The sequence below is a fragment of the Rhinolophus sinicus genome, chromosome 9, assembly GCF_057876585.1.
Source record: "Rhinolophus sinicus isolate RSI-liver-muscle chromosome 9, RSI-T2T, whole genome shotgun sequence".
Classification (NCBI taxonomy): domain Eukaryota; kingdom Metazoa; phylum Chordata; class Mammalia; order Chiroptera; family Rhinolophidae; genus Rhinolophus; species Rhinolophus sinicus.
In genome coordinates, this window is record NC_142509.1 from 32,413,052 (window position 1) to 33,489,968 (window position 1,076,917).

At 49.0% G+C, this 1,076,917-nt stretch overlaps 20 protein-coding genes, 1 long non-coding RNA gene and 1 pseudogene across 49 annotated transcripts; 9 read left to right on the forward strand and 13 right to left on the reverse strand.

Moving 5' to 3' along the window:
• The first annotated feature begins 53,565 nt into the window (after window positions 1–53,565).
• Window positions 53,566–181,030, forward strand: RBM19 (RNA binding motif protein 19). Of its 2 annotated transcripts, none has more exons than XM_019734080.3 (25): window positions 53,566–53,723; window positions 57,181–57,363; window positions 58,682–58,807; window positions 59,014–59,052; window positions 59,395–59,587; window positions 60,686–60,969; window positions 62,084–62,164; window positions 65,008–65,086; window positions 67,168–67,239; window positions 68,185–68,388; window positions 69,734–69,864; window positions 70,645–70,766; window positions 71,223–71,319; window positions 72,836–72,946; window positions 74,067–74,267; window positions 75,606–75,735; window positions 82,908–83,086; window positions 83,467–83,527; window positions 87,016–87,095; window positions 89,140–89,195; window positions 91,846–91,962; window positions 135,101–135,206; window positions 147,915–148,035; window positions 164,062–164,174; window positions 180,891–181,030. In XM_019734080.3, exons 1-24 carry the CDS (start codon window positions 53,688–53,690, stop codon window positions 164,157–164,159), a joined length of 2,907 nt encoding a protein of 968 aa, XP_019589639.3. In that variant the 5' UTR covers window positions 53,566–53,687; the 3' UTR covers window positions 164,160–164,174; window positions 180,891–181,030. The 2 variants fall into 2 exon arrangements, with proteins under 2 accessions (XP_019589639.3, XP_074177173.2); XM_074321072.2 differs by lacking the exon at window positions 180,891–181,030 and adding an exon at window positions 164,922–165,513.
• A 197,242-nt stretch (window positions 181,031–378,272) lies between these two features.
• On the forward strand, window positions 378,273–387,982 carry LHX5 (LIM homeobox 5). Its single transcript, XM_019734136.3, has 5 exons — window positions 378,273–378,797; window positions 380,843–381,066; window positions 381,736–382,013; window positions 382,615–382,780; window positions 386,562–387,982. Exons 1-5 carry the CDS (start codon window positions 378,625–378,627, stop codon window positions 386,927–386,929), a joined length of 1,209 nt encoding a protein of 402 aa, XP_019589695.1. The 5' UTR covers window positions 378,273–378,624; the 3' UTR covers window positions 386,930–387,982.
• Window positions 387,983–399,960: 11,978 nt separating this feature from the next.
• SDSL (serine dehydratase like) lies at window positions 399,961–410,878 on the reverse strand. Its single transcript, XM_019734131.3, has 8 exons — window positions 410,739–410,878; window positions 407,512–407,706; window positions 407,222–407,261; window positions 406,386–406,525; window positions 404,102–404,190; window positions 403,207–403,434; window positions 401,444–401,568; window positions 399,961–400,364 (listed from the first exon to the last, which is right to left on the reverse strand). The coding sequence occupies exons 2-8, from the start codon at window positions 407,683–407,685 to the stop codon at window positions 400,171–400,173; spliced, it is 990 nt and encodes a 329-aa protein (XP_019589690.3). The 5' UTR covers window positions 407,686–407,706; window positions 410,739–410,878; the 3' UTR covers window positions 399,961–400,170.
• Window positions 410,879–421,121: 10,243 nt separating this feature from the next.
• SDS (serine dehydratase) lies at window positions 421,122–426,781 on the forward strand. Of its 2 annotated transcripts, XM_019734035.3 has the most exons (7): window positions 421,122–421,421; window positions 421,795–421,834; window positions 422,074–422,213; window positions 422,317–422,408; window positions 423,184–423,411; window positions 425,219–425,343; window positions 426,057–426,781. In XM_019734035.3, the coding sequence occupies exons 1-7, from the start codon at window positions 421,269–421,271 to the stop codon at window positions 426,263–426,265; spliced, it is 987 nt and encodes a 328-aa protein (XP_019589594.1). In that variant the 5' UTR covers window positions 421,122–421,268; the 3' UTR covers window positions 426,266–426,781. The 2 variants fall into 2 exon arrangements, with proteins under 2 accessions (XP_019589594.1, XP_088657124.1); XM_088800998.1 differs by lacking the exon at window positions 426,057–426,781 and having other exon boundaries at window positions 425,219–425,605.
• Window positions 426,782–428,111: 1,330 nt separating this feature from the next.
• PLBD2 (phospholipase B domain containing 2) lies at window positions 428,112–451,542 on the reverse strand. Its single transcript, XM_019734034.3, has 12 exons — window positions 451,198–451,542; window positions 443,153–443,246; window positions 441,282–441,440; window positions 439,767–439,867; window positions 439,333–439,547; window positions 434,517–434,614; window positions 432,268–432,428; window positions 431,527–431,622; window positions 431,211–431,282; window positions 430,432–430,584; window positions 429,652–429,814; window positions 428,112–429,404 (listed from the first exon to the last, which is right to left on the reverse strand). The coding sequence occupies exons 1-12, from the start codon at window positions 451,491–451,493 to the stop codon at window positions 429,237–429,239; spliced, it is 1,776 nt and encodes a 591-aa protein (XP_019589593.3). The 5' UTR covers window positions 451,494–451,542; the 3' UTR covers window positions 428,112–429,236.
• An 8,019-nt stretch (window positions 451,543–459,561) lies between these two features.
• Window positions 459,562–479,016, forward strand: SLC8B1 (solute carrier family 8 member B1). Its single transcript, XM_074321373.2, is given in 16 exon segments — window positions 459,562–460,221; window positions 461,341–461,585; window positions 464,623–464,775; window positions 464,867–464,919; window positions 465,069–465,126; window positions 465,246–465,378; window positions 465,459–465,626; window positions 466,600–466,707; window positions 467,134–467,193; window positions 467,477–467,607; window positions 469,642–469,783; window positions 472,532–472,653; window positions 474,351–474,504; window positions 475,092–475,172; window positions 476,578–476,642; window positions 478,819–479,016. Coding segments are annotated over 15 exon segments (1,782 nt in total). The 5' UTR covers window positions 459,562–460,221; window positions 461,341–461,429.
• Window positions 479,017–480,289: 1,273 nt separating this feature from the next.
• TPCN1 (two pore segment channel 1) lies at window positions 480,290–534,618 on the reverse strand. 6 transcript variants are annotated; one of them, XM_074321565.2, is made up of 28 exons: window positions 534,436–534,618; window positions 531,701–531,940; window positions 510,073–510,200; window positions 505,148–505,324; window positions 504,623–504,736; window positions 503,692–503,822; window positions 502,792–502,880; window positions 501,339–501,373; window positions 500,740–500,798; window positions 500,374–500,473; window positions 498,240–498,356; window positions 497,873–497,997; window positions 497,016–497,064; window positions 496,434–496,497; window positions 495,351–495,395; window positions 492,932–492,988; window positions 492,799–492,852; window positions 491,905–491,977; window positions 490,864–490,971; window positions 489,753–489,824; window positions 489,141–489,230; window positions 487,636–487,751; window positions 486,775–486,821; window positions 486,207–486,275; window positions 485,972–486,056; window positions 485,009–485,148; window positions 484,726–484,806; window positions 480,290–482,962 (listed from the first exon to the last, which is right to left on the reverse strand). In XM_074321565.2, exons 1-28 carry the CDS (start codon window positions 534,593–534,595, stop codon window positions 482,843–482,845), a joined length of 2,745 nt encoding a protein of 914 aa, XP_074177666.2. In that variant the 5' UTR covers window positions 534,596–534,618; the 3' UTR covers window positions 480,290–482,842. The 6 variants fall into 6 exon arrangements, with proteins under 6 accessions (XP_074177666.2, XP_088657125.1, XP_088657127.1 ...); XM_088800999.1 differs by having other exon boundaries at window positions 497,016–497,136; XM_088801001.1 differs by having other exon boundaries at window positions 497,016–497,136; window positions 531,701–531,943; window positions 534,436–534,610.
• A 296-nt stretch (window positions 534,619–534,914) lies between these two features.
• DRC10 (dynein regulatory complex subunit 10) lies at window positions 534,915–554,109 on the forward strand. Of its 3 annotated transcripts, XM_074321956.2 has the most exons (6): window positions 534,973–535,049; window positions 536,017–536,116; window positions 546,876–547,696; window positions 550,259–550,492; window positions 552,104–552,175; window positions 553,640–554,109. In XM_074321956.2, the coding sequence occupies exons 3-6, from the start codon at window positions 546,968–546,970 to the stop codon at window positions 553,934–553,936; spliced, it is 1,332 nt and encodes a 443-aa protein (XP_074178057.1). In that variant the 5' UTR covers window positions 534,973–535,049; window positions 536,017–536,116; window positions 546,876–546,967; the 3' UTR covers window positions 553,937–554,109. The 3 variants fall into 3 exon arrangements, with proteins under 3 accessions (XP_019589467.2, XP_019589468.2, XP_074178057.1); XM_019733908.3 differs by lacking the exon at window positions 536,017–536,116 and having other exon boundaries at window positions 534,915–535,049; XM_019733909.3 differs by lacking the exons at window positions 536,017–536,116; window positions 552,104–552,175 and having other exon boundaries at window positions 534,915–535,049.
• Window positions 545,144–550,244, reverse strand: LOC141569286 (uncharacterized). The gene is made up of 3 exons (XR_012492794.2): window positions 549,970–550,244; window positions 547,102–547,288; window positions 545,144–546,339 (listed from the first exon to the last, which is right to left on the reverse strand). It is a non-coding gene; the product is annotated as an uncharacterized LOC141569286 (long non-coding RNA).
• Window positions 554,110–554,852: 743 nt separating the features above from the next.
• RITA1 (RBPJ interacting and tubulin associated 1) lies at window positions 554,853–559,791 on the reverse strand. Of its 2 annotated transcripts, none has more exons than XM_019733916.3 (4): window positions 559,652–559,791; window positions 559,172–559,309; window positions 558,372–558,737; window positions 554,853–555,812 (listed from the first exon to the last, which is right to left on the reverse strand). In XM_019733916.3, the coding sequence occupies exons 3-4, from the start codon at window positions 558,671–558,673 to the stop codon at window positions 555,305–555,307; spliced, it is 810 nt and encodes a 269-aa protein (XP_019589475.3). In that variant the 5' UTR covers window positions 558,674–558,737; window positions 559,172–559,309; window positions 559,652–559,791; the 3' UTR covers window positions 554,853–555,304. The 2 variants fall into 2 exon arrangements, with proteins under 2 accessions (XP_019589475.3, XP_019589476.3); XM_019733917.3 differs by lacking the exon at window positions 559,652–559,791 and adding an exon at window positions 559,474–559,611.
• Window positions 559,792–559,945: 154 nt separating this feature from the next.
• On the forward strand, window positions 559,946–578,023 carry DDX54 (DEAD-box helicase 54). The gene is made up of 20 exons (XM_019733905.3): window positions 559,946–560,119; window positions 562,481–562,610; window positions 564,065–564,135; window positions 564,711–564,899; window positions 565,023–565,072; window positions 566,197–566,238; window positions 566,345–566,440; window positions 567,136–567,257; window positions 567,362–567,423; window positions 567,503–567,634; window positions 568,644–568,854; window positions 571,068–571,202; window positions 571,720–571,950; window positions 572,034–572,107; window positions 572,751–572,960; window positions 574,087–574,229; window positions 574,324–574,437; window positions 574,987–575,091; window positions 575,314–575,426; window positions 577,411–578,023. The coding sequence occupies exons 1-20, from the start codon at window positions 559,946–559,948 to the stop codon at window positions 577,641–577,643; spliced, it is 2,637 nt and encodes an 878-aa protein (XP_019589464.3). The 3' UTR covers window positions 577,644–578,023.
• Window positions 562,605–597,098, reverse strand: CFAP73 (cilia and flagella associated protein 73). Of its 5 annotated transcripts, XM_019733915.3 has the most exons (11): window positions 596,982–597,098; window positions 596,078–596,176; window positions 593,033–593,136; window positions 587,768–587,960; window positions 585,002–585,107; window positions 584,088–584,192; window positions 583,532–583,732; window positions 582,784–583,005; window positions 582,329–582,487; window positions 580,651–580,738; window positions 577,986–579,387 (listed from the first exon to the last, which is right to left on the reverse strand). In XM_019733915.3, the coding sequence occupies exons 4-10, from the start codon at window positions 587,770–587,772 to the stop codon at window positions 580,661–580,663; spliced, it is 876 nt and encodes a 291-aa protein (XP_019589474.3). In that variant the 5' UTR covers window positions 587,773–587,960; window positions 593,033–593,136; window positions 596,078–596,176; window positions 596,982–597,098; the 3' UTR covers window positions 577,986–579,387; window positions 580,651–580,660. The 5 variants fall into 5 exon arrangements, with proteins under 5 accessions (XP_019589471.3, XP_019589469.3, XP_019589474.3 ...); XM_019733912.3 differs by lacking the exons at window positions 577,986–579,387; window positions 587,768–587,960; window positions 593,033–593,136; window positions 596,078–596,176; window positions 596,982–597,098 and adding exons at window positions 562,605–562,761; window positions 586,638–587,749; XM_019733910.3 differs by lacking the exons at window positions 577,986–579,387; window positions 587,768–587,960; window positions 593,033–593,136; window positions 596,078–596,176; window positions 596,982–597,098 and adding exons at window positions 577,678–577,812; window positions 586,638–587,748.
• On the forward strand, window positions 596,744–624,241 carry RASAL1 (RAS protein activator like 1). Of its 3 annotated transcripts, none has more exons than XM_019734012.3 (22): window positions 596,744–596,892; window positions 597,359–597,571; window positions 601,814–601,870; window positions 604,089–604,202; window positions 604,354–604,415; window positions 606,713–606,842; window positions 608,818–608,899; window positions 608,990–609,121; window positions 610,345–610,433; window positions 610,978–611,095; window positions 611,249–611,399; window positions 611,758–611,822; window positions 612,125–612,237; window positions 614,126–614,318; window positions 617,478–617,615; window positions 618,195–618,339; window positions 619,461–619,633; window positions 621,173–621,310; window positions 621,391–621,526; window positions 622,310–622,430; window positions 622,807–622,883; window positions 623,134–624,241. In XM_019734012.3, the coding sequence occupies exons 2-22, from the start codon at window positions 597,507–597,509 to the stop codon at window positions 623,271–623,273; spliced, it is 2,439 nt and encodes an 812-aa protein (XP_019589571.3). In that variant the 5' UTR covers window positions 596,744–596,892; window positions 597,359–597,506; the 3' UTR covers window positions 623,274–624,241. The 3 variants fall into 3 exon arrangements, with proteins under 3 accessions (XP_019589571.3, XP_019589570.3, XP_074178055.2); XM_019734011.3 differs by having other exon boundaries at window positions 596,747–596,892; window positions 597,214–597,571; XM_074321954.2 differs by lacking the exons at window positions 596,744–596,892; window positions 601,814–601,870 and having other exon boundaries at window positions 597,219–597,571.
• A 638-nt stretch (window positions 624,242–624,879) lies between these two features.
• Window positions 624,880–660,677, reverse strand: DTX1 (deltex E3 ubiquitin ligase 1). The gene is made up of 10 exons (XM_019734013.3): window positions 660,538–660,677; window positions 659,084–660,051; window positions 642,540–643,209; window positions 629,131–629,192; window positions 628,590–628,751; window positions 628,232–628,293; window positions 627,331–627,489; window positions 627,073–627,234; window positions 626,883–626,972; window positions 624,880–626,171 (listed from the first exon to the last, which is right to left on the reverse strand). The coding sequence occupies exons 2-10, from the start codon at window positions 659,340–659,342 to the stop codon at window positions 625,947–625,949; spliced, it is 1,851 nt and encodes a 616-aa protein (XP_019589572.2). The 5' UTR covers window positions 659,343–660,051; window positions 660,538–660,677; the 3' UTR covers window positions 624,880–625,946.
• LOC148757333 (uncharacterized) lies at window positions 660,062–672,712 on the forward strand. Of its 2 annotated transcripts, none has more exons than XM_088801004.1 (3): window positions 660,062–660,442; window positions 660,566–660,758; window positions 672,550–672,712. In XM_088801004.1, exons 1-3 carry the CDS (start codon window positions 660,345–660,347, stop codon window positions 672,697–672,699), a joined length of 441 nt encoding a protein of 146 aa, XP_088657130.1. In that variant the 5' UTR covers window positions 660,062–660,344; the 3' UTR covers window positions 672,700–672,712. The 2 variants fall into 2 exon arrangements, with proteins under 2 accessions (XP_088657130.1, XP_088657131.1); XM_088801005.1 differs by lacking the exon at window positions 672,550–672,712 and adding an exon at window positions 666,248–668,156.
• On the reverse strand, window positions 661,535–663,296 carry LOC148757334 (small ribosomal subunit protein uS8 pseudogene; annotated as a pseudogene).
• A 143-nt stretch (window positions 672,713–672,855) lies between the features above and the next one.
• OAS2 (2'-5'-oligoadenylate synthetase 2) lies at window positions 672,856–695,324 on the reverse strand. The gene is given in 12 exon segments (XM_019734091.3): window positions 672,856–674,106; window positions 674,108–674,191; window positions 675,355–675,508; window positions 676,366–676,604; window positions 677,638–677,825; window positions 679,528–679,810; window positions 681,422–681,595; window positions 686,008–686,143; window positions 686,674–686,909; window positions 688,576–688,754; window positions 691,696–691,966; window positions 693,533–695,324. Coding segments are annotated over 12 exon segments (2,163 nt in total). The 5' UTR covers window positions 693,725–695,324; the 3' UTR covers window positions 672,856–674,079.
• Window positions 695,325–695,467: 143 nt separating this feature from the next.
• OAS3 (2'-5'-oligoadenylate synthetase 3) lies at window positions 695,468–718,437 on the reverse strand. Of its 3 annotated transcripts, none has more exons than XM_074321950.2 (16): window positions 717,734–718,437; window positions 716,158–716,440; window positions 714,343–714,518; window positions 713,033–713,268; window positions 710,350–710,497; window positions 709,367–709,711; window positions 707,962–708,244; window positions 704,681–704,856; window positions 703,628–703,869; window positions 703,073–703,217; window positions 702,195–702,368; window positions 700,544–700,829; window positions 699,318–699,493; window positions 698,735–698,973; window positions 697,683–697,830; window positions 695,468–697,483 (listed from the first exon to the last, which is right to left on the reverse strand). In XM_074321950.2, the coding sequence occupies exons 1-16, from the start codon at window positions 717,956–717,958 to the stop codon at window positions 697,472–697,474; spliced, it is 3,294 nt and encodes a 1,097-aa protein (XP_074178051.2). In that variant the 5' UTR covers window positions 717,959–718,437; the 3' UTR covers window positions 695,468–697,471. The 3 variants fall into 3 exon arrangements, with proteins under 3 accessions (XP_074178051.2, XP_074178050.2, XP_019589648.3); XM_074321949.2 differs by having other exon boundaries at window positions 710,344–710,497; window positions 717,734–718,434; XM_019734089.3 differs by having other exon boundaries at window positions 709,376–709,711; window positions 710,344–710,497; window positions 717,734–718,430.
• Window positions 718,438–720,347: 1,910 nt separating this feature from the next.
• On the reverse strand, window positions 720,348–731,533 carry OAS1 (2'-5'-oligoadenylate synthetase 1). 2 transcript variants are annotated; one of them, XM_019734133.3, is made up of 6 exons: window positions 731,108–731,530; window positions 729,781–730,069; window positions 727,647–727,831; window positions 725,185–725,417; window positions 724,074–724,227; window positions 720,348–722,858 (listed from the first exon to the last, which is right to left on the reverse strand). In XM_019734133.3, exons 1-6 carry the CDS (start codon window positions 731,282–731,284, stop codon window positions 722,853–722,855), a joined length of 1,044 nt encoding a protein of 347 aa, XP_019589692.3. In that variant the 5' UTR covers window positions 731,285–731,530; the 3' UTR covers window positions 720,348–722,852. The 2 variants fall into 2 exon arrangements, with proteins under 2 accessions (XP_019589692.3, XP_088657129.1); XM_088801003.1 differs by having other exon boundaries at window positions 720,354–722,858; window positions 727,647–727,834; window positions 731,108–731,533.
• Window positions 731,534–735,881: 4,348 nt separating this feature from the next.
• On the reverse strand, window positions 735,882–952,619 carry RPH3A (rabphilin 3A). Of its 6 annotated transcripts, none has more exons than XM_088801007.1 (21): window positions 952,411–952,618; window positions 829,319–829,439; window positions 795,353–795,441; window positions 781,775–781,921; window positions 765,962–766,091; window positions 764,616–764,702; window positions 763,876–764,041; window positions 761,414–761,452; window positions 761,162–761,314; window positions 759,655–759,729; window positions 757,974–758,036; window positions 756,608–756,829; window positions 754,899–754,978; window positions 751,737–751,811; window positions 750,180–750,289; window positions 745,746–745,872; window positions 742,205–742,261; window positions 741,314–741,468; window positions 740,691–740,772; window positions 738,921–739,017; window positions 735,882–738,110 (listed from the first exon to the last, which is right to left on the reverse strand). In XM_088801007.1, the coding sequence occupies exons 3-21, from the start codon at window positions 795,421–795,423 to the stop codon at window positions 737,980–737,982; spliced, it is 2,067 nt and encodes a 688-aa protein (XP_088657133.1). In that variant the 5' UTR covers window positions 795,424–795,441; window positions 829,319–829,439; window positions 952,411–952,618; the 3' UTR covers window positions 735,882–737,979. The 6 variants fall into 6 exon arrangements, with proteins under 6 accessions (XP_088657133.1, XP_088657132.1, XP_019589669.3 ...); XM_088801006.1 differs by lacking the exon at window positions 952,411–952,618 and adding an exon at window positions 829,896–830,050; XM_019734110.3 differs by lacking the exon at window positions 952,411–952,618 and adding an exon at window positions 829,578–829,840.
• Window positions 952,620–986,024: 33,405 nt separating this feature from the next.
• On the reverse strand, window positions 986,025–1,057,824 carry PTPN11 (protein tyrosine phosphatase non-receptor type 11). 3 transcript variants are annotated; one of them, XM_019734066.3, is made up of 16 exons: window positions 1,057,683–1,057,824; window positions 1,040,516–1,040,638; window positions 1,035,207–1,035,401; window positions 1,033,054–1,033,246; window positions 1,030,120–1,030,236; window positions 1,029,346–1,029,459; window positions 1,015,045–1,015,141; window positions 1,012,664–1,012,743; window positions 1,012,381–1,012,539; window positions 1,008,447–1,008,578; window positions 1,004,297–1,004,451; window positions 1,003,272–1,003,339; window positions 1,002,607–1,002,758; window positions 992,712–992,824; window positions 990,813–990,914; window positions 986,025–990,089 (listed from the first exon to the last, which is right to left on the reverse strand). In XM_019734066.3, the coding sequence occupies exons 1-15, from the start codon at window positions 1,057,694–1,057,696 to the stop codon at window positions 990,845–990,847; spliced, it is 1,782 nt and encodes a 593-aa protein (XP_019589625.1). In that variant the 5' UTR covers window positions 1,057,697–1,057,824; the 3' UTR covers window positions 986,025–990,089; window positions 990,813–990,844. The 3 variants fall into 3 exon arrangements, with proteins under 3 accessions (XP_019589625.1, XP_074177727.1, XP_074177728.1); XM_074321626.2 differs by having other exon boundaries at window positions 1,004,297–1,004,462; window positions 1,008,446–1,008,578; XM_074321627.2 differs by lacking the exon at window positions 1,057,683–1,057,824 and adding an exon at window positions 1,056,984–1,057,372.
• RPL6 (ribosomal protein L6) lies at window positions 1,057,488–1,069,784 on the forward strand. Of its 2 annotated transcripts, XM_074321629.2 has the most exons (8): window positions 1,057,964–1,058,281; window positions 1,064,955–1,065,106; window positions 1,066,034–1,066,270; window positions 1,066,361–1,066,459; window positions 1,067,639–1,067,782; window positions 1,068,331–1,068,379; window positions 1,068,958–1,069,142; window positions 1,069,594–1,069,784. In XM_074321629.2, the coding sequence occupies exons 3-8, from the start codon at window positions 1,066,034–1,066,036 to the stop codon at window positions 1,069,744–1,069,746; spliced, it is 867 nt and encodes a 288-aa protein (XP_074177730.1). In that variant the 5' UTR covers window positions 1,057,964–1,058,281; window positions 1,064,955–1,065,106; the 3' UTR covers window positions 1,069,747–1,069,784. The 2 variants fall into 2 exon arrangements, 1 of the variants encoding a protein (XP_074177730.1); XR_016022404.1 differs by lacking the exons at window positions 1,064,955–1,065,106; window positions 1,066,034–1,066,270; window positions 1,066,361–1,066,459; ... (2 more) ...; window positions 1,068,958–1,069,142; window positions 1,069,594–1,069,784 and adding an exon at window positions 1,058,435–1,058,539 and having other exon boundaries at window positions 1,057,488–1,058,281.
• Window positions 1,069,785–1,076,917: the final 7,133 nt, after the last annotated feature.

The window sequence follows — 1,076,917 nt, forward strand, 5'->3', positions numbered from 1 at the left end:
TGAATTCAGGACAGAAGGAGTGTTTGGGGCAGAACTCATTCTGTCAGGGTGATCCAAGATTTTTTAATTCAGGGCATGGGGAGAAAAGGGAGCGTGGAAGGTATTTGTTGTTGGTGTAGTTAATATTGGAAAGCTTGCAAAGCCTCGTTGCAGATTTGGTTCCCCAAAACTGTTCTGTGTAAGTCTTCTTACAATGCCCTGGGAAGTGTGTTTGCACCTGGGAGAACTAAGTGGTCCAATAGGAGCCAGCTTTCCGCTGGGGCTTATACCAAGGAAATCAAAGTCCTTCCCTAACTCAGTAACTGCTCCCACTGCCTTCCCTCCCAACCAAAGAAAACTCATGGGTTCTTCTGACACCATGGGTCATACAATCAAGCCAGACATTCATCGGATAAATAAATCCATATTCAGCCTTTAATACCCTGGCATTCATTAATGTCACTTCTTTTAAGATGGTCTAAAGCTTTCAGTACCTCCACCATTTGGCCAACTGGCTACAGTAATACAACAGGGCTTAATTCAGCTGCAGGCATATCATTTGGTTTGTGAAAACAGGAAAAATGAACATAAAACTTGGAGTTGGGGCTTCTTGTGTCCAAAGTCTGGCAACACTGGACCTGCTTTCTCGCATGGTCATGGATCTGATTAAGTTAAACTGGAACTGCACGCTGAAGATGCAGGGTCCTCATAGGCAGCAAGGGTTTGAGACCGCAAAAGGGGGGCAAGTGTTTAGGCATCATGGTCCGGGGGTAGGTTTGGAAACCAGCGCCCTTTTCACTGCATGTGGTTTGATCAGAGGGGCACCTGAGGGGCAAGAGCTGACCCCAGAGAGGCAGGAACAGAACTCGTTCCCCACCCAACATGTTCCCCCAATAACTGTAGCCCTCGCCTTGACTGTCTGCAATTGGTTGGAAGTGGTGGTCGCTTGGTGCAGTTTCTTTCTTCCCAGGCAGGCGAGCCTCCTCTATCTCTTTGAAGATTACAGGGCTTTAGCATGCCTTTAAAGTGAATTTTTCCCCCAGCGTTTTATTATAATTAATGACCAGAAAACTCTTCTCTTTTTTTCCCCCCTTTATCTCTTAAATATGTTTCTTTCCTCTTTAAAAATGCAATATTTCTTTTAACCCAGGATATGGATGAGCCTGTCCCCAGCAGGGCAGGCCCAGCTTCATCTGTCAACTTGATTATGCAAAGCCTCTGTTTTCAGCTGGCATCTGAGGTGGATTTCAAAGCCATGACTCATGTGTGCTTCCAGGCTTAGGACCCAGAGAGCAACCTTCTACCACGAGCTGAGTCTCAGCACAGGTCTGGCTTCTGGAGAGAAAGTTCTCCAAGGGCCCGGTGGCTCAGTGATACACAAGACTCTTTGTGAGTATACACGGGTGCAAGGACGTAACCACACAGTACACTTCTGCCAACCTCAGCTGGCGATCTGTTATTGCTGTTCCAGAGCCATCTCTCAAAACAAGAGACACGTCTGCAATAGCTCAGATGACTGGAGCTGAGAACTCATCCGATAAGTGTACAAAGACGTAGGGAATAAGCCTAGATTCTTACCAGTTGTTTTTTTTTTTTTACATAATGCTCTATGGTACATGCACACAACAGAGCAATACACAGATGTCCTCAATATTAAGTGCAAAGTAGAAAAAGCCAGAGCAGTTATAATACGCTCATGGATACATGTACACAGAATATGTCTAAATCTAAGACAAGGTTTCTCAATCTCAACCCTAGTGACGGTTGGGGCTGGCGAAGTCTTTGTGGTGGGGGGCTGTCCTGTGCATTGCAGAAATTTCGGCAGCATCCCTGGCCTTTACCCACTGAACATCAGTCGCACTGTCCAGGTATATCTCCAGGTATCGCCAAATGTCTTCCTTAGGACAGCAAAACTGGGAAGTAGGACTAAATAGGGGATTTTACTAATTTTTTAAAAATTGTATTGCTTTGGGGCAGGGCGGTGCTCCAGTGTGAGACAACATTTAGGTATTCTGATTTAATAACCAAATACCCTTTGTAAACTAAAGGTCAGATATTCAAGTACATGGATTTTCTGAATTTTAGTTTCTTGATGACACAAATGTTATACATTCATTGTCTTCATCTGGGCCCATGGTTTCCATTCTGGGAAGCTGGCATACAGCCCTGGAACTGTCTGTTCAGGGTATAAGTGTTCTGAACGTCAGGCGAGGTGTGTACTTCTCTCTCTAATGACTCATACTGCACACTTGACAAAAGCTTAACTTCAGTGGGGCAGCTTTGGCAAAGCATCGTCATTCAATCATCATTGCCTGTTTAATAGATGGGATGCAGGAAAGTGAGTACTTGCTTTGCTTCCAGTAGTAACCCCCTCAGTGGGAGGAAAGGAGAGGGCCTTGTCTCAGATGGTACAGGAATAACGATTCAGGCAGAGGCCCAATTTGCCCGTCACATCCAGGGTATCTTTCAGGACACCACTCTCCACAAACCACTTGAAAAGATGCCTGTAAGGTAACTTTGAGAAATACATTCACGAGCGTGGCTCAAACTGGCTTTGATCCAATCATCCAAGAGATTGTGTAGCTCTGGAAGCCAAAGCCCCCATTCCCGGGACTATGATTTCAGGAGGTCTAGAGTGGGGCCCATGCCTCTGGATGCTTTGAAAGCAACCCTGGGGCATTCTAATGTAACCTTACCCCATTTCTTGTGGGCCATTTTCTGCAAAGTCCATTGTTAGAGGTCCTCCGTGATAAATGAGAGGTAGAATTGAAACCACAATAAAATACTCTTCCGCTATGACAAACCACCTTGGGGATGCCTGGGATGGGAGTTTTACAGGTGGGCCCGTGGCCTTTGGCTATCTCGGAAGATCGATCTAGGTTTAGAGTCCCTGTATGCTGGACGTGGAGGGGCCCTCCCACGCGTGCTGTGCAGCCAGCAACAGCGTTTCCGGAGGTTTTGCAGACGCAGTATCTGAACCATGTGGATGAATTGCCAGCTGAATTTGATCAGAAGCCCTGAGATCCGGGGGTCTTAAGCGTCCAGGCCTGGAATTTCTCAGCCATGAAGTACTAAGTTTCTGTGTGCCTACCACCGTGTTGCCGAGGATGGGGGGAAGGGCTTGACACATGGTCACGAGTGAGGTCTCTGCTCAAAGTCAGTGACGGATCCTGCACCCCACCCTCCAAATTCCTCCCATTCCTTAAGGCCCAATTCTCATCTCACTCCGCTGAGAAGCCTTACCTAATTCCTACAACCCTGATTACAAGCAACATAATTACATGAGCAAATGAGACTATAAACTCAAGTGCGTCCTGCCTGAGTGAACTGACCCATCCAAGGTCAGGTCACAGTCTGGCTTTGGACAGGTCTGGGTTGGAGAACACAGTTCCACTTTACAAAGGAGGGTTTGGAGGCTCAGGGAATTCGTGCCTACAGAAGTGAGCTGGCCTTCTATGGTGGTCATCGATGAGGACAGGATAAGCGGGAAACACTGCTGAAATCCAAATAAGCTCTGGAGTTTAGTTGATAGTAATATACCCATGCTAATTTCTTAGTTTTGATACATGTGTCATGGTGACATCAGATGTTGACCTTAGGACAAGCTGGGTGCAGGACACATGGGGAATTTTTTGTGCTATCTCTGTGCGCCTGCCCACACAGGTGACATAAGCTGCTGGCATGTGTTAGGACCAGGGGCTCTGTGTTGGGTTCATGTCCCAGCTCTGCCACTTACCAGCTGGAATTTTTCACAGAAGAGTGGGAAAGTTTCCTAACCCTTCACCTCAATTTCCCCATCTGTAAAATGGGGATAACAGAACCTACCTCAGGGAGTTGTTCTGGATTAAATGGCGTTTAGATGTTTGTACACTGCTGCCATACAACAACTTTCTCGGAACCAGCCACTGCTATTCCTTCCTGTGCAATTGGTATCTGCCAAGCAAACCAAATAATTCAGACCCTCAGACCCTGGTTGGATGCAATTTTTTTAGTGTGGTTATCACATGGCTTTTTATTTTGTGATTGGCCAGTGGGGGTCTCGACAGTGGCCTAAAACACACCTGACCTCCGGGCAGACCCTGGCATCCTGCCCACACCCCAGCATTGCTGAGTGTCTCCTCTGCATCCAGTCTCCTACTGGACTAAAACTCTGCCCTGAATTAGGGCACACTCAGAAGGAAGAAAGATGTTTCTTATAGCCTTCATTGTCATTGGAGAAACTTGGGAACAACCTAAGTGCCCTTCAAGAGGGGATGACATTAATGAGGGCCCACGTGACGGGCCACTCTGCAGCAGCCAACATGAATGAGGCAAGTCAATATGTGCCAATGTGGTGTGATCTCTGACACAAATTAAGTAAAAATGCTACACAGCATGCAGTAGTCTCCAATCCTCATGTAGACATTTAGAGGCATGTATTTAAGTATATGTTTATAGGTAAACACACAGAAAAAGTTCCAGAGCAGTGCTATTCAGTAGAACTTTATGTCCCAAGAGAAATGTACTGTGTAGCTCTGCTGCCCAGTGCTAGGGAGACGAGCCACATTTCAAGTGCTCAATAGTGTGTGTTGCTAGTATGACTGAGGAACTGAATGTTAATTCTAAATTGAAATTGAAATTGCTCATTGGCTAGCAGGTACCCTATTGGACGGCACAGGCCTGGAAGGCTACAGACCAAGCTTAAAATGGCATTGGGGCAGGAAGACAGAAGTCAACGGGGGAGTTTCATCTCTTTTTGTATGAGTTGGCTTATTTAGGAAATACGTGATAGTCCTCTATTACATGAAAAACAAACAAACAACAGTTAATACCCTTTTCAATGCAGTGTGGTTGGACTAGATCCTGGGGCAGAAAAGGGACAACCAGTGGAAACACAGCTAAAATTCGAATAAAGCCTGGAGTGTGTTAAAATAATGTACCGGTGTTTATTTTAGTTCTGGCCAATTCTTTACGTTTGCGTGTACTGCAAAGGTAAAGAATTAGGGAAAGCTCAGTAAGAGTGTATGGGCATTCTCTGTACAGTATGACATTTCTGTGAACTTAAAATGATTTGAAAATAGAGCTTATTTTAAAAATTAATACTGATAAGGTTGCTAGTCTTGTTCTACATTTAAAAAAGCCAGACACTCGCAACTTCTCTGATAAAGAACAAGAGCAGACACTGGAACCCTTGTTGGTTCTGAGCTGGGCGTGTTTGGGAGCCTTAGCTGAGAGGAGGAAGGCTGTCAAGAGGCTCAGCGGAGCGAGGGCAAGCCGTGGTACCTGCCTCTGCTAGTGGTTGGTCATACAGCCCTAGTGCCTTCAGAGACCTGGTGGATACTCAGAGGTGAGGCTGAAAACCCACGACATCGCTCCTGATGGCCACACCTCCATGAAAAGATGCCACCGAAACAGGTGCTTCTTTGAGGTCCCTTTCAGCTCATTCTGAATGTACCTCGAATTATGCAAAAGCCGTGGCGATAGGACCCCACATTTGGTCCACTATGTTCTTCATAGCGCCACCTAGTGGTACATAGTGGCGATGTTCCACTAGTTCTATGTATTTTAAGGACGGAAAAATTTGAAACTATCGTCACCCCTCTGGGTAATCACAGCCTGAGATCCCAGACTAAGTTCTTCTGGGCCGGGTACCGTTATACTCTGTGGAAGACAGGCGAGGGCCCTGCCCTCATAGAGTTGCACCTTTGTGGAGCACTTCAGAGCGTGCACCCTGGGGTCCAACAGACCTCGATTCTGTAATTCATTTCTACCCCATCGTAGCTGTAAGGATTTGGGGGCAAACCTGCATCATGAGCTGCTGTGAACCCCTGTTTTCTCATCTGTGAAATGGGGGTGACAATCCTCACAGCATCAGGATAAGAATTCAGTTCTTGAAATGACCGCATCAATTCTTAAAGCCTGATACGTCATGACTGTTACCCTTTCTTCACCCCCACCATTATTCCCCCAAGCGGAAAAGAGGCTTGAACCACATACCCTTCTAGAAAATTCCCTGGTTGAGCTAGGAAAAGGGGTGGGAAAAGGCTGTAACTCTTTGATGACTTTATTTTGAAGCTCAAGCCAGAAATTATGTGGCGATAGTAAACTCAGACCTGGGAAAAGTCTGGAATCTTCTGTTTCCCAGGTGAAAGTTTCATAAGTCTTCTGAGCAGCCTGCCCAGTCTCAAAGGCTAGAGATCAGTATTTTCCTGAGAGGCGTAAGGAAATCTTGTGATAAATAGATATGTCTGTTTCAGTAGAGCCATCATGGGAATTGAATGAGGTCTTGCAGCCGTGTCACGACCATCACACAAAGTAGAGGCAACATAAATGCATGGTGACTCTCAGGGTTGGCAGGGCTGACGGCTCCCACACCAGCCCATGGTCACGTGACCACATCTGCCTTCCTGAGCATTGTTCGTGACGTGAGTAAATAATGGCTGTTTAATCAAAACCAGACGGTGGCTCTCTCGCCCAGCGAGCACCTCGCCAGCACCCGCCTTCCCCCTCTGTCCACGAGCTTTTGTGTCGGGGGTCCAGGGGGTCTTTGTCTACACGTTCTACAAGCAGCTCCTTCAGAGAAGGGTCTCTCTCTAGTTTCCTTCTCAGCACAAGCCAGCCAGTGTCAGGGCGAGAGTGGGAAGGCAAGTCGCTAAGGACCACCTGTCTGTCCCCACTTCACAAGGAGTATTCCAAGACTCAGATTAAATGAAAGGTGTACGGAGAGAAGTTTGAGAGGCATTTGCTTCCATGCTTTCTGAAACACCCTTGATGGCAGAGGAGAGTGAAGAGACATACTCGTGTTAGAAAATAGTAATACAATTGACTGAACAAACGTTCAATCCAGCTGGGTGAATGCCACCTGCTCCTTTTGTCCTGGTCTTGGTGGCGAGGTCTGTAGGCGCAGCCAGCATGGCATGGACCAGGCTCCCCCTCCAGTCACTCGTACTAGAAATTCTAGCAACCCTTCATTCCAGCCTCTGGAGAGTCTGCAGAGTGTCTGGGGGGCCTGCTGGACCACTTTCTCTGCTGCTTCCAACAGAAAAGAAGCCAGCATGAGATCTCCATCTCCCCCAAGAAGCAGCCTGCCCTCACCTGTGCATTTGCAGGAGAGCCCCCCTTTCTCCTGGCTCCTGGCTGTTGGTACCTGAGGTCCAACAGCCAGGATTTGTTGGCCTGCAGGGCCCAAACCCCACCCCCCTGCAGCAGGACTTTGGCTTCTGCAGGAAAAGCTAGAGGACAGGCTGGGTCACCTTTCACTGAGAATCAAGACATCCCAACCCTCACCTCCCTATCTCCAGTCCACGGCTCGAGCACCTTTGAATTCTATCGCTTCCAGAAGAATCATCACCTCCCACCTGCTTGTTTGTGCCTCTGGAGTGCCCTGCCCCAGCGGTTATAGAGCACAGCAGCCCACATCTTGCAACTATGAACTGTTTTGGTGACATGAACATGAGCTAAAATGTATGTGCCCCTCTTGTGTGCCCCTGGCCATGTTATTCTGTGGAACCTTATTCACGTCTCCGTTTCCTCATCTGTAACGTGGGGGTGACCGTGCCCCTCTCATAGGCTTTCTCTGAGGATTAAAGTAGCAAATAGGTTATCAAGTACTGACAATAACGCCTGGCGCATCGTGTTATAAGAATGTCACTTCATATATACAACTGCATGGCACCTTCCCAAAAGCCTCACGGAGGAAGGAGCTACCGCATTTCCCTGAAAATGAGACCGGGTCTTCTATTAAGGTTTGCTCCAAAAGACGCATTAGGGCTTATGTTGAGGGGATGTCTTCCTGAAAATCATGCTAGGGCTTATTTTCTGGTTAGGTCGTATTTTTCGGGGAACACGGTATTGTGTGTGTCCTTCTCACTAATGAGGAAAGAAGCAAGCTGGGGGCTCAGTGCTCAGCTCACACAGCCAGCAAGAGGCAGGCTCAGAGTCATAAGGCTTGGCTGTCGGAGTCTTGCCTTTGCCCACATACCCGTTTTAATATTGTACTTCACGGATTTGGTGACTTGTTCAAAGAGAAAAACCATCTTGCCCTGTTGATCATTTGCCTTTGGCAGAAACACTATCCGTCAGCCCGAACACTGTTATTCAGCCTACTGGATTTTTCAGCCCAGAGCTTCTCAGCCAGTGTACTCTCCTATAAAACAGCTTAAACGTTTTATAATCTTCCAGTTAACTAAAACACGGGGGTGGAAAGAGCCGCTCTTTAAGGAAGAGGAATCCTGTGATTCCCATGGCGCTCTCATCCAACTGCCAGTCTTCGAATAACACTTATTCTGGGCTTCCTATGCGATGAGACTAAGTTCTCCGCCTATGTTAACTTCTCTGAGCCTCAGTTTCCCCATCTGTCATAGAAGAAAGGGGAGTTGTTTTGAGGATTCGGTGGGTTTTCTTGTCTGTGAGTGTCACATAGGAAGAGACAAGTAGAACCTGAAGCCCGGCGTCTGGCTCCTGAGCCCGTGCCCCTGACCAGTTCTCTTGGGACCGGCCAAGCATGCTCTTGGTCATTCATGTCCAAGTCTTCTGTGAAAGCCAAGTGCAGCCCTGGGCCTCGGCAAGATGGGCACATCTGGCAGTGGGCAGTATGTTTGTTATTCCTGCCCCACCTTCTGGAATGAGGGTGGATTGGTCTGTAGAGGACGTTGAGTAATAACTGGAGAAAGGGCCACTCTGGTTCCCAAATAAACAGGCTCTGAGTGATGAGGGCACCCCCTTCCCTCCCACCCCCATCCCCACCCAGGGCAGCTGCTGCCGCCAGCACCATGCACGCGTTTCTTACACGAGGGTGAGTAAACACCACCCGGACCCACTTCAAAAGGCTCCATGGGCAGCCGCCGAGGGGGCAGCTGCTGCTGATGGAACCGACGTGCCTTTTGGGGGCTGGGCCCAAGCAGAGGGGATGGGGTGGCCTCCAGTAACAGACGGCCCCAAGATGTCCAAATACATCAGCGTGGAGGCCTCAAAGGCCCAGAGAATGAGAGCAGGAAAAATAAATAATTCCGTTATCTCTGATGAATTTTTGCCTTTGATCTCATCGCCCCCCCCATTCTCCTTCCATCGCTCTTTTTCCCTACCCCCTTCCCTGATTTTTCTTTCCCCACTACCTCTTTTTTTTTCAAACCTTTCCTCATCCTTTGATTTATGCCTCAAACCGTTCTGCAAGGCTGACGTCCCCTGATGAATTAGTGGGGTTGTTCTGTTTCGAGACCCCGGCCAGGCGGCTGGGAAGGGGGCAGGGGAAGGTTGGATGGTTCCTTCCAAACAGGGAAAGACCTGGCTCTGGTGAGGGGAAGCTGTATGGACACGTTGGGGACATGTGTAGACGCGTGTCCCCATTGGTACATCCAGCCACCTAGAGCTGGGCCAGCCTCTGCTTCCACCTGTCTATTCTTGAGTTTGAGCCGACTTAGGATGAGGGAGAGGACACTCTTCTGCTGTCGCCTCCTTATTGGTGGGTTATTCCTTCAAAAACCAGGAAGTGCTCACTGCGTGCCAGGCTCTAGGAATTGAGGGGTGAGTGCGGCCATGAGCTCGAGGCAGTACACTTGAGATGCTCTTGTTCGCGATCAGGGCAAGATCGTGCCCAGATCGCAGGCGCTAGGGCCAGACTGCCCAGGTTCAAGTTCAAGGTCTGCATTTCACTAGGTGTGTGACGTTAATTTAAGAAAACTACTCAACCTCTCTGTGCCCCAGTGTCCTCACATATAAAATAGGGTACCAGGGTCCACATCATAGGATTAAATGAGTTAATACAGACAGCATTTAACAGTGGCTAGGGGGTGACAAGCACCTTTCCATCACCTATGAGTGGGGGAGACAGCATAAAAAGTAAGGCACCCTAGGAGTAGCTAACAGAGGCATATAGACTAGACGCTTTAGAGAAGACTGTTGGGGGTAAAAGGAGCATGGAACAGCATGTGCAAAGGTCCTGAAGCAGTCAAGGAATTAAAAGCGAGTACTATTACAGTCTGGAAATTTAATGGGGCTGGCAGAGTGCTGAGATGAGAGTAGCTGGTGGCAGAGGCTTATAGGACAGGATCAGGAGTTTGTTTTTTCTCCAGATGGCAATCGGAAGCCCCTGAGGGCTTACAGGAAGCTGGACTCGTGAGATGTGCATTTAAAAGACTCCTGAGGCTAGTGCCTGGGAACGGGGACTCAAGTGGACACCAGGAAGGCAGAGAACTTACTGGAGTCGTCCAGATGGAGAAGTGAGGGTGATAGAATGACAATGGCTGCTTCTCTCACTCTCCTTGAGAGACAGCAAGGAGGCATTGTCGAAGGAACTTGGTCGGACTTGACTGAATAGAGCTGATGGAAAGGTCAAGGCAGCCTCCCGAGTTTGGGAGCAACTGGGCGTTGATGGTATTACCGACTGCAGGGGGGGAAGGCTGACGATGTGTTTTCGGTGTGGATTGCCAAGTGGCAAAGAAGACCACGGGAGCAGCTGAGTTCATCTTGCACACCCACGCTGAAGCGATTTGGAGGCAGGGCGAATGAAAAGATTAGGAGTTGATGCAAACAGGTGGCTGCTCTCCCCGAGTCGGGAAACTCGAGGCAGCTGAAACCTGACTCCAGGAACCTACAATGATAATAATCAATGGTTCCCAACTTGACTGCACATTGGGGTTTTTAAAAAGTCCTAATGCTTGGCTCCCACTCCCAGACAATGATTTGATTTGTATGAGATGTGATTTCGCCTCTGAGATTTTTTTTTTTAAGCTCCCAGGTGGTTCTAACATGCAGCAAAATCTGGGAATCACTGCAGTAAAAACTCCCCTATTAGGTCCAGGCCAAGTGCTGTGTTAAATAGATGACATCCCCTGACTTTAATCTCTGTGACAATCTCTCTAAAGGTGTTTTTTCATCTGTACAGAGGAGATGGGAGTAACTGCTTTGTAAGGTTAAATAACTTGCCCAAAACGACACAGCTAATATGCAGGTCATGTTAGAACTCGGGTCATCTGCCTCCAGATAATGGGCTTATCACCATGACGTGACGCTGCCGTCCCTCTTTGGGATAGAACAAGATGGGCAGCGATGGTGAAAGCTCATCACATATTTGAAGAATGCCATCTTGGAAATTCCTCTGGGAAAATCCAGAGGAATTCCTCTCATGTGGTTCCAGGGAAGCAGAATTAAGAGTGGGAGTGGGTGGGAGGTACCCAGAGGGGGTCTTCCCCATCAAAACTGATGAAAAGGTCTAAGTTTCTCCTTGTTCAATCTCACATGGGCTGCCTGGGTTGGTGGCATCCAAGGAGAGAGAATGGATTCAGGTACCGCTTACTGGGGACACCGTCAAAGGAAGCCATGGCCCCTGGTGTGGATTTTACCTCCATGACCTCTACATCCTCAACACTTCAGTTCTATGGCTTGGTATTAGGGAGGTCACAGACCAGACTTTGTGTTACCAAGGACTCCCTGTCTGTCTTAGTCACCATACTCTTGCTAGGCTGGCCTTTGAATTTTGGTGATGTTGAGGCTCTTTCCTGCTTCAAAATCTGCCATCACTATGTGATATGATCCTTCCAATTGGATTTTCACGATATTATATGAACAAGTCACACTGTATCCATTTTGCTGTGGACATTTGCTGGTGTCCAGTCTGGGGCAAGAATGAGAAATGCTACTGTGGATGTCCTTGGACATGTCTCCTGGTGCTAGGAGTGGAATTGCTGGACCACAGAGCATAGAGATCTTGACGTTGATTTAGTGAATACCAACCTGGTTTTCCAGAGAGGTCTGGACCTTCACACCAACAGTTCATGAGAACTGCTAACCCACACCTCTGCTAGTGCTTCTCTGCCAGGAAGTGACCAGTTGCTGCATGCCAGTATGTCCTATACTTCTACCGCTGTTCCTTTCATGGTCTTCATTTTATCCTCAAGCTGATTCTCTGAGGGAGGAGGTGGTAGGATCCCCATTTCACAGCTAAGCAAACTGAGCCTCACCCTAAGTCACACTGATGGGAAAGGGCAGCTAAAGACCTCATTTCCACTTTGCACTCAGTAACAGTCGTTCCTTCAAGGACCATAGTCCCCCAACTATATAAGTGTCCTCTGTGTCCCCTAGAGTATGTAGCAGTGGCGTCTGCCCCAGAGGGGGAGCAACTTCCCTTACAGGCGTTTGACTCAATTCTAAAAATTGGAGGTGGGGTGGTTTTGTGGCTTCGCTAATTCCAGACTATTATTACAAGGCTAGTTCTCTGCTGAGGGCTATTGGGTGGCCATACCGGGGCTGTGAAGAGCTTACACTTTAGAAGCAGACTGCAGGATTCAAGGGCTGCCTTCATTTGTAGGGCAAGTTTCCCCACCTCGGCGAGCCTCAGTTTCCTGCATCTGAAAAGGGAAATGATAGTGCCTTGCTGCTTGAGTCATGGTGAAGATTAGGTAAGGTCACGGATGCTTTTATTAGGACTTGAGGTGCAGGGAGTACACCACCACCACTTCAAAAAATTAGAGAGAAAAAAAGGATATGTTTGAGAAAGTAATCTAGTTCCAGCAGTTATGGTGTAAATGTCAGCGATTCCACAGCCAGAATTTAGAAGGGAGAAAGTGTGTGGGTGGGTGGGTGGGTGGGGGTGTTGCTAAGAGTTGCTGGAAGGGGCAGCTGAAGAGCCACCCTGATGACAGTGTGGAACTATCCTTGCAGCGGTCGCCCTATGTCTATATTTCCCGCCTGCTAGTCCATCAACTAAGAATAAAATTCTAAATGGATCGTACTCCAAACAAAGGATAAAATAAACCCAATTAAAGAGATGGATAAAAGTAGGAAAGGTTAAAATAACAGAGTTGGTGTAAAACAACTCCCTGGGCTAGGTTAGGACCCTAGCTCTGTGCTCCTAAAGCACCCTGCGTTCCCTGCGTTCCCTGGCCAGACCTCTCCCAGTCGTAACTGACGTTTATTTGCTAACCTCCCTGGGTGCATGGGAGAGGCAGTGTCTGCCTTCTTCTGGGTGGTATCCTGGCACATAGTATGTGTTCACTAAGCATTTTCTCCTGCTTGCAATTGTATTCAGTGAGACCCCTAAAACCCAAAATATCCAGTCAAAGGAGGAAAAGACAAAGCTTAGAAATTGACATAAGGCATAATCTAAGACGCTAAATGACATAATCATGATAGGACATAAGGAGAAAACTTGGTGGCATGATTCTAAAGTCAAGTTGGGAAACTGCAAACTTGAGCAGCTAAAGTGAGATGTGCCAATCTTGGTCTCTGATCTTCTAGGTTCAGCATGCTAGACATCTTCAGACTAAGGCAGCGTGACTCCAGAAGAAAGAAACTGCTCATCTGTCTTCCGGAGGTTTGCGTTATCAGCACGAGGCCACTTGGAAGAGCCTTTCTGTGAACTTCCAACTGAGCAGGACCTTATATAACATTGTCCCCTCATGCCCTTGGGGGAACTTAGGTACCAAGCTCTCAGACTCGGCTTCTCTTGGCAAATCTCCCTCCATCAAAAAAAATAAAAACAAAAACAGAGGTGTGCCCATAATTCCCAAGGGTAGTTTCCTTAGTGCAGCTTCTCTTCGAGAAAACCTCTGCCTTCCTGGCTGAGGTGCCATCGCCTGCTACAGTGATTCCCTATTTCAGGGATGTTTTCCACCCAAACCAGTTGGCACCAGCCTCAAAATGCCCCTGAGGTTTCTAGGGGAACATGGGGGGTGTCTGGACTGGTCATGGAACAAAAGGAAAGCAGGCAGGTTGCTTGGAGTCTGCTGCATCTGAGTCTAGAATCATTCATTCATCTGTAAGCACCAGGTGACCCCACTGGAGAAAGACCTCACTGTTGGGGTCTAGCTGACCATGGTCTACATAGGAAGGGGGGTAATATGGTCAAGAATGCAGCCGGCTGCAGGGGCAGATGGCTAGGATTTAAGCCTGTTCCTGCCACTCCCCAGCAGTTTGAACTGGACTTCCTTTATCTCCCTGAGCCGCCTTTTTCTCGCCTGTGAAATGGCAAGCACAGGACCATGAAATAGTATTTCATGTGGCTGTTGGGATTAAATAAAGTCATAGATGGTACAGGGCTTTGACCCCCCCCACATGGGGGCCAGACACTGCATAGTATTTGTTATAATATGATTCCTCTGGTGCACATTTGCTGGCTGTGTGACTTGAAAAGTAAAATGAATTAAATAAAAAGGGGGGTATGCATTTCTCCCCGAGGCTATTGTCAGGACCCGATGAGATTTATTCAGACTTCAGTATTGCCTTCTGCCCGGACTTCGGAGTCCACGGAGCTGGGTTTCACCCTGGCCCCTCCACACAGCGTGTGGCATTGGGCCATGACTTTCCTGGTGAGGCCTCAGGTTTCTCACCTGTAAAATGGAGCTAACAGGACTTCCATGTGCTGCTATAAGGGTTCGCTGAGACCATGCATTAGCTGAGACCATGCTTGGTCCTGAATAAGGACTCTGCAAACGTAAGCTGCAGTTATGTGCACGGAGAACGTTTTTAAGATAGAAAGTGCAGTGATAAAAAATAAGGATGACAATGAGCCGGACATTATAGTCATTACACGTGCATCTGGTTTCTTCCTCTTTTCTCTGGGTAACTCTTCTCCACCCACACCCCATGCTATCATGTCTTTCCTTTCTCGCCATTCCTCTCCGTGCTTAAGAAAGGACTGCCTGCTCGTTGAGAAGCTCCCAGTCCATTTGTCTCAAAATTCAGGGAACGATGCCAAACAGCCTCCCCCACTGGGGCCTCGCTGACTCTGATAAGAAGGCTGAAGAGAGGTGAATTCTGAAAATTAAACAAATCCCGGTGTCTTTGAAAGGTCACCTGGTTCTGACGTTGGCCGTCCTGTCTGTGACCGACAGCAGGGCCGGCCAGCCGGAAGAAGGGAGCCTCAAGGGCAGATGAAACCAAAGTCTGGGGCAGCCAGAGAGAGAGTAGGTCCCAGGATGTCACTCCTAGCAGGTGAGCAGCCTGTAAGACGTCGCAGGTGCTTCAAGGAAGCTGGCTATTCACAACAGCCTTTGGAGCACCTACTATGTGCAAGCACCAAGAACAGGGGAATTGCTGTTCCTACCTGGAAGAACTCACTTTCTAGGGAAAAGTTAGCACGTCTCTCCCGCCCCACAGCAGACAAGAGTGTTATCTCTGGTGGGTGGGCGTCTGCTCTCTCCACAGGAACACGGGAGGAGGGTGGAGCTGGGGTTCTGGAGACCTCGCATCAGCTGCCCCTTTCTCAGGATCTACATGAGACTCACAAAGTCTGTGGCTCCCCCAGCATTGGATGAGGAGGCTGGGCCGTGCTCTGTTTTCCAGGAGCCTTGCCCCTGTGTACAGGAGGATTGAGGGGCCGCTCTGCAGGTTGTTTTGTGCCAGAAGAGAGGGAGGAGAGGGGCCACACCGGAAGAGTGGAGGAAGGAAGCCCAACTCATCTACGATGTGTTGAAAATTTCCCACATTTACGTGGCTGGAATCACGAAGTTTGCATGCCTCATCCAATCCTTAAAGCAGTGCTATGTGGCTGACAGGTTCTTCTATGACTCCCAGTTGACAGATGGCAAAGTAGAGGCTTTGTATTCTGGCTCTGCCTCTCCCTAGCGGTGTAACCTAGACATCAGTGACTTGTCCAAAGTCCCTGCCCCTAATGGTGATACATACATTACTGCTTCCCCATCTCTTATCCCTTTGTACTGTGTGCAGTGGTTGGGTCCCCATTCTTACACCACTGCCACCGCCATCAACCCCCAAATCTGGGGGTTGAAGCAAAGCGTTCTCCTTTCATGGACTAGAGACTTGTAGAAACCTTAACTCCCGGCACCAACTCACCACACCCCAGCCATGGATTCGGGGGTTATCAGCGCCTCCTTCAGGAAAAGAATGCACAAACCTTCCCTATGCACCCGCCCCCAGCCTAGAGGGTCAGAGAGCCAAAGAGGACATGCACTCCTGAAAGCCCTGTGGAAATGGACACGGAAACGGCCAAAAGGAGTCAACCCCCTGCCTTTTCATGAGTACAGACCATATGTATATAAAACATATACATATGATATATATGTCCTATGTTATAGTCATTCATGCATACGAGTACATATTGTTATACAATATAGAATATGTATGTATTAGATCCACACATGCACATTCATTCACATAGAATACGTGTATATATACTCATATGAATAAGTATATGTTAACACATATATGAATGGATATATATACATATATGAAAACATGTATATTCATATATGTGAATGGGTCAATAATGATATGGGTGGCCTTAATCAAATGGATGCCACATTTTTCAGTGGTTCCTGGCTCAGTGTCATAGGACTCTGTACATGATAAAGACATAAGGTGTGGCTTTCACATCAGGAATTAGGCAGTGGAGCTGGAGAGAGAATTTACACAAGGGTTTCATATTAATCTGTGGCACCACCATCTCCTCTTTGTATTTGTATTAATAGCAAATGAACGATACTATGTATCATCAAATGAATGACGATTCTATCACTGTAGACAATCCTCTGTCATCTGTTAAGAGTCAAACTTTTGCCTATAAATTGGTAGCAAAGGGGTCATGTGACAATGGTAGCAAAAGTCTGTCCCTGCAACTACTTGGGTCAATTCAGGGAAAAGGGACAGACCTCAACAATCTAGTCACCGATCTAACATCTGGAATATTATTGCAAAAAGAGCATAGGCTGGGAAGTGTCATGCCCTGATTCCAAACACCAGCCTTCACTCACTGGCTGTGTCATTTTAAGTCATTTCACTGCCTCGGTCTCAACTTCCTCACGTGTATCATGGAGAAAACGCTCATAATTTAACACTTGTGAGGAGTAATTATATAAACTGAGATATGTATTGACTCAAAATGTCAATTGCTAGCACAGCATGAAAGCATACCCAAGCCTCAATTGTGAGCAGCGTTTCTCACTCTCACCCTCCAGGTTATTCTCTCCCTCGTTATTGTGTTTAATGTTTATTGCTGATTGTATCACTACTGGAAGTTATGTGTCAGATAGGAAAGATAGTCTCCAAATATGGCCACCAGTAATTCCTCCCCTCCCTGTCACCTGCCCCTAGTCATAGTAAGGGAGAGGGCATTCTTTTCTCCTCCTCTTGAGTGTGGGCTGGCCCTGGGACTTGCTTTAACCAAGAGAGTGTGGTAGAAGTGATATTCTGGGACTTCTGAGCCCTTGAGAGGACTCAAAGCCCAGCTGCCATGTTGTGAGGATGTCCAAGCTGGACCACTCAGTGATAAGACACCCCGGAGGATGAGAGGGCATCTTGGCATTCCATCCAAGCCACTAGGCAGATGCGAGCACAAGAATGACTCCCGCTGCCATCACGTAGGATGGAAGAACCACCCAGCTGAGCCCTGCCCAAATGCCAGACTCACAATGAAATGAGAAATCAGTTTTGTTTGAAGCTACTAAGTTTGGGGATGTTTGTTATTCAGCAGTCATTTGCTTCCCCTCACCAGAGTGTAAGCCCAAATGTTAGGATTTCTTGTCTTGTTTCTACTGTCTACCTGGCATGGTACCTGGCACTTGGTAATTGCTTAAGTATTTTAATACATGGTGGAAGCCATTCACTGAAGTTGAGGTGGTGTCTTGTTCACCATGTGTCTCCAGTTCCTCAGCTATGAAGTCCTTGCCCTCTTGTTCATTAGAGACAACTGTGTCCATTCTGTATCTGGCATTACCTGTTCCTGTTTAACAGGGGCAAACAGACAGACACTAGGATATAAAGCAGGAACATGAGGCAGGGCTATCTGGGAATGTCCTCACACTTAGCTAGGCAGCTAAATGCTGACACGTCCCCTTTCCAGAGGGTAACTTCTCACTGAATTCTGGCCCCACTGCTTTCCATTGGCGACTGCATCTCCACTCTTCCCCTCCCTGTAACAGGAAGGAGCCCTCCAGCCTCTGATCAGGGCTAAGCAGAGGTGCCTTCCATTTCTGTTCCCTTGGCACTGGTTTCCACTAGACGGAGGATGTCTGTGTTACTCTCTGGTTCATCCGCTCTGGGTCCTAGGAATAGGAAGATCTGAAGAGAGGTGGTTTTTTGCTCCCCCGGCCCCACCATTTCCTACCCCATGAGTGCTTTGCAGAAAGGGGCTGCTTCTGGCTGCTTCAGGCAAGAGGTGAGCAAGGGAAAGAGATGCCCAGGTTTCCATGGCAGTTGCCTCCCCTTATCTGTCCCCCAGCATCAGATCACTGCTCCAGCTCCCCCCAGGCGGGGCCTGACAAGCTTGTACGTTAGCACTCTTCAAAAGCAGTGTCCACTTTGGGAACGGTGTTGGGGCCCAAGTGCAGTCACTTCCTTTGACAAATGCCAGCGCTGACAGCTGGATGCTGTTTTACAAACCCTGGCCTCCTGCTGCTCCCCGGGTGGTGCTGGGTACAGCAGGAAGGAGCTCAGAGGCAAGTCATTCACCAAGGACAGTGACACTTGAGAGAGCATCCACGTGGTGGAAATAGGTGCACACAGAAGAGGGACAGTTAGCTGTAGTTCCTGACAGTACCCACTCAGCCGTGTCCTTGGGCTGGTTAGCTCACGTATCCGAACTTCACTGTCCTCACCTGTAAGATAGAGGCAATGATCTTGCTGTGACATTATCTCTTGCTGCTTACTTGATTACTACAAACTCAGCTTAAAACAGCACATGTTTGTTCTCTCAGTTCCTGGGGGTGAGGGGGGCATGAGTGTGTTGCTTGGCTCTGTCCTCTGCAACAAGGTCTCTCACAAGACCACAATCAAGGTGTTGGCTGGGGTCTCATCTGAAGGCGGACTGGGGAAGGATCTGCTCCCAGGCTCCTGTATTGGCAGGATCCAGTTTCTTGCAGGTTGTAGGACTGACGGCCTGGGTTCCTTGCCAGCTGTTGGTGGGAGGCTGCCCGCGGGAGGCTGTCCTTGGTTCTCTGCCATGTGGCCCTCCCCAATGTGGCCGCTTGCTTCATGAAAGCCAGTAAGGGAGAGAGTCTGCTAGCAGGATGGAAGTTATACTTTTATGGAACATATCACAGAAGGGACACCCAATCCCTTTTGTCATGTACTATTAGATAGAAGCAACCAACTCACACTAAAGGAGGTGGGATGGTACTTTTACAAGGGCATGAAAACCAGGAGGTGAAATCGTTGAGGATCACCTTACAGCCTGTCTGACAGGCTTACCTGACTCGTAGGTGGGAATGAAGAAGGCGAGGTATGTGAATCATTGAGTGTGGGGTCTGGGTAACTGCATAATTCTCCTAACATCCAGGGTGCCAGCAGGACACAGACGGCGCATTCAAATGAGCTCCCTTCATTAAACTCCCCCCAAAGGTGTGGAAAGGGAGCAGAGAAACAAAACAAGAGGGGTGATGAAGGATCCTGGGACTAGGAAAAGCAGACACTGTTAGCGCCCCTGAAGAGGCCAGCAGGGAGGGGGGCGGGGGAAATGCCCCAACCGCTCTCTTCTACTTTCCAACAGCACAGTGCCACTGGAGGTTGGAGAGCAAGGGACTCCTTGACCAATCCCCACTGGCCAGACTCTCCAAAGACATGCAGGCTAGATGTGGGGGCTAACAGCGTACTCTGCAGTCATTCAGGCCAGGCAGTTTCCATGGCAACTAGTTAACTCATGTTTCCTGCTTCCAATGATTGGAACACCTTATTGGTTCTAGTCCCTGGAGATCCACAGACCAACACGGCCTAGTTCATCGTCTAGTGCAGGAGTCAGCAAACTATGGCTTGTGGCCCCAAAACTGACCCACACCTGTTTCTGCAAATAAAGTTTTATTGGAAACAACCAAGCTCATTCGTTTACTTCTGGTCTATGGCCGCTTTCACACTACAATGGCAGCACTGAATAGTTGTAATAGAGACTGGATGGCCCACAAAGCCTAAAATATTTACTATCTGGCCCTTCACAGAAGAAAATTTGTCAGCCCCTGGTCTGGTGGAAAAAAAAACATAGCTAGTAAAATAAGTTTAAGCTTTTTGGAAGACGGGGGTAGAAAGAAATTAAACATCCCTATTTTGAAAGGCCAGTATCTGATTGGTGATTAATAAACGTACTCTGTCTAGAGCACCGCAGAAAGCCCCCAAGTGGCACTGTCTTTCAGGAGAGAAAGTACAAGTGCATTTCAGAGGTTCTACTTGAAAAGGCAAACATGAAATGGCCACACAATCGCGGCACATTTAATCCTGCCGTAGACTTGGCACACACACAGATACAGCCCTGGGTGCTCGGCGACTAGCATGGGCGACCCAGCAAAATCCAAGAATGCTTTCTGAATTCACACTATACTCATTTTCACTAAAGACACCAGATTTCTATTACCTACACTTCCTTTAGTGGATTCCCCTTCTTGCCTTAGCAAACTAATTCTTATCGTTAGTTAAAAGTAGGAAGAAGAAGAGTCCACAGTTTATTCACTCAACAAACATTTGAGCATCTTTTCTATGACAGGGCCCAAGGCAGGTGCTGGGATAGTTGGAAGCTACAATCATTCATTCCTCTGAGTTTGGACCTTGATCTCCTAGAGGGTCCCCCCTCCTCCACCTGGCAGGTCATTTCATCCCTATCACTTTTCCTCATCTCTGTTAGGGGACTAACATTTCCTGCTCTGTCTATTTCAGAAGACAGTCCTGAAGCTGGAAAGAGATAATGGAAGGACAAATGCTGTCTGGTCCCACTCACACGAGGTTCAAGAGTGGTCGTATTCAGAGACAGAAAGTAGAAAGGTGGTCGCCAGAAGCTAGGGAACGCAAGGAATGGGGAGTTGTTAAATAGGTATGGAGTTTGTTTTGCAAGATGAAAGTGTCCTGGTGGTGGTGATGGCTGCACAACAATGTGACTGTATTTAATGCCTCTGAGCTTCACACTTAAACAAATTTTTTTAAAAGAGAGATAGGTGAGCTTTTGTGAAGGCTGCTCCAGAGAAAGAGGAGTGCCTTCTTGCTCGTGGCTGTTGGGCTTTGCTGCCACCCACAGCGGACTCTTGAACCCTGAGCCCTTTGCTCCTTGCAGCTGTCAAGCAGCCCCCCTACCCCAGGTCATCCATCACTCGGTCCCTGTTCTCATCCATCTTCTAAGGCCATCCCAGGCACCATGCTCATCTATCAGTTATGCCAGCACCATCTGCCTCTAGTCCACCTTTCCCAGCCTGCCAGCCCTCCAACCTCAGGCTTGTCTCCGAGCCATCTTTCTGCTCCCCCTGCCTGTCCTCCCTTACCTCTGTGACCCCCACTTCTGCCCTTCCTAATCGTCCCACTGAGCAAGACACAGGAGCCAGAACTGCAACAGGTGCCGCAGTGACACAAGTGGGACCCCCTTGCTTGGGGCTCGCTGATCTCCGTGTCCTGCTTCCAGTGTCTCGTCAAAATGCAGAGTATGAATGAGGTCCAGGTGGGGCCTGGGACCACCTCCCACGTGGTCCCAATGCTTCTGGTTGAGGGGCTACAGTGTGAGAAGCCATGTCTAAGACACCACCCAATCCCCCCTCAGATGCCTGGCCCCAGGGGGATGTCTGAGGAGAAGGCTGATACGGGGGGTCTTATCTGAGAACTTTGGGGAAAACTCCAGTCAGGACAAATGGAATGAAATTGGAGTGAGGGGTGGTGATCTTCAATTCATCAAGCATGTCATGAGCCATCTTGGAGAAAGATGAATATTTTAGTGGAATTTGAGAAGTTCTCTTTTTACAAAAGTCATTGACAAGGGAAAGAGGACAAGCCATCATTACAGAAGAAACCCAAACAATATAAGTAAATATGTTCCCCGCCAGGAGGTGGAGATAAAATCCCCTTCTTCCTCCCTCCAACAAAGAAGCGTATGGAAGGAGAAAAACTGTAGCTTTATAGTGCGAGAAACCTGGCAAGGACCACGTTGACCAAGTGACCAAGGTTATTTTTCTCTCCTGGTCTGACATCTGGTGTGTCGCTCGCTTGCCCTCCACTACCCCACCCCAGCCCTGTCCCTGGTGATCCTAAGTGTGAGTTATGACATGGCTGGGCATGGCTGCTCTATGCAAGTTCATGAACTTGACCCTCTTTTCCCTGCTCATGACAGTCCTAACGAGAGAAGGGTCGTCTCTACTTGGAAAGGGAATTATTGAGACTGAGAAGTTCAATTTTTTGAAGGTCACGTGGATAGTGAGTGGTAGAATGAGCACCTGAACCCACATATTTTTCCACCAAAACAAGTACCACAGAGACAAGCGTGAAACCCAGCGCAGACCATGGCTGAGCTTAGGCCTGCAAAAGCCCCAGGGGAACTACAAGGTTACCCCAGTCACATCCCCCACCCAGACGCCTCCACATAGAGCCCTGTCTGACCACTGAGGGCGTCAGCATCTTGGAGACATGTTCGAAATGCAGTAAACTGTCTCCCCGAGCCCAGCTAAGGGTCTAGTTCAGGGCTCAGCCTCTGACATATAGTAGCTCAGGCCTGGGCAAGGAGGCTGCACATTCTAGTGGATTCCTGAACTGAATTCCTGGCCAGGGCTCTGGAGACATCATAAGCTGTTCATGACCCACTTCCTGCAAACAGTGGTACCTGAACAGGCAGCCTAGGAGGGCTTAGTGCTAAGCCAGCTTGAGAGGATCTCAGACGAAATTCTAGTTCCAGCTCTCAAATGGCCAGGCCTGGGGAAGGCGGGGTACGTTTATGACCCTCTCTCCCAGGGCGCATCACGGCTGTCTTGTGTGTTGTCTGGCAGACTGTGAAGCGATGCCATCTGGCCAGGCATATTCCTGGCACTGAGTCCCAAAGCCCTTCTGGGTTTAATTCAGGGGTTTCTCCTGGCAGCGGGCTTTGAGCCTTGGACCTACAGACAATGGCGTTTCCAATGGGCTGGGCTAGGTCATCACTTTACCAAGATTCAGATCACACAGTTCAGCTTCAAAATCAAACATTGGGTCCTGAACCCTGGAATTTTCACCCAAGTGTCTTCAGCCTATCGTGTGGCTGAGTGGAGCTTCATGGATTGGAGGACTAGTGCCTTCTGTAGTGTGTGCCCCCAAAATCAATGTTTTTAAACCATCAGCACCATTAGTGGTTAAAGAGCATGCACTCTAGAGCCAGTGTGCCAGAGTTCAAATCCTATATCCACCACTTGCCAGCTGTGTGACCTTGAGCAAGTTACTGAACCTCTCTGTGCCACCATCCCATCTTTGAAATGGACATGATGATAGTAGCTACCTCATCATCACTGCAAAGATGAAATGAGTAAATATAGTACTTGTAAAGTACTGAGAACATTATCGTGGACCAGATCATGTGTTCCTGTATCATCACCTGGGTAACCCTATTGACACTTGTTTTTATACTTTCTGATACTCTTTTTATGTTTTAAGAATATCAGTACAATAGGGAAGGGAATTCATAGTAAAAGTCCTCCCTAACTACCACCACCCACCTATCTTGTTTCCCAAAATAAACAATATTAAGAGACCTTTATATTCTCCCAGGGGAAAAAAAAAAATTCTACTTAATATACCATCGTGTGACTGTGACAATTTATTAATCCCCGAGTTTTGGAACCATAAACACCCACAATGCTGTGAGCAGGATATGCAACAGCATTGATTTATCTTCTTACAGGAGAAATCCTGTAAGAGAAAGGAAGCAGGACAGGAAAGCAGAGGAGGTCCAGCAAGGATGCGATTTCAGTCAGAGTCCCAGCCTGAGCCTGTGGGGCGTCTGGAGCATGAATTCCGCCTCTGAATTTGTCCCGACTCCAGGCAGGGGACCTGGGCCTCTGCACCCGCAACCAATCAGTCACCGCCTAAGAGCCGCCCCTGGAGAACACAAAGTCCCGCATACTTCTCTTTGCCAATGAGGGCAGGGCAACCCCAGTGCCCCCTGAGGAATAGATTCAGGCCCCTAGGGGCACACTAGCACAGACGACTGGGGTAGGGTCACAAGATCCCAGGGACCTGGGCGGAGAGCCAGTGATGTCTGCTCCACGTAACAATTCTCCTTCCTTCATCCTGGGCCCCTCACCCTGCCCTCTGGTCATCAAGGTGACTGCAACGGGCACCAGGGCCCCCAGGCTGCTTTCCTTCTGGCCACCACTGTCCTTGTCCCCCTGTCCCAGTGCCAGGTGCTTCCCTGTCAGAACTTCAGTCTCCTCCTTGTGAAATGAGGTGATCGTTTGATTGGAATACCATGATTTTTATTTCCTTCTCCCTTTAAAACATGCCGGAACCTCCCAACTGCGCATTATACACGTTTTAAATATAAAAATAGCAAACGAATGCTGACAGTTTTCACCTACCAGAGTCATTGATCCTTGATCTTCTCATTCATGTTCCCTCTCTCTCTCCCTCTCTCTCTCTCTCTCTCTCTCTCTCTCTCTCACACACACACAACACTCGGACTGTGTGGAAACGGGCAGTTCAATGGACTGTTAGAAGGAGTGTGAATTTCCAGAACCTTTTGGGAAAGAAATCGGATAAAATTTAAAATTTCAAAATGATGTGGCCTCTGACCCACTTCTGGGACTCGATACCAGTGACACAAAAGTAACAGTAAGTACTCAAAGAACAGGGACACAAGCTTTGATAGTGGCACCGTTTGTAACATCAGAAAAACTGGCCTGATCTGCACATCCATTGGTCGGGAGATGGCTGAGTAATAAGCTACATGGACAGTGTGAAATATTATGCAGCTCTTAACGAGAATGAGGTAGACCCATGCATTTTAACTTGAAACTATGTCCAGGACATATTAGTGAAAAATGCACGTTGCAGAATAACGATGTGATGGGATCCAGGTTTTGCAAAAGGGGAACATCCTATGTTTACATGTATTATCTGGATTAAAGAGAAGGGTGGGGAAAGTCACACATCAGACGGTTGCTGTGGTTAGCGCAGGGCGATAGGATGTTATACCCCTCTGCCTTGCTTATTTTTCCTTATTTTCATTAACACGTCTCAAAGTTACAGAATTAAGTCTTCAAACTAACACCTTTAAGAGCTGCTGGTTGAAGGAGGAGAGTGGGAGGGGCAGTATTGGCCTCCCCTTTGCCCCTCTGCCCTCGGCCTGTTCTCCCAGGCTAGATCGTCGATTGCAGAGCACGCCCCTGCCATCCCTGGCCCTCCCCGGCAGCCCTCCTGGGCTGTCTCACGTTGACAGGGTCCATGCTGCCCAGCCCACCAGCTTTTGGCAGGCCTGCTGCCCCGTCCCTGACCCCAGCTCTCCGAGAGGTTGAAAGGCCACTGTGAGATAACCCAGCTCCGTGCCCCCACCCTGCAGAAGGTCAGCTAAAAAGCATCAACGTGGAGGAACCCCCTTGGCTGCCTATCTAGGGTCTCTTCAGAGCCTCCTGTGATAACAGCCACCAGTACTGAGCGCTTACTATGTACCAGGTACAGTGCAGGGCCCTTTAATGCTTTACCACGTCTCAGTTCACGGCAGAGCTCACAGTAAAGAGCATAGATACTGAAGCAAGGCACCTGATATCTGTGGGCCTTAGTTTGCTCATCTGTGAAATGGGAATGATGATAACAGCACCATCCCTATAGGGCTGTTGAGAGGATTAAATTATTATATATGTGTGTGTGTAAAATTATATATATATGTGTATATGTATGTATTCACATATCTCTTATCCTTTTATCTATAGCCTCCTAGCTATATATTCTCTTTTCTATATATACTCTTATCTCTAGGTGCATATATGTATTAGTTATATATAATTTAGGTAGTAGGTAGAAGGATAGATGATAGATGGATAGATGGTAGATGGATAAAAACAGCCAATATTTACTAAGCACTTATTCTTTCCGGTAATTTGTCTTGAACAGTAGATAAGAGCTCTGGTGTTGAACTCAGACTGGACCTGTATTCAAGTCCCAGCTCTGCGGATAATCATGAAACGCCTCAAGACGATCGACAGGGGAAGGCTGGGAAAGTGCCCCCTCTTGGTGCCCCGTGGAGAGTTGGTGTCAGATGGGACACGTCCCTGCAAAATAGGGGATGCTTGGATGAATTTCTCCAAGAGAAGACCGCAAAAAGAGGACTATTGAAGGGTTTTCTACACTTGGTCCTTGGTCTTCTGAGGGGATGGGCTAGGCACTGGGTTGTTTTGCTGCACAACTGCAGGGGGCGCCACTTACATTGCATTCTGCGTGGTCTGTATGAATAGCTGATCTTGGTGTTGTGCAATATGGCGGCCCCATCAGGACCTGCTCAGCCGATGACATTGGGACGTGAGCTAAGCATCCACTCCTAGGCCTCAAGAGAGCTCACTGTCCCTTCTGACCTTCTGCCAAAGGTTTGGCCTAATTTAGCTCCTACAGTTTTCTGTAAAATGGGGACATTAGCATACTGGAATCTTACAATTAAAAGTATTTATTGATGGTTAAACGTTACACTTTAATCAACTGAAACTGTTGGCTGGGTACATTATGTGTGCTATCTCATTTAATCCTCCCCGTGACCCCCATGGGCTGGGGACTTTCAATACTCATTTTTCAGGAAGGGAACAGAAGAATTGATAACATTATGAAAAGCTGTCATTTATTGAGGTCCGCCCTGTGCCCGGCACCATGTTAAACACTCTTCTTGCAAGGTTGCTATGATGATTATGATAATGTGGGCAAAAGGACTGTTCTCCCCAATTCTCAGATGGGAAAACTGAGGTGCAGAGAGGATTGACTCACTTGTCCTAAAGCCTCAGGGAGAGTGAGTGGCATGCAAACCAGTTTGTCAGGCTCCAAATCCCTGTTTCCTCTGGCAAAAGGTTGCTTCCGCTTGAAGAGTGCGGAGGACCCCTTGTGGCCAAATTTCACCTCGCTTGAAAACAATTCCGACAGAAGAGGGAATGGTTGACTTGATGGGAAAGGGGAGGAGTGGTTGGCAGGAGGGATTTTCCCTCCCCGTGGGGAGAGAAAGGGAGGCTCCCATGAAAGCAACTGAATGATTTCATCTCAGCATTGGTAAGAAGGTGAAAAATGAAAAACAACCCAAATCTGTAACAACACGAGATTGGTTAAATCGATTCATTTGTATAACGCGATGCAAGAGGCCGGTTAAGCTGATGTCACAGAACATTGAGTAATTTGGAAAGAAAATGTTCAAAAGGTTCGTGAAAAAGCAGGCTGGAAGCAATCATGTACGACTGATCTATCTTTTAAAAAAATAATCTGCATTTTACATCCTCTTACTCATATTAAATCAATGTTGCATGCTTATACCTGAATGGTAAGATTAATTATAATTAATGGTAAGGCTATTTTTTAATAGTTTTTCTTATTTGTATTCTCCAAATGTGATAAACTGAAATGCTTTTTTTTTTCCTCTGGAGAAAAATACTGTCCTATAACGAAGATTAAAAATTATTTTTATCATACTGTTAGAGAAAAAAGCCCTCGCTCTTTGGGGCCTCAGCCTACCCACCTGTAAAATGAGATTGGACTACATGACCTTTGAATCACGAGACACACTGCTCATATTTTGGAATGTCCTAGAAGTTGGGGTACACCCAAAGGGCTCTTCTGGTGCCCTTGGGGTGGAGGGCTGTGTTGTCCACAGCTCATTTCAGCCCCTTCCCTCCTGAGGAACATGGGATGGCTACTTCCACCCCATTTCACACAAGGGCAAGTCCCTAGCATGTGTGCTTCTGGTTCCCCAAACTCCATTCATGAGCTGCAGCTAAAAATCCCCCAAAGGGGGGACTTTGCAGCCACTGTTAGACGTGGAAAGACAGGGTGGTCTGAGGACACGCTGCCAGGGGTTTCGGTCAGTTTGCTGACCCAGGTCAGTGGCTGCCCAAGTGACAAGGATTTCAATCATATGGACATAGCATGCCTCATTGTTGCTCTCTGTTAAATGGGGCAACAACTTGCATCTTGAATCCTACCTACTGCGAGGTGGTGGAGTGAAAAAATTGAATTGTATGTAGCTCAACCAAGGCCAGGCTTTCCCCCAAACCTGTCCTCAGCGACAGGAGAGATGTGGTCTGTGACGAGGAGATCATGGTGAAATCTGGAGAGGGGGTGGGAAGCTGGAAAGCACCTAGGGAGAAAATTCCTCTGCACTTTTAGAATGTCCCCTACATGGGATGGTGTCACACCCACTGACTGACACTTGGTAGGTGCCCTGCAGGGGTGCCCTGCAGGTATTTATGGAAATCCAGTCCTGCCTCCCGCTCCATCACCAGCTGCATCCTCAGGCTGGGGGCCAGCCCATGGCTCTAGCCTGATCCCAACTCTAGGATCTTGCTTCCTCCTTCTGGCCTCTTCCTCTCTCCTGATGGATCATCCTTCCCAGATGGGTAGGTAGGTTTTCGGCTACTCTCGCCTGCCACCTCTTTCCACCCGCTGCGCCTGTAAAATCAATCAACCCATCAATGCTTCGTGGGAGTTGTGGTAAAGGCTGTGCATGGGTGTTGAAGCCGGGCTCAGCCACTTGCTATTGGTGACATCTTGGGCACTTCCTTTCCCCCCATCTTACCTGGGAAGAAACTAAGGCTCAGAGAGGGCAGTGATTCACCCAAGGTCAGACAGCTGCTAAGTGGCAGAGTAGGGGTCGGAACCCAGGTCTGTCTGGATTCAAAGCCTGCTTTCCTCTCACTCTGCCACCTCTGCTCTGCATCTTAACTCAGGACCGCCCCTAAAATGTAACGAGGGGACATTCTAGGTTATGTTGGACCATCGGAGTGGCAGAGTCCTGGTGTAATTTGAGAGGTACAGGGGAGTCCTGGTCCTACCACCTCCCCAGTTTCTCTGCCAACAGTTGCCCACTGGCAGCGAGACCCATGTTTGAGATGCCAAGCCCTGGATATGCAAAGGCTGGTGTGTGGACCTCAGGGCAGAGCCCCAGGCCCAGCCCAGCCCTCCTGAATCCAAATCCAGATGTTAATAAGATCCCAGGGGGTTCCTGTGTACCTATGAAGTGCAGGTGTAATCCTTTTTACCTCCCGCCCCACTGGCATTTGTTAGAAACTGACGGCCTCTTGACTACTCGGTGGAGATTGCTGTGAGGTATCCTTCAGTTAAACCAGATATTATTTATTGGGCCAGTCTTAGTGTGAGCACTTACTACATACAAGGCACTGTGCTTAGGGCTCTGGGTGACTCACATCAAACCCTCCGGCACTCTAAAGAAGGTGTTATCGTCCCCATTTCCTGATAAAGAAATAGAGGCACAGTTTCAGAAGCTGGTTCAAAAGTCACACAGGAATCAACAAAGCCAGGAGTCAAACTCACACACGTTCTAGCGTCTGTAATTCTAGCGCTGTCATGTTGCCTCCCCCAAACACTTGGGTGTTTTTTGAGCTACCAGGTTGTGGTTCCCAAAGTGTGTGATTCGTGGGCCTACAGGCATCAGCAACAGCACCTTGGAACTTGCTGGAAATGCAAATTGTTAGGGCTTCCCCCACCCTCTACCTCCTAGACAGAAGCTTTGGGGGTGGCCAAGCTGGGATAGAAATCCAGATGCCCCTCCCACAGCTCCTGAAACACCACAGCGTCCACAGTTGGTCCTGGTTCTCTCTCCACCTCGTGCCTGGAATGAATTCCATCACGCATCTCTTCCAGGACAGAAGTGCTTAACCTAGGCCTGTGAACCCCACAGGGGTTCCGGGAACCCCTGACACTGAATGCACTTGTTTGCACACACAGCCTGTAAGATGCTGCTCTGCAAAGAGGCCCCTCACTTTTACCGGAGACCCAAAGGGCCCCATGATTCCCCCCAACAAATGTTTGAAATCACCACACTGCTCAGCTTTGGAACCGTGGACATTTGGGGCTGGATGACTTGGAGGGCGTCCAGTGTGGGGAAGACTGCTTAGTGGTGGCCCTGGTCTCCACCCACTCGATGCCAGTTGTATGTGCTTTGCAGTTCTGTTTAACAAGTGGCCACACTCTTAGAGCTGACAGATTTGTTCTGTCACAGTTCTGTAGCTCGGAAGTCCCACACGGGCCTCCCTGGGCTACGATCAAGGTGTCGGCAAGGGCTCCTTTCCTTTCTGGAAGCTCAAGGAGGGGAGTCTGTTGTCTTGCCTCTTCTTGTGTTAGGGGTCACCCACATTCCTTGGCTCGTGGCCCCTCCTTCCATCTTCAAAGCCAGCAACACAGCATATGTCTGACTTTGGGCCCATGGTCGCGTGTCCTCTGCTTCTCCCCTGCTGCCTCGTTCTTCCCTGCGCAGGGACCCTTGTGATTCCACTTGCCCACCCAGATAAGGCAGCATAATCTCCCCATTTTAAGGTCTATCAGTTACCAACTTGAACTCCATCTGCCACCTCCATTACCCCTTTCCCATATAACATAACATGTGCCCAAGTTTCTGGGGATTAGGAGATGGGCATCTTTGGGGAGGGGCATTATTCCACCATCTATTAGCTCCCCACCTCCTGAGTTGTGACAGCCAAATATGTCTGTAGACACTGCCAAATGTCCCCAGGGGCCCTGATTTAGAGGATTCTCAAGCGTCTTAAGGCCATGCTTCTGACAGTCATGCTCTTTAGTGAGTTAATTAGAACGGCACAGAGTCTGGGGGGTAGGGGTGGGAAGCCCGTGTCCAGCAAATAGTGAGGATCAACTCCAGCAAACTACACAGCACCCCCGTGAGGTCAGTGACACCCCATGCACAAGTGGCTTAACCCATCTGAACCCCCACTTCGTCATGTGTACCAAGGAGAAAGTAAGAACGGCTACCAGGGCCGTGGAGACGATAACGCAGAAAGTATGTGGAAGAGGCTCCCACACAGCGCGTGGAAAAGAGTGATGCTCAAAGGTGAGATGCTGTGGGAGCCTGTCTTGAATAGACACATCGCACTAACTCTCTTATCTTGGGTTCCCCCAAGTCAGAGCCTGAGACAAAAGTTATTTGGGGACGTGGTCACAGGAAGCCTGAGCAGGGATGGGAGGGATGGTATGGAGAAGGGATGAGATAGGTGACATGGGAATGAGAGAAATCCAACTCAGAGTTGTATTACTGAGCTGGGTGCCGCTAGGGACACCTGCTCGGTCCTACCTGGGCGCCCTCTGAGGTACCCCACAGACTGCACCTCAAATGTTTCCATCCAAGACATGGGAGAAGGGCGTGGGGAGTTTTTATCCACCAGCTCCTGACCACCCCCCCAGAGACTATTAACTCCCGAACTCTTCCAGGTGTGTGTAGGTGTCCAAATGGATTATTCACGAGCCTAACATAAACCCAAGTTGAGAACCATGGGTTTATAACAATCTCGACGCTCGTGGAAACCACCTGGCACGTGTACCTCCTCCTTTATCCAAGTCCCTAATTCTAATAGGAGGGTGGCCTCACCATGGTATGTGCTGTGCTGGTTGTCACCATCCAGAAGTCGCTTAAAAAATCACTTAATGAAATCTAGTACGTGGCTGCATTGTAGAGAAGGAATATATCCCCAGGGCAAATGGAAAACTCAACCCCGCTAATAGTAGGCAAAAGGGTCCCTGTGGTTACAATACAATTTCCGGGGTCAATATCATCTGTTATAGGCTGAATTGTGTCCCCCCACCAATCACCGCCACCAAAATTCCTATGTGGGAGCCCTAGCCCCCACTACCTCAGAATGTGACTGTATTTGGAGACAGGGATTTTATAGAGGTAATTAAGTTAAAGCGAGGTCATTAGGGTGGCCCCTAATCCAATATGACTGGTGTCCTTATAAGAAGAGACAATTTAGACATAGACACGGGCCAAGGAAATACCATGTGAAGACATAGGGAGAAGACGGCCACCTACAAGCCAAAAAGGCCTCAGAAGAAACCAACCTGCTGACACCTTCACCTTGGACTTCTCCAGCCTCCTGAACTATGAGAAACTTCTCTCTCTCTCTCTCTCTCTCTCTCTCTCTCTCTCTCTCTCTCTCTCTCTCTCTCTCAGAAAATACATTTTTGTTAAAGCCACCCGGACTGCAGTACTTTGTTATGGAACTCCGAGCCAACTGAAAAATACAGTATCATACACATTCAAAAATGCTGCATTTCCCACAACTTAGTTTTCCTTTTTAATGCAAGGTTGCCCAGTCACCGAATCGAGGCTTTCCATGCTGGGAAAAGGATAAAATACAGGGGTTCTAGAACCTCACGCTGGGTTCCACCTCTGACCAGTTGATCTTCCCTGTCTCAGGACCTTCCCCTTCAGCCCAATGCTTTCTGGCATCGTCCCCCAAACAAGCTACTTTCACTTGATTCCTTGGCTCAGTGTCTGCCTCTGGGGCAGTCCAGCCCAAGACACCTCCCAACCTAGGGATTTGAGTCTTTGATCTACCCTGACTCCGGGCTGAGGTTGTTTTCATGTGTGTGATATACTTGGCTAGGTTTGCCTCAGCCACAGCAGCTAATATTAGGAGAGGACGGTTGCCCAGGTTGCATCCTGAGCTGTCCAGAATTGCAACGTTCCTCTGTAGCTGAAGGCAGCCTCCCTTGCTCCTGTCTCCTCTCAAACAGGCAAAGCACCTGTGATTCCTGGCGTCACAGGACCCAGGTCAGAGCTGCCTGGGTCTGAGCTCCATACACGCTCACCGCCTTGACACTTGTCACCTTGCCCATCCTTCCACTCGCTACGTTTTGTGTAACAGATTCCTATTAAATTCCATTCCAAAAAGAGTGACCATTTACAGACAGTCTTCTGGAGGAGAGGGGGTAAACTGGCATCTAGAGACCTGGAGGTTACCAAAGTGACACATTTGAAAACACTCTTCCCTAACAGGTGAGAACACATCAAGTGGCCATCCATTTCGTAAAGCACTAGGCAGCAGGGAGGAGGGGTGCGAGGAGTCTCTCTTCATCAGCTTGCCTGTGCACGGGCGGTCCCTGACCAAGACGCATTTCCTCTGGCCGTCAGATTATTTTCTGGGATGTTTTTGGAAAAGAAGTAAAATAAGGTTTTTGAGAAATCATCATCAGATGCTTCCAAAACAACTCAGACCTCTGACCAGCGTGGGAGGCGGTGTGGCCTTCCCAGGGCATGAGCCGCCCTGGAGCCCGGGGGAGTCTGGCCAGCTGGCCGGGGCTGCCTGAGGCCAGGGCAGTGGAGGCCACGCTCGTGGAGATGCCAGTGGGACCACCCCGGGCAGGGCTGCTGGCAGGACTCATAAGTAGTTCATTCTGTCCGAGACAGCTGGGCACCGGGCTTGGGCGGGAAGGCGGAAACTGTGTATCTTGGCACAGCAGAGAAGGGGGTCTGGGAGATAGTCACGTCACACAAGAAGGGCATTTGCACCTCCCGTCCTCGGAGAAGAAGCTGATTCAGGGTGAGTGCCGAGAGGGCTGGAGCTGCTGGTGGATCAGACACTTGGAAACTTCAGGATCTAAGCTGGTCAGTCTCTCTTTTTAGAGAGAGGGAGATTGTGGGATAAAAAGATGGGAGATGGGAGACAGCTGCAAGGGTCCCTCTCACTTCCAGAGAGCGTGAGAAAGCAGGTCCAGGAGGATGGGGCCTTACACTCATGGGCCATGTGACCTGGGCACAGAAGAGCTAAGCTTGGTAACAATGGCCCTGTCTTCAAAACCAGGGTTTGGATCAACCGCCACCAAGCTACCATCTTCTGATATCGTGAGGAGGAAAATGAGGTCATGTCTGGAGAATGCTTCCTGCTGGTCAGTTTATTACCACGTAAATACTAGAAATAGACTTTGGTGAAGGCATCACCTGCAGGCTGCAGGTAAAGCTTATTTATTTAGGATCTTTATGTATCAGGTGGCTTCAGTCACCTTCCACTATTAGGGTGACCATTGCCTGGGACTCTCGTGGGTGTAGCACCGAAAGTCCCACATCTGGGAAACCCTGAGTCCTAGGAATAGCGATTTGGTTGGTTAGTCATCACATACACACACACACCCTGGCCCTCTACCCAATCTTTTCAAGGATATTCATGGTTCATTTGTAATTACTAGTCCCACCTTCCTTCTGACCTGCTAGGCGTAACACTGAGCCCTGTGTTCTCTGCTCAGCATCCTACAATGCCCAGGACGGCCCCCGCCACAAAGAATTATCCAGCTCCCAATGTCAGTAGTGCTGCGATGAAGACACTCGGGCTTAATTTCAGCATGCCTGCCGTGATCGCCGTGTTGACTGAAGCAGGTTTCCCTTCCTAGTCTCTCTCCTCGTATCTCTTAAGCCCAGTTTGGACCAGGCCCACAGCACACATCCCACGGTATTTGAGAAGATGCTCGGGATGCTCAGAACAGACTAAATCACCCCGTGTACGTCAGGTTCACAGAAGCAGGAACTGACACCTAGAGTCTTATGCATGTGATTTATTAAGGACGTGCTCGCAGAAGCCAATAGGTGATGAAGGGAAGCAAAGGAGAGGCAAGGGAGAGCCGAGGCAGGGGGAGGTTTCAGCAAAGCCTCAGCTTAGCCTGATCCTGTGGGGGGAGCTCAGGAGTGTAAATTAAACCTCAGGGCTTCTCCCAGCTCACTCGAGGCAAAGCAGTTCAGCTTTTACACCCCTGTACTGGTCCTTCCAGAGCGGTGCCGGGATGTGTTCTGTCTCCTGGCACCCTCAGCCCTCTGGGCTTGCAGGCAGAGTGGCCGGGGAGCCTGGGAGCAGACCGCCAAGGCAGCGACAGGTGCCACTGCAAGGAGCCAAAGCTCCCAGAAGCCAGAGGGTGTTCGCACAGATCCATCTGGGGACTCCGAATGGAGCACTGACCATGCAAATCTGCAGAAAACCTGGGCAATCCACTTAAAATAAATAGCTCCGTGTGACGTTTTCTGGTCTGCAAAGTGCTGGGTTCTGTGGATCTGTCCCTCTTTCCCAGGGGCCAGCGGAAGGGGACAAGCATGGGCGAGCACCTCCTGTGAGCCGGAAGCTGCCATGACATCGGGGATACTGTTGGTACCGAATCCTTGCCCAGGGTTTTTGCCGCTCATGCCCCTCCCACCCATCATAAAAGGTTATAGACTTTGCTCCCTTCTCCTGATTTATGTTTCTACAAAGGTTGCTCATAAAAAGAACATCTGTATGTCAAATCCACTTGACTTAATCAGCCCAGAGATGCTTCTTCACTCCCGCGTGAAATTGCACTGCCTCTTTGAGTCCTTAACCATCTCCAGAATGCCTCTGAAGCCGTGGACGGGGTTGGGGAGAGCCGAGAACTTCCGAAAGTTGTTTCCAAAATACTCTGTGGACGTGAATGTTCGTAGAGAGGATCTGTTGTTATCCACATGGCCCATGACCCAAAACACATCCCAAGACAGAAGTTCTTCTTTTTGCAGTGTTGAAACTTCTATTTGAGGATGTTGACTCGTTTGCTCAGGCAGCCATAGCAAATTACCACAAAGTGGGTGGCTTATATAACAGAAATGTATTCTCCCAGTTCTGGAGGCTGGAAGTCCAAGGTCAAAGTGTCTGCAGGGGTGGTTCCTCCTGAGGCCCGGATTGGAGAGGGAGGGGAATCTGTTTCTTGCCTCTCCTTAGCTGGCAATCTTTGCTATTGATCTCTGCCTTCAACATCAGTGGTATCCGTGCTTGTCCTATATGCAATTCTGTATCCAAATTTCCCGTTTTTTAAAGGACACCCGTTGTATTGGCTTAAGGGCCCACCCAACTCCAGTATGACCTTATCTTAACTAAATACATCTGCAATGACTCCATTTCCAAATAAGGTCACAGGCTGGGGCATGAGGGGTTAGGACATCAGCCTAAGAATGTGTGGGAAACACAATTTAAGGAAGTCTTCAAGTAGGGCAGGTAGCATCTTGTGCTGTCAGGGATGGTGTCAGAGCAAAAGAGGGAAGGACAGTGTTCAACAGGGTAGGGGGCTGGGAGCGGAGGAAGGACTGAGGATGGTGGGAGGTGGCCAGTTGGCTACGGGGGGGATGAGCCAGTCCCAGCCCACGGACTCTGAGAAGCATACCTAGTGGCCGCCAGCATACCTAGTGGTCTCAGGCCCTTTCGTAGGCCTCTTCTAGCTACTCAAGCCCACCTCTTACCCCTGCCACTTTTGTAGGGACCAGTTCACCAACACACAACCTAGAAGTGGGTGGGAGTTGACAGCCATGAGGTCACATTGACCCTGGGGGCTAGGAGCTGATGGCTTCCCTCTCTTCTGCCCTGAGCAGACGCTTCTGAGATACGTTTCATGAGGCTTCCTACATCCGGCAGGATCCATACCAGCTGCCTGTAGCCACGGCTCAGAGAGTAACACGTGCCTTTGTTGGCTCTCTCCTTCCTTGCCCCTCCTTCCTGACCCTGGATTCCCTTCCCAAGTCAACTGACTGCACACAAACCTTGCCTCCAGCTCTGCTTTCAGACCGAGGCTAAGATACCCCGCTGGCTAACACAACAGGGACAGTAGGTGCCCTTCTCCCTGGTGCCATCAGCACATCTCCTGCATGGACTGATGAAGCTCTTGGAGGAGAGAACTGGGAGGGTGAGAGAAGAGAATTGTAGGGAGAGTAGTATCCAGTCCTTGAGGGCAAACCACTAGCCACTGCTTGGCAGCAGCTGGGGACACCAGTAGAAGCCCCCCGGACCCCTGACCAGCTCTATTTCCTAAAAGCCCTGAGGTGTGACACATTAGTATTTGTAAGCTTGCTTCCCTAACACCCCCTTCCTTCCCAAAATCAAAAATGCTCTCCCTACCGAGCCACTCCCAAACATCGTTCCTAAAACAGTAAAAGCTCACAGTCTTGGGGCCAGGGCCCAAGCCTCACCTACAAGTGTGTGACCGTGGGCAAGTTACTAAGACGTTCTGCACCTCTGTTTTCTTATCTGTGTGATGGGGATCATAACAGTGCCGGCCTCAGAGTTTTGTTGCCAGGTTTATGTGAGGCCAGTGCCTGCCAGGCGGTTTTCTGCTTTGCCTGGTTTTTAGTGAACATGCAACAAATCAAAATGAAAGCAAGCAGTTTCCATGCCAGGGGCAGTGACCGGAAAGGGAGCGTGATGGCATTTCCGGGGCACTGGGAACCTTCTCCATCTGGCTGCTGGTTCCCAGGCTGTGTTCAGTTTGTGACAATTTAGTGTGCTGATATGCGCCTTCTCCTGGATGTTATACTTCAATAAGCAATGTAAAGTCAGAAAAATTAAGTTGCCTGTTGCTGGTGGTGGTGGTGGTATTATTAAAACCCAACCTGTAGGAGGGAGTGGGAGAACTCTTGGCCTCAAGGAAAAACCCAGTAAGCAGCAGTAGTGCAGCCTCCAATTTGGGGCTTGAGGTACCTCCCAGGTGGGTAAATAGCGGGCTGGTTCCTTGTTGCGTGACTTCCCGTATCCAGACCTCAGTTTCTCCATGGGTCAAATGGAAAGAAATCATACCGTTGCCTAATTTCAACATCTTATGGTTCGCCATTTTACTGATGCAGAAACTGAGGCCTGAAACAGTTCATTGCAAGTTAGTAAGCAGGTACTAAAGCTTTTGGAAAGATGCAGACTTGGTCGTTCTCTCCCAGACCTGGCTCTAGGAACAAGAAGGGCAGTGACACCGCTGGCATGTATGAACTCTCCCTGGGAACCAGGCACTGTTCTAGACACTTTTCAGATCTTAGCTCATTTGCTCCTCATGTAATTATCCCCATTTTGCAGAGGAGGAAACTGAGGCACAGAGTCAACGTCACTGGAGCAGAGCTCATGCTCCTAACTGCCCTTAGCGCCAGGCTCCTGTGGTTGGGTGGGTTGCTCCTTGCTCCCCACCCTCCCAATCCTCTTTCCCCTCCCCCACCGGAGCATTTAGCCGGGCTGGGTCCTTGCCAAGTCTCAGCTGTCACAGCGTTCCCACCTTTGATCACCAGTCAGCGTTCTTGAAGTGCCGAGTCTCCCAGATGTTGGGCTGATCAAAGGCAGCTGTTGCCCGGACCCTCCCCAGAGCACACGATTATAGACGCATGTAGGAGAGAGGCGGGAGGGTGGGAGGGACAGACACGTGACTGATGGAGCCGCTCAGCCGGAGGGGCGGGGCTAGGCTGGGCGAGGGGGGAGCCCGCCCTGCCGGGCCCCTGGCCCTGTCTCTGCAGGTCGCGGAAGGACCAGGACCCACCAGTGCTGGGCAGAAGAACAGATGCTGGCGACGGATATGCCATGGGCTTAACTTTGCAAAGGCTACAGGGACCCCAGCCTCAAAACCAGATCAGAAGCAAAATCTCACTGATTCATTTTGGGGTTGCTAGTAACCTGAACAGTGACCATGGCTCATGCCATTGACTCCCTCTTTTCTTGTAGGTCGTCAAGAGTTGAATTTTATATTTACCATTCATTTAAAAAATCAAAGCATGAAACAGCATGTACAAGATAATCTTGTGAGTTTTGTTTTTTATAGTTATAAGAACGGGGTGGGGGGGCGGGTGGGGAGTACTGGAAGGGCGTACACCAGAAAATCTACAGTGGTCAGATCTGAGCTGAGAGAAAGTATTTCCTTTTCCTTTTGTCTTCATTCGTTGATTCAACAACAGTTATGGGCATATTCTCAAATAAGAGTACCTAAGATTGATTAAACGTTTGCTGGCTTCCAGCAACAAGCTTACTATCTCTGTGCTATTTTTGTAATAAGAATTTTAACATTTAAGCAAAATGTAAAATGGTGTATATACTTGGATATCAATTTGTTAAGACATATTATAACTACATAAACAATAGATAGATGATACATAGATAAAGACAGAGGGACATAAGGCTTAAAAAAATGAGCTGACATACACAGAAGCCACTGCACCTGCAATGTGATCGGCAGGTAGCACATCTCAACTCTCTCCAATGTCCCAGTTTCTATTTCCTGTGGGAGAAATAGAAATGAATGAGGTGCTGGAAGGGTTTGGGTTTCCACCCTCAGAAACCTCAAGGTCCCAAAGTCTAATTGGACCTGGGATGGTGGCAGCTCCCTTTTTCGAGTATGTGACCTGTGCTGAGCACTTTGCACACATCTTCTCAAACCCTCCCAACAACCATTGTAGGAAATACTATCATCCTGGTTTTATGGGCTGTGGCAACTGAGACATAGAAGGGCCGGAGACAGAGGTGCACCGCAGCTGTTAAATTTTCAGGAATTTTGTGAATCAGTTAAACAGAGTCACGATTAACAATTACGTAAACTTACAATTAAATTAAAAACCAAAGCAATGCTCCAACCTCACCACTTTCTAGTTGTCTTACTACATTTTACTCTATGCTCCTGAGGTTACTTCCGGCTGGTAGAAATGTTACGTAATGGGGTGCTGCTGTGTATCTCTTCCCAACTCTGCATTCAGTGACATCTTGTTTATAGAAATCAGCCTTGGTGGGAGTATTTACACCATGGAAATGGGCAAATGCCTCAGAGCCAAGGTACTAAGTCTTCCAGGCATTTTATATAAAGAAATAAAGTGCAAATTTCATGTAAGCAGGAATAAGTCATTCTATGGGCAATGAAAAACACACAGCTTGAATCCCATTCTATCGATCCTACAAGCTATATACAAAGGTCCTCTCCTCACTGTATCCTTGAATGGGAGATGGACACATAGCTGAGACATACATGCTGTGAATAAGGACCTTGGTTCTTTATTGAGCACTTTCTCTATGTCAGGGTGTGTGCAGAGCCCTTGAAGGAAATTATCTCATCTGTTTCCCACAACAGATGTGTGCGCATTCAAATATGTTTAGGAAAAACCCATTCACTTCATTTTTCTGTCTCCCCTGGTCAAGGCCCAAACACTACATGTATCATTGGCCTTGAGAACAAAAGGGTCAACCGAAGCACAATTCATAGGTCCCCCAATTGCTCTTAGTCACCTGGTGTAGTATCTGTCCTCAGTCCCCAAATATGCTATTTCCTGAGACATGAGAGCAGTGTTAGAGAAGTCACTGGCAAATAGTTAGGGACTCAAGAGCCACATCCTGGTTCCGGGAGCTGACTTCTCACGGTCCTGGGAACTGGGCATGGTCAAGGGGTTTGAAGGTAGTCAACCATATCACTCCCCTGCCCAGAATCTAGATGTGGCAACCCAAACTCCTGACCAAGGTCAAGGTCCAATATGACTGGACCCACATTTACTTCTCCAGTTTAATCTCATGGTGCGTTCTGTTGTCCTTTATGACCCCAGCACACCGAGCATCTTAGACCCTCGAATGCCAATTCCCCCCCCTCCCCCACACACACACACAGACGTTGCTCTTCTTCCTAGAATCGCCCTCTCGCTGGCCCCTTTCCCTCCTTCCTGCCTCAACTCTGGTGCCCCCCGCCCTTTCACTTCCTCTCGGTTTCTCTTCACTGACCAACCCAGACAGGCAAGGGCCTCCTCTGGGGCCTTCAGGCTCTCATAGAAACTGCCAGAGTGAGTGATACGCAGCATATCTAACAAGCAGTAAGGCTGGCATAAAGCAAAGTCAGCTTTGACTCAAATGGAAGGGATTATGTCGAGGAAACAACTGGTCTACCCAGACTGCCGAGCAATGGCTGGGCATCCTCTCTGCTTCGTCCTCATCACGCTGGATCCCAAGGGTCTCTTTCTCTGTCTCCTCCTTAAAGATGTGAGCAACTAGAGGGTAGGAACGGTGTCCCACGCTCTCGATCAATGAGGATTTGCTGAGTGCCAGATAGAATCTGGCTTCACTGGTGCTCGTAAGCTCATCTATAAAATGGGTCCGTGGAGATACCTGCCTTGTGGTTTGGCTTAAAAGGAGCAAAGCATGGGAAATGCTTAGCATGGTTAGTGTAATCATTCAATAAATGGTAGTTGGTGGTTATTATTTTTGTGGGGGTGGGTTTTATGGGCTTTTTGGTTGGAAGGGAAGTTCTCCCCAGGGCGGAAGTTGCGACGAGTTGGGCTGTGTGGAGGTGCCAGCTAGGTAGCCACTGCTCTGCCCGGTGTTCCCAGAACTGGAGTCTCCCTGCCTCTCCATCCTGGCCCCCTAAGAGCATGAGACCAAAGAGGGGACTGATCAATCACCAGGACTTTAAAGGCCAGTCGGCTTTCATACATCGTGTCCTCCCAATGTTTCTCTTAGCTGCATGCTAACACCCGTTTGTTTAGAACTCACAGCAAATACATCTTGGAGAGGACTTTGATCCCTGGCAGCTGTGTACGTGTGAGTGAGGCAGAGTCCCAGGGGCAGACAGAGCCTGGGAAGGATGCAGGCTGGACTTGCCTGTCTTATGTCCTCTGGGCTTGGCCCTTTACCCGCCAAGCCCCACCCCAGCATGCTGCCCTTGGAGAAAGAATCAAGAGCAAAAGCCCAGGCTCCAAAGTCACAGAGTCCTGGGTTCAAATCTAACTCTCTCACTTTCGAGCTGTGTGACCTTGAGCAAGTCACTCAACCTTTCTAGGCATCCCTTTCCTCATCTGTTAAAAGGGCATAAGACTAGTTGTTGAAGCCAGTAGTTTGCATAGGAGTAAATAAGATTGTGCACAAAAAGCACTTGGGATAAGGTAGAAACTTAATTATTTGAGTGAGCAAATATTTTGGTTCAATTTGCAAGAAAGGCATCACCATACTGTCATTAAAAGCACAGGGTCAGTTGCCAGATGGTGCCACTGCTGTCCAACTGTGTGACCTTGAGAAAGTCCCTATCTGAGCCTCAGTCTCCTCATCTATAAAATGGAAATCATAATAGTACTTCCCTGAGAGACGAATTATGAAACTTCACTAGGGTAATACTTCACAGTGCTTAGAGCAGTAGTCAGCACATTGTACACACCCAATAAATATGACCTTCATCTTCATCATGAGCTGCAGCAGTAGCGTTGCCCCATCTCTCTAAGCAGATTCCCATAATAAAATAATAATAATAATAATGAACTCACAGAGTTGGGGAGGGCACTAAGTGAGACCACATGGAGAAGAGCCTGGCATAATGACCATCCCAAGGACCGATGATGTGATGGGTCATGGGGTCATTTAGCTTAACTTTTCCTCAGTTTCCCCAACCTGGAACACAGGAAGCTTTCCCCATCCAGTGATTCAGACACGGCATCACATGTGGCCCTCTACATGGCAGGTGAAAAAAGCCACGTCTTTTTGAGACGTGTCTCACTGAGAATGTCCCCATTTCATGGAGTAGGGTACTCCATCATGACCATGTGAGATGGCAGGAGGGCAGGGAGGTTTGGATTCCGGTCCTGCTCCCTTCAGCATCAGGAGCAGCAAGCCAGGGGAGGTCTCCCAAGATGACTCAGAGATGGACACAAGGGAGACATCACCATGTTCCTCTCCATCCGCACTGCTACCATCCCAATCCCAGCTACCATCACCTCCCGCTGGACAACTTTGGCAGCCTCCTCCGTGGTCTCCTGTACAGAAAAGACCCAACACCCATCCTTGTCTCCTTCACTCATCCGACTCGAGTTTGTCAGGAGTGGCAACATGTCCACCTGAAAGACTACATTGCCCAGCATTCCCTGCGGCTAGAGAGAGCCATGTGCCTGAGTTCTGGCGAATGGTAGGTAGGTGGAAGCTGTTGGGAAGGACTTCTGCTGGGAAGACCTTTAAGAGTATCTGATTCTGCTGGCAAGGATAAAGGGAAGGGAGCAGGAGGGGTCAGGAGACCCTTCAGATCGGGATACAGGCCTGACACTTGGGAAGGGAGAGAGGGAAGGAAAGAGGATCAGGTAGGAGTCGTCTCAGGCTGCAGCACGGCGCTGAGAACGTTTTGGCCAGTTCACTGGGGGGCTCAGAGCAAAGACTGTCCATGAGAGGAGAGCAACAGTGGCTAGAAATGGCCTGGCTCTAAGACCCCACCATGCCCGGTGACTGGTGGGGAGCAGCCTAAAGGGAGTGTAGCCTTGGCATGGCCAAGGTGGCACACCTGCAGGCTGTCACACAAGGATAGTCCTTGCAGTGGGCTCTCGTGGAAGGAGCTGAGACGTTCTCCTGCGTGGCTGCTACGTCACCCTCCCCCTTACCTTTTCACACTTAAAAGAGGTAATAGCTCCCCACTGTTGCTAAGGTCCCCGGGTGCCTGGCTCCAGAATTTGTTCTCTTGGCCACCACACTTCTCTGCCTGGAGTTATCCAGATTTAAATAAAAGCAGTTATGGCATCTAGGGAGAAATCCCGCATAAGCAAAGCCTTGACGTTGTGTGGGAAGCTCTCCCCACCGTAACCTTGTTCCTGTAATGTGTGTAATAGGAAGTGGCAGAACAGACCGGAAGGGCCAGAGGGTTGCTTTTTGTATTTTCCAGCTTCCAATAAGAGCCTGCTGGGCTGCAAGCAGCCCGTGGTAGGTTTTACTGATAAAGTACCAGGATCCTGGCAACCCCAGAGAGCTGTGACCTCGTCAAGAAGCTTGAGGCTCTGAGGGAGAATCCATTCCTTTCCTCTTTCAGCATTCCTGTCTTCAAGGCTGGAATCTTGAAATCTCTCTGCTCCGTTTCATGTCACCTGTTCCTCTGTGGTGTCAGATCTTCCCCCGTCTGCCTCCCTCTTGTAAGGACACATGCAACTGTATTTAGGGTCCACCCGGATAATTCGAGATAATCTCATCTCAAAAGCCTTAACTTAAAATCACACCTGCAAAGGCACTTACTTTTATTTACTATTTATCTTTGCCATATGAGGTGACATCCTCAGGTTGCAGGGATTAAGGTGTGGGTTCCCACTGTCTCAGGTCCTGGCATCCTAGGATCCTGGATGTCTGCTTACCCTGCCCCTGACTGCAGAGCCGCCTTCCACGGAAATATCTTCCAGACCTCAGTAGCCTTTCCTCTGCTTGGTCCCCTGCCCGGCCCACGGTCCCTGCCTTCTTTCCCAGACGGAGCTCTCCCTCTGGCTGTCTGCGTGTAGATTCCTCTGGCTTCCTTTAACTTTCTCCAGGTTTGAATCCATTTATCTAGAAATATTTATTGACCCACTATGGTCAGGCGCTATGCTGAACAGGGTTCTGGTGGCAAGGAGGCAGGGTCTGTCTCCCGAAAGGCGCGGAATCAGGAATGAGTCCCATCTATCGTGCACCAAGCCAATTTGGACATTAGTCTCTGGCGTTGGTGCAGGCCTGTGGGCAGTGTTCTCGAAACTTCCTGCTCTGTGGATTCGGGTTCACAAGGGTTTTCCCCCAGCTCCCGCCGCTCTGCGTGTGTTTATATGTGATCCTCTGGCGCTACCTGCTGGCATATCTGTAGAATTGCAGGGAACCATTCTAAGCCACAGAAAGATCCCCTGAGAAAACAATGAGGAAAGGGGATAAGGGGATGGAGGGTTTGGGGACATGATGGGCGTTTAGCAAGAGCACTAGGAGACAGAAATTCGAAATCAGCAAAGCAGCGTCAAGCTGATGCTGACCAATCAGGGAGCGGCTTCACTCTGTACGGCACAGTGGATAGAACACAGGCTCTAAGTTCTCACATGCTACTGCCTGGCTGACTGAGCTCAATGGAGTCCCTTCACCTCTCTGTGCTTTAGTTTCCTCACCTGAAAGGTGTGGTTAATAATTGCACTTACCTCGCTGGGTGAGTGTGAGGTTTATGCGCGCTATTCCATCGAATCTTTTTAACCAGTGTCTGGCACATCAAAATATCATTTTGTTCTTATTGGCACCACGATACACAGTACGAATATATTGTTTCAAATCTTGGCCACCACCCTGGAGGTGGGCGTTACTGGTCCTGTTTTATAACTAAAAGATGAGGTTCAGAGAGGGATATTGACTTCCCCACGCTCACACAGCAGGGAGTGTCAGAGATGAAATTGGAACCCTCCTATGTCCTGGCTCTTCCCAAGGGTCTCTGCCATCATCTCAGGATGGGCTACTTCATGCTGTGATTTTCCAGGGCTCAGCTCATCAGTAGAAGGGACAAGAACAGCTAGGTAGATGGTGACACCGTGTACTCCAAGAGGAAAGCCAGGAGGGGTGGGCAGGCACAGCATTTCGGTTTGGCTGGGAACTCGCTTCTCACCCAGAAGTACAGCAATCCGACTTAGGCCTTTGACCCTGGAGAAATACAGCCCCCTTCTCCTCCCAGATGGTGCCAGTGATGGTAACAATCTTGCCTCACAATGAGTGTCACACTCAGGGGACAATGATGGCGCACGCATGCCTTTTAATGTTGGTCGCTCTCACTAGACGATGAGCCCCGTTAGAGCAGAGAACATGTCGGTTTTGATCACCGCTGTGTTTCAATGCCTGGCACAGAGCAAGTGCCCTTTATGTATTTGAATGAATGAATGAATGGGTGAGTGAGTGAATGAACACGTTTGCTTCCTTACAGCAGAGCCACACCTGTCTAGCTGAACCCAATGTCGTCACTGTCATAGGGCTGTAATTCCCACTCATAGATAGTCCACAATATAAGAACTTAGGGCTCAGATAAATGTGGGACACACTGTGAAAAACAGGGATGTTAACTGAAGGGCTTTTCCAAGACTTGCACGTCTTGAGGGGCATTGAGAGTTTGTAGGGGTGAGTTATGTATGATATACAGCATTTTCTCAACCTACTTGGACACCCTTCCCCTTCCTCCCTCCATAGAAGGATTAGAGACATCTTGCTGGACGTTGTCCCACAAAACACAATTTTGAAAGTATTATCTTCGGCCGACTACAAGAGCAGGACTCTAACGTGGGATCAGAATGGGCCCTCGCCTTGCTTTCCTAGTCACTGGGGACAAGATAAATGGAAGCCAAGGGTTTAGCAACCTGGCCCACTGCCTGAGTTTTGTCTAAGTTTTATTGGAATGTGGCCATCTCATTCATGTACGTATTGTCTGTGGCTGCTCAAAATGGCAGGGTTGAGTAGTTGTGACAGATACAACTGTATGACTTGCAAAACCTAAAACATTTCCCATTTGACAAGCTACAGAAAAAGTTTGCTGACTATTGATTTAGAAGATCTTTTACTGAAAACAAAACAAAACAAAACCAAACCAAAAAACCAAAAAACAAAAACAAAAAACAAGCTAAGCTAACTTTCCCATGAAGACTCTTATAGGCAGACAAAGGATGACAGGCCTGGGACCTGTGGGGCAGGCAGGAGGGGGTGGGGGGACCACAGCAATTCAAATTCATTCATTTGCCTTGAATAACTGTTCTTCACAGCTTGTATTGCTCGCCTGCCCTGCGTCCAATGTTGGGATACTCTTGTGCGTGTCCCAGGTGGGGACCAGTCCCAGAAAGCTGACTCAGCGATGGAGTTGAGCACACGGGAGGTTCATTGGGGGGTGGTCTTGGGACCAACAAGCACCTGAGGAAGGGACAAAAGCGGACATGGGCGGAAACACTTGGGTTGAGCTCCAAGGTCCCAAGTGGCCTCAGCTGACCTTATGAAAAATTCTGAAGCTGGGCTGAGGCTTCAAGGTTGTCCCTAGTTAGGACCAGGAGGCTGGGCCTTTATAACCCTCTACATCAAGCAGTCATTGGACTGTGGCCACACAGGAAGGGACATGACCTGGGCCGAGGCAGCTCTCTGCAGCTGAGGAGACACTGCCAACAGTCCTTCATGGACGTGGGAGCGGGTGGCACGTCCCTTCATGTATTATAGTGAGCAAAGACAGACCCAGCCCCTGCCCACGGAGGCTTACCTTCTAGGGGGGGCCACAGCCACTAAAACTGTGGATGAGCAAACACCTATGTAATCACAGATGGCTGGGGAAAGCGGAGGCAGCTGCAGAGGCAAAATCAACGTGGACCCACTGCACCATGCAAGTGGACCCACTGCAATGTGGACCCTTGTCCTCTCTGAGGACAAGGCATTTTAGCTGAAGTCCAAAGGATGAGCTGGACTTGGTCAGCTGAAGAATTGAAGGAATAGCTCAGGATGTGCAAAGGCCCTGAGGTGACAGGTTATCTCCTCGGGCTGCTGTAACTGACAACCACAAGCCGGGTGGCTTAGAACCGCAGAAATGTGTCCTCTCACAGTTCTGGGGCCTAGAGGTCAGAAATCAAGGTGTCCACAGGGCCATGCTCCCTGTAAAGGCACTAGGGAAGGATCTGTCCTTGCTCTCCCAGCTTCTGTGGTTGCCAGCAACCCTTGGTTTGTGGCTGCACCACTCAGTCTCTGCCTCCATCATCGCTGTGTGTCTGTTTCCACACGGCCTCCTTATAAGGATTCAGGGCCCGCCCTATATCCAGGATGACCTCATCTCCAGATCCCTAACTAATGACATCTGCAAAAACCCTATTTCCAAATAAGGTCACATCCACACATTCCAAGGGCTTCAATATGTTTCGGGGGACACAATTCAACCCATTGCAGGGTGAAAACAAGAGCTGCACGTTCAAGGAGCAGAAAGAGGCCAGTGTGGCTGGATCCAAGTGGATGGGGAGTGGTGGTCAGCAGCTGGACCTCACAGGACCTCAAGGCCAAAGTCAGGAAGTGAACTCCCTTTTCAAACCAGGCCTTGGTGATCCTCTCATGTGAAGGGGGCATCTCCCCACAGCACAGCTGGAAAAATAAGACAAGGAAGGATAAGCCCTTCACAGGCTTGTCTCCTTAGAATGGGCTCAGGTTTCCCAGCCACATTCTGTTTGATGAATGATTTGTGATTTCTGCTGTGCTTCCAGGGGAATATTTAGGGTTCACTGCCCAGAGCAGGAGGGGCCCCCACATCGCCAACGTTCAGTTCCCAGCAGCGCCTGGGGGGAGGGGCAAGGTTCAGCCACCACCTGCCACAGGTGAGCCGCCTCGGGTCTGGGTCCGTGCAGTTGTGGCTGCCGCTGGTGCACAGCTGGTCTCCTGTCTCGAGCTACTTTAGCCACCTTGATCCGTCAAGGCTCGTCTGCAGGTGTCCTCTTCTGAGGGGCTTCTGGAGTGATGGGCAGTGAAACGCTGGGGCCACATTGAAGGAGTCAGGTGGTGACGCCCAAGGCAACGGTCTCCAGCAGCCCCTAGGTGCCCCCTGCTTCCTGACCCCTGGGTGGCCACAGGTAGGGAGGAGCAAGAGGAGTCCATTTGAACTTGGCCTTGGTCTCAACCGTGTGATCTTAAGCAAGTGTTTTCTTCATTCTGGGCCTCAGATTCTCTGCGTATCAACAGACAGGAAGACAGTTGCCCCACAACCTGTGTACTCCTATAAAAACTGAAAATGACCCTCTCTGAGCCTTTCTAACGACGGGCAACATTTCTAAAATTCTTACATGACTTATTAATGACAAAGGGAAAAGCTTTCCGGAGGAGGCAGCCCCTTAACCAGGTGATCAGAGGGACCATCAACTACTTGGGGATAAACTGACATCATACCCCAGATCGAATCCTGGGGAAATCTCAGGCTAACCCACATTGAGAGACGTTCTGTAACACAGCTGACCTGTTGCCTTCAAAAGCATCAGGCTCATGAAAGATGAAGAAAGGCCGAGGACAGACTGCAGATTTTGAAGGTGTCTAAAGAGATATGACAATGGATTGCAATGTGTAATCTTAGACTGAGTCATGGGTCAGGAGAGAAAAATGATGATATTGGGATATGGGCTGAACTTTGAATATGTGTTGCTAGCTAGGTAAGAGGTATTGTTTCAACATTAAATTTCCCAAATTTGATGATTGCTCTGTGGTTCTGTATCCGATCCATAGTGAAATGTTTTGGGGTGAAGGGCCATGATGTCTGCAAAATACCTGCAAATGGTTTTGTAATGACAATCATATATAAAGAGCGAGGTAAAACAAATGACGTGCGTGTTCGTATTTGGTGAACCTGGGTGAGGATACATAAGTGTTGATGGCACTTCAATAAAATGTTGTTTTTTAATTATAGTGAAAATGTATGGTCAGGGATTCCTGAATGCTACTTTTTACACACATTATCATGTTTTATTTTCGCCACAAGCCTAGGAGCTGGGTAGTACCATTACCCAATTTATAAAAAAAGTAAACAAGCTCAGAGATAAGCGGTTTGGCAGGGATCACCCAGCCAATATGTGGTGAGCCAGGGTTTGCCCCCAGGGCCATCCTCTGACCAAGTCCTGTACCACCTGCCATGCCCAGCCCTCTTCCCCCCAGACAGGATATGCTGTTTCTTGCCTCCAGGTTTCTCACTTGCAGTTCCCTCCACTGGAAAGCGTCCTCTCCTTCCTACACCCTCCCACACCTTTCAAGTCACCTTCTCCAGGAGGCTTCTCAGACTCCCCAGCCTCAATCAGGTCCCCTAGGGCCTGTACCCCACTTCTCATAATGCTCACTACGTTTGTCATTCTTGGTCTAATGTTAGCTCCCCCGTGAGCAGAAAGTTCCTTCAGCACAGGAACAGTGCCTGTAGTCTTTACGGCCATCGCCCCAGGACCTGGCACAAGTCACTCAAATATTCGTGGGATTGGATTAAACTGAAAGGTATCAGGATTTCAAGAAGAGCTGCTGTTTGAAGAAACAGAAGAATGCCTGCCCTGTGAGGATTAGGTCACCAGGGAACTGGTGGCGATGGGACACCTCCAAGATTAGAGGGTTTCTAGACAGGCAGATATAGTGTACCAGTTAGCTAGTGCTATGTAATGAACTACTCCAAACCCAGAGGCTTAAAACAATTAGCATCTATGATGATGCATGAGTCTGTAGGTCAGTGAATTAGTCTGGGTCCCCTAGAGAAACAGAACCAATAGGCAAAATATGGGGTGGGGAGAGAGAGAGAGAGAGAGAGAGAGAGAGAGAGAGAGACTGTAAGGAATTGACTTATATAGATATAGAGGCCGAGAGGTCCCAAAATCTGCAGTTGACAAGCTGCAGCTCAGGAGCTCAGGAGCCGGAGTCTGAGTTCGAAGGCAGACGCAGACCCATCTTCCAGCTCAAAGACAAGCAGAAAGAATTCTCCCTTACTCCACCTTTTGTTCTATTCCTTCAGGCCTCCAATGGATTAGCTCAGGCCCGTCCACATTATGGAGGGGAATCTGCTTTATCGGTCCACCAATTCAAGTGTTCACCTCACCCAGAAATACCGCTAGCATAACTGTTAACCAAGTATCTGGGCCCCCCATGGCCCTGTCAAGTTGACTCATAAAATTCACCATCACGGTCAACTCGTTGGCTCAATTCCTTTGGGGCAGGCTCAGCTGATCTGGGCTCCTGAGATGTCCGTGGTCCGTTGGCAGATGAGCGGGGAGCTGGCTGGTCTAGGATGGGTACACCCACATGTTTGGTGGTCAGCTAGCTGTCACTGGGGGCGATGGAAGTAAGCAGGCCATGTGTCTCTCCTCACCCACAAGGTTAAGCTGGGCTTGTTGTCAGGGTGTGCAGGGCTCCCAGAGAGAGAGGCAGGGCCCCTGGTTACCTAGGCTCAGATGTGGTATTGCTGTGTCTGCCTCAGTCTGTAGATCAAAATAGGTCACAGGGTCAGTCCCTATGCAAAAGGTAGGGAGCTAGGCTCTCTCCCGATGGGAAGAAATGTAAATCCTCAATGCAGGATGTGGATAAATGAGCGAGGGTGGGGATAACAGAGGTCATTTTTGCATTCAATCTATTACAGCTGGAATTGTGGCTGCATAACTTCTGAGCTGTGACCTTTACACTTTACTTTCAAACAAAAAAGGGTAAAAATTCCTACCTTACAACATTGTTGTCACATGGATCAGTGATCAAGTACAAGAAAATGTGGAGTTCCAGTTCCTGACATGTCCTCAACCCTCTTCTCCATGTAACCCTCCATACTTGTCAATTTCCAGCTTTCAAGGCTCACTGCTTCCAGGAAGCCTCCCCTGACAGCACTCTGGCCCACCATCATCAGACCTACCTTTGGGAAGCACTCTGAACAGTAAAATATTAATAATTGATGTCTAAAATGTCTTCGGGCATTATCCTTTCTACTTAAAATGTCTCAAGCCCCATTCCAGAGGCCACAAGAGCTCAGATTCCTCCTCAATGTCTCTTTTGGTAAATGAATTAGATTTTTTTTAAAAAATCAAACACGCACCCAGCAACAATTACCTCTCTTACCCCAGCGGTCCTGTGCTCCTTCCTAGAGGAAACCCTGTTACCAATTTTTCATTTATTCCTCCAGAGATTGCCAAGCTTGGGGATCAGCAAACATTTTCTATTAAGAGCCAGGTAGTAAATGTATTCTGCTTTGCAGGTATATGGTTTGTCGCAACTACCCAACTCTGCTGTTGCAACAACAACAACAAATGTCCCCAAAGGTAAGACAAATGCACGGGTGTGGCTGTGTGCCAATAAAACTTTATTGACAGACACTGAAATTTGAATGTCATAGAATTTTTGAGTCACAAAACATTCTTCTTCTTTTGACATATTTTTCCAACCATTTAAACATGTGAAAAACATTCTGAGCTGTGAGGCCATACGAAAATGGGCGGTGGGCAGAATTTGACTTGGGATATGTATATCGTTTGCTGACCTCCATTTAGAAGCAAGCATTCAGAGAGTCTTTTTCTTCTCCACCAAAGGAAGCATGCCTCTGCATCTCACTTTGCCCTTAATAGGGTACGTTGGTGATTATTCCACCTCTATAAATACTGACCTCCTACAACTTTTTAATTTTCAAAATACATATTTAAAAATATTTAATAAACTCTTTGGAATCATTTTAGATTTTTTAGAATCACAAAAGGTTGTGAGAATATTAGCGTTTTCATATACCCTGCACCCAGCTTCCCCTATTCTTAACATCACTGTGGTATGCTTGTCATAACTAACGAACCAATAGTGACACACTGTTACTAACTAAAGTCCACGCTTTGTTTGGATTTCCCCACTTCCCCTCCCCCCCCCATGTCTTTTATTATGTTCCAGGATCCCATATCACATTTAGGCATCAGGTTTCCCTCCTTAGGTTCCTCCTGGCTGGGACAGTTTCTCAGACTTTTTTTTGTTTTTGATGACCTTGACAGGTTTGAAGAGTTCTGGTCAGGGATTTTGTAGGATGGCTCTCAATTGGGAGTTGTCTGATGTTTTCCTCATAATTATACTCCTCACACAGAGGAAATCAAGAGTTCAGTACCCTTTCCTCTTTCCATCCAGCCTCTTCCAACCCCTTCTCTCCCCACTGCGGGCCTTTCCCTGGTGGGAAGTACATTCTCTCAGGGTCCAGACACAGCCCTTCTCCTGAAGGCAGCTGGGGGCGGAGCTAGTTTAGACCTGTCTGGTTTGTTTTTTAATCCCCAGGTGGAATCAGAGGGGCCAGCCCGGTGGGATCCAGGTGCCCCCAGATCATTTGCTGGGAGAGAAAAGGAGGCAGGAGACAAAACAGGAAAGCAGGAGAGCAAGGAGACTAATAATAACATTACAACGTGGCTGTTTATTAAATGCACGGGGATATACAGCCCAGGAACAGTCTCTCCTTCCTCCAACATGTGGCAACCATATTTTCTTGGCCCAGCATTGAAACATCAGGATTGGCAAAGAGCATTCCATTTTCTTTTAATACCTTTGAAAGACCCTCTGATTTGTGAATTTCTTCAGGGAAGGCTACATGTAGTTGCACATTTTAATAAAGGCAGTTCATGAAAATAATAAAAGAACATGAGGCCAGGACTGGCTGGGCAACCCGCACTTGCCCTCTCATAAAAGGCTAAGATCTCGGAACTGCTTCATAAAGCCTGCCCCAGCTGGTCCTGACCAGGGTCATGGTGTGCAGAAAACAGCCCCCTAATTGTCATTTAACGAAAGAGCACTTTCATACGTATCAATAAATATCTGTTGAACAAACAAATGACTTTGAAACACCGTGACCTTAAGTCATCGACTCTAGGCTCAAGGGTATATTTTTACGTTTGTGTGTGTGTGTGTGTGTTTTCATTGAATAGACAGTCAACGTCAGACAGAGAGAAGATGAAATTTGATCTTCTGAATAACATATTGCAAAGGAAGTCGTGGGCTGAAGGCCACTACTTGAAAAAGAAGCTATGGCCATGCTCCAATCCCCAGGACCTACGAAGGTGATCTTATTTGCATATACGTGTTATACTGATTTGCATATATAATTAAGTTAAGTTACTTATTTGCATATATAATTAAGTTAAGGGTTTTGAAATGAGATCATTGTGGATGAAGGATGGTCTCTAAACCCAATAGCAGTATCCTGATAAGAGAAAAACGAGGAAGACAGATTTGGCGCAGATGCTAAAGCAGAGCATGGCTGTGTGAAGATGGAGCTGGAGATTGGAGTGACGTAAGTTACAAGCCAAGGCACATCTGAAGTCACCAGAAACTGGAAGAGGCAAGGGAGGATTCTCCCCTAGAGACTTCCAAGGGAGCACAGCCTTGCTGACACCTTCATTTTGGATTTCTGGCCTCCAGAATTGTGACAGAATAGATTTCTGTTGTTTTCAGCCACTAAATTTCTGGTAATTTGTTACAGCAACCCTAGGAAACCAATACACCACATAATCCTATTATTTAAAACTTAAGACTATCTACACGACTTTGAGCAAGCTGCTTCACTTGACTGGTTCCCAGTTTACTCACAGACAAAATAGGAAAAATGTTTAGTTCCAATGTACACATTGCAATGTTTCCAGGTGATGCTCAGTGATCAGTGATGCTCAGTTTCCAGGTGGTGCTCTCTGAGTCTCCTTTTCCCCATCTCTAAAAGGGAGGCAAGAATCCCACATCCTGTCCCCATTCTTAGGGTCGGTTTAGGATTCAATAAAATAAAATAGAGAAGTAGGTTAAAACATCTACTCAGCGCTTAAACCCTAAGCCGGCCGCCTGCAATCCTCCGCCAATGTTAGGAACCAGCGCCCCCTGTCGATTTTGCTTCGTGTCTCCAGGCGTCGCCAAAGAGTTTGCGCCTGCGCAGAATGCAAGCCTCAGGCACGCCCCTGGTGTGTGTGACTTCCTTGGGTAGCTCTGATTTAGCCACGCCTACTTCCGGAGGGGGCCGGCCTAGGTCCGGAGCACATGACTCTTCCGGCTTGCTAAAGATGGCGGCGCCCACAACTGTAGCGTGAAAGTGGTTTGTGGCAGACGCTGTCCATTCGTGCTGGAATCAAAACAGCGGAACCGGGCACCATGTCACGACTGATCGTTAAGAACCTCCCGAATGGGGTGAGTGCAGAGCCTGGACGTGGGAATCTGAAATTGGGACCAGTCGGGAGCCCGGGGTTGGGAGGGAGGTGGCTGGGGAGAATTGACGAGTTTTCGTTCTGGGGTAGGAGTCCGGGTGGATCTGGAACCCAAAAGGGTTAGGATCCTCGGCTTATCCTCATTTGACAGTTGAGAGGGAGGGCATAGTGACTGCTCAAGATTTCACAGCCGGCCTGTGGGTACCTGATACCCAGTCCGACAACTTATCCCAGGGAGATGCCAATCCCCACCTTGGACCGAATGCCTTGCTCCCACAATCCCTCTCGTCCGATCACGTTTTTTTGTTGACTCCTGACTGGGTCGCACACAGTCCCTTCCCATTCAGCGGACTGTTGGGGAGACGATGGGGAGTAATAGGCTTACCACCTGCGTTCCAATTCCAACAGGGCAGGTCGGATTAGTTTAAGACAACGGGGTGGGTGTGAAGGGGCTTTAAGCCATTTATCCAGTGAGTGGCTGGGCGTGACCCAGTCATACTTGTCTCTTTCTCTAGTGTCCCGCACAGAACCTGGCACGTGGGAGGCACTTAATAAACACATGCCCAATAATCGAGTGAAGAAATAGGTGCATGTGTGTGGTATTAGCTGATTGGGTGCAATCTGCTGGCGTGGATCACCTTTATCTATTTCCCTGTAACTTTTCATGCATGGAGAGCCCCCACACCACTGGTGCAGCTAAGAAGCTCATTCCCAAAATACAAAATGTGCCATTTGGATGGTGTGAGAGAGCTTCTGTATTCTTGACCCTACCCCTTGGGAGGCTCTCTCCTTAGAAAGCGTAAGAGCACAAAGCCATTTCTGTTTTATTGCTGTGCTTTTTGTTTTGTTTTAACTTGGAGGGGCAGGAACCTATGACACGATGGTAAAAATTTGAACGGTGCAGTAGTGTGTAAAATGAGAAGCAAAGTTTGTTCCATTCTACCCTCCATCTTTCTCCAGGAGTAACCATCTTCTATGGCTTGGTTTTAGGACTCCTTGCAGACGTCTCTTTATGTTCAGACAGTGTGCTCTCACCTCCATTTCTTGGCCTATTAACCCCAATGACTATCTGCTGACTGCTGATCCCCCCACTGTGAAAGATGAGGAAATAGATCTATTCCTCCCTTCCAGTCTTATTTCTTATTTTTAATTCTGCCGTCATTTACCCTTATTGATCATAGCAGCTTTAAGCAGTGACTCTCGATGCCTCTGATAGATGAGGATGGCTACCCTTCCCCTCGCAATTTCCATGTCATTGTGCTTCTCAGGGTGGCTGAGTTGCTTGACTCGTGTGATGAAAGAAAGAATTCAGAAAAACAATAGTAGTAGCTAACACTTGGAGAGCTTACTATGTGCCAGGTAGTATTCCAAGTGCTTTAGGTAACATAACTCATTTAACCCTCACCATAACCCCACAAGGTAGGTTCCATTAGTGTGCCTCTTTTAAAGGGGAAGAAACGAAGGTACAGCAAGATAAAGTGATTTGCCTGAGGTCACACACAGCTGGTAATCCATAGAGCAGGGAGTAAAACTGAGCAGCCTGGTTCTAGAATTTACATTCATGATCACTGCACGAAACTGCCTCTCTTAGCTTGATTGCATGCGCTTGTCTTCATTCTTTCCCCTCAGATAAACATTAAGTAGTGAGAACTTGTTATGTTGCTGACATTGTTGATAGAGGTGGATAAGACTCAGTCCCTTCTTTTGTGGCACTTGCAGTCTAATGGAGGAGACAGACACCAGACCACTCAGACAGAAGGTGCAGGGGTTGAAACAGGAACCGGGGCTGTGTAAGCACAGAGGGCTTAATTACCTGGCCCACCTGAGGACTCTAGGAGAAGCTTCCTGGGGAACTTGAGGTGAATGCACTGAAGAGGAGGGCGAGTTAGCCAGGGCTTATCTGAGGAGATTGACCCAGAGGAGACAACAGTAGTGAAACCTCAGAGGTGAGAAGCAGAGAAAGCTGTGAGGAACTTGGCAGATGCTGCTGAAGAGCTTGGTTGGGGCCAGACCATAGAGAATCTCATGTTTTACTTTAGGTGCGTATTCTTGAGCCTTTGGTGTTAGAAAGTCACCGAAAGGTTTTTGACAGAGGAGTAATGGGTCAGACACCTGTGGTCTCTCCCAGTTCATGGGAAGATGAATTCACTTCCCTAATACCGGAGTTGAGTTACAAAGCTTGATGCTATGTTGGACAGGTCACTGATTCTCTGTGAGCTCCCTTCTCTCCTCAATAAAATGATGAGAAATAATTCTTAACTCAGAGTGATGGTGAGATTTCAGTGGGATCAGAATTAAGGACCTGCCTCAGAAAATGTCTTTTTCCTTCTTACTGGGCTGCCATGGCCTCGATTTTCTTGAGTTTTAAAATGGATTTTGATATTTGTGGGGCTCTATGTGTCCCCTTCAACCTGACACTACCCACCCCTACCTACCTACACACACACACACACACACACACACACACACACCTCCCAGTATCTGCTTAAAACTCACTGAGTTGTGAAGGTGGCCCTGGCTAGAGGGAGGATGATGGGAAGCCAGGAGCCAGCTTTATATAGCTTAAGGCTCTTTGATCAAATAATAATATTACTGTATTAGTTTTCTATTGCTACTGTAAGACATTGCCACAAATCAGTGACTTAAACAAAACAAATACATCATGTTACAATTTGGTAGATACTAGAATCAGCAGGGCTGCGTTCCTCTTGGAGAACCTAGGGGAGAATCCGTTTCCTTGCCTTGTTCAGCTTCGGGAGGCCTCCTGCATTCATCGGCTGCTAGCCCCACCCTAAATCTTCAAAGGCAGTAGCGTAGCATCTTACTATGTCTTTCTGCTCCATCATCACATTGCCTTTTCTGACTGACCCTCCGGCCTCTCTCTTATAAGGACTCTTGTGATCATATTGGGTCCACCCAGATAATCCAGGATAATTTCCTCTTTCTCAAAATCCTTAATCTAATCACATGTGCACAGTCATGTAAGGTCACATTTTCACAGGTTCCAGGGATTAGGATGTGGCCATCTTTTGGGGGGGCTTCATTATTTTATCACAATTAGCAAATACAATGTATGCAGTTTCGCCTGTTTGTTCATGCACTCATTTATTCTGACAAGCGTTTATGAGGTACACGCTTTGCAGCAGCCGAAATGCTGGGCTCTTTGTAATTGGTCTTCTTACCCTTCTAACAGCCCACAGGATGGAAAGACTTCATTGCAGCCATTCTGGGTCTTGATTTCCTTGTGAATGAACTGGGTCAGGGTCTTGCTCAAGGCCACACAGCTAGTTAGTGTTCGAGCCAGAGCTGGAACCAGGTCTAATTGTAAAGCACACTCTGTCACCACCTCCTCGAAGGTCACCTTTGGGTTTCCAGCCTGTTCGGTCCCCCTGGCTCTGATGCCTCCCAGCTCCTCCCTCATCGTGCCTGTTCTGTTCTAGATGAAGGAGGAGCGTTTCAGGCAGCTGTTCGCCGCCTTCGGCACGCTGACCGACTGCAGTCTGAAGTTCACCAAAGACGGCAAGTTCCGGAAGTTTGGCTTCATCGGCTTCCGGTCTGAGGAAGAGGCCCAGAGCGCACTGAGCCATTTCAACAAGAGTTTTATCGACACATCCCGGATCACAGTGAGTGGGCGTGGACCTCGCCCCTGCCTGCCTGTCCAGAGTGACCACTTGATCTTTCCCTCCACACCCCTTGATGTCCTTGATCTCCCTCACTGCTTCTCAAACCTTCATGCCTGCAAATCTCCTGGGGAGCTTGTTCAAGCAGTTTCCTGGGTCCTGTCTCCAGAGTTCCTGATTCAGTGTGTTGGGGATGGGGGCCGGGGAGACCAAGAATTCGCATGTCTAACAAGCCCCCAGGAGATGCCATGCGGCTGGTCCCAACACAAGAACCACTGGTCCACATCCTTCCACCACTCACCCGTTTAGCGAGCACTCAGTGAGCGCTTACTTGACGCTGGGAATTTTGAGAGAATGTGGTACCCTGGCCCCTGTCCTCAAGGAGCCGGCAGCCTCCAAGCAGGCAGGGGGCCAGCAGCTAAACAGGCCGCTTCCAGTCAGTGTGGTCAGTGATGACAGGGAAGCACTGGCTCCTGTTGGAGAACAGAGGAGGTGCCTTCCCTTGCTGGGGGTAGGGGTGGGGGTGGGATGGTCAGGAAGGCTTCCTGGAGGAGGAGGTCCGACTTGTGTCACTCATGTGCATTGAATGGCTTTTCTCATTACCCTAGAGTTGTTCTCTGGGACCGTTTGAGCTCGCTTCACAGTCATTATGGTAATACCAGCAGCCGTTAGCTCCGTATTACCTGTCCCAGACCCTGTATCATCTCATTTCATCCACAGCCACACTTGGATTGGATGGCTAAGAGCTCAGGCTCCAGGGCCACACCCCTGAGTTCCAGCCTTCATTCTGTCACTTTCTACCTGGGTGACCTGGGGCATGTTACTTGTCTGCGTTTCAGTTTCCTGATCTGAGAAGTAGGGAGAGTCGTGGTTCCTCCCTCCCACTGTTGGGAGGCTCAGGGTGCAGCAGGCCCTCAAATAATGTCGTTTTGTTCAGTGTCATTTGGCTCAACATCGATGAGATGCCATAGGCATTTAACTCTTGTTTATCTCAGTTAGCCTGTGGGAAAATGGGTTTTGTTATGTTTCACTTAACGTCACAGCACTTATGATGTTAAGTGAGACCCTACTGTAGTCATACATGCAAAGCATTTAAGGCCACCTGGCACGTGGAATTTTTCGGTAAATGTCAACGAGCACAGTGACTTGAAGGAAGAAAAAGCCAAGGCGAGGGGAGGATAAGTAGTTTGTTCCCACTGACTTAGCTAGTCAGTGGCAGGTGCCTTTTTAAAAAGCCTGAGCTCCCAGGTGCTGAAGGGCAGCCACCCATGCTGGTCATGGTGGCAGGTGTCTCCATCGTCACCCTCTATCTCTCATGTAGGTGGAGTTCTGCAAGTCATTTGGGGACCCAACAAAGCCCCGAGCCTGGAGCAGGCATGCCCAGAAACCAAGCCAGTCCAAGCAACCTTCAAATAACAAAGACTCCGTCCCCCCAGAAACTGAGAAGGTACGTAGGAGGTCACTTGTGTCCACGTGCCTGGTGTCAAGGTGATCACCCCTGGGTGGGGGGGGGGGGGCTGGGAAGTGGGAGCAGAGATGACCTGAGAATTCCTCTCTGATGGTTCCTGAAGAGGGGCCCTCCCCAGGCAGTGTGGTTCCGACCCCCCTCACCCTTCACCTGTGACCCTCATTGTCTGTGCCTTCTGTTTTCAGAATGACAAGAAGAAAAAGGTAGCAAGTGAACTGGAGAAGGTGAGTGTCCTGTTGACCAAGAAAGCGGGCACGCAGGGGCAGTCCCTGGGGGGGGTGGGGGCCGTAGCAGGCGTGCAGAGGGCAGAGGCCGGCCTGGCCAGCAGAGCCCGGCCTGTCGTCTCCCCTGGCCATGTCTCTGTGGCTTCTTCGTCTTCTTATCTGATGAGAGTCCATTCTGCCCTCCCAGGACTGACCCAGCTGACCACAAGGGTCCTCTAGAGACCGGGGGGAATGAACTTGGAGGACACTCTTACCCTCCTGAAAGTTAGGAGGGGTGAGCCTGACATGAGCCTTCTCTTTCTGTTGTCCCTTCTTCCTGCTGCCCTGTTCCGGTACCACCAGCTGAAGGAAGACACCGAGTTCCGGGAGTTCCTGTCAGTTCACCAGAAGCGGGTACAGACAGCCACGTGGGCGAACGATGCCCTGGACGCTGAGCCTTCCAAGGGGAAGAGCAAGCCGGCCAATGATTACCTGAATTTCGACTCCGATTCGGGCCAGGAGAGTGAGGAGGAGGGAGCCGGGGAGGACCTGGAAGGTGAGGTCATCCACCCGCATGTGTGTGCTTCCTGCCAGCGTGCGTGCCCCTGCCTGTGTCCGGGCAGGCCTGTGTGTGTGTGACATGGGGCCCCTCAGTGCCAGGCAGGGCCAGTGGGCCAGTCTTGTGTGGGTGGTGATCCCAACCGCAGTTACTGTGACCTTGACTGATCTGGTCACTTACTCATTCAGTCAGTCAGTCACTCAGATATCGAGCCCCTGCGGTATGCCAGGCACTGCTTTGGGCATTAGGGATACAGCGGTGAGCAACAGACAGAAGAATCCTGCCCCCGTGGAGCTGTCAGCCTGGTGGGGAAGAGAAACCTAAAGAAGGAAGTCCACTATTTAGGGTATCACGTGAAGGCGAATGCCACAGAGAGAGAGCAGGAAAGGGGGTGGCAGAGTTCTCGGGGAAGGCCTGTGAGGAGGTGCAAAGGCCAGAGGGAGGTAAGGGAGAGAGCCACTGGCCTCAGAAGGGGCTCACGATGCAGCGGGGGACGGACGGGTGCGTGAGCAATTGCATCCAGATGGGAGGTTGGGGATGGAGGACCGGGAATTGATTTTGGTTCAAAGCCAGAGAGTGAATTTGATGGGAATTTTATGCGTGGTAAGGTTTCTGTGCAAAGCTGGTATCCATTGGGAGTGGGTAGGACCCAGTCATGGAGGGGACAGGGGGCAGAGGACACGCAGGGAGCTCTGCTGGCTCAGGATGGAGGAGCCCAGAGGAGAAGCCAGTCGGCTCAGCTGGCCTGATGGGCAGGAATTTGGGTTTTATCCTGGTGAGTGTCTGGAAACCACTGGAGGGTTTAATCCAGGAATGACAAAAAAAAAAAAAAATCCTACAGGAAAGAACGGATTGAGGAGGGCAAAGCTCGTGCTGGGAACCATCACATGTAACACGTGAAATATCAGAACTCCCGTGTTTCACCCCATTTGACATTATTTATCAGAGGACTCGGGGGCTGTGTGGCACAGGGCCGCTGGTCCTGCTGGGCTTGGCACCTCTTGCCACCCACCAGTGGCACCGCCATGCCATCTGCCGTCCCAGGCCTCTGGTTTGCTCGTGACTGTCGCTGACTCCCAGCCCGTTCTTTTCCAGAGGAGGACGGCCTTGAATCAAAGGCAGCTGGGAAGAAGGAGCTGTCAGACATGGATTACCTGAAATCCAAGGTGGTGAGGGCCAAGTCGCCGTCTTCCTCTGAGGAGGAGGAGGAGGAGGAGGAAGAGAGTGAAGATGAAGCCGTGAACTGTGACGAAGGGAGTGAGGCCGAGGACGGCGATTCCTGCGCTGCCCCTGCCCGGCAGGATGGAGACAGGACAGGGCCCAGCCCAGAGCCAAGGCCCCCATCTGGGAACAAGAAATCACAGGAGGCCCGAGCAGAGGTGTGTGTGGATTGGGGTGTGCGGGGGTGCCTGGGGAGGTGGCCACCTCATCTCCCACCTGGGAGTCCTCTCTGCTTAGAGACAGGGCAGCTTGTCATGTCCTCTGGGTCCCCATTCCCTCATCTCCCAGGGGTCTCAGGGCATCCGCCCTCCTCCTGCCCGGCCCTTTTTTTCAGAACTCCAGGCTTCTTTAGCTCCCTCTTTTCTCTTTCCCCATCCCCCTCCCGCCTTTTATTTTCTGCCCCTTCTAATTGCCACACCCTGTCCTTTACTCCTGAAAATGTGTATCCCAGCGAGGTCCTCGAGTATGGTGAGGTCGGAGAGCTATGGGTCTAGATCCTGTTCTGACAGGGAGGAGCCGTGGGACTTGGGGCGATGTACTTCTCTGTGGGCCTCTGATCCTCATCTAGGATGACACTCGGCAGAACACTGGTCTCTGTGTCCAGTTTCCAAAACCTCTGTGCCTGAGTGTGTGCTGGAACTCGGAAGGTTTCGGGTTTCAGGAAGATAACCCCTGTACCCTATGTAATCTAGCACTGCAGTGGGGTTTGGGGCAGCACCCCACGATCAAGCATGTGACTGTTTCTGCCGTGAATCCAGAATGTCCACTCGTGCTACATGCGATAAATGTCATCTCGAAATTCCCTCCTGTCAGCACAGAGCAGGCTTTGCTGGCAGATGTGTTCAAGTCCAGGCAGGTTTTGTTGCTGAAGAAGTCAGAAAACATTTAGGTTTTTCAGAGCTATTTGGATTCCAGAATTACAGAAAAGATCCTTAACCTATCCTTTCTCTAAGGTCGTTTTGAAGATTCAATAAGACAGTGGTGTTTGCAAAGTGTCAGCACAGAATCAGTGGCAGTGAATGTCACGTGACCTCAGGGCTCCTTCCCATGCTCCCTGCCCCTCCATGTAGCCTGCGGCCCCTGTTGGCACCCCCTGTCTCTGACTGGCCAGACGGCGCATCCAGGGCAGGCATGACACTTGCTGCCATTCCTGTGCCTCCCGCCCTGGCAGCCCGTGCCTCTGTGCACTCCCCGAGATGTCTGGGTCTGCCTCTTCCTGGAGCTGTACCACGGAGCTCCCTGTGCTCATATCTGCTCTTTGCCATCACTCAGACAGAGAAACCAGCAATCCAGAAGGAACCCACCACCCCCCACACTGTGAAGCTGCGGGGAGCCCCGTTCAACGTCACAGAGGTACGTGCCAGGAAGTAGGACAAGGACAGGGAGCCCCTAAGGCAGCAAGAGAGGAAGGTGGGGCGCTTCTGCTGTCTGCGGGCTTTAGAATCAGTTCAGGACTTGACTGGAAGGAGTTGGGAGCCAGAAAAGCCGATAAATAAGACCTCGGGAATTGTCAGGGTTAGGAAACTGGGACAGCACCCGAGAAAGACTGGTTTTACACACTCATCATCTACCCAGAGGTGGGCAAGCTTTTTGTTAGGGAAAAAAAACAATAAAAAAGGAGCAGCTGATAAACATTTAGGGCTTTGTGGTCGATAGTCTGTGTTGCAACTACTCACTCTGCTGTTGTAGCAGAGGCAGCCTTAGATGATAGGTACATGACTAGGCGTGGCTGTGTGCCAGTAAAACTTTATTTACAAAAATAGACGGTGGGCCAGATTTGGCCCACATACTGTAGTATGCGGACTCTGGGTCTGCGCAGCAGAGAACACTGTTTAAAATTTCTCTTCTTACGTAAGTCATAGAAGTTTAGTATAAGAAAAATCATGAATGTAGCTAACTAAAAAGAAGAAAGTCAAAATCACCTATAACTGGGATTACTACTTAAAAAGTCATCCAAACTGAGTTGAGAATGAGAAGAGTGCTTCACCAGATAGGGTGTTAGGATGCAAGTAAAAATCCAACAGGTCTAATTACTGGCTGTCGCAGACAAACGGGCAACCTGCCCCCCACACACACCTGTATCCCACTCATAAATTCTGGGTATATATCTCCTTAGACTTTTTTTCTTTGTGTATAAACAGTGACTTCTTTATTTAGAAAAAAATCCAACTATTTTGAAATTTGTATCCTCTCATTATATCATAAATATCTTTGAATATTGACTACTCTGCTGCAAAATCATTTTTCATGTTGCGTGCTTGTCCTTACTCTGGACAAACTGTGAAATACCCAGTCCCCTAAACTGGGGCGTGGGGTTCTTTCTAATCTCTTGCTGTTGATAAATAATGTCATCAGCATTCCTTAAGCTCAGAGGGCAGCAGATTTTTTTATTCTGTAAAGGTCAGATAGTACGCATCTTAGGCTTTGCAGGCCATTTGTTGTATATCTTCTCCGTTACGCATCTTTTTTTTTTTTTTTTTAATAATAACCCTTCAGAAACGTAAGAACCAGTCGTAGCTTGCAGGCCATATAAACATAGGCCCTAGGCGATACTTGGCCTGTGGGCCGTGGTTTGCCAGCCTTTGCTCCAGATCAATATTTTATCCAAGCAAGTGCGTGTACATTTTTAAGGTGTGATACACAATGTCAGCTGCCCTCTGGAAACTGCTAATTTATACTCCCTTCAGCAGAGTATAAGGAAGTCCATTTCTGCGAACCCTGGGGATTAATCTTCATCAATATGACAGGCGAAAATGGCATCTCGTTTGAATTTATATTTTAAATTATTAGCGAGACCATTCATTCTTTCACATTTGTAAATCTCATGTATATCCTCTTTTGCTGGGTGCCTGATCACCTTTTGCCCTATTTTTCTCTTGAAGGGTTATCTTCTTTTTTGGTAATCTTTCTGTTCACTGATTTTTAAAAAGTAAAACTTAACCAGTTTCTGAGGGACGTGCATTAGGGTTGTACTAGACTATCTGAGTTGTCCGGTCATTTAGAGTCAGAATGCTTTCCATTACCAACCATGTAGATAATCACACACTTTAAGAAAAAAAAAAGTAAATGTTAGATGGCCTTTTGCAAAATTAATACATAAAAAAATCGTCACTTCTTTCTTTTCCACAAACAATAACAGAAAATATGATGGAAGAGAAGATTCCTTTTATATATCAACCAGAAAGAAAGTTACCTCTAGATACTCGATGTGCAGAGGTTGAAAAAGTTGAGGTTTAGTTAACTCAGTAAACTGGGGCACATCGAAACAGTAGAATATGATGTCATTAAAAAGAGTGATGCAGAAGATTCCCCAAGATGTATTATCAAGTGAAAAATTCAAGGCATCAAACAGGTGGATGGGTTGTTTTTTGTTGTTTTTTTTTGGTTTTGTTTTTCCCTCCAGGAGGCACCTAAACACACATTATATACTATGCTAGATTTCTTGATGATTCCTAAAAATGAGGGGGGAAAAATGGTTTTCTTACAAGAATTTGATGATTAGACTTTTTTAAAAAATTAGGAAAAATTCAGAACTTTGTTGAACTTCTTCCTATAATTTTGTAATGCTTTGATTTGTATGTCTGCCCAGACATTGTAAGCTTCTCAATGCTGGTTCTCTAAAGGGCTTAATCCAATGTACAATCAAATAATGATTTCACTCCTTTTATTTTTTAATAAAAAGTGATCAAGAGTGATGTGGGCATTGGAATTGTGGGCCATTTTTGTTTCCTTGTTTGAACTTTTGGTGTTTGCTAAAATATCATACTCTGTGCATTTTTAAAAATGTGTTTAAGTTACTCATGTCCAAAACAGAAATAGTCAAGAAAGTTGGGAACTGTCTACAGCAGCAGCACTTTCCATGCCTTAATGAGAAGTGGAAAAGGCCAGATTTAACCCCAAATATATAAAAAGGTACTTAGGAAAGCGAGATCAGAAACTATACCTTAAAATGCTGATGGTGACATTACTGTTTTATATTTATATTGTTCATCTCCAATTTGCTTCAAATCTTTTTCCAAGGCAGTTTTATTTTATGATGGAGAAAGCATGTATTATTTAGAGGAAAGAGAGAAACCATAAAGGATGAAACACTTCGATAATCTTTCTGAATTCAGGAACTTACCCCATGTCTCTTTATTGGGTTGCACTTTTATTATTGGATTCATAAAGGGGGGAAACTTTTCTTCTCCTGATAGAAAAATGTGATGGAATTCCTGGCACCCCTGAAACCGGTGGCCATTCGAATAGTGAGAAATGCTCACGGAAACAAAACAGGTAAGGTCTGGGATGTTTCGGGGCGGGGAGGGGTCAGAAAGGCCGATGATAAAGATGGAAGGTTGGGGCAGCTGAATTGGGGAGATGTTTGAAGGGCGGCCATTCTTCTTCCGCTTTGTGGTCCCCGGTCCTGTGGATTGGTTAAACCGCTCAGGACAGGGTCTGCCTCTTGTTCCCTGCCTCTGGCAGCCTGGTATATAGTTTTCACCTGTCCTGTTCTCTCCCTCCTCATCTCAGCCACATGTATGGCCAGTGGGCTCACCTAGTCCTTCAAATACATGTCTCCAGTCCTGGGGTTTGCTGTGCGAAGTCCCTGGGCAGCTCTGCTGTTGCCTCCACCCCCCACCCCTACCCCATGCCACCCTCTCCCAGGTTTCCACTCTGGGCAGCCAGCGCACTCCCTGGGCTTTGGAGCCCTGAGTTCTGGCTGCCCTGGGGCAGGGAACATGCTGGTACGAAGGGTCTGAGCTTGGAGAGGTGGGAGCCTGCCCATGCCTGCCTGTTGGCCAGGCCAGGGGTCTGGGACACACAGGAGCAGACTTGGCACTCCAGAGAACCACGCTAAGGCCCTCTGGGCAGCACGAGGCATGCAGGCTATCCTGGGCAAGAAGATGCTGGCTTGGGCCCAGTGGTTGGGAGCTGCTGGGTCTGGAGTCGGGGGAAGAAAGGGTTCCTGCTTCAGGGCTGGTCTTGTTACCCTCGAGTTTCTACATCTCCTTCCCGGCTCTCCCCTGAGCACGAAAGCCCTGCTTGCCAGGCAGACCCATGCACCAGCCCTCCCCCGCCTTGCAGACCTGCCGGGTGCAGTGCCACCCAGCTTCATATCCCAGCTCGGCCACTTGCGAGTACTGGACCTTGGACTAGGGACCTAGTGCCAGCGTCTTCATCTGTGCCTTGCGATGGTCCTGTCTCACTGAGTCGTGAGGATTCAGTGAGTTGAGACACACATGGCATTTAGAACAGGGCTGAACACCTACTGCACCCTCCCTGAGAGGTGGTGGTAACATTAATGGTGGTGTTGGTACCCCTACTTTCACAGCACTTCAGAGACCAGAGGGGGAGCAGGGGCTGGCTGGAGGGAGCAGGAAGGAGCACATATGAGTTGTCAGGGCTGAGAAAAACTGTACTAGAGGCCTTGGAGCTAGAGAGGGCTGTCACGTGAGCATGGTTCTTTCAGAAGGAGCAGAATGTTTGCACAGAAATGCTGCTGAGGAGGCAGCCCAGCCCGGGCGCAGGGCTCCACTGGGGGCTTAAAGCAGGGGGAGACCATGATCGGATTCAGAGTGGTCCCTGCTGGTGAAGGAAGGGTCCTGGGGCTGGGCCCGCGAGGACGCAGAGAGGACAGGGGAGGGCTTTTGTAGTTCACCCTGGGCTGGGCTGCACAGGGTGAAGGAGGAAGGAAGAGGATGGAGGGTGTTTATGGGGATAGATGAGACGTCTGGTTGCAGGAGCAGAGGGGGCAGGAATCACGGAAGCGAATCTAATGGCCTGGTGATGGAGACCAAGTCCCCGTGGGCTTTGGCCCATGTTGCAGCACTGCCACCTATCAGCCATGTGCCCTTGGACATGACTCTAGAAAAGTGGGGCAGTGACACCTGCTCGGCCGCCTCTCCAGGTGAGGCCTGATGAGGTTGAGGATGGAAGTGACTCCGTGCTTGCTTCTGGCGGGGCTTGAGGGGCTCACCGGCAGAGTGGTTGTGGACTTGGGCCCTCTGGTGCTGAGCTGGGCCACAGCGCAGCCGCCACAGGCACGTCTTTCCCAGAGAAGGCCCTGGAGCAGGCCCTGGTCAGGGTGGGAGAAGCTGGGAGGGACGCAGCGGCCTCCTGTGTTCCTGACGCCCACAATCCACCACCTTCATCCTTAAGACCAGGCCATGGGGTCTAAATGCTTCCTGCAAAGGGAGGTTTGGCCGGGGGGTGGGGGGGAATCTTTGCATTTTGGAGATTTGGCAGAAATAGAGGCTTTCCCTCACTTTCAGCTCAGTGTCTCAAGCACCTAGCTCAGCGTACGTGTTCCTCGGTGAGTCCTGCGAGTGTCTGCAGGGCCCGCAGATTTCACCTTTGCCATTGTCCTTTCTCAGGGTACATCTTTGTGGATTTCAGCAGCGAAGAGGAAGTAAAGAAAGCTTTGAAATGCAACAGAGAATACATGGGTAAGGACCCTGGGGCAGGTGCCACCTCTGCCTGGTTTCAGGGCTTTGTTCATCCATTGACTCCACACATTTTTATCGAGGGCCTGCTGTGTGCCCAACACTGTTTGTGGCCCTGAGGAGACAGGCGCAAGCAGAACAGACCAAAATCCCTGCCCTCCTGGAGCTGACTTAGAGTAAACTGACCCAGAGGGGGAGAGACGGGCAGGAATCAAAGGGGCCGTGCTGTGGAAACACACTGCAGGGGAGGGCGGGGATGAGAGGAGCTGTGTTTGTAAACAGGATTGTGTCCTCGTGGGCCTCCCTGAGAAGGGGACATTGGAGCAGAATCTCGAAAAGTGGAGCGAGTAAGCCCTGGCTTTTGTGGAGCAGGCCGTTCCAGTACAGGGAACAGCGTGTGCGAGTTCCTGGAGTCGAGAGGTTGCCCGAATGATCTCCAAGGACGTGATCTATGCCCCCTCCCTAGCATGGACACGTGATTCAGATCTAGCCCCTAGGGAAAACATGAGTTCTCTTAGGGAAGCTGGGAAGCAGCAGTCTTGTATGCAAGGGAGGCGGTACTATTTATTGAGCACCTGCTTTGCGTATGCAGAGATGGCAGTCGTCACAGTTTAATCAGGGTCAGTGCAAGGTGACTGACTCCAGTGTTGGGCTGTCACATCTCGCTGTCCTAAGGCCGAGCAGCGAGCCAGGGACCATGCCCTGGGATTTAGAGGATGGGGCTCTGTGGACTGGGACGGCTCGGGCAGGCTCCCCCCAAGGTTGAAACTGAACTTGGAGGATGAGTGACAGTTGGAAAAAGGGCCTTCTGGTTCAGGCCGGCATTGGCCCAGGCTGCTGCCTTGGCCGTGGCATTGGGAAGGCAGCAAAGATGAGTTTGGGATCGTCACGAGTCACTGGTCAGTTCTGGGCCTTCCTGCCGGAGCCCTGACTCCTCTCGTCACGCAGGTGGTCGCTATATCGAGGTGTTCAGGGAAAAGACTGTCCCCACTGCAAAGGGGCCCTTGAAGAATAGCACCAAATCCTGGCAAGGCCGGACACTCGGGGAGAACGAAGAAGAGGAGGACCTGGCCGACTCCGGCAGGCTCTTCGTGCGAAACCTGCCCTACACCAGCACCGAGGAGGACCTGGAGAAGATCTTCTCCAAATACGGTAGGGACGCAGCCCCCCCGGCGGGGTGCACACTCTGAGAGCACATCGTACGAGAGCAGGGAGCCCAGCTCAGCTCTTGACCTTGGGCTGATGACTTTTTCCTCCTATCTCAGTTTTCTCATCCATAAAATGGGGCTGACAATCCCTGAGCTGCTGTGAGGATTGACACATGATGTATGTAACACAGCTTGTCGTCATAGGTTGCACGACAGGCAACTTTTGCGGTCTGAACCCATCCTCTCTAAACTCAGAATTGACGAGGCTTGGTACATTTTTCTGGGGTAACCCTTGCCGTCCGAGCTCTTGCTTCAGTATTAGAAGTCTGGCACCTGTACAGGTGCGAATACAGCAGAGCTCCCCAGTCTGGGCCCCCTGCTGTCTAAATAGTCTTGCTCTCTAAACTGAGCATCCAGACAGATCTGATAGCGGAAGTTATTTGTATTGTCGTTGTTGACAGAATTATTTCACAGGACGTGAACTTGAAGACATGTGGTTCAGTTGGTCACACTGGGCTGTATTTATAAGGTCATGGTTATTGAAGGGACGGGAGTTAGGATTTAAAATGGCGGCGAGGTCTTTATGCTTCTGAGATGCCCTGGAGGGTCCCCACTTTTGTTTGGAGGCCGGCTCTGGGTTGTGGAGGCTCAGAGCGAGGTTAAGTACCTGGTGTGGGGACGAAGAGGCTCTGAGTAGGGCAGATCGGCGTAACCTCCCAGCCTGTGGTCCCTGCTGCCCTGCTCGCCGGATCCTTCTGCCCAGGCCAGTGCCCTGGTCTATAGCAGGGCTGGCTGCACAGGACGGGGTTGTCAGTAGACTACAAGTGCCCATCTCGGAGCACAACGACTGGAGGAGGCCATGATTACCCCCTGGTGTTCAGAGTGGAAACCGACTCAGAGGTGTGCTTGGAGTCTAACGACAGTGTCACAGCACGCTTCTGGGGCACTGACCTAGCAGGCGCTGTTTAGTACGTTTCACGTATCAACGTGTTTAGCCCTCCAGCTGCCTTTTGAGCCAGGTGCTCTTATGATGCCATTTTACAGAGAAGACTGAGGCATGTGAAGGCTAGTGGCTTGCCCAGGGCTGCACCCATAGTGGGTGATGGAGGCAGGATCCAGCCCAGGCACCTCTACTCTTAGGCTAGATGCATAAAGGTTGTAAAAGGACGCCCTTGACCTTTGAGGTGGTCTCCCTGCTGCCGCTGGCCACGTTGTTCCTTGGGCTGAGTGGCTGCGACCGACCTGAGCAGCAGCTTGATGCTCTCGCCAGTGAAGACCCGTCACCTGGTTAGTGCGGAGCGCACAGCCCATCCCGGCTCCCAGGACGCTGACACTGCTCCCGTCCTCAGGTCCCCTGTCCGAGCTGCATTACCCCATCGACAGCCTGACCAAGAAACCCAAGGGCTTCGCCTTCGTCACCTTCATGTTTCCTGAGCACGCCGTGAAGGCCTACGCGGCAGTGGACGGGCAGGTGTTCCAGGTGACCGCTCAGGGCTGGCGGGGGGCTGCTGGGCCCAGGGGATCAGGAAATGTCCTGTGTGTGCGCACGCGAGTGTGCACATGTGCTCTCCCTCACATTTGTAAGGAAGCCACCTCCTCACACGAGCTGCTGGAGGGTAGCTCTCTGAGGGCAGGGTCTGCTCTGCTCTGGTCACTGACCTGACAGCACCTAGGACAGCGCCTGGCACGTAGTAGGCACCACAGTATTGGTTGAATGAATAAATATGCTCTCCGTCTGGAGAAATACCACTGGGAAGAGGAGTAAGGAAGGAAAGAGGGGGCACAATCATACTTAGTGGCCACAATGAAATGTGAGGAACTCTTCTCTTTGTTCCCAGCGTCTTCAAGTAAGGTGCTTCGTGCACGTGCTCAAGCCCCAGGCCACCTCACCTCCATATTCATTCATTCATTCATTCATTCATTCATAATTTACTGTGGTCGCCAGGCCAGATCGCACGTGCAGGGACCTATGGGGCCCAGGCTTACGGGGCTGAGGTGCTGCAGGTGGTACTTACAAACTGATCAGTTTTCTTTGTGAGGCTGTGTCAAAGGGCCCCCATCACAGTGTCAGGTCTGTGTCACGTGGCCAGGTCCCCATTTTGGGTTGAGGGTGGCCACATGGTCGTTCTGCCCAAGGCCACGTCTTCTGACAAGGGTGACAGCACTGAGTCCAGCCGACTCGTGGAGAGGCTGACGTCCTGGGGCAGGATGTAGAAGCGCCTGCCCCCTTCTTTACCCTCTTCCTCTCGCCCTCCTCTAGGGCAGGATGCTCCACGTGTTACCGTCCACCATCAAGAAGGAAGCCAGCGAGGACGCCGACACGCCGGGATCGTCCTCTTACAAGAAGAAGAAAGAGTCTAAAGACAAAGCCAACAGCTCCAGGTCCTTACCTCCTACCAGCCTCTGGCCCTGACCCAGGCTCCTGCCACCCTCACCCCCCTTTCCCAGCCGCCTGGGTGCTCTGGCGCCTTGTGATGGGTCCAGCCTCTCGTCCATCACCTTGCTAAGCCCCAGTTTCCTCATCTGCAAAATGGAGAGTCACCAGGGGTACCTTACGTATGTGGTCTTATAAGGATTACGAGTTAACTTAGGCAAAGTGCTCAGTCCCTGGCACAGAGTAGCTGTGTGACAAATGTCAGGGATTGTTCATATCATCCTGGCTGCCCTTGTCTTCCAGCCCCAGGTACATGGCCCCCTCCAGGTAAGTTGGGGGAGGAGGAGGTCTGGGGGCCTAGAAAGGCCGGCCAATGAGCTCATTTTTTAGACGTTTTCCATCTGAAAACACATTCCCCGTGTTCAGCCGTGGTCTGACCTCCCTGTTCTGCCTCTGCCTGTCAGCTCTCACAACTGGAACACGCTGTTCATGGGCCCGAATGCAGTGGCCGACGCCATCGCACAGAAGTACAATGCCACCAAGAGCCAAGTGTTTGACCATGTGAGTGTCCGTCTGATATACCCCCAGCTCTGGGCCGACCGCAAGGAGGGAGCATTGTGCTAGGGCGTCTGTGAGCCTGGGGCCTCTGAAGCTGTAGTCATAGGCGTCTTCCCTCTGGGACATCCCGTCCGCCCTTCAGCCCTGGCTTCGGGGGTTGTGGGGAGCCACCCCAGAGAGTGCAGTTGCTGCCACGCAGCTGTGCAGTCCTCTTCACCACAGCCTGAGGAAATGGGTGCTCCTCCTATCCCCACTTTCCAGATGAAGAAACTGAGGCCCAGGGACACAGGAACTTGCCCAGGGTCATGCTCCTGGAAGAAGGCAGAGGGGGGATGACACCAGGCCTGCCCTTGCTCGGACCCAGGCACACAACTCTCAAGGGTTTTGCCTCCCAGGGAAGGGGAGTCATTGGTCTCTGTCACCCTCCTCTCCTGAGTTTCTTTCCCCTCCTGGCTTTCCGCCATCTGTCTATCCAGTCGTCCCTCCAGATCCTTCCTTTCAGTGCATGCATCTCCACTTAGTCTGAGGCTAAGTCCAATTCAGGCAAAGCCTGGGAGTGTGTTTGTCAGCCAGTCAGCGAAGGACGTCTGTGGGTTTGGCCCATGAGCTCATCAGCCTATTGTCATTTTGTGCTCCCGCCCTGACAGGCGGCGTCAGGGCTCTCCCCGTGTAATTGTAAATGTCTGAGTGGCCACGTTTTCTTTAAAACGCACAAAGAAACAGGCAGCATTAATTTTCAAAATCTATTTGATTTAGTATAGCCCAGGTAATTGTCTCTCTAACATATATGCAGTATAAAAAAATGATGAGATGCTTTGCATGTCCTTTTTCTCACTAAGCTTTCACAGTGCAGTGTGTGTTTTACACTCACGCCGCGTCTCCATCTGGACGCACCACATTTCCGGTGCCCAGTGGCTGTGTGGCTTGTGGCTGCACCGCTCCAGAGCTCAGCCAGCTGGGAGGGGCTGCAGCCAGTCCCGGTCCCGCAAGCACCCTGGGCACTGGGAATGCAGTAGGGCCCTAGGCAGAACCGGTGCTGCTCTTCTAGAACCGCCGCGTGGAGCAAGACACTGACAGCGAAGCAGAGATGCAGCATGTCGGTGTGATGGGTGAAGACTAGTTAAGCTGTGTAGCGGGGAATAGGGTGTGAACAGGGGGAGCTGGTCCGCGAAGTGACATTTCAGAAGAAACTGCATGGAACCAGGGAGCGTGGGGTAAGAGCCAGGCGGCCAGAGGTCAGCAGGTGCCCATGTCCTGAGGTGAGGACAAACTTGGCATTGGGAGGAGCAGCAGAGAGGCCCGTATGACCAGAGTGGGGAAAGGTGAGGGTAAAGAGGTGGGCATGGGGTCCTTGATTGACTATGAGAGACCCGGAAGCTGGAGCCATCCAGTGTGGGGCGGCGAGGGGTGCCAGCAGGACCGTCTCCCCCCGAGCCTCCTCCGCAGGCTGCTGGGAGGGGAGAGCTGGCTCGGCACCTGCCCCACAGCCCACAGGGCCTCTTCCTTTCCCCTCCCGCAGGAGACCAAGGGCAGCGTGGCTGTGCGCGTAGCCCTGGGGGAGACCCAGCTGGTCCAAGAAGTACGGCGCTTCCTCATTGAAAACGGGGTCAGCCTGGATTCCTTCAGCCAGGTGAGCACACGTGTCCGGCCCCTGGACTTTCAGGTCACAGACGTGCTGATGCACCTAAAAAGCTCTCTGATGCCCAGCCCTTCCCACCTGCAGGCACTTCCACTCCACTTGCCTCACAGCAACCCTATGAGGCCTATAGGATAGGCGTTACTGTTAGCCCATTTTGCAGATGAGAAAACTGAGGCCCACAGGGAAAGTGATTCACCCAAGGTTTCAAGTTAAGTCAGTGGCTGAGTAGTAGGGAGTATCATGCCCAGATACTCCCTATACCTGGAATTTTTTCCATTATATATGTATTTCTTGGCTCTTTTATTCCCCTCCAACATGGTTTTTTAAGAAAATAATTGCTAACGTTTATAATGCTACACGTACATTGCCTGTATTATCCCAATTAAGGAAATCCTCTTCTGGAGTAATCCTGTGAAGTAGGTGCTGTGTCCTTAGGTTAGATGAGGGGTGAAGGCACACAGTTCAGTACATTTCTCAAGGCCATATATCTAGTGTCTTGGTTTGGGTTCTTCCGAAAGCAGACTCAGAGACAAAGATTCCAGGGTAAGTAGGTAGCTTACTGGGCAGGGCAGGAGACACTGGTGAGAAGGGAGGAGGGGAGGGCAGGAGACCAGAGCAGGGTGTCTTTATCACAGCACTGTGGACAGCAGTGGGCTGGGCTTTATCTCGGGACTCCTGCAGACCTCCTGCCTCAGAAGTGCTGCACCATCTCCTGGGACCAGAGGCTGCTCCCAGGGCTGTTAACTGCTCAGCGTCTCCTGCCGGCCACATGTGTGGCAGGCAGTGTGCAATTCCAGAGCCGCAATGCCAGCCTGGGCTGGAGTGCTCTGGAAGGTCAGCGAAGGTTGTGGTGGGCGCTGTGGGAATTGGCCACAGCTCCGAAGCGGAGAGGTTGGGATTTGCCCCAGGGGTCCACTCTGGAGCTCTTCTCCTTACCCACTCCACAGAACCCCGTGCCCGAGATGGTGGCATCTCCTGGGCCTGCTTCCTAAATACCTGGTGACAGGTCCCAAAAGGGCGCCTGGTCTGGAATCAGCCACAGATCAGTGCTGGTGTCAGGAGCCAGGGACCCTCCCTCCTATTGTCCCACATGTGTTCACCCTCCCTGCAGGCTGCCGCGGAGCGAAGCAAGACCGTGATTCTGGCAAAGAACCTGCCGGCAGGCACCCTGGCGGCCGAGCTGCAGGAGACCTTCGGCCGCTTCGGCAGCCTGGGCCGCGTGCTACTGCCTGAGGGCGGCGTCACCGCCATCGTGGAGTTCCTGGAGCCCCTGGAGGCCCGCAAGGCCTTCAGACATCTGGCCTATTCCAAGGTAGGGCTCCCCCAGACCTGCTTCAGGAAGGGATGGCAGGACCTGACACATTGACAGTCTTAACACAGCTCTGACCCTTGGCAGCTCCACCTAAAACCACCTTCTCTGTCAAGACTGAATTTTATCCCCGTCCCGAGAACACCTGGATGGGAGAACGTGGGAGGGAAGCTCTAAACCATCGTCCAGGAAGCAGGTCTTGGCTCCTTGCCTGACTGGGTTTCCTTGGCATTCTATTCTCACGTGAATTTGAACCACCATTCTTAGTGCTTTTGGTATCTGCACCTGCAATAAGCTGAAAGTCAGTTCTGGAGGTGGCCGTCTCCTATTTCTGAGTAAAAAGAAACCAGACAGATACACACACACACTCACACACCCACTCACACCCACTCACATACACACTCACACACACACACACACTCACACACAAATATTAGGGTGTTCATTTCTTGTGGTTGCCATAAGAAGTTACCACAAACCTGGTGGCTTAAAACAACAGAAACTATTCCTCACACAGTTTTTGGGTCCAGAAGTCTGAAATCAAGGTGTCGGCAGGGCCATGCTCCCTCTGAAGGCTCCAGAGGAGGTGCCTTCTTGCTTCTTCAGCTTTTGGTGGCCCAGGCGTCCCTTGGCTTTTGGCTGCAGCGTTCCAGTCTTTGCCTGTGTCTCACCTACCTTCTCTTTTTCTCCGTCTCAAATCTCCTTTCTCTTGTAAGGACACTGGTCACTGCATTTAGGGCCTACTCAGATAATCTAGGATGATCTCATTTTAAGATCTCCACTTAATGATATTTGCAAAGACCTTTTTTCCAAATAAGGTCCCATTCACAGGCTCCGGGGGTTAGGACATGGACCTGTTTTTTAGGAAGCCACCTTTCAACCTACTCACTACAAGGAGCTTCTGTTTATCCAGCATTTTAATGCTCTGCAGACTATTTACAGTGTCTCATTTAGCCTTTAAAACAAAACAAAACAAAGCTATGTACGCACACATGTGTGCATGCATTGCCTCCGAGTGTCTGTGGGGCGTGGGGAAGCATGGTGTCTAACGGCTCTACTGTACTTCTCCAGGAGACCTGCTCTCTGTCAGTCCGTTCCCCTCTCCCTTCGTACTCTGATTAGAGAAAACACAGGGGACACAAATGTATCCAGTGACAACAGATGCTGGGCCTCGAGCCGCAGCAAGGGGCCCCCACGTTGCTCTGCGGGATCAGGCAGCACGGAAGGTTCTGGGCTGTGCTCCTGGCTCCATTCGGGGGGGACTCACCCACACTCGCTGAGCCTCGGGCTCTTCATCTGTGTGTGTGAGGCACTGAGTCCCTCCCGCCCCTGTCTCTGCAGTTTCACCACGTTCCCCTGTATCTGGAATGGGCTCCAGTGGGCGTCTTCTCCAGCTCAGCCCCGCAGAAGAAAGAACCCCAAGACCCACTTGTGGAACCTGTGGAAAACGACAGGGCAGAGCCAGAAACTGGTGAGAGCCGAGTCTGGGATCGGGGTGTCCAGGGACAGCAGGCGAGGGAAGGAAGGAGGGGCGGGGGCAGCACGAAATGTCTGTCAGGTACGTGGTTTAAAGTTCTTTATTCGTCCTGGAGACCAGTGGGTCTCAGACTCTTGGATTGCATAGGCACGGAAAATGTCCTTAAAAAAACATAGTGTAAAAATGATTGGTGCAACATAAGGTAGTTGACTTTTTAACTTTTCAGTGAAACGTTGTAAGAAAATAAAACTAGAATCTATTATTAGGGATTCAGAGCAGAGCAAGTGAAACAACCATCCATCCATCTACCAGGACGCCTCCCGGGTGAGGGTGGCTGCCTGGCCGAGGAGATAATTGTTACCATGGAGTGTCCTTGGAGTGGCACAGCGCCCTCTGCTGTCCAATGACTGCAAAGGCAGGAAAGGGAAGGGACACCAAGGGACACCTCCTAGCTAATGCTTCACACTTGGGTGGGGAGGGGGTCCCATTGGCCCTGGGGACAGCACAGTTCCTACTTGCTGAGACTGTACTACAAATTGTAAGGTATTTTGCTTTCCTGCTAAATGTTAGGAGTGCTCTTGGGAATTGTGACGACCTGAACCACTCCCCTGTGTTCCCAAATGCCCCCCAGGGCCAGTACAGCCCCAGTTGAGTACTTAGTCTGCATCTTAGTATCAAAGACCTTTAGAAACACTTTGGAAAGGATTGCGGCGGTCCTTTCACCCAGGTAGTATTAAGATTTTACCCGTCAGTAATATCCCTCCCCCTTCCCTCTACCCCTTAGGGTTACCCACTTATTAAAATAAGGATTGAAAAAAGTCTCAGCTACCATCTCCATCATTCTCATAAAAGAAAAGGTGTTTTACAGGAAAAAATATATATATGGGGGTGGGGAGCAAAATTCTCAGATTAAGAACAATCTTTTCGTTGAGTAGGCCTCCCTGCCCACAAACGTCCCTAGCTGTCTGCATTTCTCATTTCCCCGTGGGTCGGTCAAACCTCCTTCGGACTGGCCCAGTCGGTATAAGACATTGGGGTTCCCTGGTCTTAGCAGCCTTGTTCCTGTCAGGAGTGAAATTCTTCCCTCTCTGCTCTTTGAGGCTCCGACCTGGTCATGGGAGTAACTGATTATTAGTATAAACCTTTCAAAGCCCCTCACTCGCCCCTGCTTCTGAGTTCGTTTTGTCCACAGGTTGGATTAGGGGTTGGATTTCCAAACCTGTTTATACTGCCGTCAAAAAGAATTCTCTTCATGTCGTCATGGTCGGTTCCTAACTAGCCATCACCCCTAAATGATCAGCGACCTTGTTTTTGTTTTTTGTTCCCACTTCACCTGCTAAACTAGAACCTGACTGATATTTGGGGGCCGAAAACAAACACAGCGGTTTGCCAGGAGGGAGGGCCCTGGATACCAGTCCAGCAGAGGCCTTTTCCCGCCTGCTTTGGGGGGACAGGGAGCCTCCCCACGCCACCACTGCCACATAGCCACCTCATTTGCACATGTCCCATTGCTTCCCTCCCTTTACTCTGTGCTCCTGTAACACTTGTCACAGTTTATGTTTTATTTGTTTGTTTTCCTTACTCTGCGTCTCTCTGCCTGACGGTGAGCCATGAGGGCAGAGAATGGCTGCCTCTGTCACGTCTGGGTGCCTAGCACCCCGTGAGGCCCAGGCACGGAGTAGCTGGATGAATGTGTGCCGAGGGAGTGAATAGATGCAGGAAGAGGGGTATCTGTGTCTCTCTCGGTACCTGTGAAAAGTAGGGGCCGGGTCATACTTGTCTTTGTGTCCCGAGCCTCTGGCACATAGTAGGAGCTTAGCGCTGTTTGTTCTCCGTTGTTAGCCCAGCATCACAGCATGTCCAGTGATGGGACCGATTTACACCCGCCCAGCAGCTTACCCTTAACTTTGTTTCAAACACTCATCGTTTCCCCAAATTGCATCATGGGTGGTGCACGTCCTCAGTGCCTGTCTGCCTGCCCCCCCCACTAGAACGTCCATTCCCCATCTGCTAGCTCATGGCTGTGCTCCTGCGCCGGGAAAGTACCCGGAGCCTGGGAGGAGAGCAGGAACTGGGTGCTGAGTGAACCCACAGGCCAAAGTGGCATTTTCCCACTGCCGGGCCCTGAGCTAAGCACTCGGGCTTCCTCCCGGCTCCTGGGGCGTCACCATCTCCCTTGATGTCCTCCCCTAGCTCTGTGACTGCGCAGGCTGCCATCCTTCTCCGAGGCTCGTGCCTTTGTCTCTACAATGGGCCTCATACCTATACCGACCTCAGAAGGCTTGATGAGAAGGGTAAGCGGGAAGCTGCATGTGAGTCGCCATTCCTCTGACCTGTGGTTACTTCAGCAGCAGGGGCTGGGGCACCAGCTTCAGGCCAGTGGCTGGGCCTGGGTGACCACGAGGGCATGAGACATTTCTCTTCCCCACCGGGTCCAGGCTGCAGGGGGACAGATGGGACTGTTTGGGGACAGCTGAGATGTCACAGTAGTAACAGAAGTGGGCCCTGGGTGTGAAATGTTCTGGAGCGCACACACGGGAGGTTTTGCAGAGACAGCGTCCTGGGGCTGAAGTCAGAGTGCTGCCCACCCGCCCCGTGTCCCCAGCTCCCCAGTTGCCCGGCCCCGGTTCAGGTCCTGAGAGCAGCCCAGACACAGTTCCCACCTGGTCTTACCTCTTAGGCTTGGTGTCCAGGGCCCTGCTGTGACTCACACGGGGGTCCTTGGAGCCAGGAGGAAGGGCCGTCGTTCCAGCAAATATGTTTGATTTGGGGGTGGGAAGTTGTGTGTGTCTGCTGCTTTCCAGCCCTGCCGAGTCCCCCATCATCATCGGGCGAATTCCCCCCGAGCTCATCTCCGAGGCCTCTTTTTGCCCTGTTTGTTCCTTTTCTTACACTGTCACATACATAGTTCCCTCTGTCCCCTGTGCTGTTCCTTTTCACCTGCTCCTCCCCCAGGCCCAGCCTCTCCACATTGTTCCCGAAGCTTCCCCAGACCCCCAGCCCCACTGCACGGGGACTCAGCCAGCCCCCAAGCCCTGGATTTTCTCCTGCTCCAAAGGAAGGCAAGCAGGAGGGGTGTGGATGGAGCTTTTTGTTCACCACCCCCCTTTCTGCAAAGCCCTCCATTCTCTGTACCAGTCCTGAGGGAGAGGACAGTGTGTTTTATCTCCCCACAACTGAGACCCTCACCTCCAGATACAGGGCTCCGAGTGGGGGGAAGTCCTGAAAAGCTGCTTGCAACTGATAACAGTCTTTGCTGTCAGCCTCCTGCCCAGAGCTGGAAAGGGGAGGGAGCCACGGTAAATTCTGCGGCCTGATTATAATAAGGCCCCATGTGGCGATGCGTGACCAGATTTTATTGTGCTAACTAGGATGGAAGTGGATGGCGGGATGGGCGCCTTCTCCCAGCACCCCCTCCAGCCCACCGCAATTTTAAATCCTCCCACACACACACACCCCTACCCCACGCCAGAGCCCAGCCCTGCTTCCTTTCTTCCCTCTTTTTCTGGTTCCTGCTGATTTCCTTGGTAAACATCTGTTTGAGTTTCACGATTCCTTATTTTTTTCTTTCTGGTTTTTCTATTGTCTCCCCCGCTTGAGTCCAGGAGCCGAAGTGCTTTTAAAAATGACTTTGGCTTCGATGCTGTGGCTCTTGGCCGTCTCTAAACCTCTCTTGACACAGGCATGGACCACACAGCAAGGCCTGGCCTGACTGCTCAGAGAGCAGAAGCTCTTCTGGGAGATGTGGCTCGCAGGGATGCGGTCCCCAGACTCAGGTGGGGCCCTGGCTGTTCTCAAAGCCAGCCGTGGGCAACCCACCCTGCGGACTCCCTCAGCTGGCTGTCCTACCTGCAGGCTTCAGGATTTCTGACATTTTCCCTTGGATTTCTCAAGGCCTGGCCGGGCAGCGTGGGCGGTTGGGATGATGTTAACACTAAAGGAAGTACTTCTGATCACGGCCGGCCCAGGCACTGTTCTCTGAGGCTTCTGTGCGTTCATTCGCATCCTCGTGCTGCAAGTGGCACTGTTACTGTCATCTCCTTTTTCAGCTGGGAAGAAGGAAGCACAGAGAGGTTGAGTGACTTATGCAGGGTCGCTCATCTGAGAGAGCCAAGGTGTGATCCAAAGCCACCAGCTCCCAGGTCTGTGATTTTAGTAGAGAGGGGACAGCAGGTGCAAAGACCCTGTGGCAGGGTAGGGCTTGGCGGTCTTGGCAAGCAGAATAGAGGTCTGTGCTGCCGGATGGGACAGGTGGGAGAAGGTGGCAGGCCAAGGATGGGTGAGGTGCCTGTCAGTCATCCAGATGAGGGGCAGTGAGGCCTTGGGCCAGGGACCCACTATGCAGATGGAGTGGCGGACACTTCACTTCCAAACAACCCAGCGGAGTACAGGGTGTGTGTGTGTGTCTTCAGGCATGTGTGTGCATGTGTGTCTAACTCCATTTTCAGTGAACACTTTGAAGCACGCCAGCCACTGCTCGTGGAGCAAGGAGGCAGGATGGCGTGGACCCTGGCCATGCTCAGAGCTGCTGGGTTTCCCTGAGATGTCATCCTTGGGAGCCTGTGAGCCCCAGGAATTGCATGCGGGGACCTGGTCAGGATCCAGGCCCTTGGGAGAGGCAGAGGGAAGTGTCACCGGTCTTTGCCAGGAGTCTGTGCTCAGGCCGGAAGTAGGAGCAGAGCACGAAGACCTTGTTGACCGCCAGTTACCTCTCGTTGATCACTGCCTCCTTGATCAGAAGCCACATGCCGTTGTCTTAGTTGCCAAGATTGAAAAACGGTGGGTTTTCCCGTAAAAAGCTGGATTTTCAGCTTCTCTTAAAAGATTGGAAAATCTGACCGCCCTGAGTTGACTGCTCTTCCTACATGGCAGCAGTTGGCCAGTGTCAAGAAGGGGCTGCCCCCTTAAACTGGCCACGAGCCCTCTTGGTCCCCCTCATCCCCACCATTCTCTTCTCTTCAAAAAAGTGTTTTTAGTCTTGCATGAACCTCTCTCCCAGCCCGAAGATACCTGAGATATGAAACCTAGGGTTCAGGTACAGCAGCCTCCAGAATTTCCCTTGGGCCACCCATTTGTGATACGGCCGCTGTGATCAGTAATGAGATGGCACACTTAACGGCATCTAGCCACGTGCCTGGCACACAGTGGGGTCTCACCAGCCTGCCTTTCTCCTTTCATCTCCAAGATGGCAAGTACAGGGAGAGCCAGTGGGGTGGAAATGTCATTCTAGCTGAAGGTCATGGTTTTCATTTCGATTGAAGTTCTCACTCAGAACCTGAAGTCTTAGCTACTTTGCATAGCTTTGCTTCCCCATCATTAGTAATACTTTTCCCACCCTGCTTTGCTTTGAAAGTTGAGCGTTGAGTACAAATGGCCACCCCATGGAGTCCCTTGTTGGGTAAATTGTGTTAGTTTCTTGGGGAGGGGAGGAGCCTTTATGTAGATTTCTCCTTTCTGTCCTGGAGAGAGTCTGAGTTCCACGCTCACCTCCAAGGGAGCCAGAGGGTGAAGGTGCCTTTTGCACTGATGTTCAGTAGACAACATTATCACTGTAGCGGTTCCATTAGGTCTTAAAAGGGTGGCTGTATGACAACGCCGCAGAAGCTTCATTAGGACTTGCAAGCATTAGGTTTGCATCAGAAAGGGCAGGAGAATGCAGAGGCTTTGGTGCTTGGCGTGAGAGTGTGGGGGACAGATTTGAGCCCCAAGAAGCCCCCTTGGTTCTCTCAGAAGTTTGAACTATTTGAGTGCAGGTTTGTGTGGGAGAGCAGGGTTGTCTCTCCGCTCCAGGCCTGCACACAGCGCTGCCCCGCCAGGGTGTGCGGGGTTTGGATCTGCAGAGAGGGGCGGGGCCATCTGCTGAGAACCATGAGGGTGAGGGCTGTGAGGGTGCAGCCTGATGGCTGCCTTTGCTGAGACGGGTCGGCCTCCCTGTGGGATGTGGTTAGAAGTTCACAAGCTTGGATGTGGAGAAGGGATTTGTCCCCAGGCCATGATCATGTGACTTGGGGGGGAAATTGGGGAGGTTGAACCAAATGGAACATGTGTCCTGGCAGCAGGGCTTCTCAAGTGGTCAGGACTCTGTTCTCCAGCTTGTGAGGGTGTCTGGACACCCTCGGGAGAAATCCACACTCTAGTCACCAGGGCTGACTGGCTCCCTCCCTCGGCCACACACCTACCCTGCTAACTCCCAACTGCACATTTGCTCTTCCCTCTTTCTGAAATGGTTTTCCTTCAGAGTGGGAGTGGTCCAGTGCGGGGGTCCCGGGGGGAGGGAATGACAGGATGAAACAACAGCCATCTGACCCCACTCTGCAGGCATAACCAGGAGCACACCAGGCATTGCCTCCCGGTCTTCTCTCCTTGTGCGGTTCTCTTTTTGTGAACAGAACACGATGGGGATTACGTTGAATGTAATTTCATATCTTTTTCTCCTAATTTTTTATTAAGAGCATCGTTCTCTGTTTTAGCAACTTGAACTGCCATGAACTTGTCCATGTTGTTAAACATTCCTCAGAAGTATCATTTTTAATGACTACTTATTATTTCTGCCGTTGGCGGCACTATGATTTTCCTGATCTGTTGGTGAACATTTGGTGTTTTTTTCCATTTTTCATTATTACGTGTGACTATGAATTCAGTACGTCACGGATAGATTAAAAACTTTTTTTTTTTGGTACGTATGTATTCCCTGAAGCTTTGTCTATTGGGAATTTTAATTGAATGTGACATCCCTTCATTGCAAGGGGTATTTAGGGTGTTCTAAGTTTTGTTCCCATTCTATAATCTTTGAAAAGTTTGTACGTTGCATTCCAATTGAACAGTGGTGCCGAGGTTTGTGGTTCCAACAGTTCACACAGCAGTTTATTTTGAAGTTCAAATTAGTGTGGGTCCGTCCAACTTAAGGCTCGTCGTTTTCGGTCTGTGTTTCGTATCCCTTTGTTTTTAAAACAGGAAAGAGGCAGGACAGCCTCTCCCCCGTCCCTCCGTTTCCCTCCCACAGTTGCTAAAACCCAGCACAGGCCAGGAGTCAGCGCCCTTCCCGACGCTCCCCTCACAGGGACAGAAAACCCTTGATCTAGCAGGTTCTGTGCTTAAGGCTCCAGGACTTAGGCAGACTAGACATCATTTAATGGATTTTGTTTGTTTGTTTGGTGGGAACCCAGTACCAGATGGTGAGACCCCAGAAGGTGACAAGCCAACAGAGGGAGGAGCAGATGACTCTTCAGCAAAGATGGAAGAAGAGCAGTTGGAGGAGGAGGAGGAGGAAGAAGAGAGCCTTCCTGGGTGTACGCTGTTTATTAAAAATCTCAACTTCAACACGACTGAGGAGACGCTGAAGGGAGTGAGTGATGGCTCAGGGGTGTGGGGTGGGAGCCCCATCTGCTTGCGTTGTCCCTGTACTTATTCTGCCTGTAAACATGCCTCGTGTTACTACGTAGTTGAACAACCAACAACTGCCCACTTGACTCTGTGGGGTGTCCAGTAGACATCTCACCCGGAGACGTGGGGGCTGGCAAGGCCCCCCACATACACGTAAGGGACATGTCAGGATGTCTCAGGAGGCATATGTGAAAGCCACCGTCCGTGTTAGCGTTGTGTCTCTAGGAGCAGTGCCCCTCGGCGTCTGCGCTGCCATGGCCAGCCCCCGTCTTCTCAGACATGCTGTATCTGTTGCAGGACTAGTCTGGAACAGCTGAAGATACATGTGTCTTTCTTTTCCAGGTGTTTTCCAAAGTGGGAGTGGTGAAGAGCTGCTCTATTTCCAAGAAGAAGAACAAAGCAGGTAATCTCAGTCAGGACAAAATGGTTCCGAGAGAAGCGTAGCTTTGGGTAGGGGTCAGGCTAGCTCTCACGTGCTTACTTTGAAGGTCCTCTTTTGTGGGGAAGTACCGTCCCCACTAAGCTCTCTCAGTTGGCTTGTGTAGAATGGTCCTTATTTCTGTGTCCCCTGGAGACCCCAGATTTCCAACAGAAGCAGCCATGCATGTCAGGTTCTTCTGAAGCTAGACCCTTCGCCGCCTTAGACTGTCGGAGATGGTTTTGGAGCAGTGCCATTCAGGCTGTGGGAAAGGTTGACATTGTTCAGTAGCGGAAGCCTCTCCCTGCTTCCAGAACCTCTGTGCTCTGGAAGCTTCCTAGGGAATAGCAGGAAATGACCGATCTAGGGCTTTCCCTAACCCAGACATAGAACACCTAGAACATTCCACTGAGGCACTGGCCACACACCTCCCTCCCTGGTCCATGGGTGTCTGGGCCATGCAGAGACCTCCCTCATCTCTCTCTTCGATTTTGGGTGTTATCCCAAATCCTTTGGCCTCTACTTTGTCTCTGCCCCAGCCCCTGGCTTCCTGCAGATGCCAGACAGGCCGTATAGCTTTACTTTTTCGTGGCCGTGCAGTCCCCATCCCTTCAGTTTGGTGGGGTCTGTAGGGATGCCCAACGAGTCTGCCCAGAACTGTGTCCTGAAGGACAAATGAGCTGGTGGCTGCAGCACAGTGCGAAGAGGGGGTGGTAGAGGGGGGCCTGGAGGGCCAGGAGCCCAGCTGTACATCAGCCTGAGGTTTGGAGGATGGGAGGGAGACTGAGCGGTCGGTGGGCAGGGGCAGAGGAAGAGGCGCGAGAGGGCTGGAGCAGCCGGGCACCGGCCGGGAGTGTGGGGAAGAAGAGGCAGGAGATACCACAGGAAGACGGGCAGGACCACATCACAGGGCGGCTTTTGTGCCAAACGGAGGAGTTTGGGCCTTTTCCCAGAGGCGGTGGGGAGCCTGGAGGGTTTTAAACAGACTAGGAATCAGAGAGTCCCTTGTATCCATTCACTAGGGCTGCCCTGACAAAGCACCGCAGACTGCATGGCTTAAACAATAGGAAGTTACTATCTCGCAGTTCTGGAGGCTGGAGGCCCAAAATCAAGGTGTCACGGGGTTGGTGCCTTCTGAGGCTGTGAGGGAAGTCTCTGCTTCAGGCACTTGGCTTGGCTTGTAGACGGCCATCTTCATGTTCACACAGCATTCTCTTGGCATCCACCTGTCCTGGGTTCAAGCCCCTGCCTCCCTTTTGTTTATTATAAGGACACCAGTTATGTTGGATTAGGGCCACCCTAATGGCCTCATTTTTAACTTGATTACATCTATAAAGAGCCCGTCTCCAAATAAAGTCACATTCTGAGATACTGGGGATTAGGATTTCAACCCATGAATTTGGGGGACACCGTTCCAACCCTAGCGTCCCATCTTCCAGGAACTGCACGTCTGGTTTGGGAAACAAGGAAAGGCAGCTAGGTGCCATGTTAAAGACGGAGTGTCATTTGTGGGGGGGTTCGGGAAAGGTGACCCCTGAAGTCCAGGAGGTGGGTCAGGCTGGTAGAGGTGTCCTCAGCTCCGTCCAGGGCTGCCCCTGCCTGTCGTAGGGTCGCCGTGCCCCCTCTGCCATCATGGAGCCCACCTGTCACCCTCGGGCCCTCTTCAGCGTGCTGTAGAGATGGTCACCTGACCTGTAGTGTCACGAGCAGCTCTCGAAACCTGCACTGTCCTTTTTAAGAGCCTCTATGTGATAGCCCTGTTCTCTGGGCTCATCTGCCTCAGTTCGGGGGGAATCCAGACAGTGTCCATCGGTAGCAGTGAGGGTCACAGCTAGAAACAAAGCACACTCAGCTGGGCTTGTTGAAAAGGCATTTGTAACGAAGGGATGGGGTGGGCTGGGCTGAGGAGGCCTATGGGGGATGTTGAGGCAGGAGAATGCCTCCCCCCCAGTAAGCCCAAAGGGCTGTGGGGAATGGAGTGGTGAGACCAGAGCCCAGAGGAAGGGCCACCAGTGGGAGCTGAGGGTGTGGGTTGGACACGAGCACTGCCAGACCCAGGCCAAACCAGGGAGATGGCGGGGCATGTGGAAGGGACAGTGCCCCAGACTGTCCTCCACCCACCAGTCTCAGATCAGGGCTTCCCACTGGCCCAGCCCAACAGGAAACCAGGGAGCCCAGGGCATGTGTTCTGTGGAGGTCAGCCTTCCAGGGCAGAGAGTGCATCTGCAGCGTCAGTGACAGGTGATGAACTTGACTTTCTTTAATTGCCTTTCACACAATCTTAATGCACTTTTTAAATATACTACATACACCATCAGCGCTGACCCACAAGCTTGACTATCTGGAGGAGTGCTTTCCGACATCTGCTGAAGAACAAGTATTTAATGTCACCGCAGGGTGGCGCTGCCTATCTGCCAGCAGTTCTGTCTGAGCCTCGCTTCCTGGCAGTTCATGGAAGTTCTTCCTGCCCTGGGCCCTCGTTTTATAACCCCTGGCTGTCAGTGGGAATGCATGCCGGCCGGTCCCCATGGTAGGGGCACAGTTCGCACAAACAATACAGGAGATGCAAAGACGGGGACACTGAGTGAGTCAAAGGTAGAAAAAGTTGATCCTCGCTGGGACCCATCAGACTTGGGCCAATCCTCTCTGAGTTCAACTGTGAAAAAAAAAAAAAAAGAATAAAATTAGTAAAGCTGTATGAAATGCTGGGGGGAGGCATGGATTATGATTTGTGTCAAAAGGACAGGATGTAATTAGAGATCTTATGCTTCTGTGCCTTGTAAAAACTCTTCTGCCCCCATTACACATAACGTAGAACATACATGCATGTGTGTGTGTATGTGTGTGTGTGTGTGTGTATATACGTATGTATGTATTATATGTCTGAAGTTGGGAAGCAAAAGTTCCTGATAAATGTGTGAGCCATCCCTTGCTATCTGAACTCTTGCTACTGAACAACTCAGAACTCGGGAACCAGATAGGTTGGAATAATGCCATCGTCCTCCCACTCCCAACTTTATGTCTGAAACCCAGGAACCAAATGCGATTGGCTGGTTAGAAGTACTTGTAAAGAGTGAGCCTTTGGTGTGTTGGCCGTTCCTGCATCTATTCATGTGATGCATTATGCATGGGAGCAGGGGCTGCCGAGGTAGAGGTTTTGCCGCTTGTCACGGCCATGGTCATCCCTGTTAGTTCCTTCGCCCTCCCAAAGGCGGAATGCTATCATGAAGCTAATTATCATGTCAATCATCTGTTAATTAATAGTCAGCGGGGCCTCAGGTGGTGGCTGTATAACCTCCTTGGCTGATTCTTCAAGATGACTGGTAATAAATGGCAAGAAGGAGCTGAAATCTTTCTGGGAGTGAAGAGGGGTATGAAGAAAGGACCGGAAGCGGAGGGCGGGGGCCCATCAGAGCTCATGCACTTGGCCTTGCCTTGCCCTCATTCTTTTTCTCCCCACCTCTCTCTTCCAGGAGCGATGCTGTCCTTGGGGTTTGGGTTCGTGGAATACAGGAAGCCAGAGCAGGCCCAGAAAGCGCTCAAGCAGCTCCAGGTAAAGTGATTCTCAGCCAAGGCCCAGGGAGTCACTTGGCTCTGGGGGAGAGGCAGGTTTGTCAACCCTCTGAAATTGAGCGGGAATGTGCATAAGTCCATGCTTTCTCCAGTTCTCTAGGGGACTGTGGCTCAAGAAAAGTTAAGAGCCTTCCTCAGCACTCCATAGTGACTATGACGCGGTCAGGTAGACCTCTGAATAAATACACATGGTCGTGAGAGGAGCTTGGATGGAAAAATAAAGCAGGCACTGTGATGGGGGGAGGGCGACTTCAGATTATGTGGTCAGGGGAGGCTTCTCTGAGGAGGTGACAGTTGAGCTGACACCTAATTAACAAGATGGAGTCAGCTCCGCAAAGGTCTGAGGGGAGAACAGGCTAGGAGGTGGGAACAAAACGTGCAAAGGGCCTGAGGCAGGGACCCTAAGGCAGAAGTGAGCTTACTATGTTCGAGGAACAGAAAGAAGCCAGTGTGGCAGGGCCAGGGTGTGGGTGGCAGGTGTGGGGCCACAGCTGGTAGGCCTTTTAAGGTAAGAACTGGAATTCAGCATAAAGGTGGTGAGATGCCATCAGAGGGTTTGGAGCGTACTGGGGAAGGGTCTGATTTCTGCTTCGGAACAATCTCTCCAGAACAGGCTGGTGCTCGTGATTGTGCCTCTAGGACAGGCTTCTAAACCCAGAGTCCAGGGAAGGGCTTCAGGGGGTCCAGGGAGCCTTGTCAAGCATATTTAAAATGCCATATGTCTGTGTGCGTTGTACAAAAGGGGGCACAGGCCTGCCCAGCGTGAGGCCAGGAGGAGTGAAGGTAAAGGAGCATTGAAACAGGCCAAGTTTATAAGCCAGGGCAATGCAGGCTGCACTGGCGTGGTGGAGAGGGCGCCATACAGAGCTTCGCTTATTCATAGGGACCCTCCAGGCGACCGACTCCTGGTCCAGGAAAAGAAAATATATAACCACGCACTTGGCCAATACAGTTGTTTTAGTAGAATTTTGACCTCCCTCCCTTTGGCTCAAGGTAATTCCATCCATGAAGGGCTGAGTTGGGTTTGGGTGGGATGATGAGGACGTGATGGCCCCTGGGTTCTCTGCTCTCAGTTTGAAAGGCCCTCTGCTCTCCACCAGGGCTCGCAAACTCAGATGCCACGGGGGCCAGACGGGCAGTGTAAGTGACGAAGGGTCACGCATGACCCAGAGCAAAACCTGGGCACTCCTGCCCTGTGTAAAGGGGAAGCCACCTCTTGGCCTCGGCCAGTTACTGCCTCATGGGAAGGTGGGCCCCAGCCATACCACGTCTTCACTGTTTCTGTTTTGTTTGTTGCTGTTTTCTTAACAGACGCTGGAAATCCAGCTTTGCTGTTTAACTGGATTTTAGCTCTGCACATTCCGTGGGCCATCTTTCTCTTCCACACAGGGCAAGATTCTGTAAAATGCCACTTTGCACATGTACACGTACAGTGTTATGTTCTGTGCCTCGCTGTGTGTGTACCTGTGTGCACTTTTCCATAAATAATTATTTATGCAAAATTGTATGTGCTCTATTTTAAGGGCAATTTAAGGGATTTTCAAGGGTAATTTTGCTCATGCCAGTTTTGCCTTAAGGGACCAATGTTAAAGTTTAGGTTTTTAGATGTAACTCCACCATGATTTAGATTTTTTTTTTTTTTAGGAGTATACAAACTAAACTGAACTCTCTGCAAGCCAGACCAAAGGGTCTGACTCGGCCTGAAAATGCTTATAAGCAGTGGAAAATTCTGTGCCCCTCGAGTGGCATAAAGGTCAGGGACCACTCACAGCTCAAGAGGGCATTGGAGGCTGGGTCCCTGTGACCACCGTCTGCTGCCTGGGCTCCGCGTGAGCCGTTTCCAGGAAAAGCCGTTCTCTGCCCTCGATTCTAGTGAGGCCCTCTGCCCGGGAACAGTTAGCCCCCCGCTTCGAAGTTTCCTTTCCCCTCACTCAGCTGGAGCCCACACTGATGGAGGGCAGGGGTGCAGGCGAGGGTTTCTGAGAGGACAGAGGAGGGACGAGCCGTGTTGTCTTCTCGCGCAGGGTCACGTCGTGGACAACCACAAGCTGGAAGTGAGAATCTCGGAACGAGCCACCAGGTGAGTCTTCAGTGCCCCCTCTCCTTTGATCTGAGTGGGTTCTTTCTGCTCCGTGCCGGCACCCGGGGGCATCTCAGGCCCTTGACATCATCTCCACCCAAACCCCTCTTGCTAATTAAGGTGGCATCACACTCGCCAGCTCCAACACCTTTTCCCTGATGAACTGGGGCTGGGCCAGTACTTTGAGTAAATGTTTCATTCACCCATATTATGATGAAAGGAACATGGACAGGAGAAGCAAGCAAATCCCACCCGTCATGGCCGTGGAAATAAACCAAGGAAGAGTTGCAAATTGCTGGCGCTTTGGCCGAACCAGAAGCTATAAAACTTAGATGTTTCGCTTTTTGGGGCTTGCTTTCTTGGAGCCGGACAACAGTGCCCAGAGATGGCCTCCAGTTAATTTGAAAGCAATTCAAAAAAAAAGAAGCATTGGAAATGGTGACAGACCAATGTGCCAGCTTCCTGAAGTAGTGGGCTTTTTTTTTTTTTAGAACTTTACTTTTGCCCTAACATCTTTACCTATTTATACATCTAGATGAACTAATACACTTGAGGTGCTTTGAACAGTGCCCAGCACAGAACACGTGCCCAGTGTAAGCCCTTATTATTGTCATTGTCATTATCTGCCTGCCTCAGGTGATGAAATGACCACCTCTAACAATCCTAGGGCTGGTGTAAGATATTTTTTCGGTGGTTTTTAGCAACTTGGTCTTTTGTTGTGGTCGTTGAGCAAACGAGCTGCTGCTTTTTCCTCCTTCTGTTTTTCAACGCTACTTGAGAATCCAGCCTAGTCGCCTCTGGTATGGTTTACCCATCCCCGTCTGCCACACTGAGCATGCTTAGCGACAAGGCAGCTTGGTACAGGAGGCTTTAGAAGTCTAATGGAGGTTCCTGAGCTGTGGTGGAAGGGTGGGCGTCCAGGCTCTGAGCCCCACAGCTTTGGGTTCTAATCCAGAAACTGTGTGACCTTGAGCAGGTGACTGTGCCTGGAAAGTCAAAGGTGATGGCTGGAGGTCGTGCATAAATCGTGTAGGACATGGCTGGCACACAAGCACTCAGACAGCTATGGCGATCTTTGTTTTCAGTCCCCTGTCTCTAGGGGGCCAGGCTGAAGTCACCTTGCAAGCTCTCAGTTCCTAGCCAGTGGTCACATAGTCATTCGTGTATTCAACAAAAAATTATATAAATTATAGCACACCAGACACCTTCCCCAGGTTCCAGGGATGGCATTTACATTCTAGGGCAACGTATTTGATAGACCCTTCTGCAGTGATGGAAAGGTTCTATAATGTTCTACAGCTGTGCTGTCCAGTGTGGTAGCCACTCGCTACGAGTGGCATTTGAGCTCATCTGCTACATAACAAAGTACCCCCACATGTAACATTGTAGGACAGCAAACATTTATTATCTCACAGTTTCTGTGGGTCAGGAGTTCAGAGCAGCTTAGCTGCACGCATAGTTCCATCTCGGAGTCTCTCACGAGGTGGCACTCAGGATGTTGGCTGGGGCTGCAGTCTCATCTGAAGGCTCAACTGGGGTTGGTGGCTCCACTTCCAAGATGGCGCACTCACGTGGCTGTTGGCAGGAGGCCTCGGTTCCTCACCACGTGAGTGTCTCCTGGGGATTGCAAGTGTCCTTACTGCGTGGCAGCCCATTTCCCCCCGGGCGAGCGAGTGATCCCAGAGGAAGCGAGGAGAAAACAGCATTGTCTGTCATGACCTCATCCCAGAAGTCACACACCATTGCGTCTGTTGTCTTCTGCTGCTCACGCAGACCTGCCTTGGTACAGCGTGTCCCACACACTACACGAGGGCATGTACACTAATAGGCGGGGAACACGGGACCCTCTTGGAGGCTGGCTACCCCAGCGACCGAGGAGCTGAATTTTGAATTTGTTTCATTTTAATTTAGATTAAATGTGTGGCTAGTGGCTACTGTATTGTACAGCAACGCCCTAGAGGACAGACGGTGAAGGGGAACATGATTTAATATGTCATAGGCTGTGAGACAGTGATGAGTGCCAGGAAGAAAAACAAAGCGGGGGCTTATTATGTTAGTGGAGATAGTTAGGGAAGGCGTCTGAGGAGGTAGCGTGGTGCTGACTTAAAGGAAGTGAGTCATAACAATACTCATAACAGTAGCTGCCACTGGCGAATGTGTGTCACATGGCGTGCACCGTGCAGTGATTGAGTTTGCGCTCTCACCCCGGCCCATCTCCATGGTTAGAAATTGCATGATGCTCCTCGGGTGAGTGATGAAAGGTCTCGATCAAGACCTTTGGACCAGCCAAGGTCTTTCTGTGTCTGGATTTAGTGAGACTGGATTTATTGAGAAACCCGCGTCACCCTCATTGGGGTTCGTTTCTTAATGTCCCCGCTCGCCCCTGAGTGTCTCAGATGAAGGGCAGGAGACACGGAAGGATGGGGGGGGAGTGTCAGCCAGAAATCCACAGCCATTTTGAGAAGATAACTATGGTCCACATCTCCCGGAGGAGGCTGCCTTCCTCCCCTTTCATCTCAGCCTCACCCCCTAACTCCTTAAATCCCTCACCTGAACAGAAGACGAGCATTGGGGTGGGGGGCGGTGGAGTCAGTGTAAGACAGCAGCGGCTGACGCCCCGAGTGACCTGAACCCTTTCCCCACCCTGCAGGCCAGCCCTGACCTCCGCTCGGAGGAAACAAGTTCCCAGAAAGCAGACAACCTCCAAGATTCTGGTGCGGAACATCCCCTTCCAGGCTGACAGTCGCGAGATCCGCGAGCTCTTCAGGTGAGACGCGCCGGTTTGGTCCAGTAGACGTCGTATGGGTGGGGAACCGGCGGAGCTTGGGGAAGGCAGCCTTCAGGTCCTTGGTGGCTCCGAAAGGCCAGCGCAGTGGTCTTTCAAAGGTCATCTTTGGGCTGCATTTGATTTATCTCCCTTAAGCCCAGGCACTGCTCCCCAGAGCACTGTGCGGAAAAAGTCGAAACAGCCAGGCCTCCCCATCCAGAGGTGAGATGAGAAAGGGCGGTCAGTCTTCTCCATCTGTACCACCCAAGTCACTCCTTTGGTTTAAGGCAATGGTTCACCTTGGCGGCACATTCAAATCACCTGGTGACCTATACGTATCTTTGCTCAGACTCCACCCCAGACAGTTGGATTCCTTTGGTTAGAGGTGGGGCCCAGATATTGGTATTTTGATGAGAGCTACCCAGGGGATTCTAATGTCCAGCCAGGGTTGGGGACCACTGGTCCACATGGCTGGCTGTGGAGTGCCCCTTTCAAAATGAGGATGAATCACCTACATAAATACTGCATCCCAACAGCTGCTAGCATGGGCCCCAAACCGAGAGATGTCTCAGGGACCAGGCAGGTGAGCGAGCAGGAGGAGCAGGCTGGGTGGGGACTGACGCAGCGATGCTGTGCGGCAGGGCAGACTTAGTCAGACCCGTTCTTCCCTCGTTTTGAAGAGAAACTGGCAATCCGAATTCTTATGGGGAATAAGTTGTCAACTAGTTCGCTTTCTAAAATCAAACACTGTGCAGGACACTCTGTGGACCAGAGACAGACCCAGGACCACGAGTTTGCATGGTCCATCACACTGTTCAGTTTATCAGGTTAAGTTAGGTGTCAGCCAGCCCCGAGCACTGGAGGCGACGTCTTCATGAAAGGCATAGGGGGAAGGGTTTCAAGCCAGGGTGCTCCCCAGGCATGTGCTGGGTGGCGCAGAGACAGGCCGTCTAGCCCTCAGAATGTAACAGCAGATGAAATTGACCCCAACCAAGCAGCCTGTCCAGGCTTGGCTGTTCTCTAAGAGCGCTCTGGGAACCTAGTGGGTGAAGATGAAGGACTCTACATCCTAGACCTGTTCGTTTAACCTATTTGTGGAGTTCTAGCATGAATATCAGCTGAGCCAAGTCCGTATTAGAATTGCCAATTAGCATCTTACGAGGTCAACTATGGATGCAAAAGGTAAGTCCTATATTTTGGAGACTAGAGAAAAGTTATGTTTGTGCAAAATCTACCTCTTTGCTCTCTCTCTGTGGTTTAAAGAATGGGGAGCCCTTTGGAGTATTTGCTTCACAAACCCCTTTTCCTTCTCCCCTCTGTGCTAAATCATACACTGGTGTACAATTCCTCAGCAGATGTGGTTAGCAGGGTTGATGCAAAGATGCACACACGCCGGGTTCTGAATAGCAGGGTCTTAGCTGTGAACTCGGCCCCCTGCATGCGGACGGGCTGCTGAGATGAGGGCCACACCCTGGGGAGATGTTTTCCGTCTCCCTGCAGCGGGGGGAGATCAGTCAAGAGGTGTCTGAGGTGAGTGAGGTCGCCGTGGCAATAATGTACAGCCCCATAGCCTCGCGCGACTGCTTGTTTTAACATGCTCCTGCTCCATAGAAAGAGCCCAATTTAAGAACTGCCAAATCAAAACGGGATTGCTGCGAACAGCACGTGTTGATCAGGAAATAGCATCCCGCAGAAATGACAGTTTCACTTGGTTCCGCAGTCTATTTAGGGATGACACTTATCCAGGGAACAAAAGACCGCGACGGAAAGGGAGAAGCGCCTGGTTTGATCTCGCGTTTAAATTTATTTCGAGAAGACAGGGAATTAGTGTCCACTGAGCATAATTACGTGCGGTGTCTCTTCTCCCTGCCATTGTTCTGCTGGGAGTTTTCGTCAACCCCTGGAGACGGAAAGGCTCCTGGGAGGGCTCACCTTGCTTTGTTGTGGGCTCCCTCGGGCTTGGGGGGGGGTTTGAGGCAGTTCTGAGTGGCGGCCAGCAGGGGTCGCTGTGAACCTTCTCAGGGAGACAAGCTTGTCCAGGAAACCACCGACCCGATTTCAGACAAAGCCAGTGGCCAGCAAGTCAGAGCCAGGGAGAGAGTCCAGGGTTTGGTCCATTTCACCAGGCGGGTTTTGGGGACCTGCCCTACTGGGTGTTATCAAAATCACAGCTCCCTGTTACAGAGTGCTTGCTGTGTTGGGCTCTATCCTCTGCAGCATCTGCTTTAAAGCCACACAGCAGCCCTGCGAAGAGGGGATGGAGGGATACAAAGAAGGAAACAAGATCTGAGGACATGGAGTGTCCCGCCTGGACCACACAGCTGAGCCCGGATTTGGAGTTCAGTGTGTGACCCAGAGCCCTGGTTTGGAACCACTCCTCTCTGCAGCCTGCTGTCCTTCTCCCAGGTCTAGAAGGCACCGTCTCTTCCCAGATCATGTTAGTGGTTCCCACAAGTGTCGTTTGTCCCAGGCCCTGTGCTAGGTGCCGAGCATGCAGTCATCTCAGGAGACACACAGGTGCCTCTCTTGAGGACTTCACTCTGTGGAGGACCAGGGAGGAAAGCGACAGTGACAGTGACAGTCAGACAGTGACACACCAGGGTGTGCTGGCGTGCGTGCGGGGCTGCGGGAGAGCATGTCAGGTTATCCAGACTGCCTACCGGGGGGCCTGCAGGTGAGCTGGGGCGCCAGCGGTGGCCTGGGCCTTACCTGGAGTCCACCACACTTTTCTGCGGGATCGTCGTCTGGGATAATTCGAGGCTCGCCCTTTAGAAAAGTCAGAAAGTGGACACACCGGTGAATTAGGAGACAGCGGTCTCCTCTCTCTGCCATCCCCTTTCTGGGCCTCAGTTTCCCCTGGCATAAAATGCTAATAATACCGTGTGTGGTGATTTATGCTAATGACATAGTAATAAATTATAATGTTCATGATCATCATTAAGCATCATTTTCAAGGCCACCCTGTTGCCAAGCACTGTGGGCTGAAGAGCTTTTCATTATTAGACGGCCATGTATCGGAACAGCCGTTGCCCAGCGAACAGACCAGCTCCAGAGCCCAAATTCCACTGGCTCGCTGGCACCCAGCTCCCTCCCCATGTGGTCACTTCCAGGGCTGTTGAAAGGATTAAATGTGATTATGCATGTGGACCACTTAATGCTGTGCCTGGGACGGAGCAGGTAATTCTTAAACTTAGCGGTGGGTATTAAACAGCACAGAACTAGTGTCACCAGGCTCTGAACCCAGGGCAGGTCTGACTCTCGACAGAGCCTGTGTCTCTAACAGCAGTGCCAAATGGAGGGCCTCGGCAGCATTTTCTTTCTTTCTCCTTTCCCTATGTACGCTCCTGCCTCCCAGCCCTCCTGCCCTGTCATCCTCTCCAGACACCAGGCGGTTCAAGCCTGGTTTTCTAGAAGGCAGCAATCTTCCAGAAATGGGGTTCTGTCAACGTGAGCTGTGTAGTAACACAAGGCCCCACACTTGTTTTAATGCTGCTATCACCTTCTTAAAAAGCCTTAATTTCTGAACACGGGGCCCCTAAGTTTTCATTTTCTACTGGGCCCTGCAAATTCTATAGTCAGTCCTGCAGAGCAACAAGAAGACCAGGAGGCTTGGGGCCAGAGTGTAGTCTGGCAGTTGGCCAGCCTCAGTTTCCTCATCTGCAGGATGGGACTGGAGGTGATGCCAGCCTATCCCCTCTCCAGGCTCCGTGAGATGATGGACGTACAGACTGATAGGAGGGGAGGCATTTCACGGAAGCCTGTCTGTTGTCATCATTATCAACACTAGTGACCGCTGTGGATCATTGCTGGGGAACAGGTTTCAGACAGACTTGCCCTCTGAGGATGACATAAGAACATCCAGACAGTCCTCAAGTCTGGGTAAAGTAGACAATGGGGAAGGGTCAGTTCTGGCAATAGATTGCATGGGTTTGAGACAGTTCCCCTTTTTCCTGGGCTGTGTCACTTTCTCTCTCTGAACCTCAGTTTTCCTCATCTGTAAAATGGGGACAATAACCTGCCAGAAAGCTGGGTGATAAAGATAAGTCAGTGTATGTGAGATCCCTTGCACGGTGCCCAGCTGTTAATACTGTGCTTCCTTTGTGTGGTCAGTGACTTTAGGAGCTTGGAATTATTGCTGTTTCAAGTGAGGCCCTCAGCTCACCCCTCTACTGGCTCACTCCCGGCCCCTGCCAGGTCCTGCTGTCCTGCAGCCCCGCCTCACAGCTCCCCTTGGAGTACTGTCCATGAGTCTGTTGGAATCTCGCACACTGTCTGGCCCGCGGCTGTGTCCCCAGGGCCCTGATACAGAGCTGGTGCTCAGTAAAGGTTTGCTGAGATGTAGATCCACTGTGCAGAGCCTTCCTCCATGGAGTCCTGATAAACACAGGGCATGGGAGACACAGAGAAGCTAAAGAGGTGGCCCAGGTCTCTGTACCCCAGAGCCCACCCCCCTGGAACCATCCCCAAGGGCAGGCTGGGCCAGTGGCTGTAGGCTGGGCTGCATGCAGGCCACAGATAAAGAGCTTTTCATCTGAGCTTTTCTTTTTTTGTTGGCTTCCTCAGAGGTGTGTTCCACCTGCTAGGGGTGTGAATGGGCGAGCTCACAACAGGTGTCTGGAGGCCTTAGTTACACGGCTTGCGTCTCCTGTCCCCGTGCACCTGTGGTGCCCGCTTTGTGGACAGCGTCTGTCCATCCCTGGCTCCTCTCCTCGTTTCCTCTCCCGGTGACCATGACGTGACTGTGGAGGGAGGGCTGAAGACAGCTCGCGCGCTCCCACCTCGTCCCCCTCGCCCAAGTGTGGGGTCACTGCCTGATTCACTCCTGGTGTCAGCAATACTCTTCCAAAAGCTGTGAGCCACGACACCTGTCATCTGCTCTTCACTGAGGCCGGGGATGGATGGGGCCACTTCCTGTTCACCAGGCTTCTCACAGCAGAAGCTCAGCAAAAAGCAGCCTTGGGCACATGCTCCCGAGAGCCAGCCCAGAGCAGTTAAGAAGGGGTGTGTGGGGAAGAGAGGAAACCCTCAGCCAAGTTCTGTAAGGAAGCATTAGGAGGGTGAGGCTGTCCCCAGGTGACCCTCTCCCACGCTGCACAGAGACCCTACATAGAACGTGTCGCACCCAGTCATTCATTTTCATATTGTCTGTTGTGGCTGCATCACACGACAGTGGCAGAGTTGAGTAGTTGTGTCAGAAACCAAATGACCCACAAGCCTATACATTATTTGCTCTCTGGCCCCTTATGAGGAAAATGTGCTGACCCCCTGGACGAAATTAAACACAGGGCCTCCATGGAGATGGGGCACGCCCTAAGAGTTTGGGGTCTTACCTTCTAGTTTTAGTTCCACAGCCAAGGTACTTTTTCTTTCCCCTCATTTAAAACATGCAAACATTACAGGTAGGGCTATAGCCCCGGTGACCCCCGTTGAGGACAGGCTGTGAGGTTCTGGGGACGGGAGGTGCCAGGCCCGATGGTGGGCATGAGCTTGGCCTGTAGGGGAATGGGCAGGGTGAGCGGGGACAGAGACGGGCCTGAGGTGAGATGGGCAGACAAGGGCCTGAACATGTGGGCCGTGATAAGGGCTTTGGGTGTGTTTCAGACGTTTCTGTGGACGTGCGACTTAACTACAGAAAAGGATGCCAGTCCTCAGTGTACAGCTTGGGGTGGGGTCACAGATTTGGCACATCTGTGTCACAGCACCCAGCTCAGGAAGCAGAACATTTCGGGCCTGGCCCTGCCCAGTGTCCCCCTCCAGTCCTGCCCGCCACCCGCACCCCTCCCACCACTCTCCTGACTTCTAAAAACATGTGCTTGGTTATGTACTTTATGTAAATGGCACACAGATGGTCCTCAGCCTACGTTTAAAATATCCTCAGTTGAAAATGCATTTACTGCAGCTAACCTCCCGAACATGACATCTTAGCCTCACCTTACACGTGCTCAGAACACTTCCATCAGCCTGCAGTTGGGCAAAATCATCTACCGCAAAGCCTAGTTTATGGTAAACTGTCAAACTCAGTGTTAAAGGACCACTTTCCCCCCGTCATCAAGTCAAAGATTCGTAAATCAAACCTTTGCAAGCCGGGGACTGTCTGCCACCTTTGGTGTGTGGCCTCCCTGCTCAACATTCAGTGATTCCTCCGTGTTGTTACGCTGGAGTTGTGCCTTCAGTCTCTCTGCCATGTGGTATTCCACTGTGTGAGTGTAACCGAAGTACATTTATCCATTTTACTGAAGTTGCATTTGGCTGGTTTGCAGTTTTTTGTCTTATTTTCGGAGAACGTTCCTGCAAACATGCTTCTGTGTGTCTTTTGGTGACCACGTGCTGGCATCTCTGTCGGGTGTCCGAGTAGGAGTGGGACAGCTAGGTCGTGGGGTGTGTGCCTATCCCAGCGTTAGTAAATATCGCCAAACTTGGGTTCCCAAAGCAGTTGTATCAGTTTGCTCCGCCATCATCACTTTGAGTGTTCTGGTTGCCTCATGTCCTCGTCAACACTTGGTATTGTCTGTGTTTCTCTTTGAGCCATTCTGGTGGGTATATAATGGCATCTTCACATTGTGGTTTGAATTTGCTCTTCCTGATGGCTAAGGAAATCAAATGTTTTTTCATAGGTTAATGAGCATTTGGATATACTCTTGTGGAATGCCTGTTTAAGTCTTTTGCTCATTTTTTTGAAAACTGGGTTGTCTGATATTTTTCTTATTAATTTTTCTCATTAACTTTCGAGTCACTTTTTTTTTGTAATTTCACATATTTTGGATTCAAGTTCTTTGTTGGCTGTATGATTGGAGTCCCTCTCTCCCCCATTCTGTGGGTAGCTTAATGCTGCCCTTTGATGCACAGAGGCTCTTAATTTTAATATTGTCAGTTTGTCATTGTTTTCCCTTTGTGGCTAAAACTTGTGTCTTTCTTATGAAATCTTGGCCTCCTCCAAGCTCATGAAGATAGTCTCCTTTGTTTTCCTCTGAAAGCTTTGACCTTTCAACCTGTAGGTATGCAATCCATCTGGAATTGATTTTTGTGTGTGGCGTGAGGTAGAGATCAAGGGACATTTTTCCCCCCACATGGATATTCAATGGGCCTGACATCATTTATTGCAAAGCCCATTCTTTGCTGTATTGATTTTGTCATAAATCAGGTGACTGTGGATGTGAGGGTGTGCTTCTGGGCTCTCCAATCCGTTCCACGGGTCTATTTGTCTATCCCTGTGCCAATATGCATTGTCTTGATTACTGTGGCTTTGTTGTAGCTCGGTATCGGTGTCTTTGTTCAGGAGCCCTAGGCTGTTCCCAGCCCTTTGCTCCTCAGGCCTGGGGGTTTTATGCCACAGCATCAAGGCTCTCAGCAGAGGGAGGGGTGGATCTGACATGTTTGTAAAACGTCTCATGGGGAGAAGAGGGGTCAGAATGGATGTGAGGTAACCCCCGAGATCACCTGGGCCAGAGGTGATTGGGGTGTGACCAGGTGTCAGTGGTGGAAGTAGGGTGCAGAGTCCAAATGGAGGCCCACTGATGGCTCCAGGGAGGACTGGGATGGAGAAAAGAATGAGAACAGTGCCTGTATTTAGGTCCCTGGCAACTAGCTGGGTGACTTGCTACGTTTGGGGGTGGGGCCACCCAAGGGAGGCGTCAGGCCCACTCCACACGCCCGCCCTTTCCTGGCCCACGATGCATCACACACAACTGCTGGCCATGGTGGCAGTGGCCAAGTTGGGCTTCTCAGTGCATATGTCCATGTGTGGCATCTGTGTTTGGGGTGCCAGTGCCCGTTCCTATTGGGGACACCCCTGGTTACGGGCCACCTCTGAGCTCCTTGGATGTCAGCTACAGCACCCACGTCACTGTATCAGCATTCCTGTTGGCGCGTTCTCTGCCGTGTCCGCCAGGCAGTGTAGACCATGCCTACACATGTCTGTCTGCACAGCCTTTCCCAAAGGGCCCCGGCAGGGCCTGCGGGGCTTCTGTGTTCATGATGTCACTTGTCCTCCCCCTACAAGCCTGCGGAACTCCAGCTCACCAGGCAGATGGCTACCCAGCCATAAAACCCTGAGCAAGTGGCAAAGTCGGATTCCCACTCGCAGTCCCTCTTTCTGTGCCACCTCTCCCATCACACACTCCCGAGAGAGAGGTACCTCCTTAACCCTTTGCTGTACCCATGCGCGTATCTGTTAAGCCCTTATGACACTCCTGTCTTCAGCAGTCTTCATCTCTGGGACTTTGCATGTCCTGACGCTTATCGGCCACTCTACAGATACTTACGTGTGCTTACTGTGCACTAAGCACTGTGCCAGCTTCAAAGAGCCTGCTCTTGGCCCCAGGATCACTACATTCTAAGGAAAACACGGGCCACCTGGAAAGGTGAGTACAGTTACCAGGCAGGAACAAAAAAAATACCAGGGAGTCAATTCATCCATTAACACGTTGCGTACGGATCACGAGAATCTTAACGAGGGATTTAAACCCCGCCGTACGCAACGTGTTAAGGGAATGTCCCACAGATGGAAAAGAGGTATTCTTGCCTAACATCTTTTGCTTTGGGGTGTGGGGGATATCTGGGGTTCTGAATGGACTCCAGCGTTCATATGGGCCAGCTGTGGAATGCAGCTCAACAGAATCACATGGTCCAAATCCCAGATAACTCACCACTACCACCCCTCCCATGGAATCAAGCTTTTAACGTGGGGCCTGCTGGTTAAGGGGGGAGAGGCATGAACTAACCAGACTCTGTCGGGTTAGAGGGACTACGGCTGGCCAGCCTACGAAAGGAATGCATGCCCAAGGAGAGACTGCAGGACCGATACTCCCAGCACATGTTACTGAGACTTGGATTTCTGCTCGGAGTGAAAACAAGGAAACACACGTGCCTATCAGAATGGCTAAAGGAAAACGCAGGAGTAACACAAAATGCTGACAAGAGTGCAGAGAAATTGGATCACTCAGACATTGCTGGTGGGAATGGAAAGTGGTGCAGCCACTTAGGAAAAGAGCCTGGGCAGTTTTCTTACAGATGCAACATGCCCTTCTTGGGCATCTACACTGGAGAAGTGGAAACTTACCTCCACACAATATACATACACACGCCCATCAGCTGATGAGTGGATAAACTAAATGTGGTCTAGACAATGGAATGTTATTCGGCCATAAATAGCAATGAAGTGCTGGCACGTGCTACAGCACGGAGGAACCTTGAAAACGTTATCCTAGGTGACAGAAGCCAGTCACAAAAGGCCACGTAGTGTATGATTTCATTTATATGAAATGTCCAGAATAGGCAAATAGAGAGAGAAAGAAAGTAGATTTAGTGGTTGCTTAGGGCTGGAGAAGGGGAGTTGGAGGGTGATAGCCAAAGGGTAACAGGGTTTCTTTTCAAGCTGATGAAAATTATCGAAAATTAACTGTAGTGATGCTTGCACAACTCTGTGAACATGCTAAAAATGCTTGACGTATACACTTTAAATGGGTGAGTTGTATTCAATAAGACTATTCCAAAAGAGGAAAGAGAGGGAGGGAAGGAGGAGGAGGGAGAGGAGGAGAGAGAGAGACTGTAAAAAGTGTAGCTCACGGGCTCCTTGGGTAAAATTGTTCCATTCTTTGCACGGTTGCCTGGTGGTCACTCAAGTCTACATGTCATACAATTGCATAGAATTAAATATACACACAAATGAGTGCATATAAAATAGGTGAAATCTGAAGAAGGTCAGTGAGTGTATTAATGGCAGTTTTCTGGTTGTGATATTGTTTGTACTATACTTTTGTAAGATGTTACCATTGGGGGAGCCTGGGTGAAGGGTAATGGATTATTTCTTGTAATTGCATGTGAGTCTATAATTATCTCAAAGTAAAACATTTAAAAAAAACGAATACCCCAATCCATAAAGGATTAGAAAAGGGTACTCCCTACAGTAATGAGTTGACCATCACCAGGGGTAAGCAAGGGAAAGCTAAGGCAACTGTCCGTTAAGGATGCCATAAAGAGGATTTCTGATGGAGTAAGAGGCCAGGCTCACTCCCTTTGAGACACTTCCACCCCGGAGTATGTTAGCAGTAGAGTGTATGGGGTCAGAGTTGTTTGCAGTGTGAGGAAACACTGGGTGTTTCTGAGAGCTAAGAAACCCATGCGTAACTTCCTTACGCTCTTAATCAACCTTCGTCCCTCCAGACACTGGGTCTTGCAGGCGGGGCACAAAGCCACGTTTCTCAGATTGTACCTTTCCCCATTGAAGGTCCCCTGCCTGGACCATGGCCCTAAGGGATGTGGTGGGAATGGGCACTGGATGGCACTTTCTTCACTCGAGAGGCCCACTTTGGAAAATCTATTCCAGACCCTTTGCATCTCTGTTATCATTATCCTGCTCTCTGCCGACCAATATGTCCACAGGGGAGGGTCAGATGCTGTAAAAGTTATGCTGCTCAAAGCAGGACAAAGCAGCACTTGCTTCGATGAGATGCTCAGGTTACCTGAGTTCTCCCTTTTCATGCTGTCCTCGTCCTTTAGTCATTAGGAGTTCGCTGTCAGCTTGGAAAGGAGCCAGTGTGATTTTCCAAGTGAGACGAATACCAGCCATGGAGTCGGGAGACCTGAATTCTGGCCCAGCTCTGCCCTGCACCCGCTGTGTCACCTTGGGCAATTGCGTGACTTCTCAGAGCCTTTGTTGAACGAATCCATGACAGGGTTGGGTGAGGCCAGCCAAGGTAGATAGCTTCCACCTTGCAAGCCAACACAAAGCCTTGTTGGTCATGGCTGGCTGGAATTCTGTGGTGGAGGGCTGTGAGGCTGGCTGTGCTCCACGGGAAGTGGCATGGTAATTGATTAGCGATGTCTGCCACGGACACGGGAGCAGCATCTGTGGTAGGTGAGCCTCTGTAGGTATTCACCTAAGAATATGGTGTTTATCGCATATCGCCAGAGCTTTTATGTTTCCATCTGCCAGACCCACTGGCAGAGCAGCCCCAGATCAGCCCATGTGGAAGCCTAGTTAGTTTTTCTCCTTAAAAAACAATAGTGAACTCTGAGAGTTGAGAAGAGTTTTTTGTTGCTTTCTTCCTCTCTTTGTAATTCCATAGATTTGGCTCTCCCACTACAGCTGGCATTTTCTTTCACTGCACTCCCAGACTGATTCCAGACGAGGTGACAAAGGCCCAGACAGTGGGATGGGGCGCCCTGGGGAGAACACGCATTCCCCAGGGGTAGGGTGGCATTGTGCACCCTAGTTCCTTTCCTGCAGTCAGAAGCCATCGCCCAGCCTGCTCTAACCTTGCTTTCACACCTCCTCTCTCTCCATTCAGTGTCTTTTCAGTTACAAGGTCTCTGCGCTTTGTCTGGGCTTGTTGGGAGGGCGGTTGGGAGGGCGGTAGTCGGCTCATTGTTGCCACTGATAATTGTGCTCTGTGTCTCCAGCTTCCGGGTGCTGAAAGGCAGCAGGGAGCCCCAGGGTATTCTTGGGAGGCTTCCAGATACTAGCAGCTTCTGTCTCTGCACCTCTTGGAGCTTTCCATGGAAAAGGGAGTTCTCCACACACTGCTTCTTAGTTAAGAAATAACTCGTCCGGTTTAGCAAATATTTACTGAGCATCGCTAATGAGGCAGGGACTGTGCCAAGTGCTGGGTTACAGAAACAAACGTGAACTCCAGGAAGGGAAGGGACTGTCTTGGTTTAGGGGGAAGTGGATACAGGGTTCACTCCTTTAAAACCCTCACGTAGAGGCCAGGTCTTACGCGTCATTGGTTTAGTAGCAACTTCTCTAGGACTCGGTATCTATCCCTATAGAATGGCAAGAAGAACAGCCATGTCTGGCTTGCTGTAAGGAAAAGGTCAGTGATACTCATACAGGACTTGGCCTCTCTCCCGGCCCAGGGGTAGCCCTGCCTCCCACAATACACTGCGATGGCCCTAAATGCCAGGCGACTAGACTCTGACTGCCAGCCCTGCTACTAACTAGCTGCGTTGTTAGGAAAGTTGCCTTCTCTTTCTGGCCCTCCCCGAGGACACTGAAATGAAGGAGTTTGAGTACATGATTGTCTCGGAAAGGGTTTTATATTGTAAAGGAGCATCTCATACAATCAGGGGCGGTGCCTGTGTGTCTCACACTCGAGTAATGTATGCAGAGCCCTTTTAAAGGAAAATAAAAGTTCTGTGGCCCTTCCCCCACAGCGAAAACGTAAATGTTTTTATTTTTACGTGACGTCAGTATGTCCAGTTGTAAGAGTGAACCGACAACTCACGCTCATGGTTCTCTTAGGACTGGAAAACCAAAACACATTTTCAAATTAAATTCAAGCAAAATTCAAAATCAATAAAATTCAAAGCAACAACATTAGTTTAGTGTGATGGGTGATGCGGTTTTGCGGAAACTAAACTTCAGAACGTGGGTTTTGATGTTAGAAAGCTATAGCCTCAGGTCCAGATCTGTAATCCGTGTCGGCACTTGTACGTCAGTAGTTCTAATGCAGAGCGCACCTGTGTGCATGAGGCCATGCAGAACGGGCCTAGCGACCCGCCGACCCTGTTTGCCTGGTCAGCATATTCAGACCTCTTGCTATGTAAATCACAGCCAGTCATCAAACGCCCCTTTTAATGCAGCCTCGCTTAGTGACTGTATGAGGCCATTGCAGTTACTTAAAAATAAAAGTTAGCATTGTAGTGTTATTGAAATTGTGGATGGATAACTAGTTACTCTTAGAATTAAGAACAGAAAAGAGTTTCATTGTTCATTCTCGCTAGTTGCCCTCCTGTCGTAGGTTGGTACATGTAAGGATGGGTTCCCCAGATAGAGCGTCCATTCCCACCCTGAGTAAAGTGCTGGCTACTGCAGCACAGGTCTTTTGAGATCAGTGTGCCTGTACCAGTGGGTGTCAAGTCTCTTTACAGCACTGTTATGATACACATATTTAAAATTCGATTGTCTACATACAAACAGAAAGTGTTAAAATTATCCTACAAAAATAACTAATGCCCCCAACAGCCCTGCCCCTATCCACGCACAGACTTACACATGCCCAAATCTGTCTAAGAGGCAGCAGACCTTATTTTGAGAAACTGTTCTATTAAATAGACTCTTACCATAGTCCACATGTCAGGTCCAAGATGCTTGCTGGGTCCACTGAGACCTGTGGATCTTTTTCCCCACCAAGCCCACTTGTAGTTGAAATGCCACCAGTTTTTATGCAATTTAATTACACTGTGGGGGTGGGTCATTTTGCCACCTGGTCGCCAAGGTTAAATGAAGCTTTTGGCGCTCCTTAGCTTGTCCTGCCAGTTTGGATTTGCTGAGGAAAGATGTGGGCCGAAGCCCCATTTGAGCGATCGTAGGAGTCAAAGAAAGAGGCCACTCAGTGAAGTGGCTGTTATGGCTGGAGGCTTTGTGCTAATTCTAACAGCAACAGTTAGCTTAATAATTCAGAGAATCAGCATTATAGTCTGTGGGAGTGGCACTCTCTAGAAATGTGCAGTATTCAACCTGAACAACTGAACGGGACAGCCCTGGGAGTCCGTCAGATTGGAGCGTAAAAGTTGGCTCCTCCATTGCCTAAGCGGTCAGACTTGGACAAGTAATTTAAATACCCTGAATCTGTAAGACGAGGCCCATGGGACATACTTGTCAGGGTTATTGGGAGGAGTCAATGAGTTGATGAAAGTGAAGTAGTTTGCCCAGTGCCGTGGTTCTCACACTGGGTACTGAGGAACGTTGGGTGCCTCAGTGAACTCACAAGGGCACACTAGGGTATTTTAGATTTTCTAGAGAAACACAACATTTGTCAGACAGTGCCAACTACTACTGTGTTTCCCTGAAAATAAGACCTAGCCGGACAATCAGCTCTAATGCATCTTGTGGAGCAAAAATTAATATAAGACCTGGTCTTATTTTATTATAATATAAGACCAGGTATAATATAATCACAATATAATATAATGTAATGTAATATAATAATATAATATCATATCATATCATATCATATCATATCATATCATATCATATCATATCATATATAAATACAATAGCGTGTATAATATAATAATACCGGGTCTTATATTAATTTTTGCTTCAAAAGATGCATTAGAGCTGATTGTCTGGCTAGGTCTTATTTTCGGTGAAACGGGATACTATTAAATTGTTTAGACCTATTACAGACTATCACATTATGACTGAGCTGTTAGGTCTTTCTCTGGCCGAAAGATGTCACGAAAAAAATTACTGAGACACCAAGGGCACCGTGAACGGAGCAAGTGCGGGAACCTGTAGCCTAGTGTTATCTTATAACCATTCTGTTTTGACTCTTCCCACATTTCACTCGTGGGGCCTGGGGTTGGATCCAGGGTTAGTAGGTCGTCCCTTCTGCTCGTCCCACCGCCCTTTCACCTCTGTCTGCTTGGAAATGCGTTTCAGAACATCGATTTCCCAGCTCAGATTTTGGAAAAACCCCAGGCTGCATGCAGTCATCTCAGAGGGTGTCGCTAGAGCATCCAAACCATAAAAGTCTTAGAAGAAAATCAATTCAGTTGAGTGTCCATGCCTTGCAGTGTTCCTGGCAAGGGCCAGTCCCTCACTCTGGACCCCGAGTCAGCGAGGTGGCGGCGGGCAAGGCAGACCCTGGGGTCCTGCAGCCAGATATCTGCAGGGACAGCCTTGGCACCCTTAGCCTTTGAAGTGTACACTATCCCCAGCTGAGAAGTCCCCCTGAGCTCTCAGCAACATCTTATGTGATGGGGTGGCTGCATCCCCCCTAATCCTGCACTGGGCCAGGCTGGGGTGCAGGGAGGGAGACATGCAAACCCAGGGCCCAGGGGTTTTCTGGTTTTGTTTAGTTTGTTTTGTTCTAATTCCTCTCCTCCTTCCAGCCACATCTGGCCATCTGGTGGACTGGGGTACTCTTTGGCCTACAGATACTAGGTTAAACTGTATAAAAATACCAATATGTGGTCACCTTTGACCTCCACAAAGAGCTCTTTTACTTGGTTCAACCTAATAGTAATTGTCCCCCCTCTAGTGAACCCTAACCAGGCAGCTATACTCACATGCGTGCGTGCTCTGTCTCTACTTACATATGTTTTTTTTCCTTCTTTAAAAATAAAATGTAATGGCACAACTAACACATGAATATATTTTCCTTGTTGAAAGAAAGATCGAAGGCGAAAATCCACTTTGATTGACTGTCACCCCTAATGTGGTGCCAGCTTCCTCCCCAGAGAAACCCATGTTATCCATTTGGTAACCCTGCTTTTTAGATCTTTCTTTCTGTGTGTTTCATCCATATGTGAACCTGTAGACAGCATATGCTATTGTGTTGGGTCCATTAGACAAACATGGTGCCATGGTTTACCTATCGTTAAGCTTTTTACGCTCCTCTGAAACGTGTCTGTGAGATCTTTCCAGTTTAGTCCATATAGCTCTTCCTGGTTGTCAAGGCCCTACGCTCTCCCTTTACTCTGAGGGTCTCATGCAGCCCACCTGACAGATGAGGAAAGTGGAGTTAGAGTGGGGAGTGGCAAAGCTGCTTGACGCCCAGCCAAGGCTGAGTTTTCTCCCACCAGCCAGCCTTTCCTGTCCCCAGGCTCTGCGGGTCGTCCATACACTGATGACCAGCTCCCTCTAACCCGCCAAGGGGAGGGATGGGGCTTCCTGGCAGACCCACCACTCGGGTTAATGGAGAGCTACCATCGATAACCATGGATGGCCAATTTCCAAGGAATTAGAGTAGAATAAAATATACTTAACATTGGAACTCAATGGAGTGTAATTGAATCTTTGACGATCCAGAAGGCAATTCAGGGGCTGCAGGGCCCCGGGTCATCATTATGAATATCAGCTGTCACTGCGCGCTGGGCGGAAGCCTTGGTTAATGGGCCTTCCTGGCTGCTGGCCTAAGTGCCCACTGTGTACGGGGTCCCCTGCGACAGCGCTTGTCTTTGGGCCAAGAGAGCAGGCTTGGAGAAGGGAACCGTCCTTGTCCAGTACCAGAAAGCTCTGGGACATCTGCGGGTGTGTGGCTGTCCCAGCTGTGACTTTAACCTCATCCCACCAGGTGTTTCCTACTTGAGCCTCTGCAAAGCGCTTTGAGGCAGAGTTTGGCTTCTGCAGACAGACAGCAAGGGTTTGGAGTCCTCGGCCAGACCTTCCCTCGTTTGGAGGGGTAAAGTGTACAGCTTCTTTCCTTTCCAGGAAGATGAAGCTCTGCTCTGTGAGCTGAAGGAAATTCAAGGTTCCAACAACTTGCCTCGGAATCTGTAAAGGTTCCTTGTATTTTTTTTCTTTATTTGCAAGTAGATTCCTCACTCATTTCCAGAAGGATTAAGACCTTAATTCATCAGTGTGGAAATTTAACAAAAATGTCAGTTGGAAGAAAATTCTGTTACAATTCCCCGACAGAAGAATACTTCAGGACAGGGACACTAAACTTAAAGTCTGAGCTCCCTAGCAACCAAAGCAAGAAGGGAAAAAGGCACCAATGCCTGCTAATTTCTTAATCTACCACCCAGCCCTCTAAAGAGATACTTCTCCTCTGGAGGCTGAATTAAACCTGGGATTCTCAAGCTAGAGAAAGCATACTCTATCTGCATTCTAATATAGCAGGTCCTCAGGTAATATTTCATTCGACATCGATGAGATGCTGTAGGAACATAACTCTTGCTTATTTCATAACTGAATTTTCCTGTGGGAAAATTGGTGTCATTCTGTGTTGTTTAGCATAAAGTCGCAGAACCTATCGACGACAAAAGTGAGCGCTTACTCTACCTAAAACCACAAGATTAACAAGGATCTTCTTCCTGAAGTATGTTTTACTTGGTAATACAGAAAAAAAAGTTGTTGTCTTTTGCACAAATACAGCCCTGTTGTAGAGTAGAATGCAAAGTTCACATTAAATGTGAAAATGAGCCAAGACAACGTGGAGTTAAACTCACCGCGTCTTGAGAAGTGTATGTTGATTCTCATCTGCCATTTGCTATGGCGTACATTGTTGGGAAGTTTTGAGACATCATGACTTAAGTCATATGTAGAGAGAAAGCAGTAGAAAGAGGCGGGGAGGGAAAGAAGGAAGGTGGTGCCAGGTCCAGAGAAGGGGGACGGCCGGACACCAGGCTCACCTGCCGTGCCAGTGCGTGTATGGTCCGTGACGTATGCCGAGAGCAGCGGTGTTCTGTAGAACTTTCTGCAACCACAGAAACGTGTGGCCATTGAGCACTTCAAATGTGGCTCTACAGCGAAGGAACTGGATTTCAGTTGTATTTAATTTAGCCTTAAATAGCAAAATGAATGTTTTTCCTTTTAATTTCCAGTAGTCACATGTGGCAGTGGCTGCCATTTAAGTCATATTAGCACAGGTCTAGACCCTTAAAAATGTTCCTACCCTTCGATGTAGTCATTCTGTCTGTAGAGTTTTATCCTACAGAAAGCATTGGGAATTTGGACAAATTTTTTTGATATGCAGGGATCTTACACGAAGGATTGTTTATGACAGCGAAACAATACTCCTCAGTGGGGGACGGTGGGCCAAATTATGGATGGCGCACCAGAAAGACGTCAGCAAGTGTTTATAAAGAATAGTACTGAGATGGGAAATGCTTTTCATCCAGCCATTCAGTGAAGGAAGCAAATATCAAAATGGTGTATTCAGGGCAATCACTGAGTAAACACGCACACAGAAAAAAGACTGGAAGGAAATATACCAAAATCACAACACAAATCATTGGTGAGTTTATTGGCCCTTTTTATTTCCCTCTCTGTACTGTGCGTTTGGCAGATTGCCTACACTGAGTGTGGAGTTTGCTTTAGAGTCAGAGGGAAACTGTTTCTTCAAAATAAGACAGTTGTCCATTGCTTTATATCATTTGCTGGGAGTGGGTGTGGAGGGGGTTTCACGAAATATTCTGGTTCAAACTCATGATGCGGTTCACTTGTAATACACCTTTGGGTGGTTCTCTCAGCATCTTCTCTTCCCCAGCTTTGTTCAGTATTGCTCTAACTCCAAAGCCAACCCTTTTAAAAATCGAATTGCATCAAATGAAGCCAGGACAAGACTGCTTTTGTGGGTTTTTAGTGGGGTTTTTTGCCCAGCGCTTTCTATAATCTCAAAATTCTTTCATATACAAAACTCTTTGGAATCTTTCTCTGTTATTAGCAAGTCAGACTTTTACTCTTTTAAAATTCTTCCTTCTGATTAGAAAAGTAACCTCATTCCAGAGAGCTTGGGAAATTCAACAAAAGCCAAAGCAAACCACCCGTATTCCCACCACATAACAGCAATCCCTTCTCCATGCGTCTTCCTGCGTCCTTTTTTCCCTCTGTGGGCAGGGCAGGTATTAATATCACCATTTCACAGATGAAGAGACAGCAGGTCACAGAGGTTAAGTGCCTCACCTGAGGTCTCAAAGCTGGTTAAGTGGCAGAACCGTGGCCCGAGCCTGAGTTCTAGTCTGCCTTCTGTCCCTGGCCTCTGTAGGTGAGGTTTGACGTAACCCCCAAATTGGCATCTCACCTATTCATGGGATGCTGAGAGCCTCTTATCCTTCTGAGGATGACGCTTAAAAGCTTTCGATAATGGCTCGGCTCAGAGTAAGTTACACCAGGCTGATCCTTTCTTTATGGGAGTTTACTATCTAAAGTAGGCACGGCTGACACGGGCGGGGTGGTTCAGGATGTGCGTTGTCACACACAAGCAGAAATGGCTAAATGTTTACCCGACACGTGGACGGAGGAATGAAGGCTTTCTGTAGGGAAATGAGGGGAAGAAAAAGAGAGTCATGTGGCAGAGCTTTTAATCCAGGCATCCTGACTGCACTGCCCTGGGACAATCACACTCTGCCTACCTTGAATTTAAATAAAGACCCTTTCATGGTTTGTTTGCAAAAGCACTTTTTTCACCCCAGCCTGAGCCATCATCTTAGCTTCTGTTAATATAGCCGAGCTCAACTCAGAACAATTAAAAAAAAAAAATTCAGATTTTTTAAGGGCCTCTGAACCTCCTGGGTGAGTGTGGAAGAGTCCTTCTGTGTCCTCAAGGAAATGAGTGTTACAGCTCCTGCCTCCCTGCCCATCGGGGCAACCCCAGCCCTGCCTGGGGTCCTCAGACCTGGCCTTTGACAAGCAGAGATGGATCCCAAGTAAAGGCAGCCCCAGGCAAATGAGAAGTCTCAGATTTGCCTGCCTCTCTGCACTGCTCTAAGTTCCCTCCATCCCGGGAACTGGAGAAGTGCTGACCACACACTTTGTATTCCCTGCGGCTTATTTGTGCTTTTCTAAACAAGTTGTGCTAATGTTGACTTCCCCACGGGAGGAAACAAACAGCCCAAGTTTTAGGAAAAGAGTTGGCTTGATGAATCAAAATAGAAAAACAGTCAGGAGGTGGCTGGGAATCGATGTGATGTACCCTGGGATAGATCCTGCGTTCTCTCTCTTCCTGGGGCCCCCGATGCAGCCTCCCTGGATTGGTGGACAGAAAATACCCCCGTGGGTTGTTTCCACTCAGGGGCTCCATCAGCACATCCAATTGCATCTCAGAGTTTACAGCATCCCTTCCAGGAAGGATCTCGGACCTGCTCTGAAGTCCTGTGGGACCCCCTGGAAGGGCAATGGAATGGGGACAGTCTTCCATATCTAGCTGGCTTGGTTGGGTTTGTTTTTAACCCATCTCCCCACCTCGGCCAGAGCTTAACTGCTCTCTGGCATTCCTGAGCATTCCCTGCCACGCTCTGAAGCCCGTGGGGCGGGGGAGAATGGCGGCACGGTCCCACTCACGGAGAGTCACTCATTTGTATCTCATTTTCGAGTTACTATCGAGCCACCGGTTGTGAGAGTATTTTGACAGCAGCTGTCAGCAAGGTGCAAACGGCTGCCATCGCCTCTGATTGGCTGAAGACACCCGTGGCAGTGCGCTGAATAATAGTCAAGCCCACCCTCACCCCCGCGAGCCAGAACGGGGAGCAGGGAGGACGTGGAGCCGTGGAGCCGAGGGAGGCAAAGCAAACAGAAGAGCAGGGGAAGGGAGATACCTGGCCACTCCAGGCCCAGAGCCAACCTGGCTCAGCCCTGCAGTCTCTGTATCATTAGCATTTTCCTGACTCCCGCTAGAGAAAACGGCCGTAAAAGACTCAGATTGTGTCTCGTGTTTTACTTAATTTATTTTATTTGAGGTTTTGGGCAGCAAGGGAGGGGGGATGAGAGAGGATCCATCCAAACAACCATTTAGGCTTGTCAGAGTTCATTTATTGAATTAGCGAGGTTACCACTCCCGGGCCCCCAGCTGCCAGCCCATAAAGCCAGAGCGGGGAGCTGGGGAGGGCAGACAGACCAAAGCGCAGTGGTGCTTTGATCAAATTACGGCTTCTTTTCTTTCCCTCTGCTTGGCTGAAGTGCAGAGGAATGCGTGTGTTTTCCCTTCTTCCTTGAAGAGTCTTCTCTCTCCATAATATAAATCATTCCACGTGTTTCTTTCCAAGCGCTGTGCATCCAGGCAGGGGGAATAAATAATGCTTTGTATTCACTGCCTTTTACCTACGCAGTTTAAAATTCATTCTTTTCTTCCTTCTTTTTTTTTTTTTTTTTTTTTTTGAGTATGAGAAAAAAATTGTCAGTGACACCAGAAAGCAGATGCTTCGTGATTGGGAAGCAAGCGCACTGCTGCCTTATATCGAGGACCCGTGGGGGAGTCTCAGAGGCATAGTGACTGCAGGGAATGCAATCGTTGTATCCAGACAAGGGAGGCCACGTATCATTCTTGTTTCCTACCCAAAAAATTCCCACATCGGCCTGGACTTCCACGATGGGGTCTCTTACTTTGAGTTTCAGTCACTGCGGTCAGACGTGGGGTTCAGGTGACGTGGTGTTACAGATGTGCCCCCACTGCAGGCCTACTGATTTTCTGTTGGTACCAGAGAGCCCAGAAAAGCTACCTTCTCGGAGAGTTGAAGGGAGGGCGCTTTTGCCCATCAGGGGACATTTGGCAATGTCTGCAGTCATTTGGGGTTGTCACGACGTGGAGGGAGCCACTGGGATCTAGTGGGTAGTGGCAAGGATGCTGCTAAACATCCTACAATATACAGGACAGCACCAAAAGAAGTACCCCACCCAAGGTCTGCGGTGACGAGGTTGAGAAACTGGACTATCCTACAAGGGAAAGGGACCTTCTTTGCAGAAGAAACAGCGGAGGAGCTGTGACTGTCCCCGTGTTTCTAACTAGGGGTGCTGTTGGCATCGGGGTGTTGTTGGCATCGGGGTGTTGTCCCATGCCTGTGGGGTATTTCACATGTGTGGCTGCCACCCAGTAAATACCAGTAGTGCTCCCTATTGTGGTGACAACCAAAAACAGCCACCACGGTTCCTCAAAGGCCCTCTGGGGAGTACTGCCCCTTAAGAATTAGTGCCTCTAATTTTGTTTTTAGTGTTGACCATGTGTTGAGGGTCAGGCTAAGTTCTGTGGCACTTATATTTAATCTCCACAGCAGCCCCAGGAGGACGATGTTTTTGCCTCCACTTTACAGCTCAGGGAGGGAGAAGAAGCTTAGAGAGGTGAGGTCCCTTGCCTACAGCCGAGAAGCAGGAAAGACAGGGTTAAAACCCAGGCCTGTCCGAGGCCAAAGTTTTAACCGCTCTGCTCATCACTGATCCTCCCAGAGCCCCAGTTTCCTCATCTGTTAAGTGGGAGGAAACGATACCCATCCTCCCACCTTGTGTATTTTTGTCGAGAATCTTAGGAGAGGATGCACGGAAAGGGGCTTTGAACAAACACGGAGTACAAAGGTAAGGAAATTGCAGTCATTACTGTACCTGCCACAAATTGAAAACTACATGAACAGTGAAGTCTGATCTTCATGAACCAGCCCCGGCAGCTGAGTCCGTGGCCACTGGAATTGGGACCTGGAAGATCAGGGTTAAAGGCAGACTGGGTTGGGACTGAAATGTACAAAGTGGTCACAAAGTGCAGTATCAAGTCCCTTGAGTGGTGTGATGGTGGCTCCTTCAGGATTGTTACGCATAAAACAGATTGCTTATATAATGGTGTTTCAATGGGAATGTGTTTCAGGCATTGGCTTTTATAAAAAGCAGCGCAGGCATAATGCCGAAGGCCCCCCATGCAGAGTCTCAGCAGACTGGCGTTCTGTGCGCGTGTCTGTCTCCCCGGCTTGGTGATGAGTGACGGGTCAGCAAGTCAAGGAAACCGACCGTGGGTCTGACCGCACCCCCAGGTTGCCTTGTGGGGGCTTCTAAAAAGTAAGGAAGGCTGAGCCTCAGCCCAGCCAATTATGCAATGTGTGGGGTGCTGGCGGGTTATTTTGTGTTTTTTTTAAAAACCCTGCAGTTGATTCAGATTTGCAGCCAGGGGTGACAGTGACTCACCTAGATGGGAGGCTGGCAAACTTTCCGTTCAGGGCCAGAGAGTAAATATTATCAGTTTCGGGGGTCAGATGGTTGCTGTCTTGATCACCCACTCTGCCCTGTAGTAGGAAAGCAGCTGTAGACAGTGAGGAAATAAGTGGGCATGGCTGGTCCAATAAGTCTTCATTGTAAACCCTGAAGTTGGAATTTCACGGAATTTTCTTACGTCATGAAATACCGTTCTTTTGATGTTTTTCCTTTCCAACCATTGAAAATATTAAAAACCGTTCTTAGCTTGCGGGTTGTGCAAAAACAGGTGATGGGCCAAGTTTGACTGTAGTTTGCCAACTCCTGGTCCAAACAAACCCTGAGTGAATTCTTTTCCAGTGCAGATTTTCTAGAATTTTCGAAGAACACAGGCTTCCTTCCTTTTTCCTTCCTTCCTTCCTTCCTCTAGCATTCACTTCCTTATTTTCTGGCCTGATAAGATATTGCAGACTCACTCGTGTTGGATTTTCTCAGCTCCAGCCCTGAAATCCGCCATTTCCCCAAGGAGCCCTCATTCTTTTCAGCGGGTGGTGGTATTTAGAAACCAAGATGTGGGTGCCTGGAGTGCTCGCTGTTGCAGGGGTCTCAGTGCCTGTAGGCCAGGGTCAGCTCACTTTAGGCTGGATGAGTGTTTGTGGGGGGCCGTCCTGTGCCTGGTAGGACGTTCAGCAGCACCCCTGGCCTAGATGTCAGTAGCACCTCCCAGGTATGACAATCTAAAATGTTCCCACACATTGCAAAATTGTCCCTGGTTGTAAACCAGGCCCTCTTAGCAGGCGATACTAAGAGAAAACAAATACACACACACATTTGTATGCACACACACAAGCCTACACGCTTCTCATGTGTGTCTGTATGAAAACCCTGGGCTCACACAGATACCTCCAGGATTACGTCACAGGGCTCTTCCTCGCCTTCCCCCTTTCCATATTTGCGATATTTGTGGCGCTCCCTTCTCAGGCAGTGAGAAGCCCACTACAGTTCTCCAGCCTGTGTTTCCTTACTTGCTCATTCCTAACATTCACATAGCAGATTTAGAATTGCTGACCCATTGGTGGTAAACTTTTAAAGCTCATTTGTATCTATGTTGCCTTTCATTAGAACAAAAAAGTTTCCTCACTGGATGTACTCCTTGTAAAACACTTAGATTTCTGAAGTATTACAACATATAAATAAACTAGGCTGTAAGTCCCCCTAAAAGCAATGACCTGTCTGTCTTTTACACCATCATGCCCTCCAGCACCCAGCCCCATGCCTGATACGTGGCAGGCGCTCAGTAAAAAAAAGATTCCATGAATGAAAGAACCAGAAAAAAGTTACACCCAGAAGCATCCATAGTTACTATAGCATTAGCTCCCAGGTCATTTTTATAGGTTCTTCCCAAGCTGTAACTGTGTGCACACTGCAGTTACAATTGTAAATCTGCTTGTACTCATTTCACATTCTAGTAGAGACACTTGTGTATGTCATTAAAAACTTCATATTTAATAGCTAGCTGTGATACTCCAGCTTCAAAAAAAGAGCACACTCTCTGGAATGCAGTTTTGGATGCAGACTACATCTACTTTGGTTTACTTTCCCCGGTGGACGGGCAAAGGGACAGGTTCTGTAGGAGCAGCTCTTTTGTGAGCACTGGCCCAGCGTATCAGGGATACAGGCTCCCTTTGTACCTGCCCAGGGCTGGTGGGAGAGCGAGCAGGTTCCCAGATCTGACTCAAATTCGGCAGGACAGTGTGATGGGATTGGCGGGGACTCAGAAAGAGACAGACCTGGGCAAACCCCAGCTCCATGTTTATCATTGTGTGGCCTTGGCCAAGTTATCTAAGCAAATGTGCCTTCTTTCCTGTTCCTTAAAGTGGCGGGAAACAATACCTTTGAACGTGTTGAAAAATCACCAGTTATTTGAAGATAACAGATGTTTCATGGTTGAGAATTGGCGGTTGGGATCAGACAGTTTGTTGAACGCCAGTGGTGCCACTGTCTAGAGTTTTGACCTTGAGCAAGTCATTTACCCTCTCTGTGCCTCAGTTTCCCCATTTGTACGATGGGCGAGATAATCAACAGTATCTCATGTGGTTACCGGGAAAGTTAAATGATAAAACTCAGCTGAGCAGCGCTGAGCGCATGCTCAGTCCCCAGGAAGAGTGGCGACTGTGGCGCTCTCAGTGTGTGCCGACCCCCTCTGACCTGTCGCTTCACGGAACTGTCCCTCTGTCCCTCCAAGGAGGCTCTTCCCTCATCCCCACTTACAGCTGGGGATGTGGGCTCAGCTCCCACGCAGACCTGTCCCAAGGTCAGGCAGCTCAGAAATGTCATGCAAACCCTTAGAAACATTGAACCCTCCATCCTAGAGCCGCCTTGGGAAAACTCAGGCAGGAAACCTGGTTTTCCTTCTTTTGGCATGTTAGTATGCGATGTGCTGTCAGAACTTTCCAGAGACGAGAAGATGGACTACAAGAGGGACTGTTTCTTTTTCAATATTTGATAAGCTCCTTATGTCTTTTCTCCGGCTTCTACTGATGGCTCAGCTGGCTAAGCCCCGCAGATACCGCAGCCCATGTCTGGCTCCCCATCAAAGGGGGGCTCTGTCTGCACAGGCCAGTGACCCCGCTCCTGCTTTCCTACCAGGACCAGCCACCCCCTGCTGAGGCCAGCACTGTCCAGATCGCCACTTGCGGTCAGTTGGGTCACCATTCTGCCACTCTCATGGTTACCTTGGCAACCACAGGCACCCCCTTGAAAACTCTGGGCAAGAATGTTCTTAGGGAGCAGGGTCCCCCTTTTGCACTTCCTGTTCCTCAAATTCCTATTGCTCTGTCTCTGTCTCTTTCTCTTCTTTTGCTATTTCCCCCCAAAATGTTTAGGCTTACCATTTTTTTCAAAGCAGCCCCAGGACTTTGCCACTTAACCTTTCTCCCGGCAAGAAGCACGTGGCTTTAGTATTGCTACATGACCTCCCAGGGGGCGCAGGCCCAGAGGAAGACTGGGTTTGGAGTAGACGTTCCTTCGGTCTTTCTAATTCACTTGGTTCCCTCCCACAAAGGTAAATAGGTAAGGCGTTTCCACCTGGGTCCTGGTAACACATGCCCTCACTCTTCCATCTCTCCAACTGGGGGCCTGCTCTGGCTGCGGGAACTGAGATTATTTCTGGAGGTGGGAACGTCAAGCCCCACGACACACGTCCTCCTTGCTCCCTTCCTCTGACAGATTGTTAAATTATTCCAAGGGAGCCAGAGCTCTGAGGCTAAATTACCGCGACGGCCGTCTCATGGCCACCGTACCTGTTCTATCGCTTCCTTCTGCAGCCGCAGCCACCAAGAAACTTGGTTGAGAAAAGTCACTATGGGGCCAGGTGGGGAATCCAAGACAATAAGGGTTCCAGAGGTCCCCCCGTGTCTCCACACACCCATGAGGGGCAAGCCTTGCGTGTGTAAGGTAGCAAGTCGGGGGCACGGGGGCCATTAAGTATGTCATGCTTGGGTTGACAGGTCCAAACTCAAGGGCGTTTGCAGACTCAGTGAAATTGGGCAGCAGCAGTGTTCTCAGGAAGTGGGGGAGGCAGAAGAGGCCCCTTTCTTTTTGCAGACCTGGTTTTTACCCTTGTTCATTGGTTTCTTGAATGATGGAGCACATGGTAGGGCCATGGGGGTACACTGGTTGCCGAGACCAGTGAGGTACTGCCCTGTACGCAGGGGGAAATGGACAGTGAACGCGTGACATCAAAGAGTGATACGTGTGCTGACTTGTGGGGGGCGATGAGGTTGACAGTGCCCAGGAGAGTAGCTTGGGGTGGGGGGCAGGGAGGCGTCCCTGAACAGGTGGCTGTGACCTGAGACTCGAATGATAAAAAAGACCTAACGTTGCAGAGACCAAGGCAGGCGCCGTGCCAGGTACCCAGCCCTGAGTTGGCATGAGTCTTACCCAGACTCCAAGCGGGCTGGCGGAGGGAGGCTGGCAGGGAAAGGGAGTCTGAGCTCTCATGAAGACGCAGCCAAACTCCAGCACAGGCCAGAGGTCCGAGGGGTCGAGCACGAGGTCTGGCTCCGTGTGCTTCTCCCAGGCAGCCCACTTCTGTGTCCCACTCCAGAAATAATTCTCTGTCACATACGCACACCTCTCCCCTCCTCGTCTTTTTTTTTTAATCATTTGGCCCCTGGCTCTTTTCCCCCCCACTTAATCACATATCTTGGCGAGGATCTAGTTTTGGGAAGCAGTTTCCTAACATGGCCCCCTGAACAGCTGACCTTGGATTGCCCTCCTTTTGTCTCTGAAGTCTCTGTGCTGACGCGTATTTGTTGGGTGGGGGTGCGTGCCCAACGGGGAGAAGGTAGGAGGGGAGCATCCCGTTCCTTCCACACAGCATGTCTTGTCGTTCCTGTGGCAAGGTGATCAGGCGGAAACCTTCTCCCCATCCTGCAGAGAGAAGCTGGCTGGGGGGCTGCTGTGGCAATGCCAAGCTCGGCCGTCTGTGATGGCAGGCTCCTGGGAGACAGTCCCTCATTAGAGCCCCCTCAGGTAAATGACACATCGGGAGGTCGAGGTGGAGAGGCATAATGACTCCTTCTGCAAACCTCCCTAATTACCAGTTGACTTGGATTTTCTCACAGCCTCTAATAAGTGCCCCCTGATCTAATAAATACCTGATTAAGGAAAACAAATAACTCAGGGAGTAAGGAGGGAAATGCACCTGGTTGTCAGTGAGTAGGACATAGTAGGTGCAGAGTGGAGGCCCGAGCTGGGGCCACAGTGATGGTGTGAAGCCTCCTTGTGGAGTGGGGTTGGCCTGGGGCGCGAGACTGCTCTAGAACAGGGATCGTCTGTACTTCTATAAAGAGCCCGTGATGGTTAATTTTATGTGTCAACATGACGGGGCCACTGGGTGCCCAGGCAGCTGGTAAACATTATTTCTGCTGTGTCTGTGAGGGTGTCTCAGGAAGAGATTAGCTTCTGATTGGCAAGCTGGGCAAACCTGACCATCCTCATCAATACAGGTGGGCGTCGTCCAACCTGCTGAGGGCCTGAATAGAACCAACAGGCAGGGAAAGGGTGGCTTCGCCCTCTGCTTAAGCTGCGACACCCTCTCCTGCCCTCAGATATCAGGCCTTCGGACTCGGGCCAGCACTTACACCACTGGCTCCCCTAGTTGTCAGGCCCTCGGGTTTGAGCTGCAGCTGCACTGCTGTCTGGGCCCGTAGCCTGCAGGCGACAGCTCATGGAACTTCTCAGCCTCCACCGTCTCGTGAGCCAGTCCTTCAAAGGCAATCTCTTTCTATATGTCCACATATATCCTGCTGGTCCTGTTTCTCTAGAGAGCCCCAACACAGAAACGGCCGGGGAGTAAATGTTTTAGGCGCTGTGGGTCATATGGCTCTGTCACAGACACTCAACTCTGCTGCTATAGCTTGAAAGCTGCCGCAGATAAGACGGAAGCCAGTGGGCACAGCCGTGTCCCAGGAAAACTGCATTTACCCAAATGGCAAAAGGCCCAATTTGGCCCATGGGCCCTGGCTTACCACCTGTGGTCTAAAAGAACCAGTCACTTTTCCTCATTATCGTTTAAAATAGGAATAGCCGTCCCTTGCTAAAGGACCTGTGACGAGAGAGCAGGTGCTGGGACTCGTGAGGCCATGCCTTCCAGACACCTGGTAAGGGGCCACAGAACTGCATGGAGATCCAAACCAGACTTGGATTCTGAAGACCAGTCTCCTTGAGCCCAGGGGCCGCTGGTCTTGAGCGTCTGTCCTTCTGCATTTCAGCTGCTCTCACTGATGCTCTTAGTCCCTCCCCTAAACACTTCCTCTTTGATAACTCTGTTAGTCAGGATAGGTCTAATGTGCTGCAGTAACAACTTAGCCCCAGAATCCTTGTAGCTAAACACACCCCAGTTTATGTGCACATCTAGTATGTGCATGTGTGGGGGGTGGTGCTCTGCTCCACAGATTCTCTCAGGGCCCCAGGCGGAGGGAGGCTCTACCTCCTCATGATGTAGTTTCAGGTTTCTCCTTGGCAGGGAAGAGAGCTGGACACTTCGTAGGTCAGATCTGGTGTCTTTGCCTGCCTACAGGGGCTGGCAGGTGTGCGAGAGCCATGGATATTTGGAGAGCAGGTGATGGTGCTGTGACACTAACTGACCCCACCCCCCAATACACCTTCAGTAATGTTCCTGGAACACACTGATGGTCACTGGTATAGCAGAGGGGGTTTCTTCCTGCAACGGAGAAACGTTGCTTCAAGTGAAAGCACCCCCCAGAATCCCAGAGTGCAAAGCACACCCAAGTGGAACCTCTCTGTATCAAGTTGGTGAGGGTGAGACAGACAGAGCACCCTCATGGCCTTGGGCAGCCCACTGGGGGCATGGGGCTCAGTCTGTGGGCTTCCAGTCCCACCTCTGCCAATGGCATTTTGAAGATTGGCAGGGGGCGGGCATCTCCTCCTTCCCTCATCTGTAACGCAGGAGTCTGGTCCTGGCTCAGGACCCCTCACCACTGGCTCTGGGGACAAGTAAGAATGCAAACGCCAGGACACTTCCCTTGGGAGGGTTATCCTTACCTGACTTGCATGATCTCTCTTGCTCATCTGTCATCTGCTCCTTTACTCGTTCATTTTGCTTCTCGGTGAGTCTCACAAAGGCCCAACCTTGTGTGAAATGCTTCAGACATATTATCTCATTGAATCCTCACCACAACTCTGCTGAGCGGGAGACCCTTCACCCACTTGACAGATGAGCAAGCTGAGGCCAAGAATGGAAGAGCCAGCTTGACCCCCGTGCTTGTAACCCCTATACCATCAATCCCTTCTGACATGCGAACTCATCCTAGCCGTTGGAGGAGCAGCACCCCACCAGGGGTGGGAAACTCCCATCTGATCCGGATGGGGTTTCTGGTCCACCGGGAGTGTGACTCTCACCAGGGAAACCAAGTCTGGTTTTAATTATCTCCCACCCTGCCCCACAAGAGCGTGAAAACCTCCGATAGTTTTTCTCCATCAATAATTCCTCACCCCACCCACCCCCAGGCGCACATCACCACAGGCCTGCTGCCTCAGGAAAAGCTGTGGCCACACTTCCTCGTCTTCCAAATGGAACGGAGTGGGGGAGATGAGGATGGGGAGGGCGGCGAGAGTCACACACACAGCTCCTCTTCTGTGCACCGAGCGGGAGCAGGGAGATAAAGCACGTCGAGGGCTTTGTGCATCACCAGAGACACGATAATTTACTTTCCCTCTGCGCGAACTTTGCAAATGATGCTCTTTAACTCGCTGGTGAGATAAACAGTGGTTGTTGCAGAAAGGGCCTCCTTTCCCTCTGACTGCTGATTTTTCTCCCCTTTCTCTTCACCTCTGCCTGGGGCTCCTTGGTTTTCCCACACCCCAAATCCTATCTGGGTTTCTTATCATGGAAAGAGCTCTCCCCACCTACACACCCCAAAATCCCCCACGGCAGGTCCCACCTGCTCTCACATTCCCACACCTCAGACTCGCTTCCTCTCCTTTTCCTGTAGCCACCCGGCACCTGCCCTCCAGAGCCCATTTCTCTTTGTCCCAGACTCCAGGCCACACACGGCCCACATTTCACCCCTTTGTCCACTTCTGATGGACCATCCGATTCTACGCATCCTCTTGCTCTTCATTTGAGTCATGCTCTGTGTTGGTTTATTCGGCCCCAAACAAATGGTACCCCTCACAAGTTCATTTTCACCTCTCCCTGCATCTTAAAACTCGCCAGCCATCTTGAGCTCGAGTTGTTTTATTGTTGTTTTCGTTCCCAGACTTTTAAAAATAATATTTGTCCCCGCCGGGGTGAATGGCGCGCGCGCGCACACACACACACACACACACACACACACACACACACGGGCAGGCTCAGCAGCGTGAATCGCCGCTCCTCCAAGCCCTGTCTCCGGGCATGCCCCTCGGAGGGCTCCATCATCAAAGGCCTGTGCTGTGGATTTGAGGTGTCTCCACTGTCATTCTCCGATGACGCTAGGCCTGGCTTTCTTGGGAAGCTCAGGTGTTGAGGCTGTTTGGTTGTGTGAGGCACACGCCAGTCCTACCCCCATTGGACTGAAAAAGTGGTCACCTCCCAGCTGTGACGTGCCAGGGTGAGGCCCCCCAGGGAGACACAGCAACCACACTCTCTGCCTTTTCCCAACCATGATAGTGTCGAATGGATGCTTGGGACTCTTGCCAAGGAATGGAGAGCATCCGTATTGGCTTTCTAATGCTGTGTGGGGTATGGAGTGCCTCTCCTAAGGGCACGTGTCAGAAGCCTCCAGAATGCCGAGAAGCTGCCCTCCACATCTGTCATCATCTCCTCGGCTCTTTTTCTGCTTCCTGCATCATTTGCCAGAAAGCTTCCCAGTGTCTCTCAGGCTCCAGCGAGAACCTGAGACAGTGAGTTCAAGGGCAGAGGTGGGTTACTCTACCCAGAGTGGGGCATAGCTCGGCAAAGGAGGAAGTCGGCAGAGTCCACAGTCAGACAGCCCTGGATGAAAGCCCTGCGAGCTTAGACAGACCTCCCCTGGGTGTCACAGGGACACTGGGGATGCTGCCACCCCCGGGGTTGCTCTGGGCCAACAACGTAGAGTGTCTGGTGCCGAGTCCGGCATGTGGTAGGCGCTCAGCAAACGCTGGTCCTCTCCCCACCTCTGCTTCCTGTTTCTGGTGTCAAGGACGTGTGTCATGAGAGGACCAGAAACAGAACAGTGAGGAAAAGACAGGCATCCATTCTTAACTCAGTCAGCAGTCAGCCAGCCGGCACGCTGGGCGCCGTGGGCGCTGTCCTGGGTGCTGACCACTCAGTAGTCCAGCCGGGGAGACACACAGTAGCCAACAGAACAAAACGCACCGTAGGATGTAAAGTTGATGATGCTGAGGAAGAGGAACGAAGCAGGGAAAGCAAATGCCAGGCCTTTGCAGGTAGGCAGGCTGGGTAGGAAGGCCTTCACCCTGCCATCCTTCTCCTTCTCGCTGCTTCATAGGGCAGCAGCTGGGGGTGTGGGTCCATAGCTTTGCCTCTGTGCTGAGCAGGTCTCTAGGCTGGTGACAAGAGTTATGGTTCTTGGCTCTGTGGGACCTGGCACTCACCACTGGGTGCAAACACACACTAACTCAGCCTGTCACCCGCACCACTGAGGCATGAGGGCCTTCCCCACGAAGTGACTTTGCCACCTTATGCTGTTACGCACCAGTCCTCTCTGAAAACGTTGACCACGTGGTGGAAGTCTTTCTAAAATGCACAGTGCCTGTTCCTCCCTGTGCCAAGGCCGCTGAGCCCAGGCTGCAGTGCAGGGGCGCCGATCGATGGCAGCGTCCACGTCGCTGCTCGTGGCCCCTGCACCTGATAACCCCGGGCAGGCTGCTGCTCCTCCCCAGTTACTGTCACGCCATGTTTGGGGTTTTTGAGCCAGTGCAGAAGTCAGCAAACTAAGGCTCCTGTGCCAGCCCCTTATTTTTGTAAATAAAGTTTTATTAGCGCACAGCCATGCCTGCTCATTTATTAGGTTGGTGCAGAAGTACTTGCGGTTTTTGCAATTTTTAACCTTTTAAACCGCAATTACTTTTGCACCAGCCTAATACATGTTGTCTATGGCTGCTTTCTTGCTAGAGCGACAGAGTTAAGTAGTTGCAAATCCAAAAACGTTTACTATCTAGCCCTTTACAGACAAAGTGTGCAATGCCCCTGGTCTAATCCATGACTCACTTATCATTCCTTGAGGGCTTTTAGGAACCTGCCCCTGTTAACCCCTTTTGCCCTTCTCAGCTGCTCTGGGATGAGAAATTAGGTAAGCAAGTTTGTAAAATAAAAGTAAGTAGGCTCTCGGTGAATGAGGGGGTGAGGTGAAGGACTTTCCCGTAGGTGACAGGCAGAAAGAAGCTTAATGTGTGGTCTTCGTGGCGTCGTTCTGTTTACCAGGGGGAGACTTTTTTTCCTTCTGGATCCTCAGATTCTGGATGAGTGAGCCACACCTGCTCATCTGGAGTGTCGTGGGCCACGCAGCCCGCTTGCTGTTGACGGCATGGAACTTGCTTTGCTCTGAGCCCCTGTCCCTCGAGTCCCACCCTCAGACCCCCAGTGTTGGCTTTGACTCGCATCCCATCTGTGCTCCCAAGAGGGCTCCTGCCACCCTCTCACCCCTTTCCTAGAGATGCCATCGGGGCACCATGTGGGTTTGTCTGGGTGTTGAGATGCTACCTGGCGCTTCTCCAGAGAGGTCAGAAGACTTGGGGCCCGGTGGCCGTGAGGCGGGCATGCACACTGGGGCACCCCGGAGCCACAAGCTGCCGTGTTGTCAGTATCAAATCCCCCCAGGGTGCATCCCGCTGGCTCAGCAGGTGGGAGGTGATGTGGGTGACTGGGCTGTTGCTTGGCAGGGGCAGGGGGGACCATCGATGGGGGTTTTCTAATTCCCTGCCTACCCACATGTGCTCCTGGGGGGCCTACAAAGCCCTACAAGCTCAACAGTTCTCCCGTATTAGTAAGACCTTGCTTCTCTTCTCCCTTCAGATCTTATTCTCGTCCAGCTACCCTCCACGTCCCCAGTTAGCAGGCTCTGCATCACTAGGAGACTGGTGCCCGTAGCTTGAGGGTTAGGCTGTGACTCATTTGGGAGAGCATGGTAGGGCTGGTGAGAACCAACTGGAGATAGTCTGGGTTCGTGATGTGCCGGCCTCATTCAGGTTCTGAGTGTTGAAATGGGTCCAAAAGAAATCAGAGTGATGGCCCTTTCTGTGTGTAGCAGATGTGGCTGGGGAGTGGGCACTGAAGGGAGGTAGCAGGTGCTAAGGAGTGGAGTGGCCATCCTTCATTCAGCCTTCTCAGGAGGCCTGGCTGTGACCTGGCAGCAGGTGGCATGGGCGGGTACGGGCCATGGTGTCTTCCCTCCTCAGCACCCCGAGCCCAGCCTGAGACGGGCCAGCTGCCTGCTCTGTTTTCATGGGAGCTCATCCCACCTTCTCCTGCCCTGTAGAAACCCCAGGAGCAGATGTTTTAATCCACAGACAGGTTTCTGGATTTGGTGGTTACGTGGGGACATAGGAGTTCACCTCTTAATGGTCCTCGGAATGGCCGCAGACATGGGCAAAGCAAAAAGTATTGTGTGTACGCAAGTCTAACCACAGTTGGTGACTTCCTGGATCTTCTCCACCTCCTTCATATTTTCTGGAGTTACCGTGGAGCTTTCAGGCCTCATGGAGATAATAGAAATAAGCAAGATACGTGGCAGATTAATTCTTTAACCAGATTTAATCTAACAAGAAAGAGGCTGGTTTTGGGTTTTTTGGTGGTGTGTGTTGTTGTTTTTCTTTTTAATTTTTTCCTTCCTTCTCTCAAACGTTTCCTGTACTGAGGATAACAAGACCAAAGGGTGTTAAATTGGTTCTGAATGTCCACCAGTGGCTGGCCACATTCTTGTAACGATTTCATTAGCCTGAATTATCCACTTTATTTTCTTGTAATGGGATTAGCTATACTTGAGGCAGCTGAAGACCAGAGGGGGAGAAAGTGAGGGAGAGCGTCCGCTGTGTGTTTCATTAACTCACTCCAGCAGAGGTGTGGAACTGACCAGAGTGCGTGCCCTGGGCCAGAGGTTGCGTCTCGATCCCCTCCTTTTAAAAGGAAGAGGGACACGAGCTGTTCCAGTGGTCTCACTTGGCCCAAGGAACGAGAGGTGCCTGGGTCTGGCTGACGGATGCCTCCTCGGGGACAATTTCTTCCAATTACCTTGTAAAAGTAGTAGGATGTGTGGGTAAGATGGAAAACTGCATCTTTTTTCAGGGCTCCAGGAATCACAAAGCCACATCTGGCCCTCCCGTCTCAGCTGTTTGCTGGAAAGCCCTGGGGTCCACCAGGAGGGGCCTGACTGGCCAGCCTGCTCCTTCCCAGCTTCCACCTGAAACTCCATAAGGGCTTGGGGAGCTGGGGGTGTGAATTGCATGTCACCAATACAAATCCTCTTAGTGGGCAAGGCATTACTAACGACAGCTTCCGTTTCTTCGTTCCTGATAGATGCCAGGAACCATGAACTCAGCAGCCTTGTATGAGTGGGTTGGGCGGTGATTGTGCCCATTTTACAGGGGACAGAAAAGTGATATGGGGCGCAGGGCTGGGATCAGAACCCAGGTCTGACTCCAAACTTAGGTTCTTTCAGTGATGCTATGACTTGGTCCCTCTGTGTCAAAACTAGACTCTTTCTGTGGCAGTGCCCCACTGCGTAGTCACCGGAGATACACAAGTTTCACCTGAGTGTTAAAGGCAACGGCCTTTCACCTTACTGTGTGTGCTCGGGCCTTCCATGACGACAGCCTTACTTCTTTTTCAGCTCCCAAATTGTATTCTCCAACTGTGTCCCGTGGAAAACCAGTGTCCTGAGAGATGCTAATAGGTTTTCTTATTTGGGGAAGAAGGGTTCTGTGGTCCGATGAGTTTGAGAAACATTGTGTCTTCTTTATTACTGTTCCAGATAGATACTCTGTGCTCCTAATATCTTAAAGGCACTGACAAGGTCTGCAGCAGAGAAGCTCACTGATCTCTGTTTAACTAGATGTCTCCCAAACTTATTTAATCCTAGAAGCCTTTTTACACAAAATATCTATGAACACCTTTCAGGACAAATTTGAGAAATACTGTATTTTTAAAAAGTTACCTCGTGTATTAAAAACTATTTTTATGAAATTTTCTGCCTGAGGCCTACACTCCGGTCCAGCAGACAGTGTTCATCCCGAAGCTGCTTCTTCAATCCTTCAGCCCCGCCCAGATGCGCCCCCTCTGGTGCCGAGCAGCGTTTAAGGGCACAAGCTTTAGAACTTCATCAGTCCCAGGTGTGAGTCCTGGCACTGTTTTGGCAAATCCCTTAAGCAGCCTGTGCCTCAGTTTCTCCATATGTAAACTAGATGCATCATCCCTGCCTCACAGGATTGCTGAGGGTGGCGTGAGGTTATACGTGGAGCACGCTGAGAACAGTTCCTGGCCCGTTGAGTGCCCTCAGAGTGGGGGCCTCCAAAAAGCGCCTGTGACAACCAGTGGGGGGGGGTTGGCAGGAGGAAAATCCTAGCAATTCTGTCTCTGTGTTTTAGCTCATTCTGTTAAATTTTCTAATTTTTAAATATTTAAAGTTGAACACACACAGTGAAACAGTGGTGCTTATAGCCATCATGTGTAACTGACAAGTGTACATATATTGGGGACGAACGCCCAAATCTATTTTACTGAGGATGTGCCCCAACCCCAGGGGAAAAACTTGAAAGCCACCAGCTTACAATCATCGAAAAAGAAGCTGTGCCCCATGGAGGCCAGAGCGTGTCTGGTTGCTTTTCTTTCCCGGCACAGAGCTCTGTACCTGCACACGGGCCGTGCTCGGGAAGTGGCGTGAATGCAGGGCACATAGTTCCTGCAGGGCACATAGTTCCTGAAGGACCAGGCACGTGAAGATTGCTGCCATGCTGCAGATCTAGGTCTAGGTCCTAGAGGAGGTGAGGGCCGTGCCTTCAGTGCCTGTGTCCCCACAAATGGGTCCATGCCTGGAGTAGAGGCTGGGGGGCAAACCGTGGTGGCAAGACCCTGTCTGTCTTCAGGCTGCTGAGAAGCCCGCATTACGTGAACAGAAGCAGCCGAGGAGGAAGCAGACTGCAGGGGGCCGGGGGTGGGGGGCAGAGAGGCCCAGTCTCGGGCAGTGCAGAGGTAAGGGGCATTCCATCATTCTGGAAGCGGAGGACCCTTCTAATCTCTTGGAACCAAATCGGAATGGAAGGCGAATGTGGAGGTGCCACACAGGCTGCGTGTGTTGTATTTGCATGTGTTGTATTTGTTGACACTGTGGTTAAAATGTTTTGACCTGGTCACTAGTATTGTAAAGTCTCATTTCTTAAAAGAATCTGGATCGCAGCCCTCTTTAGAAGAAAGAGCTGCCGGCCCTGGGCCCAGATGCCCACTGGCCGTCCAGACTGGGGCTGCGAGGCTGCTGCGCCCTCTGGTGGAGCCGTGGGCCTCAGCCTGAAGCAGGCTGGCTCCCCTGCAGGGCTTATTGCAACTTGGATTGCTGAATTCGTACCCACCACCCCAGCCCCCAGCCCCCCCAAATGCTCCGAGCTTCAGATTCAGAGAGCTGGGGAGGGCCAAGACTGTGCTTTTCTGACAAGCTCCCAGATGACGCTGACACTGCAGGTACCGGGACCACACAGAGCTGGAGCATTTCTGCCATTTGTTCCCAGCTCTGTTGGCTCCCTTCCCTCATCTTCTGCCTCAGACGTCTTTGGCTTGGGGGTCAGCATCCTGTCCCTTCTGTTGACCCAGCTCTGGCGCGTCTCAGAATCCCTTCACACCTCTCTCTCTCCCTCTCTCAGTCCAGCCTGAAAACGACTCAGCCAGCGTCACCCGACAGTGAGGGCAGGGCCAGGCCAGGAGCTTCCATCTGCCGGTGCAGGTCCCCTCCACCAGAGCCTCTCAGGAGAGCCTGTGGGTTCTGCGTGGAACGCGGGCCCCACCGATTCAGAGATACCATTTAAGTGTTCTTCCCCAAGATCCCTCATCTAGAAAATGAGAGGGTCACACTTGCCTGGAAAGGACCCATGAAAGGCTATTGAGAAAAGCTAAACGCTGTCCCCCTCACTTTTTCTCTCACTTTCTTAGAAACCAGGTCATTTTTCAGCCTCTGAGAGGCAAAAATGAAAGGGAGCATTGCGCTGATGGTGATAAGGTAACCTTTCTACATGCGGCTCGCACCGTGATGAGCCGTGAGTAATTGGAAAAGTTCAGTCTAAAAGGCACTCTTTAAAAAGAGCGCAAGAGGGAACAAAAGAGGAAGAAGCGCCACAGGAACTACGCCTCCATTAAACCGCTCCCTAAGCCATCGCCCCTTGGCCAGGGTCCGCTCGACTCAAGAGTTGATACATACTCAGCAGCATGACCTCCGGGGACAGTGGGAACAGCCCACCGAGACCCCCCGCCCAGGCCAGCATCTTGGCCAGGGTTGTCTAGAAGGAACCGTGTCTTTTCTCTCCTGCTCAGCAGGACACAATGGTGAACCGTGTTGTCGAGGCCCCAGGCCCTTGGGGAATCATCGAGCTGGCCCCCTCTTTGCCTGGCTGTCATTTATTCACCTTACCTCAGTCACATGACGGCTCTGTAAACAAAGAGGGACATGAGGCGGGGACAGTGGACAAAGCCGCTGCCAACCTGCCGTGATCCTTCACCCAGTGGGAACTACTCCGTGGGTCCATGGGTCCATGGGTCCATGGGTGGACCCTCCTTTAGGATGGTGGGCGCAGAGGGGAGAGCAGTGAGCAGAGGTCAGCAGCCCTCAGCTGTAGCCCCTACACAGGTCAGATAAGGGGTTTTATCCCAGAGTCCTCTTGTGTCTCTGGGACAGAGGGGGGCCCACGGCCTGCCTGCCAACTCTTCCCTACCAGGTGAGGGAAGGTCCCCTGAGAACAAGGTTGATGTCTGTCCTGCCCTTGACTCCCTCCCAGCGCCCTGCATACAGGGGCCTCGCAGAGACTTGGGGACAAACCGCCCACTTTGAGTCCAGCTCAGGCGTCTCACACCATCTGTGCGACCTTGCCCAGTTCACCCCCTTGGTAGGTAATGACTCGCCGAGTGACCTTGGGGAAATCAGGTCACTTCTTTGAGCCTCAGTTTCCTCCATCTCTATAATGGGAATGGCAGTGCCCAGCTCCTAAGGCTGTCGTGAGATCACGCTCAGCAGATGCTTAACACGCTGCAGGGCACAGAGCACTGAAGAAGCACCTGGGGGATGGACGGATATGTTGTGTGGGTGTTGGGAAATCGTGGTACATTTGAAAGGCTTTTTAATGCCAAGAGATTGAGCCTTTTTTCCTTACCTCTAGAAGGAACAAAAAGCCTGTGGTTTATTCTTATCACAAAACCACCTCTTCGTCTTGTGCAGACCACGCTGTTGTTCTGGCTCTCAGTCCCTTGGGTGGCAGCTGATGTTTTTTTCCGTCAGCCGTGCCTGGAGTGCAGGTGGAGAGAAGTCGTGCCAACAGACTTCCCCACATGACTCGGCACTTCTGCTGGGACTCTAGTTGCCTTCGCAGATCCAAATAGGAGAGTGATGAGGATTTGTGTCCTGGGAGCAGAGTAGCCTAGGCTCCTCAGGGCGTGCCCGACCCCCACTTGGTGTTGGCATGCGGGCTAGAGGGTTAGGCTGGCCTCCCTGCCTGCTCATTCAGCCCCCAAACCCAGGCACCAGAGCAGCTGCAGAATTGTCAAGCTAGGCATCTCTGGAGGGTCCTCTCTGTCTCCCCCTCAACTTCCCTCTCGCTTCCGTCCCCCCCAAGCCCATCACGACATTCGAAGAGGAGAGAGGATGATTCATCCCTTTTCATAGCAGAGTCAAAGACCCTGAGCAGTTGTCATCCAGGGGCCTGGTCAGGGGCGCATCGCGTGCCCCGAGAGAGGCAGCCCCCACATGCACACAGGGCACACACACGGATTGCTCTGCGTTCACGCCTGTGTGCAAACACAATTTGCATGTCCAGACTTGTTTATGAGGGCTGGGTATAATTGGCTTCCGGTCTCAACACCTCTCCACCTCCCCCCCCCCCCACCTCCTTCTCCCCCGTGTGCCCTCCCACCTGCACACGCCTCAGAAGAAATTAGAAACGTGACAACAAACTCCAGTTGTCGAAAACCCACAAACCCACCACCAGTCATGCGCATTTGGCGTGGCTGAGGGGGTGGGCCTCGGCGTGGGGGAGTAATTGGTGAACCCGAGGTGAATGAAATAATTGGAAAAGTGAGGTGTGAGTTTGTTACTGAAGTGTGAGCGTGGTGGGGGAGGAAAGGAGGGCCATGTTTAAAAGCCCGCTATGTCCTCTTTATTCACAGCTTCTGATACAGTAATTGCTATTTTGTGGTTTCTATTATCTACACAGTGGGGAGTGTACGCGTCTCCTTCCCCAAGCTACAGAGTCTGGGCTCGGTGGGGAGCTCCTGGGTGCCCTGTGATTTTCCTCCCTCTCTGGACCTTGGTGGCCCTGCCCAGGCTCACCCAGGTGGCAGCCTCGGTCCTGGCCGACTAGGGCTTACGCACAACTTCCTTCCAAAGCCGCTCTTAAAAATGGCTCCCTGGACTTGGCTGTCAGATAAGAACCTTAATAATGGCTGGTATTTATGTATCGCTTATCTCCAAGGAGCTAAAGGTACTTCATCGATTTTTCCCCCCAACCCCTTTTTTTTTTCCATTTTAATTCTCTTTCTATATCTATCTGAGATCATTAGTATCAGCCTTGTATTATCGCACACGGTCATATAGGACCCAAAGCCCTCCACTTCCCCAGCATTGTTTCAGCCAGGAGGGAAAGCTTGCCCGGGTTGGAATACCAGGCCATCGGACCTGGGCAGGTCACTTCGCCCCTCTGGCCCTTGGTTTTCTCCTTTGTAAAAACAGGCGGTACCACCACTGCCCCACAGCTGTTGCACCTGGAAACGATATATTTAAAAGGCCTAGCCCGTCGCAGGCACTCTCGACAGAAGCAATGATAGTGTCTTGAAGTCTTAGCTGTTCATTTCGGGGCTTCACAGGCACCAGGAAGTTCCTTCTAAGATGTAACCCTAGTCTCCCAGGTGCTCCGTAGGCCCAGTTCTCTCTCGTCCTCTTCTCGGAAGGAAGGGGAAACAGCTCACCATCACCATTTATTTCCCTGATCCCCTGAAGCATAATGGGATTTGGGAAGCTACTAGGGTCTTGGGACACAGCATTTCATTTGCCCTCCAGGGGCCTGCCTGGAACCCCAAACAGGGGCTGTGACCTCCCCACGGCCCCCCAGCTTCCTGGGACAGGATCCCAGCTCCGTCTTCCCCGCCTGTGGTTCCTCATGAATCCAGAGTATCATGGCTCTCACTGCTGAGCTTTCGAATGCCACTTCTCCAGGCCACATAAGCACAGCTCCTTCAGCCTCTCCTCATCAGCTTTTTTCTCCCCCTTTTAATTATTTTCCTCGCCTTTCTCCGGACCCTTAGCTGCTTACCATGCACAGGGCATCCACAGCTTGCAGTGCACTGCAGAGAAGGAGGAATTAACCTCTCTCTTTCCCTCCTTCCCTCCCTCCCTCCCTTCCTCCCTCTCTCTCTCCCTGTCTCTCTCTCTCTCCCTCTCTTTCTCTGTCCCCGTCTCCCTCCCTCCCTCTCTGTCTCTCTCCCCCACATGCACACACACACAGGCTGGCTCACCAGAAATTAGACAGGGCTAAGAAGAAATCCGGGCAGAGGTCGTGGAGATCACCAAGCGACAGGATTGTAGCTCGTGGGCAGAGGCAGAGGTTTGCACATGGGGCAACTGGAAGGAATTGGGACTCAGTCAGCCTCCCTCGTCCTGGGGTCTTGGGCAAGTCACTGGACCCCTCAGAGATCTTGCAGGGCATTCCTAGCCACCCCCACATGGAGCCTTCCTGCTTCACACCAGATGGGGCCCAGCTCAGAAAGAAAGAGACCCCCATTCCTGAAAGTAGCCAGTCCCCTCCAGATAACTGAAGGGAGGCAAATATTGTGCAACAGAAAAGAGAGCTTAACATCAAACATACCCAAATTCACATTCTGGCCCTGCCACTTACTGGCAATAACTGTTGCCACCCTCAGCCTCAGTTTCTTCATCTGTAAAATGGGGGTGGTGAGACTAATAATGAACATTTGTGCTCTGTGTGTACCTCATGGCCTGTTTCCTGTACGTCTCATCTGAGTACAGGTGTAACGTACCAGTGGGCCCGCCTACCTTCCTGCTACCCTTTTCTGGTGGGTTCATTCCAAAAATACTGTCAGGCATCCACTCTGATCCAGACCCTGGGCTCCTTGCTGCAGGTCTCGTGATGGACAGAACAGAACTCGCAGAGCTGCGTTCCAGCCCCAGGGGAAGGCAGACAGCTACACCACAGTGAGCCCTGAGTGCTGGCAGGGCATCCTGCCCAGCCGAGGGCAGATCCGCACAGGCCGCTCAGGCCAGCGCTAGTGAAGCCGAGGCCAGAAAGAGGCCGGAGGCTGGGGCAGGGGTGGAGAGCGGGTAGAGAGACCAGTACACCGTAGGTTGTTTGTGATTGTGTCTGTACAGCACCTGGCGTGGCCCGGGCACACAGCAGGGCTCGCTTGGACCAGATCTGAATGCTTGCAGACTCCTCGGGCCTGGGGGGCCATCAGATGCACCCTCGCTGCAGTCCCATGGCTCTCTGTAGAGCTTAGAGCCTAGGGACCATTTATCTGAAGGCAGCTACCAGGAAACTCAGCCATCTCCGCCCTCCCTACCTAAGGCCAGCTCTGGCAGAGGCTGGGGGCGTCCACGGAGGAAGAGGCAGCGTGTCTGTCATGGGGCGCGCTGGCCTTTAGGTGGCAGAATAAAGCAGGGTTTGCGGGGAGAACAGCTCTGCCACCTCATCTTCTTGTCCCCACCTGCCCAGCTTCTGGGCCCCCACCCACCCCCTCCAAATCCGCCAGGAAGACTGACAGGGCTCTGCTGCCCATCCTCTCCAGCCCCTCCCCTCCCTGGGAGGCTGGCCTGGTCACCAGCAGCCCAGTTTCTGTCGCCTGCTCAGAGGCGCCAGGAGGGGGGAGCTGAGCTGCCGGGGAGAGCTCCGCGGAGACGTGCAGATTCATTTTGAGGACTCATAATGCCGCATTTACACACCGTCCTGCCTTCAGAAATTGGGCTGGTAGATGCCTGGTCATGCTGGCAGGGCTGTGGGTTAACACCTCGGATTCAGCTTATATCATTTCACGAGAGCTTACGGCCTTTCCGGTGTTTTTTACCCAATCAGTCTCTGGCCCTGAAGCATCCTAGACCATCGGCGTATGTGTGTGTGCCCAGCCGCTCGCGCGTATGTGTAGGTTTTCAGATAAAATAATACCTCTCTTCAGATGCCATGCACATCAAATATTTATCGGCAGCAATTTGCACGTATATATTTGATAAATGGATGTTAGGACGGTGTTGGGGCAAGGGAGCAAGGCAGGAAAGCAAGGGAGGCCCGATCCTTTTGTCCGGGAATTCCTCTGAGGCTTATTGGGAGCAGGGGTATGCGGGTAGGGAGAGGAGGGTCCCAGGGATGGCCCAGGCTGTGTGTACCTGTTTGATCCCTATCTGGGGGAGCCAAGCTGTTTCCTCCTCCAGAGCTTTGCCTTGCTCTGGCTTAGCAGATATCAAAACGGAAGACCAGAGGGAGGGGAAGTGGGGTTTACAGGGAGTCGCTCATTCGAGCAAGCGCAGAGCGCAGAAGATACATCCCTGGTCCCGGGCCTGGGAAAAGAGGCTCATCCTGCTGGTTCAACGCAGAGGTCCGCCATGGGGTAGATTCAGGTGGGGAGACCCCGCTGACCCCAAGTCTGGAGCCTTGGCTGGCACACACGAGCAGCCCCTCGCCTCCCCAGCCCGGCCATGCGTGTCCAAGGCTGGACACCCCCTGCTGAATATTTACCGCCACAGGCCGGGGAGAATGAGTGTGCCGGCCTGTCAGAGAAGAGCCGAAAACTGCCGGTCAGCATCTCCCACCTGACCTTTCCCTCCGTGCCCAGTGTGGTGGCCTGGGCCTGGAGGAGAGGGCCGCTTACACACCAGAGCACGTGCTGGCCAGTCGGGAGCTGCCGTGTGTGTGTGTGTGTGTGTGTGTGTGTGTGTGTGTGTGTGTGTGCGCGCGCGCGCCCGTGCACGTGTGCCCCTGCCAGCACTTCTGTCGTCTAACGGGAAGGAATGAGTGTATGAGCATTGGTCCTGCCCCCCCCACCCCCACTCCCTTTGCTGACATCAGTTCTGAAACTCCCCTGTTTTTGCTGTTTGCTCCTAGCACCTTTGGGGAGCTGAAGACTGTCCGCTTGCCAAAGAAGATGACTGGCATAGGCACGCACAGAGGGTTCGGCTTCGTGGATTTCCTTACCAAGCAGGACGCAAAGGTGAGACCAGGATCCCCGCGCACCCGTCCTTTCCTGTCTGGGCCCTTTGCGAGAGAAGCTGCAAAGCTCTTAACAGATGTGGGCGTGTTACCACCCCCGTGCGGTTTGTCTCTTTTTTTGTCTCCCTGACCCTGCTAATATGCACAACATCCTTGGAAGAATAAACCCTGGGTTTTGTGTTTGGAGGAAGGGGCAATTCTGTGACCTCCTGCCTTCCCCACGTCACATACGCAGGGACCAGGGATACAAAGTGGGGAAGCAAGTGGGTTTCCCAGGCCTCCCGGGTCAGACAGCAAGCTGCTCGGTCGTGAGCTTCCCCAAGGCTGGTAGCACAGGAGATGCTGTGTGGAGGATGCAGGGGTTCAGGGGACAGTGCTTGCCAAAGAGACTCTGAGGCATCCAGGGGGAGCCTGGGGGACACGTCTTTCCCATCCTCCATCCCACTGGGGCCTGGGGCTTCTGTTTTGTGCTGGTTGCCGATGAGGACGGTCTTGGCAGATGCTGCTGTGTACAGAATCCCTGCAGGCTCCCTGGAGACATACAACACCCTTTATTTTTGTAAGCAAGGCAGCCTCTCTGAATTTGGGGCCTCGTTCTCACTGAGGATACGGACTTGGGTCCTTGCCCAGCCCAGTGGCAGGCGTGGAGGCAGAGGCTGTGGGACTGGGGTTCTGGCTTTGCCCCTGGTTGCTGCCCTCACTGCACCAGGTCAGAATACCCAGAGGAGGGGGCAGTGGTGCTGTCATCTGTCACCATGGGCTCCCTCCACGAGCCTGTACCTTCAGGCTGTATCTCGGCTCTCTCGGCCTCGTCTTTCCTCGAGGGTACAGTAAAGCGATGGGCAGGTCTCACTACCGGCTGGGAACCTCTCCGTTCATCCCACCTCCAATGACAAGCAGAATATTTGTTGGGATTGCACCCACTAGCCTTTAGCCAAAGGCCCAGTGGGTGGAGCCAAAGGTGACATCTCAGGGACACAGCTGCAGCCTTTGTGGGCCCTGGGAACACGCGCAGGCAGAGGGGGTGCCCCCAGGACCTCAGGGAGCCTTGCCAGCCACCTTTGTCTCAGCGTCTTGAGCTCAAGTGCCTGTTTTGTTGACACGTGGCCACGTCTGTCCAGACATCTGCTCCTCTTTCTTCTCGGCTGGCAGGCAGCCTTTCCCTCGCCTCCCATTGTGACAGCAGGGGCAGCACCCCGTGTGCAGCAGCCCACCCCCCGCCTTGGCACTCAGCAGCAGGGCAGGCACCTTGGGGGTCCCCGCATTGGTTCAGCGGGAAGCCGGGGGGACAGCCGTCCGGAGCACCACTGGCAGCTCAGCTTTCCTAGCCACACCCTGTGCCTCAGTTTCCTCATCTGTCAAACAGGAATGATAACAGGTCCCACGTCACAGGGTGAAGCCAGATGGTACAATGAAACCCTGGCACTGGTCCTGGCACACAAATGGTCCTCCTTGTTTCCACCAGCCCAGGTCCCTTCAGAGCCGGCCGGCCCTTGGTCCGCGGACGGAGAGAAGAGCAGCATAGGACAGTGTGGTCTCCCCCGTTCCACTGAGCTCTGGGCTTCCGAGGAGGTTGAGCCAGGAGGATTATCAGCTGTTTGATATCAGGGTTCCTCCGTGAGATGATGAGTGGGGAGAGCGGAGGGGCACCCAGTCCCTGCCCCCCTGAGAAATGTCTCTTCTTACCAGCTGTGAGAGCACAAGCTTTGAAGCCCGAGGTGTGGAGTGTGTGCTTGACTCCCAGGGGCCAGATAACGGAGCTTGAACCCTGTACTGCCACTCGCCTGCTGTGTAACTTGGGCGAGTCACTTACTTTCCGTGGGCCTCAGTTTCCCCCCTTACAAAATGGTGGTAGGATTTTCCTCGTGAGTGGTCGTGAGGTTTGGAGGAAGTGACATGGAGAACCTATGGCCTGGAGCCTGTGAGCTCTACCTGGTAGCTGTGGTGGGGAAGATAATGGTGACAGTGGTGACAGTGGTGATGACCTGACAAGTAGACGGGATGGGGAAGGAGCAGGGAGAAAAGGTGTCAGAGTTCCTTCAGCTAGAGGCCATCCGTCCACATGCAGCCTCTCCAGCCCCGAGGTTGACGTCAGAATTGATACGGCTCTCAGGGCCCAGAGGGTTAGACCAGACATAGGCTCCCAGCCGTGAAATTCCATGCGCCCCACTGCCAGGACACAGCCATCATGCAAGCAGAAACGGGGTTCTAAGGTAGACAGGACAGCACGAAGGCCCAATTGGCCTGCACTCCACATAGAGACCAGGCTGCAGGTTATTTCCGAAGCCAGCACAGCTCCTGGTGATTTATGCAGGTGGCTCCTCCCCTCCACACTTCCCTGTCTTCGATTCTGGGCTCCTGAAGGCGAAAGGGGACTGAGGACAGTGAGGACCCAACCCACAGCCCCTCCGAGACTGGCTCTTGCTGTCTCCCCACCCCCTGGCCTCCAACAGGCGGGGACCTGGCTCCGGAGTTATTTGTGGCCCCGCCATCCCAGCAGCAGCCCTTCCCTGTCACCGCATGCACAGTCGGGACGAGGGCCCTTTGTGCCTGCCGCCACCAAACAAGCCTGCCTTCCACAAAGTCTGAACCCACCGGGAGCATCTCTCTCCTGCAAAGCTCCCTTTGCTCTTTTCGCTTCCCGGAGAAGCGCGTTGCTTCTCTCTCTCCTTCTCCCTGTCTGTCTGAAGAACTTTATTGTCTCCGAGTGGAACATTCAGCACTCTCCCCTGACCCACAGAGCCGTGTGCGCTGCATCCTGGTGAATAGAATTGTGAATATTGTAAATATCTAGTTAGCTCGAGGGTGGGCGTGAGTTACAAGAGGGTGAGCAATGCTGCACGGAGACATTGAGTAAAAACAGATCTTTTTTTTTTTTTCGCCTCTGCAGAAGGCATGCGTGGGACTGCTAGGGCTGGCAGAGGCGCCTTCGTGACCCCCAGTTTCTCACTTCCCCAAGCGGCTCTCCTCCTTTGGAAGCGCTCTGGGGAAGGACACCTTTGGAAACCTTCCCAGGGCTCGCTGACACCCCGACCCACTCACCTCACTCACGCAGGGCTTTACTCCCATTTCCCACCACGGTGCCCTCCCTGAAGAAGTCAGTCCCTCTTTTGGCATAAGCAACTGCTTCTTGAACCTGGAGCTGTAAGCCTCCTGTGGGGGCCCCAAGCAGTCCTCGGACAGAAGGAAGGGAGAAGGGGAAGAAAAGATAAAAGGGATTGGGCAGACGTGGGGAGAATGGCAGGGAGGGCGTAAAAGCTGGTCATAGAAACTTGAGTCTGGAAAGCAATGGAGAAAGTAATGGTTTGTGGGCAAGGCCGGTGCTGAGATTGGAGCCAGGTACGTTGGCTCCCAGCACAGTGCTCTTTCCTGGCATCTCCCCATCCTCTTGGTCAACTGGCACAAGAGAGAATTCGGCCCCAGTCTGTCCCCCGGCACCACCATCTCTGCTTGGGCCCCAGGCAGGTGCCATCTGTGTGCCCCTGCCCTCGAGGATTCTGAGTCTTCCCACCTTCCTCCGTGACCCCCACACTCCACCCCACACGTCATCAGGAACTCCGTTATCTAGCAGGCCCTTTGGGGTCCGGCACACACCCCGCAACTGGGAAGAGAATGCTAGCACGAGGCTCTGAGAAGGCTGTTGTGGTCGAGCTCAGAGTAACCAGGCAACTGATGACAATAGCCAGAGGCTCCCGTGACCCACAGTGCTGGCTTTGTCCGTGACATGGACACCGCACGCGCATTGTCTCGTCCCAACCTGCAGCAGCCCCGGGAATCGGGCGGGAGGTTTGCGTAACTGCCTTCCCGCTTCTCCAAGCATTTGCTAAGCTCCCTCTGCTGCCACTGCTGAGCCCCAGGAACCAAGGGGAGACCTGGCTCTGCAGTAGGGACGCTGAACCGGGTGTGGGACCTGTCTGTCCTCGTCACAGGCTCCTTGAGCTGCATATTCTCCCAACCTAGGACCTCCTATCAGCCCCCGATGTCCCACAGAAAACGGCGTTCCCTGGGCAAGTGCCGGTTATCTAAGCTCCAGCTGTGATGAGCCCATATTTTTCAAAGAACCTTCCCCCACATGGCGGAGAGAAGTAAGTAGGGGGTAGGTGGAGGTTGATGAGGGCAGACAGGAAGTCCAGGAGTCGAACACATCCCGAATGCGTCGGTCTTGCTGGGAGCCCCAGGTCTGCACATACGTGCGTGGCTGTCCGCAGTGTTGAAGGCACCACATGGCCCTCTGGGTCTGATGATGTTTCTGGATGGGCAGCATCTTTGCGTTGATGAAAACTATCAACTTCTAAAAGCCCGTCTCTGGCAGGGGCAATGTTGGGCATTTGCGTAGGTAATTTCTAATCCTCCGGGGACTCTAGGAGACTAGGGATTAGGAAGCCCCATGACAAACGGGAAAACTGAGGTTCAAAGGGATGAAGTCACTTACCTGGGTGGTACAGCCAGTGCTGGGCGGGGCTGGGGAACCACCTGTGTCCATCTGACTCCAGAGCCGCTATTGAGGACTTCCTCCCTCCCTGCATGCATTTATCCACTTAAACGGAGGGCCAGCCCCCTCCTCGTTCCACCACACCCATCACCCAGCCCCAACACCTCACCAAAGAAAAGCACTCACTAACAAGAGACATTTTGGAAGAAGACCGAGAGGTTGCTCCTTAAAACATCTCTTGGGAACAAGCCTGGGATGAAAGCAGCTCCTCCAGGGCCCCAGAGGAGGATTGGTCCCCCACCTGCGCTCACTGTACCACCTTCCAACCCTCCCCGCCCACGGGACAGCCTCGCCTCAGAGGCAGCAGCATTCTACCTGGACAGGTGACCTGGAGTTCCCCCCAGGTGTGCCCACCCCGATTGGCCGAGAGGCCACCAATAGCCACTGGGATGCATGTAGAAGCCGCCGCCTCCTCTCTCTTCACCCAGATCAGGCTGGTCACGGAGGAAGAAGGGAAGGGCCGCAGGGGAGGGTAGGCGTGCAGCCCGGACACTGGGACGTCAACTTCTTCCCTGTGTGTGCCTTTAATTCTTCCTGCCCCCAGCCCTCCACCCTTTGTACTTCTGCAGTTGCAGCTGTTTTTATTTGCCGCCGCTGCTGTTGTTTTAAAAGGTCTATTTTCACATGGAATGTTATCCAATTAGCAGAGCAATGTGTTGGCTTAAATAAACACTTGGGGGGAGCCGGCAGTAGGGAGACGTGATGGCGGCTGGCGTTGGCAGGCAGAGCTGTTCTCACTGGTAAACAGCCGCAGCTTTAATGGTAGGGCCGCACCAATTCCTGTCGCCTCTCATTCCTCACTTCTGCACGCGGCCAGGAGGGGCAGAGGGAGCGATGTGGACACACGGCCTCGGGCCGTGACAGGGCAGGTGCCGCTGGGTGGGCGTTTTGGACGGGCTCCCGTTGGGCCTCTCTGCACCCGTGGCCTTCACCTTGCAGGCTGCGCCGAAACAAGACCTGCGGTGGAAAGAGGTGACGAGGAGCAAGCCAGGCGAAGCTGCTTGAGGCAGCGCCGGGCCATGGGCTGTGTTACATGCACAGTGAACATTGATGGCCATCCGATCACCAGTAGTGTGTGTGCAACACACACGTGTGCTTAACTGAGTGCAAGGAGGGAGCAGAGTGCAGTGCCCGCAGGGTCCTGTGGGGATGCGCCGGGGTCTGAAGGGGACATTTGCCGTGGAAATGAGTCCCTGGGGCGTGGCATCCCCGGGCAGCCCATGTTGTGGACAGGCCGCTGCACAGTGGTTAGCGGTGTGGCCTGTGGAGTCAGCCGCTTCCTTCCAGCGGTGTGACCGCAAACAAAGGACTTCATGTCCCCAGATCCCAGGTCACTCATCCCCTCCAAGGGGAATAATGCCACCCCTTGCCGCGATTGCGAAGCTCCAGTGGAGTGGATGGACTGGTGTGTAAAGGGCTTCAGCCAGGCCGTGGCGCCAGCACCAGGGTAGTGGAGGCAGCCGACTGCTCTGGGCCCCGTGGGCTGGACATGCTGCCGTTCGAAGCTGGGTCTTGGTTGTTCTCTGGCTCCCGAAATGTTAACTGGAAGCAAATTCAGGACCTGGGGTTTTGTCCCCACGTCTCTGTTCTGCCTTGTGTGTTGATGTATGCACTCACACCCGTGTTTTAATCGTGCGTTTTGTCTAGTTTCTGTCATCAGAGCCCAGGGGTAAAAGAAAATGTGTTGGCATTTCAAGGCCAGGACTCGCTCAGCCAGCTCGTTTATGGGCTGGGAACCAGGGAGCAGGACAAGCCGCCCTCCTTAGACGAGCAGAAACGCATCCTTCCTCACCACGTGTCAGCAGTGCCACGACGTACCTGTCTGCTGACGGTGTGCACTGCGGCCTGCCCAGCCCCCGTGAGGTCAGAGTGGGAGGAGACGGGGTTCAGTTGGCCTCCTTTCGGGTTGATGAGGCAGCCAGTGCAAGTACCAAGGTAATGTGCCCGCTTTGTGCCCACTGTGGAGCCCAAGGCCATTACCAGGCCACGCTGCCTCGTTGCCTTATCACTTCTGACCCTTGGCTACGTGGGACTGGCCTGGTTTCCCTGGTGACTCTTTGTTCTCTCCCAGAGGTCAGAGGTGATGTGTCCCCTTCGAGTCCCCTAGTTTGGTGGTTGGCTTACAGTAGGTCCTCCGTGGATGTTGAGTTGAATTGGATTGAGCTGAGTAAATGAATGGATGGATAAGTAATGGAAATCTATTCATCTGAAAGATTTTAGACACAACAGCCTGGAAATGGGACCCTGGGAATTTTTTTAGAAACACCCTCACTCAGCTCCCCGGTATCGTGACTCGGAACAGAGCAGGGTGCTGTGCAGAGAGCCCCACTTATTGCGGAGATCAGCTCCTCCCCTGTGGAGCCCAGAAGCAGCTGCAGGGTTTGCTGAGAACTTGCATGTAGGACTCTGGGAGCATTGGGACAGGGACGAAAAGGATCTGTCCCTCAGAGCACAGGACGTCACCCATGGGAAGACGTGAAACAGCCCGCGGTCACAGACCCTCCTCCCAGGAGTCACAGGGCCGCGTTCTTCGCCCACCTCAGCAGAGAGAAGTTAGCCCCCCACAGTCCCGGCCATGCCTGCTGCTCCCGTTCCCTTTGCTCGGTCTCTTGGCCAGTTTAAGTCACACTTTCCCCAGGCAATGGGGGCACAGATGGCTTGGGACAGGTTGGCGGTGTCCGTGCTCAGGGAGAGTTGACGTCTGCCGGGAGAGGCAGCCCTCCCACTCTGCAAGATACAGAGCAGAAGGGGCCGAGAGCGCGCCCTGGACTTCGAAATTTCAGACAGGAGGCCATCCTCGGCTCTGCCCAGAGCCATGGCCCTTGGGACGGGAGTCCTGCCAAGGGTATCGAATGGGCTTTGTTGCCGGAAGGAAGAGGCCTGTCTCCAGGGAGAGCTGCGGAAAGGTCAGGCCCAGTGCTGTGCTGGCTGCCTCCCAGTACCTTCCCTGTTCTGGAAAGATGGCCACCAGGCCTGGTCACAGTCTAGCCGGTGGCTGCCCTCCCCACTCTGGCTTCGCGGATTTCCTTCCAAGGGAATGGGGGAAAGGCGGCTGAGGGTAGGGCTCACGGCGCCCGTGGCTGGTGGCTTAGGTCAGAGGAAATCAAAGAAGCGTGATTCCGGGACAGCCGAGCCAAAGAACCAGACGTTGGGGGTATCTCTGGACTCCAGCTAACTGCTCAGAGCAATCCTTGTCACCTCAGATTGTCTGAGCAGGGCCAGGGCATGAGGCCTGCTGTCCAAAGTGGGAAGTCCATCTGCCCCGGGTCAAGGCAGAGACTTGGGGCAGCCATCTGCGTCAGGAAACAACCCAACCCGCAGATGGTTGAAATGACGAGAGATTCATGGAGGAGTAAGTGGGGCTCGGACACTCCCCAGGGATGGAGAAGCTCTCAGGACCGATGACAGTGGGAGGCCAAAGAGATGCTTGGAGGGAAAGGTAAGAGCCAGCGCTGCCAAGGCAGGAACTGTAGTCCTGGGGAGAGGGAGTGGGGGAAGGAACGTGCCCACCCCCATGACTCCCATCGGCTTACCCTAAATAGAAACCAGAAGGCCAGGGAGCCCCAGTGTTACAGTTTCCATGGGTGTCAGCTCTGAAAGCACAGAAAACAGGGGACTCGGAGGAGGAGCAGAAATAGGCAGCTAGCGCATCAGATGGTAACAGCAAGTGGCCCCAAATTTCTGGGAGGGGTCTCCTCTTAAGTGGCACACTCCCCTTTGCCAAATCATTGCCCCCTTAGAATCTCCTCTGGATCTCAGGTTTCTGCACTGACCCAACTGAGTGATTTGGTGGTTTGTCGTGTGCTGGTTGCATAGGTGCCTGTTTCCATTCCACGAGGTCCCAAAGTCATGTGTGTGGGGAGCAGGATCTTTTCTCCCTCTCTGTCTGTCAGACCCCAGACTGTGGTCCAAACCAAAAGGTAGAGTGTCTGCTCATATGGCCAGTCGAGGATGAGACGTGCTCCTTTCCCTGCCGTCTTCCTGGTCTGAATCGCAAGGTGTGAATAAACCGTGGCAAGACATCTAAGCCAACCCTCCACCTGCAGCCAGGACCAGCCTAACCGTCCCTCCCAGTCTGGAGAGTATTTTCAAGACCACAGTGAAGGACTTTGTTCTGCAAATATTCACTGAGCACGCTCTGTTCTCGGCATTGCTCTCAGGATAGCAAGGAGAGAGGCTTTCCCTCCAATGTTCACCGTCGAGCCGGGGAGACCAGCACACAAGCAGGTGTTATGGGTGGGTGTGCAGGGCACAGGGCGGGTACCTGGCTGCAGCCTGGGTGAGGAGAGCAGGACCTGCCCTGGGCCGCCAGCAAGTCAGCCATGATGAAGGGAGCCTTTCCGAGGCTAGGGTGGAAATTGGAAGACCTATTGGAGACAGAAAGTACGTGTAGAGGCTGAAAGGAAAAGTAAGAAGGAAGTTGACCTGCCTCCAAACCTTGGCCATTGCCTCCGCTTTCCCGCTAATGAAATGGGAGAATAATGTCTGTCCTCATGAGGAGGTTGAGATCGTGGGCTTAGAGTTCAGGAACCCAGGAAATCCATAATCCACACGAAGAAGGCTCTTGGACTGCAGGGGATGACACAGGCAGCAGCACAGGATTAGGAGAGACGCAAAGGGCCAGGAATACCTGACTTTCCACTCTCTCTGTCGAGACACCCAGCACTGCACTGGGTGCAGGCCTGTGCTGTCCCTCTGCTGTGCCCAGAACCTTCCGTGCACCACACTCTTCCCCTGAACCAGCCCGAAGTCCCCTGAGACCTGGGGCGCTGTCCCTCACACACTCCCCTGCCTCCTCTCGGATGCCTCAAATGTAACACACTCTCATTAGACTCTTTTAATGAAAGGCAATTACTCTGGATTACCCAAGGCCAATTTTAGCCCCGAATCACCGTCCTCGCTGCCTGCGACAGTTTGAGGCCACCGCATCCCCACCACCGAGGCAGTGGGCGCTTGGGAACGCAACCTGGTTTCATATTCACCTGAGGGGACGAGAACTAGGAAGGCTAATTCTGCTCTTTCGGGAGAAACACATATTGTGCTCAAACGTCAAATAACCTTCCCTTGTTCCTGCTCTTCGGGGCGATGATGAGAAGCCGAGGGCACAGTAACAGCAGCCAGCATTTAGTGAGACTTGGGATGTACCGGGCAGCGTAGCAAGTGTCAGTTAATCGAATCCCGCCGTCCATTCTTTGCCTGTGGTGCCTCTGTTTTACGCATGAGGAAATTGAGGCTCAGAGAGGTTGAGCAGCTTGCCCCAGATCACACATCTTGTAAGTGGTGGGGCAGGAATTTGAACCAAAGTAGCTCAGGTCCAGGGCCCCCAATCCTAACTGCTGTGCCACCTCTCCTCTTGGAGTGAAAAGCCCTTACAAAGAGGAGACGAGAATTTGCAAGAGGTGATATTAGAGGGAGGCCAAGAGGGAATTCTCAGCGTCTCCTAGAATGAATGGAAACCTCTGCAGGCTTTGTGTGACACAGGAAACACAGGGCTGATGGCTAGAGTCAGAGAGGCTGCGTTTGGGGCATCTCGCTGGGCGCACCTCCCGGGCTGTGTTATTTCATTCTTCTGAGTTCGGGCTTAGCTGCCACCAGATGCAGCATCTTGGCTGCCCCCATCCAACTGTGTCCCCAGGACTGCAGCTCCTCAGGGACCCTGGCACCAGGATGGAATACTCACCACGCCAGATTCCCGACAAATTTCCCTCCGCCATCTTAAAGCCCCAGCTCCCCTCTCTCAGGCTGTTTCTCTGCCTCGCCAGCTGAGAACGCGTGTGTTTTAAAGCTGTGAATGGCCCATTTCGGCTCAGAGTCCAGATGCACTTTTATATCCGCGTGGAAAAAAATGCAGAGGCTCTGCTGGCAGTCAGAAAGAGTTTTTTAAATTAAAGTTAAAAAAAAAAAAGGGGGGGGGAGAAAAGTTTCCTGCACCTGGCCCTTCTCGGGGAAAGCACAGAGGAGAACAAAGCATTTCTTTAATCTGGCCACATGTCTGGTTTTAAAAAGATGAGTATCTCACCCACCTCCCACCCGGTTATTAAATAGCTACAATGTGTCACCATCAGGGCTTGTTGTGTGTAAGTCCCACGATTAGCCCCATTTTACAGATGAGGAAAGCAAGGCTCAGTGTGGGGCAGTTGGCTTACCCAAGTCACTATGTTATTTTCCTAAGCTGCTGTAACAAAGTACCACAGGCCAGGTGGCTTAAAACAAGAGAAATATATCATCTCGCAGTTCTGGAGGCCACAAATCAAAGTGAAGGTGTCAGCAGTGTTGGTTCTTCCTGAGGGAGAGTCTGTTCCATGCCCTTCTTCCAGCTTCTGGTGACAGCCGGTGCTCCGTGGCTTGTGCAGGAATCACTCCAGTCTCTGCCTCCGTCGTTCCCATGGCGTCCCCCCTGTGTCTCTGTGTCTTTACATGGCCCTCTCTTAGAAGGACACCAGTCTGGATTGGGAGCCCACCCTGCTCCCATGTGTCCGCGTCTGAATGTAACTTTCTGCAAAGACCCTATTTCCAAATAAGCTCACATCCTGAGGTACCAGGGGTAAGGACTGCCATATATCTTCTTTTGGGGAACGCAGCCCAACCCCTGACATTCACAGTGCAGTTGAGGCCCCGAGCTGGGTTGGTTCCAGTCCAGAACCCTCCTAGTTATATGCTGCCTGCTGCGGCTGGCTGCCACTGCCACCAAAGGGCTCCCGTCCAGTGGCCCTCTCCACCAAGCACTCCCTGGCTGGTCTAGGGAGCCACTGGCGCCAGTTTCCCTATACCTTGCCCCCACTTTAGTAGACCCTCTTTGGCTACCTAGAAGCATCAGAGAAGCAAGAGGGACAGGGCAAACCCCACAGCGCTCCTTCTGTACCAGCGGTGCTGTCTGCAACCCAGAAGCAGAGGAAGAGAGTCCCTTTAGCTGCAGTTGCTCTGTGGTGCCAACGAGTGCCCAACCCAGTGCTTACCTGAGGTCCCTCTGCAGAGAGAGAAGCTGCAGATGTGACGAGTCTGCGGTAACAACACAACAATGAGAACTAGCATTTATTGAGCACCGATGGTGTGCACCCACCCTATTCCAGGTACTTCCCATGTTAACTCGTTTTCATCTTCCCTGGAGCCCTTAGACTGGAATACCATTAACATTCCCATTTTATGGGTGAGGAATCCGAGGCTGGGGAGATGCATTTAACTTGCCCAAGGTCTTGAAGCCAGGACGTGCAGGGCACAAGCAGGGTGGCTCCAGAGTCAAGGCTCTTGGCCACGAAGCCCTGTGGCCCCTGTGGCCCACGGGAGTGTTGCCAGAAGCACCCCTGCCTGTTGCCATTCAGCTTGAGACTTAGCAGTGTTTAAGGGGGAACTCACCAGCAGTGTATGATTCCACTTCTATGAAATGCCCAGAATAGGTAAATCCACAGAGACAGGAAGGAGATTAGTGCCCACTGGGGGTTAGGGGGGCAATGGGAGTGACTGCTAATGGAAATGATAGTTTCTTTTGGGAGTGATGATGATGAAAATGTTCTAAAATTCATTGTGGTGATGTTTGTGCAACTCTGAAATGTAGTGAAGACCATGGAATGGTACATTCGAATGGGTGACTTGAATGGCATGCGAATTACATATCTCAATAAAGCTGTTAGAAACCAAAAACCAAAAAGGGGGATGTGGGCGGAGTGTGGCGGTCGGGAAGACCAAAAAAGGATCGGGAAAGCAGAGCAAGGGGTGGGACCCAGGCATGGCTAGGGGCCCGCCGCCAGGAGGAGGCTCAGCCTAGGGCGGCAGAGAGCGCTGGGGCACAGAATCGCCAGGGCCGGCGAAGGACAGAGCCACCAGGTGAAAATGAGGGGCCCGCATGGTTGTCACCGAGAGGCCAGACAGGCCTCGGCTTTCTCACATGGTGCTGCCCCTGACAGCGGGTGGGAGGCGAGCCAGCTAATGAGGTCACCCTCCCCAGACAGGATGTAACATGGGAAAGAATATGCCGCCTGGCACAGGCCCAGAGGGCGCATGTAGACCGACTGCACCATCGCTGGCAGCTCCGTCCCTGGGAATGTAACCCACTAATTAGATAGATGTGCCCAACAGCTCGCACACCCTCACCGGAGAGCAGGTGTCACGAGGGCCAGAAGCTGGCCTTTGAGTCTGCGATTCCGGCAGGCAAGAGGGCAGAATGGAGTGTCTGAGGTTAGGTCTCAGCTAATGTTGTATTTCTTGTCCCTGCTCCCCCAGAGAGCCTTCAACGCCCTGTGTCACAGCACCCACTTGTACGGCCGGAGGCTGGTCCTGGAGTGGGCCGACTCTGAGGTGACCCTACAGGCCCTGCGGCGGAAGACGGCCGAGCACTTCCACGGTAAGGCTGGTGGGGATGCCGAGAGAACTGCCCTAGACTGGACGCGCCCGGGCGCCAGGGAGCCCTAGCCTTCCTAGTCGTGCCCTTTCGGCTTCTGGTCGGGTCTGGTCATCGGGAGGCCTGGCAGGAAACAGGGGAGACGAGGAGAGTGGGTCAGGGTGTTTATCCTCCCCGCCTCCCTCCCTGCCGGGTTGCTGCAGGCTGGCTGACACTGCCCCCACACGGCTCCGTCCGGGGGTCCTCGCCCCCCAGCGCTCTGGCCGGCTTCTGCTGGCTGGCCTAGGGAGTTACCGGCACCAGTTTCCTTATACCCTGCCCTCCCTTTACTAGACCTTCCTTGGCTGCCTGATTTAAGGACCATCCACTTCCTGCCAGGACCTAACTCCACCTCTTACACATCTTGGTGGTGTCACGTGTCCTCGCTGATTATTCAGTCCATCCCCAGAGAGTACTTAGTGAGCACCCACTCTGCCCTGGGGCTCAGGGTGACCCAGCGGGGCCCTGGGTCCTGGTGGACGAGGCCGGCACATTGTTTGAGCCAAGGTCCAGAAAGGCTTCCCTGCAGAGGTGGCACTGGTGCCCATGAAAGGGCTACCTGAGCAGAGGGACCCCAAGGTTGGTGCAAGGGTGGCACATGGAGAAGGGGCAAGGGGCCAATGAAGTCAGAGAGGGCTGTGGCTGGCTGTGAAGGGCCTGATGTCCCACCTGCGGTGTCATCCTCCGTGCTCCGCTGCCTTCCTCTCCCTAGTAAGTCCCATGGGACAACTAGCGGCTCCACTGCGCTGAGGTGCTTTCCCAGAAAGGCCATGTTCCTCCAAGCGCCTGCCACTGCTCCCCTCATCTGTCCCTGTCCCCATCCGGCAGCTGGAGGCCAGTGGTGTCACCTGGGGTCAGTCTGCAAAGCCTGCCCTTCCCCCATTCGTCTGTATAGAGATGGAAGCTGGGATGTGATGGTTTCCTGTCCCAGCCAGTGACACTCAGCCTCCCAGATCAGACAGCAACTGAGGGGCAAGTTGTGGGGGAGGTTACCCTTACAGAGCTGTTAGTTTTCCAGTCGGGTCTCAGTGGTCTTGCTTGAGGCAGCAAGCAGGCCTTCTAAGCAGTTTCTCAGTGACACAAGACTGCAGCCGGTGTGCCTAGAATACCAGAGACAGGCTGAGAGGCCTTTGGCTGTAGTTCAGCCTGCCAAACCCTTCAGAATACCCCTCCTGCCCACCCGGTGGCCTTTCCGGCCTAATCCCCCACACGACACCACCCACAGAGTTCATTATTGGTGTAGAGTGCATTACTCCCCATTATTAGAGTTCATTATTCCCCATTCGCCAGGCAGGACTCTGTGTCTTTGCATATGCTGTTCCCTCTACTGAGAATGCCTTGCCTTCAATATTTTTCTTTTTTTTTTTTACATGGCAAGTGCCTGTCCAACCTTTAATACCCAGCTCAAATGACGCCTCCTCCAGGAAGCCTTCCCTTTCCCCACCCCCTCCTCAGGTATCAGTCATTGCTCCGTCCTCTGCTTCGCCACCTAAACTTCCTTGCCGTGTCATCATTTGTTTCTCTGTGGTTCCTATCGTGGCTGGATTCGTGCCTCCCCCAGAGTAGGGACTGCTTTGTGCTGATCAGTTCATCTCTGGGTCCCCAGGCCTGGTGCGGGTTGGGCTGTCATCAGGCCAGGGCTGGGGAACGTCTGAGCAGAAATGAATGAGAAACCAGACAAATCAGTACTAAATACACAGTCGCTGGCTCACAGCTCAGTAAGTCCCCAAATCCTGCCGTGCAGAAAGGGGACCTGTCATTATTGACAGCTATTGACAGGCCCAAATGCACCCGTCGGCAAATGTTTGTGTAAGGGACTCTCCCGGTCCCCTCCCCACCCACCCGCCCCCCGGGCCAGCAGGCTCAGCGCTTCCCCTGGCATCGGAGAAAAGTCCCCTTCAATAAATTGAGTTCCACAGACAGCATTATTGCCTCACCCCGGCCGGAAGCTTCTCTGTGGGATTGACGGTCTCCACAGCTACAGATCAGCTGCAGGCTGGGGCCCAGACGGGGCAGAGGCAATAATAATAGTAACAAAGACAACAATTTATTCGTATGCGTCTTCCCATGAATTTCCCACCAGCCTGTGTGATGGGCACGATTAGCCCCCTTTTATGGATGAGAGGACTGAGACCGACCAAGCATTGAAGTGACTCGTGACAACTGCTGTTTATGAGGGACTTACTCTGTGCCAGGGGCCCCCCTCATTGTGTGACACGCACTGTCATTTGTTCTCACGGCCACCCTAGCGGCTGTAGGTACTGCTGTCTCCATTTTATAGACAGAGAAACTGAGTCTCAGCATTGTGCCCAAGGTCACTCAGCTAGAAAGTGGCAGAGCTGAGATTTGCACTCCAGACCAACTCTACAGCCCCACACACACTGCATTACACCAGCAAATGCCATTTTCAAAGAGTCTTGGCCTGCATTAGATCGGGGGTGTGTATCTACTGCATGGCTCTCTTCATCTGACTCATCTAGACCCTGAATCTAGAATCTACCGGGTTCCTTCCAAAAGTGGAGGGAATGAATAATAAATCATAATGGCAAACGTCGTACAGCCCTTGAGAGTTGACACAGCATGTCCTCGTAGGAGCCCTGTGGTGTGTTACATTGTCCCCATTCACAGATGAGAAAACTGAGGTGCAGAGGTGGGGTAAGCGCCTGAGGCCAGGGCTGAGTGTCCGAGCCGTGTGCTTGGACTCCCCGTGAGTTGCTCTGGAGGGAGCTTTGCCCTCCCAGGTCCTAGAAGAGGCCACCAGCTCTGAGCTAACCAAGCGTGCAGAAGGTGAGCACCGTGAGACCTTCATGGGGTCCTAGCGGGGAACGGAATTCACCCCGCTGGTTGACAGGAAGAGGCTGTAACGCAGGAGCTGCTTACAGAAGTGGGGGCGGCGTCCAGAGGTCGGCAGCAGTGAGGAGCTGGTACCACTCCCCACCAGACATGGGGAGAAAGTGATGTCCCTGGGTCGGTCTGGTGAGAGCAGGAGCCTAGGGGACAGCCACCCCGTCCCCTAGTGTGGAGGATCATAGCCACTGCCAGAGAACTACACCAAGGCAGGGAGGGAGCCGGGGAAGAAATGCCTGCAGCGTCCGCTCCTCCACCCTCTGCATCTATAAGCCAGCATCCCCCCTCCCAGTGATGCCTTCCAGGGGGACAGAGCAGGGCAGAGGAGAATATCCAGCCTATAGGGTGCGCCACAAACATCAGAGCATATGGCTGGGGTGGGGCCGGGCTATCTGGGGGGCAGGAGCAGCAGTGCCTGTTGGCGAGGATGCAAGATGCACTCATGACGTGCCCGTCTGGTGGGTCCCAGCAAGCCCGGCCGAGTGTCAGCCTCCAAGCTCGGCTCACCTCCTGGGGCATGAAATGAAGAGGCGGCAAAAGGGGGCCTGAGCGTTTGGGGGCCAAAGAGCCTGCAATTCATTACCAGTCGTGTTTTTACAGCACTCTTTTCCAAGAAATACATGACAGTCCTTGGGAAACCAAAGAACGCTGTATCCAGAAAACAGCAAATTTGGGGACACGGATGTTGAACCCAGAATCCACGCATCTTGTCTTCATGTGTCCTCATCCAGGGCTGGCCTCAGAGGGCTTGTGAACACCCAGAAATGCTGTTCTCCTGTGTGCGTGCGTGTGTGTGTGAGAGAGAGAGTGTATGTGTTTACCTCTCTGATAAGAGGATCTATTGTTGTCATCAGATTTTCTATGAGGCCCTGGTCCCCAAAAAGTTAGCTTCAGGAGAAAGAGCGCTGACTTTGAAATCAGCAAGACCTGGATTCTGTTGCCTCCCGGCTGCGTGTCCCAGGACACGTCGTGGTGCCCGCTGGGGTTCCATTTCCCATTTACACATGCGTATAACAAAGGCGCCAGCGCATGGAATTGTGGAGAACATGATCAAGGGAATAGCAAAAGCGCATGAGATGCTGGTGTTTTTGGTTGTTTTTTTTTTAATCCACACAACATACCTAGGAGGTAGATACCATGAATCTTCCCATTTTACAGATGAAGGTACTGAGCTGAAGTAACTTACCCAGGGTCACACTGGTAGGCAGTGCTGGAAGCAGTCTGGCTACAGTGCCCCACACTCAGTGACTATTCCACCCATCCTTTTCCTAGCTAAACATGACATTGGGGGGAGCAGTGGGGTTCAGGTGCTCAGGAAATGTCAGCCCCTCTCACCCACCCACCCCATTGTTTGTTTGATCACTTCGTGCGACAGGAAGTGTCCATGGCAGGGCTGCTGGTCTCCTGTCCTTCTGGCCAGGCCCTTTTCCCCCTGCTCTGCCCCTTCCCTGTGGTGAAAAATACCCAGCTCATTTGTGTTGAAACCCGCATTGTTCAGAGCTTCCAGGGCCCTGGCAGACTCAGAGGGCAGGCGGGCTCCATGCCCAGTTCCCTCCTCCGGCCCTGAGCTCTGCCAGAAAGGCACTCAGGTCTCAGGTGGAGGCCGGGAGCCCCATTTGCCCGGCCTGAGCACCAAGGCCACGACAAAGCGCTCCCTGTGGAATGGGGGCCTCGGAATGAAAGGCAGGCATCTTAACCATTCACAGGGCCCTGCAGGAAGCTTGCTGGTGACACCCGTGGCCTCTGATCTGCCCTAGGGGACAGTGGGAGGTGACCGGGGTAGATAGAATAGAGCTTAGGCCCCAGCCAAAGCCCTCATTGTGGCCTGTGTAATCAGCGTAGTTACCCAGAGTTCACCCCGACCCCTGGGACTCAGCTTCTTCAGCAGGCCAGCCCCTACCCTGGGGGAGACTGGAGACAACATGCTGGTGGGCCAGGGCTGCCCAGCCCCCGTGTCCAGCTTCCTCTCCTCCTGCACATCCCTGGCGAGACTAGGGCGAGCCTGGGTCAAGGTGGACAGCTCAATGTGCAGTCCAGGCTGCTAACACTATTAGTGTTGGTTCTGTAACAACCTTCATCTATCAGGCCTCACTCTGTGACGGCTACTGCGTGTGGGCTTTCACAGGTATTAATCCTGCAGAACCCCAGGAGGTAAACACTGAGGCCCAGAGAGGGCAAATAACTTGCCCAAGGGCACCCAGCTACTAGTGGCCAAGGCAGGAGTCAGAGCTGGGCCTTTAGCATCCTGCTGGATCAGGTCATTGTTATCAGCAGATGTGCACCGATGCCCCTTACATTTTACCTCCATGAATCAGGCAGGTCACTCGGCCTCAGCTTTGGCATCTGTACAATGGGACCACGGTATGTAGCTCATCAGGGGAGTTGTGGCCCTAAAGGAGGTGATGCTGCTGAAGCGTCTGTTGCACAGTGAGAATGCGACAGGTGCTGTTCATCCTCTCATACAGGGCACTCGGTCTTCCTCTGGGTGCCTAAGAATATGCCCCGTTTTCTGTGCTTTCTGGTCAAGCCAGGCTAAGGGAGGCTGCTCTCTGGACAGAGGAATGAGACATAAAGAGAGCCATGGTTTTGCTAAGCCTGAACGGTAACGTGTGTGTGTGAGTGTGTGTGTGTGTGTGTGTGTGTGTGTGTGTGTGTGTGTGTGTGTGAAAGAAAGAGAGAAGAGAGAGAATGAATATGAATATGCCTAACGCGTGGGCAGTGCTCAGGATGGCGTGTTTGCATCTGACTCTAGTTGTCACCTAGAGTGCATAGCCCTGTGTCTGGCACATGGTGGCCCTCACGGTGGGACAAGGAGGAGCATTCTTAGTGTCCTGCCTTCTGACGCAGCTGTGGGAACTAACCGTGCTGGGCGCTCAGTCTACTGCTTGCTGCTTATCTGGAGTCCTTTACTGGCAAACAGAAGAAGCTGCTTTTAAACCTCCCAGCAGCCCCCCAGGTGGAAGCCTTCATTTTATCCATTGTCCCTGGATAACGGCAGGGACATGCCGTTATCGGTGCACATCTGCTGATACATTTTTCCCTTACAAGTTGATGCTTACGAAATACCCATGAAATTAAATAACCGAGAGCAGGTCTTTGAAAGTCATTTGAAAAGTTGCCCTGACTAGGCAGAGACCTTGACACCAGACAGGTGCTTTTGGAAAGGGACTAGAATAGCAAGGCAGCCGTTGGGCACAGAACCACCCTCCCCTCTCCCCAGCCTGCCCCAACCCCACCCCCCTTCATGGCGCCCGCTTTCTCAGCTCGGCCTCCCCTGGCAGGTGAAGTGCAGTTCTTCTTCCGAGCCTTGCATGTGGGAGGGTGAAAGGAGAAAGCAAGGAGGGAAGAAAGAGGAAAGTCGGCCACTGGCTGTGTCCTTTTCTTCCCGAGCCTGTTACAAACCAGCAGGGTCGCGGCATCGAGCTTTCAGGGCCTGGCAGGCCGCGGTGCCTGCGAGCGCGCCGAGAGAGTATAATGGCACGGAAGCAATCCGCCCGCAGAACCCTCTGTTTTCGAGTGCGCACAGCTAGGGAGGCCCAGGCAAACAGGCTTTTATTTGGCCGGGGGCACGGCTCTGCTTCCAGGCGTTGTCTTATTCCAGCTGGGAGAGCTGATGGGCTGTGGTTAGCGCCTGCACCTTTCACCTCCAGAGCTGGGAGCGCAAACATGACCGGCATGGCAAGTGGCTGGCAGTGGCGCCGTCCCCCACCCGCCTGCCGAGCCGGGCCGGGCCGGGCCGGGGTGGGGGATCTCTCTGCAGGCACAGATGGGTGCCTGGCCCATTGTTGGTCGCTGGCCTCTAGCACATAGCTGCCCTCCTGGCCGGGCAGGGACGGAGCCTGACTGCTGGAGTCCTGGTCCCATTAGCCCGGCCCCAAAGTTCTCTGTGCCTTTAGGGTCCAACCAGTGTCAGAGAGTCGGCTAGTCCCCAGCACCCCTTTTCCTCTCAATTCCCCCATCACAGCCCTCACCTCATCTTCCTGCTACTCTGTGTTCACAGGTGCAATTGTCTGGTAGCGCTTGTCCCCACAGGCTTTCCCCACCAGGGGATAAGGCCCTGGCCCTGCGTCTAGCACGAAGTGGGTGCTCACCACCTATTTGTGGGGTGAATCGCCAAAGGTAACAAAAAGGCGCCTACTTATCAGGACGGCCCTCTCTAATTGGGGCTCGGTGTACTGGGCATGGTGGAAGTGTCAGTTCCTCTTCACTGTCCCCCACAGGCGAGGAACCAGGGCTCGGAAAGGCTGCAGTGTGCTCAGACCCCACGGTCAGTTAGGCGTGCAGCCAGCACAGGAGCCCTGTCGGGCAGCAGCCTCACCTTGAGCCTGGGAACACCACCAGCCTGAAAAGAGGCAGTCGTGTGACTTCTTATTAAAGATCAGGTCAGGTGAAAGAGAAAGAAAGAGAGGGAGAAAGCTTTGTCGGGGACCTGCCATGTGCAGGGGGCGATGCCAAATGGTGTCCTATACTCAGTCTCATTCCCTGGAGAGACGTGCTGTTTCCATTTTTCTGAGGTGCACACTGAGACCCAGAGAGGTCTTGTGATTTGCATGAGGGTGCACAGCTCTGCATGCTACAGAACAGATAACCTATTTTACCACTCCCTAGATCCCCAGTAGTTCCTGCATCCCATACGGTCCCCCTTTTTTAGATCTGGGCTCCCAATCCACGTGGGGCTATGGTTGCAAAGTAGAGCCAGCCAAATGCAGCCCGCAGCCTGTTTGTGTACGGAAAAGTTTTTTTCGCACGTGGCCATGTCCATGTACCCATGTAGTGTCTGGCTGTGTGCTCACACTGCACTGCAAGGGCTGAGCTGAGTAGCTGTGACAGAGTCCCTGTGGGCCATAAAGCCTAAAATAGTTACTGTCTCACCCTTTACAGAAAAAGTTTATAGCCCTTAGGCCTTGTGAAGTGGCTGTTTTATCCAAAAGCTGCAGGTGGCTGGCTCCTCCACCATGACCTCCGTTTTCCCAGGGAACATACAATTCTAGATGCCTCATAGCCGCACCCTTACCCCCCACCCACACCCCACCACCCTCCGCTGGAGTCCTCCGCTTAAGAACCCCAGTTTTCCCTGGGAAGGAGTCCCCGTTGCTTGGCTTTCTCCCTCCATTTTCATTCATTCACTCACCCAGTTCTTCACTATCACCTAATTATCAAGCCTCATTCAGCACTGAGAACAAAGCAGTGAACATGGAGCTGATACTTGAGTGGGGGAGACAGATGATAAAAAAAGAACAACTAAATAGCAATCAAGTTCTGATGACAGCAGGCCCTGTGAAGGAAGTTAGGAAGGAGAACATACTATACTCCTCAGGGGTGGGGAAGGGGAGAAGAGATTTCAAATACGGTGGTTGGAAAAAAGTCTTTCTGAGGAGTCAGTATTTTCGTGTGAAGCAAAGGAGCCAGCCAGCCAAAGATCTGGGTGGAAAACATTCCAGGTAGGCAGGGGTTACCGCAGGTGCAAAGGCCCTGGGGCAGAAGCATGTTCCCAGCAGGCCATTGTGATAAAGTACAAGTCTAGGGTGGGAAAGGCTGGAGAGGTGTGTCAGGGAACTGGATTTTTATTTAAGATACAGTGAAAAGTCCCTTGAAGATGTAAAGAGGGGAGTGCCATGCCTTATTTACACTGACAGACTCATTTACACTGCTGTGTAGGGCATGCAATGTAGTAGGGGGCAAGAATGGAGCTGGGGTTCCCACTGTAGTCACCCCAGGGAGCGAGGGTGGTGGCCCGGGTGGTGACAGAGACCAGGGCGTAGGAAGAAGCAGGTGGAATGAGCATTGTGGTAACATTTGAGTCGGCTACACTTGCATCTGGAAGGCAAGAGGGAAACGGAGGCCTGTGCAGAGACCTTTGCCCCTCAGAGGATGGTGGTGCCAGGAAGCTGGGAAGAGCGTGTGGGAACGGTGCGGGGGGCAGATCTGGGCACACTGGGTTTGAGACCCCCATCAGTACTTCCCGTGAGATGTCAAGCACATAGATCTATGAGTTTGGAGCTCAGGGGCGAAGTCTGGGCTGAGATATAAATTTGGAAGTCATCAGCATACAGATGATATTTAAAGCCTGCAACAGTTCACCACCACCCCCACCCCCCATAACTTCATCATTCATAGGATGGCACATTTTCACAAGATCGGGGACCAGGAGAGCCCATTATCCCCACGCCAGCCCTGGCAAATATGCCTCCTTGATCCTGGCATGAAAACATCATCATGGGGCTTTAAAAATCACAGCCAGGAAAAGTTCAAGCAAGTATGTGAAGCCACAGAATTTATTATTCAAAATACCCCTTGGCCTTGGATCTTTCCAGCTCCCTGGAGGCAGATGGGTCCCGTAAGCTCCCCTTGCCTCATTTTTATTCCTCCATTTGGTGCCTCTCCTGCCCTCCTTATGGCTCTGCTGTGGCTGAGAAGAAAAATCAAGAAGCAGAGACTGTTTTGGTCAAGGCAGCTCCTAGGTGGCAGCTGCTAGCAAGGGTGCAAATGGCTGGCTATGGGGAAGGAGCTGAATGTTTCTCCCTGCAGAGGTGCTGGGGAGGCTGGAGCAGGTGTCTTCTGGGTCACCCCTCCTTCCGCCCCCCACGCCCCGAGCCTCTTTGAGTGGTGTTTTGGAAATATTTCCAAGCGCTTCAGCAATATCCTGCACACTCTCTTCTCTTTCCCCCGGGAGCGGCTGTCCGTGCGGGAAGGTACTTGCTCCCAATCCAGCTAAATTGTTATTGACTTGTGTTCTCTGCGTTCCGCAAACATTTCACTCAGCCATCGCCAGCAAGGCCAGGATTCCCTGCTAGGGCTAACGGGGAAACCAGCTGTGCGGGCCATTTCTCCTGCTCTTCCTCATCCATCACGGAATTAAACTGACAGAAGGAGAATTTCAGAGTGACTTGGGAGGGAACGGGGCTGGGCCCGCATTGGACGAGGTTCTGGGGCCTGGGGACCAGAATGCTGGAAATAGGGGCTAGAGGAGGGCGGACTCCCCTCCAGGGTTGCAGCTGGAGGCATGGGGCGGCCGGTTTTGTTTGTGAACTGTAGGCTGGCCCAGGCTGGAGAAACTCAAGGAAAAAACCGGCGAGAAGGTTGTTATTACTGTTTTTTCATGATCACAAGTGAAACCAGTGAGGTTTTGTAGACAGGAGAGAGAATAAATCAGAGGCCGCGCTGGTGAGCCATCGGCTGAGATCTGCCACAGATCTTTATTTTGACTACAAAACATGAAAAAAAAAATGCTTTTTTTAAAAAAAAACAAAACACAATCACCACTCTTTGGCTGTCAGAAAATTTGGCCTGAATTTGCAGATTCTGGCCTCTGGTGAAGAATCAGGTCTGACCACCCTGGTCCTGCATTCCCATGGGACAGTCGGGCTGAGTTGCATGGGTTTTTCCTTGGCCACAGTCTGCACCGCTCCCTACCTTCGCCCACCCAGACTCTCTGACGCCATCCCGTTCCTTCCTGGCTCCCAGGCGTTTACACTTACAGATCCCAGTGCTACACGACATCCCACCCTGGACCTGTCAGGCGATGCTCCCATTTCCCCCCCTTCAGTCTCTACCTGCAACCCAGGGCCTGTACCAAGAGAAAGGGACAGGGAGCTAATGTCAACCAAGCCCCTAGAAGGTGAACGCTCCCTCCAGGCCCGAGGCACAGAGTGAGGGATGCCTTCCACTCTTTCCTGGTTCCTTTTTCTCTTTTGCTCTGCAATGAGTCACCTTCATCTGCACACCTTCCTCTCCGCCTGCACAGGCTTCTCCAGCATCTGTAACTAATACAAACACAGGCAGGACCAAGCCCCAAAGCCCCCGGGCTTAGCCCAGCCCCACGGCTCTACCTCGGGCTAAATCCATGCTAATCCAGGCTGACTGCCTTCACCAACCCCTGTGCACCGGGAGCCGCCAGTCCAGCTGCCGGAAACCACGGCACACCCACGACTCCCGTGATACCCAGAACACAAAGCGAGGTCGACCCGCCGGGCTGCGCTGCAGTCTGCTTCACAGGAAGCCAGGGCCCTCGGCACATCTTTATCATCAGCAGGGATCGCAGAGGCCTCAATAGCCTGTGCTCACTCCAGGCCACCGAGTCAGAACTGAGTCAGTGGTTTCTAGGTGATTCTAGCAGGTGGTTGGGTTGACATCCACTGGCCGCTTGAGAAGATAGTTGACGCAGGTAGGAGGGTGCTCTTTTGGGATCAGTTTCCTACCTTTCCTGTTGATTTCCTTTGAAGGATGGCTGGCCTCGTGTCTCCACCACAGGGTGGGCCACTGAGCCCGGGCCTCCCTGTGGTGTGACAGGAAGGCCCCCCAGCCTGATCTTTGGAGAGTCTGTGGTCGTGTGACTTCCCCAAAGCCACGGAGCAGCTGCTTTCACATCTGACAATGGTGGGTTTTCTGGAAGTCCACACCCAGCCTGCTGTCCAGAGCCTGAAGAGCGCTGACTGAGGCCTGAGGACACGTGTTCCCTTCCGGCCCTCAGCACTGACTCAGCCTGCGGCTTCTCAGTCGCAGGTTCTCTGTCTGCCTTCTGGGTGTCCTTGCAGGACACTTTCGTTGTTACTCTTAACATTTACTACTCACACCTCTGCATGCCTGGCCCTGGACGAACCCTACCGCTAACCCTTCTACTGCTCTGAAGCCCTGTCGGAGCTGGGTACCACGCAGTTACTGCAGACTGAGAGCACAGAGGTGAGGCCCCTTGCCCCAGGGGGCCCCAAGGCGCAGCAGGCTTTGAGCCCAGCAGCCGGCTCCAGCCGGCACCCCACGCCCTGGGCTCAGAACCCATCCTCCCTAGCTGTTCACCCTGCCTCTTCTCTGTGCCTTTCAGAGCCCCTTCTCCCCAGCCAACCGTGCGCCTCTTCCCTCCCTACTTGGCTTTCCTCAATCCTGAACAAAACCCCAGGAAGCGCTTTTTCTTGTCCTCCTATAGCCCCCCCACACACACACACACACACACACCCGCTTGTGCCTTTCTCTCTGCCTGCCTGTGCCTTCCACGCAGGGCGACAGCGCCAGCCAGGGACGACAGAGAGATGCGGGCTGGCATTCTGTCAAGGAATTAATTGAAAAATAAAATCATTAGATGGGAACTCCAGAAATGCAAAATGGTGGTTGGAGGGGGGGGAGGGGGCAGGACTGGGGGGTTGTTGGGGGCCGGCTGAGCTTTTTGTCAAGTTAATTTCTCCGGTATTGATGTTGGGTGACATTCACTTGTTGTTTATCTTTGGGTGCAGCTGTAATACTGAAAGAAAACGCACAGCTTGTTTCGTTTATTTATTTTACACCTTTCTCCGGTTCTGCATTATGTTTGTTTGGTGAAAACCCACTGAGGCTTTTGATGTCGGGGAAGTGGGATCTCAGCAGCTGTTCCCGGCGAGCAGGGTGCTCAGCACGCAGGCAGGCGGGAGGGGGGGTGCTGCGGGTCGTTTGGTGGGAATTCGGGGCCCACCACGTCCTAGGGGGGCAGGCATTTGGGGCCTGGCCTGAGACAGATGCCCGTTCCCACGAGACCAGCAGGGCGAGCCAGGCCTGAACTCGGTTGTCCTCGCAGGCCCCCCGGACATGGGTCCTGTTTTCATCCCCAGTGTCCAGACCCAGAGAGTGGAAGTGACTTGCCCAAGGTCACCGAGCCACTAAGTGGCAGAGCTGGGACCTCAGTTTGACTGACTTCCAAGGCCATGAAGTTAGCCATTCGCCAACCTGCCATCCATACCCCTCGGCCCATAGCAGGTAGTGGGTACCCCGGTGCCTCCGTTTTCCAACCTGGTGGGGGGCGAGACATGCTTTATTTGGCCTTGATGTACTAGCCTTCCTACGACAGTCCCCACCCACTTGGCCCTCACTGGGCTAATGGCAAAGAGAGACATGTTAAATCAACACTTCTTATAGGAGTAATAGTAACGAAGATATCAATCTCAGCGCCACTGATGGGCCCTCCCCAGGTGCCAGGCCCTGCTCTTTTCACTCACCACAACCCCACGAGGGAAGTATTAATAGTGTCCCCATTTTACAGATAAGGAAACTGAGGGGCTAAGTCTGCTGCTCACAGCCACTCAGCTAGTCAGTGGTGGGGCTGTGGTGTCAGCACCCGCATTCCTAGCAATTATACGTGGTAAGGAGAAGTAGGGGTGCTCTGAGAGGCTTTCGCAGGAAGGAGGACCCCTCCCCTGCTCCAGATGGTCAGGGAAGGCCTGTGGGTCAGCAAAGGGTGACCACAGAGGAGGGAAGGGGTGAAAGAACTGCCCTGTTCCCCCGTTTTATACGTGACCGATTGACCTTGGACAGGGTACGTGCCTTGCCGGAGGTCACACAGCTTGGGAAGTGCCAAGGCCAAGTGTGTCATCCTAAAACCAGACCTGGTGACCGCATGCCTTGTCACAGGGCCCTGTATGGCCTTGGCCATGCCCCCCGCCCCCAAGCAGGGCCCCTCAGGAGACACCACGTGGCACAAAGCAGATAGCAGGTGTGGGTTGCGAAGCGGACACACCAAGTCTGCCACATGTTAACTGGGGGGCTCGGAGTGTGCGCCTCTATCTTCCCACCAGTGAAATGGGGATGATAACTCCCACCACCTAAAAGGGGCCCTTATGAGACTCCGGCTGCGTCCCCCGCCTCCCTCTGGGCCTCAGTTTCCCCAGCCAGATGACATCTGGGGTGCCTCCCAGCTCTGCCGCTCATTTGTTTTATTGCTATCCTTATATTACCAGTTTTATTTGTAAAAAATTACCCACCTTGTAGTCATTTATTCTTTCATTCTTGCATTCGACAAATGATTACAGAGCACCTACTATGTGCTGTGCCCTGGGACACAGCCGCCAATAAGACAGACCCAGCCTCCCCCTCCTCCCCCTACCACCATCCCCGTTGTTAGTAGCTGGGAGGGGGACGTCTGTGACAGGCCCGCAGGCCCTATTTTGCTGCCCTTCTATTTCCCGGCTGCTATTACCTGCCCACAAATTCAATTTCCAGAAGCCATTGTGCACCTCCAGAGCCTGGCGATTATAAGGAAACCAAGAGCATCGAGGAGGCAGCAGGAAAGGAAGTGGGTGTCGGAGCCACGGGCTGCCGCCCCTGCTCCCAGCCCATCCTGTCCCCTCTCCTTTTTCATGATTAACAATGATGGATACAGCTGCCAGGCCTTGAGGCTCCCAGGGCAGGCGGAGGAGGGGGGAGCAGCCTCCCACACCTTCCTCACCCTCACTGAGTGGGCAACTCCACCCTTGCTCATCCCCCCTATTCAGCAAATACTCATGAGCCCCCAGCAGGCGCGAGGCTGTGTGCTAAGGCAGGGGACACAGAGTGGATGGGACAGCGCCCCAAACAAATGCCTGCCGTAGGGAGAAGTGCAGAGAGGGGTTGAAGGTTAGGGGTCCTGTTTTAGACAGTGGTCAGGGGAGTCCTCTCTGAAGGGGACTCCAGAGCTGGGGATCGAATAAAGGGCAGGAGGCCTGTGGGCATGGAGGTGTCGAGGTGGGAGTGCACTTCACAAGCCTGGAGGGGGAGCCAGCTCAAGTGACACCCTCTGGAGGGCTTGGGTGTCCCTCTCTGTGCTATGCACAGCCATGGAGCTTTGAGACCATGGAGTGCTGTGCTGAGAAGGATCCCTCGCGCTGCTGTGAGAGAATTAGAATTGACCGGGTTGGTGAGGACAGGCCTGGAGTAGCATGAGACGGTGAAAGTGCTTGGATTGGGCCGGTAACCGTGAAGAAGATGCGAGGAGTCAGTGCCCTGGTTGGTTTTGGAGGAATGAGATGAAGTACGCATAAATAGGCTCCGAGAGGCCAGGTCACTTGTTCAAGACGACCTAGGAAGACCTGAGATTCTCCATCCCTGGGCAAGCAGCAGGCTGGGCTCATGCCCGCAAGGAGCTCCCAGCCCAGTGGGGAGATGGAGACAGAGGGTCACGGGGGCAATCTGCAACGCCTAGAAGACGTCACAGAGGTGTTTGAGCTGCGGACGAGAGGGTATTGGGACAACCTCTACAGCTGCCTCTCTACAAATTACGTGTTATCTGTGAGTGAGGCTGACCATTAATGAGTGGTTAGACTAACTGAGGGACTGACAAAGCAGGCCAGCCTCCAAGCACAGCTCCCCTACCCCATCCCCTTCCTGGAGGGTCAAGGGGACCAGTGCACCTTATTTTTACCACCCTTTGTCTCCCTGGCATTCTCTGGCCAGCACCAGAGACTTTCATGAAAAGTGGAAAGACTATAGGCTTTGGTGTGGCTTGGGTTCAAATCCTGGCTTCACTTCCTAGCTGAGTGACCTTAGACTTACCTTTCTATGGCTCAGTTCCCTCACCTGTAAGAGGCAGTGCTAGTACCTACCTGTGGGATTGTTGAGAGTAGAATCGTAGCACACAGTAGGTACTCAGTCAGTAGCGTTTGGGGCCCAGAGGGCCTATATTTTGCTGAGCCCATCATGCTCTTTCATATGGTCATGCTGTGCATCTACACCCTTTGCCCCTTGCCTCACAGAGAACTCCTCTACATTCTTCAAAACCCAAGTCAAATAGCCCCTCTAAAGCCACTTCTGTTATTCCCTCCATGCCTCTTCTGAAATCCTTGAGCATCTATTCACCCAGCATCTATTGAGCACCTTTTGTATGTCAATCATCTGCTATACGATTAAGAGTCTGCGACCTCCAGGAAAACAGAATAGCTTCTACTTATTTCCTCAACCATCGCCCTGGCTTGACTCAGCCTCTCTGAAGGTTTTCAGCTCCCTCCGCCCCAAGGCAGGCAGAGATTGGTTAACAGCTGCTGGGAGGAGGCCTTCCTCACTCCCTTTCCTCTGTGGGTGGGAGATGGAGAGTGGGTGACCTGCAGAGCAGGAAGGTTTCTGGGGCCCAGAGAGTCAGCTCCCCACAGCAAAGCTGAGACTAACCCGAAGTTTCTCTCTCCCCTCTTGTGGTTTCTCCCCGCTGGCCTCTCATACCTCCTCCGCCTTGGCTCTGTCTCCCGTTTCTCATCTTATTTCTTCTGCCTCTTCTCTCCTGTGTCTCTCACCACTTCCCTCTCTTCCTGTTCTCTCGTCCCGTCCCCCCCCCTCCATTTTGCTCACCCCTCTCCCTCCCCTCTGCTGTCTCTCTCTTCCTGCCTCCAACCCTCTCTGCTGTTCTTTTCTCCTCTCTTGCCATCTGGGCTCCCACAGAGCCCCCGAAGAAAAAGCGGTCTGTGGTGTTGGACGAGATCCTGGAGCAGCTGGAAGACAGTGAAAACGACAGTGAGGAGCAAACCCTTCAGCTGTGAGCTGGCACCGAGAGGGTATGTGGCTCCAGGGCCCTGGGGACTGGGGACAGCCGCTCTGGCTTCTGCGCTCCCTACCATGTGGGCTGGGAGGAGCAGTGCGCACAGTGGGGTGGCTACGGCAGGTGGCCCCACCCTCTGCAGGTCCAAGGTCGTAGGGGACGATGGATGGCATCAGTCTACTGCCCAGAGCCTGGGATCCTGTGCCGCCAACACCTGCTCTGTGCCAGCTTGGGAGGGCCAGAGGGCGGGCCAGTGTGGCCACGTTAGGAAGCCTTTTGTGGTAGCACAGGGACCTGGAAGCAGCAGGAACAAACCAGGCCTCCCCTCAACCCCCGGCCGTTTGCGGCTCCCACTCACTCCTCCTCCCAGCATCCCTGAGACACGACAGGGCCCCGTCTTGCTGGTAGGAAAGTCAGGATACAGAAGAGTTCCGGGTTTGCTCCAGAGTACACAGCACGTGGGAACAAGGACCCTCGTAGCTCGCTGCCCCAGACCCATTGGGGGCGGGGGGGGCTAGAGGCAGCTCCCTGAAGTGAGGCCATGTGGGCATGAAGCCCTGCTCCACCCAGCTCGGGCCTCGGGCCGCGGACCCCAGGCCCCCTTCCCAAAGCTCCCTGGGCCCAGCCTCCTCCTCACTAACTAGTTCCCACCTCATAGGGCTTTAGCGAGAAAGGAAGTGCAGCAATAATCTGTGAAAACCACCAGGCACAGTGGGCATGTGAGACAGGCTCCAGGAGTTTGCATTCCCGCTCTCCCCTCCAGGACTGCTGAGCTGGAGTTCCCACCTACATCTGTCCGAGGGCCTGCTCTCTGTTTGGGACTCTTCCTCTGTCCGGCCCCATCCTCGTCACCTGGGACCACAAGCTCTGGTGACACAACCGGCCCTGCTGACCTCGGCCTGGGGAAGCCTCTGAGCTGCTCACAGAGCTCGGCCTGCCAGCCCAGAGACCAGTCTCACTGGTTGAATATAGCTGTGTCACTCATGGCGGACGCCCTCTGTTCACGGGCTGGGGGCCCTGTGCAATGCATCCAGGTTCCCAGCCCTGGCAAACAATGTCACACGGCCTCTCCCAGGTTTGGGACCACCAGTATGCCCACACCCGCTCCCGCCTGGAGATACGGCCCCCGACAGAGAGGGCCCGTGCCCAGCACACACCAGGAGGCAGGAAGGCGGCGAGGAAAGAGCTATGGCCCATGTGACCTGGTCTGAATCCTGGCCTGGCCATCCCCAGCTATGTAACCTTGGACCAGCGAGGTCCCCTCTGACCCTCAGCTTCTCTGTCCATAAATTGGGGTGATTTTGTGCCTACATCAGAGATGGTGCTTGGAGTAAATCAGTCAGTGTTCGTCAGCACTTCGGTTTACTCCTGAATGTGTGCCTCTGGATGGGGCTCCGAGTGAGAGTCCAGGAGTCTTCGTGCGTAAAACTTGGTGTGTGCATTGTTGGGGGTTCCAGTCTCCATCCAGTTTGCAGAGTGGCCTGGGACTCAAGCCCAACTCCACAGCGCTGGCTGCCCCTCAAGGCTAAGCCTCCTCCCCGTGTCCTGTGGGGCAGGTGCGTCCTTATCAGCCCTGGCTCATCGCTAAGAACTAACAGAAGCAAAAGACACAATCCCTGAGTGGCTCATACCAGCTTTTACAGCAGGGTGTCCCTCAGACATCAGGTGACCACAGCCTTCTGGGCTGGGCGAGGCGGTGGGGTCGCTGTTAAACCTCCCAGGCCAGAGCTTCAGGTGACCAGGCTCCCAAGTTTCCAGGTCTCTGGGTGACAGGGCTGGGGGCCACCCCATTCCCTCCCACTGCCTTCTTTTAGGGACATGGGTGTCCTTCTGGCTAAACATGCAACTTTAGTAGTTCCTAACTGTTTAAAGCAGAAGTTATTTTCAAAGGGAAAGGGACAGGGCTCAGGATTACACAGTCACTTGTTCAAACTGCAGGCTGTCCCCTGCACTAAGTGCTGTGACAAAGGAACAGGGACAAGGACATCTGACACAGGGACGTGGGGGCGGGAAAGGAGCCAGGTGTGTCTATTGTGATTTTTATTATTATAATCATCACTATCATTGTTCTAAAACAAAGTAAAAGAGAGCGAGGTAATACCGTGTTTCCCCGAAAATAAGACCTAGCCAGACAACCAGCTCTAATGCGTCTTTTGGAGCAAAAATTAATATAAGACCCGGTCTTATTTTACTATAATATAAGACCCGGTATAATATAATATATAATATATAAATAATGTAATGTAATATAATATAACATATATATCAGGTCTTAATATAGTATAATACCAGGGTCTTATATTAATTTTTGCTCCAAAAGATGTATTAGAGCTGATTGTCCGACTAGGTCTTATTTTCAGGGAAACACTGTAATAAGATAAAACTAGGTAATTCCTGGGCCTGGCCCAGAGGAGGCGCCCGTCTCTCCCCCTTTGGGGACAAGGAGCCACATGAAAGCGTCTTGGGAGAAATGCATCCATCCAGTGTGTGCAGGGTGAACGGGGGACTCTGAGCGATGGATAGCCCGTTGTCACCAGAGAGGTGGGGCACGGGAGAGCTGTTACCAGAGTCCAGGGCTGGACCCTTGGTGGAAACAACAGGCAGGACAGAGAGAGCTTCAGTTGAGTTTGAAGTGATGATGGGACATCCGTGGCCCGAGCAACCAGAAGATCTAGGAGAGAAATTGCAGTAATAAAGCACAGAGGGAAGAGCTGAGGATGGAGTGCCGCCCCAGGGCAGCGGGCCTCCTGGTCCCTATATAGATTCGTGCGGGGGAAGGACAGGATCATCCACTTCTCAGAGGGGTCTGCCACCCCAAATGGTAAGGATAGAACCAGGAAGAGAATGTGGTGCAGGCAGGACTGGAGCAGGCGCCCGGGGAGGAGAGGTGATGCTGAGAGCCCGGGGACCACGGCTCATCGGGGACTCTTGCACCTGACCTGTGAGCTCTCGTGTTCAGGAGCGGGGCTTGACTGGCAGGGGGGAGAACTGGGGCAGACTGTTTGCAGAGATGGAACCCCAACCTGTATGCCCCATGGCTACCCCCTGCCACCTGTTCTGACCCCGGCAGGTCAAGTGTCCCAGGCTCCCTGCCAACGGGCTTCCAGTCGGGATTGGCCAGGGCTGGGCCCCCGCGGGTGTCTGGGGCTGGGGAAGAGAAGCCAGGGCATTCCTCGCCGTCCCTCTGTCCTGCGTGGTGTCTCCACCAAGGGTCCAGCCCTGGACTCTGGTAACACCACTGCCTCCCTGAGGCCCTAGGGGTGAGGCCACCCACTGGTGTCTGGCTCCCAGCTCTTCCATCTCCTTTGTAACAAACTCTCTGCCTGAAATCCCTTCCATGGAACTCGGTTCAGTGCTGCCTGGGGAGGCAGGAAGGAAGCCCCATGGTGGCCTCATGGAGGGACAGAGGGAAGCAGAGCCGGGAGGCAGGAGTTTGGTTGGGGTGTGCACATGGGGGTCCAGAAGGCTGAGCAGGTGGAGACCCCAGGGAATTGCTGAAGTTTGATGGTCTGGGGGTGAGGCCCTGAGGAGCCTTGAAGGGTGGCAAAGTGTTCAGAATGAGGGGCCAGGCTTGGGGAAGGAGCAGAGGCAGCTGAGCCCCTGGGCCTGGCAGGCAAGAGTGCTATACAGACACCCTGGACAAGTGAGCTGATATGCAGTCAGTCTGCAGGAGGGGAACAGGTGGTCAGATGGGGGCAGAGATGAGAGACAGTGGGGTGCACTGCAGCAGGAGGGGTGGAGGGAGGGGAGAAGAAGGCCCTGGCCCTTATTCCAGGAAGGCCTGGGTTGGAATCTCAGCTCCACCCACCTCTGCCTGTGTGACCTGTGGTATGGGTTTCAGCATCTCCTGCCTCAATTTCCATATCTTTAAAATGGGTACAATAATTCCGGCCTCATAAGATTTTTTTTTTTAGAAGATTATGGAAAGCACTCTCAGCAGACTACTCCATGCCTAGTGAACACTAAATAAATGGTAGCTGTCATTATTATTATTATTATTATTATTATTATTAGACAAAGAGGAAAGCTTGTGGGGCTTCACCCAGTGAAGGCCCAAAGAAGTCAGACCCTGGCCTGTGTCTAACAGGCCTGCTGAGCTCACAATGGAGGCATGGGCCAGCATTGGCAGTCGCCGGGAGGTGGTCATGGTGGAAAGGAGTCTGCATATCCAGGAAGGTGGCCTGGAGCAGGTGCCATCTGCCCCCCAGCCCAGAGCAGGCCAAGTATCACACTGTTTACCCCGTCAGTCCTTGCTCAAAGCCAAGGCCAGTCCCAGGGTAGGCTGGTGGTTGCCAAGGTGCATAGTTGGGACACAGGCATGCCCTTTCCCCAGTGTCGCCGTGTTTGTTCCTAACCCTTTCCATCCTGGGGTCACCCGCAGGCAGGATGCCATTGCCACAGTAGTCTGAAAACCAGACCCGGGCCCTGGGTCAGCGCTTCTAGGCCAGTCCAGACTTACACAGTCTACAGACTGGTCTTCAGCAAAGACCCACTCCCGTGGGGTGATACCGGGTGTGCAGTGGAGACCCAGGCCAGGCCTGGAGGTCTGCTTCCTCCCCCCTGGGAAACGAGAGCTGGCACACTCCACCGGCTCGCACACTCGGCAGGGGCCAGAGTAGAGGAACGAGAGACCATAGTGAGCCAGGTTCCCTCAGAAGCACCTTGACTCTGGGGAAGCGCCAGGCACCCTGTGGCTTCTCGGGAAGGAGAGACAGAAAGGGTAGAGGCTGGCAGAGCGAGTCCTCAGAGCCAGCCGCTAACCCTCACCCCATTCGTTCATTCATTCATCCATCAAACACTTAGTAGGTGCCCCTGCGTGGGAGGCACGATGCTGGGGCCAGGAATACAAGCCCAGAAATGCTGGATCCACACGGGGTTCTGGCTGCCAGACTTGGAGACCCACGCGTCAGGCACAAGACAATTTCCAGTGGCCTCTGTCCGCGTGTTTTTCCTCCTTTTATCGCCTCCTTGGGCCTTTTTGTCTTCTGAGGCCAGGCCGGCCCTCGCAACACCCGCTTGTGCGCTGCAGCACCTAGGAGAGGATTAGTGCAAGCAGAGTGTGCAGGCCTTGGTGAACGGAGCCGAGTTTGGTTTCAACATCTAATTCAATTTGTTCTGCCGAGATTGAAATATGAAATGGTTGCCAGTCAAACGTTCAAAGGACGGCGAAGGGAGAGTGAGCGCCTGCTGAAATTTAAATTTTAATGAAAACGACTTTAACCCTTTGGTTCACCTCGCAGAAACAGAGCACGGTCTCCCATCCCGTGGAAACACCACTTGGGTTCTCTCCTCTGGCCGCTTCTCTTGCTGAGTATTGCGAATATACTAATATGGAGCCTTTGTTTCCAGCAGAATTAGTACTGAAAGGCTAAGTCACCACTTGCTTAATAATAACTGGTTCTCCTGTACTGCCCCGCCTTCCCATAGATGATTTTTCCAAGCTCTATACGGACAAGCCCAGGCCCCTGTTCGGTGCCCTCGTGCCACCTGAACTGCGCCTTGCACCTGTCCCAGCTGTGAACGGTTGTCTGAGTTGTGGTTTCACATCTGTCCTCCCTCTGGGTTGTGAGCCCCAGGAGGGCAGGGGCGCACACTGCACCCCTTGCCTGGCGGCCAGGAAGGAGGTGCTTGATAGTATTTGATGAAGGGATGAACGCTCACACTTCATCCTCCCAGCAGCTGTGGGAAGGGAGTGGACGGAAATATGGAGTCTCGGGAAGGCAGGCGACGTTCCCCAGATGACACCACACAAAGGGCTGGGGCCCAGCTCCGTGTAGCAGGAAGCCCGAGTTCCCACCCTCACACTGTCGCCTGCCTCTCCAGGGCAGCCGTGGTGCGGGAGAGCTGACCCTGCGTGGGGCAGTTAGCGCACACCCTCCTCCCCTCGCCCCTGCAAGCTGGGCTCAGGAAGGAAGGTCTGGCATGTGCTGCTGGGACTCGAACTCTAACCTCAAGGCAGCTCGAATGAAAAACGTCCAGTTTTTTCCCCCTGATGAGGCTTCTCCTATCCAGCACCTACTTGCCATAAACCCCTAATGTGCTCTCTTATTTATTTTACTTATTTTTTAATAATCTTTGCATGCCATCAATCCCTGAGTGAGTGTCACGGCTCAGTATGGCCATGGACAGTGCCAGGCGTTGCCCTGGCGTGCTAGGGCTCCAGGGTGGAGAGTGGGGGTGATGGGGAGACCCTGACACTCCCTTGAGGATAGTCAGTGCCTGAGGGCTGAGCCCTTGGCCTCAGCCTCTGGGACCTGGCGGAACCGCAGAGCCCCGGGAGAAGCTTGAACCTAAAACACCTTGACGCACGCGCCCAACAGATGTTTGCTGAGCCTGCTGTGCACCAGACCTGGCCCTGCGTGCTGGGGACGACACTCCCCGGCCTCGAGGAGCTCGCGGTGGGAGGTGGGCCGACAGACGGCCAGCAGACGTTCTTTTCTCCAGTGCCCCTGAGGCTGCTTTCTTACAGGGTGTCGGAGGACTGACGGGGTCTCCCTGAGGAGGTGGTGTGACAGCAGAGTGGGAAGGAATGGGTGTGTAGGGTCAGGAGCAAGGCCTCTGGGCTGGGAGCGTGCCCCGTGTGCTCAGGGAAAAGGGGGAGCGGGCAGTGGACTCCACTGTGCAGGCTCAGTTTGGCTGCCAAGCCGGGCCTGGGGGGGGTGGGCAGAGCAGGCTTCCATAGCTGTACGTTGAGAATTGACAGCAGAGGGACAGGGACATGAGTGCCAAGGCCCTTGCAGTCATCCAGGGGAGATGATAGTGACTTAGACCAGCAACGGAGGTGACAGGCAGCCAGGACCTACACGTATTGAGGGTGGAGCCCAAAGGTTTGGCTGTGGGGTGTGTAATGCCAGGGGTGACACCATGGTCTGGGGCCTGAGCCAGGAAAGAAGTCAGCGTGTGCGAAGACAGGCTGACTACAGGAGCTGGCTCTGAACGGAAGGAATTAGATTTTGAAGGTGCCGCGTTGGAGGTGACCGTTAGCCGTTGGGAGACAAAGAGCTTCCTGGAGTGTGTGTCTCAAGTTCAGGAGAGAGGGCTGGACCAAAGGCGCAATAGGAAATCGTCTGGTTTTCTCTCTAAGAAACTTAAGAAGCAACATGGGGAACTCACAGCCCTGTGTAGGCAGAGCTGGGAAATCCTAGCCCAAAGTTCATAAGTTTCAAGTTCATGTTGAAGCCACTTCTAGATAGTTCCAAACCTGTGGCCACAGGACCCCTTTTTCCAAACAAGTCTTATGCAGAACTGAACACGGAAAACATATGAAGCAGAAACTGCTGTTTAAAGGCTGGGTCTGAGGCCCAGCCCCCACCTGTTCACCCTGCCCCTCGGCACCTGAGCAGTTTGCAAACCACCGACCTAAACGTGCCTCACAGAGCGTGGAAGGCAGCCTTCCATGGTACACGGTGATTTTACGCAGCCCACGAACTTTTTAACTTCCTATAATTTCACCAAGCTCTAAGGACGGGGTAAAAATTTGTTTTCAAAAAGTGAATTGGTGTAAAGAAAATGAAGAACATGAGCACAATAAAAAGAAGTGGTAAGGAAGGGACATAAGTGATCTAAACCAGGGGTTGGCAAACTGCCTGCGGGCCAGATCCAGCTGCTGCCTGTTTGTGTAAATAAAGTTTTATTGGCACTCGGCCACACCCACTGGCTTACAGTTGTACGCAGGCTGCCTTCCCACTGCAGCCACAAAGCTGAGGGGTTGCAAGAGGAGCTTTATGGCCTGCAAAGCCTGAAATATTTACCCTTTGGCCCTTCATTGTCAAGTTTGCCACACCCTGTTCTAAAGCAAGCCCCTCTGGTTTTACAGCTTAGAAAGCCAGGCCCGAGAGGGCGAGTGGCCTCTACAAGGTCACACCATGGCAGAACCCCCCATTCTGTGCTCTTCACGCCCCACCATGCTTCTCTGCATAGACCGGAGCCAGGCTCCCTGGGCTTGCGTCCGCGCTCAGCCACTTACCCTGCAGCGTGACCTTGAGCCTCGTGTCCTCACCTGTGAACCGAGAACACCAGCTGTACGGACTGACTGGGGATGTGAGGATTAAATGAGTACTCGGTGAGCACTCACCGAGTAACCATTTGCTGTTGTTAGCCCACCCCCACCCCCCAAAGTAGAGGAGTGTCCCCCAACCCCCTGGGAGGCTCTCCCATCACCCACCACCCAGCAGCCTGGAGTGCTCCAGCGCAAGCCCCCAGCCCAGGACCTTCTGGCGAAGCGGCAGAGTTAAAGGGGCCCCGCAATCCAATTAGAGCATCGCCAGGAGCCAGGGCCACGTCCCCTCCAGCTTCCTTAATAAACCCCACTTCCCCTTAATTGCAGCTTTCATTGGAAACGACCCACTGGGGCCGCAGCGCCCATCCTTGGGTGCAGGCCAACAGCAGACATTTTTCTGTTGTGCAGATTTCCGGATGGCAGCTGCTTCTGCCTTCCCAGGGAACTGTCAGGAGCCCTCCCTTCTCCCAGTCCCCAAAAAGATTCCAGGCGATATCACTGCCATCTCATATGTCTTCGTGTCACCCTGCCATTTACAGAGCGCTCACAGTCACGAGCTCAGTTGCATCTCGGCTGAGTCACAAGGCAGAGACTGTCACCCTCTGCACAGGTGAGGGAACAGGCTCGAAGAATGAAATGCACTCCAAGGCTAATAGTCCCGGAAGGTGCCGGAAGAGGGCAGGCCCCCTTCTCTAGGCATCGCCACTGGCCACCGCACCAGTCAGCCATCCTCTCCCCGCCTTGGCTTTGCAGAGGAAGGAAGGAAGCTTGGTAGTGGTGGGCCACGTAGGACGTCACTGGAAACACTGGTTCTGTTCATGGTTCTCAGGCTGTTCCCCAGAGGGGCTGGGATGGGGAACTGAGTGGGTTGGGTCCACAGCCCTTAACCCCGCTCCCCTTCTAGTATTTCTATTCTTGGGCTCAGTTGCCCAGCTCTCACAGTATTAGCGTCTCACTGCAACAGTTTCGAGCTGTGAGATAACTTTGTGGACCCCAAAATGCAAGCCAGCTTCTTTATCCAGTGCTCAGCCAAAGAACAGTGGCCAAGTTGGCCTTGCAGACAGTGTATTGGTCACAGTATGTTTCCGCTGCTGTGACAGCCCCAAATACCAGTGCTTTAAGTAAGGTACAGGTTGACTCTTCTCACGGGACAGTCGGAAGGTAGGCAAGCCCAGCCCGAGGGGCGCTGCACAGTGGCAGGGACCTGGCTCCCTGTGTCACCTCCATGGCTCTCATCATACGGCCCCAGGAAGGTTCCCCACTGTGCCAGGACCCAGCCATCTGGGCAGAGAAGGACACTGCATGGTCTCACATCACGTCTGTGCACAGCCCTCTGGCCAGAACAGAGTCACGCAGTCAAACCTACCTTTGAAAGAGGCTGGGAGGTAGGCTTTCTCCTGAGGGCCCATGTGCCCCTCTAAAATATGGAGGCCCTTGTGCTTCAAGAAGCAGGAGAGTGAATGTAGGAACAGCTGGCAGTCTCTGCCACAGATGGAGTCAGGCTGCTGCCTGGGGTCTTCCTGGGACGTTTTCAAGGTCAACTTGACTGTCCCCGATTTGCACCTTTCCAGCTGACTTTAGAACTTAAGCTCACATGAGCGTCATCCACAGGTCTTCAAATTCCTTCCTTGGAGTCTTAGCCTAAGACAAGTGTAAGTCTCACTGTCTTAGACTCAAGCAGTAGTTGTCAGTGAAAACCCCAAGTAGCGTGTGGGTCTTGCTGCTTTCACAGAAAGACATGTTTGCTACCTGCCCCATTGGCCAGAGTAAGTCATGCGGCAGAGCCCAACGTCTGTGAGGGAGGGGATCACCGAAAGGCATGGACGTGGGATGGAAGGGGGTGAAGAATTGGGGCCGTGAATGCCGTCAGATGCCCCACACACCTCGTAAACATGCCTTGCATCCATGCCCCTCCATGGGCACCCACTTAGCGCCAACCCCCATCTGTTGCCTTGATTATTGGGACACCTTCCTCCCCCATTTCCTCTACCCCTTCCCTTCCCACTGGTTACCAGCCACTCATCCTTCAGGTCTGATGGCTCTTCCTCTGAGCAGCCCCCTGGCTCTCCCTGCATGCTCGCCCTGCCCTCTGTCACCAACTAGAAGCCCTTTGAGGTCAGGGAGCAGGTCTTGTTCACAAGTGACCACACATGGGAGGCCCCCACTGAGTATTGGCTGGAATCCAGGTTGTCCCTAGAGAAACAGGAAATTCAGAGACTCCTCATTGCCAAAGCCAGGGAAATTATGGTCAGGCGGGTGAGCCCAGATGGCACCCATCAAGCCCCCGGGTGTGAGTGGACCATCAGTTAATTCCCTCCTCCTGCAAGAGTCTGTGCCCGTTATCACCACTGCTCCCTTTAAAAGGTGCCCCGGCTTCTTCAACAGCGGGAGCCAGTTCACTCCGGTTCCCAAGACTCAGTGTGTTCAAATCCTGTTTTCCCTGGGAAAGGTTCGAATTCAGAAACCGGGGTTGGAGGTCTGGCGCCATTTCTCTGCGTTCTGTTTCCTCTCCTATCTCTGAGCCTCTTGCCACCCAGGTGGTGCGGCCTCGTTTCTGGGGGGGTGAGGGGAAGAAAAGCACCTCCTCCTGTTCCTTCTCCTGGAAGCCTAGACTTTAACTTTCTAGTGACTGAAAAGCAACCCCAACTCCTGCATGTCTTCTGTTCAGTGGATTGCGGGTCTGCCTAGAAGAATGTATCTGTATCTAGCCTTTCCGCCCCCACTCAGCAACGCCGCTTTCAGCGTGAGCTTGGGGGGAAAGGGGTGCAGTCAGTGTGTGCATTCTCTCTGAGTTGACAAGTATTTACTTTTACTTCATCTTGCCTGGGAGTGGCGCTGTCGGGAGCAAAAGCCACTGGCCCCTCCAGACAAGGATGCTTCCCAGAAACCCAAGCCCTTGGGGGTGAGAGGTTAAGCTTTGCCCTTGAACCCAGAAGCACAGGCCTGAGAATCACCCCAGCCTCGCTTCTGCTTCCCGGCTTCAAGTGTCTGCACCTGCTTCCTCTGAAACAGGGAAGAGACCGTCCCTCCCAGGAGGGTTATAGGCCTCCAGGAAATGAGTGCCAAGCTACAGTCCAGGGCCTGGTCCGAGCTCTACTGAATGCCGCCCTGTGCCTGGCACCAGATGGTGAGCCGGGGAGCTCAGCCCCAAACACCAAAATTGAGATTACAGGCTGCTGTGTGTGAACAGGGACAGCACAGGGCACCTTGAGAGCAGTGGTGAGGCCGACTCAATGGGGTGCTGGGAAGGCTTCTCTAAGAAGTGATTTTCCAGCTGCAGGGGGAGCGGGAGGCTCTGGCGGGAGGAATGGCCTGTGCAAAGGGGGATCGGTGGGACTTGGGAGCCGAGTCTGGCCGCTGGCCTTCTCCAGCCCAGCCCAGCCCCCAGCCCCCAGCTCCATTACCCATCCAGATTAGCAAGCCCTCCTGGTACCTTCCAGTCCTGGCCACCACTGAGAACGGACCACTGTCAGCCGGGGGCTGCTCCCAGGGTGCTGTGAGTCCCCATCTGGGGGGGCCACCACTGCATGTCAGGGCTGCTGGTCCCCGCGTCCTCACAGCAGCCTCCCCGCTGCTCCCCCCACCCCACCCAGGCAGGGAGTCACGTGGCAGCTGACAGGTTTCACCTCTATCCACTCATGAATATCAATCAGGCCTGGTAATTCACAGTAAGTGGGATCCAGATTGACTAATAAGCAAGGCTTTCACCCCAAACTGGGTCCGGGGATGGAGAATGGCAGTGATGTGCGGCGGCGGGCAGGTGCGGGCACGATGTGATCAGAATTGGAAAACCTGACAGCAGAGCTGCAGACAGCAGGGTGGTCCTGAGGGGCTGCCTGACAGCTTGGGGAGCAGGGGTCCCCTCACAGGCAGTGGCCAGCGCCCTAGGGGCCATGGGACCCCTGCAGGCTCCTCTCCATCCCAGCTGTGAGCCAGCTTAGCCTCACTGGGCTCTCCTGACCACGGTTGTGGGGTCCAACCTGAGGCCCCAGGAGAGATGGGTTACCTGGGGCAGACCCTCATCACCAAGTGAGAAAGACCCAGTCCTGAAGGTCGAGGGTAGAGCCCTGACCCGAGAGCACTTCCTGTGGGAGGTGACCTCTCATCCTCCCTGAGGTCAGGGTGTCTGAATTACCGACATCTGGGTGGGAACAAGCCTGATGCTGGGCTAAAGTGCCAGCTCTACGACTTACGTGAGCTCTGTGATCTCAGAACCAATCTGCCTTTCTGTGCCTCAGTCTCCTCTTCTGTAAAATGGAGGTGACTGGAACACCCACCTCAGAGGGTTCACTGAGCAGGTGCTCACCCAGCTGTGCGACTCGGGCCAGACAGTGCACCTCTCTGAGCCATGGCCCCACCTGTAGGATATAAAGCCCCTGGCACACCGTGGGCACTGGGTCATCTCCCTCGGTCACCTCCCTGGGTCACCTCCCTCGGACTCCCCCATTCTAGCCCTGGTTCATCCACCATCCTGATAAGTGACTGTGGTCATCACTGCCCTCACCGTGGACTAACTCATTTAATCCTTCACCACCTCACAAGATGGGCGCCATTATCACCATCCTCGTTTCCAGTGAGGAAGCAGAAACCCAGAGGTTAGGTGCCTTGCCCAAGACCACACGGCTCGGGGGTTGAGCCACGGTTGAAACCAGGCAGCTGACTCTTCCCTACGGCACTGTACCCCTCTGCCAGCCTGGTCTGCCTCTGCCCATTGTGTTTCAGATGTGGAAATGCAGCCCTGCTCCTGGAGTGAGCCACAGCAGGGCTCGGGGCCACCCCTCGCACCTGTTGCTGTGCCAGGGAGAGCCTGCCCAGCCCTCCAGGCACCTCTCTCTGACCAGTCCTCAGGGCTGGGTCTGAGTCCTCACAGCTCAGCCATCTTTGAGATTTAAGTTCTAAGCCCTCAGAATTCGATGACAAAATTAAGTCAAATGATCAATTACTGACTCCTCACCACAACCCTGTGACCCGTGGGTGCTGCCACTGCCCCCCACTTTGCAGTTGAGGAAACTGAGGCTTGGGGCTGGATTCCAGGCTCATCAGGGACTTCCCCAGAGTCACCGAGCTCAGAAGAGGCTGGCGTGGTGTTCCTGCCAGGTCCTTCTGACTTTCAGCCCCAAGCCCCCGACCACCAGCCAAGGCCCATGAGAGAAAACCCGGTGCATGTGTGCACGGAGCAGAGCATTGAGTAGAACCTTCCCCAGACCAGGCCCTGGGGTCTGTAGGGAAGAGATCAAAAACAGCTCCTGCCCCTCAGAGCCCACAGACCCGGTGGGGGGGCGTCCTGGGAGTGCCCAGGAGGCGCCCAGCTCTGATGGGGCATGAGTGCATGCCTGTGGTCGTGTGTGTGGATGGACAGGAAAGCCATGGGACATGTGGTCGGTTGTAGCTTTGCCTTCTGAAGGCATGTGCCCCGCACAAGCCCCCACCTCTGCTGGTCCAGACAGCAGCCAGGGGACGTATTCCGTGTCCTCCAGGCACCCTCCCCACCACACCAGCTCTTTTCCTGATACAGGACAAAAACAGGTAGCTAAAAAGCCTCAGCCTCTGACCCGGGGAGGGAGGTGTATCTCATCACAAACAAGCCTGCATTCATCCATGACATATGTAATATAATGTCAGGCGAAGGGCTGGAAGTCAGAGCAAGGAGAGGGCGCCGGAAATGAAGGGGACGACCTGACAAAGTGACAGTCATGCTACCTGTGTCACTGGGTCCTTGTGAGGATGAACTGAGATGAACTGGCCAGGGGCTTCATCACAGCACCTGGCACATAGTAAGTGCTCAGTAAACGGCCTGTGATGGTGATTATTGTTTTTTTGTATTCCTAGCCATAGTCCCATCGATTCTTAAGCAAATGCCGAGGCAGCTCCAAGTGTCCCAATCTAAACTGCAAAGACAGGCGATATTCACGAGGGAGCATGGAGGATACATGGCCAACCTGCAGCTGCTGCTAATTTTTATTTGCATCTCAAGTGGGTCCTGTGCCTCGGAGACATAGGGAGACGAGCGAGGGCTGGGTCTGAATCCTCACAGCCTCTTCAGTGGGTGCCCAGGGCGCTTGCCTCTGTCCATGGGCTCCCAGTCTTCTCTGTGCCCACCCATGGGGTGTTAGGTTTGGCCATCGGAGCTCAGGAGGCCCAGCCCACTGCCTCCCAGGAGACACTGGGTAGTTTCTCATTTTCTCCTCGAGCAGTTTCATAGCCCAGTTAAACCTGCAGCGAAAGCTCACTGGAAGGGAGACCTGGACTCGGGGAAGGAGGCGGGTGAAGGAATAAATACACCCAACTGGTCGCTGGTCGCTGCCCCCACCAACAACTATGAAATAACCAGGAAGAGCTCCAGGGAGAAAGTGATTTACAAATACCAGCCCCGGTCCTTCCCTAGATGCAGCGTGAGTGTTCACCAAATACATAAATATTTCCAGCGCATAGATTCCACTTAGCATGTTTATTTTGCAAACCAGGCAGCAAACTACAAAAGAGACCCTGGCCCAGCTCCTTGTCTTTTAAAGCAGAGGTTTGACCCCCTACACCTAGGAGAGGTTTATTTCCCTAAAGTGTAGTTCAGCCACAGGATTCTTCTGATTGGGATACGACAGTGGCCAGCCAGGGTCCGGTCATCTTGTTTATCAGGCTGTGTTATTTAGAGTTAGAAATGCTTCTGTTGAGAACCTCCCCTGACCCAGATTCTTATTAATACTGCCTGTCATAACCGTAAGGGTGGGACTCATATGCCCATTTTCCAGATGTAGAAACTAAGGCACAGAGCCGTGTAATGGCTTGCCTGGGGTGACACAACTCAGAAACAGCAGCATCAGGCTTCAGGGCCCGGGGTCTGTCTGACTCCAACGCCATTACCCTTACCAGAAAATACCCTGAAGATGGGAGCAGTGAGGGAGAGAGGCCCCACCATGCCCATTATCTCAGAAATGGTCTCCCGTCTGGGCTCCAGGCAGTGCCGGGCCGTGCAGTTCTGACAGCGTCATTTTACCTTCGGGCTCACTCGTCCCTTTGTAGTAGCTCGCTTTCAATCAGCATGAGCAGCTGGAATGAGATCGTCTCGCAGGGCTCGGCCAGGCCCACAGGCAGGGCCAGGTGCCACATACGGGAATCTCCAGTGCATTCTCTCCCCCCCAGGACCCTGGGAGCCCATCTAACCAGGGACTGTCCAGGTGGGGCTGCGCCAAATCCAGTGTCGTGGGGCCTCAAAGCATCCAAAGCTTCGCGGGTGGGGAGCGAGTCCCTCCATACCCCCACCTGCCTTTGCCCAACAGTCTCCAGCCTCATGATAATTCTCATCACGGAATCATCCAAGGCAGGCCTATGGCGTCTCCCTGCACGTCCCTCTGTTGAGCCTCTGTGCCCCTTTCTTTCCCCAGGCCTCTGCTCAGATGTGGCCTCCTCTGGGAGGCGTTCCCTTCCACAGTGTGCAAAGTCGACTCCCATTTTCTTCCTGGCACTTGCCACCCTCTGACGTGCTTTCTGTCTTTCTGTTCTTCATTCCTCCTCCCTCTCCCAACTAGGATATTCCACGAGGGCCGGCGTGTTGCCTTGGTCACTACTGAGTCCTCAGAGCTCAGAACAGTGCCTGGGACAAAGGTGTTTAGATATTGAGCGAGGAATCTGTTAGGTAGTTAGAGCGGGTTTTCCCTCCTTCAGTCAGAACAACCCTGCAAGGTGAGTCTTGTCCCCAATTGACAGATGAGAAGACAAAGGCACCGAGGCTGGGTGTTGAGACACTGAAACCACTCCCCTGCTCAAACGGCCCATTTTGCCCTTCAGTGGTGGCCGGCCACCGGAAACTTTCTCCTCCTCCTCCAAGGAGGGACGTCAGACTCTTTGTGAACCACTGCTTTCCTAAAAGAATAAAATCAAACAAGAAGCGGGAAACTTGGGTTGGCCTACGTGACTTCAAGCCCCAGGCGGGGCCCAGCCGCTGTCTGTCTGTTCCTGAGTGGAGCGGCTGGGGTCTAGGGTTTTGCTGGCAGACGGCAGGCTCAAGTCTGCGCCTGGACTTACTTAGAATTCAGCCCTTAGATCGCTCCCTTCTCTCTGATGGCTACGAGTGATTGACACTTACAAATTACCCAGCCGAAAGTGTCGAGTCTTTGACCCCTGAGTAACATCTTTGGCAAGCCTGAGATTTGCCAGCATTTTGTCATCTAATTACTACAAATCCCTTGAAAATTCACTGGCTGGTGAATTTTTAATGCGGGGCAATTTCAATGTGATGCATTGCCCAGATGGGTTCTTGCGTTTCTCCCCTCACTCTCTCTCTCCCTAACTCTTCTCTCTCTTTCTCTCTTTCTCCATCCCGCTTTGCTTAACTTTAATCATCTCACAAACTTTCGAATGGGTTTGTGGCAGGAGCCCTGCCCTGAGCATCTGAATGGAGCTGTCGGAGGGTGTGAGGTCTTGGCATCTGAGCGTTTCCGTGCCCTGTTCTTTGGAAATGTGCATACAGATGGTCACCAGGATAACACCTCACTCCTGCCTCACAGACAGTGTGGGTCTACGTGCTCCCCCTAGATTCCCCCAAGTAGCACAACAGACTGGGAAGCAATGATACTGCAGCCTCCTTCACAACATACCTTGCGAAGTCGCTTTTCCCCAGGCACGTGGGCTGGTGACTTTGCAAGGTTGGTTGCTTTCACGTTAAATCTTGGACAAAGCAAATGTTTCACATTATTATTATTAGTATTTATTTGTTTATTTATTTACCTTGTTCTTTAGATCGTTGGATAACAGCGCCCACCAGGGCAGGGGAGAGATGGCTGCCTTTTGCGGAACTGAGAAGAGACGGCACCTGCTTGCTCTGTCCTCGCACAACCTCCTGCCTCCTCAGACCCCTGAGGGGGAAGCGAGACCTGCTCTTTCCAGGCACCACACCGACCTACCTCTGCTGCCAAATGAACTTGGAACTCCAGCCCACCCGAAGCCAGCGCTGAGGGCTGGTTCCCCATGGGAGCAAAACTATCTCCAGACCACGAGTGGAAAGGGGGCCGGGAGAACAAGACATCTGGCTCCCTTTATTTTTTTTCTCACGTTTGATATGTATATTGGATTCTTATTTCTAAATACAAAAACAAGGTGCCTTTTACACTCTGTCCCCACACGAGCCCTCTGTGCGGACCTTTTCCGCGATGACAACGCAGAGGGCGAAAACCGCGGTAGCAGCCACGTTCTCGCTGTTGACCTGCTAGAGATAAGTCTCCGCCAGCCCTCTCCACCCCCGCCCCTTCCCCCTATTCAGGGAAAGGAGGTTTTGCTTTTCAGCCCCCATTTCTGGTTACATATGTACACGGCTGATAAAATATTCCACTTCACCCCTTCTCCCCATGGGACCTGCCGTCTTATGGGAAAAGGGTTTGTATGACAGCGACCACGACCGCCTGCGTGTCGCCTGGAAACGGCGGTGGGAGGAGGGGGCTGTCTCTCTCCGACTCTTTATTCAGATTCCCTCTTCTGGTTCTGATAACTGCATCGCTGGAGGGAAAAGGCCTGGGCTGCCTCTGGGCTCCGGCCGAGGCCCAGATGGTCGCCCTCCCGTCCTTGGGAAGGGAGATGCTTTCAAGGTCCCCACTGTTCCCTGCCTGGCAACACCCACCTCCCGTGGACTTCACCTGGGGCCACCCAGACGCTTGAGTCCGCCCTCTCTGGACACCTCAAAGTTGGGGCCACAGCAGAATCTGGTTGGGGGAGGTCCCGAAGAAGCAAATGTGGCTGATGGATAGAACCCAGCAGTTGGAGGAGGGGCTGGGCGTTGTACTGATGGGTGGGGGGTGTCATGGCTGCTTGAGGTTGTCCAGGAAAGAAGCAGATAAAGCATGGTCTGGACTTCTACCCAGAGGGCAATGGAAGGGATTCAGATAACGTCTCTGCAGACACTGATTCCTGCTTCTCTCTCCACCCACTTGGCTCTCTCACGTCTCCGGTCACATGTAACGGATGTTCTAGAATATTCCAGAGGCAAAAGCCTGGGTGAAGGCAGACGTCTTTAAGCTTCTTTCTGAGACCGCCTTTTACAAAAAGCAACAGCTGATTTTGCCCTGAGTTCACAGGAGCAGGGCCTTTGCACCCAGGTCCCCAGTGACACCCCTGCCGGGCCCCGCCCCCTTCTAAGGGCCTCCATCAAGGTGGCCATTTGCAGAGCTCCGTGATAGGCCAGGCACCACGCTGAGGGGCAGAGCTACAGACCCTGTGCTAAAAAGAGCTGTGACCTGCGGGTGGGGTTAATAAGACAAAAATGGATTGGAAAAAGCTTCCCATGGGAGGTGGGACGTGTCCCGAAAGACTGGAAGAAGGTGTGGGGTTCAGACAGGAATGCAACAAGCATGTAATAAGCACCTACTAAGTGCTAGGCACCAGGGTGGCCAAGACAAGAGATACATTGCCCGGCCTTGGAGGATTAAAGTTTATTAGAAATGACCTTTGCGTGGAGATGACCTCTTAGAAGGAGGGCATGGAGGTGGGTAGGGGAGGGACAACCAAGGTGGCTTTCATGGGCAAGTAACCACACATGCACTGAGAGCCCACCAGCCGGGCTGGGCGGGTTTTAGGCTGAACTTTTAACAAATAAAAGGTGTACATGTGCGTTATGTGTGAATTACAGCCTGGTCCCTCCGTGCAGTGGACCAATTAGCACAAGCTGGCAACACTTGGGCCCACATGGAAAGAAATGCATGAAAGTAAGAGAACTGTGAATGATTGATTCTGTTACCCGTCCACTAGTGCTGCCATCTCCAGCCTCGCGGTCATCAAGACTGAGGAATGAAGCAAAAGGGCTGGCAGGGAACATGAGTGTGTCTTTATTTTTATCACGCCTCAAAATCCCACTGCTTTTTCCTTCTGGTTTTGTTTTACTTTGGAGTGTGTGTGTGTGTGTGTGTGTGTGTGTGTGTGTACACCCATGCATCTTGCTCCTCACAAGAGTCCTATTAGAACCATTTAAAGTTCTCAGCTTGTTTGAGCCATTGTCCCTACTTGACACCATCTGCCAACAGTTCTGAGACTATCAATATTTTTTTCCTCCTCCCTTTCACGGATTCATTCCATAAATATGTATTGAGAGCCTGGCACTGCGCTTTGCATGGGAACATGCTGATGGGACAGAAAGTTCTCACCTTCTTAGGTCTGATAGGAAAACAGAAACAAATAAATGTATCACTTCAAGAAGGGAGTTGGGCTAGAGAAAGGGCCACCCTAGTGGGATGATCCGGGAAGGCCACCCCAAGAAAGTGACATTTAAACCAAAACTTGAAGACTGGAAGGAAGCCACCCAGGCATGCTGAAAATGGAGGTGGGCGAGCAGCCGCTCTGGCAGAGACAAGCAAGTTCAAAGGAAGCAGGCAGACATTGTGCGTAAGGATGGCCAGGGTTCCTGAAACAGGGAGACGTAAAGAATAGACTCGAGAGAGATGCCGCCACATAGCAGCAACTGTAGAGGAGGGTTTGCCATTCATTCCAACAGGAAAGATATAAAGGATGTGAGTGAAGTGTGGGAGGAGAGGATGTGGCAATGCTGTGGGATGACCCGTTTCCCATCTCCTTTACCTTTGCTGCCTTCCTCTTGCTTTCCCAGCCTCCCTGGCAGGTAGAGGTGTCTGGGTCACAGTTAGCCAATCAGACCTAAGCAGAAATCTGCTAGAAGCTTTCCAGAGAAGTTTTTGTTTTCCTGATTTAAAAAAAAAAAAAAGCTAGCGAAACTGCAGGCCTTCTTCCTTCTTCCTTTCTTTTTGCCTTTAACTCGGATGCGACGCCTGGAGCTGCAGCAGCTGTTTTGCAACCTTGAGGGAAAGGCCAAGAGAAATCACAAAGAACAAGGGGCCACTTAATCAACACTAGCTACCTAGCTCCAGACTTTTCATTATATGACAAAGAATGGCCCCCATTTGTTTAGGATACAGTTAGTTGGATTTTCTGTTATTTGTCAAAAGCATTCCTGGGCAGGCAATTGGAGTAAGAGATTGGGGATGGGGAGAGGTGAATAACAATATGGGTGAGTCTGAGTTCAAAAGCAGCAGCCTTGAGATTCTATAATGGAGCACCAGGTGTGGAAGAGCCATCTTTGATGGTAAAATGAACCTACTATTTACTTGAATATCTCTAATTCAAGTTCAGTGTTCATTGGGAAGGGGTAACAGGGAAGTGAATCAAGACAGACACCGATCTTTATTTTACATGTGATCCTTCTCTCCCTCCAAGGCAAGTTTGGTGTACAGACATCAGCAATTGAGAAAGACACTTCCTGGAGTTTATTCATGTGTCCACTGAACCCACATGGGGAAAGGGCCAAAGGTGATGGAGAGTAAACAAGAGCGAGAAAGGAGAAAAATTTCCTGCACAAACCCTGAAGAGGCCCTTGTGCTACCCTCAGTTTCCAGGGTTTGAGGCACATTGTGACAATAAATGTTTTGTGGAATAGGAAAGAAAAATTGTAAGAATGGACAAATTCTTTGCACACTATTAGGAGAAGAAAAAATTATTCAGTGTTGTGCGTTCTCTCAAGAGGCTCATATAAATTCTTGTTAAGTGAAGGTATGCCTTGAAATAGAAATGATACAATGGCCACCAACTCCAGATTTCCTAGAGTTGAGGTCTCAAAAACGTACATGGCTGAAAGCACATATTACACAGGACAGGGTTAACGTGTGAGCCCTGGTTCTAAGAATTGGGCAGAGGGCACTCCCAATCCTGTCCCCTTAATCTAGTCCCAGCTGATGTCAAGGTCCTCAGACAATGACGAGAAACCATTCTGGGGCCAAGAGAACACATCTTGCTCCAGGGGAGGGCACCAGTGCTGGATACACAGCTTTCTGCGTAAGCTTTGTGGCATGTTGACAGTCAGTCAAACATTTGTTGGAGACCTACTATGTGCCTACTGCCCTGGGTGCCGGAATCATCTAAGACCAAAGGATTATTAACATAAAAGATGGATATCAAAGTAGTGGCTTTACAACTGGTGTACGTGTGTGTGTTACAAGCAGGAGAATCTGTTTTCCCAAACAACTCTCAATATGTAAAACAAAAGAGAGACTACCTCATTAAAATGCTGGGTGGGGGGACCATGTTTTCCAGCCCTTTCCTTTCTCCACCTGAGATAACCCACTAGAATCACTGGGCTCCACAATACGGAATTTGAAAACTCTTCAAAAAAAAAAAAAGCTAATGTTTATTGAACACTTCTTATATGCCTGACACTATTTAAGCATATTACATTTATTAATTCATTTAATTTTCCCCATAAAGTGCAAACCATAACTGGCCATTTTACAGATGAGGAAACCGATTCAGAGAGGTTAAGCAACTTGCCTAAGGCCACACAGTAAGTGGCAGTGCTGGGTGAGGAACTGTCTTGTATCTGTGTGTGTGTGTGTATGCATGAGTGTGCATCTGTGTACATTTTTATAATCATGGTGTTTGCATGGAAAAATCTGGAAAAATGGACACCAAACCATTAACCGTGGTTACTTACAAGGTTGAGAAAAACAGATGGACCTTTAGTTGCTAAACCGTTACTTGTAATGTTTGAAATTTTAAATAAATAAAACAGAATTTTTTTTTTTAAGTCTATAATACTTTTCTTGCCTACCTGTGGAGCAGGCCCTAAGTGTGTGACCCTGTGAGTGTGTGTGCATGTGTTTGTGTGGTGTGGGTGTGGCAGGGAGAGAAACTTCTAGAAGGCCACAAGATGGGCAGACAGTGGCCCGGGTCCTGGGCACCATGAAGCTGGACTGTCAGGTAATGCTGGGGCACTCACAGGTGACTCACGACCACGCTCGCTCCCCCGCTGAAGTCCTCTAGGTATGCACCCACATGAGGGCGGGCACAGGGGGTACCCCCAGAAAAATCTGCAGGTGCCTCCAGCCACCGGAACCTGCTGGGACCTTGGGCCTGGCCCTCAGGGTGCCCACAGCCATCCCACGCGTGTGAACACCCCCGCGACGTCCCCCGGCGTTCACAAGACAGGAGATTCTCATTTTCACCCAGCAGACAGCCTGTCTGTCGGAGAGCTAGAGCTGCCTTCTATTTTTTTTTTTCTGAATGATAATTTTCCCCCTTTTTTTGTAGCTAAAAATCACCCAGGCTTGTCCAGACGAGAGGGCAGAAAATTATGCGGTGAGAGAGAAGGGAGGATAATTTCTCTGGGTCACAGACATTCTCGCCTGTCATCCGTCTGCAGGAGGAGAAGTGGAAAGGGAGGGAGAGCGCGCCCAGATGCGAGGCTCGAGGATGAAAATGAAGGCTGGCCCAAATCCATCACTGTCCTCCTCGGCTGTCCCTGGGGGGGATGGACCTGGGGGGAGGACGGGAGCAGGAACGGGAGGGGGCTTTGGGCTCTGATCAGGGACCAGGAAAAGTGGGGAGGCTGCAAAGAGTGGGAGGGAGAAGAGCCCTGCTGTCTCAGCTGGGTAGGCCCACTTCCCGCCGTGGGCCTCAGTTTCCCCTTTTGGAAAACGGGTAATAGCTCCCTCCTCCACTCACCACCTGCACCCCTCCCACACACAGGAGATAACAGATGGGGACATTCCGGAGAACCTGGACCATGAAAACACAAGGTATGGGAGGTGACAGAACTGAGGTTTACCAAAGGCAGATGAAGCCTGCTGGCTGGGGTAGGGGGTGGGTTCAAATCCTTGCACCGCCCCCAGGAGGGCCTGTGCAAATCGCACCCCCTGTCTGGGCTTCAGTTCCCCATCGGTAAATGGGAGAATAATACAATGCATCTCATGGGGTTATTTTCAGGGCAAGTAGACTTATGTATAATGCGTCTGGCACATTGTACTCAAGTATAATAATAGCAACAATAGAAAATTACAAGGGAACTGCTGACGGTCACCCATGTTAACCATGCGAGTCCCATTTCTCACGTGTTAAAGAAGAGTCCTAGCTCTCCCCCAAGTGTGTGGCCCTGGGCAAGTCACTTTCCTTCTGTGGGCCTCAGTTTCCCTCTCTGCAAAGACCAGGTTGTGATGCCTTCCCGGGTTGCCAGGAAGCTTAGAGTTAGTCTGTGGGAACTGCCTAGTGTAGTGATGACCACAGGACTCCAAAAGTGCCAGCATTTCTTCTTCCTCCCCCTGCCCCCACCTTCCTCTTCGCAGACACGGCCACTCCCAGAAGACACAGTTTGGAATTCTCTGCCTCCTGAGTGGCAGCAGGGAGAGGAAGACTCCCGCCCTCTGGAGTGAGTCTCTCTGCCTGCATTACTGCCATTGTGCATTGTTTCGCACCAGAAGGGGCAGCCCCACTCCTTGGTTTGTCTGACGCAGGGCCAGCAGACTCTTTCTACGAAAAGCTAGACAGTGCACATTTTCAGTGTTGCAGGCCGGACATCTCTGTTGCAGGGCCTCCACGCTGCCATTGTAGCAGAGTTGAATAAAGCAGCCGGAAACAACATGTAACCAAATGGTGTAACTGAGTCCCCATAACATTTATTTCCAAAAACAAGCTGAAGGCTACATTTGGCCACGGGCCACAGTCTGCCAGTTGTTTGTCCCATTGTCGTGGTCTAATGGCAAAATCGTAGCACAAGAAACCCACCTAGATCAGAGCTCTGAGGCTAACGTGTTACATGTTTGAGCATCAGGTCTGGGGGACCGGGACAGTTGGATCGCTCCCCCGCTCCATCTCCTTAGGCCAGCATTGGATGTCCACCGTGACCTGTCCTGAACCTGCTCTTCCAAGTCCCATCTGCTGGGACTGCTGCTCCCCCCTTTCCCACTGCCCACTCGCCCACCCCCTCCTTGCTGGACCCTGTGACCTTCCAAAACTATGTTCTGTGAAGTCTTCTGATGGGAAGTCTTCCCCTGGCTGGTCAGTTTGGAGCTGACCTTCAAGAGCTGGCTCACCTACTGAGTTGGGATCTTCAAAGAACTACCATAGCGCTATCTAAAGCAAGACAGTAAATGAGTGACACACATTATCAAACCTCCATTCCTGGACCAAAGCAGACATTAGTAATCAATCAAGACAATCTTTCCTGCTTTAGGCAGCCATTACATCAGATAGAACTGCTTTTGAGATAAAAGCAATCGCCATTCAGATAGGGTAAGAAGAAAGAGAAGAGCTGTTTCAGTGCCAGTTTCTTGTATGGGCCCAGGAAGTCCTGAGATAAAAGGGGGAAACTCTTAGCAGGCACTTACTAAGGCCCCATAAATGAGAGCCCCTATGGTTACCAGCTCCAGCTTGGCTTCTGGTGGCCTCATTGGGGAGACTTGAGCCCAGATGAAAGAGGCTGGGTCTTGCAAATCCTAGGAGAAGCTTCAGGGGTATTTAGCTAAAAGCTAGGATCTTTTGCCTGTCCCAAATCCAGGTCCTGTAGTTGTCCAAGAAGGAAGAGTGTGGGCACACACAAGAGGAAGAAAGGGTGAACCTGTCATGGTGTTTCAAAGGCCTCTTGTTGCTTGTTAAAAAAATCAAAACCCCCATTCAGGCTTCTCTTCATTTCTCTGAGCTTATCATGCTCCCTCCTGTCTCAGGGTCTTGGCACCTGCTGTTCCTTTTGTCTGCAATGCTCTTCCATGCCCTCTCCATCTAATCGATGCCCATTCGTCCTTCAGGTCTCAGCTCGGACATCATTTTCTCAGGGAAGAGCCTGCATCTCCCATCCCTAATATTCTCCTTCTAGCACGTAGTTTGTGATTTGGTGACATCACCTCCTCCCCTGGATGGTCAGGTGGGGCTGTGTCTGTTCATTGCTTCATTCATTCATTCTGCAGATATTGACTGAAGGCCTACTATGTGCCAGATTGAATGGTTGGGAGGACCAGGAAGCAAGAAAAAGCAAGATTTTTACAAGGAAATAACTGTAAGAAGAAAAACATGGTTGGAGTGAAGTGAGTGAGGGGAGAGAGTGAGGGAGGGGTAGAGCGGAAAGAGATGAAGGGCAGGGGCAGAGAGAGGTTGGATTTAATACAAAAGACAAAGGGAAGCTGTATCAGTCAGGTAAGTCTCAATAATGCTATAGAACAAAGCACCCCCACCTATACTCAGTGGCTTAAAACAATGAACATTAAATATTGTTTTGTGAGTCTATAGGCTTTAGCTGGGCTCTCTCATGCATCTGTGGTCAGATATGCGTCAGGTAGGTGACTCTGCTGACCAAGGCTGGCCTCTCTTGCATGTTGGAGGGTCAGCTGGCTGGCACTTCGTCCAGAATGGCCTCTGCTGGAGGATTTGGCTCTCCTCCACGTGGTCACTCATCCTCCAGCAGGCTCGCTTATCCTCAACGTGGAGGCAGGGCTGCAAGAGAGAGCAGACGCTACCAGGTCTCTTGGGGTCTAGCTTGAAACTGGAACAGCATGACTTCTGCGACATTCTGTTGGCCAAACCAAGTTTGGAAGCCGGTTTAGTCCACCATTTGTCGGTCCCCGCAATAACAGTGCCGGGCACAGGTGAGGAAGCGCAGGCAATATTTGTGGGATGGATATACAGATGGCAGGATGATGGATGGAAATTCTTGGGCTTTGGCTGAGCCCACATTGATGAGGAGGGGTTAAAATTCCTCAGCCTGGCCCATTAGGAGCCCAAGCCCCCTCCCCAGCGCTGCAATGAGAGGAGAAGACAGCATTCTTGCTCCCAAAGTTTAATTAAGTGATCTGCCTCCATGGGGCTAATCCTGTTATCACTGCCCAGAGCTGACCGCAGGGTCCGTGTAAAATGTCAGCTGAAGGGAGGGCCTGGTGGGGCGTTGAAAGCCGCTGGAATTTGGGGACAGGCAGGAGGTGGAGCCAGAGTCCCCATAGGGGCAGGACATCTGCTTTCCAGACAGAACATGAAGGGAGGCTCAGTTTTAATCCCATCCCAGGAGGAGGTGAAGAGGAGGAGGACAAGATGGAGGAGGGAGTCTGCTAAGAAGCTTCTGGCTTGGATGGACTTTGCCTTGGCCGCTGCCCATCTTGGGCATCACATTCCAGAGGAAAACCCTCCAGACTACATTCCTTCCTCTTCTACAGAGATGGACACTCCATCATACTGGACACATAGCTCTGGACCAGACGAGCTGGCTTTGGATTGTATATCAACCATTTCCTGTGTGGCTTTGGGCAGATTATGTAACCTCTCTGAGCCTCCATTGCCTCATCTGTACAATGGGAATGGTAATAGCCATCATCCAGGGCTAGTGAGAAGATGCCACGAAACACCTAGAGCATGCTTTGCATGTACTGGGTGCTCAAAACATGCCACACCAGAGGCCTCCTCCCACTGCTGGGATTACATTTATCACAATGAATGAGTGATTGTCTTTTGTCTTCCCTACCCGTCCATGGACAAATTGGGAGCAAAGACTGTATCTTCAACATAGAGCCACTTCCCTGCACATTCCAGGGGTATCTACCACCTCCTGGTCTGTTGCCAGCACCCCCTGAAGATGTGCATATCCCAGGCTAAGTGACCTTACCAGGCAACTCTACTCTTTGCCAAATCCCAGCCCTTAACCCAGGGCTTGGCAGGTGTTGCCTCAGCTTTTCACGTCATTTATTCATTCATGCATTCATGCATTTATCCATCCATCAATAAATATTTGTTGATGCCTTTTCAGTTTCCCCATCTGTAAAATGGGCATGGGGGTGAGCCGTTAGACAAGATAATTCCTTCTTGCTCTAATATGCAATGATTTGGGGGAGACTGAGAATGCCCCTTTCTCCTGAAAGCGATCCCCTTATCCAGTGGCTGACATTCCTCCCAAGGGCATAAATCTTGGCATTCCCCAGTCATGAGGACTCAGGACACCTCCTGCAGTGGGGGAGTCTCTTAAGAGTGGGTGCTGTTTGGGAGAGTGGAGCAAAGGCCTGGGACATGGCTGGGGAAGAGGAAGTAGAGCCTGGGGCGGTGAGGACATACAGTAGTGGCCCAAACTGACCCTGGAGTAACCATTATAATAATCACCAGCTTGTGCCAGAGCTTTCCACCCACCATACGTGGTCCTAAGCACTTAACTGTCATCCTCCTGACTAACCCAGCAGGCAGGTTCTGGTTTCACCCTCATTGCACAGATGAGGAAACTGCAGCCCGACTTCCTAATGACCCATACTTTTAACCTCTTTGCTGTATGGCTTCTTGCCTCAGTTTCCCCACCTATGAAGGGAGGCTCTCAGTACCTTCCCTGCAGACTTGAGGAAGGGGTTGAGAGGAATGTGGGGCTCCAGGGTCGTCCTCTGGGTGCTGAGGGCTGTCGGGGGGGCTGTCGGGGATGCAAAGAGGTAAGGCTGAGGCTCTGGCATCAGACTTCCCAATGCAGGGAGCAAGGGCAACCACTTACCCTCTTGGCACCTCTGTTTTCTCGCCTGCAAAATGGGGATGATTCGTTGTACATACTCCTGGGGTAGCTGGGGGACAGCGGAGCTGTGTGTGTGTGCAGGCACAAAGAGAGCAGATAAGGGAGGCTCCCCCAGCGTGTGGCTAGCACGCGGGCCTGCATCCCTGGGAGTGGCTGGCCGGAAAGGGGGGCAGAGGCACATCTGCTGCCTGCCACTGTGGTCTCCAGAAGTCACACAGCAATGGCAACCCCAAAGAACTCCATAAAATCCGCGTGGTAGTTAAGCCAGACTTCTGAGTGAACAGGAGTAATTAGCACACTTTCCACAGAGAGTAAAACCCAAATGTCAGACAATGCCAAGGCCATTAAAGCCGTCCTCTGCATCGGCTCCCACCCTGCTGCTGGCTGGGGCTCCACCTCACCGATGACCTTCTCCAAAGTTGTGGGCAGCACAGAAGACAGTGTTCCAGGCCTGGGGACTGGACTTGGGGACACTACGTGAGCTTCACGTTCTACTCAGTTCTGGAGCCAACAGAACCTCATCGTTTTCATCTGTTAAATGGGTTTATCTGTCTCATAGGGCTGTAGGGAGAATTCGAATTAGTCATAGATGTAGAATGTTAGGCACATGATAGCCACTCTCCGTGAAGTAGGCAAGTGCCACAAGGGCAAATAGTGCCCTACATACAGTAGGTACCCACATCCCTGACCTCCACTCAAGTTGTACGACCTTGGACCACTGACTTAACCATTTTGTGCCTCAGTTTCCTTGGCTGTAGGAGGAGGTAGCAACAGAACGTAATTCATAGGGAGGTTGGAAGGATAAGACAGTTTAATTAAGTGCCAGGAACCAAGCCTGAATTTAATAGGCACTCAATAGATGTGGATATGGCCTTTCTCCTGCTCCTTCTATATTCGTATTATTAGTAGGGATATTAATATAATGAATGAGCTAACTCATGTGAAGCACCCAACACAGTGCCTGGGGGACCATCGGTCCCTTTCCCTTCTCCTGCTGTGCATCCTGACTGTGTCCACTGCCTGACCCACCCCAATTAGGTGACTCTCGTGTTAATATTGACACACAAAGGAGCCAGCTGGTGACCTCTGAACTCACCTCACTTGGGATCACAGGCTGATTTCGGCCCCAGCCCTCAGCTCTGAGAGCAGGACTTGTAATCTTCTTTGACACCAAAAGGAGCGGGCTTCACCCCGACCTTTGCCCCCGTCTTCCTGATGCCCAGTGTTCCCTGGGCCCAACGGGAGTTACACTGCTCACAGATGGTTATGGTGCAGATCGAGGGGAGGGAGGCCAGCCTGGGCCAGTGTTTGCTGCTTGGAGAAGGGAGAACCTTCTCCCAGTCTTATAGTAAAATAAGACCGCATCTTATATTAATTTTTGCTCCAAAAGACAGATTAGAGCTGATTGTCCAGCTAGGTCTTATTTTGGGGGAAACACGGTATGTCAGCTCAGAGGAGTCAGGGCCAAACCAGACCTGGGTCCCAGGACATAGGCCTGCACCAGGCTAAAACCGCATGGGACTTAAGATATGGCAATGACCACAAAGAGCCCTGGGTTCACATCCCAGCTCTGCTTGCTCCTTAGCTGGGCAACCCCAGGCTCATTACTTGGCTTCTCTGAGCATCAGGTCCCTCACCCAGGAAGTGGGGACACCAACAGGGCTCTGAGACCAGGCGTGCACAGAATCTGGCATGTAGAAAGTGCTTCATTAATATTAAACCTATAATAGACAGAATGTGGCTTCTTATTTTGGAAAAGTTTTGAAAGTTAAAGGACACCAGCTTGGAGGCAGGAGACAGACCTCCCTGGCTACTGGGGTCTCATTCCAGCCCTTAAATTGGAGAATTCCAGGCTCATCCAATGAGTGACTTCCTCCCAAACCACAAAGATTGTGGACCTGTGGCTGGGTCTAGGCAGGACCGGCTGCGTATTTTGCAGGGCCCAGTGCAAAATGAAAATGCAGGGCACCTTGTTCAACAATGATTAAGAATTTCAAGATGGTGACAACAGAGCATTAAACCAAGTGCAGGCCCTTCTAAGCACCGGGCCCTGTGCGATGACACAGGTTGCATGCCCACGAGGCCAGTCCTGGTTATAGAAATGTGGGCTTTATGCTTTCTTTTGGGTCCTCTCAGCAGTCACCCAGCCTCTGGCCATAATCCTGGCAAACCCTAGAAAGGGAAACTCATTCTGGGGGTCCTACCATGGACTGCAGCGCACTGAATCTGCACACAGCTTTGTGAAGTAAGTGATTATTATCCCATTTTACAGATGAGGAAACTGAGGCACAGAGGGAAGGACGGCCAGCTGGACCACCAAAGGACGTATAGCCAAGTAGAGGTCTAAACCCGGGTCTTTGGGAACCTACACCCCAAGATCCGCAGACATCTCACTCCACTAACACATTCCTTCTGGAAGATGAAATATGCTTTCCCCCAATTCAAGCAGCCTCGGATGTGGTTTAAACCAAATGTGGGAGGCCACACAGCCAGATTTTTAATCCCAGCCCCAGTGGGCATGTCCTTCCCACGGCACCCCGTTTCCTCCCCCTGGGAGCCCCAGCCCTCCAGCAGGACCGGGTCTGGCCTTCGCCAGCTTGCTGCTCCGGCTGGGGCCAAGAGTTAACGTCGGAAGCGAGCCGGGAGAGTGTGAGAGCGAAAGGACATGTCAAATCAATCATATTTAAACAAAAGCCTCTCCCGCCCAAGGGCCCTTTTAAAAGCTGCTTATTTAATTAAAAGTCCCATTTTCCATATTTATGGCCCTTATTCAGTTAAATATTAACCGCTGGGGCCAGGGCTGGTGTGTGCTTTGAGAGCGGTGTGTGGGGAGGTTCATTACCACGGCCGGATTTATCTGATGGCCGTGCGGGATCAATGCGCCTTGCCTTGGACAAACACGCCGCCGCAGCCCTCCTACTGCCACGCCGGCCTCGTGTCTGCTCTCTGTCTCTCTTGCTTCCACGTTCTGTTTCTGCCCAGAGACAGTGAGACAGTAAGAGACCCAGAGAGGCAGTGAGACACCCGGAGACAGACTCAGAGAGACAGTGAGATGGAGAGAGAGAGTGTGAGACGTCTTGTGTTTCTCTAGGTCTCGCTGGCTCAGTCAGGACCAGGATACATTACATACTCTTCCTGGCCTGGTAAAAAACAAAATTGTGGGCATTCTCATTCAGAAACTAAGAACTTCAAGATGGCCCCCATGTGACTGCACAGGTGGCACTCCCTGGTCTCTGTCAGCATCTCAGGAGAGAGAGATGTGTGTGCTAGGTCCAGGGTGGGGAAAGCCCATGCCAACCCCAGTCACTGCTCTTTCTAGCCCTCACTTTACTGGAGAGATCGGCAAAAAAGAGGAACAGCATCTTTTAAGGGTTGGATCCCCAAAAGCTCAGGGGAAGGGGGTCCCAGTTTCTAGAACTCCTCGGGGATGGTGGTCCCTGGCCAAACACAGGCATTAAGAAGAAAGGAGCCACCAGATAAGGAAGGTGTCTGGATCTGAGCAGGGGGCTGATGTCTTCAGAATCATATCCAGGGTTCCCACCGGCCAGGCACCATGCTAAGTGTTATCCAAGTTTTAACTCATGTAATTCTTACTTCCGTCTTATAAAGTAGGTACCATTCTGATCCCCACTTTACAGATGGGGAAACTGAGGCTCCAGGGGGTTCGGTATTGAGCCCAAGGTCACGCAGACACTGGAGGGCAGAGCTGGGATTGACCTGGGTCCCCTGGCTCCTGACCAAACAGTAGAAATTGTCAGTGGGTGAGACCAGGCTGAGGGCCACCTCTGCCCATTACAAGCTGTGGGACCTCATGCAAGTTCCTGACCCTCCCTGAGCCTCACTTTTCCCAACTGGGAAACAAGAGAGGAAGATTCTTGGGGTCATTTTTAATCTAGTTTTTGGTGGCTTCACCCTGGGTCCTTTACCCCACACCACTGCTCCCGGCCACTGCAGTTAGCGGACGCCCTCACCTGTGTCCCGAAACTTGCTGGTCTCCCTCCACCTCTTCTGAGCCCTGCTCGTGCCCTTGGTTCAGCCTGGTGGGCTTTGTCTCACCAGCTCCCGTTCTGCTTCATGCCATGACCCTCTAGATGTCAGGGACAAAGCCAGATTGATCCATCCCCGTCTGTTCAGTGCTCAAGGGACGAGGGGAGCATTTTCTCTGCCCCCATCACAGGAAGCAGCGTGGCGAACGGAAAAGGTGCACGTTAGGGCCTCAGAGTCCTAGGTTCCCACCTCTGCATGTACTGGCTCTGCACATTTGGGCTGCCTCACATCACCGCTCTGAACCTCAGTTTCCCCATCTGCAAAATGGGGATCATGATAGAACCTCCTCAGAATTGTGACAGGATTAAATGACATCATTCTTATGAAGGGCTTAGCAGTGCCAGCACCCAGCGAGCATCACTGCCAGCTCTGCAGGACCTGGTGGGGCTGCCAGAAGTGCTGCCAGCCTTGGCCCCTCCAAAGTGACATCTCTCCGAAGGGCAGTGGTTCTCCAGTTCCCACTTTCCACTTTGCCAGTCTCCCAGTGGCCTGGCAGGGGAAGAGTTGGTCTCCATGGCCACCTGTGGCCCGACTGTGACCTCAGACCTTGTGCATGCCACCGCTGCTGCTGGGGCCTCAGTGTTCCCATCTGTGGAATGAGAGGATTGTTGGATTTGGAAAATCTCTCTGGGTCGTGTGCAGGGCTAATATATCTCGGCAGCTTCACACAGGGGGAAGCCCCTGACCTGAATATGAAAATGTTGGCAAACGTGCCCATTTATGCTCAGGAAGGATATGTGATGAGAGAGGCAGGTGCCCAGGTCCTTGGTGCTGCCTGTTAGGTGCCAGAAGCCAGGCTGGGGAAGGTATCTTCTAGGTCACACACACACAGGCACATACAACACACATATGACCACACGTGCAGGCACCCACAACATGCACATAAACCCACCTGCATACACACATGCAGGCACACCTTTGGCCTCATGTTCCACCCTCCATTTGGATCCTGTTAGGAGCTTGGTTTCCTCCACCACCGCCACCCCCAAGAGAAAAACAAATTCTGAAAAGCCAGATTAGAACTTCACACACGCATCACCGGGAAAAATCTATGTCTCATTTTCATATCTAGCAAAATAAAATGACACCAGAACACTCCAGCAAACCCCTAGAGGGGGGAACGTGTCTGCTGAAGATGAGGGGTGGGGTGAGACACCTTTCCCAAAGAGGGGAGGCCCCAGAGCCAGAAACACGGGAGGGGGCCGCCAGCCTGGGGAGAGGCTGGGGATGAAATTGATCAGGCCACTTTCTCCTGGGGTGGGAGGAAGGCGGGGGTCCTGAGGAGAGCTTGGGGGGTGGGGGGTGGGGATGAAGGGTAGGGAAGCAGCGAGAGAGGGGGAGAGAGAGAAGGATAAAATCCTGGGGATGGTGGTGAGAGAGAAAGAGAGGGAGAGAGAGAGAGAGAGAGAGAGAGAGAGAGAGAGAGAGAGAGAGAGAGAGAGAGAGACACTAGGTTATCAGAGAAGTGTGAAGACAATAATACAATCTGACATTTCTGAAACAAGACCCCCCTGTTGCCATGGCAACTTCTCATGTGGGAGCAGCTCCCAGGAGACGGTTCCGAGATGTACTATAAATGATGTTTGATTAGAATTTAAATCATTTAGGCAGAGAGAAGATAGGCCTTTTGTCAGCAAGGGGACCTGGGGGTGGGGAGGGGGGGGCCAGGGTGGTGGCGGGGGAGGGGGCTCAGCCAGCCACCGGGCTCAGGCTCTGCCATCCTGGGCGCGGGGACTGGGATCGGAGGTCAGCTGGGGGGTTGATTACTTTTGCCCTCGGCTTCATTCCCGTTTACAGTAACCTTTCCACGGTGGCCAGAGGGACTCGGAGGGCAGGAGAGGAGATGTCTGGGGGGACAGGGGTGTGAAAGGGGAGTGAGAGTGGCAGAGATGGAGAGAGACACAGAGAGATAAGAAAAGAGCAGACAGAGGAGAGAGATGAGGAGAGAAACAGGGAGAGAGACAGACAGACAGACAGATAGAGCAGCAGAGATTGTGAGACAGAATATAGGCCAAGACATAGACGGAGGCACAGAAAGAAGGTACAGAGGGAGAGAGAGAAAGAGACCGCAGGAAGGGGAGCAAAGAGAGACAGAGACCAAGAAATAGGGGAAAGAGACAGAGGGAGAGACAGAAGGAGTCGAAGCTAGAGCATTTGCTGCCAAAAAGACAGAGAGAAAGAAACACTGAGAGACAGAGAGGAAGAGACAGAGATCAAGAGTGAGACAGAGGAGTCTTGGATCCACACACTGGGAAGCAATCTCCAGCCGCTGAAAAAGGAGTCAGGAATGTGGGAGCCAGAACAGGTCTGCCTCCACCCCCCACACTGCTTCCCACCCCCCACCCCATGGAAATTCCTGGGGCCTGAGATGCACGGACAGGGTTTAGTGACCTGGAGAAGAGGCACAGCAGGCTTCTGACTCGAAGCAAAATGGGCCAAACGGACCCTTCCTGTGAAATTTTAGGCAAACCACTCTGAGCCTCCGTTTCCCCATTGATTAAACCAGAATCTAAGTCAGATCAGTGTATGGACAATGAGTTCCGTCTGCCCCTTTCCATTTGCACTTTTTAGTTCTGTTTGTTGTCAACATTCAAAAATTGCCAGATTCATATATATTTGGATTTCTGGATTATATATATATATATATATATATATATATATATATATATATACACACACACATATATATACATATATATATACATATATATATTTATGCTGCACCTTCTACATAGCGGCCACCTGCTGGAGATGAGTAATGGTCACCCCTTTCAGGCAGACCATGAGGTCCCCAGTTTTCCATAGCCCCCACCACTCCCTTTTGTCTTATACCCTGTCCGTTTTCATGGTTCCTGCCTGGCCAGTGTGGGCATTCGAACTTTCAAACCCTGCACATAATCTCCAGATCCTTATGGCTCTAGGAACCTGCTAACATACGAGGTCTGACAATTAAGTTCATGAACTTGTGGCAACGCTGTTGCTAACCTTTTTTGATAACAGAGGGATTATTCATTATGAATTTGTACCGACTGGTCAGTTCACCAAGTTTACTATGTGGAAGTGCTGAAAAGGCTGCATGAAAAAGTTAGACGACCTGAACTTTTCGCCAACATTTCATGGCTCTTGCATCACGACAATGCACCAGCTCACAGGGCACTGTCTGTGAGGGAGTTTTTTAGCCAGTAAAAAAATAACTGTATTGGAACACCCTCCCTACTCACCTGCTCTGGCCCCCAATGGCTTCTTTCTTTACACAAAGATAAAGGAAATATTGAAAGGAAGACATTTTGATGACATTCAGGACATCAAGGGTAATACGACAACCGCTCTGATGGCCATTCCAGAAAAAAAGTTTCAAAATTGCTTTGAAGGGTGGACTAGGCACTGGCGTCAGTGCATAGCTTTCCCAAGGGGAGTGATATTCAGAAGGTGACCGTAGTGATATTCAGCAATGAGGTATGTAGCACTTTTTCTAGGATGAGTTCGTGAACTTAATTGTCCGACCTCGTATAGCTTATAGACCCCACCCCTTAGCTGCCATAGCTTTGAACACACAGGATAACAGCACACAGGCAACTACAGCATTAGTGCAACCTACACAGCCATCCTCCTAACATAGTAGGTGCTCAATAAATGTTCACTTAACACAGAAATGAGGAGCTAAAATGCAGCTCCTAATTAGGGTGATTGAATTGGGAAGGATGATGGCGTGGTAAACATAGGCTGGCTATTTGAGAAAATGGACCGAGTGCCCTTGGGTATTGAGGATAAAAATGATCTGCTTGGGAGAGTCCCAGGAATTGTATGGGAGGACATGTAAAGAGGGAAACAGGCTTGTGAAGAGGCAACACTGCTAGTACCTCTTGGCCCCACCTCACGCCATTCAGGGCACGCGTCGCGATCTGTAAGCTTGTCATTTGTAGTCTCTCCTCCCCACCCACCCAAACACTATGAATTCCATGAGGATAGAGACTACCTTGGCACAATCAGTGCAGTAGCCCCAGCACCCAGCACATAGTAGGTGCTCAGAACAATCTTGATGAATACTTAAAGGAATGAGCCCCCTTTTCTCACATGCTCTTTACCTCTCCTGTTTTGGCATTAGGTATTTTGAGGCTACGTGAGCCCCATCTTCATACTGTATGACTAAATCCGAGCAGTGTGATTTTTTGTTGCTGTTGTTCATTTAAAGGGGACTTATGAAGGGTGGCAGTGATGTGTGACCCGACGCAAGTAAGAGTCACTAACTGTCTCTGAGCTTCAATTTCTTTACATACAAAGCAGGGCTAATACCTTCATTATGGGAAGGTTCAGAAATGTCCTGCGACAGTGCCTGACACATAGTAGGTGCTCAATAAACGGAAGCAATTTTTGTTTTGGATGATGCAAGTAAGAAGGAGACCTAGCAGAAGAGGCAAACCTTGGGATGATGAGGAAATCAGGGAGAATTTGGAACCCCTTAGGCAACATTTCCCTTAAAACAAAGTTGTTTGCCCAAGAGCATTTTCCACCTCAGTTTTCAGAGGAGTTTGAAGCTTGGTTATTGAAGGCGCTAGCCAATTCATACATGAGAAGTAACCAATCGTGGCCATGGAACGTCTTGACCCTTCTATCTCCAAATGCGTTAGCAGTGCCTCCTGGACCACTGTGTTGAGAAAGATGTGAGCATGTCTGGACTTAGTGAGCTAGAATGCCGCGATTGATTAGTGATGTCTGCCACGGGCAGGGATGCATTCACTCGTTTTCTGTCGTGGGTGAGAGATTTCCAAGTTCAGAGAGAAGGATGGTCCTCTTCCATTTCTGCATGTTACTATTCCTGGATATTTTTATCACTGAGAGGTTAGACTGTGACTAGATGTGGGGCCCCTGAAGGATGACTTCTGGAAGAGCCAAGGAGGCAGGGAGAGGTTATTTGATCACTTGTAAGAGTTAGTGGGTCATTTATCATCGCTGTGCCAATGACCTGCACACCAGAGGGGTTCCCCAGGCTGGAACCCCCGTTAGGAGAGAGGCCCTTGGGGGCCCTCAGGACTTGCATAAGGAAAGGAGAGAAACCCTTTTGACTTGAAGATAGGCATAAACAAGATATTGCATGTGGCAGGCTTAGCACTGTGCCTGGCATGGGAGGACAGCTTGTGGCAGCGGCCTTCTGATTCCTCATGTCACATCCCCTTACCCACCCTCTAATTAAGTGCAAGTTCTGTGCAAGCGAGCTGAGATTCAGGCCCATGTTGACAACACCCTACATCAAGCATGAGCTGTGTGTCTTTTCCTCCTTCTGTCCCATGCCCTATCTGATGCCATCGGAACCCACTCACCTGTACACAGTGCAGCCTGGACATTTAGGGTTGTGGTTACTATTACTTACTCATGGCTGCTGTATCAAATGACCAGAAAGTGAATGACTTGAAATAACACACACTTATAATCTTACAGTTCTGGAGATCAGAAGTCCAACATAGGTTTCACTGGGCCAAAATCAAGGTCTGTATTCCTTCTGGAGGCTCTAGGAGAGAATCACTTCCTTGCCTTTTCCAGCTTCTGGAAGCTGCCCACATTCCTTGGCTGGTTGCCCCTTCCTCCACCTTTAAAGTCAGCAACATTGGGCCAAGTCTTTCTCCCACTGCATCTGGTTGTTCCTCTTTTGCCTCCCTTTTCCCCTTCTAAGGACTCTAATGATTACATTGGGCCCACCTGGGTAACCCAGACTAATCTCCCTATTTTGAAGTTAGCTAACTAGCAACCTTTATTCCCTCTGCAACCTTCATTCCCTTTTGCCATGTAACCCAACATTTCACAGGTTCTGAGGAATAGAACATAGACAGATTTAGGGGGCTATTATTCTGCTTACCACAGTGACCCTGAGCTCAGCCCTTCTAACAGTGGAGGTCAGCAGCCAGAGGATAATGATCTAGCCTTCTGGTCTCCCATAGATAATTCTGGAAGGCACTTTCTACACTCCTCATGAGGTCCCAAAGAAATCGAGTCTCTACTGTCTGCAGTAGCAACCTCAGTAATACACCTTGATATTGACTGTCTCTGAATCACTCTCCTTTGCCCCTCACTCCCGCTTCTGGAGATCAACTGCCAAATAAATGATCTGTACCCATGTCCTTGTCTCAAGCTCTCGTTTCAGGGGAACCCAAACAAAGACCGCATTCGGTCCATGTTAGCTATTGCATTGTATAAGCAGGATGTGATGGACACCCAGGTCAAAGTGGCTAAAGCAGAAACACTTTATTTTCTCATTGACTGAAAAGTTTATAGTTTATATCTAGGACTTCAGGCATGGCTGGATCCAGGTCCTCAAACAATGTTATCAAGACTTTGTCTCTGTTTCATTTTGAAAGGTTTTCTCTGTGTTGTCTTCATTTTTGGCAGCCGCTCCTCGTACATTGGCAAAGATGGCCCCCGGCTGCTCCAGGCGCCAACCACAGCAAAAATGAGAGTGACTTTTACTCAATAGCACCAGCAAACATCAGATATCCTTCTTCCTTGGCTCTGATTGGCTCATCTTGGGTCATGTGCCTGTGCCTGAACCAATCACTATGAGGAAAGGGGATGTGGTACTCTCATTGACCTGCCTGGGGCCACTTACCTATCCCAGGACCTGGGGATAGGGTCAGCCCCATGAAGGCCACCTGGCCTGAGAGGGAGTGAGCAGTGGTTCCCCTAAGAAAACTGGGGTGCTGGTAACATAAGAAGAGGTAAAAGAGAAAGCCCGATGTCTCTATAAGCAAGATCATCACATACTGTTAATTTTAGGTAAACCTCTGCCAAGGATGGGAGACAAGACGCTGCCCAGCAGGTGGGGGCCTGGAGCTGGGAGGAAGGGAAGCCAGGCATGGTGCCAGTCAGCGGTGCCAACCCATCCTGGTTGGAGGGAATTCTTAGGATCAGAAATCTGCAGTCTGAGAACTTGTCCATATTTTTGCAATTTCTATTTTCTTCGCTACAAAGCTGAGGGAAAGCCAAAAAAGAAATAAAGTTCCTTTCAGAAATGCCAGCCTGTCTGTGCCATATAAAATGGCATATGAAGAGAGAAAGAGCCTTTTGTGGAGGCTTGGGGAGAAAGAAAAGAGGGTAAGGGCCAGTGGTGGCAAGGGAAATGTATGAGAGGCCCCTCCCCCGGAGGGGGAAGATGCAAGAGGGAGGGGTGAGGACGGTTTCTTCCGGCAGGAGCTGAGTCCAGGAAGGTTTAAGTATCTTTGATTCTTAGGAGTCATACAGAGCTGGATGTGAACCCCAGCCCTGCCACTTCCTGTGGTGTGGCCTTGGGCACATTGTATAACCTCTCTGAACCTCAGTTTTCCCATCTGTGAAATGGGAATAACAATAATGATGATAATGGTACCTCCTCCTAGACCTTTTGTGAAGATTAACTGAAATGATCCATACGAAGCCATTAGCCTGTTGTGCTTGACACCTGATAGGGGCTCAAGAAATGTTAGCCATTAAAATTAGGAGTGCTGTTGTGACTTGTCAGCTGTCATGGTCATCTGTCACCAGAAGAACAAAATCCTAGCTTGCTTTTAACTAGAGGGTGGGAAATGCAGCAGTCACAGAGGCCTGGTATGCTACATTCAGTCCAATGGCTGCTGTGACAAATTACCACAAGTGGGGGCTTAAAATACCACACATTTACTCTCTTACGGTTCTGGAGATCAGAAGTCCTAAAATCAAGGTATTGGCAGGGCTGTGCTCCTTCTGTCCTTCGAGGGGACAATCCATTTCCTCGCCTTTTCCACCTTCTAGCTGTCCTCATTCCTGGGCTCTTGGCCCTTCCCCATCCTCAAGGCCAGCTGTGTAGTACCTTCTTGTTGCTGCTCTACGTGTGCTGTCACGTGTCCGTCTCTATAATTCTGAGCCTCCTGCCTCCCTCTTCTACAGCCCCTTGTGATCCTGTTAGGCCACCACCAGTATAATACAGGACAGCCCCTCATCTCAAGCTCCCTAACAGAGTCCCCTCTGCAAAGTCCCTTTTGCCATGTCAGGCCACATAGTCACAGGTTTGGGGGATTCGGGTGTGGGCATTTTGGGGGGCCGTTTTTCAACCTGCCACACACGCTAAGCCTAGACAACATGAAGACGCATGACCCAGAGGGGTTGGGGTCAGTTAGCTTTGACTGCACAACAGACCACTCCAAAATGTGCGGCTCCAAACAACTCCCTTGATTTGGTCCATGACTCTGTCAGCTGGGCTGATCTTGGCGGGCCTTACTCACGTGTCTGCAGGCAGCTGGGGAGCTGGATGCTGACTGGTGATCCAGGCTGGCTCTTGGCAGGGCTATAGGCAACAGGGCCCTGGGTCACTCATCCTCCAACAGGCTAGCTCAGGCTTCTTCACTTGCAGGCATCAGCATTCTAACAGCAGGCGCTGCAAAGCCCCTGAGGGCTTAGGCTCTCAGCTGGCACATTACGGCCACTGCATTCCATGAGACAAAGCCAGCCACAAGGCCAGGCCAGATTAGCGGGGGTAGGGGAGATAAACTCCACCTCTTGATGGGCAGACTGCTATATATTGTGGCTGTTTCTGCAGTCCACCAAGGGCCAGTGGGTAGCCAACATTTATGGAAACCTGCTGTGTACCAGACACGGTGTTATGTACTTTAATGACATCTCATTTCATCCTCTTAATAACCCTTTGAAACGAGCACTATTTGGGTCCCTAACTTAGAGATGAAAATGCTAAAGTTCAGAGAGTTACAGTCACTTGCTCAAGATCACACAGCTACCCTGTTCCCCTGAAAATAAGACCTAGCCGGACAATCAGCTCTAATGTGTCTTTTGGAGCAAAAATTAATATAGGACCCAGTCTTATATTATATAAGACCCGGTATTATATTGTATTGTATTGTATTATGTTATGTTATATTATATTATGTTATATTATGTTACATTACGTTACATTACATTAATTATATTATATTATATTATATTATATTATATTATATTATATTATGACCCAGTCTTATTTTAAGACCCAGTCTTATGTTAATTTTTGCTCCAAAAGATGCATTAGAGCTGATGGTCCGGCTAGGTCTTATTTTCGGGGAAACACGGTAGTGAGTGGCAGAGCTGGGACTCAGCCCCTATGTCATGAGCCCCTGGGTTCCTGCAGACCCTCCTAGCAAAGACCATGCATTGCGACATGGCTGATAAGCATTAAATGTGATGTCTGAGGCTACTGTCCAGAGGCACACACGTAGGGACTGGCCTCCATGGCCTTGGTCTCAGTTGATACTGTTGCCCAAACACTGAACTGACCAGCCTGCCTCTAACCCTGACCCGGCCTCCCAGGGCCCATCTCCCAGAGGCTGAGGGCATTCCTGGCATGACATCTTTTTTGAGGAGTTGGGAGGCCTTTCCTCACCCATCCAGGAATCTGGGAGATGGGCCCATCTCTGCTTTCCTGCCCATGGAGAAAAGGGAGGAAGGACAGCTGGCTGGAGTGGAGGTACCCAAGTCTGTTACTTCTCTCCTTTGAAATTCTGACCACTTCTCCCATGGTCCCTGCCACCACCTGGGTCCCAGTGCCATTGTTCTGGCCTGAATGACACACAGCCTCCTCATTGGTCCCCCAATCCTGCCCCCCTCTTTGGTCCATTTCCCACACAGCAACCAGGATCTAAGTCAGACCCTGTCACTCCATCCACAGGTCCCTTGTCACTCTGGCTCAAAGCCAAAATCCCTACCAGAGCCACCCTGCGACCTCTCTGTCCTCCTGCCCTCCCCACCACACCAGCCTCCCGCTGTGCCATGGGTCCCCAGGCTCCCTCCCACTCAAGGCCCTTCATCCCACCGATCCCCTGCCTGGGACATCTCATGTCCAGATTTCCGCATGGCTCACCCCTTCAGTCCCTTCCAGTTGTTTCTCAAATGGCCCTCTGCAGGGACATTGCTTTGATCACTAGGTTTGAAGAGCAACCCTTATCAATCTCATCTAGCCCTTATTCTGTTTGGCATTTCCTCCATACATGTCACGCTAGCTGACATTCTACTGTGTGTCGACATATTTATTTATTTGCCACCTGCTGCCTCCCATAGAATGTCACTTCCACCCGGGCTGGAATTCTTTATCTGTCCCGTTCATTTCTGCGCTGCCAGTGCCTAGGACAGTGCCTGACATTGGCTCATAATAGCTGCTCAATAAATACGCTTTGGGTTGAGTGAATAAATGAATGAGTGAATGAATGGCAGTAGTCCCTTGCTCCTCCCTCTCTCTGGGGGCAGGGCGTTGTGAGCAGAGGCGCATGATGGGGGCTGAAGACTGAGTGGCCGAGTGGCCCAACTAGTTCTTACCTGGATTCCACAGGAGGCCTCCAGTCCACGTCCACCCTGCTACCCCTCCCCCACCTTCTTAGACGTTTATTCTTCCATCAGGCTGCCCACTGCACATTAGACAGGATCTGCTTCGTCTGTTGAATCTCCTCTCACCATGGTTTCTCTGGGCTTGCAGGAGAAAAGCCCTGCCGAGGTGATTCCTTGCACGCCAGCTCCCCCTCAGAGCAGGGCCCTGTCTGGAGACACTTCGCAGAAGGGACATTAAATTGTATCATGAACACGGGCTTCCATGGCTTCCACCAAGGCTAAAGAAGGCTTCTGGAGAGGGCACATCTCCCATCACCCTCCAGTGAGAAGCAGGAGCCCAGACACTCAATCGTAACTCGATGGCACTGTCTGTGTGCCTCTGACACTGACGTGATCACAGCAACAGTTCGGGAGAAAAGGCTGGAATGCCATGGCTTCCTCCACTCACCAGATATTTCCAAGCACCGTCTCTGTGCCTCCCTCCCTCCCTCTCTCCCTCCCCACCCCATATAGGTATATACTATAGCCGGCATTTGCTGGATGCATATTATATTTAGGACACTGTAATGTTTATAACTCTTCAGCTATATGTGTGTATATTCCATGGCTCCATCCTCACACAGGTCTGGGAACTGGCGAGTTGGATGCTGGTTGGACAACCTATGTCGACACATTTAGGCCTCGTTCACGCATTTTGCAATGGGGCATAACTAATACCACACATAATTCTTGGTTGTCTACCTGAAATTCTAATTCCACTGGTCACCCTGTGTTTTTATTTGCTCACCCTGGCCACCACAGGCCCAGAGAATTCTGATGTCCTGGGAGGTGGGGAAGGTGATGTCCCTTCCACTTGGAAAAATCTGAAGCTCTGACTCACAGCAAACAGAGGGCTGGGGCATCAACGTCCCTGCTGTGGTTTGGGTTGATTTTCTCAGTGCTTTTACGGGTGTATCCAGGCGCCAGGATCTCAGAGATGCCCCGCAGGGGTGGGGGTCTGGCACCCGAGCCTACTGGTTACCCCCCCGGGTTCCGATACACTGATTAGGGTCTTCTGCAGTGGCTGCTCTGCACATTCCATTTTTCTCCCTAATTCAACATACTTCTGTGCGCTGTGAGCACAGCCACTCTTTTTACCATTTGTAAGAGCTTCCTTGATTCGCTTTTGGTCTAAATTCTACCAGGCCTCCCTTGCCCTGGACTGTATCTCAATGCGACGTCTGGAAGATGAGTCACACCCAGTACATGGGGGCAGAATAAATACACGACACCGTTCTGGGGTGGCGGCAGGTCAGTGCCTGGATTGTGTTTCTCAGAGGTGTAAGTCAGTACATCTTCGCTACTCCAAGAGTGGTTCATGGACCAGTCGCATTGCCATCACCTGGAAGCTGTAAGAACTGCAGAGTCTCAGGCCCCACCCTGGACCGCCTGCGTCCACTGAATCCAGTTCACCACTCGCTGGTGGGTTGTTTCATCCAAGTCTGCAAGTCGCAGTTTCCTCAGCTGAGAAATAAAAGGTAATAAGGTCCTTCACTGCCTCCTCCTAATGCTGTTGCTCATACCAGGCGAGAGAATGGGCTGGAAGGTGCAAACTTGAATACGCTCTTTGCAAGGTAGCATCGTCCTTACAGGAGTGGCCGGAGGATTATAACCAGCGCCCTGCCCTCCCACTCCCTTCCTAGCTCACTCTCTTTCGCTCCTGTTTCTCGGCTCCTGCTTCCCAGACCCTAAATAAAATCCAACTTCCCCTGCCTGCTTCTCCTGCCCTTCCTCTCCCAAGTGTCTCAACAGCAGGCAAGACTGCCCAGGTGCTTGTCAGCTTCTGCGCTTTGAAACAGACACTGAAGCTTTTGCACAGTGTCTGTCTGAAGGAGGTCGGGGTGGGGAGTGTTTGGGGGGTGGCTGGAGTCCCCTGTGCTCCATTTTGTCTTGTTGCAAAATGTGTCGTTTGATGCAGACCTGATCAAACACGTCCCTGAGCTGGGGGATGTGGGGGTGGCGAGAGGAATTAACATTTTTCTCTCCACAGAAGCTGCCAGCATCCCGCCCCCTCCTATGTTTGGGCCTCATGGGGATCTCATCCAATTATAGATGGACCTTCCAAGTCCAGCGTCCGCCTTCACATCCCACATCAGCACTTGAGGTTTTCAAAGGAGTGAGCTAACATCTATTAATGTTTTCAACGTGCCAGGCTGTGTGCTGGGTGCTTTATAAATATTTTTATGGGGTTACTGGGGGAATAAAGTGAAACACGGGGTTAATGCATTTCCTGAAATCGAAAATTCCATCAGCTGTAGCTTTGCCCCCTCGATTTAATAGCAACCACGTTAAATGTGGAAGTCCACCGCTCCCTGGCTACTCCAAAGGTGGTCCACAGATTCCTCGCATCCACTGTCACCTGAGACCTTGGCAGGAATGCAGCATCTCCGCCCCACCCAGGGCCTACTGACTCAGAATCTGAAGGTTAACAAGACCCCCGGGGGATATGTGTGTGTATTACAAAGACCTATCTTGATTTTGGACTCATTAAAATATAGGGGGAAAGACATGTTTTAGAATCAAGGACACAGGGGGCTTTCCGTTTCAGATGAGGAAATTGAGGCTCAGAGAGGCAAAGTTACTTGTCCAAGGTCACACAGCTGGTAGATGACAGAGCCAGAATTACAGCTCAGGCTGCTAAGGGCCATCCTGCCAGAAGTGGAAGGAGCAGAGGAAGAGATGGGGGAGCCCAGCCGCCCAGTCCCCCTGAGCTTCACACCGCCCTGCACGCTCCTGCCCCCCCCCACACTCACATGGGGATTTCACTGTCATCCGTCCTAATCAATACACGGTTTTTGATGTCAGCTCAAGATAGTTACGAAAGACCAGGTGTGTTTTGCCTGTCACTTTGAGAGACTGACCTTGTCAGCCACCATGGCCCTGGCTGTGACTATCTCCAAGTTAAAAAAATAAAACTCTGCAGGGGTTAATGCTGGTACATCACATTGTCATGATTGAATATTGGGAGCCTCTCTGCATGGAAGGGCTTTCTGCTTGCCCTCTCGGTCTCATGTACGTGGCACCCCTCAGAGGGGCCGTCCCTGACCACGTGCTCTCAGGCCTCCATCCCTTTCTAGCACCTCAACGTGTCTTAATTCTAAGTGTGGCACTTGTCATTGGCTGAGATGGTTTTGCTGACTTGTTGACTTGGTTTAGAATGTCTTTTCCCCACTGGAATATCAGCTGTAGAAGGGCCAAGGATCCCCTACATAGTTGCCCACTGGATCCCCATTGCCTAGAGAGGACCTGACACATGGTGGGTGCTCAATGGGTATTTGTTAAGTTAGTGAATGAATGAATGAATGCATTCGTTCGATGGATCGATGGGTGGATTAATTCTTCCGGGGGGTATGGTCTTGGGCCACGAGACATGATTTGGTGAGTGGCCCCGGAGGCTCTGAGCTGCTGGTGGCCTTGCCATATCTCAGGAGTCCCAGCCGATCTCCTGACATCATTCTTTGGTCATTTCCTGAGCATAAGCCCTGCAGGCTGGGAGGAGTCTGTTCTCAGTCCCCACACCGCCAGCACAGGAACCTTGCAGAGGCTCCCTCGGCCCAGACACTTCTCCCTCCCTCCTCCTCACTCCTGTTTCCCTCTGCAATTAATTGCTCTCATCTTCAGCAGTAGCATCTGTAAACGCCCAGAGATGTGGGCTCCACCAGGGGGCAGTCTCAATGATGAGACGTGGCCCTCTGCCCTCTACCCGGTGTGCCCACTCACCCGAGGGTGGTTCTGAGGTCTGCGGCCTTTCAAGACAGGGCAGAGACTGCGACCCAGCAGCAAAGAGCATACATGTAGGAATTAGAAAGAACTGGATTCAGATTTGCCACATCTGCCTAGTAGATGTGAGTTCAGGCAAGCGATCTGACCTCCTGGAACCTCTGTTTCTTCTTCTGTGAAACAGATACGAAGATGGCCACGTGGCAGGGCTGTGAGGATTAGATAGAAAGAGCTGACAGTTTTTTGGAAAAGGGAGGGAGCTGGAGAATGCTAGGAAATAGGCAGACGTGGCGAGATGGGCAGACAGGCCCACGGGGGGCTGGGGCATTTTCTTCCATCATTGGGCAGCAGGGTTACTCATCTGAGGTTCGAAGCACCTTTGGGAAATGTCTTGTCCTGCACGGTCCCCTGATTGCAAAGAGCTCAGAAGTCGGATGAAGCGCACGTGTGTTTTAGACTCAGCAAAGCCAGGGCCCTGGGGCTGGTTACCTCAGCCTCAGTTCCCTCAGCTGCCAAATGGTGATGAGAAGTCTCCTTAAAGAGGGCAGTGAGGACGGAAGGCGATGAGGGGAAGGGTGCTCTGTAAAGTCCTTGACAAACTGAGAAGTGCTTCAAAATGTGGGCGAGTGCTTTATCAACCGTAGAGTGCTTTACAAAGAAAAAGAGACATTGTAAAACGAAGACCGGTGAGCTCCTGTCCCTGCCTGGCCCAAGTCACCTGAAAAACCTCCCTTGGGGGTGATGTGATAGCACTGAGGCCGGAGCACAGAGAGGGTGGAGACCTTGGCAGTGGGAGACCAGACACCTTGAAGGGCAGAAAAGGGCCCCTGGCCCAGACACTCCGGGCTGCCACTCAGTCTGGTCTCCGAGTCTCATGCGTCCTCCTACCTGACTTCCCTGGTGTTTCTCCAAGTCTTTCCAGGAGGGACCCCTTGTCCCAGATTCACCTCCAGGTATTTTTCCATATGGAGATTCCCGACCCTCTCCAGAACCACACCCACTGGATCACCATCTCTGGGGGCAGGGCCTGGGAATCTGCATTTTAACAAGATTCCCCCAGGGCATTTGTGTGCATGGTAAAGGTTGAGAACTGCGGTCATAGACAATCCTGGAGGACCAACAGAGTGTCTTCCTTTTATTTTTCTTATTTGCCAGGAGAGCATTTTCTTGATCCACGGCAAATGCTAACAATGAATAAATAAATAAACAAATAAATAAAGCAAGTAACACATGTCTCTTGGTCAGAGGCAGATTCCCTGTGGTTGCCGTGGACACTCTCTGGTTAGCCGTGAACCAGAGCAACATGTGTGCCTGGACGTGGCAGGCAAGGATTGTATGTGTGGCCTCAGTCACATTATTGGATGTCTATTGAGCACCAGCGCTGTGCGATGCATTGCACGGGGCATAGATTTGTGAGTCTGCTGGGCAGTGACCCGAACGCGGTGCTGGGTAGAGTGCCGAGTGCATTGGGGGAGATCAATAAGCAATTATAATTATTATTACCATTAATAATAAATGCTACACGGTCCGTGCCGAGGTGGGCGCCTGCCCCGAAGCTCAGGCCTTGCATGTGTCACCGAGCTGGCCCAACGCTGCCTTTGCGTTCAGCCCTGAAAGCAAATTACAGAGCACCTCTCTGCATGGAGGAGGCCAGGGTGGATCTGTTCGTACAGTCTCGTCCCCTGTGGCGTGTGTATTGCCAGCTTCCCGGGGAGACTGGGCGAGAGTCAGGGACCTACAGGGAAAGCAGGTATTTCTGGGGTTGGATGGATGTCAGGAGAGATCCCCAGGGATTGGTGGCTTATAGGTGACTCCAGAAGATTCTGTTGGATGGTCCAGCTCAGTGGACCTCACTCCCACCCTGGCCCTGGGCGGAGCTCTTGGCTCATTCCCCCATCCATAGTCCTTTGCACACCCTCCTGGATAGCACTGCTCACCTTGCACGCCTGTGATGGCAAGGTGGCAGTGTCCCCCGATGGTTAGGCACACTGGCCCACCAGCCAGACTGTCACCACCTGTGAGCTGTGTGTCCTCAGACAAGTCACTTAACCTCTCTGGGTCTCAGTTCACTCATTTGTAAAACGGTGATAACACTGGTGCCCATCTCATGGGGCCTTTTAGAGGATTGAAACAATGAGTGTAAAGTGCCTTGCACACAGTGACCATTTCGATGCTCATTGTTACCATGTTCTTTCTGGTATCTTATTCATCACTGAAAGCCTGGTGTCTGGCACAGAGAAGGGGCTTGGTACATGTGGTTAAATCAGTGGCTCTATGGAGAATCACAGCGAGCGTTCACTAACTGCTTGCTCTTTCCCAGCACTATTGTAAACATCTAGCTGCAGCTATTAACTCGGTTCATCTTTGCACCAATTCTTAAAGGGGAGGACTGTTATTTTCGTTTTACAGAGGCAGAAACCAGGTCAGAGATTAATTAAGTTGTCAGTGTCCTTCAGTGGGTAAGAGATGGAGCTAGAATTTGAATCCAGCCATTCTGGGTCCAAGGACCATGCTCCTAGCCACCGCATTGGGCTGCCTCTTGGAAGGAAGGAAGGAAGGAAGGAAGGGAGGGAGGGAGGGAGGGAGGGAGGGAGGGAGGGAGGGAGGGAGGGAGGGAGGGAGGGAGGAAGGAAGGAATGGATAATTGAGATCATTAGATGATTAGTCAATCAATGGACTTATGGATAGATAAAAGAGTGAGAATTGACCTCAGAGAGTTATTAAGAAAATTAAAATGAGTACAGGCTCTGGGCCTGGTACCTAGTGAGTGCTCAGTAAACAGTGATGATGATGATGTCATAATGATGACAATAAAGACAGATGGCTAAATGGATAAATATATGAAAGATAGCGAATGGGACCAGTGAGTTGAGGTTTAGTCTGGGATTAAGGTCAGGGCTCAGTCTGTCACTGTTGTCAGGATTTAATGTTTGACCAGAGTTGGGGCTTAGTCTGGGCTTAGGGTCAGTAGTCAATCTTTGACCAAGATAAAAGCTCAGTTTGTGACCAGGGTCAGGGCTCAGGCTGTAACTGGGATCAAGGCTCTGTCTACGACAAGGGTCAGGGCTCAGGCTGTGACTGGCATCAGGGCTCAGTCTGTGGCTGTCATCAGGACTTGGTCTCTAACTGGGATCGAGGCTCTGTCTACGGCCGGGGTCAGGACTCAGTCTGGAGCAATGATCAGGGCTGACTCTGGGGCTGGGATAGAGATCCAGCCCTTGACCAGGGTCAGAATTTCTCTGTGGCCAGTCAGTGCCCATTTACCAGACTGTTCTAAGGCTGGGGCCTCACACCCCAGAACCACTGACACGAGGCTTAATCTCAGCCCCAACCCTCAGACCCCAGGACCCCTGCCCTGCCTCCACTGCCCCAGGATGAGTGTCCCAGCAAGGAGCGTCCCCTCCCTCCATTGGGCAGCCTCAGGTCAGCCCAGCACGGCCCAGCATGGCTGTGGGCACCGGGGGACCCTCATCCCTGCTCGCCCTCCGTGCGTTTCCCTCCGCCTCCCTCTGCCACCAGCTGCCAGCTCCGTCTGCTCGCTCTCTCTCCCTCTCCCCCTCTCTGCCTTAGAGACAGCTATAAGTCTCCCGTGAAATATATACAGTGTAAATATATAAAAAGCTTGTGCCTGCCTGCTGCTTATGTATTCATGAAATAGTAAATAAATTTTATGGGATAATTTGAAGGCTGCCAGGAAGCTGGGAGATGGAAACGAAGCCCTAATGAGATGGAGTATCAGGGCGGCACACGCGCAATCGATCTGCCGCTGCCTGGGCCCGAGCGGGGACGAGCCCATCTCCTGTGGCCCACGGCCTCGCTGACGAGACACTTCGGAGGGGCTTCTGGGGGTCATAAACCACGGGTGGCTGCACCCAGGGAGGCCCGGGCTCGGGGACGCGGTGATGGGAACTGACAGCCACCTTCTGGGAGGCGCAGGGAGGGGAGGCATGAGCCAATTCTTTTCCCAGCTCTGCCAGGGACTTGCTGTGTGACCCTGAACCAGTCATGTCCCCTCTGTGTGCCTCAGTTTCCCCGTGTGCCTGAGGAGGAATGCAAACAAGAAGGTCCCCAGCTGAGACGTGTGTTCGTAACGGTCTCTCTGGTAGCGTCTGCTCCTCGACTCCCTGCTACTGGTGGTAGACGGCAATGATATGTTTATTTTATGCTCATTGGATTAATAGCTGTCTGTGCACTAATCTTCTACTCCATTTGGGCAGGGGTCTAGGGGTGTTTTGCTTAGTGTTTAGTACCCCCAGTGCCTGGTACAGAGAAGGTTCTCAATATTTATTGGTAGGCTGGATGAGGGAATGAATGAATGAGTGAGTGAATGAATGAATGAATGTGTGAGTGAAACCCTCAGACTAGATCCAATCTTACCCACCAACCTCCCCTGCAGCCCCTTGTTCCAAGCCACCGGCATCTCCCGCTGGGACTGGTGCAGTAGTCTCCTCTCTGTCCTCTGCTTTCACCCTGCCTCCCTACAGTGCATTCTCCCCTCGGCCACCAGGAGGCGCCTGCTAACCCTGACAGGTCAGATCACATCCCTCCTCTGCTTTCATCTCACTCGGAGAAACAGCCCAAGTCCTCCCTGCCGCCCACAAGTTGCTGCATGGTCTGCCACGGCCCCTCTGGCCTCCCCCACCCCCTGCGACCCACCATTCCTTCCCTCCCTCCCTACACTGCAGCCACTGACTGCCTCTGCTCCTGACCCCACCTCAGGGCCTTTGCACTGTCTGTTTCCTTCTGCCCAGGCCATTCTTTCCATCATAGCAAACTCACTTCTTACAAGGCTTTGCTGAAAGCCTATTCTCTCTCTGAGGTTACCCTGACCACCTTACCTAAAAGTGAGCCACAACCTTCTCCTGGCACCCCCTGCCCCCTAATCCTGCTCTACGCCCACCCCACCAAGCACTTCCTAACATACAAATCATTTATTTGTTGTTTGTTTGCTCTCTACATTCTCCCCAGGAGAACGTGAGTTTTTGTCTGGTGTGTTCGCTGCCATGTTCCAGCACCCACAACAGTGTCTGGTATGCAGTAGGTGCTCAGTAAATATTGATCAGTGAAATGAATGAATGAATGAGTATGTAAGAACTGTCCAAAGCTGACTTCATTCATTTCTTTTTAAATATTTTTTATTCAACATGTTCTCTGAGCCAGGCCCGGGCATCAGGAGTATTCTGAGGGGTGGGCAGTATCCTGGGAGAGGGAGGAGAGAGGGGGGCAGGGAAGGAAAGTGACCCAGGCTGGCTTGGCTGGGCATGGAGAGAACCGTGGCCTCGGGGGAAGAGAACAGGGACAGGAGAGGCCAGCCTGGAGCCTGGGGCAGGGAGGAAAGCAGGCCCCTGACTGAGAGCTCTGTTGTGAGCTGAATTGTGCGCCCTCAAATTCATACCCTCGATCCCTAACACACAGGCCCTCGGAATGTGACCTCACTGGGAAATAGGGTTGTAGTAGGTGTAATTAGTCAAGATGAGTCCCTTAGGATGGGCCCTAGTCCAGTATGCTTGGTGTCCTTATAAAAAGGGGACACTGGGACTCCGACATGCACACGGGGAGAACGCCATATGAACATAAAGGTAGAGGTTGAGGTGACGTGCCTAGAAGCCAAGGGACACCAGAGATGGCCAGCAAACCACAGAAGCCAGGAGAGAGGCATGGGACAGATTCTCCTTCACTGCCTCAGACAAGATGGTCCTAACAACACCTTGATCTTGGACTTCCAGCCTCTGGAACTGCGAGACAATACGTTTCTGTTGTTTTAAGCCACGAATTTGTGGCACTTGGTTACAGCAGCCCTAGAAAACTAACACAAGCTCTGAGAGGGGCAAGGAGAAGCATGAGCTTGGGAGTCCAGTACAGGCTGGAAGTGGCCTCAAGAGGTCATTGGAGCCACCCCCTGCCTCCAAGTAGGGCCAGAGAGGACAGGCTGATTCTTCCAGGGATCCCGCTGAAGCACTTCTCAGGGCCCATGGGGGTGTCAGGAAGTCCTTCCTGAAGCTGACCTAAAGTCCACTGGCTGCTGTTACAGCCCCACTTCTGGTTCTCAGTGGGAACCCACGCAGCCGTCCTCCCACATCTGGATGTGACACTTGACGTACAAGATCTTACTTAGGATACTGGGGTCAGACAGACCTCACTCTGCTGCTTGTTAGCTTAGTGGCCTTGAGCAAGGCAAGTTCATTCCTGAGCCTCAATTTTCTCATCTGTAAAATGGGAATGACAAAATTCCCTGAGAACTCATATCAGGATGAAAGGAAGTCAGTCGTGTGAATGCACCTACCACAGTGCCACAGAATGAAACAGATGTGAGACATTATTATCACTATGGGTCCATTGCAGGGATTAAATGAGATAATACAGGTAAGGTACTGAGGGGCTACTCTGACCAACATACCTGCCAACATGAGCTTCCCCAGCAGGTAAAGGGAGAGGTCTCCATCCCTCAGACACTGATATGAGAAACACAAGGGGCTATGAATAGGTGAATGGGACAATACTTAAGTAAATAGAAGGCTGTCGGTAACAATACATCACTTTTTGAAAATAAAGTGCCATGCTCAAGGCCTGACATATATAGTAAGTGCTCAATTAACTGTTGCAAGAGTTATAGCGTAAGAATACAGACATTCCCTCGGTCTCTGCCCTCAGTCTGCACATCTGCAAAATGAAGCTGTGGGTTACATCTGTGGTTTCAGTGTCACTGGGCCACAAGCGGTGTGGGGTCTTGGAGACGTTTGTGGTTTGATGCTAATATGATTATCACTGCAGGTGTGCATTGCCCAGATCCGCTTTGGAAGTCAAACATTTGCCACTGGCAGGCTTCCTCCACTGTGCAGAAACGTCCCCTCTCCACCCTCTCCTTCTTCTTTTTCCCTCCTCTGTCTCCTCCCCCATCCACCATCTCCTGCCTTCCCCACGACTCTAACACCTTCCGCCTTCCCGGTCCCCACACCAGGCCTGCTATAGCCCCTCACAGTGTGTGTGCAGTCCCCTTGGGGAGAGCAGAGGCAGCTGGACCTTGGTCCCCTCAAGTGCACTCATTAACCTGGCAAAACTTCCCAGCAAGCGCTTAGTCTGCCTGCTCCAACCAACCCGGAGAAGGCAGAACCAGCAGCCTGGGTCAGCCAGGCCCATGGGACACAACCTCAGGCTCCTCTCCTCACCCCCACTCCTCCCTTCATCTGGGGCTGGAACTTGACCTCCACACCTCCTCTCCTCTTCCTGAGGGTGATGGAGTGAGGGCTGGGAGGCTGGTCGGGATGTCCAGGGGTCTCCCCTGTCCTGGTTCCATCCCTCTGTAGCCCTCTGCAGACAGAACAAGAGAAAGGGCCAGAGAGGGCAAATAATTTCACTGTGTCCTCCAGCGTATGCTGGTAGTAGCATCAGAATTTGAACCCAGAGTCCAAGGGTCTGCAGCTAGAAGTCTACTGCTCAGAAAATTATGCAAACTCCATGCTGATAATCACTATTGCTATTATTGTTATTATTATTATTATTACTGTTTTCTCACTCTCAACACTTTGCTACTTGCTAAGAACTACATACCCAGCCCTGACTAAACAGTAATGAACATCACCTTGTTTACTCCTCAGATGGCATGAGTAGGTGGGCAGACGAGGGCAGTGCGTTTCCTGTGACACTTCTGAAGCTTAAGCTTGCAATGGCCCCTTTCAAATAAAGATTCACTTCTAATTTTTATTGATAATTAAAAATTTTTTTTCTCGGTGAGATCCTCCAAAATTGTATAAGTTTCAGGCCCCTCCAAACCTGCACCCACAATGGAAGGGGGTAGTCTTACTACGTGCATTCTACTGAGAAAACTTTCGAGGCCCAGAGACGTTTCTTCATTTTCCCAAGAACACATGGCTTGGAAGAGGGAAGGTGGGGGCTTGAATCCAGAGCCTGCACCCCTGGCCACCACATTGTGCAGCCTGCCTGTGGAAAAGAAAACCTCCATCTCATCCGGCCTCTAAATCTTATGGCCCCCAGTGGCAGGGCTGGTGGCTCCAAGGCTGGTGGCAACAGGCATTACAGAGTGGGGTGGGAGTCTGAGAAGCAAGAACCAAGCAGGAGAAAAAGGTTGCTCAGGTGGAAAGACGTGGGTGGCCTGCACGGGAAGCGAACGTGAACAGCTTCCAGTTCTGTTGAACAAGTTAAGGCTGCAGAAGAAAGTGGTATAGGAGGTCCTACCCTCTTGGAATTTTCCAGCCACAAGCTTATTCTTTTCCTTTTTATAAGATGTTCTAATTAAACGGAGTGATTTCTGAATGACAGAGATTTTGGATGACTTAATGAATGAGCGTTCACACCACCTACAGCTACGACGCTGGTCCAAGCCAGCAACACAACCACCTCCTAACTCACTTGCCTCCCTGCTTCTGCCCGTGCCCCTCTCTTCACCCAGCACCACGGGAGCCACCGCGTATGTCTTTTCTCGGGGTCTTCCAGTCGCTTCCCATCTCAATCAGAGAATGTGAACAGTTACAATGGTTCCTCCATCATCCACCCCCATTACCTTTCTGACCTCGTCTCTCATTAACTCCCCCCTCATTCACTCACGCCATCAATGCCGGCCCCTTGCTATTTTTCAATTCCTCCAAGTACGTTCCTGCCAGTGCGGGGCTTTGCACTGGCTGTTCTATCTCCTGGCACATTTCTCCTTCTCCAGATAACCACATGGCCTGCTCCCTCACCCAGTGTCCATGTGTAATATTGCCATCCCACACTCAGCGTCTCTTATCTGGTCCCTGATGTGTTTTCTCCTTGGCACTTACAGCCATCAAACACACGACGTATTTCACTTATCTTGTTCCTTACCTACTCCCTCCCGAGAGCATCAGTTCCCTGAAGGCAGGGATTTTTGTCTGTCTTGTTCGTGACTATATCCCCAACGCTGATGCCAGACACTGGCAGACCAGGTGAGTGATAAATACCTAAACTCTGAGCAGAGGAAATGTGGTCTGGGAGGGGCTTTCAGGGCGTCCGGAGCCGAGCATCTCTACGAATGAGGTGTGGGGACGGGAGTCCATACGTGTGACTCAGGGAGCAGAACGCAGAGCAAGAACGCACAGATGGGTATGCGTGGCATGCGACACTGCCAGTCAGCCGTGCCACTTAGTCTTTCGACGGTTGCCTCCTCGATGAAGTACAGAAGGGCTTTTCTTCTTTTCCTTTCCTCCAAAGCCAATCTTTATATTGATTTTTCCACCTCCACCTCCAGCCACAGTCAATGGGCGTTAAGAGAGGCTGACCGTGTCGGTTTTCCTCAAGAACTCCAGTCTCTGAGGGGCCAGCATAGCCTCCGGCGGCCACATCGGCCTGCAGGGACCCTGGCTGCCTGGCATGGGCACCCCTGGGGCTCCAGAGAGACACATACCAGCATCCACTCAGGGGTCGGCTGGGACAGTCATTTATACCCTAAGTGTGGGCTGGGTACCTGGGGTATGCTGGCCTGTCTCCTAAAGTTGAATCACTGGGTGATTGATTCAGCTAATATTTAATGAGCAGCTACTATGTGCCAGGCACAGCTGGGTACAGGAACCCAGTTGCTGTCATTTGGAATCTGTCTCTCTCCACCTTTTGGCTATGCTTTGCTCAGTGTTGGCCTTATTCTCAGGCAGACTCCCTTCACACAGTGGCAAGAAGAGCCACCAAAAGCCCCAGGATGAAATACTTCCAGCTTAACAACCCAAGATAGAGACTACTTCTTTACCAGCAAAAGCACCAGAATGGAAGCTCGTTGGCCCAGTTGGGTTATACGTACATCTTTTAACCAGTCGTTGCAGGCAGAGGTATGAAGAGCTCTGATTGGTCAGGACTGGTCCTATGTGCACCCCCGGAGCTGAGGGTAGATGAGCACCTCTGAGCCATGGGAGCTGAGAGAAGGGGAAGGAGGTTCCCCCAAAACAAGAAGGGCAGGGAACCATTGGAGAAGAGGGAATGGTGGGCTGGAGGCCACCTCTGACTGATGAAGGGGCTGCAGGGACAGCTTGAATTATCCCACTTCACTTTTGCAATTACTAATTTTCCTCAGTCAGAACCCAGGAGCTCGCAGAACACGGTCAAGGGTGAGAACACTTGGGCAGACACTTGGGCAAACAAAGTCGGGACCATAAACATAAAGCTTTCCAATGCCTGTGCTCAGCCATTAGCCCAAGGCCATCTGGGCCCCTGCCAAGTCTGAACCCATGGAAATGACATAAAAACAACAGCAAGGAGATGCTTAGCGGGGAAGGATACTCTGAATCCTGCAACGCCAACCGTGTCTGCCCCGCCAAGAGGGGTTCAAGAGGTCATTGGACCCATCCCTCTGCCTCCAAATGGGGCTGAAGACCCCACTGAAGACAATCCTCAAATCATATGGCTCAACCGTGGATGCATGGGGCTCAGCTCAGGTGGTGCTGCCCTCACTGACCCAGGATGTCTGACAATGAAAACCACCACTTCTGCCTCTGCTGTAAACACGCCATAGAGAATGCTTGGTGGCTTCATCCCATGCAAGCTTTCTGCTGCTTGCAGAATTCTTTCCTGTTTGTCAATAAGCAGTGTCTTTTGCTGGTTGAGGTTCTGGTTGCCAGGGAGCTCAGAGCCTAAAGTTTACACTCAATCAAGTTACTCTGTGGGCCTGGATAGTTTTTGTTACTTTGGTCCTGATCCTGTTACATTTTATTTTCCTTATTATCATGTTGTCAATGTCCTTTAACTCTTTTTGGAAAGAGGTGAGGATATGAATGAAGGGTATGAGCAGAAATAAGAGCACAGGAAAGGTGCCCTGTGATTGGAGATTCGGCAGGGAACACACGGAAAGGCCAGTCCAGCACAGCTTTGTACTTGGGAGCTGCAGTTTTTAAGTCCAGAGAACAGGTTCTGAACCCTCCTTCTGCAATCTGTGCAGCCTTGAGCAAATTACTTAACCTCTCTGAGCCTCTATGTTGTTGTCTTTACAATGGACTTAGAAAATATCACTAAGGCATCAGGGAAAATGCAAACTAAAATAGCAATGAGATCCCATTTTATGCCCTCGAGTGACTAAAATTAAAGACTGACATTATCAAATGTTGGCAAGAATGTGGAACAACCTGAACAATGTACCACTTCGTGCACAGACGATTTAGTGTGCCCCGATTTGTCAATCTCCTTCAGTTCCCCATCAAGTCTGGTGGAAATATAAGGTGGTACAAGTACTTTGGAAATACGTGTGGCAGTGTCTTATAAAAGTAAACCTACACTTATGACATGACCCAGCAATTCTATTCCTAGGTATTTAGCCAAGATAAGTAAAAACACATGCCCACAAAATTATGTGCATAAAATGTTCATAGCAACTTTATAATAGCCCCAAACTGGAAACAGCCCAAACGTCCCCCAACAGGCAAACTGATAAATATATTGTAATGTGTCCATACAATGGAATACTACACAGCAATAAAAAGGAACAAACTACTGATATACACACAATGCGGATGAATCTCCAAAATTCATGCCAAGTGAAAGAAGCCTTACACAGGAATTCATACTATACAATTCCACTTATATGAAGTTTGACCCTAGCCAAACTAATCTATAGTAGGGGGGAAATGGAACAATTGTTGCATCTAGAAGCTGGGGATTAATTGGGGTGGAGGATGAAGGCATTTTCTGGGGAGATGGAAATATTCTATATCATGAGAGGGGCTTAGGCTACTCAAGTGTAAGTATTTGTCGAAATTCAGCAAACGGCACACTTAAGATGAGTGTTTTTCACCGTGTGTAAATTTTATTTTATTTTTTTTAATAAAAAGGTACCTAACCAAAGATTGCATTCCAATTCATTAGTGTCATGCTGAAGTATTTAGGGGACAATACATGGATGTCTGCAATTTTCCATGAATTGCAGGAAAAAATGAGATACACTGATAAATGGAGAGAGGGATAGACATGTGAAACAGTCTGTAATAAAGGAAGATGATAGAATTTAGGTGGTAAGTATATGGATGTTAACTGAGAAATTTTTTTCACCTTTATGTTTGAAACTTTGCACGATAAAATGTTGGAATCAATGGGGTTAATAAGACCTGCCTCCCAAGGTTGATGTAAAGACCAAACGGGGCGAAGTCAGCAGAGTGACCAGTCCAGAGGGGATACTCAACACATGGTAACAATTATGAGAAGTAAAAATGCACAGAACACCAGGGAGCATTTGGAAAAGAGAGCGAGACGATGCAAGATATTCAAAACCCATGTTGGCAAATGTTTCCCACTATTACTATTTTAATTTTTTATCTGTTTGAATCAGTAATATGTGCATGAGCTACAAAATTCAAAAGCTACCAAAGTGTATAAAGAATGAAACCTCTCTCTCTTTCCTCTGTCCCCCAGCTACCCAATCTTTCCCCAGAGGCAACCAATGGTACCAGTTGCTTATGTTTCTTTTCAGGGATATTCTATACTATACACATGTTATGAATATATGTTTTTCTTTTTGTCATAATAGCGTACTATACACTGTTCTAAGATTTCTTTTCAACTTAATGTATCCTGGTGATTCTTCCCAGTCAATACGTAAAATCCATCCTCATTCTTTTGTATGGCTGTATAATATTCCATTGGAATGGAGAGACCATAGTTTATTTGCTCAATCCCATATTGATAGACATGTGGGTTGTTTCCATTGTTCATTAAACGTTTTGAATGGTGCCACTGTCTTTAAAGACTTGGGCACTGAACCTCACATCTCTCAATAAGTGTGTTAAAGAATTAGGGGGCTTCTCTGCTCAAAACCCACAGCATATCATTAAGTCCTTGGCTTTCGTCACTCCAGCTTTTATTAAATTATCCCAATTTGTCCTTTCAAATAGATGTCTTTTCTTAAGTAGTGATTTACCACAATTAAGCCCCCCAAAATTAAATTAAATGAATTACGTCTCTTAGGCTGGGTGTCTGCGGGAACCAAGGCTGGGCGCAGTAATGGTCCAGATGCTATTAAAAGCTAAGGCAAGAGACTGTGCACTGGGTTAGAAGGGAAAATTCATAGCTCCACTGATACGCCATGATAAATAATTATGAGTTATTAATTTTAAATTACATCTTTAATGCGTTGCATGATTTTAATTCCCCCTACAGTATTAATATCGGACTGGCTTTGATTAATTTAAAGCAGAACAGAAAGGTGCCAATTAAGGGAACTCGCTGGGAACTTTGAGGTGTTTATATCTGTCTCTTGATAGCCCCCACGGTGGGGGGCAAGGTCATTGCTCAAGGGAAGCTGGTGATTATCCACAGGAACCCAGGGTGGGATGTGTCAAGAAGAGTGGGAGATGGATGTTAACTCTTTTTGTGTCTTTGAGTGCCAGGGAGGAGAGTGATATGGATGGAAAAGCAGAGGGGCTGAACAAGTACTTTTTATGAGCCAAAACACAGGTCAGAATAAAGGCTTCAGGGAGGACTCCTGCATCCTGGGATTTACCATGTCACTCCAGACAAAGCTTTGAGCTCCCTATGCCTTTATGGACCTCAAAACTTGGAAAAGGGGGTAACACCCAGTAAATATGGAGCCAGAAATCAAAGCGTTTCTTAATGAGCTAAATGGTGAGAGGGTAATGCTTGGGACATCAACCCTCTGTCCACAATACGGCACATATGGAGACGCTTAGGGTGGCCAATGGGCAAACATTTTATTTAATAGTGAAGTATTCCCTTTCATGTATGTTATAGGGAGAAATCTATCACCAGGCCATCGAACGCATGATTTCATAGGTACCATTGCTTACATGGAGGCTAAATATAATTATTTTTAAAAAAAGAGCCATCCAAAATAATATGTTGAGTAATTATTGTATTTGGCATGCAGCTATGACAAAAAAGAATAGTAATGATTATCACAATGGTGATACACAAGCAACTGAAGTTAGCATTCTCAAATTAATGTCATTACAGCACATATGACAGCAAGCCCTCAGCTTGGACAAAGGAGATAACACTTGATAAATATGAACCGATGAATCGAAGGGTTTTCTAGTTAGCCGAGTGGTGAGAGGGTAATGCCTAGTATAGTCACCCACTATTAGGATGTCTCACCAATGATGGGTTTTGTTTTATTTTTGCAGGGGAACCTTTTTTGTTTGTTTAATTTCACTTAATAGCTAGGTGTTTCATCTGTGTTAGCCCGTCAAACTTTTGGTTTCATGGATAGTATCACTTAAGTTTAAGGTTAAATTTAAATTTAAAAAATAATGAGTGATTCAAAACGAAGTATGAAATACAGCATAGTGGTAGGCAGCAAATAAAAATAATTATAATGGTGACATGCAAGTAACTGAGGTTGGTGAATATCAAATTAATGTCACTCTAGCCACCAATGATAGAACTCCTAGTCAAAGCTCTAAATTAATGACCCTAGATGAGAGTGAGCTGAAAAAGAAGTCACCACAAGCCCCAGTGTGAATTTATCACCTCTTCTTTTCCATGACAGATCAGCCTTGATCTCGCCAGAGTGCTTTCCCATTCGGTACATTTGATTCTTAAAATAATTCTGGAGGTGGGCAATGCCTAGACAAGTGCCTGAGTCATGGCGGGTTGCCCAATATGTGATTGTGGAGGGAGGGAAGGAGGCGGGAGGGAGAGACCGGGAAGAAAATGAGAAAAGGATAATAGCAGGTGTTTGTCAACTCTAATACAATTATTCCATGCCAAATGTAGTTTCAAGCACTTGGCATGGAATATCGAATTTAATGCTTGCAACAACCTTAAGAAGTAGGCATTCTCAATGCTCAGTGTAGGATTGAACTCGGGTGTCGGGAGTCCCTAGGCCAAGCTCCTGTCGTCATAGCAACTATACACTGTGACCCCATGAACACTGAGGATGGATCTCTTCATGGGCAGAATCTTGCCGAGCACATAGTAGGTGCTTGGCTCATGGCTTCCGCCACCATGACTCATAGCTCTGCCCCTCCCAGGCTTTGGTCTCCCATAAGCATCCCCTGTGCCTCCCCTGGCTCTGGGGGCCCCTAGAAGCCCCGCCGGAAGCCAGGATTCCCAGCAGAGTTGCAGAAGCAAGACAATCGCATTAGGGTCCCTGGGGAGGGTTTGGCAGCCTTGTCAGGACTTTGAAAGGCAGGGATTGGCCGATGGACAGCAGGAGCAGTGGAGCTGGACCCTGTTCACAGTTCCTTCCTCCAGCGGCTTTAATGATGGATTATAAATCAGAGGGTTAGAGAAAGGCGAGTGAAGTCAGCCCTCAGCCCAGATAAGATGGCCACGCAGGTGGGAACTCCTAGTCAGGGGGCAGCCAAGGTCCGGCAGCAACAAAAACAATGGTACAGTAATGAAGACACCTGATGTCCTGAGCGCCTACTAGGTGCCAAGGTTCTCTGCTCAAGGCTTTCGGTCAGCATCTTGTTTTAACTCTCCCAGTCCCCCACTGAGGAAGCGAAGGCACAGAGAGACCAGCTCACTGACCTGGAGCCAGTTCAAGAACCGGAACCCAGCTACTTCAAGGGCTAAGCTCAGATTCCGATCCAGATTTGACACATTTCTTGCTTTCCACTAGCCTGTCCCCGGATAGTAATGAGTTAATTATTTCATAATTAGTAGAATTCCTGTCTTCTCTGCTGCTTTACGAGGTCAAGGCCCAGGTCCATATCCGTTTCTCTCTCATTATGTCTCTAGAAGTCAAGCAGAGCGTGGGCATAGAGTGGATGGGTGCACAAGGCACGTTTATTGAATACATTTTGGAAGGAAGGAAGGGAGCTGGGAGGGAACGAAGGAGGGAAGGAGGAAGGTACGATGGGAGAAAGGGAGAAAGGAAGAGAGAGAGAAGGGAGAGAGGGAGGAAGGAAGAGCACATACCCCAGGGTCCCCCGGAATGTTTGTCCTCAAGTTTCTGCTCATGCACCAGGAGGTGGGGAAATGCTGAGGAAAAACAGAGGCTGGAAATGTGGGCACACGTAACCACACTGCGGGATGTGTGGTTGCCGAGTCCTCGACAGAGAGCAGAGCTTCCAACTTCAAGTCCCCACTTTCTGCCTGACTAGCCATGGGACCTTGGACGAGTCGCTTTATTTGTTAAAGGTGAGCCTCGGCCTTCCCCATTTCCCTGCCTCCTGGGGCTGCTCTGAGAATGAGATGGGAAAATGTGCTCATCACACCCAGGCTGATCCAATGACAGCGATAGGCTCTGCCCATCAAAGCAGATATAATAAAAGAAGGACAGTTTCCTCCCACTTGGACATGAGAAAGCCAATGGGGTGGAGGTGTGGAGCAGGTCTGGGCAGCCGTGTGGTTGAACCTTGGTTCTGAAATCAGTTTGCTGTGTGACCTTGAACAACTGACTCCCTCTGTCCAGGTCCTGGTCACCAATCCACAATTTGGGGATAATTTGAGCACCTACCTTCCAGGGTATAATGATAATTAAACGAGATGGGGATTGTCAACGGCTTAGTGCAGTGCCCGGTCATGGTCAGCACGAATCATACAATAGCTGTTCTCTGTAACACTATTACCTTTTAGAAAAGTTAGTCTGACAGCCGTGCTAGGAGCTCTGGAGGTAAGGAGGGATTCCTGGAGAAGGTGGGGTTTGGAGGAATAGTTGAGTAAGTTTGAGTTTTGAAGAAATAGCTTAAATAGAAGCCATCAAAGTCAGAATAGAAAGACACATTTGAGGGGAGCAGGAGAACCCTTATATTTCAGGATCTTCTATAGAGCAGCAACTACCTTATAAATCTAAACTTCAAGTTGTATTGTTTTCCTATTGGAAAAGGCAATACATCCCCATGTGTATCAGCTATCAACAGCCACAATAATACTGTGTAACAAACAATCCCCAAACCTCAGTGGTGGTGGTCAGTGGCCAGGCAGCTCTGACTGGGCTTGTTTATGTATCAACTGGCTGTCAGCTGATCTGGGATGGGTGGGGTGACTCAGTTCCGCTCTACGTGTCTCTCATCCTCCAGCAGGTTAGCCTGGGCATGTCCTCATAGCTATGCAAAAGGGTGAAATCAGAGTAAACCCAATTGTGCAATCAATTTTGGGGCCTCTGCTTGTGTCATATTTACTAACATCCCATTAGCCAAAGCAAGTTACATGGATGAACTCAGAATCAGAGCAGGTGAGGACTACACAAAATCATACAAAAGGTGTGAATGGGGGGACGGATGAACAGTGGGAGCCAGTTTTGTGATCTACCACACCATAGTTCAATATTCAACAAGCATAAACTGTGTAGAATTAAAATCTCCTTTCCACTTCGAACTCAGGGCAACCACTGTTATTGGTCTCTTCTATAACCATCCAGAGATATTCTATGACTTTATGACATTTTAATAATTTTTACACCTCAGCTGTCCCCAGTTCATTCCTTACTGTCCTTTTAAATGTATCACCTGCCAATAGTATAGAGGCTGTGAGGTCAGGTTATTTGGGTTCAAGTTTCTGCTCTACCACCTGCTGGCAGTGTGACCGTGAACGCATCATTTCCGCTCACGGAGCTTTGCTTTCCTCACCTGTGAAACAGGAATATAGCATGTCCCTTGCAGGGGTGATTATGAAGCTGAAGAAACATCGTGCATGGATACACGATGGATATGATAACTTCAAACAAATGCCTTGTCATTACCGTTGCCGTTGTTGACTCATGAAGGCACGACTTGCTTCCACTGGTTTCAACGCTTCTGGGATTCCCAATGGGAAAGGGCTTTCCTTCCCACGTCTGGGCCCTGGGAGCCAGCTGACCATCTGCCAGGAAGGATTTCTGTTTAACAAGCTCTTATAATCTTTGCTGTGATCACAACTCCCTTCCCGGTCTGGGCTCTCCCCTGGGGGTTGCAGCCTCTTAGGCTAAGCCTGTGCTGGAGTTATGAATATCTGAGTGCCTGACCCTGCATCTCAATGCGCCCAGCCGGGCCCTGAGCCTATGTGCTTCCTGGAGCTCTGTCCCAGGAAAGCTGTTGCACACTCTCTGTCCTTCCAGAAACCCCCAGCTCCCAGCACTGGAAATGTTTACTCATTCAGGTCTTTCACTCAACCAGTACTTATTGAACACTCCATATAGGCAAGACCCTGTCCTAGTCATAATAGCAATTGTCAGTAACATCTGGCTACTGCTTCTGACTCTCCAAGACATTGTCAGGGCTTCTTGAGAAGAAAGTTGAAATGCTTGGGCAAAACCTGCTCGAACCTGGCTGCTCTAGGCAGAAGTCCATTGCAGCTGAACACTTGCCCCTGAGCGGGCACACACGTGGGAAGTGCAGGGCTGGATGGAGCCCGGGTCACAAAGCCCTTCTCCAGTGAAGACGCATGACCTGCCCTTTGGGATGAGGCCACTGGGCAAGCAGAGAAGCAAGAGATGACTGGTGGAGGGTGGGGGGCAAGGACAGAAGGAGTGACCTGGAGAGGGCTGCGTGGCCCGTCCGGCAGGGCAGCCGAGGACAGCACCACCACCCACGCTGCTGACGGGCCAAGGTCTCAGGTGGCCGAGTTACCCATCCCCGAGCCAGACAGGGCCAGCTTCACCCTCCACTTCAGGGGCACTCGATGTCCCAGCAGTGACAGGGGACATTGAGACCTCATTCTGGCTCGGGCGCCTGCCACTGAGATGGCCTGGCTGAGCCAAGGACAGCTGCAAACACAGAAAAATGCCCCAGATGCCATCAGGAGTGGCTGGCTTTAAAGGTCACATCCAGATAGAAGGCTCTCCCTTGTGTTTTCCCGTCCCTAACACGGACGTTCTGGACTTCGAGAAGGAAGCCAATGGCCATTCTGTGGCTGCCTGCCTCTCAATAGGTCTGTGCCCTCAAATGCCGCCTTAGGGAGCAAGTGTTACTCACACCCTCCCCACCCCCCATCCCTAGACAAAGAACCCAATCCTGGCTTGCTCTGTGGACTGGCAGATCATGTTTCTGTCATCACACAGTTTTCCAAGTCTGAAGATATCTGGTAATCAGTTGTTCCGCCTCCTTACACAGGTATCAACTCATTCATGAATACATAAATGAATGAGCACCTACTATGTGCTGGGCTCTGTGGGATATAGCAGTGCATAAGACAAGCAGGTCCTCGAGTTTAATTGGGGCTGGAGGGAGATGGACCATAAACAGGTAACTACACAGCCGATGTGATGTGTGTCCGGACGCTGATAACAGGATTAACCCTTCAGAGAGAGGCAAGGCACTTAATTAATTTGGGGGACAAGAGCAGGAGAGGAAGACAGCTTCTTTAAGGGACAGGCCAGAGGATCTCATCCCTGTGATCAGTGAGGACTCACCCAAAGGCATACAATCTCTCACTGAGTAAGTATTGATTAAGCATCTACTATGTACCCAGCACCAGGCTAGGCAGGCACTGGGGATACAGAAATGAACAAAACAGACAGAGATCCCTGCCCACGTGGAGCTGGCAGTTTTATGGGCGAGATGGACAAATGCTAGATGGGTACAAAAATTAATGCATATTATTAATAAAGCTGCTGACATGTATTGGGGCTTAGCCTGTGTCAGGAAGTGTTAGGTGCCGGCACGTAGCAGGATAAAAAATGGGGAGCATCTAAACTAAATGGGCAAGTGAACGTGTCGGAGAGATGGGGGCTATGAGGGCATAAGCCTCAGTCATCTCCTCAGTCATCTCAAAATAATTCTCCAAGTTCAATTCAACTCAATTCTCCTCTTCTAGTCGTTTCTGTTCACAGGGACAAAAAATAGGGGACACTTACTCTTAGCAAAGGTTGTCTAAAGAGTCCACCCCTTTCCAGTTCCAGGCATTCCCCCTGCCCAGAGATGCCTCCTAGCCATTGCCCCATGTTCCCCCCTTGAAATGAAAGATTGTCAGAAGGTCATTCTCGTAGCAGTTCCAAGATTTTAGATTCAATCTGTGTTCCACGCTGCTCTTGCCAAGACATAAGTACCTCAGTCCCTTTTAGACTTATCTGTTAGGTATCTAGTTCTAGACTCTTTGGGTTGCAAACAGCTGAAACACAACTCAATCCTTTGTACATAACTTTTTTTTTAAAGGGAGCATTTAGTAACTTGTATAACTGAAAAGCCAGATGAAGCTTGGTGATCCAGAAGGCTGCATCCTGGGCTCAGATATTGCCAAGAACTCATCTCTTTCCACCTCAACTCTCTCCCCCCAATAGTCATCAATCTCAGGTAGGCTCATTCAACAGGGTGACCCAGCACTTTCTGGTTTCCATCCTCTTACATCCTTCAAGTCCAGTCAAACTCTTCTGGCAAGTCCATCAAAGTTCAGGGACTGCATCTCATTGGCCCAGCTTCAGTCATGTGGTTGTCCTTGAACCAATCAATGACCTGGGGAGTGGAATGCTCTGATTGGTCAAACCTGGGTCACATGACCAATCTTAGACCTGAGATGGGTGAGCCCCATTCAAACCATTTGACCTGAGCACAGGGGGAGGGGAGGGTTCCAAAAGGGAAGGTCAAGATACTGTTTCTTCAGTAGAGGACAGTCTTGCTGGACACAGTCAAACAAGTGTAGGTGACAGTCTGTGCTGTGGTGGGTAGAAGGTCCCCCCGCCCCCATCAAGGATCTTCCCCTTTGGTTGGAATGGAAAATGCCCAGGAAATAATTCAGGGTAGGGGGATGGGAACATGAGAAGGGTAAAGGTGAAGATGTACGGGTTAAAACTATACATCTGAAATGAGATAGTTCATAAATAGCACTCAGACAGGGCCGAGATCAATGCTGTCCAAGAGAAAAGTGTGAGCGTCGTATGTAATTCTAAATTTTCTACTGGTCATATTAGACAGAAAAAGTAAAAAGAAACATGTGAAGTTAATTTTAAAAATACACACACACACACACACACACACACACACACACACATAATTCAACCCAGTAAGTCCAAGACATTATTTCAATATCTGACCAATTAAAGGAAGTACTAACTAGCTATTTTCATTTTCTTGCACTACGTCTGTGACACAGCGTGGGACAACATTCACAACCAATTTAGCACGCATCTCAGTTTGGACAGAACGGATTTCAAGTGCCACCTGTGGTGGTGACCGCTGAAGCAGCCGCCCAGCTCTAGGTCCTTGCTCCTGTAAGTGTGGTCCACGGACCTTGGGAGCAATGCAGCCTCAGGCTCCGCCCCAGACTGAGTCTGCATCGAATCTGATTTCTCCCCAGCTGACGCCTGGGCACATTAAGTTTAAGACAGGCTGGTCTAAACCGGCTCTGTCCAAAAATACCTTTCTGCAGGGACAGACATGTTCTGTGTCCTCGTCGTCCAACATGGTAGCCAACAGTCACATGTGCCTATTGGGTACTTTGAATGTGGCTGTGTGACAGGGAACTAAATGTTTCATTTTATTTCATTTTAATTTAAAAAGCCACGATGGCTACCTGTTAGATAGCTCCGGCTTCAATCAATACAAATGCTCCCAAATGTTAATTATTATTATTATTATTATTATGTTATTTGTCCAAGGAGAGAGGGGGAATAAAATGAAAATGTATTCAGCAACATGGGCTCATTGTTTCCCCTGGGGTAGGTGTGTAATTATCTTCATCGGTCAGACGTGGAAAGCGAACCTCATCACGTGGTAAATAATAATAGTCATATTAACACACGTCACTGATGAAGCCCACCTGAATGTTAGGAACTCTATGCACTTGGTGTTAGTCCCTGTCACTACCCAATGTGTAGGGACTATTACACATAGGGAGGTTTGGGAGGCTCAGAGAAGTGAGGTGACTTGGCCAGGGTCACACAGCTTCTGGGCGGCAATTGGGGTATGGTCTCAGGTCTGTCTATCTCCCCCACAGGGGTTTCTCCCAAGGCTGTGTGTGTAATATACCCCAAGTAGTGGCAGGGCCATAGCCGTGCCTGAGGCCTGTGCAGCCTGAGGCACACAGTAAAGACTCCTCGGCCCGGAAATGCTGCTCAGAAGAGGGGGTGCCACCACGATGACCTCCGACGGTCCCTCGCTGCCCTGGGTGGGGCAGTGGCAGATGCCAGGCAAACACTGCAGCCCGCATAAACCTCCACTTGCTGTCTGGAGAGGTGCTGGTCAGCCCAGGCTGCGGGTAGCAGGCCCCAGAAACGTGAGCTGCTTCTTGAGCAGCGGCTGCTGGCGGCTGCGGCCAGCCAGGTCTGAGGAAGCCCAGGGAAGCCGGCTGTCTGCATGGGCCTCCGCTGTTTGCTTGTATTTAACGCCTTGCTCCATTTCCAAGCAAGCGTGGGTGCTGTGTGTTTGTTTGTCTAGCGACAGAAGGCAGCCTCCCAGGGCAAGGCGCCGCCTCCCTCCCGGGCCCCCCTCCATGCTCACACCCCCAGCCTAATGCTGCCTGGCAGGAGCAAGCAGATGACTAGAAAGCGGGCTGAGAGAATCAGAAATGGCAGCCCCTCCTGCCATCGCCTTCCCAAAGGGGCTCATCTCATGGCCACATGAGCCAGACCACATGCGATCCCCACCAGGTGATGGGAGCCCGAGCTGGGAACTTGGGGATTATGGGGTTCAAGCTCCCACAGGTGAGAGAGAATAATTAACACAACAATGAAAATAATAGGTGCCACTCGTGGACATGCACTATACATCACACTTAACACACATTACTTAAATCCATACAGTCACTCTATAAAGCGTGTTCTGTCTGCTATTGTCCCCATTCTGCGGAGAAACAACCGAGTCCCAGAAAGGTAATTTGGCCAAGGTCACACAGCCAGGGTGTGGTAGAGCCAGGATCTGAATGCAGGTCTGCCTAGAAAACAGGAAGCCAGTTAGCGCCGGGCTTTAGAGGGGAACGTGTTGCTTCGGGATTTTGAACTCCATGTGACGTTGGCAGATGTGGCTGACTTGATCTTTGAGCCTCAGTTTCCTCATCTGTACAATGGGGATGATAAGGGCAACTTTGCATGAAGAGTGTGAGAATTAAATGCGGTGAGACACGTGACGTTCAGGAAGGAAGAACCAGTGGATGAAGGAATGTGTGTCACGAGTGGGGCACAGTGCTGGTACACAGGAGGCACTTCATAATGAACTACACACATTACAGGAAGTCCCTTCCCTTTTAAACCTCTGGGATCCATTGTCTGGAGGTGACTAGGTCCTTTTCCCGGGAGAACTAAGTGTTTTGCTTATATTATCTCATTTAATCCTAACTGCAATCCTCTGAGCATGATTAACCCCATTTCATAGACCTGGAAACTGAGGCTCCAGAAAGTTTGATGGTCTGCGGGGGGGGGGGTGCTCAAAGGTACTAAGCATTTGAGCTGGGAGAGCAGTCAGGCTCTGGTGGAGTCACAGTGCAAACCACATGTCCTGTGGCTCACCAGAGCCCAGGCCTCCAGCCCACGCTGTCTCCAAGACGAGCGTCGAGGGAGGTGACTTTGGGTGGCTGAGATATCTGCCCCTCACAGATGGAAAGCCAGAGGGGAGCCGATACAGACTGTCTTTCTCCCGCACACTCACACACAGCTGCTGCTGTTGCTGCTGCAACGTCCTTGCCCAACTGCTGGGGACAGCCATCACCATGGCAACCGCCAAAGGCCAGCTGGCCTCAGGTGTGAGGAGAGGCAGTGGCCACCTTGAGCCCTGGCCCTGGTGCCCTCTGACCATTCTTGATGGTGTGTCCAGCCTGGCAGCCTCTGGAAGTCACCAACCCTTAACAGTTGGGTGGAGGGAGAGCCCCCCAAATAGACCCGAGTGGCCATGCCTCAGTCCCTGTATCCTGCCCCCCAAATGCTGCTGTCCTGAGGGTCTGGGGTCCTCAGCCCAAGAAGGGCTGGAGGCCCCGCTCTGTGGGCGGGAGCAGCTTAGCAGTCACTGCTCTGTGCTGCAAATATTAATTATCTCCTAACGACTCTCCAGGCAGTCATTATATCTCAGCTGCTGGCAGCTGTTCCTAAAATCCTACCCAAGGCATCTCTGGGCAGAAGGAACCTGCCCCCATGGCTGGAGGGGTGAAACAGGCCCTGGAAGCACGTGGGGGGCAGGGCAAGGCTGAGGGACTGCGGGTGGGGGGGGGGGAGAAGCTGAACTGCTGCCCTTCAGGGAGGAAGGGAATTAGGGAGCAGTGGGCAGGGGAGGGGTTTGGGTGAGGGGAAGGGCCTGGTGAGGGGAAGGGCCTGGGTGAAGGAAGGAGACTCCGGAAAGAACAATTTAAGGCGTAGAGATGCCCAGTCTTGGCTGGCAATCACTTGCATTTATGGAGCAGTGGCAATGTATTAAGCGCTTTAACGCCTGGTTACTCAACGTGTGGTCCATAGACCTGCAGCCTCAGCGTCACCTGGGAGCTGGTGTGAAATGCACAATCTCGGGCCCACCCAGGTCTACTGAATCAGAAGCTGCACTAAAAAAAAGAAAAAAAGTCCAGGTGAATCACGCCCAGGTTGAAGTTTGAGGTGCAGATTTAAGGTGATATCCCATTAAAGCCTCACACAGGGGGGTGAGGGAGGTGCCATTACCATCTCCATTTGACTGAGGGACTAAAGCTCAGGGAGGTGAGTAACTAGCCCAAGGTCACACAGCTAGTGAGGCGAACCACCACCCAGACCAAGTTATAGAATATTACCAGCCCCAGGGGGCCCCCAAGTGCCCTCCCAGGCAATACCCTCACCAAGTGTACCCCCTATTCTGATTTCTATTCCCCAAAGATTAGTTTTGCCTCTTTTTGAACATCTCAAATGAAATCATATAGTATGAACCCTGTTAAAAAAAAAAAACAGCTTTATTGGGATATAATTCACACACCACACATTCACCCATTTAAAATATACAACTCAATGGATTATACTATATTCACAATGTTGTAAAACCATCACCACAATCAATTTTAGAATATTTTATCACTTAAAAAGAAGCCCCGTATCCTTTAGCTATCACCCCCTTATCTCTTTCATTTCCCTCCCTCCCCCAGCCCCTGGCAACCACTAATCTGCTTTCTATCTCTATGGATTTGCCTATTCTGAACATCACATATAAATGGAATCAGGCAATATGCGTATGTGGCCTTTTGGGTCTGGCTTCTTTCCCTCAGCATCATGTTTTCAAGGTTCATTTATGTTAGAACATGTGTCAGTGTTTCATTTCTGTTTATGGAGTAATAGTCCATTGTGTGGATGGACCATCTTTATATACCCAGTCGTCAGTGGATGAACAAGTATGTAGCCTCTTGGGTCTGCCTCTTCCACTCAATGCTATGACCATGAACTTCACCATGCTGTAGTGTATTTGCAGTTCATGCTTTTTCATTGCTGTGTAATATTCCATTGGCTGAACACCCCTATTCTCCAGTTGCTGAACATTCGGCTAGTTCCCAGTTTGGCAGGGTTATGATTACAGCTTCCATGAATATTCTTGTGCATGTTACTTAGGGACCTTATTTCGGCTGGATATATCCAAGTGTGGAATTGCTCGTCGATGGGTAGGTATATGTTTGCTTAGCTCCTTTTCCACAAAGAGAAAGCAGGTTTCAGGCTGGAGCCTCTGCCAAACCGTATCTTGTTAGCACACAATGACATTGGTTTGTTTTCACTGTATTTGCCCTTCTCTTTATGGCAAAGTGATATTCCAAGTGTAGGGGTGTTCTTCAGTTTTCTTTTAAAATAATGTGTTTGGGTTGTTGTTGTTTTTCAAAGGAATTTGTTTAAAGAAAATTTTCTGTAAATAACAGTAAGGTTTGGATAGAGCAAAAAAAAAATCATGAAGGAGACACCCAAATGAACAAGATTTGGGAGCCCTGATGTAGCAACACGGAGCAGGGTGCAGGCTGCGGCGGTCAGGCCAGCCTCCTGGCAGAAGAGGGATGTAAGCTGGACCTGGGAGGGTGGGTGAGGACCAAGGGTATGAGAGGAGAGTGAAGGGAAGGCTCCTGGGCCGAAGTGGTTCAGAGGCAACGAGCAGTCTCGATGTGGGGCAAAGGTCCCTGGGTTCTGCTTTCAGCCTCCACCTCTCAAGTCCTGTGTGACCTTAGGAGCATCACACCCCCTCTCTGGCTCCAGCCATCCCATCTGTGAACTGTAGACATTGGGCTGGACTAGATGCTGCAGACAGGGTTCCCCAAGCGGGAGTCAGACTGCAGACATAGTGTTGTTTGCAGCGTCGTTTAATAAGTTGGTCTCACAATGAAGAAGAGGGAGTTTTGATGATCCCAGCATCTTTCGACAACTTGATGTTCTGGCTGCTGTGGGTCCACATTGCAGGGGCAACAATTGGCCAAAGCTGAGTTGCAGCAGCTCTCAGGTGCCCTCCAGGAAGCCACAGTCCCCACCGCACCCTAATGCCTCTCCACCCCTGAGAGGGAGTGTTAGGCCACTTACCATTGCTCCTCGGCTACTGCTTTTCTTTTGCAAAGATGAAAGTGGCATATTTCTTATAGCCATGTCTCTAACATATGTGAAAAACAAAAGAAAGCCAGGCCAAAAGTCCCACGGATTTTCTTTCCATCACCTTACTAGCCCCTAGAGGCATTTGAATTTGAGAGCCCTGGCCTATATGATCTATAAAGGCCAGGTTGGAGAGTCTGAATAAGGCAATAACTTTGTGCATGGGACCCTCAGATGAATTCTGATGGCTGCATAACTATTAGGCGGGAACAGCCATGCATGGCAGGACCAAAAGCAAGGAACTGATATGCAATGTCAGGTCATAGGCAAAGGCCCAGCTTTGGTATGCAGAAACCTGCATTCTATCCCATTCCCTAGTGGCATGACCTTGAACAAGTCATTTTGCCTCCCCGTGGCTCAGTTTCCTCATGTGCACAAGGAGATTCATCACACAGACTCTTATAGCATCACTTCTAATTCTCACAATAGATTCTGAATACAAGGCGCACAGTAGGCTTTTAACACAGGCCAAAGGTCACTGGAGTCATTACTCTCTCCTGGTCAGCTGGGCATAAACACGCCCCCAACGGCCACCCAAGCCTCTATCTTCCACCCGAGACCTGCTGGGAGGCCGTGCCAATAAGTAGCTAGTTAACTAAATAAATGAATGAGGCAGGTCTATGCTGATATAAATCTCTGGAAGAGAACATTTAGACACTCCATATTCGAGCTGGATATCATTTAAATTACCAGGCTGCCTCCTCAGCCCGTATCCCTTATTACCGTGTTTTTAAAGCTCAGAGCTTAATTGCACATTGCCACAGCCTTTACCCACGGCGCTTGTGGAAATTAGAGGCGCTTGCCTGCCCACTCATTTGCAGCCCATCACTCCCTGGCCAGCACGAGGCCTGGGGATTGGGCATTGGAGGGAGTGTGTGGGAAGCAGGGTCCAATGTGACGGGCTGGGGAGTGAGTTAGGGAGGGAAGGGGCTCATGAATCGCCTCCCTGCCTCCATCTTTGCCCCCTGATGGCCCATTCTCCATACAGCAGCCAGGCTGATCCTTAAATATAAATCAGATGGTGTCATTCACCCAGCTTCGACTCCCAGCTCCTGGTTCACTCAGGTTAAAAGTCAAACCACTCACTTTAGGTCCACCATGCCCTGTGGGCTCTGAACCCCCACAACCTCTCTGATCTGCACTCCTATTACCCACACCCTGCCTTACTTACTGTGTCACAGCTGCACTAGCCTCCTTGCTAAACTTCCAATAAGTCTCTCTGCCCCAGGACCTTTGCACCTGCTGTTTGCTCTGCCTGGCTTGCTCTTCCCCCAATATTGGGCTCTGGTACTTGCTCCAGGTCTCTGCTCCCAGAGGCTTTATCGAAAACATGTCTCCTCTCCCCCACTGTCTGCTGATTCTGATTTATTGTTCTTCTAAAATTCAACACTGCGCATATATATTTATTTCTCTGACACTCTCTTCCACTAGAATGTCACTCCATGAGGGCAAAGGCTTAGAGAAAAAGCAGTGAACAAAACAAAACAAAGCCTTCCTGGAGCCTTAATGGTAGGTACTCAGCCAGTGGCACTGAAAGAAAACGTGAACTGTTATTCTTGGGTGACATCCCCAGGTCACCTTTACCATTTGAACCTCAAAGTGCCTACATCCATCCAGTTCTGTGGAAGTGATGGGAGGGGGTGGGTGGATTTGGACCATTTGACAGATGGGAACACTGAGGCTCAGGGATGTGATGAGAGTTCCCAGAGATCACACAGTAAGTTGGATGGGCAGCTGTCCTCCTCCCTTTCTGACAAAAATGGACCAGGCACCTCCCCCAATAGGACCTGTGCACAGACTGTTTCTCCTGCCCGGGGTGCCTTTTACCCCACCCCCTTGTTCACTCTTCTTCCTTCAGCTCTCCAGACAACGTCACCCCCCAATACTAGGGCATGCCTACTTTTTAGAAGTTCTCAGCACCCCTCTATCTCTTCACAGTGCCGATCAGAGTTGTAAATCTAAAAAGGTGAGAAAATATGTTTTGTTACTAGGCGGATTTAGGAGCCTCTGTGAAATGCAAACGTAAACTACTGTGTGGAGCTGGGTTCCCACCAAACAGATCCGGAGACAAAGACGGGGAGCAAGTAGTTTTTCTGGGAGGCGCTCCCACCAATCTTAAGAGATGTGGGAAGGAGACAGCAGAGCAGGGAAGAAAACAATACAGGAGACATCAATGGAAGGTAACTGCCATAGACAATGGGTTTGTTCCCACTGGGGTGCCTGGGAGGCTGTAGAACATGCCTCTGAGAGGCAGGGAAGCCGGGACATTTGTCTCCCCATTCTTCAGTCATGGATGGGGGGTGGCTCCTGGGGGCATTAACTTCCTGGTACTTCTGACCTACCCTCTGTGGTGACTGAGCTCACACCTGTGGACATAGGAAGCCCCCAGGCAGAGAGAGGCAGGGGTTGGAGGTAGGATGCCATCAGCATGTTTGAGGACTGTCCTTTGAACTGCCCAAAGTGGGCCAAGTGATATGGACAGCAACTGACAGAATCTGCTATGGCTTCTAGTGGTTACTATTTGCATATTTATAGAACAGTCAATCAACAAACTCTCTATGTACCAACCCTGACTGTGTGTTCAGCCCTGAGCCCTGTGAGATGCAGAGAAGTCGAAGACCTCAGCCTTGCCCTCCTAGAGCAGAAACTCCAGCTAAGGAGCCCAGACTCAAACACCCAGAACAGCCCAAGGAGGCAGAAGCATTTCACAGATAAGATGCAGAGGCACAAAGAGGGGAGGTGACTTATCCAAGGTCACACAGCTAGTAAGTGCTGGGAATTGAACCCAGGGCCACACCTTTAACCCCCATCCGCAAATCCCTGGCCCATGCACCATTGGTGGCAGCTCTTAATATTATCCCTGTCAATGAACCTCCCATCACGTGAGTACTATCTCTACATCTACCCCAATCACCCCATTTTACAGGTGAGGAAATTGAGGCCCAGCAGGTACATGATCACAGGGCAAGTGGGAACCAGAAGCTGATTAGAGACCCAAGTCAGCTGCCATCCTGTGAGCGAGTCTCAGTCACTGTCCTCTATTAGCCCTTTGGAGACCAGTAAGCAGAAGACCCAGAAATAATGGGGTTTTTTTTAATTGAGCAACTGCTTTACCAGGGACTTTTGCATAAACTGTCTCTAGCCCTCCCATCTGCTGACCCTATGAGGTGTTAATACACCCATTTTACAGCCCAGGAGACTGACATAGCAGCAGGCTTGATTTAAGTTTCTTCCCTAAGCAAGTGGCAGAGCCTGAATTCAAATCCTGGTCAGTCTGAACCCAGGCAATGGGGGGACTCACCACTTTGAAAAGTATGCCGGTCCCCTGCTGGGCAGCTCTAACTGTGCTTCTCCTTGGTCCTATATGAGGGTTCCAAACTTCACACCTGGGTCCTGTCGAGCTTAGAATCCTCAGAACCCAGCACCCGGCCCACAGGTGCTAGCATTTGGAGGTGCGATCTCTCCCCTTACAAATTCCACGTCTAAGTCCTCATCTGCCCTGTGAAGCACGAAAACCTCAATCTAATCTCTTGGGGGACAGGTGGAGAGACAAGGAAATAAGCTAAAATCACATAAAATTGCATATGGAAAGCATAGACCAGAGTCCCCAGCACGTAGCACTCACTCAGAAAAAGGGAAGCAGATATTATTATCATTATTTTTATTATTATTATTATTATCAGCCATGGCAGAACTATTTTAAGAACTCCAGGGGCTCTAAGCCCACACAATTGGAAGCCCGCCCCCCCAGCATATCGAATACATTAAAATGCACCCACAGCCCACATGGAAGACAATTTTCTATGAAAAAAAATATATATCATTTGGAAGGAATTCTGCAATTTGACTGGGATTATTAGTATCAATTTTTGATCCTGAGAGTTCCTCTTCATAGATCAGAACTAATAATGTTTTTCCCTTCAGGTGTCAAGCTCTCCTGTTTGAGGAATTGGGTGGGGAAACGGAGGCACGGGGAGGTGAAGTTTCTTGCCCAATAGAGGCTCAGCTATAAAATAGAAGTGGCTGCAGGAAGGGAGTGAGTCAGTGGGGGCGGGGCGTGGAGGGGGCTGCGTGCGGCTGGGGGTGGAGGCTGCCTGCTTAATTGCTCCCACTGACGGTTCAGGGCCAAAGCTTCCCCGCAGTCTTATCTCCGTCTTCACCATTTTTCTTTCTGGGCAATGAAGTTAAAAATCCCTTCTCAGCGCTCCGATGGGGTTTTGTAAATGTGGTCTCCCTATCACTATTTAACATGCACTGCTAAAAACTCGATAAATAGCCACCGTCATTTGTAGATTAGCTCTTCACATGACGAAATGATTTATTTAGAAGATCTCTCTCTCTCTCTCTCTCTCTCTCTCTCTCTCTCTCTCTCTCTCTCTCTCTTTCTCTCCATTCCTTGGCTAAGAACATATTAATCAGAAATTAAGGCTGTGGGAGGAATGGAGGTGAGACTGATGGGGGACAGTGAGAGAAGGGGGTGCTGGAGGGAGGTGAAGGAGAGAATGTGTGAGGAGATGCTGGAGCAGGTAGAGGAAGAGGGGTGCAGGGGGTCATGGGAGCCAGGATTGGGCTGATGATGGGGGAGGAGAAAGGCGAGGAGGAGAGATCACCAGAGGAGGGTCAGGAGAGAGAAATACAGGGAAGGGCCGGCAGAGAGCAGGGGAGGGAAAGAGAAATTGAGAGAGGGCCTATGCAGAGAGAGAGGCAGACACTGAGTCAGGCAGAAAGAAAGAGGAGAGACTGAGAGAGAGATGGGGGGAAACACAGGAGACAGAGAGAAACAAAGACAGGCAGAGAGAGTGGGGAGAGGAAGAGAGAAGTTGGAAGGAAGAGAGTTACAGAGAACTTAAAACACTCAGAAAAGAGGAGCATAACAGACCGCAATGAGTAAGGGAAAATCAAGCAGAAAAACACTGAAATATAGGCACCTCAGTGCCAGATGGAGGCAGGTTCCCAGGGGAGACTGGTTACTTGGGTGCTGCTCACTCTATCCCCACTAACCGGGCCAGACCCTGCTGCCCAGGTGCTGTCTGGGGAGGTGCTCACTCTTTCCCATCTATCCCCCTCCCAGCCCTGCCAGGGGGAGGGAGAAGAGCACACAGTAGGCAGTAGAACTTCTCCATGCTTTCCTGGCCAGGCAGAGGGGCCAGGCAGCTGCAGCTGGGCTGTCTCACTGGGGAGAGCAAGAAAAGAGCTCAGCTTCCTTGCTTGGCGTTTCCTTTTTATTTTTTCATGCATATACATACACTTCTATAAATTTCTATAAAACATAAATATATATGTATAAATCTCTCTCTTTCTCTCTTTTGCAAGTCCGCGAGATAACCAGGCCTGGAGCAGAGGCTACAACGATAAGAAGATTAGAAGGGATTGGTTCATTTGTTGTAAGATACTCCAGGAGGGAGATTTCGCTCTCAGAAGACCAACCGGAAGGTTATCTAAATAGGCTAGGTCTGAACTCACCAGAGCTGCTTCCCACTGGGACATTAATGGTACAAAGAGCGAAAGGCAGGAGGGGCGAAAGATGAGTTATAATGATTATTTGATTACCTTGGGCTTTAACAAACCCAGCCAGTTTGTCTGGGTGTGAAAAATTAGCTGTTCTCACAGCGGCAAATTTCACAGCATTCGGCGTTATATATCTTTTTTTTCTCCAGAGAAGAGGCAGGTGTGGGGCTCTGGCTCTGGGGTGACAAAGACACCCCAATTTCTCTTGAATGTGGCGCAGCAGACCCATTCCCCTGGACAAAGAAATCACCCAATAATTGAGGGTCAGTTCAAAGAATGTTCTGGTTCAACAGCTTAAAAATGTGGAGAGAGAGAGAAAGAGAGAGAGAGATCTATACAGACAGATTGGCTACATAATGGACTGCAGCACTTGCTTTAAAAAAAAATAAATTAATTAATTTTTCTTTTTAAAAAAGCCAAAAACTGCTTGGTTTCTGGTCTAGTGCAAACTGCATTTTCATTAAGACCTGCATTGCCTAACATGGTAGCCGCTTGCCCGATGTGGTGACGGAGCCCTTGACATGTTTCAATCCTGAATTGAGATGTTCCGTAAATGCAAAATACACATTGGATTTTGAAGCCTTAGTAAGTGAAGAAAAAGGAATGTAAAATATCTATTCAAGATATTTCTAGAGTAGTTACAGGTTGAAATGAAACCATTTGGGGTGCATTGGGTGAAATCAAGCCTATTAAAATTAATATCACCTGCTTCCTTTTACTTTTAAAATACGTATGCCTGCTGGAAGGGCCTGCTTTCCACTCTGGGCCCTGCGCACAGTAGGCGCTGAGATAACCACTGCATGTACTTACTTGGTTGAAAGTGCCACAAAGGAATTGGTTCCCGTGCTCTGGCTGGCACAAAGGTTAGCGAAAGGTCAACACGATGAAGCCTGGATCTAGAGGTGACAGTCCTCGGTGCCTCTTCCTTGCGGACCCATATCCTTGCGGACCCATATCCTTGCGCAGGCAAGCTTCAGAGCTCTGAAGAGACCGGATGAGGCTCCGACGCCTGTCAGAAGAACAATTTATATCCAGGCTGGAGAACTTAGCTAGATTTTGTTGCTCGAACACTTGGGAGACTGTATTCTTCCCCTCCCCCACCCCCACCCAGCTCCCTGCCACCATCTTTCTTCTGCCCAGACCCCACCAGGGACATAACCCTTGGTCCGGGATAGGAAGGTTTTAGGTAACAGCACAAAAGAGCAGGGATTATGGGTAAGGTCAGAGGGTGCTAAGGGTTAGAGATATGATGTATTAGGTTGGTGCAAAAGTAATCACGGTTTAAAGGGTTAAAAATAATTGCAAACCCGGCAACTGTACCAGCCTAATATTAAGAGGGCAAGACTGCCAGGAACACGTTCCATTTCCGGTCTCCACCATGAGCACATTATTCAGATGACCTCGTTCCTTTAGCCACACAGCTACCCCAAGAGGTAGGGTCAGTTTTGTCCCCATGTTGCTGCAGAGGTAATGTTTATTGAGCACTTACTGTATGCCAGCTCTGGGCTGCCCTCAAAGCTCATCCCCTCACCTCATCCTCACAATCGAGAGAGCCACAATCAGTGTGTTACCCCCAACTGACAGATAAGGAAACTGAGGCTTAGAGAGAGGAAGTGACTTGCCCTGGTAATGGGAATTATGTCCCTAAGTCATCTTAGCACAGGTGCTCTATTCCACCCCCTGCAAGCCCAGGGCTGTGCACGCTGGGAGAGACATAGGAGGACATATCAGGAAGTGAGGTATAATCCCCGCCATCCAGGCCTTCACAGCCCTTCTCCAGGCCGGCATTCTGCCAGGTATGGACAAGCCCAGGAGGCATCAGAGGGAGCTGGGAGGGCTTCCTGGAGGAAGGGACATCCTGCCAGGCCTTGAAGAAGGAGGAGGAGACTGCGGTACAGTAGGACCTTCTAGGCAGAGAAAGGTCCAGCCTTGGCTTTTTCCTTCAGTTTTGGGGTGTCAATGTCCGGTTCCCCAGCTGTTCAACAGAGCTGCTCATAGCTGCCCCACTCCCTTACAGCACCTGCAAATTTCAATTGAGATACTAGCCAGGAAGTGGTCTGAAAAGTGAAAATGATTGGTGGATATTATTGTCACCGTTGTCACCCCATCTGTGCCTTCAGTCCACGCCTCCTCGAAGCTTGCTCTTATCGTTCTCTCTCCTTAAGTCATATCTGTTTTTTTGCTCTGCCCAGCCCAGCTCTGAATATTAAGAAATTGGCCTCAATTTGCAACTGTAGGTGAAGGCAGAGAAGTCGTGCAATGATCTGGACCATGCTATGTTCGTGAGAATGGACTTTGGCATGGGACTGTCCTGGATTCGAGTGCTGCCTCTGTGTGTGTGGCATTGGGCCGTCACTTCAACTCTCTGAGCCTCAACTGCCCCATCTGCAAAATGGGGCTCAGGCTGCCTCTTTTCTAGATGAGCCATTACATAGGCTACTACGGGTCAAGGTGCATAATAAGTGCTCAATAAACGCTCAACATGAAGCACCTGTGATGGAGACCACTAATTGCCTACCCAGCATCCATTTCCCCACCTTCCTTGCTAAGGTACCCAGCTTTTATTCCGGGCAGCATTGGGCCCAAAGGAAACAGTGCATTTCCTGGGTTTCTTTGCAGCTTAGAGCTTGGATGGGCGAATGAGATGTCAACTGAAGTCAGAGTAGGGGGCTTGGGAAGCTCTTTAAAAGGAGCTACCCCAGCTGGATGAGTGCCCTTTGCCTTCCTCACGCTTCCCCATCCTTCTGCCTTTTTGAGCTAGAATAAGGACAGCAGGCTGGAAACTGGACTGCTTCCCTGGGGTGTCAGCACCCCCAGCACTTCCAGAGGCCCAAGCAAGTGGCTAGAGCCACCGCTACTTGTGAGAAACGACCGATGAAAATGGTGGGCTCGGCCTAAGCTCGGGGCACTTTTCCACGGACAGCACCAAGAACTTGTAGCATATTATCCTCATTATTATTATCACTGTCATTATCGTCATTTTTATTGGACAAAACCAGCCCTTGGGTTTTCTTTCACCACCCTGAGCCCCACCACCCTTTTCTCCCTGTGACATCTTGGCTATGGTCCCTCCGTTCTCTCCCCCTCACTCCCTCTTTCTTCCTTTTATGTTCTCTGCACCCCCACCACTGTCTCCTCTCCCCTTTCTCCTTCCTCTTTATTTTATCTCAACTTGCCACAAATCTGTTCCCCTACAAAGCAGCTGCCATCTTTGTTCTGGGCCATTATCTGTGGCAGCGAGGCCCGAGTGCGGCCGCCGGGCAGACAATCACCGAGTAATAGAGTGTCTGAGAGCTATTGTGGAGTGTGTCCGAGCTGATCCATCACCCGCCGCCTGACACCACGCGGGCGGTAGCTGGAAAGCCCGCCGGGCCACTCCTGGAATCTCCACCCTGCCCTCCACATGCAGGACCAGGACCCGGAATGAGGTGACCCTGGCCTCTCGCTACAGCCAGAAGGGCATGGGCTGCTGGGCCTGTTAAGAGCCTCGTGGCTCTAGCTCATTTAATCTACACTTCCACTCTATCAGGGAGGGTGGCTTATTCTAGCCCATTTTACAAATGTGAAACTGAGGCTCAGAGAGGGGAAGTCATTTGCACAAGGTCACACAGCACGGTAGACTCATAGCTGGGACTCGAACCCAGGTCTGTCTGTCCCAAAGCCTGTGGTCTTACACACACTGTTTTCCAGAACCTGCTTTTGCAGGACGGTGAAGGGCTGTGTGTGTTTGGGACACAGGATGGTGATTCAGTACCTGCAGAACTATGTTCTAGACAATGAGAATACAATTACTATGAGATGTGCACCAACCTTCCCCCTGAACTCCACCATGGAGTTGGTGGTATAATGAGAAAATGTGGGGAGAACAGAAAGAAATATTTACCATGGTAGGCAAGAATGTAGTGGGTGGCTAGGTTTGCCTCCTAGCTCTGCCACTCAAGCTGTGTGACTTTGGTCAAGTAGCTTCACCTCTCTGTGCCTCAGTTTCCTCATCTGTGATAATGACATTTCCTCCATTGTGGGATTGCTGGGAGGATTCATTGTGGGATTGCTGGGCGGCCGTAGTACTTAGGAAGTATCACATAAGTATTAGATATCTCTATTCATTCCAGTCATACTTGGGGCCCAGTGTTTTATTTACTATAATACACGGTATGTATTCTGCCATATACCCCCAAAACAAGCCCAAGCAAGGCAGGTACAGTTATTGCGCCCATTTTACAGATGCAGAAATGGAGGCTCAGAACTTTGCCTGAGATCATCCTGCTAGCAAAATAACATTCTTCTTCGTGCATTCTTTAGGTATTAATTGGGCACCTACTATATGCTAGACTTTGTTCAAAGTGCTGTTAGAGCCACAAAAAATGGCTTTATGAACAAGAAAGGGCTTTGTTAGGAGCCCTTCTCTCTGCTAAGCAGTTCAGCTCAGTTAATCCCTCAACAATCCTCAGAGGCAGGTGTCACCATCCCCGTTTTACAGATGAGAACACCCAAGAGGTTAAGTAACTGGCAGAAGGTCCCAGAATCCATAAACAGGGCGTCCAGGACTGTGCCCTGGCAGCCTCATTCCAGAAATGGAGAGATCCAAAATCACCTTGCCTGAAAGCACTCTTGACCCTCTTGAATTCACAGTATAGTGTGGGAGGTCAGCTGTGGAGACCCCTAATTAAAGTGTGAAGAATTAGTGCCACCCAAATGAAAAGTCCGCCCCAACAGCTTCTGGAAGATCAGAAGAGAACTCAAGCACATGTCACTGAGGGTATCAGGGAAGTCTTCCTGGAGGAGGAGGAGGAGAAGAAGGAGGAAGAGGAAGACCAAGGGCTGTACAGGGACCCCTGGAGATGATGCCTAGGTCGGGCAGGGGACTCTTGGGCGCCTTGTTGAGCTGCACGGGACTCAGGGGAAGAGAGAACTACAACATCCTGGCCATGAATCTGAGCTCATCATGGGAGCTCTGCAGGAAGTGGCCCAGAAATCTTAAAGTGTTCCCCAGGGATCAGCTGTCCATCTGGACAGTTTTTTGTTGAGCACTGACTGTGTACCAGACTCCTGCATGAGCTCCCTGGCCTTAGATTGCTCACAGTCAAGCAGGGGGACAGTTATGACACCGGCAAAGCATAGGGAACTGCAGGGACTCCCAGAGGGGCCTGGGACCCTCTTAGCTTGCAGAGCCCGGAAGGCGTCGGAGGGGAGCTGGCATCTAAGCCAGGACCAAGAGGATGGGATGAAGCAAATCAGAGAGAAAAGAAGGGGAATGGTGATCCAGGCAGAGGCCCCAGCCTGTGCAAAGGCTGGGACAGAGGAGAGGATGGAGTGAGAGTGCCAGGCAAGGAGCGGAAAGAGATGAGGTCTCTGCAGTGGTTCAGGTTTGCAAATCAGTTTGACAACCGGCCTGCGTCTGGAGAGGGAGGTTCCAGCTCTTCATAAGTAAGTCAGCATGGAAGTGCTCAAATGGGATATTTGGGGGGAAGTTGAGAGGTAGTTGATGAATATCAGAGTTACGATACCCACCATTCTTTGTGCGTTTCCTGGTTCTACACACTGTGCTTCATGCTTCACACTAACCGTCTCTAGCAATCTCCTCCTTTTCGTCCTTATCAGAGAGGTCCCACTATCGTCCCTGTTTTACAGGGGAGGCTCAGAGAGGTAAAATCGCTTGCGAGGCATCTGACTTCAGAGCCCAAACTCTCAGCAGCTGCACAAAGCAGAGCCCCTCCCCCCTTTGCCACGGAGACTTTCCTAGGGGCCTGGGGCGGAGTCTGCCCTCTCCAGCCACAGGGAAAGCTTTTTACAAGCTCCCTGTGGCCTCCCCCCAACCTGTCCTCCTAGTCACCCTCCCTGTGGCCTCCCCCCACCGTGTCCTCCTAGTCACACACACCAGTGAGGTTCCCTGCCTCCCTCTGCCAGCCAACTCCTACTCATCCTGCAGAGCCCAGCTGAGATGTGCCCACTCCTGGGAAGCTTTTCTGGCCAAACTGCCCCCCTCAGAGTCCTTTATTCCTGTGGTAGAGTACCCTGTGCTGGCCATTTTCCTGGGTTTCTTGATTAATGGTCTGATGTTAGATGCCATTTATTAAGCACCAAGGATATTCCGGGCATTGTAATATAGCAGAAGTGTAATAGTAGGAGATGTATTCAAGTAGTAATTTTAACACCAACAACCACAGTAGTAACTCCCTCCATTTTTAAGCTCCTGCTAGATACCCAGCATTGCAGTAATAGTGACTTTAGTTGTTACCGTTCATTGAGCACTTACTCTGGGTGCCCAGACAGATGCAGGAGACTGTGGAGCCCGCCACCAGCCACTTGCTAGCCTCTGGACCCAGCCAAGGGGTCCCCAGGAAGCCACACTGCCTTCATGAAGGACATTGAGGTTCATGCACTGTGAAGGGCCAACCCCAAACACCCAGGAGGCCCATGGAGACACTGGTCTTCTCTTTGTTCCCTCCTCCCTCTTCACTGGGGCCTCTCGGAACCTTCTAGAAGCTTTTCCAATGAGACTTTGTCTGGGCTACTGATTTCTTTAGCCGTCTCCTCTTTTCTCTCCAGTTCTCCCCCAAGACTCTGCTGCTCTCTTTTCTCTCCCCGTCCTGGGCACACAAATCTTCCTGGTCCTGAGTTTGGTGGTGGGACAACTGGGGCCCTGGCGAGACAGGGAAGGGGGAAAAAGCACCTTCTCTGCTTCCTGGACTCACGTGGGGCGGAAGCTGCATGGGGGTCAAGGACCGGGGAGGAGGGCCTGTAGCTCCCTGGAGGCAGTAGGGGCCCACGGAGGTGCAAGGAACCTCAGAGACAGCAGGGGGGGCTGGCTGACCGGAGAAGCCCTCCAGGACAAGCGCCAGTGGAGAGAATGCCAGGGTGGGGCGAGGGCACGGGGCTGCAGAGAAGATGGGAGCCCGTACAGGGTCACAGAGAGAGGCCTGGAGCCATGGTGCAAAGGCAGGAGCCAAAGCAGAGGTGAAATGGACTGCAAGGGGTTGAGGGGAGGGGTAGGTGTGAGTGGGTGTGTGAGCGTGTAGATAGGGTAGAGATGGCGAGTGTGTAAGGAGAGCATAGGCTGGATGCCCTGCGTGTGAGTGTGTGTGTGTGTGTGTGTGTGTGTGTGTGTGTCCAGGGGATGGGGTGGAGGTGGGACAGAGAGGACAGTGTCCATGTGTGTAAGGAGTCAGATAGGAAACGACGATAAGATTCCTCCTAGATGCCCAATTTCCAGAAACAAATGCATAAGCTTTGCCCCAGTGCTGCTTAAAAGCAAAGGCAAACACATATATATCTATACAAGATGCCTGTTATTTTATTTTCATTGAAAACCAAGAGTTGCAGCTAATGTCAGGGAGAAGCAGCCCCTGTATGCCAGGCCCGATGTGGTAATTAACAAAGGAGCCTCGGTTTCCCCGTGCCTCTGTATTTACTGATCTATGCATGCACACACAAGGTGAGATAGGATGAATGGCTAATTTCCCAGCGGCTTTTGCTGCTGCTTGCTGCAAAGTTGTGAACAAAATGACTGGCCATGCATTGAACTGGCTTACACAGCTCTCCATATGGAAATTAAGATAATCCAGGGCCCAGCTTTGTGTCTCTGCGCCGGCAGGGGAGCAAGAAGGGAAGGGGAGGGAGGCTGGGGAGGCTCCAAAGAGACGGGGGCCAGGCTCCTGTGCCTTTCAGAAGAACAATTTACTACGCGGGCTGGAGAATTTAGCTAGATTTTGTTGGTCAAACACTTGGGAGAATGTATTCTTCCCCCACCCCCACCCCACTCCCTGCCACTGTCTTTCTTCTGCTCAGACCCCACCAGGGACATAACACTTGGTCCGGGGTAGGAAGGTTTTAGGCAGCAGCACAAAAGAGGAGGGATTATGGGTAAGGTCAGAGGGCACGGGGGATTAGAGATATGATGTATTAAAAGGGCAAGACTGCCAGGAACACTTTCCGTTTCTATGAAGCCTGTGTTAATTGATGGGAAAAATCTCTCCCGCTACACATCCCCTCCTTCAAGCTCCTCTCCACGCTCCAAATTTGGCCTCTTTCTCGCGTCCTTCCTTAACTCTCCTATGTTCCTTCCTATCTTTCTGCTTGGCCCCCCAATCTCTTCCTCAGTCACAGCTTTGTCAGCTGTGTTAGGGATACAAGGTAACAGGTGTGTGAGGGATCTAAGGTGAAGGCAGGATATGATAGTGAGGCGATCCTACGTCAGGGGTGAACCTTGGGTGCCCGCTTCAGATCCCTCCTGGGGCCGCAGCCCGAGCCCTGCAGCACACACACATGCACACAATGGGGAGTTACTCAACCTCTCGGAACCTCAAGTTTCTAATCTACAAAATGGGAATCAGAAATGGCAATGGCTACTTCTTCTATTTTTTTTTTTTAATTAATTGCTATGAGGCAAAGATTGTGCTGGGTGCTGGGGGGTTAATACAGTGCTGAGCAAGCTCCCTTCCCTCTCAGAGGTTCCAGCCACAAGCAGGGAAGTCAACCAACAAATGAAATTGGTGACAGATTGTAAGATTGAGATAAGGGACATCCACAGGACACAGTTACGGAGGCTAGCAAGGGGCGTAAAGACTGGGGCGGAAGGTCTGCTGTGATGGAGGAATCAGGGAAGGCATCCCTGAGGAGGTGTCCCTGCAATGTAACCTGAAGGCTGAGAAAGAGCCAAGCTTGTGAAGAACAGGGCACGGGAAAGGGTCTCCAGGCAGAGGACCCAGCAAATGCAAAGATCCCAGGAAGCGAGGACCTGGTGTCTGAGGAATAGGGGTGAGACAGGTGTGAAGGGGCAGAGGGCTCAAAGGGATATCATGGGAGGTCAGGTTGGAGAGCAGATAGGACCTGCAACAGGAGCATTATTAAATCAGAAGTGCACAAGTAACCACTGGAGGGTATTATGCAGGAAGGAGTGACATAAACAGGATCCCATTTGCATTTTTACAAGATCACTCTGGTGCTGGGTGAAGAGCTTTTCTTGCAGAGGCCACAGTGGGTGGCTGGCATGGCATGGAGCGCACAGACTCTGGAGCTGGATGACCTGGATTTGTAAACCTGACTTCCCAGTTCTGTGATCTGGGGCAAGTACCCAATGACTCGGGGCCTCAGTTTCCTCATCTATAAAATGGACATGATGACAGTAATATCCACCTCATAGTTCGTCAGGACGCTTAAAAGAGTTTATACGTAAAAACAACTGGGATACATCCCACCCGTGTTTTACGTATCACATGCTCATTTGCTAGGAGCATTACTCTGGTAATTCAGGCCAGAGATGGAGCTGCTTGTGGTAGGGTAGGTACCGTGCAGATGGAGTGGAGTGCACAGACGCTTCGGGAGAGTGTGTTGGGCCTGGAGCAAGACTCTCTCCCCTGGTTTGCTCATCTTTGGGCTGGAGAAGCTGTTTTGTAGACCTGGTCTAGGGGAGAACAACACCAAAAGGTTTTTAGTTGAAGATATGCCTTTACCCCAAATCAGTGGAGTACAAGGCTAAATGTCCTCTGAGGCTGCATTAATAAAAGTGCAGGAGAGGGGCCCAGCGTCATCTACTCCACGAGTGCTCAACTCCAGCACTATGTGCATGGGGGGCTGGCTGATTCTTGGTGGGGGGGGCTATACTGGTCATTGTGGGCTGTCTGACATCATCCCTGGCCTCTACCCACTCGATGCCGGGAGCATGCTTACTCACGCCCGTTGTGACTATCAGAAATGTCTCTAGGCATTGCCAAATGTCCGCCGGGGCAAACTTGCCCCAGGTTTAGAACCACTGTTCTCCTTTGAACTGGCCAGCCCCACATCCACAATATTCGGTTTCATTCTGGATTGCACACTTCAAAAGGAATAGGCAAAGGTAGAGCTTGTTTTGCAAAGAGCACCCAAAAGGCAAAAACCTTCCTTAGAAATGAAAAGGCTCTTGGAGACCATCTGATGGCCTTGAGAGATTAAAAGGCTGTCACTTGGAAGAAAACCAATGCGCAAATGACACAGAGAGACCAGGAGAACTCTGTGAATCCAATGTAGAGCTGTCCAAAGATGAGAGGAGTTGCCTTGGGAGGAAGGGAGCTCCCCGTTACTGGTGGCATGCAAGCAGAGATGAGATGATGACCACCTGGTGGGGATGAAATAATGTATAAAATAGAGATTTCCATCCCAGGACCCTCCCTCACCCCCAGGGAAAACCCTCTCAGTTTTTCTCTTTTAATCCAGAACCTACTGACATTCAAGGCACAGCTCACTCCCCCAAGGGACTTTCTGACTACTCCTTCCCAGGCAGGTCTCTCCCTTACTAAGAGTCTTTAAGCTGAATCTACCAAAGTGAAACGTAAGAAGGGTAAGTATAAAGCCTTGTTCTTGGGGCCCATAGAACCAGGGGCTCCCAAAATAGAAAGAAAACCAAACTGAAACAATAGGCCCAAGTCAATATGGGAGACAGATGGTGCCCGGTTGTAGCTCCTGGGGGGCTAAACAAAGGTAAAGGTTTTCATGTTCAGGCTTGAGGGCCATGAACCTGTGTTGTACCACAAAGTCCTTGATGATAAGGCTGAGGCTGGGGATGTAGGAATTTACTGGCAAGTTTTTGGGCATTTCCTCCCCAGACAGGCCCGGAATCCTTGGCTCAATGCAAGGTCATGCCCTGGATTGGACTCTGGAACAGAAAAAGGATATTAGTGGAAAAACTGGTGAAATTCTAATAAAGTCTGGAGTTTAGTTAATAATATTTTACTAATGTTAATTTCTTAGCTTTGACAAAACAGCCAGGGTTTACATAAAATGTCAACGTTTAGGGGGAATTGGGTGAAACGTCTATGGAAACCCTTGCCACTATATTTGCAACTTTTCTGTAAATTTAAAGTTATAACAAAATAAAAAGTTTATTAAAAAAGAAACAGCATAGGCTTAGGAAGAAATTTGGCTGTTAAAGCACCACCATTATAATCCTTTTCATATCTATATACCCTGTGTTCATTTTTCTACTGACTTAATATTTTTAAGTGGACTCATTTTTTACTTGAAATCTTTATTTATACATAACAAATATGAAACAATAAGTGAGAATATGTAGCATCTATGTACAGTTTTTAAAAGTCTAAGAATAATGTACCTCCCAGCCAACGAAATGTATTAAACATGAACAATTCTGAAAAACCTTCTTTATCTCTTCTATATCGTAACCCCCAGTTGCTTCTTCCGCGAAAATATTAGCACATTTAAAACACTTTTCCTTTACTTCTCCTGGTATTACCACAATGCATGTAACCCTAAAAAATACACAACTTGCCTCTTTTTGACCCTTACCAAAAGGAAACCATTCCGATTGCATTTTATCACGCCGTGCCATTTCTTTTGTTGAGAATTAAAATTTTCAGATTCTTTCAGGTGGGTACTAAGTAAATTAAATTTTAATACTGTATAGAACTTAAATGTATGAACACAGTTTGTTTTTCCATTTTGTAGCAGGTTCCTCTTTTTTCCTCTCACATCTATAGAGACATAATCAACATATTACACTGTATAAGTTTAAGACATACAATGTGTTGATTTATGCACGTATGTGTTGCAAAATGTTTACCACAATAAGGTTAGTTAAAATAGCCTTCACCTCACATACTTACTATTTTGTTCTTGTTACAGTGAGAACATTTAGCAACTTTCAAGTATGTACCAGCTATGATTAAACTATAGCTACCGTGCTGTCGAATTCATTTTTTTACTTCAAAACTTTTATTTAAAAATGAAACTCTATGTCACCGTTATAAACGGAAAACCAGTTTCTCTTGCCAGAAATTAATGGTCACTATGTGAATATTAGCAATAAGAAAACACCGCTATTAATTTAAGCCAGTGCTTTTACCTGCTGAAGGTCCCAGCCCTGTTTCTCCTCTCTGTTGTAAAGGGAGGTGAGCCATCGTTAGAATGGTGCTGAAGGCCTGTCAGCACCAACGGAGACTTTCTCCTTGCTGAATCTCACGGCTGGGGGAAGACGAGAGGAAAAAGGAATCATTTCTGACCACGTGATTCAAGGTTATTTAAAGCTGTGACTGTGACCTGCTTAAGGGTGTGCCCTGTCCTACACCTGCATTGTCCAATATCGTAGTCATAGCCACATGTCGCTATTTATGTTTCAATTACATTTAATGACGTGAAAAAATACAGTCCTTAAGTCTCCCTAGCCGTATTCCAAGGGCTTCATAGCCACACGTGGCTACCGGCTACAGCGTTGCCCAGTACGGGAGAACACATCCATCATCAAGGAAAGTTCTAAGGACCAATCCTGCTCTAAAGTGTTTCCTTCTGATTCAGGGCTTTGGGGGGGCTCACTGACACAAGCATGTTTCAAAACTCCTTTCTCTAAGTGCTGGTGAGAGGGGTCAGGTCAGTGGCCTCTGGAGACTGCAGGGAACAGATGGGGCTGAGTCTGAAGGGAAGCAGATGGGGCCTCACCTTTAGTTTGGTTGAGCTCAGCAAACAGCCCCTCCCACCTCTGGCCCCTGGGAGACAAGACCCTCTTGCTGCTGTCTCCTGAGGTCAGGTTTGCTCCACATCCCTTCAAGACCTCTTCCCCCACCCCACCACACAGAATCCAGACAGGCAACACAAGCCATGCTTCATCTATTGATGCCTTAGAGACAGATCAAGACACATCTGTGGGGGAGGGAAAAAGGGAGAGGGCTTGGAGAGTAAGATTTTGCCCAAAGTGGTCACTGAGTCTACTTGCTCATCCAAATCAGAGGTTTTCCCGCTAACCTAAGTGTCCACTTTCACCTAATGAGCCACAACAGTCATTTTCAATCTTCGTGGTTTTTTTGTGTGTTTTTTTTTTCCCTCCTTAAGAGAAAGGCATGCTCAGTGTAGGAAACATGGCTGCTTATTACCTCAGTGCAAATCCTAACTCAGGTTACTTGGTAGCTGTGTAAGCTTGGGCAAGTCAAGTCACATCACGTCGCAGAGCCTCAGCGGTTCTGCCTGTAAAATGGGGATTCGTAGTAATCTAGAATTAGGTGAGACAACATTTGTAAAGCGCCTGGTACATGGTTAATGGGGAAAAGAAAATGTCAGTTCTTGTTGTAATTATTGAAAAGATTAATCAAGATATTGGTGGACGCCCTTTGTGGAATGTAAAGAGGTACAGAAACAATAGGGATGGTGGTGGGAATGTTGCTGCTAATAATAACTGATAAATTTAATAGCCGAGGGGAAGCCACTTTTGGGCACCCCATTTCCCAGACCCCAAACTCTGTGATTCCCCCAGCACCAACCTTCCAAGACATTATTAACGTTCATCAATATCCTGCTCTCTACTTCCAGGTTCAGTAGGGTTACAAGTTATCTTTCCCTTGTCATTAAGTGTGGTCATGTGACTGGTTGTGGCCAATTAAATATGAGCAAAGGTAATTACATTACTTCCTGGCCGAAACATTTGATAGCTGGCGTTACTCTCTACTGCTCTTGTCCTCCACTGCATGAATCGTGGCAACTTATGTTGTGATGGCAGTGTCATCATAATGGTGCCTGCTCCTCCAGCTGGTTCCCTGAGTGACCAACGGGCAGAGGTGCACCCACTGACCTGCCCTGGACAAATGGGATGAGTGAAAAATGAACCTTCCTTGTGACTCATTGAGATCATGGGACTCTTTGTTACCACAACATGACCGAGCCCATCCTGACTGATACAACCTATTAGCCCTTTCCCAATGGCTGCATGTCAGAAGCAGAATTTAGGCTTGCCCCTAAACTGACCCTGTACCTCACGCCATTGCTGAAGGAATGCTCAGCTCTAGACCCACCAAGGCCATGAACACTCCTGTACCCCCAAAACTTCAAACCAAAACAAGACCATGATCCAGACAGGGGCCCCAATTGGGAAACTAAAACTCGGGCCTCACCAGCCAAGAATTACAGAAAGAATTCCAGCCTTTCCTCAAACTTCCCCCTCCCTTCCTGCCCCAAACACTTGCCAAACATTGCGAGATCTGGCTCAAGTCCAGAAACGCATTAGTGGTAACACTTTTAAAAATCCACATCAACAAACATGACACCACAGAGAATTCATCCCCCTCTTTCCAAATAAGAGGGACATATTGCTCCTGCAAGGAGCCGCACTGCTAATTATGCAAACACTCTCCCAGTTCGTCACAGCAGTGAGGTGATCTTTAAAATACAGTTCGTATTTTTTTGGTTTTAAGAAAACTAAGAAAATAATTATGAGATTCTAAATGATCTGCTACATGAAATTGTTCTCCAATAAACTGTTGAGTTTTTTTTTTGTTTGTTTGGGTTTTGTTTTTTCTGTCGACTTCAAATATTGTTTGGGGGCTAAAACCACATTCTGTATTAATTGTGCATTTTGTATGACATTTGTTATTCCCTTATTTGAAAAAATAGAGCAATAATAACAACCTACAAAGTAATAGGAAAATGCCCCAGGCCTTGAATTTCTCAAGATGCTCTTGGATCTATGGGGAAACTGGGTGCTGATGTCTGGCTCCCTAGAACAGAGCATTCGAGAGACTGGAGTGAGAATCTGGCCTGGGGTTAGACTGACAGAGAAAGGCCCTCGAAAGGTAAGCCTTGACCCCTGCCCTTGCTACCATTGCTGAAGAGACGACCAGCTCTGGACCTACCCAAGGCCAGCCTTGCCCTCTCGTCTTCTGATCTCTGTGTGTTGTCTTATAAATAACACGTTGGTGCTCTTTCCTTTTAAAACAAACATATAACGAGGTTAAACCCATTCGCAATGCCACCACTCAGCGCTGGTCATTGTTAACAGTTTGGTAAAAATCTGTTTAAAATTTAGAATGAAAGTAAAACATCCACAAGGAACGGGCTGCTGCCAACAGCCGTGTACGTGAGCCTGGAAGCAGATCTTTCCCCTGTCGGTCTCCAGATGACACCTCAGCACCCACTGGCACCTTGATTGCAGCCTTGTGAGAGACTCTGACCCAGTAAGCGAGGCGTGGACCCAACTCCCAGAACTGTGAGGTAACTCATGTGTTGATAGAAACCACTAAGTTCATTTGTTATGCGGCAATAGATAACTGATACAAGTACTGAGCCTGGTACCTAGTGAGTGCTCACAAAGGGTGGCTGAGGGTATTGCCTCTGTCGACATCCCACATTGCCCTGACACAGAAGTGGAACTCCAACTGCATACAGGATCTGAGCTCCCTCAGGGTATAGGATACACCTGAGAATTTACCCAATTTTAGCCATCATTTGGCATACAGACCAGCAACAACTATGGGCCAGGCTGTGTGCTAGCAGTGGGGGTACATCTGCAAGTGAGTCCAGCATGGTTCTTGTGGGGAGACAGGCGTAGAATTAAAATGATACAAGTGGGGGGAAAAAGAAAAAGAAAGAAAAAGAAAAAATTAAACAAAATGATACAAACGATTATATAGTTACAAATATCTGTAGGATATGGAGGTTTACACCTGGTACAGATCAAGCCAGAACAGCTACTTAGTACTGAGGCCTAAGACGGGCCAGGACTATGTTACATAATGTTTATACGCAGCATCCCAACTGTTGCCACAGCAGCCTTTGATGTCGTTATCCCCGCGTGATCAATAGGGAAACACTGACCTGGGAAGTTAAGTAACAAGGTTTATGGAGCCAGGATTTGAGCCCACTCTGTCTCCAAATCCACTGTCTCTCCAACCATAGTTTCTGCCTCTCTTCATTTACCTTTATCAATTGTCTTGTTCGGTTCCTCTGTGTTTTCTTTGCTATCTAATGGATCCACCAAAGATGAAGAGCGCTGTGTTAAGAGCCTCCCACTCCAATGGTTTGGGTGCTAACCTAGCCTATGGATTAGCCCCTCCTTTGAATAGCACTTGGGAAAGCTGCCCCAGCCCCAAAGAGAGAGTACCCTTTAGTCTCCATTAAGATGGCAGATGGGGATCCTGGGAGTCTTTAGATCAGTGGTTCTCAACAGAGAGTGATTTTTGCCCCCTAGGGGCTGGGGAACATTTGACAATGTCTGGGGACATTTTTGATTGCCACAACTAAGGGAGATGGCATTACTGGCATATAGTGGGAGGCAACAGGGATACCCCAAATATTCTATAATGTACAGGATAGCCCCCACAACAAAGTTACCTGGCACAAGGTGGAGCAACCTTGTTTTAGATCAAGGACAAGCCCCTGTGTGGTTGTGCACCAGGGGAGAGGGGGCAGAGAGACCTGGGGGATGAAAAGGGACCAATCTTTTGGGTCATTACTCTGAATCACCAATGGTAGTCATGTCCACTTTAGTGAGAATCAGGAAGAGAGTCCTTTCTTCTGAGCTTAAGAGTCAAGCGCTTAGGTTATAAAAAATGGAAGTTTCAGGAATGGGGATCGTACTACCCACAGTTTTTTGGGTTTTGTTTGTTTTTTAAATTTTATTGGGGAATATTGGAGAATAAATGTGTGTTTCTCCAGGACCCATCAGCTCCAAGTCGTTGTCCTTCAATCTAGTTGTGGAGGGCGCAGCTCAGCGCCAAGTCCAATCACCATTTTCAATCTTTAGTTGCAGGGGGCGCAGCCCATCATCCCATGTGGGAATTGAACCCGCAACCTTGTTGTTGAGAGCTCGCGTTCTAACCAACTGAGCCATCTGTCCACCCCCCCACCCACAGTTTTAAACGTTTCATTTACACTAAAGTCCCCAAAGTCTCTGCTCAGTCTACTATTTGTGATAATGCAACCTCAACCCAGTGGAGAGCCAACCCCTCTCCAGTGATGAGAGCAGTGGACCAGGCACAGTTCTGGTGTGAAGGCAAGATTTCTGGAAGCATGTTTCAGCTACTTCAGAGGAGGAATTGTGTTTACGGTGTAGCATTTTAATTGCTGCATAAATAGGCCTGTTGGTCATTATACAGAACTTGGGCATTTGTTGAGTTCTTCCCACATGCCAAGCACTGCTCTGAGCATTCTGCATCTCCTCAGCCCTCAAAACCACATTGTGAGATGGGAATTACCATTATGTCCATTTTACAGATATGTAAATAGAGTTCTGTAACCTGCTTGAGGTCACTCAGCCAGGAAGTAACAGAACCTGGATCTGAACTTAGACTGGCTTCCTCCAGAGCCCACATCCTTTTAGCTCTGCATTTAGAAATGCATGACCTTAATTTAGACTCTTATACCAAGGAAATGGATTTTGATTGATTGGAGGATATTTCGTTTTCAGACCTGCTACTCGTTCAAGCTCCTCTTTGCCTCTCCATCTCTCTAAATTGGCCAGGAGTGATTATTCATCTATTTGCATTGCTCTTCCCCTGATGGTGCTTCTATGGAATGAACTCGGAAGTGTTCCTGTTCTGACTCTCACATATCCCCTCTTGATTCCATTTTTGTTCCTTATCAACTTAGTTTCAAGATCATGAATCTATCCACCTTTTTCTTCATATACCTTGGACCAGCCATTGGCAATTTCATGCTCAATATTACTCATGCTACAAACAGATCCCAAACCAGATTTTGCAGACCCAAAGCCGTGGGCAGGTGAAAAGATGTTCAGAATGTGTGGCCGTTGGACCTAAAATCCCCAGAAATCCCAAATCCACATGTGGCTTAGTCGCAGGGATTGACGATCCTTTGTCCCACTCCGCGAAAGAGACTTTGATTGGCAGAGCGAGAGGTACATGAGTGGAAGAGAGTTCTTAAATCAGAGTCTTCACGCCAGAGCATGTGAATACATAATCTCCCACATATGCCAGGATACACAATACATCATCATCCATAATCGTAATATGGCATCATACATCACCTGCTCATAATAAATAGCATATCATCTGCTCATAATATTTTATCATATAATATCATGACATCTGCTCACCACATCATATATTATGTGATCGACACTCAGCATTTCCTCCTAGAAGGAGCGTCCTCATATTTGTTTGAGAAAAAAAAAAAAAGTAAGTGCTGCTGACTTTTGTTAGGAGGCGGGGACGTTACTACACGTCCTGGAGGCTGACTTGAATGGAGTTAGAAGGACCCAGACCCAACATTGCCTGTAGCTCCTCATCCATGACTCATAGTCTTGGCTGGACAAATAGAAAAGGCATTTGCCTTTGTCTGCTCAAATCCTGTGAAAATGAAACCGGTGAAACCGTGTGTATATATGTCAGTTACCTCGTGTGGCTGTTTTAACACATGGTCCCAAAATTCTCTGATGCCTCTCCACTGAGCAGGGACCACCATATTCTTCCTCTCCAATCTGGGTGGGCCTATGACGATTTCAACCAATCACGTATGGTGGGAGTGATATTGTGTGACTTTCCAGACTGGGTCAGAAAAGGCCAAGCAGCCGGCCAGCATGTAAGAAGTCTGACTACCCTGAGACCACCAAGCTGTGAGGGAGCCCACATCACCCAGGGAGGCCGGGACAGACCTTTCCTTCAAGTGTCCCCAGCTTAAGTCCCAGTGTGGAGCAGAGACAAGACACCCACACTGTGTCCTGTCTGAATTCCCACCCCTCAGAATTAAAGTTTAAAAAGAGCTGTCCAATGAGCTGTTCAGATTAGGTGCTTCTCAGTAGAAGGCAGGTGCTCTGCTGGGTCTGTATGTACAGCCCAGCTCACAATGGCAACCGTGCAGGACGCACGCCTTCAGCCTGGCATGGCAGGGGCACCCAGGAGCTGGCGGGGGGCCTGTCACCAACCATTACAGCCCCACACACACCTCCGGGAAAGATTCGAGGAACTTCCAGAGTTAGTACCCAGAGCGTACTATGCATTTCCACTCACCTGACAATTGCTCAGCCACAGGCTTACAAGAATTTCTATCAGGCCAGTATTTTAAAAACTCAGATTTGTGTGTGTGTGTGTGTGTGTGTGTGTGTGTGTGTGTGTGTGTTATATTTAGTTTCATAGGGAATCACGAGGAGGTGGATTTACCTAAGTAAATATATATATTTTAGTCTCGTATTTAACATCTGATTTCTTGTTCCTCAATCCTGTCCTTGAAAAATGTAAGTCCAAACCCACACATCTTTCCTTGTCCGTACTACTAGAAATTAGAGCCACATAGTTAGACACTTTAAAAACACTAAAAATAATAACTCGATTCCCAGCTTTCTCAACCTACACACCACTGACATGTGGGCTGCATAATGCTTTGTGGTGGGGGCTGTCCTGTGCACCCCTGCCCTGGCCTCTGCCCACGAGATGCCAGTAGCACCCCTCTTCCCAAGCCAAAGATGTCCCCAGACTTTGCCAGATGTCCCCTAGGGATTAAATTGTCCCTAGCTGAGAACCAGTGTTAACACCCTGGTACAGACCGCCCCCTCCCCAGCCTGGGTGGATGGGGCGGCTGTCAGTTAACGCCTTCTCCTCCTCAGGTCTGCGTGTGCCCCGGTGTGAACTCGTGGGTGAACATGTACGTGTGTGTGTGCGGAGTACGTGTGCGTTATTCCAGTAATTCTTTTATCTTCTTCTCACACCCTGGGCTTTATGAACATTCATCAAAATAATTGACACGGATGAAATTAGCACTTCCTGCTATGTCGGGCAGATAAACTTTGCTGAATATTGATTTCACACAAAGAAAATGACATGTGCTTAGGCCTAACCCTTTATCTGGCCGGGCCAGGAAAATCCAGCAGGAGGGGGACGGGGCTGGACGCTGCCAGTGGAGAAGCGGCCATAAGAATTACTTTTATCTCTTTTTCCACCAGAAGACAAGGGAAGATAAGGAGCCAGAGGGAGAGCAAGCACATCGCTGGGCATTGGGGAAATCTGCAGAAGGCGTGGGACAGGGCACACTCTGGGGACCCGAGGGACCAGAGCTGATGAATTCAGAAGAGGAAGGTGGAGTGGAATGGAAAATGCAGGATGATGCTGGGGTGGGGGCTCAGGGGGGAGGTGGCCAGTCTTGGATTCAAATCCCAGCCCAGTCGCTAAAACAGGTGATTGACCATCCCAGTTAGCCAGGACTGTGGGGGTCTCCTGGGACTTGGGGATTTCAGGACAGTCAGACAAGTCAGGATGTGGCATGACTTTGGGCTCAGCTTCCTCGTCTAAAGAACTGAGAAAGACGAGACCTGCCTCTCTGGCCTGGGGGAGGGAGGGGAACGCCCCCTGGAGTTGTACAATGTGGAGCCCTCAATCCTAACAGGGGCAATTCTGTACCAAAGCCACCTCCTCCCAGAAGCTCCCTTGGACCACCCCAGCGCACAGAGACCTTTGCATACCATGGAGGTTCCCAGCAGCTCCTGCCTAGCTCACTTCAGGAGCACTAGTGGGTGTTGACACGAGGCCAGGACTGTCTTAGTTCTTTCCGCAGCCCTCAGGCCTTATCTGAGGAAGAGGGGACTGACTAAGTGTGCTGGTGAGGACATGTTTGCAGGCAGGGATCCGCGGGACCCTTCTTCACTTTCTTCTCTCCAATTAAGCTTGATCAGGGTATAATAACACCAACAACAATATCTATCACTCATTGAGCCCTTTCTGCTGGCATAATGTTTTCTCTTCTCATTTAATTCTAGAAACAACACCATGACAATATTGTCATATATCTGATGAGGAAACTGAGTCTCAGAAGTGACCTGCCAGAGGTCACACAGCCAGAGCCCTAATGACTGCCCTGTTCTGCCTCCCTTTCGAGGCCACCATAGGAGGCAGCTATAGTGACCTGGAGAGACTAACTGGCCTGGGGTTCGAGTCCCCCTCTTACCACACCCTGGGTGACTTTGCAAGAATCCCTTAAGCTCTCTAAGCACCCATTTCCTTACCTGCAAAATGGGAGTCACCTCCCTGCCTCCCTATTAGGGAAGATTTATGATCAGAAGGGTAGTGCCCAGGACACAGGGACACAACAATTGCAAGGAGATACTCCAGGCCCCATCCCCACAGAGGAAGGGGTATGCAGTAATTGGAGTGCTAAGGCCCAGCCAGCATTCCCCTTGCTAAGGAGAAGATGGGATCTCATCATCCATCACGCCCCTCTGGCCTGGTTAAGTCTTGACCTTGAGAGTTTAGGGGCAAACTGCCCCTACTTCAGCCCCAGTCAGGCTCCATCAGACTCAGAGGGAAGTCAAGTCTGAGACCCTCAAGTTTAGCCACCGGCACTGGGCAGCGTCCCCACCCCCTGGCCATTCCCCACTCAGTGCCCAAGGCTCGTGTCCCAACGGGGGACCGTGGGGCTGCAGCTAATTGCAAATCATTTCTCAGGGCCCCCCACTGTTCGGCTAAATTCACTGGAACTAATGTGTCCCGAAACAAATTTCACAGAAGAGCCAGCACAATTATATGATGTCTGGGTTCCCTCTCCACCTCCCCCACCAGGCTCTGGCTGGCTGGGGTAGAGAGGACGGAATGGAGTAGGGCACAGAACACCTCAGGGGCAAACCCCTGTCCATCCAACTCTCCTTAGTGTGTCTTCTGCTCCTAAATCTTACTACCACTAGCACACTGCCAAGCATCACGCTTCCTCTACCCCTCTCGCCTCCCAGTATCTCCATTATCTCCATCCCTGAACTTGGAACACATTTCCATGTAATGGGGAAAAGCAAGCACTGGCTCTGAAATCAGACAGACTTGGGTTCGAATCCCAGCTTCACCACTTATTAGCTGTGTGTCCTCAGCCAAGTCACTTAACTTCTCAGAGACTCAGTTTCCTAGTCCCTGAAATGAGAATATTGTTACTTGGCTGGCATTGCCTGTTGTGGAGATTAGACAGAATGACACAGATAAGGTACTGGAGGTGGGTCCAGCACATAGTAGGCCCTCAATAAATATGGATCCCCGCTGGCACCTACTTCCGTGTGATCATTTCAAGGTGATTAGGAGAACATCTTCTGAGAGTCTCGGAATCAATTCAAAATAAGAAGAATCGGAAATCAAAGACCCAGGCTTCCCTCCCCAAACATGACACCAACACACCCAATCTCTCTGCCTACAGTTTCCCCATCTCATCCCAGCCTCATCCTTCCATATCATTCCCATCAGAATAACTCCCTCCTTCTTCCGTGGCCCCTCAGCACTTCCCATGAGCCCCTCTTGAGGGCCTTTATTGTATTCTGCAGCTCCACTTTCTTAGTTGACTGAAGTCATTCATAGAAAGAATTGTGTGGCCAAGGCAGCTTACGGGGATGGCTCAGGCCAGTTGCTGGTGACCATTTTTACATCATGGGGTTCATGGCAAGCAGGCCCAGATCCCGCCAAGGAAAACAATAACTTGCCGTCAAAATCAGCAGCAACAGGACCTCAGTGAAGGTTTCCTGGAGCTGGGGCAGAGTGGGCTGGGTGAGGGTTACCTGTCACCACGGGGCTGGCTGGAAGCCCAGTCCTTTGCCTTCTGCTCACGACAGCACAGCCGCCTGCAACCAAACTGTCCTGTATGACCAGATTCATGCCACATTTTATTTTTCAAAAGTTAGGAAAGCACTCCCACTTATAACTTAAAATGCACCTGGAACAAGTGTGTTGAAACATCAAGGTCCAATGATTAATTTGACAAATACTTACTGAGCCTCAGCGATGCACCAGGTGCTATAAGGTCCTGAGATGCCAAATGAACAAGACAGACCCTGTTCTTGGCTAACAATCTAGTAGGAGGGACAGACTCGACACAATAAAGGCACAAGATAATGGCAGATAGTGCAAAGTACAATTAAGATAATAAAGATAAGACAAGAAGGGTACAGTGCGTACTAGAGGTCTATTAGATTGGGTGGTCATGAGATGGTGACACTTCAACTGAGAAATAATGACAAGAAAGAGCCATTGTGGCCTGGGGTGAAGTGTTCTGCTAAGAGCCAGCAAGGACAACGGCCCTGAGGTAGAAAAGACTGGAATAAATGGAGTTGAGTAGGAGGGAGGGAGGGAGAAAAGATGAGGGGGGCTAAGTCGTGCAGACACTGAGGGCAAGGTGAAGGCACTGGAGAGTGTTATGCAGGGGAAACGAATTCCGGTTTTTGGAAATGCCCTGCGGCTGTGACACAGAGAAGGGGTGGAGGCAAGGAGTGTGGGAGAGGAAGCACAGAGGCCGATGGGTAGGCGATTGTCCCGGGAAGCAATGACGGATCCTGGCCTAAGGGAGAGGTGGGTCACTGCAATGTGTGATCCCGTCCAACCATACAGGTAGGGAAACTAGATCCAGAGAGAGGGAGCTACCTGCCCCAGGCTGCCCAGCCAGTCAGTGGGGAGGCACAAACTCCACGCCAGTCTCAGGCCAGGCCCTGTTTCATTTCACCACCATTAACTGCTCCATGGGGAAGCCAGGCAGGGAGAGCTCCAGCTAAAGTTTGCTTGCTTCCAGTATTAGAGGACCCACCACTTAAAGAATCCCTGTAGCGTATCCTTTTGTGATGAGAATAATCACCCCTAATTTATCTGCTTCATAAGTCCGCTAGCACTGTGCTTTTAAGCACGGTGAGCACATCTGTATTCCTGTCCAGAAATAAAATACTATTTTTAAAACCTAACTTGCTTATGAGGGCCACTCTTTCATGTGAGCGAGCACCTGTGGGAGCAGAGTCTGTGTGAGTCCTCTCTGTGCCCCACTGGCACACAGGAAGCACACATTCAATAAAAAAAGTGATAAAGGGCAGCAGTAATCCTGCCCTTCTGTACTCAGGGACATGAAAGCACTTTCATTAATTTTTTTTATTTAATCCTCATGATACAGAATGAAGTGGGCTTGATTGTTGTCCCCCTTTGACAGATGGGGAAACTGAGGTTCAGAGAGGTGAAGTCACTGACTCAGTATCACACAGCCTTCAAAAGCCAGGACTCAAACTAGGAAACAATTAAATTCATGCTCTGAAATTCAAGACGTTTGTTTTGTTTGTTTGTTTGTTTGTTTTTTGAGGAAGGAAGGAACAAGGGAGGGACGGAGGGAGGGAGAAAAGAAAGAGAAAAAAGGAATATTTCTAGATAAAACTCAGTTCTTTGAGGGGAAGTTTCAGCCATGGCTGCCTGAGAACTGGCCTCTGCCACGACAGGGTTTCTGGCACTCAAAATCTTTTTTCTGCCTTGAACTGGTTGCCACTTGTGTCCCCAACCTCTCCTCCAGTGAGTTTCCTTATTCCCTTTTACCCAAGGTCCCTCTGGGGGGGAGGGGTGAACACTAAGGAAAAATATATATATATGTATATACACACATACATCTGAGTAAGTTCTCTCCTGCGACCCCACCTGCCCTTGGCTAAATGAATACAGTGTCAGCCCAGATAATTCCAAAGCCATAAAGATGATATAAAAAAAAGTGGGGGGGTTTGGTGGTGGGGGAGGCTGGTGGAGGAGGAGATTACAAAAGCGGATGAGCTGTGTGGCTTTGCTCCTTATCTAACCCGCAGCAGGCCTGGCTGGGGGCTGTCTCTCTCCAGGGGAAGGAAGCTGTGCAGCTACTCCAACGGCCAGCAGGCCCCCTCCACAGCCCCGCCCCTGCCCCCACCCCACCCCCAGTGCAGCAGGATGCCCCAGTACAGGGCCCATCCCCGCAGGAGAGCAGGTGGGTCTGGGAGGTGTTAACAGCTGAGCAGGGGATGGTGAGTTGGGGTCCTGCAGAGCTGTCCGAGACTGGGGGCCTGGGGAGTTGGGGGGCCTGCCTGCCTGCCCAGTGGGCCTGCCTGCCTGGGATACCCAAAGGCTCCAGGGAGAATATCCCAGGGTGCTACAGGTGACAACTTGGACAACTTGGTTATTTTTATGAATGAGGGAAACAAGGCAGGGCGGGTCCTCTCATCACTGTGTGACCCCTGTAAGCCTCAGTGTTCCCATCTGTTCAATGGTCTCCACCAAGCCCCTACCTGTGCCCTTGTTTCTCCAGGTGTCAGCAGAACTGTGGGAGGAGGTGGTGAAGGGGAGAGTCCAAGCTTAGGGACTGTGAGTCCCCACAAGGGGCATCGTTCTTTGTCCTGGAGATAGACAGACACAAAGACAGAGAATTAAAGAAGCAAAGGGAGACAGAGGAAGACAGATGATCAGAAACTGAGAGAAAGAGACAGAAAGATAAGCTGGTGGAGAGACAGAGGGATGCAGAGAGATAATCAGAGAGGCAGAGAGAGAGAGACAATAATAGAGAGATAGACACACGGATACAGAGTGGTACAACCAGAGAGGCAGAGAGAAATAAAGGGAGGGATAACCGAGAGGCGAAGAGAAACAGAGACACCTAGATAGGGAGATACAAAGAGGGAGACAGAAAGATAGACAATCAGAGGGACAGAGAGACAGAGTCACATACACAGAGATGGAGAAGAACAGAGAAAGAAAGGTTAATCAGAGACCCCAAGACAGAGGGCTGGAGAGAAAACCAGTCAGGCCCCGCCAGCTTCCCACCTCAAGCACCTTCCTCTGGGCCAAGCAGCACCCCCATCCTCCCTGCCCCACCCACACACCCCCATCCCATAAACGCTCTGCTCTTTTCGCTCCCACTGTCCTGCTCCCACTCCCCCTTCCTTCTTGCCGACGCCCCCACCCCAAGTCCAGGCCGTGCATCCAGCGTGTGCTCGGCAGCCCCGCTCCAGGTTGCTTCCCTCCCTCCAACCCACCCCCAAGCCACCACTCCATCCTGCCTGTGCCCCTCCTTTCCTCTAGCCCCCATGGCCCCCTCCCATCCCCACCCCCAACCTCCCGAACACGGCAGGGTTTTCTGGCGCCTTTGTGGCCGGCCCCGAAGTGCGCGGCGACAATGGCGGAGGTGACGGGGGTTAATTCGTGCGCGGAGGTAGGACGCGCGGGCGCCGGGCCGAACAATGCCCGCGGCGCGCCTTTGAGCGCGGCCATTGTGCGCTGTGTGAACCGGGAAATCTGTTCCCTGCCGCCCAGATGCGGCCGGCAGGGTGGGGGCGGTGGGCTAGGTGTGAGCCGTGCTGGGGGGCGGCTGGGGCTGCCTTTCGTGTTGGGTTTGGGTTAACCCCCTCCTGTCCTCTCTGCATCCTTGAACTCCCAGCTGGGAAGGGCTGAGGCCGAGAGGAGGTCAAGGTTCTCCTCTGGCCCTGCCCCTGACACGCTGTGTGACCTGGGGCAAGTCCAGGGCCTTCTCTGAGCCTCACTCACCTCCCCACTTGAAAATTCTGAGGGTGGATTTTACCACCTGGCCAGTTCTAGGAGCTGAAAGGGGTCTCACATGGGACAGAGAGAGCAGGCCTCAAGTTCACACAGGATGACCAAGACTGGTGTCTCTGGGTTCTGGGGCTCCTAGGTGAGTGAGCAGAACTCTGATCCACAAACCTACCCTTCCACACCGTGAGAATAGTCCAGCTCCACCAATATTTGCTGTGCCACCTAGGGGCAATCACCTACCCTCTCTGTGCCTCCATTTTCTACCAGTGAGTAGCATTACATTACCTACCTTAGAGAGGCATTGTGAGAACTGCACGAGGTGGTCTACTCCAGGCTGTCAGGGGTCTGCTTTACGTATACTTAATACTAGTAACATTTACTACGTGCCAGGAACTATTCTAATTTTATTTTATGGTACTTTATACACACACATAAATATATACATTATATGTGTATGTATAACATTGACTGAGCGCCATTATTCACCAGTTTTGTCACTTAGTCTGCTAATGCCTCTCGTTGCTCATCTATGAAATGGGGACAATGGTTCCTGCCCCTCAGAGCAGCATGAATTCCCCACTTCTCTTCCAGAAGCCTCTATGCGGGCGACAGGCATGGTCCCCTATCCATGATATGTTCCTTCTCCTTGGAGAAAGAAACTCCCTGGGTGACATGACCCAGCCTAGGCTGCCCTTACCTTGTCTCTGCTGCTGAACAGGCTCCTGATGCGTGAGCAGTGGGGTCCCTGATGCAGTGTGGAGGTGCTGGGGGGCGGGGGGAAGACGGAAGGAGCCCTTTGGAGACCTCAAGGCTTTCACTGGAGAGCATTTAACCTCATGCTTACATTTGCCCATGGTGTGAAGACCTGAGATGATTCCTCTAGAATCACGGACAAGGAAACGGAAGCCCAGAGAAGCTAATTGAAAGGTACTTAACCTCTTCTTGGGTTACACACCCCTTGAAGGTTCTTTGGACGCTCTAGACCCTCTGCCCAGAAAAATGCCCATCTGTACTTGAAACATTTGCCTTGCAACCTCAGGGGACCCCCACACCCCAGAAGCCCAGCTGAGAACCTCCATGGTTGCAAAAAGAAACCAGACCTGGAATGCAGGGCTCAGATTTGCTGCACTGAAGGTGTGGCCCGAATTCCTGGTTCTCCTTTAGCAAGTTTAGAAATCCGGCTCTTAAACTTCCAAGGCATTCAGAATCAAACTTCCAAGGCATTCAGAATCGGGGTGTTAAAAGTGCACATACCTGGGCCCCACATCCGTGCCTGATCTCAGATTGGGATTTGCTCTCTCTGGGTCAAGCATGTGCGTTCCATTATTTATCTATCTATCTATCTATCTATCTATCTATCTATCTATTTATTTATTTATTTAAGTATTTGCTTTTTAACAAGTCACCATGGTGCTGGCGCAAGTAGCCTGTGGGGTGTCTTCAGAGAAACCCCATCCACCTTTCCTTCCAGCCTCTCCTCCTTTTTCCCATTCTGCTTTTGTGCCCTGCCCTTCATCCCTCAACTACTTTAAGTTCTCTAAAAAGCCCCCCACACACCCACACACACACCCAAGAGAACATCAAAGCCAAGTCTCTGGCCTTCCTGCGTGGCACTCTCTTTTCCGCCCGTAGGATGAGTGGGGCGCTGAAAGGCCCTGAACTGTTGGGAGGTAGGGAGCAGCGGTGACCAGCAGGTGCTTACAGGGCCTTGCGTGCCGGGATGGGCACAGATGGAGTGGCTCTGGGCTGGGGGCAAGGGGCAGATGCAGCCACCCCTGGAGCCTCAGCTGCCTCGTTATCTCTTCATTGTCTCCCTGTCGCCCTAGCCCACCCCCTTCCCTGGCCGCCCTTCTGTCATCTCCACGTGGCCCCCCTCACCCAGCAGCCCCTGCCCCAAGACTCCAGAGGGAGCTCCAGAGAGGGTCCCCACAGGTTTCTCTGCTCTGGGGGAGAGCAGAAGGGTGGGGGCCGTGGGGTGGGTGGGAGGGAGGAAGCTTGGCTGGAGAGGCTGGGATGGGGGGTGTCAGAGTCGATAAATCACGCCCCACTGCGCTCCTGTTTAACACACACTTCTCCAACGAGTTGTCAGTGAAACCGTTAATTAATTAGCTAATCCCGCAATGAAGTGGATTCTAAATGGTTCTCCCCTCCCAGCCTCCCATTTAGATAATTGCTGCTGAGGGATCCTGTGTGAGAGTCATTTTCTCCAACAGGGATGGCCCTGAAACACTGAAGGAGATGAATTTAAAGAAGGGGTCAGCGTGCTGTCCTCCAAGCTCCTATTAGGGGGAGAACTTTCTTTTAGACCAAGCAAAAGCTGGAAAGGGTGTTGGTTATTGGGGGGCAGCATGAGGGGTAGGCAGAGGAGATGAGCTTTCGTGTTTGGAGCTTGTTTTTTTAGTCAGTATGTTGCTTGTCCCGAAGCAAGTCATACTGATGAGGATGCTGATGGGCCAGGCACCTAGCTACATGCTTTACATGCGTGATCTCATTTAACCTCACAACAGCTCTTTGAGTAGGTGGCATGCTGGAGACTGATGGAAATTGATGTTCCAAACGGGGAACTGACTTGCCCACGGTCACAGAGCTGGTATGTGGCAGAGCCTGGGATGAAACAAAGGTGTTTGACCCCAGAGCTGCGTTCTTAATGATTATGAGATTTTAGGGGAGTCTGCCTCTTTCCCAGAAGGGACACTGAGACCTTTAAAAAGGGATATAGTGAGCTTGAAATCACACAGGGAGAGGAAGGAATATTGGATAGAATGAATATTGAATGAATGGAGTGAATGAATGAATGAAACCCAAATCTTGTGATTTATGACTCAAGATTCAATAATTTTTCTTAAAAAAAAAAAATTGTCTGATCCACTATTGATGCTGAGTGGGAGTGATAGAGAAGCACATGCCCAGGGAAGGGACACTCCCCAAATCTGGTCATTGGAGTATGTTTCCACCACAAGTCTTGTCCCTAGCCATATTGGAATAGCCAGAGATGGACATATGACCCCAGTGCTGCTGAAACTATCAGGAAAGTAGTGTTCTCCTTTCTGGGGTTGCTAACCTGATAGAATGTCAGCTTGCATTGCTGGAAGCCTTTTTTGCCAGTAGGAGTGGAGCTACACAGAGAAACCACAATGTCTGACAATATTCTTTGAGCCCCTAGATCCAGTTGTGCCTGAAGCCCGTATACACCTGGATTTTCTTTTTCTTAACTTTTAGTTGGTATGGCAGATGCTGCTGGTCATATTTTTCCTCTTTTCCTTATCAACAGAATTCTGATTTTGTTTGAGGCAGCAGTGCAGCTGGCTGAAAGTCTCGTCCAGACTTTTTGCAGCTGTAAGTGGCCATGTGACCCAGTTCTAGGCAATCACATGAGTAGCATTCTTTGGGGGGAAATGTCATTCTCCCACACACACACAAAAGGAGAAGCTTCTTTGCCCTTTGCTCTCCACCCTTCCACCTTTCTCCTGTCCAGATTACAAATGCAATGCTTCTCTCTGGATTTCTTCTTACCTGTGAAAAATGACCCTCTTGATTATTTAAGCTATTGTACATACATTTCTGTTACCTGCAGCCAAACACAATCCTAGTTGGCAGAGTGAGATTTCTGTATTTGCAACTGAAAACCTCCTGCTTGGTACACCTTCTCCAGGAGCTGTAAGGAAAGTGAGAAGAAGACCCTTCAGCAATGGGGAAAATAGCTTTGACTTCTCTTCCCTTGCTCCAAAATGATCACCACCCTGTTTTCTCATCTTTATTACCTAGCTAAGATAGCAATTTGGAAGGACCATAAATTGTAAGTAGGTGGGGAAGAAAAATGGACTTTAGCAAGGACTGGCTCCAGGCAAAATTTCAAAAAGAGGAAAAAGCTGTAAAGAAATAGCTCTCCATCTACAGCAGGTCCAAGAGCCTGCCAGCTACGCAACCTTCAGCACGACTTACTGGTCCTGTGTCCTATTCTCTCAAGGATCTGTCATCCAAGATGTTGGCCACTTCATTTAATTAGCCAGTGTCTCCATGCCTGCGAGAGCTCATGGGGCCGGGGGTGCCAGGTCTCAATGTTTTAAGGAGCGTCTGATGTCCCCGCACCAGGATGATGGAGAAGCTGCCCATCTAGAGCTCATGATCTTCAAGTTCTAGTCCAGGTCCAGGTGCTGGAGCCTGGCCAGAATCCAGAACTGGACTGCCAGTCCCAGGAGAATCTGGGATGGAGCTGGTTGTACGGCGACTAAGGGCCAGGAAGGTGACTAGTTGGCTTCAGAAATATCTCTCCAGCCATAGATTCTACAAGGGGCCTAAGTTCAGATCTTAGAATCTTGGAGTGAGAGAATTTTAGAATATTACCTCAAGAGAGACTTAGAACCATATTATTTTAGAACATTAAGAGACTTAACAAAAGCATCTTAGAATTATAGAATTTTAAATATTAGACCAAGGGAGTCTAAAATTCTAGCTTTAGAGCAACTTTGAACCATACAATTTTAGGATTGGAGAAATCTTTTAAAATTGAACCCGTAAAGACTTACAAGCCCTTAATTTATAGAATCTAAGAATCATAAACTTTTAGAAAATTTAGTAAGGAAAATCTCAGAATTACAAAGTTCTAGAATAGTAAGCCAATCAACTTTACACAGTAGCTTTAGGGTACCTTATGTCCATGAATTTTTTGAACTGTATAAAATCAGGGAAGGGCAGAATTTTAGAATATGAGGCTAATTGAATCTTAGAATAAAGTATATAAAATGTGAGAATTACTGAAAATCTTAGGATTATGGACTCTTGGAACCCTAAGGCATTAGAGTCACAGAGACTTGAGAGCTCATCCTGCCTAACCTTCCACCAAAGGTAGCAGCTACTTCTCCAGTAACCATGACAGGGAATCACCAACTTACACGTCTGCAGCTAAGCCTGGTAGAGAATAGGAGTGTGATAGATATAAGCAAAAAAGAATGTTAAAAAGTGAAGGCAGTAAAAGGGGGGGAATACAGTGATCAAGAGAATGAGAAGCGGAGCCCAGAGACCAGGAGAAAATATTGGCAAAAGACATGTCTGATAAAGGACTGTTATCCAAAATATGCAAAGAACTCTTGAAACTCAACAAGAAAACAAACAACCTAATTAAAACATGGGCCAAAGAATCAGACTCCTTGGAGAAATGGCTGGTTCTAGAATTAGGGGAAAAAATATATACAGGATGAGCCTGGAGCATCTTGTACTGCCAGAAAGATGTAAGGAAGTGCTCAGAAAAATGAACACACACACACACTAATGGGAGCATGTCAGAGGGACATCAAATCCAAATACAAGAGCTCCCAATGGTCAAACCTGGGACAATTTGAGCAAAATAAGCTAATAATCATTAAGTAGAATTGGATTATAACCCAAAGTATAAAATAAGTATCCTTGAGTCCATAGTGATATAAACAAACCATTGATTGAATAAATAAATGAATGGGAGAGAATAGACAAATCTCGATGCAGAATTCCAAATAATGTCTGTAGAGACTCTGCCCGCAAAGAGGTAGAACATACACCCCCTGTCAGCTATTTAGGTGAGGGTTGCACAGAGTGACGTCCTTCCACAGAGTCCAGAATGGAAAGGGGGAAAAAGAGAAACTTTACAGTGGAGAAACGTGACAAGTAGGACCTTGGCTGGGTGATCAAAGTCAACATCAAGAGTGCTAAGTTATGTTGATTGTTGATGTACCTTTGATAGGATGTGATGAGGATGGCACTTGCCCTCTGTGGTCTTTTCCCAGAGCCCCAGTCTAGTCATGAGAAAAACATCAGACCACACCCAACTAAGGGGCCTTCTACAAAATACCTAACTAGTCCTCTTCAAAACTGTCACAGTCTTTAACTGTCATCAAACAAGAAAAGTCTGAGAAACTGTCACTGCCAACAAGAGCCTAAGGAGACATGACAATGAAATGTCATGTGGTACCTTACATGGGATCTTGGGATAGTAAACGGACATTGGGTAAAAACTAATGCAATCTAAATAAAGTGTGGGCTTTAGTTAATAATAACGTCTCAATATTGCTTTAGTAATTGTGACAAGTGTATCAGAATAATGTGAGAACCTGAGTGGACGAGAACTCTGCACTGTCTTTGCAATTTTCTTGTAAATCTAAAACTATTCTCAAATTAAAACTTTATTTAAAAAAAAAAAGAGCAAGAGAATGGATTTACCCATGTCCATCAACAGGGGAATCAATAAACAAACGGTGGTCTGTCCACACAACAGAATACTGCTCCTCAGTGAAAAGAAATGAACTATTGATACACACAACTGTCCTGATGAACGTCCAAAGCATTAGGTCAATTGCAAGAAGGCAGACCAAAAAGGGTACCCACTGCGAGGTTCCATTCCTATTAAACTGTGGAAAATGCAAATTCATCTCTAGTGAGAGAAAGCAGGTCTGTGGCTGCCTGGGGATGAGAGTGCAGAGAGATAAGAGGGCAAATCACTTGTTTGTCTTGTTCTTTTGTTGCTTTTGGTTTATATACCACATATCAGTGAAATCACATGGTTCTCTGCTTTTTCTGTCTGACTTATTTCGCTCAGCATTACACTCTCAAGATCCATCCATGTTGTCACAAATGTTCCTATATCATCTTTTCTTACCGCCGAATAGTAGTCCATTGTGTATATATACCACAACTTCTTCATCCATTCATCTATCGAAGGACATTTTGGTTGTTTCCATGTCTTGGCCACTGTAAACAAAGCTGCAATGAACATTGGAGCACACATGTCTTTATCTCTAAATGTTTTCAGATTTTTTGGGTAGATACCCAGGAGAGGGATTGCTGGGTCATATGGCAATTCTATTCGTAATTTTTTGAGGAACCTCATAGACACAGACAATGGTTTGGTGGTTGCCAGAGGGTAAGGGGGGTAGGGGGTGGGCGGTGGGAGATGAGGGTAAGGGGGATCGAATATATGGTGATGGAAGGAGAACTGACTCTGGGTGATGAACACACAATGGGATTTATAGATGATGTAATACAGAATTATACACCTGAAATCTATGTAATTTTACTAACAATTGTCACCCCAATAAATTTAATAAAATAAAAAAGAGGGCAAATCACAAAGAGGACACTTTTGCAGCGGATGGGTCTGTTTATTACACTGACTGCAGTGATTGTATGGATTGCACATGTATAATATAGCAAACCTGATTAAATTGTACACTTTAAATATGTGCAATTTATTGCATGTCAATTACACCTCACTTTTTAAAAAGTGTGTGTCTATAAAGATGTATTAAGGGAATGATTATATTTATGGCCTGAGACTGGGGGAACAGTCAAGGTGGCCCCAGATGAGTGAGGCTAGGAACCAGCTCGCGCTCGTCCTTGAGAAATCAGCTCCCCAGCTCATAGGACCTCTAGTGGTTAATTCCACTTCCCCAGGGAGTCCTGGGAAACCAGGCCTCATTAGTTGAGGGCCCGGCCTCATGGAACTTCATGTTTGTTAAAGATTAATGGGGTATCTCCCGCGAAAGAGCTGAGGGGTCTCCTGGCCTCGTTTCTTCCAAATCAGCCCCCTGCCATGACTTACCATCAGTCACGGGGGAGACCGCCGCTGCCTGAGAGCTGACAAAAGGAGGCTGGTGAGAGCTAATGGGCCCCTTCCCGCCTTCCCTACAGGCCTCCGATTTCCTCTAAAGACCAGAGAGGGAGACACGACCAACTCAGAGTCCTGCAGGTGACTCAGCCATTCAAAGAAGGTGTTTTCCCTTTAAAGCGGTCACTTTGGGAGGCCACATGCTTATTCCAAGGATGCTGCCATATTGCAGGATGGTGGGGGCACCTACTTTACTGGCACGTCTTCAGAGAGAGCAGAATTTTCTTTGGCACATCTCCCGGTTGTATAACAGGTGTTCCTATGACCAATGGATTCCATTTCGGATTCCATTTCTAGAAACAGCCACAGGTCAATAGCCGCCAAAAGGCCTCCATCTTTTCCTTTACACCTGATCACATCTGTAATTTCTTCCTTTTTTTTTTTTTTAATTTTATTGGGGAACAGTGTGTTTCTCCAGGGCCCATCAACTCCAAGTCGGTGTCCTTCAGTCTCGTTGTGGAGGGCGCAGCTCAGCTCCAAGTCCAGTCACTGTTTTTCAATCTTAGTTGCAGGGGGCGCGGCCCACCATCCCATGTGGGAATCAAACCAGCAACCTTGTTGTTGAGAGCTCACGCTCTAACCAACTGAACCATCTGGCCACCCCTGTAATTTCTTGTTTCATGTCTCTGAGCTCCGCATAGAATGGGACCTTGTCTGGCTCTGTCCCGCACTGTATTCCTAGCCTGTAGCATTGCCCGGCATACAGTCGGTGCTCAATAATTGTTTGCCAAATGAATAAATGGATCATCTCTCTATACATTCGAAATTTCTCTGATGACAATTCTCTTCATGTCTGTTGCCGCCATCACTCTGCTGAAGGCCTCATTGCGTCTCATCTGGACACCTTCAACGACCCCCTGCCCCATAGGATCCCATGTTTCCTGTTTTGCTTCCCACCCCTACACACAGCAGCCAGGGAGCTTTTAAAACTAAAATCAGACTGTGTAAATTTACCAACTCAAAACGAACCAATGGCTTCCATCACACTCAGAATGAAATCCACACTCCTCTCCCTGGCCCACAGGCCCTCTGTGATACAGCCACAACCCCACCCCCACCCCCACCAGTCCTCCACCCCTGTTGAGTTTCACCAGTTCTCCCTGATCACGAGCTCCAGCTCTCTGAGCCCCTTGCTTTTCTTCAAATGTCCCCCGCCTGCCTTGTGGTTTTTATACTTACTGTTCCCTGGGCTCCCTCCCTGTTGATGGCCCATTTCCAGCTGCTTCCCCCCTCAGGGCCCTCACATTCTCTTCCTTGTCTAAGAAACCCTATTCCACGCAATCTGAATCTAGGGCGAGGTGCCTCAGGTGTAAAACTTAGGGGTCTGCCAAAAAACTCAGTTCCCGTGACAAACAAAATTTGGATGCAATATTTTGAAAAATCAAATTTAATGGAAAAATCCATGACGATCCAAATGTCCATCACCAGATGACTGAATAAACAAAATGTGGTCTCTCTGTACAATGGAATAGTATTCAGCAATAAAAAGGGAGTGACTATCGATACCCTCTACAACATGGATGAAGCTTGAAAATATTTTGTTACGTGAAAGAAGCCAGGCCCCAAAACACCACATGTTGAATTTATATGAATCCAGAATAGACAGATCCACAGAGACAGAAAGCAGATTTCTAGTTGCCAGGGGAGGGAGGAACGGGGTTTCTTTTGGGGTGATAAAAATTATTTTGGAATTCGATAGTGGTAATGGTTGCACAACACTGGAAATGTACTAAACACCACTGCACTGTACACTTTAAAATGGTTCAAGTGGTGAGTTTTTTGTTCTATGAATTTTATTTCAATTTTACAAATCTATGGCAAATAAGTTATCAACATGTTAAATAAAGACAGAATCTGTAACAGCGCCTTGCTGAGCCACATTGAGCCTGAGGCAAAAGGAAAAATCAGTCATATTGATGTGACTGATTCACGTCTGAGCTCACATAGCCCCTCCTCCCAGGGGCCTTTTGTGACCACCCTTGCTAGGAGCACCCCCCATCACCCTCTTATTTTCTTCCTGTTGATTTGTTTGCTAACTGCTTTATTAAATCAGTTCCCGGAGGGCAGAAACTGTGATTAGGTTAGTCATGGGCACCAATTGTGTCACCAGCACCCAGCCCTGCCTGGCACACTATGGGCACTCAGACAATACCTTGTGAATGAATGAATGAATGAATGAATGAATGAATGAATGAATGAATGAAGAGCTGCAACAAGCTGGCTTCCTGGCTCTTGGAGGATGGATGGAACAGACCAGAGAGAGAAGAACTTGCTAAACTCACCTCCCCCTCATCCCAGTATCCCAGAGCTGGAGAAATTCTGTTAAAGGTGCTACCCAAGGCCTAGACACCCCAGCAAGCCAGAGAGGCACTCTGTCTCCCCACTTTTTCTTGGGACGTGGTGCTAGAAGGAGAGCCCAGCTCTGCTCCAAAGACCTTGTTGGGGGCCAGGAGGCTGCAAAGCTGTGGGGGTGGGAGGCTGGTGAAGGACAAGCTTTGCGCTGGGGGCCCCAGCCCAGGTGGTAGAATGGGGGAATTAGTGGTGTTTGCTGAGCAAACATTGCTGGGTGGGAAGAAGCTGCCGGCAGAGTGTTTAACACACGTCTAGTATTTACTGGTAAATATCCCCAGCCTGCCAGGCCCCTCCTATGGGGGTGCTGGTGCAGAGGGTGGGAGAGCTCAGGGGAAGGGGGGCTAATGGGTTCCCAGGGGAGTCTTCTGTGGGGTGGGGAGGGAGGGAAGAAAAGGGGCTCCTTAAAGATTCATCCTGGAGCTGGGAGGACACCGAGTGCCTGATTGGAAGGCCAACTGGAGAGAGTCCACTCTTTCACCCCTATCTCATCCAAACCCGCCCAAGGTCCACATGCCCTTTGGTGGGTAAGACAGATGGGGTTCTTCAAAGCCGAAATCTCTCCATTTTCATGCTGTGTGATGAGCAGGTTATGTGATGTCCCTGAGCCTCATTATATAAATAATCAAACAGCTACTATTTCTAGAGCATGTACTACAGATGCTAACTTCTCTGTGTGCCTCAGATTCCCCATCTGTGAAATGGGGACAATAATAATGCCACCCTCATATTTTTTTCCTTTTATTTAGAAAAGTTTCAAACCTAATGAAAAGTGGCAAGCATAATAAATCCATGAACATTTTGTATACTCTTTATATTCCCCAAGTGTTAACATTTTGACACATTTTCTCCATCTATCTCTACTTTCTTCTTTGTTGGACCATGCGCCATTTTCCCCCTTAGTACTTCAGTGTGTATTTTCTAAGAACAAGGACCACAACACAGCCACCACATAATTATGGAATTCAAGAACTCTGAGTGGCCACAGTTTGATTATCTAACACACGCCTCGTATGCTGTAAGAAATAACTGAGCCCGTGCTGGAGGCGGGGACTCCTGATGTTGGGTGGCAATGGCTGGGGATGTGGCATGAGGCATCAGAGGCATCTGGCCCCGTGTCTGTCCCCACCTTTACCCGTGCACCTCAACTCCCCACTATAAACAACACTGTGACAAACGTCCTCGTATGTGACCCCTCACAGGCTGGTGTGGGCCTTACCTGGACTCTATGCCCAATGGTGAAATTCCTGGGTCATGGAGTACTTGTGTATTTCATATGACGAAGTCATGCCAGCTGTTCTAAGCGCATGGGTTCCTCACTTCCTCACCACCACTTTGCATTACTTGGGTTTCTAATTTGTGCCAGATGGCAAAACGTAGCTCTGTAATCAAGTGACATGAGCCTTTTTCATATTGAACTATATCCACTGATTTAGGAACATTCTAGGGGTCAAAGGGATGAAATCTTGTTAGAAAATGGGGGAGGGGAGCCCAGTCCACCAAAAGGGAGGCTTTCCAGAGATCCCTGAGAAGTACAGGGACCCTACGAGGCTGAGTTCCCATCTTGTTCCCCGTTTTGTCCCCCATCGTGTCTCCCAACTGCGCCTGGGCTGCTGGGTCTCTGCCTTGTCTGCCACAGGCAGAATGCCTATACCTGAGCCCATACCATCTCCCTCTCCCAACACTGAGACATAGTAGGCATTCAGGGCTTGTGGTTGAATGAACATGGGCACATGATGAGGCCACCGTTTTGTGATCTAAAAAAAAACAAAAGCTCTAGGCAAGGGAATAAAGAGCACATCACTTTCCTCATCTGAAAACAGCCTCTCAGGCAGGGTTGCCTGGAAGACTCTTTTCCAGGGAGAGGAGTGGAAAACTGCCGGTTGGTTTTCTTTTATCACGAAGTGATAGATTTGTGGATTGACGTCAGGTAGCGCAGATAAGCACACAGGAGTGGGTGGGCTCTGAGGAAACTCTGCAAAGCGCCAGCCAGCGCCTACTGGTTCCCAAGAGCCAATGGCAAAACTTACGGGAATTTGCCAGGACACGTCTTCAATGGGGCCACCATTAAATTGTCCCTTAAATAAAGTGACAATTACATCATAGTCACATCAAAGGTAGCACATCCTCAAAAATTCACCGTTTCCTGATTATTTTGCTACATTTTGCTGTTATCTATGCTCTTTGAGGTTATTTACATTGATTGTATCTGTGTGGTGGACACACCCCAGAATGGTGCACTGAGGCACATCTCTTTCCAACTCTGTTTGACGATGTCAGCTGGGAGTATTTACACCATGGAAATTGACAAACTCTACAAATCAGATAGGTTTGCTTGTTGTTGTTGTTGTTGTTTTTAAGCCATTTGTTAAGCATTTACCAGCACACCACTGCTTAAAATCCTCGTGGTGGCTGGAGAAACACAGTCCTTTCTGTTTGCATGGCTGGAAGCACTGGTGGGCACAGGCCCCTCGCTTTATTTAGCAGAGAAGGACATGCCTTGCTCAGGTCTCATAACCAACCTGGAGGGAGAAGCACTTCATACGGGCTCCCAAACCATCCATCCATCCTCCTCTCGGCCCAGCCTTTGGGCTAAGAAAGGCCAGACGTTGTCTTTCTTGAATTTCCACGTAGTCTCCTAACTACTCTAACTGCCCCCCAAGTCTCACCGAAAGCAGTTTGCAACAGAAGAAGGAGGGAATGTTTTTTCATCCTGATAATTGGGGCTCCTACTTGCTATTTCTCTCCCTTCTATTTCACCGGGAAAATGCCTGGCAGTAATTGCCCATCCTCTGGCACGGAGAGGGAGCCAGCCCTTCTGCCGCTCAGACTCCCAATTGGGCTATTAGGGCCCCGGCCACTTTCTCTTAAATGGCTCTGCTTCGATTTGTGGACATTTTTAAGAGGGAGTCATCTTTCTCACATCTCAGACAGAAAGAAGCGAAGACCAGAAAGCTCACTTTATCTTTCTAGTGTGGGAAACAGTCCCATTGCTTCTCGCTCAGTGCCCCCTGTTTTTTCCTCCATGAAAACCCGAGCTTTTCTGTTGTTCCCATTTCATAGATGAGGACGCAAAGGCTGGTCAACGCTGGCACGACTTCCTCCTATGATGAAACTGGGATTCGAGGCAGAACCATTTTCAGATATTAGTAGGCACCTAGACACTCTTACCTTGAAGCCTCCTTCCTGCACCGTACAAATCTACCAAGAGCGTGATATGGAGCGGATGTTGCTGTAAAAAAGTATGTGAAAGGTCTTTGCACATTTTCCTTTTGAAATTTGGTCATAAGGAGCTCCCTGAATGGTGGTTGGCTAGGACTGCCCGGCCATCCCCAGGCATGCTTGCGAATTTCTTGCAGAAGGAGAAAAATCTGAACTAAAACTAAAGGGGATATTGTTGGGGGAATATAAATACGTGCTAAAAAAAAGAAAAAAGACCTATTTTGACAGAGAAAGACAAGCTTAAGAAGATGGTTACCTCTTCCAGGGAAGGAAGGCACTGAACTCAGGAAGGGCACACCAAGTTGGTGTAAGTTCTGCTATGTTCTAAGTTCTGCTATGTTCTAGGCGTGGGTGGGTCCACAGGTGTTTGCTTTATTATTGGGGAGGAAGGAAACAAGGAGGGGAGAGAAGGAGGCAGGTCATGCATGGAAAGAAAAAGAAAACCTGCCCCCGCCAGTTGTTTTCATATGCAATGAAATTTTTATGAATGTCAACTGGAACAATTAGTACAGTTGACAACAAATACATTATTCGTTTTTGTAGTCTGTATTTCTTGTTTGTTTGTTTGTTTTCCCCCATATTTTACAGCCGACCTTTCTCCTCCAGGTCTCAGACATCTTCATGGGGCTGAAAAGGCCCTGCCTTTGGTCCTGCTGGTTACTCAGCTGGGATGCACCCAAGAGATCTCAGAGATTTTGACGCAGGCTGAAGGCCCTGTGTCCTCTCGGGGAATGGAGTTTCCTGGATGCCTTGGCTCCTTTCAGAAACGCTGACCAAGCCAAGCCCACAGCAGGCCTCAGATGTCTCTATTGCCCCTGTCACGCTCACCCAGACACAAACTCACACACTTTCCTTCCCCACACACGTGCCAGCATCCAAGCCTTTCCTTTCCGTCCAAGGCAGGCAGGGAGTGAAGGGGGTGCAGTCCGAAGCCAGGGGTCTCCCCAGGCCGGGTTTGGGGGCTAGAGTCCCAGAGAAGCCCGGTCTCCTCCTCCTGTCCCCTCTGCTTCCCTCCCCCGCTCCCGATTCTCTGCAGCCTCACTTGATCGTGAAAAAGAAATGCTTTGCCGAGGATGTTAGGTCTTTGTTGGGGCGGATGAGGATGCAGCATAAAGGGTCTGAGAAAGTGGAATGGGGTGTGTGGGGTGGAGGGGGGGGCACGAGGGGAAGAGGACGGATTCTCCGTATCAAAAAGGGAATTAAAGTGCTTTTACTGGAGTGAAGAAATCAGCTGAAGAATGGCCGGAGAACAAAAGCGGAAAGACCGTGGACAAGGCCTGCTGAATAGTGCCCGATCCCCTTAAGTTTGTAAGCCCCCCGCCCCCGCCCTTTAAGCCTTCCTTACTTACTTCTGCGGGGAACAAACGCCAAGGAGGAAAACACGGCAGGGGGAGGGGGCGGGGGAGGGGCGCTGGCAAAACTGGGGGAGAAAAACCCGAAAATAAAAGGTAATCCCTGGGGCACTTTGCCCTCCTAGTGCCTACCAGGGATCTGATTAAAGGTCCAGATGAAGCCATTCCGCTATTCACATGCAAGGAGCGGGATTTACAAGAAAAGAGAGAGGGAAGAATAGGCGGAGAGGAGAAAAGGGGAATTATTTGTGTCCCTTAATGCTTGTTAAGTACTTCTCTTTGCTGCGCACCAGACAAGACAAGGCTCAGAACTGGCAAAGAAATCTTGTGCAACCCACCCCCTGCCCCTGCGGCCTCCCCCCAGCCCGAGGCCAAACTTCCCTACACACGAATGTACACACACACACACACACACACACACACACACACACACACTCACACAGCCCTGAGCAGAGCTGCCCCGCCAAGCCAGACTCACAAAGAGAATAGCAATTAACCTCCCGTCCCTTGCTGACAGTGATCTAATCAAACCAGCCCTCCCAGATACTTGCTGTGTGCCCAGAGCCTGGTGGCCTAAGCTTCCAATAGTTTAGGATGGGGATGGGGGAGTGAGAATGAGAGGTAAGGGGACAAGAGTTCCAGGGGACAGTTGTGGCTCCCTAATGAGACTCACAAAGCTGGTGAGCTTCCTCCCCCAAACCTCTGGCCTCCAGCTAGTTACTCAATCCACCTGCCTCAGGACCTCTGCTCCTGCCAGGGTCTCTCTGCCTAGGGTGCTGTTCCCCATCCTCTTGGCAGAGTTACCGTGCAGCTCAGACTGGGGAAGTGTCCCTAACTGACCCTCCCTCTCCACCGGACCACCTCACATTTCCTTATTCTTGGCTCTCAAAAGACCTTCTAACCAGGTGGTTACACATTGATTTCTTGGTGCGTTTGTTCAACATCTGTCTGCCCTGGTAGAATACCAGTGATGTGAAGGCAGGGACAGTGGCTGCGTCTGCCCACCACGGGATCCCCAGGTCTCAGCATGGAGAAACTGCTCTACATTTTCTTGTAGAATAAATGAATGAATGGGTGAATGAATGAATGAATGAATAAACACAGGCTGAATCAACACAAGGCTGACTCCTTCACTAGGCACAGTAGATACAATGCTGTGGGCCCACGAGATTTTTTAATGTTCATTCCCTTTAAAATCCAAGGAAAAATGAATATAATCTTAATGTGTGTGGTACAAAGTATCCAGCATGGACTATACTTGTCTCTATACCAACACAGTCAGGAAATAGAACTTTTCATGGTTTTTTGTTTGTTTGTGTTTTTTATGGGAGAATGAGCCTGTGAAAGTCAAAATGTGGCTCTGGGTCAGAGAACCCAACTGACCACAAAGACAAAGGGACTGGAACTCTGCGTCCTCTTTCCACCAGAGTGGGAGTGGGTGATTCAGAATTCCATGGGTTTCTTTCATTCCTTGGTTCATTCATTCAACAAACATTAGGTGAGCGTCTACTAGCTGCCAGGCACTGTCCTAGGCTCTGAGGACACAGCAGTGAGCAAAACAGACAAATTCTGTGCCCTCTTGGAGCTCATAGTCCAGTGGGAAAGGCAGGTACTGGACACATAAGCTCACCAAGAAAGATTTGCTCACAAGCTGTGGTAAGTGCACTGAAGGCGCCGTGTCCCATGAAAGCCTCTAACAGGGAGATGGTACTGAATCTGAGATGTGATACTAAGACTGATACCCAAAGGAGGCCCAGGGCTTGGCCAAGTGAGAAGAGAGAGAAGGTTGTTCAGGGTGGAGGAAATCACATGTAGGAAGGTTGGAAGGAATATGGAGCCACCAGAGTGAGAAGCGGATGAAAGGGATGTGGGCAGGGGACAGAGCATGGAGGCGGGTTTGGGGACCCTGAGGGTCACAGGGAGGTGAGCCCAGCAGTCTTCAGTGGGAATGAAGGACCCACCCTGGCTCTGCCAGCAAATGCACACAAGGAGCTGCTCATTTTCTTCCACATTCTCTGCCAGCTTAAGAAGGTCAACCATCTGATCGCATCTTTGGAAAAAACTGCCATCTTTGAAAGAAATGTTCCATGGAAATAGCAGTTGGTTCTGGCAGTTCCTAGACTGTGCATATGTGTTACTGTTGCTGTGGGGTAGACAGTTTTAGTGTTACACTGGGTTTGTGTATCTGTGCTGTTACTAGCTCTTTGAGGGAAAACAAGGCGGTCCCTTTTAATTTTTTTTCTGGGAGCATGGCATTGTTTTTTGTTTCTGTTTTGTTTTGTTTTGTTTGTTTTCAGAGCCAAGTCAAGACAGAGCCACTAAAAATTAGGATTCCATTTTAGACCCGCTCAGCCTATGAGAAGGGGGAGTTTATATGCTAATAAAACAGAGAGGAGAGAGGACCCTGAGAGAAAGAAGGTAGAAGAGGCATTTTACAATTTATCAAGATACTGGTGTTGGCACGGGTCTTTAAAGTATTTCTTATTACACAACTAATATGTGCTCATTATAGAAAATGGGAAAATCCAGAAAAAGTGAAGTTTCTAGAAAGCTTTCTAAATCACACTGCCCAGACAACCCATCTTAATATATTTCTTCCCGGTCTTTTTTTTTCCTTGCATAAAGTTTCACCGTATGCTGCATACATCTTGTACCCTTTCTTCACTTCGCATAAAAAAACTTTAGGTAAAACTTATTTTTATCTTATTTCACAAATTTTTTTACACAATATTTGTAAATTTGTAGTAGCATTGTTTTACTGATTCTAAGTATGGAAAAGCACTCCCAAAATTGTAATCCCATTCACTAGCATGAATATTAGTGACATTTTGGTGTATTGCATGCTCTTTGCCTGTGTGTGTCTACATTTTTACAAATCCATTTTCATACTCTGGTTTCTCTTCAGATCGTACAAATCTTTCACCTTTTACAAACCCATATCCTATGCAAAGTCCTCTGTCTCCTACTCTTTTACTTGCAATGGCTATATTAGGATTTCATTCTAACCTGTCATCTGTTGAAAATTATTTAGATCATTTCTAAATGTTTATGAGGAATAAACTAAAAATCTTTCTGTCTATGGATTCCTAAATAATAACAAAGCAATCCACACCAGAAAAAATCCACCTGGTATCTAAGCGCGTTGTCTGGGGAAAGCTGCTGTGTGTGTCCGTGTGGGCTGGATTATGCTACAGTAACCGTCTCCTTGCATTGTGGGCTAGCGAGGAGGCTTTGGACCCTTGTGGTAACTTGAGGTCCCAGCTTGATGGAGGCACCCTCTGGCCCCAGCTTTCCATGATTACAGAGAGAAACTCATAAAGACTCAACATCCATGTCACTGTGATTTTTTTTTTTTTAAACCCAAAATCAGGAGAGAAGTGGGTGTGACATCAATCAAAGCAAGTCGTATGGCCTCCTTCGGTTGGCAAAACAGCACCTTCCTAGCACATGCCTGCAAAGCAGAGAAGCACACCTGTGGGAACAGCTCGCATGGCCATCCCAGACTCCCAAACCTGCAAGGATACATAGACAGGGAGCTTTCCGCGGGGATACTTGTGTGATGTCCACGAAAGCTGTCCCCAGTTCACGGGTGCTCCAGGGGGCACTCCAGCTGGGAATGGATCTTTATTTCTCAACTCAAAGCAGATTCTCAGGATATCAAAATAGTCACGGGGAAGTAAAGTACAGCGGAGAGAATATACTCAATAATGTTGCAACAACTGTGTGTACGAGTAGTGCCAGGTGGATACTAGACTGATGGGGGGATCACTGGATACGTTATATAAATGTCTAACCACTATGCTGTACACTTCAGACTAATAGAAAGTAATATTGAAGGTCAACTGTAACTGGAAAAAAATAGATAATTTAAAATTTTAAAAAACCTGGAGAGCTGGTCTGGGTGTCCTTTTATGGGTCATCATACTCTTCAAGCATCTTTTATTTTTTATTCTCTTCTATGTGCTTAATTATTAAAGCCACATTTTCTTTAATGGCTCCTTTTACTTTTTTTTATTATTTCTTTTCATTTCAGCTTATTTGTATTTTCTAGCTTTGACTCATTTATCACTCTTATATTTATCACACAACTTACACACAGTTAAGGGCACTCATTTTAAGTGTCCAGCTCAGTGAATTGTCACCGGTGTACACAGCCATGTAACCACCACCCAGGTCTAGATCTAGAACCTTCCAGCTCCCACAAGACCCCTTGTGCCTCTTCTCCACCACGGCAGGAAGTACCCCAGCTGATTCAGCCACTGTTCTGACTTCCCTGTGACCACGGAGTTTTTGGTCTTTTCTGGAACTTCCTGGAAATGAACTCATACAGCACGTGCTTATTTGAATTTTTTTTTCACTCAATATCTGTGAGATGTTGGGTCTATTTATGCATTTGTATGCGGTTACTCTCTTTGAAACTTCACTCACTCCTCCCTCAACCCGACATCGAAGGAGCTCACCTCTCACACGGTCTCCCCACCTCCACTGCACCCCCCGCCGCAGGCCGAGTTGCCATCTTTGCTCACCTGGACGGTTGCAGTAGTCTCCTCACGGGTCTTCCCATCTCCTCTCTGCCCTCCCACCTCACTCTCTTCTCCATGAAGAAACCAGATCAATCTTTTAAACGTAAATCCAATCAAGTATCCAAGTTATCCCCTGGCCCTAAGATTTTCATCAGCTCCCCCACCCCACATCCGGTTGTCACCACATCGTGGCCCCAAGGCCCTCTGGCTCTGGACTCTGTCTTCTTTCCAAACTCAGCCACACACCTGTCCCCTGCTCTGTCAGCTCCATTCACACCCACTTCTCTGCGCCCTCTGCCCAGAAGGCTAGTCACCTACTTAATGCCTTTCAGAGCACACACATACACACACACACACACACACACACACACACACACACCACCCCTCACTGTGATGTAGTGTCCCCTTCTACAGTCTCTTGTAATTCCCTGTACTTTTCCCTCCTACGTTTTATCACAATCTGTAATTATACATATGTGGATGTTTTATTAAATGGGTCTCCCCTACTAGATTATAAAATTCTGAAGGCAGCGTCTGGCCTTTTTGTTCCCTGTCATATCTCCCAGAAAGTCCTACAGGCCTGATACACAGTAGGTACTCAAAAAACATTTGTGTAAAGCATGCATGAACAAACGCTTCCTTTTTTCCAAGCGTGGTGTTAACCCCTTTCCAATCACCACTAAGCTTCTGGCTAAGACAACCAGACAGCCATTCTACTCTCTCTATATGAACTTTATGTATTAGATTCAAAGTCCTCTTTTTTTTTTTCTTTCAAAGTTCTCATTCTTAAATTTCTGTCTGATTAGATGCCCAGCCTAGGAAAGCAGGGTAGGCCCTGGTAGGAACACACACTTTGTACATAGGCCACTCGCATGAGGTCCCCACATGTGGGACATGACACCTACTCCCTTCCACGCACATCACAGACTCCTCACTGGGTCTCATTTTCTTCACCTGAAAAGTAGGGCCAAATCCCCACATTTAGGAAGAAATGGAGCTTAACTATTCCTGGTGTAGTGACTTTAGCTCACCACACACACCCGCAGCCCAATCAAAACGTGTGCCTCTGTATATAGCACACAGCACACTGGTTTTGCAAATAAACGTTTTAGGAATTGTGGGGGGGGGGGTGAAGATCTAGTGCTCAAGTCCCCTCAAATCTACTGTCCCTTGAGGTATTTAGCAAACAAGAAGGAAAAACGAAATGGGAGTTTGCAAGAGACAACTGGGCACATCAAATAAAGGTAGGTGACTTCCCCACAAACCACGGAAACACACACACACACACACACACCTCAATTATACCTCAGGAAGCAGAGCTAATGGAAGCTAGATTGATTCAAAGATAACAATTAGGGAACAGTTTTAATCCCTGCTGTGATCGAGACACACAGTTTATTTTTAATTTGTATCCATAATAAAAAATCATAATTAAAAGGGCTGGCAAATTGCAGCTTTCGCCGAGAAATTAGATTTGCACTACCCACCTTTACCCCATCATGAGTGAGATCGTCTCTCCTGCCTTCCTTCTGCTCCGCCAGCGCACCCCGTCAGGACGCGCTGCCACGCTGAAGCCAGAGACCCCATTTTAAATATAGACATTCATTAATTAAAGGAGATGGGAAGGGAACTTTTTTTTTTTAGCATCTACTAAGTGCCTGGCATGATGCTAAATACGTTTATGTAGATTATTTTATTTAACCCTCACGAAGATCCTGTAAAAAGGGAACCCCAGTTCACTCTCATTTTACAGGGTAAAATTTGCAGGAACAGACACTCAGCTACTTGATGGGGGCCATCCTCGCGTTGCCTTTCCTCGGGGTGGGCATGAAGCTTTTGTCCGCAACAGAGGTGCTGCCTCAACCACAACAGAACGTGCCCCAGCTTCTGTTTCAACTCCGAGTCTGGAGTATGAAACAGTGGAGAAGGTTTATCTGCGTGCATGTTCTGAGTATGTGGCAGATATGGTGAGTCAATCCATTATTAAGAAATAATTTAGGGTGGAGAGAAGAAAGAAAAGGAAAAAGAAGAGGAAGAGCAGGGAGTGGAGGAGGAAGAAGGAGGAAGATAAAGAGGAGAAGGAGGAGGAGGAAGATGAGGAGAGAAGGAAGGAGGAAGGAGGAAGCGGAGGAAGGAAAGCAACCCAGTCCAGGCTGCCTGGGTCAGCCTCTCTTCTCTGGCTTGCTGTCCCCATCTTGCACAGCTTTGCACGCCTAGCTCAGAGGCTCCCTCCACCAGGAAGTCCTCCATCAAGCTACTGATAACCGCTCTCTTCCCTGATTTCCCATAGCATTTGGTATCTCACCTCTGGCATTTTACACCTGGTGCTGTGGTTATTTGTACACTTGTCTGTCTCACCGCCTAGCCTGGGAGCTCACCAAAGCCCGAGATCCTCTCTACATCCTCCCAGGGTACCAGCTCTGTGCCTCGTGCTTTCCCTTGGGGGGCCCTTTGCTTTCTTCACAGAACCTTCCTCTTTAGTCCATCTGTCCCTTGATCAAAGCCTGTTTTTGTGAAAGGGCTGGGAGAAGGAAGAGAACTAATTATTAGGTTGGTGCAAAAAGAACTGCGGTTTTTACAGTTATCTTTAACCTTTTAAACCACAATGACTTTTGCACCAACCTCATAAGAAGCATGGTAGAGACAAGATGTTGGTTCTTGTGATAATAATAACAGTAATAATAAGTTTCCAGTTGTTGAGTGCTTGCGGCTGAACTATAACAAGCCATATGACGTCATGGGATACATGTCGGGTCTGCTACCAGACCACCCAGGTTCAAATTCCTGCCCTGCCTCTTACCAGCTATGTGACCTTAGCTATGTGACCTCTGCCACTTACGAGCTGTGTGACTGTTACCTGTCCCTGGCTCAAGTTCTCATCAGTAACAGGGTTGTTGAGGGGAGTAAGTGAGATATTCACAGCCTTTAGGACAGAGCCTAGCACATAGCAGGCACTCAATAAAAGGAGGTTGCTATTATCATCATTATTATTAATGGCTATTAACTCAGTTTCCAGGACCATAGCAGTGAGTGTCCCTAATTGAGTGCTCACTGGGCCAAGGATTGTGCTATAATCTTTTACGTGCAAGATTTCTTTAATCTTCAGAACTGGATTATTACTAATCCATTTTACAAAATTTCCCAGCTAAGGTAATGGCAGAGCTGGAATAAGATCCCAGACAACATAAAAGGAGCAGCGCTCTTGTCTTGAGAGACAAGAAAGAGGAATGCCACCTGAGAAGGCAGGGGATTGAACAAGGTGACCCCAGGAGATCCCTAGAAACAGTAGGATTGCACGTGGCTCACCTGAAAAGGTCCCCCTGTTCTGGCCTGTTGGGGGTGGAGTGTGTGGCCAGCTTGACCTCTGTCCTTGGTGCTGAAGGATCCAATGCAACTCCCAGATCCTCAAAACCAGACCTGAATGGGACCAGAAGGCTTTCAGCATCTCTTAGAAGGCAGCAACTTTGTCCATGAGCTCTGCCAGTTAATTAATTCAGACCCATGGTACTGGTTTTAGTAACTTGCCAGGATTCCTCAAGTCCTGATTATTAGATCTAAGCCCTTTCCCAGCAGCCTTCACAGACCATGGAAGTATCTACTCTGAATTCAGTCCCCCTTAACAAGGCTCACCAGGCAACTGGTAATCTCATGAGCCCCTTACACATGGAGGGCATCAGAGGTCATGTATTCTCCTGGAGCCTCAGCATAGAAGTGGCACCAGACCCCACCTGCACAAGGCCAAAGTCTCCCTGTTCAAACCAGCATGAAGAAGTCCCCATAAATAAATGAAGGCACTATCTGCCTCCTAGGTCTGATTTCAGTGGCAGTAGGATTTTAGGACTTCAGGACCTAAAAAGTCTTCCTTGCTAGCATAGCCCTTTACTGGGAAACCAAGGTCAAGTTTAGTAGGCAAAAGATCAGGCTGTCTTCTGTCTGGTCTAAGGTGTGAATGACTGACAGCAATTCATTTCTGGGCAGGGTGGGGCAGTAGGAAGTGCAGGTGTTTGGAGTTCAAGAGACCGGGGTGGAACCACTTGCCACTTTGGGCAGGTGACTTTCCTTCTGCACAGAAAGGGCCTGATCTCTGCTTGGTACATGATGGGTGATGAACAAAGGTCGGTCCCTTTCTCCAGGCCACTTCCTCTCCAGGTAGCCTCCGTCTGTCCCCACTCCTGTCCTTATGCCTCCCTTACACACACCCTTCTTACTCATCCAGTCGCCTAAAAACTAATGAATAGCCTTTTCTCTCCGTCCTAATCATCACCTTTGGGGAGGAGTCCTTTTATTGATTACCATTCCAGTGAACAGATTCATGTGAGCCATTAAATTGCCATTTTTGTAGGTCAAAACCAGTCAAATGTAGGCAATTTTATTTTACAACAGCAGAAATAAATGCCTTGTGACATCTCACTCAGACTTTCTAGAAACAAGACGTAGACCCATATTTTTGGAAAAGGCCACTTAAGCCAATTATATCGGAAAGCGGTGGGGAGGGGAAAGACTCACCACCCTACATTAAACGTCACAATAGAAATTTGCAGACGACAAAACCAAAAGCCACCACCAATCCCCATGTCCTCCAAGACAAAGCCTGGCTCTTCCGCCATTTTTGAAAGAGAAAATATATACACATACATTCTTCTCACACTTAGCAAAAAAATTGGCTTAAATAATCTGCATCATTGTCTCTTGTCTTCTCAGCTAACCATGTTGGTAAATGGTGGGCTTTTTGTTGTTTTTTTCCCCCCTGTGGCCACTGCTGAGAAGGAAGGGAGAGAGACGTGGAAGTGGGGTGGGGGACGGGGAGGAGGAAAATGTGTCGTGATCGATGGCTGATTCAAGAATGCATTTGATATTCTTGGTTAACTTCCTCGCAGACACAGGGGATTGGATTGGTCGGCCAGCTCCCCCTGCATGGCACAAACAAGAAACATTAATTAAAAAGAATTGCCACCCCCCTCCCCAGAATTAAGAGTGTGATGTTCAGATTCATTTTAAGAAAGGTAATTTGATGCCAATAAATTATGATTAGAAAAACTTCATTACAGTCAAGAGCAATCTACCCACCATTGTCCTAATTACACATTGTAGGAATAATGAATGCTAATGACTTAATGTACAATAATTACCACGATTGAAAAATAAAATATAATAATCGCCACCGTTATTGTTATCAATAATACAGAGATGTTGGCATGGCTGATCTCCACTTGAGGCTGAGATAAAATTACAGGGTTTTTCACCCCCAATTAGAAACACTCCCGTGTCTCCCCCCCCAGCACCTCCCCCCAGCTCCATGTTTATTAAGACAAAAAATCCACAGCACAGAATGGAAATGTTTTGCTTCTCCCGGGGGGTCAGAGTTGAAGTATTAAGTCCAAGCCTTCTCTCCCCTGGCCAATAGATCACCTTTGGTGTCTTCCTGTGTGTCTTTTGGGGTCGGAAGGAAAGGAAAAGCAATTATTTCTCTGTGGAGACAGGATTGCGTTTTGGCTGAAGCCTCTCTCCAGTTCTTTTCTGAAGCTCTCCAGAGCTTCCTATTGCAAAGAGAAAACATCGAAATATTTTAGCCGGACATTCACAGGTTCGGGTTTCAGCAAGGAGTGTGGGCTCTGGGTTCGAGTTCCAGCTCTATCACCTAATACTAGCTGTGCTGACTTTAACCAAACCTTTTAACATTTCTATGCCTTGGTTTCCTCCTTGTAAAATGGGGCTTAAAATAGTACCTACCTCAGGTTTCATAGACTAGAACTCTGACCTCTACCTCGAGTGGAACTCAGGAAGCCATCAAATTCTGTGGGTTTGCTCTCCCTGGCAGCTCTTGTAGGCCTCATCTTGTCTGCTTTCCTCGCAGGAAGCAAAGCTGCCTGCTGTACTCTTATTTTCAATGTTTTGTCTGGTTTTCTCGTTGTGTAAGGCGGGACAGTAAATCTGGTCTCTTGTGTCTCCTTTTTTTAAAACAGGAGCTTAGTGTGAAGATCTTTGAGAATTTTGATAAGAGAGATATCATAGATGGGGGAGAAGTACCTTCTCTCTCAGCCCCCACCCCACCCCACCAAAAGCATCTCCCTCAACTGATATTTTTACATTATTCCTCATGAATCATGAATTTAAAGGAGTTTAAATAAACACGCTCGAGGGAGGAAGCAAACGTAACTCTAAATTAGGTGAGGGACAGTAATGCAAAGGAGACAGAACGGATGTAAGAAAAAGCTATGACTCGGTGTAGAGAGGTGAGTGAGTTAGGATTTAGGCAGATACTTAACGTGCCTGCTCTGACACCTCTTATCAGGATATCAAAGCTGGGCCTTTGTAGTAAATTTCCCTGACAGCTTAAAAAAAATGTATATGCTTAGGCTCCAACTCAAACCTTCCTAGGGATCAAACTTTGGGACAAGAGCTCCATGTAGAATTAGCCTTTTCTATATGTCCCCCAACTGCTGCTGACATATGATAAACTGATGAAAGCTGGCCATCGGGAAGATCACACATTTGGCCCCAATTGGTGAGTTAGTGGCAAGACTGACCCTGGAAATGAGAGGAGACTCCTGACTTCCCTCTCTGGTCTTGCACCTCAGCTGTCACTGTCACTGAATATCAAAATCCGCTGGCAGCTTTAAAAAGGTGAAGCGCCCTCTCCTAGAAATTCAGATGGAATGAGTCTGTGGGTAGATGTGGGCTGGCATCTAGACGGTCTCAAATTCCCCAGGTGATTCCAGCGTGAGCCTGGGCTATGGCGAGGATTCTAACCTGGGCACCCGCAGGTCTGCGACCCCTGCAAGTATACACTACAGCCTGTTGGCTGTCTCAGCCTGGGTTCAGCCTGGATTTTCGTAAAAGGGGACATTGTGACCTATTTTCTCCAATAAAGGCAGTGAACAAGGGAAACGCCGCTTCAATTTCGGCCGTACTTCTCAAACTTGACTGCACACAAAAATCCCCCAGAGAGCTTGTTAAAACAGTGGCCTTGGCCCTGACCCCAGAGAGTCTGATTTAGTTGGTCTCGGGGTGGGGCCTGAGAATTTGCATATCTGACAAGCTCCGGAGGGACACCAAGGCTGCTGGCCAGAGCACCCCACTTTGAGAACCACTGGGCTCTGGGTCAAGGAACTCAAAGGGCAGAGCCACGCTCCACCAGTGAGTCGGTGGGCTCAGGCCAGCCGCTGCCTCCATCCGTCAGACCCAGGGGGCCTATGATTCCCCAAGATGCCCTTGCATCTGTGTGGTGGATCAACTCTGCTCTGAGCTGACAATTCCTCCACCCAGAATCCTCACTGCCCTCCCAACATCACCTCCTCTCTCCATGACCGCACCTGCAGCGTCCTCACACAGGGTCTCACACAGCCTGGCACTCTCTGAGCATGCAATCAGCACCATCGTCATCGCTGCCACCACCACCACCACCACCACCAGCGCCACCATCAATCACAACCATTGCTCGCTCCGGGAGAGCAAACACTGTGTTCTGCTCATGCCTGTCTCAGCAGGGCCTTCAGTTGCGCTTGGTCCATAGTAAGCTCTCAATAAACACTCACTAAGTGAATCAATGAACCATAGCTAACGTTCTGAGAGCACTTGGGGGAAAAGTGCTTCCCAGGGCTTATCCAAACAAATGGGTGCTGTTTTTATTTCCCTGTGACAGACGGGGAAACTGAGGTTCTGAGAGGTGGAGGCGCTGGCCCAGGGTCACACAGCGAGTGGAACACATCTACTTGGAGCCCAGCTACCTCTCTCCTGGGACCGGTCTTGGGTGTCGTGGTGGGGGTAGATTAAGCGGTGTGGGTGCGGGGAGAGAGTTAGCAGAAGCTCCTCGAAGGTCCTGAGGCATATAAATATAGCCGGGGGCTGCAAGCGGAGGCGCTGGATACCCCCCCCCCCCGTCACCCCCCCTCCGCGCTCCGAAGAAATCGGCGTCCTAATTTAAACCACCCGGAGAGCCGGTTCAAGAGAATCATCTCTGCGCGCCCCTCTCAGAGGCGGGTTGAGCGGCAGGTGAAGACAATGTAATTAAGAAATTAAAAGGTAATTTTCGCAGACACGGCTGCTTCCCGGGTGGCGCGATCACCTAATTGATGGAGTGGCCGGCAGAACCCACGCAGCCGCGGTTCCCTGCACCCTCCCTACGTGTGGTGGGTTCTTGCACCCTCCCTGGGGTGGCGGGAACTTCTTTTCGGCCTCTGGGGCTTCCGGGGAGTTCCAGAGCCAGAACGAGAGAGCAGAGGGCGTGACAGTCAGAAGCTCTGGGCTCTGCTGTCTCCAGGCTTTCTTACCCCATCTCGCGCCTCCCCCTCGCGTCCCTTCCCTCCCCCCCCCCAGTAATATGCGAGTATACTCTTGTTTGTCCCATTTCTCTCTCTGCCTTTATGACTCTTCATGTTTCTATCCCAATTCCTGTTTCTCCGTATATAAATTTCTCTGTCTTCCTCTTCCCTCTTTAGTTCACTCACAAGTCTCCTTTCCTCTCTCTTCTCCAACCCCCTTCCCCAGGTTGCTGTCTCCCTGTCTCCCATTTCCTTCAGTTCCCAAAATTCTTACCCGGGGTCTGGAAGAAAGAGCATGGTGGATGAGCTTTACACCTGGAGGAGACTGCATTTAAGTTACTGCCACCACCACCACCGTCACCTCCCATTCCTGCAGGCCTCTGCAAGTGAGTGGGTCACTGGAATGTCCCAGCATGAGCCCTGCAAGCCCATAGGAATGGCTTCATTAAACCTACCTGAACTGTCACATGGAGCCTGTGCCCAGGAATGATGGGCGGGTGCTAGGTGGGGGGAGAATGGATCAGTGTGAAGGTGGTCAGTTGGGTATTTGGATGGATGTTTGATTGGGTGATCAAATAGTCGGGTAGATGGATGGGTGGAAAGCCTCACGTGGATTGGTAATTGGTTGTATGGATAGGCAGCTGGATGGGTGGTTGAATGGATAAGTAGTGGGTGAATAAAGGAATGGTTAATACAGGTGAGTGGGTGACACAATGATTGAGTAGATGTGTGCGGGAGTGATCAAATGGCTGGATAGATGAGTGGCCGTGTGGACAGATCGGTGTGCTGGTGGATAACTAGGTGGATAAATAGGTGGTGAGTGGGTGAGGATGGAGAACAGTGGCTGAGTGACCATTGGGATGGGTGGGCGTGTGCATTGGTGGGTGTCTGGTGGATGAGAGGATGGTTTGGTAAATGGATGATGAGTAGGTGAATGGAGAGAAGGACACTAACAGATGAGTGGATGGATGGAGAGGTAGATGGAAGACAGATAGGTGGGTGTATGGGTGTGTGGATTGGTGGGTAAATGAACGGGTGGGTAGTGGGTAGGCAGACGAATGGGTGAAGGGTGTGTGGGGGGTGGATGGGTCGGTAGGTGGATGTGAGGGTGAATAGAGAGCTGAGTGGAGGTATAGGAATGGTGACTAGGAAGATGGATAGAAGAGTGGGTGCATGGGTGGCGAGTTAAATGGTGGGATTCATAGGGACATAAGCACGTTCCTAGTGGTGACATTAAGGAAAGTTGTTTGAGACAAAGAGAAAACATAAGCAGGAATAAACAAAGCAGGAATCCGCCACCCCCTGAGGTATCTCCCAGCCCTGTCATCTCAAGGTCTTTCCCAAGTGTTTCCTTTACAGGGGAGCAAGGATGGAGCCACTTGTCCTGTTTTTTCCCACTCTCTTCATATGCCAAATGGGCATAATAACATCAGCCTCCGTGGGTCGAGAGGAAAAGGTGAAGTCATGGGGGTGAAGGCAGTTTGTCGGCTGAAACCGTCCCATGAGTGCACTAGTATCAATAACAGGAACCTATCACAGCCATCGCCACCCCAACCCCTTCAGTGGTGGACCAGCCAGACTGCCGGGTCCAGCTACCATGCTCTTTCTTAAGCCATAGCCTCTCTTCCAAAAGGCCGCACTCCCCAACATCACTACTGACCCAAACTCTGCTTCAAGGTCCAATTCCCTCACACACCTGCACCTGCAGGAAGCCTTCTCCAGCTGCCTCTCCCCCATTGCAGAGGACCTTGAATGACCTGCTGAGGAACACAGGCTAATGGGGCAGGGGAGATGGAGGTGTGGAAAGGTTTGGCATGCTCCACTGGCCTCCTGGTACAACATGTTCCATCCAGGATTCCAGCGATCTGTGTCTCTATGGCCCGCCTCCTCCCTTTACTTCTACCATGGACTCCCCAAGATAGAGAAGAGCTGTTGGTCCATCTCTGGGTTTTCAGTCCCTAGTAGAGAGCCTGGCATGCACGAGGTTCTCAGCAAACACTTCCTGAGATGGATAAGTGAGGAGGCTGATAAAACCACCACATGGCCATTTAGCCTGCTGACCCTTCCTCGTGTCTTCCCCTCATTTCCCAGAGGATGAAACTGAGGCCAGTAGAAGTTGCCAAACTGCCCTCCCCAACACTCAGCGGTCTCCTCCCCACCCTTCACGCTGAGCCAGGCAGTCAGGAATGTGGCCACCCATGAGGACAGAAGAGTCCTTTGTTCCAGGCTATACAGAGAGGTGGGTGGGGGAGGGATCTGTTGGGGGATTAGGGAAGAGCCTGCAGGGAATTCCTTTCTCACTGGGGCTCAGTGGGGGCTGGAGCTGGATTTTCACCTGCTAAGAGCCCTCCTGAGCTGCCTACCACCTGCCGGGAATGCCCAAACCAGAGAAGCCAGGAGGCCCACCTGAGGTGGTCATTCTTCGGCCAGCACACCTGGACAAAAGGAGCAAGGAGAGCAGGAGAGGGAGGAAGGAGGAAGATGGAAGGAGATGGAAGAAAAGGAGAAAGGGGAGGGAGACTCCGATATACATCTTTAGAAAAGTATAGACACATGTATGCACGCAATCACAAATACATATACACTAGCACACCTTCACATATCCAAAGAGGCATACACATACATTGACACACGTAATGGACACACCCTCATCAGATGCTCACCGACACATACGTGCTCATGGACACTACACACGTGCACGTGCCCCTGTTTACATATAGATAGAAGCACGGCCCCGCTTGCCTCCAACCCCCACCCCCACTGCTGGATGTCTTCAGTCCAAAATTTAGAAATATTCCTCCTTGGCAGTTTTGAAGACTCGCTGTTGACCTTCCTCAATAACCTAGAGCTGGGATAGGAGGTGCACGGGACACAATGGCAGTAATACCACCTCCTCCTCAGAACTTTCCGAGTGTGTTCCCAGCCAGCAGCTCCTCCAGGCTGTGCTGTATGCCTGAGTGGTAAACCCGGGAGGTAGGACCCCCATTTATAGATGAGGAAACTGAGAGCCACACAGACAACGTGCTCAGATCATAAAGCGAGTTTGTGGGGGAGCCCGGATCTGAGGTGGGTTTTCCTTTCAAAGCAGTCAGGACACATTTTATTTTTGCCCCCAACTCCAGGGGACTTTTTCATTATGAAATATTTGACATACCAAACAAAGGCATTTTTTTTAATCCTCCTCCCACCCTGAGATATCACTGTTCCGAATTTGGTGTTTATCAGGCATTATTTCCTTCATTTAGCAGATAATTATGGAGCATCTGACACTGGGGGAACACCCCCCAAAATTTTGTTCTCGTGGAAAACACAGTGTAGTGGAAAGCATTCCCTTATACTTGTGCTAAAGATGTATGTATCCCTAAACATATAGTTTATTTGATGTATCTTGGAGTTTTATAAAAACAGTGTTATCTACCATAGAGTTTCTCAGCCTTGGTACTGCTGACATTTGGGGCTTGATGATTCTTCATTGTGGGGGGCTGTCTTGTGCATAGGAGACTGTTGAGTAGCACCCCTGGTCTCTACCCACTAGATGCCAGTAGCACCCCCCAAACTGCAACAACCAAAAATGTCTCCAGACATTGTCAATGTCTCTGGAGGTGATGGGAGGCAAAGTTGCCCCTGGTGGAAAGAAAGCCCCTGTAAACTTCCTTCTGAACCTGGCCCTTCTGATTCAAGGCCAGGTTTGTGAGACCCTCCAGGTCTGCATGGAGCCCTAGGTCATTCAGATTTGCAACAGCAGAGTCTTTAGATCACTTCCCTGTTTTTCTCCTTACAAACGGAGCTGCTGTGAGCACCCCTGTCTGTGCCACCTGGAGCGCAGGTGTGAGTTTCTCTGGGGACATATCCATCCATCTGCCAGATCCCTGTCCCTGAAACTCTACTTTCATTTTTAAAATGATTTCATGCGTGCACTTGCTCAGGCCCCCCCCGTGGCATCCTATGACCTGACTCAAGTCCCAACTTCCCCAAGAAGAAATGCCGGGAGTCAGAATGTCCAAGCTGCAATTCCCACAGATGCTTTTCAGGACGCAGGACAAGCTACCCTTCTCTGGGCCCCACTTTCCTCCTTTGTAAGATAGTTAACTGATGATAACTAGAATATATGGAGTACTTACCTGCACTGTCTCATGGAGCACGCAAAGCAAGCTCATGAAGAAGGTCCTGCTGTCACGCCCATTTTACAAATGGGGAAACTGAGGCACAGAGACATTAAGTAAGTTGCCCAAGATCATGCACCTAGTAAGTAGCAGATCTGGAATTTGAACCCAGATCCTACCTGGCACCAGAGCCCATGGGCTTATCTATTCATTAAATCAATCAGTCATTTATTCAACTAATATTTTTGCTGAACACCTACTATGTGCCAAGCGCTGTCCGTGACAGTGACCAAGACAACCAAGATCTTAGCTTTTATGAAATCTACCACCTAATGACAGGAGATGGTAGGGAGAGGAGACAAAAGTTATTGTGCTTATTTCTTTATTTAGTTTATGGAGTTTAGCAATGAGTGTTATGGGGGCAAAGACAATAATAAAAGGCTACATTGGTCAGAGGAAGTTCCCCCTGAGGAGGTGACATTTGAGCTGAGACCTTGCGTTGAGGAGAAAACAGTCAAGCAAAAATCTAAATTTAAGAGTGTTCCAGGGGGCAGGGAGAGAGAGAGAGAGAGAGAGAGAGAGAGAGAGAGAGAGAGAGAGAGAGAGAGAGAGAGAGAGAGAGATCCACAGAGAAGAAACAGTAGGAGCAGAGGCCTGAGACAGGAGACATTCTGGAATGTTCTGGGAACAGAGTGAGCAAGGGGGAGAGTGATGGAAGAGGAGATCAGACAGAGGGGGCCAGAGGGTCTCACTACAGATCCTCTGTGAATTCTTAGCCTGACTGTGGGGACCATCCATTGCTGACCCCACCGTCCCAGTTTTCCTCTCCTCACCAACCCCCAGTGACCACTTCAGAGAGGAAGCAAGCCTGAGATGGGAATGAAAATGCAAGTCTGATTCACCCACAGGACCTGCACCATGGCCAGTGAAGGTTGCTCCCTGGGGCCACCTTCCCAGGTGGGAAATTGCTGCAGCCAGAGGAAAAGGAAGGCTCTCTAGAATCCCTCCATTTCTTCACTGAGGAAACGGCAGGATTATCAAGAAATAGCACATGTACACAGGCGCCTTCGAACCCGTGTTAATTTCCACTTTCCTTGGGGACTAATTTTTCCAGCGTGGGAAGCATGCTTTGCCACTTCTGATGATGGGCAGTTTGAATTTGCTGAGGGCTTGCTAAAATCTACCCAGCATTGATTGGATACCATGATGAAGTCTTTCCTCACCTTTCTTCTCCTGGGCACATTCTTTCAGGACCTTTCCCTCGTCTTGCAAGGTTCTCCGTTGCCCCTCCACACCTCTGCATCACAGCTCCCTGACCCAGGTCACATTCGAGGGAGGGGGAGTGTGAGGATGACCTCATGGCTGTCTTGGCAGGAGAGCTGGGGGTGGGGCTGTCATGTGGTTACCCCGCCAGCATCTTTCCCTTCTTTCTGCCTAGAGATGGAGTGAAGGGCTTTCACACTTGTCTGGGCTGACTCCAAGTGTGTGATCACTCTCCCTGGGTGTCAGCTCGGCTGGGAGATTTGTGATACTGCCTGGTTCCTAATTACCTCCCTCTCTGCACTCTCTCCCCTCCCAGCTCTCCTCAGACCTGCTGCCACCACCTCCATCGTCTCCACCTGCCAGTCTGCATCTGCAGAGGAGACACGGAGCAGGAAGCTGAGAGAGGAGGCTTCACTGTACAAGGTGGTGTTACCTGTGTACCCAGGTGTGCACATGCAGCCATACTCAAAGTATACAACATCATGAAGTATGGACCCTCGCACACCTTCAAAAAGACCTACTTGCCAAGTAGGGTTTATGCCGGGGAATACAAACATGTTTTCCAACAAAGCAGTGACATATTTCACTGCATTATCAGATTAAAGGAAAATGACATGGTTATCTCAAAAAAAGATGAAAAGACAAAATGTCCTAGCCAGGTTGCAGAAAGCAGAAACTCATGAGAAGGTTACAAACTCAGTTCAGTGAGAATGAGGAAAAAGGGAACTGAGGCAGGAGAGGAGGGGAACCAGGCAAGGTGATATATTCCTGTGTTGCTCACTGCTTCTTGGAAACGCACAGCAAGTTGATTGGCCAGTGTGACTGCTCAGCTCTGCAGGAAACCTCCAGATGGGCATGCCTCTGAGCAGTCCATCAGAGGAGAAAAGAGGGGATTTATCAGCCCGCTCCCTCCTCAGTGTCTGTTTCCCATTGGTCAAAGTTTCCCTCCTGCATTAACACCCCTGCATTTCTGGGTCACATCATGCAAGCCCATTGCAAGCTGTTTGGGAAGCCAAGCTCTGGAGTGTGGTATTCTCCTAAGTCCAGAAGTGGCAAGAGAAGCCAGAGACTGGCTTGCAGCTGATCCCCCTTGGACAGCAGAATTGCCTGGGCTTTAATGGAGTCAGTTGGCTGCTGTGGTGGTTGGGGCTGAGCGAACAGCTGAGGTCTGGGAAGCAGGTGAGACCAAGGGAATCTGAAAAGGCTCATAAATGTGTCAGATACAATTGATTTCAACTTCCATTCCTGATAGAAATTCATCAAGCAACACATTTATCGGGGAATATTAAAAACACTTCCATATAAATTCATGACTGAGCTAAATTTACCCAGGATCACCACTGCTATTCAACTTTGTACTTCAGGCATTAAACAATGTAATAAGACAAGAAAAAAAAAAAGAAGTATAATGTCTGGAAAGAAAGAAACAAATTTGTCATTATGGAGAAGATATGTGATATGTTTGTCTACCTAAAAAAATGCAAAAGAAGCAACTGACAAACTAAACTAACAACACACATTACATGCAAATTATTATTGCTTCCTTCCCTCTCTGCCTTTACATCATACACAATAAGAAAACTCGCCTCCTCTGTTCCTTACACCTGCTCTGCAATTTACCAAATGTGGACCTTTACCCCACCTTGTTCTCCTTCCTTGCAGTTTCTGTAGGTACAAATTCCACCTGTCTCCCAATGCCCAATGCAAATGCCACTGTGTTTTTATAAAATCTCTCTTGTTCCCCCAACTACAAATAGGCTCTCCATCTTCTAAGCTTAAAGCTATATCATTTATTTATTCTCTCTAGTTCTCCGAAGATACCTAACCCCTTCTACTTTTTATTCTAATTATTTGTGCCCATATCCTGTGTACTGAACTAAGGTATGAGCACCTTCAGGCCAGAGATTGTGGAGGAAAGCATATAGTTTGGTGACAGAGAGTACTTTGGAGCTTGACAGACCCAGACCCATCTTCAAATCCAAGCACCACTATTAGAAGCTGTGTGACCTTAGGCAAGTTCTTGACTTCTCTGAGCTCTTTCCTCATATAAAAATTGAGAACATAATAGGGTTGTTTTGAGGTTTCCACTAAACAGGTTGACATTATATGTGCATTTATACATACATTTAGCAAAGTACCCAGCACATAGCAAAGGAGACGATGATTATTACTCACTGTCACTCATATGTTTATCTCTAGCATCAAGGACGGTACTCAACATATAACAGGAGTTCAAAAGATGCTTAATGAATGACCTCCATTTTTAGTCATTCAGCAAATATTTCTTGAGTTGCAAGGATGGGTAAGATGAAAACCCTGGTCGCCAGGAACTCAGGGTGTCAGCATGTAAAAGAACACAAGGAACACAAAGGCAGAGAAAGTCAAACCCAGGCCCACTGAAGAATCCTTACGTTCCCAATCCCACTAGTTGTTACTCTTATGGAGAAGTCAGCATAAGGCATGGAATCTTAGGCCATTGGGTTCTTAGAGAGGGGAGATAGAACTTGGGCTCTGGAGTCAGACATTCCTGCGTTTATTATTTGGGTGAATTCAGGAAAATTATCTCATCTCCTGAGTCTTGGTTCCTCTTCTGTAGAATGGGGATAATAGCAGTCCCTACCTTGTAGAGCCGCTACAGGGTAAAATGAGATCAAATAAAAACGCCACGTCACAGCACCTGACATCGTTGAATGCTAATATCCACTGCACCCTCTCATTCCGCAGATGGGGAATGGGACATGTCATGGGTCACACCAAGCTGTGATGAGATCAGGCCTCTTGGCTCCAACGCCATATTCCCCTTGGGATTTCCCTGGGTCCAGGCCAGCTCTGGCAGCCCAAGAGCCTATGGAAGTTTCAGGAAAGTGAGCCACACAGCTTTCTCAAGTCCTCTCCAGCTAATACGGAGCCAGCATAAGCCTGGACCTCAGGTGCTGGATTAGACAAAGGCAGCCCTTCGCCATTTCTAGCAGAATCAGTGTTCTCTATGTAGCAGGAGGGCCCTGCTCCACTCTGGCACCTCTGGTCTTCCTTCTAGGCAAAGCAGCAGGCACCCTGGGGCACCTCCCTTGGCTGACATCACCCATCTACACGTCCCCAGTCCCAGCCCCCATAAAAACAAAGGACATCAGAGCACAAAAGGTTTTCCTTCTTTTACCCCAAAACACCTCTCAAATAGGGATCTTCTTCATGAGGTGGACCTCTCCGTACTGATGTGGGCAGATACACTAAGTGAAAATAAATTAAGTGAAAAATTGGAAAACACCACACACGCTGCTCACCCCAAACCCACTTTTAAAAATATACACCTCAAAAAGAAAAAGCTGCAGAAATATTAACCAAAAGCGTTCCTGTTGGTTATGTCTGATGGTGGGGTTACAATGAATGCATTATATAACATGGCTCTATAAAGTTTTCATTTAGACATGGCTTGTGTAATCCGGAATAATAGAGCATTGGAAAAAGAAAAGGTGGTCTTTGGGTCTTGGCCAGCATGAGAGGCCAGGGGGGCTGGGAGGAAGGGTTCTAGAGAAGTCCGTTCTGAAGCCAGAGAGACCACCTGCCCAGGAGGGGGAAATTTCACACGTTGGTCCCCGTCTGGGCCCTCCTGAAGCAAGAAAAAAAACTGGACGATGCTAAAGACATCATTGTATTATCTCTTTCTTTACAAGGGTACAGCTGTTTCTGAATTCCTAACATGATACTGTCTCTAGAAGCATCCATAGGAGTCGGTGCTACCTTTTTTCTCCAGGAAGGGGAGCCAGGTGGCCGGGGATGGCGGGAATGGAGGTAGCAGTGTCACTATATGCTGATTTGGGGTACTTTTTGAATTATAAACCACATAAATGTATTACCTCCTAAAAAAATAAATAAATAAAATGTAAATGTGAAAATAAAGTACTTTGCCAGTAGCACTAGCCATCAGTGGACAATATGTTAAATGTATATACGGATGCGTGGACAAACGCAGCCATTTGAAAACAATGAATTAATTTTAAGATGCTCATTAAGAAACATTTGGAAAATATAGAAAACGAGGGAAAAAGATACATGTTTTACCCAGAGTCCTGCCACTCAGTAACAACCATTGTTAATATTATAGCTTATTTCTTTTTTTTTTCCCCCCACGCATATTTTGTTTCATAGTGTCGTGGTTTGGACCCTTCTGTGTTAGAATTTCAGAAATTGCTTTTTAAAGATCTAAATAGGGATAAGGGCTTACGACCTAGAATCATAGCATAAGTTTGGCCGTCATTCTGAAAGGCTAGTCCTTGCTTGTAATGAGAAGCCCTGAGACATCTCAGAAGAAAACTCGGTCCCCTCCCCCCTTCCACGTGGGGCTTGTGGCTGGTGAGGGGGGGAGCTCAGGTGAGGGTGGTGTTTACGTGGCTTCTGGGCTATTCACTGAGCTCTAAACTTGTCCTATAATGCCTCCAGTCTGAATTCTCCGGACCCCTCCCTCCCCATCATGAGGCTCCCTGATGAATGCTGTTTGGAGCGAGACTGTTTGCTTTGGGACCAAAGGAGATGGAGGTGGGGGGAGGGTCCAGGAGAAGGCAGAGCTGGGCAGCTCCCTGCTGGCCTGAGCAAGAGTGATGGGGGTGTGAGACCGGGGGAGAGAGTGGAAAAAGAGGAAATGATGGATGGGAAGGAAGACAGCCAGTGACAGGAAAACTGTCAAGAGAGGGTGGGGGGAGAGCTGGGAGAGCTGGGTATGTGCGTGCTGTTCCCTCCATCACACCAGGGAGGGTGCACTTCTTGAGGGGGAATCCACAGAGAAGCAGGAAGGAGCCTGAGCAACTGCTCCTCAACCATTCCTGAAGACCTACTGTGTGCTACGCCCGGAGCTCAGAGCTGATCAAGAGGGAACTTCATTCTGCCCAAATAAGACGGGGCAGAGTCGCAGGGGAGATGGCTGCTGTGGGGAGCCATGAGGTATGGGGACCATGTGTCCATTGGAGTCTGGGGGTGCACGTGTGTGAGAAATGGTGTGCTGGGGTGTGGGGGTGGAGGATCACAGCCCCTGAGGTGGGTGGAACGCCCTTGTCTTATACAGGAGGGGAGAGAGAAAGCGAGGAAGAGACATAAAGACTGAGAGGCATTGAGTGAAAGAGAAAAACTGAGAGCCAGAGAAACAGGCAAAGAGACCACGGGGTGGGCAGGGTCAAAACAGACAAGAAGAGGCAGAGACAAAGGAAGATGGAGAAAATGAGAACCAGAGAGACACAGGGAGACTGGCAGATGCAGAGACACTGGAGAGAGAGAGCTAAGTAGAGACAGCAGGGGGTGGAAGAGAGGAGACAGGAAGCAGGGGGAGCAGGAGAGAGCTGGCCACCATGGGTGGACCAGCCTGCCTAGCGGGGGAGGGGCCATGCATGTGGCTAACCCCCAGAGGGAGAATGACAGCGATTAAAACAGACAGAATGGCATTTGAAAGGGAAGGGGGCACAGGGAGTGACAGAAACAGAGAGAGAGGATGGTGACAGTGGTAACTGTGGGTACAGAGACTGACAGGTGTATGGGGCAGGCCAGGAACAGTGACAGAGCCCACATGAGACCCCACCCCACCCCACCCCATCCCCACCTGGTGCCTCCTGGTAACTGGAGCCACACTGGACATGCCACATGCCCATCCAAACCTTCTCTGGCTCCCTGTTACCTCCCACATGGAACTCAACCTTGTCTGGTGTTCCAGGTCCTCTCAGATCTGCTTAGCCCTCCTCCCCGACCTTCCACCCACACACCCTCTCCCACCTTGGCCCAGGCCCCCATTGGGGTCCTCCAGGTCTCCTGTGCCTCTCTTCCTGGGCCAAACAATTACAGGTAGTGTCCAGACCAACGTGTTTTAATGCCATGAGTCAGGAAAATAAATTCTCGTGAGAAAACATGTCTACAAACCCATCAAGTGTCCCTGGATTTCCACTCGCCACTATAATATACACAGTTCCTGTCTAAAGCCATTGTTTAAGGACAAAGCGTAAGTTGATTTCAAGAACAGCATTAAGTGAATGTAGTCACAGGCGGAGGGAGGACAGACCACAAAGATGGTACCTGAGGGTAAAGGGGATCCGATATATGGTCATGGAAAGAGAACTGACTCTGAGTGGTGAACACACAATGTGATATATAGATGATGTACTATAGAATTGTACACCTGAAATCTATGTAACTTTACTAACACTTGTCACCCCAATAAACTTAAATTTAAAAAGATAAAAGATGGTACCTGAATTTAGGAGCCAGGGCCTCCTTTGAAACTGACTTTCAGGACTCACCTCCTCTGGGAAGCCTTCCAGAATGCCTCATTCTCTTATTTTCCTTTGACTGCTTCCCGTGTTCAAAGGAGGGAGGGATGGCAGATTGTGAACAGCTTCAGAGAGGAGGTATACGGGAGCTGGACCTTGAGGATGAGTCCAGGTGGCCCAGGCAGAAAGGGAGGAGGAGGTGTTTCCCAGCAGAGGGAACAGAACAGGCAGAGGGAACAGCATGCGCGAAGACCAAGACAGAAAAGGCAGGATGCACCTCTCTGTCTTCCAGGTGCCTGGCCAGGTCCCCCTTTATCCCAAATCCATCTCTCTGGATGGATTTCCTTTGTCCCAGACCTTGCCCTCCCTCCTATCCCTGTCCGTGAAGAGCCATGGCCAGGCTTCAACGGGGGTCACATTTTCCTTTCCCTGTTCCAGCCTTAGAACAGGAAATGTCACATCTGTTTGTGCTCCCCTCCTCACCCACCTGTTCCCCTTTTTCATCCAGCAGTCGTGTAAGAAGGATAAATGCAAGGCATGGCATTCAACCCTCATCATGCAGGTGGGGTACACAGGCCCAGGGAGGGAGGACGCCCAGCCCAGGTCACACGCAGCTTCTCTCGGAGCCATCCCAGAACTGAGAGCTTCGAGCTCCTGGCCTCTTGCTACTGGGATCCTTGGCCACAGGCTCACCTCTCTTCTTCCTCCCTCATGCCCAAGTCCCTGCCTGCTCCCCCTTGCTTCCTTTTTCTTCTTGCTCCATTCCTAGATTCCTTCCTCTCACTCCCCTTCTCCCCACCTTGGGTAGAGGGCCTTGATTCTCTTTCTACTTTTTTTTTAATTTGTATTTTTATTGAGGAATGTTGGGGGACAGTGTGTTTCTCCAGGGCCCATCAGCTCCAAGTCGTTGTCCTTCAATCCAGTTGTGGAGGGTGCAGCTCAGCTCCAAGTCCAGTCGCCGTTTTCAATCTCAGTTGCAGGGGGCACAGCCCACCATCCCATGTGGGAATTGAACCGGCAGCCTTGTTGTTGAGAGCTCGCGCTCTAACCCACTGAGCCATCCGGCCGCCCCTCTTTCTACTTCTGTGTGTCCATCTCTGGGATTCTAAACCTCTCTCTCTGTGTCTCTCGTTCCAATCTTGTTGGCTCTCTCTGCTCTGTATGGGTCCTTGTCTCTCAGTGCATCTCCTCTCTTTCCGTGTGAGTGTGTGTGAGTGTGAGTGTGTGTGTGTGTGTGTGTGTGGAACTCTATCTTCCTGCTGTGTTCCTACTTCTTTCTCTCTCTCTGCTCTCTCCTTTCTCCCACCCCCTTCCTCCCTCTCTCCTACCCACACTCCTCATCAAGTTCTAGCTCTTCCACCCGCTGTCTCCTGCGCTCTTTTCTGTTGGCCGTGCTTCCCACTCAGATCCGACACACCCATTCTCACACACACGTACAGTCTGTCACACTCACAAAAGTAACACACACGTTTGCAGACCCCACTCCATCATCCATCAGCCCCATCATCTTCCGATTCACACCCCCCCCGACTCCTGTCCCCCAGAGGACTTGGCACCAGTACCAGGGTCTGTACCGGCACTGCCAGCCTCGACCGGGAATAAGCACCTTCCAGAAGCTGGCAGAGGACAGACGTAAGGCACTGGCTGGGAGGGGCAGAGGTGGAGGAGAGAAAAGCGAGGCCCTCCTCCAGCCTGGACCCTGAGCACTGAGCATGTGGCCAGATATTATTTTAATAAACTCGACACATCTTGCCCTCACGCCAGCTGCTGCACACTCTCTCTTATCCTGTGGATCTCATTTATTCCTCATTAGCAAAATCACCTGTTTGTCAAATAGGGACAGCTTGGTGAGACAGTAAATTGCACTGAAGCTGAGGGGGGCTTGGGGACCATTGCGAGCAACCGCGAGGGTAGTGGGGAGAACGGAGAGAGAGATGGAGGTGACTCAGGCTCCAACTTTTCTCTGATCACAGGGGCAAGTCCCCCCGTGCTGGCAGCCCCACCCCCACTCCCACTCCAAGAGCTGCCCAGTATCCACAGAGGACTGTGGAGGATGGAATGTGGGCTGGAGCTAGGGGCTGGGGGAGAAGCAATTGTTTGAATGACACCATCTGGGGAGGGTGCCAGCCCAGGTTGCCTGGGAGAGGCAGGAATTGGGCAGCTCACTTCCACCTTTGAAGAGCTGGCTCGGGAGAAAGTGTGCCGGACTAATGGATCTGCATGCAATAATGCAGCCATGCATTTCTCCAGCAAGGAAGAGTGGTATCTCATCGTGGTTAAGCACAGGAGATCTAGATCAGGCAGCACTGAGTTCAAATCCCCGTTCAGCTACTCTCTGGCTGTGCAAGCTCAAGAAGGTCACTCTGCCTCTCTGAGCCTCTTTCTTAGAATTGTAAGATGGGGCTAATGTTAGTACCTACCGCGTGGGGTTGCCCAGGTGATTGTTTATTCAGTGAGACAGCACACAGACAACATGCAGCCTGACGCCTGGGCCAGAGAAAACAATCAGCTTCATCCTTTGACCACATCAGCCTGCAGCCATGTTGGGGAGGCAGTTGTAATATCGCCACAGCTCTGACTCCATCATTGCCTGCTGCTTTCTCCCTGATATCCCCTCTCCCTGGCTTTCAAGGACCTGCCACAACCACCCAGTTGTTCCATTTTAAACCACAAGCTCCAGGAGGTCAGGGCCCATGGCTGCTTGGCTCACTTCTAGCATACAGTACATGTCCAGAAACTGTCTGTTGACTGACTAGTGGACAGATCGCCTCCTACCCACCTCTCTGATCACCACTTCTTCTCTAATGCCATCTTCCTCAAATGCGCTAGCCCAGAGCTGTCCAATAGGAATAGAACGCATGCCACAAACATAATTTAAAATTTTCTCATCGCCTCATTTTTAAAAAGCCAACAGGAACAGGTGAGATGAAATGTATTCATCTACTTTCTGTAACCCCATGTATCCAAAATACTATTTCTACATATAAGAAATTTTAAAAACTACTGATGAAATATTTTACATTTTCTTTTTCATACTGCCTGCGAAACCCAATGTATGTTTTACACGTATGGCTCCCCTCTATCAGGCTGGCCACGTTTCAGGCGCTCCGTTTCCACCCATGACTAGTGGCCACCATATTGAAAAGCATAGTTCCAGACTGCGACCAATCACAGCGACCAGCACCCCTGGGGGAGCTTCTTAGAAATATAGTCTCTCAGGTTACCCCAGACCTCCTACATCAGAATCAGGCTCTTTCTTATTTTTTTTTTCTCTTTTTTTCACATTTCATTTTGAGATAGGTATAGATTGACAGGTAGTTGTAAAAAATAATGCAGGAAGATCCTGTGGACCCCGAATCCAGGTTCCCCCAAGGGTAACGTCTTAGATAATCCCAGCCAGGAAATTGGTCCCCCTTCATTATTCAGATTTCACCAGTCTTACTTTTTCCTTTTTCACTTATTTGTCTGTGAATTTGGTTCTTTGCGATGTCAGCCCCCCTACAGTCAAGGTTCAGAATATGCATCCCAAGGACCCCTGGTGCTACCTTGTGGGGAGCCACAGCCCCCCCCCCACCTCCCAACCCTCAGGCTCTGCTGCTTTTCAAACAGATCCCCAGGCAATTCGTGTGCCTGTTAACTGAGAATCAAACACTGGGAGAGTCATTACCTCTTCCATTTTCTTTCAACCCCTTGACTCACTTAGGAAGAAAGTCTTAGTTTAGAACTAATATTTCTTCTATTATTATTATTAAAGTTTCAGGTGGACAACATTATAATTCAACTTCTGTGTTCACTACAATGTGATCACCCTCAAAAGTCTAGTTACGACCCATCACCATACGATTAACTCCCTTCACCCCTTTTGTCGACCCCCTAACCCCCTCCCCGTCTGGTAGCCATGATCTGCTTTCTGGCTCTATGAGTTTGTGTTTTTGTTTGTTCATTTGTTGTGGTAGGTTTTAGATTCCATATATACTCGTAAGAAAAATCATACAGGATTCGTTTTGCTCCTTCTGACTTATTTCACAGAGCCTTATATTCTCAAGGTCCATACATGTTGTGGCAAATGGCAAGATTGTATTCTTTTGTATGGCTGAGTAGTATTCCATTATATATATATATATATATATGTCACCTCTTTATCCATTCACCCATCGATGGACACAGGTTGTTCCCATATGTTGGCTATTGTAAATAATGGTGCAATGGACGTAGCAGTACAGCTATCCTTTCCAATGCATGTTTTTGTATTCGGATAAATACCCAGAAGTGGAATAGCTGGATCACATGGCGGTAGGACTAATATTTTAACACCTCTGTAATTCTTACTAATCCCCTGTGGGACCTTGATGTCTCACGTTCCTTATTTGTACAGTGGGAACCATAATGATATCCATCCACCATGTTGCTGAGGGGACTAAATGAGGGGATGCTTTCAAGTGCTTCTTCCAGGGCCGAGCGAACCCTGGTCCCCTGCCCCCCCCCCCCACAGATCCCATTCTGAAACCCCAGCTTAAGATGTTCACGGCAGCATTGTGTATAATTGGGATGTCTGCAACACCCTCAACTTGCCACCAGAAGAAATGGTGTGATAGCACATCTGTCAGTATTTAAAAATGTATGTTCTGTGTCTATTAAGTGTCCAAGGGGGAGTTTTGGGTCATTTTATTCGTTTTTAAATTTAAGAGGCAATGTGTGGTTGATGTAAAAATTCAAACAGTTCAGACGTGTGTAATGTAAATGTAAAGTCCCTGTCCCCGACTGCCATGGCTCCAATCTCAGAGGCAATCACAGATCACAATTTTGTGTGTGTCTTTCTGAACAGTTTCTATGCAGACACAAATACACCCGTGTGTGTGTGTTTATACAAAGGGTGTCATGCTAGATATACCCATCCGCAACTTGCTTTTCTCACCCAGCCATGTATGTGCTAGCTTGTTAAGTGAGAAAAGAAAGTTACATCATGGCATGTTCAGTTTGATCCCAATTTTGTAAATATATACATAGAAAAAGATCCGGAAGTCCGTATCTGAAAAACATAAGTAACAAATCCTAGGAACCAGTTGGGTGGGGGTGGGGGTGGGTGGTGGAAATGTTGAAGACTGATGTCTGATACCCAGTCCTGTACGGTACCCAGAGGTCACCTCCCTGAGTCTGTTTCCACGTCTGTAAAATAGAATGTAATCAGTGGTTTGTCAACTAGAGGCAATTTCCCCTCCCTTCCAGGGGACATTTGGCAATCTCTGAAGATATTTTGGTTGTCATAAGGGGCGGGGGTTTACCACTGGCATCTGGTGAATAGAGGCCAGGGGTGTTGCTAAACATCCTACAATGCACAGGACAGCCCCCACCACAAAGAACTATCTGGTCCAAAATGTCAGTCGTGCCAAGGATGAAAAACACTGGCTATCATAACCCCTGTCCACCTCTTAGAGCTGCTGTGAGATTCTAGAAGGTGCTGGCTAACAGGAAGCTGTTGTCACTGCCACCATTATTATGATTATCCTTGTGGATAATATTCTACTCGGCAACAATGGGGAAGAGCTGAGTATGTTTTAAACCTGAAGGACGTGGTCAGTAGTCTGAGCCGGAGCTCACGGATGCCAGTGGGTGATTTGGTGTCCAGGTGAGCACACAACTGTCACAGCATTTGCTCCAGGGACCAAGCCATAAGATGACCCCTCCTTTCCCTGCCCGAAGCCAGAGGCAGCAGGGTGAGGTGGGTGAGTGGGCTAGCACGCCGCGGAATCCATCCACAGGTCTGGCGTGAAGCCCCAGCCGGCGGCTGACCAGCTGGCCGAGCCCCCGAGTGGGGGCCCTGTCTCCCTTCCCCGGCTGCTCTCAGGGAGCAGGAATTAACACGAAGGCGTCCTTTGCACCTCCCGAGCTCATTAGCTGCCAGTCTCATTCTCCGTTGAAAGCTGGAGTTTTGCTTGTGGCATCACGCTCTACTGCTGGGTCTGTGATTGTGGCCGGCCGGCCTCCCCGCGATCCCACCGGGGGCCACTCCTTGCCATCTGCCTCCCCGCTCCGAATCCTTCTGCTTTGTCTTCCCTCCACCACTGCCCGCCACCCCTCTTGAATCTGTGTCCTCATTGGTACCTCCTGGTCTTTTTTTTTCAACACGGCTGGCAGAGGCGGCACCGAGCCTCCTGTCCTGGGGGCCCCTGAATCAGACCCTAAACCTTGAGCCCTACCTCTCTCTTCCCTTGAAAGATGACCTGAAAAACAGACTTCGGTCACGGTCATTCTACAGATGTGAAAACTGAGGCCCAGAGAAGGCGAGACTCACCTGAGTGAGTCTAAGAATCAACTGTGCATTGATAGGCTGAATATTTAGGGAGTCATCTTCATGGACTCAGACCCTGGGAACACAGCAAGGAGCAAGACAGCCGCTGGGGAGGAGGGCACATGGAGGCCTGGAGCCCGGGGCCTGAGGTGGGCAAAGCCCTGCTTGTGGGGAAGCACAAGTCTTGCTTCTCAGGTTCCCTGGGAGATCACCAGCCTGTTCCAGCTCCCTCTTCCCCTGTTTCAGCCCAACTCAAGCCTCAGCTACAGTTCCTACCCTTGTGGAATCTGGGTGTTGGCAAACTTCTTCTGCAAATGGCCCCGGAGTAACTATTTCGGGCTTTGCAGGCTACACAGTCTCTATTGCATCTACTCGACTCTGCCATTGTTGGGTAAAGACAATACAAATGGGCACCGCTGAGTTCCAGTATAACTTTATTCACAAAACAGGCCCTGGGCTGCCTTTGGCCCAGTGGCATTCATTTGCTGACCCCTGGATGTCCTATTTCTTAGATTTCTCCAGGCCAGCAGCCCACTCACTTCCTTTTGCTTGACTATTTGGGATTGTATTTAGAGGACAAAGGAGATTTTCACCTTCACATTCCCCACCAAGGGGTGGCTGGGGGCAAAGGTTGACCAGAATTCCCAGTGCCCTGGAGAGCAGTGGCTAGAGACCAGACTTTAGAGCTGGGTACGTCTGGTCACAGTGGCCAGCCTGAGCTTTACCCAGCTGTCTGCAAGGGATCCCTGGCCGAGGGCCACATTCAGAGTAGTGTCTACGGAGCAGGACTCTGGCTCCAGGTTGGGCTTTTTCAGATCTGCCCTGCAGTCGGGGCCCAGGGAGATGGCCGCCAGCTGGGATTCCAGGGCCAAGCTTCTTTTCCAGGCTGGACTCTTGGACTTGATGCCTTAGTTTCCTCCCACAGAGGGAGTGGGAGTCAGGTTAATCAGAAAGCAAGAGTGCACACACCTACACACACACCATCCCCAGAATTACTCATTTGCTCCCAAAGGGAGATGGCAAATCCTGCCTCTCACACCTGCCTAGCACAAGTCACCTACACTGGGGTGCGGTAGGAAGGGACCGTGGTTAAGGAGGCGGGTTCTGTAGCCCAGCTGCACCCCTTTGGAGCTGAGAGAACTCACGCAAATGGTTGCACCTCTCTGAGCCTGTTTCTCCTCTGCCCGATAGCAATCGCTGCAGCTCCCACCTCCCAGTGTTGGAATGGGGACAAGATGAGCTCGCTTGTGTCACTGGTGACTGCACAGGAAGTCCTAACGTACAGCCTGGCATGTAGCACACAGTCCGTAAACAAGAGCCGCTATTATCATCCCATGGTCAGGTCATTTGATCAAAATACTCTGGGGGCTAGGCTGGGAAGAAACATACCATCGTTCCCATTCTACAGGTAAAGAGACTGAGGAAAGTCATATACTCAGTGGAGTGGATGCTGGGGTGTGCCACCCAGACTCCCAGACTGAGCCCCACTCCCCAGATTCTGGAAGTGGTGGCTTCCAATGGCTCCCAGCTGTCAGCCCTCCCCAGAACCTGCCCTGGGCTGAAGGGAGGTACCTCACTCAGGGTTTGCCCCCACCCCCAAAGCAGTTCATATGCAATGACTGATTGATGCAGGGGACACAAAGACCCAGCCCCCTTGCCTCCATTTGGGGCGTCTCTGAATGCCACCCCAGCTCCAGAGCTCCCCTGCGATGGCCTGAGGCCATCATTGCAGTTACATCACAGTCCAGCTTCTCTCTCTACCTGTCCTGCTGCCCTCCCTTCCTCGCCGATGCTCGTCCCAAGAGCATGCCCCAGTAAACCACCAGCATGCCCATCTCCATCTCAGGGACTGTGTCTGGGAGAACCCGCCCTAAGACACCTAGTAGGTAAGTGGTGGAGCCTGGACTAGACCCTGAGCCCTTCCTGCCTTTCCTTTGGAGAGAATAGAAATACGAGCCAGCAGAAAGCAATAATGGCTGGTTGTTCTTCCCTAGTTGGCCGTGAGCTTCTGTCGCTGGACAGAAGCAACATGGTTCAAATAATAATTGCAACAATAGCAATGGCAACGGGACATGATGTTTCACCACTTCCAGGCCAGCTTAGTGCAGGAACTCCCACACTCCGGATGCTGATACACTTCAAGAACAGCTAGCTGAGTGGATAAAGGCACAAGGTCTAAATTCAAATAGACCCGCATTTGAAATCTGACACCACCAATGCATGCTGTGTGATCTTGGGCAAGTTATGTAACCTCTCTGAACTTCCATTTTATTATGCAGGAAAGGGATGTGGGGGAACCCACTCTGCAAGGTTAACTGGAAGACCCTCACAAAATCATGAGCACAACACAATTGCCCAGACTATGAGATCTGTAATTATAACGTCCAAGCCCTCCGCTAGCCACTATAATGATATTAGCTTATCATTATTTTCTTTATTGGTAGCAAGTGGCCCATTATCTTTGACTCCCAAGGCTGCCTCATGCTGTCTGCCTCTGTCTCTCTTTGCTGAATGGTTCTCCCCATTTTTGTGAAGAACAAACTGAGGAGGTGGCTTGCCCAAGGTCAGAGGCCCCAGCCAGGACTCAATTGCTCCCACTGTCTCTTTTCTCCTGTCCCCTCCCAGGGCCCCGGCTGGGTTCCTCTGGCATGAAGTCTTCCCAAACGAGGAGAGAATAAAGAGCTTTCTGTCCACACCAGAAGAAAAACAAACCCCCACCGCCCTCCATTCCCTGCTAAGGAAATGATGGATTTCTGTTATTGTTGTTGTTGAAATCACTACCAGGGGAAATAGATCAAGGGACATTTTGCCGGCGAGAGAGCTCGCTGTGTCACCGAGGAGAAGAATACGCGTCTCCACCACACTGCATTGCCTTTCCGTTGGCACGCTCCTTTTCTTCTCCACAAACCTCAGGGTGGGGGCAGGACTACACTTGGAGGGGACAGCGGCTGGTGGCCCTGGATGGAGGAAAGCTGATGAGGCCATGGCTGGGGGGGGCAGTCTTTGGCCCTCCTTTCTCCTCTTCTGCACCCTCACTTCCCTCCCTCCGATGTGTATGTGTGGGAGGGGGCCAGGAAAACAGCTGAACTTTCAATCTGATCTTTTCTCCTCTTGTAGGTGGTGATGGAGAGGGAATGGATGGTTATCACATGTGAGGAGGATACAGAAAGTCTTATGTACAAGGGACAATTTCTCTGCATTCCAGGGACCCCCCCACCCCCACTCCCATCTGAAGGGGAGAGAAAGAAGTGTGTGGTCAAATCACATGGGAAATCCTACATACTGTATTCACAATACCCAGGACATAGTAAAGGCTCTGATGAGTCCTACAGGAAAGAAACGGTTTCACTTTGTTTAACCCAGGGTTTGTCAAACATAAGTTGACAAATGTATCCTCCAAGGTTCAAATTCAATCCTGCAAAACTGGGCCAAGCAGGTCACTAGAATCTTAACCCTTCTAAGCTGGAGGAAGATCACGTACAGCGACGTCTGATCGAACTTTCTACATCGATGGGCTATCCAATATGGTAGCCACATGGGGCCCTGGAGGACGTGGCATGTGACTACTGCAACTGAGGAGATGAAATTTTTTAATTTGAATTAATTGAACCTTAAACAATCACAAGTGGCTAGTAGCTAGCTACCTTGCACTGCATAACTTCACCATCTAATTTTTGCCCGATGCCTGAGTTACCTGTTGAGATTGGACCAACTGGGCATGATGATTGGCACAAAATGAGCCCTCCATAAGTTATGATCTCCCTCCATTTATTGAGCACTGACTGTATGCCAGGCACGATGCCACTAGCTTTATTTAATCCTCTAACAACCCAAGTGGGTGAGTCCTCTCCTTATCAAATCCACTTTCCGTATGAAAGAAAACAGACATGGAGGCATTAAGTGACTTTTTCAAGCTCCCACAAACTGAGAAGTGATGGATCCAGGACTTCGGTCTGGGTCTGTCTGGCCCTTAATCCCTGTAGGTGTTCATATGCCCAGACTGGCTTCTAGAACAATCTCAGAAGCTGTCCCAGGATCCAGCAGTGAGACCTGTACACTGCTCCTTCCTCCAAGGGTCCTGTCCAAGCGAAGGTGCCATTCGTCCTGCCACTTAATGCCCACTGCCCACTGTGGTGAGTGTCGGGCTGGACCCTGAGGAGGGAGGGAGATGGGGAGCTCATCTATTGGGGGGTAGCATGTGAGGAAGCAGTGAAATAAGAGCCTAGAAAAGAACGACCTCCTCAGCCCCCTCCCGTGCCCAGCCCCCAGCCTCACAAAGCAGCCCAGGAGGCCCTGCCCGGCCCCCTCCCCCAACAGTGGCACGTTGTGCCCAGCAAGCCAGGGTACATGATCTCACACCTTTCATCCCTTGCTGAGTTCAGATAAATCTCCCCCCTCCTCTCCCTCTACAGCTGAAAGTCGTCAGGTCTAGCTAGGGTTTCTCCCACTTATGCAGCTCATGAATATTTAACAGCATCTGCCGTGGAGGCGATAAAGCCCTACCAATCCTTGACAAATATGGCCTAATCTTTTCAATTTCGGGGTGCAAATATGCCTTCTGAGTCCTGTTTGTCACCTAGATTAATGGCCCAGGGTCCCATAATCCTTTGGTGCTAATTCAAGTGGTGGCTGGCTGGCGTGTGCCTGCCAGGAGGATGCTGGGATATCCACACATATGCACATGCACACACGCACGCACATACCGAGGAGTGATTAGTCACATGAGAATTACTTACAACATGTGTGTGAAAGTGGCCATTGTGTGTGGTTTGTGCATATATATCTGTATGTGTAGCCTGTCTTTGTGTGAATGGAATGAGGTCAGTTGAGTGAAGTAAGATAGCCAATGGGAGGTTTGACCCCAGAAAGTCGGACTGCTGCAAACCTAACCACTAGGCTATACGGCCTCAAGGCCAAGCAGGAATGGCTGCTCCCTTAGGAAGCCTTCCTACCCTACTCTAAGGACGCTTCTCACAGAGCGCTGCCTTCTGGCCACATGTCACCATATGTCCATTGGCCCCTCTTGGATTACCCGTGTAACTGTTACACTTTTCCAGGACAGTGAATTCCTGATCCGAACCCCCAGCACACAGTAGGTGCTCATAAAGTATAGGTTGGGTGGATTTGTAAAGCAGTTTATACTTTTCCACACCTGCTCCTGCCTGTAGCCCCATTGGGTCATCACCAAGACTCACAGGACGAGGAAAAAAGGCCTTACTGAGTTGACAAGGAACGTCAGCCAGGATCACAAAACAAGTAAATGGCCAAGCTGGGCCTGGAGCCTGGACTGGCCAAGTCCCAAGCCTCTGGCCACAAGGATGTAAACAGATGATCCCAGCAAAGGAAAGACAAATGACCTGGCACATGGTCTGTGGGCAAGGTGTAGCCGACAGTTTCTCAATCTTGGCACATGTGGGGTCGGCTAAGTTTTTGTGGGGGGGTCTGTCCTGTGACTTGTAGGGTGGTTAGCAGAATCCCTGGGCTCTATTCACTAGATTCCAGAGGCACCACCCCTCCTCATTTGGGGAACAACCAAAAATGTCTCCAGGCATTATCCAATGTCCCCTGGGGCCAAAATTGCTACCAGTTGAGAACCACTGGTGCAGCCTTACTAATCATCAAAGAAAGGCAAATTAAAACTTCTAGGTGCCAATGACAACTCCTACACTGTTTTTTAAACTGTAACAGCCAATACGCACAATATTGCTGGTAAATGGTGCAAGCAAGCTTCATTTACAGCAGAATCAATTGGTACAAGCTTGTGGAAATCCACTCGTAGCAATGATCATGAAAATGCTTATGTCATTCAGTGTGGTAAACCCATGTATCCGTCAAGATCTTAGAAACAGGATTCATCCCCAGATGGGTCAAATAAAAAGATTTTAACGAAAGGACTGCTTATGGAGATGTGGGGAGGGTTAAGAGAATCCATAAGAAACTAGCAAGAGTGGGAGCTGTCCCTGGCCCCAGTGCTGAAAGGGAGGAAATGGTGCCAGAAAGCACAGTGAAGGTTTGAGGGGGAATCATAGGAGCTGTAGTCTGCAGGGACAACCGGGGTCCAAGATGTAATGCCAGAGCAGGAAGGGAGCCAGGAAGAAATATTCCAACCTCTTGCCTCCTGCCTCCAGTCTCCTGCTGGAGCCTCCCATGGACCAAGCCTTATGTAAGTCAAAAAGCAAGGAAGTCCAGGAAGTATTTTCAGAGCCTCCTGGCGCACAGAGCACAGCAGAGGAAGATGGAGAATAAATAGGTCAACAGGGAATAACCAGCACCCCACTCACTGCATTAAACACTCCCTTGTAAATTTATTCTAAGAAAAACAATTCCTCAGAAGCCAAAGGATACATGCCCAAAAGTGTTCATGAAGTGTTATCTATAATCCCCTAAATCTACCTGGGAAACAAAAAGCTCCTAATCCAGTGCTCTTTCATACACATAATACCTCCCTCTCACACACACACACCCAGGACGTCCCTGCTCCAGAAAGAGGCACTGTTCTTGCTTCTTCTGCGGGCCCCTGGGATTTCTGAGACCTGAGTGGGCAGTGGAGACCTATTTAATTTTGATTCCAGAGCTTTGTCTCTGCGATGTTTTCCCAAGACTCCTGCATGGAGACCAAGGCCACACATGCTTTTGAAGGGTTGGCAAACTCTCCGAGGAATGATCTCCTGTTGAATGGTTGCCAGCACCCAGCAAGGTGGAGAAGGGAACCAAAGCTGGGGTCCCTGGTCCCCTCCATTCTCTCCAGGACACCCACTGAGCTGAGACAAAGCACACAAATTGCTCCAGCTCCAGAGTGTCAAACATGCCTTAGATTTGGAATGTGGGGAGTCACTTTTCTGCCTCCTGGAGGGTGCTGTATATCCTGGCTGCAAAACCAGGGTGGGCATGCCCCTAATAGTTACTGAGCGGGTCCTTTGTGCCCACGTCACATGCACTGTCTCTCTAAGCCTCATCCTGGCCTTAGGAGGTTAGTTGCCACTCCTGCTTTATGGATGAGGGAATGAGACTCAGAAAGGTTAAGTCACAGCCCAAGGACACACAGCTAGAAAGTGACAGAGCTGGGTGTGTGTGCTTCTACTTCTGAGGTCTCCAAGTAGGAGACCCTCAGCCCTTCCCTACTTCTTCCTGCCCCGCTCTCCCCTGGCCGGTCACCCATCCAGGCTTACACTGGCTGACAGAAGGAAATAATTACACAGTGCACCCTCACTCTGTGGCAGACACTATTGTCAATCCCCAAATTGCCCTGTGGACCCTGTAACCATAAGGTTCTTCACCTCCCAAGCCTCAGTCTCCTTTACGCCATAGCCTATGTCTCCCATAAAAAGGAGTTAAGAATAACCAAAATTTTTATTGCTCCCTTTCATAATGATTCTATAAATATAAGAACAGCATTATTGATAAAGCTATTTTTCTTGCTACAAGTCATTCCTTTCATTCAGTAAATATTTATTGAACACCTACTATGTGTGAGGCTCTGTGGAGACTAAGACAAAATCTCTAATGTCACGGAGTTGATGGGAAGTTGGAGTGAGGAAGATAGGCAATAAATCAATATGAAATATATGCTGCTGGCAGAAAAGGGACAAGATGGTTTGGTAATAATAAAAGAGGCTTCTTTAGAGAGAGTGGTCAGAGAAGACTCCCTGAGAAGCTGACATTTCAACTAAATGAGAATTAGTCAGCTTTTTCAAGAGCCATTAGAAGACCATTCAGAGGCAAAGAAACAGCAAGTGCAAAGGCCCTGAGGCAGGACACAGCTTCATATATCTAGAAGAATTGAGAGAAGGCCAGGGTGACTGGAGCAATCAAGTTTATACCCCTTTTCTTTTGTTCAGTCCTTGTGGTAGATTGCAAAAAAATGCCTGTAAAATCTTTGCTGCCCTTCCCACCAAGAGATGGAATCTGTTTCTCCCACCCTCTCTTGAATCTAAACTTGGCCATGTGATGTTTTGGCCAATGGGACCTTAGTCAATATGATACAAACAGAGGCTTTAAAAATGAGTTTGCCTTAGGGCTTGCCCTATCATGCTGCTCTTTGGAATCCTGAGAACATGGTATGAAGAACCCCTGGCAAGCCCTGCCACATGGAGCAATGGTGAGCAGCCCAGCTGACGTCTCCTGGATCCGCCTACCAACTGCCAGACACGTGCGTGAGGTCATTCTAGACCACGCAGCCCCAGTTAAGCCAACCCAGACCAGAAACATCATTCCACTCATAAGCCATCCCAGGCAACCCACAGAACTAAGAGCTAAACAAACTTGGTAGGTATCGTTTAAGCCACCAAGTTTGGGGGCAGCTGTTACATAGCAAAAGCTGACTGATACACTCATCTCACCAGCACTCTTTTTCTTGGCGTCATTTTTCACATGGGACATTTCAATCCATTAACCAGATTTACTGAGCAGAAAATAGAGGTAATGAAATGTGAGTGCTGGGTGGTGCTCACCGGCACACGTGTGAGATTTAAATTCCTACCTCGATGTTGTGTTGTACAACGGCTCCAGTTCATTTAGTGGAATCTGCTAATGGATCTCTTAATTCCAGGAATCTACTCTTTTAACACCTACTAAGCGCCTGCTACCGTGTAAGTCATTGTGGAGATAGAAAAAAGCAAACAACACTCAATCTTTGCCTTCAGGGAGTTTAGACTAATTGAGGGGGGTGCGGTTAGAAAACAGTGCAAGGCTCTCAACACACTAGATCTCAAACTAGTAAGGCAAGGGCTTCATGCTTCGATGACATGGTGTTTCGAATAAAATACACTGAACACATTCAGGGGAGCCATGCTCTCCCAGATATATTCAGTTTGTCCTCCCAGATCTAGTCTGCACTTTCTTCTATCCTGTTCTGGCCTCGAGAGGCTCACCCACATGAGACGCCTGTTGGGACCCTGCTGGGATACATGTATGCGGTCCAGTTTGTCACGGTCCCCACCATTCCCTAGTGCCCTGAGGGAACTGGACCAGCCTGTTTCACGTATGTGACCTGCCTGGCCACTGTGTTCACTTTCGTTTGAGATGTCCCAACTATAAGCTAAGTGCTAAATCCTGAGGCCCTAGAGGGACTCCTGCCTGGTGGGAGGAGTCAGAAGAGACTCCTGAATGAGGGGAGGCTGGGAAACGGGTAGGATTTGGAAAGGGAAGGGAGAATGTGGCAGTCATTGTAAATGAAGGCGTAGACCTCTCCTGCCCAGGGTCAATGCCCTCACGAGGGCCCAACCAGCTTGGTCCAGACCAGGGGGCGCTGAGAGGTCTCCCACTCCCCTCCTTGTCCGTTTGCCAGGAGACTCTCTCTCTCTGGGGTCGGGAATGAATCCCAGCTCAGTCCTGGAGGCATGTTTCTGGGAGCCTCTTGCTGCCGCCCACTCCCCACCCCACACAAGCACCCCCCTTCCACCACTGCTTGATTTAGCATTTGCACAAGGCCAAGGAGTTGAGGTGGGGCCAGCCCTGATTGAGAAAACAAATAAACAAAGGGGCTGGCGGCTCTCCAACGCCCCTCCCCCTCGCCTCCCTGCCTGGCGTCCCCTCCCTCACAGCTCCCTCCCAAGATGCCCGTGGACACTTCCTATGTTCCCTTGCGTCCTTCCTGGTCTGCTTTCTCCGTCACCCGTCCTCCTCCCTGCCTCCCTCTCCCAGTCCTCTTTTGGGCCCCCCTGTCTTCTCTCTCACTCACCCCTTCACCCACCTCTCTCTGCCTTTCTCATTTCTTTTTCACCTCCTTCTGCAGTAATCTCTCCCTGGGGCCTTTCCTCCCTCTCTTCCTTCTCTCTCCTCTCTCCTTCCTCTCTGCCATCCTCCTCCTCCTCCTCCTCCTCCTCCTCGGTTTCCTCCTCCCATCCAGCCTCTCAGCCCCCACCCCATCCATCTTCCCCTCTTCCTCTCCCCACCCCCACCCCAGCCTGGCCTCCCTCGCTTCCTGACAGGAAGCGGTTGGAGAAAGATGGATGGAAATGACAGGCTGGCTCTGGCGTGACTGCCACGCGGTGATGCATTGGGAGCCTTTGCTGGCTTTCTGCGGGAGCCACACAGATGAGAGTGACCCCTGGCAGCGCAGGGTCAAGGACACCAGAAGGGCAGAGGGTTGGGGCCTGGGGAGGGAGACTGAGCCAGGGTGGGATGGGCTCTCTCCCCGCCCTGGGCCTGCTCTTCCAGAGCCCCAGCAGCGAACATAGGGCCAAGTATGTCCCCTCTGTGTCCCTAGAAGGAGTACAACAGCATAGAGGGAAAGCCAGGCATACACTCTGAGCCCAGTCGTAAACAAGCAATCGAAATGCTCTGTGCCTCAGTTTCCCCATTTGTACAATGGGAATAGTAGCACCCACCTTGTTGGAAGGAGTCAATGAGTTAATCCATGTACAGAACTTAGCCCCACACACCCGGCAGTGGGTGAGTCCTCAGCAGTGTGTGTTAACATTATTATGAATAATATTACTCTTACTGAAGGTTGTCTGCAAAGGGACAGCCCACAGCGCCTAATATGAGTTAAACGGGAAATGCACAGCTCAGTGCCCAGGACAGAGGGGTAAGAAGAAGCACCAACATGGTCTGGTGCTTGCACACGCCAGGCGTGTTCTCAGGGCCCTCCGAGTATCAGCCATGCACCCCCCTCAATGACCCTGTGACGTGGGTACTCTTATGCCCATTGTAGAGAGGACACTGAGGCCCAGAGTGGTTAATATTATTATGAGTAAATGAGGGATACAATGTGACGATTCTATTCACCGGACACCTGCTGACACTCACTCTTTGGGCAAAAGTTGTCCCTCATGATACGTGCTGACGTGAGTCATGTGTGGACTCCGGACAAGCAACAATCAATCGCTCAAATGTCCAGGGTCTGGGCAGCTCTGGTCTCCGGGCATCCTGTCTTGTGACATAGCCACGCCCCCGGCATAGGCTCATTATAAAGAACTTGATCTCTTGCTTGCTGGATTTCTCCTGCAGAGGGATCATTCCTTGGGTGAGAGAGGAGGAACACCCCAGTCGAGGGCATCCCAACCTCTGGGCCCCGAACTCCTAACTGCCTTCCTGGGAAAAGTGGCTGACAGCCTCTGAAGAAGATCCAACCACAAAATAAGTGTGCATGGGACTCTGAACGTGGACTAGGCCCAAGCTGAACTCTCGGAAAGTAATCGGGGTGTGGGCTTGTGAAGGGATGTTTTTCTCTTGCCTTTTGCCTGCTGTCCCACTTGACATGCTGCTTGGCAAAGTAGAGGCCATTTGGAGTCTGGGAAAAAGCGTGGGCTTTGATGTCCAACTGACTGGCATTGACTAGCCATTGACTTTGCTCAGGCACTGACCTCTCTGAGCCTCAGTTTCCTCATCTGCAAAATGGAGACAGAAATGCTAGTACCTACTTGGTAGTGTGTGTGAGCATTTAATTCACTCACTTGCTCATTCGTTCAGCAAATATTTATTGAGCATCTACTATATACCAGGCACTGTTATAGCCACTAGGAATAGGGCAATGAACGAAATGTCAGAAATCCCTTCCCTTTAGGAGCTTACAAGCTAATGAGAGGAGATAACAATAAGAACACACACACACACAAACGTACTGCCAGGTCATGTGGTCCCTTCCCCTGCCTCTGACCCAGACTGATCTAAGCCAACCCACAGAGAGTCAGCTAAGTTCCCAAAACTTCCCAGGGAGGAGGAAGCCCACACCCCAACCTGATCCCCTCACTCACCCTTCACTCTTCTCATGTGCTCATTCCTCCTTGTTAAGCGCCTACTATGTGCTGGGGCACAGCACTACGTAAAAAAGCTACATGATGAGTAAGATGACCCCTGCCCTCCTACAGCTTGCAAGCCCACTTCCCCGCCCTGCCTCCCCCTGAATTGAACGCATTTCCTTTCTCCTTTCTCCTCTCCACCCCTCAAGATCTAAAACTGTCCTCTTCCAAAAATCCCTCTGAAACCACCTCCTCTAAACTCCTGCGCCTTTTAAAATCAAACAGGGTGAGATTCACTTTCTTGAAGTCCCTCTGGTCTTCTCTCGTCACTCTCCATGTTCTCTCCCATCCATACTGCAGGCCAGTGGCCAGTTGTGGCCGCTTGTTCCTCCTCCTTCCCTCTAGCCCCATTCTTTGTCATTTGACTGCAGTTTCTCTTACTAAGAAGGAGCAGCCACGTGACTCGTTGTGGCTCACAGAAGGTAGCAGAACGGATAGTGTCCAGGACTAAGCATAGGTCTTCAGAGGCCTTGCATGTTTCCACTTTCTCTCTTGCACATCTGTCATTCATGATAAGGACATGCCCATTGGCCGCCCTTGCTAATGTGCCCCAGCCAAGCCCAACCTAGTGGACCAACCAATTCTCAGCATCGCGAGCAAGCCCAGGGATGAGCTAAATCCCAGCCAACCCACTGAGAAATGAAATATGTGATTTGGGGTAGTTTGTTACACAGCATGAGCTGACTGATACAGTGGTCCTGAAAAGGGCATGATCTTTGGAGTCATCAGACTCTAATTGAAGCCCTGCCACAGACTCACTGTGTGAATTTAGGCATTTTACATAACCTCCCTGGGCCTCATTGCCCCATCTGTAAAGTGGGCATGATAATACCTGCCTCACAGGGTCATCATGGCGACTAAATGGAGAGAAAGCTCCTGGATCTGAGCAGGTACCTACAGGATGGTGGCTATTATTATTATCTTCATCAGAGTTATTAGTAAGAGCCAGGATAGGATTTGCTTTTCTCTCTGGATGACAAGGGGCTTTGCTTCTCCGTGTTCCGTAAATATTCATTGGTCAATTTAGGAAAGTTGCCCCCATGCTAGGATTTGTGACACAATGGAAAGGGGATTGGATCAAGTTAGAAATCTGGGTTCAAATCTTAGCTCTGCCACTTCAAAACTAGCCTCTTCCAAAACCCCTGCTGTGTGACCCAGGCAAGGGACTTAACTTCTCAGAGCCTCAACTTCTCCATCTGCGAAATAGGAGTGATGGGACCCACTGGGTCCCTGGGGTCCTCTTGCCAACCCTGTAATGGCTGCCTGGTGCCCTGTCTGCCACATGACACCTGCCCGTGGAAGTTCAGTTCCTCCCCTTTCTCCCCAGGAGCAGTGACCATCGGTAGGGCTGAAGCGCTTTAGATAACCCCACACCCCAGTTTGGGGGAGCTGATTTCTCTCACCCCTCCCCGCAAGCTCTGGGTTCGGACTCCCTGGCTTACCCCACAGCACCTCTTTGAGCAAACAACGTTTAACTCTTCTAAACGTCAGTTTTGCTGTCTGTAAAATGGAGAGCATAAAATAAATCCATAGAGTTTTTGGGAGAGTGTATGTTAATGTGCCTAATGCAAAAAGCATGCTCAGTAAGGATTTGGGGCAGGGGTGAGATAGAGAAAAAGAGGGGGAGGGGAAGACAGGGAGAAAAGGAGGGAGGGAGGGAGGAGGAGAAGGAGGAAGGAAGAGCATGGACCCCAGGGGCCCCCAAAACGCTCGTCCTCAAGTTTCTGCTCTCTGAATGACTGGTCCCTTCTCCTGGTGGAGTTAGCAGCCCCTCTGCCACTCTTTTCCAACCCCTGCTTTATATTCTACCGAGAGGCTATAATAATGTAAAAGCTGACTTGGTCATTCATTTAATTGTTTACTGAAGTGTCTTTCCCACAAGAAAAGAGGCCCCATGGGGACAGGAACTGTGTCTGTCTCATTCCCGGCTGCAGCCACAGAACCTAGCCCAGTGCGTGGCACATAGTAAGTGCTCAGTAAATATTTGTCAGGTGAACGAATGGGAAGAGCACACAAAGGCTGAGATGCCTGAGCCCCAAGGCACCATGTACATCTCTGTCCGTCTCAGGCTTCATTCCCACGTGCCTCCCTCTCGAGGCAGCACCGCAAGTCCCGCTGCCGCGCAGAAGGGTCTCTGGCTGTCTTGTTTCCTAATCAGTCACCTCATCTCCCCTCCACACCGGTGTCACACTTGTTAGAAAGGCTACGAGTCCCCACAGCGTGTTTACCGCAGATTTGAAATTATCTATCACTCAGCCTGCCTCCTCCGTCTGCCCATCAATCTTATCACCTGTGGAAGGAGCGGGCCTGGGGGGCCACTTTCCCGCTCTCCTTTGTCTCCTGCAGGCATCAATTTTCCTCACTCCTGGTTCACAAACCTCTGCTGTATTGAGCTGCCTGGCCCCTTCCTCTGCATTGATGGATGTTTCTGGATGGATGGGCCCCCCGCCTTCCACTTTCATCCCTACAGCAGTGCCCCAACACCCCTCCCCACCAGAGCTGGACACAACCTGGGGGTGGGGTCCCCAGAGCACCCCCTGGAGCTCAGGGATAGAGTATGTCTGGCTCTAGGCTCAGGGGGGCTCACAGTGGGCAATCTCTCCCATCCCTCGCTTCCGGGCTTCCTGCCTACACAAGCCCTCACCCTAAAAAAAGAGGGAAGCCACAGACCCTGGATGCCTACTGTGTCCCAAGCACATTGAGTGTATTATCTGATTTCCATTTCACCACACCCTTGTGAAGCAAAGGCCATTACAGTTTAGCCTCATTTTGCGGGGGGGGGGGGGGGGGAGGGCTCAGAGAGTTCAACACACTTGCCTAAAGTAACCCAGCAAGAAGGTGGCAGAGTGGAGCTTTGACTGAAGGTCTAGCTAACTCCCAGATCCACGTGGTCACCACCATCTCATCGCAGAAGAACTCTGTGTCAAAACCTCAGGGCTTCTTGCTGCACTAATATGCTCATTTCTGTTAGAGCTGAGACCCCCCCCAAAAAAAAAATTCTTTTTTTATTTTTTAATCATCTAGACCAGTAGTTCCCAACCAGGGGCGATTTTGTGCCCCCAGGGGACATTTGGCAATGTCAGGAGACATTTTTGTGTTGTCAGGACTGGGGAAGGGTACCACTGGGCTCCAGTGGGTAGCAGCCAGCAGTGCTACTCTCATGACAAAGAATCATCCAAGCTGAAATGTCAGTAGTACCGAAGCTGAGGAACCTTGCCCCAGACCAGCGATAGGAACGGACGGTCTGTGATGATGGAAATGCTCTAGGTCCGCCCCGTCCAGTAGGGCAGTCACGGGCCACGGGTGGCTACAGAGCACTCGAAACGGGGCTTGTGCAACTAAGGAACTGAATTTTGAACTTCATTTCATTCTAATGAATTTAAAATTAGATAGTCACATGGGGCTGGTGGCTATGGTACTGGACAGAGCGGCTTGCAGCCATTTTTAGCTAGGTCGATTCTTTGGATGCTTAAAGATGGTTTTCAAGAACTGGACTGAGGCGTGAAGGAAAGAGAACACATAACATGAGTGCCTTGAAAGCACTGATAATGTCTGCATTTGACTTCCACGCCTGAGAAAGAAAGAGACAGAGAGACAGAGAGAAAGGTAAGGAAGAAAGGACTGGCGGAGTCCCTGGCATTCACCTACAGGCACGTCCGACCTTGCAAAATTCTTAGCTGTGGTGAGCCTCAATTTGCCAATCTGTAAGTTGGGGTGACTGTACTTAACTCAGGGCTATTCTGTGGTTTATGAAAGTTGGGCCCACAACTGGGGGCCCTCCGAGAGGAGAGGCAGCAGCTCCCAGAGAAGGTCTCCAAGGCAGAGAGAGGGAGAAATACCCTGGTGGTGTCTCCCTTCCTCCCCATCTCTCATTGGCTGAATCCAGCTGACACTGGGGAGCCTGGGCTAGGCAGCCTGTGGGAGTGACACAGAAGGGAGGGGTGTGGGGAGGGAAGATGAGGGCAAGAAGCCCAGGACTGGCACGAGTAGGGACTATTATTAGCCCTATTACATAAAACGAGACACTGAGTCGCAGAAAAATTAAGCAACTTGCCTGAGGTCACATGTGCTCCTCTTAACCCAATTCGAGTCTACACTCCTAACCCCTGTGCCACGGCTCCTCCCACATGATGGTTCAGTGATGTGACACCAAAGTGACTGGAGCCCGACTTCTGAGTGACAGGGCCAGGCCCAGAGGGCGGGCAGAGGGGCTGGAGTTTGACCTGAGGGAGGACAGTACCCGGGAGAGGAGACAGCCACCTTCTCAGAACCGCATTAGCAGCGATTTCCCGAGGTGACGGGGGCGGACTCACCAACAGGAATGTTGCCCATTTGTAACCGCAAAGCAAGCATTTTTCCACCCCTTAATGGGGGACCCAACCAATCCGCGAGACACCCTATTTCTCTTTGTCTTTCCCCTGCCAAGTCAGCAGGCTGACTGATCTCCCCCGGGTGATTAATTTTCCCCTTGACACCCTGGGGAATGAGACATTTGTCCCAAGGGTAGGAAGACAAAGAGGCAGGGCTGCAGTGCAGGCGGGCAGTGGGGCGTCACAGGCCTGGACCTCTGTCCAGGGCACCCCACTCCTGGGAGACCTGGGCAAAAGGCAGGTCAGCTGGGGAGCAGGGCTCACAGGGTTAGGGTGTCCTGGAGAGAGTGTGCCGAAGGGAAGAGCCGAGGCAGAATGGAAGGGCCCGGAGAGCAGATCGGCAGATGCCAAAATCCCACGAGGGGAGGAAAAGGGGTTCTTGCTGGACCCAGCTCAGACCAGGTTTTAACAACCTCATGGGCAGTTTTACTTCCTGAATGGCTAAGACTCTGTCAAACCAATTAAAGTGTGCTCGTGGGGCAGGGAGTTTGCAGAACATACGTTATCGCTGGGTGTCACTTTTTCCACTTCTGGGCTTACAGTCCAGTGATTCCAGGAAGCTCCTCAGAGCCAAATTCCCTGGGTTCAAGTCCTGCCTTGGCCAATTGCTAGCTGGGAGATTTGGGGCAACTTACTTAACCTCTCAGAGCCTCGGTTTCCTCATCTGCTAAATGGACTAAGAATTTTACTTAGCCCATAGAGTTGTTGGGAAGTCCTGAGTTTTAGATATCTAAAATCTTAGAAATGCCCAGCACATAGCGGGTGCTACGTAATGTTTACATTTAGGAGGCTAGAGACAATGAGAGCCTCTCAAACTTGAGGCATTTTCAAATGACCCAAGCATGATGCTTGCCCAACATGAGTAAGTACTCCTAACATAACTTATTTGATGTGTTTCTTTAAATCGATTCTCTTTTTACTTAAATCTGTTTTAGAAGAAAACCGTTCCCCCTGACCTTAAGTGGGAAATTGCCTACATACCATACAGTAACCAGAAAAATAAACACCACAAAAAGGAAATATGATTATTAAATTCTAGCTAGTCCCGGCTAGCTGCTGAAGGATTCACGCCTGGGCCTGCTCTCTCTTGCTAAATGGGAGATTAGCTGGGTGGTGTGAAAGACCAAGGAGAGTTCGCCTTGAAAGAGGATGGAAAAGGGAGAAATTTCCTCACCATGAGATTCAGCATCTGGTAATGTCCTGCACACACATCAGTAAACACACTCACCTGGGGCTCCAGGGTTCACCTCCCACCCCACAGGCCATGGCATTCTGGGGATGTCCCAGCCCGGACTTTTGGTCAGTTGGTACCTCTGGGTCTTGGGATGGGTGAGCCCAGATCACTACTTGATGTTGAGAAGCAGCAATGGCTTTTCTGATGGGTTGGTGAGATCTGGGTTTCAGTTTTGAATTAGGCAGGCCCCCACCTTCCTGTAGGCTTCCATCTTGCTTTCCCAAAGAATGAAACAAGAGCCGTGGATGTGGTGTTTTCCTGCCCATTGAACCAGATGGTCCTGTGGCCACAGAAATCAGGAGCCCTGTACGTTGCCATTAACCAGCTCTTGTTTGGGGAGTAGAGGGTGCCCTTTGGATCAGTGACTGGTTAAGGCTTCATCATGATAGTAAGGAGGAAATGAGAGTTGGTAGCTTGTATGTAAGATGCATGTAAGATGCCCCAGGGTTTGTGAGACAGAAGGCATGTGATGAAGCAGCAGGGTAAGTGGAGAGGGATCTAGCGTGGATTTCTGTGTTCTCTTTCTCACCTCTGCTATCTCCCCGCCCCTCCATCCAAGCATCTTACAGGGGAATCATGCTGTTCACCACTGGGCTGCCTCAGGAAACCTGTGTGTGGTCAGTAATGTATAATGGGGGCTTTGGAACTCTCACATGAAATCTCACGGGAAATGCACAAACATTTATTGAGCACCTACTATGTGCCTTATTGAACTCATCTTTGAATTCTCCCTCTGCACCTAGCCCAGAGCCTGGCATGTAGATAACTGAATGTTGAAGGAATAAATGAATGAATGGCTGACTGAAAGGACTTGATTGGATGGACGGATGGATGGATGGACAGATGAATGATGGGTAAATGGATGGATGAGTAAATGAGAGGGGTAAGGGATACAGGGAAGGAAAGAAGGGGAGATTACAAAAGGCTGGTAGAGGATTTATGGATGCAAGAGGAAGAAAGGAAAGAAGTAAGAAAGGAAGAGAGGGAGAGAGGAAGGAGGGAGGATGGGAGAATGGATGGGTTGATGAAGAGATGTGTAAGTATTTGGATCCATGATTAATAAAAAGAATAAAAGAAGATTGATAGATAAAAGGATAGACACATGGAAGGAAGGAAGGAAGGAAGGAAGGAAGGAAGGAAGGAAGGAAGGAAGGAAAGAAGGGAAGAAAGAAGGAAGGAAGTAAAGAAGGAAAGAAAGAGAAGTATGCTGGGCACTAAGCTAGCTACCAGGAGCTTCAAATAAGAAGGTACTCATAGCTGAGGGTTGTCGAGGAGGACACCATAGAAGGAGACAATCCAGCTCACAGAATTAGGGCCACCTTTATTTTCAGTTTCCCCTGGCAACGAACCTCCACTCCACTGGACCTGTCTCCCACTGTCCTCTGCATGCATCGTGACTTTCCCACCACGATGCCCTTGCTCACACAGTTCCCCTCACCTGCTCTCTGCTTCCTACACATCCAAATCCTACCCATCGTCAGGCCTGGTTCAAGGCCACCTCAACCTGGTGACACTAAGCTCCCACTGAGTTCAGGTTGGAGGGTTCCAGGAAATGTAACATGAGCTTGTTTGTGTTCTAAATGGGAGCATGTACTTGAAAAGTATTCTGCAATCTGGAAATAACACTCAAATGCTGGTAAATGAGATGGGTGGTGTTATTGTTATTGTGGAAAATGATAAGATCAGAGCTTAGCAAGTGCCCACGATGTGCCAAGCACTGTACTAAGCTCCTCTGAGTGCTACATTGGGTGAAACTTCACAACAGCCCTACCATCCACAGTTTATAGATGAGAAAAGAAGGCTCAGAGAGGTTAAGTAACTTGTTTGAGATTGCACAGCTGCCACGTGACAGGGCTGGGACTGAAAGGCAGGTTCGAGCGCTTCTAACACTTGGGGAGGTGGTTTACTCTAACCTTTCTGTGTCTGGTTAGCCATAATTCCCCCAAGTAGACTGTGAAGGCAGGAAGTGGGTGTCAAATTCTCTGTGGGTCCTGCTCCCAGGCCGACACCCCTACTAAGTGAGCCATCAAAGCAAGTCGTCCTGGATTCTTAAGAAAGTTTCTCTCCTCTTGAATGCTTCGCTTCGTTTCTTCCCAGATGTACATTCGCGATCTCTCCCTGTAAAATGCATGGGTTTGGCCCACATCCCCCAAACCCAGAGCGTGTCACTACTTCAGATGCTCATTTGTCTCTGCGACGACAGTTCCTTCCCCCAGAATATCCCACCCCCAGGTTTATGCTGCATAAGCGACTCAAATGCATGTGTGTAAGAAGTAACTTTTACAAAAGGTATTCACAATAGTCGCATAAGGCAGGAATCAGCGCCCCCGTTTTACGGATGAGTTGCTGGGATGGAGGGGCTGCCTCAAGTTCACAAGGGATGGCATCTGCAAATGGCAGGTCTTTCCCAGCCTAGGAGGAGCGGGAACAGGATGGAAACAAGGACTCCGTGTTGCACAAGCCTTTCTAATCCAAAGCAAACAAATAAAGCCAGGGAAGGGAGCCGGGGAAGCAGGCCCGCCCACACACACGATGTCTACCGCCAGCTCAGGGGGTTCTAATTGCCTTAGGAACCACCTGGTCTCCATTTAGCAGAAAACTGCCCCCTTCCGTTTGGCACAACGATGATGGTGGGGGGCGGCAAAGGGACATCAGGTGCTTCTTGGCTGGGAGCGGAGAGGAGGCTGGGATTGGTGCCTTCAGCCAGCCTGGGCTCCCACCGCCCGCCCTGGGGTAGACCAAGCAGGCCAGACAGGAGGCTTCTTTCCTACTGGATAGACGGGGGTTCGCTTGCCATGTTGATGGGGTTTTGTTTTCTTCCTCCTGCTCCTGGCAGGGGAGGCTGGCAGAGTTGGCTGCAGTCCCTGTCCCTGGAATTTGCCATCTCAATTAGGACCCAAGATGAGCAAAACACCTGACAAGGAGAGGAGGGGGAGACGGAGAGGAGAAGGGATGGGAGCCCTCCATGCAGGGCCTCCAGGAAGCAGAGACCCGGAGAGAGAGCAAAGCAGAGGAGGACCAAAAATATCTTCCAGCCTTCTCACGCTATAGCTAAGGAGGGAACGGGGAGGGGGCCACCCAAGGAGTCGCAGCAACAGGGCTGCACAGCTTGCTGTCTAACCACTGTCACTAAGAAGAGTTACTTTCCAGTGAACACCTGCTATGTGCCAAGTAGGGTACTATTTTATGTGAATTATCTACATCTTCCTGGAAACACTTGCAAGATAAGTATTCATTCATTCATTCACTCATTCATTCCCACCAGTATTTCTTGAGCACCTATAGGCCCTGTTCTCCATCCTGAGGATTTGGTGATGATCTTTCTAGACAGACACAATCCCTGCCCTCATGGAGCTTACAGTCTAATGGGGGGAGACAGGCAATAAACAACTAAATAATGTAAATATTTTAGGCGGTGATCAGGAAATGTCTCTCTAGGGAGGCAGGCAACATCTGAGTAGAAACCTGAATGAAATGACGTTGCAAGTCATGTGGAGACAGAAGAGCATTCCAGGTAGAGATGACAGCAAGTGCAAGGGCCCTGGGGTAGGCGTGAGCTTGTGGGTTTGGGTGATAGCCCGATGACCTGTACGTCTGGCACTAGTGGCAAGGTGGGGTATAGTAGGAGGTAAGGCAGGGACGCTCAGTGAGTCAACCAGGCAGGGCCTCGGAAGCCGTGGGAAGAAGGTAGGATCCTGAGGGTTTGAGCTGGGTGTGGGGTGATCTGATTGATAACTGACAAAGATCCCTCCAGCAGTCACACTCGGTATGTAAACAAATGGGCATGGCTATGTGCCAATAAAACTTTATTTACAGAAAGAGGTGGCCGGGTCGAGGGGCCAGAGTTTTCTGGTTCTTGACCTAAAATGACCCAGGAAGATTTTCAGAAGGAGTGAGTCATGAGGAACCATTTATAAAGAAACAAAAATAACCTTATTCACTGATTTAGGTTAATGGGACAGAACTCCTGTGCCTTGAGAAAATAAAAACGCCCGTGGCAAAGAAAAAGTCACATTTGACTTAAGCTAGGAAACTTCTAGCTCCACTAAGAAGCCCTGCCTTGAGCCCACAGGGAGGAAGGGCAGAGCAGAAGTCCCTGCCCAGAGGAATCTGTCTGGCTGATGACAGGACCTGAGGAGGAAGGGAATTATGACCATCCTCGCACTGTCACCATGGCAGATGTGTGGGCTGGCAACACCTCCAGACCATTGGCACTCTGCGGTTGTCCCAGGAGAGAAAACAGGACACAGATGCTATTCCCGAGCATGAAATGGGTTAGAGGAAATGGAGATGTCGCCCGGGGAGAGAAAGCCTCCCTTGGGGTCCCCGTCATCTGTATTAAGAAAGGGCTGGCACCACTTGCAAAGTGGCGGTTGCTGTTTGGTTTGACTTTACGCGTCTGTCTGATTGGAGGGCATGAATTGTTCCTTCAGATGGGTTATTTGGTTTAACAAAGGCATTGCAGCAATACCTGGCTTGTGCTGCTCCGGTCACTTGGCGGGAGGCTTTCATTGCAACAATTGGGCTGTCTGAGCCTCAGTTTCCTTCTCTGTGGATCAGGAAATAGTTGAGGCAGACAGGGCATCTTGTCGGGCTAGGCCAGTGGCTCTCAACCTTGACCGTACATAAGAATTACCTGGAGGAACTTTTAAAACACACAATGTCCAGGGCTCCTCCCCAGAGATTCTGGTTCAGTCAGTCCAGCGTGGGACTTGGCCATTATCTGTTCAAAAATTGCCCTTTGGGGTGATCCTTGGGTATAGCCAGAACGGGAATCACTGGGCTAGATGTATATCACTACGTGACTCCCCACTGGGGCAATTTGGCCCTCAGGGGACATTTAACAGTTATGGACAGATATAAGGTTGTCACAGCTCGGGGTAGGGGGGTGATGCTGGCATTTCTCGTGGGTGGAGATCCGGGACACTGCTAAACATCCCACCCTGCACAGGACGCCCCGCCCCCTCAAACAAAGAAATGGCTCCCGTGCCAAGGTTGCGGAACGCTGATGGAGGATTGGTAAGGAATACGATGGGGCTAAGCTCAGGGAAGTTCTAAACAGGAAACCTTGACGGCAAAGGTTCCGCAGGTCTCCACTTAGGTACGAGTTCATCTGGGAATCCTCTCCGGGTTTCCTTCAAGGGTGGGAGGTGCCCCTCCCCGGCCTCCCACAGCACCCGTGCAAGTCCATCAGGGTCCAGCCAGGATACAGGAAGCTACTTGAAGGGTTCGCAGCAGAGGGAACAATGCCAGCAATTGGAGGCCCTGGTGAGGAGGAAGCTGAGAACCCACAGGGGACAGTGAGGAGGCACCAGGGAGCAAGAAGATGCCTCCATCCTAACTGGGAGGGACAAAGAAGGTGGGTGCTATCAGCGGAGCCCTGGGGCTGGGGGTTCTCAGAAGAAACTAGAACCACAGCCAGGGACTCTCCACAAGGAGCTGCAGCCACAGAGCTGACGTAATTGCTAACCAGAGCAGCCACCCATGGGGGGGGGAGGAAGGAGAGAAACAGTGGCCTCTCCCTTCCTCCTGCCCTCCAATCCTCGGAAGGTGCCTTCCACTGGCCAAACCCAGCTGCCCGGGAGTCTAGAAACACCACCAGCAGGTGTCAGCCCCACTGTGGCACAGAGTTGAGGCAGGAAATGGATCTGAGGGCAAAGGAACTTAATACCAGCCCACCAAGTCCTCCGTCCGGCTTCACTGGACACTTGTCTTACTCGCGGTGGCACCCTGCTGCCTGCCCAGGATGTCTACGCCTGACAAGCATGAGGAGATGCATTTGGGTTGGACGCACCACACTGCTCCTTTCTGTCTCCATCCTGGAGTCATTTTAGAGGAGGGACCCTTGGTCAAACCAACTTGGGACTTTCCAATCGTGTCTCCTGGCCCAAATCAATCAAAATACAATGTCTCGAGCCCCTGTTGTATACCCACTCAGTGCCGCGAGCTCTGGGTGTTCAGAAGTCCAACGAAAGGTGGCGGACAAGATAGGGAGCTGACATTTTCATGGGAGACAGATATTAGTGAGCAAGTAAACAAACGCACTGGGTGATTTCAGATAACTCTAAGTGCTAAGAGGAAATAAACAGGGTGATGTGATCAAAATCAAACAGGAAGATGGGGCAGAGGCTGTTTTCTACAGACGGGTCAGCAGACATCTCTCTGAGGAGACGTTTAAGCTGAGACCTGAATGAAGTAAAAGGAGGAGTCGTGCAGCTTTCATGGGAAAGGCATTTCAGGCAGAAGGGACAGCAAGTGCAAAGGTCCTGAGGTGGAAATGCACTTGGTGACTTTGAAGAGCAGCAGAGGCCAGTGTAGTCAGAGTCAGGGGAGGATGGGAGCCAGGCAAGGACCAAGGTTACGTAGAGTTTTATAGGCCAGGGTTACAAGTTGCATTTTAGTTTAAAGGAGATGGGAGATTTAGGCAAGGTAATGAAAAATATGCTTTTGCAAATTGCAAAAGACCTAATTCCTGTGTTTCTAAGATCACTCTGACTGTTGTGTGGAGACATGGGTTAAGTCGAATAAGTGAACTATGCTATCATTGATTCACTTGGAAGTTACAGACTGGTAGATGCCTCCCCCTGCCAAAAGAAAATGGGGGGGGGGGTCATTATAAGGTTGTCAACCCTTCATCTCACCAAGATTGAAAATGTTCATAAAGAAAAGAAAGAAAAAAAAACCCTCTCGGCTCCCATCATCATAATTGTATAATAGAAAGGACATTTTTGCACCAAAAAAAGGTAGAAAGGACATAATCTCAGCATAAGGACCAGTGCTTTCTATTGAATGCACTGAGCATTGTCCCTCCTTCATCCTGACTTTTCTCATTATCCCCGAGGACAGGTGGCCACTCCATCAGGCCCTCGCGCACCCTCGGTCCTCAGAGCTGGCCAGGAGGTCAGAGGAGCAGCGAGGCTGGGAGGGAGTCCAGGTCCTCAGAGACGGGCTGTGATGAAGCCCTTTTTTCATCCAGAGCCTTTTTGATAAACCTAAAACTCTTCACAGACAAGGATCAGGATCTGGTCCTGGGAGTTGTCCCTGAGAGCTCAGATGTCACTGACCCTCAGTTTATACTACAAATAATCAAAAATACTGATACTATTTATTGAGCACTCATCTATGCCAGGCACTGTTCGAAGATCATTATACATATTAATGCATCCAACATTGATAACATAATAATTGTAATGTGTTACATATAATATACGTATATTATTAAATATTAGGTTTAATATCTGATGATATTATATAGTAATAGCAACCCTATAAGGCAGGTACCTCAGTTTTATGGTGAGAAACATGAGGCACAGAGAGATTAAGTAATTTGCCTGTAGTAACACAGCATGTAAGTGGTGGAGCTGGGATTTGAACCTATGCAGCCCAATTCCCATGCCAGTGATTTTAATTTTTCCACTGTGCTGCTTACGTTTTTCTCCTTTGCTTTCTGACTATGAAATTACATTGTTATATTGAATATGCTTTATCAAATTGCACACACCCCACCCATTTCCCCCTAAGATTCAGATCCAATTCCTACTTATGTATTCAGCAAAAATGTATTGAACACCTACTACGTGGAAGGTACTTTATTGGGCACTGGGAGGTGGCCGCCAGCCCCATGTGCCGGCAGAGAGAACTCGAGAAGGAACTCTAGGGAGGAGAGTGGCCTGAGGTGTGAATGGTGACAGGAACAGGCCAGAGGGATGGGGAGGCAGGGTGATGCACTGAACAGAGGGAAGATGAGGTGAGAGAGGTGGGAAGGTGATCTTGGGAAGGACTTGGAAGCCAGCTGGTGTTTGGACATCTCACCACCCCACCCATGCCCCACCTCTGAACAGCCAAACAGCGCCTGAGTGAAGCACGTAAAAGTGCTTTTTAGATTCCATTCCAAGGCGGTTCAATGCCACTCGTTCAATGCCATCTCTCAAAGTTTACTCCTTCATTCAACAAAATCACGATGAGCATCTACTGCCCCGTGTGTCCGGGCACTGAGGATACAGCTGCAAACCAAATGGACAGGTCCCTGCCCTTTCAGAGGCAAATGTCGGAGGCACATGTAAACCACCTGAGTGAGCCTGTGATCACAAAGAGATGAGGAGAGGAGGCTGAACAGGCCCAGAGACAATACAAAGTGACACCCTGCCTGGCAGTCAGGAAGTGGCCTGTAGGCTCAGACTGCAAACGGCTAGCATTGGCTGGCTCAGCGCTTCTCAACCCTCCCGGGGCCTCAAAATCACCTGGGAAGACGTTTTTTAAACACCCCCGCCCCAGTGCCAGCCCTACCAGAGAACCTGCTTCAATTGGTCCGGGGAGGGGATCAACGGTGTTGGTGAGCTTTAGGAACTAGACCAGGGGATTCTCATGTGCAAAGTTGGAAAACATGGCTGGACAAAGACGAGCTTTCTAGTCACAGAGACCAGCCTGAGCAAAGGCCCGGAGCTGGAGAGAGCTAACAGCTTGGAGGAACGGAGATAAGAACGGCAGGGCCACCAGCTGTCAGACAGCCGGTCCCGGGCACCGTACAGAGAACTGGGTTTTCAGCAGAAGAGGAGAATTTTCAAGTTAGTATATTTAAAGGTTTTTTGGGTTCATCCCCTGGGAAGAACACATGGAGGAGTTAGTTCCTCTGCCCCTGATTGCCTGCAGATTTCCTTTTCCAAAAATAAAGAGCTTTCTAGAATCAAAGGGCTGCACAGATCTTCTTCCCTTCAAAGGTCTTTTCTCCCTCATGAGTGTCACGACCCAGCTTCAAATCCCAGCTCGGTCCCTCGACAATCTGTGCAACCCTGCAATGTCTCTGAGCCTGGGTTTCCCCATCTAGCCAACGGGGCAAACGAGGGCTTCTTGCAAACCCGTTTTCCTTGGGTGCCTAGTGTGCAGCAGGCTTGTGCTGGACATTGGGGACAGAGCCATGAATAAGCTGCTGTCACTGCCCTCGAGAAACTGAAATGCAAGTGGCAGGATGAACAAGTTGACAAGAGAGGGGCCCACGATGATATCTGCCTTCTTATCCCACACGTGGGGCTGAGGTGGGCCAGCGAGGGGTCTCCAGGGGACAGTCGGCCACCAATGAGAGGGGTGGGGTGGGTGTGTTGTGGGGTGGACAACAAGGCCCAAAGGATGGGGACCAGGTTCCGGCTGGGTCTAGGGGAACGGGACACCTTGTCTTTGGGGTCCTGGAAGAAGCAGCCCCCGAAGGACGTCGACCACACAAAGGGAGCCAGGAGACAGCATGGGGAGCCTAATGCAACCTTTTAAAAAACAATAAATAATAGCGCTTGTGATAAATGCATCCCCTCATCTGAATGGCGGCTGGAGAACTGGCCCCTTCTTTCTAATCACTTAATGACCCCCAAGAGGGCGGAAGGGACTCACTCAGGGCCCCCCCTCCTCCTTCCCTTCTCCACACTGAGGTCTATAAAGAGAAACTGGCTCCTTAAAGAGGGTCATTTACAAACCCTCCTTAATGGAGGGCAGCAGAGCTCCCGGGTGACACCCTTCTGGTCCCGGACAAGGGTCATGAAAAAGGAATTGGCTTCCGAGGCCAGCGCACATGAGCTCGCCCAGCCCTGAGCAGCCCCCTCCCTGTCTAGCCAGGAGCCCCACGGCTGGCATGCTCCGATGTATTTATTATTTCCCCCCATTGTCTCGGCCCCCCCCCCCACCCCTGCGCGAGTCCCTTCACTCCTCAGGGCCTCCCCCCTCCCTGGCCTCCCCTCAGGCCCGCCCTCTGCCTGCATCCAGCCTCTCTCATAATAGCATCCTTTTCACAGAGACAAATTGTCTGGCCTCAGGATGCACCTGAGGACTTTCGCCCCTTAACAAATGGTCTTTTAATTTTCTACCAGAAGGGCAGAGGGAAGGGGGGCTGAATCAATCACACATCCATCTTCATCATTGCTGCCCAGGGACTCTTTTTGCTGGCTGGCTGCCCCTGGGGAAGATGGGGTGAAAAAGAGGAAGGGGGGGCGCCATCGGAAGGGCCGTGGGGGAGGGGCAGCTGAAGGGAAGCCATGCAGAGAAGCCCCTCACTGCCTCTCAGAGAGAGATGCCCTGCCAGGCACACCTCACCTTCCAGTTTGACTTGTGTGGAACCAGCATCGCCCAGGGAACCAGGTACTGCGATTTGGACAACTAGGGAAACCGAGGCTGCACAGCCAGTGGTCTTATGGAAAGCAGCTCATGCCTCCTTGTCACTTCCAGCAAAGTCTTTGGAGCCAAAGAGACTGGCTTTCCAATTCTGCCCCATTCTCCACATACTGGCTGCATTCTAGCTGAGTTAGTCATTCAGCAGAAGCCTCCAACTTCTCATCTGCAAAATGGGGTAGTAAGAGGGCCTAGCTCCTAAGGGTATAGTGAGATTACCTACAGGGAATGCTCAGCCGAGGACCAAGCACAGAGTGAGCATTGGATTCATGATAACTATGTCCCTGGAGGTTCACAAGCCAGGTTTAGGGTCCAAGCATCCGCCACATTACCCAATTAAAAAAAAAAATGGTGCTTTCATTTAGAAATTTGGTTTCCCTGGAGTCTGGGAAGCTGGCCTCTACTTTCAGGCCAGGTATATTCCTGCCTCAGGGCCTTTGCATTGGCTGTTCCTTCTGCTGCCTGCTTTCCTTAGATATCACCCTCTACCTCCTCAGGTCTCTGCTCAACTGAGTGAGCCCTTCCTTGACCATCCCACATAATATGGGAATACACCCCCAGTCTCTTTTTCTCCGGAACACTTATCACTATCTAACATGTTAAATGTATTTCTTGTTTATGTAACACACACACACACTCACAAAGCAGCATCCGTGTGCCAGGCAGACACCATTCTAAGCACGTTTCAGACACTGGCTCGGTTAATCCTCATTCAGTCTAGGAGGTAGGGATGATTGTATCCCATTTAACAGATGGGGAAACTGAAGCATCAGCGAGGTGTGCTGAAAGACTCTGCATACAGTGACACCCCAGTAGCAGTGAGCACACCAGAGCCCAAATCATGACTTCTACATACCATTCCCCAGTGAAAGGAACCAGGGCTCCTTGGAGAAATGGCTGACTCCAGGTCTGGGGTAGGGGGTGAGCAAAGTGAGTCTGAAATACTTTCCTGTGTGAGACAGGAAGGAAATGTTTAACGAATGATCAGTTCACATCAAAAGGACGCAGGAGCCAGCTTGCTTGAAGGGGCTCCCACTGGCCACATCTAGGACACCTTGATAGTAACAAAAGATAGTAAACAAAGATAGTAAAGGGTTATTGTCCATTGAATAAAATAAGAGTCCATGAGTCCATGCGGACATAGTAAATACATACATACATACGTACATACATACATGCATACATACGTACATACATAAATAAATAAATAAGGAATTCTCTTCTTTACAGTAGAAAGCCTTCTAATAAATGTAGCAGGAAGATTGGGGTTAGAAAACATGCCTTTGGGAAATAACAACATAATAATTGATAATAAATGATGCTAAAACTAGTCAATCAAAGTCTGAGGAATAGCCAGACATTTACCTCATCTCAAAGCATCTTCCCACAGTGTACTTCCTCATTACAGAGGGGAAACAGTCAGAGTTCTGTGGGAGAACCTGGCAAACACCCCCGAAGTGAGTGATCAAAGTCAACATCACCAGTAATGGGACACATCAACACCGGTGCCGCCTGATACAACATTCCAGGAAGAACCCAGAATCACCGATAGACCGTAGAATTCTTGCCAAAAATGTACAACTTGAATCAAATCATAAAGAAATACGAGACAAACTCAGATTAGGGAACGTCGTACAGATCTTGCGCGTGGGTCTTCCATCTGTATGCTTCAAAGGCATCACTGCCTTGAACACAAAGACTGAGGAACTGATTCCAGATTAAAAGAGGCAAAGGAAACGGGACACTGAATGCGACGTTTGGTCCCAGAATTTCTTTTGCTTTAAAGGACATTATCAGGACAAAGGGAGAGCTCCAAATAAGGTCTTAGATTAGATAATAGTAGGTATCCATGTTCATTTGCCCGATTTTAATCATTGCAGTGGTTATATAAGAGAACCTCTGTGTTTCGGAAACAGACATTGAAGAACTTAGTGGTAAAGGGTACCATGCCTGCAAGTTACTCTCAAAAAGGTTCAGAACACAAGATAAAGACAGAGAGAAAGAGAGCCAGATCGAGAGAGAGAGAGAGAGAGAGAGAGAGAGAGAGAAGTAAACAAGCAAATGTTAACAGGTAAGGTTAGTTTTGCACAATTTTTCCAGGTGTCCTGTATGTTGATATTTTTCAAGTAAAGCAAAAGAAGAGAAACTGAGCACAGAGAGATATTGAAGAAATTGTACAGGGTCACACAGCTGGTAAGAAGAGCTAAGGTTGGGACCCTGGCAGTTCCTGCTCTCAGAGGTGTCATCTTGTCCTTTATTGTCCGTCTTGCTGCCGACCACCACCACACCCCTCAAAGCCCCAGGAAGAGAGAAATTTTTTGGTTTTGTTTGTTCGGTCTGTTTTGTTCACTACTGTATTCCCAGTGCCTAGAGCAATGCCTGGCACACAGTAGGTGCTCAATAAATGGTGCTGAGTGAATGAATGAAGTGTGGACTGGTGACTGCGGGTGCCCAGGGTCATACAGCTATCAGGAGTGGCGCTTGGGCTTGGCCAGGTTTGGGGTGCTCTAACACCTGCTGAATCAGATGGCCCCGTGCTCTGTGATGGGGGTGGGGAGTGGGGGACTCAAATGTCTGAGGAGTCCCACAGGGAGCAGACTTGGCAGCGCCACAGCCACCAGAGAGGAAAACAAAAGCAAAAAAACTCCCAAACTCTCTATGTCCCCTGATTGTAGGACCACATTCCAGGTCCTTGCGATTAACTGGGCTGGCCCAGCATGTTGGGGCCTATTAAGCAGGAATGCAGATCTCAGCTCAAGCCTGAGGTGCTGAGAAAACCAACCCCACTGGGTCAGCTCAGCTCCTACCCTGAGGGGAGCTGGTTAAGAAAAAAACACAAAAAAAAACAGCCTGGCTTCCTCTGCCTCCCTCTCACCTCCCCTCCTCCTCCCTTCCCCCAAATCCATCCCTGGAGGGAAGGCTGGGAGCCCTGGGAGGGCCACCTCCCTCTCTGTGGAGGGAACCAAGGGAGAAGGTTAATTAGATGTTTGCATCCAATTTACGTCTTGTTTGTGAAAGCACCAGTTCAGCTGCAGCCCTGGCTAGGCCCCTTGCCCTCCATCACGTCTGCGAGTTACTTCACAGCTCCGGAACTGGTTAGCCCGGGTCAAAACGTGTCCATTATCATTTTATCACTGCCTCTTCCTCTATAATTACTCAGCGCTGCTCCCCCACTCCACTTTTCTGTTGTTTCAACCCCCTTCTCTTCCTCCTCCCAAGGCACTCACATTGGGAGAGACGGGCCTTGGGCAGGTCTGTGGAAGCCAACACCAGTGGAGGAGCGGCACCTGCTTTCCTGGGCTCGGCTCTGAGCTGGGCACCCTGGGGGATGCCTAGGGGCCCGATGGGGACAGCCCTCAGCTGGAAGGCTCCCACACCAGCTGGCTGCCTGGCCAGACATTAGAGGCCCCTTGCAAACTAAGATGACAGATAGGTTAGGCAAGTGAGCCCTGTTGGTGTGTGGAGGGTGTGATACTACAGGGAGTAGAGGAGACCGCGGCCAGTAAGAGCACAGCCCGGCCGAAAGGGGGCGCCGCTCCTCCGCTCTGGCCAATGGGGAACTTGATTGATTCACAAGTTGGCCAACCTCCGTGTTTGGGGAAGATGGGTGGAGGGGTGCATGTGGGCAGGAAGACACGCTGATCCAGGATGGACAAAGAGCCCGGCCCTGAAAACTACCAAATACCCATCAACAATAGGATACATCAAGCAGGGCTTATTCATACAATGGAATATTACAGAGCGGGGAGAAAAACAATCAATCGACAACCACTCACGACAAAATGGTGAATCTCACAAAGTTAACGTTGAGTGAAAGAAGCCACAGAGGAAAGAGCAGACAGGGCATAAGCAGGGCCACTGGACTGTCAGGATTCTCGTCTCTTGTCCTGGATGTGTTCCCAGCGCCTCACCAGCACCTGGTACATGGTAGGTCCTCAATAGGTTTGTTAAATGAATAGATGAGCCACAGACCCCAACATGTGTGTTCCAAAATTTGGTTCTAAAAGTCCACTTCCGGAGTCCCCTCTGGCCAGGCTCCAGCCCCAGACCTGCTAGAGAGTTCTCCTGCCGGACCCCAGTCCCCACTCCACCACCAGCCTCCTTTGATGCCGAGTCCCTCTGCCGGGCCTGCTGTGACCTGTCAGTCACTGTAAGTCCTGAAGGCAAGGCCCACTGAAGATCAGCTGGAGCCCTCCACACTCATTCCAATTGTCAGGGCAGCCCCACCTGAAGATGGGGGTCTCTGGGGAGAAGAGGCCAGTCAGGTTTATTAACCCTTTCACCCCTGCCCAGCTGCATCCAGGGAGGGCTGAGCTATGGGATGCAAATCAAGGTGACCTCTTGAAGGAGGAATGTCCCTCCTTTCTATGGTTTTGGAGGGCCCCAGGCCAGCTCACAGAAGGGATACGGGATACGGTTCTCTCTGCACTCCTGGGCCCCCAGCACCTCAGGAAGTTAAAGGTAGGTCTGCTTTGTTCTTACACAGAGAGTCCAGTGGGGAGAAAGGAGGGACCCGTTGAACAGTCACTCCCTCGCACCTCCGCCTTTCAGGGCAACTAATCAGCTTCCCTATTTGCAGGTAGGGAAACTGAGGCCCAGCAAGAAGAAAGCCTGAGGTCCAACCTCCTGAGTTCATGGCCAAGTCCCCACCATTCAAGGGCCCGTTCTGCTGTTGCTCCGACTCACCACCTCCCTGCAGAGCCCCCTCTGTCCCTCCTTGTTCAGCAGGGGCAGCAAAGGAAGACATTCCTCCCTTTCTGGGCTGGGGGCTTTCGGGGGAGGAGCTTGGACACAAGAGAATTAGAAGAGGGAGATGGTGCCATGTCCTGACTTTCAAAAGTGTTCAGGACTACGCAAAGATGCAAAACTTGCTCTCTGCCTCCGTTTCCCCCCTCTGCCAACCTTTGGCTTTGGTAGGCGGGAACTATTCCTGGCTGCTGTGTGGAGAGGAGATGGGAGGGAGGCCAGGGAGGTGAGGACGGTTGGAAGGTCCAAGATGATGGGGGCTGGGTTGGGGACCTTCCAGGGAGCACTGGAGAGAACTACACACTGCATGCCACCTGGAATATTGCATGTGACAGCGTGTCCTTCAGGGTCCTTCCTGACAAGGATCCCTGAGAAACCCTGACTTAGACGCGTCATCTACATACTGAAGGGTGACTCTGTCTCCTTCTGTTAGACCTCTCACCCTTACAAGAGCCTCTAGGCTCCTCCCCAGGGACTGAACAGGTGGGTGGGTAGGTGGGGCGTGCTCAGCCAGAACTAGATTTTCTTCGGCCTCGGTCCCCACCCCCTGAGTCATACAGGAAATCAGAAAGTCTGTAGCTGGAAGAAGGAAGGAACAAAGGAAGGGAGGGGGTCCTAATTGCCTCTTATGACACTATAATGGCAGGACTATTTACAGGAGATTAAAATCCGATTCGTAATGGGGTTTAATAATTTCACCGTTGCTGGGGGAGGAGCTGGGCAGAGATGTGAAGATGCTGAAATATGAACAGCTCAGCCACGGATTCAAGACTCCTGACAAATCAGTTTGCTTTTTGGCCCTGGGATGGCTGAAGACCTGGAAATGTGTGCTGGCTGGGGTTGGGAGGCAGCCCTTCATCCATGTATTCTTTCATTCATTCAAGTGTTTATCCAGTGCCTACTGAATGCCAGGCGTGGGAGCAGCACAATCCCTGCTCTCCTAGAGTTTACAGCCTCTTGGGTGCAGCACAATGAAAGCAAGCCGGCAAAGGAAGGAATACAATATCCCTGACATTGGCTCACTGACCCCTTTCCTGGGAAGGAAAGATCTCAGCATAAAAGGATTCTCGGGAAGCCTCCGGCCTCCCGCAAGCAGCTCATGACAGTATCACTGTTAGGGATTGAAGTGTGTTCCCCCAAAAAGATACAGTGAAGTCCCAAGCCAGCTTACCTCACAGTGTGACCTTACTTGGAGGTAGGATCTGTACCGAGGTCATCAAGTTCAAATGAGGTCACTAGGGTGGACCCTGATCCGGTATGACTGGTGTCCTCTGTCACCAGAGGGGAGATTTGGACAGAGACACAGACTCCTGCAGAAGGAGGAACGTCATGTGGATACGGAGAACTGGAGTCATGTGTCCACACGCCAAGCAATGCCAAGGACTGCTGGCCCCCGCCGGAAGCTGGAAGAGGCGAGGAAGAATCCTCCCTCACAGGTGTCAGAGGGAGCAGGGCCCAGCCGGCACCCTGATTTTGGACTGCCAGCCTCCAGGACTGTGAGACAATACATTTGTATTGTTCTGAGCCACCCAGGTTGCAGCCCCATGAGACGAACACAGTGACCATCCCTGATCACGGGGGACCCCAGAGCCCAGGTCCAAGCTTCAGAGCCACAACGCCAGCATTCAGCCACTTCCTAGCTGGATGAACCTGGACGAGCAGTGGCCTCACCTCTCTGAACCTCGGTTTCTTCCCCTGTGACATGGGGGTGATGATACAGCACCTCCCTCCTGAGGTCATTGGGACAATCAGCCCCTCAGGGGCAGGTTGTAAAACGAAAGTGACCGTGACAGGGATAACATTGCAGAGCATCACGCCAGCTCTGGGCGCTGGCCCCAGACCCGGAGGTTTAGGAAAACGCACCCAGGATGGCGGAGGCAGGGTGAACAGCAGGAGGGGGAAGAAGACGGCAGGAGGAGAAGAGCTCCTGTTACCACTGATTGGGAGGCATAGAGTGTGGGTTCGAGTCCCGACTAGCTGTGTGACCTTGGGAAGTTACTTCACCTTTCTGTGCTTCCACTTCCCCGTCTGAAAATGAGAATAATAGCACTGACCTTACAACATTGCTGTGGAAATGAAATAAGTTAATACATGGATAGCACATAAACCATAGTGCCTGATACAGAGAAAGTGCCATCTGAGTGAGTTTGATATACATATATATATATATTGCATCCCCCTCAGGCAGCTGCTGCCAGCAGCCTACCCCCAACCCTGCTGCCCTCTGAACAGAAGCTGCTCACTGCCCCGGGCCCGGGAACACAATGGCACAGGACACTATTGGCCACTTCTGGGACCAGCCTTTAGCCGTAATGTCAGAAGGATGGTCTCTGTACCTTGAAGTGAGAGAACATTCCACCATCATCGGGAAGTGGAACCACTGAAAGCGTTTGCTTGGAGGAGCCAGAGATTATAGCGTCACCGGCCTGGGATCCTGCTGCTGACCTCAATGAGCAAAGGGACAGATGGTGACAAAAGACCTGGCGAAGTCATTGGGCCTCTGCCACAAAGTGCTTTCAGGGAGTAGGGCTGAAAATCAATATGGAGTGGGAAGGGAAGTGGTTTAAAAATAGTTTAGTGGGGTGGGGGACTCAGGGGGGCAGTGTGGGAGGGAGCGGGGAGCAGTGGTGAAGCTTGGATGAAGGAGAGCTCATGGGCTGGGGCGTTGGGAGGTGACTTTCAGACCCCATGCAGATCTGGGTCAGCTGTGGGTCCTCGATAAGGCTCTAGGAAGGCAACCCCAATCCTGGCACCTGCCGGAGACATCACACTGTACCGGGGTCTGGAAATTATCTGAGGGCTTTGTCTAAAATAGCTGGGCTGATCCAAGGGGAGCCTGAATGGCGAAGGTGGAGAGAATGGTAACATTCGATCAATAATACTATCAGCTCACATCTTCCAGGGGCTTACTACGTGCCAGGCAGGCATAGCACTAAGTATGCCTGTTATGTGAGTTTCCTGTTGCTGCTGTAACATCGCCACAAACCCAGTGGCTTAAAATAACACAAAATGGATTATCTTACAATTCTATAGGTCAAAAATATGACACGAGCTCACTGGGTAAAATCAAGGTGTTAAGGCTACATTTGTTCTGGAGGCTCCAGGGGAGAATGCCTTTTCCAGCTTCTAGAACTCACCGCATTCCTTGGCTTGTGGCCTCTCCCTCTTTGAAAGCCAACAGTGTGGTATCTTCTCTCTCTGACCTTTGCTTCTATCCTCACATCTCCTCTGACTCTGATCCTCCTGCCTCCCATTTATAAGGACCATGTGATTAGATTGGGCCCATATATATAATCCAGGATAATCTCTTGATCTCAATCCCGAATTTAATCACATCTGCAAAATCCCTTTGGCCATGTGAAGTAACATTTTTGTAGGTTCCAAGTGTAGAAGGTGGATTTTTTTTTTCTTGAGCCAACCACACTTGGATTGTTTTATTTCACCCTTGCAGCTACTTTATGAGGGCGGGACCACTGTTCTCCCCAATTTACAGGTGAGAAAACTGAGGCTCTGAAAAGAAACCAATTTATCCCAGGAAAAATAGGGATTCTCTCTTTCTTTGGCCTTGAACCTGGAAATATTAGACCCTAGATCCAACCATGCCTGAAGGAGTCCACATTCAACTTTTTAGTTCATGAGCTAATAAATTTCCCTTTCTGGTTCAAATTGATCAAGTTGGATTTCCTGTTCCTTGCAACCAAGAGAGTTCTGGAGGACATGGGGGTCCTCTGGGAGGAGGACATGGTGACCCATTTCCCCAATGGGCAAGGATTGCACATGGCTATAACACCTGGTTACTTAACCTGCTGGTCGGAATCTGATCTTTTAAAAGATTAGACCTCATCCTCTTGAGCATTGAGCTTTGAGCCCCTCTTGAGCCTTGCCTTTGCTCAGGGCCCACTCCAAACCCTTTGGAGTGTACTTTCTCTCTTAATAATAATTCCACCTTGAGGCGGCCAGATGGCTCAGTTGGTTAGAGCTCGAGCTCTTAACAACAGGGTTTGCTGGTTCGAGTCCCATATGAGCCAGTGAGCCGCGCCCTCCACAACTAGAATGAAGACAACGAGCTGCTGCTGAGCTTCCAGAGGGGCGGCCGGATGGCTCAGTTGGTTAGAGCGTGGGCTCTCAACAAGGTTGCCAGTTCGACTCCAGCATGGGATGGTGGGGTGCGCCCTCCACAACTAGACTGAAAACAGCAACTGGACTTGGAGCTGAGCTGCGCCCTCCACAACTAAGATTGAGGATCAACAAATTGACTTGGAGCTGATGGGTCCTGGGAAAAACACACTGTTCCCCAATAATCTGTTCCCCTTCCCCAATAAAATCTAAAATAATAATAATAATACCACCTTGAGCCCTGAGCCCGTGAGCCCTTTGAGTCTCTTGAGCCTTGCCTTTGCTTGGGCCCCACTCCCCCTGTCCAAACCCTTTGGAGTATACCTTTTCTCCTTATATTGCCAACTTGAGCCCTGAGCCTTGAGACGCTTTTCTCAGTGCTCGGCCCCCTCCTAATTCTTTGGAGTGTACTGTCTGTTCTAATAAACTTTCCTCTTACCACTTAGAAGAAAAAAAAAAGATTAGACCTCATAATCACTTGTTTGTTCCACATATAAATTTTGAACACCTGCTGTGTGTCATGCTGTGTTCTAGGTCAGAGGTTGGCAAACTTATTACGTCAAAGGCCTGACAGTAAATATTGTTGACTTTGCACTCCCTGCCCTCTGTTGCAACTACGCAACTCTGGTTGGACAAACCAGCCATAGACGGTACAGAAAAGAATGGGCGTGGCTGTGTTGCAATAAAACTTTATTTACAAAAATAGGCTGCGAGTCAGCTTTGTCCACAGGCTATAATTTGCTGACCCTGTTCTAGGTACTAAACATACAGCCGTGAACAAGTCATTCAAAGACCCTGCTCTCACGGAGCTTCCGTTCTGGAGAGAGAAACAGATAATAAACTGGTGAAGAACCGGATGAATAATGTCAAGATGTTTCAAGTGACATGAAGAAAAGTAAACCTGGATGAGGAACTGAGATACTTATGCAGGCGGTTATTTGAGCAGAGACCTGAAGGGCGAGTAGGCTTAGGTCAGGTGGGCAGCTGCAGGAAGAGCAAGCGGGCAGAGGGAACAGCAGATGCAAACACCCCAAGATGGGAGCAGATTTGGGGGTTTAAGGAACAGCAAGGAGGCTGTGGCTAGAGACGCCAGAGAGCTGTCGGGATGAGGGCAGACAGCACTGGGAGCCACAAGAAGGACTTGGGGCTTCAGCTGCAATGGGAGTGAGCTTAGGGTCTGGGACAGAGTGACAGGAGCTGGCTTATGCTCTGAAACAGCTCTGGCTGCTGGGTACAGAACAGACTGAGCGGAAAGGGCACAAGCAGGGAGGCCAGTGAGAAGACTGCTGCCAAGAGATGAGGCGGGCACAGACCAGGGGCAGAGGGTGGGAGGTGGTCAGATTCAAGATAAATGCTGAAGGTTGAGCTGACAGGATTGTCTGACAGGTGCCACCCTGACCTGGGCCTGGCTTTCTATCGTCTTCTGCAGCAGCCCTCATCCACCCCTACAACAGTGAAAACAGCTGTCAAGACCTTTTTTTTTTCTTCAGAGAAGGGGGGGAACAAAGCCAACAATCTATTAACTCATCAATACAGAACCCCGCCAATCTGTCCATCACGCGGGCTCCCATCAATAACTTCATCGCAGGGCTGACAAGGCAGGAGAGAAGAGGGGAAAATGAAATATTTATAATTTCTTAAGGGACGAAGCCCTTCCCCAAGGTGACGTTCGCAGGCAGGTTCAAGCACATTAAGATTCCATCACAGAGTGGTCTTCCTGACTCCTGCCACCATCCTGGCAGGACAGACACATCCAATGGAAGGGGGAATCCTAAGAAGCATCTAGAAGCCAAGTTCTTTCATTTCGGGCCTAGACTTTGGGGTCAGACTCATAGATTACCATCACCTGCTAGCTGTGTGACCAAAGGCAAACTACTTAACCTCTCTAGCCTCCATTCCCATCTGCAGAATGGGGACAGCCAAAGTACTTAAGTCACGAGGTTCTTCTGAGATACAGTGAGGTGATACACGCGAAGCACTGAGCATAGTGTCTGGCCCAGTGTAAATAGGATTCAGCCATGGGAGCTTCATATCAGGCAGGAGGAACAGTCTGGGTAAAGGCTCTACCAAGAAAAGTGTAGCTGCACTGCAGATATATAGGGAGTTTAGGAATGGGTGGGTCAGTTTCTTAACCTCAGATGTTGAAATTAAAGAGGTTATTCTCAGTTCATAAGATAGGTTATCACCAATTTATTCAGGCAAGGTTCCTCTTTGGCTTTTTATTTATTATTATTTTTCTATTTATTTGTGTATGAGTCAGCTACTACGGCAATGATGCTGTGTAACAAACAACTTCATAATCCCAGACGCTCAGAACAAATTTACAGTATTTTTTCACACATATGGGTCTGCAGGTTGGCTGTGACTTGCTGATCCGGCTGAGTCACATTGGTTCCAGGCTTCCCGGAGGGCACAGATCTGTTCCATGTGACCCCGACTGAAAGGGCAGCATGAGCTTCTCATGGCAGATCACAAAGGTGCAAGAGAGGAGGGCAAACCCACATACGCATTTAAAGCTCGCTTGTGTCACACCCTCTAAGATCCTATTGCTCCAGTCACCTGGCCAAATTCAAAGTCAAGGGGTGGGGAAGTTTACTTCACTGCACTGAAGACATGGCAAAGGTGGAGAAGTATAGTTCTATAACAAGAAGGAGTGAGGACCCGGGAACAGTGATCTAGTCTACCTCAGTTTTCCATGCACCTACTCTTACATATGTCAGATAGATAGATAGATAGATAGATAGATAGATAGATAGATAGATAGATAGATAGATAGATAGATGATCCATACATACATACATACATACACAGATACGTAAATACGTAGATACATATATAAATACTTAGACATGTAGACAGAAACATAGATAAATGTACACGTATATTTTAAGCACTTTATCTTTTAGTTTATATTTTGTTATTTACAATAAAATATTATTTTAAATCAACTATTGAGGCTAATTTACATTCAGTAAAATCATGTATGTGTCTTAAAAGTCTAGTTTGATAAATTTCGACCAATGACATTCAGGTAACCTCCACATTCAAGATATTGAACATTTCCATCATGCCCAGGAAACGTCCCCTTGAATCCCTTTGGCATCAGCTCCACCACCCCGCCCCCAGCTTTCTACCCCTATAGATTAGCTTTACCTGTTCTCAACTTTCATATAAATGGAATCCTACCCTATGTGCCCTTTTGTGTCTGGCTTCTTCCACTTAGCATGATGCTTTTGAGATTCAGCCGTGCTGTGGCCTGAGTCAGCAATCCATTTCTTTTCCTTGCTGAGTAGCACTCCACCAAGTAAATGCACCACCCTTAATTAACCCATTCAACTATTGACAGACCATAGTATCGTTTGCAGTTTATATAAATGATACAATTTTACACACAAAATATTTGTGTAGCCATCAAGTTGCTCTGTTTGGTTTTCTGGCTGTTGCGTGATCACTCACACCTTCCTTCGCCTCGTTTTCTTTAAGCACTCACCTAATAAACGACAGTTTGTCTCTGTTGACCAACACGCACAGCCTCGTGTATGTTTCCTTATATACCTGAGAGAGAGGTTCTCTGGGGTTTATACCCAAGAATTGGATTTCTGGGGCATGATGCATGCAAGTATGTAACCTCATTAAACCCTGATGAGCTGTTCCTCAAATTGGCTGCCCACCCGCATACCTTAGGACTTTCATGTCCCCACGTGCTCCCCAGGTCTTGATGTGCCCAACTTACTGGGTTTTATCAATGAGATAGAGAGGCACTTCCTATCATTTAGGTTTCAGTACGCGTTTCTCAGATTACTAGTGATTCTTTTCCAGTACTCTCATCCAGACTTGCTATCGAGGTTGAGCTGGGCAGCTTTCCTTTGTTCTTTTTCCTTTTTTTTTTTTTTCCAGAAATAACTCATGTAATACAAGAATTATCTACTTTTTGATATTTGTAGAACTCACCTGTAAGACTATCTGGGCATGGTACTTTTTTCTTATCGCAGGGTAAGGCCTTAGCGTCCTTGATCCAATATTTCTGGGGAAGGCTGGATGTCTTTGGTGCAGCCTGTCAGATACACATGGGCCAAAGAAGATACTCTTGCAACCAGGATAGGGGAGAAAGGGCAAGAGAAGGGGGAAACCAGGAACAGGGCAGTCACAGAGCCTGGGATCCAGAGATGTGACAGGGGTGTGCACTATAGAAAGCAGGTTAGAAGTGACAAGGTAGAGAGAAAAGGGATGGGACTCGGAAGTCATGCGCTACATGCTGCATGTCTATATGTGTGTGTTGTGTGTGCACCTAGTGACTCTTTTTATACCTGATTATACATTGTGTACATGCCCATGTATATTACACCCAGTGTCTCCTTGCATAGATGTCATACATGACACACGTTTCTGTGTGTGCAGCTACCTGTCATTTTCACCAAGGCGTATTTGTAAAAGCTCTATGACACGTGTGTACGTTGTACAGGTGATTGTTATTTATCACTTGCATAATCTGAAGATCAAACGATGTTTAATGCATTTGTATTTATTGTGTTATTGGTAAAGAGTCCACACTGGATATAGGTGTGTGTGTGTGTGTGTAATGGGAGGATATTACATAGAATGTGCATTATTACATAGACTGAGAATCTCATTATATGGGTTTATTTGTTAAACAAAACCCATGCGTCAATTTTGTTTGTGTGCACACACACGTATGTGTAGGAGGGTGTTATCCCCGTGTCTCTTTCCGCAGACCACACACTGCCTTTGCATGTTGCTGTCTGTCTATTGCACCCACACAGCCTCCCCTGCCCCCTCCGCACGCCTGTTTGTAAAGACACCCGGCATAATGTGGGTGCATGTGTGAATGTGTGTGTGTGTTTGCCTTTTATTTTGCTCACTGTTCTGTGACAACAGAATGCTTTCCCCGCTTACCTCCTCTTCCACATTGCAATCCTTTGGGGGATATCAAGGGCAAGCCAGAGAAGGGTTACCTGGAGAAAAGGGTTGCTAAGCAACCAAACACCCACCACCCCCGAGCATCACCAACCCAAAACTCCGTTCCAGGCCTGCAACCAGATTAGCATATTAATGAGGCTGTAATTTCCCCCGAATTGTCTGCTCGTACACACTCAACTCACAGCACACTGGCCCAGGAGTTTGCTATGCAAATAAACTGGTTTTACAGACTGCGACTTAATTAACTCATCAAGTTCATCCTCCTAACAGAAAAGGCAGACGAACTACAGATTAATGAACCTGTGTTTGCTCACCCCTCTCTCTCTCCCCTGCCACAGCAAGCCGCCTTTCTCTTTTTACGGCCCTGTTTCTCCTCCTGAACCTGGCAGCTCCCACAAAACCCACCTGGGGTTCTTCTCCACCTTCCTTTGGTGTTTCCGAACCAGAGCCCGGTGTCCCCCACCCCCTAAGTGATCCCTACCTGGAACCCCTGGTCCCTCCACCCAGCTCCAGGGATCAAAGCGACAAGCAAGCTGACGAGGAGGCAGAGGGCTGGAAATGGGGACACTGTTCCTTTAATGAAAGGAGAGCGCAGGCTTTATTTTTGACACACAATTCATAGTTTAGCCCCAGCCCTGATATTCAATCAGCTGAATACAGACTCTGGAAGAAGAGGCATTCTCCCTGCCTGCGTGTTAATTAGAAATGCCAGTCCTGGCTGCCACCTGCACTAATCAACTTTCTCCCCGTCTTGATGGGAGATGCACACCCAGGAGGGGTCTCTGAAACTCTTGGTGAAGTTCTCAGTGCCTGGTATGCAGGGAGCCCCTTAGGAGGGAGCTGCTTTGAACACCGGACCATCCCTCCTTAAGTCCCTTTCCTTTTGTCTCTGGATTCGGCCCTCACTGAGGTCTGGGGGTTAGCATCACCTCCTCCAGGAAGCCTTCTCTGGTTCAATGATATTCAATGGATGGATCTAAACCTGAAAGAGGGCCCTGTGTTGGAAGATCAAGACATTTACCCCCCCAACACACACCCACATCCCTGACCTCCACACAATGTAGGACCTTCCACAACTTCTCCCAAGCACAGACGAGCTACTTAATGACTTTCTGACACCTCCCCAGACTTCCCTGAATTCCTATTTTTTCTCACGTGGGTTATTGCACTCAGATCCTGTATCAGTTCCCCCGGCCTGCTGTATTATTTCCTTCCCCACAGCCTATACTGCGCCACCAGGGAAATAAACCGGGACCCTCCCTGCTCAAACACCTTTGATGGCCCCCAGAACAAAGTCCACATGTCATGTAGCATTCAAGGCCATCTGTGATCTGGATCTGGTTCTCCCTAACCTCCCCCAGGTTGTCTCCGCATCCCAAATGTCCGTGGGTCTGAAATATAAACAAGTACGAGAATCACCTGAAGCCTTTGCTAAAATACCGATTCCTGGGCCCCTCCCTCCGAGATGCTGCTCCTGGAGGACTGGGGTGAGCCCAGGAATCTGCACCTTCAACATGTATCCCCGGTGACGTGGATATGGTCATCCTTGGACCACTCTGTGAGAGATAAGGCCCTTTGCTCACTGTCCTGTGAGCTGACATTTCCTCCAGCCCCCACCTGATTAAACCCACCTGGCCTAAGCACGCTCTCAGGACTGGCCCTCTTTCTCCAGGGGCCACCTTGACTTCTCTGACCTGGCGCTCTTCTCAGCCTCCCCGCTTAGGGATGCTACCTGGACAGCAGGAAGCGGGGACCCTTCCCCGGATGCTCCAGCCCCATGGGTCCCCTCACTCCTGTCTGTGAGCAGGTATCTGTGCAGCCCTTCCAGCTGGTGTGTGACTTTATGTACTGGTTAAACGTGGGAGGGGGGAGGAAATTGAATATTTCTTTAACTGTCCTTCAAAGCCAGATGTTTGGAAATTTGGAAAAAAATGAATTCTCCCAAATGGTTGTTCTCACTGTCAATCACTAAAGATCTTGAGTGAGAATAAAAAGGAAGTTGAGTTCTAGAGTCCAACTTCCTGGATTTGACCAACCCAGTATCTCAACACCCACTTGCTGTGTGACCTTGGACAAGTGACTTACCCTCTCTGTGCTTCCCCATAAGCAAAGTAGGAATAATAATAGTACACACTTCCTAGGAGTAGAAACATGACTTTAAAACATCCACAGAGTACCCGAGACACACAGAGTACCCGAGATGGTAAGTGGTCAATTACCATCATGGCTAATAATTTCCCTGTTCACCTGCCAGTTGGAATCAAGGGGTGCTGCCACCTCTTTGCCGACCAGGTGTTTTGGTTTGGGTTTTACTCTCATGTAAAGTATGCACCAAGTATGCACCAAGTATGGGGCCTGGCACATAGTAGGTCCTCAGCCAGTGAATGTTTCATTAAAATGCAAAGTGAGCAGCTTGGTGGGGATACAGAGACTCGTCCTTCCTGCCTCCAAGCGCTCTTACACTCACACACACGCAAACACAGACACAGATAGATAGGCAGACACAATCAGACACACACACATAGACATGCTCAGGCACGTACAAGGATACACACACACACAGAGACGTACAGACACACAAAGAAGACAGATCTGCACAGACACACATCCCCTATTTCCCCGAAGATAAGACCTAGCCGCACCGTCAGCTCTAATGCGTCTTTTGGAGCAAAAATTAATATAAAACCTGGTATTCTATTCTATTCTATTCTATTCTATTCTATTCTATTCTATTCTATTCTATTCTATTATACTATATTATATTACATTATATTATATTATATTATTATAAGACCTGGTCTTATATTATAGTAAAATAAGACCGGGTCTTCTACTAATTTTTGCTCCAAAAGACGCATTACAGCTGATGGTCCGGCTAGGTCTTATTTTCAGGGAAACACAGTAGCTACACGCATGCACATGCAGATGGACACACACAGATACAGCATCCCATGCACACACACACTCACACACACACAATACTGGTCTGTTTTGTTCTCTTTTGCCAGAATCAGAGGCGCTGACCGCAGCAGCAGCTGCCTCCCCATCTCTGTAACAAGCCTGCATTTATTTGAAGAGGGTCAGGAGGTCATTCCTCGCTAAATAGTGTCATTCCCATCTTTTCCGTCTCCTCGCAGGACCAATGCCACCATCCAGTCATCATGCCCGTATCTCCAGCCCCCGGGTCCCCCCAGACCTGAGGGGCATCCACGGCCACAAAGGGGCTGGCCTCCAAACGCCTGCTCCTGCCCAATGATGACTGCCCCCACCTTACAGATGAGAAGGCAGAGGCACAGAGAGGAGAAGCAGTTCGTTCATTCATTCATTCATTCATTCATTCAAGATCAGGTCAAGTCATTTGGAATTGCCACTTTTAAAAAGTTAAACATGGTCAAGTATCAGCAAATTCAAATGGTTCACATTAATATTTAGTGAGTGAGTCCCTCCTGCCAGGTACTGGACGAGGCCTGGAGATACACGGATTGACTTGAAGCTGACATTCTAGTACGTGAGTCAGAGAATACACAGAGAAAGGAATACATAAGCCACAAATTTGAAGGCGGTAGGAAGTGCTGTGAAGAAAAGAGCACTGAGCAAGGGGAGGGAGCATCATGGGAGGGGAGTGGGCGCAATTCCAGACAAGGAGGTGGGGGGGGGATTCTCTGGGAAGGGACATTTGAGCCGAAGTCTGGGGGAAGCCCGGGACCAGAGGGTTTACAAGCAGAAGGAACAGTCAGTGCAAAGTCCCTGAGGGCGTGTGAAGGGCAACAGAGAGCCAGGCTGCCTGGCCACCATCCTGAGAGCTCACAGAAGGGAAGTGATGTGATCCAACGTGTTAATAACATCACCACTTCCTGGATATAAATGTGTGAAAGAATTAACACGGGGTCTCAGATACTGGAATGTATTTGGTCCTTGCAGCCAAAAGGTGGAAAGCAACCTAAACGTCCATCCACAGATAGATAAACAGATGTGAGCGAACCATACAAAGGCATATTATTCAGCCATAAAAAGGAATGAAGCGCTGATACATGTTACAACATGGATGGACCTCAGAAACGTGATGTTCAGTGAAAGAAGCCAGACATGGAAGGACGAATGTTGTATGATCCCACGTACGTGAAATCTCTAGAGTAGTCAAATCCATGGAGGCAGAAAGTAGAATGGACTTTACTGGGAGCTGGGGAGAGGGGGGAATGGGGAGTTATGGCTTAAGAGGATCCGAGTTTCTGTTTGGAATGATGAAGAATTTTCGGAAATAGTGGTGATGGTTACACAGCATTGTGAACGTACCTAACGACACTGAGTTGCACACTGGAAAATGATTAACATGGCACAAGGGTGGCTGCCGAGAGAGACTGGAGAGGCCAGAACACTTGACCCAAAGTGTCTCAGCAACGCTTAGAACTGGGGCTCAAACCCAGGACGTGGGCCCCCACACCCTTCCATGTGCCAGAAATGTCTGACTTTGGGGACATGCTGGGTAGACCAGTGGCTGAGAGTGTGGGTTCCAGGTCTGGGAACCTGTGCTCAGATTCCAGGTCTGCCCTTCTAGCTGTGTGACCTTGGATTGGTGACCTAACCTCTCTGAGCTTCATTTCCTTATCTACTGGTCTCAGTGCCTGGTAGCAGAAAGTCCTCCATGAACTCTGCTTAGCTAAGGTTACTGCACAGCCCTGGGTTCCCTCCGTTCTCCTCCCTGCTGCTCCACCTCCTCTCTCTTCCCCCCTTTTCTTCTTCTTTTCCCATTTCCTCCTCCTTTTCTCTCTTCCCTCCATGATGGGCTTCTTGGGCGTGCAACCTGTGAAGTCCCACAAGTTTCATGCTCTGCTGTCGCCATCGTGAAATGCTTCATAATTGTTGAGCAAGGGCCCCCTCCCTCTTTTCGTTCTGCACCAGCTGGGCCTGCCATCTCCTTGGCCAGACCGTCCTCCCACAGAGAGCACCACTGTGTCCGTTTCTGGTTTGTAGGGAAGTATTTCTAGAACTCCCAGCCAGGAGGAGCCAGGCCCAAACGGTCAGCACGAGCCCTATTCAGGTCTAATGTCGTGACCCATCCCCTATTTTAAAAGTCTTCCCTGGAAGACCAGCAAAGGAGGGAGGGGGACAAGACGATAGTACTCCAAATTCCCTCTAGCTCAGTCCACACACTGTCAGCTGCCTTGGGGACCGGGGCTGGTGGCGAAGAGAAAAACAGCTGGCATGAGGTGGTTCCTCCAGGCGCTCTTGTCTGGAGACTCTCTGAGCTGGCTGCATATGAGAATCACCACGAAACGGGTTGGAAAAGTGGAGTCTGTCGCCCCACCACACCCAGGGGTTCCTGATGGCTCCACTGCCCGTAGATAAAATCCAGACTCCGCTCAGCGCCCCGTGCCATCTGGCCCACCCATCTTTCTGACCTAAAGTCCTCCCACAGACTCACCTGCTGTCAACCCCCCACCTCAGCACTTCAGTGCTTCCCATCTTTTCTATCAGGAACATTCTCTCCCTGGATCTTCCCATGGCTGGGCCCTTCATCTCAGCTTAAATATCGTCTCCTGAGGCCGAAATCCAAAGCAGGCCCCCAGCCCCTGTTGCCCTCCATCAATCACTTTACTTGCTTAACTTCAGAGCACTGATCCCAACATAGCTTATTTGTGTCTTATTGTCTGTCTCCCTGACGAGAACGTGAGCTATGTGAGAGCCAGGACCCTGCCTCGCCCAGTACCTGCTGCACAGCAGGTACTCAGTAAACAGTAGTCCGTACATACATGGATGGATGAATCTGAGTTTTCAGCAAGGGTCCTGGTGATTTGGATGCATCCAGTCTGCGGGTGTCTGGGAACCAGTGATCCACTCTGGGCACTGTTGGAATGCCCTCAACATCCCGCCAACCTTTCTTACACACACCACCCAGGGACAGGAAGACTCATCCCCTTCTGCAACAGCCCTACAGGTGGCAAGACTGACCATCTATGGATGCTAAATCTGCCTCCTCACAGATAGCTTCCACTTGCTGGCCCTTATTCGGCTCTCCAGGGCCCTCTGAACAGACCTACTGCCTCCATCAGTTGGCAGCCGCTCAAAAACCTCCCGGTCTTCAGGCCACACCTCCCCAGGCCCCTCAACAATTCCCATTTCTAAGTTTCCTGTCTCCTAAGGGAGGACCGGGATTTAACTGAAGTAAGCCTGTTCTGGATTAGACACTTCCCATTTACCGTTCTTTGACATCTGGCTTCGTCTCCAAAATGTTCCACCATGAACTTGGACTCCTTCCATAATCAGAGAGAAAAGTATTTAAGAAGCAACCCTACTCAGCCATTTCTGGGAACTCTGCCTCCACACACACACACACACACACACACACACTCACAAATAAAAATAAGTTTCTTTATGGTCTAGAAAAATATCAGGTAATGAGGAGTGAAAGTCACAGAAAATGCAGAGATGAAAGGACCTTTCTTCAAGATGTTAATAGTCTACTTCCAAAGAACAAAAGCAAATATGTGTCCTGGTTCAGGAGGACCCCTTGGCGGGCGGGGTCACAGGCCCTGGGGAACCATCTTTATGACAAGCCTCAGACCAGCCCGACCAATCAGATACTCAGTTCTGTAAAAGACAGTGTGAGAGACTGTTGCTTTCAATTCAGGAGTTTTTGGCATCAAGTCCTAGCTGTGTTGTTGGGAGAAGCACCTTGATCACAACAGGACTGAGTATAAATTGAAAAACCTCTTTCTGACCATTTGGAAGTTATTCCTGCAGGCAGGGCTAAGACCTCAGCCCCCAGAAACCCTGAAGACCCAGTTCCTCTGCGGGAGGGCCTTGGAGTGAGTTAGGTTTGCAGGTTACACAAAGTCTTCCCAGGAGGCCACAAGTCTCTAGTGTCATCGAAGGGTGCTCACAGTAGAAAACAACCAACCCTCCCCTGCCCCAGACCATTTGCTGGTGCTTTTTACCCAGCCTTCACGAGGGGAGCAGCAGTTTTGGTCAATATGTCCCAAAGAAGGAGCTGGAATGATGGCTTGTCAGGCAGTAGAGAGAGTCACTCACAGGAACTCCAGGGAGGGGGTCCAAGGAGCCGCTTCCTGACCTCTCTCTGACCTCTCACCAGGGATTCCATTGGCCAAACCCAACCAGAAGCCCAGTGGGAAGACAGCCTGTAGATCAGCCTCCCGGAACACAAAGCCATGAAGGCTGAAGAGTGAATCTAGAGAAGCAAAAAGACCCCCACACACACTCTAGCCCTGTCTTCAGCACAATACCGAGCCCGTAGTTGGAGCTCAGGAAATATCTGATGAACAAATGAGTGAATGCTCCTGGATCCAGCCTGGTCTCGTGGTCTCGCGATTTCTGCCTTAGAATTTTTGTTCACACGCGTTCTCTTTTCCCTGGAATGCCTTCTGCTTCCTGTCTGTCACACCCCATCCTTCATAGCACAACTCAAAGCCAAGTCCCCATTTATGCTGAATGGAAGGCGCCAGACACAAAAGAACGCATACTGTGTGTCGTTCTTTTACATAAAGTTGTAGCAAATACAAATTCATCCATAGTGACCAAAAGCAGATCAGTGATTGCCTCAGGATGGGGGCGGGGGAGGAGAGGGAAGACGGCATGACAAAGAGACATGAGGTGACTGTGAAGGGTGCTGGGTACATTCAAGGGGGAAGGATACCTTGACTGTGGTAATGAACGGCTTCACAGGTGTACACATATGTCAAAACTCATCTAATCACCTAATGGTACACTTTCAATATGTGCAGTTTATTTCACATCAATTACATTTACATAAAACTCTACCCTCCCCCAAAACCCCAATTCTGCACGAAATCTTCAGATTCCCCATCTCCTAAAAATGCTTGATCACGAGTTGTCAGCACTCTTGGATCCATTCATTCAGTCACTGTTTATTGAGCATCTACTATGAACCACACACTGGGCTGGATGCCCTGCACAAGGCCCAGCTCTCAGTGAGCTCAGAGCCCCCATGGGACAATAGACAAGGGGACTGTGGGAACACAGCAGGTTTCCTGAGGGAAACATGTCTAAGAGCAGACCTGAAAGGCATGGTACGCAGGTAAGTGGGGGAGAAAAATAGTTCAGATGAAAGGCTCAGAAGGGAGAGAATGTGTTGGCAAATCCAGTCAAAGCTCAGGATAGCTGGACTGGAGGGAAGGAGGAGGGAAGAGACGGAGTAAGGGGTTTGGAAACCCACCAAGGGGTCGGGGTTTTGTCCTGGCAGCAATGGGGGAGCATTGCTAAGCATGAGTGTAACCTAGTCAGTTTTGTTCTACAACAAAACTGCTTTGGCTGGGACATGGAGAGAGAAGAATTGGAGGAGAAGGAATAGGAGAATGTTCTGGCAAGAAATGGCTCTGGCCTGAACTAAGGCATGGCCAGGGTAGGTGAGAGAGGAGAAAGAGACAGAATAAACAGGAGTGAGAGGGGTTAGAGGTAAGAGTGGGAGAGAAGGGGCCTGCATGGTTTCCGGCCCAGGCAGCTGGATGGATGGCAGTGCCCGGAGAGATAGCAGGTATAGGAGGAAGAATATGATCATTTTGTACTGATCATGATGAGTTTGAGGGGTCTGTATCACCCCCTGCCTCCAGGAATCTGTTCAGTGAGTAATTGGGTAGGGAGAGCTGACACCCAGGAGCCAGGTCTTGGCAGCTTCTCCTTAAGCTATGAGATCCTTGACGAAGCTATGAGGTCCCTAAAGCTCTTTGCATCCACAGCAAACTACACTCAAAGCCTGACACATATTTGTCTCCTAATAGATGTTTGTTGATTGACTCATTGCTGAGTTCTCTCTCTAGACCTACACACATAAGCTCAGGCTCAGGGGACATCTATTTATTTGTTGATGAGGTTTCCATTCTTCCTTGGTCAAAGCCCCAGGCGAGGACAGTGATGGAGAACAGTCCTAAATCCCCATGGGCCAACTCCACCAAGCCTTCCCTGTGACCCCATAACCCCCACCTTCTCCAGGCTCCCCAGTCCCGGGGAAGAGTAGATCCCCAGTTGGCCTTCCCAATTCACGATCTATTTGCCCTCAGAAGGAAACAGAACTCTCTGTCTGCCAAATAGGAACCATTACACTTCAGACAGTTCCAACATAGTTCTCCAGGAAGCTCTAACCATGTAAATTAGACTCACACCCCACAATTCCCAGGTCAAAGATTGAGGGGTGCAACAGAAAGGTTCAGTAACTTTTTCCAAGGCCACACAGCAAATCCAAAAGCAGAACCAGGCCTCCTAAAGTCAAGTGTGGTTTGTTCCCTCTGCCTACACTCTCCAAAGTTTGCCTGAAGACTCGAGGGTCTCAGATGAGAAGAGCCCTGAGAATGTAGAAAGGTAAAGTGACTTGCCCACAGTCTCACAGCTAGGAGGGGCAAGGTGCTCTTTCATTGGAGCAGAAACTGGAATTCCTCCTCTTCCCCGCTTCTCAATTTCTCCAGGGAACATGTACAATCAGCAGTCACTCTATTTATCTACTGTGATGAGCCTGGTCGCCACATACTTTTTTCCCAGAGCATTTCATATCTCTTCCTGGTTTCATATTTAATCTTCTCCACGGAACTCCTGGGGCAAGAACTCGATCTGATTCATCTTCCTGTTCCCCGGCCCCTCACAGAGGCCTTGATCACAGAGGAAGCTCAATGTCTGCTGATTCATTGGCTCCTTCAGTGAGGTGGAAAGGAGAAGCTACTAGAAGAGGGGAGAAGCAAGCCATCGGCCGAATAACACCCATGGCCCTGGATTGCCCTTTGGGAATCTGACTTTCTATTCCTGCCCTCTTTGCCACCACATGGGAAATACCAAGGCGGCCATCTGCTCCGGGCCTCAGATGTCTGTAAGATGGAAGTAACGACAGAAGAGAGGGCTTGACATTCAGGCAATCAGAATTCACATGAAAAGAATCACTCTGGTCATCGAGTCCGGGGGTGGGGTACTCTGCTGCCTTCTCCTCTCTCCGCTCTGAACATTGCTGAGACCAGAGCCAGAGAAAGAGCCGCTGCTACCTACAGTGGAGAGTGATCAGCTCAAATAAACACACTCCAGTCAAGTCTATGCAGGGTGGGGGTAGCTGATCTGCCAGCTCCATGTCACACACTCATGTCCAGAGAAGCAGAGGGATTCGCCCAAGCTCCCACAGCAAAAGACTGGCAGAGTTAGGCAACTTGAGGTAAGTCAAATGGAAGCAGCCCTGTTGGAAAAGCATATCGGTGAGTTAGCATCCGGATTCCATCTCGGCTTCGCAGGGAGTGAAAACCAGGAGGCGTCCAACCCATGCTCACTGAGTGAGCAATTGAAGGAGGACACTCTGCATATGTCTAATTTATAAACACCATCCCCCAGACCTGGCACAGGCCCTGTTCTGTAACAGGGGCTCAGTATTATTGCGTTTTGTTCAAAAAGCACAGGGGAGGTTCTGGAATCTTGGGGTTTCCCCACGACTTGAGACACTCTAGATCAGTGGTTCTCAAGAAGGGGGGTGATTCTGAATCCCAGTGGGGACACTTGGCAACATCTAGAGACATTTTGGGTTGTCACAACCGGGGTGGGGGAAGTGCTACCGGCATTAGGGTGTAGAAGCCGAGGATATCACTAAACATAGTCCTGTACACAGGAGAGTCCACACCACAAAGAAGTACTCAGCCCAAAACATCAATTGTGCCAAGGTGGAGAAACCTCACTCTAGAAGGACATATGAGCAAATGAATTGCAATCGGGGGTTGTTCCAGATATCTGGGGACAAAATGCTATGGGGTCCCCTGGCTGTTCACTTACTCATTCAAAACACCTATATCAAAACCTTCTGATATACATTTTAAAAGGAACAAAATAAATAAACCCAAAGAAAGGGGGGAAAAAGAAACAAAAAGGGTGGCTGGATGGCTGAGATGGTTAGAGCGTGAGCTCTGAACAGCAGGGCTGCCGGTTCGATTCCCACATGGGCCAGTGAGCTGCACCCTCCACAGCTAGATTGAAGACAACGAGCTACCACTGAGCGACTGGACGGGCGGCCAGATGGCTCAGTTGGTTAGAGCACGGGCTCTCAACAACAAGGTTGATGGTTCAATTCCCGCATGGGATGGTAGGCTGCGTCCCCTGCAACTAAAGATTGAAAATGGCAACTGGACTTGGAGCTGAGCTGCTCCCTCCCCAACTAGATTGAAGGACAATGACTTGGAGCTGATGGGCCCTGGAGAAACACACTGTTCCCCAATATTTCCCAATAAAAAATTTTTAAAAGAAAAGAAGAAGAAAATTTGTAAAAATGTTTAAAAACTTCTGATATAAGAAAATCGTGAGAAGCGGTGGGTAAAGGAGAGACAGGGATGAATACAGCTTAGTCCCACCTTGCCAAGCTTACCAGCCCCTGGGGTCTCCACTAAGGAGGTAACACCAGAGAGCCGGGTGAGAAATGGGTGGTACATGCAGTCAGCCAAAGAGAAAAGAACCCAGCATTCCTCAGAGAAAGGGAGATGCGGGAGGTACCTTTCCACTTCAGTTTCATTGCCATGTGATCTTTTCAACTTTGTGTTGGTGAGATGCACCAACATGGTAACCACACTGAGAGAAGTGTGGCTTTTAAGCACTGGGCCCTGTTTTAAGTATTTCTGCTCACAGCTGACATGGGTGCATCACTTTACAGAATACATTCATCAACAGCCCAAATGGTAAAAAATTCTGTTCAAAATCATACAAAAAAAGAGAGAGGTACATTAGCGTCATGGTCAGGAATTTAAGTACATCAGTCATCAGATCCAGGTACAAATCTGGGTGGGCTCTGACACTTACTACCTATGTAACTTCTCCCTTAGTTTCTCCATCTGTAAAATGGGGCTAATAACACCTCCTGCCTCCTACTGCTGTTCTGAGAATGTGACAAGATGATAAGTTTTACATGAATCATCTCTCTGCAGGCACCTAAAAAGACTCAATGCCTTTTTTACCGCATACAGATTAGGAAGTGATCGTGAACTTAACAAAAATATTCCCCAAGAGAATTAGCTTAATGTCACGGTCGGTTGAGGAGTGCATTTAACACCCGGTGGCGTCGTTGACCATCGTGGGATGGAGACACATCGTATAGAGCACTTCTATCACGTAAAGGATGGTTCCCCTGGAGGGTTGGATGGTTCCCCTGAGAGTGACCACAGTGGCCCAGGTAAGGTCTCTGGGAACCAACTCTGTCTGAAGCTGGGCCAGCCTCAGCCCTGAGATTGGATATTGGAAGGCCCTTTAATGACTCCTTGCACAGTTATTTACTCCTTTTTCCAAAAAGATAAGTATCACCTTTCTACTCTATTTCAGGATCCCACAAAATGGATTCACTCACTTTCACCTGCTCAGAGACACTTTTCTTTGTAAAGAGTAAAGAAAGGAGTGCCTGCCCCCCACCAAATAAGGCCCAGTGACAGCAATTAACTACTGGAAAGCAGTTTCTCAAACATCGCCTCCCCAAATGCTCGAAGAAACCTTATGAGGTAGGCACAATTACTGCCCCATTTTACAGATAGCAAGACTGATGTTCAGAGGCGCTGAGCGGTCGGTCCTACCTGCCATGACTGACCTAGGAGTCTAAACCAGGCCCTCAGACTTCAGAGCGCTCTTCTACCTTGACAGATCAGAGAAGAGCTTTTGAAAGAGAAAATGAGATCTTAAAAGGTGGGTCTTGGGGCGGCCGGTCAGCTCACTTGGTTAGAGAGAGGTGCTCTTAACAACAAGGTTGTCGGTTCGATCCCCACATGGGCCACTGTAAGCTGCGCCCCCCCACAACTAGATTGAAACAACTACTTGACTTGGAGCTGATGGGTCCTGAGAAAACACACTTTAAAGTAATTTTTTAAAAAGTTAAAAACAAAATATGGTGGGTCTCATCTTTTTCCCTTTGTGTCTCGATCTCTTTGCACCATTGCCTCCCTGCCCCATCCCTAACATACTCTGCCCCCCTTTTCCTCTCCTATACCAAGTTCTGACCCAAATAAAACAGACTAAAACCACCCAGATGTGTGGCCACTCTGTAAAACAGGTATACTACTTTTATCCCTTTCACAGATGAGGAAACTGAGGAACAGAGAGGCAACCTGTCTTGACCTATATCACACAGCCAGGGAGCAATGGAGACAGATTCCAACCTAGGTTGAATTGGGCTCTGGAGTCTGAACTACTAACCCTACATTGTATTATCTTCCCCACAAACGAGAATGCCTAGATTTTTCACACACAAAAAAAAAAAAAGGAAATCAAGAAGATGTCTTCCTGATTTGCTGTGTTTTTCCATTATCACCCTTTTGTTTGGAACCATGTGAAGGTTTCTGACCTGACAAGAGCAAATAAAAATCATTCTCCAATGCATAGACCCGTTTCTCCATCCCAATTTGACCTGTATCTACTCTGTGGACTCTACCTAAAGACTGCACCCTCTTGGGGTCTTTGGGCAGATTTTTCTTTCTTCCTTTTTCCAAACTGGCAACCCACCCAGTTAGCTGCTACATTTGCAGAGCCCGGAAGATAGGCAAATAAAGTTCAGTCCCTTCTCAGCTTTGCCCATCCATCTCCATTCACTTCTGTAGATCTCTTGTCATCTATGTATTCATTCATTATTCATTCAGTCAACAAATACGTATTGAACAGCTATGTTCCAAGTACTGAGCTAGGCACTGGGGATTCAACAGTGAATAAGACAAACACAGTCTCTGCCCTCATGGAACTGATATTTTATTAAGGAAGACAGACAATATGCACCTAAACATATAAATTGGATAATTCCAGATATTGATAAAGGCTACAAAGAAAATAGACAGAGAGGTGAACTAGAGAGTGACGGGGGGTGGGATGCTTAAATAGGTAGTCAGGGAAAACTTCGTTGAGAAGTTGACATTTGAGCTGAGACCCAAGTGACAAGAGAGAGCCACCCTTGTAAGAATCGGAAGGCAGAGGGGCAAGCCAAGTACAAAGGTCTTGAGGTGAGAAAAGCCAGGTGTGGGTGAGGCATAGCAAGTGGGCCAATGGAGGGGAGCATGTTCCCAGAGGTGGGCAGGAGCCAGTCTCTCTGCAGCACAGAGTGAGGAGTATAGATTTTATTCTAAGTGCACTGGGGAATTGTCAGAGGGTTGACAAGATCTGATTTATGATTTTAAAATATAACTTTAGTTATGGTGGAGGAAATGGATTGTAGAGGAGAGCAAGGATAGAAGAAACAGGCACCAGTCAGGAGGCCACTGCTATAAAACAGATGAGATGGTGGCGGCTTAGACTACCGTGGTAACGGACAAGATGAGAAGTAGATGGGTTGGAATATATTTTGGAGGCAGAGATAAGTGAACTTGCTGATGGATTGGATATGAAACAGGAGACAGAGGGGAAATCAAGGGTGACTCCTAGGTGTAGGTTTAGGAGATGGTCCGGGATCCTTTTCACATTAAACTGGTCTCAATCTGTGAAACCCCACCCAACCCCCTGAAGACAGAGTCCTCTGTCCTCTCCATTCTTATCTCATGCTTCCAGATATAGGGTTTAAACCAACTTCCAAATCCAGACCACAGACCATGATGGCCTGGGAATGCAAAGGGACTGTGCTAAAGAAAATTAGTGGTGTAACCACTGGTAAATCCCCAGCATAGCTGTCAGTGTGGTCCCCCAGAAAAGCATAGACATTAGAGCAAGCACAGGCTCCAGTACCAATGAGACCTGGATTAGAATCACAGGACTTCACTACGTAGCTATAGGCAACTTAATAAACATCACTGAGCCTCAATTTCCTCACCTGTAAAATGGAGCCATGATAACTATCTACTACTTTTCAGAGTTGCAGTGAAGATCAAGTAATCAAATGCACATAACGGTCACTCAGTAAATGGCTTCTCCCCCCCCCCCCATTTCTCCTTTACCCACTCAAGGTCAGGGTTTCTGTCCTGGCACTATGAAGTTCTGCATTCTGAAAGGTTGAAAGGTATATCATCCAAAGAGATGGTTGCTTTGGCCTCAGTGAAAGGTCTTAGGATGTTTTGGTAAAAACAGTCAGGGTCTGGAGGAACTGGGATATAATTACTCCAATCCAAAGATTCAACCCCTTGTTACAAATCACTCTGGTGTGAGAATTCTACTTCCCCTACCTTTATGGGCAAATTAGCTCTAGAATGTCCAGGTGGGGAGCCAGAGTGAATTCAGAGGGACCCTTCTCCATATGTATTACTCATGCTAACAACTGGGCTTAGCTGACACTCTTGTGGTGGGGAGGTTTGGAGATCAAATGAAGAGGCGGCCCCAGGGCATCTGGGCTCTCTGGGAGGCAGTATATCTCTGAGATGCCAGAGGGAATATGTACAGATCTGTGTGCACTAAAATGGGTGCATACCCCCCCCACACACACCCTCGGAGGGAGTATATGATCTTTTTTCTCCCCTGCACAAACTTCTTTAGGCAAGTGCTACATATAAGCTTGAACAGAAGAATCAGGGCTTGGTCATACACTGTGTCAGACATCTAGATAACACTGTGCACATTTAGAAAATGAAGCATCAGATTAACCCTCTTGTGCCCAAATTTCAAAAGGAATCATCCCCCTCTTAATAATGCTAAAGATTGTTATCCTTGCAAATCTCATCTCTTCCTCAAAGGGTTAAGTCAACTTAATGTCAGTCACTTTCACACTCACAAGCTATCTATCCACTCGTAGGCAAGAGCCTTCGTCTGTTCACCTTCATATTTGACCACCAATCCTCCCTGGCTCTTATATTTTTCCACCCAGGAAGTTAAGGTACCAAGAATACGATATTTCTGAAACTAAAATTTCTAAACCACTTGCGTCTCTTTCAGAATAAATCAAAGGGCAGATTAATGGCATTCGTTATCGCTTAGTTCTATTGTTTGAAACATGAATTTCCACTTCTTTTGGAGTTGGTGGGTAGCAGTTTGTATCTGTTTTAGAGTACATCTAAAATACACCTTTCTTGAATCATTTATTTGGGAAGAAAGGAGAAGACACGGTTTTTAATCAATCATTTTGTTCTTTGACATATATACCCGTGTACAGGACACGGGTTCTAAGGAAAGACAAAAGGAGGAAATAAACGCATACGAAGGCAAGAATCACAGCGTGAAGAAGAGATAGAAGGAGGGGGTAAAGGAGGAGAGGGCAGGTTACAGGAGCCTATTTGCCCCCGCGGCGGCGCCGCAGGTTCAGCACCACGGACAGCTCCCGTCTTTGTCTTCGTCCAAACTCCGGCGCGGGCGTACAGCCTTGCAGCCACCGCTGGCTCACCGTTCCTTTCTCCACGAAACCTGCTTTGGGAAGAGAGAAGGGGAGAGCTAGAGGGGGAAAGATAGAGTGCGAGGGGGGAGGGAGGGAGGGAAGGAGGAAAGGAGAGAGAGAGAGAGAGAGAGAGAGAGAGAGAGAGAGAGAGAGAGAGAGAGATTTTTCCATCCTCTCCCCGCATAGTCCGAACTCGGCCCTAATAAGACCCCCACCGCATCACAGCGGCCGATTTTAACTTGGAACCTCTCTTCTGTCTACGTGGCTTTGGAGGCCTGGGAGTCGTCATGGCGAGTTCAGATTAGGTTTGGAATTCGTTTCGCCGTCACTGCCCCAGGCCCCAGCCTCCCACGACCTGTCCCTAAACAACGCCTAGCCTAGCCTTCAACCAAAGGGGAAAAAGGTAATGTTGAACGCTTCGCCGGTGCGTATCCGGCGCTGTGAACACGCAAGGACGCCCGGAACAGCTGAGCTTCGCCCCAAGGCCAGCAGCATCAAATCCAGGGGAGGGAAAGCCGAAACTCAAAGAGGAAAGCCAGAAAGATGAGAAAGTGTTTCTTCCGATGCAACGGAGGCCCAGCAAAAAGCAATGAATTCTGTCTGTTCCGATCGGAGAGTATACATCCCGCCGCACGAAGTCCGCAGGTGCTTCTGTTTTTGTTTTTCCTCCCTTCTGGTTCCGAGTTCAATAAGCTTCACCCACAGAGACTGCTCAAAACATTTTTTTCTGGGCCTTTTCGTAGGATCCAGGGTAAAAAGAATCTTCTCACGTTCTCCTCTGCCTGAAACCTCGCTTCCCCGAGTGGGTGGGAAATGCTCAGGTGAAGGTCATTTTCCGAATCCTACACACGCACATACGCACACTAGCCCAAGCTCAATAAAGTCACGGGCTTCAGAAAAGTCGGCCAGCCGCGCTCCGGTACGTTGTATGGAAGTCATACTCCACGTGGGGCCCCAGGCTGTGGGTAGACCCAGAAAGTAAGTTTAAGAATGGGCCTCCCGCGTAAGGAAGACTCTTCCTCTGGCCGTCTGCGAATACGCTTATATTGAAAGGAAAGAAAGAGGATTCTTGCAGACTAATGCTTAGTGCTCCCAACACCCGCCGCCGGGGCGCAAGGACCTCGCCACAAACCAACCATCCAGGAGACCCCGAGCCCAACCTAGTCGCTGCGGACTGACTGGTATTCGGCTCCAAAATAAATAACACACCTAATCACCACCCGCGCTCAAAAAAAATCCCCGCAATTTTTTTTCCAAACAGCATTCTGCCCTTCCCCCCCTCCTCCGCTAAGAAACCTGGAGGAGAAAGGCGCCCGCGCACTGACGGTCAGCTCAAAGGAGTTTTAAGAGAAAACGCGATTCCCGCTGTGGTCCCCGCGGAGCAGAAGGGCGCACACAAGGGTAAACATACTCGCCTTTGGAGGAAGAAACTGGGGTCGCCTTCCCTGGGCCCCTCCCCCCTCCCGGGGTCCATTGCGGTGGGCGCCTGGGGGAATGGGCGGGGGCCCCCAGCCGGCTCCGTGCGTAGTTCAGCCTGGCTGCAATGTAAACCGCCGCTTTCCGATGCAGATTTCCCTTTTAACACCTTCTAAACAAAGGCTAATGAGGCCACTGCATTACTCTATCAACACACAATCATTAGCAGCCGAGAAATACACGCGCGCGCGGCGCGCGCGCGCACACACACACACACACACACACACACACACACACAGCGCGCAGGCTGCCAAAGTCGGGCGAATTCTAAAGCAACCCATATTAGGCTAACAAAAAGGAGGTGGGATGTGGAAGGGCGGGGAGAGGAGGTGGAAGAGAATGGAAAGGAGGGAGGGAGGGAGAGGGAGAGGGGGAGAGAGAGAGAGAGAGAGAGAGAGAGAGAGAGAGAGAGAGAGAGAGAGAGAGAGAGAAATGCTATCGAGACTGAGAAAAAGACCAAAAGAAAAGAAAGGAGAGGCAAGAGACAGACTCAAACGCAGATTGGCTGGTCCAGAGAGAGGGTAATTAGAAAGTATGGGGGATCCTTCAATTGGAAGTTAGGGTCCCTGGAAAGCTCTCCCCATTTCGGCTCCAAAAATGGGTCAGGGTCGCAGGCATCTTCTCAGAAACATCTTCGGGGGGGGGGGGCCTCCATGGGTCAGATACTCTCAGTGGGGCTACAAGAGCTGAGGTCACAGTCCCTGTACTCCCCCCAGCGCTGCCTGCTCTCGCACAAGGAAGGGCTGGGGCCCACCTCCAGGCCCTACCGCCGGGGCAAGAAGGAGGAAGACCCCAGTGGTTCCGAGCTCAGACCCTCACTGGTCTGGCTGCCTGGGATCTGTGCTTCAGGGGCAGTTGGCAGGGCAGCCTGCAACTATGCAGGAAGTATGGGGTTTTCCCTCTCTGAACAGAAGCGTCAGTGTTTCCCTCACAAGTTGCAGAAATGGCTTGCACATTTCCGTCTGTCCTCCCCAGGCCCCTTCCGGCCCCCAGGGATCAGCCCCAGCCTGCATCCTTCCAGCAACCGGAGCCTGAGTTTGGCCCTGATTTGCAGCATCCAACAGCATCCTACTGGAGCTGGCTGGGCATCCTGATAGGTGGGGTCTCTGAAAAGTGCATTCCAGCAGAAGGAATTGCCAGAGGGGAAAGAGAGAGCGAGGACACCACGCTCCACCCTGCTCTGGCCACAACCAGCCGGGTCTCTAAGCTGGCAAGCCCTCACAGGTGCGTGCACTCACTTTGAAGCTGGGTCTTTCAGAACCCGAAAGCGCAGTTCAGCGGCTGCCCTCCTCATTTACTCCCTCCCAGAGACGCCCCTGGTGGCGCCTAGGGCTGCCCCGCCCCCACATACGGCCCCCTAAAGCTGACCGCGGCCTTCGGTCCCAAAGCGATTTGACTCAATGTTGCCTGATCGCTGCTGCTCACACCCCACAGGCCCTTTAACGTCCCAACCCAGATATAGAACTGGGGTTGAGTTCTGACTCAGCGCTGGGAAGGCGATTTGGGAGGAGGGAAGCTTTCCCATTGTTGAATGGATGAAAATGGAAGGAAGGAAGGAAGGAAGGAAGGAAGGAAGGAAGGAAGGAAGGAAAGAAGGAAGGAAGGAAGGAAGGAAGGAAGGAAGGAAGGAAGGAAGGAAGGAAGGAAGGAAGGAAATGGAGGGATTCCCTTCCTTTTTGATTAAACGTTCCAGGTCTGGCCTGCCCAGTTAACTAGACCGTTAATTAAGCAGTGAGCAATTCAACTGCCAGGAACGCCCTGCACCCCGCAGAGATGTTCTACAAACCAAACAGTCCGCAGCAAAGCGAGAGGGGACACACCGGCCCCGGCTCGCCTGCCTTCCAGAAGCCCAGAACCACAGGGTTCTCCCTATGCTCTGGCCCTTACGGGGACGCCCAAGCCCGGACACTATTCTCTGCCTGGACTTGGGGCTGCTCCCAGCTGACTGCCCCCGCCGGGATGCCTGACGTTCATCCACCCTCACCCCACTCTCATCCCCCGGTCATCGCTTCTCCATCTCTGCGCTAATGCTTACGCATGAGCCGGAGCCCTGACCCACGCGCGCATCGAGCCGCGCCGGCATCTACCCCGGCCGGCCTGAGCGCACATGGTCCGGGATCCTCCCGCAAACCCGAACTCCCTAGGGCAGAGGCTAGAGACTGGACCTGCGGGCTGGGGTCTCTGAATCTCGCCGGGTCGCCAAGGGAGCCTCTCTTCTCCGGCCTCGGGGCGGCAGCCTCCACGCCCGCTCCTACTCAGAGGCCGAGTCCACGCGGCGGCGGGCCGGGCGCGGCGGCTCCGCGGGACGCTGAGTGTGTGTGCGCGGCGCGGCCTATATTTACACCCCAAACAAAATAATTACACTTTTGTCGGAGGGAGAAAGCCAGTGATTAGGAGCGGGCTCTTTGCGGCAAAACAGTTTCTCAGTGGTACACCAGTATAATTTTTCACGGCTGGCTGAAATCAAAGAGGGGAGGTAATGAATCCGGCGAGCAATTTAAATTTACAATTTGTAACGCCGCCACCGCCACCGCGCAGACCCGGCCGAGAGCGCAGCTCTGAGGCGCTCGCTGCGTTTGTTTAATGTTAAAGCCGCGCTGGCTCTTGGGGGTGGGGTAGGGGGTTGAGGACTGTGCATGTTGCGGGAGGGGGTGGGGTGGCGTGGTAATGATCGAAGTCGGGAGGGGGCCGCCTGAGCCGCCCCGGATACCACAGGGAGAAGAGGACGAGGGGCGCGACTCCCGGATTCCCCAGCTCGCGCGTTCCCCCAAGAAAGCAGGCCACTCCTGGCCATTCAAAGGGAGGGGGAGGAGGTGCCTTCAGAGAGGTGAAGGGAGATACTCTGGCCACCGGGAAAGCCCCCACACGCGTTTCTGCTTCGTTGCATCCCCGGGGCAGGAGAGTTTCCGGGGAGGAGTCCGGAGATGCAACTGAAACGTTCTCAATGTTCTCTTCAACCTGCGGGAAGGTCAGCTGCAAACGCCCGCAAGAGTCCCCATTCCGGCCGCTGGCCCGCGTCCCGAGGTGGAGAGCTCAAGAAAGGCGCCCCCCGCCACCCCCAAGCCTCAGCTCAGTGCGCCTCAAAACTCCCAACCCAGGCGGGTCTGTGCCTTCTCGCCGGTAATTAATTACCGAACTCAAGGGGGAATATGCAAACCGCGTATTACTAACTCTACAGGGCTTAAGTGATTGGAAACAGATTATTATCTTGTTTGTCTTTTGTCTGTTTTACTTATCCCGCCGCCGTCTGTCGAGTTGTAATGTTGATACTCTCTACTCTAGGAGGAAGATTTTTATATAGTAAATTCCATCAACATCTTGTATAAGTGACATTGCGTCTCCATGCATTACCCTGTTAAGACACAAGCGGTTTATTAGTTACATATAGGAGGGGATTTCGCTGCCTGGTCGCCATCTGTTAGCGCTGTTAGGGCGGGATAATTCTTCTAATAGTTGGTCTGCTGGCGTTTTCCGGATGCTGTGCACCCTGGAAGGTGGAGGCCTGGCGGAGGCCAGCCAGGCTCCCCTGCAGCTGGGCTGAGGCGATGGGGCTTCTGGACTAAGGTTGGACTATACCGAGCCCCACAGGGTGACTCCAGGGGGCCTGTGACCTGAACAGGATGGGTAAATTCAACTCCCCGAGGCAGAAGGCCACACCTCGGCTTCTGGAAGCAGAGCCTTCACCTCCAGCAATAAGGCATTCGGCCCCAGGTGATTCACCACATCCAGGCTCGGGGAGACCCAAAGCTGCTCTCTGAAGCTGTCCCCACTCCTGCTAGTTCCCTGGCCTGGCACCCCAGCCTAAGGGGCCTGGCTATGCATTGGCATTTAAGCCATCCAGGAGTTGAGGGCAGGTGGATTTTTCTGCAAGTCATCGAGTAGCCGGCAGAGTAGGCAAAGCCGGAGCTGGGAAGACTCGGCAGACCAGCTCTTCAGGTACCCAGTGAGGGGTTGAGGGAGGGTGGGCTCAGTGTGCTGCATCCAGAGCAGAGGAGAAGGCCATCAGAGGGGGGCTTCTAGTGACTGTATGTGAGTCTTCACTCTGGCACCCCAAAATCTGGACGGTGCACAATGAGAATTACTAATTGCAGCGAGGAACCGGATGCTGGATTTGCACACCCAGCAGAGAGGCAGAGGGAGAAATCGCGAGACAAAGTGATGGAGAAACAGAGGGCAAAGGAAACAGAAAGAGAACAGACTCTGAACATTAAGAAAGAAAGAAAAACAGATGTGAAGAGAACTCAGGAGAGAGAGGGAAACCCCAGTGAGACAAAGACCCAGCAGACAGCACAATTCACCCTCACTTCAGCCTGGGTGCCTCTCCCTCACGGGTCCTTGTTTCTCTCAAGGACCCTTCATGCCCTAGGAGGCAGGGCCAGGCACTGCTAGAAACTGTGGTTTCATTTGGGGCCCCTGGAGCTCTCCCCACTGGGTCTGGGAGACCAGGCGAGATCCACCTGCTTGTTCCTGGCCAAACCTGGCTCCAAGCAGCCACACTGCTATGCTGTGTAGACACCTGTCCGTCAGCAAGCTGGAGGATGGAGAGGCAGCACCGATTTGCCTGATTTGGGGACTCCTTTTCAGAGACTCAGCTTGTGGGTCAATGCCCCACCTGGTGACAAACATTTGTCAATTCCGTGTCCCCAGCCATATCATCTACCCTAGAGAGTAGGAGACGGTGTGCTGAGCCTGGACGGGAACAGGGAAAGAAGTGGGTGTCTCTGTGCCTCCACCAAATGCTCCATAGCAAGCATCCACAAATCCTGTTCCCCTTAAACCCACAAAGGTAAACACTGCTAGGACACAAACAAACACCCCCGCCATAAAAATCTACAGGAGTGGCATAAACAAAAATACTGCTATGTGCACAAATACACACGTGACACACGTAGTGACTGGCACACAACACAGAGCCACAAAATTCTGCACTAACACATCCAACCTGGCTCAGACACACACACACACACACACACCCCACTCATCTACACACAAACACAAACATTCGGATTTTTTTAAAAGTCCATTTTCTCATCAATGTCAGCACGCAGGTACACAAATAATCTTACACAAATGCACACTCACACACGCAAACACCCTCACATTCACGTGGCCACAAGTAAATATATACACAGACCAACAAAAAGAGTACACAGACTAATACAAACATTAGCAGAACCATACACAGCTATAAACACAAAATGCACACAAAACACACACATAGGAAAATGTACTCACATGCTTGATTACTAACTATAAACAGAGGCAAAAACGCAATTCTCAAACAGCAAATATACCCTAACAAACGCGGTTAATGCACCCAAACACACGTGCACAGCCAAATCTTGGCACAAACACAGTTCTCCGGCTTCAGCCATTGGGCCCAGGGCCTACCTTCCCCAGCAGCCGGCTTTCCAGAAGCCGGATTGAAAATCCGCGCGGACGCTCCAGGCCTCTCTGAATTGGAGCGCCCACTCACCAGGTTGGTCCCCTTTGGAAAAGAGGCCTGGCCCTCTCCTCCCCCACAACCCCCACACCCAAACCCCTCTACACACATACCTGCGAGCACCCACCACTCCCCAGACCCTTGGCGCCCAGCGGAGCCTCTCTTCCTGTGCCCTATGAGAAATTGAAATTTCACACCCATCCCATAGGCCCCGCATGTGCAAGCAGCACTTAATCGCTAGCCTTCCCTGCCTTGGCAGTGCGACCGACGCACCACGGTGCCCCGACTGCCTGACCGGGACTGCAGCGAGAAAAGGAGAGACCTGGGCAACGCCACCTCTGATCTGGCTTGGGGAAGAGCGGTTGACCCTGTACCTGCCCCACCCCACATCTCCCCCAGAGCCCTTGGGCGGTGTGCTCGGGCCTGAAATTCCCCGGTCCCTGACCAGGCCAGATGACACCCGCCCCCACACCTGGACCTGGGCCTGCAGGGGAAAAATACGCTAGCCGAACTGATTCCATTCATATTCTCATTCTCTCTCTCTCTCTCTCTCTCTCTCTCTCTCTCTCTCTCTCTCTCTCTGTCTGTCTCTGCCTCCCTCCCTCCCTCCCTCCCTCTCTCTCTCTCCATGAGAAAGGCACGCCTGGGCCCCAGACCCATGTATGACAAAAGAAGCTGGGAGGCTCTGGGAGCCCCCAGAACTGCGCGACGGCAGCTCCGGGGAGCAGACCGCAGGGCTGCGCCTGGGTGAGGGAGTCCGCTGGGCTGGCTGGGAAGGAGAAGGCGGAGGTGGAGCCTGCTCCCGGCCTCGGGCAACTTCTGCAAGTTCTGGAGATGGCAAAGGGGGCAAGGGTCCCTCCCCCCACTAGGCCTAGGAATCCTGGCCCCCAAATATTTGTGGGGTGAGAGAGAGAGGAAGAGAGAAACAGTTTTCAGATCGCGCGGCCCACAGCCCCCAGCCCCAAACTAGAAGGTAAATACTTACTTCGCCTCCGAACCAGGTACAAGCTAATACTCAACAATACTGATGCCTTGTTTTTTTTGCTCTGTCCAGACCGCAACGCTGTAGCCAATTTAGATATGCTATAAATTTAAGAGGTTGCCATGGCCACCGCGCGCCCATTGGCCGCCAGGCCCCCTACGTGCCGCGCCACGTCACCAAATCTGAATAAGGATGCGCGAATTAGGCGGCGGCCAGACAAAGATGAGGATCGGGACGGCTTGAAAGTGGGGGAAAGTGCCGGCGCCTCCGCCACCGGGGAGAGCCGCTCGGCAGCGCCGAGGCCAGCAGCCACCTAAGACGCACCTGGGGGAGCTCGGAACAAGCGCTGGGGCGCGCGGCCCCGGGCATGAGGCTGTGAACTCCTCCACTCCCCACCGTACCCCAGCGGCCCAGCGCCAGGCCAGCGATCACCCGAGGACTTGAGCGGCTGAGTCTTGGTCCGGACCGGACTCGCCCGGTGACGGCCGAGAGAAGAGGCGGAGCGCAGCGGCGGGGCCGGGGGGCCCGAGGGCCGGGGGCCCAAAGGGAGGGAAGGCGGCCCGCGCCGCCGGGGTGCGGGGCTATGATGGTGCACTGTGCCGGCTGCGAGCGGCCCATCCTTGACCGCTTTCTGCTGAACGTGCTGGACCGCGCGTGGCACATCAAATGCGTTCAGTGCTGCGAGTGCAAGACCAACCTCTCGGAGAAGTGCTTCTCGCGCGAGGGCAAGCTCTACTGCAAAAATGACTTCTTCAGGTAAGAGGCCGCGCAGCCCTGCCAAGTGCGTGCCCACTTCGCGCTCGGTTGGGGCACCCGGGAAGGAGAGACCCGAAACCCATCCCAGCCTCCCAGGCTCAGCAGCTTAAAAGGGGAAACGGGCAGCTCACTGCTCTCCTTCTGTCCTCGGTCCAGGAAAGGGCCCGAGCCCGAGCGGAGCAAGGAGGACGCTGCTGGGCTGCCTCACGTTGTTCCTCCAGGCCTGCTTGGAGCAGAGGTGGGGCAGGGGAAGAAAGAAGCCCTGACAAACTTACTCCCCACGCACCTCTGCCCTTCTCCCGAGGCTGCAACCCCAGGGCGCAAGTTTCAAACGCAGTTCTGAGAGAGGAAGGATTTTTGCAAAGTTAGGGCTGGCTGGAGGTGTCTCCTACCAGGCAGAGTGCATTTGCCCAGAGCCTTCCCTCCTGGCAAGGCAGGGTGGGCCCCACAGCCCTCCTGGACAAACGGAAACTTCCCAGCTCCAGAGGGGGCTGAGCCAAGAAGGTCTCCTCTGATGTTGGGGGGAAGAAACCTTCTCCTCATCTTCCCACCCCAACTCCTGAAACATTTTCTTCCATGTTGAAAAGTACCAACGACATTAAAGCTGAGAATCAGGACCTCCGGAGTCTATGCCAGGCTCTGTCACCTCCCCTCGCTGCCCACAGGGGCCCGCAGGCAAGGCAGGGATGATCAGTTCTCTGGGCCTCAGTTTCCCCAGCTGGGAATTGCCTAGGGATGGCCTGGAAGGCTGTGGGGTTTTTTGGCAGCTCAGTCCTGCCTGCTTCCACCCGTCGCCCAGAGTGGGCTTTGTGAGTGAGCATTCCGGAGCCCAGGGTTAGGGGGCAGTGATTAACACCGACGAGCAAGACTGCTCGCTGGCCTCAGCCGCTAGGCACTGGGGAATTTGAATAGGAGAAAATGTCAGCCGCGCCTTACACGTGTAAACTCCCCGGCCCAGAGAACTGAGGCCCCTACTGTGGCATTGCTTGCAAAGCGCCTAATGATTTTTGATAAGGTGCGTATGGCCAATTACGCTGCCGGATAAGGCCAAAAGTGACTTATGGCTTCTAATGCCCTCACTACATCAACGTCACCCAAATTCGCCCTGTTTAGAGACCTGGGTGTGAGTAGATGTGGGGCCCCAAAGTCCTGGGCTCTCCCCCTCCCCCATCTGCACCTCAACCCCTCTTCCTGCCGGTCTGCACCACCCATTTTGGGGGTGCCGGACTTCTCCCAGCGCTCAAGGAAAAAAAGAAAAGGATTTAGACCAGGAACGTGGGAAAGGGGGGATTTCAGCGATCCCGTGTGCTAGCCATGCAGGTGTAGGATTGCCTTCTGGCCACATTCTCCCGCTGCCTGCCAGGGCGAGATATTTTGGGGGGCTGCAGACTTAGTTCCTGCTTCCCAGAGTCCCCCGTTCTCAGGTCCTGCTGTCCACAAGCTCCTGACTAGCTCTGGTGGGTCCTACAAGGGGACTGGAAAGCCTCCAGTGCTGGTGGCACTGAATCAGCAGAAGGGTCCCTCCTTTCTGTTCAGGTTCAGCTCGGGACAGGGGATCCCCGTCCCATTGCTAGACCCCACCAGCCAGGCTGATTGGTCCTACTGGGGTCCCAGAAGACTGGAAAAAAGATAAAGGAGGCAAAGCCAAGAAGTGGTCCAAACTCGGCCTGACTGGCTTAAAATTCTTTGTGACCTGGAGAGCCGAGTCTCCCTTGAGCCTCTCAGCTGGATCGGGGAGGATTTGGGAGTATGGGGAGCCTCTTGGGGGTCCCTGGGCCTTCTGCTTGGCTGAAGGCTGTGCCCATTGCTCTTGCTATAAGCCCGGTGGAGTCCGAATAAACCTGAATGAGGCATAACAGTCCAAGTCCCCAGAAGAGCCCAGGACGTTTGTCTCACCAGGGAGGGAGGACAGGATTGGGGTCTCATTTGATAGATGTGGAAATGGAGACTTCTCACAAGCTAGGGTGGATGGGAAGAGGTCAGGGGCTTGTGAGGTTGGGACATCGGGCTGCCCCAGGTGACGATGGGCTGTGCTGTGTCTGCAGGCGCTTTGGCACTAAGTGTGCAGGCTGCGCGCAAGGCATCTCGCCCAGCGACCTGGTACGCAAGGCCCGCAGTAAAGTCTTCCACCTCAACTGCTTCACCTGCATGGTGTGCAACAAGCAGCTGTCCACCGGCGAGGAGCTCTACGTCATCGACGAGAACAAGTTCGTGTGCAAGGATGACTACCTGAGCTCATCCAGCCTCAAGGAGGGCAGCCTCAACTCAGGTAGGAGGCCTCTGCTCCTCCCTTGCCCGAGGCCCGAGTGCCCTCCCGCTATGCCCAGCCTGGCGCGCTCTACTTCCCCCCTGTGTGTACCCACTCAGAGCTCTCCACACCTGCTCACCCACCAGGCAGTTCTAGGGCAAGGCCCGGGCTGGGGGAGGGAACAGCGTTCCGAGTCAGTCCTACAGGATACCGGAACACCTGCCTCCTCCAATTCAGGAGCCTGTCCCAAGTTGCCACCTCCCCCAGTTTGGAACTGCTGCGCAATTCCCCCACCCCTTCCACCCCTTTTGAATTTCTACCTGCCTTGGGAGGACATTAATTGGGGTCTGGAGAAAGGAGAGAAGAAAGAAGATCAGAGGCCAGGAGGGCATGTGTACCCTCCTGTCCCTTCTCCAATAAGGCCGGGCTCTCCAGAGAGCGTGCCTCCCCTTTACCCAGGCAATAGCTGAAAAGTGCTGAGAAGGCGTGAGAAGGGCCGCTCCAAGGCCCAGCCCCGCCTGGAGGGAGTGGGCGGGCGCCTGACCCCTGGGGGAGGGGCTGTCGCAGGGTTTGGGAGGGAATACGGCGTGGTTGGCGGTAGCCTGGGCCGGCAGGAACAGGCTACCGGATTGGAGAGGCCTCGGGCCGCCGCTGACGCCACTGTCCCCTTCCTGCTCCGTCCGCCCGCAGTGTCATCCTGTACGGACCGCAGTTTGTCCCCGGACCTCCAGGACCCACTTCAGGACGATCCCAAGGAGACGGACAACTCCACGTCGTCGGACAAGGAAACAGCCAATAACGAGAACGAGGAGCAGAACTCCGGCACGAAGCGGCGCGGCCCGCGCACGACCATCAAAGCCAAGCAGCTGGAGACGCTTAAGGCCGCCTTCGCCGCCACGCCTAAGCCCACGCGCCACATCCGCGAGCAGCTGGCACAGGAGACCGGCCTCAACATGCGCGTCATCCAGGTGCGGCCAGGCCCGAGTCACCCTCCACACCCCCAGCCTCCTTGGCTAAGGGTTTGGGTATAGGGGCAGACGGTGCGCCCCAGGTCGGGCCAGCTGGTCACTCCTAGCCAAAGTCGCTAGTCACCTCACTTCTCTGAAGCCCGTCCCCTCCCCGTACAACGAGGGTTTAAAGCCTTACTGGGGGTACAGGATCCCTCCCTTCCTCTCATCTTTGGAGCAGAGAAAGAGGCGACATTCCTTACGTGCCTCCTTCCTGCGCCAATGCGCGGGGCTGACAGACAAACGGCCAGAGTCGGGTTGGGGAGCCAAGGGGCCAAAACCAGAGCCAGGCGGGGCAGGAGGCCTTTATAAAGCCGTCAGGCCGCGAGCAGGGCGAGGACCAGGAAGCCCAAGTCTTTATGAGTCGCCCCACGGGTCCGCAAAATCCTTCACCCTTGGCTGGTTCACTGGGGCCCCTCTCCACCCCTCCGCCCTAATCCGGCCAGCCCCCGCCCCGCCTCAGGGCAGTCGTGGAGAGAAGGAGGCGCTAGGACCCAGCGGGGGCAGTCCGGGCTGGGAGAGGACACCCCCTACCGAGCTCACGGCCCCCTTCTTGTCCCAGGTGTGGTTCCAGAACCGACGGTCCAAAGAACGCCGGATGAAACAACTGAGCGCTCTGGGAGCCCGGAGACACGCCTTCTTCCGGAGTCCCCGGCGCATGCGTCCGCTGGGCGGCCGCTTGGACGAGTCTGAAATGTTGGGGTCCACTCCATACACCTACTATGGAGGTAAGGGGCCCCTGCGACAAGCTGCCCCACGTTGAGGCCCGCGCTGTTCTGGGGGCTGAAGGCGCAGGGCCGGATCCCCACACTATCGGCTGCCCAGGGAACGCCTCCCTTCTGTTCACTCAGGACGATGATGGACACACCCACAGGTACCTCCTGGACGCAAAATCCGACACATGGCTTCACTCACCTACACAGTGACACACAGATAAACACACCAGACAAGCAGCGACGTGCAGGACACATGGGCGCACGCACTCCCTCAAGCACACACTTGAGTTCAGAGACCTCAGGAACACCAATCTGGACACATGACCACACATGACCACACACTGGTGTACTCCGTCCCGGAGACACTGACTGACAAACACCCCGGGAGAGATCCACAGGCTTACACACTCCCACCCATCGTATCAAGCCGGGTAGTCACAAATCCAAACACACCGGACCCCAGCCAGACACACAGCCTTCCTGCTGCCCTAGCCCTGGTGTACTTGGCACCAGCAGGAACTAAGGGCTGGAGGGCAGCGCTGATGGCAGTGGTGGAGGGGTCAGGATTCGTCCCCCGCAGCTGGCTCGCTAGCTTCCAAGACATTACTTCGGTCCTGCCACCACGGAAATCGTGCACACGACGTCTGGCACTAGTAGCTGAGATGCCAGCAGTTGCTCTGGGCAGTACTCAAATCCACTCTCCAGCCCCAAGCACGTCGGGGTCAGTGGTGGCTTGGGGGCTCAAGGATTGGGCCAACCCAGTGATCCACGCTCCATCTTTGGGGCTGCAGGGGGCAAGGGGCAGGAGTTTGCAGGGAACGATTCTTGGTTTGGTGCTAACAGGCTCAGGCCGGGGTGAACTCTCCTCTTGGTCACCCATTCTCTTCCTCCTTCCCTCTTTCTCTCCTCCATTGTTTCTCCCCACCCCTCCATCCGACCACAACTGCTTGGCAGTGACCCATTCCAACTCCCCCACCCAGGTTTTTGGATACCCCTTGTGCTATGGGCCATTGTAGCACCCAACACCATCCTTCACTTCCCAGACTTGTGGGCTCAGGGAAGGCGCCACCCGCTTCTGTTCCCGAGCCTCTGAATTTGGAGCGTCCCCAGGAGTGCCTGGGCCTGAGAGGGATCTCCCCTCTGAGTAGCCCAGTGTCACAGGCCTACTGGGGGGTGGGGGAGGGGTAGTAGCCCAGTTTGGGGAGAGGCCCCTTCTTTTAGAAAAGTGGGTTTGGTGGCAATACCGAGGGCGGAGTCCAGCCGCCCGGCGCCCAGGCAGACTCAGGGAAGACGACGTCGGCTTTGGTACAATCGCAGGCCTGGAAGGTTCAATTTTCAGGTCGAGCCAGAGCCCCCAGAAATTGTGGATAAAATGCACGGCTGTGCTTTGGGGGGAGAAATTCTGCGACGGCAGGGCCCCGATTGGGGGGCTACAGACCCTCAGGACAGCCCGGATGATGGATGTATCCTGGGGTCTCCACTCGCCAACCCCTCCACCTACCTTTGCCCCCTTCCGCACAAAATCTCAGCGGGCGCAAGAAGGTGGTAGGGCGGTACCCGTCCGGAATTTTTCCCCGCCTGGGTAATTAACCAAGGATTCCCCGAGGACAGTGCGCCCCCACCCATCCCGCCGCCTCCTTTACCCGCGCGTCTGCTGGTTGGGGTGGGGGCCTGGATATTCGGGTCCCACTTCCCCCAGAATTGGGGCGGGGGTTAGGACCCCCCAGCCCCAACGAGGCAGCCCCGCCTAATCCGCGCTGGGAGATCCCGGCGGCGGCGGCCGGCAGCGGACGAGAAAGGGGCCGGGCGGCGGGCCTGCGGCTCCCCGTGGGAGCGCGGACAAAGCCCCAGCTGCGGCTTTTGTGCCCTTTTCAGACGGCGTTTGTTCCAATTACCTCCGGCCCGGCCGCCATATGGGCGGAGGCGGCGCGCTCCGCGCGGGGGCCGCGGCCTTCGCTGGCTGGCCTGCTCGCTGCGGGCCCGGCCGACCCCCATCCCTGTCCCTTAGGGGCCCCAAATTCGCCGCTTCCAACCTCTCCCTTCACTTTCGGGGAGAATGGAATGAGTGGTTTATAAAAAGTAATTAGCAACCGTTTTTAGCTGTTGCCTAAACCGCGTCCAAGCCTCGCCTCCAAACACCCCCATTTGGACTGATTTCAGGGTTTGGAGAGAGAAGGGAGGGGCAGGGGGCATTCGGAACTCTTCCCGGTGACTGAGACCCAAGACTGAGCAGGGAGTGAGGGTTTGCAGAGGGGACTCCGGCCACCCTGGTTTTCCCACCGTACAAAGCGGATTATTGTCACCGGAGCGAGTTGCGAGGTGCTCCTTTCGTGGGGTCCCCCACCCCAATCCTTCAGGGGCCGACCTGGGGGGAGACAAGCACACTGTCGGGGAAATGAAGGAAGGGGCTATGAGAGCGGGTTAGAAACAATTTATAGAGAATGGGCAGGCATATCATCTGGAATTTGTGGGCAAAACACACATTTGTGCATTTTTCTGGAGAGAGAGCCCAAAGCTATCACCAGATTCTCAAAAGGGCTCTATGTCCCCAAATGCTTCAGAACCTGGGCTAACCCACTGGTGACACTAGAGGACCGAATCTGTACCCCGAGGTTCCCGGGAAACTCTGGACACCACCGAGAGAATGCTGGGGTCCTTCTCCCGGTCTCCCAAGTAGCTGGGGCTCAGCTTTCTCGGTTTCAAGTCAAGCGAGACCAGTGCAAATGGTCGGACGCCGGCATTCACTCGGGCGGGCGCAGGGCTGTACTCTCCTGGGCTCAGAAGCAGAAAGACCCCGCGGTGAGACCGCCTTGCGCGCTCCGGTCCGGGTTTCCGCGCCCGCGGCCCAACTCGCCAGCCCCTCCGTGCTCCAGCCTATGCCCAGGTCCCGGTTTCTGCCCAGGCTGGTCGCCACCAGGTCTCAACCATTTCGCGCTCTGGTCTCTGTCTCCCCTGCACCCTCCCCTGCTCCTCTCCTGGCCTCAGCCTCCGCGTCTCTGGTTTTCTCTCCCATGCATCTCAGTCTCTGTGCGTATCTGGCTTTCCTGTCCTGTTTTGGGTCTATCGCCCGGTTTTTCACGTGTGTCTCTAACCACGGCTGTCCCATCTCTTTCTCTTGATGTCTCCTAGACTGTCTTACTCGACCTCCAATTTCTCAGCGGCTTGGTCTCTGGGTCCCTTTTCTTGCCTTGCCTTGGGTATCTCTGAGTCTGGGGGCTCCGGGCTCGGTCTCCTCTTCCCTCCCCTTTCACACTGGCCTCTGCTTATCTCTCACAGCCCGTGTCTCTCGCAGTTTCCGTGTCTCTCGCTCTCTGTGTATCTTTCACCAACTCTAAGACACTGTCTGCGACCGTTCACTGCCTCTGCGCCTCCACAGCCGCTGTCTCTCTCCATCTATGGGTCAGGACTCTGACTGAAGTCTTGGCATCTCACACATTGTCCCTCACTGTCTCTGAGTGTCTCCCGTCACTTCTCTGTGTCTCTCACAGTTTGTCTCTCTCGTTTTCGGCATCTCTCATTGTCTCTCTCCCCAGCTTGACCGCCGGGTCTGCGTCTCCGCAGCCTCGGACCTCCCTCCCTCTTGGTCTCCGCAGGCCTCTCTGTGGGTCTCTCACCTCGACAGTGTCGCGCTGTCCCTCATAACGTGCTGTCCCAGCAGCCGCGACCAAGTACCCCTGTCTCTGGGCGTCGTCTCTCCGGTCGGTCTCCCGGGTCCCCTCCCCGGGCCCCGGGAGTCCCTCACTGCCCTGGACGTCTCTCACTTCTCCCTGTCTCCTCCCCGTCCCCTCCGCAGACTACCAAGGCGACTACTATGCTCCGGGAGGCAACTACGACTTCTTCACACACGGCCCGCCGTCGCAGGCGCAGTCCCCGGCTGACTCCAGCTTCCTGGCCGCCTCGGGGCCCGGCTCGACGCCGCTGGGCGCGCTGGAGCCGCCGCTCGCAGGGCCGCACACAGCTGACAACCCCAGGTTCACCGACATGATCTCGCACCCGGACACGCCGAGCCCCGAGCCTGGCCTGCCTGGCGCCCTGCACCCCCTGCCGGGCGAGGTGTTCAGCGGGGGGCCCAGCCCGCCCTTCCCCATGAGCGGTGCCAGCGGCTACAGCGGACCCCTGTCTCACCCCAACCCCGAGCTCAACGAGGCCGCCGTGTGGTAAGGCCACCAGGCCAGACAGCCCACCTGGACGCAGCCTCCCCAAACCAAAACGCCCGACTCAGCGGTGGCCTGGGGCTCCCTCAGGGGTTCTCTCTCGGGTCCGCACTCAACCGGCAGCTGCTCCTCGGCTGGGCGCGTAGTGGGACCGACCCCCATCTTCACCCCGCCGGCTCTCCAGGGCCCCAGCCCTCCGCCAGCGCTCTCCTGGCAGCCGCGAGCAATTTCTTGGGACCAAAGTCAATACTGCAGAGGGTCAAGAGATCTCAAGCACGCTCTAGACTGCCCCCGGACCCCCACCCACCACCTCTGTGGACCAAGAAAAGGTTGAGGCCAAGGAGCGGGGATGATTTTGTCCTCCTCCGCCTCTGCAATCCGAGTGGCATTTTGTAATCTTATTTCTCACTCTGCTTTCCCCATCTTTCAAACAAGATGATAAGAAAAAGAGATTGAAGGGAGAGAGAGGAAAGGGAGCAAAATGAGGAAGCGAGGAGATGGAGAGCGCGCCAGCCAGAGAGAGAAGATGGACAGCGACAGCGAGAGAAAAACAACGCTTGAATGGGGGTGTCCCTGGAAGACAAATCCACCTGCACGTTGGCGCCGCCTCGTGGCCAATCTTGAGGCTCAAGGTCAGCTTTTCTAGGAAGGTGGGGCGGTCTGGACTTCGCCAGCCTTGGGCCAGACCACCCCCTCTTTCCTTACTTTGACATTCATTTTGAGCCCCGAGGTCCAGGCCAGACTCGAACACTCGCCCACCCTGCTCTTCCACTGGGCAAGGCGCCAAGATTTCTGGGCTCTGGCCCACAGACCACCCTCCCTGCCTGGGGCCTGGAGGCTGGGTCGTCAGGATGTACAGTATTATACTTTTTTGGAAGTTGAACGCTTCTAGTTTCCTTATTTTGTATAAAGAAGAAACAAATAAAGTATGTTTTTGTGTTTACTGTTTATTTATTGTACTCTAGTTATCTGGGGTTGGACATTTTTATATTTTTAAGAGGAGGGTGGGCAGAGTGAGGGAGGGGAAGCAGAAAGAGGTTTACCTAAAAAAACACACACAAAAAACCCCACAAAAAATCAACTTTTTTAAAAAGAAAGATTAATAAAAAAATGTTCTTTTTTTTCCCCTCAGTGCTGTGTGGTTTTCCTTTTTTTGTCTGTCTTCATAGTTTCTCAGAGTGAATGGAATTCTTCTTTTCTCTGGTTCTTGTTTCTGACATAAAACAGACTTGATGGGTTCAAAGACCTCTCTTTGTCTAAATGGGGAGTGCTTTTGGTAACTATCCGGTAATAAAAGTGGCTGCCATTTTTTTTGACAGCTACTGTGTGCCAGGCACAGTATCTCCCCATGCTTTATGTAACACTCCGATCTAACACAAACCTGCCTGGCACATAGTAAGCCTTCAAAATATTCGATGAATGAATGGGTGTGTGATTTGTTTGTCCTCAGTATGTCAAAAGAATGCTAGCTTCACTCCTAATTACACCCCCATGCATTCCAGGTGGAAAACAAAAACAAAAACAAAAGGTCCAGGCTGGTAAGCCCATGCTAATTATCTGCACGGCTATTTTAGGACAGAAGTGACCCCAGGGAGAGCAATGCTGTTGTTCTCCGCCATTCTTATGCAGTGCATGCTGTGTCTTTAGGTGAATCAGCTTGATGAAAATGGTGCTGGATGAGATTTAGGAGGCCTGAGGCCACTTCCTAAAGACAAGTCCCTCCCCCTCTGCCTCAGTTTCCTTACTTACAAAATGGAATGGGAAGAGGGTTCCCTTCATTCCCTTCCAACTAGGACACTGCAGATGAAGGAGATAAACATAAATGGAAGTGTTCGCATTTGGATCCCTTTTGCCCAAGCTTATGGTGGGGGTGGGGGGGCTTGCCCATGTTAGCAAGGAGGGGTCCAGGGAGATGGGGAGCAGTGAGCCCCCATGGAAGGGGCATGCACTAAGAACCCTACTCCTGTCTTTCTTTTATGTGGACTTCACAAGAACAGTGCAAAGTGGCCTGGCTTTCTCTTTTCTTTCCTTGTAGCGTATTTGTCTTTATCACCCACATGCTACTTGCTCATTGTGGAAATTTTAGAAATTTCAGATACACAAAAGGGAGAAAATGGAATCACCCAGAATCTCAAGCACTGTGGTAATGTGGTCAATGCATTTTCTTCCAGACTTTTTTTTTTTTTTTTTTTTTTTCATATTTAAAAACTAGAGATGGTACAACAGAGCTTACAGGTGCCCTTCGCATGCCCACAGCTTCACAGTCTGGGGAGCGGGAGGAGCCCACTCTCATGTCAGGAGACACTTGACTAACCCTGGGGTGGGGGGCTTCAAGTCTCAGAGAGTGGCTCCCGAAACCAGATTTCATGAGGGACGTTCATCTTTGGGGTTATGGTCAGTACTTGGGGCTAACTCCCCACACGCCCTTCCTCTGAGTTCACGCGTGAGGAGGGTTGGGAGCAGAGGTCAGCTAGGAGTAGGATGGAAGCAGAACAGAGCAGGGCCCTGAGGTCCAGGAGACCATCTCGCTGGTCACTGTGTCACCTTTCTGAGCCTTGATTTGCTCCACTGTGAAATGGGCTCACAATGGCCTTTCATCCACATCGGAGAGATATCATTTACCTGTGGCTAAGGTACAGGAAATCTAGGTATCTAGGTCCTGGGTTCAATCCCCAGCTCCATCTTCCCCCAGACACACACACACACACACACACACACACACACACACACACACACACCAACTTCTTTGGAGGATGACAAGGAAAGAGAGCAGGACCTTTGTCAAAACCAACTCAAATCCCCCTACTGCTGTGAGCTCATTTCAACTCCCCAAGTGCCTACTGGGCGCAGGGGCTCTGGGAGGAGAAATCCCACCCCCACCCCACCCTGTGGCAGTGGCCCTGTAGGTGTCCCAGGTGGCACTGGGTGCTCTTAGTTACGGAGGCAGTTCCTACGGAAGGTGGGTGGAGAAGGGGGAGAGTTGGGAAGGGACATTTGCCCCTGGATGCCCACAACCATTTTCTCAACATGTAATCAGAGGACTATGCTTGTTAAACATACATCCCCCGGGCCCCACGCCCATAGCTGGGATTGCTCTGTGGTGTGGCGCCCAAGACGGTTCACCTTTGTCAAGCTCCCCAGTTGCTTCCAATGCCCTCAAACTTGCAGGGCCTCTGCCCAACAGTCTTGCCCAGAGTCTAGTCTGTCCTCACAATGCCCCTTCAAGGTAAGCATTGTAGATGAGGAGCTTTTGCAGATGAGGAGACAGAAGAGGCCCAAGTGGTGAAGTGAATTGCCTCCGTCACACAGCTGGGGAGGAGTAGAGCCAGGTTTTAAATCAACAACTCCTGCTTCCAGAGCCCACGCTGTCCCTGGAGCCAGGGCAGAGCCTGGCACAGGTAGGCCCTCATTTCCATATCTAGTAACCACATGGATAGATGGATGGACGGATGGATGGATGGATGGATGGATGGATGGATGGATGGATGGATGGATGGAATCAATGCACTCCAGCTGCCATAAAAAAATTGTTTAAGAAGGGATCTAATGAATGCTAATTCTTGCAGCCTGAAACCTCACTGGATTTTGTTTAAAACTCCTTCCTGGGTTAAACAAAGCCAGCCAGAAGGGCAAAGAGCATAATGAAAATTGCCAAGGTCAAAAGACATAAGGACTTCTGCTTTTTCACGTTTGCCCTTGTTTCTGCCTCTCTCCCTCTCCGTCATCCCTTTCTTTCTCCATTAATGTATCTGTTCATCTCCTTTTATCTCTTCATCGCCTGTATTTATTATCATTTAAAAATAAGAGATTTCCAAAAGGAAAAAAAAAACAACACTCTGAGGTGTGCCAATAAGGAGGCTAGCCAACCCCTGGCTGTGCCCTCCCGCTCTGGGGAAAAAGGGACGTAGCCTTCCCCTTGCTGACCCTGGGCTGTGATTCTGGCCAACACTGGACTTTAAAGCACGTGGGTTCCAGCCCCCCATCATGCATGCTGTCCCCTGTCCCCATCCCTGTCCTCCTGCCCTGAAATAAACACCCCACAGAGCATGGGAGCTGACCCACTGTGCGTAGGACTAATATTTAAAATGCAGAATGGCTACGGAGGGCCCCTGCTCCCAAGCCTTGTCGTGCAGTAAAAAGATATAAACAGAATAAATTACCTCTCCAGCTCGGATTATGAGAATACCCATCTCCTGACCGGAATTTTAAGTCCTGCCTCCCTCGTAGCGCCGCACACGGCTGATTTATGGAAACCCGAGCACTTCTCTGCATATTTCTTCTGTTCAGCCAAGTGACCGAGTTTACCCTTCCTATGCCATTAGCGTTATTAACACCTGGGCAACCGATCATTGCAAATGGGCCATTTCTGTGATGAACGAGAACCTCTCCTGTGGCTTCTCCTGGGCCGCGCCACCTCCAGCCTCCTGTTTCCACATTTTGTGCTGGGGTTCAGGACCACCCCCACACCCCCAGTGCCTGCCGCTGGGCTCTGGGGTCTTTGGGAGGAAATCTCTCACCCCAGCAGCTGCTTGTGGCTTTCTGGTCAGCACGCAGAAAATGATAACTTTGCTCTTCTGTTTTATTCTATATTCTTTGCTCTTCTGTTCCCGATGGAAGGCAATACCCCTACTGACTAGGGAAAGAAACTGAGGCTGATGGAGGGCAAGAGACTGGCCGAAGGTCCCACAGAGGGTTTACAGCGGAGTTGAGAATCAGAATTCAGATCTTCTAGCCCCTCGATACTCAAAGTGTGGTCCTTGGACCACCCGCAGCAGTATCGCTGGGGAGCTGGGTAGAAATGCAGACTCTCAGGACCCACCCCAGAACTTTAGAACCAGAACCCACACAGTCTGCTGGAGGCTGGGAGCACAATTGGTCCTTGACGCATTGGTTTAGAAACACCCAGATTCTCAACCATCCCTTTTTCGCAAGGCGAAAACTTTGTGGTGTAAATTCTCTTTGCTCAGCAGCAGCAGGGACCCCAAGCCCATGGTCAAACCAAATGAAGCCGGAGCAGCCGGCCACGTGAGTGACCCCCGCCCAGGCACCTGCCGCACTCTGTTCACATCTCCCTCCATTATCACCTCTCAGCCCCCCTGGCGTCCTTGTCCCCATCCCCAGGCTCTGAGCAACTTGGGATCAAGGACTGTGTGACATGAGGCATGAAACCTTTTGGAGCCTCAGCTTTGCCATCTATAAAAAGGGCACAATGATCTCTAACAGCAAGAGTCCTTGTAAGGGTTAAATGAGGCCACAGATGTCACAGTCTGAGCCTGGCATGGAGCCGGCTACTGAGTACTCAACACTGAAGGAAACAGTAATAATATAGTAATAATAACAGTGGCCAGTTATTGGGTGCTGTAATTATTATCATTATCCTATTTTCTTCTTTAAATCATTTTTCAAAACAAGGACTGACTTCACAGCCTATTTGGACATAAACGCCGTGTATTACTTTCCACAGCATACATTAAAATATCCATGTTGTGTAACATGGAAAACGGCATGGCCTGTGAAGGTAAGAATGGGTCTGGCGTAGAGTAGGAAGCGAAGTCCTGATGAAGAATAATTTGCTGGTCTGTTTAAAAAGAAATGCTCCATCAGTGGATAAACAAAGTGTGGTACATCCATGAAATGGAATACTATTCGGCCATAAAAAGGAATGAAGGGCTGATACATGCTAAGCTGTAGACAAACCTCAGAAATGTGATGCTAAGTGAAAAAAAACATTCACGATTCCATGTATATGAAATGTCCAGAATAGGTAAATCCATAGAGACAGAAAGCAGATTGGTGGTTGCCAGGGGCTGGGAGGAGAGGGAATAGACAGCAACTGCTTACTGGGTATGGGGTCTCCTTTTGGGGTAAAAGAACGTTCTGGAACCAGATGGAGGAGGTAATTGCATAACGCTGTGAAAGTACTAAATGCCTCTGAATTGTTCACTTAAAAATGATTAATTTTGTTGTTTCACTTCATTAAAACTATGAAAAAAAAGAAGTGCAATTTTATTATGTTCAGGGATCTACAGGACGCCCAAACCTAGCTGGAAAATAGATCCCCGGTGCCTAACAGGGGGAGTCCTGGGAGCGACTGTGGGTGCCCTGCCTCCAACTCCCCCCACAGATGTTTCTGGAGGAAGAGTTTGCCTCGGACTCTTCCCTGAAAGAAGAGTTCGTGGGGTCCCTGAAATCAGTCAGTATCCCTGTGTGGTGCTGCCAGCCATTATTTAACTAAGGCAGGGTTTCCCACGGTGCGCGACAGGGGCGCCTGGAGGTGCCGGGCTCTTTGCAGGTGCCCGTTACCTCATGAGGAAGCCACTCTCCTTTCAGTTCTCTTTTAGCTCTTGTGTTAGACGCTCTTGTGATTGTGTTAGAAGAGTCTCTGTTTGCTACTAGCGTGTCTTAAACGCCCCTCTAAGACTTGCAAATCAAACATACCACGGGCAGGCTTGGAGACGTGGCGCAACTACAACGGCACTATGTCATTTTGTTCTTTTTCGCACTTCATTTATTGCTAACTTAGTATCTAACTCTGGGAAGTGATACTGTTTGTCTATTTAGAGTGGTGATAACATTTTCTTCCTAAAAAGCAGTTAAGAAACGTATGAATTAGGTAGTAATAATGACGGTGCATGGATCTGGCACAACTCAGGTGGCAATCCGAGTTTGCTACTTCAGGAATGTGCACACTCAGAGAGAGCTGGCCCCTACAGGCCCGCTCCAGGTCACCGGAGACTTCTCTGTGGGGAACACACAGCCTCATGAGCTTTTCAGTCTGGGCCTGGCTTTGCTGTGGCTGTGCTGTGTGACTGTGACTAGGCTACTCACCCCCTCTGGGCCTCACGTCCTCATCTGAAACATGGGAGTGGAAGGTGGACCGAAGACCCTGCAGCCAAGTTGTGAATCTCCTCTTCCTTCATTCGTTCGTTCATTCACTCACTCATTCATTCAGTTATTTAGCAAGTATAGGTTGCAGGCTCAGTATATGCTGGACACTCTTCCGGGCTCTGGGCTATAGGTGTGAATAGACTAGATCGGATTCCAGCCCTCACAGGATTGATATTTTACTGAGGAGACGGTAACCAAGGGAGACAAGATCTGGCAGGTCTGGGATTCAGGTGAAGGGAGACATTCAAGGGCCAAGTGAGACCCCCATCTTCATGTAAAATGTCCCTAGTTTCTTCATCATACATTTCTTTTGCATTAATGTTCATGTAAAAGTATTTTTATTACAATATTGTTTATCTTGATTTCCGAGTTACTTGGCACCCCTTACATTTTGCTCCCAGGGTGCGTGCCTTACTCATCTCACCCTAGACCCGGCCCTGAGAGGCAGACTGTGGGCCAGGAGGGCCCCTCTGAGGAGGTGACAGTTAGCCAAGGCCTCGATGAGAAGTCGATGACTTTGCGGAGACCTGGGGGGAAGAGTGTGCCAGGCAAAGGGAACAGCACAGACGATGGCCCTGAGGCAGAATCAAGCTTGGTGAGTTCTAGGAAGAGAAAGAAGAGGCTGGTGTGGCTACAGTTCGGGGAGTCTGGGGTAGAGAAGGAGGAGCTGAGTCTCCAAAGGTGGGAGATGATACAGGATCCTATAGGCCAAGGTGAGGAGTTGGCCTTTATGCTAAATGCTGGGTGGAGGGCGTGGGAGAATTTAAGCAGGAGATGGGGGGCAAGGATCTGCCTTAGGCTTGTTCAAGGCTATTCTGGAGGCTGAATGCCAAGTATAATAGATTGGGGTGCGAGTGGGGTGTCAGGGAGACCAGTGGGAAGGCTGCTGGTCACTCAGGCAAGAGACATGCCTGGCTTATGTCCTCTGTGTTTGCTACTCCAGATCTCCTCATGGGAAGCCTTCGAGGGGCTCTTTTATTCCTCCTTTTGCAGGAGAGGAAACTGAGGCACAGGGAGGCTAACCGACCTGCTCAGGGTCCCAGCCAGAAAGAAGCAGAGGTCGCGTTTGAACCCAGGCCTTTAAATACCCAGCCAGGCCCATTGTCTGCCCACCTCACCATCTCAGAAGATAGGGATAGATTGTGTAACTTCAGGAGAGCCTTAGTTTCTCTCGTCTGTAATATGGGATGAATTGTAGCATCTGCTTCCAGGAGTAGAGAAGTCAAGGAAATTAATTACGCCACACACAGGCTAAGCCCTCAAAATAACTGCTCCCTGTGGAGCCCGAATCTCAGAGAGCAGTTTCCAGGTTCTCGGCCTCTCATGGAAAGGTGCTGGCTTGGTTATTAGATGGCCATCAGCTGTAATCAGATGACCATCCGCTGTGGCTGGGTGGCCATAAGTTGTAACCAGTTAGCCATTAGCCACTAATATAACTGTTGTGGCTATGCTGGCAAGGGATTGGTTGGTTAGCAGAGAAATGGATGGCGGATTGCAGCTAGCAAGTGGGGTGGGTTGGTTGGCAGGGAAGCAGAGGGCGGGTTGCAGATCGTGTGGCTCCTACTTCCTGTGTCTCGCCCGGCCGCCAGCAAGACTGGGGTGCAGGAAGACCCCTCATTGGGGTACTGGTGGGTGTTTGCTTTGTGTCTTGACCAGCCGCCAGCGAGAATATGGTGGTATGACTCCCCTACCTATGGCTCCGTGGGTGTTCCTTTTTGGCCTCACCATATCCTGCGTTCTTGCGTGGGGAGCGGGAGCTGAGACCCTGCATTACATACCTTAAAAGGAAGAAAAAAGGCTCTATCCCACCCACTTCTCTCTCTGCTGGTTCTCCCCTAAAAGGAGAAACTTTGGTATTTGTTCTTCAAACATTTACTTTATTCTTTAGGGTTTTTTTTTTTTTTTTTTTTTGCAAGGGGGAGGATTGGTGAAGGTAATCAGTTTTTGGACTTAAGATAAAAAATCGCAGCAAAGGGTCGACTTGACTCTTTATAATTAATGGGGCAGCTTGTAATAGGATTCTCCTGCCTGTGGCGCTCCCAGGAAACACCTTTTTACATAAGATATTGCCCACGCTGGAGTGGCAGCGAGGTGATTTATGGGGTTCCTTGCTCCAGAAAACCTCTCCTGGGGTTGCCCAGCCAGTGGAATTTATCAGGGAGTTTGGAAGCAAGGCGAGAAACCTGCCGTGACATTTTTGGTGGAGTTTAAAAAGCACCAACACTGGGGAAAGGAGAGGCCGATGGGACCGGGAGAGGGGGAGAGGGCCCATCTAGGCTGGGTTTTCCACAGAAGGGAGGGCTTGGAGTAGAAGGCGAGTGGTTGCTGAACAGAGGGAGGGGAGGTCCCAGGTGGAGTCTGTCTTCAGCCTGACCCCCCCCCCCCCCCCGGGTATCTAGACTGTGGATTGCACCACAGAGCTGCCCTGCCTTCTGGGTGCAAAGGGGTCTGCCTTGTTTCTAGATCCCTCTATCAGTCAGGTGTAGGCTGTGGACCACTGTGGGGAAAGTGCTCTCCCGTGCATCTCTGGACATGGCAGCTCCCATTGGTTCTTGTCCAGAGAAAGGAGCAGCTGTGGGTCGTCAGCAGCCAACACTCCCAGCAGGTGGGGATGGCCGCACCCACCTGATAAAGGGGATTTGAGTCAAGGTGGGGGACACCACTAGTGTCCACTGCAGAGGCAAACGTTTCCAGGAACAGGTGATAAAAATCAAGGCTGGGCTCAGGGCTGAGGAAGGCAGGCAGGGGGTGTGTGGTCTGATGCGTCACTCTCCCAGGGCTCAGCCTCGTGCTCAGCCTGCCACTGCCAGGCCCTCCACGATCTGGTGCCCCTCCCCCCACCCCACACACGCTTTGCCTCTCTGTCCATCTTCTCCCACCTCCTCCCATTCTCTCCCTCACCCTCTCCCCTGCAGCCTCACTGGCCTTCTCACACATTCCCACCTCAGGACCTTTGCACATGCTGTTCCTGCCGCTCTGCCCCCACATGCTGCTCACGGCTTGTTCCTTCCTTTCCTTCAGACCTCAGCTCAAATCCTACCTTTTCAAAAGGACTCTTTGCCTGTCCCATCTCAATGAACCAATAGATTGAGACTTAAGAAACCGGTCCACCAAATGCAATGTGCACACTTTGGATCCTGATTCAAACAAACCAACTCCAACGAGACATTGTGAGACCATTAGCGAAAAGTTGAACACAGTCTTGAACAGTAGATTATATCACAGAACCATTTATTAACTGTTGGATGTGGTGACGGTGTTGTACTTACATTAAAAATGGTTTTCCTTATCTGCTAGGAATCCATAACAATATGACGCCTAGAATTGCTTTAACATCCTCCCCCACGTACACAGGGGCACACACAGCCACATACAGACGACTTGGGATTCGAAGCGGGCTTCAGCCATCATGTCCCCACGATGAGGGTCAGACCCATCTATGCAGGTGCCCTGCCCCCTGCCGGGCTCCTGCCTGAGCTGGGAGCAGCAGCAGCACGACCCCCTCCCCACACCCCTGCTTTGCGTGGGGCCAGCACTGGGGTAAGACTACCTCCTTTGCCAGCCAAGGGCTGAATGCCAAGACTGTGTCATGCTGGCTTAAGGCCGGAATGAAGGACTAGATGGAGGGGAGGCCTCTGGAGGCAGGGGTGTTAGAGTCAGACCCATGAGGGGACAGGACTCCTCAGCCACTAGGATCCACAGGGAACCAAAGGGGTGCCCGGCCCCAGGAGAGGGGCCCTAGCCGGGGTGGAGAGGCTGGGCATATCTCAGGCAGGTACACACACCTTGTATTCCAGGGTTCGGTGCTCTACACAGCCCTGGACAAACACACAGAAGCTCCTGCTCCCAGGACCCTCCTGGCAGGCTTCTTATTTCCCCCACTAAGCAGTCCGAGAAGGTGGACAGAAGGGTAAGAGTCAGTGCCCCAGCACCCACCCTGCTACAGGAGGCACAGCATCCATGACCTCAGCTTCAATCATCCATGTGCTTGCTCTCTCCCTGTGCACCCTCCCTGCCCTTGGCGTTCCTTGGGTGTCAACCAGGAAGGGCTAAACTAAGGTAATGGATGTGTGTTATCTGCATGGAGTCAACAGGCCCCTCGGCTTCTTATCTCCAGCTTGCTGCGACCAGGAGAGGAGCAAACAGCAGCTGACAAGTCTCCCAGGGGTGCAGCCAAGGGCGGAGGCCTGCTTGGGAGACAGAGCACCTGCACAGAGGTGAGCTCTGCCATTCACCTGAGGAGCATGGAGTGGGAGAAATCACTGCTGGCTGAAGCATTCCCGGGAGGCTTCAAGGAGGAAGCTGCCCTTACATTGGACTTTGAAGGATGTGTAGGATTTAGAAGCATATAGCAGGGGACACAGCTTAAGCAAAGGAAAGGAGGTGTGAGAGCAGCAGGGATTAGCCTCAGAGATGTACATATCAGGGTTCCAGTCCAGTTGTGTGACTTGGAGTAAGACGCTCAACTGCTCTATGCCTCAGTTTCCTCATTTGCAAAAATGAAGGTAATAGTAGTATCTACCATGTGGGTAATTGTGGGATCAAATGAAACAATCGCTGAGGCCTGAAGTGCACAGTAGGTGCTCCATACCTAAATAAATGCGAGTTCCTTCCCACCCATTGCTGTTGGGAGAGGAATGCTCAGGGGATAGTAAGAATGACAGTAATACTTATTGAAAGACTGCATATGCCGGGCCCATAGTAATAATCCACAAACAACCCATTTTATAGATTAGAAAATTGAGACACTCACTGAAAGGGAGCATCATTTGCTCAAGGCCACCGGGCTAGCAAGTAGGAATAGACTTTAGGCTCAGGTCTGGCTGAGTCCACCTCGGGGGCTCTCAGTGTCCCCTCTATTCTGGGAAACTCATACAATATGTCTCCAAGGAAACAGGGCTGGGTCCTGGTGGCTTCTGGAGGGGCGACCCTGGCGCAATGTCTGGGGTCAAAGAGAGAATGAGACTAAGGCAGCAGCAGCAGAAGCAGAGGGAGGTAAATGCCACTTTCAAATTTTCCTTTTGAGAAAAGGAAGACATGCCCGGCAGAAGGCACAGCTTGGGCAAAGGAAAGGAGGTGGGAAGTGGCAAGTGGGCTTCCTCCAGCACAGAGGTGCAGCCTGAGGCCTAGAAAGGGGAGGGCACTTTCCCCACGTCACACAGCCTTCATGAAGCCAGGGGGCCTCCGTAGGACCAGGAGCTGGGTGCTGCCATGGGCTGTGGTGCCGCGTGGACCTCACATTCTCTGAGCCTTGTTTCCTGCAGGGATAAGAGGGATTGGGTAGGGCTCCCCATGCCAAGACCTTGTGGGCTCCAGCCATCTCTGGGACCTCAGCACCCCCCAGCTGCTGTGAGGGCCCGACGAGGAATAGTCAAGGACCACCAGAGGGTTAGGGCTGGCTTCCCTGCCAGGGCCAGGCTGCCCCATTGGAGGCGCTTTGCTGCCCCCTGGTGGCTGCAAATGATTCTAATTTCCCCTCCTGTTTCCAATGATTCCTAGGAGAGATTTCCCAGGAGCAGAGGGTGCCCAGTTCTGGGACCAGTACCCATCTTCCTTGTGACCCACAGGTGTATCCAGACCAACCTGAGGTCCTATCTCCTTCCCCAAAGTCCCGCCACCACTGACCACCCACACAAAGAAGGACGAGGTCCAAGAAATGTAGAATCATATTGAAAATCAAGTGTTTGAACCCAGCTGGGCCACGTTCCAGCTGTGCAACCTTGAGCGAGGTCTGTCACCTTCCAATGCCTCATTTCCCCATCTGTAGGACAGGGACGATAATAATGATTTCTACGTCGTAGTGCCATTGTGAACATTAAAGAAGACAGTAAGTAGAAAGTTCTTAGAAGAGTTTCTGGCATATAACAAGCACTTGCTAAAGATGGGCAATGTTGTCCTCACCTGTCCAGGCCTGAGAAGTGACAGAACATTCCCCTCTTTCCTGAGCAGGTCCCCCATGTAAGGGAAGCCCTGTTAGGAGCTCAGCATGGGCACATTTTCTTAGGGACCTGAGTCTTGGATCCTTGGCTTTGTTGCTCAAACATTGTGACATGGAAAGAGTTGCGTCATCACAGAGCCGGGTTTAAGGTTGCTATGTGCCTTCTGTGAGCTCATGGCGGTGGAAAGACTGGATCCACTGGAGTCACAAACTCAGCTCAGAAATGGTTTATTGGCCAGGGCTGCAGGGGAGCCAAAGGGAGCAGTTCAGGAGGGCTTCCTGTAGGAGGCGGCCCGCACAGAAGCACAGGGCAGCTTCCACTGCCACTCATGAGCACAGAGGCCCCTCAGCCAGCGACAAGGGTGTCCGTGAACCTCTTGGGGATCTCCAGGGCACGGACAGCCTTCCCAGACCAGGAGACCTCAGCTCTGGCCCAGCTGGGCTTTCAGAGCCTGCAGCTCTTGGCTATCAATGCTGTTGCCCCCACACACGATGACCACGATGGAGGCCAGGGAGGGGCGCAGATGGCCCTCAGCCTGGAGCCTCCCCAGCAGGCCTGAGTAGATGGCAGCTAAGGCTGCCCCGCAGGCAGGCTCCACCAGCATACGCTCATCATCTGTCCAGAGCAGCGGGGCAGAGGAGAGGAGAGAAATGGGGGACCAGTTAGGCTCTGGGCACTGCAAATCCATGAAGGCAGCCAGACATCCATCTCATAGTCCATCATTTGTCTGACTCCCTCTCCATCCATCAATCTGACCATGTATCTCTCCACCCATCCGCCTTTCATCTATTCATCCATTTATTTCCTATCCATCATTAGACTGTCTGTCCATCTAGTAGTGTATCCATCAATCAATGATTCCTTCCATCCATCCATCCCCATCCATCATTTGACTGTCCATCCATCAGTGTAGCTATCAATCAACATATCCATCCATCCTTCCATCCATCCACCCATCCATCCATCAATTTGTCCATCCCCTATCCATCATTTGACTGTCTGTCTGTCCATCTATCAATGTGTCCATTAATCAGTGTATCCATCCATCCATCCATCCATTTCTATGTCATTCACCAATCCGTTACCCCATTAGCCCATCCGCTCATCCATCTGTCCATCCATCTATCCATTATCCACTTTTTCACTCACTCACTCATACATTCATCCATTCATTCAGTGCATCTTTAGTGAGCACCTACTCCCTGCCAGGCCCTGTTCTCAGAAGGCCCTGGGAACACAACAGTGACCAAGACACACCAGCCCCTGCCCTCACGGAGTTCACAATCTAGTGATGTAGACAGATAAGAATCAGTCAGGTATGAGATTGGTGGGATTGGTGCATAGGAAGTTTCTAACCCAGGTAGGTTGGGGGTAGGAGATTGGAAAAGGCTTCCTGGAGGAGGTGTCATAATGGCTCCATAGCCCTTGAGTCACGTGAAACCAATAGGAAGCCGGCCAGGGATGGGCAGCCAAGGGAAGAAGAGCATGTACAGAGTCTGGAGACTAGAGACAGCATGACACACCCCTTCTTTATCCTGACCCATTCTGTCTACTCAATGCACTTTCTGCGTAGTCACTGCATACCCAGCCCTGAGCTTGGCACTGAGGATACAGACAGGAGAGAACGCAGTCTCCCCAAGGGATCTAGGGACTTCGTAGGTTCCTGAGCCCCGGCAGGGGCAGTGCTCACTCACCCAGGAAACGCTGCACAGCACTCACAGCCTCCGCGTCGTCCACCACCTCCGAGAAGATCTTAAACTCCTGTGTGCATTCCAGGGCCCGTGCAGCCACGGTCTTGGCACCCAGGCACTTGGCCACGCTGCAGGCAGGGACAGGTAGGGCAGGGAGTGCAGGGAGCCAGGGAAGGGCTGGTGACTCACGTCTCCCCTCCACAGCCCCAGGCCCCCCTCCCGTCCTACAAGGGCTGGGGTCAGCATTGCAAGAGTCTGGAGCAGCGCCTGGCACAAAGGAGGGACCTCAAACTGGTGTGTCCCACAAACGGCTGATGGAGGCTCATCACACCCTCTGACTCTGCAACTGTGACTGTGCCATTCCCTGCACAGACCCCAGAAAACCAAACACAGAAAAGGATTCTTTTTCATTGTGTTCATTAATAACCATTTATCATGTCTATACGACAGCTAATATTTATGTAATATTTACAAGGTGCTGGATGCATCGTTTTTCTGTTTTATCAATAATCCTCACAGTCACCCTTGGAGTTAGAAATTTATGACCTCCACACCTTGCTGTCCTAGGCCACTGAATCCTACATCCCAGTGTCTGATGGGTATTTAATAAAATGTGGGCAGTAATGGTGTTGGTGGGTGGTTGAATAGCATGCCCCCCCACCACAAAAAAATCCATGTCCACCCAGAACTTCAGTACGTGACCTTATTTGGAAATAGGTCTTTGCAGATGGAATTAGTGACAATGGTATCATACTGGATTAGGGTGGATCCTAGATCCAATGACGGTGTCCTTACAGAAGAAGACAGAAACCCAGAGAAGAAGGCCATATGAAGACAGGGCGTGTGATGTAGCTGCAAACCAAGGAACGACGATGATTGCCAGACGCTGGAAAGGCAAAGAAGGATCCTCCCCTAGCACCTTCAGAGGGAGCCCGGCCCTGTCGGCACCTTGGGTTCAGATATCTAATTTCCAGAACTGTGAGAGAATACATTTCTGTTGTTTTAAGCCATCTTATTTGTGGTAGCCTCACACCACATCTGCGATCATGGATAGGGGTTGCAGTGACAACGAAGAACGTAAGATGAGGCGGGGTCTGGAGGCTGGACCACTCTCTGTTACTTAGTTTGTTTTTAAGAACTTTTCCTCACTTGAATTAAAATCAGTTACAAAAGGCAATGGGGAAAACGTTCTCTAATGATGTTACAGAAAAAAATGAAACTATGTTCATGCTCTATACTCTGAACTAGAAAAACAGAGGTTACAAAACCGTAGGAAGGACATAATCTCAACTTTTAAAAATATATCCTTGATTCGGATGTCCATTTCACAAGCATTTGTTGAGCACCTACTATGTGCCGGGCCCATTTCATTTGTATGTAATGATTCACGGATGGGGTGGGGCAGGGATTGGAGAAAATGCAACCCACTCTGAGCAATGTTCATTTTTGAATGGTGGAATTGAGGGTGACATTTGGTTTTCTGTTGCTTACGGCTTGCCTACCTTTTCTACCTGCAACACACTTCAATTGGTTTTGTAATGACACAGACCAGTGAAAGCTTATTATTAGCTGATGAGACTTAACCCGATCCTTCATCTACACTTTCAGCACCGCCTTCTAATTGAGATCCACAGGACTGTGGCTGGAGTCCCAGGGTGAAGGAGACCCTCTTGAGTGACCTCCACCTCTACTAGTTGGGACTGGGCGGCCTTAAGGCAGCAATGTCCCCACCCTCCCGCGCCCACAAAAGTCCAGTCCACACCTACCTGGTGATGTTTGGCAGGGTGGCCAGCCTGCCCGCTTTGATGGCTGCATTGAAACAGTGTGCCCCTTGGGTCTCCATGGCGACAATGGGCACGTGCTGCCAGCCCACCTCTGCCAGGCCTGCTGACACCCCAGCCAGGAGCCCTCCGCCCCCCACTGCCAGCACCAGGGCCCCTGGTGGGGTCCCCAGTGCTGCCTTCAGCTCCCGCACCAGGCTGATGTGGCCTTCCCTAGGGGGGTGGCGGGGGGAGGGGGAGAGAAGAGCAGGGTGAGCGAGGCTCTCATCCCCCAGGGCTCACATGTACACAAACTCCCTTCACTGCCACCCCCCTCCCACCCACAGCAAAGGGAGAGGAGACCCTGCAACCTTTACTCAACTTTCATCATTGAATTTATTCATTCACTCATTCTCCCCCCCCCCCCCCCCCGCCCTGACAAACTCCCAGGACCAGCGTATCACTTGGAAGTAGCTCAACTCAAGTTCTGGGCCTGGGACCCAATGTCTCTGCCACTTAGCAGCGTGCGATCTCAGGCAAGTTACTTGACCCCTTGGTGCCTCCGTTTCCTCACCTGTAAAATGGGCATAAAACATCCATCTCTAGGGCTTTGGGGAATATTAAACGGACTAAATGTCTGCCAAAGTCCACACTCAATAAAGGGGATTTATTATTAGCACTCCCATTTTACACGTGTGGAAACTGAGGCAGGGGGTGGTGAGGCTTTGCATAGTCACACAACTGACAAGTGGCAGAAGCAGGGTCTGAACCCCAGTGTGCCTGGAGTCTATGCCCCTCCTACTCTCTGGGCCTCAGTTTCCCCTTCTATCCAATGGGAAGACCCCGGCTCAATGAGGGTCTCTCAGCTCTGAGCTCCATGGGAGGAGGGCACCAGCCTTACCATATCAGGGGATGGTCGAACGGGGGGACATTTACCCAGCCGTCCCTCTTGGCCAACTCCTGTGCCCTCAGATTGGCCTCGTCCCAGACCTAAAGAGAAACGGAGGTCAGGAGATCCAGGGGTCAGAGTGCTATGGGGGTTGTTCCGGGTCTGCTGCTGGGGAACCCAAAGTAAGACAGCGTTTCAGGGGTACCCAGGCCAGCCAATCTCAGCAGAAGCTAAATGGCCCATAACAGTCTCCTCTTCCACAGGGTAGCGGGTGACAAGGGGGCCAGAAACAGCCTCTGCCCATCCTGCAGCACCCACTCTTTGCCCAGTCCTGTGCGAGGGGGGAGGGGGGACACGGAGAAGACAAAGAAATGGTCTCTGCCCCGGAATCCCCCATCTAGCTGAAGAAATGGGCCTCATTCTCTTGAGTTATTGAAACAAAAATGAGACTCAATGCTATGCAGCCCTCGACTCCTCTCACCTGAATATCCAGACCATCCTCACTGGCTCCTTGCCTCCTGTCCACTGGCCCAGAGCAGACAGAGTGAAAATCCAACCACGTCCCACCCCTGCTCAAAATCCCTTCACGGCTCCCCATGGCCTCAGATTAAAACCCATGTCGGCCTCGCCCAGAGCCACCCCTGCCTGCTCAGGCACGGGCCTCCTTTTCGGCCGCACCTTTCCCCACCATTGCTCCCCACCCCCACCCGGGATGCTGGGCTGCCGCTGGATGCACCAGGCTCACGCCTGTTCCCACGCACTTTTCTCTGCCCTCTGTCCTTTTTCTCCTTTGGGAGGACTCAGTCATGTTTCTCCTTCAAGACCCAACTCAGGCGACCCTTCTCCAGGAGCCTTTCCTGGACCCCCACCCCAAGTCCGAGGTACAGCTCAGTGGTGGTTTGCACCAGCGCCGGGTTCTTCACCCTCTCCCTCTGTTAAAGTCACACACCCATGTCCATTGCCATGTGACTTTGCTGCTCTTCCCACTAGAGTGGGTGGAGTACATTTCCCCACCCCACATGGATGTTGGTCTCAGCCAGGTGACTTGCTATAGCCAATGGCATGAGGCAGAATTGACAGTATCACAACTGGAGCCAAAGCCTCAACAAGCATTGCGTATTTCCTCTCAGTCCTTTTGCCATTCACCTTGAGAAGAACATGGCCCATTGGTCAATAAAAATGAGTGGCACGTGTGCAGACCTCAGTCCTGTCTGCAGCCTGAAGTAGCACCACCAAGCTCATTCAGAAAACCCGTGAGCAAGAGCGATATAAGCCATTGACATTGGGGGCTGTTTGTTATGCAGCCTTATCGAGCAGCAGTGGCTGATTAAAACAATACGCCTCCTCTCTTTCCTCAATGACCTGTGCTTCCCTCATCACAGCACTCATCCCATTCTGTTATCATCATCGGGTTACCTGTGTGTCTCTCCAACAATACTTTGAGCTTCACGAATGTAGAGACCATGTCTTATTATCTCTGTATCCCTAAGCGTCTCTCACACATAATGTAGGCACATGGTATGTGCTCAGTGAATATCTGTTGGATGGAAGGAAGAAAGGAAAGAAGAAAGGAAGGGAGAGAAGGAGGGAGAAAGTGTGATGTAGTGAAGTATAGAGGGAAGGATGGATGGATGGATGGATATGAGAAAAGAGGGTTAGAAAGGGTGATGGATGGGAGAATGGATGAATAAATAAATACAGGAAGGGAGGGAGGGAGGAAACGATATATACAAAGTATATGGAAACCAGCTTTCTGGTCCCATGGTATATCTTTTAATTTTAATTTTGATGGTTTTTAAAAATTTGTTTTCCAGGGATGCATTTTTTTTTTCTTCTTTCCAGGAAGGTACAGGGGTTACGTGTTTGTGTCTCTGTTGTGTTTGGTAACAAGGTGATTCAGTGATACCCTTACCAGTGGGCTTCTTTCATACTGGGGTGGGCTCAGCATGGGAAATCATGCTGCCATCATTTTTTGTAATACTTCTTGTCTCATCAAATTACAAACCGTTTAAAGTGGATACTACCAAGTGTCAGTGAGGACACAGGGAGAGAGCCATGCTCCTGGTAACCCCAGCATCCTGTTTCTCCCGGGTTCATGCAGGGGAAGTCTTGTCAGGGTTGGGACAGATAAGTCGGGATTCCCAGCCCTCACTCCCACCCCTCAACTCAGCCATCCTAAGAGAAGACTGCGTCCCAGGCATAGGTCAGCCAAAGGGAAAGGACACAATCTCTTGGGAGGTGGCGATGAACAGAAAACAGCCCACTCCAGCGGGCTTCTCCTTCCTGGGGTCCTTACCTTTCCAGTCAGCTGAACCTCGGCCCCCTCCCCCTGCAGTCTCCTCACCACCTTCTGGGAAGTGCCCTCAGGAAGCACAATGGTGGCAGGGATGCCCAGCTTCCGAGCGCAGTAAGCAGCAGCGATGCCGGCATTGCCCCCTGTGGAGGCAGCAGAAGGCAGTGCCGTGGCCAGTGGTGCATTAGCCTGGTGACATGCCTTTCCCCCGCCCCCTCCATTTCCCTTTGAGAGTCATCCCTCACCCACATTCATATGCCCCACCATTCAGTCCTCTCCCTGGCCCCAGAGGTGGACACGTGACCTAAATTAAGCCAATCAGAGAACTCAATCACCTGACCGGTGATTGGCTCAGGATGAGTACGTGACCCGACCTGGGCCCAAAAGACCAATTTATGGATTAAGGAAGGCCATCGGGAAGGGGTGCTCCCTTTTCACAAGGGTTGGTAGGATGATAGGAGGCAAGCCTGGAACTTCAGATGGCCACCTTGCCTCCATGAGGCCTGTATGAGAATAAAGCTAGTATAGAGGAAAGAAAAGCCAAGAGAAGGAGAGATACAGAGAACTCCTGGATCCAACTGTGCCTGAAAGCCATTATCCTGAGAATTTTCAGTTCTTGGAGTCTGTAGCTTAACCCGGTATGAATGGGGTTTCTGTCACTTCTACCACAAGTCCTGAATGATGGGAAGAGGGGTGGGAGAGGACAAAATAAATGGCCATCTGACCATGACCTTGAAGAGGAGGCTGGGCTCTGGATATCTACTGCTGCTCCAGCCAGCCTCGCATCCCCCCACACCCAGCCCTGAGGACCCTCATGAATCAGAAAGGGGTTAGGTCACCTGAGGAGCACACCAGATGTCTGCATCCCTTCTTGGCCACCTGAGAAGAGAAGGAATGGGGTTGGGGGCTAACCCACGCAGGTGTCATGAAGGCCTATGTGGGATGGAGTCAGACCCTCCCCATCTCACCCCAACAGTCCTCACGCCTCATCCTGTCTACAGCTCTCTACTCCCAACAGAACAAGTTCACTTCACCCCTCCTGCCCTTAACCCCCTCCAGCTCGTAGCCCTCACCCCTCCCCTTCCTCCCGCACACCCTCACTCCTCCCCTCCTGCCCACACACCCTCACCTCCTGGCAAAAATGCCCGATGCCTCGGATCTTGAAGGAACCAGCGGGCTGCACATTCTCACACTTGAGGAAGACAGTCGTGCCCGCCACCTGGGACAGTGCCCAGCTCTCCAGCAGAGGCGTGACAGTGTGGAAATGTTCACCCTTAGCACAGTCTGCCAGAGGGGCCTCCATTCCGGCAACCACCTAGCGGACCTGCAGGAGGACGCAAACGTCACAGCCCAGGCAGCTGTGCTCCGTTAGCCCCATCTGGCTGCCAACCTGGGACTCCGGGCAGGTATCTGCGCCTCTCTGGGCCTCAGTTTCCCCACCTGGAGAAGGAGGTATGGACTAGGGGCCCTTTCATTCTATAACTGTGGCTGCCCACAGTGCTGGGGATGGAAAACATGGCCAGTACGTGGTGTAAATTGTAATCACAAAGCCATTATCCCATTTGAAATATTAATAATAACTTCTTAATATCATCGAATATCTGTTAAGTGTTCAGATTTCCAGTTGTCTCATTAAATGTGATAAATGGTCGGTTTTGCGGTTGGTGGTGGTTTGGGGTTTTTAACAGTTTGACTCAGGATGCGTATCGGACCTGAGCATTTTCATTGATTGAGAGGTCTTTCAGTTTTGTTTTGTTTTTGTTTTTGTTTTATTTGTAGGGGGAATTCTGAGATGAACAAGAAGCAAACCAAGAGAAAAGCATTCAGAAATGGAACAGCAGATAGAACCACCCTGATCTAGAAATTAACCTGGGTGAGAAGAGAGGGCAGGCGGGCAAGGTCGTGAGGAGGGCGTCCCAGCCCACAGCGAGGAGTTGGGACGTCATTCTAATTCTGCTTGCAATGGAAGATTTTAAGCCAAGGTGCAGGTGAATGAGTAGTGAATAAACCAGTGGCGCAGGGCGAGAAGAGAGGGGGAAATGAGAAAAACGAAAAATAAGAGGTTTTCTTTTTTTTTTTTTTAAAGGCGTCAACGCAGCCTCTGTTTTTTGAGGCAAAAAAAGCATTGGGCCGCCCCCTGCAGTTCCATTATTTGCCAGTAGGAGGAGCGCTACAACCACCCCCACCCACCACAAGCCGGAGCTTGTTGTCCGCCCTTACTCAGGCCTCCGGTCCCCCCATGAGAAAATGTCAGGTCTCCGGCCCTGGATTGGACACCCCGGCCCTTGTTGGGCTGGCCCTTGGATTCCCCAGGCAGGGCAAAGCCTGAGCCACCTCCACCCAGTTCCATCCAGGGCACCTCTTGCGCTGGGCATGGCAGTGGCGGAGAGCGGCCCATGGGTCACCCCAACCCAGCGTACCCTGACCTAGGCCTCACTTTGGCCGCATAGTCCAAGAATGGGGGCTGTGGGGCCAATCGGAGACCAAAGTTAGAGACCAGCTAACTGGGTTGTGCGACCCAGACAAGTATCTCAACCTCTCTATGCCTGTATCCCCTTCTGTAAAATGGGAATAACAACAGTCCCCAACTCACAGGTGATGGTGCAGATTAATAATAATAATAATAGCTATCCTTTGTTGAGTCCCTTTTATGTGCCAGACATTGGCCGAGTTCTCTGGAGGCGTTGTCTCACTGGGGCTTTCTAACAATGCTCACTCTTACTCTCGCATGTTTATAGGAACTGCTGCTGACCTACAAGGTACAGGTCCTGGCCTAAGACCTGAAGAGCCCAGGACAGACATCTACTCTTACAGCTGACTTACAGTCTGATGGGGAGACCAGCATTCAACAAATAACTGTGTAGACAAACAAACGAATCAGAAATGGTGAAAACTGCTAAGAGGGAAACACGCCTAGAGGGAGTCTTGAAGAGAAAGCCAAGGGGACTTACTTTGGGTAGGGAGGCCCAGAAAGGCCTCTGGGAGGAGGTAACCATTAAAACTGAGACCGGAAAAGTGAGAATGAACTAACCACACAACACACTGGGAGAAGAGCTTGTGCGTCGCAGGATGGTGGAGAGGATGACGTGAGGCCGTATGATAAAGGCATCGAGTCTGTGCCTGACATATTATAACAACTATTATTGGCCGTGTGGGACTTACTGTGAGCCAGGCAACGTGCCAAGCGCCTTATATATTAGCTCATAATCCTTCCATCCGCTCTGAGATAGGTTCAATTATTAACTCCATGTTATAGACAATGAAACCGACCCAGAGAGGTTACGTAACTTGTACAAAGTCACATACCGTGTTTCCCCGAAAATAAGACCGGGTCTTATAGTAACGTTTGCTCCAAAAGACGCATGAGGGCCTATGTTCGGGGGATGTCCTCCTGAAAAATCATGCGAGGGCTTATTTTCCGGTTAGGTCTTATTTTCGGGGAAACACGGTGGTTAGAAATGGCACCGCCAGGATTTAAACTCAAGAAGTGCACTTTGGCATGTGTGCTCACAACCACCGTGCTATAGTTCTGTTACATTAGTGTCATCGTCATCTTCACTATCAGTGCTGTTCTTATTATTAAATTATTAAAGGTGTGAGTAACTTAATTGCCGGTTGTCCTTAGGAGCCAAATGCTCCTGGCTCAGTCCCCAGCCCTCTTGGTTATACCAACTGCCCAGGCGAGGACAGCAGGCATCAGTCAAATGAACAAGCCCCAAGTGGCCCACAGCCTGATCCAGCCAAGACCAGTAAGGGCACAGACCTCCCAGATTGAAGTGTGGGGCTAACCTGAGACCTTGGCCTAGGGATACATAGCTCTCACCATGAGTGGCAGTTGCTAGGGCTGAGGTGGGAGCCCTGGACCCTGTCTGCTGGGGAGCAACACAGTGGGAAGCCCGGGGCTTGGGGTCAGGTCCGGGCGAGATGGCCGTGGCCAAGTCAATTCTTCTCACTGGGTCTCACCTGCTGCATCCACGAGTTGGGTAAAGACCAACTACCTTTTCCACCTCCCTTATCCCTCAGGCTTTTCCCCAAGGCCACCTGGGTGACACTCCACAGCCAAATTCCTGGGTGCCAGGGCTGGGAAACCTTGGCTGGCCCTTGGGTGGCAGAATGCCTAGCCCTGCCCCTCTGGCAAGCAGGACCTGCTCCTCTTTTTCTGCAAAGCAGGCTGGACCCCAGAACACCCTGAGCGGAATCGATATTCCTGGGAGGGCTTAGGCCACTCTCACCCTTTCTCACTTTCCATCCACTCAGCTGGGACTTTGCCCCAGAACCTTCCAGACTACCTTACACGCATGTTCACACATGCACACAGAGCCCCAGGGGCCTCATTTGAGCCCCAAACCCCCTTACCTTCCTGCCCACAGTCCCTGGACCAGCTTGGCTGCAGCCTGATGCCCACCAGCCTAACTGGGCACCAACTCTGCCAGCTTCCGGAGGCCTCCTGTGGCCTTGGCCCCTCCTCCCATGTTAAAGGGACAGCTCCCAGCTGGAGGGGGAAAGGGAATGAGATCAACCTTCACGGCCTCCCTATGTGCTATCCATGACACACTGCATTACCTGATCCCATTTGACAGATGAAGAAACTGAGGCTCAGAGAGGACACCAGTCAGTGAGAAACATTCATACTTTTCACCCTGGACCACCTCTTTCATACCACAGACATCTCCAAGTCCAGTGCTTGTCCCAAGAAAATAAGGACAAAAAAACAATTGTTATCTGTCACCTGAGAAAGGCATATTTTTCTGAAGATTCTCCTCATCTCTGATATTTCACACACAACACAGGAACCCAAACAATTATTTATTGTTCACATGAATGATTCTGGCAGATCACTTATTGAGTCACTTATCCAACAAATATTTACTGGACACTTAGTATGTGTCAAGTCCCGGGACCTTTAGCCTCAAACAAAACAGCATGTCCCCTGCCCTCACGAAGTCCCAAGGGGACACTGAAGAATAGTCACAATCAGTGCCATAAGATATTGGCGGGCGGAGGTGGTACAGGGCTGTAGGTCTCCAGAGCAGGCACCTCACCTGGCCCCGGGGGACTGGGAAGGCTTCCTGGAGGAGGGGGACACTGAACTGAGCCAGAGATCAGGAACGTGGAGTGCAAAGGTCAGGAATTGAAAAGCATGGTGTACTCCAGGGATGGAGAAGTGTCCAGTGGGATTGGAACAGAGATGGCAGGGGTGGGCAGCAGGCAGCTTTGGGCTGGAGCGGTGGGCAGGAACCAGAGTCCACAGGGATGGCTGTGACAATCCAGAATCTGGGGACTAGGGGTTCAGGAGCCATGAAAGGCGGTGGGCAGGAGAATGGCGTGATCAGATTCAGGGCTTGTCTCTGCCACCATCTCACTGGGTGAACCTGAGCTAGTTACCATCTGGGCCTCAGTTTCCATCTATGTAAATGGGAGATGAGGGCTAGTGACGACCTGGCAGCCCAGTTTCTGCGCCCTTCTTGGGCTTTGGGTGACCTCCTTAGGTTTGATGATTAACTCCCAGCTGCTTGAGGTCAAATCAAGCTGCTTGGCCGTGATCCCAGATGAGGATTCTGTCAGCTTCAGCCCCATCTTCACGATAAACATGCATCCCTCCTAGTCAGCTGTCCTGTCCTGGCCTGAGCTCTGGGGACAAGGGGTGGTAAAACCCAGTTCATGCCCTGAGGTGGCTCCCGGCTTAGAGGGGAAAGGAAGACACCCCATTCAGTGACAATTCTAACAACCCCAGGAGGACAGACAACAGGCAGTCCCCACAGGACAGCTGAGAGTGGGGTGGGATCCAGGAGGACTTCCTGGAGGAGCAGGCCTTAGCACACAGCCCAAGCTTGGACAAGAAGCACGACAGCTGCCTTTATTGCATGCCTACTGTATGCCAGCTCTTTCATGTTGACCAGCATATTCCAAATGTTTTTTAATACTTGGGTATTCATTTCTGTGTGGAGTAGGAGATATGCACGTGTGTGTGTGTGTGTGTGTGTGTGTGTGTGTGTGTGTGCTGTGTGTATGATTAGAAGCCCATAATTTTATGGAGATGATTGCTGAGGAAAAAGCTAGGCAGGTATTAAAATTTAAAAATAGAATCTGTTTTTTTTACTTATTACTTAGTATCTGTTAGGTAGTAGCAGTAGTAGAGTAGTTTCTGGCATGAAGAGGCAACACGCCTAATAATTAGAACACAGACCAGCCAGGCTCTGGTACAAATACCAGCTCTGCCACTGACTGGCTGTGTGACCTTGGGTAAGTTATTTAACCTCTCTGCCTTGTTTCCTCAACTGTAAGATGGGAATAAAATACCTCTGTAGTGGAACTGAGGTGAGGGTCAAATGAGTTAATAAATGCCAAACATTTAGAACCATAGTAAGATCTCCTGCTGTTGCTGCTATTGTTCTCATTGTTACTATTATAAAAGAGGTGAGACAACAATGTGACAAAAATTGCAAAGGTGGCACACGAATGTCCAAAGTTTGGGAACATGACATCACAGAATGTTTACAGCACACTCGGGAGGTGGGTATTGTAATGAACTGTACATCATGGAATCAGACTTGACTCAGAAAGGCCAAGTCACTTTCCCAAGGTCACACAGCAGTGGCAGAGCCAGGGCTCAGACCCAGAGAGGCCAGGCTCCGGAGCTCCTGGCTTGGAAGAGGAGGAGGTGGGAAAGCCAGGGTGGCTGCATCAGATGAGGCTGGAGAGGTGGGCCAGGTCACTGACCTGTCTCCTCCCAGGGCCACCTTCGTCAGCCAGCCCCTGTCCCTGACACCTCAGGCCTCCAAACACCCACCCTGGCCAGTCCCTTGGGTTATTCATTAAGCTTCATTTCACCATCCTCACCCGCTGCTGGCCTTCTTGTTCCCAAGGCGAGGGAATGACATGGAGAGGAGGGATGGCACCTTGGACAGAGACGATTGGTCCTCAGATTTGCAGGTTCAACTCTGGACTCTGCCCATACACTTTCCAAGCCACAAAGCTCGGTTCCATTAAACGGATGAGAGAAGCGGGGCTTGGGCAGTCATGCAACCAGCCTAGCTAGTGAGTAACCCAGCTGAGATTTGGACCCGGGTCTTCTGGTACCACCACACCTTAGCTAACTTCTCAGACCCTTGCCAAGATGATAAACCATTCTAGAAGATACTTGGTCTCAAACTAGAGGTCCGCATTTTCTGCTGAATTGAGCTAATTCACTCTGTCCTCTGTAGAGGGACATGGCCCTCCATTTGCCACTGTCCCTACTTTTCTCCATTGCATTTCCAACTCCCAACAGACCCCTGCCTGACCCTGTAGATATCTGAGTTTGAGACCTTTGTACAGAGGAACTCTCGGAATCAGTTATCAAGGGAGAAGCTGTGACACAGAAAGGTTAAGCGGCTTGCCCCAGGTTGCCCAGCAAACAGGCCTTGGAGCCAATCTCTGAGGGACCTCATATCCAACTTGGATGGTCTTTTCCTAAGAGACTTACAAATTTATAGCCACGGTTGAGTTGTCTGAGCTGAAAAAATCAGCGAGGGCCATACAATGCACCCTTGTTGTGGGTGGGGAAACTGAGGTCCAAAGAAAAAAGGGGACAGTTTAACATCTGCCCTCAAGGCCAAGGAAAATTCTGGTCCATGCGAACCAGCCATTCATTGATGCATTCAGCAAACATTACCCCAAACTACCAAAATCTAGGTCCCGTGAAAGGAGAGGTGGAGACAAGAATTAATAAGATACCCTCCCGGTCCTCAAGGGGCTTGCAGTTGACATATGAGTCAATAGATGCAATAAAGCATTACAGATGTAGCAACAGAAAAATGCAAATTAGAGCAACATCAAAATGCCATTTTAAAAGTTATTAGGTGGGGAAAAAAAAAAAAAAAGGAATTTAAGCCTAAAAGCAATAACAACCAGGGCTGGTGAGTATGAGGAAAAATAAGTACCTCACATGTTGCTGGTGTGACTAGGAATTGCTACAGCCTTTTGGGAAATGAATCTGTCAATATCTATTCCACGTTAATAAATACCCATTTCTTTGACCCAGAAATCCTAATTTGGGGGATTTATTCTCCAAAAAAACCCCACGAAAGTACCAGAGGGTAGAAATATGGGCATGAGAGTGTTTATTAATTAAATCGCTGTTTAGAATAGCAAAAAACTAAACGAACAAAACTGGAAGCTGGGATGCCCTTGAATTAGGAAATGGTTGAGTAAGTAATAACATACCCTCATCATGGAATTTTATGCAGCCATCACCAAGAATAAATTAGATCTAAACCTATTGACCCAGAGAGGTATTCATGATGCATTTTAAATGAGAAAAGGAAAAACAATATGTACAGTATGCAATGACTTCTTTTTATTGTTATTATTTTTTCACAAAGAACAATGTCACAAACATCAATATCAGTCTTTGATGGCATATGTACCTATAGGCTCGTGGAAAACAATGCTGACAACATTGGTTATCCCGGTTGTAACAGGGCGGTGGGGATGAGGGAGGAGAGGAGCAGGGGGCAGGGGGCAATGAGAAGATGTGATGGTGAAAATGTTTCATAATCTGTCTGGTAGCCAGTGACCACCTGTGGCTACTGAGCCCTTGCAACGTGGCTGTGAGTCTAAGGGATTGAATTGTGCATTCTATTTAATTTTGAATAATTTACATGTAAATAGCTACAAGCGGTCACTGTCTTGCGTACTGGACAGCATGGGCCTAGAGAATCTGTCTAGAGACCTCGTGGGTCTCAACACGAGAGGCATTATTGTCACAGAGGGAGGGAAAGCGTTTGAAAATCTGTGGCTTTGTGCAATGATTTCCCCATTCGATACAGACAGAGCTGAGTGACACACAAACAGAAAGACAATTACCAAACAGGGACAGTAAACACCCCAAATAAATAGGGGGTCCGTGTGGTGTATAGAGGGATGCAACTTAAAAAAAAAAAATCCCATACCCAGAGAAAAAGAGGAACTTTACAGTGGAGACACCTGGCAAACCCTACCTTGACCAGGTAATTAAGGTCAACATCAACAGTGATAAGTCATGTTGGGAGTTAACATGGCCTTGACGGGATGTGATGACAATGGCATTTCACTTCCGTGGTCTTCCTCCCCAAGTCCTCTAACCCTAGTTTACTCATGAGAAAAGAACCAAAAAACACATAAAATCCACAACTAGGGCTGTGGGAAACTGTCAAGGTCATCAAAAACAAGGGAAGTCTGAGAAACTGTCACAGCCAAAAAGAACCGAAGGGAACGTGACAAGTAAAAGTAATGTGGTTTCCTCGGTGGGATCCTGAGACAGAAAAAGGAGATTCGGTAAAAGCTAAAGAAATCTGAATAAAGTATGGACTTCAGTGAATAATAATACATCAATATTGGTTCAATAATTGTGACAACATGTACCATATTAATGTAACTTGTTAATAATACAGGAAGCTGGAAGTGGGGTGTATGGGAACTCTCTGTACTGTTTGTGCAGTTTTAAATGGTCTTTTATGTAAATCTAAAACTATTCTAAAATAAAAAGATTTTTTTTGAATGCCTATACCCAAACCTGCAAAAGTAGTGGGAAGTAACAATACCTTTTACAGGAGGATTCTTTACTTTGCAGAAGATTCTCCTCAGACAGTGGTAAATAATGAGTTTTCTTCGTTCTCATTAAAATGGCCAAAGTCTTATGTTTTTAAATGGAGAGAGAGGCTGGTCCACTTCTTAGATATAGATGTTGAGAAGTTAGCAGATGACAGAGAAAAAGGTAGAAAAGAAATTGGCTGCAACCACTAGATAAAGACGAGGTAACGAAGGGGACCATCCCGGGATCACAGATAACGTGTTTTCCCTCTTTGCCATAGTTATTTGCCTGCATAATTAGGAGAAATGCATAGATGAGGTGTGTGGGATGGAGGAATAATATTTTTGAGAATATTAATTTATGATTCCTTCCCCAAAGGAGAAGAGAAAGAGACAGACAGAGAGAGAGAGACACAGAATGACAGACAGAGAAAGGAGGAAGGGAGGAACAGAGGGAGAGACGGAGGGAGGGAGGGAAGGAGGAAGGAAAGAAGGAGGGGAAAGTTCCCGATTTGTAGCATTTGCTGATTTTCGTGGTGTCAGTACACCCACAGTGGGCAGTTTCAAGCTACCAAAGTTTTAATAACTGGCTCTCAAACTTCCTGCAAATTTAACGGATAGCAGGAGTCCACTCCAGCACTCCACTGCTGAGGGTCTGGGGGTGGGGGAGAGGGGCAGGTTTCCTACAAGCAGGGAATGGGGGTGACAGCAGAATAAGAGAACAAATTTATGGCAGTGGCCAAAACTCTGGAATGTTTGTTGCAGGCTCCAGACCATAGGACAAGGACCCACATGGCTGGGAATGAGAAAAGCCTCCTGGGTAATCTGGGGTGGGGGTGGGGGCAGACAATTGAGGACCAGACAGCACCCCCACCCTGCCTGTGGTGACTTGGCCCCAAAATGTCCCTGCCATCCTGGGGAGAAGAGGGAAACACTTACTGCCTCCAATTAATTATCTGCTTGAAATAAAAATTAAGCCAAGTTAGGGAAAAGTAATGTAGTCTTCATTTGTTGCACACTGAGTTTGTGGTCTGAGATTTAATCCTGTTGCAAATATCTTGACTTTTCGATGAACTCTAGACAAAATCCCCCATAGGTTGTTTGGACCTTGCCAACTCTACCCACCGCACGCGACTGATGTGTGATGATAACCTCCGGGGAAGGCTCAGTGTGGCCTTGGGTCCTGACCTTGGCCACAGCCAGCTTTAGCCATGAGGACCCACCAAGAAGCTGTTTGTCACATCTGTGGACGACACAAAGCCAGGAGGCATCACTACAGACAGTGCCGTCAAATGGCCCATGGAGGGTTGCATCAGGTCTCAACCAAATGGAATGATGGGTTAAAGCCTCGTGAACGAAAGTAAAGAGGGTTGGCTGCCAAGTCCTATAGTGAGGGCCTCAGAGGTTAAATTCATTAAGTCCAAAACAAGCGAGGCCTGATTTGCTTGTATTAATTTCACCAAGAAAAAATCTTTTCACTTCTCTGGGGGGTTGATTGAGTAGCAGGTGGATATAAAACCACAGCTTTTTAAATAAAGCACATTTTGCCCACATTGGATTAAGTCCTACTCGATCTCAGCACTGCTGACACTTGGGGCCAGATAATTCTTTGTTGTGGGGGGACTATCCTGTGTATTGTGGGATGCTGTGTGGTTGGAGGAGAGCGAGAGGGATCCAGCAGGGACTGAGTCAGTACAGAGCTGCCCTCAGGCTGCTCGTGGCCCCCAGGGAGACACTCCAGGGGCTACCAGGCTGCAGAAGCCCAAAGAGCCTCCAACCCAGACTTGAAAGGGAGGAAACATGAATGAGGAGCTGGGCCTGGAGGGAGGACTCAGGAAAAGAGGACCAGGAGGGGTGGAAAAGTCCTGGATAATAATAATAATAATAACAAAACAAACAAACGAACAAAAAAAAACTAAAAAGGGGGGTGGCCGGATGGCTCAGTTGGTTGGAGCACAAGCTCTTAACAACAGGGTTGCTGGTTCGATTCCCACATGGGCCAGTGAGCTGCGCCCTCCACAACTGGAATGAAAAGCAATGGTTTGGGCTTGGAGCTGGGCTGCTGCTGGGCGGTGGGTTAACTCAGTGGTTGGAGCGCGGTGCTCATAACGCCAAGGTCGCCAGTTGAAGTCCCACATAGGCCGGTGAGCTGCGCCCTCTACAACTGGATTGAGAACAAAGACTTGACTTGGAGCTGAGCTGCACCCCCCACAACTAGATTGAAAAACAACGACTTGACAGGGAGCTGATGGGTCCTGGAAAAACACACTGTTCCCCAATTTAAAAAAAAAAAAAAACACCTGAAAATAAAAAACCACAACAACGAGAACAAAGATAACCATAATAGCAGCTACTGTTCTCTGAGCCCTTACTCCATGCCTGGCACTGGATTGCCATTATCTCTAAGTCTTGCAATACCCATCGTCCCATTTCTTGCTGCAGGAAACTGAGGCTAAGGGAAGTTAGGTGACCACCTGAGGTCGCATAGCTGCGTGTCAGTTTCAACCCAGCTCTGATGGACTCGGGAGCTGGAGACCTTAACTAATCAGGAGACTTGGCTGCACCCGCCAGAAGGGCAAACAGAGGTGAGAGCTGTGCGTTTCTCCCCAAGCTGTGAAAACAACCGTCAGAATTACCACCTCCCACAGCCAAGGACACACTGGTCAGGCCATGCTCAGAAACACTTCCCGGGAGGGTGTGATGTAACAGAGCTACCTACCCTTGCTATCTGGAAACGGACATGCCTTGGATGCTAGAGTCACAGGCATGAATTGATCCCCCTGAGGTTTGCACCATGACTGTGGCCAACCTTCCCTCGAGACCCCAGCAGCTAACTGGTCAGAACGTCCCCATGACACGGCCACACTACCTGCTTCTGCTCCATTTCCTCCCCAGGGTGACCTTGAGTGAGGCCCCTGCCCCCTCAGCGTCTCGGGTTCCTGTCCATGTAATGGGACACAGAACCACACGTGTACTCACACATGTACATGCTTTCTATATATTTGAAAATAAAGATATGCCCAGACAGCAAGTGTTCATTAATGGATGAACAGATAAATACAATGTGGTCCATCCATACAGTGGAATATTATTCGGCTATTAAGGAAAGAAGTATAAATGTTGACAATATGGGTCAACCTTGAAAGCACGATGCCAAGTGAGAGAAGCCAGACACAAAAGACCACATATTGTCTGATTCCATTTATATGGAACGTCCACAACAGGCAAATCCATGAAAACAGAATGCAGACTGGTAACCGTCAGGGGCTAGAGAGGGCGGGGCAAGGGGAGTGACTGTTAGTGGGTACTGGGTTTCTTTTTGGGGTGATGACAATGTGCTAAAACTAATGCTCTGTAAATGGGCAAATCGTATGCTATGCAAATTGTATCTCAATAAAGTTATTATTATAAAAAGGATATACCAAACAGGATATCAACAACAGTGGTATATATTTTGTCTTTTTCCCTCTTTTTGGTTCTTATATGATTGATTTTCTTAATTTGGTGTTTTTCAAATCACGACAGCGATAGATTCTTGTTGAAACCAATGAAGTAATATAGAGAGGTCTAAAGACAGAAAGAATCATCTTGTTTCCAGTACCTGCAGCTGCCCCCATCCAATCATGGTGTGTTTGCAGCAGAGAGAAGTCAGCATTCTAAGGTAGGTATCTGCCTTAGTCCCATTTCACTGATGGTGTGGAGAACCTCATGTCACACACCTGCATCTTGGACCCCTAATGGGACCAGGCTGGGCCAGGTGGCCCTCTCTGACCCCCATCTCAACGCTCTCCATCCGCCTGGTGTCCTCAAATGACTCAGAATTCCTGCGTTTGCATTCTGCCGCTGCCACCTGGGTGACGGTTTTACTCCACCTCTGAGCCAGTTTCCTCACCTGTGACATGGGACTCAAAATGTCTGCTCACCTGATTGTGTGAGGGTTAAGTGACACCTCACACGGGAAACACCTGCCATGGGATCGGGCACCAGCAGATGCTGGGCAATGTGAGTGCCGGCTGTATACCCTCAGATGCACACATGTGAGCCTCTACCACCTGGGTGCCCAACACGTGCCTGTGGACGTCCCACTGGGGAGGGGGCTGGGGAGTGCCTGTGGAAGGTCGGTGGGGCAGCAAGAGGAGAAAGCTTGTTGTCTCACAGAGAGCGACAGCTATGTGGGCTGTTTGTACTCTCACTGCCCTCTGTCTCATCGATATTCTCGTCCCGGCCAACCAACTGGACAAGAGAGCTTTGTTGAGGGGGCCAGGGAGAGAGCTGGCCAGGAGCGTGTGTGTGTGTGTGTGTGTGTGTGTGTCTGTACACCATCCTGTGGGCAGACAGACCCCTGCACACAGCCAGGGACAGACAGGCGGCTTAGCATGGGGCAGGGAGTGAGTTCAGTGCTGTGACGATGATGAGGATGATGACGGCAACAATGGCTGCTGAGACCTGCTCAGCACTCAGGTCCGGGCCCCTGACCTACACACATGATCATGTCATCCATTCCTGGAGAGAGGTATTATTATCATCCACGTTTTACAGAGAAGAGGAGGGGGAGTCCAGGAGACAAACTGACTGCCCAGCGCCACACAGCTAGTAAAGGGCAAGAGGCAGGATTTGAACCCTGGTCAACCTGGGTCTTGCCCATCATGCCACCTGCCCCTTTAGGACAAAAGAGTCATAAAAGGAGGACAGGGAAAGGCAGTAAAGAACTGTGTTCATATTGTAGGTTTGGGAGTCAGATTGCTGGGATAAAGTACCAACGCATCCTTCTTCCCTTTCTGTAAGACGAGGATAATGGTAGTACCTGCTTCCTCCGCGCTTTGTTTCTTGGGTGCCTACTGTGTGCCAACCGCATGCTAGTGACTTTAAGTGTATTATCTCACACCATCCTCCTGCAAGCCTTCTCGTAGTCCTCGGAAAGTAGGTACTCTTTTGCAAATGAAGAAGCTGACAACTGGGTGGGGGGGGGGTGGAGGGCAGGGGAGCAGAGAGGGGTGGGGGAGAGAGGGGAGGAAGCTGCCAGACGCAGGAGTGCAGCCAGCCTCCTTTTCCCTTCCAACCTCCCCTGCCCCCTGGGCCTCAGGCCAGAGGGCGGGTCCTGCGGGGGTGTGGCTGGTCCTGAGACCCTATTGGCTGCCCGGAGGCACCCAGGAAATAAAGTCCCCGAGGAGTAGCTTCTGGGACAATTCGGAAGACAGTCCACTGGTCCATCGACCCTCCCTCCGTCGGCGGACTGCCTACGCAGTCCATCCATTGAGACCAACGCCAATCCACTCCTGGCTCTCTTGGTCCAGCCACCCAGCTCCATCACCTTTGCCTTCCTTTCTCCCAGCAATGACTTCCGGAGAGCCCCTGCACGCGAAGACCCCCATCCGGGACAGCATGTCGCTGTCCAAAGTGGCCGGCACCAGCGTCTATCTCAAGATGGACAGCGCCCAGCCCTCAGGCTCCTTCAAGATCCGGGGCATCGGACACCTCTGCCAGACGGTACGGAGGGCTCCGGGTGAGGGTGGCAGGTCCCCTTTCCTCTACAGGGCAGGGCTAGTGCCATGTGAAATCCAAGGAGTTCCAGGCGAGGCCCTGCTGACTCCCCACAATGCCTGAGCAACCACCATTAGCGCTTCCCCTGGATAAAGGGTGCCAGGGATGAGGGTCCTCTCGTGGGCTGATGCCAGCCTCTCCTTCACCCTTCCCTGAGCCATCCTCTTTGGGGAGGGAAGATGGCATCTGAGAGGTTAGGGCAGTACAAGTTCCCTGTGAAGGAAGTGCAGATGGAATCGCTGGGAGGTATTCCAGGTGGGAGGGAAGAGCTCAGGAGCAGACAGGATGTGGGCCTGACCCCGCCCCCTTGTCTCCACAGTGGGCTGAGCGAGGCTGTGAACATTTCGTCTGCTCCTCTGGTAAGTGGTCAGCGTGCGTCCTCCTGTCCTCTGCTGTGTGTTCCCAGGCCAGGCGCTCCACCTCTCTGGGCCCTGGTTTCCCCAGCCTTGAACCTTTGCAAACATTTGCAGCCGTCCCAATTTGGAATTCCCGGGGGTGGGGAAGGCAGCGGTCACCGGGGGGAGCAGGGTACAGAGCCCCAAGGTCAGGCTCCCAGGCCTTCCACACTGACCCACTCTCTACTCCCCACCTCTGGCAGCGGGCAATGCAGGCATGGCAGCCGCCTATGCTGCCAGGAAGCTGGGCATTCCTGCCACCATCGTCGTGCCCAGCACCACACCTGCCCTCACCATCGAGCGGCTCAAGGATGAAGGCGCCACCGTCAAGGTGGTGGGTGAGGTGAGTGCTGACCTGGGCAGGGTCCACGGGGGGCAGCTGGTGGCAGAGGAGGGTCCCCCGGTTTCTCACCGCTGCCCCCCTCCCCTCTCCCATGGTCTTGCAGATGTTGGACGAGGCTTTCGAACTAGCTAAGGCCCTGGCAAAGAACAACCCAGGTTGGGTCTACATACCTCCTTTTGACGACCCTCTCATCTGGTACGTGGAGCCCAGGCTCGCCTGGTGTGGGTGGCATCCACTCCCTACACCACTGGGAGGGCACTTGCCACAAGGCACGTCCTCACACCATGATGCAGAGCAGTTTTACGTGTGTATGCGCACACTGTCATGTAGAAGCACACGCACAGGCATGACAGCCGCACAAGCACGTATGCGCACAAATGCTCATTCCACATGGCCATGAGCAAATGCGTGAGCTCAGATACACAGGTGTCCACTATTGTGTCCCCCCACCCCCCAAGAGCAGATCCCAAGACAAAGATTTCAGGGAAAGCAGTTTACTTGAGAAGTGATGCATCAGAGTGGGGAAGTGAGATGAGGAAGAAGGAAGCCCCTAACTGGGGCTCTAAGGGGAGGTGACTGCAGTGGACAACTCGAGCTTCATCCCTTGGGGGCCCTGGAAGCTAGCATGGAACATGAACCAGAGTTACCCACCCGCAGGAGAGGAGCTGGGTGTTCATACACCAACTCCCATAATTCTTAATTCCCACAGTCACCGGGGGAGGGATGTCGTCTGTTGGCATTGCCAGTTGCCACATTCATAGGCAATTCCAGTGGCCAGAGGAAGCCCTTGTAGAGAGACAGATGCTGGCAGCTGGAAATCAGGGTGGAGTCAGGGAGGAGGGGACTAGCCCCAAGGCCCATCAATGCTTGGGATGAGGACAAGTGAAGGGGGCAAGTGGCATCTCCAGGACCCCTGCCTGGTGTCCAGGAAGCCCAGCCCTGACCTGCCACCTCCTCCCACCCCCTCTAGGAAAGGCCACACTTCCATCGTGAAAGAGCTGAAGGAGACGCTGAGTGCAAAGCCGGGGGCCATCGCGCTGTCAGTGGGTGGTGGCGGCATGTTGTGTGGAGTGGTCCAGGGACTGCAGGAAGTGGGCTGGGGGGATGTGCCTGTCATCGCCATGGAGACCATTGGAGCTCACAGCTTCCACGTTGCCACCACTGCTGGCAAGCTCGTCTCTCTGTCCCAGGTTACCAGGTGAGCAGCCGGGGTGCCTCTATCAGGGGTTTGGCAAGCCTTGGGGAGCCCCTCTCTGTGCTGGCTGCAGGGTACAGGCTGATGTCCCATTTTACAGGTGAGGAAACTGAGGCTTTGGTCCTTTTCCAAGCATCACACAGCCAGTGAATGGTACTGCTGGGACTGAGCCCAAGTCTGTGTGACTCTGTACCATGAATCTCACACTTCCTCATACAAAAAGTCTAACAGTAGTCATTTATTGAGTTCTTCTGTGGCAGGGTTTTACACACCTCATTAATTTGCCAACCATTTAGTGAGCCCCTAATATGTGCAAGACACTGGCTGTACCTGGGGAGAAAGAGGTGATTGAACACAGCTCGTGCTCCCAGTTCATACCCCAGCCCCAAACCTTTGAAACATGATGTATAATTAGCATTAGGTTTGGCTGCTTTATACAGGAGCCCAAAATAACAGCAAGTTAAACAAGATTGAATTTTATTTCCTCTTTTATTTAAAAAAGAAAGCAAAGTCTAGAGGTAGGCTGTCCAGGGGGGCAGTTCGATGAAAGCCAGGTGCCCAGGTTCCTTAAGTTTGTTCTCCATTTTCCTTATCATATAGCCTTATGGGCCAAAATGGCTGCTTACGTGCCAGCTATCACACCCACACTCCATCTGACAGAAAGGAGGAAGCAGAGCAGAAACTGTGGCCCCCTCCCTTTACAGACAGACTGGAATAGTTCCACTTCTCTCTCATTGGCCAGAACTTAGTCACATGGCCACGCCTGCTGCAAGGGAGGCTGGGAAATGTCTTCCCACTAGGCATCCATGTGTGTACCTAGAAGAGATATTGGGGATGTTGGGTAGACAAGCCTCTGCCACAGATAGGGAGAACTGCGTCCAGGTAAGAACTTCCAGATTCCTAAGCCCAGCACCCCAGAGCTGCCATGTTGTCCTCTGATCCTGCAGTGTTGAGATTGCAGAAATAATTGTTGAGCATCTACTGTGGGCCACATACTGGGCCAAGGGCTTAAGGTGGTCCAGGCAGAGACACTCATAGGCGAGAGAGGGAGACGAGCTGGAAATAGAGCTGGTGACCACTCAGGGAAGCTGGGGAGAAAGGGAACATCGATTACAAGTGCAGGTCCTGGAGTTATATGGATCCTGCTTGCAATGCCGGCACTACCGCTCCCTAGACGTGTAATCTTGGGCAAGTGACTGCATGTTCTCTGCCTCGGTTTTCCCTCCTATAAAATTGAGCCAATTAACAACAAAGATTATTGTAAGAATTTATAAGGCTGTGAGGTGTTTGGCACCTAATGCTTTCTCAGGAAGCGGTCTAACTATGTGTATGTTATGGGGAAGATCATTTGAGAATTCCACATGGGGTCATGGGACTGAGTGCAACTCCTGGAGGACTTCTTGCAGGAGGCAGCCTTAATCCTGAGCCTTGAAGGACAGGGTTTGGGCAGGCAGAGCAGTGCTAAGCTTAGTGGGAGTTAAGCAAGTGGAGGTGACAACCTGGAGCAAAGGCTGGGAATCTTACCAGGGAATCGCAAGGGGGCCTTTTGGGTGTTTGTTTCTGAGTCGTGTTGATGAAAAAATGATGCTATTTACCCCCATGCAAGCAACCTGTGCTTTATTGGAAGACCCCACTCTGTTTGGGGAGCCTCTGGTACTTTTCAGTGCTTTACAGCTGCAGACAGCATGCCCCATCCCCTGCCCATGTACCCCAGTTCCTTCTCCCTCTCACATCCATCGTTCTGTCTCTTTCTCTCTCTCCCATCCTGCCTCTGTTTCCTCCATTCCCATTTCCTACGCCCCCTCCTCAGTGTTGCCAAGGCTCTGTGTGTGAAGACAGTGGGAGCTCAGGCCCTGAAGCTGTTTCAGGAACACCGCATTTTCTCAGAAGTTATCTCGGACCAGGAGGCTGTGGCCGCCATTGAGAAGTTTGTGGGTATGTTCCAGGTCCTTTCAAGACCCAACCTGCTGGTTCAGGAACTAAGTAGCTGCCCTGTCCACTTGGTATGCCAAGGGACTCCATCATTGCAAATTTTCCTCATAGTTCTGTCTCTCACCCCTTCCTATAACTTCCCATTAATGAAAGATAATACTATAATGCAGAATAATAAAATACAAAATAGAAAGACCAACGGCACAAATGAAGAAGTAAGCCTGATAACCATGACAGCAGGGGACAATAATTGAGTATTGAAAAATGTTGATTCTGAGCTTCCTGGCAGCCAGGGTGAAAAAGGAAAGTATAGGCCTCAGTGACGGACTCTGAAGTGGGTCAGAACTATGTTGGACTCTTTCTGGGTTCAGCCTAAGACAGGGATAGTGTGCAGCACACACAGGTAGCATTGATGTTGCCACTTAATTCTCCTGTACTGGCAGTCAGTCTGGCTAATCAACAACCATGCACTCACTGTTGCTCAGATGATGCCTCAGAATCCTTCTCAACACAACGCTCAAGCAATTACAATCATTTTATATGTGATAGCACTCATGGTGAAACCTAGCCTTGGCTCAGGGCTTGAAAGGTCAATCTAGGTAATGATGGAAAGTTTGGTCCAAGACCTGGGTCTGTGGCTAGGGCTGAGAGCGGATTGGCTGCTTTGCACCCTGTGGAACTCAGGCCCCGCCCTCACCATCCCCCTCCTCTGGCAGATGATGAGAAGATCCTGGTGGAGCCTGCCTGTGGGGCAGCCCTGGCCGCTGTCTACAGCCGTGTGGTTCAGAAGCTGCAAGGAGAGGGGAAGCTCCCGGTGCCTCTGTCCTCCCTCGTGGTCATTGTCTGTGGGGGCAGCAATATCAGCCTGGCCCAGCTGCAGGCCCTCAAGAAACAGCTGGGCATGAAGAACGGGCTGCCCAAGTGAGGACTCCCCCACTCGCCCCCCTCCCCTACCTGGGAGACCCTTGGAGGGGCTGCAGTTTTATCCAGCCCCTCATTGTACATATTATTCTTATGTCTGGCTGAGCCTGCAGCGGGGTCAGCCAGTACCTTCCTGTACCCACAAGCCCACTGTGTGGAGGGGCTGACGCTCCCAGATGGAGGCCGAAGGTCAGCAGCCAGAGGCTGTGAACTGAATGTCTGCTATCTGTGTGTGACGGCTCTGTCCCCATCCTTAGCCACGCCTGCTAGGGTGACAACCACTCACATGTAACTACCAGGTCCCCAGAGCAGGGTGGTGGGCGGGGCCTGGAATCCCAGCGGGACGGATCTGAGCAAGGCGTCCCGCCCAGGCTTTCTCCCTGGAAGGCTGACAGGGCCACAGTCCGGGGTGGAGGAATCAATTTATCCTTCCTCCCAGAAGCCCCATCCTCCCCTCACCCTTACTCATTTTTCTAATGTGAAGACTTTTTCAGTGAAAAATACATATTTATGAAACAAAGATCCTTTAAGTTTTTCCGTCATGGTCTTCCTCCCATCACACCTGTTGGCGACACTGAGCACCCCCGGCCCCAGGGAACCCTGGAGCCCCACCTGGAACTCAAGACCCCCAGCCCAGCTGGGCTTGCCTGCCAGGAGGCAGGAAGCTGGTGAGGAAAGTGGCTGGATAAGAAGGGCCTGGGGCAGAACCAGCTGAGGAGGTAGATGAAGCCGACCTCATGCTGAGGGGAAGTCCTTCCTGATAACACTCAGAATGATTTCATCACGGAACCACTGGGAGCAGAGTACTGAGCCCCCAGTCCCTGGCGGTGTGTCAGCTGGCTCTTGGACCATCAGGGACAGGGAAAGAGCAGACTTGAAGTCAGTGTCACATATACCCTCTAAAAACATCAAACCCGTTCTTCCAAGGACAGTGCATGCTGAATCCAGTGTATAAAACGGGAGGAACTGCCTTGAGGTCCAGGAGGGGGCCCCCCATCACTACTCAGGAATGTCCCCACGCCACCTATAGCAGCCCCCGAGGCACTTTATTGGATCCCCAAGTTCAAAGTGAAGTTTGAGACCACTCTAACCCTTCAAGACAGCATGCAGATGAGCACAGGCTTGCAAAGCCCCCCACCCACGCTGCCAAAGAACAGGGGCTGTGACGTTTCAGGGAGAGTGGAAAACCTACCCCAAGCCCACCCTGGCCACAGGCCTACCTACTGACTTGCACGTGTACTTTAAACACCCAGGGGATGGGACAAGAAGGAAGGGCTGACAGAACAGGAAATCAGCCCCATGGCTCCAGAGCTGTTCCTGGGGATAGAGTGGGACTGAAATTGTACCCAGTTCAGGAAAACCTGCTCAGAAGAGGCCTGCTCCCAGCTTCCACTGTCCTGCCGGATTGGGCATGAAATCCCCCAAGAGACAAGGCGGACACCTCTGCACACGAGAGGAGGAGCCAAAGTGCTGTGGGCTGGGGCCCAACCAGCTGGCCACACCCATCCTTCAGGGATGGGCAGAAGCCACAGATGAGCCTGCAGCTGCCATTTTGAAGCTGAGGATTGTGGGAAACTCCCAGAGCACAGGTGCCTTTCTGACAGCCTCTGCAAAGGTAGGTCCTACCTTTGCTGGGTCAGTTGAAGCTCCAGTGGGGGACCGTCTGCATGATCCTCCCATACTCTGTTCAGAATCACCCTGGCGACATAACTGTCCCCACCTCCCAGAAAGCAGAAGGCACCAGAATCATTCTAAGGAACAGACTGAAGTTGCCCATTCCTACAGAAGGCCCTGCCGGAGTTCCACCACTGCCCCGAGCCTCCCATCCTTGCTTTATTTCCTCCAGAGCATTTATCAACATCTTACACACCTATTTTATTTATGTTGTTGACTATCTCCCCAATGTAAACTTCACAAGAGCGGACTTTTTATACCTTTTGGTATAAGGTATCCACAGGACTTTGTAACAAGGTCTGATTGGAAAATGGATGAATGGATAGATGGAAGGATGGCTGATGGGTGGGTGGATGTGTGATGGGTGGGTGGGTTGGCAAATAAGTAGATCGATGGACAGACAGAAGGATGGACAGGAAGATGCAAAGGAGGATGGTGCAGATTCCAAACTTGAGAGGAGGAAGGGCGTGGACCCACCCTCCCCACTGCCCCAAAGAGCACAGCACAGGGACCAGGGCCTCCTCGTTTAATGGCGACACAGCCTGCGATTTGGTTCCCGCTGCAGGAGAGCTGTGGGCACTGCCCCGAGGCCAGGGGCAGGCCCAGGATGGGAGGCATGAGGCTGGAGCATGGGACCTCACACTCCTGCCTGTCCCTGCAGAGAGGACACTCAGGCCCCTCCAACCACAAGTCCCCAGAAACTTTGGTTTTTGTTTGTTTTCATGTGTCTGTCCTTGAGGAAGCTGCCCAGAAGAGAAAATGGGGCTGCTTCCCAAGGGAGCAGAGAGGCTGGGGCTGGCGGCTAGGAGGAGCAATGCCAACTGCAGACGCCAACCGCACGTAACGCCCAGGTCTCGGGGGCCGAAACCCCACAAGTTCCAGAGCCACAGGCAGGAATGACGCTGGGAGGTAGGGAGAGGGACAGGCCCCTCCTGTCCCACTGGAGGCCCCAGAATCTGATCCCTCAGGAGGGGCAGCATGAGGACGGGACCCCAAGGTGGGCAAGAGAGAGAAGCAAGGAGAACAGAGAGAAGAGATTGAGATGCAGAGACGCAGAGGGAGACGGGGATGGCACTCACCCACTTCGGGGAGAGAGAGTCAGTTCTGGGCCTCATTGGGTTCCGTGCCCCTGCAAGGAGGAGCCGCCCAGATGAGAGTGAACCTGGCAGACCCAGGTCCCAGCTTTGGGGACAGCAAGGGGCAAAGGCCACAGAGGGGGTGGGCAGGAGGTCATGGCGGCAGCTGGAGGATGGTCCTGCTGGGTCAGCAGGAGCAGAAGGCAGCAGGGCACAGGTGGCGTCTCAGTCCCACCAGACCTCGATGGGTGAGAACTTCCAGAGGTCAGGCTGGCCCATGTGCAGCAGGCTACTGAAGGGTGAGGTGCTCCACTGGAAAGGGGGCAGCTGGTCCCACGTGGGGCCACTGGCTGCCACAAGGCGCAGAGCCTTGGCCAGCGCCATGCTAGTCACCTGGGGGCCGGGGCAGAGCAGACTGCTGAGTGCCAGCCCAGGCTGGGCTCCAAGCCGCCCCACCCAGGGTGCCCTGGCGCCCACCCTAACTTGGACCCCAACCACAGCCCGATTCTGACCGTGACTGCTGCCCTGCCATCTGCGTTGAGCCCAGACTTCACCCCTATCCTCTCCCCAGAGGCGATGGTGACCAGGCCCGCCTGCCCACCCACCCGCCTGCAGCCCCAGGGCCCGGGCGGGGTGGCACCTTCACGTCGATGGCCCCGTGGGAGCGCTGGTGCAGGGCCTGGAAGGGGTAGGAACCGTTGGCCGGGTTGAGGTCAGAGCGGGCCGAGATGGCGTTCTCCGCGTTGGGCTGGGGGTTGCAGGCTTTGCACAGTGACAGGGGGTCGTGCAGGAAGTCATTGTACCTGGATGTGGGAGGGAGGGACCATCAGTCATGCTGGGAAGGGGAAGCCAAGGAGGGGACCAAACTCCTCCTGGCAGCAGCCCCCCAACACAGCCACCTGCTTCCTGTGTGAGACCCCTCCCACTGCTGGGGTCCCCCGCCCCCTGCACCCCATTGTCCCATCCTCATCAGTCAGACCTCCACCCAGGCATCCCTCCCTCCGAGGCTGCCTCTGGGCTCCCGTCCCGTCAGGTTACAGACCCCATCTTGTCCCTTTATAGCATTTCTGGGGACTCAGACAGTCCTAGTGACCCAGCCCCATCAGTGTAAGTGTTTGATGGATTTCTACATCTCCACGGAACAGAGCACCCCCGGAGGACAGTGGGGGACAGGCTTCGTGCCTGCGTCTTGGGTACCAAACAGAGCCCCGTACAGGGTGGTCAGTCAGCGGCCGTTTGGCATCCCCACCTGTAACGAGTCTCCACAAGACTCACTGAGCGAGGCCTGGGCCCTGCGGGACCCACTGTCACACCTCCACCCGCCCCTGCTGGCCCTTGGGCTTGCTTTGAGGTTTAAATGAGTGACAGTGAAGTGTGCAGAGCGCTCCAAGTGACTCGGGGCTCGCTGCCCCCCACGCACCTCATGAGCTGGATCATGGAGTCCATGCCGTGCACCAGCGACTGGTTCCGCCGGAATATCTGGGCCCGGGGGTTCCCGTCGTAGGTGAACCAGTCCCCATACTGGGCCACCAGGGCCTGCAGCCCACTGGCATTGAACACAGTTTCAAAGGACCTGCGGGGACAAGGACCGTCACTCACGACCTCCACTGACCTCACCTGGCCGTGGGTGGTCATGCCAGAACATTAGCGCTAACAACCATCACATCAGGATGGCAATAATAACGTCTTTTGTTTGTGCTGGTGGGTGGTTTGGTGGGGTGGCCAAGCTTGGGCTCTCAGGGGGTCCAAGAGAAATGGCTTCCAATGCTGGCTTCATCACCAACCAGCTATGGGGGAGCTAGGCCCTCCCTCCGGGCCTCAGTCTCATCATCTGTGAAATGGGAACAGGAACTGTGGCTGGCGCATGCGGTGACCGTAAGGCTCAGATGAGAGAACCCAGGTAAAGCACAGTCAACGTCAAGAGATGATGGCAGAGCAGCTCCAGCTGGGGAGCCACGGCAGGTGTCAGCACCAGAGACGGGACACCCCCTGTCACCCTGCTGTGGGTACAGATTGGGAGGTCATTCAGATGCTGAGCTAAGTCCCACGACTGTACCCCAACACTGCCAAGGCTTTCCTGACCAGAGTAGCAGGTGGGATGGGTTTCTTAGCTGTGGGTTTCAAGTCACCTGGGAAGGGCCCCTCACCAGCATGGAGAGCTGTACGGGGCGGGGTAGGGGGCACAGGAGGAACACGTACGGTATGTTGTAGCTGGCCCAGTAGGTCTTCTGGTAGAGCTCTGAGGTCTTGTCCGCCACTACCACCATGCCCCTGGGGCAGAGAGAGACGAGGCAAGGGCGGTGAGAAAAGGGGCTTGGCCCTGCTCAAGGACCCCATGGCTCCCCACTGCCTGGAGGTAGAGGACATCCTGAGTCTTTAAGCCCCAGTCAGGGCTGCCTTCTCTTCCGATCCCGCCTTCCTTGGCCTCGCCCTTTCCACGTGTTTTCCGCGCGCCCCCTTCCCTAGGCAGTTCCCCCTGCCGGGAACACCTTGCCCTCTTTGCCAGGGTACTCACGGGATCTGCTCCAGGACGGTGAGCACCCTGCTCCCAGGGCTGGACCCACCGGGGACGAAGGCCTTGTAGTTCACAATCATCCACTGGTTGTTGTACCTGCCGTGCCCGAGAAGAGAGGACTGAGCAGGCCCTGGGACGACCACCCAGCCTCCCCCTGCCTCCACTGCTCCGCACAGCTAGGAATCACGGGGGAGGGGTGGCCGGGCTGTCTGGCCATCTGACCGTCACGCAGCTACTGCAGCTTGGCCAGGTGTCCTCACACGTCTCTCATCACACTGTCTGCCTGCTCCAGAGGACTTGATAGCTCCCCAGTGCTTACTGGGACAAAGGTCAATTCTGCCCGACATCCTAACACCCTGCACTGCCCAGCTCCAGGGCCTCTGGTGCAGAGCGCCCTCATCCATCCATGCCCCACCCTCGACGGCCTCCCCACTGTCCCCAGAACTCTCAAGTTCCAAATTCTCTCCCTGTCCTTCCTCTGGGGGCCTTTCCCTGGGTTGAGGCTGTAAGAGGGGCAAATGCTTTCCTTCCCTGAGCCTCAGTTTCCCCATGTATAAAACAAGGGAGGGGACGCTAGAGCTCCTTCCCACTCTAATAAGAATCCACGAAAGGGCTCTGCAGAGGGTGTGGGGTATGTGGCCTTCATGCCATGTGAGATCCCCCAGGAGATGAGTCCTTAATTAAGAAGGAGCTTGGTCCATTTCTTGGGTGCGGAGGCCACAGTGCCAGAAGCCCACTCACGTGCCGCTGTTGAACCTCTTGAAAACATCTGCCCAGGAGGCCCCGTCCACAGCTAAGCGGTTGGCCACAATATTGCGTACCCACTCCATCACACAGTCGTTGGGCTGCACGTACTTCCACAGGGCTGGGTTCCTGTTGCCGATGGTGGTCTCCAGTGTCACCTGTGGAAGAGCCGAGGGGACGCTGCACTGAAGGGCCACCTGACTTACAACTGGGGCATGCTGCCACCAAGTGGCAGTGCTGCCTCAGCCCTGGTTCATACGTTGACTCTGAACAGTTTTAGAACTTCCTGTTCGGGCTCAGGGGCACGTTCCTCACTGCTTCCTTGGCTGAGCACTGAAGGGCATCATGACCACACATCCAGCTCTACCCTGGGGAAGAGCCCTGAAGAGGCCAGGGTGCCACTCTTACAGACCCACTCCTTCCACCAACTCGGTCAACTCTCCCCAGACAGACAGCAGCCCACTTCTACCCCTGCCCTGCAGTTCACAGGGTAAGGTGGGTGGCCTGAGGCTCTTCGCCTGCAGACTCCCATAATCTCAATAAACGCCGGGAAAAAACCCAGCACGACTATTAATGCCCCTTCTTACTAAAAGGTAAACTGAAGCCTGAAAGAGCTAAGAGACTTGCCAAAGGTCATGGCTGGTAAGTGGATTGGCCAACATTCGTTCCCCAAACTCCCAGCTCTTACAACAGTGCTTGTTCCCCTACAGCAGGATATCAGCATGCTTCTCCCCTTGTCACACAAAGCCGGGAACCAGCTTAAAGACGGCACCAGCCATAAATGTGATGTTTAAAAGAGGAATCTGCAAAGCAAGCCTCTGAGTAGCAATGCCCAGGCAGGAACAGATTCTTCCACTCCCTCCACCCTGTCCTCGTGGCTCAACCAGCTGCTCTTAGCATCCAAAGCCATCGGCAGGATTCAGGCCACCTTGGCCTCCAGAGCCCCCAAGGGCCACTTCCTCTGGCACAGCAGGGGAGATCCCAAGCCGTGGCCGTGCTCAGGAAGTCTGCAGACTTCGATGCGGAAAAACATCCCATCTTTGTGTCACGTTTGATGTTAGATGATACCTCTGCTAACATCAGACTGAAAGGAGCATCTCCTCCCATTGTTAACACAGGTGGCACACCACACAGGTATCAGTGGTCCCTGAGACTGTCACCAACAGAAATCACAGATGTTTTCCCACCAGGTGACAGGGTTGCACGCATCTCAAAATACCGTTTAGGTTCCTCATTACTTCTAAATGATGGTAGGTCGCACACCTGCCACCCGATCCTGTCACTTAATGTGCTGGTAAGAGCAGCACATGAATTTCAAGTGGACTTCTATCAAATTTTGATAAACGCATTTCAACATAATGGGCTTCCTTTCTAAAAACATTATTCTGGGAAGGGGTTCACAGCTCCCCAGACGGCCAATGAGATCTGTAAAACAACACCCGCTAAGGACTGGAAGGTAAATTTCCCCCTCGGACACTTTGCAGGTCCTTCCCCGGGCTCCACTCCCACTACCCCCCAACCCAGAGTGCAGCAAGGGGTCCCCTCAGCCGCTGCCTGGCCCTCTCATGCCTCTTTCAACTTAAGGGGACTAAATCCTGCGCTCCCCTCCAAAACTAATAGAAAAGAGCCCTTCCCCTCCCCTCTTCTCCCCAGGGAATGAGTGGCTTCTGGCCGGGGTGGTTTTTTTTGTTGTTTTTTTTTGTTGTTTTTTTTTGCCATGTTTTCCTCTCCTCTACAGTGTTGCCCTGGCGATCGCAGGGCTGGTTGCCTCTGCAAGGGGTGCCAGGAACAGATTTCTAAATGAGGTTGGACGCCAGCCAGGAAAACCGATAAAAACAACCACATGGTAAACAACATTTATTCAGAAAACCTGGCCAGGTTAGAGGGGTTTTGTGGAAGGCAAGAGAGAAGGCAGTATTTCAGAGGAAGGTCATGTGCAAGAGGGACAGCTTATCCCAAATACATGAGAACAAAATGAGGTCACTGAGGTCATGGATATTTCATAAGGGCCCAAGACGAGCGATTTCTGTGGAGCTGTGTCACAAAGCAGAGTCCCAGGCTGGCTGCAGGTTTTGAGGGCCTGGATGGGGCACACCCCCACCCTGCCGGTGACCCAAGTACCCAACACCAAAGGAGAATGGGCCTTGGCCCTGGTATGCTGGTGGGGCTGTGCCCACCTGCCCACCCAGAGCTGCTGGGGGAAAAGCAGCCTCGGGGAGAAGAAGGGGAAAGCGAGGGAGACTCACCAGCCCACTGCCCAGGATGTAGAAGTCGTCACAGGAGAAGATGGCGCCGGGATAGGATGAGAAGACCAACCTGTTGCCGGAAGCCAGGGGCGAGTCCTCTGTGGGGAGAGTGTGCCAGGGTGGGGGGCGTGCTAGTCAGACAAGCCCCGGGGGGGCCCACACCCTCACCCAACGAGACTTGGAAGACTCCAGCTGGGGGGCAGCAGGCCTCAGAGGAAGCCCCAGGCGTTTGACGTGTGTGTGTGTGTGTGTGTGTGTGTGTGTGTGTGAGAGAGAGAGAAAGCTAGGAGCAAAAGACATACATATTTTTGTAGTGCCTTGGTTTGGTTTTCCCTTTTTCTTCTTTTAATTACAAAGACCTATTGTAAAAATGATAATTCAGAGGGCAATACCCAGAAGTCTAAAGAGCATGGGCTTTATTTTGGGAGGGATTTCCCCCCGGCTTTACTGAGGTATAACTGACAACTAAAAATTGTCTGTATTTAAGGAATGTGATGTGATGATTTGACATATGTGTACACTGTGAAATGAGTACCAGAATCAAGCTAATTAACATATCCATCACCTCACATTCCACTCCACCTAATATTCTACTGTGTGTGTATAGATATCACTCATAGTTTCTTCACCCATTCACCCATTGATGGACACTTAAGCTATTTCCATTATCTCAGCTATTGTGAATGATGCTGCAATGAATACGGGGGTGCAAATATCAACTCGAGATACTGATTTCATTTCTTTTGGATAAATACCCAGAAGTGGGATTGCTGGGTCGTATAAGAGCACGAGCTTCAAAAGGAGGAGACCGGCTAGAATCCTGGCTCAACCCCTTATTTTTTGGCCTATAGCAAGTAACTTAGCCTGTCTGAGCCTCAGTTCACTTATCTACAAATGAGAATAAAAACCCCTCACACCTACACAAGGCAGTTTTTAGGATTTAATTTACAAGCTTGCAGAGGTAAAGAGCTTCTAGCAAAACAGTAGGCACGCAGTAGGCCTACAATCAAGGGTACCACATAACCAGACCAGCACTTGGCAGGTACAAGGGGTTCTGGGGTAGGGGTGAGCACCCCTGGAGCCTCACCCCGTTAGTTCTGTATAACTAACAAATAAGTAAAAGCAAAAGGGCAAAGTCATAACTAAACAGCTGAAACTGAAAGAGAAAATAACATTAAGGGTGGTTCTTTGGGGGCTCAGGACAGAGTGGATTACAAGTGATTTTTATTCCTTCTTTGTGCTCTGTTACATTTTCTAACATTTTACAGTGAACATGTAGTACTTAAACAATCTGTTTTAATTATTAAAAATGAGTGTGAAAGCCGAAAGGTGGAAACAACCCAAATATCCATCAATAGATGAACGGATAAACAAATGTTGTGGTCTCTCCATGCTATGGAATATCATTCAGTCATAAAAAGGAATGAAGCACACACATGTGCTACAATGTGAATAAGACTTGAAAACCTCACGCTGAGGGAAAGACGCCAGACACAACGAAACCACCACTGTATGATTCCATTTATAGGAAATGTCCAGAATAGATAAGTCCATAGAGACAGAAAGAAATCAGTGGTTGCAGGGGCCGGCGTGGGGGTGGGGAGGACATGGGAGTGACTGCTGAAGGGCACAGAGTTTCCTTTGGAGGGTGAGGAAACTATTTTGGAACTAGACGGGGTGATGGCTGCACAACATTATGAATGAACTAAATGCCACTTTAACACTTCAAAATCGTTCATTATATGTCACGTAACTTTCACCTCAATAAAGTAAATAAATAAAAATAAAACCACAGCCAGAAAATGTTTAAAATGAGTGCAGGTGTATATGAAGTTCTAAAACAGGCAAAACTAACCTAATGGGAAAGAAATCAGAAGAGTGGTTGCCTGGGGAGGGGGGTGGAGACTAACTGCAGAGGGCAGAGGGATCTTTTTGGGGTATTCTCTTTCTTTACTGAATGGTGGTTACATGATTGCATATGTTTGTCCAAACCCATCAAATTATACACTCTAAAGTGTGTATGTAAGCTATCCATTAATAAAGTTAATCTAAAAAAAAAAAATGGTCTGGGATGTCATTTTATCATCAGAATGGTTAAAATCGAAAGGAATCATAATACCCAGTGCTGGCAAGGTTGTGGGGAAAGGTGACATCCTCATAGATAGATGGTGGAAGTGTTAACTGGAGGCATTTTGGCTGTATTTATCTAGAGACTAAACTTTTAATTATGCCTATCTTTTTTTTTTTTTTTTAACTTTTAAAATTTATTCAAGTATGTTTTTCCAGGACCCATCAGCTCCAAGTCAAGTAGTTGTTTCAGTCTAGTTGTGGAGGGCACAGCTCACATTGGCCCATGTGGGGATCGAACCAGCAACCTTATTGTTAAGAGCACCGCGCTCTAACCAACTGAGTTAACCGCCCCAATTATGCCCATCTTTTAATCTAGTGTTACTACTAGGTAACGTCTCTGGGGGCCCTCTTGCTTGCTGCAGCACTATTTGAAACAGAAAAGCCCTGGAAATGGCCCAAATCCTCAGCTGGGAACGAGCTAAATTTACCATCCAGCTGTTACAAGGTGGACTGAACATGGAAATAGCGAGAACTCTCCAAGGCTGGCTGTTGAGTAAAAAGTACAAGTTGCAAACAATCCATATGGTAGGATCTGATTTATGTTTTTTTTTTTCAAAAACTCAGAAAGCAAACTTTTTAGGGCAGTGAAACTATTCTGTAAAACACGGTAAAGGTGGATACATGTCATTGTGCGTTTGTCAAAATCCATAAAACTCTAACACACAAAGAGTGAACTCAAATGTAAACTATGGACTTCCATCAACAACGCCTCAACTAGTTGGTTCACTAATTGTAACAAATATATCACACTAATGCAAGATGTGAGTAATAGAGGAAAGTGAGGGGGGTATATGGGAACTCTGTACTATTTACTTAATTCATCTGTAAACCTAAAACTTTTCTAAAAGGTAAAGTCTGTTAATTAAAAAAAGGTCCATATACATATGTAAACGCATCCAAAAAATTCTAGACGGATCCAAATTAAAATGGCAACAGTGGTTTGCTCTTAGGAGGGGTCTGGAATTTAGGAGAAAGGTATTAAGGGAGATGTATTTCTTCACCTGTAATGGTAGAACTTGTTGGCAGCGAGTATGTACTCATGTGTTAGTAGTATAATAAAAATAAATTAAAACAAATAGAAAACTGAGGTACATTTTTTTTAAAAAGTCTAGGATAAAAACATAACCAAATGTTCAGAGAAATGATCTCTTGCAGGTTGTAGGGTGTTCGAGTCACTTTCGTTGCATTACATGTTTTGCTGTATTTTCCCATTTTCTATAACATACATATATGACTATGTATGTTCTTTAAAAGATACTGAAATGTTAATGGATGCATAGGAATGAGAATGATAAATCTACAGTACAGTGTGGATGACTCTCACAAAAGATGCAAACGAGCACATTCTGCATGTTTCCATTTATATAACATTCAAAATCAGGCAAACCTAATCTCTGCTGTAAGAAATCAGGATAGAGATTATGCTGGTCTGGGAACAGTGCCTGGAAAGGAACAGGAGAGAAGCTTCTGGAGGCTGGGAGTATTCTGTTTCTCCGTCTGGGGGTCACACGTGGGTGTGTTCACCGTGCACAAAGCCTTATGATATGCACACTTTCTATATAAACGTCAATTTAGAAGTTTACTTAGATTTAAATGAATGGGTATTAGATTGTCTCCAAACCACTCCTGTAGGTGACATCCTTGTATACACTCCCTGTGCAAAACTGGAAACGTTTCTATAGAGACTGATCTGAGCCAGAGAATTGCTGGGTCACGGGAGTGAGATTTCGAAGTTTATTAGATGCCGGCTGGGTCCCTTTTCTAAGCGGCCATGCCAACTCTTACTCCCATTAGCACTGAGTGAGGGTATACACTTCCCCACCCCCTCACCACCTCCGGCAGCATTAAGTTTTTCAGTTTGGCCAAGAAGGAGGTACTGCAAACATTTGGCAATGGCTCCCTCTGGGGTTGACACTGGGGTTAGGGGTGGGGAGAGGCACGATGGGGAACCTGGGCCTTAGCTGCAAAGCTTTCACATTTGACAGGAAGAGTGCACACGTGCATTCCTGGTACAGTTGATTGTTTGCAAAAATGGCTGCAATTCTTTCCATGCTTGCATTCACACCATTGCAATGTGACTCTGCAGTTCCTTACATTAAATGGTGGGGTCTATTTCCCCATCTCTCCAATCTGAGCTGGTGACCTGACTTACTTTGAGCATCGAATACTGTGCCATTTTCCACCAGCCCTCAGGAGGCCTTCCAAACTTCCCCACCCAGATGCCACGTGAACAAGCCTGCGCTAACCTGCTGGAGGATGAAAGACCACGAAGACCAGCTGCCCATCACCCCAGCTGACAGCCAGCTCCCTGGCACGGGAATGAGGACACACTAAGTCAGCCAACTACCCCCAGCTGACCGCACAAGCTTCAGTGATCCAGCCAAAATCAGCCAGGCCTGACCCAGGACAACAAAACTGCCCCACTGACCCACAGACATGTGAGCAAAAACAAATGGTTGTGTTTTAAGCTTCTGTTGTTTTAAATGTGGGGGTGATTTGTTATGCAGCACTCACTAACTGATACACCTTGGGAGATAAAACTAATATGTTAAAAATAAGATGAGGTCTTAGAATGACCCTACAGTGACTGAGGTGTGTCTCAGGCCAAGGCCCACATATCCTAGCATGCGCCCCTCCCGTGTGCCCACATCCACACTCACATACAGATACCCCCACATCTACCCACCTTGGGGGCCTTCCCGGAACTGGAACGAGTACTTCTTGATGACACGCAGCATGTTCTGGTATGAGTTCCAGGTGTTGTGAGCAACCAGGAGGTCACTTTGGCCGGGCAGCAGCTTGATGAGGGCAGAGCAGGAGCCAGAGCCCACAGTGTGCTTGGTCTTGGTCTTATTCAGGGCTAGCTCTAAGTCTTCCAGGTCCCCAGAGATCTGCAATAGGCTAAGGAGGGCCGAGGCACCGGAGGGTTACCATGCCTGCTCTGAGTGCTCTTACAGACCCATTTCACAGAGTTGGAAGCTGAGGCTCGGGGAGGTGAGGTGACTGGTTCAAGACCATGTAATCAGGAAGTGGCAGAGCCAGTACTGGAGCCCAAGTCTGTCTGACTATGAGGTGTGTGGCCCTTTCCCCTACCCTGTCCACTCTGGGGGTGGCACTTACAGGAACCCCAAGGGTTTGATGGTGAACTTCCCAGTTGGAAAGGTCACACTGCCTTCATAGCTGTCCTCTAGGCCTTTCAGCTGCAGGAGGGTCAGCCGCACCTGGGGAGGGGGCAAAGGGCAGGGGGCAGAGGGAGGGTGAGGCCTCTCCCCCTGGCTCACACCTTCTCCTGCAGTGGGAAGGGCTGTGTGCTGGGGACCCAGACAGAGCGGGAGAGGCCCAGGTACACCCTCCAGGTTCCAGCCAGCCCTGACTCCCTTTTAACCATCACCCACCCCTCCATGCCAAGCACCCTCCTGCTTTCAATTAATTGTGTTCCTGTCCTGTGCCAACCCCCAAATCAACCCAATTTAAGAGCCCAACTCAAAGCCACCTCCTCCAGGAAGCCTCCCAGTGTGCCCTGGCCCACTGTTGACAGCTGTCCATTATGAGGTTAGCTACTGGCTATGCTGCTTCCTTAGAACACCTGTCTCATGCTGCTGACTTCTCCCCATTGTCATTGTTCTATAACCACTGAGTACCATCGTGTCCCTACAGGGCCTTGGCCTGTGCTGGGCATACACCAGGCACTTAATAAGCATCTGCAAGATGAATGGATGGATGAATGGATGGATGAATGGACGGAGAGAGAGGATTGATAAATGGATGGCATGTGGATGTGTGGGTGGGTAGGTGGGTGGATGAATGGATGGATGGACTGACGCGTGAATGGATGAGTAGATAAGTGGTTAGGTGGATAGATAGGGGGATGGGTGGGTGGGTGAATGGGAGGAAGAGCCTCTTCTAGTAAAGGTATGAGTCAGTGGGTGGGTGGGCAGTGTGGGAAAGGTGCTCACCTGGCCTGGGCAAGCTGGAGGTACTAACCGACACTGACAGCCATTTTCCAGAGACTGCCTGTGGCGTGTACTCCACAGCTAAACTCGTGAGGTGTTCCAGGGAATCCATAAATAAATGAGTTCATGGATGACCTGGCCAACGGCCCCCAGGCACAGCACCCTGCCTGGGTCTCTCTGTTAGCAGCCGGCTAAACGGCAGCTCACCCAAGCAAGGGAAAACAAAAGTCGCTGTGCCCAAACTTCCCGGGCTTTCTAGCTCCCCCCTTTCCCTCTTTCTCTTTTATAAAGGCTGTTTTCACCTGCATGGGATGTAATCAATCCATCACGCCATCTCCCTTGTATGCAAGTAAAATAGCGTACTAACAATGAATGACCTGTCTTCATTGATTCTTTGACACAAGGCGGGCAGGATGGGTTGGAGAGGTCGGTGGGCTAGGATGGACGGCTGGAGGGCCATCGAGTGGATGCATGGAAGTAAAGACAGGTGGAGATTCGACAGGTGGATGAATGGCAGGTCGGCTGGAGGGATGGGAGACCAGGGACACACCAAAGGGCTGGCCCAGAGAGACAGGGGATGGGCAAGTGGCCAGGTGGAAGGGCAGCAGCGACAGCAGTGGCAGGTCCCCGAAGCCCACACATCGCACGGCCCGATCCCACTGAGCAGAGCGGCTGCGCCCACCTGGTGCCAGTAAGCAGAACCCTGGTTCAAGTCCATCTGCTCCTGCATCCACTCCAGGTTGGCCTCCAGGAAGCTCTTGAGCCTCTCGCAGTAACCGACTTCGTACTCGAAGGGGCCGCAGTAATTCACCACCGTGTTCATCCAGTGCATGTAGATGAGCTGTGGGGAGGGCAAGGTGGGCGAGGGCAGAGCCGGGCAGCCGGCCGCTCTCTGCCCGGAGGACCCCACGGGCTCCCCACTCGGGCTGAGTCCTCACCCCCATCCACATCTCCAAAGGGCACTGGTGAGGCCCCTCTGTGCCTTTGCTCACACTGGTTCCTCTCCCTCAAGGGCCTTCTCACCCATCCAGCCCTCAACCCCCACCAGGGCCTGACGCTTCTGGACGTCTCCTTCCTTTGAAAGCCTTCAGCATTCAAACTCTGCCCTAGAGCACACCCCCTCTGTTACTGGGGACCCCCAATCTATATATGTGTTCAGTCAGTCCACCAATACAGACAGGCCCGGCCCAGCGTCTGACAACATCCCCAGACATCAAGGTCCAGGAGGGCGTCCAAAACGGCAACCAGGTGTCAGAATGACGACTGTGGGTTTTATAAAAGGCTGGCACACTGTCCTCTGTCCTCTGTGACGTGCTCTTTCCCTGTCGCCATCCTGCAACTCAGATTCACCTGTGTCACTCATTCATTTTCACTCTCTTATCGTGCTGCACTGTTACTTATTTACTTGCATCTGGTTACCCACTCACCCACTGGTGGCATTCGGGTGTTCACGCCTTGGGGCTGCTTTGAACACCTCATGCTCGTCCTCGAGTCACCACTAGGATACACATCTAAGGAGTGGGACCTCGGGGTCCTGGGGCGCGTACGCATTCCACTCTACAAGCTGATGCCAAATTATTTTCTAGAGTGGGTGTCACACCACCACCGAGGGTGTGGGAGCACAGCCGTCACAGCACTTCAGAAATTATGATTATCATTTTTATAAAGCCCCAAATCAAGTGAAGCAAAATAATATGTTGTTTAAGGAGTCATCCCATGGAGCACAACTAGTTTTAACAAAAGCAAGGGAGTGGAAATAACTCCAATGCCCATCCACTGACGAAAGGATAAATGAAACAGCATATCCAGACAATGGGATATTATTTGGCTGTAAAAAGGAATGAAGTACTGACACAGGCCACATGGATGAACCTTGAACACGTGATGCTAAAGGAAAGAAGCCAGACACAAAGACCAGATATTGGAGGATTCCACTTATATAAAATGTCAAGAATAACCAACTCCGTAGTGACAGAAAGCAGATTCACGGTTGCCAGGCCAGAGTAAAGGGGGAAAGGGAGGTGTGCTACTTGGGCATGGCGTCTCTGGGGTGGTGAGAACCTTTCGTAATTAGACAGTGGTGATGGCTGTACGACCTTAGGAAGATACTAAAAACCACTGAATTGTACATTTTAAAATGGTGAGTTTTATGGCATATGAACTATACCTCAATATAAATGGCTGAATGAAAGGAAAGGAAGGCCACCACCACATTGAGGTGGTGGGTGCCCGGGGGTACGGGAAGCTGGGGGATTGGGTCGGGATGGGGGCGTCCATGGCATCAGTAACGCTGGGTTTTAGTTTGGGTGTTCATATTATTATTATGCTTCTAACTTGGAATATGATGCGTATTTTTGTACACGCATCAAAGAGTACCTGCTGTAAATGTTTAACGCCTGCATGTGAGCCTTTTGTCCCCAGCTTCATAGAGGGCTGGGGGGCAGGGGCAGGGCCCACTCTGCCCATATCTCAGAACCCTCCAAAGCTCCCTGGAGAACACATTTGGTGGGATGGGGGAGGTGGGAGCCCCAGGTTCCCCCATCTGGCACTTACCCCCTCAGACACGGCGGCCTCCACCACGCCTGCCGCGTAGGCCTGCAGGCTGTCATTGTAGTGGCCATTCGTGTGCAGCTCCAGAAAGGCCCACCTGGAGAGAGAGGAGAGGGGACACTCCGCCAGTGCAGGGACAGGCGCGAAGCCAGTCCACAGCTTAGCACACGGGTGTTTCCAGTGTTACACCATAAAAAAAAAAGTGATGAACTGCCTTTCACATGATTGTCTGTCTGTCTGCCTCTTTCTATGCACACGTCAGGCTAAATCCCTGAAAGAGGAAATGCTGGGTCAAAGGGAACACGTCCTTTTCATTTTAATAGATATTGACAAACAGCTTCCCCCTCAAAAGCTGCACTAACCTTCATTCCCACCCCCCACAATAACACCAGCTGATATCTACTGAGGTCTGCCGGTGAGCCAGGCACTGTTCTAACTTGCCTATCTATTAACTCTTTCGTCCTCAAGACAATCCCACCATCCTACAAAGCAGGCACTGTTACTGTCTCTGTCATATAGAAGAGGAGGAAATTATAGCACACGGTTACATAACTGCAGCGGCAAACGGCCCTGCTGTCCCCTCCCTAGCCATGCCTTGTGCTGTGTCACTTTGCAGTCCCTCCCACTAATGGCCTAGTGTCCTGCCCCCTCTGATTTGGGCTCGGTCATGTCACTCGACTTGCTTTGGCCATTTGGAGGCACATGGGTGGACGTGACCGTGTGCCAGTTACAACATGAGCCTTCGGGAGGCCACCCTGTGTTTCCCCTTGCCCTCTTGTGCCTCTGCTATTGCCATGAGAAGATGCCCTGGCCAGGCCACTGGTCCCAGAAATACAGAGGGTGCCAAAAAAATGTATACACGTTTTAAGAAAGGAAAACTGTATTCAAATTGTAATAATCTATACCAATAACAAAAGATGAATACAAGTCACGTTTGACTTCTGCAATGACAAGAGGTGCTCAAAGTGGTTCCCATCAGCGTCCAGACACTTCTGATGACGGCGAACTACTGCTTGAGCAACGCTGGCCCAAGTGTCCAGTTGTGTACATTTTTTGGTGCCCCTGGTATGACAGACATGGGGCTCAGCAGGTCTGCATAAAGCAGAGCTGCACCAGCGCCCGATGGACCCAGGAGGTTAAACGGTTGTCTTAAGTCACCGGCTTTGCCAGGTGGTCTGTTACACAGCACTGGAGCCCACTACGAGATGACACACTTGCCAAAGGTCACAAGCTGGCAGAGGGCAGAGCCTGGATTCAGCTCCAGGCAGGCTGGCCCCCTCCTCCTGTGAAGCAGCACGTCTCAAACTCTGATGTGCATCCAGGTCACGCGAAGACCTCGTTAGGAAGCAGATTCTGACCAGGATACCTAGGGTAGGGCCCAAGACTCTGGGTTTCTACCTGCCAGTCCTGGAACCCACTAAGGTACATACTGCCTTTCTACAGTGTCCACACCCCTGTCTGCCCACGCCCTTGCTTAAAATGATGCTCGCAATCTTTTTCATCCTTGCTAAGGTGAGAGTTGAAAATTCAATTGTGTTGTTTTAACTACAGTCCTTTAATTAGGTAAGCTACACATACTTTCTTATTTTTATTGGTCATTTATAGTTCTTTGTGTCCTTTATTTATTTTTCTCTACTGTTTTTTGAAAACCTTCTCTAATTGATTGGTGAAATCCTCTACACATATTAGCCCTTGGCTGGTGACTAATATTGAAAATACGTTTGTATTTTAATTGATTTTTGCTTTTGTTTTTGCCAAATAGAGGTTTTCGTTTTTGTGCAGCCAAATCTGTTGATCTCTTTTCCTTTATGGGTCTGGATTTCATCCTTGCTCCAAGGACACAAAACTACCCAGGTGACTTCTATAACGAGGAGGAAAACATTTGTTAAGGCAATTTCTGTTAAGAAAATGAGGGCAACAGGAAGACACTAATGTGACCTTAAAGAGGCCACAGGACAAGGCAGAGCCAGGCCCAGCCAGGACTGTGTCATAGAAAGTTGGCTAAACTGCCACCCAAGAGCTCCAGGATAGAAATAGCTCTGCCCTAGAGGAGACTCGAGAGGGAAAGACTATCAAAATACCCACACCCGATACTTTTGGCAAGCAAGCCTCTTGAGCACTCACTGGGTGCCAGACACTGAGAGTATATCAGGATGAATGACATCTAGTCCTATCTTCAAAAAGCTAATAGGGGTGGGGTGGGGTGGGTGACTGACACATAAACAGATAATGACGTAACAGGGTAACTGCTGTGAGAAGAAAAGGAATAAAATGCCAAGGGGGTGCCCTGACGAGGTGTGCTCCTGCTGCAGAGTAAAATCTAGGAAGGCTTCACCAAAGAGGCAGTTACGGCTGGTTTGGGTTTTGAAGTTTAAGTAGGAGCTTTCTGGGGAAGGGGGAGAGAAAAGGGAAAGTAAAAGAAGAAAGCCTGAACTCTGAATGTTCCAAGGCAAAGAACGCTGAGGCCAAAAAGATGTGGGGGTTGGTAATAAGGCCCTACTATGGTGAATAACAACAGCCCCCAGGCATGTGTTAAGCACATGACAAATTTACTTATCTCTCTAAATTCTCCAAAGATGCCCTAAGAAATGAGTTTTATTCTCCTGACCTTACAGATGTGGGAACCAAGTGAGGCTCAGAGAGGTGAAGTCACTTGCCTAAGGTCACACAGCAAGTAAGTGGTAGAGCTGAGACTAAAATTCCATAGCATGTGCTCTCAGCCTCTAACTCTAAGTTTTGTGGGATTTTTTTTTTTTGCAGGGGGAGAAGTAGGGGGTTAGTATTTTTCAAAGGAAGATGAGAGCCATGAACTTCAGGCTAAAGACTCACATATAATCACAGATAAGGACAGAGAAGCACAAGAGACTGGAATGAAGATGTTTACATTTCAAGGAGAGTGAAGGACAAATAGTCTAGGTTTGTGGGTCCCTCAGACTTTGTTTGAATCCCCAGGTCTCTCTCTTATCAGCTGTGTACCTCTGGGAAAATTACTTAACCTCTCTGGGCCTCAGTGTCCTCATCTGTAACTCCCACACTTCAGAGGGTTACTACGGCGTGTCCAGGAGATAACACACGCTCTGTGCTCACTAAACATCTATTCCACTGAGAATCTAAGAGGGGAGTTTGGGAAGACCCGGTAGGTTTGGTGATGGGAGGAAGATTGTAACAAGGCCCCATATGCAGACCCTCCCTCACGATAAAAAATAGCAAGGGATAGGGTAGCCGGTTAGCTCAGTTGGTTAGAGCATGGTGCTAATAACACCAAAGTTGCTGGTTCGATCCCCGCATGGGCCACTGAGCTGCGCCCTCCTTAAAAAAGACAAATAAATAAATAACAGAGGATCAAGGAAGACCAAACACAAACTACACGAAACCAAAAAAGCTGACCTGCCGCAAGCCCCATTATAACCGAGAGGCCAGTGGCTTTCCTCCAGACCATGCCTGGTAAACAGCTGCTCCTTCTAGGGGTGCCTGGGTTCAGTCAAGCCCCGGTGCTGAGACCCTGGAGACAGGCCGTGGTTAGGAACCCACCCTGTGACCAGGTGCTCACAGAGCCCTCAGAGATGGGGGGAGGGGCCTCGTCCACAGCAGCATCTTCCACCAGAGCCCAGGGAAACGAGCCTCCTGCAATGCCCACCATAAGGGGCCTGACACAATAATCTAGCCATACATTCATTCACTGGGTTTCTAGAACCATGTGGTGGAATGCCACGTGCTGACAAGATGTCAGAGACAAACTTTAAAAAAAGAAAAAAGATCAGGGACAAGTGGTAGTGTGGACGAAAGAAAAACGGGGTTCCATGCAGAACAACCTCACAGGGGGATCTGATCATAAATTCCTGACAGGACAGGGCACGGTGGGTAGTCACGCTCTAGACACAGAGTTTTCTTGGCAGAAGGTTTATCTTTGCCCTCTGTCCATTGTTTCTGTGCATCTAGGTTAACACACCTTTGAAATAAACCCCGCAAGGGAGCACATAATCCTGTAATCCAATCCTCGCTTGCTTTCTCCCACCTCCATGTAATCAAATGCATGAAAGAAAACTGCAAAACTGTTATTCTCAGGAGATCTGATATCTTGCTCCCTGGAACATGTCTGAGTCACAAAAACTCTTACAAAAATTCTGTTGGCGTTTCTTATGTCGACAGTAGACACAGATAAGCCCATGTATAAAAGCATCACACATATGCACACACACACACACCTCTATATATACTTATGTATGCATGCTTAGGTCTGTTTATGCACAGAACATTCTGGAAGAAAGAGCTAACAGTAGTTATATATGGAAAGAAAAAATGGGGGTGAGGGGGAGGTTTACCTCCTACATGCTATCCCACCTTTCTAAACTGCTAGAATTTTTACCATGGAAAGTCAATTACTTTTCTAACAATTACAAAAATGTAAAGAAGGGCAGCTTGGTGTCTTTCAAGCTGGGCAGAAAGGAGAAGGAGCAGAAAGTGATAATTTCCCGACCTCCTGCCAGGCCTCAGTACCATAAATATGGCATTAGTCACAGCCCTTCTTCAAGAGACTGTCACCTTATATCAAAGGGACACTGGGGTGATTGGGTTTAGATGACCTTGATTCATTTTGCCTGAGTCCTCAGAAAACCCAGGTGGGTGGGTTTCCGCCGCTCCTTCCAGAATGCCTTGAGTGGGGGTGGCTTCCAGGAGTGAGGTTTGGTTCCCAGCTACCTGATTCAGTGCTGAGCGCCCGAGGCTGATCGCTGAGGATTCTCGTGTTGCCTCGGGCAGTAAGCTCTCATCAGAGGATTTCTCCTGACCCTGCAAGGCTGTCACCATCCTCAGCCACCTGTAGTAAGTGCCCCAGATCGCTCTGACAGTAATCCTGAAACTCTGCCTCATACCCCACTCCCCTGCCCTTCCAGCCTCAGCTCCCTATCTGGAAAATGGGAAGGTGGGACATCAGCAGCTGTGCTGGTGAAAAACTTTGAGCTGTGCTGGTGAGAAACTGTACCCTGGGCAAAAGGAAAACACTGGCAAGAGGGTGTTTCTAAAGCTAAATGTGCCCATTCCAGATGGCTCTTTACTTAGAGATTGTGTCCTTTCTGCTAGTTTGGTTCTAAAATAGCTGATCTCCTCTGAGATGAAATTGACAGAAGTTGAGGATGGTTGTTTTGTTTTTAATGCACTTGCTTAATAAAAATAAAAAGTTGGCAGCACTGGATGTGTTCATCTTTTTTCACATGATCTTATGCCGAGGTGGCTAACACCTCTGAGCCTACTCCAGGGTCTAATCAAGAAGCCACATTTGGGAAAAGCCAGATCATTCGTGTGAGATGGGCAGGGGGTCACACGCTGCTTTGGCGTACAGCGTTCCCTGGGCGCCCTCACGAGGTGAGAGGCCCACCTTATCAGTGGCTATCCCTCTTTTCTCATTCTTTTTTTTTTTCTTTAATTTATTTTTTAAATGTATTGTGTGTTTTTTAAGGTTTTTTTTTTAAATTTATTGGTCCTTTCTCATTCTTGATGGCAAGTTTATCTTTTGTGACTTTTCAGAGAAATAGCTGGGCGATACTTATCCGTTTTACTGGGTTGGGTTGTTTTCTGGTGTCCTCATAGGTTAATTCCCTCTTACTGATCTTTACTTCCTCTCCCAACTCCAAGGTGATTTACATCAAACAGCTGGTTGTTGGATCAGGTCAGGGAAGGAGGAAGAGGTGAGATTGGAGGGTGCGGCCTCCTCAGGACCAAGGCCAGAGCCCTGGGCTGGCACAGCCTCCACCTCTGGGGACATCTTTGATCCCCAAGCATCAAATCCTAAATGTTTCCAGGCTACGTGGGAGTGTCTGTCCAAAGCCAGATAAAGCACAATTAAAAGAGGAGAGGTTATGGGGGAAGAGGATGTGGAATTTATCCCAGGATACCCTGTAGTGAAATCTGGGGGTCAGAAAAAAGGAGGGACCTCTATTCTAGGTGGAGTCAAATAGCTGGTCTCCATTCTTCAAAAACTGAGGCAGTCACCCACAGATCAGAGGTTCTGCTGACCAGGGGCTAGCACACCCATATGTCTGTCTTTCATCTTACCCCTGAGTTTTCAAAGGGTGTCTTCGAGGGCCTCAGTTTCCCTGCTCATAAAATGGGGACTTCTAATATGGTTTTCCCTACATCATAGCCCCCAAGTGCTGTCAGACTCAGAGGGTTAGGGAGCATGTGAATCTAAGAGGAGGGAATAAGAGACCAGACAAAAAAGATGCTGGAATGGTGAAGTGAAAGCAAGAAGGGGGAAAGAGACCTGGGCTCACTTATCAGGACTCAGTTTCCCCAACTGTAAAATGGGGGCAGAGGATACCTGCTCCTGCTCCTTTCTCTTTCACTCATTTCTTCCTTCAATAAACAGTGGTGCTGTCTGTGATCCCACTGAATTTCCCTTAGAGCCCCATGGTCAGGTGAGGAAACAGGGTCAGAGAGGCGAAGTGATTTGCCCAAGGCCACAGAGCAGTGGAGTTGGGCCTGGAAGAGCTTTCCATCCAGCACAATCAAGGAAGTCCTCTCTCTCCACTTGTTTTCCATAACTGAAAGCAATGTAGCCCAGTGGGGGCCTCCTGGGGCCAAAGCCCCCTCCCCATGCATTGCTTCATCTCTGTGCCTCCTCGTCTAGCTGGTATCCTGCCAGAGATTTGTCATGCCCTCTTGGTTCTGCTAAGCATGTGTGAGTCAGCAGAGAACGGGTCAGCAGATTGCAGTCATGGAGCCACAGAGTTCTGGTTCCCTGCACTGATGCCAGCCAACCCTGTGGCCTCCTCTGCCTGGGAGCCTTCCCAGATTAGCTCCACCCAGCTCCTGTGTCTACAACAAACCCCCTCCCCCAAGTCCCCCTTTTATCTGCCTGTCTATTTTATATCCTCCCAAGTGCCACAAAGTGCCAGCATGAGGATGTCTCCCCAACACCTTCAAGAATTAATGGATGCCAGCAAAATGGATGTGGGTAGCAGTGGGAGGACGCCAAGCCTGCTGGAGCGGGCAGTGAAGTCTAACCACTGGGATGAGCCCAGGATTGGATGGGGAGCAGAGGATTCAGGGTTCCCTAAGATCCCCAGCAAAGCCTGGATCCAAGACCTGGGCGCTGCTGACAAGGCTTTGAGGCAGATTTTCCCCACTCCCACCAACTCGGGTTTCCCTTCTGGCACTGTCTCCCCCACTGAATGGGGATCCTCCCACCTGCTCAGCTCTGTGTCCCCAAGGCCAAGTGCACTAGGTGAGTGAATGAAAGAATAAATAGGCCCAAGCTCTGGTACAAGGCCTGAGAGGGCATTACTCAACCTCAGCCAGAGCACATCCTGAAAATCTGGGCCACAGAGTTGGAAATAAGAGCCCAGAGACAGGCAGAGGAGTTAGGTGAGAGTCACACATCAGAATGACAGTCCCAGTGATAAGGCTAGTGGTCATGGCTGCCAAAGACAGAGCACTTGGCTCCATACTAAGTATCTGGTCAAGCGACTAAAGGAGGAGCAGAGCCCAGGCATGATGCTATCTGGGTCTATGTGAATTTAGGGACCCTCTGTTTTCCAACTGGCCTGGAACCCAGGCTCCGTCCTGCTGCCCTGGCTCTGACATGGAGGCAAGGGGTTGGCACTTATGGGGTAAGAAAGGTACAATCAAGGAAGTGAAAATTAGTCTCCTGGAGAGCTCACCACCCCACCAGCCCAGGGGGTGGGGAAGTGAAGTATGGGGAAGGCCGGTGGGAACAGGAGTTATTATTTACCCACCAGCCATGGACCTGATCCAGATGGAGGCACTTGAGGCCCTGATGATCAGGAACTGGTTTCTAAGGGGACAGAGATATTGTCCCCAGGCTGAAGGCAAGGGACTGGTTCCCATGAGTTGAGAGATGCTGCATTATCTTTCACCCAACCAGGGACCTGGTCCAGATGGTGGTGTTGCATCCTCAGAAGCGGGAAAGTGACCCCCAGGGAGATAGGGGCACTGTCACCAGCAAAAGGCTGGTCCTAGGGGCAGGGGAGGCACGGGGCCCACGCAACACCCTCCCAGTTGGTTCCGCGCGGGGTCCGGCCAACCCTTACCCGGTCTCGTGAATGGCGTTGGTGAGATTGGCCCAGGCCACAGCGTCAGGGTGGCGGCCATCTACCAGACGCAGCTGTCCGGTCTCGGCGTCCAGTAGCACCGAGCGGCTGCGGGAGGCGGGTGGGACTGGCCCGTCTGGTCCCTGGGGGCCCCCCGGGGTCGGAACTGCGCCGGTCAGGGGGCTCAGGAACAGCCCGACCAGCGGGGCTAGCACCAGGGCCAGCGCCAGCGCCAGCGCTCGCGTGAGCGCCCGGGCCAGGCCGCCACCGGGGGAGCCGCACACCGGGGCCACCATCACAGCACGGAGCCGGACGCCGCAGCCAGGATCACGTGACTGCACTCCTCCGTGGAGGGCGGGGAACACCAGGCCGCGGCGGAGGGGGCGGGACTTGGGCCGAGTTCTTCCGGGGTGGGCGTGGCCCGAGGCGGGACGTTAGGAGCGGGGCCCATTTAAAGAGCTCCAGCATCCCTGTCCGCCTAGGGAAACCCTGCGTAGCACACTTCCCCCAAAACTTTTTATTTTTCAAAATGTCAAACCTAGAGAAAAGTTGCAAGGAGTAGAGTAAATACCCAATATGCCTGCCATCAATTGCTAATATTTGGTCACGTTTAATTAATCTCTCTTTATATATGTACATATAATTTTGTGTATGTATGTATAATGTTGTATATGTATATATAGTGTTGCTCAACCATTTGAGACTTAATTGAAGACATCATGACGTGTCAACCCTAAATACAGCATAAGAGAAAATATCTCATAAGAGAAAAGACATTCCCACATAACCACAATATACCTTATAACAGGAAATTTTTCATTCATTTAATACTATTATCTAATACAGGGTTTTATTCAAATTTTTCCAATACTCCCAAAAATACTTTCTCCTTTTTTTCTTTTTCTTTCGATGCAGGATCTACTCCTCACACCACACACAAGAAAAACTCTTAAATGACGAGAATCTAAATGTAAAAAGTGAAACTGCAAGTACTAGAAGAAAATAATGGGTGAATTCCTCCATAACTTGTGTGTGGGAAAAGGCTTTCTAACTATGACTCAAAATGCAATAAAATGACAGATGCAATTAAAAAATGAATAGATTTGACTACATAAAATTTTCTTTAACTTTTCCAAGTCCAAAGCACCATAAACAAAGTCAAAAGACAACTGAAAAACTGGGAGAAAATATTTACAGCATATATCATAGATAAAGCGCTAATAGCACTAATCTATAAAGAACTCTATAAAGAAATTTATAAAGTTTAAGAGGGAAAAATATGTGAAAACCAGATAGAAATCTGGGCAAAAAATGTGAACAGACAATTCATGAAAACAGATATAAAAATGATTCTTAAACTTGTGGAAAACGATCACTTCATTCACTATAAGAGAAACACAAATTATAGCTATATTGAGGATAAAAGTTTGCAGAAATATAGACCCAAAACAATGAGTGCATTTAAAATTGGTGGGATCTGATTAAGGTCTGTAATTTAGTTAAAAGTATTGTATTGATGTTAATATCCTGATTTTGATCATTGTACTCTGGTTATATAGGATGTTATCATTGGGAGAAAATGGGGAGAGGCTACACAGAAATTGTACTACTTTTCAAAAAAAAGTCTTTAAGGAAACTGCACTGAAATATCACTTCTCACCTATCAGATTCAAAAAATAAAAAGCAGAAGCTTGAGAGTATACTCTCTTCACAAGCCTGAGGAAACGGGCACACATGCGTCACTGGTAAGAGTCCGGAATGAGGGTAAATGGATAATATCCAACAAAACTTCCTACGCATTTACCTTCTGACTCAGCAATCCTACTTCAAAATACTTACGCATAAGGTTATTCACTGCAGCGTTGCTGGTAATTTTAAAATATTGGAAACACCCTAACGCCCATGCAGAGGAGATCCGTTAAATAACTGGGGAACATCCACACAATGCAATTTTATGCAGCTATAAAGACAAATGAGGACATTTCCCAAAAACTGAATTGGAGTGATTACGAAGACATAGAGTTAATTGGAAAAAGTCAAGTACAAAAAAGGATATATAGTATTCTATATTTTGTGTAAGAAAGAAGGGGAAATAAAATTTATTTGAATCTTCTAATTTCTGCAAAGGAAACACAGGAAGGATAAACCAGAAACTAATGAAATTGGTTTCCCAAGGAGATAGGTGAGAATGGGGTGGGAGCGTTAGGAGTGATATGTCTCTCAGTAGTATATCTTTTTGTATAGTTTTGACTTTGGGAAATGTGTTGATATTTTACATACCTAGAAACAAATCAACAGGATGGGGGAAATCCATATTACTAAATAAAAGTAGAAACAAATAAACCTGACTTGCTTTAAATAAATAATATAACCATACTGAAAGAATCATGAACTCTATGTTATAAATTTGTTTTTTCAAAGTGTAATGGATGGGTGTAGCAATTCTGAAACTATTCTCTGTGTAGAATTGAGCAAATGAATAAATAGAATGCTGATGTGGGATCCAGGCTTTTTTCTATAGGATAATATCCTCAGAAGATTATTGTGGTATTGGGCTAAAACTCATGGTTTTTCATATTTATATGGAGAAATCTGGAAACATACTTGTACATACGTATTTCCTAGCTCTGTTCTCTTAAGAGGTCAGAGAGACAATGAGAACAGCTACCGTGTTTCCCTGAAAATAAAACTAACCGAAAAATAAGCCCTACCATGATTTTTCAGGATGACATCCCCTGAACATAAGCCCTAATGCATCTTTTGGAGCAAAAATTAATATAAGACGTGGTCTTATTTTGGGGGAAACACGGTCGTACCCAGATCTTGTTTTCCACTAAAGGGAGCCAGAGCTCCTGGGAGAAATGGCTGACTTCACAGCTGGCCAGGGAGAGTACAAGATAAGTCTGGAACAGCAAAGAATACTCATAGAAGGATGGAGACATGTCAAAAGGGCCAAGAGCTGGCATGAAGGGGTTCCCACTAGGGGACAATATAAATAATAACAGTAATGTACTTAGAAACACTGACTTAAATAAAAACCCATGACCCATCCTGGCACCTTGATCTTCGACTTCCAGCCTCCGCAACTGTGAGAAACAATCACCTGTTGTTTAAGGCCTCCAGTCCATGACCTATTGTTTAAGGCCTCCAGTCTATGGCAGCCCAAGCTGACTAATACACTGGGTCATATGATAATTCTATATTTAGCATTTTGAGGAACTGCCAAAAACGTTTTCTAAAACAGCTGCATCATTTTACATTCTCTCCACTGTACGAGGGTTCCATTTTCTCCACATCCTTACCAACACTTGTTATTATCCATCTTTTTAAGTCTTAGCCATCCTACTGGGTGTGAAGTGGTATCTTAGAGTGTTGGTTCATATTTCCCTAATGAGTAATAATGGTGAGCATCTTTTCATACGCTTGTTGGCCTTTGTAAATCTCTTTGGAGAAAAGTCAGTTCAGATCCTTTGCCTATTTTTTAATGGATTATTTGCCTATTTATTGTTGAGTTGTAGGATTTTTTTTTTTTTAACATATGCTAGCTACAAGTCCCTTATGAGAACAGTGATTTGCCAAACTTTTCTCCATGGGGGTGTTTTAAGCAGAGTAGGACTTGATCTGATTTGGCATTTTAACAGGGTCTCTCTGGCAGCTGTGTTGATGACGAGGGCAGAACAGGGAGACGGTGAGGAAGGAGTCCTGCAGCTGTCTGCGCACGGAGGCCAGGAAGGTGGCCGCGGAGGAGTAGAGAAGCAGTCAGACTTGGGATATACAGTTTTTGTCATTCTCGGGGAAGGATTCGCTGAGGGGATGGCTGGGGTGGGCGGAGAGAAAGAATCCAGGGGGACTTCAGTTTTACTTGCCCCTAGTGGCTGGAGGATGGAGTGGTCATTGAGATGGGAACAAATGCAGGGGAAGCAGGATGGGATATAAGGGAGATTATTGTGAGAGTCCAGAGTTCCAGTAAATATGTCTGTTTGTCCTTGGGATATTTTCTAAGCACAGGAAGGCCTGTCTTCACTGAAGAGAGAACTGACAGCCAGGAGCAACAAGATCAGGGCCAAGTGTAGTGCAAGGTTGGGGCAAGGTTTGTGCCCCAGGAGGTAGGGTAACAAAGGGAGGGGAAGAAGGAGAGGGAGAGAGGGGCCCGGCCTCAGGGAAGGGTCAGGCGGAGGCCACTGGAGGTCGTCAGGGATGCTGGAAAGTCACAGATGCTGGGCAGGCTTTCACTGGAGGGCCACTGAAGCAAATCCAGCTGGTGGCAGTGGCCAGCCTGGCAGTCTCTGCACTCCGGGAAGTCCCTCAAAAAACACCCTTTTCAGAAATGCTAATGAAAATCTCAAGATATCATCTCACACCTGTTTGGATGGTGATTATAAAAAGAAAGAAAGAAAGAAAAATGACAACTGCTGACCAGGATGTGGTGAAAAAGGAACCTTCGTGCATTGTTGGTGGGATTGCAGATTGGTGCAGCCACGATGGAAAACAGTATGGAGGCTCCTCAAAAAATTAAAAATAGAACTGCCATATGATCCAGCAATCCCACTTCTGGATATTTATCTGAAGGAAATGAAATCAGGATCTTGAAGAGATATCTGCACTCTTGTGTTTATTACAACATCATTCACAATAGCCAAGACATGGAAGCACCTAAATGTCCATGGATGGATGAATGGATAAAGAAAATGTGACTATACACACACACACACACACACACACACACACACACACCTCTATATTCAATGGAATATTATTCAGAGTTCAAAAGAAGGATCCTGCCATTTGTGACATGGATCCTACAGGACATTGTGCTCTGTGAAATAAGCCAGACACAGAAAAACAAAGACAGCATGGCCTTACTTACATGTGGACTCTAAAATACTCACACTCATAGAAGCAGAGAGGAGAGCAGTGGTTGCCAGGGGCTGGGGGAGGGGAGGGGGAAATGGGGAGATGTTGGTCCAAGGGTGCAAAGTTTCAGTTATGCAAAAACGAGTAAGTTCTGGAGGTCTACTGTGCAGCATTACATTAGTCAGTGCTCATTAGTGCCTGTCGTTAACTACACGGCGCTGTATATTTGAAATTTGCTAAGAGATTTGACCTGAAGTACTCTCACCACAAACACAGACGTGGTAACTATGTCTGTGGATGGATAAGTAAGTTAGCTAGCTCGTGGTCATCATTTCACAACGTGGACGTACATCGTAACAGGGGCTACCATGTCCCAGTCAGTTTTTAAGGTCCCCACCGTCCAAGGAAGCTGGCCAGCCCAGGAGAACGGGGCTCCCCGACACAGAGCACCCAGGCCTGGCTCAGAGATGGTCTAGTCAGCACCAGGTGGGCCCGCCTCTTGTGTCAGCATTGCTCCCGTGCTCAGCTTGTGACTCTCCCTCTGTGGGTCATATGACCTCCTACGGCCATCGCTGCGGCTCAGGAGTGACCAGTCACCTGGGTAAGCTTCATGTGACCACGGAGGCATTCTGTGTTCCTGTAGACAAGACATTTGGCACCCACCTGATGACCATTTCCTCATTTACTATTCACAACTGCCCTAAGAAATCCATGAAACCCTAACCCCATTGTAAAGATGGGAAACCAGAGTCCAAGAACAGAGGTGACTTTTGCCAGGGGCAAACTCAAGTGAGTTGGGGACCTGAGTCCAGCTGATCTGAAGACCTGATTCTTATCCACTATCTACGGGGGGACCCCAAAGAGAAGAGCTCTAAGTTCTTACCAAAATGGATTTAACAAGTCTGTTAATGGCACGCAGGAATGTCAAGGGCCATTATTGGACATTTCGGGTATTTTTAATTATTGCACCATTGTTAAATTTGCAGTAGTAAACATTCTTGTGCTGAGAGCATTGTCCGCATCGTCTTTTTACTTCAGGAAAGCTCCAGGAACAACATTGGTGGTGTAAAAGACCCACATGTTTTCAAGGCTCTTAAGATCGACATCTATCAATCGCCAAGTCTCTTTCTAGTAGAATTATTCCCATGGAGACTGCTCCAGGCAATGCCTGTGAAAACACTCCCTCACAACTGATACTGTCCACTGGTAACTGGGCTGCCACAGGAGGTCATGAGCCCCTTGTCCTGGAGGGGTTTAAGTAGGCGCAGTGTATCAGGGCTGCTAGGATCAAGAGGGAACTTGAATTGGTTGCAGGTGAGACGCAGGCACCTTAAGGAAACGTCTAAGTCTCCGAGACTCTTGTGCGAAGACTGAACGTTCTGATTCTCTCTCTTTCTTTCCTCTTTTAATTTCCCCTTCAAGCCTTACTACTTCCACTACTTCCAAGTATCACGCTTTCCCAGGTACTTGCGTTGTTCCCGGAGATGCCCCCCACGCCCTGAACAGGGGTGCTGAGTATCAGGCACATGTAGCCTTACCTTTGGGTGATGGAGAACCCTCGGGCTGTGGTGGTGAAGGGGACGCACTTGGTGTCACATACACCTGGGTGCAAATCCCGTTTCTGCCACTTCCCAATGAGTGTCTTGCGGACAGGTCACTTCATCTCCCCGAACCTCAATTTTCCTCCTCTGTGACATGGGGATACCTGTAGCCCTCACCCCACAAGGCTGTTCAATGGGAAAAGCATGTGAACACTCACTATAAATTTAAGTCTTCAATAAAGGCATTATTTTTTTTTTAATTAAAGTTTATTGTGGTGACTATTGTTAGTAAAGTTACATAGATTTCAGGTGTACAATTCTGTAATACATCATCTATAAATTCCATTGTGTGTTCACCACCCAGAGTCAGTTCTTCTTCCATCACCATATACTTGATCCCCTTTACCCTCATCTACCACTCCCTGGCATTATTTATTTTGATTGGTTTTGGGTTTGTTTATTGGAGGCTGAGAACAGGACTAGCCTGCATGTGATGCTGCCGGCAGCTTTCCACCCAATGGAATTTAAGGGTCCTTTCTCCCCCTACCTCCAAAATATAGCTCCCCTCTGCTGCTTATTATGCCACCTAAATATCCATCATTAGTCACCTTTGTGGATTAAGGCCTGGTGGCAGATTGCATTTTCCACAGATACATCAAGAGCTTGCGTGTTACGTGTTCTCCCTACAAAGTGGCTTTGACATACTTCCACTGAAAGGCAGGGTCTGTGTTTCCTTTCCTTGAATCTGGGTGGACCTGTGACTATAGCGGAAGTGACTTTACACACAGTGTTATGTTTCATATCGCAAGGACACCATGAGTTAGGCACTACTGTCATCCCTGTTTACGGGAAGGAAACTGAGGCTCAGAGAGTCTAAATGTTTCCTGAAAGCCACACAGAAACCCCATGCTCTGAGATTCCAAACATATCAAGTAGGGAACTAGAGTTGTGCTCTCTCTCTCTCTCTCTCTGAAGGTGAGAAGCCTCAGGGGTGGCCAGCAGACAGGGAGGAAACAGAAGACCACCTGGAGGTGGTGGCATTGGAGCTGGGCCTGGCAACAGGAGTAAGAGTTTGTCAGGTGGAGAAGGGAAGGGCTGGCATCCTGGGCAGGGGGTTCAGAGGAGCAGAAGTGTGGCCATGTGTAAGGGTGTTCAGAGAATGGAGAGCATTTCTGAGGCCAGAGGTGGGGGTAAAAGAGGAAGTCAGAAAGGGGCGGTAGGGCTTCCCAGGCCCAGCTCAGAGCTGGCTCTCTGTCCAGGAAGCAGGCTGCCTTTGAGAGAGAGGCGTGGGATTCGATGTACGCCAATTGTGGAGGTGGGCACAGGGCTGGAGGGGCGGCCTGGGAGGACACACCGGTCCCCAGCCTCATCACCTCCGTTTGTTCCAACCTCTGTGCCCTCCCCAGGCCAGCGGAAGGAAAGACAGACATGACCAGAACCTCCCCAGGAGGCTGGGAAACTGGGGAGAAGTACTACATCAGCCCGGACTAATAGATCACTAAAACCCCTGTCTTGACCTACAAGTATTTGCCTTTGTTCTTCTCTTAAAAGTGATGCTACTAGAGAGAAACGCTGAACTCAATTAGGGGGTCTCTCAAATAGAGGCGTTTCAGGCAGGAGAGCCGGAATATTTGTGGGTAAGGTGGGCCTTTCCCCACCTGGGACCTTCTCCAATACTCCTTATCACCAACGACTACTAGAAGTATTTTGGAGTCTTCTCCCACCTCTTCCTCGGGAATAGAACCCCTTAGTTTCACCCTCTAACTTCCCCTGTCCGACCACCTGCCGTCTTTACCCCTAAGGTTTCATCTCTACTTCTGCTTTAGATGCGAAAGCAGAACCGATGGACAGAGGATTAAGAGGGGTAGCGAGTGGGGAAGACCCTCGCGTCCTCCCGGGGAGCAGGTGCCTTTAAGGACAGGGGCGGGGCGAGCCCTAAGGGGCGTGTCCTTGGGACGAGGCTGTGTAAGGGGCGGGGCCGGAGCCGGGTGAGCCCCGGACCGTACCCGGATCCAGCCCCGGACACTGGAGCAGGCGGGGATCGGGAAGGCCGCGAGTCCCGGTGGGGTCAAGGTTCGGAGGTTACGGGTTCAAGGCCCCGCCTAAGGTAAGAGGAGCCTGTCCACCCCCTAGGACGCCGCGGGAAGACCCTGCACCCGAAGTTGAACTTCTCAACATCCGTCGTGATTGGGAAACTGAGCACATTGACGTTCTCGCAGCTAGAAAGTGCAGCCGCAAATGTGGTCGCAGTCCCCGTTTTCTGCCCCTGCCCCTTCCTATCAGGTCTGCAGAACTTCCGAGCGTCTGAGCTCCTGGCACTGGACAGGCGCACGGGAGACGCTCCTTGTGAATGAGTACAAGAAATCGGCGGCCAACAGAAAGGAGAAGCCTGCTGGTCCTCACGTTGGGGACACTAGAGGCGCGAGCATTTATTGAACCCTTATTGTATGCTCCGACGGGCCAGTATTTGTCTCCATTTTACCGAGGAATCGGAGGCTCAGAGAGGTGAAGTCACCTCCCTATGGCCGCACAGCTCATAAGCGACTAAGACTGAATTGGAAACCTGGAGCCTCTGATTCCATGTTAGCACTTCCAAGTCGGTGACAACAGAAAAGGGAAGAGTCAACAGGTGAGGGAAGAGTGCTGGGACAAGGCACCTCCACCCTCTCCTCTCCCCTTTACTTCCTCGGGGCCTCCTCCTCCCGATCCTGCCTCAGCCAGGACACTGAGACACGCCTGTGCAAAGAATTGCAAAAAAAAACAACGAACGTTGTTTCTGCACTGTGTTTTTTTTTTTTATGGCAAGAGTAAAACATGCTCATCTAAACATGTGGAAGAGCCAATTAATGTGCCAAGGATTTTTTTCCCCCCAGTTTAATTTCTTTGGAATAAAAATGAAGTCGGTTTTGACCCGGTGTTGAGGGAAATGGCCGAGTCCTGCCGGAATCTGCTAACTGGCTGTGTGACTTTGAGCAATTCACTTCCCTTTGGGCCTCCATTTCCCAGTCAGAGGCACTGTGGGCTTTGTGACCTCCTTACTGTGTAACCTCAGGCAGGTTATGGAGCTCCTCGGAGCCCAGCTCCCTCCTCTAAAAGGGGTGGGACAATAAGCTCTCCAAAGTTGTTCTGAGAACTAGATAAGGGAAGCAAAGCCCAGGAGCTGAGAGTGAGGAAAGAGCCTAACTGTGGCCCAGTTTGCTCATCTGTAAAATGGGAGTAATAGTTGTGCCCACTCCTGACAAGTTGTGGGCATTATGTGCTTGGCTCAATGTAAGACATAGAACAACAGCGTTGCTTAGTAGTCTCAAACTGGTGGCCCAGAGGCCAAATCCACTCCCAGAAGTATGTTTTTCTGTTGTTCTAAGGATTTGCCCAGTCCCCACCACTGCCCACTTCCTGTGTTTATCTCATCCACCTAGCCCCTGGAGGCAAGAAGCTCTGAATTCCCAATCTCAGGATAGTCCCTTCCAGCTTCCAGCTTCTCATTCAGGCTCGGGAGGAGGGTCCTAGGTTTCCATGGAGATATTGCTGGGGACACAGGAAGAAGGGCATATCTAATCTGTTTGCTGAATGTGGGGGGCTGGGTCCCTCCAGTAACCTCCATCCAGAATAGGGGTTTCTACATTGGTTTTCTTTTGGTGGGGGGAGGAGAATGGGCAATTTCTCAGTTGAAAAAGTTATCAGGCCCCTCCTGCTGGGTCCTGGGGTATTCAGTGACACTGTCCTCTTTCTCTCCCACACCCCGCAGGTCGCTGGAGCTGCCAGCCATTTGGAATTGAAACACTGCAGAAGAGGAAGCAGAGTGTGAAGGCCAGGCGCCGTGGGGGCTGGGGGCTGATGGCCGGCAGGCAGCTGATTCTGCACTGGGTGCTGCATTTACTCTGTGTGCTGCTGATGGTGAGGACAGTGTCCGGGGCCAGCAGCCCATCTACGGGGACCCACACCAGCCCCGAGTTTCCAGCCTCAGGTGTGAACCAGACCCCTGTGGTAGATGTGAGTATCCTGACAGGAAGCTGGCATCTGGTGGGGGTATATTCATCCAATCAACAAATAGCTATTGAGCATCTGCTATGTGCCAGGCACTGAGTTGATCCCTGGGATATACCAGCAACCACAGAGATGAAAATCCCTGTCCTCACGGAGCTAACAGTCTCCTGGGAAGACAGTTAAAGAAGTAAACATGTAAAATGCAGGTGGTAAGATGCTAAATGTCCTGCAAATAATAGGATCAGGTGATATTGGGGAGGGCATATTTCCAACTGTTTCAGATTGGGTTGTCACAGATGGCTCCTACGAGGAAGTTACCTTTGAGTCAAGCCCTGAATGGAGAAAAGAAGCCACTTATACAGATATCTGGGGGAAGAGCATTCCAAGAAGAAGAGAATAACAGGTGCAAAGACCCTGAGGCAAACTTAGTATGTTCCTATAGCAGTGAGGATGCCAGAATGGCTGGAATAGGGTGAGTGAGGGGAGCAGTATTGAGATGAGGATGGAGAGGTAGTGGTGGCCAGATTACAAAAGACCTTATAGGCTGAAGCTAGGAGGTAAGATTTGTTTTACAATAGTGGGGAGCCAATGGAGGGTTTAAGCAGAAGGACATCAAAATGAGATTTATTTCTTCAAGGGATCTCTCTGGCTCCTCTGGGAGAATGGAATTAGAGGGATAAGATTCAATAAGAAAAGGCAAATATTCCAATTGAAAAAACTGGCAGTTGAGACAAGGAATACAAATGGCCACTAACATAGGAAACGAGCACTTAACTTCACAAGTCATCCAGGAATTGCAATTGAATAAGGAGGTTCCTACTAAATTTGCCTGAACAAGACTGCGGTAGCCAGTGTTGGTTCAAGTGCAGACACACGCTCATTTCTCGTTGCTGGTGGGAGTGGGTGTAAGTAGAGCTTTGGAGAGGGCATTTTGGCAAAACGCATCAATGTTTAAGATGCTTATTCCTCTGCAACAGACACAGTCAGGACTCTGCCCAGGTCCTTTGGACTCTACCGTTTTGGTGGGTTCCTGTTGACTTCTAGTTGGCAGCATCGTTTTCCAGAAACCCCCATAAGCATGGTCGCTGGAAAAGCTGGGAAACTAGCACACCCCCCCTCCCCAGCAGTCTTCGCTGATAACTGACAGGAGTTGGTGTATAAATACCCAGCTCCTTCTCCACTGGGAAGTCTCAACCTAGCCTTCCTCCCTCTTCCACTCCCCATGGTGCTGCTCGTATTCCATATACCTCCCAAGTGTACAAGTTATGTGTACAGGCAGGCCTCGGAGCTATTGCGGGTTCGGTTCCAGGGCACTGCAATAAAGCGAGTGCCACGCATTCTTAGGTTTCTTACTGCACGGAAAAGTTCTGTGTACACGATCCTGTACTGCACAACGATGATGAAAAAGTGAAACAGGGCGATGTTACAGGAAAAGAAAAGAGTGTCCTTGGCTTCACGTGGGAAAGAATTCCAACGTGAGCCGATAGAGAGTTTAAAATAAGTTTATTTAGCAGACAGTAAGTAAGAAAACAAATGCCCCCGCCCCCCACAGACAGAGTGGTGGTCTCTAATTGCTGGTGGAAGAGAGACTCCCTCCATGCCCTGGGCTAGAGTTTATCTGTGTTTTCTGCTTCCACGGAACATTCACTGGTAAGGGGGGAAAGGACAACAGGAGAACCATGGTAAGTTTAACTTCACTAAGATGCAAGAAGAATAGGGGCAGGCTGGTTTTTAGCTCCTGTAAAACACGACCTGTGCTTTATTTGCCTTGGGCTTAACTACAGGATGGTCCACATGGTCTGTCCTTGATCACCGTCCGCCTGAGTTTTGTGTCTTGGAGCATTTAGGCAGCAGTCTTGGAAGCCAACCCCTGAATGCTTTCTTCTGCAAAAAATAGTCCTCATGTCCCTTCCCTATATTAGCGAGAATTAACCAACATGTGTCACAGACACACTAATGGAGCAAATGCTATTGGAAAAATAGCGCCGGTAGACTCACTCGACACAGGGTTGCCACGGACCGACCTTCAATCTGTAACAAACGTAATATCTGTGAAGTGCTGTAAAATGAGGTATGCCTGTCGGTCCTTGTCTCTGAGTCGCTTTTGGAGAAACCTAGACTAGGATATGCTCTGACTCAGTACTTTCACTTCTAGAATTCTCTCTGACCAGATATGCTCCGAGAGTCACGTGCAAGGAAGTTCTCTGTTGGTATTACTGGAAAATTAGATACACCCAAACTCCCACCAATGGGAAAATGTTACCTCTACTATGTATCATGTATAGTATGAAATACCATTCTGCTGTGAAAAAGACTCTGGAGGGAGGCAGGGGGTTGTGATAGTCAAAATAGGGGTTCTAGATTCTCAAAGGGCCTGGGTTCTAACCGCGACACTGCCTTAAGTCTCCTTATCTGTATAATGGGCGTGATAATAGTACCTTCCTCCTAAGATTCTTGTGGGTGGGAGATTTAACCGAGATGCATTTTTAAGCTCCTAGCACTGTGCCTGGCATCTAGAAATCACTCAGAATGTTTTGACTTTTATCACCGCTGTCCTCGTTATGTGTACCAATATGTTATGGCCCATATGCGAAGTGGTAAAAGCAAATTGCGGAAACAAGAGATTTAGGATGGATCCAATTCCGTAAAACAAAACAAACTGTAAAATAGGAAGTCTATACAAATGTCATATAGGAAGTCTATACAAATGTCATTGAACTGAGAAATGCCTGTAAGGGTCTGCCTCAACTTGATTGTGGCGGGACCTCTGGGGAGAAGTGGGACGATGGAGAGCAGGGATGGGAAGGGGGAACTGAGAAATCTTTATCTGTTGTTTGTTGTTTATTTTTAAAAAAGCAAACAGGTGTACATTCATTGCTTGCTAATTTCAAACACGAGATTATTATTTTTTTAATTGATGTGGGTAGTTGGCATCTGGAGGGTTTCAAGGCCAGGCTGAAGGAGGTCATCTTTGGCAGCTTAGATGGGTGCAATCACCCTTGGGGTGTCGACGCCTTACACCCCCCTCCCTCTCCTCCTGCAGTGTCGTGATGTGTGCAGCCTGAACGCCTCTGACCGATGTGACTTCATCCGGACCAACCCTGACTGCCATAGCGAGGGGGGCTACCTGGACTACCTGGAAGGCATCTTCTGCCACTTCCCGCCCCACCTCCTCCCTCTGGTCATCACCTTCTATGTGAGGTCCCACCCCCTCGCAGCTGCTGGGCAGGACTGGTGGCACCTGCTGGATTTAACGCTCCTTTCCCTCTCCGCCCCCCGCCCCCCAGGCTCTCTGGCTGCTTTACTTGTTTCTGATTCTGGGAGTCACGGCGGGCAAGTTGTGAGTTTGGCCTTGGGCTCAGGTCCAGCTTATAGATGGGAACATGGAGTCTGGGAGGTTGACATTTGGGCGATCCCAGGTTTGGGGGAAGGGTGGGAGCAGCGGGCCACCCACTGGGGAGTCTTCACCTTTTGCTTTTTTCCCCACAGTTTCTGCCCTAACTTGTCAGCCATTTCCACCATGCTCAAACTTTCCCACAATGTGGCAGTATCCTTTTGCTCAGATTCTGCTCCCTGGAGGGAGGGACGGTCGTTAGGGGGGTGGCTGGCAGTCAGGGCGGCAGCTTATGGCCCAGGAAAGGCCTGGGCAAGCTGGGGCCTTTGCAGGGACACCCCTTGACACACTTCCCCCATGGCGTCACCTTCCTGGCATTTGGGAACGGCGCACCCGACATCTTCAGTGCCCTGGTGGCTTTCTCGGACCCGCACACAGCCAGCCTGGCCTTTGGGGCACTGTTTGGTACGAGTGGCCCTGGCTGGGGGGTGTGGGGCAGCAGGAAGGGGTGCAGGGTGGCTTGAGCTTGGCGTCCTCTCCTCCAGGTGCTGGCGTGCTGGTCACCACGGTGGTGGCCGGGGGCATTGCCATCCTGCGCCCCTTCACGGCCGCCTCCAGGCCCTTCCTCAGGGACATCATCTTCTACATGGTGGCCGTGTTCCTGATCTTCACCGCACTCTACCTCGGCAGGGTCACGCTGGCCTGGGCCCTGGGTGAGCAGCCACAGGTCCAGGGCCATCCCAGGGCTGGTGGGGTGGGAGGCATAGCAGGACAGGAGAGAGTGCTAGCGGCGCACAGACACAGGGCTCCTTTGGTTCCAAGTGATGGAAACCCTACTCAAGGCAGCTTGAGCGAAAACGGGAACACATGGTTCAGCTGACCAAAGGGGACAGGGCAGAGCCAGGGGCGAGGCTCAGAATTTTCACAATTTCAAATTTTACTAAACAGTAGAGCCAGGATGCTGACTGGCCGTCAGGGCCCCAGCAGCATACACGGTCCAGTCAGACGATTCAAGTGACATGGATGGAGGGACAGTGTGCAGAGGGTTAAGGAAACCAACAAGGGTTCCTGAGCTGCGCAGATACCTAGGGACCAGCAACACTGGGAGCCGTTCCCCCCCTTGCCTGGCCCCCATGCCTGAAGGGGCAGAGAATGGAGTAGCTGGAACCTAGCAAGGGCTGGAGTCCTAGAGCTGGTGCCACCCAGCATGAGCGACAGTCACAGAGGGTCTTGGGCCCTGCCGGAGATGGGGCCCCACAGCAGGGAGGGAGCAGGGAAGAAATACCCTGGATGCTCTCCCTCCCGCTGCCTCGTGATTTGCTGCTGACCCTCCCACTGGCTGAACCCAGTGCAGCCCAGCTCAGGGCTGCAGGCTGCTGGGCTCCACCTCCCAGGACGCAGAGCAGGACATAGACCCTTAGCACCTGGATGGGGTCCTGGAGGCCACTCTCTGCATCAGGCATTATCTCCTGATTTCTGGATTGTTAGGGTGTGGGGTTGGAGAGAAGATGGGCCAAGGAAAGCAGGGGACAGGGGAGTAGGCTCTGGGCAATGGCCATTTACCTACTGGTACTGGGCTGGGTGGACGCTGAGAGCCACCACTAACATGTCCCAGCTATAGAGCGGGCAGCCCTTGTTCTCTGGACCCTGATGCCACGTGGTGACAGCCTGCACCCTTGTCTGCAGGTTACCTAGGCTTGTACGTGTTCTATGTGTTCACTGTGGTTCTCTGTACCTGGATCTACCAATGGCAGCGGAGCAGAAGCCTGGTCTACTCCATGCCTGGTACTCCAGGTAAGAGTCGGAATTGAGCCGGCAAGACAGGACCAGTGGAGGCCGGCATCCTTTGCACCCTTCGCTGCTGCCCTACGTCTCGGGAGGCCTTTGCCGTGTCCATCTCCTCTTCATGCTTTTTCTACTCATTCTCCCAGGCTCCCACCTCCGTGCTTTTGCCTGTGCTAACGACGTCTCCTCATCACTTGCTCTGTCCAAGTTTACTAGCTACATCATTACATTTGAAAATGTTTTGTGAGTTAGACTTTCTCACTCTGTAAGAATTCCTGGGCGTGCACGGTGATTGCTGAGAAACCCAAAATACAGAGGTTCTGGCTACTGGACCCTGAAAGCTGCCCTGTCCCAGGGGGGCCCTGCCGTTGAATGAGGGTGGGGAGGGTGTGGGCTCCCTGGCTGGCTCACGTGACACGCTCGTGTCTCCTACAGAGATGCCCTCAGATTCCGAGGACGATCGGGTGTCCTCCACTACCAACAGTTATGACTACAGTGAGTCCGGGGCCCTGTGCCCAGCTGGGGCGGGGTGACCAGGGCAGGGCTGAGGGTGGAGACTTGGGGAGATGGGGCCACCCAGGTCCCAGGAATGAGGCCACTAACCAGCCTCACCTCTCAGTGCAGCTTGGCTGAGCTGTGGGCCGGGTGTGCCTGCCCCCTGCCAGGCACTGGGGTTTTCCTTCTTCCCAAGGGTTGGGAGGGCTGGTGCGAGGGGAGAGGGTTTGCTGGAGGCTGAGCCAGCCACAGACACCTGTCCCTCCCCACCGTGTACACCCAGGGGAAGAGTGCCAGCCGCTGCTCTTCTACCAGGCGTCCACAGCTCAGATCCTCGTGCGGGCACTCAACCCCCTGGATTACAGGAAGTGGAGGTACAAGCCGGCATACTGGAGGATCCTCAAGGTGTTTAAGGTAGGAGGGGAGACCTGGACCTGGGCTCCCAGCTTCATGACAGTGGCCACTCAACCTTGTCTCGCTCAATGAGGGGGAGGGGGACCCACTGAGACCCTCTCAGAATTAGATAAGCTGGGACTTGATGGGGACACTGAGTGATTGAGTGTGGCTGATGGCCTGACCTGGGGCTCTGCCCCCCATGGGAGAAAGAGAGCATCTGTCCAGAGGCAGAGAGAGAGGAGGAGGAGGGGACCCCTCCTAACTGGGTGAGGGCGGGGAACTGGGGCTGGGGTCAGGGAGTGGGTCAAGGTGAGTTCCAGTGAGAACAAGATTGAGTTTTTCTGATGTCCTCTGAGTTCTGAAGATGAGCAGGGCTCCCCAGGCTGGTGTATGAGGCATAGCTATAGCTGCCTTCCACCCTCCAGAACAAAAAGTCAGGGTACCACCTCACAGCCCTCTCTGCTCCTGGAGATAACCTGGAAACCTCCATCATGTGAAAATAATGAACTATATTTGAACCCCATGGTGGCTCTGGCTGAGTCATGACTTTGGGCAAGTCACTTCACCTCTATGAGCCTCAGTTTCCCCCTCTATAAAATGGGGATAATGATTGTGCCTTTCTTCTGGAGTAGTTGTAGCAGTAAGTTATCACTGCAACAATGCTGCATAACAAATGACCCTCAAACTCTCATTGACTTATGATGAGAATATTTTTTTTCTCATTCAAGGGCTTATGGGTCCTCTGGAATGTGGTTGGTGTTCAGGTTTGCCCCACGTCTCACTCTGAGCCAGTGGATAGTTGGGACGGTGCTGTTTTCTTGGCAGAAGAGACCAAGGCAAACTTCATGAGCACATTTTTTTTCAAAGTTATATTTATTTTAAGTGTATTTTTCCAGGACCCATTAGCTCTAAATCAAGTAGTTGTTTCAGTCTAGTTGTGGAGGGCGCAGCTCACAGTGGCCCGTGCGGGGATCGAACTGGCAACCTTGTTGTTAAGAGCACCGCGTTCTAACCAACTGGGCTAACCAGCCGCCCCCGCAAGCACATTTTAAGCCTCTGTTCACATCACAGTCACCAACAGCCCATTGGCCAAAGGAAGTGACATGGCCAAGTTCAACATCAGTGGGACAGGGAAATACATTCTGCAACATTTCTAGTCACTTGACAAAATGTGTGGGTATTTAATTCTGTTAAGAATTATGAACAGTATCCAGCCTACCTCAGTGCTTATAACAATTTAATAAACTACTATGTGTGAAAGGCTGAGTATGGTGCCTAGCAGATAGTAAGCACTCTGTAAATGTTATTACTAACTTAGTTATTGGCTAAAAATACAAGGTGTGGAGTCAATCAGAGCTGGCCCTGAATCCCAGCTCCATATCCCCATCTGTGTGGCTTTGGAGACGTTCCTTAACCTTTCTGAGCCTCAACTTCTCTGGAAGTTAGGAAAATAATAGTTCCCATGCATGGAGTTGTAGTTGTGTCAGGATTAGAGAATGAGGTGCTGTGGTTGGCTGAAAAACGCCCCCCAAAGGTGTCGCCATCCTGATTCCCAGACCTTATGGGGAAAAAGAGACTTTGCAGATGTGATTAAGGATCTTGAGATGGGGAGAGGATCCTGGATTATCCAGATGGGCCAAATGAAATCACAAGGGTCTTTATAGGGAAAGAGGGAGGGCAGGAGGGTCAGAGAAGATGTAATGACAGAAGCCCAGTCTGGATTGACTCGGGGCCACGAGCCAAGGAATGCAGGTGGCGCCTAGAAGCTGGACAAGGCCAGGAAACAGTTTCCCTGAGAGCCTCCAGAAGGAGCGCGGCCCTGATGACACCTTGAGTTTAGGACTTTTGTCCTCCGGAGCCTGAAGGGAATAAATGTGTTGTTTGAAGGCACTTAGGACGTGACAGTGTGTTACAGCAGCAGCAGGAGCCGGCCACAGGCAAGTAGCCCAGGCCAGCACACAGTTTGTGCGTTAGCAACAGCCACGTTCTTAAGAAACTGAGCTCAGGGCTGAGTTCCCTGGCGACACCCTTCCGTCTTTGGACACTTGACAGCTGCCCGTGGAGTTCCTGCTGCTCCTCACGGTGCCCCTCGTGGACCCTGACCAGGAAGATAGAAACTGGAAGCGGCCCCTCAACTGCCTGCACCTGGTGATAAGCCCACTGGTCTTGGTCCTGACGCTGCAGTCGGGAGCCTGTGAGTATCCCCTCCCCCAGGCTAGCCCACCTTCCTCCTCCCCACATTCTAGAGTTTTCTTCTCAACCACACCAGGGGGCCTAGGCCATGGGCAAAATCCTGGACATACAGCAGGCACTTAATATATGCTTATGTAGTAAGGGACGCCAGCCTCCAGTGGTCAGTTGGTCCAATCCTATGGGCTCCAGACGGAGGCTGCAAACTGGTTGCCCTTGGACAGAGTCCAGCCCTCTCTGGCTTGTTTGCCTGCATTAAAAAAATTGGAGCTGTCACCTCAGAATCCAGGTTTGGGCTTCTAAGGACCTGGGCCACATTCCTGAAGGCAAAATTGCTGGAGCTGAGAGGGGCACCCCCACCCCCGGTGGAGGTGTCTGCTGCGTGATTCATCACAGGCCCCTCCATTGCCTACTAGGTGATGTGGGTGAATTACTTCCCTTGTTTGTGTGAGCTGGCTGGTCCCCACTGGCATTTGAGTTTTCTCTGTGTGCCCTGGGCTGTCCTTTTCTTTTCTGACCGGCTCTGGGTAAAGAAATGCCAGTCTTGTCAGGCATGTTCTAACTCCTTCTACTCAGGTTCTTCCTGTTGTCTAACTTTAGTATCTCATGCTTTCCGTTTCTGTCTCGTCAGCTGGGCTCCTCCCCCTCAGCCCAGGGACAGCACCTGGAGGTGGAGGTAGGGCTCTGATGGCAAATGCATGGCCAGATGTGCTGTTATTTGCTCTCACAGTGTCAGGATGAACCAGCTGTCAAATTCCCTGTGAATTTCTCTCCTGATTCATAGGGGGACACAGGCACCCAGGAAGGAGAGTTGGAGGGCAGGTGATGGAGTATTTCAGGGCACGGTGTGACCCTGGAAACTGAGAAGGGCGCCCCTTATGGTTACCAGCTGCCTGGTTGGTTACAGCTGTCCCTTGTCTATTGAGCTGGGAAGCCCTGCCTCTCCCGCCCAGGGACTTGCTTTCACAGTCATTGTGTCTTCTTAACAGAGTTGTTCCCAAACAGTCATTCACGAACCTTCTCTTGATTTTTCTCCTACTCTATACTATTATACATATTTTTTAAATCAGCTTTTTTTTTAAAATTTAAATTTGTTGCAAAGGAAACTATAACACCTGCGTCCATAGGAAACTGGCATCATTTTTCATAAATTCAAGGTAACGGCAAAAATAAACACAATAAAAGTAAAGCATCTGAGCCAGGAGCCTTTGTTAAATAGGGCATTTAGCAGGTGTTAGAGCTGCTGCAGACCCATTAGCGCCAAACAGAGACTTTCTCCTTATCGCAGGGAGAGAATTAAAGAAGTAATGCCTTCCCTGAGATGGCATTCTGTGGTACTTAGTGTCTTGTCCCCGTACCCCAACACCATCTAGGGGTAGCAGGTCTACACTAGAGAAAGACGGGTTCAGGCAAAAGCATTTGTGACCCCCTTCTGGTCTGAGCACTAGACAGAGAGAACCCCAAACTCAGCTCCCTGCCTGAGGGGGTATCATGATTCAAGGGGTGTCGTGTCAGCTGGCAGAGCCTCCCAATCTCACTGCCATCCTCCAGCCTCCTAGAACCATCTTTCTAAAGTGCCACTTTTCACGTGTTGTGGTCACCCCTCGTTCAAAGATCTCGATGGCTCCCCAGTGTCTCTTGGGAAAAAGTCCCTGTCCCCCAGCTATCCTTTGAGCCAGCTGCCTTCCCCAGCCCTCTTTCTGCTATTGCTGGCACGGACCTGCTCAATTCCTTCCCACCCAACTCTTCCCTTTTCCCACGGAGCTCTTGCCTGCCCCTCTCCCTGCCCCACAAAGCAGCTCACCTCTGCGCTCCAAGAAGCCCTCCTGACCAACCCTGCTCCAATCACCTCCTAAAATTCCTCTAGCACAGGCTTGGCAAATACAGAGAAAGGGCCTCTCACCCAGGCATCAGGTATTAAAACCAACACTACTGGTGAAAGTCATATTCATTCAAAATTACAAGTCCCCTCCCCCCGGAAATCACCCATAATGTATTGTGGACATGGTTTTGTGTATTCAGCACCCTCACATAAATCTTATGGCCAATGACGTTTGAGAGCCAATGAGCCAGACTAAAGAAAGAACAAAAGGAAAGCCTTGTTGCACATGTCTGGGCTGTCAAACTACCCATTGCCTTTAAGACCAGTACGGAGTGTTCTGCCTGCCTGCAGGGTTTCTTCCCGTTAGTGTTTCAATATGAAGCCTTATAGTGCATTGGTTTGTGGAATGGATTTTTCAAGAGAGCAGTTGCTGGACTCCAGAATCAGTAGGGAAGGTTGGATTTGTATAGTTCATCTCATGGAGTGATGCCCATCCATTAGTAATGTCTGGCTGGAGGGTGTCGCCTTGAAGCTCAGTTGGAAAGAAGCATCATGATTGATTAGTGATGTCTGCCATGAGCATGGCAAAAGATAATTGTGGTGAATAGTTTTAGCTATGCCCATCCATCCCAGTTCTACAACAAAAAGCTGGAGAGACTCTTGTTTTTTCACGCCTGTCTTTTCTTCCCTGTGTGACTAGTGTGAGGACGGGCTATGTCTTTAATTTCTCTGTCCCCCTGAGGTGCCTAGGACAGGGCTGGGTACGTAGGAGATATGTGTCTTATATCCCAACAGGTGAGTGCAAGTGGGTTGTATTTGTGGGCCTCTGCCCTAGGCCCCCTCAGTCATTCTTGGGGTGGAGGGGTTCGAAGAGGAGGTGCTGAGTTGAAGCTGTGGAGAGTACCAGCTCCCTTTCTTGTCCCTCTGCAGATGGCGTCTATGAGATAGGTGGCCTCTTTCCCGTCTGGGGTGTGGTGGTGATTGTGGGCACAGCCTTGGCTGCCGTGACCTTTTTTGCCACATCTAACAGCGAGCCCCCCAGGCTTCACTGGGTAAGAACCCTGGGATCTCCAAGCTGGGACAGGGGACTCTTCGGTCTCCGAGGCAGGTGTCCTCACCGTGCCTCGGGGGCAGTTAGGCCAGTAATCACCTTCCACAATGACAGGTCTTTAAAGCCACTTTGAGGGGTTTTGTACCTGTTCAAGTTCCTTTTTTTTTTCTTTTTTCTTTTGGTAATAGCTTTATTTTATTGAGATGTAATTCACATACCATAAAATTCACCCATTTAAAGTATATGGTTCAGTGATTTTTAGTACAGTTGAACCTTGAACTTCTAAGTGGACCTGCTCAGTTCAAAACCATATTGTTCACGGGTCAACTGTATATGTACAGAGTTGTGCAACCATCATCACAATCCATTTCAGAGCACTTTCATCACCCGCAAGAGAAACCCCGTATCCAACAGGCACATCCCATCCCCCTTCTTCTTCCAGCCCCTGGCCGCTGCCAGTTTGCTTTCTGTCTCAATAGATTTGTCACTTCTGGGCATTTCATATCAATGGAATCATGTAATATGTGGTCTTTTGCAACTGGCTTCTTTCCCTTAGTAGCAAAATGTTTTTAAAACTTAGCCACGTTGTGGCATGTGTTAGTAAGTAGTTCCTTTTCATGGCTGAGTACTATTTCATGGTGTGGCTATCGTACATTTTGTGTATCCATTCAAATGTTCTCTTGGGCGTATTACTAAGAGTAGGACTGCTGGGTCAAATGATAACAGCACGCTGACCTCACTGAAGACCTTCCAGGCTCTCTTCCACTCTATCCACCAGGAAGCACCTGGCTTCCGAACAATCGTATTCCAGCGAGGGAATTGTTTGGGTTTGGTGAGTGTCTTTTTCCGTTCTCTCCACTCAACAGCACTCTAAGGAACTTTTTCTTCTTAAAATATTTTTATTAAAATACAGCTAACATACAATATTGCATTAGTTTCAGGTGCACACCATAGTTATTCAACATTTATATTGACTATATTCCCTATGCTGTACATTACATGAATTTTTAAGGCAGTTTGTCCAGAGACTTTTTCTTTAAAAATTTACCAGAAATTTTTATTTTTTTTACTATTTCTTGATTTCAAAATTTGTAGTTTTTATTTTTAGAAACTGAATGGATGTACCAACCCAAAGGGGGTCGAATTTTCAGCAAATTGATCACTTAAAGAAATGGTTTTCAGCCAGTGTCTCTTACTAGTTTTTGAAGTCCTGACACATGCTCCAACATGGATGCACTTTGAAAACAATGTACTAAGGGAATACATGGTCACAAAAGACCACATATTGTATAAATAAATGAGGCCATTTATATGACATGTCTAAAGTAGGCAAATTCCTATAGACCGGAAGTAGAGTAGTGGCTCCCAGGGGCTGGGGTAAAGGTTGAAGGGATGGGGAGTGACTCCTAACAGGTATGGAGTTTCTTTTTGTGGTGATAGGTTCATAGACTGGAAATCTGATGAAAACTATGATGAACCCCCATCTTTACAAAATAGTAATACTGAGCTGCCATTCTACTGACCACTTACTACGTGGCAGGCTCTAATTGCTTTGCATCTGTTAACTCATTTTATGGTCATGACAACCTCATGAGGTAGGTTACCATCCCATTTTCCACATGAGGAATCGAGGTCATGTCCCTATTGGGGGCTGGCCTTGGTCCTATCAGCACACTGTTCCCTCCACCCTGCCCCCAGCTCTTTGCTTTCCTGGGCTTCCTGACCAGTGCCCTGTGGATCAATGCAGCTGCTACAGAAGTGGTGAACATCTTGCGGTCCCTGGGCGTGGTCTTCCAGCTGAGCAACACTGTGCTGGGGCTCACGCTACTGGCCTGGGGAAACAGCATCGGAGGTGAGTCAGGGCCAGGCGGGGTGCTGGCCTGAGCACAGCCGCCAGAATTATGTGTAGTAGAAGCCCAGCCTATTTCCCACTCTCTGATGCACGGACACTCAGTGGCTCCCCAGAGTTCAGGCAAAACATGGAGCCCACTGCAGCCCACGATGGGTGTGTGGCATGTGGAGGCATTCACACATATATACATTATCCTTCTTTAGCTACAGCTGCCAAGTACAGTTGGCCAGGTTGTTCACTGCACAAGAGCATCCAAAATCTAGCTGGGGTGGGGGCAAAATCTAGCTCTCCTTTCACTCACCTTTTTGGGTACTTTTTCCTAATTTGCATGGAGGTGTGTGCTAGCAGCAGACAGGACTTGGGGGAAAATTTAGTGGTGGCATGTCATATCCACAAAATTGCCCCTGCTGGAAAAGAGTGGGTAAAAGGAATCAAAAAGGAATGGTGTCTTATGGGATGCTGTGGCCTCCCATAGCACCCAGCCCCAGGGGGCATTCATCCATGTTTGTTGACTGAATGACTGTGGGTAAGAATGAAGGAGGGCCTGGGAAGCCACTCACCACTTAAGGCCTCTCGTTTCCATGCAGATGTCTTCTCTGATTTCACGCTGGCCCGTCAGGGCTACCCGCGGATGGCGTTCTCAGCCTGTTTTGGTGGCATCATCTTCAGTATCCTTCATGGGGCTGCCTGAGCCTCAGTGCTGGTGGCACAGGCTCTGAGAGCCATGCGTGTGTTCCATGCACACCCTTGGGACTGGCTGTCCCTGCAACACCTGGGGCAGGTGACTTGGCTGCTGGAGCCTCCTCTCCCTCAGCTATAAAATGGGGCTATTGATACAACTGACCTTGGAAAGGTAGTTGTAAGGATTGAATGAGGTGACAGAAATGCTTGGCCCCTGGTAAGCGCTCAGTGGCTGGCAGATATTATTGTTACGGTGATGGCATTACCAGCAGATGCCACCATGCTGAGCCGTGTGCCCTGCGGAAGACCGTCTCCCTCTTGCTTATAAATATCATAGTTTATAGATGTCCAGGGTTGGCAAACCTTTTCTTAAAGGGCCAGAATTTAAATATTTTAGACTTTGTGGGCCATACAATGTCTTTTGCAGCTACTCAACTCTGCCACTAGTGTGAAAACAGCCATAGGACGTAAATGAACTGGCGTCCCTCTGTTCCAATAAAACTTTATTTATAAAAGTGTGCAGGGGGCCAGATTGGCCAGCAGGCTGTCATTTGCCAGCCCTTGGTTTATATAGAAAAGACAGGGCCAGGCAGGTGGGGCTGTGAAAAGGAAAGGGCTTGGAGACCAGACAGTCTTGGCTTCCAGTTCCTAGCGCCACCACATGCCGCCTCTCCCGGCACAGCACACGTCTTAGTCAGCGATCTCCTCTGTAAATGAAAAGACGGTTGGGGTGAAGACTGGCAATGAGGTAAAGCTCCCGGATAGTTTCTAGCACATGGCACAGACTCAACAAGTGGTAGATATTGTTGCTTGTGAAATAAAGTAGTATTATTTAAAAGCACTTAAAGTGCAGCTCTCCCCAAACTCCACAACGAAGCAGCCGGTGGGTGAGCTGCAGGGCGGGCAGCTGGCACAACAGTCAGAATTGGCTGGGACCATGTGGTGCGCCTGCCATTCGTCACTCCTAGTGGCCCTTTTGTATCCACTGCGACCTGCCCCTGGCTTTTGGGCTCTCCTGACCTCTCAGGTTGGGGTGGGAAGGAGGGAACTAGGCCTGGAGCCGTGTCTCCTGTACCACCCCTAGAGGTAGCCTTGATCCACGCTCTAGGACCAGTTCCCCCAACGGACCATGGGCGGTCACTTCACCTCACCTAGCCTCAGTTTCTCCATCTACTGAGTGCTTACCAGGTACCGAGTATTTCTGTCACCTCATTTGATCCGTAGAGTGCAAAATGTACACTGGACACTCACCTTCTTAGAGATGCTAAAACTGGATAGGGTCTTCTTGGGTAGGGTCGTTTTGGGGGATGTAGATGATAAAGAAAGCCCACGGGCCGTGTGGTCGGGATCACGGGACGGTTGTTGCAGAGGACTTCCTGAGCCAGGCTGCAGATATCCTGGTGGGCGTGGGACTGGGCTGCCTGCTGCAGCTCTCCAGGGGCCACGTGGAGGTGAAGGTGAGTAGCCAGATGCTTCTGTGAGGGACCTCCTTATAATGCTCTCCCTTATCCTCTTCCGGTCCTCTGGACGGGAGACCATTCACATCTGAGCACTATACGTCCTGGAAGAGGACTTCTCTGAGTTTGTGACAAGTCTGACTTGTAGAACAGCTTTAAAACATTTTGCATGTAGGGTTGAAAAATGTATTCCTTACAAATTCACAGACTAACGAAGATGTAGCTTTGGTGGAAGGGGCAGGGAGACCCTGAATTCGGGTGTAGGTCCCATCAGTTAAGTCTCTTGCTGATTTTAAGTGAATTAGGACATCTCTGAGTCTCAGTTTCCTCACCCGTGAAATGGGGGTGATAACAGCTCCCCACCCCCACACCCAGCTTCCTGGATAAGCACGTATGAGGTCAGGCTGAACACCTTATCCCAACTGCCCAGAGTATGGCTAAAAGGAGAGAGAACAATGACACCGTCTGTTGAAGACAGCCCCAGAGTGGTCGGGAGAAGGTTCTGAAACACAGTGAGGGATAGAGGGTCCCTGAGCATTTCTGGGGGGAGAGGGGAATGCATTAGACCTTCCGATCCAGGCATTCCAGGGGGTAGGGGCTGGAAATCTGCATTTTTAGAGAAGCTCTCTGGGGACTTAAGAAGGTAGGACACTTTTCTAACAAGGTGGGCAGCTTAGATACCTCAAGGGGCCAGCAGGCAGGTAACCGAAATGTGTGGGCGATTCAGGGAGGCCTCGTGTGGCCAGATAGTCCAGATTTTCTGGAGAAGAAGAAATCAAGATTCCCAGGTAAACTTTTTCTATTTTAAAATATTGCACAGGGCAAAGAACAGCCCCTGCAAGGCAGAGTGACCCAAGGCAGCAGGTGTGCGTCCCATGCCAGTGTCTCTATTGTGAAGGACTTGAATTCAGAGACCAAACAAGGGAAAGATTAGCACGGGAGGGGATGGGGCCCGGGGGATGTTTTTAAGGCTCTGCACGGAGTGGGGCTGGGGGAGTACTTGGAATGTCCCCCCAAGCTGAAAGGTGTTGTTCTTGAGGAACAAAGTCCCCCACCTCTTTCTCCCTGAGGCATCTAGGTCTTGAATAGACTCTGGCTGACTTGTAATTAGCTGTCAGCAGGGCGGTCTTTCCCAGTGGCCACGCCCAGCAGCAAATAGCTTACTCCTGCTTGGAAAGTTTGCTTTCTAAAAGATAAACACCCTCTGCAAATTTTGTTTATACTGTTCATGGGTTTAATAGGTTCCTTTCATTATCGATTCTCTGGCAGTTCCAGACAATGAGGCTTTAGGGTTGGCCCCCTGAGGGGCCTATTTCTTTTCTCCTGTTCCTTGTGGTGTGTGTGTGTGTGTGTGTCTGCGTGTCTGCATCTGCATCCCACCGCCTTTGTGTTGAGTTTAGAAAATGCTCGTGCTGATAATTCAGTGAGACATTAGGCACCATGGAAGGGCATCCAAGAAGGACATCCACGGGGTACCGCTGGGTGCAAAACACAGGCCGTTCTTCAACAGTCACCTATTGGATGATCCCATTGCTATTTTCAGATTTGATGTACAGTCTATATGTATGTGTCCTCACACAGACACGCGTACGTATGTCACTGTATGGGGAGGCAGGATAGGGTATTGTGTAAGCGCAGGGACTTCCATTTGGGCTCTGTCACTTAGTAACTACTCAGTTCCTCATCTGTGGATTGGTGATAATAGGAAGAGGAGAGGTTACGGTGTGTAAAACACCTAGCATCGTACCTACTGTGAAGTCCTTGATATATGTTAGATAGATGCTATATCTGGAAGGAAGATGGGGGTAGTTTCACTTCCTTCTACTCTTCTGTATTGCTAGAGAATTTTTCAACACTTTCATGATAATTATATATATAGATATATATTTCCTATATATATAAATATATATTATAGGAAACATATATATGTACATATAATATACATAACATATATATTATATGTACTTATATATATTAGTTTCCTAAGGCTGCCATAACTACTTACCACAAACTAGGTGGCTTAAAACATTGAATTTCAAGATGGGGTATGCTATCCAGCAGGGCACTTGCCCTGCAGCTCTGGGTGGAAAGTCCCTCCCTGGCCCCTAGCGAGGGGCCCTCACACATCCATTTGGCTGTTGGCTGCAGTGACCCCGCCTTGTTCCCCCCTCCGCAGCTGGAGCCAGACGGACTGTTGGTGTGGGTCTTGGCGGGCGCCCTGGGCCTCAGCCTCGTCTGTTCCCTGGTCTCGGTCCCACTGCAGTGCTTCCAGCTGAACAAAGTCTATGGCTTCTGCCTGCTCCTCTTCTACGCGAATTTCCTCGTGGTGGCCCTGCTCACGGAATTTGGGGTGATTCACTTGTAAAGTATGTGAGTGACGCCGAGTGTCCAGGTCCACCTGGTGGTCGGGAGGTGTCACTGCAGGCAGGGAGATGGAAGACGGAGGGACTTTCTGCAGAGCCTGCAGGGAGGCAGGCACCGCAGTGAATGGGGTGTGGGCCCTGGGGAGCTGTTCTCTCTATTGAAGGTTCCCAGGTGCCGCTGTGTTCAGGGAGACGCACTAAGCCTCGTTTCCGGGACTTTGGAGACTGGGCTTCACTGTGGGTGGACAGTTCCAGGCAGGAGGTAAAACACTTCCTTGAATTGCCTCCAGAGCCTCACGAAGGTTGGGGTTTGGGGTGAAGGGGATGACTGGGTACCTTCCAGGCTGGTGTTGGAAAACCTGCAAAGTGTTCAGGGCCGGAGGCAACTACAGAAGCCCAGGCCCTGGCCCCTCCCTGTGTGCCCTGCTGCCTTCCTGCATCTTCTCCTCCTCAGGGCTCAAACAGATGCCAAAGCGGGGTTTAGGGAGTCAGGGCGACTGGGACCCCGTGGATAGAACACCTTGTGAGCCGGGGGCCTCAGGCCAATGTGGGCTGACTTCTAGAGCTGCACCGTCCAACAGAAGCGGAATGTGAGACAAATACCTAATTTCAAAGTTTTTAGTCACATTAAAGAAAGCAAAAAGAAAAACAGGTGAAATTAATGGTAATATATGTTATTGAATGCGATGGCACCAACATATCAGCCTGTGGAGCTGGCCCCACTTGTGGCAGCCACATTGGATGGCACAGCTCTAGACCGTATCTCTGTGACTGCTGGCCCTTGGCTAACTGCCCTGAACCTTGGGTTTCCCTAGCTGCAAAACAAGAGTCAGTCTGTGCCCTGTGCCTACCTCAGGGGAGCTGTGGACTGGGGTTCCAATGCCTACAAGCTCAGGGGAGGACGAGCAGTGCCCCCCACCCCTCAGGACCTTCCTGCTGCCAATAACCTTGCCTCTTCAGTAAGAGTTTGCCCGCCTGCCTTATGCTGGCAGTAAAGGGATTCAGCCGTCTTTTTACCAATGAAAAAGTTATTAAATATTTCAAATATACAGAAAAAGAACATATAGCTAGTTCTTACCAGTTCTTCCTTACCTGGGCCAGGTGACGAGGGGTTGGTCCCATGGCTGAAGGCTCTTGGGCCTGACATATCTGGGCTTCATGGCACATCTAGGGGTGGAGCTGAGGTGGGCTCAGGACCGGCCACGGGTGGGACCTCCCCACTTACTCCACAATACCAGAAGCCACAGAACGGCACCTGGCAGATGTCACAAGGCAGCAGCCACATTTACAAAGCAGAGGCTCTTTTATTAATATGCCAGACGTCTGGAGACACAGTGGGTTTTCTAGGTAACAAATCAATGTACAAAACCTTACAGCGTTGCTCCCGCTATCCGTACAAAATGATTGTCGCGTGGTGTGGAGTAAGGCTGGTTTGGGGGACGGAAGCAAGGAAGGACCAGATGGCACCCCGCCCCCACTCCCAAAGTGGGGCAGGGGCAGAGCCATCACGGCCACTGATAGGTTGCTTGACCCAGGCGAGTCTCAGCTTGGTTTTGCTAAGCTATGACGTGGGAGGTAAGGGCATCTGAGCTGGATGATGTCCTGGGTCCCTCAGAGCTCACAGCCCTGGGTGACACCCGCTCCCTGCTCCAGGAGCCTATGTGCAAATTTGAGGGTCAACTTGCCGAGGCCACAGGTGACCCCATGGGGACAGCTGTCCTCATCTTCAATGACAAGGACGCTGACCAGTGGCTGGAGTCTGGTCCATCAGCACTGTTGGCCCTTTGCATTCATCCCGTCCTAGCTACACCAGGGCCTTTCCCAGGGTTGGGAGGGACGGACTAGAGCACCCCCCCCGCCCCCTTCCTGATACCACCCCTCACACTGGGGGCCTCAACTCCCCTGGTGCCCTTCCCAGGTTTGCAGCCCCCTGGGGGCAGAGGAAGGGACTAGAATGAGGCCCTAGAATGACATTCAGCTCGGAGGACGCCCACCCTCCTTTAAAAGCTGCCCCTTCACCCCGCTTCCAAACTCCCATTTCAGTACAAGAAAGCTAAAAGGCACCCACTTGTGCAAATGAAATTGCTTCTCTGGGGAGGGAAAGGGTTCTGCTTGGGGCTCGGTACTGAGCTGCCCGTGACAGCCAGTGGCCCTCCAGAGACGAAGAGGACATCAGCCTCCTGATCCCTGTGGGCATCGCAGGGGTTCCCCAAAATTCCTTGTTTCCCCAAAGGGCTGTGCTTTAAAAAACGCAAACGCCTACCACTTCTCCCCTGGTGAGCGGCAGAGCTCCCTGCAGTGTTGGCTAGGGGGCCATGGAGGGCGTGGGGCCGCCGGTACTGTATCCCTGGGATCACGCCCTGCCCTGTCAGGAGGAAGACAGGGTGAGGGGAACCTCTGCCCATCAGTCTTCCTAAGTCATGGGAGGCGGTGGAGGCAGCTGGAGAGCTGGATGCCCAGGGGGGCTGCTCCCCCTGCCCCTCCCATCCCTGCATCCCGCCACCTCTGCCTCCTGCACCATGAGAGGTTTGCAGCCCCGGAGAGCTGTGAAGGTCCCTCCACTCCAACCCTGCTTCTGCAGCCACCAGCACCACTCAGCAGAACTGCCAACCTTGACGGCTTGCTCTGGATTGGGGTGCCCGTCCTACCTAGACCACACCCATCTCACAGAGAACTCCCCCAGGGCACCAGGAGTGCTTGGGGAACGGAGGGTTCACCTGAACAGCTGCACCATCACTCCTGCGGGGAGCAGAGGCCCCCCTCCTGCCTCTGTCAAGTCCACGGAGGGCGACTGTCCAAGGTGAGGGGAGAGCTAGCCAAGTGGACCGACCACAGGGTTCAGCCACAGGGCCGCTGAGGACAGCCGGCGGGGGTGGGGTGGGGGTCTGTGCTCTTTGCTCCCATTCCCAGCAGTGGAACCTAATGCACACGTGTGAAGGAGCTGTATCGTCTCTAGCAGAATCCTGAATTAACCAACATGTCTTTGCTCAAACAGGACAATCACAGGGAAAAGGGATTTAGTGGAGAGAGTTCATTTCATGAATTGGTCTGGGATGGTAGCCATCGGCCAGCCTCATGCTTGTTTCCTCCTGCTGGGCCTGGATTCCAAAGGAGGCCATGTTAGGAGGCTTTTCAGCAACAAGGGTTGAAACCAAACCAGAAGGAATGTGGGAGAGGAAGACAAGAGCCAGTTCACAGAACGCGTCCGCGCCATCTTGCAGCCTAGCACTGACCACACGGCATGATCACACCCCTTCTTACTCTTTCCCTCAGGCCCAAGGCACTGGTCCCCCAAAGAACGTTCTATTACATTATCGTATATCTATATATAGACGTACGAGCCCCGAGGATGTGGGTTCTTTCATTCCTAAGTGGTTTTGTCCCCAAAGCAAGACACAGAAACCTGTGAGGTGGCCGCAGGGAAAGTTAGTGGGGTAGCTGTCAGCTGGGACGTGATTCTGAAAGCAATGTCAGGAAGCCGGTTTGGATGCGGACGTGGCCTAGGGAGGGCTGGTCCACTTTGAAGACAAGCCCTGCAGAGATGGGCAGAATCTATTCAAGTGGTTGTCTTGTGAAGGGGCCTTCTGGAGCTTTCCATGTGACGGAGAGCTCCTAGGGGCCTGACCCCCCAACCCCAAACCAAACTGACCTCTGGGGTTAAGAAAAACGGTACAAACCAAACCCCATCTTGTCTGTCTGTCTTTTCCTTTTTCTATATATAAATATGTGCATATATATGAATGTGTGTGTGTATCATACACACACACATACTTCGATACATCGTAGTAAAATATACTATTGTGTTATTGCATAGAAGAGATGGCTTTCGTGAGCTGGTTAAGTGATGGTCTGGGAGCGCTGGCGGCTGCCTGGGGGCTGCTGGGTGACGGGGACACCGCTGCCACTGAGCTGTTGCTGCTGTTCCTCCTGCTTGCGGGCGTGCTCCTCGTACCACTCCTAGAGCACAGGGCAAATGGGGTGCTGAGCGGACGGCACCCTCCCAGCCAGCCCTGCGCTTCCCCCAGCTTGACAGTCACCAGGCCAGACAGTGCTGTGACCCTCCGGCCTCTGCCTCCAGAACCGGGGGACCGTCCAGGATGGAGGGGGCAGGTCTGCCAGCTCCCCCCCGCCAACTGGGACTGAAAGGCCGCCCTCTCCCCCATGAATAGGCCCCCAGATAGAAAAACTACAGTGAAATCTTCCCCTCATTAATCAGAGGTTTGCAAACCGCCTTGTGAAGTGTGCTTGGCACATGTCAGGGAGTGGTCATTGTCCTGTTCTCAAGACCATCATCTCCGGTCGTTGACAACAGACGCCCCGCCCCCACGCCTCTGAGGTATCCCTACTGAGCTGAGCAGGAGTTGTGTCCTTATTGACAGCCCAGGAAAGCGAGGCTCGAGGTTGTATAAAGCTGGCCCCTTCTAACTCCCACGCGCTACCCTCCAACAAAGCTGAGAGCAGTTTGAGAAAAATCCAACAGCTCCCTTAAGACCGGTACTGTCCTAGCATCTGCCATTTCTGGGGTCGGGTATTCAGCTCATTAAGGAATTAAAAAATAGATCTGAACCACAGATCTATTTGAAAGAGTCTGAACCACAGAGTTTAAAAAATACCGGGACAGCCTAGTTCTGTGCCCCGGCGTCTTACAGAAGGGAAACTGAGGCCAGGAAAGGACGGCCTGGCAGAGGCCAGGGGACAGGACAGCACCTGAGTGCGTCCTCGCGTGCAGTCATCTCTACTACATGAGGCAGGGACTGTCCCCCTCTCCCTGATGGGGAAGGGCTGAATGACTTGCCCAAGGTCATAGAGCCAGGGCAAACCCAGGTTTCATGACACCAAAGGTCATGTGAGTTCCACGTTCCTGTGACACCAAGGTCAGTGAGCTACTAAGTATCTGTACCCCTGTGTTTTTATAGAGAATGTGTGAGTCACTTTAGCGTACTGCAGCCCCCAGCCTTTTGGGCATGGATGCTGGTCACGAGACTGTCCCAGGGAAACACGAGGTCTCCAGCTGTGGGAACACCAGAAAATATCCCAATCACAACGGCCGGCGAGGGTGACCCTCATCGAGCCCTGGGTGGAAGGGAAGACTCAAAGCAGGGCTCCCCCGTGGGTGGCCTGTGGCCCGGGGGCTCTGTCCGGAATGCAGAGTGCCAGCCCACGAGGGGCTCTGCAGATTTTACTTAGCTGCCAACGTGGAAAGATTTTGCAAAATAATATTTGACTTCTCTGCCTTCTCTTATGTTAGCACAAAACACCCAAACAGTCAAAACACCCAAGAGACGTGCTGGGCACAGCAGGCCTTATTCCTATCAACAGGCTGTGGGACCCGGGAAGAGGGGCACTTTGCAGAGGCGTGTCCTCGCCAGCTCACCAGGGCCCCCAGCCGCCCTGGGCCCATTACGTCTCCTGCTGTGCACATTTCATTTGCAGCAATGGCTCCGACTAGGAAATGGAGATGGGGCTCTGGAGAATGCACAAGTGGCAGTAACACGCGGAAAACCAGACAGGCGAGGTGCTTACAGAGGGGAATGGGTCAAGGGTTCAAGGCTGAGCCCCGAGCTCCCACCCCCCAAACCTGAGTCCTGGCAGGATGAGTCATGGTCCCAACCTATGATCCCGTATCTCCCCACCGAGCCTTCCCCCCCTCCTCAAGATAGGAGCCGGAGAGCACCCGATCAGCCGCAGGGACAGCCACTCCCGGTCGGGGGCACTCCTACCTGGATCTCCTCTTGGTACATCTTCAGGCTCAGATCGCTTTTGGTCCTTGATCTCCGTCCCAGAAAGACCATGGTGTTTTGCTACAGAAGAGCAGAGGCTGCAGGCTCCACCCTGCTGGGGCCCTGGGGCTCCACCGTGCAACAGGCTTCGCCCGCTCCTCTGGCTTTTGCGATGGTGCCATCCAAAAGTGTCACCAAAACTTGTGGGGATGGACAGTGGGGGGGAGACTACATTCGGCCACAACCCACCCCCTCCACCGGACGGGGCCCTGTCGCTCCTCACCTCGTTCCTCTCCATCTGGGACACGGTCTTCAGCAGCCGGGGGACGTCCGAGGCGGCTCCCCGCACCTCCCGGTACAGCTTGAGGACAGCCAGCAGCTCATCCTTGGAAATTTCCTTCTCCACAGTGATGCCAGCATCAACTGCAGGAAGGAAAGGAGCCTGGGCTCAGAGCCCCGGTCCGGCCTGTTCTGGTTCAGCCACCCTCCCTGCTGAGATTCCCCCCACAGGCCCTAAGATTCCCTCTCTGAGCAAAACGGCCTCAGGACGACAGGCCCTCTGCCTGCTGCCATCAGGAATTCACGTCTCCCCACCCCCGCAGTGGCTACGGGGAACACTGGTCCGGCCAGCAGCTTACAGGGGACAGAGGGTTTTAGGAGGGAGTCTCCGAGCAAAGGGAACGTGGTCAGACAGCCGGATACGACAGAGATCTGAAGCGAGTAATGGCAGTTTTGATGGAGAATCAGGAAAGAATGAAGGATGCGTACGCAGAAAGCTATGCAGCCAGGAACAACTGAGGTGCTTCTTAAAGCCGGGGACCATCAGGTTGTGGGAGGAAGTGCCATAGGCTCTGCTGTCAACAACAGCTCTGCCCTTTCGAGCCAGAAGCGGGATGTGAACACGCTCTTCGGCCATGAGGCGATGATAACGAAAAGGGGAAACAGCTAAGGGCCTCTGGGCGATGGGCACGGTGGGGCAGACGGCTGCCATGTCCCCGCGGAACCTGTCTCCGCCTTAAACTATGACCAGTGTGGTTTTTATTCTTAAAATGAGATCAGGAAGACCATGTTTCTGTCATGGACTATTTGACAAACAACGGCAATGAGAAGTCGAGGAAGGTAAGCCAGACAGAGGAACCACACGGCTGGAAGGTGGGACACCCAAACAGCTGGACTGCCAGCCGGCCCACCAGCTGACGCTGGACAGACAGACGAGCAGAAGGCAGCGGATGCTCCGTGCACAGACCTTCCGAGTCCTGGTTCTTGCGGCTGTAGTTCATTCGGAAGACGAAGGCCTCCAGGATGAAGGCGACGATAATAGTCATCACCACCTGGCCGGGCAGACGCGGGGGTTAGAGCGGGAGGGTGGACGTGTGTGAGCAGAGCCGGTCAGACGTGGGCCGGCTGCCTCCTCCCCGGGGAGGGGCAGCTGGGCACTCGGAAGATGAAGGACAAGGAGCCTTCTGTGGCCCCGGACCTACCATGGTCACGATGTAGAAGGTCATGAAGTAGAGGCGACTCCAGTGCGAGGTCTGCGAGGTGACGCCTTCCTGGAGACAGAGGGAAGCAGCCAGTGAGTGAGCGGCTGGGGGGGGTGGGGGTGGGGGTGGCAGGCTGCTGTCTGCTCAGGCCGCTCTGCGGCCCCTGGCACCGCCCGGCTTTTTACAGATCCTTCCTGATGTGCCTTGGGTTGTGAGAGACACAGGAGGGGATCTTGGTCCCCTGGATCTAAATTCCTCTGTGCTGCATAGTCCTGGCTGGTCCTGGGACTGACACGGACGGTCTGTCCCGAGGAGGGGTGGCCCTCGGGAGAGTTTGGGAATGGAAAACAAAACCCCACAACCGCTGCCATACTGTTTCTTGATTAAAGAGTCTCTCCCACAGTAGGGGGAGAAGAACAGCGACCCAGAGGCTGTGGGCTCCCCGCAGAACCCCAGTCCCTAGAGGGAACGGGAAGAGCAATGCTCCCCACACTGGGCGAGGGGAGTCCCTGAGCTGATCTCAGAGGATGGTGGGGAGACGCCCCCAGGAGCTGACCGCGGTCCTTACCATGATGATGTACCAGTTGTTGACAACTGTGAGTTCAAACAAGGTCACTGCCAAAGGGAAGGGAGAAAGAGAAGTGTCTTGAACAGACCCACATTTTCAAAGTCAGTGTCAAGTGGCCCTCTCCACCTGTCCTGGGTACCATGCACCTAAGGGACAGCATCCCCATCTGCCAGCGTGGGCTGTGAGCTCCAGAAGGACCATCCAAGGCTCTCCCTGAGCGCCCGTCCCACAGGGAGTGCTGCCATCTTGGCCGGTCCCCAAAAGGGCGTGCCCTTTGCATGAGCAGTCTGTGATGGACCAGGGCGTAGGGTGGGGGTGGGGTACTGGGGGAACAGCACTCAGATCTTAATTGGTGCAGATCTGGGATGCCACGAGGGGCTTCCCTTCCTCAAGAAGCTGTCTGGCTAGGCCACTTCCCTCCATTCCCCAGCCCCCAGCCCCTCTACAGAACCCAGGAGCAAAGCTGTGTGGGTCCCATCTGAGCAATGTAAGGGCACTGTGGCAGGCTGGTGTGGCTGGGTCCCACCCTGTGACTGTGGAGTTGTGACAAGGCGGGGTGGTTCCCTAGCATCGGGCTGAACCCCTCCCAGCAAACACGAAGCTCTTCTGCTCCCTGACGCTGAAAAAGTATCAGAAAAGGAGTAAAACCTGGTGACTGAATGAGCCTGGGACCTGGCCTGGCCTGCGCCCCCAAGGTTGGGCAAACCACACACTCCCTCTGGGCCAGAGAGGACTGGAGGAAGTGTGGCAAAGAGTTGGGGAGACACAGGCGTCAGACGGCTTCACTCTGCTCCATCTAGGCCCTGTGGTGACCGAGGCAACAGGCCCAGGGAGCGTCCCACCTGTGACTTCTGCACTCACCAAAGCTGTTCAGGATGTTGTCAAAATTGTTGAGATAGTAGTAGCCGTCCTCTACGACGGTCCTGTTGTCCACGGTGTGATTGAGCCAGCGATAGGCGTCTGCCACGGTACTCGTACTGGCCGGGAGACAAAGGGGCAGAAGAGACGGTCACAAGACAATTGGTCACCTTGACAGAGGACAAAAAGCTTAAGCAAACCAAGGTCCGACCAAGGAGCACCGTCCTGGCCCAGCCTGTTTTCCTGCCCAGGCCCCCAGCTTTCTTGCCGACGGGGACCTCAGCTCCTCTCACCGGCTGGGTGCTGGTGGGAGCCCCCAGGCTGCCCCCCCCCCCTTATCTGCCTTCACTTGGCATTTCTCTGCCACTGGCTAGGCCTTCTCCCTCTCGGCTGCCCGTGGGAGACATTGCTGGGTGGGCAGAGAGGAAATGCCTCCTATGGATGTGTCCAATCTGCGATTTGCTCAGGCCGGGCGCTGGGCCACAAGCCCAGGGAGGAGACAGCCTCTCGTCAGGTTTCCTGCGGCACCGGCCGGGTGTTCTAACAGGGTGTTGCCCCGTCCTGAGAGCTGGCGTGCTCCTTCCCTTCCAGTCTTTCATGGCTGACCTGCTAAAACCCACAATGATGTTCCTACACGTCCCCCTGTGGCTACAAGTCTCCCAGGGAGCTTGTCTCCAGAAGGCAGGGTGGAGCCTCTCGCCTGGCACATTGTATCAGACACGCAGGGTGGGGTCTGGAGTTGGCACCTCGCAGCAGCTGCCTGGTGGTTCTGACGTACCCTACAGTTTGCGATCTCTCGTTCCAAGCTCAGCCTGACGTTCAAAACAGCTTCCAGTGTCTTTGGAAGGGGTTTCTTTCCTTTTCCCTTTTTTTGGAAGGTGTTTCTTTATGGAAGGTGCTTTGGGCCAGAAGGACCAAATTTTAAAGAGAACGCTGAATGGAGAATTAATGGCAGAGTATGCTGATTTCATCCTGGTGGCTTGGAGGAAGGGAGAGGGCATGGGGGGTGGTGTCCCCCCTCTCTATCCTTCCTGTAGGTATCCGTCTGCCTTAATCCTAAGTGGCTGCCCCTGGTTGACGTGCCTGCCCAGGTCCACAGCCACTCCCTGGAGAGACATGGGAGAAAGCCATGGGACTCAGGCCTCGGCCCCAGGCCACACGTGGTTCTCGAGAGGCCTCCAGCCCTCAGCCCAGAGGGTGAGCTGATCCAGGCCTGGTTGGAGGGCGGCTCCTGGACCCTGCCTGAGGGACAGGGAACCTTGCTCAGATGTCCTCACTGCAGCACAACCCTGGGCTTCCAGGCCCCTCACTTAGCTACGGCACTGAACTGAGCCCTAAAAGCAAAGTAATTCCAGAGGCTGTCGAGGGTGCTGCGGCTCAGACAGGCATGGCCCTGAGGTCCCTGAGGCCGAGAGGGCCCCACTCAGCCGGGCTCTGGTCCTCTGGAAACACAGGCTGCCTGTGGCCGGGCCAGGCCGGGCCGGGCCAGGGGCCCGCTGTGTACTCACTTGCAGCAGTTGGGGTAGAGGATCCCACAGAAGAATTCCATGCCCACGATGGCGAAGGAGTAGTAGAAGATGAGCAGGGTGAGGCCCAGGCTGGGGAGGAGGGTCAAAGGGGCAGGGTGACTTGGGGTCGGGCAGCAGAGCCCGCCTCCTCCGGCAGCCCGGCCTCCTCGGACCCACTGAGCTGACTGGGGGAGGCATGCCCCTAGCCAGGTTCACCGCCTGGGAAGCGCCTGCAGGGAAGGGGGCCTCGTCCTTCAGGTCTGGGCTAAAAAATGGCTCGAATGAGGACTCTCTGAACAGATGCCCCTTGACCAGAGATTCACCCCTTACCTGTGAAGGTAGACTCACAGGTGACCCCTTACCTGTGAACGTAGACACAGGTGGTAAGTGAGTTGACAGCTCCCTGCCCTCCCTACTAAATATTTCAGACAGGTCAGTGGAGAAAAGTGGTGCCAGGGAGACCCGTGGTGGTCAAGGTTTCAGTCGCCTTGAAGACCCGTCAGACCCTCGATTTCAGTCTCTTCCTCTCCTCCCATGACCACCCGGCTGCCCGCCCATCGGGGGCACAAGCCTCAGGACGCCTGGCCCTGGGGCCAAGAGGCAGGGCAGTACCTGGCCATCCGCGGCAGCAGCTCAAACATGGTGTCCAGCACGTTGCGGTAACGCTTTTTCAATTTGAATAACCTGAGCAAGGGAAGGAGGCCGGGTCACTTACAGACGCAGGGCATGGCTGCAGCCCCACCTGACACAGCACCAGGCGGACGACAGGCCCAGGAGCCTCTCATCCATCTGGGTGCCGACTCTGGCACTTGCTCAGGTGACTCCTGCACCTGGGAAGGGGCGGTGGTGGCACCAAGGACACTGAGGCTGGACAATGGCCCGGGAGGGACGCAGAGCCACGCTGTGTCTCCTCAGTCTTTCTCGGTGAACGGGGAGCAGCAGCTATTCACCACGGTTTACTAACGAAGCCAGAAGGCTCAGAGCGGGGGAGGCCTGCTCGACAGGGCAGCAAACCCGAGAAAGAAGGGAACAGAAGCCCCGGCCACAGAGGAGCCCGCAGTGTGGCCGCCCATGGTAAAGAAAGGGTGGCGGTGTGGGGACAAGAAGCTGACAGTCGCCTGGCCTGGCCACCCCCCCCAGGAGCTGCCGCAGAGGTGCCGCCCCGGGGCCCCGTCCCACACCTCCACCTCTCCTCCCAGGAAGGACGGAACGATGGACATACATGGGATCATAGCCGGACATCCACCAGGAAAACCCGGCTCCTGAAGAGCTCAAAGTCCCTAAGTAGCGAGGGACACTGCCCACGAGCAGTGCTTTACTGAGTCCCCACAATGGTCCCTGGGAAACGTGTGAGACCAAGTGAGGATTTTTTTCAACAACAGGCTATTCCAGAAAAGCACGGAGGGCCTCAAAATCCCTTTGGACCCCCAAGAGCTATGCCTTCTGGTTTATGATTGCGAGCACAAGTGTTTCCCTGGCCACAGCTGACAGCACCACAGGCCTAGTTCACCCAAGCCATGTTTTTCTTCCATCGTTAGAGGGGACCAGTCCCAGTGATATGAGGAGACAATGGCCCCTGGGCACTTTTGGGGGGGCACTGCAATCTCTGACCCCAGGCTTGTGAAATGTCTGGCTCATTCCGGCCACTTCCCAGACCAGTCCCCAGGCTTTGCCCGCCCTCCCTCTGCCTGCCTCTCCCCAACCTCAGCTGTGCCCCTGTCACCTCAGCAGCTGGAGGGGACGCAGGACCACTATGAAATAGAAGGGCTCCATGTTGAAGGCCAGAGCCAGGAGTCCCAGGAAGGCGAATGCGGTGACGGAAAAGTCGAACCTAGAAGGCAGAGGGAGAGCAGTCCATCCCACCCTGGCCTCCCTCGTCCTGGGTGGCGTTCATTCCCAGCCCCGTTCTCAGTGCTCCCTTCCAAGGAGCCCCCACACCAACAACAGCAAAAGCAAGAGGCCCGCGGCCGGCCAGGTGGGCAGCAGCTTCCTGCAGCCCTGGGATCTCTGAGGTTGACGTGGCCACACCCCATCACAGCACACGCCTGGGGGGCCAGAAATGCCCAGGAACCCCTACTGAAGGTCCTGCACTGGTCTAACGGCAGATATCGGTTATAGCGGTGACCCTGATGAGGTCACTGAGGGAAGGGGCAGGATTGGCAGGTAAGAGTCTACCTGGAGACCAGAGCCCCCCCCTCCTCTACAGATCCGCACTGAGACCCTGCAAACAGCTTGGCACATGGCTTAAGGTGCGGCCCACACTCTTCTCTATTTATTAACTCATTTCTATCTCACGACCCAATACCTCGTGAGTGTAGCCTGATTTCACGGGTAGTTAAGTTTAACGGGTGGCATGTGACCTCTTGAGGCCTCAGTGGAACAGGGAGAAGGGCCACTCAGGTCTTTCTCAGCCACCGGCTTGCTGTTGCCCGACGGAGGTGGTGGGACTGCCTTCTGTGTGGGCGTCGGGGTTTTAATGGAGAAGAGCTTAGTTGTTGGGGAGGGTGTGGGGGTTAAATGACTCAGGAAGAGCCGGCCAGTCTAAGGACCCTCAGAGGCCATGTGCAGGAAGGACTGGCGTGGGTGGCCAGAGACAATGAGACAAGAGCCCGACCCTAGGACATCCCGGAGCCAGAGGCCATGACCTGGTCTGACACCTTCCTCTGTACCTGCAGACACAGCATGTGTGCTGTGGGTGTGTAGGGAGAGGGGGAGGCTTTCATTAGTGTCTCAGGTGTGGTTAAGAAACGTGCTCTCCACTTACAGATTCCATCCAGAGGACAGGTATTCAACGGGGCCCAGGCCGGCGACCTTCAGGAACAATTCCACCCCATAGACTGTGAAGGGAGCAGGCAGTTAGCAGCAGTCCTCACCACAGCTCCCACACGTGGCCTGGCTCAGTTTCCTCTTTGAGACCCTTCAGAGGTCTCCGGCATCCCCTGCAGGCCTGGTGCCCTCCAGATAGCCATGCACCCCCACGGCCCACTGTGTAGGCTCCAGGGGAGGGCCTGGCCCAGATGCTGGTCAACTGGGCAACTTGCTAAGAAGGGAGACACTCCCTCCCCGTCTCTGAGAATGGCCCCGCCATCTGTCTGTCTAGCCAACAGGTATTTCCTGTACCTCTTCCATGCCAGGTATTGTGCTGGGCATGTAACAGTGAACCACACAGTGTAGAACCTGCCTCCACGGAGCTTCGACGGGAGGAAAGACCATGAACGGGTAATCAGCGCAGTGTGCTCAGGGACGTTTAGACATAAGAAGAGGCGGAGGAATGTGAGGCAGAGCAGTGTGGCAAGGGGCTGAGTGCGCCAGGCAGAGGAAACAAGCCGTGCAAAGGCCCTGAGGTAAGACGGGCACAGGGCACTGGGGATCGGGAGGCTGTAACGAGGGCATGGGTGGCAGTCCTGGCAGGAGACGAGGCTGAAGGGGCCCCATGAGGCTGGGCGATGTGAGCACAGCCAGGATGGGGACGTGATCTGGTGGGCGGTGGAGAACCATGAAAGAGTTTTAAACAGGGACAGGATGGAATCCGACTCCATTTCTGCTCACTTCCCGTCAAGCTTCCCCACTTTAGAGAAGAGCCATGAGGTCCCAAACCAAATGAAAGCTCCTGCCAGTGTTTAAGACAAGCTGGTCAGCAAAGCCACGTCGGACTTACTAGTCAGGAAGACGAGGTAACTCCAGGGCACGTGCTTGGAGAAGAAGTTCCCACCTGCAGGCCAGAGGGGCAACAGCTCAAGAGACGGCCCAGGTGCACTCACAGGATGGGCCAGTCCCCCGACCGGTCTCACCTTTCAGCATGAAGGTCTCCACGAGGACCCAGATCCCATTGACTGCCACCACCAAGTCTGCAATAGACAGGCCCATGGTAGACAGAGAAAGTCCAGGTGGGCATAGAAATCTACAGGTCACACCTGCAGGCCCTGGGTAATTTCCGGGCAGATGTGGAGAGCAGGGCTGCTTCACGCACTCATGCGATGGGTGACTTCTTCCCACTGAGAGCTTTTACCAGGAGCTAAATCAACCAGTGGTTTCATTTAGAGACAGCTACGGGTTTTTAAACACACCCTCTATGTCACTGTAGGAATAGCCAGTAAGATGCTTCAGTAAAAACCTACAGATTATTCCAAGTCAGCATAAAGGATAGACAGTATACAAGGATTTAGTTTTCCCTAGAGATGCCTGGTTTTAAAATGACTGCATAGTTAGCCACGTTGCATGTATGTTGGCCTTTCGCCTGGCAATTCCACTTTTAGGTTCCCATCCCAACGAGATGCCAGCAAAAACACAACACGATGTACGCTAAAAGCTATTCATGGAAGAACTACTTGTGATCGCAAAAAACTAGAGACAACCTAGATAACCACTAGGGCACCAGTTGATACAGTCATGAAAAGGGGGCCTTCAACTATAAAAAGAAGTGAGGGACATCTCTGGATCTCACTATGGCGTAGTCTCCAGGATATATTACTAACCGAAAAAAAGCAAGGTGGAAAAAAGTGTGTAAACTATGCTATTGTTTATTTAAGACATGGAGATATATACACATAGATAGATATAGATATGTAGATACATACAGGGGGTGACAAAAAAATGTAGACAAGTGGACACTTTGGTCAACGTTGCTCAAGCAGTAGTTCGCCGTCATCAGAAGTGTCTGGACGCGGATGGTAACCACTGTGAGCACCTCTTGTCATTGCAGAAGTCAAATGTGACTTGTATTTATCTTTTGTTATCGGTATAGATTGAGTATTACAATTTTCATACAGTTTTCCTTTCTTAAAATGTGTACACATTTTTTTGGCACCCTCTGTGTGTGTGTGTGTGTGTGTGTGTGTGTGTGTGTGTGTGTTCAGAGTTTGTAAAAAACAGGAGAAACCATTAATAAACGTTACCCATTGGGAGAGGTGACAGTATATCGATGAGACTTCCTTGAATGTAATTTGTCTTGTAGGTCCGACTTGGAACCATGTAAGTATTTTACATAATTACAAAACAAAATCAAATGTAAAAAGCCATCCCTAAAAACTCAAAACTAAAAGGGAATAAAGAAACCTAAACGTGTATCCCATTGGTGACATTCCCACATGGAGAGGAACTATTCCGGATGACCTTAAAACACAGTACTCTGGCTGTACATCCCTGAAGAGGGGTTTACGGTAATTATACGGTTGGGTTTGTGTTGGTTGTGGGCTGTGTTGATGTCACTTTTCGGAGACTGTTGTGTGTGTGACTGTGGGACAGATCAAACGAGAACTGTGTGGGTGTTGGGAACCAGCCCCTTAAGACTGGAATCTCGCTGTGGAAGGATGATGAGGGTCGGTAAAAAGCCTCTAGTCCTGAATTTGAAGTAGGGATATCAGGATCAACTCACTACACAGTTTACCTTTAAAAAATACAAAAGCCCTTCCTCTGTCCATGGAAAGGCCTAGAAACAGGAACCAACTCCAAGCAGTGAGCACCTCCAGCACCTCAGACTATGGTCTCTAAACACCATGTCCCAGTAAATGGACCAGAGCTCCTTGGAAACGCTGACTCCCGTCAAACCTCTAGATGAGTGCGAGCCAGGAGAACTTTGGGTGACCATGGAAATGTCCTCATCCATGCTGCCCATTGGCACTCATTAGCCATCTGTGGCTACTGAGCCACAGAAATATGGCGACTGTGACCGCGGAACTGCATTTTTCATACTAATTCGCTTCGATTTAAATCACCATGCTCGGCTAGGGCCTGCCACACTGGACAACACAGCTGTAGCTGGAACTACCGAGTTACATGGGATGAGTAACAGAGGAAATGCAAACACAAGACTGAAGGACAGACAATCCTGTTTTCGTCCACTAAATATTGCAAGAGAGAGACAAGCGATGGAAGAGGAACCTACAGGTTCAGACTTCAGTGACATATCCACCAGGCACAGTCGGTGGTTCTGGAATTGGCTTCCAAAAAGTCCAGGCCTAGTGGGGGGATGATGAGCCGGAGGGAGGGTGTGGATGGACAGACAGCCTGGCCGTCGGATGATAACCGTTGAAGCTGGGAGATGGTACATCGATGCTCGTTATAATCTCTACTTTTATACATGCTTGGAATGGTCTATAACAAAAAGTCAAAACCATGCTTTGCCGGGACTAAGCTCCTGCCTCTCCACCTTCTGGAACAAGGGGAGACCCAGGAGGAAAGGGGCCCAGAGCTGTGATATTTCGTACTTACACATGAAATACTGGAAGGCTTTGGACTTCACAAGGATATTAATTCCTGATGGAAGAGAAGACATGTTAACATTTCAATTTTCATATGCAAGTACACACTCCCTTACCGCATACTTCATGAATGGAAGCAACCAGGGTATTTATGCCCAGGGGTGAAAAAAAAAGGGCCTGTCCTAAGAGCGACAGTCAGATGCCTGCACAAGACTGAGCTGACAACAGCCGCTCTGGGGAGAGGTCTGGGCAAGCCAGAGCCAGGACAGAGCAGAACAAAGCTTTGCTGACCACTGCCGAACCCTCAATTACTGCTGGCCTCGGCCCGGGATGATGTATTGATCACTTGAGTAACTATCATTCCAGTGGAGTGGAAAACCCCCTAAAGAAGATGGAATAACAGCTGTGCCCAAAGCCCGAAGGTGAGAGAAATCACAAAATAGGAGGCACCATCTTCATTCTTGGTCAGAATGGCCCACACCCAGGCTTCAGGCATTTTGCTTGAGAAACTCCCTGTGACCTAACCACACCCCTATGTGGAACTTCAAAATTGGCATTAAATTAAGAGGCATATATGAGGCAAATAATACAGTGGTCTGTTTGAAAAATTTTGAATTTTATACTATGCAGGGGATATGTAGACTAGCTATATATCCTGCTGCAGGACGATGGGCAAAATACACTATTATTTAGATAAAAGGCAGGTTCGGAACAGAATATATAATATAATTCCATGACTGTTTTTAAAATGCTCAAGAAAATAATCATCAGAAAGAAACACATGAGAAAATTAACAGTGGTTATCTCTGCGTGGGAAATTTTCATTTTCTTCTAATTATCTGACTTTGTAAGTTTTCTTTAATGAATGAAGATTCCACAAATGTCTTTCGGTTTGGTTTTTAAGTTACCAATTTCCTTCCTAGTCCAACACTTATTTCCCTGATGAGCAATCTCTCTCTCTGTTTCACACACGCAGACATTCAGACACACGCACACACACACCCTCTGAGCATGCTCTTCCAATGCTCATCTGTGATCTGGAAACTCCCATCTGTCCCTAGCTGTCGAGACGCCATATTCGGGTGAACCTTACCTTTGAAGATAAGGAACGCTGTCCTGGGAAGCTCATCAAACCAGTGCTCTCTATTTCTCTTTGCCTGACCAGGAAACAGGGCCATGGGAGAGAGGGTGTTAGGACCAGTGACCAGAACCTAGCCCGGGGGCCAGGATGCCACTTTCTTTCCCTGCTTGCCCAGCTACCTTGTCCCCAACACAAACACTCAGGGATCTAAGTGACAACAAAGCCAGCCAGCGCTCACTGAGCATTTAAATGGGCCATGCACGTCCTTTATTTTTATATAATCTCGAAAACAACTCTATAGGTCGGGATTATTGTTAGCCCATTTCCAAGGTGAGACAAGCCTAGGAAATGTTTGATAACTGGCCTAATGTCACACGGTGACTAATGGGGTCTCAGATTCGATGCTCTTGAGCAAGACACTACATTGCGTGTGTACGGGCAGAGGTGGGGGCTGGGGCCGCCTGGTGTCCCTGCACGATGCCAAGCCCAGAGCCGGGCAGTCCAGCTGGGCAAGAGCTGGACCCGGGTGCCTCTTGGCTGCATTCCCCCGTGGAGCCATCTGCCTGCTCCCTCTGGTGTCACACAAGCTCTCACCTTCCACTTCAAGGCGGCGACTTCGTAGATATCATAAAAGTCCTTCAGGCTGTCATAGCAACATGGAAAGGCAAAAAAATCAGAACGCTCCCACTGAGCGTCAGTATTCTCACACGCCTGCCTGTGGTCACATTTAAGGGGTGAAGGTGGGAGAGGACGGGGGAACATCGGGCAGCCCCAGCACCTCGGTGCCCAGGGGACCCTGACCTGCAGGCATTTTGATCTCCTCCCTCCTCCAGGTACGAGGGATACTTAATCCACTTAGTCTACATGAGTGACAGCTTCTCTTGCCCTGGATACTATAACCCTTCCATGGATGCACTGAGCCTCCGTTAGCAGAGGACGTAACAAAACAACTGGGACTGAGAGTTCAGCCCCAAAAGAGCTCGCTCGCTCGGCTCGACAGCTGGCCTGATTCTTTTCAAATCGAAAAGAACGGTTTTGGTCATCAGCAGTCCAGGAGAGCGAGACAGCCCATGGAGGTCTCAGGGCCAGTTGTCTGAGGCTGTGCCAGGTGTGTGTGTGTGTGTGTGTGTGTGTGTGTGTGTGTGTGTCCCTTCTGTGGAACTGCTCACATGCAACTGCACCACCTCACTCATGGCTCGAGGGCCAGCCCATTTCATGATCCAACACATTCCTGTTTGTCAAGGCAGCTTGAAGTGGATTTGGGTTGGATTTTAGTCACTTGCAGAAAGAATCCTGACGAACATAGTCTACATGTTTAAGAATCTCGAAGAAAACTGAAGTCTCTAACGATCCTCTTTGCCTGCCCACCTCCCGGTACATTCACACGCCCCAGCTCCCCCTCGTGAATGCTTTGTTGGGCTACATTGCCCCGACCTGGCCTGTGCTCTTACCTGAGCAGAGGTGTGTTACTCTGATTCAAGGCCTTGAAAGTAAGATAGCGCTCCCTGGCACTCATCCGGGGCTTGTAAAAACGCATCAGCCCTTCAAACTGCCTGTAGGAGATGCCGGCAGGCCTCTAGGGGACAGGGAGGGTGGCAATGTCAACACAGGAAAATACAGAGCCCAGACTGCCCCTTTCCCTTGAGGGCAGCCACTCGGGGTGCCCAGAAGAGCATAGGGTCCCAGGGCACCCTGCTCTTTCCTGTTCTTCCAAAGGGTTTTCTAAAGCTGCTGGCCCTGCCAGGTTTAGGGACTGCCAAGGCAAGGGAGGGGGAGCAGGGACCAACCCCTCCGGGCCCAGCCCCCACTCCTCCCTACCCGCTGGCTGATGAGCAGACCGTAGGCGTGCTGGATGGCGGTGCGCTTATGCAACAGCAAAGACTTGAACTTGCGTTTCTCAATGTCATTGAAGGTGTCAAACACGACAGCCAGAAGCTGTGAGGGAAGAGCATAGAGACCCGTCTGCCCTGCATGGCGGGACATCAAGGGATCCGAGTGCGTCCTCTGCCTCCAGAGAGTGCTCTTCCACACACAGCCCCAGAAGGGGGCTTGGGGAGACTGTCCTGCCTGCCCCTGGTGATGCAGAAGTTTGTCTCTAAGTCTCAGTCGAGGAAGGCCCTTCGTTGCAAATTCATTTGTAAATTTTCTCCTTCAGATCCTTGAAGACACTGTTCTTACATTTCCCCCAGGTTCTTCTTCTCCACTGACAGCTTGTCCCACGCTGGGCCGTTTTATAAGAGGAGAAGGAAGCAGCCAGGAGTCTGCTGGGTTCTATGCCCAGTTCAGCCAGTACGATGGCAGGGGCGGCTGTGTCCCTCCCGGGCCCTCCCAGCCTCGGAGCAGGAAGGAACATCCCTGTGCAGGACGTGCCCTCCCCAGGCCCCGTGTTCCCTGTCCCGGCGAGTCACAGCATCACTCAGGGTCCCCAGAAATCAGGGGAAGGTGGAGGCCTGACCTCGAGGGCACAACATTCTGGAACTGCCTAATTCCAAAGTTGGCATACTAACAACACAGCCTGCTTACCAGGGGGCGATGGGAGGGCAGGAGCAGAATTGGAAAGGAGACTTTTAGGAAGCACTTTTTTTTTTTCCCAAAAATATTTGCAGGGAAACTCTCTTGTCCTTTCTACCTCCCCCCTTCAAATTGGCCCCCATTTATTTTTTTCCTTTAGATCAAGCAAACTTTTTCTGTAAAGAGGCAGATAGCAACTATTTTAGGCTCTCAAGGCCAGATGGTCTCTGTCGAAACCACTCAACCCTGCAATTATAGCATGAAACCAGCCAGAGAGGATGTATAAACAAATGGGCGTGGCTGTATGCCAATAAAACTTTATCGACAAACCCAGGCAAGTGGGCTAGCTTTGGTCAGGAGGCTGCACTTTGCAGACCCTTGCCCTGAATTTTCACAGCTCTAAATCTTACTCTAATTCTTAGCTCTACAGTTACTAATTAAAACAAATCAATACACATCATATATTGTTATGATTCTAAATGAACAACAGTATATAAGAACTGTAATGTGTATGAAGAGATACCCAACAATATTTCTTTTTGGTTTTGAGAAATTACAAAAATATTTTCCAAGATTTCAAATTTTTAGATCTCACATGTCCACTCCAGAGAAAATGTTTCCCATTTCTATACTGGGCCTGGCTGTGGTGACTGGTGTGAGAAGGCTCTTCGGAAGTATAAAAATAAATGCAAGACTTGATAAGAGCCTCTCCCGGATAATTCTGGTGCTGACGACGTGTGCTCTTGGCACCGGTCTGACAGCCTTGTCTTGGAGGCGATCGGCTGATGGCAAGAACACTCCTGGTGGCCAGCTAAGCCTCCGAGAAACACCTGCAAAGTTCCCCGTGTACGTGGGGACTTCATGTTCCCCTTAACGGAGTGTGGATTTTCTGATGGTTCGTGAGAAATGGGGTGGAAATACACAAGACATTCTGGCACGTGGGTGCAGCAGATGAGTGGTTAAGAGCAGGGCTCTGAGAACGGACCGGCTTGCCTGGCTACTCCAAGCTGGCCACTCCGTGGGCAAGTCATTCTATCCCTGTGACCCTCAGTTCCCTCATCTACAAAATGAGAATCATAACGGACCTCCAGGGTTTTTGTGTTAAATCATTTAATCCTTATACAAGGCACTTTGCATGGTGCCTAGCGAAGGCTTCCTAAGTGCCAGCTTTTATGGTGATTACACTTTTGGTGTGAGAATGAGAAGGTCCTAGGGAAGCCTTGCCTTATACTCTAGCCCTGTTTGCAGCAGCAGTGCTACTACTGCCGCTACCGCTAACAACCAAAGTCCCAACAGGGCGCCCCCAGCCACACTGCACATGACTACAACCTGGGAGCCCCCTCCCCAGTCAATGGCACTTCCTATTTCTCCATTCCCATGGTGCCCAGCACAGCGTGGGCTAGATAGTCCACTCCAGGGACTGGAGGACACGGCCACTCACCAGGTTCATGATGAAGTACAGCTCGATGGAGAGGTACACGATGAAGAAGACGCAGGACCAGGGGTTCCGGGAGTAGGAGGGCATCATCACGTCTGGGAAACTGCATTGGCAGACGATTACCCACAGGGCCCCGTGGCTGCCTGCCTCCGTCTTCTCTAAGGACACCTCCTTTTCTGCCTTCCCAGTCCCATCCCGCCTTCCCCTGCTCTCGGTCCATGGGCTCTGAGCTCACCAGGCCGCTCCCACCCCTCACAGTGCCCCGAGCGCCTGTCTGGGCTGAGATGTGGCATATTCTGGGCTGAGAAGAGGACAAGACCCTGGGCACTGGCAGAGGGCAGGAGGAGCCAGAGCAGAGCCCAAACTCACTTGGCCGTGGTCAGAAGGACGAACAGACTGACAATGCTGCTCTCCAGGGTGCTGAAGTACTGTCCAGGGAAGGAGGCAGAGGAACACGTTGGCACCAGCCGGAGAGCACACAGCAGCCAGGAACTGGCTGCAGCGGGCCACCTGGAGCACTCTGTCCTTCCCTCTCCCCACCCCACCAACTCTGCCTCCTCCCAAGGAGTCCCTGAGGGATGGCAGAGGGATGAGCAAACGTGGAGTACGGATTCTTCCACCTTCCTGAACTCCATGCTTTTGGCAGAAGCAGACAACTGACTTTCTCTTAGAGGATCGCACATTTGCACAATTAACTTGGCTCTCCTCCACTGCTCCTCCAAAATGTTCCCATGTTCCAACTCTGATCCTAGAAACATGCGTCTCAGGACGGGAAAGGGGATCCCCTCAGCGCTCAGGGGAGGAAATGGCTCAAGTCTGGGTCATGGCGATTTTCAGGGGCCATAAGCTGTGATGAGAAACCAGGTAGAGCACCTTCCTAATGTGCCTAGGGGTCAGTCCAGCCACCTTCTCTGAGGGGGAAGGCCTCACATAAAGGAAGAAACAGATAAAACATAGCGATTACTTACGGGGTCTGAAGGGTTCGGGGAGAACAAGTAGAAACCTAAAGGTGGTGGGAAACATTGAAAAGGGGGTTAGAGCAGAGGTCCTAAACCCAGATGTCAAAAGGATTCGTTCAAAAAATGTAAATGAGAGCAGTGGAGCGAGGGAGTGGTGGCGGCTGGGGGGCTGTGGCACCTGTGTGCTCTGTCTAAAGGGAGCAGGGGCTGCCGGGCACTGGATAAATGCAGCTGTTTGGAAATGGGGCCCCAGGATCATCGTCTCTTATTTAAAAGGGCTGGGCATCTGTATCTTTGTGTAAAAATCCAATTTTAAAATGCTGGCTCAACATTTTCAGACCAAACCAATTCATCCACAGGCCTAATTTGGAATCCAGACTGCGGGTTTACAACCTTTGGTTCTGAAAACACAACAGCCAAGTAACAATGCCAAAGGGGCCCCACTGCTCCCCTGCAGCCAGGGGTCCTGGGAGGGGAAAACCACTCATTTCCTCCCTCTCGGGATGAGCTTTTCCCCCGAGTCCTTGAAATCCTGAGTGGGAAAAGGGAGAAACTCTGCCCTCAGGGGAAGTCAGCCCCCTCGAGCACAAAGGAAGTTCTAAAGACTGGGGGCATGGGGGCCAGGGGAAGAGGAAGAGGGAGCCAACAGCTCAGACAAGGGCCTGGGAGGTGGCCTGAGGGTCAGGGCGCTTTGGTTTCATTGTCACCTTCCCAGGATGACAGAAGGGACCTATGGCTTCTTTGCCATTTTCAGGGTCCCCACTGTCCACGCCCTGTGTCTGGATGTGGGTGTCGTATAAATACTTGGCCTCATCTGAAGACGCAAGGCCTCCTTGGGGTTAGAAAAGCCATGATCTTGTTTTTATATCTAGAGAAGCTGACGTGTGCAGACCCTCACGTCCTAGGCAAATGCCATATAGAAACTGTCACGCATGGATACACCAGGAAACACGAGAGCGTTCACTGCAGTGTGATTTGTGATAGTGAAAAACGCCCACCAGCAGAACAGATAAATAAATCTGGGTATATTCACCACACTCCAGTGAAAATGAATGAACAACATCTACAGGTATCAACATGAGTAAACTTCATACACAGAATGTTGCACCTTGCAGACGGGGAGACACCCAATACCTAACCACCGATAGAAATTTTTTTAATATTCAAAGCAATAATCCTGTTGCTTAAGGAAGTGTCACTATAAAGCGATACTCAAAAGACATGCACACAAGTGCTAAGCTTAGGACGTGCGAACCTCTGGGGGGAAAAACAGAGATCGTGGAAGGATCCAAAAGGGGCTTCCCTGTTATTTCCGATTCTTCATTTCCTAAGTGGGAGTCCACGGGTGTCTGCATCATTTGGAAAACCTTTCTGAATTTCTAACACTGTGGAAGTGAAATTTTCTCCCGCTGCACATTTGCTTTCGGCCTGAGCGCCCGGGGCCGGGGTGCAGGGAACTCACCAAGAATGGCGAAAATGGTCATGAAGAAGAGCAGCAGCAGGAGGATATCCATGAAGGGCGGCAGGGACTGGAAGATCTGCCGCAGGTTCCTGGGGGGAAAGATGGGGCGAGGGGTGAGGCGTGCGGGGCAGCCTGGGGGCCTCCGCGGGGCACACGCGTGTCCAGACGGGGGCCTGGTGCTCCTGGCGCATAGAACACTACACCCCACTGCGCCCTGGCTTGTGACGTCAGACGCTGTGTTGTCCTAGGAGACTTCCTACTCGAGGGGGTGGAGGGAGGAAGCTGGCACACAAAGCCGCTGCCGCCTCCTGCTTACGGAGACCAGGCAGGTGAGGACACTGCGAGAGGGAGGGACCAGCGCAAGGCCAAGGGCACGACCTCAGGCGCAAAGGTCAGCTTCTCGAGAGGTGGGATGCACAAGACAGGTCGAGGCCACCTAGGTCTAGGACACGGGTGCCCCGTACTGAGGATGGACACGAATGAATTCCTAGCCTACTCTCATCAGCAGTCCCCCAGCCAAGAGATTTCCCAGATGGAGATATCTGAACTCTAGGCTGACGGCCTGGTGTGAGGTCAGAGGCCGGGTCTCGGGGGAGGTCCGGGACAGCCTGGACTGAGCCACGTCGCCTGCTTTAGGCCACTGCTGCTATGTTCGGGCAGATCATGTGTTGGAGAGAGAAGTCAGCCCCAAGAGCCCTGGACCGGGTGACCTCAGTGTCAGCCGGAAGGCCGCCCTCCTCTGGGGGGGTCAAGTGGCCGAAGGAAGTGAGTGTGCTGAGTCTACCAGGGTGCAGGACAGACCTCGTCATCACTTGACTCACTAGGTCTTGCTCCACTGGCCCAGAGGGCCGGGCCAGGCCAGGACGGTGGCTATGTGGGCGGCTCCCCCCCAGGCCTTACCGCCGGACGCCGCCGCAGTACCGACAGTCCACCAGGAAAATGCAGCGCAGTGCCCGGGTCACCCGCACGTGGGACGTCTGCCGTACCAACACCACGATGGCCTCGATGAACTGCACCACCAGCACGGAAGTCTGAGGACAGGTAGGCAGCACCGTCAGCGCCTCCAGCGCCCCGACCTGAGGGTTGGCGAGCTGCTGCCCGCTCTGGCCTCAGGAGGCCCTTCCCTTCTCTCCAGCTCTCTCATACCTTCCCCAACATCCAGCAGCCGCCGGAGAAGAACCCTAGGCTGCTGGCACAGGTGTGTGGCCCCAGGACAATGAACCCGAGGGAGAAAGCTCCCAGCAGCTCGACAGACGGTATTCACTGAGCAGAGCCGCCACTCTGCCCGGCCACGGCCACCCGCCCTGACTTGTACCGCAAAGGACCCTGAGGTCTGCAGTGCATCTCCATCTCCCGTTGTTCAGGCACATTCTCTGGACCGGTGTGCATGCTTTTTACACTGCAAAGTGCCGCTTGGACACATTCCTACTTACACCTGTCTCTACTGCACAGACAGAAGGTGTACAATACTGGTCATTGAGCAGCGAGGGCTTGGGGGCCAGACAGACCTGGGTTTCAACCCTGACTCTCTAGAATCTAGATCCCGCTCTGCTGGCTGGCTGCATGTGAACTAGGAATAGTAACACATCTCCCGCAAAGGTTGCCGTGCCAGTGCTTGGCACGCACAGATACGAAATCACATTAGCTACTGTCAGCAGGACGGTGACATCTGGAACACGGCTGTGCAAGGCTGGAAAGCACGGCGAGGATGGGGGCCAGGAGTTACCCTTCTGAGCGCAGGACTAGGCCCCCGGGGGGATTTGGAATTGAACTCAAGACAAAGCTTGAAGGGGACATGGGAGAAAATGCTGTGTGGAGATAGACACATCACCTTGACCATGGTCCGTCTGTGCCGGATGAAGGTGTGGAGGCCCAGCCAGCGCAACTTCATACAGAGTTCAAAGACAACCACCATCAGGGCGAGCAGCTCCAAGGTCGCGTGCACCTGTCAGCAAAGGGTGTGGAGATGCGGCATCACCAGCCCCATCCTCCCCACTGGCAGTCACTCCCAAGTGCCTTTGCCCCTGAGGTTGGAGACAGTGGGTGGGACTACTAGTCACCTGGAGCACAGGTGTGGCCACTGGTTGTAAGTGACACAATCAGGTGGCGCCCTCCCTGGCATTCCTGAGTGAAAAGAGTCCCAGCGAGACTAGGGAAAGTGCATTCACTCCACAGTGGACCCCAGGCAAGGCCTGTGGAGTGGGTCCCTGCTGCTCCCAAGGCCTCGATGACCTCCCAGGGCCTCTCTGTTTTAAATCCATTTGCAGTGTGTGCCCTTCCAGAATGTTCCCTTTCAGGCCTGAGTGAGCCTGAGAGACGGTTGATGGCACTTGCCCCCAGCAACCTGGACACTCACGTAGATGCCAAGCCGGAGTGCGGGGACAGCGGGGGCCTCACACAGGGACAGCAGCAGCAGGAGCAGGGCCGTGAACAGCTCCATCAGGTAGAAGAGGTGGTTGTGGACGAAGAGGTAGGCCGCCAGCGCGACAGCGTTCTTGGGGTGGGTGAAGAACTTGTCGTTATTCTCGCCTTCCTGAAGAAACAAGAGCCAGGTGGGCGAGCGAGCCTCCCAGACGGTGGCGTCCGTGGGCCGGGGAGAAAGGGAGGCCCTCGGTAGGTCAGAAGGGATTTGGGCCAGAGACGGAAGATGGTGGAAAATCGAAAGTATTATCTTCACCGTTCTGTGCACCAGTCAAGTCTCACTCTTACCTGCTGACGGGGCTCGAAAGATTGGCTGCCTTCCTAAAACCCCTTGGAGGAATCAAAGAACACAGAGTCAGAGAGAAAGTAAAGAGATGCGGGGGCATCTGGTCCCTGTGGAGGCCAAATTCTCACTCTCGGAAGTGTCTGCGGAATGTAAAGAGCCGGGGGCATCTGGGGTACACAAGCTCGGATGCCTCCTGCCTTCCCCACGCCTCCCGAAAGTTCCTCCGCCTTCTTCAGCTATCAACAGGAAAACCCTAGTCCTTCCTCATAGGGCCCCTGTAAGACACTGAGGACGGTGCCTGACACACAGTAAGCTCCCCACAGATATCAGCTATTATTATTACGTTATAGCAACGTTGAGAGGGAAAAAAGAAGCCAGGGGGTACCTTTCCTACACTCCCACTGCACTCATGCGTCCCCGTAGCCTACTTCCCAATTCACGGTGCTATTTCCACCTAGTTTCCTGCAAAATGACGGGCCCCGCTCTGGACTCCTGCGTCTCAGTAGTAACAGCAGCCAGCCCCGAGCGAGTGCCGTGTTCGGCCCCTGGCCTGAGCCCTGGGCCTCCATCCTCACAACGTCCCTTTCAGGCCGGCTCTGTTATTATTCCATTGGACAGAGCTGAGAACATCAAAGCACAGGGAGGGGGCTTAGTGCCTGAGCTTCGAGAGCTACGCTGTCTGATTCCAGCGTCCTTGCTCTGACTACTACTGGCCTCCTGCTATGATGTAGAAAATACACTGCAGAGCCCGGGATGGTCCACTTGGAAATACCAGCGGACGTCGCCCTGAGGCTATTGCTGACCATCTGTGTTAGGGGCGGCCTTCTTGGGGGGAAGCATGGGGAGAAGTAAGGGGCATCCCTCCTCATCAGCTTCGTCACATGGGGACCCCGTGGGGCGCCTGACACTTAGTGAGCACTTACTTGGCTTACCTGGTTTGCAGGCATCACCTTGGCTTCAGTGTTTCTCAACTGGGGGCAATGTTGTCCCCCACCCTCCCCATCCAGCCTGGGGACAGGGGAGGTTGTCACATCTAGGGCATGCTGTTGGCATCTTGTGGGCAGATTCCAGGGATGCTGCTAAAGAGCCCACAAGGCACAGGACAGCCCATCACAACAAAGACTTAACTGGCCCCGGACGTCAAGACTGCTGAGTTGAGCCTGCCACATTCACTCCCAGCACTGACCCTCAGAACAGACGTTTCCACGGGCTGCATGTGCGAGAGGAGGAAAGTGGCAAAGCCAGAACGTAAACCTAGCCCCCGCCCCAGAGCCCTCTGAAAGCATTCCGGCTGTCTTGAGACACAGTCAGACCTACACCTATTCCAACTATTCAACTGTTGTTCTGAGAGGAGGCCACTTTCGCCCCCCTCACAAACGCTTACTCCAGGGAAGGGGCAGAGCAGGCTAACGGGACGAAGCGTCTCTGGGCCCAGACGTGGAGCATGGCGCCCTGGAAAGAGTTCCAGTCTGCTGGGCTCCCGTGGCAGTCCACGGCGGCTTAGCTCACCAAGCCCACTGCAGAGAGATGGGAGGGCGAGGGAGACAGTCCTCGCCTGGCACGGTGCCTGGTGCACAAACACAGTAGGTGTTTCATAGATGTTTGGTAGGAGGAAACGGTCCTGTAAGAGATCACGTCTCCAGGCCACAGACCAGCCCTGGGCTGTCCAGCAGCTGGGAGGCGGGGAGCTCTGACCTTGGCTGTGGTTTGCAGGATAATTCTGAGCAAGTCACTTCCCTGAAGCTGGATACGTCACTACCGTTATTACCAAAAACATAAAGATAAACCACAGACTTGACAGGGGCAGGCCCCACAAAGGGAACAAACATGCCGGCAGTCAACCAGAGGGCAAGCCTCACTCATAGTTCCTGTGATGTGTGCAGGGCTGTGGGTTTTACCACCGCTGCAGCTGCCAAGGGTACACACAGGGTGGCCTGGGAAGCTTCTGGCTCGGATTACTAAAAAATGCAATTCTTTGGTTATTTCTTCCCATCCATAGGTGGGAATGAAGGTCTGACTAGAGGAAACCACGGACATGGAGGGCTTGATTTTAACTCCAAGACTTGGAATTGCTACAGAGGAGAGAGAAGAGGGGGTCTCCACCAAGAAGAGAGTAAAATAGGACCGTGTCACTGGATTCTGATCCAGACCCCAAGGAGAACACTGGCATTGTTTCCTGGCGGCTGGTCACAAACCAGATTAGGAAAAATAGGAAGGCAGGCCAGCTGTACATGGGTTCCAGGCCTTCACTCTCTGCTCCCTGGGGCAGAAGTCCACACAGAAAGTAAGAATTGTCTCGGAGGAGGTAGGACAGCTGAGCCCATGGCTCCCGAGGGCAAGTGAGTTAACAGGTAAAATTTAGGAAGAGAAGGGACCAGGTATCCTCAAAACAGCAAGGGGCCAATTACCCAAGTGCACTGGTGACCCCGTGCAGCAGCTCAGCTGCAAAGCAGGAAAAGAAAAACCATCTGACAGCAAAAACACCCACCCCCAAAACAGCTACAAACTACTGCTCATTTTTAAATGATGCATTTTTGGTAAAATATTCAAATACTACACAGGAATATAAGGGTGTAAAAAGCCATCAGCCAAAAGCAATCACCTTTAATACTGAGAAACAACTTTCCAGATGTGAATGGGTATCTGTGCAAATACATACACATACACAGATATGTGTTGCTATGTATACACATATACACCTATATGTGTTTGTGTGTGTGTGCATGTATGTATACACATAAACGTTATACAAAAATTATAGATTACAGCTGCTTTTCTGTAACTTCCTTTGCCACAAGCACACGGCCCATTTTCAAGTGGATACATGTGGTCAGGTATAGAAATGAGGCAACAATGTGTAGAAGAAAGAACATCATTTGGACGCTAGATGGATCCTGTTTAAATCCACACTCTACACCTTACTGGCTGGGTGGCTTTGGACTCAATTAGCCCCTGGGAGTCTTAGTTGTTAGTCTGCAAAAGTGAGAGGTGATCAAACTGCTTCTCGGGGTTGTTAGAAAGATTAGCAAGAGCCCACATAAAGGTAGATATTTTTATTACTCATAATCCCATCTGCTTAAGGAAAGAAGGAATTATCAGGTTTTCTGAAGTCCCCCAGGCCTTTCTAATTCTGGGTTCTGACCCATGCCAGTCTCTTGATTTGTACCTGTTCAACCTCAGAGAAGGGGACGGGGAGAGGGTGACCCCGCCACATCATCAATAGGCACAGCTGGCCTTGCTAAAATGTCACAAAAACAGCTCCATTGCCTTATCCTGAATCCAAAGGCACCTGCTGAAGAGCACGACTCTATGTGACACTGCCTAAAACACAGAGACATAAAGACAATGGGGCGGCCATCAAATAAATACCTGGTTTTAATTAGGTCTTTAAAAAAAATAAAACAAGTACTTACAACGGGCAGCTGCTTCCAAGGAAAAATATTAGGGAAAGTTATCACTCAAATGAATTTGAGAAAAATCCCATTTCCTCACCCAAACCCTTTCTGGTGATGTCACCAGAAACTGAAACCTTGGAGTGACAAGATTAGGTGACAAGGCCGTGGACAGTGACCCTGGCCGCTACCAGGCAAAATCCTCTTTGGAGCATATTCAATACTATACAGCCAGGGCCCTAGAAAATGTTGATTCCTTCTGCCCAGTAATTCTGCTTCTTAGAGTCTTTCCTAATAAAATAATCCTAGATATTTAAAGAAAGAAAGAGAAACAGCTGTATGTATAGATTGTCCTCGGATTATAATTTATAATAGGGAAATACCTAAGGGAAATATAAAAATGAAAATATCCAACCTTGTCGGGATAGTTAAGTGAATTAGGATAGATTTGCCTGGTACCAAGTTCTATTACAATTTGTTGATAAAAATTAAAACATGAGAGAAAAAGCTTACGTATGCTATATGTTAGTTTTTAAAAAGGGCAGACTATCCAATTGCAGATACCACACGACTTTAAAATTATCTTACAAAACACGTACAACCTGTGTGCTATTCTTAAAATAAATAATGTTGACAGTGCCTGCCTTAGGCGCAAGTTTTTTTTCACATCCTCTTTGTACCTAAACTTATTGCAATGAGCATGTATTACTTTCATAAAAGAGTATTATTTTAACAAAAGCATGGAATAGCAAGCATGAAAGCAGCTGTCGGTTAAACAGGAAAAAAACAAAGATCTCTGAGTTCCCCACACTAGGTCCGAAAACCCCTACTATAGTAGTAAGTATATACAAAAGAAGTCCCCCCTGGGACTCTTGGGGCGCCTCTGAGAAGGGAACGGGCCTCTTGGGGAGCCTCTGAGAAGACAGAGTGAGGAAGGGAAGGCAGTGTGGACAGACTCAGGAAACCTCAGCTCACGTGGCACCACAAACTGCGGGTCACATGACAAGCCCATGTGCATCGCCCTTCTGGTATGGTTGGCTCTCCCCCTCGTACAGGTGAGAAGCTCACACACAGAGCATGGAAGCCAGAACTGAATGTCAGGGCCTCCAGTAGAGCCCCCCGGCTACCCTACTCCACCAACAGGCACCGAGAAGGGCCAGGTCCTGACCGGGAGACACTCACCTGGAGGTAGATGGCTGCCTCTTGATAATTCATCTCCCAGTTGTGTCCGGTGGGGCTCGAGGGGAAACTCTCGCCCTCTGAGCTCAGACTGGGGGCCGGGGAGTCGTGGACGCCATAGCTGCCTCCATCTACATTGGAAGAGGAGAAAGATTCACTTACAACCCAGGCTCAAGAGCATAAAGACACCATTGGCCAAAAGAAAAGGCCGGTAGTCGCCCCATGTGCTCATACGTACACCCCATTATCTACAAGTCAATGCACCATCCCGTGTACTAAGACAGCTAGAGCTCAGATGGCTAGTTAAAAATAGTGTTCTTTCTCTTGTTAAATGAAAAAAGCCAGTGCAAAAGAGCACACACAATATGCTATCTTTTGTGTAAAAACAGGGAAGCAACAAGAAAACAGACAGCTACCTAATTATCTTTACAAAAAGAAACGGAAAGATATATCAGAACTCAATGAAATTGGGTGCCTACAAGAGGGGCAGGGAACAGGGTAGAAATGTCACTCACGGGGAGTGATCGTTTGGTTTACTTTTGACTTGGAATCACGTTCATAGTCTACTTAGTCAAAAACAAAGACGACTCGGACCTGTTGCTTGGTGCAGGAGCTTCTGCTGCTTTGGCCTGCTGTTACCCACGCCCTTTTCTTCACTGCCCCATCAGACTTTGGAGAACATTCTTTGGCTCTGGCTGACTCCAATCCCCAAGGCAGGCAGGTGACCCAGGTGCAATTAGAGGCCCTCGTCTCCCCTGAACAGGGATGGGTTCAGGCCTGGATGCTGACCCAAGCACGGCCAATGAGGCTGAAATTGGGACTTTTCCTGGGCCAGTTAGGAAGGACGGGCTCTCTCCCTGTTGCTGCTGGCGGTGGCCTCTGCCACCACGTGGGGACAGCCTGCCGGAGGACGCCAACGGAGAACAACACAGCGAGAGAGGTAACCTGAGCTGCAACCTTGGGATGGAACTATGCCGGACAGCTACTTCTTAGCGTTTCCAAACTCTAAGCCCAGAAAGATCCTTTTATATTTAAGCCTATTCAGGTTGGGTTTGTCACAACCCTCAAGGGTCTCTCCTGATGTGTGGTCAGCAATGGCACCAGCAAAAGACTCTCAGCAGTTAATTTATTGGGGAGAAGAGCATCGAAGATGCAAATTTGGTTCCCCATAACCCACACTCTTAACTGACCCACTTCTAGGAAGGATAAAGAATCACGTTTCAAACCTATTCTGTGGCAGATTTTATTTCCCAAAGAGAGCGACAGCATTGTCTCTCGTCCTGCAAGCTGCTGAAGGACTCTCTACTTCCCTTCCCTTCAACAAGGTGGAGACTGTGTCTCTTCTCGAAACAAGGTGAGCCTTCGCGAGTGCTTTGACTGACAGGACGAGGATGTAATGCTTATGCCTTCAAAGGCTGGGGCATAAAAATGCTTCCACCTCTTCCTCTTGGAACCCAGCCACCATGCTGAGAAGCCCATGAGAAGAATCAGGGCCCCTCAGCCACCGCCCCGCTGAGCTGCCAGCCGACAGCCAGTACCAACTTGTCCGTCAGTGAATGAGTCATCTCAAACACATATGCTCCAGGCCATCAAGTGTCCAGGCCTCAGGCTGACACTGAGGGAGCAGAGACGCTGCCCCCCCCAGCCCCACCCAACTAGACTCCTGAGCCAAGTACAAGATATCGTGTGTCCTAAGCACTACGATGGGGTGGCTAGTTATACAGCAATAAATGATACATATCTACGTGCTTTATACCCCTCAGCCTACTTAATTCTCACAACGATCTATGAAGAAGGTAATATTACTCTTCCCACTTCAGACTCGAGGAAAGTAGGTGCAGCAAGGCTAAGGACCTCCCTGAGGCCGGGCAGCGAACGAGAGGCAGGGCTGGGGGAACAGTCCAGGCTGGCTGTTCAATTCGGGAGTCTACAGGCCTCTCAAGAAGGGGAAACCCCAAAGGGGTGACAGGGGAGTGTTGAAAGGACCAAAACTAGAGCAGCGGCTCCATCGCTAACATGGAGCTACAAGTAGCAGGTGGGACATCTGGTTGCAACTCGCACTTGGTCACGCTGGCCCTTCTCTACCCAGCGCCAACATGTCCCCACTCTGATGCCAGTGCCCATCCTGAAAGAACTGAGCCCCAGGCAGACAGAGAAGGTCAAACCACATTCCTCGTTCTGTTCCTATGGAGCCACAATGTGACTGGGAAGTAGGAGCCGCCACGGGCAGGCAGCTGGACGGTGCAGCGACCTCCTGTGCCCGCGCCCCCTCCTCTGCCACCGTCACACACCGAGACACTGCAGTCCTAGGTAAAATAAATAAGCATGCCGTCGGGGTGGGCGGCGACGAGCTGGCACAGATGGCAGAGAACGTTAGCGCCTTTCCCTCCGCCCTCCCCCAGACCTTGACCTGGCCGGCCTCCTCCCGTCTCCCTCGCCACCCAAACCTCTGCATCTCAGACGCTGCCTTCGGCTCCCTCCCTGGGAAGTCACAGCTCTGTCCTTCCTCCTGGCATTTATTTACTTGTGGGCCTGCTGAGTGCCTGCTTCTGTGCCTGGAATGCCAGCTCCACCGGGGACTGACAGAGCAGGACATCTGTCTTCTTCACCGAGGTGTCCCTAGAGCCCAGAACAGTGTGGGGCATGACGCATGGCGTAACAAGTGCTCAATAAACATCTGAATGCAAGTGAAAGGGAAGGTCTTGCCCCGAAGTTCCCAGAAGCACAACCATGGAGGCCAGAGCAGCAGGAGTGGTTGCAAGGCCTGGAGGGGAGACTCCATGCATAGTGCAGTGGGGGTGGGGGGGACAGCACCCATCGGCCCTAAGAAGGGGTGTGACATAACCTCTCAGTGTTTCCTAAAGATAATTATTTTAAGGATTTACTGAAGAGGGACCTTTTGTTTAAGAGGAATTCAGGGCAGAGCCTTAGAAAGAAAAGAAAGAAAAAATATGATACGAACAGCTGAGGGGGAGAATGGAGAATTCTCTCCTCCAGGGTGGACTTTGTTCCTTGCTTCTAACTATTCAACCTTGTACTTGCTACCTTGGCTTGCATACGAGGTCCCAAAAGGCAAAACCCGACAGCTTGTTTGTGGCTCTTCTGTGAGGAGCCGGCTGAAAGGCTCTAGCTCACGAGGCCACTGAGGGGCTTTTCAAGAAAGCCACAGGTGATTTCAAAGCGCCCCCTTCCCACCAGGTCGGAGCGGCTCATTTAGGGATTACAGAAAGGGCGAGAATGGGAGGCAGAGAGCCAAGGTCCTTCCCATTCCTTTCATTCATTCCTTTCATTTGCAGGGGCTGCAGCCAAGTCCAGAAAGGCTTTGAGAGCATTGCAAGAGGTGGGGCTGGGGTGCTGCGTGGGTCCTAATTCCCTGCCCGTTTGCTCTGCTCCAACCCTGTTTCCACCGTCCTGGGTTGGAGAAGTGGCCAGAGAGGTGATGGACGCGCTCCAACTCCCAGGGGCTTTACTGTCGTATAAGGAAGGCTCAGACTCAGCAGCCTCCCAGAGGGAAAGGACAATTACAGTCTGCAAAAGAGAAGGTGGAGGTGGGAGGGGGCCCGTCAGAGGTGAGCGGCCCAGGCGGATGGAGTGGTGTCCAGGGGCACAGACCCCATGGGCTTCCTCAGAATGAACTCTCTCAAAACAGGTGAGAGGCTGTGCAGGGACTCCCCACTGCCCTGACTGGTCACTGGGCACGAAGTCCCAGGGGATGGTCTGTCCCCATGTCCCCACTGAGACCCACTGGGTCTGCTCTGGGTCATCTGCCTGGGGAGCCTCTGAATCTGGTGGCTGCCCTAGTGACCTGCTGCCCTGCCCTGGCCTACTCCTGCCCACCTGGGCCCAATCTGCACTTTCTGGGAGAAAAGGTCCCCAGGTAAATGACTGGTGCCCACATCTTTAGGAGCGTCCCCTTCTCAGAGTGCAGGCCACCAAAGCAGTCAGATGGGCTCTCCTCACAGCACCACAGGCCCAGCCCCCTCCTATGTGCAGACCGGCCCTCACACTGGGGATTATGAGAGATCAAGTAAGAATCAACACACACAACACCGGCCTTAGCACCACCCTCGCCTGGGGCAGGGTGGGTTCTTCCAGGAAAGCTGGAAAGGCCAGGTGGAGGCATACCACAAGCGCCCGGCTGGAGGGGACCAGATGACCTCAGCACGGGGATGTCGGAGAGCTGGCCCTCCGCTGCCTCTTCCAGGAAGATGACGGCTGGCCCTCGCCTCGGCATTTCCGCCTTCCCAGGAGGCAACTGGGCTGCAGCAGGCAGGAGGGTGGGAGAAGCCGTTTTCCAGGCCCTCATAGAAAGCCAGCTTCTCCACTCACAGGAGGTTTCAAAAGGGCCAGAGCAAGCTGACCCGGAACATTCTTGGCAACCAGGGAGACCCCACTCTGCGCCCCTGGGGGAAGTTCCCCACAGGGAAACGTCTTGTTCTGCACTTCTGATGCCCCGGGCAGAGAGCACGCATGTGCAAACCAGTCCGGAGCCTTTTCAGGCCCGCAGACCTTAGCCACCAAAGATTTATGCAACACCTACCCTTTAACTACCCTCCCTGAATCATGGCTATCAGCCCAGGAGGAGGTGAACTAAAATCACTGGCAAGGAAAAGAAGGAACTGAAAGAAAGCCCTGAACTGACAGGCACGAGAATACAAAACAATAACAGAAAGTCTGCCTCAAAGTAGGAGAGCAGCTCCCCATCCAGAGCACAGGCAGACAAACCAGGATGACCTGTTTGCACAGATGGTAACGCTTCCTCCACGCTGATGTAACAGGGCCCAGACGTTCCCTGCAAAACAGCTGGCTGCTTTGCATGCCGCCTCTGAAACGGCCCTGCGGGGAATCCAAGGTTTCCGTTCGCTGGAGCACAGCGTGCTGCAGCATCCTGGTGGTGCTGGGTAAATAGAAACAGTTTCCATATGCCGGCCATAAAGCTGCACCAGGGAGGAGAGGGAAAGAACGGGCAGCGGGGACGGCTTCTGTGACCCACCCCCATCCCGCAAGTGCAGGGTCTGCTGGGCTGGGAAAACCATGGGGGCCTTCTTTTGGGGCTTGGGGCAAGAGGTGGCTTTGAATAAAAGGCCTGTGAGCTCCTTGGGGGCGGCAGCTCTTATCAGAAAGAATGCAAGGCAGTGACTGTTCCGGGAAGGTTTATACTGCGGACCCTACCCCCATGTGATCCTCACTCCTTTTCATTCTCTTACGTGTACACAACCTCATGCATCCTCACACACACACACACACACACACACACACACACACACCCCTACACATCGTCTTCAAGACAAAAGGTAGCCCGGGACACCCAAGTTCACTCCCAGCGGTGCCCCTCCCCCATCCTCGATCTAATCCCCCAGCCTCAGTTTCTTCATCCATTAACTGGGACTGGTGCCAACTGTGCTCTGGGCATCACAGAAACAAATGCCAATACCCACAAAGCACTAGGAGACCTCCGGAAACCAGTGCCCACCAGAATGACAATGAGCAATCGCCCAACCGTTCGCCACTTGTCACTGAAAGCCTCACTCCATGGGAAAAAGCTTGAAGAGGAAAATAAACCAGAGCGACACTGATGAGTTTTCCAGGCGCAGTGTCGCCACACACACTTGCTTCTGTGCCGCTGGCTCTGCAAAGCCCCCAGACAAAAATTGGGCAAGAAACACTTTGCTGAAAGAAAGCAGAGTGCACATGTCCCCCTGTTCAGGCCTTCTCTTGCTGAAGACTGACTGCAAGATGGTGTGGGAGGTAAACCCACGTTACCCACGCACGTGAGTCAAGGCTGCAAACCCAGCCAGAGTCCCCCGCCAATGCACTGACCTCCAGAGAGACAAGAATTGGCACAGAGCCCTCCCAGTTGAATCACTGGCACCAAGCCCAAAACCCGTCCGGCCAAAGGCTTAGGCCAGAGGCGGAAAGGAAAAACGAAAGGCTCACCCAGACCGGTACCACGGGTCAAGCACTGTTCTAGAAGGAGGAGCTCTGGTTGGGAAGTGGCCAGGATAATGCCTGGTACCACCTCCAACTTTGTTTCTGGCCAGCTGACAGGGGTTCCCTGTAGATACACAAGACGGCCTGAACTGGCTAGAAAGTTGAGGGCTGTAGCTATTAAACAGAGGAGATGAAAGGAAAGGTGGGGGGTGGAGGGGTGCAAAGATTGGAAACAACAGGCTCCCAGGAGGGGCTGGGAAAATGAGCAGCCCCTGGTGATGGAGGGTAGTGATTACTGCTCCAGGTACCCACCCCACACACTGGCTCCACGGGAACCTTGCATTCCTGAGGCCGCACACATGACCTTGAGAGCAACTCTCTAGTAATCTTAAGAAATCAGGTGGCAATTTGGGGGAGGAAAAGGAAGGGTGAAGTTTACAAAAGCTGACCTTCCAGATGCAAATAAACATGGTTTAACTTGAGGAGGCATTTATTGAGCACCTACTGTATACCGCAGGCACTATGCAAGGCATCAGATTTGAAAAAGTAAAGCCGTGAATGTTGCCCTCATGGAGTTCACTCTCAGGAGGCGAAAGAAGGCATGTCATTCGGGTGCATCAGAGTCATTTGTTCATTCTAACAGCCTAGAAAATGATGTTACAACAGCTACCCTCCACCGGGGCTGGTGGGCAGAGGCAGCGAGGGATTCAGGGGCAATGTCTGCTCTGGCTTTTGAAGGACCAAGGATGAAGAGGTGTCACATGGTGGATGGGCGTGGGGTGGGCGCACATTCTTGAAAAGGGAAAGATCATGCAGAAAGCACAGAGAAGCAAACAACTGGGCAGGTCTGGGAAATCCGAGAGTTCAGGAATCCTGAAGCTTAAACAGCCAGAGACAAGGCTGATGCCCTGGGAATGAAAACAAGAACAACACCTCCCACTCAGCACTTAACACCAGACAGAGTTCTAAGGGTCAAAATGCCCTATGAACCAGAGACTATTCTCAACTCCAGCTTACAGAGGGGGGAACAAAGGCCCAGAGAGGCTGAGTGATTTGCCCAAGGTCACAGAGCAAGGGAGTGGCCAGGGGTGTTCTCCGTCCCCTCACCGCGTCTGCAAGAAGGAGCAGCCGGTGAGCCATAAACAATGTTAAGGAGATTGAACTTGAACCACTGGGTTCTAACTGGAGCCTTTTGACCAGGTGCACCAATCAGAAACACGCAGCCAAGGTGGTCAGTGTTGGTTAACACTGTAACCCCATCTACAGACATTCTGCAGGGGTACAACGCAAGTTCCTCTTCCCAGGGGAGCCATGGCTGAGCTCAAATTTATAGGGCAGTTAACTTGCCAGGAGCCACCGAGGTCATTTCCATTGTCTAATCCTCCTCCCCACATTGGCGTGTCTTGGCACTACTGCGGACCTCCGCCCCTTTTGCCAAAGCAGAGAGAGAACAAGTGGTTTGCCAGATGCCCGCAGGTAATTTCCTGGTGAGGCAGAACCGGATTTCTCCCTTCTCCAGTCCGTGAATTTCAAGGTTCAACTTGCAATTGTACTTCCTGCTCCTGTGTCACTCCTGGGTTCATTAGGAAACAAAAGGCTCGCACTCCCACCAAGCACGTGTCACAAAGTATTTGTTGAGCACCTACCGTGTGCAAAGCGCTTCAGATGCTTTGAAGAAAACATCTGTAAGGGCTATGCCCATCTCAAAGGCCCTGCACTTCACACACACACGTACACACGCACAGGCATGCAAACTCCACTGTTTACCCAGCGAAGAGTGCAGCACCTGGGCGAACATCTGTCCGTATTCACTTGGAAACATCAGAAATGCTAATTGTGAGACACACGGGGATGAGGACGGGAGCCGCAGCAGCGCAAAGGGAGACGAGAGGCAGTTTTCACTGCACACTGGCTCTCCCTCGGCCCCTGGACAGGGTCAGCAGACAAGCAGTGCTCAGAGGAACAGGGCAAGCTGTGAGCCACGCTCTCCACACAGGCTGATGGTGTCCACTCAGCACGGAGCAGAGGTCCATTCTAACCCCTACCTGGGAACACTGGGGGTGGGGCGGGGGGCAGGGGGTGCTGGCCAGACTCGGCTTCCATGAACACTGGCCACGCCCCAGCGTCTGGCTCTTCTGCCGCAGCAGGAGGCTCTGCTCAGAAGACCATCAGCCAGGAGGCGCGGGCCCCTGGGGAAGTGACAAGCGACATCCTGTGGAGAGCTTGATGGCCCAGGCATGCCACTTCTCCAGGGCTTGCCCACTACTGCTGCTCCCAGAGGAGCCAGCAGGGGCCTCAAAGCCTGTGCAGTCGGTGGCTGGGTACCAGGCCCGGCCTCCTCTTCCTTTTCCTCAGTTTCCCTTTCCTTTGGGGGGGGGGGTGGTGGCATTATGAATAAAGAAAAATAGAAGAGAAAGCAAAAAGCCATCTTCAAGAGTGGGCAGGAGATAAAGCTGCTGGAGTTGAATTATGTCTGCAGTGCACCTGGATGGTGGTCAAGGAAGGTGACGTTTTGTCCCCAGTTTATCACAACTGGATCCTGAAGAAAATGCAAAAACCAGCTCACTTTCCTTAGGAGAAAGTCAGGGGATTTAATCAAAGGACAAGGGAGCTCAAGTCCTCCATTCCAAGAGTCCTTAGAATTACCTTACTTACTCGGGGGCTCAGGAAAGGGCGACATTCCTACTATGTTGAAAGCGAAACGCTGATACTTGACTATTCTTTAGAATTTCCACTTATTGAGTTGGCACTGTGAGGTGTTTCAGGGAACTTCCCATTTAATCTTTATGTCAGCCCCCAATGGAGACATTCTTATCCCCATTTTATAGATGAAGAAACCGGAACTCGGGATACAACTGAAGCCTCATTGCAGCACTAATAAGAGGTCACGCTGAAAATTCAACCCCACCCTCCACGGTAGACGGAGAGACTCAGAAGAAATGTTAGAATGCTGAGGAGTCTCAGCAGATAGCATCCCTCTCCCAACACACACACATTTCTAACAACGTGAGAATTCTCCCAAGCCACCCCATCTCCAGATGTGTGAGCCCTACACACCCTGCAACAGTGTTGAATCCAAAAGGAAATAGCACAAAACAAGAGGCAACGAAACCAAATGAGCCAATGGGCCTGCAGGCTGAGGGGGCTTTGGTTCTGTGAAAATCTGAGCCCTGTCGAGGCAACCAGACTGGCTCCAGGGTGTGCAGTAAAAACTGTGATTCCAGACAACGAGGCAGGCCAGCCAAGTGTGAACAGCCAAGCCTGCAAGAAGAGGGGACCCTTGAGAGTCACAGAGAGCAGACATCACGCTTGTCGACGGCCACCCACAAGTAAAAGCCAACGCATCCGGCAGCTTGGAGCGGCTCCAAGCCATTAGCCAGCCCTGAGTACAATCGCTCTTCCCGAGCTGATTTTCAGCAAGAGCAAAAGGAAGAAGGAAAAAATAAAAACCTCAATCTAACAAAGAGATTAACAAGAGAGCCAGGCAGCCTACGAATGGTGGGTGGTTGTGGGGGCGAGCTCCCTGTGAGGGAAGGTGGAAATGGGGCCTCCAGGGCTGAGGCAGCAATTATGGCACATGTGTGGGCTCCTAGAGAACTGCAAAGCCCTAAAAGCAGAGACCTAAATGTCCAAAAGGTAGGCTACTCCTAGAGGAAGCAGGGGCCTGGCCCTGCCTGTGCTATTTCTGACCTGATCACATGTGAATGAATCTCCTTGTCACCACAGATGGCTCCATGGGCTGGTTAAGCTGTGACTAACAGAATCACTTGGGACCCTGGGTGTTTTGGGAACCTGGTGACTCACTCCCAGATGTTACTTGATGTCTATTTAGGAAGTGTCCCAGTGTATGTGTACAAAAGTCATGGTCCCTGCCTTCGCAAAACTAGTACTACGAGGAAGAGGCACACCCCAAACAGCAGCACCTACCCAGGCATTACATTGGGTCGGGCACTTTACCTCACTGCCCTGTACGACCTGGCCACCTCCAATGGCCATCATGGAGACGTGAGAAAGAAATTCACAGACAGGTTAAACCTCGATGGAAGGGCATGCGGTTTACAAAACCCTCCTCGACACTGGATAAATCCAGGGTTATTAATCATACTACGGAAGGATGCTTTGCCAACCTCAGCCCTCCTGCCCTGACTTTGCATTATCTGCTTCACCCAAGTTCCATTTGCTCGCAACCTTCGGGGCTCCCTCATGGCACAAAGCAAACCCCAATTTGGTATGTAAGACATTAATCAAATCTTATCACGTGGAGGTACTGGTTGGGGAACGATCAGGGCTCTGTGCTTGGAGACCAGAGAAGGAGGTTCGAATAGCATAGCGTATTCAGAGAAGAGGGTGTGGAAATACAGCCACTACCCTAACCGGTTAGGGAGGGTTAGGGAAAGCTCCATGGAAAAAGGAGGACAAAGGTCTTTGGCTGAAGAAAGCTGAAGTGGGGCTAGATCAGAAGCAAGAGACAACAGCCCCAAGGGAGGTTTGGTAATGGAAGTGGTTTAAAGAAGACAATAAATGAGATTATGTGAGTATTGAATAAATGAGGTGATATATGTTTTAAAACGTTTGACTATTGGTTCTGATTTCTGGGATGGAGTAAAAAAGTGGTGGGCAGTCAGCCAGGAGTGTAACTGAGCTGAAATTTCTCATGGCCTGGAAAGTGCTGGGGCCACTGCCAGGCGCCTGGGGCCGGGCAGGGAAGGTGGGTCAGGGCACTTGGTCTTCAAGGGCTTCGTCTTTCACTCGATCCAAGAACTTGGCCTAACTCTCAGAAAGTGAGCGGGTCTAAGTTTATGGTTTCCTTATCGGCACTTGGTGGTTAATGAAACTTTCAAGGCCACTACAGCCTGGGCGGAGAAATGCTCCCTCTGGGTAAGGCCTGAGAACAGAGGTGGCAGGGCTCTGTGACTACGGTATGCCCCACACTCGCCTGCCCGGGGGCCTGGCTGGCACGCGGCGACCCACCAGTGGCTGAACCAATGAGCCCCACTGCTCCACTGTCTGCCCATGCAGGTTACTTCCCTCCCCACGCCTTACATTGCACATCTGACAAATGGGGAGAAATCCCATTACTTCATAGGAGCTATGAGGACAAACCACCTCGATAAACATGGTCGCACACATCCTTTCCGATCACAGTTCGTTGTTTACTGCTTCTAATGAGAGAGTAACAAGCCTGGCTATGGGGAAGACTAATACTGTAAGGTGACACAAAGGACACCGATTGGCAGCTACTGGATTCTCCACCGGGCCAGGGAGCAGGGGTGGAGGAACCCACAGACCACTCAGAGCAGGAATTTACAAGTGTTCCAAATGCAGGCTGGAGCCCCCGAATCTTCACCTCGGAGACTCCCCAAACACAGGTGAGTCTTCCATGGAAAAATGAAGCCCCTAACTCATGCCTTTAAAAAAGTAAATATAATAATATTGTGACAGCGTGAGCCGGCGTCAGATTGGTGCTGCATTTATCATGGTGACCATTTCTTTAGGTCTGTAAATGTTGAACTATGGTGTGTACCTGAAATTCATGGAATTTTGTGTCAGCTATATTTTAATACAAATCTTTAAAAATAATAACAATACATTTTAAAATAAAAAAGTAAATAAAGTAAATAAATATGCTGCTGTAATAGTACGCTCTTGCTTGCTTCTATAATAAAAATACACAGGGAACGAGATACAAAAAAAATTGTTTTTTTCACTTTGTAATTCAAATACCCCAGTTGTATTCCGAGAGGCCAATGCCGCCATACATGAAAGGTGGGGATGAGGAAAGAATCCAACGCTCCTTTCTCCACTGAGGGGAAACAGGCATGAAGGCTTTATTGCGGAGGAGAGGTTAGATCTATGCTTCCTGGCTGAGCAGACGGAGAAGTTCCTGACCAACCCTGGGCTGAATGGATTGTTCAGGGGGTTGTGTCAGTGTACCGGGACAAAGCAGAAGCTTATCTGCCAGGTACAGTTAGAAGCCAGGCCTTTGGAAAGCAGGAGAGTGGGTCCTTTCTGATCCTAAGAGCTGGCAAGGTGAGACTAGGAAAAGGCATGGTGGGGTGAGGCCAGGGCACAGCAAACTCTATTCACCCCAGTCTCTGTTTTTCTTTAACTACTTTCTCCTTGCCAGATACAGCTCCTGGTCTTTCTAAGAGGCACCCTCCTCCACCCAGGCCAGGTGAGCCGCGGAAGCCCTTATCGGTCAGTATTGCCCAGGTGTTTCCTTGAGTGCTTCGGGTGAGGCAGGAACTGCACTGAGCTTCAAGGCTGTGCAGACAGCTGGCCCTGGGGAAGTTCAGAGCCTGGTCAGGGAGATGACACAGGAGAGAAAAATGCCAAACCTGGCTCTGGCCACTACGAAAACAGCCTGGGAGTAGCCTCTCACCCACCTCCTAATCTCCAGGGAGAAAAGTCATCCCTACTCAGGGCTGACCCACACCAGGCTCTCGAAGGGAAGCTATCACGGAGGCCGGAGGCCGCATCCAGACTTGGCAAGATGGCAGAGGGCAGAGGCTCTGCCATCACTGTTGCTTTCTGGCCCAAACGAAGGTAACAGCCATGCGCCACTCAGACAAGTCCGGGCTCCTCTACTGGCACTCTGGGCTCTCCACAAGCTGGGTCTGCCTGCTCTGACCGCTACCCCCGTAATAACGGCTGCCATCCACCGAAGGCTCACTGTGTGAGGGACGCTGTTTGGTTGAACCTCAGAACAGCCCTCTCAGGTAGCACTGGCATTCGTTTCCTTTACAGATGAGGAAACCAAAGCCTAGGGAGGTCACGTCAAGTGCCTAAGGCCCTACAGCACTGGATGGCAGAGCTGTTTTCAAACTCAGCTGGTCTGACCCAAGAGCACACGCTCTACACCACACCCCAAAACCAACAGGACCCCGGCAGATAGCTCTGGCCTGCACAGGGAGGCTCAAAGCCCCACGCCACTTCGCCCCTCTCCCCAGCACCCCAACCTCCTCCTCTCCTGAAATGCCACGTGTCCATAGGCTGACGTGCTACTCCTCAGTTGAGCCTTCCTTGTCATTTGCTCTCTCGCCTCCTGCCACAGTGCTAAGCCCACGGTGCTGTACCGTCTGAATTTTCTCCAAGGGCTACAAAGTCAAACACCAGCAGGTATCAAGCGTGGAAAGCTGGGGGATGTGAGACCACAGGGGCTAAGTGCTCAATGCTGGCACCACGCAAAACACCTGCTTAAAACACTGCTCAGGCCAGACAACAGGTGTGACCACGCCCCCGGGCCACTACTTCCAACCACTCTTTACAGGGCAGCCTGAGTGAATTTGAGACATTCCCCTGAAATGGGACCTCATCACTCCCCCGCATAGCCCTGGGGGTGGAGAGGGAGACCCTCCAAGATCTGGATCCAACCTCTCCTGCCCCGCCTCCAACCCAAGCACCGGACACACCCGCCCACCTGCTCTGATGCCTCCACACCTCTGCTCCTTTCCTCGGGCTGGCCTCTCACTTCCAGCTCGACTTCACTTTAAAGACTCAGCATACTCAAGTATAGTCTCTCTAAAGCCTTTCCTGCTGCTTCTCCATCCCTGAATCGGGCAGATTGATGCCATGTCCTGCCCCGTGTCCCACTTCCTCGGGAAGCCACTCCAACGCCCTGCCCATCCTACTCTCCCCTCCTCTAAATCCCTCCACAATTATAACAAATGCCACAAAAACAGCATGTCACATACCCATTTGTCTCACTGCCAACCAGACCATGGATCTTTCCCCAGCCATAACCACATCTGCTACATTTCTTGTAACCTCCACAGCAGTTGCTCTAAGTGTTTAAGAAATGGGAACTAATAAGTGCCAGCCAGTTTAAAAACAGTTCATTTTCCAGTTGACAAGAAGGCAATGATTAAAAAAAGAACTAGAAGACGAAGACTAGCTATTAAACTATTCCTTTTTTTTTTTTTAACTTCTAACACCTGCTCGAATCTTTATTACACATCTCAAAGTCAAAGCTAGAAAAAGTCCCAGGCAGCTTGGGTCACACAGCTAAGAAGAGAAAATGGCGGTAAAGTTGGATAGGATGCAGGTAAGAAGGAAAAATGGGAAACGGGCCCTCCAGCAGAGAGACAATCCCACGAACTACAACATAAAGGAAGGAGAGAATAAACAGGAAAGGAAGATGAAGGAGTTCATGGGACATGCACCTACCTGTTCTGTGCCCTCGTCCTCACCAGTCTGACTCAGCTTCTACCTTCTACCACATTTCCCCGAAAATAAGACCCTGTCTTATATAGTATTTCCCCAAAAAGAAGACCGGGTCTTATATTAATTTTTGCTCCAAAAGACACATTTGAGCATATTTTCAGGGGATGTCTTATTTTTTCATATACAACAATCTACATGTATTCAAACATAGTCATCTTCTGGAACATCGTCATGATGTACTAAATGCGTCCGTCTGGCTGACGATCTTAACTGGGGCTTATTTTCGGGGTAGGTCTTATTTTCAGGGAAATACGGTAGCTCCAGCCTCAACTCCACAGGTGGGTGGAATCAGGTCTCTGACTCTAGGCACAACACCCAGAGGCAGAGAGGACGTTCCCCCAGCCAGTTCGGAATGCCACTCAATGCCACCCAAAGGTGAAGAGCACCTCCCGGGCGATGGGGAGATGGTTGTTTGGTTTTGGACTGTTTCCTTATTTTGAAGGGGTTTGTTCTAACAGAAAACTAAGCCTGAACTGGTAGGTTTTAGATCAGAGATCTTAAAGGGGCAGTGCGTTGACAGCACTCACTGGCTGTGCTGAAGAAACGTGAATTAGCTGCCAATATTTAAAAATCAGAAGACTTCTGATTCAAAGTGGAGGTTTTGACTTCTGAAATATTGGAAAATGTGGTAACAATCAGCCCGAGACCCCACATGGTCACGAATGGCCAGACTGAAGCAGCAGGCTCCCCTGAAACATGCACACTCCCCGGCGTGTCCCGGGCTCACTGGGCCCACGGGAGGCCGAGCTCTCAGCTCCTTGCTCCAAGGTCACTTCAGGGGAACCAGACCCTCCGAAGTGGTCTGCACAGAGGAAGGCCTGCACATTTTTATAACCAGATAAGAACCTCTAACAGAAAACAGTGTGAAAGGCAACCCAAGCACCAATAGCCTAAACTAATTATTCAGTCCTAGGACATCGTCCCGGTAAATCCTCATGTGGGGTCACCCACCCCCAGGAACCAGTGACCTCGGGGTCGCCCTCTCAGCAACCCCAGCTGGCCTTGGGAGTCTCATGCCCCGATCCAAGGCTGGTCCTCCTTTGTCCTTCCTTCCCCATTCCAAAATCTTGACTCCTGCGATTTCCCCATGCCAGCCGCGTCTTGTTTCAACCACCATGATGTAAAATTTAGCCAAATGCCTGAGCATTTGAGGAAAAGCTGGGGAAGTGCACCACTGAGGAGAAAGTTGTAGCCTTCACAGCTGGGTAACGTCATGGCCGTTCTTTGTGGTCTGTTTTTGTTGTTGTTGTTGTTTTCCCCCACTTACTCATATCTTCTGCTTTCTTTAAAACTGACAGTCCAATACCGCTTGTACAATGAAACCACATCAGTGGTGCTATTTTTACAATATGACAGGGAGTTTTAGGGAGGAAATGCCAATGTAGAATAACACGCCTTGTAGGGAATGAAAGTTTAATTAAAAAAGAAAAAGAAAAGATGAAGATAGAAACAGCTGTCTCTTGGAAAAGAAATTCACCTAACATTCTACCTCTTCCATGGAGCTTTACTTCCTGGCAGGTGGCACATCACGTAAGAATCTGAATTCTGGAGCCAGAAGATACGAGTTCAATGCTGCCACTGGCACTTCCTGGCTGCATGAGCTCGGGTAAACTCCAACCTCCCAGAGGCTCGGTTTCCTCTTTGTCAGACGAGGATACTGAAAGCACGGACTGCACAGGTCTGCTGGGAGGACTGTGAGACAGATGGCACACGAAAGCGCCTCGGACACAGCCGTTATTTTTATTGTATGTGACCTTCCTCAGCTTGGCCTGGTGGGGAGAGGAGGGAAAGAGTCGGGAAATCACCCAGCAAAGGGATGAGAATGAAGAGCTGTCCCATGGGCTTCTGGAGCGCAAAGGTGGGATGGGGTGGTCTTGGGCCCAACATCCCTCCGGGGCTTGGTCCCTTCGTGCTTCCTCTAAAGAGCAGGGGCTTCCTCTTCCTGGGCCACTGTGCTCTAATTGGAGGCAGCCCCAGGGAGGGCGCTGCAACCAGAAGTCACCAGAGGCACACTGCTGCAAGCTACCAGAACCTTCCCACGTTCCCTCCCCAACCTGGAGGCTGAGAAACTGACTGTTCTGGCTCATGAAGCACTCTCACAGCAAATGTGAATTTAGACATCCCTACGGCGATGGGTAAAGAGCAGTGCAGCAGGCGCTCCAGCCTGCACCCAGCTGCCACGACTGCCATTTCGATGCGGCAGCTTTCTGAGTGTGGAAGGGGAGAGATGGTATTTCATGGCAGGGGGCCCTGAGGCAACAGACAGGATACCCCATGAAGAGGCAGAGGGCCGAGGAAGTAAAAGGCTTCAAGTCTCGGTTACGAGGCTGGAACCCAGCATGTCGGGTGCTTGCTCATTTTAATTGGTGCCTCTGCTGGCCTGGTGACACCCGGCGTTCTGCCTTGGCGAGGCCCTAAGAAAGCCAGGGGAATGACTCCGGTGGAGCCAAATGCCCACGCTCCCTGGGAGGCTATGAAAAGCTAATTGCTGTTTGGTCTCCAGCTGCCATGCTGCCTCCGCTTCCCGGCTTGGTGGTGGCCACCTGCTGTGCCAGGAGTGAGGCAAAGAGGATTTGGATCTTGGCCGAGGTTCAGGACTCCTGCTCGTGTGTCATGATATTCCAAAGAAGAAGCCCAGTCTCTGGCCATGACAATACCACCTATGACTGGCCGAGCACTTACCATGGGCATGTCACACGTGACCTCACGAAATCCTCCCAACGGCTGTCCTGGAGGATGCTATCGTGATCCCACTGTACAGGTGAGGTGAGGAGGCTGAGGCTAGGAGAAGCTGAGCCCTGTACTCAGCTAGGATGGGAGTCCTTGCCGACTCCTGAGCCCACGGGTTTAACTATTTTACCACCCAGGGTATCACAAGGGACAAAAGCTGTGCAAGTCTCTTAGGCAAGGATGCTGGGGATACTTAGAGAAAGAACCGCAGACAGATTTATGCCATTGAGCCCACCTTGGGCTTGATCACCTCTGGGGATACAGCCACACTGCTCTTTCTTTCCCAGCTCATCCTGGCTACATCTGCCCTAAGGCTGGGAGCTCTGGCCCACCCTGACTGAGCCTGAGGCCAAGTGGCTCTGGCTGCGAGAATACTCTGGAAAGGAAGCCAGAGTGCCACATGTTGACCCCCTACAAGGGGACAGGGACCCTCCACATTGCTAGATACCACACGGGGTCCCAGGTAACTCCCAATGGTGTGCCAGGTATCAGGGTCAAGGAGGGAGAGGTCCTCTGCTGCTCTATTACCTGAGGCCTTGTCACCTGCATGAACCACCAGTACCAAAGTAACCCGTGAGACTAAGTGCCCTGCTCAAGCCTCCGCTACTTTCCTTGCCGCCAATCCCTTCTGACCCAGAGAAGGCATATAGTACAGGCCCTTCTTAGGCAGCTGTTGGTTTAAACACAACGAGAAGGCAAAAGCTGAGTGTGACCGGAATTCCCTGGAAAACCCCTTGTATTGCCTGCAACGTCCAGACTGTCTGGTGGTGGCCTAGACTGCTGCCCCATGCCCTGGCAGACCCTGGGCTCTCTCTAAACTGCACTGTCAAAGGCCAGCCCCACTGTGTTCAAGGTTATTCCTAATTTCCAGGCTTTAAATACCTCTGCTCATACCTGCCTCCTTTATCAACCTGACATCTTGTGCCTGTGAGTCATTCATTCATTAGCATTTCGGCAGCCACTTGATAGCCCAGGGGTGTCTGAGTCTTGAATAAAATCCATCCTCGCTCATATAAGGGGAAAACAAACAAAAAAATCCAAACCCTTCCGTTTCCTGCTGGGATAATACCCCAGCATAGGTCATCCTGAGATAGGGTCAAAGGTCATAGGCAGCACAGGTTCCCGGGTACCTGCATCTGAGCAAAGGGCAGGAGTGTTACAGGCTCAATTGTGTCCCCTTAGTGTTCCTATGAAGTCCCAGGACCCCAGAATGTGGCTGTATTTGGAGACGGGACCTCTAGAGAGGAAATCAAGGCAAAATGAGGTCCTATGGGTGGGCCCCAATCCAATCCGACTAGTGTCCTTAGAAGAAGAGATTAAGACACAGGCTCGCAGACTGAGGGATGAACATGAGGAAACAGTGAGACGGCGGCCGTTGCCAGCCAAGGAGAGAGGCCTCAGAAGAAACCAAACCTACTGACACCTTGATCTTGGACGTCCAGCCTCCAGAGCTGTGAGATCCTAAATTGCTGTTGTGGAAGCGCCCCGGTCTGTGGTATTGTGTCATGGCGGCCCACGCAGACTAAGTAAGACAAGGAATGTGTAGGCCCAATGCCAGAGGAAGGCACTGGTGACAGCTGCTGGGTCAAGGTGGAGGCCCAGGCTCGATCAGGCTCACGTCCTTAGAAAGCCTGCTTTGTTCTCCGGGGTCCGTGCCCAGGGAACTGCCAACTGTACTGAAGACCTCCGTCGGCGTCCTGCCAACTCCGTACTACCTCAAGGGCTTATGTCAGCCACAGACTGGGGACAACAAGGGCAGCTTCCAGGACCATCAGCTCTGTTGGGAGAAATGAGACTCAAACCACTGGTTAGGAGAAGAGGCAGGAGGGGACGCTACCCACCTCCGACTAGGACCCTCAGACAGCTACTTCCATGAGCTACAAGGCTCCAGAAACCCACCCAGGTTTCTTGTGACCATGACCTGTTGAGTGTATCAGTGGAGCTAGGTGATACAGAGATGAATGGAACGCAGAGCCTCGCTGGTGATCAGATGGTTAAATAAGTAATTACCACACTGTCAGCTCCTTGTCAGAGTGGAGGCCTAATCAAGATCCCAAAGAATGAAAAGGGCAGTAATTAGCCCTGTCAGGAAGGGGAGGTTTGTGAAGGCTTCAAAGAGATGAGATTGGCAGCAAGGTTCTCAAGACAGAACTGAAGCTCCTGAGCAAACAAGAGGCTGGGAGAGACATTCCAGACTGAGCGATCAGCAAGGCAGAGAAGTTTAAGAGTGCCTGGGGGAATTCACAGAACCGGAAGCAGTGTGACACTGTGGACGGAGGCAGGAAACGGGACCCGCCAGGTAAGAAGGCACGAGAACATGTGAGAACCTATGTAAGATAATATATGTAGGCCCATTCGGCCTACAGAGCTTGTCTTCATCCTGTACGGGACCAGAAAGTCCCAGGGAGTTTCAAAGTGGGGAAATGACCAGGTCAGATTTAGGTTTTCGATGGAATGCTCAGACAACAGGGAAGGGGGATGTTGGGTAGGTCAACGCCAAAATCCGAGCATGAAATAACAAAGGTGTTTACTAAGGGAGGGAGGCCTCCTGTGAAATCTCTTCTTTCCTGAGAGAGGCCACACTGTTATCCCAGCCAGGCGTGCTGCCTTGTACCCACTCATTCTGAGAGGTTTTAGCAAAGGGCCTGAGAGAGGACACTGAGGCAACCAACATACTGTGCAAAAAGCACACTTTCCCTGGACCCTGTCAGTTTTGTATTTGGTGTTTCTTAAGAAACAAACCAAAATCAGCCACCAATTTTGCCAAGATAAGGACAGTCCCCCTAGCAGCCTATCCAAGGTTAGTTTGACTCTTTTTGGCTTATGTCCTACTCATCAAGTCTGTCGTCAGTTCAAAGCCTGAGCTTGACACAGAACTAGGCTGCTCTTCTCACTTTGATCCCACAGGAGAGCTGGACACCCTGCCATCAGCTCTGATACTTTGGAAGGACTTAAAAGACGCAAACACAACAATGATTAGGGTTCCAATTTAGAATCTTGAGGCTATTTCCAGAATGATCCACACCCTTAGTATGTCAGCCAGCGTCCCTTACAGTCTATTCCTTTGTTGGCCATGGACAGACCGCCCCTCTCACTAGGGGGTGTCCTACTCTGAAACTGAGACTGTCACATTCATTTATACCCCTTTCCCCAAAGCACCTTCCACAGTAACGTGAGAGGAAAGACCAGGTAAGCATTGCTGCTTACTAGTTGTGTAACCTTGGACAAGTTACTTAACCTCTCTGAGGCTGTTTCTGCCTCTGTAAAATACGAATAATGACAATAACTCTATCTTGAGATTATATGATGAGATAATATATGTAAACGCTAAGAACCAGTGCTCACATTTATGAAGGGCTTATGAAGAAAAATGGAGGAGGAGGAAAAGGAGTGGGAGGAGCAGGAGGAGAGGATAAAAGGGAGGAGGGGAAGGAACTTTGGACTCACACAGTCCTGGGTTCAAATCTGTACTCTACCACCGGCTGGCTCTGTGACCTCAGGCAAGTTACTTAACCTCTCTGACTCACTGTCTCCTCCTCTGTAAAGCCCTGATAATTCTGCCTACCTTGCAAAAGGATCTTAGTTAAAGGATAAGAAACAGCCTAATACTCAGCTTGGGCATTAAGAAGTGTACCTGAAACCAGAGTCACTGCTTTCTCAGCCCCACGCAGCTCTTAGGGAAAAATCTTATTTACATTCTGACCTTTGTGGGCCACCCAGTTCTGCCACCTTAGATGGTGTGGTGAACATGCTGAAGCAGGTTTATAGGGAGCCAGACCTCCCACTGCACTCCCACCCACAGGAACACTTCATCACTTCCAAGGAGAGGCTACTGAGCTCCATAACACAACTCTGTTCTCCCTGGACAAAGGAGATGGGAGGGCCAGGCTTATTGTTCCCTGAATCCAAGAATCTTCACTTGCGACCTAGAGAAGAGCGATGCCCCTCGGTCCTGGCTCCGGGGCACGGCTGGCAGGAGAAACACCTATCTGCTAAGGAGACCCTCAAGCGTTAGTCCCTAAACGTCGTAGGACCCTCTGTAAAAGGCAGTTTATTTTAAGCCTCCCCTGTACCCAAGGCCTGAGCAAATGAAGCAAATGGCTTTGGGACAAGACCCAGAAAGGTTTTTAAGACCTCTCATTCTGCCAGAAACACACTTAAACTTTAAAAAATTTAAAGCTCACGCCCTCTCTTGGGTTCACTTTGTATGAGGCTATGGTTTAGAGGAAGACAAAGCAAAACCCCAAACCCTCAAATCAATAGATCACGACAAATGCTTGTCGCCTTCCCCCCCTGTCCTGGACAAGGTAAGACCCACAGCTAGAGCCCCAGTGTGGAGAAGCAGTCACCCCTGCATTTCTGCCAACGGTTTCAGATTGGGACAGATGGAGGCTGGTGTTGAAATCTGTTTCTTTTTTTAACAAGGAATGGGGGCAGGGAAGCTAGCCAAGGAGCAGGTGTGCATAGGTCCCCAACAAGCATCCACGGGCAAAACCAAGGCGCCTGAAGATGCAAGGGAGGCAAGGCGCTAAGGGAGGTGCGGGCCCCTGGAAATATTCCTAAGTTGGGGGTATAGGATTAGGACCCCAGAATCTCCCAATAGTTTCTGTGTCCGATCTTGGAGGTCAAATGCAAGGTCGAGCATTCGTGTACAAGCTTTTACCATTAGACCACCAAGCCCACAACTCACAGCCTGAAGTTGCTCCCCCACCCCGCTCTCCACCCTCAGCCCACCCTACCGTCTTACTTCTGCTAGGCAGCTCCTCTTGGCCCAGGCCGTTGGAGGGAGCCAGTGGGGCACCCCCACATTCATCCAAGGTCAGGATGAGGGGAACGTCGTCATCTAAACTCATGGCCATGGCCATATTCTCCTCTCCTGCAGTCCTCAGGATGCGATGTCTAGAGCTGTAAATAGCCTCTGCTTTGAGCTCCCTTTCAAAGCCACTGGCCCAGAAATGCTTCTCAGAAACTCCTCCATTTGAGGCATCTTCTAGGGTTTGGGGGATAAAAAAAGAAAGACAGTTATTAAAATACAACATTAAAATGTTCTGGAATTAGATAGAGGCAATGGTTGCTTAATCTTGCAAATAGACTAAAAACCACTGAATTGTACCCTTTAAAATGGGTGGATTATATAGTGTGAATTATATCTAAAAAAAAAAAAGAAAAGTATTGCAGTATAATAGCATTAAAAAATGAGGAAACTAACCTCTGCAAGAACAAGTACTGAAAAGTTAACGGTAATTATGTCTGGAGATTGAGATAATGACTAATATGTTCCACCGCCACCCTTTTTTGTCATTCTTTGTGTACGCGTTTTTTAAAGACTTTAAAAAATATACAACCATTAAAATAATAGTAGTTAATACTCAGTGAGTGCTTACGACGCACCAGGGACTGTTCTAGCAATTTTTAAATAAAGATGACTGAAACTTCCTAATAGGTAGGATTATTAGTCTCCATTATAGAGGGGGAGACTTTAGGCTCAGAGAGGTTAAGTAACTTCCCCAAGAACCCACAACTAGAAAACCAAACTTTTAAACTTTGCAATCTGACTCCCTGTGCTCCTAGCCACGACACTACAATTTCTCCAAGTCCCAAACCTGGTATTTAGGCAGCACCTAAATATCAATGACCTGCAAAGAGTTAGGATGTCAGGCCACCTATACTGGCCCACAGCATTCTTATATAGGCCTTAGTCTCCGTGATTTAGGTTTAGCAGGAGGAAAGGGAAGACTAGAGTATTTTTTTAAATGATGTCCAGAGTCACACAGCAAAAGTACTCATCCTGAGCTCCCAATTTAAAACACTCAGAACTAGCCTGTTACAGTTCCTATTTATACACAATCCCATTTCCGCTGGGGAGGACCAAGAGAAAAGCAAAGACTCAGCAGATCTGACGGCAGACCTTTGAACTTGAAAACAACAGCAGGTTGCTTCCTCAAGCTGTGGCCTTCTGGGCTCACTCAACTTTGCCTCCAGACTAACCCACTGAATGACAACCCCACCATTTACTTCTTTCACGAACCATTAGAATAATGGTTCCTGTGTGACAATATCTTTTTAAAACGAGGCAGCAAAAGTGAGCACTGTTCTACTAACTAAGCCTGCAGCTCTCTTCCCAGCAAACTTCCTGTGAGATTTTTGTTGTTGTTTTCTCCAGATCTGGGGATTTCTTTTGCTTTTAAATCTCAGTAGTGGAGAGACAGAAGAGGAAATCTCAAATGAAACACTACCATTTGGCTGTCTTAAGAATTACAGGTTTTATTTTTTGGGTTTAACTTTTTCACCACAGATATTTTCAAACATACTCAAAAGTAGAGAGACTATATAAATGAACTTCCTTGTACCTACTACTCATCTTTGACAAAGATCAACATTTTGCCATTGTCCTGTATTTACTTTGAAGGCAGGAGCATCTACTCTCCTTTTCAACTCATCAAGCTTTATTAATCTTATTATTATCATAGTAGCTAGTGGATTTTAACTGTTTAATAATATATGACTGTTTGCTTGCATGTATTATCTTAGATCTCTGGCTCTAAGCTGGGGTTATTTTGCCTCCCACCCCCCAGGGGGCACTAGCACTGTATGGAGACATTTTTGATTGTCACAATTTGGGGGGTGGGGGCGTTAGAAGATAGAGGCCAGGAATGCCACTAAACATCCTATAATAAGCAGGTGAGACCCTCAGCAACAAAGAAATAAGTGACTCAATGTCAATAGTGCTGCTGAGAAACCCCCACTTCACAGATGAGGAAACTGAGGCATAGAGCAGTTAACCTGTCTCATAAGTAAACAGCAGGGAAGTGGTAGAGCCAGATTTCAACCTAGGCAGTCTGAATTTAGGGATCCCCCTGCTTCACCTCCACTTAACCATTATCCTATGCTTCCGCCCAGAACCAGTTCCATAATCTGAATTTATTCAACCCATCATTTTAGAGGGACAAGTGAGGCCCGAGGGGGGTAAAGGACCTGCCCAAGGTCACCGAGTGCAGGGCTCCTGAGTGCTAGATCAGTGCTCCTTCCACGGGCTTTGCTTCCGTTCTATAGAGGACCCAAAAAGGATGGGTGACCACTGGGGACAAGTCCCAGGAAAGGGCCAGCAGCCTGTCCACTCGGGCAGCCTGACCGGGAACGAGTCTCTTTCGGGGTCGTCCGAGGGCACCAGGGCGACGAGCAGTTGAGGAAGGAGGGTGAACACAAGAGGAGTGCGCGCTCCAGCTCCACGTGCTCCCAGCCCTGGTGTGGGCCCCCGCGTGGGGGTCGCCCCAGGAAGCCGGGGAAGAACAGAGAGGGTGCAAAACCCCGGCTTGGGCTGGAGGGAGAGAAGCGCGCGATGACTTCCTCGCTGTCCCTCTGGGCCCGCCCTGACCGCCTCCCACACCCAAGTACCCAGCCGCGACCCTTCACTTCGCGCCCCCTGACCCCTGACCCCTGCCCCCTCCGTCAAGCTATCCCTTGCACCCCTCGGATTCTTACACGCGCCGCCCCAGCAAACCGGACCGCGCGCCGGGCTCGGCACCGTGCAGCCCAGCCTGCCGGCGCCGCCGCCAAAGCCCCGAGCCGGGAGCTGTTGCAGCCGCCGCCGCCGCCGCCACTCCAGCTTCTGCCACCACGGCAGCTGCGCCAGCTCTCCCATCCACCGCCTACTGTCCCCTCAACCTCCCCGGCCCCGCCTCATTCCCCCTTCGCTGGAGCCTATTGGCTCCCTAAGTTGCCATTATGAGCTCTTATTGGTCAAGCCTCACGTCCTTCCCCAGTTCCCGCCCGCTGCCGATGCAAGATTCCCTGCCCGCCTTCTAGAGCAGGGGCGGGACTAAGAAGCTCCTCCCCTTTCCCCCCACCCATTCTCCCATCCTCACTAGTTCTGCCCAACTCCAGAGTCTTTCAATTGGTGGAGGGTCAGAGAGACAGTGCCCCTGATTGGTCAGGCCTCAGAAGGTGGGACGAACTGAGCCGAACGAGTTATTAAATGGTGAAAAAGAAATATCAATCAGGCGCCGGGTCCCGCCTTCTGAGTTTGGCGGGTAACCTAGCAACGCAGGTACAGCGGAGGTAACTGTGAATACAGAAACCTGGAGCACTTGGAGCAGGTGAGTGACCAGGTTGGGAAACGCTGGGGATGAAGGAGAGATGTGGAATGGGGACCAGCTCACTGTCTTTGGCTCCCTGAGGAATCAATAGTCCCCACTGCGATCCCGTCCCCGCCCCAGGACCCTGCTCTCCAGACCCTGCCTCCCCCTTTACCTCCCCTTCGACCACCTGCAAGGATCAGTGGACATCTTCGATGTACTTATCTTCATGGCCCCACTTTCTCATCCATAAAACGTGGAGTCAAATGGAGTCACCCCAGAGTTACCTAATTTCAAGTCAAATATAGATGCTGGGGGTGAGAGGATAGTTTGTAAGTCCCCTTCCATTCCACCCAATGGCCATGGATTCCAGGGTGAGTATTCAATGAAAGGCATCTCACTTGAGTGAGTGTTTAAATTAGGTTATTTTGATTATGCCAATTTTTGCCTTTTGTGCTAACTTTGACACTTAACCCCCATCCCAGTCCTTAAAATGATGTCGTTACAAATATAAGACACAGGGTTTGCTATGAGGATTAAATGAGGGGAAGCAATGAAGAGCTTGGCATGGAACGGAGGAACATAGTAAGTGCTCAGTCCATAGCAGCTTTTCCCCTAGAACACCATCCCTGACTCTGCCTGCTTAAAATAGCTCCAACAACAGAGTTGTCTCTTTCCATATCTTGAATATTCATTTATTCAACAAGTATTTGCTGAGTAGTACTTACTACTAGATGCTGGGGTGGAGCAATCCGTACAACCAACGTCATTCCTCCCCTCCTGGAACTTGTCTCATGTGAGAGATAGACGTGAATCAAATATAATATACGGGTAAATTAAAATTACACCTGCAGTGATGCCCTTCCAGAAGGATGGAATGAGGTCAACAAACCCTCTCCTCAAAAAGCAATGAGGGAAGGTTGTGATAGCTGAATTTTCTAATCGATCAAGTCGGGGAGACTTTCTTATTTCCTGGTCTCCCTGTAAGGTGATTAAGAGGAAGTGAGATTCATAACTGGGATAACCCGGACAGGACAGGACCAACAGCCAAGGAGTGAAAATGGTTGGAAAGTCAAGAGTGAGAAGGGGTGAGTTCTGAGGTCACTGTTTATGCCTTGTCTCAATATAACATGTTGTTAGCGGAAAGCAAGAATCTAGCCCACCATGCCCTTTCCCAGACTTCACCCTCCATCCAGAAAGCCCCAAACAGCCCTTTGACTGAAAGGAGCTGTAACAAAGGCTGCAGAGTCTTAGTATCAATGTCCTGCTTCCAGGCTCCACGGGCTGCCCAGGACATCCGAGACAGAGCTCTGCCCTGGCTCTGGGTGAGGGTACTCTTGGGAACACATTCCAGGTCTACATGGGCAGATGAAAATGCTGGGTTTTAGCTTGGGGTTCTCATTTGGTTTGCAGTGAAAATTGAATTAAGGGGGAGTCAATTGCTAGGTTCCCCCATGCACTTTCCTTTTCCCCCCCACCCCGGGAGAGAAGAGCTTGGGGGCAATGAGGCTGATGTACCACCTGATTCATGCCTGAACATATTATAATACTTCCCTTTGAAGAGGGCTTTTAACTCTCCAAAGGGATCTATCAAATCATCCCTCCTCCACCCAGCTCCCTTTGATGTGGCTAGGACAGGTGTTTTATCCCCAAGTGCCACAGAGATAAGGGATTTGCCCACACTTATTCCCAGAGCCTCTGGCAGGGACGAGTGGTGCACCCAGGTCTCCTAACACCACCTTGTGAAATCTGTTCTTGGTCCTGTAACTGATGGTGGCTTTAGGTGGCACGGGTGGCAGCTTGTCCCATAGAGCTGGGCCAGACTTAGACAAGCCTTCCATCGAAGCTGGATGGAGCACTGGACTTGGGATGGGGAGTCTAGGAGTTTTATAGCAGAGCAAGGTCTTTGTGGTCCAGACCAGTGGTTCTCAACCAGGGGCACCCCCCCTACCACCGAAGGGATATTTGGCAATATCTGGAGACATTCTGTCTTCAACTGGTCAGCAGATACTAGTAGAAGGATGATGCTACTGGCATCCAGTAAGTGGATAGGAATGCTGCTAAACGTCCTGCAATGCACAGGACAGCCCCACAACAAAGAATCATTTGACCCAAAATGTCAATAGTGTGGAGGTTGAGAAACCCTGTTCTGTTCTAGACTGGCATTTTTATGCAAGGCAAATCACACACACACACACACACACACACCTTTTCCCTGCAGGCCCTACTTGGTGGAACTGAAAGCAAAAGTGATTAAAAACCAAGATCGTTTGAAATACAGAGCATCAGCAAAAAGTATCTCTTTGACCTTAGCTCTCAAATAATAGCAGCGGGTTATATCCTACTACCAATGTAACACCTTTGACATGAGGGCTTTCCAACACAGGTTGTTTTTTTAACCACAAACTAGACAAAGAAATACATTTTCCTTCTCCACACAGCAGACACGTGTTTAATTACAAATGAATACTTAATACATGCAACGCACTTTAATATTTTTTACTCACTTTCATTTATTTTTAACTGGCAAATTGATTTCACTCACTAACGGGCCACAACCCTTGGTTTCAACATAACCTGTCAGCCAGGAAAAGCCAGTGTTTTGCATTTTATAAGTTTATAATTTAAATAAATTTTTAAGTAAGGGAAGTTTATGTGAGAAGAATTCTAAATCCATTGCTACCATTGGATATAACCAGAAATAAACTCTTCTAAAGCCACACTGTAACCAAAAGAGGAATTAAAAATCATGATGAACTCACTTGTAAGGAGGAAACTGGAGAATGCTGAGGAGTTTGGTGGATCTCTGTTCTCCTCCATCACTAACAGAAAAACATGAATAATATAGAAACCAGAAAAATTAAAAACAGAAATAGTAAAAAGTGGTTCCACTTTGGCTCTTTATAAAGTCTTCTCACAAAAACATACACGCTGTTTTGAGGAAAAAAGAAGTATCCAGATATTAATATTAAATTGTATCATTTTTGAAATCATAATAAAAGTAATAGAAGCTAAACATTACTGAGCCAGGACTTCATTCTATACTCACACAGCAGTTCTACCAAGTGTGGGTCCTCCTACTGTCCCTGTTTTGCCGACGAAAAAGCCAAAGCTTAGAGAGGTTGATCGACTTGCCTAGAGGCACACAGCAAGGAAATGGGGATGCACTGCAATTGAACCCCAAATGTGTCTGACACCAGAACCCACAAACTTAACCACTGTTGAGTAGGCTCATGTTTTTGTTTTCCGTTTCAGAGATGAGGGCTCAGAAGGTAAGTAAATTTGCCCAGGGCTATAGCTGTGGCCAATTTGGGGCCAAGTTGTTCATTGTAACTAGCAGTTTAGAAATCTGTCCCCAGGAGTAGGTTCCCTCCCATCCCTGGTCACTGTTCTTTGTCCTCGGTCTCCAAAGCACAGGACAGCATTGCAGCTGTGGCCACAGAGCTATCACCACAGAAGGGATCCTGTCTGTTAACCCCTCCAGCATTCACTGCTATAGCCCCGGCCTGGGAATCTTTTGCAAACTCAATGCAATCCACAAAATATGGGTTCTCAGAAAGGACAAGAGAGGATTGGGGAATAGTTCAAAAGTGGTGATAGAAAAAAAAAAAAAAGTACCTAAACTCTGAAAAAGAAAGAAAACAAGTTAGATTTAAATCTTTTATTTTAAAATTCTAAGTCCTGAGTACCAGGATGGGAAACCGCCCATAGGCCAAACCTTGGCCCATAGTTCTCACTATTAAAACATGACACTCTTTTTTTTTTTTTTTTAAAGATTTTATTGGGGGAGGGGAACAGGACTTTATGGGGGAACAGGGTATACTTCCAGGACTTTAGTTTTCCAAGTCAAGTTGTTGTCCTTTCAATCTTAGTTGTGGAGGGTGCCGTTCAGCTTCAAGTTGTTGTTCTTTCAGTCTTAGTTGTGGAGGGCGCAGCTCAGCTCCAGGTCCAGTTGCCGTTGCCAGTTGCAGGGGGTGCATCCCACCATCCCTTGGAGGGAGTCGAACTGGCAACCTTGTGGTTGAGAGGATGCCCTCCAACAAACTGAGCCATCCGGAGCTCAGCAGCAGCTCAGCTCAAGGTGCGTGTTCAATCTTAGTTGCAGGGGGTGCTGCCCACCATCCCTTGCGGGACTTGAGGAGTTGAACAGGCAACCTTGTGGTTGAGAGCCCACTGGCCCATGTGGGAATCGAACCGGCAGCCTTCAGAGTTAGGAGCATGGAGCTCCAACTGCCTGAGCCACCAGGCCGGCCCATGACACTCTTTTTCTGATTCTAACGCAGGACATAACCTATTTCGTGAAATAACATTATCCTATTGTGCCAACACCTCCCTGTGGGAAAATAGGCCTATTGGGAATTCTGGGTTGGCTATCGCTTCATGTGCGATGGTTGCTTGGGATAGCAGTCTTCATCGTGAATTTTTGGCCCCTTTCTAGCCCCTGTCTTTCCCCTCTCTAGACATGGAAGGCTCTGATAAAGCATATAGAGTTCTTCTAAAGAAAGCTAGTTGTGTGGTTTGCAGGCTGGTGGGATCTTCCTGAGGCTAAAAGGAAAATTCCTACTGCATCAAAGACACAACTTCTGCCTTATTAACTCAGTATGTAAGTGGTGGGATTAGAAATAAACAACCCAGACTCTTACCCATTAGAGACTTCTATGAGTTCTAAGCACAACATAAGGATGAAGCAGACAGCATTAGGTGCCGAGGGGCGTGGGGGTGGGTGGGAATTGAACCTCTCAGAACATGAAGAACTGTCAAAGTATATCACATAAGCTATGCAAATTTGTGAACTCCACAACATGGCTTTATTCAATCTGCAATTGTACAGAAATTGTACATTTTTCACTAGGGTAGAAAAACAGAAACAAAGACCATGAGCTCCATCTCATGTGAAAATTTCTCTCTGCCATCTCTACCCCCAACCTTATTTCCTACCCCAAACCATTCTTCCTTAGCTTATTCACATCTAAGCTGAAAGCAGCCCTTTTTTGTTCAAGTCATGGGACATATCAGGAATGGAGCTAGGAAAGCATGAAATCTCAGTCAGAGCTAAGTAAGAATCAATGAGAAAATGTTTAATTGTCTAGGAATACATGTGCTGTAAATTTCCAACAGAAGGCTGGTACTAAAGGAGGATGTGTTTCATTGCTTTTGTTGGTTCAGTGATATCTGGTTTGAGAAAAGATGTACACATGGCACTGAAGTTATTTACATTGATTCCCATGATGAGAAGACTGTACTGAAGACCCTTTTCAGGTCTCTTAATTCCCATTGCATCAATGAGAAAGTCTCAGCTTGATGTTAATAAGTATTTTGTATATTAACCTTATATCCTGCAACTTTGCTATAATTGTTTATTGCCAGGAGTGTTTTTGTTGATTCTTTGGGATTTTCTACATAAACAATCATGTCACCTGCAAAAAAAGATATTTTCATTTCTTCCTTCTCAATTTGTATGCAGATTTTTTTTACTTCCTTTTCTTGTCTTATTGCATTAGCTAGGACTTCTAGTACAATGTTGAACAGGAGTGGTAAGAGGGGACATCCTTGCCTTGTCCCTGATCTTAAGGGAGAAACCTCTAGTTTGTCACAATTAAGTGGGATGTTAGCTATAATGATCACCCCTCTAAGTCTAGTATACATCTGACACCATACATAGTTATTACAATGTTATCGACTGTATTCACTATGCTTGTAGATTTTCTTTATCAAGTTTAAGAAGTTCCACTCTGTTCTTAGTTTGCTGAGAGGTTGTTTTGTTTTGTTTTGTTTCGTTATCATGATTGGGTATTGGATTCTGTCAAATGCTTTTTCTTTTCTTTTTTTTTTAATCTTTAAAAGTGTATTTGTTATTGTCAATTTTTTAAAATTTATTGGGGTGACAATTGTTAGTAAAATTACATAGATTTCAGATGTACAATTCTGTATTACATCATCTATAAATCCCATGTCAAATGCTTTTTCTGCATCTATTGATATGATCATGTGATTTTTCTTCTTGTTGATGTGATGTGTTACATTAATCGATTCTTGAATGTTGAACCAGCCTTGTGGACCTGCAATAATCCCTACTTGGTCATGGTATATAATTGTTCTTATGTATTCTTGGATTCAATTTGTGAATATTTTGTTGAGGATTTTAGCATCTATGTCATGAGATATATTGGCCTGTCATTTCCCTTTCTTATGATGTGTTTATTTTGGTATTAGAGTAATGCTAATCTCATAGAATCAGGAAGTATTCCTTTTGCTTTTGTTTTATGGAAGAGATTGTAGAGAACTGGTATAATTTCTTTCTTAAATATTTGGTAGAATTCACCAGTGAAATCATCTAGGCGTGGTGCTTTCTGTTTTGGAAGGTTATTAATTATTGATTTCTGAAATAGACATAGATTCATTTGGTTATCTCCTTATGTGAGTTTTGGTAGGTTGTGTCCTTCAAAGAATTGGTCCATTTCATCTAGGTTATCAAATTTGTGGCCATCAATTTGTTCATAATATTCCTTTATTGTCATATTAACATGGGATCAGTGGTGATGGCCCCTCTTTTCTTTCTGATATTAATAATTTGCCTCTTCTCTCTTTTTGTTAGTATATCTTTAACATCTCCCTACCACTTGCTAATCTTGCTTTTTAACAACAGAGGTCTGGTCTCAGACTCATTTTTCCGGAATAGTATCTAGCTGGAATGAAATAATATCAGGATGTAGACATTATTAGCTTCTACTTAAGGAAAATGACATAGATTTTCCAGTTACAGTAGAGATAGAAAGTTTCCTTTTTAACGTAAAGTACTTAAGGATAAAAGTATACTTAAAAAAAATTAAGTTGATAATAGTACAATTTGGTCTATAGATTTGGCAGAAATTCCAAAGGTGGCATGCTAATGAGAGAGATTTGGGCAGCACTGAACTAGAACTAAGTCACCCTGAGGAAGCCCTCTTTCCATCAGTTCTGCTGCATACGGTGTGGCATCGTGCTGCCCTGTGATCCCTGTGTCATGATCAGATATGATGTATCTCTTGGTAATTAGTTGACAGTAAATTCCAAAGTATGTGAGTGATGGACTCAAAAGGGTAAAATCAATGAGAGATGATTCCAAGCTTACCCTAAGATAATTTAGTCGCTTTCACTGGCACTCTGATAAGCCTTCTTAAGGAGAAAGGGATGGAGTGACAGCTCTATTGTTGCAAACTGTCTAATGCTGCGTCTTCGCATGGGAACATGACACCAGTAGGAGCATTGTGTGGTATAGAAAGTATTGTGTGTGTGTATTTACATATATAAAACAACAAATATGAATAGTCATATTTGTAGTTAAGCAGACTGAAGGCTATAGGAACTTAATCTTAAATACATCTGTTCTCTAGGTCTCTGCTTGACAGGGCTCATGGAAACTGGACCAACAAAGAATCATTCTACTATGTCCACCATGGAAGTCAATCTTAAAAGCGGGTGACTGGACAGAATAGTGGTTATGGGGTACAGGCTCCTGGGCTTAAATCCCTGCGCTATTACTTACTAGCTGTAAACTAATAGAAACATCCAACCTCTCTCTGTCTCCCTTTTCTCATCTATAAAATGGAGGTAATAAAAGCACCTACCTCATAACACTGTTGTGAGGAAAAAAGGAATTAATTCATATAAAATTAGCACAGTGTTTGGCGCATAGTAGGTTCTCAAAGGTTAGCTAATATTAAAATGGCATTCCTTAAAACGAGATCCCCCCACACAGACACACACTCGTTTTTAGAACACCCTCTGACTTCTCCCCGTACCAGTGTTGGATATGTGGGGCAGTTGTAAGTGTTGGGTTTTCTTCCCCATTTTATTCCCCAGGGAAAAAAAATATAATTTATCTCAAACCTTTTTTTTTTTTTTTAATCATGTTCTGATAGCGAAAGTAATAAAATATCCAACCAGCCCATTTGAATGAAGACGAGGTATAATTTGCATAATAAAGATATATTTCCATTTATAAAGTTCATAAGCAGAATTAATGACAAATAAAGGGAAGATCCAATTAAAGTTCCCCATCCATTAACAATCTTGCTTCACTCTCAGGGCAGGAATTTTCAAAGGAGAGGCTTAAGTTGGAAATGATTTAGATATTAAGGTTGGTGGTATTAAAAAGGACGTGAAATGATCATATTAGAATTCAAGGAAAAGAGATTCTCCCATGATTTTTGTCATCAGAGTCAGCTGCATTTCCCCCTCATCCTAGTTCCACCGGCTTTTTCTTGTTCCCCCAAATGAGCTGTCAAGAACTGATGGGCGTCATCATAATAAAAGAAAACAAGTTTGCCCTTTAAAGCACGAGAGGTAATTTGGCTGAAAGCCAATTGGAAACATTTCATATAATGTTGCATTTCCAGTCTCCATCTCTGAAGAATTCAGCCATTTTTGATTTATACCTGAGAGCTTTGGGGGACAATGGGGAGAAGTGCGTTCATTAAACACTTTGGTCACATTCATCCTGTGGCCATGGGGCAAAGATCCTTCATCCTCAGAGCGGCGGAGGAAGCACCATGGCTGTCCCTAAAACGTTATCTTTCAGGGGGAGCCATGAAGGAACTCCTGAGATGGAACGGAGAGCAGGAAGTTCGCAGGAATGAAAGAGATGCAGGATAACACCCTTCTGGACTCAGTCCTCAGCTTCCAGAGGCTTCTGATTTGGGACCCATTCCACCTGGCCAAGGAACAAAGCACCCTTAGTCCCTGACCTGGCCGCCTTTCTTCCTTGTTTTTAGTCACTTTAAGGTGACTCCCTCCCTTTCTCTTTGTTTACTCTCTGGTTTGGTGAACTGAAGATATCTTTCATGGCTTTAGATGTCACTTCCTCTCCCTTGCATTTATGTCTCCATCCCCAAGGTCTCTCAGGAGCCCCCTCAAGTTCCCCTCTAGGCAACTTGTGTTGTCAGTTGCCTAGAATATTTTGTCAGCTAGGGTTCTTTGATTGCAAGCAACAGAAACCGACCCTGGCAAAACAAAAGGGTGACGGCAAAGCTGATGAACCTCAGGTTCTGGGGCTCTTGGTAGCAGGCTCTTCAGGAACCCGCCACTGGCATGAATCGGCTGCCACCATTTCCCCATCCGTGGGGCATTCTTCAGAATTCCCAGGGGGAAGGAAGCAGGGCTCTTTGACTGGCAGTCCCACCAAGACTGCACACAGTGGGAGAGTGGATGAGTTCCTCAAAGGAGAACTGGGGTGCTGTCACCTGACAAAGAGGAAATGGATCATGGGTAGGCCAACACACCTTGTCCGCGGTCTACTCCAGGTATGACAGCTAGAACTCAATGAATTTAAAACTGAGCTCTTTGTCTTCCCTTCCAAACTCCCTCTCCCAACTTCCCTAGTGTCTCAAGGGCCCCACCATTCTCTCCGAGTCACCTAAACTCAAAACTGTCTTTCACTCATCAAGTCCCATCGATTCTTCCTCCTTTCCATTTCCCTGGCTTGAACCGTGTCTATAGCCACTCCTAGCTGAAAAGGAGGCTAAGAAGGTGAACGTTAAGTATTTCCAGCCTCGACAAGCAGAGGCAAGCAAGAGGGAAGGAGTTTGGGATGGGGGATGGTGCCTGCCACAAAGGGCCGTGGCCTTATGAGAACCTATAATGAGAATTTGACCCAGCCTGGAAGCCCAGGAAAGGCTTCACTGAAGAAACACTTGAACTGAGATCTGGGTATAATGAATACATTTGACAAGGAGGACAGAGAAGAGTGTTTCAAGAAAAAGAAACAGCACGTGCAAAAGGCCCTTGGGTGGAAGGTTTATAATATCTCAACCTACCTACCCACCACCAGCCCTTTCCCTAGAAATCATCCATACAACAGATCTTGCTCAAAAACCTGATTTTATCCTGTTACACTTTTCCTGAAATCAAAGTGGATCCCAGTTTCCTACAAGACAAAGTCCCCACTCTGGGGTTGGAGGCTGGTCATAGTCACGACCTACTCTGTGACTACAACTTTCTCCCCTTCCTCCTCTGGTTGCTGAACCCTTGTGTGTGCCTGTTTCATGTTCCAAACTAGGTTATAAACCCTGGGAGGACGGGAACCATCCCTTGCATCTCTTTTATATCCCCAGGCGCTCAATAAACACCAGAATAGATGGCTACAGGGATGATCTTTATTGCAGGGAGCAGGAGCAGATGTAAGCAGACCCGTTAAGAAGCTCTTTCATCATCTAAGTGAGAGATTATAAGGCCCGTAGTGGCAGAGAGGCTGCTGAGAAAGAAATGGACTAGGAGCTGTGGAGGGAAGAACATTGATAGACAGGGTGGCAGATTGGATGTGGGGGGTAAGGAAGAGAGAGGGGTGGCACTCGGGTTTCTGACTTGAGCCACGAGGATGGCAGAATTGCTGATCATCAAGGCAGGGATAAAGGGGGAGCAGGGTGAGGGGCGAGCACATGGGGGGGTCCATCTTAGTATGTTGGGAGCCCAGCCGATCCTGGGCGGCAGGCATTCGGTAGATCTATCTGGACCTCCAGCAGGAGCCAGAGACTCAGACTGGGAAGTCACTCAAGTCCTAGACTTGGGGTTTCCGTTTCCCTGGGCTAATAATATTAGTTATTATTTATTGAGCACTTAGAATGTCCGGGCCTGTGCCAGAAACGTCCCCATCGAATCTGAAGATCCCTGTCTTATGGCCGATGAAGCTCAAGCTTAGGAGGAATTAGATATCCAGCCCAAGGTCTCCAAAGCAAGGATCTGAATCCAAGCGGGGCTGCTGCAAAGCTACTTCTCTTAGCCATCATGCCATGTAGGCAACGCAAATTATTGATTTCTGATTGCCGCCATAGATTCTTCTGAAGCAGTCTTTTAAATAAGTTTTTCATTGTGTAGTAATTGTAGATTTACAGAAAAGTTGCAAAGATAATACAGAATTCCCGTCCACCCTGCTTTCAGCTCCCGCTGATGTTAACATCTTACATTTCTTGCTACGTTTCTCAGACTAAGAAATTCACATTGGCACAATGCTATTAGCTGAACTATCGACTCGATTTGGACTTCACCAGTTTTCCTACTTACGTCCTTTTTTTCCATTCCAGGATATAACTTTGCATTTAGTGAAACAGTTTTTTTTTTTTTTTAATTGTAGTTCCAAGGCATTGTTCACCACACCCCGATTTTTAAAATTCACACTTAAGCACCAGTGCCAGGATGCTAGGTTGGTCCTGTTTGCTCTGGGCTCCACTGTTTGCTTCGTGTCTCCGTCTGCTGCCCCCAGCAGGCTGCATTGTCCAGGCTCCCTTGTCAGTTGGTTTCTCACAGGGTTTGGCCAATGGGAGGCACTGGTGTTAGACTGGAGGGCGGGATAAAGGGAGAAGTCAGAGTATTTCTCCCCTCTCTTTGCTTTGGGCTGCATTTCCAGCACTGGCCACAGCTCCTCTGCTCTTCTAGCTCCTCCAGGACAGGAAGTGGCTGTGCTTCCAGCTTCCCCTGGGTGACCCTGATCCCCAAGCTTCCTACCTCCTCCTTTTGTGGTGACTTCCTGCCATTAACAATTACTGGGGGGGCTTCACCTTGCCCTGGTCGGCCTCTCAACTCTTCTATCACTGCGTCCCCAGTTTTCTGTGTTTGAATACTTAGAATGATGTCAGCATTCCTGGTTGGTCCCCGCCTGGCACACGTGCCCGAGACCCAGATCCACCCTTGGTCCTACCTGTGTGGCTCTGACACTATCACAAATCTCAAAACTGCTTCCGGTGAGAGGGTCTGTGTAAAAGCTGCAGAAGACCTGAACTGAACTTTCAATGGCAAGTTTACGGCCACTGTGGCCACACCAGCCATCGTGATGTCTGCACAGCTCTATTAACTGCTTACTCCTTCCTTTTTCAGGGTGTGAAGGATAATAAAAGCAGGAGACCCACCCAGGCTACCAAAGTCTCAGTCTCCCAGGACATACAAAGACAAAGAAGGCTGCTCACTAAATGGCTTTAGACAGCCTCGCCTTGGCCCCTCTGTACAAAGGCCCCGATAGCAACGGAATAAGGCTGATGGCAGAGCCATCCAAAAAGCCAGCCTCCCCGCTAAAATCCTTGGTCCCCTCGAAGAGCAAACTGACCACCATTGAGACCAAGAGGATCGTGTCCGTCCTGGACGAGACCATCCGCAAGGTGGAGGTGGTGAGCCTGCTGTCATCTGCAGCATCCAATAACGAGGGTCTGCAGGGGATGCTGGGAGAGGACATCACGAAAGCAGTGAGAGAAAACGAGGACCTCTGCCAGCAACTCCTGGACAAAGTCAATTACCTGCAGGATGAAGAAATGCGGTTGCAGGAGGAAGAAGAATTCGAGGACGAAGGCTGGTTCAGAGGCCGCCTCCTCTCCATACAGCAGCAGAAGTCCCAGCTCCTACCACTTAGGCAGCAGATTAAAGAATCCACCAAGAACATCCTGAGACTCTTGCTCAATAACCCGCAGGCTGCCAGGCTCTTGCAGATGCAGTCGCTGGGCAGAAGTGCAGAAGCCCAGAGTTTTATTGATAGCTTGATAGAACTCCGGGGTTTCCTGTTTGAGAGGCTACTCACTAGTCCCATGGAAGCTAGAGACAAGGCTCATTTCATACAGGATGTCACTAGACAGAACAAGAGGAACCAAGAAGTCATCGATGCTCTTGAAAGTGAATTGGCGGAGAGCTTGAAGAACAGGGATGCAGAGGTATCGCTTCACAGTACGGGTCAAGTTAAGGGAGGGGCTCAAATCTTTTGGTAGTTGGGTTTTTCCTCTGTGATTTAAATAGCTGTTTTCTTTTCTTCCACAAGTATGGTTTTGAGTACTTACTAGGTGCCAGGTCTTTCGAATGAGCCCTCATGGTCCCAGCCTCATGGAGTTCACGGTAGGGAAGGTAGGTCTTAAAGAGCTGATTTAATTACAGTTCTAAGAAGTGCAATGAAGGGTAAGTATAACACTATCAGGCAGTGTTACAGAAGATCCGAACTTAACACCAAAAGGGTCAGGGCCATTGAAGCCAAGACATAAAGAATGAGAAGGAGTGAGCCAGGCAGGTGAGGTAAGGAAGAACCTTCCAGGCCAGGGGTAGGCAAACTCTTTCCACGGAGGGCTGGATAGTAAAAACCTTAGGCTTTGCTAGCCAGGCAATCTCCGTTGCAACTGCTAAACTTACCCCTGCCGTTATACAGAAACAATAAAAGCAGCCAGAAACAATCCATAAGTGAATGGGCTATGTTCCAATAAAACTTTATTTACCAATGCAGGTGGCTGGCCAGATTTAGCCTGTGGCCCTTTGTTTGCAGGCCCCTGTCCCAGGTGGAGCGCAGTATGTATACCTAGGTCCTGAGAAGAGAATTGACCTGGCTGGTTCAGAAACCCAAAGACTGCCAGCAAGCCAGAAAGAAGGGGGCAAAGTTGGGCCTGGAGAGAGGTGCAGGAGGACCGATCACACAGGGTTTGAGGCCTAATCAAGGAATGTGGTCTTTGTTCCAAAGGCAAGGGGCAGGTGGGACAGGTGGAAGCTCTAGAACAATTACTAAGGAGAGAAACGATCCCAATCTATGAATAACCATGTGGGACACATACTTGTATTATGCTTTACGTATAAAGCCTTACTAAGTCCCGAGGTGGTGTATAAGTATAGGTTTGGCTGCTAAAACACAGATACCCAAAACAATAGTGGCTTAGTGAAGATAGGAATGTATTTCTCTCTAATGGAAAAGCGGGAGCTGGCATAGAAGCTCTGTCTCATAAAGTTATCAGGGGTCCAGGCTTCTTCCCCCTGGTTTCTCTTCCACCGTGCTGTCCCCCACGTGACTTCTAACTGTGGACCTAGAAGGCTGCTCCAGCTTTCCCTCATCATGTCACCGCTGGTCCCACCATCAGGAAGGAGGAAAGGGGAACAGGGAGCTTGGTCCTACCCTTTAAGGACACAACCTAGAAGTAGCATACAGTCCAGTTCTTAGCCACACCCAGTGGCAAGGGATGCTGGGAAAGGTGATCTGTAGCTGGGGCCACTTTCCCAGCAGAACATTCTGCCTCGTGGCCCTCCCAGGAAGACGGATCTTGGGGACAGCCAGCCAGCACTGCCACAGGCACTTCCATTTTCATCCCGGTGACAGATGAGAGATCAAGGCCTTATGAAGCTATTTGCACCCCACCCCCCCATTCACTAGCCCAGGCAGCCCCCCTTCCTTATGTTCTCACTGCTTTTGTCCTTTAAGGCATTTATTAGAGTTTGTTGATAAATATTTGCAGTGATGATTAGCTGATGATTTGATTTGGGTCTGGCTCCCCTACAAGAGGACAGGCACCTTTTCTCTTTTGGCCCACCACTGTGTCCCCAGTAGCCAGGCACAAAAGGGGGGCATAGTAACCCTTTGCTGTGTGGAGAGGTGACCGGCTCCTGTGTGCTCAATCAGAGGAGGCAACTCATAGGTTAGCAGGGTGCCACCTAGGGACAGGGAGAGGGCCCCAAATGGCTTTGCTGGCCCCATTTGGGTAATAGAACCAGTTTGGGGCTTCTAAGTCAAATTCCATTTTTGCTAGGTCAGCAAATTTCATCATGTCACTGGACCTCAGTGAGGGGGTGACACCAGTCAAGCATGTTACGGAGTCCACAAGGAAAGCTTGGATTGCTAATAATACTCCCTGCTCTAAAAGCCAACACCTAGAGCATTAAGCCTTGCCCAACGGAGAGGCTTGCCCAGACGGCGCCCATTCCCTCCCTGCTCCCTGTGTGTCGGATGCGAGCTCAGACCACCTGCAGCGCTGCTGCCAGCTGACCCCAGCTCACGGGCCAGCCAAGCACCGGTGGGTTCAGAGGGAGACTCTAGTGTTTGTGGTCAGCCTTTCAAGCTTATTTACAAGACAGCCTCCTCCCCCTCCCCCATTCCTATTTTAGAACCGACTCCGGGCAGGTCACAAGCCAGGCCCTTCGGGAGAGCTGGTGGCAGTGCTGCAGTGTGTTTATCTCATACCTTCACGCATCACACTCAGTCCCTGCGGACTCCGCCGTCCCCTGCTGTGCCCTGGGCAGGAGCATGTGGCTGTTCCAGACCTCCAGACCTCTCCCTGGGCCTGGCTCATCACCCTGTGCCCTTCCCTCATGCCCGGAAGTAGAGGGGTGTGGCCAAGAAGCTGGGCTCTGGATGAGATGGAGGTGATCAGTGTGCCCTGCCCTAAGGAGCGCGGAGTCGGGGTCGGCTCCTCCTGTGATTATGGGTGGTCACACAGGTGTTCAGGGAGCCCCTCCTCTTCCTGGCCCAGGTGCAGAAAGAGAACTCTGTCATCCAAGAACTGAAAAATCACCTGCATCAGGTGCTCAGGTTCTCAGAGAACAGCCACCTTCGCACGAAGCATGAGGCCGACAAGCAGCAGAAGGCGGATTTCCGGGCCTCGCAGGCCAGGGTGGCCAAGACCCGGCAGGAGATCCAGCAGCTGCGGTCACAGTTCCACAACCTGCTCATGGAGAACCGCGAGGCGGAGCAGGCGCTGAGGAAGGTGCCCTGGGAAACAGGGAGGAAGGGATGAGGGAGCCACTGGAGCAGGGGACTGGGGAAAGAAAGGTCCAGCATGTAGGGCAGGGGAGGGCTGCCCCAGCCACCCAGGGAGCAAAGGAAGCCCAGGATTGAGCCAGCGTCCCTTGGGACTGGGGCCAGCGAGACCAGGTCCCATCCTGCCGCACGCCTGCTCGGTGACCTTGGGCAAGTTCCCTAACTCCTCTGAGGCCACAGAGATGATAAAACCCACTTGTCGACTGCTGTACAAAGGAAATGAAGAGGCGCACAAACCTCAGGCCAATTGACTCCCTCTGAGCCTCAGTTTCCACATCTTTAAAATGCAAGTGATCGAGTCAGTCTTAATGGGTCATTATAAGAATTCAATGAGATGATAGAGCTGGTGCTCAATAACATGTCTTCATTTGTCTTCTCCATCATCCCAGTCAAGACCCAGGCCCAGTGTGCACCCAGCTTGCTTCCAAATCCCTTTCTGCATGAAGGGCACCTTTTCTAATATTTGTTCCCAATTTCATTTTAGTGTCACAACTCTTTTGAGCATCTGGTGGAAACCATGGGCATAAATGCACATAAACACACTGGTGGACAATTCTTGGGGGTCACAGGCCCCCTCAAAGCCAGCCCATCCATGGTGCCCAAGTTAAGAACTCTTGCTCTGTAGAATTAGGAAGCTGGGGTTTGTTTTTCTTTTTTTTTTCTTTTTCAATTAAGGTGAAATTCATATAACATGTAATTAACCATTTTAAAGTGAACAATTCAGTGACATTGAGTACATTCACAGTGTTGTACAACCACCACCTCTGTCTAGTTCCAAAACATTTTCATTTCCTCAAAATAAAACCCCACACCCATGAGGCAGTTTATCCCTTTGCTCCCCACCCTCTGGCCCCTGACAGCCATTAATTTCCTTTCTGTCTATGGATTTGCCTATTCTGCACACTTCGTAGAAATGGAATTCTAGAATACCTTTTGTATGTGGCTTCTTTCACTTAGCATCATACTTCCAGGGTTCATTCACATAGCATTTATTGGTACTTCATTCCTTTTTATGGCTGAATCACATTCCATTGTATATATAGGAACTGATCTTTTAAAAACAAGATTAGATCACATCACTCCCCTGCATTTGAATCTATCCAGTGGCTTCCTTTACACTAGAATCCATACTCCTTCCCCCACTGATACTCCCTCTGTGACACAGCTTCTCACTCTGCCCTCACTGGGACCATGCTCCTCCTCAGCCACTCCATGTCAGCCACACTGGCTCGACTTCTGTTCCTTAAACACCGCAAGCTTTTTCCCACCCCAGGGCCTTTGCACCTGCTGCTCCCTCTGCTTAGAATGTTCTGGAGCCAGTCCCCTGGCTTCAAATCCAGGTTCTCCTACCCATCAGCTCTGTGACCCTGAGCAAGTGAATTAGCACATCTGATTCTCCGCTTCCCCATCTATGAAATGGAAGAGAAACCTACCTTGTGTGGATTCACAGGCGAGGCGTGTATAGCACCTACCCCAGGGCCAGTTGATGTGAAGAGTGCTCAGGGCTGTTTATTGTTAGCACGAGTCCTCCGAACAATGACTAATTGGATTTTTTTAGAAGAAATATAAAGTGGAGACGGAAATCGAGAACTGGATCCAGAAATATGACATGGAGATGAGCGAAAAGCAGGTATTTGTCACTGCCTATGTCTCTCTCAGGTATATTTCCCAAGATCCTCTAGGAATGAGGGGATAGGAGGAGAAGCCCCAAAATGGTCCATGGTCTGTGCCACGCTCTGGGCCTCCCCAGGGAGGCCTTGGAACATGGGCCTGCAGCAGGCCCCTTCCCTACCTCTTTCTTAGGCTCAAGGGTTTGTCTAACCTGGATCAGTGAGGGGGAAGGTGGGAAAGGAAGGAGCCAGAAGCTGTGAGTCAGTAAGATGTGCTTGACGCCAGACGCAATGATCCTGGCTCCATCTAGTGTCCACATCCCAAACTCTGTTCCCGCCTTCAGCTCCTGCCAGCACCAGCCCTCCTGCCCTCCCCACCCCCCAAACCAGGGCTCATTCCCTGGAGTCAGGCATGAGCTTGCCTCCACCACTTCCTCAGTCACTCAGAAAGTGTCTCCTGAGAGCCTGAGATGTGCCAGGTGCTGGGAGGCAGCAGAGGCAGTAATCCCGGTGCTGGGACCATGGGTTCAGTGAGGTGCCACTGTCGCAAACGCTTGGACCCAGCATAGGATATGGCCTGGAGGAAGTGCTCAGGGAATGGAAGCCTGTAAAACGGGTACCCTCAAGCCTTCTACCCAGCTCTGTGATAACATTGGTGGCCCATGGCGCTGGCTTCAGACCAGGGAGGTCTGGTGAGCCCTGGAGGGGACATCGGCCTCTGAGTGTTCCAAAGTGAGGTGTGTCATTCAGAGAAGGGCAAGTCAGGGTCTGGCTCTGTCTGATCATGGGAGCTCTAAGGAAGGGATGCTTTGGAGCCTGTGCTGTGCTTTCTCTAGTCCCAAAGAGGGGGTGGACTCCTGGTCAACTCTGTCTTCTGAAAGTCCTTCGCTTCTGGTAAACATTAGCGGAAGGGAGGGCACGAGGGAGGGATTAGGTGTGAATTACAGCAGGAGAGGCTGCAGTTAGACATAAGGGAGAACTGTGGCACTCAAGTCACCGGAGACAGTTTGGCTCTGGGTATCTTTGTGAAACGGACAGCTTCAGTGGCAGTAGCTGGCGTTTTTTTATGTCCCCACTGTGTGCCTGGCATCACATCCAGTAATGAAATCCATCATTTAATCCTAGAAACAGCTCCCACCCACCCCGCCCCCAGGTTGGGAACTGTCCCCATGTTTCAGATGAGGAAAAATGAAGGCTTGAAGGGTGAAGACTCTCAGGTGCAGCTGAGCTGCGCTTTAAACTCAGTCTGGCCAACCCACAAGCCGTGTTCTTTCCTCGTTCCTGAAATTCTTTCAGTCGGGTCCCGCCTCGAGCTAGGTTGGACCTCATCACCTCTTCCATCCTCATTCGGACCTCAGAGGCAGAAGGGTTGAGTGCAGGTGGCACTGCTGGGGCGGAAGCCCCTTTGGGAAGGGTGGGGGTGCGTGCAGAGGAGGGCGGCAGGCCGGCCCGATGCCTGGTGACCCCTCCCCCACCCTCCCCAGGACGAGTACGAGGAGCTGGACGTCATCCACAAGGAGGAGCAGGCCCAGTTGGAGCAGCTGAAATATAGGCACAACGCACTGGTGGAGGAGTTCTCCCAGATCCGGGCTGAGCAGGAGATCAACTCCAAGAAGAACTTGGAGGCCGAGCAGGAGATGCTGCGCATGGTGCGGGCGGCCACCCTCATCCAGGCCGTGTGGAAGGGCTACCTGGTCCGCTCCATGCTCAGGTCCAAGAAGAGGAAGCGGGGCAAGGGCAAAGCGAAGGTCAAGAAGGGGAAAGCCAAGGGCAAGAGATGAGGCCCCTCCCCCCAGCCAGCTCTGACCCCTGTACCCTTTGCGCCCCTCACCTCCCGGAGAGCAGGCCAGGAAACCACTGGAACAGGGAGCCCCGCGATGCTGGCTTTAATGCTTTTTCAAAATGAAAAGCTGTTTTAAAGCACATTCTACAAGTAAACCTCGTTTTACCCAGGGCTGTTGGCTGTGTGCATGTTTGAGCTTGCCGATGCCGTTACCATGAGTGCACGTAGGCCGGGGCGTCAGCACGTAACCATTCCTTCCTTTCGCCTCCGCCTCGGTGGGAAGGCTGACCCCGGGCTGGAGCCCCCTTGCTCCCAGACCGGAAACTGCCATGGCTGTGAGGGACACACCACTCACCAGGATTGCCCAGTGCAGCCTGGGGGCAGGCAGGCAACTCCAGGAGAAACGGGTCTTCACGCCGCCCTCGCCCCTGCCCTGGGATAGTCCATTTGTCCACTTCTCCCCCATCCAGCACTGTGGAAACTCGGAGGTCCTGAGGCCATAAACCAGCAGCGTCACATTGGCTTTACCTGGTGCCTAGGTAATTGAACAATATTTTTTTAAATTCACTGCTGGCTTTTAAAAACTCATGGACTATCACACAGAAATCCAGCTTTCTGCTTTTTCTGGAACAATCTCATCATCAGATACCCTAGGCCTACAGGTCTTTTAGAGCTTAGCTGCAGCACCCACGAGATGGCACAGACTGCAGGTTGCCCCAGCCGACCCGCTAGTTAGTGGTATGAGCTCAAACTGATGGGAGGGGGAGCCCGATGCTGCTGGAAGCCGCTGTTCCCGAACTTCAGTTGCCCGCTCGCCACTGTCATGATTTCTGCCACTTCCCTATTATTTAAGTCAACTCAGGCCTAACACCGTCCTTTGCCCTAAAGAAAAAGAAATTACTAGAAGTCATGGCTTTAATGAGCTACTGATATATTTAATACATGAAAATAAATACATGACTATTAAAATAAAAAATGCCCACCCAGATAACCGTGGTCCACACACTGGGCCTGGAAAAACTCCAGGGGCCTCCAGACTCAGCGGCAAGACATGTGGGAGTGAAAGGGGAGGTGGAGGGTCTCCCCTGGGGGGACATCCTGGGTTGGCACTGATACAGCATAGCGCTCTGAAAGGACTAGAACAGGCATCTCAAGGGGTGGCCCTAAATCCACATGGAGGGGGGAGGAGGGAACAACTACAGATTGTCAGAATAGGGGACGCTCTGACCACCATTACTGTGTCTGCCCCCATGAGTGCTTCTCCAATGCCTGGTGGTCTCCCTGGAAACCCCCACCTGTGTCGTCCTCTGAAACTGTACCCTGTGCTGTGACCCCATGGGCAAACCTGTTGGAAGGACCAAGAAACTCATTTCCAAGGGGGCTTTGGTTTCTGGGTGGCCCCACCTCGTCGGGGGGTAGCTGGCACTGAAACACTGACTGAACGAGCCCTGGGAGTCACTGGGGGGCTCCGGAAGGTCACCCCCGACGGGGAAGGCCTGGGATCACGAGGCCCATTTGTGTGGGTGCCACTGGTGGGTGGGCGGCCAGTGCTGGGGATATTCAGGCCGGTGACGGAATGGGAACGCTCCCGCCTCAGAGGCCGTGGAAAGTCTAACCCATCCACGGACAACTTCCGGGAGTCTGCCGCCACCGTGGGCTCTGTCTTGGAGGAACCAGCTGGATGAATGGCACGCAGTGGGGTCTCCCTCGGGCGGGGTGAATGGCTTCCCCTAGGGGTAGCTGGGGGTGTCCAGAAGAGGGCATGGAGTTTTGCAGCATCCCCCTTCGCCATCCACGGGGCCTCCCAGCCAGTGTCCTCAGGTCGGGAGCCAAATAGTGACTCATCACAGTAGGAAGGAGTGTGGCTGATCAGTCTGGCAAAGGGAAGACAAATGCAGTGAACTGGGGGAGTGAACAAACCCTACAATCTTAATCCCCACCCATCCCACCCCCTACCAGGCACCTGCAGCAGCAAGGGTTGCCTGTAGATCCCAGAAGTCCCTGTCTTCCAACCTGGTACCCATAGTGAGGCCACAGCCCCCTCAGGTACAACTACCCCCATCTCTGTTGTTTTGCTCCTGCCAAGCATCCAGTGACCCATCCATCCTGACCCCACCCCCAGGCATGTACCCCAGGCCTGGCCAATTTGCATATTCTACTCTCCTGGATACACTAATTGGCTCAGGAATGGCCACATGACCCATTCTGTCCAATGAGAGTTTGCTATAGGACCTTCGCTGAAACTACTAGGAAGTAGATGTTTTTCTGGCCTTGATAAGCTGGCAGCTGTAAGGGCAAAGTAGCCGGTAGCCATCTCATCTGGAATGTGTGAGGGAAAGCTGCACTCAGATGGACACAGATTCCCAATGACAGTTTGAGCCCCTGTTATATGAGCCCCAAATGTCCTTTTTTCTGTTAAAGCCAGTTTTGGGTAAGTTTTCTGTCACTTGCAACCAAGAGTCCCGATTAATATACCCTTAGTCTTTATAACCTTCACTTTTTCTTTTATCCACCACTTTTCCTTTTTCCTAGTGACCTCATCAGCCAAACCCTTTGCAGTCCCATGGTCCTTCCGACTTTGAAATTGAATTTGAAATTACACAACACAGTGCTTGTCATGGAGAGGATATTCAGTTTGAACTTCAGTTATAAGCTGACCTGTCCTCACCAGAGAATCTCTTTAAATTTTTGTATATTTACTGGTGGCTGTATATATGCAGGCCCTGGACTCAACATGTCACATGCATTATCTAATTATTTCTCACAACATCCACAGGAGGGGGAAAGTGATAATCCCATTTTATAGGTAAGAAAACTGAGGCATAGGGAAGGTAAGGCCCCACAGCAAGAAGGAGGGAAGAGACAAGATTCAAATCCAGCTTGGCTCAAGGCTTTTAGGCCTCTCACCTTTAATTAGATTTATTCAGCAATTATTTTTTAAATTAATTCCACAAGTATTCATGGCATACCTGTGAGTCAGGTCCCTGGTTTTTTTGGCCAGGACTGAAAGTCCTTCCATTCCCAAACTACAAATCTTTGAAAAGTCAGCCTTTTGTCACTTGATTCAACTATTCAAAACACGTCTGGTTGAAGCCTGTGTCTGTCTGGTGCCGCAGTTTTTGCTCAATAACACCTCTATCTCTTATGTGCCTTCTCACTTGACACCCTCTACTTCTCAGCATCCAGCACAAAACTCCATCCTTTAGGAGAGCATGGGGTTGACCATAACCTCCCTTGATATGGACACCATACTTCTGTTAATGCAGCCTACCCTGACATCAGTGTTTTCAGCCATGTTGTAGGTATCAGCGCTGCTAATGCCAACCTGAGCCTGCCTTGTGGTTCACAGAACTTGTCAGGTGCATCGCCCCCAACCAGATATAATAAGGAATCTTGCTTTTATCTCATTGAATTGTATCTCCTTAAATAGGCACCATTCCCTTATCTTGACACTATGGTATGTCCCTTCTGACTCAGAATGGATCCTAAATATGACTGGTTAGTTGTTATGGACTGAATTGTGTCCTCCTAAAATTCATGTTAAATTTTAAAGAGGTAATTAAAGTTAAATGAGATCATAAGGGCAGTGCCCTAATCCCGTAGGAATGATGTTTCTATAAGAAGAGATACCAGGCATGCACATGCTCAGAGAAAGGCCATGTGAGGACAGTGAAACAGTGACCATCAGCAAGCCGAGGAGAGGCTTTAGGAGAGACCAACAGCAGGCCCCTTGATCTTGGATTTCAAGTCTCTAGAACTGTGAGAAATACATTTCTACTGTTTAAGCCTCCGAGTCTATGGTATTTTGTCATGGAAGCCAGAATTGATTAATACCCCAGTCTCCTGTGTCTCTGTCCAAACCACAGGTAACAAGATAGAGCTCTGTGGCTCACCACTAGATACCTCTCCAGGCTGTATTAATCCGAAATAACCCAAATAATCTAATTATAATCTAATTATAACCATTAGCATCATCTCCTGATTTTCTAACTTGTTCATGAAAATGAAACAAGAACTGTTTTCAAAAGGACTTGCTGAAATGCAGAACTACCACAGCTTTGTCATTTCATGGATCAGTCACACTAATAATCTTATGCAAACTGCTCTGTCATCTTGGGCAAATCCTGACCTCTCTGGGCCTCAGATGCCTGGTCTGTGACATTTCGGAATGTGTATTCCACCGTCATAACCTTTATTACTAACATTTATCGAAAATTTCCTAATGGCCAGGTTACCGTGCCAAGCACTGTACACAACTCACTCATTTAATCCTCTTAACAATCCCATGAGCTCCCATTTTTTCACCTCAGGAAACTGCGGCCCAGAGACGTCAAGGTGCTTGTCCAAGGTCACACAGCATGTGAATAGCAGGGTTCTAAGAGGAGCCTAGGTGGCTACACTGAGTACAGGAGTGCATTTCCCCCTCCTGTTACCTGTATTTGTTCTTCTTCCTTGGTGTGAGGGTGGGGGTACTGCCCCTGGAGGAGGTGGTCTCAAAGCTTCTGTTGGCCCCCGAGGCCCGTGAAGACTCTGTGCCCACTCCTTTGGTTCTGTTGGCCTTCTCCACCCAGGGTGGGTCAAAGTCTGGTAGTGTGGGCCGGGTGCCCACAGGGCTGCCAAACAAAGTCTCATCCACATACGATGCCTTGGCCTTGACCTGGTAGCCACCCCGGCAGCGGTGCTGGCGGTGAAGGCTCTGCATCCCAGTAATGGTCAGCTCCACAGGGGTCTTCATGCTGTCCGTGGTCCCAGGTGACAGTGGGCCTGCTCTGCCTGCCTGGCCCTGCCTCCAGGGCTCCCTGTGAAAGGGGGTCAGAGTGCCACCCCTCTGTCATCGGCAGTGCCAGCAGATCAGGGTTGGCAGTCTCTTAGGTCCCTAAGGTTCTCCCTCAAGGGCAAAAGGGTCAGGTTCTGCCTCAAGCAGTCCTCCTCAAAGGGGAACTGCCAACCCCAGGGGACATTTCAGAAATTTGTTTGACTTTTTTTCAGTTGTCAGAATGATGGGGGTGGGAGGGTCTTACTAGCAATTGTTTAATAATTATGCATTCCTAGCATACAGTGTGTACTCAATATTTATAAAACGCTAGGGAGATAAAGGAAAGATGGGACCTGTGCCCATTTTGGCACCAACCAGAAAACAAACAATGGTGGGAGGGGGGAGACAGGACAGGTCCCTACATCCTGTATATATCTATGGGAAAGTAATAATAATCAGTTTTGATCTCATACCTACCTCGTGCAAAGAGCTTTAGAAACATTGTCTCATTTAACCCTCTCAATAGTCCTGTGAAGAAACTTTATGTCCATTCTACAGATGACAAAACTGAGGCTTCAAAAGGTGAAGTCACATGTGTAAGTCACACCTACAAAACTAAAATAGAAGTGGAATTTGAACCTGATAGGAGTCCAGAGCTTGTGCACTTAACCATTCTACTATAGGGGGATCCCTCCCCCATCCCCCACTACCCCACACGCCCCAATTCCCACGTCAATGTCCGGGTTGACGTCTGACGTCCCTGAATTCTTATTTCCTACCAGAGCATCTTGTCTCACGGATGTCGGCTGTAACCCTCAGTGCCCTCTCCCCACCAGCTCTGGACTCCTCTGTGGGGGTGCGTGAGCACCCGCGGTGCATCCATGACCCACGTTTATCTGGAGCTCGGAATCCCGGAGCCCAGAACCCCCGCCCTCGGAACCGCGCGGACTGACTCACCCCGGGTAGACAGGCCCTAGCGACGTGTGCTCCTCGCGCGTCTCAAACAGCAACCAGCCGGAGGCGGGGCGACATGGCCGGAACCATTGGCTCCCGGGAGGGGGGTCCCGCTTCTGAACGCCCCCGGAGATCCCCAAAGCCTCCGAGAGGGGCTTCGCGGGCCAGTCAAGGGATGGTGAGAGGGCGCGCCAAGCCTCCTGGGGCGGCAGAAAGGGAGGGAGCGCGACCAGGGCCGCGCCGTTGGTACGTCCCCGCAGACTCCGCCCCTTCCCGTTTCCCTGCGCCGGGGCCCGCATGGCGGCGGGTACTAGACCGGGGGCTGGACCACGGTCCCGAGCTGCCATGGCCCAGTGGAAAAAGAAAAAGGGGCTCCGGAAACGCCGGGGCGCGGCCCCCCAGGCCCGCAGCAGCGACTCGGAAGACGGCGAGTTTGAGATCCAGGCGGAAGATGACACCCGCGCCCAGAAGGTTAGCGCGGGGCTGGGACACACGTTGGAGCCCGAACCCCGGCTCCGCGCAGCGCCCCGCGGCCTCCGTTTCCCCAGCTGGGGAGTGGGCACTGGTGAGGGTGGGGAGAGGTCGGCTGGCCAGGAGTCCGGCAGGTTTGCCGGCCTGAGCACGTGTCTCGGGCCTGTCAAGCCCCGGGTCCTGACGGCTGGAGCCAACGCGTCCCAGAGGCTGGGGCCTTCGGGCCTTCTTGGCCGGCTTTTGTTCGCGCCCCTCATTGGCTATCTCCTACACAGGGGGCGGGTCCTAGTTCCGTTTCGTCCAATGAAAAGTATGGATTTTGAAGATCTGAGTTTGGAGTTTAGGGGATTCTTGAGAGGTTGAATTTAGGGGAGGCGGGACGCTGTAGTTTGGGACAGTGACGCCCCCAAATCTCTGGGAAACTAATAGTAATAAATAAAACTTGGGTTTGTTGACCGTTTACTGTGTGCCAGGCTCTGTGCTAAGAGTTTTCAGGAGCCTTATCATTTATTCCTCAAACCAACATTGTAAGCTAAGTATTGTCATCCCATTTTCCAGAGGAAGAAGCTGAGGCCTAGAGGGTTAAAGGAACTTGACCAAGATCTCATAGCTTGTGAGTAGGAGAGCCAGGATTCAGACCCGGGACTGTCTGGTTCCAGGGCCTGTGCTATTTCCACTACTGAGTGCCAACTGTAGGCAAATGGGGAAGGAGGGCAGGTGTGTGAACACCAAGCAGGCAGAATTAGCTCCTTAGTCCCCTCAGCCCTGTGCCCAGCCAGTGCCTGGCACAGAGCAGCTCTGGGTAGGTAGGTGAACAAGCAGGTGTTTATATGAAGAGGGGTCTACACTCCAAGGCAGGGACCAGATCTTGGCCCACTGTTCCCTGTCCAAGCCAGTGCCTGGCACAGAGTAGGTGCTCTAAATTTGAAGTAACTGATAAAGGTAATGAGCAGCACAGGAGGGCAGAGTACTAAGTACCAAAGAGGAGCCCACATATGTGCGTGGTTCAGATCAAGGGCTTTGTCCTGGCACAGCCCTGTGTTCAAATCTGGACCAATCTTGTACTGGCTGTGGGACATTAGAAAAGTTGCTTAACCTCTCTGAGCCACATCTGTAGAAGGCAGAAGTTTCCACTTGTATAGAATGCGGATAATTATATGTACGTCACAGACTGTGAAAAGGATTAAATGACAGTGTTCGTATATTCTGCTTATTCCATAAATATTGGTGGGACACGGGTGTGTTCAGGCACTTTGTTGTTATGTGTCTAGAGCACATGACTGCAAAGGACCAGATGGTAAATGTTTTAGGTTTTGCAGGCCTGTATAAGGTCACTGTCTCCTTTGTTTGGTTTTTTACAATCTTTTAAAATGTAAAAACCATCCTTAGCTCATAGACAGGCTGCAGCTCTGACCTAGATGGTGTAGTGGACCATAGAGGGTCACAATGCAAAGAGCACAGACTCTGATCCCCCACTTGCTGTCTGGCGGGTGACTTTGGGTCGGTCACTTCACCGCTCTGTGCCTCAGTAGCCTTCTCTGTAAAATGGATAAAATAATAGTTCTCATTTCCCAGGGTAATAGTGAGGATTAAGTGGGTTAATCCACAGCAGCATCTGGCTTAGAATAAATGCCGTGTGAGTTCTAGCCATTATTATGAATTAGTGCTCCGTACATGTTATTTCTGAGAGGAAGGGGATAGTTCTGTAGTCTGAGAAGGCTCCCCAGAGGAGGCGTCTGGGTTGGACTCAGCTGTGTTAGGACAAGTGGGTTCTGGATGGGCAGAGAAGAGGCAGGCATGAGAGAGACTGGAGTTAAGGAGAGGTGATTAATCAGAAAGAAGATTGGGAGAGGGGGACAAGGCAGCTTGGAAAAATCTAGTACCTCCACACATAGTAGATGTTTTGATGGGCTCTATAGAGTTTTTCATTTTGAAGGCTTTGAATGACAGGCTAGAATGATGGTTATGATATCACCATGTGCTGGGTGCCATTCTAAGCTTCACGCATACCTGTTTAGTCTTCACAGCACCCTGTGAGGCATGTACTTTTGTCATCCTTGTTTCCCAGATGTGGAAACACAGACTCAGGGAGATTAAGTCCCTTGCGTGAGGTCTCACAGCTGGTAAGTGACAGAGTTGGGATTGAAACGCAGGCAGTCTGTCTTCAGACCCCACTCTCTGCCCTTTTGCCCTGTCCTGGCCCAGTCAAAAGAGAGCCCTTTAGCAGAGAAGTCATGTGACCTGGCAGGCGAGTCAGAGGCTGGAATGGGGGGCAGACTGGGAACAGGGCAGCCCCCCTCCCTGCCCCCAGTGGTCTGATGGTGCCTGGAGTTTTGCTGCCTCTCTGTTCCTCCCCCCCAGCTGGGACCTGGCAGACCACTGCCCACCTTCCCCACCTCAGAATGCACCTCGGACGTGGAGCCCGACCTGCAAGAAATGGTGCGAGCCCAGAACAAGAAGAAGAAGAAATCGGGAGGCTTCCAGTCCATGGGTGGGTGAGCCAGCCATCTGGGGATCTGGGGAGTAGCAGTGGGGCCCTCTGTGCTCTGCTCTGGGCCCAGCGCTGTGGTAGGTGTTGGGTTGACCAAGGCAGCAGACATGGTGTCCAAGCCAGTGAGGGCCTTCTTGTGGGGACAGCAGGCCTGACACAATGAGAAAGCGGTTAGAGCAGGACTGATGGTGATGCTGGTGCAGGTAGAGGCAAAGACATTGGGGATTTACTGCATGACAATGGCATTTCAGAGCACAGAGGGAAAGATGGAATAGTGGGGTGGGATTGGGACACCCGGCTAGGTGGCAATAAAGCTGAACTCTCTTCCTTGCTGTTTACAAGTCAGCATCTGGAGCAAAGATTTAAATATCAAGATGAACATTTTTATCATCTTAGAAAGGAAAAGAAGGCCTTTCTAAGTGTGACCCACGCACTGTTTAATTTGACTCTTTTTTCAGTTAGACACACGTAAGCCAAAAAACACTGTAAACTAAGTTAAAGTAAACCTCTGTCAGGAACATATTGCAACCTATAGGACACACAGAGAGTAAGTATCCTTTATATGCTAAGAACTTTAACAAATCAATAAGAAAACGACAGGTACCCCATAGAGAGCTGAGTGAAGAACATGAATAGTCAACTCACAAAAGGAATCTAGACAACCAATTACTATATTAAAAATGTGCTAACATTCATCAAAAATAAAATTAGAAAAGCAAATAAAAACATCTACACGCGACTATTTTTCGCCTTTCTGAATTACAAAGGTAATTGCGCAGAAAGCAGCTAAAATCATGGTGCTTTGCTGTCTCTGGGCCTCCCACTATCCTCCCATCCTCACAAGCCCAAGTCACATCCAGTCTCCAGAGCCGCCACCTCGCCCTGATAGTACCATGCACCTCATTGGTCAGCGGCCATGCCCGCACCTATCGCCTGCCCTGGTCATGGAATACGCTCTTCTTTTAATTATAAGTTACAGACATATGAAAAACGGAATACTGTGGGTCTCCACATCCCCATCACCAACTTCAGTGGTGTTAAACTTGGCCTTGCTTTAGCCACGCCCCACCTACTTGTCCCCATCATCCCGGAGGAGTCTGAAGCGAGTCTTGGAATCCACTCCTTGTATCCCTTCCTACTTCCCGCTTCCAAGAGAGGCAGGACTGTACACACCTGACACAAGCACACAGTATTGTCCACGACTCCATCAGCATTTACATGCCCCGTTGTCTCACTGCACTAAGCGTGTGTTCAGACAGATTTCACATAAGGTTCATAGCCCACAATAGGTAGATTTGTCTTCTTAAGTCTCAGTCTTATCAGTTTTGCTGTATGGCTTTTCTTTGTTCTTGCCGTTTGATTGACGATATAAGTAATTTGTCCTGTGTAGCTTTCTGGAATGTGGTGCCGTGGGGGCTCCCCCGGCCCCCTGGCCATTCCCGTGTCTTTCCCAGGCTTGAGCTACCCGGTCTTCAAAGGCATCATGAAGAAGGGCTACAAGGTGCCGACACCCATCCAGAGGAAGGTACGCAGCAGGGACAGCGGATGGCTTTGGGAGGAGGGGATAAGCCACTTGGCCCTGGAGAGCCACCCCTTGTCCCGGCTGTCACATCTCTCGCCCCTTTTACTCTGAAGCCACACACAGCTTGCTTGTTTCACAGGTGGGGAAAGTTGGGCCCAGTAGAGTGGAGACTCGACCCTGGGCTCCTTTGCCATTAAGGCTGCCCGCTGCTAAGCCCTGCACAGGCAGCTGGCAGGTGCCCTGTTATCAGTCAGGGCTCATGATTGTTGTTCTGAGACATCGAGCTGAGAGGGAGACATTCCTCTGGGGTCCCGAGGAGGAGGACTAGACAGGGAGGTAGAGTCTGCTCAACCTGAAGAAGGATGTTCCAACAGTGGAAAGAGTTGGGGGTGGTGAGCTGCCCGTCCCCGGAGGTGTGCAAACAGGCCTTGGCAAGAATGGGCTCAGGGCTGGGTGACAGGCCCCATCCCATTCACTGAGATCACCTACTTCGCCCCCTCCTTGGGGACTTGAAGCCCTGGGTCACGTGCTTGGGTGCAGGCGCTGACCCCACCACTCACCCATTCATTCCTCTCCAGACCATCCCGGTGATCCTGGATGGCAAGGACGTGGTGGCTATGGCCCGGACGGGCAGTGGCAAGACAGCGTGCTTCCTCATCCCCATGTTTGAGCGACTCAAGACCCGCAGCGCCCAGACCGGGGCCCGAGCGCTCATTCTTTCACCCACCCGAGAGCTGGCCCTGCAGACCATGAAGTTCACCAAGGAGGTAGGTCGGGGCTGGGGGAAAGGGGCTGCTGGGCTGGGCTGGGACCAGTGGGGCGGTCAGAGCGGGCTGAGTCTTCTCCCCATCACCCTCTCTCAAACTCTCTCTCTCTCTTTCTCTCCACAGCTGGGCAAGTTCACTGGCCTCAAGACTGCCCTGATTCTGGGTGGGGACAAGTAAGAGTCCCCTGGAATGGGGGGGGGGGGAAGTCACCCCGGGCAAGCACGTGCCTCCAGGATATCAGATTGATGGAGCCTGTGAGACTTATTAACCATAGCAACTTCTCGGCACATTCCAAAAAAAACTAACTGGGGAAACATGTAGTAAAATCCCAAAAGTAATTTCCACACAAGCAGTACACTCAGAAAGAGGTTCTAATGCTCCTGAAAGAGCTGGTGACACACAGGTCACCTCAGCGGGTAGCTTAGTTGTGTGTATGTTAATATACCTACGTAATTGTGGGTTATTTAAAAGTAGAATGCGCAAAAATCGAAGCATGTTTCTAATAGCTCAGATTTGCAAAATGTGTTTTTCCTGATGTGCTGGTACCATCCTTCCGAGGTGGCAGGCACCACACCTGTTCTACAGGTGAGCAAGCTGAGGAGGTGCTGGGCCCAGAACCATGCAATGGTTTGGTAGTACAGCTAAGATAAAGACCCAGTCTCCTGCCCCGCCACCCTCCCTATTGCACAGTTTCGCCCTCACAGGGCACCCCTTCCTTATTCTCAAAGTCACTGTCACCTGTCAGTGGCGATTCTGAGTGTTATGCTGTCCAGTGCTTTTTTTGTCTGCATCATAATTTATTATCTCTGTAGCTCATGATTGTGAGCAGTGCTTCCCTGGGCTATGCCTGGCCCTGAATTCTGGCTCCTACAGGTGTCCCAGGGGTGTTTCAGAGGATGACTAAAGTTAGGGATGTATGTGCTCAAGAGATTAAGAACAATGAGATCCAGGAAACTTGGACTCTATGTTGCGTACAGCTGGTAGTTCCAGGGTTAGTTGGTAGGTGGCGCTGTGGGTCAAAGGCGGCTTTGTTAAAGTTTGGAGAGGGAGTGAGGTGGGTTCTAGCTCCGAGCCCGTGGCTTCAGAAAACTCTTTGTCGTATTGGTGCTTTTGTATGTTTGAACTTGTATCTCTTGTCAGGCAGGGCATTGCCTTTGCCTAGGATCTCAACCATAGCCTTTCCCCAGTTGCAAGCCCAGGGTCAGGAAGTGGGACTCAGCTGGGCGTTTGGTATGGGAAAGGAGAGGGAGTAGACAGAGACCTGTTCTATCAAGCCGACACCTTCCCTTCTGCCTAGAATGGAAGACCAGTTTTCGGCCCTGCATGAAAATCCTGACATGTGAGTAGTTGGGGACAATGCCCTGAGGTCCCCCAATGACAAGTGGTTGGGGAGTGAGAGGGAGGGGGGCTTTGCTGGTGAGCCTGGCTTGCGTGCCCCCTTCCAGAATCATTGCCACCCCCGGGCGCCTGATGCATGTGGCTGTGGAGATGAACCTGAAACTGCAGAGCGTGGAGTACGTGGTATTCGATGAGGCTGACAGGTAAGGCTGCAGAACCCCCTGGCACTGTGTGCAGATTGTCCCCAAGGCCGGGAAAGCAGAGGGAGGCAAGGTTGGCTGGGAGGAAGGGCTCCGCCAGGAGAGACCCGTGTGGCCGGGATTGAAGCAACATCTCCCCAGAAGCCACACACCACAGGTACCACCGGAGCTGGTGGGCTCCCTGGACCAACAGTTTTCTTTATATTATTTTGGGGACTATTGGAAAGAATAATAAAAAAACAAACATGATTTCAAAGATGGAAAAAGTAGCACAAGTTAAGAGTGCAGGCAGGATCAAATCTCCGCTCTGTGAACTTGGGGTTCAGGGGCCTTGGTGGCCTCAACTACAGAGTGGGGATAAAACGGCACAAACCTCACAGGGTACTTGTGAGGACTCAGGAACTTATATTTGTCGAGTACTCAGAATACTGCCTGGCACAGAGCAAGGGCTGCTGTCATTTATCTCAACACGAATTTGTAGGAAACAGAACAGAACGGACCCAAGATTTCAAAGTCATGGTTGCTAGGATGAACTTGTCAAATAGAGAAAAAGTGAGCTGAGTTAAAGAAACATGTGAGGCAAACACCAGTTGACGTGGGAGAAAGTGGCCGGAATGAGGGTGACTGAGGCTTGGAACTCACTGGAATGGAAGCCCCTCTCCTGACCCCATTTTGCCCTCTGCCCTTCACCCTCCCAGGCTCTTTGAAATGGGGTTTGCAGAGCAGCTGCAGGAAATCATCGGCCGCCTCCCTGGGGGCCATCAGACCGTCCTGTTCTCTGCTACACTGCCCAAAATGCTGGTGGAGTTTGCCCGGGCGGGTGAGTGAGCAGGGGGAGCAGGGCTGGGGGCTGGGACTCGGACTGGGGCGTAGGGGGCATGTCCCGCAGTGACTCCCCTCCACCCTCCTCTGTGCCCACCACAGGCCTCACGGAGCCCGTGCTCATCCGGTTAGACGTGGACACTAAACTCAACGAGCAGCTCAAGGTGAGGCTGTGCCCATACCCCTCCCCAGGCTCCTGTCCAGGGCCCCCAGAGCCAACCCATATGGCCCCTCTCCTCGTAGACCTCCTTCTTCATCGTGCGAGAGGACACCAAGGCTGCTGTACTGCTCCACCTGCTGCGCAGTGTGGTGCGACCCCAGGACCAGACAGTGGTGTTCGTGGCCACAAAGCACCACGCTGAGTACGTCAGTGAGGTGAGAGGGCCTGGGGGCTTGGGGAAGACACCCCTCAGACCACCTCCTGACCACCTGCACCTCCATTGGCTTGGGGCCGCAGTTCCACTTGCGGTCACCAGAGGGCAGCACGAGAGCGGGACACGGGCCTGGCCAGGGCTTGGTACTTTTTTACTCTTTTAAACTTTTTTTAAAATTTAAAAGACATTTTTATAAAAAATTTCAAACGCATACTAAAGTTAGAAAATAACATGATGAACTCCTAGATACTCGGTTATCAACTCGCGGCCAGTCTTGATTCTGCTATTCCCTTACATCCAGGTTATTTTGAAGTATTTCCTAGCCATCCTAACGTTTTGCTGTAGATTTTCAGTGTCCCCTGTGTTTTGCTTTTTAAAATTGAGGTGTACCCTGCATGCAGTAAGCTGTGTGAAGTGCCCTAATTTTACATGACAGCTTGATGAGTTTTTCCATTAGTGTACACCTGGGGTTCTCGGCCACATTAAAGCATGGGGCGTCCCCGTGCCCAGAAGGTTGCCAGGGCCCCTTTCCACTCAGCGCCACCCACCCCCAGTCAGCCACACCTGGGGTCTGTTATCTGAGGATACAGTTCACTGGGTTTCACTTACTTGACATACATTTAACGGTGCTTCCTCAGAGCGTGCAGCTGCTGGGGTCACTGATGAATGAGACCAAAATAGTAATTTTTAAAGAGTCATTACCACTTTCACGGTGCTTCCTATGTTCCAGGCCCTGTTCTCAGCACTGTGTATGTATTAACTTATTTAGTCCTCACAACAGAGCTACAGGGAAGGCACTGTTGTTCTCCCCATTCTACAGATGAGGACAGTGAAGGCCCAGAGAGGTTAGGTAACTTGCCCCACGAAGGTCATGCAGCTTGTGAGTGAGAGTCAGGATGAGGCTCACCACCATGTCGTGGCACCCCCACCACGGCCCGGCCTCCTCTCCTCTCCTCTCCTGCGCGTGTCTTCCTCACCCCTCTCCCCCTTCCCATCTTGGCTCGGAGCAGCTGCTGAGGACCCAGGGGGTGAGCTGTGCCCACATCTACAGCGCCCTGGACCAGACGGCCCGTAAGATCAACCTCGCCAAGTTCACGCACGGCAAGTGCTCCACCCTTATCGTGACTGACCTGGCGGCCCGGGGCCTGGACATCCCACTGCTGGACAACGTCATCAACTATAGCTTCCCGGCCAAGGGCAAGCTCTTCCTGCACCGCGTGGGTAAGGAGCCAGCAGGGCCGCTGAGCCCTGGTGGGAGCTGAGGGCGCAGGGCTGGACTCCTGCCGCTACAGGTGGAGAAACCAAGGCCCAGGGACTCGACCGATCAATTAGGGTCTCGGGGGGACAGCCCAGGCATGAGGAAAATGGACAGCCCCAGGCTCTACGGAGGTGATTCTCCACTTTCCGGATTCCCCAGTCCTGGGCTTCTCTCTCTCCTGTCGTGGTGTTCGATGTTGTGGCCCCTCATCCTCCTCTTCCCCTTTAGCGCCTCCCCTGGGTATCTTTGCAGCCTTTAAATAACGCAGCATGCCCTCTGCCTCCCGTTCCGCCACTGCAGACGGGATCTCCTGACTCCCTGCTTTGTCCAGTCAGCAGGTCAGGCCCCACCTTCGCCTCAGCCCTCCCAGGCCAACTCATTCCACATCATTGTTCAGTTATAAAAAGGAAGACACGCACATGGTAGGAAAATTGGAAAATGAAGCAAAGTGCCTAGAGGGCAGTAAGTCACGCGTCCCTCCCTGGTGATTGTAGCGGTGACTGCTCACCCAGTGCTCCCGGCAGGCCTTGCCCCAAGCATTTTATTTGGAGCAGCTCTTTCTGTTTTCACAGCAGCCCTGGGTAGAGGGTCCCACAGCAGCAGCTCCTCTTTACAGATGAGGAAGCCGAGGCCAGGAGGCTGATAACTGGCCAGGTGTCATAGAGGTAGCAAAGTGGGGTGGCTGGGGTCGGAACCCCCCTCTTCACTGTCATGGCCTCTCTGATGACACGGCTGTCACTTTGGTGTGTCCTTTGCCCCTACCGCCGCCTTTTTTAAAATTGTGGTAAAATACACCTACAAGGACCATCTTAACCATTTTGAGGTGTAAGTTCAGTGGCATTTAGTACGTTCCCATTACTATGCCACCATCACGACCATCCCATCTCCACAGCTTTCCCAACTCTGTCCCATTAAACACTAACTCCTCAGTCCCACCCACCCCCCCAGCCCCTGGCACCCACCATTCTACTTTCTTTGCCTTCTTTTAACTCATAAACGTGTTTATAAATACAGGTAAGTTAATGTGTGTGTGAGAACAACCTGGCAGGCAGGGTCCTTTGAGTCGTTCTGCATAGGACTGGACATTGTTGAATAAAGGAATTCTGGCTGCCCATGGTGGGGCCCGGGAGAAGTGGTTGGACCACCAGTTGGGGTTTGTGGGAGGCCTTGTCCTGGATCCCCAGCTGCGCGTCTGGGGGCTTGTCTCCCTGTTGGTTGCTGCTTGCTGTACCCTTGTTTCTCCTGCTCTGGGAAGAGCTGACCCTGTGTATTCCTTGAGGGATCCCCAGAACCCCCAAAGGGAATTTCTTGTGCACCACGTGACCAATAGTGTATATCATACTACCCCAAATGAATCTTCCAAATGTGGTGACACTGTTTTTGCAAGATGCAGAAACAAGCCAGAATGAAATGCTATTACACATGGATTTACTCAACACAAACTTAGAATCGCACTGGGGTTCTTCTCAGTTTCCTTTTCCTTGCATCGGTGTATGTCATGCAGGTTTTCCATTCACCGTTAAAAGTCACTCTGACGGGTCAGCAAATTGTTTCTGTAAAGGCCCAGATAGTAAATATTTTAGACTTCATGGGCCATATAGTCCCTTACTGATCTCGGCCCTTGTAACACGAAAGCAGCCATAGATGGTATGTAAATGAAGGAGCTTGACTGTGTGCCAATAAAACTTTATTCACACAAACGAGCAGGATGTAGATTTGGCCACTGGGCTCATTTGCCAGCCCCTTTTTTCTGCTGTATAACTCCCACCATGTGGTCATTGGCTAATTAACCAATCCGCTCTCTTTGTCTTTAAGTGGTTTCCAACTTGGGGTTGTTCCAGGCAGAGCTGCAGTAGACATCCTGTGTGTGAATTTTTTCATCCCTGGTTACTTTTGAGGGGGGGAATCCCCAAAGTGGGGATGCTGAGGACCTTTGGTGCTGACAACGAAGAGTCTTGTCTTTGTTTCTGCTAACTTCCCAGAGCACTGTGTTGGCTCACACACTCTCGTGCAGGTAACCCTGGCGACTGTTGCTGTTCCTTCCCTTTTCATAGGTGGGGACAGTAGCTCAGGAAGTCTTGGCCTGGCTTGCACCGTTAGCGTTGGGCAGGTGGGACTTGTGCTGGGCTGTGGGGTCTTTTTCCTTTGTGGAAGCTTGACCACCTCCTCCCATTAGGCCGCGTGGCCCGGGCCGGCCGAAGTGGCACAGCCTACTCCTTGGTGGCCCCAGACGAGGTCCCCTACCTGCTGGACCTGCACCTGTTCCTGGGCCGTGCCCTCACCCTCGCCCGCCCCCACGAGGAGCCCTCAGGTGAGTGGAGGCTGGGGTGGGGCTGGGGTCCCTCGTGGAGTTCATGGTTCGGGTGGGGGACAAAGCTGTCCTAGCTTTGGTAGGGGGTGGGGCTGGATTTGACCCCAGGAGAAGATCTCTATACAGTTGTTCCTGGGTGTCTGGGGGGGATTGGTTTCAGGACCCCCACAGATAACAAAATATGAGGACGAACGAGTCCCTTATGTAGAGTGGCACAGTATTTGCGTTTAACCTGGGCAATCCTCCCGTATGCTTTAAACCATGTCTCGGTTACTTGTAATACCTAATAAAATGTAAATGCTAAGTAGTTGTTAAACTATATTGTTTAGGGACTAATGACAAGAATAAAAAGTCTGTGCATATTCAGGACAGACTCGGCCACCGTAGCCCTAAGTGCACTGGACACGGGGTTTATTCTGTGATCCACGGGCCAGAGTGGCGCCGGTGAGGGGCGGAGGGGCGGCGGGCGCGTGGGCCTGGCGGCCGGCCTCTGACCCGGCTCCGTGTGGGGTGGCAGGTGCGGTGGGTGTGGATGGCGTGCTGGGCCGCGTGCCGCAGAGCGTGGTAGACGAGGAGGACTGCGGCCTGCGGAACACCCTGGAGGCGTCGCTGGAGCTGCGGGGGCTGGGCCGCGTGGCCGACAACGCCCAGCAGCAGTACGTGCGCTCGAGGCCGGCGCCCTCCCCTGAGTCCATCAAACGGGCCAAGGAGCTGGACCTCGCGGCGCTGGGCCTGCACCCCCTCTTCAGTGAGTCCCTGTGCCGGGCAGGGGTGGGGGCGGCGGCGGACCCTGCAGGGCCGAGCCCTGGCCTCACGCTCCCTCCTTGCCAGGCTCGCGCTTCGAGGAGAAGGAGCTGCAGCGGTTGCGGCTGGTGGACAGCATCAAGAACTACCGCTCGCGGGCGGTGAGTGAGGCTGGGCAGGAGCTCTGAGCCCCGGGCCCCCAGCCGGGATTCCCATCTGAGCTTGCAGCTTCTCAATCTGCAACTCTGGCTCTGTCAGCATCTCAAGAGACGCCCCTCGTTCTGGAACCATCCCTGCGGGTCCACAGCAGGTTCCCCCGGTGGCAACCATTTCCTACCACTTTCAGATGGGTAGACTGAGGCTCACAGACCGAGTGACATGCCCTAGGCCTGTTAGAGGCCTGAGAAGCTGGCCTTCCGTAGCCTTTCGTCTCCTCGCGACTCCCATAGGCCCCCCATCTTGTATCTAGGGGAGGTGTGCAAAAAAGCAGGCGAAGACCTGCCTGGGAGTGGGCAAGCCTGCCAGCCAGCCGGCATCAGGATAGGGGAGCCGGAGCGCCATGGCTAAGCGCACTGGTTCCAAAGCCAGGTGAACCTGGGCTCGTCCCAGCTGTGTGACCTTGAGCAGATTGCTTGCCTTCTCTGGGGCTCCCTTTCTAATTGTGAATTGCAGATAATGAGAGTACCCACCCTGGCAGGGTTGAAAGGACTTGGGGAGGAATGCCGTAGAGAGCCCACCAGGCTGGTGAGGGTGAATTGGGGAGGAGAGGCCAGTGGGTGAAGGACTGGGGTGTCCCCTTCACAGACCATCTTTGAGATCAACGCCTCCAGCCGGGACCAGAGCAGCCAGGTGATGCGTGCCAAGCGGCAGAAGGACCACAAGGCCATCGCCAGCTTCCAGCAGGGGCGGCAGGGGCGGCAGGAGGGCCCCGCTGGCCCAGCCCCAAGCTGCCCGGCACTGGAAGAGGAAGCGCCTGAGGAGGAGAAGGAGGAGGAGGCAGGAGAGAAGGTGGAGGTACAGGCCCCGCCCTGGGGACCCTGGAGTCTGGGCCTGGGGTTGGGGAAAGGGGAAGCTCAAGTCCCAGCAACCATGGGGCTGTCCTCAGGGCTCAGAGCAGTCGCTGGGGGTGCGTGCAATGATTCCAGTCCCACTCCTGACACTCGTGGAAATTAGCAACACAGCCACAGCCTCCCTGTCTGCAGAATGGGGTCGTTGTACTGTCTGCCGTCCCTCACCTGAAACCCTGGCGGCCAGATGCGTCTTGGGATTCAGTATCTTTAGGATAGGTGCACTGTGTATGACATAATACTTCAGCGGGTCCTGGGGTGTCCCCAGAGGTTCTGCCATGCGACAAGCCGGTCCCCTCACCGATGAGATAGACACCAACTAGGTAGCCTCTCGGCAGCTCTGGTCAGCTTCTGCCACCAAGGGAATTTCAGGAAAGTTGATTTTCAGAACATTATGGACTTGAGCACTGCAGCTAAGTGACTGTGCTACCAGGTCCTGAGCCTGCAGGGCAGATGCCAGCCAGCACGTGACACATTCCCAGTGGTGGTTGTATCATTGTCATCACCATCTGGCAGTCTGAGGTCCAGGGCAGGTGGAAAGGGGCCGAGCAGGGACTATTGGCAGCAGTGAGGACGTGACACGGGCAGCATCAGACACTGGGCTTCGCGCCAGAAGGCAGGGCTAGGGACTGCAGAGGCGTCCTGTTCGCACGGTGGGCAGGGTCCTGAGCCTGCTCACCCACCAGTCCATCTCTCATACATTTGATTTGCACAGAGGGCTCAGTAGCCAAACACACAGTTGAAAACCCCTGGACTAGTCCCTGTCATATAGAGCCAGGCCAGACCCGAGAAGGGCAGGGCCTTGGGCACATGCAGCCTGGGAGACCAAGCTGGGACTGAACGTGGGTCCCTCCCTGGTTGGCATCCTAGCCCCCGCCCCCAACCTGTCCTGCCACTGCTGGTGCTTGAGGCGGAGTTGTATTGCACATGCAGAGGACGAAATGGAGGGTCTAAGTGGCAACACCAAGAATTTCAAGTCACAGAGCCCCTGGCCCTCAGCTCCAGCTGGACTGGTTGTGGGGGGCAGGTGGGCTCCCAGGGGCTGCAGATGTGACTGGGCCTCGGTCTGCCAGGACATCTTCACAGAGGTCATGTGCCGGAAGCGGCAGCGGCCAGGACCTGACCGGGGGACGAAGAGGCGGAAGGAGGAAGCCCGGCAGCGGGACCAGGATTTCTATGTCCCCTACCGGCCCAAGGACTTCGACAGCGAGCGGGGGTGAGTGGCCCGCCAGTCTGGGGGGGTGTGTGTGGCAGGCGGGGCCTGATGGGCCCCATCAACCCTGTGGTGTCTCCCCACCCTCCCTCTGCAGCCTGAGAGTCGGTGGGGATGGGGGCGCCTTTGAGCAGCAGGTGGCTGGCGCTGTCCTGGACCTGATGGGGGACGAGGCCCAGAACCTGAACAGGGGCCAGCAGCAGCTCAAGTGGTGAGTGAACACCGGGGCACAGCCCTTCCCTGCCTGCCTGTCTGCCACGTGGTCTGGCAGGTGACCCCTTGCCTGTCCTGACTCCCTTTGATCCCTAGAATAGGAAATGTGTCCTGTACCGCATGGATTATGACCTATGACCCCCTATCTGTCCCCATGTGATCACACAGCAGGAAAGGTGACCCTTTGTCTTGTTCCCCTATGGTTAACACAGCAGGGACGATGACACCCCTTCCCCCCACACAGACACACTCAGCTAAGAGGTGGCAGAGTGGGGATTGGAAACCCTCGAGGGGTTGGGAACCCTGCCCCTGCCCCAGGCCCCCAGTTCCTAATGACCCCTACACTATCTTTGAGACCTGGGCTACCAGGGAAAGGTGAGGAGGGGCAGGGGACGGCCTTTTATTGAGCACCTTCTGCATGCCAGACACTGCCACTCTGCTTTTCTGGAATCCAACAACCCAGTGAGAGGGTCAGAGGAGGAAACAGGCCCCAAGAGGAGATGGCCACCTCCCTCCACGGCAGCCCTCTCAACTCCCTCTCCTGCAGGGACCGTAAGAAGAAGCGGTTTGTGGGACAGTCGGGACAGGAGGACAAGAAGAAGATCAAGACAGAAAGTGGCCGCTACATCAGCAGCTCCTATAAGCGGGACCTGTATCCTGAGGGGAGGGGCTAAGCGGCTTCTACCCTCATCTATGTCGGGGGGCGGGGCCAAACACCGACCCCAGTCTGCTGTGGGAGGGGGCGGGGCTGAGCGCCTACCCGCATCTCCTATAGGTGGGGCCTGTATCTGCTGAAGGGGGCGGGGCCTTCTCAGCCCCGGATTCTCAAGGGCTTCAGAATCCTACAAGGAGGCTTCCTTAACGCGCTTCCCAGCTATCAAAAGTGGAAGCAGAAACAGAAAATCGATGACCGTGACTCGGAGGAGGAAGGTGCATCTGACCGCCGAGGCCCAGAGCGAAGACGTGGGAAGCGGGGCCGAGGCCAAGGTAGGATGTACTTCAGAACAGGTTGGCCAGTGTTACATTCGGTCATCTGAGGACTTGGTCCTCTGTGATCCGGCCTGGGTCCCTCAGCCAGTGGCAGGCTAAGGTGGGATTGGAACCGCTCCATCTGCCAGACCCTGTGCTTGCCGGCCACAAGGTGGGCCAGCTGCCCTGCATGCCAGGGCACGGTCAGCCCCTCGGCCCTCCCATGCTCTGAAGGGAGGGGCTGGAGCCCGGCCCCCCACTCCCAGCTTGTGTCCCAGAGTGCTCCCACTTGATGTGTGGGGAAAGGCTCTGTGCTGGAGGCTTGCCACACGTGACCTGGGGGCGGAAGCCTGAGAATCCCCCTCTTCCAGGCGAGGACACTGAAATAGGTCACAAGGGCAGTGACTGGCCCTGGGTCACCCAGCTGCCGGCCACTCCCACCGGGGCCTTTCCTGGGGAGAGAGGAACTTGGGGCTGTGTCCCAGGCTCTCGGTGGGTCTTAGCCCTACTTGTTCTGTCAGCCCCACACACACACCCCAACCCCACAAGGCTGGTCCCTGCCCGTCGGTGTCTCTGTGAGTTTGTGTCCTTTAGCCTGTGGCCTGTTCTCTGCCAGGACCCCTGTGGCTGTCCCCCACCTCCCTCAGGGCCTCCTGTGCTCTCTCTGCGTGGTCTCCTCTCTGTCTGTCAGCATTTCGCCTTCCGCTGATATCTCCGCTGTTTCTCTCTCTCTAGCTCTCTCTGTTTCTGTCTTTGATTTTCTCTGACACTTCCTCTCATTCTCTAGGTCTCTTTCTCTCTGGGTCCTTCTCTTTCCACCTCTGACTGTCCCCCAGCCATCGTTTCTCTTCCCATTTCTCAGCCTTTCTCTGTTGCCTCTGTCTTTCTGGATCTTTCATCTGTCCCACTCATTGTCTCTGTCCCTCTCTACACGTGTGCAGGCATGTGCACGCCTGCACACACACGTCTCCCAGGCTTTGTCTCAGTTTGTCTTTCCCCCTCCTGGTCTCTGTCTGTGTACATGGATGTGTCCCTGCCTCCCCCGAGCCCTCACCCTCACTCCTCAGATCCTGCTTTTACCTGCGGTGGAGCAGGCTGCTGCTGAGTGCTCCCTGGGCCTACGGGGTGTGGGTGGCCTGTGGCTGTGGGCAAAGCAGCTCTCCTCCCTGTGCTTTGTCCTCGTTGGAGGTGATGGGTCCCTGTCAGGCACCCTGGCCTCAGTGGAGACATCTGGGGCCGCCTTAATGATCAGCTGTCTGGGAGCTCTGCCAAGGTCACTGTGGGTGGGGATGGTGAGGGAGCCAGGAAGGCAGGGCCTCAGAGACCTGGCAGAGCAGGGGAGGCAGGACACTGACCTCTGCTGCTGCCACTTTGCTGTGTGACCTTGGACAAATCCCTTCCCCTTTCTGGCCTCCCGTGATTCCTCTCCTGACAAAGAAAGGTTATGCTACAGCCTCTTTTCATCTAAAAAGCCTAGAACGTGCAGGCCACGGGCACAGGGGTTGGACTCCAACGTCTGTGTCGGTCACTGCGGGGTCCCCGGGCCCGGCGTAGAGAAGGTGTGCAGTCAACCTTTGGTGAAGGCTTTATAATCATAACAGTCACACCCTGGAGTCCCTTGCTATGGGACAGGTCTGAGCACTACACTTAGGTGTTCACTCATTGACCCCTCATTAGGAGGAGTTGCACCGTGAGGTAGGGGCAATTATTCAGTAATTCGCAGAAGGGGCAACTGAGGCACAGAAAAGTTAAGTGACTTGGCCAATGTCCAAGAGGCCACAGCTGGGGTTTGAACTCCAGCAGTTCTGGCTTAAGTTTCCATGCTATTGACCACTGTCGTAGATCACATGAGCTTTATTAAGTACCTACTATGTGCCAGAGGCTGAGGTCACAGCAATGAATGCAGAATGGGAGTGGGGGCAGGGAAGCAGTGTGGAGGCTTCTGGGAAGAGACATTGGAAGTCGATGCAGAGGCTGAGCTCCCTGAATTCCTGTCCCGCAGGCACCTCCCAGCCCCGCACGCCAGGCGCCACCGCCGGCCGCGTGCGCTCAGAGCTCAAGACCAAGCAGCAGATCCTGAAGCAGCGGCGCCGAGCCCAGAAGGTGCGCTTCCTGCAACGTGGGGGCCTCAAGCAGCTCTCGGCCCGCAACCGGCACCGTGCCCAGGAGCTACGGCAGGGCGCCTTCGGCCGGGGCGCCCACTCCAAGAAGGGCAAGATGAGGAAGAGGATGTAAGGGTGACCCAGCCACTTGGCCTCTCGCTTGGTCCAAATGTGGACATCAGCAAATGGCCCCTGTGTACCCTGTGCCTGGCCCTGTGCTGGATGTCCAGGGAGCTCCCTGCAGGACCCATCATCCATGGAAGAGTGCTGTACGGCCACAGAGGGACAGCAGCTGCCTGTTCCTAAGACAGAGATGTTTGAGCAGGGTCTTGAAGGATGCATAGGAGTTCGCCAGCAAGGCCAGGCAGGCCAAGACCTGACTGGCAACTTGGCTCCTGCTGCTGCAATGTGTTCTGGGTTCAGAGGTGATGGCCACACAGGTCTGAGCCCTGAGTGCCTAAGGCCCACAGATGTATTTTTAATGTAATAAATGTTTATTGAGCACCTCTGGCAGATCAGGAGTGCAGTCTGCTTGAGGAGTTGGAAGGGTCAGACCCAGACACTAAAACCCCAGCTAGTGTTGGGTTCTGTTGGCGTCCCCATTTTGCAGATGAGCAAAAAGAGGCTCAGAGGACAGGTCAGTTGCCCGAGGTGGGAGAGCCCCGACGCTGTCAGTCCCCTTCTTCCTGCTAGGACAGCCTTGGAGCTGGGAGTGGACTGTGGGAGGGAGATGGGACGGAGAGTCCAGGGGTAGAGGGCACAGCTGTTCCTCTCTGACTGTGAAGGGGTTAATACTGCCTCACCACATACCCAGAGGTCATCTTGTCCTGCTACAAGCCCTGTGCTCCTCAGCCCCTGTTGGGTCCTGGGGAGGTCAAGGGTGGCCTCCGGCAGCTGCACTATCGGGCCTGTGGACATCCCGTGCCAGTCCACGATGGAGGAGCTTTTGTGAGCAGGTGCCCTGTGAATGGGTGTGTCGTGAGGGAGACCCTGCTCGCTGTGCCATTTGTCGTGCGGGATGGCATGCGGGGTCTCTGGTCCCGCTCCCCACACAAGAACACAGGACATGGTGAGGCCAAAAAGGAACACCCACGGAGCCATAGGTAGGGGAGTCACACCACTATATTCTCTCTGGCGGCACTATACTCTCACTGGAGGCTGAATCCACACTGTCCACAACTCACCATCCTAACTGCAATCCACCCTTGCCAGCTCAGCCACCATCTTCTTACTAGCCCCCCCATTTTCTTGCTAGTGTAGCCACAGCAGTTATATTAGTGGCCAATGTCTCACTGGTTACAGCTGATGGCCAACTAGCCATAGATGATGGCCATCCAATCACAGTTGATGGCCATTTACTACCTAAGCCAGCACCTTTCTATGTGAGGCTGAGAGCCTGGAAACTGCACCTTGGGGCTCTGTCCCCACACTCCACCCCTACAGGCTCGCCTCACAATCTCACAAGCATCTTCTGCGAGGGGCCCTGTGCGAGGAGCCTGGAGGTGAATGCAATATCCTGGACACAGCCAGGCTCTCTGGACACAGCCAGGGTTTCTCGGCACCACCAGTGTTTCTGGGCACAGACAGACTTACTGGGCTTCTTAGGGTGCCACCAGTCTCCCCGGGCACAGCCAGGGTTTCTCAGGGCACCACCAGTACTACTAGGCACAGCCAGACTTCCTGGGCTCAGCCAGGGCTCTCAGGGCACTGCCACTCTCTCTGGGCACAGCCAGACTTTATGGACTCAGCCAGGGCTCTCAGGACACTGCCACTCTCTCTGGGCACAGCCAGACTTCCTGGACACAGCCAGGGCCTCTCAGGGCACAGCCCGACTTCCTGGACTCAGCCAGCGGCTCTCACATATTCTCGACGGTGGCCTGTCAAGGCACAAAAGCAAAACATAATCCGCCAACTCCACTACATGGTGGTAAACTCCAAGCAAACAGTCAAACGGTCCATTAAATTAGGGATGGAAGGCAACTCCCCATAGTCCATAGTCAGTCGCCAGGGCTGTCCTGGGGGTGAGGGACGACCTTGACCTCACCCTCATCTCCCATGGAGGGCTCAGCAAGCCTTTCCTCCTGGGACTATAAGTCCTGCATCCGGGCTGCCTCAGCAAGCACTTCCCAGTCTACAGGGCCGCAATAACCTTTGCTTTCTCCAGCCTATGCTGGTCGGAGAACCATCCACGTCTTCCCACCCCTCCACAGGGGTCCAGCTCTCCAGCAGCTGCTCCTCCTAGTCTTCCTAAGACTGACGCACAAATTGCTCCACCACCCTTTGGAGAGCTTTGGCCGGCACCGTACCCGGCTTGCTGCGCCATTTGTCGTGTGGGGGACCCCTGCTCGCTGCGCCATTTGTCGTGCGGGATGGCATGCGGGGTCTCTGGTCCCGCTCCCCACATAAGAACGCAGGATGTGGTGAGGCCAAAAAGGAACACCCACGGAGCCATAGGTAGGGGAGTCATACCACTATATTCTCTCTGGCGGCACTATAGTCTCACTGGAGGCTGAATCCACACTGTCCGCAACCCACCATCCTAACTGCATTCCGCGCTTGCCAGCCCAGCCGCCATCTTCTTGCTAGCCCCCATTTTCCTGCTAGCATAGCCACAGTAGTTATATTAGTGGCCAATGGCTCACTGGTTACAGCTGACGGCCAGCTAGCCACAGCTGATGGCCATCCAATCACAGTTGATGGCCATTTACTACCTAAGCCAACACCTTTCTATGTGAGGCCGAGAGCCTGGAAACTGCTTTCTGGGGCTCTGTCCCCACAGGGTGTCTGCCCCTCAGACCCTCTTGCTGGTCCTTTTGATTTTTCTTGACTTACCAAACACTCATCTAGAAATTCACAGAATTTGCAGCAGGCCCCATTGCAAGCACCTGACAAACATCAGCTTGTTTAACGCCCCACCCACCCTGGAGGACCTGGTTTAGGATTGGTTCCCCCACATAGTCCACGTTTACTGAGTACTTGCTGTGTGCCCCTCATGTCGCCCCCACAGCAGTCTGAGTGGGCACAGCCCTCCCATCTTCAGGTGAGAGCCAGTCAGCCCGCACCCCGCAGGAATTGTGTACCTCCTCTCCAGGAGGAGAGGTCCTTGGTCCCTCCAGGGAGCCCCCTCCCCCGCTGCTCACCTGGGTCAGGCTAGGAGGCCGGAGCAGCAGGCTGGGCGTGAGGAAGGCTGGCCAGCACGGCAGACAGGTCCAGGATGAACCGCTTCACCTGGGGGTCCCCAACACAGCCAAAGTCACATTCCAGTCCGAGTGTCCAGTCCCCACCCCCAAGGCGTGGGATGCTGCAAAGCAGGGCTGGGGGTGGAGAACCCTCTTAAAACACAGCAGTGCTGTGGTTCCCAGGCCTAAACGGTTCCGGGTTTTTACAACGTCAGTCAGCCTCCCAAATGGTTCGTTAGCAGATGCCGTCACAGTTTGCTAGCTGCCAATCACCTGTGTTATAATGAAATTTGTATTTTCACTGACATCGATTCATTTTTTTTCTTTTAATTGGATCAGTCATATTCATTGGTGTATGACAGACTCTCATCTTCTCCATGGGCGGCCCTCCTTCATTTTGTTTTAATTAACTTATTTCTTGGTATGAACTTAATGAGCGCCCATGGATCTACCGCCAAGAACTAGAAGTTGATGGCGAATCTACCCCTTGGTCTTCCTTCACATTTGTCACTGAAATAAACATCTGAGAAAGAAACCACATCTCCACCAAAAATGGAAAACAGTGTAAGTTACCCCTGTCATATAAGTAGGGGTAACTGGAAAAATCACAGTACGATGAAAATGAAACCGTGTTACTGAGTTCCAGCCAGCTGCTGGTACCCCCGGAGGGGGTGGGGGGCGGTGAGTCTCAGGTGCGGAGACCAGGGAGCTTTACAGGGGTGGCCGGCCTAGTCACCCCCCCATGGAACCTTAGGTTGGAGGGTTGGTTGAAAAGGGACTGGCTTTTGCTGTTACGTCATATCAAGCCTCTGTCCCTCCAACAGTCATCTTGTGTATCTCAGGGTACCAGAGCCACACTTGGGAGAGTAATGGTCCACTTGAGTCCACCCAGCTCAGGATGTGGCACAAAGTAGGCTCTGGGGACCCAGTTCTTTGCATTTGGTTAGAATCCTGGCTGTTGGGCACATGGCAGTAGTGGGTGGGCAGAGGGAAAGCTGGGTCCCTCCCTTTGTGTTTCCCCCCTTCTCAAGGGAATTATGCTTTGGGAACCCCCTAGAAACATAAGTGCCTGAGGTCAGAGACCCCCTCACTCCACTATAAACCATGTCATGTGTTCCACAAATTTCCAAACCTGAATGGATAGAAAAACTGCATACTTGGTCCACAGTGACACTTGTGATGCCACTGTACAGAAAGAAAGGCCACAGCACAGCCCCACCCCACCCCTCCTAGGGAAGGCAGGCCTGTTGTGCTGGGAGCAAGAGGGTCAGGATTAATTAAAAGTCTCCACCTCCTGTTTTCTCGCTGATGATTTCACTTGGTGCTGGTTGATCCTGGGACAAAAGCAGGACTCCGCATAAACGGATGGTGTGTATGAATATACACCCAGGTCTCCCGCCCCACATAAGTGAGGACACAGACTAGAGGGGCACGACTTGTGGCCACATAGCAGACGACTCAGAGCCAAGACCAACCCAAGATTCCTAGGCAGGGAGCTTGGGCGGCCATTGAGCCCACTTCTGTGTTGCTAGGAGCATGGGCCCGCGTGGGCTCTGATCACAGAGTGTCGTGCTTAACCCAGAGGTGGGATTTCAGGCATCATGAGGTTCCTGAAGGTGCCGTAAAGAGGGGCCCTCACCTGCTCCAACTGCCCTTCGGTGTCCTCGATGTCCAGGGCAGGTGGCTGCCTCTGATGCTGGCACACTAGCTGGAACAGGTTGAGCGCTGCCATCTTGGTGCGGCCCAGGAGCAGGGTCTTCTGAGCCGCTGTGTTCTGGATCTGAACCCACTTGGATTCCTGGAGAACACCCCGCCCCTTGCCTAGTATTAAGGTGTGATGGTCTGAGGAGGGCGGGGCTCATTTCCATCTTCTTCCCACCAGCCAGATACCGATGGGCGCTCCCGGGAAAAGGGGTGCAGCAACGGTGTCAGGTTCCGATAGGCCTGGCCTCCCGTGCCCTAACGTGCTTTCTGATGCCTGAAAACTGCGCATTAGTGCCGCGGCCCCTCTGTGGAAAGCATCGCCCATCTGTTCTTACCAACCTGGCGAGGGGAGGGGTGTCCCGGCGCCCACCTGCTCCCGGTGGTCCGTACCCAGTGCAGCGTGCGCTCCCGCGCCGCCTCCAGTCGGTCCAGCAATTGCGCTCGCCGCTGACCCTGCCTGAGGAGCTCGTCCTGCCAGGTGTCCCGCAGCCGCTGCAGCCGGGCCCGCGCCTCCTCCAGCTCCCGGAGCCGCTCGCGCTCCGTGAGCCTCAGCGCCGCCTGCGTGTCGGCCAGGGCATCGAAGCGCGCCACCAGCTCGGGGACCTCCTGGAACTTGGATGGGGTCAGGAGGGGGACTCACCCGGGTCTGCAGCCCCCTGCCCTCCCCCAGGCCAGCTGGCTCTCCAGCGCCTCCTCAGCCCACCTAAAATGCAGGCATCACACAGCCTTTGCCCCACAAGTGGGACGACTCCACCCTCCCCAACTCCACCATCAAGCTTTGCTAAGCTCACTGCCTGTGATTAATGTTAATTCGTTGTTTCATTTAACTAATATTTATTGAGTGCCTGGATCGCCTTTCCCCGCCTGCCTGTGTGTCCTTGAGGTGGATTTACCTGTCTGAACCTCGGTTACCTCACCTGTACCTGTAAAATGGGGTTGACAATAGCAGGACCCATTTCGGCGGGCCTTGGGGAGAATTCAAGAACAAAGCGTGTCCTGCATACAGTTAGTGTTCAGTAATGGGTGATTCCTGACATACAGTCAGCGCTCCAGCAGCGCACGCTTCCAAAGCTGTTTATGAGGCCACCCAGCGCTGCATGGTGGCGCTGAGCCCCAAAACCTGCAGCAGGGCTCTCACCTGGGGCAGCTGCTCCAGCACTTGCCGTAGCAGGCGCGCGCAGGGCTCCAGGCGCTCCAGCTGACGCTGCAGCCGGGCGCGCTCCCGCTGCAGCTCCTCCAGCTGGGCTCGCAGCCGCAGCGCCTCGGCCTCCTGGCGGCCCGCGCGGTGCCGCGCCTCTGCCGCCCTCCGCAGCGCGCAGCTACGCCGGGCCTCGGCGTCCTAGGAAGGAGGGATGGAGAGGAGGTGACGACCCTCAGGACTTGGGAGCCTCCAGAGCTCGCCGCTTCCACCCCACCCCATCATTCACATGTTGAACTGCTGATAGCAAACAGATGGTCCGCGGGCCAAGCTCAGCCAGAATCTGATTTTGGTCCCTTACTCCTCCCCACGCTTAAAACAAACAAACAGACAAACAAACAAAAACTCGAATGCTTCAGGCAGTGCGTGTGCATTTCCCACCACTCCCCTTTGTATTAGTAAAACCACTTTTTAAATGTATGTGACCTGCCTGGCCCCTATAGGATTGTAACTTTGTGACTCTGTGCCATGCGTCCCCCCAGCAGGCGCCACCTACCTGCAAAAACTTGTCAAAGCGGACAAAGGACCCCTTTAGCTCCTGCTCCTTCTTTTCCAGCTGTTCCCGGCGCTGTTTGAGGGCTGCCATTGTGGCCTGGAACACCTGGGGGGTAAAGAGGGGGTGTCTGTGTGTGTTTGGGGGTTCAAGTCATCCAATGCCTTCAAGTTCACACCCTCTCTCATCTGTTGTCTCTGATCTTGTCACTGCACCCCTGCTCGAATGCATCCATGGCTCCCACCATTCGAGACGAAGCTGACGTGCCCTCCCGCAGCCCCTGCATGTCAGCCTCCCTGCCTTCATTCAGGTTCATCTTACCCTCTTTCCTCTGACACTCTATCTTCCAACCACTTGACCACCTGTGTTTCATCCTTGCCTTCCAGTCTTTGTATATGCGGTTGCCTCAGGCTGTTTCTTCCTCCTCACCCTATGCCTTTTTGCTGGATAAACCAAGTTGCCCTTCAGCAATCCCTAAGGTATCATCACTTCCTCCAGGAAGCCCTCCTTGATCACCCCCATGTAGAGATAGGGGCTTCCTCTGGGCTCCCACAGTCCCCTCTCAGTGCTTCCCCGCTCACAACAGTCACCAGCTGGACATTGGTCTGTCTCCTTCTCTAGACTGTGAGCCCCATGAGGGCAGGGACTGTAGTGAGACCATTAGATCCCAGTGCAGTGCCCTGCACATAGTAGTAGGTACTCAGTGCATATTAATTTATACCAACAGCTGATCTAATTTGATCCTCATTTGACATATGAGGAAATCAAGACTCAGAGTGGTGAAATGACTTTTCTCGGACCCTTGGAGCTAATAAGTTGGCTCCATCATTTCCCACTGCCCAGCTCACCACCATTTTTTTTCTTTTTCTTTTTGATCTGGGGTCCGAACAAGTCTCAGGACTTAAGTGGGTGCTCACCTCCTTCTGGGCTCTCAGGCCCCGGTCCGCATCTGCCAGCTCCTGCCTCTTCTCCAGGAGTCGCAGCACTGGTGGGAAGTGGTCTGCGTTCTGCTCTGGGATCTTCCTGTAGGGGTTCAAGGAGGATGTGAGGATGAAGGAGGCAAGAGTCAGGGTGCTCAGACTTCCCTCTGGTGCCGGAAATGCCCCCATTAACCACCAACTGGCTGTTGAATTCTTCATCCATTCAACAAATTGTATTGAGCACCTAGTCTGTGCCAGGCACTGGGGCTGCAGCTGGGAACAAGACAGACAAAAACCCTGCCCTCCAGGAGCTGGCATTCTGCTGGGGGCCACAGAAAATCAAGCTAACAAATACTAAATAAAGCTAGGACATGGTAGGTACCAAAGTGAAAGATCGTTCAGCGGAGAGGTTGAAAAGTTTCTCTGAGGAGGTGATTTGAGCAGAGATTGAAAGGGGAACAGGGAACGAGCCATGTGGATATCTGCAGGGAACAGATAGGCCGAGGGTAGTCACTCCAAAGCCTCAAGGGAAGGACCTTGGTTTGCAGAAGGAGCAGCAAGGAGGCCAGTGTGTCTGGAGGTGACGGAGGGAGGAGGACAGAGATGGGAACTGAGACCAGGGAAGTTGTAGGGATCAGACTGTGGTGAGGGAGGATTTTGGCCTTGACTGTGAGTGAGGTGGGTCAGCACAGGAGGCTTCTGAGCAGAGGAGGGGTCCCTCTGGCTGCTGTGGGAGCAAGGACAGTAGGAGGGGCAGGGCAGCGGCAGGAGACCAGTGATAGAGTTATGGGATAACGCAGAGACGCGGTTCTGACCAGGGTGGCTGTCGTGAACACGTTAGAAGGGGTCAGTTCTGGATACAGTTTGCGAGCTGAGCTGATGGAGTGATGGGGGAGAGGGGGCGGTAAGGCAGGAGTCAAAGGTGAACCTAGGAGCTGGAAGGATGTTGCTGATGGAAGAAGGCTGAGTGGGGGGGCGGGAAAGGTCAGTTCCTTGCTATGGCCAAGGTGAGATTGACACACCTGTTAGACCTTTGGCAGAGGGGTCCAGAAAGCAGCTGGGTGCTGGGAGTTAGGCTCTCAGGAGAGGAGGGACTGGGCATCACCCCCCAGAGGGAGCAGAAGGGACTTAGAAGGGACTGAGTAGGGAGCAGAAGGGACGCACTAATACTCAATTCAGCAAGGCCTTTCCACCTCTGGTTCAGGGGAATCCTCGTTTGACAGATTGTAAGACTGAACCGCTGAACACAAAGCAGGCATGGGACAAGATTCCTCCATTCTGTCTTTAACATGCAGTTTGCAGGCTGGGGGGCGGGGGCGGCTGGCAAGAGTTCACAGAGTAATGCCTTCCCACCTAGGTTCAAATGATTTAATCTCAGCTGGATGTCAGTTGGGGGTGGGATCAAGGGCAGGTTAGAGACCTGTGCTATGGACCCAGCTCTGCTCGAACTAGCCCTGAGACCTTGGGGAAGTTGCTGGTTCTTTCTGAGCTTTGGTATTTTTGTCTGTGAAGTGGGGGCAATAATCTCCCACCATGAACAGCCCAAAGAAGCTAGGACCCGGGGATGGGGGAGAAGGATGAGCCATCCCCCCCCCTCCCCCCCTTTCCCCCGCCACGGGACCGCGCCACTCACTTAGGCAGTTTCTCTTGCAAGGTCTTTCGGAAATATTTCTCCCAAGGCACTGCCATTCTCCCAGCAATTGCCCCGGCTTTCTCTCCACCTGGCTGGAGTTTTGAGGAAGGCTAGGAGGCCCTGGGGGGTTTCTGACTGAGGGTGGTGTGCAGCAGCTTGTTTAGTACTCTCAGAAGGCAGCCACCAAGCAGGCCCTTGTTACCCAGGCAACCATCAACGCAACATTCCATTGCCTGACTGAAGCCAGGGAAATCCGCCCTGGGAGGGAAAAAGAGGGGGCCGCAAGGAGGGGAGCAACCTCTACCCTTTTGGGAGAAGGCTTTAACTCCCAGTCTAAATTGGGGTGCAGTGGAGAGGACATGTGTCCCTCAGTCAAGAATGTACCCCTCTTGTTGCCCCATGTCTGGTCAAGCCTCTTCCTGGCTGGGTAGGATGGGGCCTCAATAATGTGGCTGTATGTTCAGTTGTCCACTCAAAAGAAAATTATTGGGTACCCACTGTTTGCCAGGTCTTGGGTGGGGTGCTGAGGCCCTACCATGTTCCAGCACTTTGAGGATTCATTCATTTTGCTGAGAATGGGGCTACCAGCCTGGTTAGGGAGAAAGAGGGGCCATCAACATTTCCAGGTGGAAACCAGCTTGGACGGTATGAGGACAGAGTCCCAGAGAGCAGTTTCCAGGCTCTCGGCCTCACATGGAAAGGTGCTGGCTCAGTTATTAGATGGCCGTCAGCTGTAATCAGATGACCATCCACTGTGGCTCGGTGGCCATCTGCTTTAACCAGTTAGCCATTAGCCACTAATATAACTGCCATGGCTGTGCTAGGGGGTTGTTGGTTGGTTGGCAGAGAAGTGGATGGCGGATTGCATATCGTGTGGAGCCTGCTTCCTGTGTCTCCAACCCAGCTGCCAGTGAGACTATAGTGGTATGGACCCCCCATCCATGGCTCCATTGTTGTCCCTTTTTGGCCTGGCCATATCCTACGTTCTTATGCGGGGAGTGGGACCAGAGACGCGGCGTGACAGAAGGGATCCACAATCTGGATTTGGAGGATGGCGGTAGGGGAGGAGGTAACATACGAAGGAAGGACAATTAAGTTCACGAACTCATCCTAGAAAAAGTGCTACATACCTCATTGCTGAATATCACTATGGTCACCTTCAAAGTACTCCCCTTGAGAAGCTATGCACCAATGCCAGCGCCTGGTCCACTGTTCAAAGCAATTTTGGAGCTCTTTTTCTGGAATGGCCATCAGAGCTGTCGTATTACCCTTGATGTCCTGAATGTTATCAAAATGTCTTCCTTTCAATATTTCCTTTATCTTCTGGTAAAGAAAGAAGTCATTGGGGCCAGATCAGGTAAGTAGGGAGGGTGTTCCAATCCAGTTGTTTGTTTACTGGCTAAAAACTCCCTCACAGACAGTGCCTTGTGAGCTGATGCATTGTCGTGATGCAAGAGCCATGAGTTGTTGGTGAAAAGTTCTGGTCGTTTAACTTTTTGACTCAGCCTTTTCAGCACTTCTAATAGTAAATTTGGTTAATTGTCCCATTGGTACAAATTCATAATGAATAATCCCTCTGATATCAAAAAAGGTTAGCAACATTATTGCTACACGTTTGCGAACTTAATTGTCAGACCTCCTAGTTTGAGCAATTATTGTGGGTTAGACACTGTGCTAAGCACTCTGCAAATAATATCTAATTTAATCTTTAAAACAGCACTGTGGGGGTCGTGTTAGGGCAAAGTATCCAGAGTAATATTACCAGGACCCATGGGTCTCCTACCCAGAAATAACAAACACTAACATCTTGTCAGTTTTGCTCCTGATTATTTTATTTTTCTGTTTTAAATTATTGTTTTTTCATGTAAATAAATGTATTTTCCTTTTTTTGAAGTATATCTTTTTATTGCAGAGTAACACTTAAAAATAATAGTTCCTTGTAATGCCTATACTGCTTAAAACAACTCCTAAGCATTTTGTTAGTGCATGTTTTTAAAAAGGGAGCTAAAATAATGTACATTTTATCTTTGAGCATTTTGCACTAAATTGTACATACTACCTCTCTGCATAAATTGATGTGAAGTTACATGATACATGATCTAATTTTTTTCTTGATTTAAGAAATATTGAGGTAGGGGCGGCTAGATGGCTCAGTTGGTTAGAGAGCGAGCTCTCAACAACAAGGTTGTCAGTTCAATTCCTGCATGGGATGGTGGGCTGCGCCCCCTGCAACTAAAGATTGGAAACGGTGACTGGACTTGGAGCTGAGCTGCGCCCTCCACAACTAGATTGAAGGACAGCAACTTGGAGCTGATGGGCCCTGGAGAAACACACTGTTCCCCAATAAAATAAAATAAAAAGTAAAGAAAAATATTGAGGTATAATTTACACTAAATAAAACTTTTTTTTTCACATGCTGTTCTATGAGTTTTGACAAATGCATGAAGTCATGTAACCATTACCGCAGTCAAGATACAAAACATTTCCATCACCTGAAAAAATTGTCATGTCCCTTTGTAATCAACTGCTGTCCCCACTCTAGTGCCTGGCAGCCTCTGACCTGTTCTCTATCCTTATAGTTTTGCCTTTTTCAGAGTGTCATAAGTGGAATAATATACTCTGTAGCGTTTTGAGACTGGCTTCTTTCAGCAGCAATATTTGTTTGAGAGCCATTCATGTCGATGTGTGTATTAGTAGTTCATTCTTTTTCATTGCTGTGTAGTATTTGCTTGTATGCTATGGTTTGTTGATTCATCCTCCAGTTGGGTTAATTCTAGTTCTGGGTAATTATAAAGATAGCTTGTATTTATGTGCAGGTGTGTGTGTGTGTGTGTGTGTGTGTGTACGTGTACATAAGCAGCCATTTCACTGCTGGGCCATATGATAAGTGTATGTGTAACTGTTTTGCAGTGTGGCTGTACCATTTTGTGAGTCACACTAGCAATGCATAAGAGTTCTGATCGCCCCATATTCTCTCCAGCAGTTGGTATTGTCAGTTTTTTAAAAAGTCATTCTATAATAATAGCTGTCTAGCTGTATGAATTCGTTTTTTATTTCCAGACCATTGTAGGTTCACACGCAGTTTAAGAAATAATCCAGACAGACCTCATGTCCCTTCCACCCAGCCTCCCCCAGTGGTGATGTCTCGCACAGCTCTGGTACCGACCACAGCCAAGGGACTGACTTTGACACAATGTACTTGACCTCATTCGCATCTCACCACTTTTACCTGCACTTATTTGTGTGAATGTGTGTATTTAGTTCGATGCAGTTTTACCACCTGTAGCTCTTGTGATCACCACAGTCAAGATACAAAGGGGAAAGGGGGTCAAATACATAGTGACAGAAGGAGACTAGACTCTGGGTGGAGACCCCACAATGCAATGTATGGATGATGTATTATAGACTTGTACACTTGAAGCCTATAGAATTTTGCTAACCAATGTCACCCCAATAATTCAATACAATAAAAATAAAGATACAAAGCATTCATCTCAAAGACCCCTCCTGGGATGCTTTACTGGCTACAACCATTTCCTGTCCTCCTGCCTCCCCAACCCCTGGCAACCAGCCCTCTGTTCTCTGTATGGTTTTGTCACGTCAGGGATGTTATGTAACTGGAATGATATAGTATGTAACCTTTTGGCTTTTTTCAGTCAGTATAATTCCCTTGAGAGCCATCCTCCTTGTTACATGTATCAGTGTTTGTTGTTTTGATTACTAAGTAACCTTCCACAATATGGATGGAGCACAGTTTGTTTCACCATTCATGTTGGAGGACTTTTGGGTTGTTTCCAGTTTGGGGCTATTATAAATAAAGCCACTCTGAAGATTCCTGTCCTGGGTTTTGTGCGAACATAAGTTGTCAATTCTGTGGTCTGTCATATGCCAAAGAGTGCAATTGCTGGGTCCTATGGTAACTGCATAGTTAGTTAGTTAGTTAGTTAGTTAGTTAGTTTAAGAAACTGCCAAATTCTTTGCCACAGTAGCTGTGCCATTTTACACTCCCATCGGCTACATGTGAGTGATCCAGTTTTTTTGCACTTCCACTATAATCCCTGTTTTTTGTTTTAGCTCTTCTGATAGGCGTGTAGTAATAGTTCCTGGTGGCTTTACTTTGCATTTCTGTAATGGCTAATGATAATGAATGTCCTTCGTGCTTCTCTGCCATCTGTATATCCTCTTCAGCAAAATATCTGTCTATGTCTGTTGCCTATGTTCTAATTAGATTCCCCCTCCCTGCACCCCACCACTGTTGAGTTTTTGAGATTTCTCTCTGTATTCTAGAGATATGTCTATGTGTTCCAGGTCGGATATTCATTTTCTCCCAGTCTGTAGCTTCTCTTTTCATCCTCTTCCCGTGGTCTTCTGCAAAGCAAAGTTTTAGATTTTGATGAAGTCCAATTTGCCACCTTTTCCTTTATGGATTGTGCTTTTGGTGTCAAGTCTAAGATGGGATTTGAACTCAGGCCACCTGGGTGTGGAATCTGCCCTCTTAGTCACATCACTCCAGATACAGTTGAGCCCTTTTTAGGTCTTTCTCCCCTCAGGTCACTCCCTTCCTTCCCTTCCCAGAGGATGCCATCATCTTGAAGCCAGTATGCACTGTCCCTTCTTAATTTCTATTCTTTGGAGGGCTTTTTTTTTTTTTTTAAGCAAATGTTTATTGAGCACCTACTATGTGTCAGGTGCTGTGTGAGGATGCAGCAGTAGGTAAGACAAGACCTGCCCTTTTGGACTTGCTGGCTAATGGAGGGGGCAGGTGAATCAAATAGCCCTGCAGATATGTCATCACACCCTGACAGGGTTAGGAGGAGAGGCCTAGAGTGCAAGGAGGGGGGCAGGGAGGCCTCCATGAGGAAGTGACATGTAAACTCAGACCTGAAGGATGAGGAGGGGTGATTAGAGGAGAAGGGGAGTATTCCAAGTAGGGGAACAGCCTAGGCAAAGGCCCTGAAGCAGGAGGATGGAACCCCTCCTAGAAGAGAGCAAAGGTCTGTAGGTTGGTGTGCAGAATTCAAGACTGACAGCGTAGGTCTGGACTGGATAGGGCCAAAGAATGGCCAGACCTGTGCTACAAGTGACAGATGAAGGAACCTAGGCCTAGGGGAGTTAGGTGACTCCTCCAAGGACGTGAGGCTGAGAAGTGATGGGCCCTGGTGTTTGTTGATATAGAGATAACTCAACCCATCCCTGCCCTGGAACTGTTTACAGCATAGAGGACAGAGAGGAGGTCCCTACAACTTGTCTTCAGAGGGATGGAACTATGGCGATAGCTTTGGGGACAGCCAGTCCACCCCCAGGCCTCAGCATTCCTCTCTGTTAAATGGGCTGTTGCTTCCAAGTTCTCTTGGGGCTCCCCAGCCACAATGCTGAGGCTGAGGTCCCAGCCTCCCACCCATCTCTGTCCCCATGTCCTGGTGCTGCTGCGTGAGAGGAAGACACAACTTCTCATCTGGTCTTGCCCACAAGCTCTGGAAATATCCACTCTCCCCACTCCTCACCCCCAGGTCTCAGTCTTCCGTGGTTTCCCTCTTCCTGCTTCTCCATTCCAAGACAGGGTGGGGAGGGGCCCTTTGGGGAGTAGGGCTGAGGAAGGAGGAAATGGGTGGGGACTGACAGACACCTTGTTTTCAGGCTGTGGGAGGAGGGGACTTACCACCCTGCTTCCTCGGCAGCCAGCCCGCAGGAGGGGGGTTTGGAAACCCTGCCTGCTTCTCTCACTGTTGCCTCCTGTCCCATGTGGCTCCTTGCCCAGAATCGTGCCAGCGATCACAAATGGGGCTTTGTGCTCCTGAGACAAGTGCCATGCATGTTCCTTACCCCAACCTGAGCCATGGCTTGTCTACCTTGCCCTGATCTTGGCCCCAGAGGAGATGGTGCCATTCCCAGGAGGAGAAACTAAGGTCTAGAGACAGATGGGTCTGTGGAGCCAGAAGAGGGCCCTGCCTCCTGGTTTGAGGGTGGAGGTGGAGCGGGGAGGTGGTAGGTTGGCGATTAGTAAGCTGCATTCCTGGGCACCAGGGGGAGAAAGGAAGTAAAAACTAATATGACTATTGTCACAATGAGAGAGGCCAGATTCCAGTCCTTGGGGGGAGCTGAGTTCTATTTCACCCAGCAGAGTGTGTTTGGAATCTTTCTTGTGTGCCAAGAGGTGTGGGAGGTACAGCATGAATCAGACATTGTCTCTGACATTTAGGAGATAAGACAAGCATGTAAATCACCACAAAACAAGGGGACAAGAGACCAAGGTCACAGAGCGGTGCCAGTGGGTGGGGGTTGCAGGGTTGATGTCTCTGCTTTCCCAGCCACTGTTCAGGGCTTCCGGAGGCCAGGTGCTGAGTTACGCAGCAAGGGCAGCGGTGCCTTTAGAAACCAGAGGGAGCGAAACTTACTTTTTTATGGTGATAGAAGCACATGTCATGATGTCAAAGAAAGCCCTCCAGCTCCAGCTCTCCCCCATGCTTCGTTATGTCTTCATTTCACTTCCTACTTCCTGCTGAGAATATAGTCTCGTGTTATTCTTGCCTGTTTCCCCACCTTACTGTTTCCCCACCATGAGAGCAGGGCTGGGCTCTCCTGTACCTCACTGTATCCTCACTGTCTAAGACATAGTAGGTGCTCAAAACATATTTGTTGATAAGAAAAGAATATGATATTTATACATAACAACATATACTATGTTATGACATCAGGACTGCATTGTATGCACGGTTGTATGTACTGTGTTTTCCTCTCTACTCAATGTGGGTCTCTCTCTCTCTCTCTCTCTCTTTCTTTTTGCATTTTCCCGTCATTAAAAAATTTTTGAGAGCATCCTTTTTAATAGCTACACAGTATGTATTCCATGACGTTGATGGTACGTTGTCTGTACTTTATGTCACCCCACCCCTCCTGATTTTTATTCAGCTGCAGCTGCAGGCCTTAAACAAGGAAATAGGTAGAAAAAGGAATGTGAAGGTTTTCCTGGTGGAAGGAACCAGTAGGGGAAAGGCAGTGTGGGGGTGGGGTGGGGGGATATGAGTAAAACCCTAAGGATGTTGAATCCAGGAGAGGTGTCTGGAGGGCCATGTGGCCAGGAAACCTCTGCCCAGTGGTGTGTTGTTAAACTGCCTCCCCAAAGAAAAATTCTAGCATTTGCCAATTTCCATGGTGCGACTTCTCCTATTACTTGGGTTGTTTTCTTGTTTTATAAATTTTATTGCGGAACTGTGTGTTTCTCCAGGGCCCATCAGCTCCAAGTCGTCCTTCACTTTACATGTGGAGGGCGCAGCTCAGCTCCAAGTCCAATCGCCGTTTTCAATCTTTAGTTGCAGGCGGCGCAGCCCACCATCCCATGTGGGAATTGAACCGGCAACCTCGTTGTTGAGAGCTCATGCTCTAACCAACCGAGCCATCCGGCCGCCCCTACCTATTACTTGGTTTTAAGTTCCCACATAGCACTGCTGCACATGGAGTTGGGGGGCAGGGGCACGTGAGCCAGCAGGAGTGGCTTCAGCACAGCCCTGCCCGTGCTCAGGCCTGATGGCTGCTCTGGGAGGAGAAGCCCTCTCTAATCTGTGTCTGTGAGCTCTCCAGGGCCCCAGGCTCAGCGTCTCAGTCCTGGGCAGTGGGGCCCATCAGGGCGGCAGGAGCCCAATCTTGAGATCTCTCTATCAGATTTCTCAGCTGGGTGCAACCCCCTAGATTCCCCCAGCTCAGCAATCCAGAGCTGTACTGGCCACTGAAGTGTGGCCGCTCCATCCATCCCTGGAATTCAGGGCTGGGCCTGGCGTTCTGCCCCAGCCTCAGAGTTCAGCTACCAAGTGGGGCTCAGTGTCAGGCCCAGTGGTGGGTTCAGGACGCCCCACGATGGCCATGACACTCATCGAGCACTTGCTGTATGCCAGGCTGCGTTAAAGTACACTTATTTCATCCCATCTTCACATCCAGCCTATATGGTGGGCACTATTATCATCCCCAGTTTACAGCTGAGGAAACTGAGGCACTGAGAGGGTAATTCACTTGCCCCAAAACACCCAGTTTGTAAGTGTCAGTGCCAGAATTCAAGCCCAGGTTGGCTGGATGCTAAAGCCTCTGCTCTTAAATCCAAACTCAGCATCTGCTCCAGCTTAAGGCTTTATGAAGCAGCTGCTGTGTGCGTCCCACGGTGCTAGGCTATGTAGGGAGTTGGCAAGGAGATGGCCATGGGTTTGTCTTTAAGGAGCTTCGCAGAAGGGGAAGAGGAGAAAGTTAACTATTCCTTGAGCACATACTGTGTGCCAAGGTGATGCCAGGTGCCTTACACTGCCATCTTGATTAATTCTCACAACAACCCCGTGAGACAGGTAAAACCCCTTCCACGTGACAGCCCAGGCCTGGGTGCTCATGAGCCTGCCCTCCCCTCTGGGTGGCCTCCGGCAAGTCACACTCATTTGGGCCACCTTCCCTTCTTTGGTCCCTTGACAGGAACGGCTCTAGGAGACCTCAATCCCTCTGCCAGTTTCAGGTCAAAGCTTCTCAGAACAACAGGAAGTGGCCAGGCCATTGGAAAGTTTGGGGACTGTAGCCACAGCCCCTGGTGAATTGTAGGGCCAGATGCCGGATATTGGACAGGTGACAGAGCTGGCTCCCTAGAGGCCTGACTGGCACAGTGCATAGCCTTTGTAACCCCCCAGGAACCTGGGGAGGGGTGCTTGGGAACGTGACTTCCTGCTCAGCCCTGGAAGACAGGCCAATATGGTTGGTGGCAGTTTGGATGGCCTCCCAAGTGGCCCCAGAATGAGGCCCCCCAGGTTCTATCAGGAGTCCCCAGGGGCTGGATAGCCTATCTGAGGTCTCTGCAAGATCGCAGAAGAAAAAGGTTCAGCCAAAAGCTCCCACTTAGGTTGAAGACACCTGAGTTGGAGTAACACTCACATAGCAAGTACCATTTTCCCCGGTGAAGATCTGGGGTGACTGATAATGATTATAGGGGAGTGCTTTAATTACTCCCTTGGGACTACCAGTCTTCTGGATTCGACCCTGGATCACCCTCATACCCTGCTGAAGGAAGGTGCAAGGCTTCTAAGGCTTGGGGCCAGGATTGCTAGACCCATTTCCCAGATGGGGTAACTGAGGCCCTTTGGAAGTCTTTGGAAGTTGGAGGACTCACCACACACTGGCGAGCTGGGGTGCTGGGTGGGAAGTCAAGGAGGGAGATTGGGAAGCAGGTCACTGGGCTAGTCCTGTGGCCGGGCAGGCGCTCCCAGTCCTGATAGTCTGGGCGTTGGCTTCTGAACTCATTCAGCAGGGGCCTTCCCATTGGTGCTGACTGGAGTGACTCAGGCTCGGCACCAGCCCCTCTAAGGTCTCTTAGGCAGGGAAACAAGGAACTCAAGGGGAGAAGCAGTGTAATTATTTGCCCTGGGATAGGTCTTTCCAGCCACGTTATCTCATTTAAAACGAAAAAATGTACAAACCTGGAGCTGCAGGAGCAGAGAAAAAGGGAAGAAAACTTCTGCCTGGCGTGGGCGGGCATCCTGGAAAATTTCCTGGGAGAGGTGACATTTGAGCTATGCCTTGAAGGACAATAATAATAATAATAATAATAATAATAATAATATCAAACACTTTTTAAAGCTTCTTAAGTTCCTGTCACTGTTCTGAGACTTGTATCTGCTTTCCTCATATCTGTTTTATCTCATCTAATTATCCCCAAACCCTGTGAGCCAGATACTATGTTTTTCCCACTGAACAGATGAGAAAACCAAACCAAGGCACAGAGAGGTTGACTTGCCCCAAGACCAGTCAGCTACCAAGTGGTGGAATCAGGATTCAAACCCAGGAAGGCAAACCAATAACTGACAGAGACCTCCCACAAGTTCTTTAATCCCTCTGAACCTCAGTTTCTTTATCCATAAAATGGGAACAATAGTACAATTGTGAAGACAAAGATGAGATAAACCCCGTAAACGGCTTAGAACAGTGCCTGGCACACTAAGTATTCAAACAATTGTATATGACTTTTATCATCTCTGTAGTGGTGGTTCCCCTCCCCCTCCAGCAGCGGCTTCCTCCCCCGCAATGCCAGCCCGTGACGTGGGTGCTGCCACTCGCACAGTCTGGGTTTAATTGGAAACTAAAAGAGATGGAAGGATGTTCGAGGCCCCTCCCTTGACTCTGAACGGACCCCAAGGGAATGTGCGACTCTCTCTCTAGCTACGCCTCCCGCCGACCACGGATACTGCTCCCAGACAGGGCAGGGAGGTCCGACGGAGAAGGTGGTGCCCGAATGGTAGGTAGGGGAGGGTCGGGGAGGTGTGAATATGTTGGGGAGGGCAGCCAGGGGACACATTGCCTCTTCTGAGCCCAATGCCAACTCACCAGGAGCCACTGGCCACGCCCATCATGGCCGTGGGCCGCTTCCCACCTGGCGGTCCCGGACTCGGCGCGCCCAGGTTCCGCGGCCGGTGCGCTTTGGCGCACTCCGCTGGGGTGCCGGCAGAGGGCGCGCGAGGGGGATTGGGGACCAGCAGGGTCCCGGCGGGAGGCGGGATTGGGGGGAGGGCCCTGGGCCGCCCCCCCTCTCCCTCTGCCCGCCTTGCCCGCCCACCAGGAGCTCCAGGCTGGAAGGCAAAAAGCGGAGGTGCTCCCTGAGCCGCTCTGCCTGCTCCGCTCACGGCTCCTACCTGTGGAGTCCTAGGGGACGCCCCCTCCGTGGACACCTATCGTTTCTCCTCCTTCGGAAACCTCCCTCCCAGCTACCCGCGTCTCGGACAGGCGGCGCTCGGACTCCGGGACAGGGCGCCGGGCTCGCAGTGGGTGATATGTAGACGCCCTCCCTCCCTTCCGCGGTCCAGCCTCGGAACCTGGGCGCCCTCCTGCCCGGAAAGTTTGGGGCTGGGCGCCATGGCCAAGAGCAGCTCCCTGAATGTCCGCGTGGTGGAGGGCCGGGCGCTGCCCGCCAAGGACGTGTGAGTACTCCCAGGGCGAGTGGGGGGTGAGGGGCACACCGCGCGTGGGATGGGGTGGGGGTCGTCCATTCCTCCTGTGAAGTGGGCGCGGATTCTTGTCCAAGACCCCGCATTGGGGCAGATCCGCTTTCACGGAGCAAGAGGCCCCCATACCATCGCTGTCCTGGTGGGAGGGGGCGCCCAGACTTAGCAGATGCCCCGCCCTGCCCCCAACAAGGGGGATGTCTTTGTTCCTGGGATGCACTAAAAGGGGTCTTCCAGAGATTCAGCCTTGGAGATTAGAGGGTCGGATTCTGTCGGATTGGGGAGGGGTTTGCCTGCATGGGTATCTCTTCCCTCCGTTAATCCAGGCAGGTGTTGGAGATGGGGCTTCTCCAGGCCTGGGTGGGCTCTGATCAGCAGAACCCTGGGGAGGAGCCCGAAAGCTGGGACATCCAGGTGGCCCCAGCAATTCCTCTATGTATATCTGGGGTTTAGGTTTGCAGAGTGTCACCAGATGGCCAACTGTCCAGCCCGGGGTGGGGGAAAATGGGCGGCGCTCTTGACCTAGAGCCCTGAGCTCCCCAGCCAGTAGCTCCCAGCCCAGTGTGGGCCTTCCCTGGATGCTGAGTGGCTTGAAGAGCCAAGTCCCCCCTCAGCCCCCTCCCCAGCCAGATGTGATGGGGCTGGAAGACCCTTGGGATCCCTGTAGTACAGTCCTTGGGTGTGCTTTCCTAGCGCTGAGTCAGCAGTTGCCAAATCAGCAGGATGGCCCAAAGGATCCCCCTCCTGCTTGGCCTTGAGCCCAGAAAGGGCTCTGAGGGTGTGGGCACCTGGGATCTTTGGCAGGACATCAGCTGTGTGACCTTGAACCTGGTCCTCTTTGGGTCTCGGTCTGCCATCTGTGCAATGGGAGCTCAGGACAGGGGTGTTCACGCCCCATCCAGCTGTGAGGGTGGAGAACCTGTTAGGATTTACCCCCATGACCAAGGTAGCAGGAACCTGGATTCTGAGCCTTAGCACAGGTCCAGGCTGGGGCTTAGCTCTGCCCTAACTCCCCCAGCTGTGGGCCCCCAGCAAGGAGTATCCTGCCTTTGATGGCATGAAGCTCCCCCTTCCCCAACACTGCAGCTTTGTCAAGGGGGGAGCTGCTTAGAGCTCTCCATCCTCATCAGCTTCCCCAAATAAACATGTCCCTGGGATAGAAGCAGAGATGCTGTGGGAATGCAGCATCTGGACAGGCCTCCTGCCTCCCTCTTTCTGTGATGCCCTCTCAGAGCTCCTGAGAATGACAGACTCCAGAAGTGTCCGGGCAATGAGGTTAAGAGTGGGGGCCGGCAGCCGCTGGAGGGCTGGGGTGGGGGGGCTTCCAGAAAGCAGATTTCCATCTCACTGTGCTCAGAGCCCCCCACCCCACGCACACACACCAATCCTGGTAAGGGCCAGGAGGGAGCTCCTTCTGCCTCTCCTTAGGAGGGAGCTGAGTCTTGCCTGGTTCTTACATCTCTTGGCCACCCCTCCTTCCCCATGTTCCTGGGCCAAGGTGAGCTCTGGGGTGGGGAGGAGCCACTAAGCACTAGTTGGGGATCCCCCCACCCTGCTTCAGTTTCCCTCGCTGTCGGCTCCCTTGATCAGAGGGGCTCTCTCCTCAGAGCATGCTGCAATCTCCCTGTCCACGGGGACTCTTAGCTTGGGTGTGTTCTCTCTCCCCGCTCCTAAGGGAAAGGGTCCAGATTCTTCCTGAAACCTCACCAGGTTTTAGGGGGTGCGGTTCTGACTTGGCATAGGAGGACTCAGCCGATTATTTTATTATTTTTAAGGAGGGCGCAGCTCACAGTGGCCCACGCAGGGATCGAACCAGCAACCTTGGTGCTATCAGCACCACGCTCTAACCAACTGAGCTAACTGGTCACCCTCAGCCAATAATTTTAGAGTTATTACTATCATTAATAATAGCAGCGGTCACATTGTAAATTATGTAAATATCTAACCATTATGCTGTAACCTGAAACTAATATAAACTAATATTGAATGTCAAGTCTAATTGAAAAAATAAATAAATAAATACATATTTTAAAAAATAATAGCAGCTGTCAGTCACCGAGGGCTGACTATATCGGGCCAGGTCCTGTGCTTAACACGTCCTGTGATCCTATTAGCATTTCCATTTTACAAATAGGGAAAACGAGACCCAGAGAGGCAAAGTCACTTGCCTGAGGTCACGAAGCTGGGATTGGAAGCCTGACTGCTACGAAGCACAAACCAGACTGGGCAGGCAATGGTGCGGGCCTGCTTTCCCACGCTTGAGGTGGGGCAGGGGCCATGGGAGAGGCCAAGAGTCTGGAGAGATGGGGGGTCTGGGGAGGGCAGCCCTCTTCCGCCACTGGTGCCCCTACCTGATAGAAGCCTGATAAGGCCCTTTTGCGTCCGAGCCCTGGAGCTGACGTATGAGTCTGGCTCCCATGAGGGGCTGGGGGTTAGGCCAGGTCAAAAGGAGGGGGCGTGTCTCCCAGCCCTTTGCTGGTAGGATCCCAGCACACATCTGCAGTTGGGGAAACTGAGGAATGGGTGCCTGCCTTAAAGAAGCTCAGGGATAGAGAATCCAGAGACTGAAATGAGAGGTAGGGGGTTAGCCAGTCACTGGCATCCAGGGGGTTGGAGCCAGGTGGGCTCCTGGGGTTACTGAGCCCAGTGGGTTTGGGATAGATCCAGAAGGGGAAACTGAGGCCTGGGACAGAAGGGGGATCAGAGGTGGAACCCAGAGAGGAACTCAGAGGCATATGCCACTGCCCAGTCTGAAGTGTTCAGAGATGGGAACCCGATTGGGAAATGGAGGCACTGGAGCACCCTGGGGGGGGGGGGCTAAAGGAAGGAGTCCAGAGAGGAAACTGAGGCACAGGAAGGGCTCAGCCAACAGACAGGGCTCGGGGTGGGGCCAGCTCCCGGTGCCAATGACCCTGTTCCTTGGGATCCCTGAGGCATTTGTAGATTGGTGACATGCTGAACTGAGAGAGGGTGGCAGAGACAGAGGGTGGGGGCTGGGGCATCGAGGGAGGGGGCCATCTGGAGAAGGGATCGTGAACTAGGGTGGAGGTGGCATTGGTTAAGAGCATGTGTACTGAGCCACTGGATTTGGGTTCTGACTCTGCCAGATGGGGGTTAGGGGAGGGGGATAGAGGTCCTCGCCCAAGGAGCTCACAGCTCAGAAGCTGCGGAGAGCCTAGGAGACAGACACTAAACCCAGAGAGAAACTAGGGGACAGGGTGATTTCAGATGCTCAGAGGCATTGGAGGTCAGTTTTACACAGGACAGTGGTGGTCAGAGATGGCCTCTCTGAGAATGCGACTTTTGGGGTGAGGTTTGAATGACAGGATGAAGCCAGACATGACAAGATCAGGGACAGTGTCTTAGGTGGATGGAGCAGCCAGTGCAAAGGCCCTGAGGCTTGACGGAGAGCTTGGTGGAAGGAATGGCCTGCGTGATGGAACAGGAGAGGAGACGGCTGGACTGGCAACTCCTTATGAAGCGGGGATGGCACTGGCTTTGGTTGGCCAGTGGATCAAGGCTGCTCAAGGGGATGGGGCACATCTCTTGGTTGAATTTTGAGGTCTGGGTGCCCTGGTCTGTGCCTACAGTGAGAGAGTCTGCTGAGGTCCATCCCCGCTGAAGGCTGAGCAAGGGGAGTCCCCTCCCCAGAGAAACTCCCATTGAAATGAAAAGCTGGTGAGGGCAATGCTTACCCCAGAGGGGGGTGTTAAGACACCTGCGGGGAGAGGTCTGGGGCGAGCCTGAGATGCCTTCCTCCATGCATTGTCTCCTTAGTTCCTTCAAGTGCCCTAGGAAGTGTGTTAATATTATTCCTGATTTATAGAGCAGAGAAACTGAGGTCCCAGAAGGGAGGGGTCTTGCCTGTGATCCACAGCCAGCAGGTGGGGAAGCCAGGTGTGACTCTCCAGCACATGCTCTTCTGCTTTGGGTTTCCTGGAACCAGAATTCCGAACTTCCTTGTTCCAGCCTCAGTGTTCTGTTTCTGTGGGTGGAAGTCAGGGATCCCACATGTGGTGGGTCAGGGACGCAGTGGGTGGGCTGGGCCGCCATGACGTCTGCTGGTCCCCTAAGTTCCTGCCTCTTAGCTAGACTTGCTGTGTGACCCTGGGCAAGTGTCTTCCCCTCTCTGAGCCTCAGTTGTCTCTCTCTGTATAATGAAGGTTAACTGGGACCCCCACCCATGGCTGCCCTCTCGACCCCCATCCCCATCCACAGGTCTGGTAGCAGTGACCCCTACTGCATAGTGAAAGTGGACGACGAGGTGGTGGCCAGGTGAGGACTGGAGAGACTGGGTCTGGGGAGGGGCTCCTTCTAGACCTGGGGAGTCCAGGCACAAGAATTCACAGGGAAAAGAGGAGCTGGGGGACGGGGTACTTGTGGGCCTGATGGTGGCTGCCTTGTGCCCTGGCCTCAGGACCTGCAGTGGGGCTGCCAGCTCCTCTCCCCATTCAGCCCTAACTGGTCCATACCTTCCCCCTGGACCTGCTGCTCCCTGGGGCTGACTCAGCGGCTGCCAGCCTGTGCCTCCCACAGGGGCCTCCCCGGGGGCGGGTGTCTCACGCTTGGCTGGACTGGCTTGTTCCGGGCCTGCTGGGTGCTGCGGGCACCGGTGTGTGTGTGTGTGTGTGGGTGTGTGTGTACATGTACCCAGCTGGGTCTACTTGTGAGTGTGTGGTGGGGGGGTGTTGGAGAGCTGGTGTGAATGCCTGTGGCCAGACGTGTATGTCCCTGGGGGTGTGCAGGCTCACTTTGTGTACTTGGGTTTGTGTGTGTATATGTGTGTGTGTGCACGCTGCCCTGTACACACGTGTGCACCCTTGCCAGCTTATTTGGGTACTCATGCACCGATGTGAGGGTGTTTGGTGTGTGAGTGAGTCTGGGCAGCAGCGGACATCTGGCTGGGCCATGCTTGGTTCCCACCCCCGCAGGCCAAGCCAAGGACAGCTCTCAGCCCCCGCAGGTCTGAGGGGGTGCGGGTGGGCGGGCAGCTGAGACCTTGGTTCCTATGGAGACAGCAGGATTTCAGGATGCTGCTGGCGCTGGTTCTGGTCCAGATGGGCCAGGAGCTGGGGCAGGGAGCCTGCCTGGGGGAAGGTCAGCCTGCAGCACCCCAGCTGACCCCTTGCACTGTCTCTCTGTGCTCATGCTGCCCCCTTACCACATTCTGATTCTGCCCCCAAACCTGCAAACTGATTTTCTGTGTTACCCCAGGCTGCTATCTCCACCTCTCTGGGCTCTGAAGAGCCTCCTGCCTCAGGGGCTGGAGAGCCTGAGGAACTTCCAGGGTGTTTGGGAAGAAGCATCCATCTGATGGTGGTGCCCGGGGCTGGGGTAGAAAGCAGAGTGTGCGTGCGTCTGTGTGCACGCTGGTGTGTGTGCTCACACTCTTTGTTGGGGAAGAGTATGTGAAAGGAAGGAGGATGGGAGTGACAGGTGTACAAACCACATTGTGCAGCCATAAATTTGTTTGTGTCTTTACTGGGCAAGTAGGTTCTTTGTTCCCTGTTGGGTAAAGGGAAGTGTGTCTGTATGGGTGTCGGGGTGAGGGTGCTCTACGTATGTGTCTGTTTCTGAGTTTGTCTTGGTTCTTCATCCTCCTGTGGTTCCCCCTTGCTTACTGAGTGCGCTGGCCCCTGCTGACATCATGGTTTCCTGGCCCCTCACACTCCTCCCTTCCTGTTCCTCAAACTCACTAAGCTCATTCCTGCCTCAGAGCCTTTGCATATGCTGTTCCAGCCATTTGGAATGCTTGTCCTCATTCTCTCTCCCCCCTTTGTCTGATTAGCTTCTGTAGGAATCCTTTCCTGACCCCTCCTAGCCCCACTCCCAGACCCGACCAGGCGCCACTGAGCTAACACCAATCACAAGTCTTCTCTCACCGTCATAAGAGCTCGGGAGAAAGCACCTGCCCATGGAGGGGAGCTCTCTGGGGAAGGGACCTTGGCACCTCTCCTCTGATTCCCCATAACTCGCGAGGCTTGGCACACAGTTGGGATGAGAGTTTACGGAGTGACTGACTGACTGACTGACTGACTGACTGACTGACTGACTGAATAAAATTATGCATGTTGTCAATTACGGTGTGTTTATGTGATTCTGTGTGTGTGTGTCTGCTGTGCACAAGTGCATGTATGTGAGTGTACCTGTGGGTCTCTGTGTGTGCCTGGGCATTTTCTTGTCTGTGCGTCTGTGACTATGTGTGTTTTCTCTGTGTGTGTCTACATGTGTTGGTATGTAGAAACACGTAGATGTGTATTTCTAGAGATTTCTGAGGCTGCATATGTGTACCTGCGTATGCGTGAATGTGTCTCTTTGTGTCTCTGGCTTCCCCGGTGTATGTGTGAGTGTCTCTGTTTCAGTGAGTATCCCCATGGGAGTGTGTGTGTGTGTGTGTGTGTGTGTGTGTGTGTGTGTGTGTGTATCTGGGTCCCCAGGTGTCTGCCACCTGTGTGGCCCAAGGGTCCCCAGCCCCCTATGCCCTCCTTTGCAGGACAGCAACCGTCTGGCGCAGTCTGAGCCCCTTCTGGGGAGAGGAGTACACTGTGCACTTACCACTGGATTTCCACCATCTGGCCTTCTACGTGCTGGACGAGGATACGGTGGGGTGTGTGTGCTGGGGACCCAAGCCTGGGCACCTGAGGGGAGGCAGAGGCAAAGTACCCACCCAGCCACCCAGCCCTTCATGCCTGTCCCCACTTCTCCATGGGTGGGGCAGGGTCCCTGACTTGAACCCTCACCTGCTTGCCTTTCTGCAGGCACGACGATGTCATCGGCAAGATCTCGCTGAGCAGGGAGGCAATTGCAGCTGACCCACGAGGTAGGTGAGGGACACTGGGCCCCACTGGGCGGAGGGAGGAGGGGGTGGGCATTTGCAAGGGCATGGCAGGCGGCACGGGGAAGCACAGAGCCCTGAGTGGAAAATTATTTCAGGCTTTGTTTTTAAACAGGGCAGAGATGTGGGCGTAGAGCTATGTGGAACGTCACCGGTATGACAGTGGATGAGAAGCAGCGGGCAGTGAGGGCTAGTGTGGTCCAGGAAGGCTTCCTGTAGGAAGGGGAATGAGTTTGGCAAAGATGCTAAGGCACATCTCCATGGATTCTCGTCAGGCATAGGTCAGGTCAGATGGAGTACTTGGTGAGGGTTGATTGGAGAGGACCCTAGGTGCCAGGGCAGACTCTAGACTCTTCTGGGTGTACTGGGGAGCAATTGATGGTTCTCAAGCAAGACAGTGAAGATATTGGAGCCATATTATTGAAAGATGGAGTGATAGGAGAGATTAGATACATTCGCAGAAGCTCTCTGTGCTGCTTTGTGGATACTGGGTCACGGTGGGATAGGAGTAGTAGATCTGGGAGATCAATTTGGAATCCGCACAATAATCAAGTAAGAGAAAACTGACGGCATCCTGGAGCTGGGGGTAGCAGTGGAGCTAGAGAGAGGTGAGATGGAGCTTCCATTTCCAGCAACTTGGGGACTAGATCCTCAGAAGGGCCCTCCTGCCACATAACAGTGACATCCTGAATTAGGTGCAATTCCTAACACATTGTTGGACTTGCTGTAAAGAAAGAAAATCCTCAGTATTCTCCTCGCATTCCCCAATCATGAGCAAAACCTAACAGGGAGTGGTGAGCAATAGCAAGGAAGCAAGGAAAGATTTCCCTGAAAGTTAAGTCAGTGTCAACTCTACAGTCAACAGGCTAAATCTCGGGCTAGGGCCAAAGGCAGATGGTATTGACCCTGAGACCCCCCCTTTAGACTGAGACCCTTGAAGAGGCCCAGAATAAGCGAGCACCACACCTCTCCAGAGATAAACATCCTCAAGGTAGGTTTCCCCCCGAGTGAGATCAGACAAACATGACTTCACAATCAAAGACCACCACACCCACAAGAAGTGGGCCACCATGAGGAAGAGAGACAGAAATAATAGCCATCAGATTTAGACCCACAAAGACTGTAGATTTTGTCATTATAACATACAGAATTTTTAAAAAATAAAGTATTTATGTAAATAAGATGTAATCACCGGAAAGGGTCAGCAATGACCACAATAAATTAAAGCAATACATTAACAAAGTAGACAGACTTGACAAAGAACCAAGCCACGCTTTTAGAGACAGCTGGTCATCCAGAACAGAAGTGCGAGTTTAGTGAGCTGGAAGAGACATATGAAGAAATTGTTTAGATTTTGGCCCAGAGAAACAAGAAGGAAAATATAAAAGAGAAGTTCAAAGATACGGAAAATAATGGAGACAGTCTAAAATCCAGTTCATTGGAGTTCTAGAAGGAAAGAATGGAAAAAATTGGGGAGAGGAAATACTAATAAAAAACACTAGGGAGGGAAAATGTTTTAAAAAAATTGAAGACCTGGAATTTTCCAGAACTCAAGGAACAACATGATTTTATAAGTAGGAGAAGTACAATCTGTACCACTAATCAGAATTCAAAAACATCCTTACCTAGACACATTGTGGTGAAACTCAAGAACATCCAAAGAATAGATTTTAAAGTTAGAGAGAAAAGATAAGACCACTGACACAAGAGAAATTACTAGGCTGAAATGACTCCCAGTAACTACAGTGGAAGCTAGAAGTCAGAGGAACAATACCTTCAAAGTGTTGAGAGGGAGAAAGGGAGAGGGCGAGGGAGAGAGAGAAGGAGAGAGAGAGAGAGAGAGAGAGAGAGAGAGAGAGAGAGAGAGAGAGAGAGAGAGAGAGAGCAGGATTGAGATTGACATATTCAGGCAGGGAGAATGGTCCAGACAAAGGCTCACAAGTAGGAATGCCCGTTATCTTTTTGAGAGGTGAGTACGCTGAGACTAAATGACGGAGTACTTCATATACCAGGATGAAGGAGTGTGATGGTTCATAGCCAAGGGCGTTGTCAGGGTTCGAATCCTAGCTCTGCCATTTGCTAGCTGTGGGATCCTGGGCAAAGCCCTTCCCTCGCTGGGCGTCATTTTCCTCATCTGGAAATGGGGATAATTACAGCACCTCATCAGAAGGCTAAGCAATGTCCACGAGTTAATATGTTTTTAGTGTTAATTGAACTTTTAAGTGAACACAGTGCCACATACACGGTAGGTACTTAATAAAGTTAGTGCCTGTGCCCTCCAGGAATTGATAGCTGGATCAACCTGAGCCGTGTGGACCCGGATGCAGAGGTACAGGGTGAGATCTGCCTGGCTGTGCGGATGGTGGAGGATGCACGGGGCTGCTGTCTTCACTGCCATGTGCTCAAGGCCAGGTATGCGCATGCTGGGGGTGTGTGGGGGGTGGTCTGAGAATGAGCAGACATCCCCTGGTTCCACCAGCTGCCTTGGTTTTTGGTGCCTCTTCATTTCTGGGGCACTTCTGGGCTTACAACCAGAATCCCATATAGACAAATAGTTCAAGCTCCCTGGATTGCAAGTTCTTGGGGTCAAAGCACAAGCAAAATCCTTGTTGGGTCCCCAGTGACCAACAACCAAAGGCCACACACTCAGGATGGCCAGACAGATGTGTGAAGGTGTATTCATCAAATTGTAAGTGATAGATACCAATTTATACTGGCCTAAGCCTATTGGTTCATATGAATGATGGGAGCTTCAGGCATGGCTGGATCCAGGTGCTCAAATGATGACATCTGGAATCTGTGAACACAGATTCCTCAGTTGTTTTTTGTGTTAGCTTCATTCTGAAACAGTCTCTCCCTAAATGGGGCCAAAGATGGCCCCAGCGGCCCCAGCTGCCATCGTAACAACTTGGCAGCTCCAATCAAAAAAGAACTTCAGTCTCTTACCATTTCCAACCAATGTCCTGGGACTAATTCTTGTTGGCTCAGTCTGAAGCACATGCCTGTCTCTGAACCAATTACACTGACTCTGATTGGTCAGGCCTGAGTTGCAAGCCCATTCCTGGAGTGCAGCTGGGGATCAGCCCACCAAGTCATGTGGGCTGGGAGTGGGGGAAGGGAGGTCCTGTCCCAAAGAAACATCTGAAGGAAGACGGACTGGCAAAACCCACAAATGACCCTCCGGGACCACCAGCTCCTGGGATGTCCATCTCCCTTCGCTCCTATTTGTCCCCTTCTCTCTCTTCCTTTCAGTTCCCCCATCATTCTGCCTCCTAAACACTTCCACCCCCTTTCTCCTCCCATCTCCCATCTTGTTTTTATGCCTTTTTTTCACACCTTACTCCCCCAACCTTCATTTTTCAAACGATCCTTGCCCAGGTTGGGGAAGATCTCTATTTCTAACTTGCTGTGTGACTTTAAAGTCTTTTCTTGCCCTCTCTGTGCCTCTCCCATCACCAGCTGGGGCTTCCTGGAGTCTGAATGAAAGACCGGGGGGCAAGAGACAGGCTAAAGGCTTCAGCATGGGCCTGGGCTCCTCATCTGCTTTGTGTCCTGGGCCTCCTCACCAGCCACAAAGCTGTGCAGGATCCTTGCAACAGGAAAGGGACAGATTGCTGTCGCTTAGCAACTGGGCTGGCTCCTAGGAAACCAAAGGCTTTGGATGCCTAGCAAGGGTGGGAAAGGAGCAGCAGAAGGAAGCAAGCAGCCCTTGGGGGTGTCCTGGATTTGGGGGACCTCAGGAAGGAGGGGTGGGGGAGGCTGATTGGAATGACTTTGGGTTGTCATGACAACCAGAGGCAGGGGTCTCTGCCTCGTGCCTTTTCTTGGGTCCTAGGTAGGGTGTGGGCATGAGTGTTTGTTGAATGAATGACTGAGCTGAGCCCTCACCCCTGGCCAGCTGCTATGTTAAGTCCTTTACACACATCATCTCATTAACTTGGGCCCAGACCAATGTGAGGTTGGTCTGTTATTACTCCCATTTTGCAGATGAGAAAACTGAAGCTCGGGGAGATGGAGTGACTTTTCCCAGTGTCACCCAGCCAATGAATGGGAGAGCTAGGCTTTGAACCCTGGCATCCGGCCTCCCATCCAAGGGCTCCAGGGGAACTGAGGCTCCCTTCCCCCTCCCCATGGCACCTTTGCCTGCTGGGCTCTGTGATGCATAACATGACCTTTCTGAGCCTCTGCGTTAGTCAACAGGAAGATACGGGGTTTGGACAGGCACGATGAGGCTGGCTCCTCACTGGGTCCCTACAATGGAGCAGTTCATTGCCTTGGAAACCAGCGGCATTTGAACGTCTACCCTGAACCCCTTTTCCAAGGCCCCGCTTGGGTTTTGGTCTTCAAGGATCCTGTGTCCCTCATTCCTTTCCTCATCTGTCCCCAGGGACCTGGCCCCCCGAGACATCTCTGGCACTTCCGACCCATTTGCACGTGTGTTTTGGGGCAGCCAGAGCTCGGAGACTTCGGTGAGTGATGGAGGGGAACTAAGAAAGAGCGGGGCATCTGGTGGCAGGGTCCCTGTCAGCTCTCTTCCTCACTCCCTCCTCCTCCCCCAGACCATCAAGAAGACTCGCTTCCCACACTGGGATGAGGTGCTGGAGCTGCGGGAGGTGCCAGGTGCCCCATCTTCACTGCGAGTGGAGCTCTGGGACTGGGACATGGTGGGCAAGAATGACTTCTTGGGCATGGTGAGCCCTCCTTCCCACACCCTCCATGGCTCCCCACTGCCTCCAAGGGAGAAGGAAGGGGAGATGGGCTGCGTATCCTGGGGCTCCGAAGGGGTGATGTGAAGGCTGCCTCATCAGGTTTCCGGGCCGGGCCTAGGTAATGGAGTGCTGTTGCCCCATTGTACATTTGAGGAGACGGAGGGTCTCAAAAGTATAGGAACCTGCACAAGGTCACAGGGTTAGCTCAATTTCTTATTTTGGGATGAGAGTACCCAGGATGCCTGTGTGCTGGCCCTGTGCTAAGTGTTTCTCCAGCCTAACCTCATTTACCCTCATGGAAACTCCATAACCCTGAGACTATTGTCCCCATTTTATAGATGAGGAAACAGGCTCAGAGAGCTAAGTGGTGTTCCCAAGGCCATATGATTAAGAAATGGCAGAGCCAGGATTTAAGTGCAAGTCTCTCTAACTCCAGAATCTAAACCCTTAGCTCCTATTTCTGGAAGAACTGAGCTCAAGGTTTTTCTCTTGGAACCTCAATTTCCCCATCTGTAGAATGGGTGTGATCGTTCCTGCCTCTCTGGGCTGTCTATCGGGGCTGACAGTTTCTAAAAGGAGGCAAGATTAGAACAAGTAAGAGGGAAGCTCAGTTATGCATTACTGGTGGGAATGTAAAATGGCACAGCTGCTTTGGAAAACAGTCTGGCAATCCCTCAATCAAAGACAGAATTACCCCAGTGACCCAGCAATTTCACTCCTAGGTTTATACCCAAGAGAGGTGAAAACACATGTCCACAGAAAACTTGTACAAGTTATATCTCTATAAATTATATCTCTATAAAGTTATTTCAAAAGAAGGAGGTGGGGTTCTAGGACCCTCTGGATTGTCTTTAAGCCTTTTGATGGATGCAATTGTGTCCTTAAACAGAGCTGAAAATACAGTCGGTTCCAGGCATGTTGTCTCTAGCAGCTGTTGTGAACTTGGGCAAGTCACTCTACCTCTCTGAGTCTCAGTTTCCTCAACTAAGAGTCCCTGGAGGTCCTCAGTGCCCTGGCAGGACTAATAATTTGGGACTGGGGGAGGGAATGTCACTGCTGTAGTGTCGATGGGATACGATGGGGAAGGAGGAGGGGGCCCCTGGCAGGCTATGCTGCCACTTCTCGGGTGGGCAGACTGAGCTCTTCTTCCAGGGCTGGGTAGGGCAGGGCAGGACTCGACTGAGGGTCTGTATGTCCCCTCACAGGTGGAGTTCCCCCCGAAGGTCCTGCAGCAGAACCCACCCAATGGCTGGTTCCGCCTCCTGCCCTTTCCCAGAGCCGAGGAGGATTCTGGGTAAATGTGGGTGTGGAGGGAGAAGGCCAGGCTGGAATTATGTTGTGTACCATCTTCAGCTCAAGGTCAGGTCCTCGTGGGTGCCCACGTCAGCCCACAAGCTATCACATGTCACTTCCTTCATTCACTTAACAAATGTTTGTTGAGTGTCTCACAATGTGTGTTTGCGTATGTCCAAATGAGTTTTCCTGATACCCATCTACCTGCAAGCATGTCAGTTCAGTTGTTACTGTGTGTTCAGAACCTTGGGTCCTTCCACACCTATCCACACCTGTTCACACTGTGCATTCTTACACACTTGTTTATACCGGCCACACCATTACACTGTCTGCGCTTATCCATTCCTGTTTATTCCTGTCGATATATGTGTTCACACCTGCGTGGACTGGACACACCTGTTCACACCTGCCCACAGCGGTCCACACCTGTCTAGTTTTGCAAATATCCATGCTCCTTGCCTGTGTTCACACCTGCCCGTCTTGGCTCTCCGCACCTGCCCGTACATACTTCCTCACCTACGTACCTGTGATCTGACCCTGGTCAGGGGGAACCTGGGTGCTCTGCGGCTGAAGGTGCGCCTCGTCGAGGACCGCGTCCTGCCCTCGGAGTACTACCAGCCCCTTGTGCAGCTGCTCATGGAGTCTGTGCTGGGGCTGCCAGAGGTGGGTGCGTCAGGCCAGCAGCTCCCCCTGGGGCAGGGTGGTGCATGCAGACCTGGTCCTGGCCTCCTCTGGCTTCAAGGGTACCTCTCTGGGCTCTTCTGCTTCGGGGTCTCAGACCCCAGGCCACCTTACCTGCCTCCTTTCCTTGCCCAGGAGGATGATGCCAGCCCCCTGGCAGTGCTGGAGCTGACCTCGGGGGACTGCCGCCAGGACCTCGCCACCAAGCTGGTGAAGCTCTTTCTCGGCCAGGGCCTGGCTGGGCCCTTTCTGGATTATCTTACCCGGCGTGAGGTGGCACGGACCAGTGAGTGGCCAGAGTGATCCCCAGATGTCAGTCCTCAAGGATGGGTCTGCAGAGGGTCTCTGGGGGAGAAATGAGAGGAGAGGGGCTCAGGCAGAGGAGAGGGGCTCCTGTGTGTGTGCACGTGTGGAGGGTTCCCCATGCTGTGCATTCCAGCCAGCTGAGTTTTGTTACTCTTGAGCTGTGTGACATTAGGCAGATCGCTTAACCACCCTGGGCCTCTGCACTGTGAATGGAGTTGATATGACTGGTCTCCTTGGTTCCTGAGGCTGGTAGAATCCTGACCCCCCACCTTGGGTGGGTGGGGTGAGGTGGATCCAGCCCCTTGAATCCCAGCAAACACTTCCCTCTGCCCTCCCAGCTGACCCCAACACCCTCTTCCGTTCTAACTCCCTGGCGTCCAAGTCAATGGAACAGTTCATGAAGGTGAGTGGGTGAAGGTCTGCTGGGGCCCGGTGGCAGCTTCCTTAAGGGGACCCCCTTCCCAGTACTTACCCAGCCTCCAGAGCTTGGCTGACTTCAGATGGCACTAGGTAGCTGAGCTGGGTGCTGCTGGTGGGTGCCTAGCCTTGTCCTGAGTGGCACCCTGGGTAGTGCCCCCACCCCAGCCCTTGGGCACATCCTGCCTTGCTTTGAACCTCTCCCTGCATGGTCCCCCTGCCCCTGGCTCACGGGCACCCTCCGGCCTCGCCCTCAGCCGTGCCCTGTGTGGTGCCCCCTGCCCCCAGCTCGTGGGCATGCCCTACCTACACGAGGTTCTGAAGCCGGTGGTTAACCGTGTCTTCGAGGAGAAGAAGTACATGGAGCTGGACCCGTGCAAGATGGACCTGGGTCGTACCAGGTGAGTCGAGCCTGAGGGATGAAGCCCGACCCTCCGACAGCCCCCTTGTCCCCTTGGAGCCTTGTCAGGCTGGGTCTGTGCCGACTGCCACCCCCTTAGGAGCCTTGCGTTCCACCCCAAACTCTCACCTGTGAGCTCTTGATCCTCAGGCTGCTTAGTGCAGTGGTTCCGGGCAGGACTCCGACGTCTGAGCTCCTTGGGCTCAAATCCCAGCTCTGCCACCCCTGGTGTGCAAGTTACTTTACCCATGTGGGGCTGTGAGAATTAAGAGAGTTATGTATGCACAGGCCAGCTTTAACCAGTACTCCATAAGTATAGGTGTTTCTGTTCTTGTGGTGGCAGAGACCACTGGGGGAGGGCTCTGCATGGCCTGTGTGCCAAGGCGGGATCCTGGAGCATCTGATGAGACTGGAGGAAGCAGGGCAGTGGCTGGGGGTCATGCCAGGCCTTTGTGGGCTCCTTCTCTCTTTCCAGGACCTTCCCCACTCCAGCCAGGGTGGGTGGGCTTGTTCCTACCAGGCCGCAAAAGCTAGTTGCTGGGCAGTCCATCGGGGACCATGGTAGGGACAGGAGAGGGTCGTACCTTCACTTTGGGCCCTGCAGCAAGTCCTGCCCACACTTTCCAAGCACACTAGAGGCAGGCGAGGAAACCTTTTGCCAGACGAGGAAACCAAGCCTCAGGCAGAGGAGGTCACCTGCATTAAGTCGCACAGCTCGGAAGTTGCACATCAGGGATAGGAACCCAGGCCCTGAACAGAGGGCAGAGTCTGTCTGTGAAACCCAAGGTGAAAGTTTTTCCCAGCACATCTGGCTGGGTCATCTGGGCGCCTGCGCAGGGCAAGGTAAGGCTGACTCAAGCGTGCAGTCCTGAGTTCTCATCTCGGCTTTTTCCATATACTTACAAAGTGACCTCTCTGAACCTCAGTTTCTTCATCTGTTAAATGGAAACGATCAGGCTACATAGTGCATCAGGGTGCCATTAGGATTAAATTATATATTTAATCATTTAATGCCAAAGACATTAGTTCAGGGCTTAGCTTGCTGGGTCCAGGGCACGGTGGGGCCGAAACCCCCCAGCTTGTCTTCTGTGGAGTTCTCAGTCTGAGAGTGGGCAAGCCAGCCCCTAAACCTGGATGGGAACAAGAAAGGAAGGAACAAGATAATTGCAGATAGACAAGTGCTATTCCATCATTCACTCTACAAACCAACTGTTGAACATTTACTGTGCGCCAGGCTCTGGCTAAACACCGAGTTCACGCCAGAGAACAAATGGGCACGAATCCCTCTTTTGGGGCGAGACAGATCACAAACTAAAGAAGAAGGTTCTTGTAGGTGATCAGTGGAATGAAAGAAGATAAACCTGGGGAGGGTGGTGGGAAGTGCCAGGAGCAGGGGAGGGGCTTGTGATATTCCACAGGGTGGTTACAGCGACAGCCTCTCAGAGAAGGGGACATGTAAGCAAAGAGCTGAAGGGGGTGAGGGCGAGAGTCCTGTGCCAATCTAGTGGGAAAGTGTTGCTGGCCGGGGAAGAGCAAGTGCAAAGGCCCGGAGGCAGAAACGTGTCTGGCATGTCCGTGCTGAAAATGCATTGCACCACGGTCTGTGACGATGGGCGATAGGGGAGGGACGGCCTGTTTGAGGAGGTGACATGTAAGCTCAATGTGGGGACTATCGCAGGCAGAGGGAACCATATGTACAATGTCTGCAAGACAAGAATGAGCTCTGCGTGTGTGAGCGGCAGCAGGAGGCCAGGTGGGGATGGTAGGAGGGGAAGGGTGAGGAGGTGGGGTGGGAAGGTGGGCGCTGTCTGAGCCCAGTGGGGGCTGGTGGAAGGTTTTGAGCGGATAGGTGCTGGGCTCTGAGACAGCCGCTCCACTTGCTCCCCCAGGAGAATCTCCTTCAAGGGCACCCCCTCGGAGGAACACGTGAGGGAAGCCAGCCTGGGGCTGCTGACAGGCTACCTGGGACCCATTGTGGACGCCATCGTGGGCTCCGTGGGGCGCTGCCCGCTTGCCGTGCGCCTGGCCTTCAAGCGGCTGCGCCAGCGTGTGGAGGAGCGCTTCCCCCAGGCGGAGCACAAGGTGGGTGAGGCTCCCCCATTGGGCAGGTGAGGGGCACTGAGGCTGAGAAGGGGCAGCAGCTTGTCCAGGGTCACTCGGAGAGTCAGGGCAGAGGTGGGGCAGAATCTGGGCCACTGTGCTAAAGTGCTCTGTGTTTGGCCGAAGTGGGGACAACATTCCTGGCAGGGTCTGGGACCCACGGGAAGTGGTAATAATAATACAATAATAATAATAATAATAATAATAATAATAATACAGTGGTACCTTGGTTTTTGAACGTCTCCATTGACGAACATTTTGGTTTACAAACGCCATAAGCCCAGAAGTAAATGCTTCGGTTTTCGAACACGCCTCGGAAGGCAAACATGTCACGCGCCTTCCGCTGAGTGCAAGATCCTGAGGCCTCGCTGTCGGTTGTTTTTGAACATTTCAGAACTCGAATGGTCTTCTGGAACGGATTATGTTCAAAAACCGAGATACCACTGTAACAACAACAGCAACAACAGCAACACTATATGCAACCCCTACCATGGGTCAGACCTTATTTTATGTCTTACCTTATTTTATTTATTACCTTCATCTAGCCTTCACATCCACCCTATGAGGTGGGTACCAGTATTATTCCATTTTACAGAGGAGGCAACAGGCCCAGAGAAGTGAATTTACACAGCTAGAAAGGGGTGGTGCTGGGATAGTCACCCATCCAGGCAGGCTGGCTCCTGAATCTGTGCTCATACCCACCAAATTATAGTGTGGCACAGAGTGAGTGCTTGTTAAATTCCAGCTGTGTGTGTGTGTATGTGTGTGTGTGAAAGAGAGAGACAGAAAGAAAGACAGAGAGAGAGAGAGAAAGAGGTGTTTCGTAGCCAATACCCAAAATAAGGTTGAGAACTCAGGTGCTGTGTGGTTGAGGCAGGTGAGGTAAAAACGAACAAAGCAGTCAATGTGTGGGGCAGTAGGGAGTGGTGGGGACCGTGGCAAACTAGACTCCCCACAGCTTGTCTAAAGGGGGCAGCTCCAGACTATCAATCTGACCTTCATGTAGGAGGGTCAGATCTTCATAGTTTGTTTTTTCGTGTTTTGTTTTTGTTTTGTTTTTGTAAGCCATTTTTAAGCCAACATTCTTGATTTTAAGTGAGAGGCCTCATTTAAAAAATTTTGGCACTAATTAACCTAAAAACACTCCAACAACAAAACAACAGCCCTTTGAGCCACTCATGAGGCATTTGCAGCTGGACTGGCCTGCGGGTTACCAGCTGGAGACCCCCGGGTGTGATGCGGAGCACACCTTCTGGGTGGTTGTCATTGTTCTTGCTTACGAATGACATCAAATGAGGCTCACTTACATGGTGCTGATGTACCAGAAAGGCGGACCTGGGTTCACGCTGCAGAAAAATTTCAGATAGAAATGTTGGCGGTATCACGGCCCATCCCTAGAGCCTGGGTGAAGAGCTCTTGGTTCCCCACTTCCTGTTTACATATGGGGAAACTGAGGCCCAGAGAGGTAAAGCGCCTTGGTCAAGGGTTGTAGACTCACACGGAGGCCTCTGGACTCCCAGCTGGGGTCTCTCCCTTCTCCCCCTCAGCCCCTGCTGAGGTGTGGCCTCCAAACTGAGATGTGGCTTATTTATGCCCCACTTTGCTGGGCTCTCACCTGGGCTGCCGGCAAAGGTGCTAAGTGGGACAGAGCAGTGCCTGGGAGGAGGGAAGGGAGGGGAGAGGCCAGCTCCTCAGACAGCCTGGCCCTTGTGGGGGGGAGCAGATATCAGTAACACCCAAATGTCCCCAGTTCTCAGCCCCCCACAGTGGGCAGGGAGCAGGGGCTTTCTCAGGCCCATGAGGGTGGAGGGGCTCAAGGGAACCCAGGGGAACCCCTTTCTCTGCCTCTTTGACATCTGTTCCTCCTCCTCAAGAAAAAGAGGAAGTCATGGGCTGATGTCTGAGGCTAAAATTACCCTTGAACATGGCGGGTGGTAGGTGGTGGCCTTGGGGGCAGTTCAGGGTTCCAGATGAGCAGGGTGAGGGTGAGCACCCTCCCTCTGGGCCGCTCCAGGTACCTAGCCCCTGGTAGGGCTCACTGTCAATGCAGAGGTGGCCCAGGGAGTTGGCATGCACCCAGGGAGGGTATTATTTCATGTGTGAATACAGCCCATAGATAAACACTGGAGCACACACACTCTCGGGCTAAATATAGTCAGCCAAGTATGAGAGGTGAGTGGACAGTGGTTTGTGGGGAGCCAGATGCACCCAGGATGAAGCCACACCCTCTCCCTGAGTTCCCTCTGCTGAAGCTGGGGGAACCAGCCTTACCTGCAGGTGGCCAGGCGTGGGACTCACACCGGCAGGCACCATACTTTACAGTTTGTAGAGGGCAGAGGCTGGGGCTCAGGGGTGCATGCAGGATGGGCTCTGGAACCAGCCAAACTGGGATCACTACTGAGCCTCAGTTTCCTCATCTGGAAAATGGAGATAATAATATCTACATGGGGTATCTGAGGATTAAATGTGATAGTTCAAGTTTAGTTCGTGACACTCAGTGAGTACTCCACAGTAGCTAGTGTTGAATGCAAGAGTGTGTGGAGAGCTGAGAGTTCACATCCTGCCTGGGCTCAAATCTTGGCTCTGCCACTTACAGCTGTGTGGCCTTGATTAAGTGACCTTCCTTCTCTGGTCTTCAGTTGCCTTCTCTGTAAAATGGAGATATAATACCTCCTGGGGTTAGTATTAAATAAACAAATGTATGGAGAGGTATCTGGCCTGTTGCTATTCATTATCATAAATCATAGGTCTGGGTTTGAATCCTGTCTCTTTTATTCATCAGCTGTGTGACCCTGGGCAAGTCACTTGACATCTCTGAGCTTCTGCTTTCTTATCTGTAAAATGGGAATAATGATGGTGCTTCCTTCATAGGGCTATGCCCTTGGCACAGTGCTTGGCACAAAGCAGACTCTGAGAATGGTTGGCTAAATCTGGTCATGCGGGATTAGTATTATTACTCCATTTGCCAGGTGGAGAAACTAAGGCCCAGAGAGGAAAAGCCTCTGTGGCAGACCAGGATGGCCTCTTGACCCATCTCCCATTTCACTTCCCCTTGCACCACCAGTCTATAGTCCTTAATGCTTCAGTTTCCCCAGGTAGAAAGTGGGTTTTTCCCCTCTCACCTGCTGCTCCTCTCGGTAGGATGTGAAATACCTGGCCATAAGTGGCTTTCTCTTCCTGCGATTCTTTGCACCTGCCATCCTCACCCCAAAGCTGTTTGACCTCCGGGAGCAGCACGCCGATCCTCAGACGAGCCGCTCACTGCTACTGCTTGCCAAGGTACCACCAGTGGAGTGCCCCATTGTGGGTGCTCTTAGCCATAGAAAAGCATGGTAGAAACAGAGCTAGGAGGCTTCTATGGGTTTACACAGAAGGCCCAAATGAGGCCCAGAGAAACCTATGTCTGAAACACCACCATTAGATTAGCCTTCCCGAGTGTGAAGGTATTCGTTAAGCTCTCTAAGTTCCTCTTTTGAAACACAAACCCTACCCTTCCAGGAGGAAAGTGGGAAGCAGGATAGCAGTCATTCACACCTCACTATTTGTTTAATTAGACCGTCCTTTGCAAAGTGGCCACATTGGGAGGTTCTCATTGGCTCCAGAGTGTGCATGATAGGATCAGACAGTCCTGGGCAGGGAGATCTGGGCTCAGGAGGGAACAGAATAATAAGGGCCCAGGGGGTGCATATTTGCCCACAGGAGGGAGAGATATTGCCTAAAGCAGCGGCTGCTATGAGCTTTCTCCTTCACTGAGCACTGCTTTGGGAGCCAGGACTCTGGGACTCTGTTCTCGGTCCACAGAGGCCCTTCCCCCTTGCAGTGACCTTGAGCCTGGCATCCCCTGTTCCTTTGCTCCAGGCTGTGCAGAGCATCGGAAACCTGGGCCAGCAGCTGGGCCAGGGCAAGGAGCTGTGGATGGCCCCCCTGCACCCCTTCCTGCTGCAGAGTATTTCACGTGTGAGAGACTTCCTGGACCAGCTGGTGGATGTGGATGGGGAGGAGGGTGAGTTCCTTTGGCCTTGCCACGTCTGGCTTGTCACACCACTGGACCCTTGGGACCTGCCCTTCCACCACGCCTCCCCCATTGCTAAGCACCGAGACTGTGGACCTGTGGGTCAGCTCGTCAGTCAGCTAATATTTCCTGGCACCTATTCTGCCATTCTAGCCAACATGGAGATGTGGGTGGAGATTGTGGCAGGGTGTTCATGCAAGTGACAGATACCTATTAAGCGCCTACAATGTAATAGACACCGTACCAGATGCTGGGAAACAGCAGCGAACAAGACAGAAGAAACTCCTGCTCTTATGGAAGTTTTATTCTAGTGGAGACAACAGGCTGTAAGCAAGATGAATTAGCAAATCATATGGTGTGTTAGGGACTGATAAGGGCTAAGGAGAAAAAATAAAGGACGGAAAGGAATGTCGGGGTGGCAGGTCAAACTTTTAGGATGGCTGGGAGTGGCCTCACTAGGGTGATATTAGAGACCTGAAAGAGGACAGAGAGAAAGCCATGAGGATCCTGGGGAGGTGTTCCAGGCTGGGAAAAGCATGTGCAAAGGCCCTGAGGTGGGGCCAGAAAGGAACAGTGAGAAGGCCGGGGAAAAAGAGTGAATGAGGGGGAGTGAAGGAGAGATGAGGGGGCCAGATTGTGTGAGGCTTTGTAGGCAGCTGGAAGGATTTGGCTTCGACTTGAGTGAAACGGAGCCACAGGACAGTTTCAAGCAGAGGAGTTGGGACTGAGTCCAGTGTGGGGTCCAGGTCATGAGCTAGTTGGGTCCAAGTCACAGAGGAGCAACCTGTGGAAATGAGAGCTGGTTGTGGCTGGCGGGGTCCCGGTGGTGCTAGGGGGGAGCCTGTGTGTGGGCTCCGCCATGGGTTAATGCCAGGCAGTCTCCTGGACTGACTCCATAATGGGTGGCGCCCCCTGCTGGCTGCCTGCACCACTGCCTGCAGATCCCTCAGGTAGGACAGGGCCCCTCCCTCAGTGGTACCAATCCTTATGGAGGCTTCATCCTCCTGGCTCCAGGGGAGCAGAGGAGAATCCTGCTCATCCCTGAGGCCCTGGGCACGAGGGCAGATTGAACCTGGACAGAGGATTCACTGTCCCCCCTCCCCATTTCACAGAGGCTGGGGGCCCGGCTAGGGCCCTGGTCCCATCCTCCGTGACTGTTCGAGAAGGCTACCTGCTGAAGCGCAAGGAGGAGCCTGCCAGCCTGGCCACACGCTTTGCCTTCAAGAAACGTTACTTCTGGCTCAGTGGGGAGACGCTGTCCTACTCCAAGAGTCCTGAGTGTCAGGTGGGGCCCCAGTCCACGGTGGAGGGGTTTCCAGTGGTGGCCTCCCTCATAGAACGGCCTCTTCATACCATGGGTGGACATGGAGGCCCAGGATGGGGCAAGGACTTGCTCAGGCCCTCGTAGCAACTTGGCAAGTCCACCCTCTTGCGCCAGGCTCTGCTGACACCCTTGGGCCAATGGGTGCCCAGGACAGGCCCAGTCATACCCCTACATGCACTCACCATCAAACGCCCTTCAGAACATGTGCATAGAGTGGCCCTGACGTACCCCCTAGATGTGGTCACGCACAGGACATGGCCAATGCTTACCTCCTCTCATCTGTTCCCACCCAGATCTATGCACACATGCTGTCGTGCAGGGTGCCAGGCGGGGTCTCAGCTCCCGCTCCCCACATAAGAACGCAGGACACGGTGAGGCCAAAAAGGAACACCCACGGAGCCATAGATAGGGGAGTCATGCCACTATAGTCTCACTGGCAGCTGGGTTGGAGACACAGGAAGCAGGAGCCACACTGTTCGCAACCCTCACTGCGCCGCTTGCAGGCTCAGCCACCATCTTCTTGCTAGCCCCCATTTTCCTGCTAGCGTAGCCACGGCAGTTATATTAGTGGCCAATAGCTCACTGGTTACAGCTGACGGCCAACTAGCCCCAGCTGATGGCCATCCAGTCACAGTTGATGGCCATTTACTACCTGAGCCAGCACCTTTCCATGTGAGGCCGGGAGCCTGGAAACTGCTTTCTGGGGCTCTGTCCCCATACATGCCATCAAATTAGGTCTGCTCACTCGGAGGTACCTGCCTGGCTGTTAGGCATACACGTCCAGGCACGTGTTCACTCACTCATTCATTCGTCAAACATATATTGAGTGCCTACTATGTACCATGCAGAGCTCTAGGCAGGGAGATACAGCAGTAAACAAGACAGAGAATCCCTGTTCTCCTGGGACTGCCATTCAAGTCTAGCACAAACCCAGACACATACTGGGTTCTACTCACTTCTGTGTATGCACCATAAATAATAATAGCCAACACCAGAGAGGGTGCCCACACTTATTATTTCTACTTTGTCAGCATAGCATAGATCAGTTCAACTGTCTGGGTTCTAATTCTGGCTCGACCAGCTGAGTGACTTTGGGAGGGTCATTTATCCTCTTGTGCCTCAGTTTATTCATCTGCAAATTGGGAAGAATAATAGACCCAGTCTCAGAAATTTGTTGGGACAATGAAATAAGTTGATAAAGGTAAAGTGCTTAGAACCACATCCCAAGTGCCATGTCCGTGGTTATGATGATGATGGTGGTGGTGGTAGTGGAAACTGATGCCCAGAGAAGTTGTCACTTACTTAAAGAGTGATGGGGCAGGACCGCGGGACTCGTGGTTCAGCCGAGTGGACATGGACAGAGATCACAGAGGCACAGGGTTGAGTGTCCCCTCCCCGGGGACACCACCTGAGGCACACAGCATCAGGAAAGCTGTCCCTGGCCCCTGCACCCTGGCTGCAGCCCCCAGACCCTCCTGCAGTGACTGTCCTCTTTCTCAGATACGCTCCTCCACCCCCGTGTCATATATCCGTGCGGTGGAGCGTGTGGACGAGGGAGCCTTTCAGCTGCCACATGTGATGCAGGTGGTGACACAGGACGACGCAGGGACACTGCACACCACCTACCTCCAGTGCAAGGTGAAGCACCACAAGGCTGGGGGGCTGACGGCGTCCCCTGGGTCCCATCTCCGCCCCTGACCACCTCCCACTCTCTACAGAATGTGAATGAGTTGAACCAATGGCTGTCGGCCCTGCGGAAGGCCAGCGCCCCCAACCCCGACAAGCTGGCCTCCTGCCACCCTGGTGCCTTCCGCAGTGCCCGCTGGACCTGCTGCCTTCAGGCTGATCGCTCAGGTGAGGCGGCAGGGTCGCCTCAGGCTCCACCCTCCCCACCTGTCAATCAGCGGTAATCCAGCTGGGTCTGGGGCAAGTTATTTAACCTCTTTATACCTCAGTCTCAAGTGTGAAACGGGGTTGGTAACAGTGCCTACCACTTAGGGTTATTGTGAGGAATAACTGAGTTGATATAGGCCAACTGCTTAGAACCCTGCCTAACACACAGTGCCCATTAAATGTGAGGTATTCTTTTATAAGCACCCACTACGCACCAGGTGTCTAGTGGTGCATGGATGGGCATGAGGCTTGCTCTCAAGGAAGACAAGTGAATAACCAGACAATTGTAATACCGCTTTCCAAGTGCCAAGAGGAGGCTTTTGAGACTCCAGAGAATGCCTTTGACACAAGCCCAGGGTAGGAGATCAAGGAGGGCTTTCTGGAGGAGGTGCTGCTTAAATGTGACCTGAGAAGAGTAGGATTTAGGCGGTAAAGTTGGAGACAGGGAAGGGGTAAGGAAGAGGATTGCAGGGAGAGGAAACGGCATGAGCAGAGGCCTGGATTCAGGACAGAGAGGGCGGAAGGACTGAAAAAGGTCATTGTGGCTGGAGCCTAGACTGTGGGAGGAGGCTGGAGAGAGGAGAGGCCACTGCTATGTTGGGTGAGGTGAAGGCAGTGGGGCTTGAAGGACATAGTAGGTTTGAAGGGCAATTTGAGAGGCAGAAGCAGGGCTTCGGGACAGCCTGCCACTGGGGCTTCCGGAAGGGGAATGGGAGGGGTTACTGGTGACGCTCTGCCCCTCAGCTGCCGGTTGCAGCCGCACACACTTTGCTGTCACCCTGGGAGACTGGAGTGACCCTCTGGATCCTGATGCTGAGACCCAGATGGTGTATCGGCAGCTGCTCCTGGGGCGGGACCAGCTCAGGTAGGTGCCCTGCCCATGCCACTTCACCTCCTATGACCAGCTGGGTGGGCCAGCCACCCGCTGTGGCCTCTGCTGTTCATTTGGTCATTCTTTCCATGTGCATCAGCTGAGCTTGTGGGCGGGGAAGGGGGAGACGGGCTCAAGGCGAGGAAGCACCCTCGGGCGGGCCCTAAGGCAGAACTGGATCTTGGCATCTTTTAATACCTGGGGCTCCAGAGACAGGCACAGACCTTGGATGTGTCCCTTCTCCTTTCTGGCCTCAGGGTCACTGTTATTCAATGACAGAGATTTATTCCAACCAACAAAGACTCTCTGGGGTAGAGACCAAGACTGGGAATCAGCCACCAGCCTTGTCTTTCTCCCTCTCCACTTCCAGGATGAAATTCCTGGAGGACTCCAACATGGATTCAAGTCCGGAGGCGGACTCGGGGGAGGGCTCCAGTACCACGGAAGGTAAGGAGTTAAGGAGGTCCCTTTTCTTTGCCCCCTCTGCCACCTCCCACAACTTACCAAGCATATCCCTGTGCCATCCTAGTCCCGCTCCTGTTTCTCAGCCACCAGCAGGCCCAGGGGACTGTGTGTATGGGCTCTGGTACCTTTTAGGATTCTCAGGGTGCAGGCAAACCTGGAGCCCGAGAAAGCCACTGGGTGTGGGTTGTGGCAGCTGCCCTGGCCTGGCTGAGCCCCCGTGTCTCTCTTCCAGGGGCCTGTCCTGATGCCCTGGCCCGGCAGAGAGAGGCAGCTGCCCGCCTGCTGGAGGTGCTCGCAGACCTGGATCGAGCCCACGAGGAGTTCCAGCAGCAGGAGCAGGGGAAGGTGGCCCCCAGCCTCCGAAGGCCCTGAGGAGTGCTGGAGCCAGCCTGGAAGGAGGAGTAGGGAGCCCTTGGGCCCTCCTCAGTGTTACCTGGCCCGAGTCTCCCTGTGGTGGTTGAGTACCTCCTCGGTACTGTGGCTTGGAGGCTTCTGAAGACCTCCTAATCCCATGTGCCCTAAGCCCAAAACCCAGGGCATGGAAACAAGGGGCCAGTCTTGCACTGAACGAGTCTCACGCTCTGGGTTAAGGCAGACCCAAGTGGATGGGATAAGGAACCTGACTCATCTGGCTCAGCCTGAGGTCTCTGTTTCACTGGACTGGCTTCTACCCACATCGATGAAGCCAGTCTGGCCCTGAGCTGCTGGATACAGCTGTACCTGAATCCCGGATGCCCAAATAGCCTTGTTGCCCCAGACAAGCACTAAGCCGGCTCAGCCCTTCCCGTTTTCATGTCTGCCAACCCCTGTAACCTCACTGATCTTCCCAAGCCCTGCCCTTGGCTGAGGTGCCCTCAGGAAGAACAGGTTGGGAGCCCAATGTGTATAAGACTCAGACCCTTGGAGTCTGGGAGACCTTGGGCCAGCCTCCTTTCCCCTATTTGGACCTCAGTTTACCCTGCATAAAATGAGGAGGGTGTGATGGCAGATGTGTGGTTTTCAAACTGGGTTCCGTAGAGGTAGGTTGGGAGCCAAGGAAGAGCTTCTCAGACTGGCCCACAGCTCATCCTTCCGGGGTGTCTGCTAGAAATGCAGATCCCTGACATCCACCCAGATCTACTGCATCAGAATAAGAAGGAGTGTGGGGGCAGAAGTCAGGATTCTTAAGTTCCTCAAGGTGATGTGGATAAACCCGAGATTGGAGGATCACGGGGCTGGGTGCCTTTGTATGTAGTAGGGTTTGAAATTAGGGTTTGAGGTGCGACTTTGTTTGAGAATGAATCACAGAAGATAAAAATGTTTGGGCACACCCAACTGGCAGAACCGGAAGGGCCTCCAAAGACTCGTTTCCAATTTTGTGTGACTAAACTTGAACCTACCTGGCTGGGGAAAAGGTGGACCAGGATGCGACGCTATGCCGGGGGTGGCCAGCAGGGGTCGCCTGGAGCCGCAGCATCGACCACAGCCACCTGAGCATTCTGGGGGTGTGGCCAAGACTGATGAGCCTCTTGTTGCAGATCTTGGGATCTGTCCCTAAACAGAGCCTGGCCCTCCTCCCCGAGGGCAGAGGCTGGGGCTCTGAGGTCCTGAGGAGCCCATCACGGTATCCTCCTAGCTTTTTCCCATATTTTCCCAGAGACTCAGCTCCCAGCCTGAATTCCTCATCCCTAATAACTATGCTGGCGAGCACTTTGTGCATTGGTGCCCACTGAGAATGGAACTTTCACCTGTGCCCTTTGTGGGGCTGGGACGGGAAGGGTCTGCCTCTGCCTCCATCACACCCCTTGCCTGCCCTAGGACAAGAGAATTCTGGGGGCCCTGCCTCTGCATCTCCAGCTGCCCAAGGCTGAGAGGGGGCAATGCTCCTGGGCTTGTCATTTTGTTACATGCTCCTTGATGTGGCAGACCCAAGGCCCCCAGGAACAGAGCCACCCGCTCCCCCCTCCCCCTTGGCAGGAAAAGACTGGGCGAGGAGGAGGAGGAGGAGAAAGACCGTTTATTTCTCCACCCACAGTGGGACTGGTAGGTTTTCAAAAGAGCAATCACTGGAGTCCCTTTAAATCTTGGCTGACTTCCACCATGGCAGCCAATCAACAGAGGCGGAGCTGGTGAGTTGCCTGGGCAACAGGCCCCTGGTTGGCCAAGACCATCAGCCACCCCACTCCCCACTCCCACGAGTAAGGGAAATGGACCTTTTGCTTTCCGGCCTGCATTTTAAACCTGCTGGCCTAAGCTAGGCTTTCTCGTCTCTCTCCTCAAGCCAGAAGCTCCAGCCTTTGGATCTGGATGTTGGGAGTGATTTGGTGGAGAGGATGGGGTGGGGAGGAAAGGAGAACAGTGCCTTTATCGGGGACAGACATAAGGCCTAGGGATGGTGGGGAGAAGGATGAAGAGACACAAGCACAAAATAAGATACCTCTAGTCCCGCTCTCTCTGGCCTGCTCCTTTGCAAAAGTGTTCAATAATCTGGGGCTTCCACCTCGTAGGCTCCCAGTTGCCCATCAGTGTAGCAGAGATGGGTGGCAGAGATGGGCGTAGGCTGAGCTTGCCAAGCAAGTGCCCCTTTCCCCCCAGGAGCCCCAGCAGGTCCCTAATGCTTGACCTGAGTCTTCCTGCTGGCAGACAAACCTATACAGATGTGATAGAGACACAGATGGGATCCATATGGAATGTCACAGGGGTCTTCTGTCTCTTCCCCACCGAGTTGGGAGTAAGTAGAGGCACGTGGGTGTACGTGCATGTGTTCAACAGGACACGTGTGTTTGTGTGGAGGACAGGGCTGTCTTTTTGGTAGGGAGGTCGCTGTGGTCTCCGGTGCTCTCTCTGTGACCCTCTCAGGGAGCTATGAGTTGGAATCGGCTGGCCTGCTGTGTTCCCATCATTCCTAACATTCCCAACGGCCACCAGCCAAATCCCTGGAATGCTTCTGGCTCCTTCTGCAGTCTCCTCCCCAGCCCTGAACCTGGGCCACCAGGGCACACCTGGTGGAGGGAGGCGTGTGCCAGACCAGGGGCAAAGCAGGAGGAAAGGTGGGCTGCCTTGGCCTCAGGCCTTGGCCGCGGCCTCCGACACGCCCTGGGCTGTGAGCTCGGCCAGCACGTTGTCTAGGTAGCTAGCGTCCGGGTAGCCATGGCCCGTGAGGTTGGATCCGAACTCGGTCTTGTGGTGGATCTCATTCCACACCACGGTGTCCGACTCGCCGGTGGTGTTGGACGTGCCGATGGTGAAGATGAGCCTCCGGTCCCAGGCAGTGATGAGCAGCCTCAACACCTGGAGGGTGGGGCGATGGGTGGGGTCACCGGCAGCCCCGCCCACAGCCCCACCCACAGCCCAGGTCCATCCAGCCTGGCCCCCCACTCCACTCCCACCCCCACCACTTTGTGGCTCCTTTAGGACCTACTGAACCCCTCAGGATGCCCCGTGGCTGCAGGGCTTGGCTACTCCTTCTCTGGACTGACTGCTCCAGTAAAAATTCTTTCCTAGTTATCTGCCTGTTTCTTCTGGGGTAAAGGAAGGGTCTCAAACTGACGGCCCTCAGCTGTGTTTGGTTTGGACCCCACACTGTATTAAATAGCCACTTTGTGACTTCGTTGGCAATATTCAAAAAAACCTGGAGATTTCACATGAAAGTAAGGATTTCTGGCTTCTCTCGAAAAAGAAAAAGTAAAAGCAGACAAAATCTATAGTGTGGTGGTGAAGAGTCTGGACTGCTTGGGTTCAAATCCAGGCTCCACCACTTAACAGCTGGGTGACCATGAGCAAGTTATCTGCTCTGAGGCTTTGTTTCTTAATCTGTAAAATGGAGTCAAGACCTTGACCTTGGCAGTGCCTGGCAGCGCTACACATGCGCTGGTGGTTATGGTCTGTTCTGGTGTGGGGAAGAATGTGAGAGCAGAGATTGGGGATGAGGACCACAGGTCCGAGCTGACAGTGGCAGATACTCACACCCACAGCCCTGAACCCTCGCGGGAGGGCACCCACCTTCCGGCCCTTCTCATTGTTGGGCAGGTAGCAGTGGCGTGGGAAGCCTCTTGCAGTGAACTTCTTGCCTGGGTTGGGGTGCTCAGGACCCTGTGAGGAGGAGCAGCAGAGGTGTGAACCACAGACAGGTGTGTGTGGGGCCTCTGGGAGAGTCAAAGGAGTTAGTGTCTGGGGCCAAAGGGGGGCTCACCTGGATGCCTGTGGGGATGTCATAGACGATGCGGATGGTCTGGGTGTCCGCGAAGCCAGGCAGCGAGTGGGGGATGAGGTGGAACTCCATCTTCCCAGGCGGCTGAGTCCCCGTCTTCTCCCCATAGATGGCCTTGCAGGTAGGGCACTGCAGGCTGCCATCCTGGACAGGGAAGGCTGGTGGTGAGGTCCCTAGGTGCTCAGGCCTCCCTGGCTCCCCTGCTTGCTTCCCCCCCACACTGCCATGCACCTCGCCTACCTTGTTGCCATTGGAGTACATGGCTACGAGGCACAGCAGGTGGTACATATGGCCACAGCGGCCCAGGCGGCCGACGAGCTCAGGCCGCACAGCCTTGTGACGGAGGACGCCCTCATAGCCGGAGGCTGTGACCAACCGTTCCATGCAAATTGTGCAGTCCTGGGGGGGGGGCATGAAAGGGACACTGAGGACCAAATTCAGATATATGGCTCCCTCACAACCCCTCCAGAGGGATTAAAAGGCTAACTAGCAAAAGCAAAACTTAATCAACTATAATTAAAAATATGTATACCGGGGGGTGCCGAAAAAATGTATACACGTGATTTGTATTCATCTTTGTTATTGGAATACAAGTATGGAGCATTACAATTTTAATACAGTTTTCTTTTCTTAAAATGTGTCACATTTTTTTGGCACCCTCTGTATATATAGTTATGGGATGTAAAGTACAGCATAGGGAATACACTCAATGGTATTGTAATAGCTGTGTACGGTGGCAGAGGGGTCGTAGACTTGTTGGGATTATCGCTGAGAGGGGTGTAAATGTCTAATCAGCACGTTGTTTTGTACACCTGAAACTAATTTAAAAAATTAGAGATGGGGAAAAAAACAAAACTTAAAAAATATGGGTGAAAACAAGATACAAAAACTGTCAATCATCAAAAGATTGATACATGTGATTCTATTAAACTTCAGCACTTCTGTTTATCAAAAGATATTGTAAAGAAAGTGAAAAGGCAAACCCACAAACTGTGAAAAGGGACAGTAACACACACAACTAGGAGAGCAATCCCTGAGAGGAGGGGAGGGGAGGGGAAGAGAGGAGAGAAGCGGGCTCTGCATCTCTGCAGCTCAGGCCTCTAACCCTGCGTCCAAGCCTCTACCCTCCCCTGGGACTTACCTCATCAGGTGGGTTCTTCACCTTCTGCATGTACCTTCGAACCACATCTTCGGGGTTCTTACCTGCAAGGATTTGGGGGGATGGACTTGAGGGTGAGCATTCTACCCCTAAGGGCTTGGCTCAGGATGGGGTCAGGGGTCAGAGAAGTGGGGTTGGCAGGGGTCAAGTGTCAGGGGTTGCTGCAGGTTAGATGTAATCGGAGTTGGTGGCAGACGGGGTTGGGGAAATGGCAGGTGCGATCAGGAGATGGAGGTGAGGTCCTAAGTCCCAAGAACAAACTGGAGGAAGGGACCAGAGGGGTTGTGGTCAAGAGTTAGTGGGGTTAAGTTCAGAGGTCAGGGTGGGGTGGAAGGCGTACTCTTCTTGAGGTGCTTTTTCTTCGTCTTGCGGCACACCCCAGGCACGCCGGGCACGGGCTTGACGTCACTCTTGCTCACGGGCGGTGGATGCAGGATGGGTTTGGGGGCCCGCGTCAAGCACACCGGCAGCCCCGCAGCGCACAGCAAGATCCCGGTCATCCCTGGGGGCGTTTCCGTGGCAGTTAGGGGTTGGGTTGACTTCCAGTCCCGCCCACCTCCACCCCCGGCCCTCCCATCATTGGGTGTACACGTGAGGCCTTTTCCCCAGACTCCGTCTACCTGTTTGCGCCCTGGATTCCTGAGGTTCTTAGTTGGGTGGGTGGGCCCCACCCCCCCACCCCTCATCCCCATCCTTCATCCCCACCCCAGGTGGAGAGCCTTCTGCGGGCTCCGCCCACCCCAGTGTCATGGCCCAATGGTAGGGGTGTTTCCTCTGGGCCCCGCCTATCAGCTGGTTAAGGGGCGGGGTCACGGGGCCCTCAGGTGGGGCTACCTCCTTGTGGGCCCTGCCCTTCCTTCCTGTCCTGGGCTGGACCTCACCTGCCAGGGCAGGGTGAACCGGCCCGGTACCATTCAAGTTCTTCACCGGGAGCGCGGGGACTCTGAGGGGAGAAGAGAAGAGGCTGCAGCTGGATTCCAGCCCCACACCAGACGATCAGAGGATCCTGGTTTGCCTTCTGGCTATGGCTTCCGGGCATAATCTGACCCCTTTGTGCCTGTCCCCGCCATCTAGAAGGAGCCCCAGGAAACTCAATTCCTACTCTGACATCGTTCTATTATAAGGTGGGGTGTGACCAGGACCTCACCCCGGTTATAATGGAATGGACCCCTAGTCTTAGTACGAACTCTTCCCCGTTACACAGCGGCCTCCTCCCTAGTGAGAGCACTTGGGTCCCACAGGCTTTTCAGTGGCCACTGTGCCTGAAACCCAACTCATAGTGATTCATCCATTCCAGCCTCTCAAAATTTCCTATATGGAGCACTAATCCCCATAAAAGTTCTGTGAAAGAAAGATTCCGGGACCAAATAAGTTAGGAAACGCTTCAATGTCTCCCTCTTGGAAAAATCACAACATCTATGAGAATATTAAAAGCTCTAAGTCCTGAATAAAGAAATATGGTTAGCATGTACCAAAATTAATTCAAAATGGATCTAAGACTTAAGCATAAGACCTGAAACAATAAACTGCATAGAAGAAAACATAGGTACTAAACTTATGGACCTTGGGTTCAAAGAGCATTTTATGAATTTGACTCTAAAGGCAAGGGAAGTAAAAGCTAAAATAAACAAATGGGACTATATGAAACTTAAAAGCTTCTGCACAGCAAAAGAAACCAATGACAAAATAAAGAGGCCACCAACTGAATGGGAGAAGATTTTTACAAACAGTGCCTCTGATAAGGGGCTAATATTCAAAATATACAAGGAACTCATACAACTCAACAACAGAAAAAAAACAAACAACCCAATTGAAAAATGGGCAGAGGATCTGAAGAGACATTTCTCCAGAGAGGACATATAAATGGCAAATAGACATATGAAAAAATGCTCAACATCACTAATCATCAGAAATGCAAATAAAAACCACAATGAGATATCACGTCACCGCAATTTGAATGGCTATCATCAACAAGACAAATAGTAACAAGTGTTGGAGAGGTTGTGGAGAAAAAGGAACCCTCATAAACTGTTGGTGGGACTGCAGACTGGTGCAGCCGCTATGGAAGGCAGTGTGGAGTTTCCTCAAAAAATTACGAATAGAATTACCATATGACCCAGGAATTCCTCTTCTAAACCAAAAAATCTGAAAACATTTATCCATAAAGATAAGTGTGCTCCAATGTTCACTGCAGCTTTATTTATGGTGGTCAAGACATGGACACACCCAAAATGTCCTTTGATAGACTAATGGATAAAGAAGTTGTGATATATATATACACAATGGAATACTATTTGGCGGTAAGAAAAGATGAAATAGGACCATTTGTGACAACATGGATGGATCTTGAGATTATAATGCTAAGCGAAATAAGTCAGACAGAAAAAGTAGAGAACCATATGATTTCACTGATATGTGGTGTATAAACCAAAAACAACAAAAGAACAAGACAAGCAAATGAGAAACAAAAACTCATAGACACAGACAATAGTTTAGTGGTTACCAGAGGGTAATGGGGGCAGGGGGTGGTAGATGAGGGTAAAGGAGATCCAATATATGGTGATGGAAGTAGAACTGACTCTGGGTGGTGAATACACAATGTGACTTACAGAGGATGTAATATAGAATTCTATGCCTGAAATTGATGTAACTTTACTAACAATTGTCACCCTGATAAACTTTAATTGAAAAATAAATAAATATGGTTAGCGATGGTAAATCCAGGTTTCCCCAAGACATTTAATGAACATTTTTCCCCCTCTTCAATCTACTGATGTCAGTTCCTGTAACTAAGGCATTGTTGGCTCTTCAAATGAAGAGGCCCTAGAAAAATGCAGTCTGCTTCCCCTCTTCACCCTCCCCTCAAAGAGCTCTGACTTTTGAAATCAGCCAGAGCTGCTTTCATATCTCAGCTCAACCACTAATCAACCAGTAGGGTGACACCCAGTGCATCACCACACCTCTCATAAGCCTGTTTCTTCTGTAAAATGGGATAAGGCAGCACTTTCCTTATGTTTGCTGTGAAGAGTCAATGAAATTCTACACGTCAAGGGCCGAGCACCATTCCGGGTAACTAATAAAGACTCTAACAGCATTAACCATCATTGTCACCATCATCACCGTCTTTGTGTCATCTTGGATGAGTGGTTTCACCTCTCTGCACCTTAGCCCACTAAGTCACAGTGTGACTTCTCTCCACCTTGGAGAGGAAATCATGAAAGTACTGCAGTGATAAGCTGGGGAAAGTCATTTAACCTCTGTAACCCTCAGGTTCCTTCTCTGTAAAATGAGGATAGCAATAGCTCACCTCGAAAGTTGCTGAATGAGAAAGCCTGCTGCGATCTGTATGTTGCTCCTGCCTGAGTCTTCATGACTTCAGTGCTTGGCTGTTGATGGGTATGGAACTTTGTACAGGTAAGTTTTGATGGTTGGGTGTTCTGAAAGCCAGGGGCAGCCTGAAGGGCCCGGAGGGGTGCAGGAAGGGATGGGGGCAGTGACAGCTGAGGAAGGAGCTGTGACAGCCTCTCTTGCTAAGGACTGAGCCTGCCCAGTGCTGACTGGTCACCTGCCCCTGGCAGGCACAGTTGGCATCAGGGAGCTGGCTGGGAAGCATCTTCAAACAAATGGTATGCTTGGCAGGCTTCGGTGCTGCTGCAGTGGGTCCGGACACACACACACACACACACACACACACACACGCTGCACACAACCCCACCACCCTGTGGCTGCTCAGCTACACAGGCTTAATCTTACAAAGGCTTAATCTGGGTTGGCGGGGCACTCCTCCCAGGCCCCTCTGAGGGCGGTGTCTGAAGCAGACGTCAGGGTCCCTAAACACATTGGTTACGTGGAGTCACAGAACACAGCTCCTGAGGGAGGCCTAGTCATTTGAGACATGAGGGGTAAAGGTGCTTTATTTCAGTTTCCCCATCTGTAGGGAGGATAGACTCTTGTGAAGGTTCGATGAACCTTAAAACATATAAAGCTCATTTTGGTGCAGGGGTGAGTGGAGGCCTTGATTTTCTCCTCCTAGCTGCCTGCTGGGACCCAAGAGATGGGACTGAGTGAGTATCCATCTGAGCCTTCTTGGGGTCTGTCAGAATCCTCCAGGACCTTCCTGGGGTATCATTACACTAATCTCATCCCTCCCCATACTCCATAGGAAAGCAGAGAGGCATGTACCTCAAGCTTCTCCTCTTCCTTGCCCTATTCTTCAAAATGCTTCTAGTGTAGACACACTGTTAAGGTCCTCAGCATATCTAGGTCTCCCCATTCCTTTCCTTCCCTTTTGTCTCATGAGAAAACATCCCTCCTTCTCTCCAGGGCTCTGTAAAATGGATGGAAAGAAAACTATTTAGCATGTGTACCACCACTTCATGTCTTCTACCTGTGGCAGACATCACTAATCCACCACAGCACACTCTCCAGCTGAGTAGAATCCTCAGCACAGCTCTGCAGGCAGCATCTACCCATCAGTAAGAACAGTGTGCTACCCCAGGTCTACAGAATGCCCAAAGTCTGACCTAGCTCATGACCCTGGCCTTGCTGAGCCTTTAGCTTAGGAGTTAGGTGGGGGTGGGAGGTGGAGGGGAGGCAGGGGGCGCCCCAGAAAGGAAAGGTTTTCACTGCAGCTGCCCTACAAGTTCTGGCACCCCTTAAACATGACAGAGCCCTCAGTTACAAAAGTCAGTCTTGCTCTTGCAAAGAGGGTTGTTAGTGGGGTGTGACAGTGGGGCTGTTTTTTATTTACCCATTGGCAAGCTGGTGGACAGTCCTGAGGCGGTCCCCAGCCCCTCTTAATCTGTAGGCCCCCTGAGAGAACCCAGGGCAGCAGGGTTCCCATGATGCCTGAGCGTGGGAGCCACCCGGGCCCCCTTTTGATGTGGGATGTGCTGTTTCCTCCAAGTCAGTGAGAACATCCTCTTGCCCTGGACACAGGGCTGCTGCCCGGAGGCCTCCCAGAAGGGGGCTGGCCTCCACTCTCTGCTCTGTCCTTTTGGAGCCCCACCTGGCAAGGGGTCTTGGAGGAATCCTTTAGGCCCCTTTGAAATCTGCTCTGAGCAGAAGCCAGGCCTGGCCACCCGAGGGCAGAGATGGGTCCTGCTGCCACGCTGGTTGGTCTTCCCGCTGCCTTTCCCACCCCTGCATCAGATCCTGTTCTACCTCTGCCCTCATTCCCCCATGGTTCCCACCTCATTCAGAGTAAACCCAACCTCCTCACCCTACATGATATAGCCAGTACCTCCCCCTGAAACCCCATTTCCCCGTGCTCATCCCCTACCCTTCCACATCAGTTCCCCTGGTCTCCCTGCTGCTCCTCAGACATGCCAGGCACATTCCCCACCCCAGGACCTTTGCACTTGCTGACCCCTCTCCCAGCATGCTCTTCCCCAGATAGTCTCAAGCCTTGACCTCTCACTTAACGCAGGCTTCGCTCCCAATGTCACTTTATCAGAGACCTTCCCTACCACTTTACTCTAGAGAAGCCTCTGTCTTTGCCCTTACCTTACCTACTTTTTTTTGTTATAGCACTAATCACAGCCTAATGCGTATTATAAAGTCTTTGGTATGACCAGGCCCTCCCTCCCTCTGTGACCTCATGTTCTATGCTCTCTGTCTCTCTCTAGTCCAGACACACCTGCTGTTGCTCTAACGTACTGAGCATGGCCCCCTTTCAAGGCCTTTGCACTTGCTGTGCCCTCCACCTGGAAGGCTGCCCCCCAGACGCTGAATGGCTCTCAGGTCTCTGCTGCAATGCCACCTAGTCAGAGAGACCCTCCTTAGCTACCTGATGTCAACACTAGTATATAGCACATAGTAGATGTTCAGTAAACACTTGTTGCACAAATGAGTAAAGGAAAACGGGATTTTGTGAGGAGGTTCCGAGTGAAGGACTCAAGTGCACGTGCTTGGGCACATTGTCCCCATTCATTCTCTGCACACATTTGAGGTGATCCTGGATGCAGGAGTCCCAGAGAAACACCCTCTGCAACCACTAGTCGTTGGAGGTTCTCTGCCAACATTCATTCTAAGCGAGCACGCTAAGAGGACATCCTGTGGGAACAGCCCAAGCAAACTTTCTCTAAGAAATTCCCAGAAATGCTCCCCATCCAATTCTAGGCAGGAGTTCCATGGCAAACTTTTGGGGAACCCAGACATTTCACACCTGCCTTTTGAAGACAGGTTCAGAGGTCACTGTCTTCAGGAGGCCTTTTCTGTTCTACCTTAAGTGGATTCGTATCCACTCCTTTTAATTCCCAAGGGACTGTGTTTATCTTCTTTTGGAAACACAGACATTTTTGGTCTTGCTTTCTAGTTGTGTGGTTGCATGCCTATCTCTTACACCAAATTGTGAGCTTCAGAGAAATGTGTCTGATTCAGCCCTGTGAGCCTAGGACTAAGGATGAAACTTGGCACAAATGGGTCCTCAGTAAGTACTGAATGGAGGAGTTGAGCCAAATAAGAAATTGGCATACTAGCTCTGTGGTCTCTTCAAAGGGGGCTGGATGTCATTAGAGACAGCTGTTCTAATGCCAAATGTCCCCCCAGACACAAGGTTGGAGCAAGGATGGCAAATCTATAACATTCAAAGTACTACGTCCTGTCTAGCACCCGTGGCAGGCATCACTAATCAATCCCAGCACTCCTTTCCACTAAGCCAGAATGCAACCAAAAAATCCTCCTCCACACAATACTCTAGAAAGTCACTACCATTCAAGCAGAGATGGCACATGAGATGAAGTCTATTTGTCATTTATTTTTCAGATGATGGGACAGAGGCCCAGAGAGGAGAAGTGACTTCACTAAGGTCACCCAGCTGGTTAGTGCTGCAGCTGGCATGGGGACCTAGAGTTTTTGAGACAGGGCCCAGGGCTGACCCCCATTGGGCTGATCTGTGGGGGCTATCTGGAGATGAGCCAGCCTTCTGAGACCTCTGTGCCCTAGAGGAGGACTGAAGCCTGTAACCTGGAGCCTGGAGTTGGCACAGGCCTGGGCAGGCTGCATCGGGGCTGCACAGTGGGTACAGCTGCCAGCTCTGGCCACCCCTCCGTCCCAGGCATCAAGGAAGTTCAGGACCCTTGGGAAGTTGGAAGCCACGCTGATACTTCCTTTACGGCAGCTGAGTTTTCATCCTTCTTCCTATGTTTGGCCTCCCCGTCCCTTTCCGTCCCCCCATCCAGGTGTGTCATGTTCTCTGATGATGGTTTCCAGGTCCCCCGATTGGCCTCAGGAGCCCTCAGGAAACCTGGCACTTACCCAGGAGCCCCTTGGGGGCCTAGGGAAGCCCAGACCTCAGTCATTTCGGTCCAAGTGGGTGAGGGGAGGGCAGAAGTGAGAGTACTGTGTCACGGGGAGAAGGAAGTTGAGCAATGCTTGGAGGGTTCCCATGCTCCCTGGGCTGCTCCTGTCACCTATCCCCTTTCAGTGTCCATTCCACCTGTACCTGAACCCTTGCCCCCCACAGTCCTGGGACCAACCAGGTCCCCACCCCCACCGCCTCTTCAGAGCCCAGAAGGCTGAGGACATCACAGCCAGTTCCGGGAACTGGGTGCCCCATGGACCCAGCAAAACCCACAAGCCATCAACGGCTGCTGTCTGGAGGCCTTGCTCACTTCCCCTTTTCTCATTCCAGCCCCCTGTTTGCCTGGACAAGCCTCAAAGCTTTGATGGACTTGTTTTCCCCTCTGTCACATGGGACCTCCCACCCCTGCCCCGGTCTACTCCTCTGGATGAAAGGGTGCAAAAGTCCCCTAGGGAGACATTTTGAGGGGTGGTTGCCATTTGGGGGTCAGATTTACCAGAGGCCTGGGGGCTAAGTGTCACTTTCCCCTACCCCCTCTGGTTTCCCCAGTACAACGCTCCGTCAGAAGAGCCCAGCAGGGGAAGGGAGGGGAGGGCTGGGCTGGAGGTTCCCACGGCCTGGGGCAGCCACGTGCAGACAGGAGTGTGTGGTTTGGCTGGGGCAGGAAGTGCTTCAGGTCTGGGGGGTGGGGTGGGGTGTTTGGTTTGACCTTGTGGTGAGATGGTGGGGAAGCAGAGCAGTGAGACAGAGGTACAGCCACTGCACCCCCGTCAGGCCAGGAAAAGGGGGAGGCTGGGCAGGCCAGAGGCCAGGTGGGGACACGGTGAGGGTGAGACTTTTCATGTTGCATTTTTCAGTACTTTTTTATTTTTGAAGTATTTAGATGTAATACCTATGAAAGAACTGGAGACACAGAATATGGACTCTTTTAAGTAAAAACGTAAAATCACTGCTGGAAATTAAAAAAAAAAAGAAGGAAAACATTCAAACACACCCACCACATCAAAGCCTGTCTCCCCACCAGCTCCTGCCTCCTGCATCAGCCCCGCCTACATCTATTCTCAATAACCAGTGTCCCTGTTACACCAAAGTCACATCAGTCTCTCTCTAGCTCACAACCCCTCCGGCTCCCATTTCACGCGCAGTAAAAGCCAAAGACCTCACCACAGCCTTCAGAGCCCTGGCCTCATTTCATCTCTGACCTCCTCTCCCCCATTCACCCCCTGCAGCCTCTCCAACCACACTGGCCTCGTCAAACATACCAGCTGTACTCCTGCCTCAGGGCCTTTGCACAAGCTGTTCCTGCTGCCTGGAACTCCCCTCAGTTCTCTGAATGGACTACTTCTTCACCTCCTTCAATCTTTGCTCAAATGTTACCTTCTCAGTCAGGCCTTTTCTGACCTCTTTAAAAATTATATCCCTCTCCTCACTCTCTACACCCCTTCTTTTCTTTATTTTTCCTCTGCAGCAGTTACTACTCTCTACCATATTCCAGAATGTATTTATTTTGTTTATTGTTTGTCTCTCACTAGAATGTGAACTCCAGGAGGGCAGGGAGTATTTTTTTGTATCTCCAGGGCCCCAAATAGCACCTGGTACACGGTAGTTGCTCAATCTATATGGATGAATTAATTAAAAACAAGACGAACATCGGGTATAAAGAAGGTAAAAAGAAACAGCAAACTGGAGAAAAGATGACAGGTAAAGGGTCAGTACCCTTACTGCAGAAGGAGTGCTGGCAGATCAACGAGGAAGCAACAAACAGCCCAAGAGATGGGCAGGCAAGGGGCCGGCCCGGTGGCTCAGGCGGTTGGAGCTCCATGCTCCTAACTCCGAAGGCTGCCGGTTCGATTCCCACATGGGCCAGTGGGCTCTCAACCACAAGGTTGCCAGTTCAATTCCTCGACTCCCGCAAGGGATGGTGGGCTGTGCCCCCTGCAACTAGCAACAGCAACTGGACCTGGAGCTGAGCTGTGCCCTCCACAACTAAGATTGAAAGAACAACAACTTGAAGCTGAACGGCACCTTCCACAACTGAGATTGAAAGGACAACAACTTGACTTGGAAAAAAGGCCTGGAAGTACACACTGTTCCCCAATAAAAAGTCCTGTTCCCCTTCCCCAGTAAAAATCTTAAAAAAAAGATATGGGCAGGCAAAAGAAATAAACAAGTAATTGACAAAAGAAGGACCCACTGGTAGCCAGCAAACAGGAAAGAGGTTCTCAGGCTCACCAAGAACCAGACTTATATGAAAACTCAAATGGCATCTCTATGGCACCGATGAGGCTGGCCACGTTTTACACATCTGTAAATGGCACAGACTTGAAAATGCAGCCACTTTGACATCTGGCCTCATGCTGGACAATGGCCTGTGTTGCCAGCTCCACTTCACAGGTGCAAAACCTGAGGACCAGAGAGGGCATTGAGCTCAGCCAGGCTCGCACAGGGAGAGGAGATGCTGAAGCAGGGCCCAAACTCAGCCTCTGAAGGCAACGCAACCCCCGGCTCCCTGACACTTTGTGGAACCAGGGCCAGGGTGGTCTCTGAGACCACGGCCTGAAACTTGGAGTGGGAAGCAGGGGGTTGGGACACCCCAATATCCTGGCTGATGGGGGATTTTGAATCAGAGTCCTACTATGTATGTGCCCTTGAACAATGCCAGCCTTTGGGAGCCGCAGTTTACTCATGAAAAATAGGGGTAATAGGATGTGCCGCCTGGGGTTTCTGTGGGAGTTAAGGGAGACAGTGCATGCAAAAGCCGTGAACTGGAGCCTGGAACATAATGAGTGCTCAGTACATGGGAACAGGCCTGCCGCTCTCCCCCCTTCTCCCCTCCACCACGTGGGCTGGAAACTCTGAGTCTGCCCCACAGCTGTGTTCCAAAGTGCTGGACGCTGCCCTCTCAGGAGACAGAGCGGATTTTCCCCACCCCTGCGTGTCTCTCAGGCCCAGGCTGCCAGCTGGCTCCCCGCCCCATCACAGGGGCGAGTAGGAAAAAACCCTGGCCAGGGAAACACTCTGACCCCACTGGCTGTGTGACCTGGGGCAAGTTAATGCCCCTCTCTGGGCCTCCATGTTGTTGCCCACCCAGGGCTGAGATGAGGATGGGATGTGAGAACGGACTCTCTGAAGAGTCCACTCCTTCCTTCCATGCTGAACACAGGCAGAGATTTTACACGCGTCCGTGTGCCATCAGCCCTGCTGAGCTGGCATGCACAAGTAGTGGTGCTTTTAGCTCCTGTTTCGCAGATGAGGAAACTGAGGCTAAGGAGGTGAAGCTGTACAACCAAGGTCACCCAGCCAGGAAAGGACAGAGGTAGAACTGGACTCCGGGTCTGTTTGAGTCCTGTGTGGGGGGGTGAGGGAGAGGGTGGAGAGAAGGGAGCAGGGGAAGGGAGAGAGAAGTACTGAAAGGAAAAGAAAGGTGGGAAAGAAGGAGCAAAAGAAAGACAGACAGAGACAGAGACACACAGAGAAACATGAACAGACTGAAATTTAGACTGAGACTCAGCTATGAAAGGACAGTTATAGAGACTCTGCTTCTGGTTGAATCGTGTCCCCCAACCTCATCTTGTTTAAGTCCTAATGCCCAGTCCCTAGACACTTGGGAGACAGGGTCTTTGCAGAGGTGATTAAAATGAGGTCATTAGGGTGGGCCCGAACCAACGTGACTGGTACCTTTACAACGAGGGAATTTGGACACCATCAACACAGAGACAGAGACTGTGGGAAGGGCCATGAGGGCTCTGGCTGTGTTGGGGGCCAGGGCCGAGTTGGGGGAGCTTGACTGCCTGGCTCCTCAGAGACCCCATCCTTTTTCCTTCATTGGCTGCCCCTGGGCCTCCGTTGCCTTGGCAACGGGAAGCTTCAGCCTGGAGGAAACAGGGTCTGCCACCCCCATCCTGCTTTCCTCTCACTCTCCTCACTCAGCAGCAGATTCCAAGGGTCCTTTGTCCACCCCCCCACTCTAAGTCAGGGGTATTTTTAGCTGGGGTTCCTTGGAGATGAGGATTGGGGGCTTCAACACAGGCTTGTCTGGCTGAGGAGGGTCATTAGAGGGGCAGAGGTAAGATGGTGGGGTCTGCATGGCTGGGGAGGGATGAGGGAGCCCTTGTCAGTCACCACCCCCACTTTGCAGGCCAATGTCTGATCTCAGAGAGGGTCAGAAACCGCTCCTGGGGAAGGAGGGTGTGTGTGTGTGATAGAGACTTGAGAGGGTACATGGCAGGTCTGAAGAGGACACGTTTAATGATCAGTAACCCATGGAGAAATCTTCCTTCTCCCCGCAGCCCTCTTGAGCTCAAGCATAATCCATACTTCCCACTGCTGGAAGCACCAAGCCCAGGCTCCCCTAAGGCCCCCAATCTGGCTCTGTAGCTTCACTTGGGAAAAATCTCAGCCCCTACTGTTCCAGCAAGGCAGCTCTACCCCTGTGTAGTCTCCAGAATCTGCTCTATTCCTTCCTACCTCCACCCCTTTGCACTTGCAGTGTCCCTGCCTGGGGTGCCCTTCCCCTCTCACTGACACCTCACACTCTAGCCCTCCTCACATTTCGAGCCTTTCCTTGAAAGTGCCATGTCCTTGTAGCCCCACTGCAGTTAAACTGGGCATGCTGTTCTCTGTGTGTAAGGAACAGCCTTTCTCTGGATCTGGCTACCTCCTCAGAGGGGTCTGCCCTGACTGCCCCATTCCTTCTCGGCCACACCGCCCAGTCCCACTACCTCCCCAGCACTTCCCTCTCTTTCTAGTAATTGTGTTCATTTACTTGTTTACTTCCCTCTCTTTTCAGTAATTGTGTTCATTTGCTCGTTTACTTCCCTCTCTTTCCAATAATTGTGTTCAATTACTCGTTTACTTGCTCTATGTCTGTCTCCCCGTCAGATCCCGTTTATCTTGTTTGCTCTGTGAACATACACCTACAGTACATATTTAGAGAATTAACACTGAACAATAAAAGCTGAGTAATTCCCAGCCTGCTCTATAACAGTGGCTTTCACAACTTTCATCAGTGACTAAGAAACTCATTTCACCTGGCAGCCCATTAAACACATGCAGAAATGACGCAAAAGTTTATGGACCAATTCTTACCATTACCATGTATGATACAGACCAATATTTTCTACTCTATTCCATTCTATTCAATTCCAAGAAAATTCTGGTTACAACCTTCTGATTTCATCATCCACTAGTAGGTTATAAGAACACAGCCCCAGAGAAAAGGTTCTTACATTCTTGCTGCAGAAGTTTCTGGAACCTGCCTGGTTCTGCCCCATCCCACACCCACTCCAGTTTGCTGTCCCACTCTTCTTGTTATTCTGGGCCCCCAGGCCCTCCCTTTTCATAAGGGAGTCAGAGCCAGGGTACTATCGACAAGAAGCCAAAATGAACACTCCCGTCCCTGGGGTCCCCAGACAGGTGAGCCCCTCCTGCAGTGCTTCCCTAAGAGGCCCTGTCCAGCAAGTGGGCCCGCCAAGAGGAATGACCTGGAGGGGAAGGGGAAGGGGAAGGGGAAGGGTGAGGCAGGCAGGTGGCAGCTGCTACAGGGCTTCCCATGGAAAGTTACAGTACCCCGACCCCCCCCCCCCCAATATGAACCTTCCTTCTGGTTAACAAAAATAGTCCTGTCGTTGCTGAACTATTGTGACATGTAGATGTTGTATTCAGGCACACAGCATCTCCACATAATGGGGAGTACTGCTCCCATTTAACAGATGAAACTGAGGTTCAGTGAAGAGGAGGGACTCACCCCAGATCTCAAGTGACCAAGAGGGGATTTGAACCCAAGCAGTCAGACTCTCAAAGGAACAGAAGGCAGATAGGTCAGCCTACTGCAGGGCCCCTCCCTTCCCAGGCCTCGGTTTCCCTTGATGAAAGGGGAGGCCTGGGGGTGACCTCAAAGATTGTATCCAGATCTGATCTTTGCTGGTCTGAGGTCATCATGGTCGATTCCCTGAGCCATGCCATAGTGATACAAGCAGAGATGGCTCTGGCCCTCCTTTTGGGCATCACCTCCCACACCTCACCTGGTCTTTTCCCTTCTCATCTGTCCCAAGGTCCTCTCTCATTTCCTCTCCCTCAGGGCCTGGTACTTTGCTGAGAATGACCAAGTCTGGGCTCCAGGGGAGGCAGCAGACAGGGTCACTGGGTTGCTATCCTGGGGCCTTAACCCAGGGATTTCCAAACTTGAATGACCTGAGTTCCCTTCCTCAATGAAATCCCACTGGGAAATTCTGCCAATTCATAAAAGAGATTCCAAAACAGAGCTGCTCTGGTTAAAACAAGAGGAGAGAGGTCTGCTTTCATGTGCCTAATTTCTCCTTATCCCCGACCCCGTCATGCCATTATCCCAGGTCACCCCAGAGGTCCCTGGAGGCCAGTTTGAAAACCCTAGTATTAGCCCAAAGTAGTGGTGATAATTCAGGTGCGGCCTATAAGGGAAATACTCTGGACAAGTAACTACTGCTTGCTTGAGCCTCCACGTGAGATGTGCATGGGCTGGGGCAGGGGCGGAAACCTCTAAAAATTTGAAGACAACACAGTGCAGACCCTAGAATCCTACAAGTCTGAGTTCCAATCCCTGCTCTCTATTTGGGTGGCTCTCAGAAGGTACGTACCACACCTCTCGCTGCCTCAGCCTCCCCATCTGTAATATGGGCATGACAGAATCATTTGGGGGTAACAGATCAAGTTGAGCAAATAAGAAACACGGAACACACCCCCTAATTGTTGTTGCTCTGGTAACCACCACTTGTGATCTTGGGACGTTATTAACCCTCCCTGAGCAGTTTCCTCACCTGTAAATTGGGGATAATGGTACCTACCTCATAGGGTCCTCAGCATGGATATAAATGAGTGGGAACACCTTAACACTTGACCAAAGTGAATACTTAATGGAGTCTAGATATTGCTTATGATTAATACGATAATTGTAATTCTTTGCTCCTAGACCTGGTGGGCAGCCACCCCTGCTCCCGGGGCCCGTCTTACCCGGGCGGGATGGAGGTCCGCGTGCTCACGCTGGTGGCGCGCTGGGGCCCGGGCCGGTTGAGGTTGTTCTGGCCCGGGGTGGGCGCGCCGCTGAGGGTACTCGGGCTCCGCGGGGGCGCCCCGGAGGACTGCGGGGGCTCGGTGGGGCTGGTGGCGGGTGTGGCCCAGAGTGCAGCGCCAGCGAAGGTGGCGCTGGGGCGCACGGCGAGTGAGCCGGGTGGTCCTCCAGGGGGCGGCGGGGCGGCTGGTGGAGCCTTGCGGCGTTGCGAGGCCAGGATGGCGTTGGAGGCGGCGCGCGTGCTGTTGACCAGCAGGCACTGCTGGCACGAACAGGGCTGGCCCGAGCTGGCGCCCACGGGCCACGACTGCGACTTGGGGATAGAGCCGACGGTGAGCGGGTAGGCGAGGTCCAGGCGGCGGCGCAGGCGGCGACGCCGGCGCGTCTGGCGGTTCATCTGCGACATGCTGTTGAAGTAGATGAGGTAGCAGAAGCCGAGCGACGAGAGGTCGAGCCACGGGTGCTGCTTCTCGTAGGCGTTCTGGATGGTGATGCAGATGTCCATGTCATAGGCCGTCCAGGCGCCGCCGTCGTTCTCCCATTCCCACACGACGCCCTTGCCGGGCGCGGACGACGGGTCGTAGAAGTTGCGCCGCACGGGCCGCATGGTGCCTGTGCTCACAAGGTGGGGGGGGGGGGCGGTCAGGACAGGCCGAGGGGCAGGGAGGACAACATAGGGGTGTACGCAAGTTGGGGGGTCAGCAGTGCAGGGGCTGGGCTGGAGGGCCAACAAAGGCGGAGTCTAGACAGCATGCGAGGCCCGTGAAGGCATGGCGCGTGGCCGGGGACAGAACGCAAGCTCCCCTCACCTCGCAGGGCCAACACTGGCCCTGGGGGGCAGGAGGCTGAAAGGGGTGTGGAGGCTCTTCAGACAAGGTAGGGGAAGCAGAGTCAGCACTTGGGGTGGGAGACAGATATCCGGAGGCCAGGAGCATGCAGACAGGGGTTGGCATGCAGAGCTTTCCTTCATTAGCTCACTCATTCATTCCATCCTTCTTTCATTAGCTCAGGCATTGAGTCCTGCCTTCGCCACACATTCATCTATCCCTCAGTGCATTCATTCAGTAATTCTCTCACTAGTCCACTCACCCACGCCTGCAGGCAAGTCCCCCACTTTTCATTCCTACCTGCATTTGTTCCCGCTCCTCAGCTCTCCCCTTTACCCAAGCCGTCATTCCTTCCTTCGTTTTACGACCATCCTATGACAATGTGCACGTACTTCCCTCTCTCCTTCCCTGCCTGTTTGCTCCATCTGGCACAATTTCTATTTTACCTCTTTATCTTGTTTTCTGTCTGTCTCCTCTCACTAGAATGTCACCGCCACATGGCAGGGACTTTGTTTTATTCACGGTTCCATCCCCCGCTCCTGCACCCAGGAGCTGCTCAGTAGGTATTTGTTGAACATATGAATGAATTCATTACTTCAGACATTGACCCATTTTGGACTCAATTATTCTTTTATTCCTTCATGCCTTTTGCTTCTCCCTGCACTGGTCCATTCCTTCATCCACTTAGTTGTTTTTTCATTCATCTGTTCGTTCATTTGCTCCTTCTGTTAATACACATTTGCTGGCTGTCTGCTCTTTAGAGGGCTCCGTGCTGAGTGCCCATTTGAAACCATAATAAGCGCATGATAATCCAGCTAGGTCGGTATTCAGGTTCCCATTTTAAAAACGAGGGCATGGAGGCTTTGCTCCAACCACTGCTCCATGACTCCCAAAGCTCTAGGTGCTCCCTGAGGGCAAGGCTCCATGGACCCTCTGGGTTAACCAGAGATAACCTAACATCTGGGCTGCAGGACTTCACAGGGCCTTTACCCTGCTCTGTGCCTGGGGCCAGTATGAAGAGATCCTTTGGCTGGGTTCATTTGGTGCGTCTGCAGGGAAACTGAACATTTGACTGCTCCTCAGCTATGAGCTAGTCCCTTAAGTCCCCCTAGGTCTCAGTGGCCCCATATCGAAAATAAAGGTGATGCTAATCCATGACTCACCCTGCCCCTCTCATACAGGGCCGTGGGGAGGATTTGGTGAGAAGAGCCACAGAGCACAGGGTCTGGGTGGGGCCCCAGGGCTGGGAGGCAGACAGACCTCATTTCAAGTCCTAACTGCCTGACTTTCCAGCTCTGTGACTGTGGTCAGGTGATTCAATGTCACCAAGCCTCAGTTTTCTCATCTCTAAAATGGGCACAGGCAGATCTTCCTTATGGGGTTGGATCAATCAAGATAAATACTGCCTTGTCTCTAACGATTTCAAAATCTGTCCTTTCTAGCCCCATCCTCTTCCATGAGAGCCAAACTTCTGTGTCCCGTTGCTTCCTTGTCACCTTCCTGTGGAGGTTCCACAGGCACCTCACACTCAGGTCTGCTTTGGCTGTCCCTATCCCAAACCTGTTCCTCCTGCAGTCTTCCTTATTGCAGTTTCCGGCAGGTCTGTCCTTCCAGCTGCTTGGGCCCCAAACCCACCAAAACTTGGACTTCACTTCTTACCTCATACCCCATGTCTAGTCTATCAGTAAATCCAGTCACCTTTACCTTCAGAAACATCCCACCTCCGAACCCTTCTCCTGCTTTCCCATTGCACTGATTCTGTCTGGTCCAAGTCGCTCTATGTCTCAGGCCTGGACTATTGCAGTAAACTCACGGCTGGTCTCAGCTTCTGTCCTTGCCCTCTGTAGTCTGTTCCCCACGTGGCAGCCAGAAAGATCTTGTTCAGTGCAAGTCAGATCACATCCTTTTTCTGCCCCCAATCTTCCCATGGCTCCTGGTCACTTGCAGCAAAAGCCAAAGTCCTCGCCATGACCTACAGAGTCCCATGTTACCTACAAAATCCCCCCTCACTCACTCTACTCCAGCCTCCCTGGCCTCCTTGTTGTTCCTCAAATATCCCAAGCTGTCCAGCCTCAGGGCATTTACTGTTCCCTCACCTGGAAAACGACCTAGCCACGCCCTAGATGGTCTCAGTTTCCTCCCTCATTTCTTTCAGGTCTCTGTTCAAAGGCCACCTCTTTGGAAAGACCAGTCAAATGTCACTTCTTTGGAAAGACCCTCCCAGACCACCTTTCTAAGACTAACCCTCCCATTTGCACCCTCTTACCTTGCTTTATGTTTCTTCTTAGCACTTAGCACTGCCTGACTTAATAGATTCCCCTGCATACTTTCTTTTGTCTGTTGCCACCGACTAGGTTGCTGGCTCACAAGGACAGAAATCTTGACTGCTTTGCTCACGGATGTGTCTCCAGCACCTAGCATGGTTCCTGGCACACAGCAGGCCCTTACTGCATGAACTCCCCCAGACGCCTGGCCCAGGAATCTGCAGCCAGATGGGTGGGGACCCACCACGGTCCATTCCCGCGTTACCCCCCCCCCCCCCCCCCCCCCCCGCCTTGCTCAGGCTTCTTTTCCCTGAGCACACACTCTGGCTGTCCTTACTTGGGTCCCTACCCAGGGCTGAAACAGCTCGTCTTCTGCTGTCTCTCTCTCTTTCTCTCTCTCTGTTTGAAAGAATCCCAAGGGCTATGGACTTTCCCTCCTCCATGTCAACTTCCCAGGCCCTGAGAGCTGGGGAAATCAAGGCAGAGAGCTGTAGCTGATGATATGAAAGAAACAGGGTGGGGTGGGTCCCTGGGCTCCTGTAATGTTCCAGCCAATCATGTGGAAAGTTCCCCGGGGCCTCGGGGGCAGCTTCATTCTGATGTCTGATTTATCATTTTAATTGAGTGTGTGCATATTGATTTTTTTCCCTTGACAACACTGTTCTTCCAGGACAGGCCTGAGAGGGGATTGGTTAGAGGGAAAACCCTGGGTCCTGTTCTTGTTCTGCTTCTAAGTGCCTATCTTCTTCGCTCAGGGCCTCAGTTCCCTCATTTACAAAATGAATTCTCCTGATAGATAATCTTCAGGCTGAGGTGCCTGACCTATTGCCATTAGCCTCCTGCTCAGGGTGAAAGCTGTGTGTCACCTGGAAGTTGTGACCCCTGGATGGAAAGGAAAAGGGATGGAAACTTGCTTTGTTTAACCACCTCCGTGTGCCAAGTCCTGAGCTGGTCAGGCAGGGTCTGGGGTAGGAGGTGCAGAGTGAAGTGATTGAAAGAACTCAGAAGTCTCAGAGGCCATGTGCAAATCCTTGCTCCACATAGCCTCGTTGTCCTCATCTGTAAAATGGGGGTAGTAATACCTACCCCAAAGAATGACTGTGGGACAAAGTAAGATCATGTGTGACACAGGTGCTTCTCAGAGAGCTTGGCTATAGTAAGTGCTTGATGAATGCTGGCGAAGACTGCTGTTATTACTGCATATGTTACCCACATTCACCCTCTCCCAACCCTGTTCACTTTGAGAACTCCTATTCATCCAACAAAACCCTCCACATGCACACCATCTCCAGGAAGTACTTTTCTGTTCTGCTGCTATAGTTGGCATACGCAGCTTTTTATTACATGTCCGTCCTTGCACTGTCATTAAATTATTCGTTTTTGTTCTTGATCTACCTCACTGGTTGATGATTTTCAAAAGGACAAGGACCAGGTTGGATCCATGTCTCTGTTCCCAGCACCAGGCACAGAGCCTGGTGCAAAGGAGGCATCTGCAACTGAAACGGGCAACCTACTTGGCACAGGCCGGGGCTCAGAGGCAGTGGGAAAGAGGAGGAGTTGGTCTTGATGGAGAGGGAGTGGAGATTGGAGCAGGAGGCAAAGCACACACGAGGCTCCCGGGGGTGGGGGTGGGGGTGGGGACAGGGTTCTGAAGGGCAGTGTTGGCCAGCTCTGCAACAAAGGACTCTGGGAGTTCCTCCGGGCCAGGTTGGGGCTAGCCAGCCCAGGCGTTCCTCTCTCCAGAGCTCGATTTACCAGGTATCGATTTTCTTGCCTGTTTACTGGTAGTTATTAAAGGCTGCGTCCCTGGAGTCCTTTTCAAATGAGATTGGAACCTGGAGAGCTAGAGTAATTAGGGCAGCTGCTGTCCTCTCTCCTGGGTCCCGTACCTCACAGAGCCCACTGCTGCCCACTGCTGCCCGTCTGCCCACCCGTCCGTCTGTCCAGCTCACACTGGCCCTGGACCAGACTGAGGAGGCCAGCTGGTTCCTTGGTGACCTGCCTGGGCTGCGATCTTGAGATTTCCAAGGGAGCAGAGGCAGAAACATTCCTTCTCCTCCCCAGTGGCCTTGGCCTAGATTTTCAGCAAGAACAATGGGTCGAAGATGGGGCTGGAGGTCGTTCAGCCTGAGAGACGGAAGGACCTCAGACTGATGGCTTGGAGGTGGCTGGGCTTTCTCACTGACCCACTCTGCTGCTGTCCTTGAGTAGACCCCCCCCGCCCCCCGCCTTAGGCCTCACGGGCTCCCAGCTGCACTGGCCATGTGGAGCTGCGTCCCCATGGCAGTTAGCAACCTGTGTCAAGCATGCACCATTTCTGGGCCTGTTTTTGTGCATTTCCTATGGTTGTCTGACCCCCACCCTCCCTTCATTTCTTAAAAATGTTTGGTTGAAAAATTCCAATCTTCTTCCAGCTGCACTGAGGGGAAAGGGGTTTTAGCCAAATGTCAGCTGGAGGATTGCAGGAGCTGGGCCCCAGAGACCGGGTGTGGGGGCGGCCACTGCAGCCAGTGACCAGTTCATGCCTGGAGCAGAGACAAGGAGAGAGAGAGAGAGACTGAGATTCCGGGGGAGTGAGAGATAAGGAGAAAGACACAGAGACAGAGAGACACATGCAAGAGAGACTGTCAGGAGAGGCTAAGATCAAAATGGGTAATGCTGAGGCAAATACAGGAGAGCTGGGGGCAGAGAGACAAAGCAAGTTTGAGAGACATAAAGAAACAAAATCCTGAAACCTAGAGATTGAGACAGTTGTGGAGAGTCAGAGAGAAAAAGAGAGCAAGGCCAAGAGACGGAGAGCAAGGCCAAGAGAAGAGGGAGAGACAATGGGGGTGGACAGTAGCTACTGCAGTGACAATAGAGCCAACGTTGACTGAGCACCCACAGTAGGCCAGATGCTGTGCTCAGCACTTTCCTTGCACTAACTCATTTTATCCTCACACAGTTCCTTCCAGGAAGGGACCAAAGTTTTACAGATGAGGCAACCGAGGCTCAGAGAAGTAAAATCTTGGGAGGGCTGGGAAGGATGCTCTATTCATGGAGCAAAGGAAAGGCCAGGATGGACTGGTTCTTAGGGGTTCAACTCAGTCAAGTGGTAGCCCAGCCTAGGATACCTCCAGTGATGGGGAACTCACTACCTCACTTTTGCTGTCAGCGGTTTCTTTGTGAGAGGTTTCTGCCCTGAGAATGTGGTTCTGATCTGGACCCCTGTCTAGAGGTGGGGTGTGTGGGTGTCTCAGCTCCCAGCTTTTTTTTTATTTTATTTTTTTTAAGAAAAAGCTGACTCTGTGGAGAAAGGGGAGGCCCTGAGCCCTCCTGCCTGCCCTTCAGCCTCCAAAAGGCTCATCCCTTGCCTGGGCCAGGCCCACGCCCAGCAGGGAACCCCTCCCTCTGGGGTGGCTTCCCGGCGGGAAGTGACCTCAGCTTGGGGGCACCCAGATTCTGACGGGAAGGGGGACCAGTGGGAGGCAGTCATGGGATATCCTGTCAGGTGGGGGGGGTCTCCTGCAGGCTGAGTCCTGTGACCAGGGGATGGGCAGTAGATTGAGCATGAATTGAGCACCCACTGGATGACAGGCCCCAGTGAGGGACTTTACCGAATCCTCCGCCAACCCAGAAGTAACAATAACAATCGTTGGCACACACTTTTGTGGCTAGGCCCTCTCCCTGAACTCCCTGGCTGGTGACCTGCTTGGCTGGCTAACTCCCTCTGACGGCAACAACAGCAGCCATAGCGATAACCGTCCTGATTTATCCAGTGCTCCCACTGTGCCAGCCACCAAGCTAAGGGCTTATGTGTACTGTCCACTCATCACAACAGCCCTAGGGGATTTTGAGCACTATTATTAGCAGGTAGATTGGGAAACTGAGGCTCCTTGGAAGACATGGAAGTCCAGGCCAGGCTGGGGTTCGAACTGCAGCCTATGGACCCAGGGCACCTCCCCCTCCCACCCTGTGATCAATAATCCCACAGTGTTGTTTCCCTCCAAACTCTCCCAGAGGGCTCATCAAGCTGAGCTGAAGCCCATTAGTGGTTTCTGCACGTTTGAAGCTGGCACAGGTTCCCCAGGGTCTGCTGGCAGCCAGGCCAGGGCAGCAGTGGCTGGAAGGGGGGGCATCTCCAGCTGTACCTGGGGAAGGCTGAGGGGCTGCATGGCGTTTGAGAGGCTACCACCTTCACATCTGTTTCGAAAGGCCCTTGCCCTGGAGGCTGCTGGCAGCTGGAAGCTGGCTCTGCCCACTTTATGGGCCGTGTGAGGGCTTCCTGGTCACCTGGCTTCCAACACACTCAAGTTCAGACCATCTGGTACAGCAGCAACAACCAAGAGAGGAAAATGAGGGTCTGTGGGACTGAAGGAGCAGACAGTCGTCTGTCTCCTGGCGCCCTGTGTGGTCTTGGGCAACTGAGCTGCCCCTTCCAAGCCTCTCCTTCCTCATCTATGAAATCGACATAACGATGATGGCAATGCTACTACTAATAATAGCAGTAAATGCTCACAGAGGGCCTACTGTGTACCAGACACTGTTCTAAGTGCTTCACATATGTCAGCTCAATCCACACAACACTCTGTCTAGAGCAGGTACCATTATTATCATTGCCCTGTACAAATGCTGAGCACAGAGAGATGAAGTGACTTGCCCAAAGTCACACAGGTACTAAGCTACAAAGACAGGATTTAACCCAGCCAGATTTGAATTTATTCCTACTTCCACTGGCACCACCCTGGTCCAAGCCACCATTACTGTTTGCTTAGATTATTGCTGCAGCCGCTGTCCTGTGTCCCACTTACCACCCTTTGTACCCTGTAATACATTCTCACATGGCAGCCAGAGGGATGCTTCAGGAACTCAAATCTGACTGTTTACTCCTCCGCTCAACACCCATCAATCGCTCCCTTGTGCCCGTAGGAATCAGTCTAGGCTCTTCAGCTCATGTTCAAGGCCCATCACAAGTGGGCTGCGCAGCTTCCCACCCTAACCACACCAAACTTCTGGTTATTCTCTGAACACATCCTGCATGGTTATGTCTTTGTGTATTTGCATATGCTGTTCCCTCTAATGGAATGCCCTTCCACCCACCCACTCCACTTTCCTCTCTGCCGAGTTCATGAACGCAACGTTCATGATTTAGCTCAAGCATTCTCCTCTTGGAATCTTCTCTGCCATCCTTAGGGAGAATCTCTCCCTCCTTGGGGCTCCCATACCAACTTGCAGCTAGTAGTACTCCCGAGCTCAGAGCTTACAAAATGTTGAGGCGTCTGTGTTCCCTGGGAGCCACCTGCCTTTCAGCCACCTTAGCAGCCTTCCATAGCCCAGAACACAGGGAGACAGGCACTTGGGAAATGCTAGCTGAATGACTACATGAATGAATGACCAAATACACATGAGTGAACCTAACTGAATGCTACAGATGGTTAGGCCGGAGATTACAAGTTAGTGGTGGATGTGATTTTGCTTTAGTCCACATACTGGTTACATTGAAAAAAAAATACAGTGACCAGGCATTTAAAAACTGGGGTGGACTCGCTCAAGTCTGGATTTCAAAAAAATCCCCAAATATCCAAAGACATGGCTGCCGGGATTGGCCTTTTTGGCAGCAGTTAGCAGCAGCTGAGTAACAGTGACCCCGTTCACGTCTTGAGGTATGTACTGAGTATCTACTGTGTACCAGGCACTAGAGAACCACAGTTGAAAACTTTTGCCTTCCCAGCCACTTGCACACACTTCTGTTAGATGCCCAGGCCCTGTAACCATTGGAATTTTCAGACTCTGTCTGGTTAGGGAACTGGGCCCTAGAGACGGGGGAAGGGACTTGGTCCAAATCCCCACCAATTCGAGACAGATCTTGACTCCAGGCCCCTTGACTCTCATTTCCGCAGTACCAGGTGACTAGCACCACCTGGGCATGAATGAGTCTTTGTTCCATAGAAAAGAGGCACTGGGGCGGGCTCCATTGTGGTGTAATTTCAGGTAAATGCTATGCGTCCCCTGGCATGCTCTGCTTCCAGTCGGAGGAAGAGGGGACCCGGGCTCAGTGGTGGCGGGGCCGGGCTTGTCATCAGGAGAAGAGGTGGCTATGCTGCGGTTGCTGGCAGGACTGTCCTGGCCGCCTGCCCTGCCTCCTTTGATTGCCTTGTCCTTTGTTCTGCATTTCATGGCATTTAGCTCCAGGGCCTGGCGCCAGACTCCCTCCCAGACCCCATTACCCGTTTGCCACTATTGCCCAGGTAGGTGGAGGTGGCATCCTAGAGTAGCTCCAGAGGTACCATGGGGGGACCCCAGAGAGTGAGTGGCACTTGGTTAGGGTGGCAAAGCAAGGACACAGCCACACAGGACCCAGGGAAACTCAGCCCCCAGCCTGGCAGCTCCAAGGTCAGGAGCAGCCCCATATCCCAGGACTTCCTCAGTGTCCGGCCTCTGTATCACACCCATCACTCACCACCAGACGGAAGGGCCTGCAGGCCAGCGATTTACATCTGTACTATTCAAGGCTGCATCCCTGGTGCCCGGGACAGTGTTTGGCACATAGTAGGTGCTCATTCAATTCCTGCTGAATGAATGAGTGAATACTGACCATAGTCCCATGAGATAGGTACTGTTGTTGGACTCATATTACAGAGGAGGAAACTGAGGCTGAGGGGAGGGAGTGTGACTTATCCAAAGTCACAGACCCCCCCCCCCCAATTATCAGCAAGCTGCTAGGAAGGGAATCTGGAGTCTGGGCCTCCCCAACAAGGTTCCCTGAGGCAGCTGTTCCCAGATTTTGGGCCCCATGTTCTTGGCTGGTATCAGTCGGGGGCAGTTGGGGGCTGGTGGGCTGTCTGTGTCAACCAGGAGGCTGGGAGGGTTCATGGGGGGCAGCTGTCTTGGGGTCTGGAGGCTGTCCTGGTGAATGGCTACTGGGTATGATGCTGGAGTGAGTGGAAGGAGGGAGGCCCAGGGAAACGCAGATGTGGGGGGAGGGGGGCCTGGGAGGGCCCTGGGCACTATCCACACCCTGAGAAGTCCAAGCAGAGGAGGAGGGTAGGGACCGCATCCTACGGCCTGAGCGAGCGGGTGTCTCCGCTGTGACCAGTCCTACCCCTTCACCTTCCCATGCTGATCTTTCCTCATTACCCTCTTATCACGTCCTTGCTCAGCTCCCCACTATAGCCCCCAGGTCTCCCTCTCCACTCTGTCACCTTCTTCACCACCCTCCACCACAACCCCCACAGCACCCCTAATTGCCTCCCCCATCACTCCCTCCATGACAGACAGCTACTATTACCTGCCCATCATGGCCGCCTGTATCATGCCCCCCACTTCACCTTACCGTTAACAGCGCCAATCATAGCCCCATGCCCTCCCCCACCACAGCTCTCATCACCTTCCCTACCACCTCCCTCATCTCTAGGTCAGAGTACAGCGGTTGGGAGAAAGAAGGAAAAGGTGAGGGGAGGAGGGGAGGAGAGGAGGCCAGGACCTGAGAGGAGAGAGGGTTGTGAGGAAGACCCGGCCCAGGATCGCTCATACCAACCCTGCTGGAGCGGGCCGGGCCCTGGCGGTGCTGTCCAAGGTGCTGGGGCAGCGGGGCCTGGGGAGGGGTGGGCGCCGCAGACCTGGGTCTGAATCTGACCCACCTCTTCGGAGCTTGGGCAGGTGGCTTCCCACCCTCGGGGTCTCGGCTTTGCTATGTGTAAGATGGGGTGATCCCTACTGGCTGGGTGGCTGGAGCCCTGACGGACTGAAAGGTACTGTCTGCATCAGCCCCTGTCCAGCTCTGGTCTCAGAGCACCCATGATTAATGAAGCTGGTCCTGCAGCATGGCTCTGGGTCCCCCGGGGCCTGGCCACTCAAGGGCAGCAGCTGGCAGCCAAGCCAGGCCCCGTGGGACCCAACAGACTTCCCTTACCCCCTCCCTTCCTCTCCCCTCTTGTCACAGCCTCCCCCTTTCCACCCAGGCCTGAGGTCTCCTCCAGGACCTTGCTGAAGCTGTTCCCTCCACCTGGAAGCATTCCTCAAACCATGCAGACCCTCCCAGGACTCCTCTCCCAGGAAGTCCTCCCTCTCTGAGGCCCCAGACACTCATTGCCCACGTCACCTGGCCAGAGGCCACCTGTACCTCTCCTATGAGGCATTTAAACCATTTTCTTATTTGAGCATGAATGCTAGCTATGTGCAAAGTAATATTCTCTGTGTTTTTACCCAAATTATCTCATGAAATCCTCATGACAACCCTCTCAGGTAGGGATGATTCCTATTCTCATTTTACAGAGCAGGGAACAGGCTCTGAGAGGTTAAGGGGTGTGCCCATAGTCACACAGCCAGCCAAGGGACAAGCTGGAATGCAGATCTCTATCTGTGGCCTCCTGAGTCAGAGGGTTCAATTGCTATTCTCATCATATATATCTGCCTTTGCCTCCACTGGGCTCTGTAATCAATTAGGCAGGGGTCCTGTCCTTCTCTATGAGTCCCCAGGACCCAGCTCAGGGCCTGTCACTGAGCAGGCACTACTGACTGTCAACTAAAAGTGAGGATGAATTTATGGTATCAGAAGAGTCTCCCGGAGTCAGAAATTCAGTCAGAGGCCAAAAGGGTGGGTCTGTGGAAATGTAGGCAGCGTGACAGGTGGGAGTGGGAGACACCCATCTATGGATTAATTGAACCTGAATCACCATGGGGCAGACCCCGCCCAGCCCAAACACAATCATACTTCTTGTCCCTGCTGTCAGGCCCAGCCCCAAGCACCTCCAAATTTGGCTGAGAGAGGGTCCCAAGGGGTCCTGTAACTAGAGAGCTGGCCCTGGAGGCCTTTTGGGTTAAACAGGCTGTTCCTGCCATGGTAGAGATCTGACAACAAGCCCCATCAGAACTCTCAAGGGAGAAGGGGACAGGAACTCGCTCAGCCCAGCATGAAATGTCACCTTGTTCTACATCCCTGAGAACTGTCTGAATGGCCTGGGTTCCAGCTTGGGATGTGTTGGCTGTGTGACCTCAGGCAGGTCACTCACCTTCTCTGGGCCCCAGTCTTCCATCTGTACAATGACCTGCCTAGGAGTCTAAATTCTGGCAGTGCTTTCACTGATGTTGACTATTCCTCACTCGGGGTGGCCCCACCCAGTCTCCAACAGCCTAAGCATGTCCTTAGACAGGATGTCCCCATAAGGGCAGGGAGCAGGCCTGAGTGGAGCCCAAGCTACCCAGGGAGCGATGATGTAGGTTTGGGAGATGCTGAAACAAGGCACCACCTATCACTCTAGCCTGACAGTTTGAGAGTACTCGCACAGCTGTGTTTAGAGCCTTGGGGACAGCCATTGTGGATGGTCCTTAGCCTGGCTTCCCCTAGCCTCAGCTGTTCCATTTATAGAATGGGCAGAAGGCTGCCATAAGGGCTCACAGCAGTAGAGGGAGAAGGGAATGGGAGACACCAGTCCGTCAAAATGGTGGCCTTTCCCTTTGTCCCCAGCCATGTGAGTTCAGGGAGAAATCTGGAAATGACCTGGGAAGTGGTTAAATCACATCTGTCCAGCTGTGGGGACTGGGTGGAAAGTCCAGGCTCTGAATGAGGCCACTGCCCCAACAGCAGGGGGTGGGGTAGGGGTGGCAATGAACCTCAGGGAAGTTGTGGCCTTGCAGGGGCCACCACTGTGAGTGATCTGAGATCCCATGGCCCAGGGTCACCGTATTCTCCCTCCACATGGGCTCCAGACCTGTTGGGCTTCAAAGGGAACCTCACCCCCTGTGTGGAGCAATGAAAACAGCCCAGCAGGGGAGAGGTGAGGGGGCACCGGCTGAACAAACAGCAGCCCCTGAGGGACCCGGCCTGGCCTCTCCTCTCCTGGCCTCTCGCCTGTGGTCCGAGCCTGACACTTGGGCTTTTTTCAGCTGGCTGCATGCCAGGGCATGTGTGTGTTAGCGCTGTACAAGTGGGTTGGTGCTGGGTGTCTGCAAACACGTGTGTACCTCGGCACACACCATGAGGCAGGTATTTCAGTAGATGCCACGCTGAGCGTGCCATGGCACCAGTACTGTCTTATCTATATGGGCAGGTGAAAAACCTGACAGGGCAGGTGTTTGGTGAACTGCAGCCAGCAGGCCAAATCTGCCCACCGCCTGCTTTTGCACAGCTCACGAGCTAAGAACAATTTTTTTTCATATTTAAATGCATGGGAAAAAAAAGAAGAATATTTCACGACCTGCGAAAATTACATGAAATTCAAATTTTGGTGGCCACAACCAGTTTGATGAGAACACAGCCATATTCATTCATTTGCATACTGTCCACGGCTGCTTTTATGTCACCACAAGACACTCAAGCAGAACAACAGAGACTGTACGGCCCACAGAGGCTGAAATATTTACATCTGACTTTACCAGAAAGTCTGCCAGCTCCAGTGTTAGGGCATTGGCAAAGCTGGGGCACGCTGCTATTCCCCCCAACATGAAAGTTCAGCTTCAATAAACTTATCAAGAATTTTACAATTAAAAACCATAGATAGAAGCTGTGTTCATTTCAGTACACATAGTGAGCTTTGGGTTTTACTACTTTATAATGCGTGTGGGGGGGAGGCGGGGGAGAGAGAGAGGGAACCATAATCTTTTTAAGATTTAGGATTTCCCACTTGTCTCTCATGCATCCGTAGTGTTCAGTACATGCTAGCCACATGGTGGGTGATTTGTCAGGGTTTATGGATAAAATAACTTTGGTTCTCTCCATCAATCCAAGAATCCTGTTTGCAAGGCAACACTCTTGCCCATTTCACAGATGTAGAAACTAAGGCCTGGAGAGGTGAGGGAGGACGTCTGCCTAAAGCTCTTCCCCGGACCATTAACAGTGAGAACAAGATTGACACTGATTTGCTCCTGGGAGAAGTGGGGAGCACACTATATATGACATGTCTGGTGGGGAGGCCTGGTGCCCCTCCCTCCAGCAGTTTTCCAGGCATTTTAGGTCCCCTGCCAGTCCCATCAGTTCCCAGGCCTTCCGCCCTTGCTGGGGGTCTGGGCAGGCTCCCAGGAGCCCACTGAGGGATGAGTAGTTTTTTTCCCTTTTCCGGCAAACAGGGGCAGGTGTAGATTGAGCCGCTCTGGGAAAGGGTGCAGGGAAGTGACTGAAGCTGAACTTCTAGGGGGTCCAGAGAGGCTGAACCATAAAAGAGGCACCATTGAGAGTAAGGGGCCTGCTGAAAAGGGGAATGGAGGGATTTGAAGGAGCTGGGAACCCAAGTGGGGGTGGTAGGAATAGCAAAGTGCTCCCGAATGGGAGGATTAAAGACAAAGTGGCCAGCTAGGCAGGCTTGAGTGAGGCTATCCCTGTTCTAAGGATCCCCCCCCCACCAAGCCAGACCCTACAAAATTTCCCCACCCAGCACTAGCTCTGAACCTGCAGAACACCAAACACCAAGCCAAAGAGAGAACCCACCTCCTTCTGCTGTCAGACCCCTGTCCTCCACCAGAGAAGGTTCCAGGAGAAACCAGAGAGAATGGAGGCACAGGATGCCTCATTTCTCCATCAGGGACTCAACGCCTCTCTGGAAGAATGGGCAGGAGGCCTCAAGGGTGACTTGCTCAAAGAATTCAAAGCCCTTTTCGTGGCTGTCCGGGACCTGCTCCAACCTCATCTTGTACCACCTTCCCCACGCTCATGGCACTCCAAACACAATGAACTTGAATGTACGCTGTTCTTTCTTACCACAAGGCCTTTCCACTGGCTGTTCCCTGAGCCTGGAACACTGGCTCCTTCACTCATTCTTCAGACTTCTGTTCTAACACCCCTTCCTCAAATTAGCCTCCCATGACCACCCCTAGACCAAGTGTGTTGCATGTTCTCAGACCCGCAGCTGAGTATCTGTGAGATTATGTGTTTGTTTACTTCCTGAATCTACAAGGCCCTCCAGCCTAGATCCTCCAGTGGTCAACCTCTACTCAGGACCCTGGCTGGCCAGCTCCTTGCAGTATTTAGCACAGGGCTGCACACACAGCCGGAAATCACTAAATAATCATACGATGGCATGGATGAATGACCGGCACCACCAGTGACTGCAGGCAATGCCTGAAGTTACGGAAACATAGATATAACAGTGATAAACCATTTGTTATGGATTCACCTGTGTTTCCACATGTGGTGATCACACTGTAGGCACCATGCCATGTTCTAGAGCAGAACTTTCTAGAACTTTCTGCGAGGATGGCGATAGTCTGGATCTAGACTGTCCAACGTGTCAGCCATGAATCACATGTGGTTCCTGAGCACTTGAAATGTGGCTGGTGGGACCAGAAACTGAATTTTCAATTGTATTTACTTTTAATTAATGCAAATTTAAATAGCCACATGTGGTTAGTGACTGCCATATTGGACGGCACAGCTGTACAGAGAAGGGACATGTCCTACTGCCTCCAAGGCTGTCACATGCAGTCCTGCCATCCAGGGATTCACAAGAAGTCTCCCAAATCTCCACCAGCTGGTCCATGGGGTCAAACATGACAAGGACTTTTTTTGGCAGCCTCCATGAAGCAAGGACTAACCATCCTCTACTGTCCATCAAGCTTGTCACAGAGACAATGACCCAGGGAGATCTCCACGGTGATGGTACATCTCCAGAACAAAAATGCTGAGACTGGACCTCCCCATATTTATCTCCCCATCATAACCTATCACACCACCCCCAAGACAACCACCAAACAGTCATCAACCAGCACCACCTTCAATCCCACAATCAACACGCCCATTGACGTCACCACCAACACTATCTCCTCCATCATTTCCACCCCACCCCAACACTCCCTCACCCCAGCACTACCACCGCCATCACAGCACCCCAACACCACCAACACCTGAAGCCAGTGCAGGATACTAAGAGCTTTGGCTCTGGAATTCAATGGCCTGGGCTTAAATCCCAGCTCTGAGTTTAAATCACTCAACTTCTGTGAGACTCAGTTGCTTCATCTGTAAAGTGGGACTACTACTACTAATACAATAATAAGACTTACTGTCTGTGCTTGTTGGGGGAACAATCAAATGAGGAAGTACATGGAAAGTCCTTTTACTATGATAATTGAGTGCTAATGCTCTTCTAGGTTCTGTGCTCTGTGAGCACAATTTTATTTGATCCTCACACAGCTGTGTGAGATATTAATCCATTTATTTTACAGTGAGGAAACTGAGGCTAAGAGAAGTGATGAAACAACGAATACCAGAGGCTGGATTGGAAACAAAGTCTCCACCTGGACTAGGCTAGGCTGTCCCTTTTTGGGGAGGTTGGGTCAGCAGACTGGCCTTCCTGCAGTTCCAGGCTCCCTCCTCAGGGGTGTTGGGGGATTCCCGCATCCCCCCCATGAAAGGTGGTATTGTGGTAGTGATGGTGGTGGTGTCTGTGTCTCCGCCTGGCCTGGCAGGTGGGCAGCGAGTCCACTCACCTGTGTCCTGACGAAACTGGTGCATAGACTGCAGGTCGATGATATAGGGCACCAGCTGGGCGTCCACCTGCCCCAGGACCACGGAACCACGGGCATCCTCCTTGAGCACGTTCTCAATGTGGTGGCACACGGTGGCCGTGTAAGGTCGCCAGCGGCTGTGCTCATTCAGCCACTCCCACACCACCACCCGGGCCACATTCTGAGGTGGGAAGCCCAGCCCGTTTACCGACATCATGACACCCTGGCCTGGCCGTGACATGGCCGCTGCTGCCTCAGGGGCCAGGACCCCACTATTGCTGGCCCAGCTCCTCCTGGGCCTGGGAGCAGGCAGGGAACTTCCTCTCTCCCCAGGGGGGCAGCAAGAGCTGTCTGGCCTCCTTTCTAACTCCCCGGAGGCCTCAGTCAAATGAGTGTGTGGTGGTGTTCCAGGCTCCAAGGCCCCCTCCCTGCGGAGCTGTCTCAGATAAAGGGTGCTGCTCTGGAAAGCAAGTGTCTCTTATGATGGAGGAAATGTTGCTCTAAATTCCTTGCTTCCCTCCGCTCAGAGAAGGGAGTGAGGCAGCTGCTCCCACTCTAGATCCAATCTCTTGCCTGCTGGCCTCCAGTCCTTCCCTGGCGGCGCAGGGCCTGTCACCCAGGAGGCCCAGCCCCAGCCTGCTACTCTCTGCAGCGCCCAGCCAGCCCTGTGCGCTCCCAACTGCGTCCCAGACCCTGCGCCTGGCTCCAGTGGGCTGCTTGCCTTGTCTTGGGTCCGCCCCCCCCGACGGCTCCTGCTGAAGGGGGCGTCCCTCTCCCCCAGGTCCCTGCTTCACGGTGTCCAGGAAGGCCTGGGTAGCTGAGGAACGCACGGGGGAGGGGTGCGGAGCGTGCCCCCGGCCCAACGGCTCCGGCTGCAGCTCCCGAGCTGCGAGGGGGAACGAGGGGGGCGGGGGCCCGTGGGCACGCCCCACCCCACTCGTGTTCGCAACCTGCCGGGAGACAAGACCGGGAAAGGGCCCTTTAAGAATAGAGCGCGGCACCCCCTCCCCCTTCCCGGGAGAGCAATCGCTGAGAACAATGGGGAACCGATGGGGGGGGCAGCAAGGGGGCTAAAGGGGGTCGCTGCCCGCGTTCCCTTGGGGCAGGCCTGAAGGGAGGACTGGGGCTGGGAGCGCGATTTTCCGAGGCTCTCGCCTGCGGCTCCCCGTCAGCTCCCCCAGCACTCCCCTCCCCCGGGGCCCCCACCCCGGCAAGGGATGCAGGTGCTCGGGGATGCGCGGGGATGCGCGGTGCTGCAGGCGCGGCCCAGGGCTGCTCTGGGGTCGCGTCACGGAGGAGGCGAAGCTGGGAGCTGGATCGCTGCTGCCCCCCGCCCTGGGAGTAAGAGCCCCCTTTCCCCAGCCCAGACCTCCCCAAAGCGCGCGCGGGCCCCCGCATGAGCCGGGGTGGGGTCCCTCAGCACCCCGCGCTCTCACCGCCTCTCTTCTGCTCTGTCTCTCTCAGGCTGGCGCTTCAGTACCTCCGCCCCCTGGGCTCCCCCCTGGAGTGGGAGGGCGCCGCGGTCCCGCCTCCGCGCCCTTTCCCTTCCAGGCCCACGGCTGCCGCGCGCCCGGACGCTGGGCTTTCTGCGCGCGGACAGACTACGCCGCCGACCGACGGACCCGTGAGCCGGCGGCCGGACGCCGGGATCCCGCGGGTGGGAGGCGGCCTCCGCCGCGCGCAGGGGAGGGGGCGGAGGAGGAGGAAGGGGAGGAGACAGATCGCGACCGTAAGCGCCTAAGGCGCTGACACGCTGGTCTCCGGGCGCCCCAAATCCTCTGCTAGGCCCACCTGGGACCCCAGGAGGTCGCCTGAACCTAAGCAGGGCTCAAGGCATGGAGGGGGTGTCTGTGGTTCTCCCGCTTGAATCCTAATCATCCTTACATTCCTGTTGCCCAGTCCGGGGCCTGGCACACACTAGGTGCTCAATTAACGTTCCCATGAATAAACAAGATCCAGAGATTGTCTAAAGAAAGATCGTAGAGCATTTCTAGGGTAACTTCTCTTCTATCTCAACTACTCTGGGGAGGGGGGGCGAGGAGGGGCTGGCAAGGCCCATTTCAGAGCAGAATAGAAATCATAGAATCTTAAGTGCGCTTAAGGGAAGACGGAGGCCCAGAGGGTAAGAAACAGGTTCAGGATCTCACAGAAGCTTAGAGCAGTGCCAGCCGCCAACCCAGGAGCTGATTCTCCTCCCAGGACCCAATTAGCCGGCCCACCTTCCCAAAGCCCACACCTGCTCCAAGTGATTGGGATAGCAATAGCCTCCTGCCTCCCAGGGGGTGGGGGTGGGGGACCTAGGCCAGGAGGCAGAGACCTTGGGGCAAGGTAAGGGCAGGCCCTCTACCATCCCATTCACAGATGCCTGTAAACTATAGGTGCTCAATAAATGCTGGATGAGGGTCAGCTGGGTGGAAAGGGATGTAGGTGATGGCAGCAGCTCAAGCGTTAATGGGATGACTGGCTCTCCCTCCTCTGGCAAGCTGGATGCAGCTGAGGACACACATCAGCTGGGAGGGGGTGGACCCCCGGGGGCCTGCGGGTGTTTAGATTAGGGAAGATGTAGAAGGCGTCCGGGAACTCCAGCCTGGGCGGCAGACTGGGGTCAGCAGCCTGTTTGGGAGCCTGCCCAGGGCGGCCCACGCTCCTCTTCCTCCCCAGGACAGATGGTGATAAACGAGGCAAGGTCAGGGGCAGGCTGCTCAGGGGTGCTTTCCCAGAACTGAACTCCAGTTCCCCAGCCGGCTGAAGTGACCTCCTCTCCCTAGGCCCCTGCTCTGTCCTGCAGCCCAGGGCCCGATGGGCTTTTCCGGATTGGGTCACTGAGTCTGTTTGCGCCTGCTGCAGACTGTGGAGAAAGGCTCTGTCTGAAGGCAGGGCCAGCTCTGCAGTGATAACGCTCCAACAGGATCACTGAGCTCTGAGATTTTAGCCTAGGGTCCACTGATGGCTTTCGGGGGGTGAGGGCATCCACGAAGACCCTCTGCCCCATTACAGACAAACTTCTGTCTGCATTTTTCTGGCAAGAAGGGCTCTGGCTTTCAGAGATTCTTCTCAAAGGAGGCTGTGACTCAAAAGGTTCAGAGTTGATGCTCAACAACCTCATCTTACAGAAGGAGATCTGGGGACCCCAGGGTGAGGAAAAGACTAGCTCAAGGTCACATGGAAATTTAGCAGCAAGTTGGAAAAAAGAACCCAAAACACCAAACTGTATAATACTATTTAAAGTCTGACTAAATGTCACCTCCTCTGGGAAGCCTTCCCTGAACTCATCCCATCTTCCTCTGCGTTCCTTTGTCCATACCTTGATGTGACACCCTGTATCACAGTTGGCCACTTCAGTGCTGTCCCTGCTAGAGTCAGACATCCATGAGATCAGGGACTGTGTTTTATTCATCTTGTGTGGTATGCCTGGTGCTCATGACATGACGCTTATCATGTATTGAGTGCCTATTACATGCCAGGTACTTAATACCCACTACTCTTCACAATTGCCCCACAAAGTAGGTACTACGATGGTCTTCATTTTACAGGTGGAAAAAAAATCCTGAAGCTGAAAGAGGGTAAGTGTCTTGCCTAATTTCCCATAGGGAGTTAGTGGCAGCGCTGGGATTTGAATCCCAAGCCCTTTTGCACCTCCTGCATTAGCTGCCTCTGCTAATGAATGGCCTTCAGCTGAGTGGCAAAGGGATTCCAACGAGAGGAACGGAATTTGACCTTTAAGGAGCCCACAGTCCTTTGGGGAGATGGCTCAGACACCAGTGGAAAAGCCAATAGAACAATTGCACTCAATCATGAAGACTTTAAAAAAAAAATTTTGCACGTATATAGTACAATCCTAGAAAAAGGATCCCAGGATATTCTCTTCTGTGTGCTTTCATCTCACTTCCTTGCCGCCAGGATTTGAGCTGAGGTCATCAGTACAATGAAATCAAACTGATAAGACAGGAGATTATTCTGCCACTTTTCTAAACCTGGAACTTATATACTTAGTGAACCTGCATGTGAGGTTCGCTATGATTTTCTCACTCTTTGACCATCGGTGATTTCAATTCGCCAATGTAATCATGCTTTGTCATTACAATTAGAAACCGGAAGATGGCTTTGGGGCATCGCCTAAAGGAACCTGGAGTTTGCCTCTCTTCTCAGCAGTGTTGATGTTCTTGAGAGCATCAGCCATATTCATGTGCACCATTATGGGGGCATGGAGAGATGGTGGAAAAAATAAACTCATTTTTTTGTTCTCTTATCCATCCATCCATCCATCCATCCATCCATCCATCCATCCACTCATCTATACATTTATCTGTGCAAGTACCCTTTTTCCTTCCTTCCTTCCTTCCTTCCTTCCTTCCTTCCTTCCTTCCTTCCTTCCTTCCTTCCTTCCTTCCTCCCTCTCTCCCTCTCTCCTCCTACCCAACCATCCATCTATTCACTCATCTATCTGCCCATCCATCCATCCCCAAAATACCAGACCTGCCTACGTGCCAGGCACTGGGCTATGTGCTAAGACACAGAGCTAACCAAAACGGCATGGTTCTTGCTTGTGTGTAGCTCAGAGTCTAGTGGGCGAGTGACACACGAATCAGAGAATCACACAAAGTATGATTACAAAATTTTTCAAGAGCCATGAAAGAGAAGTTCCGACTGTCATGTGGGCCTCTCACAGGGATCCCACTGGTTCTCAGGAGCCAGGCAGGGCTTTTCAGAGGAGGTGACATTTCAGCTACTCCCCAAAGGATTCATAGTCTTAATGTGGCTACGCAGAGGAGGTGCAGAGGGAACAGGGATGTGGGAAAGAGCTTGGTGTGTTAGAGTAAGAGAGGAGGCCAGAGTGGTCCCTGAGATGGAGCAGGGGTGAGTGTGGGGCAAGACACAGTGGGCAGGGCCACCATGCTGGGCCTTGTAAACCCCAGCATGGCTTTGGGAGTTTTAGTCTAAGAGCCATGGGAGGCTACTGAAGGGGAAGCCCCATCCTCAGAAACTCCGAATTGGTTGGCCTGGGTGTCCAGGCATCAGTAGTTTTCAGCCAATGATTCTTTCCTTTCCCTGGATTTGGGTGGGGGTGGGGGATTGAAACTACGAGAGAGTTGAATTGGCCTGTCTCTAGGTAGTTGGGCCGATAGTACAAATAAGAGCTCTTAGGTCTTGTTTTAGGCCATCCCCTTGTTCATTCAATCAGAAGATGTTTATTGAGCACCTACTATGTGCCAGTCACCAATCTAGGCCCTGGGGATGCAATAGTGAACACAAATCACTGCCCTCCCATTCTGGGGAGGGGGGAAGTGGAGGGAACATAGAGAACAAACAAATAAATAAGGAAAATATGTAGTATGTCACAAAGTGTGTGTGCTCTGGAGGAAAATAGACATCTTAGACATTGCTAGTCGGGATGTGAATCGGTGCCACTGTGTTAGAAAATAGTTTGGCTTTATCTCCTAAAGCTGAGCACATGCAAACCCCCATGACCCAGCACTTCTCCTTCAAATTATGGACCCTGGAGAAATTCTTGCCCATCTCCAATGAGGGTCACGTGGAAGAATATTAACAGGGCCTCTGTTCACAGTGGCCAAAATTGAGAAGCAGACCAAATGCCCATCTGTGGGAGAGCAGATGAATAAATTCCCACGATGAAATATTACACGGAAATCAAAACGAAGGAACTATAGCCACACGTCACAATATGGATGGATCTCTGAACTAGAACAGCCAATGAAAATGTCCCATTGCATAAACACGACGCTTTTTCTATAAAGTTAAAAGCAACTAAAACTATATACACATGTGCAATAATAAACTATAAAGAGGAAACAGGGGAAGAATAAATACAAGGTTCAGGATGACGACTATGGTGGGAGAACCATATAATTTGATGTAGGTTATTGTCAAAATTCTAGTTTTTGTTTTGGGTGGTGGTTTCACAGGTGTTTATCATACTATTAAATTAATCCCTAAAAGCTGATGAGAGTGGGTTATGAACCAAGGATGATGATTATCCCATTTTGTGTGTGTGTGGAAAAGAGGCAGCAAACAGGGGAGGGGCTAGAGCAAGCTGGGGTGGGGGTGGATTGCAATATTCAACCCGTTGGTCAAGGAAGACCCCACTGAGGTGATATCTGAGCTAAGACTTGAAGGAGGGAGGTAGTGAACCATGGAGGATCTAGGAAAGAGTGTCCTAAGCAGAGGGCACAGCAAATGCAAAGGCCCTGAGGTAGGAGAGTGTTTGGCCTGCTCTAGGAATGGCACGGAGGTCCATGGGCCAGAAGAAGTGAGTGCGGGCATATGTCCTGGAAACAACCTGCATGAAGGGAAGGAATAAAGCAGACTTAGGGACGGAAAGAGAGAGATGGGGAAGTAGAGCGAGGACCTTCCAGGGTTCCCCAAAGAGCCCAGATCCCGAGTCTGCTTTTCTCAGTGATTTGCGGTTCAGTTTTTATTGGATTCCATGAGCCACTTCAGTTTCCTTGAGGTGGTTTAACTGGGTTTCTGTTATTTGCAACCCAGTGAGTCCTTCCTGGTTAAATCACTGACAGTGTGGCCAGAAGTTCATAATGCGGGTTTGTTCAGGAGAAGTTTCTTAGGAGAAAGTGCAAATTGGAGAGGGGGGTGCTGTGCAGTAGAAAACCACTGGGAGACGGGAGGAGACACCGGTCAGCATCGGATGTGGGCATGGAATGGTAACTAGCCCATTCACTGAGTGCTTTCTAGGCATCAGGGCTTTGATTAAGCTCTATCAATCCTCCTAGGTATGAGTATAGATTTTACAGATGAGGAGACTGAGGCCCAGGGAGGTTATGACATTCACAGGGAAAACCCCATGTCTGGTTGACCTTGAATCTCTTGCTCCTGGGACCAGAGGTCCCTGACCCATTTCCATTGGACTGTCCTCTCGTAACCTGGGGGCAGGTGCGTCCTTGTCACCTCTCCCTCTTGTCCAGCGCCTGGGCAATCTGGAGGCTTGAGGGCAGCTGGGCAGTGTGGGTACTCTATCCAGGACCACTGTGTCTCCAGCACCGAGGGAAGGGACTCAGAGAAAGAGGCTGGGACAGGGATGTGGCAGGAGCATGGTACAGCTTGGGGGCTAATGCAGAGCCAGTCTATCTGGGAAAGGAGGCGGGAGGAGACAGGAACTCTAACTTTCCCTAGGACCCTTGTGCTGTTTTCCCCTCTGGAAACCACCACTGAAATGAACCAGGAGTGAGTGCACAGCGCCCCCTGGTGGCCAATTGGGGGCCATTGCTTCCATGCTGGAGGGATTTCCAGGTAATCTATTTTAAATTTATTTTTATTGTAGTAAAAGCGCATATCATAAAATTTACCTTCATAACCGTTTCTAAGGGTACAGTTCAGTAGTGTCAAGTACTTTCACATTGTTGTGCAACCAATCTCCAGAAATTTTTCATCTTGCAAAACGGAAACTTTGTGTCCATTAAACACTAACTCCCCACTCCTCCCTTCCACTGGCAACCACCATTCTACTTCTGTCTCCATGAATTTGACTATGCTAGATACTTCATATAAGTGGAATTATCCAGTATTTGTCTTTTTTATGATTGGATTTTTTTCACTTAACTTCAAGGTTTCATCCACGTGTCAGAATTTCCTTCCTTTTTAAGGCTGAGTAATATTCCATAGCATGTATACACCACATTCTGTTTACCCTTTCATCTGTCAATGGACCTATGCGTTGCTTCTACCTCTTGTCTATTGTGAATAATGCTGCAATGAATGTGGGCGTAGCATGTGTGCTTTGGAGGAGGACAGTGGTGTTTGGATGGGAACAGGTGAGTGGGTTTGGTGGCTGTGATACCAGGAGACATGCCTTAATTCCCAAGGTGGTGTGGGAAGGACGTTGGGTACCCACTCACCTGGGGGAGATTTTCTCAAGTAATAAGACATCTGGAGGTAGGCGCATGCTGTTTGTATCAGAAATCATACAATATTTCTTTTGTGTCTGGCTTCCTTTACTTAGCACCATTTTTCAAGGTCCATCCATGATGTAGCGTGTGTCACTGCTTGATTCCTTTTATGGCTGAATTATATTCCATTGTATGGATAGACCACAATTTGTTTATCCATCCGTTAATTCACCTTTTAGCTACTGTGAATAATGCTGCTACGAACATTTCTGTACAAGCATCTGTTCCAGTGCCTGTTTTCAATTCTTTGGGAGTATATACCTAGGAATAGAATTGCTGGGTCATATGGAAATTCTACGTGTAATTTTTTGAGAACTGCCAAACTTTTTTGAGAACTGCCAAACTTTTTTTTTTTGAGAACCAGCAATGTACAAGGGTTCCAATTTCTTCACATCCTCTTCAACACATATTTACCTTTTAAAAAAAATTATAGCCAATCCAGTGTGAAGTGGTATCTCATTGTGGTTTTGATTTGCATTTTTCTAATAACTAATGATGTTGAACATTTTTTCCTGTATGTACTGGTCAGTTGTGTATCTTCTTTGGAGAAATGTCTATTCAAGTCCTTTGCCCATTTTTAAATTGGGTTTTTCTTTTTGTTGTTGAGTTGTTGGAGTTCTTTCTGGATTTTAAACCCTTATCTGCTTTGCAAACATTTTCTCCCATCCTGTGGGCTGTCTTTTCACTCTCTTGACAGTGCCCTTTGATGCAAAAAGGTTTTTAATCTTAATGAAGTCCAGTTTATCTATTATAGTTCTTTCTTTGGTTGTTTGTGCTTTTGATGTCATATTTAAGAAACCAATCCTAAATGCAAGGTCATGAAGATTTTTTCCCATGTTTTCTTCTATAGTTTTATAGTTTTAGCTCTTAAAATTTGGATCTTTGATCATTTTTGAGTTAAATTGAGTATAAGGGTCCACCTTCATTCTTTGCATGTGCATATATAGTCTTCTCAGTATCATTTGTTGAAGAGACCATTTTTTTCCTGTATTGAATGATTTTGGCATCCTTGTTGAAAATTAATTGACCACAGATGTGAAGGTTTATTTTTGGGCTCTCAATTCTATTCTGTTGGTCTATATGTCTACACTTAGGCAAATACGACACTTTTTTGATTACTATAGCTTTGTACCATGTTTTGAAATTGGGACATGTGAGTCCTCTAACTTTGTTCCTCTTTTTAAATGTTGTTTTGGCTACTCTGGGTCCCTATTGGGATTTTGATAGGAATTGCACTGAATCTGTATATCGCTTGGAGTAGTATTGTCATCTTAATATTAAGTCTCTTATGAATGCAGTTCCATTTATTTTTGAGGCTCTCCTGCCTTAACATTTTAATAGGGCCTTCTTAAAAGTGGGAATGCCTACAGAACTCACAGACTTAAATCCCTAATGGTCCAATCAGAGGTCAATGGGAAAGACTGGTTTCTGGAATACGCAGCATAGAATGGTTTCCGAAATACCACAGTGGATTCATTCAGCGCGTCTCTCCAATGCCCCTAGGCTTGTGGGAAGCCAAGTTAAAAACAAAGTTGTTTTAGAGCCACGAGCTGGCTTTTCCTTCCCTGCTGCTAGTGTAGTGTAATGATCACGACATGGAAATAACAGATTATTTCATGAGGCCTCATTGCATGGACCACCATTCAAAATGAACCTCCCCGTCTCCCCTAATCACATTACAATGGCTTTAAGCATCCCTCACCATTTGCTAGGATTTGTCTGCTTCCTGCTCAGGCTAATTTCACTCTAATACCACAAGATGGCAGCAAGAGCAGGGCTGCAAAGAGCAGAGAGCAGGAGTAGAAGATCAGGCACAGGGAAGAGAAGGAGGGAGACTGGGGAGAAGGAAAGAAGAAGAAGGATGAGGGTGTGAGCCGGGCAGATGCAGCTCTGTGTGGTCCCACCCGTGTTGGGCCTGGGATACTGACTGTGGTGCGTGCAAGTGGGTTGACATGTTCAAAGTAAGATTATACGTGAAATTGTTAGGAAACCAGTATTTTCCCTTAGTAGTGGGAATGGAGGGAGCAAGGGCGATGGTAGGGATTGCAAAGAACTCTTTCCCTCTCCGCCCCTCCCATGGGAAGACATGGGGAAGGCAGCTACCTGCCAGCTAGGAAGAGCACCCTCATCTGTCACAGGTTTTATAGCAAACAGGTAACCTAGTAAGTAAACTTTATTCCTGCGGTCTGGGAGCCATTGTAGCAAATGATTGAGCCTGAGGAAGGGCGTGGGAAGCCTTGATTTATAAGCTGTTGGTTGGATGTACAGGAGGCATGGATGTGTGACTGGCGTCCAAAGGGGAGGTGGGGGTGATCTTGTGGGACTGAGCCCTTAACCGGTGGGATGTGACACTAACTCCAGGTAGACAGTGTCAGAATTGAATTGAGGGATAGCAACCCCACCTCCCTGCGGTCCCCAATGTGGTATCAGGGCAGAGAAGAAAAACAGAGTTTTCCCTTTCACATAGCAATTGCCTTCCCCGGACACAGGCTGGGCAGGCATGGAGCGACTATGGTCCTGCAGTGGGGGACGCTGATCCCCCAATGGGCCTCGTCCTCGAGCTGCTTACCCGCCCCTGGGAGACAGATGCTGCCAAAACAAATGACCACACATTTACTGGCTAAAAACAGTGCAAGTTCATTATCTCACCGTTCTGTAGGTCAGAAGCCCAGCAGGCCTGCCTGCTTTCTCTGCTCCGGGTCCCACGAGTCCGAAATCAAGGTGTTGGCTGGGTTGCCATCCTAACTGGAGGTTCTGGGGACGGTTTGCTTGCAGGCTCACTCAGGTTGTTGGTGGTGAGCAGTCCCGTGTGGCTGCAAGGCTGAGGTCCCTGTTCCTTTGCTGGCTGTCAGCTGGGGGTTGTTCTCAGCTGGCTGTCAGCTGGGGGTCGTTCTCAGTTTCAGGACGCCGCCTGCATTCCCTGACTCTCCGCCCTTGGCCTCTTTAAGCAACAAGCAGCTCAAGTCCCTTTTCTTCAATGGAATCCGTCTGACTTCAGGTGGGAAAGGTTCTGTGCTTTTAAGGGCTTGTGTGATTGGATTGGGTCCACCTGAATAATCCAGGATCCTCTCCTCAATCTCAAGATCCTTAATTTAATCACATCTGTGGAAGTCCCTTCTGCCATGTAAAGCCACATTGTCACAGGTTCTGGGGATCAGGGCGTGGACAGCTTTGGAGGGGGGTGCTGTTATTTGCCTGACACACCCCTTCTTGCTTTCCTAGGCCTCCTGTGGGTTTGGTGGCATTTTCCTTCCCCCTATCAGATCTCACAGCGGTCACCTGCTGGCTCTCTCATCCTTCCATTATTCTGGACGTCACCATGGCCAAACCTCAAGGAAGGATCTCTTTTCCAGAACGTTCCTCCCCCGCCCACAGAGCCTTTTCCCTTCTGATGATAACTTTCTGCTCCGTCAGCTGGAGCATCGCCCCTCAAAGCACCAGACGTTCTCCTTGCAGTTCCCGGCCTGGCCCTACAATGAAGGGACAGTGTTTGGATGGGGCACCTCTCTGAGGAAATCCATCCGAGGGGGACATGCTGGGCACCGCTGGTGCTCAGGTGGAATCCTCTCGGTTGGGTTGGGTCACTAGGATTCTCAGATTCCAGTCCCTGGGCCCACGTCTTCCCTCCACGTCTGTAGCTCACTCCGGTGGGCCCAGGCCAGTGAGCACAGGAAGAGCTTTCTTCCCCTTTTCCTGGTCTGAGGTTCATCCCAGGCACAGATGCCAAGAAATAGAACCGAAGAGGGACAACATTTTGCCTGCTCAGGTGTGACCAAGCTCAGCTGGAGAAGCCTCAGGTCCGAGCAGCTGAAACCCTCCAGCAAACAGGCTTAAGATAATCCTTTTAGCCATAAATTCTCCCCATTGGGGGCCTCACGCGTGGTCTGCCCATCAAACTCTTCCCAAACTCCTCCTGGGCCACTGGCCACTCGCAACATGGAGCCCTGCTTCTACTCACTGCTTACCTTCTTTGATGTAGGTGGGGCGTTTGTTGCCAGGGTAACTGGGAATAGAACAGGGGCCTTGGCACTTTACCTTGAACTCCGCCTCATGGGATTCTTGGTCTTGGCTAGATTCATTTCCCTTTGTGGTTGTAAGAAGGCACACCCTTCCACATTTCTGTCCTTGTTTCTCTGAAACTTTGCCGTTCTGGGCTACACATTTCCTCTGGAATTTTCTAACTCCATTCCTTTTGTTTATTTAGCCTTTTTTTTTTTTTTTGGATTTGGCAAAAATGCTTAATGGATGGTGGTGTGGGCCTCACACCAGCAGACCCAGCATTTCTGGCTGTGCTTTTACTGATGCTATGATGAAACCATGGGTCTGGGAGGTGACAGTCTGCCCTCCTATTCCCCACCAGCATTTCATCGAATGGTTTCATCCATTGATAATCTCTGTCTAAATCATTTATTTCATCAGAAGTTGCAAACTGGTGGTTTCTAATTTGTCATACTTTCTACATATATTAAGTAGAATTCTCCCGTTAATTTTTTCCCCCTTATCAGTTAGGATTGTTTGTTTTTCCTAAAATACCGTTTGTACAAGAAAGGCTGGGTTTAATGATTTCCTAGTCATTGCTGTTAGTCGCCAATTTTCTGGAAAAAGGCAAGTGCCCTCGTTACTTCCAGTGATGACCCATGAGCACACGTTTCTTTCTTTTTTTAAATTAATTAATGTTTTAAAAACTAGAAATCATTATGTTTATTTTAATGTGCATTAACCCAAAATAACTAGCACATGAAACCTGTTATTTCACAGATATTATTGCTTACAATGGGGCATAAAGTAGGCATTCAAGTACAAAACAAACAGTGAGTCAATGTAAAAGAAAGTGCCAATTAAATAATAGTATGGAGGTAAGACCGCAGTGAATGGCTGCAATGGAGAAAACACTGGTGTGCCTTTGACGTTCTAGAATTCTGTGATTTGCAGTGACTCCTGTCCTTGCTAGGGGTGGAGGTAGGCTGGAAGGAAGGGGCACTGGGTTTGGGACAGAGAGGCAGGAAAGCAGGCAATTCGCCTGTCCCTATCACCTGAGCCTTCCCCACCTGGGGAAGAGTATGACTGCCCCCTCAGCTTCCCTTTGGTCACTAAGGAGAATGACCACATGTTTCTTGATTACTGTGAAGTCTTTCTCCTCTTTGTTCTAAGGAACTTAAATGTCTACTGAATGCTGAGAAGACATTGGTGAAAAGACTGCATGGTCCCTTCCTGCCTTTGGGGTGCCTTGAATTGCTCATTTTATTGGTACTGGCCTTTGTCTGCTACAGACATGTCACTTAGCACAAGGTTGTAAATTGCCCTTCATTTTCCTTTAAGAGATTTAGGGTTAATTAGGTGTGTTCTCTCCTCTGAGTACATCACATGCCCTGTGAGGAAGGGGTGGTTTCCTATCCACGATGTAGTGCAAGTGTGGACGTCTAGAAGGGCCTGGTACCTAGTTGGAGACTGAGTAGATGTCAACCTAGAGTGGTCATTCTTACATTCTTCAGCCTCAAGTCATAATTATTTTCTTTGTCCTTGTTCTAGACAAGAGGAGTGAAGCATTCCAACACCAACTCACTGTCGCCTACTGGACGTCCTACAATTCCGTTCCGGTCCGATCCGATCCGATCCGATCCGGTCCGATCCGATCCGATCCGATCCGATCCGATCCAATCCAATCCAATCCAATCCTGACACTACCTGGAGTTAGTGCAGAGCCCACAGTTAAAGGGCAAGGTCCCAACAAAATGGTCCCCACGTTAGATGCCAGTTGCAAGTGGGAGCCCCAGACTACTTGTACTTGTGTCTAACTTGGCTACAAATCCAAGTTCAATAATTCACTAGAATGACTCACAGAGCTCTGGAGAGCACTTTATTTGCAATCATCATGTTATTATAAAGGATACAGATAAACAGCCAGATGAAGAGATACAGAGAGGACAAGGTCAGAAAGGGTCCTTAGTGCAGGAGCTTCTATCCCCATGGAGTCCAGATGTGCCATCTTCATAATACATTGATATATTTGCCAACTGGGAAGCTCCCCAAGCCTGGTTGTCCAGAGTTTTTATTGGGGGTTCATTGTAGACTCATGACTGATTAAATCCTTGGCCACCTGCTTAAGATCAATCTCCAGCCCCCTCTCCTCTTGGGAGTTAGGGGTGGCGCTGAAAGTTTCAAGCCTCTAATCACATCCTTGGACTTTCTGGCTTGGTCTTTCTGGCATGGCCAACCCCCTCCCCATTGGAATCTAAGAGCCCACACCTCATTAGCACAAACCCAGGGACGGTTGGAAGGGGCTCATTATGAATGCAAAAGACACACCTATCAGGAAATTCCAAGGGTTTTTGAAGCTCTATGCCAGGGACAGGGAATAAAGACCAGATATATTCTTTATTATATGATAGTTGGTATATGTGAAAGTAATAAGACTTTAAGTATAATAGATATCTATGAGGTTAAAACACTTAGATCTGCAAGTATCTTTAAAGCTAAAGCCAGAGGATAAAGGCTTTAGATTTGGCAAGAACGTACTCATGGATGGGAGAATAAAGGTAAGCTGAGAGGAAGACAGTAGGAGACATATATATATTCTCAATAACCCTTTGGAGAGTTTGAAGGTCCAAGAAGAGGTTGGCTTACTACTAGCTTAGGGGACTTTCAGTTCAGCGGGGCAGACACTGTTTCGTGTACAGAGGGAGGTGAGCGAGGTGGAGGATTATGAAAGCAAGATCACTGAATTATGGGAACCAAGGGGCTCTTTCAGAATATGGAGAGGTTCCTCTTCTAAGACCTGAAGGGGCAGGAAAGAACTGGAAAAATACAGAACCGTTGACAGCAATACAGTGTGCCTAAAGCTGGAGAAGAGCAAATATGTTTAATAAGGTACGTCACTTGTGGAGTGAGAGTTCGGCAAGGCGAGACTTTACAAGACTTTCGAAGGATGCGGCAGTCTTGATTTGAAGAGCAGTCGAAGAAGTGAGGGAAAGAGCACAGGGGACCATCCATGGAAGGACGGATCTGGGTTACTCTTTTACACAGTGACCTGATTCTTCAACAGCAATTGCCAGATGACCTCTAGAAGTTTCTTCTAGCATTTTTATTGGAGGATTTGACGACTCCTGAATGAGAACATCTCATCGACAACAGGATGCAACCGAGCTCCACAGCTGCCTGGTGTCTGCGCGGTCTAGAAAGGAAGAAATATATGTGCAAGAATAATATGTATCCTACGTAGTTAAAACCCCTGGTTAAAGGAGTCAGAAAAAAAAGGAGGAAGTGTATCTCAGAGGGTAACTATCACCAAGGATAATTTTGGGGTACTTGCTGATCTTGATAACTAAAGCTGACCCTGGAGTGGGGTGGGGGTTCCTCTAAAGCAGATGACTTTGCCCCCCACCCGCATAGGACATGAGGCAATGTCTTGAGACATTTTTAATGGTCACAACTGGGTGGCATTGAGTAGGTAGAGACTTGGGACACTGCTCAACATCCAATAAGGCACAGGACAGCCCCCTACAACAATGATCTGGCCCAAAATGTCACTAGTACCGAGGTTGAGAAACCCTGTTTTGAAAAAAACCTTGAGAAAGAACCTGGTGGGAGAACCAAGTGTACCTGGCGGCAGGTCTCTTGGTAGGAAGGGAGCTTTGGACAAGTGTGGCAGAACTCTTGGTTGGGTGACCCAACCCCCATCCCCAGTCATCTTCACTCCCTCTTTTTGCAGCAACTTTTAAGTAACAGGTAGTCATGTGACAGTTCTGGTCAATGAAATGTAAGAGAATTTGCTGGATGAAGCTTCTGATAAGATAACCTTGGGTTGGTATCTTCCCCTTTCCATTCTTCCTGCCTGGACCGGGAACCCGCCACCTCAAGGTGCACTAGCCACTTTCAGTGCCACAAGGACTAACACCAACAATGAAAGAGAGTGGAGCCAGAAAGAGCTGGGGAAAGGTGTGCCCGAGGGGACATTTGGCAATGTCTGGAGACATTTCTGGTTGTCACATAGGGGGTGGTGCTACTGACGTCTCGTGGGTAGAGAACAGGGATGCTTCTCAACATCCCACACAACCCAGGGCAGCCCTCACCCACCACAAAGAACTATCCAACCCTAACTGCTAATAGTGGGGATGCTTCGCTCATGGAGAAAGCATGCTGGAGCTGTTGCGAGAGTCCTGGATTGCCTGCCTTAGGGTTTCTTGCAATGGGAAGAAAATGAAATTGTTTAAGCTCCCTAGCGGGGCTGGTACTTGTGGCTGAATGAATTCCAAGTTGCTACAGCAGAAGGAGCCCTTTGATTTCAGCCTGTCACAGGGCACTCTCCAGATGACAATTTCTTTAGATTATCCTTACGGGCACTTTCCAAAATTGTACGGGATGTCCAGCCCCATCTATGAAGCACGGAAAGGACAGCCATTCGGTAGCTTCTTTCGCGAGAAGATACCAACACCAGCGGTCGCCTCCACCCACGTCGCCAGTAGGTTCGGCTGGGTCCAAGATCACAGGCCTAAACGAGGGGTTAGGAGGCATTAGAGGTACGCTTTTTAGAATCAGGGGCCCATTCTCCTCTCAACAACAAAACAATGTGTCCTTATAGCTTAGAGGTCAGGAATTCAAATGTATTCATACAGCTCAAAGTAATTTCTTGGCATGAAATGATATTTATCAAAAATGCTGTGAAAGCTGTTTGTTATTACATACATGAAGGCATCAATGAAACACCTCCTCCTTGCCAGGTCAGCTAAAATATGATGTATAATTGAACTTAATATAATGTTGCCAAGTAGACTACACCCATGGTAGGCAACCCAAGATACCCTGTTCTCTCTTCTCTGTGCTGTCCCAGTACTCTGGTCTTTTTCCTTTTCTTTTGCTTCCATTGCTTTTGTCCCCGACTGGAGGTGCTGAGAGGATACACTAAGATTCCTTCCTGTTCTTGAAGGATAACAGTTTTGGGGGATGCAGGTCTGAAAGGGTAGACAAAACCTGATCTAATAAAAAGCCTGCAGGATAAATGGGCCTATGATTGATAGTGTTATTTCTCAGGGACACACTTCCAAACACCTCTTAGACCTGCTAATAAATCCATGCTTTTCCTTCTGACCTAGAAAGATGGAGGCCACTCAGGAGCCTGGCGCCTTGGTCGTCCTTTCTCTGTTCCTTCTGGGTGACATTTTCTCCTGCCTCCCTAGGGTTTTGCTCCTGGAGACAGCGGGAGGTGTTGTTGGCTAGCACCTTCCCCCTTCGGTTTCACAAGAGGATAATGAATCATGACCCCGCGGGAGGAGAATCCAGGTGGCAGAGAGTGTTGGAGGCAATCAGGTTAAGAAAAAAGGGGGTGGGGTGGGGTACGGTTCGGGGCACCTGGTTTTCTGGAGCTGGGTCAGTAGGAAGTCCCTCACAATCGCATCTTCAAAGTTGTAATTGACCGTCCAGAAGATACAGAGCTGCTGATACCGTCTGATCAACTCCAGGACCGTCCGGAAACCTTCCGCGGTGTCAAAATCTGCCAGCCCACTCCCTTGCTCCCAGGCGTAGATGGTGAGCAGCTCCAGGGCATACTTGGGGGGCAGAGACCCCTTTTTCTTCAGTTTCTTTTCACACTGAAGGAAAAAGGGGAGTGTCAGACAATAGTGGTCAAGGCAGGGAGGCGCGAGCTGCTCAGCGAGAGCCCCAGAAACTTCACATTAAGGACCACTGGGGCCACAGCAGGATACCCGAGTCCCGAGACGCAGTGCAGGTGGGACTGGGCTATGGAGCAGTTCACGGGCAGCCCGCGGAGGTTTCTTTGTTGTGATTTGACCGCGTAGGACTTCCTAGATTTAATACCATTGCCACCATTTACTAAAAACCTATTGCCTGCTCATTTTGGGGCCAGCATTTTGCCTGTGCCATTCCTAATCCCCCCAACCACCCTACACAGCCCGCATGCTGATGGCCACTTTACATGAAGCCAGGGAAGTGAAGTGACTTGCTCAAGGTCACCCCGCAGCCCTGAGCCCTCTGAGCAGGGGAACCGTATCTCTCATTTTCGGGGATGGGGACCACACGGAGCTCAGTCTCCACCTCAGGCTTCTGAGCTGGACACAGAAAGGCGATACTTCAGGCGAGAGCTGATCTTGTGCTGGACGTTCGCTGTCATGAAAATACTCAGAAACTACCCCGTGTGCAAGACAGCTGATGGACGTGAAAGCAGGCGAACCCATACTATAGGAAATGCAACCCCTGGTACCACCTGTAGCTTCCACCTGCCTTCCAGGAGCTAGCGTTTCTGTCTGTTTGTTATGGGCACCGAGCACAGGCCAGTCAGGCTGGCGACTTGTTGGCACGCACACCCCAACTTCACCTGCCCTTTGCAGACAGGGTAACTTAGATGCCTGCAGAATTCTTTGGGTGTGGGAGTGAAGGCACACTAACCCCATGTGGCAGCTTTGATGGTAGGAGCTGCTCTCCACCCGGCCCAACTTAATGGGGTTAGTGATGGGAATTGCACAGAGATCCTCAGAACTAAGGAGGGGACAGCCCCCAGCATGAGAGAGTATGGACCGACATACAGGGCGCTGGCTAAGCCGGTTTCACGGCCGCAGAGAACTGATGCAAATAATAAGTAGATGGCTGGAACAAGGGCTGTCATACCTGTTTGTACCAGTGCTTCACTAGGCGAATTAAATCCTTCAGTTTGGTGGGTCGGGAGATGATAAAGTCACGCTGCAGCTCTGTGAAACAGGTAGAAAATTCTCCCCCCACGATGTTTGAGGACTTATACAGACAGATGAGATCTCTGTAGACCTTGGGGCTGGGGGTAGAGCCAGGTTTCCACTTATCTAGGATGGGAGAGATATATTTAAATTATGCCTTCATATGTATAGAAAGTAACAGGTTTTGAAACATTTTGGATAAATATTTACTTCTGAGAAATTATTTTGAACTCAATTAGTATATTTGAATTACTATGTCTAAGATATTGGGAGCATCTCTAGAATAATGAGATTTTTTTTTTAAATGATGCAGTCTGTATGAGTGCAGGTGGTATTATTAAAGTACTTATCTAGTTTTGCACTGTCCAATATGGCAGCCACCAGCCCATGTGGCTATTTGCATTTAAATTAATTAATGGGAAATCAAATAAAAAATTTAGTTTCTCAGTTGCACTAGCTACACTTCAATCTCTCAATAGCTGTAGAGCAGAGATATAGAATATTCCTATTATCATAGAAAGACCTTTTGGACAGCGCTGAACGGGAGTTTGCTGACTATGGTCCCAGCCTAAATCTGGCCCACTATTTGTTTTTGTAAATAAAGTTTTATTGAAACTGCCATGGCCGTTTGTCAATGTATCGCTTATGGCTGCTTTCAGGTGACAACAGTAGAGTTGGGTAGGTGTGACAGGTACCGTATGGTCCTCAAAGCTGGAAATATTTGCTATCTTGCCATTTACAAATAAAGTTAGCCAACCCCCAACCTCTACTGTTATTTCCTCTCGGAGGGACAAAGAACCATTCAGAGGGAAGGTACCAGAGTCTTCCTGTTTCAGATTTGGAAAATGCCTGAAATAGCGTTGGTTCCTTTTAGTGCTCCATTATGTATCTGTCACCCATGAATTGAATTTCTAAAGGACATTTTTGCCTAAGATTGAAGCTGAACACCCAGGCTTCCTGTCTTTGTCTCAGAATGCCTCCCACAGTCTGTTCTTTAATTTCCTTCACGAACACTTGAGGCATTTTATCTATAAATGTGTACCAGGCACCTGTGTACCCCATTCTTTGATGGGTATTGTGAATGACACCACAGAATAAGATGTGGGTCCTGGTCATCTTGGGGTACTTAAACGAGGAATGAAAATGCATATAGCTGTAAGGTACAGTAAGACCCCCTTATCCATGGAGCATATGCTCTAAGACCCCCAAATGGATGCCTGAAACCACGGATAGTACCGCACTCTATCTACTAGGTATTTTTCCCGTATAGACATACTTTTTGACTGAAAGGGAGCCCTCGTGGGCTTCTCTTTGGCAGATCTGAATTGCCAGCATCACTCCTCCTGCACTTTGGGGCCATTACTAAGGAAAGTAAGGGTGACCTGAACACAAGCCCTGTGACACTGTGACAGTTGATCTGATAATGAAGGTAGCTGCTACGTGACTAACGAGCGGGGAGCGTACACAGCGTGGAGACGCTGGACAAAGGGAGAAGTCACATCCTGAGGAAGTCAGACTGGGATGGGGTGAGAGTTCACCCCACGCTCAGAATGGCATGCAATTTGAAGCAGATGAATTGTTTATTTCTGGAATTATCCATTTAATATTTTCAGACCACGGTTAACCGTGGGTAACTGAAACCGCGGAAAGTGAAATCATAGCTAAAGGGTGGGGCATTCCTATACTGTTGCCATTATTATTGTGACCTGCCGGGGGGTACTGGACCCATGGCCCATTACTAAGTCATGTGTCTTCCCCTCCACCTCCTCCCACCATTATTCTGGAACCCATCTTCCTCCTGCAGATTCCAAGGTGTGGGGAGTCTTACCTAGTGCGTTAAACGCAGGCAGTACATCAAAGTCGACACTTTCGTCGAACTCTTTGGATTTTAGAGAGAAGCTCAGCACCCGGGGAGCCTTCCATTTTGAAATCTCAAACTTCACTTCAAACCTCTCCTGCTGCTGACAGACTTCTAGCTGTTTGCGGATTTCCTTGATGATGTCGCATCTCTCTGTGTTTTGGGAGGTGTAGCTTTTGAGTGAGGTGGTGAACACGACGAGGTCGGCGTCAGAACCAGTTTTCAGAGTCGTGCCTTTGCCGGCCGACCCTCCCTAGGGAGGAAAGGCAAGTTGACATACAGCATTTTCTAGACTGTGAGCCCCTCGTCCCCATGGACTGGCACCAGTCGGGCTAATTAATGACGTTGCCGTGGGTAGGTTCAGAGTTAGGGTCCAGTGAGGGCTGAGACCAAAGCAGGGTGTTTCGTTTTTCACACGAATAGAATTATATGGCTCCAAAGGCAGTTGTTCTCACACCCTTTGAGCTGCTTATTTATACACGAACCACTGATGGGTTAGTTTTATAAATTACCTACTTCTCAAGTCAACTCCCTAAAGATGTCTCCTAAAGCATATGTCACTTTGACCGCCTGTGCCCTGACAGAAATCCAACTGGCTGCAATCATTCTGTTGCAGGTTCTTATCTGTTCCCTGATTCAAACATTTCTTCCTATAGTCTGAGGGTCATTGGGTGAATATTCCTAATTTAGGTACAGGGGTTGGCGATCTTTTTGTAAAGGGTCAGGTAGTAAATATTTTAGGCTCTGTGGTCTTTGTTTGTCGCTTTCACAAAGGCTTCTCCACTTCCTTCCTCCCTCCCCCCTCCCCTTCTTTCCCCTTATTCTTTCCTTCTCCTCCCTCCTCTCTGCTTTTCTTCCTCCCTCCTCTTCCTCCTCCTATTCCTCCTCCCTTTCTGCTCCTTCAACGACTCTGTAAAAATGTAGAAACCAGTCCTAGCTCACGGCCCTGGTTTGGCAACCCCTGCATGAGCTGCCAGGCAGTGGGCAGACTCATTCTATTCTGAGGAGCTCCTTGGCTGCTGGGCTTATTTGCGGGAGAGCTGGGAGGAAGCCCGCTGCAGCACAGAGAACCCTCTCAGTGGCACAATGCTGCGGGTTTTGCTCTGGGCACCACTTATTGCCCTGGTTGCCCCTGGAAAGCTCATTCGATTTTTGTGGAGCGTCTGTTTCTTTTTCCCATGGGGAGGAATGCCTGGCTTTGTGGGTTAGGGGCGAGGGGAGGGTGTTCTGTTTACTGTATACAGATCCTCGGTGAATCCCTGTTCTAAGCCAGTTCATTCACGCAGAGGGAAGCGTGTCAACCCGAGGCCTTTGGGCCATGGACAAGATGGTCTCATCCACTGAATCTCTAGTTCAGTGGAAGAAAACAATCAGACTCCAGTCACTGAAACAAGAAAGAGGCCGTTTTTTGGTGCCATATACGCCCAGCTTAGAATCTGCAGTGGTTTGAATGGTGACCACCCCCACTACCAAAAAAAAAAAAAAAAAAAGGATATGTCTGCTGGGAACATGCAAATGTGGTCTTATTTGGAGAACAGGGTCTTTGTAGATGTAATCAAGTTAGGGATCTGTGTGTCCTAAATCCAATGACAAGTGTCCTCAGAAGAGAAGAGAAAGGAAGAAGACACATGGAGAGGAGAAGGTGATGGGAAGATGGAGGCAAAGATGCTGGTCATACAGCTATAAGCCAAGGATGCTGGCAGCCCGAGGATGCTTACAGAATTGAAAGTGTGTTGTTAATGACTGAAGCTTCCCTCTGTCATCCTTTGGACTCAGCCTCTGGTGGGAGATGAGTATTACAGAGCTCCAGACACTGCTCAGCGCCCTGCCAGTGACACGACTTTGGAGAAAGGCCAGTGCTTACCTTGACAGCCTTCTGAACTTTTGTAGTTGAATATCTGAAGCAATTTTCTTTAAGGAAGCTACAGATGATGTCAACAGCTTTATGGATCCGATTGAGGAAAGCTTCGCTGGGTTGGAGGAAGTCCTTGATGAACTTATCCAGACGATGGCCTGGGGTTTCCTGGAGTGATGCTGGCTGGGGAAGGTAGAAGACCCCCACTGTGAGCGCCCCTCACTCCCCTGCCAGCCCCAGGCTTTCTCCCCTGCCTGGTGGGGGTTGGAGCGCTGCCCACCTCTCCCTCGTGCTCTCCAACCCTCATGCTGGTACCTTTGTGGTCTTCACTTCTTGCAGTGACATATCCCAGGAACATACCTGAGAGTTTAAGGTGGTACCCAAGATCCCCCCCCCACACAAAACTCTCTGAGTTGCCCCCCTTACTCCCTAGGAGAATTCTGGATCCTTCTCCTGATGGATTTCTTCATGCCCTTGACTCCAAACTGCCCTCTGGTTTCCACAGCCAGTTGCAGCCTCATCTCCTGATGGCCAACACCTTTCAGCTTCCCTAGTGCTCTGTTCCTCCCTGAATTTCCTGGTTCCTGTAGCAATTACGGGTTTCTGATGATCACACTGACTTCTTTTTCAGGTTCTAGCAGCCTCTGTGAAACACGCTGCGACCAGGTGGATTGGTTTCCCAGGGCTGCCGTACAAATTACAACCTGGGGGGTTGGGGGGTTTAAAACAACAGAAATTCATTCTTTCACAGTTCTGGAGACTAGAAGTCCAAAATCAAAGTGTGAGCAGGGCCGTGCTCTCTCTTGAGGCTCTAGGGGAGGATCCTTTTTTTTTTTTTTTTTTAATTGTTTTCATTGGGAAAGAGCCATGGTCATTTGTTACATGTTGCTTTCATGCTACAATGGCGTAGCTCCGTGGCCCATGCAGGGATCGAATTGGCAACCTTGCTGTTGTCAGCACCATGCTCTAACCAACTGAGCTAACCGGCCACCCCAAGGGAGGATCCTTTCTTGCCTCTTCCAGCTTCTGTTGGCCCGCAATCCTTGGTGTTCCTTGCCTGGTAGATGCATCATTCTAATCCCTGGAGCTGTAGGCACATGGCCTTCTCCCCGCTGTACCTATGTTTCTGTGTGTCTTCTTATGTGGGACCCATGCGAACCCGGGATGACCTCATCTTAACCAGTGACACCTGCAAAGAATCTATTTCTAAAGAAGGTCGTATTCTGAGGATCTGGGTGGACATGAATTTTGGGGGACCGTGTTCAACCTTCAACACCAGGGGAGGCTGCTGCTGCTCTCGCTAAGTGTGGTGAAGAGAGGGCTGTCCCAGGACCAGAGGGCCTGTGAGTTCAGTCTCAGGGGACAGTTCTCTAATCAAATGGGACTGTGGAGGGTGGGAGCCAGTCACTCCCTTGTACCTGTAGTTACTTATGAAAAGCAACCATATTCTGGTTTCTAAAACGGCTCTGACAGCTACACAGAAGCACAGTTCTGTCCTCTTCAGTAGGAAAGTTTTGGCGATTGGGGTCTGCTCCATGTACCACAGGGAGCAACACCTTGCCTGACACTGTTTTCCTCCCTTTTCCACTTACTCATGGTCAGTCTCCCCTGCAGACCTCAGTCTGCGAAGGCAGCTTGCTTCTCACTTGTGGCAGGTAGAATAGTGACCCCCAACCCCAAATGTCCACGTCCTAACTCTCCAGAACCTGTATGTTCTCATATATGGAAAATGGGACTTCACAGATGTGATTAAATTAAGGATCTTGAGATGGGGGGATTGTCCTGGGTGACCCAGGTGGGCCCAATGTCATCACAAAGGTCCTTATAAGAGGAAGGCAGTAGGGTCAGAGCTAGACAGAGAGATTTAGGGCTGGAAGCAGAGGTCAGAAGGAGAGAACATACTGCCTGGCTGGCTTTGAAGATGGAGGAAGGGCCACGAGCCAAGGAATTCAGATGCAGGCGGCCCCGAGAAGCTGGGGAAGACCAGGAAACGGAGTCTCCCCTGAGCCTGTGGACATCTGGTTTCAGGACAATGAGACTGATTTTGAATGGCTTACCTCCAGAACTTTAAGGTGATAAATTCCTATTATTCTATGCCCTGAAGTTTGTGGCTTTCTTCCTTCCTTTTCCTTCCATCATCTCTCTCTCCCTCTCTCTCTCTCAATAAGAGAAAACGAATACACTGCTCTGTGCAGATGCTGTCCTTTCGCTGGTGAGCACAGACAAGACGGCTGGCTTAGGGGAGGAATGCTCAGCTTGAAGGTGAAGGTCAATCTTTGTTGCCCCAGACATAAAGTGGGCCTCACCATTGCCCAGAACAGTGTCCCCTTGACGGCAAATTCATCACCAGTACTGCCTCTCCCACAGGGCAGAATATCGTGGTGTGTACATGCCTGTGTGTGCACGTGTATGTGTGTGTGTACAAGTGCACCCTTCAGTGCCTGGACCTCCTTATGCAGCCATTCCTTAGCCTGGATCGCCTCCAACAGCTGTAGTGAGAGGGATGGTCTCAGACTTCTAGAAACAGGTGAAAGGGGGTAACAAATCAAAAAGGGCAAATGTGGGGATCACAGGATAGTTTAGGAGAGGCATGAGCACTAAATGCAATGTGTGCTCCTGGGCTGGAAAAAAATGTCTGTCAAGGCCATTCTCAGGATGACTGGACAAATCTGAGAGCGGATCTTATCAGACGCCTGGCATCCAGCAAGTCCTCACTTAACGTCGTCATCGGTAGGTTCTGTGACTTGACTTTACGTGAAACAACACACAGAGAAACCAGTATTCCCACAGGCTAATTGATGGGAACAAGAGCTAAGTCTCCAGGCATCTCAGCGACGAGTCCCCAGGCATCTCAATTATGTCAAAACGACGTTATTTGAGAAGCTGCTGTGTGCTAATCTGAACCTCTGGAATTTGCCCACTGCACATAGTTATTGGAGAGAATGTCCTTGTTCTCAGAAATGCCTATGAAAACATTTAGGGTTTGTAAAGAGAAGAGCCGTCTGGCAGCCGACTCTTAAAGAGCTTGGTACCCACAACAATGGCAATAATGATGGCAGTGAGACGTGTGTACACACACACACACACAGACTGTCATACACAATGTGGGCAATGTTAAAACATTTGGGATTCTGTTACTAGGTGAAGGGCACACAGGTGTTCACTGGCATTATTGCAACTTTTCTATACATTTGAAAGTTTCCAGAATAAAATGTTGGGGGAAAATATATTTTTTAAAAAGTTGTCTTAGGACCCTGGGAAAATCGACATCAGGGAGTAAAGACCAGGAGTCCAGGGAAAGTAGGGGCGAGGGGTGGAAAGTAGGCCCAGGGACCACTTGTCAGAGCGTTGAAATCCTTCTGGATCCAGTTAGGGAATTTCCTGTTCACGGTCCTATTTCCTGTTCCTTTACTTCCAGGGCCCCATGAATTTGGTTAAGTCCATTTACATTGGCCCTCAAATTTCTGTGCATATGGGATGTACATCCTGCCTCCCATGATTTGGATGTAAATTGGTCCCATGTCTGTGAAATGTGGAATTTAGTTGACCTATCTGAGCGCAGTAATGCATTTGTGTCCCCGACCCCACCCCTGCCCATGACCCCCAGGAATGCTGAATGGATTCAGTAATCTAACCTGAGCATGTTTTGTTGGGTTGCCCTTCTCTGATAAGCTCTGAGAGTGTCGATAGATTTGTTTCTCCTTTATCGGATGGCAGGGAGGGGCGGGGAAAGTCAACGCCTCCAGTGCACAGCCAGCCCTGCAACTAGTCCTGTCCCCGGCCCCACTTCTCATTCTTCCCCTGCACGCCTGCTTGAACGGAGCTCAGAGCCTGTCTTGGCATCTGCAGGGGTGACTGCCACCCCCTTCCCTTGGGCTCTGCTCCAGTTCATCTGTGATCACCTTCCCACCTGCTTTCTCTCGTAAAAATTAATTGAAATCTCTCATCTGCAGCTGCCTGCCCCCTTTGCTCTTTGTTCAATTTTGTACTTTGCCATCATTTTAATGGAAGGGGAGGCCCCCAATGGTGTGTTATGGGTTGAATAGCATCCCCCTAAAAGATATGTTGATGTCCCAACCTCCAGTACCTGTGATTGACTGTGACCTGATTTGGAAATAGGGTCTTTGCAGATGTCAGCGAGTTTGGCTAAGGTCATATTGGGTTAGAGTGGGCCTTCATCCAATGACTGGTGTCCTTAAAAGAAGAGGACAGAGACACAGAGATAGACATACATACAGGAAAGATACAGTGAAGACACAAAAGAGAAGGGCATGTGACAACGGAGGTAGAGGTTGCAGTGGTATTGCCACAAGCCGAAGAGTGCCGGCCACCCCCAGAAGCTGGAAGAGGCACGAAGGACCCTCCCCTGGAGCCGTCAGGGGGAGCCTGGCCCTGCCAACACCTTGGTCTTGGACTTCTAGCCCCCAGACCTCTGACAGAATACATTTCTGTTGCCTTAAGCCCCCCCAGTGCATGGGACTTTGTGATAGCCCCTAGTTTGCTGACACATGGTAATCTGGGTCAGACTGCAGTCTAGGTGTCAGGAGGGTCCTCTCCGCAGCGTGACACGAGCTATATTTGGAAAGACCTCTCACCAGAACATTCCATGATGGTCCGGGTGACTCATTCAGGCAAGACAACCACATTTCAGCTTCTTCTTTCAGCAGTTGCCAGCATGTGCTATCTTTGCTCACGTTATTGGTTGGGTCCGTTGGATCCAAGATCACTGGCCTAGGAAATCCATTAGATCACAATCAATCAATCAATCAATCAATCAATGAAAATCAGTCAGGCTTCTTGTGGGAGGAGAAATCAGTTTTGGGGAAAGAGATGTAGACTGGGCACCTGTTAACATGGATTTTAACTCCTATGGTTCCTCTCAATTGCTGAGCCACTTGATCTAACATGTCTAGCCTCTCTGGTCCTGTGTTCTCTGCTTGATGGAGATGTTCCATTAGTAACATAGTCGAATGGTCTCTTCTTGCTGACCTTTCTTCCCTCTCGGCCCGTTCCTTCTAAACGGGAAAGAACCTCTCAGGTGTTTGTTTTGGGGACAAAATGTGACAATGGTTTGGTATGTGAAAAAGCATCGCTCAGGTTTCTCTCCGTCAGACAGATGTGTGTTCCTCTCCCTACCCACTGTGGTTGGCATTCTTTTGGGGCCTGCTTGGCTGGGAAGCATAGGGCTAAGGCATCATTCCAAGGGGGTACAGTTTGGCATGCAAGTGAAGAGGTAGAGAGGGCCAAGGGAGGTTGGGTACCTGGGTGACCGGATCTGGCCCAGCACAATATTCCGGACAGTCTCATCCTCAAAGTTGTAATTGACTGTCCAGTAGACACACAGCTGCCTCGACTGTTTGATGAGCCCCAGAACCGTTCTGATGCCTTCGACTATCTCAAAGTCTTCTGCTCCGCACCCCTGTTCCCAGGCATAGACTGTGAGCAGCTCCAAAGCATACGAGGGCAGCAGGGGTAGAGCCCTCAGCTTTTTCTGGCACTGTGGGAGAAGAAAGGGGCAGTGACTAATTTGGGGACCCAGGTTCTCCCATGCCAGGGGTCTGCAATCAAGAAACTGGACGTCTATAGAAAGCCCCTGCCCCCCAACAGTGACTAAAATGACATCATGTTTAAAATTCGATGAACTGACAATACCAAGCATTGACAAAGCTGTGAAACACCTAAAAGTGTTGCTGATGGGAGTGTAATTTGGTACAAACATTTGGGAAAACTACAAACACTGCTCAACTTACCATGGGGTTGCCTCCCCATAAAACCATCATGAGTTGAAAGTATCGTACGTCAAAAATGCATTTAAAACCCCTAACCTACCAAACATCCTAGCTTAGCCTCGGCTACTTTACACGTGCTCAGAACACTTACATTCGCCCACGGCTGAGCACTTATCTTACGGTTCATCTCAAGAGTCATTGCCTTTCTCTTCTTCCCACCAGAAGTTGGAGACAGATGGGCATTTTGTAGACATGATAGGATGCAAGCCCACAAAACACAGTATCCAAAACAGGGCTGGCTGCACAGTGCTCTGTAGGTGTCGCTTGTTGGCCCTTGTGATTACGGGGCTGACAGAGCTGCGGCTCAGGCACTGTCCAGCATCACGAGCGAGTATGGAGCCGCATATCGCTGGCCCGGGCAAGATCAAAGGTCAAAGGTCAGAGTGTGGTTTCTATGGCATGCATAGCACTTCCACACCATTGTAAAGTCAAAAAATCTTAAGTTGAACCATCGTCAGTCAGGGATCATCTGTATTTGGCAGTATTTACTAACGTTAAATATGTATATATTCACCATTATTTACACACACACACACACACACATACACACACACACATATATATATATATATATGCTATGTGCAGGTGTATACACACAGGTACACATACCTTATAACCCAGCAGTTCCACCCCTCCATATTTACCCAAGAGAAAGGAGTGCTTAAATTCACAAAAACACATGTGGGGGACTATCCATACTAACCTAATTCATAATCACCCCAATTGGGAAACGACCCGAACGGCTATCAGCAGAATGGATAAATGTGTGGTACTTGAATACAACAGAATATTACAAAACAATGAAAACCACCACCACGCACACCAACATGGACAACTCTCTCAGATATAATGTTGAGTCAAAGATGGCAGACACAAAGTTGAGTATGACTCCATTTGCATCAAGTTTGAAAACGAGCTAAGTGAATTTCTGGAGACAGCTCTTAGGATAGTGGGTCATTTGGGGGAGTACTGTGTTTCCCTGAAAATAAGACCTAGCCAGACCATCATGTCTAATGTGTCTTTTGGAGCAAAAATTAATATAAGACCTGGTCTTATTTTACTATAATATAAGACTGGGTCTTATCTAACAAAATATAAGACCAGGTCTTATATTAATTTTTGCTCCAAAAGACGCATTAGAGCTGGTGGTCTGGCTAAGTCTTATTTTCGGGGAAACACGGTATTAACTGGGAGGGGTCTGGAGGCAGCCTGCTGCGGTACAGGAAATGTGCCCTATTTTGATCTGAGTGTTGCTTAATAATATATAAAAACGCATTGAGCTATATAATTAAGATTGTCATACTTTACTGGATGTAAATTATCTCGGTAAAAAGGAAATGGATGACAGCCAGAGATAGACAATTTGAAATTTACCTGTTGATACCAGTACTTTACCAAGAGGATCAAATCCTTCAGTTTTCTGGGATGGTTGTTAAAAAAATTCTGCTGGAGTTTTGTGAAGCAGACTGAGAATTCGCCAGGGCTGGCTTTTGTCATATCCAGGGATCTTTTAAGCTCTCGATAGGTCCAGGGGCTGGGCTTCTCACTTAAACCTGGAGTGAAAGAGAAACATGACTTTTGGCATTCACACAACCTGGCCTCAGTGAGGTTGGGTGTGGTGTAACACCAAAGAGGCAGGTGGATTTACATAAAAGGTGAAGGGTGGCTTGCCCTGCTTGATAATAAAATGCGGTCTAAAATGACCATCATGCAAAAGATATGGTGCTGGCTTAAGACAAGATCAGCGGAACCAAACAGAGGAAACAAGAAACACAATTATATAAATAAAAGCGGGGGGGGAGTTCCAAATTAGTAGGAAAAAGATTTTTTTTCCAAAAATGATGTTGGCACAGTTGGCATATACTATGTTTCCCCGAAAATAAGACCCAGCTGGACAATCAGCTCTAATACGTATTTTGGAGCAAAAATTAATATAAGACCTGGTCTTATTTTACTATAATATAAGAATAGATCTATAATATAATATAATATAATATAATATAATATAATATAATATAATATAATATAATATAATATAATATAATATAATATAATATAATATAATATAATATAATAAATATAATATATAATATATAATATATATAATATAATATAATATAATACTGGATCTTATATTAATGTCTTTTGCTCCAAAAGACATATAAGACCTAGCTGATTGTCTGGCTAGGTCTTATTTTCAGGAAAACAGGGTACATAAAGGGCTTAATGTACATGGGATAGCACTCAATAAATGTTGTTATATTGTTACTGGAAGCAAATAAAGTCTATATATCACGTGTAACATATTCTGCCATTGAGCCCATCCAGGGAAGTTCTAGTTCAAACAGTCCTGGGTGCAGGCTGAGGAGGCAGGCGAGGTGAAGGCAGGGCCCTGGAGGCTGGGAATGGAGGCCAGTGGACAGGCATACTCCCCACAGAACTGCACCCTGTGAGGTAGGGTGACACAGGGCCGTGACTCTCAAACTGGGGTGCCTATCTGAACCCTGCTGCCTAGCTCCTCTGGAACACAGGCCCACCCATGCAGATGAGTCTCTGAGTTCCAGATTAGTTCTGGAGGAACTCTGACACCCAAGTGGAGAGAGCTTGGGCCTCTGTATTGTTTACTAAGTTCCCACGTGATTCTGATACCCAGTGAAGTTCGAGAACCGCTTGTTTCGGCGTGAGGAAAGCAAATGTAACGGGGATGGCTCTAGGTCACAGAATTTTATCAAAGGGTTTCCATTCACACTAGCTGAGCTCCACTGTTTATAAATACATTTAGAGAAACACCGGGAGCCAGGAGCCAGATTGTTCTTTTCATTCCCCCCCAAAGGGTGTTTACGGACTTCCTAATATTAGCCAGGCATGGTGCTGGGCGCTGGATGTGCACAGAGAGGTTGAGGGAAAGAATATTCTATCCTGTTCAATAATAGTAACAATATAACAACATTTATTGAGTGCTATCCCATGTACATTTAAGCCCTTTATGTACAGTGAAATATGCAAGCCTCACAAATAACTTACATAGGAGGAGCCTGAAACACCAGGAAGTCAGGTAAATAGAAGAATCCTGCTTTTTAGGTCAAAGACCCTGGGGAGAGAGCAGTGGTGGCACATGGCAGGGGAGAGAGACCTAGAGTTGAAGGAAGTCAGCCTAGAGCTGGTGTGGAGAGTAGACCACATTAGTTAGGCTAATATTTAGTAAAGAAATTAATTTAAGAATTCCCTAGAAGGTTACTTTTCTCAGCAACTATTATTTCCTTGTAGAACAGGGATCTTAGTTTGGAATGTGCAGCTCTACCACCATCTGGTGGCAGCTCTGGATGCCACATAGGAGGAAGAATTTAGATCTCACACCATCCTTGCATGATGGGGTGAACCCAGCAGCGGTTGCTGTGGCCCAGTCTCCAATCATCGTGCTCTGAACAAAAGGAGAGCACATAGCATTTCCTAAGGATTCTGAGTCACACGTTGTCTCTTTAGCTTGACTCTTTAGTTTGAGGCAGGCGTGTACTCTCAACCTCATTGTCCTACAGGGCATGCAAGCTAGCTGTTTCTAGTCCGATCGTACAGTTGGCAAAAGTGGGTAAGTAGTGGGACAAGGAAAATAACTCAGGGCTGCCTACCTTCCCCACTGGTGCATTCTTCTCTGAAATCGGCCATCTGTCTGTGAATGGGAACCATCAAGGTGTGTGTGTGTGTGTGTGTGTGTGTGTGTGTGTCTCCACCTTGAAGGTACCCTGGCCTGGGACCAAAAAGCCCTGGGCTTTCATTCTAGCTCTGTCAGTAGCTGACTATATGACCCTGGGAACATTCCCTTCCTTTGGTTTCTCCATTTGCTTAATGAGAGGTTGAATTTGAGCTCTGGCATTTAAGTGTGTGATTGCATGTGACTGCGCTTGATCCATCCATCCACTCATCCATCCCCTCACCTACACATCCATCCGTCCATGTTACCCATGGAAGGTCCTTGCCTCGATGTTGACCTGGTCAGAAGATTCCACATGCGCCCAGCTGAACTTTTCCCAGATTTCTGTCCCATCCTCTTTCTCTAACCAAGATATATTCTGGTCTAAATCCTCAAGTGTGGTCTGTGGACCAGCAGCAGCATCATGGGGCTGGTTTGAAATACAGAATCCTGGGCCCTGCCCTCCGTCTCTTGAATTAGAACCTACATTGTAACAAGATTCCCAGGTGATTTGTGTGCATATCACCATTTGAGAAGCTCTGCTCTAGACTCTAGAGTCTAGAACATTTTTTCCAAAGTCAGTTAGGAGTTGGGGGAGATATTCTAGAGAAGAGAGTAAGCCCAGGGTAGGAGGGACCTCCTCTCTTGAAGGCTGACGGTCCCCCGCTTTGGAAAGCACCTGGGGTATCTATTCCCTCCCCAGCCTAGAGGACCACGTGGCTATCCACCACCCCTTTCTTTGACTTTTCTCTGTCAACACACCCCTCCAGACCCCTGCTCCCCCCCACACACCCAGGAGGGCTCACCCAGAGCGTCGAAGGCAGGCAGCACCACAAAAGTGATGCTCTGCTCTGTTGTGGACAGCTGGATGAAGAGCCTACCGCGGGACATCACGATATCCATCTTGGCTGCCAGCTTCCTTTCAAGCTGACAGTGTTTCAGCCAGTTACAGATTTTGCGGAGGATTTCGTATCGCATTTTATTCTGATCCGTGAATGTTTGAAGGTCACTGACGAAGATGACGAGGGTACCATTGGAGTGGCCCCTTAAGACAGTTTCCCGGCCATAGGAGCCACCCTGGCAGTGACAGAAGAGCAGATGTGAGGCTCTGGGGTCTTGGGGGTCACGGGGCACCCCAGTAGGCAGTCGTTATTTCTCAACATGAGCAAAAGCCTACAATGTCACCATAGTCTTAAAACTGAGTTGCGGATAGCCACTTGTCTACCTGAAGACCGAGATGCCCAGAGCAGCACTTTTCATACTTGCCCCCACGTGAAGGCAATTCCAAAGGTCATCTACATGAGCACGGACAAATGTGGTATCCACACAATGACAGTAACAACACCGGCACACAACAGAAATGTCATAAACAGTGTGGGTCAAAGAAACCATACCCTCAAGCCTCATAGTACATGAGGTCATTTACAGGGTGACCAAGCTGTCCGTTTTCCCCACTGTTAGCACTGAAAGGCCCATTTCCAAGAAAACCCCTCGGTCCCAGGCAAAGTGGGATAGTTGGTCATCTTACATTTTTATACAAAATAAAAAACCCCACAACACTAATCTATGCTGTTAGAAGTCAGGAGCGTGCCTGCCTGGGGTTGGGGGTAGTGACAGGATAGGGGGCCCAGGGGATTTTGGGGGCTGGGAATGTTTTTTTTCTCAATCTGGGTGTAGGTTATACACGTACGTTGTTTGAGGGAACCCATTGGGCTGCACATGTAGCGCTGTGCACTTTTCTTATGTTTTGTTTTAATTAGAAAAAAGTTAACAGTATTAAAAGGCAGGATGGTACAGTGGGTAAGGGTGCATGCTCCCACCTGGGCTTAACTCCCAGCTCTGATGCCAGCTATTGAATAACTTCCCTGTGCCTCAGTTTCCTCATCTAGGCAAGGCAGGAGACACCAAGTGTCCAGGTGTCTTTAGTGGTGGGGCTAGTGGGTGTGTGTAAGGGCAGAGGCCAGAAAGCATTGTGGCTGCAGGGAAGTGGGGTGCCAGCGCTGGGGAGCATGGGGGTGGGCTGGGAGGTCGCTAATGTCCTCCCCACCCCAGGGTCCTGGCACCTTCCCAGTGCCCTTTCCTCCCCAAAGGCTGAGAATGTTCAGCCTCAACTCTGGGGTTTGTACCCCTAACACCAACCATTTCTAACTGATGAGGGCCCCGGCCCCCTCTTGCTGTTGGAAAACCACAGAGCAACCTTTTAGATAGTTTTACTGAAGTCCTCCAGCCTCAGTTTACTGCTAAAGAAGGAGAGAAACCATAACAGTGAGTAATCACAGCTAATTTACTGACCACTAACTCTGTACCAGGGCTTGTACTAAGAACATTAGATGTTTAAGCTTCATAACACTTTGAGATGGGTATGGTTCCTCTCCCATTTTATAGATTCAGAGACTGAAGCACAGAGAGGTTAAGCCACCTGCCCCAGTCACACAGTAGTAAGGGGCAGAGCCGGCTCCCAAGTCTGTGCTCCTAAACTCTACACCATAGCCCATCCTCTCACTTGAGGGTGGGAGGACAAGATGATGAGCCCGGCACCCAGGGCCTGGCACACAGTAGGTGCTCAGCCCCAAGTCACTCTGCCTTCCAGTGGCCAGTGAATCTCCTGGCTCCCAGATGCCCTGACCCCCGCCCTCTGCTTACTTTGACCACATCTGTCACCAGGAACTCCTCGGCTTCGTGCAGGGCGGCACAGATGGTGTCCACTGCATTGTCGATCTGTTTCTGACAGCCTTCGTAGGGCCTCAGGAATTTCTGGATAAACGCTTCCAATTCCTGAGTAGGCCTTGAAGTAGGTATTGAAGTAGGCACTGAGGATGGTGCCAAGTTTCCCATTGCTCCTGCTGGCTGCTGAGGTGACAGCTAATGGCAGAGCGGGAGACAGAGTGGAAAGAGGATCAGCTGAGCTGAGAGCCAGGAAACTGAAACTCATGGAACCAGGAAACTGAAACTCATGGAACCAGGAAACTGAAACTCAGGAGCATTCCTAGCTGATTAGCTCAGTCCAGAGTCCTGCCCGCACCTGCAGCTGTGCTTATCCAACCACCTTTCAGCTGCTCCCAACAAGTCCTTGTGGTGAAACACGCAGCCTCTGGAGCCCAATTATGAGGACTTGATACTCGCTAACACCTATGTCCTTGAGCACATTGCCTGCCCTTTTTGTGCCTCAATTTCCCCATCTGTAAGATGGGGATCACAGTGCTACCTCTCCCATTGGGATAATACGAGGATGAAATATCTCTGCAAAGTGCGTAGAACAGGGTGCAGCACATGGCAAATTGTATATAAGGGTTTGTTAAGCAAATACAATTTCACAGGGTGCAGAGGTCGTTTTTGAGGGTTTTTCTCCTCCTTCCTGTTCCCAGTGGCCTGAGAACTCAGGTTCAGTGACAGCGATGAGGAGAAAGAGACCCGAGAGGTGACTAACTTGCTCAGGGACACACGGAAAGCAGGGTGTCATGCAGGGTCTCTGGTCCCGCTCCCCACATAAGAATGCAGAACATGGTGAGGCCAAAAAGGAACACCCACGGAGCCATAGATAGGGGAGTCATACCACTATATTCTTGCTAGTGGTATCCGCCTCTGCAATTTGCAATCCACAATCCCCCATTTGCTGCTAGCATAGCCACGGCAGTTATATTTGTAGCCAATGGTTCACTGGTTACAGCTGACGGCCAACTAGCCACAGCTGATGGCCATCCAATCACAGTCGATGGCCATTTACTGAGTCAGCACCTTTCCACGGGAGGCCGAGAGCCTGGAAACTGCCCTCCACACAGGGGCTGACCTGGACTCAGGTTTCATCTCTGCCACTGGGCAAACCCAGGTCCCAGAGTGGTCAGCGGGCGGGAGCTTCTGTGTGCCCAGGACCTCAGCACACATGGACACCCGCAGTGCCTCATCAGGCACTCACCCCACCCAGCAAGGACAGAAAACAGGCTCAGAAGCATACAGGTCAGAGGGGAGACAGGTGTGCAATTCCTGGGTCCAGAGCTGTGAAAATGAAACTCCCACAGGGCTCCCACTGGCTGCCTCTGTGACACAGAAGGCAGGTGTGGTAAGATTAATTTTATAGGTCAACTTGGCTGGGCCATGGTACCCCGATATTTGGTCAAACGTATTTTAGATCTTTCTGCAACAGTGTTTTTTTAGATGAGGTTAACAAGATCAATGGACTTTGAGTAAAGCAGATACCTTTCTGTGAGCGGGCCTCACCCAATCAGTTGAGGGCCTTCACTGGAAAAAAGATTGACTTCCCCCAAGGAAGAGGGAATTCCACTAGCAGATGGCGCTGCAACATCAGCCCGTCCCTGGACCTTCCTCCTGCCAGCCTGCTCTGCAGAATTTGGACTTGCCAACCCCTATAATAGCACCCGCCAATTTCTTAAAATAATTCTCGCTCTAGATCTAGACACTCTACTGGTTCTGTTTCTCTGGAGAACTTTGCCCACAAAGGATCCTTCCCTGCCCTTGTCTGATGTTTACTATAACACCAAGAGGCTCAGAGAGGTGGAAACATTTGCCCAAGGTCACACAGCTACTAAGTTGTCTGGCAAGTTCTAATTCCACACTACACGATTCCAAAGTATGTGCTTTATTATTATTATATATTTGCGAGATGAGTGTTACAAAGAACTCTTATATCCTCACCCAGAATATTTCACATTTCCCCTCATTCTATAGGTACCTCTTAGCAGTATTATTATATTTGAGTGCATGTTGCAGATATTACACCCCTTTACTTTTTAAAAAAATACTTTGTTTTTCAGAGCAGTTTCAGGTTTACAGCAAAATTGGGCAGAAGGTCCAGAAATTTCCTACATATGTCTTCCCCCCACTATCGACACTCCCCGAAGTGGGACATTTGTTACAATTGAAGAACCTACATTGACACATCGTCATCCAGGCCCCTTAACTCTTGTGTGCCCTAAGAACATGGCTGCTTTCTCTCTGTCTCCTGGTCCTCCCCTCTGGGATGGACCACACCCTCACCCACCCAACAGATATTCATGGTGCTTCTGATAGGGACGCAGTGCTGGACACTGCCCCTCGGCCTGGGCATCCATTCCTCCCTGTGCCACGGTGTGTGTGTGTGTGGGGGGAATGAAACGTCCACTTCTCAGACTCCCTGCAGCCGGAGTTCTGGTTGTATTTAGATCATGTTAAAGGAGGGAGGCAGAAGCCGCCTTCCTGCCATACTGGTGGCTGCCAGCTTCTGAGAGATGTTTGTGGCTGCCGTCCTGGGTCTGGACCCCAGCTTCGAGGGTGTGAGGCAGTAGGGATGGCAGCAGCAGCAGCCTGACTTCTGATTTAGCCATGGGGGGTCCAATCTTGAAACCAATAGTCCAGTGGTGGCCCCAGCCTCCTCCAGCCGGTCCAGGGGTTTCGATGGATTCCCTGGCTGCTTACGACACCTGGAGTACTTTCTGTTTTCTGTGCTGAGCCTTGACTCAGTGGGACTTTGTTGCTGGACTAGAAGTCAGCAGTGCCTCCTGCATGGACCTGGTGGATTTACTCTGGAGGGCAGAGAGAAACATGCTGAGCACTGTTGTTTGGGTATTGGCTCACGTTTAGGCATTTGGGATGGAGGATCCCACTGGTGGCATTCCAGCAGGTCAGGAGAAAAGATAGGAACTCAGTAAAAATCCAAGAAGGCAAGTAGGACATGGCATCAAGATGTAGGAACTGGGGGGATGAAACAGGAAGGTTGAACCAAAGGAGGCCTCCAATGAGGAGGCCTCTGTCCGTGTCTGTAGCAGACAAAGCTAGCCCATCTGGACATGCGCTCCTGCTACCGGCTGAGCTCAGAGAGCTTCTCAAGAGTCCAGACACATACTATAGATCTGTGAGCATCTTCCTGCATCCAGTCCAGACATTGCTAATCAATCACGGCACTCATGCCACTACCTTCCTTTATGGCATCAATGGCAGACATCACCAAGTGATTAGGTCACTCTTCCCAACTCTGTATCCATTCTGCAGGATCCTTCAACACCTAGGGCTCCAGGCAGCCATGACCATCTGAGTGTGACTAAAAAATGAGATGAAAACCCTGCCATCCCCATGAAAAGTTCTTGAACTGGGAAAGGAGAGGTCACTGGGAGGTCAGGGATGGGTTTAAGAGGAGGAAGGATTTGAGCGGGTGTGGATGGGCAGAGAGAAGTCAGGGAGAAGGAGGACATTCTCGGCAGGCGCAGGGTACAGTGTGGGATGCAGCTGAAGCTAGAGAATCATACGGGTGATGGAGAAGCTGGAAACCCAGCCCGGTGCCAATCTATGGAGTCTGGACTCCAGCGTGTAGGCCACAGAGGGGAGGGGGTATGTGAGATGGGTCGTGCTGTCTGATACAAGGGGAATGCAATGAAGCTCAATTGGGCTGGATAAGCAGAGTGGGCTTCCGGGAGGAGAGAGCAGAGCTGGGAGGCAGAAACATCAGCTGGGAGGCTGGACTGAAGAGTAGAGTGGATTCTCTCTCTCTCACACACACACACACACACACATCTGGCAGGTGCCCCTGAGTCTCCCCATGCCGAGGGCTGGTGTCCATCTGTCCATCTGGTATGACCACTGATTTTCTGGGCTTCACACAGCGGCCTGTGGAGGGTACAGAAGATGTTAGTTACCCTTAGCCTTCCTTGAGAAGCCAAGACGACATGGACAGACAGGACACGGAGGCATGGGGGCACACCTGGGCCCTGACTGGGCCCTGCCCCTTTGGGAGGAGTCATGCCCCTCCCTGGACCACACTGCTCCCCAGCAAAACACGCTCCTCTCTGTACCACAGGTCTCTCACCTTCACTGGCCATGGCTGGATGGGGTTGCCATCCCTGCCCATGCAGCACAGGGCAGTCATGCAGGCTGTAGCTTCCTTGGCCAGCAGGTCCCAGCGGGCATTGTGGCCCAGGTTGCCTGTTGGGTCAGCTGGATCCAGAATGATGGGCCTGCAATTCCCATCCAGGGTCAGTCTTACTCCTGACAACATTTGGGTGTCCCCCTGTGGGATTGGTTGGACCAATTTCCTCCCTCACCCAACACTCTGTAGGGGTCAGGGGCAGGGCCCAGAGACTCCTCTGTGCTCTAGGCACACACACTAGAGGACAGGATAGAAAATAAGCTACACATAGGCCCCTTCTGCACCCAGGCAGACATTACCAATCAACCATGCTTGCCCCTTCTGCATGTAAAGCAAGCATTGTTAACCACAGTTAATCAACCACAGCACTGGTTCCACTACTCTCCCTTCCTGCACCCCTGGTCGAAGTCACTAACTGATGAGGCCACTCTTTACAGCTGAGCCAATTCACACCTGCAGAGAGCTTTTTAGCACAGCACTCTAAGTAGCCACTACCCACTGCCTGAGATGCATCACAACTTGATGAAACCTCTCTGTTGTCTCTGTAGCAATTCAGAGACGGGCAAAATCCCAAAGAATGAGACATGCTTATGTTACCTGGTGGGTTCACAGGTGGGGTCACCAGGTTTAACAAATACATATAGAAGCTGCCCAGTTAAATTTGCATTTCAGATAAACAATGAACAAGGGTTGTTTTTTAAAGCATAAGTATATCCCAACTACTGCGTGGGACATACTTACACTAAAAAGGTATTCACTGTTTCTCTGAAATCCAAATTTAACTTGGAGTCTTGCATTTCAACTGGCAACCCTCTTCACAGGTGACCAGGAAACTGACTGCCTGTTCCTCAGGTGCTAAGCATAGCACTTCTAGAAAAGAGCTCAGTTCTAGAAAGCGGATTTTCCTGTCTCTGCCCTGTGCCCTCAGGAGGTGGAGAGAGAGTGAGTCACCCTAGATCTGAGGCTCTGGGCCATGGGGCGTGGGCCTGAACCTGGGCTTCCGAAGCTGCTGCTCCAGGAAGTCTTTGATGGTCTTGTTCTCACGGTTGTAGTTGATGGTCCAGTAGACACAGAGCTGGCGGTACTGGGTGACCAGCTCCAGGACAGTGCGAAAGCCCTCAGCCATGTTGAACTGGGGGTCCTTCCCGCCCTGCTCCCAGGCATACACCGTCAGGAGTTCCAGCCCATGCTGGGGGGGCAGGGAGCCTTTCCCCTTGGGCATCTTGTTGCACTGGGGAATGAGGAGAAAGATGATGTATTGGTCCGTACTGGCAATGAAGATTTATGGGAAGGGACCCTCCCAGAGCCAGCAAACCCATCCCCAAGCTTTTACTGAGCACCTACTATACCAGATGCCTTGCCTTGCATTATCCCAGCAAGTCCTGTGACATGGTTACTTGTAGGTCAGCCCTATTTTACTAAGAAAGCTAAGGTCCCACAGCTAGGACAAATCCCTCTTTCTGCTCCACAAACCCAGGCTGCCAGCCAGGGCTGGGCCAGCCTCCTCCCAGGAAAGCACTCCAGAGGCCGAGCCAGGGCCACTGGCGGGGCGGCCCCCTCGTCCCTGAGCCAAACCTGCTGGTACCAGTGCTTCACCAGTCGGATCAGACTCTTCAGCTTGGTGGGGCGAGAGACGATGAAGTCCCGCTGCAGCTCTGTGAAGCAAGAGGAGTATTCGCCCGCATTGTGGAAGCTGTGGATGAGGTCCACGTAGACCTGAGGGCTGGGCCTGGAGCGGGAGACCAGCTGGCCTGGAAACAGAGGCAAGGAAAACCGCACTTCATTTCCCAGAGTCAGAGTGGTGCCAACTAAAGTACTTCCGAGATCTCCTACTTGGGTATTTCCCTATGGGTGGTCTGGGACCCCCCTGCGAGGCCACGGGGTATCCTTAGGTGGAGCACAAACATAGCGTGACCCAGTGTGAGTGAAATCCACGGCGAGCATCTTACTCCCTTTTCTGCCCCCTTTTAACCTACACGTTTCCCCAACATGGAGAGAGTCTCAGCTGGGAGCTAACATGTCTTCAAGGTTCTCTGACATCTGCTCATCTCTCTATCAAAGGGACAGAGCCTCCTGCAGGTGACAGAACCATATGTGGTGAGAGATGACACCACCCTTCTGGTTCCAGTGCACTTACAGGCATTCCTTGAGAGTCGAGCTCTCACTCTCTGAACTGAGGAATTGAATAGATTCCTGATACATTTCTGGGTCAACCTCTCCCTTGCTACTTGTTTTGCAAAATACAGGAACCAAATACTTTGGGATATGGGGGATTCCCTCAGTCGGCAAACTCTCCTGTCCAAAGTCAGAAATGAATAGATACAAAGAGATTTGTGTCTGTTTTGTTCAGGGATTTATCTTCAATGCCTGGAAGAGTGCTGAGCACATAGTAGGTGCATTTATTGACTGGACTGATCGAATGGGTCTGTAGCAGGGGGGGAGGGAGTACACAAATACTCGATGCACGGAAACCCTTCGATGTCCTTCTCATCCGATGGACACACTGAGGCTCAAGGTGGAGGAATCCCTTGTTCAAGGTCATACAGCATATTGCTGGGAATTGCTGGGACGAAAACCCAGCGCAGGGCCACTGTTAGTCCATGTAGCCCCTTTGTGTAAATTAGGAAAAGGTGCCCCTTTCTCCAAACACTTTGCAGGGAAGTTGTGATAAACACACACACCTACAAGGCTGACGATATGAACAGGTGTGGTTTGGTTGTGCGCTGCACAACCTCTACAACTGCCCCTGGCAGCCCTGCCTCTGCTTTTCTCCTGCTCGGGACTAGGCCCGGGCACCTCACCGAGGGCATCAAAGGCTGGCAGCACGTCGAAGTCCACACTCTGATCCAGCATCGTCTGGGACGCCAGCGAGAAGCTCAGCACGCGGGGATTCTCCCACTTGGAGATCTCAAACTTCACTTCGAACTGCTTCTCCTGCTGACATGCCTCCAGCTGGGCTCGGATTTCCGAGATGATGTCTGCCCGCCTGTTTCCTTGCTCGGTGAACTGGCTGAAGCAGCTGAGGAAAACCACTAGGTCCGCATCCGAGCGGCCTCGCAGAGCTGTGCCTTTGGCTGAAGAGCCGCCCTGGGGAGGACATGACAGGTGGCTTGACCCCAGAAGTACTGCTTGATGTCCTCCTGCCAGAGCCCATGGGCTCTGGACTCTGAGTTAAGAATTTGCTGTGTGACCTTGGGTAAGTCACCTAACCTCTCTGTCTTACATCTTTAACATGCAGTTACAACATGGCATAGTTGTGAGAAAAAGAAATGTGCAAGGCATAAGTTTAAATCCTTCAACACGTGCAAAGTTTCTCATTGCATCATGTTTAGGGGTTGGGAGGGATTTGAGAATTTTCTTTTTCTTTTTTTAGGCCTGCAGTTGGATCTCAAGCTTATCTCCATCAGGAAGAGCTTTTAAAAATGATTGTTGCCTGGCTCCTATGCCCCTGAGACTGTGACAGGCCTTGTCCATATGATGGGCCTTGGCACCACTAAGCTTCATTTTCCTGGGAGGCGGATGGGCATCAGTATATATATATTTAAAAGCCTGTGTGATTCTAAGTGAAGCCACAGTTGAGAACCAGTGGCTTAGGCTACCGTCCTCAAGTGTTATGGATGAGGAAGGCAAGGATCAGAGAGGGGAAGGTATTTATCTGGGGTCACACAGCAAGTCACCAGGCCTGGGACTTGTCACTGGCTGAATCTATGCTGACACTCTTTCCAGAGCTAACCTGTGTCTCCCCGTGACTCCAATTGTGAACTGTGGTCATATCTGGTGCAGTGGATAATGTGACTTTTTGTACACTCCAGCATCCTTTCCACCTTCTGGGACCAGCATCTGGGTTTTCTTTGGGGGATTCATTCGTCCCCCACACTCAGCCCATGAGGCCCACACGGGGCTGACTCCATCATATGACCCAGGCTTGGCCAGTCAGCGCCTGAGGTCTCCCTGGCGTTCGTGATTGGCTAAGGCATATATAGTCAGGCTAATGAAACTCAATTTCAAGGCTTCTTTGAATTTTGAGAAAAGATAATTCCTCTTTCTAGAAGCTTAGAGAGGCCAAGGACCATCATATGGACAAGGCCTGTCCAAGATAAAAGAGCCAAGAGCTAGGAAGAAAAGCTGTGTCCTGATGACCTTGCATAGGCTCCTGGATCAGGCTCTGCCTGAAGGCAGATCTACTCCAGGGCTTTCCATTTATATCAGCCAACACATTCCTTTTTGTTGCTTCTTTTGAGTTGGCTATCATGAGCAACCAAAAGAAACTTGGTGGAAACATCTGGGCCCTACCTCAGCCATTCACCCATGAACACATTCTGTTTTCTCCTCTCTACTTGGCCTTGTGCTGGTTTCTGCAGGGGCCACAGAAGTGGGTAACGCTTGGCATGGGCCTAGGAAAGATCACCAGCATACAGGACCCTCTTTGTCTACAGCTTTCTGGGGACTCACCTTGACCACCTTGAGCACTTTGATGGGAGAATTCTGGAAGCATTTTTCCCTCAGGAATGCGCAGATGGTATCAACAGCCTTGTTCACTTGAGTCAGGAACTGGCGGTCGGGCTGGAGAAATTCACTGATGAACTTGTCGAGGTCCCCGGCTGGGGTTTGGTACAGGAGAGCGGGCTGCAGAGAGAACCCAGGGAGGGCCAGCTCCAGACAGATTCCCTGTGAACACCCAGGCCCTGTTCCTAGATATCCTATGAAGACAAGACTCCCACTATCTCCTTTATCTCCTTTTTCTCCTCAACTAATTGGCAGATTGCAGCATCAAAGGGACCAGAGTTCAAGTTCTGGTTCTACTACCACAACAAGCCTGTTTCTCCATCTTTAAATGGGGGCGAGAATGAGGCCTAGGCCTCACTGGATTGTCTTGAGTATTAAGCACAGGCTATGAGATTCTGTGACAAAATAACAAATGTGATAAAATCATATCCTTTGGGAGCTGCAAAAGGCTATTGTCTTAAGTGGGGTTCGCCAGAAGCAGGGCCTGTGACGGGGATTCTTGTGCATGCGATTAACTGGGACAGTGCTTGCAGGAAGCAGGAAAGGGTGGAGAAGGCTTAGCTGGAGAATGCTTTTTCCGAATCCCACAGGCAGCTCTGGAGCATGAACTGCATCATAGAAATGGTCCTGCCTTGAAACAAACAAGGGTAAGCCATTTGTGTCCATGTCGCTCAGGCACTGGCTGGGATGGCACAACTTGTGCCTTGGCTGTCAGCCATCAGCATCCAACACTCCTAGCAGCTGGACATATGTGCACCGGCAGGCACAGGGGATGTAGGATGGGGCACCAACAGCGTCTACTGCTTCCGGGACCCATCTCTTACCATCACATCCCAGGGTTGCACAGGTGTCCCTTTTGTACCCATCAAGCAGGCCTGCATCTCCAGGGCTGCTGCCTCCTGGGCCAGTAGCTTCCAGCAGCCCTGGCCCACGTTCCAGGTGGGGTCGGCAGGATCCAGGACCAGGGGCCTGGGGGCAGAGTGGGTGGGCAAGCAGGTGGGAACCAGTGAAGGAGCAGGGCAGTGGGAGAGACTGAGAAGGGGCATGGGGGCTGGGGAGAGGGAGAAGAGTGTCAGGACCTTAGAGCTGGCCCAATGTTGCCCAAGTGCAGGAGGGCCCCTGCCTGGCTGCTTTGCTCCGGAAGCTATTGGGTAGCCCTTAATTTGAGATATGATATTGTACTGTGTTAATAAAACTGGCCTTGGCTGCTGTGGGCCTCCTTTTCTGTGCTTCCTCAGCAGAGTCCTGAAGGAAGCAGAATGAGGAGGAGGGCTGGGGCACCCAAACTCCACCCTGGACCCCTCCTGGGTACAGTGACTCCAAGGTGACAATGGAGGAGAAGGATGATGCAGGGCAGGAAATGAGGTCGCGGTCTGCACCTGGGTTTCCGGAGCTGGCCAAGAAGGTGTGTTCGGAGAGCTGGGTCCTCAAAGCTATAGTTGACTGTCCAGAAGACACAGAGCTGCTGGTGCTTCTGGACAAGCCCCAGGACGGTCCGGAGGCCTTGGGCCATGCTGAAACGGTCCTCCCCACAGCCCCGCTCCCAGGCGAAGATGGTCAGGAGCTCCAGGGCATAGGCTGGGGGCAGGGATGGCCGCTCTCCTTTGTTTTGAGCTGCAACCTAGGTCACCCAAGGCCAATCAAAGCATCAGTGGATGTGAGCCCCTACCGTGTGCCAAGCATGGTCCTAAGCACTTGCAGAAGGCGGGGACTATAAAAAACAAAACCCCAGGAAGAATAGAACCTTGGGGATGGCTTGGCTCACTCGTCTCATTTTACAGATGGATAAACTGAGGTCCAGAGGAGGACAGTGACTTGTCCGAGGTTACACAGTGAGACCAAGAATCTCAGCCTTGGTCTTTGCCAAGAGTTGTTTCTGAAAGGGTGTATGGGGTAGATGTACAGGAATGGGGGCTGCAACATGCTCATCTTGGTATCCCAACACCCATCACAGCAGTGAGCAACAGTGGGTGTGCAGTAGATGTCTGTTGAATAAATGAGTGCACGAATGTGAGTTGGCACTCAGAGAAGTGTTTAGTGAGGGAGCGTTGAAGGATGCTCAGGATTTAGCACAATTTGCACAGAAGATGGTGATTGGGGAACAGCATAAGCAAAGGTTTGAAGGTGAGAAAGAACAAGGAAAGCATTAGTGATGTGAGGAGAGAGGAGAAACAGACGGCTAGAGAGGGGCTGTGAACCTCACCAAGGTAACAAGGTTCTTTGCACTTGATGAAGACAAGATTCTCTCTCAGCCAGGGGCTTCCAGGTCTGAGCAGGATATGGAGGATGGAGGAGGCGGGCCTTCCGCTTGGGATGGCCAATAAAAAGCGAAGGAGGGGAGCTTGCTGCAAAGGGGAGGAGCTGATTGGCCGAGGCAAGTGCCATGACAGCAACTGCTTCCTGGGAGAAGCAAGGGAGTATGGAGGTCTCACCTGATGGTACCAGTGCTTCACTAGCAGAATCAGGTTCTTCAGCTTGACTGGGCGAGTGTTCACAAAGTTTCTCCGCAGCTCTGCGAAGCAGGCCGCGTGCTCGCCCTCTTGGCAGCCGCTGTCGAGGAGGGTTGAGTAGACCTGGGGCTCAGGTTTGGCGCCAGAGCTGAGCTGCCCTGTGGATGTTTGAGCACTTTGAGGGCGCAATTCTAATGGAGCAGCAGCATTTCCCATCCCAGCCACTCACCAGCCTTTAGTTTTTTAACATTAATTATATAACCTTGCCATCAATAATGTACAATCTATAACATAGACTAACAATCAGGACTATTATTATTTCTTAGCACCAACTACACACGTGTGCTGGGTGCTTTTCAGTAATTTTCACTAACCCATCCAATAACTCTGCAAGATGTGTAATCTTGAACCCAAACAAGCTGTATAGGAAAGTGGTTAAGACAATGAGCTTTGGAGACAGACAGGCCTGGGTTCAAACTAGCTGTGTGACCTTCCCTCTCCGAGTCTCGGTTTCCTTATCTTTAAAAGGGAGATAATAAATAACATCTAGCTCATAAGACTATGGTAAGAATCAAATGAAATCTACATGTAACGTGCTTAGAACAAAGCTCAATAAACATTAACTGTTGTTATTATTAATATTATCTCCCAGAAGAGAAAAACAAAGCATAGAAAAGAAACTGCCACCCTTCTCTTTCATAAGGCTGGCACTCTGGAACAGATGCCTTCTCCTTGAAAGGTGATGTAAAAAGGTCCCCCACTAACAGACAGAGGCTTCAAGGAAGCTTGCCATCAGGACTCTGGGTGGGAGTGGGTGGGAAGAAAAGATCCCCCTTGAGAAACTGAGATCCCAATCCAGATGTGAGATCCAAATTTACAGTATGTGCACAGTAAGGAAATCCCAGGCTATTCAATTGATGTAAGACTGGCCTGGGAATTACTGAAACTCTTGGAGCTCAGCTAGAAGCAAAATAAAAACTTGGTTCCCTGAGGATATTTCTCCAACCTAGAGCAGAAGGAACTTCCACAGGAAAAGGAAAGAATACAAAAGCTCCACATATCCCAGAGATGAGCTCACGATAAAAAATTACAAACCACATGAGAAAATGATCCACCCTGAGGGAGAGGCAGGCAATACAACAAAGAGGAGAATGAACACTCCAGGAATTTGAGAATATAAGTCCATCTCAGAGACTAAAACAAGCTTATTTAAAATAATTAAAGAGATAAAAGAGTCTGAAGCCACAATGAAAGAATAGGAGCCTAGGAGCAAATAACAGGTTGATTTGAGAAACAGCTACATAGCACTTCTACAAATGAAAAATAAAGTCATTGGGATTCATTACAAATTAAGGAAAGGTAGTAGATTAAACACATTTGAAGAGACTGAATTGGAAGATAGATTTGAGCAGCTGGCAGCCCTGAGAGATAGAGCGATGGGAAATAGAGAGATGAAGAGACGTGGAGGATGAAGTGATTTAATAGTAGTTGCAGAAGTAGAGAATAGAGAAAACACAGGAGAGGCATTATTTGAAGAGATATTGGGAGATATTTCCCCAAAACTAAAGGAAGAATTGAGTTCTCCGATTCAGGAAGCACAACAAATTCCAAACAGTATAATTATAATAAAATAATCTATATACAGACATATCAGAAACGGAAGAATACTATGAACAAAAGAAAGTCTTCAAAGCTACACAAAAGGAAAATAAAACCACACACGTCATTATTATCATCAGCAGCAATCGTCATCATCATTATCATCAACAAAGAAATAAACTGACAGCCGACTTCTCGTCAGCAACCGTAGAGGCCAGAAGACAATAGAAATGGAGGAGAACTGTCAAATATTTCCTTTAAGAGTGAAGTTGAAACAGAAGGATTTTAGACAAAGTCTGAGAAAATATATCACTCATAAACCTTTCTGAAAAAGTACTACAGGATGTATTTCTGTAAGAAGGAAATGAATCCAGCAGGAAGAACTGGAAATTAAGAAGCAATGGTGAGGGGAAAAAATATTGCCAATTATGTTCACAGATTTTAATTAGCACAGGCTGTAAAAAAAACAAAAGCAAAAGAAAGTAATCTTCCCTAGTGTTAACCTCTTGTATGTTAGAATGCAGAAAAACATTATCAAAAGACCAGTACAACTCTATTAATTAGAAATAATGAGGATTATTACTATGATAAAAGGAACAATCCAAGAAAAATATAATTATGTACTTATGCATTTCTTAATAACATAGTCTCAAAATATTAAAATCAGAACTTTTCAGAATTCCAAGGAGAAACTGACAAATCTCCATTCAGAGCAGGAGACTTTAAGATACCCTATTCATAAATTAATGGACCAAATAAGCAGAAAATAAGTAACAAAAATCTGAACAAAGGTCATAAGCTAGATCTAAAGGATCTACATAGAAGCCTGCATTCAGCAAAGGAAAGTGTGCATTCTTTTCAACCATGGGAAACCTAGGAAGTGCCAACAAATTCCAAAGAATTGATATCACACAAGGGATATTTTCTTTGTAAAAATATAAGTGTCTAATCACTATGTTGAACATCTGAAATTAATACAATATTGTATAATATTATATATCAACTGTAATTGAACAATAAATTGAAAAAACAGAAAAAGATAACTAAATGCCCAAAGCACACAAACCCCCAAAACATTCAATTGGAAACCCATTTCCAAAAATATTCATGGAGGAAAGAACAAATCAGAACGTCATAATTAAAAGTATGAAATATTTAGACCTGACTGATAATAAAAATTATACATGTAAAACATTTGCTATGGACCTAAAGTGGTACTTTAAAGGGAATGTCTAACCTTAATTGCATTTATTAAGATTGGCAATTACTAAGCTCAGATTCAGCCCAAAAAGTTAGAAAATTAACCATAAAGGAAACCCTTCAAAATAAGGAAGGACATTTCAACATATAACTTCTTAGGGAAAAAAAAAAAATCCCAAACAGATATGGAGAATTGTTAACATTTGTGAAATCATAATTGGAGTGCATGGGTGTACGATGTCTATATAGTTTTCTGTATGTTTGAAACATTTTATAATTAAAACTTTTGTAAATTTAAAAGTACTAAATAGTTATGAATTGATGATGATGATGACGTTACGTACTTTTCAATGCTTAGTGAAGTAGGGGAATTAGGATCACAGAGAAGATTGCAAGCACCCTGTTATTTCCCTGGTCCCCTGGGATCCCAATTAGAGACAAGGCACTGGCTGGGCACCCCTCACCCACGGCATCAAAGACGGGCAGCAGACTGACGTGCATCCAGCTTTCTAGGGCCGTGGACACCAGCTGGAACTGCAAAGCCTCAGGCACGGTCTGGTTTGGAAACTTGAGGCTCAGGCCAGGGACTGGATCCTGCCACCAGGATTCCAGCTGTGCCCGCATATCATCGAGGATCTCTGAACGGTAAGTCCCCTGGTCCGTGTAGGTTTTGAAGCAGTTGAGGAAGATGACGAGTTCGGCATCACAGCCACCCCTGAGGTCTGTGCCCCGGCCGAATGAGCCACCCTGTAGAGGAAAGGACATCTCAGGCCAGTGACTCTTTCTTAAGCCTCAGTGTCAGGCTGTGACCCCACCAGCAGCCCTGCCTTTGCAGCCCTGAAACTGCTCTCTCACTGCTGTTGGGTCTGGGGGCAGGATGACAGACGTAGGCTAAACAAACCCTGTGGCTTCTGACTGTTTGTTAGAAGCCTGGCACAGTCAGACTGTATCTGCCTGTACCTGCCTTCTGGCCCAAAGCCTGCAAAAGTCGGACAATATATGGCAACAGATAATGGGGATGGGAGGTGGGATGGGGCATGAAGTGGGGACAGTGATCAAAGATTTCAGCCGAACACCTGCAGCCCCCACTGACTGCACATCCAGACCACAGGTTGCAAATTGAGGTTCCGGGGCCAAATAGGGTCTGTAGATGCACTCTGTTGGCCTGTTTCAATCAATCAATCAATCAATCAATCAATCAATCATCAATCAATTCATTCATTCACTCATTCATTCAACAGGAATTTATTGAGCACTTCCATGTATAGGGATGCGAGTAAATAAAAGTTACCTGTTCTCCTGGAACTTATATTCTATTGGGGGAGAGGGAGGCAGTGACAGTCAGCAAACAGTAGCCCCCAGAAAGTGCTAAGTGCTATGTGCAGGCCAGTAAAGTAAGGGTCCTGGGAGTGGAGTGCAGGTTGCAGTTGCAAATGGAGCAGTCAGTCTCCCTCGAGAAGAGGACTTGGAGCACAGACTTAGAAGAGGGGAGGGAGAGAGCCAAATAGATGGGGGAAGAACATTCCAGAAAGAGAAAACAGCCCGCAGGAATGTGTACCTGATATCAAGAAGCAGCCAGTATGGAGTAAGTGAAGGTCAGAGAGAGACCAGGGCCAGGCCCTGAGGCCACTGTATTCTCTGAGGATTTTGAGCTGAGAAGGGAAGTGATCTGATCATGGTAGCAGTGGTTTAAAAAATTGTATCATTAAAAAAAAAAAAAAGCTGGCACTTAAATATACGCCTCCAGCCAGCACACTAGCCTCAGGGGATGTCCACTTCCCTGGCCCATCCTCCTCAGCTGCGCTGCTGTGACTCCTTCCCCTCCCCACCGTGGTCCCCCGATAGGGTCCCATCGGTGTGTACACCCACCTGACTCACCTTGCTGACTCTTGAAGCCTTGTGGACACATTTCTGGAGGAGGCAGCCCAGGATGACGTCGATGGCCTTGCTCACCAGCTTCTGGAACTGTGGGTTTGGTTTCAGGTGGTCCTGGATGAAGCGGTCCAGCTCCTTGGCGGAGATCTGAGACAGATCCGAGACCATCCCGGGGGGACAGGGGGGGATGCTGGCAGCCTCTAAGGGGGCAGGAGCTGGGCAGGAGGGCTGCCTGCTCCCTGGCCTTGGCTGCACAGCATCCAGACTGCAGCTGTCCTTCAGGTTCTTCTGGACAGGGTCTTGCAGGACGTGGTCGTCCAAACCTGACTGTGGGAGGCCCTGGAAGTTTGTTGAAAGAGCTGTCTTACACGTGCAGAGGTTTCTACCATGTTTCCCTGAAAATAAGACCTACCCCGAAAATAAGCCCCAGTTAAGATCGTCAGCCAGACGGACGCATTTAGTACGTCATGACGATGTTCCGGAAGATGACATGACTGTATTTGAATACATGTAGATTGTTGTACATGAAAAAAATAAGACATCCCCTGAAAATAAGCCCTAATGCGTCTTTTGGAGCAAAAATTAATATAAGACCCAGTCTTATTTTCGGGGAAACATGGTATGTGCCTTCGCTTATCAGCCCCCTCCCATTGTATAGTCAGGGTGACTGAGGCTTAGAGAGGGAAAGTGGGAGTTGGCCCATATGCGCCTTTGGGCAGATTATAGAAAGGTGCCCTTATGGAGGGGAGAAATTATAAAACGTTCCCGCTGTGGTGGGCAGACACAGCTTGGTAAGCAGACTACACGGAGACACAGGCTTGGCTTGGTGATTAAATTGTTTTACATGCCCGCAGTCCCCATTTTTTTCAGTCTGTTCCACACCCATGGCTCCTGGTACACAGTAGATGCTCAGTAGATGAGCACATACATTATCTGTAAAATCCAAGGACCCCAAAAGCCCCCTCACTCACTGGCACCTTCCAGGGCTCCACAGCGCCCCCTGCTCCCTGAAGGAAGCACGGGCGGTCATAGCAGGACTCTGCCTCTTGGGCCAGCAGATTCCAGTTGCAGGCTGCCCCGTTCCCTACGTCCCACGTGGGATCAGCTGGGTCCAGGATCACAGGCCTGCAAATCCAGAGGGACAAGATGATTCTGGTTAGCAAGCTGGTCCAGATCAGGGGCTCTGGAGTCAAGCCGACCTGGTTCCAATTCCAACTCTGCTATTTTCCAGCTGTGAGATCTGAGGTAGATAACTTACTTCTATGAGAACTTACTTCTATGCCTGATTTGATGGGCTGTGGTGGAGATTAAATGGGAGCAACGGTCCTCAACTTTGCCTGCACATTAGAATCACAAGATACCAAGAGCTACCCCTGGTATCTCTGAGTCACACTCGATGATTTAGCAGTTTCATTCCTAGGTATAAGTCCAACACATACGCGTACGCACTGAAATACAAGGCCGTTTATCACAGCCCTCTTTGTAAACAGCCCAGGAGTGGAAACAACCAAAATGTACATCATGAGTAGAATGGAAAACATATTGTGATAAATTCACACAATGAAATACTATTCAGCAATGGAAGGGAATGGACCACAACTACACAAAACTATATGGATGAATCTTAAAGACTTAATGCTGAAAAAGAGAAGTTAAACAACAAAGGACATGCTGTATGATTCCATTTAAATAAGATTTAAAAACAGAACTACAATGACAATGGTCAGCATGGGTGACTTTTGGGAGGGGTTCACGGAGAACTCCTGGGGTGCTGGAATATTCTACCTTGATTTGGTGGTGGTTTCACAGGTATGTTTATTTCATAGAAAGTCACTGTCATGCCGGGTATTATGCGGGGTCTCAGCTCCCGCTCCCCACATAAGAATGCAGGATACGGTGAGGCCAAAAAGGAACACCCACGGAGCCATAGACAGGGGAGTAGTATACCACTATAGTCTTGCTGGCGGCTGGGTTGGAGATACAGGAAACAAAATCCACACGATCTGCAACCCGCCATGCTAACTGCAATCCACTCTTGCTAGCTCAGCCACCATCTTCTTGCTAGCCCCTATTTACTGCTAGCACAGCCACGGCAGTTATATTAGTGGCCAATGGCTCACTGGTTACAGCTGACGGCCAACTAGCCACAGCTGATGGCCATCCAATCACAGTCGATGGCCGTTTACTACCTGAGTCAGCACCTTTCCACGTGAGGCCGAGAGCCTGGAAACTGCACTCCTGGCTCTGTCCCCACAGTCACCAAAATGTGCACTTGGGATAGTATGTTATGTTAATATGGGAACCCCCTCACTATAGAACATTTGGTTTTAAATTTTTATTGGGGGATATTGGGGAACAGTGTGTTTCTCCTTTCCCCTAGTTTCTTAGCTCCTTAGCCCCTGGCTTTGAATACGCTTCTAATCAGTTTCTGAAGCCTAAACTAAAGATTGCTCCTAGAGAGAATCACAGAATGTCGCTCAGGTAACTACTTAAAAGCCTGTGGCTTCCCAACGTCCCCCAAGCCATTCGGACCCCACAGGTCACTTATACTTGTTGATTATAATCATTGAAGCCTAATGTTCTTTCCAACCCATTCTGGTCCCAGTTCCTGGACAATTGATGCCACCTGAATGACTGCTTGAATGGCCACAGGCTCTACAGAGCTAATGAATTTATTAATTAAAATCTAGTTTTCCTCATTTAGGGGCCGTGGGGATACAGAGGATACCCCAGCAAGATTGCCAGTCCCAACCAAAGAAGCCAGCATGGTCTTCCACGTGAATCTTGGGACCACTTCTTCTCATCTAAGATCAGATAGGGTGAGAGTTCTGTGAATCCCCCAATAGGTAGGGGCAGCTTATGCCCCTGCCCAGCAGGAAGCAGATACAGAAGAAAAGACCTCCTGTGCCTCAACTTCCCATAGAGATTTTATGGGGAATCACGTCTCTCAAGGAGAAAACAAGGCAGGCAGTTAGAGACAGGCATCTGGTCTCGCATTACCGCCCAAAAGATTTCCCCTCTCTGCCCAAAACTTCCCCTTTTCATTGTAATTATCTACCCCTATGAGGAACAAATGGGTACAAAAATACCCAACTAGATTAAACCGGCCACTCACACCTCCACAGTTTTAAAAAGATGACATAATAGCCTCTTGTCAATCACAGGTGACAATCAAGTGGTCCCACGCCCTGAAAGGAACAGCGCATTCTAGAGAATAAAGGTTAAAAATGCCAAGTCCTTGCCAGTCGGGCCCCTTTTTTGTGCCGAGGCCTTTGGTCCTGTGGGCCTTTTTGCCTTTTGAGCCTCTTCCTTTGTTTCTAATAACGCAACCTTGGGCCCTTGAGCCATTCTCTACTGCTCAGGTCCGCTCCTATTTCCTTGCAGTGTACTATCTCTTCTAATAAACTGCTTTTTCACTGCTTTATGCTGAGGAGGGCCCAACCTTCCATAACAATGTGTCACTAAAACGTTCATGCACAAAACATATAGCATATTTTTAAAAACTCCCACAAGTGGTTCTAATTTGCATCTGGAGCTGAATCCACTGAATTAGGAAGTGCACATGTAACATTTGGCTTTGGCCCTCAGTAGATACGACCTGTTTTATATTTGTTAATTATCTCCCCATGGCTCAGGCACAGGTGGGGTCCTAGGAGGTACCTGGGTCTCTCAAGTTGGCGCTGCAAGAACCTCTTAACGGCAGGGTCCTCGAAATCATAGTTGATGGTCCAGAAAACACACAGGCTCTGATACTGTTGGATCAGGCCCAGGACGGTCCGGAGGCCTTGGGCCAGGCTGAAGGCGTCCTTCTTACAGCCCTGTTCCCAGGCGTAGATAGTCAGCAGCTCTAGGGCATAGTCTGGGGGCATCTCCCTCCTCGTCTCCTCTGGGCACACCTGTAAGAGGACAGGGCAGAAGGCTCAGGATTAAGGGGAGGGAAGAGCTAGTTTTCTGCAGGACTTTGCTGGATCGCTCAGTGTCCGGGGTGGGAACCCAGCAGGCAGCGCCTGGGACGAGGTGCTGTGTTCCAAGCCTGTTCCGAGACCAACCTTGCGTTTCTCATCAGCCCTCACTGCTGGGCCTTCAATGGTGTGGTTGGCTCATATTCTGGTTGGGAAGGCAGAGGTATGAGATTCAAGGCCTCAGGCGTGGAGAGCAGTTAAGAGAGGCCAGCGGGTAGTCTGAGACTGTCACCTGTTCTCCCCATGTAAAAGCATGGCAGAACTTGCCCAAGGTCACACAGCAAGTCGGTGGCTGAACAAGAACTGGTATCCAGGATCTCCTCATACCAGACCTGCTTTAGGATGAGTGGTCCAACACAAGGACAGAGCCACGTGACTTAAGATTTGGGGTGGCCTGTTCGCTCTTCTCGAGTTACCCCTTCCCCAATACACAACAGTCTATCAACAAGTATGAACAGCATGGGGGGGGGGGGTATTCCTGAGGTTGAAGAGGGCGGTGTACAAACTTGCCATTACTTTATACTACACAGAAAATATTCCAGAGAGTTTCAAAGCCTAAATATGAAAAGAAAGTCTTAAAACCTTTTGGAAGGAAACATGGAAGAATAATTTTAGAAAGTCAGAATAAGCAAAGACTTCTTAAATAAGCCTCACAAAGCCTAAGTCACATAAGAAAAAGATGAACACATCTGATTCCATTAAAATTCAAACGTGTTTGGTGACAATAGACCTACAAACAAAATAAAAGAATAAGCCACAGACTGGGAGAATAGCTTTGCATTATATTAACTAAATAAACATCAGCACCCAGAGTATGTAAAGAGCTCCAACAAATCCACCACCAGAAAGCAGTGAACCCAGTAGAAAATAAAGGACAAATTACATGAACAGGCAATTCCCAGAAAGAGAAACATGAATGGCAGCTAAACAGAAGAAAATATTCTCACTGTCACGGAAGCACAAAATCAGTCATCGGCCTGGAGCCTGGATCCTGACTGGTGGCCTCACCTGGCGATACCAGTGCTTCACTAGCAGAATCAGGTTCTTCAGCTTGGCAGAGCGCGTGTTCACGAAGTTCCTTCGCAGCTCTGCGAAGCAGGCCGCGTGCTCGCCCGCGTGGCAGCCGCTGTCGAGGAGAGCCGAATAGACCTGCGGCTTGGGTTTCACGTTGGATCTGAGCTGCCCTGTGAGAGTCAAGGCCTGTGAGTCAAGAAGGGTGCTGGGGATACAGGATGGGGGGCTGGCACTGAGCTCAGCTTGGGGCGCTGGGAGAGAGTGAGGGAATGGGGGGAGGGAGGGAGGATGGATACACCAGTATGGGCGTTGAAGGATGAGGAAAAGTGCCTGGAGCTTCTCAGGAGGCAGGGAGGAAAGCTCCAGGCCAGAAGGGAGGGTCCCCGGCGGCCTGCCAAAGAAGGGCAGCCTCATTCCCAGAAGGTTAAACAGGAATGATGTTTCCAGCTGAGTCAGGAGTCCCTACCACCTGGCCGTTCTTTCCTCCCCGAGGATCCCTCAGGCCATACGAAAATACCACTGGACATACCTTCAATTAATTGGTGCCATGAGGAATGGAAGCCATGCCAGAGAAATGAAAGGCAAGAGGTTCTGACTCCTTAGCAGTAATTACTAATGTTTTCGAGCGCTTACTACCTGCCAGGCACTGTGTGGAAAGTTTTACCTGACTCTCCTCATTGTACCCCCACCAAAACCCTACAATCATTCACCTCGTTTTATAGCTGTGGAAACTGAGGCACCGAGAAATTCAGTGCTCTGCCCAAGGTTATATAGCTGGAGACAGGGCTGGAATGCACAGCCAGCTGACTTCACAGTATGTGCCCACTTCCCATGGGCCTGGCTGGGGAAAAGTAAACACTCCATAGTTTCCTAGGTTCTTGTCCTGACTTATTTGCTGTGTGACTGTGGGCGAGTTACTGTACGTCTCTGTGCTTCAGTGTCCCTATTGGTAAAATGGAAGATAAGACAGTACTGGCCTCATAGGTTTGTTTTGAGGAGTTCATGAGATAAAACATGTCAAGTGCCTGGAATAATTAAGCATTTAATAAGGAGTAGGTATCCTGTTTAATATATCTGTACCTAAAGGGTGGGTATACAGGCATGGGAGAATGTGGCTGTCTGCTAGGACATCATAACTCTGGGTAAAGTTAGGATAGCTACCTCCCAGAGCATCATGGTAAATAATAATAATAATAGAAAAAATAGTAATAGCAATAACAGAAATAACAAATATTCATACAGCCCTATCATGTACCATGCACGAAATTCATTACATGTATTAATGCATGCAGTCCTTCCAACAACTCCAGGACAAACTAGTATTGTCCTGTTACTATTATCTGCATTTTACAGATGTAGACACAGAAGCGTATTATATTAAATCAAGCATGGGTATCTGACAAAGGAAAATGCAAAAACCACGTGAATGCTTTTAAGATAAAATACAAGATTGTGCAGAATTCTGGCCTTGTCCCCAGACCCCTGCTGCTGGGCCCATGTCCATTTGCTCTCTTCCCTGGGGTATTTATGGAAGGGCTGAGCAGCCCTGCTCTAGGCAGTGACTGAAGGACAGTCACCCCAGTTGCTTGAGTGAGAGCCAAGCATCTTGACTCCAGGACCACAGATCCAGGAAGAGCTGGGCCTTCTGGGCCCTTGTGTGGCCCAAATACAATGTTTAGTTAAGAAACTGAAGCCCAGAGTGGGTGACTCAGGTCACACAGCCAGTTGTTGGCAGAACTTGAACTGGAAGCCCTGTCTTACTCCTCAGGATCTTGCCCCCAACCCGGGAATGGGCCAGGCACCCCTCACCCAGAGCGTCAAAAGCGGGCACCAAGCTAATATCCATCCAGTTTTCAAGGTCTGTGGATGCCAGTCGGAACTGGAGGACCTCGGGTGTGTCCTGCTGAGGAAACTGCAGGCTCAGACCGGGGACTGGGTGCTGACACCAGGATTTCAGCAGTGCCTGCATCTCCTTGAGGATCTTTGGACGGTGAAGCCGTTGGTCCTTATAGCTCTTGAAGCAGTCGAGGAAGATGACAAGTTCAGAATCACAGCCACCCCGCAGAGCTGTGCCCCGGCCAGAGGAACCTCCCTAGGAAAGACAAAACATAACTCGAATTCTACACTCTCCAATTCCAGTACCCACATGGGCTGGCAGGCAACTTGAGTAAGGCAAGTCGGCTGGATGGAGACTGTGGCCGCACAGCTCCGGGCATTCGAAGCCAGGCAGGAATGTGGGTCCAGGGCAGCCAGGTCTGAGTTTTCAAGAAAAGCAATTTTTATATGTAAATCCATGATTTCTAAAGGTTTGCAACTAACTTAAAAAAAAAATTAAAATTGTTGGTGAAACAAATTCTGGTTTGCAGAATACAGGTTCGCAACCTTTGTCCAGGGTCGGTACAAAGCAGTTACGTAATTTGCTGAATTTCTGAGACCTTTCTGACCAGTGTTTCTTTCTGCAAAGCTTGCCAGCCCAAGGAAGGAATGGAAATTTGGGAAGGGAATTCACATTATTAGTCTCTGCTCTGTGGTTCGCACTCTGTCAGATGTCTGACACCTGTAATCTCACTTCCCTGAGGCACCAAACAGTCTTGATATGGTCACAGATACAGAGTGAGGCTAAACTCCAGGGCCCCCTCTACTCCACCTTGTTCTCCTTGGTCCACCCCAGGCCCCCTGAGTGTACACTGGTGATACAGTAGCTGAAGCTCGTCTCTTCTCTGAGTCTGAGGCATCCTGAGGTCACAATGACAAAGTGACTAGAAGTAATCAGGCCAAAAAGGTGCCTGGGCCAGTGGCTTAACCACACCCAGTCTGACTGTTTCCCCATCCATTAAACAGGGGCAATAATCTACCTCATTGAATGTGATAAAGTGAGAGAAGACTCATTTAATGAGACAATGGTCACTGTCATTTGGTAATTGCTCAGTAAATTGGGCTATTCTGGCTATTACAGAGATGTATTATTTCTGCATCCTTAGGGTGAGGCATAGTCTGGTGAATGAGTGAGTGAATGAATGAATGAATGAATGAGAGGTGACCATTAGCAGCATAGATGCCAGAATCAGACTTTGAATCCTGACTGGACCTTTTACAGGCTTGGACATGCTACTTTAAGCGCTCTGTGCCTCAGTTTACCCATCTGTCAAGTAGGGGTTAATTAACACCTGGCAGAGCTGTTGTGTGCAGTGATGTATTCTCAGGCACTTTGAACGGCCCTGGAGCATAGCAAATGTTCTATATAGGTGTTAAATGAATGAAGACTGATAAAAACCCCTCCCCAGCCCCCTGCCCGTCCCCCATCTCAATGGGCCCCCGCAGCCTCCGAGGATTGTCCCTGTTTACAAATGGAAAACCTGAGGTTGCCCCTCCCCTGGGAGCCCACCTTGGCGATTTTCAGCACCCGCCACGTAGGGGCAGCGGCGTCGCGGAGACCCCTGCACTCCCTCAGGGCAGCTCCCAGGGCGCCGAGGGCGCGCCGCGCGGTTTCCACGAACTCCGTGGGCGGCTGCAGGCTGATCACCAGGCGGTCCAACTCGGTGGCGGAGGTGCGGTACAAGTCCATGTCCGTGGCCCGGCGCGTGGACAACGGGTGGCACGGGTTCTGCATGCGGGCTGTGGGCTCCGATGCGCTCGCGCTCTCTGGGTTTGCGTCCCAGGGTCTGCACGGTCCCCGGGTGCCTGCAGCGCCCCCTCCTACTTCCTGCACCAGGCGTGGGGCGAGGGAGGGGTGCTACTGACCCCCTCTCCTCCCGCTTCCCCGTTTCCTCCCGCTTTCTCCGGTTTGCCCCTCCCCTCTCGCTTTCAGTTTCGATTCTTTACGGAGCGCTGGGCCCTGGCACCCATTTCCCGGTTCCCTTCCCTGTGGCGGCTTTCTCGCCTTGGCCTTCCCTCTCTCAGCGCCGGGTCTCAGCACCTTCCCTGGGGGCCCCCAGCTCCGACCAACGACAAACGAAACACAATGGAACAAAACGCCTTTCCCGCAGCAGGTCCACAGAACACAGCGTTGGCAGCGTTTCAGAAACGTGCAGGATGTACGTGAAAATAAGGAACAGTTGCAGAATGCTTTTCCTGCCCTGCTTTACTTTTATCATTTCATTTAATCCTCCCCACAACCATGCTATAAGTGCTATTGTTATTACAGCCATTTCATAGGCGAGGAAATGAAGGTACAGAGAAGCCAGGCATGTGTCCAAGGCCACCCCGCTGGAAAGTTGTCAGACTGGATTGAAATCCAGCATCAGCTCGCACTACTACACACTATTCTTACACGAGCCAACTCCTCCTAAATACTTTATACATTTAATACAATTCCAATAAAAATTACATTTTTTAAAACTTTAAACACATCATTCTAAAGTGTCTGTAAGACTTCAGTTTTATTTTATTTTTTTTAAGTGGAGAAATGAGAAAGGAAAATCAGTTGAGAATGGTACCTCTCACACCATATCAGGTATTAAAACATTATAAAGCTTACAAGAGTTCAAGCCTTTGGGGACTGGCCCAAAACTAGGCCTCAGGTAAGTTGCGGAGTGGAGACCGCATCTCCCCGGTAGCCCATTGCTATCTTCATGGCCTGCCCTGTCTCTTTTCAGCTGCTTCCCGTTCTCCACCCAGGTCACCAGAATTTGCTTGCTTGAACTCTTTCTCAGGACTGGCCCATGCCACAGACCATACCCTCTTTATCACACTCAGAAACTCATTAGTCCTCTGCCCCATCACTCAAGAATTCCGCATTTACTCTGCCTAGGAGGAAATCTCAGCTAACAAAGAACCTTAACAAGAGCTTCCTGAAGTTTGCCTTCACCAAAAGGAGATAGATGGGGTCAGAGGGTGAATTTCAGAGATCAGAGGGAGAGATGGTGGACTGCCAGTGTGTACACAGTTTATAATTTGAGTAGTGAGTGCCACGTCACTGGGGGCATTTAAGTATAAGAGGAAGACTGTTGTAGGTTAGATGTTGTGGAGCCAGGTGCCTCTACACAGCCATGATTTTCATGCTCATGCATTAATCACGGTCATCATCCGGATGCACAGGTCACTTAGAAATCTTCCCTGTGAGATGGGGGACTGAACACACACTGAAGATCCTACTGAAATGACAGCAGAGATATATTAAAAGTATCATGCCACTCAACAGGTTGGACATTGAGAGAGAATGCCATCCAAGAACCAGAACATTTGAGGCATTTTTAGAAAGTAGAAAGCAGAAGGGTCACGATTGGATCAAGATGGTAGACTGCTCATATGTACCTGCCTTCAACTCCCACCCTAGACCTCTAAGAATAACAGGAAAGCGATGAGAACATGTCATAATGCTGCCGGATCCTAAGTAGAGGTGCTTTGGTGAACTGGAGACTATGAAGCCCCTGAAAGAGATGGGATTGGATGAAGGGTAATTACAACCCAGAGCACAGGACACCTGTGCAGGGCAGGAAGGGGTCTGAGGAGCGCCAGGGGCCCGGGCATCTCCCAGACAAAGGTAAGAGGTGTGCAGCGAGGGGGGTTGTGTGAGGACGGGGTATCTGGGAACGCTAACCCAGGGCTGAGCGGGGGAACCTCACATGAAGCTAAGCTTCCTGAGGTTGCCCCGTGAACTCTGGACTTCAAACCTCACAACACACATGTTCTTTCTTTAAAAGCCTTTCAGCTGTGTCCTAATCTCCTCAGTGAACCCCACCTTCATCTCCGGTGACTCAACATCACCTCTTCCAGTTTCGTTTCCTCAGCAGGAAGTTGCTCAGAAAGTGGCCTTATTTCTGGGAACTCAGAAACTTATGTCTCCAGTGCTTCAATTTTCATATGACAATTTCCATCATCTCTTACACACTTGCTCCTCTGTTTCCAAATCTCATGAATTTTTTCTTAAAGCAGCAGCTCCAAATACCAGCATCCCAGAGCTTTCTATAACCTGGGCCTCCTGGCTTTGTTTGGCCTCCCGGGCTCTAAACTATCAGAGCTTAGCTGAGAGAAGTACTCATCAAAAAAAAAAAAATCACTTTTTTTTTTTGCAAGAGAAATTGCTTTATTGTTTCTTGTGGTCATACAAGTAATACAAGCTTACTGCAAAAAATTAGTAAAATTGGAAAATTCAGAAAAGTATCAAGATCATTCATAATGCTATAATCAAATACACCCACTGAAAACATTTAGGTCTTCTAGGAACCAACCACTTCAAAATGAAATTAAAGAAACCATACTAAGTACCATAACATAGAAACAAATATCTAGGAATGATAGGACAAAAGACATGAAAGGCCTGTTTAGGGAGAAATCATAAAACTTAATTACAGAGTCATAAAAGAAGACTTAAATTAATGGAGAGACACTCCAAGTTCATGGATTGGGATTCTCAAAGTTATATGGCTGTCATTCTTCCTCAACTAATTTATGTAATTCCAATCAAATGCCTCCTCATAGTTTGCGTGAAACTTTACAAATTAAGTGTAAAATTCACAGAGAAATAGGAAAGGACAAGAGAAGCCATGAATTTTGAGAAAAAGACAAGAGTTTTCTACAAGATATTAAGAATTCTTTTAAGACAAGGTAGTATTAACTCAAGAATACAAAAATAGACCAATGAAACAGAAGAGTCCAGAAACAGACTCACATATGTGAGCTCTAGTTATATATCAGAGGGCCTCACAGAGCAGTGACTGGGAGTATGGTTTTTTCAACAAATGCTATTTGGATAACTGGGCATCCACGTAGAACTAGAATTGGACCCCTACCTCACACTGTAAAAATAAATGCCTTTTGTTGCTTGTGTTTTGGTGTCATCTCTATGAACTCACTGCCAAATCCAATGTCATGAAGATTTCCTCCTATGTTTTCTTCTAGGAGTTTAACAGGTTCAGGTCTTACATTTAACTCTTTAATCCATTTTGAATTGATTTTTATGTGTGGTATAAAATGAGGGTCCAGTTTAATTCGTTTGCTTGTGGATATCCAATTTTCCCAACACCATTTGTTGAAGAGCTATCCTGATTCCATTGTGTGTTCTTGGTGAATATGCAGAGCACAGGCAACAAAAGCAAACCCAGACAAGCGAGACTGCCTCAAACTAAAAAGCTTCTGCACAGAAAATGAAACAGTCAATAGAGTAAAAAGGCAACCTATGGAAAGGGAGGACGTGTTTGCAAACCATAAACCAGATAAGGGGTTTATTTCTAAAATAATAGACATAAATAATTTATTAGTTTAGAAATTACTAATAGAACTCAATTATTTTTTGAGTTCCTACAACTTAATACAACTCAACAGCAAAACAAAAACCCCAAAAAACAAAAAAAACAAAACAAAACAACAAAAGGCCAACTAATAACCCTATTAAAAATGGGCCAAGCACTTAAATAGACATTTCTCCAAAGAAGATACACAAATGGCCAATGGGTATATGGAAAGATGCTCAACAGCCCTAATCATCAGGGAAAGGCAAGTCAAAACCATGAGCTATAACCTCACACCTGTTAGAATGGCTATTATACACACACAGGTAGGTGAGGATGTAGAGAAAAGGAAACCCTTGTACACTGTTGGTGCGAATTCAAAATGGTGCAGCCACTATGGAAAACAGTATGGAGGTTCCTCAAAAAATTAAAGAGTACTACCATATGATCTATGTGGCTTTTCAATTAAGCAACTAATTACTAATTCAATTAATCGAGTGATGACTGCAAATTGTTTACAACCATGAAACTCTCAGAAGACAACACTGTGGATTATCCACATGGTAAAATGAAATGCAGCCATCATACGTGGTGCCAAAATTCTCCTCTTAGCATGGAGTGACAATCTATGATAAATGTGGCAAAGCAGATAACGAAACTGGATAGGGAGCAGAATCCCATTTTTATAAAAATTGCATACACAGGGAGACAGGTAGAGTCAGAGAAAAGGCTGAAGAGACAGGCCCCAAATTTTAACAGGTGAGAGGAAGTGACTGGGGGAGTGATTTTTTTTAAGAATTATTTCTTCATTTTTCTAATGTTAAATAACCAAATATTTTCATGTAGGAAGAAGTTTGTACTCACAGGTCCCTAGAAGCAGAAGCTCAGCCCATCACACAGGGCCCCATAAGGAAGCTCCAGGGCGGTTCATGAGGCAGAGAAAGCGAGGGACAAACATGGGCAGGAAGTTTTATCATAGTTTTTGTGGCAGAGGCAAGGCAAAGCAGGGTAAGTAGGCTTAGGATTGGCTAGTTAGGATAATTACAGTGGGCTCTAGCGTGTAGGGACTGTCCCCCAGTTGTCTGGGACCTGGCCCTGGGGTGAGTAGGTTGAGTCCTAGGAAAGCTGATAAAGGAGTCAGTCGGCTCTGGATTGGCCTGGTTTGCATATGGAAAGAGAATTCTCCGTGAGCTATTGGTTCAGCTCTCTTCTGCCTGGGGAGGGGACTCTGCCTGGCGTTAGTTGTGGCTGTGGAAGGATCCAGGGCGCTGTCCCCTAGTCACGGAGCTGCTGCGTCTTGCGAGCACAGGTCATCCCGTTCTCTTCGCAGCTTTCTTAGAACTGAAAAAGGAAAGCACATGATCACAACGGAGAGCTGGTCGCGCCACCTTGGTCACGGGTCTCAGTGAGCATTTATGGTGGACACCGCGACATGCCACTTGGATGCTCCTCAAGGCAGGACGAGCAAGCCCCAGCTGCCGCAGAGGCTGTCAGCCCGCCGACTTCATCGGTCCGCGGCAGAGAGCCCCTCGCTCGCGGCCATGCCCCTTCCTGAGTTGCCCGCTTTCATTCAGGGACTGACCCACGCCGGGTATAAAGGCCTGACCGCTTCAGGCTGCTATAGGTCTACGCTGAAGGCCACTGGAGCCCTGGGGCTCCCCGGGGGAGAGGGCGGGGGTGAAGGGGGGTTGGCTGATGCTGTCATCCCAGCTGGACTTCGCCCCATGCTGGCGCCTGCTTCCTTCCCCTCAGTTCCACAGGTGCTGCTTCCAGGGGTTCTGTCCCGAAATATCCTGCACGCCCCACTCCCCTCACAGTCTGCTTCCCAGGGAACCCACCTATGACATCATCAATCCCCCAGCGTGAGAACGACCCCTACCCTGAGAGTGGAAAGATCCCAGTTCAGGAATTTCTGCCCCTACTTAGCTGTGTGACATAATCACCGTCACTCAGCTGCTCTGAGTCTCCCGTTTGTTTGTCACATCATGTGGGGAGGGCAGGGGGTGCAAGGTGGGCTGTTTAGCCAGCGGAATGAGTGCTAGCGCTGGCGTCCACCGACTTTGAATCCCAGCTCTACCACTCCCTGCTGAATGCCCTTGAATAGGTGGCTTCACCTCTCTGAGTCTCCTTTTCTCATCCATAAGATGGGAGTAGAAAGCCTATCTCATAGGGTGTTGTGAGGATTTAATAAAATAATGTGTGTAAAAGGGCTTAGGACAGACCTGAACCCAAAGCAAACATTCAATAAGCGGTGTTTGTAGTTATTCTTCTTCTTCTTAGGGGGATGAGCCAACTGGAGCTGTGAGAAAAGGGACCTAAAGCCAAGGCAGCATTAATTAAAGACTGAACTTGGAAGAAGAGATGTAAAAATTCTAGGAACCCTCTGCATGGGTCAAAATGACTGTCAACTACGAAGCACAGCCTGAAACTATATGAATGTGAGTGATTTCTGGCAAGAGGCGATTTCTTTGGAAACAATGGTTTCCAGCTACATGCCTCAAGCTGTGTGGAGGGCTGGGGGAAGGAGCACAGGGAGGAGGAAGCCGAGGGTCTCACCTGTATGTCCCAGGAGTCCACTGGAGACCCATCATGATTCTTAAAGCATGGGTAACTCAGCCAGGTTTCAGCCTCCTGTGCCAGCCGCTTCCAGCGACGGCTGTCTCCACCACCGACATTTCCTGTAGGGTCAGCTGGGTCCAGAATCACAGGCCTGAAGAGCAACATTGAGAGAGGGACAGGTGAGACGCTGGACTGTGTCTAGAGAGTCTAGATGCTCCTGGAAGAGCAAAACACGAGCCTGGGGCAGGATGGGACTCAGGGCAGGAGGAGGGGCACAGCAGGGGCTGCTCCCTTGGGCGTGGCCCTGGGTGCCCGGCTCAGTGGTGGGCAGTTAGCCCAGGAAAAGAAGCCTTGCACTTGGACCTTACAGACCTGAGTTTCTTTTCTTTTCTTTTTTTTTTTTTAAATTAAGGTTTATTGGGGTGACAATTGTTAGCAAAGTTATGTAGGTTTCAGGTGTACAATTCTGTAATACATCATCTATGTATCACATTGTATGTTCACCACCCAGACAGACCTGAGTTTCAATCTCACCTCCGCCTTTTATTCGTGGTGTGCTCTTGGGTAGGTCACGTGACCTTTCTAAGCCTCAGTTTCCTCATCTGTGAAATGGGGAGAGCTGAACATGCCAGCCTCAAAGGATGTAGTATGAAGATTGAGACAAGGCACGTGAAATGCTCAGCACAGTACTTGGAACATAATAAGGGGTCAGTTATAATGATCATTTTTACTATTATATTAGAATGTGTTCCTCTTAAAGCAAGCCTTTAATCCTTGGGAGCAATTATTATCATGGCTGTAGCTGTTATTTTAGATCAAATTTCCGCTTATTCCACTCATTTTCTGTTAAGGTTTGGACAAGCTCTTTACTTCTCAGAACGTTTGCTTACTCCTCTATAAGGTGGTTAGCCTGGTGCCTGCCTCACAGGGTTGGAGGGTGCTGTTTAAATCAGAGGGCAGCAGGCCAGCGCTTAGCACAGGGATTGACAACAGCAGATGGTCAATAAACATGGAGCCCTCCGACTTCCTCATTTCCAAGGCACCAGAGATGTATCCAGGGGTCCATCTATGTGGTGGGAGGGGGCTAAGCCCTGTGGGGATAGAGTACCTGGGTTTCTCAAGCTGCTTCATCAGGTAGTGACAAATAACAGGATTTTTAAAGTTGTAATACTTTGGCCAGTAGATCCAAAGCTGCTGGTAGCCCCGGACTAATTCCAAGACGGTCTTAAATCCCTGAGCCATGGTGAATTCTGGTTTCTCGCCTCCACGCTCCCAAGCATAGACTGTCAGGAGCTCCAGGGCGTATTGTGGTGGCAGGGACTCCCCACATTTCTCCTTAAACTGAGAAGAGGAAAAACAACCAGAAAAAGGAGTTTATCCAGCTTTGTGTAAAGCACATTTCCCATGGGCCTCATCCAGCCGACCGCTTAGTTTTGTAAACAGTTTTCTTGAAGCAAAATAACGGCCATTCATTTATGTATACAAGTAGTCTACGGCTGCTTTCATGCTACAAAGACAGAGTTGAATAGTTGGACAGAGACCGTGTGACCCCCAAAGTCTAAAATATATACTACCTAGCCATTTATGGAAAAAAATTCACCGACCCCTGATCAAGGGCTTGGACTCTGGATTCTGACTGATGTGGGTTCGAATCCTGGCTCCACCATTGTCTGATTCTGGGCAGACAACTCTTGGAGCCTCATTTTTCTCATCTGCCAAGTGAGTGGTCATAACAGCACCTATCTCATAAGGATATTATGAAAACTAACTGAGAGGAAGCACTTGTAGTATTCCTAAGTTCCTTATAGAAGTGAACAAAATTCCCTCTGGAGGAAGATATATCATCCAAAAGCTCAAATGATTTCACAAACGATTTCAAATACAATGACCGGGACAGACAACTGGTTTCTCACTAGTGACCCTGGAAGATGAAATGGTATATCCAATGTACTGAAATGACCACCGATCTAGTGAAAATACCCATCAACAATGAAGGCAATATTAAAATATTTTCAGATAGACAATCACTGAGAGAGTTTACCATCAGAAGACTGTCACCAAAGAAATCTTAAAGGACAAACTTCAGAGAGAAGGAAATTGATCCCAGATGGAAGGTTAGAGATGTAGGAAAGAACTGATGGTGAAGAAAGTGGTAAATATGTGGGTGGATTAAATGAACATATGCTTTCAGGTACTTGAAAATATAGAGACTTGAAATACACAACAAAAGAAGCATGTAAGTTGGAGGTAATGGTGATGGTGGTTAGTGGAGTTAAGTATTGTAAGGTTCCTGTATGATTTTAGAGAAGGAAGGAGAGAGAGAGAGAGAGAGAGAGAGAGAGAGAGAGAGAGAGAGAGAGAGAGAGAGAGGAAGGAGGAAGGAAGGAAGGAGGGAAGGAGGAAACAATACTTTGCAGGACTGTCTTGCTCATTGTAAACCAACTAGTATTTCTGGCTTCTTTCCACTAATTATCAGTAGCATTTTTGTCCCCATCACCATGGTTACCAAAAACGTTCTCATGAATTTTCAATATGTCCTTGGGGGCAGTGTTATGCTTGTCAAGAACTACTTTTGAAAGTTCAAAAATGCTCAGGTTCCACGATCAAAGTTCCTGGAACAGCAAACTGAGACGTCTAGCAGATATATGATTATCTTGCTTTTAAAGTAGGAAGGTTATCCTTAATTACTTTCTTTCACTCATTCATCCCTCCAAAAATAGACAGAATGCTTCTTATATATCAGGCAAACGCTTGAGTCAGAAGACCCAAAGCCAACTTTTCATTCTGTTACTTACTAGCTGCAAGAGCCATCTGACTCTTAGTTTCTCTTCCTGTAAAATGGGTTTAATAGCAATATTTACCCTTATCCGGCTCACAGAATCACCATGAAGATTAAAGAAAATATAGGACATTGAAAAGTAAACAGAAACGCATATCTCATCCATGAAAGATTAAAAGTAATGAGCCTGGCACAGGCTAAGCACGTGATACACATTTGCTTTTCTGATGTGGGCTTTTGTGGTGGCTCAGCGAAGTCACATTTATTAGGACCAACTGTATGCTAGGCACTGTGTTACGTGCTTTTCTGTTGCTATGCCATGTTACTCTTTGCAAATGAGAAAACAGGAAGCACAGAGATAAGGCAGCAAAGAAGTGAACAGAAGGTGTGTGTGTGTGTGTGTGTGTGTGTGTGTGTGTGTGTGTGTGTGTGTGAAACAATCAAGAAAGACCCATGGTTCTGGCCAGAGTACCTGGAAGGATGGAGTTGCCATTTCCTGAGACAGGGAAGACCAGGGGACCCAGATACCCTGGGCCCACGGGCACCTGCCCCTCCCCCCTCCTTCCTCCCCTCCCCCCTTCTACCTCTCCCCTTTTTCTTCCTCTCAACTTCTCCCTCCTTGTTCCTGTACACTCTCCTCCTCCTTCCTCTATCCCTCCTTCTGCCTCATCTCCCTCCACCTTGTCGTCTACCCTCCCTTTTCTTTCCTTCTCTCCTGCTGCCTCCTCCTCCTCCCCTCCCCCCCTCCGCTGCTCTGGCCTGCGGTCTGGACCCTGGACCGACAGCCATACCGTTTGGTACCAGTGCTTGACTAGGCGGATGAGGCTCTTGAGTTTGGTTGGACGCTGCCTCAGGAAGGCTCGCTGCAGCTCCGTGAAGCAGGTGGAGAACTCCCCCTCTTTCTTCAGATGTTCGCACGCTTGGATGAGATCGACGTAGATTTGGGAGTTAGGTATGGAGTTGTCCGTCACCTGATCTGCTAGGGAGGAATCCATCATTCTAAGGTGTCAGCTGTTCTCTGAGGTTCTTTTAGTTGCTCTGGGGAGACAGGCTCACTGGGGGCAGTGGGAAGGGCAGCAGGCTTAGAGCCAGGGGGCCCAAGGGCCACCCCCAGTCCCTCCTTCCCCATCTCCACTGCCATCACGCTGTCCATGCCACCGTCATCTCTCACCTGGACTATGGCGGAGTCTTCTTGCTGGTTCCTGTAGAGCCCGTTCTCAACCTAGCACCCAGAGCGGCCCTTTAAAATCTGATCATGTCACTTCTTGTTTCCCCTGACTTCTAGGATAAAATCGAAGTCCCCATGGTGGCCTCTGAGGTTTGGTGTCATCTGTCTCCTGCCACCTCTCCCTTCTCACCTCCCAACTTGTTCCACTTGCACTTACTCCCCTGCCCTTTTCTGTCTTCATCAAATTTGCCAAGCTCATTCCTGTCGCAGGGCCTTTGCACTTGCTGCTTCCTTTTCCTGGAACGCCCGGATCTTCCCATGGTTGACTCCTTCTCATCCCATGGGCCTAGGCTCGGATGTCACCCCCTCATCACCCTGTCTGAAAAAAACATCTAACCCTCATCACCTTGTTTAATTTTTGTCACAGCAAGTATCACTGTATTCATGTTGTTTATATGTTTATTGTCATGCTCCGGGAGAGAGGTTCCTTGTCTGGCTCATTCACAGCCATAGACTAGGGCCCAGCACACCGTAGGTGCTCAATGGATAATCTGTTGTTATGGCTGTTGTTGGGTGTTTCTGTCCTCATCTATTTCCCACACTACAGTCAGGGCCATCCTAAAACACACATCTGAGTATGTTACTTGCTCGCTTGTCGCCTTTCCAAGGCTCTGCATTGTGTTCAGGAGAAATGCATCTCCCAGCTTACAGGCTTCTGCAGCGGTCCTGGCTCACTTCTCAGTCATTTGCCCCTTGCCCTCCCCCCTCCATTCACCCTCAGCATCCGGTAGTTCCCCCACTACACAGCGATCTTTTCCAACCTCTAGGGCCCTGCCTGTGCTGTTCCCTCTGCGTGTTGTGCCCTTTCTCCCCTTCTCTCCCTTATTATTTTGGGATCCATTGTTCCCTCGCACCCAACACAGGACATGGCGACCAGGAGATATTCCCAAACTTTTTCATTTCTCGGTGCCTCCAGAGTTTTAATGTTTTTCTCACGGGTCCCCTAGGCCAAAAGAAATCCCTAACAGTTCTGTTAATTAAGTAGCTCAGTCCGTACAACTTAATAATAGCAGTTTGCATGGTATCAGACAGATGTCGCTGTTTCCTTCAGCAATTTAAAATCTAAACTATCCCAACTCACCCCTGACAGTTAGTTCACTGGGGTGCCTTGGTGCACAGCTGGGGCCCTCACAGTTTTGAACACCTACTATGTGCCAGACCTTGTGTAAGAATTGAAGGTAGATGATCGTTTAATACTTAAAATAATAATGTGATGCGGCTAGTGTGGTTTGACCAGTTTCGCTAATGTGGGAGGTGAGCCTCTAAGAGGTTATGCTTCCCGTCCACACTACCCATGAATCCCAACCCTCGGTGTAAGTTTGATGAGGTTTTTCTCATGCTTTGAGTAAAAGATGAAATTAACCTATTGACTTCATGCCAGATCTAGGCTGTCTCATTTTGAGAAAGATAAAACACTTTGCCACAAGTAGACCTGGTTAGTAAGCCTGGCAAGCTTCCTCAGAAATGTCTTGCTCCCAAATTGTGCCAGTTTGTTGTTTAATGTCACTCCTGTGGTTGCTCTGCTCAGACTCTTGTTCCAGGAGAGAGTCTAAGATCTCCTCCCCACTTGGAAGGGATGCCCTGTTTGGGGAGGACTTGAGCAGTGGGAGATTCCTTCTCAGAGATATGAAAAGAGAGAGAAAAGAAGCGCTGACATAGGACAGAGGCTGAAACCCCACGTGCCTGGGGGTGCTTACCCAGGACATCAAAGGCGGGCAGTACATCAAATTCCACCCCATCGCGGATCGTAGGGGACTTGAGCACAAAGCCGAGTGCACGGGGGTTCGTCCATCTATGATTCTGGACCTCAAACTCTACGGCAAATGTTTCCTCTCTTTGACAGGCTTCCAGCTGTTTCCTGATTTCCTGGATGAACTCTCCTCTGCGATCAAACTGCTCCTGAAAACTTCTGAGGGGGCTGAGGAAGACGACGAGGTCAGCATCAGAGCGGCCTCTGAGGGTCGTGCCTTTGCCTGAGGAGCCGCCCTAAAATAGACCAGGAGAATGAGAACTCACGTTTATTGAGACGAGCCTCCCTAAATAAAGCGATGGGAGCGATCACTAACATCCTTGAGCCCCCCAGCGGTTCTGAGCGCATTCACAGTCTTAACTCCTATAAAGCTCCCAAAGGCTCTGTAATTTAGGTGCTATGACCGTTCATCCGCACTGATGGCTAAACAGATGCTCAGAGAGATTATACATCAGCCCAACCGCATCGCTTGTAGGGGGCAGGGGTGCAATTCAAACGCTGGCTGCCTTGTTCTAGAGTCTGTGTTCTTCACTCCCTGGCCTTTACTATCTTATTATGTGCTATAGATTGGCCCAGGCTGGGTGGTTTACTTAATCAGCATAGCTCTATAAGGTGTTGGGAATTATGAATAAGGAAACTGCGGTGAAGAGAGGTTAAGTCGCTTGCTCAAGGTTTCACAACCAGTAGCTGCTATCTGCTTTCAAAACTCAGACTCTTTAAAAAAAATTATTAAATGTATGGGGGGTTACATGGGTTAATAACATTACATAAATTTCAGGTGCACAACTTTATAATAGAGTATACATCTGTATACTCTACTGTGTGCTCACCACCCAAAGGTGACCTCCTTGTATCACCTTGTATCTGACTCCCTTTATCTTTTTCATCCTACCCCCAACCCCCACTCCCCTCTGGTAACCACCCTTCTGTCAAAACTAATACTCTTAATCAGCTCGTGACACTGTAGAAACGTTAAGTCCCCAGCCTGGCCATTAATGAGCACATTGTTGATCAGAGCTGGACCTTAGTTTCCCTATCTCTGAAATGGATGTGGCCTGGGACGGTGGTTCATGAACTTCGCCTGGGCATTTGTTAAAAAATTGCAGGCGTAGAATCCCACCCCGGAGTCTATTTTCACGAGCTGTGGTCATAATTTTGGTATGGATAAATCAGAAGCCACCAGTCCCAAAGGTCTCAACCGTTTGCTCTCTTGTTCTCTGTGTGAACCCTTGCCCATTCAGTCACCCGCTCCCCAGCCTGGTAGGCGGGCTCACCTTCACGACTTTGGACACCCGGACGGAGTGGGAGGCATGTTGAAAACACTTCTTCTTCAGGAAACTGCAGATAGAGTCGATGGCTTGTTTGACCTGCGAGCGGAAACGCTTGTCTGGTAGCAGGTGGTCGTGGATGAATTTGTCCAAGTTCCTGGCCGGGGTATTGCAGAGCTCCATGGTGACACTGGGGCAGAGATAGGAGAGAGCCAGCAGCCGGCTGCACAGCTGGCTCCAGGAAACCGTTAGCCTCTCTCTCTCCTGCTGCCCGAGTGGAGTTGGTTTCGTTTCCTGGGAAGGGAGGAGCTATGTCCTCAGCTCTTTGCTTCTTAGCAAATCAAGCGCTCCTGAAATCTCGGAGCAGCATCTACTCTCTGCTCTCCCAGCCTGTTCTACTTTCCGAAACTTACTCTCTGTCTTTAACATCAGGCCTTTCTTCAGACTGTCCTCTGTATATGTTGCTTTGTAAGTCCCATTAGTACCGCCCCCAATAGAAATCATAATTCAAAACTGATTTTGGGTTTCCTTCTACTTGTATTTTTTTGGTTGGTGTTGGTGCTGACAAAATTGTTTTATAGTCTCCTGCGATCTTTCCCGCAGTACACGCATATCGCAAAAAGACAAAAAAAAAAAAAAAAAAAAAAGTCAGAAAAATCAAGAAGCATAGAGACCCATCCGTAACCCTAAACCTCAAAGACTACTGCTATGAACATTGTGGTATAGACCTTTTCAGATGTTTTTCTAGGTTAACACACATACCTACACACAAACATTCATGGTTCTCTTTTCTTTTTTTTTTTTCAATGGCTCCACACTATATTTTTTTCCTTTTGAATCATAGACTTTATTTCTTATAGCAGTTTGAGGTTGACAGAAAAATTGAACAGCAAGTACAGAGTTCCCATGTGTCTCTTCTCCTTCCACCATAATTTCCCCAATTAACGTTGGCGTATGTGACACATGATGGATTGATATTGATACACTATTAACTAAAGTCCATGGTGTCCATTAGCTTCACTCTGTGTGGTTCATTCTGTGTGTTTGCCCAAAGCATAATGTCATGTATCCACCATCACAGAATCATACAGATGGTTTCACTGCTCTAAAAACCCCTTTGCTCCACTTCTCCATGCGCCTCGGTTTAGATCTGTCTTCTTTTCTAATATGTGCATTCCATGCCAAAAGTTTCTCTCTAAGTACTGCTTTCATTGTATCCTGCTGCATCCTGCAATTTTAACTGGTTGTTTTTCCATTGTCAGTTAGTGCAAAATATTTTTAAATTCCTCGACCCATGTGTTAGTTAGAAGTGTGTTATTTAATCTCCTAATATTTGGGAATTTCCCAGAAAACTTTCTCTTTTTTTTAAAGATTTTTTTAAAAATTATTATTGGGAAAGGACTTTTTCTTAGTTTGTGGAGGGCGCAGCTCAGCTCCAGGTCCAGGTCCAGTTGCCGCTGTTAGTTGCGAGAGGTGCAGCCCACCATCCCTTGCGGGAGTTGAGGAATCGAACTGGCAACCTTGTGGTTGAGAGCCCACTGGCCCATGTGGGAATCGAAGCAGCCCTCTTCGGCATTAGGAGCACGGAGCTCTAACCGCCTGAGCCACCGGGCAGGCCCCCGAGAGCTTTCTTTATATTATTGAGTTCTTATTCAGTTCTATTGTGGTAGAGAGCACACTTTGATGACATGTGTCCTTTGGAATGCGTTAAGGTGTGTTTTATGGCCCACAATGTGGTCAGTCTTGGTGAATGTCTCATGTGAGGTTGAGAAGACTGTGTGTTCTGTTCCTGTTGGACGGAGTAGCATACAGATGCCAAGTAGCTATTTTTCTTAACCAGCTCAGCCATTGGCCCTCCTCACTCCTGTATAACATGGTGACTTATGATCAAGGCAAAATGTAACCATGGAGTGACCACCTGTCTATGGAACATTCACTTTGCCCACCAGTTGGATCGTATGTATATAAAAGATTCTGTTTGCTCCCAAATGCCTTTATGGCAATTGTACTTGCTAATGAAATGTATATTTTTGACTAAATACAGAGGGTGCCAACACCATGTATATACATTTTAAGAAAGGAAAAAACTGTATTAAAATTGTAATACTCAATACATACCAATAACAAAAGATGAATACAAGTCATGTGTATACATTGTTTTGGCACCCCGGGTATATATAAATAGAGCCAACATAAGTACAAAAGAGATCTGTCCTGGGGCCGGCCCGGTGGCTCAGGCGGTTGGAGCTCTGTGCTCCTAACTCCGAAGGCTGCCGGTTTGATTCCCACATGGGCCAGTGGGCTCTCAAACCACAAGGTTGCTGGTTCGACTCCTGCAAAGAATGGTGGGCTGCACCCCCTGCAACTAGTAATAGCAAATTTGTCTGGAGCTGAGTTGCGCCCTCCATAACTAAGACTGAAAAGACAACAACTTGACTTGTAAAAAAGAAAAGTCCTGGAAGTACACACTGTTCCCCAGTGGAGTCCTGTTCCCCTTCCCCAATAAAACCTTAAGAAAAAAAAAGAGAGAGAGATCTGTCCTTAGAAAACCAACATTGATTTTGGAAGCCATCAAGTTTCAGAAGACATTGCCTAGAATCAGGTAAGAATTATTAGGTAACTGTAAAAGGCTGAGGAAATAATTAGAAAACTCCAGAATTATGCTTTCATGTGTTTGCAGGTGGCTTTAAGTTCTTGTTCTCTTTAAAGAAACAGGAACAGGAAACTTTGAGATGGCTCATCCTTGTGTGTTTTGTACAAGACAGACGTGCAGGATTCCAGTCAGGGGGTCTAGGTTTTTCTTAGACAACTGGGAAATTAAGGCACATTTGTGGGCCCTGGCAATCACGTTAGAGGATCATGGTACTCTGACGTCCTGCCATGAAGCACCACAGGGGCAAGTGACTTGCTCAAGATCCTACAGCAACATTGGGCCCGAGCCCAGAGCAAGCAAAATACACCTCTTAGGCACATGCATGGCAGTGTGTGTTTCCATGGTGTTGGGATGTACTGTTTACCTTTATTAGGCCAACGCCCCTGGCATATCTGATTGAGCTGAGGAGAGGCCAGCCCAGTGGGTCCCAGAGCACTGATTAATCCACTTGGCGGTGGTCCCAGCTTATACTGCTTTCACCGAGAACCACCAGCCCCTTGATCTCCCCCGCTTCCCTGGGCCTCACCTTTGTCCGTCCTGATAGGAGACTACACCTTGGTACCTTGGTCTCCATTTTCCAGGTGAGGAAACTGAGACTCAGCGAGGTTAGTTTCCAGAGCTAGAAAGTGAGTCAGGATCTGACTGCTGGACACAAATGGGTTAAAAAGCTGGTGTGCTGTTTTGGTCTGGTGTTTTCGACCACACCCTATTGCCTCTTGTATCTCAGGGGAGGCTGGGGGTAGGGTGGGGGGTAGTAATTAGCCAAGTCAGGTGTCCCGATAATTCTGAAAACTTTCCTCAGTGTATATTCATCTCCGCTTCTTCGGCATGTCCCCATGCTTGCGGAAGGAGATCAACCATTTTAGAGATGGAAATTAGGGTTCTCTTCACCTGCCCATGAATGACTGGTGGTGGCTGCCTAGAATGCTGTGTTGAACAGCATTCAGTGGGCCTGTGGGAAAGCTACCATATTGATTAGTGATGTCTGCCATGAGCGCAAGGAAAGAGAGTGGCAACAAGTGTCTCCTGCCATTCCTGGGAAGCCTGTATGGCCCTAATCGGCACCTCTTTCCACCTGGTGGCATCTGGCTGAGTTGTAGCAAAAATAGGGCTTTAAGGCAGTGGTTTGCAAAGTCATGCTGGAGGCAGAAGCACAGACGTCAACCAGGAAATTTTCAAATATATACCTTGTCCCCAGGACATAGCAGATCTGATGGGAGTGGGGAAGTGGTGGGGAGACCATAGGTGGTTTGAAAAAGAAAAAATCTCCCCAGGTGATTCTAATACAATGACTCATGCCCCAACATTGAGACCTGCCCTTTTGGGGTAAGAAAAGGAAATGGTCCCTAACTTGGCCTAGAAGAGAAGTTTCTGTTGGATGGAACTGACAGCTCTTTCTGGGAAGTAACCATCATTCCTAATAAATTGTCTAAGTACTTTTGGGATCGATTACAGTGAGATTAAGACTCCATCTGGGACATTAGCTACCTACTCAGCTCCCCTTGAGAATCTCGAGTGAGGGGCCATCTGTGAAGCCTCATCGCAGGGTGGAAGATGCTAGAATACAAAGGAGGTGTTCGAAGATCCACACCCGTGTTAATCAGTGTGTTAAGAGCACTGCACAGGGAGTCCAACAATCTAGCTCCCTTTCCAGTACTGCTGCCATGAGACGTTGGATGTGCCATTCCCTTCTCTGAGCTTTGGTCAATCAGTCAAATAAATTCTTCTCAATCAGTCAAATAAATGTGTCGATTGAACTAGGCCCTGGATCAACTCTACCATCTCTTTCAGCCTTGACATTGTCTGATTCTATAACCATTTGGGACTTTTCCGCAAGGTTGGGGTAGGAGACAGTAGATGAGGATGTGGTCTGCCTGTTGGGTGGGCACCAGCAAAAAGCACTCTTCTAAGAGGGTGTGGGCTCAGCCAAGTTGCCTTCAGCCTACCTGCCCAAGATGAAATCCACCAGAAAGCAAACTCCACGTGGGCAGAGAGACCACACCTTCCTGTTCACCTCCATTTCCCCTGGGGCTGGAACATAGTAGAAGCTCATTAAATACTGACCGTCCAAGGAGCCTCATGGATCCTGGTGGAGAGAAAGAACTTCCAGAAACCAGAAAGGAAGAGTGCAGGCCACCAGCTTTCCTGGCTATTGCTACTTTATTTTTTGCTACATCATCACAAAGAAAGGCGGTTGGACGGTTCTGCATGCACCGGAGGGTGTGTATTCTAGGCAGGGAGGCAGTTACGTTTGTAGGAGAGCGGAGACAGCGAGTGCCCAGGCTGCCGGCATTGCCAGCTTGCCGCGTGCTGATTCCAGCGCTAATACCAGCGTCAGGCGTGGGCGACGCAGCCAGCATGCTTTCTCCTAAGGGCAAACCCTGGAAAGGAGGTGGGCTGAGAGTGGGTGCCCGGGGGACTGACGGGGAGCGAGGGGTCGGGAGGCAAGATGGCCGCTCAGGAGCTGCGGGCCGTCTTGGGGATCTTGATGTTTAGAAAATGGTTATTCAAGGCCAGAAATCAGTGACTTTCAATGAACTGTGCAGAGAGCTGGGGGTGGAGCACACTGCAAGAGAAGGTTAAAAGGTGTGTGTTTGGAGAAAGTGAGACTTTGACTGTCCATCTGATGACGTCTATAGATAATGGGGGGGGGGGACGGGGGAGGCAGGGGAGGGTTGTACAGAAGTTGGGAAAAACCAAGCCTTTCTCAACACAGCACTGAAGAATGATCCAACCCAACCTCAAATTTACGTTTGTCCTCATTGCTTTTTGCTCCTTAATTTTTTTTTTTTTTTTTTTAAGGAAAAAGACTGATTCATGATGGAACAGTTGACATCAGGGCCTCTCAGTCTCTAAAGTTTTAGATCCCTGATGATGGCATTTTATTCGTCTGATACACTTGGAGAAGGGGTTGCAAGAGATGAGAGAGAGATTGAGACAGAGAGATTGAGGGGGTTCTGAGGGAGAAACGGGGCGAGAGTAAAGGAGCAGAGAATCAGGGTCTGGGATGGGTCCGAGCTTCATTTAACTAAGAGCAGAGGACATGAAACCTAAATGCCGAGGCTTTGGCAGGCCCCCCTCGGACCCAGAGCTCTGGTTTCTGAATACCCTCTGCGCCCACTTGGGGAGGCCAGGGTGAAAAGGCCCCTCAGTGGGGCATCTACACAGCCTGCGGGCTGCCGCCATGTGCCCTGCGCCCGGGGACACACCGGCAGCCCACCTGAGCCCCCAGGCCACCTGGCTCTGCCAACAGGAGAAGGGGGTGGTTTGAACAAGCGCCGGCCTAAATGGAATTTCAGAGTTTTGCCAGTTTCTCAACGTTTGCTGGTCAGGCTGGTGAGAGGCGTTGAGGGCGGAAGGCTGTGTTAGGAGATTTTTTGCTTTTGCTATGTGACCCCCTTAGAGAGGGAACGAGGAGAAGGGGAGAGAGATGGGGGCAGAGAAAAGAGGTGAGAGGGTGAAAAGGGGAGTGTGGTGTGGTGTCAGGGACAGGAAAGGGAAAAAGGAGGAGAGAGAAGCAGGGGTGGTGGGGGATGGTAGAGAACGGGTGTTGTTGTTTTTGCTAGTAAGCAAACAGGTGACATCCTGAAGAGGGGTTACTGAGTCCCTTTGTGTATTCCACGTGTCCATTTCTTGAAGCATTTGGGAGCTGGGAGACTCTGTCCCTAGTCACCAGGGATTTTGAACATGGTGGCGTTTTCCTGGCAATTGGGGTACATATGTGGAAAGGTGGTGGGAAACTGGGAGCTCTGTTTCTGCCTCAAGACAAGGTCCTCACAGCCTTGTCAGGTGTGTTGACCCCTAAGGCGACACGCAGACAGCAGACACGACACCGTAAATGCTAGTTGTGTATGTGTGCACCTGTTCAAGGCCAGGAGGGTCTGAAAAACAGTCCTACATGCTGCAGAACGTTTGTAATGACCCCAACTGGAAGGTGGCTAAACGAACACCCTCCTTGTAAAAGTCTCCCCACCCCTGTCCTTACTGCCCCATCCTGGAGGGACCAGACACGGGCTGTGCTCAGGGCCCGCGTCCCAGCATCACGGAAGGAGGAGAAGGTCTTTGGCGGCAGTGCCCACAGTGAGGGGGAGACCTCCAGGGCAGGCTCTGGGAGGGTGGCAGGGGGTGGGGTGGGGAGGTGCAGAGAAGAAACACCAGAGTGCACCGGGGCAGGCTGGGGAGGGGGTGCGGTGACCAGGGCAGCGGGTGGGGACTTGGCACCATCCTAATCGCTGGACACGTGGTTCTCGTTCTGTAGCTGGTGCCAGCGCTCGATCTTCTTGTCCTTGTTTTTCAGACACTCATACCAGTGTTTCAAGCGCTCTCCCTTGGCCGAGATCCCCAGCTGGCAGCCTCCTGGATGACAAGGGAAGATAGGGACACCGGTCAGCATGGAGGGACGCGTGGGGCTCTCCTTCTGGACCCAAATGCCTAGGTGGGGGAAAAACTGCCACCAAGCAGTGACTCCCCCCCCCCTTACCCTCTCCTGGGATCCGTTCTCTATGGAAGATGGTTAGGATATTATTACTACTGGGCTTTTCTACTCAAGAACCTTTGGTGGCTCCCTACTATAGCACCAAGTCATAACTTCACTGTCTACTTTTGGAGACCTTTTATAAATCACCACTCACTCCCGGAAACGTATCTCCCACAACTGTTGGGAGTGCATCACCTCTTTCCAAAGAGCGAGTTTCCTCACGCTGCTCAGTCCTGCCTCCACACCTTTGCTCAAGCAGTGTCCCTTGCCTGGAGTTCCCTTCCTGTTCTGTCTTTAATGACTGTTCTCCCTCCTTATTTGGGAGGTGGGGGGAACTAGGAAAATTAGAACCTTCACCCTGGACTTGCAAATAGGTTTAGGAGACTTCCTTTGCACCCTATTTTCTGCAGAGCCACGGACCCCCTCTCCTGTGATTTAAACATTCCCCTGGAGGTGATCTGTTCAGCAGATAACCAGTCACGACCCATTCTTCCCAGCTTTTAAAGCCCGTTCATCTAAAGGCATCCCCTAATTGGATCCAAATCAGGACCGTGGGTCCCGACTTCACATTTGGACGATGTGGTTGCCAAGAGAAACGAGGGGCACTCACCGTCCTGCAGCCCTGGGGAAGGGTCTCCTCTCCTGGGAGGACAGAGGATGGGTTTTCTCTGGGAGCTGGGAGCACTCACCGATGTAATCGTTGGACTTGCCAATGTCATAGTCCCAGACGGAGATGTCCAGTGACTTCTTCGCCAAGTCACTATGTTTGATGTCATAGAAGAACTCCTGGATGCGAGAGAGCAGGACACATGAGCGGGAGGGGCCCAGAGCCTTTGGCAATAGAGCTAAGAGGCTAAATCCCAGGGATTCATGAGTCAAAGGGAGGCCCTGGAACTGGGCATTCTGGGAGCAAGGGGGCTTCCCACTCTGAGCCTCTTCCCCAGGTCCAACAAATCCCTTTCAACAAATATTCTGTGTAACAAAGTCCCTCAAGCCCTGACCTTCTCTTTTCAATGACTCTCTGTTTGCAATTGGAAAGGCGAGTGGGGTTTTTCTTTTTTTCCTTTTTTTTTTAATGGAAGTTTATTGGGGTGACAATGGTTAGTAAAATGACTTAGGTTTCAGGTATACAATTCTGTAATACATCATCCATATATCACATTGTGTGCTCACCACCCAGAGTCAGTTCTCCTTCCATCACCATGTATTTGATCCCGTTTACCCTCATCTAACCCGCCTCCCTGGTTTTTCTAAGAGAGCCGGTCCTGGTCACGTTTCCTGGAAGGCAGATAGCCTGAACTCAGTCCTTCCATTCTGGCAGCTTCTAAAGTACGTTTTTCCCTGTTTCCATCATTTAGAGATTAAAAGCAGATGAGGGGACTGAGACTGACACGAGGGAGAAGTGCTTATGTTTCCAGACCCTCTGATTTTAAAAATAACTTTTCTGCCTAATTTTAAAATCCATCCATTGTTAAACAAGGAAGCTAACAAACAAACAAACCCAAAACTTGGGTAATCTAACTACCCAAGAATAACCACTGTCAACATGCCCCAGGTGTAACCACACAGATGTGTTTTTAAAAACTAGTACGAATATTAATTCAAACATTACAATAAAATATTTGAGTATCATACTATGTGAAATGTAATAGGAATATATCATACTGTGGCTTTCTTTTTCCATTTTGTAACCCCTGGTAAAAACCAACTTAGCGCGCTGGAGAATATTTTTCTGCATCACCATTTTAATGGCTTCATTTAATGGCTGTGTGGCTCTACCATAACTTAATGCCCTACAGTTGAGTGTTTAGGTTGTTTGCAATTTTTCACGACCATTAGTGATATGATAAAAGGCACCCTTGCAGCTAAACCTTTGTGTACATCCATGATGGTTTATTTAGGATAAATTTCAAGAAGTGTTTCTTTGAGTTTGTAAAATTTTGACATAGTGAACAGTGGGTGAGTCAAGAGTCTACTGCAATAGTCCAGGCGTGAAATGCCGGGGTCTGAACCAAAGGAGTAACAGTGAGAACACAGAGGAAGGAGTACTTTCAGTGGGTATCTAGACAGCGGCTTTAGCAAGACTTGATGCATTGGACGGATGTGGGAGTGAGGTACAGAGAGAAGACAGCACCAACTGGGTAAATGGTAATGGGCATCGCTGTCCCTATTTATTTCCTCAAATTTCAGTATTATAGACTATTAGAATTGGTGAAGATTGGAGGTAATTTAATTCAATCTCTCTTCAAACTCAGCTTCTGCCCTATGACATTTCTAATCTATAGATTTTTGTGTTAGGCTTGATTCCCTCTAGTGACAAGGAATTCACTACCTCTCCTATAGATAACTCAAGCTGATCTATGAAAGAGAGTTTTTTCAACAACATTCCGGTAGGGACTTTGTTTCTCTCTCATAGACAGGAAACATCTCAAAGCATGCTCAAAATGGGGCATCCTTACCTCATTAAATTCGGGATTCAAGGTTTTCTTCTTAATTTGAGTCTTGTGTTTGGCCTTCTTTCCCATGTCTGGTTTCAGCCAGCTGAGAGGAGACATGAGAGGCTGTTATGAATGAAGTTTAAGGAATAAGAAACAGCCTCTTGATGACCCCAAAGGCTCCTTCCAGTGTTAGGAGAATTTGATGAACAAGTAACTGATGAACAAATCAGAAAGTGAATCCACATGAATGATGACCAATGTGCATGAGAGTCTCTACTTGATGCCGGGCATTGCCCTAAGCACCTTAGCTGGACTTAATCCTCAGCACACACTAGATGGTAGATGCTGATTCTGGGGGGCTACAAATGGAGTTACTATGGCCTTGCCAGCCACCCCTCTCTGACAGGAGGGACAGAGCCACAAAACTTCTCATATGGGCAAGTGACATGCCAGTCTAATTGACTGAGACTCCAGCCTCACATGCTAGCCAGTTCTGGTCATCTGTCTCACTGCGTGACCTTGGGCAGGTTCGTTTCCCTCTCTGGACCTCAATGTATAACGATCTCAGGGAAGCTCTCTGGTTCCCCTTTCTCAAGGAGATGGGATCCTTAGGGCCCATTCACGGTCTCAAGGCATTGACTCACAGCTTGACGAAGGGATCCGAGTAGCCATTGGCATCCATGGCGGCCAGGTGCACGCAGCGTACGATGCCCACGATGAGGCCTCCCTGCTGTGTGCTGTACATGAGGGACACCAGGATCTTGCCTCGTTCCTCTATGTCACCAATACGTTCCACCTGCTGCAGTAGGAGGAGAGGGCATGTGAGCCTAGGAAGGGAGGTGGGGCAGGCAGTGTGGATGGCTTAAGAAAGAGCCTATGGAAAGCAAGGGGAGCTCAGCCAGTGCCTATGCAATCAGCACCACGGACAGCAGAACCCCCCCTCCACTGGCCTCCAGGGAGGGGCAAATGGTAATAGCCAAGGGGACCAGTCCAAGGCACCTGGGGGCCAGTGGTTTTACTCTTAGACATGGACTGAGCCCTGACTCTGATCATAGGCTGAGCTTGACCCTGGTCCCAGCCCAGTCCCGAACTCTGAGCTCAGGCTTCCCTGGTCCAACCAGCCTTCTCACGAGCGTAGTCCCTGGGGTCGTACAGAGACCTGGGCTGAGGGCATGGACGTGTAGCCCAACCCCCAGCCTCGGCTAGACACACAGCTCAAAGAGCCCCCATATGTCCCCACGGAGGGAAGGTGGCATTGTTCTAGTCCTGCAGAATCGCCAGCAGAGCTTCTGCCAACCAGGCCGAGGAAGTCAAGGGTGTTCTGGGTGCGAGAGGCTGGGGCTCCGGCCACCTCGGGCTCCAGGTGTGACGGGCATCCCCCTGCTCTCATGTCCTAACGCCTTGGGCAAGGCTGGCTCTCCTGGAACCAACAGGCAGGTGGTTCTGGGAGAAAGCGTAGGGATGGGGACAGGGAGGGAGAGAAAAGGCAGATGCCAGGCCCTGACTGGTGGCTTCAAGACCCACTCCATGCTCACCTCCTCCTCATAAAGGGCCATGCCTCGGGCGGACCCAGTGGTCCCAGCACGCTTCATCTTAGAAGGAACAGAAAGGAAAGAGAGTATTATTTGTGGGGCTCATCTCCCTCCAGGAAGGACCAGAAGCCCCTCACCCCTCCATCAGCATCCAGAGCCACAGGGCAGGTTCTCCAAGCTTCTGTGGCCCTCTAGCTTTCCCCTTTCACCTAAAATTTATATAGTGCTAACCATCTGACAGACTACGTTAATGCACACAGCCTACCACACAGGTTGTACTACTATCCCCATTTTACAGATGAAGACACTGAGGGTCAGAGTGGTTAAGCCACTTGCCCAACATCACACAAACAATAAGTGGCAGAGCACCCCATACATAAAATAATAGGATTTGATTTTCTGTGGCTGGAGGTGGCACAGGGGTCTTGGGGTCTGACCACCAGGTACGTCTTCCCCCAGTGACTCCTAAGGTCCTTTTGTGGGAGTGTAAGGCTCTGGGGAACACAGTATAAAAACTGCTGGTTAAATATTAGGTTGGTGCAAAAGTAATTGCAGTTTAAAAGGTTAAAAATAATTGCAAAAACCGCAATTACTTTTGCACCAACCTAATACAACCTCCCCATTTTAGACATGTGGAAAATTGAGGTCAAGAGGGGTGGAAACAGTGCTTATGCAGGCCCTGTCCTTGGTGAGGCAGTTGGTGTTGAGAGGGCTCAAGGTGAAGAGCAAAGGACGACGATTAGTAGAGTCCTGTGGCCCCCTGCAGGCCTCTGCCTGTCCTGCCACCTCCGTGCCTCTGGGGCTGGCTGCATCCATCACAGGAACATGGGTGGGCCTCAGAGCTGATGACTCAGGTGGAGGCCTGGCCACTGTCCTGACCACCGGACTCACTGAGTGAGGGAAAGAAGAGGAAGACTAAAGAACCCGCTGTGAACAGGAAAAGACCGAGAGGCAATGCTCCACAACTAGGGTTGTCTTCAATGATTTATTTGGAGCCTGGCATTGGTGTCAATTCTTCTTCGCAATTTTCCTTCCTGTGTCTTATTCCTTCCCCTGTGCTATACAAATACGGCATGGCACATGGGTATGCCATCCTCGGGCCGGCCATCTGGTGGGAGGATGCTGCAGGATTCCCCCTCCTGCCCACCATGGCTTCCCCGTGGGGAGCTGGCTCTCTGCCCAGGGGCAGCAGGCGTGCTGGTGGTTACAGGAGAGCTGGGCTCTGCCCGGCACCTGAGAGCACGGCCGCTGACTCGTGGTGTCACCTTGGCAACGAGCTCCCTGCTCTGGGCCCAAGTGGCCCATGTAAAAAAACAAAAAGGGCAAGTTGGATTATCTCTAACAATACATGTTGCTGGGTCCCACCCTATGAGGTGTGATCAAACAATAAGGTGAATTTTTAAATAAAAAAATGTATTACAGTAAAAGACACATTGCCATTAATCCCCCTCAAAATACTCCCCCTCGTTTCAAACACACTTGTTTCATCGTTCTTGCCACTTTCTGAAGCAGTTCTGGAAGTCCTCTTTCGTTAGTGTCTTTAGTTGCATTCTCATGGCTGCCTCGATGTCCTGAATCATTTTGACTTTGGTGAAAAGCCAGCAGTCACATGGTGCCAGATCCAGTGAATAAGGTGGATGAGGACACACTGTCATGTTTTTATTTGACAGAAATTGCCGTACCAGAACCGATATGTGACACGGAGCGCTGTCATGACAAAGGATGATTTACAGCACATTTTAAAACACACTTTCTCTCAACAGTAGCTCACACCTGACTGACTGCACCGAACAAGCTGAAACTTGTCACACACTGTTACTAAGGTTCCATGTGCTGCATCCCATATTGAAGATCCCTGCTTTTCCACTGGATGGCACTTGGCAGCAGCATTCACTGTATTTTGTGATCACAATGGAATGGCTCTGTGTCACACATCACTTCTGGTACGGCAATTCCTGTCAAATAAAAACATGATGGTGTGTTCTCATCCACCTTATTCACCAGACCTGGCACTGTGCAACTTCTGGCTCTTCCCCAACGTTAAAATGACCATGAAAGGTAAACGTTTTGAATCGATTCAGGACATCGAGGCAGCCCCGACAGCACAACTAAAGACACTCATGAAAGAGGACTTCCAGAACTGCTTCAGAAAGTGGCAAGAACGATGGGACAAGTGTGTTTGAAGTGAGGGGGAATATTTTGAGGGGTATTAATGCAATGTGTCTTTTACTGTAATAAATTATTTCAGAATTTAAACATTCACCGTGCTGTTTGATCACACCTCTGACGTCACTAAGTCAGAATCTCCAGGGAGAGCTCCACAAATCTTAATTTGTAAAGCTCTGGTTTTAAAAACTCTAATTGATTCTAAGGTGTAACCCAACTGGAGAACCTCAGGTTGGTTCTTGTTCTTTCTCAGAAGAAAAGTATTACATCTAAGAATCACAGTTCTAATGCTTTATAAGTACTCTCACATGAACCCTTAAGAGACCCTATGAGATTGGTACTCTATCACCCTATTTTACAGATGAGAAAAGAAGGCCCAGAGAGGTTGAGTAATTTGGGCCATGTTATTTGACAAGCGGCAGAGTCAGGATTCAAACCCAGGGACTTTGGTTCTTCCAGAGCTGCTGCTCTTCAGCACTCTGCTATCCTGCCTCCTGCTTATCTGTGTGGTGCTTTATGATTCTCTGACTGACAGGGGGTAAAGCAATATTATTCCTATGATAACAACAGTTACGAATTTATGAGTGCTGGGGCGGCCAGATGGCTCAGTTGGTTAGAGCGCTAGCTCTTTTTTTTTTTTTAATTAAATTTATTGGGGTGACAATTGTTAGTAAAATTACATAGATTTCAGGTGTACGATTCTGTATTACATCATCTATAAATCCCATTGTGTGTTCACCACCCAGAGTCTAGCTCTTAACAACAGGGTTGCTGGTTCAATTCCCACATGGGACGTTGGGCTGCGTCCCCTGCAACTAAGATTGAAAACAGCGGCTGGACTTGGAGCTGAGCTGCGCCCTCCACAACTAGATTGAAGGACAATGACTTGACTTGGAGCTGATGGGCCCTGGAGAAACACACTGTTCCCCAATTAAAAAAAAATATGAGTGCTTATTATGTCCTAGGTTCTGTTCTGATTATGGCTTTCAGAAACCCTCCCACAAGGCAGGTACTGTTATAATGCCCATTTACTGACAAGAAAAACAGAGGCTCAAAATAGCTCAGACCCTTGGCCAAGGCCAGGGAGCAGGGAAATGGCAGAGCTGGGTTTTGCGCCCAGGCAGGCCACACTGCCACACCGCACTGCCCCTCTCAGTCTTGCCGAAGTGGACTCTGCCACTCAGAGAAGTGATGTTAACACAGGGTTGGTAAAAGGTTGGCTGTTCTGACCTGAAATCTTCACCCTCATCTCAACAGCTGCTATAGCCCCTCTACTGCGTGGCACTCTGCAGATCTGTTACCCACTCTGCAGGTCCAGAAGAAGGCAGCACCATCCAAACGTTTCTCCCCCATCGAACCCTCAGGAAAAGGCACTCACCGGAATCACCCGCTCTAGGCAGATATTGAAGTTCTTCCTCTGGCTGGGCTTCAGTTTCTTGAGTGAGAATCTGGTCTCACCGATAAACTCGTTATGGCCAAATTTGTCCTCGTCACAGACAGAGATCCTGAGATCCACAAAAGGGGTGGGGGAGAGAAAAAAGAGCATATATTGAGCTCCTACTGTGTACCAAGAGCTGTGATGGATGCCAGGAAGGAATGTGTCATGTGCAGAGGAACATTTCAATTTCCTATTTATTGGAAATTAGGCCAGGTATTTTTAATTTCTTCTTTATTGTAGTATAACTTATAAGCAGTATGTGGACAAATCTTGAAATGCTAGCTTGTTGAATTTTTGCATGTGCATACACCCATGTCAATGTCACCACCACCCAGATCAAGATGCAGAACATTCCAGCCCCAGACGACCCTCATGATCACTCCTTCAAAGATGACCACTCTCTGTCTTCTGGCCCCGTGATTCATTGTCCTGGTTGTGACCTTCATATACATGGAATCTGATAGCTGCTCTTGCTCAGCATTATGTCTATGAGATTCATCCAAGTGCATAATTTGTCCTTTGCATTGCTGTATAGTATTCCATTGTGTAAACATACCCTAATAATTCTGTGCCCGATGGGCATACGGTTTTGAACTATTTCTAGTTTTGAGCTGCTATGCGTAAAGCCGCCATGGAACCTTCTTGTCATGTCTTTTCTTACACAGGTGTATATAGTTGACCCTTGAACAACGCAGGGGTTAGGGGTGCTGACCCACTGCAGAGCCGAAAACCCATGTACAACTTTTGACACCCCAACAATGGAACCACTAATAGCCTACTGTTGACTGGGAGTCTGACCGAGAACATACGCAGTCGATTAACACGTATTGTGTATGTTATACGTATTACAACACTGTGTTCTTACAGCACAGTAAGCTGTAGAAAAGACAATTATAAGGAAGAGAAAATACATTTACAGTATTTACTGAAAAAGAATCTGCATAGGAGTGGACTTGTGGAGCTCAAAGCCAGGTTGTTCAAAGGTCAACTGTATTTCAATTGGGTGTCTTCCTAGGAGTGGAACTGCCGTGTCATGGACTACACATAAGTTTGGCTTCAGGGAAAACTTCTAAGCACAAATGGTTTCCACCAATTACCCTCCCAACCAGCAGTAATGCGGGTTCTGGTTGTTCTTCATTGTCTCCAACGTTTATTTCCTCAGTCTTTAACTGTAGCCTATCTCCCTGTGGTTTTCATTTCCATTCCCCTGATTGGTAATGAAGTTCAGCTTCCTTTTTATACACGTTATGGCCATTTGAGCATCATCTTTTGCAAAGTTAGGCTAGGAACTTATCTGACCTCTCCTCATTTAGTTTTTCCTGCCCGCCGAACATCTGAGTTTCCCACTTGAGAGAGGAGACGAAGGCCCAGAGAGGTTGAATTATTTTTCCCTAATAAAAGGCAGAATGAAGATTTGAATCCGGGTCTCCCTCATCCTAAAACACTGTATTGTCTTCTGCATGGCACTGAGTAGCAGAGAGGCACAGAAAGTGTAGGTAGGTCAGAAGAAAGGTCCCTCGGGAGGCCAAAAAGACCAGTCAAAGGGTGGTAATTCATCCTGCCATATACTAAAGCCAGGAAAGGACTTGTTCTCCCAAAGCATAGGAGACCGTCTGGGGCACAGGCAGGGACTAATGGCAGGCGTGTCACTCCTTGGCCATCAGCATTTGTCGAACAATGTTCAAAGTTCTGGAGACCAGAAGGCCCTTACAGCTGAGCCCCACACTGCACACGGCTGGACAATGAACTTGCCTCCATGGTGGGGTGCAATCAACACCATCCTTCTGCAGGGCAACATGTGTCCCAAGACTTAAACATCATCAGCACTTTTGAGCCAGTAATGCCACTTCTAGGAATTTATCTCAGACATATGAAGGTCAGTGCGAAAAGTATTTAACTACAAAGATGTTTATCAGAGTATTGTTTATAATTGTGGAAAAGCAGAAATAACGTCAATTTTTTCCAGTGGGGACTTCTTAAGAAAATTCTGAAATAACTATAAAAACTTAACAGCGTACATGGAAAATAATGTTGGAATTAGTAATGAGGGAAATGCAAAAACCATAATGCAACATGGCTACACACCCACCAGAATGGTCCAGACGAGGATTTGGAGAAACTGGAACTCTCACATAGTGCTGGTAGGAGTGGAAATTGGTACGATCTCTATGGAAAACTGGCAGTTTGTACTAAAGCTGTACACATTCATCCACGGTGACTCAGCCCTTACACTCTGAGGTACATATGCCACAGAAATGTGTGCACCTGGGCACCAGGAAACAGCTACTAGAATGTTCCTAGCAGCCCTATTCTAATAGCCCCTGAGTGAAAACCAATCAAATGCCCATTCCAGTAGAACAGATAAACAAAATTGTGGTCTAGCCACACAATGGAACACTAAGTAGTGATGAAAATGATCTATACCACACACGACAACATGGATGAATATCACACATAATATTAAGTGAAAGAAGACCGACACAAATGTACGATTTCATTTCTATAAAATGCAAAACCAGACTACATTGATTTGTACTGTTACAAGTCAGGATAGTGAATCCCCTGAGGGGAGGGTCCTCACTGGAGTGGGGGCACCTGGGGGCCTTCTGTGGTCTGGGAATGTTCTGTTCTCTGATCCCAGGGTATTCGCTTTGTGACAATTCATCAACCAGAAACCCTTTTTATGTGTGCACTTTTCTAAATGTATGCTACACTGCAATAAAAACGTTTACTTACAACAGTATTGTAAAAAAGAAAGACAAAAAAAAAAAAAACACACACAAAAAAAAGAACAAAAAAAAAAATTAAAGAACAGGGGCGGCTGGATGGCTCAGTTGGTTAGAGCACGAGCTTTCAACAACAAGGTTGCGGGTTCAATTCCCACATGGGATGGTGGGCTGCGTCCCCTGCAACTAAAGATTAAAAATGGCAACTGGACTTGGAGCTGAGCTGCGCCCTCTACAACTAGACTGAAGGACAACAACTTGGAGCTGATGGGCCCTCGAGAAACACAACATTCCCCCAATAAAATTTAGGAAAAAAAAAAAAGAAAAAGAAAAAAATGTCTCTGAGCAAGGTACTTAAAAAAATAAAAGAATAAAGTAAAAAAGGAAACAAAAGAAAAACAAGACAAAACATTCAAAAACTAGTATTGTAGCTGGTGGGAATGTAGTTGGAAACAGCCAATTTGGAAAGCAATTTGCATCCCTGGTAACATTAAAAAAAACCACAAAACCTACATATCCTATGATCCAGCAAATATTCCTTCTTTGTTTCTATCCTCAGGAAAAACTCCTATGAACAGGAGGAAGCAAGAAGGATGCTCGTTGCAACTTTGTAACAGAGAAAAGCTGGCAACAACCTAAACGTCTGTCCACAGGGCACCGGCTAGAGAAACTGGTAAATATTCCCAGAAAATTTTAAAACATGCCAAACAATACCACATATTGTTTATAGATACATAATCATGTAGCAGAAGGAGAAGGCTGCTGGGAATGACAGCCCTACAATTCAGGGGGTGTTTAGCCCTGGGGAGGGGAGGGTAAGAAGGAGCTGGAGGATGCAGTTTACAATAGGAGCTTCCACTTGCATTACTCTTTGGGAAAAAAAAAAAAAAAAAGAAAAAAACGCTGAAGCACATACAGCGAAGTAGTAAGAGTTTTTTAACACACTGAGTACTGGGTTCATGGATGTTTGTTTTATTCTATTCTATACTTCTCTGTATATCTCTAATATTTAATCATGAAACATTTAAAAAATCTGTGCTCAATCTATTCTGCGGAGTACTCAGAAGCAGTTAAAAATTAGGTAGTTCTAAATGCCTTCTCAGGGCTGTAACTCCAAGCTATGTTGTTAGGAAAAAAGGCCAATACCAGATATATACAGCGTGACACTTGCCATGTTGCAAACCATAGTCTGTGTATGCACACGCGCGGGGGGAGGAAGCAGAGCAGACTCACGCTGTGCGAGGGACTAACATTGAAAGGGTTTTGCCTTCTATAATTTTTTTACAAGAAAATATGTATTCGTGTATTGCTCATATAATGAACAATGCAGTTTAAGACAACATTGTAGAAAAATATAAAATGCATCGACATATTGTTAAGTAAGGCCGATTAATACGATGGTTCATCTTTATAAACACTCAATTTTATATAAAAAAATTTTGCTTGTGTGCACACACACACACACATACACCCAGAGTCCAGACAGCAAGATGTTGAGTTTTACTTATCTGGACATACAGAAGTTTCTACCAGAAATATGTATTGTTTTTGTAGCAGTAAAAAAGAAAAGCTATGCAGAGATGCTTTAAAGAGTGTCTCCCTCTGCCCAGCTTCAGTGCCCCGCTCTGCCCACCTGCCCAGCAGGTACCTGAGGGTTTTCCTCTGCATGTCCTCCTCTGTGATGCCGTGATAGACGAGAGTCTCATTCCAGATGGGGTTCCGAGTGTTTCGCAGGGTTTTTGTCCGGAGCTTGTTGGACTAGAACCCAGAGAGACAGACAGACAGACAGACGGGAAGCCAGCTCTGTAGCCCCATCCTTTGCGTTGATTTGGGGTGGGGGACTGACACTCCCCTTAGGAGTGTCCAGGGGTTCAGTTGCTCCCAAATGCATAACTCAGGGAGTGGGGGGGGGGTCTGTCCTCTAGGCTGACGGCTACAGCCATCACCAATGCTGGACACTGGGCCACCCTCCCTCCATGCACTGGGCTCCCTCTTTGAACTTTCCATTAAGATTAGAAAAGTAGAGACAGCTTTCTTTGAGGAAAAAAATCATTTATATTCATAGGTCAGAGAGGCAGAAATGAGAGTCACCCACTCCTCGGCAGTGACAGAACAATTTGTGGGGATTTCAGGAGGATTCCATCTGTTTTCCCAAAGAGCATCCCGATGCCTGAAATTGCTTAGAGGCAACAGACTTTGTCATTTTACTCTGTGAGGTCACCAGAAGAGGTGGCCTGGTGGCAAATCTGATGCACATTAACATGCAAATCACTCACTGGATTCTTTGGCGAAGTGCATTTGGATTTAGGAGTAAAGGAGAGAGTCTCAAGGAGAAGCAAATGTGACTGGGGAGTTAGGAGTAGCCAACCACTTTTCAGTTTGGCCATGGCCAAGTGAGGGGCTGTTTCTCCTAAATCCAAACAAAGAATGAGTGTGTGTGTGTGTATGTGTGTGTGTGTGTCCTCTTTTGTCTTATGGGGCATTTGATACTCATAGAGATTTTTAACAATACTCATAGAGATTTTTAACAAGCATTTCCCCAAGATCATGGAACCAAGGGCACAATCTATTATTATTATTTGTTATTTCGGACATCCACGTCACATGAACAGAACAAAGCAAAAAATAAAACCCAAGAAGGCCCACTATCCAGCCAGGTGCTCTGAGTGGGTCAATCTAAAGCGAGGAGAACCCATCCCACTTTCCCTCCCTAGAGCAAAGTAATGATCAGCAGGTGAGCTGGAAGGGGAGACAAAGTGGGTGGGACGGGGGTGCCTTTTCTCTCAGGAGGAGAACAGGATCTCAAGGGCTTGGCCCTGAAATCTACAGGCAGTACGTGTTTCTATTGCGAGATGAGGAGTGTTTGGTTGGGGCATAAAATGGGAGGGGCCGGGGGACCAGGGCCAGCGCTGGGGAGCCACTGAAGGTATCTGAGCAGGTGAAGGGCATAGTCGGGGCGTCTGATTCTTTCCTGGCTGTTGGCAGCTCCCCGATCCCAGGTTTCTGGGCTGGAGAAATGGACAGAGCCCCTGTCCCTTGAGGGAGAATGACGCGTGGCCACCCCTTGCCATTTGCAAGGACTTTGCCACTCAGGGAGGAGGGGGACTTGGGGGCTGATAGGGCTATTTTAGGTTCTGAGCTGGGAACCTTGCGTGCCTGCCAGGGCCTATGTGCCCGGCTTGCGGTGGCCCAGGCCATATGGTACCTTGCTGGCTCCTGGCAGGAGGTGCAGCTTAACGTAGGGATCGGCCAAGCCATTGGAGTCCATGGGCTTCAGTCCCTGTAAGACAAAAGGCAGTGGTGGGAGGGCTTTGGGAGGCCCGGGCACTCAGCTGTCACAGGCATTGGGCACAGCCCCTGGCATCTGTCCCAACCATCGGTTACCATGTGTGCTTCCTCTTTCAAAAAAAGATAGAAGGAAAATGCAGTATCGTGGAAAGAGCTCTGGAATCAGCCAGACAGGGTTTAAAGCCTGATCAGGTCACTTCCTGGCTGTGTGACCTTAGGCAAGTTTCTTAACTTCTCTGAGCCTCATTTTCCTCATTTGTCAAATGGGAAGAGAACAGTACCTGCTTCATGGAATGGTGAGACTTACGTGCGATTTCACCTGTAAAGCACTTGACACAGTGCCTGGTACATAGTAAGTGTTCCATCAAGGTTGGATTGTCCCTCTTTGGAGGGGAGGAGATGTCCCAGAATAGGAAGGGTGGGAGAAAGGAGAGACGAGGGAAAGGAGCCCTGAGTTCTGGCTCCGGCCCCTGCTCTCCCTTCTGAGACCTCAGTTTCTTATCCCTATGATGGGGATCGCAGTCTCTGCCTGGGCCCCCTCACAGGGCTGGGGTGAAGCTCACATGAGACAAGGGGAGAAAGGAATCTGGCATAGACATTAATTGGGCTTGTTAATATGAGCAACTTCAAACTTCCTGGGGCTTGGACACCCTCTGTCCTTCCTTTGTGCCCAGGCTGGGACAGGGGTCCCACCTCTGGGCTCCCACTCTCCCGTCACAGCACCAATCCCCAATCCCAGGTTTTGTGCCCTCATCTGTTCAGTGGGGCTGATCACAGCCCCTGCTTCATGAGGTTCTTGGAGGATTAAATGCAATTTCACCTGTGAGGGTTGAGCTCTGGGCCTGGCACAAGTATGTGTGAACAATTTTTACTTCTACTAGCTGGGGAGAGGATGCCACAAAATAGGGCACAAGGGGAAAGCTGGCAGCGTTCTCTAAGGGGTGAGATCACAGGCTTTTGAGCAGGACTCCATGGGTTCGAATCCCAGCTCTATCACTTCCTGGCTATGTGACCTGGGTAAGTCACTTAACCTCTCTGTGCCTCGGTTTCCCCGTCTGTAAAATCAGAATGATAGACCCTTCCTCATAGGTTGTGGTGAAGATGAAATGGGACAAAATCTGTAGAAAGCCCCAGCGGGTGTATAATACTCAAGAGCTGCTACAGTGATGGCTTCTTGTCCATTTCCCAGTGAGGGTCCATGAGGGTACGGCCTTGTTCACTCTCGTATCCCCAGCGTCTAGGGCACTGCCTGGTACAGAGCAGGGATTTAACAAACATTTCTGGAATGACTGTTTGAATTGCGAGGTGACAAACTGGCAGACATTGTGTTTTTAAATTTTGAATTTAAATGTCTTTGAGTGGGGCCTACTCACTCCAGTTTACCAAAGTTTCTGCCACACCCTCACCTCTCAGACACTTTTCTCATTTCCATTACCAGCCCAGCCCGTGAGCATTTGAGTTTTCTGTATCCCTGTCTCGAGGGGGCTGGAATGGTGTGGCTTTCCCCCATTTCTGGAGCCGGAGGAGAAGACTGTGAATGAATGGTTATGGACCTAGAGCTACCGTGTTTCCCTGAAAATAAGACCCAGCCAATCAGCTTTAATGTGTCTTTTGGAGCAAACGTTAATATAAGACCCGGTTATATTATATTATATTATATTATATTATATTATATTGTATTGTATTGTATTGTATTGTATTGTATTGTATTATATTATATTATATTATATTATACTATACTATACTATATTATATATTGTTTTATGTTATGTTATGTTATATAAGACCCGTTCTTATATTGTATTATACTATATAAGACCCGGTCTTGTAGTAAAATAAGACCGGGTCTTATATTAATTTTTGCTCCAAAAGATGCATTAGACCTGACTGTCCGGTTAGGTCTTATTTTCGGGGAAACATGGTAGAGACTATAACATCCAGACTCAAATACAGTTCTATCCCTTACCAGCTGTGTGACCTCAGGCTTTAACTTTCTGAGCCTCAGTTTTCCCATCTGTACGAAGGGGTTAATTATGGCCCCTACCTCAGAGGTTCCTATGGAGACGAAACAAGATAATGTATGTACTTGCCTCCTTTGTTCGGAGGAGGGGCTGAATGTGCCTCAGTGACTGACACATAATAGGTGCTCAATAAATGCTTGCTGACGAAGTGCCCTGGCTGTGTTGATCAAAGAGTTGTATTAAGCATTTCATACCTCATTTATCATCCAAGCTGGGACATTTTATGAGGAGGGACGTTACTTATTACAGCAAGGCGACAGGCACCAATGGGAACTGTCCTGGGCAAACTGGAACACGTGGCCACCTTACATTTAATACTCAATACTCATCCCTATGGGAGATTATCCTCAGTTTACAAATGTTCACACTGAGGCCCACAGAGGTTAAGTGACTTCCCCCAAATCACATAGCTAGGAAACAGCAGAGATGGTGTTTGAACCCAGGAAGTCTGGTTCCTGAGCCTTGGTTGGGGTGGGAGGAAATTCTAGTCAGTTACTTTCTGGGATTTGCGCTGATGTCACCATCCAGCTTTCCTTGGCATCTGGAATGCAGTTGGCTTACTCCCCCAGAGCCTGCAGCGTGGGGAAGTTTTTCCATCCTGGTTTGCCTTTCCCACCTGAAGCCCACATTAGTATCCTTGTATCTGCAACAAAGGGCCGACTCAGGCTGCTGCTACAGCTTGACAGCCACGTCAGCCAAAGGAGCAGTTCCACGGCCATGTCAGCTGTCAAATCAGGCTGTCATTGCCTCCCAGGTGGCACCTCTGTGGTCTCCTCCAGAGATGCTGTGGACAGGCCCGGCAGATCTCAGCTCTGCCCTTGAAGCCTGGCTCCTGAGAGGCGGCTGAAGATAAGTGAAACTCCTCTGGGGCTGTCCCCGGAGGGGGTCCTCCCCCACAGATACGGGCTGTGGCTAATTCCTGCCTTTTCCTCACCACTGTCACTGTCACAGATAGACAAGGCAATGACAGAGACAGGCCTGGTAAGGCATGCCCTCCCCGAGTTCCTGAGAAATGCCCCCACAGCCTGAGTGGTGCCCAGCTTGGCTCCCTTACCCACCTTGGCTTTTATGATGGTGCAGTGCAGGGAGCTGTTGTCCTGGTCGTAAAGAAGGCTGAACTCCAGGGCACCCAGGGTGGCTGGAGGGGGAAGAGGCAGGAACCAAGACAACATTCATTCAGTCATTCAAAAAACATTTCCTGAACACTGACTATGTGCCCCGTCTGGGCTAGGCACTGAGCCTACAGAGGGGAAGAAGCCTCGCTCCCTGCTCTGGACACTCCATGCTGGTAGGCCCTCTGCACGGGTGACTGGGTAATTATTTGTGCAAGGCCTAGTTAATGACGTCCTGAACCGCTGGACAGAGAACCCCAGAAGGGCAAGAGCTGTGCCTGTCTTGTTCACGGCTGTGTCCCCACTGGGCACGGTGCAGGGCACACCGTCAGTGCTCACTTACTTGCTGAAGGAGTGAGTCTTAGCATTTGGTGTTGCCGCTGCTTGGAATGCTCTCCTTCTAGAACCTCACATGGCTGGTGCCTTCTCATGATCCATGTCTCAGCTTGAATGTCACCTTCTCAGAGAAGCCCTCCCTGATCACTCCATCTAAAGCATCTATCCTCACCGTATTTTATTTCCTTCATGGCGCTCTGTTGCTATTTGAAGTGAACTCATTGGTATGTTTCTCTCTACTAGACCGGTAGTTCCGTCAGATCTTTTTCTGTCGTGGTATCCCCAGCATCTAGAACAGTCTGGGCCACCTAGTAGGTGCTCAATAAATATTTGTCAAATATAGAGGAGTGAGTGAGGAGTACAGAGTTGAATACAGAGACAGGCTTGTTATAAACCGCTGGGGACAGACACAGGCTGGGAGGGGTCATCTATGCTTGGCAGTCCAGTGAAGGGACATGTAAGGCAGATGGAATAGCAGTGGCCGCTGTTCCAGGCGGAAGGACCAGGAAGTGGAAAGGCAGAGAGGTGGGAGAGACATGGCATATTTCCAGAGTAGAAGTAGCCCGTGGCTGGCAAGGTTGGGGTGTGGACTCCCCAACTCCTTTCCCCTGAGATTGCAGACCCCTGACCCATGACCCAGGGGAGAGCCTGGGAACAGAGGGGATAGCTGATATTTCACCCAGGTCTGGCCTCTGCGATAGCTGTGTGATTGCCCCTCCACTTACTGGTCGTGTGAACTTGGACAAGCCAGTTAATCTCTCGGGGCCTCCGTCTCCCTGTCTGTGAAATGGGAGCAGTAAAAGCCACTATTCCGAGGATCCTTGGGACGATTAGATGAGTGCATGCACGTAACACATTTAGAAAAGTTCGTGGCACAAAATAAGTGCTCAACAAATGTGTGTATCACCTTACCTCTGAGGTGCATATCACGTCATCAAAATTCCTCACATGTGTTTAGCACATTATATAATAATGGTTTCCAGTTTTAGGAAGCACTTTTCCAGGAGGTGCCTCAGTTTACCCTCCCCTCCGCCCTGTGTGGGAGGCAGTATTTGCTACCCATTTTCCAATGAGGTGATCAGGGCCAGAGCCATGACACTCATTACAGCCCTCGGTCCATTTCATCTGAGCAGGGTGTCTCTCCACCTGACCTGGAACTCTTGGAACGTCCCCCAATCCTGCAACAGGTGTCCAGTCCAGACATTTGTCCATTTGAGGGGCGGGAGGGGTACACAGGGCTGCGCTGGAGCCATCCCTGTTTCCCTGGGGACAACGCTGGAGTGCCTTTCCCTAGACACCCTCTGCTAAGGGCCACCTACTTGCTTCATCCGAATCGTAGCTGTTGGCTTCTTCCTCGTCCTCCTCCGGGGGTGGGGGCTGACGGGCAGGGGCCACGGCAGGCTGGGGGGCAGCAGCAGACGCTTGGGAATAGGGGCCCGATGGGTAGCCCGCTCGGTCCTCCCTGGTTGCAGCTCCCCCCGTTCTCTCTTCCCGGGGTGGGGCAGTGGCCCCTGTATAGCCAGGGTCGCTGGGAGCCACCTCTGCAGGGGAGAGGGGAGAGGGCGGGAAGGAGGCAGCTGAGTCCCTCTGTCATAACCGCAGCAGCAACAACGGCTGCAGCGTTACCACAAGTGATGAGCACCTACTGTATACCCGGTGCCCAGCGAGTCCTGCATCAGACGCACCCACAGCCCTGCAGCATAGAATTATCACCTCCAGTGGACAAGGTGGCGGCATCATGCTCTTCCCTGGTTTTCACAATGTTGCCTTTGTCAAAGCCACTGAGGGAAGCCTGCGAAAATGCAGGTTCCTGGGCCCCACCCAAGATCAACAGGCCGTGCAGTGGGGCCTTGGAATTGATGATTTATAACAAGTCCCACGAGCTGACTCAGATGCAGGTGAAACAGACATCACGGGGATTACTGATCAGCAGTGTGGGCTCTGGGTTGGAGTCTCTGCTGTGTGACCTACGGCACATTACTTAATGTCTCTGAGCCTCAGTTTCCTCATCTGTAAAATGGGAATTATAATACTTGAAGGTGCTCAAATAGCAGTGGTAATTATTTTAAAAATTACATAATATATGTACAGCACTTAAAACTGTGCCTGGTGCATTAGAAAGTAATGAGTAAGTTGTAGCTATGGCGATTGATGGTAACGCATATATATCATCTGTAATAATCACCGTCACTTAGCATGGTCTTAATACATAACAGGCCACATGTTAAGGTTTTATATGTATTAATTTGTTTAATCCACCCAACAATATTGTGAGGTAGGTCCTTGTATTAGTCCCGTTTTAGAGATAAAGAAACTGAGGCTCCGGGAAGTTAAGTGACTTATCTCAGGTCACACAGCTGGGAAGAAAAATCACACGTTTTTCTTACAGATGGCATAAGAACAAAAAAGGACATATGGAGTCACACAGTCAAAAAGGACATATGGGCAGCAGAGATTTGAATCCAAGACGAGTATGCTTTTAACTACTATGTGTTGTCATTTTCCATCGAGCTAATCTTAGTACGGACTATCCAGATTTAGGAATTAGGGGGGCCCTTAGAGCCAACTCATCAGATAGGTCCCAGGATGCAGACGGGTCCCAGGTCTGGCTGCCCCCTGCGCTCTCACGGGGAAGTGGGAGAGAGGTGGCCACTTGGGCAGGAACAGGGAGAAGCGAGCACTCGCCTGGTCTCTGGTCCGGAAAGCGTCCTGCTGGCCCAGGACTGGGTCTGCTGCCTCCCGGGGGCCCTGAGTGGGAAAAAGAAAAAGAGATGGAGCAGAGAAGGTGACATCATTTGGGTGTCTGCCTCTTGTCCCCCTCATTGCCCAGGCGTGCACACAGGCCCAAGGGCAGCTGGTGATGGCAGATATGTGGGGAAGCAGAAATGGTCCCACAGGGGATTCTGGGGTCAGGAAGGCCTGGGTTCAAGCCCCAGTGCTTCCTTCCTGAGCCTCAGCTTCCTCCTCTGTGAAATGGGATGGTGATGCCTGCTCTCCATGTTTGTATCACCACATGCCTGGCTGTTATGAACGAAGCCTGAATTGCTTGTAGGCTGAAGGGCAAGGTTATGCTCTGAGTCCACCATGGCTATGGGTCATTACCAATCAATCCAGGGGGTTCTTTACAACGACATTTCCCAACGCATGGGGTGCAGGGGAAAACCACAGGGATGGGGCAAAAAGTAACGTTCAGTGACACAATGAGAAAGTCATTCTGGTTTCCACCGTCAGTCGATCCTGATTTCATCATGGAGAAAGTCTCACTTAGGGGCCCCTGTATCTTGAACACCCCTCTGACCTTTGTGAATTTCCCTGTTGAACAAAAGAGAAGAGGCCTCGGGCTCCGGGCAGGCCAGATCCCTGAGAATGTCATTGCACTGTTTTATTGTCATTATGCAATGGGTCGACTTGTGTTCCTCCAAAGGGAGTTCAAGTCCTAACCCCACAGTGTCTGGGAATGTGACCTCACGTGGAAAGAGGGTCTTTGCAGACGATCAAATTAAAAGGAGGCCATTAGGGTGGCCCTACGCCAGTATAACCGTGTCCTTATGACAAGGAGAAATGTGGACCCAGAGACAGACATGCAGGAAGGAAGACGACATGAAGACACAGGGAGAAAGCCATCTACCAGCCAAGGAATGCCTGAGGCCACCAGAAGCTACGAGAGAGGACTGGAAGATTCTCTCTCACAGCCCTCAGAAGAAACCTGTCAGACTTTTGGCCTCCAGTTTGTGGTTTTCTTACGCTCTCTTTAGAGTATGGAGTACTGGTTTCCCATTTATGCCATTATTATAGATTTCTCTTACAGAAACAATATTGAAACTGTACCAAGTAGGCATTATTTCTTTTGTCTCTCACAAGCCATATTTGTTTAGATGGTCGCATGTTACCGATCTCTTCGCTCACCATTCCTGCCTGAATCTCACACTACGCTTCTGGGAACATTTGCCATTTTATTAAAGTCTGATGTTCTTAAATTTTCCTTGAGAGAATCTGTGACAGCAAGTTCTCTTAGTTATGTTTGCAAAGTGAGTCAATCTGAAGACAGATAGCAAGAAAATAAGACAGTAGGTGGTAGGTTCGTGTGGCAAAAATTGTGACAGTGGAGTGGCAATGCCTGAAGGTGGAAAACACTGAGGAGTGAAGTGCTGTCACTTCTTGCGTTTAGGTGCATAAGACGCTCCCTCCCAACCCGCCTGGCTTCGCAGCTCTGAGGATTATTCGTTCTGAGGGTCATAGAAAAGCTTAGGATTTGGGGGTGACTGTGGGTTTGCAGAAAGCCAGCAGCTCTGCCAGCAAGGATGGGAGGAATTGGGATCACCGCTGAGTGACGGACGGGCTGGGTGGGCGAGTGGGCAGCTGGTACCTGGCTGCACAGGCTGAGGAGGCACTGACGTGGGGGCAGGTCTGGAGGCCTGGATTGAGTTGGCCCGTCTCAAACCTGCAGGAGAAAGGAAAGGAAACAGCCCGTCATGTACACACACACACACACACACACACACACACACACACACACACACACACGGCGGGAAGAAGCTGGGACCAGTCAGCCAGCACGAGGCAATGCCTTCGGGATTTGAATGCAGCCCCCTCCCCCACACACCACACTGTCAGCTCTTTGAGGCCCCCTTCTCCTCCCTCAGTGCATTCTCTCCTTCCAATACTCAGACCCCCTGGGCAAGTCACAGCAGCAGCATGGGGTGTTGAAAAACACAGGTTCTGTGATGTTGCTTCCACCTGTGCGACCTTGCACAAACGACCTCTCCTTTGTGGGCCTCAGTCTCCTCATCTGTTAAATGGGGATAATAGTACCTACCTCACGGCATGTGGCGGAGATTCAATGATACAATACACGCAAAGTGCTCAAAACAGTGCCTGGCATGTAGCAGACACTCAACATCTGGCAGAGGTTGATATTATTTTATTATTATTGAAAGAATCTGATCTCTATCTTCACATGGACCTAGATTTGCATTTGAGTGTTCTCTTTTATAAGCTGTGTGACTTTGGGTTGCTCACTCACCCTCTCTGAACCGCAGATGCCTCATGGAGGCAATAACTCTACCTACCTGATAACAATGAGTTAACATTTATTTAATGCTTACCATGTGCCAGGGACTTTACATATAAGAATTTCTTTAATCTCTACACCCCATGAGGTGGACACTTTATTACCTCCACTTTATAAATGGGGAAACTGAGGCACAGAGGAGTAGAGGCACTCATACAATGTCTGTTGCTGGTGTGTGGCAGAGCCGGGTTTGACTCAGGCATTTGGTCTCCAAAGTCTGCTTGAGACCATTAGGTGCTAAGCCACGAACCCACTACCCAGAAAAAGAAGGCCAGAGGTCAAACAGGACCTAATATTCAGCCCATCGAACTAAGTAAGACCCAGTCTCATGACCTCGCTATGAAAGAAATGAAGCGGTTCCAAGTTGGCACACAGGGGTAGGAAACACAGCTCTCCCCAAGCCAGCATATTTCTCTCAAAGTCCAGGAATCAGGGGCTCCCACCAGTGGGCACTCTTGCTGAACAAATCCACCACGAGTGAGGACAGAGGTGCTATGAGTGGCATCCCGGCCACACTAACCCAGCCTATTCTCACCTCCAGCACAGGCTGCTTGCCAGGAGAAAGAACTTGGACAGATCTGTGAAAGGGAAGCATCCTTACTTTGCTCAAAGCCACGGGGCCTTTCCCCCCAGAGCTTTTTGGGGGAGGAGGATAAAAAAAATCACAAGTTTTTCTTAAAGCTGGCACACAGTAGGTGCTCGATAAATACTGAACGAACAAATGAATAAAAACACTGTCCTCCCCATTCTTTCTGATTCTCCTCATCCAGGAAGCGCGTCTGGATCTGCCCATCTCTGTCACCTGCTGGGCTCCGGCTGGAGTCACTGGCAGCCGAGCCGTGGCCATGATCCCAACTCTCTGAGTCCCGGCTGGATGAGCTCATTCGTGCCTCAGACGCCCGGCGCACAGGAGGCCCATAACTCCCTCGACCAGGAGCTGAGGTCAGGTCAGGGCCTGGAAGGAAAAGCACGCATTGAACGGAGAAAGGGCAATGGGAGAATGGAATGAAAGGACCCCTGTTCCAAAATAGAAGACAGAGTCGGCAGAACCCACCTGGCTTCTGACCTGGGCCCCTCCTGTCATCAGTGTCAACTGGAGAGAGAGAAAAATGACAGGAAGAGCTTGTTTTACGATGTCTGGAGAGCTATTACTTAAGGAGCTCACAAAGGGGCCCATTCACCATTCCCAAGAACTTTTGTTTAATTAAGTCTCCCCTCCAGTATCTCCCCAATGACCTCCTATCTACAGTTTTATTCTACATTGTTTCCTTTGCATGCAGAAACAGCAGGAGCATACACAGGCTCCAAAAAGACCAAACTGAGACGACTGGTTACAGACGCACACTCTTCTAGAGATGCTTTGTTCACGTAATTTAATTATCCCCAGGACTCACCAAGCATGTCCCAACTTCAAGCCCTCTGCACACAATATTCCCGAAGATTCGATGGGCCCTTTCTATCACTTCCATCAGGTATCTCCCCAAAGATCATCCTCAGACAGCCCTTCTCTGGCCATTCTATTCACAATGGAGACTCCCCTTTACCTGCCTCCTTTTTCTTCCTGGCGTTTATCACTACCTGATATTAAATGTATTTGCGTTGGCAGCTTGTTGAGCATCTGTTGCCACCACTAGAATTTCAGCTGCACGAAGGCAGGGATTTTGGTCTGTGGCACACCCCACCCCCCGACACCTAGGGCACAGAACAGAGCCTAGGACTCATTCGGTGTTCAGTAAATGTTTGTCAAAAGAATGCTAAAAGTGCTCACCACGGACATAATTCAAAATTGATAATGGAGAATGAGATCATGTCATTTTAAAAGGTGTTTAATATAGGATGGTGTGGATATGTCATAATCCATCCAACGATTCCCCTATGAATGAACATTTAGGTTTATCCAGTGTTTTTGCTGCCATAAATAAGGAGGCAACAAATATACTGACACATACGTCTTTTTATATGTTACTTGTGTGGCTGTTAGATATATTCCCAGGGAGGGATTGCAGGGTCCAATGGTATATAGACTTCAGATTTTAATAAATTCTGCCAGATTACTTTCTAAAATGCTGGAGGTGACTTCTAGTCCTACCAACAGTTTATGGAGTACCTGTTTCCCCAAACATTCACCAGCACTGGATGTTAGTACCCATGAGTTTTTTAGGTGTCACCATTCAATGCTGGTAATATTGCCTCTTCCTGGTGAGGTGAATGGGTATAACATCCACCATATTTTCAGAGTGTATCTGTTTTGTCCAGAGTTTACCTGATAAGCTAATCCATACCATTTATGTGTGTATGTGTCTGTGTACCGGTGGTTAACATTATGTATTATTAGCCAACATTTACTAAGTGTGGGATTCTGCAAAGCACTTTCCATGTAGTATCTCATTTAAACCTCAAAATAACCCCATGAGTTAACTCCATTTTATAGATGAGAAAAGGGTCTCAGGTTGGTTAGGCCACTTGCTCAAGCTCACATGGCTAGTAAGTGGCAGAGCTGGAATTCAAATTTACATCCTTCTGGCTTCGGGTGTCCAAGCTGTCGACAGTTATGCTACGTAGTCTTCTCAGCCTAAAAGGAGTACTGCTTAACTAGGAAGAAGGAAATCCTGCTGGTGGAAACTGGGCGCTCTGCTTGGATGCTGTGTATATGGACAATTTGGCAAATCTCTGGAAAGAGCAGAAATTGCTCATGCCTTGTCAGGAAGAAAATATTCATTGATGCCTTCTGAGAGCCAGGCATCATACTGGGTATCTTGAAAAGTTATCTTACAGGAAACATAGTTAGGTATTTCAATTTTTAAGACCTTTAACTATAACCTAGCTTCCAGAAGCACTGCCGGCACTCAACCCCAGAATTGTCCTTCAGACCCGATTTTATCACTGAGTGTTACATTGAAATCATTGCAAAGGCTTTATCTACTCGGCTCTCATGGGCTCATTCAGTTAAAATGTGTTTGTTATTGTGGCTGCTTTTTTTCCCGTTACTGTTTCGCTTCTCCCTTTTAATCATTTTAATAATTAATAATACTTAGATAGTGATAATTTCCATAGTAGTGATCATTTTCTTTTACTAATTTCCTTTCTACTTATCTTTCACTTTTAATTAGTCCAACTTCAGATATGCTGATGGCTGATAGAAGAAATATCAGGGGTCAGGAAGGCCTTCTCAACAAGCCCCAAATCTCCCCCCTCAAGCTCCAGTGTATATTTCAGTTGTGGGAGTCTCTCTTAGTTCCTAATGTTAATTTTCACCTCTGTTGTACCTCTAAATCCTCCACCAAGGGTGACACCAAGCATTTTGGAAGCCTGGTATTGCTGAAGAGTTCTCTGTGCTATCTTCCTAATAAGGGTTCATGGTGAGCTTTGAAGGGGATATAGGAGTCCTAGACCCAAGCCCAGAGGTTGGCCGCCCACCAACTGAATAGAAACACGTACGCAACGTCAGGACGCGCTTAGGTAGACCAGTTAGCCAAGATCTGTCCTTGGTGCTGAAAAAAGTGATTTTTGTCTTACCTTGAGTTGCAGCCCGGGCAGTGTGCTTGGGCTCCGCGGTGAGCTGCTCAGCAGCCGCGGGCTCACCGACAGGCTGCTGGGGCTTGGTCTTCTTGATGGGCATAGGCTGTGGGAGGACCTGTTTGGGGAAGCCCTTGAAGAACCATGCTCCAGAACGCTTCCACACCTGGGGGAGGAGGGGGAGAGGATGAAGACGTGGCAGCCAGCACTCTCATTCCTGCCTTCACAAGTGCCAATTTTTAACTTTGCTCCCTTTCCTTAGCACACTGACACAGTAACCAGCACACTTTTCTTACCATTAGGCAGCCTTTCACCATTTCTATTTAATTCACACAACCTCTCTGAACACTCAATAGAAGGGCCTGAGTAGACCCATTTTCTTGATGGGGAAAGCTGGATATCAGAAGGATTATAAACTGGTAGAAGGTTACATAGCCAGAGAGCATAAGGCCAAAGACTGGACACCAAATCTTCCACCTCTTAAGTGTGCTGTGCTCCCAGCTATTAGGAAAAGTCACAGAACTAGGAGAGGGAGAAAAAAATTCATTCAAACACTTAGGGACTGTTCCACCAGTGTTCACAGAGGAGCTGGTTCCTTTGATACCAAACTCTTATGACACATACTTGAGCAGGTTTTCCAGCCCCCAACTGCCACCCCGTTTCCCTGATTCTAGAGAAGATGGGGAACTTGGATAAAAATAGAGGGTGCTCCAGAAGCCAGGGGGGACCAGTCTACTCACCTCCCTCTGCTCGATGCAGATTTTGCAAAGCCACACGGGATGTGGGCGGTTGTTGGAGGTCTCCACCCCGCACTTGGTGCAAACATTCTGGGGACAAAACACAGTTCAGTGCACACTCAGATATGCCAGGCGTGGAGCTGCTAGTGATTGGAGAACTGGCTGGGAAGGGTGGCCATAGAACCCCATTCTCTCTTGGTGGATGTAAACCGCTCAAACTCTCCTTTTCTCTCCTCCTTTCCATGACCAAGGCCAGTCAGAATACAGTTCCTATTTGAGTCTTACTTTCCAATAACAAGAACTGGAGCCATTCCCACGCACTGGATGAGGAATTCTCCAAGAGTCCCAGTGGGGCCTGAGTTTTCAGCATCCATACAGGCGAGCTCACTGACACAATTTTTCAAGAGGAAAGGCCATATATCCATTTTGTTTATCAGTTTATTTCTTCTTTCTTCCCAAGGGAATTCGAGACCATGACGACAGGTTCAACTCCTCAAGGAGAAGGAAGTTATCTGAGGAAACCCCATGACTGCGTGACGGGACATTATAGTTTTGGCTGTTTCTTGGCAATCAAGACAAATAGGAAAATCTAATAAATCACCCAATTCTCACTATTGGATGATTGCAGCAGACAAGTTTTGGGGCCATAGATCAACTTTCCTGAATATTCCATCTATACGCTACATGGGACCCCAAGCAGGAGATGTCAGGTGACATTGTGGATATCTCCAGCTGGGTTGTTCCCCGGAATTCCTTTCCTGGGAATCAGGCTGACCCAAGGTCAGTTTTCTCTCTGCCCTGGAATTGTCAAGTGCAGGCAGCTGAGCAGAGTCTGCAGCGTAGAGGAGCACAGGGAGACTCCCTTTCAAGAATAAAGGCTCTCGAAGTATAGTGTCCTAACTTGGCTGGAGAGGGGCTTTCTAGGTCACTTGTCCTATAACCCAGGGTAAGAGAATACTGGGTTAGGCTTCCACATACACACATGCGTAGACATGTGCCCACCAAGCTCTTCAGTCTGACACGTAACTTGCTAAGCCAAAACCAGAACACTTGGAGGTTCAACCATAGCTCATGGCCTACCTCAAGCTCCCAAGGTCATGCTGGATGGAGCTGAGCTCTGAGGGGACAGAGGGTCACAGTGACTTCCACGGGAGAAGCCAGGATCAGGGTTACTTCGGGAGACAGCTGGGCATGAGAGTATCCCAGGAGGAACCATATTCTGGCAACTACCCTTTAGGGTTCAAGCTCCATCCCCAAGCCCCAGGGCTGCCCAAGGCTTGAGCCCAGGCCTTGCCCCTGTGCATGTGATGAGCAGGGACACAGGGACGCAGGGAAGAGGGCGACGGTACCTTCTTACAGTCCTCGCACACTACGCAGGCAGAGCCCAGCATCCCCAGCTGTTCTCCACACAGTATGCAGCGGTTCACCCCATCCCCAGCCACGTTCTTCCTCATAGTCTCCAGACGGTCCACCAGGCGCCTGGAAGCAGAGATGAGGTACTAAGGACCTCATAGGACCAGGGACCAGCTGCATTTCCCACAGCATCAGGCTGGGGTCTTAACCTTCTATGAGTCATGGACTCCCAGGTATCTGATGATGGCTATTGGACCCTCCCCAAGAAACAGGCACATGCACATGAAATCGGATCCATTTTAAGAACATCACAGAACCTTCCCTACCTCCCCCAAAGCACAGCTATTCTATTGACTTCAGATGAATAATCTTATCTGGTCCTTTCTATCTCATGTCACCTCTTCTTGGAAACTGCCTTCTGAGCTCCAGAGCTGTTTATCTAATTGTCTACATGACGTGTTCACTTGGATGTCTTCAGAGCACCTCAAACTTGTGCTTTCAGTTGAATTGGTCACCTGGGCTGGTCTCCATCCCCTTCCCGGCACACACTTCTTTATTCTCAGGAAACGGCACCACCATCCGCTACCCTGTTCAAACCAGAATCCTTGGGGGGGTCTTCCTTGACCCCTCTTCCCTTGATATTCAATGACCCAACCAAGTCCTATCGTGTCTCTCTTCCTAGCGTTTCTGGAATCCACGCATTTCTCTCCATCTTCACCACAACCAAGCCATTTCATCTCACCCGGATGACTGTAGTAACCTTTTAATAGTCTGCCTGCTGTCATTCATGACCACCTACAATCTGTTCTCCCCACCACAGCCATGGTGATATTCATAAAACATGAATCGCACCATGTCACTCCCACCCCACATTAAAACCTTTCGTGGGTTCCCATTCCATGAGGTTTCTGTGGCCCCATGTGGTCTGGCCCTAGGTGAAACCTTACACTTCTTGTCCCTCTTGGTGTGGCGTTCAGTACTCTAGTTCCGTGGTTCTCCAACTGGGACGAGCAGACTCTCCTCATTAGCCTCACCTGGGAACGTATTAGAAATGCAAATTCTGGGGCCCAACCCCAGTCTAACTGAATCAGACTCTGTGGATTGGGCCCAGCAATCTGTTGTAACAAGTCCTCCAGAGGATTCTGACTCTAGGTTCAAGTTGGAGAACCGTTGCTCTGGTTACACTGGTCTTCTCTGAGTTTCCATTCTATCTGCCTCCGTACTTTTGCACATTCTGTTCCTTGTGCCTGGAATACAGCTTCCCCAACACACACATACATTTAATCTCTCTCTCTCTCTCTCTCTCTCTCTCTCTCTCTCTCTCTCTCTCTCTCTCTCTCTCTCTCACACACACACACACACACAACACACTCTTATACTTTTCTTACCTATAAGATTTCCCTTACCTTCAGATTCCAGTTGAAATATTACTTCCTCTTAAAACCCTTCTCTGACCACCCATTTTATTTACTCCATAGCAACCTTGTTCTTCTTCAAAGCACTTGATATATATGCAAGGAATTATGAGATTATCTGCATTAAGTAATTAGCTCATTGTGAGTTCATTTCTGGCTGCTCCTCTGGACTATGGTTGATTCACTGAATGAACGAGTGAGTGCAGCCCACTTCCCAAGTCTGTAACCAGCAAAAGCAAGCTGAATTGAGTACCAAGTGACCTGCAACAATGGCTTATACTTACATAGTGCTTATGATACACCTGGCATGGTACAAGATGCTTTGTCACCCAACCCTGGGAGGTAGGTACCACTACTACGCCCTTTTATAGGTGAGGAGGAAGGCAAGGCACAGGGAAGTTAAATGACTTGCCCATGGTCACACAGCTCAGCTAGGAAGTGGCAGAGCCAAAACTGGAACCCAAGTTTCATGTGCGGGACACTATTGCTTCTCACACGTAACGAGCATACAAGTCGCATGGACATTCTTCTTTAAATGCAGATTCTGAAATCCCAGGTCTGGGTGGGGCCTGAGGCGCTGCATTTCTAGAAAGCTCCCAAGTGATCCCACACACCGCTCCTGGTCCCTGGCGTACTCTGCATGGCAGGGCTGCATAGCAGCTACACCTGTGGGGCAGCCTGGTTCCATCTCAGGTGGGTTTCTTGGACACGTCCCACCGGCTTGAAGGCATCTCCTTGCCCTTCCCTCAAACAAGACCGTATTGTTCCCCTTCCCGGTACAGCTAGGGGACCCAGATGGAGCCAGACCCTGCTGACTCCTCCAGCTGTGGACACTGTGGGTGTGAGAACCTGGGCAACACAGGCTCCAGAAGGTCCCTGGCCGCCACCTGATGCTAACTTTCCCCACAGGCCCTCCTCACACCTGCCACCCCCTCAAAGTGCTCTGATTCGCAAGGTTATAAATAGCAGCTTTTCCCTTTGTGTTCCATTCAACAGAGAGCCGCTGTGCCTGAGGCAGAGCCAGAAGCAGCCTGTAGGCTCCGGAGCCTCTGCTGTGACCCAGATCGGCTGCTTAGGGAGGAGGCCATGCAGAGCCCAAGCCAGCATGCTCTTCCCTTCCTCCTCTCATCACCCCTCTCCTGTGTCTTCCCTAGAAATTGTTTCCATAGGGTGATGGGAGGCGAGCCCCTAGCCTGTGGTCGCAGAACACCCAGAATATCCGTAGCCAATGATTGCTGAGCAATTACTGTGTGTCAAGCCACCTGGATTTCATTCAGGACTCCGTCCAGCAGCCCTCTGAGGACTATTCTTGGCCCCATTTTCCAAATATGAAAACAGGCACAGAGAGGTTAAGTGATTTCCCCAAATCACACAGGAAGGGGTGGAGAAAGCTGGGAGTCAGACGCAGGCAGGCTGGCTCCGAGCCCCTGTCCTGAACTGCCACACCACACTGCCACTGTGTGCCAAGCAGAGCCCTGGGACGCTTCCTGAGCAGTCTGTGCTCCACGCTGCTCACTCCCCCTGCCGTCCCCACTCCAAGGGACCCTCAGTCATTGGTAAGTTGCACACACGCAGTCACCTCGTTCTGTCACATCTGCCTCTCACTTCCCTGACATTGGGACAAGACACCCAACAACTGTCCCATCATCTTATTTCTCTAAAGAACCCTCAATGTAGGGTCCAGAAATCTGGATTGTAACTATAGATTTTGCCTCTCTGGGATTCAGTTTCCTCATCTGTAAAACAGAAGGGGTTGGGCTAAACCAGTGGTTGTCAAACTGGCACCCGAGGGGTTCCTTAGAGCCAGTTTAAGGGGCCATCCATTGGCGTGGTTGTGGTGGAAGTGATTCTGAGGGGCCAGCAAACCCCATTTCATCCACAGCATGTCTGTATGTATCTCTTTCATTTTGTTTGGGCTGTTGAATTAGATTTTCTTTGGAAAGGTGGTTCCATGGTTTAAAGAAGCAGTTTGAAGTCGGGAGCAGATAAACTTCAGGATGCCTTACGATGCTATAGAACTATAAAACATTACGAGACAATGAGGTGAGCTAGTGGAGGCAGGGGATGCTAATTGCATGGTGGCATTTTCTTGTACACACCCTTGCTCTCAGCCACTTTCTCCTTCACTCGCTGCCTAAGACAGGAAATGGTTAGATGTTGCTCTTCTTATTTTCTCCATGGGGGGCTCCCAAAGCCCAGAGAGGGTGAGAGGCTCACCTGGGGTCACTCAGCCAGGGCTAGAATCTAGTTCTCTGTGTCAGTAAATCATCTTTCTTTCCATGAAGCCCCATGGCCTCTGGTCTCCAGTCAAGCTTTGCCAGCATAGCTCAGAAAGAGAGCGTGAGACACAGATGATCCAATTCTAAATAGCGGTGCGCTTTGTTCAGGAAACTGAGAAGGCTTTCTTGCCGCCTCTGGGAAAGAAAGCACTGTGGATTCACCCACCACCTGTAAACCTGCATTCCGGCCTCTCTTCCAAGATGCCTGTTTCTTCCACCATTGAATCCTAAATGCCGCAAGGCCCATTAACACGATTGTACAGGGAGTGTGTCATTAGCGTCCATCAGTGGCAGCAAATGGCACAGAAAAACAACAGATTCAAGATCATTATTCAGCTATCTCAGCGCAGGGCCCCTCATTATTTGTGAATTCAGTACAGACCAGTAAAGAGCGAAGATATCGGGTGAGGATGGGCAGACTGCTCATGTCTGCTCAACAATCGGGATGAGCGGGGCTTTCCTGCAGCCCGCCCACTTGGACCCCCTCTTCTGAAGCCCCCAATGCTAGGGCCCCAACATGGAGGCCCCGACAGCCAGAGAATATAAACCTGGAAATGAAACTTTGCAGAAAGCTGAGTCAAAATTAAGTCATGGAAGCCCATGAATCACCAATGGGTCTTTATCCTGGCGATAAAACACTGGAGCTTCTTTACCCCAGAAGGAACATTTGTTGTTACCAGTCTTGGCAGGAGGGCACTACATGCACCATGGAAGATGCTCGCAGCCCTCACTACATGTCAGCGAGCATGCAAAGAATGCCAGCTCACAGGGCTCCCTCTCTACACCTTCTCAGCCATGGGTCTGGTTAAGGCGGATACCAGCATCTCAGCATGCAGCCCTGCTGAGAGCCCAGAAATTATGGTGCCTTTAGGTCACCTGGGGAGAGTGCTCAACATTTAGAAAATGACCCTACGGGACTGGGGTGGGGCCTCGGAATCTGTATTTGAATGACCTTGAATGACCCTGATGCTGGTGAATCTCTAGCCACACTTTGAGAAATGTGGCAGAAAGGAAGGAAGTCGTGGGACAAATCCCATGGCAAAAGGATCTCCTTATTATTACATGTTCGTGTATTTTTTTTTTAAATACCCAAAGCTCAGGATGTAGAATTGTGATCAGGGTATGAGTTTGGGTTTGGAACCTGCTCATCTGACAATCTTCGTGGTGTGCACTGAACACACAAAAAACAAAATCAGAAACACCCCCAACATGCACAGCAATGATCGTCGCAAGGGTGGATTATAAGTAACTCACTTCCTTCTTTAACGCCTCCGCCACCCCCTCTCCCCTAAGCACTCCTCTGTACCTCCTTAACTTTTGACAGGACCATGTGTTACCTTTATATGAGAAGAGAAAGTGCATTTTGGAAGATAGAGAACATATAAACCAAGGGTTAAAAGACATGACTTGAATCCTACCTTTGATCCAGTCCGTGACCTTGAAAAGCCTTCGTTCTCTGGGACCCTCTCCCCAGGCTATACCATGAGACGCTAGATGAGATGCACTTCAGGTCTCCTCCCTGGGCAACATTCAGGGTTTCTCAGATCCTGAGGCTGGAGCATCAGGAGTTTCCCTTGTGCTTTGAGATGGGAGGACCCTCAATGACTAAGAGAAGACCTGTCTGCTGTGGCAGTCTGGTATTGTCGGGCTGTTTAATGTCTCCGCATTAACTGCCCAATTAGCTGGACACTGTAAGTGGCTGTCACTCTCTAGTTTATGTCTTTACATGCCCGATTAATTTTATGATTACTCGTCGCGCCTCATGTCCAGGAAACACATCCATCACCAGGCCACCAGGCTGGGTGCTTAAGGGGAGCTGTTGGTGACTCAGTAAAGTCGGATAGATACCCCTCTTTCCCAGGATGCTCCCAGAGGCACCAGAAGGCCATGTCCCCCTCCTCGGGGCACCAGTGATGACCTCTGGAGGTGGTGGGACGTGGATTCCCAACTTGGTCTGACCTCACCATTCAAATGGATGCAGATGAGCAACTCGTTCATTTGACAGATCTTTACGGAGCACCTACCATGTGCCAAGCAGACAGTAAAGACCGGAAAGGGGACAAAGCAGATGAAGTTCCTGCCCTTGTGGAGCTGGCATTCCAGCGAGGGACTCGGGCGTTACTTAAATAGCCACATAGCCCATCATCATTACATTCGTAGTAAGGTCTCTGAAGGACAAGTACGGGCAGCTGTGAGAACTCATAAGCGAGGGAGGGACACGAACAGCCAGGATGGGGCCTCAGGGGAAGTGAGCCCTGAGGATGAAGAGGCGCTGACCCAGTACAAAGGGTAAGGAACAACACTTGGAAGAAGAGGGAACAGCGTGTGCAAAGGAACTGAGAGGTGCTTAGCACGGCCGGTGGGCTGGATGGCAGGGGCCACTCCACGCAGTCTCTGTGAGCCTAAGAGTGATGGGACAGCATTCAAGGGCTTTACGTAGAGGAGACTCAGCTTCTCTGGTTTTGAGACCACGCACGGACATAGGAGTGGAGCCCCTCCTATGGGCGGCTCAGAGTACTGAGAGTTTCAGATGCTGCAAGAGGTTCCTTATATTATAGACTGAGGCAGGCAGGTCCCCGGACTCTGTCTACACATGGGGTGAACCAGGTCTCTTGAAACTACAAGACTGTCCCAAATGGGTCTAACGCATCGTGGTAAAAGAGTGCACAAGCAGGAGGGCTATGAAAGGCCATTGTACAGTCCCAGGCTTCAAGCAGTCACTGGGTATTAGCTTCCCACGGCTGCTGAAACAAGTCACCACAACGAAGTGGCTTCATACAACATATATTTATTACCTTAACAATTCCGGAGGTCAGATGCCTGGGCTAAAGTCAAGGTGTGGGCAGGGCTGCATTCCTTCTGGACGCTCCAGGGCAGGGGCATCTCCTTGCCTTTTCCAGTTTCTAGAAGCTGCCCACATCCCTCAGCTCATGACCGCTTCCTCCATTTTCAAAGCCAGCAGTGCAGCCTTTTCCAGTCTTGCTGTGACTCTGACCCTCCCGCCTCCCTCTTTATTGGGTTCACTGGATAATCTAAGATAATCCCTCCCTCATCTCAAGATTCTTAATTTAATCATATCTGCAAAGTCCCTTATGCCATGTAAGGTCACACAGTCGCAGGTTCCAGGGATTAGGATGTGACATCTTCTAAGGGGGGGACATTATTCTGCCTCCCATCCCCTCATTCTGGCCCCACCTGCTATCCAGGTTCTATTTCCACTTGATACAGGTCTGAATCAGACTTCAGCCATTCTCTCTGACTTGAAGTTTGGGCAATTCCTCCCTGCCTGGCTGTGGACGTCAGATCAGCCAGGCTTTGGACTCTGGAAGGTTCCAGCCACCTTTAGGTGCTCAACCCCAGGAATGTACCAACCCTCTACACATATGCACACACACACACACACACGCACATCTACACACACACTGTGAGAACTTAGAAATAGAAGGCAGTTACGATGCAGGTGTTGGGGTGCCGATTCTGGAGTGAGCTCGCTTGGACCACATTTGACTTTTGCTACTTCCTAGCTCTGTGACCTCGAGAAAGTGACGGAACCTTTCTGAGCCTCCATTTTTCATCTGTCAATTAGGAGGTAAGAACACAAAGTCCTTACCTCCTAGGATTGTGGCAAAGATCAAATGAGACTGTTTGTAAAATGCCTGGAACATGGTAACTCAGTAATGGTTGCTGCTAATTATCTCTTCCGGAAATTGGTGGCTTTTATAACTTCCTGTGTTGACATTTTTTTCCTATGTAACCAGGATGCTGTAATCTAGCTATGAAATTTGTCTTTCTAAAGCTTTGAAAGGGGCTGTGGTGACTAGAAATTGACAGGATTCATTGTGACACACACACACACACACACACACACACACACACACAGGTGGTACATGTGCCCACACCTGAACACATATGCCCACAGGTACACCTGTAGTGTAGTGTAGTAGCACATGTCCACGTGCACGTGCAAGCACATGTGTGCACTCACACACACACAGTCAGCACACAGAATACGCTTTCCCTTGCACAGCTGGACACACCCTGCCCCTGCAGGGAGCTGCCTTCTGCAAACAAGGACATAAGCCAACTGCAGAAGCGACAAGGCTTGTTTGTTAGCTCAGACTCCCTCAAAAAGTCCAAACTAGCCTCGGAAACACTCAGGCAACTGCTTTTGAGCTTTCAAATCAGTATTGCTGCACTGTCTCGTTGAATGTGGAAGAGAAGGCTAATGGGTGTACAATTACACCAGGAAGTAGGCTTAATGCAGCGTGCCACAGAGCTCAAGAAGACACCCTGCCTGCCAAGGCGATGGGTTTAGGCAGCAATTCCTGAATTGGAGAGGGAAAGAGCAAAACGCTGCAGTTCCGCCAGGGATGGGATGGGCCCAGAGCAGATGCCTTTAGAGCAGGGTTTATCATGATTATACAACGATTCATAAAAATGCAGCAAAGTGGGAGAGTGGATGCGTGTTGTCTGCTTCTGACTCTGTGTCTCTGTCTCTCTGTCACACACACACACACACACACACACACACACACACACACACACACACACACACCATCAATTCCAGCATCATGCTGCTTTTCCGCTCACCCTATTTGCCAAGTCAGGGATACTACCGTTAACTTTATTAAAGTTGGCATTTTCTAAAGTCTATATTTGGCCACCTGCTGTGAACCGGGAAACAATTTAGAAACAGGAGGCAGTTATGGCTCTCGGAGGGGGGCTGGCTTGAGACCTCACTGCAGGGTCCCTCAGGAACCTGTCCTGAAATGACTGAGTCGCGCTGTCAGGAAGCCATGAGGCTGGCATGTGGGCTGTGTGCGTTTCAGACTCATTAATTCTCATGGTTGTTTATGACTGTCGCCACCTGGGGATCTGTAGATCCCAATCTCTCCCCTTGATGGATTGAGTAGGATTCCTGCCTGCACCTTGGAAACACTCAGGCAACTGCTTTTGAGCACGTTGGGAGGGGGTCACCCAGGCTCAGCGTTGGAAACAAGGGAGCTAAGAGAGAAAGACAGCTCAAGGGCTCAGCCCAGGGAATGTAGTCACTTGCCAGGCAAGGTTCTGGGTGGCTACAAACTCAGGAACAGTCAGAGTTCCCAGGTGCTGTGCAAGCACTCTACGTGTATTATTTTCCTTACGTCATCTATCCTTAAGTCACCTGTGAGATCCGTTCTATTATCCACGCCCATTTTACAGATGGGGAAACCAAGGCACACAGAGGGGAAGTCACTTACCCAAGGGCACACAGCCCGTGAGTGGCAGAGATGGGGTTGGAAGCCAGGTCTCGCTGCCCCCACGCTGTGACCCGCTTCAGAAGAACGAGTCTGTTATACTTCAGTTCTTATGGTCGGGGCTCTTTCTAACCCTTCCAACTACCCTTTTCTGGCGTAGAAAGTTGACTTGAGAGAATGTACTGTCAAGGCCCATGGGGAACAAGGGTCATAGCCGTAGACAGGAATGAACTGTCTCACTGAAGCAAGAAGTGTGTGACGCTGAGCCCATTAACCCGAGTGAGTGTCTGAGACTTCTTGTAGATTATTGAGTTCCCTAACTCCTTGAAGTCACTTGTCAATTGCCTTCCCTATCTGTACCCCCAAAAGCAATGGGATAAAGTGGAAAGACAGATTCAAGTTCAAAGTCTGGTTTGGCCATGCAAAGGCTGTGTGCCCCTGGGCAAGTATCTTAACCTCACTGAGCTTGTTTTCTCAGCTGTAAAGCAGAGATAATAGTCTGTTTCTCGGTGAGGACATTATGGGAATTGAAGGAAATATAACATATTTGAAAAGTTCCTAACACAGTGCTTGGTCATAAATATTTGCCTTTCTATAGAACAGCAGAAGAAGACTCTACACTCTGGAGCCAGCCAGCCTGGGTTTGTAATTGCTTATTAACTGTGTGACCTTGGGGGAGTTCTTTAACCTCTCTGTGCCTCCGTTTTCTCATCTGTAAAATGGGAATGATAACAATATGGCCTACTGCGTAAGGTTGTTGAGGGTTATGCAGAGGAATCTACGTAAAGCTTTGGGTACGTGCTGGCACATAGTGCTTTATAAGACTGGGCTATTAGTATTTCCCTAGAAGTTGAGTATGGTTGCAGGAAAATTCTCAAGTTTGCTTCTTCCTTTTGTGAACCACCCAACAAAAGGGCTAGAGCAGTGGTCCTCAACAGGGGATAATTTACCCCCCCCCCCAGAGGGCACGTGGTGGTGTCCAGAGACATCTTTGGTTGTCATATCTGGGTGAGGGGTTACTACAGGCATCTAGTGTGTGGAGGCCAGAGACTCCAAAGGTCCTACAATGTGCAGGGCAGTCCCATCGCAAAGAATTATCTGTCCCCAAATGTAAACAGTTGAAGGAACTTGGAGACCACACAGTCCAACCTCACACTGGGAGATTGAAGTGATTCCTTGAGCGGCTTGGTCAGTTGGGTTTAGGGTTCATTTAATATGTTCTCTCTTTTATGCCAAGCACTGAACTAATGAAGAAATTAAGATTTCCATTTTCATCTTGTACAAATTCCATAAAGTACTAAGGCGATAGGACATTAGAAAGTGTTGAGTCAATCTCTGGGAAAACCGAGATACTACTCAGTAGTTTTAACACTGAAGATTCAGAGTTCCCCCAAATCTGGTGACATCTATGAATATTTCTTCTTTAAAAATGCACACAGACACATGCATAAATGTGTCTATAATATCAGATGCCCAGACCCCTGACTCCTATCCACAGAATGTCTAGGACTCAAGGTCAATAAAATGGTGGAGGGGGTCATCTTTTAGAAAGAGGAGAGTATGGGCTGGCTTATTGTTAGCTTGTCAAACCATAGGAAAGACGCCTACCTAATTCGATGTAGAAAGTTCCAAGCACTATTACTCACTTCTCCCTCTGTCCACATTTTGGAAAAATTCTGTGCCAAAAATATAGGAGATGATGGAACTGAGATGGGGAGGTGATAGGAATCCAACAGATTCTGTCAACAACAGGCTGTGTCTCTCTGACTTCCTCCTCCATCACAGCATCTGGACACCAAGGTTAATGACAAATCCTAATTACTTTTTTGGGCCCATCTGTTGAGGGAAGTTGACCTCGAATGCAATCCACCCGGCTGCCCGTCCTTTCACAGGCAGGATATATGAGCAAATGCCTTTGAGAGGCTCTAGACAGAAAGAAATATAATAAGGATGCAGAGGGACCTACCACTGGGAAAAAAGTTAAAAAAAAACACACAGAAGAAAACAAAACAAACCCACAAACCCAAATTTCCCCAGTAGGAAAACGTTTAATTCCAGTCTTAATACATCTAAGAGTCCTGTGGACACCTCATGGGTGTTTGTCCAACTCACAAAGGCCCTTTTTTACACTCAGGAGAAGCACTCAGCAGCCATGTTTGTGCAGCCTGGCACCTCTGGCCAAAGCTGATTGGATGAGGGGCGGGCACTTAGGGTGAGCTGAGCCAATCAGAGATGTTTCCCTGGGAATTTGGAATTAGGACTAAGAAGAGTTATAAAACTGGGGAGGTGTCGCATGGGTATATTTTCTGCCATGTGGAATGAGAAGTAGACCTTTCATGAAGCAAAGCTGTGTTCCTGCCCTCAGATTCCTTGAGCTATCTCTGAATCCTTATATTAAATTTCCCTTTTTGCATACTATGGTAGAGTATCCCAGGATGGCTTCCTTCCCTGGATGCATAAGTCATTCTTCCATAAAGAGATAGGATCTATCTCCCCTTTCCAATAGAATGTGGTAGAGTGGTGCCCTACCAGTTTCTGACCTAGCTGTTAAGAATTCTGGAAGCTTCCATCTTTGTTCTCTTGGGATCTAACTGCCATACAAAGGAGCTCAGGCCAAGCTACTGAATAGGGAAAGATCCTGTGGAAAGAGATGGGCCACATAGAGTGTAGTGAGGCACAGACATGGGAGCGAAGCTTTCTTGGACCTTGCAGTCCAGCCAAGCCACCAGCGGAATGCAGCTGAGTAAGCAACCCTCGCTCATGCCACATGGAGCAGAAAACCCGCCCAGCAGAGCCCTGCCTGAATTCTTAACCCACAGAATCAGCAAAAATAATACACTGCTGTTGCTTGAACTCACTAAATTTTGGGTGCTTTGTTATGCAGCCACAGATAAGTGAAACATCCTCGCTGGCACTCATTTCCTTTTTTGCAAGCCAAGTGTCCTAATGATTACAGAAAGCCTGTAGCAATCAGGGCATGCAACATAAACTCTGAGGTCCCACTTAGCACTTGAATAGGAATGTGGGGGCAAATGAGGCAGTTTAATGAGTTTCCCTTCTGGCCATCATCTCTTCCTTCAGGGATGCTGAAGAAAGCAGAGCTGGTTGTGGGCTGAGTGGTGAGCAAAGGTTGGGCAGAATCAGAGAAGCTGCAGGAAGAGAACCAGCTTTGGTCTGCTGCATTGTCTGGGGCTCTCTGGGCAGCTGACTCTAGCAAAACTGCTCCAGAGAGGCAGCACTTCCTGGGAGGCCTGGGGGAGAGTCTTCCCTGAGATGCTCAGAGCCACACGAGCATGGAGACCAGTTCTGGCAGCTTAGGAGGTACCAACAGATCTGGAAGGAATAGTGCCAGCATAGAAAGGGCTCCGGCTTCTAGCTCCCAACATGTCCACTCCCTACCTGAGCCTTGAAAATGTCCATGTTCTGCAGTCTAGAAATTTTGGGTCCAGCCTTCATGAAAAACACCTACTAGTTAAGAGCAGAAGTCGGAGAGTCAGCCAGGCAGGTTGTATATCTTGACTCTTTGTGACCTTGGGTGAGTGACCTAACCTCTCTAAGCCTCAGTTTCCTCACTTGCAAAACAGGGATAATAATAGCACCTACTTGACAGGGTTGAGGGGAGCAGTTGATGAGTTAATTTGTATGATGTTTTGAGGTTCAGTGTTTGGCACATAGTAAGTGCTCAATAAATGGTCCCCATGATGAGGATGACTTATGTTTATTAACAATGATTTCACACCTCTCCAGATGGCTTTCACTCAGATTAGAGAAAAGGAGATTCAGCATCACAGAAGTGGGTGTCTGGGCCCAGAAAGGGATGCAGCTACTTCTGCAAAATTTTAACACAGTTAGAAGGGGCTCATTTACTCTGAGAGGGACAGCCAACCACATGGTGTGGGGTCCTTCACCAGATACCCCCCAGTACCATAGTCTGAACCAGAAGGAACCTCAGAATCGGACTGACCTGCCTCACTGGATGGTGGAGAAACTGAGATTCCCAAGGCTGATTCACAGAGAATCTCAGGTTGTGAATTGGGAGCCCTAAAGGCACCCCGCTTTCAGCCTCACTTCACATCTGACATGTCGCTTTGCTTTTATCTGACTCCTCTCTGATCCTCTCCCAGGGAAGCGTGGGAGGAACAAGAATGGGGACAGGTTCGAGCTCATAAGACACAAATAGCATTGGGTTTGCCTCTGGCGATGCTGTCGGCGAGGTCTCACTGCTGCAAGGGTGTGGGGAGATGGCCACAGCCAGAATCCTGGGGACTGTCCTCCCCACTCAGCCAGAAAACACAGCGTCTCAGCAAAGGAAGACTCGGTCACCAAGGGCCTGGCCCTTCAGGGGAAGTCAGGGGCTGCTGGAATTCCAGGGCTTGCCAAACAGGAGTCTCAGGGCATAGTTCTAGAACAAAGGGCTTGGCCAATGACAAACCGAGTGTCACCAGCAAATCCAGTGTTTAATGATTGCTGCCATTTACTGAGCGGGTGCTCTGTGCCAGGCACCACGAGAATCCTTTGCGTGTGAAACACTTACTGAGAAGTATGCGTTAATGTTATCCCCAGTTTGCATATGAGGAAACTGAGGCACAGGGAGGTAAATGGCTTACCCAAGGTCACATGGGGGTAAGTGGTGGAGCTGGAATTTGAACCCAGATCTTTCTGATTCTGGCGTGCTAGTGATTAAGTACTGTGCTCGCGCACCACGTCACCAGGTTGGTCAGGGCCATATTGTAAGACGTGGAGGATAAGGCAGGAAACCTATCTACCCTGGTCTAGAGTGTTCAAGCTAGTATCTTCTCAGTCCACAGAGGCCCCCCACGCCCTTAACTTTATCCCCTGAGTCAGACCAGTGGCTACGTTTGTACAACATGGGCAGCACTCATGGCCACAGCTGATTGGACAAGAGATAGCACCTGACATAAGCCAGCCAATCAGAGTGCCTTCCCTGGTAATTTGGACGCTGGGCTTCAAGATTCTAAACCCGTTAGCCTCTTGGCCACAGATGTAGAAGGAAATTGGGGGGCAGCAGCATCTGCCATATTCACTCATTCATTCAACAAATATTTTACTGCACACCTACTGTGTACCAGGCTCTAGAGATTCAGTGAACAAAACAGGCAACACTCTCTACCCTTGCGAATCTTATAATCTAATAGGGAGAAGTAAACAATTGTCAAAGTAAGCACGTAAAATATAAACTATGTTAGCTGGTGGTTAAGTTCTCTGCAGGAAAGAGGCTGAGAGTTCCTGCTTCCGAGGGTTTATCCTTAACATGCATTTCCCTCCTCCTTCCCACAAGGCTGAGACCCACTGTTAGGTGAGGTGAACACACACAGGCACACACTCACTCACACAGGCACACACAGGTGGGCATGTGCACACACACACACGCATATATACACACACGATCACACACACACTCACAGACCTCTAGTTTGGACAACTCCCCACTCCTGATATATCTTTCAAAAGGCAAAATAAAAACTCAACCCTATAAGCAGGCCCCTTGAGACCCATCTATCCCTTCAGCAACCTCTGGAGGAAGCTGACACAGGCTGTGGTGGGTCTTTGCCATTTGTCAGCACCACCCGTGATCTCCCCAGCCCACCCTGAGTAAAATTATCTTCAGAGCCTCAAATCAAAGGCACCCACTTCCCATGTGTTCATCACATCATTTTCCACCCAACAGCCTCGTTAACCCGTAGCTGAGTGTGTGGGTAGGAAGACAAATGGGCACCTCAGTGCCTACAGCAGTTGGAAGCAGTTGGCAAAGGCTGCCGCTGGCACAAGGGCTGAAGGATGAGGTGGAATCCCAGTCCTCCTCTCATTTCCCATTTGAGGGCCCGTCATGGGGGCCCACTCAGTGGTCCCCCTGCATCCTGATGGCCAGAGTTTCCAGCCATGCCGAGCCCCCCCATGCACGCTCACCCTCCCTTCTCGCTCCCCCCACTCTGGTGATCACGCACATTTTCTCCACTCCTCTCTTCTCCAGCCCACCCACTAGGGCTCCCCCTCTCTCTAGCACTGTTCCTGCTCCTAACTTTCTCACTCTCTGACACAACCGTCCCACATCCTTACATTCCTTGCTTCTCTCCCATACACATTTTGTTAAATGTCTGCCCTCCAAACTCCATCGCTTTCCCTCTTCCAACCATTTTTTAAACACGATGTATTCCAGGGCCGGGGCCAGGAACCGTACCTGCCTCATTTCACTTACTCCTGACACCAATCCTGTGGATAATTACTATTCCTGTCCCCATGCCACTAGCGAGTAAACGGAGGCTCAGAGGGGTGAGGCGATGTGCCTAGGACGCACAGCGGGGAGCTGGGACGGACCCCAGTTCTTGGAGTCCAGACTCAGCAGGTTAACCTGTGCTGTCTCACTGTCATGCTGGCGCCCTTTCAGGACTGGTTTCTCCGGGTCTCTTATATAAGTCACGTCGTATGCGTTCTCTCTTTGACACACTCTCTCTCCTTACCCACCCTCAGCTATACGTTCTGGCACCTACATGGCCAGTGTCACTAGAACTGTGCAACGGCAATTGTGTTCAGTCAGACACCCTGTGTCCACACACACACCTCCAGCCGCCAGTGACAATCCCCCATGTCCCTGTCAGAAGATCCCCCCTTCCTCCTCCTTACACACCCCCAGCCAAGAGCCCCAGCCAGCCCCTGCCCACTCCCTCCTCTGTCCTCTTTTCTCCTCTTCCAGCTCTCTCACACCTCATGCAACAAGGATTCTAGTTCTGCCTGGGTGAGTGGCCTGGCATGTCACAGATGACAAGCCCCAAAGGCAGCCCCCGCCCACACCCCAACACAGCCTCCTGGCCCTTATGCTTCAGGGGCTCTCAGAAGAGATGAGAAGTGTCGGGACTCACCCGATTCGCTCCTGCTCCATTTCTTCCATTTTCTCAGCCCGAGCAATCACCCGGTTGATAATTTCCTTCTCCTCATCTGTCAGCTCTTCCTGCTTCCTCTGTCTGTCGGGCTGACCACCGGCATGGACAGACCAGCCTGCCTGGAGCCTGAAAGGGAATTTGGAAAGGGGTGAGGCTGGAAAGAAAACCCAGTGAGCAGTGTAGAATAGTGGTTAGGCCCTAGGCCCTGGAGTCTGGTAAACTCCAGTTCAAATCCTTCCTGGGAAACTCCCTGGCTGGGAGACTCTGGGCCAAAGAATCCTGTCTCTCAGAGCCTCAGTTTGCTCATCTGTATAATGGGTTTATTTTTATGATGTTCTTAGCACATGGTAAGCTGCATTTGCAGGAAGCTCATGGAAACCAGGAGACTAATGAGTTCTCAGGAAAAGATCCCAGAACAGTAGACTTCTACAACTGGAGTGGAAACAATTCCGGAAGGGTGGTCAGAAGCCCTGGGTCCCAGGTAGACTCCAGTCCCTGCTTGGCACAAAGATGCTTGGTTTGGGCCACAGACTTTATTTTTTTTTAATCAATTTAAACTAGTTGCCAACAGTTTTATAAAAATGTCTTAATTTCATATAAACATCCAGATTTCCAGCCTCAAAAACTCCCATAGCATTTTGAGTTCTATTCTGTGCTCTTCTTTTTTAAAAAGCAAATACTGACATAGCACCTACTGGGTGACCACATTACCTCACTTAGTCCTCACCATGTCCCTATTACGTGCCCACATTAGTGCATTTAGTTCTCACATCATCCCTACTATGTGCCTGCATTATCTCATTATTCCTCACATCATCCCTACTATGTGTCTAGATCACCTAATTTAATCCTCATATCCCTACTGTGTGCCCACATTACCTCATTTAGTCCTCAAATCATTCCTACTGTGTGCCTACATCCCCTCATTTAATCTTCACAGCATCCCTCCAAGGCAGGGATGGTCATTGTCTGTTTACTGGTGAGGAGACTCAGATGTAGAGAAGTCAGAACACTTGCCCAAGGTCACGTGGTTGGGAAGTGGCAGAGGTGGGCTTCAGACCTGGGCAGCCTGCGCACTTCACCTCCACAGCATGGAGAGAACTGAATGGCTGCTGGCAGCGAGCTGCGGTCTATGCTAATCACGGTCATCTCCACTAACGACACGGTCCACGCCCAGGGCACAGAGGGGCATCACCGAGTGGAAGGCAGGGGTAAACGCCACTAGAAATTCTTGTCTCCATTAGGGAGAAAACCAGTAACTACAAATCCTCCAGAGCCAGCCCCCATTAGAGCTGCCAGCCTCTATCACTGCCACCACTCTAATCACATCAGCTGGCATGAAATTGCCTTTTGACACTCAACGTTGGTCAAAAGCCCATCTTCCTCCTTCTACCCCTTCCGCCATCTTCCCTTCTTAGCTGGTTTGTTCTGAGAGCAGAGTGCGAAGGGTTTGCAAGCAGATGCCTTGGGGCAAATCTTATTGGAAGAAAGGAAAGGAGGGTGAAATTCTAGTGGAAACACACCTTGCCTTGAAGCTGGGGGTTCTAGGGGTGAACAAATGCTAAACACACTCAAACCCCCTGTTCAATACCCCCCAATACCTTCTCATTGATTTAGAATAAAACCCAGAGCTACATAAAGATGATGGTTGCACAACATTGAGAATGTGCTAAATATCACTGAATTAAACACTTGAAAATGGTTAATTTTGTTATGTGAATTTGACCTTAATAAAAAAGGAACTCAGTCTTCTTGCCCATCTGCAAAGTCCTACCTGGTCTGTCTTTAACCTGCCTCCATCCCCATCACCCCCTTATCACTACACTGCTGGCCTCACTGCTCAACCTCGAACACCAAAACCTTGGTTCTGCCTCAGGGCCTTTGCACTTGCTGCCCCCCTTTCCAGGAATACCTATCTCCCCAGATCTCTCCATAGATGGCTCCTTCTCATCATTCAGGTTTGGGCTCAAATGTCAACTCCTCCTTGATCTCCCATTGCCCAAGTTCACTTTCTTCACTTTCTAAGTGAAATTATATTTTAAAGAGTTGTGTTGTTTACCTGTTTATTGCCTCTCTCCGCTGCCCCTCCCCCAGAACGTAGGTTCCAGGAGGGAAGGGGCCTAGTCTGGGTCTGGGTCACTATTATATCTGTGGCATTTAAGACAGTATCTGAGAATAAGTAAGCACAGAACATTTTTGAATAGAAGGGATAAATGAATAAATGAATAAATGTCTAATGATAAGTGTGACCCATGGGAAGAGCAAAGTGATAGAAGGTACTTAGGTTAGGGGATCAGGGAGAGCTCCCTGTGGAAATGACATTTATACTGAGACCCTGAGATGAGGATTTACTGTGATGCTGGTGAATCTTAAATTAGGATCCTCTGTTTGCACAGGCACCTCCCAAGACCCTGGGAAGGGCTCAAGTAATGGTCACATGATCTTAAAAATTTGTGACAGCAAGATATTTTTGTCTTCTTTATCTTGAAGAGTACCCTCTACACTATAGAAGCTCCAGGCCCCACAAAGCTGTGGCTGGCCCCTGCTGAGATCTCAAAGATAAGCTGGAACTGAGGAAGGGGAAGGCAGAGGGAGAGAGTGGGTCTGGCTGAGGAATGGTGTTTACAAAGGCCTGGGGTTGCGAGAGCGGGCAGGGCGCCTGAGGAAGTGAGGGAAGATCGATATGGTCGCCAGCCTACAAGACGGCCTCCAAGGACTCCTGCCTGCCTCCTGGTATTCATACCCTTCCTGTGTGGTCCCCTCCCACACTGAATCCCGGCTGGTCCTGTGTGACCAACTGAATACCGTGCAAGTGACAGAGTGTGATTTCCAAGGCCAGGTCACAAAAGATATTCTGCCTTGGTCTCTTAGGTGACTCACGTGAGAGGAAACCAGCTGCCATGTTATGTCACATCACCCAAACATCCCACAGGTGGAGAGGCCCATGTAGAGAGGACCTGAAGCCCCCAGTCAAGAGCCAGCACCAACTCGCCAGCTTTGTGAGTGGGTCCCCCTGCCCCCATCAAGCCATCAGATGACTGCAACCCCAGCTGACATAGGAACCCGCTGCCAGAACCACCCAGCCAAGCCACTCTCAGTCCCTACCAATAGACTGTCAGGCGTAACAAGTGGTTTCTGTCATTATAAGCCGCTAAGTTTAAGGTGATCTGTTCTGCAGCATTAGATAACTGGAAAAAACAGCCCCCCTGGAAAACAAAGACAGGGTGGTACAAAGCCCCAACTTCAGTGTCTGTGTATGTTTTCTGTGCTGCATAACAAATTATTACAAACTTAGGGGCTTAAAACGACACACATGTATTAGCTCACAGTTTCCACGCCAGGAGTCTGGGCACAGCTTAGCTGGGTCCTCTGCTCGGAGTCTCACAAGGCTGCCTGCAATCAGATGTTGGCTGGGCTGCATTCTCATCTGGAGGCATGACTGGGGAGGATTGACTTCCAGGCAAATGTGGGTTGTTGGCAGAATTCATTTTCATGCAGCTGGGTGGCTGAGGGCCCTGGCTTTTTGTAAGCTGTTGGCAAGAGGCCACCCCCAGGTCCTGTGAGTCAGCTTCTAATTCCTAACCAAGAGGACCTCCAGTGACATCCTGTGGGCTGCTTCCTTCATCCAGTTTGCAAGGCAAATCTCCAGCTCCTATCAACTGAGACAGTCTTACATGACATAATGTCATCGAAAGGGTGACACCCCATCCCAGGTCCCATCCACACTCAAGGTGAGGGGATTATACAAAGGCCTGAACCCCAAGAGGTGGGGACCATTGGGGGATCACCTGAAAGTCTGGCTGCCACAGCCTTCCTAGCAGGGGTCCTTCCAGCCTTGCTTGATGCTTCCCGAGATGGAGACCCCACTCTCACATAAGGAGTCTGTGCCGTTCTGCTAGGAAGATCTTCCTCACCATGTGTTATTATCCCTCAGCCTGACGTGTCTTCCCATTATTTTTAAAGGATACATTGGATTCCTGCATGATGAAGACCACCCATCCTTTCTAAAGAGCCTTGGGCATAACCTAATCCAGGTCTCTCCAGATTACCAAGGAGATGGATGTCTTCACCACCCCTGGTCTTCCTTTCTTCATCCCCACTTTTCTTCCATCATTCTCTTCTGATCCCCCTCCATTTATTTCCTGCCTATTTATTACAATGCAGTTCAGTGACCAAAACCGAGTACAGGTGAGATGCTGGGCCTGGTACCCAGTGGCGCCCCTCCAAGGGCACGTTCCTGCAGTTCAGTATGGTCACGGGCACGGTCAGCCATGGGCCAGACCTGGCGCCACTGCTTCTCATACCACCACACAGCTCACGGGGGTCAGTGTGTGGAGACGGATGCTGCTGGACATGAATGGCTCCAGGAACGTAAGGGGGATGGGGGCCCCCCACAGGGCCCACCTAGGATAATTGCCTCCATCTGCAGACGAGCAGAAGGCCTGCTGGAGGCTGCCGGCATCTCTCCAAAACCATTCCTCATCCTCTGCACCAAAACACGCAGTTGACAAACAGCTCATCCAGTGTTTGCAAATGTCTCCGGTTGGTCTCACTGGGGACTCACAAGCCTCCTGTGGCTGTTCATGTTTTAATTCCAAAGACCAGCAGAAAGAAATGAGGTGGTTTTTCAAACCAAAGCCTTTGCTCTCAAGGGAGAAACTGGGCTTGTCTGGGCATCCCCTTGGTTGGGCAGCACTGTGAGCATGGGGGCCTCATGAATGCTTCTGTGGTAAGATGGTGGCTTCTTTGTCAAGAGCCCCTGGACACAGGATTCCAATTCCATGTTCTTAAGGCCAGAGTCCAGTGTTGGGATCTTTCTGAAGACCAAGGCTGGAGACCAAAGTATTGCCTCCTTAGACAAGTTTCTCAAAGCATTGTGTCCAATCCAGAAAATATCCAGAGGGCTTACTGTGTGCTGGCTCGAGCTGTCCTTGACCTGGCAGAGTTCCGAGATTGGAATCCTAAACCTGCCATTTATTAGCAGTACATATTGGCGCTCTGCAGCGCTCTGAACGTCTGTTTCTAGATCTGTTATGTGAGAATGATTTCACGTCTGTTTCCTGCTGGGACCCTCAGAAGCTGCGCGAGGAGAGACTCCTGGCTTCCTGGTTGTGACAAGTCAGAGCAAAGAGGGCTGGCAGGTCTCTATTCTTATTCACACACCTAGGACAAGGCTTCCTGGGGGAAATATTGAAGGCTACCTGCCTCCTATTCCCCCAAATTATCTAAGGCACGGTTTTCAAACTGTGCTCTACAGTTCCCTAGGGGGTCTCAAAGGGCTGCAGGGAAGTGGGCTACAGAAGGGCAGAGTGGGCACAGACCAGGCTTTCCCTGCTCTCGTCGGCCAGATGGCACTGTTGGGTTCCCAACACTAGCAAAGCAAGGCTACTAGGAAAGGAAATCAAGAGAAAAACGTATGCAGAATTTAATATTGGAAACTTAATAAAGGCATGAAGTATGGCTTATTGCACTGATGACCTCAATACCTCACCCTCCTAAGCATCTGTGCCCTTTGCCAGGTGAATTTGAAATTGCCCCCACCAAAGAGTCAGAATCTATTTCCTACCCCTTGAATCCTGCCGGCACTTAGGAGGTCTGACACTTAAGTTCGTGAACTTGTTGTAACTCTGTTGCTAACTTTTTTTTTTTTATGTCAGAGGGATTATTCATTATGAATTTGTACCAACTGGACAAACAGTTAACCAAGTTGACTATGTGGAAGTGCTGAAAAGGCTGCCTGAAAAAATTAGATGAAAACGACCTGAACTTTTCACCAACAATTCATGGCTCTTGCATCACGACAATGCACCAGCTCACACGACACTGTGAGGGAGTTTTCAGCCAGTAACCAAATAACTGTATTGGAACACCCTCCCTACTCACCTGATCTTGCCCCCAATGATTTCTTTCTTTACCTGAAGATAAAGGAAATATTGAAAGGAAGACATTTTGATGACATTCAGGACATCAAGGGTAATATGACGACAGCTCTGATGGCCATTCCAGAAAAAGATTTCCAAAATTGCTTTGAAGGGTGGACTAGGCACTGGCGTTGGTGCATAGCTTCCCAAGGGGATTCCTTTGAAAGTGACCATAGTGATATTCAGCAATGAGGTATGTAGCACTTTTTCTAGGATGAGTTCGCGAACTTCATTTTCAGACCTCGTATGACTTGTTTTGGTCAGTAAAATGCAGGAGAGTGATCTTGTTCCAGTCCCAAAGGGAAGCCTGCAGAGGCCTGGTGTGTTTCTGCTTACTGTCTTATACTTCTGCCATGACCGTGAAAACAAGCCCAGGACAGCATGTCAGAGGATGAGAGACATGTAGATCAGAGCTGAGTCACTCCAGCCACAGCCATCAGAGATCAGCCAACCCCTGGCCTGCACGAGTGAGCCCAGCCACGGTCATCAGAGCCAACAGCCGAGCCCAGATCCCTGATAATAAGTAATTGTTCCATGCCACTGCCTTTTAAGATGGTTTGTTACACAGCAAAAGCTAGCTGATACAGTATCCACTATGGTGATAAGAAAACGTGAAGCTTGTTAGACTCCCGACATTTACTTTACAGTCTGGTGTTATTTTAAATTACCTTTGCATAAAGTTCACCATTGATGTGTCTAATGCTTTCACTTGCTAAAAGTCTTTCGCCAGCTCCACTCTTATCTGTGTTATATATTTAGCTTCTGAATAAAATGTTATTCAGAGAAAGAGCTTTGGTACTAACAAAAAGTCTAAAGATCACTGCATTTGACCTGCTCATTTTCCAAATGACCGCCACTCAGAAGAGGGAAGGGAATTGCCAAGAAATATGTGTGGAGTATAGTCAGAAGGTCGGGAAACTAGCATGCTCAACCTGCTACCTGAATGTACCTGCTCAGGTGCATCTAGAAAGGGTCTGAAGGGACCCTCCCACCAAAACCAGCACCAGTGGCTCCTGCTACAAAAGGAATTAGCCCTGAGTTCAGGTGAAAGCCCCTCACAGATGTCTCTCTTTAAATCCTGCCAATGGCAGACTCCCACCCCCTTTCTGCCTCCCATCTTAATTCTTCATTTCATGCACACAACGGTCCCGTAATAAATACCCACCAGATGTCTCTATTAATAAATTATCGCTCCCAAAAGGTGTGGGATGATGGAAGTGCTTTCGGGGCACCGAGGCACAGTGGTGCTGTGCAGAAAATGAATCCCTTTTCTTTCCTTTCTTCTTCTTATCCTCCCCCTTCCCGCAGGATGCCGACATAGACTGGTGTCAGCGGGAAGTCGCTTTACAGCTCAGTGAATGAGATTTTAATGAATCCTGAAGGAGAGGATGGGGAGGAGGGGCAGTCACGCTCCAGAATGGTTTTACACGGGCCCTGCTCGTCGAAAGGCCCCTTTGGATGAAACTCACCCCGACCAGACTCCAGGGGGTGCCGAAGGGTGCTGTGGTTCCCCCTCCCCCTCAGAACGCTAGGGGAATCTGAGGCTCTTGCTAATCTTTTAAGCCAGATGGCGTTCCATTCAGTTCTTCTAAACTTCCACGCTCTCTCTCGTACCTGGACTTGGCACGTGCTGGTCCCCTGCCTGAAACTCTGTCTCTTTGTTGTCTTGCTCCGCCTTCACTTGGTCTCATCTCACAGTTGGCTTCTCCCATCATGACCCCAAAGTCTGGCCAAGGTGTCCCTCCCGTGCTTTTGTGACCCACTGTGACTGCTAGCACAGGTCCTTGCACATCGGAGTGCATTTGTTGGTGCCTGGCTGTTTGTTTGTAGGCCCCTCTAGACACACACTCATACTTTGTCCACTCCTGTATGCCTGGTGCTTAAGACAGCGCTGTTACACAGTGGACACTTGGGGAATAGGTGTTAGTGAGGGAGGGAGGGAGCAAGGGAGGAGGGCAGGGAGAGGGTGGGAAGGAGGAGGGACATACACTCGACCTTCAACTTTCAGTATTCAGGAGGCCTCTATGAACCTTGGGACCCTCTGGAGCCATGAACTTCTCTCTTGTAATGTTTATATTTATAACCTGACTGCACCTGAGCATCTCTTCCAGGCATGTCTGAATAATATAGTCATAAAAGGTAGGTCTAGTCTGGCCAGAGACCTACCAGCCAACAGCAGAAATGGTGGAACATTCAAATGGTCTTTAACAATCAACTAGTCCAAAGCTCCCATTTGACAGATGGAGAAAGTGAGGCTCAGGGCCAGGAAAAAAATTTCCTGGGATCACCTAGTTAAGTATTTATCAGTGTTGAAAAAGTGACTAGACAATTCTGGGCCTGATGATGCAGTCATTTTGGTCCAAAAACCTGAACAAATTATGCAAGTGTATATATATATATATATACACACACATACATATACCATGTTTCCCCGATAAATAAGACCTAATTGGAAAATAAGCCTTAACATGATTTTTCAGGATGACATCTCCTGAACATAAGCCCTAACGCATCTTTTGGACTAAACCTTAATATAAGACCCGGTCTTATTTTTGGGGAAACACGGTACATGTACACACTTAATATATACATATACACAATGTATATATACAAGGTGTGTATTTATGTACTACACACTACAAACACACACACGGGTAAGGCAAGGCTGAAATTCACACCTTCCTCTGGCTTAGCTCAGTGCTTTACAGTTTACAAAGCTTTCCCGTGCATCCCGTGCATCTCATTTGATCCCACCACCCGCTGGTGAGTAGGGAAGGGCAGGGTCATCACACCCATCTTACAAAGGAGATAGCCTGGGCTCAGGGAGGTGAGGGGCAGTGCCTATGGCCGCACTGACACTGAGTACCAGAGCAGGAGGTAGACTGGGTCCTCTGACGCCAGTCCCCGGCTCTCTGTGGCTCTGGGATAACGTCCCCATCATGGGGAAGGGCAAGATGACTTTCCATGGTTTCTGAATGCGCACACGCAACCAAAACCCGGTCTGCTTTGCAGCCGACTGTTCATTTATTGGACCCAGCATCCAATCTGTCATGCATATTTAGGAAATGAATCCAATTTAAAACACAAAAGTTGTGAGCAAAGATAGGATCTCTGAGCCAAAGGCATTTCACTGGGAAATCAGGCCGACCTCCCGTGAGGTGACTGAGACCGTATGTACAGCATGAAACTTCCCCCAAGCTCTGTCCTGCTCATCATCATCTTTTATTAACGGTAGCAGTTATCTGAGTTAGCGTTTGCTTTATCTACCAACAATGTTCCCAGGCGAACAGCTACAGAAACAAGGGCACAGAGTGGACAGGAAACTTGCTGAAATCCCACAAGTTACTAACAAGAATTAAATTGAGGGCTCTCCTTAGGAACACTTTCCATTCTTTTATCAAGATAGTTTTTGAAATTTGGTCATTTTGTTCTTAAAAGGGGTTTGTGTTTTCTTAATACCTTAAGTGTTTTTGAGATTTGTAAAATTTGCTACCTTCTTTTTTTAACCATCTCTCTGTAGGGGCCAGCCGCTTTGATCAGAACAGAGATATAAGTCAGTGGGTAGCAAAGCAAAATACTCACTGTTCTTTATCACTGAAGGAAGGCAAAGAAAAGAGAGAAAGAGAAAGTTAGGAAAGCAATCTCATAACAATACCAACGGTGTCTGGATACAAAATCCCGACGTTTCAATGACGATGACCTCCTTTCCACTGTTTTTCTCCTAGTCATTCTCATCTCAGCCCAGCACACGTAACACAAGTCAGCTGCAGAGGAGGCTTGTAAAATCCGCAGCTTTGACTGCAATGACCAAACCAGTTCAGCGTATTTGTTAACCGAGCTGATCATTTGTGTATTTAAATAATGGGTCTCTGGGCACTAAAGAGACGTCACTTCATGATGACATGGCCAGCATCACTCTCGGTTTCTGCTGTTTGAAACACTGGGGCTTAAGGAACGCTTTGAGGAGGACGAGCCCTGAGCAGTAACTGTAGCATCCAAAAGTAGAACTTGCAATGCCCCAGTTTTGGAAAGCAAAACTCCATTCTAGAAAGGAGACCAGCGTCTCCATTTACTAGGTGTGCATCCACAGGCACGTCATGTCATCTCTTCGTGCCTCAGTTTCCACCCCCAATCTCTAGCACCCTCTGGCTTGAAGGCTTGAAAGCTCTAGAGAAGCATCGAGTTTCCAGCATTTCTCCCCAGGTCTAGCCGACAGAAAAAGCTGAACCACTGCCCCACCTATGCAAGAAGCAGATGTATTCACCGCTTTCAAACACCGTCACAGTAGTGTTTCAAACACCATCGTTAGATTCAAGGAGGCTGAGAGGGAAAGGCATTTGAAAAGCAGTAAGAGTATCTGGCTAGCCAGCAGTTAACTAAGACTAGATTTCTTAATTTGCTGGAGAAAGATATTAGAAGTGTTAGCACATCACCACTGCAGCAGAATAGATAGCATGTGTGACGACTACAATAGAGCCATTAGCATTTATTGGAAAATAATTTTAATATCTGAAGACAATGCAGCAGCACTGAAGTCAGCCAGATGCATTCACAACGCCAACATGTTTCATAGGGAGCCCAGGAGCACTTTAATGAAATTGCATCCGGGCTGTTGGAGTAATTCTAATTTAATTGTAAAGCAAATTGTTTGGCTTTGTATTGACTTTAGTAAACTCTGATGGATGGGATTTTAATTAACTGACATTTCTAAAGCAAAATAAATATTTCACCCCATCCACCCTTAAGGCAACTGTTTATCTTACAAAGACACACTTTTTGACGGATGTAATATTTTCTGCAAAATCAGTTTGGCTCCAAGAGGACATCACAGAAAGGGCTTGGGGGAATGAGTTTCCTTTCAAAAAGGAAACCCATAGAGTTCTAGTGTCTTCAAAACTGCAAAACTCGTAGAACCGGAGGAGGTTTTAGGTACAAGGAGTAAAGAGACAGGATCTGTTGCTTCACAGAATATGGGGAGACTAACTCTTCAGAAAGACCCTTCACCAATACATAACTAAGTCGGAGATAAGTTAGAGCAAAGCTCTTTTCAAGCAGTTCTGGGATTAAAAAGTAAGGGATTCTTTGGTCCCCACTCCCCCTTTCAAAATAAATAAACAAAATACACTTCATCAAAGTTGAAAAAAAACTTTTCCTCTCCAAAAGACTCTGTTATATAAAAAAATGCAAGGCATGGCCTGAGAGAAAATATTTGTAAAATGTATACCCAACAATGGACTTTTATCTATAACCTCTGAAAAAAAACAACCTTGCAAATCTTAGTAACAAGAGGATAAATGACCTGATTTAAAAGTGAACAAAAGATCTGAACAGACACTTCAACAAAGAGGTTATGTGATGGCAAGTTATATGTAACATCATTAGTAATTAGGGAAATGCAAATTAAAACCACAAAGAAATAGCACTTGATAGTAATTAGGGAAGCACAAATGAAAACAACAAAGAAATACCACTATCACACACTGGAGTGATTAAAATTAAAAAGACTGACCATATCAAGTGCTGGTGACGAGGGAGAAAGCTGGAATTCTCACATACTTCTGGTAGAAATTTAAAGTGATATAACCAATTTGGAAAATGGTTTGGCAGTTTCTTTAAAAGTTAAACCTACACCTACCATATGCCCTAGGCATTCCACTCAGGCATTTATCCAAGAGAAATGAAAGCATATGATTATACAAAGTTTTATTTGTACTAGCTAAAAACTGGAAACAACCCAAATGTCTGTCCATCAACAGATGAACAGATAAACACATTGTGGTATCCATATAATTAAATACTATTCAGCAATAAAAAAGGAACAAACTATTGGTATGCAGAACAATCTAGATGGATCATAAAATAATTATTCTGAGTGAAAGAAGAGAGACATCTCCCCCCCAAAAAAAGAGTACACACTGCATGACTCCACTTATATAAAATTCTACAAAATGCAAACTAATTTATAGCTACAGAAAGAAGACTAGTGAATTGCCTAGGGATGGGTGGGGAAAGTGAGGGGCAGGAAAAAAGAGACAACAAAAGGACATGAGTATATACCAGGGGTGCCAAAAAATGTACACAAGTGGACACTTTGGTCAATGTTGCTCGAGCAGTAGTTCGCTGTCATCAGAAGTGTCTGGACGCTGATGGGAACCACTTTGAGCGCCTCTTGTCATTGCAGAAGTCAAATGTGATGTGTATTCATCTTTTGTTATCAGTATAGATTATTACAATTTTAATACAGTTTTCCTTTCTTAAAATGTGTATACATTTTTTCGGCACCCTGTGTGTGTGTGTGTGTTTGTGTATGTTTAAATATTATCAAATTATACTTCAAATGTGTACTGTTGAAGGTACATTAATTATACCTTTATAAGACAATTTAAAACAAAAACAAAGACAGAACCCCAGCAAACTGAATCCAGAACAGGGATCTGTGAGCAGTAAGCCACCGCAAATAGCACTGCATTCCAGAGGCTGACCTTGACCTCCTAACAAGGCAGGGAAGCTGAATCTGAGACCCCCAGCATGGAGCCAGGACCCTCCAAGGGAGCTCACATCGTCTGTGTGAGCAGCACACCTGACTCCTGGCGGAAGCAAATACAAGTCTCTCTGAAGAAAAATATCCCCAAGGTAGATAGAGCCCCAGGATTCTCACAGATTGAGCTCACAATAAAAAGTTACCAAGCGTGCGAAGGAACAAGTTCCTGTGAGCGAAAATCTGCAGGAACAATAAACAACAGACTTAGATGGTCCAGGGTTTCGGGCAGTGATGTGCCAGCCAATGTTCAACAGTTGAACCTATGGATGATTTTGAACCAACAGGATGCCAGGACTGGGAGGAAACACGCAATAACACACCATTATATTATATTTCACTGTACAGATATAATAGACATAAACAACACAGAGAATGACAAAAGGTAGCAAAAGAATAAAGTAGTGATTCATTTTGAGTACTTACCACCTTTGCGCTCAATATCATTTAATTGTAAAATTATATAACTTAATTTTTAATAATGGCCCTGTTTAACAACCAGCTTGCAAAATTTCTGGAAATGCAACATCAGCTCTTAGGAGCCATTATGGCACAGATCCAGCACACCCGAGTCAGGTGTTACTGGACACTGAATGCGAAGTTACTTTTATGTGAAATTTCCCAATTTTTAAATAATCAGGCCAAAAGATACAACAAAAACAAAAAACACACTTCTGCAAGTCAGAGTGAGCTGGCGGCCTGCCGGTTTGCCACCTTCCGTCTAGTCCACCTTCCTTATCGGATTGAGGAAACAGGCCCAGAGAGGGGAAGAGACTTGCCTGTGATCACACAGCCAATTAGCTCAGACCTAGAAGCAGAACCAAGTCTGATTCTAACCACCAGGTCAGGGCTCTTACCATTCCACCAGAGCCTCGAATGTGGGGCGTGGAGCTCAGAATTGACCCTTGTTATCCCAACGTTGCAAAGCAGTAAAATCAATGGAGAAGTGTCCACGACAAAACTCCCCCTGGGTTCCTTTTCCTCAACCCCAGGAAATTCTAGTTCTTTCCTTCCTATTCCTTTTCTTCTTCAGGTGGAGAACTCTCCAGACCTCGCTGACCAAAACCAAGGCACTCCCAGGGAGACCCAGTGACTTACTTTGATTGAAGGGGTCGGTCGCTGGGACACATCCAACGACTAGAGCTGTTGCTGACCACGGTATCCGTCATGGCAGGAGTCCCGCGCTCCTGGAAAACAACCCCGAGAGGACGTCACCCAGTGATTCAGCCAGTCCTTCTGTCTCAAGTTCCTACTCTAGGCCCAGCCGTCTGGGGGCCTCAGAGAAGAAAGAAGACTTCACCCAGCTTCTCCACTTTCCAGGGAGGGAACCTCAGGCCCCCACAGGGAACGTTCCTTCTGGAGGTCCCAGCTCCCTGCTGGCAGAAATGGACCAGAGCGGAGAGCTCCTGCCCTTGAACCCACATGCGTCTCATTCACCGACTCGAGGCCACACCCCAGTGGGTCCTCATCTCCCCCAAGGGTCTTGTCACAACATAGCCTTATGTTCTGGGAAGCTGAACAGCTGAGAAGTCGGGAGGGGAACAGGGAGAGAACTCTCTCCAATCCTGGCGCCTGCAGAATTAGTAAATCTTCGGGTGGGTGGAGCTAGAGGGGGGCTGATGGTTGAACACGTGGGAGAGAAGCCCCCTGTGGAGAAGCCATTTTGTCTGCTCCTGTGAGGTTAACATAATCATCCCAGATCAATATGACCATTTCATTGTTTCCACATGGAAAATGCAAAGAAAGGAGAGACGGCTCTTGCTACAAGGAAATCTGCTGGAAAGAACCTTCAGGTCTCATTATTGCCAGTGCTAAGACCTGCCCTGGGGCCCCCTGGGACCCCTGTCCCCCGCTGAGTGGCCAGAGCCTCAGTCCCTGGTAATGAGCCTCCTTGGTGGCCCTGGTCTGGACTTTGGCAAGTTCACTTGAAAGCCTCCCCTCCTGCTTCGTGGCAGAGACGAAACACGGCCCTGGAGGACCCCAGGAGGCAGGGAAGGCTGGGGCAACGGCTGTCCAGTCCCTTCCCAGGAGCTCTGACTTCCGAATTCTGTTGCCCTCAAGGCAGAACCTGGCCTTCCAGCCCTCTTCTGCATTCAGTCAGGCACACCAGGAGTTTGTTTCCTATTAAAATTCCACCTGCAAAGCCCAAACTCACTGGCTGACGGCCACGGAAACCACCCATGTCCATCGCTCCAGGCCAGCAGCCACCCTGGACAGCACTGGCTATTTCAGCTTGGCCACCCAGGGCTCTCAAAGACACTGACATTCCAGGATTGGACTCTTAGCTCCAGTCAACCGGGCCTGGGCAGGGAGATGGGACTGCCTGAGCAATCAGGGCATTTGAACACCTGGAGGCACAGCCCCAGAGAAAGGAGGGCACGCGTCCACAGGCAGATCTTGGCTGGGGGTGGAGATGCAGGTGGAGGGGGCAGGCATTGTAGACACTGTTGATGCTCGTTACAGGTGGTGCGTCCACCCCCAGCCTCTACGAATGGTAGCAACTAAGGGCTCACAGCAGCACCATTTTCCCGAGACTGGCTCTCGGCCAACAAGAACAGCTGCCTGGCCCAGAGGTACCCAGACCCACCCCTGGGAGCAGCCAAAAGCCGATGACAGACGGGGAGAGTATGAAACCACAGCCACCTTGTCTCAAGGTGGGATGGCTCTGTGGTGCCAGCACGCGCCAGAGCTCCCCGTGGCATCAGGCTGAGGCCAGACGCCAGCAGAAGCCACATCCAAGCCCAGTGTCCTCCACCACCCTGTTCTAAGTCCATCACTGGCTCAAGAAACCCCATCTCAGGTTCTGCTTCTAGAGAACTTGACCTCACGTGCCAGTAGAAAGGAGAATCTTAGGGAAGTGGGGTTCTGATCCCTGAATTCATGATGCCCCCCTAAGCTGGCCACCTAAGCATTGTCCAGTCTTACAAAGTGTGACCCTAAGATGGTCTCCTACCTGCCTGCAGATGACCCTCCATGAAGTCCAGCCAAGGTCTCAGGTTAGAGGGTGAGTTAATAGAAATGGAGAAAGTCCACTGGTGAGCCTCTGACATTTTCAGATCCCCCCCCACCAAGTTCCCATTGCCCACCACAGAAAGCCAATCACCATAATGAACAGGAGGCCCGAGACCGCAGGGAGGAACAGGAGAGGGAAACCAACGAATGATACTGGGAGCAAAAGTAGAGATGTGTGTGTCAGATAATTGGTAGAGGATTCTAGCCCTGGGCTCACTGTGGAGTCACTGAGCTGATGAGTCTATGAGCTGATGAGTCTAAACACCTACCACCGTCACTCACACTCACAAGTGCTTGTAGAATGGTAATTCCCTTTACCTACTTTTCTTAGATGATAGTTAATCTAACAGTAAATGATTAACATTTCTTGAGCACCTACTATGTGCTGAATTCCATACCTTCATTATTTACTTTAATCCTTACAATGCTATTTGTAGGTAGGTTGTATTTGCTTCCTTTTACAGGTGAGAAAGCTGAGGCTCAGAGTGGTTAAGCCACCTGCTCAAAATCACACAGCTACCAGGTAGCAGAGTTGGGATTTGAACTCTGTCTCCACAGCCCATGCGCTGCTACTCCCTATTGCATTGACACGAGTAGAACACTGCTCTCTGGGCTTCAGATTGTTGGGTTTTGATGAGCATCTGGGGGATTGGTGACTGTACACTCTTGGTCCTCTGGCCCCTGGTTGCATTCCCACCTTTCAGCCTCAGAGACAAACAGAGATCTGCCCACTCAGACCTCTGCCTGGAGACGCTGAGAGATCACAAGCTTCAGTTTGGTCAGGCCACAGTCATGGCTTAAGTCCAGTTCTGCAGCTACAGCTTCATACCATGACTGCCTCCCCTGGAAGCCAGAGGCTCCAGCTTTTTTCCCTAGGTGCCAGCTCCCCCACAGTCCGGGTGCAAACTCCAAGGAACAGTCTACTTTCGGTACCAAAACCAACAACAGGGGAAACTGACGGTTCCAATATCAAGGGCTAGCTAGCTACATGCTAAGGGCCTTTCATTTTATCTCATTCAATCCTCACAAATAGCCTTATGAGGTAGACGTTCTTCTTATCCCATTTTACAGATGAGTAACTGAGTCACAGAGAGTCTAAGTGGGTTTCCCAAAGTCCTGCTTGAAGTCTTTCAACGAAGAAATCTCCATGCCTAATAATAAGCACTAGCGAGAGGGATGGAAGTGCCTCTATGTGATGGAGTACTACGCAGCCATGAAGAATACTGAGATTCTTTATGATGGGTAGGATTGATCACCAAGATAAATTGTCTGGTGAAAAGATCAAGGTGTATGACAATGTTCCAGAACAACACTATTTGCACAAGAGAAAGTAGGATATGCACATGTGATTCTCGGCTGTATATGCATAAAATATTTCTGCAGAGAACATATAAGAAACTGATACCATCGCTTGTCTCTGGGGAGGGGAACTGGGTAGCTGAGACGGGAAGGAGATTTTTCATAATGTACCCCTTTGTATTTGCAACCATGTGGCTATGTTAGCTATTCAAAAATAAATGAACATTTGTTTTTTAAAAATATAATTGAAAACTGATAAAGTGCTTTGATGGCTGCCTATCACACATAAGATATAAGATCCTCTCTGGGACCTCAAAGAACTGCCATGAGCCTCTGCTTGCTACTCTCACTGTATCTCTGACCACATTCCAGCCACTAGGCTTTGCCTCTGCTATTCTCTCTGCCTCTGACAGCATCTTTCTCCTACTGTCACATGAATGGTTCCTTCACATGCTCTGCTAGTCTGCTAGTTTCTGCCCAAATGTCACCTCTTCCAGGGAGCCTTCCATGACTACACTCTCTAGGTCACCTCCTCTCATTGCATCCTGTTTGTTTCTTTTATATTTATCATGATGTGTAATTATTATTACTTTTTATTTATTTGCTGTTTGTCTCTCCACCTGTTTTTGCAGATCCATGACAGCACGACTCAGGCCTGTATTGGTTCAGCAGTTGCAGTGCCTGTGCACGTCAGGCCCTCTTCATGGGCCTGGGACCTATGCAGTCACACAGGGCCCATGCACAGGAGGACCCTGCACCTGGCTTGATGCTCTGCTGGCATCACCTTGAAATTCTTCATAATTTTTGGACACGGGGCCCTGCGTTTCCCCTTTGCAGCCAGTCCTGAGAATGCTATATAGTAGATGCTCAGTAAATCTTCACGTAAGTCATAGAGCTCAGTGAGAGCAGCGGACACTCAATAAACCCACATGTAAGTGGCAGAGCCATGCTGTGTTCCAGCCTTGCCCACCCAGAAAAGCCCAATTCAGAACCCTGCATCCCGTTTTTGCATTTTGTTCTGCCTACTTCTCCCTGGCTCCTTTAGTACAGTTTGGTAAGGAACCGCGCCTCCATTCCCCAGAATCCCAGCCGGTTTTAGATAAACTGAAGAAAATCAATTCTTAAAACACACTTAGCTTCAGAGCCCCAGCAGGGGTCTAAGCAGGACTCAGCGGGTCTGGGCTGGTGGGGGCTGCGGATGGGCTGGCGGGGGCTATAGCTGGCACGTCAGGGCACTGCAGGGAACCAGCACAAGCTGCAGTTGTCTGCATGGAGTTCAATGCCACAGTCGGCCTCCCAGCCCCACAGTCTTGGAATCAAACCAGATGCTTCACAGCAGAAACTGCAGCCACCAGCTTGGACGGTACGCAGGCCGTTCCATCTCTCTGTCTCTTTTCCTGCTCTTCCTCGCTTCCCCTGAGCCCAGCCCACCACTGGCCAATTAGGAATCTGGAAAAACTCACTCAGACTATCTGATGGGGTGGGGAATGCAATTTACATAAAGGGCCTCAAACAGGGTGGAGGGGGGGACGTCCCAGGAACAGGATCCAGGCTGAAAATATGTTTTTGCTTGGCCCATGCAGTGTTTTTTAAAAGTAAAATTAAGCCAATACTTTGAAAAGCACAGGATTTAATGAAAAAATACAGATTGCCAGCTTCTCTTGAGAGATGGGAAGAATCAAAAAATATTTATAGAACATCTATTACCATGTGCCAGACACTGTTCTACCCTGTTTCCCTGAAAATAAGACCTAGCCGGACAATCAGCTCTAATGCGTCTTTTGGAGCAAAAATTAATATAAGACCCGGTCTTATTTTACTATAAGACCGGGTATAACATGACATGACATGACATGACATGACATGACATGACATAACATGACATAATATATGTAATACCGGGTCTTATATTAATTTTTGCTCCAAAAGACACATTAGAGCTGTTTGTCCGGCTAGGACTTACTTTCAGGGAAACACGGGAGGTACTGGGGATACAGCGCGAAAACAAACAAAAAAGAGGAAAACCATTGTTGTGTTGCTTACCTTCTGGTGGAGAAGACAATCACCAAATAGTAAGTCAATCGTAAAACGTGTCAGCTGGTGATGAGCACTTTAGAGAAAATAGAAGAGCGACTGGTGCTTGAGAGGGAAGGTTGATTTTAAATAGGTGGTCAGGGGGCCTCTCTGAGAGATGAGGTTTGAGCAAAGATCTGAAGGGACTCAGCTGCGCAGATATCTGAGGCAGAGCATTCCAGGTAGCGGGAAAAGCAAGTGCAAAGGCCTGGGGGTGGCATGTGCTTTGTAAGTTGGAGAAACGGCAAGGAGGAAAAATGCCTGGAGAAGACTGAGCAAGGAGGAGATGGGTGGGAGCTGAGATCAAAGCAGTAGTGGGGGCAGGGTGGGGGGCATGTCAGACAATGAGGCCCATTTAGGCTTCCTGTCTGAGTGACGCAGGAAGGGCTTTGAGAAGTGAGCTGAATATGTTCTATTCTGTCTCAACCATGCATCTAGCTTTGACTGTTTGCCAGGCACTTAGGGTTCCTACATACCATTGCCAAGGCAAGGACCCGCCAGCAAAGACAAAGATGGCAGTCTCCTGCCTTGCCTAGTATACGTGGTGGAGCTGAATGCCCCTCCACTTGCCCGCACGCCTTGCCATTCCAGCCTCCTCTCTCAGAGCCCCAGTGTCCCCCTGACACGTCCAGCTGCCGTTGGTTGTCTTTGTTCCTAGAGCCAGCTGGGACGTCCCCAGCCTCCCCTGAAGCTGGCCATGGCTGGAACTATAGGCCTTGGGTCCTTCCACAATGAGCTGGTTGGTGCTCAAGACAGGACAGAGACGGGCCTGAGAGATGCTGTCATGCAGGGATTCTGGTCCCGCTCCCCGCACAAGAACGCAGGACATGGTGAGGCCAAAAAGGAACACCATGGAGCCATGGATAGGGCGTTCATACCACTATACTCTCGCTGGTGGCTGCTGGTTGCAAGCCGCACTTCTCTGCCAACAAACCAACCAGCCTGCTAGCTGCAACCTGTGCTTCTCTGCCAACCAGCCAACCCCCTAGTGTAGCCACGGCAGTTATATTAGTGGCTAATGGCTAACCCGTAACAACTGATGGCCACCCAGCCACAGCGGATGGCCATCTACTACTGGAGCCAGCACCTTTCCACGTGAGGCCGAGAGCCTGGAAACTGCTCTCTGGGACTCTGTCCCCACAGATGCTCAAGATGAAGGCACCTCTGTGCTCCTGACCTTAAAACAGAGCAAACTCACTGTCACCTCCCCATGGTTCTCCTGTCACCATATAGCAATAATCGATGGCTCCGGCCATGAGCCTTCAAACAATCCCACAGAACAGTCCCCATTTACAGGTTTTTAAGGCAGGCTCAAAGCCCATCCCCCACTGCTCTGAAAGTTCAGCAAGTTGCAGTGACCACTGGTGGGGAGGGGCACTGTTGTTTTAGTTGCTGCAGCTGCCCCATCATAACCCAGTCAGTCGCAGCCAACATACAAGCTGACCACAGACGTGAACAAGCCCAGCCAAGATCATCCAAGTCTGGCTTAGAGCAGAAGGACCACCCCAATCACTGACCTAACCAATCATGAGATAAATAAATGGTTGTTGTTCCAATCTATGGGGCGCTTAGTCATGCAGCAAAAGCTCACTGACAGAGCAACCCATCACTGCAGGACAACCGCTGGCCTGAGACCCAGAGTCCTGGGACCCAAGCCCCGCTGTCTGCCCCTATTCATTTTCTGCGTGACTCTGGCAAGTCACTTAGTCTTTTGGGGCATCAGTTTTTGCATCTGTGACGTGAGGACATAAAAATTCCTATCTTTGCCATGCCTACCTTGCAGGGCTGTTGGGATGAGTTGATGAGTTAGCACGTGTCAGGGACCTTTTCAAGTCTCAGGCAAGGAGGTCACTGTTGATATTTGAGGGTGGGGCTGGAGAGGAGAACAAAGGTCTAAATCCCAGGTGTTTGTTTAGGCCTGAGTGACACACTGCATTGGATTTCTGGAGTAGAGATTTCTTGTTTTTGCCTGTCCAGCATTATCTCCCCTTTTGGGGGGAGTAACAGCACCCTAATTTTCCTTCGCAAAATCATCCCTCTCTATCAACCAGTGTGGTTCAGGTGGGGCTCACACACACTTGGTCCCTAGAGGTAGGCCAATGACCCTTGCCTGGCCAATCCATGTGCTACACCCAAGGGCTACAGTGATTGGTTTGGGGATAGGCACATGACCTGATAAGGACCAATCAAGGCCTGACCTAAGACTTTTGCTGGAACTATATGGAAGCACTCTCTTTCCATTGTAGTTGTTAAGCTCACAGAACTTGAAGCTGCTGTCAGTCACTTTTGCTACCACGTCGGAAAGGCCTGACAAAGGATGGAACTAGAGCTGAGAGATGGAGAAAGACTGATTCCTGATGATGTTGTTAGAATGCTGGATCTAGCCATACCTGAATCTATCCTGGCCTTTTTGGCTACCATGAACCATTATGTTCCTTTTGTTTTTCCCTCAAGTCAAATTTAAATTGAATTTCTGCCATTGCACCCTCCTGAGCTCCCTCTGAGTGTCTTCATAGACCAGCTATTTTGGTGCAAACAGGGATCTCAAAGGCAACCAGAACTAGGTGAGGTCTGGGGAAAAACACACACACACACACACACACACACAAAACATCAGCCTTCAGCCACTCCCTGTAACCTGCCCCCTGCTATTTCAGAGGTGCTGCTACCCAAGCTCAGGACTTAAAGGAGGACAGGAAACATTTATAAAGCATCCACACGAGACCTGCTGAGACCCTGCATTGACAATTAAAATTCAGTGACAATAAACAGAACTAATTAAAAGCAAAACTAAATACTTAATAAGACAAATGAGGTGGCATTATTTAAAGTCAGGCTGAGAGAACTGGCATTAATTAAAAATGAAAACTAATTTCTTTCCCTCCTCTAAAAAAGGTGTGTGTGTGTGTGTGTCTAGAAAAGGTTTAGATTTGTTAATGTACAAAATGTCATGGGAACAGACAGATTATAGAATTGGTTTTGCCTGGGGATGGGGGTTGAGGGAGTCTTCCCAGAGGAGGGAAATTTGGTCTGGGTCTTGAAGGATGAGCTGGAGTGTGCAAGACATGAAGGCTTGAGGAAAGGATGGGGGAAGTGAGTCGGCAAAGGCTCAGAGGATGCAATGGACATGGAATGTTTAGGGACTAGAGAAATTCTTGAGATGGGGTCTGGGGTGATGGGAGGGCAGGGGAGAGGGGGAAAACAGGACCGAAAAGAGAGAGTAGGGCGAACGATGGATCCCTCTTTCTACGGGTCAACAATGATCGTGCAAAGTGTCTCTAGAACTCTCCACCCAGACAACGCCCGCTTCCATTTAAAGATCTAGCAGCTAAGACCACATGCTCTTAGTAGACAGTTCAGCAAGGTGATCTAGGGTATGGGTTTGGGGGGCCAAGCCCATTCTGCCATTTATGAGCCTGACAAGTGTATTCGCCTTCCTGAACCTCAGTTTCCTCATCTGTAGAGTGGGCACAATAATAAGACCCATCTCAAAATAAAGGTATTATAAAAATTAAAGGCGATAAGGTATGTGAAGCCCTGGCACAAAACATGCGCCTGGCACAAAACATGCACTTGTCCAGTGAGAGCCATCATTAATTTATGTTAAGAGTGACAATAATTATCTCAGTTATGTTTTCTCAGAGATGGAAGGCCAGCTTCGGCACTAGAAGGAACTGTCTCCAGCTCTTTGCAGCCAGAGTGAGAACATGAAGCTTGATAATGATGAACGATGGAAATAATGACAAGACCAATATGTTATTATGATCATAACAATAGGATTGTATTAGGTTGGTGCAAAAGTAATTGTGGTTTAAAAGGTTAAAAATTGCAAAAGCCGCCATTACTTTTGCACTAATCTAACAGTAAAGTAAGGGTCATTTGTTGAGTGCTGTGGTTGTCATTAGTGTGATGCCTCAGTATTTCTGGCTCCCCACCACTTGATGGGAAGACCCTTCCCTCTCCCTTGGAAGCTGGGAGTGGCTGCATGACCTGTTTGGCCAATGAAAGTCCCCAGGTTGGAAGTCTAAAGCTGGTTCATACTTCACCACGTCCCTCTTTTCTTGTCCTGACAATCATGGGTGTGTGAGGATGGTGCCCCTCTCAGCCTGGGTGCTGTGTGAGCACCAGTGCAGAGCAGACATGCCCTGCTAACCCTCCATATCCAGGTAGCAAGAGGGAAAAACAAATCTCGGTCGTTTCCACCACTGAAATGTTGGGGGTTGTTTGTTATTACAGCACCACCTAACCCACACGGCCTGTGCTTCCAACAGGCCAGGAACGGCACTAAGTGTTTCATGTGCAGCATCTCATTTCATCTTCAGATCGATCCTAGAAAATAGGATCTTTTATTAGGCAGTTTTACAGATTGTGAAACTGAAGGCCAGAGAGGTAAAGACATTTGTCCAAGGACACACAACCAGTAAATCAGTCACAACATGGTATGCTTTCAAACTGAGTCCACAGAGGTAAACACTGAAGGCAGGGCAGCACATTCAGAATTGATCTTTCTGAGGAGAATGTCTCCTGCTGGACAGGGGTACCCCAAACATTTCCTTCCTCCCCTGGGTTATGAATCCCTCTGAGCCCTGGGTCTACAAACCCAAATGCCGAACTACAAACTGCAAAGGCAGATAGTGTTAACAGCCGGCAGGGCTCCCTGCACAGTCTAGCCAATTACTCGACTCCTTGATAAAGTGGAAACTTGCCTTTGCTGTGTTGTTAACCGAGCTTATCCCTGCCCCAGCTTATCCCTGCCCCAGTGACACTGTCGCAAGCAAGAGACAGAGGAGAAGCTCAGGATTTATTTCTGCACGTGTGCATGTATGCACAGACCCTTGGCCCCAAACAGGGAAATGTGATTACACATGTCTGCATATTAAAACAAGTCAGTTAGCTTAATGGCCCCGGGCTGCCACGCAGGCTCAGGTTGCAATGAAATTCATTCTGATTAAAACTCAGCAGGAACTGACTGACTTACAGCCTTAAATCTCATCATGCCATGGAGACCACAAGTGTCATCCTGATTCTTCCTGTGCCATAGGGACGAGATACACTATGGTCCCCAACCTACAACGGTTTGACTGAACGATTTTTCAACTTTACCATGGTGCAAAACTAACAATTGTTACCCCAATAAATTTAATAAAATAAAATTTAAAAAAAAAGTGATATGTGTAATAAATTACATGAGATCAATATTTTATTATAAAATAGGCTTTGTGTTAGATGATTTTTCCAAACTGTATGCTAATGTAAGTGTTCTGAGCACATAGCTTAGGCTAGGCTAAGCTATGATATTCCGTAGATTAGTGTATTAAATGCATTTTCAATATACAGTATTTCCAACTTATGCTGTGTTTATTAGGATATAATCCTATTGTAAGTCAAGGAGCATCTGTACTCAGAGCGGAGAGGGGAATTTGTCCCTTTAAAAAATGACAGCAGCCTCCTCATCGGAGGAGTATTTTTCACAAGTCATGGATGGGAGACACAGCATTCCCATTTTACAGATCAGGAAACTGAGGCCTTGGTTTGTCAAGGTCACACTGATAGCAGGTGGAATGTCCAAGGACTCAGACCTGAGTCTTGTATAGATGAGACTTCTGACTACCCTGCTCTAGTAGTTGCCAGTGCAAACAATAGAATATTTGCTTAAGCATATTAATTTGCTTATTTTGTATGGCAAATATGGTTGCCCAATGGCAGCACCATACGGTCCAACATAATAATAAAAATACCTTTGCTGCATATCTTCTATTCACTCCCCCGATCATTTGCCCTCCATCCTGCTCTGTGCCCTGGAGGCTGGCCTGTGTGGACGGCATCAACCGCTCCCTTGCCTTCTGGCTTCTGGTTGGGTTCATCTAATGCAAGACACCAGCAGGAGACGAGGGGGTGAAGAGGGACAGGTTGGGATATTTATCTCCTGGACCCCTCCTGCTGGTCACTATGGGCTGGCTGTGACCCTCTACTAAAGGTCACAGCTCTTATCAGGAGGACCTCTCTGCATAACCTTTTCTGTTCTGGGTCCATAACTGTTCCCTCCCCTGTCCCTCCAGGCCTGGAGATGAGGAAGGCCCCCTCTGTTAGATGCTGGGGTGCTTCAGGATCCTGGTTTCCCCTTGACCTTGCTGGTCTGTTCACATGTCTGTAAACAGTCTCCCATTATATGCTCCTCATGAACTGCTTTGGGTGTTCGACCTGCTTCTGAGTGCCAGGCAAAGTTCTACGCACTTACCTCACCTCATCCTCACAATCACCCAATGAACGATGATTATTCCTCTTTCACAGGTGAGGTACCTGGAGCACAGAGAGGTTGAGCAACTTCTCCCAGGGCGCACAGCTAGTAAAGGATGGGGCCACATTTGGAATGCTGGCAGGGTGGCTCTAGGACTCGTGTTCCTGACCAGCTCACTATCCTGCCCTCTGGGTCTGTACTCAGCAAAGGTGCGGTAGCACAGAAATTAACAGCAGACTTCAGACAGGCAATTTCCATACACTACCTTCCACGCCATCTTGTGATGCAGGCTCTGAAGTTATTCCCATTCCTGAGACTCAGAGGGGAGCATTAACTTGCCCGAGGTCACCAGCCAGGAATGGTGGAGCCAGACAGGGCATGAATAGGGTATAATACCAACACTCTTAACTACTACTCTGGACAACCACTCATATAACAAGGTCACCTGGCCAGACCTGGCCTGGCACTAACAGGGGGAAGGTATAATAAAGGAGAGTCTGGTTTAAGGTAAAGAACAGCTTTCTAACCAGTGGAGGTATTTTACAACAAGAGGTGTTGTTGTAAAGAGGGCAGTGTGCTTTTATGAAAAAGCCTCTTCCTGCATGTGGAAAAAAGAACGGCTCAAGTTCAGAGACTCCTCCCTCTTATACGTGGGCAAAACTCCCCTTACTGACTCCTTGACTTGGCCCGACTCTCTCATCAAGCAGGCAGAGCCAGTGTCTGGTTACAAGAAAGAAAAAGTACTCTGGCCTTAGATGCTCTCTGCTCCAGGAAAATGCATACTTTCACTTCATCCTGCATACTTTCATCTTCATCTAGAAGATGACACTGGGACCCAGGGAGGACTCTACTTGTCTCTTAGCCTTACCACAACACACACACCCACGCCACCCTCATTGCACCCACGATACAAATGTCATGATAGAATCTTCCATCAGGAGCGCAGGCTTTGGAGTTGCATGGATCAACCCCCAGCTGAACTCAAGCTAGCTGAGCCTGGACCAATTTGAACACTTCAGAGCCTTAGTTTCCTTGTCTGTAAAATGGGGGCTGTAACAGCACCTACTTCCCAGGGTTATTGAGAAGTTCAAGTGGAAAAAATGGGCAGTACAGGGCATGGGGGCCAGAGCTGGCACAAGGCAAATCATCGCTGGGTGTTAACCCGGGTGCACTTGCAGAACGCCCCCCCCCCCAAAATAACCTGGGTTATAGGGTCTCTGGTCGGAAAGGACGCTTCTTGCCTCACACAGTCCAGCCGTGGCTACTTCCCTGGGATGTGGATTTGACAAAATCTGAGACCACTTCAGAAAAAGCAAAAGGCTTCTCTTAGTTCCCATGAATAATAGATTCCCGGCACTCGCCTCCATCCCTCCTCCTCTCCTGCCCAGACCTGCCTGGCGCCAGGTGGGGGCAAGTACCAGAAATATGGAACTTGGTCAGTTTGGCTGGAGAACATGAATGAACCACAAAGTTCCTGGCCCTCTCCCCACGTCCCCATGGCAACAGCCTTCGGAACGTCAAGTATGGGTGCAGTGCTCTGCAATTTACAAAGCCCTTGTAATCACCCAGACAGGTGGGTGTCATGACCCCCATTACTGGAGGGTGAAGAGCGCAGAGGTTAAGAGGGGACAAGCTGCCAGGGTTCAAATCTCAGCTCTGCCTCTTTCTAGCTGTATGATGTTTGGACAGTTACTAAACCTCTCTGTGCCTCAGTTTCCTCAGATGAAACACAAGGATTATAATAATAGTGATAATAATACCTATCTCATAGGGATATTGAAGGATTAAGTGAGTTACTACGACCAGTACATGAATAGTTTTAAACGAAGAGGAGTAAATAACCCTTGTCCCGTCTCCAGGATATACAGGCTGATAATAACAGCTACAATGGTATTTACTATCTACTATGTGCCAGGGGCCACACTAAGTCATTTATATACATTGGCTCATTTAATTCTTGCAAAGAGACACCACTGAGTCTATTTTACAGATAGAAAAATCGAGATTTATGAAGGCTAACTGGCTTTCCCCTAGACCGAATTAGAGCCAGTAAATAATAGGGCTGGGAGTCAGACACAGACCTGACTGACTCTAAATCCCCCCTACCATCTTTTTCCTCCTCCTATCCCACTTCATGGAACCCTAATAAATAGGGAGCATTTATCCTGTTCCAGGCTCAGTGTTAAGTGCTTTACGCATGTTGGTAGTTAGCACAGTGTTATCTAACTTAATTCCCAACTCAATCATTAGCCCCATTTTGTACCAGGAAACTGAGGCGGGGAGAGGTTAGGTTTTGGCCCAAAGTCACCAAATGGCAGAGCCAGTATTCAAATCCCAGCTGTCAGAACATACATATATATGGCACATGTCTCTCTTTCTCAGTCTCTCTCTCTCTCTCTCTCTCTCTCTCTCTCTCTCTCTCTCTCTCTCTCGCACACACACACACACACACACACACACCTTCAAGCTACATCAGATATGTCACCATTCATCCCCTAACTTACCTTTGGAGAGATATGACATCAAAACTACATCTGAAGTTGGTCTACTTTCTCTTCTTTTCAAAGCTACTCACACCAGCAGGTGAAGCACTTACATTGCATTAGGAGCAGACAGGGACACACACACCTTCTCAACATCTCACTTTCCAGGAAACATCTTTTCACTAGTCAGGAACGTACATGAGCTGTCAAAAGTATATGAAGCCAGCAGCAAACATGGGACACACAGGCTACAATCCTCTCCGTCTGGGGAAGCAGGGCAGACTGTCACACTGATGTTCCTCAACGAACATCCTCCCACATTGCCTAGTCCCCTCCACGCTAATTCTGTGCATGGGTTTAGCATGTGGCTTTGTTTGGCCAATGAAAAGTCACAAGCAGAGGCTTGATAAGTGTTTGTCCATTGGAGCTTATCCTCTGGAGTGTTCCTACTACTATGTTAGAAATCCAGTCTATCCACGAGGAGGGAAACTGAGGCTTCCCAGCCAAGAGCCTGGCTAAACCACCAGAGATGTGAGTGAGACCATCTTGTACTACCCACCTTTCCAGCTTCCAGATAACTGTAGCCACATGAGTGATCCCAGGCAAGACCAACAGAAACACCACCAAACTGATTTCAGCCCAAATCACAGAATTGCAAACAAATAAACGGTTGTGCATTAAGCCACTACCTTTTGGAGTGATTGCCACGCATAGCTAACTGACCCTGTCAATGGGCCATAGCTCCTGTTACCCCTCTACCTCCGCTCCCCTCCCTGCTCTCTTGCCCAGAAGGCTGACTTGTATGTATGACTTCAATCCATTCCCTTGTCCTCTGGCTTCCATTTGGATTTAGTCCATGGAGAGTAAGTACTAGGAGAGACTGAATGGAGGAGCGTTAGGTCCGGGCTCCATTCCTGCAGTGTTGCCATGGGCTGGCTGCGTTCCTAGACACAGATCACAGCTCTGGTCAGCAGGCTGCCTCCTACAACGACATCCCCTGCTCCCACCATTCCTGGTAATGCTAGTCCTCTCCCCCTTCACGACTAGGGGTGGTAACAGCTCCCACTGTTAGCGTTGAGGTGCTTCACCAACCACGGTTGGTTTTCCTTAATCCTGTTCATGCTTTTGTCCCTCTTACAAAGGCCCTCAGATTACGCAATTTGAGTTGCCATCTGTTTCCTACTGGAACCCCTATTGACATGGGCAATGGAAACAGTGCATGTTTCCCACAGAGGCAGAAAACAGCAGCAACAAACTAGAAGCCCTCTCTCCTGGGAAAGGTTGGGCAGAAGTCAGCAGAGCTGTGGTTCAGGACCATAGACAGCGCCACACACGCACTTTCCAGCCCAGTTGTAAGGAATCTACATCAGAAAAGTCAACTCCCAGCTCTGAGGGTAGTCACATGATCCTGGTCCGGCCAACCAGCCCTGTTTTCATGACTGTGACTGATTCAAAATTGGGTAAGTTACCCAATGCAAACCAATGAGACTCAGTCCTGGGACTTTTGCTGGAATCTTAGGAAGAAAGTTCTCTCTTTTTGTCCTCCTGGGCTGAAGCTGGAATAAGACAAACTCGGACCTGATGGGGTTCTACCAGGTGGAGAAAGCCTGCCTGTGAGGCCCACCCAGAGGAAAGCAGAACTAAGAGATGATCAGAATTCATTCCGAACGCTATCTGTGAGCCCCTGGAGACAGTGGTGCCCCAGCCATGCCGTGGGCTTTTTTATTACGTTAACCAATAAATGTCCCTTTGTATCATTTGAACTAGTTTGAGTTAAGTTTACAATCAATGTAATACACACACACACACACACACACACACACACACAGTTCTCATTATTTGCAGATTCCATGTTTGCAAATTTGCCCACTCACTAAAATGTATTTGTAACCCCACAGGCAATTCTTGCAGCACATTCATGGTCATTTGTAGACACACACAGAGTAGCTAAAAAAAAAAAAAGAGTTGCCCAACTTGCATGTTACCAGCTAAAGTCCAACAGGTGACATTCTGCCTTTTTGTTTAAGCTCTCACACTGTAACTAAGTGTCTTTCTCCAGGTCTATTTATCACCACATTTGTCGCATTTTTGTTGATGATTTCGCTGTTTAAAGTGGCCCCCAAGCATAGTGCTGAAGTGCCGTCTGATATTCTTAAGTGTGAGAAGGCTGGGATGTGCCTCACAGAGAAATTGCCTGTGTTAGAGAAGCTTCGCTGGGGCATGAGTTTTAGTGCTGTTTGCTCAATGCTAAGGCATCAATAATATATATTGTTATTGACTGAACATTTGTGTACCCCAACATTCATATGTGGAAACTCGGCCCTGCAATGCGATGGTATTAACAGGCGGGGCCTCTGGGAAGTGACAGGCTTATTGAGCATGGGACCCTCATGAGGGATCGTGGCTCGCAGGAGTCACACGAGAGTTTGTTTACTCTCTCTGTTCTCCGTGTGAGGACACAATGAGAAGTCGGCCGTCTGTAGCCCAAAAGAGAGCCCCCACCAGAACCCAACCCTGCTGGCACCCTGATTTCAGGCTCCCAGCCTCCAGAACGGTGAAAAGCACACTTCTGTTGTTGATAAGCCACCCAGTCTAAGGCAGGTTGTTATAATAGCCTGATTGCAGTAAAACATCCAATAATTAAGGTGGCTTTAAACAGAAACCTACATAAAACAAGGATACGTTTGGATTGGTTGATGAAGTATGACCAGAGGCTTGCAGGAACCTAAGCCTGTATTTCTCCAGGAGCGATGGTTTGGTATTTGCTAATTCAGTGCTCATGGTGACTGCAAATAATGAGAAGCCTCTCTCTCTCTCTCTCTCTCTCTCTCTCTCTCTCTCTCTCTCCCCCTCTCCCTCTCTCTCTCCCCCCCCCCATACATACATACATACATACTGGGGGGTGCCAAAATATATATACAAGTGGACACTTAGGTCAACGTTGCTCAAACAGTAGTTCACCATCATCAGAAGTGTCTGGGCGCTGATGGGAACCACTTTGAGCACCTCTTGTAATTGCAGAAGTCAAATGGGACTTGTTTTGTTATTGGTATCTATTAATACAGTTTTTTCCTTTCTTAAAACGTGTATACATTTTTCTGACACTGTCTGTATATATTTGATACTAATCAGCAAGTGCGGCTATCTTTCCATTTTCCCTCTCATAATGAGGACTATTAAGTGGGACAAATGCTTAGCAGTTTGGTCTGTTTCCTATTTTATTTTTCAGAATGTGGTAGAGACAAGGGGCAGACAATGAGATAATTGATGCAAAGAGGCAATTGGGAGGAAAAGTGTCAAGGACCTGCAAAGCACTGTCATTATAGCTTTTTCCTGGCCAACTTCTCCCACAAGGAACCCAAGGTGCATTTCAAACCCTGTTCCTCCACCATCACCTTTCTGGGGCAAAACGAAATGAAGCAGAAGAAACCTGCCTGGACTGAACATACTGGCTTGGGGACTCACCAGGGACGGAAAACTTACAGGAATCATCTCGCACACAGCCCTGCTGCAGTTTGATCAGATAAGGAAGCAGAGCTGGGAGTAAATGTGTTTATGAGTAGATTTCCAATCTCTGGCGTCCACAGAACATGCTCAGAGGCGAAAGGTCTGCAGCAAACCAGGGGCTAGTTGCAAGTGGTCCCTCTCAAGCTAGGCTGCCAGCTCAGTTCCTGCAATAAACTGGGTCACTGATGGGGAGGGCATATCTGAGGGAGTAGGAAGGTCCTCATCTTTCGAAGCTGAGGACAAGTGAAGATGGAGCCCCTGGGCCCTGATTCCCATCTCTTTCTTGAAGAACGAAGGAGGAGCTTAAGGTCATTTCTCTCTCAAAGAGGAATTGATGCTTTGCAGTGAGTTGTGAGTTCTTGGCCAAGCTGCCATATAAAAATCAAGAAAACTAAAGTGTCCCCGATAAGCCTTTCTGAGACCTGGGGACATAGAAGCCTTGAGTGGAAAACAAAGCTCTTGTGACAGAGAACTGAAGCGAGCAGGAGGTACTGTGCGAAGAGTCGGAAGTTAGAGGCAAAAGGAGGAAGAGGTGATGCCCAGTTCCTTCCATAGTCACTTCCCCTGGGGCTTCTGGAGACTTCTTCAGAGCCTCTCCTCAATAATGACCTGTCCCAGGAAGCCAACCTGTGTTCAGCTTAGGGACCACTTGATAGGAGGCGGCTAAATTCAGACAGTTCGCTGTGGCTGGTCCTGGCTCTGTCTCTTGCTAGCCTGGGACCTTGGGCAAGTTTCTTGGCCCCTCAGCGCCTCACTTTCCTTGTCTGGAAAATGGGGGTTGTAACTGTAGCCTCTTCTCAGGGCTGGTGTTGGAAATGGGTGAAATGAGGCATGTAGAACTCCCAGCACAGGGTTGGACTATTTCAATGCTCTGGAACTGGCAGCTCTCATCTCAGAATAATCTGGTACAAAGTCCTCGTTGCTGACCATTGCCTGTAAGGTTTGAATTTATACCCATCTCCTCTCACGTCTGCCTTCAGCACCTCGTGTCAGCCGGTCCTCTCCCAGGAGTGGTGGTCTCCAAACTGGGGAGCCTCAATGTTCCTCTCAAATTCTCTGATGGTGAGCCTTCTGTGGCCCTACTTCCCCAAGATGATGAGACGGGGCAATGGGGCACCCAGAAGGAAATGGTCAAAAGGCACCGACACAGCCCAGGAGACCCTCATGGACCCTCCCATTTGCACGGCACTTTGACAGCCTGCAAAGATTTTACTATTGTGAGATGCTATGTGATCAGCATCTCTCTTAAGCGACTCAATTTCCTTACAAGTCATGGAAGATGGGAGGCTGGGGCCCAGGTTACAGGTGCCAAAAAATGAAGACACATGAGGACTCGCCAAAGACATGTCGGTGATAAACAGAGGGGTTGCCTTAGAACAAAGGGTCACATCCTTGGCCGTACCCTAGAATCACCGGTGTGGGTGGGGGTGGGTTAAAAATGCAATTCCAGGATTTCAACCAAAGTAAAGATACTCGTGGGAGATACCTTGATCGTACTTTCCCCAAGTCCTCCCGGTGACTATACCATGCAACTGGGGCTGAGGACCCCAGCTTAGAACACTCACCCCAATCCACACCCTCTTCGGTTCCCTTCCCTCCTGCCAGTGAATGCGCATGTCCAGAAGGGCTTCTGCAAGCCGGCTGATGTGTACTCTCCTTCCCGAGAGTTTCAGATTCAGGAGGCCGGGGACAGAGCCCAGGAATTTGGGTTTCTGATAAGCTCCAGGTGATGCTGCTGCTGCTGGTCTGGGGACCACACTCTGAGAATCATGGCTTTATGCAACGCTAGAAAAAAAGGGAGCCCAGGAGCGCCAACTTCCTGGGTCACGCTTTCCCTTCTGCAGGCAGCGCTCGCTTGCCCTGAGTCAGAGCAAATAACGGTTCAATGTTACCAGAAATCGGGGGAGGAGGGAGAGGCTGAGGGCTGTTAGGCTTTTTCTTCTCTTGTTTCTCTCAGTTTAAAAGTAAGACACCACTTAAGAGACTGTCCCTGAGCATGTGCTGTTCTTCCCCACGCGGCCCAAACCCTTCGCCTGCAATGCAGGTCTTCTGAAATATTGAATACGTCTGCCGCTCCCCCAGCTGCGGCGGCCAGGGCTGAGGTAATGTTGATATTGACAAAGGCCTAATGCGATTCATCAGGTTAAAAAGATGAGGCTGCTGAGTAGGTTTTATAAAAGCCCTTCCCTTTGTTCCCCATCACCAGTCTGGTGCCTGCACACCTTCCCTGGCCGTCCCCCACCCCTTCTCGGGTTTGGGGATTTTTTTTTTCCTTTTGCTGTTTAATGAGCTGTTAGGTGAGTTAGAGCAGCCTGGGGAGGGGGTTAGGCTTCGAACAAGAGCAAGGAGCGTTAGACGGACACAGTCAGTGGTCATGTAACCAACAAATACTTACTGAGCACCTACTGTGTGCCAGATGCTGTGGGATATGGGGCACTGGGTACCCGGCGGGAATAAAACAGTCAAATATTCCTGTTCTTATGGAGAAAGACAACGAACAAAATAAATAAGTAATATAGATCGTGTGTCACGTGGTGCTAAGTGCTAGGTAGAAATCTGAAACAAAGGAGGAGGGAGTAGACTTCTGGCGTGGGAGGGCGATTTTGTATAAGACGATCAGAAAAGGTCTCCCTGAGAAGGTGATGTTTTGAGGAAAGGCCTAAAGGAGGGAGGCAGGGGACAGAGGGTGCAAAGGATTAACAGGACGTCTTCTAGCACGTTGAGCTCTGAGATTGCATCACCATCGTCGCCACCATCAAAATAATAACTCATGTTTCCTGAGTACCTTTCATGTGCCACGTCTGTTCCAAGCAAAGATTCTGTATGCATATTGACTTGTTCAATTTCCAAGCCAACCCGACAAGGTAGATATTATAGTTATCCCCTGTTTGCGGAGGAGGAAACCGAGGTACAGAGAGATGTAGTAACTTGCTCAGTCACGCAGCAGCAGAGCTGGGATTTAAGTCCAGGCAGACTGGTGACTGTCCCTGCCTCCTCCCTCCACTCTCGCCCGCCACATTTTCAGGGAGGGCCCTGTACCATGGTTAATGGCACCACAAAATCTCTCCCTGGTGGAGGTCCCACTGTCCTCCTCCTTTCCAGGGAGTCGGTGCTATAAAGAGGGTGGGGCATGGGGGCTCAGCCAATACACAGAGTGATTTTCAGCAGTTGAGAGTATTTGTCAAATCTCCCGTGTGTGGGAATTCTGTGCTGCAGCTTGGGAGGCCTTTTCAAAACAAATCAGATCAGGTCATCCTTTTGCCTGTGAAACCCCACTGCTCTCAGAATAAAGACGACTTGCCCGGCAGCTACCACCAACTTCGTCTCACACTGGGCTTCCCCGACCTGGTGCTCCAACCATGCTGACTTTCTTTCAGATGCTTGAATGCCACCTCAGGGCCTTTGCACATGCTGTTCTCTCTACTATGGATGTACTGCTCCCCTCTCTTTACATGGCTAACTCCTACATATCCTTCAGCTATCAGGTCACATGTCACTCCTTCAGGGAAGCCCTCCCAGATTAGGTCCGATTTCTTTGTGACATGCTCTCTTTAAAACCCTTAGCTCAGGTACTATTTATATATCCATATTTATGATTACTAGTTCATGTTTTCCTCCTCAAGAGAAAGTACCAAATCGAAATTATCTTCTACTGTATGCCAGCACTGAGCACAGTACCTGGCAAATACAGTAAGTGACCAAAAAGAAGAAAAGGACTCCCCCCAACCAAATAATCCTCAGAAAACAGAAATTTGCCTTCTATTCAAGTCCTTAAAATGTTTTTCACACTGTCAAGCATCTCTTATCATCTCTCTCAATTTATTTTGAATAACCAAATTATTTAAGTAAATGCTAACTAAACTTTTCAACCATCAGGCAACTCCAAATGGTATCCCTTCCTTTCCCACTCCTTAGTAAAAGATACTTGCAGTAGATGACTTTTACTCAAGTTATAAAACTTACTTTTCTGGTTTGTTCATTATTTTTAAAGGTGTAGAAGTGGCAGAAAAAACAGTGCTTTGGACTAATTGATTATTTTACACAACATGTAATTTTAAGTATGTGTGTGTTAACATGTTGCGTACGGCGGGGTTTAAATCCCTCATGAAGATTCTCGTGATCCGTACACAACGTGTTAATACAGTTAATGAATCAAATATTATAAATGGACAGTTAACTACTTCATCTACCTTCCTAATAGGTTTTTGTTTTCTTTCTTCCAGTTCCTAATAGGTTATTCATTTAAGTCTGGAAACATTTTGTGGGAGTCAGGGGAGATTGATCATTTTACTGGGAAAATGCGGAAACTGAAGGTCCGCCTTGTATTTAGTTATCTGACCTATAGGGTCATCGATGGTTAATAAACACGTATCGGCTTAAATGAATGAAGGAATGATTTTATGTTGGTTGAGGGGGAAACAAATTACAACGTCGAGGAAACTAGACGTTCACTTCTGAATTATCCCCCTGACAAAAATGAATTCGGACAGTTAGCCTCCTGCAATCTCCTCCTACTGTGCATTTACCTGTCAGTGTAAGGACCATGCTCTGTCTTAGGAGCTGTATTTCTTCATTGTGACCCCAGAAGGCAAAACAATCACGAGTGACAGGAGTCTGACCCAAGTCCATGACCACGCTGATAGGGCCTGTCTGACACGCACAGAGGCCTTTGAAGGGGAGACCCCTAACTGGGGGCATTCCAGCCCGTTGACCAAGGAGTGAAGAAGATTCACCCACCGGGAAGAGCTGTGTCCCCCACAGAATGATCCACACACGGGCTGTAACTGAATCAATGAGGAAACTCTATATACTGAAAATTCTTGGGCACGACCCCAAGCCACACTAAATCAGAATTTCTAGGGATGGGCCTTGAGAATCTGCATTTTATAAAAATACCCCCAGTGGCTTCTTACACACACTAAAATTTGATAACCTCTGAGGTCAATGGTTGGACAAAATTATCTCCCAGACATCTGGAGACATTTAAGGGGGCCTCTTTGGGGTTGTCAATTGTTGTTTTTCTTCGTATTTGCCAAGAAAGAACACGAATTTAAAAAAAAACACACGAAACTGCCATCAACTATTTCCAATGTTTCATTTTTAAAGAATATATTTTAACATTAAGTGAGCAGAAGAGACGTGACGTCAGCTAAAGGAAAATCCATTCTAGGAAATTTAGTTGGCCACTTTTTGCCCATCTGTAAATGCCTGATTTTGCTCCTGTCACCAGGGCCAGTGGGAACTTTATTACGGGCCAGATCTGAATTTGGAAACCACTAGCGCATGTAAATGACCTTCAAGAACCTTCGTGAATTAGGAAGATGCAAAGATCTGAGGACGAGTTTGTACTGGCTGCTAAGAAATAACAGTGATGATGATGATGGTGTCCCAGGAGAACTTGCCCATCTTTGATCCTTCGATCCTACAATTAACAGCATCCCCATTCTACAGTTGGAAAAACTGAGGTACAGGGAGCTTTTGGTGACCGGTCACGTCTGCACAGCTAGGAAAGGATAAAGTGGGGATTTGAACCCACAGAGTCTTGCTCTCAATGCTGAGCCCCTAACAGCTGTGCTATACCATTGACAAGTCAGGTCTGACAATGTCTGATACACACATACCCCGGGCTTAAACCAACCAACTGATGGGCCTGGAGAACACAGAGTGCAGAGGTCTGCTGATGGTACATGCTGGGAGGTGGGGACAGAAGCGGGGAGGGGTCCTGACTTCCTAAAAAGCATGAGAAGCAGCCCACAGAACCCTGTTTATCTACCTTAGAGCTCCCCGGCTCCCCAGTGAGGCTTCAGCCACCTGCTGGTGACCAGGTTTTCTGTGGCTTAGAGCATGTGTGGCATCTACTTGCACCCACCTGCAAGTGCTCACAGCCTTAGCTACCGGGAAGGATCCTGAGGCCACCAAATTAGCCCTCTGCTCTTTCCAGCCTATCTGTGACTGTCACTTTATCACTTTTTGTCAGATTTACACTTTGTCACTGGCCTGGTGGACCTGCTGTGCTTCAGAGCTTTGTGGCGTGGCCACAGTCATCCCTGAAGACTAAACCTTTTTCTGGCCCCTAACTCACCTCAGGATCTTGGGAAATTGGTTCACTTCTAGGGGACTTGGTTCCTTCATCTGTAAATACAAGGAGCGATCCCAGCTCTCCCCTTCGGAAGGTTGTTATGAAACAACGTTGACTCTAGAGGTAATTTTCTTGAAAATGTAAGCCCTATACAGTAATAAACAGCTAACATTTATATAGTTGCACCGTGTACTGGGTCCTGCCCTGAGGTGCCACACACACACACACACACACACACGCACACACATGCTCATGTAATTCTCACAGCAACTCTATAAGGGAAGTGCTATTATTATTCCCATCTTACAGGTGAGGAAACTGAAGCCGGAAAGGCCAAGTAACATCCCAGGTCGCAGGCTGGCAAGTAGCGCAGCTGGACTTCCAAGGTCAGGAGGCAGCAGCTGTGCTTCTAACCCCTGTGCACGCTGCCCCCCTGCTGGTCAATGCTCCGGTCAGTCCTCCATCAGAATGACCTTCCCGCTTTGGAGCCCAGCACGAGGAGCTGAAGGCTAGAAATCCATCTCTGCAAAGCTCTGTGTTCTCAAGAAGCATTTCTCAATTGCTTGATCTTCACAAGAACCCTGAACAGTTAAGTGAAGTGGTGATTGATTATTACCCCATTTTACAGAGCAGAAGAACGAGGCCCTGGGAGGTTCATTTCCCTGCTGTGACAATTCAGTATTTGACTTCGGTGTTCAAACGATCTGAGTGTGAGTCCCCGAATCTACCCTTTACTGAGGATGTGAATTTGAGGACCCGAGACCTCTCTGTCCTCTGTCACCTCAGAGCCCTGGTCTGCAAAATGGGCATAATGCGAACGCCTCCTTCCCCAGGCTTCGTGAGGAATCCAGGAGGTCATGCATGGAAATTTGAAGCACAGGACCGAGCCTCCCCTCCGTGACTGCCTGTGACGCAGTAGATGAACCCTTGACTCATTCACTTCCTGTACGAAACCGCATCTCTAAGATACAACCACCATCTGGCATAGCTGGGACCCAAATGAACAGACTCTTTGCACAGTGGTCTTTCTAGCAAGAGGCTGGTGGAATGGTGAAAACAAGCGGGGAGCCCCCCCAGGGCATCGGAGGCCATCCTGCAGAGACCTGAGGCCACCCTTACTGTCTGTGTCAACCAGAAATGACAGCCCTGTGGTGCCCATTGGGATAAAGGCTCCCATCCCCGACCTGCTGCCATGACAACCAGAGGGAGAATTTTCCAGAGCTGGAGTCTGCTCAGTCCCAGGGCTTTGGGGTGTCTCTGGAGGACTCCCACCACCAGTCTCGGCAGCATTTTTCCCTCTGAGCATGTTCAGGGCCAGGGTAGGCCTTTCTGCAGCCACCAGTCTATTTCCAGAGGCCGCGTCAGTGTTACAGGAGGAAACCAGGTCCTGGGGAGGGCACAGGGGTGGCTCGGGTGGCTGCCTGTGGAATGGCGCTGGGGTCTCTCCACACAGAGGGGCAAATGACCAAATAATCAAAAGTGAAACAGAGAATAAACAATAAAAAACTGAGAAAGCGGCCTGCAAGGATCAAGGATTGTCATGTACTGGGAAACGAGAAAGAAGAATAACTCAACTCTTAGCGCCTCACGTCCAGACAAAGGCTTCTTACTGATCTACCAAGCAGATGAGTTCTCCGGGGGGGTGGGGGGGGTAACTGAAAGTCCAGCTCTCCTGACATCAGAAGCAAAGCCCCCTCCTCATCACCAATGTGTGAGCACGACTTCTTTTTCCCTGGGGATTTCTCCCCAAAGCACTTCTGCACTGTTCAGAGGAGGGCATGTGCCCAGACCCCTCTGCAGATAATCCAGAGGCCTGCCCTCCCAGATAAACCCGTCCAAGGGGAAAAAGAGAACAAACAAATCTAAAGAAACAGCAGCAGGTCCCTTCCTGAGAGCCAGAGAAGGTATGTCTGGTCTGCGTGCTGCGTTTTCCCAGTCTAGGGGCTGGCCCTTCCCCGGAATGAGTGTCATCTGCATTCTGTCTTCTGGCACATGCCCAGTGCTGATGGGAGCTCTGGCCTGGGCTGGTCGGCTCCGGTGAACAAAAGGCAGGTCTCCAATGATCAGAGGGGAAGCTGCAAACATCAGAAGTTTGCGTCTTCCATCCTACCCAGCCGCCTTTCCCACAAGCCCCCGATCTCCAGACCCTTGGCAGAAAGACTTGGCCAGACATGGCCAGCTTGACATGGGGGCAGCAGCCACCCCGGGGTTCCATCGCCTTCACCAAGTTCCAATAGCCTGCTTAACCTTTTCACTATGTTAATTGATTTCAAGTTTGTCTTCCACAATGTGTCAAAACTCCTCAGAAAATAATTACAGTATTTATATCTGTAAGTAAACACAGTGAAGGTGCTACATTTTATTAAAATAAGTGATTAAAGTATACAAATTGTTTTTCAAGAATGAAAAACAAAAATATAGAAAAATATATACTACTTTCTTAAACTTCCTTTCTGGAACACTGAGCTCGTGGGGTAAAGTCAAACGCTGCAGTCAGTGGCATGGAAATATCATTCGACTATAGACGAACGTTATAGCGAAAATGTGAAAGCTGACATTAATCCAGCCATTGCTCATGGGAGCAAAAATGCCTGAGCTGCTGCCTTTTCCTGGGGGAGGGGGATGCTGCATGGCAGCCAGCACGGGATGGGCTTTGGCAGATCTCCCCGGACAGCCCGTCACGTGGCGCACCTGTTGGTTTTGCCTCTTTAACCCACGGGCCCCTGGCTGCAGTCAAGGCCCCTCTCCACAGCCCCAGAATCACAGCTGCGGAACCACTACCAGGAAATGTTCCAATCCCCTGGGAATGGGCCCTGGCTCCTCCCTCACCCCCACCTTTGATCCATCGGTAAGACCTGTCTGTGCTGCTGCAGAACACACCCCAAATCTGACCACCGTCTTCCCTGCCACCGCCTGGTCCAGACCCCCTCACTGGTCTTGCGGCCTCCATCCCTGCCCTCTTGCGATCGGTCCCAAAATTGTAAATCAGGTCATGTCACTCTCCTCATTAAAACCCTCTCCCCAAATAAATAAAATTCAGACTCCTTGCCTACCCTGGCCGGTCCTGCATGCCCAGACCCCAGCCCCTCTTCTGCCTCGTCCCGCTCACTTTCCCTGCACCCCACGTGCACTGGCCTTCCCGCTCTCCTTCTGCCCCTGCACTTGCTGTTCCCCCTGCCTGGATAGTTCCGGCTCCTTATAGAAACTCAGCTCTCAATCCAAACGCTACCATCTCCAAAAGCCTCCCCTGGGCACCCTTTCCAAATAATTAAATCAGCTCTCTTCTCCCCACCCACTACTTTCTTTCTCTGTCACGTCTTTCACAGCACTTACCACGGTCTGAAATCATCTTGGTGACGTGTTTACTTGTTTATCACCTGTGTCTCCCACCAACTAGACTGGAAGCTCTCAGAGGGCAGGGAACTCCATCTCGTTCACCACTGGGGCCCCAGTGCCTGGCACATAGTGGTACACACAATATTTGGGCATGAATGAATGCATGAATGAGGGTGCAGAAAGCAGCGGTTCTCAAAGCGGGGTTCCTGGAGCAACAGAATCCCTGTCACCTGGGACTGCTGTGTTAGATATGCAAGGTCAGTCCCCAGGCCCTGTCTTAGTCCCACGGAATCAGAAACTCTGTGCTTTAACAGCCCTCCAGGGGATGCTAACACAGGCTCAAGTTAGAGAACTATCTCAGTGTCTCACCCACTCCCCCTGGTGTGACAAAGGAGTGAACACCTGGCTGGTGGTCAGTGTTGTCGGGGTGGGGGTGGTAGGGAATGAGGACGGCATCAGCCCCTGCCCTTGGCTGACCCCTGGCCTCTGAGTGCTCAGGCAGTCTTCATGCCCCAGAGCCATGCAGAGGATAGGGTGGGCTGCACAGGTTGCCGGGTCCCTCCCCCCTGAGGAGGAGGGCAGACGACTTGCCAGGAAGGTCGCATGTGTGGCCTTTTGAAAGCTCCACAAAATTCCAAGCACTTGACATAGGCTGAAGATCACCAACCCTTCCTGGCTGGCCTGAGCCTTTTGTGGTTTGAACACGGAAAGTCCTGCGTGCCAAGAGTCCCAGGCACCCGGGGACAATTGGTCACTCTACTTGGAGGCCTAATTTGGGGGCATCTCAGGGACTCAGAAATGCATTTCCTTCACAAGCCACTTGGGTATATCTGCATGAAAGACACTAAAAATGGGGTAGGGAAGGGCAGGAGTTAGGAGAGGAAGGTAGAAAGACAGTGGGAGAACAGGAAACGTGGGGAGGCCAGGACAGGTTGGCAGGAGAGATGGAAAGAGAGGGAATGAAGGGGAGGAAAGAGGGACAAGAAGAATGAAAGGGGATTGTTAAGTAAAGAGAGCGCCAGAGAGAGACACAGACAAACGGAGACTTAAGAGACACAGCGATACAGTAGTGACAGGGGAAGAAACTGCTAGTCGGAGCGGGAGGGGCCAGGGAGCAGGCTGTGGGACACAATGGACCACACAGATGCTCTGTGCCAGCATCTTCCATGGAGGGCTTCCCTATGAACTTGAAGACATCAGCCCTCTTTCCAGCAGCCCTAGAATGCCGCCCCACCATCACTGCTGGCACGGAAACCTGCTTACATAATCTGTTCTCTCCCGAAAGCAGCTTCCATTCACAAGCCGCTGCTTGTCATTGTGTAGGTATGTTAAAGAGGAAAAAACAGGAAAAAAGAAAACAGGAAAAAAAAAAAAAAGGCGACTGAATGAACTGACTCAGATTATATTGACAGACAGGAGCTTTCTTTTCCCCCACCCCGCTCTCCAAATAAATCCTTCACAAACCAAGCATCATTATGATGCTGTCAGATGAGTTTCCTCTAGAAGATTCATTAGGGAGGGGTGGGCAAACCCCCCCAGCTTCCTGAGGCATGCTATCTTGCTCACTAGTTGGATTACTAAATCAGAGTCTGACACAGTCCCTTACAATGAGATTTAAGCAGGCATTATGTCATTAAAACTAATGACAGCAAGACAATTACTTCGAGGAAACCACGGTGACAGTGCACATGGCAGCTTGATGCCTCTGCACTGCGCTGTCATCTCCCCCATTTCCTTGGCCCAAATGGGGAGCCAAGTTGGGCTAAGAAGAACCACCTCTGTTCCCTCAAGCCCCAAGGCCTGGCCAGCTTCTGATCTTTGTTGCCTTGCCACAGAGCCATCTGCTAACCTAAGTCCCCGGATCCTGCCTGAGGAAGAAACGCCCGCCCTGGCCCCCCGCCGTCCAGGGTGCTCTGAGGTTAGAAGTGAATGGGGGGTCAGCCCTGCTAGGTCCAGCTCACAGGGCTGTGGGAAACTGAGGGATTCGGTTGCAGTAATTAAATGGTGTGTGTGGGGAGGCAATTGGCCTGATTCTTATTCTGTTCAGCCTTTTGGGGGATGGTGGGGGGACGGGAGAACCTCGGCAAAAAGTCTGAGGTTTGCAACACACTTAGAACAGTTATAACTAACACTTGTAAAAGTGCTTTGCATTTCACAAAATCTCCTTTATCCATAGCAGTGGAGGCTTGTGAAAACACAGGTCGCAGGACCCCACAATCACCCTTCCGGAGGGCACTGGTCTAGCGTGCAACCCGAGAACTGGCCTGGGGTTCTCTTGGGCATCCAGAGATTCTTTTCGTCCCCCCCCCCCCAGAAGAATGTGAATCCAGCAATGTTTGTCTTTCTCTGCTTTTGCCCTCACTTCTACCAGCAAAATCAGCATGCAGACTCCTCTCCCCTCACTTTTCAGAAAGGATTTTCCAACTCCTCCTCACTAAAGTGTCCACGACTAATAAGACTGGGTGCGTCACCCCACCCCAAAGCACCGTTTTTTTATCCACGAGCAAAGCCTTAAAACAAAGAATGAAACCTTAAGGGCGGAATTTCAGATGATCAGTGAACTGAGTGTTTCAGGGTGACTAAGGACACCCCTTGTACCGCCCCTCAAAAGATCACGCTTTGTAGGTAGCCGCTTCCTTTCTCTAAGTCTCAAAGGGATTGTCGCTGTCACCATTTTATTCCTAATGTCCATGTGTGCCAGGCATACTGTAAGTACTCAATAAATGTGCAACACACGAATAAATAAATGTCAATAAATGCTCTGGCAGGAAGACAAGAGAGGCCTGTCGGTTGCTGGTAGATCGGAAAGGAAACTCTACCAATGACTCATCACAATCAGCAAACACTAAGCACCGACTGCATGCAGGCCTCTGGGTGGACCATAGGTCAAGGCACCTCCCCAAACTGACCTGTCAATCAACAAGGTTTCTGCCTCCCTCCCTCCCTCCGCCCCTCTTTCCCTTCCTCCCTTCCTTCCGTGTATTCATTCATGAAATTCATTGCTGAGCACCTGCTGTGTGCTCACCCTGACTCCAAAGTGGAGATGGCACAGCTGTGGCCCTCAAGGATCTGCCTGTAGCACCTCAGGAGCCCCGGGAGGAGCACATGGCAGGAAGCCAGGGAGAGCTCAGGTCTCCTAAGAAAAATGCACAGGCTCCGAGCTGGTGAGCTGGGATGATTCAGCAAAAGCCTCCCAGGATTTGAAGGAACAAAAGCCTCAGGTGAGTCCATGGGGTTTCTCCTCCTGGACCCCTTCCTGTAGGGCCTGCCCACCACAATCACAATCGCCCTGATCCTCAGGGCCTACAAGCTTTAAAGAAAGGAGGTCATTATGCCCATTTCAAAGATGAAGAAACTGAGGTCCAGGGACCTCCAGCAACTGCGTGAAAAGCACATGGATCTGGAAGTGTCCTGTCCCCAAGCCACGTCCTCTCTCTCCTGGGCGCCAAAGCTGCATGATCTTCCTCTCTCACCTCTTGTTTGGGTCAAGGGCGACTTCACTGTTCCCAGCACCATCGTCATTCCCACTGCTGACATCTGTTGGACACTTATTCCTTGCCAGGCTCAGAACTAAGCACTCTGCAAGCATGAACTCTTAAAAGGCTCACAATTGCTTTATTATCCCCACTTTACAGGTAGAAACATTGAGGCCCAGAGAGGGGAAGTGACACAACTAGAAAGTGCTAGAACCAGGATCTACACCCAAGAGCTCTATTTCCAGACTCCATGCTCTTGGCCACTGCACCGAAATCCCTTAATATACCTGAGGAAACTGAATCTCAGAGAGGTTAAGGGTCTTGCCTGAAGTCACACAGCAAGGGAGCACTGAAGTCAGTGTTCGAACTCAGGTCTGACAGCCCCTGGAGGCAGACAAGGATGGGGAACAGGAAGCAGAGGGGGCTGTTTCTGTGGGGCCTCCTTCACCCTCCCAGCACACTGAGGATCTCCATCCTGGTGGCAGCTGAATAATGTAAGCTCCTCGGCTCCAGCCCACCACTACTGGTCCCGGGTTTATTTTTATCCCCGGTTACAGACACAGTGCTGAACAGGAAGAAACCGCCGTTCACTTCTCATCACTTTCACATCACAGACGACCAGCTCCCCGCTTGAAGGGGATAGAGAGGCAGAAGACAGGTCCATATGTCACGGTGGTTTTTAATAGGAAGTCACAAACTCTCTATGACCCGTGTATGGGGAGGGTGGTAAATAAGGAGTAAATACCACATCCTACAGATAAACCCCAGAGCAGCCATCCTGACCAGAACACGCAGCGTTGGACAGGCAGCCGGGATGTGTACGAGCAGTAAGAAGAGGAAAAAGGCAGAGCAAGCCGGGGAGACTGACTCTCCAGGCCGCCCTTTTGCAATTGCAGAATCTCTGGCTGCTGCCTCTCTTCTGCCAGCGAGAAAGGAAATGTCCACATTTGTCTCAGAGGCTATGCTCGCCTGTAACCAGCCATGGGCTGGTGAGGTGCTGCTCTCCTCCCTCCATATCCCAGGCTGGGTGGGGGCAGTGGGGGCTGCTGGAGCCAGGAGGGAGGGAGGGCGCCTTGTCTGCATGGTGGTGGATTTGTATGTTGCTGTGCTGTGACTTACTGTGTGGTCTTGGGCAAGTTGCTTTCCCTCTCTGGGCTCTCCCCTCCCCAAAGAGGTGAGACTAGATCAGAGGTCCTGAACCTGAGGTGCTCAGATGGGCATTAGGAAGGGTCCATGAACTCCCTGATGTTGAGTGTTTGTGTGACTTTTCAGAGTGGAGGTTCCCAAAGGGGACCCTGCCACCACCCCTGGGGTAAGTCTCTGTAGGACTGTCACATCCTGCAAGATCTGGATGTCTACGCAGCTGAGGCCATAAATAAAGCAAAGCCCTCCCCAGGTGGACGCAGGATTCCAGGAACCTACCAGAGTTCTCACGAGAGATCTGCATCCCATCCCAATTTATTCCAAACAGGGACTCCTCAACATACGTGACAAATTCCCAAAGACAGTGCCAACCGTTCCTAGAAGCATGCGTGCCCACAAGCACACCGAGCACACACAGAACCTCAGAGCTGGAAGGGGTCTTGGGGTCGCAAAGCTACCGTATTGCATGGGGAAACTGAGGCCCTGAGAGTAGAGACAGAGCTGGGGCCAGCAGCCAGGTCCAGGCTCATTCCAGAAGCTTCTGTGTCCCTCTTCCTGGCGCACCACAATGCACCATTTCTAATGTGATGGGGGAGGAGGGAGGGCAGCCTCTTGGATCTTAGCCACCCCCAAGGAAGTAAGGCTAGCAGACAATAAGGAGGGGCTTGAAAAGCACCCACATGGGGACAACCCAGTCCTGGCCACCTCAGCTAGGCAGTCATGCCCTGCACAGCTGAACCAGTCGTTAAAATAGTAAAATACTCCCCTCCTGGATGGTGATGTTGCACTAAATGTCCCTTGTTCCTCCTCCAGTCCAGCCCAAACCTCCACATCATCCAGCAATTTAAGGGTTAACACTCAGCACAGCAGAGGGCCCTCAGGATTCCCCCCCACTCCAGGGCCCCAGCCATGACCCAGTCTGACCAGTTAGTGCCAAAGTTCAGTATTTTAAATATCACCCATGACCCGATCTGTGGCTCCTTATTTGAAACCAAATTTCCTCACGTTCATCATTCACACTTGCGGCTTCCCAGGGAGGAAACTAAGGCAACTTCCTCTTCAAGGTCACCCTGTGAGGGAAGCCTGGGATTCTGAGGACCAAACCTGGAGCACTAACCACTGAGCACCCTCCGCCTCTGCCTCACATGTCCTCCCTGAGCAGGCACATGCCCTGGGCCTGTGGCATCCCCACATGGCTCTGGGGCTGGAGAGAATAACCGAGTGGGTCCTGCTTCCGTGCCAGGCTTGTCAGTCTCGCAGGCTGACGTTTAATTCCTCCCACCTCCAAGAACAAGAACTGAAAGAGGAACTCCTTGGGAATGCAGAAGACTGAAGCGGCCCTTGATATAACACAGAAGATGCTAAAAATAAAAGACATTCATTTCTAGAAAGGTAGATGTAATCAAACAGGAAGGAAAGAGAAATCCCCTTTTGATAAGTCACAGATTAGCTGCAAAGGCATTTTAAAATGAAATGTGAGTTTTTGGATTCCGTTGCAAGGGACCTCCACTTCCCACGAACAGGTTGGTGCAGGCTTATCCCGTCAGAATCTCAGATAAAGCAATCAGAGCAGGATATGCTCTGCCCTGGAAGAGATTTGAAGCTGGAGCCTGGAGTCTTTGCCCAGAACCTGAACAAACGCTGTTCCCTTCTTTCCCTACTCTGAGACAGGCTCAAGGATGAAGTCTCCTGGCTGGTACCAGGATGCACCCCCCATACAATCACTTACAGGTTACACCACCTGTGAAAATAAAACATCGTCTGCTCGGCAGACAGCTGGCTGCTGCCCCACCACTCACTCCAAGCAAAATGTGGTCCTTTCACGGCTCCCAGCTCTCCCATCTCAGGAAGCTTAGAACAGCCAAGCTTGCAATAAACCTCCGCAATTAAATTATTCAGCTGTCCCTGGAAGGTGGTACAATCTGAGCGCTGTCCTATGCAAGCGTCACCTGGTGTGCCGAGGTGACCCTAGGCAAGGATTAACCTCCCAGCCTCAGGTGACGCTCTCCCATCCAGGGCCAAGGTGCCCACACAGTAGATCAGAACACCCAGAGATCCTTCATGCCAAGCTGGCCAGCCTACGAAGGGTTAAGTCACTCAGAGAACTGCTGGCTACTTTCAACAGCTTCTGCTGCAAGGGAGAGGGCAAATTGGGCAGAAGCCACAATTTTGATCGCAATGCCTAAAACATGAGCATATTTTACCCCCTCCCTAGGCACTGAGCCGAAATCTAATTTGGCTTTGGGGTGCCGCTTGGGCGATCAACACTGCAGAATGTGGGTAAATAAATGTGGTCATTTCCTCAACACCCCTCCCCTCCCACCTACCCCCATCCCACCAGCTCACGTACACACCTCCTCGCAACTGGGATTCCAATACCCCCAGCCCATTTACGCAATTGAGGAGAATATCACTTACCACAACACCAGAGGATTGCAGGGGCTATGGGTAAGCCAAATTCTTGCCAACTCCTCCCTTCCCTGCTGGGTGGGAAGATGCTAACTCCCGATGGCTTGGTTGGAAAGCTCAGTGGAGGTGCCTGAAAGAAAATTGTTCATTTGACTCTCCTACTCTTCCCCAAATAAAATCAAAGCGCCAACACACACACACACACACACACACACACACACACACAACTACCCCCTAAATCATGCAGGACCAAGACAAAAAGAAATACCACTGCCAGAAGAGGAGAAAAGTCAGACCAGTCAGTGGACCAGTCAGTGGAAAAGGCAGTCCCTCAGGCTGCCCTCCACATGGATGAAGGTTTTCGCTCTATGAGCCTCTCTCTCTCTCTCTCTCTCTCTCTCTCTCTCTCTCTCTCTCTCTCTCTCTCTCTCTCTCTCTCTGTCATCCGCGTAGGCAACTCCGGGCTGCTGGCAAACCAATTGCTTCCCCAGTGCCCGAATCAGTGGCGGCTGCCACCACTGCTGCAAAACCCTGTGTGAGCAAGGGAGGGGGCAGCAGCTTCCCGGTGCAGGGTAACCAAGCCTACCTCCCACCCGTGATTTATGTGTGAGGTGCCTGGAGAAAGAGAGGTGGGAGGCCGGGAGGAGAGGCTCGGCGCCCCAGAGATCCCAGCTGGTCGAAACGGCAGTCAGGAGATTGGCGATCAGCACCGCGGACAGCGCGAAGACGCGGTGGGGGAGGGAAGCGAGAACCCTCAGGCAGCGAAGTTAAGTTATTGGATGGTTAGAGCAGGGAAGGGGGGGAGTCCAGAGGAAGGGGGGAGACGGGACTTCTCATCACTCAGTGAAGTCAACGGCAGCCTACCTACCACACACTTGTTCTAATATTGTCACTCACTCTCAAAGCAAAGGAGCTGCAACTTTGCAGCCCCTTTCCCACACACGGCCCCAATCTTTCACTGCTCGTCTCTGCTCAGAGAAGAGTTGGACGTCAAATGTTGGAGCTTTCGAGTGGTTCCCTCCCCACCGCACCCCCCAAAAATCAGCCAGCTGACCTGTCCTCACCCACATGGCTGCAGATTTCTGACCAGGACCTCAGGTGCCTCAGAATTCAGAGCAGGAAAGATGAGACTAAAAAAAACGAAAAATCTGTAAGGGGCAGGATGGCTTGAATAAGAACTTGACAGGTCTGGGAACCAGGTGTAACCCCCACACAACCTTGGAAAAGTCATTTAATGTCTTCAAATCCCGTCTATAAAACCAAACTATGACTGCCCGATTTTCCTAAAGATAGGAAGTAAGAAGGTAAGAAGCAACGCTAAGAACACCCACATTGTGGGCTGCTATGATCCCATGACCAATAATCTCTTCTGTGATGCAAACGTTTTGACAGCGAAAGAAAGGAACTGACAGCCAGCCCAGGATGGGGTGTTCCTGTCTCACCTTTCAGCATGTGGTTTCGGCAGGATGCTGCGAGATCATAGGAAGTCTAAATCAGAACACTGAGCCCTGGCCAAAGACCCATCCCCTAAAGACCCAGACTGACCTTCTGAAGTGAAATCACGATAAGGGCAAGAAAATACAATCATTAAAGGGAGAAATATACAAAGAGGAATTGATTCCCACGGCTTCCAGTTTCCTTACCTCAAGGGGACTATACCTGCTTACCATGGGGAAAAGATAGGAAATCTTATACAGACCGAGGTCCGTGTAGACCTTCCCTGCAAAGTGAAGGCGAACGCTCTTTAGAAGGGGACCCTCCTCTAAAGTGCCCCCACTCAGATGGCCCAGGGTGAAATACCATATTTGTCCCTTAATTCTCTCCTCGAAAAGTAGAACTTAAAAATGCAGGAAACTTAGAGACCATTTTTAGAGTTTCACCTTATCTGAGGAGGATGATGGTGAGGGGGAGGAGGAGGGGGATGATGAAGGTGATCTTGATGGTGATTATGGTAAAGATTTTGATGGTGGTGGCAAAGGCAGCTATCATTTATTGAGAACCAAATATGTGCCAGCCATTCTTTTAGGAACTTTACCTGTATCATCTCCTTGAATTCTCACCAAGACCCTTTGAAGGTACTATTATCCCCATTTCATAGATGAGGAAACTGAGACTCAAGAAATTAAGTCCCTTGCATAAGGTGACAAGGTAAGTGACAAACACAGGATTCAAAACCCTGGGCTGTATGATTACAAAGCCCATGCTTCACAATGTCACTCTCAAAGTCAAGTTCAAACTCATTCGACAATTTTTTTGCAGAATTGCACCAACTCGTTTCTGGGAAAACCCTGTGACACAAGTTTAATCTCCTTACTTTATCCCTGGAGAAACGGAGGGCCAAGGTGGGGCAGAAACTTGCCTATAGCCAAAGAGTTAGAAAGTGGCAGAGTTGAGTCTGGAACTCAGGCCTCTCAGATGCCAGGGCCTGGCTTCTAGTGCCTAGAACAGTGCTGGGCACATATGCATAGTTGGCCCCCAGCAAATACTTGAACAATCCAAGAAACCCAGAAAGAGATTCAAGTCCCAAGGGCCGCAGGTGGCGGAATCAGCTTCCAGGCCCAAGGGTTGTCTGCCCCACCTCACAGCTTCCCTGGGCCTTAGGCACGTGTTCTGGAAGGGTCTGTGATGAAGGCAGGTCCCTTAGGGAATGAAAATAGCTGCGACCTGCTGAACGCCTAGACACCTACCAGGTGTCAGGTGCTGTACTAAGCACTTCCCGGTTACTGTCTGCAGTCTTCACAACCACATGGAGCAGGTGCTGTTACCGTCCCAGGTCCGGACAAGAAGACTGAGTCTCAGGCAGGTGAAGCAAAGCCCCTAAGCTCACACAGCCAGGAAGTGTGGCAGAGGCAGGGATGCAAGTCCCCGTTCCCTCTGACTCCAAGGCCTGTGCTTTTGCCACCCTGCTAGCAAAAGGAGGCTCAAGTGGCTGCCCACTCCACCCGAGCTTCAACAGGGCAACTGTGCTTTTAACTGTTTTGCAGACCGGGCATCTGCCCAAGTCTTCATTGAAACAGGGCTTTGCAGCAAAATTAAAAAATGATAGTATGGTTGAAACCAGATTTCTGCACCTTCCCTGGTGACCTCGCCATCTAAGAATGAGCCCCGCCTTCTCAGAGGATTTTGCCTCCACCCTCCTGACCTCCCTGGTCACCATCTCCAAACCCCTCTTCTGTCCCTAGTTCTTCCTCCAAAGGACCAGCTGTTGCCATAACCCCTCACAGCACTGCAGCAGAGCTGCCTGGAAAACAGACACCACCAGGCTGAGCCTGCCACGCTCTGATCTCAAAGATGGAGCACTTTTCCTTGTTCTGCTGAAGCCAGAGGCAGCCCATGAAGATTCCCCATCACCCCCAGGGAGGATGGGTGGTGAGGGTGGTGGTGATAACACTAACAACAAAAGCTACCCACTGTGTTCTGGGTCACTCAGATACACCATATTACTATTTCATCCTCACAACAATCCTACGTGTTAAGATGCTAATTGTTTTATTTTCATTTTACAGTGACTCAGCCAACTAAAGCAACTAGCCTGAGGCCATTTCGTTCAAGTGGGGGGACTGGGATTTGAACCAAGACCCTGTGAGTTTATAACTATTATGCTATCTGGCATCACTAATTATAATTGCCTCTCCCATTTATTTTTGGTGCTTAGTATTCACCAAGTGACATACTTTGTCATCCCAGCACTTTTCATGACTTATAACAGTACAATAAAGTTGTGTCACATTATTTGCCTGTCTTAGAGATGAGGAAATTAGATACAGAGAGGTTAGGTGACTTGCCCAAGTGACACAGCTAGGAAAAGCGGAGAGGGGAGGGTGTGAATCTAAGCTGAGATAGCTAAGAAGGAACGTTCCCATTTTAACTCACCAAGTGGGGCAGAAAGATGGCCCCAAAAGATTTCCATGTCCTAATCCCCAGACGAGGGGAATTACCTTACCTGCCCAAACAGGACTTTACAGATATGACTAAGGTAAGCGTTTACCCAGAGTTCCCTGGGTGAGCCCAGGTAAACACAAGAGTCCTCATAGAGAAAGAGGGAGGCAGGAGGGTCAGAGAGGAGAGATAACGACGGAGTCTGGGAGGGAGGGAGTGAAGGAGAGAGAGAGAAGATACTATGAGATGATGCCGGCCTTGAAGATGGAGGAAGGGGCCACAAGCCAAGGAATGTGGGCCGCCTCTTGAAGTTGGAAAAAGCAAGGAAATAAATTCTCCCCTAGAGCCTCCAAGGGAAGGCAGCCCTGCTGATATCCTGACTGTAGGACTTCTGGCCTCCAGGACTGTAAGAATAAGCCTGTGCTGTGTGAAGCCAGTGTGTTTGTTATTTGTTACAGCAGCAAGAGGAAGGCAACACAGTCAGTCTGGCGAGGACCCCAGACGAGAAGCCCTTCAGAAGCAAGGCAGCCTTAGGGATCGCGACTGAGCGCCCTCTTGGCTGGAGGACCCCATATTTCAATCATATCACAGCCTGTCCTAAACAATACTGTGTGTGTGTGTGTGTGTGTGTGTGTGTGTGTGTGAGTGTGTGTGCGCGCACACAGGAGGAGGCCGTAAGAGGAAGAATTGGTGCTCAAAGCTTTCGCCTAACCACCAGGCTCTGTTGCAGGTGGCAGTACCAGGCGTGCTGTGCTTTGTTCATTCCTTCCTTCTCTTTTAAGACCCTCCAGGGAAATGCTTATCATCAGGAACACAAAAGGGAAGAAATGTCACAAGAGCGCAATTCATCCCGGGGGATCCGTCAAAGACAAAACAAGTAAACGGAGCAGAGAGACAGAAGAGCAAGAAAAAGAGAGAGGAAGAGAAAGAGCCAAAAGGAGAGAGAGAATTGTTGGGTCCCTGAGTTTGGCTTATGTGCCCTGACAGATCCCTTCCCACTGGGAAAGGAGAAAGTCTTAAGGAAGCTCATAGCCCCCGGAGGAGAAAATAGGGTAACTGCAGAGAAGACACTGCAGGACTGAGTCAGACAAGTATTTATTAATCGGTCAATTCGGTGTTGTCAGGCAAGATACTACTCGGGGAAGGAGACGGGGACCTGCCTTCCGGTGCTCTGAGCTTCCTTCTTGGCTCCCCAACTCACCAGCTGTGAGACCTTGGGCACGTCACATGCATGCTCTGAGCCTCAATTTCTTCAGCTGTAAAATGGGACTACAACACCTTCCCCCCTACCTACCAGTGTGGCCAGGATGTTTCATTGAGCTAATGGATAGGAACGAGTGCTGTATACTCTAAATAAGAAGAGCAGCTACCATTTATTAAGCACCTACTGTGTGCTGGGTGTTTAACTAGACTCATTTCTTCTTCAAGGAAGCATCCAGCCCAAAACTACCATAGATTCTGGAAAAGGAGCGTCTGCAGAGACTGTATCATGAACTGGTTCTAAAGGCGAGGTTTTAGGGCAAGGCTGCTTAGGTTCCAGTCTGGCTCTTCCACACACAAACTGTGTCCTGGGGGAAGATAATAAACTTCTCTGTACCTCAGTGCCCCCACCTGTGAAATGGGGGATCATAATAGTACTTCCTCCTATGGTTGTCATTAGGATCACATCAGCTAATCCACGTGAAAGCACAATGAACAGTGCCTGGCATGCAGGAGGCCGGATGTGTATCACCTTTATTCATTATTGTTGCTATTGTGATTGTTGAAGAGACGTATTTTCCAAAGAATGGTACATGTTGTGCTGAGATACAAACAATGATGCTAGGTGGTCTAGAGACACACAGTTTTTTAAGGTTTAAACGTTACATATTTATTTTAAAGTGCATTAGAAAAATAGCATATTTCCATTTCCAGCAGTAACACAATGTTTTCTTCTTTGCAAATGTGCTTAAGTTGATATAATGTAGGGCTAAAACAAGCCTGATTTTCCCTTCTGTTCCAGCACGTCCATAGCATTACCAGCCCTGAAATAAGCCCTCTAGGTATGCTGGGTTCACCTAAGCCCCCTCCCCTTAGTAACAATCTCTTAGGGGGCGGCTTCCCAGTTATTCCAGCAAATACAGAAGCATGGTCTTTTCCCAAGAAAATAAAGGAAGCATGCAGGATCTTCCCTCCCCCTGGTCTGCTCTAGAATCTGCTTCTGGTCTGTAACAAACAAATAACTACATAACACTTATTGACGACGGACCATGTATGTCCCTCATCCGAGCTCCCACAATCTAGCCTACCCCTCTGCCTGGGTCCCGCCTGCTTTGTAACTGGTTCTGCCATCAGACTGGATATTCTTTTTTTTTTTATCTTTATTTTTATTTTTTTAAAATCAAGTTTATTGGGTTGACAATTGTTAGTAAAGTTACATAGATTTCAGGTGTACAATTCTGTATTACATCATCTATAAATCCCACTGTGTGTTCACCACCCAGAGTCAGTTCTCCTTCCGTCACCATATATTTGATCCCCTTTACTGTCGTCTACTAACCCCCTTTCCCCTTCCCCTCTGGTAACCACTAAATAATTGTCTGTGTCTATGAGTTTTTGTTTCTCATTTGTTTGTCTTGTTCTTTTGTTGTTTTTCGTTTATATACCACATATCAGTGAAATCACATGGTTCTCTGCTTTTTCTGTCAGACTGGATATTCTGAGAACACAGCTCAGTACTGTATATCTCTGAGTCCTCAGGGCCCAGAACACATGTGGTATCTGGGCAATGCTGAATAAGTGAATGATTCTTAGAACTTCTGATGCTTGTATCTTTACCTTACTGTAACCTCAGGAAGGGGCATCTGACCACCCGAAATTGCACTTATCATAAATGGGATATGTCAGTAGTTCGTGGGATTCTGCAAGGAGCCCCACGCCTTCACGATGCTGCTATCTGTGAACAATTTTAGGAAGATCTGGGCTAGATCATCACCCGAGATGGTCAACACCAGAGCTGCTGGCCCCAGGAGAGAGCTGAATGAGCTGGGAGGGCTGGGAAAGCTGCCTAGGAGTGAAATCTAAGCTGCCCGAACTTGGACAAGTGGAAAGAAAAGAGGAGAGTGGGGAAGAGCAGCTTGAGAGAAAAGCTTAGATGTCCTGACGCCCACCGAGGTGTTAAGGATGGAGGGGGCTGACATTTGCTGGAAGAATCTACATTTTCAAAAGGAGCTTTAAGCTCTGATGGAAAAAGGATGAATCTATCATGGAGGGGGGGTCCCAGGCGCTGTGACTGGAGATGGGGAGGTCAGGAGAGGTTAGGTCTTTCAAAACACTCCTCCAAGAAGACCCTCTCAAACCCTCAGTCTAGCCTTTCCCTGGAAATGAATAAACCAGATTCCTCAGTCGTGCTGGGGACAGATATTTGTCACCATCACCCAGCCATTATCTAGTGTTGGGGAGGGAGCAAAGGGAAATCTTGCTCCCCATTGAATGCCTTAGGTACACACCAAGCACCTCGCAGAATGACTGAGAGGAGTTGGCTTCAAGTCCCACCTCTTTTACTTACTGGCTGTGTGACCTTGGGCAAGTCACTCCACCTCTCTGAGCCTTAGCATCCTCATCTGTGAAATGGGGCTAATACTAATACCTACAGCATTAGTTTGTGGGGATCTTTCAATAAGGTAAAATATGTAAGGGGCTTGGTATAGTTTGTGAAATGCCTGGCACAGAATAAGTGCTCAACACATTAGCTATTATTATTATTAATTAAATATTATTACTATTACTATTCTCATTTCATTTTTTTTTATTTTTACCCTCTGCCAGATGCTGGGGATACTGAATGAGCAAGACTCCACCCCTCCATGCTACAAGCCAACAGAAGAGATAGAAAAGTGGTCCTCAAATTACAAAACAGTATGACAAGCGCCATAAAACATACTAGAGAGAGGATGCTTATGCATGAGGTGGGAGAGATTGAACAAGGTTACTTCCATGGGAGACCAGGGAAGTGGGGGGCGGTGGTGCTGGCACGCCATGTGACCCACCTCTCAGCGTCCCGAGCTTTTCTCCCTCCCGACTCCAACATCTGGGCAGCCTCTTTGCTCCAAGGAGATTTTTCGACATCACACTTATGTAATCCTAACATGACACAACAGATACCCAGCAGGCTTGCAAAAAGAAAAGGCTAGCTCTCCCCACGAATCCCATTTGGCCAAGCAGGCAACGCAGGGAGAAGTGCTGCGATAAGGGGGAGAGGCCATCTTTCAAGCAGCAGACTAGCCATCAGCTCAGCTGATTGGTAGGTGACAAGGTACCCTGGCACAGGCTTCCTGGAGGGCGATCGAGCGTTACGTGTCCAAAACCTTAGAAATTACACACACCTACGATTGGACCCAGGAGAGTGTCTCGAGCAATTTAACCTGAGGAAATAATTAGATTTATGTACAAAGATTACCATCACAGCACTGCTTAGCATGACAAATTGGAAACAATCTAAATGTCCAACAATATGGGGTCATTTAAATAAATTGTGGGATGTTCCATACCAGGGCAGGTGAAGCCCCTCACTATGATAAAGTGGGGTAGCCCTGAAAAGGAGTTATCTCCGTGTGAAAAAGAAAAACTACAAAACGATATCTATAGTTTGATGCCATTCATAGATATGGTCACTGGGAAGAGAAAAATGCCAGAAAGCCCCTTCCACATGCACATTCTATCCCTCTTCCAAGGTCCTGGTCATTCATTCATTCATTCATTCACTCAATAAACATATGCTGAGGGGCAGCCGGTTCGCTCAGTGGTTAGAGTGCACTGCTCATAACACCAAGGTCGCCAGTTCGATTCCCACATGGGCCAGTGAGCTGCACCCTCCATAACTAGATTGAAAACAATGATTTTACTTGGAGCTGATGGGTCCTGGAAAAACCCACTGTTCCCCAATATTCCCCAATTAAAAACATTTTTTTAATGCAAAAAACGCAATTACATTAAAACAATAAAGTAAACATAGACCGAGGACTGACTTATATGCCAGATGCTAGGGATACAGAAGGACACCAAAGGGATCCTATCTCTGCTCTTGCCAAGCTTAGAGACTCAAAGGGCACTTCCTCCAGGGAGACCACTCTGATTACACCTCTTCTCTGATCCCTGGTAGTCACCTCAGAATTTCTGAAGTGTGATCACAGCAATTTCCCAAGACCTCAGCTAAGTTCTTTACATGCAGGATGTTGTTTAATATTTACAGCAACCCTGGAAAGTCAATCTTGGGACTGGTCCCTGTTTCTAAGAGGAGACTGAGGCTCAGAGAGAAAAAGATATTTGTTCAAACTCACACACTAGCATGTAACCAAGAAGGGACTCAGCCCACGTCTGTCTGACACCACGTCTGTCTGACATGCTCTTAGGCACAGTGTTGCATTGAGCCAGCCCTGAAGGGCCTGGAACAGGGAACTTGTCTGCTCTCCCAAGCGCCTTTCCCGACTGCTCCTGACACAGTCGGACGCTCATCTTCTCTGCTCCCATTGCATATTGTTCAGCCACCTTAACAGCCTGTCTCCTTCCATTGTGACACCCAGTGTGAAGGAGAGAGACAGCTGACCACTGGAAATCGCAGGTTTAGCTGTTACCAAGGGATATGTACAGAGTGATGAGGGTTCTGCAAGGAGCCCTGTGTCTTCCAGATGCCGGTCTCTCCCACCAAGTGTAGATGGACCTGCACTAGATCACCGTCCCAGGAGATCCCTGCTACAGTTGCTGGCTGTGTCCCGACCTCAGTTCCTTGAGCACAGGGGACCACATCTGTCTTATGTCCCTAACACAGTGTGTGGCACAGGATAAATACCTATTAAGAGCTGACGGATGGATGAATGCTTGAATGAATGGAATGGGTACCATTTTTGCCCTATTTCCTAGATAAAAGCTTTCTTTCTGTGACGTGGATGCCTATAGTTCACTGAGCCTTCCACCATTACCTTCACACCCTAGAACAGGGGTGTCCAAACTGCGGCCCGCGGGCCCACTGCGGCCCGTGATCCATTGTTAATTGGCCCGCAGCAAATTCCAAAAGTATGTTTAGTTTACTTAAATAAACCAGGTGAGGCAATACGTACTTCACCTTGAGCGAGTGACCCGGCTGTTTGTATATTTTACCGCATATGGCCCTTGGTGAAAAACGTTGAAAAAAGTTTGGACACCCCTGCCCTAGAAACTACAAAGAAACTGAGCAGAAAGAAATTCAAGCCACCCACTTACCCAGGGACTCGTGGAAGAGGACCACGTGGAAGAGGAGACGCGGAGAAAAGATAGGAAGTGACAGTTGTGGAGGAAGTCAGGTGCATATCTCCTGCCCCAGAGCTGATGGCTGTAAAGCTGCAGCCTCGTGGAAATATTCCTGCTCACTCAGACAGCAAGCCCCGGAACCTCGCACCAGCCCTTTCTAGTACAGGAAACAAAGAGAGAAAAGCCCCAGGAGACACAGTCTGGCTGCACTTGAAAATGCCTCGTGGTTTTTCACAGAAACCAGATAAGTTCCAGAGGGTACTTTTCATAAAAGTTTATATGTCATTCTCAAGTCAACCTGGAGGGGCATTAAAAGCACAAAATTGTTTCTCCTAATTGGCCTATCCTGATACTCCCATAATTCACTGCAGGGAAAGGGAGCAGAGGTTCTGAGCCTCTCCATCTTCACCTGTAAAAAAGAAGAACACCTTCCCTAGATGTTTATAAGGCTCAAAGGGGACTGAAACACATGGGAGGGCCCAATACAGAGCTGAGCAAATATTAAGTGTTCCACGAATGCCTGCTGAATCGGAAGGCAATAAAAATCACCATTAAAACACCAATGTTATCTGGAAGAAATTCCTTTTCCAGGCTAGCAAGGTTACATTTATCAGCCTGTCCCTAGCAGGGGAAAGAGACGTGAAAGAATGAATGCAGGACAGGTAAGTTTTGAAGGAAGAAGAGAAAAACTAGGGATGATGAGGTGTTTTCTAGGTCAGGCCAAGGTGGGCACCAAAAAGAGAGATGTGAGAGCACTGTATCCACAGCGGGGAGAAAAGGGCGTAGAGACACGAAAGAAGAAAAGGAAGATGGACCGAAGGAAAGTTTTGCTGATTTCACTGAAGACCTCAGAGCGTGGTGGGGAAACAGGAGACGCAGCATCAGAAGACCTGAGTCATAATTAGCACGTTTGGTTGTAAGAAACAGAAACCCCTCCGAGGCCCAGTTTCCAGCCTCTCAGCCACCGACAACTCCCGCCTGGACAACTCCTCCAGTCCTATATCCTTATAGGGCATTCTCTACACACAGGCAAAGATATAGCCTCAAAACCAAACCAGGACATGTCATTCCTTCTCTTGAAACCCATTCTGGTATCTCCTCACTGCACTTTTTTAGAAAAGGTTTTATTTGGCCTACAGGTCCTGCATCATCTGCCTCCCACGCCACCCCCTCATGCCTCTTTCCCCTCATCTCCTGCCACCCTCCCCCCTCTCACTATGCTCCAGCCTGAGGCCTTTCTTCTGTTTATTAAACACCCAAGCTTATTGCTACCTCAGGGCCTTTGCACCAGCTGTTCCTTATGCCTGGACTACTTCCTCCTGTTCTTTGCAAGGTGGGTTTCCTTTTTGTCATTCAGGTCCCAGCTTCAGTCATTTCCTCAGAGAGGCCTTCTCTGATCACCTCCCCCTCATTGTTTATTTCAGTTTTCTGCACAGCACTTATTACCATCTGATGGTTTCGTGTTCATTTAAATAGATAACTGATTGATAGATAGGTAGGTAAACAGATCACCTGTTTCTCTTACTACAATATAAGTTCCACGAGGTTAGACAACTAATAGTCTGTCACAGCTGTACCCCCAGAAGCTAAAATAGTGCCTAATATATAATAGGTGCTCAATAAAAATTTGTTGGATGGATGCATGAATGGGTGGATAGACAGATGTATCCAGGACAGGCTATGAAATTTAGCCAGGTGTCATGTGATTTGGACGAGGTCCGTCATAAACCACGTTTTCTCCCTGTCTTTGACCCCAGGGTATTTCTCTGTCTCTTGTCTATCTCTGTCTCTGTTTAAATAGCTTTTTATTTTGTAATGATTTCAGATTTACAGAGAAGCTGTGAGTCCCCATATGCCCTTCATTCGTCTTCTCCTAATATTAACATCTTACATTACCATGGCACATTTGTCAAAACTAAGAAATTTACATTGGTACAGTGCTATTAACTGACTTCATTCGGATTTCACTAATGTCTTTTTTGGTTGTTCTGGGATTTGACATTGCATTTAGTCATCACGTACCTTAGTCTCTTCCAGTCTGTGACAGTTTCTCAGTCTTTCCCTATTTCATGACCTTGACACCTCTGAAGAATATTGGTTAGGTATTTTGTAGACCGTCCCCCCAACTTGGACTTGTCTGATGTCTCTCATAATTACACTGGAGTTATGGATTTGGGGGAGAAGAATCCCCCAGAGGTGAAATGCCCTTCTCATCACATCACATCAGGGGAGACCCGCTACCAACAGGACTATGTGTCAGCCACAGTCCTTGGGTTGCATATGACCTGAGTCTTCTTGGCCCAGCATTTCTCTGCCTCTGCTATCTGACCACAGACTCTGGGGCTCTGGATTTATCCAATTGGCAGTGCCCATGGGGCTGGGTGGGGGGCAGGGTCATGTAGCACAAGCAGAGAGAAGGGGCAGATGGGTGACAGGTTCTTTTAGGAGGGTGTATCAGTTTTCTAGAGCTGCCGTAAGAAATTACCACCAACAACAGACTTGTTCCCTTGCATTGTGGAGGCTACAAGTCCAATGTCAAGATGCCAGCAAGGCCATGCTCTCTCCTGAAGGCTCTGGGGAAGAATCTGTTCCGGGCCTCTCTCCCAGCTTCCGGTGGTGGCTGACAATCCTTGGTGTCCCTTGGCTGTGGCCGCATCACTCCAGGCTCTGCCTCCATCCTCACGGGGCCCTCTTCCCTCTGTTCCTTCTGTGTCTGTGTCTTCACCTCTCCTTCCTCTAAGGATGCCAGCCATATGGGATTAGGGCCCGCCCTAAGGCCGCAGAACCTCTTCTTACCTACCTAATTCTACCTGCGAAGACCCTCTTGCGACATAAGATGACATCCTGAGGTTCCAGGTGGTTATGAATTTGGGGGATGCTACCCCACCCAGTGCAGGCAGGTATGATCGGTGGGGAGGCAATGGGATCTGAGTGCCAGCTCTTCACTGCTAGAGGACTGGCCTTGGACAAATCATTACCTCTCCTGCCTCACCCTCCCCGTCTATAAAATGGGAGGAGGTGATGATTACATTATTTGCATTACAGGGATCAACTAAGCTAGGAGCTACGACAGCACCTTTGAATCTGTGTGTAACTATGAGGTCTTATCTTGGCAGCCATGAGAATGTGCCTTGCAGACCTCCAGCTACAGGAAGCTTAACTGACCAAGTGCCCCAGCGGCTCTGCTCTCAAATCCATCGGTGCCAATGAGGCCACACTTCCCACGGGCTGCTCCCAGCCATAACCAAGTGCAGCAGAGACACTAAAACAAGCCTGACCCTGGGACACACAGGGCTCCTCGGACAGCGACGAGGGCTGGAGGACTCCTCGTCATCTTGCGGAAATGTCCTGAGACTGCAGGGAGCCTGGGTAGCTGCCAGCCAACCTCCCTTCCCTCTCCCTCTCCCCTGCACTCAGTGCCTGGTGGCTCTGCAAGCCTTCCTGGCTCTCTTTCTATTTTCTCCCATAAGTGTTTCCACTAATTAAATCTTTGCACATTGAATCCCATCTTGGTGTCTGCTTCCTGGAAGAGCCAGAACAGCACAGTATCCCAAAGATTCTCTGCCGGAACACACTTCCTTACTCCTGAGTGCCCTCTGGGTAAATCACCCTTCCCCCATAGTAGGTCCATGAGGTCTGGGTGGAGCTGTCGCCTCCCTCTACTCTAGAGGCTGGCACATGCCCCAGCCTGACCTAGCCATCTATTTCATACCCCTGGCCACAATGTTTGATACAGAGAAAGGCGTGTGACCCGATGCAAACCCATGAGATCCGTATCTGAAACTGTTGCTACAGTAGTGCTCTTCTTACAAAGGAGATATACCTTTCACATTGGTTCACTAAGCCTGGGGCTGCGATGGGGGCATCTTTACCACCCTCCAGCCTGAGACTGAAGTCTATGCAAAAGAGAGAGTGATGTGAGAAATGGATTTCTGCCATTATTTGAGCACCTGGATGCAGCCGTGCCTGAAGCTCCCACACTTGTGCATAATGTAAGTCAGTACATTCCTTTTTAAATTTTTTTATTTTTTACCTTAGCCTATTTGAGTGTTTCAACTAAAAAAAAAAAAAGGAAATTCATAATTCTCCTGACACCATTCTCCAACGTGAGGGCCAGACAATGAGATTGTGATTTCTGGAACTACAAGTCCAGTAAACATCAAGGATGGACAGAACAGATTCTTCTAATTCTATGTGTGAACTACTTTCAGGGTGTCAGAAGGATTAAAGATAAAAAAAGAAACCAACCAAGGAAGCATCAGTGGGAGCCAGTTTGGCTTTAGGCTGCTTTTTCAAGAAAACCTCTCCACAATTAGGATTTCCAAATATAATCCCTCTCTCATCTGACAGAACCCTGTACCTAGACAGCTACTTCTGCAAAGAAGAGAAATAAAATCTGTCTGTTTTCTGATGAATCACAAACACATTTCATCTCTGGCTTTTCTTCTGTTTTGAGATGGCATCAAAAGAAGGTATTTCCCCTCTTTTAAAAAGAAATTAAAATTCATGGGGATTGCTGTTAATACATTCATTCTGCTCTTCTCCCTACATGTAGACTCTTTTGGCAAATGCTGCTGTCTCCCATTCGGAAAAAAGGCTGATGTCAGACCCATGATAAACCACTGTTAAAAAAGCATCTTAGCCATTCTTTGCTTGGCACTAAACAGGAGGCAAGACTCCATGGTCCCTTTTCTCTTAGGTCAATGTAAAGAGCGCCCAGCCGGCTGAGGCACCGTCAGCAGGACTCCAGAATTTAACCGTATTAAAGCCTGCGAAGCATTTCCAACTCGAGGCGCAATCTCCCTCCTTTGGAAATAAAAATAAACAATAAACCATTGACGTTTAGCTGGAGGCACCATTAATTAACGTGAGGAGACCAAACTTCACTAGGCAATTACCTTCCCGTTCCTAAGTCAGTGCGGATGGCCAACGCAAGGTTAGTTTCATATTAGGAACCTTCTGCCCCTGTCTCAGACGTGTCTCCATCTCTGGCATGGCTTTGATGGCAGAATGCAAAGGCACCTACGGGATCTTTAAATAGATCTCTGCTCTGCCTGCCTTGACAGCTAATGGCCAAAGGACGCTAACATGCAGTGGCATCTGTGTTCGCAAAAGCACGGACGTTTTCCATCAACTGGCTTGCTCCTTTATTAAGAGGAAAAGCAATCAGGCATGCAGGAGCAAAGCGGACTAGGGGATTTGAACCTAAGAACTGCACTGAGCAGATGCCCAGAGATGAGGACTCCTATCAATAATAATAATAAATAACAACAACAACAACAACATTAATGGTTATGACAACAGAAGCAGCAGTAATGGCTAATATTTGCTGAGCAGCTCCTGCAAGCCTGGCTCAAAACCACTGCTTTATAAGCCTGACCTCACTGAAGTCTCACAATAACTCTAAGAAGTAGGTGCTAATATGATCTCTGCATAATGAGTGTGGTGGATTGGTTGCAAAAAAAAAAAAAAAAAAAAAAGGCCCTAATTCTTCTTTTCCCTGTACTCACAGCCCTTGCAATGTGGCTTCATATTGTAATGTGATTTTGCAGCTCTGTCTGTCAAGAGATGGAGTTAATGTCTCCACCCCTTGAATGGAGTGGGCCTGTGTGTTGCTTTGGCCAACAGAATGCCAGGAGCCGGGACTCCAATGGGCCTTGCTACTTCTACCTCCTCTTTTGAACCCCTTCCCCGTAACCAGCCCAAACCAGCCTGCTGGAAGATGAGAGGCTGCCTGAGGCAGGACTGCGCCCACCCAAGCTCTCCTTCACCAGCCAGTTCCCAGAGACCCCCAGCCCATAAGCAAGCCTAGGAAAGTTAGGCACGTCCTGCCTAGACCTTGGGCAACAACCCAGAGACAGGAGGTCCAGGTGGTGACGCCAGTTATGCGGACTCTCAGTCCAGTGCTCTCAGGACATTGGCAGCTGGACAAGGCTTAATGTTCCCTCTTTATAAACATTTTGTTCCCATGTAAGCTTCCTAACAGTCTGGATACGGACAGCAATAGAGACAGAGACAGACACAAAGATTGTTTCTCAACATGGCTGGTGCCTTTGTCAAGGCAGGCTGTGTCCATCTTCCCAGCATCCTTGCCCTCCCCAGTGCCTTTGCTTACAAAGCAGACTCGTTCCTTGATTTTCTTTTCTGGCAGCCCCAGCCCTCCCCTGCCCCCACCTCTCCTCTCACTGTGGCTGGTGGTGACGTGAGCAATGAACTGACTCTATCCACTGACATCAGCAAATGAAGGAAGAGTCTGTGGAATGTGGAATAGCAACATTATTATTTTTTTAAATATATACCACCTCTATCGTCTGTAAAGAGCTTTAATCTTTCTCTGCAGGGGATTAAACCATTTCAAAGTAGCAAATGAAAACTCGTTTAATCTCTCCATTCAAATATGTCCCATCAGCCTATAGATTATTAAGGGGGGGAAGATGACAGCGCTGAAAGTGAGAAAGAATAAATAGACTCCGTTTGGACCAGCAACCAAAACTTAAAAGCTGGAGTCAGGCCTCATATTGGAAAAAGAAGAGGGAGATTCTTTTCCACTCCACGGAGCCAATTCCGCAGTCATTCTAGTTTACTTCTTTTTGTGTCTGCACAGCCCTACTCCTCCGTGAAAGGTTGCATTCACTTTCTCCTCCTCTTGAAATTTCTATGCAAGCTGAGGAGATGAATATCCGAAACGACCATGGTGATAAGACCTAACAACTACTGCGCACGTACTACGTGTCAATCCCTAATCTAAGTGCTTGACATGTTATGTAACCCATTCAATGACCACACAACTCTATGCAGCGCGTACCATTAATATTCCCGTTTTACAGGTGAGGAAACTGAGGCACAGAGAGGTGACATACCTGAGGCTGGAAGAGGTGGAAGTTAAGCCCAGGGACCCGGGCTGTGGCTCCCACGCTCCTAATGGCTCCACTCCACAGCTTCCCAAAGCCACACCACACTGTCCCCTGAGATCCATCACTGCCACAGTCACGTGCTGTTTCTCTTCCACAGCACTCTCTGCCCTCGTCGGCCCTGCTCTGTAGAGACTGAGCGTGCAGGAGGCAAACCTGTAGAGACTGCATCCTTGGCTCCCTTGCCTACTGGGTTCAGCCAACGGGAGGCGCTGGCAGGAGACCAGAGATGGGAGGACAGAGAGGTTGGGGTATTTATTCCCATGCCCCCTCCCTGCAGTCACCAGGAGTTGGCCAAGTCCTTTGGCCGAATGCCACACAGGCCTCGTCAGGTGGCTCTTTCCACAACCTCTCTCTCAGGGTTCAGGTCGCTTTTCCCCCCTCTCAGCCTTCAATCCCTAGAGGTGGTCACATTCTCCAGGTGGCTGTACAACCTTTGGCAGAATCCCTAAGCCCTGCCTACATCTTTATAAATAGCCCTTTCAAATGCTGCAGATTCTCTGGGTTGAGTGTGCCTCTAGGACAGTGCATCAGAATGTCCTCAGACTGTCACTTCACAGACGGCCGACAGCCTCAGTCAGCGCGGGAAGAGGGTTCTTCAGGACCCTTAGGAGACGGTCACTGGTCCATCAGCGCCTCTTCTGATCACACTGAGAACAGATATAAACCACTTTTTCTAGAACTATCTAGGGAGTGCCTTCTAGATAACAGCCACCATACGCACAACCAGGGTCCCTGCCCTCATGGAGGAGCAAAAACATTAGAGGGAGAATCAGGTCATTTGCAAAATAAGCGAGAAACAGAATGGCATTGCAATTGTGGAGAGTGAGATGAAGGGAAAGCGTTTCTAATGGGGGGATGTCCTGAAATGGGTGATACTTGGACAGAAGGACAAGTAGGGGCAACGGACAAGCAGTGTGTGTGTGTGTGTGTGTGTGTGTGTGTGTGTGTGTGTGTGTGTGTGACTCATGTGCAGTGACAAAGAAGGACGCTCCTGGCAGTCAGTGCCTGGGGCCACGGAGTCTAAACGCCCTGTAATGCACAGGACGGCCCCGTAGCATGAAGACGGATCTGCCCTGGATATGAAAGCTCCCCCTTTGTGAAACAAAGTCATCAGCAACGCCTTCCGGGCCCTCTGACAAGTCCGTCTATACCAGCTCCCCTCTGGCACGAGGCCAGGTGGGGTTGGGTGCCGGGAGGGAGACAGACTGGAGTGGATTCGCGTGAGAACCTTGCCCTCAGAGGACAGCAACAGGGAAGAAAGGAAAAGGGGAACAGAAGGAAGGGAGGCGTGGGGGGCACTTCCTTTTTTGAAATTTTAGAGTGAGAGCGGAGTGAGAGAAGCCTTCTGAAAAGTAACTGCTAGCCCTGTAGATCTGGGTCTTTTCAAATTCTTTGCCCCAAGACCCATGGTGAGATCTACGTTTTACATCACAACCCTGTTCGTACACACATGTACACAGAGGTGTGACTGAAGCAAAAGTTTCATAAACAACACTTATCCTCACCGTACGCGATGATCTCTGCTCTGTTCTATCCTGTTCTATGCTGAATCCTACCGCCTACATTGGCTTCACGACTTCCTAACAGATCTCAATTCTTGGTTTGAAAAACACTGCTGAAGACATAACTAGAAGAAAGTATTTTAAAGATAAAAAATGTGATAACACATTATGTTGATGAGCATGTGGGGAAATGAGCGCTCTCACATACTGTTAGCGAGAGCGAGAATTAATGCAATTCCATTAGTGGGCTATTTGGCGGTCCTTATCAATATTTTAAATGCATTTGACTCTGCAATTCCACTTCCAAGAATTTCTTACAGATTTAGTCACACATGTGCTCAAAGATGGTTGTAAAAGAGTATTCATTGCAGCACTGTTTATAGTGACATAACATTGAGAACAATCTTAAAATAATGTCATAAAATAAATCATCTTAAAATAAATGCCCATCAGTAGGAGACTGGTAAAGTGCATTATGGGACATCTCATTAGTATAGAATACTAAGCAACCATGAAAATAAACGAGGCAAGTGTACACGAACCGACATGGAACAAGGTGTAAGATGTATGTGTATCATATTGGCGAAAAAGCCAAGATAATATGCTGATAATTGTGAAGCTGAACAATGAGTACAGAGGGATATATTATACTATTCTCTCACTTCTGTATATGTTTGAATTTTTCCACAGTTAAAAAATTAAAAAGAAAAATGTGCAAACTATGTTGAGTGTGTCACCCTTTGTGTTGAAGCCAGGTCGCATTAATAGATAAGAGGATACATAAGAGACAGGAATTAGTGAGTGTCTCTGGCAAGACAGCGAGGGAACAGATGTGGGAGGGACGATGTTAACTGTATATCCTTTTCGACTTTTTAATTTGTAACCACGTGTACCCTATGTGTGTACGGATAATTAAAAATAAGATAGGAATAAAACTAATTTGAAAACCTCAACAAGGATAAACGTCACTTTCTCTGAAATCAAAAGAATCCAAATTATACCTGCCAACCACAAACAAACCAATTCACAAAAAAGAATGTACTTCTAACTTTGACCTCCACCCTCAGCCCTCCATTCACACACACTACTACCTTTGGGGGTTTCCAGAGCAATCAAGAAAAAAATGGAATTGTGTTCAATTATACAGGGGTGCCAAAAAAATGTATACACATGACTTGTATGCATCTTTTATTGCTATCTATTGAGTATTACAACTTTAATACAGTTTTTTCCTTTCTTAAAATGTGTATACATTTTTTGGCCCCCTCTGTATTTTTCTGGCAAATTATTTCTTTGAATTGACACAGAACAAGGACTGGGTCACATGGGACCCCTGTTATATCCAGGTTATACAGGAAAGGATTTAAAGTTTCACTTGTTCAAGTCCCTTGCTTTAAGAATGACAAAACTATGTATGACAGAGCCATTCTATTCTCAATGTCTGCCCAAGAGAAGAGGCCCGAAGAACGAAGTTTATTACAGCACAGTTTGTAATAGGGAAAAATTGAAAACAGCCTAAACATTCATCAACTAGAAAATGGCTAAATAAGTAATGGCACATCTGTGTTGTAGAATACTGTAATGGACTGAAGGTTTGTATTTCCCTCTACCCCCCTGCGCCCCAGTTTCTATGTTGAAGCCCTAATCCCCAGTGCGATGGTGTTTGGAGGTGGGGCCTTTGGAAGGTTAGATGAAGTCACCTGAGTGGGGCCCCGTGATGGGATAAGTCTCTCTCTCTCTCTCTCTCTCTCTCTCTCTCTCTCTCTCTCTCTCTCTCTCTCTCTCTCTCTCTCTCTCTCTCTCTGCCATATGAGGACACAGAAGGTGGGTCTGCAAGCCCAGAGGAGGTCCTCACCAGGAAACGAATCAGTCAGCACCTTGACCTTGGACGTCACAGCCTCCAGAACTGTGACAAATACATGTGTGTGGTTGAAGCCCCCCAGTCTATGGTATTTGGCGATGGCAGTCCAAGCTAACTAATAGAAATACCATGAAGCTATTCAAAAATAGAAGAAACATATATATGCTGACATGGAAAAAACTTCAAGTTCTTATGTTGGATGCAAAAGCAAGTTGTGGTTACCGTATTACAATATTGTCAATTTATATAAAACACATTCATATAATAATACTCTATATTAATATACAAATGCATAGAAAATTATCTGGAAATAGAAGCATCTAACAAATGATTCGATACTTCGGAAGTATGGGAGAGTCAGGTCAAAGAGAATGTTAGCTTTGTTTATAAATTTAAAAATAAAAAATATGTATTTGTCAATTACTTATGTACATAAAAATTATTTCAGAATGTGCCCCAGCCCCCCACAAAGGGTTTAGAAAGAGGAGCCTGTCCACAGGCCATACAGTCAGTCAACGTCAGAGCTATTTCTAGAATCCAAGTTCTACAATCTACCTCCCAATCTCAGCATTCTTCCCACTACCACATCGTTCACCGTCTTAATTTTGGAACCAAGAAAAATTACATTTTCTTGCTCAAGAGAGAGTAAGGCAGGATTTCCAGTCCCACCAGACACCAATGAGGAGATAATGTTTTCATGAACTAAACGTAACGTGGTTAGATCTCAACAAGGTTAGCGAGGACAATTAATTGCAAAGCCTTCTAACTGGAAGCAATACACAAATCAGCTTCCACATCAGCTTGAGGAAACTAATTTCATTACAGCGAGGAGTTTGGTGGTGGTGGTGGGGGGGCGGGTTCTGATGCCTTTTAAAAAAGAACAGGGTTCACTTCAAAGTGAGGTGGAACTATTACCTAGAGTGACTCCGTAATTCTACCACAAGGACAATGTCTTCCCTTTAAAACTGACACTCAGTAGGGGAAAGTTGGAAGGAAGGAAGACGCCTCCGAGAGGTGTCAGGTTGAAACCTGCAAGAGATCTCGCGAGAGGAAAATACAAAGATTAAAAGTCTCAGAAAGCTGATTATCAATTCTAGTAAGGGCTAACATTTATTTATTCAGTCAAAAAAAATACTGAGTGTTGACTGCCAGGCACTGGGAACATAATGGTGAACAAGACACGCGAAACCCCTGCCCCCGTGGAGCTGGCATCCTGGCACTACACTAAGTGCTACAATAATCTGGGTGGGTAAAGAGGGAGGACCAGGGTAGGAGATTTCTAGTTTAAACACAGAGAGTGATCAGGGAAGGTCTCACTGTGGTGATATTGGAGCAAAGACTTAACGAAGGCAAAAGAGCAAACCCAGCAGATATCTAAGGGGAGTTTGTTCCAGGCAGAAGGAAGAGCAAGTGCAAAGGTCCTGAGGTAGGGACAGGCCTGGCACGTGGTTAAGGAGCAGCAAGAGACTAATAGGGCTGGAGCAGAGAGAGCAAGGGAAGAATCCCAGGAAATAGGATGAGAGAGGAAGCCAGGTGCTAGACGGGGTAGGGCCCTGTAGGCCGTTGTAATGACGGGCTTTTCCTCAGACAAGCAGGAGCCTTAGAAGACCTTTGAGAAATAGAGTAATGTGAACTCACAACCACTGATACTCTGAGGGGGAGCAAGGGCAGAGGTGGGGAGACCAGCTAGGAGGTTACTGCCAGAATCCAGGGAAAGATGGCTCATTGGGTACATACTGGGAGCCAGGGACTTTACAAACCCTACCTTTCATTTTTATTCCTTTTAATTGAGATATAATTCATATCCCATAAAAGTCACCATTTTTTAAAGTGGACAATGCAATTGTTTTTAACATATGAGGTCTGACACTTAAGTTCGCGAACTCATCCTAGCAAAAGCGCTACATACCTCATTGCTGAATATCACTATGGTCACCCTCGAAGGACTCTTCCCCTTGGGAAGCTATGCACCGAAGCCAGTGCCTAGTCTACCCTTCAAAGCAATTTTGGAACTCTTTCTGGAATGGCCATCAGAGCTGTTGTCATATTATCCTTGATGTCCTGAATGTCATCAAAGTGTCTCCCTTTCAGTATTTCCTTTATCTTTGGGTAAACAAAGAAGTCATTGGGGGCCAGATCAGGTGAGGAGGGAGGGCGTTCCAATACAGTTATTTGTTTACTGGCTAAAAACTCCCTCACAGACAGTGCTGTGTGAGCTGGTGTGTTGTTGTGACTAGGGTTTCCGGGAGGGAATTCCGGCCCATTCTCAGGAATTTTTTTCACTTTCCCATTTCCAAATCCCGAGTAATAAACTGTTTTCTGTTCTCCATGATGAATCATTTTCACAAAGTGATGGCCAATACTACCAACCACCTGAGTTCAAGGAGCCGATTTTCCCGATTTCCTGACCAACTTTTCTTGGGATTCAGGAATGGAAAAGTGAAAAAAATTCCCAAGAATGGACAGGAATTCCCGCCCGGAAAACCTAGTCGTGACGCAAGAGCCATGAATTGTTGGCGAAAAGTTCAGGTCGTCTAACTTTTTCATGCAGCCTTTTCAGCACTTGCAAATAGTCAACTTCATTCACTGTTTGTCCGGTTGGTAAAAATTCATCATGAATAATCCCTCTGGTATCAAAAACAGGTTAGCAACATGGTTGCAACAAGTTCACAAACTTCACCGGCAGAAGGTGAGATCGAGGTGGGAAATGGGGGTTGGGAGGGCAATGCCCACGGCGTTCCCTTCCCCCATGGCTAAACTCAACAAACATCAACTCGGCACCTCGAATCTGTGTGAATAGGGGGCCCAGTAAGATGTGGTCCCTGCCCTTGGAAAGCACACAGGGTAGTTGCGGAAACCACTATTCCAGTGTTATCTCAAAGAAGAGGCTGTGGCACCCCTGTCTTTGCCATCTTTGCATCCACCAGGAACCTGGCACAGAGCTGGGTGCACCGTGCTGAGTGTACGGTCCCGGGTGCACGAAGCGGGGTGCATGGGGCTGGGTGCACAGCATTCTCCCACCAGGCCTTTGCTGAGGAGCCTCCCTGTGCTTGAGACGTCATCCACTCCCCTGAGCTCTCGTTACCCCTGCTCTACCTGCAGCCCGCCTTTGAAAGGGCTGCTCCACATGCTGTGCTATCCCCCAGCCACACCTGTTTAGGAAAGAGATCACCTCACTCACACAGTACCAATCAGATTTCTGCTGCAGGGGATTCGGATCTGGGCTCTAAAGACTGGGCTGTTTCACTCTGGGGGTGAGTGGCACTCACTGTCAGGGCTCTACCCAGATCGCGTTGGATCCCTTTACCATTTCCATGCACACTGGCTGCCTTTCGGATGACATAGAAAGCCTGAAGTGTCTGGCAATTCCCTTCGCCAGTGACTGACAGGTGTGGGGGTAAAAATACTTCAAGTCCTTTGCCCCCTTATGGGGACAACTCCAACATGTGACCACACTGTGTCTAGGGCTGCCCCAGTATTAAACCAAGAGTCCCCTCCTTGGAACTGTCCTTGGTACCACCTGCATGGCCTCCTGTTCTTCCCTTGCGAACCCTCTTTCCCCGTCTCTTCCCAGTTTCCCCTGGGAATAGCTCCTAATAAATCATGTCCACGTGAATCCTGTCTCAGGGCCTGCCTCTGGGAACCAATCTGAGCCAGGAGGTGAGCTGGAAGGTCATGTAAGGATAACTATTGCTAATGTTTACTGGACACTTAGTAAGTACCAGGCTGCTATGATAAGCACGTCACACACATTAACCCTTCCTTCTCCACACCGCATGAGGCAGGTGCTAGCATCGTACTCCATTTGCAGATGAAGAAAATGAGTTACAGGGAGTTACGGTTGTACAGTCAGTAAGTGGCAGAGCTAAGATGTGAACCCCAGGCAATTTGATTCTAAGCCTGGGCTCTTGACCCGATGTCACCTTTTGTGCAGGCTTGGGGAACACAGCTGGCATTTGAGGAGGCCACACTGGGCCAGGTGCAAGGGGAGAGGTGGTATCTCTGTAGAGAGAAAAATGAAGCTTTGAAAAGCATTGTGGGAAGACCAATAGGCATATGTGTGGGGCGGGGTCCAAGATGACATCATGACTCCTTAGTTACAGTGAAGCCCAGGCATAGTTCTGAAAGACTTCCCGAATTCCATAAAAACACCTTTCATTTTCATCTGTGCTAACCTGACTGCATCTCTGATCCTTGGAACTGAACTGATTCCCACACGTGCCAGGCACTGTGGGTACTAAGGTGACATGTGGTCCCGGCCCTGCAAAGGCCTGTGGTCAGCTTTGGTGTGATGGTCTCAGTTAGTTTTTGAGCCAATATTTAGAGAAGGTTTATAGGGAAGGTTACCGTACCAAGCGCTACACTAAATGTCTTACATACATTTCACGAGGTGAATGCGATAGTCAGTCCCTATTTACAGATGAGGAAATGCAGACTCAGTGACAGCACAGGTGACAGTGTGACAAATGACAAAGCCATAACTTCAGCTCAGAGGTGACAGACTCTACAGGCCCCAGTCAGAAGCACGGAGTTTCCACACACTGCTTCTCCACGTTCTGTTCTGTGGAGCACAGCAGGGACCCGTGGGGTCTTCACTGGTCCACATCTACCCCAGAAATAATCTCACAAGTCACCCTAAACTTCTCAGAGCCAAAATTTAGAGAAGCCAGCCTTTCTTCCAAAAACAAGAAAAAACGAAAAACTGGAATGCGGCATGGAAGAGTAATAACGTACATAGCACCCCCTCTTCCCTACCACTTCGTGATGAATGTCTTTTGACTCCCCACAGATAAGCTCCTCCCTGAGCAGCTGGGACCATGCCGACAGCAGCAGGGTTGTCTGATGAATGGAAGACTTTCAGTGAATACCGTCCTCAGAAAGGGGAGGTTTCTCTCTCCCAAACCAGCAGCTGGAAAATTCCTCTCAGAGCAAACCAAAGTCCCTTTGTGGGTCAGACAATTCTACAGACAAGTGTGTTCGTTATGGTCTGAGGGGTGCAACTGGAACAGGTTGGTATCTGTTAGACACCAACCAGAGAGACACCACTCTAAGTATTTCAGATGACATTTAGTGCAGGAAATTGGTTCTCTGGACGATGAGCAAGGTCAGGAGCTAAGAGTGGACGCTGCGACCACCCAGAGAACAGCCACAGCAAAAAGCCTCACTTTTTGGATCTGGATAGACAGACGGAGGAGGGGCGGTTGCCAGAGCCGCGGGGCCCGTGTCACAAGGCAAAAGCTGGAACTATAGAGGAGATGTAGCCATCGCAAAGGAAGCCTCTCGAGGAAGAGAGAGACAGGGAAGAAGTGCCCCACGTTCTCCCTTCCTCCCGTCCCCCAATATCTTGCCAAGGTCTCCCATTGGCTGTCACCAGGCAGAAGCCAGGTTGCCCAAGATATGCAGCCGAGGACTCCTCCATGACAACATAACAGGGAAGGGAAGAGTAGTGGATCTAAGGGCAAACTGGCCCAGGATGACTACATGCTGGTTTCATTCATTCATTCATTCATTCATTCATTCAGTGAGGATTTCTTAAACGTCCACCTGTAGGCGCGCAAAGACTACAACACTAATAATACACAGCTCCTCCCTTGAGGGAGAGCTACTTACAAGTGTGTGAATTATGGACTGACAGTGGAGGCAACATATGACCCAGCCAGGGGGAGCAGTGGCTCTGGAGTCACTTTACTGAGATGACATTCATGCTCCATGTTGAAGGATGAGAAGGGTTTGCCACGTGTGAGGGGCATCTGTTGTTTTTATCTGCCTGGTGTCCAACATTCCTTAGGGAATGACCTTCTATCCACACTCAGTCCCTGTGATTTCCCAAGGGATGAGCACATGACCCAAATTTGGCCAGTCAGCTTATTCCGTCTTCCTGGAAATAGCAACTGGATCAAGGATGGACACGTGACTGAAACTGGCCCAACGAATGGCAACCCTAGACTCTCTCAGGACCCTTATGGAAAGGAATTCTCTTTGCCCTGATGGCTTTGCAATGGAAAGAGTTAAGTCTGAACTGCTGATGGCCATCTTGCCATTAGCAAGTCTGAATGAAGCCAACACAAAGGGAAACCGATCTGAGAAAAAGAGAAAGTCCTAATATCATTTGAGTCCCTGGATCCAGCCATACCTGAGGCCAATTGTGTTAGATCCTTCAGTTATTTGGAAAAATCAACTTTTGTTTTTTTGGGTGTTTTTTGCTTCAGCCACTTTATGTTGGATTTCGGTAACTTGCGATTAAAAAGACCTTGACTGATAAGACAGGGGAAGGCAGAGGAAGTAGGATTTGCAAGGAGAAGCAGGAAAGAGGGTGGTGTGTTCAAAGACCCACCAAGAGTTGGATGTGCGTGGAATCAGCCACTCCTTGAAGTGGAACCCCACACCACGTTAAACACATCTGAGAACTTGGCGCATGGTAACTGTGTTTACATGTCTCTCCCGTTAGACAGGGAGTTGCGTGAGGTCACAAACCATGTGTGCATCCCCAGAGCCCTAGTCCATGCCTTGCCTGAACCAAATTAGATTCTCAACAACTATCTGAATGCTGCATTGTTCAGACTTGCTAATTATAACTTCCCAAGTCTACATCTTCTTTAAACGATTTTCACGACAGCCAGCGTATCTCACTGTGTTAGTATTCTCCTACGGTGCCACCACAATGCTAAACATACATTTAATTTAATTTGCTACCAGTGGTTGACTGTAGTCTGGGTTTCCCCTACATTACTGTATTTGTCTCTTCCCTCAACCCTGCAAGATAGCTATTAACACCATTGGACGAACAAGGACACAGAGACTCAGAGTCTGTTCAACTTCCCCAAGGTCACAGAGCTAGTCAGCAGCAGAGCTGGGATTTAAATTCGGTCTCTATGACAGCAATTTTGGCTGACTGATCACCACGATAATAAAGAGTAGTGGTCAGAGGGAGACACTGAGAACACTTCTGCTTCAAATCTGGAAACGGGGAGCTTGGGGTGTCATCTTATTAAATAAGGTGTTTCGGCTCAGAGCCTCTTTGGGGTGGTTGCCAAAGTCTGAGCCAGGCTGGAGCAGCCACTGTGCCGTGCACATCCGGGGCTGGATGCGGGCCAGCTGGTCTAGCCCGGTGTGACTCAGCACCTGGAAACATGAGCCTCTTTAAATAGAGCCAGCTCTCAGCTGGTTCTTAGGGCCCGTCAATGACTTACCTGTCATCGGAGGGAGGGACCTGGGGCTTGCAGAGCCACTGCACTGGAGAGGAGCAGAGGGACACAGGGACTGGAAGAGGCTTGGTGGTGGCTGTGCCCCTGCCAGAGAATTAGCAAATGAGCGAGAGAGACATCACCCAGAAGCAGGGGGCTTGTCTACACCCATCCCCCCAAACTAGCCTTTTGGGGTTCAGGGCCATGCCCTCTCTGTCCCCAAAGCCCCTGGAGCTTTGTGGAGGAAGGATGAACAAGGTGGAGCAGGGTCGGGAGATCTACGTTCAAATCCCAGCTGTGTCACTCAAGGGCCGCATGACCTTGGGAAAGTCCTTCACTTGCCTATCCATCAGGCGACACTCTCTAATTGCAAAGGCATGGCAGGAGGCTGAAGATCACCTGACTGCTGTCAGTGGAGGACCCACCAAATGATTTATGGTCTGTCCATACCACGCAATGGATGCTCCTCAGATGACAGGCAACTGGCATGCGCTGAGATGAAATCTCCCCAAGCAGGGCAGTGAGCTGCCATCTGAGTGTTTTAAGTCATGTCCTATACAGACACGCATGTCAGAATATTCATAGAATAACTCTGAAAGGGCTCAGGGACGGACACACACACACACACACACACCACACTTACTACAATCAAAGGAGTACTTGTTTGGAGCTGAGCAGAACTGTGACAGCAATTCTGAAAGCTCAGCTCCATCACTCAGGAACTTCTGCATCCAAAGTCTCAGCTCCTTTCATGGTAAAATGGTAGAAGTAATACTTCAGAGGGATGTTGTGAGCATGATGTCTCTGATATGTCACATGTGAAACTTTCAGCATAGAGTTATCACATAGTACATGCTTGCTAAATAGTAGGGTTTTCCTTTGAAGCTTTCCTCACAGTGGCACCACAAGCCATTTTGCTTTTAGGATCTAGGTGTCCCATATACCATTTATAGAAACCTCCACCTCTGGATGGAAATGAGTCTACTCTCTGCCTTAGCTGGGGTTCCCTAGAAAACAGAGCCTGGGGCAAAAGTGTATGTGCCCACACTGTCTTGGGGAACATAGTCCCAGGGAAAGAAGGGAAACAAAGGAGTGCATTATGGAGCTGGCACAGCTTGGGGACAGGTCGGGGGCTCAGTACCAAAGCTTACAGAGAGGCTGCTCCTTTAAATCACCCATCTCGGGGTGGGAATCATTTATCCACCAGCTCTCACCTCCCATCAGTCAACATTCCCCCAGCGGGGTGTCCACTGCCCACACTTTGTAATGTAGGTGGGTGTCAACTGGCCTTCACAACGCCTCGTGCCTCAGTGGATATAAGGTACCAGAAGAGCTGCCACAGCATGAATGACAACAACAGGGAAGGTGGCAACACCCACTGTCTCTCAGACATGAGAACAGCCCAAGCTGTGGCTAAGCCCACTCTGGCTGGAAAGCACAATAGGTGTGCGGTTCACGGAAGGCACGGCAGGTGGGTCTGATGCACCTTCCATCCAGGTGAGAGCCTAGATTCGCCCCCTTAATAGTCACACTGAAATGTCAACCTGCCATCTGCTTCTCTGCTGTCTGAAGTACACAGGTGCCCTCCTGACTACTCATCTCAGAGAAGGAATGTGGTCCTCCGGGGAACATACAATCCTACCCCACGCCACCCACACTGAGCGTCCTGCTGGGGATGCAGACAGCCCTCCGGGTACTCTCAGCTCTTGGCTCCAAAAGGTGCTTACTTGGACCTCGTTACCGCAGCCTCTTGTAGACCGGTCCATCCGAAGTAGCCTTAAACGTGAGACCTGGGCTTTTTATCAAAGAACAGGATGAACAACCACAGCCCGGCCAAACCTGTTCTTGCTTCTGCTGGGTTTGATTTGGGATGTCGGACCGTGATATTCGGTGCCCCCCATTTAAATTCATTGTATTTCATTCGTTTGTTTATTCGGCAAATACATATCGAGGGAATCAATAAACAAGACAATCGAATAGAAAAATGGCCAGAGGATAATGAATAGACTGTTTCATAGAAAAGAAAACACCAGTGACTCTCAAGCATTTGGAAAGATGCTTCATTCACTCAAAAAAGAGAAATGCAAATTAAAGCTACACAGAGATGCCATTTTCCCCATCGGATTGGCAAAAATCTGAAAGGTTAATGACGCACTTTGCTGGCGAGGATGTGGGGAAACAGGTCTTCTCGAGCACTGTGGGTGGCAACATCCTACGGTGTGTAATTTGACAACATGTATCAAAATTATGAATGTAGATATTCTTTGACACAGCAATTCCCCTTCTGGAAATTTATCCTACAGAGATGTTTGGACTTGTGCAAAATGAAGTATGTGCAAGGTTATTCACCATAGAATTGTAAGAGCAAAATACAGGCAACAATTTAGATTGTTAAATAAATTAGGGTATATCCAAACAAGGACATTCTGTATAGATTTTTTTTAAACAATTGAGGTTGTTTTCTATTCACGGATCTAGGAAGAGCTCCATGATATAATGGCAAAGAAAGGCACAGGGAAACATGGAAATGGCATCCCCACAATAACGCTGTCCAACAAAGCACCTCAATACTTAACAGAGTACTCATTCATCGTCATGCTCATGGATCTGAGCGCTGGTTGGGGTTCTGCTTCAGGCTGCTGGTTTCAGGTCCCGTTTGAGCCTGTTCCACTTTCCTCCTTCAGGGCCCAGCCTGAAGGGGCAACAGTTAACCTTGACATGCTCCTCTCCTAATGGGTCAGGGAGCACAAGAGAGCAAGACCCATCACACAACAGTTTCTCAAGACTCCCATGTCTTGTCAGCTAACATCCCATTGGCCAACACAAGTCACATGGTCTAATCCAAAGTCAAGGGGCAAAGAACAATCTACCCACCATGAGGCCATGGCAAGGTTGTGGATGTATATATAATACCACCAGAGAAGAGTGAAGAATGAGACCAGTGACTCGTCTAACATCACACACACACACACACACTCAATTTTACTTATCTTTGCATAAAGATATCCTGGGGGAAAACTGGAATAATGGTAACTTGTACTGGGGGCTGCGGAGAAGTAAGAACCAGGTGGATAGAGGATAGGTAAGGAAGAAGACATTCCACTGTCTATCTTTTGACATTTTTAAAATCAGGTAAATGGTTTACCTGTGCAAAAAAAAAAAAAACTGAATTAAAAATGTACACTGAGCCCTGGGCCAGCTGTAAATGACAGACCTGATTCCTACCTCCAGGGAGCCAAGAGTTCACTTCAGTGGTTTCCTACCCTGGCTGCCACTAGACTACCTGGGGAGCTTTTGAAAGGACTAATGTCCAGCTCCACTCCCAGAGATTCTGATGGAACAAGCTTGGGATAGAACATGGCATTGGTTTTTTTTTTTTTAAATGCCAGGTGGTTTGAGGATGAAGTCAGGGTTAAGAATAACTAGTCTAGTAAGAAGAGACAAATTTAAATAGATAACCACACAATTAGCTGGCTGCACTTCTGCTAAGCACAGCACAGGAAAAAATATACTAAGAAAAGCTTTGCTTTCCTGAGTAACTAAATTCTTCCCTCTATTATGAAAGATCATAAGACTTGACCTTTTCACTTTGGCAACCAGGAGGCTCAGTGCCAAATTTGAAGCTCAACTAGGGCAACTCCTTAAATTCATATTGCTTACACGTGGGTGGTCTTTTCCCTGAATTGAGTTTCTGCCCTTAACTGTTTTGTTGATCCTGAATCTCGATTTCTTTCTTTGTCGTTGGTTCAAAGTTTGGTTCTTATAAGGCATCTCAAGTCTTTTACGTTGGGGAAGAATTATTACTGTTAACAACACCAGTATATATATTATATTATTAGTACTATTATTAAATTACAGTAATAATGCCTTCTGTTTATTTGTTTGGCACCTATTATGCTCCAGGCACTAAAGTAGGCACTTCAGATGTTTTATCACCAACTGTTTAAAAAAATAAAAAACCCACAGGAGAGGTATTATTGTGTTCATTTTACAGGTAATAAACTGAGGCTCCGAAAGTTTATTACAGGTAATAAATTTATCTAGAGTCACACAGCAGAAAGTAGCCAAGCTGGTGTATTACTTTCCTAGCGCTGCCACAAACGGAGTGACTTAAGTCAACACAGATTTATCTTACAGTTCTGAAGATCAGATGTCCAGAAGCCTGGTCACAGCCACAGCCCTTCTGGAGGCTCTAGGGCAGAGTCATCTCCTTTTTTGGCTTCTAGAAGCTGCCTACATTCCCCGGCTCGTGGCCGCACAAAAGCCCCCACAGAGCCTCTGCTCCCATGGTCTCATCTCTCCCGCTCACTTTGATCCTCCCGCTTCCCTTGTAGAAGAAGGATCCTTGCGATGACATTCCACCCCCCACCCCCAAAAAAATTATCCAGGATAATCTTCTCAAAATCTGTAACTGTATCTGCAAAGTCCCTTTACCATGTAAGGAAACATCTTCACAGGTTCCAGCGATTAGGACACGGACGTCACTGAGGGCCATTACTCGCCAACCATAGGTGGGATTCAAACCCTTGCCTCCCTCACCTCTCAACACACGCTCTTTTCGCTAATCTTTGCTGCCTCCATAAAACCTGGGATTTGCTTCCATGAAATCATTCATCTCAGGGCCTTCCTGGGTCTACGAAGAGAGCGGAACATACTTCTCAGCAGACTGGATAAGACACAGGAATAACAGATGCTCTCCCAATGAGAAAGTTCCCCCATTTCTTGTTGGAGCTGGTAGGGCTATTGGTAAGGTAGGGCATGTTCCCCACCCTCCGCTGCCGTGAGCCAGGTGAGGCTTCAAGAAGAGGCTAATGGGGTTTCCCTGTATTATTCGTTTCCTTGTTTGTTGTCTCCTCCACTAGAATGTCAGCCTCAGAGTGGGGGCCACATCCATCACACACATTATAGTATCCCAGAGCCCAGAGAGCCCAGAACAGAGCTGGCGTCCCTTCGATAAATGCAAACCCCAAAGTTGCCCTGATCGAGTGGATAAGATCTCACCTGGGTACAAAGTGTGAAGATGGGAAAGGGAATCGAGTGGGCTCTGCCCAGAATCCCTTCGCTTTGGGAGGGGTTGATATGAACGCTGGGGTCCTCAGTCGGGACTGCATGGGGAAAACACGAGCAGGACAGTGTTTTCCTGGCTCTGCCCCTCTGAGAACAGAGATTACATCTCCTGAGCATCCTATGTGAGGGATTCGGAATCAATGGTGCTTAGACACATCAACAATGAGCGCCTATGAAAAATTCTCCCACAAGGGCACCGAGATAGATGTCCAAGGATATTCACTGCACTGTTTGTTACAGCAAGAGAATTGGATACAACCCAAATGTCTATCACCAGGGGTTTGGGGAAATAAATGGCCCTACAGTTACAATGATGGAATGCTAGGCAGCTATTAAAAGAACGGGATAGATGGGCAACGATGCCCAAGATAAATTGCTAAGTGAAAAAAGCGACTTGCAGGAAAATGTGTAAAGGATGGTTCTGTGTTTAAGAAAAAACAACAGTATATATCAAAACTCATCAAACTGTAGCGATCTGTGCATTTTAACGCATATAAATTGTCAATAAAGAAAAAGCAATATATGTACATATTCTAGTTCTTTGATTTTTAAGAGGCAAATTTTTTCAACTTATTTTTGAAACGAAGACTTGCCTTCTCATATACTGCAGCATTTTATGCATAGCTAAAAGGCTGTTAAGTCAAAAGAGTAGCTTACCAACAATGGTGGTTTAGAATAGAAGAAACACAACAGGTATGTATTAGCTTATACATACACAGGAAGTAAACACAAGCGATAAGTATATGCATAGAAAAGCTAAAAATATACACATTTTGAGTTTAGGAGTGAAATAACGGAGAGTGAAAGGTGCAGTAACTAAGTAATATTTCTATAATTGATTTCTTTTTTACTAGGGACGCGTATTACTTTAGTAATCAGAAACAAATTAAGGTTAAGGAAAAACTCTTTCTGTGACATAGACCTTTTGTGGAGAAAAGTGAAAACCCACTTTGTACTCAGGAAAATGAGAGGCATGTGAAATTTAACAGGTGCAGAGATTTGAACCTTATTTGTGCTTTTAAAATAGAACTTCATCCACAGATAAAGAAAACAAGCTGATGGTTGCCAAAGGGGAGGGGAATGGAGGGACGGAGATAAAATTTAAAACTAAAAAAAATATTTTAAAGAAAATAAATTGTTTTCCTTTTCTAGACACTCAAATACATACACACACACACACACATACATACATACATACATAAATAGTTTTTACTCTAGGGGAAATAAAACATGGAAAAAACCCCTAGAAATGGTGATTATATTGTTTATATAAAAGTCTCCTAAAATGCTTTACAATGACAAGGTCAAAAAATAAAACAGAAAGAACTTCATTGCATTTTTTATTATAAAAGTAATCTGTGCTCACTGTATAATTAAAAACCCAAGTGACATGGAAAGTAGGTATTGAAAATTAACCATATTCCCACCCTCTACTCCCCAAGAGAGCAAATCTTAACATTTGGGTGCATGCATATTTTACTTACAAAAACAGCACCAATCTCTGTACACAGCTTTAAAAATCCAATTCCGTCCCACTTAATGTGCAAAGAAGACCTTTGCATGTCACACTACGATATACATCATCATTTTAATGATCCCAACATATCACGTCACATGGTTTTACTATAACTGGTATAAGAGACACTACTGTTGAACATTCCCATTGTCTCCCATTTTTTGCCAATTTAAATAACGGTGCAAAAGAAAATCTGATACACATATCTGTAGGTACCTAACTGATTATTTACTGAGGGTAAATCCCTAGAAGTCCAAATTGCCTTCTGAAGGCTTCGAATCTTTGTGACCACATATTCTCTCAACAGAAATAATCATTAGCGTCAGCAATTACTGAGCCCCGAGTTTGGCCAGGCATTGCATTCAGCACCTTCTGAGGCTGGTGTTTGTATTATCCGTCACCCTGTCGATGGAAAACGGATGCTCAGAGAGGTATATAATCTCAATGTCACACAGCTAAAAACCGGCGGAGCCAGAAATAAAACGCAGGTCTGTCTGCCTCCAAAACAAGTTCCCAGTCATTACCCAAATCCCATGAACAGGCACAAAAAGGGAGATTACACCTTTCAGGAACAAACTTAAAAAGTAATGTGTGTCATCTTTTTTTTTTTTTTTTCAATCTATCAACCAGGCTAATCATTTGTTCACAGCGAATGTGCCCAGAAAGAGATACAAAGAGGAAGTACTGTCTCCTATTAATACGGCTCCCAGAAGAGTCATATCAGTTCATCACCCAACCAACAGCAAAGGAGAAAGCCCACATCCTCACTTTCTCCCCTCTCCCTCAAACTGAGTGTGTTCGTTGAAATCATGTAAGGGGTAGGCAGCAGCAGACAACAAAAAATTCAGCTCAAATTGGCTTAAGTAATAAAGTAATTCGCTGCCTCAGATCAGCAGGAGTCCTCAGGAGGGCCGGGCATCACGGATGGCGTGATTCAGCCGTGAAATGGCGAGAGCAGGGTTCAGGTTTTGTTTCTTCTCCGTCTCCTATGGTGCTGGCTTCATCTTCCATCTGCCTCTCCTTCAGGGTCTCCAGGTGGTCCTTGATAATTCCGAAGGCTGTGTGCTTTATTTCCCAAGTCCAGACAGTGAGAGAGAAGACTGGCTTTTGGAAGCCCTCTCAGAAGAGTGGGAAATCTTCCACAGCTGCCTTCCCTTGCTTCTCAGTGGCCTGAACTGCCTCATGGGTTCTTCTGAACCAACCCCTGTGGCCAGGCAGTAAGATTATGATGATAAAATACAGCCTGGGCTACATATTCCCATTCCAGGTCCAGACAAGGGTAGGTCTAGCCTCCTCCAAAGGCTAAAGAGAAAAGGTGTAGAAGGAGAGTCAGGACACATATCAGAAGGGTAGATACTGGGCTGGTCACATACACCCTGTGCACCCATGTCCTCTTGGACTTCACCGTCGTAGTGCCACCTGCACACCACCCTACCCTTGCTCATGCCAAGAAGGTGTATCAGAGACGTTCATCCCCAGGGAGCAACCTTCAATCAATGATGACAGAGCAGGTGTATAAATACCCCAGCTCCTCACTCCTTGGGTGGGTCCACTGAGGTTCATGTTCTACCAGAATTCTCCAGTGGGAATGAGCTCCAGTCACCCACCGTAATCACTGGCTCGGTGACTCCCCTCTTCACGGCTCCCTTCTCTTCCTTTCTCCGGTCCCCACTCCTCGCCCAGGGTTTCCTGGACCAACCCCCTAACAAACCACCTACCCTTGAATCTTTGACTTGAGGTCTACATCTAAGGGACCCAAACTGAGTGATGCAACTACAATATTGTTTTTGTCTTTGCCTCGTTCTGGCACATCCTACAAAGATAAATTTGCAGGGTTATGAGACTGACGGTAGGTGCTCTCCAGGCTGCTGGGAACAGTATCCACCGCTAAGCTACCTCCTTTACCTTCAGTGTGAAGGAGAAAGGGGGCCTCTTCCTTCAGAAACCACTCTGCATGCACAACTCTCTCAACAGTGGACCAGACAAGAATGCATGATGAAGTACGCCATCGTGCAACTGTCCTCCACATATAGACATCTGAACTCCTTGGTGAGATTCCTTTAGGGAAAAGAGAACTCTAAACACTCACTCAGCCCATAGGGAATCGGGCTTTCGAATACATCCCTTTCTGGGCACATTTGCTCTGAAGAAATGATTAGCTTGGTTGATAGATTTAAAAATAAATAAATTAATTAATTAGTTAAATAAATAAAATAAGAAAAGCCCTTCCTCAAAAGATGACACACGTTAATTTTCAGGTTTGTTCCTGAAAAATGTAATCTCCATTTTCGTGCCTGTTAATGGGATTTGTATGACAATCATTTATTTACTGATTTCATTAATTGCCATATAACATTGCATGGCTGGGTGCGGCACTGGCAAATGGCTGATTTCTATCAGGAAAAGATGTGTGAGCAGCTTCATTTCAGGGACAAGCCATAAACTAAGCAGATTCCTAGCTCAGAAATAACCCTTTTCAAAAGGAAAAAAAAAACCCAAAACCCTCTAAATTCTTTGAAATGGAGCCAGACTACCCGAGTCTCAGAGTAGGAAGGGAACTGAAAGATCACTGAGTTCAATCGCTTCCCTTTTACAGACAAGAGAGCTGAAGGCTGGGAAAGAAAATGCCCCAGGTCTAAAATTAATGAGTTAGTGCCAAGTCAAGGAAAGCACCCAGGCATCCCGATGCCCAGCTCATTTCTTGTCCCACTAAGCCCTTGGCCCAGAGCACTGATGAAATAGACAAAGATATTTCTGTTCCCAGTAGGTGGGGCTGGGAGCTGTTGGATCAAATGGATTGTAGGCAGAAGCAGGAAAAATGCCTGGCCTAAAATGCCCTTGACAATCAATCAATCAATCTCTCTCTCTCTTTCTCTCTCTCTCTCTTCTCTCTCTCTCTCTCTCTCTCTCTCTCTCTCTCTCTCTCTCTCTCTCTCTCTCTCTCTAAGGAGACTGACTCTGGGACAAACTGGAATTCTTGAGATAATACGCAGAAGGTTACTTAGACCAAGAGAATCAAATGCAAATGCCTCTAAGCTCCAGGTAGGCACCAAATGGGTGGAGGACGTGGGAGGTGGGCATAAAGGGGGTGGTGAGGAGTGTGGCAAACCTGAGAGTACATGCCTATCTCAACGCTCCCAGTGCTGACAGATCATCTAAATTTTTTGAGAGAGACCAAAAGTCCACAGTGTTACGCAAAAAAAGTGTTACACGACATCGTCCAGCTTTTACATCTTGGCAACTGATATAATTCAAACACAAACAAAAAAAGATTTAAGCTCCATACGAGCCAAACAAAACATGTCATCTCCCAAGATATCAGTTTGTCACCACCAGTACAGAAGGTCAACCCCTGGTGGCAGATACGGTCATCCATGATTTCAAACATCCGTTCATTTATTCGGGGCCAATGGCAGGAGTTCCTAAATCTTTCCACGCATGAGAATCACCGGGGAAGCTTAAAAATTCCAGTGCCTGGGTCACCATACCAATTATATCAGAAAGTTCAGGGGTGGGAGCCAGGCATCAGGGTGTTTGCAACAGCCCTGGAGGGTTCCAATGTGCAGTCAAGTTTGGGAACCACTGGATGACAATGAGTCGGACTGTGGATAAGCTACTAGGGACACAAGGATGACCACGAAAGACATACTGTGTCTCCCCAAAAATAAGACATCAGCTCTAGCGCACCTTTTGGAGCAAAAATTAATATAAGACCCAGTCTTATTTTAATATAATGTAAGACCGGGTCTTATATAAGACCAAGTATAATATAATATAATATAATATAATATAATATAATATAATATAATATAATATAATATAATAAGTATAATATAGTACCAGGTCTTATATTAATTTTTGCTCCAAAAGACATACTAGAGCTGACGGTCCTGCTAGGTCTTATTTTTGGGGAAACAGTATTCCTTCCTGTGAAGGATTCAAATACGTAACCAGATGTGGCCAAGGCTGCCGCTGTCCACCAAACCTGGTCTCCCTACCTCCGGGGCACATGCTGGGCTAAGTTTCCCAGCCTCCTTTGCAGTTAGATGTAGCCCCATATCTGAATTCTGGACAATAGAATGTGAACAGAAGCCACTCGTGTCGCTTCCAGGGGTGGCTCAGGAAACCCCCCAGGTCTGTAACTTTGCGTTCTTTAATGTGTTGAAGGCGGCAGAGCCACGGTCCGCCCAGCTTGATAGGTCCACGGATAATTGTGAGGACCACCTATTGACCTGGGCCAGTCACCTCTGCGTTACTGCTGAGATCCAGTTACAGCAGCCTCACCAGCACACTAAGCAATTATAACAGAGATAGAGAGTCCCAGATACTGTGGGGGGACACAGCCAGATTGGGGGGAACAGGGAGGGCTTCCTATTTACACAGTTACTCGTTCATTCAACAGATATTTACTGAGCACTTGCTATGTACCAGGCATTGTTCTAGATGCAACTAATGGGACCAGTAAACAAGTTATTGTCATACAAATCCCGTTAAAAGTTGCAAAGGATAGAGCAGTGGAGGAAAGACTCAAAAATCCCTGTTCTCATGGAGTTTGGGCTCCTCAAAGTTCAAGGTGACATTTAAACTCAGACCTGAAGATGGATAAGGTAAGCAGAAATTTGGGGAGACAGAGATATCAGTGCTCCAGGAAAGGGGGACACCATGGGCGACAGCTATGAGGGTGGCCCTTTGGGAGGGCTTCCAAGTAATCAGGCCTGGGGGGCACCCATCGCGGGAGGCTGAGGGCCAGATGAGAGGTGACACAGAGAGAGAGACATCCAAAGAGACTGACAAAGACAGAAACTGGTGGAAACAGAGAGATGAAGACGGAGCAGAGCAGAGAAACCGTCAGAGACAGAAACAAAGACAGGACCAGAGAAACAGGTGAGACCTGACAGGGACCACGTGACAGGCACTGCAGAGCCACCTCCCCCTGATCCCGCACTCTCCCCGGCTTTATTTCACTCAGGAGGCAGATGTCTGCATTGCACTTACTTTGCTCTGTGGAGAAGGCACATATGTGATCTCCCAGCAATTTCTCCTACATAAGAAGGGCATCGTTCACGAGCCTGAGAGCAAGCCCATCCTGGCCGGGGCAGGGTCAGCCCGTGAGTTTTGTAATTCACCTCCTGGGGCTACGGTGGAGCGCAAGGATGGAGGGCAGGAGAGTTCTAGACCCTCCCTGACTCTGGGTGGCTGTGAGGGCGGAGCCTCAGCACCTTCCTTTGTGAAATGAGTGGGTACTTTCCCACGCGGACATTCTGCAGCAGCATTTATCAAGATTGGTTATCATGTGTTTAATTGTGAAAGTGTTGAATGGATGTTTCCTACAGGAGGGCGTGAGGGCACGGAGCACACAGTAGGTGTTCAAGATCATTGATTTGTTAAAGGGAGGGAAGGGAGAGAAAAAAGAGGGAGAAAGGGAGAGAAGAGGAAGAAAAAGAAGAACGGAGGGAAAGTGAAGTGAAACACGTGATGAGTGCGATGGCGAAGAAATCCAGGCAGAACAGGTTACAAGGGGACCTGACCTCACCTGGACTGAACCTTCAGGAAGAGCAAGCAGCAGGGTGGCTCTGGCTCTGAAATGGCTTTTTGGGGTTTCTCCGGGAAGCTCGTAAACCTTTGTGCCTCCTGAAGAGACACCCACAGTTCCGGAACCACAGATGGAGGAAGGAGAGACTGGCTTATGGAGGTGGCCACCGCAGGGACACCATAGCGTCGGTGGCCACCTCCCCACGCCCCACAGCATGTGCTGAGTGACAGCCGTGAACTGGAGGAGAACACTGAGCAGTCTGGCTTCCCTGGGGTAGAAAAATCCCCAATGTTTGCTCCTCTCCCTCCTCCTTCTTAGGGCCGGAGTCTGGGAATGTGCCCCTTTCTTGCTAAAACTGAGTATCTCGGGCCTTTGGATTTTCAAAGGGTGAAAGGGGAACTGAATTCACGCTGGGAACCAATGAGGAAGTGACAGCTCACCTGGCAAACAACTGGTGGGAGATCAAAATGCACAGAGACTGTGATGGATCCATGAGCCCATGTCAGGAGAAGTAAATGTGAATACATGAAGAAATGGGAGAGAGACATTTCTGCTCCTCTTACAGCAGAATGCCTGGGAGAAATGGAAAAGGAATGATGGCGTTAGAAAACCTCCAATGGCTGCTAAAACAATGGGTGAAAGTTTGCTGAGCAGCAAGATAGTTGCATAGTCTCAAAGCGTCTCCCCACAGCTTGCTTGCTAATTACAAAGGGGCAAACAGCAGCCTTACAGTGGAGAAACCTGCCGGCCTGGTTAAGCACGTGATCAAAGCCAGCCTCGTCAGGAACCGGACAAACCCACTGAGAATGCAGAATCACTCAGCGTTATTCCTCCCCAAAGCACACAGGCCGAATCAAACCAGGGGGAGGTATCAGGGAAAACCATGCTGAGGAACATTCTACTACATAACAGGCCTGAAATGAACGCTTTGAAGACGTAAGGTCAAGACACAGAGAAGGGCGGAGGGGCTGTCTGAGCATAGAAGAGGCTGAGGAGACATGACAACTCAACGTCATGCAGAATCCCGGATTCGATTCTAGATACAGAAGAGGGTATCACTGAGACAGCTGACCAACTTTGAAAGCGCCCTATGGGTTAGATAATCATGTTACAGAGATGTTAAATTTCCTGGTTTTGAAAACTGAACTGTAGTTATGTAAGAGAAAGTCCTTTTTTCTAGGGATACACACACTAAGGTATTTAGGGATTTAAAAAACAAACAAGCAAAAAAAACCTAGAAGAATCTGAACATCAAAGCAGAGAGTCAGGGCTGGTTCGTGGAGTTGGGGGAGCTGAGTTCGAATCCCAGCTCTACTACTTCCTAGCTGTGTGACCTTGGGCAAGCCACCTGGCTGTCTGAGCCTCAGTTTCTTCATCTGTAAAAACGAGGCAACTAATGGTAGCCTTTCTTTGTGGGATTATGGGGAGGATTTGATGAGATAATTTACTACAAGGCCTGAGAACCGTCGCTGCAACTTCCCTCCCTCCCAAGTCAGGGGTCTCCCCGGCAAACGCCGACCATGCAGAGAAGCAGATTCTAAATATCCCTGCCAGAGTCAGGGCTATGAGTGCCATAGCAGAACCCTTTTGTTTTACACATGGGGAAACTAAAGCGTAGAACCTTCAAGGTCAGCTAGCTTACCAAGTTCAGACTGATTCATCAAAATGTTAATTAACACTTATGATGGGCAAGACACAGTAAGTGTGAGACACTACGGGAGTTTCGAAAATAATCAGGCTCAAAGACTGAAAGTGTTAAAGTTTAGGTGTGCAATTATTAGAAAGTGTTGGTGACGGCAAAAGCAGAAGGAAATCTTGCCCGCGGTTCCCCATGAAATCTCACCAGTCCCTAAACCTGCATCTGTAAAATTCCCATCTCCCTATGGTCCCTCGAAGCCTTGAAATACTGAAAGGTCAAACCCTTCCCCATTTCTCTGCAAATTCTGTCAGGCTCTTACTCTACTGCCCTTGGGGATAAGCCCCAAACTCCTTTTCAGAGTCTACGTGAACCAACTACTCAGATTAGCTCTGTGAGTAGATTGATAGTCAAGCCACAACATGTACTGAGCAACTATTGTGTGTGTCCCTGGGAGGGGGCTGGGAGGATACAAAAAATAGTTTCTTGCCTTTTACCGCTGGCAGCTTACACGGCTAAGGAACAGACATGCTTGAAAGCATAGCAGGCAACACTATTAAGAGTCTGGAGCAATGTTTGCTTCTCCAAGTGCACTCCACAGACAAAGCCCTGTGTGTCAGTCCTAAAACTAAAGTTATACAAGGAATGAATGACCCATGGCAGCACCTTTGTGGCCCATACGCGCAGCAGCTGTGCTGTGGTTTGCTCTGCCTGGGGGAACCAGCATGAGTGGGGAAGCCTGGTGTTTCATGCTGTGGCAGGCAGCATACCACCCTCGTCCAAGTATGTCTACATCCCAAGCCCCAGAACCTTACAGGGCCAAAGGGACTTCTGAGATGTCATCTGCAAGATCTCAAGATGGGGAGATTACCCGGATTATCCAGGGGAGCCCTGAATGTAATCGCAAGCATCCTTATAAGAGGGGGACAGAGGGAGATTTGACTGCAGAAGAGGATGTAAGAGATGGGATGAGAGAAGCAAGAGGTTGGAGTGATGGACTGTCTACAAGGCAAAGAATGTGAATAAAAGACGAGGAAACAAATTCTCCCCTGACCTTCCTGCCAACACCTTGATTGTAGCCCATGAGACCTATTTTGGACTTTTGACCGTGACTAGAAGACAATAAATCTGTGTTGTTTTAAGCCACGACATTCGTGGTGATCTGTTCCAGCAGCACTGGGAAACGAACACGCATGCATCCTGCCACCCTATGGCTCCCGTGGTCTTCACAGCCCCGTGATGTCAGGACCAGTATTTACCCAGCAAAGAACTTGACTTTCTCCATCAGACCGAGTGGGGTAATGGGGTAACAGCCCCAGGATACAGCACTATTTCCTACTGGTCTCCTCAACCCTGCTCACAGTTTTGCAAATAACTGTATTAAAACAGTTCCTCGAGTAACCTGGTCTGAGAATGCAGGCTGTTTCCTGCCAGGGTCCTGATGGGTACAGACTCTCATTAATCCCACCTCCTGAGGAAGTCCAAAGGTTCATCCCTAGACTTCTGCATATTCTAGAACATTCCTGTCCCTAGATAGCCACACATTCCAGAAGCTGATTTCCTAGTGGTCTTCTGAGCTTCCTTGCTCCTTGTGCCACAGGTGCTTCCTCAGATACACAAGCTTTATTTCCGGCATTGGCATCCTGGTCACCTTTTCAAGGCCTCAAAAGAATGTACCCATAGCAAGAATTCCTCAACAAGGTCACCTTTAACTGAATATTCCACAGGGGGCACAAAAAGGTATACGTCGGAGCAACATGAACAATGGGTGGTGGCCACTGTCGACACCACCAAATCCCAAAAGATTTATTGGACTTTCACTTGGGTCTTCTACTGCCTCACGCCTCTCTCCAACTTGCTGAGGCATATCTCCCCTCTTCCCGACTCTTCCCTCTTCAAAGCTTTGGAGTGAGTCCTGGGGCATGCAGGCAGAAAGCTCATCCTCTCCCCAAACACTCATCAAATATCTTCTAAATAAAGACAGTTCTATGCTCATGAGGCATTCCAGGGGTGGGGAGCATTTTTGACCCACAGTGCAAAAGTAGCGTGAATTTGGTGTTCGCAGGTTGAGCAGCAAACCAAAATGAGAGACAGTGAGAAAACACAGATCAAAGAGCAAGAAAGCCTAGCAACATGGCAGCAGGTGGCAGCCCACGAAGAAAGGCAATCGATGAGAAGTCCTTGTGGGAATGGCTGAGGAAACTTACAGCGATGGACGTTCGATCTTAACCTATCTTCTGTTCTGTCTTGAGCTGTGGTCCAGCTCACCCGTCTCCAAACCTTCAGTAAAAGTCTGCTACACACAACTCGCCTATTTGGGTAATTCTTTAAGGCACGGAGGAGAGAGACTATGTTCAGAGCAGGGCAGAGAGAAGACAAGGGCTTCAGGAAGCGAGATGAAGCCATCTAGAATCCCAAAAAAGAATTGATCAGGAGCACAAAAGCCATCTGAGAAGTCTGAGGTATAGTGAAGAAGTCACAGGACTTCCCACGATACATGGCATGGGAGCTGGGGGCATTCTGATTGGAAAGGGAGAAGAGGCTTGGGAAGTGTGGAGGGATGGGAGACGTCCACATGGCACATGTAGTGGCACTTTCAGACTTTGAATCTAAGTACGCATGGTCAAGGACCCATAATCATAATGCAAATCAGAGACGCACGTGCCTGGATCTCTGCTGCTCTGGGGTGTTAATTACACGTCTGCGAGACTGGCAGGGAGAAGGCTAAAATTAGCCAACAATCTGATAACGTGGACACTTGGCATCAGAAGCTTCTATAAAAGACAGATTTATAAGATGAGCTTACCTTTCATGAGGACACACAAGCTTTCAGACACCCCAAGAAATTCTGGAAATTCAGCATTTTCTCTGTATCCCCCTGGCTGTGCACAGTGGTGAGAAAACACACTGGCTTGCCCACTCCTTGAGATGGAAGCGGGAAGGAAGAGAGAGGGGCGGACGCTTTAGAACAAGACTGGAATGGGTTTTCCTAGTGATATTCGTGAATATGCAGACCCAGAACCAATGCTTTTCAGAAAAGTAAAACAAAATAAGCCTCTGTGGCTAACTATAGAATTCATTATGCTGCTTAAATTGCTAAGAGAAACTAAACTCAAGTCTAGGGTCTTCAAGCTGGGAAGACCGTTCTTATTTATATGCCAGAAACTTAGCAGAAGGTTTACCTAGAATTATCTCCTTAAATCCCCACACATATATTAGGTTGTGGGTACTATTATTATCCCCATTTTACAGATAGGGAAACCAAGGCTCTGAGAAGTGAAGTCACTTAGCTGGTATCTCAGTTAAGATCCAATCAAGAAGTTAGAAACGATTTCAAGTATTGACAATATGGAGCAATTGAGGCAGGGTGTTGGTGACATGGGTGAGGAGGGGGCAAGGAGGGCGAGGCCACCAGAGATGCAATAGCAGAAAGATGCCCAGTCCCTAAGCTGGAGAGGAAGGAGGTGGTATTCCTCGAACCCTGGGGCCAGGGTCACCTGATGGAAACTGGAACCTTGAAGGAGTTAGCAAGGCCACCGGACTCAGAGAAGGAAGGGGAGAAATACCCTGGTGTCTCTCCTCCTCCCACCTCCTAGTCTGATTCCAGTGCTTCCCACTGGTTGGACGCAAAGAGAGGTCAGCCAACAAGGAAGCCTGGGAAAGGCAGCCCTAGGACCAAGACAGCCAGTAAGTGGATGCGCCTGAATTTGAACCCACGTCTCATCGAGCCCAGTAAATCACAGCTCCTTTCATGGAAGAACACAGAAGCCACCTTTACGTTTCTTCAGGGTGGCACCTGTAGTCCCATATGGAAACAGGAGGCTCAGTAACCCTCCCAGATTCTGGGCAACACGCCTGGCAGACACAATGGGGTCGTCAGAGGTATGAGTTCCAATCCCAGCTCAGGCAATGGCTCTTTGTGTGACTTGAACCAAATAATTCCAGCGCTCTGAGCCTCAGTTTTCTCCTCTGGAAAATAGGTGATAGAAATACACCATTTTGCAAGTTGACTCAAAATGGCTCACAGCAGGTGCTTAAAAACCAGACCTAATTGCTACCACCACCATCAACATTATGTAACCTGCTCACAGAATTACCATTTTCCTTACAGGCTGGCTGCTCTCATGAGGAGAGAGGGCTGGCAGAGAAGAAAAATGAATTTCTCAGTCACGGCTGCAGAGCTGTCCTGGGCATTCTCTCTGCTGTCAAACAAACTTATTCAAGTTCACTAACAGTTACAAGCTGCTCCCGGGAAAGAATACCTAGGGAAGCTACTAATTCCAGTTTTTTCTGGTTTCTTCTTCTTCATGAGGGTGTTTACCTCATGCTGTGACCCTAATTTGCTTTCTTTAGAAAATTATCCATTAGAAACAGGAAACGAAACACCTAGGCAAACAAACCCAACTCGCAGAACCTACAGATCGGTTATGAGCCCTGGGTTGAGAAGGTACCAGGGAAATACCAGCCACCACCAGGATTTTGACATGTGTGAGATGGGCACAAGTTCGGCGCCACGTTGGCCGAACTGCTTTGCTGGGATGGGATGGGTTTCATTTCTTCAGCACACCACCATCCGGTGAGGCATATGCTCCCCAAATGATGCCACCACCCACTTTCCAAGAGGACTCTTCTCACCCTCTCTACGCGCGTGCAGTTGAGATGGCAGCAGGTGGAATCATCTAAGACAATGCTAGTCTTGGAATGTTTACTCTCTGTACCAGGTTGAATAGCGTCCCCCTCTGCCAAAATGCCTGTCCACTTGAAACTCCAGAATATGACCTTTGGAAATAGTCTTTGCCGATGTCATTAGTTAAGATGAGGTCATAGTGATCAGAAGGGTCCTTAATTGTCCTTTAAAAGTCCGATACCTGGTGTCCTTATAAGAAAGAGGAGAAGGAGTAATGTCACCAAGATGGCAATGTAGATCGTCCTCAACTTCACGCCCCCTCACAAGAAGAAGAACTAACAACTATTCATGGACAAGACACCCCTGAGAAAGTTCCAGAACACAGGGATGAGGCTGAAGCACGCCCCCTGCACCCCAGATACCAAGACGAACCGCATTAGGATGGATGTGAACTAAGCTTGTTGTGGTCATCACTTTACACAGTGTGCAGGTCACTTATGTCTCAAGAACACGGAAAGAAACATAGAAATACATTTTGAGAAAATCTAAAGGAGGGGGGAAGAGAAGGAAAAGAAGAGGAAGACGAAGAGGAGGAGGAGACACTCGGAGCTGCACGCCGGGAAGAAGGTCACATGATGACATAGGTGGAGGCTGCTGTGACGTCTCATCTACAAGGACACCAAGGACACGTGGGCACCAATAGAAGCCTGAAGCAACGAGGAAGGATGGTAATCAGCGTCTCAGAGGGAGCGTGGCCCTGCCAACACTTTGACTTTGGACTTCTGGCTTCCAGAACTGTAAGAGAATCCACTGCCGTTGCTTTAAGCCCCCGAGTTTGTGGTTAATTTATTACAGCTGCCCCAGGAAACGCACATACTCTCAATTTTTGGCTTTATCTTGTCACAGACCAGTAAGTTTGGGGACCAGTGCCGGTATACGAACCACACTTTGAGCAGCTCTGATTGAAGGCATTATGGATGTGGGTTTGGGACCCATCTTTCCCCAGTGGTTGGGCTCCCCATGGGATCTTGTCATGTTGGCTTCCCCAGGACCCGACACTGACATTCTGGAGAGGTTTGGGGTAACAGAGTCTCAGGGACAGTGGCGGGAGGAGAGGTAGTAGCAAATTCAACCCTGGGGTCCAGGGAAGTTATTCTTCATATCACTGACCCCATGTGCTAGCATACCTTCCCCTCACCCCTAGAATTTAATGCTTAATGGAGATCCCTAGGGGTAATTACAGCAAAGGTTTCATAGTGTGTGCACATAGTGATCTATTGGTTACAGCTGCCTGGAGAAGGATTCTAAGGCTCGCAGGGAAAAGTAGTGCATGATCGATTAGTCATGTCTGCCTGGGATTGAAGTGGGAGTAGTGCCATGCCTGAGCCACCCAAACATTCCCCAAATGTTCCAGCTTCCCCCAGGAGAAGGTCATTTTGGAGCCATCATTCAAGAATATATCTAAAAATTATAACAATGACGACAGTGATAGTTAAGATTTAGTCTTACCATGTATCATTTGACATGTTAATTCATTTCACCCTCACAGTAACTCTATGAGGTAGATACTACCGTGTTTCCCCGAAAATAAGACCTAGCTGGACCATCAGCTCTAATGCATCTTTTGGAGCAAACATTAATATAAGACCCGGTATTATATTATATTATATTATATTATATTATATTATATTATATTATAAAGACCCTAGATATAATAAGTCTTATAGCAAAATAAGACTGGGTCTTATATTAATGTTTGCTCCAAAAGACACATTAGAACTGATGGTCTGGCTAGGTCTTATTTTCGGGGAAACAGAGTATTATTATCCCCATTTTACAGGTGAGAAAACTGAGGCTAAGTAGGTAAGGGACTCAAGATCCCAACCCAGGCAGGTCTGGCCCAGAACCCTCACCTTTAACTGCTATGTCAGCATATGATCTCTTGGCACAATATCCATTTACAACTCACTTTGTAGAGAAGCACTTTCTTTTAAGTAGCCTAAATTTATATGGGTCCAGCCTTCAGAGGGATCCCCCACAATGTCCATGTTATCCATGCCATTGGTGACCCTCAAATTGCCAATCTTTCTGAGAGAGCCCTGAAGAATGAGAAAATAACAATAGCAACAAGAACTAACATGTTCTAAGCATCTACTATGTGTCAGGCCCTATTCTGAGAGTTTTAACTCTTTTAAGCCATTCAATCTGCACAACTCTGTGAGGTAGTCACTATTATGACCCCAAAGGCAATTGCCCTTAGCTTTACAGAGAAACACCTTTCCGGAGAGCTGGCCCCAGCTCCATGCCACAGTTCTCCACGTGTTTGACAAATATTCCTGCAGCACCTACTACGTGCCAAGCCCCATACAAGGAGCTGAGGCCATCAAGGTAAACAAGACAGAGCCCCAGCCCAAAGGAGCTTTTAATCTGGTGAGGGGACAGGCAGACTAGCACATAATTAGAGCACAGTGAGATATGGTGCTTGGAGAAGGTGCCAGGTAAATACATTGTTTAGCTAACACTGGCTAAACAATGCTCTCAAACAGGGGTGATTGGGGCCCCCACGGGACCCTGGGCAATATCTGGAGACATTTTCACTTGTCACAACTGGCAGAGGTGGAGGCTACTAGCAGTTAGTGGGTAGAGGCCAGAGATACTGCTCAACATCCTACAACTCCCAGGACAGCCCCCCAACAAAGAAATGTTTAGCCCAAGATATGCCAAGTTTGAGAAACCCTAAGCTAAAGGAGTCAAGGTGAATTTGAGATGGGCTTTGAAGGATGTGTAGGAGTTTATTAGATGGAGAGGAGGGGAAAGGGCATTCCGAGCGGGAAGAACAGCCTGTGCAAAGGCAAGGGGCAGATAAATTGCAAGGTACGTTCAGAGAATGGGAACAGCTCAGTATGATTAATACAGTAGGATAGGGCTGGACCCCAGTGGGCCCCACTAAGTCGTTTCAATTTCATCCTGTAAGCACTGGGGAGCCATTTGAAGAATCTGAGGAGGTTGGAAGATAGGCAGGTCAGAACTGAGAGATAATCTTGCATGAAGAAGTAAGGGAGAATGGGCAAGACGGGACCGGAGGCCATGACATCGGACTGGCCCCCTCCCACCATCTCCACTGCAGCCGCTAGTTAATCCTGAATTCCGGGCACCTAATCGCTGGCAGGTTCAGCAGCAAAGTGTCCTTCTCCATCCCAGACTCTGCCAGGCACAGATTCAAAAAGCAATTAGCCTCCGCTGACACGGCAGTGACAAAGACCTGTCCTCCCGGAGAAATTCTGACTCTGACAGGAAAGAACAGCACATTTCCAAACCCTTGCCCCAGGGCACCTCCGGCCATTTTTATCTGAGACAGACTTTTTGCTGCTCAGTTTAACGAGGGACGTAAGAAGAGAGTCTAATGTGAGCTCTCCTTAGAAGCTCACCCACCAAGGAGGTCCTAAGGTTCTCTCCCTAATACCTCTCCATGCCTTTTCCCCTTCATTTCTATCGACTTCGTCTGCAAAGTGGTTTTAGGGTCCCAGTGGCATACGCAAGCTTTACAGCCTCCCAGGGGTCACTGAGGCCCTCCCTCTCAGCAAATTAGGCTGGTCACCATTTTTGCCATCAGCCCAGATACTGCTCGCTCAGATCTTGTTTTGTCCTTGGACGACTTTCCCAAGGACGTTACCTCCGCTCTGTAACACCCAGGGTCACCGTGACAGAGTAGGGTTTCTAGTTCAGGAGTATGGACTCATTCATAGTATGACTTGGGCAAGTGACCTCTCCCTGTGGGCCTTGTTTTCCTCATCTGCATAATGGGACCAATAAGGTCTCTAATTCAAAAAGTTGCATGAGCATTCATGGAGATCATGCACGTAAACTGCTTCGTCCTGTGATTGCCATGTAATAAATACTCCATAGATTAAAACAGTGATATTATTGTCACCTAATGCTGCATGACCGTTCACACGCTCATGTGTCTCATCACAAATTATGAAACTACAGAAGAAAAAGGTGGAAGGGGAGGAAAAATCGTCAAGGTCCTTCTAGGTGCCCGCCATACCTACTACGTGCATATACGCCCTCCCTTGATCCTCACGTGGCAGCCGTGGAGACATGCTACTCAGAACTTCCTTCAACAAAGAATTTCCTTCAAGTACAAGAACCTTTGGAATTTGAGCCAAGGCCACCTTCTTCCCGGCCAACAACTGAGCATGGCGAGGGTACCAGAGCCTGGCCATTTCTGTCCAACGTGGGGTTCCTCACATGGGAGATCTTTACTCCGGAGCCCCCCACCAAGACTTGGTCAGATCTGCCTTGTGGCCTGAAGGCTCTCCGTTCCCAGTCCGGCTCTCACCCCCTTTAACTTTCACAGGCATTAATCCCCCAGTAAACTTCTTGCACCCAGAACTCTATCAATATCTGCCTTTTGGAGGACCTGACACACCTCACACCAGCCTTTAATGCTGTGCGTGCGTGTGCGTGCGTGTGTGCGTGCGTGTGTGTGTGCGGAGCTTGTTTCTTACCCTGTAGCATGGAATCACTCTGGTTCCCCCACTGAATGAATTAACCTTGCAGAACATAAGACCCTCGTGTAGAAGGTGAGATACGTGACAGCGCGGGAGGGGGTCCCGGTGCCTGGCACGTTGCAGAAGCAGCTCACTGCATCGTCAGTCGTTCCGTGGATGACGAAACCCATGGCTGCTGGAATGCAGTGTTCAGCTAGGGCCGTGCTCTGCATCTCACAGAAGCAGAAAACATTCAGAACGTCACATCTCCTGTTAGCCCCGACCCAGTAACAACAGAGGCAGCCAGCACCCACCATGGGGTGTGGTGGACGCAGTGATGCACCGCCCAGATCCCCCTTCAAGGAGGGATGTGCCACCCCAGCTGCAGAGACCCTCGCCCAAGGTCACAGGCATCCGGGGGGGCCACACCAGTGACTGAACCCTGTGGAGAACAGATCCCGCCAGCTTGGCCATTGGCGCTCCAGAGCTCCCTGTGGGCTCCGCTGAAGCAATCCCTGGGCCCCCGATGCAGCTGGACCTCTCCCCCTGCTCTCTCCTGCTTGTGTGCCCTCCCTTCCTCTGGTGTTGGACCCAAGGGCTCTCCTTAATAAACATCCTATACGCTACTCTCCACCTGAGTCTGCTTCCCGGGGGGGCCCAACCTGCGACAAGGATTAACGGTGCTAAGAGCATTCACACGTGTGAACTCATCGCATTCCCACTACCACCCCGAGAACTATTCATCCCATGTTGCAGATGAGAAAACTGAGGTTCAAGAAGGTCATATCGCTAGCCAAAGGGGAGCTGAGAGTCAAACTCAAGGTCATGGGACTTCAAAGCCTGAGGTTTAAATCTTTGCAAATGAATGTTGCCACCCTCCACCTCCAAGCTGAGTCTCAAAAAATCAAGCCCAACTCTCCTAAAACAGCCACGGCGAGTGGCCAAAGCTACGTGACTCCCAGACTCAGCTCTGGCCTTGAATGTCACTCTGAGGAACCTTGGTGGGATGCACCACAAAGCAAGATCAACCATCAGGTTACACCAAAGGTCATTTTGAAAAGACTCACTGCTGACTTGATGATGAGTTTAAAAGAAGGCTTCACCAAACCGATTTATCTGATTGACCCCAAACCTGAGAAAGGAGCCTGCGACTTCACAGTCCACTGGAAACTTGTCAAAATAATCAAGTAAACACAAAATACGTAGCTCCTTTATGGATTTTTTCCCCACCATCTCACTGGGCAAAAGAAAGGAAGAGAATAAAGTACAAGCACTGCATCCATTTGATTGAAATATTTGCTGTCTTTGGGACCAAAAGAAAACCTCTTTCCCTAATTAAATGTCATCTTTTAGAAGACTTAATTAGAAAGCCTTCAAAGGAGAATTCCCCCAAACGAGTATGACATGATACTATCATCTGAGACGGCCAAACTAGGAGGCAGGGAAGGGGAGAGGGGACACAAAGCCACACCAACCTGGAGAAACCAGGAGGCTGTCGAGAGCCTCTTCACTAGAGCAGAAATTGGGGAAATTAATAAAATCTTTTCCTGATTCACCACTGTTTTTTTATGAAGTCCTTAAAACACATCCACAGGTGATTAAGCTTTTAGAAGACAGGCATTTCCTCTAAATTTAATAGGAATAGAGAGGTGGACATTTATTGAAGCTCAAATGCTGCATAATAGGTAAAATATTTTATAGTTGATTGGCATTTTTTAGCACGCATTGGGGGGATGGATAAAATGACTGTCACTTTCTGACTCTCTGCCTAATGTACCAGGCATCGAATCTTCAAAAAAACAGTGATGGAAACTTATACATGTACGTATTGCTATATTTTCTCATTGCAATTTCTCTCTCTCTCTCTCTCTCTCTCTCTCTCTCTCTCTCTCTCTCTCTCTCTCTCCATAAAATGAACTACAGAACTTAGAACTGTCCCCTAAAGTGAAAAACCCTCATTAGTCCCCTATCCTCAACATTACATCTCATAATACAACACAGAACTCTTCCGAAGGATTAAAGACAGACCGGACCACTCTGGAACTCTGCTCAATTATTCTCTTGTAGGAAAGGGCAGAGGATTTTCTAGTCATTTATTGTCATGCAGTTACCCGTCCTCCTCCTTCAGCCTGTCACCAGGGGGTTGCAGCAGCCTACAAAGCAGGTGAAACGCATTGATTCGAGCCCCCAGAGGCCCAGTACACCAGCCCTAGGATCAACGCCAGCCTCCTGCCTGTTGTGTTCTCCCTCGGGGTTGGAAGCCCTTTCATGGCTCTCCCCTGTCTGGTGGTGTGGGGAAGGGACAGGGCAGAGAGTCGGCTTCCACCCACCCTGGCTAACATTGCGTGCGCAAGGGCCGTGCCAGGGGTTTTCAGAGCTTCCACATGAGAAAACTGAAGCCCCTTGTCACTTGTTGTGGTCTCCAAAAGCAGGCAGGGAAACGGAGTTTGGGGTACAAGGTGTTTACTAGGATGAGCACTTGTCCACGGAAGAAGGAGGAAGCAGGACGTGGCAGAGAGAGACGGAGCCTGCGACGGTGACCTGGCTGAGCCTTGGCCAGCGCTCCGGAGAGCTCTGGGGCAAGTACTGTCCAAGAGAGCGGACCAGCATCCGGATGAGCCGGCCAGGACTTAGACCCCTACCTGGCTCGGATGTCGGCTTCCGGGGGAAGGGGATGACCTCAGGCAAGGTGGCCGTCTGCAGCTGAACCTGACCCTGAAGGGCTGACAGCTGGAGGCCGTCTGCTGGCCACGCTCCCCACAACTGGACAGGAAGCCCAGTCACGCCTCTCTGTATCTGCCTCACCCCGTGTGTAGTTTCTTAGGGCCGCCATAACAAAGTACCACAGACTGGGGGGCTTCAACAACAGAAACGTAATGTCCCACAGCTCTCGAGGCCAGAAGTCCCAGGTCAAAGGGTCAGCAGGGTGGCTCCTTCTGAGGGCAGTGAAGGAGAATGTGCCCCATGCCTGTCCCCTAGCTCCTGGTGGTATGCCGGCAATCTTTGGGGTTCCTTGGTTCCTGCTGCATCCCCCCGATCTCTGCCTTCACATTCATATGTCTGTGTCCAAATTTCCCCTTTTATAAGGACACCATCAGATTGGACAAGCGGCCCACCCTACTCAGGTATGACCTCATCTTAACTAATTACGTTTACAATGACCCTATCTCCAAAGATGTCATTGACAATGCGGTCTTCAGACTCTTGAGACAGTGCTATGGGCAAGACCACAGCCAACTGGATGGCAAGTGGTCACAGTGGAGTAGTTCACTGTCCTTCACTCTGTTAATGCAACTAATCCATACTTAGGATGTTAGTGGATTCTTCTGCTCCACCCATGGTGGGTGGTGAATTCTTTTAAGGTTAAATACTGAAACGGTCTAATAGTTAATAAGCCCCTACAAGGCATTGGGTCTTAAGCTTGTATGGGTCTCAGAACATTTCTCAGGAAAAAATGTGTATATGAACATGCACAAAAATGTTTTCGCCTATAAATTCAGAGCATTCATAATTCCCATCCGTGGTCACCAGTTTCATGTTACTCCTGCCATAAGGACAGATTGGGGGTGGGCGGTGGGGAATGGAAGGCAAAAGGGAAATCAAGAAGCTACGAAAACGTGAAAGAGAAGTTAGAAGTTGGGGTCTGCCAACTTCACCCCACAGATCTGGGGGCAGGGTCTCCGACAAGTTGAGTGACTTGGGAACAGACGGGAGATGGTGCTGAATCTTTCTACTGCCACGATTTGCCACTTCCAACCTTATGCTCCCAGCGTAGGAGGAAAATTCTGCTGCTGGAAAAGAGGAAAACTCCACACACAGCACCCCACCCTCATCTGTAAAATGGGAACAGGTAGTGAGGAAGGGAGGGAGGGAGAAAGAGAAAGAACACAGGTAGAGAAAGATACGTCAGGGTTGTCAGACAAGAGAGATGAGACACATGAAACACCAGCAAATTGTAAAGCTATCATTATTCCTCCTTCTCTGTCTCCCCAGCTTCCCTTTGAGTCTCATCGTCCCTCTCTTTGTGTCTGATATTGACATATTTATTATTTAAGTGATAACTTTTTAATTTTTAATTGTTTATGTGTGTTTTGTTTCTTATTTCTTTTAGATTTATTAATTGTTATTATTTAACTGATAATTTGATATCAGTTAAGGTTAGATTTCACTGCCTATTAACAGATACAAAAATTAGGGTTCAAACAAGATAGCGGTTATTTATCTCTTGTGTAAAGTGTGTCCAGAGGTCAAGCGTCCAGGGCTGGCATGGCTGCCCTACAGAGTCACCAGCAACCCAGGCTCCTTCCATCTTTCTTCTCTGCCACCTTTAGCATGTGGTTTTTACCTTCGAGGTTGCTTCACGGTCACAAAATGGCTGCTGGAGCCCCAGCCATAACATCCACATTCTAAGCAGGAATAACTAAAGAAAAGGAAATGGCCAAAGGTCTCCTATCTCCTCAAAGTGGCTCAGAACCTCCTTTAAAGAATTTTCCCAGAAGTACCACCCAACACTTCCACTTACATTTCAGTGGCCACTCTTTTCCACAAATGAAGTTGGGAAGTACAATTTTTCAATTAGGTGTATTGATGCCCAAACAATACAGGGGCCTGTTACCGATTAAGAAGTGGAGAATGGATATGGAGTTTAGACAACTAGTGAAGTATTCGAAGCACTCCTTAGAAGGTACAGATGACAGAAATCCTATGTTCGACTTTATTAAACCACTTACTTACATAGCCTTTTCATAGCTTGATTTCTTTACTCCTGAGAATTTCTTTTTGGCCTATGCACATTTCCAGGGCAAAGAGTTTCTGTTCTGTAAACGAGAGGGTGAAGGACGGCAGTTTTCTCTGACCCCTTCCAGCCCTGACATTCTACAGCCCTTGCTAAAAGGCCATTCATCAGATCATCACCGCTGCAGACAGATTTTATCTTGAGAGAATTTGGAGAAAGGCAGATTCACTAGTTTCAAAAAATCCATTTCAATTCTATTTAACAGGAGCTTTTTTTTTTTCTTCTTTTGTTAATGTAACTTGGAAATGCATGAAAATTGGAGACATAAACTCTAGGATAAAAAGTATTAAAAGTGTCACTTCCCCACTGCCTTATCGTCTTCATTTCATCGGGTCACATGTAACTTGGGATTACAGCATCTAATGGTGCTGTATCTTGAATGCAATTACTGTTGCCCTGGTGAGTTCCATAAGTACACAGTACTGAGGTCAGCAGCTCTTGCCAATAAGTTGAAATAGCTAAACAAGGAAGACCATCCCTAGCACAAAAAAACAACTCATTATCTAATGGTATTATTTGTTTTTACTGCACAAGCTATTTAGGCACAGCAGGCTACTTTGACTTTTTAGGTAAAAGGATGTTATTTTGCTTACAACTGTTAGCCCAATAAATTGAAAATATTTAACCTGAACAAATACATTGATGTTTTTGAATACATTCCTTGGAGTTGAGCGTAGTCACAATCTGGCCTTCCATCTGTTGGCATCCGTGAAATAGTGCCATCCTGAGCAACTGCTGTTGTTTGTTTTCCTGCTGATCAATTTAAGGCTTAACATGATTCCGATTCCAAGGGTCAGAGCGGGTAAGATCAGCCACGGTGACCCAAGCGAGGCATGTTTGGAGATTCATAGACTCCTTCAGGTTGCTGAAGTTCCAACAAAGTGGTCATTTGCACAGTGGCTCATGTCAGGAGCAGATGTCTAGTTCATATCCACACCCTGGAAGAGTGTACCCTACTTTGTAGAGCTTTTGTTCTCAGCTACAATTTACTGAGCACTTGCCAATGCCAGAAACTCTAAGTGGCTCGTGGGTATCATTTCGTGTAATCCTCACACCACCACCAAGCTACGGATGACAGTATGATACCCATTTATCAGATGGAGGAGAAACCAGACCTCAAAGGGGCTAAGTCATAACTTGTCAGTGATGGTACAGGGGTTGAAATCCCGGTCTGTCTGACTCCATAATACCAGCTCTACACACTGAGCAATCAAACTATTGTCCCAACTCGTCACCCTTACCAGGATCCATGCCCTGTGCCACGTAACTTTGCAGTTCCTCCCACAAAAGACAGGGTGTACTTCCCTGGCTGACTTCGGGCTCAGCCATGTGACTTGATTTAGCCAATGTGATATGTGCAGATATGACACAAACATAGGCCTGAATGTGCTACACAGAGGCTGCCCTCTTGCAATTCTATGATTACCAAGAAAAGAATATGCCTTGGCCGGCCTGCTCAACCCAAGAGGAGAAAAAGGGACACGTGGGACAAAGCCACCCCAGCCAGCCTGCAAGCTTGTGAGCAAATACTAACTGTTTCTTAAATGCCACTGATATGTGGAGGTTGTTTGTTATGCAGTGATAGCTAACTGATACAAAAACTATAGTTTACTGTCTCCTGAGTATCACAGATCTTTGCCACAACTGTGAGGAAAATTCTGTTCTTTTAATTCAGTGTTAGCCACTAATATTTATAGAACAAAGAAATTATATAGCCACCAACATACGGAAGATGTCATCTGCCTGTCACCATCTGATATCCTAAAGACATGTTGGCTCCACGTCATTCATCATTATGTTCAAATCCCTGGCTTGATTAGCTCACATGAAACCTTTGAATCTGACGTTGAACTTTGTATGAGTTAATCAATTCCTCCAGAAATCTCCAAAGACACACACACACACCCCTCCCCATCACTCAGGGAGACAGCTGTTACTCTTAAACTTCAATCTGTTTCTCTTTGCTACTGCAAAGAGATTCGAGTGCAGACTGAGCCTTAAATATGCTGCAGGAATAGTAATTCTGGCATTTCTTCAGAGAATCTTCTGGTGCAGTGAGGAAAAGGGAGAAAGGGGAAAAGCTGCAGGCTCAAAGAGAAGCTGCTTCAGGGCAGAATGCAGGCGACACATGAGGGGAAAACTAATGAATAAAGAGAAAAACAAGGTAGAGGTCAGATTCAGCAAAGAAGATTCCAAAACATTCCCAGTTCCATGGGCACCAGGGAAGTGCTCCATTCAAGTCCCACAGCAGTCAAGGCTGCTGTTTCCAGAAAGTTCTGGAAGAGGGTCTACCATGGCGCCTATTAGGACGACAAGATGGACAAGCCCTTGATGGAAATGCCCTATGCTGGGAACAAGGAGTACTAGATGTGAGAGGGGACACAGAGCAGGTTTCTTAACCTCAGCACTATTGCCATTTGGGGATGATAAATCTTTGGAAGGGAGTGTTCTGTGTATTGCAGGATATTTAGTATCATCTCTCGACCCACCAGATGCCAGTCACACCCTTTCAGTTACAACAACCAAAAATGACATTGCCAAATGACCCCGGGAGACAACACTGCCTCCAGATGAGAACCAATGGGACAGAGCATTATAAATGTATCTCCAAATGTATCTCCAGGAAACCATCTCTAAGATGAGGCCCTACCAACATCAAGCAGAATCATAAATTCTAGGTAAAGAATGAAACAAAACACCTTTGGAAGATTCCTATTTCAAGGAGAGCAAATGCATTGAATGGCTCTGCAGATCACCCGGCTCATGCCCAGGGCAGACATCACCAATCAACTGCCGCCCTCTTTCCTTCTGAGCCTGAAAATACCTCACCTCCCTCTATGCAGCGCTGCAGGCAGCCACTGCCAATCAATTGAAAATCACATGCACTAATGTCCTATTGCTCTCTTTGCTGTGCCTGCATTGAATTACACTATTAGAGGAGGGTCTCCACCTTCTTTCTGCCCCAACATGGCCATTAGATACAACCCACTCCCCTCAGCAATGCACAATAGCAGTAATTCTTGACTAAAGGAGGGGCACATGCCCACTATGGAAAGGACCCAGACCTGGGCGAGGAGAGCGTCTGCATGTGTGATGGAACCTCTCCATGTAATACTGACAGCTTTGACACCTCCCCTTCACCCCCCAGGTGGGAATCATTGCTATAGACTGTACACATAGTTCCTTGGAAAGAAAACATTTCTTATCTTCTCTACACATGTCCTTTATGAAAATAGGAGAGTGTTTTTATTCATGGAGCCCTTGATCTAGTCAATTTTCTTTAATAACCCAAATCCACATTTGCATTAAGTTTAAATATGTTGTTTAACTTAATGCAATTTGAGTGATGACTATTTCGTTTGAATAGGTCAACATACACTGCGGGCTAATTGAAGACAGATCTGTTTCAAGCTCTGTGTTAGAATAAATTCATTTCTCATGGCACTTCCTCCTTGGGAAAGCTAAGAGCTGCTGTAGCCAAGCTCCGTGAAAGGACAAAAACTCCCCCTCTCCTGTCACCTGTGTGGATGGCAGAGGAGGGCAGCCTCAACCAGACAGTGAGATGCTAAGCGGGTGCAAAATTATGTAGAATGATGTTTACCGTGAGGAAAAGATTCATGCTTAACAGCGGGACAAAAGGTTGATAGGAGTATTACATACCTATTAAAGTGACTAAAAACAATGGCCATAAAACGACACGAGCAAGTGCTAACGAGGATACAGAGCAACTGGAATCATTATACATTCATTGCTGGCTGTGGGGTACAGCCAGGCTGGAAAACGGGTTGGCCATGTCTTATACAGTTAAGCATACCATTACCATTCAAACCAGCCAGCCCGCTCCCACGGATGTACCCAAATGAAATAAAATCCTCTGTTCACGCAAAAACCTGGACCTGACTGTTTATAAGGACTTGGTTCATAACTGTCAAAAACGGGAAACCACCATGGCCCTCACCTGGGGAATGAATGAAGAAACTGTGGTACATCCACACAATGGAAAACTAATAGCAATAAAAAGGGACGGACCACTGATGCTGGAACACCACAGATGAATCTCAAACGCGTTATGCGAAGGAAAGGCACCAGATTCAACCTGCATTTCTATGACATCAGGAAAAGGCTAATGCATGAGACGAAGGGCAGATCAGCGGTTGCCAGGGGCCAAGGGTGGGAAGAGGGTTTGACCCCTAAGGGGCAGCATGAGGGAAGCGGGGAGGCAGTGGCCATCCTGTATCGTGACTGAAGTGGCAGTTACATGACTGTGCATTTGTCAAAGCTCAGAGGACTGTGTACCATAAAAAGCGAATGTTACAGTCTGTACATTGAAAAATAAATAAAACACACGGAGAGGTAGCCTCTCAATTGATGACACCATGCACAAATCCAGAATGTCTTACAATCCTTCTCAGAGCCTCATCTGGAAAGTGGGGCTACTTCATAGGCTGTTACATGGATTAAACAGAACCAAGAAAGTGCCTGTGCACAGTCAAGCCTCAATAATTGGTGTTTATTATTGCTTTTTTAACCCTTACCCTGGGCAAGGCTCCAAGTATTCGATTTACGTGCTTGTCTCGTCCCCTGGGTTACCGACTTCTGTTGGGCAGGGAACATGCCCAGTGGACATCTGTGCACAGGACAGTGCCGAGTCCCACGCTTAGCACAAGGAAATCAATAAATTGTTGTCAAATTGAAACGTTCTGGGCAGACACTGCTAATCGAACGCTGACATCCATTCTCCTCTATTTAATAAAACTCTAGAGTTTTAGCTGGAAGTACGGCTGCCTAACTAGAGGTTAGATTTCCCAGACTCATTGTAGCTAGGTGTGGGCATGTGACTTGGTGTGAAAATAGGATATGAGAAGTGAGGCACGCTCTTCCAATCTGTGCCCTTCCAAGTATGAGTGGGCTGCTGGCTAGAGAGCCAGAACGAGAGCCATTACCTGGAATCCAGACAGAAGGGACCCATGAAGATGGCAGAAGTGTCCATCCTCTGTATCGAGAGACTATTACATAAGCAAGAAAATGACTTTATCGCTTCCCAAAGCCACTGCTACAGCAGGCAAACGAGTGCCCTAACTCACACAAATGGATGCCCACTGCACATACTGTTTGTTCATTCGGCCATTCAAGGAAGTTTAATTGTTGACAGCTGCCATGGGGTGCCAAGGGGTCTGGGACCGGTCTCTGCTCACTGTGAGCTCACAGCGTGGTTGGGAAGGGGAAACTCTACAGCCAAGAAAAGTTTAATGACAATATGCAAATTAAGTCTTGAGAGAATACAAGCAATGTCATAAGACCGTCCTTGATGCGACTATTATTTGAACACCTTCTAAGTGCTAGGCATTGTTTTAGATACTGGGAATATAATAAGGGTGGAAAGTCAGGGTCTCTATTCTTTTCAGTGCTTACATTCAAGTGAGGAGGGGGCAGGAGAGAAGATAACAAACAAACAAACAAATCCACAAGGAAATGTCAAGCAGCAGTGATGGCTGGATGAAAATAAAACAATATGGTGTGACAGATTGAAACGAACTTGGGTGTTCCATATATATGGAGTGGTTGGGGAAGGTTGCCCGAGGAGGTGACATTTAAGTTGAGACCTTAATGATGAGAAGGAGCTATCCATGTGAAAATCCAGGAAAGAAAGTTCTAGATACAGGGAATAGCCAATTCAAAGGCCCTAAGAGCGGAGCAAACATAATATGCTTGAAATTCAGCAAGAAGGCCCGTGTGATAAAAGCATATCAAGAGAGGGAGAGACAACAATAATATAAATATTGAATAGTATAAACACTAAGAATGTGAATAAGGAGAAATCAGTGTAGATTAGCTTTATTAAAGAAGGCTTCCTGGGGGAGGTAAAACTTAAGCTGGATGGAGAGGAGGGAAGAGAATTTGGATCAGCAGAGAAGACAAGGGAAGTAATTTTAGAAAAAGAGTAAGAAAGGTGAGCAAAATATGGGAGCAAAACTGGACCTGTGCTACTTTAAACAGACGTACACCTATGCATGGCAGAAATGCAGCACTCATCCTTCCCTTGCCATCACCTTACCCACGGCAGACATTGCTAATCAACCACTGCACTTTTCCTATAGAGCCTGAGTGTGGTCTTAATTCTTCACCCATCACTCATCAATTCCAGTCAATCCAAGTGGCATACACGGCAAAAACTCTGAGTCAGCTCAAAATAAATTTAAAGGCTCCCTTTACTGACCCAGAAAGACAAAAGGAGAAAGTCCCGCATTTGAAAATAGTATAATTGGAACCTTTATACTTTCTTGCAAGCAATTCAGCAATATGCAAATACAGATCTGCCTTAAGCCCTGCACAATACAGAGACCTAGTCCCTAAACTAAACCACGGCTGTGCCCTTCCTGTCCTCTCGCTGGCCTTTGGAGGTTCATGGTTGCGCAGTCTGAATTTGTCTGGTTAGAGCGAACCATCGCTTCCACTCCCTGAGTCCTTCCCCATAACCCTGGTAGTCTCTCACATCTCCCTATATGTGTCAATGGCTCACCTCATGGATCATGTTCTAAACCATTTTCCTTGACATTCAGGGCCCCAGGTCCTCACCGAACCATGGTGAGGATGTGATCCAATTCCAGGCCCACGTGCCTTCCTGAATGATGGCTGCCCTCTGGTCTGAAGGGCCTAGGAGGCTGCCCGTGACCGGTGCAGCTATGTGGGCCCCTCAGGGACGGGCACAGTAGGACAGAACGGCAATTTTAATGCCATTGATTGAGTGCTGTCTAAGGGCCAGAACCTGTACCAAACGCTTCACATACCAACCTCCCCTAATTCTCATAGTAACCCCACAAGAGGCTCTTACTAGCCCCATTTTACAGATGAGGAAACTGAGGCACACAGAGACGTTTGGCAACTTGCCCATGGTCAGCTAATCAATGCCAAGAACTGAACCCAGATCTCAGCACTGAACCCAGATGTCCTGCTTCACTAATTCTTAGTTTTCATCCACACCTTCCACCTTTAACACAGTTTAATTCAAAACAAGGAGGGCAAAATTGATTTTAACGCAGAGCCACTTTCTGCCATCACTTGGGCTCTTTCCAATTGGGTGCCTCTCCCTTTTAATTTGTTCATGCAACAAATATTTATTGAACATTTATATTTATTGAACCATATGCTAGGTACTTCTGACTTCACACCAGGAAATTCTCTGACTCCTGCAAAAAACACGATTCTCAAAACGCTGACAGGGCTCCGTTGTTTATTGTTAGGCTGCATTCTTCCTGCAAATTTTATGGAATCTTCGTCAATACAGATTTCCCAAAAATATAGGCTAAAACCAGCTTGGGTGAATGGCTGGAGAAACGACTGTAAAAATAAAATGCGCTTCCTTGCCTGTGCTATGTTGATTTTATTACGAATCTTTTCAGCTACTTGATTTGGGAAAATAAAATTATACTAGAGCTACACAGGATAACATGAATGAATCTCAATTGCGATGTGACAGAAGGACATGTGTACTTTGTTATTATTTAAATAAAGTAATGGCAGGTTGTTGTTTTGGTTGGGGATAGAGTCATAAGAGATAAAAACATAAACACGTGTATGGGAGTTCGAAGCATCAAACTCTGGTGGGGGCAAGAGGGAGAGTGACTGGGGACCAGACTTTAACAGCTTGGGTAGTGTATTATTTCTTAAACTGGACAGTGAGTACATGGGTGTCCGTTCTATTATTCTTTATACCTGTTTGTATGTCTGAATATTCTATACATTTAAAACAATAGACATCTGGATAAGTTATGTGGTTTCTATTAGGATGAACCCTAAGAAATTGCCCCATTAGACCATTTTTGACTTACAAAGGGGCAACTTTTTATGTTCATCGCAGGATACAGAGCTGCAATGCATCAATTCATCCAATATCACCCTTTCTAATAAATCTCCGTTAAGAATAATTAAGAAGAGACAATGGTGGCCTGGGTTGATTTGTATGGATGTGTGTGTTCTTGAACTCCAATTAACTACAATTTTCAAGGGACAGAATTAAAATTAATCTAAGCGCTAAGATGGACAGAGAATGGGGAAAGAGATAATTGCAGCCAAAAGTGGACAAATGCGGCGTTTGGCCCAGCAATCTGTATGGATTATCACTTGTCTTGCTTGCACTACGTAGTCCCTTGAATAACTGTCATTTGTCATTTTTCAACAACCTGAAGTCCAGTGAGGAAAATTCTTGGTCACTAAAACCAGAAGGGAGGCTTTATTAGAAGTATAAAACTGGCCACTTGTTTCTAAGATGCTTAAGTAGATTTCCATTATACCAAAAAAAAAAAAAAAATCTATTTATGTCAAGTGATGAAACTCATTCCAAGAACAAAGGAATAAGGAGAAAACAACATTGTATTGCCACCATTCCACCATTTCTCAGTTCTTTTCAACGGAGAGTTGTCCCCAAAGAGATGTGCTCCTTTTTTTCTCAAGACTTTAAAAAAGAAAAAAAAAAAAAGAACTTTTAATAGAAAGAAGGAGGGGCCCAAGAGTGCAGCACAAATGATCAAAGTGAGCAAACTATGTTTATATAGGGCAATTTGGGTTTTAAAACTTGAATGCGCATAAGAAACACTCTGGGAGTTTATTAGAATTGCAAATTCCTGCCCCTGCCAGGTTCTGATTCAATAGGGCCAGTCTTCAACCCAGAAATGGGGCATTTTAAACAAGTATCCAGAGTGATTCAGACAGGGGGTATTTACAGACCTCACCAGGAGGGAAACATGAAAGGAGGGTCTGGCCACCCTAAAACCAATCTGATTTCTCCCAAATACTGTTCTTACTCAAAGAAAGGGTAGTGTTGCCATCTGTTTGAAGTTCATTCTGCACTTGAGAAAGCATTCTAACATTTATCTCATTTGCCAGCCTATGGAATAATTTACCAGTCGTTCAACATATATTTATTGAGCACCTACTATGTGTCAAGTGCTGTGTTACAGTAAGAGATTCACGTTCTCGATAAAAGGGAGAAAGAAAGGGAAGAAAAGAGGAAGGAAGAGCGGGAAGGAGGGAAAAAGGAAGCATAAAAAATACAGACCAGCAAAAAATGGAAGATTTTTACAGAATTTTTAAAAATCACTGGAGACACAGCACATAATTTATAATGACTGATTTACTTATCTTTCTGTTGAATGTACCTAGATCCTTTGTATTTTCTCTTCCAGATAACAAGCTCCAGGCAAAACCATCTCATTTGTTACCTATAACTGGAGACCACGCACACTAGGGAAATTCTTGCTTCTAGCTTTGGAGCCTTAAGGATGTGTCACAGCACCACAAATGTGATTGGGCCCAAAGGGAACAGCAGAGGCCAGGTGCGGGGATCCTGGAACACGTAATGACCACCTGGGGACTTCAGGGGGCATGGAGAGCGCCCTCCTGATTTCTCTTCTCCTGTGAGTTTAAAACCCCCTGTCTGTCCTCCTGACTTGATCTCAGCCAAATATTCCATCCTAGGATGGCCAGTGGTCCTGGTTTGTCAGGGAATGATGGGGTGCCAGGGACATGGAATTTTCAGTGCTAAGACTGGGGAAGTCCCAGGAAAACCAGAACAAGTTGGCCACCCTACCTAACCCCCTCTGCCAAGGTGCTGCCCAAAGGACAAGAAGGCAACCAGCCATGAGTACAGGGCCTGGGACATAGCAGGTGCTCAATAAATATGAGGTATGATAAAAAAAAAATACGGTGAATGTTTAAACTAAAAAAATATTTATTACAGGAAAAGACACATTGCCATTAATCCCCCTCAAAATACCCTCCCTCACTTCAAACACACTTATCCCATCGTTCTTGCCACTTTCTGAAGCAGTTCTGGAAGTCCTCTTTCATGAGTGTCTTTAGTTGCGCTGTTGTGGCTACCTCGATGTTCTGAATCGATTCAAAACGTTTACCTTTCATGGTCATTTTGACTTTGGAGAAGAGCCAGAAGTGGTACGGTGCCAAATCCAGTGAATAAGGTGGATGATGACACACCATAATGTTTTTATTTGACAGAAGCGATGAGTGACATGGAGCGTTGTCATGATGGAGGATGAAGTAAAAACACTCATGAAAGAGGACTTCCAGAACCGCTTCAGAAAGTGGTAAGAACAATGGGATAAGTGTGTTCGAAGTGAGGGGGGATATTTTGAGGGGGACTAATGGCAATGTGTCTTTTCCTGTAATAAATATTTTATAAATTTAAACGTTCACCGTAGTTTTTGATCACACCTTGTATTTGTGGAATAAACGAAAAATGCATAGCCCGGAACCTGACACAGAGTAAAACCACCGACTCACATTACTGTTATTGGGACTAATAATGATTAAGCTCCTACATGGCACACTTCTTAAACCGCTAGCATGGCGAACATTCTACTAGGTCCGTTTTGAAAACATAGCATCTCTGACGAATGATGCCACATAACAAACCACCACAAATAATTAACGTTTATTGCTCACACATAGGGGGTCAGCGGAGAGTCGGATGATCTAGGTTGGGCTCGACTCCATCTCTCTTCTTTCCTGGACCAACAACTGACCCAAGCACGTTCTCAAAGCGATGGCAGAGGTACGAGAGAATACGCAGGAACACACACTTCTCTGGACGCACACACTCTGAACTGGTGCACTGTTGCCACGGCCTCATCCTAGTGGCTAAAATGAGTCACATGGCCGAGCCCAGAGCCCGAGTAGAAGGGCACGTCAAAATTAGATGGGAAAGGGAACGGTACCTTGGGACCAAGAAGCATATTCGAATCTCCAGTGGGTGACATGGCCACACTAGCTGGCCAGAATGTTGTTTAGGCTACTCGTAGAGAGCGGTCCGCAGCTCTCCTTGGCTTAGCTCTTGTCCCTTCTCTGTCACCCCTCTTTGCTCAACAATTAAAGCTTGTCCTAATAGCCCAAGGGAACTAGTGCACAGGCTGGGCCCTCTTCCCTACCAGCCACGTGATCTTGGGCGAGACACTCAACTTCCCTGAGTTTCAATGTCTTCGTTATGAAACAGGGACAAGTACAGCTGCCCTCATCTATCTAGGCACAACTGCTGTGAATGCCAAAGTAACGCCTGAGTTCCTGCGTAAATCTCCCAAGGTGCTGTTTGCAGCCCCGTTCCTGATATTGGGCTTTTCCCATAGTTAACTCAAAGAGAACTTGTCGCACGTCTAAAAGCCTGGCCATTTTCTTTAACCTTGACGTAGGGTGGGAAGGGGAAGCTGTTTCTTATTGTTGGGGCAAAGAAGTGGGGAGTGGGAAAGTGGGGGACAGCTCCTGGAATACTCGGAAACCTAAGAAAGTCTTGGTGCGGCTTCTGTCATTCAAGTAGAAAGGGAAACAAAACACAAGAATTGTTGAACCAGAGCCAGCTCGGCTGCATCCAACGGCAACTTTTGTCCTCCAAACTTTTCCAGACACACAGGCAGCTTCGTTGGTATTCAGGTGGTGGCCATGCTTGCTAAAGTCATCAGGCATTTATCCTAAATGGACTCCCCTCACTCCCTTCTGTTTTGTTCTTAATCCCCAAAATAAGGGGAGGGGTGGGGGAGCTCATTTCTGATTAACAGCACGCGTGGTTTCATAGCAGAAGTCCTCACAGCCCAGACTAGCTGACACCACAATTCCAGCACTGTGGGGCCTGATGTAAGTTCCTGGGTGGACATTGTCAAAACAGGAAGCGTCAGGGTGGGTGTCAGGATGGGCTCTCCCGTCTTGGCTGCCCTTGTTTCTAATACCACATCTCTTCTTTGCTATAGTTCAGTACCGTCTTTGTCTTGTGCCCTTAAGCCACAGGTCAGTGGGTCCTCAGAAGGAACAGGCACTCAAGTCACTCAGCTAAATGACGACATCTTGCCCTCGCTGCCATGACCTAATCCAAAGATGAAATCTACCCACTGCATTTTCCCCCACCTCTGCGGAAACACCTCCGGGGACGGAGAACTCACTCACTCACTTGTAGGAGCTCGTCAGAGCTTACCGCAGTTAGATGGAACCACAAGCTGCCTTTCCACAGCTCCCTTCACCCTGGTTCTGCTCACTGAGGCCCTACAAACTTTATTCCCTCCCTCCTATGGTTGTCCTTTGGGTACATGAAGACAATTATCATCTCTCCTTGCTGAGAAATTTTAGGCCATCGGGTTTGATCTTTTTCAGCTTCTCACCCTGTACCTGGTCCCATCCCCACCCTCATCCATTATTAAGCCCTTTCCTTACACCTACAGAGGAGAACTGCCTCTCCTCCTGTTCAAAGCTAACATTTCCGCCTATGTTTTCAACTCCATCTTCTCCTGCCCTCCCCGTCACCCTGGTGATTGAACTGAAGAATCGATTTTAAAGAGAGAGAGAGACAGAATAAAGGTTCACACCCAAGTTTATTGCTTGTGTGACTGAATGAATGGGGACGCCATCAATTACAACAGGGAGAAGAGAGGGAGCAGGTTTGGAGGGAGATGACGCGTTAGGGGTGGGGTCAGGACAAGTTTGCGGTATCTGGGGACATCCAAGTGGAGCAGGTGGCTGGACATGAGATTCTGAAGCTTGGGAGAGAGGACCTGGCTGGGGATGGCAGGTGGGGAACCATCAGCATAGGGAAGACGGCTGGAACATGAGAATTAAGATTACCCAGATCGGGTATAAGGAGTGAGAATATCAGAGAGCCGAGGATGATACTTTTGGGAACCTCAGCTTTTAAGAGGTAAGTGGAGGATGATACAGAGATGAAAAGGGTACAAGGAAAACCAAGAGAACTTAGTGACATGAAAGCCAACGAAACAGAGAGTAGAAAAGGAAGAGTGACCAAACTTACAAAATGCAGCATGAGGTCCAGCAAAAGAGCAGGTGGAAAATGTCCAACAATCTTGGCTGTTAGAAGATGAGGGGTAAACTTGGAGGACGGAAATCATCAGGTATCACATTTCCCTATGAAAAGCCCAAACTCCAAATCAGAGCTGACAAACCAGCAGTCTCAGTGGTTGAATTTGGCCACCATAGGTGTTTTCTTTTGCTTCCATGGTATACGTAGCCTGCATAGTGCTTTAAGTTGGAATTTGTTCTCGATATTTGCAAATTTGGAGATTTTACTCCACAGTCCAGATTCCCAGCTTCTCTTGAAAAATCTGAGGCGATGGCAGTCCTGGGCCCACAGAGCCACTTGGCAACCTCAGCTTGAAGCTAAGCAGCAGGGCATGGGCTCGCCTGTTCACCAGAGTCCCTGCCACTCCCTATCGATGCCAATTCCGTGACCGAGTTTTTCTTTTAATTTACTTTTCCATTACAGTTGACATTCAATAGTATTTTATATTAGTTTCAGGCATGCAGCATATGGTTAGACATTTATATAGTTTACAAAGTGGTACCCACCTGGCACTATCCATAGTTATTACCATATTATTGACTATAATCCCTATGCTGTACTTTACAGCCCCGTGACTATTTTGTAACTGCCCATTTATACTTCTTAATCCCTTCCCCTTTTTCACCCAGTTCCCCAACCCCCTCCCATCTGGCAATCATGGGTTTGTTCTCTGTATCTAGGGGTTTGTTTCTGTTTTGTTTGTTTCTTTTGTTCTTTAGATGCCCCATATAAATGAGATCACATGGCATTTGTCTTTCTCTGTCTGACTTATTTCACTTCGCATAATACTCTCTAGGTCGCAAATCATTAAGACTTCATTTTTTTATGGCTGAGTAATAGTCCATTGTATGTACGTACACAATTTATTTATCCAATCATCTATTGGTGGGCAGTTGGGTTGCTTCCACATCTTGGCTATTGTAAATAGCACTACAGTGAACACAGGGGTGCAGATATCTTTTTTTTTAATTTACTGGGGTGACAATTGTTAGTAAAATTACATAGATTTCAGGTGTACAATTCTGTATTACATCATCTATAAATCCCACACTGGAATACTATTCGGCGGTAAGAAAAGATGATATAGGAACATTTGTGACAACATGGATGGATCTTGAGAGTGTAATGCTGAGCGAAATAAGTCAGACAGAAAAAGCAGAGAACCATGTGATTTCACTGATATGTGGTATATAAACCAAAACAACAAAAGAACAGATATCTTTTTGAATTAGTGGTTTGGATTTCTTCAGATAAATACCTAGAAGTGGAATTGCTGGGTCATAAGGTGGTTCTATTTTTAAATTTTTGAGGAACTTCCAAACTGTTTTCCATAGTGGCTGCACCAATCTGTAATCCCACCAACAGCGCACGAGCGTTCCCTTTTCTCCACATCCTCGCCAACACTTGTTTTTTGATTTATTGATAACAGCCATTCTGACAGGTGTGCGGTGAGGTCTCATTGTGATGGTGAAGTTTCAACTGCCCTTTGTCTTCTTATACCTGGGTCACTTTATTCATTTAGGTTATTCATTTCCCTGCCAGGTAGATATCTTAGTTTGCAACTTCTCATCTGAGTCAAATAGAGCAAACTCCAAAACGTTGTTTTATTTGCATTTCAAAATTGTATCTGTGCTTCAAATTGCGGGAGGACAAAAACATGGCTTCCAGTGGATGGTAGAGAATGAAACAAAGTATAAAAAGACTAGCTGGAGGCCCTTGAATGAATACATCATCTCTATGACTCAGCTTCTCCACTTGTAAATTTTCATTTAAAAAACACTTAGGGAGCATTCACTGTATCCCAGGCACTGAGCTAGGAAGGGATGCAAAGATGAACTACACACAGTAGCTGGACTTCAAAACATGGCTGAAATTCTTTGAAATGCCTCCCAGTGGGGGAGGGGAGTGTCATGTCACCTCTACTGAATTTCAGTGCGCTTGCAACTGCTTTGAACAATGGCCTGCGTGATGCTATATGATCTCCAAGGCTAGGTCATAAAAGGTCATAGAGCTTTTGCCTTGTTCATTGGGCCTCTTGCTCTGGGGGTCCCGGACTGTGATGTAAGAGATGCTACTACTCTGTGACTTCCATGCTGTAGGGTGCCCAAGCAACACGGAAAGATCACTTGTTGGCATTCTGATCAACAGCCCAGATACCAGACATGTGAGGGATTTTTCCAGATTCTCTAGATGATTCCAGCCCATAGCCATTCAGGTCAATCCCAGTTGTTAGAATCTTCCCAAACATCAAACATCATGGAGTAGAGACCAGCAATCCCCATTGTATCCTAATTCCTGACCCATAAAAACTAAGAGCATAATGAAATGGTTGTGGTTTTAGGCCATTTAAGCTTTGGGGTGGTTTATTATTCAGCAATACATAGCCCAAACAGGAATTTACAATTTTATGGAGCATAATTATCAGAGCTAAATATTTATTGGACACTAAGTGCCAGATACTTTGGTAAGCTTTCTTAAGGCATCTATTACCCCCGTATAATTCTCACAGCAATCCTAGCATATGGCTTCTATTATCTTCCTCATTGTTCAGATAATTACATAGAAATCGTAGCATCTGAGAAAATCCTCCAACCTCTGAATTTGGGGCAATTAGTTCAAATACCCAAAACAAATTCTACCAGTTGACCACACTCAGATCCCAAACTTTCTAACTATGGGGAGGTAACCAAAGAGCACCAGGCATTTGAGGAAACCCTCCAATGGGAAAGAGAGATCCAAGATAAGCCACAGCAATTGCTGATATAGACAACTGCGTCCTAGAGAATAGTCATTCCAGGAGGGTCAGCATCTGGCTCAAAGGCTAGGAAGACCTGGTGGATTTGTTCTAGACATGCTCTGGGAAACACCCAGACAAGCCCAGAGGATCCTTCAAAGGGCACCAATTTCTTGCAATTAACCAGATGGTGTGACTCATTCAATAATGAGTGTGCAGGAAAGGTGTGATCTCATTGTCGCAGATCTGTGAGACTGGAGGCATGGAGGTCACACTTAGTAATACATTTTTAAGAGTAATAAAAAATAATAATAATTTGTCTCTGGAAGGAAAAATTTAGAGTATCCATGAGTAAAGGTAGACTCTTCATCCATAATGTTCCTAATTATTCATCCATGTTATTACCTGTCACACAGTGGACTATCAAGAAACCATTTATATTGTGTTTCCAGACTTGGAGGCCACCCTGCAGAGCCAAGCAGATTATCAACAAACATAAGGGTCAGTCTGGAGAAGCAGAGCAAAGAAAACCAAGTCTAAGATCCCAGGACAGAAAACAGACAAGATTCAGGATGGAGGGGAGAAGATGTCTCAGTTGGATCAGAGGATAATAGATAGATGCTTGTTATAAGATATGTGCACCTTAGCCAAGGATATTAAAGGATTTTTAAAAGGACTGCCTGTGCAATATCTTTCTTTTGTTTAAAATTAAAGTTTATTGGGGTGACAACTGTTAGTAAAGTTGCATAGATTTCAGGTGTATAATTCTGTATTACATCATCTATATAGCACATTGTGTATTCACCACCTAGAGTCAGTTCTCTTTCCATCACCAAATATTTGATCCCCTTTACCCTCATCTACCACCCCCTGCCCCCTTACACTCCGGTAACCACTAAACTATTGTCCATGTCTGTGAGTTTTTGTTTCTTCATTTGTGCCTGTGCAATATCTTTTCTCCCCCCTTTCCTTAGTTACAGAACTCTGATTATCTTCCAGGAGTCAGTGGGCCCAGCTAAAATAACATGCTTTCCAGCCTCCCTTGCAGCTAAGAATGGCCAATGGAAGCAGAAGTTGTGGAAAGGACTTCCTGAAATCTGAAGAGAGCAGCAGACCCTTTTCCCACTCCATCCCTTTCTTTCTTCTTGCTCTCTGGTATGTTGAAAGGATGCTGGAGCTCAAACTGCCATCTTGGACTAGGAGGCAAATTTGAGGACCAAAGCTACATGCTATGGCTAATAGGGAAGAAAACTAGATGGAGTTTGGGTTACCAAATTTGTGTTGCTGACCTAGTTCTTTTTTGTGAGAGAGACTAAACCTTTTGTATCAGACAGAATTGGTCAGATTATAACATGATAACAAAGAGCCCTCCAAAATCTCAGTGCCTTAAACAACTAGATTTATTTCCCACTATACTGAATTTGCATCATGGTTTAACTCACTCCAGGATCCAGGGTGATGGGGCAGCCACCATCTGCAGCATTGCTGGTGACCATGAAAGAGGAGAGGAAAGAACATGGCAGGTCATGCCTTGGCTCTCAAAGCATTCACACGTGTCCCTTCTATTTATACGTCATTGGCCAAAGGAAGTCACGTGGCCATGCCCAACTGCAAAGTGGGTAGAGAAGAGTGATCCTACCATGAGTCTTGAAGGCAGAGAGCCAAGAATACTTGGTGAATAGTACAAATAACTAGCGTACCTAGTTTAAGGTACTAGCTTGGGTTTTCAAGTACACGCAGCTAAACCTGCTTCTAATTGGGGACTGAGCTGTCAGAAAAGTTCCATCCCCCTGAGAGGAGCAGGAGGTAGGAACTCCCATCTGTCACCTTCCTTTCTCCCTAGCAGTGGGGAAATACAGCAACAGTGACCGGGATTTACTAAGCATCATTATCACTCCTATTGGTGCTCCCGGAGGCCCACAGATAGAAGAGCACACAGTTGGTCAGAGGCAGACTGAAAACTGAACATGCACGGACGGACGTGACGCAACCTCGGTGCCTCAGCGCTGCCTGATAACTCCCTCGGATGCTGAGACCTGAGACCAGGTCTCCTGGTCCCGAGGCCCATTGGCACCTGTCATCCTTCCCCTAGCCCAGGCATCCTTCCTGTCCCAGGGGACACAAGGTGTCCTCATGGCCCTTCCTGGCTTCGCTGTCTAACCCAGGAGGCTGCACCAGGAAGACTAAAGGGTCCTCTTGTAAGCTTTGCATTGGGAAGTAAGGTCTTCTCTTCATGTTTATCGCCAACCAGAGGCCACCTCCTAGCTCCCTCCGTTCAAAGCGTTGTCGTCATTTCTCTCCTTCACCCTGGCGATATGACGTTTGTTGTGATAGTAGCTCTTCTCGGTATTTTTCTAGTCAAAACAGTGCACAGGGTACTAAGACCAGAAATCATGAAGAAAGATATTTCTAGACTTGAATACATCATGTTTTCTGTACAGCTTAGACACTAAAAAGAAATGTAAGAGACAAATGCCTAATCAGAAGGAAGCAATGCACATGACAGAAGATGGGTTCATATCCATAATATATGAAGCACTGAAAATCAGCACGAAAAAAAATGAACAAGAAAGTGAAGAAAGGACTAACAAACTCAGGAAGAGTTACTCAGCCTTCCTCATAACCGAACAAAGAAGAGAGCAATTTGGAATGTCCACCAAAATTTGAACATCAAGTTGTGTAGATTAAATAGCTACAGCTTTTTGTATGTCAATCATACCTCAATGAAAGGGTGGAATTAAAAAATAAGTAACTAGGGGAGTAAGGATCCCAGCACGGGCCAGGGAGCCGTGTCCTACACAACTAGGCTGAGAAACCATGGCTTGAACTGGAGTGTGGGTGTGAGGCAGAAGAAGCGGGGGCGGAAATAAAAGTAAATAATGTGTCTACTTCCTGGGGTGGTTGGGACACAATGAGTGCTCAAGGAACATCCATGAAGTGAGTGGCTCAGCTGCGGCTGCCACTGCTATTAATAGCCGAGGAACACTTTTTTCCAGTCACCTCAACTCTGCAAGAGGGAAATTTTTCACCCTGCAGCTACAGTGATCTTTCAAGAACCAAAGCCCATCACACCGTGTTTCCCCAAAAATAAGACCTAGCCGGACAATCCGCTTTAATGCGTCTTTTGGAGCAAAAATTAATATAAGACGCAGTCTTATTTTACTATAATATAAGACCAGGTCTTATATTAATTTTTGCTCCAAAAGACGCATTAGAGCGGATTGTCCAGTGAGGTCGCATTTTGGGGGAAAACAGGGTATCATTCAACCACCAAAAACCCTGCAATAAAAATTCGATCCAAACTTCTTAGCAAAGCCTCTGAGGCCCCACTCACTTCTCCAGCCTGGCACCATTCTCCCCCTCATTCAGGGCACTACGGGACCGCCCCCAGGGAACATTTTCCCACCCCTTGACTTCCCACCTCGGGTCTCCGCACACCCAGTGCATCCACCTGGAACTCCCTTCCCCATGCTCTTCCAGGACCTGGTTCCCCTCATCCTGAACATCTTGAAGGAAGGTCACATCCCAGGCTTTCCAAAGCCAGCTACCCAATGTCCGTCTCTGTCAAACATTCTTCATGGTTCCTTCCCAACACTTAGAACACTCGGCAATACTACGTGTATATTACATGGGTTTTGTCCATCTCTCCGCCCCCACTGGGCTGTGACATTCACGAGGGCACGAGCATGTCTGTTTTGCCGCTGCCCTTGAAGGCCAGGCACCGGGCACAGCAGGACCTGATTAAGTGTTTGATAATTGAAGGAATATCGGGTTCCTCAAAGGACCTTCTTGACCTAATGTGACTTCCCATGAAGCTTTGTCTTCCGGGACAGAGTGGGACCTGTCACACCAGGACAAAGGGGGTCCAGCCTGCAGGAGAGCCAGCCTTCTCTGGGGAAATTCAGTTGGCATTCCGATGTTTGCAAAAAGAGAAAAATGAGAAGTGTAGTGAGTTGTGGCCAAAAGTGCGGACAGAAAGGACAAAAAGAAACAGCAGAAGAATATTAGAGGGCGGGAAAGCAGCCCCCTTACAGTGGGCTCGGGGCCCTATCTAATGGGTCTCGCAGAATTGCAATTCTTTGTTTCCTGGTCTGCTTCCCCGAGTCGACTGAGCTACCAGGCAGAGACATGAAGACGCTAGGACCATGCTGTGTTCCATCATTATTGTTACAGCGTGAAGTCACGCCTGACATAGAGTCGGCATCCAATTATTATGTGTTGAAAGGCTGTTAAATCCTGTATCTTGTTTCTTCCCTGCTTCCAGCCTGTTCTGCAAAACAGCTGAAAGTAACTACTGGCATACCTCGGAGATATTTCGAGTTTGGTTCCAGACCCGGCAATAAAGCTAGTCACATGAATTTTTGGGTTTCCTAGTGCGTGTAAAAGTTACATTTATACTATAGTATAGTCTAGTAAGTGTGCAACAACATGTCTAAAGAAACAATGTACACACCTTAATTTAAAAAACAGTTTGTTGCTGAAAAACAATGCTAACCATCATCTGAACCTTTAGCAAGTCGTAATCTTTTTGCTGGTAAGGGGAGGGTCTTACCTTTAATTTATTTAAAAAACGCAATATCTGCAAAGTGCAGTAAAATGAGATATGCCTGTATGTCCAGGCCTTTAAAGGTTTTAACAGGAGATGAGTGCAAACAGGAAGGAATAAAGGTGTTTTTCCTGATAGAAAGTGCTCCATGGCATTGGTTTTGCTGTTGATGGTGATGACAACTGCGTTTGTTACCTCTGCACTATCCTCGGAGTGAGCAGAGACCTTAGACAGCCAAGGCGAGTCAAGTTTCACATATTCTTTCCTCTTGCTCTTATAGCTGCACCTGTGTTTCCAATGTCTGGTTCTGGGTTCTGAACTTTCGGAAACACCGAAGAACAGACTTTATCACGTGGGGAGAAAAATGTGCTCCTGGGTTTGATTAATAACCATAATAATTCTATATCTGGCTAGTTGGCTGTGTGCAGGTTCTGCGTTACGTGCCGTGCAAGCACCACGTACCATTGAAACCCAGACTCCATGTGATGGGGGTTGTTTCTGTTCCCATTTCACAGAAGAGGAAACTGAGGCCCAGGGGATGAAACAGTCTGAGCAAGGTCACTCAGGGAGAAAATGGCAGGTCCCTCGCCTGGGTAATGCTGAAGCCTGAGCTCCCAGCCCCAGTTCCCACGGTACTGGTTTTGGCTTTGTTTTCATTGTCGGAGCTGGGTCATATCCCTCCCTCACTTACAAGCAAAGTCTGTTCCTTTGCTGGACGCAATTCTTTTCCCAGCTGCTTGACTTCGTGGACCTTTCACCTAAGTGGAACCACCTTTTCATGAGCCCACAAAGAGGTTCCATCACAGAAATCCAGATCTCGCTGCAGCCAGCAGTAACTACGGAACTAGAGGACCCCACGCAGGAGGAACCCCAAATCCCAGACTAGCCAGCTGTATCCACTGCTAGCAGGGCAGAGATGTTACTGCTAGCATCTCCCCTCCTGCCCCCTCTTCCTCCTTTCTTAATCTGGTCATTTTGTTTCCAGCGACCCCCTTTCTGATCACCCCAGCCTCTGAGAAGCGCTCACAGCAACACCAGGTGTCTCTCCCAACATTTGCACGGGCAGTTTGTCTGCTCAGCAATCAACACCACCCCGAGGAGGTGTGCTCGAAGACAGAGACAGGCCTGGCATTCGCCACTACAGCGCCTGCCTAATTTCCTGCTCCCAGAAAAGGGGGCCTTCCCCTGCACAATTTCCTCCCATACCTTCAGATTTCCTCCACAGTGGTCCTGTCGGCTGACAGAAGGGAATAAAGTGGCACTTGAAAGGAAGGCCCAGTGGCAATCTTATTAGCATCTAAAGTTATTATCCAGCGGCCAGAATCCAATTTTGAAATCAAATAAAGTCACACCAAAATTACGGTTTAATTTGTGAGTTTAACCCTGCTGGGAAGAGAAGTGAGGAAGCAAGTTGGTGAGAAAGCCCGAGGCAGCTTTGATGAGCAGAGTAGATGCCGCCAAGAGTCCTTGCACTAAACTGCTGATGGCTAGTGAGGAAAAACCAGAAACGAACACACAGTCTGCATGAAGTTGTGAGGCAAGTCAGTGGGAAAGTGCGTTTGATTTATAAACATTCACTTGACATCCGTGCCAGCGTTGGGCCTGTATGCCCTCAGAGCCTGTATCCCCACGCTGCTCTGGTCACATGGACTACATTTCCCAGACTCCCTGGCTAACTGGATTCAGGTTGGTTCAGCCAATGAGAGGCCTTGGAAAAAATAAGAAGGCAGGAAGAAGGGGACAGCTGGGGTATTTCCCCCTTCCTCTCTGCCTCAAGTAGCTTCTCTAGAAGGGGTTCCATCTCCTCTGTGGCTTCAGCACTGGCTGGGCAGGCCTGGCCTGGCTCCAGCCTCCACCGGGAGATCTCAGCTCCTGGACTCTAACACTCCCTCCTTTCTCTGTCCCTCCAGTCTAAGGGTGACAGCAGTCCCCAGCCATTGCTGTCTCTGATTCCCTCACCACCACCTGCTTAACCAATTCCTACACTGCATTCTCTCTTTTCAGTACTCTGAGTCATTTCTGTTTTCCTTGCTACAACCAATACAAGATTTTCAGGGATGCACAGAAAACAGTGAATATCTACACCAATGGTTCAACCTTACAGATATATGCAGAGCTGAAAATCGAGGCCTCCCAAACGTCAAGGATTTAAAAATATATATATTTTCAACCAAACTTTCCCCCTTTGGAATAACAAAGTGAAAATAAAAAGAATGGGCTTTCAAATCAAGCCAACCTGGGTTTGAACCCCCAGCTCTTCCTTTACCAGCTGAAGGACCTTGAACAGGTCATTTAAGCCTCTTCAGCCTCAGTTTACTCACCTGTAAGATGGGGAAAATAATACCTGTATTTTGTATGGTTGTCTTGAAAATTTAGAGAGTGCAGTTCCTGGCATGGTGTTAACTGTTATGTAAATGTCGGTTCTCTTGACCTGAATAAAATTTGCAGTCATGACAGATGTGTCGTGGGGGTGGCAAGTCTACCTCTGACACTTTCTGTGCCATTTTTGGTCCTTTGTGAACCTTCAAGAAACATGAAAGGGTGCCTACACACCCGCAGAAAAACTATGGTGCCTCTTAAGAAAATTCTATAGATAAGTCATCAGGAAAAAAAAAAGTTATTCATCTTAATGTGGAAGCAGCAAGTTCTGAAGCCAAATGATAACACCTTTGACACATGAAACCTGCCCAGTATGGTTTTCGCTTTGACAGAGAAGAAAGAAAGAGGGATTCAACTAAGACACCCTACAACGCCATCCGTTTAGAGCCGAGAGAGATTGCTACTATTTTACAGGTTTGCAAGCTGCTCCGTGGGACCTTACTGCTCAGCCTTCTTTCTTTAGTCTGTGGTTACTGCAACAAAATGGAAAAGCCAGCCTTGACTGTCTCTTGTGATGTTTAAAATAAACCAAGGAAGTAAAGCCCCTGAGCAAGACTGTCAATTATTTTTTTCCTAAATAAACCCCTGCTTACAACTTTCCATTGCCCATCAGATAAGGGATTATTCTGCTGCTCTGTGCCTCTTTTGCAGGGGCCTCTTAAGCAAACACTCGAACAGCTGATCCTCAGGAGTGTGGGATGAAAACTCATAGCCTGATATCTTGATGGATTCCTGGACAGGGTCAGAGATAAATCCACACATCCGCCACCTCCAAATGTTCATGGGAAGGGAGGGGGTCGCCTGGGTTGGTATAACTCAGGAGACTTGAAACAGTCCCTGCTCAGCTGTGTCAGGGGTCCCTTTCGGTAGAAATAAAGCCATAGGGTAACAGAGCCCAAACCGCCACAATTCAGAGTTGTTGCAACGCCAACAAAAGAGATTTCCAGCCTTATCAGACACCTATGTGAGTCATGTGATGCTCCTATGAACAAAATTCACTAACTGGGCAAGAAGCCAGCAGTGACATGAGGAGGGTGACACATGGTTCCAGAGGCCTCCGCTCAAATCTCAGCTTCTCCTCTTTGTCACTATTCAGTAGTGAGCCAGTCGCCTGCCTCTCTGAGTCTCCGAGCTTTGGTTTTCTCAGTTGCTACATAAAAATGATAATACTCCTGAGAACAATAATATGCCACGGCCTCCCTCCCTCACAGTTTACTGGGGGGATGAGAGAATGAAAGAAAAGTGGTCAGAATAATTGTTCAAACGTATTGTCTGATGGTTCCTCCAGAAGCCGACACTGAGACAGACGTGACTGCAGTAGTTTATTGGGGAGGAGATCCTGTAGGAGATGCAAAGTGAGACAGACAGGGAAGGAAGCCAGGAAACAGCAGAACGGATAAGCTGGGGGCACCTCGGGTAACTCCTGCCGGGTAACGCTGGGACATGGGCTAAGACACAGAGAAATCCCAACCGAGGGCTTGGTGAGCTGGGTATTTCCTCACTAACTCCCCATACTTGTTGAGGGCTGACGTGGGGGGTCTTGACTCCATCTCACCTCTGACTAGTCTGATGCAAAGACAACTGTGGGAGGTCTGGGAGCCAGAGTAGAATGTGCACCCACATTTCACGGAGAAATAACCATCCCAATCCTGGACTGCATTCCCAGACGTTTACTGAGAAAGAAGGAAACATTTCTCTCATTTTAGGCCTCTAGTCTGTATCCTTACTAATATAAAGAGTCAGAGTAGGAATTGGTTCCTGCCAATTGCTTCTAGGTCCACTTTTCAACGTCAGACACCACCACCCACTACCTTTTTAATCTACTGATCATGAAAATAAAAAAACCATGGCTGGTAGATCAGAAATCAGAACAGTGTCTTAGTGCCAAGATTTTTTTTCAACAACCAAACTTGGACATGTTGCCTACGATTGATTAAGTGCATTCGCTGTCTCAGTTAATGCCCTCAGTGTCCACACCTTTGCAAATGACTTTGCAGCTCTTCCCATCAAGAGTCGGGGTCTGCTTCCCCACTCTTTCCATTTAGGCTGGCTTTGTGAAACTTGTCTTGGCCGACAGAATATAAGGGGAGCGGTGGTGTGGCAATTCCAAGCTTTTGCCTCAAAAGGCTGCATGTGCTTCTGTTATGTCTTGGGAATTGTCACCCTGGGAACAAGGCGGGAATAGGGTTAGACAGTAGGTAAAGCAGATAGAAGTCATCCAGCCAAGACCATCCTAAGTCACCTACCTCTCAGCTACCGTGTTTCCCCGAAAATAAGACCTATCCAGACAGTCAGCTCTAATGTGTCTTTTGGAGCAAAAATCAACATAAGACCCATCTTATTTTACTATAATATAAGACCGGGTCTATAACATAACATAACACCAGGTCTTATATTAATTTTTACTCCAAAAGACACATTAGAGCTGATTATCTGACTAGGTCTTATTTTCGGGGAAACACGGTGACCACACACAGATGAGAAGGCAGCCAAGATCAGCTGAGCCCAGTCCAGACCAGAAGAACCATCCATCTAGTCCAGCTTAAACTGCTAACACATAAAATCATGAGCTAAATCAATAATTGTTGGTTTAAGCCAGTAAATTTCGGGGTGGTTTGCTGCACACTAATAACTAGCCGATAGATTCACCCTCTTGTTCTATATGCTGTTCAAGAGCTTGGGAGCAGAGCTGGACTCTTTTGGTGACCTGCAGGTTGGAGTAACCAGATGTCACCTCTTGAGAAGGCCCTTAGCCATATCTGTTAGTTAACATTTTAAATGCACACACCCTTTAATCCTGCAATCCCATTTCTGGAACTAGACCCTACAGACACAGTTGTGTATGTGCTGAAAGATATAGAATGAAAATGCACATTACACCCTTGTTTACATATTTTTTTAAACTGGAAACAATCCAAATATCCATCAACTGGAGACTGAGTAAATAAATTATGCTATAACCATACAACAGAATACTATACAACCGTGAAAAAGAATGAGGTAGACCCTTACGTGCTGACATAGAAAAGGGTACAAGACGCATTAGTGAAGAAAACAAGTAGAACAATATGCTTAGTACGATCTCACTTAATCACGATGTTGGACAGGTGTGCACACTCCAGAAAAATATGTTTATAGAAACATTTTAAAAGTCTGGAAGGAGACCAAATAACTCTTAATAGTGATGGCACACAGATGAAGATAAAGCCCATCTGAACATATGACAGTGACACTAAAATTTGGGCTCTAGAAAGTGGTTTACAGTTTCTCAGGACCTTTGCTTTGGGCAAAGATGTCCTGGAGGTGGGGATGGGGCAGGTCATCACTGGAAAACACGTAGGTACAGAGACCCCCCCTTCCCCATGTACCTTCCAGGGCCTACTGTGTGCGTGTGGGCTTCCCTTCCCCCACCAAGCTCCCGGATTCAGGCATCTCATTGCCATTCTAACCATTGCTTTCTCATTCAGTTTGCTTGACTAGAAAGAAGTTTGCAAGTAAAAGAAAATCCTCCTGCCTCTTATTCTCCCAAATCCCAGCTATGAAGGGGGAAACTAGAGCAGTTTGCTTTTCACACCCTCAACCCGCCTGGCTGGACTGTAGCAATGAAACAGAAGAGGTTCCAGGTGAGGCTCACAGCTGGGAGGTGTCAGAGCTGGGAGGCACAGGCTCATTCCAAAAGCAGGGAGAATTGATGGCAATGAAAGCTAAAGACTGGCCAGGGAAGAAAATTCAGAATATGGTCACCAATCTAGTGAATGAAACAGAACACTAAAAGGCAAGGCTTTCAGACATATCCTCCCCTCCCCCCTTTCCCTGAACCATTAAAATGTCCCTGGCACCACATAGCAGAGGGAAAAAAAGACATAAGCTATTAAGTTCCATTTCTGTCTGAAACAGTAGCAGGATAATTTCCCATCGGTGACCCACATTGTGAGTGCGGCCATGGCTGAAACTGCAGAACCTGACTCCCAGCTCAGGTAAATACAAGAAATTGGAGGCGTCTGATGTATTAATGCTTGTTCCAAGTGAGTAGTGAGGGGGCTGGTCTGCCAGAGCAGATGCTTTTGACTCTAAATTCACTTCGATTCACCTAACGGGGAAGTAACTTTGTGCCTTTTTGTAGCTACTGCTCTTTCCACAGACTAAATGAGACTCAGGGAGGCTTTGCAATAGCAAAGCAGCTTTCAGGGAATCTGATGTTTTTAAAATCAGAGTCTAGAAAAACAATGAAGGGCGATCATTTGTATTACAAGATGACGCTTCCTCCTTTTCAAATGAATTCACAACTGGGTTCCAACAAATAAGTGTAATCTCCTTATGCAATGGAGTTTTTGTTTACAGACCATAAACCCGGAGAATAAAAAGACATCTGAAGGGAGACTACTAATAGCCAAAACCAAGAAAACACTCAAATTCAAACAAATAATGACCAAAATTTACAGAATATCTAGCTTATGCCAGGCAGCCATTGTTCCAAACTCTTTATCTAATATTTACTCACTTAATCTTTACAACATTTAACCTCTGGGACATAGGGACAAGTATTATGCCCATTTGACAGACGAGGAAGCTGAAACACAGGGATTTGTCCACTTCTAATAATACAACAGCCAGGATTCAAACTTAGATGGACTAAATCCTGTGAGTCAGTGGGGAAATACGGACTTTTGGACAAGTGAGAACCGAGGAACCACGCAGAATGCCTCGCAATGTCCATCCAAAGGACATTCTGGGGTATTTATCCACCGGCTCTTGTCCCCCGCTAGTTGAAGGTTACTCCTGGAAATGTTAACTCCCCAGCTCTCCAGCCTCTGCATAGTGGCCTCTGCGCTATAGAAAAGAGGTCAGAAGTGGAAAAGCATAGAGGGAATACAGCACATGCTGGGTTCTAAGGCTTCCAGGGACATGGAGCTGTCCGTCACCGCGGTGCTGAAATCACAGACGCAGAGGGAATGTGGTGCAGGTCACAAAAATTGTCTCCTCCAGAACCCAGTGGGCAACCTGTCTTCCTGTCATCAGCACAAAACTGAAACTGGCCCTTTCGTGCTGTAGGTTTCCTGGGCCAAATGAGTTTTTAAGGATGGACAAGTGACCTAAGCTTAGCAATCAGAGGCCTGCCTTGGGGCTTTCTGTTAAAACTAATGAGGAAGGCCACTTCTTTCTCTGGGTTCATGACGCTGGGAAAATGTGACTCTGCAGCTGTGGGAAGCCATCTTTTCTAATCATGTGGGGGACATGTGCCTGTATTATGAGACTATGAAGCCAATACACTGGAGGTGTAGTAGTCTGGACTCTTTGGGTTTCAAGTGACAGAGACTCAATTCAAAACTATCTAAGCAAATAAAAGGGATTTATGGGCTCCCATTATTGGGGAATCTAGAAATATATGTTCAACTCACCTCAAGCATGGCTGAATCCAGAAGCTTAACCAATAATCAATCAATCTTTCTCTCTCTCCTCTCCCCTGCCTTCTTTCCCACTCCCACCAATTGCCTGGCACCTTGTCTCTGCTTGGCTTCACTCTATATCATGACCACCTCCACCCCATACTCTCATTTTTCTAATTTAGCAACTCAGTGAAAAGTGTACTTCTCTCTTTCATCATCAATATATCAATCCCAGAGAAGTCTCTGATTGGCCAAGCCTGATTATGTGCCCACCCCTGTAGCTGAGGGTTCAGGAAGAATGGGTCACTATGATTCACAACCCTCAAGACCATACATAGAGCAGGAGTTGGCAAACTATAGCCCATGGGCCAACCTGGCCTGCCACCTGTTTCTGTAAACAAAGTTTTATTATAATAAAGTCACACCCATTCATTTGCATATTGTCCACGGTTGCTTTTGTGCTACAATGGCAGAGTTCAGTAGTTGTAAAAGAAACAGTGTGTCCTACAAAGCCTAAAATAATTACTATCTTGCCCTTTCAGAAAATGTTTGCTGGCCCCTGCCGAAGACAATGGGAGAAGAGTGAGCTCCTCCTATTGCTTATAGCGAAACCCAGCACTTCTCTTTATTGGCTGTGTAACCTTAGGCATATGACAACCTCTCTGAGCTTTGGGTGCCTTATCTATAAGATCAAAATAACAATACTTTCTTCACAGGATGAATGAGTAAATGGATGGATGGGTGGATGAATGGATGAATTGCATGCATGCACGCACACATACATAGAGGACCTCATACTAAAACTTCTTCGTCCAGCATTGCATTCCTACAGAGTGAGACTTAAGTGGGATATGGTTACTCTGGAATGAGTTAAATGGGAGAGATGCCAGGAAAGTACTCCTCTACATAAATAAAGAGCTTTACAGAGTCACACACACGGTAAGCACTCAATGGTAGACCAGAAAAAAAAAAAAGTTAATGGAAACCCAAAGAAAGCAAAGCTGCCCCACTGAATGAGAGCAGAGTGAGCAATTTTGTAAGGATACAGGACGACTTTCAGCATTTCGTCCTCCCTCCCCCCTGCTGAGATCCTGACACAATTACGTCTCTGTCAGAAGAAAGCAATTTTGTCCCCAAGTAGAGTGGAGAGGACGGTCCCTGCTCTGATGTTTAAACACCTCAGGATGTTCAGGTACAATGGCAGGGGCCTGCCGACCCGGGAGGCGCTGGGTTGCTTGTTGAGAGGGGTGGGGTAAGGAAGAAGGAGGTTTGTTCAAAGCTGCTGTGGCAACAAAGTGTTTTCATTTTCATCAGAAGAGGTGCTTCCTGAATAACTCTTCCTTAATTTCTCACCAAAGGTAGCACACCCACTTTTAATAAAACATTCTGAAAACTGAACAGGACAGAAAACCTTGAATACCACATCTGCTTCCTGTCAAGAGCCTCTTACTCTTATTTTTAAAATACATTTTATTGGGGAATATTGGGGGACAATGTGTTTCTCCAGGACCCATCAGCTCCAAGTCGTTGTCCTTCAATCTAGTTGTGATGGGTGTAGCTCAGCTCCAAGTCCAGTCGCCATTTTCAGTCTTTAGTTGCAGGGCGCACAGCCCACCATCCCATGCGGGAATTGAACTGGCAACCTTGTGGTTGAGAGCTCGCGCTCTAACCAACTGAGCTATCCAGCCGCCCTGAGCCTCTTACTCTTTCTAGGACTCAACTACCTCATCTGTAAAATGGGAAGACAATCTTCACTGCCATGAAGATCCCTTCCAGGGGCGTAGACCAAATTGTGTCTCTAATTACTGTTTCCCCCTTTGGAGTGAAATACACTATTTTCTGAGCCCTAAGCAAGAATCCTAGGCACACCTTTACTAACGACTTATCAAGGCCAGGCTCTCTGCTAGCTGCTTTACACACATCACCCCACAGAAGCCACACAACCACCTGAGAAAGAAGGTGCTGTAATTATCCCCTTTTTCAGAATGGGAAACTGAGGCTTAGAGAGTTGCTCTGCCTGGCCCAAGTCCATCCATCAAGTCAGTGGTAGGTCCAAGACTTGAACTTAGGTCTGTCTGACTTGAAATCCCACATTCGTCATCTTTTTCCACTAGAGGAAACTGACGCACCAAAAAGCTAAATGAGGCAACTTATTGTCAAATGATGCAGTAGGGAAACATTTTTTGGTAACAACTTTTCTGTAACTTTGTGGTTATTTCAAATTTTTTTGTAAATATATAACAAAGAATATCTACCCTATGATATATGAGTACTAAGAACGGTGTCTGGCATCAACTTCTCCAACAACATTAGCTGTTATCATTATCAGTACCTTCTCCTTCATCCTTCAAATCCAAGCAGATAGACCAAAAGGCACCAGAGGTGAAGGGCAATCTGCTTGCCAGATGGAGCGGCGTTAGGGGGCTGAGGGAAAAAGGTCAGGGGATTAAGAAATACAAATTGGTAATTACAAAATAGTCACAGGGATGTAAAGTACAGCATAGGGAATAGTGCCAGGTGGGTACTAGACTAATTGGGGGATCACTTTTTAAATTATATAAATGTCTAACCCCTAGGCTGTACAACTGAAACTAATATAAAATAATATTGACCGTCAACTGTAACTGAAAAATAAAATAATTACAAATAAAAACAAACAAACAAAAGTCTGACCATCTGGGTACCAGCCCAACAGCAACTATCATCTATCAACAAATTGATTTGCCCCAACATATCAGACACTTAGCAGCCATTCCTACAGATACAGTAAAACATTTGTTTTCTCTAGAGCATTTTACTGACAGAGAAGTCACATAATCCATCAGCAAATTCTGTTGGCTCAGCCTCCAACACATCCGGAATCCAGACACTTCCCGTTGCCTCCACAGCTAACATCCTGGAAGCTGCTCTCATCTTCTCTCATCTGGATCGCTGTGACTCTGTCCTAAATGACTCCCTGCCTTTACCCTGGTCCCACCTTGGATCTACTCTCAACACAGCAGGTGGTGTAATCCTGTTTAGAAAAGAAAAAATCAGCTCCCATCACTCCTCTGGTCACATCTTGGCCGAGATGCCCTGCCCCTTTCAGAAAGGAAGCCAGGGACCTCGAGTGGTCTGCAGGGCCCCACTCGGTCTGCACCCCCCACCCCGTCATCTCGCCCATCTCTTCTCCTCCTCATCTCCCTCTTGCTCACTCTGCCCCAGCCACGCAGTCCCCACGGGGAGCCCACTGTGTGCCCCTGTGCTAGAAGCTTTCACATTTAATACGACAACTCAGCCAGGAATATATTTTTCTTCCCATTTTGCAGGTGAGGACACTGAGGCTGAAGCTGCTTAAGGACATTATCTGAGATTTCATAGCTAAGACGTGGTGGACCAGGATTTGGACCCACACCTGTCCAGTCACAAGGCGGGTTGGTGATTACATCTCTAGTCCACACTGTCTTCACAACAAACTTTTAAAATAAAATTACCTCCTCAGAAATCTTTCTTACATAGAACGTATATTCCCCGGTGAATGTAAATTTGCCACAGGATCATTGCTGCTAGAATAACACCAGCACATGTAATATATCAAAACATGTGCCATGCTGCACTGATTTCCAGAATGTCAATAGGCATGACATGAAAAAAAAAAAGTTGCACGGACAAATGTGTTTAGGAAACACTGGGTTGAAGAAAGAGCAACATGCTTCTTACCTGCAGGACTTCTCAGAGCCTTTAACAGGCAAGTTCACATTGTGAATTTATAAGAGGGATCATAAATGAGGCAGGGTTTGCTATATTCAGCCCCAAAATGCTTTTCAACACAGCATCTTCAAGTATATGCTGGAAAACCGGTCAATTGCTCTCGAACTTTAGTGGGCATGAGAATCACAGGGATGCTTGTTAAAATGCATATTCCCGGGCCTGACCCCTGAGGGGCGATCTGGAAATTCAGAGGATCTGGGGTAGAGCGCAGAGACCTAGCTAAGTCTAATGCTGCTGGTCTGTGGACAGTTCTGTGAGAATCTCACTGGGGGCTTGTATTCTGGTTAGTTACACAGCTGCTCTAGCAATGGACTTGCTTTGATAAGAACAATTAAGACAAAAGATGAATAAGAAATTGGAAGGCTTGATCAAGGCAGGCCTCAAACACACATGAATGAATGAATGAATGAATGAACGAGTTAGCCATCAATTGAGCAAGGATCCAAGATATGGTCCAGAAATTCCATGTTTAAAGACAAGCAAGAAGTGATTAACAAGAAAACATATCCATCAGCAAGAACTCTTAGCAACTGAGAGAAATCCAAACCATGTCTATATTTTAATGTGCTTGGTACATTGATAAATAATAAAGAAGTGTCAAAACAGAGGGACAGAAATTGTGGTATAGTTTAAATGTTGACACTGACTAAGTTGGCACTTTTCAGGCACACACGATGACTGATCAAAAACCCAATTTGCAGAAAACATCAAAAGTCTAAATTTGAACCCTTTCCATTGAAGATTGCCCCAGACCTATCTCCCTTTGTTGTAAGCCCTCATGTATTGGACCAGGAAGAGAATTTATCCACCAGCACTAGAAATATAACTTAATAAATTCCAGTCCATTATTGTAATCGCCATCGTTCTCTTTAACTGTGTAGCAAACACAGTTGGTTGCCTTCCCAACAGCCTTTCCATCAAAGCTCCCATTTTGTCAAGGGTCTGCTTACCTGTTATGATTATCTCTGGGTAGGGAAAAACCGACTTAAAAACTTAGTGTTTTAAAATGACAACAATCACTGACTTTGCTCAGAAATCTGCAACTCGGGGAGAGCTCAATGGAATAACTCACCCTTGCTCCGTCAACGGCATCTGGGGCAGCTTGACCAGAATCTGGATGGTCCACTTTTAAGACGGTTCACTCGCATGGCTGGCAAGATGGTACTGGCTGTAGGTTAGGAGCTCACCATGACTGTGGGCAAGGAGCCTTGGTTCCCCTCCACATGGGACCCTCCACAGACTATTTGGGCTTCCTCTCAGCATGGCGGCTGGCTTCCAAGAGCAAGCATTCCAAGAAAACAAGATGGAGGCTATACTGGGCTTCTATAACCTACCCCCAGAAGTCACATGGTTTCACTCCACCATAGTAACAAACTTGCCCAGATTCAAGGGGAAAGGACGCAGAGACCACCACTCAATGGAAAGACCACCAAAATCACTTTATGAGAAGAGTCTGTGAGATGGGATATTGTTGTGATCCTTGGAAAATGCAATCTGCCACAAGATTCTTGGGCAAAGGAGATCCTCTCCCACGGTCATCATGCTGGGTCCATTCCTTTTGCTTTAGGCATGTGCTACAGTTCCAGCCAGTAAGAGGTAAGGAGACAACTGCTGGGTTCTTCGGAGAAAGGTATTTTTGCTCTTAAAAGGAGACACACAAAAGAAAATGGAAATTCTTCCCTGACCAGACATGAAATTGCATCTGACACCTAGAAGTGGGAAGAGCTATCACGTGACCGTTAGAGCTGCTGACACTAAGATAGCAGAGGAGAAATATGGAACACTGTTCTTTGGTGAAATTAATCAAGGTAGTGAATTCATCCTGGAGTCACTGTTACTTGAAATAATAAAGTTTCCTTATTGTTTAGGCCCATTGAATCAGGATTTTTTTTGTCATAATAAAAGCATCCTGATGGAGACAAACAGCTACTGTTTATTGAGCATTTACTATGTGCCGACAGCACATAGTCCCATAACTCTGCCATTGGGCTACGTACTGTGCATTCATTGTCAAATTTAATCCTGACAGCAAACCATGAGGCAAACAGTGTTATTAACCTCATTTTACAGAGAGAAAACTGAACCTCAGAGACAATATCCCCGACTAGGGACAGAGCTGGGATTTGAACCTAGGCTGGAAGCCCCGTGTCTCACCACTCTTCTAGGAAACTGCTTCTTGTGACTGCCCACAAGCTGTCTGCTTCCATCCCCCTTCATTCAAAACCCCATTCATATGGACAAATTGATTCAGAGAGCAGCTGCTGTAACCACAAACTCATGAATCAGACCTACTGGAAGCAATTGCAATCTTCGAACAATTCTGTGAAGATACTTAAGAACCGTACTATGAAATCCAAACCAGATGGGATTTACCCCCAAGGAGAGCGATTCAAGCTCCAGCTGGAGTGGAAGGATGACATTTACGGAGGAGAGCTCTCTCCGCTTTGAAAAACCCTACCCCTGCCTCCCCGAAAGCAAGATTCCAATGTAGGTCAGGCATTGCTTGCAGATTTTTTTTCCCGGTTGTGACAACAATCTTAAAACACAGTTCAAGAGCTTTGCTTGAGTTATTAAAGCACAGCTTTCAGAGGACAGCAAGGCTTCCTGGCAATAAAACTGAGTAGATCTATAAAGTGCATGGATGATCTCTTCCCAGAGAATCTAGAAAAAGCCACAGAGATAAGAACCTTGTTTGGCAAAACCAAAGGAACCAGTAGACGTTTAATGAAACCAAGTGTACTAACTTCAAATGAGGCAGCAACTCAGACATACTGATTTGGACACTGTGACCCTGTGGTGGGGTCACAAGAATCAAGAGTCCCTTAAAATGAATCATGCCTTGTGTTGATCTAGTAAACTACCATTTCAAACTCTGAACCTAATAAGCGTCATTTCTGCAACTCTCACAGTATCTTCATGTTTGACTTATCAGCCAGAACCCCTTAAGTTATAGCAAAACAAAAGTCAACTTTCGAAGTTTTTTTTTTTAAATGAGAATTTATTGCTTCAGGTAAATGAAATGACCAGGCACAGCTCAGGTACAGCTGGATCCAGGCACTCAAATAATATGATCAAGGCTTGGTCTCCCCGAGGTCATGATTTTGCTTTTCTCTGTGTTGCTTTTCTCTGTGTTCACTTTTCTCTGTACCTTTGCCACATTTCAAGGCATACAAGAGCCCACCTGTCTCTCTCCTAAAAATACAGTCACAGATCTCCACAATTTCTAGCATTTCTCTGAGGTTAAAAGTCTAATCTTCACGTTCAACCACATCGAACAGCCCTCTGAGCCAGGTCACTTACAGCATGCTGTTCCAAGCAATGGCTACAAACGTGAGCTAAGCTCACCAGAGTTAAAAGCAAACGAGCAAGCAGTGATTTTACTGCATAGCTTTGAATTTCCTAGAGCCAAGATGCAGGCTGGATGCAAGAGGCAAAAATTAAATAGTGACCTTTTCAAAATTTGCTTTCTCCAACGCAAAGGCTAGTCCATGGCTGCAACCAGACATTTTTCATGTTTGACTGATGGACTTTTAGTCAGACAATTCTAAACACACAGAAAACGGAAATGTGCCCTAATTTAACCACACCCAGCCCTCTTGCTTAACAAGCTTCTTAATGTTTGACTGTTCAGCGTGACCCAGCCACTTTCCATGCCCCAGACACACAAATATCCCATTAAGAAGGACTGCATTTACACTGCAGTTGTTTTTTTCCACCAACTATGCTGGGGAGGAAGGATGCTTAAGAGGAGAAGGGAGGAAACTAGCAAAGAAAAAAATCTAGAGCACTGAAGAGGAGGGAACATCAGGGACTAAAGGATCCCCACTTGTCATGTTCATCATTCTTCATGCTCTTCCATTCCACATCCCTTAGAGAATTTCAGGAAGTTATTGAGATTTGCAAAGGGTATTAAATTCCGTAGCCACAATCCCGTCCCTCCACAGAACTCGTACGCACTCAGATTTCTCTGACAGTTGATTCAATCAAAATGTAGTGAACTAAGCATCTATTGCACCCAACTGGGATGCTATTCAATTCAAAATATATTTATTGGGCATTGAGTGTTCCAGGATAACTTCTGAGAGAAGGAGGGAGAAAGGAGAGGAAGAGAGAAGAGGGAGGAGAGAGAGGGGAGGGACAATTAATGAGCATCTGTGGAGTGTGGCTGTGTAGTGCAGTGGTTAAGGTCAAAGCCTTCAGCCAGAGTGTAATATTGAACCCAGGCTCCACTATTCCCCAGCTGTGTGACCTCTGAGGAGTTACTGAACCTCTCTGAGCTTCCATTTCCTTGTTTATAAAATGGAAATAACTGCCCAGAGCTGCCTGAGCTGTTGTGAAGACTCAATCGTGTGCCTGGCACTCTAGTCAGTACCACACAACCGTTAGATGTTATCACTGTTACCAGGCGCCACGCTGAGCACTTTTGGGTCCCATCCTCACCTAACCCTGCCGTACAGGTGGCAGTGCAATATTGTGGGGCTGGGGCCAATCCTTGGGCCTTAGCCTTTCAGTGTCCTCCAGCCATTTCCAGCTGCCAATTTCTGCACCTTTGTGAGGCTTTGTACAGAACCGCAGAAGCCTCTCTGGCCATGAAAGCAGAGCCTGAAGTGGGCATTAACCCCACTCCCATCCAGGAATAACCTTCTACTCACCACTCCTTGGCCCACCCTGGAGGCCAGCTAAATGCTGTTTCCGTCTTGGCCACCTTCCCTTCCCTGTATCACTCCAGCACTCTTCTAGCTCCTCCCAATTAAATCCCTTGCACAGGAATCCTTGCCTTAGGGTCAGATTCTTAGCAGAGTCTCAGAGAGTTTGCGGCAACTGCCTAAGGACACACAGCTATTAAGAGGGGGATAATTTTGAACCAGATCTGTCTCATTCCCTAAAGGCTGTGATCACTTACCATCTGGTCTAAAACTAATGATAAGTCAGAGCTTAGGGAGGGCGGCATGAACCCAGAGCAGTTTTCGTGGGTACCCACATTAAATGGAAAAGGCTGACGATATCAGCCATATTCTCCTTCTCCTTGTTCCATAAATGACAGGTTGAACTTTCTCGAACAGCTTGAGGCTTCTCATCTCAGTATAGGGCAACATGGTAATATGCTACATTCTCTAGCTCAGGATACTTGAATAGATGGTTAAAGGAGCACCTCCAGAGACCTGTTCCCCAAAACAGTGGTCCTGTGAGATGTGGTGTTAAAAATCAGAGTCCTGGGGGTAAAATACGGTGGGACAATTCTGGATTTGCTAACCCCCTCTTGAAGCCTCTCAACACCATTAATGTACTAAAGGCTCTGAGAAGTCCTGCAGTAAACAACCCTGTTTAACCCATTGTTTTCCAGGCTTTTTTACTACAAAACCTTTTAGGGGTTATCAATTATCAAGATCCCTAAAAACACTAGTGTTCCGCAGAATGCATCTTGGCAAATAGTACATTAGGGATTGATTAGAGACACGAGCCTTCATCTTATTGCTATGTAGGATGTAATTAACTTGGATGGTTATCTAACTGGTGTATATGGACCTGCCCATTGGGATAAGATGCACATGGGCTTAAATAGCAGACTTGGTGCCAAGAACCGACTAGATGCAACCAGGGAGTCAGTATTATGGTGCCAGGTGGCAGGTATTTAGTACCATGTTTCCCCGAAAATAAGATCTAGCCGGACAATCAGCTCTAATATGTCTTTTGGAGCAAAAATTAATACAAGATCCAGTCTTATTTTACTATAATATAAGACCGGGTATATAATATTGTATTATAATATAATATAATATGATATGATACGATACGATACGATACGATACGATACGATACGATACAATACCGGGTCTTATATAATATAAGACCAGGTCTCATATTAATTTTTGCTCCAAAAGACGCATTAGAGCTGATTGTCTGGCTAGGTCTTATTTTTGGGGAAACACGGTATGGGAAGGAGAAAAGTGGGCAGGAGCATAGACTAAATAACACTAGTTGCGAGTTGCTAATTACTGAAGCTGCGTGCTGGGTACGTGCAGGCTCATACTATTCTGTCTGCTTTTGCACGTTTGACATCGCCCATAAACACAGTACCAAGTACCTATTCATAAGAGCAGAGCTTTGGAGAGGAATGAGAGCACCCAACGGAGACTTTCCCCATGATGAAGTCATGGAGACTTTTCTTTGTGTGGTTATGTAATGCTGCACCCCAAATCGCCTCACGTAACATCTGAAAGCACCACGTTGTATTTGGGGAGATACTCAATCGATTCATCATACAAATCTCACACACACACACACACACACACACACACACACACACACACACCAGCAATTGACATGGATGTCATCCACTCAAACCGGTGACCTGTTTATGTTTTTAACTGACATTAAACATGGCCGTCCCTGCTGCCCTGAGAATCACGTCCTTCAAGCAGATGGTGCTTACTTCCTGTTTTGACCTGGAATTTGAATGCCATGTCACAGACAAAGTCAGAGCGAGTCTAGAGGGAAGCAAAGTGAGTCTAGAGGGAAGAGACAACAGAGAATTCAAATGACTTGCTGCAGGTCACCTAGTGGAGCCAAGATTTAGACCCTGGTTCTCATTCCAGGTCTTGAGGTATTCATAAAATTCCGAGCTTCAAGAAATATGTCGTCTCCAGGCTCAAAACCATAAGGAAAGCTCTATCTCCTCCTGAGACTACATTGATGCTTAGCTTTTTCCTGCCCACCTCTGCTTTTCTCATTTCCCTTCTTCTACGACCTTTTCCTCAATAAATCACTTGAACAAGAATCTCTACCTCAGGGAACCCTAAAATGAGAATAAATCATTGTGAGCTCTAGGGAGGAGGTGAAACCTGAGCAAAGCATCATGGTATCACCAGCACTCTGTCTAGCACATAAGGGGCTCAATAAATAGTAGTAAAAAGATTGGATGGGGGCAGCCGGATGGCTCAGTTGGTTAGAGCGTGAGCTCTCAACAAGGTTGCCAGTTCAATTTCTGCATGGGATGGTGGGCTGTGCCCCCTGCAACTAAGATTGGGGGAAAAAAAATGTTGGATGGATGGATGTTTAGATGAACAGATGAATTGACAGACAGGAAAATCCACTGCCCTATACGGACAAAAATTAAAATGTAGACTGCACACCTAAGGGAGTGGTAAAAAATCATGAGAAAGGGCTGAGTCTGAATCTTCCTCTACCTCTTCCTCGCTGTGTGACCTCGGGCAAATTACAGTACATCTCAGTTTTCTCATCTGTACTGTGGGGCATAGTCACGATAGTGACTTCATAGAGTTGCAATGAGCCAGTGGTTTCATGTACTATATATAAAGCTCTTAACACAGTGCCTGGCACATAGTAAGGGCTTGATGAATAGCATCTATTACTATAATCATTTTTATGATTACTATTGACCCAATTAAAAGTCAAATAAAAAAGGTCCTCCCCTGTCACTATAGAGCCGAATAAGCAAAAGCTGGTTTAAAAAAAGCAAACAGCAGTAGGTAATTGTCCAAAAGGGAGAGATTAAATTCATGGATGTGAACTTCTCCTTGTGGTGGCAAAATTAAACCCAACGCAGAAAACAGGTTAATTTCTCGGGGAAAGAAAGTAATGATCTCATCACAGGGAGATACTCCATAGGAGCTCTGTGAGCCTGGGCCCCTCCAGAGAAACTTTTATCAATGAGTATTTTAACATCCTGGCCTTTTCATCAAGACCCAATCGATATGTGTCTCCACATCTCTCTTGGGTTTGTGAGGAGTTGTTTTCATTATTTATAATATGCTACATGCAGATGGGATAAGGTTTTCACATTGTCCCTAAACACCAGGAAATAACAGCATAGAAAGCTCTGGAAGGGTGAGGCCAAGCCGGGTGGGTCAAGCGAGGGTAAATGATGTACTGCTTCTCGCTTCGACCCACCCCGGCTGCCACCAGCCTGGTCCCAGCCACCCTCAGGAGTCTCGTCCCTGCTTCCTCCCACACCGCAGTGCCAACGATCCCCCCCAAGCAGCCTCAGGAATCCTGTTAAAATGCCAGGCAGATCCCGTCAGGCCTCTGCTCCACAGCCTCCTGCGGCCCCCACCTTAATCAGAGTGGCAGCCAAGCCCCGCCGTGGTTCCAAGGCCAAGCTGCCCCCGTCACCTCACTGGCCCTGCATCTTCTTCTCCCTCGTGCCTGTTCCCACCTCAGGGCCTTTGCACTGGCTGTGCCCTGGGATCCTCTCGCTCAGTGGTTAGCATGCTGCCCCCTCCCACTTCCTTCCGGTCTCTGTTCAAATGTCACCTTGTCAGGGAAGCTTCCCTGACTCCCTGACTTCTCTCTCTAAAGTGGACGACACACGCACCCCTCTCCCACACTTCCTAGTTCTCCTTTCTCAGCTGTAAGTTTCTCCACAGCACCTTAGTATTCCCCCATATACGTCTGTCTCCCCAACCAGCATGTCAGCACCACGAGAGCGGAGATCTTTCTCTACGTTGTTCCCTGCTGTACATAAATCCAGCACTTAGAAAAGTATCTGGTACGATCAATAAATGCCATACCTAACATAGTATACAATGTAACTATAAATAGTATTAACATATTATAAAACATACATTATCATTATATGTGATTAGGTACATAGAATATATTCCTATTGTAACTATATGTGCCATATAATTAGACAGTCTTAGTTCAGTTCAGGCTGCTATAACAAAAATACCACAGACTGGGTGGCTTTAAACAGCACACATTTGTTTCTCCTTTATTGATTTTGTCTGGGAAGTTCAAAATCAAGGTGCTGGCAGAGTCCATGTCTGGTGACGACTTGTATTGCGGTTCATAGAAAGCCGTCTTCTTGTTGTGTCCACACACGGGAGAAGGGGCAAAGAACCTCTCCGGAGTCCCTCTTATAACGACACTGGTCCCACTCATGAGGGCTCCACCCTCATGTCCTAATTGCCTTTCAAAGATCCCTCCCTCCTGATACCATCACACCAGGGGCTAGGATTTCAACATATGAATTCGGGGGGCACACGAACATTCAGTCCATAACAATATGTAATACATAATAATGCATGTAATGTATAACACGCATTCCATATCATTATAACATACATGCAATATGTTATATATTAGTTATAAGTAGTATATTATAATTATATGTAATATATAATATAAACAGTAATATTAAAAAATAGGTGCGCCCTAAATATTCACTGAAGAGGTCAATTAATTAATGACTAACTGAGATTCACGCCCAGAACAACTCATCTGAGCCCTGAAATTTATTTTCCTCCGACACCAGCCCCACCAGTGCCCCATGCCCCCCTCCTCCTTCCCGCTCTACCTTTGCTCAGGCCAGTCTCCTTGCCCTGAATGCCTTCTCTACCCCATACGTCCAGAGTCTGCTCCAGCCAACCCTCTAGCCCCAGGTCAGGAACCCAAGTCGTCCGGGAGACTTTTCGCATTATCCCAGCCTCCTCAGTGAATTCCCTTACTCACCGGGCCAAGCATTTGCCCTCCGTGCCCTGCAAGCTTGCACGTGATCATATCTAATTTAACAATTCATCACTTCTTTGATCATTCTACATGTATTCATCCTTCCCGCCTCTACCCAGAACTCAAGAAAGATGGCTGGTTTTGTTCTGCAATCAGGGACCAAGCTACAGGACTTGTCCCTCACGCTCCCTTACAGTGCCTAGACCCACAGTAGAATTCAATCAATATATCTTGAAATTTCAAAGGCCTTAGTGTCAAATAAATGATTATTCACCAAATATTGACTCCCTCCCTCTCATACCTCCACTGAAGGTATGTGTTTCCCTGGCCCTTGGATGCTGGGCTTGACCTTGGGCCCGCTCTGGCTGATGGAATGTAAGTAGAAACAAGAAGCTGACTTGATCACTCTGGCTGCTATGGTGAGAACAGGCGGATGGAGGGCAAGAGATGACTGGCAGGGCGTTGGCCCTGGATGAGACCAACGCAGGTGGTAAGAAGTGATCAGATTCGAGAAATGGCTTAAATGGGGAGCAGCCAGGCTTGGTTGATACATCAGATGTGGGATATGAGAGAAAAAGAGGAGTCAAGGATGACTCCGGGTTTCGGGGGCCATGCACATGGGAGGATGGATTGGCCATTTACTGATGTTGGGAAGACTGTGGCAGGAGCAGGGTTTTTGTTTGGAGACTGAGTTTGATTTTGAACAAGTCTGAGGTTCCTATTAGATGTCCTAGAGGAGACGTTGAGTAGGCAGTTGCTTGTGCGAGCCTAGCCTTCAGGGGAACCATCAGTGTGAAGACTATAAACTGGGAAGTCATACACGCTGAAATGGTACTTTAAGTCAAATTTAGATGGAGAAGAGAAGAGGTCCAAGGAAGAAGTGAATCCTGAGCTACTGCTCTGTTCAGAGGTGCAGGAATCAGCTAAGGAGACGGGGCCAAGGGCCGGACTTGTTGTTTGGGGTGTGTCTTTGAGGGGACCCCATGCCACCCCAACATCTGCCTCTTTGGCATATGGATTATTTTGAGCTCAAGGCCACTGAGAACCAGCAGACTCAGGACAAGCTCTTAAAAACAGGGCACACATTTTCATTTTGTAAAGGAAATTTCCATTTGCAGAACCATCTCCTCTTCCATAGAGGGAAGAGAAGGACTCTTCACAACTCTTCTCCGTGGAGAAGCAAGACTGAAATCCGCACGACAGCCCTGACCACACCACCCTGGTTTCCCATACTTTTCCTGGTCAACTTCCCACAACTGGCCTCCCCACCCAGAAGCCCAATACTAACCCCTTCTTTAGCCTAAGAATGTAAAAAGGAAAGTTTCTTTTTCCTCCCCTGCACCTTGCAGCGTAACCCTTCCTCTGCCTCCTCTAAGAAGGTTCCAGTAAATTCCACATGGCTCACTAGGGCTTTTGATGCATATGCATGGATTCTTTTGCAAGAACTCTAAGAGGTCAGAGATTCTGCAGTTGGCACGGGGACAACTACAAACCACACTGCAACTTGTTAGCTGATATCCGGTCAGACAATTAAGTTCGCGAACTCATCCTGGAAAAGTGCTGCATACCTCACTGCTGAGTACCACTGCGGTCACCTTCCAAGTACTCCCTTTGGGAAGCTATGCACCGATACCAGCGCCTAGTCCACCCTTCAAAGCAATTCTGGAACTCTTTTTCTGGAATGGCCATCAGAGCTGTCAGCATATTACCCTTGATGTCCTGAATGTCATCAAAATGTCTTCCTTTCAATATTTCCTTTATCTTTGGGTACAGAAAGAAGCCACTGGGGGCCAGATCAGGTGAGTAGGGAGGGTGTTCCAATACCGTGATTTGTTTACTGGCTAAAAACTCCCTCACAGACAGTGCCGTGGGAGCTGGTGCATTGTCGTGATGCAAGAGCCATGAATTATTGAAAAGTTCAGGTCGTCTAACTTTTTCACTGCAGCCTTTTCAGCACTTCCACATAGTCAACTTGGTTAACTGTCCAGTTGGTACGAATTCATAATGAATAATCCCTATGACATCAAAAAAGGTTAGCAACATGGTTGCATCAAGTTCCCAACCTAAATGTCAACCTTGTACACGTACACACACACTGAAAGACCTCGAAAGACTAAATGCCCCACCATTAACAGTGGTTACCTCTGGAGGCGGCATTGAGAGGAAGGAACAAGAAGACTTTCATTTGTTTCTTTGACATACTCTGCCTTGTTGGAATTTGCCACAATGAGCACCAACTATCCTGTCATTCTGAAAAGGTAAAACAACTCCTATGCCCCCTCCTCCAGGAAGCCTCAGGGGCTGACAGAGGCGCTACTCCTCAGTGCTGCAATTACATTTTGTTCCTTCTACTGTTCGGAGAGCCCTGCAGGGCAGAGGCTGTTCATTTTGTCTCTTTGATACTGAGCTTACAGAAGGAACTTAGCAAATATCTGAGGAATGAATGAATGGGGAGGAAGTGAATGAATGAATGAGTTCAGCTATGACCACAAGCGGCATTGACACCCATCAGCCTTAGCCTGAGCTCATCCTACTGAGATTGGCTAAATGACAAGAGTGGCCATTTGGGGATGCTGAGCCACCCCAAGGTGCCTAAGATTAATTACACTGCCGCCAATGCCTCAGCAGCACGAATCTGCAAGTCTTAATTACATGCAGCGGATTAGCAGGGACACTCCTAGGCTGATTCTGACCCCAGAGTCTCCAGTGCTATTTCTAGCCCATTGTTATTCTCTTCTCTCCCTGACACCTCCAACTCCCTAAGGAAAGTGGGGGACAAAGATGGAGAAGAGATGCATTTCAAACAGTGAGGGGGAGAGGGCTCAGGCTGCCGGGGTCTCTAACTTTGGCTTCAGACCTCAGGGCTCGTGAGGGGCAAAATATCTTCTTGTATTTTTAGGAAATGGTTCAGCCAGAGGTGATGGTGGGGAGTTGGGTCCTTGCCCAGAGTTAGAGCTGCATTACAAATGGCTCTCAATCCACCTGGGAAGATGAGAGGTTTTTGATGCAGTCTGTTCTCCCAGCTGCAGCCAGGTTTGTCTTCACCAGCCTGCTGAATTCCAGCTAATAAATCAGCATTTGACCACTGGTTTGAGGGCATCTGACAGATGATGTCTCCTGTGCATGACTGTGGGTGAATGATTAAGAGACCAAGGAAAGGAAAGGAGAATGTTACATGAGACCAATTGAAAAGCAGACCCAGGTTCAAATCCAGTTACCAGCTGTGCGGCCCTGAGCAAGTTGCTTAACTTCTCTGAGCTTCAATGACACCATCTTTTTTATTTTGAAATCCTCCCACTGCCTGGTGCCTGAAAACGTTTACCTTCCCAAGATTTTGTCTTGGAATGAAAGCATTAGCCTCACTGGGACTCCTCAGACGTAAAAAACACCTTGAAAAGCCTCCAACTCAGACATTCAGGAATGGCTCTGTTTATCAGAAATAAACAACCAGTCGTTTTGCAGGGCCCTGCTGTCAGTAGACAACAGAAGGTAAGTTTTGATTGGGAGAAAGAAAGAGGAAGGAGCCCAGGGAAGAAGGTGCTCCAGAGGAAGGAAATAGCGCTGATGCCTGGGCGGGCCCTGGGGACAGGCTCCAGGCCTCAGTTTCCCACCTCAAACAACAGACAACACAGAGTAAACATACTGAGTACTCACTAGCTCCCAGGCATCACACTGATGGCATCACAGATTCTCTCTTCACATTTACCGAAAACCCATTTTACAGACAACTTATGGTCCTTCAGAGGCACTGTGATCTTTGAACAGGGTTGGGGAGTAGAGGAGATGACACGAGAAGGGAGCAAGGTATAAAAAGAAGTCACTGAAAGACAAGCCCAGCCACTCCCCAATGACTCCAGGATCTGCCAGGCTCTGCAGCCAAGCTCTCTATTAGAGACATAGCATCCTGGCTTGAGTGGGTCCCTGAGAGGGGCTGGCTGGCGTGGACACCCTTCCCTCCTTTGCTCCCTCGGGCCCCAGTTGGCCCAATGCTCCGGAAATTGTCACCATAGAGATGATGTCTCCAAAGCAGGGAGCTGGGCTGAGTGGCAGGAGGGAGAAGAAGGGCTGGCACCGGGTCTGGAGAGTGAGCACTGGAGGCCTTGGGGAGGTGGTGCCAGGGTTTGCCAGATGGCTGGGGACAGGAGGCCAGTCCATCCCCACAAAGCAGGTCCCCAGTTGTGCTGGGGTCTGCCAGACTCTCCTCAAAGCTACCAGAAAAAACAATAACAAAAACAGCAAAAAGCATAGAAACACAAATTACTCTGGTTTTAATCCCAACGTAGATATTTGTGCAGTACCTACTGTGTGCCAGGTCCTTTGCCAGGTGCTGGGATATAATCACAGGGAACGCAAAGATGCCTGGAACTCATCCATGAGTCCCCAGCACAGAATTAGTCCCCCAGTATAAAACAGCATGAGAAAGCCCCCACAGACAGGCTGTCATTTAGCCCAACAAGAAGTGGCTCCTGGGTTGGCTTTTATTTTAGGGTCTTGAATGCTCATGCTTATTTTCATATTAGCATTAACAATAACATTAGTGGTAGTGGTAGTAATAGCTGACATTTAATCAGGACATACTGTGTGCCAAGTATGAAGGACCTCAGACAGATCAAATCCTGGCATCTTCAGCACCAGGTAATGGTGTGGGCACCGTATGACTATCCCCATTTCACAAATTATGAAACTGAGGTGCAGAGAGGTTCAGTCGTTAGCCCATAGACAAACATCTGGTGTATTAGTTTCCCACTGCCGCTGTAACAAATTACCATGAGCTTAGGGGCCTAAAACAATGCACATTTATTCTCTTACAGTTCTGGAGGGAAGTCCAAAATCAGTCTCAGGGAGCTAAAGTCAAGGTGTCAGGAGACCTGGTTCCTTCTCGAGGTTCTGAGGGGAGAATGTGTTTCTTCGTTTCGTCTCCTTTTCTACCTTCTAGAGGTTGCCCGCATTTCCTGGCTCAGGGCCCCTTCTTCCACCTTCAAAGCACTTCACTAATCTCTGCCCCCACTGTTACTATAGACTAGATGTTTGTGTGTCCTTGAAATTCTTATGTTGAAATCTGGTGTGTGATGGGTGGAGCCCTCCGGAATGGGATTAGTGCCCTTATAAGAGACCTCAGGGAGTCCCTCACCCCTTCCACCATGTGAGAACACAACAAGGAGCTGGGGGGCTATGAACCGGGACGTGGGGCCTCACCAGACATTGAATCTGCCGGTACCTTGACCTTGGTCTTCCCAGCCTTCAGAACTATGAGAAATAAATGTCTGTGGTTTATAAGCCACCCAGTCTAGGGCATTTTGAGATAGCAGCCCGAACAGATGAAAACAGTTGACATTCTCCTCTTAAGTCTGACCCTCCTGCCTCCCTCTTATAAGGGTCCTCATAATTACACCGGATAATCCAGGACAATCTCCCCATCTCAAGATCCTTAACTGCATCACATCTGCAAAGTCCCTTTTGCCATATGAGGGAACATTTATGGATTCCACGGATTAGGACGTGGCTGTATTTGGGGGCCATCATTCACCAACCACAGCTGGCAGTGGCAGAGCCAGGATTCGACCCCCCACCCCCCAGGTCTGACTGCAGAGTCTGTTCTGTGAAGCGCCGGGCCCGTCACTCCAGGGAGAGAAATGCCTGGGCTCTCCGACCAGCACACTGGGGGATTCTCACAAAGCCAGCACACTAACTCAGGTGGTAGCCAACTTCCCTGAGCAGCGCCCTCAGGCAACGCTCTGGAGCAGCCATCGAGCAGAACGAGGAATGCTGCAGGCTTTGGAGTCAGACAGTTCTGGGCTTCAGTCTCCACAATGACCTCTACCAGCTCTGGGAGCTTGGGCATGCACTTTGCCTTCTCGGAGACTCATTTTCCCCATCTGTAAAATGGGCATAATTACTTACACCCACCTCACAGGGCTGTCATGCAGGTTAAAGGAGGTTATGGAGAGAAAAGGGTTAACACAGACCCAGCACGGAGTTAGAGCTCATTAGACAGGAATTACTATTATTATTATTGCAAACGTAGAACTTTGTCGTCAGCCAGCCCTTCTTGAATAACTTGATTTATACCCTGATGCTTTCCTTGGATTTCACCCTGAAGATGTTAAGAGATTAAAAACTGAAACACTCTCCTAGGGCCCAGATACTCCTCACTGTCCCAAGGACAGACGAGAGACCGCAATCACCTGAAACCTATGTAACTTTACTAACCATTGTCACCCCAATAAACTTAAATTAAAAAAAATTTTTTAAAGTTTACCAAAACAAATGCAAAGTGTTAACAACTTCCTGAGAGGAAAACAATGACAAGATTTCCACCCCGATTCCCAGCTCCATTAACGGGGTGTTCGCTCTGAGAGCTGAGGTACCAGCGTACTGAACCTCAACCCCACGGGAAGCCCTTAAAAGCCAGCTGTGTGATGTTGAAAATAAAACAAGAGGTACGCAGACGCATTTCAGCCCTGAAAATGCACGAAGGGCTGTAGTCATGGAACGGCCCCTGGAGCGTTTCCAAATGAATAGCCCACCCCCCAGAAAATATTTTGACAGGCGGGGCTGAATTATTCAATAGACACTGCTCCTTATTTAAAGCAGAGCGTGGGTTGGCAAGAGGCTGTTTTGTTTCCACTTCGTTTCTTCAGCAGAGTCTTTCTAGTCCGGATTTCATTATCGCTCCAAGAATGCCACACTGCAGAGGAGAAAATGTGGTAGTGACAGCTACGATTCTGGAGGATGCACCTATATGTGACAAATGCTTCAGCCGCGAGCCATATGTACATCCATTTAAATTAAGGAGTAGGAGGGACAGTTACTTTACCTCAGGCTGCTAACTTCATTGAAAAGATTCTAATTATTTTTCCTTTCTCTCCTTCCTGGTGAGAACAATGCCGGTTACATAAGACGACTTCTATTTGCTACAACTAAATACCAGGGGCGCCAAAAAAATGTAGACAAGTAGACACTTTGGTCAGCGTTGCTCAAGCAGTAGTTCACCATCATGAGAAGTGTCTGGAACCGCTTTGAGCACCTCTTGTCATTGCAGAAGTCCAACGTGACTTGTATTCATCTTTTGTTATCGGTATGGATTGAGTATGACAATTTTCATACAGTTTTCCTTTCTTAAAATGTGTATACTTTTTTCAGCACCCTCTGTATTAAAGAAATGGTGACAATGACTTCTCTCCAAGATACCCTGGACAGGGAGAGTGAGGATCTAGGCAGGGTTCCAACATTCTCAGAAGAGTGGCGGGAACCACTTTCCTAGGGCAGAATCCTCCCACTTTTCCTAGGGTAATAAAAAGAATGCTCAGCTGGCTGTGTCCAACGGTGGGAGTGGTTACATGACTGCATTCATTTGTCTAAACTCATAACTCTATGGGACCAGGAAACCAGCTCTAGCTCATAAAAATGAAAAGACATCATTGCAACTGATTGAGAAAATTGATTAACAAACTAAAAAGTAAAAAAGAAAGCATACTTGGGTCTGCCTAAACTGGGCCCTGGGAGTCAGTCTGCTTGCTGCCAATTGTGCGTTCATTCAACAAATACTTACTGAGCACCTACTATGTTCAAGGCACTGGGGAAACAGCAATGAATGAGATGACATTCAAGTGGGGAGAGGAATTAACATTCAAGTGGGGAGAGGCAAACTGTAAACAAGAATGTATATCCATAAAACAATCTCAGACAAGTCTAAGTGCTATGGAGACAATAAAATAATGGAATGCAGAGGGGCTGGGTGAGGGGCTACTTTAAATATATCAGGGAGGGCTTCTCAAAGGTAGAGCCATTTGAACTGAGACCAGAAGGAGGAGGGGGGCCAGCCAGAGGAACCGCCAAGTGCAAAGGTCCTGAGGTAGAAACAGAGAGAAGATCAGTGTGGCGTGGCTGGAGACAAGTAAGCCAGAAGAAAGACATGATGAAGAAGGGGCGTAGGGGAAGATGAGATTGGAGAGGTGGGCAGGGTCAGATCGCAGACACTTTGTAGGCTGTAAGGAGAGCCTGAGTTTTATCTAAATGCAATGGGAAGCCATTGGTGGGTTTCACACAAGGGTGACTGTCTGCCACTCACTGAACTAAGCACTTGTGGACGGAAAAGGGGCCACATGTAAAACCTGACAAGCTCAGGAGACTGCAAATAACCACATAGGATGGTGTGAAAAATTCCTAACTAAGGTGGGCCACAGCGGGAAGTCACATCCTTGGCCTGTAACTTCCTTGACAAAGGTCAGTCTTTACCTTAAATGAGCCTATCTGTTGTCTTTTTGCATCTAAGATATCATACCTTGGAATGTCAGAGTAATCCCTTTTTCCAGACCCCCCAGAGGGCACAACCCACCTACCAGAGCAGGAAATTACAGAACCCTTCATTGTTATCTTGTTCCCCAAATGCCATCTCTCTCTGCTGTAAAATGCTATTGACTATCCTGTACCCACCAACGTAAAAAAAGTGTGTGTCTCTCCATTTTGCTTTTTATCCAATCCCAGAGATTTCCCTGCTTTGCTTTCTCCCATCCCCTTAATCTACAATCAATGGATTTCATGTAACCTTCCTCCTTTGATTCTAATGTATAAAAAATAAGTTACAAAACGTCCATTTTCCAGAGCATTTTCTCAATCCGTTGAGACTCTGCTTCCCGGCAATTGTTGCCAGTTTGGCTCAAATAAACTCTTATAAGCTTTCTCTTAGGCCAGATGTTTTTCGTCGACACACTTTTTACAAGTACGTACGATCTAATCGACATAGAAGTCCTATGAAGTAGATACCATTTTGTATCCCCATGTTACAGATGAGAAAACCAAGATTTGAGTTTGAGGCTGACAGGGAGAGACCCAGGAAAGGGAGGAAAAGGCATAGGAGATGGAAGAAACAAAATGAATGCACCTATAGAGGCAAATTTTAAGTCCCAGGGCACATGTGGGGAGATGCAAGTCAACTCTTTGGGCTTCCCAGGAAAATGAAGACCCGATTGGGAGCTGACAAGCCTGGATTCAATGCCAGAGGCGGTAGAGAGGCACTGCAGAGTGACGCCAAAGCAAACTGTCTTTCTGGTCAACCATAAAATGAACTGTGTGCAGAGCAAAGAACAGTAAATTTAAGAGACAAGAGACGAGGCCAAAACCACAGAGAGGTATTTGTGGGGGAGGAGAAACTGGAGCGAGAAGCCCAGAAGAATACAGTTCACTCATGTTAGAGAATTTCACCAAGAAGCACACTCTGGGACCCCTTTATTCATCGAATCTACAGTGAGGACAGGAAAAGCATTTCCTCAGGGGGCCAGTGTGGCTGCAAACCCTTCAGACACTCAAATTCAGGTAGGTGATTAAAAAGCACTCTTCACAACTGAGTGCTTCTCTTTCTGTTAGCTATGCTATTTATTGAGGGTGTCTTCAAATTAACATAAAACTGCATTAGCCAGATTCTTGAGCCAACAGGAGGGGAAAGAAATCACTGCTATGTAGCTTTTTAAATATGCTCTCTTAGGCTGCAAAGAAAAAAAAATGGTAATTATGTACATAAGCATATTGTTCAACCCCTGCATTAAAAAAAAACCACATTCTGAACAATTTCTCTGGCTTCTATGAATTCTGTGCAACTATTATCTAAAATTATTACAGCAAGCAATGGCAAGCAGGATATAATGAATAGATTATTTAAATAAATGTTATGGGTGTGCTGCATAGGCAATCTGAGGGTGAATTATTAGAGCTGGAAGGAACCTCAGAAATTATGCAATCAAGCCCACTCATTTTTCAAGGGAATACAGCCGTGAGGCAAGGAACTTCTCCAAGTCACACAGCAAGCTGGGATCTTGGGGAAGTGGCATCTATAAGGACAGGTATGTTTAGAAACGTGAGGTGCCTTTGAGTGCTGACTGTCTGCTACTCATGGAACTAAGCACTTTTTATGAGTATGTACTATCTAATCCATGGAACAGTCCTATGAAGTAGGTACCATTTTTTATCCCCATTTTACAGATGAGAAAACCAAGATTCAAAGAATTAAAGTTGCTTACCCACAGCTAAGTAAATGAAATGGCAAAGCTAGAGTGTGAACCCATGTCTAACACAAACCGATGCTCTTTCTACCAGAGTGGATGCGAATGAAAACACGAACTCTGAAGGGGATCAGAACATGCCACCCCCAGATATGCAACTTTGGCAGAAGGAGTATTTTGGGCTGAAGGCAACAGAGAAGCAGCCAACACAGGAAGAGCTCTTTGCCCTCCCCCCTTTTCTGCCTAAAAATGCAGGGCGTAAATTCCCCTTTGTAAAGGTGGCATAAGTTTCCATTTGTAAAAGTGTTCCCCTCTCCTAGACAGATGAGAACTCTCACCACCAGAGATTACTTGAGTCTACATAACAAGTCTTACTAAACAACCCTCATCTACCATACATTGCCTCGTCATCTTTCCATGATTTACCACCCGTAGGAGACCCAAACTCCCTTTCCTTTGTCTAGTCACTTCTCATTATTTATCACCCTTTGTTAAAATGGTATATAAAGCCCCGAGTCTAATCTCTTCTTTGGGTTCTCCCTTCTTTTCTGTGAAGCCCTGTGCACACAAAAATACTAACATGAAGACAATCAGTATGCCTTCTCTCCTGTTAATGTCTTTTGTCAGTTTAATTCGCAGGCCTCACGACAGAATCTAAGAGGGTAGAAGAAAAGGTTTTTTTCTCCCCTACAACTCCAAGACCACAGGCTCTGCCTACTGTAAGATCCAGTAGGAAGACAGAAGGAGCCTGTGGGTGAGAAGAAGCCAGCGCCAAGGAGGTACTAAGAGAAAAAAGAGACGTAGATAAGCGGTGGTCCAACACCCAGAAGATTGTATCACTTGCTCCCACTTTATTAATGGGGTTTATGAGAATCAAGTCATATGCTGCATGTCAATTGATCTTTGAAAACTCTGAATGAAGAGCTACACACAGGATAAGTTAAACAGAGCCTTGTCATTATTACTATTTCATCCAAATATCACCCAACAATCTCAATGATTGAGAGATCGTGAAGAATCAGGAAGAGGGGAAGAAAGTTCTCAGAACACTCCAGAATGTTATAAAAGTCACTCATTAAAAGAGAAAAACAACAGGAAAATGGATAACGAGGAGGTGGCACACATATACAATGGAATATTGCTCGGCCATGGGTGGGAATGAGTTCTCCTCATCTGCGGTGGCCTGGATGGACCTGGAGGGCACTGTGCTGAGCGGAATGTCAGACAGAGAAAGACAGACGCAATGTGATTTCATTTATATGTGGAATCGAAGGAACAACATAAACAAACATACCAGAAACAAACTCATAGATACAGAGAACATTTTGACGGTTGCCAGATGGGAGTGGGGTTGGGGGGACAGGGTGAAAAAGATGAAGGGATTAAGAAGTACAAATTGGTAGCTACACAATAGTCATGGGGAGGTAAAGTAAAGCATAGGGAATATAGTCAATAATATGGTAATGACTGTGTATAATGCTAGGTGGGTACTGGACTAATCAGGGGAATCATTCCTTAAATTATATAAATGTCTAACCACTACGCTGTACACCTGAAACTAATAATACCGAACGTCAACTGTGATTGAAAATTTTTTTTTAAAGGAGAGGAAAGGCGAAGGGGAATAAAAAAAACCAAAGACAGACTACTCAGAGGAGGTGAGAGTGGAACTTGAACTTACAGTCCCTGAGAATGCTTGACTCCAGACCACAAGCTAGAAAAGGACTCGGGGCAGAGCCTGGCAGAGGGAGACTCAGGAAACGGTAGTTGTTGGTATCAGTAATAATGAGCCCTTGTTCAGCCAGGCAGGAGTATCAGAGCTGGCATTCATTACGCGGCCCACCAGGGGAGAGTGACTTGCAGTATAGCCTGTATTTAAATGAAGAGGAGGAAAACAGATGACTGAGGGGATGAATCTTCCCCCAAATCTGATTCTAATTGTACCCCCAGGGAGCGCCCTAAATCTGCACACTTGGGGAAATTGCACCGCGATGATGCAGCATCTGTGTTCTGCGATTGCTGTTTGCCGGGCTCAGGGTTCAAGGTGAGGAAACAGGGCACTTATTTGAGTGCATGCAGCACACCAGGTACAAGGTCCTCGTGCATTTGACTCTGTGCTCCCAGGATCCCTGAAGCAGGCACTGCTGTCAGCCCACGTGCACGCCACAGGCTGAGGCGCAGGCTGGCCCCGCCACTTACCAGAAGTCACAGGGGTAATTTGAGGTTGTGACACAGTAAGACATAGGTGTTCAGTCTCTGCCCCACCCCCCGATTTCTGACACAGAGCTCCCCAAACCCTTGTAATCTCCTGAGTGACAGGGGTGCTGGGAGCATTCTCTGATACAATATTTGGTCTTACTTCCCTGTTCCTGACACTAGCGCTTCTGGGACCCTTGGGATCTCTGGAGAGACGAAGAGTCTTTTTGGGTGCTAATGAATGACTGGCGGCTGGGAACCCGTAGAGTGTCAGGACGGGGGCTGGTCACCAGAAAGACCAAAGCATGTTTAGAGGGTGGGAATTTTCAGTGCCTACCGCACTCCCCAACCTCAAGGAACTGAGATGGGCTGAAGATTGAAGGTGATTAATCACCAATGACCAATGAGTTCATCAATCACACCCCTGTAATGTAATGTCCACAGAAACCCTAAATGGCAGGGTTTGGAGAGCTTCCGGGTCCATGAATATATTCACATGCCAGGAAGGTGGCACCCCCAACTCCACTGGGACAGAAGCTCCCGCACTTGGGTCCCTCACTGTATGTACCTCTTCACTTGGCTATTCCTCTGTATCCTTTATAATAAAAAGGTAAATGTAAGTAAAGGGTGCTGTGCACCATTATACCAAATATTGAACCTAAGGAGGAGGTTGTGGGAACCCTTGATTTATAGCCGGTTGGTCAGAAACACAGGTGACAACCTGGGACTTGAAATTAGCACCTGAAGGGTGGGAGGGGTCTTGTGGGCTTGAGCCCTTCACCAGTGGGGTCTGTGCTAACTCTGGGTAGTTAGTGTCAGAACTGAATTGTAGAACAATCCATCGGTGTCCTGAGAGTTGGGAGAATTGCTTGATGTAAGGGGAAAATCCACACGTTGGGTGTCAGTGTTTTGAGTAGAGAGAACAAAGTTCCCTTTCAGTGGCAGACAGAGGGCCTGACTGTTACCCATTCTACAGGGGAAGGAGCAGGACAGGTATATATGAAATCTCTAGAACCACTAGGAAGTTTGGGGAAAGCTGCATTTTTTTTTTTAAATATCAGAAGGAGGGGGAAAAGGTGATGGGACATCACTAATATTTTTCTTTATATCTGGTTATATTTATTATGCTATTCCAACAAGCATAAGTTTACTTTTGCAATGAAAACTTCTAAGTTCTAAAGAATATCCAAAAAATCAAGTGAGCAATGGGAAAAGGCCACGATATCCCAAGGTCTAACTAACCCATTAATTCATAAATCAACTTCCTATAAACCAAATTCCAATCAGCAGCCCGTGCCAAGGGTAGGATCACATTTAAACCCTGGACAGTTGGATAGTAGAGGCCATTACCTCATATATACAAATATTAAAATGTAACCATATAGAAATCCTAGCTATAGCTACTACTAGACAAGAAAAAGAAATAAAAGTCATCTAAATTGGAAAGGAAGAAGTAAAACTGTCATTATTTGCAGATGACATGATACTATATAGAGAGAACCCTGAAGATTCCACCAAAAAATTATTATAACTACTAAATGAATTCGGTAAAGTAGGATACAAAATTAATATTCAGAAATCAGTTGCTTTTTTTATACACCAATAGCAAGCTATCAAAAAGAGAAATTAAGAAAACAAGCTCATTTACAATTGCATCAAGAAAATAAAATAAATTAGCTAGAAATAATTTTAACCAAGGAGGTAAAAGACCTGTACTCAGAAAACTATGACACTGAAGAAAGAAACTGAAGAAGATAAATGGAAGCATATACCATGCTCATGGATAGGAAGAATTAACATCATTAAAATGTCCATACTACTCAAAGCAATCTATAGATTCAATGCAATCCCTATCAAAATACCAATGGCATTTTTTCACAGAACTAGAATAATCTTAAAATTTATATAGAACCACGAAAGACCCCAAATAGCCACAGCAATCTTGAGAAAGAGGAACAAAATTGGAGGTATTATGCTACCTGATATCAAACTATACTACAAGGTTATAGTAATTAAAATAGCATGGCACTGGCATAAAAACAGACATATAGATCAATGGAACAGAATAGAGAGCCCAGAAATTAACCCACACCTATATGGTCATCTAATCTATGACAAAAAAAAGGCAAGAATATATAATGGGGTAAAGACAGTCTCTTCAGTAAAAGGTGCTGGGAAAACTGGACACATACATGCAAAAAATAAATAAATAAAACTAGACCACCTTCTTACACCATATACAAGAATAAACTCAATGAATCTCAAAGATACTCAATGTCACTAATCATCAGAGAAATGCAAATTAAAACCACAATGAGACATCACCTCATTAAGAAGTACAAATTGGTAGTTACAAAATAATCACAGGGATGTAAAGTACAGCATAGGGAATATTGTCAATAATGTTGTGCTAACTAAGTATATTGCCAGGTGGATGCTAGGCTAATTGGGGGCATCACTTTGTGAATTATATAAATGTCTAATCACTATGCTGCATACCTAAAACTAATACAAAATAACATTGAATGTCAACTGTAATTTAAAAAGAAAAAATGTAACCACATGAAACATAATATACCCAAAACTGTGAGTTGAGTTGGCATTGACTAGTGGACGTATGTTACAATATATCCAATGTTCCATGGAATGAAACATGTATCAATTTCAATTATATAAAGTCTGAACTCACAGAATCAGACAGTAGAAAGGTGGTTGCCAGGGACTGGGGGGTGTAGGGAAAATGAGGAGCTATTGCTCAAAGGATATAAAGTTTCAGTTGTAAGTTTAAAAAGTTATTCGAGTTTCAGTTATAATTTCTGGGGATCTAATAAGTTCATGGTGATTATAGTTAATAATACTATATTGTAGACTTGAAATCGGCTAAGAACACAGATCTTAAGTGTTCTCAACACACACACAAAAATGGCAACTATATGCCATCATGAGTGTGGTAATGAACTTGACTGTGGCAATCATTTCACAATATATATGTATGTACATTAAATCATCACTTGCACACCTTTAAAAAATCACCTTGTACAACGTAAATATATACAATTTTTACTTGTCAATCATACCTCACTAAAGCTGGAAAAAATAAAATATATATTTTTTAATTTTATGGTTTTCTTTTCATATTTCAGAAGCCACACTTCTTTTTAGGGTGCAGACATTCCCATAGGCTTATAAGCACCCAGCACTGGACCTTACAGTGCCCGATGGGTGACCAGCTCTCATCTTGGCCTCATTAATAGATAGTCACCTTGGTCTCATTACACAGATGACGACGACTTGCTTTTGTATTCCCCCACGTCAGCCCTGCGAATGTGACAAAACCAAGGCACCGGGCATTGTGCAAAGATGCTGACAGCAGAATGCCAAAAACATAGATGATTAATGGCTGTCCCCTGGAACAGAGAGGTTAATTACTGGCATCTAAAATATCCGACAGGAAGATGTTACACACCATATTACCAATTAACCTCACCTCTAAGAAATCGCCATTGCTGCAATTAATAGAAAATGACTGTCATCCGAATTACAAGGTCTATACAAGAGGCCAGTGTTAGGTAAGGAAACTTCTTTTTTAATCTCTTCCTGGTTAATGTCCTAATTTCTTTGACATCCTTCAATAAGTTAGACTCGAGTTCCACTTCCTCCTTGAAGCTGTCCCCAGAAATAGTCACTGCTGCTGCTGTTGTCGTAGGTAACTTTTATTGAGCACTTACTATATGCCAGGCACCAAGCTAAGCACTTCCTGTGCATTATTCCCCACTCCTGCTCACTTATTCATGGTCCCTGCCTGGTGCAATATTTTTCACTTTGCAGTTACCAATTTGCTCTAAGAAATTCTGTTTTGCCAAGTACTCCCCAAAAGGGGCCATCTCTCTTGCATCACACCAGCCAAACTCACAAGAGAACAATGCATAGATCAGAGTGCCCATTTATTGGTCGCTGTTGAGAACCAGAAGTGCTCAGGGGACAAAAACTCATCTTCTCCACCAGGCACATTTTTCCCTCGTTTCAATCTACACAGGAAGCCACGGTGTACACTCCTGGTGTTCCCCTCACCATTCTTTGTACACTAAGTCCACAACTTATGAGTCTTCTCCAGGGCTTTCTCTGGCCGCCCAAGCAGGCTAAGCCAGTGTGTAGACCAGGTCGGAGGCGTTAACACGATAACGTCCCCAGGAGAGGCCTCAATTGATGACCAGTGTGAGGGCAGGACAAGCACCCCCTCACCCACACCGTGAGCAACTCTAAAGCATGTGCTACACCGCCTCCCGTGGGTCCCTGGCAAGATGGAGCCTAGCTGCCCTCAGCAAAAACTGACTGCTTACTGCCCTTCTCTGTCTCACTTCCATCCCCTACGAGTGCTTCATGGAATCACTTGCCCAATAAACTCCTTGCATTCAAACCCTTGTCTCAGGGCCTGCTACTTATGGGTGGTCCTGCCACCACAGTCAGTCGGGAGATCATAATATTGAGCCCTCCATTCTAGGGATTTGCCTGATGCTTGTAAATCAAGGAATTCTCTGTTCTGGATGGTTCTGGACCTACTCACTGATCAGTCTGGCCTTTCTGGACTCATTTCAGTAGATCCTGAGAGAACACATTCTCTCTTCCGAGGACAACCCAATTGATCAGATTGTTGTGCGTTTAATTACAATCCTGACCCAGGCACCTTCCTGTCAGGTGGGAGGGAGTCCCTGGTCTCCCCCATTTCATCAGTCACATACATACTCTCAGCCAGGCTTTTTTTGGCGGTGGGATCATTTGCTTTTTCTTTTCTTTGAATCAATTTTTAATTACACAAGTAATACATTGTGTAATTAACACATGTCCCTTTTTATAAGAACTAAAACGTGACAGGTAAGAATAAAGTCCCTTTTGAACAACACCATCCCTCAAGAATCCCAGTTTCCCTCTCCTCACCGCCAGAAGTTACCACTCTGGTCAGTTTGGTGTGTACGGTTCAAGACTTGTTCCTATGAATTTACACAGATAGACTAGGTCGTGGAAAAGGTCTGGGTAGGCCGAGGTTAACGTAAGTGGCATCCCTCTGTGCGTATACCACCACAGCAGCAAACAACAGAAAAAGGAGATTTAAAATGCAGTATCATTTACACTGAATCAAAAACTGTTTTAAACCTGGGAACAAATCAAGACTTCTACACTGACAACTACAAACATTGCAGACAGAAGTTAAAGAATATTTACATCAATGGAGAAATGTCCGTGGATTAAGATTTGAATTCTCCCCAAAATGATCTATGGATTCAGTGGAATCCCGATTAAAATTTACTAGGTTTTTTCAATTGAAATTTATAAGCTGGTTCGAAGTTTTACATGGAGATGCAAAGAACCTAACCAAAATAAAGCAATATAGAAGGAAGAGGAGGAAAAAGTTGGAAAACTTACACCATCAGATTTCAAGTCTTAAAGTTATAGTTATAAAGATATTGTGGTGTTTGCCTAATGACAGACAAATAGACGGATGAGACAAAATAAAGTCCTGAGGCAGATCCACACATATACAGCCACCTGACAGCAAAGGCTGCAGTCTGGGTCATTTGCATAAAAGGGGCTGGATCAATTGGATATCCGTATGGACGAGACTAGAAACAAAACCTTGACTCCCTACCTCACGTCACACACAAAAATTAATTCTAAAGAGGCCACAGACATACTTAACATATTCCTCACTTTGTTTCCTTCACTCACTGATACATTCAGAGACTCTTCCCTTATTTGCACACACCATCCTACCTAAATTTTTTCCTGGCTGCCGAGTAGCCCGTGCCAGAATGCAGCAGGGTTTATTGAGCCGTTCCCCTCACTCACGTGTATATATTCTCTCCAGTAGTCAAAGGAATGGGATGGCTGGGTCATTTTCTTCAGAGCAGTTAGCATCTCTTATACCTGGGGTTTCCAAATTTCACTCTCAGTTAACACTGGTGTTTTGTGGTTGATACAGCACTGAGCACAACAGACACAGGATCTACCTTCAGAGCACTTAAAATCTACTGGGAAGTTACGTACTATGTGGGGGAAGTATCAGGAGTTAGGAGAATATGTAACAGGGAGGAGTAATCTAACCCGGTGATCAGGGAAGGCTTCCTGGAGGAGGCATTAAAGTTAAGACCTAAACACCATTGAAAAGATGGAAAAGAGGCATTCTGGCAGAAGTAGGTGTTATTAATAAATAGCTCTATGACTCTGGGCACACTGCCCAATCACTCTTCCTGGAGCTCGTTTTACTCATCTTTAAATGTGGATAATAAATGACATAATAGACAGTACTCAATAACTGTTCATTCTCTTTGTCTTCCCCAGGAAGGTGTCCTTCTACTCTAATGTGCCATCCCATGAAAAAGGAGTTGAGTGTATATATATTGTCTATAAACACAAGCCATATTTAATTTTTTTATCCATTCTATAATATTGATTGAGCACCGGCTGTCAAAACATTCTGCAGTCATGTCCGTGTCGTCCCTGCTCATCAATTCTAATAGACAATGTATCAATCAGCTTAGCCTATGTTATGCTGCAGTAACAAACACACCAAAATCTCAGTGACTTAATACAACAAAAGTTTACTTCTCCCTCACATACAGTCTGCTGTGGGTCCGGGTAAGTCAGAAATCCAGCTTAAAATGATACTCTGATTTTACATTTTCAACATGAGGCCTTCACACTTGACACAGCAGAAAAAAGCACACAGAGAATTCACACCCACTTTCCTATGTTTAGGCCTGGAGGTGACGCACAGCCTATTGGTCAGAACTAGTCACAGGGCCCCACTTAACTGCAGCGGAAGCTGGAAATACAACAGAGCACAAACAGGGACAAATTTGATGAGCATTACTATCTCTGCCACAGAGCTATCTCTGTTTATTGAGCACTTACTTTATGCCAGCAGAGATGCACACACATAAGTAGGATATAATTACAATTTCGATATGTGTTGGGAAAGGTCTGACTGTGGATGGCCTGGCTAAGCCTCCTGAATGAAGACTTCAGAATGCAGCAGAGACACACATAAAAGCACAGGTAAAAAGAAATAAAAGACTGTGCACCATAGACCTGAGTTCTCCAAACCAGGGTAGGAGTTTTGTCAAGTTACCCATCCCTACAGCCTGGCAGCATCCAAGCAACAATTTCATTTCTAAGCACAAATCACCAGAAACAACGTGGAGCACAGAAATTCAGCCACACAATTTCCACAGCACCTGTAAAAACAGCCTGATATGGCATAATGTCCAGATTTCTTTATTGGGTCCTGTTCTGAGAGTGAAAAGTTCAGCACGTCGCAGCCTGGGCCTCCCCGGTACCGAGATTCAGCTCAAATACAATAAAATTCACCGGAGGTCTCAAACTCAAATGCCCCCGGGGACCATGAAATGAGAGGGGTGGTCTCAGGGGACTGGGGCAAACAAGGAGACACATGCCATTCAAGGAGGCAGTTGTTCCTCAGTGTCACCTAAGTATTGCTACTTGGCATTATTTTTAAATTTCTAAGCGAAGTTGGAAATTTTTATGTGCGAGCTCATAGATTTTTTTAATGTGGGGATTAAATATAATGATTAAAAACACTCTTTAGGTTGAATAGATTTACTGTCCAGATTATCCAGTGGGCCTGCCGTGAAGTGGGCCCACTGGGAAGCCAGACCCCAGTTCTCCATTCAAGTTCTGGAATAATGCAGCCTGGAGCTTTAAGCAAATCTAAGCCCCTCGACACCACCCCCCCCCAACACCACCACCAAAGTAACTGTAAAAGAGAAAAGCTAGCATCAGCCAACATGCCTACCAACCAGGGAGTGGTTATGTAAATTTAGCTGGTTGGTGAAATATTACATATCCATTAAAAGTGTTGCTCCTGGAGAAAAACAGAGAGACATACTTGGGAGAAAATGCCAACTGAAAAGAGGATACTGACGTATCATATATAAACAGCCTGTATAAACACAATATAAACAGCCTGTATATTGAAAATAAATATCGAAAAATGACTGAAAGGAAATGAAACAAAATGTTCACAGAGACTCATTGGGTTGGTAGGATTATGGTTTTTTTTGTTTGTTTGTTTGTTTTTCAAATCATTTAATGAGTTTGTCCTCTTTGTAACAGGGGCGAAATATGTATTAAAATTTAAACATTTGTTGGTGTGTGTGTCAAAGAATTTTAGAACTGGTTATTTGGTTCAAAACTTCTCACTCAACAGAAGAGCAAACTGAAGACCAGGCAGCTGAATCACTTTCTCAAGGTCACACAGCTGGTGAGCAGCAAAGCTGGCATTGAACTCAGGTGTCTTGAATGTCAGTTCAAGTTCAAGCACAGTAGGCTACCAACTCAGACATAACATAGAGAGGAGGAAAACTCAAGGAAAAGGAAGCGAGGGGAGGAAAATCTTAAAACTCTTCCTAACCTACCTATGGGTCTTTCACCCCAAACCATTTTGTTCAAGTTTATCTGTGGACATGCTCATTTCCATAAGGGCTGATAATCTTAATTTTGTCAAGACTCTGTAAAACATTTCCTCTCCCTAATATTCCCCAATGTAAGAAAACTTGCAGGAGGCAACCAAAGACCAATGTTTGCCTTCTAATGTAACTATCACTGTTCTTATCTATTAGGGCGCTCACCAAGCACTTGGATTTAAATGTTCCCCCTTAAAGCTGGTGTGTAATGCAGTGGATGCAGAATTAAGTTAGAGTGTCAGTGTAGTTCCTGTGGGAGAACAGGCTTCTAGAATTTACCTTCCCAATCCATCAGTGCTTTGACTGTGTAGGAATTTAATATTTTAGTCACATCTCATATCTTGCAAACCAATCTGTACAAATTTGCTAATAAAAAGGCTGTCTTGACTAAACTATATCGACGTACAAACCGGTTAACTCCTCCCACCGTCCTCACGTACAAAATATGGAAATGGTGTCAGTAAAGTCCTTGGTTAAAAATGGTCTCCACTGGACCGGGCTATTTTCATGAAGTCATAGAATGCTAAGGAAGGGCTTGAGAGATGGGAAAGGTGGGGGTGGGGGGGTGGGGGAGGAGCACAGGAGAGACAGAAAGAGACAAAGAGATAAAGAGAAAGAGAATTTAATGTTAAGTCCAATGAGAAATGGAGAGATAAGCCGAGGGAAACAGAGACAAAAGCTTGAGACACAGGCAGACAGAGGTGTAGAGAGGTAAAAAGATCAAAACGGAGATTGAGAGGCAAAAACGGGAAGACAGAGAAACTGACAGAGAGAAAGTGAGGGGGAGGGAGGGATAGATAAATGCTGGTTCCTTCAACTTGAATGCCCACATCATATCATCATCATTGTAACAAACCAGAAACAGCCTATCACCTGGAATCAGGGTGTCCACCAAGGTCAGGAGCAAGGTCAACATAAAGTGGGTTGTTAGAATCCCAAGCAGAATGACCCACACTGCTCTCTGGGAGGCTAGCATCTCAGGATTCTGAGCCTTGGACATGGAAGCAGAGTCTTCTGATGCATTCTAGGTATGCTAGTCCCAAAAGCATCCATTTTCTGCCTCCTGCCCAGACAGTCCTAAGAGGAAGTGAGAGTGAAATTTCACACAGCTCTGAAGTGCTTCATATAATAAGGGCTAATGACTGCAGGCAGGGGAAATGCCAAGCTCTGACTTTCAAAACCCATGTGATCTCTCACCACCACGGTCTGAAGATATCAGATGTGGTCATCAGTGCAAACCAAAGCTTTGTTTGTCCCCGTCTTCACAGACTGGCCTTCACAACCTCAGGATTTGGCCTGGATTTTCTCTATCAGCTGATATTTATACAATAAAGGGAAAAAATGGTAGTGATAATACCAACAAGCATTTTTTGACCACTTATCATATGGCAGGTTTTGGGCAAAGCTTTATAAGAATTACATCATTCCATGCTTACCACAAAACTACACTTTAGTAATGGCATTTTTTTAGACAAGAGAATTGAGACTCAGAGAAGTTAAGTGTTTTATCTAAGAGCACACAGCTAACGAGTTGGGGAGACAAGTTTGAACCCATCACCCAGCTCTTAACCACAATGCCTCTCTTCCAAGTCTCTACTATGAAGGTTCATTTAAAGACTATAGTCCCAAAGGGCCAGGGAAATGGTTCTGAAATCTGTCATGGTCCCATCCTTAATGGGACTTTGTATATGCTGTTCCCTCTACCTAAATGCTTTTCCTTCCCTCCCTCCCTTCTCCCTGACAAAACCTGTGCTGGTGAAGAATTCTGTAAAGGTGGGACTGCATCTGCTTTTGCTCACCCCTCTATTCATAGAACGCAGGGGAGCACCAAGCACGTAGTAGGTGTTTTTGTATGTGTTTAATTAATCAATTGATTAATTAATGAGTGAGAAAGTGAATGAAATAACTAAAAATATATGTCAGAATCAATATCAGAAATAAGATGGGGAAATGCGATAAGAAAAAGCTAAGGGAATTGAAAGTAGTTGTCTCCAGGAATGGACTAGGACAGAAGCAGAAAACTAATACTTTGTTATAAATATGTTATAATCTGACTTTTAAACTATGTGCTTGTATTACTTCAATACAATTAAATCATAAACATTAAAAGTATTTTACCAGAATTGTTTTTAATACAAGAAGAAAAACGAAAGTGAGGGAGAGAAGGCGTTTTTCCAAATGGAAAGAGAATTGGGGAAATGTCAGTGAGAAGGCATCCTGGAAAGCAATCCATGAAGTTCAAAAGATCTGGCTGCCCACGGTCTAATTCTGAGAAAAGTAACCCTGGTACACTTTGTTCCAAAAGTATGGTGGCATGAGCCTGTTTGCTGGGTACACCCAGCCCTTCAGCCACAGCCACACCTGATTGGACCCAACCAGTGCCCAAGCAACCAATCACAACATGAGGGGGAGACCATGAATGAAACTCTGCCCAATAGGAGTGCTGCATATTTCATGATGGCAAATCCAGCCAATCCCACCCTCTCTTGGAAAGTATAAATACAAAGGCAGGAGTCAGTTCTGACCCTGAGATACACAGTGGAACTGAAAGAAGCCCACTATAAAATTGTACACAAAGTATGTGTGAATTTTCCAGGCTCTATGGCTTTGGTCAGATTATCAAAGGAAGCTGTGATGCAGAAAGGTTAAGACCTAACAGATAAACGTAAAAATTGTTTTAAATTGGAAGATTTCATGTCAAAAATCTAGCTTTCCAACTTTTGTCCCCCCAAAATACAGTAATATTGAGCCTATGATTTCTTATGGTAATGACTGCCCAGAGCTGAGTTGCAGATGCTCGCTATAGAGGGGGCATGTGTTCTTCAATTCATCATGTCCCCACCACTTTTGTATTTAACTGGCTTGGCCTGCTTCATTTGTTGACATTTCATGCCTAGATGCTCCAAGCATTTGAGTTTGCAACTTCTAGCTGTCAGAAAGTGGCTAGTTCAGACTAAAATGTGAGTGGCTGATATGTTTGCTGTTTGTTTGTTTGTTTGTTTGTTTTATTAGTTTCAGGTACACAAGATTGTTTGTTTTTTAATAGGAGCTTACTGAACCCATCAAGATCCCCAGTGATGGAATTCACAGGAGACATATTTTTTAAGTTCCTCTCAGGCAATGTTTATACACCTCATTCTCCCATTCAGTTTGAACCAAAAGGACAGAAAGCCAGCTCCAAGCATTGTATTTCCACAAGATTTGTGTAGACCTTCCCAGATTTCTCTGCATTCTAATTATTGTTGTTGTTTTGGTTGGGTTTAGTTGTTTTTTGTTTCTTTGATGTTGGGGTTTTTTGGTTTTGTTTTGGGATTTGGGGTTTTTATTGTTTTCTGTGGGGTTTTTTTGTTTGTTTGTTTTGTTTTGCTTTTCCTTTCTTAAGACTCATTATTAGCTACTGATAATTATAGTTTTGCCTTTCAAAAGAATCCTGGCCCCTAGTACAATGGGGAATACTTTTGAAAGCTTCTGTTTTCCTCCCTGGCTCTGAGGTAACAATCATACACACACATCCACAATTCCTGGGGTCACACTGAGAAAAACCCTGTTCCCTTTGCATAATAAAATGCTATGCAGTTTGAAATTGTCTCATGCTGGGCCCACTTTCCTAGCTGCTTGGCACCTGCAAAGGGACAAAATGACTGGATTGAGGGGTGGCAGTGAAAGAAAGGCGTCCAACGTCAGAGTCTGTGATGTTCTTTATACTACAAGCTTAGGAACAATGACTTCCACTGAAACTCATAAGGGGAGAGAGAATTCTTGCCTGGGGCTGGTGTCTAAGACACTGAATCTCTACTTGAGTCAATTACATTTGATTCAGTACTTCCTAAGCATCATTATGTGAAATGCAGTGTGTCTGACATGTGGGGATGCAAAGATGAGGAAGACAGAGTCACAGCTCTCGAGGAACTTCTAGTAGGGAAGACCAGACAAAAACACAAGTAATGATAACAAATATGGTTTCCAATTATGTAACAGACATCTAGTTTTCCTGCAAGCATTTATTCCTACTAATGTGGGTAAACACCACCATTCTCCCAGTCTTAAGCTGTTTGATCCAGGTGACCCAGCTCCCACTGCCCCTACTGCTTCCTGAGAGAGATCAAGTTCCAAACACATTGTTTGAGACCCTGGATCTAGCCATACCTGAAATCCTCCCCATTAGTCTTTTCAGATCAAGCTACGAAGTCCCTTTTTGTTTGTTTACTTTTTGTTTTGCCTAAGCCAGTTTAAGGTATCTCTTGTAAGTGAAAGAGTCCTGACTAATAAACATACACAAATGCTGTCACTTATATTACCTCACTTCCTTTTCAAGACAATCCTGTAAGGGGGAACAGCTCAGTGTCCTAAAGAGGCTGAAGCTGTGTGAGCACTGGCAGTTTCACTGTGTAATGTAACCAAGTCTTCCTAAAGAAAATCCTTCCCTTCACCAATTATCTGGGACCAGACCTGAGCTTTAGGGGGTTAAGACAAGAACTCCAACTATGGTCCATCAAGAGGTGAGTGTGAACCTGGAGACAGGAAGACTCATCAGGAAGGAGGCTGATAAAACGCGTCCAGATGAAGAGGCCTAGAACATACTTCTCCAGCTTTAATATGTATATGCGTCAGCTGGGATCTCACTAAAATCCAGGGTCTAATTCAGCAGGTCTGGGGAGGGACTTGAGATGCAGCCTTTTTAACCAGCTCCCTCGTGATGCAGATCCTGCTGGGCTAGAACCGCACGCTGAGGTGTTTAAGGCAGAGGTCGCCATTGAATGTGTTTTTTTTGACTCATACAGTCTTATTAAACATTTTAAATTTTCTTAAATCTAGCTTCCCTTAATACTGTTTCCGTGCATGCCTGAAACTTTTCATTAAAAAAGGTATTTTTAAGTTTAAATTAATTTCCAAAACATAAAGGTGATTTTACATAAATCTCCCAATTTCTGGCTTCCCAAGAAATTGGACAATCTGGCCACACTGGGCCCACAATCCTGCCTGGCAATGATGAGTCTCCCCAGGGGGGCCTCCATGTGGCCCCACACTCCATCTGCTCTGTGCAGCACAATGGTTAAGGGCATGGACTCTGGAGCCACCCTGCCTAGGTTCCCATGCTGGGTTGGCATTTCCTATCCATGTGATTTGGGGCAAGTGACTCTCACCTTGCTGTGCCTCAGTTTCCCTATCTGTGAAATGGGAGTAAACACAAGTAGCAACCTGGGGGAAAGGGGGTTGGAGGATTAAGTAAAGAATATGTGTAAAGATCTTTAGACAGTGCCTGGCACACAGTTGGGACCAGGTAAGGGCTGGGATCATTATTTATCTGCAGGTCCTTGGATGCACCTGAGTTTTCAACCCCTGGTTTCGCTGATGAAATAAAAAGGCACTGTGGTTGGGTGAGCCCAGGAAGACCCCGTCTGACTAGCTATGGAACTACAATCCCCGGAAGATGAACTATCCTGGGGTGGGGAGTGAGGACGGGGGGGGGGGTGAAAATCTGACGCACACGAGCAGATGCCCAGTCTCTTAAGTGTCCTGACTGCAGCACTTGCTGACTCTCCTCTCTTCCTACTCCTTGACCAGGGCCTAATGGGATGGGGGGGGGGGTGGAGGGGGGGGAGAAGATGGTTCCAGGCAACCGCTGAAGAAGGCGCACCCCCGATACTCTGTGGCTACCCGGCGAGTTGTTAACCCCCAGTCAGCCTGGGGAAGAGGGACACTGCACCCTGAGGGACAGCTTGCACCCGGCGACCACCTGTTTCCCGCGCCCGGACGCGCCACTCGCACACCCTTGCAGGGACCCGCCCCCCGAAACCCAGTCGGATCCCACGCGTCCTGCGCCTTCTCCCCGCCGCGGTCCAATTCCATTGTCGCCCCACCCCCAGTTCTAGAGCAACCTCCAGCTGCAGCAGCCTCATGCCCGGGGACAGGGTCCTACATCCCCCTCTTCGCGCCAGATAACGCCCCACGACCTCTAACCCAGTGCAGGCTGCCGCCCCGGGAGGCCGGACCTGCGGTGGCCCGACCCCTTCCCCGCAGCCGCCGCCCTGCCCACCTTACCCGCCCGCAGCGACGGTGGGCCGGCTGTCCCTCCTCCGCCTGCTCCAGCGGTGTCGTCTCTGCGACCGCCGCCACCACCGCGGCAAAGCCACCTGCGCGTGACCCTCGATCACCAATGCTCTCCGCACACACACACACGTGCGCGCGCTCAGCCCTTAAATGTGGGAGCAGAGGAATGAACCAAGCTCCAGGGTTAGGAAGACCACCGCCCCCTCTCCCTCCACCTCCACGCCCGTCGCGAGAAAAGTTGTCTCTGCAGGTGCGTCTCTCAGCGGGCAGAACCCATTCACACGTTCCTCCCTCCCCCAGGCATTCATTTCCTCAGTTTGCTCGTCTCCAAATACACAGCGGTCTCTGGCCCCTGCGGGTTCGCACCGCTGTCCCTCTACTAGGAACATTGTTCCCTCTTCTAAGGGTCCTCAAAGGAAAAATCAAGGGGCTGGGGGACCTGGGGAGTACCATCTCTAGTCTTTAAAACTGCTAGCTCCATGTGCAGGGTTTCTAACTGGTGATTTCAAGTGCCTAAAGGGGACTTTCAGCTGGTGTATTAACCCCTTTGTGACCCAAATGAAATAGAGTCGTTGTTGAAAGTATTCAATGAATTTTCTTAGGTGAAGTGCTTAGAACAGTGTCTGACAGACAGGAGGCACTCAGTCATGTTCGTTATTATAATTGTCTGCCTGTGTTCAGCATGACACCCTCCCCAAAGCTGAAATGGAACGGAATATGTTCCCAGTGTGGAAACCATCTTGTCCTCTTCCTTTTTAAGGCAAGTGATGCCCACCAGAGAGGATTGTGGCCACGCGTGGCCTGCAGAATACGTTCTGTTGGGTTTAGTCAATGTTTTAGAAAGATGTGAATTAATTGCCCAACAAACTAAGAGATCACATAAATGTGGGGATTTTCAGTAACTCTTTGAGAAATAAGAAGTTTGGGCCATGCTGAGCCCATTTTCCTAGAGGTGGGAGCTCACAAGCAGTGGGCCATTGACACAGGTGTTTCTTCTGGTTAGTCAGTTTCCACCAGACTTTCTTCTCTCTTTGCAAGATCTTCTGGGCCTCTGGAGACCTTTCGAGTTTGGCCGAAGGCCTAATGCTGAATTTTCTCCCGTTTTCCCAAGAAGTAGCTGTCCTTATCCCCATTTTACAGATGAGGAAACTGAGGCTCAGAAAGGTCTAGTAAACTGGCCAAGGTCACACAGCTAATAAAGAGCAAAACTGAAATTCAAACCCAGTCTTTATGTCTCAACTGCCTTAGTATGGTAAAGGAAAGCATAACGGGAAAAAGTGGTTTACACCAAATCATCTTTCTGAAAAGGCATTTTTATTAATAGCACACTTTGAACGCCAATTTGTTGGGATTGCTTAACAAGAATTTAAATTTTTAGCTTCACCTAAATTGGCACTACCCTCTCCCACACTCACTCCACCTCCTTATTTTTCTCATTTATTTTTCTCACTTCAAAAAATTCTAAAGGTTTAACTAAAATCGAAAATGTTCTTTATTTTATCCGTCCCTAGTTACTGGCACCATAGGTGTTCTTTCCTTTCAGTTTCTTTCTTTCTTTCTTTCTTTTTTAAGCCTCTTTATATTTTACTCTTTGTAGTTTGTAAATTCCCTCTTACCAGCTGCGTGCAAAATCAAAATATCTTACTGTTAAGTTTCCAATTAGGGTTGTGCAGTCTTTTGGTTCAATAAACACACACATAAGAAGAAATGTGTGCTTGAGCACATACATACCTATATATACACACTCCCACTCCTGATAGGGTCTTGGTGTCCCTCCAGGTCTCATTGTCCCCAAATGTATTCCTAGATCTTAAAGTCAAACACCAAAGTCATTAACAATTTTTTATGATCATAATTGTACCTTTCACATGAACGTTTTAGAAGGGTTTGGTTGCAACCATTAGCCACAAAAAGGATCCTACATTATTGTCAACTTATAGATGGCAGCAACTAATTCAAAAGAATTTAAAACATCCCCCCAAAAAATAAAAAATAGAAAAAGAGACACATATCCAGGCCAGATGCAGCCAGTTTATGACTTCTGTTCTTAATTTTTAGGGCAACTGGCGTGTCTACCCCTCGGAGGTCAGTGAGGAAAGCTCTCCTCCTTGCTGTTTTCCCTCTTCCTTGACCCCTTGGCCCCTTGGCCGGGGACCCCTTTGATACTCTCCAGATTGACAATGTGGGTTGTCAATCATCCCATTTCATCCAATTATTCTGCAGGGTGGGATGGGTGGGTGGGCAGAGGAAGAGGGAGGGGCTTCAGAGACCACAACTTGGAGGACAAGAGGAAGGAGTAAGAGGTCCTCACTGTGGTCTAACTTCAGCCTCAAGCATCTTTAAGGACAAAGTGCGGTTCATAGACCAGCAGCTGATATAATACCAGCAGCTGATATAATACCAGCGTCACCTGGAAGCTTAGAATTGTAGATTCTTGGCCCCCACTCCAGATTTGCTGAATCAGGCACTCTGGGGTGGGGCTCCCAGAAAACCTTTACGCTTAAATTGAAAATGTTTTAGCCAGTCCTTCTGCTGATTCTCGTGAGTACTAAAGTTTGAGGTTTTATGCTAAAGTAATCTCTGTCTGTTTCTCCACCGTAAGTTACATTACCAAAAGCCCTTCTCTCTGTTATCCTAGCCAGACCCCAGAGAGCAAGGGAGGCTAGGAACCCCTCCCACCATACTGAGAATCTTGAATAACTTCATCCCTTACCTTTGGAATATATCATCTTATAATCTAATAATAAGCAAATAACCCAATTAAAATGCGAGCAAAATATCTAAACACTTCACAAAAGTGTATAAATGGTCAATAAGTACATGAAAAGGTGTTCCACAGCATTAATCATTAGGCATATGCAAATTAAACCTAATGAGATACCACCACCCACCTCCTGGAATGGCTAAAGCTAACAAGGCTGATGAGAGAAGGGTTTGTAAAGATATGGAGCAACTGGAACTGCTAGTGGAAATGCAAAATCGTACAACGGCTTTGGAAAAGAGGATGGCAATTTCTTATAGAGCTCAACCTGCAGCTATAGGACCCAGCAATTCCACTCGTAGGCATTTACCCAAGAGAAATGAAAACATATGTCCATACAAAGACTTGCACACCGCAGCTTCATTCATAAAAGCCCCAAAGTGGAAGTGACCCAAATGTCCATCAACGTGTACACAGATAAACAAATTGTGGTATATCCATATAGTGAAATACTATTTAGCAATGAAAAGGGAAGGACTACTGATACACGCAACAACACGGATATCAAAAACATTATGCTAAGCAAAAGAAACCAGACAGAAACTATTACATATCCAATGATTCCATTTATATGGAATTCTAGGGACCGATAGTGGGATAAAGCAGGTCAGTCAGTGGTTGTCTGGGGTTAAGGGAGTGGTGATAAATGGCAAAGGGATATGAGGGAAGTTTCTGGGATGATAGAAATGGTCTGTATCTTTACGGGAGTGGTGGTTGCATAGGTGTATATATATCTGTCAAAAATCATCAAACTCACTTACAATGCGCGCATTGTTGCTCATAAATCACACCTGCATAAACTTTACCCTTGTTAGCATTAATGTTGCACATAAGTGACACTTTGATAAGGGTGATTATTTTTAAGTGCCGGTCCTGGGCCAGCTGTGCCCAGAAGGAAATGGCTAACATCAAAAGGAACAGAGGCGTCTGTGGCATGCGGTCTAACTTAGTGCCAACCTGTGCTCTCTGTTCCCGCAGTAGCGTGGAGGCAGTTCCGCAGGGCAGAGGTTTTTCCCACATCAAATAACTTCAACTGTCCAGCAATTGGGAAGCCAATGTACCCAGCTCAGTGCAATTACCAAGCACTCCTCACTCTGCTCCTGGAACCAGCCTGACAACCCCAGGACGGAAATTCTGAAACGAGCGCAGGAGCCATCCTGGGGCTAGGGACGCTCACCTGCCGGCACCAGTGCTCCAGCCTCTAACGCTGCTTTCCTAATCGGAGTCTGGATCATCAGGGCCACAATCCGTGGTTCCTGGGCCTTTTGGAGAGGGGAGAAAGCCCCAGGTTTAGGAGGCACTGACGTTCCAGCAAGTCAGATCGGTTTCTGGCCGAAAAGCACAGCGGCCGCGTCTAGCAGCTCTAGGGGGCGCCACTCACGCAGGATAAATACTGTAGGAATGGCGCCCCTGGGTGGGGACATCACAGCAGCCCCACATCAGGCATGGAAATCTGCATCCGCTGCAAAGGTTTCTGGCACTAACTAGAATAAGCCCCATAAGGAATCATTTTTCTGTTTACCGGCACTTTACTTTTTCAGGTAAAATTCACATAGCATAAAGTTAATCATTTTAAAGTGTCAAGTTCAGTGGCATTTAGTACATTCACAATGTGTACAACCATCACCACGATCTAGTCCCAGAACATGTTCCCCACCCCAAAAGGAAAGCTGTACTCATTAAGCAGTCTCTCTCCATTCCCCCACTCTCCTCCGCTGCAGCCCCTGGCACCCACTTTCTGTCCCTTTAAATTTGCCCATTCTGGACATTTCATATAAAAGGACTCATACAATATGTGGTCTTTTGTGGCTGGCTTCTTTTACTTAGCATCATGTTTTCAAGTTTCATTCATGTCATAGCGTGTGTCAGTATTTCATTCCTTTTTATGGCTGAGTAACATTCCATTGTTGGGATACATATCACATTTTCTTGATCGGTACATAAACTGATGGCCAGTTGGGTGTTACAGGCCCCTGTACAGCCCGTATCTCAGTCCTAGGAAGTGAGTGGGACTGTGAGTTCCTTAGAGAACAAGTCCATGCCTTCCGAATTCTTGACACTTCCCTGCTGCCTTAGTCAGTTCTGCTGCTCCAACAGAACACCATAAAGAAAGCAGCTTAAACAACAACATTTACTTTTCACAGTTCTGGAGGCTGACAGTCTGAGATCACAGTGCCAGCACCATCCAGCTCTTGATAAGGGCCGTCTTCCTGGTTATGTCCTCACATGGCCTTTCCTTGGTGTGCACACACGTGCACACACACAGACACACACACAGACACACACACACGTCCTGTCTCCTTCCTCTTTTTTACAAGGACACTAATGCCACCAGGAGGGTTCCACTTGCATGATCTAATCCAAACTAATTAGCTCCCAAAGGCTCTATCTCCAAACATCATCACATTGGGGATTAGGGTTTCAACATATGGATTTTGGGGGGACACAAACATTCAGACCAGAGCACCTGCCTCTGACCATTCTGCCACCCTACTCATGCCTCCAGCTAGTTCCATGGATGTAGGACACACTCTCCAATATTGAAGGAAAGAAGGGTGGAGTGAAGGAGGGGAGGGCAGTCATTGAACAAATAATAAAAATATCATAAGGCTGCTTTTATTCAACAAATGTGTTAGGTACTTACTACGTGGCACGCAGGGGCAATGCTGGAGATACATCAGTGGACAAATCTTCCTACTATAATATTCTTTACTTTTTCCCTCCTTCAACTTTTAATTTTTTAATTTCACAACTGCCGCCTCTCCTTCCACCCCCAAGTTAACCTGGTTTCTTCTCTCCGATCTCACTTTCCTTTCACCTTATCCCATAATTGAGCCATTTATCTTCCCAGCAAATCAGGTTTTCTTCACAAAAGAAGATATGTCAATGGCCAATAAGCCCATGAAAAGATGTTCAACATATTAATCATTCGGGAAATGCACGTTAAAACCACCATGAGCACTCATGAGACTCCCACCAGCATGGTTAAAATGAATAAGGCTGACAACATCAAGTGTTGGCAAGGACATAAAACAATGGAAACTTTCATACATTACTAGTGGGGATGCAAAAATGACACAATAACTTTGGAAAACAGTTTTTAGCCCCTTATAAAGTTAAAGATACACTTACCATACGACTCGGCAATTCCACCGCTAGATCAAAGAGACAGTGCTAGGTTTGAATCCGGACCTTTTCACTTCCCAAATGTGTGACCTGGAGCAAATGAGGCAGCCACTCTGAAGGTCAGTTTCTTCCTCTCTGCAAAGGGGACAATAATAACATTGTGTTCATTCATTGAATAAATATTTATGGAGCTCTGGACATGCAAACGTGAATGAGACAGATACTTATCCTGAAAGAGGTTCACAATTTGGGAAAGAATGTAGGCAATTGAACAAATAAGCAGACAAACAATGATATCATAACAAATGCTAATATAAGTAGGAAAGGAAAGAACAGGGAACTGGCAGAGGGGGTAAGTGGGATGCAGAGTTTAGACAGAGGAGTGACACAAAGCTCTTCTGGGGAAATGGCCCATAAATGAAACCAGAAGGGCAGAGAGCCCATTGAAAGGCCCGGAGGCCACAGAACTGTGTGTCTGAGCATTGAAGGAGGCAGTAGCCGGGGACCAGATTTTACCTGCGTCATGGACCAGATGAGGAGTTGGGATATTATCTTAAATGCTGTGAGGAGTGCCCTAATTTGGGTTCCTCTGGAAGCAGATGGGGGTTCGTAAACCAGCCCGGTGCCCTGAGAGCAAGGAGAGGCAGGCCACGTCCCATGGGTAGGTGGCGGTGTTAATAAGCCAGGGAACTCACACCCGAGGTTTGTCTTGGATGCGACAAGATGAACAGGTCTCTGCACCCGCCCGCCAGAACCTCAAAAGCGTATATAGAGGTTTCAACTGGGTTCAGCCACATACACCATCCTGATTTCTCAACAGCATGTTGCTCTCTGGGCCGCGCTGCGTCCTTGAAAATGGCTCCCCCTGTGGGATCGTGGGCAGAACGATGGGACATCCCGAGGACACGGGAGGGTGAAGAGCCTCCGATTGGCTTGGCCACGTTACAGGTAAACCAGCGGTCAGGGCCTCTCCATGATCCCTTCCAACACTCCAGCCCCAGTGACGGGCTCTTACGATCTTAGACACCGCCTTTTCCGAGCGGTCAGCAAGGGGATTTGCTGGCATGCAGGTGGCTCGTTTGGTGGCATCAGAGGCAGATGCCACAGCAACAGTCAGGCACAGGTAAGCGAAAACACAGATTAAGATAATGATTCACAAAATAAGTGATGATTTTTTTTCACCAAGCGCCCCACGGTCGGAACCACTGATTTATTATTAAGTCCCCTAGGCTGGGGGTTGGGTCACACAGGGTGTTCACTTTGTATCCTCCTGTGATTGAATAAAGATGATACATTAGCAGACTCATCAAGTGTTGGACACGCTATACTCTGGATCATGGCACAGACACCTCCTTTCAAGGCAGTAATGGTTACGGCTACTTCGGAAGGCAGTTTTTCTCATGAGAGACATTTCAGCGTTCAGTAAGGACAGACTTCACAGGCTGTCATTTAAGCCTTGCTGGGTGAATTTAGTAAGGGCGTCTATGTGTGCGTAAGGTCCTCCAGGCCAGTGGAGGGAACACAGACGGGTTCAGTCACGTATACCATCCCCATGGGCTCAACAACACGTTGTCCTTGCAAGGTCGTGCCCTTGAAAATCGCTCCAGCTGTAGGATAGTGGGCAGAATGGACATTCCAAGCACAGGTGAGGAGCTTCACATTGCCCAGGTCCAGCTCGAGGGTCAAGGAGAGGTCACCGCCTCCCAATGACCTCTGCCAACAGCACACGCAGAGACAAAGATATGAGCACAAATAATTTATATGGGGAGGTGACCTCAGGAAGCACTGGTAGAGGAGAAGGGAAGGCAAAGGAAGGAAACAAGTATAGAGTGCAGCGTTAAGCAGATTGCCATTGGGCAACAGGGCCCAAATGCCCTCTTTATGTAATCCCCAACCACCGCAGAGGGATCTGGAGGACCCGCCCATCAACCATCACCAGTCATTGGTTAGAGACGCTCCAGGAGGAGGGGGCTGCGAACTCCTGGCTTTTCTAACCTGCCCTGTAAATAGCCAGACAAAAGCCCTCAGGCTGAGTCTTAGGTGTGGCTGCTGGAAGCTGTCAGGTCTGCATGCCCAGAAATGGTGTGTGCTAAGGGGATATAAGCAGGTATCCACGACGTTTGCCACAGGGAGTCACTGAAGGATTTTCAGCAAAGTGATTGTCAACGTTCACTCTGGTCTTTGAGTGGAAAATAGACTGTAGGCAACAGGAGTGGAAGCACAAGTCCAGCTCAGAGCCTGATGGTAGTGGTCTAGGCAGGAGGTGGCCGTAGTGTGGATCAGGATGGTGGAGAAAAGTGGGAAGGTTTGCGATATATTTGGAAGAACTGCAGGGCTTGGCGATACATTGGATATGGCGATGAGGGAGAGAGAGCTCTCAAGGGTAGCTCCTGAGTTTCTGGCTTTATCGACCAGGTGCATAAAGATGCTATTCTCTCCGAGGGACTAGGAGAAGAGGATGCTGGTATTATTGTGGAATCGATTCGCTTCGATGAGCTCTTGTAGGAGACTGCGAAAGCCTTCCCAGGGCCCACCCCATGCTAGACACTCAGCACAGTTCTCTGTTTTTCCTTTCACTTCCATGGTCTTTGAAGACAAGATCAAAGACTTGTGGGGCTCACGACAAATGATGAGTTTGAAACATTTCATCTCTGGGAGATAACATGCAATAGAAGCAAACCTCACCGCCTAGTTTGGTGGGTGACTGGAACTCCACGTGGCATCCCCACCCAATTCTAGAGGCAAATTCCAGAATTTATCTTTGGTCCTGCTCCACCCGGGACAAATCTTTTTCCTGACTCACAGCAATTGTGGCATAAGTTGAACATTAGAGTAATGTGGTCATTTTCAGCTGGTAGTGTGCTTTTGTTCGTATTTTAAATAGCTCAGAGTTTTCTTCTTCACACATGGCCCAAAAATAAAACACAAAAACAGGAGGCAGCATTACTCTCTCAAGAACTGACTCTGGGTGATGAACACACAATGGGATTTATAGATGATGTAATACAGAATTGTACACCTGAAATCTATGTAAGTTTACTAACAATTGTCACCCCAATAAATTTAATAAAATAAAATTAAAAAAAAAAAAGAAATGTCAAAAAAAACCAAAAAAACCAGGAGGCAAGCGTTTTGGATATATTCCAGAAGATTGGAGTTAGTCACTCATGTGTTAAACAAACAGTAACATTTGATGTTTTCGAGGTAAATGGTGGAAAGAGGAGCTTTCTCAAGGAGAGATGCACAGAGATGAAATGGTTGACAACCAAGAAAGAAACTGTGCCGAGGGCTCAGAAAAGCAGTAATTATGGCCACAAGGACCTCTGCAGGGAATACGGGGCCATGAAATGATGTCACAGGCACAGAGATGGAGAGAAATGCAGACTTTCCTGAACAGGAGTGCAAATTGGTACAGCCATGTTGGAAAACTGTCTGGCAATATCTGTTAGAACTAAACATACATAAACACTCCTAATCTAGCAATTCTATTCCCAGGCATATTCCAAAGAGAAATGTGTCCATCTGTTCACTAAAAGACATGTGTGAGAATGTTCCAGGTAGTACTATTTCATAACAGCAAAAAAAATCCAAACAAAACAAAGCAACTGGAAACAACCCAAATGCCCACCAACAGAACGTGTGAATAAATTGTGGGCTATTTGCACAACGGAGTGTTGTGTACTGTATAGCAGTGTGAATAACTGGTTTGAACATGTGATAAGGTGGACGTGTACCATACAGAGTCACAATTCTAATAGTAACACTTTGCATTTGGACATGCTGTTAAATAATTCCTTTACTCAGGAAATACTGAGTAGTCACTACTAGTACAGACTAGTTCTAGTACTGGGTATAGGATAGGTACTGGAGAGACAGACATAAACAAGACCTCCAAAAACCCTGGCCCTCGTGGACCTTATATCCTAGTGAGAGGAATAGACACCAAACAGGTCATTTATCTGAAATCTCTGAACATGGTTTAGTTTGGGTTTTGGCTTTTTAATGGAATTAAATAACATAATGACCAAGAGTGAACTAAATAAACATTATGTTTTAAACCTGGAGTTGATGGACCCTCATGGGGAGGGGTGACCCTTGAATGGACATCAAGGGACCAACGAATCTCCTAGAATTATATGCAAAATGTTGTCTGTATGGGGACTTTTCTGGGGAGATGGTCCAAGGCATTCTCAGGTCCTTAAAAACATCATTGACCCTCAAGGAGTTCAGAAACCCCAGATTCTCTGTAATCTTGCTTAAGGTGCATACTAACATTTTCAGAGCACAGGCCTATAATTTTTGGGATCGAGTATATTTTGCTCAGTTTGCTTACCATTATTTTTCTGAACTAGTAAATGTTCAGCCATGTCCTACCTGTCATTTGGAAATGCTACAAAAGATTGCTCCATGTCACACTCTGATTGCTTGGCGTAACTGCTCACCAAACATCAGACACACGCTTGTTTCCTGTTTCTTTCCATTCCATAAAGGCTGCTAGGAATACCTCTGCACAGATATTTGTTCCTTCTAAAGAGTTTTCGTGGAGCGTTTTTGAGAAGTGCAAGAAGTGGGTCAAATGGTACCAACGGTTCAATACTTCTGGATTGTTACGGAACACATTTTCAATGCAGCAAAGAGCGCCTGTTAAAAATCACCGACAGGATGTGACAAAAGGGATTGTTTGAGCTTTAATTCATCATTGATCTTCCACTTCCCCTCTGTAATAATAGTCATCTATCCTTGATAAAAATAGGAGAGTGAAACATACTTATTACAATAATGGAAAATATCTATTTTTCTGGCAAGATATTTCATGCTTCTGTGCCCTTGGATGTTCCTCTCCAATTTTTTCCTATCGTTCACCAGAACCAATGTGTCAGTCTCAGGGTAAACAGGCACAATGGGGGTGGAGGGGCTAGGGGGGGCGGTGAAGGGTGGGATGTTGCCATGGTAACAAAGGATTTCAGTGATGAGTATCCATGGTGATTGTTGCTAAATTCTGAGAGGTTTGAAATGCTTTATTTAAAATACATAACAACTGTGCAGCTGCTAAGGGTGTTTTGAGGGGAAGAGAGGAATGGGCTGTTCGTGCTTTCATGGAAACGTGCTTGGTGTGGGTCAGAGGAAGAAGGTCAGGTGGTTTAAGGACAGACAGGCTGCCTGAGTGATGCTATTTAGCCGTTATCACGACTGCTACCCCTCCAGCACAGAATGCTCTCACACCTCTAGGTCCCATTTATACCTCAATCGCCTCCTCGATAGGGTAACACCTGAGATACACTCAGACAGAAACCAGCCCCCACCACTGCCTCAGAATAGAAACACACGGAGCTCTAAGCAGAACTGAGAGAGTTCCCAAGGGGCGAACCTCATTCAAAGCGTAAAATAGGTGCTGGGGATTGCAAAGCAGGGACGATGTCTTTTTTCATCCCCAAAGTCACATGAAATATGAGTTGGGGGAATGGGACTAGACCCCAGGTCTTCTCATTTCTAATCCAGAATTCACCTGTTCTCCCTCTGTATTGAAATGAACTTTGACTATGAACAGTAAAGACCCAAGTCACAGGAATTTTAACAACATGGAAGCTTATTTCCTCTTTTACAAAAAACAGAAAAGAAAAAAAAAGAAAGAAAGAAAGAGAAAAGAAAAGAAAAATAGAAGGGAAAAAGAAGCCAGAGGCTCGGGGAGCCAGGCTCCTTCTGTCCTGTTGCTCCTCTGTCTGTAGACGCCATTCTCCTGGTCACCTCTTTATCCACCATGGCTACCTAATTCCAGCCATCACATCCAAATTCCAACCAACAGGAAAGAGGAAGAGATAAAGAAATACAAGCAAAGGGCCCAAACAGCCATCTTTTAAAGAAGGTTCCTGGAAGCTGCTCTCTGACGTTTCCCCTTGTACATCCTCTACTGCAGGGCCTCACCTAGCGGCAAAGGAGGGAGGGAAAGAAGGAAAGAGAAAGAAGCTCTCCGTGTCCAGATTTATCTCAAATGAGGACAGTGGTGGTGCTTGGGATGGTTTTAGATGACACATAATCACCTTGGGAGAAACTCATCCCTTTCCCATTCCCTTTCAATCCTGATGACAACAAGGAAAAAGTCTTGGGTTGGTGCTCCAGGTCCTGGATACCTACCTCTCCCACACTTACTACTGTCTCCTTTGAACAAAGAGAGAGCACGTCTCAGCGCAGAGCTCGAAGGGTCCCTAAATATCCCTAATGTTAAACCTGATATGCAAAGCAGATGCAAACTTTTGTTTTCCATGAGCCACTGTCTTATCAGCCACAGTTGCCTCCCTAGAGCTTAATAATGTTGTTTTGTTTGCTTTGTATTCATTTACATTTTCTTTCTGTTTGGGTGAGGACTAAAATTTTCCATTTACACATGTGACGTGGTTTCCTTTTAAAGAAATGTCTTTGTATTTTTAAAAGTGAATGGATTTAAAGGGAAAACACAACATGAAGTAAACAATAGTACAGGTGGTATGTGGATATGTTAAAAGTGTGACTAAAATGTGGAACACACAGGTTTGGTGGAAAACACAACCAGTGAAGCTGGAAGAATTCTAATTCCAGTTCTGCCACTGACTTGCTGTCTGGCCTCAGATGAGTCCCTTCAGCTTTCCTTACATGTAAAATGAAGAAAACTTGGGCTCAGTGGTTGCTAAGATCCCTGCTCTAAATGACAGGAATTCTGGGGTCCACAGAGGACCCCAAACATAAGTCCCGAGGACCCCACACATCACTTTTCTGGTCACACCACCTTCGCCTCGGTGAGCATTTGAGAGCGCATAAAGCAGCAAATGCTTAGTTGGGCAACGGAGATTAATCTGTATTCCAAGCACTGCAAATAAATATTCTTAAGCCAGTGGAGAGCCGTCTCCCAAACATGCAAAATTAGACTTAATTACTTTTAAAACAATGCTTTTCTTAATTTGCAAATGAGAATGGAATGCTAAGCAGAGTCTTATTTTGGATGCGAACTACAGTAGCTTTTCAATGGAAGGTTCTCATACTCTCTCCTCACACTTCCTCTCAATTGTTTATTAATAACTCTGCATTTCCCTTGGGTTTAAATTGTCCCTAAATATTAAACCTGGTGTACAGAGCGGTTGCCAACTTCTGTTTTCCATGAGTCGCTTATCTTATTAGAACCCAAAACCAAGACCCATTTCCCATTTTCTCAAGAAATGCCCGGAGATGGTCTACTTGGGAGCTCTGGACTTCCAGCGTCCCTTAGACATGTCAACCCCTGAACGCCCAGGCATATCAAGAAATGCACATGAAAACCATGATGAGATACTATTTTATACCCACACAGTGGAGAACATTGAAATGTCAGATTATAGCAAGTGTTGGCAAGAATGTGGAATTCCTATAGAGAAGAAGGCAGTCCAGAAAGCGAAGATTCATGGAGGCCCCTGGGGGTCACAGGGCCACGTTCTGATATGGAAAAGAAACATAAATGGGCTTGACCAGAGTGGACCCTAAAAAGCGGATGTCACCTGAACAACATAGAAACATGATGGGGTGCAGGCACAGCAGTGGTCTGACCAACAGAAGACCTGTTCTCAGCCAGAAACCAGGAGAATTCCCCTCCTTCCCTCTCTCCAGCCTCCGTCCGCCTCTCTCTCTGCCTCTGCCCGTCTCGTCTCCCCCTCCATTCACTGCAGTCTCTTGTTCTCTGTGGAGAAGGTTGGGGCTGCCTCTGATGGCCTTTCTGCACACTGAAGATGTGGAAAAAACAACATAATTACGCCCTGCCTTTCCTGGTATCTTTCAGCTGGAGACCCAAAGTGCTTTTCCAACATTAATGAGACCACAGAGGCTCCCAGCAGCTGAGCACAGGGGAGGGCGGGGAAGAATTGTCACGGACAGAGCCAGGGACAGGGCTGGCAGGGTCTCTTTCTGCCGCCTTGAGAGCCCTCTTGGAGGAATCTGAGCTAATTCAGAGGAATGTTCATCCGGATCTAAAAAGATGGGTGAATCTGCCCTTTGGGTCATTTCTTCAAAAAAAAAAGGTAAAATTCAACACAGAAAAAGAAGCCAGAAAACCTTTAAAATGTTTGTGGACGAAATCTTATGTAACTCACACTGATTACCAACAATCAACTTATCTGCTTCTGCCATAACCAAGCTGGACACCAGAGTAACATCATTAAGCCGATCAACAAACATTCCATGTCATTTCATGCCACTCAGACATGCTTTTTCTGACCTCTGTATTTAAAATCGTTTAGAGCAGCCTCAGGCCAAATCTGGTTTGCTAATGGGATTTATTGGGTCCACACCATGCTTTAAAATCTTTACTTAATTAATTGCCAGTGTGTTTAAATCTTGAAATCTCATATTTGCAAAATCTGGGTTACCTGCTGCTCTTCAAAACTCAGAGCACCTGCCAATACGAGCCCACACCCCTATATGGCAGTTGTTGGCCAGAGCTAGGTTGCTCCCGTCTTTAAAAGGGGTCTGCACACTCCTCTCTGCCCACGTCCCATGACCCTTTGCTTCCCAACACTAAAAGCAGGCGTCCATCAGCCTGCACCATCACGCCTGGGTTATTATTTGCCTTACAAGAGGGAAATGTACTTTACCCACTGTCCCCCTTCCCCACCCTGCTTGTCACCCTGGAGGCTGCGCCTGTGGATGGCACCCATGGGCTTCTGTGCCCTCTGGATTTCAGTTGGGTTTGCCAAATGAGGTGCCAGAAGGAATCAGAGGGCAGGAAGAGTGTGCCGTTGGCTGGCTCCCTGTGGGGTTGCTCAGGGCTGACTAACCTCCACTGAAGGTCACGATTCCTGCCCATATAGTCCTCTCTATACCACCTGCTGCTCCCAGATTCCAGAGCCACTGTCCCCCAATCTTTTGGGGGTAGGAGCCATTACAGCTCTGCCACTGCTAGCCCTGGGGCGCCACACTAGCCCTCATGGTTTCCTACAGCCCCCACATCTTTGTAATAGTCCATTCATTAAACCTTCCTCCAAGTATCCAAACGAGGGTCTGCCATCGCCTGATGCACCCTGACTGATACGCTGCGTGTCTATCAAGAGTGAGGATATGAGAGGTGGACCGAGAAAGCCATTGCTCCCCTTCACACCACCTGCCTGACCCCTGAAGAGCCTGCGTTTGAGACCCCAGTGTAGTGTATCTTTTGGGTCCTGGAGCTAGAAAGGACATACAGCTATTGTGTTGTTAGGTGCATGGAAAGCGGAGAGAGACAGAGACAGAACAGGCTGCCCTGGTCCTCGGCAGCTTCCTGTTCTGGCTCCTGCCCCTGGAGAGGACTGGCCACATTCTCCAGCCTTCTGGGTCTGCCAGTCACCCATGGATGCCACCATCCCCACAGAGCCCTGCTTGTACTTCAGCTAGGCTGGGAGTGGGTTTCTTTTTTGCTACCAAAAGATCTGTAACTGCAGGAGAGGCTGGCAGAGACTTGGGTGGGGTGGACGCTTGTCCTCTGCTTGCTGCCCAGCATCCATTTCCCTTTTGATTTGGGGGATCACCTCACCCCTCTAACATACAATCGAGGAAGCTGTGGATTTAGGTGCCACGCCACCCTGCCCTGGGGACTGCTCTAGTCCTCTGTTCACACCCCGCCCCATGCATGAAGAGTTTGTGGGGCCACGGGGAGGTGCCCACGCCGAGTTCACGCTCCTCCTTCCAGACCTCATTCCAGGTGTCCTGGACTCCCGTTTCCAGGGCCTGCCTGGGCCTCTTTCCTGGCTTGTCCTCCCAAGGATGAACTATGACACCCCTGTAGGCATCTTGAGGCCTGAGGCAGCCATGGCGCAGCTGTTGGGTGAAGGACAGAAAACAGAGCTTGGACATATAGGCTGGTGACCTACCTGAGGTGCAGGACAGAGCCAAGGGTTAGAAGAGAAAGGAGAGTGGGCCACGGGCCACGGGCCAGCTCTTCCCGGGGCACCACCTTCTGGCCCATCTGAGGAACCCAAGATTCTGACCTCAAACCTGGCCGTCCAGGTCTTTCTGCAGGTCCTCCTATATGTGCCAAGATAGGAGGATAGATCTTATTTCACTTCAGTTTGTTTGCTTGATTTGTAATTTTCAAATATGTCAACAAATGGTGTATGGGCCTCTCTCTGTACTCTGACCTTGGGGACTGCAAATGTCAGGGGTGGGCCTGCAAGGTGGCCCTGTCACCCCAAGCCAGGAAGTGGGCAAGGAGCCCAAGCCGGGCCGATTGGACGCCCCCTCCCCCCAGTCTGCACCCTGAGCCTTCTCACTGATGCCTTTGACTTAACTAAGCCCGGGTGGGTTTCTGTTGCTTGCAACCAAAGACCTCTGACAGCTACAGCGGGTGTGCCCAACCCCAAGTCCATTGTTCTTTCCACTGGAAAAGGATGTAAATACACACCAAGCCACACAGAGGATCTAGAGAAGGAGGACGTGGAGGGTGGGAGGGCATCCTAACCGTATGTCTTGCAAGACCACCCAGAGACTGAGGTGGACCCAAAGCTTGCTGACACACTCCTCACTCCCTCCCTTTAGACCTAACTCTTAGGCGCCCCCCCCCCCCCCCCCCCGACTGAGTCAGGGCGAACTGGACCTTAAGATTCACTGAGCCTCAGCAAAAGCTTCTGCTTTCCGCTCCAGCCCACACCCTCAAAATATCAAACAAAACCAAAAAAAATCATCAAAGCCTCCACACTTGATTCTCTGTCTTGAAGTATGTCAGCCCCCAAAAGTGATCTCACTGAATGGATGAATAATCATCTAGAGAAAGGACTGAGGAAATTTACATCATTCGAATGAGAGCCTTTATTATGCAAAATTATTATTCAAATTATGCAAACATCCTCTCAACGGGTTGAACTTGCTCCAGCTGGGGGCAGACCACTCTTTGCGGGGTGGCGGGAACCGGGAAGAGAGATAATTAGGATGCTGAGAAGGTACTAAAACCTGGGGATGGTCCATGGCGCATGGGTCCTTGCACTCTCTTTGCTGGTGCAACCCTCTCTCACTTAACAAACACAAAACTCTGAGTCATTCGCCTCACAAATCACAGGAAATGAACCCCTCAGAGGCTGTGGCTGTAGATCGAGGCTGCTGTAACAGCACCTCCAAATATTCCCAAATACGGGAAGGACAAAATCCCCTCCCATCAGGGTGTCTTGTAAAGATGAGACAACCTGGGGAAAAAAGTTAGCGTTCAGGGTAAAGGGGAAAAGGACAGAATGCTTGCTGTAACAGAGACCAGTATCCCCTATTTTTACTGTGGATATTGATATGACTCAAAGGAACCCCATTCGCTTGCCAGAGTTGTTTTTTTCTTTTCTTTTTTAAGGAAATTGGATGGTGACCTTGCCCTGCTTCCCATTCCACTCATCACACTGAGACCTGAGCTCCCTTCACGACCTGACTCTTACTTTTCAGGTTTTCCCAGGCCACTGGCCTCCTACAGCCACGCCTTTAGCTCCTGGAGTGCGCACAGCTTCCTGCCCCTGCCGTTTTCTCTGCCAGAACGCTGTTCTCCCTGCTCTCTGACTGGCTGCTTCCTTCTCATCCTCCAGGTCTCATCCTGCGCGTCCTCTGCTCAGAGAAGCCCCCACTGACATCCTAAAACAGGTGCCATCCGCCCCACACCCCTTAAGTATTGCCTTTCACTGCTGGGCACACACGTCTCCTCTCCCCGCCTCCACCATTTTCTCCTTCATGAGATGCAGTGATATCCTTCTTTGTGTCTTGACTGATTTTTTCGTCTGTCTCTCCTACCAGGTGGTCAATTCCAACAAGACAGGGACGGTCTTGTTCACAGCCAAATTTCTGGCACCTAGCACAGTGCCTGGTACATAGCAAACAGGCAATACATAATGAATTAACTAGTTGATTAATAATCAATTCATTGGTGGGGCACACTGTAATTTCCAAAGCACTGTTGCAATGCTCTTGAGCTTCACAACAATGCTGTGCGATAAGCCAGGCAGCTCTAAATTGCTCCCATTTTGTGCATAGACACCTGAGGCCCAGACTTGCCCATGTGAATATGAGCACAAGGTAGGACACAGACCTTCTGACCGATTCAAAATCCAGGGTCCCTTCTGCAGGCTACATTCTGGGCAAGTTCCACTGAAATCTAGTAAACCTTTTCTTCCGTCAGAGTTCAGATTAGTATTTGTAAATAAGATTGGAAACATTTTGAGGAATGGCGTGTTTTCAAAGGCCCTCAAGCACTTCAGAAGCATTCATTCATGCATCCATTCATCCATTCATTCAAGATTTGATGATCTCCAGTCTGTGCCAGGCACTGTGCCCAGGGCTCTAGATCTGAGCAACTGCCTGGTTGGTCCTGAAGTGCAGCCAAATCCCCCCTTTACACATCGGGAAACTGAGGCCCAAACAGGAGGAGAAGGAGGCTCTGTGCCCCAGGCCCCTCACATATGTGATTCTCACAACCACAGCGAGATGTCGGCATCACCATGTTACAGGTGGGAGGGACGAGACTTGTCCAAAGTCACGGAGTTAGTTAGTGGGGAGTAGGGGTGATGATCATCCATTGTCCCAAATTGAAGCCCCCAGAAAACCCACTCTGAGACAGAGTTTAGCTTACAGGCTGCCCATTAAGGAGGCCCCGTGGGATGGATCTCTGTGGAAGGTGGGGGAAGGAAGCAGGAGTGAACAGAGGGGGAGCTGAGCTGTGACGCAGGCCCGACCACCTCCCCCACCTACTCCCAGGGAGTCCTGAGCTAATTTGGTGATGTTCCAATTTGGGTCCAGATGGCCAGGCCTTTGTACTTCACCTTGGTGGGGCTTGAGCTGTGGGCTGACTTGGAAAGTTCGAGCAAGGTGAGTCTGCAGCTGAGGGATCTCTGAAGGGGTTAATAGGCGAGGGTCCATCTGATGTCTGCACCCCCAGTCGCTGGGGCAACAGGTCTTCCTTGTAGGGGGATCTGGGTGGCACATGGAACTGAGATTCGATGTGCTTATGAAACTTGCCTAACGTTTCATAGACAAAAGGCAGCGGAGTCAGGATTTGAACCCAGGCCTGTCTGATGCTGACATTTCCCCACCCCCTCCTTAACCCCCTACCTTATTTTTCACCACTAGTCTAGACTACTTAATAAAAGGCGGGGGGAAAAAACAAAATAATAGACTTTATAACTACTTGGCTAGAAGGAATAAAAGAGAAAATATTCAAAGACTTGACAGCCTGGGAGCCGGAATATGATGTCACCCCTGACAAATGGGAAAGTTGGGATGTGGAGTCACAGGAGGGAAGAGAGATGGCAGGTTCAGATCTGACCAAACTGCCTGTGGCAGAGATTGCTAGAAATGAAAACGTGCATTCAGGGAAAGATGACAAAACCACCCGTTTTTGAACTCTCAGAGATGGCAAAGGGCCAGGAAAGATAATCCAGCGTTTGTTTGGAGCGTTGCATGATGGGAAATGCTATTAACACTTGGAAAAGATGAAACGCAGCCAGAGAGATTAAAGAACACCACTGCACTTTCTTCCAGGGACTGTGAGGACTCGGGCTTGTCCCCAGAGAGAGGTAGCAATTGAAGACAGTTTCACAGATGATGACAAAATAGAAAAAGCACGCAATGAAGAAACTGGAGATCTGAAGTCCAGCCCTGGCATTGCACTGACAAATATGCTGTGTATTCTTGAGCAAGCCGCTCGCCCTCTCTGAGCCTCCACGAGAGAGTTACAGTGAGTACAGTGAGTTCGGCCTTACAGAAGCCAGACATAACGTAGAGCAAAATCAATTAGGTTTTGCTTCCTAACACTGTCTTAGATTATATTCTCTTGTCACAGGCACACTTTGTTTGCCCACTAAAACCCTTAGGAACAGCATTATTTCCACACAGAAAAATGTTCCTTCTTCCCCTGCTTCTAAGACAAAGCCCTCCTAGTCTACCCACTGTTCTTCCTCTTTTGAAGGGACATTCAAGAAAAGAAAGGTTTCCCTTTCCTCTTAACTCTGCTGTAACATGGATATGCGCTTATACATGGCAACTGGTGACACTCAGCCTCCTGGTGACACTCAGCCTCCCTGTTGCAGAGGCGATAGGGAGGGCAGGGTCTAAGAGCCCTAGGGCAGGAGGAGGCGGCAGGGTGTTTCCTCCCCACCCCTCCCTGCTCTGATAACCAGGAGCTCCTATCATGGCCCCCTCCGTGTCACCTGTCACTGGGCACCCCCCACTCCCTTCCCTCCCTTCGCCCCCGAGGTAGTACTGTGCCAGGCCCTCGGGGCCTCCCTATACCCCCTTGGTTCCCTTGACCACACCCCATCATTATGAACAGTCCTTTAACTAAAGCCTCCTCAATTCCCCTGTGAAAGTAAGTGCGCTTTCTCTTTCCTGCTGGAACCAGGGTAGGTGCTCAATAAACATGGGTGAAAAAATGAATAAGTAGATAAATGAGTGGATGAAAATGGTAACTGTGAGGTGATGGGTGTGTTCACTAACTGGGGTGGCCATCATTTCACGGCGTATATCAAGTCATCACGGTGTACACCTTAAAGATACCTAACTTTTGTCAACTACCTCAGTCAAGCTGGGGGAGAAATGAGTGGATAAAGGGGAGCAATAGAAGATTCGGGTAAGGATTAGGGTCAAGGTTAGGATGAGAGTATGGTTAAGGGACCAGTGAGGATTGGGGACGAGTTAGGGTTAGGATATGGACTTGGGTTAGGTTAAAGGTTAAGGTCAAGGTTAGGGTTGAGGCAGGGGTTAGGGTAAGGGGTTTGTTTGCAAAGCAGAGGGAGATGGGACGACATAGAGGGCAAGGTGAGCTGCCCACAGCTGTCTCTGGCGCTGCATGCAAACTCCCCATCCTGTCTCTGTCACCCCAGGGGACAGGAGGTGACTGTACTGTGCAAAATGCCCATTAATTACTTTGGCCAAAGGTCAGCTGGCACACCCGAAACTCATCCCACAGACAGTACATTAAACCACCTGCTAAATGAAGGCCCTTTGGGAGGTGACCAGCCCCTCAACTAAAGGACCTCAGCCTCCAGCAAGGTCAGCTGGAAGGAGTCCAGCATGCCGGGCGCCCTGAAAGGAAGTTATAGCCTCGGTGCTATGAAGGAAGACATTTCTCATTCTAGACAAGCAATTTTATAAGCTACCAGTGCTGTGGCTTCGAAGATACTCAGGAGCCCCTACCTGGCTTCATCTCATGCCCAATGCAGGCCTTTTCCTCATTTACAGAATTCTAGATCTCTAGAGTGTCTCAGTATTTCCCAAGTTTCAGTTATTCGAAACCACGGTCACCATTTTGCTATATCCCTGTCATGCATGCTTTGTTCTTTATTTAACGTTTCCCTTTAAATTGACTCTCACCCAGTCCTCCCCCCCTTTTTTTTCTTTAAGATGTTTTTAAAGGAAAATTATATCATGCCTCAGCAAAGTAGAATGGGGACGGGCACAGGCTCTGGAGGCCGACTTCCTGGGTTCAAATCCCACCTCTGGTACCGATTAGCTGTGTGACCTTGGCCAAGTGCTTTAACCTCTCTGTGATTTGGTTTTCTCATCTATAAAACAGAATAATAATAGTATCTTATCTCTTAAGAAAATTAAACAAGTTATTCATATAAAACCTTTAGAAAAGTACCCAGGATTGGTAAGCACTGCGTAAGTACGTGATGGTGTTGTTGTTATAAATGAAAAACTATGTAATATTGCTATCATGCAGGGTCTCAGCTCCCGCTCCCCGAACAAGAACGCAGGACATGGTGAGGCCAAAAAGGAACACCCACGGAGCAACAGATAGGGGGTTCATACCACTATATTCTCGATGGCGGCTGGTCGAGACACAAAAGTAGGATCCACACGATCCGCAATCCTCAACCCGCTTGCTAACCGCACTTGCTAGCCGCAATCCACCATCCGCTTCTCTGCCAACCAACCCACCCTCCTTGCCGGTATAGCCACGGCAGCCATACTCGTGGCTAATGGCTAACCGGTAACAGCTGATGGCCATCTACTACCCGAGCCAGCACCTTTCCACGTGAGGCCGAGAGCCTGGAAATTGCTCTCTGGGACTCTGTCCCCACAGTTGCCCAAATAAGGAGAAGGTAAGGGGGAACCATAAATACAAAATAAAAAAACAATGCTATTAAATTTTCTTTGTTAGAGAAATTAGCAAATGTGTTAAAGCCATATTAGCGGAAATTGTCTTCATAGGGAAATCAGAAGGATTGAAAGAGATTGAACAAGGAGGTATGTTTTAACCAAACGATTCCATTTCAAGCGTCATCCTTATATCATCTAAAGTCATCCTAGGTGTTATACACCTGAAACTAATATAATACTGTATGTCACCCGTATATTGAAAAATGTTTAAAAATCTATTTTAAAAAATTAAATAAATAAAACCATCTCTGTAGCACACACTGTGTCCCACTCTGGTCTCCTCACCAATTACAGGGGCAAACAGAGGTTCAAAAAAAGGAAGAGCCTGCCCAAGGTCACAAATTAATACAGAGGTCATTCGCAGCCTAGCTGGAGATTCTCTGGACAAAAGGACTCCTGGATCTCTCCTGGACGTGAACGAGAGCCCAGCCCAGTTCTGTGAAATGGGTTCATATCTTTAGACATCTGACATGGAAAGCCCTGGGATGTAAACGAAGGCTTTTATACAATTCCATAAATACTTGAGAAGCAGTCAACGGCCGTTGTACAAAATGATTTGCAGAGAGGCCTCAAATACTTTCACCTTTGCCAAATTGCCTTTTTGAAAACGACAACCCTGTAAGTGAAGCCTTCAGCAGCCCTCCCAGGGGTGGTGAACACCGGCATATTGCAATCAGGGTTGCTGTTGGCCTCGGGAAACTCAATTGCTTTTGCCACTAAAAATGCCTGCGATGTTCCCCTTTGGTTTTCAAAATTAATTCACATGTGCCTTCCCCAAGACAAAGGAAAAGTTACAAATAAAATAAAATAAAAATGCCGTGCTGCAAGGATTTGTTACTGTGGGAGGGTGGGCCAATTATTTCTCCTCTTTCAGGGTTCCTCACCTAAAAATAAAAAAATAGGGAATTAAAACTAATGGTCTCTAAGCATGTACCACCTGCACCTCCTACACACACACACACACACACACACACACACACACACACACGGCTCTAAGGATCAAACTACCTGCTCCTCCCTCCCTCCCAGCCCTTCCCCACATAATTCTTAGTTTAAGGCAGACCATCCGCCCGTGACCCAGACTCCAGACTTGACCTCCAAGCTCCTTGTCTCCTTCAGCATACACATCCCAGGATGACGCCAAATACTGCTGACTCTCATTTTGTGACTTCTTTTTGCTTTTATTTATACGTGCTTATCTTGCAGAACAATGGACTAGGGGTACTGCTAGCACTATCTCCTTAAATCCTTACCACAGTCAGTACTGGGCATCTTTTATTTTGCTGCCCAGCACCCAAACCCACACCCCTTCTTCTGGTAACAGGACTGAGAGTGGGAAAAGCCAACACACATCCCTTCTAAGGGGTAACCACAAGACCATCTTCTTGGCCATAAGGACGAGCTCAGGAAAGGGCTTGTGACCTGTGGTAACCTAATTAAAGCCAACCTCATAATTTTTATAAGAACTATTAGAAAAAGGTTACTGTCTTTACACAGGAGTTACTGAGGAGGTAGGAAGTAAGCCTGGCAATACTGGCAGCCGTCTTGCCACGATGAGGAAAGAAACAGCCCAAATAAAGCCAACACTGAGTCAAGAGATAGATGTTTAGTAACTTTATTGGCGCCTCTGGATCCAGCCATACCTGAAATTAGCTCAGTCTCTAGTGAGAATACAATACAAGTAGTTACCTTAGTGGGAGAATGAAGACGAATCTTAGGTAGAAGAACAGTAAAGCATATGCAAAGGCCCTGAGGCAGAAGCATTTTGGTGAAACAGAAAGAAAGCCACTGTGGCTGGGGTTCAGAGACCACAGAGTGGAAGAATCTAAGGCAAGAGTAGAAGAAAACGAGGTCTGAGAGAAAGGTAGGAGCGAGACCATCCATGCAGGGTAGGCCAGAGAAAGTATTTAGATATTTATTCTAAGGACAGTATGCCAAGTTGCGAGAAAAAGAGGGTGACTAATCTGATTTGAATTTTGAAAAGTTCCCTGAGGCTGTTTTATGGAGACTGGACTGGGCTAAGGAAATGAGCAGGGTAGATGTTGGAGGGACCATTAGAGGGCTGTTGTAATCAGCAGGTGAGAGAAAGGGTGGCCTGGAACACAGTGGCATGTGTCCAAACTGCTGTCCTTGGAAAGACCATAGAGAGGAGGCAAGGCTGGCCACGTGCCATGTGTTTGCAGCTACACGATGTGAAAACTAATGCAAGTGTCAAGGCGAGATTTGCCGCCCCCTGCAGCCCGCCCGAACCACCAAATCATGGAGAGTAACACAATCATTGATCTACAGTGGCCGAGGAAGAGCATTGCTCCGTATACATATGCGATGTAACCACGAAGCCAGGGGCCGTGAGCTGCTTCTCCAGTTGAATTCAGTCACTCTTAAGCTTGTAAGAACCTGGAAGCTGGGCAAACAACGTGTGCCAGACAGAACCCCTCGTACCTGTTTGTCTTCTCCTGTTTACACTCTTCAGTGACTTCTTCTCCTGAATGGTATTTCCCTTCACCACACAATCGAGGTTAACATCATCAATAATGGGACAAGAGACACCTCGTGCCTCCTGATGGGACCCACTGAGGACACACCACCAACCATATAGTATTTTTGGCAAAAATGTTTAACCTGAATCCAATCACAAGAAGCAATCAAACAAATTACGAATTGACACTTTGTACAAAACAAACAGCCTGCGCTTTTCAGATAGCAATGCCAGGAAGACAGAAAGAGGCAAGGGGACTATTCTGGATTCCAGGAGACGGAATTCAAAGGACAGCTCAATGCCATGCTGAGTGAGTGAGGGACTAGGAGCCAGGGAATTCCTGCCAAGCCAATTGGATCTCGGTTCAAAAACCAAACCAAACAAACCCCCACACAGCTCTAAGAGACATTCGGGGACAATTGGGGAAATTAAAATACTGACTGTATGTTAGGCAATCAACGCATCCATGTTATGTTTCGTGAGTGAGGCCCCCGTATCGTGGTTGTGAAGAAGGATGTCTGTTCTTAGGATGGTGCACACAGTGTTTAGGGGTAAAGTGTCATGCTGTCTGCACCTGGTTCTTCGGAAAATAAGGAGGGATGGATGGACGGATGGATGGATGGATGGATGGATGGATGGATGGATGGATGGATGGATGGACGTGGCACATGTCAAAAATGGCTCCACCAAGGTGACAAGTATGTGAGTGTTCCTTGTCTTACTGTTCTTGCAACTCTTTTGCAGGCTTGAAATCTTTCTAATTAAAAGCTGTGGGGGGAAAAATCAGTAACTTTGTTCAACACTCATGCACACATGCGTGAGCACGCGCACACACACACACACACGCATGCCGATGTCCTGCTGTCATGATGGTGACGAATCATGTCCTTGGTGGGGAACACTGGAAGAACCATGCGTCCTGGTTTGCCTGGGACAGCCCCAGTGTGTACCTATAGTCCCAACAGTGTTATTAATAGTACCTCTTAAAAAAAGTGCTCACCCAGTTACGCCCAGGGTGCTGGCCTAAAGTGGAAGGAAAACGTCACCATCGTAGGACTTCTGAGACATCAGCTCATATTCCCTCATTCATTCATCAAGTGTGTACTAAGCACCTGGTATGTGCCAGAGGTTGATATATGATGCTGAACAAAGACAAGTTTCCTGCACCCATGGAACCGACGATCTAAAGCCACCCTTGGCAAATGACAGCCCACGGGCCAGATCCAGGCCCGCTGCCTATTTTTTTTATGACCTGTGAGCTAAGAAAATGTTTACATTTTTTAATGGTTGGAAAAAGTCAAAAGGAAAATGATATCTTGTGACAGGAGAAAATTCAATGAAATGTAAAATCAGTGCCCATCCATAAAGTTTTATTGGCACACTGCCCCACGATTTCATTTATGCAAGATCCCTGGCTGCTGTCACACCCCAAGGGCAGACTTGAGCCATCATGACAAAGATCGTAGGGCTCACAGAGCATGAAATATTTACTCTCTGGCCCTGCAGGGAAAATGTTCGCTGACCCCTGGTTGAAAGTTGTGTTTTCAGTGTAGTTCCCAGGGTTGCTGGAAGATGAAATGAGATAATGCAAGTATAACACTACAGTACCTGGCACTTAAGGTGTGTTGGCTAGCTGCCTCAATTTACTCATCTGTAAAAGTGAAGATAATAATACCTGGTCTGGCGGTTGTGTGGATGTAATAAGGGAATTCCTGCCAAGCACTGTAGGATGGTGCCATCTCGTCATCATTCAAATTAATGGTAACACTGGCTGTTGCACAAGCTGACTCCAGAAACCCGCCTTCTATTTACAAGGTGATTGGCACATTGATTCTCTTAGTTAATCTTTTTAATGTTTCGTCCTGAACTATTTCAAATGTTCAAAATTATATGTGGAACATATAACTTCTCCTCTAAACAGATTACAAAATGTTATAAAATCCATAAAAATATATGGAACTCATCTTATCATGTACATATATTACCTTATATAATTAGATATACAAATAACATGGAAAAATTAGCTAAAATAAGCATTTTTGAAGCCAGTGGAACCCCACTCGTCTTTCTCTGACCTAAGCTTACCATCCTCTTCCCTTCCTCACGCCATAGGAATAACTTTGGAAAGTGGTGGTTATCTTTCCCATACTTTCCTTTATAGTTTTACTACCAACGATTTTTTTCTCCAAACGTTGTACTTTTTTATTTTAAACTTTTATTCATTTAAGGGTGTTTTTCCAGGATGCATCAGCTCCAAGACACCTAGTTGTTTCAATCTAGTTGTGGAGGGTGCAGCTCACAGTGGACCATGTAGGGATCGAACCGGCAACCTTGTTGTTAAGAGCACCGCGCTCTAACCAACTGAGCTAACTGGCCACCCCCAAACATTGTATTATTTGTTTTTGTATGTTGCTGAACATGCAAAATAACTTGTCTGATTCTGTTCATATTCTCCCAGGATTTGATTGTCCCTTTGTTTGTACAATTCATCCCTGTTGACTTGACTCTGTCCCTCCGCTGCACCTCCGAAGCCCTACAATTGATTCCATCCATTCTTCTGTGGAGAGGCATTTGGGGGTCTTCATTTCATCCTCACAGCGGCAAGGCAATATACATGATTGTCGGCCCCATTCTTCAGGAAGGAAACTGAGGCACCAAAAGCTTAAGTTATTCACCAAAGTCACAGAGGCAAGACTGTGACCAGGTTTTTGTTCTCTGCCTCCCCCATTTCACCTTTGTCAAATCATCCCCTTCCTGAATGGAGGCACCTTCCCCTGATCCCAAGCGGAGGATATAACCAACCTATTTCTGTTCCCAGGATTAAAAACCAGTCGCAAATAAAAATACGTTTGCACTTCCCAAGTGTGTCTGAATTAAGTTTTGCATTTCATGCCAGGGAGGAAAGCTAACTGAGGATTTCCAATACTAACTGTAATAAAAGTAAAAGGTTTTTGCTCAACAATTACCTCTTGGAAGGGCTGTGTAAACTCTAATGCAGTTCATGAATTTTATTCACATCTTCCCTGCTATGTGCCATCAACTGGTAAATTCATATAACACGGGAACAGGCTATCTCAAGTGCCTGGAAGACATTCCTAAGACCTATAGGAAGAAATAGGTGTTCATTGAGCACCTACTATGTGCCAGGTCATCCACTGCCATTACACTTCTCAAAAACTCTTCACAACAAGGTAGGTACCACTAATTACCTCCATTTTCCTACAGAGGAATCTGAGGGTCAAAGACCTTCACTGACTTTTCCAAGGTCACGCAGTTAGTTAAGTGGCAAAACCAGGAAACAAACCCAAGCCTGTGGGGTCCCAAAGCCCTGATTTCCTACTAAATCAACATGCCTAGAACAGACTACTCCATCTCCGCCTGGAGCCTAGGACTCAAACGTTATTTAACACCTTAAACTAAAACATATATTTTAACTTACTCTTAGCAGAAAGCTGATGGTTTATTCTTAACTCTAGAGGTAGGAATTCTATGGTCCCAAGCAAGGATTTCAGTCCATTTTCAAATGTGGAAAAGGTATTAAACACAATAAATCAATTCACAACAGGGCACTGCTGGAGGATTATTTGTGTGGCTGAGACGTTTTTTGTCTGTAACTCAAACCTTTGTTGGATATTTTCTAAAGCTTTCATACAAAGTAACACTTGGAGGAATCAACCCTTTAGAAAGAAGGAAATTAATTTTAGTATGAGAAAAAAATAACGGTAACACCGAAAGCAACCATCAGAAGTATATGAAGATGAAAAAAGACAAAACTTTTTACGAGTCTAGAAATCTATCAAGACCCAGACATCTGTCACCTCCTGAACAGACTTTAATTTCAGAGTTTGCTTCCTTTAATTTTTTCCCTCTTCTCTTCCATCATTGGAGGGATCTAACATATGCTTGGGATTTTACACACTTGGTTTTGGTAGGTGTGATGTCTAAGAATAACTGAAGCTGTTTTCAAGACACTGAGTGGTGACGTTTGCCTTGTTGAGATCCATTCTGGATTTTTCTTACTCTTTGTCTGTAGACATGAACTGACCCAGCAGCAGGGGTATGATTTCCAATGACCTTTATATCTCCACATGGAAACCCTTCAGTACAGCCCGTCACAAAGTACAAATGTACCTACGCATCTCTTGGTGACCCCATAAAAAATGCAGACTCCCATTCAGTGGGGCTGAAGTGGGATCTGAGACTCTGCATTTCCAAGAATCACAGGTGATGCTGGTGGTGCTGGTCTGCAGACAGCACCTTGAGTAGCGAGGAGCCACTGGGCTTGTTCTTCATTTGCCCCAGCCCTTCCCCAGATCCATTCTCTGCCCTGTGGACTGCAGCACCTGGACACCTTGGCCCTCTGGCTTGCAGAGGGGTTGGGCCAATGGGAGGTGGGTTGGGCCAATGGGAAGTGAGGTCAATGGGATGGGCCAATGGGAGGTGACGTCAATGGGATGGGCCAATGGGAGGCAGCAGCAGATCAGAGTGCGGGAGGAGAGAGTGGTCAGGGTAATTCTATCTTTGCTGAGACCTACTGCTGCCTGCCACTCCCTGCTGGGGACGCCGCCCCCACGCCATGGCTCCCAGGGACACTGTCCTCCATCCTCCGGTCCTGAGGCCTAAGGCTGCTGTGGAGGGCAGGGCAATGGGCCCCCAAAGATGTCCTTGTCTTAATCTCTGCAACATGTGACTACAGTACATTACATGGCAAAGGGGACTTTGCAGATGTGATTAGGGTCTGGAGATGGGGAGATTATTCTGGATTATCTGGTTGCATCCAATATAATCATCAGGGTCTTTATAAGTGAAATAAGGAAGCAAGAATGTCAGAATTAGAGTGATACCTGAGGAATGTCAGTGTCAGACTTGACCAGCCATTGCAGGCTTTGAAAATCGAGGAAGGGCCAGGAAGCCAAGAATGTGGGAAGTTCTTAGAACTAGGAAAGGCAAGAGAATACATTCTCCCCTAGAACCTCCGAAAGGAATGCATCCCCGCTAACACCTTGACTGTAGCCCATTGAAACCCATTTCAGATTTCTTAATAAGTGTGTATTAATTTGTTAGAGCAACAGTAGGAGACTAACACAAGTGCTGATGTGTTTCCTACTAACGCAGGCCCCTGGCAGTGAACAGGACAGACAGGACTCCCGGTCCCTACCTTGCAGGTTGAGAAATAAACTGTATGAACCTTCCAATAACGTTTGGCACGTAACTGTCATTTAGTGACTGGTGTATTATTGTCATTTCTTTGTACTCTTGATCCAGGCCTCATCCATAGCTGTTTTATTTTCCATCTCGTATTCAGCTTGGGTTTCTCCTTTCCCTAAATGGGCCATAAAGTCCTTTAAGACAGGGATTAAGAGAGATATTTGTTTTGTATTCCCCGCAGCACCTTGGCCGAGGCTTGAGTCCTTGTACTCATTAAAAAGTGGTTGAATGGATGCATGCATGCATACTGTTTGGCATATTTGAATCTGAAAGAACATCCAAAGTAATTCTCAACTCACTAGTCAGTATAATTACGACTGGACTCACGTGCTGGCGTCAGCACCCTGGGCCCCCAAGAATGCGTTTCCCAGCCAGTTCTGACCCCACTGAGAATTACAATCACAGCAAGGCCAAAACCACAACTCACGGACAGGTGTGTTCCACAGCCACCTAGAGGAATGTTTTATAGAAATTGATCCTGGTGATTCAGTTATTCCAGTCACGTCTGTCGGACAGAATTAACTATTTTCATTCCTAAACTCCAAACAAGACAGATCCAGAACTCAACAGAAACAAATGTCAAGAGACCTCAATAGTCCACAGAAAGGCATGTACAGAGCAATTGAAAAGAGGCTCACCTCGTTTTTAAGAGGAATGAAAACTTAATTACATTGAACTATCATCTTTCATCTATCAAACCCACAAGGGTGAAAGTGTGACACCACAATAATCTGATAAAGGTGTGGGGAAACAGGCAGAGAACTAGGTTCAGCCTCATAGGAGACCATGTGGCATTACCTAGCCGAGTGACAAACGTAAAGCCCTTGGAACCAGCACTTCTACAGCGGGGAGAAAAGTGCAAAGTTCAAAGTCACTTGTGGTCCTTGGGGTATAACGGGAAACAGTGTTCAGGGCATGGTGGAGAGATTTCCCACTGTACGCTGTTTTGAACCTTTTTATAAATTTTGTTCTAAGCGAATCTATTACCTATTCAAAAAATACAAAAAAAAATTTCAAATTCAGAAGACCTTTAAGCCTAAGCGGGTGAGGGGTGGCTTTTAAAACAAAGACAAATTGGTTAATAGATACAGTTTCCGTTGTAATGATGAAATAGTTCAGAAGATGGGTGGTGGTGATGGTTGTACAGCAATGTGAATGGACTTAATGCCACTGAACTCCACACTTAAAAACGGTTAAGGGCGGCTGGTTGGCTCAGTTGGATTGAGCGAGTGCTCATAACATCAAGGTCGCCGGTTCAATTCCAGTGGCTGGTGGCTAGTGTGAGTGGCCGGCAGCCAGCATGAGCGGCCGTGGGCTGCTGTGAGCGGCTGACCGATGACCGGTGACCGACTGCCTCAGCCGGGGGCAGCGCAAGGCTCATCACACCAGCATGGGCCAGGGAGCTGTGTCCTACACAACTAGACTGAGAAACAATGGCTTGAATCAGATTGGGGAGGGGGGCGTGGGGGTAGGCAGAAGGGAAAAAAGAAGGAAATGGACTATGAAAGACAACTGATTACTTATAAAACCAAATTGCAATTTAATTCTATTGACTTTGTGAATTTGTACAAAAACACAATGCAGTAAAAAAATCTTTTGCCCTACGACGTAAACTTGATTTTCCCCTTAAAAAAAAAAGATTACATTCAGAACGAAATGGCTCATTCCAAAGCATGCTGCATACTCTAAATTATACTAGGAAGCCCTAGGGAAACTGGCCTAGGTGACCCAAAATAGTGAATTTAGTGAACGAATTCCTGCAAGAACTGAATGGTTAAACATGCAGTGGCCAGGTGCATGGAGAATGGAAACACTAAGATATGTACTCTATTTTGTTGCAAAATGCATCCAAGAGCGCTAGAAAGGCCATCAATGTAGATCATGGTGAAGAGCATTATTCTCCATTGTTCGGAGATGAATGGAGAAGCAAGCACTGAACAGAGAAACAGGGACAGGCCTTGTTATGATCTTTTCTAGGAAGAGATTCAGAGAAGAAACTGGCTTTGACTGAACCCATACACATACATTCCCCACTGGTCAAGAATAAGCTGGTGACCCCCCCAGGTGAATTCTAACTCCCGCATAATTCACTCCTCTATGTAACCATCAATTTCAGTTATACCCTGATTATTGTCTACTCCAATCAAATTATAACTATCTGTATCTACATCTGTCTCCCTGACGAAACTGAGCTTCTCAAAGGCAGGAACTGTTTTACTCCCCTGTGCCTACACCCTCGTGAGGATTTAATCTTTGCTGAACCCCCAATTCTTGCCAGTGGAGTGTAACTAGCTCGGTACAGATGACAAGTCTGAGCCGCACATGCAATTCCTTTGTCGGTAAACTGCCCATAGGATTTGCAGTATTGTACTGCTCTCTTATAATCTTTATTTTAGTAGCTATATTTTACATCAAGATTTAAATTGCCTGACATCAAATGACATGAATATCAACTCATTGGTAATTGTTGCTATTGATAAAATAGCAGATTTCTGTTCCTGGCTCATTACCATTTTGCAAATTCAGTGCTTGGAAGCTTAGCTAGTTCCTAGGGGGAAAAGACAACACCTGCAATAACACGATTCACTGGAGGTCACAGCCCCTTTTTCACGACACCTAAAAGGGAATGGGTGGATGCAAAGCATACGTGCAATGTGATCCAATACTAAGTAGGGGCTTTCTTCTGACGCTCTTCCTTTACAAGACAGCCAAGCTGAATAAGCCCTTGGCTCTTTGTCCACAACTGATCTGTTATGGGGATTCTGCTTTGTCTTTAATCCACACATTTTGGGGAGGGGGGGTGGTTCTTGTGAGTAGGAACTACAGAACTAGGTTTTTTTCATGATATGTCCAAGGCAAGATGTGGCCACGGCCCTCCACTGTCCAAGAGTTCAGGAAGGATTACGGGGGACAAGGCATCTCCGGGCCAAAGGTGTCCACAGCATGTCTTCTGAAATCCTAGAGAGTAACCACCACAGTATGTCGGTCTGAAAACCCAGCAGACATTCTCCATCTGTAGAAAGTTCCGTTCTCCGGTGACACATCCCCTCAGCCCCCCTTCAGCACCCTCATGCCATCTGGAATTGGTTGTCTAATTTTGGTCTTTCCTGCGTTGTCTTGGCACCCGGCCTCTTCAACAGTATAGCTCAGTAGTATAATATCCCAAGTATAATTAACTGCCTCCTGACTTGTACAAGGCCTAGCTCCCTGGTAGAATGTCACCACCATGACGACAGCCACCACGTCTGTATTGGTCACTGCTTTCCCCCAGTGTCCAGCATAGGTACATTGCATTCTGAAGGTGCTCAGTATTTTTCTGAATGGATAGGTGACTGGTATAACCAACTAAACAGCTGCATCTGATTAGATGCATCAAGTAACAGCTGAGGCTGAAAGGAGGGAGATAGCGTTTTGTGGTGTAAATAATACAAATCACTCCTGAGATTCACAATAGGAAACAACTACCTTTTACTTAGAAAATGAATTCTTTCTGCCCGTGTTAACGCAGTGCTGTCATCAGAAGAAGCAAAGGGCCGTGTTCATGTGGCCTAAACCTACTGGAAAGGGAAGAGCTGACATCCTAGAGCACAGAATTCAGTCCTACAAGCTTCCCCATCGTATCTTCACATCATACCCCCACCCAATACTATTCACATTCAGGTCTGTAAGCAATCATTTCCTGCATATTTTACACAGACACACTTTTCATTCGACACTTGTAAGTTCTTCCAAAAAGAATTCCCTGTCTATCTCCCAAAGCTATTCATAGAGGAGGCACTCAACAAATGCTGGAGGAACTGATTCATTCATTCCGTGTTCCAAGTCCTCCTCTAGAGAAGAGCTGCTAGCTGTCAGCACTTTGCCAGGTAGGAGATTGAGTGACCTAGAATCCCCATTTTTCCTGTACATTTCTGATGAAGTAAATGACAAATACCATAATATAAGAAAATGGTTTTATTCCTAATTTTTAGTTCCCATACAGTTCACAAATACACTTTTCTCTGATAATAGGGCTTTGCAACTAGCAAAGCAGTTGAACTAACACCCATAAATACAGGTCAGGAGACAAGTAACATCCACTAATGTTTCTCTACATAAACTATTCTTTTAATGTCACTTTTTTAAAACAATGGCAAGTAGACTACACAATATACGTGGGCAAAAAGGCAATTAAGTGAATCTCTTGAAACACTAAATGTATAATAAACAGTGCATATTATCAACATTTACATGATTCACATCAAAATGATGACATCCTAAAATGTATTCCTTTTAAAGGATAGATTTATCAATAAAATATTACATATCTTTTAATACTCTGGTACAATACTTCATATACTGCAGGAAAATTAAATGTAGGTCTAGTCATCAGCTTAATAAAGGATCCTTTTCCATTAGCTTTTATTAATAAAAGAATCACAATTAGGTCATAAATAAACAGGCAAATTATTAATTACATGATTTGAGGTTTAGGATGAAAACTTGTAAGAATTAGTTTGATATACAGCAAAGTTATACAACACACTAAAACCAACTGTTAAATATTTTTGCCTTGTTTGAACTGCCCATAGTGAAAAAGGAACAAACTTTTTAATGATGGAAGGTACAATAAACTATATTTTGGAACTTATGTTTTCAAGAAGAAGAGGGAAAAAGATTTTGACACAATTAAGGGCTAATACAGATCCTAACAAAGGCATCGTGAAATCAGGGAGGCCATGTGCTTGCAATAGAAAACTTTATTCCCCCAACAATATACAGAAAACAAAAACTGCGCTGGGTTTGTACTGCACGTCTACAGTCTAAGTTTCCCATATGGATTAATAAGCTACAACAAAACACTTCACAATTGCATACCTTTTTACACATTCCCCTGAACTAGAAATAACCCAAGACCTTATATTAGTTCTTAAAATCCCCAGTAAAATAACCCCTAAAAAGAATCTTGATGATTTCCTTGGCTGTTCCAAAGCAACTGGGCTCTGTCAAGAATGCAAAACACCAAGAAAGTTGTACAAATATTTTCTCATCCCTATTTAGCCACGTTTGAAGAGTCATTGATTTCAATGCAACAGATGACCATAATTTTCAGGAGGGTCACACACTAGATATGAGGTGTCTTTTTATTTATTTTTTACAAAAGCTATTAAAACAGAAATTTGGCTTTAAAAAAAAAATCCAATATCATGTGCCAGATAATTTCTTCACCCCCAAATATAAAATCCTATGTTTATAATTTTAAAATACTCAACCAGCTATGGGAGATTGTGCAAATTTCATTTCTGCCAGCAACCCGGAAGCAGACTGTGTACAAGTGTCTACCACACCTATTTTCCAGGTAACCTGCTTCACTATTACTAACTGCTTTGGCCCTGGGCCCTTTGACTTCCTCAGACACCATCTCTTTGGAACTTTCATTCCCACAATCGTTTCAAACCCACATCTCAAGCTCCCCATCTTTACCGCCCCTCGGCCTGATTCCATCCCACAGAGAAATTTCATCTGAAAAACCTGCAATCACCTTTTATTAAACACACAACAAACTTTAGCAACCTAGGGACTCCTCTTATCCTGTCTTGGCCTAAGTTTACCTAACATGACAGCTTGCTGACTTCGTGGAGGGAAATCTAAGTAAGATCAATGTCCTATAACGAACAGAGCTGGCTAACAAGGTCAGGTGTTCCCCTCCCCCAAGTGTAAAAACCACTGATCCCAAGCTCCAGGCAGAGATGTAACGCAGGTATGTTTGTACAATCAAACCCTTGTATGCTGGTGAAAGACTCTGGCCCCCGAGTCCAGTCAAAACAATTCCACAAAACCCAGGCAAAACGGAGAACCATTCACTGTGACAATGCAATAAAAAGAACAGGATTAAAGATCCTTGTTGCAAATACTGAACTGGAATCTCTTTCTTTATAGGCTTGGCAAGAAGGCAGTAGTCATTTACATTCCTCTTATAAGGTAATGACCTTCAGGCCACACTTGTGTCTGAAGCAATTCTAAGTTCAAGAGATCGGGGACGTGGGGTAGCGGGGACGCTGTACATTTTCTCGGTGACAATGGCAGCCACTGCTCTCCCCAACTGACCTCAGGGTTTTAAGGGCGGTGAAGACCTTAGGAGGGAGGGAACTACGACCAGGGCTGACTCTAGTCCTTCCTTTCAGGAGCAAAAGCAAGAATTCCAGAAGGGAGACCATGACTTAATGACAAAGCGGCCGTAGCATTTTATTACCTTCACAAAGTCAGCCGATGATATTTTAATTGAAATACACTCACCGAATGATGATTCAACACACGGGGCAAAGAGGGATGGTTTTGAAGGCACTTCAGGTAGGATGTTAGCAAATCTCACTGCTTGGTTAAAATAAAAATGAGCTACTGCTACTTCAATCTGATTAGCAGCCTCGTCAGGGCTGCTCCTCCTCACCGCGCGCGGCCTGGCTGCGCGCATGCGTGGTGGCCCGACTGTGCGCATGCGTAGTGGCCCGACTGTGCGCATGCATTTAGAAAGCACCACATGCGCCCCCCTCTGTGGGTGCCGTGGTAAAGGGGTGGTCCTGCTTTCAGATGCTCTGCCCCCCCTAAACACATCCATCCTTACGAGACCAGTTTTCCCAAGTGATGGTTCAGAAAACAAGCTCCGAGCTGGCAGAACTGGTGCAGGAAGGCCCTCTCTTTCTCAGTCTGACTTCAGCTTCCCAAGGTCACTAGCAGCTTGTCTCCTTTGCTAGCAATAGTTGTCTTTCCATGGTATACTGGTTCTGACAGTCTGCTCCCTGGGGACTCCCAGTGAGCCACAACCACACCTCCACTCCATGCCCCCCTGTGTCCCCTCTTCCTGAATCTGGGCTGGGCCTGTGACTGGCTCTCATCAATAGAGGGCAGGAGAAGTGATGCTGTGACAGTCCCGGGTTTAAGTCTTAAGAAGGCCTGGCCACTACTGCTTTCTACTGTTGGGAGCTCTGAGCTGCCATGTGAGGGGTAATGCACCCTGCTGGTGAGGCCACTTGGAGAGATCCCATGGAAGAGGAGACCTGAGGACTCCATGCAGAGAGAGCGGCTCAGCCATCCCAGTGTCTCAGCCAAGCTGCCGACCAGCAAGAGTGGCACCGGTAAGTGACACCAGCAAGACAAGCAGAGGAACAGCTCAACTGAGCCCAGCCCAGGTAGAAGAATAGTGAGGGAAGAAGAAAAAGAGAATTGTCATTTTAAGCCACTATGTTTGGGGATGGTTTGTCAGCAGCAATTGATAACCAAAATACTGGTTATCCACAGATGTCCTTTTTTTCTAAATACAAGACAGTTATTCAAATGACAAGAAAACATGGCAAACATTTCCCCACCACAACCTTCTCGGTCAACAGGCTGATTGGCAACTGACAATCTGCTAAGAAGAAAACATGCCCTTTCTCCGAAGTTCCCATGATTTTTCCCCATGATTTTTTAATGGCAATGCAAAGGAAGATAGTCAACTTCTGACAGTCTGGGGCACTGACTTCATTATCATTTAGCCAAGAAAAAGAGGCCATCAAAATGAATTATCCACTACTGGATAAGTGATGATAAATGAAATTGTTCTAAAGGATGTGGTCACTTAATTTTCCCCGTTTTCCCTCTAACAAGTGCCCTATCATCCCCCACAAAGAGAGAAAAACATTAGATTTGTTAAGGTTATAAAAAGAAAAACATGCTAGAATTTGAATCACCACCTTGTGTAAAATATGGAGCACACTTTAACTGCTTCCTCAATTTAAAATAAAATTCTATAAAATATAACACTGTGTACATTGTAGAGATGATTTCTTCTTATCTGAGGAAATGAGTAACTGGAAATTGGGTATTGTTGAGTTAGAGTACAGTGGTCTTTAAATGGTTTCAAATTTTGCTTATCCAAAGGTAGTCAGTTAACCACAACGCAAGCCTTCGAAATTCAAGTTCATTCTTCACCTAAACTTTCCTGCATCTGTTCTTGATCTTTTCTGGAGAGGGTGAAGTCCACATCTGAGAAAGAAATACATTAGAATTTTTAAGGAGTACACGTCTAAAAGTTTGACAAGGCTTTAAACCATTTTAAAGTAGATTTAAAGCTTTTAAATATACTAACTGGAATGAGAATTTCAACACGACATGCTGAAGCTATGAGTTTCTAACTTATCATTAAAACATAATCACACATGGGTCACTGTCTAAGAAGATGATTGACAGGGAGGAGATGTACATAGGAGATGAATTTCTCGCAATAGAGCTGGAAGGAATGTGGAGTGGAGCCTGTTGGAGGCTCGGGTTGTCAATACCGTGTCACATAGCCAGTCAGAGGCCACCTGGGATGAGAAGTCAGGCATCCTGACTCCAACCATCCAGTGCTGTGCTTCCAGGTTTTCCGGATCCCTACAGATCATCTCCCAGCACAGCCTGGGTTAACCAATGCTAATAAAAATTGCAGGAATGGGGATATCTGGTGTTCTATCACCAATATCAACTATTTCTCTACAACAAGTGCTAACCTTGCCCTTCACAGTTAATTCTTCATTTGGTTTTGATGCTTAATGAACTGTTTAATAAAACCAGTTTGGAAAAAAGAAGTTTAGAGAGATGGAAAAGGAAGCTGATTTGTAAAACTCAATTATGATACATTTTGCTGAAACACTCACAAATTATGGGCCTGCTTAAAAATGCCACAAATGCTATAAACAATTAACCGATACAGAACTTCCATTTAAATACCTATTTCTGTGTCGAAGTCTCTGCGGGTCTTCTCATCTGAAACTTTTCTGCTGCTGCATCAGACCCACGTTTTCATAGACTCGAGCATTATCTTCTCTCATTCTGAAAAGAAAAGAAGGAAGATGATGTTAAAACTGCAGACCATGCTGCTTAAGCTTACGTATCTGTAAGGCACATACTACATATATTCTTTGGGGACCAGCTATGGTGCAGACATAGTTCCTGCCCCAGGAGCTGGCATTCTAAGACAGGATATAAGACATAAACCTACAGCAATGTAATTGTGAAGCTAACAGTGACAGTAGATCCTTGGGCCCCTCTGCTCTCTGGGATTTAGAGGAAAATGAGTTGTTTTCCAGGTGGGCAGAGCAAGGGAGGCCTGTACGATGCGACTTCTGAGTGACACCTTGAAGGAGGGGGGAACATGTACATATAGAAAGGAACAGTATTCATTTCAAGCAGAAAGATCTGCATGGGCAAGGGTTCTAAGAAGGGAAAGTATCTAGGAGCAGTCAGGCCCTGAATCCAGCCACGTAAAGGGGACCAGGGAACGTGAAGCTCAAGGTGGGTTTAGAGCCCTGAGATGGAGGGTCAGTGCATCAGAGCCCAGACTCTGTCTGCTGCACAGGGAGGGAGTAGTGAGCACAGCAGTCCGGGAGAACAAGGAACCCAGCAGCTATGGGTGCCAGCCTGAGAGGAGCGAGAAGAAACAAGCAAAAGGGGCTGGGGGTCTGGCGTATCCTGTGTCTGCACCCTACAAGGGGGCTGACAGGAACAGAGAGGCAGAGAACCTGTTAGTCACAGGCGCACGGGTAACAAGGGAGTCGTTAGAGCTGTTGTGCCACATGTGGGGAAAGCCTTCTGGCAAGGACCCAGACAAGCTGGTTCCACTGCAAATTACTGCAGATAGCAATTTAAAATATCAACTTTCCCTGTCAGTCCACTGGGAAAGAAAACAGCAGGCAGAAGAGGAAGAGGCAGCTTGGTGGAGCGAACACTTTTGTTGTATAATTTCATTTCAATGTTAAATAGAAAGCAATTATAAATACAAGCCTCATATATGTATCTAAAATGTTTACAGAGAGTATTAAAGTCAGCACGGGTGTAAAAATCCACATCAGAAGCAAACAGAGATAAGATTGTTGGGGGCGGGGGGGACAAATGTTATACCACAGAATGACTTTAGAACATAAAAAATGACTTACAATTGCCATTCACATAATTGATTTAACAAACATTTTTCCATCACATTGTAGTTTAAACAAAGAATCAGCAAAGTTTTTCTATAAAGAACCACAGGGTAAATAATTTAGTCTCTGCAGACTGTGCATAGTCTCTGTCATATGTTATTCTTCGTGTGTGCGTGCGTGTGTGTGTGCGTGTGTGTGTGCGTGTGTTTAATAACCCTTTAAAAACCATTTGTGAGCTGCACAAAAACAGGCTGCGGCCAGGACTTGGCCTAGGGGACTGTAATTTGATGGCTCCTAGTTTAAACCCCAAAGTAGATTTCTGTTGACTGTGGGAAATTCGCAGATCGTAATTGTGCTGACACATTAATGGTCAATTTATTTACTTTTACTTAGAAAAGAGTCTTAACACCTCAAAAGGGGGTCATCTACCTCTGCAACAAATCTCACCCCGTTGAAAGAAAAATGACGATTCCTCTTGGAGAACCACCACTTGATATACGTAGAGCCTCATATAATCCTAGCTTGTACAGCAATTGGCTTTCAGTGTAAGTAAATTAAAATTCAGTTTACATAGCCACAGATACACTCACTCATCAGTTGGGAGACAATTATGTGCACCAATGAAAGGTGTGTGCTACAAAGACTTGTTTTTTAAGCTTTTCTAGAGGAGTATGTTCAGGTAAAAAGAATTTCCTTCATTACTACTTACTCTGCACAGGACGGTGTTGGGGTACAAGGCGGGAGGGGACTCTGATCTCCACTTGTCTGGTCCGTTAGGGAATACTTAATATTTGTATATTCGTGCCCTTTCCTCTTGCTTTTCTGAAAGATGAAGATTGCATATATGAGGAACTGTGACTTTTTTAAAGGAATAAAAGAATCAAAAAAAAGCATTTCACTGAAGAGGGAGAAAAAGAGAGAGACAGACAGACAGGCAGACAGACAGATTGGACCCTGATTTAACACTAAAATACTGCCCACCTCCTCATATGGGCGAAAACTACTTTTGAACCATACAATTCATAAGCACAGAGAGTCATGCATGAACAACTTACTGTATTAAACTAAATGTACCTGTTTCTGGGCTAAGAGAGAAATCACACTTTCTTTGCCACATTAGCATCTAATCATTTCACAGTTCACTTGCAACATATGTAATAATTTTCAGGTAAACAACTGGGAAAAGAGTTCCATAAATACATTCGCTCCAAGTGAAAAATGGCACACAGGCACGAAGACGGTAGTGCTCTTATCAGAAATAATAATACACTTTATTGTATCTCTCCTGCCACCCCCATCTCACCCCAAAAGAGACCCTAGCACCTTTAAAACTTTATTTTCAGCTCTAGGTACTCGGGGCGGGGGGGGGGGGCGGCGGCAAAGAAATCTAATAGAATGTAATCTCATAATCTCATCTCAGATGCAGACTGAACTGTATTTGGTACGACTCCTGTTAGATGATTTATCACTCTTCTCTACTCCTAAATTCACCTAGAAATAACCAATGCGGGAAATCCAATCCATCCAACTGCCATTATTATAATAACATTGCATTCACTTCAGAGTTACTCAGGAAACAGCACCTATTAGAACGGGTACCCAAAACTAATACAGACATACATGTGGGGGACTTTCATTTACTGCAGGTAAGAGGGTAAATGGGTACCACCACGTGGGTCTGCAATTAGTCAGTACCGGCAGTCCTAACTACTTAGTATCTAGTACTAATGAAAAGGCATTATATCCTACAGCCATGAACATCTGCTTCTTGACAAATTCATGCACATAAGCCTAAAAGAGCGGTGTACGGATGTCCAGGGACATGCTAGCCTTAATAATGGCCATCAAGAGGACAAATGAATGCGATGTATTCTTATCATGAAATAACACGCAACAGTGAAGAGGAACAACAAAAACTGTGTGTGTGTGTGTGTGTGTGTGTGTGTGTGCGTGTGTACGCACCAAAACAGATGTCATAAACAATATTAACTGGAAAAACACGAACTGCAAAACGATAAAACAGCGTGATACCATTTGACTACACATCCTAAACATAGAAAACAATGTTACATATTGTGTATGGATATCTGTACTTGTATTTTAAAATATAAAGAGACTGCAAGGCTAGTGATTGCCTGGGGTTCCAAGGGTGGGGGTGAGGGGTGAACCCGGGGGTGGTGAGCAAAGGGAACCTCATCTGAACCTACCACACTTTGTTCCTTTTATGAAAGGAAAAAGACGTGAAAGAAATGTGACGAAACCACATGGTCAATTGTAGGTGTGGTACTGTATTTTTTTTAATTTTTCAAAATGAAAGATAAAGCATAAAAAAAAAAATTTAAACCTACTGAAGTTTATTTCTTCTCACCAAAAACAACAGTTAATAAAAAGTGAAAAATCTTATTACACATAAAATAAAGGAATGTTACAACTGCAATCTACAAACCCTGAAGCATCTTAGCTGTAATACTGTGAAAGCTGGGGTCCAATCAGGAGGAAGCTGAGAACTGACACACATCCACTCAAACTGCAGCAGGACGAAGAAACCCCTGAATGTCCCTGTCACAGAAGCAAAAGGCCAGGCGGGAGCAGCAGGCCCAGAAGAGGTGGGGAAAGCCCATGAGAGAGCTGTTCTGCTGTCCGCCACCACCCTCCTAGCTGAGGCAGACTGGAAGTGGGCAGGGCTAGGAGGGAGAATTATTAACCCCCTGGCTACAAAGGCTTTGCCAGGAGTCACAGTGTCCCCTGAACACCAACACATGAATGTGTTCTCAGGGCAAAGGTGACAGGGCATCTGAGACAAAAAATGTAAATCAAAGCCATGGACCTCCTCAGCCACCCGCCTCCCCTCACCTGGACCTATTCAATAATGGAAGGGTCAGCACAGGACCTATATAAATGGGGGATGGGGAAAGGTACAAAAGGGAGAATGAGGACAATAAGCAAAGGGCAGATGGAGAAAACACCTCACAAAAGAAACTAAACGAAGAAAGAAGAGATAAAGACAAATAGTTCTACATTAATATCGCACTTTACAGACATGTGCTTTCTTAAGAGATTATAAGATAACAGAGGCAATGAAAAGAAAACTGGCAAAGCAACAGAAACAGAAGAAGAAAAAAAACAAGAAATATTAGAAATTCAAATCCAATTAAAGGCAGTAAAAAATAAAATAACTAAAAACATAGAATGGGACATTGTAGACAGGTTACTGGAAAACATACTAAAAAACTATTAATAAAATACATAAAAATGACGGAAAAAGCAAATAAGAGATTTGGTATACATAGGGGAATTCTTGAAGACAGGAACAAATAGAACAGAAAAAATATTCTAACACATAATGCAAGAAAATGTTCCTGAAATTTAAAACAAACGGAAAAAAACTGAACCTGCATTTTAAAAGGACATATAACACAGGAAAAACTTCACAATCTCCCAAAACATCAACCATAAAGAATCTTCCTGGATTGGCTCTCCAGGTGGAAAAAGTCAGTCACATATAAAGTGGGACAACTGAATTGACTTTAGACTTATATAATATAGAATATAGTCATATAATTCTAAAAAATCTTGGGGTAGAAGGGGGGAAGATTATACCCTGAATCTTAAAGATTATACCCAAGAATCTTATACCCTGCTAAGCTATCCTTTAGCTATAAAACCAATATTCAGACATTTTCAAGCATGCAAAAACTTAGAATACAATATCTTTTTAAAACAACCACTAGATAACGAAATCTAGTCAACAGAGACACTAAACCAAAATCAAAATAAAGAATTCAGAGAAATAAAAATCATGATAAAAGGACTAGAGCTTTGATTTATATACTGTGCTAACACTAAACAACTGTGGCAATTATAAGTATAAATGTTATAAACCATGTCAAAACTCAGGAGGTAAAAGAAAAATGTGCTGTCTTTCACAAATGGAGTTAAATGTCAATTATTACAATAATAATAGAGCCAGTTAACATTTTCTAAACACTTATTTTGTGCTGGCACTATTTTGAATATATTATCTCATTTTAATCCTCATAACAACCTTTTGAAAGAGATACTATTATTAATCCTATTTTACAGATGAGGAAGTGTGCAATTTCTATGCCATGTAAGACCTTAAAATGGGTTGGCAAACTAATGGCCTGTGGGATAAATCTAGTCCGAGGCCTTTTCATAATGCTGTGAGATAAGAACAGTAATCTACCTTACAAGTTTAACAGTTTTTAAAGGGTTGTAAGAAAAAAAAAAAGATATGCAACAGGGACCTTATGCAACCTACAAAGCCTGTAAGATTCACTGTCTGACTCTTTACAGAAAAAACCTGACTCCCACATTAACAGGCAGCTTCTTGCCCTCCACTTTCTCCTGCAATCTGGGACCATGTGGAAAAGGAAACATCCTACAGGACAGTAGAACAACAAGAAAGAATGTACCTGGGTCCCTGGATGACACCATGGAGCAGAGCGGCCCTCTCTATACCCCCTCAACCCCAAATCACCTGCCAAATCACTTTTGTGTAGGAGAGAAATAAGCTTCTAGATCTTGTTTAAGCCACTATTATTTAGCCTCTGTCAAAGCAGCCAAACCAATTTCTTAACTGATAGAGCAGTCGTTACAGAACTTAGTCTCAGGGAACAGTTGCACAAAAGAAATCCAAGGAGAAATTGTGTTGTTTCGTCTATATAGTATTTAAATTTTGTGAATTGCTTTCAAAAATCTAAGGGCCTTATGAATAATCACCTCTGAGTAGAAGCCACACATTTTTTAGCACTGAAATATTGACTTACATAAGCAATTTTAAAAAATGATACAGTATAACTTAAAATGAGATATTAAATGGGAGAACTGGCAGAGAACGGTACTTTTTAAAAAATCTATTTTATTTTAAAGTTTAAAAAGCCTAACTCATTTTTTTAGAATAAAAATTAAAAATATAAAATAAAAACTGAAGCATAAACTTGCTTTCTACGCAATACTTCTTTTTATAATTTTGGTAGAAAAACACACACCACGAGATATGCTCTCAACAAAACTTTAAGTGTACACAATATTGTTAACTATGTGCCATTGTTGAACAGCACGTCTCTAGGACGTTTTCATCTTGCATGACTGAAACTATACCCATTGAATAGCAACTCCCCATTTCTCCCTCCCTACTAAGTACTTTCTTACAATTCAAAATCAATATTTTACATACAGTGATTATGAAAGAATTTTCTAATGAGGAACAATGAACACAAATGGGACAGGAATTATTTCAATGAATCAAAGTAGCTCAAGGAAAAGTATAAAAAATGCTGGAGCTTTTTAGCTTACCTAGGAAGGAGAAGAACTGAAACTGATCCAGTAATCAGACAAGTTTGCTTCTCCGTACTGTGACAGCCCCGGCTATCTCACAGACCAGAAAAATTCTCCAGGGATAAGGGTTGTTTTATTTTGTTTTGTTTTGTGGGGATGGAGGGAAATTTGTTTCAGAGGCCTGAAAAATGATCTGAAATTGATCTGTCCTCCACCCGAATTCAATGACACAGCAGTTCCCAAGCCTTTTGCGATGTTTATAATAAATCTTATGGCCTTGCCAATTGACAAGGTTAAGAGGAGGGACCAATCACAAGGCTCTAAAATCATCTGGTATTAAATATCTTTCCATGTGAAGGAACTCCAGTTACATTCTTGAACTGTAAATTGCAAAAAAAGCCCCAACCGCCAACAGGAAGAGAGGGTAAACTGCAAATGCTCTTGTCCGGGTTATGAAGCAACAAGGCAACTCACCCAGTGTGCTCTAGGTTCAAATGTCAGGATTACAATCACCTTGATGCCTTCCACATCAATCACAAAATCTTCCTGGTTCTTCTCTCCGTGCTCACTATCGGCCCTGCCCACCCTGTCCAAGCCATCGTCAGTTGTCACCTACACTGGTTTCCCCTGCAGCTGCTCAAGCCTAGAACCCACCCATTATTTCCTGTTAAGCCAGGGCCCTCTTTTTCAAATGAGATCGTTTTACGTCACTCCCTGCAAGCTCTGCCCCCTCAAAAATCTGATCTCTGCTTACTTTTCGAATCCCACCCATCACACCCCATACTTCCCTCCCCCTCTAATTCCTTCTACTCCAACCCTAGAGAGCCTGGCACATAGTACAACCCTACTTTAACTAATGCAGGAATGAATAACCAAATGAACAAACGTGAAAATAAAGGCCTTTTGTATTGGCTGGAGAAGATTAAGGAAGATATGTAAAGAAGCACAAGTCTAGGGAAACAAATAAAGGAGGACAAACGGGGGCATGCCTGATGTTAACTCAAACTTTCCATCGAGTGAAACTCAAGTGTCATAAGACAACAACCACGTCTGTCTTATTCTGTTATATCCTCAGCATCTAATCAGTGTCTAGAACAGAAAAGGCACCCAAATATTTCTTAAAGGAATAATACCCAACAAAATGTTGAATAGAATATAACAAGCTGAATGGTAATTGCCAAGCCAATTAAGTCTTGACGGCGACAACTGAAATTCAGCCTGCACGACTGCGTTTCTGTCCTGACTCAGTTGTGATTACAGAATTTTTAAAGGTAACTTGTGTCCTATAACATGGTTCACGCAGAGAGAATCCTGTCCAGGTCTCTATACACTGCAGCCTAAAGACACTCCCTATGGGATGCAGAATTTTGCCTTCAAAGGAGAGTTGCCTAGTGGGTAAATTCAATTCCCACAGGGGTATAGGTCAGCAATTCTGAAAGTAACTACTTTACATGTATATTAGGGTTGAGTAGATCATGGAAGCCAGGTTTCTCCCAGTTACAAACAAGCAAGTGGAGCATTCTACAAGCTATCTGGGCGAGTACTCTTCACAAGTATCACGGTCATGAAAACTAGCAAAGACTAAGAAACTATCAAAGGTCCGAAGAAACACATGGGGGATCCTGGACCAAATCATAGGCCAGAAAAAGGGAATCAGTGGAAAACTGGTGAAATCCAAATAAACTGTAGAGCTTAAGTAATAGATCTACTATCTATCATCTATCTATCTATCTATCTATCTATCTATCTATCTATCTAATCGGTGTTAATTTTTTCATTTTGATAAATGTACCATGGTCATATAACATTAGGGGAAACTGGGTGAAGGAAGGGCATACAGGAACTCTCTACACTACCTCTGCAAGTTTTTTGTGAATCTAAAAATTATTCCAAAATAAAACATTTATTTTAAAAAAACCTATTGGAGGGGGGGAAGAAGTCTTGCCTATACATGGGAGGTTATAGAGAGAGAACTGGACTAGAGCAGAAATTCATTAGCTAATTACCAATCCAAAAAATATTATACCAGCACACACAAGCACATCCAGTGCCCAGATCTTGGGCTCCAAATACCAACTCTTCGGTAAAAAGAAACAGGACTCCTTTGAAAAATGGCTGGGAAAGCACAAGGTGAACTTGGATCATCTTCTGCTGTCAGAAAGTGTATGGAAGTGCTCGAAGTTGGGAATGTTATCAGAAGGACACAGGAACCAGCTTGAAAAGGTTCCCACTTGCCAAATTTGGGACAATTTAAGCAACAAAATAATACTAATAGATTACAATCCATTCTGACATGAACAAACAAATGAGTAACTAAGGGAGAAGGGAAAGCTTCCAACTCATCAACGAACAGGGAGGGATGGAAAGAGAAAATCACCACTGGCCAGATATCACTGGAGTCATTTTTCCAGGCATTGAATGAATGAGTGTTAAGTTAGTACCAAAAAGTATGATGAAAAATTGGTTATGTATTGGCTACATTCTCCTGTAGCCACCTGTCAGACATTAATTAAAATAGGAAAAATAAGTAAGTTCACAGTGGGGCCATCTAACCGACACCTTCATCGAGTGATCAAAGTTAACATCGCCAGTAATGACACAAATCAACAGACCGGGCCCCTCATGTGAGGGACCCCCCCACTTCTGTGATAGTCCTGTCAAAAATGCATGACCTGAATCTAATCAAGACAGCATGCCCGACAAATCCAAACCGAGGGGCATTCGACCAAAGGACTGGCTGTAACGCTTCAAAAATGTCGGGGTCACGAAAGATACAGACTGAGAAACTGTTCCAGAATAAAGGAGACTAAAGATACATGACAATTAAATGCACTGTATGAGCCTGGACCACATAAAGGATATTAGTAGGACAAATTGGCAAGTTTTGAATATGGGCTGTAGATTAGAAATTAGTATTACATCAATGTTAATGTCCTGATTTTGATCGTTTTACTGTGGTTATATAAGAGAATATCCTTATTTCTAAGAAATACACATCAGAGTATTTAGAGGCAAAGGGGCAATAATGCAACCTACAAAAATTTCATTTAAAAAATTATATCGATATATAGGGGGGGGAGAGAGAGAGAGAGAGAGAGAGAGAGAAATTGGGGCGAATATGAATGAATAATAAAGTAAGTGTGTTAAAATGTTAACAGGAAGGCTGGGTGAAGGGAATTCCACATACTGATGTTTGCAAATAAAAAATTTTTTTTTAAATACTGTACATGGAAGTCAACAAGGACATCTACTTCCAAGTAAAGGCAGAGTGTGAGAACCATTTATGTAAACTTGAGAATTTTCTCAGTTTTGCTTCATTTGCATTTTCCCCTGGGTCCCCACCTCTGTTCCTGCATTTCCTCCTTCCCAGTGTTGTCTCTATTTCTCTACTTCCTTCCCCATTACTCTCCACCCATGACTCATTTTCTTTTTTTCTTTTTGCAAATTCTTGCACTCCCAAAGGTTCCTAATGCTTCACAATTTTGGAAATGACTTTATTTCAGTATAATCACTATTCACCTCAATGAGTTTTGTTCTTTTGCTTCATTTAAAAACCAGGTGGGTTTTGTGGTTTTAAGCCTGCTTTTAACCTTTTGCTAGTTGAAGGTACTTCTTTACTACGAAATCAGGTAGCAAGTTCCTACACTGAATCAAACAATACAATGCAGAAAACTACATAGTATAAGGATCCCATTTTATCTAATACTATAACATTTCTTTTTTGAAATACGAAGGCTCATATATCATACACTAGTTAAGGTACTTAGTACAGTGCGGGTACATATTGGCACCAAAAAAGTATTGGCTGAATGAATGCATGCACGCATCCAAGCTCTCTTGGGGTGGGGGTTACCAGGGACGTTTAGTTTCTATATTCTATATTCCGTAATACTTCGATATTTGCTTTTGTCTATTCCCCGCACCCAAAGAAAAAGGGCAGTGACAAAATACATATTTTTTTTAGTTCCTAAATCCAAATTAGAACCTCAGATTGAGGGTCAGAGAGACCACATATGGTAATGAAAAGATCTGAAGTGCTACAAAAGCTGGAGGGGAAGTCCCTAAACTCTCCGAAACAAGGATAAAAACCAACGCCTCTGAATGACAGAGAGAGTTTTCCCCCAGCTTTTCCTACCAAGACCACATTATCTGCTTCAAGATTCCTGAATAGTTTCCAATTTGTACCACCTGTGCAGTAGCATTTTCTGTACTTTTTATGAATTCTTCTTTTTGGGCAACTATTCCTGGCCTAAATTAAGTATAACTGGAAGACAAATATACAATAGCCTAGAGTAACCACCTAAATATTTCATAGCACTCAGAATAACACAAAGTCCGATTTAAAGCACGGCAGCTCAAAAGCAGTAGCTTGTTCATTATCTGACCTTACGTTTCTACACATACACTGTTTCTAAAGATGCTCTGGTACAACGGAACAATCCAGTGAGTATTCTGCTGCGGACTGAGAACCCACTAAACTGATTAACACTGGCTGACCAAGCTCTGGGATGATGTGGCTGCTATTCTGCTAGGCTAGAAATCTTTCAGTTAGGCGGCAGGTCCCATTTTGAGAAGAGCTTAGTCCCCTTTTGAGAATCTGAGTTTGCTGGGAGGCAATAAACAGGGTAAAGCAGGCAAATATCACTGATGATTAGACACAATTCTGTCTGCAGCACAGCAGTGAGGCTGGAGTGGGGGTGGGGAGATAAGCACAGCTTCCCAAAAGGGCCGTCTCCGCATTTCCCCCGTCTCAGCTTATTCCTAATTAACTCAGCTTTGTGTCTGCTGTGAATAGCTTCACATGGAAAGGCTCCAACTCCACATTCTTCCCCATTATGCATGCTTATTAAAATTGAAATTTCACTGTTTCCAGCTCGACCAAATTGGTGGTTCAAACCACCGTATGCTATTAAGAGTGAAGCACTTGTTTAAGGGATGGAATCAGGATAAATATGGACTGGATCAAAACTGGAACGGGCTGGAAACTTTGAGGCTTTGAGTTCTGATCGTGCTGTGTGAGCTGGGAAAATCCTACCCTTTCTGTGTGGCCGATCCCCCATCGGTCAGGCCAGGATGACTGACAGCATGGGGCCCCTCCCTAAGCGTCTCCAGACTGAAAAATCAGAGCTCTGAAGTAGGGGCTAGTTTTCGGAGAGGCCCTTCCTGGTGGGGAACTCGTTCTCCATCCCGAAATAAAGCCAGTCACCTCTCAGAGCCTGTCCTGCTCCAAAGGAGAGCATTTGCAAGCTGCTCAGAAAAGAAAATTAAAATCCTCAGGCCCGCCGTCCCGGCTTGCTTGGTACCTGCTCTTCTTCAATCCTGCGCTGTAGTGTTTCGATATAATGCTGGACGGCCATATAGATGAACCGGTACTGGGCTTCCGTCTGCACCATCCCCGACCTCTGAGACCGCACCATCTGAATCGTTTTGGGAACGTCAATGTCACAGTCGACGCCTACAAAGCAAGCAGCGTGGAGCCTCAGGAGAACGTGCAGAGCCAGAGAAAAGGGGTGGAACGCACAACTTTCAGCAGACTCACAGGTAAGGCACATTTAGTGTGGAACGTTCTGGCCCAACATGTTCCACGGGCTACGGCCCTGGCGTGCTGACCGTTACCGGTGCTCGCAGACCGCACGATAAAGTGGCGGAGGTCGGGAGTCCCTCCTTTCCCGACAGCACCCACCCCATCCCGTCAGCAAGGAGGAGGTGCTGCGTGGAGACCCCCACTGTGCATTCAGCAAAAGGCCCCAGCCGTGGGACGGACAGAGCCTAGGCTTCATTTTAATCAAAAGCTCAAACAGCGTCACGTCTGTTCTCTGGCAAACGTACTGAAAGTTGGAGTCTTCAGCCCAGATTTTGTGCAAGTTTTTTAGCATTCAAATTTCCTTCCCCCGGCTGTTTGCACTAGCACTTTCCTTCCATAAACTGAAAACAGGAACTGTAGCTGCTTGCCCTCCAGATGACCTACCTTTCTCTCTGATGATGTCGATAAGGATATCAATCACGATGAATGTCCCTGTCCGGCCAATTCCAGCACTGTGGGCAGAAGGACAAAAAGCAATGACAACAGAATCATTCACGGGGCTTTTATGCTCAAAACCAAGCTATTAATTTCTACAGAGCCACTGTCTGCTCTTGGGAGTATTTATAAGACTGTCTATTTATATTTGAAAATATAATTGCTAAGAGCACAGGGCTCTGGAGTCAGGCCCACCTGCACTTGGAGCCCAGTTTGTCCAGTACGGTGTGCCTGAGGCAAGTCCCTTAACCTCTCTGACCCTCAGTTTCCTCATCCGTGAAATGGGGATGACAGTACATACCGTAGAGGGTTATTGTGAGGATCAAATGTGAATCATGTATGAAAAAACACTGGGCTCAGAGGTAACATAGAGCAAGTACTTAATAAACAGTAGCTTTTAAAAAATTGTTGAACAAATCAAGTTTCACACACATCTACTTGCCCAATATATGAACGAGATTTAGGAAACAAAACTTGCCCCAGTATAATTGTGAAGCCCAAACCTGGGCACCAGCAGCCTGTAAACTCTGAGGTGGAGGCCACGAGCATGGCTTCCAGAGGCCTGGGTGGGGAACAGTCCAAATCTTTTGAAGCAAACAAGTGTATTGTCAGGGGACAATACTGTATTCAGGGGGAAAAAAACTGTATTATTTCTATGGTAGAAGAGAATAGAATCACAATCAGAGGTGGACCCTACATTACAAAAGAAAACCGAGCAAACATTACTAGATGAGGGCTCCTTAAGGATAAAGACTGTCACCACCCCTATCTGCCACCCCCAGTACCTGGCAGTTCTGTAGGATCCATGAGAAACATACTTTGGGGTCAAACTGTCCCTTCATCAAGTTTATCCAGGCCTCAAATAGAGACTAAATTTATCTCACAGTTAAAGAGGTGGGGGTGGGTAGGTAAAAGGAAGCCCTGAGCGTTAGGGTCCGGGACAGGCTGTGGCCTAGCGGCGGGACGGCCGTCACCTGCAGTGAACCACCACCGGTCCTGCATCCACGATGTTCTCCTGCTTATGATGGACCTCCTCCAGGAAGTCCAGCACGCCCCCGGGGTCACTGGGCACTCCGTGATCCGGCCAGGTCCGAAAGTGGTATTGCCAGACCGTTCTCTCCGTATTCCCCTGGAGTAGAGCCAAGAAAAACCAGAAAAGAATTAAATAAATCAAGGGGTTGAGGCATTGCCCGGTTTCGCTTTCTCAGCTCCTACGTGAGCCAAAGGAGCGGGCTGGCACCGAGGCACCTCACGCTCCGTTTACAGGTCCTCTTCAGAGTTCCCCAGATCGCATCTCCTCTCGGACCTGGCGGAGCCATCCCGGAGGCAACTCTTTACCTCTGCCATAAGAACCCCGATGTCTAGCGCGGCAATCTGTTCTTCGGGAAAGGCCAACCTGAATCAGCCCTCTGAATCATGCGCGGCAGGGAACGTTCCCGAGCCTCCTCGTCCACGTGCAGCTCAACTCAGGAGGCAGCTGAGGCGTCCGGGACCCGGGGCTCTCCTCCCACCAGACCAGAAAACAGGTATTCCCTCAAGTCACTCGTTCTTCTTGGTCCTTCTGTACCCAAACCTTCTCCCCTCCCCCAGCTGCACACTTTTATTCTAACATCCTATTTTAAACTTCTGTTGAGTGAAAAGTAGATAAGAAGACAAGCTTTGCAATCAGATGGCCGGATTTAGGCCCAGATCCCACCATGCACACTCACGGTGGTGCCTGGACATTGCTTGGCCTCAGTTTCTTCATTTGCAAATGGGAATAATAATCTGTCTCTCACAAAACCATGGCGGGGATTAAACAAGAGCAATTCAACACAGAGCCACTGCTCAGCAGATGGGAAGAGACTCAGCACACTGGTTCCTCTGAGGAGACTGGACACTCATAAAGGTCAACAATGGTCCCAAGACCACAAAGACCCAAAAGCACTGAGTTCTGGGTCCACCAGGTGAGGTCACTGAGTATCATTACTCATCGCTACATCTCCCAGTATATCTGGAGATAATCCAAGCTAAGAGAGATTTTTAAACAGGATTTTTTTTTAAAAAAAAAAAAGGAGAGAAAAAGAGTAATTAGACCAGTGTCCACCACCAGTGCCCTTCAAGCCAGCCAAGGAATCTGAACCACAATTATCTTTTCTTGACTTGTTTGCTGATGTCATGAAAAAGATTTTTCTGGCTATTACCAGTGAGCTAATATCAAGGGGCGACAGTCACAGAAAGGCAGTCGGAGAATGAGACAGACCCAGTTGCCCTGTATATCCTTCCATGCCCCTTTCTGCTCGGTAAAAGGTCACTGAGATCGCTTTCCCAACTCCTCCTTCCCAGGCAGTTAGGAGGTGTAAATGAAATCATGTGATAGCACCTTAGCAAAAATGTAACCTGTTATAGAAAAAGCAAATAATATGGGACCAGCAATTCTGGAGAAATGACAGGTCCCATATCAGCAATTGCATCTGAGGGTACAAAACAAAAAACCAAATGTAGACATTTCCCGTACCTGCTACTTAAAATTATCTGATAACGAGAAGATGGATGGTTTATCACTAAAACTGAAGAAAAATCCACCTGCTACTCAGAAACATCTGATAACGAAAAGATGGGTAGTTTAGCATTAAAACTGAAGAAAACCCTCTCTAGAATCTTTGACAACGTCCTGTAAATCGCTCACATTTCTCGACATTTCTCGACAGCTACGTTTTTTCCAGCTCCTCTCACAGTCTCTGTATTAGATCGAACCCCAATCTTGTCCGCACCAACAGTAGAACTGCAGCCCACTGACACCAGAAGTTCCAGGATCTCACCCTGGCCCACGAGCGCGGGGGTTTCCAGCTCTTTAGTCCCACCCCTCCACCACCCCTTTATCCAGCTCAGTCCCTCCCACTCTCCTGGCAATTGCTGTCCATCACACGCCTCCACCCCCTCAGCCCTCTCTCCATGTGCTGCAGCCCAGGCCTGGAAGAACCCAACCACCCATTTTCTGTTGTGTACAGGAGGAACAGAGCAGAGTGTCCATGGAGAAAAATCACCCAGCAGGTGATCGGTGGCACTAAATACTCATGTTCACCCCCTCCATCGGGCACTCAGCTCTGCCCAGAAATTTACTGCATTTCTTGCCCTTTCTACACAATTAGTATTTCATACTTTTCCCACTTTCATCCAAAATTTCATCTCTTCTTAGTCCGTTCGAATGGCCTTGTCCCCTGCCTGATAAAGCATACAGAGAAAATCCATTTCGGCTCCCCTGCCTGCGTCGGTGCCCACTTTCTCCTCTGTCCCCCGTTGCCACAGAAGAACCAGCCCTCCCCTGATCGTAACCGACCCTTCCACGATGCTCCGGAGCCCACCTCCCGTCCTGCCCAACCGCCATCCCTGCATCCTCTCCCTGGTATCTTCAGTTTGATGTCTCAAAGGCATCTCAAACTTTACATGTCTGGGGGTTATTCTTCGTCCTCCCCCCTCCTCAGATCCACGCCACCTGCCCCATTTCTCAAGCTAGAAAACTGCGGTCCCGCTGAACGCCACCCTCACCCCCTATTTGTTCCATCCTCAAATCCCCTGTCTACCTCCCAATTACTTCCAGTCAGTCCTCGTTTTCCCGCCGCCCTGCCACCACCATGCCAACTTGTACCTCCACAATTCCAGCCACACCATCGCATACATCTTCTTCCAGCTTTTCTGACCTCTGCCACAGCGCCACTGTCCACTCAGGCCCAAAACCCTCAGATGTCTTTAATGCCCCCTCCTTGCCCTCCAATAGCCAGACTATCCCCTCATCTTGCTGTCGTCAACCCAGGGTATCTCTCATACCCATCACTTCTCTTCTAGAATTTATTCTGACATTTTAACATAATATTTATTTCCAAAGGAAGGACTAAGAAGTAAAACCAAACAAAATAAAACAAATGGCTGGAGTCTCTGTGATACGTGGAAAGGAGACGGTCAGACCTAGACCACCGTAGGGACTCCAAACAGGCCCCCCAGCCACCAGGGTCCCCCATCCCCATCCACCCCACCCTGGGTTGGGCTGTCAGACAGGTTCCCAGCACACAGTTCTGCGTATGTGTTCATTTGGCACAAGAACCATTACGGGTGTCATGCTAACTAATACATCAAGTTCATATTTCTTAACATGACAGTTGGGACTCTTCCTGACTTGGTCTCAGCCTCCAGCCACGTTTATTCCCTAGATTCACCACTGGCTGTCAGTCCCTGTAAATCCCACTTCCCTACACTTTGCACTTGCGTATGGAGGCTCACAGTGACACCTCCATGTGGGATGCCCTGTCTCCACCATCTTCCCCCACAGAATCCCCATCCTTAAGAGCCCAGCCTCTTGGGAGATGGTCTCTTTGATGCCCCAGCTGGAAGGAAGCCCAGCCTTTGCAGCACCACAGCCCTTTAGACGTGAGCTGTAGCCTTCATCCACTCTGGAGCACAGCTATTTGTGTATGTGGCTTCTGGCGGCTACAGGATAGCATCCTTGAAGACAAAGGCTGTCTTATTAATCTTTGTATCCCCAAAAGACCTGAACAAGTAAGCCCCTCTCTAACCATGAAATTAAATGAATCCAAATGTAACCCTGCTTTGTAAAGTTAGTCACCCCAGAAGCAAACCTGAACGACAAACCTGAATGACATGCAATTAAGTTCCGAGGCCATGGAATGTGAGCACTAAATAAACCGTAGAGTCTTTGCACTTGCTGTGGCCTCTGCTTAGGATACTCTTCTCCTGACTCTGCAGATGCCTAGCTCCTCCAGCCAGGTCTCAGCTCAGGTGACACTCCCTGAGAGACGCCCTCCCTGTCCCCCGCCCCTCAAGTACCCCATCCCTCTCTCTATTATCCTGTTGCCTCCACAGACAGCACGGTCAGAAAGCCGCGCCAGCCGTGCACTTTTTCACCTGTCTCCCTAGGCTCTGTGAGCGCAGAGGCTGGCCCTGTCTTGTCCGCAATGGACCAGTAGTGCCCCGACTGTACTGGCACACAGAAGGCACCCAATAACGGCCACTGAATCAGTGAGCGAACGAATGCCATGAATGTACGCAAGCCCGAGGGACTGCACAACCCTGGGTCACTGCGTACCGTGAACGGTTCCCACAGTCTCTAAAATACGACAATATACTTACTTGTCCAACCTTTGAAAGTTTAAGTTCTCTTAACGTATAGTCGTGGGCGGCACTTTCTTTGACGTTCCTAACACGCATGACCCCGTATTCTTTCAGAGCGTACTCGTCGGGCCAGTATTTGACACATTTACTCTGGAAGGGATCAGAGAAAAGACAGTTAATCTCTGTGAACTCGGAAATAAAAGCCTAAACCTCTAGAAGACAAATGTTCAAGTCTTGCTTAGCGATCACTAACACGGAAAAATGGCCTCTCTAGCATTTAACTGTCAGATTTTCAAAGAAAAGAAAGAAGAGTTCATATAAGAAGAGAGGTGCTTGGAGAATCAGGGAGAAGGGATGAAAAGGCTGCCTTTGCGGAGTTGTCGGATCCAAGACACACGTCAAAGGAGCGTCAAAGCCTGTATATTTATCTCTAAAGAATCAAAGGTGCAAAGAGAGGGACTGGCCAGCTGGAGAGTGCTGTCTAGCAACGACTGAGTTTTGAATTCTAGAGCTCTGCCAGTCACTCTGCAGGGAAGGCAAGCAAGGACTCTGGAGGTGGCTGCCCAACCAGCCAGACTGTCTGGTTCATTTCCGCCCCAGTGTAGGACGACACCGCGCCTGATCTAACCCAAGTGTGAATACCTCCAGCACAGAAAGGCAGCCGAGGAGGTTTTGAACCAGCTGCTTTTTCTATATCCAGATCCACTTGATACCTACTGCACACGTGACCTTCGCTTCACTGGGTGCCTGGGAATGCCAAGCCTGCAAGAGCTGCGGGCTTCAGAGCTGGTGGAGGGGAGAATATGGCACCAAGAAAATCATGCTTGCGGCCAAGGAGGAAGAGATTCCACTCAATGAGAGACGAGTCTGTACATATTTGGTGATGTGTCCTGGGCAAAGAATGATTTTGTGTTTGGTTTTTCTTTTTTTCTAGCCACAGTCACCTACACCCCTCGCTTTCCACAACCGAGACACAAATATCAGCAAGAGACATTGTCCTTGTATATTAGGAAGACAGAGAAATTCAGTTATAAAACTGGAAATAAAAGAGCAGCTGCAGACTATCCCCATAGTCAATGATAAAAAAACAAAAAAACAAAAAACAAACAAACCAGGGTAGGAGGAAAGTTCAACAGAAGGATATAATGAATGGTTTGACTTTTTTGCTTGGCACAGTTTGGGGGCTTTTAACTTATTATTATCTTGAATTCAGCTTTCCCTCCAGTATTTTGTAGATCCAAATGCCTCTTTGACAGCTTTGATACCATCTTTCCTCCCAAATAAACACTTTTAATATTAACTGCACTCCATGCTGTTATTGGCTAATCAACTCTAAGCACTGCTATCACTTAAGAGGACACAAAATTAAATCACAACTCTGAAACAGTTGAGCTGACCTTACACATCTGCAAACTACTGCAGCCCACCTCCTACTTTACACTCTGATGGAAACCTTGACAAATTCTAAAAGGTGAGAACTAATACTTTGCCTTTTAAATTAAATCCCAGCAAACAAAGGGAACCTAGAGTGTGGGTTTTCTTCTGTGCAGCGGCGGGGATACTGATACTGAGAGAGCAGGGTGTCAGAAAGGCCTGTGGAGGGAATAAAAGCCCATCATGTCATCCTCTCCACCCACCGAGGGAAGAGGAAGAACGGGAAAGCAGGCACAGACTGGGATGTGGAAGTGAGGGGTGCGGCAGAGTGATTTGGCCCAATGTCTGTCTGTTCCAGGAGCTCCCGGCAGCTCTTCTGAAAGGGACCGATACTATTCCTCTAAAGTGACACGAGCACCCTCTCTTCACAGCCCCCAAGTCCTCTGAGAACAGGTGGCTTCCTGGCACTACAATCAGGCAACATGCAGGGCAGAGGGTTCAGTTTTCCTTTCCATTCTTAGGGCAGGTGACACTCGCCTGAAGTGGAAACTATGAAGACATCTTAACTTGTCCATCAATTCAAGAACTAATGTTACTGTAGACAGATAGATACTGCAAGAGGCCTTTGTGCCACAGTGACAAGATCCGGCCTCAGAGGTATTCAGAAATGTACCAACCAGTAGCACAACTATGAAAATCTTATAAAATCACAGTGCCCCTCACAACTGATATGAAAATTACACTAGGAGGACTAAAATCAAATCCAAAGTCACCCATCCGTCTTAGGTTTAACATATATGTACAACTGCCACAGTCCACAGAACTTTTATATAAACCAATTGAAGTACATCTAAAGAAAACTCCAACTAGAACACAAACCAAACACTGAACTTTTCCATATTAAAAAATCCACGTGGATGACTCGCTTTGGGATAACACATAGAGCTATCAGTGAGATTCATCTGCTTGTTTGCAAGTGTGAGATGTTACAATTTTTAAAACCTGAGGTATCATGAAGAATGTGGGGAGATGGGTACTAGGCATACGCTGCTGGGGGAGTGTACATGGGACAACGTGGAAGGTAGTTTATCAGAACTTCTATAAATTTACAACACGCACACCCTATGACCTAGCAACTTTTGACATCTAACCTAGAGAAACACTTGCCATATACACAAAAAAGCAAGAATAAGACTGTTCACTTCAGCACTGTTTAGAAAAGCAAAAGCAAAAGCTAAAACACTTAAATGCCCAAAACACAATGGTTCAATTATGGTACATCCATACCATAGGTTATCATGCAATTACTAAAAAGAATGAAATAGGCCAATATGTACTAGCAAACAGAAGAAGTGAGAACAGATATTTAGCGGGTGGAGAAAAACCAAAGATACGCAATAAAGTCACAGTATGAAAGCACTTTTTCATATTTTTTCCCAGAAAATAGTACTATATATTTTACAGGTACATCTATGTATATAAATATGTGTATATATGTAAATGTAAGTATGTCAGGCCCATCATAATGCCTATAATACATGCACATATGTACTAAATGCCAAGAAAACAGCGTAGAAGAATACACAGCAAACTGATAACAGGGTTTATGTTGGAGGAGGGGACTAAAATGGGTGGAAAACAGATGGTGACAAAAGCAAATTTAACTACCAGATGTTTGAATATTGACTATATTGTTTAGGTAATTCAAATTAATTTTTAAATGCTTAAAAGTCACGACAAGTACAGGTTATATGACCAGTGAAATCACTGTTTGTTTATTTGTACTCTAATCGCCTGAAAGCACTGGACAGGTCTTCTTACACGCCCCTTTTTGACCACTGCTTCTGGATACAGTGAGTTAACAGGACTAGTTTACCTTCCCACCTTAAATGACTGAAAAACTGGAAAAATAAAAATGATGCATGTAATAGGATTAGTAACAAGGACATTAAAATAGTCATTACAAATATATCCCATTATGTTCAAAAGGTACAAAAAATGATGCACATGTGAAAAAGAGAGATAGAAAGTATTAAAAAGACTCAAATAGAACTTCTAGAGATGAAAAGTGCAAGGTCCACCATGAGGAAAAAAACAAACATAAAAACACTGAATAGGACTAACAGCAGATTAAATGCTGCAGAAGAAAAGAATTAACTAAAGACATATAGCAAAAGAAATATCAAAATCAAACACAAGAGAAAAAACAGAACTGAAAAAAAATGAACAAAGCCTCCGTGAGCCGTAGGACAACTCCAAACAGCCTAATATACGCGTGATTGGTATCCCAGGACAGGGTGGGGTGGGGGTACATATTTGAAGAAATAGTGAACATTATCCAAATTTGAAAAACAAAACAAAACTGTAAATCCGCAGATCCAAGAAGCTCAATGAATCCCAAGCAGAAGAAATATAAAGAAAACTGCACTAAGGCACATGATAATCAAGTCTGTTCTACTCCCTTTATGCCAGAGGGTCAGTTAGAGTAAGCTTAATTTGTTTAGTCAGTTCTTAACATGGTCAACCTGACGTGTCTGATACTTTAAACATTTCTATCAAAAGAGTATATATAGTATACCTTTCCTCTCTCCACTTCTTTTGTTGTCATGACAATCACTCGGGAGTTCTCCTGAAACACCATCCGCCAAAAGTCATTCACCGTATTTTGCAGACAGCCTTGTGTGGCAATATAACTCTTTTTGGGCTTTGAATTGTTGCACTTGGTTTCAAATTCAGGCTAGAAATTTAGGAAGAAAACCCTTCAGACATTTGAAAGTTGCTTTCAGGACACAAGGAACGATTTAAGATACAAAAACAGCCTAGCAATGAATGGTCAGAAAACACTGAAAAGCTAAGTTTACCATGATGATATTCGCATTGATGTAATCTGATACGGGCTCATTGGGATCACCGTCATGCAGAACAACCCTGGTATGGTCAACTGGAAGAAAAAGAGACCAAAGTCACAAAAATACTGAGACCTTTTCAGGACAAATCAGTTCAAATCAGTTTGTCCTCAACCTGGTGCAAGTTTTAATGATAAGACCACATAAAACATTAAATCCCAAATAAGCACCACAATAATCTGAACACTGGCTGATGCCTCATAATGCTTTCTTCAAGAAGAATAAAGTAGCAGTGTCACTTTCCCGGTTTTGATAATATACTACGGAATATATAAAATACTATAATCATTGGGAAAAGCGGGGTAAAGGGTGCATGGGAACGTTCTATGTATTTTTGTCACTTCTTGTGAATCTAAAATTATTCAAAACAAAAAAGTTTGTTTGTTTTGTTTAAAGAGTCAAATACAGATAAATGACATGATGTCTAAGATTTGCTTCAAAATAACCTATGGAGAGAGGAGTAGATCAGAGTATAGATGAAACAAGATTGGGCATGAGTCGACAATTGCTGAAGCTGGGTGGGTGACGGTACGTGTGGGTTCTTTATACCATTCTGTCTGCTTTGGAACACATCTGAACTTTCCATAATAAAAACGGTTTTATGTGTTTTTTTTAATGAAGCAGAATGAAATACAAGACTACCTAGAAGACAAGATTCCGATGGTATCAACTGACTAAATTGTGAACAAAAAGTATAGTAGCGGCATACAAATCTGAGTGGCTACCTAAGGACACATTTTACAATGGGAATTAGTAATACAGTTGCATGTCTTAATAGAATAATGTTCTTTTGCCTCAGACGCCGCATCTTTAAAGAAGTAAGACGTTAATCAGAGGAAATGTCCGACTGGGATCTCAAAGGGAGGAAAGGACAATCATATTTTACTTAGAAACTGCATACTTCTTTTCTCTTCATCTTTCCCCATCTCCCGACGTCTCACTAATGAGCACCATTAGACTCCTGAGCAGAAATGAAAACTTCCACATAAAAAGGATGAGGCTGCTCCACGGTCATTAGGACCACGCTGGGGCTCAAACTGACTTCCCACAAATGCCGCACTGCCCTTTCCCAGTGTTATCCACTTTTTCCCATCCTCACCTACACACATTACAAATAATCCATATGGATGTGATCTACATATACACCATATACTATATCTGACAAAATGGCTTTGACCTGACAAGACATTACAACAATGCTTGTTTAACTTAATCATGCACCCCACTATACTTTAATAATAAAGCTTTTGAACACTGAAATATATACATATATATACAATTATATATACAAACAAGCCTTATTTTTAAGTTGGGTCAATACTTTATGCATGCACTGCCATCAATCTGTACCTCGGACTTAATTTTTTCTTTTCCTTTTTTTTTTTTTTAAATAAAGGCTATAAATCCAGAGAAGTTCTAAATGTTCCTTCCCTTCCGCACAGTGGATTGCCCTGCAGGCCCACACTGCAGACCGTGCATTAGAGTGTGGTGCTAAGAGCAGCGACCTAGGGGGCTCCAGTACTGGTTCTCCCACTTCCCCCTACTTGCGACCTTAATAAAATAGTCTGTAAAATGGGGATACTAAGAACACCTGCTTCATGTGCACGTGCTGTGGATGGAGATACGGACACAGAGAGTTGGGTACACAGTCAGCCCTCAGGAAAGGAAAGCTATGACAACTGTTTAGTGTCACTTCTGGGATCCTCGTCCAAGGCCTACGTCCTTCCAGGCCTCTTTCCCCCCAAGGTTCAATCTGGGCTCTACCTGGCAGCATAGGGGTGTTAAAGGAGGTACTGCTTTATCACATGGTCCTCTTCTGAGCAAAGTGCGGTATGTGCCCAAATCTCCTGTCACTGGAGCTCAGGGCATCAGGGAGCAGAACAGTTGGAAGAGCCTCCAGGAGAAGCTTGTGTTCCCCGGATGAAGGAACAGAGTCTCAGAAGGAGGCGTGCCTTTCCCAAGACCCATAGGCCAGGTACTGCCGAGCAAGGACACAGGTCTGGGACCCCTGTGGCTCCGGGTGTGGCCGGACACTGGGAGATGGCAAGCCTTGAGAGGATCGCTCATAGGCAGACAAAATTAATTAACAGGAGGACACAGCCACACTCCAAACCTCCCAGTGGCAATTTCACTCAGTAACAGCACCACAGGAACTCAGGGAATGAGGCCATCAGTCGCCACCACAGTTAATTGTTTTGAAAACTGCTCACAATTAAAAGAGATGAAGGCCTCAGGTCTGCTGAGAAGGGCTCATGGCCCTCAGGAAAAGTTACAGGGATGCTGGGAATCAGAAATCTCCACGAGTGACTGTCACCGAGCAGAATATTGCTACTTACAGGGCAGGATGTTTTTATATCTATTTTTATTCTTATTTTCTTGCCTCTGACCCTCTTTACGGCTGTAGAGAAGTTTGCACTCTTGTTGTTGTAGTGTCTAGAGAGAAACAAAAATAAAATATTATTAAAAGTCTCAAAAAAAAAAGAAAGCTTGGCTTAGCATTTCTGCTTTAAGGAATTTATCCTAAGAAATATTCACAGTCATGTGCAATAGCTACAAGAATGCTCATCTTGATTGTAGCAACAGTGGCAAAACCATGAGAAACAACATAAATGTCCAACCAGCAAGAGCTGCCTAATGACACTATTGCTCATTCATACAAAAGAATGTCCTACAGCCATTTAAAAGATGTTCTAGGAGGATATTTCGTGCCTTGGAAAGATGAGCAGAATAAATGTCAAGTGAAAAGAACATCAAACTTCCAAAACAATGTATGATGTAAGCCATATATTTGCATTCGCCTGTGTATATAAGAAATGGCAGAAAGAGATATACTAAAAAAGTGATGGGGATTTTTTTTCAGGGTAGTGGGATTATAAAGGCCTTCTTCTTTTTCTTCTTCTTCTCCTTTTAAAAATTCTCTTTTGCTTAAATTTTCTACAATGAGGAACTATTTCCAAACAGAGAAACCTTTTAACAATTATTAAGAATGAAAGCCGAAGGGAGGAAGAAGAGGGTAAAGGGGATCAAATATATGGTTACAGAAAGAGGCTAGACGTTCAGGTGGTGACCCCACAATAGAATACACAGCTGAATTATAAAGTTATACATCCAAAGTGTATAATGTTATTAACCAATGTTACCCCAATAAATTTAATTCAAAAACAACAAATGAGAGCCAGTGAGTACCGGTGTACGGTATACAAATAAAGATGCGACCCATGGACTTGAGGCGTTTAAGATCTGCCTCCTACTGTTGTTTAATTCAGAACAAGCTGGATGTCAATGCTCAGACCTGGAAATGAGGGGACAGTAGAAGTGGTCTGGGTACCACTGGATGGTGAGCATGCCAGCTTTGTTAGCCGAACAAAGTCCTCCTATGCCAGAAACCCAGGTCAGTGCCCCCGGCAGCCAGCCTTCGTCTACACAGGCACCCTCCTCCCCCAGGCTCTCCCCGGCCAGAGTGACAACGAGAAGTCAGGCTCCAGAAGCAAGTGGTCAGGAAGGACGGCTCCGCAGGGAAGGAGCTGGGGCACGCCATCGGCGACAGACGAGACTCAGCCAGGCAGCCACGGCGGGACCGGCCCCACGGGAAGGGGGGATGTGGGGAAGTGGAGGAGGACCCGCTGCAGAAAGAGACAGGAAGGTGGGCAGGCCAGGCTGACGCTGAAGGGCAGGTTTCATTTTCAAAATTATAAAATGGTCCCTTAGTGTCAAACAAGGGACCATTAGTTTCAAATAAGTCTAATCGGTAATGGGAAATCGCACATGGGCAAATCAAGAAAGTGAAAGGCAGGCTAAAAAGAAAAAAAGAATGTGTGTGTTACATATATTATATATGACAATATTATACATCTAACAATATATGTGTGTTGTGTGTGTGTGTGTGTGTGCGTGTGTGTACATATGCCAAAATGGTACTCCTTAAAGATTTCACAAGGAGTGACAGAGTCGATGTTTTCTAACACAGCAGCCCTGTTATATTTCCATTCCATTTATCTGAATTTCACAGATAGGTATGAAAGTCAGGATTTTAAATTGTTATTTGACTCTCAGTTTCAAAATGTAATATTCAGCCTTGACCCACAGCTCATAACAAAAGTGTTTAGCTCGCTGAAATCTGGGCAGAAATAAAATACAATGTATGCAGAACTCCGACAACGAAACAGTCATTCCAATTTTTTAAGTGAGTCCAGACTACTTCAAGCCATTTGCCTTGTGTGAGCTGGCATTTCCTTTCAACTGTGAGCCAGTCTCATAGAGCAGCATCTGCTGTGTTAGGACGAAGGTTCAATCCTGATTTTTAAACATTAGGTAAAGGCTCAAAGTGAAGTTCAACCATTTGAACTGACTCAACCGTTTAAAAATCCACCAAGAGAAACAACATCAACAACAGCTACAATGGTGGGGGAGCTAGGAAAGAATTAGCTGCTTGATTCAAAACACACGACAGTAAAGCAAAGACGTGCTCACTTAGGACACACACGCCGCATGACGCGTCACTTGTGGAGGGTGCATGGCCAGAACAAGCTCTACAAAAGCATATTTCATCCAGGCCCTCCGTTTCGTCATCTTCATTTTCTCCCTCTGCCTTCAAGATAAAGGCCAAGCTTTTCAGAACAACTCACAAGGCCTCCTCTTCTCTGAGCTAATGGTGGCCTGCCTCTCACTTCCGCTTCCGCTTTGCTAAGTTACTAGTATCCTGTCTGTGCCTCATTTCCTCAAGGGTACAGTGGGGATAATCCTAACTACCTCCCCCCTGGGGCTGGTGTAAGAGTTCAACGGGATTACTAGGCAAAGTGCAAAAACGTGCCTGGAATACAAGGAAGCAGGCAGGCAGATGCCGGCCGCCGCAGTCGAATTATTATCGTTCCACACCCAGCTACTCCACGTGCGGTCCGCAGGCCAGCAGCAGGTAGCACTGCCTGGGAGCTACTCAGAGTCAGTCTCAGCTCCTGCCCCAGATCTACTCAATCAAAATCTGCACTCCAACAAGAGTCCCAAGCGATTCACACGCACGCTCAAGTGCGAGATGCACTGCCTGTGCTCCAGCCATACTAAAATATACATAAGGGCCTCGCAGTCACTATTTCTTCAGGCTTTCATGCTCTGTACATGCTGTCCCCTCGGCCTAGAACGCCCTCTCTCTGCCTTGAGCACCTATGCATAGTTATGTTTTATTTATTCTTTAAGACCCACCTCGAATACTTCCTCCTCTGGGAAGCTTTCCCGTCCCGCTCAGCAGTGATGGGCATGGCTTCCTGGGCCCTGCAGTCATTACTCAGTGCACTGTCTGCAGTACCTCCCCTGCCGGGAAAATTTCCCGGGTGTACTGGAACCGACCTCCAAAGGAGGGTGCGGCCAAGACTCAGAAGAAAGAGGCTGACACCTCCAGAATTAAACAGTTTATTAAAGGAGCTTATGGACAGAAGCAGAGTCTTGGGTGGCAGCAAGATGGTGGGTCTTCCCACCAGAAAGGGGATGGGGGCTTGATACATACACACACACACACACACACACACACACACACACACACCCCTACCAAGAACACAGGTGGCCTGTAGCCAAGTGGCATGTGCTTGTTAAGAGCTGTATATTATAAGGCAGTAAGCAACTTAATGAGCCTACTTATCTACGTAAGAACATTCCTTTTAGGTGATATAAGCCTACCCCTCAGGCAGTCACTGAAAGCAACCTGCTTCTCAAGATGGCATCAGTTATGCCAAGCACTAAAAACCATTTTGCCTACACCCTCCAGAGTACACCTGTCACACGGAGTCCCACCTATGTCCTTCCAATCTGTCTCCTCTACTACAGAGTAGGGACCGCCTTGCTATGCCTGCAACCAGGATGGCATGAGGCACACAGGAGACACTCAGAATGTGTTTGCTGAATAAGCACATAAAGGGGAAGGAGGGAGGAGACAGACAAACCACAGATCTGCACGAGTGATGCCTCGGCCCCCCAGGCCCCACACTTACACTCCCATCCCGACCCTGCTGGCCTGGACTGCAACATAAAGGAAAACCACTGCAGGCAACACCCTAGCACATTTGCCAATCTCTAGTCATCTGAAAAGCATCTTTAAGATGCTTTGCCACCCTGGCACAGCACCTGTTATCAGTTGTTTTCTTAAATTCTCCTCCTTTTCCCCCTTCACAAAATATATTTCAAAGGACACCTCCTATTACGAGCACATATGTAAACCAGTGTCACTTGCCATATATAGAAGGTAACCAGAGAAAGAAATACAATAAAAATAAAACGATCACATTCTACCTGGCTGCTGTAGCATGCCTGAGGCTTTGTCAGAAACGGACACTGACTGGCAGGTATCAGAGGTAGATGTTAAGACATGTTAATACCCCACCGACACATCTCCGAAGCCTCGCCAAAAGGATTGGATATGGTTAAAAGAGAAAACCTCTCTCATCCTCTCATTCAATGTTATTGCTGTAATGGGGTACCACCAAAAATCATCTCCCAGGGCAACCGGATGGCTCAGTTGGTTAGAGCGCGAGCTCTCAACAAGCTTGCCGGTTCAATTCCCACATGGGATGGTGCAGGCTGTGCCCCCGCAACTAAGATTGAAAACGGTGACTGGACTTGGAGCTGAGCTGCGCCCTCCACAACTAGATTGAAGGACACGACTTGGAGCTGATGGGCCCTGAAGAAACATACCGTCCCCCAATATTCTCCAGTTAAAAACAAAAATCATCTAGCCGGATGACATTCATGCGTACCCACGGTTTGTTGGCTGGACCGTCTGCTGGACCGTCTACTCAGGTCAGCCAGAGCCTCCCCCATCCTGCATTAAGTTCCCAATCACCTCTTCCACGTGGATTTGGGGTTTGAACAGCACACAAGAAAGAAGAGGCACAGAGGCCCTGAGTCCCAGGCACAGTCGGGTGCTAACTGCCTGCGGCTGGCAGCTGTCACAGATTAATAATGACTAACAGTGTGTCTGTCCCCCCCAGCTCCTTCCTCAGTGCCATTAGCCCTTTCTCATCTGTGCCTGGGGCCCACGTTGCCTGAACACATTTCATTTCCCGCAGTGGAAGGCTGCCATCCATCTACACTGAGACTGAAAATAAAAAGAACTCCGAAGTTGTGTCGCAGAGGCTCCCCGACTATAATCAGCAACCACCTGCTAAGGGCGCGCCCTCCCCAGCACCAGGCTGATGGCAGGAAGAGGCAGAGCGCGCCCAAGGAGCCCTGCCTCCAGGAGGTTACAATTCCTTTCTTGGTTTATCTTCCACAATCTCCCTCTCACCAGCAGCCCCTGGGGCACCAGAAGCTGCAAATGACCTGTCAAGCTGAATGTCACTGTGTCTGCATCAATGATAAGGCTGGGACAAACAGCAAAAGGCTGTGTAAAGCTGGGATACAGGCTGCACGACACCCGGCTTTCCCAAGGAATCAACACAGCCCAAGGGTTTGCACCAAATGACGAACCCTCAGAAAGGGCCAGAGCTACTTACAGTCACCTGACTGCACCAGTCAAAGCAGACCTAGAGCCAAAGGGACTATATCAAACTATTAAACCTTAAAAGGCATCACGAGAAAGTCAATCCCGACCCACCTTGTCCCTTTCGGAGTTCCAGCAGCATGCCTACCCGACTGTGGATGGGACACGTGTCTGCTGCGCATGACCTGCCCTTACATTTATGGCCAGTGAACCTCCCTGCTCCCCACCCCAGGCCACTGCCCGCCCAATGCCAGTAGCAGCATCCTCAGTCACTGTGATGACCTAAAGAGACCCCACAGGCTTCCAAAGCCCTGACTGAGCACCATGAACCTGGCTCTTGACCAGAATGTCACGAATGCCAGTGGAGGAACAGGATCAAGCAGAGGCAGGCTGACAGAACAAGGTGGCAGAGCCAGGCATGCCCACGCACCCTGACAATGGCCCAATGACCATTTCGCCTGCACTGCTCTGAGCCACAGGCACGAATCACTCGGGGGAAGTAACACCACTAACCATGAGGGCCAGACGATGCTGTACAATCACTTTACCTTTAAAAACAAAGCTACGAGGGTATGTACATTGGATGGGGTGGGAGGGGTGGAGACGGAGGAAACAAGATTAACGAAATGTTGAGAAGTGTTCAACCTGGGTGTCGGGACAAAGGAGGTTCATCATATAACTTTCTCTACTTTTGGGTGTTTGAAAGCTTCAATAATAAAAAGCTTTTAGATATGAATTAATAATAAATAAAAAAGTAAAAGCTTCTACTAACTCCCTCCTCGCCCCCCCCCCCCCCCCCCCCCCGTGGCTGTGGCCTCCTGAAGGAGAGAAACGGAGCTGAGAAGGCTGTCAGACAGATGGCCTCTCTGGTTTGGATGCCATGAATAATTCTCCAGACAGCAGTAACCACCAAACCAGGCCCTCTACTGGGTCTGAATAAACTCCTGTTTTCCTTTGGCATCTGTCTCTGCAGAAAACACTGCCATTTCTCATTCCGTTCTCTTTACGGCGAACTCTGCAGTGTGACCAGGTACCACAGGCAGGTGAAAGCCCCCACTTCCTGACGCCGCACTGCACAGCCTGTCACCACTTCTCCGCTGTCGTCCTGACCGAGCCCCCAGCACCAATCAGGAATGAAGGGGCAGCTGGTGACTCTCCTCATCAGAGAAAGTCCCACCTGATGGACAAGCCCTGCCAAAGCACCATGGAGGCAAAAACCACCCGAGATTCGGTCCTTTCTTGGTGCTTGTAAACCAAGTTACCTCCCTCCTCTGATAAGGTGGAGTAGAAGCAGAAAAACAAATTAAAAGGCATGGTCCCTGGAGAACAGGTTCTGACACAGGAAACAGCGGCAAACAGCACGAGACGAATCTATCATTAAGTGTGGGATTAATTATGTGGTGTGGAATTTAGGGCATGAGATCCATGAAAACGAACTAAAGCAGGTCTCTGGAAGGAACAGGAGGATTTAGATGGGTGCAAGTAAGAAAGGAACACGTCCTGGCAAATTAAGGAATATAAGCCAACGTGGCTAAGAGGCCAGAGTTTGTGGGAGGGGGAAGGAGACTGGCCGATGAGTCTGGAAGCTGTGTGCTAACAAGTGGTGGGAAACGCGGTTAGGTGGGGAGAGTAAGAACATTGACGGAGGGCCTCGAGAATTGGAGAGAAGACCTTCAAAAGCTGAGGGAAAGGAAGCATGGTGTCAGAAGTCCCGGAAATTCAAACCACAGACAACCATTTGCCAGGCACTTTCTTGGGGGCAACCTTCTCATTTCTTCTGGGCTGCAGTCTCTTTATCTTCAAAATGAAAATGCTATAGGGAACCACTGAGACAGTTTGAGCAGAAGAGAGGTGACAGGAGAAATGCTGAGAGCCAATTAGCACAAAGGGTGACTGGAGGGCCGAAGGCAGAGAAGTAGAGTAAATGAGCAGCTCGTGTCTTCTGGGGTGATGGCAGCCTGCACCCCGGCATCAGGCGAGACTCCCGATTCTGCTGCTGCCCACCTGGGCAGTCCTGGGCAGGCGCCTTGATCGCTCAGAGCATCCTGGGCTCACTCTCCCTACCTCACAGGACCAGACAGTCACTGAGATGACGTGCCTGGCCCAAGATGCAGCAGCAAGCAGACAATAAAGGCTACTTTCCTGCCTGCCTCTGAGACCAGAGAGACATCAGGAAGGAAACCCAGCCGGGCTTGGTGAATGGCAAGGGATGGAAGAAACAGCAAGATGAGTTAGGGGATGTTCCGAGGATTCCAGCCTACCGGGCCAAGCAACAAGCAGTACGACCACCAGAGACAGACCCATAAAAGGGGACATCTAGTTTGAAAGGGAAACAACAGGCCCTGTTTTGAATGCTCGAGTTTGAAGAGCTATGACAGCCAAGAAGAAAAGTGGAGGACACAATCCAAAAGATAAAACCAGAACTAGAAGCGACATACACGTAGGGGTAACCGGACTAGGATGAGCACGGGTGTGCCCCCCAAGGAAGAGCGAACTTAAAGCACGATGAGAAGACGGCCCAGATCACGGACCTTGGAGAAGAACCACCAGAGTTAGCTGGTTGGGAGAAGAAAAGGCAACCAACAGCAAGACAGGCACAGGGAGGGGAAGAAGGACTAAACCAGGCGCATGCGGAGAAACCAAGACGACGCGGGGATGGGGAGCTGGACAGCTGTCTCAAGAGCAGCCTAAGGAAGGAAGGAAGAGGCTAAAGAAAAGCCTGTTCACAATAAGCAAGCCATGGGTGTTTTCTGGAAGTGGGATCCCAGTAATCGGGGGAAGTCGCATCCCGAGTTGTTAAAGAAGGAAGGAGCTAAGAAGAGACAGAGGCCACAGCACAAGCCCACTCGATGAGAAAGGCAGAAGGACAATGACGGACGCAGCAAGTACTAGCAGGGACATACATTTAAAGGCAAAGGGAAAAGGTGACGCAGAGATACTGAGGCACCCTCGGTTCTTAAATTCTCTGTAATGAAGCCAAGCAGCTCCAGCATATAAAAACAACTGAAGAGAAAAGCTTGACGCTGGAGGAGCAAAAAACGAGGAGGGAGAGAGAGAACGAGAAAGAGCCCAAAGGAAACAAGGGCATGTCTCCAGGATGGAGCTTTTGGAAGAAAACCTCTACCCACCAGTGGGGAGCAGCCCTTCTATTAAGTGACTGGGAGCTCAGGCCTAGATGGAAATGCTGGTTACAGCTCCCGCTGCCATCCTGGAGCACTTTAAAGCCCAAGGCCATTCAAGGTGGCACGGCTTAGTCACCAAGGGGAAGATTTCCACTAGAGAACACCAGCAAGAATTATTATTCTACACCCAACTTTGGGGTGCAGTTAAAGTCCTGTTTCCATAAAGCTTAAGCACCTTGAAGTAGAATTTATAGCTCCCCTGAGCTGGACACAATCACTGGGAAGAAAGCAAACTGGACTGTAGGCTTGAAGACCAGCCCCAGCTCCTCCTGGAGACATGTCATTTGGCAGAGCTGCTGGCGGGAATCAGGACATCTGGGCAGCTGTCACGAAAGGACTTGATGCCTATGCGAACTGAAAACAGCTTCGACCATGCAGGAGAATGGCTTGCGTAACGGAAGAAGGCTGGGCATTAAAAACAAATCAAATTACCAAGGGAAACAAGCTTTAAGGTGCTGGAGGAAAATAACCCATTAATAAGGTGCTGTGTGGGGTCTGTGTGTGTGTATGTGGTGTGTTTGTTTTTGTTTTTTTAATCAGAAACAGAAGGTTCGAAACTAAAATCTTTCTGAAATTCACCACTGCGACTCTCCTCCTGGGCAAGTGGGTACAGGGGTGTCAAAGACTAAAATGTGTGTCCATCAAGCCTCAAACAGGGGCTGCTGATGAAAACAAACTAGATGGGAGCAGAGGAACATCTCAAAGCAAAGCCTGGAACATTCCTCCACCATTTAAGCATCGGAAAGCTGTCCTCTCTTGAAATATACACAAAGGGTCTGAAGCCAGTACAAGTCTAGCTACTGAAAGCGGCTCAGATTCAACACTCAGTACAAATATTTATTTGTACCTTCTGTGTCAGGCTTTCTGGATAATGGGGCTCCGGTGAACAAAACAGGACCAGCAGTCCTTGTGGGACCCACGGACTGCTCTGGGTTATTTTCTTAGATGACATAAAAGGCATAAAAGAGCAGGATAAAAGCGTATCCATCTCTTTCTTTGTTCCCCATCAGTTTCATTTTGAGCAAAAACATTTCTTTACTCCAACAGACCTAGTCAAGTTTTCTGCTTCTATGGATTCACAGTACAAGAGACAAACATTAAACCAATAACCACGCAAATTATTCATGAATTCCAAGGATGGTAAGTCCTGTACAGGAATGGATTTGCTGCTATGTATGTGCACATGTAACGGGAAGAACCAACCCAGGCCCGGGCACAGGGATCAAGGAAGGTTTCCCTGAGAAAACGACCCTGAGGCTGGGAACTAAAGAGGGAAGAGATGCTAGCAAGGTGAAGAAGTGAGGAAGGAAGAACATTCTAGTACAATCCCGCCTGTAACACCATAGAATTAGTTGAAGAATCACAGTCCAATTACATGTCCAGTAGGCAGTGCAAACTTGAACATGTCCAAAATGAAAGCTGATCACCTGCCCCCAAACCTGTTCCTCCCAGCCTTCCCCATCTAGGTTAAGTGGTAACTCCATCCTACCAATTGCTCAAGCCAGAAACTTCTCTTATCCTTGCCTCAGTTGTCTTCTCTTACCACACAATCTGCCAGCAACACTGCCTTCAATCCTGACAATTCTACCTCCAAAATATCTCCAGGACCCAGCCACCTCCACCGCTCAGCTCTGGTGCAAGCAACGGTCGTTCCTCGGCTTGGATGATTGCGTCTGCCTCCTTACGTGTCTCCCTGCTCTGGCCTTTCCTTACAGAATGCTCCACGCGGCAGCCACAGTGACACGTCTTCCCTGTGCTCAAAACTCCCGGAGACTCTACTTCCCCCAAGTAGAGGCCAATGGCCTTCCACTGACCCACAGTGCCCTGTGTGACCTGACCCCTCCACGGTCGCCTCTACATTTCCTCTTGCCCACTCCTCTCCAACTGTACTGGCCCGTCTGCTGATCGGGCCATATGTGAAGGGCATTCCCACGTGAAGGCCTCTGCGCTTGCTGTTCCCTTTCCCTGGAACGCTCTTCCTGAGCTTATCTGCATGGCTTGCTCCTTATTGCCCACAGGTCTCTGTGTGTGCAAATGCCACAGAGATCTACGTAAAACGGTAATCCTCAGCGGCACACACCTTTATCTTGCCCTGCTGTATGTTTTCCCCCTTTTTCCCCCTCCCCCTCCCACCCCCCACCACTCCAGTTCAAGCCGTTGTTTCTCAGTCTAGTTGTGTAGGACACAGCTCCCTGGCCCGTGCTGGTATTGTGAGCCTTGCGCTCCCCCCAGCTGAGGCAGTCGGTTGCCTGACTGCCGGCCACTCACTCTGGCCACCGGCTGCTCCTGGCAGCACATGGCAGCTCACACCAGGCCACGGCGGCCTCAAGCTACTCATGGTGTTCCAGCTCCAGGGAGAGCCATTGTTCACTCTTAGCTGTAGAGGGCGCAGCTCACTGGCCCACGTGGAAATCGAACCCTTGGCGTTAGGAGCTCGGTGCTCCAACCACCTGAGCCACCAGGCCGGCCTGCCCTACTGTATTTTTTCCATAGCACTTATCACCATCTCACGTATTGAATATTTACTTGTTTCTTTGTTTAGTGTCTGTCTCTCCTAATTGACTATAAATTTCATAGGGACAGACTTTGATTTGTTCCCTGCTACATCCCCAGAACCTAGAACAGAGACTCCAGCACACAGACTGTGCTTAATAAATATTTGTTGAGTGAATCATAAACCATCGGTGTCTACTGTTTGTGGCAGATATTTGGGGAACATTTATTTACCCAACTCCCTACAACCCTCATCTCTGACAACTATTTTTCCCCAGACAGGGTGGTCCATGCAGACATATCTGTCCTCTCTGTGATCATGTCCTTGGCATTGCTCCTTGGACCAAAGATGGATGGCCTCTGAGCCGATGAGACTGAGACTTTGACGCAAAGACTGAAACTTGCTAGCTGCAATATCTGAAAGGGGCTACAACTAAGGTCTGTAAGTCAAGAAGCAGAGAAATCTGCTGAAGGAAAAGAAGGATGAAGCAGGGATGTGGAGAACGGGGCTACTGGAAACAGAGAGGGCAGAGAAATGGAGGAAGAAGGTGAGGGAAAGGAAGAGTGGGGCCCAGGGGCTGTCAGTGGCAAGATTTCCATCCTCGACTTGGGTCTTACAGTCAGATGCAGTGTCCAGACTCAGTCCACCATGCGCCCTGGCAGCTCAGGCCTGGAGGACTCAAAACGGAGGAACAGGCACAGAGAGGGGGCAGACTCTGTAATGCAGCCATGCACTGTGCACCTCGTCAGGATGAGCAGGTCTGACTTCAGGTTTCCGGTAACCGGCACATCCCAGACACACAATTACAGGACCGTAAACTGCCTTTCACTTAGTTGGTGTCAGTCTCGTGTTAGCAGAATTCCACTGCCTTTCGATAAATCTAGAAATATTAGCTGCCTCTTTACATTCAGGAGCAGAGGGACACAAGATGTTTACACATCAGAAACAGGAAAACAAATCAAAGACTTGGGTTCATAATGTCTCGGGCATACAATGTATCCGAGAAGAAAATCATCAACCTGAATTTATTTCAGCAGCAAAGGAGAAAAGAAGCAGAGCTTCACAAGAGACTTTGTATTTTAAGATGCGTCATAAGTGAAAGTAATTTATAAATGTCTTCTAGCAAAACAGACCTGAAGGACATACAGAGTTTTACAGATAAACAGGAGTTGGGCATACAGACAAACAAAACATAGCCGTCAGAATTAAATCACCAGTGGCACTGCAATTTAGAGCTATGGTTCACGTTAAAGACTCTCAGAGCACACAGTAAGATGGACCTGATCCTAAATTTACCACCTTCCAGGAAACAGCTAAGGTACAACAGCTCAGATAAGAATGCCTTGCTATTGTGAACAAACCCCAGTTTCAGAGGACTTAGGTTATAATGAATGTCTGCTTCCACGTATCTAATTTTTTCTATAATGGTTTGTTCTGTTTTCAGACTTATTCTACTGACCGCAACCTTAAAGGGCAATTTTTTTACATGGCCTGGATTTGAGAAGCAGGTACATAAGAGATCTAGAAAGCAGGCCATCTGCTATTTAGATCTAGCTCCAGTTTAAATGAAAGTTAATGCCCTGATTTAGTGCATGATAACTTACGACCTTGGCCTGACCTCTATGGAGAACTTGTCGAGTACAGAGGTGTGCTCTTATTTTTTTTCATTTCCCCCAAAAGCCAACTCAATCCCCACCCCCACCTTTTTTGTTAACAATGTATGAAAGATGACCTGACTTTGAGATGTCACAGAGTGCTCGCTTCGGCAGCACATATACTAAAATTGGAGATGTCACAGAGTGAAACCATCAGGCCAATGTTCTTTTTCCATGGCCAGAAAAGTCAGGCTAGGACTTCCTTCCAAGTTTGTATCTTGACCCCCACCAATGGAATCTCGAAAACACCTCTATTGTCACAAGCTCTTTGGGAAGGTTTGGCTTTGTTTCCCTAAGCATCGCAATATTCACTATTATTGTTAATAGTTTTAGCTGTGATAATATTCTGGTTACAATTTTTGAAATGAAAGTTAAAGATGAAATGACATCTGGGATTTGCAATAAGCCAAGGCTGGGGGAGTAACGGGTGCAGTTAAAAAGACTGCCATATATCAACAATTGCTAATGCTGAGTGACAGGCATACTGCTGTGATTATCCTATTCTCTCGGCTTTGGTATACATTTGAAATTTTACATAATAAACACTTTTGAAAAACAGGGTTTTCATTCAAATTTTATGTAAGGCTTCTACAATTTCTGTACTTATCCACCTACCTCATGAGGCTTTATAAAGACTAAATGAAATGAAGTAAATGTAATACAAGGAATGTTGAAATGCTGCCTTTTGTTATGGAGGCTGGCAGGATACAATCAAGAGAATCCTGAGCTTGACATTTTTAAATTCTGACTTATTCAGTTTGTCATCACTTTTTCGGCGGTGATGCTTTTCATCACTGCCTCCCGTCTCTCCATTGGAAGGGCCTTAAAGACAGAAGCAGCCCTGTCCATCTCGTCTGCCATGTATCCTCGGTGACTAACCCAATGCCTGGTGTGAGAATAAACCTGAGTCAAGTCCCTGTTCGGCAACGTTGAGCAAGAGCTGTGAATGTTCTATTCTGCACACATCCCCACTGCCACAAGGCAATCAATACTTGTGGGGAGGCAATTTACTTCACCTTCCTGAGCCTCAGGCTCCTCCTCTGTGAAACAGAAACAACAGTTATCTCAGTAAGTTGACCTGACGTACTGTGGCTAAAATCACTTCATCTGGCCCTTCACTCATTCATTCCACAAATATGCATAAATTCTAAAGTCCTACAAAAGTTTGGAATCATGAACCATTTATGGAGTTTCTGTTTTTTGTACGAGGCTCTGCGCCGCGTGCTAGGGGTAATGATGAAGGTAAATATGGCACAATCCTTGTTTTTGAGGAAGTTTTCTGTCAAACGGATGAGAAGAACAGGAATGAGATTATATGATGGTAAGTGACATATCAGAGTACAACAGGAACAGCACATTCCCAGTGGGGACATTCTCCTACCTGAGCTGGTTTCAGGAAAGAAATCATTTCACTTAACTTCCCAAAGTTATAAATTTCAACGCCAAATTGAAGCCACCATGAGGTACTTCACTTTTACTTACTTATTCACTGCAATAAGGCTACAGATTATTTCTGTAGACCCCGGCCAATGCTGGAACTCTTCCAAAGGAATTAGATCCTTTTGTTTTTCTGGGTTTCTGCCAGCAAACCCAAAGAGCCAAATGCAGCTACTGGCTCATCCATTTCATATTAACTGCCAACTCCTTTCTCCAGAACACAGTGCCCTTCTATTGCAAAGAAGCCCCCTCAGCAACGTGTTCCATGCCAATCAATGGCCGAATTCAGAAAGGACACGGATTCAAGTTTTTCATATCCCACTGTGAACCTGAGACCAACTTTTCTTCCATTAAAAGCAGAACTTCATAACTCATGGGGGAAAAAAACTTTTTTAATAACTTACCTCAAATTCTTCCCAAAAGCCTTGTTTGACTTTATCTGTGGTCTCGGCTAATTTGCTTAGTTCTCGAACCCGGCTTTCTATTTCAGCAGCATTGATACGAGTTGTGTTGAGGGGCTAATGAAATTCAGCAGTTGGTGTGAAATGAAGAAAGTATTACAGAAGAAAGTGTTAACGCAAAAAAAAAAAAAAAAAAAAAAAAAAAAAAAAAACACAACCAAACTTCTATTTCGGTATTTATAAAAGCAAGGACAGGAAGTTCACAGGACCTAGTAATTCACAATAAACATTTTTCAAATAGTTTCACTTTCTCTTCTGTTCTACCAGGAAATATATCTTTTTCCACTCTCCACACACCCTTAACTCTGCTGCTATAAATTCAACCTATTCTTCTTGATAAACAGACCGCAACCCAGAGGGGTAACATCATTTGCCACTAAGTGATCAGAGTGAACTTTGAAATAGCAATAACTCCAATATGAGTCAGTATGATCACCCAAAGGTGCTTTAAAAACTCTGTGTGGCCTTTGGGAGATCCAAATGGAGACAATCATGGAAATGACGTAAATCTGGAATTTGTTTCCACATACCAGGAGGAGGGCAGTGAGTAGCGTAACAATTGAAATAAGATTTGATGCCGTGATGGTAACTGAAGCTGGGTGATGGGTACATGGACGTGCCTGATACTATTCTACTTCCGTGTTTTTGGACTATTTTATATTAGGATGTTTTCCACTCTGTAAGGAGATAAGAGCTTTAGCTTTCCAATACGCTCACCTGCTTGAGTTGTAGCACTGTACCCAATGTTTCTACCATGGGATTCTTCTTGTAATGCTCCACAAGATCGGTCAAAGAGTCAAACCGTTCTCCTCCACCAACATCGTATTTCAGTTCCTTTCAAGACAAAAAAAAAAAAAAAAATATATATATATATATATATATATATATATGTTTATTACCTTGATGTTAAATTACTGTTTTCCCAACAGCTGTAGTAGCACAAAGGAAAGGACGCCCAGGACAATGAAAATGAAACGGCTGAGCCAACGTGAGAGAGTGCGTCACAGGGAGAAAGGCTCTAAATAAGCATCCAGCATCAACTAGGCCACAAGAAAGTTTCTCCTTCGTAAGTTCACTAAGTAGTTAAAGAAACGAAAAACAGTATTCTTTACTATTTTGTATTACTCTAGGTTAAGTGACTATACATAAGGCTGTAGAATAGAAGGTAAACAACTCTTTCTCTCTAAAACACGACAAGCTCCAAGGCTGGTGAGACAGCACTGAAGCCCAACATACATGCCTTTACTTTCATCTAATAAAAATTATAAACAGAGACCAGGAAATTTTTTCTGCTCCTCACATCAGAATAGGCTACTTAAGGGAAACAACAGGAAAACAGTTAAACTCAGAAAATACAAAACCCTAGAGATAACATATATGAAGATATGTGGGTACAATCTTTTATTCAAAAATAAAATTTTCAGAATGACAAAGTAAAGACCTCTGAAAAAAATCTCCTCTTCCATAAGAGCAACAACAACACTGGCAAAAATTGCCATCCACTTTGTCAGAACTCTGAAAATTAAACAAGAACTTGCAATAGTCAAGGGAGGATTTATTCAAGAAAAATGGTAGCTCTTGGTAAAAACAGCAAACTGTGGTGTTTTCACTTGCCCTCCTCCCTCTCTCCTCTCCCCAGCTCCTCAGTCGATTTGAAAACCAAGAGCCTCGTGACCACAGTAGCTATGAAAACAAGCAACAGAACACAACGAGAGGGGATGGAGGGGATTTGGAGCTCTTGCAAAAGACCTGTCCCCAGAGAATAATCACTATTTGGCCTGTTTAGCAGCTTCTTGGAAAAGCCCTGTTTTCCAAACTTGTCTTCATTTGACTTTATTATCAGAGCTCACTCAGCCCTGTCTTCAGCGGATCTGCCAGAAACAATCAGCAGCAACTGCTTAATATCACAGCTGCCTGAGGTAGCAATACCAGTTGGGGTAAATAAGAGAGTGACTAAAAACTTAAAAGGAAAATCTAGGCAATGGCCATAGGGGGCTCTGAAAACCTCCAACATATTCTTGAGAATCTAGAAGACCTTGTGCATGTAGAGGGCTGTGTGAAGTCCAAGAAAGATCTGAGAAGGCCCCAATCTTCACCTATGGCTGAACTTTCGGTTCTGCACAAGCAGGAAATGAAGGCTAAGGCGGAGTTTTAAGCTGCCAGAGTGTTAAAGGCATGCCCTAACACATAACCCTTTGGCAAAGATTAGGAGACTTAATGGTTCGAGGCATGTAAGGAAATCTCTGTCCAATAACCAACTGACCACTAACTAACCAAAGACTTCAGTTGGCCACACATGACAAAGAATACGGACTTTACAGAGTTGCTCCAGGAAAGTCACTAAACACCCGAGCAGCAACAATTATAGCAACACTAAAAAGTAGCAATAAAAACCCTGGGAAAGGAGGGTATCTGATTTCCAGAGTCACCATGTTATATCATTTAAAATGTCTAGCTTCCAACAAAAAGTATGAGACATGCAAAGAACCGGAAAGTATGGCCCATACATAGGAGGAACAAAGCATTCAATAGAAAAGCCCAGACACAGACAATAAATCAGCTAATATAAGTATGTTCAAAGAATTAAAAGAAAATACACTTCACAAACTAGAAGAAAATATGAGCAGGATGTCTCATCAAATAGTAAATATTACAAAAACTTGTACACAAATGTTCTTGGCAGCATTATTCATAATTGCCAAAATGACTGTTACTTTTTAAAGGGTAAACAAAATGTGGTATATAATCCATACAACAGAATATCTGACAATAGTTTACTGACACAGGCTACAACATGGATAAACTTTGAAAACATTATGCTAAGTAAAAGAAGCCACGTATTATATGGTTCTAGCTATATGAAATGTCCAAAATAGGCAAATCCATAGAAACAAAAAGTGGACTAGTGGTTGCCAAGAGCTGGAGGGAGGGACAAAATGGGGAGTGACTGGTAACGGACACAGGGTTTCTTTCTGGGATGATGAAAATGTTCTGGAATTACATAGTGTTTGTGGTTGCATAATTGTAAATACACTAAAAACCACTAAATGGTCCACTCTAAAAGGGTGAATTGTACAATGTGTGGATTATGTCTCATTAAGCTGGGTGCTTTTTTTCGTTTGTTTTTTTCAATTTAAAAACTGAGGCAATAGTGAATGGACCGTTCCTATTTAGGACACGATGCCAACACAAAGTTAACCAAGAATCAACCTACTTGGCCCCGTCACCACTTAAAAACAAGAACTAGCGAGTTCAATTCTCCCGTCCTTACTACAGGGTTTCTGTAACATGCAGGCGACTGCAGTCGCAGGCTAGACCAGGACAGTCCTAAGAAGGAGCTGAGGCCGTCACTTTAGAAACAGAGACGGAGGCCGACTCCGGGGGCCGATGAGCAGAAACAGATTAGATGCTGCAGGGCAGAAGGTGACACTGAGGCATGACTGAATGTGTCAGAGACTGGAAGTAAATCATTTACTACAGTTCTGAAATGATGAAGCGATGATAATGAACAATGTACTAAAAGTGGAGAAGCTCCTGACCACATGAGCGAAGAAAATCTGACTTTGGAAATAACGGCATCTGTCTGCTTCCAGCAGAAAAATCACCCCAAGATGACATTTTGCCAGACCCATAGTTCAACGGAGGCTTTACCTGGCAGCGGATCATGACATGGGTCACTTTGGACTTGCCGTCACTGCTCTCCCCCTTGTCATCACCAGTTCGGACAGAGAGAACAAAATCTCCAGGGTGGCTCTGGCTCTCTCGTACCAGAAAGCTCCCGTGTTTTCCTTTCTCGGTTAGTAACTTCTCTGCTTCTTTCCCAGAGAGGTGTCCATGAAACCACCTACGTTTTTTTTAATGAAAAGAAATTGAGTTCGGCCATGGGTTCACAACATTCTTTCACAAAACTACCATATAGAGTCAGCTCTCCTAAACACAATTAAAACACAGACACGTCCCCTCCAAGAGACTGAGTGATCCCGCAGAAGACAGAATTTGCAACCCAAGCAGACAGGAAAAATGACAAAGATGTCAAGAATGACTATTAAACTTCTTAAATGAGCCCAGTCATTTGGAGACAACTGTCCTCCATGTTTCCTATTTCTTTTACACCTCCCATCTTTTAAAAACATAATTTATCATTTCTCCACACCCAACACTAAAAGGACTCACTGTTTAATCACAGCCATTTAAAGAGATTATAATAGAAAGTTATGGTAGAGACAGAGAATCATTTGGAAGTTTGCCCTTGCTCTGGCATGTGAACCAAACTTACAAAGGATCTTCATTATAAACCAATTCAAGCATTTCCAATTTTTCCATATTTCCAACCTCTACTTGGACAGTCTCCAGGTTTGCTGTCAACATCTTTGGCCTGAATACTGGGTTATCATTTCAAAATGTAATGCATATTAGACTTGGAGCAGGGGTGAGGGATTTTGCTAAAAAGGTGAATTCCCATTGCTCACAATACGCTAATTCTGAATGGGGCCCAGCAATCTGCAGGTTTAACCAGCACACCACAGTCCCGCCATAGGCCGCCGTCCAAGGACAAACTCTAAGACGTTACTTTAAGTTACTACAAAAACATCTTCACATAGTTATATTAATAATGTGGCCTTTTCCCTCGGGGTCTCGGTGAGAAAACAAGCACTGTCACGGCTGCTCATGCTGTGGCTCCTCACGACAGAGGTATACTTGTATACTTGGAGTCATTTTTCATCCACCCTCAACTAAACAGAGTAAAATTTAGAAATAAACTGCAGAGAGCTGGCAGATAGCCTTTTGCTTGAAGCTACAGTGGTGGCTGGAGAAACAAATTATCAGCATGTAATAGCACAGACATAGAGGTGCAAGTTGGAGAAAACTACCTGAAGACACAAAATATACAAACCTAATTAAGAGACCCTGCATTTGTACTGAGTCAGAGGAGACTGGAAATGGAGAAAAGCAGTAAAATCAATACAAATTAAGTCAAGCCCCAGCTTACCTCAGCTTAGATCTAATGGGCGGAGGGGGAAGAGCTCTGAAATAATATGATTCCCTCTAAGCAAGGTCATTCTCATACATTTGTGGATAACAGAAAAGAGCTGATGAAAACTCAGACCCTCGGGGTTCTCTGCTCTTCCACTTCTGAGCTTAAACTGACATCTGTTGGTGGCACTGCTGAATAACGGGTCGGGAGCTACTGCACAGAACTGCTGAGACTGGTGTCTCCAGCATCATTGGTTTTCCTCTCATAACTCTCCAAGATTATCAGCTGAAGCTCAACAATCTTAACATTACGGCATGTACTAAGAATATACAGGAATAGTCTGAGAACCCTGTAGAATGAGCGTAAGTAACAGTGATGAAAGCTTTTGCAAGAAAAGGACACTGAGAATAACCTGATCCTGTTACTCTTTAGTAAAACTTTAAAGACTGAAGCTTGGGGTGAAAAAAGCGAAGGGATTAAGAAATACAGATTGGCGGTCACAAAAGTCATGGGGATGTAAAGAGCAGCTTTGGGAACATGGTCAATAATGTTGTAATAACTATATAGGGTGTCAGGTGGGCGCAAGATTGACCAGGGGGATCACTTCCTAAGTTATATAAATGTCTCATCGCTATGCTGTACACCTGAACCTAATATAGTGAATGTCAAGTATAATTGGAAAAAAAATTTTAATTAAAAGCAAAACAAAACAAAACAAAAAAAAGATTGCAACTCGAGAAAGATGTAAGCCAAACCCCCATAATGCACTCACATAACAGCTCAGGCATGGGAGACACTCAGACTCTGCTGTTCCTCAAACGTCACTGACCTTTCAGAGGTAGGATCTGCACAGTTCAGAGGGTATTTGAGCTCAATAACGTCTCCATTCTTCTCTTTCAATTGCCCATGATGTTCCATGTAATACTGAACCAACTCAGCCAAAGTGGCAAACTTCTCCCCTCCATACAAGTCATAGTAATCACCAGTGTTCTGAATCTTGATGTGGGTGACAGCGCCATTTCTTCTAAAATAGTCCATTAGAAAGGCGGGGGGGAAAAATAAATAAAGAGCTATGCTGGTAAACATGGATCTCATATTCATTATCAGATTTCACCTAAACATTAATACAAACCCAAGGATGGAGTTTACAATTTCCCTGTAAGAAATGCAATGAGTGAAATAACCACACAATGATTTCAATAAAAAGAACTGTGCTTATTAGTTTCCTTGCCTTGTACTTCTACTTTGAAAGTCAGACCTATTAAACTGCACATATCATATGACAATGATTTTTCTCATCATTAATCAAGACATATAATCAAAGTGAAACAAACATATATCTACTGTATAATCCAGTAAATCCACTCCTAAGTGGATTTGGGCAAATCCTTGCCCCAAAGAAATGAAACTGCATGGCTACCAAATGACTTGTATAAGAATATTCATTGCAGCCTTATTTATAATAGAAAAAAACTGAAAACTCAAACATTTATCACCAAAATGGATAAGCAAATAATTGCATACTCATACAAGAGAATACCACACATCAATTTAAAAAAATCACTGATACATCAACATGGATGAATCTCAAAAATATTATGTTAAGAGAAAGAAGCCAGACAAAAAAGAACATATGACTTCATTTATATGAAATTGTAGAATAAGCAAAATTAGTCGATGGAGGTAGAAATAAAAATAGTGGTTGCCTCTTTGAAGGAGGGAGAGTAAAAAGGGGGCACAAGTAACTTTCTAGGGTGATAAAAAAAACTCCGTATTTTGACTGGGGTGTTGGTTACATGAATATATACATTTGCCAAAATTCATCTCACTGTACACTTAAGATGCTGTATATAATTGTATCTTAAAAATCATTTTAAGGACACATATAATTGACAGTTTTCCAGCATAAGATGACTAATGATTCCACTGAGTCGACATAACACTGGCCAAAAGTTTCTAAAACTTGATATTTTAATTAGCCTAGGCAGTCTTTGATTCCTACTTGGTTTTCTGAACTACTAAACACATCTCAAAGACACCCATTTATCACCTAGGTGAACCCAAGGGGTCTGGCAACCCCCAACATATATTTATTACCATCACCGACATATACGTATTTTTAGTCTGACCCTGTATCATTACTGATGAAGCCTCTGGGAAACATAAACACATTTCTGCTAAAGAAAAGGAAGATGGGAACTAAGGAATGTAAGAAAAATCATCCCCTTAAATGTTAGTGACAAGATCTACTTCTGATTTTTGGTGACAACCTTTTTCAGTGGGTAAAAAGGCACTGCAGGCCACTCTCCTCCAGCTCGCCTCACTCTATTTTAACACCTGAGCTTTTAATGTCTAGCCTTTACTTAATGACATAACACAAAGACATTCAGGTATGGACAAATCAATATACAGCGATACAGAAGGATCTCGAAGGCATCATGCTGCATGAAAGAGGCACAATGCAGAACGATATGCTTAGCACGGACCATTTATGAAAACTGAACACACACAAGTAATACTATACATTGGTCACGATACAGACATACATACACATATATGTATATTTTATTATACATCATGTATATAGTATATTATTTATTATATTATAAATATGTGGACTGTTTTTTAAGGAACTAGGCAGAAACTTATGATAATAGCCTCATCTGGGACAAAGGGAAAAACAGGATCAAGGGTAATAAGGGAAGTTTTGCTTTATTTTATATTTTATTTTGAAGAAAAAAATGACTGGCAATAAATATAACATGGGTGATTGTCCATACATTTTTGTATTTTTCTGTATTTTTTTCTCAAAATTAAAAAAGGATGATCTTCTGTGACTAACTGAATAGACAGCAACATAATCACCAATTTTTCAGCATGGGCACACAACAAAAAGGTTAGATCGCCTGCAGAGAACCAGAACAATAAACACACACACACACACACACACACACACTACAGTATGTATAACATATATCATATGTAAGGAACCATAAAAAGTAAAACTTCGTAATATTGCGGAGTTGTTAAAAGTACTAGTTCTAAGACAGTTCATGAAAAAGATATTACAAGTGGCCTTTTAACTTGATGAAAAGATGTTCAGCTTCAATTACAGGAGAAATGAAAACTAAAATTCACTGAGACAGCATTTCTCACCTATCATGTTGGTGAAAATGGAAAACTAGATAATACTCAACTAGTGACACTGTGAAAAAACAGGTACTGTACTTTCATACACCGCTGGTGGGAGTACAAATGATCCAGTCATGATACCACTGCGGGCACTACAGAGGGGTATGTGGAAAAACCACGCTACGTGTACTTTTACTCTCTGCCCCAGTCATCTCACTCCTGGCAATTCAACTTGAAAATACATTTCCGGAAGCACAAAACATATGCAAAAGTTTATTATATTCATTGTGGCTTTATATACCATTGTAAAGCATTGGAAACAAATTCCCATCTGTAGGAAATTGTATAAAGGTATATGCTATACAACTGATTAAAACAATGAGGAAGCGTACTAAAAGATTAATGTAAGTGAAAAGAGTAAACTACAAAGAAATGTATTCAGTGTTCTACTTCGTGTGTAGAAAGAAACACAGAAGGATAAGTCAGATAACAGAAATGGTTACCCACAGGGACAGAGTGGAAATGAGGTACGAGGGGTAGGGATAAGAATGGTATTTCTGAGAATATGCCTTTTTATATAGTTTCCTTTTACATCTTGTAAATGTTTCACACAGTCAAAAAATAAAATTAAACCAACAAAGACCAAAAAAACTGAATACATAAGAAAAAGACTGAATACAAAATGAAAGAAATGAATCCAACTTTGTAGTAAGTTCATTAACTTCACAGAAAATGATGAATTCCTGTAACTTCTGAACATAGCGCTGATTGAAAACCCTAAGTGGGATATATTCAAAGAACAAAAAGACTCCAAAGAAATCCTGAGCTATACTTAATGGGTTTGTAATTAGAAAGGATAATGGTACAGTGATTCTGAGTCTCTGTTTGTATTACAGGATTGGGCAAATGAGGTCATATATTGACAGGAGAAGAGAAACACAAACATGGAATGGAAAAAGGTGAGGAAGCTGCGTTGAACTGGAACTATCAGTATGAACACTTGGTTTTAAATATGTAAATATTTATTTCCCAGCTCTGTCTGCTGTAAGGGCCTAGAAGCAATGAGCCTCCAAGAGCATAAACACTAAAAGATGGGGCAAACAGATACTATGTGCTTCCTGATGGGAAATAACGGGATGGCTTCAAAAGCCTTTATTGCAGTAGTGAGGGAAATTTGAAAATGACTACACATTAGATAATATCATTGAATCAATGTTCAACTTTCTTTTATATAATGATATTGTAGTTATAGAGGAGAATGTCCTCGTTCATAAGACATGCACTCTGCAAGTATTTAGAGGTAAAAATGAATGTCCTGATAGCTGCAACTTATTTTCAAAAGATTCAGGAGAAAAAAAGTATGTAACACACACACACTCATAGAGAGAAAGAGCAAATATGGCAAAATGTTTACAGGTAAAGGGAGGGTGGGTGTTCACTGTATTTCCTCCTTCCAACTTTTCTATAGGTCTGAAATTCCTCAGAATAAAAAGTTGAAGGAAAAAACCTCCACCATTTCCATAATCTTGGGTCTGCTGCTTAGCGTGTTTCCCCGAAAATAAGACCTAACTGGAAAATAAGCCTGAGCAGGATTTTTCAGGATGACATCCCCTGAACATAAGCCCTAATGCGTCTTTTGGAGCAAAAATTAATAGAAGACCCAGTCTTATTTTGGGGGAAACATGGTAGTAGCTATGAGACCAGATTACTAACTTAACCTCTGTGTCTCCGCTTACTCACATGTAAGATAAAAGTAATAGTGGTTCTTATTTACAGGTTGTTGGGGAAATTAAATACAATGATGAGTATAGAGCACTTAGCACGTCAGCCTGGAGTACGTCAAGTCCTCAATAATGTTTGCTATCATCTTCATCATCATCATCGTCATCTAATCTCCATCCAAACTCTTACAGATCAAATGTCCCATAACTTTAGGTTAGAAGTCTGTACTGCCAAAAGCCCAGAAAATTCCTCCAAAAACTAATCTACACCAAAAAGGGACTTCCCAAGTCCCAAAGGGCTCCTAAATAAATCCTGAAAAACGCATTTTACTTACATCTTTATTTAAAAATAATAATAAAAGTGAATTCACAAAGCAGTTCATTTCTAGCCCTTGGAATGAGCTGGAGTAAGGAGACTGAGTATATAAGTGTAAGTCAATTTCTAGAAAACTCTTCCACACCTTCTCTAAGAGACATGTAAGAAGATGTTGGCTGTGCTGTTCAGAGAAATTGAAAGCAACCCAACATCCAGCAACAGGGGACGGGATCCACTGGTGGGACGTTCACACCATTCAAATATTATATAGCCATTAAAATTAATAAGTAGACCTGTATGTACCAGCACAGAACTTAAAAAACATTAAAGGAAGTTACAGAATAATAACATACTTTATAAAGCCATGGATGTGAATTCTAAAAACACACAAACCAACTTGACATTGTTCCTACACCGTCCGAGTATGAAAACATGTTCAGGAAGGATATATGCCAACCTCTCGATGGCGGTTTCCTCTGGGGAAAGAAGGGAGGGGAATGGGACTGGGCAGGGGAACACACAGGACCACAACTTCCTCAGTGATGTTTTATGTCTTGAAAAAGACAAGGGATCTGAAGAAACTCTTTAGAAGTATTTTTCCCACTAAGAGATCAATAGAAGGGAAGGAAACATGCAGGACACCAGGGGTCAGGATGCGTGGAACCAGGAGAGGGAATCGAGCTTAGGAATCTGTTATACCCGGCTCCTACCCATCCTCAGCGTCAGGGGAGAAGAAATGCCCACCATCACCCCCTTCAGCTGAATTTCCAAGCCTCTCAGTCGCAGGAGTCCCCGTCCTGAGCCCCATAAGCAGGCTTGAATCACGTCTGATCTGTGGGCCAGGCCTCACCACAGGGCAGCGGGCAGGCCTGCAAACTCTAAAGGAGGGCAGCAAGTTGTCCACGCGGGGTTTGAACGTTTCCTACCTGGAAAACACTCTCAGGAGTCTCTCTTGGTCTTCCAACTTACCTAACGGAAAGTGTGAAGTCTCCAGGGTTACTTTTACTGGGCCTTGCCAAAAAACTGCCATCAACTCCTCTTGTCAACAGTAGGTTTTCGGCCTCCACACCAGTGATATTTGGGTGAAACCATCTTGAGAGAGAGAGAGAAACAAAAAGCAAAGGATTCTGTCAGCACTAGTTTCCACACCATCACAGCTGAAACGCCTATGAGTAGAGCAGCTAATAAAAATACAAATCAAGACCCTTCTGCCCTCCTGCCTCCTCTCCTTGGTCACAGCCACAGCCACCCCCACCCCCTCGCCTTCCAGTGGTAGAGGCCTGGGATCCTGCCAACACAGCTGCTGGGGCTGGGGGCAGGGTCAGTGGGACTGGGGCTGGGGGTATGGGCATTAAGCCAGGCACTTGGTTGGCCAAGCCCAAAAAGACAGTCCACAGGGTCGGGAGACCGAATGCATGGAGTGGGATTGAACAAATAACTAAGTAAACATATTGAGGATAATGGGAGCCAGGCTTCGCACGTTTGGAGGAGATACAAACACGGAATAAACCCTGTGGTGGTAGATTCGAATTGGAGGTGTCATCACAAACTCTAGTTTTTAATACACATATGGAGATAGACATGCAGATGTAGAAGTACACATGTATGTTTCTGTGTATGTATATGTACTGTATACACACACACATGCATACATATTTTCCTGGCTCCTCTGAAAGGGCCTAGAAGCAGTGACACCCCAGTATCCATCAGCACACCTAGTACCCTTATCTTGGTTTCTAAATACCATTCTCCAATGAAAGGAACTGGGCTCCTTGGAGAAACAGCTGGTTCCAGGGCTGGGCAGTAATAGGAAGGTGAGCCTGAAACGTCTCGGTGCCACAGCACGGAAGCGCTCCAATGAGAACATGTCAAAAGGATACAGGGCGGCCTCCCACTGGCAAATCAAAGATATTTGTACCTCAAAGTAAGCAATGATATAACTAACTATAACCCATTGAATAAAATAGGAAACCAAGAGTCCACACAGAAATTAATTTAAAAAAACTACGGTTCCTCAAAAAATTAAGCATAAAATTACCGTATGATCCAGAAATTCTACTTCTGGGTGTATCCCCAAAAGAACTGAAAGCAAGGACTCAGACATTTGCACACCCACGTTCATAGCAGCATTATCCATAATAGCCAAAAGGTAAAAGTAACCCAAGTGTCCATCAACATTTGAATGAAGAAACAAAACATGATTATACACATTGATAGAATATTATTCAGTCTTAAAAAGGAAATCCTGTCACGTGCTACAACATGGGTGAACCTTAAAGACATTATGCTAAGTGAAATACACCCGTCACAAAAGGGCAAATACTATATGATCCTACTTAGCTGAGGCACCTGGAGTAGTCAAATTCATAGAGACAGATAACGGAATGGTGGTTGCCAGGGTGGGGGAGAAGGGGGAAAGGAGAGTTATTGTTTATGGGGACAGTGTCAGTTGGGAAGATGGAAATGTTCTTGAGACGGATGGTGGTGGTGGCTGCCAACAATGTGAATGGAATTAATGTCACAGAACTGCACGCTTAAATACGGTTAAAATGATTTTGTGTTATGTACATTTAACCACAATTGAAAAAAAAAAAAAAAAACGCATGAGGAGAAAGGGAAAGCCCTCTCCAGGAGAATCACAAAGAATCACATATAATAATTATAGAAAAAAAATAACAGAAAATCACCATTTGGTAACAAGCATATTAGTAGTTCTGGCAAGAATCATCAATGGATGGTAAACCTAGTGGGTGACCATTTCAGGGAGGGCAGCATATTGACAGCAACTCAAAGCACCTCTCCAGAAAATGCTTAGTAATTACTTTTTACTTAACAAGCAAACACTACTAACTGAAGTTCACACCGGAGAATTTGACAGATACTATCTTAACCAACTGGTGAAAGTGAACATGACCAGTTATGGGTGAAACTGACATCATGTGCCTCCTGACGTCATGCGCTGAGAAGAACAGTGTTATTTCTGTGATACGCCTGCCAAAATGCACTGCCTAATCTAATTATGAGGAACATCAGACAAACCCTAAGTGAGTGACATTCAACTAAGTGGCATGAACACTTCAAAATTTGTGAAAACCGTGAAAGCGGGGGCAGGGAGGGGGGTTATCAAAGAACTATACAGATTACATGCCAGTAGCAAGACACAAGTAATACAACGCATGATGCTTTCTGTACTGTATGTATCATGGACCACAGGGAAGAGAGACAAAGGGAAGAGAAGGGCTTTTGTTACTTGTTTTGCCTTTTGCTATAAAGGACAGTAAAGAAACAATTTGAAAGAGGGATAGGAATTCAATGATGGCACTATCATAATGTAAATTTCCCTGATTTTGCTGAGGGTACTGTGATTATGTGTGTGAGTGGCCTGGTTTTTAGGAAAAACACACGGAAGTATTTTGGAGTGATAAGGCATCATGTCTGTAACTGCCTCTCAAACAGTTCAGAATAAAATTATATATACTGTGTGTGGGGGGAGGCATATGTGGTAGAACGTTAACTGATATATCTGGGTGAAAAGTAAACAGTTCTTTGTACTACTCTTGTAACATTTGTGTAAATTTGAAATTATTTCAAAATAAAAAGTTTTAAAAACACACTAATAATGAAATCCACTGTGGGTAGCATCTGCTTCAACAAATTCCTCTCTAGCAGTCTCGGAACTGTTCGTCTCAATTGGCCATTTAAGTTTAATAGTAAAAGACTGGTTAACGATTACAATGCATCCTTATACCTTCAGAAAGAAAGGAGAATATTTTGTGGACCATTTGGTTTATTTTTTTTGTATGGCAGTTTTTAAAATCAGTACTTTTAATGGAAACAACACGACAAAAAAATCTGTCCCAGAATTGTGAGACCCATTAAAACAACGTTTCATGAGGGGAAAAAAAAAAAATTCCTCTAGTTTCCAGCAAGATTTCCCTCATGAATTCCAAGTCACCATTTGTGGGAAGAAGAGTCATCTCTAAAGTCAAATTATCCTGGACCTTTAGAGGCTAATTCAATGCTCCCGGGAACATTAAGTCAATATTAAAAGTGGAGTCCTGGGACTGACAATCAAATGAACTTTTAAGAGACTGCTCAACAAATATTGGCCCAATTAAAGTGTTTTACAGCAGTGAAGCAGAAAGACAGCGCAAGGGAGAAGGGACCGCTGTCATAAACCGTGCGTTAAGGACAGAGTCCGACAGCGTTCTGATTAGAGCTCCGATCACACAGACCTACCGGTATGTGTACACCTGAGCTCTACCACTTACTAGCTCTGGGACCTGGGCAAGTTCTTTCCACCTCAGATTTTCTCATCTGCAAAATGGAAATGATACTTCTTAGGTTCATTTTAAGAATAAAATGAGTGGAGTCCCGTTGGCTCAGTTGGTTAGAGTGCAGTGCTCATAACACCAAGGTCACTGGTTCGATTCCCACATAGGCCAGTGTGCTGTGCCCTCCACAACTAGATTGAAAACAACGACTTGACTTGGAGCTGATGGGTCCTGGAAAAACACACTGTTCCCCAATATCCCCCCAATAAAAATTGGAAAAAAACAAAGAATGAAATGAGAATCCATACAATTGAACATTATTCAGCCATTAAGAGGAATGAAGTACTGATAAATGCTACAATTTGGGTGAACCTCAAAAACATGCTAAATAAGGCAGACACAAGAAGCCACATGTCACATGATCCCATTGATACGAAATGTCCAGAATAAGCGAGTCCATAGAAACAGAAAGTAGATTAGTGCTTACTTAAAGGGAGAGGAGGATAGCTAACAGGTACAGGGTTTCTTTTTGAGATAAAGAAAATGTCCTACAATCGTACTGATCCTTGCAGTATGTGGATATATTAAAAACCACTGAACTATGTACTTTAAATGGGTGAAATGTATGGCATGTGAATTATGTCTCATTAAAGCTTTTTTTAAAGCATGAACTGGGATAATAAAAGAGAAAGCTTATTACATTCATTCATTCGTTCAGTAAACACTAAGCCCTATCCCAGGCAAGGCATCTAGGCACTGAGAACACCACAGTTAATAGAATAACATCCCTGTCCTCAAGAAGCTTTCTTTATGATGGAGGAGACAGACAATAAAGAATAGTATAAAAATAAATAAAATGCCAGATGGTGATAAATGCCACAAAGAGGAATAAAGCAGTGAGAAGGGAACAGAGACAGAGTGAGGTAGATGTTATTTAGATAGAGTGGCTGGGGAGGGCCTCAGCGCTAAAGTAACATTGGATCAGACCTGGCAGAAGTGAGGCAGCAATGTGCAGATATACAGGAGACAGGCATACGAGGTAAGGGAAGGAGCAAGATCAAGGGCGCAGGGGCGGACTGTATTTGACATGCCCAGGTACGCAAGAGACCAGTGTGACTGGAACAGAACGGGTAAGGGACAGGACATGAGGCCAATGAGATAATAAAAAGTCAATGATGTATGGCCTCGAGGTCCCCGTAAATCTTCAGCCTTTATTTTTGGGGAGGGTTTTAGGCAGGGGAGTGACATGATCTGACTTAAAATTTTAAATCATCTTTCAAGTTAGTGTGCAAGGAAAGCACACATATGGGTTAAGAAAGCTACTGTGATAAACCAGGCGAGAAATGACACAAGGACCACGGTGGCAGCAGTAGTAGTAATAGCCCAACTCGGAATCTTTTAAGCGCAGACAATGGAATTTCCTAATCAATTACACCTGGGATGGGAAAGAAAGAAAAAAAGTAGCAACGACTCCTAGGTTTTTGGCCTAGTCAACTAGAAGGATGGAAGTACTGTGCATGGAAATATGGAAGGGATATGGAAAGGAAAAACAAATGTTGGATTCTGTACGTGTTAAATTTGAGACGCTCAGTCGTCTAAGTATCTCGTACCTACTAAGCACTAAATGTCAGACATTATTATTGACAACCAGAATAATAAATATAAAACTGATTCTGACAAGAAATCAGAAAAAACAAGAATCCAGATGTTGTCTATTGACATCCCTATTGTTTATATTAACTGAAATTTATTTTACTTTTAAGTTTTCTTATGGCATCTTACTAGAGTTTGGGGGGGGGGGGATCTAAACATCATTCTGATTGTCCTACAGAAAAATCACAAGGCTGATATCAAAAGGAAAAAAATTTATTAATTTGCTTTTTACTCCCTCGGAGAGCTTGTGAGAAGACAGAATTTCACCCAGGGAAAACTCAACCTCCACTTATATGATACCTATCATATCACTCCAGCATCCAACATATTTGCATTCAGTACGATCACTTACACTATCCATTATTTTTAAATCTTGTCCACAGCTTCTTTGATTTATGGTTCCCACCTAGGTCCCCACAGCCCTAGGGAATCAGAAATGAGTTAACAGAAAGCTTCCAGTTATTTATAACTTTTCAAAAAGTACAATGGAAATCTTACATTAACCCTCAATTTGTCTACCTATATCAGCTAATTAAAATGTCAAATCCCTTTTGCTTTTGGCTGCAAAACAATTGTTACTTGGTGGGGTAGTCTGAAGCTGAGTGGCATATACATCTTCCTCTACCAAGGGGAAAAAAAGGGGGGGAACTATTACATAATACAGTTTTGGAAACATTTTTCTTTTCAGAATATTAGGTTTATAGTTTAAAGAAAGAGAGAAAGAGAGACCCCTTGAGGTGACAAGGCTGGGAATCGTATGTGGCATGTGGTGGCAAAGCCTTCCTGGTAAGAGCATGGACTCTGGAGCCAGACTGCTTTGGTTCGAATCCCAGCCCTGATGTGAATCTACATATTTCCTGGGGAAATTAACCCAGAACAATCATCCTGACACATAATCTAATGAAACTATTAGACTTCAAGAGAAAGGGAAAAAAATCCTCAAGGCCTCCAGGAAAAACAATTAAATAAGTTACTACAGGAAACAAATTAGGCTAGCACCAGACTTTTCAAAGCCAGCACACACAGCAAGTTGACAAGTGGACCAGCGTTTTTTAAAAGCTTCATGAACGAAAGTGTAACGAAAGTGTAAACCAAGAATTTTATATGCAGCCAAATTATCCTTCAACTATCAAAGATATAAAAAAACAGGTTTCAACGTACAAGAACTAAAGGAATGTTGTACTTGTCAGCCTTTCCTAACTTATCTACTAGAGGACAAGCTTCATCTAACCAAATGATAACAAGCCACATCCACAAAATAATTGATGGTGAGCATTTAAGAATCTATAAAAGTATGTGTTAAGACTAAAATGAAGATGCAAATGAGGGTAGAAAACTAATGAACACGGTTATATATCATAAGTAGAAATCCTGCAACTAGAAAATGGGAAAAGGAAAAGGTAAAGAGAGAAGAACTTGTACAGGCCACAGGCAATGGATGGGTGTTAAAGGATAAAGAAAAAATCTGATACAAGTCACACAATAAAAATTAGATAAGACAGAAGACTAAGCACATTCCAAAAGTGTAAGGACAAAGGTGACCAATAGAACAAAAATACAAGCCTTCTTACATACCCCCTGAAAAACTGTTTTCGACAAGCATAAAGAATGAACATGTCTTAAAAAAAATACATACATCTTGTATATATAAAAACACATTACATATAGTTATAAAATATTATGCTAGAGTTGAAACCAAACCTATCAGTCCTAACAGTGTGAGTTTGTTCTCTATTAAAACAAATCAACAACCCATAATGAAGATAGAACACTATAATTATCTATGTACCAAATAACACAGTAATCACCTTTGTAAAGCAAAAACTGCACCCTACTCCTAATTCTAATAAGATTCTAATTATTATTAAAATAAAATGATGGTTATATTGTAGTATTTCAAAAATACCCTTGAACCTACAATTATCAGGTTAATGAAATGAATAAAAGGAAAATAATTTTACCTCCCCCTTATGGAAGGTGAAAGGTTGTTGTTCTCTCCCAACATCTTACTCCATTATTAGTCTTCATTAAATGAAATACTGCAGGCTCGGCAGTTGCTTCGTTCTTAAACACTGGTCATCCAGCCTGGGCCCCACTATCTATTTGCTGATCTGTTCCCTTACTGCCATCACTGTCATCTCTTTTTTAAAAATAGGTTCTAAAAGAATTTCTCAGGTTTGTGCGCTACCACGGTGACGGCAGCCTCGAGCGCAATATTTACTGCTTCCATCAAGATCTTTTTATTCGGTTATCCTGATTTTCATCCCCATTTAATCTGTCCTTATCTTAGCCAGCTACTTTGGGCTCCTCTAATTTTTTTTATAGAGTCAATGTCCTTTTGGATCTTGCTGAGAACAAAAACACACACTTTCTAAAATCTTTTTAATTCATGTATTGTAATAGCACAGATAGGTATAAAATTCAAAAGAAAAGGCCTAAGCTTCTCTCGGGCTCCCAGTTGCACTCTTCAGAACTATAGTTAGCAGTTTCTTAATCTTTCAAGAAATGTCTCATGCATACACATATACTTACTTATCTACGTGTGCATATGTGCAAACACACTACTGCCTCCATGCCCGCCTGTGTAAAATACACATCCACACAGAATCTTCCTATTTTTTTCACTTACTTGGACCTGAAGATCTTTCAATATCAGTATATTCTTTTTAGCCTTACTGCTACACAATAGTCCATTCATAATTTATTCCCTATTCTAGGACATTGATACTATTTCTAAGTTTTTGTTATTACAAATAATGCAGGAGAATATATCCTTTACAACCATCTTTACACACTTTTATAAGCACATGTATAAATTAAATTTTTAGAAATAAAATTGCTTTGTCAAGTTTTTTTTTTACTTTGACAAATTTGCCAAATTGCACTAAAAAAAAGGACCAGTTTCAACTTCCACAAACTGAGTGTGAAAGTCCCTGTTTTCTCTCACTTTTGCCAATAGTACATATATTAACAAACTTTTTCATCTTTGTCTATCTGATTAACGGAAAATTGTACCATTCTAGTTTGCATTTCTATGTGAAACTAAGCACTTTTTCATGTTTTCAGAACACTTTTTTTTTCTTTTCTGTGAGTTGCCCGTTTGTCATTGCTCATTTTTTTAGATGTTTTTTTCTTACTGACTTAGAGGAGCTCTTAATACAACCAAAAAATAACTCTTTATTCTATGCGTGACAAATATGTGACTTAGCTTTATTCCCGTTTTACTCTGTTTGTGATGGGTTCCCCCCCCCCCAACAGAAACGAATCTGGGCCTGATTAAATTTATCAGATTTTTCTTTTATGGCTTCTGGGTTTCTTGCTATGTTTGCTATGCTTAGAAAATACTTAACTCTCAGTATTGTTGTGAGACAGAAATAAACTAATAAACTAATACACATAAAATGCTTAGCACAGACCAGTCTGCAGAGTTTCACCTTTGGAACTAGAAATTTAGTTTTCAGTCAGAATAAAATACAATAGTCACTGATGTTAACAAGACCCTGCGAGGTGTGGCCCCTACTTGACTCTCGTGTTCTGGTGACCTCTCTGTCTACTTCAAATGTATCACATGTGGCTTTTGCACTTGCTTTTCTCCACATTCAGATCCGACCTTCTCAATGAACCACATACTCCCTGTGGGTGATGCCAACACGGTTCTAATCACACATTTCTACAATTGCCAGGTTGCAGACTAGCCTGGCAGCTCTGTGACAGGGCAGAGAAGCTACCTATTTCTTCCCCAACGTGTACCTCCAGCGCCTAGCAACAGGCTAACACGTTATGCCTTAGGAAACACTTGTGGCTGAAAGGGAAGGAAGAGGGCAGCGCTGGGGTGAGCTTCCATCACTGCTCCCTCCCACATCCACGGTCCCCCGTCTGACCTAGGTGGTGTCACAGAAGGCTGTCAAAGATGACTCCCACACGCACGGTCAGGAAGAGGCACAGACGTCAGCTGGCTAAGGCTCTTGGTTAAAAAATCTGGTGTTTCCAAATGCATGAGGAAAGAGCCTTTGGGACAAGTTTTGGCTTATGCACAGGTGCCCAAGACATTCACTTTGGAAATTCTGATTAAAATGACTGCCATAGCACACAGATAGGGGAATATCTCCTCCTCAGCACCACACACGGTGTAAGAATTGACTGAGTACCAGAAATGACAATTGCTGGAGGTGAGGCTAGCTAAAGACCACCAAGACCCATTAGGTATACTGGCAACAGGAGATCGGGCAGGTGGCGGTCTCTCTACCCCTTTATTAAATAAACTCTATTATTCCATCTATGACTTATAATTATACCTATCATGTTATTCAGAGTGAACAGAGGTGAGCGATGTTTACAGGGAAAGCTCAGCAACCAGCACTTAGCACAAAGGCTGGACAGGATAAGGAAGGGCTTAGTAAACATTTGTTATCACTGTTGTTATCATTATTATTAGTAGTGGAAGATATGCAGGCAAGATTCTTCTCCTGCGTAATTATGTTAGTTTCACACAGGCCATTTTGACGTAGGTATCATTTGTGTTACACGGCCTTGTCATAAACTTAACTTCACGGCTCAGGGGCTGTCCCTACATTATTTCAAAGAGCACATAATTAGAAATTAAATGTTTTTCTCCAGAACCCAGGTACTTGAACTTTGATCTACTGTAAACTCTCCTTCCTATTTTCTTCAAAAAGCATTTGTAATTACCAAAAACTCTTTCCCAATTATATGTGTAATATTTGTGTCCAATCACCGACAATTCTGTGATTTACAGTATGCTTGTCATTAACAGCAACAGTTAGAGCTCATTCAACCCGAGATCTTAGTGAGGGTAAAGAGCAATGGAATTAACAGAATTAATATTATGTTATAGGGCTGGCCTCAAGGATTATAAACTTGTAACATTGGGTACCAAGGCCATACATCTCTAAGCCCGCCCCCGCCCCCAGTAAGAATGCAAACAGTGGAGGTTACTTCACACACAAAAAAGTTATGTAAATGCACCTATATTACCTAAAAGGAGGGGGAAAGGCAAATTAGCATGATCCCACCTGAATTTATCAACAAGGTGATTAATATAGTGGGTCCAGACAGGATGAGAAGAAACAGTCGCCCCCATGTATACAGTAGGCATTTGATGAATGGCTGTTGAATGAATGAATTTGAGGGAGGTGAAGAAAAACCAGGGAGGATAAAATACGGACAGGAGGGGGAAAGGAGGGACGCAGAGAAAAAGTCACATGGGGGAGGAAAGGGGCAGAAAAGTGTCCTCCTCTTGCTCATTCTTAGTATCTGCAAACCTGCCAGCCCCTGACAATCTCTTCTAATCAGTCACGCTCTGGGCATTGTCTATTATTCACTAAGGACGTCAGGTCATAACATGGTCCAGGTGGGTACCACTCATTTCATAGAAAAAGCTGAAAATGTGCGCGCACACACACACAAACACACACACACACACACACACACACACACACACACACACACCACCATCACCACCACAAACAACAACAAACACTTGTGAAGAGCCTCAAGTCAATGTCAAAAACAAAATAAATGTCTCAAACACATGAGCCCTGTGCTGAGGGGGCCGGAAGAAACGAAAGACAGAACCCTGCCTGCAAGCCAAACTATTTGCCAGGAAGTCACACCAGAAATCGAATTCTCTCACTGGTGAACGCAAATTCTGCAAAGGCTTAGCTCTCTGAGGCTAGGAACTGACTTATGTCAAGTGAGTCTTAAAAAAAAGTGCTGATGAACCAAAAAGAGAATACACTGATGCTGAATATTTTGTTTTATCTATGCACCCCTTTCCTTTCCCCCGTGATGTGGGGAAAGTCAAGCCGGCCAACAGTTTTAGGAACTTATTCTCAAGGCGGCTATGCTAAAAAGGGAGTTTAAACTGGGGATCCAAAGTCTAATTTCAGTTTATTGCCTAAATGTAAAATGATACTGGGTTATCCCTCTGCTCCAGAAAAATCATTATCTTTGTCCTTGGGGAAAAAGTTTATGGTTTGGTACTTTCTGCAGATTATAAGAATTTTCCATTTTCTAATTAAATTTTAATATTCTATAGGAAAAGGATAAGTCATGGAGAAGGGGCAGTCGATAGGGACAAGCATTCTAAGTAACAGAGGCTAGAAAAACGTTCTGGCAGCTTTTTCATGGTAGTGGATACCTATGTCCTTATAAATCACTACCTTCTCATGGAGTTTCATCGGTCAGCATCTGTGCCCTGATGACACGGCAATAGAAGGAAACTGCCTCCAAAAGTCTTTCCATGAATGGCTTCTACCCTAGTTCAGAGCGTTCCCTCGCTTGTTTGCTCTCGCTGACTCCACGCCTGACTCCGACTATCCTTCCTTCACAGGAGCCAGAGGGATATTTTTAAACAGATCAGCTCATGCCACTGCCCTGATCACGTCCTTCTATGGTTTGGCGCTGCTCTTAAAAATACAACCCCAACTCCTCTCCATGGCCCTGAGGGCCTTCCACATCCCTGGGTGTTCTAGTCCCCCCGACACCCCCAGTCCCAGAGCGCCCCCTCATGCTCCCTTCTGTTCTTCAAGCAGTCCAGAAACTTCCCCCACAGCAGCGCTTTCACACCTGCTGCTTCCTAAAACCAGGAACACCCAATGCCTCAGCACGTTGCCTGGTACCTAGCAATCTCACCGTAAACAGTTCTTGAATGGATCCATGTTCCATTACGAGAGTGTCGATGGGATGATGAAGAGGTGGCTCTATAGCCCATTATCTTTTAAATAAACATATCACATGTGTGTATAGACAGACATAGACAGATGTGTACATATGTGTGTATCAGGTACGAGCACATATATATTTTAAACAGTACATTCTATAATGACAGATTTCCATTTCAGTTTGTACTACCTTCATCAAACTCATTTGAGGCTGGCGTACAAGTCTGTCTGCCTCTCTAAATTCAATGCTCTTTGCAAACACGAACAGCATCTTTCATATTTCAGTGTTGCCAAGGACCATTGAACACACCAGTCTGCTGAATGCACACAAGCTTCCGACACTCAGTAATGAACTGGGCAGCATTTTGGGATGTTTGAATCCATTTCAGGGGTCTCAAACCCTTGGTGGCCGTCTATAACTCCCACAGAACCTGTCAAACATCAGTATTCGCCTTTGTGTATCACGTGTTGTTGAGTGGACGCCAACTCCTGGCGACCCTGTGAAATGACTGATGTCCACAACGCTCTGTCCTCAGCAGCCCTGCTCGGCTCCTGTAGGCGCGTGTCTATGGCTTCTTTTAGGGAGCCCATCCTCTCACATCTGGGCCTCCTCCTTCCCTGCTGCCTTCTATTTTTCCCAGCATTATTGTCTTGTCCCAAAAGCCCTGCTTTCTCACGAGGTCCCGGAAGTCGGATGGCTTCAGTTTTGTCATGTTTGCCTCCAGGGATGTTTCAGGCTTAATTTGCTCTGGGACCCACTTGTCCGTCTTTCTGGCGGCCCAGAGTATCCCTAGAGTTCTCCTCCAACACCATCCTGCAAACAAACCCATTTTTTTTTCCTATCAGCCTTTCCTTTCCTTATTTGCCTTTCCTTTCCTTGAAAAGGTCAGCATTGAAAGGCAAGCGCTGTCTGCGCTCCCCAAGGGAAAGAGGAATAAGCACAGTGTCCGCTATTGTTCTGCAGAGAAACAAATACAAACACGAGTCGGCTCTGTTTTTCCAGGATCTTGATGCGACTCACTAACAGTCTCCACATTGACCATGTGCGAGAAGGGTAAGTAACCTTAGCCGTGGCCCCTGCACTTGAGCAGCTCTGGCCAAAAACCCAAGCTGACATTGGGACATGACATTAATAAAGACATCCCAGTTTCAACTGCAAAGACATAGAACTGTCATTTTTCAGCAAGGCAAGTTTATTTACTCCCACAGGAGATAAACAAACATGGCCACCAGGGAGAGCCTGGGACAAAATGTACTTGACCTGTCATAGATAAACCAAAAGCCAAGAGTCTCAGAAGCAGGGGGAGGGGTTGCCTCTCCTCTCAGCTCAAGACACCGCACAGTGTCTTTCAGAGGAACAAAAGCAAATGTAAAGGATGTGCCATCGGCTGAAGGAAGACGGAAAATACAGCCAGCTTTGCCAGCTGAACAAGGCAGAGGAAGGCAGACGAGCAATCTCAAAATCTAAATTCAGTACTCCCACCGCTCAATTACCTGGAGAAATGTCATTTAATTAAATGCCTTCCTTTCCCTCCCGATGATGTAGAGAAGTATGAGTACACTGAACACACTGACATTTTAATTACCGAATGCACACAAAAGCTAAACCCTAACACATGAACCAAAAATAATTATTTTGATAATGAAGCAAAACAAAACTCACAATAGTACTTGTCATTCAGGAGTTGGCTCACATGATCACCTCTTCAGAGACTTTTCCTAAATCCCTTATCAAAACTAACCACATTCTTGGAGCTCCATGCTCCTAACTCCGAAGGCAGCCAGTTCGATTCCCACATGGGCCAGTGGGCTCTCAACCACAAGGTTGCCAATTCGATTCCTCGAGTCCCGCAAGGGATGGTGGGCTGTGCCCCCTGCAACTAGAAAACAGCAACTGGACCTGGAGCTGAGCTGCGCCCTCCACAACTAAGATTGAAAGGACAACAACTTGACTAGGAAAAAAAAAAAAGGCCTGGAAGTACACTGTTCCCCAATAAAGTCCTGTTCCCCTTCCCCAATAAAATCTTAAAAAAAAAAAAAAAAAAAAAACACATTCTCCCCATTTGGTTTTTTTCCCTCCCAGCAGTTACAGCTTATTACCTAAAATTGTCTTATTTATTCATGTGTTTGTCTAATCTCTCAGCCATAAGAACAGCAATCTTTGCCCATCTTACTGCTTTTTATCCTGCCTGGTTCAATAACTACTGGTTGAATGAATGAATACTGAGGTTAAAAATAATTTGAAAAAGAAGAATAAAGGTGGAAGACTAACACTATCTGATTTCAAGACTTGTTATAAAGCTCCAATAATCAAGACCATGTGGTACTAAGAAAAGGATAGACAAACGGATCAGTGGAACAGAAAAAGTCCAGAAATGGACCCACATATAAACGGACAACTGATTTTCAACAAAGGTGCAAATTCAATAAAGAAGGAGGGTCTTTTCAACAAATCTTGCTGAAACAATTGGACATCCAAATGTCAAAAAGAGAATATGCATCTACACCTCATACCATACACAAAAATTAACTCAAAGTGGATCAGAAACCTAAAACTATAAAACTTGGAGAAAACATTTGAGACCTTGGGTTAAGCAAAGACTTCTTAGGAATGACACCAAAAGCATTATCCATTAAAAAAAATTGGTAAACTGGACTTCGTCCAAATTAAAAATCTCTGTTCTTTAAAAGACATTGTTAAAAAAATGAAAAGACAGAAAAATTCAGACTAAAACTTTGAACTTTTAGTTAAAAAAAAAGAAAGAAAGAAAAGACATGCCACAGACTAAAATAAAATATTTGCAATTCTGATAAAGGACTAGTATCTAGAATTAAGAACTCTCAAATTTCAATAATAAAACAAACAACTAAATAAAAAAGAGGGAAAATATTGTATCAAATACTAGCTATGTCGCCAAAGAAGATATACAGACAGTAAATAAGCACATGAAAAGATGGTCTACATGATTAGTCCCCAGGGAAAATATATATTAAAACTACAATGAAAATGAGATACCACGACACACCCACTACAATGGCTAAAATTTAAAAACTGACCACACCATCTGCGGTGGGAATGCAAATGCTGTAACCACTCTGAAAAACAATGTTGCAATTTCTGAAAAAGTTAAAAATACATCTACTATATGATCCAGCCATACCACTGATAGGTTTACGGAAAAGAAAAGAAAGCGTACATCTATACAAACACTTGTACCTAAACATTCAGAGCAGTTTTATTTGTGATAGCGAAACTCTGGAAACAACACAAATGTCCATCAACAGGTGGATGGATCAACAACTGGCAGTACATCCATGCAATGGAGTATTACTAAGCAATAAAGAGGAATGAACTATTTGACATATACTACACCATGGATAAATCTCAACATAATTATGCTGAGCATAAGAAGCCAGCCTTAAAATTCCATTTAGATAAAATTCTAGGAAATGCAAACTAATGTATGGGGACACAGAGCAGAGCAGAGCAGTGGTTGCCTGAAAAATAAGGGATTATGAAGGACACAAGGAACCATCTCAAGCAGTGATGGACATGTTTCTTATCTTGATTGTGGTGATGATTTCACGGGTATATACATATATCAAAACTTATCAAATTGTACACTTAAATATATGTAATGTATTGCGTGTCATTTATACCTCAATAAAGTGGTTAAAAATAATAAAACAGACCTACAACCTGAAAAATAATAATTCCCAATTATGTGTGTTACGTTCATAACTTGACTTTTTTGGTGGCACACATTTCTTTGTTATAATAGGTGAGTCAGGGAGGGCTGGAGGAGAGGAGGAATTACTCCATTTCAAACTGTCATGTTTACCACTTGCTGGTTGGATATCCCCACACTTCCCTGCTTCTAGACGAACAAGCTGGACAATGTAGGGTCTATTACTACCCAACCCCTTACCCACCGCCAGCCCCATCTTTTGTCTCCAAAAGCAGCAGATCCTTACTTGTCTGGAAGAGCAGACACAAGGAACAAAAGGCTCAATGACTATTTGACAGATTAAAGAATAGACAACTGTTTTATTTAAAAGCTCCCTAAAGAATTACATTTGAGGCTATACACTGCCCTGTTGAAATGCAATTATGTATTACCCAGATCTGCAAGCACTTGCCAACAGACCTGTCCAAGTCCCTCACTTCCTAAGTTTCCAGTTTTCTTTTTTTCTCACTCTTTTCCTTCCAGATCTGTGAATAAGTATTGTGCAGGTGTATTTTGAGACGACATTCTAGTATTTTGAAGTCTCTCATTCAAATAACCCCAACAGGCTAAACAGTTTTTCAAATGTCTAAGACAGTGACCACAACAGGGCAACCAAAGAAAGGACTAAACAATGAGCCTTGTATGTGAAGGGTATATAGAGTGACTATACAAAAAAGCAGATCACCATCTGAAAACAACAGATCACCCTACTGTTTAATAACAAAATTAAGACCTAAAAATGATTAGCAAGTTATAAAATAATAGCAGCATAGTGATTAATAGTGGAAATTCTGGCTCTCCCATGTGTTGGTTGAGTGACCTTACGCAAGTTGTCTAACTTCTGAAACTCAGTTTACCCATCTTTAGAAAGGGGATAACAGTACCCTACCTCGTAGGGTTATAGTGAAGATTAAATGTTTGGCTTACAGTAACAGCTTAATAAATGTCAGCTATTAGTATTATTACCCTGAACTTTCAAAGGACCTCATTAATTCGCTAATCCTCCTTCTGACTCTCGGGTACAAATCCTGTCATTTACTAGCTTGTTACTTCGGCGCCTCAGTTTCCACATCCGTAAAAAGAAGGTCATTAACGTTACCTGACTTTCCGGGTTGTGGTGAAGGATTAAATAACGAGAAGAGACACAACTCCCTTCCCTCCCATCTCTCAAAGCGAATATTGCAGAGGAAGGAAATACTTCTAATAGCTGCAGATACAGTCAGTTTTTCCATTTCTGGCACGTGAAGGGTGGGGTGGGGGGAAAAGGAGATGCAAAGACGCCGACAAAGGGGTCAGGGGTCCCGAGTGAAGCCCCCAAAAGCGCGCGACAGGCAGAGCGACCTCGAGCAGCTCCACCGTCGGGGACCCAGCCCGGAGCAACTCCCTCCGCTTCCCTCCCGCGTCGCGGGCCCAAGGAGCCTCCCCAAGCGAGCGGGGTTATTTCGGAATCACCATGAGGCAATTCTCATGAGGCAATGGGTCAGGAATGCGGCGCCGAGCCGGGCCGCCGGCGTCCGCGGTCCCCGCGGCGGCTCTACCTGCCCCCGTCCCGACGGGCATCCCCCAGGCTGCGGGAGCCGGAACTCCGGGAGGCAGGAAATGAATGGAGACCCGAGGGGTGGGAGCGAGGTGGGACCGGACCCCGGCCCCGGGAAGGCGAGGAGTGTGGGGGGGAGCCTGTCCCCCGACCCCAGGCGGACGACCGAAGTCCGCCCGACGCGCCCCCTCCCGGGCGAGGCTGACCGAACACGACGGGGGCCGGGCCGAGGCCCGCGCCGGGCCCCTCCGGGCTCCTCACCTCCGCGATGTCATGTTCCTCCCGCCCTCCGGCTCCGCGACGGACCCGCTCCTCGCTCAGGCTCCGCTGGGCCTGGTCACATCGGGATGGCCCGAGGGAGGCCCGCTCGGGACCGGACGCGGGGCAGAGCCAGCCGGCCGCGCGCAGACCCCCCTCCAGGCCTGGGGATCCCGGAGACTGTGCAGCCGCCCCCCAAGCCCGGTTCGCTCCTCCTTCGCCCCCGCCCTTCGCCGCCGGCGCCATCGTGACGTCACCGCGCGCGACGCCCCCCGCCACTTCCTGCTTCCAGGCGGCGGGACGCCGGCCGCGGCTGGTGATGGCTCGTGGGGGCCGCCGCCTCGCAGTTCCCAATGTACCTCCATGTCCTCCTTTAGACGTCGGCTGCCGGGCCTGAGCTGCCGCTCCGTGTTGTACGCGCTGCCACAGACCGATAGTTCCCGTTCCCACCGTGTCAGTTTTCATTCCGGCGCTGACGGCCAAATCGAATCTCATTCATTTCATTCCTCAAATCGCCGCTCCCCGTACCGAGCTGTGTAACCTTGGGGAAGTTGCTTAATTTCTCTGAGCCTCAGTGTCCTCCATTCCTTCGTATCCGTAAGGTAAAGAGAGTCATTGTATTTTCCTCGTGGGATTATTGTGAGGCGTGAACATGTAAAATGCTTAGCGCTAAGCCTGGCCTATTTAGTGTTTTGTAATTGTTCGCTGTGTTATCAATGTAATTAAACATAGGTTGAGGGTTTTCTGTCTGCTAGGCACTGTTTTAGACCACGGGGACACAACAGGGAAGTGAAAAGACAAAAATGCCTGCGTTCTGGGAGGAGCTACGGTCATCAAGATAAGTAAAATACATACTCATGGTAATATTCCCATCCTTCCTTCTTGTCTTTTCCAAACAGCCCTTTAGAGTATCCTTTGAAATAGAGTAGTTAGGGAAGGTTTCCCTGAGGACTCGAGTGAAAATCAGATGCAGGAGCAGTCAGTGGAAGTAAGTGAGGGGAGTAGCATTTCAAGCATCTGAGGTAGGAGGCTGCCTCCCATTGAAAAACAAGAAAGAAGTCTCCAGTTGGTGGTGAAAGGAGAGTAGCAGGAGGTGAGAAAGAGATAGAAATGGTAGAGGATCCTGTAGGTTATTTAAATGAACAGTGAAAGGGAGAGCCCTTGAAAGATTTTTCGGCAGAGGAGGAATAGAATGTGTTTTTAAAGTATTACTTTGGGTTCCCTGTGAGGAATTGGATCAAGAGGGCAAGGCCAGTAACAGAAAGACCAGAATATAACATACTGTGGTATTCAAGGCTGTAGGTGATGGTAATTCGGAGCACGAGAAGGTAGAGTTTTTACCTAATGAATGCACGTGACTCGTTGAAGGCCACGGATCTAGTGAGTGAATTCAGCCCACATTAGGTAGCTCCGAAATCCTCCCAGTGATCCCCACTCACTCCTATACAAAGAACTTTCACACAGTGGGCCAACTGCGTCAGCATTAATGTGCTCCTTACAAAAAAATTGTCTTTAATATATGCAAATTTAATTTAGGTAATAGCATTCAGCAAGAAGTTGCTCAACCTGTTTCTCTCCATATTCTCCCTAAATCTTAGCCACCTGGACAACTCAGACAACATCCTAATTGATCTCGGGCCTGCAGGCTTTCCCTGTCCCATCCCTTCAGCACATAATAGCGACAGTAATCTAAAATGCAAATCTAGTCACTCCCTAACTTGGAGTACTTCAAAGGTTTCTCACTGCTTTTAGGGTGAAGCAAAAAGGGAACAACAACAAAAATTTAACACCCTCCTGATCTGATCCCTGCTCACTTCACCAGCCCTACCTGTCCCCACCACTCACCTCGTTCCCCATGACCCGGTCGTGCTGAATGACTTTCATTTCCCCTCCCAGCTGAGATGCTCCCTCTCCCTGGAGGGTTCTTCCTGACCCCTCTTCCCCATGAACTCTAGTTTATGCCTCAAATCTCAGACTGGAAGTCATCTCCTCTGGGTTAGGAAGCCCGCTGTGATTCTCCCAGACCAGGTGATGTGGTCCCCAAGACACCTCTCCTATCTTAGAACCAAACATACTCCATTATAATTCGAAGACACAGTATAATACGGGGGATTAAATTCTTGATATACAAGCTCAGCCTGTCTGCCTGGGTGTCCTATGTTAGGTTACTTGACTCTGTCTCAGTTTCCTTCTCTGTAAAATGGAGAGATCAAAATACCACACACCCCATAGGATAGGTTCCAAAGAATAAAAGGTTAATGTTAAAAAAAAAAGTTAATGTTTGTGGAGTACAGTAAGTCCTCACTTAATGTCGTCAGTTCATTCTTGGAAACTTCGACTTTAATACAAATGACCTATAACAAAGCCAATTTTATCATAGGCTAATTGATAGAAACAAGAGTTAAGTTCCGAGAGAATATTTCTGGTCCCAAAAACATCACCACACGTCTAAATAAAGACCCAAAATACTTCTAATATTAAACATTGAAATAAATGTGAGCTATACATACATTTAAGAAAAGATTAATAAAAACAAGTGCGGTCATTATTTTGTAACCCACTTATTCCAGGTCAGGGCTGAGCACAGCTGAAGCCTATCCTGGCAGCTCAGGGTGCAAAGTGGGAACCAACCTTAGACAGGAGGCCCTTCCATCACAGGGTGCAGGGCACATCACACACACACACACACACACACACACACACACCCCTACACCCACTCAGACTGGGCTAACAGAGAGGCCAGATCCCTTAACACGCACATCCGTGGGATGTGGGAGGAAACCAGACTACCTGGAGAAAACCCACGCAGACATGGGGAGAATGTGAAAACTCCACCCAGACAGTGGATGTGATTGGGAATGGACTTTTTATTCTCAGGAACATTAGGAAAAGAGTGAACGAAATGACGTTATTTTAGGATCTGCCGTACCCAGAACAGTTCCTGGCAAAGTAAGCACTTGATAAATGCTGTTTATCATATGTCTCTTCCAAAGTAAACTAAGCTCTTTGAGCACAGAAACCCTTGCTTCCCCAGTCTTTCTTATGCTTTGTACACTCTGCAGCAAGAAGGATCTTTCTAGAATACAAATCTAATCATGTCATTCTCTGCTTCTATGAGGGAGGTTCAAAGTCTTTAGCACTAAATTAAAATCCTCCCATTAGACTCAAAACCTTTCTAGATATGGAATATACCCACACAGTTTCATTCACCCCCACTCTTTTGCATAATCTGACCGTTTTCAAAGGCCTCTTGCTATTTCTTGCATCTCTGTCTTCCAAAAGTTAGTTTCTTCTGTCTGGAATACCCTTCAAACCCTTCTTCATCTGGAAAACTAAGTGTCAAGCAAGATTCAGTTCCGACTCAATCAGCTCCTCCACAAAACATTCTCTGTCCACACCCCTTGACCACATCCTAAGAATAAAATAGAGACCCCCCTCCCCACTATGCCTCCGGGCTGCCTGTCTATCCTCTCACAGCCCCCAACATCGTTCAAGGTCATTGTTGATTGAGTCTTTTGCCTCTTTCCCTAGATTACAAGCTCCTCTTAAAACAGTCATTATCTTCATATGCCCAGAGCCTACACAGTAGTACCTGGCATATAACAAGCTTAAGAAATTCATTTACAGATGTTTTATTTTTATTTATTTCTTAACTACAAAAGCAATACAAGTGTGTTGCAACAATCCCAATAAGAACAGTAGTTTCCCCTGCTCCTTAGTGGCTACATCCTCCCTATGGCAACCCCAGCAGGGTTAATGGCTTGGTGTGTACCCTGCCACACTTTTTTCTATACCTACACACACACACACACACACACACACACTCTCTCTCTCTCTCTCTCTCTCTCACACACACACACACACACAGTCACTCACATACATAACATATATAGGGACTTTTTTCTGTTTTTTTAATGAATTCATAATATGTGTATATATTTATAGGTTTGTAATGTGTATATATTTATATATACACACATTTGTGTATATGTGTGTATATCTATGTATGTACATACAGATATATATAGAAATAGATAAAATATAGAGAGAGAAATAGATACAAATATATATCTTTGTGATTTAATGTTTTCTCTTAATATAAAATGGACATCCGGCTAAATCAGCACTGATTGTCCAATGCAAATATAATGTGAGCAAATATACGTGTAATTTTAAAGTTTCTAATATTCACATTTAAAAAGTAAAAAGAAACTGGTGAAATTAATTTGAATATGTTTATTTAACCCAATATATCAAAATATCATTCAACATATAACCAGTAAATATAAACAATTATTAATGAGATATTTTATATATTTTTTTCTTATGCTTTTAAAGTCCAGTGTGTGTTTTACACTCATGACACATCTCAATGTGAACTGGCTACTTTTCCAGTGCTCTATAGATACATTTGGCTAGTGGCTACCATGCTAGACAGCACACTTGGATGAAAGTCATTCATTTTCATACCTGCATAATATTCCATAGTGTGGATGTACATGGTTTAGTCAATTCCTGTGTTGATGGACATTCAAATTATTTCAAGGGCTTTGTTTTGTTTTGTACTAATATAGTGCTGCCATGAACTTTTTCGTGAGAAAATTCTTGAGTGAGTGAGTGAATCACCATGTTGACCTTAACACTAACATTTAAGAAAGTATTATCAATATTGCCAATATCATCCCCATTTTATAAGTAAGAAAACTCATGTGCAGAGATTTATCATAAGATCATATAGCAAGTGATCCCCCGGTTACAAGGACAGTACCCTTTCTGCAGCACAACTGCCTACTGGGTTTCTGTCTTTCTGTGACACAGAGACATGAGTCAATGTAAGCATATGTGTGACCTTGGATAAGTCGTTTATTGTAATTGAGCCTCAGTTTTCACCTTAAACTAATACCTCACATGGATGTTGCTTTGAGACTTATAATAAAATGATTTAGTGTCTGCAAAAATGTCTGCTTTATAATTAATAAAGAACTGCACAAAGTTAAGAGTATTTTATATATGGCAGAACCAAGCACCTACTGTTTACTTTATAACTAATACCTACAGAATATTGATACAGTATATTTTGCCCAATTAATGAATGGTAAGTTTGACAATACCACAACATAACACAAGAGGGAGTACATTGATGTTTTTATTTCAATGACAGGTCATTTCACAGATACTTTGTGGCATTTACTAGGTGAAAGTCTCTGAGGTTGTCAGCATTTTTGAGCGGTTCAAGTAAGCAATTCTGCACTTCATTCGTTCTTACACATTTTCTGAAGTAGCAATATCAAGAGGTGCTTTGATCAGAAAGCTGAACAAATAAAGCTGCTGACATTCCCATTCTCAAAAGAAAGCAGTGCCCAAACTCGTCCTTGAGAATATTACATGTCTGGATAGTGAATAATTTTTTATTTTACTTTATTGGGGAATATTGGGGAACAGTGTGTTTCTCCAGGGCCCATCAGCTCGAAGTCGTTGTCCTTCAATCTAGTTGTGGAGGGCACAGCTCAGCTCCAAGTTTTCAAGCTTTGTTTTATTTTTTCCAAGTTTTCAAGCTTTAGTTGCAAGGGACGCAGCCCACCATCCCATGTGGGAATTGAACCTGCAACCTTGTTGTCGAGAGCTCGCGCTCTAACCAACTGAGCCATCGGTCTGCCCCGGATAGTAAATAATCTTGAACTGGTATAAAATACAGTCTTTTCAGATCACATTCATCCTTAATATGCATGGAAGGCAGACAAGTTTAGAAGCCTCATGTTTTAGCGGGCATGGCAACTCTGCATTCACTGTAGTCTGAAGGGTTTCACTGAAATTCCTGAGGCCTTCAGAGGCATCTGACCCCTGTATTTGCATCCTCAGTCAACCGGAACCAGAAAAGGGCTACATGATTTCCAGGGACATAGCCACAAAGCAGGTGGTTTGAACCTGAAGAAAATTGAGGTGACAAGCTCTAGCCAGCACAACAAGAAAGTGGAAGAGAATGGAAAATTCAAGCCAAAACCTATCACAAAGTGTACCTATTTCCTTAAAGACTTTGATGCAGTAAAAATGTATAAGATATACTATGTTGTTTATTTTTTATTTTATTTTTTTACTGGTTTTTATTTTATTTATTTTAACATATTTTTTAGTAGTTTCAGGTGCACAAAACAATGTAATAGACATTTATCATTTATATCCCTCACACAGTGACAACCTCCCTCCCCCTGTTGTTTATTTATTATTCTTATTTTTAATTCTAACACGAGCAAAGATCTCTCTTATTCATCTTCATTCGTCATCTCTTCAGTCTTTACAGACTGATGGTTAAGAGGGCATGCTTTGAAATCAGATCCATGTTGTGAACAAGTTACTTAACCTCTTTAAGGCCCAGATTCCTCACAATAGTATCCTTCACAGGTTGTTGAAAGGATTAAATGAGATAAAGCAAGGCACACAGCACAGTTCTAGGTGCATAGTATACAATGTTTCTCTTATTATCCCTGGTGCATAAACTTTAACAGAATACTTGGCACATAGCAAGATCTCATTAGCAACTATGATGTTGATGACGGTGGTGGTGATAACAAGAACTAATATTTACCTGGCACCACGCATCAGATACTGTTCTTAATGATTATCTTTATATTAACTCATTTAATCTTCCCTAAAACCCTGTGAGGTAGGGATTATTGTTACCCTCACTTTAGAAATAGAGAAACAGACTACAAAGTGGCCAGAAATGCTCGGAGATGTGATGAACAAGCATGTCTCCGTGCCTCTTGCATTTGTTGTCCCAATTGCCACTTTCATCTGTCAGATTTGTAATTATCCTTCCAAATCCTACACAAAACGCACCTCAAAACGATCCCAAATCTCCCAGAAGAAATAACTTACAATTTTTCATTTTTCTGTTTGTTTTTCCCTTGAATATGTGTTCTTTGAGAACAGGAGTATATTTTATTCATTTTAAACTTTAGTTTTTCTGACACTCCGCCATTGAGCATGGTCTATAGTCTGATTAGGGAATATAAGCATTAAGGCAACTGTGGAGAAAATGTCCGTGTAAGTTTCCCAACTAGCCTTTCATAGGAAAGATTTCAATTTATTGGGGATTAGATCCTTCATCCATCTATTTTCTTAGATTGAAAATAGTAGTGTTTTCTAATGTCCTTAGTAAACAAAATAAAAGGTTGCAACTTTATGTTCGTTCCCAAAAGTACTTTGAAAATTTTACTGGTTTATAAAATGAAACATTATCAGACAAAATGTTCTTCCCTTTCGCTTTTTATAAAGAAAAATAGCTCTCCAAAGTACAGTACTTTCAAAAGAGAAAAACCTACATTTCCCATGATGCCTCAGATCCGGAAGGAACTGAGACTCGACTCCTCCCATGATTGCTTATAGACCGGAAGCCGGGGCCTTAGTTCTCTTTCCCAACTTGCAAGGTAAGAATGGTGGCGCTTCTCTGCAAGACTTGGTTTCAGAACCCCAATCCTTCTCCATCCGAACCTGGAGGGTATCAAGTCGACACCTGTAAGGGTCGGACATGCTCGCGACCAACTGAGAGGGTTCCCAGACGCTTCATTTCTCTCGCTTGGGTTTGCTGTGGGGCACGAAGTGGGTGAGATGGAATGCCCAAGAGGCTTCGGGGTTCCGGCTGGTCGCTACCCTCCTGGGCTGGAGGAACGGGGCCCTTCCGGGGATCCATAGCAGGCCAGTGGAACCGCAGGGACCAGGGCGACGATGCCCGCTCTGGAATATCTTGCCCGGTTTCCAGAAGACGCCGCTGAGCTTGTCTCAGCCACGTTGGGATTTGAGGCTGAGGCCAATTGCTGTTTTCCCGACTCCCCTACGTCCACGACCGGAAGTCGCCTCTTGGGCTTTGGGCTTTTTTTCAGTCTGGCCTGAGTTTGGGCTAATTGTATGTTCTCGCCTCCTAAGTCGAATTTCTTGAATGAGACAGTAAGTAGGCCATGTGAAGAGAGCAAAAGCCCTAGAAGCAACCGGTTTCACATTCCAGCCTCTGCTTCCTAGCTGTGGAGATTTGTAAGGCTCTGTGTCTTAAGACTTCCAATTATCAAAACAGGAAAAATGAAATTAGGACTTTTGACCACTGAATGTTTAGCAAACACCTAAAAGTTAAGATAGCTTCCAAGCCTCAAAGACTTCATAGTGTGTTGGGGAGACAACCCCAAATTAACCATTATGAGGGTGTTTGCACGTTTGGGGTTTAGAGGAGGGCCTATAGGTTATAAGGGGAGGGATGAAAAGAGGGTGAGGGCTTGTCTGGGAAACCCATTTTTGTACAGTTAGGTAGTGTTTTGTTATGTGATAATTGGTGAATGCCTTTCTTAAAATACGTGTATTGATAGATGGCGGGTGAAAAAGCTGGGAAGCCGGACACTAAGGAAAAGAAACCTGAAGCCAAGAAGGCTGATGCTGGTGGCAAGGTTAAGAAGGCGAACCTCAAGGCCAAAACGCCTAAGAAGGGGAAGCCGCACTGTAGCCGAAACCCTGTCCTGGTCAGAGGAATCGGCAGGTATTCCCGATCAGCTATGTATTCCCGAAAGGCCATGTACAAGAGGAAGTACTCAGCAGCTAAATCCAGGGTAAGGGGTGAAGGGAACCACTGGCCATTATGTCTTAACCTTCCATTTTTTGCCTGCCTCTGACTTTTTGTGACGTTTGTGTCCTGATAGATTGAAAAGAAAAAGAAGGAGAAGGTTCTTGCTACTGTCACAAAACCAGTTGGTGGCGACAAGAATGGTGGCACCCGAGTGGTTAAACTTCGCAAGATGGTAAGTTTTGGAGGAGAGACTGACTGTAAGTCGGAGTTTTAGTTGAAGCTTGAGTAATACTGTGAGGATTTTGTGTGTGTGCGCTCAGATCGTGTTTACCAGAGAATTACCGCCAATGGAACATAATGGCTTCTGGGTTTGCAACTTGGCTTTGTCATTTACTGTTTTCATCTTAAGTGTAGTTGCTTTTCTGTGCTTTTGTTTCTTCCCTAAGGCAGGAGTAAAGGTATGCCGAACAGGGTGGTGGTGAGAGTTAAATAAATGATGCATAGAGCCTAGGATACTGTCAGGCCTGTAGAACATTTGTCTCCTATAGCAGTGTTTGAAAATTTGTCCTCTAGAGCAGTGTTTCTTGGCTCCTCTTTACCACACATAAGACCCAACATTTTCTTAAGGTTTGCTCTGTAATATCCATTCTAGAAATACCCCCAGATTTATTATACCCTTCACAGTTGAAGATGATTGTACCAGAGGGAAAATGGTACTTGGATTCCTTGTCACACGGGTGGTGTGAGCTGGTTTTGCTATTAGGTATTAATGTTTGGGGTAAAAGCAAGACTGTCCACTAAAACACGGTATTGTTAGAAATAGATTCTTGTTAGTTACTTGGTCACGTCCTTAATAGTCTTTATGTTGGGTCTTATTTTTATAATAAATGAACTGGCAGTCCTGATCAAAACAGTTTTGTATAATTTGTTTTTCTTTGTGGATAAAATGGGAGGGATTATGTTAATATGAAGGATACAACATGATTTGAGCTGGAAAATAAGCCATGCCTCCTGTATAACGTGCAAAATGTTTGTCAGACATGTTTTTCTGGAGAAGTATAATTTACATTAAAGATCAGGCCCCCGAAGAGCTTGAGAATCAACTGTTACATGACATTGTATAATGCTAGCTTGCCATGTGATCCCTAAAGTTTGGTTTAATCAGTAGTTTACAAAGGTAATTTGCTTGGTGTTTTCTGTCTTTGCTTGAACACACAGGCTCCTTCATTTAAATGGATTCCATGCTATGTTTTGCATGTGAAGGATAAAGTGTTGACTTTTTCCGAATGAAAAGTCTACGTAGGAGAAGTGAAAATGCAATAGTGCAAATAAAGTGTTTGAAGTAATTTAAAATGGCTGTAGGTAGCAAAATTTTGACTGACAATAAGTTGGGCCTATGGACTCTCTACAGCCTAGATACTATCCTACTGAAGATGTGCCTCGAAAGCTGTTGAGCCATGGCAAGAAACCCTTCAGTCAGCACGTGAGAAAACTGCGGGCCAGCATCACTCCCGGGACCATTCTGATCATCCTCACTGGGCGCCATAGAGGCAAGGTGAGCAGAGCACCTCAGCTTAGGGAGCTTCTCTGGTATCTGAGGTGCTTAATCATAACGTATGTGCGTTCTGGGTAGGATTTCTTTCTTTACCTGTGTCAACTACAGTCTGCAGGGAGGAGGTCAACAGCCCAGCGACTAGCATGTTTGGCGCATACTACACAATAATTTATACTATTTCCTGGAGTTGGTAATATTACTTGTTTCAGATGATTCAGATATCCCTGTACCCAAAAGTGTTTCTGTATTTGAGTTATTTCCTTAGGATAGATTTGCAGGGATGGAATTACTGAGTTAAAGGACTTTGTTGTTGTTATTGAAAGTAATGGGTGCTCATTAAAAAAAAAAAAAAAAAACAAGTACATAAAAGTATTGTTCCTATCCTAGTGTCACCCTGTTAGTAGGTTGGTATAATGGCTTCCAGAACTGCTGTGCCAAAATATATACGCGTAAGATTTCCTTTACCAAATTTAGAAACCTGTGATTTGACTAATTCAGAAGTCAGTTTCTAATTGCATAAATGTCCAACATTTTTGTTTAATTTACAGAGGGTGGTTTTCCTGAAGCAGCTGGGCAGTGGCTTGCTACTTGTGACTGGTAAGGAAATCCTTGGATTCTGTAGTCTCTGAAACTTTTTAAAACACTGGCAACAATACACTTTTGCTCCCACCTACTTGGAAGTTTTAATGCCATGAGTTTCGGGGCCCCATTTCATTGCCCTATGTACACATGAGTTCTAATGAAGCAGGTATTTAAATTTTATGTGTTTGTATATCACCATAACTGTCACCTACAATGCAGAATGGTTGGCTACTGGCCCCAAGGAATGCGTCCTGCATAGGATTGTAATTGGTCAGCCAGTTAGTTCTAGGATAGAGTCCCTGAACAGGTGAGACGTGACCTGATCACTTGGAAAGCAGTGCTCAATCTAAATTTGTCATCAGGCACCTGTGATTTTGACCAACCTGTATAGGTGACTTAAGGTTTAAAGGGAAAAAACCTTGGACAGACAGATCTTGAAAAGGTTTTGATGCTGGCAGTCGAAAGAGCAGTTTGGAATTTCTTCAGATCCAGAGAAAAGTTAGCAATTCAAATCAACAGATTTTTCCAAATCTAAAGTCAGTTCTTAAATCTTTGCTTCTGTTTTCCCTCATTTATATCCTTTTTTCCCTTAGGACCTCTGTCCCTCAATCGAGTTCCTCTGCGTAGAACACACCAGAAATTTGTCATTGCCACCTCCACCAAAATTGATATCAGTGGTGTGAAAATCCCCAAACATCTCACGGATGCTTATTTCAAGAAGAAGAAGCTGCGCAAGCCCCGGCACCAGGAGGGGGAGATCTTCAACACAGAGAAGGAGGTGAGCTTCTGTTTCTCACTTCGCCTCTGGTAGCACTGCCGCCCCGATTCAGGAGCGAAAATAAACAAGTCTAAGAACCCTTAAAAAGAAAGTTAAAGTTGTAAGTAATGAGGAATATCTGGCGAGTAATACTGCTCCAGGATCTGTTAAGAAACAGTGGTTCTTAATGGCAGGTGGAGCCTAACTCAGAATCTTGAGGTTTTGATGGAACTCTGAATTCCTGCTACTGTTCTGTTGGGAATTCACCCTGATTTATCCTTGACGTGTGTTGTTCAAGTAGACAAAAGGATAAGAGCAGCTCCTTTTATTACATTAAAAACGGGTTATATTTCACAGCCCTCCAAGGAAAGGGTTATCAAAATTGCCTACTAAATATTCCTGAGGTTGAGTACTTGTGAGATACTTGTGCCCTACTTTTAAATGGTTTTCTCTCTCTCTCTTTTTTTTTTAGAAATACGAAATTACAGAGCAACGCAAAATTGACCAGAAAGCCGTGGACTCGCAAATTCTGCCAAAAATCAAAGCTGTTCCTCAGCTCCAGGGCTACCTCCGCTCTGTGTTTGCTCTCACAAATGGGGTTTATCCTCACAAACTCGTGTTCTAAATTAATTACGAAGAACCTAATTAAATGCCTGAACTGTTTCCTTTGTCTTTTTTTTTTAACATCTACCTGGATGTGTGGTTTGACTCTGTAACAGCATGTTCGCTTCTAAGAGGAGTGGGATTACGGGGCTGTCACAGCTGTGTGGCGCCTTTTTAGATCAGCAGTCTTAACTTCCGTACTGTATGACTTGTCAGCTTCTTCACTTCACATCTACCAATATAAAGGAGCGTTTTTCCCAGTCATCACTGAACGAACCTGTACTAAACATTATGTGGATAAGAAATGACTCTTCAGGCCACAGACTTTCCTCCCTTTCAATGATTTAATATCTGTGTCTCCCCATCTGTCTTAATTCTCAGCTTCTCCCCCATAATCGTTAGTTTCATACACAGCAAATGAGGATAGTTATTTACCCTCCCATTTTAATGGAAAACTTAGTCCACTCTACATACTGTTACGTAGACAGCACTGTATTTTGATCATTCCATAAGAAGTGTCCATCTTTCCTGCTTAGTGTAGTTGTCCCCTCTTCTCCACAGGGGATGTGGTCCAAGACGCCCAGTGGCTGCCTGAAATCGTGGATAGTCCCAAACGCTGTATGTACTTTTCCTATCCATACATACCTACGGTAAAGTTTATAAATTAGGTGCAATAGGTCAATAATGGGATATTTCTGTAATGAAAGTTGATGTGGTCTCACACTGGACTGAACCTTTGTGATGAGGTGAGATGGTAAAACCCTGTGTGGTGAAGTGAAGTAGGCATTGGGATGAAGCGTTAGGCTATTGACCTGGCAGCTGTCAGCCGTGTCATCTGCTTCAGGTCCTGAATCACTTGAGTCATGAAGGGTCAATGGCTGGAGAATCCTCTACAGTTGGTTTTTTTTTGACTAGCCTGCTGGGTAACAGCATGGATACGCCAGACGGGTAATTCGCCTCTTGGGCAGGAAGAGCAGGACTGCGAGATTTCATCACATTACTCAGAATGGTGCATAATTTAAAACGAAATGTTTATTTCAGGAATTTTCCATTTAATGTTTTCAGACCATGGTTGACTAGAGGTAACCGAAACCACGGGAAACAAAACCATGGATAAGGGCTACTGTATAATCTATGGACATTTGGGTTTCTATCACTTATACACAATGTAATAACTGTACATATAGATGAGCAAGTATCTACTTTTTGGTGTTAAGGATTTATATGCCTACTAATTTTGATAGGTGGTGCCAAACTGCACTCAGTAGAGGTAACCAGTTTATACTTGTGTGCAAGAGTGCCTGTTTCCCCACAGACTCCCTAAATAATGGGTCGTCAAAGTTGGGGTTTTGGGCACTAGAGAGGCGAAAAATGGCTCTGATTTTTTTTAATTGGTTTTATTGATACATAATTTACATTTGGTGAAATTCATTTTAGTGTGCAGTTCTGTGACATCTGTACAGTTTGGTAAGCACCGCCATCACCCCAATTCCTGTATGCTGTTTTAAAATACACTTTGTTCTCCCATGCCTTACTCCCCATGCCCTTTGACCTCAATCAGCTTGCTCTATCTGGGTCTTTTTTCTTTCTTTCCCAGATTCCACACAAAAGTGAAATCTTACGGTATTTGCACGCTCATTTCAAGTCTGTTCCCACTCCAGGCAACCACTGATAGAATTTCTATTCCTGTAGTTTTGCCTTTTCCAGAACATACAACCTGCTAAGTCTTAGCATATCTTTGAGATTGGTTCATGTTCATGGTTCAGTAGGTGTTTTTGTCAGTATTGCATTACATCAATGTATCACTATTCTCATTCACCCGCTGAAAGACATTTGGGTTGTTTACAGTTATTGGAGATTATGAGTAAAGCCACTAAACATTTGCGTACAGATTTTTGTGTGGATGTTTGTTTTCATTTCTCTTGGGTGATAATAAACTATAGTCATTGTGCTGTACATTCCATCCCCATGTTGTCTTTCTAAACTTCTAGCCAATCCAATAGAGGTATGTAGTGATAGTCTCGGGTGTATTTTTGAAACAAATCCAAATGTCACTTCCAACTATGGCCCTTCAATGGCTCCGTATCACATAGTTTCCGTGCCACAATTATGGCCACAAAGCTTTTAGATGGACCCATTTCTCCAGCCTACTCCTCCACTCTGCTCCTCACCAGGTTGTTTCTTTTAATTCTTCGCATTGGGATGATTTTTCCTGCTTCAGAGCTTTTGCACGTGCCACGTGCTCCCCTGGACTGCCCTTCCCACATGGGACTGCCCCCTACTATGTTAACTAATAATGCTAATTTGACTTCCTGGGTACCCTACCCAGGAGCAAGAAAACATTGCTCAGGACAGTGTAAGCACCCGCTCCACTTGGCAGTTGTATTTATCATGATACAGAAAGATGAGGTTTTGTGGTTGATCAGAGCTAGAGCTCTTCAGTCTACTCCGCAATGCCACTCTGCCCTCCAACTCTTCAACTAGAAGGGCAGCTTCTGGTTCTGGTTTGGGGTTCAGAGGACCAGCTTTCAAACTGGCTTCCCGGGGTTCAGATCTCAACTCTGCCTCTACCTACCTGTGAGACCCTTCACCATTGTGTTTTTATGTCCCCATTTTGTAAAATGGGATAACAGCAGTGCCTACCCTCTCGGGTTGTGGTGAGTGTATGTGAAATGCTGAGAGCCTCGCTGGCACTTAGTAACAAATACGAGCTATTATTATTCTGACCTCTAATTCACCCTTTTCTCTCACCAGTTGGATTTGCACGTGCAAAAGGCCTGGCATGTACCTCTCTTCTCCTACCAGACTAACATCAGTCACCCCTTTGGATCAGCACTGCTGACATTTGGGGCTGGATAAGTTTTTGTGCGCGAGGAGCTGTTCTGTAGGGTGTTTAGAAGCATCCATGGTCTCTGCTCATTAGATGCCAGGAGCACCCAACCCCCCAGTCATGATAAAAATCATTTCCAGACATTGCCAAATGTCTCCTTGTAGGTGAAATCACCCCCAGTTAGAACTGATCTAGATCTCCTGGCCCCCAAGCCTCACCCCAAATATGAATCAGGTGCTATTGCTCTGAACTTCCCCATCACAGACAGGATTTCTTTTTTTTTTTTATTATTGGGGTGACATTTGTGAGTAAAATTATATAGATTTCAGGTGTACAATTCTGTATTACATCATCTATATATCACATTGTGTGTTCACCAGCCAGAGTCAGTTCTCCTTCCATCACCATATATTTCATCCCCCTTACCCTCATCTCCCACCCCCCACTACCCCAGACAGGATTTCTTGCACTGTAGCATAATGTCCTGATTACTTGTCTTCTCCCCCATTAGATTGTAAGCTTCTTGAGGCCAGGAGCTATGACTTAGTTATAAGAGCCTATCAGAGAGTAGGAAATTAACTCCTTGTTGGATGAAAGATTTCCATAGGTAAACTTCTAGGAGTAGGATGATGGATCTACAGGCACGGTCCTTTTATAACTTTTCCATATGGGTAGCTAAGGTGCTTTCCCAAAAAGACCATGCTGATTGAAAGTGCTACTAGCAATAGATGATGTGTTTGCCCCAGAGCTTTACCATCTCTGGGTTCAAATTGAAATCTTATTTGAACTGGTAGGTGAAAAATGGCACCACATTTACTGACAGCTAACACTTATTGAGGGCTTTCTACGTTCCAGTCTTGGTGCTAATAGTCCTGTCCATATTAACTCGTTTAGTCCTCATGGAAACCTTATGAGGTAGGTACAGTTACTGTCATCCTTTTTAGATGGGAAAAGTGGCACATATGTGTGGATTAGCTTTTCCGATGTGACACACAAAGGAGCTGGGACCCCCAACCTTGGCAGTCCATGATTCAGTCACCACACACACCGCATTTTATGTAAATGCATTTCTTTTGGTGACTAAGTTTCCCCCACCATCCTTCTGTTCATTTAGCTAACTCATACACATCAATTACCAGCATTAAATGTTACATTCTTACGTTCCCCACTTCTCAGACCAGGTCCCTGGACTTCTTATCCCCTCTGGAATTACCTGTTCCAAGTTGCTGCCCCATCCTAAGCTTCATGAGGGCGGGAAGCTCCGTCCCCCAGAGAGACGGCCAAACATAACACTGCGCAAAGTGGGCACTCAGGAAATATTGAATGAATGAAAACAGTGTTTGCTTTTCTTCTTGTGCAAACTCTACGATCGTGTCTTTTGCCCACTTTTCTTTTGTGGGAAACACAGATTCTTAATCTATGTTTTTGCAGCCGCGGGGTGCAAATTTTCAAGTCAGAATTGGAAATTCTCTTCCAGCAAGGCCTCTTGTGCCCATAAGGGGGCGCTGGAGGACATGGCATCTTCCGGAGCTCCGTGGTGCTGATTTCTCCAATGAGACCTGCACTTAATGCAGCTGCATCTTTGGGCTTTTCATCAATGTAGAGGCTTGTCCCTCAGTTAGGGTACTTCAAAGACTCCAAAGAGACTTTCTCCCTCTTCGTTTTCAAATATCTCTGACATCCGATTTCTTTTCCTTGCTGCCTCATAGACCCACCCATGAGCAGAAAGAATCTTCCTTAAAAAAAAAGGAAAAGAAAAAAGAACAGGACCTACCAGATCACTTGGAAAAAAGATTTTGAGTAGGTGTGTGTGTTTCCTCTTTGAGACTGTGATTAGTGAGATGGAAATAATCAATCTCCCCCCACAGGTTCTGTCAGCGTGTGCGTCTACTTAGCAGAAGTGTGCGTGTGTTTTTTCCCTCGGTGTTTCGAACATGGCTGCTTTGTTTAAAGCTATTTTAAGCTCTATTAAGGCTTATCAAGGGCCACTTATCTTCACGCAACACTCGCATTTTTGTGGGCCGGGTAAGGATTAAAGACTCATTTTAGCCAGTCAGCTGGTGCAGAAAAGCCAGCAGAAGGGAGAGATACTGCAAAATCCCAGAGGGGCCCCCACTTGAGCCAAGGCCAGTGAACATCACGTCAGCAGTTGGGGCGGCAGGGAGATGGTCTCCGTCAACAAGCTTGCTCTCTTGGGGAGATGTCTCAAGGGAAAACTGAGGTCCTACCTCCTAAGAGCTATTCTTCCTGCTTTCTTATGCTTCCTCTTTGCTTCCAAGTTAATTTCCCAGCCAACACCTTCTGTTGCTCCTTTTCCCATCGTGAACCCCATTCTTTAACGGAAGTGTAGAAAGGACAATTCCAAAAAAAAAGTCACAAACCATAAACATTTCCTTTCTATGAGTCTATGAATGCACGTTTCCTGTGTGCATTGTGTGTGTATGGTGTGTGTGTGTGTGTGTGTGTGTGTGTGTGTGTATGTGTGTGTTGTCTTGACTAAATTTGGATTCTCTGCCTCCAGGCTTCCAGCACAGAGTTCTTTTGACCAGGGATTTTCATTGTCTTGATGATCCGTTCTAGAAATTCCCAGTAAATGGTTTTTTTCCAGAGGGGGTTCTATAAATATTAATTCATCAGCTGCCTCATCATGGCAGCCATGTACTCCTATGACTAATTAATTACTGTTGCTAAAATATTAAATAACTACTCATTATGCAGCCTAAAGACTTTCAGCCTTGGCTATGTGCTGTTTTCACTAATTCGGTGAAGGACAATAGTTCCTGGGCATCTTGACTCCTGATCTTGAAATATAAACAATAAGAGCAGAAGAATTTTTCTTTGAGTTGCACAAAATGGCCATTTGGATCCCCAAATGTGAGCATTTAAAAATTGCAATGGTTGCCATTCGGTTTGGAAGTTGTGAGCAAAAAGAATGAAGAGACTTCTTTACAGCCAACATAAGGAAGCTGGGATTATAGAATGAGACAGACATGAGTTCAAATGTGAGCTTTGATGTTCACTGGCTGTGAGGCTTTCAGTAAAGTAGCCAACTGAGCCTTGGTGTCCCAGCTAAAGTGGGGAATAATAATATTACCTTTCTTGGAGGGCTGTGAGGATTTGATGAAATGGCCATTCTTGTCACATTTGCCTGTTTCATTGTTTTCATGGCACTGACCTACTCTGAACTGCTGGACTTTGCTTCTTGTCTGTCTTCCAACACTAGATTGTCAGTTCCTTGAGAGAAGACTTTTCTGCCTTGTTCAACCTGGTAACTCCACACCAAGAACAATGTCTATCACAGGGCAGGAATTGAGAAATGTTTGTTGAGTGAATAAGAGAAGAACAGCTATCTCCCTGTGGAACACTTTATACATATGCCACATTAGCTGTTCAGGTCTTTGAGAGCAGGAAGTCAATTTTTTATATATTATTTCAAGTATTCAGATAGATCGCCATTCTATATACCTCCCAGGATTTGACACCTATTTGGGCTTAACAAATGCTTGTAGAATAAATATCATGAAAATGAAATTAACAATCATTATAAGGAGCATAAGATTGTTGCAACAGTGCAATGTATTATGAATTATTTATTTGGGCGGGAGGCACTACAGGATGGAGCCAGCTATGAGTTCAAATCTCCATTCTGCCAATTCCTCACTTAATTTTGAGCCTCAGTCCCTTGTAAAATGGGGCTATTAATGAAGGGTGTTATGATGAATAAATGAATGGATGTACCTTGACTCCTAGTGCTCAATAGCTGTTATTTTTTTTTTTTTCAAAAGAAATACATGCTCTAGGAAGAAAACTTGTGAAATATTCCAAAGCACAAATCGCAATTTCCCAGTCACCTGTAAAAGCACTGCTGAGATTCATCCAAATGTTATCAGGCATGATACCTTCCCAGACTTTTATTCTATACTTGTAGCATATATCATGCATGTAATTTGAAAACTGCAATCATACTATAAGCACAATTAAATTTCAAAATTTTCTTATTATTTTAGTTTGATTTTTTTTCCATTTAGCAATATATCATGAACATTGGCTTGTGTTAATAATATTCTTCATGAGCATTATTTGGATGGCTTCATAATATTCCATCTTATGGATATACCATTATTATAGTTGATGAATCCCATATTGTTAGACACTTAGGCTGATTATAATTTTCCCTCTTATAAACAATACTAAGCTGCACTATCTAATACTAATCCCTGTATATATATATATATCCTTGACTATGGGTCTGATTATGTCCTTCAGACAACTTCCTCAAAGTTGAGGGCGGCTGGATAGCTCAGCTGGTTAGAGTGCGACCTCTCAACAACAAGGTTGCTGGTTCAATTCCCCCATGGGATGG

Coding starts and splice junctions, on each gene's coding strand:
- RBM19 (XM_019734080.3), top strand. CDS start 53,688: ATGTCACGACTGATCGTTAAGAACCTCCCGAATGGG. Junction 60,970..62,083: donor CACAGGAGGCCCGAGCAGAG/GTGTGTGTGGAT, acceptor GCCATCACTCAG/ACAGAGAAACCAGCAATCCA. Junction 83,528..87,015: donor CAAGAAGAAGAACAAAGCAG/GTAATCTCAGTC, acceptor TCTCTCTTCCAG/GAGCGATGCTGTCCTTGGGG.
- LHX5 (XM_019734136.3), top strand. CDS start 378,625: ATGATGGTGCACTGTGCCGGCTGCGAGCGGCCCATCCTTGACCGCTTT. Junction 378,798..380,842: donor TGCAAAAATGACTTCTTCAG/GTAAGAGGCCGC, acceptor CTGTGTCTGCAG/GCGCTTTGGCACTAAGTGTG. Junction 382,781..386,561: donor TCCATACACCTACTATGGAG/GTAAGGGGCCCC, acceptor TCCCCTCCGCAG/ACTACCAAGGCGACTACTAT.
- SDSL (XM_019734131.3), bottom strand. CDS start 407,685: ATGGAGGCCCCTCTGGCAGACTGTGCTAAGGGTGAACATTTCCACACT. Junction 407,262..407,511: donor TCGGGCATTTTTGCCAGGAG/GTGAGGGTGTGT, acceptor TTCTCTTCTCAG/GTGGCCAAGAAGGGATGCAG. Junction 400,365..401,443: donor TGCTGTGCAGCGTTTCCTGG/GTGAGTGAGCAC, acceptor TGCTCTGGACAG/ATGATGAGCGTATGCTGGTG.
- SDS (XM_088800998.1), top strand. CDS start 421,269: ATGACTTCCGGAGAGCCCCTGCACGCGAAGACCCCCATCCGGGACAGC. Junction 421,835..422,073: donor ACATTTCGTCTGCTCCTCTG/GTAAGTGGTCAG, acceptor CACCTCTGGCAG/CGGGCAATGCAGGCATGGCA. Junction 422,214..422,316: donor CCGTCAAGGTGGTGGGTGAG/GTGAGTGCTGAC, acceptor ATGGTCTTGCAG/ATGTTGGACGAGGCTTTCGA.
- PLBD2 (XM_019734034.3), bottom strand. CDS start 451,493: ATGGTGGCCCCGGTGTGCGGCTCCCCCGGTGGCGGCCTGGCCCGGGCG. Junction 443,247..451,197: donor AACGCCATTCACGAGACCGG/GTAAGGGTTGGC, acceptor CTCTCTCTCCAG/GTGGGCCTTTCTGGAGCTGC. Junction 439,548..439,766: donor ATCAAACCCTTGGGGTTCCT/GTAAGTGCCACC, acceptor GGCCCTCCTTAG/CCTATTGCAGATCTCTGGGG.
- TPCN1 (XM_088800999.1), bottom strand. CDS start 534,595: ATGGGAGAGCTGGCGCAGCTGCCGTGGTGGCAGAAGCTGGAGTGGCGG. Junction 505,325..510,072: donor AGGCAGCCATCTACCTCCAG/GTGAGTGTCTCC, acceptor TTGTTTCTTCAG/GAAGGCGAGAATAACGACAA. Junction 492,853..492,931: donor GGAGACCTTCATGCTGAAAG/GTGAGACCGGTC, acceptor TCTGGCCTGCAG/GTGGGAACTTCTTCTCCAAG.
- DRC10 (XM_019733908.3), top strand. CDS start 546,968: ATGGCTTTAGACAGCCTCGCCTTGGCCCCTCTGTACAAAGGCCCCGAT. Junction 547,697..550,258: donor TGAAGAACAGGGATGCAGAG/GTATCGCTTCAC, acceptor TTCCTGGCCCAG/GTGCAGAAAGAGAACTCTGT. Junction 552,176..553,639: donor TGGAGATGAGCGAAAAGCAG/GTATTTGTCACT, acceptor CACCCTCCCCAG/GACGAGTACGAGGAGCTGGA.
- RITA1 (XM_019733916.3), bottom strand. CDS start 558,673: ATGAAGACCCCTGTGGAGCTGACCATTACTGGGATGCAGAGCCTTCAC. Junction 555,813..558,371: donor AGGAAGAAGAACAAATACAG/GTAACAGGAGGG, acceptor TCCCTTTGCCAG/ACTGATCAGCCACACTCCTT.
- DDX54 (XM_019733905.3), top strand. CDS start 559,946: ATGGCGGCGGGTACTAGACCGGGGGCTGGACCACGGTCCCGAGCTGCC. Junction 566,239..566,344: donor CTGCATGAAAATCCTGACAT/GTGAGTAGTTGG, acceptor GCCCCCTTCCAG/AATCATTGCCACCCCCGGGC. Junction 575,092..575,313: donor AGCTCCTATAAGCGGGACCT/GTATCCTGAGGG, acceptor CGCGCTTCCCAG/CTATCAAAAGTGGAAGCAGA.
- CFAP73 (XM_019733912.3), bottom strand. CDS start 586,693: ATGGCAGTGCCTTGGGAGAAATATTTCCGAAAGACCTTGCAAGAGAAA. Junction 585,108..586,637: donor TTGCAAGAGAAACTGCCTAA/GTGAGTGGCGCG, acceptor GAACCCCTACAG/GAAGATCCCAGAGCAGAACG. Junction 583,733..584,087: donor GCTTTGACAAGTTTTTGCAG/GTAGGTGGCGCC, acceptor CCTCCTTCCTAG/GACGCCGAGGCCCGGCGTAG.
- RASAL1 (XM_019734012.3), top strand. CDS start 597,507: ATGGCCAAGAGCAGCTCCCTGAATGTCCGCGTGGTGGAGGGCCGGGCG. Junction 611,400..611,757: donor GCGTGAGGTGGCACGGACCA/GTGAGTGGCCAG, acceptor CTGCCCTCCCAG/CTGACCCCAACACCCTCTTC. Junction 619,634..621,172: donor CCAAGAGTCCTGAGTGTCAG/GTGGGGCCCCAG, acceptor CCTCTTTCTCAG/ATACGCTCCTCCACCCCCGT.
- DTX1 (XM_019734013.3), bottom strand. CDS start 659,342: ATGTCACGGCCAGGCCAGGGTGTCATGATGTCGGTAAACGGGCTGGGC. Junction 629,193..642,539: donor CGGACCTCCATCCCGCCCGG/GTAAGACGGGCC, acceptor TTCTCCCCTCAG/AGTCCCCGCGCTCCCGGTGA. Junction 626,172..626,882: donor ACAATGAGAAGGGCCGGAAG/GTGGGTGCCCTC, acceptor CCCACCCTCCAG/GTGTTGAGGCTGCTCATCAC.
- LOC148757333 (XM_088801004.1), top strand. CDS start 660,345: ATGCGCGGTGCTGCAGGCGCGGCCCAGGGCTGCTCTGGGGTCGCGTCA. Junction 660,443..660,565: donor TGCTGCCCCCCGCCCTGGGA/GTAAGAGCCCCC, acceptor TGTCTCTCTCAG/GCTGGCGCTTCAGTACCTCC. Junction 660,759..672,549: donor CGGACGCCGGGATCCCGCGG/GTGGGAGGCGGC, acceptor TCCTTGTTCTAG/ACAAGAGGAGTGAAGCATTC.
- OAS3 (XM_074321949.2), bottom strand. CDS start 717,958: ATGCAGAACCCGTGCCACCCGTTGTCCACGCGCCGGGCCACGGACATG. Junction 716,441..717,733: donor GGGTGCTGAAAATCGCCAAG/GTGGGCTCCCAG, acceptor TGTCTTTCCTAG/GGAGGTTCCTCTGGCCGGGG. Junction 704,857..707,961: donor GCCCGTCTTTGATGCCGTGG/GTGAGGGGTGCC, acceptor AAACATCCACAG/GGCAGCTCAGCTCTGGCGCC.
- OAS1 (XM_088801003.1), bottom strand. CDS start 731,284: ATGGAGCTCTGCAATACCCCGGCCAGGAACTTGGACAAATTCATCCAC. Junction 730,070..731,107: donor GGGTGTCCAAAGTCGTGAAG/GTGAGCCCGCCT, acceptor GGTCTATTTTAG/GGCGGCTCCTCAGGCAAAGG. Junction 725,418..727,646: donor TCAAGCACTGGTACCAAACG/GTATGGCTGTCG, acceptor TCCTCTTCTCAG/TTTAAGGAGAAATGTGGGGA.
- RPH3A (XM_074321945.2), bottom strand. CDS start 795,423: ATGACGGATACCGTGGTCAGCAACAGCTCTAGTCGTTGGATGTGTCCC. Junction 764,703..765,961: donor TGTGCGAGGACTGTAAGAAG/GTACCGTCGCCC, acceptor TTTTGTCCCCAG/AATGTTTGCACCAAGTGCGG. Junction 764,042..764,615: donor TCTGCATCGAGCAGAGGGAG/GTGAGTAGACTG, acceptor CTCCTCCCCCAG/GTGTGGAAGCGTTCTGGAGC.
- PTPN11 (XM_074321626.2), bottom strand. Junction 1,012,540..1,012,663: donor TCAATGCGAATATCATCATG/GTAAACTTAGCT, acceptor CTAAATTTCTAG/CCTGAATTTGAAACCAAGTG. Junction 990,915..992,711: donor CCAACACCGTCCTGTGCAGA/GTAAGTAGTAAT, acceptor TTTTCTTTTCAG/AATGAGAGAAGATAATGCTC.
- RPL6 (XM_074321629.2), top strand. CDS start 1,066,034: ATGGCGGGTGAAAAAGCTGGGAAGCCGGACACTAAGGAAAAGAAACCT. Junction 1,066,271..1,066,360: donor ACTCAGCAGCTAAATCCAGG/GTAAGGGGTGAA, acceptor GTGTCCTGATAG/ATTGAAAAGAAAAAGAAGGA. Junction 1,066,460..1,067,638: donor TGGTTAAACTTCGCAAGATG/GTAAGTTTTGGA, acceptor GACTCTCTACAG/CCTAGATACTATCCTACTGA.